This window comes from Lissotriton helveticus, chromosome 2_1 (genome assembly GCF_964261635.1).
Source record: "Lissotriton helveticus chromosome 2_1, aLisHel1.1, whole genome shotgun sequence".
Taxonomy (NCBI): Eukaryota; Metazoa; Chordata; class Amphibia; order Caudata; family Salamandridae; genus Lissotriton; species Lissotriton helveticus.
Window position 1 is genome coordinate 384,752,042 of NC_136059.1, and position 1,153,433 is coordinate 385,905,474.

At 44.4% G+C, this 1,153,433-nt stretch overlaps 1 protein-coding gene across 2 annotated transcripts; it reads right to left on the bottom strand.

Annotated features, from left to right (window-relative positions):
- Positions 1-64,192: 64,192 nt before the first annotated feature.
- Positions 64,193-973,208, bottom strand: LOC144818001 (complement component C6-like). 2 transcript variants are annotated; one of them, XM_078675006.1, is made up of 18 exons: positions 973,069-973,208; positions 875,941-876,100; positions 853,618-853,774; positions 791,326-791,470; positions 764,174-764,315; positions 712,604-712,742; positions 553,877-554,077; positions 496,966-497,206; positions 417,281-417,403; positions 415,987-416,153; positions 379,444-379,669; positions 341,557-341,728; positions 329,991-330,102; positions 227,990-228,122; positions 185,258-185,449; positions 157,412-157,502; positions 155,279-155,514; positions 64,193-64,759 (listed from the first exon to the last, which is right to left on the bottom strand). In XM_078675006.1, the coding sequence occupies exons 2-18, from the start codon at positions 876,081-876,083 to the stop codon at positions 64,581-64,583; spliced, it is 2,799 nt and encodes a 932-aa protein (XP_078531132.1). In that variant the 5' UTR covers positions 876,084-876,100; positions 973,069-973,208; the 3' UTR covers positions 64,193-64,580. The 2 variants fall into 2 exon arrangements, with proteins under 2 accessions (XP_078531132.1, XP_078531133.1); XM_078675007.1 differs by lacking the exon at positions 185,258-185,449.
- Between the last annotated feature and the right edge of the window lie 180,225 nt (positions 973,209-1,153,433).

Here is a 1,153,433-nt window from a genome sequence, read left to right on the forward strand (position 1 = left end):
TCCGTCCACAAACGCCAAAGTTATTAGACATAGAATTTTCAAAAATCCCATAGAGAAAAAATCCTAACTATATATACCTACTGGCGACCGCCAGTAGGTAACATATATATATATATATATATATATATATATATATATATATATATATAAAATTTCTATGGCAAAATGAAACCCCTCATTTTGTTCCTTTTCAAATTAAATGTTTTAAGTGTTAACACTTTATTCCAATCAAGATGACTTCAGGTGTGCCATACTTTTGTCATAAGTAAGACTGTTAGCGCTCTAGTTGTTCTTTAGGACACTCTGGGACATTCTGTCATTGGGCTATAGTTGGGCTACATCTGGCTGATATTTGGGCTACATTAGTTTTTTTTGTCTCTGGTGGCCATCTTTGGGCTACATTGGGCTACATTGGGCTACATTTGGGCTCTAACATATATATAGCCCAATGTAGCCCAATATATATTTTTTCAAAGTTAATTTTCGTAAAAACCACTGGAGCATATATCTTGAGACATAGCAAAGGCACATCGGGGTACCAGTCCCTACAATTTTGCCAAGTTTGGTGGAAATCCATTCAGCCGTTCGGGCTAAAAGTGAGTCCAACCGCCCTATGGAAATTAACATGGGGAAAACACATTTTGGGACCCCCCTTTTATCTCGGCCCCCGCTTAACGGATCCCCCCGAAACTTCAGGGAAGAAGCAGAGCGCAGCGAGGCAAAGTTAAGGAAAATTACAGGCAGATCCCTTATTCGGCGCCAAAGTTATTCCCAATAGAATGTTGCGGATTTCGTATGGAAAACGATCCTAACTGTAACTACCTACTGGCGACCGCCAGTAGGTAATATATATATGTGTGTGTGTGTGTGTGTATATATATATATTGGAATTGTGGGACATGTAGTTACTTTTAACCATCTCCAAAAAATAATAATAAATTCCAAAGGATAACATTTAAAACAATCTTTTAAATATTCAGTTCCCCTGATTAATTCTAGAGTTGAATGAAATCGTGTGTCATAAATATACCTATATATATATCTGTTGTATATGGTTAAAAGTAACTACATGTCCCGCAATTCCAATCTGTCTCACATTGTGAAATCTATCATGACTCCTTTTGAACACACCCACTAAGGGGCGTGACCCAGGTTTCAGGAAATGTTTGAACACTTGAAATATGTGAGCATACTCACACAAACTGACCGTGATCAAACAGCGGACGCTGTCGAAACGCGTTGGTTCATTTGTTTTTGACCCCATGGATGAATAAACCACTTAAAGAAACGTATTTGTAGTGGAATTTTGGACTCTGTTTGAATCGCGACTCCACTGTTCCCTCGAGCGGGGAATTCTTGTTGAAATATATAGCAGTTGGGCTCAACTGCAGGAGTGACGCGGCCACCAGCAGCAGCGCCCACACGGGAAAGGAGGGAGCCATATGGTAGAGGATAGCATTTCCCCGAGGTGCTCACCGGTGATTAACCAGACGTGGATGCAAGCGTCCCTGAGACAAACGGCAGACGGAAGGGAACGGTCGATCGCCTGCCGCGGAGGGTGAACTCCAAGGTAAGAGTGAAAGACCGGGAAGTACGTCTATAAAATGCTTTCGGGTGAAACTGTTGAAATTACAAACAGATTTAGCGCATTTTTGTGAAAGCCGGTTAAGGTGGTACAAACAATCTTCTAAAATGCCGATATACAGACAATTGAACTTGCAATAATAATCCGAGTGAGGATTTGGCAAACGGTTTTTCGGCAATATTGGCACAAGGAGAGATTGTGTAACAGAGTCCTAGTAAAAACATCAATACAAACAAAGCAAAATCCAAAAGAAGGGGAGCAATCCAAAGAGAGATAAACATAGATAAGCGAGATGCAAAAAGAAAAGAACACATTGTCACAATGTTTGAAAAAAGAGATACAAACAAGCCTATGGAAAGTAATAAAGAACAAGGAAAAAATGGCACGAAGGAGAAACTCAGACTATGGGAAAAATTAAATAAAAAAGAAATAAATAAATCATGGGAGCTAATTTCGTTACAAAAATACCTGGAAGTGGAAAGGGTCCCGCGAGGCCTATGTATACTTCTTATGCCCAGCCAATTTGATGCTACAAATGATTTACTCCAAGAATGGGGTGAATATACTTTGAACTCCTCCCTAGGGCTGATAAAAATATTGGTAAAACATATAGAAATTGCTCTTAAAAAAATAAAAGACCAACTACGCACATTGGAAAAAGAATTGGAAACTTTAAAACTCAACCCGGAAATGACGAAATTCAAGGATGACTTAAACAAACAAATTGAAAAACATGAGGAAGAAGTGAGGGTCAGAAAACAAACCAAATTTGAAAGAGATGCTAATGACTATGCACAAGGACGCATTTTTACCTTTGCCCGAAAATATGACCCTTTCAAACCGTCAAAAACAAACACAGCCAGTTCCTCGTCGAGTATGACGTCCCTGACATCACTGGAATATAGTGAGGATGATTCAACCTTAGACCCACGACAGAAGGCTTTTTTAGGGGACATGCGCCTAGTTCTAACACAAAGGCAGTGGGAACAAAACCATGGGGCGCAAAGAAATACACGTGGCAGAGCGAGAGGAAGGGGGAGAGCATGGCAACCCAGACCCAGACCCACAAACCCACAACAAGAAGAAGCCGAAGGCGGAAGCGCCTCAAACGAAAAAATGGGCACGGAGACAAGACTAATGAAACAAAAGAAGGGGAAATAAATGAGGATTTACAAATAATCAACCTCTCAGGAAGACAAATTTCAGCTGCAGAGACCTCACTCCTAAAGAAAGGAATAAACTACTGCCCGACTCAGCGAATGGATATGGCACAAACACGAATTGATTTGTACTTATACATCCGAAAAATTAAATTAGCCAAATTTTTCGAGGACCGAAAAAACAAACCCAAAATACCAAAGATACAACCCAAACCAACATCCACGTTACAGGTGAAGGAGTCGGAGGCATATATGACCGTTTTCAACCCAAATGCGGAGGAGGGCCAAAAAATTTGTCTCAACACTGCAATACCCCAATTAGGGGCAGGAACAAGCAACCTGAAAGCAAAATCCAAATTTTATCCTCAACTAACACCGGGGAATAAAATAGACATGTTTCAGGAAGCGGTTATCCATGACCTTTATAAAATGACCAAAACAAATGGAAGAGACAACCTGTCAAAACACGAAAGAGAAGCTCTAACCTCCATAAAGAATGATCAAACCTTTGAAATAAAAGCAGCAGACAAAGGGGGAAATATAGTGCTATGGAATAAGAACTTGTATATAGCAGAAGCTATGGAACAACTAAATAATCATTCGTATTATGAGAATCTAAAAGCAAATCCGCAGGACAAAATAAAAAGAGAACTGGATCAAAAATTAGTCCTATGGGAAACTAAAGGATTAATAGATTTTGAGGAAAGGAAATATTTGACAGTTGATTTCCCCAAAATGGCAACATTGTATTTTCTGCCAAAAATACACAAGAACGCCACCAAACCACCAGGGAGACCCATCGTGTCAGCAAATGGATCTTTACTCGAACCCTGGTCAAATTTAATTGATTTCTATCTAAGTCCCCAAGTGAAACGTTTGAAATCATACATAAAAGATACAACCGATTTTCTCAGTACCTTGGAACAACTAACCTGGCAACCCAATTTCATCATGATTACCATGGACGTGATCTCCCTATACACGAACATTGACAATGAAATGGGTCTAAACGCATGTAAATACTTCCTAAAGGAACGGAACATCCATTATCAAAATCACAATGACATGTTAATGGAAATGATAAAAAGCCTACTTACAAACAACATATTCATGTTCGGTGACCTACTATACCGACAAAAAAACGGCGCCGCAATGGGCTTTTCTTTCAGTCCAAACTATGCCTGTACAGCTATGGGATGGTGGGAGGAAACAATAGCGTGGCATGAAAAATATCAAACCTTTACTCAACACATCATCACCTGGAAGAGGTTTATTGACGATCTTTTTATAGTGTGGGATGGTGGAGAGGAAATATTCTCTGAATACTTTGATATACTAAACAACAGCACATCATGTATAAAATTTACCCACACCATAAATCACACTAGAGCTATCTTCTTGGACACAGAGGTATATATGAATAACAACCACATAGAAACTACACTCCACCGCAAATGTACAGCAACCAACGCGACCCTTGAAGCAACCAGCTTCCACCAACGGTCACTGATATCAAACATCCCCTACGGGGAATTCCTTCGCCTAAAGAGAATTTGTAGCGAAGAAAAAGAGTGGCACAATCAGAGCAACAACTCCATCAAACGCTTCCATAGGAGGAAATACAACAAACAGATCATACAAAAGTGTTGGGAGAGGGCCAATCAGGCAACAAGATCAGAATGCTTAAAAAAGAAACAGGATAAAATCACTACAAGGGATGAACCGATCAGATTAATTCTGAACTACAGTCTGGAATCCAAACAGATAAATCAAATACTGAGAAAAAATTGGAAAATCCTACAACTCGATGAAACCATTGGCCAAAAAATGGGCAAACATCCGGTAATCACATACAGAAGGGCTAAAAATCTACAGGATCAACTGGTTCATAGCCACTTCCAAAAGACCTCCAAAAAGAAACAATGGTTACACACTAGGGGTTTCGTCAAATGTTATAACTGCAAGGTATGTAACATTGCAAAACCAACGACGGAAATAACCATGCCCAACAAAAAGACCTGGAAAATCAAGGAATGCATAACTTGCAACAGCAAATACACCATTTACATGATCGAATGCCCATGTAAACTGAGATACATCGGTAGTACTATTTGTGAGTTAAAAAAACGCATCCTGGAACATGTGCGCGCAACCATTCACAAGGACAGGAGCAACGCTGTTGCAAAACACATGGAGGCCAATCATGAGGGAGACTGGAAACAATTACGCTTTTGGGGACTGGAAACCATGGCCTTATCAGACAGGGGTGGCCACAATGAAAAACTCTTACGACGTAAAGAGTCCAGACATATACTGGCTTTCAGAACAATGACCCCATTGGGCTTGAATCAATCGGAAGAACTGTATATACATCTCTAAGAACTTCAAGTATAATTAATGTGTAAATATTGTGTTCTTGCTTATCATCCCGCTTATCATGTTATAAGTAACATCACCCATTTTAACATTGTAAACTCCTGAATTATACACATTTTTTATAATTATTTTTATTATTTTTTCACCTTATATCCCCTCACTTTGGACTTTTCATGCTCACATGGATAACATCTGCCACATGTCTAGATAAATCGGCCCACCGGAGGGCAGTATCTGTTGTATATTTATGACACACGATTTCATTCAACTCTAGAATTAGTCAGGGGAACTGAATATTTAAAAGATTGTTTTAAATGTTATCCTTTGGAATTTATTATTATTTTTTGGAGATGGTTAAAAGTAACTACATGTCCCACAATTCCAATCTGTCTCACATTGTGAAATCTATCATGACTCCTTTTGAACACACCCACTAAGGGGCGTGACCCAGGTTTCAGAAAATGTTTGAACACTTGAAATATGTGAGCACACTCACACAAACTGACCGTGATCAAGACAGCGGACGCTGTCGAAACGCGTTGGTTCATTTGTTTTTGACCCCATGGATGAATAAACCACTTAAAGAAACGTATTTGTAGTGGAATTTTGGACTCTGTTTGAATCGCGACTCCACTGTTCCCTCGAGCGGGGAATTCTTGTTGAAATATATATATATATATATATATATATATATATATATATATATATATATATATATATATATATATATATGTATATAATGTATATATATATATATTTATATATATATATATATCCAAAGTTGCTCCTTCTAACCGCTGGGGACCCGAGAGAGGTGGCGCACACCCCGGCGGAACTCTCCTTATCACACTTGATGTCCAATCACTCTAAACCATCATTGATCATCGCCAAGGTTCGGATGCATGTGTTCACTTTCTCAAAGGCAGGCCATTACGCTTCAGAGAACATAGCAAGATGATACTTGGCATGATTGAATACTGCCTTTCCAACAACATCTTCCTGTTCGATGGTGTCCTGTATAGGCAGGTGGTCAGTAACGCGATAGGTTCGTGTTTCGCTCCCAGCTTTGCCAATCTCTTCATAGGCCGCTGGAAGGAAGAGGTGTTTGCCGGCCCTGCCTATGCAGGACACCTTGAACACGTCACCACATGGATGCGTCACATCGATGACTTGTTCATCGTTTGGAAAGGTAGTGAACAGGAGGCCATCCAGTTTATCCATGATTTCAACATCAATCACAACAACATTGTCTTCACCAGTCATATCAGCAAAACACACGCTGAATACTTGGATGTCAGGCTTGACATCAAGAACAATCAAATATGGGGGCGTGGCCACGGAGGCGACCAAGATGGCCGCCTTTGCTTGAAGCTCCGCCGGCCGGGCCTCATAACTCATCTTTTGTGCGATGTAGAAGCACTTTGAAAGCCGCTGGCACCTTCCAACTATCCCCGGAGATCGGTGGGATCATCATGATGCTGGCTGTGTATGGCGGCGACGACCGGGGCTGACTCTCGGTGGGCCGGCGCAGAGGGCTGTTGCGGCCCTGCGGCCTTCCTCTGCGGTTGCGGTGACATCTGTGGGGGCGGTGTGTTTGGCACTGGCGGGCGCCAGATGCCACATTGAGCTCCCCCCGCGCTCCCTTCTCCGGGCTCTCCCCCCTGCTGCGCCTTCTAACCGGGCCCGCTGTTCCCGCTGCAGGTGCGGGGCTCCTGAGGCCCTGTGGGCGTGGCCAAGCTGGGGCCTGGCATGCTGGGTTTGGCAGGGGGGCGAGGGGGGTTTGTGGGGAGGCCCCAACGATCCGCCTTGGAGCTGCGGTGGTGCTGGGCCTCGCCGGGCGTGCCGACTCCCCCCAGCCCCTCCTTCACATGCCGCGGCTGAAGATGATGGCGGCCTATCCGGGGCGAGATGAGGAGTCCCCTACTGATGTACTGGCACCCACTGACATGGCGCATTGTTATGTTATGTTATGTTATTAAGCTTTTGTATAGCGTACAGCTACTCACAAGGAGTGTCCCGACGCTTTCCACCATCAACTCATAATGAAATAACACAACACAGCTAAAAACAGACAACAGAACAAAGCAAAAACAGTAGGCAGTTAAAACAGACTAGGAGTTAAAAAGCCAGGTCTTCAGGCCCCTCCTAAACTGGAGCAGGTTGGCAGTACTCCGAAGAGAAAATGGAAGCAGATTCCAAAGCTGGGGGGCTCTGCAGCCAAAAGACCGCCCTCCCGCACGGGCCTTCCTCACCCGTGGAACCACCGCTTTACAAAGATCTTCCGAGCGGAGGGAACGAGCTGGACGATAAAAAGTCAGTCTCCGCTGCAGATATCCCGCTCCTGATCCATGCAGAGCTTTATGCATCAGGGTCAAGGATTTAAACTGGATCCGCTTCCTAATGGGGAGCCAGTGAAGCGTCTGGAGCAGCCCGGAAGCTCGAGCTCGTCTCCCTAAGCCAAAGATCGCCCGGGCAGCAGAGTTCTGCACCACCTGAAGGCGCTGGACCAGATAATCGGGAAGGCCGAGAAAAAGAGCATTGGCGTAATCTAGCCTCGAACCGACCAGAGCCTGCACAGTAATCCTCATTGAACATTGAACTGTTGGCCACCCTTGTGCCCCAGCTCTGCCCTGTTGGACAGTGACCATTAGGGGCCTTCACTTCCTGCATGGGGCTGGTTCTACCGGCGCTCTATTGTGTGCTGTCCGCCTGCCTGTGCCCTGTGAGTTTGGCTTCCCGACGCTATCCGCATCACACTACCTGGTGTTGGCCGTTGCGGCTTCGTGGGTGAGGTGGCCCACGGACTCCTCGGGGTGCTACATTGGACGTCCGGCGGATCCTGTTCGGCCTCTCCTCCATCCTTGCTCTGCCACCTAGCTGATTTGTGTTCCCTACCCGGGGTTGCCGCAGATACTACATGGTATTGTTTACCGGGTGATGGTCCTGCTCCTTGGCGAATAGACTAGTTGGCATCCACGTGTTTGGCCCTCTATCCTGGTCTCCCCTCAGTTGTTGATATCACGGGCCGCAGCCCCCTCCTTCCCTTCTAAGTTGGGGAAGAAAGATCTCAAACAGCGAATGCAACAGTTTGATAAAGCTGCTGGCCCTGCTTCAGATGTCCCTCCTGGTTCGGCTGGTGGTGCCACGGGATCTAACGACACTGAAGACCCTGCCTCTCTTGCTACCGCTATGCTAGCTGAGACGAGAGCGGGTTTCAAGGCGCTGGATGGCCGGTGTGAAGACTTGGACAAGAAATTAGCCGACATGGGCACCAAATCCAGGTACATGATTGTCGGCTGGATGTCGTGGAATCCAGGGTCTCGGACATTGAAGATGGTGCGTCAACCTCCCTAAAGCGGCTAGAAAGAGCGTCGAAGATCCTCAAAGACGTAGCTATTAAGAACGAGGATTTAGAAGCTCGTAGGTGCCGCAACAACATCCGCATCATTGGAATTCCGGAGGAGACCGCCACTGGGCATATGGACACCTTTGTGGAACAACTGCTCATGGAGCTGCTCGGCAGGGAAACATTCACGCAGGGCTTTCTTTGTTGAGCGCGCTCACAGGTCGTTGGGCCCTCGTCCTCGTCCGGGCCTTCCCCCGCGGCCCATCATTGCCAGGCTTATGAACTTCAAAGACAGAGATGCCGCCCTCCGCTCGGCCAGCGACAAGGGGGATATCCAGTGGCAAGGTAACAAACTGCCATTTTTTACTGATTTTACCATCATGGTCCAGGAGGCGAGGCGCAAATACCAAGGAGTCAAGGCGGCTTTGAAGAACTTGAGGCTCTGGTACGGGATGTTGTACCTGGCGAGGTTGAGGGTAGATGTGGAGGGCAGAGCTCGTATATTTGACACTCCGATGGAGGCACATGGATGCCAGGAATACAGGAGGAACCGCTCTGGGCCGATTGATGGTCCGCATCCCGCTTCACCGCTACAGGGGGGCTCACAGAACAGCGTGGAACTCTTTTCCCAGCCCGGGAATACAAAATTGTCTACATGACAATATTGTATTTTCTACTGCCCAGTTGGCGTGGCATTGACGCACTCTATGGTGAATGCCATAGCATTTTCGTATATTGCTTTATCTTTATTTGTTCTGGGGGAAAGGTTTTCGCAAAATTATTGCTCAAGTTGCTAGTTTCAGTCGTGAGATAGACATGCATTGCAGTGCGCTTGAAATAACGGTACACCTAAGGTTAAATTAGGACAACAGCCGGTTCTTCCGGGCTTTCCTTGATGTCATGGAACGTCATGTGGTAAATAAATAAATAATACCTCTATTTTTGACTGGATATAACAATAACAGATAGCTCAATAAATAAGAGTCAAGATTCGAGGTAGTAGAAGTTTGCAGGTTTAATACAGCATAAGGACAGGAACAGGACAACCTGCACGGGCAAGATCTGGGATGGCTAGCAACTTTTAATAATAGTGCACAAGCATATATACCAAACAATTGCATTACAGTACATGCAGTAGGTGTAGCAGTGGGTGGGGTTCGTAGCAGTTCGCGAAAGATAAGGGTGAAAGTAGGTGTAACAAGAGGCGTGAACAGGGCGTATACATAGACATGTGATGTAAACGTAACAGAATATGTCATAAATGGGGCGGAAACATGGAGGGGGCTACCTGAGGAGCCGGGACCTCTAACCTAGTGGTGCGCGCAAACTGACAATGACGTGTGACTAGGGAGAAGCTGGGGGCTATGACTTCTGCGCTAGGAGCAGAGACTGAAGTCTGGAGAGTCAGAGCGACATGTACCTAAACACTATCTAGTATCTGATGTTTAGAGAACATGTTGATAGAATCCAAAAGTTATCAGGGTAAAGGCTAACAGACTCTAAGACTGGTGCATGAATTATTCTACATGTAGTGCGTGTTGAGGAATATTAAATGACCATTAATACAGTATTTCTCTTACATGGAGACGTAAAGGCTAGACGATGACTGAAACTATTGATGCGATTCAGTAGCTTAGGAATGCAGAGAAGGAGGGCTGGACTGATAACTAGAATCATAACATACTCTTGGCAGACTGGCAGGCAGAGCCAGGACGAGCCGGGCACTGTGAGGCAGGAAGTAAGTGAAGGGTCAGGGATACAGGTGGGGGCTGTATCGCTCCTCAGCGAGGGTTCAGAAGACAGGAGCTGAATCTGAGTCCGGGCCCTTTTGAGGCCTAGAAACGGGGACTTTACAATGAAATAACGTGCACACTGTGAAACGTGGCAACGTAGCTTTACATAGGCCTGATATTCGTTGTATTCACGAAAACTATGAACTGGCATACTAGAGTTGGACACAACTGTAATTGCGTCTTTAATCGATCATAAGGGAACACATATGCATATTATTCATGCACATATAACATAGGATGGGGAACACGTAGGGACACAGAACATGGCAAAATTTACTTTTCCACATTCCCTCCTTGTCACTACGTTTCCATCAGGAAACATCAATATTCATGATACCATCTATCATTTCATACAGTATCATTTGCTCGTCTCGAATTTTCTTGGAACGGGATTTAGGACGGGACTTGGGACTAGGAATACAAGAGGTAGCACAAATGCTGCAAATCGCCGGGCCACATTGTATACAGAGGCAGCAACTGAATATGATCGCTACTGCAATACCTAGAAATGACAATACTTTCCATCCCCAGGCAGAAATTATACTCCAAAACCAACCGGACCATGTCCAGGTGCCTGGATTCTGGTGTAACTGATGGGCAATTTTATGAAGTCTGGTTATAGCTGAATAAACAGACGGCGCGTTATTAGGAATAAAAATGCAGCAACTAGATCCGATGACTCTACATGCTCCTCCTCTATCGGCCAGTATGACGTCAAGAACGAGACGATTTTGGAGCACGACAAATCTCATAGCAGATTGCTCTTCGGTTAAGTTACCTAGAGCAGAGGCAGTCTCATTAACTACTGCTTCAAGGGTTCTGGTTAATCTACGTATTAACTTACTATTCTGGATAGGGCCTATAAAGAAGAAGAATCCTCTATTGAAGTCTGTATACTGTTCTAGAGCAGTTTCAGTTTGGTCGACAATCGGGGACTCGATCTCCCTTCTATGTCTAATGTGTACTAGATGTGTGTTTCTGTGATAATCAGATGGGGCTAGAAAAACTGGTGGCAGTAGGAAGGCAATGTAACAGGTTCCCTCCCAATCGAGGGGCAGACGAACATATGCGGTCTGACCACAAACAAAATAAGAATGACGTGAAGCTTTGAAAATAGATTTCCCACTGTCACGATACTTGACAATAGTAGTACAATCACTATGTCCTACATGTACGGAACCATTATTTCTAACACATAATTCGCCTTTGACTGGTAGTACTGAAATAGCAGGTAAGTCTGGAGTAGGATCAGACTGAACATTCAGGACCATGAAATTCGAAGAATAATTACCCAAATTATAAACTTCATTTTCTAGATCTACCCTGTTCTGTGGGGAAGACCTTGCTTGTCTGGAAAACATGTATTGTTCAGAAAGGACATATCTGTTGAAGATGGCGTTAACATGGACCAGGCTCCCCATGAGCCATTATGTGAAAATGGATAAGGAAACAGTGGCAGAACTCCCTTCGGTGTCTGGAAAGGGGGGAGTCGACCACACACCCAACAATTAGTGGCATTGCTGGTCTGGTGTGAATAATGTAACATACGGATAAATGAATTGTTGCGCATAGCAAGACGATAAGATAGTTCATGAGGAGGCAGATCACTAAACGTGTGCTCTACTGTAGCATTAGAAGACTTATTTACATGAGAAATTGGAAAACATAAATGAAATGCATAACTCGTGCAGGTAACCATTAAGCTGAAAAATAATATGAAACTTAGAAAAACGATACATCGGATTGAGTTTTGACTAACTCTCTCACTATGGGGGTCTATTTCATACATGTCAGAAACCTGTCTAACCGTTTCACCTAGGGGAGGACTTAGACAATTAAACTGGCTGACTTATTTTACTAGACCGTAGCTTACTTTTATACTCCTGCTGCGGAGTTTCCTCTAACAGGGGAGGATCAATGTCATTTGCGGGACAGTCCTTGAGAATAGTATTTTGGCAGTCTTTAGGTAAAATGCAATCCTTGGCAAAAGTTTTAGGTTTTAGTCCATGAAATTTCTTGACGTGAGACAGATGGACCCACCCCTTACGGCCCTCCAACTTCACGGCCGTACGGGTGGTCAGAAGGACTTGCTTCGGTTCCTTCCAACGAGGCTCCAGCGGACTTGAACGATCAAAATTGCGGACGAGGACCAAGATTCCTGGAACGATTTCATGCGGTTTCACCTCGGTATTGTCTGGAAATGCGGCGGCAACCTGTGAACGACAAGAGTGGAGGGCAGACATCAAGGAAGCTAGGTAATCTGTCAGCATATTACTGGAAACATCTGTAATACTTCGGGGTCTAGGTGTACCCCACATATTTGGGGGGCGGCCGAATACGACCTCATACGGGGACAGACCTGATCTGGAATGTGCGACCATGCGCATATAAAACAATGCAACTGGCAGGGCTACTAGCCAGTCTACACCTTTCTCTTTGCATACTTTGGCAATACGGATTTTCAAGGTTTGATTATGTCTCTCTACGAGACCGGCTGCTTCAGGATGGCGTACACAATGAAACTTTCACTGGTACCCTAACAAAAGGGACACGTGCTTCATTAATTCAGATGAGAATGGCTGGCCGTTATCAGAATACACGACCCTAGGGAGTCCGTAGCGGGGGAAGAATTCACGAACCAACTGCTTGGCAGTGGTCGCGGCTGTATAATCTGGAACTGGATATGCTTCTGTCCATCTGGACAAAGCGCATACAACTACAAGGACATACTTGAAACCTCGACATCGCTCCATCTGAATATAATCCATCTGGAGGACTTCAAAAGGGTGGTCAGGGGGCTGGAATCCACCTTGTTCCACTGGGACACTTTTACCTGGATTGAATTGACAACATATCATACAGGTACGGACTTTCTGCTTGGCTGCAGCTCGTAAATGCTTGTTGAACCAAATGTTCTGGATACTGTCTAACATGGCTTTTTCTCCTAAATGTGCTGGACTATGTGCGGTATTGATAATGACTTGAACCATTGAGTCGGGGAGAAACCATGTGGTTTTTCCCTTCGTCAACCATCCTTGATCTGTCTGGACCCCTCCTTGTTCGGACCATTTCTTGATTTCTTCGGGAGTAGCATGTAACTGGATATCTATGACATCTTGAGTGGGGTCCTTAACTGTCATACATGTAGTCGGATCTGGAGTGGATGTCTGTGTTGTGTTAACTGGTATGTCTGGTGTCTGTGCTGTAAGCTTGGCTGTTCGATCTGCTAGATCATTACCTTGAGAAATAATGTCTGTAACCTTAGTATGTGCTTTGCACTTCATGATAGCGATAGCTGTCGGTAAATGTATTGCATCTAACAGAGCCTGAATAAGGAGACCATGCTGAATCTTGGTTCCATGAGAAGTCATAAAACCTCTCTCCTGCCAGAGCACTCCAAAGTCGTGTACGACTCCGAATGCGTAACGTGAATCTGTGTAAATATTAACTTTCAGGTACTTGGCGTGTATGCAGGCTTGAGTCAGAGCAACTAGCTCTGCGGCTTGAGCAGACAGAGTGTCAATACGGTGTGTCTCAATAACTTTAGTGTCAGTGGTCACTGCATACGCGGCTACTAGTTCTCCTGTACTTGTTCTCATACATGAACCATCCACATAAAGTGTCAGGTCGGGATCTGGTAATGGAATATCTGTCAGGTCTTGTCTTGGCTTGGTCATGGTGTTAACTACTTCCACACAGTCATGTGTGGCAGGACTGGAAGTAACTGACGGTAACAGTGTAGCAGGATTTAGAACGTTGCAGCGTCTGATTTCTATGTGTGGCTGGAACAGTGTCAATTCATAACCTGTTAAACGTGCAATTGTCAAGTGCTGAGTCTGTGTTCGATTTAAAAGAACTTCCACGGAGTGTGGAACTTGTACTGTCAAGGAGTGTCCTAATACTATGGAATCACTTTGTCTGATAGCTAGTGCTGTGGCTGCAACTGACTTGAGGCACGCAGGCAGAGCCTGGGCTACAGGATCTAGTGTGCTTGAAAAATAAGCACAGGGCTTGTATTGTCCTGCTTGATCTTGTGTAAGAACAGATAATGCTGTACCATTACGTTCTGTGACAAAAAGTGTAAAAGACTTACTGTAGTTCGGTGTAGCTAGAACAGGTGCTTGACATAAAGCTTTCTTTAGCTCATTAAAACTAAGTGTATGTTCAGATGTCCAAGGGAGGACAGTCGATACGGCTGCCTCCTGTGTCGTTAACTGTATCAGTGGCTTGGCTAGAAATGCATACTGAGGAATCCATTGTCTGCAATAAGAAGTGAGGCCAATAAAAGCACGTACCTCCTTCTGTGTCTTGGGCTGTGGAAGTCTCGCTATTAACTGGATACGGTCGGGTGTCAACTGCCTACCCCACTTGGACAGTAAGTGGCCTAAGTAGATCACTTGCTGGACACAGAATTGAAGCTTCGAAGGGGACACCTTGTGCCCCATCTCGGCTAGGAAATACAGGACTGTAAGTGACGCTCGCCCGCAAGCACGTTCAGAACGGGCTGTGATCAGTAGATCATCGACATATTGGAGCAGGGCAGTGTCAGTTGGCATGTGAATATTGTCTAGTTGTCTTTTAAGTGCTTGACTGTAAATACTAGGACTTTCTGTGAAACCTTGAGGAGCTCGTGTGAATTTATAGCTCCTTCCATTTAAACAGAAACCGAAAAGGTACTGGCTATCTGGATGAATGGGGACACTGAAAAATGCGTTCTTGAGGTCTATGACTGTGAAAAACGTAGCTTCAGAATCAATGGCTGTCAATAAAGAAGAAATATCTGGGACTACTGGGTACTGGGGAATGATACATTTATTGAGTTCTCGAAGGTCAATTACTAATCGATATACTGGGGGTGCATTTGGATCAGTACGTTTCATGACTGGAATGATCGGAGAATTACATACATTGGAGTTAGTTTCTACAACTACTCCTTGAGCCATGAGCTCGTCAATAATTTTGGATAAGGCTGCTACAGCCTCAGGTGGCAGTCTGTACTGTCTGATTCGTGGTAACACTACACCTTGCTTGAGAGTCACACGATGGGGTGTGATTTGCATAAAACCAACATCAGTTGGACCTTGCGCCCATAGATGCTGGGGGACATTCAATAATCTTGGATCAAAATCTCGTAAAACATAGTGACCCTTGAAGTCACGTAAAAACAAACGTATTCCCTCTGGGGAACAGCAAATAACTGCACCTAATTCTTTCAGTGTCTTAATACCTAACAAATTTTCTGGACATGACTTAGTAAGTAACAGATCAGTAGTTCGGGACAATGGACCTACTTCTAGAGTAACTGGTTTTGATATCTCGTTTACAATAGGCTTTCCTGAAAATCCAAGGGAAACATTTCTTGAGCCTGAGAGCGGAGCCCCTGGAACCTCGTCGTGACTAATAGTCGTCCTACTTGCCCCTGTATCAATCAAAAACTTTCTGTCTTTCCCTAATACTTGACTGTGAACATAGGGACCTTCTTGATCTACAGGAATCTCGATGAGAGGCAAGCCTACCTCCCTCTCTAGGCTGTTTCATGAATACGCTTGATACTCTGGATACTCGGACTGGGCATACTGGTACATCTGCTGTGTAACATGCTGTGTTGCAGCGATAGGCTGCGGTACTGGAACTGTCTGTTGTGCATTCTGTGGCTGAGAAGTCTGTGAAACTTGTTCTTGTCTAGGCGGACGTGGTCTTTCTTTAGTTTTACCATTGGCTATGTTGTGTTTCAGAACTGCACACTCGTTTATAAAATGACCTGGCTGTTTACAATAATTGCATGTCCCTTTAACGGGAGCTGCAGGATGACTGGCTTGATTCGGACCCCTCTTCTGACTGTCTTGAGGAACAGATTGTGCAACTAGTACTTTCATTTTCGTGTCTTTCATACGTCTTCTCTCGTGTTCTTGCTCTTCTCTGATTCTATTCTGGTGATACTGGAGCATCTGTAACATTTGGGACGGAGTATTAGCTTGCCAGGTACTTTCGACTTTCAAAACTCGATTTTTAACTTGTGGACTTGAATTCTCGACTAGTTTAGTAACAAAAAGATGAGGGTATGACTCACTACTTGTCTTGAGACCACTGTTAATGCTAAAGCATTTCTCAAATCTAGAATAAAAATCACTAGTATCTTCGTCTTGTTTCTGTTTACAGGCTGAGATTGCATCCCAGTCTTCCTTTTTCGTGGCTAATAATCTTGGCAAAACTTGTATTAACAGTTCAGGTAATTCTTTACATTTACCTCCTAGACCGGTACCTGGTACACGTGTATTTTCTTCAGCTTCTAGAGCTGTCCAATCTATCTTTTTCTCTCCCACCTCCCAATCTTTTTCCTTGAGTTTTTCGTATATGCCCGCAGGCAACAGGACTTTTAGCATTTTAATTATATCTGGATACGTATATTCTCCCATACGGAGCATGTCCTTTAATTCTCGGTGGAACCCTGCTGGATCTTTGTCGTGACAGGGAATTAATTTCTTCATTTCTAAGAGTTCCATCTTGGTAACTGGGGTGTAAACAAATACTCGTTGCATTTCACCACCTGCTGTCCTAACTGGGTGTACTTCTCGTAACGGATTCTGTCTGTCTATATAAAACGGTTTACTTTCTGGAGGTGAGACATGAACAAAATGTGGGTTCAAAAACGTTCTATATTTATGGCGCTGTTCTAGAATAACACTAATTAAATCGGTACCTAAACCTTTCCATCTATACTGGAGTAACTCGTTCAGGATATCATGTAACGGACCTGGATCAGAATGTTGACCCTCATACAGTGTAATGAGGTGCTGGATCATATACATACCCACCAGTCGCTGCTCGGCTGGGGGCAATTTCAGAAACATTTGTGCCACTATTTCGTCTGGAAAAGTGGTAGAATCAGTAATCCATCGGACTGCTGATCGGGCTAGTTCTTGTTCATGCATAGTACTTAATTCACTATAACCGATTCGTGATTTCAGAATTTGATCGGTAGCTTGAAATACTTGTTCTAGAGAGCCTTGTTCCGGTGCTGGAAGACGGAAGACTTTCTTGTGTTCTAGGCGTGACCGTCGGTCTGGAAATCTAGATTTACCTACATACGCTATTCTGGCGGTATTCTCGTCGTCTACCTCTTCAGTAGAAGAGTCATTTTCTTTCTCGCTTACTTGTGCTTCTCTGCGTTGTTCGTGTAACCTTATTATTTCTTTACGTATTTTCTTGTACATACTCTCTATACTATTGAGGGTCTTGTGCTTACCTGTAAAAACCTGATGCGGGTCGGGGGCAATCGATATTTGCCCGGCGGTATTGCCTCTGTGACCCTCTAGTTATTTAATCAATGAAGAGGCAGGCGCTGGAGACTGGAAAGCAGGAAACAAGGTTTTTATTTTCTCCGGAGGAGAACACAACGAAACGGACAGAAGGTATCGTTCTGAGGTGCTCTAACTGCATCCCTGAGGCCTGGCCTCTTATACACAAGTTTATGACTTTATTGTACATTACACATTCATGTTAAAGCTTTGATGTATGAAAAAGACATTCCCGGAACTCCCTTTGAGCCCGTTCCCACACACATTTACAGTCGAAGTCCCCACCCTAGTCACAACAGGTGATGAGTATCACGCAGCTGGATATTCCGCCGATTCACGGAATGTGGGGGTTTGATCGGATCTCATGGAGTGGGGGCTTTGATCAACCCGGGGATCCTTTGATGGGGGAAGCTTTCTATTGTACGGGGAGGGGCAAGGGATGGTATCGGCAGAGCTGGGTGTCGGCCTGGGAACGGGGAAGACAAAACGGGCACACGGGGAAAAAGGGGGTTTGCATCTAAGGGCCGGAGATCATGAAAGGGAAGCAGGGAGGTGTCGCGCTGGGAACAGGATGAGGGCCTGGGGCAGAGCAGCGCCGAAGAGGGGTTTATGACTCAAGGCAGGTGCAAGCAGGGGGTGGTCAGCGTGCAGGCTTAGTGAAGGCGAAAGGCTATGTCAGGGGCCAGCGGCATGCAAAAGGGTTCGTTCTGATCGGGGCATCTAACAAAATGGCGGGCGCGCACGACAAAAGTGTGGCATCAGGGGAAGAGGCAAGATGGCGCAGATAATGTTCACCAAAACGTACTAATTTTCAACAGTCCTCCCTTTAACATATTCAAGACATCTTGCTGGTTCATTTTCTACTCGGTTCTATTGTGGTGGGCATGAGAAAGAAAACGGTAGGAACCCTAGAGGAAAAGAGTTGTAAACAATGCATTTTAACATTTCTAGTTTTTAGGAGGTGGGCCTATTTGATAAACTTTGATCAATTTGTCTAGCAGGAAAGTCATAGAAATGCAATACAAAAACGATTCTGTAGCGTGAGCAGCAAGTACCTTTCATACTGGCAGGTGATTACATATATATCAGGTTCGGATTGGAGCATGATCAATACAAGGGCGGCTGGGAGAGAAATGAGGTCTAGCAGAAACGGCGATTGGGGATGTCAAAAGTTCTTTGCTGCCTTTCGTTGGCGCTGTTGAGCACCGGCGGTGGAGCTACGAGTCCAGCTCGGTTCTAAGTTCTGCGTTGCAGGGCACGACCCTTTCCTCGCGTTCCTGGTCGGAAAGGTCCCTTTCGCCCTGTGTCCTTTGAGGTGATTGTCAGAAAGTTCAGATGGAAGAAGAGCGTTCAAAACAGTCCATAGGGTAGGTCAGAGGAAAAGGGGGATGGAGCAAGGCCAAATTAGGAACAAACTAGGGGAACGAGAGACTTCAAATAGGCGGGCGTGTGACTGAATTCAGAGAGCGGGGACTTGTCGACAGACACTGGACATCGAGCAGGGGCATCAGGTCGACCCTTTCTTCTCATGTTGTCGAAAACAGTGCCTCGTCCTGCAGCTCTTTTCTGTCGTGGTCTCGCCTTGGCTAATGTCGCAGGTGTTCCCTAGTCTGCAGTCAGGCCTCGTGCTCCCACATCCGGTCCTTCTCTCCTCCAACAGCAGTACCCTTAAACAAGTTTGAAAAGGCAGTCTTTAGAGAATTTGCAGATGAAGATAATCAAAAAGTCTATTTCTCTCCCAGCTCCAGGCAAAGAATGAAAAATGCCCGTCATATTAGTGTTCACAACTGGCATATGAATGACCGGTGACGGGCCTGTTGGATTTACTATGACTTTCCTTTACAATTATTTATTACAGTCACGACAGTTCATCTGATAGTGACCCACCTTCGTGAGACGAACCTGGCAAAGATATGCCGTTCTCTAGAGTTTTACATTTACAAAGGGTACTGTGAGTCGTCAAAATAGTACTACACAGGTATTTTGCTGAGAGACGAACATGGCTAAACATTTCCTTTCTATCGATGCATCCTGCCTTTCAACTACTACGGGGTTCATTTCGATGATTTCTTTACCTTGGACTAGTCTGTTAACCTTGTAAAACATCACTCTGGATCCTACGTAACCTTTTACAGCCCGATTACTTAATTAGGAGGGACAGGGGTTTTATGGGGAACAACCAGGGACATAGGAAACTTGTGGTAAGGGCATAAATTGACCCATCTCTTACAACCGGAAATGAGGGGTAGTTTCATAATTCCAGTTTTTGGGCGGCTGATACAGGGGGGGTAACAGGGGTGATCATTTTTCTGGTTTGGGTATTGCGACAATTCGGGGAGGGGAGGGTCGCGTATTCTGAGGTCCTTGTTTTATACCATAGGAGCCGTCGACATGTAGTCCCCTTATTTCGGGCCAGATTAGGGAACCTCTGTCGTCTTACCTGTCCTTTCCCTTACGGCCCAACCTCGGTTCATTGACTTCTAGCGGAAAAGGAGAGGTAATGACGCGGTCTCAGGGTGATTGTATTAAAGACAAGTTTTTGTGCAAATACTGACGGTATTTGAAGCCAATTAGGTGGTGTGCTAGGGGTGGCAATCTGCCAACTTCGGGGCTAATCACTCGGAAGAGTGGGAGTGCAAAAATAGAGGGAGAGAGGGAGAGAGAGAGAGAGAGAGAGAGAGAGAGAGAGAGAGAGAGAGAGAGAGAGAGAGAGAGAGAGAGAGAGAGAGAGAGAGAGAGAGTGGGAGTGCAAAAATAGAGGGAGAGAGGGAGAGAGAGAGAGAGAGAGAGAGAGAGAGAGAGAGAGAGAGAGAGAGAGAGAGAGAGAGAGAGAGAGAGAGAGAGAGAGAGAGAGTGCAACGGCAGGTTAAATAGTATACGTGCGACAGAGAGGGTGGCGGTGTATTCAAGAAAGGCTATTTAGTGCATTACACAGTAAAGGGCATTCACGGGTCTGCGTTAGAATCTTGTAATCATGCAGTTTGAGCATTAGACAGGGTAGAGGGGACGTGCCTTGAGAAAAAGGAAAGAAGAAAGGAGGTACCATTTTGTCGCACTTCTCGCATTCTCGGTCCTTCGACCAGTTGGGTCGACGCCTCAGTCACGCACACACATTCCCTCATAGTTTCGCATCATACGTGACATGGGTTCATTCGTCCAGTCTGGTTTAAGGGTGATCACTTTTTATCAGGTTGTGCTAATTTTTCGGGTTTGTTCGATACGTGAGTAGTTTGCAGGCGCGCTTAGACACCACCTTGCGGTGCTAGTCCGCTTCGTGTATTAGACATGGCAAGGCTTCAGATCTTCGCCACACCTTGGCTGTAATCTCTGATGTAACCTGCAGAGGGAGGAAAAAGGGGGTGGGGGAGACAGCATTCGCGCATATTCAAACACATGGGTTCATAATTCTTTACTTACCTCTTACTCGTCTTTCCTCCTCGGGGCAGGGTCCCCGGGGATATGGTTTCTGGAGTCGAGGGGGGTAGTGTGTCCATATAGGTCGTGTGCGGGGAAACGTAAAAAGGTAACCGGAGGTGCTTAGTGCGAGGTATCTAGTCAAAGGATGTATCTCACTATCGGGATCCTTAAACCTCTTTCAACGCTGTGGCGTTTCTAAGGTTCTTCGGTTCTTGGGTCAGCTCCGTTCCCTGATACTTTGGAACGTTGTACTTTATCACATTTACATTATTTTATTTCACCCTCCTTTTACATTCCCTCATTTACACCGTTCGTTTTACCCATCCTTGGAAGTCAAGGTCTTCCTCTACGCGAGAGTTCATGAGTCAGTCGCGTACTTTGAAGGCGGAGTGTCGTGTTGTCAATCCGATCCGTCCTCCAGGGCTGGGCAACCATCTTCTTTTAACCTTAAAGAGAGAGCAGAGTAGGGTGCACAGAAAAGAACTTTCCCACCGATCCCACATTTTTTTAAAATAAAGCATGCAATACCCGTCCATAGCTTCAAAAACTTTATTTTGCAAAATCATTTCAGCATGAGGATTATGAGGGTGCGGTCGTATTTGGCCGGTCGTGGCAATGGCTAAAGTGCGTACAGTGGGGGGTGTCGTTTGCAGCAATAAAAACATCGGAAAGTTTTACTAACATTTGTAAGAGACTAAAACGTCTATTAATTGGCTGGGGGTTCGGGGGCATTTATTTTCATAATTTAGAAGCATAATCATAATAGTGGTAATCAGATTTCCTATATGCATACCGTACGTGAGTGTCGTAAATGAGGTTTACATCAGTTATAAAAATATAATACATTGTACATTTGTAATCAACATTTGTAACGGGGATCCTTTCATACTGTTCGTCGAGTGAGTTCTCCTTGTCTTTTCTAGCCAAGTGTACAAAGGATCATATAAAATCTCGGAACATCAAGTTTATATTAGTGCGAAGGAACACCACGAGGTGTTCGTAAGTTCCGATTGATACCAGCGCCATTTTGGGCGGGGCCGGCTCAGCCCGGAAGCAGCATCAGGGGGAAATGTTTCCCATTAATGGCAGTTTGGACCAGAGTCCTTTTCGGCAGTTCTAGAATTCATGCTAACAGAAGGAGTGGTAATGTCATGTTTGTTTCGTTGGCGACCAAGGCAGCCGTCCCTTACCGGAAGCCTGCAGAGGCCGAAGGTTCCGCCGGGGACCTTTGTAGGATCTTCAAGGCTGCGGAGATGCTGTCGGAGATGGGGGCTCGTGCTCCAGGGGGCAAATGTTCGAGTTATATTGCTGGTCAAAGTTACTCTAGTGGCCGGGGCCCGCCTTCCAGCGGACCCAGACGCCATTTTGAGGCCCTACAGGGGCCACTCTCGTCGAGTTTGCAAGAGTGGGAGAGATCCTTCGGAGTGAAAGGAAGAGGTCCCTGTTGTGTGAAAGCGGGACGTTCAGCTGGGGTGCAGCTGTGATGCCCCCACCTGGGGGGCGAGGGAGACTGGTTCGCATCGTCTCCTTCTCCCGGTGCACTCCAGGCCGCTCCTTTTCATCGCCCCGCATGAAGGTTTCTCCACATCCGGTGTTCCCCAAGACCTGTGCTCGGTGCTGTGGGAGTATGGCCACCATTGCACGTTCGGTGCTGCGCAAGTACTGGGGTGCCACCATGGTGTGTTCGGTGCTGTGGAAGTATTGGCACCATCGCCTGACTGGGGGTGTTCGGCGTCGGGCCGGGGGCTGGGAAACCTCCTATCGGTGGAGGTGGGAGAGGCTCGTCCGCGTCGCCTCTCCCTCCCAGCCCAACTTGGACAAATTGTTGTGGAGGTACGTGCAGGACATCCCGCCGTCCAGGGCTGCTGCGGCTGTGACGGAAGAGAAAAGGAAGAGGTGCCTCGTTCTTCTCTGGACATGTGGCGGGACTGCTTAAGTCTATCCAGGCCCGTTGCGGCTGGCCGAGGAGACATGTGGCGGAACTACCTACAACTGCCCAGGCTGCTGGCTCCTGCCTCTCCTCCGGCTCCCCCATACGTTAAGATTTCCTGACCAAGAGTTGGCGGCCGGGCCCGCCTTATATGGGTTGCCGTTGGTTGGGCGTAGCCGTAACCCTGCCCTACTTTGGAAGGTTCCAGAATGAGGGGGGGGGGGGCGAATGTTCTGTTTGACTTTCATTTTCTACAGTTTACCGTTATTATTCCTTGTTTGTTGTGTTAAATTAAAAGTTCAAGTTCATTAATGGTCTACGGATTTTGTTTTACCATTTCTTTCTTTTCAGGTTGTTTTTATGCTAAGTTTCTGCTAACAGAGGTTGAGTAACACGGAAACACGTGTAGAGGGATGACGCAGATTTGTACATTACATACACACAAACTCAGACGGGGGGACAGTACAAGTACGACATACAAAGACCCAAGACGAATATAAAACAGTTATTGGTCATAATTATCTCTTTCCGTCTGTGAATTTGAAACGAGGCTGGGTTCCCGTCTCGACGTTGCCCGACCTAGGAAAACTTGAGCATGCCGCTGAAATTGTCCTGGCGAAATCTGTGCCATCGGGCATAATCAAACGTGGTGGTTCTGTCTGGTCTGTCTATGTAAGTCGGGTTCTTCTTTGTCTCGCGCTTCTTCTTGTACTGCCGGTCTGTCGTTCCTGTCGGCCCTTTGCCTTTACTCACGCTCAGTAGAGTCGGGCATTGGGCTTTCCAGTGTCCGACATACCTACAAAAAGCGCATTGGGCTGGCCCTAAGTCTGGTCGTCTTTTGCATAGTGTCGGGGGATAAGTTGTGGGTAGCGATGTCCTGGGGTTGTCCTGTCGGTATATTTCTCTATTTGGTTTGTCCTCGTCTTTTCTCTGTCGTTGCATAGCCTCTCTGCGCCACATACCGAGACTGTCGAGCATAATTGGCGTTGTCTTATTATTTCGAAGGGCTATTTCTAACGTTTCTATTTTATCAAGGTCAAAGGATCCTGCCAGTGGCCACTGTTTGTCTTGACTATCTTCGGTATACCTGTGCCACAATTTATTATAGGCTATGGTGACTAATCCATAGTTTATGAACATGTCCTTATTAGGGGTGCCTTCTAGTGGAGCTATATGGTCCACCTCTAATACTCGGTCCGGGCTAAACAGGCTATTAATCAGTGGGGAGAAGACAGACATGACGGCTCGTAACGAGGGACTAAAAAGTCAGCACTGCCTATCTTATCACTAGGTGCAAAGACCGGACAGAATATTTCTATTCAACGTTGTTTGCAGGCAGTGAATACCTCATGGATCAAAAATAATAAAAAAGACCAATAAATAACAATGGGGAGAATGAGTAGGTCCGCAAAGATCTGCGTTACCTACCCTTTTCACTATCTGCAAAAAGGGTGGTCTCTTCCCTGTTTGCAGACAGGGAATCTCCAGGAAACAATAGTTTGCGAACAACAGTTCAGTTTCAAGTAATTATTGAGTGGGGGAGAAAAAATAAGCACGGCTGCTGCCCTACCTATCCTCCACTGCTTGCAAAGAGAGAGCCCGTTGTTTCTCCGTTTGTAGACAGTGAATCTCCAAATAAAATAAAAAGAGCAATACTAGTATTTCTAAACAATCAAGCAAACAAGCAATTATTTCGCAACTTGTCGTGATTACACGACCTTACCCGGACCATGTGGACAGTTTCTTGTCTTCCGAATCCAGCGCCCGATCGTCCTCTTTTTCTCGTATTTCTCACGGCACTCCTGATGGTCCCCAGTCAGGACCGTAGATCACTCGAGAGAGGTCTGTTCGGAACTAGTGAAGTTCGGATGATCGGCTGCCAGACGAGGGTCTATTGGGCAAGAGCTCTCCCGATCGTTGCAGTCGTTCACTCTGTCGTCGGGACCTCTCCCACTGGATCCACGAGTCGCTGATGGGCCCCACGCTTGGGACGCCAATTGTAAAAACCTGATGCGGGTCGGGGGCAATCGATATTTGCCCGGCGGTATTGCCTCTGTGACCCTCTAGTTATTTAATCAATGAAGAGGCAGGCGCTGGAGACTGGAAAGCAGGAAACAAGGTTTTTATTTTCTCCGGAGGAGAACACAACGAAACGGACAGAAGGTATCGTTCTGAGGTGCTCTAACTGCATCCCTGAGGCCTGGCCTCTTATACACAAGTTTATGACTTTATTGTACATTACACATTCATGTTAAAGCTTTGATGTATGAAAAAGACATTCCCGGAACTCCCTTTGAGCCCGTTCCCACACACATTTACAGTCGAAGTCCCCACCCTAGTCACAACAGGTGATGAGTATCACGCAGCTGGATATTCCGCCGATTCACGGAATGTGGGGGTTTGATCGGATCTCATGGAGTGGGGGCTTTGATCAACCCGGGGATCCTTTGATGGGGGAAGCTTTCTATTGTACGGGGAGGGGCAAGGGATGGTATCGGCAGAGCTGGGTGTCGGCCTGGGAACGGGGAAGACAAAACGGGCACACGGGGAAAAAGGGGGTTTGCATCTAAGGGCCGGAGATCATGAAAGGGAAGCAGGGAGGTGTCGCGCTGGGAACAGGATGAGGGCCTGGGGCAGAGCAGCGCCGAAGAGGGGTTTATGACTCAAGGCAGGTGCAAGCAGGGGGTGGTCAGCGTGCAGGCTTAGTGAAGGCGAAAGGCTATGTCAGGGGCCAGCGGCATGCAAAAGGGTTCGTTCTGATCGGGGCATCTAACAAAATGGCGGGCGCGCACGACAAAAGTGTGGCATCAGGGGAAGAGGCAAGATGGCGCAGATAATGTTCACCAAAACGTACTAATTTTCAACATACCCTCGGCTATGTTATCACTCCACCTTGTCAGAACTTTCATTTCGACCGGATCTTTAGTCGGGGAATCTTGTTCCTGTATTAGACAATTGATCAGAAACTTTAATAACATCAACTGGATCTCAGCTTTTCTGAGAGACATGACTTCACCAATACTTTCTGGATCTTGTCCTGTACGAATGAAACTATACATTCTGTCTAAATCTTCTTCATATTCGGTAGGGTGACCAAATACTCGGACACCTGTCTTATACGCACGGAGTATAGAACCATACTATCCTCGCCTGGGACTGGATCATAACAGCATTCAGTAAGAACTCGCCTGATTTCTGCAATGGACTTATATTTGGGCGTACGCTGTAACGCACGTTCATGTAACTCGACTGCTCCTAAACGTCTACTTGGCGGCGGGGTACCAGGAGGACCTCCTCCCGCGGCCCCTATACTGGAATCATCGACTGATACTCTTCGTGCTGGCAGAGTGACTGATGTGGCGGGGATTTGTACTACGGGCTGGACCGGGGTTACCGTAACAGGTACTGCAACAGGTGCCCCGGTGACTGGAGGAGCAGGAATTACATTATTCACGGGAGCTGGCTGAGCAGGATTTGCATATTCTGGGACTGTGTCGTCCAAATAGGACGAGAGAAAAATATCAGCTGCGGTCGGTTTGTGACGTAGCTTGGTCGGAACTAACGGTGGCGGAAAATTACTGGATGCTTCCGGGGTTGCTTTTGGCAAGCCCTCGGCAAGAAGAGGGTACATACCCTTAATAAGGGCATTCCTCTGTCTGTCTGACTGTTCGGTTTTAACTCGTTCACCTATCTCGATTAGTTCCCTTTCCTGGGCTCTTTCTGTGGATTCTCTACTTAATTCTGACTTTCTGATTTCTTTTTCTGTTCTTTTATGAGATTCTTTGCGCCATAACTCGATGGCATCTTTCTGTGACTGTCTGGCTTTCTTTTTCCATAATACTTCTTCTACTCGCATGATGCACTCGGCATCCCACGTACCTGATACGGGCCATCTATACTTCTCCTCTAATTCCTTGGTGTACTCTACCCATAAATCTAGATATAATATGGCGCTTATGCCATGCTTTTGATACATAAAATGACCTGGACTGTCCCTAGGCGGGACAGGAACTGCTTCTTCTAACAGACGTTTTCTAGTTTTTAACTGACGTAATTTGGAAAACAAAGGCATGACTAGGCTGGAGTCTAGACACAATACAATACACCACTTTCATACCACGACATTGAAATACATGAATGACATTAAAAATAACAGTTCGGACAGAATACTACCTGGAATACTGAAAACAGAATACATGAATTTCTCGAGAACAGAACGGACTAGAACAGAAACTAGATGCACTGCTAAAACAGTACGAAACTTACCGGTCTCATGAAGAGACACGTCAGGACCCGCATCCACCTAAGTGGACACTTCGTGTTGGATCTGTGTACCCCAAACCCACGGACCAGAGACAATGCAATTGACCCTGTCTAGATACTACCTCAGCAACGGTACTCACCGGGCAGCAAGAACGGAAGGCCTCGGACTGGACTGGACTGCTACGACGCCGGACGGACGAACTTCGGACTTCTGTTACGGGTGGGCCTCCGGATACCTCGGACCTTGGACTCTCGGTTTGGGCTCTGGTCGGGACTCGCCGCGTTCCTCCACCGCCTCGTCTGGACGCTGGACCGCAACCTCCGTTTCCTCCGTGGGCCTGAGGGATACTTGAAGCAGAAATATCTGCCACTGCGCAGGATGGTTCCGTCACGACTGCAGAGGATCAGGGGGCTTGCGTGGCTTCTCCGGCGCGTGGGGAAAGGGCAAGTCCCTATTCGGGCGCCATTATGTGGTAAATAAATAAATAATACCTCTATTTTTGACTGGATATAACAATAACAGATAGCTCAATAAATAAGAGTCAAGATTCGAGGTAGTAGGAGTTTGCAGGTTTAATACAGCATAAGGAAAGGAACAGGACAACCTGCACGGGCAAGATCTGGGATGGCTAGCAACTTTTAATAATAGTGCACAAGCATATATACCAAACAATTGCATTACAGTACATGCAGTAGGTGTAGCAGTGGGTGGGGTTCGTAGCAGTTCGCGAAAGATAAGGGTGAAAGTAGGTGTAACAAGAGGCGTGAACAGGGCGTATACATAGACATGTGATGTAAACGTAACAGAATATGTCATAAATGGGGCGGAAACATGGAGGGGGCTACCTGAGGAGCCGGGACCTCTAACCTAGTGGTGCGCGCAAACTGACAATGACGTGTGACTAGGGAGAAGCTGGGGGATATGACTTCTGCGCTAGGAGCAGAGACTGAAGTCTGGAGAGTCAGAGCGACATGTACCTAAACACTATCTAGTATCTGATGTTTAGAGAACATGTTGATAGACTCCAAAAGTTATCAGGGTAAAGGCTAACAGACTCTAAGACTGGTGCATGAATTATTCTACATGTAGTGCGTGTTGAGGAATATTAAATGACCATTAATACAGTATTTCTCTTACATGGAGACGTAAAGGCTAGACGATGACTGAAACTATTGATGCGATTCAGTAGCTTAGGAATGCAGAGAAGGAGGGCTGGACTGATAACTAGAATCATAACATACTCTTGGCAGACTGGCAGGCAGAGCCAGGACGAGCCGGGCACTGTGAGGCAGGAAGTAAGTGAAGGGTCAGGGATACAGGTGGGGGCTGTATCGCTCCTCAGCGAGGGTTCAGAAGACAGGAGCTGAATCTGAGTCCGGGCCCTTTTGAGGCCTAGAAACGGGGACTTTACAATGAAATAACGTGCACACTGTGAAACGTGGCAACGTAGCTTTACATAGGCCTGATATTCGTTGTATTCACGAAAACTATGAACTGGCATACTAGAGTTGGACACAACTGTAATTGCGTCTTTAATCGATCATAAGGGAACACATATGCATATTATTCATGCACATATAACATAGGATGGGGAACACGTAGGGACACAGAACATGGCAAAATTTACTTTTCCACAGTCAGAGGGTTGAATAATACCAGAAAACATATGCAGGTCCTCAACTATATTGCCAGGCACCCCACTGACATTGTATTCATGCAGGAGAACCATCTATCTAGCTCTGATCACACTGCTGTTGCCTCAAGTTAGGGTCCCCACAGATTTTTTTCGAATTACAGTCGGTATGCTAGGGTTGATGCTATTATTATACACAAACGTGTCCCTTTTTCACTACACAAAATCTTGACTGATGCGGAGGGTCGCACCCTGATCGTCACTGGCTCGCTGATGGGACATAGGGTTTCCTTGGTCGGTATTTATGGTCCTAATGTAGACTCCCCAGCCTTTTTCCATGAGCTACAGGCTCGTTTCCTGTCACTTGACCCCAGGCTTTTGATACTTGGGGGTGATTTCAACCTGTTATTGGAACCCTCCAGGGACAGCATCTCCACCTCCACAGACAAGAAGCCTCGTGCCCGACAAGCTCTTAAGGACATATGCACCCACTTTTCTTTGATAGACGTTGAACATACATTGCACCCACACCTTCCGGAATTCACTCACTATTCGGGGTTTCATAATACATGGACCAAATTGGATTACTGGCTGATCTCCCCGGGGGTTGCTGGTTGGCTGGGGGGCTTACTTACTCTCCCTCGTGCACTACCACTCTCCGGTTGTGCTTCATTTGAATATCCCCAGACTGGGTGGCTATGACCGTCAATGGCCCTTTCCCGGAAGCGCTCTGCAGGATCAGGTTTTCAACGAGAAAGTAAGGCAGGCGATTGAAAACTATTTTGCAATCAATACCGGGTCGGTTGACACCTGGGCCGTACTATGGGAGGGTTTCAAGGCATATATAAGAGTTGTCTGTTTTGCCAAGCATGCTGATGTCCTCCGGGATCTCCGTTCTGACTTAAACCGCATTGAAACCAGCATAGCGGCCTTAGGCCGTGAATTGCTTGTCTCAGTCACCGGCACGGCAAAGGCACAACGTTTGGCCTTGTTGCTTGAATTCAGGGAGGCGGCGAAGCGAGAGTTATTGTTCCTTAATAAACAACACGTTGCGCGACGGTATGGCGAGGGCGAGAGACCTGGCAGATTACTGGCGCACACCCTGCGCCCTCCGCGAGACTGTGCTTACAGCACGGAGCTCACTGGCCCGAATGACACCCTGTTGCGCTCTACTCATGACATATGCAACCATTTCCTTTCGCTGTATACTTCCAGGCTTACTGCGGATCTGCGAGATAAGGGGAACTATTTGGGGGAAATGACTCTGGTTTATTTAGAGCGTTATATGCAAGATTTTTTGTCCGTTCCCATTCCCAAGATAGCATAATAGTGGCTATTGATGCATTACGGGGTTCCTCTGCACTGGGCCTTGACGGCTTTTCCGCCAATTTTTATAAAGCTTAAAAAGACATCTTAGTCCCGCGGTTGGTCGAGGTCTATGCAGAGGCACTGGAGGTGGGTATTCTCCCTCCAACATTCAGAGAGGCGGTCATTATTCTTCTTCCCAAGCCAGGCAGAGACCCTAAATTGTGTAGCTCATATAGGCCATTTTTTTATTGAATCTTGACTATAAAATATTGGCTAAGGTTATCGCTATACGTCTGTCCCTGTTAATGGAATCCATTATTTCTCCGACAAAGTCTGGCTTTGTGCCACATTGATACACCTCATTGAATCTGAGAACCCTCTTCACTGTATTGCACAGGATAGATCCTGCCACCCCGGCTGCCGCCATCCTTCTTGATGCCGAAAAGGCATTCGACTCACTCGAATGGCCTTTTTTCCTGTCGGTCATGCGACGCATGGGTATGCCGGAATGCATTGTTTCCACGGTGGCGCTTCTGTACACTAATCCTACCGCTAGACTGCACCTGAAGGGAACTCTATCTGACCCCTTTGCGCTGTCCCTGGGTACGAGACAGGGATGTCTCTTGTCCCCACTGCTTTTTATTCTGGCCATGGACCCATTGGTGCACCATTTTCAGGAAAAACATTTGCACTGTGGCCTCCAATTCCGCACTGGTCCCCTTCTAGTTTCGCTTTACGTGGACGACATAATTCTATATGTTAGGTTGCCCCAGCTCAATCTGGAACCCTTAATCCTTGAGATTGTCAGATTTGGTAAGTTTTTGGGGCTCAGCCTCAACTGGCACAAGTCAGTAATTTTTCCACTGACGGCTGGCACGGCTGCCTGGCCCTGTGAGTTCCCTCTTGAGTGATGCAGTGATGCGGTTTAATATCTTGGCGTATATGTACACTTGGATACTGCCACTATGATCAGGCTGAATTATGGCAGAACGATTAGCTCCATTGAATTGCAGATCGAGTAATGGCTACGTTTGCCGTTGTCGATGGCTGGGAGAGTCGCCATAATTAAGATGGTGGGCCTTCCTCGATTTTTATATCTTTTTAATAACATTCCCATCCCTCTTACGAAAACCTTTTTTTCACAAGTTCAAACATTGTTGTTGCGCCTTATTTGGGGAAGACACCTCGGGTTCGCTTCCAGACCTTGACCCTTCCGTATGAAAGGGGGGGCTTTGGGGTCCCAGACTTTTATTTGTATTATTTAATTGCTCAATGTTGCTACGCGCATGTCTGGTTTCACGCTTATGCACGTGTCCCATACTTAAAACCGGAGGCCGATCTTGTGCTTCCACGCAGTCTCTCCACTATCCTACCTACGGGATTCCCTCGGGACCCCCAAGACATTCAAACCGTGTCCACTACGTGTTGGGCATGGGACAGGTTGCGTAAGTTGCTGGGACTTGAGCTACTCTGCTCTCCGGAATTGCCCTTACCTAATCCTTCATGGTTTCCTATCACGGGTGAGGTCTTGGTCCAGCGCACTCTGGAGAAATTTTACATTCATAAAATAGGGGATTTATTTCCTAAAGGCCATGTCTTCTCAATATCAGAAGAGGCCCGATTCACAGACCGGACCTTTATGGACCTTTATGGACACCTTTATCATTACACGTGTTCACTCCATGCTTCGGGCCGCATTCCCTTCATGCCCTGCGGCTTCCGAACCTACCCACCATTGACACTGTTGATACACAGCCCCACTTGGTCTCGAAACTATATAAACAATGTGGGACGGCCAAACCTGGTCAGATGCCAAGATTCGAGCGGCCTGGGAGGCAGATTTGGGTGGGCCTATTACTGACGATCAGTGGGAGCGGTGCTGTAGGGCTACTAAAGAGGTCTCATTGAACAGTAGACACAAACTTCTACACTTTAAGTTCCTTTGCAGAATGTATCACACTCCCGCACGTGCACATAGAATAGAGCACAGCAGACCCCATCAATGCCGGAAGTGCTTTGCCCCCTTTGCGGACTTTGCCCACCTAGCCTGGACATGTCCCAAGATACACCAGTACTGGTCCCTGGTCCACTCTCCACTTGGAGACATACTGTCCATGCAATTGTCTCCCACCCCTGAGATTGCGCTGCTCGGGTATGTGATCAATTTCCCCCAGAAAGTTAGAAAAGCTCTGGGATTTCTATTAGCTAAGCGAGAGATTGCTTTATTATGGGGCAGTAGCAGAGTTCCCTCCCTTCAGGCATGGCTCCGGAGTTTAGCATTTTGCAATGTCAACGGCGAAGAGTATTCCACTCTAATCCCTAGTCCGTCATGACTAGTAGACATCTGGGGCCCGTACAGGGACTACATTGCTAAACAGCAATCCACTCAAGACTCGCAATTGTCAAATGGTATTGTCCCTGAGGGGATTGGTTGATCACATATGATTGCATTACTGACCCTCCCGCTGCCTTCTGTCCCTATTACTGTGAAGCCATTTGCAATGTTTCACTCATTGAAGATATGTCTATCTCTTTATATGATGTTTTATGTTATTGATGCCATTGGATGCTTATTCCTCTTGTCTGAGTGTGTCATATCAGTTATTTGATTTGCTTTTTTGTGAATTCCTTGCATCATATTTTATCCTATGTATTATTATTATCAATGCTGCATTTTACGTTGTACTGAATGGCCTATCCTTTCTATGCAAAACCTGGAAAATAAAGTAAAAAAAAAAAAAGAACAATCAAATATTCACCACACTTCTCAGAACCCTGTCCCCCCCCCCGCTGGTAACATCATTCTGCATGCCCTCAGCAGTCATCCTGAGATACTGAATTGGAGCATTCCATATGGAGAAACTGTAACACGGAAACTGCTTATCAGCAAGAGTGTGAGGAAATGTTAACACATTTCAGGATCAGAGGATATCCTAATTGGGTACTCCGGAGAGTGAAAGAGAGTGCAGATGGGGTACCCAGGTCTAGCACTATAACTGACAAATCCGTAGACTCTACAGAAGACAGCGATAGTAATACCCGTCTCATCATGACTTTCAATGCTGACTCTAGCAACATTCAAAGGAGCCTTGCCAAGAACTGGGATATCCTTAAATGTGATAATATCATTGGCGAATCCATTTCCTCTAGACCCAGCATCACATATAGGAAAGGCAGAAACATCAGGGATATGTTGGTGCACAGTGATGTTGCCACTTATCCCACTGGACATGCACATGGTCTCAAGGGATTTTTTCCCTTGCGGCCATTGCAAAGCCTGTAAGAACAGTACTTTAATCAGCAAGACGACTTACAATGGGATCAAAAAAGAAATTTGCAAATTCCTGACTTGAAGTTTCACCTTCATAATATATGTGATTGAATGTCCGTGTAAACTCTGGTACATTGGCGGTACCACCTTATCGGCCAAGAAACGTGTACTGATTTGCTAAAATTCTTCATTTTAGAGCAAATCATCAAGAACCCCAGGGGGGGAACAGAGTGCTGAAACTCAGACAGAGGGAATCCAAAAACATAGTGGACTTCCAGACCAAGGACCCAGGGGGCCTTAATCAAGATGAGGAACTGGCAGTACATCTCAGGGATATGTAATGTTTTTAACGTGTTTACACTCTCCTTTCCACAGTAATTTTTGTGATAGATGTACCTATCACTTCTTTACCTTTTACTCAGTAATGTGCATGTGATGAAATTTTGCTACATTAGTTTCAGATTTTTTATGTAATTTTTGATGTATTGTTATGTCTTTTTACAGGAGGAAAGGAAGGGGCCCAGACACTGGCACTCACTCTTCACGGGCAACCTACCCTTATCCCCTCATCATCACTGGTCACTCTCGTTGATGGACACTGAGAGCATGCACTACATGGTAGGATCTGGATACGGAGATTGTTTCCTGCTTGGTAACAGTCAATCTTGTATTTTCCCCTTAGAACGTCATGGGCACTTGCCCGCTATCGCCTTTCATGGAGTACCTGGCTCTTGGCTGCTCAATTTTTAACTTAGTACCTGCCATACCACTTGTCACTTGTTCACCAATTTAACAGTGGCATATATCGTCCTACGTGTTTCCTTCTAATTACATTTTTGCACTATGCATGCACACGCCTGCAAGGTCAACACGGTGTGTCAATTTTTGTGGGTCCATGACTGCACATTCTTTAGAAGAATTGTCCAACAGCGTGCATACTCATTGGTCTTATGCTCACCAGTTGCGCTTATGTATTTATTTGTATATTAGATACATGCTCTGTTTCAAGCTTGGAACACATATAATAAGCAGTGGCTTATGTTGGACTGTGATGGCAGGTCTACCAGTATTTAGAATTATTTTAACACACGGGACTATCACGTGCTCGCGGCCGCAGCACCATTCGAGTTTCCATGATAGAAACACGCGTTGCATTTTCTAGTTTAGCGCGTCAGTTCAGGATCATGTTTTACAGATTTTTCCATTTGGAATATGTTTGCATTTGACTTTCTGTGTACATCAGTGCTATTTAACTGTTACCCAGAGATTAACTTGCATGACCTGTGTGTTTATGTGACAGTAATACACATTACAAAATGTCTGCCACATGCCTGCTTACATTGTATGCATTTGCTGTCCTCTTTCCATGTTGTGCTAATCGATGCTTTATCAATGCTTAGTTTGTGCACAAACATTCACGTGAACAAGGCTTTGCCTGAAAGCTGAAACGCGTAGTGAATAAACACCCTTGAAACCTTTGGATTGTCTTGTGAAGTCCATATCGCTGAGAGCGCACGTTATTGGTGCTGTGATTTGGAGAATATATATATATATATATATATATGCAATAAATCCAAATCGCCGGCTCACGCTGTCTCAAGCGCCACACGCCGCAACACTGGACACAGACCCAGAGTAGGTGCTTAAGCAGTTTTTATTATCCCGATGTCAGAGACGTGTTTCGCAGCCTACAGCCGCTTGCTCACTCGACAACTGAATGTTGCATAGGATAATCCTTTTAAAGTGACAGTGCACATCCGTTTAACACATGATCATTGCAACTATAGACATAGTAGACATATTGAGTATATTTTTGTCATTCTTTGAAGTTGTATAGAATTTCTATGTTACCTATATATCGGTATATTTATAACCTAGTGTTATAGTTAGAACCTAGTTTCCAGGTGATAAAGGGGGCGTGGCCTCAGTTCACCTCTCAGGAGCGCAGCTCTGTGGTGCTAACTGTAGGTACCTGGTGGGCTAGTTGGGTCCCAGGGACCCTCAGGATTCAAGGGGACATAATCCCCCAACTTAAAACTTAGACAGGGGTGCGTTTGCACACTTGTCACATCAGGCCCACCCCCTCCCTTCACAACTGTGCAAACGGGCTCGCTGGTGTGTTGTAAGTTGGGAGATTAAGTCCTCTTGAATCCTGAGGGTACCTTGGGTCCAACTAGCCACCAGGTACCTCCAGTAAGCGCCACAGAGCTGCGTTGTAGAGAGGTGTAAAAAGGGGAGTGGCTTTGGACCACCTCTCTGCAACGCAGCCCTGTGGTGCTTACTGGAAGTACCTGGTGGGCTAGTTGGCCCCCAGGGACCCTTGGGATTCAAGGGGAATTAATCCTCCAACTTAAAGTCTGCCAGTGGGCGCGTTTGCAGAGTGGTGAAGTACTTATCCAACAACTCCGCCAGAACCCAAGCACTTATAAATTCACCATGTACTCGCCTTGCAGTACTCTAATCATCCAGTCAGTACTCATGCACTCATTCAATGACCCATGCACTAACATATGCACTGCTACAATACCCTGAGCACTCCCCATGTAGTCCAGCCATCGTCCTCTCCGTACCCAAGCACTCCTTCAATCACTCAGTCAGCACCATGTACTTATCCAATCACTCCATCAGCCCATCAAAGCCCAAGCACTTATAAATTCTCCATGCACTCTCCTTGCAGTACTCTAATCTTCCAGTCAGTACCCATGTACTCATGGAATAGCCCAGGTACTAACACATGCACTGCTACAATGCCCAAAGCACTTCCCATGCAGACCTCTAACCATCTACACACTACTGATTCACTCCTCCAATTACCCAGGTAGTAACCATGCACTCCAGAAATCCCTCTGTCCCTACCCATGCACTCCTCCAATCACTCAGCCAGCACTATGTACTTATCCAATCACTCTGCTAAAATCCAAGCAGTTATAAAATCACCACTCACTGTCCTTGCAGCACTCTAATCATCCAGTCACTACCCATGTACTCATGCAATGATCCAGTCACTAACACATGCACTGCTGCAATCCATTGAGGACTACCTACCTATGCAGTCCAGTAATCTCCCTGGTACTACCTATGCAGTCCTCCAATCACCCAGCCAGTCCTATGTCCTTATCTAATCACTACACCAAAACCAAAGCAATTATAAATCCACCATGCACTCTCCTAGCAGTGCTCTAATCATCCAGTAACTACCCATGTAGTCATGCGTGATCCAGGCACTAACACATGCACTGCTACAATCCCTGTGTACTACCCATGTTGTCCTCTAACCACCTACACACTTCTCATTCGCTCCTTCAATTCCCCTGGTAGCACCCAGTCCAGCAATCACCCTGTCACTCCCCTTGGGGTCCGGCAGTCACCCAGCCACTACCATGTACTAATCCAAACACTCTGCCAATACCGAAGCACTTATACATTCACTCAAACATTGTCCTTGCAGTATTCTAATCTTTCAGTTAGTTGCTATGTACTCATGCAATGATCCAGGCACTAACTGATCACTGTTACAATCCCATATGCCCTACCGATACAGTCCTGTATCCACTTACACACTACTCATTTGCTCTTTCAATTCCCCAGGTAATACTCATGAGGTCCCGCAATCACACTGTCACTCCCTGTGCACTCTCCTTGCAGTACTCTATCCACTCAGTACCCATGTACTCATGCAATGACCCAGTCACTAAAACATGCACTGCTGCAATACCATGAGGACTACCTATGCAGTCCAGTAATCTCCCTGGTACTATCTATGCAGTCCTCCAATGACCCAGCCAATCCTAGGTGCATATCCAATCAATGCGCCAAAACTCAAGCACTTATAAAATCACCATGCACTCTCCTTGTAGCACTATAATCATCCAGTCACTACTCATGTACTCATGCAATGACCCAGGCATTAAATCATGGCAAATACAGAGGCGGTCATGCTAATCACAAGGGTACCCCAACACACAGTGTTCCCTAGTGTATGTAGGTGTTTTCACTGTATTCTAAGTATCTTTTAGCATAGCATTGGCTCTAGGCCTGGTTAGTCAGAGTCCGTAACCACGAGTACCCAATCTACAAAAGGTTGGGGGCACAGGAGGACTTTCTGCTCCTCATTTGGTTCTTTCTGTACATCTCTTCTTCTTCCTGCACTTTTCTTTGTCTTTCTGGACTTCTATTGCCTCTTTCTGCATTTGTCTTGCTTCTTTCTGCGCTTTTCTTCCTCTTTCTTCACATGTCTTACCTTTGTAGGCATAGTTAGAAATTAGCATTTAAAAAACATTAGAAATTCACTAAAAAAATCATAGGTTTCAGGCACGCTATAGTTAGATATTAGCATTTAAAAAACCATTGAAATTCACTGAAAAAATTATAGGTTTCAGGGACGTCATAGTTAGAAATTTCCATTTAAAAAACCTTAGAAATTCGCTGAAAAAATCATAGGTTTCAGGGACGTTATAGTTAGTTGGAGATTTCACTCGTACAAAAACATAGAAATTCGGCCGTTGTAATTAGTAGACCAACTATAACTTGTGCCCCTGCAATGCACTGTTGATGACATCACATGTTACATCCCTCATGACATGCTCAGTGACATCACTGATGATATCACTGGATGTCGTTCTGGTCATATAGTTCAAAAGTGGACCAATGAGCTTTGTTTTTGGGTATTGGGTCATTGGGTATTGTTAACTTACCTGGTTGTGCGGCCTCAAGTGATGCTGCTACTATCTTAAGCTCGCATTCCAAGGACGTGCCCTTGGATGTAAAGAAATTGGCGAATACCTCATAACTTATTTGAGATTTTGCTGATTCTAGTGCAGACTTGTACGTTTTGTTTGATTGCTGTTTAACCAATTAAAAGAGTTTCCGAAGTCTGTTTTTTGCATTCTCCAATTCTGAAGAATTCTTCTTTCAACTTCAGAATATTTTTATTGTAGGCGCTTCTGGTTTTTCTTAGTTGTTTTAAATGTGGGGATGATGGTAGCTGCCTCCATTTCCGTTCTGCTAGTCTCAGTTTACGTCTTTCTTCATTTAGTGTTCCGCTGAACCAGGGAATTTTAACTTTGTCCGGCGTTCATTTTAGTTTAATCGGTGCAATGGTGTCCATTATCTCTGACATCTTCCCATTGTAGTGCTCCGTGAGTTCACTGAAGTTTTTCATATTTCTGGGAGGGGGAAGATCCCTCCTGCACAATGACACAAGCTTCTCATTGTCCACGTTCTTTGTGGTCCTTACCAATGTTCCCCCTAATTTTTTTCCTCTGTGTGCGGCACTGTAAGGTCTTTGTGCGCGGCAGCCAAGGATATGTGCCCGGAACCAGTCCGCTTGTGTGGGTGCAGCATCTAAAGAAAGGGGTGCGGCCAACCTTAAAGTGAAAATGCCTATGGGGTGCTTTTACACAAAGTGTAATAAAAATAAAGAAAGAAAGAAAGCTTTTGTAGTGCGCCCGCTGAAGTAAAAGTGGTTGTGCTGTGAATTAAATAAATAAATAAATAAGTGCAGCAACTAAAAGTGAAATTGGCCTGCGTTGTAAATTAAATAAATAAATAAGCACAGCTGCTAAAGTGAAAGCGGACCACACCGTAAATTAAATAAATAAGCGCAGCTGCTATAGTTAAAACGGACTGCACTGGAAATTAAAAAATACATGAGTAAATTACATGATATAAAAGGTGGCGGAGTGCTGCGACATCGTGGGTGGAATAGGGAAGCTCATTAAAGAAAACAGTGCTCACCCACTAGATAAAGCAGACTGTGTAACAACACAAGTAAAAAGTCCAGTCATTATGGGAGGAAACAAATGCAGACAAGGCGGTTCCAAGGAGGGACTACTAAGCCTACTCACGAATGAAAAGCGACGATTTGAAATGTAACTTAGAACTTTGGGTACTTCAACTCCTTAACAAACTGTCTGTTACTTACTTATCCTGGCTATTATTTGCTTTCCTCTTCTTGTGTTTGTACCTGTCTTGGTGTATGGCCTCTTTTTCATTATTTTGACTGGATGACTTAGATCCTTCCATTGCTAAAAATAATGGGTCTTCTTTTTCATTAAGCACTCTATGGGGGTGCTTGTATTTTCTTTCTTGCTTTGTCTCATGTGCTGATTCCCCCTTTCATATTCCTACCCTTTTGTTGCTTCCCTTTAGAATGACCCCACCTGTTCCTCAATTGCTCTCCTACCGCTGATGGCGCTTTAAATAAAATTGTTTAACTTTCATTGTTTTTTTTAGAGCTGTGTAGCTAGTCTTTGCTGGGGGGCGACTTTGTGTTCCAAAAAGCGTTTTTACACACCTCTGTTATTTCTCGCCCACACATTGTTGCTTCTTCCCTGAGATCCTGCCCAACAATTTTCTCATTTTTCTTTTGGGTGGGGGAGGTCGGGGGGCAGCAACTGAAATATACTGTTGTGCCACGCTGCATTCCAAAAAAGCACTTTAACTCTAATTAAATGTAATATTTTAGTTACCAGTCCAAGTAGTGTTTACTATTTTAGGTTACTAAATAAAAATGATCAAATGGTGTTTCATTCTGTAGGAACGTCATCAAAAATGTGGGTGGGTATGGAATGATGTCGCTACATTATCTCATCCTCATCATCATCCTCATCATCATTACCACCACCAGCAACAGGTTGCACGCAGAAGCTGGAACAAGATCACAGCCGACCAGCTCGTCGCATCCCTGAGCCAGGACCCCCCCGCCAGCTCAGCGAACCCCAGCCAGGCCGCCAACAACCTCACGAGGTGGATCAGCAACTGCGCAGACGACCTTGCCCCACTGAGGACCCCGCCCAGCAGACCCGGCAGTAAGAAAGCACCGTGGTTCACCGACGAACTCAAGAGCTCCAAGAAGAACTGCCGAGCCCTCGAGAGAGCCTGGCGCAGAGACCCAACATCAGACAACAAGACCACCCTCAAGCTCGCCACCCGAAAACACCACCAACTGATCCACACCACCAAGAAAACCGCATGCAAGGAGCGACTAGACAACAACGCACACAACAGCAAGGAACTCTTCAACATCGTCAAAGAGCTCTCCAACCCCAGCGCCGGAAACAACGACATCACCCCATCGCAAGACCTCTGCAACTCCCTCGCCTCCTACTTCCACAACAAGATCGCAGATATACACAACAGCTTCAGCACACAGCCAACGCTCCCCACGACCGCACCTGCGCCCCTCACCACCACCCTCCGCGCCTGGACCCCGATCAACACCGAAGAAACCCTACGCACGATGAACTCCATCCACTCCGGATCTCCAACCGACCCCTGCCCTCACCACGTCTTCAACAAGGCCGACTCCATCATCGCGCCCCACCTACGGGACATCATCAACACCTCCTTCGCCACCGCAACCTTCCCGGAGAGCTGGAAGCACGCCGAACTCAGCGCTCTACTGAAGAAACCATCAGCGGACCCCACCGAACTCAAAAACTACTGCCCCATCTCGCTCCTCCCGTTTCCGGCCAAAGTCATCGAGAAGACCGTCAACAAGCAGCTGGCCGCCTTCCTCGAGACGAATGGATCCCTTGATCTCTCGCAGTCTGGCTCCCAGGCCAACCACAGCACCGAGACCGCCCTCATTGCCGCCACTGACGACATCCGAGCCCTGCTCGACAACGGGGAAACAGCGGCCCTCATCCTCCTAGACCTCTCCACAGCATTCGACACTGTCTGCCACCGCACCCTAGTACAGCGCCTCAGCAATGTCGGAATCCAAGAGAAGGCACTAGAATGGATCACCTCCTTCCTCGCCGGAAGGACACATAGAGTCCGCCTCCCCCCGTTCAAATCAGAGGCCACCGAAGTCATCTGCGGCGTCCCCCAAGGTTCATCGCTCAGCCCCACCCTCTTCAATGTCTACATGAGCCCCCTTGCGGCCATCGCACGCCAACACAACCTCAACATCATCTCTTACGCCGACGACACCCAGCTGATCCTCTCCCTCACCAACGACCCCGCCACCGCCAGAGCCAACCTACACGAAGGGATGAAAGACGTAGCCGAGTGGATGACGAACAGCCGCCTAAAACTGAACTCAGACAAGACGGAAGTCCTCATCCTGGGATCGTCGCCCTCCGCCTGGGACGACTCCTGGTGGCCCCCTGCCCTGGGCAGCGCACCCAAACCAACGGACCACGCACGAAACCTGGGCTTCATCCTGGACTCCTCCCTCTCCATGACCACACAAGTCAACGCCGTCTCCTCATCATGCTTCAACATCCTGCGCATGCTACGCAAGATCTTCCGGTGGATCCCCACCGAGACTAGGAAGACGGTCACCCAGGCCCTCGTCACCAGCCGACTGGACTACGGCAACTCCCTCTACGCCGGAACCACTGCCAAACTCCAGAAGAGACTCCAGCGGATCCAGAACGCCTCAGCAAGACTCATCCTGGACATCCCCCGACACAGCCACATCTCCGGACACCTGAGAGACCTGCACTGGCTCCCGATCAACAAGAGAATCACGTTCCGACTCCTCACCCACGCACACAAAGCCCTGCACAACCAAGGACCAAAATACCTCAACAACCACCTCAACTTCTACACTCCCACCCGCCAGCTTCGATCGACCAACCACGCCCTCGCCGCCGTCCCCCGCATCCGAAGAGCCACCACAGGAGGAAGGTTCTTCTCCTACCTGGCCACCAAGACGTGGAACTCCCTCCCCACCCACCTCCGCCTCACCCAAGACCACCTCGCCTTCAGGAAGCAGCTCAAGACCTGGCTGTTCGAGCAGTAGCGGACCCCCCCCCAAGCGCCTTGAGACCCTCTGGGTGAGTAGCGCGCTATATAAATGCAGTGATTGATTGATTGATGGATCTTTCTTGTTTCATTTTTTTTTTTTTAAGATGCTCCTCACCTTCGGCAAAAAGCTTTGAAAAAAATCAGTTGACAAACAAGGCAACACCTATTTTCTGTGCCAATGCATGTTTGTTGTGAAAGGTATTTCATTTGCACACAGTCCCAGTGAGTCAGAGGGAGCGCTGGCACAGATTTGCTTATTTACATCCGCTCAAGTCTATTTCTTGTGTCTACTGATGATCGCCTTCTGAGATTAGTGTCAGAAATAACTTTGGCATCCTTTTCTTAACAGTGCAGGCTCATTGTGAACCCTTTGAGGTAGAATCCTTGTTAATTGCAGCGCACAGAGGCACCGCAATTTACATGAATACTAACACAAAGGGTCACAATCGGCCCCGTAGCTGTACAATTAAGAAAAGAAAAGCAGAGTCTACAACACAGCGTGTGCTAAAGTACACGTTGTGTTGGAGACACTGTTTTTCCTTTCTTAACAGTGCAAGCTGCGGGGCTGATTGTGATCCCTTTGAGGTAGTATTCTTGTTAATTACAGCGCAAACGGGCGCCGCACTTAACGTGAATACGGTATTGGAGATGCAGGGGCTAAGAAGGTGTGAAAAAACGACAAACCTCATTAATGTGCAAATGGTCTTTCGAAGACCCGCGAAGTACTTGGGTGCGACTGTTGGGTGCCGGGAAGCTGTCTCAGCCTGGGGGTCCACACATGAGGGGAGGGGAAGGCAGAAGTCTGAAGCACAATGGGCTATTCCTCTGCCTCCCACCTGGATTTCGCGCCGCTCTCGTTTTAAAAGCGGCGGCGCGAACGGTCTGGTAGGGGTGTGCGCGCTAAATCCAGGACACTGCGCGCTCCGGGTGACCATCGTGGGCTCACGCCCAAGCGCGCAGCTTAGAGGGAACAGTGGTTCTTACCCATTGTTTGGGTTTGAATGATTGAGTGGTGTTTTTCTTTAGAACTTTGGGAATTTGGAAGGTTATTATGTGATGGTCTGACCAGTCACAAGGTGTGATTGAGATTAAGATCACAGCTTTCTCTTTGGATATGATCAAGTTCAGCGTGGAGTATTTCACATCCGTTGGAAGCGTGAAAGCTTGCACTAGGTTTTGATCTGCTAGGAAGTCTTTGACGACGTTGACCTGGCTGTCATTAGGATTGCTCCAGTGTAGACTGAAGTCTCCTAGGAATATGTCATTGGAGTGTGGGGAGGCGTTTGCTGTGATCATCTCCAGTAAGTGTTCGATAAAAGGTTCATTCTTACCTGGTGGGTGGTAGAAAGCGTAAACCTTGCATAGCTGTTTCTCAGAGTTAAATATGGACAGTGCGATGTATTCACATGAGTTGAGGGGGTCGGCCAGCAATAGAGTAACCAAGAGCTCCGAGCGATGAATAACTGAGATACGCCCTGCTTTTTTTTTTGGCCTGTCCTGCCTCACAATGAAATAGTTTGGGGAACCAGTAGATCCAAACATGGCGAGGAAGATTCAGTGAGCCATGTTTCTGTTAGGATCGCAACGTCGATCTCCTGACTCAGGATAAGGTCCGCGATGTCTAATGCATGTTTTACTGCTGAGCGGCAGTTGATTAATAGCCCTGTGATCTGTCAATGAGAGTCCCGGATGGGGTCTTGATTCGAGGTGGTTAGTGTTATTTGCTTCAGGTTGTTCTTATTTAATTTCCTGTCACTAGGCCTGACTTCTCTGAAGGAGTTGATTGGAACTGAGCTGATTACATTTACCTTGCTCTTGTTACCAAGGCTACCTGTGGTCAAAGACGGCTCGTAGGATTGCAGTAGTGATTGTGTTTCCTCGTCCGATAGGTAGCTAGGGAGTTTTCAAGGTCAATGACATCTGTTTGATAGAGACATCGGTGTTGTTTTTATGTTGTTAACTAGTGATATTACTGTCTCTTTCATCATTTTGAGTTTGGAGAGAGCATTTTCTGTTACGTCTGCAATATTATTCAGATCCCGTATAGCTTTGTAAATGGTTTGTAGAATGTTGCTGGAGTTTGGCTTCTGTGTATCTAGGATCGTTGTGGGAGCTGGGGGGATGAGGGATGAGCTCAGGAGACTTGACAATTGATTGTTTAGTAATTCATTCTCTAATGACTCAATGACCTTTATTTTAGGTACTGGTTTGCTTATGCTTCTTCTATTTCTCCAACCTCTAGGAGAGATATGCGGGCTTTTAACTAGATTAGGAGGTGGGCTCTTGCTGTCTGGCGAGTTAGATGTACGCAGATTGATGAAAGGTGGTTAGGTGGATGTTGTAGAATAATCCCCTATGTTTGGTGGCCTAGCAGGCTTATTAGACTTTCTTCCCACTATTTCTTGGTGAGTATGGCTCCTGGCATGGACCTTGCCGTGTTTGATCGTGCAGGGCTTTGCCTTTGGTTGAGGGTGATTGTTGAAGGATTCACCTTGAACATCGAGGAATGGGCCATTAATTCCAATGAGCGCCTGTTCTGCTCTGTTGCATTTGTTGGGGAAGGGTTTGATCTCGGTGAAAGAGTTGTCTTTGCATGATCCGTTCTCTGTGTTGTTTTTTTGTGGTGTGTGATTGAACTTGCGCCGTGGCTGTGTTGGTTCCTTATACGAGTGGAATAATAGACTTTTTCTTTAATCGTGGAGTAGTATTCATCAAATTTGTTTAGATCTTTGTCCTTTGCCTGGATGTGTACAGGACTGTTTTTATAGATTGTTATATTCAGAGCAGCACCTAGACTGTGCGAGGGAACGATCAGAAGCTTAACACCGTATGGTATGTTTTCGCATCTTGTGTGTTCAATAGATCAGTTATGGTCAAGCGCCATTTTGCTGGCTTTCTCGTGAAGAATATAAGGTCATTGATCAACATGCCTTTTTTTATGGCAAAGTATGGGTCAGAGATCAGTGTCTCTGTGTTTATTTTCAATATGTTGAGCCAAAAAGCCTTAGCTGCATTCCGATGAGATGGCCCGATTTCAGGGGGGTTAGGGTTTGTCCATTTTCCCTTTCTGACAATCCATAAATCCTTCGTTTCTGGTTGTAAATCCCCACTAGGTTCTACAAACACTTATGCCTTTATATATATATATATATATATATATATATATATATATATATATATATATATATATATATATATATATATATATATATATATATATATATATATATATATCATATATATTTTTCCTTTCCATTATTTCTGTTCGTTATGGGCCCGCCGAGTGCATTGCCTCTTTGTGTCACCGAGTGTTGGGGTGGGTGGGGGCCTGCAATCCTACTATTGCGTTTCCTCTGGATTAATCCCTGCACCTAGGATCGCTGCCTGTTCCATTCTTCCCGCCATGACCTATTCGGCTTCCTCTCCTCCTCCGTTTCATGTCGCTTCATGGAGAGGAGCCTGGCAGCCTCCCGGGAGCAGCTGGGGTCTGTAGAGCCAACTGGAGCCTCTCTCGAAGATCTTGCTTTGCCTCTCAGCTCCTTTCCCACTCCTTGTCTTACCTTGTCATTTGAAGCGGTGCACGGTCGCAGCTGAGAGCCTCAGGGACTGGACCACTGCTACGGAGCCGCTCTCTGCCTTCTTCGACTCTGATGGCCAGTCTCCCACCCTCCGTCGAGCGTCCCGTCAGCTACTGCTCCCCTTCAGTGCTCGCCATGGACTTCAAAACAGTTCTAGCTAGTAAGCTTCGCATACTTGTTTTGTTTTGTTTGAATTTCCTTCTTTTTCCCGGGATAATTAGGTATTAGTGCAAGGATTTGCTATCCCTTTCCCCGGGGCTCATGGATAGAGCTTTTGACCAGTCGGCCATCTTGTTTTGTTCTTGTATTAGCAATGCCCTTTTCATTTTACTGAAATATGTGTAGCTATATTACTCATGTTAATGTTAATGTTAATGTTCTTGGAACTTATAGAGCGCTAACTGTTACCTGAAGGTGTCCTGGCGCTATGTGAAGTCCTAACTGAAAACAGCGTCGGTGCATTTATTAAAGGGATTAATTCAAGAAAAGCCATGTGTTTAATGACTTTCGAAAGGCTAGAGGATGAGTCATGTGTCTTAAATGTAGTGCGAGGGCATTCCATGCTTTGGCCGCATTGGCAACAAAGCTTATGCAACCCCAATTAGCTTTTTTCACCCGGGGTACCATCACAAATTTTGCATCTGATGACCGCAGTGCTCTTTTTGGTGTATACCAGTGAAATCTTTGCTTTAAAAATTCCGGCCCGATCCATGCAGGGCTTTGAAGACTAAATATTAAGCCTTGAACTGAGTGAGCTTCCTGACCGGCAGCCAGTGAAGTTTTTTTTATTTTGTCTGAGATAGATTCAAACTTTGGTGTGCCTGTGAGGAGCCTAGCTGCAGCATTCTGCAGGGTCGGTAATTGTTTCAACGATCCTTTGTGGCTCTTGAGATATATACTAGTGCAATAGTCTAATCTAGACATTATTAACGTGAAAACCACTATTGGTTGCACATCTTTGGATAGAAGTGGCATTATTTTTTTCCAAGATCTGAGAATGTAGGATGTTGATGAAGCCACTGTGTTCACCTGATCCCTGAATCTTAGTCTGTCATCTATCCACACTCCCAAGTTCTTCACCTTTCTAATAGGGGTTTGTAGACCACTTTCTTCATCCATTGGTCGGTTGTGTTATCCACAGTATTCTTCTACCCACTACAGTATTGGGCAATGGGTCAGGCCACTTCATACATTGTCTAACATCCCTGTGAGTCATGGCATTCTGAATTTTAACAAAGAGCACCAGTGAAGAGGATGTGGTGTAACGGCCAGAGCTGACACACTTGAAGCTTGGGAACCAGGTTTGAGTCTCGGCTCAACAAACTGTGATGCTGGGCAAATCAGTTAGGGTCAGATTATGATGTTGGTCGGAGTTACTATCGAGCGACATCTCTGCGGTTCAGAAACCTATTGACCTCGGGTCGGCGGTCGGAAACCCCAATTACAATGTGACTGCACAACGTGCGGTTGCAGACTCCCATTTACCAATGGGAGCTTGGGTGGCAGTCGGAATCTGGACGCAGCAGAAGCTCCCATAGAAAAATGGGAGTTCCTGCAAATTCCTACACCTCATGGTGCCTGCCACACGGTGCAGGAATTAATAGAGGGGCTCCATCCCCAACCGGAGGCCACAGAGGAAAGGGGGCCCTGTTAGGGGCCCCAAAGTCGCTTTCTGACAGGCTTTCCGTGTCAGATAGCCTGAAAGGAAAGGACTGTCGGAAACTGACAGAATACCGACAGCGGAAACACCGTCCGGAGGGAATTATGTGGTGGTTCTGACTGGCCGTGGAAGCCAGTCGGAGACCGGACAGTTTCAAATCTGACCGCCATCATCGGCAGTCAGAGTTGAAACCTTAGATGTTGGTCGGAGGCTTTCTGAGCGGCATACAAATAAGGCCCTTTATCCCTCGGTTCCTACCAAAAATGACTGTGTTCTTGTGTAATGCAACTGGTGCTCATATAAAGCGCTCCAATACCTTTGGGTTGAGTTTGTGCTATATAAAATTGCAAAAAAATGAAATATATAACCTTAAAGTTATAGGTTTGAATCTTTTTAAGTAGGTTTCTTTGAATTTACGGTGCTAAAAGCCTAATGAACATAAATGAAAGGACCAGTGGCGGCTCATCTGCTAAGGTGGAGGAGCTATGCCTCACTGCTTTTTAGCAGTGAAGTTAAGATAAAATAAAATTATATTAACTTGCATTATCATTTTATTTTGTCCTGATGTGCTGAAGCATTGTGGGGTGGGGCTGCTCTCACCACAGGAGCAGTGAAAGTGGTGAGCACACTGTAAGTGGGCATGAGTGTTTGGCCGGCTGTCAGTTTAATCAGTTATTTAGAGCAGGAATCCTTTTCTGCCCTAGGACCTATGTCTATATGCCATGTTTCAACCAACAGGTCCTTTAGAGGACCCATATTCTTGCATATCTGTGCTCCTTTGGATATATTTCTCAGCCTTCTGCCCATTTTACTTTCTCATATCTTAGCCCTGACATTGTTACCTGTACGCCTGTAGCATTCTATTCTCTATTGCGCCTCCAGGTATACCTTGTAGTCATATTTGGGATAGTCTTTAGTGGTTATTATATATTTTTCTTCCTGTAGAGTGCGAAGCCCCCTACCAAGAGAACACCTCTACTCATTTATGGTCTCATGAATTCGAGATTTCTTCGATTGTCAAGTTTTTTCAGTGTTGCATCTATACAGTTGGTCTTATTAAGGACCTTTATATTTTTGTTATCTCTTGTCTGGAATGGCCATCTACTTCATTTTCTACTCTTGAGTCTCTGGTATCCACACTTATCTGCACACTGTATCTCTTTTATCGCTCATTCACTGGGTGGATTGGTTCTATTGATCGGATGTATGTCATTACGACGCGGTGTTTACACCGCGCTACCATTACAACGCAGTTATCACAACGCAAGTCGTTACAACGACTTGCGCTGTAGGCACTGGACTTAGGAGTAGTATGATTTAATATTCCAACTCCCGCCCACGTAACAGTAGGGAAGGTGTTGGAATAGTAAATCATACTATTCCTTAGTATATAGCGCCATCCAGCGCAAGTCGTTGTAACGACTTGCGTTGTGATGACCGCGTCGTAATGGTAGTGTGGTGTAAAGAACGCATTGTAATGGTCGTCTCCCCTATTGATCCTATGTAGACTCTCAATGTGGTTTTACTGGCACTTCTGTATTCCGATCTTTTCCATTCCTTTTTTCCTCCACTGCGCCCTTCTACATTGTTGATAGAATTGTATTATTTATACTTTGTTTCATTATTCCCCACAGATTCTATATACTTGAATGTTATGATACAAAGACCCCATACCACCACCTTATATAAATTGTTCTTGATCCACTGACGGAATTCGTATTGTAAAGCAAAATTGTATCAGCTGTGCCCTGACGAAGGAACTGTTGGAAAAGGTTCCACTCCGAAACGCTCGTCGGCGCTGTTCTTAGTTTTGACATTATTTTTGTATTGTGTACATGGCAATTATTTACGTATAATGTATATGGTAATTGTTTTTCTGATGTTTGCTAGTTAGTGTGTTATGATCAAACTATGTCTTGCTCAGTTGGGATGTGTATGGTATGAATGATGGTTGTGTGATATGTGGTGCTTAATTGTTTTTGTATAGTTTTTGCATTGTTCTTACTTTGGGGTCTTTCTGCTTTTAATCAAGAATCATAAATAAATTGATATATATATCTATATTTTTTACAACAATAATAATACAAATAACTTTATAAATAGCCTTTCTGTGGGACAATGATACTGTTTTTTCATTTAGGATCTATGATCTATGGATTCATTAATGTTTAGGGAGAGGTTTCTATTTTTGTTTCTGGTTATTCCCTGCTTTCCTCTTCCTATACTCAGAACCTCAGGGACCCTCTTTAGTTTTTTGAGCCAGACCAGAATACTAGTGACTGGTTGCGGAACTTCTCTGGCCAGATGGAGATGGAAACTTGAATGGGGAAAAGCTCAGGAAAACCAATGTTAGCGACTAGGCCAGACTGCACCCAAACCCTGGACCACCACTGAGCACATCACGCTGGACTTAGAATAGCACCAAAACCTTTGCTGCCTGCCGCATCAGTGAACAGACCTATCTCTTCATTGGTCCAGGGTGGGCTCGGTCACACTACTGCCCCATTAAAATCTCACAAGAATGTCTCCCAGATCCTCATAATCTGGCAGACCTCCCTTGCTGGAAATGGCCCTTTTTTTCCACGGTTATCCCCAAACTTTTGCTGCTTCCTCCTTTGTTTTTCCTGACCTGTGGTTGTTGGCTATAGGAATCTGGGCACTTTACCACTGCTGATCAGTGAAAAAGTGCATTTGGTCTCTGAATAAATTGTTATTGTGATTGGTTATCTATGATTGGCATATTTGTTTTACCAGTAGGTCCCTAGTAAAGTGCACTGATGTGCCAGGGCTGGTGATTCAAATGCTACTAGTGGGCCTGCAGCACTGATTGTGCCCCCCACATGAGTAGCCCCAAAGAGATGTCTTAGGCCTGCCACCGCATTACCTGTGTGCAGTATGCTATCTGCCATGTTGTCTTGGCCAGTGTACCCACTTGCCAGGCCTGACCCTTCCCTTTTCTTACACATAGAACACCCCTATGGTAGGCCCAAGGTACCCCTCTGGGCAGGGTGCAGTGTATGTTAAAGGTAGGACATGTACTAGTGTGGGCAACATGTCCTGATTGTGAAATTCTGCCAATTTAGTTTTTCACTATTGAAAGGCTATGTTGCCCATAGGCTAGAATGGGGAATGCTATCGAAGATGGTTACCAGCATACCCTCCCATAGAAGTGAGATAGAAAATTGGAGTCTGGTATCCCTGAACTCAGAATCTGATAACACATCTTTTAATAAAGATGGTTTTTAAAGACTGTGTTTGAAAATTAGCACTTTTAGAAAGTGGCTATTTTCTTGTACAACATTTCTGTGTGCCTCTGCCAGTTTGTGGATTGACTGTCTAGCTTGAGAGTAACAGGGGCTGGGGTTGCTCCACGAGTCTGGGTGAGTCTGCACTAGGCTGAATATACCTATGTGTATTTGGAGTGGTGGGAGGAGGAGCACCTGGGCCTGAATAGGGTTGTGCCTGCCTTCCACAATGCTGGCTCAACCTCCTGCGGTGTGTCTGAAGACCCTGGTCCACATTCACAAAGGAAGAAGTTGTGCACTGTCAGAGGTGCACCCACAACTGGGTTGAACTGGGTCCAGTACCCCTAACACATAGAGAACAAAGACTTTTGCGGTATAAAAGTAAGGGCTGAAACCGCTGTAAAATTAGACTACTTTGTGATCAAAAGGAACCTGTTGCCGAAGAGGACAGCTGAAGAGACTGAGGATAAATTCCGCCCTTGATGTGTGTCTGGGGCTGGCCTGCAGTTTGCTCTTCCTACTGAGAAGAGGACAAAGGGACTTCGCTGTGCGCTGTGTCCCCTGCTTGAAGAAGGACTTTGCTGTGTGCTGTGTCCATCTAAAGAAAAGTCTCCAAGGACCTGAGAAGAGCTGGACTCCTGTTTTTGAAATCTCAGGAACATAAGGACTATACCCCAGCTTCCCTGAACTTCCTTGCTGGGAGGTCTGACCAGCCAGGAGGTGCCTGTAACTGTGTGTGAGGCCCTTGGCGGCACGTAGCAACGAGGGAGACACGTGTCGCCGCCACAACATCCGCCGTCGCATCGCCGAGGAAGCATGCTGCTACTGCCGCTGTTCGCCGCTGCATCACCGGAGAAGAGTGTCGCAGGGCCGTCGCATAGCTGAGGAAGCGTGTCGCTGCCGCTGATCGCCGTCGCATCACCAGAGAAAAGTGTCACAGGGCCTGTTGTTGCTCAGGAAACCACAGATTTCACCGCACGGCCGTTGAGTGTGCCCACATCGCCTCCACGTTGTCAAAGCGCACCAAAGACGCCACTTTGTCGCATCGCACCGGATTGTAGCAACGCATCGAGGCGCCATCTTGTCGCATCATGACCTGAGCGCAGGAAGAATCGACGCATCACCTACTCTGCGACTCTTTTGTTTGTTCTGCGTTACGCATGCAAGGTACTTTGAGAGTAAAGTGTTGCATTTACAATCAACAAGCTTATTTATGCAACTACCCTTTCTAAAGACATTCTACTGAGTGTATGTTGGATTGTTGTCATTTTGGTCTTGTTTAGTTTTGATAAAGATATTTTATTTTTCTAAACTGGTGTGGTGTCCATTTGTGGTGTTTTCACTGTGTTACTGTGAGTGTTGGTACAAATACCTTACACATTGCCTTTGGGATAAGCCTGTTGTCTCGTGCCAAGCTACCAAGAGGGTGAGCAGGGGTTATCTAAAGTGTGTCTCCCCCTTGCCCTGACTAGAAGCAAAGGTCCCTATTTGGCCAAAGGTACCTACCTCTGCCAACTAGAGACCCCCATTTCTAACATCCATTGACAACCTGGTATGGTGGTGTTTCTCCATCAAACGAGAAATGGCCTGCTCAATGGATCGTGGAAAAATGCGACCCATGTAATCGATGCGCAGGGCAAAATTCAGCTGCCCAACCTCCACTTGTAATTGGTGCAAGGTAACATTCCTCGCCTCCAGACATGCTTTCAAGGCGTTGTAAAAAGCATGAACCTTTTCCAAGGGGAGACTCAGGGCCTTGGCGACAGAGTCCTACTGAATCCCGAGGAATTTAAAAGTAGTCACAGGCTCAAAAGTCTTACCCTTACCCAGGGGTTCCCGGAAACACTGCAAGGCCTCAGCACACTCCTCTTTCCCAGGGGGACTCAGAAACAAGAAATCTTCCAAGTAGTGCAATACCCACTGATGGCCTGCCGTCTGCCTAAAGACCCACTCAAGAAAAGTGCTGAATTTCTTAAAACAGGAGCATGTGACCTAGCAGCCCATAGGCTTGCCCAAAATAGAATGAGTCCTCAAATTGAAAACCCAGACGATGGAAGTCCTTCAGATGCAAAGGGAGAAAGCGAAAAGCAGACTCTCTGTCTTACTTCGCTAAAAGAGTTCCTGGCCCCAGCTCCTGCAGTATCTGAATCACCTGGTCCCAAGAAGCATATTTGACTGATAGGTTGTGCATCAATCTGTATTCCCCAGGCTCTTCTTTTTTGTGAACTGCCCCCAGGGAAGAGCAGACAAAGTTATAGAGTAGGACTGAGCTAAAGGGACCTTCCACCATCCCCAGACTTGTCTCCTTGAGGATATTAGCCCTAGCCCCTCCATGATTGGAACTGAATGAATGCTGATCTCTGCAGTAGGATACACCAACACACCCCTATGCTGGGATTTCAAAGCCGTCTTTGAAACCATCATCCAATGGCTGAGCTGCAGTGGGATTATTGTACACATTGAGCCAATTGACTGGGGAGGGAGTGACCAGTCCTGTTTCTTGGCACTTCTGACCTTGGACTTTCTGAAGCACTTGGACTCAGAGTGCGACGAAAGGCCATAGAATGAGCAACAATGCTTGAATTTGCAAGTCCCAAGGGCCGGGTACAGAATCATTGGTTAAAGTCCCAACATGAACCTTGCTCCCTGTCGAACGCAAGCCCACCCGAAAGGGCTGGTTGGGAGTAGTATCAAGTCTTTGAGGCTTCATGAGACACAACACAGTGTCTATATCAATCTGACTCCAAGCTAGCATGGGCCTAGTGGCCTTAAATCTCCTGAACTCATCATAATCCTCCCAAGTCATGCCACCAAACTCATCACACACGTACACTAATCTATTCTAATAGCATGAGAGTTGGGAAGCTAATTTAGGAAAGTGTTCTACAGTATTAGCCTGGAAAATCGAAAAGCCTTTTACCCAACTTACCAATGTTTTTTCCACCCTCTTTTTCTAAGGCTAATGGCCACAGTCCCTAGAGTGAGAATTCTCTCTGCACCGCTTGGCCTCTTCTCTTTCATGCCTATCCACAATCAACTCAAACATGTCCATGTAACTCCCCTTCCCATTTTTTTCATTTACTTCCATTGTGACATGTCTTCCCAACTGGTCATGCTTAGAACACACATCTCCCAAACCAATAGCTGTCAATGGTGTCATACCTGTTACAGCGGATTCCTTCCAGTGCTGGGCCAGCAGGAGGCATGCTGCTAGTCAGCAGAGTGACCAGAGCTCAAGTTCTCTTTACCACTGGGTTAAATTGTGGGGCACCACTGACCCCTGCCACAGGTGCAACACTCACCTGCACTCCTTGACATCCCGATGGAGCTTTAGACCCTTGCACTCCAGAGTTAAGTTGAGGCACAGCACTGTCTCCTGTTACAGGTGCGCCACCTACTTGCATTCCATGACAAACCGGGCCACCAACCTCCAGGCCCTCTCCACATTATCACTGTCTGCCACACCGGCCAGTGCAACCCCTAAAAGAGGAGTGGAAAAAATTCCAATGTTGGAAAGTCAATGCAACACACTGGCTTCATTAACTACCAAATCTGACTGTCCAGGGCCTACCGCTGGAGTCTACAACTGTTACCGTTCTTAACAATACTACCACTTACAGGTGGCACCACAACATCGGAGACACTACCCAGGGATACTACCTCACCAGAGTTATCTGCCAACAGGGTCTGTGGGCTGCCCACAGCAACCACTGCCAACCCCTTCCAGGTTCCCTGACCACCGCTCCTCTTCTGAACAGGTGGAAATGGCACCCTACGTGCAGCCCTTGATTTCCTAGGCTTATCTGCTGGTGCAACGGTTTGCTAGGCTGCCTTCCATTTACCTGCGGCTGCAACAGGGCCAAGGTCTCAGCCACTGTGTCCATTACACACAATAAAGCCTCAATAGCCACCTCAGTCAGTGGGTCCTTTGACCCCCTCTGTGTACTACTAGGCATCCTCAGTCAAAGATTTACCACCAAACACAAAACTCTTCCTAACACCCAAAGAAGGACAGTCAGACAACCTTAGGCCTTGAGGTAGCACTACCCAAATGCGAAAATCAGGAGTTCCTCAAAAACTGGGCAAGCCTGGGTAGTAAATGAAAGGTATGCAAGTAAAAAAAACAGTGCCTTGAGGTCTATACTAATGTCTGTTGGATACATCCCACGGGCAAGTACCAACAGAAACCACCACAAGCCTCTTGAACACTTTGGCACTGATAGGGGTATTAGCACATTTGTTATTATTGATACCACACCCAAAAATACAATCCAAATCTTTGCCCCTAAAAACAGGATCAAATGTCCACAAAACAAAGATTACACCAAATACAACTGCCCCCACTGAGGTCCTTTCAACCACAGAAAGGAGACAAAGATGAGAAAACAATCTGGTGGTACTGTGCGGATCCCTGGAGGAGCGAGTGGCGTCCGACCTGGTGGGGCTTGCCTCTCCCCAGGAGGGAACTGGGAATCACTGCAAGTGCTTCCAGTGCGGCCCCCTCCCCTCCTCAGCCTGGCCATTTGCGGTCCGGCCTCTGTGAAAGGGTGCAACTCACCACGGTGCAACCCTGAGTTCTGGCCCAGGCCTACAGCCCTATGGATTCCCCCCCCCCCAGAACTGTGGGAGCCTTTGTTATTTTTTTCTTCTATCAGAGTTCAAGATAGGGGTAAACATGCAGATCCAAAAGATTGCAACACTTAATATCACCTGCCCATGTCTTCTGAGCGGAGATTTGGGCACCAACACTCTTTCTTTCACATATTAGGCACTGGTGTATGGCCCATTATGTTCCCTGATGATTACCTGGTTAGAGAGTAAAAGGTCGAGCTGCTAAGCAGTACTTTAAAATGTTTGGAATGAAGAGTGTTAATGCGCATAGGAAAATAAAGAACCCTTTGTGAATTCCTAGGAATAGAAAATGTTTTTGTCAATGTCAAAACAATGTTTCCTCCATTGTCCCATTGTGTAAACATGCACATATTTGGGAAAGCGTTTTCCTTAAGTTTCCTTTTGTGCTGTTCCTTTAATCAGCCACACTCTACTAGTGCTAAAAGTGAAAAATAAAACAGTTGCAAATGTTTCAAAAGATACATGAGGATATTCTCAAGAACGTGTGATAATTATCGCAAAATTAGCTTAACGCAACTCTTCACATCGCAGTCCATTGCAGGAAAATAACGCTGTTTTAACGTTGTATTCTCAACACGGCGGTACCATGCGATAGTCTCATGATAAAGTGTCAAATGACAGCGTTAAAATTAACGCGACGCCGCAAAAATGCGAAACATGAATGCAAAAAAGTTGTGATGAGGCCAATCGCAATACAAAAATCAGTGATAACCGGCGACAGGCCTGCAATTCCCACGCGTCATGCGGGAGAGTGTACCATAAAAGCAGAACAAAAAAAAGAGAAAAACGGAAATAAAAATAAACTGTGTAGCACCATGGATGCACCCGAACCGAGTGCAAAGGTCAACGCGAACCCCACAAGCCCTATAGACCACCAACAAGGAACCTCGGGGTTGGGGAAGGCCAAGGAGAAGAGGAAGACGGGGTTCAGTTCGCAGGAAAACCGGATATTCGTCACGGAGGTGACAGAACACTACCAACAACTGTTTGTCCACTGTGCCATTGGCAACACAAACGGAAATATGGCATTCCATCGTGAACAAGGTGAATGCAGTCGGAGTGTCATGGAGGTCAATGGAGGAGGTCAAGAGGCCCTGGCATGATATGAAAAGCCAAACAAGCAGAAACCCGCTGCCAACAGGAAGGCAGCAATGGAGCCTGGAGGTGGGAGTCCTGCGCTACAGGAGGAGCTGGAGGAAATGTTAGCCACAATCATCAGTCTGGAGACGGTGCAAGGAGTTGGGAGTCCGGACACAGCTAGATATGACCTGACACACCTTCAACAGGGTGAATAATGACCAGGGACTGGAGGGACAGGGGGAGATGGACACAATGGCACACATGCACAATGATGTGCAGCACACTGCACACCCACAATGACCATGGATCATGTCCCTGAACCCCGTGGCACACTGCAGCACACACACAAACACCAAGTAGGTGCCCGTCCACCATTTTCCCAAAGGCGTCCCACCTCACACGTCACCAATCTCACAACCAACACATGCACACATGCGAAACCCGGCAAAGATGCGTATTTGTGAGCCACACTGACAATGCAAGTGACACTACATGACGATCAGCATGGCTGTAGTACAATCATCATGAAATTGTGCATGACACGACACTGAGGTGGCTGAGCGTGGACCACATTCAGAAAGGAGCAGGTCACACTCTGACACATCCACGTGCACAAACAACCCCTGACGTCAACAATACATCTGAAGACAAACAATACACAAGAGTATAATAACCGTCCAAGAGTACAAATGACCCAAGTCGCCAACATCTCAGCACCGTAAAAGCACAACTGTCAATGGCACACCGCCTCAAAGGGATAATGGGCAGCAAAATCACAGCTGCAGGGGCGACTCTCCAACAATGCAGCACACACACATTGCAATAACAGCACATCCACATTAACGACAATGTGGTACAAATGCAACACTTACACAGCACAACAGAGGATACAACTGGGTCCGCTTGTGCGTAGGAACTGGCCAATCACATCTGACATAGCAGGAAATTGTGAGATGAAAATGTACGTGTACAACCTCACATCGGTCATGTAGTCCAAATGTCCACTGTCCCATTTCAAATAGTCAGCTCCTCCCAAACAGTCACAATGTACATTGTCATGCCGTCTGTATGTAAACTTGAACAATGCGCCAACATACATGTCAACACAATGTCAAAATGCATCTCTCCTTCACATTGCAGAGGGACAAACAACACCTCCAGCAGAGCAGACAAGACAGCTCATCGGTGATGCTGAAGAGGACCTTAAGGTCTTACCCGCTGCCGGCGGTGACATGGTTGCATCCGCTGTACACAGCACAATGTAATGTAGTAGGACCCGGGGCCCTCATGCATACATTATGACCACACGTACACACACAGATAGTTTGTGGAACAGACTATGAGCACGTGCGCCCGGCACCTTTATTGCCAGGTTCACATGTACAGTGACACCTGTGCTGGATGTGTGTGGGGTGAGTAAAAGCCAGCCCTCATCGAGTGGTTGGTGCTGGCAACAACTTGAACAGTGATCACTATTAAAGCGGAAAAAGAAAACACCAGCATTACAGACACAACTGCGAAACATCATGGTGGTAGCCGGAGCAAGTACAAGGTCACCCAATATGCAATCAGAAGGGTCCGTGAGTTGCAGTGCACTGAGTTTGGGGCACCACAGCTGAGCGTGCTTATGTGAATAAATTGTCTAGGATTGTGTCCCTTCGGGATATTCCTGCTGCAGCTGGAGTGGGTAATGTTACACCTGCATCATCTTCCTCATCATCGACCCAGGTCTTCCACATCGCCTGAGGTAACATTGCTGCATGAGCTGTCCACCACACAAAACTCAATCAGAAATGGTCCATGAGTTGTGGTGCACTGAGTTAGTGGCTCCTGAAGAGCTGAGCAGGGTATCAAGCAGAAGATGGCATCCACGACAGGTGTGAGCAACTCTGATAGTCTGGCATTAAGACTCTTTTGAATCTGGCAGTTGTTCATTGGAGGTGGTCCTGGTGGGGGTGGTGTGTGCATCCTGAGGTGATGCCACATCCGGGCAGGACAGGACTCGATTTGCTGTGTGAGCCCTGGTGGACCGCAGTTGAGGCCGGAAGTAGCGGACAGTGCTGGGCCATAGACAAAAGGCGTTGATGACACCAAGGCTATCGACCCAGAGGCCATCCAATATTCTATCAGACTGGGTCCATGACTTGATCTGCACAGAGTTAGTGGCCCCGGATGCACTGCGGCCGGCACAGGCACACTGCTACGGGGCGGTGACTTGCAGTGCACTGAGGTAGGGCCACGTGACCTGAGCGGATCCTCGTTGATGTCCAAGGAGAATGTCTCAGAGTGTTTTGGGGGACAGTGGAAGGTGTTCCTCCAGGGCATGATGCAGAGGGCAGAAGCAAGCAGAAACGGGCAAATGGAGGAGTGGAATGCTACAGACTCATTTTTACCACCAAGTCAGTATCAGCTACATGATGATGAAGACAACCCCAGGCCATAGATTCAGACGCCATCAAAGTTCAACCAGAGAGTGTTCATGAATTTCGGGGCACAGAGTCAGTGGCACCAGGGCTGAAAGGGGTTGCAGTCTGGGATGAGGCTTGTACAATGATATCAACTCTGCCATAAATACATCAAGACTCAATTCCAAACGTGTGTCCTACTTGGCCGCAGTGTAGGTAGGAGGCAGCGCTCAGCAGGGGCCCACAGCCACGTGTCGTTGGCTTGCGAAACACAGAGTTCGTGGCACCAGAGCAGTTGTTGGTAGTGTTCGATCACCTCCATAACGGTTATCCTTTTCTCCTCCGGACTGTACGGCATCTTCCTCTTACTCCTCTCCTTGCGTACGATGATATGTACGCTGCCATTGAGAAATCAAGACTCAGTTCCAAATGTGTAACTTACTTGACCGCAGTGTAGGCCGAAGGCAGTAATGAGCAAGGGACCACAGACACGTGTTGTTGGAATGCTAAACACAGAGTTGGTGGCACCACATCCAAGGGAGTACAGTGATATCAAAAGTTCCATTAACATATGAACTCTGCCATGGAGAAATCAAGTTCCAAATATGTGACCTACTAGACTGCAGTGTAGTCCGGAGGCCGCGGTGGAGTACGTTAACGAGAAAGGAATACTGCGGGCCTGTTTCGCGGAGGCAGTAATGGTCGGAGGAGGCTGGCAAGGTCCCGGGCCTCGGGCTTGGAGCTTGCACCGGCATGTGGTGGGCCCTCTTTGACACACACAAGTGTTGGCAGGTGAGCAGTGATGCCTGGGTGCGCAGGGGTGGGCAAGACGGGTCTGGGGACCAGCGGCCTGGGGTGCAGCAGGTGCACAGCATCGCAGGTAACACTGCTCATGGCGTCGGCCTCGTGGCAGGGTGAGAGGCGCCACCCTGGCAGACACATTGGCCATTCCGGAAGAGAACCACGCCCAGAGCTACATGCTTTTTATTCACATCCTATGCTAGCCTGGTGTACGCTGGGCCAGCCCACTCCGCTCACACTTACATGGGGGGACGTAACAAGCTACATTTCTGTGATTTTCCCCACTGGCTGAGGTAACATGGTTGTGTCCACTGTCCACTACACTCCAAACACCAGCAGTATATGTCGGCTTGGACATGTCTGTGGTCTGTATACTGCAGTCTGTCCAGCACATCACCGCCACACTTGGCATTGTGTACATTCTCATTCATGAGTCACTTGCCTCCTTCGCACATGCCTGGTTCCCACCTCTCCCCACATTCAGCAATTGTGTGGCACAGGTGCCATGACGTGGATGGTTTGTCTACATGGCTGGCCATGCTTAACACAGTTACTTATGTTGTTGTGTCTGGTAGGTGGGCATGTTGTTTGGCATGTTGTATGTGAGTTTGTAACGTGTGCATTCCCAGAGTTGTGAGTTGCATGATTGTGGAGTTGAGGTGTGTGGTGTGTTCATTTGGTACTTACCAACAAGCAGTGCATTTCCATAGATGCCATCCTGGAAGCGCTGATTGATGATGGACTGTCGGAAGATGTAGGAATCATGCACACTCCCTGGGTAGTTGGCGACGACGTTGGTGAAGAGTCCCCGGTGGTCCACTATTGCTTGCACATTGATGGAATGCTTGTGCTTTCTGTTGCGGTAATTGTGTGCTGTGTCGGCAGAACATGTGTGCAGTCAATTATTCCTAACACGTGCGGGAAGCCAGCTATGGCATGAAAGCCTTGCTTGGTCTCCAGCTGTTCCTGGGCAGTGTGGGGGTAGTGAAGGTGCTGGGATACCAGGCTGATGATGGCATACAAGACAGTTGTGAAACTTTGAGACTCCTCTGACTTTGGCAGTTGTGGTTTGAAAGGTACAAGAGGCCAACAAGTGCAGCACGGCCAGCAGCTTTGTCTGAGGTGGGATGTTGGTTGTCCACTGTGTTGGTACCATCAGCCTGTGGGCAATGATGTTCAGGATGCAAGTCTGTGAGGCTGGTGCATTTTCTGAAGGTCCGCATTTCTTGGTCTATGCTGCCTGTGTGATAGTCCGGTGGGGAGGGTCCGGGTGGTGGGGGCAGGCCTGGGGGTGGTGGTGGTGGGTGTTGTAGCCCTCCTGGGGCTCCGAGCTGCATTTTCAGTAGCTCCATGGAATCTGTTGTTCTTCAGGTGTGTCTCTGGGCTGTGCTCCCTTTTATGGTGCAGGTTGTCGTCCGACTTTACACCAAGTAAGAGCAGGTGTTAAATCCATGCTGCTAACGTGCCTTATAACCTGTTTTGGGATGTTATTGCTGAGCTGGCTGGTCATTGAGAATGTTGCAGAGTGTTGTTTTCGCTGCTTTTTGCACGGGAATGCCTACTCTGCATCTCATTAGCGTTAGTTGCCGGGGTCATCTGTGGCGATATTTTTTGCGGCTGCTATCACAGGTAAACTGGTGATATTGGCTGTTAGTACCTGCTTGTGAATGGGGCGATAAATTTATCGCCACATTGGCTGTGATAAAGTTCTGAAAACTCGGCGATAAGTCCTTGAGAATATGCCCCATAGTGTTATAGTGTTTTTATGAGTGTTCTTGTTCTAGAGTTATGAAACCGACACCTTCACTTGACGCTCTGCTAGCTTGGGGCCACAGAAATTATACAGTTTCTAAGCTTGTTCCTGATACCATTGAATTCTTACTACAATTTTCAAGGGGGAAGTGAAAATAACATACCTTTGAATGCGTCTGCTGTGAGGATATGTTGTTGGCTGAAAGTAAATATTTTAATTGGCCTTTATCAGAAAGATATTTTGTGAGTAAATCAGGGTTATTCCTGAATTTCGGAGCATAAGTCAGAAGCATGGGAATTAGAAAACAGGGCGAAGCCAAGGAGCACATAGAGAAAGGCAGGGTACACAAAGGCATAGCACATGTTATCTGTTTGTCTTTATGCATGCCTGTGTTTTCCTTGCGTTAGCACATTCAAGCCCTTGGCTTGGACTCCACCCCCCACCCCAAAATAATACAAAAAATACATACATGTGAAAAAATACAGGTGCTTTTAACCAGCCTTCTTCATCCATTTGTCTTTTGTAGAGTATACTTTACTAAATGCCATTCAAAGGAAACAAGCACTGGCACAGCCGACAACTAGAAAGCCAAAGCCATACCTATTGGCTTTACCAGTGCTTATCAGGAATATTTCCATGTTGTTTTCCTGATGCACTGAAGTTTACAGTGGCTGAAACACATTAAATATGCTTTGAACTTTGGGATAGAAGCGTTGGTCGTCACTTATTAGCAGACCCCGTTTAGACAGCAGGGGCTCCTCCGCAATGGCACAGGAGTGTCGCCCACTGGCTCAGAGTCAGCAGCTAAAAGAATAAAACAATAGTTTATCATTGTTTTATTTTTCAGCTGCTGGCTGAGCCAGAGTGAGCAGGGAGGGGTGGGGCCGAAGCCAGGGATTAGGGAGGAGGAGTGGTAAGTGCACTTTTAAGTGCACATATCAGTTAGGCTGCTCATCTCAGGCTGGCATAACTGACATGTGCACTTAGGTTTCTCCAACCCAGCTGTATTGGTATACAACCTTTACAACGCAACTTTTACCATGACCTACCATTACCACGCATTTTTTACAACGCAGGATCCATTACAACGCATACCATTACCACGCATGTATTTACAACGCAGGTACTTTTACAACGCATACCATTACAACCTAAGTATTGGTAAGTATATTATTTTATTAAAAATATTATTTGGGTTTTTTGGTAAAGGGGTATTTTTAGGGTTCAGGGTCAGTTTTGGGTTTTTGGGTAAAGGGGTATTTTTAGGGTTCAGGGTCAGTTTTCAGTTTTTGGGTAAAGGGGTATTTTTAGGGTTCAGGGTCAGTTTTCAGTTTTTGGGTAAAGGGGTATTTTTAGGGTTTAGGGTCAGTTTTCAGTTTTTGGGTAAAGGGGTATTTTTAGGGTTCAGGGTCAGTTTTCAGTTTTTGGTTAAAGGGGTATTTTTAGGGTTCAGGGTCAGTTTTCAGTTTTTGGGTAAAGGGGTATTTTTAGGGTTTAGGGTCAGTTTTCAGTTTTTGGGTAAAGGGGTATTTTTAGGGTTCAGGGTCAGTTTTCAGTTTTTGGGTAAAGGGGTATTTTTAGGGTTCAGGGTCAGTTTTTAGTTTTTGGGTAAAGGGGTATTTTTAGGGTTTAGGGTCAGTTTTCAGTTTTTGGGTAAAGGGGTATTTTTAGGGTTCAGGGTCAGTTTTCAGTTTTTGGTTAAAGGGGTATTTTTAGGGTTCAGGGTCAGTTTTCAGTTTTTGGGTAAAGGGGTATTTTTAGGGTTTAGGGTCAGTTTTCAGTTTTTGGGTAAAGGGGTATTTTTAGGGTTCAGGGTCAGTTTTCAGTTTTTGGGTAAAGGGGTATTTTTAGGGTTCAGGGTCAGTTTTTAGTTTTTGGGTAAAGGGGTATTTTTAGGGTTCAGGGTCAGTTTTGGGTTTTTGGGTAAAGGGGTATTTTTAGGGTTCAGGGTCAGTTTTGGGTTTTTGGGTAAAGGGGTATTTTTAGGGTTCAGGGTCAGTTTTGGGTTTTTGGGTTAAGGGGTATTTTTAGGGTTCAGGGTCAGTTTTGGGTTTTTGGGTAAAAGGGGTATTTTTTGGGTTCAGGGTCAGTTTTGGGTTTTTGGGTAAAATGGTACAGTGTAAAAATTAAATATAATTAAATTTAAATTACATTAAATTAAATTGATTAAATTAAATTAAATTAATTAAATTAAATTAAATTAAATTAAATTAAATTAAATTAAATTAATTAAATTAAATTACATTATATTAATTTTAATTAAATTAAATATTAAAAAATATTATATACTTACCAATACTTACGTTATAATTGTATGCGTTGTAAAGGTATATGCGTTGTAAATACATGCGTGGTAATGGTATGCGTTGTAATGGATCCTGCGTTGTAAAAAATGCGTGGTAATGGTAGGCGTGGTAAAAGTATGCGTTGTCATGTCATACATCCGCTGTATTCCACAGCCGGATTGTAGAAACAGCACAGACTCCCTGTGCCTGAGGGATCCAGCCCACTCAGACAAATCCTCATGCTTGAGAGCAATGTAGGGCTTGGATGTTGGAGGGGTGGGGGAGTGGATTCCGTGATGCTGTCCCAGGGACTGCTGGGACCAGGAAGAGAGAAGCCTAAGGTGGCTGGCAGCACCAGGTAATTATTTTAGTTGTATTATCTATTTTTGGCCTCTCACCACCACGGTGCGCTCCCCCTATCCTCTGCACGCACCCCCTGGCCAACCTCCATCCACCTCACCACTCTTTATCTGTGTCGGCTGCCACTGCATTTAGACACAGAAAGGAGTCCAAATAAGTACACAATATATCTAGAAAGAACATTATTTTCCTAATTTGACTAAAAGTCAATATTTTGTACATTTGAGGAAACATTATCGTTATTTAAAAATAAAATTCACGAGGGCACAGAGTTTATTATGGAATAGGATGAAAACCGAGTAATGTTAATAGACTTTAATAGACACGTTTTAGAATGGAAAGAGGCGACATGCGTTTCTAACTTCAAGGACTGCATCTTGAATGAGCTTAGTTGTAAGAGAACAATACTGATAATTAATTCATGAGTTGAATAAAACATTTAAATAACAATACCAAATGATGCGAGACATTCGATCCTGGTTAGTTGGAGTTCGCGTTATATGTTTAGGGAATAAAGATGCATAAGATATGAAGGATAGCCTTCCTAAGGAAACACGTCCCATGTACATGTGACTACAAACACGCACTACTTACAACAGACTATTTGTATGTGCGCACTGCAAGATGTCTCTTCTCCAAAACATTAATCTACACACTGTCCACCGTGCAGTATTTCTGCCTTTATTTTCGAACACTTCATTGCTCCTAACGTGCAGAAATTGACTGTCATTTTCCGGCCACTTGATCCCACTTTCATACAGGAAAGTTGGTCCTGATCCTTAGGACACTGATATGGAAGCAGGCAGAAACATTCTGACATCCCTGTAAATATAAAGGCATTACGATTATTTTCAATGTACACGCTTTAATACTACACACACGTTTCTTAAAAGCCATTCAAGAAGAACTTGCATTCAATAATCTGCGGGTGCCATAACATGCACCAGTAAATTGATGTTTTTTTATTTGGATATCAAATTAAGATAAACGACTCGAATACATAGGGAGATTAACCCCGGCAGATAATACTGGAATAAGTACATATCACTGATGACAATAACATTGCAAATATAAATACTTGGAATTCAAACTTTTACAAATTATTAAAAAAAATGTAAAGAGAGTGGGCACTGGACTTCTGCAAAAAAAAGGAGGATGCCACATTAACCCTCTTTTCTGTATCATAGACCTTGAATAAAGAGAAATGGTAGGTGGTGTTCCCAATGGCAGAGACCGATTTTGAAAAAGGGGGGTGGTGATGGACAGAGTTTCTGAATGATGCAGAATACTCTTACCAAGTCAAGAGATCATGGTTTTAATCCATCACCGTTTTTTAGCTCACTGCACCATCCCAGCTCAGAACCTGGCTATATGCAAATTAGTCTGTTCCTGTCCCAGTGCATGATGGGAACAGGGCAAACCAAACTACCAAGCCAATTCTTATACTGGGAAGGAAACAAGCTCCCGGGGACCGGTTTCTGGCATCACAGCCTTCTTCGGCCCGGTTTGCTTGAATCCTGATGGTGCAATGAGCAAGGGACTCACGTCTGAGTATACCCTCCCACACATAGTGTGGATAAAACCGATTTTGAAAAAGGGGGGTGGTGATGGACAGAGTTTCTGAATGATGCAGAATACTCTTACCAAGTCAAGAGATCATGGTTTTAATCCATCACCGTTTTTTAGCTCACTGCACCATCCCAGCTCAGAACCTGGCTATATGCAAATTAGTCTGTTCCTGTCCCAGTGCATGATGGGAACAGGGCAAACCAAATTACCAAGCCAATTCTTATACTGGGAAGGAAACAAGCTCCCGGGGACCGGTTTCTGGCATCACAGCCGTCTTCGGCCCGGTTTGCTTGAATCCTGATGGTGCAATGAGCAAGGGACTCACGTCTGAGTATACCCTCCCACACATAGTGTGGATAAAACCGATTTTGAAAAAGGGGGGTGGTGATGGACAGAGTTTCTGAATGATGCAGAATACTCTTACCAAGTCAAGAGATCATGGTTTTAATCCATCACCGTTTTTTAGCTCACTGCACCATCCCAGCTCAGAACCTGGCTATATGCAAATTAGTCTGTTCCTGTCCCAGTGCATGATGGGAACAGGGCAAACCAAACTACCAAGCCAATTCTTATACTGGGAAGGAAACAAGCTCCCGGGGACCGGTTTCTGGCATCACAGCCTTCTTCGGCCCGGTTTGCTTGAATCCTGATGGTGCAATGAGCAAGGGACTCACGTCTGAGTATACCCTCCCACACATAGTGTGGATAAAACCGATTTTGAAAAAGGGGGGTGGTGATGGACAGAGTTTCTGAATGATGAAGAATACTCTTACCAAGTCAAGAGATCATGGTTTTAATCCATCACCGGTGTTTTTGAGCTCACTGCACCATCCCAGCTCAGAACCTGGCTATATGCAAATTAGTCTGTTCCTGTCCCAGTGCATGATGGGAACAGGGCAAACCAAACTACCAAGCCAATTCTTATACTGGGAAGGAAACAAGCTCCCGGGGACCGGTTTCTGGCATCACAGCCTTCTTCGGCCCGGTTTGCTTGAATCCTGATGGTGCAATGAGCAAGGGACTCACGTCTGAGTATACCCTCCCACACATAGTGTGGATAAAACCGATTTTGAAAAAGGGGGGTGGTGATGGACAGAGTTTCTGAATGATGCAGAATACTCTTACCAAGTCAAGAGATCATGGTTTTAATCCATCACCGTTTTTTAGCTCACTGCACCATCCCAGCTCAGAACCTGGCTATATGCAAATTAGTCTGTTCCTGTCCCAGTGCATGATGGGAACAGGGCAAACCAAACTACCAAGCCAATTCTTATACTGGGAAGGAAACAAGCTCCCGGGGACCGGTTTCTGGCATCACAGCCTTCTTCGGCCCGGTTTGCTTGAATCCTGATGGTGCAATGAGCAAGGGACTCACGTCTGAGTATACCCTCCCACACATAGTGTGGATAAAACCGATTTTGAAAAAGGGGGGTGGTGATGGACAGAGTTTCTGAATGATGAAGAATACTCTTACCAAGTCAAGAGATCATGGTTTTAATCCATCACAGGTGTTTTTGAGCTCACTGCACCATCCCAGCTCAGAACCTGGCTATATGCAAATTAGTCTGTTCCTGTCCCAGTGCATGATGGGAACAGGGCAAACCAAACTACCAAGCCAATTCTTATACTGGGAAGGAAACAAGCTCCCGGGGACCGGTTTCTGGCATCACAGCCTTCTTCGGCCCGGTTTGCTTGAATCCTGATGGTGCAATGAGCAAGGGACTCACGTCTGAGTATACCCTCCCACACATAGTGTGGATAAAACCGATTTTGAAAAAGGGGGGTGGTGATGGACAGAGTTTCTGAATGATGCAGAATACTCTTACCAAGTCAAGAGATCATGGTTTTAATCCATCACCGTTTTTTAGCTCACTGCACCATCCCAGCTCAGAACCTGGCTATATGCAAATTAGTCTGTTCCTGTCCCAGTGCATGATGGGAACAGGGCAAACCAAACTACCAAGCCAATTCTTATACTGGGAAGGAAACAAGCGCCCGGGGACCGGTTTCTGGCATCACAGCCTTCTTCGGCCCGGTTTGCTTGAATCCTGATGGTGCAATGAGCAAGGGACTCACGTCTGAGTATACCCTCCCACACATAGTGTGGATAAAACTGATTTTGAAAAAGGGGGGTGGTGATGGACAGAGTTTCTGAATGATGCAGAATACTCTTACCAAGTCAAGAGATCACGGTTTTAATCCATCACCGTTTTTTAGCTCACTGCACCATCCCAGCTCAGAACCTGGCTATATGCAAATTAGTCTGTTCCTGTCACAGTGCATGATGGGAACAGGGCAAACCAAACTACCAAGCCAATTCTTATACTGGGAAGGAAACAAGCTCCCGGGGACCGGTTTCTGGCATCACAGCCTTCTTCGGCCCGGTTTGCTTGAATCCTGATGGTGCAATGAGCAAGGGACTCATGTCTGAGTATACCCTCCCACACATAGTGTGGATAAAACCGATTTTGAAAAAGGGGGGTGGTGATGGACAGAGTTTCTGAATGATGCAGAATACTCTTACCAAGTCAAGAGATCATGGTTTTAATCCATCACCGTTTTTTAGCTCACTGCACCATCCCAGCTCAGAACCTGGCTATATGCAAATTAGTCTGTTCCTGTCCCAGTGCATGATGGGAACAGGGCAAACCAAACTACCAAGCCAATTCTTATACTGGGAAGGAAACAAGCTCCCGGGGACCGCTTTCTGGCATCACAGCCTTCTTCGGCCCGGTTTGCTTGAATCCTGATGGTGCAATGAGCAAGGGACTCACGTCTGAGTATACCCTCCCACACATAGTGTGGATAAAACCGATTTTGAAAAAGGGGGGTGGTGATGGACAGAGTTTCTGAATGATGCAGAATACTCTTACCAAGTCAAGAGATCATGGTTTTAATCCATCACCGTTTTTTAGCTCACTGCACCATCCCAGCTCAGAACCTGGCTATATGCAAATTAGTCTGTTCCTGTCCCAGTGCATGATGGGAACAGGGCAAACCAAACTACCAATGGCAGAGACATCATGGGCGGCAAAATCAGAAATACACATTAGCGGCACAAAACAGAACGGTACATGGCATCGCAGGATCTGTTAAATTTAGGGCAGCCTGTTGCACTTCCTTTCTGCCAGCATCTCTTTTGTCTGGACCCGCCCTTTAAACCATAGTAGACACACACAGAAAATGTAGGAAAAATCCAAACTTGTACAGGGAGAAACGGCAAGTGCATCACAGGCATTTATTATGTGGGTCTTAAAGATGGTCAGACACTATTAACTCTTGCAGTTGTTAAAGGATGAATTTGAATTTTCTTGCCATTCCATGGTGTTTTTTTTAAAGGAATCAACTAAAATCAGAAAAGGGATAGAGCAGAAATAATATGTAACCGTCTTTGGTAGCCAGTTGGTTATGTGCTGTCTTCTTGTGTAGTATGTTTTGTGTTTCGGGTAGTTTGTATGTTGATCTAAACTACCCTATGTACATTGGATACAGATTTATTTTATGTTATACTGGAAGTATTATGGATGGGGCCTTTTTAGTATTGTGTTTGACGTTAGCTGATTTTAACATCTGTATAGACTTATGGTGGAGCCTTGTTTTAATTGCCATTTTTTCAGAAAATGAATACAGTTGGTCTTAAGTCTTTATCTGTATTCTGTTTTATGTTTTTATCTTTATACTGCATTCTTTTATGGATCCTTTGGGGTCCACAATAAAGAATTATGATGATGATGACGATGGTCTGACACTAGTACCACAGGGACTCACATATATGACGCAGTTCTGAGTGCAGTCGTAGCATGGCAGCCCTGCTGTCATGTTCTTCCTTCCAAAATGGCTCACACCAGAGACACAATCACTCTTTCAGGGGAATAATGACCGTAATGACCGTCACAATGGCCAACAACTTAATAATGCTTGGCAGCTCGGCTACACCACTGTGGTGGTGGTCACCCAATTCAAAATCTTTCTTTGAAAAGAATGAAGACTTTATTTTATCATATTTAGAGTTCAGAAAACATGACCTAAAGACAAATGGAGAATTAATTATATTAGTGTTAAGCAATTAATTACAGTAAATAAATGCAGAAGGAACTATTGATATACTTGTTGCAATACATTGGAGAACATATAACCGAAAATAATATTTCTATAAGACACATTTACCTGTATTTATGATCCTTGAATACCCACAGAATGTGCGCTTGGAGGCCAATATTTAAAAATGACACCCTCTGCGCCAGATTCTGAACATCTTAGCGGTTCCTTGTTGAAACTGGCCTTTCAGTATATGGTATGTGAAGGCAAACAATTCAAGAACTTTGTTGCCAAAGATGGAATATGGGAGCGACTGCTGCATTTTTCACCCAGTGTATTCTGCCAGCAATGAGGCCAACATTACCCACAAAGAGCTAATGTGTATAGTTTAAGTGTGAAATCTAAATTGTCGCTATAGTGCTCAACGGGTGCATGATTATAGTGTGATCTGCAAAAATTACAATTGAAACATTGAGGTTAAGCATCTGTTAATCAGTGTCAAGGTGTCTCAACGAGTGATCATGTGCTTTACAATTACACGTTCTGTTATGTTATGTTAAAGAACCCACATGTAGAAGTATAGAAATGGTAATGTCTAAGATGAATTCTATAACGACAGGGAAAACATGTCACTAATTAATGGGATTCAATACATTTTCAGGATATCTGAGGTCAACGGTATATTTACCCATTACCTATAGTTGATCATATGCATTGATGCCTGTATTATATAGAGGACTGAGAAGAACAATCAATAATTCGCCACAATGCACAATGTGGCTACTTCGATATAATCAGGCATTTCCAATGGAAATTATAATTTCCAGATGCTTTGAAGAAAGAAGTGAAGTTAATACAACTATTAATTGATTAAGGGACAGCCTACCCACATGCTTGCAGACGGAGAGAAACCAGGCTACGGACAGGATGCCACGGAAACAGAAGAGAGCTGCCAGGTTTCAGTATTTACCTGCTGGGCCTTCGCATAAATAAATAAGTTAGTAAAATATTAAGTAAAGTAAGGATCGTGCGTCCGACGGGAGATGCTAGTGCAGAGGTAGGAAGGAGAAAGAAAGAGCTGAGATAGGGAGACAGAGAGGAGATTAGACAGAGAAGAAAGCAATGCATTCTGATGGAGTGCTAAAAGAGAAGTAAAACAGTAGTCTCATAGTAACAGTGAAAGGAGACATCTCATCTAATCAAATACAATGTGAAGAACACATTCTCCGTCAAGTAGCAGGGAGCTGAGATACAGATGATGTCATCTAATAATGAACAACAGGCACGCACAAAGGCATCTCTGTGCTGTCCGCAGGTGAATCAAGGAGGCACACATACAAGGGCCATTTGGGGTCAAAATGATGAAGGAAAACAACTTTTCTCATGTGATGATAACAAGCTGCTAATGCTGGAAAGCTTCACCAATAAAGAAGTATTTTTTGAAACATCAGGTGATAAGTTCTCATACACCCTAGAGAAAAAAAGTTCTGGCAAAATAATGAATGAATGGTTGAATGAATGAATAAATGAAAATGGACTTAGGGAGAGCTTGGCTACTCCGAGCATTGGGACTTATAGAGAGCTTGGCTACTCCAAGCATTGTCCCAGCGCTAAGTACAGTATTGATGATGGTACATTTCTACGTTTAATTCTGAGAAAAACCCAGGGGCCTCATTTATGAGGCTATGCGTCACTTTTACGCCGCCGGTGCGTCACTTTTTGTGACGCACCAGTGGCATAAAAATTGCACCTTGTTGCGCCATATTTACAAAGTGACGCATCTAGGTAGATGTGTCACTTTGTAAACCCCTGCACCACATTATACCTGCGCCAGGTATAATGTATGCAAGGGGGGGGGGTGTATTGACGCAAGAAAGGGTCGTAGAAGTGACACAGTGAAATCTATGTGATTTCACTGCGCCACTTCTAGGACACAAATGCGTCAATTTTTTACGCCTGCCTCACAGCAGGCGTAAGACTGACGCAGGCCCTTTCACATGGGGCTTGCCCCATGTGAAAGGATACATTGCTGGAGTTGCGTCACTTTTGTGACACACTCCAGCAATGCGTCACTTTTGCGCCATACAGATACGTCAGAAATACTGACGTATCTGTAACTCCTTGCGCAATGATGCGTCATATTGTAAATATGACGCATCATTGGTGTTGCAAGGAAGGCGCAGTGAAAAGTGACGCATCGCTGTTTTCATGCAGCGATGCGTCACTTTTCATAAATGAGGCCCCAAGTTTTTAGCTTCTTTTTGAACTGTTGTTCAGAGTCATTTTCAGAGTATATTCAAAGGGAATGTATTCCATGCCAATGGGCCAAGATAGGAGAAAGAGCGACTACCTATTTTTGAGTGGCAGATCCTAAGCACTTGAGGCAATACTCTGTCGGAAGATAGCAATTTTCTTTTAGGCAATAAGGCTGTATCTTAGCTAACTTATATCTAGGGCCAGTCAGATGCAGTGCTTTATAAGTCAAAACAAGAGTTTTGAACACAATTCGTTTGCTCACTGGGAGCCAGTGCAAAACACGAAGGAGTGAGGAAATGTGGGCCTTCAATGGAAGCTTGAGCGTTAGGCGTACGGCAGCATTTTGTATTACCTGTAGCATTTTATATTACCTGTGTTTACTAGGTACTGTGGAAGCACCAAATAAAGTGCATTTGCATAATCCAGCCTATCTATATTAAGGGCTAAAAGCACTATTTTCCTGACTGGAAGAGTGGGAAAATACAAAAACGTTTTTGCAGTATGTTGAAGATCAATTCATGTTCCTACCACAGTGACGGCTGAGTGTCAAACGGAACTTCCAGATTTCTGACCGCCTCAAATTGTGGGCGTGGTGGTGTTGTGAATCTATCTAGGACCCTAATCAAGATATCCCCGATTCATGCCCTTATATGGTTATAACAAAACATATCCTTATAAAGGCATAGGAATCATGTCCATATCTAGTCATAGCCCATGCAGTCCAAATACGGAAAGGCTACTCCCATAGACTCCTAGAAAGTACAACGCGTTCTTTAAACAAACCAAGCCTCCAGCAGCCCGGGAAATCCCCCTGCTTTTGTTTTGATTTGCACAAGAACTCCTGGAGTCCAGAAAGAACTATTAGTTCTTAGTGACGTCTTATGTCCAACCTTACGTCAAACTCGGCACCTTTCAGGTATAAATATACCAACAGTTTCCTTAAGCAAACACACGGTGGTTTGGAGTAGAGCGGCTATCTACTTGCCCGACGCCCAGCTGATGCGAGTGCCGAAGGAAGCCGACCCTCCCATTTGACGCACTGAGAGAGACGCTGTCTTTTCTCCTGCCGAGAAATCCAGCTCCGGTGTTTCCAGTCACCCTTGCGGGTTGCTGGGAGATAGAGTCCTGAGAGAGAGATACAAGACCTCCTACATTCTATTACCAAGGTACGGAGCTGACTAAATCCTTAAGAGAATTCTTGATTCAGATTCTTGGCAAAAACCAACTTAACTTAAACTGCAACTTACTTACTCCTTCCCACGTATTAGGCTTAGGTCAGGTACACCGGGGTAGCCGTATCTTAGAAGCACCAGTTGAGTACATTAGTCAATGTTTTTATGTATGTATATATTTTATCCGTTTTAAAGTATCATATGGCTAAGAAACCATATCAATGCTTTTACAGTATTATTTCATAATACTCCATTTACTGTATGCACTTTACTTCATGATAAGTATTGCAATTGTGGCAACTCATTTCTCTTGCATGAGAAAGAAGACTGCTCAATAAATGACACCTTTTATTGAAAACGCCCGTCTCTCTATTTCTCTGCACTCTGGTGAAACTAAGTATGCACGACTGACTGAGTGAAATAACTGTCTATTGTTTTCACACGACTCTAGAGATATACTCTTTATTCTGAGGGAGCAAAGCTGTCATGTTTATGCTGTTGTCAGAAACTAATCCTTTCTTGTCTATTCAGGAAAGTTAACCCCTTCCTGTTCACTCGAGAAAGTTTCTAGTGACCTCTGAGCTAGCTGGCAAACCTAATTAAGTCTAACATAGTCAGTAGAGACCTAGATGACCTCAGTCCTACGTCTAAACTGCTGTTTATGTTATTCCAATGTGCAGAGCCTATTGGGAACATAGGGCCCGATTCACAGAACTAACTTAAGACAAAATCCTAAACTTACTACTTTTGGCATTCACAGAAATTAGGATTTTGTCTTAAGACAGACTTAAGACAAGCCAGCATGGGCATTGCATTGCGGTACTCTTCTCCCTTCCATCCTGAGGGAAATGCGGTAGTGGAAAGAAAAAAACGTGACATAAAGCAATCTAAAACGGCGAGGGTATTAGGTTCGGGTGATGGGTGGGTCAAACATTTAACAAGTGTCCAACGTAGTCTTAACAATCTGCCAAGAAATTCTCTAAAAGGTATCACTCTATACGAACTATTGTTCGGTACTAGAATGCACATCCAGGACTTAGATAGTCAGACTTCAGTGGTGAAAGAAAAAGCCTTTGATATCAAAGATCGTTTGGCTGTTTCACAGGACTTAAATGAAACAAGAAGAAGTCTAAGTAACACAAAGTTAAAGCCAACAGCCACTGAAGAAAAACCACCTGTCCCAGCAAGACCTGTCTGGATTCCAAAGATTGGGGATCTGGTCAGAGAAAAGATTGCGGTGAAGAAGGAATTTGGGCCTTCTTACAGAAAAGCAGTACCTGTCTTAGCTGTCAGCGGAACAAGATCAGTAGTACTACCGCCCCTTGCTGGTAAAAAGGAGAACCGAGTTGTATCAATCGACCTGGTAAAACCACAATCATGTGGCCAATAATAAGTAGTAGGCCCAGTGGACTCCCAAGAAATAGCAGAAGACCAAATCTTGCTACAATCCAAGAGGTTCAAACTGAAAGACTAATCACTTTTGATAAACCTGCAGTAAATAAAAAAGGACTATGCAACAAAGCCATGGAACTTGTGCCTCTTGAAACCCAAATTGCAACAGTTCATCAAGAAACACCTGTCTACAACGATGTAGCCTCAAACTATGCTAATGAAACAAAGACAAATGCAAAGACAAATGAGAATCCGGAAGCAATTCCAACAATTGACAGAACTGCATCTGGCTACTTCATCAATTTCGATGAATTTTCTGATGATCTAAGTGAGCATGAAGAAACGCCAGCAACAAAAACTTTCAAAGAAAAAATGACTGAACTTTTTCATCAACTAAAAGAAACATATCTGATTTCACCATGGATTGAATTTTGGATTGTGTTAGGTGTACTTTTCCTCCTACTTTGGCTCATCATGGTTCTATGTTTGGGAAAATTCATTGAAGGAAAATATAGTACAATGGACACAGCAAGTCAGAACATCAACTTGGTCCTAAAGCCTCACAGATCCTCTCACATCGAGAAAAGAGAACTGTCCTCAGTGAACATCACAGCCAATCCAATACCCGGTGGGGTAGCATGGGACAAAACTGATTATGAAATCTATGGCCCGATTGAGCTCTTGAAATATCCACATCAGTTCAAGGTTTCATTAAGTGACTTTGTGACACCAAGTACTTTCTCTGATGATTGGGACTTTGAAAATATTAATAATATGATGTCAGATTTAATAATGTCAGCTAAATTCACAGAACATGATTATTTACAGGGTTCATCAAATTATGAAGAATTGTATTGCTATAACCCTTTTGGTCATCACTATTTGCATAAATCTGCTCAACCAAGAAATGTTTTTAATTATAATCAATGGGAACATTGTCCAACTTCGCCAAAAGGCAGCTCGAAAACATTTTATGAGAAATTCCAATACTTCTCAGGGTTTAACAACAGTGATCCAGAAACGTTTTATTTCAAAATGTTAAATAAGACAGGAATGAAAACAATGTTGACAAATACTAAATTGATTTATTCTGAAACTTTTTATGACAAAATGTCTACATTTGGTTTTGAATTTTGGAAAAACAACATTGAAACAAAAACCATCTGGGGTTCAAAAGACTGGCAGGTTCATGGTCTAGAAGCATTATTTAGAGCCTGCATGATCCCAGAACAAATAATATTCCTGAATGACACCATTCAGCAAACAACCTGTCTTGGTTTAGCCAAGATAAAAGATTTAAATAAACTGTCTATTCCGAAGCCCATACCTGATAGTAATAGCACTACAGCTGTGGAGATAGACATATCCCATATTTTACACCAAAACAGAACAAATCCTGATTGGAAAAAATGGTTGACCTGGCCCACAGACACAAATAACTGTCAAGATAGATTCCTGAACAAATTAAAGGGGTTAAAACAGAACAGGCCAGACCCAAGATACTCCCAGAGACAACATCCAGGGATAGTTACAACATACAGTGTAGGGAAACTATGCCTCGAATGGCTACAAAAATCCACACTGGCTGTAATTAAGCAACACTTATCTTTACTTAAAGACGGTGCTGACTTGCGTGATTTCAAACTGGGACCACACAAACAGCGTCAAAAACGTTTCATATACGCTGGTATATACGCTGCTTACAACGAAGCTTGGAAAGTAACACAAATTGAAACTGCAGAAAAAATACGAGAAATTGATAGTATCAATTTGGAAAAATCACTTTCTGTAGTGGACAATGGGTTAACGACTCTGTCCTCCAGAATATATTCACTGGACACCATTGTATCATCTGCTATTGATATAATAGAGCAGGACTTGCTAATGTTACACCATGGTCAGTCCCAATTGCGTTCTATTGTACAACTTGGCTGGACGTTGCAAAACCTGCTTTCAGGCTACGTGCCATGGCGTCTAATCAACATAACGTCATTATTTTCTATCTTTAACCTTACTGATAAACAAATCAGTTTGGCACAAAAAGGAGCAGACTATACGATTCTGAGCATTGAAAACCTTGAGAGATTACCATTGACAATGTCAGCGAGACCTGTCATTGAATGGATAATACACGGAACAATTACAATTCCGATAACAACTTTCCAGTTTAAGTATTGCCAAAAATATATACCAGCAGGCCTGTATGAAAGGTTGGGTAAAGGATACATCAAGTCAACATGGAAATTACCTTATACACACAAATGTTATAGTGAAGGAAAAAAGGAGGTATTTCTTAGTGGTAACAATTGTGAAAAATCACTAAGCGGTACACTTCTGTGTCAAGGTATTAACTTACATGGAGCCTGCGAAGGTTCATCAAATAACCTTTCATGTCACCTGCATTGCACTCCTGCGACACAGATAGAGCCATTTTTCAGACAACTTTCCAACGGCAGCTACGTTCTAATAAGTGACCACAGCTGTTGAGGCATGGTGCCAGGAAAAGCCTATCTCGTGAGTGTTACTTCCATGGTCACTTGCTGTATGCAAGTATTGTATCCAAACAGCAATCCAGACATGGAGGCGGCAATATGGCCTTCTTTGAATATCTCTTCTATTAGAATTGATACTTTAAGCAGAATGAAGTCTATTCTTTTACAGACAACTGTGCCTTTAACCTCGTCCAAAGAGACGTATGATCTGCAAGTTGCAAGGACAGCGGCAGAGATACATTCCCTATTATCGACAAATTGCCCCGTGCATTTTGTAGAAATGTTAGGTCAAATCCTAAACATGTCTGATACCAGTGGCATCGCACATGTATTTAAGACAATTTTTTCGGGACTGTTAGCACCCTTTGAAACAGTTCTGGGCATTTTTCCGAATTTTGTCCATTCATTTTTCGGCAGCCTGCCTCTTCTTTTGGGACTCGTAGCAGGAATTTTATTTTTGAACCTTCTGCTCCGATATGGCGAGCCAAGCCACAGACAAAGCTCCAGCTACAATGGAAGAGACGATCCTAGCAATACGCTACCGAGACCGAATCACTAAAGTCCTCGGATTAGCGCGGCTAAGAGTTCTGAATACAACATGGTTTCTTTCATTCAGACCAATCTGGCAAGATTGCATCTTACCTGTGCTTTGATGTCTGCTATGCAGAGAAGAATGCGTGTTGGACATCTGTCTTACACTACCATCAGCAGTACCAATGGATATCGATACTTTGCTAGGTCCGGTAACGACTCATGCAAGGTGTTGTCCCCAGCGGCTACCTATTCTGATGACGGCATTCGTTGAGACTTCACCATTATGAGTAGGTGGCGGTGAAGTACGAGAGGAAAGCAGCACCAAACAGGTACAACCTTCTGTGAGCATTGTTGATCCAAACATCGATGATAGCAACCATTCTCACATATGGACAATTTCAACTTTTTCGAACTTGGTCGATCTTTCACCTGATGTTGTAGACCAATTTTTCGCAAGTCTGTCTGATATGATGTTCTCCCCTGAACAACGAGAATAACTTTTAAAAAAAAACAACGAGCACACAGCTGAACTCTGAATTCGTCCGTCAGTTTTTGATAAACAAAACTACTGAAAACATTTGGAACTATTTTTTTCCCCTGAAAGCGAAATTATTTTTCACTTCCAAAATATTTACCTTTTTTTCTGGCACATGGTACTCTGCTTAAAGTAGAACTATTCTTAGAGAACAGAGCTTCTATTTTTAGAGATACTAGGGACAATATTTTACCTAAACCTCAAGCACATGTACAGTATTGTATAAATATGTGATGGAATGGTCTCGACCTTCTTTTCTGTATTCAGAGCCATTTCATAAATGTAATTTTCGCAATTCATTCAGCCAATATTTATATATGCATTTCCTGAATGATAACACTGCTTGAAAAACGTACAGTATAAATACTAATTTTCGTGTATATACCATACACCATTTCAAATGCAACTTATGTATTTTGGGGTGGGTTGGAAAACACATGCATCGTTATATGTTTAGTATTGCTTAGTATTTAGTAATGATGGACATTAAACTTGGAGTGGGTGTTGTGAATCTATCTAGGACCCTAATCAAGATATCACCGATTCATGCCCTTATATGGTTATAACAAAACATATCCTTATAAAGGCATAGGAATCATGTCCATATCTAGTCATAGCCCATGCAGTCCAAATACGGCAAGGCTACTCCCATAGACTCCTAGAAAGTACAACACGTTCTTTAAACAAACCAAGCCTCCAGCAGCCCGGGAAATCCACCTGCTTTTGTTTTGATTTGCACAAGAACTCCTGCAGTCCAGAAAGAACTGTTAGTTCTTAGTGACGTCTTATGTCCAACCTTACGTCAAACTCGGCACCTTTCAGGTATAAATATACCAACAGTTGCCTTAAGCAAACACACAGTGGTTTGGAGCAGAGCAGCTATCTACTTGCCTGATGCCCAGCTAATGCGAGTGCCGAAGGAAGCCGACCCTCCCATTTGACGCACTGAGAGAGACGCTGTCTTTTCTCCTGCCGAGAAATCCAGCTCCGGTGTTTCCAGTCACCCTTGCGGGTTGCTGGGAGATCGAGTCCTGAGAGAGAGATACAAGACCTCCTACATTCTATTACCAAGGTACGGAGCTGACTAAATCCTTAAGATAATTCTTGATTCAGATTCTTGCCAAAAACCAACTTAACTTAAACTGCAACTTACTTACTCCTTCCCACGTATTATGCTTAGGTCAGGTACACCGGGGTAGGCGTATCTTAGAAGCACCAGTTGAGTACGTTAGTCAATGTTTTTATGTATGTATATATTTTATCCGTTCTAAAGTATCATATGGCTAAGAAACCATATCAATGCTTTTACAGTATTATTTCATAATACTCCTTTTACTGTACGCACTTTACTTCATGATAAGTATTGCAATTGTGGCAACTCTTTTCTCTTGCATGAGAAAGAAGACTGCTCAATAAATAACACCTTTTATTGAAAACGCCCGTCTCTCTATTTCTCTGCACTCTGGTGAAACTAAGTATGCACGACTGACTGAGTGAAATAACTGTCTATTGTTTTCACACGACTCTAGAGATATACTCTTTATTCTGAGGGAGCAAAGTTGTCATGTTTATGCGGTTGTCAGAAACTAATCCTTTGAAAGTATCAAATTCCTGTGAGCTGACGAGCTCGGGAGCCTGCGCCTTCATGCTTTGAGTGGAACTGGTCCTGAGAGATAAGGCAGCATGCCCTGCAACCTATGAACTTTGCTTTTTTTCCCTACTGACGATTGAGGAATCATGAAACACGTGTCTAGGGATACGAATTGAAACTATTAATACAGCACTGGCTATGAACACTTTGAATTGAATTGAGCGAGAAATAATGAACTACATGAACCATCATGCAAGAGGTAATTACATTGGGGCGTGTCTGGTGCACTCCCACCCCCCTGAAAGTATCAAATTCCTGTGAGCTGACGAGCTCGGGAGCCTGCGCCTTCATGCTTTGAGTGGAACTGGTCCTGAGAGATAAGGCAGCATACCCTGCAACCTATGAACTTTGCTTTTTTTCCCTACTGACGATTGAGGAATCATGAAACACGTGTCTAGGGATACGAATTGAAACTAATAATACAGCACTGGCTATGAACACTTTGAATTGAATTGAGCGAGAAATAATGAACTACATGAACCATCATGCAAAAGGTAATTACGTTGGGGCGTGTCTGGTGCACTCCCACCCCCCTGAAAGTATCAAATCATGTGAGCTGACGAGCTCGGGAGCCTGCGCCTTCATGCTTTGCGTGGAACTGGTCCTGAGAGATAAGGCAGCATGCCCTGCAACCTATGAACTTTGCTTTTTTTCCCTACTGACGATTGAGGAATCATGAAACATGTGTCTAGGGATACGAATTGAAACTAATAATACAGCACTGGCTATGAACACTTTGAATTGAATTGAGCGAGAAATAATGAACTACATGAACCATCATGCAAGAGGTAATTACGTTGGGGCGTGTCTGGTGCACTCCCACCCCCCTGAAAGTATCAAATTCCTGTGAGCTGACGAGCTCGGGAGCCTGCGCCTTTATGCTTTGAGTGGAACTGGTCCTGAGAGATAAGGCAGCATGCCCTGCAACCTATGAACTTTGCTTTTTTTCCCTACTGACGATTGAGGAATCATGAAACATGTGTCTAGGGATACGAATTGAAACTAATAATACAGCACTGGCTATGAACACTTTGAATTGAATTGAGCGAGAAATAATGAACTACATGAACCATCATGCAAGAGGTAATTACGTTGGGGCGTGTCTGGTGCACTCCCACCCCCCTGAAAGTATCAAATTCCTGTGAGCTGACGAGCTCGGGAGCCTGCGCCTTCATGCTTTGAGTGGAACTGGTCCTGAGAGATAAGGCAGCATGCCCTGCAACCTATGAACTTTGCTTTTTTTCCCTACTGACGATTGAGGAATCATGAAACACGTGTCTAGGGATACGAATTGAAACTAATAATACAGCACTGGCTATGAACACTTTGAATTGAATTGAGCGAGAAATAATGAACTACATGAACCATCATGCAAGAGGTAATTACGTTGGGGCGTGTCTGGTGCACTCCCACCCCCCTGAAAGTATCAAATTCCTGTGAGCTGACGAGCTCTGGAGCCTGCGCCTTCATGCTTTGAGTGGAACTGGTCCTGAGAGATAAGGCAGCATGCCCTGCAACCTATGAACTTTGCTTTTTTTCCCTACTGACGATTGAGGAATCATGAAACACGTGTCTAGGGATACGAATTGAAACTAATAATACAGCACTGGCTATGAACACTTTGAATTGAATTGAGCGACAAATAATGAACTACATGAACCATCATGCAAGAGGTAATTACGTTGGGGCGTGTCTGGTGCACTCCCACCCCCCTGAAAGTATCAAATTCCTGTGAGCTGACGAGCTCGGGAGCCTGCGCCTTCATGCTTTGAGTGGAACTGGTCCTGAGAGATAAGGCAGCATGCCCTACAACCTATGAACTTTGCTTTTTTTCCCTACTGACGATTGAGGAATCATGAAACACGTGTCTAGGGATACGAATTGAAACTAATAATACAGCACTGGCTATGAACACTTTGAATTGAATTGAGCAAGAAATAATGAACTACATGAACCATCATGCAAGAGGTAATTACGTTGGGGCGTGTCTGGTGCACTCCCACCCCCCTGAAAGTATCAAATTCCTGTGAGCTGACGAGCTCGGGAGCCTGCGCCTTCATGCTTTGAGTGGAACTGGTCCTGAGAGATAAGGCAGCATGCCCTGCAACCTATGAACTTTGCTTTTTTTCCCTACTGACGATTGAGGAATCATGAAACACGTGTCTAGGGATACGAATTGAAACTAATAATACAGCACTGGCTATGAACACTTTAAATTGAATTGAGCGAGAAATAATGAACTACATGAACCATCATGCAAGAGGTAATTACGTTGGGGCGTGTCTGGTGCACTCCCACCCCCCTGAAAGTATCAAATTCCTGTGAGCTGACGAGCTCGGGAGCCTGCGCCTTCATGCTTTGAGTGGAACTGGTCCTGAGAGATAAGGCAGCATGCCCTGCAACCTATGAACTTTGCTTTTTTTCCCTACTGACGATTGAGGAATCATGAAACACGTGTCTAGGGATACGAATTGAAACTAATAATACAGCACTGGCTATGAACACTTTGAATTGAATTGAGCGAGAAATAATGAACTACATGAACCATCATGCAAGAGGTAATTACATTGGGGCGTGTCTGGTGCACTCCCACCCCCCTGAAAGTATCAAATTCCTTTCTTGTCTATTCAGGAAATCTAACCCCTTTCTGTTCACTCAAGAAAGTTTCTAGTGACCTCTGAGCTAGCTGGCAAACCTAATTAAGTCTAACATAGTCAGTAGAGACCTAGATGACCTCAGTCCTACGTCTAAACTGCTGTTTATGTTATTCCAATGCGCAGAGCCTATTGGGAATATAGGAACTACACTTCAGTGGGGGAGCTCCATCTGGCCAGATAATTTGCCAGTCTAAAGAAAAGTTTGGGCTGAAGCCGAGAACCATGGTTTTATATATCATACACTTTAGTTGGTTCAAGCGCATCCATTGGATGACTGCAGCAAGACATGTTTTAATTAAATCTGGCGTAATAACTTCACCTTTACTAAAGGAGAAGAATCCTCATAGGAAATTATTTTGGCACCAAAGGACTCTACCAGGGAAGCCAACAGGGTCATATAGATATTAAACAGCGTGGGGCTAAGGGCAGAGCCACAAAGGACCCCAACTGTACGTTTTTCAATGCTTAAGGAGGATGTAGGTGTCCACACTTCCTGACCTTGTCTTCCAAGAAATACTTCAGCCACTTCAGTGTCCCACCATCAATTCCTATCTCCTGGAGGCAAGAGAGGAGCATGAGATGAGGCACTGTATCAAAGGCTGCTGATAGGTCTAGTCAAATTAAAACAGCCTTACCCCTTGCAATCAGAGTATTCCTTTTTTTTTTTTAAAACCTTTATTTTTATTGTAGGGGAGTACACGGATGTCGTCTGCCCTAAAAAGGAAACAGTATTATCATGCAATCTTCAAAGCTATCAACAGGGTAAACCTTGTCACACAGCCCTTCAGCCCACATCCCAGAGGCCGGGCGGCATAGCTTCAATCTATCTCAGTTGCAGTTTGCTTAGCCATCCATACGGGCATTTCACATCTCGGTGGATCCCTACATTTTACGATTTAATCCCCTCCCTCCCCCCTCCCAACTATGTTCCGTAAAACCAAAAAAACAGACCCCCAACTAGGAGCTTGCCACATTGTGTCTTTCCCAGCACTTTAATGTGTAGTCGTCTATCAACATGCCCAGAATCTCGCCCTTCAACCCTCCCACCTTCAACAAAATTCACCATCACAATTCATTGCATATCTCTCCTGCAACCCCTAAGTAACCGCTGAAACTCCCCGAGCTATGCCTGCACATGGTCATGTTTAGTCGTTAGCTCGCCCCCCATCCTCGCTATCCCGCCCGTTCGACTCTCCCTGTCTCGCCTCAAGCCCTCGATGTTGTCTCCACTTGGCCCACACCCTCCCAAACTTCTTGGGGCAACCTCTCGCCTTGTATGTCACCCTCTCCGCTGCCAAGTACAGATCTAAACCCCTTCCCCATTCCTCTATCTCTGGTGATTCCATGGCTCCCCAGTATTTCGCTATGTCCCGTTTAGCCACTACTAGTGCTAGTACTAGGAATGTGAGTTGCGGGCGCGGCAGGTCCACCTCGTTTGTCATGCCCAGCAATGCTAGTTTCGGGTCCTGCACCAGTTCGAGGCCCAATACCTCTCCCAATTCTGTGAAGACATGTGTCCAGTATAGTTGTATTTTTTCGCAAGACCATATGGTGTGGTAGAAATCTCCCCTGTGTTGCCGACACCTGAGACATGTGGGGTCAAGTATGTTCCCTGTCTTAAGGAGGCGTACCCTATCGAAGTAGGTCCTATGGAGTACGTTCAGTTGGATGAGCCGTAGCCGCGACTTGATCGCCACCTCCCGGGGGTGCATCAGGACCATCTCCCAATCTATATCTTCCATCTCACCCACCTCCGCCTCCCATGTCCCTCTTAGTTTCTACAAGTCACCCAGCGTGTGGTTTGTGAGTGTCTTATAGGTGAGGGAGACCGCCTGGTGGGCCACCTGTTCCTGTAGAAGCCTACCTTCCAGTGGAGCGTATTCCGGTATGTCTTCTAATGTGATATTTTGTGCCTTCCACGCATGTGCCAACTGAGTGTGTTTAAACCTTTGTGAACTATGCAATCCAAATTCCCTCTGTAGCATGGGAAATGATTTCAAGGCACCCCTGCTTATCACATCTCCAATTTGTGAAATGCCTATGTCGTCCCACCTTCGGAACCCTTTCAGTTTCTTTATTTCTGTTAACCATTGTCAGTGCCAAAGCGGCGTCTGCCGCGTCAGTCGTCTCTCCCAGCCCATGCGTTTCGTGGCTCGCGTCCATGCCCTCAGGGTGATCATTGTAGCTGGTAAGAGCGACCTCCGCCTCTGTCCCCCATATAGGTAGAAGAGTATGTTATGGGGAGACAGTTTATGTCTCTCCAGCGCATAGGTCGGTGGTCTGCTGGGGTATGCATCCAGTCATTGATAGGTGTCAAGTGTTCCGCCCAGTAATACGCCTCTAGGTTGGGTAGCGAGATCCCCCCACTATATTGGTGTCGTTGGAGTGTTTGAAGTGCGATCCGCGGTTGCTTTCCTAGCCACAGGAAGGAACGGAGGTCGGCATGTATGCTGGACAATGTGGTAGCCGGGAGTGGGTAGTACTCATTCTGGAGTGCATACAGAAACTTGGGGAGAGTAATCATCTTGTACATGGCCGCCCTGCCTAGTAGGGTGAGTGGCAGTAGTCTCCATCTGGCCATGTCCTCACGAGCGTCAGTCATTACCCGGTCTACGTTCTTGCGAAAGGAAAGTGCTCTGTCGAGGGTAACATATATGCCCAGGTACTGAAAGCCGTCTATGGCGGTGAGCAGCTGCTCGGGTATGGCCCCCCAGTTGTGAGCCCCCCTTGGGTCGTAGAGGACTGACTTATTCCAATTGATGGTGTGGCCCGCCCTCGCTCCAAAGTCCTCCAGCTCCCTGAACAGCTCTGGGATCGAGTTCTCGGGTTTGGTAATGTACAGTAGCACATCGTCAGCGTATAAAGAAATTTTTTCTTGTACTCCTCCCGAGTCACCCCACGAGAAGCCGCTTATGTCAGCGTTTTGCCTGACCTTGGCTGCCAAGACCTCGATCGTCAGCGTGAAGAGGAGCGGGGACAGCGGGCATCCCTGTCTCGTTCCCCTGCAGATCTGAAACTCTCGGGATAGTCGGCCATTCACTCTGACTCGTGCCTGCAGAGCCGTGTATAGCAACCGTATCCACCCCAGGAATTTCGGGCCCACTCCGAACCGCTGTAACGTTGCCATGAGAAAGGGCCAATGTACTGCGTCGAACGCTTTTTCAGCGTCCAAGGCTAAGAACCAGTGGGGTTCCTCTCTGTCCCTAACTTCTTGGAGCCAGTTATGGGTGCGTCTAAGGTTCAGCTTAGTCGCTCTGTCAGGTAGGAACCCGGATTGATCCGCATGTATGAGATCCGGGATCACCGATCTCATACGAGTCGCCAGGACCGTGGCCAGTATTTTCACCTCCATGTTTAAGAGGGAGATGGGGCGGTAGGAGGTGCAATCGTCCTTGGGCTTTCCTTGTTTGTGGATCGGGACTATAGTGGCCATTGTGAGGTCCGGTGGTAAGCGGCCTTCACGGTAGGAAGCCGCGTACAGGGCTTTGAGATGTCGCGCCAACAGATCCGACGTGCGCTTAAAAAATTCCGCTGGGAATCCGTTCGGACCCGGCGTTTTCCCTGTTTTAAGTTTATTTATGGCGTCCGATATCTCGTCTAGTGCGATTTCCGCCTCCAGCGTTAGGCTGGTGTCGGCAGTCAGCACGGGTAGTTCCACCCCTCCCATGTATTGGAGTGCCTCACTCTCCGTCCCTAGTTCCCGCGCGGTATAGAAGCATTCGTAATGGGACGCAAAGGTGTCCGCTATCCCCTCATCCGTATGGACCAGTCCTCCGTCTGACTTTCGAATCTGTTCCACCCATCTGGCTGCCCTCTCCTTTCTGCTTAACCAGGCTAGAAGCTTGCCCGACTTGTCCCCTACGTCGTACAGCCGATGGAGAGTTGCTAGGGATTGTGTCCGTGCCTCATTGGAAACTATCTCCTTGTATTCCCGCTGTTTGTCTGTCAGTCTCCTCAGGGTGGCCTCCTCCTTACTATTCTGGTATTCCCCTTCTAAGTGCAGTATCGTGGTTTCTAATTCCGTAGTCTCCACAAGTTGCCTCCTCCGATCCGCCCTCAGCCTACTCTGTACCCTGTCTCTAATAACCGTTTTCAGTGCTTCCCAGAAGGTTGAGCCGGAGTCAACTGAGCCTTCGTTTTCTGCCACGTACACTTTGATGTCAGCTCTAAGTCCTTGTGCTATTTCCCGCTTTTGTAGGTCCCAGGCCGCCAGACGCCATTCTGAGCTCCTCGTACCCCTATCGGACCCCACCTTCGCGTATAATGGCGAGTGGTCCGAGATTCCCCTCGCCTTATATGAGATCTCGTCACCCACAGTGAGGTGGTGCCTAGCCATAAAGATATAGTCTAGTCTGGAGAATACCCTATGTGCCCCAGAATAGAAGGAGTATGCCTCTTGCTCAGGGTGACGCCACCGCCAGATATCCGTGAAGCCCAGACCGGTCATGTGTTGCGATAGTGTTGTCGGTGCCCCCCCTCTGCGAGTTGGCCCCGTGCCGTCCAGCTCTTCTGACATCACGTTGTTAAAGTCTCCACCTACTATTTGGATCGTGTCTGCCATTTCCAGGAGAATGGAAGCAATCGCTGTGAGTGTCCGTGTCTGTAGTTTCGGTGGGGCGTACACTGAGAGCACTGTGTATGTTTGCCTCCTCCACAATCCCTGGACCCCAACATAGGTACCCTGCGGGTCTATCCATATGCGTGTCGTGGTGAACGGTAGTGATTTATTGACCAGCACAGCTACCCCCCTCGAATCGGTCGTGTAGCCTGCGTGTGCCAGAACCGTGTATCTCCCTCTCGCTATAAACGCACACTTTTCCCCTCTGAGGTGGGTTTCTTGCAGTAGGACAAAGTCCGGGGCCACCCTCTTGATATATGCATTTACCAGCTCCCTCTTTATTCTTGAACCCAGGCCATTGACATTCCAAGTGAGGAGTGACACCCCCCTGCCATCCCGTGGTGTGTCCGTTAGTGTACCTGCCATGATGTGGGATGGTTCTCATGTTCCGTGGGTATCCAGGACTTACAGCAAAGGTAGTGCTTCAATCCGTACGATCGTGGCCGCCCCCACCCATCTCCCCCCCGTGCCCCAACTTGATGAACTCTTCCCCCCCCGCAGCCCCCTCCCCCCTCCCCACCTCCCTCCCCATCCAGACTCATCCCCCTGAGGGCCGAGCTTTCAGTAGGAGTCGGTCTGTCGCCCACCCTCACCCTCCCACTACTCAACTATATCCTATTGTGCCCGCCCCAGCAGGATGTAGTATCGTACTTTTCCACCGAGCTTCTCGCCCAGGCGCAACAGTGAGTAAAAGGTAAAACCTTAAAGAGAACGTCTCAATAACTGTCAACAAAACCCCAATAAAGAATATGAAAGTAAGAAACAAAAGGGGGTAGTGACCACTTGCGTGTCGTCGTCCTCCCGGCCGACGTTGCTTTAGTCCACATCCGCTACATTTCAAGAGTGTGAGTCTTGTGTCGAGGCTTCCGTCCCACTCATCTTGTCGGAGTTCTCCTGCTCCATGTTGCGAATCTCAGCCACCAGGGGATGAACAGAGTCCTGTGGGCTAGTCGGGTCGTCCGCCTCCGTTGCTGAATCTCTGAGTTCAATATCGTATTCATGATCTCCTTCCGAGCAAGTCTGTTAGCCGTCTCCCCGCAATCGCCCGTCCGCTTTGTTGGATGTCCCGGGGGATTCTGATCTCCCCCTTCTCCCTCCCGCCTTCGGGTGGGCACGGTATGGGGTTCCCGCGGTGCGAGTGAATGTCCTTTTGGATTTCCTTCTCTGCTGTGGAGGCATGTTCCATTGTGCCTTTTCTCTCACGACCTTGTCCAATTCCTCGCGGCCAGCCGTCTCTCTCCCAGTGAAGATTGGCCTCTCCTCGAGCCACTGCCATGCGTCATCCGGATGGGTGAAGAAGATCGCCTTTTCTTTATAGATGACTTTGAGCTTTGCCGGGAAGAGCAGCATGTAAGTAATGTTCATGGATCTGAGTTTAGCCTTTACCGAATCAAAGGAGTGCCTCTGCTTCTGCACTTCCTGGCAGTAGTCCGGGAAGATCATGATGTTGGTGTTTTCCCACTTGATTTCTCCTAGTTTCCTCGCTTCCCTCAAGATCAAGTCTCTATCTGCAAAGTTGAGGAAGCGTGCGATCACCGGTCTAGGGCGCGCACCCTCCGGAGGTTTCGCCAGTAGTGCCCTGTGGGCTCTTTCAATCACGAAGCACGTCGAGAAGGGCGCTCTTGGGAAGGTGTCTTTAAGCCAGGTGTGCAGGAAGGTCGACATGTCGGTCCCTTCAAGTCCTTCTCGAAAACCTACGAAGCGTAGGTTGTTGCGGCGTGCCCGGTTTTCCGCATCGTCCACCTTCCACAGTAGTTGTCGGTGCGATGCTTGGAGTTCCGCCATTTCCCTCCGGACTGTGGTAATTGCGTCTTCCGCTTCTCCGATGCGCGATTCCGTGTCTGTCACCCTGGCCGAGAGGTTCCTAAAGTCCTGGCGCAGGAGAGTGACCTCTGATCCCACCTCGCCAATCTTGACTTCCAACGCCGCTCGTGATTCTTGAATATCCGTTCTTGATGCCTGTATCGCTGCCAGCAGAGTTCCAGTATCGACGAGTGCCTCAGATGATGCGTCCGGGTTCCCTCTTGCCTGTCGCGGTGCCGCGAAATTATCCATAGGGCCCTGTTTCGGTGGCTTGGGCGGTGGGTTGTTCTTTTCCATGATTGCCGGGGGGGTCTGAATTGCGGGGACAATAGGGGTGTGTCCCGCCGGTGCAGTGGTCCGGTGGCGGCCTTTCACCTCTCCCCACCAATGTCGGTGATGCGCCCGGCGTGCCTGTCTCTCACCACCCTCCGAGTGTCGCTGCTTTTTTCAGCCGGTTGTCGCTATCCCCCAGGAGTGTCAGGTTAGAATCGTCGCCGGCGGTAGTCGTTCCCGCTTCTGCCTGACACTGTGCCGAGCTGTCGGTCCCCCGGAGTCGGAGGTTTGGTGTGCCGCCGTGTAGTGGCGATGTCCGCTGCTTCCACCGTCCCCTGTTTGTGGAGCTCTGGTACGGGGGTGATCGGTCTCCAGCCCCCGTCACTGAACTACGTGCTTAGGGCGGGTGCCGCGATGGTTGGCCTCTCCCATGCAGTGTGGCCCCAGAGAAGTCCTGTCCTACGAGCGAGCTGTGCCCCAAACCTCTGGTAAGTCGCGGTTATCACTTGTCTTGCGGTGCAGAGCTGGAGTCCACCACCGCGGTTGTCCACCCCAGCGTTGTCCCGGGCCCAGGGGTCGTGTGTATGCCGGGGGTGGGGGGGGCGGGGTAGGAGGCGTGAGTCCCAGTGCCACCACAGCCGTCCCTTCGAGGACCCCCACCTCCTCGCACACCTCCACCGGAGTTAGCTAGTCCCTGTCTGGCTTCAGTGCCCTTGTTGTGGGAGTCCGGTCTAGCAGAATGGCCGCCACCTTAGTAGGTATACCGCCGGATTGCTGAAGGGGGCTCCACACCTCCAGCCACCACTCTCCCTGCGACCGCGCCGAGTGTCCCGATCACTGTGGGGAGGGGGGGGGCGCAAAGTCTCGCCTGGTGACACCCCCGTAGTCCGCCTGCCGCCTCCTCTCAATCGCCCCAGGAATGGCGGATGAGCAAGCCTGTGCCCCCGCTTACCGCTGAGGTTCCCGGCAGGCTGTGGACGTCGGTCCGCTGAGTCAGGGTCCCGCACCAGTTACCGCTGCTGGGCCGCTCTGTGGTTCAGAGAGTGAAGCCCCCGGGCGGCGCCTCCTGATCACTCACAGCTTCCCGCCTCGATGTCCCGGGCATTCCGCCATGTTGGAATGGGAAGTCCGGCTCCAGTATCACAGTCAGCCCAGGGCGGTCAACACGGACCGCGCAGCACCCCGTCGTCTGCTCCCAGCCGGACAGAGCCGCCACCGGGTCAATGGCACCGGATCCGCGGGTCCCCCCTCCGCCTATCGGACTCTGAGCTCACCGGGAGTCCGCCATGTTGGCTCGCTGGATCTTCTGCCGGCCGCTGCTGCAATTTTCGAATTGGGGAGCTCCGGAGCTGTCAAAGCCTCCCGTTTTCTGGTGGCCTCGCTTCTGAGGTGTCCGCCACCGTTTACAATGCAGAGTATCGATTTGTGGTCGAATTAAATGTCGGATTTCGTTGTCGTCGGCCGGGAGCTCCCGGACCACACGTCTAGCCTGGCATGCCGCTAGCCACGCCCCCGCAATCAGAGTATTCCTGACAAACTCAGTGACTTCCAACAAAACAGTTTCTGTGCTAAAGTTAGACCTAAAGACTGACTGGCTCTGTTGTAACAGCTCATTGGATTCTAGGTAGCAAGAGAGTTGTCGATTGAAAAATCTTTCCATCACTTTAGACAATGCTGACAGCAAAGGGATAGGCCTATAATTCCCTGGCACATTAGGGTCTGCAGTCGATTTTTGCCTTTTTCCAGACTGAGGGAACCAGAACTGTGGACAAGGAATCATTTGGAAGTAAATTAACCATTGAGTTAGTAGCTTCCGCCTCTATAACTAAAAAAGAAGGGGACACGGATCAGAAGGCAATCCCGATTCAAGAGTAAGAATGGCTGACATGGTATCTTCCGATGAAATGGGATCAAAGGAAAGTAATGAGCAAGACACTTTTTAGATGTTGTAGTAACAATGCCTCATCTAAAATCCGGTAGACCTGTCATATTCAGACTGGTCTGAATTTTCTGCATTTTAATGTGGAAAAAAACAGTCAGTTGCTCACACCATTGAAGGTTCCTTGCTTCTTACACAGGTTATTGGCTCTGTGAAATCATTCACAATTTTAAACATTTCTCTTGATTATTTGCAGGCTTCAACAAGTCTACCTTCATAATATTCTCTTTTGACTATTTTGACCAAAGCCTGATATTTCTTGAGAGCCACCTTGTATACTTTTTCCTCTATAACTTATGTCCTTTGCGCTATTTCCTTTCTGCTTTTTTTGCACAGTTTTTTGCCAACTTTAAACTTTCAGTAAGCCAATGCCCAGAGGATGTGGTTTTGCACTGACGCCAGTTTTTCCAGAGTGTTGTGGATCCAATTGCCTACCACAATGGAATCTGTTTAAACCGATCCCAAAAGAGAGTTTGTAACCTTAGTGTTCCGTCTAACTGGGTGAAAAGCTTGACAGTTTTTGCACTGACCTACGAAGTAATGGGCCAAGTAAATAGAATTGAATAGTAATCTGACCATAATAATGGAAAAGAGGGTATGACATAGATAACTTTTTATCATAAAATTCTTGATGAGTAGACATTGCAATGTATTGAGGGGGATACAGTGTCAGCAGGATATCTCTCAGGCTGCCCACCTCTTTATCTGAGGATCAGCCCCAGCGAATGTTAAAACCACCTGAAATGAGAGAAACACAGCACTAGGTGGCATGGTACCTCACTCAAAGGATTCAAAAGAGGACCAGCCGGTCCTGACTGTCTATATATCAATGCTCCACCTACTGACTGTTGAGAACTTAGTGAGAGGCAAAAACAAACAAATGCTTCTGCCTCTACTAACGCATTAATTGGGAAAGTAGTGCATGTGTAGTCGTGTTTACACATGATGGTGATGCCACTACCCCTCCCATTAGTGTGATCCAAATTAAATAATTTATAACCCGAAGGAATAGCTATTTCAATCACTGGGTTAGAAGTGGCGGAAAGTTTTGGTTCAAACAGAACGAATGGTGATTCATCACAGAGGAGATTGTATATAGAGCCGGTGTGTTTCTGTATGGAAGCCATGCATTTAGTGGAATGCGGAGAAAGAAGAAGGTAATTTGTTAATGACTTGTTTTAGGTACTTTGGTATCACTGTAGCTGCCCGATATCATGGGTTTCTGATTTGTTTCTAGATAGATGAAAATGGGCAGCTTTCAACTGCAGTTTCTGGACCCATGAACAGCAGCAGAGTCCAGGGAGGGCAGAGTTCAAAGGTGCTGCAGGGGCTGGAGGGGCGATCCAGTTTCAATATCCAAGATCAGGAGGGAGCTAATGACCCGCTGCCATTCCCAGACAGTTCATGCTCCAGGTTGAAACGTTGTCAGCCACACGGGAAGGTACTTTTCTCAAAATGCATTACACTACTCACTGCCAACTTGCTCTAAATAGGTTCTCCTTGCAGGAGGCTGCTCAGGGGGAAATTTGTGTATTCATTCCAAGAAAGTGAAGCAGGAAATAAATAACAATGGGTAACCCTAATGACAGATACATCTGTAGTATTCATAGAACATTTACCATGCACATGAGGTGCAATTAGTGTTGCAAATAAGTATGCAGCAAACCGTTCAGCAGTATATCAAACATAAAAAAAGAATAAACACACATGGAAGACTATCCACCTTTAGACTCTGAACTTGATTTTGAATAAACAGACTGCGGGTATCTACTGCACGTCAAAACCTATAACCATTCTGCCACCAGCCACGTCTTTTGCAGGGTGTCTAAGTAGCTACCCCTTTGAGAGTTCAGGTTGCTACCCTCCCTCCCCCGAAAATAGAGAATGGGGAGACCAGTTGAAGTGTCCCCATTCAGCATTGACTGCAATGGTGTCCAGAACAGGATCACATTCTGAGTCTAAAGGGTCGCTGCATATCAGGGGCCCTACCTACCATTCCCAAGAAATCAAAAAGATACAAGAGCTTCCAAGGGAAAATGAAAATGGTAGGAATGGCCTGGCTGCCTAGGTTGTTGTGGAATGTTGACCTTAAAATAGCAAAATGATTGGTTTAAATTTTCTATCCTAACAAAAGAGCCATGACAGAATCATGTTTCTGGGATTAATTTTATCAGTCTCTCCTGGGTGTTAATGAACACCTTGGTTCTTGTTAAAATTATTATGCATTTTCAGAGTAAATATTACAACATAGCAACAAAAACCACTACAACAAAATAAACACAACATAATAGAGAGGGTGTGGGGAGAGAGGGAGTGGCTTAACGGCTAGGGTGGCCGACCTCAAAGCTGGGGAGCCAGGTCTGAGTCTGGCAAAGGGAGACTCAAACATCCTGTGATTCTGGGCAGATCACTTAGGGGACAGATGTACGACCCTTTTTTGTGGCCGCAAACAGGAGATCCTCCTGTTTGCAGCCGCAAAAAAGGGTAATAGCATGTACAAATGCTATTTTGCGAGTCACTGCCTCGCAAAATAGCATTTGTGACTCTCGTTATTAGGAAGGGGCGTCCCTTCCTAATAGCGAGTCAACATGATATGTACTAATGTTTTGCAGCTGCATTTGCGGCTGCAAAACACTCACAGTTTACCACCTACTCCAAGTAGGTGGTAAACCACTCGAAAAAGGGAAGGGGTCCCAGAGACCACTGCCTGCCCTTAAAAAAATGAAACTGAAAAGTTTCATTTTTCTTTTCTAAATGCATTCCGTTCAGGCTGCATATCAAACAAAAAGCAGCTTTATTAAAAAAGCAGTCCCAGACATGGTGGCCTGCTGAGCCCAGCAGGCCACCATCCCTAGGAGGGCTGGCATTCACAGGGGGCCGGCAAACTGCGAGAGGCTCATTAATATTAATGAGCCTCGCAATTCGTGACCCTATTGGAAATCACAAAACAGTGTAAACTCACTGTTGTACACTCGCAATGTGTCGCAATGTGTCGTAAATTGACTCGCAATGTGTCGTAAATTGCGAGGACCTGAAATAAAGGGTCGTACATTCGGCCCTTGATGTCAGAGTGCCTAAAAAAAAATCACGTGTCCATCTGTAATGCAACAGGTGCTCATGTAAAGCGCTCTGATACCTTCGGGCCAAGTTCGAGCTATATAAAACTGCAACAAAAAAAAATAGAATACTGGAGTGCAACATAATCAGACTAATAGCAATGAAACACAACACAACACACAGTAGAACAATAATTACAGAAAACACACAGCAGCATAGCAATGTAACAAATCCATACAACAAGCCTCAATGCACATCAAAAGACACAAAACAGCATTGCACTTAAGTACCACAATAGCACACCACAAGAAAACATTAAACATGCAATAACAACATGAAACAACAGCCCCTCCAATTCCAAATCAGCAACACAACACAAAACAACAATACGGGTGCATTCTAATATTTCTCACTTAGGGCCTCATCATGATAGTAGGCTGTCCAACCGTCGCATTAGGATGCGACCCTTGGGCTAGCAGTGCTCCTTTACACAGCAACTTGTGCTGCAGCCCAGGAAAAGGCCCACAGCACATGCCGCCGTGCAAAGGAGCACTTTCTGCACATTCATGCACCGTGTACCATGCACCACATAGTACATGGTACACAATGGATTGATGTAAGTGGGGGCACTACATTTGCCCTTAGGGCCACTATGCAGTGGCCCACGAGGGACAGGGACACTATTTGGGGCCCGTAAAGTCCCTTTCTGACAGCCTTTATATGGTGGTCGGACCAACACCCAACAGGATCACTGATCCTGGTTGTGGCGGCAGTCCGTCATCCGACAGACAAGGGTTCGACCGCCAGCATTGTAATGCCGTAGTCGATCGAAGGGGTGTTGGCGGTGGGACCGCCTCTGAGGTCCTGTTGGTGCCGTAATGAGACCCTTAGTGTATTCATTGTTGTGTTGTGTTCCTGTATTGTGATTGTTGGAAGGTCAGCTTTTATAAGATGTGCATTTATGGTGGTGTTTTGTGTTAGTGAATTATGTTGTATTGTGTTGTTATATTGTCATTGTACTGTTCTCTTGTATATTCTGTCTTGTATTATGTTGTTTTGTTGCGTTTTTAGTGCAATTTTGTTGTTGCATTGCTGTGTTCTATTACAGGGATGTGTGCTTAGTTTATTGTAATGTGGTGTTGTGTTGTGTAGTTGAGTCATATCTCAGCTGCAGTCTGTCAGCTCGTCACATATTAACATCTCCTGAAAGCTCATTTCATGATGCACTGTAACAGGCGTTTGCACAAAGGGCTGTGCTATTTAATAATAACACGCAAATTTTTTTTTATCCTACAGCGGTTTTTGCTCATTAAATTATTAGCATTACTCTCTTTCCGGCATACATTTGCTCGGGGTTATTTTATTTGAGTTAATATCTAAATTATTAATTCTATCACAATTTAATGTCTGATCGTAATGTTGTTTTTTCTCTTTTAAATGAAGAATAGCTTTGTGCCAAATGTTTAGTGTTTAGTTGAGTGACAGATATTTTTGTAATTCCCTTTTTGAGTTGCAGGGCGGGAAGGAGCTTTAAACATAGCATCAATGTATTCCCTAGCTGCAAGTGGAACAGGTAAATGATTAAGTATAATAAAGTGATTTAGACTTTTTTCTAATAGAATAAATTAACCTTAATAGTAAATTATTCTCCTTATACATTTAGGAGAGAAGGAATCTCTTAATTTCTCAGATGAAGAAAAATTGTATTTTCAATAAATCCTTTTATTTCACCAACTAGACTCTAGACAGCACTCCTCCCTTTTTGCACAAACTTTTTTTTCTTACTGGTAAGGGTCTTATCTCAAAGTCATTTATTTAGGTCTGGCTTGACAGCACAACTGTCAGCAGATCGTATGTGTTCAACAGAAAATGAGCATTCAGCAGTGCTACTGAGAGAGGGGCCTTAGCTGCACACAATGCTAAGTACAGCATTTGATTGCCAGTAGTCGTGTGCTTCCACTGTAAAGAGTGCTTGTATTGCACTTTTTGCTGTGTCGGAAAGCTGATGTTCAATACAGCAGGACTCAGTTGGTTACGGTGCCAATTCAATGAACGAGGCTAAACGCCTGATCGATTTAATATTTAAACGTGCAAAAAAGGCAGATAGTGATTGCAAAAAGCATGTGCAATGCCAAAATGTATTTAAGACTGAATTATTAGTGTGTGCTAAAACCTATAGATTTCCTCAGCAAGGCAAGGGTTTTTGCTCCCCCACTTCACACAAACCATGCGGTAGAAGATTTGCAATTTGATAATCTTTATAAGGGCCTCTAGGGAGCACTCTATGTTTTGCTGACTGCAATTTTGTATATATTTATATTTCAGCACTTTGTGCTGAATTTTGACTTGAGGGAAAATATATGTTCAATACAGTAGGTCTGAAATGGTTACAAGTGACCAACCAATGGTAAAGGTTATAGGCCAATTCCATAGGAAAAGCTATGTCTAGTGCCATGGTCTGGTCTGTTTATTTATGAAAAGTTGTAACAAAGAGGAAGTACCCTTACAGCTAGAGCGGTTGACCTAGAAGCTGAGGAACTGGGTTCATGTCTCGGCAGGTGTAGCATCGTGCTACCAATGATGACGCTGCACAAAGGTATATAATTAGGAGCTCTTTATTATGCTTCCTCTAGGTTCCCCGTCCCTACTCTAACTGCCCCTTTCCTGTCTCCGCTCCTCCTCTTCCTCTGGCCCCCTAGCTCCGCCTACTCCCAACTACTAGAATGCATCACAATATTACATCTCCCCCTTGTTAACGAAATGAACTTAGCGTCCAACATATTTATAGTTCCTCGATCAGCCACACGGGTCCGCGGGCCGTTTGTTTGAGCTATGGAGACGCATCTCAGCTTCCGTTTTGTGGCTTTCTGTCGCCTTGACGAGAGCATCCTTTACTACAAGAGTGCATCTTTGCAATTGCACGACGTCTCGTGTGGTCTGCGTATGCTCAGATTCGTGGTGGTTTTCAATCAGCTTCTGGGTGATCCACTCCCCTTCAATGTCTGAGGTGACTGTGAAGGGCTCAACATGATATCGGCAGTCTGTCTTCCTTGGTGACTCTTGTTCGATTGACGTTCGAACTCCTTTCTGGTTCTCTTCCGAGCACTCGCATGTACTTTTACTTCTTTTTGTCTTGTCCGGTTGAGAGCAACGCTGCCCTCCTGTTCAGAGTCATGTATGCCAGACGGTAAGGTACTATCTGAAAAGATCGTCTTGGTTTGGGGACTCCTTTGCTGCCTCTGGTTGTCTCATGCAGTCCCGCTCGCGTTTGGGACTGGTGAACCCTTGAACCATCTGGGCATATGTATGTTTCTCTCTCATCCGATGATGATCAGTCTCTATTGACACGTCTGGCTTTTCTTGCGGATTGACTGGCTTGTCCTTTTCCATCCGGTGAGTAATGTCCACTATATCTGTTTTCCTTTTGTAGGCCCTTTGAGTCAGCCTCGCTGACCCCATCAGGGGTGACGGTGTATTATTTATGTCTTGATACACCTGTGACTGACATGACAGGTTGTCTTGTGGAGTGACTGAGTGTTCAGAGACATTGGTGTGAGACATGTTGCTCTTGACGGGAAGAATGTCCCTTGGTTCTCATGTGTGTTCGTGTGATTGACGCCATGGCCGTTGTCGGGACCATGACTCGGTCGACTCGAGGGATCGAGCAGATGTGCTTTCTGAATCGGAAGAGTCTTTTGTTGTTTTCCTTTGAGACCGTTCCTTTGAGTGTGTCCTGAATGGTAAATTTCTGAAATAGGTCGGCCGTGACAGGCTGCTCCTAGAGTCGGAGATTTCTTTGGGATATTTCTCCGGGTACCTTTCTCGAAATGGCTTCGGTGTCATTTCACTGGAGAGGTTGTTTGATAACCACATGTTTATGTCTTGTGTTTGATCCCAGGGTGCTTCATATTTGCCTCTCTCACATGATGGTAATGACCTCCTCTCAGTTTTCTCGTTATCTCGGATGTCATGGATGCGTTTGTCTTCCCCTTTCCGGTGTCTGAGTGAATCAGTTCATCTTATGCGGTTGGCTTCTTCTTAACGCTTGCTTTGTGCACTGACATCTGTGCTATGGGTGTGATCTGTTCTACTGCTTGATGCTTCCTCGGACGCATCTACAGAATTTGGCGAATGGTGGGATGCTCGGGGGTGCTTGTGTGCCGATTTCCAGTGTGGACATGATTGTTCCCGTCTTCTGTAGTTTGTTTTTCTTGCCCGCTTGTTGGGCAGACTGCCATCTTGTCCATGGGTGCGATCTGTCCTACTTGACGCTTCATCCTCTTCAGAATAGTTAACGCCATGCTTTGAATGACTCCTTGAGGTTGTGTCAGTGAGACTGTCACAATCCTGGATTGTCCCGGTCTTTTGTATTGTTGACTCGGAGTATTCCATGTCCCTTTGTCTCTCCTGCTGTCTTATCTCTGGTCTGCCTTCACCCTCCCTCTTTCTGGTTTTGTTTGTTTCTTGGGTTTTGTTCCCAGACAAGAGGGATGTCTCTTTCCTGGTATCTTTGTGTCTTGCATTCGAGTGCAATTCTTTTGATATGTCTCTTGCTTTGACCCGCACTCCAACTTCGGCCTTTCTGATGATTTCCTTTAGCGACCACTGCCCTCGAAGGATCTTGTGCTTCGTGTTAGAATTTGAACAGCCTTCGATTATCCGGAGCCGAACTGCTTCCTCATTCGTAAATGTATTGAAATGGCAGCATGGTACCAAACTTTGCAACCGGGTGATGAATTTTGGCAATGGTTCTCCTGGTTCCTGCCATGCTGTGTTAAAGGCGATGCGATCATGATCCACGACTGCCTGTGCGTGGAAATGGGCACGTAGCTTCTCTTGGAGTCTTTCGTATGTCTCTGTGTCCTTTTCAGGAACTGTTCTGAACAAGCGTCGGCCCTCATGACCTACCAGTTGGAGGAGTAGTATCAGACATTTTCTATCTCTTCGCTCACCAATTGCCTCAAGAAAATCGTCCAGTGATCCCAGCCACCGGTTCCACTCGAGACCCAAACTCCGAGTGTCAGTCTGTGTCACTGGGGGCGGCACTTCAATGAAGGGATTGGACCCTTGTGTTGCTTTTCCCACCGCCATGAGGGAGGAAGATTCTGATCTGCTACGGTCATAGGACTGTTCACTTTGCTCCCGTCTTCTTCGCTGACTCTGTTCAGCCGAGATCCTTGGTCTGGTTGTTTCCTTTGAGGTTGGTAAGCTGCGCAACTGTCTCGATAGGCGCCAGTGACTGAAACTTGGATTTCTTGAGTTCAGAATGTCCACCACTCAGCTACACTATGCGTGACTCGTGGCTCGCTTTCTTTGGAGTCGCATGTTAGCTGCAGGTGGTTGGTGGCTCTTCCGCGATGGTGCCTGGCAAATTTGACATCTTGCTCGCTCATGTGTCTCTTTCTGGACTAGTGCAGGTTATCCAATCACTTCGTTGATGAGAGAAGGCTTCCTTGACATTCATCTACTCATGCTTCTGAATCATTTACTTTCTTAGCTCCCGTTACTTTTAATTGTTTGTCTTCACGTGGTGCTGAACGTTTACTTTGGCACTTGTCTTTGCCCGTGCTCGTTACATTCGGGATCTGCATTTGCTTGTGCTCGCTGACTTCGGAACTTGTGTTCATCCGTGCTTGTTTATATTCAGTGCAATCTTCGCTTGTTTCTAGCACTGGCTTGTGCTTGGCGCGCTGTGAATCTTGCATGTGCCAGTGCTCATTGCTAACAGTTACTTTTGTTCATTCCCCTTCTTGTCACTTGTATTAATGCTTCTTTGTGTTCACCGTTGTCTTTACTTGTCACTGGCATTTGCTTGTGCTTGTTCTATTGTGCTGTTGTCTTCGATTGGTCCTTGTATATGCTTGTGCTTATTTCATTTGGCTGATGCGTATTCTTTTATTACGTATGCCACGTCTTGTTCGCTTGCGTTTATCAATGTTCGCTCCTTCACGTTTGCTATCATTTGTTCACTTGCATTTGCCAATGCTTGTTCCGCTAAACTTGCCAAGGTTGGTTCCTTATTGTTCACTTGCAGTTATCAATGCTTGTTTTATTTCAGGTATCAATGCTTGTTTGGTTTCAGGTACCAATGTTTGTCGTATTTCCGTTACCAATGCTTGTTTTATTTCCCTTACTAATGCTTGTTTTACTTCCTTTACCAAGGCTTATTTTATTTCCCTTACCAATGCTTGTTTTATTTCCTTTGCCCCTGCTTGCTTGGTTGATACTTATTTTGTCTTTGCTAATGCTTGTTTGCTTGATTCTCGCTTTTTGCCAATGCTTTTTTGCTTGCTTCTTGCTTTTGCCAATGCTTGTTTTGTATTTGCCAAGGCTTGTTTGCTTGCCTCTTGTCTTTGCCAATGCTTGTTTGGTCTTTGCCAATGCTTGTTTGCTTCATTCTCGCTTGTGCCAATGCTTGTTTGCTTGCTTCTTGCTTGTGCCAATGCTTGTTTTGTATTTGCCAATGCTTGTTTGCTTGCCTCTTGTCTTTGCCAATGCTTGTTTGGTCTCTTGCATTTGTCAATGCTTGTTTTGTATGTGCCAATGCTTGTCTCCAAACGCTGCTTTGCCTGACTTAAAGATGGCTGCCGAGGGTCTTTTACAAGGGATTGGGCAAATCTCGCGCCTGACCTCAAAATGGCCACCGCGAGAATCTCGTGTGCAACGAGATTTTCCCTTTTCCTTCACCGGGACACCGCGTTCATTAGCGCTGGATGTCACTCACCGGTCTCCGCTTTCAGGCACAGCTACCGCTCCAGGTGAGGCTGTTTTATTCTTTATGGTTGCCTTTTCGCCATTGCCGCCGGGGTGAGCTCCCGATAGGCGCTTCAGTCTCCCCGCTCCAGCCCCCACACGCTGGCGAGCAGCTTCGGGCCAGTCGCCGCCGGGGTGTGCTCCCGGTGGGCGATTTCAACTTCACGCTCCAGCCCCACACGCGGGGCGAGCTTCAGATTAATCGCCGCCGGGGTGGGCTCCCGGTGGGCACTTCTGTCGTTACGCTCCAGCGCCCACACGCGGGCGAGCGCCGGTCCTCTTGTGCGCGATCTCGCTCAAATGCTCATTCACGGCATTTACCGCTCCATGCAGCCACGGAGCTTCAGGACCAGTATGTCTGGCGGCTTGCTCTTCGCCGCAATGCTCTTCTTGATCGCGACAGTCGCGAAGGCGGGCTTTTCACTCACGCCGCCAGGGAACAGGGTCATGCAGCGTCGCAGGATCAGCACAGGTTACACAGTGCGCCCGATCCCATCCTCGTCGCCAGCTGTAGCATCGTGCTACCAATGATGACGCTGCACAAAGGTATATAATTAGGAGCTCTTTATTATGCTTCCTCTAGGTTCCCCGTCCCTACTCTAACTGCCCCTTTCCTGTCTCCGCTCCTCCTCTTCCTCTGGCCCCCTAGCTCCGCCCACTCCCAACTACTAGAATGCATCACAATATTACATCAGGGACGCTCAACATCCTGTGTTTCTGGGCAAATCACTTAATCTCCCTGTGCCTAAGAAGGAATGTGTCCTTGTGTAACGAAACTGGTGCTCATGTAAAGCGCTCTGATACATGATATCTTCGGGTCTAGTTCGAGCTACCTCAAACTCTACAAAACAAAAGTAGGAAAGCTGACTTATTTCTTGTGAAAAACATACGTTAAAGCCAATAGGCTTTTAAGGGTGGATAACGCCTGTAAGAGGAGTTATTTTCATGGAATTCCACAGATTACTTTAATAGGCAAGTGTTTTGATGTTGGTTATACACTCTGCCCAACCCTTAGGGTAGGAGATTTGTACTGTGATAATATTTATTACGCCACATATGGAGGTTTGTATTTTGTGTTGCTGTCTCTAATTTTGTATATATTTGTAATTTTATGACTAAGCTATAAATGCTCAATATAGTGGACAAGAGTTACTTATGGTGACAAGCCAATAATAAAGCTCATTCACTCATTGATTCATTGACCAAAGTTAAGTCTCATGCCCTAGATCTAATCTGCTTATTATGAAAAGTTACGACAAAGGCAGTGGGCCTGGCTAATTTTGTGTGAGATGTATTTGTTAACACCAATAGGCCTTTAAGGGTGGATAGAGATCAAACTGTGTTCATGGGCTGTAGACAGGTATATTCTCATACATTAAACCTTTCAAACTACTGTACATAGTATGCAAGTGTTTTGGTGTTAGTAACCCCACATGATGGACACAGCGGTAGACAATGTTCACTTTGATAATCCTTTTTCACCCTTTTAGAAGGGATTCTTTTTTGTTTTGCCAATTTTAATCGTGCATATATTGTTAATTGTATGACTAAAGCTCTGCTGATTTCCGTGTAGGAAAGCTTTTGCCAAATACAGTGGCCTGAGTTGTTTTTGGTGACAAGCCAATCAGAACAGCTATAGTCTTGACTCTGTTTATTGGGAGAAGTTATGTTTGGGGGTCATAGGTTTGATCTGTTTATTATGAAAAGTTACGAGAATGGCAGTAAACCTGAGCTATGTTTAATGAAAAGCATAGGTTTAGGCAATATGCTTTTATGGGAGTATTGTTCATCATGTGTATTAAAGGCTGTAGACCTGTGGTTTCCAAACATTTTAGAAACATGACCCAATTTATAAAACAACAAATGTTTGTGACATACCTAACTCCATGGAACATGAGGTGGGTGATTTCTTTATGTAACTCAAGCATTGTGTGGTAGTGCACTGTCATTTACGGACAGTACATTTTTCTTAGAAATAGCCATTACATATGTGCAGGCATACAGTTTTACTGATAAAACTATATTACAAACAAAAGATAATGTGTGGAAATCAGGTTTCAGTCAATATTTATCATTTGTACATCACCCTGTAAAGTGTCTTGATTTGTTTTGATCCTATTAAAATCTTTGTTCCCATCACACTTCAGAATTACAAAAAAGTGCTTAGTTTTTCTTTCCTGACTTTTGCATGTGCACAGCTCATTTACAGGTATCTACATTTTGTTGTGTCTAACAAAAAATGACATTCTGCAGCCTTTCCTTTCACCCTCCCTATACCCCAGCAAGATTGTCTTACTTCACTTTACTATCTGTTTTCTGACTGCAATGTGTGAGGATTTTGTAAACACCAATCTCCATGTCAAAAAATATGAGCAGCAATTTGTCATAAGACATTTCCTGACATTTGACCTCTGTTTTTGAAGCGCAGAAAATGTGACAGGATAAATACAGGATTTTAAGGCACCTTTATTAATTGCTTGGACTTTCATTACCAAACACAACTTAGCTGATCGTCCACAAGTGCGTTGTGGCACAAAGTTTAGGAAACACTGCTATAGTCAGATATTTTGGCAATTGGCATCTCACATATTACCGTACTAAGCAAGGGTTTTGGTGTCAATTATCCAGTTTGATAAAGCCTGGGGGTATTTGATAAGCACTGTGATAACAATTGTTATATCCTCTTAGGAGGCTGTAAAATATTAAGGGCCAGATGTAGGAGACAAAATACCGGTCGGTAACGGCCGATTTCGGCCGTTACCGACCGGTATTTAGGAATTGGCATGTAGGGGCCTTGATTTTACAGAATCGGTAAATTTACCGATTCGGTAAATTTACCGATTCGGTAAAATACCGAATCGGTAATTTTACCGATTCGGTAACTTCCAGATGTAGGTGGGACTCTTCTGAGTCCCAAAGGCCTTTCAGATTCGGTATTTTACCACCCAATCCAATTGGGTGGTAAAATACCGAATCCAGGTGTGCATGCACATGTGTGCATGCACACCTATGCCATGTGACAGACAGACATGCCCTTAGGGCATGTCTGTGTGCCACATGGCACACATGCCTGTATTTGGGGTGCTAGAGGGTGTCAAAGTGACACCCCCTGCACCCTTGCTGGAATCGGTATTTACCGAATCGGTAAATACTGATTCGGTAATGCCCATTGATTCCTATGGGCTTCAATGCCCATAAGAATCAATGGGCATTACCGATTTTTACAGATTCGGTAAATCAAATTAAGATTTTACCTACATCTCCCTCCTTCTATTTTACCGATTCATAAATACCGAATCGGTAAAATTCGGTATTTATGAGTCGGTAAAATAGATTTACCTACATCTGGCCATTAGTTGTCGGCCATGCAATTTTAATAAAAGCAATTCAATAAAATATCTGCAGACATTTAAATACATACGCATCTATAGATAGAGAGGATTCATCCCTCTTCTTCCAGTGGTCCGATTGAGTGTGCTTCTCACTCTGATTTCGTCATGATTGCAATTGCATTATATAGCTCTTATTATGGACGATGAGGCATTGACACACTCTACACCAGGCAGAACACTGCTCAGGAGCCCAAGGTTAGTGATTAATTCAGGGTTTTTTATTGGTTATTGTTATTATTACACACATCAGTATCAAGAGGATTTTAAAGGAACAGTCAGTGCAACCTCCTAATATGACAAATAAACAGACTAGAACAGACTGCCTATTGTTGGACTTGGCCCTTTCTGCAGGGTCATCCCTGAACTTTTTGCCTTCCTCCAATATTCTCTCTGACCTGTTTTTGTTGGTTTAATGACTCTGGGCACTTTACCACTGCTGACCAGTGCTAAAGTGCATATGCTCTCCCTACTGTAAATTGCTATATGTGATTGGTTTCCATGTTTGGCTTATTTGGTTTACTGTCAGTCCCCAGTAAAGTGCACCAGGAGTGCCAAGGGCTTGTAAATACAAATGCTACTGGTGGGCCTGCAGCGCTGGTTGTGCCACCCACAGAAGCGGCCTAGTAAAAGGTGTCTAAGGTCTGCCATTGCAGAGCCTGCGTGCAGTCTGGTACTGTCATTATAGCTGTGCAAGTGCACCCACTTGCCAGCCCCTAAACCTTCCCTTTACTTCATGTGAGTCACCCCTAAGGTAGGCCCAAGGGCATGGTGCATTGTAAGCATAAGGTAGGACAAGCCCTGATGTGCGTGGCTTGTCCTAATAGTGAATTACAGTCATTTTCGTTTTTCACTATTTTAAGTCTACCTGTTCTCATAGGCCAGAATGGGCTACTGGAATTATTACACTCTATAATCCCAGTAGGCTCAGGGAACATGGTAGAAAGCCAAGTTTAGTATGCCTGAACTCAGAATAATAAAATACATCTTTTAGTAAAGTTTATTTTAATAGCCTGTGTTTGCAAATACTACTTTTAGAAAGTTAATATTTGCTTGCCTAACCATTTCAGCCCGCCTCTGCTAGGATGTGTATCTGCTGTCTGGTTTCTGTGAGTGAAAGGGCTAGGGCTGACAGGTGGTGAATAGAGGGATTACACCAGGATGGGTGGGGGAGTGCCCCTTGACTCTGAATAGGGCTGTGCTCTGCCACCTCAATGCTGGCTCCACCCAATTGGGAGCAACTGATGACTCTGCCCTGCACTTTGTGAAGAGGGAGGGGAAGACTGTCAACAGAGTGCTCCTGGACTGTACTTGTCACGACAATACTGGCTCCACCTCCTGCGGAGCGTCTGAGGTCCCTGCCCTGCTTACTGCAAGGAGAAACCAGAGTCTGCAAAACAAAGTGCTCCAGAGCTGAATTGGACTATGCAAAGGCCCCCCTGGCCTGAATGAACAAAATAAACTGTGTATAAAATGAGGAGCTCTGCTCCTAACAAATCAGATCCTGTTTTGACCATGAAGAACCTCTGCCCGACTAGAAGGACCAAGAAGAAACTGAAGGAGGAAAGACTGCCCTGACCTGGAGGACTGGCCTGCAGTTGGTGCCTTGCTGAAAAAGGAGAGGAAAAGACCAGAAAGACTTTTGTGCCTGAAACAATCTCCAAGAGCTTGATCTTGAGCTAGCCCCCTGACCTGAGCCCCGGGACCATTGGGCTCATCCTACCTTCGCCTGTCTGCTGCTGAGCTGTGTGCTTCCCTCCCACCGTAGCTGTGCCCTCTGGTGCCCTCGGCCCCTCCTAGGGCCGTGACACCCAGGAGTCTGGCCGCCCTTGCCCGCTGAGAGCCCCTCTCGAGTTCGAGCTGCTCTCTCCACGCCGTGCCGGGCCGCCTGCTCCCCTGTCATTTTGCCTGCAACTGGAGCGCATTGTGTGCCCCCTCACACCTCCCGCCGGAATTGGATCGGAGCGCGATTCCTAGCCCCGGACGGCCCGTACGCTTGAAACGTACCCAACTGGCCCGCTTTTGCCCTCCCGCATCTAACAGGCCGCGCCGCATCCTGAAGAGCCCCCAGTACGGTCCGTTCTGGAGGCCCAGTGCCATGCCCGCCTACTTGGAAGCATCAAGCCGCAAAGGACCCGAAGGTACGCTTCACCTGCCGGTGCGTATTAGAGGAATACGACTCGTCCATCACGAAGTACGCCGTGTGGGTCTGAAACGCAGCGATTAGAGCATCAAAGTCAAGGTACTGTGCCATTCGAACTCCAGCAGGAGTTCGCATAGGACTCGGGGTCTGCAACGTTTGTTTTCCCCGCATTGCTTTTAAACACGAATGAGTCGCACGGCCGCCCTGCGACTCGTACCCCTCAGTAAAACCTGCCGCGCCGTACGCCCCGTACCGCGAGGCGTGTGAGCATCGGTAGGGCCTCCCTGTTCTCCCCGCAGAGTACGCCAGCGCGCTACGTAGCGCACCCTCTTCAACGAACTGTGCCAAGAGATCAGGATCCCATTTGAGTGGCGTGGGACAGTGTTTTAAATCAGTGGACCTTGTGAAATAAGCAGTAATTAAGAACTTAAAGAACTCTTTTCCAAACGAAAGTACTGTGGCCTCATTTCCTAATAGTTATATATCGGTCCTGTGATAAAACTGCATAGTAACATATTATTTACATAAAGTCTACGTATTTTTGATACAAAACTTACGCCTGGTGTCCATTTGTGGTGGGTCTGTGATTTTACTGTATGTGGTCATAAATGCTTAACTGACTTAGCGCCCTGAGGATTAGCCTTGTCTGCTCGTGCCACGCAACCTAAAGGGTGAGCAGGGGTTATTCTTAAGGAGTAGTTCCCTTGCCCTGACTAGGGGAGAGGGTCCCTGTTTGTCACAAGTGCATACCTGTGCCAACCAGAGACCCCAATTCTAACACCTATTGTAAGGGGAGGAGAAAGACACAGTGAGTCCAAGTGTCTCGCTGTTTCAGAAAGAATGTCCACACCCACCTAACAGCTGGCATGCTTCATCCCTGGACCCTTCCCGACACAGATCAAAAAGATCTAAGTGCCAGTTTCTACCCTTTTTGTTATTGGCGAGCATTTAAGGGGGTGTTTGTGAGTAGAGAGGTATGAACTACTGCCATTCGCTACCTGGTTGGGTGTGAGGGTGTAGTGCAGAGGGGAAAAGAATGGTATAGGTTAAACTATCTCATGGGTAAGCTCCTTGAATTTAATTCTGTCCCCCTAATGATAGAGTTGAAAGGAGAGAGGGGGATGATTGAACCCAATGAAAGAGATCAACATATTGCTGTCAAAAATAAATCCTACTATGAGGTGTTAGTGGCATTCGTCAGCATGCAGTCACCCTCTCTGCTTTGAATAAAAGTGACAAGGATAAAAAATTAGTTAAAGCCTGCAAATTGAGTAAAAGTAGATGTTGGTGCAGTCTTCACTGGGTGTCTAGGCTTCTTCTAGAAAAAAGAAAGTGATACTGACCACCATTACTTGTTTATAAGATAATATAAGGTCATCTGTTTGTTTTATGCTGTGAAGGAAAACTATGAAAACATGCACAAAACATCAGTGAAGTGCTAAAACATGAACACTTCAATCCAAGCTGTGTGCAATATATTTGATGCAGTCATTACAGGGAATAGAGTAAAGTTTGGCTATAATCTCGAGGCTGGAGAAATGGATCAGGGCTCTGATTAAATATGAATAAACAAGTATTAGACAATGTATATGGTATCATTTGTCGCCTTATGTAATTTTTGGTCATACTTAATGTTTCTTGAAAGTTACTGGTGTACAGTCTTTCCATATCATGCAATTATTACACTTTTACATGGGGGAGAGAAGTCTAATTTGTTCCGACAACATATCCTTATCAGTATAGTCCCTAACAAGGGGGTAAAGTGTGTGTTCACTTGAAGAAGTAACTTTTGAGTACCCCATTGTGGTAATGCCCATACATGTTCTTTGAAACATTGTAATAGTTATTACAGGTTAGTGGTGTAATATTCCTTAACAATCTTGATTACGAGTTATTATTTCCATAGTCACAGTCCTTTACTGTGCCATAGAGTCACATGGGTGGATCGATCAACTCCATTAAAATCAACCTCTTGTGCTCACACAAAAAAAATGGTGTTGAAACACTCTACACCAGGTAACACGCTGCCCATGAGCCCAAGATTAGTGATTAACCCAGTGGTCTTTATTGGTTATTGAGATTAGTAATGTTCTCTGGAGTAGACCATTTACTCCAGTGTCTTTGTGATGGATTAAATTAGTAGGACTCAACTGTGATCATTAGTGGGTAGGTATATGAGTTCATGAAGATGGTTAGTGGGATTAGCAGATGAGCTAGAGGAGCTTCGGTATTGCTAGGGTACAGGGTTTGACTTTCATAAGAGGACAGGTTATGATCTTTAAGATGAGGTCTGAGCAATTTACAGAAATACAATAGAAATGCATGCAAACATGCAAATGACTTAGAGCGAGTAGGAATGCAGAGGGTGGAAAGTAAGAAGAGTGCCGTTCAAAGAGAAAAGAGAAGGGACGATCTGACGTTTTAAGTCAAGTTCAAGATCTTTGTGTGAGATTTTAGGAACATAGTGTAGCTTTCTGATATTGAATGCACTCTGAAGAATGCAAAACTGTAGAAAGGAGCACAATTTTGTGCATGTGAGATAATACTAAATTATTTACTTTTTAATAGGCCCTAAGATAAGGCAGTCTGTACAGTGTCACATGATGGGCATGACAATAGCTTTCCAGACAGTGGAAGTGTATTGCCTGCATCCTTGAGCTGGAGGGAAGGGGTGAAGAGGGATAAACCAGGCTACCTTCAAAAATTCCAAGAGACCTTCTGAATAACAGGAGGTACAGAATAGTGCTCCTGAGCACTGCTATTTGGTGGATTGCTGGGGTGAAGCATGAGATTACAGACAGTATACAGTATGAGGAAATGGGTCAGCCAGTTCAGCCATTGGCGCCATTGCCCTATGAGGGATGCCATTTGCCTTTTAACATGTGCACCTCTGCTTAAACATGGGTGTGTGTCCGTGTCACAGCTTATGGACCAGTTTTATCTAGTTTTCCATGTTCTCCTTTTATAGGTAATCCATGGGTCTAACAAGCTTACAGAAGCTCTAAGAACATATAGCACAAGCAAAAGCAAGGACTCTCAGTTATACATGTGGGAAATCCTTTTCTAAGGACAGAATCCCATCACCCACCGAAGTGGAATGCTTAATCATCTGGGATCTCCTCTTGGTTGCACCACCTAGTGCAGCCAAGGGCTACAACCCCCTCACTGTGAGGGTGGAGCTCAGGGATGTTTTTTAGATACTATTCAGTTGTAGGATCTACTAAAATCCTTCAGATGTAAAGCAGTATTTATTAGTTGATCTTGGTGTCAAAATTAAAAACAGTGCATATGCAGTTTGGAAATATTAACTGCATTTGTCCAAAAAACAGGTCTACATGTTTTGGCCATAATGATCTCAGTGGGATCGTGGCCTTCCTCAGGACCTAGATGTTCAATGCTACTGCACAATAGTGAAAAAGTGAGAAAAAAAAAGTCATATGAACACTAAGTATGGGCGCAAAATCCGCTCCGCTCGTGAAATTTGCGAATTTTTGGCAATTTCACAATCCGCGAATCTCGTGAAATTGCCGAAAAATTTGCGAATTCGCGAGCGGGCGGATTTTTTCTTTTTTGGCCCACAGGAAGCACAGTTAAGGCAGGTGCTCGAGTTGAAGCTAACTTTGTAACCATTTTAGAATGGCGCCGGCAAGCTGCCAGAGTGCTTGCTGGTGCCATTCTAAAATGGTTACAAAGTTAGCTTCAACTCGGGCACCTGCCTTAACTCTGTAAGTGCTTCCTGTGGGCCAAAAATTAAACCTCAACAGGAAGCACTTACAGATATAAATAAAGCAGGTGCCCGAGTTGAAGCTCAAATTCTGTAACATTTTAATCAGCCCAAAACATTATTGAGCACAGTCGAGGCTGGGCAAGTGAGCTTTAACCCCATATCTGCTGTCGAAAATTAGCTGTAATACTCGAGGGAGGTCTTTGAATCCATGAGTTTCTCGAGCGCAACCCCGTGTAGTTCCTGTGACCAGGAGGCTGCTTTCTCCTCACGTGCTGCCCTGCTCGCTCTCTGACCCTTTATACACAAGAGGCATGTTGACACGCTTAGAAGCCCCGCACCACACACTAGCGGTATCAAACGTCTTCCCGCCCTTTCCCAATTATGATGGACAGCTCACTCAAGGGACCTCGGGGCCTTTTGGCGCAGTGGCAAAGTTACAGGCACACATTTACCCAACGAGGTAGCACTTACTGATTAGCCAGTAGAAAGTACTCCAATTGAGTAGATGGAAATTGCAAAAAAATGTGCGATTTTGCGGGAAAATTCGCGAATACGCTGACTTTTTTGTGATTTCGCGCGGATTCGCGGACCGCAGATCCGCAAAATTCACCCATACTGAATGAACATTTAGTAGTGTGATGGAACATATACCACCTACAACTACCAGTAGTCTCAGTATCGGTTGGTTGCAATATGTTGATAACACCTGTAAGAAACAGAGAGTTTGACATAAAAATAATGAGAAGAACAGTGAGAACAAATGCTAGTGCTGAATGGACTTACAATCATGTGGGTCACATACACCCATCATTTCTTGTACCTCACAGTGTACATTACAAATTGAATTATGAAGTTTAGCTTACCCGTTGGTTACGAGTAAAATGCTGCACCTCACCTGCCCAGGAAGGGAGGCAACGCTCTAGAGAAAAAAAGGAAGGAATGTAGGCAAAGATCATACTAAAGAAGCAGTCTTGTGTATTTCCCAAAAGTGAAAGACACAAATGGAAGCACATAGGTACAGGCTAACTATTAGGATATATATATATATATATGAATCATTTAGAATGAGCTTTCAAGATGTTAGGATACTGCTCGTAGTGCTACATGGTAATGGATACAGGTAAGCATATCTCTTAGTGCCTCTACTGCACTCTGTCTTTGGTCATCAGTCTGGGCCTCTATTCTAAAGAATTTGATCTTTATTAATGAATTAGTATGGGCAAGTACAGCTGCAACTCAACTGTTTAAAAGATAATGGGCCAGATGTAGGAGACAAAATACCGGTCGGTAACACCCCCTGCACCCTTGCTGGAATCGATATTTACCGAATCGGTAAATACCGATTCGGTAATGCCCATTGATTCCTATGGGCTTCAATGCCCATAGGAATCAATGGGCATTACCGATTTTTACAGATTCGGTAAATCAAATTAAGATTTTACCTACATCTCCCTCCTTCTATTTTACCGATTTAAAAATACCGAATCGGTAAAATTCCGTATTTATGAGTCGGTAAAATAGATTTACCTACATCTGGCCCTTAGTTGTCTGCCATGCAATTTTAATAAAAGCAATTCAATAAAATATCTGCAGACATTTAAATACATGTATGGTGGCAATAAATTTCCCGAGTGAAGCTCATGCATGTGTCAGACCCGTTTTTTACTAAGACGGGAGTGGTGGCAATTTGTAAAAGCGGAGGTCGGCTCTGCTTAACTGACACGCCTCTTGTTCAGGAGCTCCGCATATGGCCGACAAAGGAAGAGTGGTTTGTGTGCACGGACTGCACAAGTGCGGCGCCCCCCCAGCCTGGATGGAAGTGTAGGCACTGGGGAAAGAGCAACAGTTTCCTGTTGGTGAGCTAAACTCGGGTGAGATATTCCGCCATAAATTGTGCTTCACGTAAAGGAAACAGGACGCTTGGATGGCTGACGATGTCGGGGCATAACTGTATGTTTGAGGAGATCACTGCATCTACACTCACGAGTCCTAAGCGAACATTTTCCTTTTAAGCACGATGTATGCACTGGAGAAACCTCGGCACCAGAGAGGGAAAAAGTACTTGTGCTGTGTGGAACTTTCCCTGTCCTCTCTCTGTGAGAATACCTGCTGTCCAATGGGGTCACTCACCTGGCTATTTGAACTGCCTGCGAAAGTCTTTGCAGATTTTCTCCTTTCAACTTGCAACCGGCACTGAGGAAAGCACAATGCTGAAACGCGTCTGCCAGAAGTTTGCCACGAGATGGGGGAAAGGACTTCGTTAATGTTTACAGTGCTTGTATGGTGGCAATAAATTTCCCGAGTGAAGCTCATGCATGTGTCAGACCCGTTTTTTACTAAGACGGGAGTGGTGGCAATTTGTAAAAGCGGAGGTCGGCTCTGCTTAACTGACACGCCTCTTGTTCAGGAGCTCCGCATATGGCCGACAAAGGAAGAGTGGTTTGTGTGCACGGACTGCACAAATGCGGCGCCCCCCCAGCCTGGATGGAAGTATAGGCACTGGGGAAAGAGCAACAGTTTCCTGTTGGTGAGCTAAACTCGGGTGAGATATTCCGCCATAAATTGTGCTTCACGTAAAGGAAACAGGACGCTTGGATGGCTGACGATGTCGGGCATAACTGTATGTTTGAGGAGATCACTGCATCTAAACTCACGAGTCCTAAGCGAACATTTTCCTTTTAAGCACGATGTATGCACTGGAGAAACCTCGGCACCAGAGAGGGAAAAAGTATTTGTGCTGTGTGGAACTTTCCCTGTCCTCTCTCTGTGAGAATACCTGCTGTCCAATGGGGTCACTCACCTGGCTATTTGAACTGCCTGCGAAAGTCTTTGCAGATTTTCTCCTTTCAACTTGCAACCGGCACTGAGGAAAGCACACAGCTGAAACGCGTCTGCCAGAAGTTTGCCACAAGAGGGGGGAAAGGACTTTGTTAATGTTTACAGTGCTTGTATGGTGGCAATAAATTTCCCGAGTGAAGCTCATGCATGTGTCAGACCCGTTTTTTACTAAGACGGGAGTGGTGGCAATTTGTAAAAGCGGAGGTCGGCTCTGCTTAACTGACACGCCTCTTGTTCAGGAGCTCCGCATATGACCGACAAAGGAAGAGTGGTTTGTGTGCACGGACTGCACAAATGCGGCGCCCCCCCAGCCTGGATGGAAGTGTAGGCACTGGGGAAAGAGCAACAGTTTCCGGTTGGTGAGCTAAACTCGGGTGAGATATTCCGCCATAAATTGTGCTTCACGTAAAGGAAACAGAACGCTTGGATGGCTGACGATGTCGGGGCATAACTGTATGTTTGAGGAGATCACTGCATCTAAACTCACGAGTCCTAAGCGAACCTTTTCCTTTTAAGCACGATGTATGCACTGGAGAAACCTCGGCACCAGAGAGGGAAAAAGTACTTGTGCTGTGTGGAACTTTCCCTGTCCTCTCTCTGTGAAAATACCTGCTGTCCAATGGGGTCACTCACCTGGCTATTTGAACTGCCTGCGAAAGTCTTTGCAGATTTTCTCCTTTCAACTTGCAACCGGCACTGAGGAAAGCACAATGCTGAAACGCGTCTGCCAGAAGTTTGCCACGAGATGGGGGAAAGGACTTCGTTAATGTTTACAGTGCTTGTATGGTGGCAATAAATTTCCCGAGTGAAGCTCATGCATGTGTCAGACCCGTTTTTTACTAAGACGGGAGTGGTGGCAACATTTAAATACATACGCATCTATAGATAGAGAGGATTCATCCCTCTTCTTCCAGTGGTCCGATTGAGTATGCTTCTCACTCTGATTTCGTCATGATTGCAATTGCATTATATAGCTCTTATTATGGACGATGAGGCATTGACACACTCTACACCAGGCAGAACACTGCTCAGGAGCCCAAGGTTAGTGATTAATTCAGGGTTTTTTATTGGTTATTGTTATTATTACACACATCAGTATCAAGAGGGTTTTAAAGGAACAGTCAGTGCAACCTCCTAATATGACAAATAAACAGACTAGAACAGACTGCCTATTGTTGGACTTGGCCCTTTCTGCAGGGTCATCCCTGAACTTTTTGCCTTCCTCCAATATTCTCTCTGACCTGTTTTTGTTGGTTTAATGACTCTGGGCACTTTACCACTGCTGACCAGTGCTAAAGTCCATATGCTCTCCCTACTGTAAATTGCTATATGTGATTGGTTTCCATGTTTGGCTTATTTGGTTTACTGTCAGTCCCCAATAAAGTGCACCAGGAGTGCCAAGGGCTTGTAAATACAAATGCTACTGGTGGGCCTGCAGCACTGGTTGTGCCAGCCACAGAAGCGGCCTAGTAAAAGGTGTCTAAGGTCTGCCATTGCAGAGCCTGCGTGCAGTCTGGTACTGTCATTATAGCTGGGCAAGTGCACCCACTTGCCAGCCCCTAAACCTTCCCTTTACTTCATGTGAGTCACCCCTAAGGTAGGCCCAAGGGCATGGTGCATTGTAAGCATAAGGTAGGACAAGCCCTGATGTGTGTGGCTTGTCCTACTAGTGAATTACAGCCATTTTCGTTTTTCTCTATTGTAAGGCTACCTGTTCTCATAGGCCAGAATCGGCTACTGGAATTATTACACTCTATAATCCCAGTAGGCTCAGGGAACATGGTAGAAAGTCAAGTTTAGTATGCCTGAACTCAGAATAATAAAATACATCTTTTAGTAAAGTTTATTTTAATATCCTGTGTTTGCAAATACTACTTTTAGAAAGTTAATATTTGCTTGCCTAACCATTTCAGCCCGCCTCTGCTAGGATGTGTATCTGCTGTCTGGTTTCTGTGAGTGACAGGGCTAGGGCTGACAGGTGGTGAATAGAGGGATTACACCAGGATGGGTGAGGGGAGTGCCCCTTGACTCTGAATAGGGCTGTGCTCTGCCACCTCAATGCTGGCGCCGCCCAATGGGGAGCAACTGATGACTCTGCCCTGCACTTTGTGAAGAGGGAGGGAAAGACTGTCAACAGAGTGCTCCTGGACTGTACTTGTCACCACAATACTGGCTCCACCTCCTGCGGAGCGTCTGAGGTCCCTGCCCTGCTTACTGCAAGGAATCAATGGGCATTACCGAATCGGTATTTACCGATTCGGTAAATACAGATTTTTACAGATTCGGTAAATCAAATTAAGATTTTACCTACATCTCCCTCCTTCTATTTTACCGATTCATAAATACCGAATCGGTAAAATTCGGTATTTATGAGTCGGTAAAATAGATTTACCTACATCTGGCCCAATGTCTTCCTCTCTCTTTTTGAAGTTTTATTGGGAATTTAAATTTAAAAGTATTTGTTAAGCGCACGTATACCAGGCGGGAGTACTCTACGAGACGCATATGTATTTAATAGAATGAGTAGACTCAGAGCATTTAATAGACTGGCTCCCATTTATTTATGTATGTTGCTGGTAATGCGGTGGTACTAATTTTAATTTTACTGCTTAACTCGATATTGACAAAGAGAGTGTTTGTTCAACGGCAGTCTGCCTACGACTCTAAACTTGGCGGCGGTATTCATTTTAACTTTACTGCATATTTCGATATTGCAAAAGTGGGCGTCTGTTTAACGGTAGTCTGCCCACGACTCACAACTTGATCAGAGGAACTACGATCTGTACCTCTAGACACTGATTGGTGTTGACCTTCAGGTATTGCAACAAATGCGAGTTCCTCGTTGAATTTATTTCTATTTTTATTTTGTACTATTCTTGTTCATAACCTGTTATGTAATGCAACCTTAGCAGACTATATGGTACTGTGTCCTGAGAGACACAGTCTGTATTATACTGAAAGTGAGTCCTTGTAGAGACATTGTCTAATAGATATGCTTACCTGTACCCTTTAACAAGTAACACTACCAGCAGTATCCTTTCATCTTGAAAGCTCATTCTAAATGGTTCTCATATATGTAGATATATATATATATATATATATATCCTAATAGTTAGCCTGTACTTATGTGTTTCCATTTGTGTCTTTCACTTTTGGGACTACAAAGTGATTGAATTTTACTCAAAACATTTAAGCTGTAGGTAAAACAGAATCTAGACTGCTTCTTTAGTCTGATCTTCGCCTACATTCCTTCCTTTTTTTTTCAGAGCGTGCCTGGAGTCCTGAGCAGTTGCCAGGTGATGTGAGGTGTTTTACTAATAACCAACAGGTAAGCTGAATTTCATAATTTAATTTGTAATGTACACTGTGAGGTACAAGGAATGATGGGTATATGTGACCCACATGATTGTAAGTCCATTAAGCACAAGCATTTGTTCTCTCTGTTCTTTTCATTATTTTTATGTCAAACTCTCTGTTTCTTACAGGTGTTACCAACATATCGCAACCAACCAAAACTTAGACTACTGGTTGTTGTAGGTTGTAAATGTTCCATCACATCACAGGGGTCGATTACGATTCAGGAAAAAATGCATTTTTAATGCTATTCGGAGGTTTACCAGACGACCGAATCGTATCGGAGCTTTTTTCTCCTAACGGGCAAGTGCGATGCGAATTCCAGTCAAATTCCAACCAAATCGTCGGGTCCGGTTCGTGCTCTATGTCAGTACCTAACAGGCTCAGGAAACACAGAGTACGCGTGTCCAACCAACACATTTCCGGATACGCAAGTACGATGCGTACTAAAAATGCGTCGTACAGGGCTCTGCTTCCAACAAGTCTCTGCATTCGGATGAGGCGTATTCATGCTCCGAATCACACCAGAACACAAAAAACAGGCACAAGACGGTGCAGCGTACGTGTATAATGTGCTGTTTTAATACTGGACTAAGCGGCATCGTTCGCGGACGAGTCTGTTGTGTCTGTTGCTTCGAGTTGTTACTTGGCTAACTCGATGTTTCCACGTACGAGTCTGACACCACAGGCTCCTTTCCTACCAAATCGTACATAGAGTTTAATACCCGACCGAATTGTTAGGAACTTTTACACTTTGCATCGTACTTGCACCTTCTGAAGGAGTGTGTATGATTAGGTCGGAAAAAATAACGGGTCTGTGTCGGGTAAAACGATTTCCTTCCTGAATCGGAATCGACCGTCAAGTGTTCATATGACAATTTTTTTCCACTTTTTCACTGCTGCGCAGTAGCATTGAACATCCAGGTCCTGAGGAAGCCACGATCCCACTGAGCTCATAATGGCCGAAATATGTAGACCTGTTTTTTGGATAAATGCAGTTAATATTTCCAAACTGCAAATGCACTGTTTTTAATTGTGACACCAAGCGTCAATTAATAAAGGTCTTTTCACTCTTGGTAGCCAATTTTATATCACATATCACTTCTCCTTTGCACTGCGTCCATCACTACAATACGATACTGCTTTACATCTCAAGGATTTCAGTAGATCCTACAATTGAATAGTATCCAAAAAACATCCCTGAGCTCCTCCCTCACAGTGTGGGGGTTTGTAGCCATTGGCTGCACCAGGTGTTGCAACAAAGAGGAGATCCCAGATGATGAAGCATGCCACTTTGGTGGGTGACGGGATTCCGTCTTTAGGAAAGTATTTCTCATATGTATGACTGATAGTCCTTGCTTTTGATTGTGCTGCATGTTCTTAGAGCTTCTATTAGCTTGTTAGACCCATGGATATCTTGTTGTTATGTAATAGCTGTGTTGGAGAATTTATCTGTGCTGGTCTTAAAACGTTTCCCTTAGACCACCCACTCCTGGTTTTGTATATTTTTTTCTCCTTTTATAGGTCCCTGTTATTTTTTTTTCCTTTTCATTTCAGTTATATTACTTCAGTTGTACTTTTTTTTTAAAACATATTGCAGCCAGACAGTGTTAATGAGTGCCTCGCTTGCTATTCATTTCTTCGGCAATGTGCAGCTTTCATCATGGTCACTTCTTCTAAACCTGGCAATCAACTTGAAATATTATTGACCATAGTTTATCATTGTTTAACATTCTAAGATCACAAACGCATTGCTTCTAAACATATGAACATTGTGGAAGTTTTAAAACAACAATGCACTATGTAAGTTCATTGCAAGACAGCTACCTGCAGGTATGTTTCATTTTATTTTTTATTGCAAACATACCTTTTAGACATTAGCATGTTTTCTTTTTCTTACTCCTAATTTAAAATGTATATGCTTGTTGAGCTTTTGCTTGTATTTTATTGTAGCTGGGCATGTGGACAAATACACTGATGAGTCTGTGTGCACAAGTTATAGCATACAAAGAACAAGTCTCAGTACCCATAGCGATAGTGGCACTAGACACTACTAAGCTAATAAAGCCCTTAATTCAATTGAATGGCCATATGTGTTCCTGGTTTGCGAAAGTGGGACTGGGTCTATAGGTAATATCTTGGATTAAATTATTATATATTTTCCCACTAGCTAAAGTGAATGGTAGCCAGTCTAGAAACATCCCAATTGCACAGCACAACCAAATGAGGATGCCTCCTGTCACCAATATTTTTGTGAATCACAGCAGAACCATGAATGGATTTGCAAAGATTCTCCACTATTAAATGGGAAGCACAATGGTACATGGGATGAACAAATATTTCCCTATGAAAGATGATATCTTAGTATACATTGCAGACCTGCAAGAGTCAATGCTGAAACCTAAAACGAGAAGCTCAGACAAAGGGATTGTTGTGCTCCTTAACATAGAAATACCCCAAATCCCCACTGCTGTTGTAGAAGAATGGGCCTTCACCCTACAATAAGAAGCGGTCACAAATAAAAGACATGTAATGGGGGAGAAAGGCTATCTACATATACTACACTGTGGCAGGATAAAGAACAACACCCCACCTGCAACAGAAGTAGTTATAAAAATGTTGCACTAGTCTACCTTACACATGGAATTGAAAGGAAGAATGATCGCAAGAACGCCATTGTAAGTGGGAACAGCGTTACTTGGAGTGAATAAAGTGAAAGGATTTAAACATTGGATGATATTGGTATTGTGGAAGAATTATAGAGAAAAACAGAAATAAAACTTCATAGACAGTTACAGGCCGATTAGACATTGATAGACCACAGAAATACAAATACGTACAAGTTAAACACACATTAAATGCATACTTGAAAATGACAGTTGTCTCTGGCAACTTCCCACTTGAATATAGGCTAATGGAGACCAGACTGCGCAAGAAAGAGATTTCCCAATGTATCACACAATGATTAACAACACGCAAAATGAACTAACCAAACCTAAATACTGTAGGGGGAAAGACCTCAGGAAAATAGAGGAGGAACATTGGGAAGAGGCACCGATGTACCCAAAAGAGATGTCAAAACAGCCTGCTTTAGATTGGTTCAACTAAGTTTTTTAGATTGTAGTGTATTATATGGCACGGTTGTGTGATCTTTCCGTGTAATACACTTGCAAAACTGTCTTCGGACTAGTCAGGCTCATTTGCAAAACCATTAGCTCAACCCCTGGTAGCTGTGGCTTTGAGAAGCAAGGCTTAAACAAATGAACTATTGTAAAACATTCAGAAGCACCAAACAACAGAATCAGAAAGTCACGCAACCTGAAAGAAATCATACACCAACTTATAAGAATAGATATATTTTTATGAATTTGTAGACACCAAGATGAGCAAAATACGCTGGAGGGTTCGAACACCCGCTCAGAGCTACTTACCCATCCACAATCGGTTTAGTAGCCTGGATATGGTAGACTGACTAAAGCATAGTAATCTGTACACCGTCTCCTTTTCCCAACATATGGGTTCCATAAAGTTGGATGGAGTCTCAGAGTTCCCTAGCAGTGGTTCGCCTACCATGTTAATAGATCCCCTTACTTACATCCAGGTGCCTGATGGGTTGATGGGCCTTGAGGAACTGGGGAGCCCAGTGTTGCCTCTTATAGCGCAGTCCCCCGCTCGGGATCCCTGCAGAGGAGTAGCTATGGATAGTGCTGTAGTCGTCAGCAATGTTATTCCATTGAGGTCGATGACAGTACTATCGTGGAATGTGGCGGGCCTGACGCATAAATTAAATTGTACAGAGTGGGGGTCCCTGGTGGACCATTATGATATTTGTCTCTTTCAAGAGACTTGGGCCAGGGATGAACACTATAGAGTAGGATTTGCCACATTCCATGTTCCTGCCAGCTGGGGGGGGAGAAGGACGACCTTCAGGTGGCCTCACCATCTGGGTCGCTCTCCATCTCGGTTGTATGGCGGAGAATTTGGTCCCTTACTCGTACGATATACAGTGTATAGTCATTAAATGGTCAAATTCCTTTAAACTAGCCATTATGAATGTATATTCACGCCCCGTTAGTCTGGCATCTGAGTCCTCAACCATTGATGCTTTATCCCATTTCCTGAGTACACTGCCTAGTGATTGCCACCTTTTGGTGGCTGGTGATGTGAACTGTCACTATGAGCCACTTTTGGGAATGAGTGAGGTGGCCCTTATGGGCGAGGATGATTTTTGGGCTATTCCACCTTGCCAATCTCCACGCCCAAAATCTTGGTCCCCCTTGGCGGTCCAGATCACGGCCCTTACCTTAAACAACTCCTTAAGGGCCTGCAACGGGTGTACATCGTCCGACACTCCATCGACCTGTACTTTCAATAAGAGGGGCCAAGAATCTCGTTTGGACTACATCATGTTTGAAACAAGGATGTGGTCCAAAATTATTGATTTTAGGGTAATTCCCAGGGCAGACAGTGATCACAACGCTCTATCCTTGGAAATGGTTTTTCCGGGCTCGATGGAAACTCCAATTCCTGATTCGAATGAAACGGGTGAACGGTTGCTTTTATTAAATAATAGTCGCAGGGTAAAATGGGGTAAATTGTTGGGGTCCCCAGATGACTTAGCTAAACTATATAGTTGAGGGAGAACTCGACTATATAGTTTAGCTAAGTCATCTGAGGACCCCAACAGGAGGTTGAGGCCTTAATCACTCAAACCTCAAATGTAGAGTTCAACGGAACATTACGGACTATCCATTCGGACTTGGTTTTAAGTCTGGCAGAGGTTCTTACAGCCTGATTCATGAAACGAAAATCGGCTCGCAAAGGGCCAGGTTCTGAGAATCTGGCCCTTTGCGAGCGCAATTATTGCATTTGGGATTCATCATCCCAAATGCAATAATCGCTATTACAGAATTCGCTATTGTGCGAGGAATTGCATTTAAGGAATCTCTATTAGAGATTCCTTAAATGCAATTCATCAACCAATTTTAAATTGCTAATTCCCAATTTCGGGCCGCTATTTACCGAGAGGTCAGACCTCTCGGTAAATAGCAAAAACTTAGAAAAATGCTTTTAAAAGCATTTTTCTAAGTTGCATGTTGCACACACACATGTCCTTTGGACATGTGTGTGCGCAACACCTTTTTCCAATTTGCATTTAAGGGGTGCTACAGGGTGTCCTTTGGACACCCCTGGCACCCTTTAAATCGCTATCTTATTTGCGAGTAGCAAATTGCTACTCGCAAATAAGGAATACTCCCCATTCTTTCCTATGGGCCTTTTGGCCCATGGGAATGAATGGGGAGTTATTCCTTATTTGCGAGTAGCAATTTGCTACTCGCAAATAAGGAATGTGTAGGAATCGCTATTTATTTAGCAATTCCTACATGAATACCGTTTTGCGAGTCTCTAATAGCGATTCCTTATGAATCTCTATTAGAGACTCGCAAAACGGTACCTTGATGAATCAGGCTGTATATTTCCAGGTCCCGGTGAGGAGGAAAAGAACACCAGCTTCGTCCTGGTACAACTCAGCCTGTAGAAGGCTAAGGCGGAGCTCATTCTGGCAGTAAAGTCTGCTAGTAATACTTCTAAAATCCGTGCTCTGAGAATGCGCTACAAGGAGACAATGGGTAATGCAAAAAAAAAAATGGGATATGGATAGGTGGACTAATTTGACCACTGCTCTGGAATCAAGGGATGTCCGCAGATTCTGGACATTAGTCAGCACAGGCTCAGGGGAACCAAAACCAGCAGTAGAACCCAATATTGAACCATAGGTCTGGGAAGCACATTTTAAAGCTCTATACTTAGATGACCATGTAACAGATGGTCTCAGGGCACCCGCAGTTTTAAATAACCAACACGATACATTAGAGTTTACCTTTGGGGAGGTATTTCATGTGATAGGCAAACTTGCAGTGGGCAAGGCTCCGGGACTTGATAAATTCCTGGGGGACCTTTTCAGACATAAACCAGAGATTTGGGGCCCATATCTGCTTATTATTTTTAATGCTGTCTTGAGAGGCATGGAGTTACCGTGTACTTGGCTGGGAGCAGAAATAGTCCCGATCTATAAGAAGGGTTCTCCTCTGCTCCCAGCCAATTACAGGCCCATCAGCCTCATAGATGTTCCGCAAAAAAATCTTTGCGCTGCTCATTCTGGATCGCTTGCTAGAATGGATGGAGGAACATGACGTTCTAAGTCCTCTTCAGGCGGGGTTCAGGAGGAACACGTCCACCATGGACCAGATCTTTCGCCTGATACTATTGTATTGGAAAACGGCAAAGATCGAGGGTGGCACCCTCTACATGGTGTTCGTGGAGCTCCGGTCCGCGTTTGATCTAGTCCCACGGGGCAAACTTTGGGGAATTCTTAATGAACTTGGGGTTCCGCCACAAATCTTGCATGTGCTGATGAGGTTACATGAGGGGAACTTCGCACAGGTTAGATGTGGTAGGAATGGTGCGCTGTCACCAAGGTTCCCTGTTGGTAGAGGTGTGAGACAGGGCTGTGTCCTGGCACCAACCCTATTCTGCCTCTACGTTAACGGTGTTATTTCGCACCTGGACAACATCCCCAATAATGACGCCCCAAGGTTGGCACGAAGGAGGGTCCCGGTGATCATGTTCGCTGATGACACGCTCCTCCTTTCCAAGTCCCCCATGGGAATTCAACGCGTACTGAATGGCTTTGTGGACTTTTGTCATAGTTGCGGCCTTGAGATACATGCCAATAAAACAAAATTTATGATATTTAACCCCCCCGGCATCCACCCGTCCGAGTCCGACCCTGGGTAGTGTGAAGTTGGAAAGGGTTGAGACCTTTCAATATCTTTGGGTCACTGTACATGAAAAACTTTCTTGGGGACCCCAACAGGTCAAATCCGAATTGAAATTGTCACAGCCGGCGGGCGGTATTCTCAAGGTCTCAAACACATCCACATACAAGCCAGTGTGCCCAGCCTTGGAGATTTACAAGACACAAGCAAGGTCTGCTGCTCTCTATGGTGGGGAGTTGTGGGGGCATTTATGTGGGTCTGCAATTGCCAAAACAGAAACTAAATTTTTAAGGCAGTTGCTGACACTCCCACTGAGTACCCCGCTCCTCCCACTAAGGTTAGATTTAGGACTTGGCCCAATAGAAGATGAACTAGCACTTAAGCCCCTTAGGTTCTGGTGCAGGCTATGGACAACGACAGATTTGTTACACTACAGGCAAGAGCTTAAGCAGATATTAAGTTATAATAGCTCTGCAAAAATTCCTTGGTTGGCATTTATAAAACATGAATTTTCAAGACTAGACCTACTCGCCCTGTGGGATAATCCGGAAAGTGGCTGTCGTGAAGTTTCGCGTAAGTCACTAACTCGGATTTTTATGGAAAAAAACTCAATTCTGTTATCTGGTACTCTGACTAAATCTTTTTTAGCTCTCAAAAATTCTTACTCATTCGAGAATTTTATGTATGTTGTTTTTCCGATTTTAGCAAGGAAACTTTTTTTACAATGAAGATATGGCACCTTAACTCTAAAAGCATTTACTAGTAAATGGACAGCCTCTACCGATAAATCATGCCCAGGATGCTGCTGTGACACAGAGGATGAACTTCATGTTCTCTTCTTCTGCCCAGCTTACATCAAATCTAGGAAGTTTTGGCTGGTTCCACTCTGCAGAAATTTAGGTTTTAAACATTGTTTACCTGCTTTTAGAATTCTTAAGACTGACACATCCAGTTGCATTGTATTTGCACTTTCTAAGTATTTGTTAGCCATGTGGTCCAAGCATCGCCAATTAATTGAAATCAAACTCTAATGATCATTTACTTTGAATCAAATTTCACATGCAAAGATGTAAATATGTTTCCATGGATTTTATCATGTTAATGTGAATGGATTTTATATATAATGCTCTTATCATGTTTTTCTCTGCACTCTCCAGAATGGCCGAAATAAAGAATTTTTGAAGATTTGAAGATTTGATTTTAAATTAAAAGTAAATCTCAGCTTTTTCAGTCCAAATCACAAACACGCATTGGTAACTATAACATTTAGATATTTTGCAAAGTTTGAAAGAGTTGTTTTCAGCTACTCAGTCCCGGTGGGACAGCCAATTCTGACAGGGAGATGGTCAGAGGGGCCAATAAGGAGTATCTGGACAATTACCTGGTCACTAAAACAGTTTCAAGGCAAGTTCCACAATTTATATCAAGACAGCCATAGCCATCAATTGAGTGGTCCTGATGCTGGGGATGTAGTACGCAGAAAAAAGCTCTGGGTGCTGTGCAGTCGACGAGAGTGTCCTTGTGGGTATTCCTCGGTCCACTGGTAAGGTGGGGCAACTTTGGCCACATGGGTCTGTGTCCCTCGAAGTCGTCTTTGAGCCAGTAGAAGGCCAGCTACTGGTCTCGGCACACAGAAGGTCCAGTGGTATTGTTTGTGGAAGGCTGGACTCAGATAACACTACCGGATCAAGCAGACTCAAGTGCAATTTTTGGTGATTGAAGATTGGTCTCTTGAAGTGGTCAGCGTTTTGAAGAATGTGCTACTTACTTGCCAGCGTGGACTTCTTCTGGTTTGATGGCCTTGATGCAGGTTCCAGGGGGCCAGCTGAGTCCCTTGGAGTCACTTGTTTGGTCTGAGGTTGTGGAGGTACTTTTCAATGAGCCAAGAGCCACAGTCACAGTCTTCTCTATGCTAGTCAAAGGTGTGGCCTGTGCAGTCCAGCAGTCATTACAGACTCTCTTGCCAGATCCAAGGTACAGCAGGACAGTACTTCTATGGTCCTTTCTCCAGTTCCATCTGGTGCCAGTGGTGCCATATTTATGCCCATAATGTGCCCTGGAGGAATGATGCCAATGGGCCACCAGGATCCAGAGTGCACTATTCTGCCCACTTTAAAGATCTCTGAGAGGTCATCTGGTAACTGTGCTAGCCAATGGGGCTTCTAACTTCGCCACAGCAAAAACCACAATCTGGACGTTTTTCTCTTAGGCCATATTAAATGCATATGTCGGACTTAATAATGTACAACTTCCTGCTCTAGGGCTCCATTTGCCTTCCTTAGGGGAGACTTATACATATTGATGAGGGAAGTGGAGACTCTGCCATTGGTTTCAATTGCAAAAAGAACAATTGATGGACAGAATGTTGAACAATGTCAAAAATTCACCCCAGTACAGAGATCTGGGCCTAAATCCATAGTGTTTTTGCTCCCCATGCCATTCCAGTTTAAGCCCAGCCATATGCAAATCAGTCTTGACCCTGCTACCCATGGAACGGTCTAGCCCAAACTGGTAGGCCAGGTCCTCCCTAGAACGGGAACATGCATCCTAGACCCAGTGTTGGGGTTTCACCCCTCATCAACCAAGCCTTAAACCCCCCTTTTGTTACACATATGTCAACCCTAAGCTAGGTCATAGGTAGGGTGCTACATAACCTAAAGGTGTCCTGGTAGTGGGAAACAGCTACATTCATTTTCCACAACTGTGAGGCTTTCTCCTCCCATAGGCAAGCCTTGGGAATTCCTTAAAACACTTTTAAGCTGCAATTCCTGATTAGAAAACAGTAGATAACTCATGTTTCATGTTTTTGTAAGGGTAATGATAAATCATCTTTACGGGTAAAGCTGGATTTTACTTTACTGTTTTAGAAATGGTACTTTTAGAAAGTGGATAGTTCTCTGCTCTTATTGCACTGTTTGCCTTGCAGCCTGTCTCCAATACACATCTGTGATGGCTGAAAGCTACACTTTGTGCATTTTCTCTAGGCAGGCGCAAACACAAGATGGGTGGGTGTGACAGATAACTCATCTGCATTCATCAACATTATGATTGCTCTTCCTGGGCAGGGAGAGGGTGGGGGAGCTGCCACTTACACATGAATAGGCAGTATCCTGTGTCCCACACAAAGTACTGATTATCCCCTAAAGATATCCTGACAGAGAGGACTGGGATGGATGGGGACATGTGCACTTCAAGGGTCTGCTTTGAAGTCACCCCCACTTCAAGGCACATTTGGATATGAGTACTGGTACACTTACCCTACCAAGACACTACTGGACCTGTGAAGAATTCTTCCTGGAGTAAGGACTGCTGTGCCACAAGGGTTGCCACGTTTCCTAACTGTTGCTCTTATGGAACTGCTCTCTAGTTTGCTGAGCTATCCTGCTGCCTGCTGATCTGTCCCGGTTGAGGACAAGGACTGGACCCAACTGACATGAACCCAGAGTCACTCCAAGGGCTTGCTGGCTTGGCTCCTGTTCTGAAGGATCAGGGCCAACAACGACTTCCTTCAACTCTGCAACCCCACTGGACTCTGCCATCTGTGAGTTCTGCCCTGCCAAGGGGTGCCAATCCAGGCCTGTGCCCTTGGAAGGTGATTTATGCTGTCCGGAACAATCAAAATCAACACTGTGATGACTTTTTGCCAATCAGAACCAACTCATTGCCCTTTGACACGGACACAGGAGCCGGTTGACGACATCGTTTTGACGATCTGTGCAGCTCGATAATGACGGAAAGTATGGTTCAATGATGACACAGTGCCTGCAATGTAAAGGGGCTAGACGGCGTAGTCTTCACTTACTGCCCAGATTGGCGATGATGTTTCGCCTCGAACCATGGGATCAACGATGACGCAGTGCCTCCTTGCATCGAGTCTTTGATGTCGATGCTTGCTCCATCCAAAGTACTTTCTGAGGGGGACCTACATGAGTCCTATAGCCAGCATGCCCTCCAACGTGGTCAGCCTGAACTCTGGATTTGCCCCGGTCCAGCGAGCCCAAAAGTAACTCCTTAGCACTATTGCCTTCTAAGCACTACTTTTCGATGTAATCTTAAAAAAATCCAGTTCTACTCATTGGAGTTTTGTTGTTTTGGTCTTATTTTATTCATACAACTATTCTCTATTTTTGCAAACATGTGTGGAGTATTTTTGTGGTGCTTTCATTGTGATACTGTGTGTGTGAGTTGCTCAACTACTTATACATTGCCTTGTTAGAAAAGCCTGACAAGCTACCAGAGGGTGAGCAAAGGCTATCTTTTAGGGTGTAGCTTGCTTACCCTGTCTAAGATTGTGGTCCCTACTGGGCAGGATGCATACCTCTGCTACCTATAGACCCAAATTTTAACTCTAATGACTTTGCCTATTGTTGTAGTAGTGACTCCATCAAAAACTGTCCTAAAAGTGACCACTACTTGCAGGATTACTGTAAGAAAGTGGTTTATTATTAGGTGGATGTGAGTCCACCGAAAGGAATAAAACCAAATCTCGTCCGGGTGAAACACAGCTTAAAAAATGTAAACCTGGGCTAAAGCTGCTGGTAGATATGGTACACAGCAGACTGAGTAAACAAATTACCAATAACTAAGAAGTTAAAAAAATCCGAACCAATTTCTATAACAGTAGAGAACTTTTTAATGAGTAAAATGACAAAATCCATTAGGGGATCCTGAGGTATGAATTTAGATAGAAGTCAAAAATAGCCTAAACAACAGAAAAATACCAATCAGTAGTCACTGTTCACAGTTGACCAGGACCTAAGCATGATTTCAGGCCAACCTCAACACGTTTCGGTTACACCAAGAGGGTCATCCCAGTCAAAGATTTTACTTTCTGACTTTGGGATTGATTTAGAGTTTGGTGGATAGGAAACTCTGTCAAAAACGGTGGACGGCATATCTATCATGTTTGTAATGGAGTATCCCATCTGTCAAACTGTAAATCAGGCTCTTAGTCTCTAAAATGGAGAAGGTGAAATCCTGCTGTGGGGCAAGGTTGGAGGCTGTATCTGATGAGGTGCTCTCAAAGTCAGAGAGCTGTCCCACTAAAGCCATTTGGGATTGGTGGAAAAAGCTTTGATCAGCAGAAATTCAAATTTTCCAAGGAAATGTAGCAGGACAGTAAATTACAAAGGAGTAAGTTTCAATCATGAGGCCGGGCACACCTTATCTACTAGTCAAGGTCACTCTGCCTGTGTCCACCACTAGACAAGTGGGAGAAGGCTGATGTCTAAAGGGAAGGTATGCGCTAATAAGAACAGTGCATTCATTAGTGTAACAGAATTCAGCCCCGAAGAAACATAACCTAGGGAAGGCTGTTTCTCTAGATTGGCAAAGAATTAGTTTTGATCATGATACAAAATGGCGCCTCAAATTTTCCTTATTCTTAATAAATGGCAGTGCATCCTGATTGCGTTCCAAAACCCAGGACACCCCACCCAGAATCAATAGCGGCAAAATCACAAAAATAGCACATAATATCTTTTTCTTTGTGGACCAAAACATAGGTGTGCAAACAGGGGGAATCACTGGCTGCTTTTCGTCAGCAACCATTCTGCCAAAGGGATGCATAGCAAATGATGAAACAAGGGGGGGAAATGCCAGCAAGAAGAGTACACAAGTTCCCAGTGTCCGTCAGAGCCTCACTGGTATAGGCTCCTATTGTCCATCAAAAACGTTGGCACTCTTGAGCACCGGCGGTGGAACTTGCTCTGTCCTAAGCTTGTATTCCCACGTCCACAAGGATAATATACCCCCCAAGGGTACACTATTGATCAATCCTGTCCAATGTTCAAACAGTGCACAAGTCTCACATCACCCTAAACTAACTCCGTTGATGCTCTGACAAAGTACACCCTGACTTACACAGTCCATCCCTTACTATTCTTTCTTCTCTTTGAGTGCACCATCCCTCAGCCGAGGGCGCAGATTGTACCTAGTGACTCCAGGCACAGAAGTATCTACAAAAAGGGGTTCTTGGATAGCTCGTTTTTCCGGAGGAACTGCTGCACTTCATCATTTTCCTAATCCGTTTTAGTCCAGGTCAGCCTGGCATTGCTGAAGGGGACAAACCGAGGCACCATCTCACACTCTGAGTCTCCCACTCCATCTTTTGCCCATTGATCATAGGGCAAAGGTAGAGGTATCCTGCGACAGGGAGTCATGTGCACCCAGTTTTTACGGCCGGCCACCTTGACTGCTATGCATGTTGTTAGGAGGACCTGCTCCGGTCCCTTCCACCGCGGCTCCAAACTCTTCTTCCGCTGAAAATTTTGTATCAGGATGTAATCCCTAGGCTGAATGTCGTGTCCGGGCCCCTCTGGTGTGGTTGGCAGGGCTTCCTGGACCTGCTGGTGAATAGAACGCAAACTTTCAGTGAACCGGCAAAAAAGGTCAACCAACAATGGGTACTCAATATCAGAAAACCGTTGAAGGCATGGAATGCCCCAGACATTTAACGGGCATCCAAACACAACCTCGTATGGTGCCAATCCTGTCCTAGAATGTGCTGTTCTTGTCGACAAAAGAGCTAATGGTAAGCATCTGGCCACTGTAATCCTGTTGTCTCCTGAATTTTTGCCAATTTAAGTTTGAGAGTACCATTGTACTTCTCAACCAAACCTGCTGGCTGTGGATGATTGGCTGCATGGAACTTTTGCTTTATACTCAAACCATCACAAATCAATCGAATCACTTTGGCATTGAAATTACTTCTATTATCACTCCAAATCAAATGGGGCAAGCCAAAACGAGGAAAGAACTCCTTCAAACTTCGAATTATTGCACTGTCTAATTCTATAAATAAGACTGGGAGCTGAAGAAAAGGCTGGATCGGTGAGGGGGGTGAAGAGAAAGCTGGATCAGCGCAGGATGCCCACAGAAGGAAATCAGGTAAGTGGGGATTTCAATAACGAGCGTAAGCTTTTCTTGTTCGGCTTCCAAGCCTTTTATAGGCTTCAGATGGGTGGGGTGACTCAACGGTAAACGAAGCCCAACACATGCTGTCCATGTAAATCAACACCTGAAGACAAGCGGCTGGCACATATCAACTGCCACTTGTTTCTGCCGATTCATACTTTTCCTAACTAAACTGGCTCAGTTAACAATGTAGAATAACTTGGTGATTTTGACATAGTTGCAGTTCTCAATAAAAGTTTATACACAACACCATAACTTAATGCAAGGTTATAGTGCATAACTTTATCAAGTCAATCAGATACCGAATTTCAAAACAGATTCCAAGTGAGGGACACAAGGATTTATATATGGTAGTCAAGTTTAATGTACAGCATGAGGATTAGCCATATTAATAGCACAGATCCTAACAGCATCATGCACACCATGCAGTACTTCACTAAATGTGCAGCTGTCTTTGAAATGTTGTAATTCTGCCATACAGGGTCTAACAACTTGCAAATACCCTTAGCACTAATATGGGCTGGGCCATGGGTCATCGTGACTACAGGAACAACGCATGCACCTGACAACATCCATCTCTGCTTGCCTGACTTATCGATCCAACATCCCTCATTGTTTATCGGTACTATCGCTACAACCTTGTTCAGTATCCAAAGCAATGAGGAAGTTGTCTACAAACTGCACTAATATATTACCTGTGGGAAGCAAAAGGGAATCCAATTGAGGCTTAAAAGCCTGACTATAAATACTTGGACTCTCAGTATGGCCCGGAGGAGCTCAACAGAACCTAAGGCTTCTGCCAGCTAGCATAAATCCAAACACGTCCCTGCTATCTGGATAAATATGAATACTAAAGAATGCATTTTTCAAATCAATGATGGAGAAGAATTGAGCAGTGGAAGGAATCATTGTCAAAAGAGTAGTAATGTCAGGGACCATTGGAAACTGGGGAACCACTATTTTATTAACATCTTCATGATCATCAGAGGAACCTGAGGGTGTCCGTTTCAGAATGGGAAGAATAGTGCCATTACAAATATCGGCAGTCATCTCCTCAACCACTCCCTTCTTGATTGAATCCTGAATAATTAGAAATAAGGTTCGCTCTCCTGCCTGTTGTATTTTGTAGGGAATACGAGGCAAAATAGCACCATCCTTAACATTTATCGAAACTGGTGGTATCTGCAGCAGTCCCTCATCTGTATCACCTGTCACCCACAAAGGGTGGCACATCAGAAAATTCAACAGGAAGAGGCGCATCTTTGGACGAACACTGTTTAGTGCGTACTATATCTGGACCCATTGTCAAATAGACACCTGCCGGTGAACAATAAATGGTTGCATGCAAATCCAAACACATCTAATTTTCACCACAATTAGATGTCATCATAAATGGCGAATCCACAGTAAAAGGACCAATAGTCAATGCAAGTGGTCTTGAAATGGGGCTTACAACCGGTACACCAGACAAATCTACCGCAACATTATTATGGCCAGACAGAGCCGCCCCAGGGACCATGTTTCAGGAAACACAAGTTTTTGTCGCACCTGTGTCCACCAAAAATTCCTTCGTCGAACCTTGCAGTTCTGCTGTTATATAAGGACCACGCTGGTCTACAGGTATCAGAACTAGTTCCCCACTCTGTCCCTGGCTGTCCTAGCTGTAAGACATTTTTGTCACTTCCTCCATATCATAATCACCATGGTAGTACTGTCCATGCCGAGGGTCATCAAAGTCATTATTATCAGAACGACCCTTTGAGGCTGCAGCATTCTGAGCCCTGTCTGCCCCACCAGCTCAACAACCCTGTCCACAAGGACCTTATCCTCTAGGGACCGTTACCTTCTGCAAAAGCACAGGACACTCTCTACGCCAATGTCCCACCTCTTTAAAGTACGCACACCGATTCGGACCCAAAGGCGTAGTGTTTGGCTGCCTACTAGTGTTTGGAAGCTGTCGGGCAGGATCACCACGTCCTTTACCATTCCCTCTAAAAGCTTGGTGTAACAACACCTTCATCTTTAAATCCTTATGCCTTTTCTCTGTCCTTTCTTTTTCCTTGTTATCCCTATGCTCATAATACTGTGCCATATTCAAAATAACAGAAGGGGAAGAGGTGGGCCAAGTACTTTCAGAAGCCTGCAGTCGAGTCACAATTTCAGGAAGTAAATTGGAAACAAATCTATTAACAAACAACCGAACACCTCCCTCAGTAGACAAATCCTGCCCACTGTAATCCAAAAACGTGTCTTCAAACAGGCTGAATCTCATCTTTCTTTTGTCGACAGGCCGACAATTTATCCCAATCTACTTTTCTCAGTGAAATAAGAGAATGCATATATGTAATAAGGCGACTAGGCAAAGCAAGTATACCACCTGGCTTCCTTTCCTGATCCCATCATTTCCCATGTACCTCCCAATTCCACAGCATGATCTTGTGTGTGTATCTGCCTCCAAATATCAACCGGAACCAGCAGACCAAAAAACATGTCAATATCAGCAAGAGTCATTACAGTGGAAGACGCAGCTTCAGTCCATTCTTTATAATATACAGAAGGATTTTTCCTAGGGTCAGGCAAATTAGTCTTAAGAGATAAAACTTCACTTCTTTTCCACAGAGTATAAACCCATTGTTCCTGAAAACGGGCTGCCTGCCTCGGGTTAGTAGTATTACCATGGCCATCCGTTAATTCCGGCAACTCTGAATGATATATAGGATGAATGTCCTGCATCGGAAATTGAGACACTGACATGGGACTTTTCTAATGTAGTCTTTCCCTGTAAGCTATTATTGTCGTGACATTAGCAAAAACTTGTTCTGGCCCTAATTCACTAATATACAACCGATCTCTAAAATCATATAAAAGGTGAGGCGCTTCCGCTTCAAAATATTGTTGCCAAAGACCAATAGAAGTAGCGGACATGTGTTTAAGGGGATGCTGCTGTATAAAGGGCTCAAAATCTCTCATAGTTGCCCAGACATCCTCTACACTATAAATAGTGTTACAAACCCACTGTGCAGCCTGTAGCTATTACCTGTTTCTCATCATCTCCCAAATCAGAACGCACCAACAGTCCCATGCACTCTTTAAATTTCATCCAATCCCTGTCCTCAAATCCACGTACCGTGTCCCACTACTTACTAATGTCGGAGGATGAAAAACCACAGTGGGAGAAGCAACAGAAGTTACAGGCACTATCGGTGCTGATGGTTGTATCACAGGAGAAAGAGTTGGCGAGAGGGACGCTAAGACCATAGGTGTAGTAGGGGTACTAACAATCACGGTTGCCACTGACGGCAAAAGCACAGAAGGAGAAGGAGGAGCCCTAGCCACAGCCGTTGCGATGACAGCGGTAGATACAGGTACAGAGACAGTGGAAGCAACGGTAACGGGCAGCTGCAAGGACACTGGGACAGTAGGATATATCCTTTGCAGAGCATATGGAGGCGGGGGTCGAGCATCTAACAATTCTTCCACAAAAGTGTCATCTTCTTCCTGAACCACATATGATTTATCAACATTCAATTGAAACCTCCTATCTTCACATTCAACTCCCTTCTCCGGTTTTTTCCGGTCATATGCTACAGCTTTCTGAGTCAATGTCTGCATTTTCCCTTTCCGGGCCTCTTTTTCTGCCATGTTATAAGGCAAACAAACATAGACTGCCAACTTCATCTCTTAAATAACTGTTCTTGTAAATACTCAATCTTCCTTTCATTAAAAGTGCCTGTCAAAGGCCACTGCAACTTGGCATTGCCTCTCATATATTTGTGCCATAATGTACTAAACATAATAGAGCCAAGACCATACATATCAAAATTCGGAGTGCCTTCTGGAGGCGCCGGCTGAGCTTTTTCCAATCGAGCATCAGCAGAACAACAGCGACAGCATAAAGAAAACAGTTTATTGACACCAGCCATTCTCAAAAGAAAACAAATTCACTGTGTTATGCCTGGCAAAGCAATTGCAAATGCTTTTATCCAAAAGACAGTCTTTAGACCATACCAAATACAAACGAAAATGGTACCATATCCACAAAGAACCAAACCAAACTCAAAATGAATTGATTCTCCACTACTCACTCTTCTGATCAAATGGTCAGATCCAAGGGTTTCTCTGTTCAGGACTCCATTCAGGATGACCACTGGACGAGACACCATAAGGCGGGACAGACGGGGCAGCTGTGAATACCAGGAACTCTTCGTGCAGGGATCCCTGATCCGTCCATCCGACCTGACATAGCCTCGACCCCCCCCCCCCGTCCGCGGAAGGGGATGGGTCACTCACCCAAAGAAGTCCCTGTTCGGGCGCAAACTGAAGGAAATGCTCCAAATAGGGTCACTCGAGTCACTAATGACCACCACTCAGCTTTCCATACAAAATGAAGAGTCGGTCAGACAGTAAAGAATACAAACCAATAACAGTTTATTCAAAGTACACTCAGAGCGGAGCCCTGTCTGCCCAGTCGCTAGGATTGCTGCAGAGGGACTGACATCAACAAGCATAACGATGCATTATGTACACTTTGAAACCAAAAAGAACACGCCAACACATGGGCCTCCTCTTTCCCTGAGCTCATTGCCCCTCTTATTTTACAATCCACTAATTTTCTAATAGTGGGTGATTTAAACATTCATTTTAATCTCACATCTTGTCCCATTGGCATGCGCTTACTTCAGGATCTAGCTGCCCTAGACCTCCACCTACATAATTCCGGCCCTACCCACAAAGCCGGCAATTTATTAGATCCCATTATTTCGAACCTCAATTTTATTACTTATCACTCTTCCTCTCCTGTTATCTGGTCTGATCATTTTATCATTAACTTTTCAATCAAGATATCGGCTCACAACCCCTCCACTAGTTCTCACCCACATAAAGCTAGTAGGAACTGGAAACGACTAGATAAAGATAAACTGAATCTCTGTCTTGAAAACTCCAAACCAACGTTCCCTACTATTTCTACCAAGGAGGTGTCTGTTATCAACTCTTGGCTGACAACATCCCTTGATTCTTGTCTGCCAACCCAGAGGAATAAGTCACTGATCCATCATCCTCCGGCTCCCTGGTTTAATGACTCACTCCGCCAGGAAAAATCCCATTGCAAGGAACTGGAGCGCATATGGCGTTCCGACTACTGTACAGTTAAGAAATTAAATTATAAGGCTGCCCTCCAGGCGTACCATTCTGCCTGCGATACCACCAGAGCTAATCATGCAAACAGTACAATACTCAATGCCCAAAATAGACCAAAGGCCCTGTTTAAAGTAGTAAAAGATCTTTCTGGCATGTCCTCTGCCCCTAAAGACCCTTCTTTGGATACTTTACAATGTAACACTCTGGCAAAATTCTTTCTGGATAAAATAGACAAGATTTATGCTATTTTTAGCGCCACTCCTACCGTATCTACTATTCCTGAGCCCGTACTTCCTACTCCCTGTTCCGCTGGTGCCGTTGGTGGTTTTCCTACTGTCTCCCAACTCCACTCTTGGGAGCAGATATCTCCCTTGCTATTTCAAAAATATGTACATGAAATAAAATCGGGCTCTCCCCTTGATCCTATGCCCCCTCAAATACTGTGCACCCTGGATCCAGCCATACTTCAGATCATTTTAGATATGTTGAATGCTTCATTGAGCGAGGCTACGGTCCCTAATGAATGGAAACATGCGATGGTGGTTCCACTGCTAAAAAAAGGCCAATGCGGACCCAAACAACCCCTCTAACTTTCGTCCCATTTCTCTTCTCTCCTGCTACTCTAAGATTCTTGAAAAACATGTTAATTCTCTTCTTAGCTCCTATGTTGAATCTTCTAATCTTCTTCACTATTCACAGTCTGGGTTCAGGGCTGGCTTCTCTACCGAGACCACGCTTCTTGGTGTGTCTTAGACCATCAGAAGACAGGTGGACAACGGGGAGACAGTGGCACTCATCATGCTTGATTTGAGTGCCGCATTTGACACAGTCTCCCATTCCATCCTGTTGTCCACCCTGAAATCCATGGGGATCGATGGTACAGCCCTGGCCTGGATTGCTAGTTTTCTCTCTAATCGCACCTTTCAAGTCTTTTCCTCCACTTCTGCTTCTTCTATCTTTTCCTCTCCTCACGGTGTTCCCCAGGGGTCTATTCTCAGTCCCCTCTTTTTCAACCTTTATGTGAGACCTCTTGCTTTCTTGGCAGAGCAAGCAGGCCTTACAATCTATTCTTACGCAGACGATACGCAAATCGTCTATTCACTTTCCACTAATAAACATTCTCCCACGTCTTCCTTGCAGTCTGGTCTGGAACATATCTCCAACTGGATGCACAGACATAAACTAAAACTAAATGGGGACAAAACAGAGCTGCTCCTATTCGGCCCAAATACATCCCTCTGTGGCCCGCAACATTGGCCTCCTCAGATGGGCCCTTTCCCTACCCCCTCAGCTACAGCCCGTAACCTCGGGGTTCTTCTTGACAACCAGCTGTCACTGAAGCAACATGTTGTAAAGGTCTCTGCCACCTGTACTACCATCATCAGGTGGCTTAGAAAAATCACATGGATGCTTCCAGCTGACACCCTGAGGACCGTGGTCCAGGCCCTTGTCATCTCACGGATGGACTACGGGAACATTCTACTTCTGGGCGCCTGTAAGGAGGTAATAAAGAAACTTCAGGTGGTTCAGAACATGGCAGTTCGCCTGATCTGTAACTTACCTGTCAGGTCTTCGGCTACCATCCATCTGCGCAAGCTGCACTGGCTGCGAATTGAGAGCCGAATCAAATTTAAAGCCCTCTGTATAATGCACCACATTAAAATGGATAAAGCTCCGAAAAACTTGTCCTCTTTGGTTCAGCAATATGTCCCCTCCCGCACATTAAGATCTTCCACACAAAACAAGTTTCAGATCCCGCGTGTCAACAGAGCCAAAATGGGTGGTCGCTCATTCGCCTTATTGGCACCCTCCCTATGGAACTCCATGTCTCAATTCTTGCGCTCTGAAGTCTGTTATCCGACATTCCGTAAAGGAATCAAGACCTGGCTTTCCAACACTTAACATGCATGCTCATAGTCTTCTCAACTTGTTCATCTTCTGTATGCTTTAGCGCCGGGAAACCTCCGGGTAGCTGTGCGCTCAACAAATGCAATTATAATAATAACACACCCACTATGGAATTTTCCAAGAAGATGCAGCTGAAGAGTAAATTAAAAAGGAGTACGTTTTGATTCTGAAGCTGGGCACACATCATCTACTATTCAAGGTCACTCTGCCTTTGCCCAATGCTAGACTAGTTGGAGAAGGCCTATATCTAATAAGAACAGTGCATTCATTAGTGTAGCAGAACTCAATGAGAAGAAACAGAACTTATAAGAAGCCATTTCTCGGAAATAGCTAAGGACTAGTTTCAATCATGATTTAAAATGGCTCCCATACACAAAATGGTGCCGCAAATACTAACTTACATAAAGCAATGCAAAAGCATAATTTTTTATTCCAACAACAGCCGAAGTCCTCTTGTTGGGTGGGTACTTTTTTTTAACTTCTCGTCAAGATTGCTACCCCTGGACTCAGTCATTTTGTCTGGAGGTCAAAATCCTCCAAGGGGCAAGCCTGCCGTTATATCAGATGAAGACCTTTCTAAATTGGCCACTGTTGGTATAGGCTCACTCTTAAGGTCTGGAGGTCTTGTACATTCCAACATTTCAGAATTTCTGGAGCAGCTCTTCTTTGTCACTTCTAAGGCTCCCAGGATAACTGGGAGAGCACTAAGGGTCCAGTATTCACACCAGTAAAGGTCACCATCAGGGTCCAGTCGAGTTACTTCCAGTCAGCTGAGCACTTGAGGAAAATGGCATCTTGTTTGCATTGTGTTGTCTCCGTTTAGCCAAAAAAGGGGTCAGCCGACTGACCCTTGGAGTTCCCTTCTTAGTCGTGGGTACAAGTGAGAGCAGGTCCAACCCTTTAGGCTTCCAGACAGGTCTCATATAGCAAGTTCAGTCTTCTTCTATTCTTCCAGAGGTCCAGGGAGAATTCTGATAAGCTGTGGGTGAGGTGTCACTTTTGTATGTTTTACTAGCCAGTAGGTCACTAACTGTCCACTCCTTCAGTCACTCACCAGCGTTCCATGACATCATACACTGGTTGAGCAGAGCAGGGAAACAGGGAAGTTGTGCAGAGAATGCGTTACAACCAACAGCAGATTATAATACATCTCCTTCTCTTAGAAAATAATAAATAGCATATTAATACAGATCTAAAACAAGTATAGCAGGACTAATAAAATAGCAAAAAAAACTGTAGGAGAGTCTAGCTTTGATGATAAAAATACAAGCTCTATAAATTATTCACACCGTGGTCACATACAACCCCCTCAGTGCAGCCTAGTGGAGGACACAACGTGCTCCAGTCAACAAATGACATTTAACTTTTCGATGTAATTTGTGTATTTTCTGGCACCACATTATATTGCCTTACTGGAAACTTGAATATGCCAATTGGGGATTAGCCAATTTTACCATGTTTCAACACATACAGTGGGGACTGGACAGCAGTGCATCAGTGGGCAGAGTTTCAAAAAGCTAACAACATTAGTACACATAAAATGGAGGTAATTGAACAAAACAAGGCACTTTCTCACATTTAAACTTATTGATCACCCAGGTGCAGGCAATAATATTGAGTGATGACAAAATGTAATTTCAAGAATATAGACTATCAATCATTTAATCAGAGTGCGGCTTGTCACCTGGGAGGGTATCCAGGTGCTTGCTGCAGATCGCAGTTGAAAAGCGAGGTCTTGAGCCCCTTCCTGAAGTGGGTTATCAAGGATGCGGTGAGGAGGTGGAGGGGGAGGGAGTTCCAGGTTTTGTTGTAGAGATGGGAGAAGGACCGTCATCCGGAGTGGCAGCGGCATACATGAGGTATTTGTGTGATGGCGAGGTGTGGGGAGCGGAGGTTCTTGGGAGGTCTGTAGAAGTGCAGGTGATGGTTCATGTAGATGGGTCATTGGTCTTGGAGGGATTTGCATGTGTGGGTCAGGAGCTTTGAAAGGCATTGTTTCTGGAACAGAAGAAGGTGGAGGTCCTTGAGGTGCTGGGTGATGTGGGTTCTCTTGGGCAGGTTGAGGATCATTCTGGGGGCTGCATTCTGGATCGTCTGTAGTCTTTTCATGAGTTTGGTGGTGGCAACATGATGACAGGGCATATGTATAGGTAAGTACAGCTTGACTATTCCACACTACACACTCTATGTACCTCCGAATTATGTTCTGTGCTAGGCTGCACCACAGACAGCTACTTCCAGAAAAGTGGTGACCTACTAGTAGCTCTTGAGCCCCTGTTGGAGTGTTGTCTCCTCTAAGCATGTTAAAATTAGCCTACACCTGATTGACATATATTTACTTTACTTATAAGTCCTTGTAGACGGCAAGATGGCCACTGATAGACCATAGGAGAGCAGTCGCACTATCCCATTCTCCCGCCGCGGTATAATGGAGGTGGTATACTGAGCACTCTGCACTCTGTGGACTATGCTGTTTACCCCGGCGTAGCTTATACATCAACTGCACAATCCCCGAAAGCCGAAGCATCGACTTAAACACCTTGAGGACCTCGAGACAGCCTTGTTGAGAGTAACGGCAGTAAGGATCCTGAAGGCTTTCCTGAAGGCTTACCTCTCTCAGGGAAGGACACAGCGGATCCCCGCAATGGTGCCGAGAGGAGCGAAAACCAAGGAATAGAAGGAGACGAAGGATTCTGCCCCTGCAACACCCGGACCAGTGGCAGCTTCATCCCTGCGCGGGGGAGCCTTCGTGAAGAAACCGGCGACAGCCAAAAACACGGTGATGGTGACGGAAGAGCAGCCTGGGCGTAGCATAGGAGGAAAAGAGGCATCCTCCAATTTATCCAAGAAATATACTAGAGGTCGCCTAGCCGCCGTTGTGAAAAGCAAGGATGCTGCAGGCAAAGATGCCGCGCTGCGGCAACCTACCTTGTTCGAGGCTTTTCCCACGGCGGCAGCCTTGACAGCCCTAACAGCGAGAAAGGAGACAAGCATGGACAAAACAGAAATATCCCCGGCACAGACTCCTCGTGGCATCGAGCAAGCGGCAAGACAGAGCAAGCAGAGCCAGGAGAGAGCGGATGAGGATGCGCTCGTTGATGCAGATGCGGAGGTTGTGACAAAGGCTGTAACAGAGGCTGGGAGGAAGGACGTGCTGAGAGGTGCCCTTGCACCGGCATCGGCTTCAGAGGAAGGGCCGCTGCAACTTGATGGACATGACCAGGAGATGGCAGGAAACACAGAGGGGTTCGTGGAGCCCGCTCCAGAATCAGACGCCGAGGCCGAGGCAAAAGCTGACATTGGACTTCAGGCCCTGGCCCTTTCGGCTCCTTTGGCGGCCCTTCAGGTACACTCACAGTTGGCAGAATGTCTGGGGGTTGAAACGATGGCCCAAACCATGGGGCATAACACTTTAAGTAATGGCACCTTACACCTGAGGCAGAAGGCTGAGGATGGGAAAGGGCAGGGGTCGGGGGGATCCACCTCTGCGCTAGTCTTGGCAGCGGAAATAAGTGAACCAAGCGATTCGAGTGATCCAGCTACCCGCTCAAAACAAGCAGGCCGAAACAAAAGCCCTAATAAAAGAAAGGAACATTTGGAGAGCATGACAGCATCGTCCCCGGTAGCAGCAGGGGGGGCGTTTATATCCAGAAAACAGAAGGAAGCTGTCCCGGTTGTTATGCCAGGTTCTCCTAGTGATGATTGTTTCTTCTCCCTTAACAATAATACTGGTTCCTCTCAATCAAATGGGGAAAGTGGGACTGGGGATTCTGACTCTGACTCTAACGCCGGCTCCAGTTCCAAATCTGATCCATCTACTGAGAGGAGTACCTCAGTCCAGAGGGCACCTGTAGAGACAAGGCTACACAGGGTGAACTCCCAGGCCAAGCAAAGGGCAAGACGGAGTGCAACACAGGGCGAGGGGGCCAAGAAGCTGGATTGGGACTACACCACAACATCCCAACTGTATCAAGGGAACGGAGGTTTAGACTAACAGCATCATACTGATACTCAGGCTACACTACAACCCCCTACTATAGAATAACTCTTTGACACTCTTAAGCCCCGATGGTGGCCAGAGGAAATGGGGGCTCCCCCCTCCCCGGTTGCGAAGGTAAAAAAACCTGGGTGTACTGATGGATGATTCACTGTCCTTCAGGCCACAAATCAACGCATTGTCTTCAGCTACCCACTATGTGCTCAAAACTATTCGGAAAGTCCTGCTGTTTCTTCAGGATGAACACAGGAACACAGTAGTAACAGGACTGGTGATGTCCCGACTAGATTACTGCAACAGCTTGCTGCTGAACGCCCAACAGGGGCTGTTAAACAAACTTCAAATCCTGCAAAATGCTGCAGCTCGTCTGATTACGGGTACACCTAAGTTTGCCTCGGTAGCACAGGATATTGTGAATTTACAGTGGCTACCAGTACGTAAAAGAATAGTTTTTAAGACGCCCTGCGTGATATTTAAGGCTCTACATGGCCTAGGCCCCCAATGCATGACTCTTCTCTTCCAGTGGTATAAGCCGGTGAGAACTCTAAGGTCAGCTGAGCAGGGGCTGGTGGTAGTCCCAAGAGTGAGGAAAGCCCGCTGGGGAGGTAGAAGCTTCTACCTGGGAGCTGCGAAGGCATGGAATGTGCTGCCTTCGAGCCTCAGACAGATTCATGATCTGCTGTTATTCAGGAGAGCCCTTAAGACATGGCTCTTTACACACTAACTCCCCTGCTCATGCATACTAGTGATTGTTCAGCGCCAGGACACCTTCGGGTAACAGTGCGCTTTAAAAATGTTAAAAATAAATAAATAAATTAAGCAAATGCAGGGGGAGGCCAGGGCAGAAACCAGAAGGGCTAGACAAGCATCTAAAAAAATACTAGGGTCACTAAGGAAAATGAAGAGAATGTATGCAAATATGGCAGGCAGAGTCACCCAGGTGGAGGAGCAGACTGGGATACTTGAGGACGTGGTGTCCAAGTGGCAGGAGTTTAAGGAGTCACAGGAAAAGCTGGCAGAAGACCTGAAATGGAAGCTCGAAGACTTTGAGAATCGTCGAAGACGCAACAATGTTAGGTTCTTGGGGGTTGCCGAGGGTAGAGAGGGGCAAGATACCCGCTCCTTCGTAGTTTCGTTATTGAAGGGAGCATTTCCAGAGCTATCAATCTGGAATTGGGAGAGTGAGGTCCAACAGGCGCATAGATTCCCCTTGACTCAGAGGAAGGGATTTGCAGTCACAGCAGACTCTAAACCAAGAGCGATTTTGGTCTTCCTTGGGAACTATATCCTCAGGCAGGAGGTTATGGATAGGGCGAGGCCAGAGGCAAAGAGAACATTTGAGGGTATTACGTTTTTTGCCCGCCCAGACTTCTGTCATGCAACAGTAGAGAGGAGGTGGAGATTAAGGCAAATGATTCCGGCTTTTCAGTCTCTGTGACACAAGGTTTTTCTGCTGTTCCCGTCATGCCTGAAGGTGTTGGTAATTGGACAAGTTAGAATATTCTTCTCAGAGGTTAGGGCCCAGGGGTACTAGATATAGTTAAAAGAAAAGAAGGCTTATGAGGGGGGTAGTGGAGGGAAGGGGTAAAAGGCTTTAAAGGAATACAAGGGGGAAAAAAGCATTTGTATAAGTCAAAGGCACTCTCTATTTCTGTTTGGTAGAATAGTCATGGAGGTGGGGTGGCGGGTGGCCAGTACAATGGAAACAGTAACATATAGCCGGTATGGCGGGGGGGACACGACTACCTGCCGGTACATAGCAGCTACACATAGGTCATGTCTGACCTATTTGCCTGTAGGGGGGGCAGGATTCTGTGGGAGGGGGGAAGCGGAGGGGAGGGTTGCAGGGCACACCTTAGAAGGATACTCGTTGGTATACAGACATGACACACTAAGGAACATATTAATCAAAGAGATAGCACGGGACACTGCAGGTTTGAAAATCCATAATGAAATTCAGAGAAATTCTGGTCGGGAGGAATGGCTAGGTCAACTTACTATGGCAGAGGGATGAGCACTTGAATAATCACTATCAATGTGTGTGGGTTGAACGATCATATTAAAAGGCAGCGAGTGGCAGCAATCCTGAGAGCTTCAAGGACTGATCTCATTTGCCTACAAGAGACCCATATCGAAGGCAACAAGGGGTTCCTGTTGGATCAATTAGGCTTCCATGTGCTGGCATATTCAAAGCAAGGTTCCAAAACTAGGGGAGTGGCAATACTCGCTAAAGATAAACAGACACTAGTCAGGAAGAAACTAGAGGACTCATGGGGGAGGTGGGTTTTAGTAGAAGGCCTGGTTAATGGTGATTGGGTTACGCTAGGCTCTATCTACGGCTCGACAGAGGATGATCCCGAGATCTTCTCCTTTCTAGACCTTGAGCTGCCGGCGTGGGCCCCCTTAGTGATCCTTGGGGGAGATTTTAATATTAATGGCATAGGCGGGCTTGGGCTGCAGCCGACAGATAAATACCAAGGGCGTAAAAAAAGGGTATGTAGGGCAATTGTTAGCCTGGCAAGAAATAACGCACTAGTCGACACATGGTCTATACTCAAGCCACAAGACGATGGGGCAACTTACTTTTCAGCCCCTCACAGGGTCTGCGTAAGGCTTAATTACTTTTTGATTTCGAATAGGCTGGTAGCAAAATCCCAGATAGAAATATTACCCTGCATCATATCAGACCACAATCACTTAGTGCTCTGTTTAGATGCCGCAATGAAAACAAGATCTATGCGCAAGTGGACTTTTGAGCGCGGACTATTAAAGGATAATAGTTACGTCCTTCACATGAAAAAATGGATCAAGAACTACTGGGATAATAACTGGGGTAGCACAGCCACAGGTTTTACTTGGGACGCCTTTAAGGCAGGTGTCCGCGGAGAAACCCTGAGTTTTAGCCTGTTTAGACAAAGACAGGAGCAGACAAGGGATGCCGAGCTGACCCAAACTGTAGCAGATCTGGAGACGGACCTAGCATCGCTGACTCAAGCAAGCACATCTGTAGACCAACCCGTATCAAACTAGCGAGGGCAAGGGCGGCGGCAGGGGAAAATATCGCCTCGAAGGCCGCAGCTGCATACTCAGCAAGGAAGGAGCACTGCCATGAATATAGCGAACGGGCGGGTCACACCCTAGCAGTTCGAACAAGGCAAAAGGCTGCGCTGGGGGAGATAAAGGGAATTGTAGATAGCATGGGGCGCTTGGTAACGGACTCAGTTGGGATCTGCGAGGTGTTCAGACAATTCTACACCAAACTCCACAGTGAAGACCATTCACCTGACCAATCGCAAATACAAAAGTATCTCGCAGACATATCACTCCCAACTCTTACGCAGGAGAGCAGAGACAAGCTAGAGGCACCTATGGAGGAGGAAGAAATCAGATCCGCCCTGGCGAGCTTGCCTGCAGGAAAAGCTGCTGGACCGGACAAGCTCCCTATTGAGTTTTACAGAACTTTTCAGACAGAGATCTCCAAATATTTGATTGAGACATTGCAACAGGCACAAGGGGGCTACTCTATACCAAAGTCGTGGGTGGGGGCTCAAATTGGTATTATTGTTAAAAAAGGGAAACCAACGACAGATGCAGGGTCCTACACGCCAATAACATTACTGAACGCGGACACAAAAATGTATTCTAAAGTTCTGGCCTCCAGCCTATCCAAAGTGATAGGCACACTAGTTAGTCAAACGCAGCACGGATTTATTCCAGGGAGAGGGACAACACAACACATCCAGAGGGTCATCACCTTATTCGACGTCGCAGAGGCCTTAGGAGACCCAATGTCTGTCATGCTTTTAGACGCAGAGAAAGCGTTCGACCGGGTCTCCTGGGACTATCTCTGGTCGTCATTAAGCTGGGCAGGTATAGGTAATAACTATATACAGGCCATACAGGCGCTGTATTCTGCACCCACAGCGCAAGTCGGGGTTAATTGGGAATATGCGAAGACATTAGAAATTAGACGAGGCACGAGGCAGGGCTGCCCGTGTTCCCCACTACTATTTGCGTAATATCTGGACCCACTGCTGCGTAGACTGGAAGCTAATAGGGATATTCCACCAATAAAAACTCTAGGCGGAGAATGTAAGATACTTGCGTACGCTGATGACGTAGCAGTCATCTCGCCGGCCCCTACAGAGGCCATCAGGGAAATAGAGGAAGCTGTTGTGTTTGGCAGAATTTCTGGTTATGCCCTTAATGGTCCTAAAACACAAATCATTAAAAATAATAAGGTGTTCTGCTCCGATAGTCGCGTTACAGATTCAGGAGTATACCTGGGGATCGATATATCTGCAGACCTGGATAAAATCGTGGCCAAGAACATTGAGCCAATAATTAATAAGGAAAAAAAAGTTCTTGATAGGCTGCACAATCTCCACCTCTTGATAGTGGGATGGGTTAATGTCATTAAAATGATATTATTTCCAAAGCTGTTATACATATTCAGGGCAATTCCATTAACATTCGAGGCAAAATGGTACACTGCATTGGAACAGATGGCAAACAGATTCCTATGGGCACACGGGAAGACGAGGCGGGCACTGAGTTATATGGCACTTCCTAGAGATAGAGGGGGCTGGGCTGTTCCCGATTTTAGAATGTATCAATGAGTGGCAGCCCTCCAGTATATGTCTAGGCTTATGGTTGGAGCCTCAATGGAGGAAGAACAAACATCTGACTCTTCATCTATATACTCAGTATTGCTAGGAGGAGAGGCACTTAATGTTTTTTTAAAGTACACAGATCCGAGTTATTACAAGAGAACTAAATTCAAGACCCTGATCGCAGCATATAATGGGCATCATTTAGGAAGAAAAGTGGGCTTGGGAGATACAATGCGTATACACGACTGTATGGGAACAACTCATTTCCTACAGAAATTTTCGCAGACTTGGTCTTTTCAGACAGGGGACGGCGCGGAATTGTGAAAAATAGAGATCTTATGAGGGTTCAGGGTTTTTATCAGTTCTCCGAGGTTCAGGAGATATATGGTGTAGACACGAAACGTTTTTATAAATACTCGCAGGTGAGGAGCTTTCTGGGGTCAAAAAAGGGGGGCCCGGCTGGATTTGGGGAAAACCCAGTTATGGAATGTATTGCAAAAAAAGGGAGCTGCACGATCAAACAAATTTATTTTGAACTCATAGCAAGCAGAGAGGACGATCTAGGGAAACATCAAGACAAGTGGTCTGAGAGACTGGGGGTCGGGCAGGAATGTTTCCACCACTCATTGGAACTAGGTAGGAATACTCTCTGTTGTGCTGCATTACATGCACAACATTACAAAACTATCTTCTCATTGTACTATACGCCAACCAAGATCGCACAATGGGGAGGTACAGCTGGTACTACATGTCCCCACTGTAATAGTCAGAAGCTGGGATAGTTCACATTTTTGCTATCTGTCCAGCCTTGCAGCCTCTACACAAAACAATTGAAACTTTTCTGGACAAATCCCTGGGGATTAACACAGTGATCACACCAGCAAGGATTGTTCTGGGAGTAGATGGGGAAGGCACTGCTAATTATTTTATATTTGTTGCAATGGCAGTGCTACGACTATGTGTGGCAACAGCATGGTTAGACCCAATGCCCCCTACATTTCACCAATGTCTGTCCAGGCTTCTCTCCACTTATAATCTTGAATGGGAGATATATGCAAGGAAGGGTAGAAGGGGGAGAAGACTAGGTATACAAATATGGGAACCCATGAAAAACTGGAAAGATAGTTAAGAGCCCAGCTGTCACACTTGGCGTTATCTGATTTACTGTGATCACATCTATCCCAGGTAATGTGGTGTCGCAAAAAGCTATCCTGTGTATACGTCATTATGTATTGAACAATGTAATTTTTCTTTTCTTTTTACTACTTTTTCTCCTGTATGTTTGTCATTATCTGATCTTGTTTGTATTGTGCCCTGCAAGGGGAAAAAAGAGGGAAAAAACTTTAATGAAAATATTTTTTTTAAAAGAAGTCCCTTGTAGAGTGGTATACCATATGCCCAAAACCTGTAAATGAAATGCTACTAGTGAGCCTGCAGCACTTATTTTCACTACTGCGCGGCTTACCTTTCCCATATGATAACATTAGGTTTCCTTATTAAACTTAATAAGTGCTAACTTTCAATTGGGAGCAGGTACACAGTTCGAGTTTGGTATCTGAAGAGTTGTAATTAAAGCTCTCTTTAATGGTAAAAATGAATTTTAAGTTACAGTTCTGAAAATGCTACTTTTAGAAAGTTGCAATTTTTTTGTCCTAACCATTCAGTGCCTGCCGGCCAGTGCTTAATAATTGAGCCGGTAGTTTCCGGTGTCCGCCACTTAATTGTCAACACCGGCACTTATGACAGCTGCCACATGGTGGCGCTGTTTGTGTAATTTGAAGATGAGCAGAACAACAGTTGTTTACTAATTCAATTGTAAACACCTAATACCTCCCACCCAAGCCATTCTTATAGCTTTGAGGGTCTCGAACAGTCTGAATTGAAAAACGTGTAGTAGTTTGATGGTTAGGAGTTGTGAAGATACTGTCATTTGCAGAACTGACAGCGATAATGTGTGGTGTAGGCTGCCATGGCCTGCCATGGCCTCCTGGCCCTGGAACCTGTTTTTTTTTTTTAACAAATTAAGCACTGCTGCAGCCTATTCCTGGGTCACATAAGTGGGAGTAGCTGGCAGTTGGTCCTTGTGCATTGCTCCAAGAGAGCAAGACAAAGGGAGGATACGTGTTGGCAGGTGGGCCACTCGGACTTAATTAGGGGGGAGGAACTGTCACCTACCACGCTTGCACATCACAAAGGCCCCACCTGAACACCCTCACAAAGAGAACATTGCAGCCAAGCTTGGGGCCAGGGCAAGGAGGCTGGGGATGTCTGACACCTCAGAACCTTCTCCTACTTCAAAGATGTCACTGTTATAATTAATGGACCCTCAGCCCCAACTCTTCAATACACACTTGGACCTGTGGAAGACTCAGAAGAACGGCTTCTGTGCTGCTTTGCTGTAAGAGGGACTGCCACTCTGCTGCCCTGCTCCTGCCCTGAGTAAGAAAGACCTGATCTTCATCTTGAACTCAGGGCTACCCGAGGGACTCCAAGGGCTAATTGACTGTCTTCCTGATCAGAGCCTCAGAAACAGAACAGGCTCCAAAAACCTGCCTGGATGTGGTCCCAACAGAACCAACAACTTGAAAAACTCGGCATCCCCGAAGCCGGACTTCGCATCTCAGTCCTGCAACTCATTGCAGCTGCCGCTGCACGATCCATCCTTGAAGCATGCCCTTGTATTGCAAGCACCTCATCGACGCCATCATCATCAAGGATATTCACGATGAGGGGCATCGCAAGCCCCACAACTTCTTCAGAACCAGCCTGTGCGTGACACATCTTTGACACAGAATTTCACACCGCAAGACCCTCGTCGTTAACACCCTCGATGAGGACACAGGACCTTGAATCGCAGTGTCGCAGCTCCCTGGAACCACTACTGCACGATGCATCGCCACTCCAGGACCTCACATTACCTCTGCTTGGTGATGCATCTTCAATGCGGGATTATGCATCCCTCCACAACTAGGACTTTTGGCACTTTGTTCAGCAGGTGTAACTGGTGGTAACTGCAGCCATGCAATGCTCCATCATTGTCGACCTAAATGTGAGAATGTCCTGGTCTAGCGTGGCCAGATAACCACAGTTACCATCAAAAACCACAAAGTGTCCTTTTGCATATCTCCAGTTCCACAGATTGGATTTTTTTGTTTTGTTCTTAAAATATTTATTAAAAATTACTCTATTTTTCTAAAGTGTTGTGTTTCACTTTATTACTCTTTGAATTGCTGCACAGATACTTCTCAATTTGCCTCTAAGTTAAGCCTGGATGCTTTGTCCAAACTACCAGAGGTTTGAGCAGACATTAATTTAGGGTTTGCTTTTGACTTCACGCTCCAAAGGATTGTGCTTGCTGCTTTAGTAGGGTTTTAACCCCACTCCCTAACCAATGACCCATTTTCTTACACCTTGCTAACAGGAATTTTAAGTTGCACAATAATTATCACACAATTAACACACTCTTGATGTTCTGCCCTGATAAATTCCTACAAGGCAAACCTGCTGAAATGTACCAGGGAGAAATGGCGCCCCTAAATAGTTTGGCCCCCTAAATAGTTTGGCGCCCCTACATTTTTTTTAAAAGTCCGCCTCAAGGTTCTACATGCTGCTGCCAAATTGTGATTCGACTGACATTGTACTTTAGGTATTCCCTATTATAGTGAGTGGACAACAGTGTGGGATTGCCTGAATGACGTTTTATCTCAACCTTTGAAAGAGGCAGGGGTGAAGAAAAGGGGTGACATAGTTGTAGGAAACAGCTTCGACTGACATTGTACTTTAGGTATTCCCTATTATAGTGAGTGGACAACAGTGTGGGATTGCCTGAATGACGTTTTATCTCAACCTTTGAAAGAGGCAGGGGTGAAGAAAAGGGGTGACATAGTTGTAGGAAACAGCTGTCTTTCTTGAGACACATGGAGGAATTTAACAAAGAACAGACTCTCCAGATTTAACCCCTCCCGTGCTCCCGTCGGCCGTTGGCCGTCGCAAGCACTACCTGGCTGGTGCTGCGAACCACCAACGGCCGACGTGGCCCCACCCACTCCTTAGAATGCCCGCACTGCGCTGAAATAACAGCCGCGGTAAATGGGTTACATATTATCAAATTTCGACCTGGTGTGAAAATCAACACTGGCAATTTCCAGGAGGCTGTGCAATGGAGGATGATCGCCAAGATCCAATTCCAAGAAAGAAGGAGATTGCTTTCTGGTACATTTATCTACTTGAGGTAGCGGACAGGATACTGGATCCCTCCCATATGGTCTGGGAGAAGTGCTTGCCAGGCGAAGAGCTGCAAACCTTATGGCAAGTATATTTAGATAAATTATATCCTTTGATCAAATCCGCTGCCTTAAGAAAGAACCGCCTTTTTACGCTTCATAGGATATATTGGTCTCTGCTCAAGATATCCAAAATGAGGGGAGGAGGAGATGCCAGTTGTACAAGATGCCGCACACAAGAGGCAGATAATATCCACAAGTTTGCCACCTGCCTAGTGTTGAAGGACTACTGGGATAATGTGGGTAAGACTCTGGCAGAAATACTGGGTAAAGATATAGAGATAAGCCTCGTCTTAATTTTTTTTGGTTTAGTACCGCCTTCAGAGGGGGAGGTGGGCATTACTGCCGAACAGGGTAAACTGGTGTTTTATTTGATTCTCTTAGCAAGAAGAGAAATTTGCAAAAGATGGCATCAGGTGGACCCTCCATCTTGGAGGGAATGGTGGAATTCAGTTAGGTATTTTAAAGATCTAGATCAAAATGTTAACTGCAAATGTAATAGCAGTGAGCGTGGCCATTTTGGAGATTACTAGAGTAGGAGTAATTGGTATGGCTGGTAAGAACTGTCCAATGATTACACCTCTCGGTCAGTCTATGATGTGCCATGTGGGCCTGGTCCCATAGAACATCAGCTGAGATCAGACCCCCCAAGATAGAAGCATTTGGGCTGCTACCATTGAGAGGATGCTTATACAAAAGTATGGAGGTTATATGAAGACACAAAAAAAAAGGAGAAATGCGAAGTAAAAAAGCAAAACTAGGAATTTGGGGTGTTTAAAACAGGTTTATGCATGTTATGCCCTATTTCAATGTTGAAAACTCGGAAAAGGATGTATGTACCACATGTGGTAAATACCTCATCTTGTAGGAATCGTATTCAACACATTTGGTAAATGCTCACTCTACTCTCACCAGTTTGTCATAAGGGTCTATGTTACTGTTCTACTTTTAACTAAAAACTATCCAAAAGTCAATATAACGCATTACAAAGTATTCAGTCTATTTTTGGTGTCATGATCCGGAATGTTTGAAAGAACAATTCAAATATTACCATTCTTACAGTAAACACCTATATAGATTGAGTTGAAAAGAGGAAAGCTGCAGAACGGGTAAGGATTGAAGTGCAGAACAACTACCTGACTTTATGGTAAATTGCTTAGTGTGTGTAGCCTGCAATGCTACCACACAACTGTCTTTGCTATTCCAACCATTACTGGGCCAATCAGTTATGAATGAGTACAAAAATGGTAAATCAACTCTCCACCTTGTCCCTAGGGATCTCTACATCCTGCAAGTAAAGGGAAGCAGACATAGGGCTTAACAGCAGCCGTAACGCTGTTGGAAGTAGATCCTTCTCAATTTCCTCTTAAAATTCTGAAATGGAATTTTCTTCCAAGAGACAACTCTCAGGTCCACCTGATTTCTATATCTATGGCAAGAAAAAGGATATAAAGGCCCTTAATATTCCCACTTGTGCAGGAAAGTCACTAGCACAGTAAGTATATGAAATAGAGGAAAGGAAAGGAAAGGCTCACTGTGCTGTTCCCATATATTAATAGACAGAATGTCCCACCATTTTCAAATAGTACTCTTGGTTCACTATTCGAGAGCGTCTGCAAGCTCAGCGTTGAAATTCTGAAGAACATAATGGTGATGCACAAAAATAATGTAAACAATTTAAAGATAAACACATTACAAACCCATTTTAGGAATGAAGAACACTTCAGACAGGAAAAACAGTAATAATTAATAACATTTTCGAAACCACATAGGCTCAAACATTTTTCATAATACCTTAGCTGTAATAGGGTCTCTATGAAGTCAGGATTAGAGTTTAGCTCATTAGTCAAGAAGTACATTTAAATTTATTGCAGTAGGAATTTGTTCACTGATGGAATTGTTAGTGTAATGAGGTTTAGTAATTGTGATAAGCTTGATGGGGTAGGAGTGATACCAATGCGTTGGACTGGTTGTGCCTTCCATGAAAAGTCACTTCACTTCGTTTTTTATGGGAAAAGCTCTCCAGGGCATATGTTTGCAGATGGAATCTCACCTAAGCGTTATGCTTGCGAACACTGAAAATTTGTGGGGGCACTGACAATCTGGGGGAGAATACGGTCTCTGCATAGGGACTCAGTCAGCTCGTTCAAAAGTGCTAAAAATCATCTAGGTAATAACTAATGCAGAAGGTGTCAGAAATGGATATGTCATTCCCCTCATGACTTCATCATATGACCTTGTTCATCTCTGAGGCCCACGCGGAGATGAATGTAGTTCACCAAAGGACACTGGAAGAAGTGAAGCAACATAGTTGACAAGGCTGCTTATTGTCAGGGATCTTCAGGAAGGTTAAGCATTAGATTCATAAAATCCATAACTTACTAAAAGTCTAGGGTTTAGCAGAAGTGACATCAGGCATCATTTGACACCATTGATGCCACAGGTTTGACCCCATGTCCCATCCCAAGCAGCTCCACAGCCTCATCATTGCTTTGGAGGGGTTGTGAAAATCAGGGACTCAGTGAGCCCTTTTTAGGTCGAGCCTAGCACAGCATGCATGCGCTGCCCTTTGGGAGGCTTCTTGTGAGCACTTCAAACTTCCCTGAGACTTCTCCGTGTGGGTTTGGCAACTCCCACACATTCCATTGGCCTTTGCGTGTGGCTTTCAATAATGAAAGCACGCAAATGGCAAAAGACGGGTGCATGTCCCGCCTTTTCTCTAAACGTTCACTCCCATGGTGTTTGGGTCTTGGGAGCGAGCAGCGCGCGCACGGTGGCAGCTGCATTCCTGACATTTCTGACAGTGCGTGCACACTACTCGCGGTCTTGTTTCTATTTTCTTGTAAAAACAGTAAACTTCTCCCCCACCGCTCAGGCCTCCCTGCCTCTGTGTTATCGGTCGCGTGCCCCTGAGCAAGCTCACCCAGAACAGCTGATCTTGTAAAAACATAGTTGCCTCCTCCCCCACAGCTCAGGTCTCCCTGCCTCCGTGTTATCGGTCCCGTGCCCCAGAGCAGGCTCGCCCAGAACTGCCTGAGCCCTTTCCACCAGCAGCTTCGCCCAGACCTCCGAGAGTGACGAACCATGAAGCTGCAGTGGCCCTTGCTAATGACCTGCACCTTCCTCTTCCTCCTCGGTAAGGACTGACCTTCTGTCTTCTTCTCACACAGCCACTGTGTTAACTTCTTACGCCTTATCGTGTTCAGTCCATACCCTTGCTATTTAGCGATCACATTTTATGTGTAACACATACAGTCATTGCTGACATTTTAACAGCTCTTTGTAGTCTTAAGCTTACAGGACGATACCTTCCACGTTAAATCCAAAACTACAAGTCCCAGAATACAGAGTTATTTGCTTTAAAGCCTGCTGAAGATGTTTCGTATGAGATTTGGTTGTCGGACATGTGTTCCTTTCTCCATACCACATACTCCAGGCGGGGTATGAAAATTGTGTTACGCAGGCATAACTGTGTGTAATTTTGCTTTATGTTTTTTGCAATCGCGTAAGGGAACATCACGAACAAGCAGAACACGTTCAGCTGCTTGAGGTGCTTGTGTTTTTTGCGATATCATTTTTACCGCCAAATGTGTCCCCACATCCATTTAATTTCACGTTAAAATGTAGAGCAAAATGCGAGATTAATGAAATTGATATTCCCTAACCCAGTCCGCTTGCCTTGTGTTCTAAATTTACAAACTCTGTCTACCTTTCACCCTGCATTGTAGCATACCACCTTGCTTCGCTCATACAATGATATTTTCCTGCCCAATACCCTCGTAGCCTTCGCCTACCCCTGCCCACTGGTCTCAATTCAGGACCCCCATCCCTCACTAGTCGCACAACCAGCTGCAGCCGGTAGTGGGAGAACCTGCCGGGTGGTGACGTGGGGAGGGGGACGGGCAGGGTGGGGGGTAGTAATGTATGGATTACGGACCTTAACAGGTAAGTAAACATATAAATAAATACAACGAATTTCCACGCCCGGCAAGTACTCCCCCACTACCGGCCGCAGCTGCGCACAACCCCTAATAAAGGCCCCTTCCATTCCTTTGTAACTCAATTTGTCCTCGTTTGGCAGAGTTGGCACATTCCTGGTCTGTGGCAGTAAAGATTTGTTCAAACCCGAGCTCGGATAACAACGAAGGCTGTTATGTTATTCAGAGTTCATGAACTGTTAGAAGTAAACTGTTAATTTCTTGCAGTTTAGTAGGTTGTTCTAAAGAGGATCAATGGGTTTGGCATGTTTAAAGTTTCAACTTTTTTTTAAATGAAATTACAAAATGAGTTTGCATTTTTATGCATCGTGGCCCACGTTGGAGATCTAGTTACTTTAACTTTGTATTGCAATTTATCTTGTATACTGCACAACATTGTTCCAGTGGCTTTCTTGGCGCTCCAGTCGCACACACTGATACCAGCACCTCTTTTAAAATGTTCCCTCCCCCAGGGCTCTTTGCCTTGGGAACGAGCAGCGGAACGCAGGGCGGCAGCTGCAGTGCCTCCTTGTTTGTTTCCTGCTTTGCATTAGGAGTACTCCCCCACCCTCTGAGCACAAATGCAGCGTTTTCCTCCCTGCAACCGTTCCGTGTGCATCAAGTGAGGCAGCGCTTACTTTTTAGCCCGTGTTTGATCTCTGCTACATGTTTGGCTTTCTCTCTGCCTGCTGTCAGTTTTCTAGAGGTCCTTAATTTATATGTATATATGCGTGCAGCATAGCAAAATACTTATTAAGTCTCAAAGGCGAGACCTATTGGCTATACCAATGCTTGTTACTTTATCTTACTGCCACCGCTCTTTTTATTACCCTCTGTCACCAGTAGTAGCAGCGGTAGTGCTGCGGGTAGCAAAGGATAGGAAAGTGGTAACACCGCCTGCTCCCTCTGGTTTACCCTAATTGAGGCCTGCAGATTAGATACTTTTGGGAGGGCAGGAAACCCACACCCATGAGGCTGACGGACAAGTATCCATTGATGAAAAATATGAGTAACCGCAATACTTCAGCAAAGCTGCTGTGAAACGTAGGCTCAACAACTCATAAGCTACAAAGATTTCTTTACATTTATCTGTGGATGTGGTTGAATGTTTTAGTTATTTTTTTATGTTTATGTTTGTATATTTTAATAATTGATGTTAATATAGTTGTACTTTTATTACTGGTTTTTAAATTTCTGAATAAAGCTATTACTCGTATCGAATCGAGCGGTTCGGTTAGTGAATGAGTGCTTCTCTGTGAAAGACATAAGACAGCGAAATATGAAAATTAGATCAGGCATGAAGCATGCTGTTTTTAATTGTGATGATTAGATAATTGTTATAATTCAACCTAATTGTTATAATTAATATATCAAGTAAGAATTACATTAAAATATGAACATGTAAATAACAACTTAGATGGATATTCTCTTTAGGATCCTGGACATTATCTTTAAGATGTTGTGCCTTCGGACAGGCATCCTTCCCGAGGCTGTGTACTAAATGCTTAATGTGAGTTGTCAAGTTTATTTGAAGACATACCTGAGCATTTTTCCCAGTCATGGCACTCGTCATAACCACAAGGTTCTTTCTTTATGCTTCGAGCAGACAGGGCGGCTCTGTCAATGGCCCAAGCCAAGTTAATGTCTTGGCAGGGGCCGGATTTCAGGAAGTGAATTTTCTTCTCCAAACATTTATCAGCTAAGAATGCACAGCTTGATGTAGTAAAGTAATTTTCCGAGCCGGCATCAAAAACACACACTTCTTCGGAGTATGACCTGCAAAGAACAAAACAAACAAAAACAGATTTGTTTCCACTACAATGGTTATCACTGCCACAAGACCCTGCTAAAAGCATTCCAGAGCCACAAAGGCTCAAGGTAAAACTGATGCTTTTCAATGGCTGCTATCAATTAATTTTGTGATCTTAGACACAGTGGGGCAGATTTATGTTAACTGGCGCATCCCCAGGGATGCGCCAGTTAATGTGCGCCACAGTGCGCCACAGCTCCGCCACCCATGGTGCGCCGCATTTACAATGCGGCGCACCATGGTGCAAGGCAGGGAAGATGCGTGACGCATCTTCCGGCGTACGGGCGGTGCATTGCTGGAGTCATGTCGCAAGTGCGACATGACTCCTGCAATGCACAGGGGCCACCCCTACAATGCATGGTGCGTCACCCTTACGCCTGCTTCAAGCAGGCGTAAGGAATTGACGTAGAAAGTGACTGAGTGAAATCTCATAGATTTCACTCAGCCACTTTTAGGAGGTGTTCCTGTGCAGGAGCGCCCCCCCTGCGCAGGACCGCCTCCTTATGGCGCAGGGCTTTCCAACGTGACGCATCTCCTAGATGCGTCACGTTGTAAATAGGGCGTATTGTTTGCGCTGCCGTTGCGTCACATTAAGTGACGCAATTGCGGCGCAAAGAGGCGCAAGGGCCTCATAAATCTGCCCCAGTGTACTCTCCACGTATTTCAACTGCTAAAAGTTGTCCATTTCATTATATAGATAAATATTTCGAAAGAGGACACGTTCAGACTAAAAGCTTTGTCACGCGCTGAAACGATCTGCATTTTTGATAGTTTCAGAACAATTATTTAAATGCAAAGGCAATTCAAGACAATAATAGCCTGAGATATCATTAAGCTGCAATAGTTCTTATTTTATATGTGAAATAACCTTTTCCCATTCCTATGTAGATGAAAACTCCATTGCTTGTCCTTATAGAAATCCCAAACACATAGACATACAGCTTTACACACACACACTTTGCATATCATGTGGGCGAGTGTGTGATTGTGTGAGATTTATAAGTGAATAAGTGAGTGCAATATCTATGAAGCACGCTCATTCTATATCTTTATGTTGGTATATCACATTTCAAGGCAGGACCATGTATCAGAGCACTCTAAAGAAATGAACAACCTCAGAGGCGAAGTGCTATTAGGTGGAGTGTTCAACATTCGTGCTCAGTCAGTGATGTAATAGCAAGAGCTGCCGACAGGGGAACTGAAGAATTAGGTTGGAGTCTCGGCGTCGGTTCAACAACCTGTGATTCTGGCCAAATCACTTAGGGGCAGATTTACAAGCCCACTGCGACACTTTTATACCGCCGTTGCGTCACTTTTGTGACGCAGCGGCGACGTAAACAATGCACCACGTTGCAACACATTTATAACATAATGCATCTAGGGAGATGTGTCACGTAGTAAAGCCCTGCACCACATTATACCTGCGTCATGTATAATGTATGCAGGCTTGGCGTTCCGATGCAAGAAAGCCTTGTAAAAGTGACGCAGTGAAATCTACAAGATTCACTGTGTCACTTCTACGACGCCACTGCGTCAAAATCTTACACCTGCTTGAAGCAGGAGTAAGGAGTGACGCAGCACAATAGGTATAGGCCCTCCTGAGCAATACTGGAGTTGCGTCGTGCTTGCGACATGACTCCAGAAATGCGTGGCCTTTGCTCCAACAGATGCCTGACGCATCTGTCAATCCTTGTGCCATGGTGCGCCGCATTGTAAATGCGATGCATCCAAGGTGGCGCAAGGCTTTTTTTGCGTGACACAAGTAAATTGACGCATCTCTGTTATAATGCAGAGATGCGTCATTTTCTTGCAAATCTGCCCCTTGCCTAAAAACAAAAATGAAAAAACAGGGGACTACATTACCCGCAATCCTTTTCAGGAGACATACAAACACACTGAGAGCCGTCTTTCTTCTGCCCTGGGCTGCAGGTGTCCCCAGTTCCTTTTGGAAAGTCTGTAAAGGAAATAGATACATTCAAGTACACTCTTCAAAGGGAGAAAAACACTCATTTAGGCGACACAAAATGAAGACGGGTTTCAGCCACATAATGGTCAGATATCACTTATCGCCGAGGACATCAAAACATTGTTTAATAACATGTAACAAATGCAAAGATAACAAAAAAACATGTATAGGCGTCTTCAGATCTACCCTAAACATATTACAGGCACGTGCATCAAAGGAAAAATAACGGTCGCAAACGGGCAGATTCTCAGAATCTGCCCTTTTGCGACCTGTATTTTTGCATTTGGGATGCACCATCCCAAATGCAAAACTCGCAATTTAAGGAATCTCTAAATTGCGATTTCTTAAATTGCGATTGCATTTAAGGAATCCCAAATTGAGATCCCTTAAATGCAATGCATTAAAGTTAAAAAAATTGTGATTTCGCTAATAGGAGTAGCAAATTACCATGAAGTTGAACGTCATGGTAATTTGCAAAAACTTTGAAAAATGCACTTTTGTGCATTTTTCAAAGTTTCATGTTGCACAGATCAATTTCAGGGGTGCAACAGGGTGTCATTTTGACAACCTTGTACCCTTCAAGTTGCATGAGCAATTTGCTCATGCAGTCGCCAATTCATTCCTATGGCCTGGAGGCCCATGGAATGAATGGGACAGCATTCCTTAATTGCGACTAGCAAATAGCGAGTAGCAATTAAGGAATGTGTAGGAATCGCTATCTTTATAGCGATTCCTACATGCATATGCTTTTGCGATTCCTAAATAGCGATTCCTCAAAAATCGCTATTTAGGAATCGCAATTAATTCTGTTGATGCATGTGGCAGTTAGTGATTTGCTGCGAGGCAAGCACAGCATCATGAACTGTAGCAGCATGTGCGTGTTCTCGGTGGGAATAAAAACTGCCAGTTCATGATTTGCAATTCAAACATTAAACGATCTTGTCTCTTCTAATAGATATACTTACGCATCAAAGTATCTAAGAATCTAATTTAGTGAGAGCCTTTGTAAAGGTCAATAAGTGCCTCCAGTTAACAAAGTCTTAGTTAAATTGAAGGAGAAAATAAGGTTCCTTTATTAGCTTTATGCATATTTTATACTTATAAAACGAAGATTTTGAATATTCAATGGAGTGAAAAACTCACAAAAAAAGGAGAAATGCATTACAAGAAAGACGCTAGTCTATTAACACATGGATGTACGTCAGGGATAGTAAGAAGAAAATGGCACAACGTACATATCAGCCGAATATCATTGGTCAAAGAGAGGGGTGCTTCGTCAATGTCAAACTCAGTTTCTAATCATTAATAACAAACATTTTCTGCTATTGCCACTTTTACTTGGTATATACAGAGTTTAATAAAAAAAAAATGCAGATAAGTTCTCAATAACCTCCTGAAGATTCCTAAATAACCATCGATTTATGGAGTTCTCCCAGTAGTCTGTGCACATCCCCGAATCCCCTTCAGTTTCCACCAATGACCTTCTACCCCACTTAAAAAAAGATAACTACAGTCCTGGATACACTTGTTCATTTTCATCACAAGAGATCAACCCGTGAAACACAAACCAATGGAGTTCACCAATGGACTGCGCTTCCTAATATGCCCAGTCAGATCACTTGAAAGATGTTGACCAAAATCACCAATAACTACTGCTCTGACTGCCTGTAGAACGCTTTCAAGATGTTATAAATCAGCTTTCACAAGGGCTAAGAAGAAGTACTTCCAAAGCTGCATCTCAGAGGCAGACAAATCAACAAAATAGATTTTCATTCTCTGTAGGAAAATGGTGTCACCAACCAACAGTCAAGCCCTCTTGAACCTCTGAAGGATCTTTATGATAATCTGCAACCTTCATTAACCAAATCGTTATGCTTTGAGGGCAGTCCCATCTTAAGGACTTTCTGGGCCCCAGGCAAGTACTAATGTTGGGGACCCCTGAAGAAAACAACTATGAATTGTATTATCCATTTTCTGCTAATTCATGCCTGCATGATGCCAAACAATACTAAATTATATATTGCATTTTAACAGAATCACAAAAAACGGTTATAGTTATTGTCTAGAACATAAAAAATATTTGGAAGACACTGGGTGGAGAGACAACAGGCAAATATGAGAAAGCTTACTCTCTCTAGAGGCCCCTTGGAAGGTTGGGACCAAGGGCAATTGGCCAGTTTGATACAACAACAAAAGAGTACCTACTATTAAAGACTATAAATATACAAGTGACATAGTCCCTACTTACTAGAAACCAAACTTTGGAAAATTATGTGTTAAGAAATTAGGTCAACAGACTGAAAATGAAAAGAAAAAGTCATTTCTTAAAAGAACTCTCACTCACCCTAGTGGTGACATGCTTCATCATGGGGTTCCCACAGGAGGGACCGAATGCCTCCCCTGTGTGCTACGACGCCTGCAATTGCAGCAGAGCAGGTTGTCTTGAAAGAAGTGTCTCAATGAAAAGTGAATAGTGATGTGAGTGAATGTTAAAAGATCACAACTGGACCCAGACCAACTTTATTAGTGGACCAATTGCTCACATTAAAAACAGTGAGGACACATGATGGTTTACGATTAGAACCATAGTGTCCTAAAGTGGGTGGTCAACATGTTTCTGCTGTTCGATGCTTATTAAGCTCAGCTTTCTTCAGGACCAGTGAAAAAAATATATATAAAGGCCCCCGGGGGTCCACGCATGCTAAGGCGTGTCCACTCCGTGAGGACAAATGTGAAAAAACCAAGGAAAAAATTATTATTACTTTCCTTATGTGACTCACGTTTTTACCCGCAACATGTACTCCTGGAATTTGCCTGGAGACTATCTCAAAATTAACAAAAACCACAAATCAACATTATTTGTTTAACAAGCAATCTTATTGACCCAAAGGGTTTGAACCTTCTGAATCTAAGGGAGTAACCATCAATGCTGTTTCCCTTTATTCACATGTGCCCAATGAAACAGACTATTTTGTTGTCGATTTCTCTAGCTCGCCTTTAAAGTTAAAGGTCTTATAACTTAACAACATAACTCCTGAATAATGGTAGTAAATCACTCCTATGGCTCACAAGGAGTCATGTTAGTAACTTAAAATTTAATGTAAAACCCCGTTAAAAACGGAACCAAAGCCCTAATCAAAGAGACTAAAGAACCAGAGTCATAGAAAAAATTAAGGGCTTAAAATCAACATACACTTACATTGCTCGTGGTTTGAGCAAGCCACGTCGACTTACAGAGCGGCAGTGTCTTCACGTTGTGCTCCGTCTAAAGAAAAGAGCAAAGATAGAGGCTGGTTACGGTATCCCTATTCCCACATGCTCTATCACAATATCTTGCCATGTCATTGTGAAAAAAGTACTTACTGCAGGCACTACGACTCGCCGCCGACAACCTAGACGTTAGGCTCCTGCAGTCCGGATCTTGCCCGTAAGGAAACACCATTGCGTCTTATCGGCGTAATCCAAATCACGTGTCCCAGCCGGGTATCACGTGGTTGGGGGCACAACAGGCCACCGGGAATCCGTATGGAAAACCTACATTTATCGCTCACTTTGTTGATAAATTTTCAAATAAGTCGGTTATGTATATCATACAAATACATCGTATCCCGCTTGAAACAAACCCTCGGTTAAGCGCTGGTGTCTAGGTAAACATACACACTTCCGGTTAATGGAAGGGCAAAGCTAGACCGCTAACCTTGCAGAACTCGGAGCTCAAAACTTTATTAATCCAAAATCACAGAGGACACACTCAGCTAACAAACTTTTGTTAAAGGAGAATGGCAAACGCATTTCTTTAAAATTTAGTAGTCCAATAACTCGTAGTGAATTAATATAAAACTATGGAGACAGTACTGTCCGTAGTGGTAATTCGTAAATTGTCACGATTTGACCCCGATTAAACCAGGCATCAACAGCTATTCGGATGTAACTGCTGTATAAAACAAGAAAAAAACCTGGTAAAGAGAGGCCAAATACCGTGATTGGGCACGGCGTGGAGTAACCCAGCCCAAGTACATAAAGGTTTGTACTTGTTGCATTCTAACAACTTAAAAGGGTACGGAGTGGTACTCTTAAGACCTTATTTTAGGTTGCTACTACGGGTTAGAAAGATACCGAATTAAAAGATCTTTATTGACAGAGGAATACCACTATCGTAGGACACTCCCCCATGGAATGTCATCGTTGAGACCCAAAAGATGGGTCGATAAGCGGTGCACCCACCTCTGCTCTTTTTCAAAGAGTCTGTTGTCAGTCGCCTGCTGTAAGTGCTCGATCACTGTCCAGTGGATCTGATCTGGGGAGTGTTTGTGTTCCAGAAAGTGTGTGGTCATTTTCGTGTTATTCTTGCCACATCTTATACTGCTCCTGTGTTCACCAATGCGGAGTTTGACCATCCTCTTGGTCATCCCCACATATCTTAACCCGCAAAGGCAGGTTATCAAATACACCACATTATGTGTGTTGCAATTTGTGTGGTTTCTTTGTTCCCAGACTTTCCCGGGTTCGAAATCCAATGTTTTTGAGCTTGAGGTGTACGGACATACACTACAATTACCACACGGATAGTGGCCCACCACAGGTGGTAAACCCCAGGCATTCAAGACACTTCTGGGGGTTTCTTGTGCTTTCTGTGGGCGTGTGTGGACCAACGAGTCTTTAAGACTCCAAGCTCTTTTATAAGAGAACATTGGTTTCTCCCAATTGCAATTATTTGATGTCAAAATCCTCCAATGTTTCTTAACACTCCGGCTCACTAAGTTGGATGCCAAGTTAAAAGTAGTGACACAAGTCAATGATACCTCATCTGTATTGCTCATAGGAAGCTCTTCTAAAAGAGAGTCGCGATTTTGGTTGCGGGCCCTTTTATAACTCCTATTCAAAAGGTGTCCAGGATAGCCCCTATTATGCAATTTGTTTCTCAGATTACTAGATTGTTCCTTGTAATCTTTGACATCACTGCAGTTTCTCCTGATACGGAGGTACTGCCCAAACGGCAAGTTTTCCCTAAGTGATTGGGGGTGAAAACTTGTGTAGTGTAAAAGATTATTTTTCGTAGTTGGTTTTGAGTAGGTTTTAGTTTTCAACTGGTTGCCTACACGTGTAATAATCACATCCAGAAACACTACTTCCAGACGGTTGAATGTAGAGGTAAAATTGAGATGTAGATCCCGTTCGTTCAACCAAACGAAGAAGGAACAAAGTGACTCCTCATCTCCTTTCCAAATGAGTAGCACGTCATCTATGTATCTTTGCCACAAGATGATGTTGGCAAAGTACGGGTTAGTAGATGGTAAAATGTGAGTAGATTCAAAATTAAACACATATAACCCTGCCACACTGGGGGCAAATGTACTGCCCATAGAAGTGCCAGTTGCCTGCAGAAAAAGTTGGTTCTTGTACTGAAAAAAGTTTAGTTTCAACGCTAAGGTGGCACAATCCACAACAAAGGATTTAGATGTATTGTAAACCCAAGGATATGCCTCCAAAGTTTGAGAGATCACATCAATTGTTGCATCTTGCGGTATGCAAGTATAGAGACTCTCAATGTCCAACGTTGCTAATAGACATGGTTCCTCCGGTAACTCAATGGTTTGTAACATAGCAAGCAAGCTCTTGGTGTCTTTTATATAGGTGCTTGGCCACTTTGCCCATGCCTTTAAAACATCTCTCTTCAAGGGCACATCACCAATGGCCTGCAACCTGATGAACCCCTGCTCTCAGCACCTTCCTCCACTACTCTAATGGATCTAATCACTACCACAAAGGATGCTAAAAAGATCCCCACAGTGGGAGGTCTATAGTGCCTTGGACATGACGATTGGCCTTCCAATACTGCTCTCACTTTTCACCAAACTAATCAATACCTTTCTTTCCGGCAGTCTCATCCCTTAACTGCTAAAGAATGTTATAATTACACCCTTCACCAAGAAACCTTCCTTACACCCTGGCAATCTCTCCAACCTAACCTACTCTGCATTCCAATGCACTCAAATCTGTGGTCGCACACCAACTCTTAGCTCATCTGGAAGCTCATAATCTCCTCAGTGACTTTCAATCAGGGTTTAGACGCACACACAAGGGCAAAGAATCTATGCTTCTAAATATCAGGGAAGAACTTCTCACGGACTTGTCCATGTCATACACCTTGTGTAGGAAGCTGGCTTTTTATAGGATATACCACTAAGGGGCCGATTCCGATCCGGGTCGGAAGGGCACCGAACGCAATCCGGCCAGAAAAATTACGAGCCGTACGTGTGTTTTCCGCCCGACTCGTACAGCTGTATGAGCGAGCAAGTACGATGCGAGCTACATGGGATTCACCGACCGAGTCGTCTTTGGGTCCGAACCGCTCCATATGTCTCGGCCGTAAGCTAACTGTGTCATACAATGGATGCGATTTACGACCAAACCAGTACGATGCACGCGTCAGACAGCCAGTTGGAGCCAAATATTCCGGCGCACAAAACGTCTGGGACGTTGCCTTTGGGTTTCAGCCTTAAGACTCGGACTCAGGGGAAGACCCACCTAACACAGTCGTGTAGGGTGCGGATAGCATCGACGTGTAACCACTGTAGGGGGCGCCTTTGTGCGAGCCGTACTCATTCAGTCAATGGGAGCCCATGTACGCGCCGTACGACCAGATCCCATTGACTTCTATGGGAGTCCGACCGAACCGAGTCCGGCAACATGCTGCCGCATCGTACTCGCGCGGTCTGACTGCAGGAGTTCGGCTCGGTTGGAAAACACACCGGATCTGGCTCGGTCGGAGAGCTTTCCGACCTAGATCGGAATCGGGCCCTAAGTGATTATGTCATGCAAAGAATACAAAGATTTTCCCAGAAGTGTACAAAGCTCAATGTAAACCAAAAGTGCTCTGTTAGTGGTAGTGTGATTGACCAGCCTTAGGCCTAACACAGAGACATTTGTTATGCGCACAGTAATTAATAAATGACACTCAACTCAAAAAGGAGATGGGCACCAATTTATAAAAAATAAGCTTCTCTCAAATAATGTCTTAAGACCAATATTTGCCCCAAAAAGTCAATTTTTCAGGAAAAATACTTTACACTTTAAAAAGTGGACACTGCAATTTTCAGGCTCTGCAATATTAACCTATGGTAAGAAAACAAAGCAGTTTTGCAGGTAAGTACTCGATTTGCAAATTCAGTCTCTGGGTTCTGGGGTCAACACCAGGTAAGGTTCAAATCAGCACCAAGACTGCACCACCAGCGGCACAGGGGCAGCCGAGTGCAGAGGCCAAATTTGGGGTCAAGCTCCCAATGTTAATCATTCAAAACGGGGGTTAATCAAATTTGGGCTTTTCACTGGTGAGTAAAGCGGCGTTAGGTGTGGATCTCCTGGAGTTAAGGTAAGTACAGTGGGACCATACGGCAGCACCAAACTTACAACCTCAGCGCCACAGGGGCAGCTGGGTGCAAAGTGCCAACACAGCGTTGGGCACCCAATGTGGGAGATTGGTCTAGAAGAAAGGCTGCAGGCTCAGGCCAGTAGGCCGGCCGACAAAAACCCACAGCAGCCCAGGTAAGTAGAGATGCTGGGGGACGTAGGAACTCCATTGGTCAATATCCCCAAAGCCCAGGGGCTTCCATGCAGAGGTATCCTTAGGTGTCAGAAAAGTCTTACAGGGCAGGTTGCGGTCAGGAGAAGTCTTCTAGTCGAGGCTGCAGGTGCTGAGGTGGTGTCTGGCAGGGGTCAGCCATGGTGGGCTCTTGCTCAGAATCGCTGGGGAACCTTCACTGAACTGTGGGTCACTTGGACTCGGGCCGTGGGTGTCGGGTGCTAAGGTGGGTTAGACTGTGGTTTCACTGTACCTTAGGGAAGAGTCTTTGTTCTTTAAAGTTGTTTTTTTCTTGACAGGCCTGCTGTCCATGGGAGATCTTGAACTTTGTTGAAGACAGGCAGTCCTCCCAAGGCTTTGGAGGTCAGAGGGCTGCAGGACGAGTCATCTTTTGATGCAGGTTCAACGAGGGCTGCAGACAGACTGATAGGGCTATGGCCAAGTCAGTTGGTGTTTGTAGTCTTCTATGCTGGTGCAATACTGTGGTGTATGGCTGTTCTTGGGTCAGGAATATGATTTCAGGGTCTGGGGGTGCCTCCTAAATAATAGATCTAGGGGTGTTGCAGCAGAGTAATAGGTAGGAACCAATGGCTCTATAACCTGCAGTGACTACACTCACTATTATGCCAACCTCCCCTTGGAAGGGAGCATAGCCCTAGCCCTGATTGGATAAGTTCCAACAGTTGGCGAAGTGGGCACACCTCCTTTCCTCACTGAGTTTTCCTGCTGGTTCTCCTGGGAAACATCCTTTACAACGCAGGCATTACAATGCAATGCCTTTACAACGCAGGAACAGTTACATCGCAGGAATTTACAACGCATACTATAACTACGCATATCTAGGTACAACACATGCTTTTACAACGCATTGGTAAGCATAGTATAGCTAGTTTTTGTTATAACTTTTATATGATTGATATTGAAAAATGTAAGTTATGAGTGAATTAATGCTCATGTATTAATATTAATGCAACAGTAGAAATTAATATGGATTATTTGTTAGAAATATTTTTATTGGTATAGTAAAAAATAAATCCAGATATCAATTTAGTTGGTAAATATATTATTTTTAGAGGAATATTTTAACATTTATTTTTAAGGTGTAGGCTAAATATTTTAGTTAATTCATACTCAGGTATTAATAATAATGCTACTATTATAATTAATATGGATGTATTTATAGAAATATTTAATATCAATTATGATATAAAAAGTACTCAGGTATTAATTATGTAGGTAAATATTAGGGGGACATTAGGATGACGGGCGGACTTTGTCCGCCTGCCATCCTATCAGACAACGGAACCGCCCGCCATAAGGGCGGGGGTCCCGTGGGGGGAATTAGGATGCGCCCGCCACAGTGGCGGGCGCATCCCGCATTTTTAACATTGTCGTGGGCGCCGCCCGCCGCAATACTAAAAATGCACGTTGTGCTTTTCAATGCACAACATGACAGGCACCGCGCAGTGCCTGTTGTGTTGTGTTGTGCATTGAAAAGCAGGGGAGTACCATAGGTACCCCCATGTGCACCCCCCCACCCCCTGGAGTCCATGGGGACCCGCAACGGGCCCCAGCATGTGGACTCCGCATGCCTTTCCGTGGTGGCATTGCCGCCACGGAAAGGCATAGACATTTTAAATAACACTAAAAAAAATTCAATTTTAATTTACAATAAACATTAATAAACATTTATATAGAAATAGAAAACTGTTAACTTGTTTTTAATTTTTTTATTGATTATTACACATTTTTAGCATATTTTTAATACATTCAGAAAAAATATAAACAAATCAGTTATATTTAATAACATTTAACAAAATAATTTTTTTACATTGTATTCAGTATTGTAACATTTTAAAATACATTTTTCAATAAGTTTCACACACTTTTCCATTGGTTTCAATGGAGAAATTGTCCTTTTTTCAGTTTTCACAGAAATATGTGACATCGGCACATAGACTTGACTTTCATCATTACGGAGAGCATCGCTGGAGAGAACAGAAGCAAGTGAGAGCTGCGTTAAGGTAAGATACATTTACATTATTCAAATACATAGGGGTCCATTAGGATGGCGGGCGGACTTTGTCCGCCCGCCACCCTAACGGAGATCGGGACCGCCCGCCTAAAGGGCGGGGGTCCCGACATTGGCATTAGGATTCGCCCGCCACAGTGGCGGGCGCATTCCTCAAGTTAACATTGTTGCGGGCGGTGCTCACTGCACCGCCCGCCGCAATGTTAAAAACAAATGCACGCATTTGCACAATCGAAGCGGCAGGAACCGCACGGTGCCTGCCGCTGCGATTATGCAAATGCAGGGGGGTACCACTGGTACCCCCCGTGTGCCACCCCCCTTTGGCCGTCACTCTGGGGGCCCACAGGGGGCCCCCGCAGCTATCACTGCCTGCCTTTCCGTGGCGGCATTGCCTCCGTGGAAAGGCCCCTAATTTAAGCCATCGTAATATGGCTGGCGGTGTCTATTGGACACCGCCACCATATTATTCCATCACCGCCGCGGTCACAAGGCGACCGCGGCGGTAAAGCGGCGGACGGTCTTTCCGTCCGCCGCTGTCCCCCCGCCATCCTAATATGGCGGGGGGGGATCCAGGCATTGGTGTCCGGCGGATTGCCTCCGCCAGGCCAGCGGTGGCCACCGCCAGCCTGGCGGAGGCAATCCGCCCGACATCACAATGGGCCCCATAGTGTAGTGGTATTGTTTATTGTAAGGAGAGAGGAGGGAGGTATATTTAGTTAGTAAAGGGTTTTTACGTAGGTTTGTTGTGTTTTCACCAATTGATTCCCGCTATTACAGGTTGCAGTAGTAGGCCCACGTCGGGTCTTGTTTTTTTAAAATAGTTTTTGTTAGTTAAGTACTTGATGTTATATATATGAAGTACTTATTTTAACAAAAGTGTTTGAAAATGTGCACTTTATTGGTTTAGAGGTACGTAAGTAACACTTTTTTATTATATTTGGGGTTTTGATGGATTGGTTTTTGGAAAATGTTGGCGTTTTTTATATTTACAAAAAAACGTACTGTTCTGGATTTTTTTCTTGAGTTTTCTCATTTGGGATTTTAAAGGATTTCTAAAAGTATTTGGATTTGCCTTATGATTGGATTGCATCGTTTGATTTTGTTGCGTTTTTTCTACACAAAAAATTATTTTCGGGATTTTTTTATTGGGTGCATTTTTTGATGTATGCACTTATTCTACTGTGCATATTAACATCTTTTTCATCGGGTAATGGATTGTTTACATAGATTGTTTTTTATTTTTTATGGATTAAAGAATAAAAGGACTCTTGGTGAAGTCTTAGATGGTATATATGTCCAAGAGTTGAAGATAGAAGAATTCTGAAGTTAAGAAGACCCAACTTTCATTTTTAATATTTGTTTATTATGGCCAATTTAATTAGTAAGAGTTGTTTTAGGTTAAAACAGACAAGTAAACATAATGTGTTTTAAAAGTGTAGGATGTGTGCAAGATTATCCAGGTAGTCTGAAGCCATTTGCAACGAAAATTGTTGCAATACACCCAATAGTATTTCTGACATTTCTTTAGTTCTTAAACAATATTTTTGGAGCACACGTGCACTTTTAAAGTTCAGTTATCAATATATGAAAAAATCAGCAAAAAGTTGTTTGGGCTCTTGTTGTTTTCTTCTTTAATTCCACCACATTCCAATCCCTTTGAGCCAACACATTTTGCCGTGGTAGGGTTAACCTATGGCTCATCAGGGCTGGACACAATACAGATTGCACATATATAATTACATACTGCAGCACTTACATCAGTGCCAAACAACAAGAGCCCAACTGACTTTTTGCTGATTTTTTCATATATTGATAACTGAACTTTAAAAGTGTACGTGTGCTCCAAAAATATTGTTTAAGTTCTGTTCAATCTTTGATTGAGTTTAGGGAAGTAGGGTGTTCTCTTCCCATCTTTTGGGTGCACCAAACTGATTATGTGTGTGGATAAATTGAGTGTCAATAACTATATGAGCGCCTGTTCATCCCATACACCCAAAAGCTTTTATTTCTTTAGTTCTGTTAGAAATACGTGGGTTTAGACTATCTGTTAATGATTGCACCATTCTCATTTCCTGGAAACTTTGCTCTTTCTTTAAAATTTCTAAAAAATTATAGAAAGTAGGATGAGGTTTTCCAATTGCTTTATTGAAGGAGTTGTGCCATCCCTCTATGGCATTGTTTGTCTTTGCTCCTCTCTCTAAGCAGGTTGAGTAAAAGTTCCACCAGTCCACATGGAAACGTGGTCTTCTTCTGTGACCCGACCTGCTTAGATGGCCAATCCATGTGTCTTCAAAATTATTTAGTTCAGGTGCCAATTTTTCTTCATTTGCTGTCAAATACTCTGATTCAGTAATTGAGGTGTAGTACTCGACTACACTATCAGGAGGAACAAAGCAAAGCAAAGCAAAGGGCAGTTAGTTTTTTAAGTTCAAACTGTAGTTTACTGTCTGATATATAATCCTCAATTAAGGATGTTTTTTGAAGTTTGCGCTAATATGCCTGAGAAAAGTGAAAATAAAATCCTTTAATTTGGGTTTCTGGATATGTTTTTGTAATTGTATTAATCATAGAAAATTGAAAAAGTCAATTATTACTTTTCTAGGGCTTTTGTTAGATGTTTTTGATTTTATCACTGATAAAAATTCAGTGTATGTTGAGGATTGTTTATCAGGTAGTAAACTGTTTATTAAGGGAATTACTATATTGTTAATGTATGCGTTGACAGTGTATATTTGGTTGAATGGATGGGGCGTGCTTTTAAACGTTCCATCCATCATCCACATATATCACTGTTTTCTAACTGTACAAACTTTTGTGCTGTGCTGAATATTAATATTCTTTTTTGAGGGTTTTCGTTAGCATGCAGCAGGAAAGGTTCATTTGAAGAAGTAATCGAGAGTTCAGGTGAAATTATAATGTCAGAGTATGTTTGGGGTGTGACTCTTTGTGGGTTACTTGTCTGTTTTTGACGTTAGATAATTCTTCTCAAATTAGGTATTGTGGGCATACTATCTGCAACATATTTAGGTATTTGTTGTAATACCTTCCTGAAAAATGAACCACAGGGTTCATTGGACGTGGATGCAATATCAATAATTTCATTTGTTCTTTCGCAAACTTCAATCTCCATTGCAGAGGCAGTTTGGTTATGGCCTCTGCAATGGGTTGAGTAATATTGCACACACCTCCAATGAATTCTGGGCTCAGATAGTCTCTCCTTACAATAAACATACCCACTACAGTTCAGTAGTCTGTTCCCTCTTTTGCTTTGTAGGTATTTAGCTTCTTTGGATGGTGTTGCCATTTTTTTCCTGTAAAGAGAAGAAAAAAACACACTAATGTTATTTATTTTAAAATTAGTGATGGACCTGTTTAGCGGGAAAATGACAGTATGTTTATATAATTTTCACAGTTGACAATGTATGCATTTGCTATATTCTGTTATTGTTTTTCATTTGATTCATCTCTAATTTGTGTTGTATTTGGATATAAACAATCCTGCTTTATTGTGAGGAAGAAACATTAGTTAGTTATATAGGGAAGTAAATTAATTTTTCTTACCTTTCAATTAGATTTTGTAATGTTCTTTACTTTTGCAAAATTATCTGTTGTCTGTGTTTCTGAAAAAAATATTTTTTATAGAGTTATATTAGGTATTTGTATTTAATTAGTAAAGTTTACTAGTGCGATTAACATAGTTGTCTAGATTAGTTGGTTTGTGTTTTTGTTATCCTACCTTTAGAAAATAGTTTTGGTTGTTTATTCCTTTATTTAGTTTTTTGTAGTTTTTTTGTGGTCTGTAAAAGATGAAAGAAAAATAATGTTAGTGTTTGAATTGTTGTTTACATTAGATCTCTGAAATATAATAGCATTTCTTTGGTAAGGAGCAGTACTATTCTGTTTTAATATTATATAAAAACAACATTTTTCATGGTTATTCTTACATTTGTGCTTTTCTGTGAATATTTCATAATCAAGGATAATCAATGTATTTATCAGTTATATATTTTTTTGCAGAAGAGAACATATTATTTTCTGGAATATAATTTATGTACAGTTTCTAAATGATAATAATTTGTGATGTGTTAATTACCTTGCTTTTGTTTTGTTTTTTCGTATTTGAAAGTTTGAAAGCTTAAAGAGATAAATTCACAATGTTAACATTTTATTTTGATAATGTGTTTTGTGTTTTTTTTATATAGTTTGTTATATTTGAAAGAATTACCTTGGTATATGGTTTTGCTGCTGTACAGTGTATTTTGTTATTTCTTTGTTGTGATCTTTTTGACTTCTGTTGCTATAAAAAGAAAATTAGAGTAAGATTATTAGTTGTAACTTTTTTTTAATTTTGCATGTTTTCTGTAAAAAGCAGTTCTTGGAGTAAGAATATTTGTTTTAATCTAATCACTATCCAGTATTTATTTTTCTTACTTAGTTGTATTTGAGAGCATTACCTTGTAATATGAATTTTCTGTTGTGCAGTGTATTTTGCGATTTCTTTGTTGAGATGTTGTTTTCCATTGAGGATGTATTGTAGTAATCTGTTGATATAAAAAGAAAATTAGAGTGTGAAGAGGAGATTAAACATTTTAACATTATGCATTTTTTTTAATAGAAGCAGCTTTTGAAGTAAGATTATTTCTTTTAATCTCATCCCTATCCACCTTTTTTTTAGTTAAGCATATTTTAGTAGGTTTGGGAATGTAAATATAGTAGTATTATGTACAGTCTGGGATTCTAACATCTTTTGGAGTTGGAATATTTATTTTAACCTAAGCTCTATCCAGCACTTTCTATTAGGCAAGCATCTTTTGGAGTTGGAATAGTTACTTTAACCTACACACTATCCAACACTTTCTCTTAGGCAAGCATCTTTTGGAGTTGGAATAGTTATTTTAACCTAAACACTATTCAGCATTTTTTCTAAGATAAACACTTTTTTGAATAGGAATGGTAATTTTAACATACTACTATCCTGCATATTTTTACAAATAAGCACCTTTTGGAGCTGGAATAGTCATTTTAATCTAAGCACTATCCAGCACTTTCTATTAGGCAAGCATCTTTTGGAGTTGGAATAGTTATTTTAACCTACACACTGTCCAGCACTTTCTCTTAGGCATGTGTGTTTTGGAGTAGGAATAGTTGTTTTAACCTAAACACTATCCAGCATTTTCTCTGAGGCAAACACCCTTTGGAGTAAGAATAGCAATTTTAACATACTACTATCCTGCATAATTTTACAATCAAGCACCTCTTGAAGTTGGAATAGTAATTGTAATCTAAGCACTATCCAGCACTTTCTATTAGGCAAGCATTTTTTGGAGTTGGAATAGTGTTTTAAGATACACACTATCCAGCACTTTCTCTTAGGCAAGTGTGTTTTGGAGTTGGAATAGTTATTTTAACTTAAAGACTATCCAGCATTTTTTCTGAGGCAAACACCATTTTGAGTAGGAATAGTAATTTTAAGATACTACTATCCTGCATATTTTTACAATGGAGCACCTTTTGAAATTGTAATAGTCATTTTAACTTAAACACTATCTAGCATTTCGTTTTAGGCAAGCAAATTTTGGAGTAGAATTATTTATTTTAAATTAAATATTATACAGTATTTTCTGTGAGGCAAAACACTTTGGAGTAAGACTAGTAATTTTAATATATTATTCCCTGCAGTTTTTTTAAATCAAGTGTAAAAATTATTTAAACCGCAATATTAGTTTAACTTAGAATATTTTTTTTTAAAGTGAAGTATTATTATGTTTTTTGTTTGTAGTGTAGTTATTTTTGCATTATTTACTATAAAGCACATATTTTACATCTTGTTTTAAATGGAAGAAAAAAAAGATGTGGTGACTTACTTTTGTTATATATTTTAAAAAAAGTCTATTCAGTAAAGATGTTTGGAAGTTGTGAAGTTTTGAAACAAGCTGAAAAATGAATAACATGTTTGACTTTAGATTATTTGCGTTTAGAAAAATTGTTAAGTAGCTATATATTTATATAGTTTGGACTTACTTCGAGTTTTAGTTGGCTTTTTTTGACGAGTATCTTCTGGCAAGTGTAATCCCACGTGCAGTCTCTGGTAATCAGGCAACTACAATTTAAAAATGGTGGATGGCCCCTTTCATACGTTTAGTGGTCTGGAACACTTTTTGAAAGTAAAATATGTTTTGAGTTTAATATTTGTTTGTGTTTTTAGTGGTGAGTGACAATATTAAAAAATATATTGTTTTGTTAGTTTTCGTAACTTTTTATTTTACTTTGTTTTAACATCCGTTTTGGCTATTTCCGGGTCAAAGTAACTTGATTGAAAGAGTTGTAGGACTTGTTTTTCCCTATTTTTGAAACAGCACTTTTTTCGTTGTTGTTGGTATGAGTTGTTTATTAAACTGCATTTGTTATGTGTAAAATTACAATTTATTTTTACTGGTTTTATTTATATTATTAAATATATTTTTCATGTTTGTGCTTTTTTTTGTTAAAATATTAATTTTATTTAATTGTTAGTTAAATGCATGTTATGTTAAAAAGTCATTAAAAAAATTGTTTACATTAATTTTAGTTTTATGTTTCATTTATATGTGTATTATGCATTTTTGAAATGTTTTTTTTTAATTATGAAAAAGAAATACATGGAAAAGTACCCGAGTATTAATTTTGTTGTCCTGGTATTTTTGGGGGGATTTAGTGTAATTTTTTGTATCTTGTATTATAAATTTTTATGTGTTCAATTATTTATTTCAATAAATAGAAAAAAGTTTATTTAATGAAATAAGTAATATTTGTGCGAGTAATACTTTAAATATTTGAGTATTCATTTTTAATACTTGAGTATTAATTTAATATAATGGGTATGAACCCCTGTTCTTCCGGCATCCCGCTGCAGGAGTTTATTATATAAACAAAGAATATATATTGCCTTGTAAAAGTGTGCGTTATTTGCAGTATGCGTTGTTATGGATCTTTCAATTAAGTATACTAATTTTGCGTTGTAATGGCATTGTTGTAAAAACTTGCGATGTACTGGTACTTGCGTTGCAAAAGTTGCATTGTAAAAGCATGCGTTGTATTTGTTTGCTTTGTAACGTCATATATTCAAGAATGGGTAGTATTGTTTCCGATGGGTCAGTAGGTTCTAACCAACAGTTAAACTCACTTCTAATGGTTTCCCAAAAGGTTAGGCAAGTCGTATTGCTCGAATCACACATGTTGCAAAAGGAAACAATACTGCAATGCGTAATGATATTCTCTTATACTGTTCTCCATAAATTGCAAATGGTCCAACATGCAGCCGCTCGGCTTGTGTTGCGTTGGCCTCGCAGATCCTCAGCCTCAGCAGCACTTAAGCTGCTTCATTGGCTGCCCATAGGGAAAAGAATTCTGTTTAAAATCTTGATTATTACGTTCAGAGCCTTTTATCAACAGGGCCCAAAATATCTATGTAATGGCTTTAAGAGGTACCACCCCACCCGTTGCTTAAGATCTGCCAGCCAAAATCTGCTCACAATCCCTCGATTTAGGCTGGCTACAAAAGGTGGTAAATCACTCTTTGTTTTGGGCTCCAAGGCCTGGAATAAACTTCCATCCTATCTACGTTCACTCTCTCAAGAGTCACACTTTAGGAAAGCCCTGAAGACGTGGATTTTCACCCTGTCTGATGCAACGTGTTGGGAACTAGTGTAGTGTAGTGTGTGGTATAGTACTTAGGTCATTTCTTTCCCTCCAGCCCCTTCATCTAGGCTGGATAGAGCGCCAAGATACTCCTTGGAGTGAAAGCAGCGCTATAGAAGTGTCCTTTACATTACATTACATTACAACAGGGAAACAATGCCATACGTAGTGTCACAGTCATGTACTTGCAATTTAAGGAATAATGCAATGCGAATCACCATCAGCATGTCCTATAACAGGAAGAAACAAAGCAATGCGTCATGCTACAAGCCTGTATGGTGCAATAAAGAAATAATACACTGTGTCACGTTATACTCAGATACTGTGCACTAAAGAAATAATGCAATGCGCCACATTACAATCAGGTAATATGCAAGTGAAATAACGTAGTGCGTAGCGCAACCCGCATACAGTTTGTCAGGCACAAATGAGGTCAGGCATCACATGACAGTTCGATAGTTCGTTAGCAGCAAATAATGCAAAGTGTAATACGACAGTTATACGTGCTCCGTTAACAGTGCCCCCATTATGGATCAAATGATGACTCAAAAAGTACTGCTTCCCACTCCGGCCCCAGTACCACCCAGTCTTGGGTCAGCAAGGGCCGAGATCCGGGCTGAAGCAACGGCTCGTGCAGCTGACTGAAGTGGGAGGCCGGGAGAGTGTCCCTTCGGGCCCGCACACCACCCCAGGTGTTGATCCATGTTGCCTGGGGGGGCGCAATCCCACTCTCCTCCACGACGTCAACGACTTGGGCCTTGATCCAGAACTCCGTCACGGGTTGCAGCGGACTCGGGCCGGCAGCTAAGTTCTTCTGTGACTGCCAGTCCGGGCCGCTGCTGATCGACTTCGAGGGCCCCAATGACTTGGCCCTCACTCCGGCAGTCCGCACCAAGACCCGCCCTCAACACTGTGGAGACTTTACTTCAATTCGGGGCACACCTGAACCCGGCACTCCTCACCAGCACCTTCAGGTTGCACTTCGACAAGCACTATGGGCCTGATTCACAGAACTAACTTAAGACAAAATCCTAAACTTACCACCATTTTGGTATTCACAGATGGCATTTACTCATTTTGGTATTCACAGAAGGCACTTACACATTTTGGTATTCACAGAAGGCACTCACTCATCAATGAGTAAGCGCCTTCTGTGAATACCAAAATGAGTAAATGACTTCTGTGAATACCAAAATCAGTAAGTGCCTTCGGTAAATACCAAAATGGTAGTACATTTTGGATTTTGTCTTAAATTAGTTCTGTGAATTGGGCCCACCATGCGTTCGAGACTCCCTTCTTCTTTGGTGATCCGGCACTCTCACCAACGCTCCGTTTGCAACTCAACACGCACCCTGCATTTTTGAGCCTCTCCTCTTCTCCGTTGGTGCACATGATGTCCAGGCGCTCTTCACCAACGACCTGGCTGCACCACGACAGGCACCTCTTTCTCCCGGTGCATACGATGTCCAGGCGCTCTTCCCTAATGCCCTGGTTGCACAACGACATACACTCTTGCACGTCAGAGACTCACTTTTTCTTTTGGTGCTTAGGAGGCCCCGGCGCTCTTCAGCAACACACGGGCTGCACCACGGCACGCACCCAGGGATGTCCAAGACTCACTTCCTCCGTTGGTGCACACGATGTCCAGGCGCTCTTCACCAACATCCAGGCTGCATCAAGACAAGCATCCAGCGCTTCCGAGACTCACTTCCTCTGTTGGTGCACACGATGGCCAGGCGCTCCTTACCAATGCCCTGTCCTGGCTGCACCACGACATGCCCTCTTGCACGTTGGAGACTCACTTCTTCTTCTGGTACCTACGAGGCCCGGCGCTCTTCACCAACACCTGGGCTGCACCACGACACGCACCCAGCGCGTCAGAGACTCAAGTCCTCTGTTGGTGCACACGATGTCCAGGCGCTCCTCACCAATGCCCTGGCTGCACCACAACATGTACACTGTGCATCCTAGTTTTGCTCCTTCTTTTGGGGGCACACGAGGCCCAGGCGCTCTTCACCAACCCCCATGCTACACCACGACAAGCACCCAGCATGTCCTACACGCATTTCCTCTGTTGGTGCACATGATGTCCAGGCACTCCTCACCAATGCCCTGGCTACACCACGACACGCACACTGCGTGTCAAAATCTTGCTCCTTCATTTGGTGCACACAAGGCCCAGACGCTCTTCACTAACACCCAGGTTGCACCACGACATGCACCCAGCACGTCCGAGACTCACTACCTCCCTTGGTGCACACGATATCCAGGCGCTCCTCACCAACGCCCTGGCTGCACCATGACAAGCACACTGCGTGTCCAAGTCTTGCTTCTTCCATTGGTGCACACGAGGCCCAGGCACTCTTCACCTACACCCGGGCTGCACCATGACACGCACCCACCGTGTCCGAGTTTCCCTTGAATCTCCAGGTGCCCAAGATCACAGGGCATGACTTGCGAAGTTCTCAGGCTAGACAGAGCACACGCACCCACGGCGTATCTGAGAGTCTTCTCTGGAAACTTTTATATTTCTTTGTTTCCAAAACAGGGAGCCAGCTCACCTCGGGTCCTTGGGGTTTCAAGACACAGCACAAAGCACAGTCTTCTTCAAGCAGGGGGACCAAGCACAGTCCCAACAGCCTCTTCCTTAGCTAGAACAGCAAAGTGTAGGCCAGCCCCAGATCACGAAGCAAGGATTGGTCAATCCACAGCAGTCTCTTCAGTTGCTTCTTCTTTAGTAGAGGTTCCTCTTGACCACAGAATGGGTCCAAGACTTTTTAGTCTCAATCCATATCCGTTTCATTCCAACATTCAGGGGCTTCAGCTCTCATAGTTATACCCCTTAATGACTTCGAAGTTTGTATGTGCTCAGGGTTCCTTGACCCCTCCCTAAATCAGTTCTGGGTATCTCCCTCCCAGTGTCATGTCTCTCCCTTTGATACTGGGGGTCTGGATCCTTAATCACTCAGCAGGAGATGGGTCAATTGGTTTATAGCACCAGCCCAGGCCTTTTCATCTCCAGGGCTTCTCCTCCCCCTACTCTCCAGATGCAAGGCAGCCTGGTGCCATCTCAGCCCCTTCCTGGGTCAATACCTCTCCCAGTTCATCTCACCTTTCAGTTCCAGACAGACAATCCACATTTCAGAGACACACAGAAATGCTCAGAGCACACAACTCAGCCACTTTCTAAAAGAGTGGTTTATAAACACACAGTGACAAAACCACCTTCACAGAAAGATGCATTATGACACTGTGAGTCCGCACATACCAACCTTCACCTTTCCATTATGAACTGACGGGAAACTAGGCTAACAAACACAACACCCAGCCTCCCCATTCTGTCCTATGGGCGGAATGGCGTTTCAGCATTGAAAAACGAAATGGAGAGTTCTTCACTGTCAATACATAACACAGTTTATGTTATGCATTTTACCTGCACTGCACCCTGCCCAGGGGTTATCTGGTACCTACCACAGGGGTGCCCCATGTGTTTGTATGTATGTGTATGTAAAGGGGAAAGTCAGGCCTGGCAAGTGGTTGCACTTGTCAGGACTACATGCTAACTTAGCATTCTGTGTGCAGGCCCTACACTGAAGGCCGGAGTTCCCTTCCCTGCACGCCCTTGCACACACAGTACACATCAGTAGGGACTTTTACTAGTAAGGCAACATATCAATCATGGCCAACCAAACACCATTACATTTTACATAGGGAACTCCTGTACTTTGACACTGATCAGCAGTGGCAAAGTACCCAAATCATCTAAATTGGCATCTCTAGGTCAGGAAAACAGTCTAGGGCAGTGGTTCCCAAACTTTTTCGACCTGCGGCTCCCTTGACCTGTTGGCCACGGCTCCCTAATATTTCACTTTTGTTTGGCGGGTAGTAGGGATGTAAGCCCGGCCTCTGCAGTACTTCCATTTTTCTTCCTGAAAATAATTGGTATGAAGCCAATGAAGGTATTATAATCATAGGTGAAATCCTATCCTATCAACTGCAGAGCCCCATGCAGTGTCAACGACTGATTGGAGGGATACGGAGATCTCAAAGAAGTAAATTGTTACATCATTGCCGTGTAGAGCTCTTTAAAGAGGTGTATCTTTAGCTCATTCGTGAGCAGGGTTTGTGAGGCCCGATAGAAAGAGGAATGTTGTTACAGAATGGTGTCCAATCTGTGTGCCGCAGCACCCAGGTGGGCCATCAAAACTAGCAACGGCTCGTGCAGCTGACTGAAGTGGGAGGCCGGGAGAGTGTCCCTTCGGGCCCGCACACCACCCCAGGTGTTGATCCATGTTGCCTGGGGGGGCGCAATCCCACTCTCCTCCACGACGTCAACGACTTGGGCCTTGATCCACAGATTCACAGAACTAACTTAAGACAAAATCCTAAACTTACCACCATTTTGGTATTCACAGATGGCATTTACTCATTTTGGTATTCACAGAAGGCACTTACACATTTTGGTATTCACAGAAGGCACTCACTCATCAATGAGTAAGCGCCTTCTGTGAATACCAAAATGAGTAAATGACTTCTGTGAATACCAAAATCAGTAAGTGCCTTCGGTAAATACCAAAATGGTAGTACATTTTGGATTTTGTCTTAAATTAGTTCTGTGAATTGGGCCCACCATGCGTTCGAGACTCCCTTCTTCTTTGGTGATCCGGCACTCTCACCAACGCTCCGTTTGCAACTCAACACGCACCCTGCATTTTTGAGCCTCTCCTCTTCTCCGTTGGTGCACATGATGTCCAGGCGCTCTTCACCAACGACCTGGCTGCACCACGACAGGCACCTCGTTCTCCCGGTGCATACGATGTCCAGGCGCTCTTCCCTAATGCCCTGGTTGCACAACGACATACACTCTTGCACGTCAGAGACTCACTTTTTCTTTTGGTGCTTAGGAGGCCCCGGCGCTCTTCAGCAACACACGGGCTGCACCACGGCACGCACCCAGGGATGTCCAAGACTCACTTCCTCCGTTGGTGCACACGATGTCCAGGCGCTCTTCACCAACATCCAGGCTGCATCAAGACAAGCCTCCAGCGCTTCCGAGACTCACTTCCTCTGTTGGTGCACACGATGGCCAGGCGCTCCTTACCAATGCCCTGTCCTGGCTGCACCACGACATGCCCTCTTGCACGTTGGAGACTCACTTCTTCTTCTGGTACCTACGAGGCCCGGCGCTCTTCACCAACACCTGGGCTGCACCACGACACGCACCCAGCGCGTCAGAGACTCAAGTCCTCTGTTGGTGCACACGATGTCCAGGCGCTCCTCACCAATGCCCTGGCTGCACCACAACACGTACACTGTGCATCCTAGTTTTGCTCCTTCTTTTGGGGGCACACGAGGCCCAGGCGCTCTTCACCAACCCCCATGCTACACCACGACAAGCACCCAGCATGTCCTACACGCATTTCCTCTGTTGGTGCACATGATGTCCAGGCACTCCTCACCAATGCCCTGGCTACACCACGACACGCACACTGCGTGTCAAAATCTTGCTCCTTCATTTGGTGCACACAAGGCCCAGGCGCTCTTCACTAACACCCAGGTTGCACCACGACATGCACCCAGCACGTCCGAGACTCACTACCTCCCTTGGTGCACACGATATCCAGGCGCTCCTCACCAACGCCCTGGCTGCACCATGACAAGCACACTGCGTGTCCAAGTCTTGCTTCTTCCATTGGTGCACACGAGGCCCAGGCACTCTTCACCTACACCCGGGCTGCACCATGACACGCACCCACCGTGTCCGAGTTTCCCTTGAATCTCCAGGTGCCCAAGATCACAGGGCATGACTTGCGAAGTTCTCAGGCTAGACAGAGCACACGCACCCACGGCGTATCTGAGAGTCTTCTCTGGAAACTTTTATATTCCTTTGTTTCCAAAACAGGGAGCCAGCTCACCTCGGGTCCTTGGGGTTTCAAGACACAGCACAAAGCACAGTCTTCTTCAAGCAGGGGGACCAAGCACAGTCCCAACAGCCTCTTCCTTAGCTAGAACAGCAAAGTGTAGGCCAGCCCCAGATCACGAAGCAAGGATTGGTCAATCCACAGCAGTCTCTTCAGTTGCTTCTTCTTTAGTAGAGGTTCCTCTTGACCACAGAATGGGTCCAAGACTTTTTAGTCTCAATCCATATCCGTTTCATTCCAACATTCAGGGGCTTCAGCTCTCATAGTTATACCCCTTAATGACTTCGAAGTTTGTATGTGCTCAGGGTTCCTTGACCCCTCCCTAAATCAGTTCTGGGTATCTCCCTCCCAGTGTCACGTCTCTCCCTTTGATACTGGGGGTCTGGATCCTTAATCACTCAGCAGGAGATGGGTCAATTGGTTTATAGCACCAGCCCAGGCCTTTTCATCTCCAGGGCTTCTCCTCCCCCTACTCTCCGGATGCAAGGCAGCCTGGTGCCATCTCAGCCCCTTCCTGGGTCAATACCTCTCCCAGTTCCTCTCACCTTTCAGTTCCAGACAGACAATCCACATTTCAGAGACACACAGAAATGCTCAGAGCACAAAACTCAGCCACTTTCTAAAAGAGTGGTTTATAAACACACAGTGACAAAACCACCTTCACAGAAAGATGCATTATGACACTGTGAGTCCGCACATACCAACCTTCACCTTTCCATTATAACTGACGGGACACTAGGCTAACAAACACAACACCCAGCCTCCCCATTCTGTCCTATGGGCAGAATGGCGTTTCAGCATTGAAAAACGAAATGGAGAGTTCTTCACTGTCAATACATAACACAGTTTATGTTATGCATTTTACCTGCACTGCACCCTGCCCAGGGGTTATCTGGTACCTACCACAGGGGTGCCCCATGTGTATGTTAATGGGAAAGTCAGGCCTGACAAGTGGTTGCACTTGTCAGGACTACATGCTAACTTAGCATTCTGTGTGCAGGCCCTACACTGAAGGCCGGAGTTCCCTTCCCTGCACGCCCTTGCACACACAGTACACATCAGTAGGGACTTTTACTAGTAAGGCAACATACCAATCATGGCCAACCAAACACCATTACATTTTACATAGGGAACTCCTGTACTTTGACACTGATCAGCAGTGGCAAAGTACCCAAATCATCTAAATTGGCATCTCTAGGTCAGGAAAACAGTCTAGGGCAGTGGTTCCCAAACTTTTTCGACCTGCGGCTCCCTTGACCTGTTGGCCACGGCTCCCTAATATTTCACTTTTGTTTGGCGGGTAGTAGGGATGTAAGCCCGGCCTCTGCAGTACTTCCATTTTTCTTCCTGAAAATAATTGGTATGAAGCCAATGAAGGTATTATAATCATAGGTGAAATCCTATCCTATCAACTGCAGAGCCCCATGCAGTGTCAACGACTGATTGGAGGGATATGGAGATCTCAAAGAAGTAAATTGTTACATCATTGCCGTGTAGAGCTCTTTAAAGAGGTGTATCTTTAGCTCATTCGTGAGCAGGGTTTGTGAGGCCCGATAGAAAGAGGAATGTTGTTACAGAATGGTGTCCAATCTGTGTGCCGCAGCACCCAGGTGGGCCATCAAAACTAGCCAGGGGCGACACGCACGAAGGGTATCAGTAGAGGACATGAAGCGTGCAAATAAGTATCACTCTGTGTTTGCCTCCTACTCTTGTGTGATGCTTCTGGCTTTCTGTAGCTCATGTGCATGTCTCCTTCCATGAGAACTATGTATATTATCACAGTATGCACCTGCCAATGCCCTCAGCTGCATGACAAATCTGTGTGCCTTTAGTTTCTTTCAAAGAAAGATTTGTAGCTGATAACTATCTCTAAAACTGACCAACTAATAAAGAAGCAGAAAAGCATCTCAAGCAAACAAGAAACAGGGTCTAATCCACTCTAGGCATTTCGTTTCTCTGAAGGACTTGTCTGTTCCTGGTTCTGTGTCTTCTTGTGTGAGGACTAAAGAGATTGGTACATGACTTGTGGCATATCTCTGTGCTTGTTACATGACTGCTGTGGCATCTTTCTCTTCTTGTTGCATGATTGCTGTAGCAACTCTCAGTTCTTGTCCCAAGATTGTATTGGCATGTGCATCACCTCTGTGGTTGCAACGTCTGCTGTGGCATATTGTTGGCCTCATGTACAGTGGGTTCCTGGATCACCTTGTTTTGTTCTTGAAGTATAAACACATTTGTAGTCGTTCTTCTCAATGTCATGTTGCTCTTTTGCCCACATGGATCACAGTTTGTGTGTGATTGGGGGAATTACATATATTATGGATTTATTTGTGTCCCTTATGGGCTGAGCCGCAGGGTGCCAGCGACCTTCTCCACAGTCCATCCTCTCAACAGCAGCGATAGTGCGCTCCATGGGGTCTGGTCTGCTGCCCACAATGCAAAGCTAATTGAGCACTGAGCAGTAATTGTGAAAAACTCTGTTGTTGAATCTAATTCTGTGGTAGGAGCAGTGTAACCCCTCACATCCCAGTCTTTGCCTGCACAATACTCAATAATACTTTTTATCCTGATGATGAAAGTCTGAGCGCACACTCTCGGCTCTGACTTTATGTCCATACAGGAGCGTGTCAAAGAGTGATCCCTCTATTAAATGTTTTCAATGAACACAGCCGCAGCTCACATCTTTTCTGCAGATTGACATCCTTCAAAAAATGCACCAGTCACAAATTGTAATGGTATTTGGATTGCTGCAGCCCCTGAATAAATGGCATCATTTTACAGGTCTTTTCCACTGGCTATACCAGAGAGCATATTTACCCTTGCTGGAGATGAAAGCAAGAAGGCATTATTTATTGAAGTGTCACAAGTTCATGCCAGAGCCCATCTGCACTCCCGTTTCCCTCGGAGGTCAAAGTGCAGCTGGGCAGGTATTTTCATAGTGTTTTCTTTATATTACTCTTCCCTTTGCAAGGCAATGTTGCCTGTGCCTGTTCGGTCCCTCATAGTTTAACGTGATTTGAAAAATAATTGAGCAGTCTCAGAACTTCCCTAAAGAAATGCCTAAACAAGTTCGGGCAGTGTCTTTCTCTTAATACACTACTACACATTCGGTTTAAAAATACAGATAGTGATGGGTAATGTTACACCCTGCTGGGGTTCCCAAGTTGTGTGTTTGGTGCGCGGCGCCCCAGGCAAGTTTTGATGGCGCACTTGGGTGCCAAGGCGCACAGATTGGGAAACACTGGTCTAGGGGGAAATCAAAAAGTTTAGGGAACTTTAACGAAAAAGGCCAAGTCCTACAGTGGCACAACCAGTAATGTAGGCCCACTAGTAGCATTTGATTTACATCCCTGGCAACTTCAATGCACTTTGCTAGGGATTTACAAGTAATTCAAATATGCCAATCAGGCAGAATCAATTGTAACAACAATTTACACAGGGAGCACTTGTACTTTGACCCTGATTGATCAGCTGTGGCCAAGTGACAAAAGAATCTAAGCTAGCAAAAACTGAATCCATTACAGCATCAAAAATACAGGAGGTAGAGGCAAAAAGTCAGGGGAAAATACGCCAAGGATGCCAAGTCTAACAAGGATACGCATTCTTGGAAATGAATCTTCCAATTTCAGTGGTACGCCTATCAAAAGGATTTCTGCTAAGGGAAGGTGTGAGGACTGTGATCCCTGAATATGCAACTTTTAAAGAGGGGCACGATATCCCTCTTAAATGGCGTCCTGTTTTGGGATTGAAAGACTCCTGGCCAGCTATTTTAGCTTTCACTCTCTTTGTTGTGTACAAGGTCAGTGGTATGACGAACTAAAAACAGGCAGATGCTCAGTATACGCTGCATTTCAATTTTGGAAATGAACGCTAAACCCAAAATGCGCAACTCAGCTCAGTAAAAGTTTGCTACCATCAAAGTACAACATAATACATGGGGAGAGGTGAAGGTGCGCTATCGCACACCCACTGCAAAAATGAAGGAAAACACATTGAAGTACAATGGCCAACAGTATGAGCAGGCCAATTGTGGTCCATACAAGACAATTAAGAAATAAGTCCTGAACAAAACTGCTTGGCATCACAGGGGGATCTATCTTGATTCTACAGTGCCAATCAGATTGGATGAGGATTTATGTGGGAAGAAACATATTACCTTAAGATATGTTTCATTTGTCTGGATCTGTCTTGTCCAGTTAGTTATTTTTTATACAACAACTCCCTCTGAATGAGGTTGAGCCTGCCCTCATAGCACCAACTTACCAGGGCGGGATGAGGTCATCAGTGATGAAGCATGCCACAACCTTCTCATCCAATCTGACTGGCAGTCTAACAACAAGATAAATCCCCTTGTGATCCAAAGTGGGTTTTTTTCAGGACTTATTTCTTAATTGTCTTGGTAGGGACCGAAATTGGCCTACTGTTGGCTATCAACCTTCGATGTGTTTACCATCAAGGTACTCACATCACCAACCACATTTAATTAGCAGAATGTATGCTGTCATTTGAACATGAGCAATTAAAGTTTCACCTTTCTGACAGGTAATCTCTCTGATGATTGGAGGCCACCATGATAGGTCACTCCCGCAACTGTGTGTTCTTTGACCAGTTAGAATAAAACCAGATGGACATGTCAACTGGATGCTTTCACCAATCTTGTAATTTGTCTTATAAGGTGAGATTGACACAGCTTCTGATACTGATGGTTTACTGCATACGGTTACTAAAAGAAAACAAATCCACACACATCAGTCTGAAGTTATCCAATCCTTAATTTATGCATAGTTTTAATGAGTTATGGCTTTATGCTAGTTCACAAGCATTTTAGTTGTCACCTAAATTAAGCAAGTGTAGCTCATGCATCAGTAAATCATAAACATTTCTGTATTCAAACATAAACAGCAGATTTACTCCCACTCAGGATTAACTTCTCTATTGTGCTACTCATATAGGAAAAGGGCTAGGAAAAAAACACACATTAACATTAAGTATGTATCCTCTAGTCCTATCCTACACGTGGCTTCTGAAGTATTAATTTCTTTGTGCACTTCACTTTACAATGTGAACTGCAAATTAGCTGTTACTAACACTGGAGCAAGGGCATTTGACATTTTCTGAAGAACATGAAGTCTACTACTTGGTGAGTGTTTTCATAACTTGCATTGCATTTCATTGACGACTCCTGTGACACTCCTTTTTTTGTTTACATGCCCTGTATTCCTACCTCCTCTCACCTTCTCACATCCATGAGTAAGTTAACTAAGATTTGAATAAATCAGGCTTAAACAACTTAGAGCTTTTTCTTTACATATGCATAACATAAGTAAAAGCTCTGGAATTGGAAGAACTTAAATATTTTTGAGTGAATGGTGACGCGTGTTGCTGGTACACCACTAATGATTCTTTACTGAGTAGTCTGTGGATTTTCCTGGATTGATCCTTCACTACTTCCGGGTTGACCCTGTAGAACTGTTATAGAGATGTTTATGGACTTCCTTGGGCTGCACCTTCAGCACTTTTGGATGAACCTTGGTCAGGGACTCTTAGGTAATAATCTTACTCTCTCCACACCAGTCACATTATACCACACCACTCTCCTTTCAAACATACGCAGCCACAAATAAGTGCTTCAGACGGAGCATCATAATGCCACAATTGTCGCAGCTAACATGCTATAGAAAAGGGACATAGCATAAATTCATGTTTTGTTAGTGTGAATATTACTTTTGCTAGCTGGTTAAGTCCTCTTAGTGACATGACGAACACAACAGTTAAGGAACTTTTGAAGAAGTTCACAAATATGCTATACTCACACCTGTGCTTAATTTTCAGGTTTTGATAATAATATAAACTTTAATTACTTGCATGTTTATGATACATTTGCATAAATTGCTCACTCAAGTGCTGATGAGGGATTTTCAGACATTTTGTCTAGCGCATCCCACATTGCTTATAATGCACCAAAATACCCAACCACCAGTCAAGTGCTTCAAATAGAGTGCCATTTATGCCCTATAACAAAGGGAAAACAACTTAAAGCATGACAGACATTTTTCATGCATGATTGACCTTTCTGCTTTAGGTACCTAGTTAATGGATCATTGAGACATGACAGACTCAACGGTTAAGAAAAATCTGAGTAACTTACTTCACACATAGGTTATTCCCACATCTGTGCCTATATGTTTTCATAACTATTTACATTCTGATTTGCTCATGTTTAAGATACACAGAATATGATTTGCTCACTCAAATGTCTATGAAATCAAAAATACTTTAGCAATCAACCCTTCTGCAAACCTTGACAATGAAACCAGTTCACGTCGAAGTACAAATGTAAAAATGTTTTACTTTCTCCTCTAATTATACAGCTGTAGAAAAAGAATCCTATTAAGAAATTCTAATAAACATGACCTGGCGGACAATACCCGCAAATCACGGTCCTTGACTATCCAGCTCCCGTCCTGTCTTCTCCTTCCCCACCTTCTGTAAGCAGGGCCGAGAATAAGACTGATTCCGGAGCAGCAACAAGCAATTTTAAAAGTGGTGCTAGCCCCAGAGCAATATCACCGCTTCACTAGGCCGGAAGGGAGATTCTCAAGGGAGGGAAATCCCTTGAAGTTCTCCAAGCGAGTGATGCGACCCAGGCATAAGCAGGGGTCTGAGGGATTGTACTGGATAAGTTGTGGGAGCCCCATTGTGGCTGGATGGACTCTAACTGGTCTCCGTTCATCCACTTATTTTTAATGCTCCTCAATGCATGCTTCATGGAGTGGATGCCTTTTTAGGTCGAGCCTAGCGCAGCGCACATGCGCTGCCCTGGTGAGACTTATAGTAAGGGGGCTTCAATAAGCTCACCACACGCTCGTGCATGTGCCCTATTGCTTGCGGTTACCCGCACAGACACCATCTATTTTGAATTATTGTGCCCAGACGTGTGCGTGATAATGCAAAACAGATGGTCCCTGCAGAGAAGAGAGTGATGAGGAAATTAGTTTGAGCAATAATGCTCCCTGCCTCTCCCCTGTACACCGAGCCATTCACCCCTTCACTCCCCCAGCAGTGCCCTCTTCCTCCCTCCTACCGGCTCTACCCCAAAGACGTGTCCATGCAAGGAGTGGTGTAGTGCAAAAAGCAGACTGAACGTTCTAGCTCCCTCTTCACCAGGGCCTTCTGTTCTCCTACCCCCAGGTCTTCCCTCCCTTCATTGGGGCTGTACCTTCATGACTTTTCCGTCAGGGGAGGAGAGGAGTGTATGTAGTTCTGCTCCATGCCCCCGTCGGTGCCCCTCCTCCCTCAGTTCTGCACTGCCTTCCTTCCCATGAGCTCCACCGCCGAGCCGCGTCCCTGCAAGGAAGGATTTAGTGCAGGAGCAAACCGAGCATTACAGATTCCCGCCCTCCCCCATCCTTTCAATGGCCCGCTCCGGGATACAGCGGCAGCTATATTTCAATCTGCCCATCAATTAAGGATGGTAACAAATAAGAGGCAATACAGTGTGCTCTGGTTGCAGCAGCACCAATAGCCCACTCCGTCCAGGCTGTGCCTGGCCAGGAGAGCTGTGCTTTGTTGGAGTGTAATGCGGCTAAACATTTTTTGTCTCACCACTGGAGAAACTGAAACTGGAGCTGTGTTCGCATTGATTGGAACGGGTTGGCAGGCGCTTCATTATTAATACATGCTGACTGCAAGCGAAAGGTCACCCAGGTGTTCCTCGGAGGGGATTACTGCATCCTGAAAGGGCGCGTCAGGCTCGGTGAAGTAGCGGCTTGTATTGTCTTGTTACCATGATAAGCTGGATACTAGCTGGGTATATTTCTGGGATCATTAGTGTAGAGTTGCCGCTCTAGTGGTTCACGCTACGTAACGACGTAGCGTGAGCAGCGGCCATTTTAGATTTGCGCGGCCCGGAGCGCGAATCAGTTGAGCGCCGGAGCTGTGCACAGGCAGCACGCTCGGCGCTCTGTGTGCCTTGTTGAATTAATCAATAAATAAGATTTCACCCCAACTAAGGCATCTGTCTTTATTAGAAAAGGCATCTTTACAATGGCGACGAGGATGGGATGGAGATGAAAATGGAGGCCCACAGGAAATAAAGGAAACTAAAGAAGAAACACGAACCCTGGCCATCTCTCCACAATGATACCATAGGACAGAGGGCCTACTCGTCGGGCAGCACTGCCGGCGAAGAGGGGAGACACACAGAGCGTGGCAGAAGCGGCTGAACCCTGTTCCAACAAGCATTGGTCGACGTAGAGAGGTACGAGGGGCACCAATGAGGCTCGCCACGTGCTAGAAGGGCAGCAGGGTGGCACAGGGAACAGTCCTGCAAGAGAACCAGGCCGGATAGTAGCTCTGGCGGATCCAGGGGCCGCAGGGAGTGGTGAAGAGGGAGACACCCAGCCCAGACCAGGCAAAGGAGAGGAGAACAGCGCGCCAGGCAGCCCCAAAACCTAGAGTGTTGCGCCACAATGGCAGGAAGCCATGTGCACTCAATCATCCTCGGCGGCGGCGCCGGTTCCCTTCCTGCCAAAGCCGGGGGGAGCCCCTAATGAAGTGGAAGGACTGGAAGGATTACATCACAAATTACATTGAAGTCCTGGAGGATGAGAACGAAGAAGCCTTCACAAGTGTCAGAAAAAGAAGAATCTTACTACACAACTTGGGCCCGGAGGGAATCAGAGTGTTCAAGAACCTGGTACCCAAGCAGAGACAAACAAGTGACGACGATGTGTATGCGCATGCCCTAGAAGAGCTCGATGAACATTACCGACCGGCGGTTTGCGTGTCGATAGACCGATTCAATTTCCAACAGCGGAAGCAAGAGCAGGGCGAATCTATCGATGAATATGTAGCGGCATTAAAAAAGTTGGCGTCCACGTGTCAGTTCGGCGGACTCCATGATGATTTCATCAAAGACCAAATAGTGATGCATACCACAATTAAATCAGTACAGGACAAGCTATGGTCATGCAGGGACACCACGTTGAAAGAGGCAATCGCTATGGTGAAGAAGGTGGAATTAGCACGGAGATGTGCGGACGCGGCCAAAAGAGAAATGGCGGCAAAGCCCATGGTCAACAGAATAGAGGACGAGCAAAAAGGCGGGAGCAGGAACACGGGCTCGACCTACAAAGGACCCAACAAATGGCAAGGAAGGCCAGGACCGCCGGGGAGTCAAACGAAAGGAAGTAAGACCTCATGCTACCGGTGCGGCAGTTGGGCCCATGAGGCAAATGACAAAAGGTGCCCGGCCTTCCGGGCTAAGTGCATATTCTGCGGAGTGATGGGACATGTCGGAGAAAAATGGCCCCAACACGGTGAAATTCGTCAATGGAGACCAGGAAGAGGGGGAAGGAAGAAGCCAAGTGGAAGAGGACGAAGTACTATGCATTGAGGAACAAGTCCTCAGTGTAGGTGCCAGGAGATCGAACAAACCCGTGCTGGACATGTTGATAGGTGGCGTGATGATAAGCATCGTGGCGGACTCAGGTTCACCGTACACTTTAGTACAAAGAGCAGTATGGACAGAGAAATTCATACCCCACTTAGGCCCACATCTGGAACCACCGGACATCAGACTAGTCACATACCTGGGAAACCACATGCCCATTGCAGGCTAGCGACCTCTGACATTCGAATTTAGAGGACGCAGTGCAGATTGCAAACTATATGTGACGGAGAAAGGCCCATCGGTGTTGGGCTGGATGGACCAAGGAGACCTGGGTATCAAGCTGGACCCAGGCGGAGCAGTACAGGTACTATTGACGGAACCTGAAACATGCCCAGACATGGAGAAATGGAAAAGAGACTTCCCCAAAGTATTCGGTGGAAGAGTCGGGAAATTGGAGAAGTTTTCGCACAAGATCATCCTCAAGATGGATGCCACACCAGTGTCATATAAAGTGAGGAATGTACCGATAGCTGTGAGGGAGGTGGTACAGCAAGAGCTGTGCAACTTGGAAACAAACGGCATTATTGAACCCATCACATGTGCGGAGTGGCTTGCCCCCTTGGTGGTAGTGATGAAACCAAACGGCAAGGTCCGGCTGTGCGTGGACCTGCGCAAACTTAACAAAAACATTGTTGTGGATAAGTTCCCGCTGCCCCGCATCGAGGAGATGCTGGCGAAGACCAAAGGAAAGAAATGGTACTCCACCATCGACTTGACATTTTGGTCATGGGAGGTGATCAATGGGACCATGATGCCAAGTTGACCAAGGTACTGAGGCTGCTGGAAGACAAGGGGCTGACTGCTGAGTGGGAGAAATGCCACTTAGGCATGGCATCTGTCACCTACCTGGGGCACGAAATTGGTGAATGAGGGATCACGCCGAAGAGGGAGAACGTAAGAGCAATATGTGATGCTCCGCCGCCTGCTAGCAAAGAGGAAGTCAGGTCATTCCTAGGCATGGCCGAGTATTATATCAAATTCATACAGCATTTCGCTTCCAAAACCCATCACATGCGGATGTTGACAAGAGAGAAAACGGCGTTTGCATTGACTGTAGAAATTCAGAGGGAGTTTGAGGGCATCAAGAAGGATGTGACCCATGCCATACCCCTCCGAGGGTACGATCCACAGGGGCGGACAGTGGTAACAACAGACGCCAGCGACAAAGGACTCGGCGCGGTCCTTATGCAAGACAGAGGTGGAGGAGTGATGGAGACCCTCAGTTTTGCATCCAGGGCCCTGACAGACACTGAGAAGAAGTTCAGTGTTATTGAAAAAGAGATGCTGGCAGTGGTTTGGGCTTTGGGAAGATTTCGCCAGTTCCTATGGGGCACAAGATTCCAGTTAAGAACAGACCACAAGCCATTGGTGCGGGTCCTCACGTCAAGTGGGCATGCGAGTGCCACCCCGAGAATAGCGAAAATGACTCTAAAACTGCTGGAGTATCGCTATGATGTAGAGTACATCCCGGGCAGCAGAAACAAAGTCGCTGACTATTTAAGCAGGGCAGCAGCTATGGAGTTGGCGGAAGAAGAGAAGGAAGAAGGGGATGAAATGGTGGCATTGATGGAGGATCCGGAGAAGGAAATAAGCAACCAAGAATGGAAGGAGGCATATCAGGCAGACAAGAGCCTCCAAGAGGTGAAAGGGTACATCACCGGAGGATGGCCGGAAAAGAGACATCTGAGCGGAGACATGAGGAAGTACTTTGAAGTGAAAGAGGAGCTCTCACTTGGCGACAAGGGAGTCTTTATGTACTGAGGGGACAAAGTGGTACCCCCAGGAGGACTCGTCTCCAGACTATTAACAATTCTACATGAAGGCCATTTAGGAATCGGGAAGACCAAACTGAGAGCCAAACAGGGTTACTGGTGGCCAGGCATGGACACGCAAACAGAACGACACGTAAGAGAGTGTAACCAATGCCAACAAGCTGATAAGTATATATAATATATATAATAGAAAAACAGAGGTTCAGGGTTGGCCTGAGAAGGTCCAGTCGCATAAAGCTTAATTTGTTAATTGAGCAAATCAATTCATGGAGCACGTTTTTCAGGGCAACAGGTGGATATTTAATAGAAGACAATAAAATGTTAGTTACTGGCGCTCACATAAATGACAGGTGTGCGTAATGTGACTGAGTGAGGGTGACATTACAAAACATATCACACATAACAAAACATCGAAATCCTAGACAATATGTACAAGGGGACGATTTTCAACAGGGGGTCGATGACGTTTCGTTCTTTTTAAATTTTAGATCATCATCAGGACTGTGTGAGCATTTCTGAAATAAATTAGGAAATATCCTGCTTCGGTATAAGGACCTTTCTGCGAGGGAAGGCATCTACATCTGAGATAATTTGGTCTTTCTTGCTTCGTATTTGTAACCTCTTAGTGATGTAGGCTTGTAGTTTGAGCGGGTAATGAGAACATTTTTATTGAGCTCGGTTCTTGCTTCAAATGATATAATTTTGGTAAAGTACGAGACAGGGAAGGCGTGCTTGGTTTATACCAGCGTATCTTGTGGCAATCTGTTCAACTGGAGCTAGTAGATGAACAATATTGGTATGATTCGGGGTGCGGAGATGTTTGAGCAATCGTCAGACTATCCGGAGACTTCCGGGTGCGGATAGTGGAGTCCGGGTTGATTCAAAACTAGCCAGAGACTTTGACATTCCGCGGGGTGGCTATAATTTGCAGCTTATTCGGTAGGCAGCCTGTATTTAGGGGAAGTTCAATCGTACCATCATCGAACTTGAACAAGAGTGATGCCAGAAAGGTCCTTACACCGAAGCAGGATATTTCCTAATTTATTTCAGAAATGCTCACACAGTCCTGATGATGATCTAAAATTTAAAAAGAACGAAACGTCATCGACCCCCTGTTGAAAATCCTCCCCTTGTACATATTGTCTAAGATTTCGATGTTTTGTTATGTGTGATATGTTTTGTAATGTCACCCTCACTCAGTCACATTACGCACACCTGTCACTTATGTGAGCGCCAGTAACTATCATTTTATTGTCGTCTATTAAATATCCACCTGTTGCCCTGAAAAACGTGCTCCATGAATTGATTTGCTCATTTAACAAATTAAGCTTTATGCGACTGGACCTTCTCAGGCCAACCCTGAACCTCTGTTTTTCTACTATAAGTTTTGACCCCTGGTTCATTTTGAGGGGTACCCTTGTCTTCCCAAGATTAACAAGCTGATAAGACCATGACACCATTGAGACCATCCATAGGAAAATTCGATACACCGAGGAATCCATGGAAAGAACTCTCCATTGTTATTTTGGGACCCATCCTGGACGATCAAGGGACCCCGAAATACCTATGTGTCCTGGTGGACAAATACTCGAAGTGGCCAGAGGTACATGTCAACGAAGAGATGGACACGGACACCATACTAACATTCCTCACTACCATCTTCCTCCGAGAAGGCATCCCCAAAATTATATTAAGTGACAATGGCCCGCAATTCACGTCAGACAAGTGGCTAAAATACATGGAAAGGAATGGAGTCTGCTCCAAACACACGTCCATATATCATCCTGCAGGGAATGGACAAGTAGAACGGTTCAACAGAGTCCTAAAGGGCTCCATCCAAGCAGCCATCATGATGGGAAAGGACTGGGAAAAGGAAGTGTTACATATGATATGGGCGTATCGCATCACCCCCACAGGTACGGGGTACAGTCCTTTCCTGGACAATTTGGCGTGGAAAGACAAGACGGTGACCAGTAAGTGGTCTCCGGCTGTTGTGCAAGCAAATCTAGAAAGGGCTCAGAGGATATATTCGGAGCACTATAATAAAAGAAGGAATGTAAAGGACACGCTGTTGGAAGAAGGAGAATGGGTGAAAGTCAAACTGGCTACACTCCAACGCAAGGGGGACAGTAACTACAGCAGACCTCTCCAAGTCAAAGAGGTATTTGGCAGAGCAGCAAGGTTGAGTGACGGAAACGTGTGGTGTCAGGATCGCATGGCTCGATGCAATAAGATAGTGCAATGGGCCCCGGAGAGGCGAGAACCTGAAGAGACGGATCAGAGCACATCAGAGAATGAAACAGGTAATCAAGAAGGAGAGTTGGAAAGCACGGAACCAGGGTTGGAACAAGAAGGTGGAGAAACCCCAAGTGCAAGGATGACAAGGCGAGAAGGGAGAGAACCAGTGGACAGTGAGAGATCGTATGTCCTCAAAAGTAAAGAGGCGGAGTCCCCGACCAAGGAGGAGAAGGTAGCAACATCCACTCCGGTAAGGTGCACCAGAGGTGGGCGATTGGTGGTAAGACCCTCCAGGTTTCGGGACTATGATATGAGTGATGGACGCTGAAACCACCACAGACTCAGTTACTTGGTTGGACAAAAAGGGGGAGATATGTAGAGTTGCCGCTCTAGTGGTTCACGCTACGTAACGACGTAGCGTGAGCAGCGGCTATTTTAGATTCGCGCGGCCCGGAGCGCGAATCAGTTGAGCGCCGGAGCTGTGCCCAGGCAGCACGCTCGGCGCTCTGTTTGCCCTATTGAATTAATCAATAAATAAGATTTCACCCCAACTAAGGCATCTGTCTTTATTAGAAAAGGCATCTTTACAATTAGTGGCGCAAGCAGCCTCACCCTCCCAAGATGTGCCCTTCAGGTGAGCTTTCTCCGGTTAAAACGAACTAGTTTGTGGTTTAGAAAAACATTGCACCTCCCGAAAAACGCACGAACATTCACACACTGAGTGAGGGAGGGATGTCTATGCCAAATTGTTGAGAGTAATAATGACTATATCATTAAGTACAGTTTTGTGTTATTGTCTTAAACTCGGGCATGGAACTGCCCTGCTGGTACTTACAATACAGGAACTTCGTAAAATAAGATGTACATCCGAGGACAGAGAAGAGAGTCAAGGTAACTCAGGGTGGTTCTTCTGTTTTCCTGTTCGATACATCCTGGCAGAGCACGCTTTTTTGATACTCAATTACAGATCTTAATGTGAGGGCAAGACAGATCCTGCCGGTTAGGTACAGGCTGCTAAAATCCAGTTTGATTTGTAGGTAGGTCTCCTTTCGAGCATACCGAGGACTTTCGAGGCCGACAAAATAATGAGCATGAAACCAGCTCAGATATTCATCTTTGCGAGGTCGATGCATCAATATCCGTAAAATTGGGTTACAATATCAGTTGTCTTCTACAGCTCTTTGAAATGGCCTAGACTGAAGCTTTAAGCGATATACTGAAACCACTACCTATCATCGCGTTCATTTTCTTCAATTGGACTGGTGCAAAGGACTAAGGGGCAGATTTATGACGGCCTTGCGCCGCCGGTGCGTCACTTTATTTGACGCAATGGCGGCGCAAACAATGCGCCCTATTTACAACGTGACGCATCTAGGAGATGCGTCACGTTGTAAAGCCCTGCGCCATCAGGAGGCGTTCCGGCGCAGGGTGGGCGTTCCGGGGCAGGTGCGCCTCGCAAAAGTGGCTGAGTGAAATCTATAAGATTTCACTCAGTCACTTTCAGGACAATGCTGCGTCAAAAGCCTGCGCCTGCTTGAAGCAGGCGTAGGTCTTGACGCAGCATTGTGGAGATGGGGCACCCCCGAGCCTTGCTGGAGCTGCGTCGCGCTTGCGACACAGCTCCAGCACTGCGACACCTTTTCGGCACAGATGCGTCACGCATCTGTGCCGTTTTTGCCCCATGGTGCGCCGCATTGTAAATGCGGCGCACCATGGGTGGCGGAGCAGCGGCGCAGGATGACTGGCGCATCCCTGGGGATGCGCCAGTCATCATAAATCTGCCCCTGTGTAATTACGCGGTGGTTGAGCATGGTTTCTGAAAGGTGATTTGTTGGCATTCTTTCTCGTGCAGCTCACAGGGCTCTCAGTCTGATGCCTTTCTGTCCCCCTTGTGCTGGGAGAGAACAGGTGCTCTAAACACGGCCTTCTTGGTGGTTTGCCTTTAATTCTGAACATGTCGCTTGCGTGCGAGTGGAGCTGGGTTTAATTGCCATGGGTGTTAAGTTTGCTCCAATTTATCACATAAACATTTGCTCCAGTTTTCCGAAAAGGAACCACAGCCCAGCCTGGCTGCTCGAGTAGCAGAACACGAAACTTCCCGAGCCCCGTACAGCTGCAGGCTGCATCCGAGCCCCTGCATAGGCTTTGTAAGCGGGATAGATGAAACCTGGCAGAAAACTACAGCCACGGGCTTCAGAACCTGTTATGTGTCAGGAAGGGCAACCTTTGTATGTTTGGCTGCGTGCCTCGGCCCTCCCCTTTTTGCACCCCCAGCTGCCCGCTAGCGATGACAGTGCTGTCTTTTCTAAGGGCCTGCTTGTGTAGCAGTGTGTGTCAGCCACCGAGGCCCAACCCACTGAGATAGTTGTGTGAGCCAGCAGCCGCCTAGTCCTGCCTATCTCTGGTGTACAGACCACTCCAGCCTTTTGAGTAAGGACGACTTCCGTCTACTGATTGCAAATTCACTGTGACAAAATAGAAAAGCAGACTAGGGTTTTATGTTTGTTATAGTTGTCATGGAAACCGTGTTTTTAATACGTATGCTTTTTTGCCTGCTGTTTGCCGTTTCCTTTGGCGCTGGACATTTTTGAAATAAATTTCCTGCAATGTGTTTCTACTGTTAAAACTCGATGACTATACTAATTTAGTCAGTAACTGATGGCTGTTTTAAAATCTTCCTTTTGCTTCAATGTACTTTTTGTTCTTTTTCTTAGAGTGAATTTTATCAATGCTTATTCTTGTCTGGTTTATTTTAAACAGACGAAACAGTATTATATAAAATGTGGGAGCCTGATTTTTCAAGTTTTTGTTACTCATTTGCCAGAGTATGCGAATAGAGCTTGGAGACACGCATGCTGATGTGGGTTTAAGGTTAATTTTATGAAAATGTTTATTTGTAAGGAGCTGTTATAACTGATGCATAGACTTGACGTTTCGCGTTTCTTTTGATATTGTAGCGCAGATTTACAAACCCTTTTTAGTTATAAATTGCTATTTGATGATGTAAACTGCTTGCAATTGTGTTTCAGTTTATTTTAAACGAAGGGGCGTTTCAGTCAATACGCCCAGGAAAGGCAACACATAAATGAAATAAACACATTTTCATGTGTTACAAATAATGATGTTACTGTAGGGCTCTGGTACACAGGTCACGTTGGTCTTCATATAAACAAAAATACCTTAAAACTGCACAAACTCCTGCACGATGCTTGGCCATTATACCACTCAATATTTAGCATTGATATTGTTTGGGTGTCTGACTTTAAAGCATCACCGGTGTCATATTTCAGTCCCTTGATTTTTTAAATTAATGGTGGAAAGGGAGGCAGGCAGTGGGAGTCGGAGATTTACCTCTTCCCCAGTAGCTCGGGGGAAAACCAAAAGCGAGCTGAATTCAGGTCTCCACTCACTGAACACACCTTTTACCTGTTCCTATAAGAGAGTAAACAAGCCCCTCCCTCGCCCAGATTAATGGTGTGCTCCCGGAGTGTTTAACAATGGCGCAGAAAGTGCAATAATTGCCACATAAGTGCAAAAAATGCCACATAATTACATGCCACATAATTATACTATACTCAATACAACATAAATACAAAACACATATCACTCAGTGCCACGTAATAACACGCCACATAATTACACTATACTCAATGCAATATAAATACACTCCATATAACAACACTCAGTACCACATAATTACACATCACTTAATTACACTATACTCAATGTACCATAAATACACTCCACATAATCCCACTAAGTACCATATAATCACACCTCACAATTACACTCTATTAAATGCAACATAAATACACTCCATATGCCACTCAGTGCCCCATATTTGCACGCCACATAATTATACTCTACTCAATGCAACATAAATACACTCCACAAAATACCACTAAGTAACACATAATTACACGTCACATAATTACACTCTATTCAATAAAACATAAATACACCCCACATAATACCACTCACTGACACATAATTACACCATACTCAATGCAACATAAATACAATCCACAAAATATCACTCAATACCACACAATTACACGTCACATAATTACACTCTTTTTAATGCAACATAAATACACTACACATAACACTCAATACCACATAATTAGACAGAACATATGTACACTAATCTCAATGCAAAATAAATACACTCCACATACCACTCAGAGCCACATAATTACACGCCACATAATTACACTCTACTCAATGCAACATAAATACACTCAATATAATAACACTTAGTGCCACATAAGTACACGTCACATAATTACATTCTATTCAATGCAACAAATACACTCCACATAATACCACTTTACCACATAAGTACAAAAAAAAGAAAACATTTTTTTATATTAAAATCTGTTTTTAATCAGGTTGTTCAGTTGTATATAATGTCGTCTTGGTTTTTATAAAAGTAACATAAATGCTTAACACTTTTCATTATAACTTTTCAATGTAATCAGCCAAAATCTTCTACCACATAGCCAAAACTTCAGGATACACACATAAGGTCCCAAAAGCTAGACCTATTGGCTATGCCAATGCTTGTTAGGTTTTGCCTGCACAGCGCTTGCGCTGTGCTTGTGAAATCTATTGTATTATATATATCTTAAAAGGGACTGACATCCCGGCTTCCGGCTTCTCTTCTTATTGGTCCTCGTGCTTGTCACTGTACTGTTCCTCATTTCTATTGGTTGTAAGCATTCTATTTCCGGCTCTTCCTGTGCTTCTCTTATCGGTTTCCCATCTGCAAAGTACTGTGTTCATTCACTTTAGTGGAATATTAAAGTTACAGTGCTGCCTGAGTGCCGTCGGCTCAGCACGCTATGCTGGTATCATTGGAGACCAGGGCCGGACTGGGAACCAAAAGTGGCCTTGGCAAACTTGCTTCGGCCGGCCCCCCTGAAGGGGAGGAGGGGAGTGCAGCGGAGCTGTTTGTTAGGGCCAGTGTCAGCCGATTTTGTTACAGGGGGCTGAAATTGCCTGCCCCCGGTAACAAAAACGGCCCCCAGGGGGCCCGAAACAGGCCCCCACCATGGCGGCCCACCGGGGAAATGCCTGGTGTCCACAATGGCCAGTCCAGCCCTGGTGGAAGCCTTTTGAAATCAGTACTGGCACAGCACTTACCAGTCCCGCAGGGGTAACGTGCACTCGTCAGTCTCCCCCAGGGCCAAAGCAGGCACCCACTCTAGTGCTCCCTTTTGTTGCGGAGGCTGGCGCTTGTTTCATTTCTTATTAGCAGCACTCAGATCCCACTATGCTGCGAGAATTGTGAAGTTTTCGTCCGCCCTCCAAATTGACTTTAGCGCAATGCTTAGCATAGGGAGTTGTTCAGATTTTGCCCTCTTCTCCATTTGCCTGACAGTGGTGTGCATGACCCGCAAGGCCTTTCTTGTCCTCTCCTGCTTGTTTTAAATTACCTCTAATCATGCAAAACATGCATTGACTTGTTCAGCTTTGTGGCACTGTACATCTGTAGCTACTTTAACAAACATTTTATAAATTGGAATGAGAAACTTTTTTTATAATGTTTTCTGAACCAGATGTTATTAATTTAGCTGTTCAGTTTATTTAAATATATGAATCAGAAGTATAGCAGCAGCCCACGAAGAATTGATCTACAAGTTCCCGCATGATAAGCAGTGCTGTTTTATACGTGATCTGATGCCTTGTAGGTCTCAAAATACATTGAATTTTTAACGTGTTTTAGTTGAATAAAAGAAAAGTAGACAGAATTGGTACTGCTTGTGCACGTGACTATTGATGATCCACTTCTGACACCAAGCTATGATTTTTTAACCATTCTTCAACCTCCCTCTCCATGTGGCTTCTTCTCCTCCTTCATCCCTCCTTGTGGCTTATTCTCCTTCCACCTGCCCGTCCGTTTTGCGTATTCCTCTTCACCCCGTTTTCTTCTGCTTTTCACCCTCCTTGTTGTTTCTATACTGATTTTTATTTCAGGTTCCAGGATTTACTTAACACTTTGTTCACAGCATATGTTTCTGGATGGGATTGAGAAAGTCTATAAAACCTATGCTTTTCAGGTTTCATTTGAAAAAGGACTTTATGGATCGGTGGTACGTAGTACTTAAAAAATGTTCACTGGATCTCATCCTATTATTAATTGAAGAAGTGGCAGTTGTTATTAAGGAAATCACTGAAGAAATTTCAATCATACAAACAGACTTAGAAACGCAAATGGATTCAGAGGAATGGAATAAAGTACTGGAAGACATGAACACCAAACTAGAGGTATACTCAAAAGAACTGCAAGAAGGAAAACTAAGGAAATATAAAAGAGATACCTTGGATTACAAATTAAATGAAGTTTATACGTGGGCTCAGGTATACGTCCAAAGAAGAACCTATTTCAAAAAAACTACTACCACCTCTTCAGAAGAAAGTGTAGCCACAGAAGGCGACACAACCCTCAATAGAGCTCCACCAAGGGTAGACAAAGTAAGCAATAAACCACTGGAAACCACAGGGGAAACAAGAATAGATCATGCAAAAATAGCTAAATCTTTTTCAGCCCAGGACTCGAACACCAGTCAACCACCAAACAAAAGTTCAGGAAAACCAGGAGAAGTCAAAGAAAAACCAAGGCGAAACTTAAGGAGCCAGAAACAAACGCAGTAGTGAATATTTCATCCATCGAACTGACTTCCCACCAAATGCATATATTAAACAAGGGACTAGGATTTGTTCCTACTTATCACACCAATTCCCTGGAAAATGAGAAAGCTCTGTTCAAATTCATGAGAGTGTTACGGTTATGTCACTTTTTTTCCAACACACTCACAGACAATATAGAACGTCCTGAACTAGAATTTATAGAATTCAAACAAAAATCTACATTTCAAGGTCCCACATCACATAAAATAATGTACGCCTTTGAAAATTTGGTGAAGAACGATCTAAGTAACATCAATACCAACAAATCAAAAATGTCGAACTTAACTAAGCAAGAAATGCAAATTTTGAAATCATTAGCAGCAGACTCTCGTATCATCATTCAAAGAGCAGACCAGGGAGGAGCTATAGTTATCATGGATAAGGAATGCTATATGTCTAAAGTAAAGCAACACATTTCTGACACTAGTACGTATTTGAAACTAGATCAAGATCCCACAAAAGAATTGACATCCACCTTGAACACAATCTTGGAAAAAGCCATCGGAATGGAATGGATTACATCCAACACCAAATTGTATCTCACAGTCACTAATCCGAGAAGACCTGGATTGTACATGCTACCAAATATCCATAAGGATGTACATGACCCCCCTTTTCGACCTATAGTCACAGGATGCAGTACCATCTTTGAACCTGTAGGTCAATACATAGATTATTTTTTACAGCCTTTTGTCCAGACCTGGACATCTTACATCAAGGACACCACTCATTTTTTACAGAAATTGTATTCAGTACAACTAAACATAGATATCATCTTGTGTACCTTGGATGTCACAGCATTATATTCCTCCATTCCCCATCAAGGCGGCATGGAAGCCGTAGAATGGGCTTTAATAAAACAAAATGCCATCGCAGCGGACAAAGTGTTTATTTTAGAGATCTTACACTTCTGCCTTCACCACAGCTATTTTGAGTGGGAGGACAAATTTTATTTGCAACTGAAAGGTACATCAATGGGCTTCGCCGGGGCTCCAGCGTACGCAATTTGAGGATTTATTTTTGTTGAATGATAAAGAGTGGTCCGAGAATTTATGCTTTATTGCAGATACATAGACAACATCTTTCTGATGTGGAACAACAACATTGAAAAACTGGACACCAAAATTAATCAGTTGAATTAGTTTGATGAAAACATTAAATTCACAAAGACAACAGACAAAAAATCAATACCTTTTCTAGACGTACTAATCAGCGTAGAGAATAGGCAGATTCACACAGAAGTGTATCATAAACCCACAGACAAGAACACTACTCTTCTAAACACTAGCTTTCATTCACAAAGCTTGATCAACAATCTCCCTTACTCCCAAATGCTCAGAGCAAAAAGGATATGTTCAGATGACATCTCTCTACAAAAAAAAATTCAGATTATCAAAGAACGATATTCATCTAAAGGTTACTCGGAGAAGCTTCTGTATCAAGCAGTTGCAAAGGCTAACAACAGAACAAGAAGTAGTCTACTAGAGACAGGAATTAAATCTGAAGCAAACCGAATATTCCACCAGCTCCAGGCAAATTAAGAGGATCATAAATAATCGTTGGGAGATTTTAGCCAATGAAAGTGATTTTCAGGATCTCTTTAAAGACAAACCAATGTTCGCTTATAGAAGGTCAAGGAATCTTAAAGAAATCCTAAAACCAAAATTAGTCGAGACAATGGGTCATTACAGAGGCACACGTAGATGCCATAATTGCATCCACTGTAATAATGCCATTTGCAGCGACAGTATATATATTCCCCAAACAGGGGAGACAATTAAGACAAAACATAATGCTGACTGTAATTCATCAAACTTGATTTATGCACAGCAGTTTAGCAGTCCATTGGACTAAAAATCGCCACACAGTAGCTCAGCTAAAATTCCAGGTGCTAGAGATAGTGCATCCCGCTTCTGGGAGAGATCTAACCAAAACCCTTCTTCAGAGAGAGATATATTGGAATAAAAGGTGAAACATTCAAGATCCCAAAGGGATCAATGACAACATAGATTAAGGCTGTTTTTTATAAACCACTGCCTTGTAGGTTGGCTGGTCAGGTTAAGGTTTAAATAAACATTGAGCCATCTACAGCATGCTCATCATATCTTGACTATTTTTCAGCGCTTCTTATAAAAGCTCAGTTTTGTATTAAAGACAATTGTATTATGTGATTAGCGCACACTGTTTTTATGAATTTTTCATCACTAACACCACTGTGAATGCGAGGTGAATTGGAAACATGGTCTTGTTAATTTTTCTCGGTCTTTGCAATTATAGTTGATACCAGAAAGCTGGCTTCAGTACCAATAGTAGACACATTTTCCTGTATACTTAACTATTGGTAAGACATTTATCACAATTGGAACGGCGATATTTTAGTTTTTGTTTGAAGTTTTTGTGCATTTTAGGCATAGGACTGAATTCCAATATGGCGCTCTGCTAATAGGCATCTTGATAGTCGGTTATTTATGTTCATAGATTCTAGAGCCGAGCAGAGCTGCGTTGCAGCCCGTCGGCGGTTTTCACAGTTACCTTTGATTTCAAGGTTTAGAGCCATAGTGTATCACGCATGCATCGCTTTTCACCGCGTATGCACTACAACACCGTTGTGAAGGAGAGTAAAATATTACGTCGGATTCCGCAGTCGAATAAGGTTAGTAATATTTGTGCATTGTTATTTGGTCATTACGTGCAGTTTTTTCTAGAGGTAGTAGAATCCTTTTTTATTTATATTTTACAGAAGTGTACTCGACGAAGAAAATACTTTTTGGATTATCGATATAAAAGCAACAGCTTGAGTTTTGTGATAGAACACCCAGGTTAGTAGCTAGCTGGGTTTTGTTGATATACGGCGTTTGCGCAATGGCCAATTCGAAACTTGTTTAGTAATCGTGAAATCATGTTTTTTGTGGATTATTTCAGTGACTAGAGTTCACAATGCCGGAACAATTTTCAAGTTAGCTTGTATCTATCTTTAGGGGTTCACTTCAACACCTGATAATAGGCCGTTGGTTGGTGTTATGGAGACACTTGGTGTATTGAAGCTTGGAATTTTTTGGGGAAGCGTGCATTTCACACAGAGTGTTCTTTTTGTGTTTTCCTGTTCTCACCATTTTTCTAACACAATATTGATCCCTTCTGGAATCACATCTCATCACTTTGGGCATTACTGGCGCTTTGCATTTAAAATCACTACAATGTTGTCAAAGCATATAATGTATATAAATATATTGACTGCTTTACTAAGACATGAGTTCATTGAAAATGAGAGAATGTTTTATTATTTTTGTTTACAGATTAAGCCCCCAAAGAAGGGCCGATGGGGCCTGAAATGCATTGGGCAGTTCTACAAAATATTTTTTTATTGTGAAGTATATGTAATTTATGCATTACAAAAAGAGAGGCTTTGTGACGCAAACAGAATAAAAAGGAAAAAGATTGTTTTGTTGAAAAGAAAATCACATCTTGGAAATTATATTTTATTTGAATGTTGATAAAGTATATTATTAGTATACATGTTTAAACTGTGATTCCAACAAAGATAAGGTTAGGCAACAGTGCGCAGTAGCCAAGTGGAAACACTTGAAGTCAAATTAGTCTAGTCTGCTCCATACCTTAGAATGAGTGAGGTGGGAATCTCTTTCTGGATCTCAATCCCTAAACATCCCACGAAGGGAGTCAGGATACTGGAAGCTGGATTCTCTGCAAGCAGGATGACAGCATCTGGTCAGTGCATCAGGCGGGGACTTAAATTTCTTCCAAACTTGCTGTGGCGAGCCGTATCGAGCTGTGTAGCCGAGCCGTGGTTTGCCATGGTAGGTGACGGTATATTTATACCTGGAAGGTATCTAGGAATGCTAGCATTGACCTAAAGTCGGGCAGAGGAAGACGTCATGAATGAACCCCTAAGGAATAGTTGTTCATGCATAATAAATGAGTTCTTGGAGAAATCAATAATCCAAGCCGGGAAAGTCCCAATGGCTTAAGGGTCTGGTTTCTAAGAACTGGTTGTGACGTGGGATGGACGGATATAAGGGACCATGCCTGTATTTGGATAGCATGGCTGATGCCTAAATAAGGACTGGGATATTATGCCTAAATAAGGACAATGTGAGTTGTGCCTATATAAGGGCATGTTTCGGGAAACCTATGTATGGGTATCTAAATCGAAACACAACAGAAGGATGAATGCATGAGCCACAGTGATGGTAGGAGAGGTCTGGGAAGCCACCTGAAGCTACAATCCTGCATCACCAATGTGTTAGGTGATATCTGGTAAGTAACACACTTCTCATTGTTTTGGCTAATCCCGCAGAGAATTCCTCCTCTGTCTGGAAAGAACAGACTTTGGAGGAGGATGGCTTCTTGGTGACACAGAACTTAAGTGCTTCCTTTAGAAAAAAGCAGAGATTGGTCAAATTAGCTCTTGAGGAAGATAACGATCTAATTATTATAACGGTGCTCTTTACAGCTACCTTCCATCACTTCCCCAGGCAGAAACAGCGGGGTCAAGATTATAAAATGGAAGGACAATACAAAAAAACTTGTTCTTCAAAACACACATCTGAAATCGCCTATAAGCAATACTTGCTGACAAGGTATAGTGTCAGCCGTTTTTAGGTCTAGTCTGGGCAACGCATGTATTGCTCTGCGAGGCATGCTGTATTTGAGTATGGCCTTGAAGCTCCGCCCACTCTCCGCCTATATTTTTCATTGGCTTGTGTCATTGCCTTTTGCAAATGCTGACTTCTGATTCGTTAATAGGCTTGTTGGTCCCTCCTTAATATTGCCTAGTCTTCATTTTTAACCTCCCATGAGGCCTGGCCCTATTACTTCTGTTGTTACATGGTATGTCTTATTTAGTCTGTAAGAACTATTTTCTTTGATGAGTTTCTCCTACTGCAGACACGACATACCTTCCTGCAACATTCAGTGCACCATGCGTGCTTTCATTTTCCAAGCAGCCCAGGAAAATGGCAGCTGCATCTTCGAAGTGAAATAGGACTCACATTTACAAAGTGTTTGAGCTATTGGCATTGTAAATGACAATGCCTTCTATTTATTTGTAAATTATCAAAACAGCTAAATAAAAGGCATTGTCATTTGCAATGCAATAGCTTAAACTCTCGCAAATGTTAGACCTATTACAATGCAAATGCTTGTTCAATCAAGTTGCAACGTTTACATTGTAGCATGACATTTACTCTTTTTGCACTGTGTGTGTTCATGTGCCAGAACTGACATGTTTCATTATGCAGTCAACAACCTAGTTCATCATGCCATCTTCTTATACAAATTAACATGCCATCTTCTTATACAAATATGTGTGGCCCCCACATTTGACTCAAGGATGCGGGTGCCTTTCCGCACACCCAATACATTTGAGTTGGTGTATAATGTCTTAGTTTTAGCTGGGCTAACACTCTAGAGAAAGTCTTTCTTAGCCTTCATATGGCCTACCCTGGGCCGTCATGTTGTCCAATGGCAGAGTTGCAAGAAAATCTGGATTTTATTCCAGGCCTCCTCACTTAACCAAACATTGGGAAACCCTGGGCAACACGTTTATTTTTTGTTTTTAGTGGTAGATCATCGGTAACCATGATCACATTTCCCAATACACATTAAATTCTTATTTTGTTTTCTATGTTGTGTGAATATGTGCATCGTAAAAGCTTTGAAATATTAATGTTATGTACTGCTTGATAGAAGTAGCTGTTGAGCGGGCAGGCCCTTTTTGGAAAGTACTCGAGCTGTGACTGGCATTTTTTCTGATGCTCGAGCAGTGACCTCGCTGTGCGTGCCCTCGCAACTGGATTTAGTGCTGCTTTTAACGAACAGGCTGGCATATTCAAAGAACAAGCTTGAGGGTCCCCAGCTCCAAACCAATTTCACTTATATTTAAAGCTCACTCCTGCTGGTATTACAAAGTTAAGACATGTCATTGTGACTAGCTAAAGCAGCTGCATCAAACTTTCTGCACTCTACTAACTCGCTTCAATTGATAGTTCTCATCACACTAGACATGAGTTCGTGTTCCTCTCTCCTTTTTCTATCCCTTCTGTCCTTCACTGGATCCAAGGAGAATGTAGGCTTTTACTTTGATTCTTCTTCTGTAAACAGAGGTTAGCCCATGCAACCCAGTTTTGGTATTATTTTACAGGGACCAATCAGCACCCAGAAGCACCAGGCATTGTCTACCATATTTTTGACTGTTTATTGCGATAGACTTGTTAGTAGAGTGAAAGCTGTGCATTTGTAATGGGCCCATAGTGAGGTATTCCTCTGATTGATACGATCATCTGGTGATGTCTATTGGTCCTCATGTATTGGTGTCGCTCAGGTCTGTGAATGTGGATTGTACAATACTAGGTACCCATCAGATAGACACAAGTAACACATTTTTTGTTTACAGACGCTCTCACCTTTCCCTCAGACTCCCTGTCTCTCCCTCCCCACATCCTCACTCCCATAGCAGCTTATTTTGATCTCTACAGCCGTACCTGGTGTGTGGGAATACTAAAAGCCTCTGGTGTCCCCATGACAGATTTGTTGCCATTCATGGGATAATGGTGGACCAGTGGTATAATGGTAGGTAGGTAAGGTAGGTAAGTATACTTGTAAAGCGCACTGTTACTCCATTTCGGAATGTCCTGGCGCTGTATACCGCTGGGTAACCCGTCCTGGCTTTCCCTGTGAGATGGTCCCTCCTGGGTACCTCCAAGGTGAAGCCAGGCATCCCCGGCGCTGCTGGGGCCGTTGTGGAGATTAAGCAGGCTATTGCCCAGAGTTGCAGAGTGGGACCCATGGTTAGCGTAGGCACCTCAGCGAGAATTATCGAGTCCGCGGACATTGACCCAAGACCCTGCCGCTTCGGGAATTGAACCCTGGTCCCGGGCCTATTTCTGCTTCAGGATCTGCCGCTCTAACCAGTGAGCCACACTTCTCCACAAATGTGGCTCTGGCATAATCGTGGTCATTCCTGGCATTGTTTAGGCATTCTTTATCCAACCCCGGAATGCTTGCTGCCATCCTTGGCATGCTGAGAGCATTTGTGCCCAATTGTAATCCTGCCTGGCATAAGCTGTGCTTGCCATTTTATTGTGCATTCTTGGTATTAAGAGATCCATCCCTGGCATGAAAATGCAAATTTGCAACTTACTGTGGACATCATTGGCCCATTTCTGGATGTAATTGTGGTGTACACCTCTCGGATAATGATAGCATAAATGTGCCTACAAAGGGCATAATGGTAGTGTCCCAGCCAAAGTGTTGACCATTCCAAACATATTGCGTCCAGCACAATGTATTGCCTCTTGCAATAAACAAGTCATAACATTTTAACTGAGTTTCAGTAACTTATATTGCACAAGTGCTCACAAACCTACAAACAGCTTATTATTAATCACATATGCAAAACCTAATGCATTTACCAATGCTTGTTGGAAATGGCCCTTTTTGCAGGGTCATTCCAGAACTTTTTGCCTTCCTCCTTTATTGTTTCGCACCTGTTTTCGTTGGTTTTATGACTCTAGGCACTTTACCACTGCTGATCAGTGCTGAAGTGCATATGCTCTATGTGTAAATTGTTGTTATGGATTAGTGATTCCATGATTGGCATATTTGATTTACTAGTCAGACCCTAGTACCTTGCACAGTGTGTGCCCAGGGCTTGTAAATTAAATGCTACTAGTGGGCTGCAACACTGATTGGGCTACCCACAGAAGCAGCCTGTAAAAAGTAACTCTGACCTGCCATTGCAGAGCCTGTGTGCAGTCTGGTGCTGTAATGTCGACTTGGCAAGTGCACACACTTGTCAGTCCCTAACCTTCCCTTTTCTTACATTTTAGTCACCCCTAAGGTAGGCCCAAGGTACCCCTGTGGGCAGGGTGCATTGTATGTGAACGACAGGACATGCTCTAATGTGTGTGGCATGTCCTGATAGTGAAATACTGCCAATTTAGTTGTTCACTACTGCAAAGCTACCTGCTCCCACAGGATAGAATGGGAAGTTTGTTTAAAACATCTTATAAACATATCTGCCCCCGGGAACAAAGTAGAAAAATAAAATTTGATATGCTTGAACTCAGAATGTTAAAGTGTATCTTTTAGCGAGGGTGATTTTTACATTCTGTGTTTGAAAATACCACTTTTAGAAAGTAGGTATTTTCTTGCTTAGGCATCCAGTGTGCCTCTGCTAGGATGTGTATTGACTGTCTGGCTTTGGAGTGACAGGGGCTGGGGATGTGCTGTGGCTCTAGGGAGTCTGGATGAGTCAGCGCTAGGCCGAATAGGCCTGATCTGCATTTGGAGGGGTGGGAGGTGTAGCACCTGCACCTGAATAGGGCTGTGCCTGCCTTCCACAATGATTGCTCCGCCCCCCTGTGGTGCATCTGGAGCCAGGGCTCACACTGACAATGGAGGCTGTTGTGCACTTGCACAGTGCCCCCAAGAACTGGTTTGGACTGGGCTCAGCACCCTGGGTCAGGAGAGAACAAAGAGATATACTGTTGAAAAAGAGCGGCCCAGACCCCAGACCTTTAGATTACTGCTGAACTAAGGAACCTGCCAGGAAGAAGGTTTGGGAAAGCTGGAGGAGGAGTAATGCCCCTGTGCTGTGTGCTATTGGGTTTGGCCTGCAGTTGTTATTTCTGTCTTGGGTAGGGAAAGGACTGGACTGTGCTTTCATCATTCTGCTGTTAGAGTTTTCTCCAAGGACTTGAAGTTGAGCTTGTCTCCTGTTGGAAGTCTCAGGGATAGAAAAGACTCTGGGAATTCAAGAGGAACCTTTGTCAAAGAGAAGAGCCAGATAAGCTGAGGAGGAATACTGCCCCTGTGCAGTTTGCTGTCTGGGGTGGGCCTGCAGTGGCTTCTTGCTGCCAAGGAAAGGAGTAAAGAATTTGCTGTTTGCTGTGTCCCCTGCTTGAGGAAGATCTCCAAGGGCTTGAAACTGAGCTTGCCTCCTGTTCAGAAGTCTCAGGGACACAAAGACTTGACCACCAGCTTCCCTGAACTTCCTTGCTGGGAGTTCTGACCGGCAAAGAGGTACCTGCTGTTGTTTTGGACCTCTAGAGACTGTTTTACCCTGGGAGCTAGAAGAGTCCACGCATTGTCCTGGATCGTAGCATTGATGTGCCAAGTTTGTCGCATCGTTGGGGGACGCGGTAAGAAACTGACGCATCACCTCCCCTCACAGTATGAAACCGATACATCACCTCCTCTCCGGTAAGGAACCAACGCATCACCTCCCCTGTGCAGCAGTAAGGAACCGATACATTACCTCCTTCGGAGCAAGGAACTAAAGCATCACCTTCCCTGAGTGTAAGGAACCGACACATCACCTTCCCTGTGGCCCGTTTTGTTTGTTTGCGTGACACATTCCAGGTACTTTGTGTGAAAGGTTTTGCATTTGCAATTTGCTTTGAACTGAACTATTTCTATCATCTGAAAGTCATATTTTTATTACTGTATTGTGAATTTTTGTTGTTTGGTCTTGTTTTGGTTTAGATAATGATTACTTATTTTTCTAAACTGGTGTGGTGCCCATTTGTAGTGTTTTCACTGTATTACGTAAAGTGATCACTTATGCTTTACACACTGCCTCTGATATAAGCTTGTCTGCTCGTGCCAAGTTGCCAAGTTGCCATGGGGGTGAGCAGGGGTTATTTTAGAAGGGTATCCCCCTTACCCTGACTAGAAGCAAGGGTCCCTATTTGGACAAAGGTACCTACCTCTGTCAACTAGAGACCCCATTTCTAACACTTGTTAGCTATGATGCTGAAATTACATGGGGTGGCAACGTTTATGATAAATATAGATTGATGCATTAAAAGGTTTAAAGACTGACACTGTTTCCAACATTTGCACTAACAAGAGATAAATGAGCTGCTTCCAGCATCATTATAACTGTCATTATCAAGGCAGTTTATATGCTCTGGGGTTTCCAAGGGTTGAAAGCAATTGGCATTCATGCTAACAAGTGAGCAAAACAGACATGATCTATGCCTTCTAAGCTGCTGAGAGGAGTAACTCAAATTAGCAAAGCTGTCTAGGTGGGGGAAAAAATGAATTTCTGGTAGATATTCAGGCGAGAGCAGTATCAGGTGTGAAGTTTATTTGACTGAGAAAACTTTGGAGAGTATAAAAGAGGCAATACTACGCTCAAGAGCTGGCACAGTTCCATATCTAGAAAAACAATACAATAAATGCTTGCAATACAGAGAGAAATTGGAAATAGTGTGGCAACTGAGTTAATTCCTTCACACAAGTTTGAAAAGCCTGCGGAAGAGATGATAAAGGAACCCGGGGGAATTCTGAAAAACACAGCTCTGGATATGCACCATGCCACTTCTTGTCTCTCAAGTGCTAATATTATTGCAAATTCTCCGTTAGCTGTATCATAGGACACTGCTCAAAGGCCCCACTTTTTAACTGAAAGCACTAAGACTACAGAATTGTTCACCCTCCTTCTAAACAATAAACTAAATATAATGAGTACGGCGGAGGATATCAGACTGGAAATAGCTCCTGCAGGAAGAAAGCGGCAAGATATCGTACAATAACATCAAGATTTGATAAACATGGTTTCATAGGTAGGAAAATTGTTCGTAAGCCGTAAAGGAGCTCTCTGTTTCACAGAGTGGGCAAAGGGAGATCACAGTGAATACTAAAGTGAGAAGTGAAATCCCTATTGCGCTATAAGAGATACTGATATTAGGGGAAATGAAGCAGTTAAAATTGGCACAACAAAATATAGCAAAACAGATGGCAGACCGCCTAATCAAAGTAGATGAGAAAATCACCCAACTGTTTGGCAAAGTAGAGGAAATGGAGCAACAAATCTCAAATTGTAAAGATAAACTTTCTGAGACTTCTTGGGTGGTTGCAAAATGTGAAAAACAGATAAGAGTTCTGAGAAACAAACAGGAAGATTTAGATAATCACTCAAGAGGGTCGAATTTAAGGATCACAGGAATCCCGGAACATAAAAAAATATATATTGGGTGCCATTGTTTATGTGAATGATTTAATAAAAAAAGAGAGAATTCTCTCACAGCATACGCAGGATTTGACCATAGTCTGGGCACATCGATTTCCTTCTAATGCCTCCACAAATGCTCATTTTCCTCATAAATTCTTGGTAAACTTTGCAGATTTTAGGGTCAGAGAAAAGATACTACGTAAAGTAAATCAGGACAAACCTTTTGATATACACAAGGAATTTTCAATCAGGACTTTCAATTAACTCAGACCACCTTTGTGTGGGAATTTAAACATTGATTGTCTCCTTTTCTTTTACTCAGAGCCCAGGCAACTATTGTTCAGCCACCAAAGCTTAGAGTATTATACATAGGTCGGTTTAATGTGTTTAGGACAATGGAGTAGGCTCAAAGCATTTTGAAGGAAATATTGCTAGGCCCAGAATGGGCTAAGAAATAAACTCCCTTAGAGGTGAGGGGAAGGAGATGTGGGAGGTGAAGTAGCCAGAAAAGTGTGGCACAAAAGCATGGTAACGGTTGACCAGTTTAGAGTGGGGATTCTGCTGAGACAGCAGATTGGGCCCTTGAGGGTTGGGCTAAGGGGGTGAAAGGGGGCTCCGGTGGGAGAGTGCAATTGTAAAAATGTTAGATGTTAAATTGTTAATAGAATGTGGCCAGGAAATGTAATTCAAAGGTAATTCTGCCCATCATGCCATTAAAACAAATGTACACCAGATGCCATACAAGGACATCCACCACATGGGGTATCTCAAGAATCATTATACATTCAGGTTGCAGATGTGAAAGGGACCCTTCTGAAAGGATTTTGCTGCTTGAATCTGGTCGCTAGAGGAGTACGGAGGACTGACCTTTGCCATCGCCTTCACCTTTTCCACGACTCGCCGGACCCGCTTCGCGGGTCCCGCAGCGCGTCGTTTGCCTTAGGAGGCTGCAGTGAGGTTTCCAGGAGGAGCGCGAGGACAGGCGAGTGAACCAGCGGGGCTGCGAGCACAGGCAGGGACTCCAGTGTCCAGGAGCCCCTGCGCGCCCAACCAGCAACACCTGGGCTGCTCTCCCCGCTGGCCACGCCCCCCGCCGACGGAGTCAAAAGCGGGCTTTAGCATTGAGCCTGTGGGACCCTTCTGAAAGGATTTTGCTGCCTGAATCTGGTCGCTAGAGGAGTACGGAGGACTGACCTTTGCCATCGCCTTCACCTTTTCCATGACTCGCCGGACCCGCTTCGCGGGTCCCGCAGCGCGTCGTTTGCCTTAGGAGGCTGCAGTGAGGTTTCCAGGAGGAGCGCGAGGACAGGCGAGTGAACCAGCGGGGCTGCGAGCACAGGCAGGGACTCCAGTGTCCAGGAGCCCCTGCGCGCCCAACCAGCAACACCTGGGCTGCTCTCCCCGCTGGCCACGCCCCCCGCCTATCAGCCAATGAACACACAGCTGTAGAGCCATAAGGAGTGCAGTATCCCCGCTCCGCGGGAGCGAGCGGGAGCGACCGGGAGAAGCCCGGGACAAGGGCGGGACCGTCTGTGGCCGTCCGTGGTCGGACAAGGTTGGGTTGGGCCCAGAACCCTGGTTAAAACCACTTTTAGTATTATACCATTTTTGTCTGTGTGGTATTTAGCCCTATTGTATTTAATAGAGAGGGGCTGTATTGGTATTCTTAGGTGGCATAGTGGATGTATTAATATTTATATTATATTGTATTTTATATATTATCTCACGCAGCAAGCACACATGGCGTTAAGATCTGGGAAACAACGTCTAGTACACATTCAAACCTCTAAGGGTGTTGTTTCCGGTCCCCTTGATGCTTTTATCTCTAGAGCGACAGGAATCCTAGAAAAGGAAATAGAAATGGTAGAGCATAGACTGTCCCTGGATTTAGTTACTGGGAAGCGTTCTTCAATTGGCGCCCTAGCCCATGTTAAAAGCCCCGTAATAAACGCAGCTTTTAATTGTATTTCTACTACAGAGACAGAGGCGATAGTCCATATAGATGGCAATGGAGCTATCTCTTCCCCACCCCATGATAACAGAGAACTGAACACTCATACCAATCAGTCAAGCTATGAGGACGATAGTCAGTATATTGAGGATGATGAGTGTAGCCCGTCTGATGCATCACAGTCTTTTGTTCCCACTCCCCCCACTCCCCCCAGTGTGCCCAACTTGCCACAAGATAACATAAACCCAACATCCCGGAAAAGAAAATACGTTTCTAGCCCACAGGGCGAAAAGGTCCAAAAACAACCCAAAATTGATCCTACCCATAGGGTGAGTTTATCTCCCTCCCAGTCCCACTTTAGTCCCCCAACGGTGTACTGTCCATCGTTGGCCCACTCTGGTTCATCAAATCCGTGCCCAACCTGTCTTAGCAGTGACGATATTCTGTTGGCTAAGATGGAAGCTATGTTAAAAACTATACTGCTCCCGGTCTTAGAGAGAACAAGGTTGATGACTGCTAAAATAGACGTTTTGGAATCAGCTGTCAATACCAACATGGGTCTTTTACAAAAATTATCTAAACCCGCTACTGGGATGGGGGATCGTAATTCAACTTGGGGCACAAATCAACAAGCGGGGAAATCTACAGCGATCCCCGCGGGGACTTCAGCTGTTAACAATAAAAATTCCCTATTAGGGGCTAAACCCGCTGCCACTCTGACCACTGCCAGTAGAGCGCCCACAAAGGATAATCAGAGGGATAAACGCCCATTAACTGGTAATAATGCCGCAGCGAAACATCCCGTGTCAAACGGCCCTCTAAACCATACAAATATTACTTCTGTGCAATTACCAATAATGGGTAAAGACCAAAATAACTCACATCCGTCTAGGTTTCAGAGGTCGGATAATCGAAAAACACGACCAACACCTAGAGTTAACTTACCACCAGAAGCGTCCCAATACACCATTGTTTTAACTGGGGTGGCCCCCTTAAAAGATGGTACCAAGGAGTCACAAAGAGACTTGCGGAACAAGGTCATATTTTGGTTAAATAAACACCGTCCCCTCCCCCCCTCATCACCAACCGAAATCCTGTATGTAAGGAGAGTTGATTGGGTGGGTAAAGGCTTAAAAGATCTAGAAGGGGATTGTATTTTGATTTCTTTTAAAGACCCTTGGGTGGTGGACAGAATTCAAAGGAAAGCTAGACTTGCCCGCCTGGGTGATGTTCAGACCCTGTCCCTCGGCTACTTTTATCCCCACACCCATATTAACTACCAAATGGGCTCCAATCAGTGGAAAACGAGGGGGGGGAGGTTTCGAGAGCCAATAACACCCTATCCCCAACAGTACCCCCCGCTCTTTAACCACTTTGAGGCATTGTCTGATTTAGAGTGGATTGATTGACTGTTTGCATCCAGCTTGTCACCTAACCTGTCTATAGAGAATGGGGAAGCAGTGCAATACCCACCTAACCCTGTTTTGGAACCAAATATGGATCACCAGCCTATGTCTAATAAGAAAGTTAGAATACCGGCCACGTCAGCTGGGGCAAAGACGCAGACTGCTAAGATAGTAGAAAAGAGAGTCAGTATTGGGCCAACAAGTGTTAGTTCACCTAATACCTATTCCCCTGCCAATGTCAGCAACAACCCTGTAGAAACTGATTCCCTGATATCTAACTTTGTGTCCTGGAATGTAGCCGGAGTAAAGTCCCGCTTGGACTCCGAAGATTGGTTAGAGTTCATTGACAAACACGAGGTTGTGCTACTCCAAGAAACTTGGGCTACAGTTCCCACACACAGAGTCGGGTTTATAAATTTTTTTAAGCCCGCAATAAAGAGCAATAAAGGGCGTGCTTCAGGGGGACTGACAACGTGGGTAAAACAGGCCTGGGGTTATTCAGTTTCTGAATTGTATGTGGATAATCCTGACATCTTGGCAATTAGGTTGCGCAAGGCAGGGGGCCAGGATATGTTTATTATTAATATCTATTCTCGTGGCCTTCCTGGTGGGCGATGTCCCCAGTTGATAGGTGTCCTAGACCACCTTCTAACTGGTTGGAATAAAGGTACTTTTATTATGATAGCTGGTGATATAAATTGCACTATCGAGCCACTCTATCTGCCTGAGGACAATTGGGGATTTGCAGAGGACGCAACATGGAAAATCCCGGAGCTAACGAATGGAACTCTTGTTAAAGCAACGGAGGCCGCCCTGAGTTGGACTGCCTTTTGTCTTACTTGGGGGTTAAGGGCCGTAAATGGCCGTACTAAATCAGACATTGGTGCTAACTTCACATTTGACAATGGTGTGAGAAAAAGCCGCATTGACTATATTTTTTTAAAAATTGAATTTTGGAGCCTAATTGTTGATATGAAAATTGTTACGCGCCCGGAAAGCGATCACAATCCCTTGTCCATGAAACTTAAAATATATGATCTAATAAGGTTGGCGGAACCAGATCCGAAGGGGCAAGGGGTTCTGACTCTATCAAATGACCGGAGGAGACTTAAATGGTCCACCATATCAAATGATGCAACTATACAGGCTAATATAGAAAATGTGGTGAAGCTTGCACTAAATAATATGAGGTCTGATGTTGTTGAGAGGGACCAGATTGATTTAGATAAGATTATGGGTATTCATGATAAATGTTTCATCGAGCTTAAACAACTTCTCTCGAAACCCTGTAAGAAAAATACTGTGCTTTTGCAAGTCCCTAGAGCAAAATGGTATAACAGAGAGTGTAGGGAGGCCCATAGTTCCTTGATTGAGAAAGTGAAATCCAGAAACATGAGCGAAGTAAAGGTGGCCAGGCAAAGGTACAAAAGAGTACAATGGGAAGCTAAGAGGGCATGGGAAGATGACTATTGGACGGACCTTTTGGATGCCAGTAAGTCTAATAATCAGACTAAATTCTGGGACATTGTCAAATGCGGTAAGGATGGTAACTTTCGTACCCCATCCAATAACGTATCCCCTGAAGCTTGGATAAATTATTATTCATCCCAATTCTGCGCAGAGGTTGCCGATCCTCCAATCACACTGAACCTGTTATACGCAATGCCCCCCTGTGATGTGACGATGACCTTCACCGAAACTGAAACGGAGATAGCACTAGGCTTGACAAAGCGGGGGAAAGCCCCTGGGTTGGATCAAATCCCAGCCGATTTGTTTAAGGCTAATACTGCCCTTTGGGTACCTTACTTAACAAATATAGCCAACACTATAGCGAGAGGAGCTTGTATCCCCAAAACATGGAAGGGGGCCGAGATTCTGCCTATATACAAAAAGGGAGATAGAGCAAACCCTGGTAACTATCGCCCGATCAGTTTAATTGATTGTTTTCAAAAAGTTTTCGCCCGTATGATCCTGGCGAGAGTACAGGGGTGGATGGATCTTGAAAATATACTGTCCCCAATGCAGGCGGGGTTTAGATCCGGTACAAGTACCATCGATCAGGTGCTACGCTTCTGTATGATCTTTTGGAAGGTTGTTACGCTAGGCGGTGGCACCATTTTTGCTGCCTTCATAGAGTTGAAGTCAGCATTCGATCTAGTACCGAGGGGAAAGTTATGGCAGGTTCTGAGGGATCTGGGTATGCCGGGGGAACTAGTTGAGTTGATTATCAGACTACATGATGAGAACTACGCCAGGGTAAGGTGGGGAGCTCAAGGTCAATTCACGGACTCGTTCCCAGTAACTCGAGGAGTCCGCCAGGGGTGCGTCCTCGCTCCCACCCTCTTCTTACTCTTTATTGACCAAATAGTTAAATTCTTTATGTCCATAAATACCGATGCTCCATCCTTAGCGGGGACTAAATTTCCTATGTTGATCTTTGCTGACGACACCCTACTCCTATCTAAAACCCGGGGAGGCCTACAGCGGGCCTTAAACCATTTTGAGGAGTTTTGTAAAAAAAATGACCTCCAGATAAACGTGGGTAAAACCAAGTTTATGGTTTTATCCAGGAAAAATCTAATACGCAGTAGCGTACAATTAAATGGGGTCAACTTGGAACAAGTTGAAACCATGACGTACTTGGGGGTCACCCTGGACCGTCGTCTGTCTTGGAAAGATCAAATAGCGACACAGCAATTGAAATTCGCCCAACTGACTGGATGCCTTCTGCGTGAGCAGAAGAAATCCATCACAAAACGGGTTATCCCCGCCTTGAGAATATATGATACCAAAATTAATGCAGCCATACTTTATGGGGCAGAGCTATGGGGGTTTATGGATCTTTCGAGTCTATACAGAACCCAGTGTAGATTTCTTCGTAACCTAGTAGGGTTACCACAATCAACTCCATCGATCCCTCTCTGTCATGATATGGGTTGTCCCCCAATCATGGATATGGCAAGATATAGAGTAGTGTCTACTTGGAGGCGCTTATGGAGCACTGAGGATCTTGTACTGTTTGCAAAAGAGTTAGCAGAAGTAAAGGCTATGTGTGGCTCTGAGCGGATCCCATGGCTCCGCTCGGTGAAAAAGAGCCTGTGTGACATGGGCTTAAACCATCTGTGGGTGTCCCCAGATATTAATAATTTTCCCTCGAAAAAGGAATTCAAGGATTTATTTTGGGCCTCAACCCGCCTCTCCCTGGTACAGGCCTCTAGTTCTGAGGGTCTAACAGGGCGTTTCCTAAGCTTTAAGCTGGATCCGGCCCGTGAGACCTATTGGGATTCCATCACCAGGCCATTGGATAAAAAGCTTTATCATCAATTTCGGGTGGGCTCATTACCCCTGAATTCCTTTACTTCATCCTGGGGTAAAACTCCCTCAAGCTTCTGTAGTTGTTGCCCTAACCATAAAGAAACCGAGGGCCATTTTTTGTTTGCTTGTCCTCAATACACAGAACCGCGCTCCAAGTGGCTAAAACCCCTCTTCAAACGATTACCCTGTAGAAAATCTTCGGATGCAATATGGGCCCTAAAAACAAACACCTCTGAATTCATCGTGATATGTTTGGCCAAATTTTTAGGCTGGGCCTGGGCAATTAGATTCAGAAAGAACCCAACTTCTTCGTAATTACATTCTGTAATAATTTTTGTGTGTCACTATATTTTTGGTATCAGGTTCATTTAATGTCTTGTGGAATCCACTAATGTTTAATAACCTTTTTATTGTGGTTTTAGCCTTAGTATAAATTTGCTAAAATTTTTAAAATTTGGTTTTTCATAATTGTTTGCATGTTGTGGTGGTTTTTTGATTTTCATAAAAATGTTTTTATTCTGTCTTTTATGATTTTATTATCGAAATAAAGACATTAAAACCTGAAACCTGAAAGGCACGTTGCACTTTAGCTTTTAGCACTGTAAAAATATTACATACTAATATATTATTTGATGTACCCTATCACTTCAGTATTTGTTCACTAGCAGTTCTTTATGGAATGCTATGCACTTAAGTCGCTTACTTGCTATTTGCGTTTTGTATTCTAGACTGCTAGATATTTAAGGATTTAATATTACATTCGAGCAGATAGGTCATGGTGGTCTGGTGTTGAAAGCCGCAAATGACCAAGGGAGATGGTGATGGAAACTGAAACATTTAAAGTTATAACTTTCAAGGTTAATGCCCTGAACAATAAACGGAAGGCCAAGGCTATCGAAGATTGGATAAAGGGTCACTACCCAGCTATAATGTTGATGTTGATTTAAGAAACTCCTATTAAAAAGGATGAAAAACAACATTTTGAAATATTCAAAAGCTTGGCAGGATTTTAATGTCCTTAATACGCAAAGGCGTCACATGGGAGCGTGGCAATTTATATTAATAATAATCTTAACTACAACATTGGCCCTCATCAGATTCATAAAGAGGGCAGATGGGAATGGGACATATAGAGGGCGACAAAAATCACACTAGCAACACTATATGCCATCCCATTATAAATGATCCAGTACCCTCGATAGAATTATTTCTATCACTGATGGATGTTTCTGGTAAATTGATTTTAGAAGGGGATTTTAACTTTCTCCACAACCCTGGTTTAGATTCCTTAATATCTACTCGAAGGCAGAATATGCCCAGAATATCTAAGATATTAGCAGTGTATTCAAAGGTTTTGAATTTAATTGAAACTATGAAGAAATAATCCTCCAACCCAGTGAAAATATACTTGCGTATCGGAGAGACATAAATCTGCTGCATGGCTGGTCTAATAGTTGGCATCTTGAAACCTTAGCCTCCATAAGAATAGTCACATAGTAAATGGCTTTTCAGAACATTTGTTATTTGAGATGCAAGTGGATGTAGATTGGTATTTAATAAAGTCAAATTAGAAGTTGAGCTTTAGGTATCGGAAATTGAAAATTAAATAACTTGCTATTGAATGAGTCTAATCAAGGTACTGCCAGCCCGGAAGTGGTATGGGATGCCTTTAAATTCTTTTGAGCGGCCATACGAACTTACATACCTTTGAGAGGTATAGCAGAGAAAAGGCTACAGACAGAAAAGACAGGATCTAGAACATCAGTTTGAAACAGACCAATGAAAGATTTCTGAATAGTTAAATGCCCATCAATAAACAGGCACATAAACATGAAAACAACATATGCAAAAATATGTTTATGAGCCCATCTACCTCTCCAATAATGCTTATCTGCAAAACTTTTATGAGACAGACTTTTAGCCTTGCAGGTTCACAAAAGAAGAGCGCAGATTATAACATGGAGATGAATATGTGGATTTTTTATCCTAAAATGGTACAGTCCCTGTTCAAGTGACACTATGAGAATATATATAGTCCTAAAAACAAGATAGACATTGATCAGTTACGAGAGTTTATAGGTAATATTCCCATGCCCAAAAATAGACCAGCGATATGTTCAAGCGCCAACAACATTGTTTACTTTATAAAAAGTAGAAGAAGTGGTAAGGGTTTTATAAAGTGGGACAGAGGGTGGTGAAGAAGGTATCCCAGTTGCAGCTTTTAAAAAGTTTTCACATATTTTAAACCATCACATTTTTAAACTTGCCAATTATATATTGAAAGGAGGAAATATCCCACCTTCGTTTAACTCTGCTGTGGTGGTAAGTTTTCTTAAAATAGACAAAATCCTGAAAATATAATTTCAAATAGATCAACCAGTATCTAAACACCGATTTTACAATAATAATGACATTGTTTGCCAATAGAATGAGCAAACTGATGGAAAGATTTATCAAAAAATATCAGTACGGTTTTATAGCAGGCAGACAATTGTCTTCCAATACAAATCATTTAATATATGCCTTGTATGTTTTTAGAGAAAACAAGTCCCTTCCAATCTTGTTTTATTAGAATACAGAGAAGGCTTTTGAACTTATCAATTGGGAAATTATTTTTTGCATCTTAGATGAATTTGGTTTCTCCACAAAATTCACAAAAAGCTATTCAAGATATATGAAGGAGAATGAGTTCGGTTAATTGTGAATTCAATTGATATTGGTGTATGCTAATTTAATCGGGGGACAAGACAGGACTGCCCACTTTCCCCTATCCTATTTACCATTTTCATTTAACCACTTGCAATTGCCATAAGGGAAGGTAGTATATCAGTATATCAAACCATTTAGTTCACCTCAAGTGAACCAATTGGTTTGATATACTGTTAGTACCCTGTTTGTTCAGGTTATTGGGTGAAATTTGTTTATTGGTACACTAAGAGAAGATATGAGTAGTGAGTGGGATGACCAAAATTAAGCTGTGTGCAGTTGGAATGGCACTTTTCTTTAAGCCCCCCCCTGGAAATTCAACAAAGGATGTTCAGTTTTTTCCATCTATTTCAGTTAGTGGGGAGGGAATAAGTTCAACAGGCTGAAAACAGAAATTTTACTATGTAATTGCACTACAGACATTTTACTTTTAGAACGTTCGCCTCTTGTAAACCAGAGACTTAAGAGATACCGTTGATATTCACGATGATAGATGTACATAACCTGTTTGATTAAATCATTTACTATTAATCAGTAAAATTAAATCTCTGTTTATGAAGTGGAATTATCCGCCGTTATCTACAATGGGAAAAATAGCATTGGTTCATATGTCAATTTTACTGCTATTTAATTTTTTATATGCTACACTGCCCTGCGCATTACAGATGAAATTATTTAAAGAAATTGAAGGTCTTCTTTAAGCTTTTATTGGGCAAATAAAGTCCCTAGATAAGCACCAAAAATATTATATGAATCAGTTAAGGATGGGTGCCTTGCTTTGCCTAATGTGAAATAATATTATTTTGAAAGTTTTGCACACTCATTCTATTGGTTTTTCAATATACTTGAGGTTGAGAAGATAACGATTAATGTTTTTTAGAGCTAATACTAAAAAAGCATAAAACCTATGACTTGGTACACCTGGCCAAGTCACCCAAAAAAGTTCGATATAAGCTATTGCAGTTGATGTTAAAGATGAAAGAGCAGATTTTTAGATATCATGCTATCCCAGTTTTTAAAGGGTCCACTATATTATAAGATATTTCAATAGGGCATCCACCACTTTTGGATAGAAAGACTGTGCATAGATAGGAATTAAGCAAGGCCATATGCCGCCCGTGGTAGCCCCTGCATTTGATGCCTGCAGTGGGTGAATTTAAGAGTGGTGGGTGCTGACAACTCTCCCGCGACGGCTGCAAATAAGTGCGGGGGAGCGGCTGCTGCCCCCAAAACTTGTGTTGCCAGGGACTAGACCACTGGGAATTAACAGATAGAAATATAATAGAGATTTGTTAAACTATGGAACATGTAAACAGTGGGCTGATGTTCATCCAGGAATTAGGTTTTCAAAACTATCTATCCAATAGTCATTTATTCAAATTACATATTTTCTAAAAGGCTTAGAGCCACATGTATCATTATTACAAGTAGCAATTACCTAATTGCGATGTTCTCCAAATTGCAATTAGGTAGTCACTAATCCTAATGTATGAAACTAATTTCAGTTTCATTTGCGATTCTTAATGGGTCGCAAATAGACCTATCTCATGCATAATAATGAGGTAGGGCGCAATTTGCAAGCCATTAGAAATCTACGTCATCACAGGGATGAAGGCCTGCTGAGGTCAGCATACCGCCATGTCTGTGATTGCTTTTAAATAAAGCAGTCTTTTTTGTTTCTAAATGCATCCCGTTTTCCTTAAAGGAAAACAGAATGTATTTAAAAAGAAAAATGAAACTTTGCAGTTTCATTTTTTATGAGTAAGCAGTGGTCTGTGGTACCACTGCCTGCTCTTAACAATGCTTTTACAATCATTCACAAAGTGGAAGGGGTCCCTTAGGGACCCCATCCCTTTTGCGAATGGGTTACCACCTGCTTGAAGTGGGTGGTAAAATGCAAATGTTTTGCATTGGTAAGGATTCAGTATTTAGAAGGGACACCCTAAACACACCACTTCCAAATACTGAATCGCAAACCCATTTTGTGATTCGGTAACAGGTTACCGAATTGCAAATTAGGGTTTGCTGCATCTAAAAAGCATTCGTTGTGTTTGCAAATGGGCGTATTCTGCGAATCGGCCCGTTTGCGAAGGCAATAATGGTTGATGTATTTGCCCCTTAGATCCCAAAGCTGTAAGAGCTAGATCAGATCAAGTTGAGGATCTGCTAGAGACAAGTACACGCAGATTGGAAAAATACTGGAAAATTAGACTTCCAGAATGTAAAGAGATAGATGTTATTACCAAATTCAATCAGAAATGGAAATCCTGAGAGAAATTACTTTTTACGGAGGATTCCTGGAGGAAGAGGAATCAATATAATTTCCCCATTTTGAAAGGAGCGAATCTCTGCAATATGCAATTTTAAACCAAATTGTTGCTGTATAGGATGCCCACATCCTTCAATAAAATTGAGCTCTAAATACCTGCGAAATGTTTCAGATGCTCAATGGAAGTAGAGGTAATTGGAAACACATGATTTGGAAATGCACAATGTTGATGTAATATTTCATTCTCCAGGACCTGATTGGGGGCACAGGACGAACGCCGGTCTTTGAAGAAAGTTTGACAACAAGACAGCATTCCCCCGGTGGACCCGGGTTTAGAGAAATTCTGGTAAACTCGGAAATTTTTTCCCTACATACACAGTAGAAGGATCATTGGAAAATATGCAATTTTAGACCAGAGTGCAGCAGAACCCACAACACGGGTTGCGACCTTAAATACCAAGGGATCCACACCCTGAAGAAGGCCTCATTGACCCAAGGGGGCTAACTGAAGAGGCCAAAACATGTTGGTACTTGCTGTAAGGATTTAGGGGCAGTCAACCCTCCTGTATATCCCTAATTCACCCCTAAAAAAACAGTGCTCCGTCCAGTGTGTTGGTCTGCACCTGGACGTCTGCAGCGGCCCTATGATGAACCATGCAACTACATTGTGGGTAATGGCAGTATTAAGAAATTCTTTAATTTCCCTTCTTTTATGATATTTTTTCTTGTCTCAGATATACCTTATAGATATAATAGGGGACGGGAACCTCTTATCACAATTTAGGTTAGTATCCCTGACCCTGTTTTTATAGTCATTCTCTCTTTTGTGAGTCTTAATGATTTGAAAGGGGAGTCAGAGAAAGAAGGCTCAGTCCCTGGTCTCTCTTCTTTGGTTGCAGCTGTTAACTGCCATGTCGACTTGGCAAGTGCACCCTCTTGCCAGGTCCTAACCTTCCCTTTTCTTACATGTAAGGCACCCCTATAGTAGGCCCAAGTTACACCCTGGGCAGGGTGCAGTCTATGTGAAAGGTAGGACATATACTGATGTGTGTCACATGTCCTGAGAGTGAAAAATTAAATTGGAATTTTTCACTCCCAGGACATGCAAAGGCTTTCTGTCCCATACAATAGAATGTGAGTTTATTTATACAATCTTATAAATATAACTTCCCATTGGGACCAGATAAGAAAATAGAGTTTAGTATGACTGGACTAAGAATATGAATTTCATCTTTTAGTAAAAATGATTTTTATATTGTGTGTTTGAAAAAAACACTTTTATAAAGTGGTTATTTTCTTTCTTTGCCATCCTGTGTGCTTCTGCTGGTTTGTGGATTGACTGTCTGTCTTTGGAGTGACACGGGCTGGGGATGTGCATTCTCTCAGACAGCCACTGGGGTGTTGATGTTGTCCTGCCTTTCCTGAATGAGTCATAGATGGGCTGAATAGACCTGGTCTGCTTTCAGAGTAGTGGGAGGAGATTTTCCTTGCACCTGCATAGGGCCTGCCTACCTTGCACAATGCTGTCTCCACCTCCTGCGGTCATACTACACCAGTGAGGACAGAACTGGTTTGGGCTGGACTCAGAGACCCTTACGCAAAGAGTACAAAGACCTTTTGGGGTATACGTATTAGACCTAAAACCCCAGAACTTTAGACTACCTCTGGAATCAAGAGGAACCTTTGCCAAGGAGAAGAGCTGGAGAAACTGAGAGGTACTGCCACGGAAAGGCCAAGGACTTTGCTCTGTGCTGTGTCCCCCTGCTTGAGGAAGATCTCCAAGGGCTTGAGTAGAGCTTGCCTCCTGTTCTCAAGTCTCAGGGACACAAAGACTTCACCCCAGCTCCCCTGAACATCCTTGCCTGGAGTTCAGATCTGCCAAGAGGTGCCTGTGACTGTGTTGGGCCTATGGAGGTGTTCCTGCAGTTGGGAGCTGGAAAAGCAACGCAACTACTAGAAAATTGATGCATCGTCCTTCTTGCAGCTGTTTTTCTGACGCAGCACCGATGTGCGAGAAGAATATCCACGCATCACCGCGCTGCTGCCGAAACCAAAGCAGCACCTATCGCCGATGCAAGAACTGACAAATCGATCGCTGAAGCATCTCGGATTTCCACACATCGTACCTGTGTGGCAAGTTTTCCCAATGCATCACCCACGGACCAGAACCGTCTCGGAATTGACGCATCACTTCCCCCTACAGAGCAGATTTGACGCATCACTTCTCCTGTGTGCAGCAGAACTGTTGCATCGCCTCCCTAGGGTCGCAGAAACTGATGCATCGCTTTGTTTTTCGACGCTTCCCATCTCTGCGGCTCTTTGGACTTGTGAATTTTATCCCAACTACAGGCACTTTGAGAGAAATCATGCATCCATAGTTTTCTATGGGCCAAGTTGTTTGAAACTTTTTAAAATTCATATTCTTATTAGCTGTATGTTGGAATTTTTGTTGTTTTGGTCTTGTTGAGTTTTGATAAAGATACTTTCTTGTTCTAAACTGGTGTGGTTTCATTTGTGGTGTTATTACTGCATTACTGTGTGTTTTGTGTACAAATACTTTACACATTGCCTTTTGGGATAGGCTTGTCTGCTCGTGCCAAGCTACCCAGTGAGTGAGCAGGGGTTATATAAAGTGCGCATCCCCCTTACCCTGACTAGAAGCAAGGGTCCCTACTTGGACAAAGGTACGTACCTCTGCCAACCAGAGCCCCCCATTTCTAACAATGCTCATGTGATAATTCCACAGCTCAGAGCACTTTGCCCTTTATTCTCTTTTGTTCTTTGTACAAGTCAATAAGAGCTAATCATCTACTCCCAATATTAAACACCTTCAAAACCCTGCTCTTATATGGAAAGTTATTGGTTTCTATTCTCCTTGGACTCAATGGCCACCTGCTGTGCAGTTTTAAGCTTTATAAGAGGAGCAATTGTAAAAAGAAAGAAATATGGTTAAGAAAGGGAGGGTGTATTCTCTATAGGTTGATCTGAAGTGCACTTAGCATGTCAGGGTGCAGCTATTTTAATATTTATTGTGGAGATTTCTATTGCTTTTTAAATGTCTTTTATGATTACTTTTTGTATTGTGTGCCCTTATGATTTATTTAAATCGAATAAAGTCTGTTTGACTGACTGACTACGTTTCCGGATAGTTTGCAATTAATATTACTAGGCTATTCATTAACCGCTATATGTATCAACAAACCATTTTGCATTTCCTAAATAGCGAATTTTAAGGAATCGCTATTTAGGAAATGCAAAATGGTATGTATGTACAAAATCGCTTTCCAATAGCGATTCCTTAGCATTCCTAATTTGAGATTAGCAAATTGTCATTCGCAAATTACCCCTTAATTTCCATGGGCCAGGAGGCCCATAGGAATGAAAGTGCAATTTGCAATTAGCAATTTGCTGATCGCAAATTAGGGATTTTTCCAAGGGTGCAGGGGTGTCTCAAGAACACCCTGCTGCACCCCTGAAAAAGACTTTTGGGGGCATATGGCGCACATACATGCCCTAAGGGCATGTATGGGCGTCATATGGCACCTTTGGTTTTTTTCAAAGAAGCTTTTTGATAAGAATTCGCAAATTACCACCAACTAGAAGTTGGTGGTAATTTGCTAATCCTTAATGGCATTTTTTCCATAATATTTGTTTGATACATTGCATTTAAGGAATCGCAAATTTTGCAATTCCTTAAGTGCAATCGCAAAATAAGGATTAGCAAATTTTGCTAATCCTTATTTTGCATCAAACTTGTTTGATACATTCCATTTGTCTATTTAGCATTCGCAAAGGCCGAAATTCGCAGAATTTCTGCCTTTGCGAATGCTAAATAGCTTGATACATATAGCGGTAAGTGCTGTATTTAGCACTTGTCATACGAAAGAAATATTTTAGCTACATTGATAACTAAGTCTATTATTCTGAAGAGCTAGAAAACAAAATTAATATCCACAGTTGACCAGTGGAGATTAAAATGGTTAGAATAAAGAGATTGGAGCAATGTTATGCATTAAGAATGGGCTAAAACAGAAAGGGTCAGATGTACAAATGTTTTTGTGTGTGCAAATGGGTTTTAGACCCGTTTGCGCCCACAAAAAACCTGTGGCCCATGTACTAATCCTATTTTGAGAGTCACAAATCAATTTGCAACTTGCAAAACGGGTTTAGCGACTCACTATTAGGAACGGGCGTTCCAAGGGCGTCCCTTTCCAATAGCCACCCTTCTCAGAAGTGTGGTAATGCACTCACAAATGGGAAGGGGTCCTAATGGGACCCCTTCCCTTTGTGAATGCATGCACAAATATTTTTAGGGCAGGCAGTGGTCCTTGGGACCACTGCCTGCAGTTAAAAAATGTAACGTGTAATTCTTATTTTTTAAATGCATCCCGTTTTCCTATAAAGAAAACACTGGTCCCTATTTTAGCTGACATCACCCATTTGGGAATATTTTCTTAATGCAAAAACACAGATTCTTTCACCTTTGCACTCAACATTTTGCTGATACCAACTTCCATCTGGTAGACATCTGAAAAACTGATAGCCCAGCAGCTCATATCCAGCATGACAGACAACTTCAACTTCTTCCCCAGTTGAATAAACCTTTTTCTCCACCTGAAAATAACAAATGTGCATTTACGAATGATTCATAAATAGGGTGTTATACATAGGCAGATGCTCCAATACAAACATATTTCATATATATGTAAAAGCAGCTAAAGGCATTAGTAATTGAAAGACACATTGTGCTGACAAAATAGCAGCTTTGGAGGAGAGTTTTCAAAAATAATTAATGTACATTTATGCTAAGGGGTTAAAATTGTTGTGATCAGAATTTAGGTTGATTGCGACATTCTAGAATTCATATTTCAAGGCATTCGACAATCTAGTGCCCTACATCTGCTCCTAGTCTATCTTCCTGTTTCCATTTGTGTGTGGATAATTTCAATTTTACAATTTTCTTTCTGAAACCAATGTTTAAATTCTCCCCATGTAGTACATTTGTCTGTGCTTTGATTGGCTGCTATACGGTTTCTATCCCACTTTGCATATTAAAAGGAATACTTAAACGAGCAGAAAGCCTAAAAAACTGCATAGAAATTAATATATATCTAAGTTGTTAATAGGCGCAGACACCGTATGTTGATCAAGGGAATGTGTGGATGTTTATGCAAACATGCTGATATTAGATACTGTGCCTTAAATGCATCATCTGACCAAACAAAAGCAACCAACACACGAGAAGAATATGAGACCGTTGTGCCCCTTCCTTGAGAGGTTGCAGGATGAATGACTGGTAGATTCTAGAGGGAACATGCTCAAAGTGTTATTTTGGACTAAGCCCAGAGTTTAGCTCACACTGTTCAACGACCGTCTCAGTAATTGCAAAAAGTGAGAAATTAGAATTTTGCTTTTTTGCAGGCTCTTGTCTCCGGAACTATGGGCATTCCTGTACAAAACGCAGATGCACCACACTTCTGGTGATCCTAAAAAACTTAAGGATTCGATGACTGCTCATTTTGATTTTTGACGTGCCAGTTGAAAGTAGGTTATTTTATGAACCCTCTACATTACACAGCATCAGCCTAAGCTTCAGAACTTCTAACATCCTCAGTTTTCCGACAACTTTTAAAACAATGTTTCAATGATCTATAATTTTGCATTGTTGGATAAAGAGCTACTATGTGATATTCAGCAAGGTAATTCGGGGTGGAGACAACATGGGTAACAAGAACTAAGATGAAATTATTTCACAGAGGCTTTAAGAGAGAAATTAATGAGAAATTAGTTCACATGCATTGCCCTAAAACGTTTGCTGGACGACTTGCCATGTTTCTACTGGTAGAAACTCATATTTTGGTATATAGGGCTGAAAAGAGGATGACTCAGGCATCTGTTTTAGGTGATATACTTACATTATATGCATCTTCAACAGAATTGGAAATGGAGTGGCATTATAAGTCCCTGCCGTATTGGTTTGTGGAAAGAGAACAGATGATGGACAGAAGGCTGAACAAATCAAAGCCGTATTGGTTTGTGGAAAGAGAACAGATGATGGACAGAAGGCTGAACAAATCAAACATTCACCCCAGTCACACCTCTGGGTTAATCCATCAATTTGTGTGCTCGCCACACCATTCTAGTTTGGATCCAGCCGTATACAAATTAGTTTGATACTGCTCTCCATGGAAATAGTCCAGCCCAAGCTGCCAGACCAAGTCTTCCCTGGACCATAAAAAAGCATCCTGGGACTGATTTGAGGGTATCACCCCTTATCAGCCAGGCTAACTTGAATCCGGTGGCATAGCGAGCATGGAACCCACGTCTGAACATACTCTTCCCACTTAGGACGAAAAATGTAAAAAGAACAGATGATGAACAGAATGCTGAACAAATCATTCAACCCCAGTCACAGATCTGGTTTAAATCCATTGTCTTTTTGCTTACCACAACTTTCCAGTTTGGACCCAGCCCGAGCCCGAACTCCCATGTCAGGTCCTCATTGGACCAGAAACAAGCATCCTGGGACGGTTTCGGGGTATCACCCTTCATCAGCCAGGCTAGCTTGAATCCAGTGGCATAGATAGCATAGGATCCACATCTGCCCATATCCTTCCTACTTAGGGCAACAAATGTTAAAAGAACAGGTGATGGACAGAATTCTGAACAAACCAAACATTCACTCTCAGTCACAGATATGGGTTAAATCTATTGTATTTTGCTTGCCACTCCATTCCAGTTTGGACTCAGCCATATGCAAATCAGTCTTGACCCTGCTCCCAGTTGGAACTGCCAGGCCAGATCCTCCTTGGACCAGAAATAAGCATTCTGGGAGCAGGGGGGTTCAGCACTAGCCGCCTGTACTAACGATACGCAGGCAGGCATAAGTAATTTTGGTACAAATCCCAATCCAGACGTCTTACATCTCCCACCAGCCTCTGTGCCTTATGTGCTTGTCTTAACTGGTGTTCCCACTCTTGGAGTAGGCCAGAGAGAGACATGGTCCGATCTCCGAAATAAATCTGTAGATTGGCTCCATAAACATAAGAATTTTGATCCGCGCATGACGGAGGGAATAATCATTGTCAGTAGAGTGGGGTGGGTTGGCCCATCAAATAAGTGTATAGATGGAGATTGTATTGTCTTAAACTTTAGCAGACCCCAATTGGTTCGACGTCTACTATCTATTAGAGAACAATCATTTGCCCCTTCAACTAACATCAGTGCACTCCCTTTGGGCTATTTTTATAAACCACCCACAATCCCAAAAAGAAGCATTGAAACAGTTGTGCCTCAATCATATAGATTGTCAAAAAAGGAGGGGTTTGGCCCAAAGGATTAGAGGGTAGGTAGGGCCAGTTATACTACATAAGAAAAAAATTACCTAAGCCTCTAGTGACTTCACAACACTTATTCATATGAAGTAAGATGAACGCAAACTAATACGTTTTCCTTAGCAGTAATTTCTGCCTTTTATTTCATAAAGTACATTATAAATGATTTAGCTCATGGGGCGTAATTCTTTTGTCTGATAGCTATGTGTAGGGGGAAGGAGGGAAAAGGGTTACATGGTTTTCAATATTGTGTGGCCAAGACGATTTGTAAGCAATAGACAGCAATTGCAGGTCTTTACTTCTGCAACAGAAATAATACATGCGATTTCGCGGTGTCTGTTTATATAGATTTGAAACGTGACAACTGAGCGCAAGTTATTTACTTACTCGAGGAGAGGGGCCCAAAGGCGTGGCCCCGCAGAGGAAGTGTTGTGACAATTGACAGTCCTTCACTCTCTTTAAATATAGTTCGTGGCTGCAGGGGCAAAAATGTGAAGGATTTGTGAAAATCGTTTTTGGCTGGGAGCACTTAGATGCAAGTGCACAATGTGTGTTGCTCACCTAATAAAGCTTCAGGCTCAAGGTTTCAAGTGGGGATCTGCCTTCATTGTTGCTAGCAACTCGCCGAGCAGATTCACACGTCATGTAATGGTTCATCAGTGTCACGTGATGCGTTTCTGACCAATCACAGGAGGGGATGATTAAATTGCATTCACAATGACTTCTGGGAGATGTAGTTCATTCAACTCATGTATTTCAAAATACATAAAGGGTAACATTTTCTGGGCAGCAGTAAGGGACCGTCGATCTATGGGCCAGACATCCACCCCGATTAGCTGTAACTTTTCTAGTGATGCATGGGTTGAACATTTTTCAGAAATGTATGCCACACCGTTAACAAGTGAGGCAAACTATGCTCCAGGTAGCCCTGTACTTATAGAAATAAGTATTTTAGAAGTTGTAGAAGCCATTAATCAGAGCTTAGGCAATAAAGCGCCGGAGCCAGACGGGCTCCCTATTGATTTAATCAAGTGGAATCCGGATTTCTGGGACCCTTTGCTTTTGAACGTTTTTAATAGTCTAACTGTGGCAAAATTACCTGGCACTTGGGCCAGGAGTATAATAGTCCAGATTTTTAAGAAAGGAGATAGATCCCTTCCATGTAATTATAGACTTATTTCCCTAACAGATAATACCCTCAAAATATTAGGACGAGTCCTGTATAATAAAATGTTGGCATGGACAGAAGCAAATGCTATTTTAGATCCATGTCAGTTGGGCTTCAGGGGTAAGGTTGGCACAATTGAACAATGTCTCAACCTAAATCTAATTGTTGGGAAATATACTATTGCACGGAGGTCCCCTATTTATATGGCTTTTATGGATTTGTCCACAGCTTTTGACTTAGTGACCAGGGCAAAGCTGTGGACAATCCTTCTGGCAGGAGGGTTGGATGAGCCACTAGTAAACTTTTTAGCGTACCTACATAAAGACCTCCAGGCACAAGTACGGCTTGGCATGGGAGGTGAGGTTTCGGGGACTACTGATGTAGGCAGGGGGGTCAGACAAGGTTGTGTCTTGGCCCCCTACTTTTTATTATATATATCAACGGGCTGAATAGTTCCTTGAAAACGGCCACTCAAGATGTCCCCTATATAAATGGGAAGCCCATCCCTGTGCTCCTCTACGCAGATGATGCAGTACTTATAGGCCGCACCCTAAACTCCTTGCGTCTGTTGGTCCAAAGTTTTAATAATTACATGAAAGAGTTGGATTTGCGGGTACATTTTACAAAATCTTTTTTAATGTGTAGTGGGCCAGGGAAGCGTGAGATAGGCACTATCACAATAGATAGCTAAAAATTAACTTGTGTTAGATCATTTGTCTATTTGGGGTTGGCCTTTGCTGCGAGCGGCTCCTGGAGTGAGCATTTAGCTCACTCCAGGAGCAAGTTCTCAAAGGCCACCAATTACATTTTGAGCCTGCCCCGTCCTAATACTACTGGGACCCTTCTAGCAGTTCAGAAAATCTATAAACTTCAGTGTACTCCAGTAGCTACATATGGTGTCGAGATTTGGGGAACAGTTAAACCTGTAGGTATTCAACAGGAAGAAAACAGGTTTTGTAGGAAACTGCTGAATACCCCAATCTCAACCCCTCAATATATATGTCGTAAGGAGCTCAATATCAATTTTATAACTGATTTTATTCGTGCCCGACCTGTACTCTTTTGGATATCAGTGTGGAAAAACGAAGCGGCATCCGTGACACGGCAGATTATTACTGACTGTTTAAAATGTGATTAAAGGACTGGAAATTCTATGGCTAAGAGGCGTGCTTCAAAGTCTGCGTAGTGTTGACAGAGAGAATCTCTTCCTAGATCCCACCTCAGCAGAAGCAGCCCCAAAAAAGGAACTGCGAGATGCTTTATATTCCCTTTATAACAGAGAACGGGATGTGGTGGAGCAACTATATGGTTATCGAACAGCATTGCCACTCATATGTATTGACTTTAGCCATGAGCCGTTGGGAGAGGAGCCTACTGTGCAGATTAAGGGGCCAATTAGGATGGCGGACGGATGCCACCCCCGAGGTGGAGGGACCGTCCGTAGGGGCTGCGGCGTTCCCTCCCTCGGAATTAGGATGTGACCGCCACCCTGGCGGTCACATCCCGTATACTTAACATTGCGGCGGGTGCTGCTTAAAGCAGCACCCGCAGCAAGGTTAAATATGCAAGTATTCCCTGTGCATGCACAAATCGGCAGGCACCGCGCAGCAAGGTTAAATATGCAAGTATTCCCTGTGCATGCACAAATCGGCAGGCACCGCGCGGTGCCTGCCGCTTTGTGCATGCAAAGGCAGGGGGGTACCATAGGTACCCCCCATGTGCACCCCTCACCCCCCCCTTCACCCTGGGGGCCTGCAATGGGCCCCCAAAGAAAAGACCGTATGCCTTTTCGTGGCGGCATTGCCGCCGCGGAAAGGCATGTCCCAAGGCTAATCCTAATATGGCTGGCGGTGTCTGATAGACAGCGCCACCATATTAGAGCTTTTCCACCGTGGTCTGAAGGCGACCGCGGCGGAAAAGCGGCAGATATTGTTCCCGTCCGCCGATGACCCCCCAGCCATCCTAATCTGGCAGGGGGTCTTTACAAACACCGTAGCGGTGAATCCGCATTCTCCGGGCCGGCGGTGGCTTCCGCCGGCCCAGAGGATGCGGATTCACTGCAATCATAATCGGCCCCTAAGAGCGGGCACAATTAGATTTGCACTTTGTTTTCCATTGGGCTACAGCCCAAATTTTAATCAAAACCGGTGCCCTTGTGACGAGAGGAGTGAGCGATCTATTATACATTTTTTATTCTTTTGTAGATAGAATTGATTTAACAAAAAAATATTTACTTTAAGCAACAAGCCTTTTATATTCTGAACAAAGACATCTAATTAGTAGTATTGTGATTGTGGCATGATGCAGCCACTGCTGGAAATAGGGGAATTAAGACTACATTCATTTTGGTTCTTTATTTTATTTTGGTGGCCCTTGATGTGAAAAAACGTTAAACAATATGTAATTAAATCTCCTAGCTGTACTTAAGGAAAATCCTTAGGTTCAATGCTCTTTGGATTTTTTATCCTTTCACTTACACTTCTCAAACCTTGGCATGCCATAGCCACAAACATTTTTACAGGACTGCCCACTTTGGAAGAGCATCAAGTGCCAATCACTGTGGATACTTTCTCTAAGATTACACATTTTTCACAGATAAGATCTCTGCAATCTGCCACAACCATGGCTAATCATTTATTGACTGGAATTTTCTGACTCTATAGTAAACCTTAAGGCATCATCATCGACAGGCGCAACATAAATCAGGCCTTGACCTCCAGTTGCAACCCACAATCTAATGGACAGAAAGAATTTTAGTAGTGTAATTATTCTGTGTTTGTGTTAAAATTGTTTTAATAAATATATGTTAAATTATTGTATTTTAATAGAATATATGTTTTGATATGTTATATTTTGGGCGTTGGGTGTTGACTTTATTGGGGCATTAGTGGGTAATGCTTTATTTTAAATATATTTGAATTAGTTAAAATAATTATTTGCTTATTAACAATAACAATTTTAAATTACTATGGTATTCAGTGATTAAAATATTGTTTAAATATTGAATAAATTATAGTGTGTTTGTAATATAAATACAGGATTTTCTCTTTTTGGTGATTGAGTAGGTAGTTTGTTATTGTTTGAGTGATTATTTCATATGAAGATTTAGCGATCATATAGAAAAATAATTTTAAACAAAATATGTTTGTAAACATTTATTTGAACTAGTATTTAAAAATAATTCATTTGTGAGTGTTGTATTTGTTCTCAAATCTGTATATGCATGTATGTACATGTTAGTATTTGTAGCACAGGAACCTACCTTGGGAGCAACAGAGCACTAAACAGGAGGCATGGACTCACGAAGATGCAAGTATTGGAGGAAGTAATTCTATTTTACATTTAATTAAAAATAGGTTTTTGGCAAATAAATTCGTTTTTTTAGTTTATAAATATTTGTAATTGTTTTTATTTTTTAGCACATTTGTTTATTGCCTGCAAAGTATTTGTACAATTTGTATTTTTTTTATTATGTTCCATTTCTATTTAAATAATAACTGTCTTGGAAAGTCTTTTCCATTTCTTATTGCTTATTGCAACAAACATTAAGGGCAATGGCAAAAGTATCCAAAATGGTCGATTGCATCTCAAAACACTCTGCCTCATATGTATGTGACTAGAGGAAGCACACCACTTTGCCTTTGTAGGCTCAAACAGATACCTTTGATCAGCCAACCCTACTAGCCATTTCTTCAGCAAAAATCGCATTGAAGGGGAGACAAAAATGTTGCCAAATCAAACTCGAGAAAACACCTGTACCTGTAGATCAAAAACTTTGCCAACACGATTTAATTTAGAAATTGCTTAGTAACCATAAGCTTTTTGCTGTAAGGTCATACTTACCAACAAGAAGCCTAAATAAAATAAATAATAAAAAATCTTCCAATAACATGTGTGATTTGCATTGAAGTGCGTTTAGATTAGATTAGATTAATAATTTAGAGAGCACCTGGTTACTCCAAAGGAGAGTCCCCGCACTAAGAATTCTTCCTCCTAGTCAGATCCCCCCATCCGATAGCCTCAGCACCAATCTGTTTGAGATGACCTGAAAAAACATGTTTTTAATTTCCTACGGCACATCACTTCTGATGGCTGCATCCTAATATCCAGTTGTAATTGGTTCCAAATTTTTGCTGCCAGAAAGTCAAAAGGTCTACCTCCCTGCCATGCTCTGTGCACAGTAGGAACAGTCAGCCTAGCAGTGATGGTATATCTAAGATTCCTGTAAGGGGTAGGTAGAGAGGAAAGATAGCTAGGGCCTTTCTCGTTTAGAATTCTATGACAAAAGCATGAAGCTTTAAAGGTCACTCTGTCCTGCACCTGCAGCTAATGTAGTTACACGAGAGCCGTTCCCACCGGGGCTCGCCTTGAGATATTCAGAAGTACCCGGGCTGCGGCAATCTGTACTCTCTACAGCATTCTCATTCTGCCTTTGGTGACCCCTAAATAGAGAACATTACAGTAGTCCAAGCGGGAGATAATCACCGCCTAGATAATGATTCTTTTTGCTGTCAGAGGTAATAGATCTAATATTTTAAATAGCATCCAGAGTAGGCCAAAATAAATTCCAGCCAAACCTGATATCTGCAAACTCACTAAGCTTAAGAGGTCCTCCAAGCAAGCCAGTTGGTACACTACTGAATTAAGATCCATGAAATGCACCTGTAAATGACTCAAAAGGAGATGGCGTACCAGCATGTAGTGAGTTCAATAAGGATGAGATGCACACCTTTGTTTCGCGATCCATTTTAGAACAATGTTAAACCAAATTATTCTGTTTAAACATTTACTGCGTGCAAGACTTGCTCCGCGCTTCGTCCCATTGCGCTGCAACATTACTAAACCACGAAGGAGCCAACATTGGCTCCACCAAGCTGCACAGCCACATCATAGCCTGAATCCAATGAATTAAATGTGTGTAATTTTTTCAAAATTTTTCCTTTTTTCAACATTATTTTAATCCTTCTCTTTTGCGTTCAATTCATTTTATTCAATCCATGTTTTGCGTCATTGTTCAAAAACGCTCGGGAGCATAAGGTGGATTTCATACCATGATTTATTTTCACAATCCCAATGCATTTCGGGAATTAACTTCCCTTCGTCAGGGGAATCTATAAGGGCAAACAAATACTTTCTTTATGCCATATTATGTCAAGTAAGCATTTCATCCACATTTTAAAAAACGATACACAACAATAACATGAACAATAAACCTGTAGATAAGACGAGATATATGCACTAACAAATTACACTTATTAGCTACATGCAATCTTTTATACACCCACAGTGTTCATATATTTGGTATCCCAAAATAACTCCATTGTTGAGAAATAAATACACCCTTTTTTTTAAATGTAGAAAATAGTAGCACTAGTTTAAAGAAACAGAAACATGTATAAAATTGCCTGCGCTTACCATGACATGCTGTTACATCTTAAAATGTGAGAAACCATTCCAAAATGAACAAATCCAATTTTAAAGACCATGACTTCATCTCTCTATTTTATTAACGTGCCGAAGCATGCGTTTCTCTTTTCAATGCAAACTGTGTATTTTGTAACAGAAACCATTTATATTAGTTTCCACCCTATATAATGCCACACAGGTGATTAATTGCGTCTGTATGTCACGAGACGCTAAACAGCAAACCAAGTGAGCTGCACGTTTAAACCCGTACTCCTCCAAGTCCCCAAGTTCAATATCCCACGTTCTTTTCTCCCTGGAGTCTCTCTCGTACCCAAATAGCTCTTCAATAAAGTAGGCCAAAATACATTCCAGCCAAACCTGATATCTGCAAACTCACTAAGCTCAAGAGGTCCTCCAAGCAAGCCAGTTGGTACACTACCGAATTAAGATCCATGAAATGCACCTGTAAATGACTCAAAAGGAGCATGTAGCCCACTGACCGAACAACATTCAAAACAACCCTCAACCAATACCACCAACTCCTGAAAGCAAGCTCCAACCACAGCAAGGAACTATCCATCATTGTCAGAGAGTTCTACAGCCTCTCAGCCACCAAACAACGTCTTCACCCCTTCCCAGGAACTCAGCGATACCCTGGCATACTTCTTCCATGACAAGATCTCCACCACCTACAGAAAATTTGAATCCCAACCCATCGACATTCTCAGCCATCTCGCCCCCATGAATGAGAAACATGGTCACCTGCTCACCACCTGGGACCAGCTCACCATGCAAGACAGCACAGCCATCATGAACTCTGTCCACTTATGAGCACCCATGGACCCCTGCCCCCACCACATGGTCAACCTCCGGAATAAGATTATCAGCCACCATCTTCAACACAGTTATCACCTCCCCAAAAAATGGAAAGACACAGAATTCAAACCCTTACTCAAGAAACCATCTGCTGACTCTGATGAACTCAAGAACTAGTGCCCCGTCTCTTTGCTGCCCTTTTCCGTAAAAATACTCGAGAAGGCCATCAACCACCAACTCACAGAACAACTGGTGAATAACATTGTTCATAGCTCTTCTCAATCCAGATTCCGCACCAACCTCAGTTCTGCAACCACCCGGATTGCTGCCACAGACATCAGATCCCTCCTGGACCAAGGAAAAGTGCCAGCCTGATCTTCCTTGACCTCTCAGCAGCGTTCAATAAAGTATCACACCACACCCTGATCAAAAGAATTCACAACATTGGAATCCATGGAGATGGACTCCAGTGGATTGCCTCATCCCTCACTTGAAGAACTCAGATAACCTGCCTACCTCCCTTCACCTTGGAATCCAAGAACAACGTCTGCGGCATCCATCAAGGTTCGTCCCTCAGCCCTACCCTGTTCAATACATACATGACTCCCTTGGCCAACGTCGTTTGATATCATGGACTGATTATCAAATCCTACGCTGAGGATACACAAGTCATCCTCTCACTGTCAGAAGACCCCACCACCATGCTGACCAACTTCTGCATATGCATGACGAGCATTATCAACTGGATGAGAGGCAACTGATTGAAAATGAACACAGACAAGACAGAAGTGCTGATCTTCTGGAACAACACCTTACCTTGGAACAACGCCCAGTGGCCTCCCGAGCTAAGACCTTCACATACTCTGACTGACCACTTCCGCAACCCTGGCATCATCCTGGATAGTAAGCTGCCAAGGAAAAGACAGATCAATGCAGGTTCATCTGTCTGCTTCCACTCCCTCTTCATGCTCTTCATGATCTTTAGGTGGCTCCCCAACGACCCCAGATGGACCATTACACAAGCCCTGGTCACAAGTCGACTGGGCTACAGTAACGCACTCTATGTAGGAATCACCTTAAATGTCCTCAAGAGACTGCAACCTACACAGAACGTAGCAGCCAAACTCATTCTAGAACTCCCTAAACTGACCCACATCACCCCCCCCCCCACCTCAAGAACGGAACCCTGGCAATATCCTGGATAGTAAGCTGCCAATGAAATGATAGATCAATGCAGATTCATCTGTCTGCTTCCGCTCCCTCTTCATGCTCTGCACGATCTTCAGGTGGCTCCCCAACGACACTAGGTGGACCATTACACAAGCCCTGGTCACCAGCCGACTGGGCTACAGTAATGCACTCTATGTAGGAATCACCTTAAAGGTCCTAAAGAGACTGCAACCTATACAGAACGTAGCAGCCAGACTCATTCTAGAACTCCCTAAACTGACCCACATCACCCCCCACCTCAAGAACACCACTGGCTCCCATTCAGAAGAGATGCTAGTTAAAGATTTTAATCCACACTTTCAAGGCCCTCTACAACCAGGGACCAGCTTACATCAACCACCAACTGAATTTTTACCTTCCCTCCAGACACCTCAGCTCTGCAGCCCTCAGCCTCGCCTGCACACCCATGTATCCACTGCAAAAGTGGAGGACGCCCCTTCTCCTACCTCACTGTGAAGTCCTGGACCGATCTCCCACTTCACCTCCGGACCTCGTCCTCCCTTATAAAATTCAGAAAAGGACTCAAGACCTGCCTGTTCAACTGACCCCACTACAGCAGCACTCCCAGCACCTTGATATCCTCACGGGTGATTTGCCGTGCTTTACAAATCTAGCTTCGGGATTGATTGACCTTCGCATTCTAGATAATAAATTGTTGTGGGATTTGGGCAGTAAGAAGCAGGTAACCTGGCAAACAAACCATGATCAAGAAACACTGACACGTTTTGCACAAATGTTTAAAATAGTAAAGTGTAGTTTGGGTGCCCATTTTGATGATTTTTAACCAAGGAAGTTTTCTATGTGCTTCAATGAGGACAATGAGATAGTTTATCATGTAAAGTATTAGACTGCCTATGGACTTATGTTGCAATGTACTGATTTCTGACTCATGCCATGCCTGACTAATTGTGCTAAGGGAGGGTGCTGTAAGACTGATCTTCACTGGTGAGTCTTGGTGCTCGAATTGATACTCAGCTTAGTGGGAGATCTAATTCAATTAGAAACTATTATTATTTGGGCATTGCTGGCACTTCCAAAGTGGTACTTAAGTCTTTGATTAAGGACACAGCCCTACAATTTCATATTTTTAAAAGGGATTGATGTAAAAATTCACATTTTAAAGCAGGCTACTTAGGTAAAGAGCAGTCTGATATTCCTTTAGAAGTGCCATTTTTTTCACATGCGCTTGTCCATGGATGCTTGAGCTGGTTAACACTTTAATGTAATAGTTCTAATGCGAAGAGGTATAGCTTGGGATCAATTTGCAAAAGTAATTATATGCATGCATATTTATTTACCTGTAGATCTATGCATACACTTAAGTGCAAGTCTTCACTTTTTTACTATTCACTATTGCCAAGTGAATATTTGCATCTAAGTGTAGACTTACAGTGATTTACACCGAAGTGGAAACTTACATGTCAATACCTCTCCAAAGGAGGGCTTTGAGCACCTAAAATTGAATTTTCGAATCTAAAGTACCCATTACTAAATTTTAACATGTTGGTGATGATCACCACACTTGATGGTGAGCTCCCCATGGGAAAGCATAAGGACATTTAATAAAGATTATTATTAAAAAATATTTGAATGTATGATATAAAGGTAAATAATTTGAAACAGTTATTAACCTAAACTAATAAAATAAAATGTTACAGCACACTAACTCACTTAAGTGTAGACGTAAAAGTTTCCACCCACTGAAATGAGGGGTTTGGCCTTTCCAGAATAGAATTTATGAGTGCAAAGTAATTATTAGTAATTTTTCACCTGTTGGTGAAGATTTCCACACCAGGGTGGTAATTATGGGGACATTTAATAAAAGTGTTTATTAAAAAAATTGCAATATATGATATAGATTTACACAATGTAAGACCGTTAATATTAACATGGACTCATAAAATAAAATGTTACAGCACATTCATTCACCTAAGTGTAGATTTACATATTTCCATCCCATCAAATGAAGGGTTTAGCCTCGTACAGTAGAATTTATGAGTGCTAGTAAATTTTCACCTCTTGGTGAAGACCTCCACACGGGAGTGGTAATCTTCCAACCAGAAAGTGTAGGGAAATTTAATAAAGATTTTTATTAAAAAATTATATTAATATAGTAGATACATGAAACTAATTTAATACAGTTAATATTAGCCTGATAGATTAAAATGAAAATGCTGCAGTAACTCATCAAATTAAATAAATTATATAATAAAAATTCATAATAATAAAGACATAACACTAATTAAAAAAAGTATTCACTCTGGCTAGCGTTTTTAGTTGTATTTATTTCTATACATCTGGTTAAAAACTACGTATCTGATTGGTACTAACGCGCGGGTACACGCACCAAGATAGGGAGGTAACGAGCAGTAAATTACCAAAGAAACAGTATGCAAAATCTATGTAGGGAATTGGGAGGGGTACTACTGGCTGGGCTAATGTTTCAAAGGACTGATCGGACACTCGCACTAACCTATACCTTCCTTTTTTGGTATTTAATCAAATCCAACAGTCTGCAGTACATAGGGGGTCATTAGGATGGCGGGCGGACTTTGTCCACCCGCCATCCTGACGGGGATTGGGACCGCCTGCCATAAAGGCGGGGTCCCGTGGGGGGCATTAGGATGTGCCCGCCACAGTGGCAGGCACATCCTGCATTTCTAGCATTGTGGCGGGCGGTGCTCTCCGCACCGCCCACCACAATGCTAGAAATGCATTTCAGCATTTGCATAAACAAAGCGGCAGGCACCACGCGGTGCCTGCCACTTTGTTTATGCAAATGTGGGGGGGGGGCTACCGCCAGCCTGGCGGGGGCAATCCGCCCAACATCCTAATGGGCCCCATAGTATGCAATGAGAAATACTAACGAAATGATGGTAATGCTACTAAGTTCACAGCCACCATTAGGATATGCCAGGAATATGTAAAATGGTCCAGGATCAGATTACCGACTATATTGTAACCGATAATGTATATGTGATTCGTTAATGTACGTGTACTGTATCACATATGTTTGTACAAGAAAAAAGTAACGCATGTATCTGCAAATTCTGAAAAAACACAAAATTCAATAAAATAGAGTTAAAAAAACTACATATCTGGCTTATTTAAATACTTTTAAAAAAGGTTAATGCATTTAAAAAAATAGATTATCAACTTTCTGAAAAAAATTAAAAAAAACAATTACATTTTTCTTATGTGTATATATATATATGTACACACTCATACACATATATATACTTTTTTATTTAAATTGATGTCTGACTACTTTGATTAGTTCTTGATGAGTGCATTTCGACTCCCTGCATCCATCCTTCTATGGGAGTGTGTCGCAGTATCAGTGGATGGCCATGTCTAGTGCGTAATATAATCCTTGGTAGGACAGGACTACATTTTAGCCTGTTTTAACACTTTTAGGGTGGTACTAACTTTAGAAGTGTATGTTGTGAATTACAATGGTCTTAGGGGCACATACATGAAGGTAGGCAATTGCGATTCCTTAATTGCGATTTTTAAGGAATCGCAAATATGGAATCACAATTGCCTATGCATGTGGGTTTCACTAAAATATTAGCGATTCCTACATATTCCTTAATTGTGAATCGTAACTTGCGATTCACAATTAAGGAACAGCTTCCCATTCATTCCTATGGGCCTAGAGGCCCATAGTGAAAGGGAATTGCATGCGCAATTTGGGGGTACCAAATAGGTACTCGCAAATTGCACATGCAATTTCAAGGGTGCAAGTGGACCATAAGGCCTCCGTGATGCACCCCCGAAATTGGCATGTGTGAATATGTGGCGCGCACACATGCCCCAAGGGCATGTGAGTGCGCCGCATGGTACTTTGAAAAATGCACAAAAGTGTATTTTTCAAAGTTTTTGCAAATTACCATCAACTTGCACTTGATGGTAATTAGCTTTTCCTAAATGCAAAGTCACATTTAGGAAAGGTTTGTTGAATCCCAAATAGGGGATCGCAATTTGCGATTCCCTAAATGCATTTGCAATTTGGGTAATCGCAAAATTTGTGAATTTGCATTTGGGTTGATGCATCCCAAATGCCAAAATACCAGTCGCAAAGGGCCCAAGTCTGCAAATCGGCCCGTTTGCGACCGGTATTTTGGTTTATGCATGTGACCCTTAGTCTTTTGAGGGTGGGTGTTTTGCATTGGTATTTTACTACCTCCCAAACATCTCCTTAAATATCCATAAACCCAACTCACTTTTGAGTCATTACTCTCCATCTTCCCACCACTTGACCTGGCCTCTCTCACATTTACTACAAAGTAATGTGCAGTGATCTTAATTAATATGAAAGAGATCTCCTTCAGCGAGGCAGAGATCTCCACACTTAAAAGATAGGAGAGGTGGAGGTATCAGGCCATAGGTTTGGGAATTTCATTTTATAGTTCAGGAGCATTACTACTTTAGTACTACTTTAATTAATACAAAATGCAGTTTGTGAACTGGGCCCTGAGTTTCTATAGACCATGGTAGACTCATTAACACTATGTTTGGAATCTTTAATGATATTTACTACACTCGCAGATTAAATTATATCACTTGTGCGGTGTGTTTTTTACAGGCAATTATAAATGTTTGCTTTTTCATTGCTGCATGCATTTTTAAGTGATCAGGTGGTTCAACAATTGGCGAGTAAGACAGATGGTTTATTTTTCCATGTGCAGGTGGACTTGGGAGATGCACCTGTGCAGGCATGCTGCCGGTGGACTGGGGAGAAGCAGCTTTGCATGCATGCTGCTGGGGGACTGGGGAGAAGCAGATGTGCGTGCATACTGCTGGTGGACTGGGGAGAAGCAGCTGTGCATGCAGGCTGCTGGGGGACTAAGGAGAAGCAGCGGTGCAAGCACACTGCTGGTGGATTGATGAGAAGCAGCTGTGCATGTAAGCTGCTGGTGCACAGAAGAAAGGTTGCTGAACATGCACACTGCTGGTAGACAGGGGAGAAGCAGCTGTGAATGTATGCTGCTGGTAGTCTGAAGAGAAGCTCATGTGCATGCACACTGCTTGTGGACTGGGGAGAAGCAGTTGTGTATGCATGCTGCAGGTGGACTGAGGAGTCAGTTGTGCATGCAAACTGCAGGTGGGGTGAGGAGAAGCAGCTCTGCATGCACGCTGTAGGTGGACTGAGGAGAAGCAGCTATGCATGCATGCTGGAGGTGGAATGAAGAGAACCAGCTGTGCATGCATGCTGCAGGTAGACTGAGGAGAAGCAGCTGTGCATGCATGCTGCTGGGAGGCTGGGAAGAAGCAGCTGCGCATGCATGTTGAAGGTGGAATGAGGAGAAGCAGTCATGCATGCATGCTGCAGGGGGACAGGGGAGAAGCAGCTGTTCATGCATGTTGCTGGTGAACTAAGGAGAAGCAGCTGTGCATGAATGTTGCTGCTGGACTGCGGAGTCAGTTGTGCATGCAATCTGCAGGTGGATTGAGGAGAAGCAGCTCTGCATGCATGCTGTAGGTGGACTGAGGACAAGCAGCTATGCATGCATGCTGGAGGTGGAATGAAGAGACCCAGCTGTGCATGCATGGGGACAGGGGAGAAGCAGCTGTTCATGCATGTTGCTGGTGGACTAAGGAGAGGCAGCTGTGCATGAATGCTGCAGGTGAACTGAGGAGAAGCAGCTGTGCATGCATGCTGCAGGGAGACTGAGGAGAAGCAGCTATGCATGCATGCTGCTGGTGGACTGAGGAGAAGCAGCTGTGGATGCATGCTGCTGGGAGACTGGGGAGAAACAGCTGTGCATGCATGATGCAGGCAGACTGGGGAGAAGAAGCTGTGCATGCATGCTTGAAGTGGAATGAGGACAAGCAGCTGTGCATGCATGGTGCTTGCATACTGAGGAGAAGCTGCGGTGCATGCACGCTGCAGGTGGACTGGGGAGAAACAGCTGTGCATGTATGCTGCTGGTGGACTGAAGAGAAGCGGCTGTGCTTGTATGCTGCTGCTGGACTGTGGAGAAGCAGCTGTGCAAGCATGCTGCAGGTGGACTGGGGAGAAGCAGCTGTGCATGCATGCTGCTTGAAGTGGAATGAGGAGAAGCAGATGTGCATGCATGCTGCTGGCAGACTGAGGAGAAGCTGTGGTGCATGCACGCTGCAGGTGGACTGGGGAGAAACAGCTGTGCATGTATGCTGCTGGTGGACTGAAGAGAAGCTGCTGTGCTTGTATGCTGCTGCTGGACTGTGGATAAGCAGCTGTGCATGCATGCTGCAGGTGGACTGGGGAGAAGCAACTGTGCATGCATGCTTGAAGTGGAATGAGGAGAAGCAGCTGTGCATGCATGCTGCTTGCATACTGAGGAGAAGCTGCGGTGCATGCACGCTGCAGGTGGACTGGGGAGAAACAGCTGTGCATGTATGCTGCTGGTGAACTGAAGAGAAACTGCTGTGCATGCAGGCTGCTGCTGGACTGGGGAGAAGCAGCTGTGCGTGCATGCTGCAGGCAGACCGGGGAGAAGCAGCTGTGCATGTATGCTGCTGGTGGATTGGGGAGAAACAGCTGTGCAAGCATGCTGCTGGTAGAATGAGAAGCAGATGCACATGCACGCTGCAGGTAGTTTGGGAAGAAACAGCTGTGCATATATGCTGCTGATGGACTTAGGAGAAGCAGCTATGCATGCACGCTGCTGGGGGACTGGGGGAAACTTCTGTGCATGCATGCTTCAGGAGGACTGGGGAGAAGCAGCTTATCATGAACGCTGCAGGTGAACTGAGGAGTTGCAGATGCGCATGCATGCTGTAGGTGGACTGAGGAGAAGCAGCTGTGCATGCATGCTGCTGGGGGACTGGGGAGAAACAGTTGTGCATGCATGTTGGAGGTGTAATGAGGAGAAGCAGCCGTGCATGCACGCTGCTGGGGGACTGGGGAGAAGCAGCTGCTCATGCATGCTGCTGGTGGACTAAGGAGAAGCAGCTGTGCATGCATGCTACAGCTGGACGGAGGAGAAGCAGCTGTGCATGCATGCTGCAGGGAGACTGGGGAGAAGGAGATGTGCATGCGTGCTGCTGGGGGACTGGGGAGAAGCAGTTGCGCATGCATGCTGGAGGTGGAATGAGGAGAAGCAGCTCTGCATGCATGCTACAGCTGGACTGAGGAGAAGCAGCTGTGCATGCATGCTGCAGGGAGACTGGGGAGAAAGAGATGTGCATGCATGCTGCTGGGGGACTGGGGAGAAGCCATTGCGCATGCATGCTGGAGGTGGAATGAGGAGAAGCAGCTGTGCATGCACGCTGCTGGGGGACTGGGGAGAAGCAGCTGTTCATGCATGCTGCTGGTGGACTAAGGAGAAGCAGCTGTGCATGCATGCTACACCTAGACTGAGGAGAAGCAGCTGTGCATGCACGCTGCAGGGAGACTGGGGAGAAGCAGCTGTGCATGCATGCTGTTGGGGGCTGTGGAGAAGCAGCTGTGCATTCATGCTGCTGGTGGACTGAGGAGAAGCAGCTGTGCATGAATGCTATAGATTTCTCAGGAGAAGCAGCTGTGCATGCATGCTGCAGGTGGACTGAGGAGAAGCAGCTGTGCATGTGTGTATGCTGATATTGCTGCTAACAGTTCCTCACACTTCCTTATGTGAGTGTATTCAGCACGAGAGTCGTAGGTCATATATATGGGGTAATACTCGTTTGCACTAGTCTGCTGGCTGTCGGGTTCTATACACTTCATGCTAAACCTTTGATATATGGGACACACAACTCTCAAGGTAAAGGTGACTTCGAATTGCTATGTGCCGAAGAGAGCAGTAAAGCAAATCAAATTAAATCTCAATGCCACTATTTTCTCCATATTAAGATGCTCAAGATAAGAACAACCCAACTCACCAGGCAACCTTAACATACTTCTTTTGGATGACACTGTCACCTCGGGCGGAGAAGGAACAGTGTGTAAAGTACCACAACCTATACGAGAACCAATCTAATAATGCACCTCTACCACAGGACTTCCATGTAGGAAAGGTGCACTGAAATCAATGCATATTTTAAGCCCTTAAAGACACTTCAGTACAGTTTTCCCTATAGTTGATACATGTATGAATTACTAACATTAACAAGAATCATTATGAGTGGCTGGTTAGAGAAGCAACACTTATCGCAAAACACCAAGCTAGGTAATGAAAATTTAAAAGGTGAAATAATCATCACCTAGTTACACGTTGTGCCCTTTAAAATGTGACATTTTATGCAAATTTTGGTGCTTTGAGCACCATAGTCCTTATTTACTGATGATATCTATAAAGCATCTTCCCAAGGAGAAATACAGCAGATTTCACCCGCAGAAATGTATATTTCTTTCCTGCAAAATCGTCAAGTCTAAATTAGCTGCAGGAAGTTGGGCTATACTGGAGCAGACACGGTTGAAGACTGATCGCAGCCCATGCATTTATGTTAGATTTCAAACAATAGAGAACGGCATTTGTGGTGGAAAATGCATAAATCAATAGGTTTTGTGTCTGTACATTGTGAAAGGGAGAGAATGAGAGAGGGCAGGAGCCGGTATGTCTAGGTTATAGGACAGACTGAATCAGCGCTGCAAAGAAGGGGATCCCAGATCCGCAAGCCATTATAAGCAAGATCGAGGATCCAGCTGACCCTAGTGAAATGTGCAGAATTTGTCATGGTGTTATTTGCCCAGTGGCAGCCACAACAAACAAAGGGTGGTGAGGCGGGTGGAGGGGATGCGGGAGGGGGAGCGCATGGGGGGGGTTGTGCGGGGGGAGAATATATTTAAATAAAAAGAACTCACCTGAAGCCGCCGGCTGTCTCCCATGTTTGGTCGTGCTTCATGTCCTCTTCCTGCTCCCAGTAGAACCTGGGATAGACTCTCATCCAATCCCCATGCTGCAGAGAAGCACAGTTGTAGGCTTGAGCGAGATGGAAAGACGCTCCGCTCAGACCAGAGATTTTGTGGGGTTTCTCCAGACCGGCTGTTTAATGCAGCTGGGCTGGAGAAACATTAGTGCACATGTGTGTTTGGCCAGCCTGAGACAAGCAGCCAACACACATTCCCGTTCTTAGGTAGTGCACATAGCACTCCTCCTCCCCCTCCCATGCCTCGCCCCCATCCCTCCCTACAGCTCTGGCACTGAGCCGGCAAATGACAAATAAAACAATGCTAGAACATTGTTTTATTTTTCATTTACTGGCTCTAAGGCAGTCAGTGGGGCACCGCTCTCCACAATTGCGCTGCTGAATGTGCAAACACCAGGATACAATCCAGCAGCACCCAGATGCTGTCTGTTTTCTGTTCACCGCAGTAGTATGCAGGCTGCAAGGGAGCTTTCTTATTTTACATTCTAACTGGTCTCAAAACAGAAGCTGAATTTAGAGGGCCATCAGCCCTTCTTTTGTTTCAGTATACTCCTCACTGGGAGCTATCTGGAGCTTCGCACATAGACACCAGTTCAATGAAGGGGAAACATAGGCCACACTGTAGTTAGTTATAACTTGCCTAGTACGTAAAAGAAACTAAATAAGGAGGCAAGCTTGTTGTGTATCGATTTAGATTCTGTATGAATTACCCGATTCATGGCCTTATATAGGTATAATTCATATTGCCCTTATATAGGCATAGAAACACAGTCCTTATTTAGGCATAGTCCATGCTAACCAAATAATGGCATGGCTACTTACAACCGTTCTACGTCACAACGAATTCTTGGAAACCCAGACTCTTAAGCTTTAGGGACTTCCCCTTGCCTAGATATTGATTTCTCCAAGAACTCATTTATTATGCATGAACATCTATTCCTTAGGGGCTCATATGCCCGACTTTTACGTCAATACTGGTATTCCTAAACATCTTCAAGGTATAAATATACCTTCACTTGCTATGGCAAAGCATGGTGCGGTTCAACTACCTACTTGCACGTGGCTTGCCACAGCAAGTCCCGAAGGAAGCCAAGTCCCCAATTGACGCACTGAACAGACGCCGTCATCCTCCTCGCCGAGAATCCAGCTCCAGTGTTAATGATTCCCCTTGCGGGTTGTTAGAGAATCGAATCCTGGGAAAGAGATACCAACCTCTCTTATTCTAAGGTATGGAGCTGATTAGAACCTAGAGAAACTTTTGGCAACTCTTGGCATAACTAAACCAGACTAAGATAGCACCTACTTCTTCCCTCGTACTAGACTTAGGTTAGGTACACTGGCGGTAAAGTACATCAGATAAGTATTTTACCCTGTGGTATTTATGTATGTATTTAAGCGAATATATGTCATAGCTACAAGACTTACTCTTAAAGTATTATTTTATTTTACTGCTAATGCTGTACGTATTATACTTTGTATTCTGTCTTACGATTGTAGCAGTTCATATCTCATACTTGAGAAAAAAGTCTGCTCAATAAACCCTTTTTATTGAAACGCCTGTCTCTCTATTTCTACTCTGTAGAAACGAAGCATGCACGATTGACTGAGTGAAACGGTTATCTATTGTTTCCACGAGTCTGAAGATATTGTTCCAACTCTAAGGGAAACAAAGTTGTCATGTTTATGCGGTTCTCAGAGACTAATCCCTTCTTGTTCATTCGAGAAAGTTTCTAGTGACCTCTAAGTTAGCTGGCACACACAAGTAATTAAGTTTAATGTACTCTATAGAGACATACTGACCTCAGTCCTATGTCAAATCTATAGTGTATATTAATCCAATGCCCAGAGCCTATTAGGGATATAGGAACTACACTACAAGCTTTTGTCTTTGTTCAATCCCTGTATATAAGAGATATGCATGCACTTTACAAATGTCAGATGTATCGGTCTCTGAGTATTTACACAAATAACAATGTAATGGCACTTACTTTAATGTAATTCTTTTATATCACTACCCATGCCAATGAAGGGTATCAGACGCACACATTACACATTGACAATAAGTCAAACAAGTGTGTAAATCAATGTACAGGGTGGTACATAGGACAATGAGGGTTTCATGGTGTAGGAGTTATTTATACATCGTCTTTACTAGTAGGGAAGTTAAGAGTGCATGGATGGAGGGTGTGATGCTTGACCCCTGAGGAAGATGGCGGCTTTCCGGTAACTCTCGCCGAAGAGACCCGGATATGCTGGTACTGTTGCGGTCCCCCGGTCTCAACGACGAGCAGGCACGCCTGTTTGGGGACATGAAGGTTGGTGTGAAATTAACCTTTCCCTTCTGTCCGTCTCTCACCACAGAAGCGGGCGCCATTTTGCATTGTGGCCGATTTTGCTTGCATCCTTGAGACTACGCATTTAGGAGAAGCCCCCTCCATAGATGACTGCGGATGTTTTTTTTCTTCATTCTTCTTTAAAGGAATGTAATGTAATGTGAGAAGTTTTCCTGCTACTCTAGCGTATTTTTTTCCTTCCAAACCTCTAATAGCTTCATCACTTACAAATAAATGTTGCCAGTCTTACTTGCCTTATTTTTAAAACAAACTTTCACCTCAAGTCCTTACTCTATGTTAAATACTCATAAGCCATATTGGCTGTGGTCTAACTCCTTCAACCTGCTTGAATTTGCTTATGGTAAGGGCGAGGGGGTCCAACTATTCTGTCCTACCCCTAAGGCAAAAACTCATTAAAAACTCTATGGTTTTCTCTAAATTTGCTGCAATCGAGGCTGCTCTAATTACTACATCAAAGTATGGTGTGCCTGGAACTGTGGTTTCTGCGCCGCTAACGAATTCTGGGAAGGCTTCCACAAAAAGTCCAAAAACTGACCCACCTTCTCCTGCAAAATTGCCTCCTCCAGGCTCTATGGACTAAATACAGGAAGAAATATACACTCTGCATCCTTTTGTAGACGAATACCAAACTACAATTTCTCACTGAGAAATGGTCTCAAATGGATGAATGTCTACTTGCAGTGGAACAGACCTTCTCTTCCCATGCCATAACTGACGGTAAAGTAAGCCTCCTTCAATCTCAAGTTTCTTCTGTACAAAAGCAGGTTGAGGATTTGGAAAACAGGAGCAGAGGAAACAATTGTATAAATGGCTTACCGGAAAATGTGGAGTGATCGGACTCTCTCTCCTTCTTCAAGTATTTTCTTCCTGAGTTGATGAATTTACCTGAAGACACTTCTCTAAACATTCAGCATGCACACAGTTTGGGTCATCTATCAGTTAATTCCTCCTCTTATAAGCATCTGAAAGGTATAATCATATATTTCTTGGAGTACACTGACCTCCTAAAAGTTCTTTTAGCATCAAACTCTATAAAACATATCTCGTGGTCAGGCCATACCCTGTTTTTCTCCCAGGGTTATGCGACAAGTACAGCTGACAGACGCAGAGAATTTCTAATTATGAGACCTGAACTTTGCTCCCTTGGTGCCCGCTACTTCCTCTTCCATCCTTGTCTTTTCAAAGTCACTCACAGGAACAAAAAAACCACCTATGAAGATCCAGTTAAACTGCAGGAATTCATAAACTCCAGCAGGATGGAAAATATGGACATTTCTGGTCCTTCAACTTCTCATTGTGGTTAAACTTAGCTTCTCACTGCCGTTTAGAGCCGCCTATTTAAGTCTCAAATATCAGCTTGTTACTGTTCTTTCATGTAAGGTATTGTTGTCTTGGCTTTTTATTATTGATTTTAAATGTATCTTCCAGAACGGCCTTGGCCCGCTGCTACATCAGCTCCACTGGTTGCCGGTGCGCAGACGTATCAAATTCAAAATTTGCTGCACCGTCCTTAAAGCTGTATGTGACAAGAGCCATGTCTACCTTGCTGAGAAGTTCAATCATTATACTCCTGCCAGGGATCTGCGCTCAGGAACTAAATCCCTTCTTGTAGTACTCCAGGTCAAGAAGGCTAGGATGGGGGGAAAGCATTTCCGCATCTTGCACCGTGGCATTGGAATGAGCCCCCGATCATCTACAATTTAGGAAACTTCTTAAAACAGTCCTGTTCTAATTGATTGCCCTCAGCTTTCTTTTGTAGGCTCCGCAGCACAGAGATAACCTTTCGGGGGTCATTCAGGCGCTATATAAGTCTATAATAATAATAATAACAATTGTTGACTCTTGATAATTGTTTATTTTGTTCTCCCTTTTCTTAGGTATCCTGTTATGTGTGCTTGTTGCTGTTTCATTTCTTGTAAACTGCAGCCATTCGTGTGCTCCCCTCACAGAGTCTGGATGTGCCATCTATCCATGTGGTTTCATCCATCTCATCTTTTCTTGGAGTTTTTTAGGTATGCGTCATTCCCTTTATGTTACTACCTTCATGTTTTTCCTTCTCTTTATTTTTACTTCTACTTCCTTTCCTTTTGTTCCTGTAATTGTTTCCTCTGTCTGAATTCTCTTCCATTTTCTTACCTTTTCTCATCACTTACATTCTTATTGTCATACACTATGCTCATATTCATATTAGTGGTTATAATGTTGGCATTATGCTATTCTTACAAAAAGTTTGGCTTAGTTAACTTTCTTTCCTAAATAATACTAGATGTCATTGAAAATTATTTCCTGGATTGTAAAGGGCTTGAACTCTCCTATTAAAAGACAACACGTTTTATCACATTTGTCTAAGTTAGGAGCTGACATAGCCCTAATTCAGGAGTCGCATCTTATGGAAAGTGAATATTAAAAATTAAAAAGAGATTGGGTGGGTACAGTTTTTTATTCTCCAGGAGATGGTTAAAAGAAATGGTGTTGCCGCCCTATGTCATAAATCACTCCGTATTAAGCTGATTTCTCAAAATTCGGATGCTGAAGGTCACTGGTTGTTTACTGAGATGTTGATTGGGAAGATTCTACTCTCTATAGGTAATATCTACGCTCCTACATTGGGTGATTCTTTTTTTTGGCCCAACATTAGCAAAAGACTTCTACAATGTCATCATTATAATCTCATTTTTGCAGGTGATTGCACTCAGTTGGTTGATCCAATTATTGAGCGCAATTCCTTGAATCCTTTCATATCAAACAAAGCACACAAGCTTTTAACCACCAAACAGCAACAACTAATAGATGCTTGGAGACTGTGCAGTATCACCCTGAGAGAGTATTCCTATTTTTCATCATTCCCAATCACGAATTGACTATTTGTTTGTCTTCCATAATGTTTCCCAGTCCCTGCAATCTGCTGATATTGGTTCCATACTAATATCTGATAATGCCCCCATTTCCATTTAATTGGATATACTTCATAAACCGAACACATCTAAACTTTGGAGCTTTAATAATTCCCCACTCCTGGACCCCATATTTACCTTTTCCTTTACCTCTTTTTTAAAGAATACTTCTTTTTTAATAAATCTGAAAACTTTTCACATTATTTGTGATGCTTTTAAAGCGACTGCCCGAGATTTTATTATTAACTATGTGTCTAAAAAGTGTCACGCTGCACGTAAATGCACCACTGAACTTTTTGCTGAAATAAAGAGATTGGACCATTCCTATTATTCCTCAAAATTGAAAGAATGTTTGTCTGAGCTTATAACAAAAAAATGTAAGTTTAGATAGGAATCCACTGGAAACGCGTCATTGTACTTACTAAAATCTAATGCAAAATGTTATGGGGGTCAGTACAAATCAGGAAAACTGCTAGCCAGTTATCTTATAGCTAAACACAACAAGCTTAATATTGAATCGATTATAGATGTCCAAGTATAAAGATACAGACATCATAGAGCAATTTTACACAACTCTATCTACTCTTGAAATCACACCTAATGACACCGAGATTATGGAATACCTTTCCACTATCCAGAGATCCTCTGATACACAGTCTGATACCATTAGAATCTAACATTACTTGCGATGAATTACATGTGGCACTACACCCTTAGAAAAGACAAGGCTCCAGGCCCAGATGGGTTCACTGTGGAATTTTTCATACAGTTTTCTCAGTTGCTTATCCCAACGTTGTCTGCTCTCATAACCTCTTTTTCACACGTTGGTGGATCTCGTGGCTCCTTTTTTAGATGCCTTCATTTTCCTCCTCCCCAAAGAATGTAGAGATCTAGATTACTGCAAGAAATATATACCCATATCTTTGGTGAATATTTTCTATCAAATTTTCTCCAAATCGTTGCCACTAAGACTGGAACCTCTCCTTCCCACGTTACTGGGCAACAAACAATCTGGCTTCGCGAAGGGACGTTTGATTACTGATAACACCCGACTATTTTTTTACATATTATCCAAATCCTCCCATTACTCTGACTCTCTTGCCGCAATTGCACTTGACACAGAAAAAGCTTTTGACAAGTTTACTGGCCTTTTATTTTTTTTAAACTCTCAAGTGATAGCAGGAGTAATGGTCAGGGGAATGTAAATAACCAAGGACAAAAACTTTTCTATAGCTGCAATAAAACTATGCAATGTATTACATCTAAAAAAAATATGGACACTATCCGCATTATCTTCACCACATCGAAAACATTTCCCGTCATACCCAAATTCTCAAGTGATTTGGATTCGGTCCAAAAATTACTGCCTTAATCTCGCTTCTTTATTCAAATGCTAAAGTAACAATTTCTGCTAATGACTTGACCTCCTCATATTACACTTTAGGTAGATGGGTTCGGCAAGGTTGCCTCGGATACCTTTTCTTTTTAAATTGACATTGGAAACTTTTCTTACCAAATTGCGCCAGAACCCGGGAATTCATGGTTATAATTCCAATAATATACAAATTAAACTAGCAGCGTACGGGGTCTTCACACTGGTCCTGATGAATGCCTAGCTACTTGCATTTAGATAGGCAGAAACATGTTGACTGCACATAGCGAGGCATAGCTGAACTATCTATCCAGCTTTCCTACTGTCCGCTCCACTTTTTAACCGTGTTGGGTTGGCCAAAGAATAAATATTTTTTGGGACACAACCTGGTCACTTTTAACTCACTTCACATTTCATTCACACAAATAGCAACCAGCTCTGCTGTAACTCTGGTGTTGAAACACACCGGGGGGGTTCTAGACCTTCCTGGTGGGGCCCGATGAAGCATGTCACCAACTAGGTTGGTGAGTGAGGGCTTTCTAAAAGAATCTACTGAGATTCTTCCCACTTACTCCTCTCACAAGAAAAAGTGCACTGTTTCGTTGTTTTGATTGACTCAATTAATAGACAACAGTGATGTTATGACATTTACCCATGCCTGTCTTTTATTTGGCTTCCCCGCCTCCTTTCAGAATAAATACCAATTATTGCAAGACGCCTTACATCTTGCCCTTACTAAATTCAAGTTTTCTCCTCTCCCAGTCTGTTCAACTATCAATCAATTCCGAATCCTCCGTACCACACGATCCCAGACCTCCACTATTTACTCTTACTTGCGAAGACCCAATATCACTAGAGTCAGAACTAAGGTAGAGTTGGCCTGGGAACAAGATTTGGAAATGGAATGGCCGATCCAAAAATGGAATAAAAATTGGTCCAAAACTAGGAAGACCACTAGAGCAGCAAACACAATGCAAACATTCTTTTTGATATACAAGAGACTTCTCCTACCCCCCACAACTTTACATAAAATAAATGTGGATATTTCTGATGCATGCTGGTCTTGTTCCTTAATACACGTTGATTTGAAACATTTGCTTTTTACTTGTCCCTTCGTTCATGACATTTGGTTATGTGTTTGGAATCAGATCAACTTAATATTTGATTATGCAGTTCCTTTTTCCTTTGACAATATTTTTTTAGGTACTATATCAAATGTTTGAGATAATTGTTCTTCAACTAAGTAGATTCTGGACTAACTCATAGCTGTGGCATTCCAACAAATTACTAAAACTTTGAAAGACTTATCCAAATTATCCTTACACGCTTGGTGGTATGCAGTCTGCTATAATAATTGACTAGATTCAGCCTATGTACATCCTATTTCTCCTATTTCTCTTGCTACGAAACGTTCGCTGCTCTGGGCTCCTGTTACAAAGTTTATCAATGACAATGTGAAATGTTCCCCTACCTGTACTCCTGAGGAGCAAGAAGTTATGAAACCCTCTTGACATTCCATACTTTCTATTTACGAATACTTAAGTTTATTTAATTATTACATAATATTATTCATGTGTATAAGCTACCAGTTTCATGTATTTCTATATCCTTTTCCCTCTTTCTAGGTAGTATAACCACAGACCTTTGTATTTATGTGATTATGCTATATTGTTAATTTTGAATGTTCTTTCAATAAATTTATTTTCTGGAACTTAAAAAAAAGATGCATGGCTGGGAGAAAAACAAAGTCGGGAATTTAACACGTAACATGTTTTTGCACTAGGTTTTATTGGATGCAATTTACATTCTGAATGTAAACATTGTGAACGTCTTTCAAGATTTGCAGAGTATACAGCAGCCTGCTTCACTTAATAGCCGATATGGCAGCCCGGGAGAGTAGTGTTCTATGTATTTGACCTTTATTACAATGAAGTTTAATTACTGATGTTTAGCAAAATCACTCTCATGGTAGAAAGCGCCCAAAGGCATTGATTTGAGTTGCTTGACAATAAAAAAGGCGGTTAGTAAATCTAGGCCCTTACGCACTTTTCTTCATGCTTTAAACATGTGCCTGTGCTTCAGAAAACCTCTGCGTCAAAGGTAGAAACATGCACTTCAATTTGCAGGAGTGCAGTGACGTTTCGGGATTTACATGCCAAATGATCAGTGTGTGCACATGCACTCTGTGAAAGCATTATTGCTTATTACAATATTCAGAACATTTGTAAAGTAAGGTAGCTTCCCTGATATGCAGATTGCATATCAAAAATTCTCAAGAATGGACAGTCATACTTTTACCTGGTTAAAAAGCACTGCTTCAAATTAGCAAAAAATACATTTCGTCCTATTTTCAGTAACAACTTTATAAAATGTGCACTAACTGATGCAAAATGTTAAATGCAGACCTACACTAATACAACATGATCTCAAACTGATGATTTTGGGGCGATTCACAAAAGCATATTTCTAAACATTTTTTTTTTTGTAAAATATATTTTTATTGAAGTTATACAGAGGAAAAAGGGGAAGGGAGGAGGGGGAGAGGGAAAGGGAACAGGCGACAAATCTGCCATAAATCCCACTCAGGGGAGTATAATAAGTTGCAACGAAAATTTTGTAGGCAGTCCACGAAAGTTCACTCCATCGCAGGTATCAGGGACTGACAGACACAATGCTCGTGCCGTTCCCGTGAATCACGGAATCTCAGTCCAGAGGCAAACAAGGGAAGGTGCTTGAAGTTCTAAGGCACCAAGTGCAGCAATGTCGCAACAATAAACAGTAACTAAGAATAAAAAAAAAAATTAAAAAAAAACCCAACTGGATCCCCCCCCCACCCCCCGCCCCTCCCCGGTGGTGACGACACAGTCATGCTCACACATATCCTGGCGGCAGGACACACAGACATCATTCAGACTTGGAACAGGTGCAAAGCCCGTATCGTGGGCGGGCAAACCGCAGACGGGAGGCCAGATGACAAAAAGCGGACTAGTGGACCCCAGCGAAAGTGGAAATTCTTAAAGTCCCCCAGGAAGATGTCCGACATTCTCTCCATGCTCAGAAGGCCCCACAACCTCGAGTGCCACAATGATATAGCCGGTGCACGCGGCTTCTTCCACGCCGCCGCCAGGGTGAGTTTGGCCGCTCCCAGACAAAGCCATTGAATACGTTTATCAGCCTTAGTCTGGTGTTCCAACAACGGATCCCGAAGCCCCAGTAGCACATGTGCCACCGAGTCTGAGATCGGGTACCCCAAGATCTCTTTGATGTGGGAGAGAATTTCCGACCAAAAGGGGCGGATGACCGGGCAATCCCACCAGATATGGCGGAAGTCACCCAGCAGACCACACCCTCTCCAGCAACGGTCCGATGTTGTAGGAAAAATGCGGTGAAGCCTGGAAGGGTACAGGTACCAATCATACATCGTTTTCAGATGGGCTTCCCGAAGGCTCACAGAGTGGTTGTGTGCTGCCACGTCTCTCCAGAGGTGTTTCCATTCCGTGTCAGAAATGTCCCGTTCTAAAATGCCCTCCCAGCGTTCCATAAACCGAGGCCGCGGGGCAACCGCCGTACGCAGGAGGAGGCAGTATAGGAAAGAAATCGCTCCCCGCATCGTTGAAGTGCGAAGTAGGAAGGATTCGAAGGGAGAGAGTGGACGAGTAGCCGCCTCTCGCACCCCTTCCGAGGTCGCCCAGTGAAGCAGCTGGGCATGACGATAGCTCTCCGTGGGTAATACACCATAATCACGCACACAATTAGGAAAGGTGAGGGGTACGTTTCCATGAAACAGGTGCGTAAGCGCCCGACACCCACCCTCTCGCCACTGGCGATAGGGTCCCTCCTGAGCGGCCGGCGGAAAGGCCGGATTAAAATGGATAGGGGTAAAGGGCGACGGGAAAGTGGTCCACCTATCGTCACCAGTGACCGTATCCCACACCTTTAAAACCGTGCTAGTGGGCGTGCTAATATAAGCATTCTTTGGGCGGTCTCTCTTAGGTTTCCACGCCAGGTCCCAAATAGACCTGCCCGCCACCGCTCGGTCCATATGTAGCCAATGCTTCTCGGAAAGCTGCTGGGTCCACTCCACTATCACTCGCAGCTGTGCGGCCTTGTAGTACAACTGCATATCTGGGAGTCCAACTCCCCCCTCCACCCTAGGCCGACGGAGCGTCGTAAAGGGTATCCGAGCCCGGCCTCCCTGCCAAATGAACTTCAGCATCATCGTCTTCAGGCGGCGGAAGAAATCCGCGTCTAAAGGTATAGGTAGGGCCTGGAAGAGGTAAAGAAATTTAGGGAGGAGGACCATTTTAATGGCATGTATCCGACCGAGCCACGACAGGAACTTTGGCTTCCATCTATCGAGGTCAGTGCGCACTGAGGCTAACAGGGGGGGGAAATTCGCCGCAAAGAGGGAGCCCACAGATGACGTGAGGCGCACTCCCAGGTATGATGAGGACGAGGGGGTCCACGACAAAGGCGTCATCCCGCGCAGGCGGTCCACCTCCGCCGAGGGAAGAGTCAAATTCAGGACATGCGATTTGTCGAAGTTGACCCGGAATCCCGCCACCGCTTCGAACCTGGAAAGTTCCTCATGCACAGGCGGCAGAGACTGAGCGGGGTCACCCAAAGACAGCAGGACATCGTCCGCAAATAGAGAGATTTTGTGTTGCTCCCCTGTGAAGGGTATGCCTATGATGCGGTCATTCTCCCGAATCGCCAATGCGAGAGGCTCAATACTCAAGGCAAAGAGGAGAGGGGAAAGAGGGCACCCCTGCCTCGTACCTCTAGAGTGGGGAAAGGCAACCGAACGGTGCCCGTTAATCAACACCCTCGAGGTAGGACGATGGAAATTAGCCCGCAGCATCGTCAGGAATTGATGGGAGAACCCGAAAGCGGTCAGAGTGCGGAACAAAAAGCCCCAATCGACCCGATCAAAGGCCTTCTCAGCATCCAGACCTACCAATACAGCAGGGATCCGGAACCTAGTTGCCTTCTCAATCAGGTGAATCACTCTCCGTAGGTTGTCGTGAGTCTGCCGTCCCGTGATGAAACCAGATTGGTCTGGATGTATAAGGGCCGGCATCAGATCCTGCAGTCGGCGGGCGAGGAGAGAAGAATACAGCTTGGCATCGACATTCAATAAGGCTATTGGGCGGTACGAAGCACAGCTGGAGGGATCCTTCCCCGATTTGGGAATCACAGATATCAGGGCTTCAGCCATAGTGCCCGTGGTCTCCCCAGCTGTCGCCATGCTATTGAAAAGGGTGACCAGGCAGTCCACAAGTTCCGAGGCAAAATACGCCGTGTACCCGTCAGGCCCCGGCGCTTTATTGGGTTTAAGGGCCTTAATCGCCTCAAGGACTTCTTCCCTAGTAAAGGGGGCAGCCAAATGTTCATTGCTAACGGCAGAGACCTGCGGGAGGGGGAGGGCGGACAAAAAGGCGTCCTGCGCTACCGCATCCAGAGGATCGCCAGTATAAAGCGTCTCATAGAAACGCCCAAAAACGTCCGCCTTATCCCCGTCCCGATGACGAAGTACGCCCCCCGTGTCCCGGATTCCGCCTATATAGTCCTTCTCCCTTTTTTCCCGAAGCTGTCGAGCCAGATGGCGACCCACCTTGTTCCCCTGAGCGTACGAGCCCCTGCGCAGCCGCAAAAGGGTCAATTCAGTACGGTTGGCATAATGCGCCTTCAGCTTCCCTCTAATAGCTGTAAGAGGACGGAGTGTTATGCGAGACGGTGCCAGTTTGTGGGCCCTCTCAAGTTTTTCAAGCTCAGCCTCCAAGGCTTCTCTCTCCTCCCTACGCAGACGATTAAGAGCTGCATTAAGCCCTATGCAGGTACCCCTCAGCGAGGCCTTACATGCATCCCATGTATTAAACACGGAGGTGTCCGAGCTCGGATTAAGCGCCAAGAATTCCCTAATGGCTTTCCTGAGTTCCCTACAGGACGCCTCATCGCGCACTAAGGCCGCCGGAAAGTACCATTTTCGATACCCATCCCCCCTCACCGACCACTGAAGCTGAAGTGTCAAGAGGCCATGATCTGAGACAGAGAGAGGAAAGATCGCAGAAGCTCGGACATCTCCCCGAAGCGCCTGATTCACAAAAATATGGTCAATGCGAGAGTAGGTGTGGTGTACATGAGAAAAAAAAGTATAGTCCCTGGACTGCAAATTCACTGCCCGCCACCCATCCAGAAGACCCAACTCCTCCATTTTCTGCTTGGTCACATCAGAGAATATTCCAGAGTCCGATCTCTGGGCACGTGAACTATCCACAGCCTGATCCCACACCATGTTAAAGTCCCCCATAATCACCAGATGACCCTCGACGAAGGCCCCCACTGCCTCCAACAGCCCCTGTAGAAATTGATTTTGCTGGGCATTCGGCACATATACCACCACAAACGTACATATACGCCCATGAAGCACCCCTTTAACCATCAGCCACCTGCCATCCTTATCGCTACTCACTCCCAGAGGCTGAAACTGTATAGAAGACCTAAACAGAAGGGCCACCCCTCTATGCTTAGAAGGCGCGGAAGACCTGTATATGAGGGGGAACTGCTTATGACGGAGCCGAAGCTCATCCCTACGGGCTAGGTGGGTCTCCTGGAGTCCCACCACATCTAAGTGGTGATCCAAGAGATATTTCCACAATTTCAGGCGCTTCTGTGGCGAGTTAAGGCCTTTTACGTTCCAGGTACCCAAACTAATAGGCATGCGGGCAGATCAAACCTCCCAGCTCGCCAGCAGCGGATTCCAGCATGCCCCCTTCCTCACGGCCATCTCCCTCCCCAGACCCCCCCAGGTTAAGGACAACACCATTCATACCAGTCCGAACACACACAGCAACCCACCCGTCGTCACCACCCCTCCCCCTTCCCCCCCCCAGACCCCATCCACCCAACAGCACCCCAACATACCCCAATCAGCCCCCCTCTCAACCCACCAACCCCCAACCACCCAAAACAGTAACAAATCGAGTCCCAAGGTGGACGGTCCCAGTTGGAAGTCTCCCAAGGGGCGTAGTTGAAGACCCAAGGATGAGTCTCTCAGGGCCAAAGACCGGGGTGTCTTCTCCGAAAGTACATTCATCGCCCCGTTACCTGTAAGTGCGCGCCCCTCCGGCACCAAGGCTAGCAAGACGAAGATCAGGCCGCCCCAGAGCTCTGCTGTGACGGCGGGAGCGTGGCAGAGGCCACAGAGGCCACAGCATTCCCTCGTTCCTGAAGGCTAGTCGCGCGGTCAGGCCTCCGACGATTCTCCGGGCCCACCCTGTGCCAGGACGATGAGCGTCGTCTTCTCCGCGGTGAGGAGTTCCGGCGGTCGGGCGTCGGGGTCTCATCCTCAAGGCCCAGCAAGTCTTTCGCTTCCTTGAGAGAGCGAATCTGAACCAACCTGTTCTGCCATCGAAAAATGATCCGGAAAGGATGCCCCCAGGAATAGGAGACATTGTGCTCCCGAAGGTAGGCAGTGACAGGACGGAACTCACGTCTCTTCTGGAGCGTCGTCGCGGCCAAGTCCTGATAGAGCTGAGGGCGATGATCCCTAAACTGCAGGGAAGGTATGTCTCGAGCTTTCCTCAGTATCCTTTCCTTGACCTGAAAGTCGTGGACACACACCAGGATATCCGGAGGGGGACCACCGTTCCGCCGGGGCAGGCCCACTCTATGAACCCGATCCATCCTGATCTCCTGCACGTCCTCCTCATCCAGAATCTGAAGAAAGAGTGCCTGCACATATTCCCGAAGGTCCCCCGCCTCACCGTCCCAGGGAACCGCTCTAATGCGGATGTTGTTCCGGCGGGAACGGTTCTCCAGGTCCTCCGCATGAGCCTGCAGATCTATATTCTGTTCCATCAGGCGGAGCACATCCTGCTGCAGCAAGTGCACATCATTGGCCATGGTAAGATCATGATCTTCCAGGGTCGCCACTCTCTCCCCAATGTCGTCGACATCCCGCCTTACCTCGCGGAGATCAGAGGTCAGCTGGCTGCGGAGTTCGGAGATATCATCCTTGATGGAGGCAAAAAGTTCTTTCATGAAAGCCTTAGTCGCGGGGGCCTCATCGTCAGACATCCCCGACGATGAACTCTGACCAGGGGAGGCCGGCGCCTGAGAGTTCTTGGCAGACACAACCTTCCCTTTGCGGGAATTATTGGCCATCGCTACCCCAGTGACTTGTTCCCTAGGATCGGAGAAGCGATCAGCAGAAGGATGGCGGTCAGGCAGGACGAACACAGGCGCACCAGTCGTCTCACACCGCTCCAAGAACCCAAGGCAGACTCTAGGCGGCCACTACGGGGCTGCTGCGGACATCCGGCGCCACCACCACCACCATTTTACAGCAAGCGCTCCTTTCCCACCAGCAGGTCCACAGCAGTAAGGGGGGTCCCCACAACTCCAATTCCCGCCGCTACGTCCAGAGCTATCCACAACTCCGCCGCTGGACCTCCACCAGTGGTCCTCCGCCTCCACACCGGTAGGTCTCACTCCTCGAGGTCCCCCAGGTATGACGTCCCAAACTGCTGCTGCAGGGCTCAGACTGGCCACCCGACGCAGCCCACCATCATGGGGGGGACCCACCTCCATCTCCACAGGCCGCCGCCACCGCTCTCCACCAGGCGGGGATCCGGACGAGGCTCCCAGCAGTAGGCCCACAGCCCGGCAGCAAGGCCCCAGTCCCCAGCCTCGAGTGCGCCGTCAGCCGCAGCGCGATGGTTGATGCCGGCCAGAAGGTTCCGCCCCCTCACCGGTCCCGCGCTGCCGTGCCGGCCACCTCCCCTCTCCACCAGCTCACCTCCACCTCCGCGGGACTCGCGCAGAGAGCTGGGTCCCGGATCAGTGTCCACCGCCTCCCGGCCAGGCCTCAGACCCGGACCTCAAGTAGGCTGCCGGCCGTGCCGGAGATCCGCCGCTCGCGGGCAATAAGCCCCGCCTCCTCTCGGGCTCCGGACCAAAGCCTCGGCCGTGGCCGAACTCGCCACCGTCCAGCTCCCGCAACGCCGTGTACCAGGCAGGCACCTCCGACCCCCAGCCGCTGTCCGCTAGTGACCGCTGGGCCTCCCGGGCCCCTCAGGCTCCTCCCGACGCCGTAGCACACAGCGCCACAGGCCCGCCGACTCCGCGGTCAGCCACGCTCCCCTTTCTCAGCACCAGGAGCGGCCAGGTTCGCACCACCGCCGGTCACCGCTCTTAGGAGGCTCCGGAGCGACCCACTGCCCAGAGGAGCCCCTGGGGTCAATGCTGGTCAAGGCTATGTTGGGCCCGGCGCCGGAGGGGACAAGAAGCACGTCCTACTCCGCCGCCATCTTGGCCACGCCCCTCTAAACATTTTTTACAGGAACTCTCTTTTATTGTACATGTACTTTTACATGCCTTTCTGAATCAGCTCTAAAATGCCCAACTCTTTGTTAGTAAAGGTGTAAAGCAGGCAGTCTTTTCTATTTGTAATAAGTGTTTATGAATATTTCCTGAATACACCCATTGTATAATCGTAGATGTTTTGAGGCCAACTCACAAAGATATAGGAGAATGTAAAAGACTTCTACACTTTAAGTACTTCAAAATGCCTTTGTGGATGGACCCCTAAATTATACAGCACAGAAGCGTGTCTGCGCATGTGCACACCGAAGTGCAAGTATTTTTTAAAAAGATTGTTCCTACCGGGTACATTGTTCATTGGGTGTCGCCACAAGAAAAGGTGTAACGTTGCAACATTATTTTTTTCTTTATTTCTATGTGTACCTCTCTTTTGAGTTCTCATTCCACTAAAACTGCTATTTAACTCATAATATCGAGATTGACCTTTCAACATTGTAGAGTTGGCTTTTAGAACACAGGTAGCCAAGGAGGCCTGAAAACGTATTGAGGGTTAAAAACATGTTTTTGTATGAATTTAAGGTTGATGTGAACTGATTGCGCACACCTAATGTCCACAAACCTTTAGAAAGTGTTGGCACATCACAGCATTCTTCTAAAGGTCATAAAGCATTTCCTAGCCCACCTTGATTCTTGCAATTCACTGTTTCTTGTTAAATTGCTATAATTTCGCCACTCTAAAACAGGAAGCCATACACTTATGGAAGAAAATGTTACAAGCCTTCATTTCAAAAACACTATGTGGCTCATTTACAAGCCTGCGCGCAGCCAGGATGTCACTTTTGGTGATGCTCCGGTGGCGCCCAGAGCTTAGTCATATCTACGATGCCACGTAATGTCACCCTGCGTGGCTTTTCATGGCTTTGTAGATATGGAGTGAGGCAACGCAGCACAAGTTGCTGTGTTGCCACAAACTACATTGGGGAGGTGTGCCATGGGCGTTATGGTGAATTTTTTGTGGATTATGTTTTATATATATATATTTATATATATATATTACCATAGGAAATCCGCAACATTCTATTTGGAATAACTTTGGCGCCGGTTGACGAATCTTCCTGAAATTTTCAAAACTAATGGCCCGGTCCGCTCCTATCCTGAAAGTCTCAGGTGATTTGTGAAGCGGGGGCCGAAAAAAAGGGATTCCCAAAACGTGTTTTCCCCATGCAATTTTCCATAGGGACCTTTAGCCGCCACTACAGCCCGAACTGCTGAACGGAATTACACCAAATTTGGCAAAGAGGTAGTCCTTAGTTCAGACTCGTGTCTTTTGCTTAAATCGTGTTAATCTGTTCAGTAGTTTTTTAGATATTAAAGGAAAAATGTACATATATATCGGGGCGGAGCCTAACGACACATCTCATTGTGAGATCTGATTGGCTGGGATGGAGCAAGGTTCTGCATGTAAAGCAACTTGCTTGGACTCAGCCCTCTCAAAATAAACTGTAATACACTAATAAACATGTTTCGTGTTGCTAACAATGCACCACACGACATTCTAGTATCAGGGGAAGCTTTTCAATGTGCTTTTACTAACCGTAACTCGAATGCATTAAAATGGCCGCCGCAATGCGGGAATTTTTCTGCGCATGCGTCTGTCACACTCACGTGACATGACGTACTTACTGCTTGGAGGGAAAACTTTGCTTCTGTGCACTAGCACTAAATATGGCTGCTCTATGTTCTCATGCGCTAATGCTTGCATTGCTGCTTTTATTAAGTTTTCGTTCTGCATAATCCCTAATGCTGTAGTTAAAATAAAGTAATGGGGATAGAGTAGAGATAAGTGGTATACAGAGCATTCATTTATTCTTTGTTATAAAACTGTTTCTCTTTGACTTTACTATTAGCTCATGTTCTGACAAATCGAGTGTAATGATGTTCCATCTTGGGTCCTGAAACTGGGCATGCGCCAAATTCACCCGTCATGGCATTGAACACCTACCAGCTCCAGACTTGCTAGAAGATGTTCATGAGAACTCGACCTCCTTAACCTCCAAGAGGATGTCAATTAATACATTGTATTTACTACTGGAACATTCATTGCCGGGTGGAATAAAAGTGCATGGGAAAATAAAATATTGGGCGGGAACATCGATCTGAATATTGAAGAGCATGACCTCTGAAACTGGTATGGTGTGATGACCTCTCCTCGTCTTTTGACCAATCAAATTGAGGGAATACACACATTTGCAACATTGGGGGATGGTACTCTACCCTGGAAAATGGTATATCTAAGGTAGGCTTTGCTAGTTAGTTTGTCCGACTTGTCCGAATAGCTGACCTGTCACTGACCCAACGCACTCAATAGGCGATCAAGAACAGGGGTGCTGGTGGAGCACTCTGTCAGAAGATTTGAGAGCAGAGGTGATGCGGAGCACTCTGTCAGAAGATTCGATAACCTAATCGGGGTTCTGGGAAGGAGTTTCGATAACCTAATCGGAGTTTCTAAGAAAGAAGATTCGCTAACCCAATCGGGGTCCGACTGTTAGCTGCAGAGAGGGGTGTGACGCAGGCGTTGCCCTTTAGCTGTGGGTGCCGGTCTTGACCTGCGGTGGTCCTGTCCTGATCCAATTTGGTCCATACCTATCCTGATTCTGGTCTGCACCTGTTCTATCCTCCTGGCACCTGCATTATCGGGGGTCCTATCGATTATCCCAGACCATGGCCAGGGTTGGTCTTCACACCATTTTACGTAAATATAAATAGTGGTAAGGGTATGTCATTGTGCTATTTCCCTTTCTTACCCTTCCTAATGTTTCAATGCTTAAAGAAGGTTTCATGATACTCTCACATCATCTTGCTTTGATATTATTCTTAATTGACCAAGCTCTGATTAATCTAGTATGGACATTGACATTTAAAGAATTTTTTTAGATAAAGCATTTAAATCTTTCCCGAGTCTGTGGTTATTTTATAAGTGCAAATGTTTAATGTTACCTATTTTCTTGCTAACTCCCTTGATCTCTTAGGACTCTAGGTACCGGTGACTAGGATTGGTAAGTCAAAGTATAGGTCCTAACAGTAAATATTACTGGTTTAGAGCGTAGGTTTACCTGTTCAAAGTGTGTATGTGTGTAATGGGCCCAGGTGAGTATGGTAAAATCCTGAGCAGGTGAACTCGCGCTCTATCAGCTGTCAGCACTTCATCCAAGAAATGTTGGCAGCCATCTTGGGACCAATATACATGTTATCACCTCATTAAAAAGCATTGCAGTTAATAGAAGGTTTTAAGACTTTAGTTAAATTATAAATCATTTGTTGATGGTACCATACTCATTTTAGGAATTGTGGTATGTTCTAAGGTGATTTTACCATGTGAAAAAGCCTTCTGCTGGGATATCAAGAATCATGTTTGAGAGAAAACTATTTTCTCATGCTTGTCCCATGGAGGTTTGAAAGGTGCTCCAGAAGCTAAAATGAGAGCATATTTTCTGTAAATTCACATTATCTGTCTCAGACATGTGATATTGAAGTATGACATTCTCAGTAAAACATGTACATCCACCAAGGGCAGAGACTGTCAGTTGATTGCTTTGTGTTCTACTGCAGCTTCCCAGAGTGTTCTAAAGAACAACTAGAACGCTAACAGCCTTACTAATGACAAACGTATGGCACACCTGAAGCCATCTTGATTGGAATAAACTGGTAACACTTAAAACATTTAATTTAAAAAGGAATAAAATGAGGGGGTTAATTTTGTCCTAGAAAGTATGGTTAGTGCTGTGGGAATAACAATTAGGACATGTTTTAAGTGAGATCTCAAATATCTTCCTGTTATATTTCAACAGAAGCAGCCTGGCAGTTGATTCCTTTGTGTTCTACTGCAGCTACCCAGAGTGTTCTAAAGAACAACTAGAGCGCTAACAGTCTTAATTATGACAAAATTATGGCGCACCTGAAGCCATCTTGACAGGAATAAACTGGTAACACTTAAAACATTTCATTTAAAGAGGAACAACATCCTGGGGGTTTATTTTGTCATGGAAATCATGGTTAGTGCTGTAGAAAGTAAAATTAGGACATGTTTTAAGTGAGATCTCAAATATCTTTGTGTTATATTTCAACAGAAGCAGCCTGTCAGTTGATTGCTTTGTGTACTACTTCTGCTTCCCAGAGTGTTCTAAAGAACAACTAGAGCGCTAACAGCCTTACTAATGACAATAGCACACCTGAAGCCGTCTTGATTGGAAAAAACTGATAACACTTAAAACATTTAATTTAAAAAGGAATAAAATGAGGGGGTTCATTTGGTCCTAGAAATTATGGTTAGTGCTGTAGAAAGAAAAATTAGGACATGTTTTAAGTGAGATCTCAAATATCTTCCCTGTTATATTTCAACAGGAGCAGCCTGGCAGTTGATTCATTTGTGTACTACTGCAGCTACCCAGAGTGTTCTAAAGAACAACTAGAGCGCTAACTGTCTGTCTTATGACACAATTATGGCACACCTAAAGCCATCTTGATTGGATTAAACTGGAAACACTTAAAACATTTAATTTAAAAAGAAACAAAATGAGGGGGTTCATTTTGTCATAGAAAATATGGTTAGTGTGGTAGAAAGAAAAATTAGGGCATGTTTTAAGAGAGTTCTCAAATCCACTTCTATTTAATTTGACAATTCTGACATGCAGACTCAACAATCACTTTCAATACCAGCAGTACACTTTCAGTTAACCACCTGGTGAGCACTACGCCCTAGAGTACTCAAACACCACTGCACTACCCTAAACACTAAAACACTACCCCTAGTAAGAGCCCCTAAAGCACTACCCCCAGTACAAACCCGCAAACACTACCCAAACACCACTGCGCTACCCTAAACCCTAAAACACTACCCCCGGCATGACCCCCTACACTACCCAAACACTATTGCGCTACCTTAAACCTTAAAACACTACCCCCGGCACGACCCCCTACACGACCCAAACATCACTGCACTAACTTGAACCCTAAAACACTACCCCCGGCAGGACCCCCTACACTAACCAAACACCACTGCCCTGTGGTGCGTTTTAAGTTGAGGAATTAATTCCTCTTCAATCTTGTGGGTCCCTGGGGGCCACCTAGCCCACCAGGTACCTCCAGTATTTGATATTTGATATTTATGGTTTTTTTGTTAAGCGCTACTATCGCTCCGGGAGGAGCATCTTGGCGCTGCGCCCACAGCAGATCAACTTGGCTAGCATGGATCAGATGGCTGCGAGAACTGAGGAGTCAGATTGAGAGTAGATCCACGTCTTCAGGGCTTTCCTGAAAAGGCTTTCTGAGGGGGCATGCCTAAGATGAGGGGGAAGGCGATTCCATGCCCTAACAGCAAGGAATGAAAAGGTCTTTCCACCTTTTGTTTTTAATTTGATACGAGGTTCAGAGATGAAATTAGCGCCTGATGACCTCAAGCAGCGCGTTGGAGTATAATGCTGAAAGCGCTCAGTCAGGTAAGCTGGGCCCATGCACTTGTTAGCTTTAAAAACAGTAGTTAAAAGCTTAAACAAGATTCTCTTATGGAGGGGCAGCCAATGGAGTGCGTTGAGGGCTGCAGTGGCCGAGGACCTACGAGGGAGTTTCAGGACGAGTCTGGCGGCTGCATGTTGAACGGTCTGTAATTTTTTTAGTGAGGACTTCTTAATGCCTGCGAGGAGACCGTTACAATAATCCAGCCGGGAAAGGATAAGTGCAACCGCGACTGATTTCCTGGCTGAGATAGGCAAGAAATTAAAGAATTTCTTTAGTTGCCTGATTAAACTGAAACAGCGTCCTGCGGTGATGCGCACATGTTCGTCGAAGCTGAGGGAAGCATCGAATTGAACTCCCAGGTTGCGGGCTGACACAACCGCACTTGGTGGTGCTTCAGAATTTTGGGGCCACCACTCTTTAGGGGAAAAGAGTGTGCCTTTACCGAGAGGTATTATTTCGGTTTTGGCGCTGTTACATTTCAGGTGATTCAGATTGAGCCAGGAAAAAACTTCTGAGAGGCAATTTTGGAGTCTGATGGTAGCGTCAGGGATTCTTTTGTCAATAGTGACGACGAGTTGATTGTCGTCAGCATAGGACGTCACTAGAATCCCATGTGACTCAATCAACGTAAGGAGAGGGGCCATGTATACATTAAAAAAGAAAGGGCTCAAAATGGAGCCCTGGGGGACACCTGAGATGATGGGGCGTTCACCAGAGAAGTAAGGGCCTAAGGAAACCGTTTGAGAGCGATTGGACAGAAATGAAATTATCCAAGCAAGCGCGGAACCCGAGACACCAATCCCACGCATCCTGCTGATAAGGATCGCATGAGAGATGGTGTCGAAGGCCGCGGTGAGGTCGAGCAAGATGAGGACAGCCTGCCTGCCCTCATCTTGCAAGAACTTGATGGTGTCAGATAACTCAATCAGAGCGGTTTCTGTGGAGTGGCCGGGGCGGAAGCCAGATTGCTGAGGGTGCAAAATGGGTCGATTTTCCACAAAGTGTTTTAGTTCCTCATGGACTAATTGCTCGGTGATTTTGCCTAGTACTGGAAGAAGGGAAATTGGGCGCATATTAGTCAAGTCGATGGGGGATTTATTTTGCTTTTTCATAAGGGGCTTGACTATGGCCTTCTTCCAGTCAGAGGGTACAGTACCGGAGTGGAGAGATTGATTCACTATAGCATTAATTAGAGGATTGACAACTTCGACGAGATGATGGAGGATGACTGGAGGGCAAGAATCCGTGGGGGCGCCTGATTTACACGCCAAGATGGCTTTATGCGTTTGCTGTAGGGAGACTGGTGTGAATTGGTTAAATAGGGACATGGATGAATCGAGTTCTAAGGTTGGAGTGGGTGGGGGGGGGAAGTCCTTATGGATATTCTGAATTTTCTCCTCGAAGAAATCTGCGATTTGATCGCAGAGAATTTGTGAGGGGGGAATTTCACGTGCCAAAGCCTTAGGATGAGTGAAGGATTTTACGATGTTGAAGATCGTTTGCTGTTTCTGGTTGGCTGAATCTATTTCATGAGTAAAAAAGGCAGTTTTTGCCCTTTTTATATCGGTAAGGTATTGTTTTCTCTGCAGAATGTATAGGGTTCTGGCAGTAGGGTCATAGGTCTTTCTCCAATTTCTCTCCATACGCCTACATTTAAGATGGCAATCAGTGAGGGCTGGAGTATACCAGGGGGCACTAGGCTTCTTCTTACCACGAGCTAGTTTGTGAGTGGAAGGTGCAGAATTGGCAGAGACCATTCTGTCAATCCACTGATGAAAATTTGTGGAGTCTACTGCTACATCACCCGTTATGGGAGGGGGAGGGACAGTCGGTAGGGGGTTAAGTTTGATGCACTCAGCTACCTTTTTCCAGTTAACTGAGAAGGAGGTATGGGAATGTTTAGTGGGGGGAGGAGGCAGAGTTTTGAATTGGACAGAGAAAGGGATAAGACAGTGATCTGACCATATTTGTGGTAGAGGGGGAAAGACTTCTAAAGAGGCCAAGTTTGTACAAATGCCGTCCAAGGTGTGCCCGGCACGATGAGTAGGAAGGGAGACTAATTGGGAGAGACCAAAAATCTCAAGGGAGTGGTGGAAATTGAGGGAGTGTGACTCGGTACAGGATTCCAGATGAAGATTGAAATCCCCTAGGAGGGTGAAGGAGGGGTAGTGAGTCAGGAGGGCTGCCAGGGTTTCATCCAGGGAATCCAAGACTGGAGTAGCGTTTCCGGGGGGGCGGTAAACAAGTCCTCCGGAGAAAGCAGAGGAAGAACTAATTTGAATAACAAATCCGAGGGACTCGCAGTCCTTAAGGGCGGCCAGGTCGAAAGTGTGGCACTTGAAAGTATTCTTTATTATAATGGCCAGCCCGCCTCCCCGACCAATAGATCTGTCCTGTCTGATGATGGTGAAATCAGGAGGAAGGGCAGTTGCAAGATCAGGGTTAGAGGCGTCATGCAGCCATGATTCAGTAATGAATAGGGCATCAAGATCAGCTGATACGATAAGGTCGTGAATGTCTTGTGCGTGACAAGCTAGGGATCTAGCGTTAACAAGGCCACTATTGAAAAAGGTAGTATTATGACAGGTTTGAGAAGGAAGGGTAACATTAGGGCTGACGGAACACGAGGATGACCAACCACATGATTGACAGGAAAAGGGGCCCCTGAGGTCGTCTGAGAGAGCAAAAACATGACAGGAAGGACGTAATGAGGTAGAACGCAAGGAAAGCAAAGCAGGAGAGTCGTACCTGAGGGAAGGGAATGCGGGAACAGCATGGTCCGCGCTCGGCGCGGTCTTGGCGCGGACGGGCGCAGACGGGCTTGGCTTAGGCGCGGCTTCGGCGCGCGACCGGCGCGCCCGCTGCGCCAGCCCGCTGCGCCGTCTGGCTGGTCTACACATAATGTAGGGAGAAAAGGGGGTGGGAGTATGGCGCGACTAGAGCGCTCTCCCTGCCTCCCTCAAGATGGCGCCCGTCGTCGTCTAGAATCGGCGAGGCAGCAGTGCCGAAAGAAGGCTTGTGGAATGTGTGAGCGGTGTTAGAGTGCCTATAAAAGTTTTTCCCCTTAACTCTAATGAGCCCCCAAGTAAAACGGAGTCAATAAAATCAATTCAGAATTAAAAGCGATCAGGTGCAATTTTAAAAGGTAAATTCACTTTCCCAGTTACACAAGTTGCTGCTAGTCACCACGCAGCTCGCAGCCCCAGTTGCCTCGCTGGGGAGAGCTACTGTAGGGCACCGAGCGCGAGGAAGAAGCGGAATAAATATTCCAAGGGGGCGGGAGTATGGCGCGACTAGAGCGCTCTCCCTGCCTCCCTCAAGATGGCGCCCGTCGTCGTCTAAAATCGGCGAGGCAGCAGTGCCGAAAGAAGGCTTGTGGAATGTGTGAGCGGTGTTAGAGTGCCTATAAAAGTTTTTCCCCTTCACTCTAATGAGCCCCCAAGTAAAACGGAGTCAATAAAATCAATTCAGAATTAAAAGCGATCAGGTGCAATTTTAAAAGGTAAATTCACTTTCCCAGTTACACAAGTTGCTGCTAGTCACCACGCAGCTCGCAGCCCCAGTTGCCTCGCTGGGGAGAGCTACTGTAGGGCACCGAGCGCGAGGAAGAAGCGGAATAAATATTCCAAGGGGGCGGGAGTATGGCGCGACTAGAGCGCTCTCCCTGCCTCCCTCAAGATGGCGCCCGTCGTCGTCTAGAATCGGCGAGGCAGCAGTGCCGAAAGAAGGCTTGTGGAATGTGTGAGCGGTGTTAGAGTGCCTATAAAAGTTTTTCCCCTTAACTCTAATGAGCCCCCAAGTAAAACGGAGTCAATAAAATCAATTCAGAATTAAAAGCGATCAGGTGCAATTTTAAAAGGTAAATTCACTTTCCCAGTTACACAAGTTGCTGCTAGTCACCACGCAGCTCGCAGCCCCAGTTGCCTCGCTGGGGAGAGCTACTGTAGGGCACCGAGCGCGAGGAAGAAGCGGAATAAATATTCCAAGGGGGCGGGAGTATGGCGCGACTAGAGCGCTCTCCCTGCCTCCCTCAAGATGGCGCCCGTCGTCGTCTAGAATCGGCGAGGCAGCAGTGCCGAAAGAAGGCTTGTGGAATGTGTGAGCGGTGTTAGAGTGCCTATAAAAGTTTTTCCCCTTAACTCTAATGAGCCCCCAAGTAAAACGGAGTCAATAAAATCAATTCAGAATTAAAAGCGATCAGGTGCAATTTTAAAAGGTAAATTCACTTTCCCAGTTACACAAGTTGCTGCTAGTCACCACGCAGCTCGCAGCCCCAGTTGCCTCGCTGGGGAGAGCTACTGTAGGGCCAGGGAGCTGCGTTGCAGAGAGGTGTTCTGAGGCCACACATCTCTGCAACACAGGTCGGTTGTGCTTACTGGAGGTAGCTGGTGGGCTAGTTGAAAGATCAATAGAACACTATAAAATATATTTATACACCTACATCGACATTACATACCAGCACACATCATATTGACTTACGCAGTCATCCTACTCACTTATGCAAATATTTACATTTACTTACATTTACTCAGCTACACTCTTATACAAACACCACTTTAATTATTCATATAGTAACTCAGAAAGTAACTCATACTTAGTGTGTTATAAAATCACTATTGCATGTATAAGGTTTTTGAAACAGTCACTCATACAATTACTGAGTCTTATGTATACTTATTTATATATAACAACTGTCACATACACTGCCTTTTATATTTCTAGTTTGTTGGACATGTATCATTGAGAAATATATTTACTCATCACCACACCCATGAAGACATTCACTCACCCAAACAAATGTTTCCACATACAGTCTCATTTACCTACTAAATCAATTATTTACACATCTTTGGACAGTCACACACCTCCCACCCAACTACACACACATTCACTATCCCATACAAATACTCACTTAACTAATTAATAAGTAATATAGACTTTCAAGTAGCTGGTAACCAACTTATGTAGTAGTTTACGCAAAAAGATAGAGTGATATAGATATTCACACTGTTTAATCACTATTGCATATATTTAGAGAAACGAAACACTTTAAATTAGTCACTTAGACAGTCAATCACAGTGCTACTAAATCCTCCATCCAGACACTTATACATCCACTCAGTCTTCAATGCACATTGCTATATATATAATACTTATTTAAAAATCAAACCAAACCACATTCACTGGATGATGTCATCAGTGATGTCATTTGAGATGTCATCAGTGATGTCACTCACCATGTCACGAATGATGTAATATGTGACATCATCAGCAGTGGATTGCGGGCGCGCGAGTTATATTTAGTACAACTAACTATATCGAAGGAATGTCAATGGTTTTGTACGAGTGAAATGTCCAGCTAACTATAACACCCCAGTGAATTTCAAAGGTTTTTTAAATGCTAATTCCTAACTATAACACCTCTAAAACCTATGTTTTTTTCACTGCATTTCAAGGGTTTTTTAAATGCTAATTCCTAACTATGTCAGGCCTCAAACCTATGGTTTTTTCAGTGAATATATATATATATATATATATATACATATATATATTTAAAAATTTAATTTAAAATATTTATAAAGCGCAACTGTCACCTGGCAGGTATCCTGGCGCTGGTAGCTACTCCTGTGGTTTATTGACGAGGGTGGACTAAGGCTGGCCGATTCTCTTATAGGGGTAAAGGGAAGAGCCAAGTTTTAATACGTTTCCTGAAAGAGAGGAGAGTAGGGATATGGCGAATGTCGGCAGGTAGGCTGTTCCATAGCTTGGCTGCAGCTACTCTAAACGATCTACCTCCCATCCTGGCCTTCTTGTATCTGGGCACTCGCACAAGGCAGGCAGTTGTGGACCTGGTGGGGGTATACCAGGTAAACAGACGTTGAAGAGGTCTGGGTCCTATTCCATGTAATGCCTTGAAGACCAAGCAGAGGGCCTTGAAGGCAATGCGTTGCCTCAGGGGCAACCAATGCAACTCGGCCAATGCGGCCGTGGCCGAGGATCTCCTAGTCCATCCGAGAGCCAGTTTGGCTGCTGCCGACTGGACTCGTTGGAGTCTGTCCAGTAGTGTCACAGGAGATTCGAGCAGCAGGGCATTGCAGTAGTCAAGGCGACTAAGAATAGTACACCTGACTACTAGTGCTCTAGCGGAGGATGGAAGTAAAGGCAAAACTTTGCGCAGTGAGCGCATAAGGCCAGAGCAAGTAGCGACTGTTCTTGAAACCTGTGTTTCCATGCTCAATTGATGGTTTAGCATGACGCCCAGGTTACGAACTGTGGTGACTGGTGGAGGGTTGTTGGAGTTCTCCGGGGGCCAAAACTCAACGGGCAGAGGGCGGGGTATGCGACTCGCAGGGCAGTACATCACCTCGGTTTTCGTGGAGTTGAACTGAAGTGAGTTCCGGTGCAACCAGCTTGCCGTGTCTCGTAAACAGTCATGGAAGGCTAGCAAGGAGATGGAATCTTCGCCTTCCCACGAGAGAAGGAGCTGGGTGCCGTCCGCGTAGTTTACTGAGGTCATGTTATGTGACTTAATTAACGTGACCAAAGGTTTTAAGTAAACATTAAAAAGAATCGGACTGATAGAAGAGCCCTGGGGGACACCATGGGGGACCGGGGAGAAGACCGATTGGAAGGGGGGGAGGGAAACAGCCTGTTTTCTGTCACTGAGGTAGGAGTGGAACCAGATCAGGGCCGTGCCGTCGATCCCTGCCTCTCTCAACCGCTCGAGCAGGATCCTGTGATTGACAGTATCGAATGCGGCAGATAAGTCAAGTAGAATCAGGGCCACAGCTTGGCCCCTATCTGCACGCATTCGAAGCTCCTCCATGGCCATGAGCACCGCGGTTTCAGTGCCATGGGCTGGGCGAAACCCGAATTGGAATTCGTCCAGAAAATGGTGCTGCTCGAGATGGTTTGAGAGGCATTTACTGACCCAGCGTTCGAGCACCTTCACCGGAAAAGGCAGGAGTGATATGGGGCGAAAATTAGACAGACAATCTGGGTTTGACGTGGGTTTCTTTAGCAGCGGGGTTATAAGCGCTTGTTTCCAGGAGCGGGGAACAACGCCACAGCTCAGGGATTGGTTACAGATCATCTGGAGAGTGTGAAACAATTCGCACCCACAAGATTTCCATATTTTCGGCGGCAGAGGGTCAAGAGGGGAACCAGAAGTGATACCTTGTGCAATTGTTTCAAATTCTGTTAGAGAGATGCACGGGAAAACCAGTAGTTTATTCGTGGGGGGACAGACCTCCCTCAGAGATTCGGGAATTGTGGGGTAGATTTCGGGGAGGGTGGGGAGAATGGATGACGGGGATGAAGTCAGATTATTAATGATAGTCTCAATTTTGTCAGTAAAAAACTGAGCGAGACTATCACACAGAGACTGAGAAGGAGGGATAGGGTTTTTGACACAGTCAGGGTGTAAGATATTGTCCAGAATCTGAAATATGCTTTTTGGACTGTTGGCCGCATTGGTAATGGTGGAGCAGTAGTAGTTCGCTTTACCCTCTGTAATAGCGGACTTGTAATCACGGAGTGCCTTCTTCCAGAGGATTTTGTTATTGTTGCAGTATCCGTGTCTCCACTTTCTTTCAGCTTGTTTGCAGGCTGACTTGAGGGTTTTCAAGGAGTCGTTATACCAGGGAGCCGAAGCTCTACCTTTTGGTTTACAGAGTTTGAGAGGGGCAGCAGAATCCGCAAGGGAGGTGATTCTCGAGCTGAGAGATCTGTAGTTATCTTCCACCGAATTGGTACTGACGAAACTGTCCTCCACCTCGAAAATTCTGGAGGAGGTGCTGAGTTTTTCTAACGCTTTCCAGTTTCGGTACAAAAATTGCGGGGACGGGAGGGCTTTGGCTTTACTTATTGTGGCATTATTGATGTAAAGTTTAATGAGCGAGTGGTCAGTCCAACTCATAGGCAGGATATCACCTACTTGGGTGAGACCAGGGCTCGAGAAGATAAGGTCGAGTCGGTTGCCTGCAGAGTGAGTGGGGTCCTTTATCATATATATACATATGACTGCCAAATTGTCCTGTGCTTGAAAGCGCAAAACCACAGAGGAATGTTTCTTCAGAAACTTTATTGCGGAACCGGCAAGGCTGTCCCAAACTTACATCCCAACGCGTTTCGGAGCTACCTGCTCCTTCTTCATGGGGTAATGTTCTGTCAGTCCACGGCAGGCACTGCGATATGTTTATATAAGGCACACTAATTTATCTCCTTCAACTCGCCCCAGTGGGCGTGGCGACCACTCACGCGGCCTCCTTAATTTCCCTTTCTCTCCAACCACAGGAATAACTTGAAAGTCCATTTTGTCTGCTGTGGCTGAGAGCACGTCATGCCCCCTCCGTTTACTGAAACAAAGATTCCTCCACTTTACCGGGGGCCTCCAAATCTGCACGGTGGGCTCTCACACAGGAATGGAGATTCTCTTTGTTAAGACCACGAAAAAAGGAAGAGCCACAGCTTCGATATCCTTTCAAGCGGACATCTTTATTGTGTCTGAAATACATGGCAGCGTGAACAACTCATTAAGACCTTACGCGTTTCGGCGCCAAGCACCTTGTTCACAGGTGGGTTGAATTAATGTCCCAGTGGCCATGTGGCCTTTACTTCAGACCACAATTCCCAGAAGGCATTAATATGCAAATTTACAGCATGGCTCGACAGCGTATTAAAATTGTAAAAAGCACAGTGCACTTTTTACCAATTTTACCCTAAATGCATTAGGAACGACAAGCTAAATAACGCTGCAACGTATTTCAGACACAATAAAGTTGTCAGCTTGACAGGATATCAAAGATGTGGGCTCTTCCTTTTTTCGTGGTCTTTATTAACAGGATCTCCATTCCTGTCTGAGAGCTCGCCCTTCAAATATATATATATATAACCTACTAGTGGTAAAGTTTGACCAATCTTCACAAACGTTTCCCAAAAAAGTGTGCTGGTGATTCTTGTTGTGCATGGAATGTTTTTGGGGTGATCCGTCAACCGGGGGCTGAGAAAAAGGCAGGGTAAAAAAAGTGCAATTTCTATGTTAATTAATATTAACTCTTAGACATACTTGAAGCCCAAACAGCTGGATGGAATTACACCAAAACTGGCAGAAAGCTACTCTTTGGTCCGCAGATTGTGTGTGGTGGAAATCCGTTCAGTAGTTGTTGAGAAATGTAGTTAAATACAGTTAGTGATATCTGTGGACTTTGCCGACTTCGCAAATTATAATGAGCTCATCCAGGGAAATGCAGAGCACTGATTGGCTGCCAACACATCAACCAGAAAGCCAAGTCCCACACACAAAAATGTAAAAAAAAGAAACTGGGGTGGGGTAGGAATACCCTGACCCCCAACAAACAAGTTGCTGCAAAATCGTGATATTCATGAATCTGCAGGGAAAATAAAAACAAGCGCAGCCCCGGGGGTCACCATCTCCTCAGGTTATTTACAGTGTCCCAGGGACTAAACATATAAAGTTATTTTGGGGAGGCCCATCTCCCCCCACAGCTCCTGGGGACCACCACCTCCGGTGGCTGAACATAACATGTATGTGGGGGGCTTGCATGGCCACCCCACATCCCCATGGACTTCTACCTCCACGGTGCAATTTATTGAAAGTAGGGGGGCCACATGGCCCCTCAGAAGCCCCAGGGATCACCACCTCCCTGGGGCTGAAATAAATTCATGTAGTGTGTCTGTTATGGATCACTTACCCCGGGGACCACCACTTCCCCCGGGGCTATCATCTTCATGGAGTCATGGATAGCCCTGGGGACTGCCACCCCCAGGGCTGGCTCTGGCTGCCTCCTGAGGTACCCACAACAAACAAAGATTGTGTTCTAAATGTTTACAAACTAGAAGTTTGGAAACTTGCCTAGATGTCCAGCCCCATATACATTAGGGTATGCAGAAGACTTTTGTTGGTCACAAAAAGTGCTTCAATCTGTCATTTGTCATCTTGAACTGGGTTTGGAGCTAGTGGATGGCCAAGCATGCCTTGCCCCTTATTCTTATGGGCCAATATCTCTAACACACCTGAAATGGATTTTACAACATTCATTATATTGGATTGCACCTCACATGCAAATATTCAAAGTATTACATGGTTTAACTATCTCACGGGTAGGTATCTGAAGCTGGGTTTGAGTGAATTATTTAATAACCACACAAACATGCCTCATCAAGCCAAAGCTATTATAAAAAAAATGCCTTTGTAACTTGGACAAATTCATTTATTTTGCAGGCATAGAATCAGTGGAAAGCAGTGAGCCATTTAGAATGAACTACCAGGTCTCATCATCATCATTTTTATCTTATTTATTTGATGACTTGTCAACATAGATTTTATTTGACTCAAGTTTGTCTTTCCCTGGTACACTTCTTTGTGGCTTTTCCACAGCAATGTACTTGGTCTAATAATCTGTGTCCCTGTCCATGTGACAATTTTACATTACAGAGCACCTTGCACTTTACTCTTTTTTTTCTGAGTTAAATATTCATTTCCAACGTTAAAGCACTTGTGACTCTGTTCTTCTACTGAAGGTTAAAGGTTTCTACTTTCTTTGGATTCAATGGCCATTTGTTATGTGGTTTTGAATTTTTAAAAAGGGCCAATTGCCATAACTAAGGGGCACTATGTACGGCTTGACCTAAAATATTACTTAATTAAAGTGGGGTTTGTCAATCTAATATTTCTTATGAAGACTCTTTGTTTTAAATTTTTTTTTGATGACATGTAGTATTTTGTGCTTTTATGATTTATTTAAATTGAATAAAGCTTAATTGACTGACTGACATTAGGGAATCCACGTTCTTCCCGCCCGTTTCCCAGGATGATGGACAGCTTACTAAAGGAACCCCTCATATCTAGAAATACGTTTGAATCTCCAACAAACAAACAAACAAACAAAGAAGCACTTACATCTGTAAAGTACAAATCATCCAAGTGTGTTTTCTCTACAGTTCCACCATAAGCTATCTGTTGAAGACGCTCGAGGAGCAATCACATTGGCAAAGTTATAGACACACAAAGTCACTGGAGACATTTTCTCTGTGTCCTTTGTGCAGTTGCAGAGTAGGAGATGTATATACATTTAGCCAACGAAGTAGCACTTATTAAACAGCCAGTAGAAAGTACTCCATTTGGGTAGTGGTGTTGCACAAAATGCTGGCCTCTTCTTGGATAAATACGCATGGCAAAATTCATTCTGGCATGATGCTCATTTAGCAATAATTAAACCTCAACAGATATAAACAAAGCAGGTGTCCAAGTTGTAGTCCTAATTCTGTAAAGTACTAATCATCATAACTTCATGGGCATGCCCAAGGCAAATCAAATGTGGTTTATCTGCATTTACACTGTGAAAAGTTATCTGTATTCCTTGATGGAGGTGTTTGCATCCTTGCTTTTCTTCAGTGTAAACTCTCATATAGTGTCTGTGACGAGGGAGTTCTTTCTTGCCATCTGCTGCTTAGACCAGAGATTGTGTTCTAAACTCTTACAAACTAGAAGCATGTAAACTTTCCTCCAAACCCTGCCCCATTTACGTTAGCGGTTTGGAACGTCTTCCCACTCTTTTCTCAGGATGATTGACAGCTTACTAAAAAAAACTGTGCTTTTCATGCCCATTTTGGAGACGTGTTCCTCATGGTTAGGAATACAAGTGCATCTCCACCAACCAGAGAAATACTTACTTCTACAAAGTACAAATCATCCAAGCGTATTTTCTCTGCAGTTCCACAGTTGCAAAGATATCTGGTGAAGAAACCCAAGGAGCAATCACATTAAAAAAGTTACAGACACACAAGGTTACTGGAGACATTTTCTTGTCGTCTTTTACACAGTTATAGTGTAGGAGATGCACTATACATTTACCCAACGAGGTAGCACTTACTAAATTGCCAGTAGAAAGTACACCAGTTGGGTAGAGGTGTTGCACAAAATGGTGGCCGCATTCTTGGGTGAACACGAAGGGCAGGATTAATTCTGGAAAGATGCTTATTTCACAGAAATTAAACCTCAACAGGTTACAGTTAGGCAATAAAACATTTTAAAATGTTGAAATTCACTGACAAACCAAAGGTTAAAGGGACGTTCCAGTTAGGAAACAGAATTTAAAATTCCTTCAAAGTTCACTGAAAAAAAGCAAAGGTTACGGGGACATAATAGTAGGGCTCACATTTCACTCGTACATTAACAGATAAATTCAGCAGTTATAGTTAGCTGAGCTAATTATACCTGACGCTCCTGCAATGCTCTGCTTATGACCTTACAAATTACATCACTCATGACATGGTCAGTGACACCACTGATGGCATCACAGATGACACATCAAATGCCATCACTGATGACATCTCAAATGCATCACTGATGACATCATCCACAGAACCACTCACAGACATGTATGTAGCTGCTCAGTCACTGATTCAGCCACTCATGCACACTCTCATTCACCATTTAGAGCCACTGACACACCCACACACTCATCCATACAGCCACTCATTCACCATCTCATTCACCATTACAGCCACTTACACACCCACTCACTCACACATACAGATACTCACACAGCCACTCACTTTCTCATACACTTGACTGACACACCCAATTTCTCACCCATACAAAAACTCACACACCCATTCACTCATGTATATAGTCTCTCACAGACCCACTCACTATTTTATATTCCATTTACATACCCACTCACTCACCCACACACCTGTACAGGCACTTCTACAGCTACTTACCTTAGTATATATGTTTAACACTCAGTAACTTTTAGAAAACACTTACAATAACTGGATGATGTTATCAGTGATGTCATCATTGATGTTATTTAAGATGTCATCAGTAATGTCATTTGAGAAGCGTTAGAAATGGGGTTTCTGGTTGGCTAGGGTATGCCAGGCAGAACCCACCACTCTAGTCAGGGCAAGGGAGTTACATGCCTAAGATAACCCCTGCTCACTCACTTGGTAGCTTGGCAGAGCCGTCAGGCTTATCTCAGAGGCAATGTGTAAAGCGTTTGGCAAAACACTCACACAGCAGCAACACACTAGGCACACAACAACAAAAAATCCCTACAATGTTATATAAAAAGAGCCTTTGTATTATCCATAAAAACAAATTAGAACATAAACACATATATTACACTGTGCCACTGGCACTCTTCATGACTTCACAGGGATTACATAAATCAGTAGGCCAATCAGGCCATTGTCATAAACATTACAGTTGTCCCCACCCAGTAACTACTGGTAGAAACAGGACTTAGTATGCCTAAATATATTCATCAGTGCCCCTTAGTACACACTTGAAACAGGGCATACATCACAAATACCTCATACCCATATTAGACATACATCTAGTCAGCAGTGCTCCTTAATACACACACCTTAGTGCATAAGCTGCACCCAAATGCCTTCCTTTGGATCAGATTGGCCCCAAATGTGAGAGGCAGCTGCCCACAGCCCATCTTTGGTTCACCCCGAGATGGCTACTGGAGCAAGCAAAAGCCCCCAACAGTGTACACAATCGGCAGCTGCTGCGATTTGCGCGGTGCAGCTGCTGGCCAGCCAAATACGTCACAGACCTCTCCTGGTCTCGGGCACCCAATGTCAGGGGTAATCCCCTTATGAGAGACCTTCCCTGGGTGCTCACCTCTTTTCTGCGAGGGTTGAATCCTTGTCAGGCCACGGGAAGATTTAGGTTGGGCCTCACCAGGCCAAGGAGCACAAAGTGACGACTCTCCTCACCGCTTACTTACTGGTACGTGTCTCTGCTTGGCCCCGCCCACAACCAGGCTCGGCCACATGGTCCTTCACTCCCGCCTAGCTTTCAATTTTGGCCAGGTTGCTAAGCAACACCCGAGGCTCCTGCGGCACGGCCGCACTTTCAGAATACACAGGGACCTCGGGTCAGACCTCGGGTCAGAACCCATAGCGCTCCACACATGCCTCAGGTCACATGGGGCTACCAGGCACAGTGCTGCCCACATGCTTATTGGGGAGTAGAGCCATACAAACGCTCCTCCTGTCAGGGAAGTGAAAGTGCCCAAGGTTGTTGGGAGGAGACATCAGTCTCCCGACCCTGTCTAGCGCTACACACACACTCCGGAACAACAGGGTGGCAAAACCCAACGCTCACCACATGCTGAGTCGAAAAATCACACAGGACAGAGATGGGCGCAGGCAGGCCAGCACACAGGGACAGTCAGCAGAGTGAAATTCCTTTCAGCCAGCCAGCAGGCAGCAGGTCAGTCCCAAATTGCGGTTCCTCATGGCGCACAGCAGTCCACACAGTGTCTTCTTCAGTTCTTGTTCAAGAGACATGGGGTCACAGCCCCAGTACTTACAGTGAACATGTCTTTGTTCTCCCCTGGCCTTGGGCTCTGAGACCGATCCAAACCAGTACTGGGGGCACTTTAAAATATCTTTACAAGTGCACAACAACCTCCATTGTTAATGTAAGCCTTGGCCCTAGACACACAACAGGGGGGTGGAGCCATCATTGTGGAAGGCAGGCACAGCATTATTCAGTTGCAGGTTCTACTTCTGCCACCACTCCAAATGCAGACCAGGCCTATTCAGCCTACCGCTGAGTCACCCAGGTATGGCAGGACACACTTCAACCCCCCAGGAACTGGCTGGAGTGAATGCACATCCCCTCTCCCCTGTCAGTCAGAACCAGATGGCCAATACACATCAGGTGGGCACAGAGACACATAGCACACAGAAATGCCCACTTCTAAAAGTGGCATTTATAAAATAGTAATAATAAATACGCTTTCACCAATAAGCAAAATGTATCCCTACTATTCCAAACATACCAAACTTGGTCACGCTACTCCTCTCTTGTGAGGAATTACCACTGAAGCACAAATCAGGGAATTCCCAATGCATCCCTATGAGAGCGCAGCCTCACAGCAGTGAGAAACCAAATAGGCTGTCATTGCCAGGACATGCCACACAGTTAAGGCACATGTCCTACCTTTTACATATACAGCATGCTGCTCATGGGGCTAGCTAGGGCCTACCTTAGTGGTGGCTGATATGTAATAAAAGGGGAGTTGCAGATGTGGAAACAACTTAATGTGCCACATAACAGAAGCAGTAAACTGTGCGCTCAACCCCTGCAGAGGCCTGAGACAGGTTTGAAAGGCAACTTTGGTGGGTAGCGCAAGCAGCGCTGTAAGTCTACCAATAGCATTTACTGGCCCTGGGTATTTAGGATACCACTGTACAAGGGACTGATAGGTAAATTAAATATTCCAAACAGGTGTAGACCAAACTTACCAAGTTTACAATAGAGAGCACATGCACTTTAGCACTGATCAGCAGGGATAGTGCCCAGAGTCAAAAAACCACCAACAACACGTCACAAAAAATACAGGAGGAAGGCAAAAAGTTCCGAAATCACCCTGCAAAAAGGAACAAGTGCAACAAGATGTTGTCAGTGATTTCACAGACCATGTCAATTGTGGTATAATATGTGAGGTCATAAGCAGTACATTGCTGAGTTAGCTCAGCAAAGTGTAACTGCTGAATTTCTCTGGTTTTGCAAGAGTGAAATGTGAGCCTAACTATAACCTATATATATATATATATATATATATTCACGCTCCAAGGTTGTCCACCATGTGAGTAGCACGCGAGCAGCAGCTTTATTTATGTGTAGGTGAGGACGGGGATCCGCTTGTAGACGCCGCTCCGTAATGGATCTGCCCGACGCGTTTCGAAGCTCCATCTGCTTCTCTTCAGGGGCTTTAACGGAAGCGGTGTGCGCACCCGCTACACTTCTCCAATTATATAACTCGCCCGTCGATGGGAGGCTCCAGTGAGACTTCTGGGAAGTGTAGTACGGAAAGCACACAATCAAGTCCTGTATGGACTCCACAAGTGGGCCCGTCCTCGATTCCATGTACGGCTGCTACTTCACTGCCGTGACCCCCACGTTAACGGGGTGGTGCATACTCTGCGGCTGGACTGCCGCATATAGATTCACGCTCCAAGGTTGTCCACCATGTGAGTAGCACGCGAGCAGCAGCTTTATTTATGTGTAGGTGAGGACGGGGATCCGCTTGTAGACGCCGCTCCGTAATGGATCTGCCCGACGCGTTTCGAAGCTCCATCTGCTTCTCTTCAGGGGCTTTAACGGAAGCGGTGTGCGCACCCGCTACACTTCTCCAATTATATAACTCGCCCGTCGATGGGAGGCTCCAGTGAGACTTCTGGGAAGTGTAGTACGGAAAGCACACAATCAAGTCCTGTATGGACTCCACAAGTGGGCCCGTCCTCGATTCCATGTACGGCTGCTACTTCACTGCCGTGACCCCCACGTTAACGGGGTGGTGCATACTCTGCGGCTGGACTGCCGCATATAGATTCACGCTCCAAGGTTGTCCACCATGTGAGTAGCACGCGAGCAGCAGCATTATTTATGTGTAGGTGAGGACGGGGATCCGCTTGTAGACGCCGCTCCGTAATGGATCTGCCCGACGCGTTTCGAAGCTCCATCTGCTTCTCTTCAGGGGCTTTAACGGAAGCGGTGTGCGCACCCGCTACACTTCTCCAATTATATAACTTGCCCGTCGATGGGAGGCTCCAGTGAGACTTCTGGGAAGTGTAGTACGGAAAGCACACAATCAAGTCCTGTATGGACTCCACAAGTGGGCCCGTCCTCGATTCCATGTACGGCTGCTACTTCACTGCCGTGACCCCCACGTTAACGGGGTGGTGCATACTCTGCGGCTGGACTGCCGCATATAGATTCACGCTCCAAGGTTGTCCACCATGTGAGTAGCACGCGAGCAGCAGCTTTATTTATGTGTAGGTGAGGACGGGGATCCGCTTGTAGACGCCGCTCCGTAATGGATCTGCCCGACGCGTTTCGAAGCTCCATCTGCTTCTCTTCAGGGGCTTTAACGGAAGCGGTGTGCGCACCCGCTACACTTCTCCAATTATATAACTCGCCCGTCGATGGGAGGCTCCAGTGAGACTTCTGGGAAGTGTAGTACGGAAAGCACGCAATCAAGTCCTGTATGGACTCCACAAGTGGGCCCGTCCTCGATTCCATGTACGGCTGCTACTTCACTGCCGTGACCCCCACGTTAACGGGGTGGTGCATACTCTGCGGCTGGACTGCCGCATATAGATTCACGCTCCAAGGTTGTCCACCATGTGAGTAGCACGCGAGCAGCAGCTTTATTTATGTGTAGGTGAGGACGGGGATCCGCTTGTAGACGCCGCTCCGTAATGGATCTGCCCGACGCGTTTCGAAGCTCCATCTGCTTCTCTTCAGGGGCTTTAACGGAAGCGGTGTGCGCACCCGCTACACTTCTCCAATTATATAACTCGCCCGTCGATGGGAGGCTCCAGTGAGACTTCTGGGAAGTGTAGTACGGAAAGCACACAATCAAGTCCTGTATGGACTCCACAAGTGGGCCCGTCCTCGATTCCATGTACGGCTGCTACTTCACTGCCGTGACCCCCACGTTAACGGGGTGGTGCATACTCTGCGGCTGGACTGCCGCATATAGATTCACGCTCCAAGGTTGTCCACCATGTGAGTAGCACGCGAGCAGCAGCTTTATTTATGTGTAGGTGAGGACGGGGATCCGCTTGTAGACGCCGCTCCGTAATGGATCTGCCCGACGCGTTTCGAAGCTCCATCTGCTTCTCTTCAGGGGCTTTAACGGAAGCGGTGTGCGCACCCGCTACACTTCTCCAATTATATAACTCGCCCGTCGATGGGAGGCTCCAGTGAGACTTCTGGGAAGTGTAGTACGGAAAGCACACAGTCAAGTCCTGTATGGACTCCACAAGTGGGCCCGTCCTCGATTCCATGTACGGCTGCTACTTCACTGCCGTGACCCCCACGTTAACGGGGTGGTGCATACTCTGCGGCTGGACTGCCGCATATAGATTCACGCTCCAAGGTTGTCCACCATGTGAGTAGCACGTGAGCAGCAGCTTTATTTATGTGTAGGTGAGGACGGGGATCCGCTTGTAGACGCCGCTCCGTAATGGATCTGCCCGATGCGTTTCGAAGCTCCATCTGCTTCTCTTCAGGGGCTTTAACGGAAGTGGTGTGCGCACCCGCTACACTTCTCCAATTATATAACTCGCCCGTCGATGGGAGGCTCCAGTGAGACTTCTGGGAAGTGTAGTACGGAAAGCACACAATCAAGTCCTGTATGGACTCCACAAGTGGGCCCGTCCTCGATTCCATGTACGGCTGCTACTTCACTGCCGTGACCCCCACGTTAACGGGGTGGTGCATACTCTGCGGCTGGACTGCCGCATATAGATTCACGCTCCAAGGTTGTCCACCATGTGAGTAGCACGCGAGCAGCAGCTTTATTTATGTGTAGGTGAGGACGGGGATCCGCTTGTAGACGCCGCTCCGTAATGGATCTGCCCGACGCGTTTCGAAGCTCCATCTGCTTCTCTTCAGGGGCTTTAACGGAAGCGGTGTGCGCACCCGCTACACTTCTCCAATTATATAACTCGCCCGTCGATGGGAGGCTCCAGTGAGACTTCTGGGAAGTGTAGTACGGAAAGCACACAATCAAGTCCTGTATGGACTCCACAAGTGGGCCCGTCCTCGATTCCATATACTTCCGTTAAAGCCCCTGAAGAGAAGCAGATGGAGCTTCCAAACGCGTCGGGCAGATCCATTACGGAGCGGCATCTACGAGCGGATCCCCGTCCTCACCTACACATAAATAAAGCTGCTGCTCGCGTGCTACTCATAAGGTGGACAACCTTGGAGCGTGAATCTATATGCGGCAGTCCAGCCGCAGAGTATGCACCACCCCGTTAACGTGGGGGTCACGGCAGTGAAGTAGCAGCCGTACATGGGATCGAGGACGGGCCCACTCGTGGAGTCCATACAGGACTTGATTGTGTGCTTTCCGCACTACACTTCCCAGAAGTCTCATTGGAGCCTCCCATTGGCGGGTGAGTTATATGAAATTGGAGAAGTGTAACGGGTGCGCACACCGCTTCCGTTAAAGCCCCTGAAGAGAAGCAGATGGAGCTTCGAAACGCGTCGGGCAGATCCATTACGGAGCGGCGTCTACGAGCGGATCCCCGTCCTCACCTACACATAAATAAAGCTGCTGCTCGCGTGCTACTCATAAGGTGGACAACCTTGGAGCGTGAATCTATATGCGGCAGTCCAGCCGCAGAGTATGCACCACCCCGTTAACGTGGGGGTCACGGCAGTGAAGTAGCAGCCGTACATGGGATCGAGGACGGGCCCACTCGTGGAGTCCATACAGGACTTGATTGTGTGCTTTCCGCACTACACTTCCCAGAAGTCTCATTGGAGCCTCCCATTGGCGGGTGAGTTATATGAAATTGGAGAAGTGTAACGGGTGCGCACACCGCTTCCGTTAAAGCCCCTGAAGAGAAGCAGATGGAGCTTCGAAACGCGTCGGGCAGATCCATTACGGAGCGGCGTCTACGAGCGGATCCCCGTCCTCACCTACACATAAATAAAGCTGCTGCTCGCGTGCTACTCATAAGGTGGACAACCTTGGAGCGTGAATCTATATGCGGCAGTCCAGCCGCAGAGTATGCACCACCCCGTTAACGTGGGGGTCACGGCAGTGAAGTAGCAGCCGTACATGGGATCGAGGACGGGCCCACTCGTGGAGTCCATACAGGACTTGATTGTGTGCTTTCCGCACTACACTTCCCAGAAGTCTCATTGGAGCCTCCCATTGGCGGGTGAGTTATATGAAATTGGAGAAGTGTAACGGGTGCGCACACCGCTTCCGTTAAAGCCCCTGAAGAGAAGCAGATGGAGCTTCGAAACGCGTCGGGCAGATCCATTACGGAGCGGCGTCTACGAGCGGATCCCCGTCCTCACCTACACATAAATAAAGCTGCTGCTCGCGTGCTACTCATAAGGTGGACAACCTTGGAGCGTGAATCTATATGCGGCAGTCCAGCCGCAGAGTATGCACCACCCCGTTAACGTGGGGGTCACGGCAGTGAAGTAGCAGCCGTACATGGGATCGAGGACGGGCCCACTCGTGGAGTCCATACAGGACTTGATTGTGTGCTTTCCGCACTACACTTCCCAGAAGTCTCATTGGAGCCTCCCATTGGCGGGTGAGTTATATGAAATTGGAGAAGTGTAACGGGTGCGCACACCGCTTCCGTTAAAGCCCCTGAAGAGAAGCAGATGGAGCTTCGAAACGCGTCGGGCAGATCCATTACGGAGCGGCGTCTACGAGCGGATCCCCGTCCTCACCTACACATAAATAAAGCTGCTGCTCGCGTGCTACTCATAAGGTGGACAACCTTGGAGCGTGAATCTATATGCGGCAGTCCAGCCGCAGAGTATGCACCACCCCGTTAACGTGGGGGTCACGGCAGTGAAGTAGCAGCCGTACATGGGATCGAGGACGGGCCCACTCGTGGAGTCCATACAGGACTTGATTGTGTGCTTTCCGCACTACACTTCCCAGAAGTCTCATTGGAGCCTCCCATTGGCGGGTGAGTTATATGAAATTGGAGAAGTGTAACGGGTGCGCACACCGCTTCCGTTAAAGCCCCTGAAGAGAAGCAGATGGAGCTTCGAAACGCGTCGGGCAGATCCATTACGGAGCGGCGTCTACGAGCGGATCCCCGTCCTCACCTACACATAAATAAAGCTGCTGCTCGCGTGCTACTCATAAGGTGGACAACCTTGGAGCGTGAATCTATATGCGGCAGTCCAGCCGCAGAGTATGCACCACCCCGTTAACGTGGGGGTCACGGCAGTGAAGTAGCAGCCGTACATGGGATCGAGGACGGGCCCACTCGTGGAGTCCATACAGGACTTGATTGTGTGCTTTCCGCACTACACTTCCCAGAAGTCTCATTGAAGCCTCCCATTGGCGGGTGAGTTATATGAAATTGGAGAAGTGTAACGGGTGCGCACACCGCTTCCGTTAAAGCCCCTGAAGAGAAGCAGATGGAGCTTCGAAACGCGTCGGGCAGATCCATTACGGAGCGGCGTCTACGAGCGGATCCCCGTCCTCACCTACACATAAATAAAGCTGCTGCTCGCGTGCTACTCATAAGGTGGACAACCTTGGAGCGTGAATCTATATGCGGCAGTCCAGCCGCAGAGTATGCACCACCCCGTTAACGTGGGGGTCACGGCAGTGAAGTAGCAGCCGTACATGGGATCGAGGACGGGCCCACTCGTGGAGTCCATACAGGACTTGATTGTGTGCTTTCCGCACTACACTTCCCAGAAGTCTCATTGGAGCCTCCCATTGGCGGGTGAGTTATATGAAATTGGAGAAGTGTAACGGGTGCGCACACCGCTTCCGTTAAAGCCCCTGAAGAGAAGCAGATGGAGCTTCGAAACGCGTCGGGCAGATCCATTACGGAGCGGCGTCAACGAGCGTATCCCCGTCCTCACCTACACATAAATAAAGCTGCTGCTCGCGTGCTACTCATAAGGTGGACAACCTTGGAGCGTGAATCTATATGCGGCAGTCCAGCCGCAGAGTATGCACCACCCCGTTAACGTGGGGGTCACGGCAGTGAAGTAGCAGCCGTACATGGGATCGAGGACGGGCCCACTCGTGGAGTCCATACAGGACTTGATTGTGTGCTTTCCGCACTACACTTCCCAGAAGTCTCATTGGAGCCTCCCATTGGCGGGTGAGTTATATGAAATTGGAGAAGTGTAACGGGTGCGCACACCGCTTCCGTTAAAGCCCCTGAAGAGAAGCAGATGGAGCTTCGAAACGCGTCAGGCAGATCCATTACGGAGTGGCGTCTACGAGCGGATCCCCGTCCTCACCTACACATAAATAAAGCTGCTGCTCGCGTGCTACTCATAAGGTGGACAACCTTGGAGCGTGAATCTATATGCGGCAGTCCAGCCGCAGAGTATGCACCACCCCGTTAACGTGGGGGTCACGGCAGTGAAGTAGCAGCCGTACATGGGATCGAGGACGGGCCCACTCGTGGAGTCCATACAGGACTTGATTGTGTGCTTTCCGCACTACACTTCCCAGAAGTCTCATTGGAGCCTCCCATTGGCGGGTGAGTTATATGAAATTGGAGAAGTGTAACGGGTGCGCACACCGCTTCCGTTAAAGCCCCTGAAGAGAAGCAGATGGAGCTTCGAAACGCGTCGGGCAGATCCATTACGGAGCGGCGTCTACGAGCGGATCCCCGTCCTCACCTACACATAAATAAAGCTGCTGCTCGCGTGCTACTCATAAGGTGGACAACCTTGGAGCGTGAATCTATATGCGGCAGTCCAGCCGCAGAGTATGCACCACCCCGTTAACGTGGGGGTCACGGCAGTGAAGTAGCAGCCGTACATGGGATCGAGGACGGGCCCACTCGTGGAGTCCATACAGGACTTGATTGTGTGCTTTCCGCACTACACTTCCCAGAAGTCTCATTGGAGCCTCCCATTGGCGGGTGAGTTATATGAAATTGGAGAAGTGTAACGGGTGCGCACACCGCTTCCGTTAAAGCCCCTGAAGAGAAGCAGATGGAGCTTCGAAACGCGTCGGGCAGATCCATTACGGAGCGGCGTCTACGAGCGGATCCCCGTCCTCACCTACACATAAATAAAGCTGCTGCTCGCGTGCTACTCATAAGGTGGACAACCTTGGAGCGTGAATCTATATGCGGCAGTCCAGCCGCAGAGTATGCACCACCCCGTTAACGTGGGGGTCACGGCAGTGAAGTAGCAGCCGTACATGGGATCGAGGACGGGCCCACTCGTGGAGTCCATACAGGACTTGATTGTGTGCTTTCCGCACTACACTTCCCAGAAGTCTCATTGGAGCCTCCCATTGGCGGGTGAGTTATATGAAATTGGAGAAGTGTAACGGGTGCGCACACCGCTTCCGTTAAAGCCCCTGAAGAGAAGCAGATGGAGCTTCGAAACGCGTCGGGCAGATCCATTACGGAGCGGCGTCTACGAGCGGATCCCCGTCCTCACCTACACATAAATAAAGCTGCTGCTCGCGTGCTACTCATAAGGTGGACAACCTTGGAGCGTGAATCTATATGCGGCAGTCCAGCCGCAGAGTATGCACCACCCCGTTAACGTGGGGGTCACGGCAGTGAAGTAGCAGCCGTACATGGGATCGAGGACGGGCCCACTCGTGGAGTCCATACAGGACTTGATTGTGTGCTTTCCGCACTACACTTCCCAGAAGTCTCATTGAAGCCTCCCATTGGCGGGTGAGTTATATGAAATTGGAGAAGTGTAACGGGTGCGCACACCGCTTCCGTTAAAGCCCCTGAAGAGAAGCAGATGGAGCTTCGAAACGCGTCGGGCAGATCCATTACGGAGCGGCGTCTACGAGCGGATCCCCGTCCTCACCTACACATAAATAAAGCTGCTGCTCGCGTGCTACTCATAAGGTGGACAACCTTGGAGCGTGAATCTATATGCGGCAGTCCAGCCGCAGAGTATGCACCACCCCGTTAACGTGGGGGTCACGGCAGTGAAGTAGCAGCCGTACATGGGATCGAGGACGGGCCCACTCGTGGAGTCCATACAGGACTTGATTGTGTGCTTTCCGCACTACACTTCCCAGAAGTCTCATTGGAGCCTCCCATTGGCGGGTGAGTTATATGAAATTGGAGAAGTGTAACGGGTGCGCACACCGCTTCCGTTAAAGCCCCTGAAGAGAAGCAGATGGAGCTTCGAAACGCGTCGGGCAGATCCATTACGGAGCGGCGTCTACGAGCGTATCCCCGTCCTCACCTACACATAAATAAAGCTGCTGCTCGCGTGCTACTCATAAGGTGGACAACCTTGGAGCGTGAATCTATATGCGGCAGTCCAGCCGCAGAGTTTGCACCACCCCGTTAACGTGGGGGTCACGGCAGTGAAGTAGCAGCCGTACATGGGATCGAGGACGGGCCCACTCGTGGAGTCCATACAGGACTTGATTGTGTGCTTTCCGCACTACACTTCCCAGAAGTCTCATTGGAGCCTCCCATTGGCGGGTGAGTTATATGAAATTGGAGAAGTGTAACGGGTGCGCACAACGCTTCCGTTAAAGCCCCTGAAGAGAAGCAGATGGAGCTTCGAAACGCGTCGGGCAGATCCATTACGGAGCGGCGTCTACGAGCGGATCCCCGTCCTCACCTACACATAAATAAAGCTGCTGCTCGCGTGCTACTCATAAGGTGGACAACCTTGGAGCGTGAATCTATATGCGGCAGTCCAGCCGCAGAGTATGCACCACCCCGTTAACGTGGGGGTCACGGCAGTGAAGTAGCAGCCGTACATGGGATCGAGGACGGGCCCACTCGTGGAGTCCATACAGGACTTGATTGTGTGCTTTCCGCACTACACTTCCCAGAAGTCTCATTGGAGCCTCCCATTGGCGGGTGAGTTATATGAAATTGGAGAAGTGTAACGGGTGCGCACACCGCTTCCGTTAAAGCCCCTGAAGAGAAGCAGATGGAGCTTCGAAACGCGTCGGGCAGATCCATTACGGAGCGGCGTCTACGAGCGGATCCCCGTCCTCACCTACACATAAATAAAGCTGCTGCTCGCGTGCTACTCATAAGGTGGACAACCTTGGAGCGTGAATATATATATATATATATATATATGCAAAAAAGAAGGAGAGAACCCTGGGTAGTTCTCGAGTTTAGGTGGAAAGCAGCTCCTGTTAGAGCACTCTCAACACAAGTGACACTCTAGATCTGCTCACCTCAAATGTCTGTTTTTCTATCAAAGTCTTTAAGCATAGGATTAGCACAGTGCCATCCACGCCAATATATATATATATACTATATATACTATATATATATATATTGGCGTGGATGACACTCGCTCACCAAGCGCAAACATGCGCGAGTGCACTCTTTCCAAATGAATAACGCCAGTCCCAGGTCCAGTTGAAGACAGATTTATTTAATCAGCATAAGAGCCAAGAAAAATACCCTACGCATTTCAGCAGAAAAACCGCCTTGCTCATGGCTTTTCCACTGAAACGCATAGGGTAATTTTTCTTGGCTCTTATGCTGATTAAATAAATCTGTCTTCAACTGGATCTGGGACTGGCGTTATTCATTTGTAAGGAGTGCACTCATGCATGTTTGCGCTTGGTGAGCGAGTGTTTGGAGTACAGGGTAACTGCTGACCCTGAAGTGCACCACTGTAGAAGTGTCCCGACATCTTTGGAGGATGTGAAAAGTTATATATATGTATATATATATATACAGGACTACCAGTCCCAGCAGGCACTGGGACATTTGGACTGCCCATCAGGGGCGTGCCATGATCAGTATCAGGGCTGGTACCTGCATTCCCATCATCAGTTCGCCAAATCCTCTGAAGAGAAGGCGGGTGCCTTCGAAACGCGTCAGGAATTCCACGGCGAAATGGGATTGAATCACTTTCTCTTGAGCTCCTCAGCTATTCAAGCACGCGGTGGCAAGAAAGGCGAGTTCAAGTTTCTCCCCGCGAGTGTGACCGTGTCCTTACACGTGAGCGCACATATGTGGATGGAACCATCACCATCCTTTTACCGCACCCGCCAGAAGAGTGCAGCAGCGCCATGATGGTAACGAGCGAGCAGAGCCCCTGCATACACGCTGAGCACCGCCAAGCAGCCTCAAGGTAGGAGCCGACTAGGGCAAGCATCCAGCTTGCTAGTTTGACGGGCATACATCCGTCTGCTACTCCGATATCGTGAGGTCGCTTGGTTGGCGAGGGGAGACCACTCGTCCGCCTTGATCCACACATGGGGCGCCAAGACCTAACAGGACTACCAGTCCCAGCAGGCACTGGGACATTTGGACTGCCCATCAGGGGCGTGCCATGATCAGTATCAGGGCTGGTACCTGCATTCCCATCATCAGTTCGTCAAATCCTCTGAAGAGAAGGCGGGAGCCTTCGAAACGCGTCAGGAATTCCACGGCGAAATGGGATTGAATCACTTTCTCTTGAGCTCCTCAGCTATTCAAGCACGCTGTGGCAAGAAAGGCGAGTTCAAGTTTCTCCCCGCGAGTGTGACCGTGTCCTTACACGTGAGCGCACATATGTGGATGGAACCATCACTATCCTTTTACCGCACCCGCCAGAAGAGTGCAGCAGCGCCATGATGGTAACGAGCGAGCAGAGCCCCTGCATACACGCTGAGCACCGCCAAGCAGCCTCAAGGTAGGAGCCGACTAGGGCAAGCATCCAGCTTGCTAGTTTGACGGGCATACATCCGTCTGCTACTCCGATATCGTGAGGTTGCTTGGTTGGCGAGGGGAGACCACTCGTCCGCCTTGATCCACACATGGGGCGCCAAGACCTAACAGGACTACCAGTCCCAGCAGGCACTGGGACATTTGGACTGCCCATCAGGGGCGTGCCATGATCAGTATCAGGGCTGGTACCTGCATTCCCATCATCAGTTCGCCAAATCCTCTGAAGAGAAGGCGGGAGCCTTCGAAACGCGTCAGGAATTCCACGGCGAAATGGGATTGAATCACTTTCTCTTGAGCTCCTCAGCTATTCAAGCACGCTGTGGCAAGAAAGGCGAGTTCAAGTTTCTCCCCGCGAGTGTGACCGTGTCCTTACACGTGAGCGCACATATGTGGATGGAACCATCACCATCCTTTTACCGCACCCGCCAGAAGAGTGCAGCAGCGCCATGATGGTAACGAGCGAGCAGAGCCCCTGCATACACGCTGAGCACCGCCAAGCAGCCTCAAGGTAGGAGCCGACTAGGGAAGCATCCAGCTTGCTAGTTTGACGGGCATACATCCGTCTGCTACTCCGATATCGTGAGGTCGCTTGGTTGGCGAGGGGAGACCACTCGTCCGCCTTGATCCACACATGGGGCGCCAAGACCTAACAGGACTACCAGTCCCAGCAGGCACTGGGACATTTGGACTGCCCATCAGGGGCGTGCCATGATCAGTATCAGGGCTGGTACCTGCATTCCCATCATCAGTTCGCCAAATCCTCTGAAGAGAAGGCGGGAGCCTTCGAAACGCGTCAGGAATTCCACGGCGAAATGGGATTGAATCACTTTCTCTTGAGCTCCTCAGCTATTCAAGCACGCTGTGGCAAGAAAGGCGAGTTCAAGTTTCTCCCCGCGAGTGTGACCGTGTCCTTACACGTGAGCGCACATATGTGGATGGAACCATCACCATCCTTTTACCGCACCCGCCAGAAGAGTGCAGCAGCGCCATGATGGTAACGAGCAAGCAGAGCCCCTGCATACACGCTGAGCACCGCCAAGCAGCCTCAAGGTAGGAGCCGACTAGGGCAAGCATCCAGCTTGCTAGTTTGACGGGCATACATCCGTCTGCTACTCCGATATCGTGAGGTCGCTTGGTTGGCGAGGGGAGACCACTCGTCCGCCTTGATCCACACATGGGGCGCCAAGACCTAACAGGACTACCAGTCCCAGCAGGCACTGGGACATTTGGACTGCCCATCAGGGGCGTGCCATGATCAGTATCAGGGCTGGTACCTGCATTCCCATCATCAGTTCGCCAAATCCTCTGAAGAGAAGGCGGGAGCCTTCGAAACGCGTCAGGAATTCCACGGCGAAATGGGATTGAATCACTTTCTCTTGAGCTCCTCAGCTATTCAAGCACGCTGTGGCAAGAAAGGCGAGTTCAAGTTTCTCCCCGCGAGTGTGACCGTGTCCTTACACGTGAGCGCACATATATATACATATATATAACTTTTCACATCCTCCATATATATATATATATATATATATATATAAATATTGGAACACAATCTGACTTTATGTCGTCAGAAAAACGGCAAGCACTCAGGAATTCCGATATTAAGAATGTTTTATTGCAAACCCCCTCACCCCAGACAGACACGTTTCGCTGTAAAAAGCTTCCTCAGTGTACAGGGTAACTTCTGACCCTGAAGTGCACCACTGTAGAAGTGTCCCGACATCTTTGGAGGATGTGAAAAGTTATATATGCACACTTCATTCCAAAGTTAATCAGCGTTTTATGAAGTGTGCATATGAGTACTGGTTTACGTTTGAATCAAACAAGATTATTCACTAAGAATGATGGATCATGAGGAAAAATTCCTTAATTTTGCAGTGCGACGGATGGGTGCGCAGTGTTACGTACCTTTTTTCACGTACTTTTTGTATACTACTGTGATTGGGGAAAATTCACGGAATCTGTTTGCATGCATTAGGATGTTTGCTCGACTATACACTGATGAATATACTTAAGGGAAGGAGTGCATTCTTAAACCTCTTGACTTTTAGAAAGTGGGCATTTTCTTGCCTTAGCCATTTGGTGCCTGTTTCTGATCATATGACTCAGTGTATTCCATCTAGACAGCCACACACAATGGGAGGTTAGGTATGACTTAATGGGCCATTGTGGCAGGATGGGAAGGAGGAGCTGGGCACAGCCTCACTTACACCTGAGTAGGCTGTGTCCTGTTCCCACACAACAGGCTGCATAACCCCTTGTAGTGAGTCTGGAGCCAGAGGAGGAAGAGAGTATATCTATGCTCTTCAATTCCATCTCGTTATAGCATCCCCCACTTCAATGCTTGCATATAGCCAGGTTCTGAGCTGGGATGGGGCAGTGAGATAAATAACGGTGATGGATCAAGCCCTGATCTTTGGACTGGGTAAGAGTGGTCTGCTTAATTCAGACACTCTGTTCATCACCACCCCCTTTTCTGAATCGTTTTTGGCCACTATAGGTGTGGCAGGGTATACTCAGACATGAGTCCCTTTCTCACTGCTCCATCAGGATTCAAGCAAGCCGGGCCGAAGAGGCTGAAATGCCAGAAACCGGTCCCCGGTAGCTTGTCTCCTTTCTGGTGAAGAATTGGCTTGGTAGTTTGGTCTGCCCTGTTCCCATGATGCACTGGGCCAGGGACAGACTAATTTGCATATAGCCAGGTTCTGAGCTGGGATGGGGCAGTGAGATAAATAACGGTGATGGATCAAGCCCTGATCTTTGGACTGGGTAAGAGTGGTCTGCTTAATTCAGACACTCTGTTCATCACCACCCCCTTTTCTGAATCGTTTTTGGCCACTATAGGTGTGGCAGGGTATACTCAGACATGAGTCCCTTTCTCACTGCTCCATCAGGATTCAAGCAAGCCGGGCCGAAGAGGCTGAAATGCCAGAAACCGGTCCCCGGTAGCTTGTCTCCTTTCTGGTGAAGAATTGGCTTGGTAGTTTGGTCTGCCCTGTTCCCATGATGCACTGGGCCAGGGACAGACTAATTTGCATATAGCCAGGTTCTGAGCTGGGATGGGGCAGTGAGATAAATAACGGTGATGGATCAAGCCCTGATCTTTGGACTGGGTAAGAGGGGTCTGCTTAATTCAGACACTCTGTTCATCACCACCCCCTTTTCTGAATCGTTTTTGGCCACTATAGGTGTGGCAGGGTATACTCAGACATGAGTCCCATTCTCACTGCTCCATCAGGATTCAAGCAAGCCGGGCCGAAGAGGCTGAAATGCCAGAAACCGGTCCCCGGTAGCTTGTCTCCTTTCTGGTGAAGAATTGGCTTGGTAGTTTGGTCTGCCCTGTTCCCATGATGCACTGGGCCAGGGACAGACTAATTTGCATATAGCCAGGTTCTGAGCTGGGATGGGGCAGTGAGATAAATAACGGTGATGGATCAAGCCCTGATCTTTGGACTGGGTAAGAGTGGTCTGCTTAATTCAGACACTCTGTTCATCACCACCCCCTTTTCTGAATCGTTTTTGGCCACTATAGGTGTGGCAGGGTATACTCAGACATGAGTCCCTTTCTCACTGCTCCATCAGGATTCAAGCAAGCCGGGCCGAAGAGGCTGAAATGCCAGAAACCGGTCCCCGGTAGCTTGTCTCCTTTCTGGTGAAGAATTGGCTTGGTAGTTTGGTCTGCCCTGTTCCCATGATGCACTGGGCCAGGGACAGACTAATTTGCATATAGCCAGGTTCTGAGCTGGGATGGGGCAGTGAGATAAATAACGGTGATGGATCAAGCCCTGATCTTTGGACTGGGTAAGAGTGGTCTGCTTAATTCAGACACTCTGTTCATCACCACCCCCTTTTCTGAATCATGATCAGTATCAGGGCTGGTACCTGCATTCCCATCATCAGTTCGCCAAATCCTCTGAAGAGAAGGCGGGAGCCTTCGAAACGCGTCAGGAATTCCACGGCGAAATGGGATTGAATCACTTTCTCTTGAGCTCCTCAGCTATTCAAGCACGCTGTGGCAAGAAAGGCGAGTTCAAGTTTCTCCCCGCGAGTGTGACCGTGTCCTTACACGTGAGCGCACATATATATACATATATATAACTTTTCACATCCTCCATATATATATATATATATATATATATATATATATATTGGAACACAATCTGACTTTATGTCGTCAGAAAAACGGCAAGCACTCAGGAATTCCGATATTAAGAATGTTTTATTGCAAACCCCCTCACCCCAGACAGACACGTTTCGCTGTAAAAAGCTTCCTCAGTGTACAGGGTAACTTCTGACCCTGAAGTGCACCACTGTAGAAGTGTCCCAACATCTTTGGAGGATGTGAAAAGTTATATATGCACACTTCATTCCAAAGTTAATCAGCGTTTTATGAAGTGTGCATATGAGTACTGGTTTACGTTTGAATCAAACAAGATTATTCACTAAGAATGATGGATCATGAGGAAAAATTCCTTAATTTTGCAGTGCGACGGATGGGTGCGCAGTGTTACGTACCTTTTTTCACGTACTTTTTGTATACTACTGTGATTGGGGAAAATTCACGGAATCTGTTTGCATGCATTAGGATGTTTGCTCGACTATACACTGATGAATATACTTAAGGGAAGGAGTGCATTCTTAAACCTCTTGACTTTTAGAAAGTGGGCATTTTCTTGCCTTAGCCATTTGGTGCCTGTTTCTGATCATATGACTCAGTGTATTCCATCTAGACAGCCACACACAATGGGAGGTTAGGTATGACTTAATGGGCCATTGTGGCAGGATGGGAAGGAGGAGCTGGGCACAGCCTCACTTACACCTGAGTAGGCTGTGTCCTGTTCCCACACAACAGGCTGCATAACCCCTTGTAGTGAGTCTGGAGCCAGAGGAGGAAGAGAGTATATCTATGCTCTTCAATTCCATCTCGTTATAGCATCCCCCACTTCAAAGGCACCACCGAGTATAAGTACTGGACCTCAGACACCACCAATTCAGTACAACTCTAGACCTGTGGAAGGACTGCTGTGCTGTTGAAAGGACTGCCACTCTGCTGGTTTGCTACCCATCTGGACTCCTTCTTGACTGGACCTGCATCTCTTGAACCCAGAGTGACTCCAAGGACTAGCTGGCTGGCCTCCTGATCTGAAGCATCAGGCTTCCAACAACTCTGAAGCTGCACTTTGACTCTCCATCTGTGAGTCTACTCTGCCAAGTGGTGCCACCCCAGTAGTGGACCCCTAAAAATGGGCTTAAGGTGCTACCAGCAGAACAGAGGAATCTTCTCTGCTGAATGGTGCATCCTCGAGCTGAGCTGACGTATCTCCTTAGCTGAACAGCGCATCCTCAAGCAGAACCAACGCATCATCGCTGCTGAGTAAATTGGACCCAGCACAGCAGGTCTGAATTGCCCTCGCATTCTTTGGAACCGACGAATCGTCGAAAGCGCTGCTCATCTCCAACCCAGGTCATTGCATCTCTTGCCAACGGCAGCTTGATGACGGCATCGGCCTCTACATCGCAGCTTTACAGCTCTTCGGAACTGGCGCATTGTCAATTAAGTGCCGCATCCTTAATGCCCAGACTTCGCATCAGAAGGCCCATTGATGAGATCCTCGACACCAATGCAACAGAACCTCACACCTCAGCCTTGCCACATCTTGCTTTGACTGTGCATTTCTTCTTTACCTCAGTTCCATGCAACGCTTTGCAACTAGGATTTAAGGTACATTGCTCAGAAAGCCTAACTTGGTCCCTGTAGCTGGTCTGCGCTCGATCGCGATCAGCCTGAACTTGTGACTTTGCCCAGGTCTGGTGCGACTAGATATCCATTGTTGGCAGTTTGTGCTTTTTGGTGCTACTTTACCTTAAAACCTTGAAATGCAATAATTATAGATTCCCTGATTGGATTTTGGTTGTTTTCATCTTGTTGTATTTGTTAAAATATACTCTACCTTTCTATACCTGTTGTGGGACCTTTTGTGTGATGTTTTCCCTGTTTGAAGTATTGTACAAAATACTTTACACATTGCCTTCAAGTTGACCCTGACTGCTCTGTGCCAAGGTACCAGAGGGTGAGGACTAGTAATTTGGGGGTTTGCTGGTGCGTTATCCTGACTAGGATGGTGGTTACTGCTTGACCAGGGCTCACACCCCAGTCAACCAGAAACAGAATTTGGCATATCTGGTGTCAATCTGTTCAGTAGTTTCTTTGAAAATTACGTTTAAAGTCATTTATATCTATGGGGTTGGAGGATCCGCAGATTGTGCGAAGATTGGCCCCGTAGGATAAGCGCACCGTCCCAATTACGCGCTCAATTCAAATTGGCTGTGAAGCGGTTGTAAACATTCGAAATCAGGAACTGTTGGCATCCATTTTGTGCCTCGGTAGAAGCGAGGCTGAGGAAGTCAGTGAAACATGTGTGCAAAATGTGAAAAGGGGGTAGGGTAGACACACCCTGACCCCTAGGCCTGCTCAGGGGGTCAGATAAGGACCGGTAGGGCCAAAAAAGTAAGATAGTATTTTTCTTTTTTTTTTTTAAAGTCGTGGGATGCGCATAGGATCCGCGCATTTCGCCGCCGAAAAAAAAGAAGCATGTATTTTTGAGATATACATCAAGATTATGTGTTTAGATCTTGGGTGGCTGTAAAAAGAGCTCTTCTGTTTATTGAGAGATTTTAGTGCCTACAAGTAAGTACCAATGCAGAGTCTAAAGTTCAAGAGGAAGTCTCTGTTTCCCTCATCTGTAAAATGTACACCATTTGTCCTATAGATACCATGCATATTGAAACGCAGATTGTTGTGGTATATGGACCCCATTCTATAGTCTCAGAGAAAAACAGAAACAGATTTATTTACATGTTTTCTAGCTTTCTCAATCAGTGGACAAAATTGATTGGACCAGTTCCATTTTTGCCTTTGGCATATGCTAGAATAGACAAAGGCAGTTTGGGGGAAAGGTTACATCAATTCTCCAAAGGTGTCCTTCATAAGCATTTCCAGACCCACTCCAGTCAAAATGCCTAGGTCATTGCCACCACAGTGCACAATTATGAGGTCAGGGTGTTGGAGATGCAAAAAGGATTAAAGGAATTACTTTACATTGTTTACTAATGCTACCAGTAGAGCATGAAAACAAATTGGAATACCACAAGCTATCTGGAGAAGCTTGCTGTGAAGTTTCAAGAGTCTTGAAGAAAATGAAACTTCTCATTATTGATGAGGTAAGCATGGTCTCAAACTTAATGCTTTCCTTTGTGCATGTAAGAATGCAACAAATTGTTAAAACAGAGTATGACATATTTGGAGGACAACACGTCATAGTTTTTGGAGATCTACTGCAGCTGACTCCTGTAAAAGGACAACCAGTTTTTAAAACACTTGCGCATGAAGACACCAGAAAGTCTGGTAGTGTTGGAAATGTGAACATTTGGGTATATTTTGAATACAAAGAACTCATTACAAATATGCGACAGGTAAATTATGTTAATTATGGAACTATTCTCCAAGATATAAGAATTGGGCTACTGACTGAACATGGCAATCAAGCTTTGCAGACTTGATTACTTTCAACTTGTTTCCGAATGAAAACGTGGTTCCTGAGAAAATATACATGAAAATTGCAGATAAGAAATCTGTAATCTGCTTAATGCCAACACTGCGTGGGTGTTCTATATTTAATTAACAACTTTTGAAACTGGAAAATGAAGAAATAATAAAAATGGAAGCCACCGATAAAAGAGAACATGAAAGAATCAGTATTATTTTGACCGAAAAATTGAAGACAAAATTGGATTCTTTAGAAAAATCAATATCTAAAACTGCTGGTTTAGAAAAGAATCTATATGCATGTAGGAACTGTTGGATAATTTTAAGGCGTAATTTGGATGCAGAAAAGGGTTTAGTTAATGGAGCAATAGGCAAAGTTGTGGATTTTGTTAATTATAAAAATTAAGATGGTATTAAATTCTTACTGATTAAATTTGATCAGATTGAAGAAGTGAAACAATTTGGTTGTTGTTCTGTTAATTGTTTGCTTTTTTAAGATTTATATGTCCGTAGAAAACAGTTTCCATTTTCTCTGGCATATGCAGTGACTATTCATAAATCTCAAGGTTTAAGTGTTGACAGTGCTTTGGTGAGCATTGGAAATTATGTGTTTAAAGAAGGTATGCCATATGTTGCTTTGTCCAGAGTCAGAACATTATCTGGTTGGTCTTTGATCGATTTTGATGATACCAAGATTACTGCAGATGCCAACTGTGTCAAAGAATACAATAGGTTAAGAAGAACATATGCTCCTAATTTAGGTCAATATCCTGTTTTTGAAAAGCGTGTGGTTGCTCGAAAAAGAAGGTATGAGAATATCTGTATTCAAGGTGTAGAGAAGGGAAAAAAACAAGAAAATGTGATTGCAAGTAAAAAGAAAAAGGACACTGTTGAAGAGATTGTTGGTATTAAGTTTGAAAACAGTTCTGGTGTCAACTGCTATGCTAATGTAGTGGTCAATGTTGTTTTTTTTCTTGAAGTTTTACAACAGCAAATTATGAAGAATCGGGAAAAAAGATTTTGTTCCTTGTTCCATTCTCTTTATGAAAAATTGAGAACAGATAAAAGTAAAATGCAAAGCGTTTCTGATGTTCGTAATCTTTTGGATGTATGTTCTGCTTCTACACAATTTACACAAAATATCCAAAAAGTTGCTCAGGAGTTTCTAATGTATATGCTTACAGAATTGGAAAATGAAGGTGTAGACAGAGAGAATATTTTTGGCCTTTGTTATAAATGGGAACATCAATGTGAAAATTGTACGTTTACATGTAGCACTAATGTAGACACAAAAAGATTTTTATATTTGACATTACCGGACTGTAAATCAGTGTCTTCAGTATATTAGTTAAAGCTGCAAACCAAACAATGTAGGCAATGCAAATCAGAAATGTTATCAACATTATTTATCAAAAGATATGGAAAATATATAATTTAATGATGCAACGTTGTACAGCTGATGGAAGAAAATTGGACACTTTAATAAAACTTTTTGTTGCTACACAACTATCAATAACTGGAAGGGCTTTTGTAGCAGTAGCAATAGTTTTCCACAATGGTCCTTCAATAACATCAGGATATTACACTGCATATCTCAAAAGTGAGAAAGGCTGTAGTCTTTGTAATGATGCTGAGTTGATTTTCAAACAACGTTTGTCTTTCGAATTGCCAAATTCCTATCTAATATTTTTAACGCCAACATTTTGAGAAGATAATTCAGCCTCAGAGGAATTTATTGTTATCATTTTGTAGGATTATTATTGGACAATGTACATAAAAATTACTGCAAAAATACAATTTGGCCTCAAGGAAATGTATTTCTTTGAATTATGGACTTTTTGTTGCACACTGTCTCGGTGTATAATTCTAAGTGGCATTATTTATAGTGTTTATAAATTTAAGTTACAACATTTTCTTAGCGGTAATCATTGTATATATGTGTGATTTGTATTATCTAGCATTTTACTATAAATGTATTATTGTTTTTTTAAACAATCTAATATTTTTTTTTGTGATGAGTAAAATTGAAATCACTGTTTCTAGTGAAATTCAATATATTCTGAGAACAGCAAAAAAGGCAAAGAAATTATTTTGTAAAATGTTAAAATTATGCTGTGCTGTTAAAAATGTATTATTATATGTTATAGCTATTTTTTACAGATCTTATTTTTAAAATATCAAATTTACCACCATTTAGATTATAAAAAACAAGTGAATAAAATGTGTACTGTTTTTATGCGTATTACTGTTAAGGTAAGTTTTAGTAAGTCTTAAAATGGAGAATGAACTGTGTTTCCTTCCACACAGTGGAAGAAAAGGAACATGGATGGACTAGATTTCTGTCAGAAAATTGCAATGCAAAAAGGTATAAAATAGGGGACAGCTTCAGAACACCTGTCTGCAAGATATATGGTATACTACAGAATAGACTAATATGGTTCTTTTGCAGGTCTTGATAATTTCAGAATTAAAAGATAAAACTGTTTAATTTAAACCACATCAGTCAGTGAATTTGCAAATGTCATATTAGGTCGCATCTCTTCCCTTCAGTATTATATTAACATGTCCTATTAGTTCCCTCAAATGTAAGTAGTTGTAAATGTATCTTGTTCTCTGTCATCAGTACCGAAATTTACTCCTATGATAACAATTGGCCTAGCCATTAACTCTCTTTCTTATTTATAAGGTGAGGAAAAGGCATTCTGTATACCTTTTCTTTTCCATGTAAATATAATCTCATTATACACAGTACTTTGCGTTGAAAAGGTGTTCTATAGGTTTTGTTGTGCGTGTTTGCACAGAACACTCATAAAACAAGACACATTTCGAGATTTATCAGAATCATAAATCTGGACATGTTTGTGAATGCTACACCATCCTTCTATTGGTATAGCAAAGCACAACGAGGAAAATTGTTTTCACTCTTCTTATTTTTTCACTTGAAATATATGCTGGAATGCACAGCATATATTGAAGGAGAAAAATGCCTTTACTGATTGTTTTTGTGCAGGAAGGTGTCCCTTCTTGCACAAAAACAATCTCCACATGACACGGACATTGTTGCACCATGGTGCAAGGGTGCCTGTGTCACCACATGCCTGCAGTTTCTGCAGCTGTGCAGAGAGAAGCACAGAGTTGCAACATATTTATGTACATATGTTACACCCTTGTGCTTCGGAAGTACCACAGCACGCTGTAGTTAAACAGTTCACAGTATCATGCTGCAGCACTTCCTTATAATTCTGCACTTATGCATTCACCACACATCAGAAATGTATTTTTACAGTCAATTATGCATTACACATACATTCATCTCAACTTTCACACACTAGCATACTAGTTTAGATCTTTCTTTAACCAGAATAGTTAGTTCCGAAAAAAACTTTTTTTTTTCTCTTCGTTGTTTTTTTTGGGGGGGGATTTTTTGAACGATTTTGTATTTTTTGTTATTTTTTTAAAACAGGGGAAAACATGAGAATTGGGACAAGAGAACTAAAAAATGGGAGGAGAGGAGAAAAGAAATCTAACAATGGTGGTGGTCAACAGCTCGACACACCAGATCCACCGACTGCTCTCCGTATGCTATCAGCCGTCCACATTTTACACAGCTCATTCTAAGTTTCCCAAATTGAGGACGAATATCAGGGTGTGCGGTAGAGGTTGATGGTGTTGGTCCACTTGTACTCGGGCCTTCTGATGAAGCAGGAAGAGCCTTTCTCAATCTCCTTAACTCCTCCTTTCCAAAGTTGGCTGGATGCTTAGATTGCAAGTGCTTCCGCATACTTGCAGTTCCGCATGAGTACTTTTTGTTGGGGCTTCCCCTTGAAAGCACTTCATTGCATATTCAGCAAGTAACTTTTGTTGCAGTCCTCTTTTTTAAGCCTGGTGGAAAGATGAACAATTTCCAGACAATGCTGGTATATTTTTGCTTTAGTGGAGGTTCAGAGCAAATTCTTGCTGTGATGAGTTCTCTGAATCAAAGGATGATGGTGGATTAGCAGCCATCATATCTTTAAATGAATCTCTTCTCCAAAAAAGAAAGAGCAGCATATCTTCTCAGGAGGTCTTTCCCTCAGAAAGGTTTTAATAAGAGTGATTGAAATGGGTGGGGTCCTATAATAGTTTCAATGGGAAGTGTAATGAACCAATCAAATCTCTGTTTTTAAAGTCACATGGGGTGCGCGTAGGATGCAAGTAGGATGTGGACACTCAATACGAACCCTGCTTGCATCGTGCTCGCGTCCAGCGCGAGTTCGCGAAATTGCATTAAAAAGTTACTTTTTAAGAAAGTTAAAGAATATTATTTTTAGAATAACTTCAGAAAATCTCCTCTTAATATTTATATTAAATATATAGAAATAAGTTTTCCAACATTAAAAAAATCGCAGAAGCAGCACACCCACGGCGTCTGATATGCATATGATGTCACGTGCTACCACGCGTCCGTCACATCACGTTATACCTACATGTTGCGTATGCGCCAGGTGTCGCGCACAGGACACATAGCAACTGCGTTGGAGAAGTCGTACCCGTTGCGCACCCTACTCAGATCCTATACAACGACCGTAAAATGGCGGACACGTTTTGCGCAGTAAACGAGCACGGTGTTCGTACGGTGCGCTACTCCAAAAAAAAGAAAAAAGAAATAAAAATTATTTTAAGTGTATTATGAACGAACAATATTTAATAATGAAAAAATATATTTTATGTAAAAAAAATGTGTAATGCAATTTAAACAATAACATCTGAAAATAAAATGATTAAAAAAATATTTTAAAAAACCAATAAATATATTTTAAAATATGATTTAAAAAATCTTTGAAATTCACTAAAAAAAAAAAACATAGGTTTTTACATATCTTATAGTTACGGATTAGCATTTACAAAACCTTTGAAATTCACTGAAAAAACATAGGTTTCAGACATGTTATAGTTAGGAATTAGCATTTAAAAAACCTTTGAAATTCACTGAAAAAACCATAGGTTTCAGACAAGTTATAGTTAGGAATTAGCATTTGAAAAACCTTAGAAATTCACTGAAAAAACCATAGGTTTCAGGGGTGGTATAGTTAGCCGACATTTAACTCGTATAAAACCATTGAAATTACCCCGTTATAGTTAGTTGTACTAACTATATCTCGCGCGCCTGCAATCCACTGCTGATGATGTCAGATATTATGATCAGTGACATCACTGATGACATCACTGATGACATCTCAAATGACATCACTGATGATATCACTGATGACATCATCCAGTGAAAGTGGTTTGTTCGTTATTTAAATATGTAATATATATATATATATATAGCAATCTGCCTTGAAGACTGAGTGGATGTATAAGTGTGTGAATGGAGGATTTAGTAGCAATGTGATTGACTGTCTAAGTGAGGAATTTAAAGTGTCTCACGAAATATATGGGATAGTGATTAAACTGTATGAATACCTGTATCACTCTATCTCTTGTTGTGTAAACTACTACATAAGTTGGTTACTAGCTATGTGAAAGTCTACATTAGTTATTAATTAGTTAAGTGAGTATTTGTATGGGATAGTGAATGAATGTGTGTGTGGTTGGGTGGGATGTGTGTGACTGTCGAAAGATGTATAAATAGTTGATTTAATAGGTAGAAGAGGTGAAGACTGTATGTGGAAACAGTTGTTTGGGTGAGTGAATCTCTTTATGGGTGTGGTGATGAGTAAATATATTTGTCAATGATATATGTCCAACAAACTAAAAATATAAAAGGCAGTGTATGTGACAGTTATTGTAAATAAATAAGTATGCATAAGACTCAGTAATTGTGTGATTGATGTATGGATAACTGTATACTTGTAATACTGATTTTATAACACATGTAGTATGAGTTACTATCTATATGAATAAATAAAGTAGTGTTTGTGTAAGTGTGTAGCTTTGTAAATATAAGTATGATCAATTGTTTGCATAAGTGAGTAGGATATCTGCATAAGTGAATAGGATATGTGCTGGTGTGTAATGTTGATGTAGGTATATAAGTATATTTAATAGTGTTCTATTGATCTTTGTTAGCATGTATGAGTGAATCTATAGGTAAGTGTTTAGATGTGTGTAGATGTAGGAATCACTGAGTGGGTTTTTAGAAACTTGTACTGGTGTGTCAATGGTTTCAAATATGGTACTTCATATTTTATAATGAGTGTTGAAAGGTTATGCTACAGTATGATGAGGTGTATCAGTTTGTCACATGGATGATGTCATCAGTGATGTCATTTGAGATGTCATCAGTGATGTCATCAGTGATGTCACTGACCATGTCATGAATGATGTAATATGTGACATCATCAGCATTTTAAAATTAGAGAGCTTTTTGGCGACTGAGAAGATGAGTAATTAGATGTGGAATGGGATGTTGTACTTATGCTGACGTCTCATTCTTTACCTATTTTTAGCACCTTTAAAAGCACATTATGCATAACATTACTGACCTTCTCCCATTTTAACCTCACTGGACTCATGCCTGCATTAACATCTCAGTGTTCATTTACTTCAGCCTGCTCCTCAGGAAAGGCTTTAAATTCAATATCTCCTATTCCAACAAAAGGGCATTTAAGAGTGCCTCACTTTTGTTTTTAGCACAAAATGTTTGTTTTTTTGCCATCATGTAGCGCAAACTCAACTTGAAAGTATTGGAGTGCTTTTCCTTCAGCACCAGTTACATTATGCAAAGTTACATTCAATTTTTCTTTTAGGGACAAGGAGATTAAATGATTTGCCCAGAATCACAGAATTCGGAGCCAATGTTGAGGGTCAAATCTGGGTCCCAAGTTGCAAAGTGGGCAACTCTGCCCATAACATCATATCCTCTCCTCTAGTTGTTAATTAGAACTCTGTGGTGACCCTACAATTGATTACTGGGGAGTTAACTGGCAGACTCCTTCTTGTGTTTGAAGTAGGTTTCACTCTGCATGTCAGAATGTTTTACTGAAATGGATGAGGGAGATATTTGAGAACTCAAACAAAGTGTGTCCTCAATTTAGCTTTCTGGAGCACTAACCATAATTTATATTACAAAAAAGAAACCTCTCAGTTTGTTCATTTACTGCAGAATGCTCTGTAGGAAATTACTTTCAAAATTGCTGTTTTGATTCCATCAAGCTGGTGTTTAAGTGTACCACACGTTTGTCATAAATTCAGAATGTGAGCACTCTACTTGTTCATTCTGTGGTGAAACTGCAGTTTACTAATAGGGAATTAACTAACAGGCTGCTGCTGGTACTGGCAGTACATGTTTATTTCTGCACTTCAGAATGTTTTTCTGACATGGATGAGAAAGACATCTGAGAAGTCATAGAAAATATGTCCTCATGTTATCTTTATAGATCACAAACCAAAAGTTCTATTACAAAAAGAAACCTCTTATTTTGCAAGGAATTCTTTAGGTTTTACAGCATTTATTCCATTAAGATAGAGTGCAGGTATAACACGCTTTTATCATCAAGACATACAGCGATGACGCCGAGAATAAGGCCCAATATATTTATCTGCATACTCCATATCAGAGAAAGATAACAAAATGATCAATATTAATACCTGCGGACCTGAGATGTATGCATTGATGATGGATCAAATTAACATATACTGATTATTAAGTCCTGACGAAGTTAAAAAACAACAACACACTTCGGCTACAGCAAATGAAATGTTTGTTCAATCTACAATTAATTTGGTTTGAAGATGAACTGTGATTAAAGAATTGATTTTATTTCTGTATTGGATGTTGAACTTGGAGAGACTGATGTCCATGCATATGTTACATACATTTTCTGACTGGGAGTTTGGAGAGATGGGTCACATTTTGAATCCTGAGCTTCTCTTCAAATTCAGTTATGGGACATCTTTAGTTGTCTCTATGTAGCCGATAGTGGTGACAGATCCCTGTTTAACTCATGCACCATTGATAGAATTGTGAATTGATGTTTACTGTTGATAAAAAAAAAGTGAGAAGTGCAGTATGCTCTAGTATCTCAGCCACCATCTTGTAAAATTACTTGTTGATTTCAAAAGGAGGAGAAGCAATTCAAGGTAGTGTCTGAAACACCACTGCTTGCCAGGTGATGGAGTAGGATGTTAAGGGAAAACATGTCAAAGGCAGCCAAGAGGTCTTAGAAAACAAGTGCTGCTTGTCAACTGGCATCCACTTTCAGGTGAACATCATTCGGCACTGATGTCAAACAGTTTCAGTACCAAACCCGGGCATGAGTGCAGATAAACCAGCAGCTAGATCTGTCAGACTAATGCAAATTAAGAAAATCTCAATAGTCTGGTTGTTACAATATGTGAGTAATATGAAGTAGCAGAAAGCCTTTTTAAGGAGCTTCTTATATTTATAATAACGTTTTTCTTTATAGGTTTATCGGGTAGGAGAAGTATAATGGAGCCTCAAGATTCTCTCAAGGTTCATGCAACTTCTCTTAGTTGCAGCTAAATTCAGTAAGTCTCTTGCCAACTTGTGAGGCAGAAGGAGTTTGGCAATAGAAGTCAATGCCTTCAAATGGATAGAGGCATCCACTGCGTATATGATCCAACAGCTGTCATATTGAACATTAATATCAGCACTCAAATTAGGTGATGACTAATTCAGATTGGTAGGAAGATGCTGGGCATTGAGTTTAGCCCAGGGTCTCCTATACCTGGTGGTGCTGATTGCTCTGCAGCCATCCCAAGGGTGAGCCGAGGCTTAATCCTTTCTCCTTCTTACTCAATGCCTAGTACAGTTATGCCCACAGGTCAAATTGATCTTTCATCAATTTAGGAATTTGGGGGAAATGGTATTGCCCCAAACCTATGTCTCTGTTCCTTTAGCTGTTGCCATCTATACCGCACAGTATCATAAAACGTTCTGCTAATTCCATGTATGGGTCCACTCTATCTTGCACTCTTAAAATGCTAGCTTGATGACAAAAAATGTAATTGAAGTCCACAATGTCATCCTTGAGCATGATTTAAAAGTATTGGTCATCACAGAAACTTGCTTAAACGAGCACTCATGCCCTGAAATGACCATGGTGATAGAGGTGGATAATCATATCAGACTTCTGGATTTTCTTTCTTGCCCTAGAGGAGGACTGGCTGTGATTAGCAAACATTTTCTTACTACTGCAACCTCTTTGGGGTACATTGAGGAAGCTGAAGCCCTTCCCATAAGCATTAAAATCCGCCACAAGAAAAATGTAAACATTCCTTTAATTTACAATCAGGCTGTTTTTGCTCCTTTATTAAGTCAATCTCAATTATCTGTTTAGAAACAGATAAACTAATCCTCCTTGGAAACGTTCATCATATGGACGTCTCCTCTGCCCATGACACACTTTCCCAACCTGCTCAGGTCTTGCACTGCCCTCAAATACTGCATAATGTACAAGGGCCTATGCACTGTGCTGGCCATACCATAGATTTGATTTTCACTAATCACAAGTTAGTTCAAGTTCAAGCGCTTGTTTGAAGAAACCGAAAAGCATTTGAGGAGAAGGCTATACATGTTTCCATCCCAGCTTGATAAGGAAGAGCATACGTAAAAATACATTCATCATAATGCACAATGGGTACTCATGAAATTCTAAAAGAGAGGTAATTTCAATTTAAGGGTCACTGGTGCAACACGGCAGGGCCCTGACACCCCCGGCAAGAGGTCTAATTTCAAGAGTTTCTGTTACCTATGCTTAGAGACATCTCGGAACTAAAGAAGTTTCAATAGAAAGAATTTCTTACTGCAGCAATGGACGATTATAACAAATTAAATTCGTAGTACTAAAGTATCAATATTATGTGCGATAATCTTATTTTAGAACATTTCCTCTTGCCAATTTACAACGCTGTTCAGGGCCCACAGCTACCGCTGGGTGAATTTCAGCCAAGAAATTGGGAATATTAAAAACTATGAATTTGTGATAGCACCGTAAGTCTTATTTGAGATATAACGTAATGCTTTTCGTTCAGTTGTGGGTAGATCCATGAAGTGTTGCAGCCAATTTCTGCAATCAATCAGAATTGAGGATTTAAAACAAAATAAGAAGACAAATTTCCATTTATGCATTTATTTATTTTTTTACTGTGAAGTGCCTTTTTCAAAGCTTCCCTGCGTTCAGTGCTGCTTCAGAACGGGCGTTTGACATCTCATTCCGAAGCAGCCCTGCCTCCCGCTGTCGGCCTCACTTAGAATGCATGCATGCTAACTAGCAAGGCACGGCGACACCTCTGGGAGGCAGGGCTATTTCCATATATGGCATTTCTAATTACCCGCAGCAGGACATTAATCTGCGCTACTCTCCCGTCTCACCGCGAGACATATTTCCAAAGCATCTCATGCCGCGCGACATATTACAAAACACCCGTCAGAAAGACGTTTAATGAAGGGCAAAACATCGCTAATGCGAGGGAACACTGGGAGAGATTTAATGCAGGGTTTTCCCACCGACAGATAAGCACTGAACAAGCGAGTCCGAGGAAAGACGACTTCATAATTCTACAGGCATGCGCTAAGAAAAGAAAACATCTTTTTAACGCACAGGTATAATTCTGCAGGCATGCTCCATGCAAAAAAAAAAAAACATACTTTTCACGCACAGGTATAATTTAAGGAGCAGAAAAATCTATCAATTCCAATAACGTTGATTCCAGTCCTCAATTGATAGAGGTGAATATGTATTTTAAATTGATTAGTACGCAATATATGAATACTTTTCTTTAGCAAGGTCGGTAAATGGAAGAACAGTTTTAAAAAGGTAACAAAATATCTCCGCACTATTCTACTAGTGTTTTACTTTGCCCTATTTAATTTGATTCAATGTATACAGGTGGCGAGAACCCAGAGAATTGTCACACAGAGGTTATCACAAACTGACACGTTTTAGTTAATGTTGCCTGAGTAATTACGTTTCTGGATATAGAAGGAAGTTCATTTGTATACTTCCTACTTGTAATTCTAAAAAAAAGGTGTTGGATCCCCTACGACAGAACATACACTGGTAATTGTTTAGTCTGTGAAGTACCTATTTATCATAACTTTGACATACAAGTGAAAACTGAAGGTTGATTGTATGGTCAGTACCGGCTTCTACTGGGCAGCAATGGTGGGGTTGGAGGGGGGTTAAGAAAAAAAGGGTGAAAAAAACAATTACATTTATCTTACCGGCGGCCGCCTCTCCTCTGTCTTTCTTGCCATGATACAGGAAACAGAAAATACTCAGGCTCCTAGACTCCCCAAGCCAATTACAACGCTGCTGACAACAGAGCCGTGATTGGTCTGAGCACTGTGGTTCTGCGTTCAGATGGAGACTGAGGGCATGTGCATGTTCTCCAACCAGGCTGTGCTTAACAGCCCGTTGGAGTACATGCTAAGTGCGCATGACTGTTTGGCCGGCCTACGACGGCTGCCCAAACAGTCATGCGCACTTAGAGAGTGCCCACCACGCCTCCCCCTGCTCTGTGGGCAGCCAAGCCCCGCCCGCACCTACAGAGCCGCTAGGGAAAAATAAAATGATAATACATTTTATTGTGTGGGGACGCTCTGCCGCTTTAGCGGAGTAGATACCACTTTGTATGATGCCTGTGGGAAACGACCATCTGTATGTGTGGGATTCCCCCAGATTTTTTGCTTAACATGTTTTTATTGGCTTTAGGACTCTCCAAACTTTACGTCTGGTAACTAGTGATAAAGTATTTGTGCTCGCCCTACCAAAAATAGTAAAATCAGGATACACTGAATTTATTTATAAGCCCTTAGTATACGGTTCTACATTTTTCCAGTTCACTCTTGGACTGAACCACCCCTTGTGCCACCCTCTAAAGTAGCACTGAAAAACAACTCAGACATGCCACTGCAGCCCCTACTGCGTTTTAAAACGATTTCAACCTGCCAAAATAAACCTATTGCTAGACTAAAACCTTCCCTTTTAATATTCATACGTCACCCCTAAGATAAGTCTAAAAATCTCATAGGGCAGGATTGATGGTATTTAAAATGAAGGACATATTTACTTATCTTTTATATGTCCTAGCAGTGATAGTCGTTTTTAATTTTGTCTAGACTAGCCTCCCATAGATAAACAGTGGTTCAGATTATCACATTTAATAACGGATACCTTCAGTTTAGGAGCAGTTAGGGAAATACACCCTCAACTCATTTTAATTGTAATTTGAAATCATCTTTAATGCTAAGGTTGGATTTAAAATGTTAATAATTAAAAAATTTAAAGATTTGAATATGTCTTTTTTATAAAGTTTAGTAACTAAGGAGTTGGGCCTTATTTGTCAGCAAGGGGGACATCTAAAAATGCTAAAATCACGACAGATGCCAGTACTGACATATGATGGGTGTATTTTGGAGCCTGAGGACATGGCACGGCCCGACTCCTCTTTATCGGTGGGATTCGATCCCACAAAAAGACCCACTGGTCCATTTGAAATTTCTTGATGGTCGGTTTACATTGAGGTTAGCGGAGGTGTTCCGAGGAATCTGTGCATAAGAAGGAAAGCTGGCTCTGGATTCTGTGCTCTGCTATTCATTGTCCCCAAATGATATGCTGAGTCTTGAAGAGAACCCACAAAGAGACCTACAGGTTTGAAACAGGTTTGAAACATGCCAACATTAGTGCAACTAACAAGCATAATTGGACTGCACTGCAACCAGGGTCAAATAGGCAAAGTTTTGATGGACTCTCCTGATGGCACTAGTAGAGCATTGTTAGTTTGCAGTGCCCATTGGTTACAGGATCGAAGGAATCTAGATTGAATTGCTGCAAAATATTGTTAATCCTCAGCTGTGCATTGGTTAATTCAGAACTGTTTAATATTTATATTGATTGTTGGTTTATGTGTATGTGAATTGTACAAATGTCTTATGTGATTAGACTAATTTGAATGTATGTATATGTTTTGTATATACGGTGGGTGGTTCAATGTGTATTATTGAATGTTCAGTTTTTATTGTCCCTTCTGTGTGTGTCGATTAAAAAAAATAAAGTTAGGTAAATTTCATTAGAAAGAAACAAATAGTGATCACTATTATTGAATAGAGTGGTCTTGTGAATATTTGACTGGCTTGTGATCATATGTCACTAGATGGCCATCTGTTGTGATTTTAGTATTTTTAGAAAGTTTCCATTGTTCTGTCTAAACCAAATGTGCCTATCTGCCAATGTCATATGGCTGTTAATTACTCTCCTGAGGTGTGATGTGTACTCCTTCCAGGCATTGGATAAAATGGCCTTGGGTGTGGGGAAGGGTGTTCTCCCCTGGGCAGGATGGCCTGGGGTGTTCCACCCAGTCCCTACGTGAGCTTCAAAGGGTAGCCTGGGGCCTGTACCCAAACCTTCTTGACTTCAAAAGATGCCTACCATGTCACTGGAAAATGCAGCTCACGCCTATCCTTTGTTTTACTAGACCGACTGGAGGCTAACCCTGGGGAAATGGAAGAACTGACTAGAACCAGTTTTAGGGTTACACAGAGGGGTGTCCCCCACCTACAGGCCGGCATGAATGAAGATTCAGAAGTAGGATTGCCTTGCTGTCTGAAGAAGGATTACAGGATCTGCTCAGTAGCAGCTGCTACAGGGCAACAGTGGTTAAGCAGGGAGAGGCTGATTTTTAAAAAAAAGAAGAAAAAAGGGGAAAAGAAAAGAAAATTAAACTTACCTTACTGGTGGCTGCCTCTCCTCCGTCCTTCTTGCCACGATGTAGGAAACAGGAAGCACACAGGCTCCTAGACTCCTATAGCCAATCAGGATGCTGCTGACAGCAGTGCCGTGATTGGTCAGGGCACCTGGGTTTGGCGCTCAGATAAGGATTTGGGGCCTGTGCATGTTATCCACCCAGGCTGTGCATTCCAGCCCAGTGGAGAACATGTTAAGTGCGTGTGACTGTTTGGTCCGTCCAAGACGGCTGGCCAAACCGTCATGTGCAATTGGAGAGTGTCCACCATTCTTCCCCTGTTCTGTGGGCAGCCTTTTTGGTCGATCCCAGATAGCAAGTAGCTACCATCACTGAAAAATTGAAGCGACACAGTGAAACTCCAGTGGGTTGTAAGTACAATCCAAATAATAGCTGTATGCCTTAGCGTGCATATCAACTCCTATTTGGTCCTGACGAAAGCCATATGACCCTGTTGGGCACATGAGAATAAAGCTGAAACATGTAGATCTTTCACTGGATAAGAAGGATCAAATTTATATCCTTCACATATCCACCACTTTTTAAACATTGACCAATACTCTCACCAATAAAACTGAAATCAAAAAGACTGAGAGTATTTGAGCCAGTTTTAAATAGCACCACACTTGAGCACTATTCACTCACAATCACCACTTCACCCTAAAAAATAACCAGCTCTGCTGTATTCAGGCATCGCAGCAAACCCTGGAAACATTCGGTGACCAGGGTGGGAATCCTATGATGAAGCATGTCACCTACTAGGTAGGTGAGTGAGGGTTCTTTTACAAAACCTTAGGGTTTCTTAGGCAGTACAAACACATCCACCCTAAATTAGGAGAATGAGGTTTGTATAATAACTGAAAAATAACCTGTTCTTTTTGTTTTTCATAACTTTATTTGGGAAGAGGAACATGCCCGTCTCCTGACTTCCCACTCTCATATTGTTATTGAGGGATTCAATCTAAACCAGTGTATGTGTATACATATTTAGTTCAAGGGAACGTTTTTATGTCCTGAAGAATGTGGTCTTTAACCCATATATCCACTGAAACGAGTCAATGCATTTAGTGGTCCAGATTTGTGAAACCAAGGCACACAATGGAAAACTATTTGATAGTGATCATGTGGCCTCATTGATTCTGTCAAGTTGGCTTAAATCAATGACATACCTGAAAGTCTTGTTTGTACCTTTCTCTATTTGATAATTGTGATATATTTTTAAGATGTTTTTAATGATGGGATGTTGGTTTTAATAAGTCTATATAGGTTATGTATAATGAGATCTTTTGGTTAAATTTATAATACGATCCCTTGCATGAAGTTGTTTTACGTCTTACTTAAATAAGTATATGGGGTGGGCATGAGAATTGTGTGAGTGTATATACATGTACTAGGTCAATAAATAAGTGATCCCAAAGGGAATTAATGTTTGACTTGATGGACAGGACTAAATCATGGTAAACCATCTTCTACAATCTACTCCAAGGTTGCATGGACTTCTTTTACCGTTACAACAGAGGGCAGCACAGAAGAGCAGCAGAGTGGCAGACCTCCTTACAACAAAGCAGCACAGCAGGACTCATAGTCTTCCACAGGTCCAGATGTGTACTGAAGAGTTCAGCCTGAGAGTCCAATATTTATAACTGGTACTCACTTTGAAGTAGGAAAAGATTCTGAAGGTCTCTCCCGCCCCTTCCTTCACCCCCAGGTGTCAGGTATTGTCTTCCTTTCTGGCCTGAAACTAGCGTTTCTGGGGACACAAAAGACTGGTTACAAACCCTTTGTGAGTGTGTCCAGGCAGAGTCTTTCTGATGTGCAATTGTACCATGTGACAGCTCCTCCCCCTCACTAAGTCAGAGTCACCCATCCTGACAAAACATAGCCTCTCTTTCACTGTCTTGGATTAATGCACAAAGACCAACTGCCTACATATAGTCATGTGAACCAGGAACAGGCAACTGGCACTTAATGTTTAAGACAAGAAAATGCCAACTCTCTATTTTCAGACTTGTGACTTAAAATCTGACTTTACCATTAAAGATGACTTTCAATTCTAATTCTTTAGACACCAAACTTGATCTGTCGACCTGCTCCCAATTGAAAGTTGCCACTTATTAGATGTAATAAGGGGGCCCAATGTTTGTCTAAGGGAGCTTGAGGCCTTGCAGTAGTGAAAAACAAATGTAAGAGTTTTTCAATACCAGGACATGTAAAACTTAAAACTATATGCCCAACTTTTCAAGTACACTGCACCCTGCCCTATTGGCTATTTAGGGCCTACCCTAAGGCTGGCATATGTATTAAAAACTTTCTTTTGCCAGGTTGAAATGACAGTTTAACCCTGCACAAAAAGGCTACACTGGCAGGTCCCGGACATGTTTTGCAGGAACATGTACGTACGTGGCACCATCATTGTTGCAGGTCCACCTGTGGCATTTAATTTACAGGCCCTGGGTACATGGGGTACTACTTTATTAGGGACTTATAAGTAAATTGATTGTGCTAATTGGGTACAAGCCAATTTTATAAGGTTTAGGGGAGAGAGCACAAACAATTAACATTGGTTAGCAAGGATAAAGTGCACAGAGTCCTAAAGCCAACAAAAACGAGATCAGCAAAAAAAACAGGGTGAAGTCAAAAGGTTAGTGGTAAGACCACCCTAATACTGACAGGTCTACCAATGCCCGTGCACTTAGTTGGTCAGCAGAAACGAAAGAAGATCTGTTTTAGGGACTCAAATAAAAATACGTTTGTAAAGGTCCCCTATAGTTTTTTTTTTTTAAATGTGGCCCATGCTTGGGTGAACTTTAACTGCAAAACTGACACCTTTAACATATGTACTTTTTAAATGAAATGCTTATGACTGCAGTGCCACTGAATGATTGTAAAGTGCTTTTATAAGTGGGAAGGACAATGTTCATTTCAAACATACAGCACATGACTGTGGAGTGGTGCCTGCACCAAATATTCTTTATTCATAAGATGAATGTCGGAAAATGCATGCTGCTGCACTGTCACCACATGATGCAGAAAAATGTTATACAAGTTGTAGTTATTAGCATTGCCACAAAGGCTGTATATGACCTGTGAGAATACCAATTACAGTGTTCTTCCTTTATTATAATGCATTTTAGATATAATCTTTTTTATTGCACAAACAATATCTGCCAAGCAACATTAGCCTTTGAACCAATTGGCCTCTCTCTATACTATTTTAGTATATGGTATTTTGACTGTGACATAGAAGCCCTTGACACAGAAAAAAGATGTTCTCATGCACAGAAGTTCAAAGATAGTACTATGCCATCAAAAAATCTTGTTTGCATATATTGATTGTGATTATGTGTATTTTATACAAACTTGTAATGTTGTCTAAAGTCCAGTTATTGGACTATGCACATTGGGCTATAATGATCAAATATATATATTTTTCCAGACCCTGATCCTCTAGTTTTTGCTCACTTGAGACCTGGATGAAAAGAAATGTATTGCAGGAACGTTGTAATTAGAGATGTTCACCACATATATTTAGAAAATGTGTGAACAACACATTGAGCTCCTGTCTTGCATGCACAATGTAAGCAAGGGCATATTTTACATACAATGTTCAGCCAGATGACCTCCAGCATTTAGTTTATGTAAAAATATTAACTCCATGTGAAAATAATGTCATTTGTACAAAAGTACTGAGTCTGTTCACGGTTCAGGTAGATTCTAGATTGGAAGAAGTGGAGAGATTGAAACCAGCAGCAGAGATGCCTGTAACAAATAGGTCAATATTATAAAGCACACAATAAAACATTTGGAAAAAACGGTTGCCAAACATTTAAGAATTACAGCCCACTACTGAGAGCTAAAGTGTTTTTTAAATCCCCCCAAATAAAGTTCTAGTTTTGAGATGCAGGTGAAGGCCTGCAACGAAGGTGAAAAAATGGTGGAAAGGCAATAAAGCTATTAAATATTTCACCCACTGAGAGTAGAATGCTCTTAATGAAAACACAGAGAAACAGAAAGACAAGAGTTGGAATATTGGAGCACAAGGTGCGTTACTGACTGAGTTGCTTCAGTCGGGCCCCCCAAATTCCAATATTCGAATATAGCATTATAGCCCTATTCCTATGCCAATAACTTGTTACATGCCCTCTTACTTAGTTATAGGCACACGCTTCAAGCAAGGGCATGTAACCAGGAGAAGTGCCTTTAAAAACTGTTAGATCCTGAGACGGAAGGGCTACAATGGTATGAGAACATTGCACCCCCTTAGGATAAAATAATCTGCATTAAAAAGGGACAAACAGAAAGATAAGAGTTCAAAGGATGGAGCTGAAGGCCTGTATTAGTTAATATTGACCCTGAGCAACTGCATTGTTTTCACTGGAGCTCCCAACGTCCTAAAGTTCTAATTAAAATCATGACATCCTTGAGGGTGAGGAAGTGATAGAGTGCAAGTGATGTATGGATACATTCTTGGAAGATATAATGGTAATGAAGATGCAAATGTATGCTGTAGGCATCCCTGGTTTTTTAGAAGGACTGAGTAAAATATAATATTGTTCAGCAAACTACATTTTGGACATCACTAGGAAAGACAGAGGGCCCTATTCACAAACTGCATCTTGTAGTACTTTAATAGTATTACAATAGTGCCACTAAAGTCCTACAAAAATAGTCAGAACTTAGGGAGGAGGACTTAAGAGATGGATAAGGTGAGGTTTAGGGAGGGTCCGGCACCCACCCAGGAAAGGACTGAGCACATTGCTCTTCAAAAACTGCACTTCTAAATCTACCACAGATAAAAAGTTCCTAAAACAGTATTAAGTGTACTCCAGCTCAAAGCTGGAGTACGTCCAACACTACACAAGGCCGCATGCAAAAACAATATGTTAAAGGAGGTTGCAAAGAATGTCAACATGTCCTCAACTTTCTTACATTGGCCTCTCTATCATAAAATGTATTTTGGCATGTTTTTCATAGCAGTAAGGTTTCATATACCAATTTCTTCAAGTTGGCTGAATATGCACATTGGGACTGAATGCTGAGGTAACAAAGTCATATGACTTACCATACCCTTTCCACTCTTCCTTTGCGTAGTTCAAAGAGTCTTTGAGTTGTCACCAAGATATAATTATGAAGGGAGTGGAATAGGATTGGGGAGTCTGCTGAATAGCCAACATGACCCACAAATAATACATGCTTCCAAAGATTTCCTTCTTGGGTCTCCATTTTTATAGCACCGATTTCACAGCTAATTTAAGGGGCCATTAAACCTGGTATGAATAGCTTTCATGCTGAGGAGCAACTTGACTTTTTTCATAACTTGGGAAATGAACAGTGTTCCTTGGTTTGCTATGATTTTATTTTTAGGAATCTGAGGCAGAGAAAAAATACTGGAATTAAGGATGACTGCAGTCTTCCCTAATCAGTTTCATAGTTCAAATTAATAGGTGATATTATTTATTAATACTTGGGTTTTAAGGGTCTCACCAGACTATTGCTAGTTTTTGGCTTGTTCCTTCAGAGAAGGAAACATTTGTAGGGCTATATGTAGTACATTAGTTTGTGGACAAATGACTTGTTGTATGTAGGTGTAAATTGTGGATCAAACCCCATTTCAGTATTCAATCTTTTTCTAAGATCTAGAGAGGCCCTCAAAAGGGTGTCATGGCCCATATTAAGACACATTTATCAACATTGGTGTACCCAGATCTCCTACTATTCCTGCCCTGTTCTGTTGATGTTTTGGTTTTTTCCTTCTCATGGTTGTGGATCAGGTGAAAAGCTCTTAACTGTTTTTTTGGGTCATTGTTTAGTCATTGTCATCTTCTGTTACAAAATCTTCGAGTTTCTTCTTATCAAACTGTGCCTTAGCCTCCATAGTTCTTCTTTGTATGAGCTGGGTTGAGAAGCCAAGCACAGTTGCTTGCGCCAAAGCCAGGCAGAAACCACCACTCTAGTCAGGGCAAGGGAGTTACACACCAAAGATAACCCCTGCTCACCCCCTTGGTAGCTTGGCACGAGTAGTCAGGCTTATCCCGGAGGAAATATGTAAAGCATTTGGGCAGGCAATCAGCAACAACATCCCAGGCACACCACAAAAGGAACTCCACACAAGGTTATATAAAAAAATAGCCTTTGCATTCTCATAACACATTAGAATAGTAAACACATAACATACACTGTGCCAAATGGCACGGGCAATATTCACAAGGGATTATATACACCTGACAGGGCCACATGGACCACTGTCAGGACCATCACAAAGCGAACTTGGTAAAAGTAAAACAGATCATAAACGTACAACCAGTAAATACTGGTAATCACTGTACTTAGCATCAGCCTGTCATATAAACTACATTATGCACAGTCACCTCAGGCACAAATTACATTCTGCACCAACCTCACCCGCATAAACACATTATGCAATTCTCTCACAAGTCTAAACACATTAGACCCTAACCTCCTAAGCATAAATCACATTAGGGGCGTACATCATACAGTGAAACATAATCTCAGTAGCATATACCGTGATAGGCAAAACAACCTCATAATCATAAACCATATTTTAGAGGTATCACACAGGGTGCGTAAAACATACTATTCACCATACATTTCCTAGCACCAAAATCACATTAGCACATAAATCACAATGGGACCTGACGCCCTATAAATCTACCAGTCCCCCTGGCCAACTGGCCATCCAAGAAGGGGCTCAAATGCCCTGTGTCCAGAATGTCAGGGCGCGCTGCCAATGCAGCAAAATCCAATTGCGCCACTGTGCAAATCTAAACGGTGCAGCTGGAACTAAGTGCTGAGCAGCTGTGTCAGGGGCAAAGGAGTGCAACTCACTCCTAGCTCAGGCATGGCCCCCAAAGAATTGCACCTAAACGGTGCAGCTGCCCACTACTTGCTGGGCAGCTGTAAACATTCCACTGAGGCCTGGCACCACTCTGCCCTTTGATTTTGATGTGCCTACGTTGGAGCCACACGGGCTCTCAGAGGATCAGGTCAGACGTTGGAGCCACCTGAGCTCTAAGGATAAACATGCCACAACTTTGGAGTCATCTAGGCTCCCAAAATAAACATACTCCAGGCGCTGCAGCGGCCCGCAACTGCGGGGCCGCTGTGAAGGTCAGCCTCACCCTGGGGGCACTTGCAAAATGCTCATGGGCCCCTCTGGCCCTTTAAATGACCATATCCTAATGTTGGAGTGGCTCGTAAACAAGGCACCATGAAAGGGGAAGCCCTTACTCACCGGGCTACTCTCTTTGCAGGTGAAGTCTCCTCGCTGTGGGCTGCGGGCAGGACTCTGTCTCCGGGGGCTCTGGAGCAGCCCCTTCCACGCAGGGTTCTCTCTCCTCATGAGTTCTCCGCCTCGAGTCGCGCCAGCCTTCTTGTACACACGGGGCTTCCCTCACTTTATGGGAGCCCAGTACTTGCATCGGCAGCCTCCGCCGCCAATCCTCACTTCACCCGGGCCCCCTCCTGGAACCCGGGGCTCAGTCTCCTCAGCAGTGCGGGTGGGGCTCTCTCTCCACTCACGGGAACCCCGCTTGTCTGACCATCATGGCTTTCCTCGGGACTTCCTTCAGACCTCACGAGGCCATGCCCATGTCCCAACGAGGTTACCTGACTTACGGGTCGCATTTGCAGCGGCCCGGCAACGTTGTGCAAAGCAGCTCGGGATGCGACAGTGATTCTTCTGCAGCATAAGCAGGGTGGGCACCCGTATTTTAAATATCAAAATAAGCTGGGTAGGCTCCCGCTAGGCCGCATAAGAATAACAAATAAAGCAGGGTAGGCTCCCGCCAGTGGAGGCACCACAATGTGGGGTGAGCACCCGCTCCCAGCAGCATCACGGGGGAATCCCTCGCCGGGGATTCCCTCTCCTCGTCAGGCAGCGCCGTGCTGTCAAATCCATGCATTCCTCCTTCCTTGGGGAATTTTAAAATACAGCGGTCACCAGGCACTAAGAGGCATCCACAGTCCTGGGACAAGGGGGAATGAAGCACATAGTCCCCAAAGTCTTTAAATCAGGGAAATAAAGCCACAAAGGTTTCGGGCATAGCTGGGCCCAGGGAGGCAGCCCTCCTGGCAAGTCCTCCTGGGCCCCAGCAGCAAGCCCTGCAGAAATCAGGATCCAAGCAGAGAACAGAAACATGGGGTCACAGCCCCTATATTTATATGACATATTCCTTTGTTAACAAGGTGCAGGCAATTGGAGAACTAGCTACAACCGGTTCAGGGGAGCTCCTGAGTACTTTGTTTTGCTCAGCTCCTCTCTCCCATTCACAGGACAGGCCACGGACTACAGACGCACCACAGGCGGTGGAGCCAGCATTGTGGAGGGAAGGCGCAGCCCTATTCAGTTCCCAAGTGCAACTCCTCCCTCCTATCTACATGCAGATCTCCCTATTCACCACCGGGCAGACCCATCCTGGCAACTGGAGCCAAGCACACCAGCCAGCCCCTGTCAATCACATACAATTCACATCAGGCAGACACTGCACACAGAAATGACATCTTCTAAAAGTGGCACTTCTACACTGGTCACAATCAATCTGCACACACCATTGCACCACATTTATTCTCACGAGTTCGCACATACTAAACTCGCCCCTGCACTCCTCTGAGACCAGGAACTACCAGGGACACACATATTCCCCATGCATTCCTATGGGAGGGCAGGCCCATCTCACCATACATACACATACACTGTGACTCAGCCCCATTATAGCTTTTACATGTACCTGTTGTGAGCGTTTAAAATCTTTCCATCCTCCTCATCGTTCCATTATTCAATAATGTGGCCTCACGAAACAGGTAGCTGTTTCGTGAGGCCACATTATTGAATAATTATAGAAAAGGATCAAGCACTTGTTAGTAATTGCATGGCTCCGGTATGCAGCATTATGGGAAATAGAGTCCACTTAAACTAATATAAGGATGGCTTGGCGGGAAATGCTGCGTTTCAGGCCAATGGGGGGAAAGCAAGGAGTGGGGTATGTTGATAAAGGGGAGGGAAAACAAGGTTATGGTTATGGTTTGGAACGCTGAGGAGGATGGAAAGATTTTAAACTCTCATGACAGGTACCGGTAAAAGCTATAAATGGGACTGAGTCACAGTGTATTGATGATAATGAAGGGCAAGGGAAGAAGGTTATGAATAAAGTAATGTGATTGTTTTTCAGAAGAAATTCGCTAAAATAGAAAAGTGACTCAGACTGTATAGAAGGAGCATTGAGAGGAGTGGGGAGTATGTTGAATGTTTATGTGGGTATGTAGGGGACAAACCAATGGTAATAGAGGAAGGGAGGGTGTTAAGCAGTGAGGTTGTGATATTTGCGAGTGGGATGGGGGCGCATTTTGAAAAGAGTTGAAGATGAACAGACCATGATTGCTAGTTTACATTGTATTACTCGACATAACTAAGCATCTAATACCATGTTTAATTTAAAATGAGATTATGTTGTTAAATCAAACAAATTGATGATGTTTGAATGACTAATAGGTATTTGTTTTTATTGTCGTTTGTAGTGACCCCTGACGAAGGGCACTTCTAAGCCCGAAATGCATTGGGATTTTATCAAATAAACATTGCTTATGATGAATTTTGCCTTTGTCGTATTTGCACGAAGAGGCCCGGATGGGCACAGTGTCAATATGAGAAACATGGGAAAAAAGCAAAACATCCCGCGTGTGGATTCGTTTATAAAGGAAAGAAACAAGAAGTTTTGAGCAAAACTTATGGTTTGAAAGTGAGTATGCGGACAAAATCGTGAATACATATGATTGCCTAAAGATGGCACTCAGCAGTGCGTTTGGTGGGGACAAAATGATGCCCCCAAAATGTGCATTATTCAACTTTCGAGCGGCAATTGGGCTGGCCGCTATACCATTCGGCACGTATTTGTGGAGAACTTGGAGAACTTGCGAAAACGGAAAACAGGTGTGCATCCTACTCACCCCTATGTTGATGAAGCTACAGAATGAGCCATAATATAGAGTGAGCTTTGACCAAAGGCTTGGCTTCATATTATTCAATGGCCTTCCATAGTTCTATTGCCATGTATACACTGTATGGTAACCTGTGAGAGACAGTACTCAATAAAATTGATCATAACACTGGAATATGCAGCTGATTTCATAAGACTTTTGAAGACCTAATTTGTGCTCACTGGCAGAGGAAATTAAGTAGCTGGTTGTACCGAACATCTTCATCAGTGACCTGATGGGCTTTTACTAGCCACTGTGGACTGTTTTGATCAAGGTGGACCATTCCAAATAGGGTGGGGTGTAGGTAACAATTCTCTGTGGGCAAGTAGATGTTTAAGAATCTTACACACTATTAAATGGTGGGGGAAGGGAGTGAGTCGGTGAGCAGTTGGGAGTGTTTCTTACTGGCCATTGAAGCAAAATCAAATAATCTCCCACGATAAAGGGAAAAGATAAAAATACAACAGTCTGTAATTGGAATTATTGCTCGACAGCTGTGACGGAGGTGGTAGAAAATATTGAAGGTGTGCTCAATGGCCTGATGTATGGAATATTCACACCCCCTTGAGTAAAACAGTTACACAACTAAAGTGGGTACCGCTCTATATTTTGAGCATGAAAATGTTTTTCATCAATGGTATTAAATAGATGTTTTAACATTAGGATATTGAGACTCTTGGTGGGAGTAGAGGAGTTGCTTCGGTTAATGTTGAATTTACTGTTTGATATACTCATTGGGTCCAATGGCCTTGGGCTTAAGCTACTATGTTAGGTGCTTGCAATATGATCTGCTAAGTGAAATTTAAATCAATAAAGAGCAATTTAAAAATCTAAATGAATTCATGGTAGGAAACCCTTCGTAAGTATTTAATTACAGCCCATTCATAAGTCTTATCGACCGCTTTCAATTTTGTTTGCCTATAGATCTGTAGACAGATTTGATATAACAATTTCAGAAATGGTTGCAGATAGCTAGATTCCAGGATGCCATTGTTTGGGTTTATAGTTGCACCCATCAATGACACACACTTGTAATGTGAAAGAATAATAGATGTTCTCCAAACTCAGCTTCTCTTATAAACAAGATCTTCTTATTTCCCGAGTATGAGTATGTGCTGGGTACAACAAAATTGATGGTTTGGTAGACATTTGGTAGCTTGATGGAAAACAACAGTTAATAGGTAATGATCCCATTGTTATTTAAGTTATTTTGGCTAGGTAATTCCTCTTTTAAAGGTAGTAAAGAGTAGTGCACTATTTATGACATTCTGGATTTTAGGTTGGTAATCTGGGTTGGTTTCATGCTTCAGGAATTGCCTCTCAATATTAACGAGTGTCGTTCAATGCACAGCTTGGCTGTATTAACAGTTCTTGTGTACAAGTTTCATTTATGACATCAGTTGTGGTTGTAATTATACTCTTGTTGACCATCGCCAACAGTAATTAGGAGAGCGAATGGTGTTCAATATAAGATAGCACAAGAAAAGGATCCCACTCAGTAGTGCCCAGGAAGACTAAAGATAGGACTTCAGCCCTCAGGAGGGGTGATATGTGTACAGCTTTCATAGGGAAAAATAGTGAATGTTCTACTTTTTTCTTAGTCAACCCCTCATCTCTTGTTGAAGAATTCCTTACCTCTCTTGCTAGCTTGACAGTCCTTTCACAGGAGCATTTGAATAATTTCATAAAGGAGAACAAAACTGTTGGGCGTAGGATCTTGGAGTTATCCCTCAAGGACAGTGACGAGCAAAAGTGTCTTTTGTGGAAATCGGTCTATACTTCTTGGACCTGAGTGAAAATAAATCAGAATCAATTGGCCTAGGAAATTGTGCATGGTAGAAGATGCTGATGGCCATTTTAGAAACATCCACATGTTTGCGCTCCAAGCTCTGCCATCAGGAGAGGACGTTTATCATTTAATATCCACAATAAGGTGGGATTGCTTGGGTTCTCACAAATTTAATGTAGTCAGCTTCTGATGTTTGGCAGAACATGTCTCTAAGCGTTTATTGCTTAGGATGAGTTCTGAATGGATCACTACAAACCCAAAGAAGATTGATGGCATTTTAATAGATTACATTGAAAGATCCATATCTAGAAGCATATTCGACACAAATATGGGAACAATGTTATCAAAGCATTCATCTCAAAAGAGCGTTCTTGCAAGCTCGCTGCAAACTGCACAGGTGGGTGGTCATCATCTGTGTACTTAGTGTAGGAAGATGATAGCATTAGATGATATTTAACTTACTGTCTGAGTGTATACTACCAAAAAGATCAAAAGAGCTTTGAAGATTACTCCTTAACCTCTTCAGCGCGACCGCGATTCCCCCTCCGGTGCTGGGCCCTAATAAAAACGGGCGTGGTCATGACGGAACGGTTCCGTCATGAGCACAGCTCAACCGTAGCTCATGACGGAACCGTTCCGTCATGAGCATCGAAGGGGTTAAAGAGGATAGGACAGAGTCTGCTCTAATGTGTACAGAAGGTAGCAATATCAATTTAAGAGGCCCCACACAATGAAGAAAATATACTAGCAAAATTATTGAACAATTCTAAGCTACTGTAGCACAACAGTTATTCTTAAGTAATATATTTTTAGAGCAACATATATTAGAGCTTGAAGCAAACAAACATAACTAAAACAAAATTAATTTAATGTTCATGCCTGGACACATCCTACTAACATTTTAGAATATTTAGGGGCTTTTGGTGAAATATTCAACACATTTTGAGTCAAGTGAGCTTGGATATGGCTATATGTTAAAAGTTAAGAATGGTTAATGTTATATTGGTTTGTTTGCAAGAACTCACTCTAAAGAATGCATTTTCAGGTAATACTGGTTTGGCACATCCATTGGTAGGCTCACGATCTAGTTCATCAGTCTCTTTTCTTTCTTCGTCATCATTAATACACAAGGCTCCCCTGTAACACACAAGTCAATTGAAAAAGCATAAGTAAGTAAATATATTTAGTTCTCAATATGATATACTTAGTATTCCATGGTCCCTGGCTAATTATTGACTCTAGAATGTACACACCTAAATACAACATGCCCTAGATAAGACACAAAGCTATCTGAAATACACAAATCTCACATCAAACATTGTGTACTGCGGTACTGAGAATGTACTGCTCTATTCAGCTGGCTGCAGAGATTCCCTTTTGAGTCCTGTTTGATTTGAAATAAACCATGTGTTCATGCATTATTGACACAGAGCCATAAAAAAGACTGTAACTGAATTATTTTTTTCAAATAAGCTGCCACCAACTGCCAGCCACCTGATGGTGTTGATGAGGAGGGGGTACTCTTGTTACTACTACACAGGCAGATGATTTGAACATCCTTCAAACCCATCAGTGTGTATCGCTCTGCTAGAGTGCAAAGTAAAAATTACCTCACATATAATAGTACCAGCATTCGTCCATGGGTGCTCCATGCCAAGAATATATTCAAGTATGCCAATGTCAATATTGTTCACAGCTGCCCGCATGCAAAGAATTACCTTGAGTGTTCCAGTACCAGTAGTTTACCACTGGTGCCCATTATACCAGAATTTACCACCCGTATGTAGGAGCTAGCATATTTAAAAGAGTGCCTCTATGCCAAGAAATACCTAAAAAATGCCAGTTTTGTCATGGATGTCCCCTTTGCCAAGTTTTACCTCCAGAATGTCAGTGGCAGTTGTTTGTACAAGGTGACTGTGATTCATTCTTATTCAGTTACTCCTGTTCAGTCATTTTCGCTCATGTATACTCATTCTTTCTTACTCATGCTCCTGCACTCACTTTTACTCTCGCTCAATTGTTCTCACTCATTCTTTCTCTGAGTCACTCATAGTTCATCTCTCAACTCTCTTGCATTCATTCTGATTCTCACTTCCTCATTCTCACTCCCTTTCACTCACTCTGAGTCACTCTGACTCACTAATTCTCACTGAGTTACACTGACTTACTGTCATTCACTAATGGCCCTTCTCTCTCAAATGATCCGATGCTCCCGCATACTAATTCTTATGCATTCAGACTCACCCACTCTCATTCACTAGGACTCACTTGTACTCTCACTGTAACGTACTCATACTAATTGGCTGACATTCACTCACTACCTGTCACTAATTGCTAATCACTTATTTTAACTCACATGCATATGCCCACACAAAGACATGCTCTTACATATACGCACACTCTCTCACACAAAAGCACTTTCACCCACAAGCACATACACAATATACAATTAAAAACCTTTTTTTACTGACCTCAGCTGCCAGTGAAGGTCCTGTTCAAGCTCCTGGTGCTCTGTTTTTTAATATACTAACAGTGAATAATATAGTATTATTCAATTTTAGGATAAAAAAATAGGTACAAACCAAAGAGGGCAAAGTACCCGATGCAGACCCATAAGGGCAAGCAGTCCCAGGGTTTTGACACTGATTCTGCCACCTTTGAGGCCAGAAGTCCTTAAGGCTGTGCACGTGTTTGCAAGAGGTGATCCAGGGTCACAACTGCAACTCCTGGTGACACCTGAATGACATCCATAGGCATATTGTGTTCAATCTAGCAATTATGGTGTGGTGAATAGAGTTGTTCTCATTGCCTATTGTATGAACCACCCATACAGCCACTCGCACACCTTTGCAGCCATTAACACAGCCACTAACTCACCCATACAGTCACTCAGACACCCACTCATTCTCTGAATGGAGGCACTTCCACAGCCACTCAAACACCTTTACAGCTACTCACATCCCCACCAACACATCCATACAGCCACTCACACACCCATAGAGCCACTCAGACATTCATTCACACGCTGATACAGACAGTCACACAGCTACTCAGAGGATATATCTTAAGAAATAGTATGACTAATTACTAGTTCAGAACGAATAGTAATTTTACTTATACTGTAGCTTAGTATATATATCTTTAAGTCTCAGATTTGTTTACAAACCACGCTCACTGGTGGATGTCATTTGAGATGTTATCAGTGATGTCATCAGTGATGTCACTGACCATATCATAAGTGGTGGCCGCTCCTGCTATGTTCAGGGTGGAGGAGGCGCTGTGCGACAAGGAGAAGACGGCAGTCACAGGAGCAGCGACAACTGCTCCTGCTACGTCCTTAGAGGAGAGCCTGAGCTCTGCGAGGCTTCCGTTCAAAACGGGGGCGAGACAATTGAGTGAGAGGAGCTGAAGTTGAGTGCCTCTCCCTCGCGTATGGAGGAGTGTCCAGCTAGGGGGCGACTTCAGGATATTAAGAGCGAGCAGGAGTCACTGTAAAAGGGCCAATCCTGCTCTCACATTGCTGAATAGGAGTTGGTAGAAGAGGCAAGTTTGGGAGACATTTGGACGTCTGAGACGGCCCGGGGTTGTTAAGGGCAACCATGCAATCAGTGGGGATTGGGGCATTAAAACAATATGGGCTGCCCTAGGTTAGTCCTGACCACTATATCCTGGCATTTTGTTACTGTTTGTTCATCTCTCTCTCTCTACACTTGGAAGCAGCAAAATGGCCGAGTCCTGAGCTAACCCCTCCCACAACAGTCACGGAAAGGGATATAACCTATCTAGAAACTAAAATAGGACTTGCACCACCTTGGAAAAACTGACACTCATCAACTGAGGTCAGAGTAAGCTCCCCCCCACAACAGTTGCAGAAAGAGGACCTGTACCAGCGAAAGTAAAGAAGGAAAATCATCAAGTGAACCAGGAATTCAAGAGGAGTGTTTTTATGTCCTCTATGTTATAAAGATTGCTAAGTGAACCAGGGTAAATAATTATATTATTAATTAATTAATTAGATAAATCTGATAGATCAGCATTCCTAGAATACATGCATGAGTTTCTTAGTGAGTTTGTGATAGGGTGATTGAGTCTGGGAGTGGGTCTCTGAGTGAGTGCATTAGTATTGGTATGGGTCTGTGAGTGAGTGCAAGAGAATATGAGTTTGTCTGCGAGTGAGTGTTGGAGTATCTGAGTGTATCTGTAAGGGCATGCATCACTCTCTGAGAGGGTCTGTGAGTGGGTGTGTGAGTGTCTCAGTGGCTGTGTGAATGGGCGCATGAATTTCTCAGTGGTGTGTGAGTGGCTATGTGATTATCTGAGTGGATGTGTGAGTGGGTACGTGAGTCTTTCAATGAATACATGAGACTCTCAGTGGGTATGTGAGTGGGTGCACGAGTATCTGAATGTATTTACGAGTGCATTAGTGTCTGAATGAGTCTGTGAATGTATCTTTGAAATATTTTTCCCCATATTCATGAATTCATCGCGATGTTACTTGGGCGGCCAGGCTGATGGTCGCAGCAACTTCACGAATTACGTGTGTCGAAAACAAAATCTATGTTCAACACATAGCTTGTCACATTAACACCCCTATATGTCGAACAGGGGGTCAGGGTGCCTGTAACCTGACCCCTTTTGTGGTAAATTTCCAGCACTGGGACGGGCCCCGTTTCCTAGAATGGCAGCCACAACTTTCTGCTCGGGCTGCGGCGAGCCAATCATGGCACTCCTGTTGGCGCACGGATTCGTGATTAATCGCTAAATCTGCGCAAAATAGTTGCGGCCTCAGATATCATTATCTTGATTCTCTTAAATTTCTCAACAACTACTGAATGGATTTACACCAAATACCTGTCAGCATGATCTATGTAACCAAATGTACCTTTGGGTCCGACTAAAGGTCCTATGGGAATTACCATGGTAATACAGACTATTTTGAGCCCCCTTTTTTCTCAGCCCCCGCTTGACAGACCACCCAGTAACTGTGCATGCACAACAAGACTCACCAGAGCACCTTTTTTGGAAAGGTTTGTGAAGATTCATCAAATGGCGCCAAAGATATAGGCAAGTCAAAAAACACTGTTCTGTGGAAACGTGGTTCTAACTATAACTACTGGGGACCGTCAGTAGCTAATATATATGTGTATGTGCGTGTGTGTATATGTATGTAATATATATTCAATCTACGATCGCATGGGGATGAGTGCTTTGATAACACATTTGATATAACTGTTGCCATTCAGCTCTACAGGGAATTTATCCACATGAGACACTAAAAGGGCACTGTTTTTTTGAGTTTATTAACAAAGCATACATTAGGATATACTATACATAAGGACGACTCACTGATACCTATTCGAGGACGTAAGGCATTGGGGACACTGTAGTCCTGTGAATTTGGGGATAACAAAATCATTGACTTGCCATCTCTTAAATCAGAGACAATAATGCATTAGCAGGATACTGACAGAGTATGGACAGTCAAGAATGTCATATGATCCCGCAACAATTTAACAATAGTAATTTTACCATCAGTGTACTTCTTTATTGTGAACAAGCATTTATAAAATCAATAGCAGTAATTGTTAAGTAATAGTTTATTTGGGAGTGAACTTACATACAAAATGTTAGTGTTATTTTGAAAGAACAAGGCTAATGAAGTAATTCTGTAAAGCAATTTTCTCAGAAAATGTTCTTGGATTGATGTAGTTCATATAAACCCTCAGTTATTTGCATCTGTACCCTGAGGTGACAACACCCCCATTTAAATAGAATGTGCTGTTATAGAAATGCTAAAAGCATGCTGTGATCTAAGAATGTGGCAGCACTTACTACTGTGAAGGTTGGAACATAAGGAGTTCTTAACAGTTAATGCATTTCTAAGGTTTCTTTGTAGAAAGGGAAAGAGAAAAGGAACTCTGCAGAATCGCTGAAGTAGACAGAGTCTGAGACTGATGAACGTTGTTACATAATGAGAATACAGAGTCAGCTGAAGAAATGTGTGCCAATGAATATCGGTGTGATATGAAAAGTGCTTAGTTTATTTGCGTGGCTCAAATTAATATATTTAATTTATTATGTGCAGTGTGTCAGGGGTGTCTAGACCTGTACACAATGCTGGTAAAAGGCCACCTGTAAAGAAAAGTGACCTATTACTATGCACTGATCTGTACATATATGTTACACAACTAGGCTTATATAGAACAACAAAGTCCCAGTGAGAATTATATACTCTATGACTGCTCCCCATTTTCCACAGGTGCAGGTGCTTCTGAACCCTCTAGCTGCCCTTTCATTGTCCACCCTCAAGGGCGACTCGGCCGTATTAATATAATACGAAATGGGCAACCCAAACTACCATTGAGGGCTCGGGCAAAGTAAATGATAGGGTAAAAGTACATTCAAGGGATTTATTCAAGTATTCTCATTTGAATTATTGATATCATTAAATTACAAGTTGAGATGGATGGTTTCCTTGAATGGTGGTTAATTCTAACTATTTGATACCTCAGTATAAAAGTGTACACAGATTACAAATAGAGACATTTATCATGCATGATCCAAATCATAAATGCAAGTGTATACAGAAAAAATGAAGAACAAAGACGGATCTGTCCAACGCCTTTTCTTCTGAAATTTGTTTTTATTCTTATTAAGAGGAAAGGTGTTTACATTTGTCACAGTAAAGGCTTCAAATTTACACCGCCTCCTTCCTGTAGCATTGTTTTTGTATATTTTTTATAAAAAGTACCCTAATTTGACTAAGATAAAAGTTAATATATTTCCATATACACCCTTCTTTGTTCTTTATTGCGCAGTTTCCCAGAAGAAGACGCGATGGAGATAGAGGGAAGCCCGGGGACACCGACGATAAGGTAAGGTGATTTAAATTGTTATTATAATTTTTTGTAAAGTTTTAATACTGCGGGCGGCGCATAATGGAGCTACGCGGAGAGTGCGGAGATTGGTTCCATCTCCTTACCTCTCCGAGTAGACCCCTTACGCGACTTACTCCCACCCTTAGTTTTGTACTCGAGTGATCGATGGAAATTTATTTTTTGATATTTCATTCACGTTTTTGCCATTCCACGCAAGCCTTTTTAGATTGTAAAGGCTCGAAAGTTCAGATAGATCATTGCTTTCAACAGCTCTTCATGTGTGAATTTGAATGTCAAATGACTGAGGGCTATGATCGCTCTCTAGTCTGTGTATTATTTGATAGCTTGAGATCTTATGTAATAGCTCAATGTCCACTATTGTATAGTCTAGGACAGAGTGTGTCTGTTTGGATATTCTGGTTGGTTTTGCTGGTTGATCTTGTGGGAAGCGACCGTTTAGGGTAATCATTTCTGTCTCAGCTAATATTGAAGCACAGAATTGGCCGTAGAGATCTTTTTTATGATAATTTGTAATTACTGGGGGAATCTTTTGCCGATTTAATTTGGTTTGGTGTTTCAATTGCACCTGGTCCTCTTGAAGAACATATTAAAGTCGCCTGACAGCAGGATCCCTGCTTGCAGGAAGGTTGATTGTAACACTTTGAGAGTCATGATTTTCTCGTGTTTTTCTTTTGAAGCTGGATGAATGTAAATGTTACAAATTAATAAGAGTCTTTCCTTTTTGTTATGCTGCAGGAGATTAAGGCAATTAAGTGGATCTTGCGAAAGTCCGATCTCGATCTGTTCATAGGACCATAGTATGTTTGTACTGAGGTAGATTGATAGACCGCCAGATGGTCTGCCTGATGTTTTATTTTTTGTGGCGGTTTGCTGGAGTTCTTTAAAACCGCTGATCTAAATTGGTGCTGTGGTCCAGGTTTCCTGTAGCAGTAGCATATCAAATTTTTTAAGAAAAGTTTGTAAATCTACCTCATCTGCTTTTCTGCCTAAGCCGTAACTGTTCCAGGAGCACAGTAATTTGTTTTTTCACGCTTTGTTTACCTTAATCTCCATGCCCCCAGTAGTTAAAAAAATGACTTTTTGCGCTTGACTAGTTACTTCTGATGTATCTTGATTGACAATACGTAGGTTTGACCAGCTCTCCTGGGCATTTACTGTGGGTACTACTGCCCCCCGGAGTAATCCACTCTGCCTTACAGATCTTAATTTGGCTCTTTGATTTAGAGTGTCTGGGTATCGTTCTGTTTCCATTGTTCTTATTTCTATTCCCCATTTAGCAAAGGAATCTCTGTGACTCCAAACTTCCATTGTAGTTTTTGTATCCTTCCAAGTTACCACCGTCATTTCCCTCCCATTTGCATTTGGGAGTGATTCGAATTGAATGCTTACTATATGGTTTGTGTTTAGATGTTTTAGTGTTTCAATCGAGTTTGCAAGCTTAAGTATTGCGCTGCGGTTAAGAATGTCGTTGGTTCCTCTTGAGATGTACTGTGAAATAAATTCCAAAGTTACTAGACCTTCTGGACAAATGTGTCCTTCATTGTTTTTCCAGTGATCACATTTATGGCAGTGTAAACTTAAAGAAATTCCACTGAGTATGGCCTCTTCTGCCCATAAAATTCCCCTCAGTTGAAATTTGGGGACAAGTTTTATTTATAACAACAGGATTGGTTCTATCAGCTTTCGTTTTTTGCAAATTGGCTTGTTCTCCTGATAATCAGGAGTGATCGGTCTGAATTTCCGAGCTATGCTTGGGTTACGGTGGGTCCTGCTGTTCTGCCTAAATTTTGCTGGTTTGGGCTTTTGCTTGTTTGGGAAAGTATTGGGATATACTTTGTTGTTCTACCCATGGGGTTTGCTGTAATTTGCCATTTTTATTTTGGTCGGAAGGGACCGGTTGCCAGGGGTCTTTTTGATTGACTGTTTGCATTGTTGTCAGGTCTAATGGTCAAGTAATTATTCCATGATTACTGGGTTGATATTTAGATTCAGACAACTTTTCAATGTTGTGCTTGTTTGCCATCTCTTCCTCTAACGCGTTTCCTGGAGTTGTTTCCTGCGGATTCATCTCGTAGTCACTTATAGAGGATTGTTCTTGAGCCTGTTTTTGAGAACTCTTAGTTATTGCTTGACATCTTTTTTCCTTTTAATGCCTTGACTTTCTCAGTCTTTTGCGTTCCCGTTTTGTTAGTTGGTTACTGGGGTTTTGTTGCTGCAATTTTAAAACTGCTGCCTCGGGCCATGAGTCGTCATAGTATTGTTCGTTTTGGAGATTGCTTTGGGTCAATGAGTTATTTGACGTGTCTGTCTTGAGTTGCCAACCATTCCCTCAGTGCTTTCCAAAGGGCCAGGAGGAAATGTGGGATTCTGCTGAGTCACTGTTGTTTTTGTGAAAATGCTATCCGCCGGTGTAACCATGTCGTTTTTTTTTTACTTCTGACAGTATGTCTGTGAGAATCTCCGGGATGGACTTTAGTTGACACATGGTGCTTGTACATTGGCGCTCATGATATGTGGTGTGTGGGTCTTTTTGCACCCGCTCAATGATGGAGTTTAATACTTGAATTTTTCTTTCTATACCGGAGACGTGTAGGGCAAGGGCTTGCAGGAGATCTACTTGCAACTCTAGTTTTTCTGAATGTTTGAATAAAGCTGACGAAATTGTTTCCAGTATTTTAATGAATAGGGGCCATAACGGAGTGAAATGTGGTCTGAAAGATGGTCTGTCTGATTAGCGTCCAGTTGCTGGCTAGGGTGAATGTCGTCTCTTGGTCTGATCATGGTGCTGTCATTAGGGTCTCCTAGCAGGCTTGTACTTGAACAATGGGGCCTACCCCGTTTGAGACTTTGTTGATTTTTCTGTACTTAGGTTAACTACGGGTCTAATCCCTGATCGTGTCTTTATTGGGGACAGTGGTATGTTGTACTTGTGATTGTAATCATAGAGGAGCCCTTTTAATGGTAGGTCTTTTTGTAGGTCTTTGGTGTAAAGAGAGGAATTTCTTCCATTGGGGTTTCATGTTTTAGCCTAAATGGGCTTATTATGCACTCTTGAGTTCCTGATGCTAGTCTGGGCGGGGTTGCCAATGGTCCCCCCAAGATGTTTTCATCTCTCTTACTCATGCGGTCCACACTGGCTTTGGAAGGAATGCATGCTTGGCCTTCACTGGATTTGGTCACACGGGTACTTGAGAGTGCCCCAAGACTTGCAGACTGCCTCTTCGTGGTAGCTTCTGGCATAACTTTTGTTGGACTTGTTAGTGATTTTTGTAATGCTTCACTTGCATTTATCTGAGCTGCCACGATTACTTGCTTGCAGGTTGTTTTTAAAGTCTTTGGGGTGCTGCAACTGTCTTCCAATGGGATATTGATTTGCGCTCTTTTCATGTCGAATGGTGTTTTGGATCCAGCTAAAAACGACATATTTGTGGTTTTATCTTGAAGTCTCAATGTTCTTTTCTTTTCTGAGCTCTGAAACTTGGGGAAATAAGGAAATCCGTAATTTTCGAATTCCTTCCTACTAGCTTTTTATTTGACATTGGTAACACTGTTAGCAATGCTGTGGGTGAGGGACCCGAATTTTCTTTTAATTGTGTCGCTTCTGTGAGTGAGACAGAGTCTCTTCTAGTGTTTCTGCTACTGTTTTGTCCGGCTTTTTTCTTTGTCTTGACCTCAGTTCTAACGTTTCCAGATCGCATATCACGAGGTTCCTGGTTCCTTCACTTTTTACGCATTCTTTTGCACTTCCTTAGCTCTTATTGCTTTACTTTTTGCTTTGCTCTTTTTACTTTACTTCCCTTGTTTTACTTGTTTCTTTCTGATTTGTTTGTTGTTTTTGATTTGTAGTTGTTTTAATTAATAGTAGGTCCTTGTGGCACTTATGGTATTTGTGGCTGATATTGTTTAGTTGCAGGGTCCTTGGAGTTTTCCTTTGAGAGGTTCTGTGCGGGGGGTGGATAGGAGAGTTAGTTTGGTGAGTTTGATGAGTTTGGAGTGAGACTAGGGGGAGAAAATGCTGGTATTGTGCACCAAACACACTCCAAGGGCAAGCAGAAGCAGGAGTAGGGCACTCAAGATTGACCACAAGTCGCACCCAACCTAGTTGGGCCACTTCCATGGTCAACTGAGCTCAACACTCAGTGGACGTCACTAGAAGCGCTCTCTGCGCTCTGCACTTCGCTTCTCTTCTCCAAACTCCTCCACTCACTCATTGATGATGACTGGCGAGCTCGCAAACCTCGCCTGCCAGCTGCCAGCCATGAGTCAGCAAAAGATTGGTTCCGTCTGCTGAGACCTCACGCTTTTTTTTTGCCGGGGGCAGTGGCCTCGTGAGTCAAATGGGTCAGGAATGGCTCCGGAAAGTCAGGGGTCTGGGTGTCTGGAGCTCCCCGCTCCTCGCCGACCACCTTTGCATCAACCGCCGGGAGCCGAGAGCCTTAGGCCGGGGGCAGGGAAAGCTCCTCACCTCTCCTCTGCTCTGCTCCGATCCACCTGCCGCTATTTTTCCTCTGTCCACCGCTCGCTTGTGCACAATCGCAGTCTGTGTGTGCCCCGCAACCAAAATCAAATTTCCTACAGCCACCATTATGGGGTTACGTTCATAAAAATAGATAGTCCTAAGCAGACTGAACCTGGACGAACTTCAGTCCATTTTTGAGCAGATTTGTGATTTATTGGGTTGTCAAACTATTTTTTGGTAGTTTTACCTCCAAAACTGTTTTCCTAAATTTGAAAAAATTAGATATTTTTAAATGCACCGCTGCGAAGGCATGATTAGAGACTGGACAATTGGAAAGGCAAATTAGACATTTAGGGGCAAATTTACAAATATTTGGCACTACGAAATGCAGCAAGAAAACTTGCTATGCTGCGTTAAATGGAGAAGGCAGGAATGTGTCATAACTATTAGGATATTGCATATTCCTACTCTACCTCTGCACTGGTGCACTTGTGGTGGCCAGGCACCAAAGCAGTCACCCATGCACCAGGTTGCCAGGGTGCCTGCATTACAGTCAGGATTGATTTTGTGTAGGATAGAACATCAAACTGCACACAAAAAAAGAGGAAAACCTTTGGAGAAATAAACGTATCTCCCATGCTCCACCCATGGAACACCTTGCCTGGGCAGAATATTGCAAGGCAGCAACTTGCACTGCCTTGCGTTGCTCCAGATTTACAGAGCCACGCAAGGCATTGTAAACCTCACTTAAGGGCTTTTGTTGCTCTTGATTTACCATGTGTGATGCAAGGGCAGCATAAGCACTTGATAAATATGGCCCTTTAGTCATGGGACTTATTGAATCTCTTTATTACCAAGTCATAGCAAAAGTGCTGTGAATTGGGCTATTTGCCATTCCAATAGAATGTGTGCTGAGACACGCGCTATGGAAAAGAGCATTCTACATTACATGTATCAAGCACTGTTTGCTTAGAAAAACATCACCATCTTTGGTCATATAAAAAATAAGTACATAAGTGTCCTCACTTACCATGGTCAGCTAGAAGCCCTAGAGAAAATGGTTGTACATTCATGGTTTCTTCTTCAGGATGTAACTTCCGACAGTTTGCTCCCAACAAGCATGCTTAAAATAAATCCGAATGAAAAGTAACTCTACCATTCATCATAATACGATGTAACCTTCGACCTTCATTGATATACCATATTTACTTGCATGTTCGGGATCTTTCTTACCCATCTAAGAATATTGAAAAGTGACAGTCTTCTTCTTGTTCACTCTCCCCTTTGCAGGGCTTGCCTCCATTCAGAGGTGAGGGATTATTGCACTGTCTTGTCCTCTTTCTCTTAAAAGAAGCATTGCATGAGCCCCACGCAGACCAACAATTCCAGTAACCGTCAACGGCAACTTTAAAATGTAAACAAATACAGAAGTAATTATTTCAACTCACCCATTGGTGACGATATTTAACTTTAACATTTACATTCATAAAACATTATAAGCGTAATAATAGACGTGATCCAGAACGCAAGCTAACTTTTCAGACAAAATGTGCACATAATGTAATGGTTTTTGAAATACCTGGCGAAAATATGTAAATTAAACCAGTGGTTGTAAATGCCATGGTGTGCTGTGCTGTGGTGTAGGTGCATATTAGATCTGTACTATGTATTTATGCATTACATTTTTTTAAAAACAAACTTTATTGATTTTGTGACGCATACATTGCATATATATGCGTCATATATACCACCATAGACATCCTTATGCGGTTACGGTTACAACAGTTATATAATGCCAGGGTGGGATCTCTGGGTATACATAAAAGCAAATGAAAGCATGTGTGGCGCATCATGCAGTATTCGTGGATATTAGATAGTACATCAAACAACACCCCTCCACCCCCCGCCCCTCCCCGCCTGGCTCACCACATTACTTGTAATGAGACTGTAATTAATTCGATATCCATCGGGAATCGGTACCTGGTCCACTAGCTCCGAGCCTATTGTGGTGTTTACCACATGAAGAAAAGAAGATAAGTCTAGATATAATTCAGGTAGGATTTATTTGCCTCATCCACAAACAGCTCCAGCTCCAACTGCCTAGAATTCCCTCTCAACATTCTTGATGCAGAGAATCCTAGACACCCAGAAATCCATATTCTAAATGGAAGCATAGGCACAGGAAACATATAAAGCAAGTCATTACACATCTCCCTTCCTTACAACAACAGTAAACAAAATAAGAAACAAGAAAAGAAATAAGAGAACAACATATTATTGCTAAAAGTAGAAACATAGGGAGATTACACATAATCCTTAGGAAGATTACACATAATCTTTCATCTAAAAAGGAGCGCTGCGCAATCTTTGACTCTTCACTCTACCAGAGGATGGATAGCTAGAACGAGATAAAGAGATATTAATAGGGTCACTGATGTCTCCGTCAGTGTCTAAGTCATTTTGAACATCATTCTTTGATCTAACCACAACCACCCGACTTTTGTTCCAAATCCTGCCATCTTGTGTTTTTATAGCATTATCAAAAACTTTGATGACAGGTCTAATATTGGTGTACTTAGACCAAGATTTCCTTCCAACAGGTGCTTTTATTTTGACAAGATCACCTATCCTAACCTCCTGAAACTGAACACATTTCTTGTCATCAAAATACATCTTCCTGCATGTCTGTTTTTCTATCTCCCTCTCTCTCCAAGCACCAATGTGATTATCTACCAACCCCTTATTCAGATCCATCCAACCAGGACACCACATAGTGTTAGGAATTCTACCCTTAAATAATTCAAAGGGAGATCTACCAGTGGTAGAGTGAGGGGAACAACGATAAGCATCAATCCTTTCCTTGAGAGCCTCTTTCCAATTTAAACCATTGGCTCTTGCAAGTTGAATGCATTCTTTCAATGTCCTATTGACCCTTTCAACAGCACCATTGGTTTCAGGATGATATAACGACGAACGCTTGTGAGCAATCCCACATTTATTAAGAAAGGAGTCAAATACACTAGAACAAAATTGAGGACCATTGTCAGATAAAATACTATTGGGAAAACTTTCCCTCTTAAAAATTTCAGACAAAAACTTTATGATAGAATCAGACGTTATGTCACTAACAGCACTCACTTCAATCCAGCGCAAATATAAATCAATTAACACAATCAAATAAGGAGTGTCGGAGACACCAGTAAGAGGACCCAAAATATCAATGGCTAACTCATCCCAGGGATGATTAGGTAATCTTCTACAAACCATGGGCATTTGCTTGGTTTTAAGAATCTTGTCACTGGCACATCACTCAGGACACTCTCTAACCATACGTTCAATCTCCAAGTCCATACCAGGCCACCAAAATTGGGTGCGTAACATCTCCTTAGTTTTTACAATACCTAAATGACCAGTGTGTGCATGTACCAATAATTTTTTTCTCAAAGTAGAGGGTGGTATAAGTCTCAAACCTCGTGTCAACATGTCATCAGTTATAGACAATTCCTCAGAGACAAGAGACCAAGGTTTATCTAAACTCTTGTTTTCCCTCAGCATGGACAACACTTTGACTAATTCAGCATCCTTTAATAGTTCATTCTTCCACTCATCTTTTCCCACAACACCCTCTGTAACTTCACAAACGTTGAGAAGATCATCCTCCTCTACCAACATTTCCTCAGAACTTAGATCATCACCTTTCACTAGTCTTGAAAAACAGTCTGCTGCCTTATTAGAAACACCTGGTAAGTACTGTACCTCAAAATCAAATTCCTGCAAAGAGATAATCCATCTCCTAATCCTAGAAGAGATAGAATCTAAACCCTTCTTGCAAAAAACTTCTTTCAATGGTTTATGATCCGACTTAACAACAAATTTGGTACCCCAAATCAGATTTTTAAATTTTTTAAGAGACCAGAAAATAGCTAAAGACTCTTTCTCAATAACTGAGTAATTAAGTTCTGGTCCCCGAAGACATCTTGAGGCACACGCAATAAGAGAATCATTTCCATTTTTACTTTGTACTAATACTGCCCCAAGACCTTTATCACTGGCATCCGTAAATACATAAGTCGGTAACCCTGGAACAAATGCCTGAAGACATGGAGCTTTTTTTAACTCCTCTTTAATCTCATCAAATTCTTTCCTGCATACTTTTGACCACTCAAAAATAACACTCCTCGCAATAAGCCTTCTCATATTTTTAGTTTTATCTGCAAAATGTACAATAAATTTTCCGTAAAACTCCACCATTCCAAGAAATGAGAGCAACTCCTCTTTGTTAATTGGCTCTGCCATATTATCAATAGATGTAACTAAATCTAATTTCGGGAAAACACCTTCACTCCTTATACAGTGTCCAAGGTAATTCACTTCTTCTAAACCAAATTTACACTTTTCTTTCTTAAGTGACAGACCAGCTTTACTTAACCTTTTCAATACATCACACACACGTTCATTATGCTGTACCATGTTAGCTCCATAAATCAATAAATCATCTTGGTAACATTTCACACCTTGAAGACCTTTAAGAACAGATGCCATTATGCGTTGGAAAACAGAAGCAGCTGATATTAATCCAAAAGGCATCCTTTTAAATTTGAATGTGCCCATGGGGGTTATAAAATCTGTCAAATCTTGGCAAGAAGTATCTAGTTCCACCTGGTGGTAGGCAGACGCTAAGTCTAAGGTGGTGAAGTATCTAGCGCCTTCTAATGTTCCTACTATTTCATCTATATTGGGCAAAGGAAATCTGTCCACCACCACCACCTCCTTATTCAAAGCTCGTAAATCAATGCATAAGCGAATTTCGCCAGTTGGCTTCTTAGCTATAACTATGGGAGCCAACCATTCTGTGGCTTCTACAGGTTCTATAATTTTGTTATCTATCAGTTTGTCAATCTCTCTCTGCACTTTTCCTTGTTCCGCTAAAGGAATTCTTCTTACTTTAGCTACTATGGGAACAGCATTTTTCTTCAATCTTATACAATGTTTGTACCCTTTTAAACAACCCAACTTTTCATTAAATACGCTCGGAATTTTTTTTGCAAACATTTCTGACAAATCACCCACCTCTTGTATTTGCACTTGAGGAGACGCATTGGGATTGAGTTTGACTCCTAAATCCTGTTGATCTCTCCAACTAAGTAAGGAATCGCCTTGTTTGGCTACATATATTTTACCAGGAATGATGCGACTTCCCAACTCAATAGTAGCCAAAAAATAACCTAATATTTTTATGGGTTTCTTTCCATATCCTAAGGGTAAAATATCACTTTTAAAAAGTTTAACATTTTTTCCAAAATTCTTATATAACAATGCCTCATCAATCATGGTAATCTGGGAGCATGAATCAAATTTGAATTCAATCATAGTATTATCAACTTTTACTAAGTGTGAGGGATGCTCCAATGGGCCTCCATTGATTTGGAAAGTCACAGTCTTCACCTGGGGTTGGGACCATTTCCTATTCATATTCTCCCTCTTATTAACTTTAGTTCTACAGCATTTAGAAAAATGTCCCCTCCTACCACAATTATTACATATGGATTTCAGAGCAGGACAATTAGGAGAGTTAGCCAAATGACCAGTATTCCCACATCTAAAACAAGAAAACGTATTAGTATTGTTGAGATTTGCATTAAAACTATTCATTCCAGTATCATTTTTCTCCATAGTTGCTATTTCTTCTTTTTTTACTTGACACACAATTTCTTCAACTTTAGGTTCATTCTTCTTTTCTGTTTCCGTCATTTTTTCTTTTTCTCCTTTTAATTCATCCACACATTTAGTCATATGTTCAACCTGTTTCGCTATTACTAGTACTTCTTCCAATGGTGGTTCATCCTTTAGCCATAGTTCTTTCCGAATGCTGTCATGTGCACATTTTAAAACGAACTGATCCCTTATCCTTTCTTCCAAGGTCTGACCAAATTTACAAGATGAGGCTAATTTCCTTAACGCAGAAACATAGTCTTCAACTGACTCATCCTTTTTTTGCCCTCTTAAACCAAAATAGTATCTTTCCATTATGGTGCTTAACCTGGGAAGATAATGTCGATCTAACTGCTCAATAGCTATTTCATACTCGTTTAAGTTTCTTTGTTCAGATGCAGTGAGTTCTGGTAAATGTTCCAAAACGTCTTGCCCTTCTCCTCCTAAACAATGTAATAATAATGAATGTTTTCTTTCCGCACTCAAGTTTGTGCCACATACCCTTGCATAGTTTGCAAATATTTTTTTTCACTTTTGCCACTTTACATTCGGTTCTCCAGGACTTGTTAAAAAAAAAGCTGGCTGTGTTACATTCTGCATCTTGCCTTTATCTTTTTATTTTTTTTTAATTTTTATTTTTTTATGTCTTCTTGTATCGCCTTCTTATATTTTCTTTATTGTTTAAACCATATATTTATTCCTTAAATAGCCTCCTCTCTATCTTGCCTTTGTTGTTATTGTGACTTGAACAGCTGATTAGAATGTTTCTTAAGTTACTAAAACAAAGAGAAAGAATCTTCCTTTAAAAATGAATTGACAAAAGGAATCCTTTCTTTCTTAATAAAAACATTTGTCAAAAAGAATCTATCCTCAGAAACTAACAATTGTCCATTGAGGTAGATAGAACGTAGGAAAGTGGTGTCTTCTTTTCCTTCTGCCTATTTTTTTTTTTTTGCGTCATAAAACTTAATTAAGAACAGAAGGCAAACATTCCTTTCTTTGTAAGCTGTTTAAGTTGGAACGCCGAGAGGAAGGACGTCAAATCCAAAGCCACGTAATGCGTCACTGAAACGCATGCAATGAGTCATTGACACGCATACGTTCTTGTAGATGGCATTTTCATTAGCATTCTATGAAAACTTGCGCGAGCGCTCTCAAAGCGTTATGAGCGCGCGCAGCGGCCAACTTGATTTGTATTTCTTAAACTTTAAACACAACCCTTATTTCTTTGACCTCCCGTAATACTCCTCACCGTATTGTCTCTTTGAAGATCGGATAATGAAGCACTTCTGCCGCAGGGAAGACAACGCTTCCTTTAACGATTTATCTGCCGCTGGAGGAGTGACAGGTCAGGCGAGCAGGCTTTGTGTTGAGGCGGAAGAGGTTTCTTGATCGTCGCCAATATAAATGTGGTGTTTACCACATGAAGAAAAGAAGATAAGTCTAGATATAATTCAGGTAGGATTTATTTGCCTCATCCACAAACAGCTCCAGCTCCAACTGCCTAGAATTCCCTCTCAACATTTTTGATGCAGAGAATCCTAGACACCCAGAAATCCATATTCTAAATGGAAGCATAGGCACAGGAAACATACAAAGCAAGTCATTACACCTATGTGTCTATAATCATGGGCAGAGTCGGATTTGTATTGTATTATCTGGTTCCTAGAATAGCCCGGGGATACAGATGGTCTATATACTGTTAATGTGTCGGAAGGTCAGTAGCCATGAAGGCTTCCAACATCATGTCCCACTCCACTGAGATTGGTGTTTTTCTCAGACCTCTATATTCTTCCCTCCGTATTGCTGCACTCTCCGCCTTCCCCCACTGGAACACCTCCTCGTGCCAGTGTAATATGATAGGTGGCAAGTGTAATTTCCATCTCATAGTTATGGATCGTTTTGCAATAAGTAAGGCCAAGTCTGCAAATCTCGCCTGTACTTTATGATTCTTGGAACGGTGGTATAAGCCCACTATACAGCTTTCTGCTGTGTTCCAGTGTGTGCTAACAAGTCACTGCTCCGATTGTGTCTGCAACCTGTGCCCAAAAGATGGAAAGGAGTGCATATGCATCAGGCCGGCGTCTGGGGATTTTCATCCCGGTCAATTTTTCTATGTGTAGGGGTACATTTTGTTTAGTCGATGGGTGACCCAGGTAGGCCCTATGCACTATCATGTACTGTATAAATTTACATTTAGCGTTTCGTGATACTTTTTGGGAGTATTCCAATATAGAGTCCCAGTCCATGTTTGGAAGTTCCCTTCCTAAATCTCTGTCCCACTTCACCTTCAATCGTGCAAGTGCCGTTGCGGCATGAGTGAGGATACTGTAATAGAGCCACTGGGTCAGATGACGACCATTAGATATAGGGAGTGAACACATTTGTGTGCAGGGGGTTCAGTGTTAGTTGGGGACCAGCATTTTCTGATGAATCTACCAATAAATGCATGCAGAAGATATAGGGACCCTGGTGCTCCCTGTTCATGAGTAAAGTTCTCGTGGTTTTGTAGTATTCAATCAGCAATCAGTGCCCCCACTGTTGTTCCCCCACCCCTTCCCATTTGTGTATGCAGCGTTTTGTTACTAACCCTAGGGGAGTGGGGAGATCCAACAGTGGAATATTTGGGGCGTATGGGACCAGTCCCTTTGTGTATTACAAGCTCTCCTTCAGTAACCAAGGGGTACTTTTAGTGGTAGTGGGGCTGTTGGTGGGGTCTTGCTCTGGGGTAGAAGTAATGTGTGTGAAGTTCCTTGGGACAAGGCATCTGGTGTGTATCCAAGTTTGTGTAGATTACGTCCAGCAAGCCAGTATGCAAGCCATTGCAACTGACCTGCAAAACAATATGCTTGAATGTCAGGAGCTCCTATGCCTCCTTTGTGCAGCCCTAACTGCAGCTTGGGAAGACCTACCCTTCTGTGGCCTTTTCCCCATATGAACTCAGACAGCAGTGTGTTTAGGGCTGTAAAATACATAGCTGGAATCACTATTGGGAGGTTGGTAAAATAATTAAGTAGTCGTGGAGTTTTGGAGATTGCTTTACGGCCTGCTACCGATAGGGGAAGGGATATCAAGAAGATCACTTGGGTACAGAGAGAGGAGCCTGCTTTTTGGAGATTGCCTTCCAATAGGTCTTGTGTGGCCTATATATTTGGATGCCTAAATATTTGAAGGCGGTAGGAGCGACCTGGAAAGCATAGGGTCCAAATGGTATTGTTGTTGTCTGTAGATTGTTTTAAACAAAATGAGGTGTAAGATTTAGCCTCATTTATAGAAAGTCCTGAAATTGGATATTGCAGGAGCTGTAGTATTCCTAAGCAAAATGCGTAAATATATTTGCTATGAGGTATAGGTCTTCTTGTAGGTTCTTGAAATAAAGGATTATATCATGTGCATCAAGAGACAGTGTGTGTATTGTGTGACCGATATTGATGCCCTTTTCCGCTGCCCCTTGTCGAAACTTTATTGCTAGTGGCTTGAGTGCTAACACAAAAAGCAGTGGAGATAATGGGCAACCCTGTCTTGTGCCTCTGCATACTGGGTAGGACTGTGAGATATGTGCTCCTGTGAGGGTTCTTGCAGTTGGCAACATGTATAATAGTTTATCCCAATGCAGGTAGTCAGGGGGAATGTCAAACCTGCCGAGTACTGCTAGCATATGTTCTCAGTAGAGAGTATTTAAGGCTTGGCGCAGTGAACAACTTTCACCACGAAACTGTCACCCCGCATCTTGATACAGCGCGGGCATTACCACAACCGCGTTGTAACAATGTGTACCATTAAATCGCAAGTCGTAACAGCGACTTGCGGAGAGGGGAGAAGGTGTTGGATTTAAAATCCATCACCTTCCCTACTGTGTGTACAGACTGGAGTTGGAACAGTAAATTATACTATTCCAACATCCAGCGCCCCCCTACGAAAGCCGTTGTTACGACTTGCGGAGTAATGGTATGCATTGTTACAATGCGGTCGTGGTAGCGACTGTGTTGTAACAACATGCGGGGTCAAAGGCTGTGGGAAAAACAGGCATATTCGCTTGGCACAGATCTAGGGAGATGCACCCAGCTCCCGTTTGCTCAGTAGGGGTTGCGTCCATTACATGGTAGAAACGTGTTATATTTAGAGAGATGCTACGACCAGCCACAAAACCTCATTGGTTCGTATGTATAAGTTGGGACAGAAAGGGAGGTAGTCGACGTGCTAGGATCTTGCTTAGGATCTTATATTTGGTGTTTAAAAGTGATAACGGGCGGTATTCTGCTAGGTTTGGGGAGGGAGGTAAATAGCGCTTGCATTGTAGTAGGAGGGTGACCACCCATTTCTAATGCTGATTGGTAGAGGTGTTCCAACGGGGGGACTAATTGGGCTGAGAAGGTGTTATAAAATTCTTCTGGGAGGCCGTCTAGGCCTGGTGTTTTGTTACACGGGAGCTCTCTAATAGCGTCTTTTATCTCAGTGTTGGTGATGGTGCCTGTCAACTCTTTTTGATCCGTCAGGGATAATTGTGGGCAGTTGAGGTCCCTCAGGAATACTTCTGTTGTATCCGCATCTACTGCTATGGGAGCCTCCTAAAGCACATTCTAATAGTCCCTAAAGGCGGAGTTTATTTCGTTCTGCGTTGTAACTGTTGCACCATCTATTGTGGTAACTTCATGTATTGGGTGGAGTGTGGGGTATCACAAAATATTTGTGTTAGGAGAGGGCCAGTCTTGTCTGCTTCAGCATGCAGTTGTTGTGTATAGGATTGGTAATCTCTTATGCAGCGGCATTCAAGCAGTTCAGCATATGTGATGCGTGCTTTTTGGAGTTTTGCTGCACTATTAGGATATTTTGCTGCCCACTGTTCTAGTTTTCCGAGTTTGTTTTCCACTTCTTTTAAGTCCTTGTGTATGACTAGTCATGTTCCTACAGTGGCATTAATGGTTGTTCCTCGAACTTCTGTTTTGAATCCTTCCCATTCTGTTAGACGTGAGGTGGTAGTGTTGGCATTTTTAATGAAGTAGGTATTAATGGTGTCTGTCATAGTGCTTCGGAACACTGCATCATCCAATAGTTGGGGATGCAGTCTCCAGGTAGGGATTGGTGTAGGGATCTTCCCCCAGAGCAGGGCAAGTTCTAAAGGGTTGTGATCGGATAGTGTCTTCCCCAGGTAAGTAGTATGCCTGACTTGGTTGATGAGGCTAGTGGAGAAAAACACCCGATCAAGTCTTGTGTGTAACATGTGTGGTGGGGAGTAGAATAAGTATTCATGGAGGTCTGTGTTTGGAATGCGCCAAGCGTCCGAAAGGGACCAATTTGGAACGGCTTTGGCCTGTCTGATGGGTGCCACTCCTTGCAGTGGGGTATGTGAGGGGTCTAGGTTATTGTTTAGTACTGCATTGTAGTCCCCAACCAGGTATCCAAGGGTATCCTCCCCATTCCACTTGTGTTGTATTTAGGCTTTCTAGAAATGTGTCCTGATCAACATTTGGGGCATATATGCTAACTAGAACCACATGTATCCCATCTAATGTGCCATGTATAATGACTTATCTGCCATTAGTATCTATACGCTGTTCAAAAATTATAAAGGGTGTACCATTTTTAATCCATATAACTGCTCCACGTGCAACTGCTGAGTATGATGTGTTAAAGAACTGGCCACTCCATTTCCTCTGCAGTTTGCCGCTTCAGAGTTCGTGAGGTGTGTCTCTGGGAGAAAGACTATCTGTGCTTTTCTCCTATTTAGTTGAGCACACACCCTATGCCGCTTGTGGACTGTGCCCAGTCATCGGATATTCCAAGTAATTATATGATATTTCTTTAGAACAGCCCTATGTTCATAGGTGTTGTTAGGTTACCTACTACGTCTTGTGGATGTACAATCAGAGGAGGGGAAGTGAGTGGTGAGCCAAGCCTACAAATTATCCCCTTTTAATCCAATACTGGGTCCAACAAGGTAACTATGGTGGACCAATCAAAAATAAACAACAGAGGGTCCCTGAAATCTCAATGAGGGAGAAGAGAGCAGGGAAAATACCGCAAGGAAAATACCAAATCCTCTCCCAAGGCTACAAAATATTGGTAATTCATCCAAAAGAAAATGTGGTTGTCCCACAGACTTATAATTTATTACTTTTATTATCGAAAAATATATAAATATTCATAAATACAATACATTTTTGAGTTATTTGCTTCAAAGGTACATATAAACAATTACATTCAGTACAGAAAAGAGCCCACTAAACATACTAATCGAATGCATGACATAATTAAACAAAAATAAATACAAACCAGACGACCAAACACAACAAATTAAGACACTGGACAAAAGAAGAAACAACATGTTGACAAATAACTGTACAGTAATACAATGATTATGTTATGAGTTGGAGGCAAGCCATAAGTCAGTAGGACAAAACGCTGACGCGCATTTCGGAACACTGAAGCACATAAATAGTTCCTTCTTTAGGGCATAGAACTTGTGATACATTCAGAAATATGAAGCCATCTGTATGTCATGTAGAGACCACCGGATATGTGGTACAAGGGGCCAATAATAAAAAGACATACTACGTCTGCTGGGACAACAAAAGCATATATTAAACATTAGGCTTTTCTACTAACTATCAAAGCTTGACATAAACCTTAAAATCTCCCAAGAAATAAGTGCCAGTGTGGCACAGAATAATATCTACACGTGTGAAGTGAAGTGAAAAATGACTTAAAAAACCAAGTGCTCAAGATACACCACCATGTGTAATGCACATCTAAAAGTGAGAAGTGCAGAGGAAAAATAGAACTAAATAGACAAAGAGAATACACAATATAGAAAAAATGGGAAAAAAAGAAAAGATTAGGTAGATAAAAAACAAACATGTATTTGCCAATGAACCAGAGCCTGGACCTAATGTGCAACTGTGTAGTTTAAGTAGGATGTGGATCAAACCAAGAACCATAAAAAGAACCATTCTAACTTTGGCCATCTTGCATTCACAATGTGGGTCATGGTTGCTGCGCCTTACAGGTCATGTGTGACCTTGGGTACTAGCATTCTGGTAGTACCAAGCGGGACCTAGGCCATTCCATTAGTGAAGCATGGTTTTTAGTGTGAGTTGGGGACAACGCTAATACACTTTTACTGTATCGGTGAGACCTGGGTCTTCTCATGTGGGATGACACTTTTGTCGTTTTATCACAAGTAATTATTCACCAGTTGTGGGGTAATTGAGGGAAATAGAGTTAAACTATTCTCAGAGTCCAAGTGCATGGTATTGTCCTCTGAAGACTCAGCTGACGAGGGGGGTCCGTGTCTATGAGTGCCGCTGCTGTAATTAAAGCTGAATTTCAACTTTCTAGTACTTGTTCAGGTGATGGGCATTTAACAGTTTTTTTTCTGGGATGGTTTGTGAGTCCTGGAAGGTACCTTGTATTGATCTCTCAGAGTTACAAGATGAAAATGTCTCTTCTACCATGGTATACACTGCTTTCAGGCCATCAAAAGTATGACTGTTGCTCGTGCATGACTTTGAGGCAGGCTGGGAACAATAAGGCATATTTAAGATTCAAGGTTCTGAGTTTTATTGTTACTGTTTGGTAGGAAGTTCTTTGGAGCTGGACCAATATTGCTGGATACAGTGAGATGTGCTGGTTTTCATATAATAGAGGGGCTTTTTCTTTAGCATTATGGAGTAGTGTATCACAGTCTGTGAAGAGGAGCATCCTAGCAATCACCGCTCTCTGCGGTGCACTCCGAATTGGTTTCCTCGTAGGCACTCTGTGTGCTCATTCTACACAGAAAAGGTCCGTCAGTCCTTTTGGGGCCATTACCTCTTGTAGCCTTTTTTCCACAAATTGTGTTGCATTGAGTCCTTCACATCGTTCCAGTAAGCCTACAATATGGACATTGTTTCTTCTTGAGGGTCCTTCTGCATCATCCACTCTGTCCTGCAGAATGGAACTTTGATGTTGCAGTTGAGCTAGTTGGTCCATGTGTTCTTTGTGCCGAGGGGCAATTTCTGTAATTAAGAGCTTGTTATTTTTTACAGTGTCTGTTAGCTCATTATGGTCGGCTTTTAGTAGTGTAAAGTCAGTAGTTAATAACCCTATTTGTTGTTCAATTGCCTGCCTGAATTCCCAGATTTCCGGTAGTATGTGGTCTAGCTTGTTCGGCTCTGTGACCATATTGGTAGATGGTATGTATTCTGCTGTAGGTGTTGAAGTTGAGTTTTCTGGTTCACCCTGTTGTGCTTTGCCGGTCGCTGTTGGTGCCGTTGTTTTCCCCCTTGTACGGCCAATTTCATCCAAACAAACTAAACCAGAATACGGCCCATTTCGTGGTATGTGGTGCCATGAACTTCACCCCTGATCTTCGATTTAGTTCTAGGACATCAGGGAGGGATTTAGCATTGTGGTGGTAATTTACATAGCAGGTGTCAGGGCAACCACCCCATAAGAGTGGGGGTGAAGCCAACTTTGCGTGTTTCTTTCAGCACAGGGTCAGATGTGCTATTGTGCTAGTTCACTTCGTACTTTGCAGTGGCAGAGGGGTATTGCTGCATGTTTTTCCATGGGGCTGTTTTGTGGCCTTCGTTTCCTATGACTGCCTGAAGTGTGTTACGGATGGGCCTGAGCCCACCATTGTCCCAGGCTTTTTTGGATGTGGGGGACAAGTAGGCATGCTGTCAGTGTGGGCCTTAATTGGAGCTGTGCCACTGAAGATATTGCGGTTACAGTGATACCGGGTACTCAGAAAGCCATATACATTTGGTGTGCCCATGAGGTCGTTGTCTGAGGCCTGGATCCATTGCAGCCAATAAAGACTGAACGGGGGGGGGGAGTTCTCTCCTTCAGGAAGCAGCTCTGTGGTGTGGGGGAGTCTGCAGAAGGGAGGCTGCCCCACTTTGTGCATCTGTGCCACAACTCTCCTCTCCCAGGATGGCCCCAGCCTAGACCCCTTATCTCTTGTATCCACGTAGGCCAGTGCAGTTCCCCCGTGTGGCGTTTAACCGCCGATCCTCCAGCAATTCCCAAGCCACTTAGTAGTTTGCCAGCTCCGGCCTGCCTCTGTTGCCACCTGGGCCCCCAGTCAGTCGCGGAGGCGCCCGCAGTGCACCCGCAATGTCCTCAGGCTGCTGTCTACTCCTGGTAGGCTCAGAAATCATCTGCCAGGGGTGAAGGTCCCGGGGACCACCAACGGGGATCGCTGCCATTGCTTGGGTCCCACACGGTCTAGGTGCGGTAGGAGACTTTTTCAGCAGGTTGACCCTCGCTTTCTTCCCTGCACAGGCATTTGGTTCACATGCCCGGGATAAGCCCTGGCCTCAGTCTTCGCCTGCGCAGCTCCACCAAGGTCAAAGAATCAGTGCAGCTTGCTGTTTGGTGTGGCGTGAGCAGGTTGTTCCCCTTTTATTGCAGTAGTTTACTTGGGCTCTCTATGATCACCACTCCAGGCCTCGATCTAGGTCAAATCCCCTCTTTGGTTCGCGGTAGGATTGTGGCAATGTTCTTACCACAGGGAGAAGTTATTGTTTACCAGCTCTGCAGTCTTCATTCTCAGCCATTCAGTCACCTCCTTCCTCCAGTCGTGGTTGTATTATGGCAGGTGCATTACTCAGGGGTTCTCGGAGCTCCAAAGGCAGGTCTCAGTCAGTCAGCCATGCCAGTTCTCACAGCTATGTACCGCTCATCCGTACCACCGGCTCACGTCCACTCAGAAACTCAGCTCAGGACAGGGCAGATCGGCAATGCCGGCACTCGCTCCCCTTCTCACTTGCTCCAGGGCGAGTTAGAGCCACGGATGTCCCCACCACACAGCAGATAATTTCAGGATTCAGCTGCCTGGTCCCGGAGCTCTGCTACGGCGGGTCCTCCATGATCGGCAGTTAGCCATGCCCCACCATACTTTCCATTTTATGTTGAAAATGTCTAATATTTTTACTAAGGTATGATGTTTAAAGAAAGTGGTTTATTAGTTGTGAAGTATGTGAGTATAAAACTTTTCCTTTACTGGGAACTAACTACCCTTTTGTAGCACCTGACTCTAATAGGGTATAAATGCAGAGAAATCCAAGGCCTATTCAGGGAAGGTGGTGTGGCTAGTACTCCAGCTCTCTGGTAAGAAACAAATAACACTCAATAAATTATTGTTCAATCAGTGATTTTTCTTATAAAAACTAAAATTACATTCTTAGGCACACACTGCAAACTGCTACAAATTAAGTATACATATATAGAGTCAGGTAGATTGAAATATCTTTGGTGACACCATATGTGCAGTGCACAACCCCTGCAAACCCTGAAACCATCATCACAATCTCCACCTCTCTTGTACTCGATGCAATATAATGGGTGTCATTATCAATAAGGCGGGCCTACCAGCTTTGTCAGAGTATCTCCACATTAGTAGAACCAGAAAAGATTACATAAATCACTGTTAAAATCCATCACTACACTAACAACATTCAGCACTGTTCACTATAATATCAAACCTTGCGTTGTTGGTGATCATCACTGTCATTAAAACTAAGGGCGGGCCTCATTGATGTGGCACCTTGTCCGCCGGAACGTCACTTTTTGTGATGCTCCGGTGGCGCAGAAGCGTGCTCCATAATTACGAGGCAGCAAAAAGGCACTTTTTTTTTGCTTAATACTGCCCCGTAAATATGGTTCCCTTTAACACAGCTTTCCGAGTTAAAGGGACATGCAATGGGGGCGTTTCCAGCAACATCCATGGCTTTTTGAAATTGCCCCACATTTACGAGAATTCGTAAATCTGAAGCAGTACAAAAACCATATGCCTCCCCAAGGAAGGCATAAGGGAGGCACAACGAGGAGAAATATCTGTATTTCTCCTCATTTTCCTTTTGCTGTGAGTGTTTCATTCTGTGGCACACATAGAAAGAGAAAAAGCCTCTTGCCATTGTTTTTGTGCAGGAAGAGTTTCCTTCCTGCATAAAAATAATCATTCCCGCAATGCAGGTACAGTTGCACCATGGGCGCAGGATCAAGACTGATTTGCATATGGCTGGGTCCAAACTGGAATGGCATGTTGGTCAAAAAAACTATGGATTTAGGCCCAGATCTCTGTACTGGGGTGAATGAATGACATTGGTCTGCATTCTGTCCATCTATTGTTCTTTTTGCATTTGTTACCCCGAGTGGGACGCGTATGCCCAGACATGGGTCCCGTGCTCTCCATGCCACTGGAGTCAAGCTATCCTGGCTGATGAGGGCTGAAAGCCCGAAAACGGTCGTAGGATGCTTGTTTCCAGTCCAGGAAGGACCTGGCCTGGCAGTTCGGGCTGTACTGTTCCCATTGGGCGCAAGGTTAAGACTGATTTGCATGTGTCTGGGTCCAAACTGGAAGGGTATGGTGAACAAAAAACAATTGATTTAGGCCCAGATCTCAGTACTGGGGTGAATGTATGACATTGTTCTGCATTCTGACCATCTATTTTTCTTTTTGCATTGGCGCACGGCAGCCCATTGTGCGCTGGCGCAGGGGAAAAGGACAGGAATGCACCATATCTTATCGATACGGTGCATTCCTGCCCTTTTCTTTTGCCGTAGGCCAGTGTGGCAGTAAGGCCTGCCACGCTGCCCTATGGAAAAACCTCATACATTAGGTCCAAAGTGTGGAATAACATATGTCTCAGAGTCTTACTTCTACCTTTACTATGCTTTTACTGAAGCTTTTGGATCAAACAACTGGGGTCCTGATACTCCAGAGCCCATGTACCAAAGTACAGACTACAGGAGTGTTTGAAATCATGAAACGCCTCTTTTAGGTTTATGGAATCATGGATTCTAGCTTTTGGGGGAATTAGAGAAAACTTTTAGGAAACTAAAACTTGGACCCTCCTGAGGCTCAGCCGGGAGTAGGAAAATTGTTATTTTGCACTTATTTTAACCTGTCTGCATTACTTTTTAAAGTCACTTACCCTGCCCTCTGACGCTGATCACCACGTGCAGGCATCCCCTCTCAGCGGAGTTTAGCGCTGGAGAGGGTGAACACTTGGAGCCTCGTCGGCCGCCATTCCCCGCGCCGAGCAGAGGGACACGCCCCCTTTTAGGCCACGCCCCCGGCCACTCGTACAAAGCGCGCTGATTCGACAAGCGCCCCAGTTAAACTTGGACCCTCCTGAGGCTCAGCCGGGAGTAGGAAAATTGTTATTTTGCACTTATTTTAACCTGTCTGCATTACTTTTTAAAGTCACTTACCCTGCCCTCTGACGCTGATCACCACGTGCAGGCATCCCCTCTCAGCGGAGTTTAGCGCTGGAGAGGGTGAACACTTGGAGCCTCGTCGGCCGCCATTCCCCGCGCCGAGCAGAGGGACACGCCCCCTTTTAGGCCACACACCCTTTTAGGCCACGCCCCCGGCCACTCGTACAAAGCACGCTGATCTGACAAGCGCCCCAGTTAAACTTGGACCCTCCTGAGGCTCAGCCGGGAGTAGGAAAATTGTTATTTTGCACTTATTTTAACCTGTCTGCATTACTTTTTAAAGTCACTTACCCTGCCCTCTGACGCTGATCACCGCGTGCAGGCATCCCCTCTCAGAGGAGTTTAGCGCTGGAGAGGGTGAACACTTGGAGCCTCGTCGGCCGCCATTCCCCGCGCCGAGCAGAGGGACACGCCCCCTTTTAGACCACGCCCCTTTTAGGCCACGCCCCCGGCCACTCGTACAAAGCGCGCTGATCTGACAAGCGCCCCAGTTAAACTTGGACCCTCCTGAGGCTCAGCCGGGAGTAGGAAAATTGTTATTTTGCACTTATTTTAACCTGTCTGCATTACTTTTTAAAGTCACTTACCCTGCCCTCTGACGCTGATCACTGCGTGCAGGCATCCCCTCTCAGCGGAGTTTAGCGCTGGAGTGGGTGAACACTTGGAGCCTCGTCGGCCGCAATTCCCCGCGCCGAGCAGAGGGACACGCCCCATTTTAGGCCACGCCCCCTTTTAGGCCACGCCCCCGGCCACTCGTACAAAGCGCGCTGATCTGACAAGCGCCCCAGTTAAACTTGGACCCTCCTGAGGCTCAGCTGGGAGTAGGAAAATTGTTATTTTGCACTTATTTTAACCTGTCTGCATTACTTTTTAAAGTCACTTACCCTGCCCTCTGACGCTGATCACCGCGTGCAGGCATCCCCTCTCAGCGGAGTTTAGCGCTGGAGAGGGTGAACACTTGGAGCCTCGTCGGCCTCCATTCCCCACGCCGAGCAGAGGGACACGCCCCCTTTTAGGCCACGCCCCCTGCCACCATCTCAGCCCTATTAACATGTGTTTGTGCCGGAAGCGCAGCGGACGAGCGCAGCGGGCGCGCCGATTGCGCGTCGGACGAGCGCTTAAGGCAAGCTCGTCTGCGCTCGTCCGCGATCATGACGCGGCCGGGGTCGGTCCCCCTGCCCGTTTCACCGGTGATATTACCGCAACATACACTCGGACTGAGTTGATGTCCCTGAGACCTTCCTCATGTCTGATCTGCCCCTGGCCTACCCCTGACGCTCGGAGCCTTGCCTATGTATGTAAAGTCTGCCATTTTTCCCTTCCGCCCCTCGATCATACATACAGTCCGGCTCGCCCTTTGAACTCCACCCCCACTCGTGGAGCCTGCCCTTCTTTCACCCTCAGAGCTGCGTTGATTAACTGCAGATCATTGAGTAAACATGCCATCGACATCTGGCAGTCCCTTCGGGACAACAATTGGGATCTGCTTTTCTTAACTGAAACATGGCTGAATGATTCCACGAACCCCATCATCACCCTCGCCCTTCCGGAGGGTTATAGCATCGTCTGTGCCAATAGACCCAATGGTAAACAGGGAGGTGGCGTTGCATTAATCCATAAATCCAAATGGACGGCTACCTTCCCTCTATATGACCCACTTGATTGTATAGAAGGTCTACCCTTCAGTGTTCAAATCTCCCCGTCTACCTCCTGCTCGGGAATACTTGTCTACCGCCCGCCCCATTCCAACACCTCCCACCTGCCGGCCTTGGCAGACTATATCATCCAGCTTAGCACACGCTACGCCAATTTCACTGCTCTAGGGGACTTCAATCTCCACGCAAATGAGGAATCCTGCGCGCACAGCCAAAATTTTATCTCCACACTGGCGGCCTGCAATCTAGTGCAAAAAATAGCCTTACCCACGCACAAAGCGGGACATACACTAGATTTGATCTGTTCCAACCTACCAAGTATTCGGGCAGCCTCCCCCATCCCGGTCATTTGGTCGGATCATTTCCTCATCCCTTTCGAGATAGGTATTTTCTGCTCCACTAGACCCATTATCCCTCCTAAAGCATCAGGCAGAAACTGCAGCTGTATCACTCCTGAAACGCTCCAGGAATACTTAAAAAATTCCCAACCCATCCCGTCGTCTGACCCAGACACTGGTATTGACCATTTGGATGCCTGGATCAGTCAAGCCCTAGAGGCTCTGGCTCCACTTAAACCTATTAAAACCTACAGGGCCACACCATCTGCACCTTGGTATTCCAACGAACTTCGTCAGAAAAAGGCCGCGTGCAAATCTCTCGAACGCCTCTGGAGGCAGAACTATTCCCTGGATAGTAAATCCATCTATAAGACAGCCCTCAAAGAATACCGCAGAATGATCGAGAAGCACAAATGGGACTTTCTGGCCTCTAGAATTAAACAAGCTAGCAACAACGCCAGGGAGATTTTCAGCATAGTCAGATCCTTCACGGACCCCAACGCGCTGACTCGGACCCAGCCTGCCTCCCAGTCTCTGTGCGATAAACTTTCGCAATTCTTTGAGGAAAAAATAGAGACCATCTACTCCTCCTTCCCCATCCCCATCAGAGAAGGTCCGAATGAGGAATCCACCTCTCACTTGCCTCAGTCCCCCACTCTGACAGAATTTGCAGTCATTTCCGAAGCCGATTCCATGGCAGAATTACTCAAATGTAAGTCTGGTTCGCCTAATGATCCTTGGCCAGCCAAACAATACAAGAAACTGGCTCCCCTTCTCAATCCCTACTTGAACCACATCTGGAACGAATCTCTGAGAATGGGTTGCTTTCCCGCCAAATGGAAAAACACGCTTCTCTGATCCCCATTCTGAAAAAACCCAATTTGGACCCTGACAACCCCAGTAACTACAGGCCTATTTCTCTTCTGCCTGCCCCAGCTAAGATCCTTGAAAAACTGGTCCACTCCCAGTTGGCGAACTACATCGAATCCAATGGGCTCCTTCATGACTACCAGCATGGCTTTCGGTCGGGCCACAGCACGGAGTCAGCCCTGGTTGAAATGGCTGACTCGGTGAGATGGTCGCTGGACCGGGGGTCGAGGGCGGTGTTTGTGCTGCTGGATCTTTCAGCGGCATTTGACACCGTCTCTCATAAGATCTTGCTGAGGAGGCTGGGGGACTTAGGCATTGGCGGAACGGTTCTGAAGTGGCTCGCACACAGCAGGTATCTACCCCTCCATATACCTCCTCCGCTAGACCACTCAAATGGGGAGTCCCTCAGGGCTCTTCCCTGAGCCCGCTTTTGTTCAATGTTTATTTCACCCCCCTGGCTAAACTGATTGCGCGAACTGGGATTAAATCCACCTCCAACGCTGACGACATTCAGCTACTTTTTACCTTTGAGACTCCCTCCGCTTCTGCCTTCGATCCGCTGAAATCCTGTCTAAGAGACATCTCCAGTTGGATGGACTCCAATTCCCTCCGACTCAATGCAGGAAAGACGGAGATCCTGTTTTTTAACTCACCATCCCCTTTGGATCCCAATCTGTGGTGGCCAGATGACCTGAGCCAAGCTCCCACGCCCAAAGACTTGGTGAGAAACTTGGGAGTGCGCTGGGACAATCAGCTTAGTTTTAATGCCCAGGTCCAAACAGTAGCAGCATCTTGCTTTGCAAAGATCAAGACAATTAACCGGCTTATCAACTGTCTGCCGGCAGACTGCCATAAGACTGCCATAAGACTGTGGTACAGGCATTGATAACATCTCACCTTGACTATGCCAACGCACTATATCTTGGTATCACAGCAGGCCTCTGTCATAAACTTCAGACCGTCCAAAATGCTGCCGCTCGGCTGGTGGAGAGAATCCCAGCCAGACATCACATCTCTCCTCTCCTCCGAAAACTGCATTGGCTACCGATTGCCAAGAGATGTGTTTTTAAGGCCATGACTCTGGCTTTTCGCGCTTCTAAGGGCAATGGCTCGGCCCACCTGAAAAGCACTCTCAGGCCGTATGTCAAGGCCAGGACACTACGTTCTAACTCCCTACTTCTCCTCAAAACGCCAAGATTCAAACGCACTTGTACCGGAGGGAAAACATTCGAGGTCTGCGCCACTCAGTGTTGGAACAAGCTTCCGGCTACTCTATGCGCATGCCAAACTGAAGCGGCATTCCGAAAGTCTCTAAAGACCCATCTTTTTTCCACTTAACGTTCTCCTCTTTTCCTACCCTCACTGTTTCCCAGTTTTACCAGCGCCGGGACGCCCCGTTGGGGCAGCTGTGCGCTTTATAAAACACACAAATAATAATAATAATAATACCCTTGGAGGCTGCTCCAGTTCCTGTAGCCCCCCCCCCCCCCTCCACAACTGGCCCCAAACCACTTGTGGAGCCTGCCCACTCCTGGGCAGCACAAGGAAAATTAGGTACATTTTTCAAGTGCTCAGAGGATTCTGGGGTGCTCTTTTGGCTGAAATTGTGCATAGCAAATTAGCAGCATTTCTTTCAGATAGCGGCCTCACACCAAAATATTTTTAAAAGACAGTGTGCCAGTGCCAATTGGACCCTGTGGTATTACAGTTGTAGGTGATTGCAGTGGGAACCCCCACTGCTCCATTATCCCTGCTAACTTCCTGAACATGAAACACCTCTCCTGGATTCTGTGCAGGATCCAGCTCCCTCACCTGCTCCCCCCCTGCCAGAATCCAGCACAGGCACAAATAGACAATGCTGTAATTCCTGCAGTAGTGGCAACTTGGATTGTGGGCCCACACGCTAACCCCCTCCCACAAGCACAGGCACAAGCACAGGGACAGAAGGAGTGACTGTCCTCACAACCAGGTTGCGCTAGGCACATCCGAACTCCATACCTTTGATATTTTGTCTTTGTTTATTCAGTACAAGCACAAGAGATGTATATCTGTTTGTGAGAAAAGTCTCATTTAGTACATGGGGAGTACAAAACTTAAGTCAGTTTTACCATGCGTGATCCTGGCTTGATTGGTAAATCTGGAGAAATGCAAGGCAGCGCATTTCACTGTTTTGCCTCACTGTACTCCGTAATACTGCTAAATTTCACATACAGCTGTATAACGTGCCACTGTACTCCACTCCTTTCTATGCTAATCTACGTTATGCCACTCCAATCTACGCATCTCAACTGTACAATATTCCACTCTAGGCCACTCCATTCTACGCTATTACACTGTATGCAACTCCACTGTACACCACTACACTATACGCTCTTACACTTTATGCACCTCCACTCTATGCCACTACAGTCTACCTCACTCCACTGGATGCTACTCGACTTTAACGTAACATTGTATTTGCAAAGCGCACGTTCAACCAAGGGTATCTTGGCGCTGAATATCAGATGTTGATTGTTCCCAAATCTCAATGGTACTCATTTTATCACCCTCAGAAGGATGAAAGGCAGAGTAGACCTGCCGAGATTTGAACCTGTGGCCAAGAGGTCAAGCACAGGCCCCTATAGTGGATGCAATATTCCACTAAACCACCAGACCTGGCTGTACACTAATTTGTTCTCCATCACTCCACTGTATGACGCTCCACTCTGCAACATTTCATTGCACGATATTCAACTGTATGCCACTCCACTGTATGCTACTCCATTCTACACCATTCCAGTGTATAGCCCTTCATTCTAGGCTATTCCATTGAACGACACTCCAATCTACGCCACTCCACTGTATGCTATTACACTCTACCCAATTCCACTGTATGCCACTCCAGTCTACCCCACTCCACTGATTGCTACTTCACTTTACACTGTAACTCTCTACGCTACTCCTCTGTACAACACTCCACTCTACTTTACTACACTGTACACCATTCCACTCTACACCCGTCCACTCTATACTATTACACTGCTATTACACAGTACGCAACTCTACTCTCCGCCTCTTCAACGTATGCCACTCCACTGTATGCAGCTCGCTACACACTACTCCAGAATATGCTTTTCGACTCTAAGCCATTAAACTGTACGCCACTCCACTCTATGATATGCCATTGTATGCTAATGCACTGTATGCCACTACACTGTATGCCATTATACTGTATGCTTCTCCACTCTATGCCACTCCAGTGTAAGCCACTCCACTCTATGCCACTCTATTCTGCACTAATCCATTCAACGCCACTCCACTATGTGCCACTCCACAGTATACTATTGCACTCTACCCTACTTCAGTCTACACCACTTCACTGTACGTCACTGCACTATATGCTGCTTCACTATACGCTATTTCACTTTGTGCCACTCTACTGTACACCACTCCACTCTACGCTAGTCCACTGGATGCCACTTCACACTGTACCTAACTCCACTGTACGCCACTATAGTGTACACCACTCCAATGTACACCACTCCTCACTAGACTATTCCACTCTATGCTATTCTAATGCACACCACTCCACTGTACTCCATTCTATGCTATTCCACTGCAACCACTTCACTCTATGCTATTACACTGTACGCAACTTCAATCTTTGCCACTCTACTCTATGGTATTTCACTCTACCCCACTCTACTGTATGTCACACCGCTGTATGCTATTACAATCTACACCACTTCACTGTATGCCACTCTTCTGTACACAACTACACTATACGATATTACCCTCCACACCACACTACTGTATGCCACTCCACTGTACACTACTCTACTATATGCTATTCCACTCTACACAACTTCACTTTACGCTATTCCATTTTAAGCCACTTCAGTGTATGCTACTCCACTCTACTCACTAACCACTATAGACTATGAGAATAGAATGATGAAACTTCTAAACAATGAGTTACACTATAGACCTAGCAGCGTGAGAGAATGGGACGATTTAAAGAAAAAGGTCCTTGATGTTGTAAACTTTGCTAAAGAGGACAACCTCATATGCGATGAGGAGTATAGGTTTTTAATAAATGAGAACCCTAAGGTCCCAGCACTATATGGGCTGCCTAAGGTGCACAAAAGCTTGGAGGATCCTCCCATGCGCCCTATAGTGTCTGGGATCGACTCTTTAACTGAGCCCCTCAGTAAATACGTTGATCACTTTATTCAGCCCCTGGTCACGAAATTGCCCTCATATATCAAGGACACCACCCATATGATCTCAAAAATTGAAGGGAGAGAATTCAATAAGGATACTCAATGGTTGGTGTGTCTTGATATTGAAGCGCTATATACAAATATCCCGCAAGAAGATACTGTAAAAATGATGAGGGATATTTTAGGTAATGAGAATGGCGATTTAACTACGCATGACACTTTCATTATAGAATGCATAGAGATAATCCTAAAAAATAATATCTTTTTATTCAAACAGGATTACCATTGTCAGATCAAGGGCACCAGTATGGGAGCCACATGTGCTCCCAGCCTGGCATGCTTGTATGTCGGTAATTTCGAGACAAAGCACATTTACAATGAAATGTGTCCTTTTTTTGAGAACGTGAAGTGCTGGTCACGTTTTATAGATGACATTTTTTTCATTTGGGAGGGTGAGGAAAACGATTTAGACACCTTCCTAGAATGGATAAACTGTGGGGATCCTAACCTGAAGTTTACCTCCAACAAAAGTCAAGTGTCAGTAGACTTCTTGGATATTCAGATCCACGAAAAAGAAGGGGTCCTTAATGTGGACTTATTTGTTAAGCCAACAGACCGAAACACGCTCCTTCACCACAAAAGCTATCACCCAAGGTGCCAAAAAGATGGGATACCTTTTAGTCAATTCCTAAGAATAAGGCGGAATTGCAGTGATAGAGCGAGCTATGAAAAACATGCAGCCTTTTTAAAAACAAAGCTCGCCCAGAGAGGATACCCAAATCGCTTAATAAAACAAGCTTACAAGCGTGCAAAGTATTACAATCGTGACAGTTTATTTGAGGCTTCATCCAAACCGAACAACTGTAATGATCAGATTGTTATGGTAAATGACTATAATGGTTTCAGTAATAAGGTGAAGAATCTGATAAACAAAAATTGGACCATACTAAATAAAGCAGGAATAACACCCATGACCAAACCTATATATGCATACAGAAGAAACAAGACCATAAGAAATCACTTAGTACACACCTTTAAAGAACCAAAAAGAGGAGGGCAAAGAGATGTTGTAAGTAACAACCCCATCAGGGGCAATTTACCGTGTGGTTCTTGCTCGCACTGCAAAAACATTATCAAGACTGACAAATTAGAGGTGCAGGGCATTACTCATTGGATGAACGAACACGTGAATTGTCGCACTGCCAATGTAGTGTACCTGTTGGTGTGCCCTTGTGACAAATGTTATATTGGTGAGACGGGGCGCGAAATGCGTCTACGACTCACGGAACATTGTTCCGCAATTAGAAATCACAAAAAGAATGCCCCCCTAGTTGAGCATTGGATAGCTCAAAATCACAGTATAGATGACATCAAGTGGTTTATTCTGGAAAAGATCAAGATATCAGTAAGAGGGGGAGATTTAAATAAAAAACGTAAACAGAGGGAACAATTCTATATGTCCAAATTCAAGTCATATTATCATGGATTAAATGGGCGTGAGGAGTGGGATAGAATGATTCGGTAATCACCCCACAGGGTAGCATATCCTTCCCTCTGGCACACTTTTCCTGAAGTCTGTACTAAATGAAACATATACTATAATATGACTAGGAACCAACCTTAATTTGACCAAAAATGACTTATGTACTTGAGTTCCTGATCAGGGAATTTGTGAAACATCACTCTGAGGTTCGAGAGTAGAAAGTAAAATGGTATTAATCTGGATCATATTAATTTAAGGTTGTGATAAAAAGTATAGAATTAATACTTGTTAAAGTCGTTCACGTCTGTCTCTTGCCCTTTTTGTGACATTGCAAAATAAGTGTATTGCTGAGTGAATATGGAATATGCATTGTTTAAACTCCACCAGTGGTATTCGTTAAATTACACAAAATGTAATAATCAGTATCCAATTGAGAAACGGGGCAAGCGCTGGCTTCCAACGTGTAGCTTGAACGCATGGACATAAACATGTAATTTCGTTTTAAAAATAAAGGGAAAAACATACCCGCGTAAGGGCTAGGTTAATAAAACTATACTTGAGAAGAGGCCCCTGATAATATAATATAATATATAATATATAGCATGAGATACAGGGAGTAATTTTGCGTGTCAATAGCGGGCCCGAACTTGAGACCCCGTAGTCCATAACGACCACCATAAACTACCAAAATGGCGCTAACAGACGGGCGCCGAGTGCAATACACGCTAAATAACCAGTAAACTAATACTGTAGCGAGAATGTGGTACAGACAAATATCTGCATACAAAAAAATAAATAAAGTAAATGCAAGGACAGGATGTTCTTGAAAAATTAAAACAACTAAATGGTATGGGGCAGATCTGGGAACCCGGAGGCCTTGAACTCGTGGCCCGGTAGTTGAACAGGGAGAATAAACTACAAAAATGGCGCTAATACACGAGCCGTGTAGTTTAAGGGGGATAACTAACTACAAAGATGGCGCTTAGACACGGGCGCCCTCAAACTAAACAATGACACCACAAATGTGCATAAATTAAATACTGACATTTGTGACATAATCAACAAAAGAAATAAAGCAGGGTACTCTCATGCGTGGAGAAGTGACATAGCGAACCCAAACTCAGGGATCCTTGTAGTTCAATTAAACTTCTGCTTCAAAAAACTACCGATATGGCGCTCATTTGTGCTGCGAAATTAAGCAATCTATTTTAATTAATGAGACAATTGCTAACCAATTTAGGATGCGCATGGGTATTTAAGGCGCACGCAATTTGACTAGCTCGATCAGAAGCAGTCAAAGCAGGAAGCGGTCGCAAGCACTTTACTCCGTGCCGGCAATGAGAAGGTAAGCGCTCTGTAGACGCACAAGCTAACGGGGGCTGTGTCACTTGGGGTGGGGCACTGTAATAGTACATGCCTCGCCTAAAGTACTAAAGAGTAGGCGAACGGTGGGGAATTTTGCCGTCAGTGATAACAATGAACGAGTATGTGGCTTCATGTTATAAAAGAGTAGGCGAACGGTGAGGGACCTGGCCGCCAGTAACAATAACGAATCAGCATGGGGCTTTATGTTAAAAGAGCGGGATACTGGGCAACAACTAAACATTAGATGCCCATGTCCAAGCGGTAGAAATCAGTAATAAACGGAATGCGTAGACATAATGTCAACTCGTCTTGGTCCATGTTTACATCCTAAGATGACCCATTGACCTTTCAGGTAGAGAGCAGATCAAAGTAAAATCACCGCTCCAACCTAAAAGTCAAGGCGTTGCTGGTACAAGAAAAACAAGGGCTGCACTCCGGGCTAATGCCAAATACTTCATCTCAATAAGGTATGTATGACATACCAACCGCCCTAGAAGCAAAGATGATAGGGCTATTAGAGAACGGTGATAACAATGAAGATTAAGACACTTAAACACACCACTATGTCACCCCAAATACAGGTTGGCAGACACCACTTGAGAGGGTGTAAGAAAGAAATAGCCTGAGTGTCAGCATTGAGCAATAAATTGATAGGTGGGTATCAACAAAATCACTCCTATAGGCTCAACTAACTTAAAAGTAAGGTCCATAATTCTTAAGCAATTATTGTGTTGTCCACAGGCGCAGTAACATTATCAAATGCATATGGCAAAGTAATACTACCAAATGCTTGTGGGCCAGACTGGAAAACAGTACCAGCTTTGACAGACACCCATATTTTAAAGGGACAAACAAAATCCCCATAAGTAAGTAAATCATGAGATATGGACGTACCAGCCAATATTATCTCTAGCATTGTGTATAATCCCTTGTTTTTCCCTTGTAGAAAGTCAATGACTGAATAAGGTTTTGGTGTGAACGACGAGAAGCGCAACGCCAAATAGAAATAAAGAAGTCCTGGAAAATTAATACAAGGACTGAAATCCCTATATTTCAAGTAAGGGGACTCAGTATACTAAATAGTAACCACTAATAAATTAGTCCACAACTAGAATAAAAAACTCTCCTTAGGAAAATGTACTGATTGTATTCATTTTTTCCTTTTTTAGAAAGAAGCAATAACTTTGGTTTTAAATATTTCGTCTGTCCTGAGGAAGGTGCCACAAATGTAATCTACGCACCGAAACGCGTCGACAAATAGGACTTATTAATTGTACATGAATTGTTTTGCATTGATGTGAATATACAAAATCTTTTGAACCAGGTGTGACTCTGAATTAGAAACCGTAATTCGGAATTGTTAGATAGCAGTTACAAGTGTAACAGAGCACCCTTTTTAATGATTTAAAGTGTGTAAAATTCAATATAAAGTTTGTGAATATATATGTCTTTCTTTTTAAAAAAAAGTTTTTATATAAAAAAAATTTAAATAATAAAACTTTGAGAGTAACTAAAAATGACATTCTAGTGTGGCGTACTAATGTTGAAAAACTGTTTAAACACAAAATAATATTAAATGAGTCATACGTGTAGGCCTGTTGGTCACTTATCGAAAGACTAATACACAGAAAGGATTTCTCTTTTGTTAAAACTTTTGTTAAAACTACTCCACTCTACGTCACTCCACTGTACTCTCCTTCACTCAATATAACTCCACTCTACAAACTCTACTACACTCTATGCCACTCTATTAGACGCTACTCCGCTCTATCCCATACACTCCACTATCCACATTTGTACTCAACTCTATGCCTGCATACTCTATTGAACATCATTCTACTCCCCTCTACAACAGTTTCCAACAATGCATAACACAGCACTCCACTCTGCTGTATGAGACGCCACTCCAATTTGTAACAGTTTCCTTGAATCTACACCACTTCAATGTGTGCCACCCCACTCTACTCTAATCCACTGTACCCTAGTCCACTCTACACCACTCCACTGTACATCCCTCCATTCTGCTGTGTCATGTCCCGAAAACATCATCCATCTCAGGCACTCTTCTGGACCTTCATTGGCTGAGAATTGAAAACCGAACCAAATTTAAAGCCATGTGCTTTATGCATAAAATTAAACTCGGTACAGCTCCTCACTATTTAGGCTCCCTGGTCCAGCCATATCTCCCTGCACGCCCGCTTAGATCATCTTCCCAGGCCAAATACTCAGTCCCTAGATTTAAATATGTCCGCATTGGGGGCCGCTCTTTCTCTTATCTGGCACCCGTACTGTGGAACACCCTTCCTATTTCTCGTTGCCATGAAACTAATCATGTTAGCTTCCGTAAAAGCCTTAAGACCTGGCTATTTAACCAGTAATTCTGCCTGTTGACGCATCTGTCCTTGGCGCCGGGAAACCACCGGGTAGCTATGCGCCTTACAAATCTAATTTAATAATATTAATGATAATAATAATTCTACAATATTCCACTCTTTCCCACTCCATTCTCCTACAGTCCACTGCACAGTATTCCACTTTACACTATTCCACTGTATGCTACTCCACTTTACAGGTATCCACTCTACACCACTACAGTGTATGCCACTCCACTGTACGCTCTTCACTTTGTGGCGCTCTCTTCCACTCTATATAACTCCACACCCAAGGTTCTTTTGTCCCTAAGTCTAGAAGATTTACAGATCACACCACAGGAGAGCCCTTCAGAGTCCTGTGACCCTAAACACTGACAGAAAGTCACATTTTGTATAAGCAGAAAAATGCCAACTTCACAAAAGTGTCATTTTCAGAATCGTAAATTAAAATCCGACTTCATCACTAAAGAGGATTTTTAATTACAATTCAAATGAGTGGAAGAAGTAACTCTATCTGCTCTCAAACTTAAGTTATCACTTATTAAAGGATAAATAGCCTTGCTACAGTGAAAAACAACCAGTTGTTCTCTATCAGTGTATTAAAAATATACACATGCACTACTTTTTAAGTACCTGCACCCTGCTTTGTGAGCTGATATGGCCTACTTTGTGTGTGACTTAGAAGTATTAAAGAGGACGGTTTGACCCTGTCAAAAAGTTAATTTTGCCAGTCCAGGCCAAAAATCAGTTTAACACTGCACTACAAGCTCCAGTGGCAGACCTGAGACATGTATTACAGTGCTACTTTATTAGGTGTGACAATCTGTGCTGCAGTCCACTGTAGTATTTAATTTGTCAGGCCTGGATCCACGTGGTACTACATACTAGGGACTTATATGTAAATTAAATGTGGCAATTTAGTGAACAACAATTTTAACATGCTTACAAGGGAGAGCACCAGCACATTACAACCTTGATTATACCATCTATAGTACTGAAATGTGTTCTTCTGTAGAAAGATATTGCATTGCTCCACATACAGAAAGCGATCATTATCCCCAGATCATCACCATCAATTCCAACCTATCCTATCACGCCTCGGCCAGTGTTATGTGTGAAGGAATACACACTGAGAATCTTAAGCGCTTCTTAAATGAATTCCACTGTCAGCGATACCATTATGGTAGAAGGTACAAAGTTCCTAGCTGGAGGAGGAGCAGGTAATGATTCTCCGATTACAGAATGGATGAGCCTCATCCTCTGACTGCTCATTAAATTTCCTCAACTAGCTTGAAGGCACAGTTCCTTCAAGCCAATCGTCATTACACCAATGATTCAGGTTATAAAGCAAGGCTGTAACAGGACCTTGAGGGGTGTTCAGAAGTATACTGGAGCAAAGGAGTTAACTGATGAATTTAAGTTGGCGCAGAAAACCTACAGGTAGTCAATTTCTGCAGAGAAGCAAACACGTCTACAACACTTCTGGGTAACTGTCTTATGTGCAAGTAAGAACTCTAACTCCAGGAATTTTTGTGCCCTGGTGAAAAAGCAAAAGAATGGAACTAACAGGCTGGATTGTGCAAATATCACTGAATCGGAGTGGGCATCCTTCCTCACCAGGCATTTTTGACAAGAGAGAAAGAAGACTGGTTGTGGCCAGGGGGCATTCAAAGTCCAAATGTAACTTCCACTCAAAACCTGCCCCAAAATCAAAATTGCTTGCTCTCTCCAGCCACGGACACGTTCCCCTTGATAAGTCGGCTTGACTGCATATTATAGAATGGCTAGAATGGTCACCCTCGAAGTTGGGGAAACGGTTCGAGTATCGGCAAGGGACGCTCAACATCCTGTAATTCTGGGCAAATCATTTACTCGCCCCAAGCCTAACAAAATGAATGTGTCCGTCTGTAATGCAACAGGTGCTCATGTAAAGCGTTCTGATACCTTCAGGTCAAGTTTGCACTATATAAAACTCCCCTGAAAATAGGCAAGGACGGTTGGGTCCCAGAGGCTTGCTTCGGGTCATTTTTAAACAGAATATCCCATTTTGGGCATGATAGCACTCCACACTTTTTGACTACTCCCTGAGGAGTTCAACAATACCCGAAACGTGGCGTGGGGCTATAATCCACCCCATTTATAACCCTAGTACAGAACCGAATAACTACAGTTGAATTGTGCTCTTTGATAACGAGGCTAAATATTACGCCAAACTGCTCCTGGTGGATCTACATCTGTGGGTAAAATTGAAGGAGCTCATCCCATGGAATCAAACAGGTTTTACAGTAAATCTGGCACGCTAACAAACCTGTTAGCAATTACAATCTTGCCGGATCAGACAACCTCTCCAAACTCCTTTCCAAACTCCTTATTCAATTCCTGTTTTGTTGACTTCAAAGCGCGGTTGACCAAGTACCAAGGGGGGCTCTCTGTTCCAAATTAAAGAAGTCGAGAATCCCTTCAAAACTCCTGGAGTCCATAGTCCAGTTACATTCCAACACCTTTATTTGCCATAAACTAGGGGATTGTGCCCATCGAGCCAGGAAAACCTCCACCTTACGGGGTGTAAAGCAGGGGTGCGTGTTAGCCCCTCCTACTTTTTAACCTGCTTATTGCTGATTTGCCACAAGCTCTAGATTCTATCAACAGACACCTTCCAAAGATTGGTGGCATATGGATCAGTAACCTGCTGTACACTGATGACCTGGCTCTAGTTAGTTCCACAAGAGTAGGGTTAGAACGCCTGCTAAACCAACTACACACTTACACAATTATTAATAACCTGGAGGTGGATCTGGAAAAAACAAGCTAGTTACGTGTGGTATAAAAAAGTTCCAGAGAGGTGGCAGGCTCTATAAGAGCAATAAGATTGTGGTGGAGCAATCATATGCGTACTTGGGGGTACATGTTGATGCTACGGGCTCCTTTTTGAGGCAACATAAGGAAGTGGTAGCAAAGGCCCTGTTTCTTCAGGTGCATCTTTCGAAATTATCAAAATCAGTACAGGGGCAAGCTTTTCCACTGGGGAACGGCAGACAACGGGCCCCCCGCCTGTGGCCTACCTTGTCTTCTGGCGCCCGTGGGCACCCAATGCCTGCCTCCTGCTCCGGCATTTGCCGCAATGTGCTGAGCGAGCACGCACCTCCTGCGGTGGCCCCTGCTGTCTCCTGGCCCGACGGCATCGACGCGCAGACAGGTGAGCGCGTACCCGCCCCAGCAACTGGCCTGCCCCGTCCCCAGCGTCGTGTTCAGAGCCACCCTACCTCCTCTGCGGACCCCCCCACCTGGCACCTGGCTCGCCCTGGCGTCATCGCCCGCAAGAGAAGACTGCCGGCAACGCCGCAAACCTCCGAGCCCCACCTCCTACTTTCCTCACGCATTTCGCGTGATACGGACCTCCGGCCCCCTCCCATTCCTCACGCTTTTTGCGTGGCATTGGCGGGCCCGTTTCTGCCTTATTGGGGACTCTTCCAGCGCGCCTCCTACAGCCCCCTGGTGCCAAAAATTTGCGTCACGCCTACCAGCCAGTCACCCCAAGCCAGGGGTTTGCCTTCTGCAGACTAGCCTTCCGGCTGTCGTCGCCCAGGCCCGTCCGCAACTGCCATGACCACCGAACCTCCCCTGGAACGTTCACGATCACAGGCCCACCGCCATCGCAGGCTGCGAGGTGGAAGAAGTGGGTGGAACGTCTGGAGAACTTCTTTGAGGCAGCAGAGATCGCGGCCCCGCGGCGACGCGCCATGCTTTTACACCTGGGAGGAGAAGCCATCCACAACATCGCAAAGAAAGTCAGAGAGGGCGGCCCATCCAAAAACTACACCACGATGCGCGACGCAATTACCGCGTACTTCGAGCCCTTCGCCAGCGCTGACTATGAGAGGTTCTTACTCCGCCAAGCCCGCCAGCTCCCAGAAGAATCCGTTGACATCTTTTATGCGAGGCTGAAGAAACTAGCAAGCACGTGCACCCTCCCTGATGGTGTTGGAAGAAGACAATATGGCCATGAGGGACATCCTCACGCTCGGACGGTCCAAGGAGCTGTCCAAGGCCAGAGCCGCGCATATGGAGGCCAAGCCTACCGTCGTAGTCAAGACAGAGCTGGTGTGTGCCCTCCAGACCGACACCCCAGATGCCCGTCCGAAGCAGCCCCGGCGAGGAACTCCTAAACCAGCCCAGTCATCGCGCAGCCGCGCCTGTTCGTGGTGCCGAGGTCCGACGCCTCACAATGGAGCCTGCCCAGTGCAGGGCAAAGTTTGCAGCGCCTGCGGGAAAGTCAATCACTTTGCGAGTGTGTGCCGGTCAACACCGAAGACGAAACAGAATGACCCGCCCAGAAGAGTAAGGACAGTGGAACCGCTCCCGAACAGCCCCATTAGCAGCGACATGGACGATGACGAACCCGACACTGCTTCCAAACATGTCGTCCGGATGCTCAACACCCTCGCAGCCACGCCGTCTGCAGCACCCATGTGCACCATCAACATACAGGACCAGGTGGTACCAGCTTCAATCGACACAGGCCCGACAATCAATCTAATGGCTGCCAGCGCATTTCGGACACTGACGAACGCCCCGGCACTACACCCCACTAGAGTGCAAGTGTACGCCTACGGCACCACACGTCCACTCCGCCTGTGTGGAATGTTCCGAACAGACCTATCCCATGATTCCACCCGCCTGCAGACCAAAGTCTATGTATCTCAGGAAGGTTCAGGATTCCTACTGGGATGCCGGACGGCGGAAGACCTAGGACTGGTCCATTTTGCCCTCACGGTCCAAGCCCACAGTCTCGACCACCTGGTGCAAGAATTCACGACCCTGTTCGACGGAATCAGGTGTTTGAAGGGACCGGCCATTCACCTTCACATAGACAAATCAGTCGCCCCAGTGGCCCTCCGGCACCGACGCATCGCATTCCACCTGCGGCCCAAGGTAGAAGCGGAACTACGAGTACTTGAACGAGCAGGGATCATCGAAAGAGTAAGCGGCCCCACCCCGTGGGTGTCGCCCATCGTGGTGGCACAGAAACCAAAACAGCCAGACGCCGTGAGAATCTGCGTGGACATGCGCATTCCCAATCTCGCTATCAAGCGTGAACGCCACCTAACGCCCACGATAGACGACATCATTGGGGAGCTATCTGGTTCGAAATGGTTCTCAAAGGTGGATCTGCGGTCAGGATACCACCAAATCCCCCTACACCTGGGTTCATGCCCGATTACCACCTTCTCTACTCACGCCGGACTCTGGCGTTACACCCGGCTCAATTTCGGAATATCAAGTGTCGCGGAAGTCTTTCAAAACATCATCCAGAATGTCTTGCAAGGGCTAGAAGGCGTTCTAAATGTCAGTGACGATATCTTAGTCCACGCACCAACCTTCGATGAACACATGCGGCTCTAAGCGGTGTTCACCCGACTGCAAGAGCGAGGCCTGACCCTCCACCGGGAAAAGTGCGACTTCCTGCGAAAGGACATTCGTTTTTTTGGATACCGCTTCTCTGACCAAGGGATAGGCCCGGATCCAGACAAAGTAAAGGACATTCACGAAGCTCCCGCCCCAACATCGGTGACAGCCGTCCGCAGTTTCCTCGGAATGGTCACCTACTGCGGGCGGTTCATCAAGGACCTGGCAGATCTTACCGGCCCCCTTCGCAACCTCACCAAGTCAACCACCACCTGGGAGTGGGGCCCGTAACAACAGGAGTCGTTCCGCAAGGCCAAAGCTGCCCTGTCAGCAGACACAACAATGGCCTACTTTGACCCCCGGAACGAGTCGCAACTGGTAGCGGATGCCAGCCCAACAGGTCTAGGAGCCGTTCTAGCCCAGCAGCAAGCCTGCGGAGAGTGGGCCCCCGTTGCCTACGCAAGCAGGACCCTTACACCAACAGAACAGTGCTACTCGCTAATTGAGAGAGAGGCCATCGCAATCCTGTGGGGGTGTCGGCATTTTCACATCTATTTGTATGGACACCCGTTCGTGGTAATCACGGACCACAAGCCTCTCATCCCACTGTTTCAGGGATCCTCCACTCGCCCTCCTCCCCGAATCGAGAAATGGGTGCTCCAACTCCAGGAATTCCAATTCACTGTGGAATATCGACCCGGAACCCGGAAACCCGTCGACTTCCTGTCACGACATGCCCGTCCAGTCACCGCAGCGGAAGCCACTGCTACGGAGAAGTACGTACGAATGATTGTGAAAGGTCCAGGCCGCTGCCTGTCTCTCTGAACGAAGTAGCGCGAGCCACCAAAGATGATGACTGCTTACAAATCACCATTCAGGCCATCGCCTCTGGAAACTGGAAACCTCTCCAAAGCACTGCTTCTTTCGTACGCCTGGAGCCCAAGCAACATTGAAAGCATTACACCAAGCCTGCAACGAAATGTCAGTCTCTCCGGAAGGGTGCCTCCTGAGGGACCCTGGCCTGTTGCTACCACACTGCCTCACCCAACAAGCAGCCCTCCTAGCTCACGGTGCGCATCAGGGCATAGTGAAGTCGAAGAACCGCCTTCGGAGCAAACTCTGGTTCCCTGGTCTGGATCGGATCGTGGAAGCCATCGTCCAAAGGTGCCCTGTGTGTCTGGCAACCAGTCTGTTTGACCACCCAGCTCCAGTAATCAACGAAGAGGGGCCGACGTCCCCGTGGGAACGAGCCAGCGTGGATTTTGGTAGCCTCCCAGGTGGAAAATACATGTTCGTCGTGGTGGACGACTTCTCTCGGTATCCAGAGGTGGAGATCCTGTCCTCCACCACCGCCTCGGAAGTCATACCGAAATTGGAAAAGATCATCGCCACCCATGGCCTCATCGGTGAGCTACGCACGGAAAATGGGCCACCTTTCAATGGCACTGAGCTAGGCGAGTACCTGCTGTCTCACGGTATCAAACATCGACGCATAACCCCAAGGTGGCCCCAAGCGAATGGAGAAGTCGAGCGGCTAATGAGTACACTAAACAAGACTATCCAGATATCTCTACCAGACGGTCAAAGTCTGGAGCTAGCCCTCTATCAATTCCTCCGTGAATATAGACTGACGCCTCATTGCACGACGGGAATCCCGCCAAGCCGCCTCTGTTTTGGCAGGGTAGTCACAGATACCATCCCACACCACCCAACGTGGGCAGCATCTCCAGCCCCACCGAACCGATCCATGGAACGAAGAACAAAGACAAATGCAGAAGCATCCTGTCGGAGAAGAGCCACCGACAGTCCGATTGAGGTTGGCGATCGAGTGCTGGTAAAGCATCGTCACCCAAGGGGAAAATTCCGACTGCCTTTCGAACTGGACCCGTGGACCACATCAATAGTACCATGGTCACCGCATCCCGGTGGGGAGAAAGAGTCACGAGAAATGTGTCATTCTTCAAAAGAGTCCCAACGGATGAAGACGGAAAATTCCCGGAAGCGAGAGAGAACCACCAGGACACTTCACAGAGCCCAAGGGAAGCGTCTAGAGATGATCCGCCGCCCAGAGCCTCCAGCCCAAAGAGCGCCCCCGCCACGCAAGATCAGGAAGACGCCCCGTTGCAAGGAGCACAGAGCAGCCAAGACACAGCAGAGAGAGACTGTTCGGAGGACATGTTCCAAACCCCGCCGAGCAGGGGCAGTCAGGGCAGGTATCACCTGTGGCCCTGCCCACAGCCATCTCAGAAGTACCGAGACTTTGTTGCCCGCTGCCGGCCAAAGAAGTAGGACCATCCTGTATACCAGTCAAGACCAAGTAAGACTGTTCCATTTTGTTTTTGTAACTTACAGAGACTGAAACGTTTTGACAGGCGATTTAATGCCTCTTGTTGTTTATGTAATGGTTTTTACATTTCTAGGTAAAGGAGGAATGTAGTGTTTAGTCCAGCATCGGGCCAACCCAAGTGAGTGCTGTTTGTGGGGGCTTCTAGCCACACCCCCCCTCATGCGTGTAAGCAGTGGGCCGACCCTACGTCCGCGCGGGCGGCACGCTGCTGTGCTAATAAAAGCCCAGGGCTCTGGGCGTGGTGTCAGAGCAATAGCCGGCCACTACAACAACTTACACACATGTGCTGTGCCATTATTTATAGGGCCTAACAAAACACCACAATTAGTATGCCTGGGAATCTGTGCCCAGCACAATTTCCGAGTTCCCTAGTGGTCATGTTTACGAATTAAAAAAGTGTGTAAAATTATGTTCAGGGGACGTCGCAAAACTCCATCTCTGCTATTACATTTTTGTCATTAATTGGACGCACAATGTTTCAATTCAGGTTTTAAACATAGAAAGATCACATTTCAATATTTAACTATAGTTTATTCAAATATGAATTGTTTCTTAGTACTAAATATGTGTTGTGACATATTAAATATAAACCATTGTGCACATTACAGTAGCATTGTTTTTTTGGATTCTAAGAGCGAGTAAAGCAATACGGGTGCTTGGAATCTGTCAGCATCATGCAACAAAGGCAATAGTAAGTAGAGAAAGAGTGCGCAGCTAATCAGACACTTTCTTGTTGTGACAGAAGTATTGACTGGCCTTCTAGATACACAACATGGCATCTATCTTGGGGAGAGGTTGTGGCGTTACGGCCAGACCTGCCGACATGGAGCTGGGGAACCAGGATCGACCCTCGACGTCGGCTAAGCTTCCTGTGATTCTGGGAAACTCAATCTCCCCGTGCCTACCAAAAAATGAATGTGTCCTTGTGTAACGTAACTGGTGCTCATGTATCGGGTCGAATTTGCGCTATATAAAATCTGCAAAAAAAAAAATCTATCTCCTCTTAGGCTTTTAATGTGCCTTCATCTTGGAATCAGGCAATGCCCTGTGTTATTAATTGGCTTGGTGGTCAATATCGCTGTCGTAAACAATTGTGTTCTATTTAAAAGCATTATTTTTCCTATTCATATGTACTTCTAGAAGAAAAAATAAAAAGGACAAACCTGATTTGTAATCTGGAGCTTTTCTTTCGCAGTTTTCACCATATGTTCCAGACTGGCACACACACACACAATCTGTGCCTGACAACACAGGTCTACCATTGTTAGGACAAGGGGCACATCGGCATGGATCAAATACCTCAGAATATTCAATAATAGCCCTCATGAGATTCCTTCGCTTTGTCACTGCACATGGAAATCCTTTCACAAGATCCAGTATGGGGGCAAGCTGTAAGAGGAAGGAGATTAAACAAAACACTTTAGATGCCCACCTGTATCATTTGGCTGATCTATTTCTCACATACAAAATGAAGCATATGAGGCTCCATAAACAATTCTGCAGCTCAGGGTATTACTGCAAAGATCTGATTTCAGTTTTTTTCTCTGGGCCCCAGCATGCTGGGTGCGTTGGGAATTTACTCTCAAGGGGTAGATGTGAGTGAGCAGTCAGCTTTACTCATGGAGGGAGTTGTACCTTTAGGCATCAGAATTGGATAGCAAATAAATGTCACTGTCAGAGCTCCATCTTGTAAAATGATTAGGCCTTTATTTAAAACAGGGATGAAAAGATCAGTAAAATGTGTAACAATGCAAAAGAAAATTCAGAACTACCTAGCACTTTTTGGGACTGAGATTTGAAAAAAAAGTTCATAAAAGACAACAAGACACTGCACACAGGCTCTACAATGGCAGGCCTTAGACACACTTTTACAGGCTGCGTCTGTGGGTGGCACAACCAGTGCTGCAAACCCACCAGCAGCATTTGGCTTACACGCCCTGAGCACACTCAGTGCACTGTACTAGTGTCTGACAAGTAAACCAAACCAGCCAATCATGGAGTCACTAATCGATACATCAATATATACTAGGGAGAGCACTGATCAGCAGTGGTAAAGTGCCCAGAGTCATAAAATAGCCAACAACAGGTCAGAAAAAATATACGAGAAAGGCAATAAGTTCAGAGATGACCCTGCAAAAAGGGACAAAGTCCAACAGTAATGTTAGTTCATGATCTGGCATTGTATATTCATCTACAATGAACATACCGTCTTTGTGTAGTACAAGAACATTTTACTACTATAGTCAATAAGATTGTGCTTGTACTATACCTTTTCTTTTTGCAGCCATTGAGGCAAGGGCAATATTTCCATATTGGACAGTGAGATAAATCATTGTTTCAGCCTGTATGCAAGACAGCTCAATGAGGTAGGAGCTCACTGCCCCAATCTAGCGCGATACCAGGGCAGAAGATTGAATCACAACAAAATAGAAACTAAACAATACACACAAAACAATTGCCAACACTGTTTATGTTGATATTAAGCATATATCTCTAGGTAAGGACTCCAAATCTTCTCAAATGTTGTTAAATATTTAATAATCTCGAGATCAGTCTGCTCTGCCAGCTTCTCAAAGCAGTTATCAATTGATAGTCTCCAGTTTCTTAGGATTATTCCTTTAGTAATTGTTATACAATGCATCACAAGTGCAAATCTCCCTGGACTGTGTTCATAGGCATCCAATAGGTTTCCTGCAATTAATGTGCAATACCAGATTACAGTATAACATTGGAGCAACAGATCTAATCTTTGAATAACCTTTTCCAAAAACGTTCTAAAATAATCGAAACCCTATAACGAATGTCTCCAACTGCTGATGCTACGTTTAATTACTCTTATGTACATTTTCTCTAGACTGAAGTTGACACTTATTATGATCTTATGTTTTGATGATGATGTACCAATGCTAGAATAAGATGCCAGAAAAAATCAGTGTTCAATTATTCTTTGGCAAATTTTTCTTAATTTCCAATATTTATTTTCTTCACTCAAATATCTTTTCAACTGAAGCATAGACTATCCATATTTTCTTTGAAAATGTATAGTGTCCACTAATTTATATACAGCTGGGTAAACTTCATGTACCATACCTTGAGAGATATCAACCTCTTGAGAATCATTGCAATCCTAGGTGAAGAAACTACTCCTTCTCCTTTGATAATTTGAAAAAAACGTTTTATTTCCAGAAGTAGAACTAAACTTTCAGGTCATATTTATTTAATTTTCACAATTATCATATGTATCCAGCTTTCCCAGAAAATGCACCTCTGTTTAACTTTCAGCAAGAGGTTTAGTTTAGTTTGCACTTAGTAGCTTCAATAACTTGGAATCATTTAATGTCGATAAATAACTTGTTATGAAGACACATACAAATTATTCCTCAAAATTACTTTTTTAATTCAGTATTTGTTGGTTCTCTTGTAATGTGTAATATAAATGTCATCCCCAATATTTGTGACTTCTTCAAGGCATTTTCGAAAAATGAGTGATGATATATGGCAGATATGACTTCACAGGCACTTTTTTATGATTCCTAATAGGTGTGAATACATCTGCAATGTATTTAAACTTCTTGCTTGTGTCTTATACTAGTAACTGAACTCACCGTGTCTCATCTTTATAATATGTGTCTGAAAGCTTCAGCTGTGGTAAACATTCACGTTTCCTTATTACGCGTTTCCAGCTTTTTTTTCATTTACAATGTTCACCATAATCACTAACACCAAAATTTAGAATGCATGGAGGCCCACAACATAGAGACATACATACATAGAAACATTACTGCATACATGCAACAAACACAAAAACATTCAAAGACCAACGCTCACAGTGACAGTCATTCCTACAGCAACACCCAAAAGGACAGCCATTCCAGTCATTCACATAGCACTAGCAAGATCAGTACATACACCCTGGCACACTGAGAATACCTGTATACACTAAGTAACATAGATGTAAGTAGTCAGTCAGACTGTCCATAAGCTTGCTCACGTACTGAAAAGAAAACACATACAGACACAAACCACATGGATGGATGGATGACAAACAACATATATTTGGTCTTTATGATGTTGAAATTTTGACCAATTTGTATTGCTGATTTTAATTTACTGAGTATTGCAAGAGTGTAATGAAAGACTGTTAAATTATTCTCTGATAGATCAATGCCCTACATTCCCGAACAGAATATGTCTTTAAGGTTTATCTTAAGAGCTTCCAGCATAAAGTTTTATGACAATGAACTTGAAGGTAAAAGTGACCCAGTTAAAGTGAATGTCAAGATTCTGCAAAAAAAAACATTGTCTGATAAGGAAATATTCGGTCCATTATGGAAACTAAAAACATCAGTCCACATATTTCACTCAGTAATTTGGGCACAGTTAACCAATTAGATTGGGACATGGCTTTGGTCAATGCGTGCACTATTTTAGCCAATTAAAAGAGAGCATACCATATTAAAAAGGTGCAACAATAAAACTCCAGACAATGCATGGTAGTTACATTTCTTAAAGACATCCATTGAACATTTTCTGCATGGAATGCAACAGATTGCTATGAGAGGCAAAGAAATCCTAAAACTTGCAGCAAAATGTATGAAATGGATTATTCATTTGGAAAGGGTCACCACACTACTTCAATTGGACACAATCTTGTTAAATTACAACATCATTCACTGGTAAACCTCTATTTAGACCTTGGTAGCTAAGGTATAAGCAGCAGGCTATGCAACACACTAACCTTGGGAAGTCCCAGGGAGGGAACTAGAGGCACGGGATATTCAGGGTGAGCTGGCCTGCAACCGTAACATGTATACACAAAAGAAGCTACACTGAATGAAAAATGACCGGGGGATTAAAAGGGTACTCTGTAGAGTACTGGGCAGCTCACAAAAGTGAAGGACTGTCCTCACACACTGTCATGCTTCATCATTGGCAGTCTTTGCTCTCTAGAAACTGCGTTTTGACAGGGAGGCGTTCCTAATTCTAAGTGGGGACCCGTGAAAGTGAGTGATTATTTAAAAACCTATGTAAATGCCAAAATTAATTTATTTCAACAGATAACTAATTGGTATTAAAATAAAAAATGGGGTATGTGGGAATTTTTTACCCCTTCGCCATAGTGATTAAAGTCGTCGGCATGTTTCTGGCCAAATGCCCCACGGGGTCCACGGCATTCATCAGGATGGGAAAAAGAATGGGGGCTCCTATCTTACTAAAGTTGGCTCGAAATTACCACTGGGTTGGGTGACCTGTGTCAGACTCTACCTGAAAGAGTTTCCTTAAACCTGTAATGTAAAAAGTGGGAGTGCCATCAGAAATGTATCAGAGTTTATCTGAGAGACATCAGGTCAGAGTACAATGAACATTGCCCCAGATGCATCAAAATACATATGGTGGCTATTTCATGTGAGACCCGTGTCACGGCAAACGTGAGAAACACTGTTTGTTTAAGAACAAAAGAACCAGCTACTAAGATATTACAAAACATGTGGGGACTAATGCCTATTGTTGGTCACTGCCCTTGCGGACTATGTATAGCTTGCCAAACAACATAAATTGTTGTCATGTGTTATTAATGGAAAAAACGGGATAATGCGAGACCACTCTAATTGTTTGACAAAAAATGTCATTTACTGCATACAGTGTCCTTGTTCCCTATATTATATAGGGAAGACCACACAGGAAGTTAAAAAAAGAATCCCCCAACACCAGTCACGCATCCGCTGTAAAGTTGAAACTCCGAGTGATATGAAATGGTTTGTTTTGGAAATTGTAAGGAATTTACAAAGAAGACACAATGTGAATAGTCTGCTCACGCTAAAATAAAATAGGTGGATTTGGACAGCCAAAACGGTGGAAAAGGGACTGAATTAATTTGTAGAATGGCAAACGTTGGCCACCTTGTAGAAACTGGATAGTGACTACTGAGGTCGATTTGTATTACAATCTATATTGCAGTATCTGTTCATGGTCAAAATAAAGGTTAGGGCTCTAACCAGGCAATATAGGTTTGAGTGCCTTCTAACATATTCTAACATATGATATGGTACAGTAGGGAGAGCTATTGCCATTAATGAATTCCGACATCCCTCGAGGTAGACAATTGGTTGTTATAATTGTACATATGTTTGTAGGCTTTGTTTACGGCCAATAGAAAAGTATTTTCAATGACTGGTCATTAAAATCTGATACATACCTAGGCGATTATGATTGCCTGGCCCAATGTTGTTTTTCAATGGGAGGTCAAGCATAACTCTCACTACCAAGATGGCCGCTGTCGTGTGCGTCTCGATCGCGTGATGTGCAATGGATCATAGAGTAGATGGGAATTAGCGTCTGCACTCGACTGTTACGAGCAGAGAGTGGATTAACTCAGCGCTGTTATGTTATGTTATGTTAAAAAAAACTTAATACCGCGCACATACACCAATTGGTTTCTTGGCGCTCAATGACCAGTGGAAGAAGGCAGGGAAGTGGGAACAGCTAACCGTGGGCAAGACAAAACAGATGAGTTTTCAAGACTTTACGGAAAGTAGAGTAGTCAGATGAAAGACGGATAGGGAGAGGAAAAGAGTTCCAGGTGAATGGGGCAAGAAAAGAAAAACAGGCGCCACCGTGCTTCTTACGATTAAACCTAGGAGTGATCAGGAGATTGTGAGCAGAGGATCTGAGATGTCGGGAAGGAACATAGGAGTGCAAGCAGAGAGAAATGAAGACAGGAGCGGAGGCAAAAAGAGATTTGAAGATGGTGCAACCCATTTTGAAGATGCAACGTTGCGCAACCGGGAGCCAGTGTAAAGCTTTCAGCATCGGGGTGACATGTTGGTGTTTGGGTTGCTGAAAAATTAATCTGGCCGCCTGGTTTTGTACCAGTTGGAGTCGGGAAAGGTGGCAAGCAGGGATCCCCACGTATAGGCAGTTGGCGTAGACTAGGCGTGAGGTAACCAAGGCCAGGGTAACAAGAATAAGGGCCTCTTGTGATAGGAACCTTCGGATCTTCCCAATTCTGCGGAGATGATAAAAGCAGGCCGAGGTTACAGCATTAATGTGCGGCCGCATCGAAAGGTCACTGGAGATGGTAACGCCTAGACTCTTTACAGTGTCAACTGGACAGGGGGGGGAGCCGAGGGCAGGTGGCCAAAAATTGAGAGACCAAGGATGTTGGGGCCCACCAAACAAAACCAGCTCTGTTTTGCTAGGATTGAGCTTCAGCTGGCTGAAGTTCATCCACTCGTAGATGGTAAGCATAGTCTTTTGAAAATTAGAACAGGAAAGAGGGGAAGGGTCGATGGGAAAAATGAGCTGCAGATCGTCTGCGTAATTAAAGGTGGTGACAGAGTAGTGACGAAGAGAGACAAGGAGAGGCTGCAAATAGAGATTAAACAAGAGAGGGGACAAAGCAGAACCCTGCGGAACACCACACGATAGAGAAATTAGAGGAGCAGAAAAAGAAGACAAATGAACCGATTGGGAACGAGATTGAAGAAAGGATACCACCCATGACAGGGCCGGGCCAGAAATGCCAGCATTTCTGACACGGTCGACAAAAATGTCATGGTCGACCGTGTCAAATGCGGCCGATAGGTCTAATAGTACCAGGGCCTGGGCCAGGTTCTTATCAGCCCCCCGTCTCAGAGTATCCATAACCGCCACCAACACTGCCTCTGTGGAATGAGCCGGTCTAAAACCTGCCTGTCGATCATCGAGGAAATGGGTTTCCTCGATAAAAGTACTAAGGCAGCGGGTGACGTAAGTCTCCAACACCTTCCCCAGCTCTTCAAGTAAGCGCTCTTCAAGTAAGTGTAATGGCGGTTCTGGTTTAAGTATAACTTAGGTTATTGGTGTTTTTGAAGCGAGAAAAGAGCAGCGCCTTATGTTTTGTTTTCTCTACAGATTACATACTGATAAAGCACAGTGAAAACTCTGTGTGTGAGTACCTCCAAATTTGTTTGAGACATACTAGAGAGGACACACAATGTTATCTGTGTTATTAGATATGGTTGGGACACTTGTGGTTAGTAACAAATGGTGAATAGATATATTTCTATACTTTATTTCCAGACCTATCTCGAAAACAAAAGCGGAAGGTAAGAGATAAGGACATCAGTGTTTGTCATGCGTATTGTAAATATGGAAAGCAAGGTGCCTATGCCAGCTGTTTGATTATTTTGTAGGACAAGAAATGTATCAATCATTGATGTGAGTAGTCAGGTTCTAACAATATTTAGTTTTTGTGCATGTCACATATAGCTTTGAATACAATGCTGCACGAACAGTTTAATAGGTTGGTGAACAACAAGGGTGCTACACATGTGTCACTCAGTTTGGTGGTGTATTTCAAAGGTGTAGGGGTAGAATGTTGTTTGGTACACTTGGAACCACCTTGTTTGGTGAGGGCAGACGATACACATTGTTATACTCAAGGAATATTGTAAATAAATATATTTATGATTGTGTATATGTTTTTATATTAGATTCATGGTGCAACACATGTCCTGATGATGGTCTCAAAGAATAAGAGTGTGTGAGACCAAAACGTCGACGTATTGACACTGTTTTACTGTATACAATTACTAATCAATTTATTGAAATTTTATGTATACTATTAAATAATAGATATATGGCTAAAGTGTTAACTGTGTCCATATTGCTGTAAAAAGTGTCAAGAAACTACTGCATATGCTGGAAGAATAGAGGCAGTAGATAATGAGTTGCCATACATGATATGTCGGATGGATTTTTGCCTATGCTATGCTAAAATGATATATTTGTATGTGTTCTGATTAATTCTTTGATAAAAAAGATATCTGTTTTGACTAATTTCTTGAGTTGTACTAAATTACGTTCACAGATGTGACGAATTTTAAGAATCTCTATATCTTACTGTACATTTGGGCCCACAATAAAATGGCTGCATAGGAATCCAGCATGGCTAAGAATTGTCAACAGTGTGCTGAATGGGAGACGCATGCGCAGAACCAGCTACATGAACTGCCAAGTACCTCACGTGAAGGCACATAGGTCAAAGCCACAGTGGTCTGCACACTCCTGTCACTGTGCCAGTGTACCAGTGTTTGTGGGAGAGTGTCATCCCTGTGTGCGATATGAAAGTGAGACGGAAATTGATTGATACATTTGTTGCTTAAGATGTTGCAAGAGATGATCTTATTGATATATGTTATGTATATTGTTCTTAGCATTAAGCCCCTATTGTCAGAACCGGTATGGGTTGGACTTGCGATGAGAACAGGATGCTAAGATTTCCTAGGTCACCTGTGCCAACCAATCACAGTGCAAGTTTCTAATAAAACTGCAATATTGTTAGTATAGTCATCCAAGAATTAGGGTATAAATAATGACACTTGGTGTTTGTCTTCTTGCCTAGTTGTGTTCGCTCCTCTTCCCTGATGTGGAAAGAAGGTGTGCAGGATCGTAGCCTTAAGTAGGTCCCTTGATTGTTTAATTGGTAGCACGATGGGTCCACATGCTTGTTAAGTGGGTATCCGGAAAATAGCCTGCATGTTTACAATCAGGGGCATGGTCCTCGCATCATGAGTGTCTTGGAATTGATTGCCATAAGTGCAGCTGGTATTTTGACACGTGTGCGAGCCCTGGTGTCCCAGCTGAGACTGCCTGGGCCTTGCGTCAGCTGTGTGGTCTCACCAGCGCTTACCCGCTGCACGTGTGCAAGCCCTGGTGTCCCTGCAGGGTCTGCCAGGTCTTTGCATCTGGGCACAGCGGCTCGAGGGCGCGGCCCATGATGCTAAGTGCAGGGTATCAAAAGATATGTGGAGCAGGAGATGACAAGCGTAAAAAAGCTGGAATGAGAGCCAGATTTTAGAACTAAAGCGATGTTGCTCGCATTGGAAAAACCAAGTTTAGATATAAATAAAAAATACATATACTGATGTGATTTACTGTTAAATGTTTCTGAAAGTACATTTCTATTTGCAAGCGTTAAAAAAAAAATACCCTCTTTGGGTGTGACTATGGTTACAGAGGGCCCCACCTAATTTCAGGGTATGCCCCTCCCGGTAACAATGTGGTAGGAGGATTTTTGGCATTGGCTAGAAAATCCAATCAAATACGTAGGATACAGGGAGTTTATCTGTTCCTTTCATATGAAATATTCCCATTGGCTCCTGCGCTGAATTTACAGGGGCCATGTTTCCCAAGCAGTCACATCCCTCCTTGTGAAGTAAAATAGTGATATGTGGGATGGAGGGAGGCAGTTTGTCCACTTATATATTCCCCTAGACTCAGATAATAAGTCATTAAGGGCAATGTTTCTTGAGTAGGCACTTTCTTCCTAGCAGATTGTGTGTTTCAGAGAGCCCATGTTCATAATTGCTCTATTTCCCAATGCATAGCCATGGGATGTCATCATTCAATCTGGTTTCCTATGTTCGGAGGTGATACACCCATCGTTGTTCCAGGGTGTGTAGTTTTCTCTGGATGTCCGGACTTGTCCTTTTGATTACCTCAAGCACTACCCATTTTCAGATCCACATGCCTATGGTTTTTCTCCAGGTATTGTTGTGTCAACTTGGTGTTTGTCTTCTTGCACCTGATGGTACTCCTGTGTTCGTTAATACATATCTTAATCTTTCAGGTAGTCATTCCCACATACATCAGGTTGCATGGGCACGAAATTAGGAAAATTACATTTTCGCTGTTACAATTGCTATAATTCTTTAGCACCCATAGTCGGTCTGTCTTGATGTCCACCTCCTTCGTTATACTAGTGTAGTTGCATGCCACACAGTTGCCACATGGGAAATGACCAACTGGTCTTTGGTTACCCCATAGTGTTGTCCGGGTCTGGGTCTGTGGGGACAGTGTCTTAGCATGGACTAGTTCATCCCCCAAGCTCGTGTTTCACTTAAAAGCGAACAGTGGTTGGGGCCAGTGTTTCATTGTTCCATTGAGGATATGCCAGTGCTTACGTACGATGTGCTGGACTTTGTTTGATAATGGGGTGTACGTAGTGACGCACACTAGTCTGTCATTGTCCTTCTTTTCCTGATTCTCAAGCAGTGCCTGTCGGTTGTTATTTCTCGCTCTTTTCCATGCCTTTTTTTTTTTTTCACAACCAATCTTTTCCATGCCTTTTTGATTAATTTTTCATTGGGTAGTGGCATGTTACCAGTTTGTTTTCCAGTGTCTCAGCATGTTCGTCAAATGTTTTAATGGAAGAGCAGTTTCTACGAATTCTAAGAAACTGACCCACCGAAATGTTTTGCCGGAGAGACTTCGGATGGAAGCTTTCAAAAAGGAGGAGGATGTTCCTTTCCATTATTTTATTGTGGACCTAAGTTGTGAAGCCTTCCTGGTTCAATGTTATTACCAAATCCAGGAAGACTGAGTACGTGAACTTCAGGTGTTCATCTCTGGTACTAACCCATTCAACAAAACCCTCAGCTTGTTCTCTGTATCACACTATGATGACGTAGTCAATCTACCGTCGCTAAAGCTTCGGTTGTGTTCTGTGAGGTTATCCTGGTGGAAGATGTGGACTGCTTCAAATTGGTGTACGTACAGGCACGCCATACTAGGAGCAAATGTGCTCCCTATCGAAGTACCTCTAATTTGATGGCATATCGTGTCCCCTTATTCAAAAAAGTTCTACGTCAGGGCTAGTTCCGCACACTCTAGGCTGAAATGTCTTGGAGTCATGTAATCCCACTCCTTCTCAATTAGGATATGTTTGACCAGACCCAAGGTACGTCTCTGGGTTATACTAGTATACAAAGCCTCGATATCCTTTGTTATGATCCAGCCTTCTATGGGGTCAATCTCCATATCTCTCAGTAGGCAAAGGACGTATTTTGTGTCTCTCAGGCAGGAGGTAGATGCTTGTACAATTGGTCTCAGGAACCAGTCACAAAACTGTGACAGGTGCTCAAGTACTGAGCCAATACCCGATACTATGGGTCGCCCCGGTGGCAGCAATTTGTTTTTGTGAATTTTGGGGAGAGTATAGAACCTAAGGTGTGAGGGGTTTCACACACCAGATACTCTGCTTTTTGCTTTGTAATTCAATAATTCATAGGGCCCTCATCAGCCATGTTTTTGATTCTGTCGATAAGTCTGGGTGTGGGGTCGGTCTGGTACACTTCATAGCTGTTTTTATCAGACAACAGTCAAATGCATTCCGTATGGTATATCCCTTTGTCCATAATGTTGACTGCTCCTCCCTTGTCTGCTGGTTTTATAATAAGTTTGGTATTCTCCTTGCGTTCCATAAGTGCTTTTCTTTCTCCCTTCCTTAGATTCTGGAAGCCCTAGTTGTTTTGACAGTCAATTATGTCTATCTCCTTTAAGGCTGCCTGTTCGATGGCCATCACATGACAGGGGATAGATTGTGTAAATGGTAAGAATGTGGATTTTTCCTTAGCCATGTGTTGGCTGTCTCCTACGGGCCGCATCCTGAGTCCTCAAAGAAGCTTTTTAGTTTGATCCTTCTAAAGAACTGGGCTAGTTCAATGCATAGGGCGAAGAGGTCATTTCTCGGTGTGAGAACGAACCTTAGTCCTTTGGAAGGGACAGAGTCTTCGTCTAGTGATAATGTGTGGCTGTTCAGGTTTACTATGTTGGTACGTCCCTGCTTGTGGTCGATCCCTGGTCTTTCCCTTTGCTTCTTGTCACCACTATGTTGGGTGATGGTCTTTAAAATTTCATCAAAGCATACAGGAGACAAGGCCTTTTTATACAAGTCTCTTACTGCGTTATTCTGGTCTCACTCATCTACCTCAGCTAATACTCTACATGTGGTTTCTAAAGGAAACACCCATTGATAAATTAATAGATAAGGATTTGTATGATGTATGCATGGAGGCCCACATCATAGAGACATACATACTTAGAAATACAACTGCCTAAATGCAACAAACACAAAAACATGCATAGACCAACACTCACAAGGACAGACATTCATACAGCAACACCCATAAGGACAGCCATTATAGTCATTCACATAGCACTAGCAAGATCAGTACATACACCCTGGCACGCTGAGAATTCCTGTATACACTCAGTAACATAAAAGTAAGTAGTCAGTCAGACTGTCCATAACCTCGCTCACGTACTGAAAAGACAAACATATACAGACACAAACTACATGGATGGATGAATGGATGACAAACAACATATATTTGGTCTTTATGATGATAACATTTTGACCGATTTGTTTTGCTGATTTCAACTAACTGAGTAATGCAAGAGTATAATGAAAGACAGTTGAATTCTTCTCTGATAGATCTATGCCCTACATTCCGAACAGAATATGTCTTTAAGGTTTATTTTAAGAGCTTCCAGCATAACGGTCTATGACAATGAACTAAAAGGTAACAGTGACCCAGTTTAAAGTGAATTTCATGATGCTGAGAAAAAAACCATTGTCTGATAAGGAATTATTCGATCTACTTTGGGAAACTAAAAATGTCAGTCCACATATTTCACTCAGTTATTTGGCCACAGTTAACTAATTAGATTGGGGCATGGCTTTGGCCGGTGCATGCATTATTTTAGCCAATTAAAAGAGAGCACACTATATTAAAAAGGTGCAAAAATAAAACTCCAGACAATGCATGGTACTTACATTTCTTAAAGACCTCAAGTGTACATTTTCTTCATGGAATGCAACAGATTGCAATGAGAGGCAAAGAAATCCTAAAACTTGCAGCAATAGGTATGAAATAGATTATTAATTTGGAAGGGGTCACCATACTACTTCAATAGGACACAATCTTGTTAAATTACAACTCACTGGTAAACCTCTATGGAACCCTTGGTAGCTAAGGTATAAGCAGCAGGCTACCATAATTACCATGAGCTCAAGCAGACTCAAACAATATTAAAGTAAAGAAAACAACACATTACAATTCCCAAACTAAATTAGAATAGTGAAGAAAACATTGATATGTAAAAGACATGAAAAAGGTGATGGAATTGGAGATATGGATTTTCCAATTTTGAGACAAAAGTTGCCATGAAAACACATCTTGGAGGGACTCCCGTCGTCTCTCCATGGCAGGGTTTACAAGTACTCCTTCGAGCTCATGGATTTCCACCCACCGTATTTAGATGTGGGCCGGCTGATCGACCGTCTGCATTGACACACTGTTTTCTATCGCGTAAAAACAGTTTACGCTGTATACATGGCAGACTCCCTTGCTGGCTAACAGTATTCCGTTGCTGTGATGGTAGTGGAATTGCACTGAACATATTTAGATTTCACAGTTCTGCTGGAATTGTTCTAATGGCAGATTGCAGACAGAGTGATTTCATCGTGGGACACATTCAACTCTGTACTTTTCTTATAAATCAATCAATTGTTTGTTAAGCGCGACTACTCAACCGTAACTGTCTCAAGGCGCTGGGGAGGAGGGGAGGTGCACGTTCCAGTCCATCAAGGAGGGGGTCTGTCGAAGAGCCAAGTTTGAGGTTTCTCGTGAAGATGGGGAGTGATGTTGTCTGTCTGAGGTGGAGCGGTAGGGCGTTCCAGGCTCTGGCCAAAAGAAAGGAGAAGGGCGGCCTCCTGATCTGGTGTTTCTGGTGCGGGGGACCATGGCATAGGAGAGCTGGGCTGATCGTAGGGTTCATTGGGGTGCGTGGACTTTGAGTCAGCTGTTCAGGTATGCTGGTCCGGTGTTGTGAAGGGCTTTGTGTGCGTAGGTGAGGATCTTGAAGGTGATTCCAGTCTTGATGGGGAGCCAGTGGAGTGTGCACAGGTGCTGGGAGATATGGCAGTGTCTTGGCAAGTTGAGGACCAGTCTTGCCGCTGTGTTCTGGATGTTTTGTAGCTTGCGGGTGAGGTTTTTGTTTATTCCGGCGTAGAGCCTATGGCTTTTAGATGGATACTAGCATCACACACCTGATGTGTTTTGGCTAATTGTTTCCACACTACAAAACACACTCCATTTCAGACCATGATTGTTTGCCATTCCACTGCATCAGAACTTTGTTCCTGAGCACTTTTTCAGTGGCGTCACATGTATTTTTTGGCTTTCTCTGTTGTTCAGTTTCTCTTTTTTTGTATTATCTTGTGGGTTATTACATTCATTTAAGTTGATTATCTCATTATAGCAGGGATGAGAAATCCCCATTTTACTGAGGGAGAATCGTCAGTCATGGTGGACAAAATAATTAGACCAGAGCCACAATTGTTTAGCGCCCAAGTACAAAATACAACTATCACTCAGAAAATGGCAAATGTGGGCCAGAATAGTTGACAGAGTGAATGCTATAGCGAACAACCTGCACACACAGAAAGAAATAAGGAAGCAGTAGAATGACCTGCTGGGGAGAGTGTGTTCCCTGGCCTTCAAGCTGGAGGCTGTGAAGACTGGTGGTGGTTCTCCCAGTGCTCCCTTACAACTTTTTCCCTGGGATGAAAAAGTCTGGCAGATCCTACATCGTGAAGGCTTTACAGGAATCCCTGGTGGAGTGGAGACTGCACCTAAATTTCGTTTTTGCCTTTAATATAGCTGTTGCTAAAATGTTTAATACCTTCTTTAGTAATATAAATCCATATACCCATAAACATTTTTTCTCAACTTTTGTTGGAAATTTGTTGCATTATTTTTGTTTCTCTCGTCTTACTAATTGTTAATATGTGTTGCCAGTGTGGGTGTGTGTTTTTCTTCATGTTTTGTGGCCTTGTTTCATTGTTTGACTGAATCCATTTGTTGTACTTAAGATTATAGGTTTCAATCTCTATTTAAATTCACATGATGCTAAGGTGCCTGTAGGTGTTTTTTCACTTAATAACATATTTCATGTATGTGTTTTATATTGTAAATGCCTGTTCATTTCAATGCATATATTTTACTAGGTTCAACTTACAAGTGTTTTTAATATTCAATTATAGCTACCCAAAAAGATGTTAGTTGGAATGCTGAACATTGTCAAACATTCACCCCATCACGGATCTGGGTTAAATCCATTTTTTTTTGCTCACAAGGCCAACCCACTTAGGACCCAGCCATATGCAAATCAGTCTTGACCCTGCTCACCATGGGAACAGTTCAGCCCGCATTGCTAGGCTAGTCCTTCCTGGACCAATTCACAAAGTATAACTTTATGACTTTTCGTATTTATAGAGGTCATTTCCGAGTCATATCTTTACGTCCGCAGTCAGGTCGGAATCTCCTGCTTGGGCCGCACTCTCCAGCTTGGGCCGTACTCTCCGGCTTGGGCCGTACTCTCCGGCTTGACCCGGCTGAAGTATAATCAATGGGCCAGAATGCAATTTTAACAAAAAGGATCATTAGGAGTGTGTGATAAATGGTAGAGGAGGTCATGAAAATCAGTTTGGGCAGGGAAAAGGGTGTGGCTGGACACTACATCATACCCCAGAAATGTTTGCTCATGTGCATCTTGGTACATGCAGTCCACAATTTGTGCTCCCCTCAGTGTTGAATCCGTCGTCAAGAAGCAGCAGCAAAAGATGACTTCGACGATCGGGGATGCTTCTATCTTATATACCGTCAACACCCCGAACTCAGGTGTGAAGTTTTACCAGCCACTGTTGCAACAGCTGGAATGCACATGATTGGCCCAGCGAAAATCTTGGCTGTACTCCCTCTTACATCCACTTTTGGCTATGGTGTCGTCAGCACCGACCGGCAGAAACTTCAGATAGAGATGTGGAACTCGGATGGACTATCGCCAAAGCACCCGCTAACATCTAAGGAAAATTCAGGATAATGAAGGTAGTGAGGGTCCCATGAAATCAGATACAAAGCTCTTGAGCTCCCAATGAACGTTGGTGGCAACAGATCCAAACTAGACAAAGGTGATTTGTATAACTGCTACAGTTGTTTTGTGCTAGAATATCTTTACCAGCTCATCTTAGTATCCAGCCATTTGTTTGGGTTTGTTCTGTGTTGGTTGGGTCATCAGAACTCTCCACTGAGGCAAGGCATGAGGCAAAAGTCAACAAGGGCTCCATGGAGAGGGAGAGAGAGAGAGATACCTCCTTTCAGCAAAAGCTTTGAACGTCTACGGAAAACACTGCAAAGGCAAACCAGCAATTCCTAGCTGTCAAGGATTAAAAAAATGTCAACAGCTCTGGTGCCTCTTGCTAATTCTCCGGAGTCCACAAATGGTACAATTCCACTTTTTGACAATGCTGGACTCTCCTACAAACCCCAGGCTTTCAGGGAAGGTTCCTAAAAAACAGCTCTCTCACCAGACAGGTTGCCCACATGATCCAGTGACATCCACTGCAAACTGAGCACTGGTACTCCCACTTGCAGAATGGAGCCATGTGCAGCCTTTTATGTCCTTCAGGCAGTCCAGGAGGAATGCCAACTGGCATTAAAAGAGCAATTGTCCTACCTGGTTCATGTGGAGGCCAGAGGGCTCCGCAGCCTTTTTCACATGCAAGTAAGGTATCATTCTTCCTTCTGATATTTTTGTTTAATAGCCAGGACTGCACTGATTGGCTGGTGGTGATCAAATGAATCTAGTGCCTTAGCAGATGACTGGTGACTTTAATGTAAACAGGCAATATAGCTAGATGACACCTCATCAACTTTCTTTTAATCACTAGCAACCTAAAGCAGTAAGTAATTGAAGATTCACAATATTGTACAATCTGACTGCTTAGCTTTATTAGAAGTGTGGAAAGATGGTGTAGCCGTCTGTTTGTTTGTCACCAGTGGCAACAATGACGGCCTAAGGAGTCCAAACTAAAGGTGGTGGAAGGTCTCCTTGCTCCCTTGTATTTCAATGCCATCAGGGGCAGTGCTGACTGAGAACCAGAGGAGACACTCGCCACAGGTCTGGTATGCCACTAGGAAGGGAGCGTGGACATAAACAGATTTTTATTTTATTCAACAGGTAAATCATCAGTGGGAGTACAGGGCAGACAGGTATAAAATAGCATTTTTCATCTATCACACTTTAGCAACATATGAATGTTTAGAGTTCAGTATACATAGTGTTAATGCTACATTACAAACAAATAATTTGCAAGCAAACCTGCAGTTCTGATAACAAGCCATCACCCAACTGCCCCCCTCTCCTTCAACCCACTTTTCATTCAACCCACACTTCCTCCTGGTAAATTTACCAAGATTGCTACATGAACCCCAACCTGCAGGAACAGCTACGGCCATCTACCACCTCACACTTAATGATCTAAAAAGTCAGACTTTCTTCAACCTCAGAGTCATGAAGTGATATGAGGGAACTGTCAGGGAGGTCTCCAGCAGGCTCTTTTGGACAATCTACCTATCTAGTGTGCCTAGTCCCAAGCCTCTCGATAGATCTCTGCCCTCTCTCAGCCTCCTGTAAAGGTACCGCACTCTTGAGACCAAACAAAGGACCAAAATCTCCCTCCATTTGTCCATGCGGGGGCGCCTGCATGCCTTCCAATAGGATGTCATTTCGCACTTCACCAACGTCAACAAATCTAGTGGTTATTTTATACTTGCTAGGGTGTGGAAATCCCCCCTAGCAGACATGCCAGGGGGGTGCATGGACTATTCCTGTTGGTAACCATGTTTATACAGTCAATTACTCCCTCATAGAACTCCAACAGGGAAGGACAGGACCACATCATAAGGAGCAGTTCTGCCCCACATTCTCAGCAAGAAGGACAATAGGCTTCAGTTGTCCAAAAGTTCTTGCCCAGGTGAGGTATGCTCTATGCAGGATGTAAACATTTATCAATTTAAATCTAGAATTTCTCAAGACAGCATTAACATTGGAAAGAATAAAGGCCCACTCTTCCTCCAGGACAGGGAGGCCAATGCCTTCTTTCCATCTGAGGAGAAAGTCTTTAGTAGGGGTTAGTATGTCCGGGCACAGGACCTGGTACAATAATATAACAGCTTTGAATCTGCTGTTAGTATTGCATAGCATTGGTAAGTAATGGGTTCTGCTGTGTTCCATCCCAGTTGTTGTAGGGGAAACTGTCCCTGTCACAGCCTGAACATCTCAGTGATATCCTCAAACATCATCAATTCACCATCCCTATACAGATCTCCCACTTGGTTAATGCTATGCGCCGACTATCCAGTCAGTCTACACAGGGTGTTCCCCATTGCACTTATAATAAACTAATAATAAACTCTTCATTGGAAGATCATGGGATTAAGGTGATTTGGTCTGTGTGCCCTGAAGGCTGTGCTGCCTGCAGCATTGTATGACCTGCAGGTCCATGGGCCCATCTGGAAGGGGTTCCCTGGGAACGGGAAGGATCTGAAACAGGCTTTCAAATGTCGGGGTTCCCTTAGGAAGCCCCCCACAGGAAGGACGCACAGGTTGATCAACTGGTTAAACCACAGATGTTGAGCGGCCAAGTAGTAGGCCTCTAAATGAGGTGCAGTGAGACCCATATTTAGGGTTGGGTGCCGTAGTTTGGGCATCGCTGCCCGATGTCTGCCAGAACCCCAAGTATGTTAAAATAATAAGTAGTCCATTCCCCAGAACATGATGCAGGCGATCTAGACTGGCATGGTAGAGAAGAAATACAACAAGCAGGGTAGCACCACCATTTTCGCAACTGCGATTCGGCCAGCTAGTGGGAGGGACTTCTAGAAATTTATATTAGTCAATAGTGCTCTAATTGCTGCTTCAACATTGCCCTACAGTAGATCGTGGGGGTCGTGATACATTTTGACCCCTAAATATTTCAATCAAGTGACCTCCCAGATGAGACCCCATAGGTCTTGTGGTGGTGGCACACCTTGGCACACCGTGGCATGTGGGGAAAAAATGGGATTTCTGCCAGTTGACATAGAGGCCCTATGTGACTCCAAAACACTCCAGATGTGATATGGTCCCCTGTAGGTCATTTTCACGTCACAGAGGAACAGGATCATATCATTCGCATAGAGGGCTTTTCTGTGGGGGACAGCCCAAAACTCTAGCTGATGATAGTATGTGCTCTGCTGGCCAGGTGTTCGACTGCTACAATAAACTGTAATGGACGGAGAGGTCAATCTTGTTTGGTCTCCCGCCCCACCACAAAGGAGTTTGAGATTACCCAACCTTTCTTGAATCACACTGTAGGTGCTGCGTAAAGGAGCTTAGTCCTTGGGATGAAACCAGGACCAAGTCCCAGTTTAGCCATGAATTGCTAAGATTATCCCATTGCAGGATATTGAATGTCTTTTCAATGTCAATTCCTACTATGACTGCACCATCTCTGTTTGGCAGGGGGTGGTGCTAAGAGGGAAAGAAGCACTTCTTGTGGAGTATTGGGGCCCCCCAGTTTGGCTACTTCTTCCTCTCCTGAATGTGATAAATCCATTGTCTCAATGAACTCAGTTGCAATTAGGGGGGGGGCACTTCAGAGGGGTGCACACAGGGAGATATGATATTCCAAAACATGCCATTAATAAAATGTTGTGCATAGAGGTGCTCCCCAGTTCCAGGTTCCACTTCTAGAATTACTGAACTATGGGACACAGGGTTCACCAGCCATGCCAGTAGCGTTCATGCCTTATCTTGTTCTGCGTGTGCTCGTATCATATATTCACATTAATCAAAACATCTAAGCTTCTCTGTGCAGACCGCCATCTGTTTCTTGGCTTCTAGGTGTTATTCTTTCAGCCCTGGATTGCTTGGTCTAGCAAGCTCTAGTGCTCTCAGTGCACTTTCCTGTGGCTCTACATCAGTGTATGTCTGACCCCTACTGTCTTGGCTATGCAACTTAAATGCATCCATTCTATCAAGGAGGAGGGAGTGGAAGCAGCATTATCTAAAATGTAATCCCGGATGGCCTCTCCGATGGTCTGTTGAAAGAAATCTAAAGAGTCAACACATAGTCACCAGATCAGGATACAGGGGCCTCCCTATGCCAGTTTAGTGAAATTAATAGAGGGTTATGGTACAAGACTATGCGACAAAGATATTCTGCAGTGTGGATGGTTCCATGTACTCACGGCGATGCAAGGAACGCATTCAGGTGGCCACGTAATTTGTGCATCCCAGAGTAAAAACAGTAGCACCTGTCAGCTGAGTGTAGCCGCTGCCAGGAGTCAATAAGGCCCCAATTATGCTTCCAATCCCTGTAGGTTCCCGCAGTGCACACTACCGGTGAGTCCCCTAGTGGAGGGTGCAATTGGTTGAGAAGTGGTTCTGACACACAGTAATAGTCTCTGCCTAGCAATATATTCTGTGTCATGTAAGGGGTCAGTACTTGGGACAACTCAGTGAGGAACATAGGCTGGTCAATGTTAGGGGCATAAATCCCAATAATAGTCAGATCTCTGCCTGCAAGGTGGCCAGATACGAGAACATGATGGTTATTCGGGTTTATTAATTGCCTCATAATTTGAAAGGGAAATCCGGGGTGGATCCACACAAGGACCACTCTGGCAAAGGCCAAGTGTGTCCTTTGGTAGATCTGGCCTGCCACCTCTTCTGTATGTCATCCCTTTCAGTGGCAGTAAGGTGAGTCTCCTGCAACAGGGCCACATGGGTTTCCCTCCTCTTCAATTAGGAATAGATTTTATATTGTATGGTCATGTTGTTAAGCCTCTGACATTCCAGCTGATAAAATTGTAAGTCAAGGGGGATGTTATGCCAAGGTGTCTAAGGAGTGGTGCAGGGTGCTGGGCCTGTGAATCCAGTGCCCGGTGAGGGCCAAAGAGATGGGCCACGCATATGGGGCGGCACTAAGCTAGTGGAAGTGTGCTCATAAAGATTCTCCTGAACAACAATAGCAACCTAACACCACAACCTCTGGACAAGAACAGAGAAACTCCCCATTCAAACTATCAAACCTGCCTTCAATATGCGCACACACATACTATCCTCAGCTACAAAGTGGGAGGTGCTGCGCTGAACCAAGCACATCCCAGCTTCACATCACGCCATCCGGAGTTCTAGTAGAGTAATCCAATCCCATTCCTTCCCATGCAAGCATGAATTACGTAGTAGGGTGGGCACCCAGTCATTCCAATCATACAAAACCAACCACCCCACGGAGGCAGTTAAGTTATTACTTTCAGGGTAACAAAGTCCAAGCACTGCCTATTAGCACCTCATGTAAACCTAAAAGACATGTAATTTGATTCTCAGGCCATATCAAATTTACATTACCAAATACCTCATGAATCGAATGCAAAAAGGCTATATGATTTCATTGGCTGTGCCAGGTGTCACTAATGGAAGAGAGTCTTCAGAGTTACGTGAAGAGACCGAGGCATGATCAGAACCTGGGTCTCTCATTCCCTCTTCCTCTGGAGCCAATGATAGACCAGAACCTTCTCCACTAAGAGCTGCAGGTATTTCTATGGCCTTTTGGCGCCCCTCTAATACTTGGAAACGGAGGGGGGCAATGTCAGCTTCCCGCCACGTAGTCTTCCTTGGATGTTTCATTGATTTCTTCATCAACAGTGTCTGAGTCAGATTGTGAAGGTAAGAGCTCCATCCGAACCCATAGTTGAGGGGGAGAGGTGAAGAAGTGCACATTTTCATTATGCGTGACTGAGATTCTGGCCGGAAAAAGCATGCCATATGTTATCCCAAGGGTACTGAGTCACTTCTAGGCATCAGTAAACAAAGCCCGTTGTTGTTTAACTTCCCAATTGAAGTCAAGAAACATCGTCACTCTGTAATTTTCCACCATGATATCCATCCTTAAGGCATGCACAGGGCAAGGAAGTGGTCCTGTATTTAAAATGTAGCAGTTTTGCAACAACAGGTCGGAGGCTCATTCCAGGCATAGGAGGTATTGCTGGCACTCGATGAGCATGTTCAAGCATGTAGAATGGGGAGAGTCCTTCCGGGGGGCCACGATATCTTGGAGCCAATGCTCCTGGAAGCAGATCATGTTAGTATCTGGATTCTCAATGCTCTCTGGTAGCCCAATGATCCAAATATTGCTTCCCCTGGCTCTATTTTCAGTATCCTCCGCTCAGGCATCCAGTGTATGCATTTTAACTTCCATGTTTGACACATGTTCACGCATGGTTGACAGCTTAGGGAAGACATCATCCAGGATGTTCCATGGTGGTAACCTTCTCCACTAGTCTTCGATGGCTATCCCTCAATAGACCTAGATCAGTCACCATGCTATCAATTGTCAGTTCTGATCCCTCCCGGGAGGCCGCAATTGTTTGTACTGTGGTGGTCAACAGAGTCCCATGATGGCTGCTGGGAAAAGGATCCATCTCTGAGGCCCCATCGGCCAAGCCAACCGGATGAGGGTCCTGCATGGCAACATTGTCAGTGACTTGTTTCTTTTTAGAGTACTTGCCCATGGTGGTGAAAGGGGATGGGACAGAGCAAGTAGTCAGGGTTTAAAGCATCAGACAGTGGCGATATCTCAGTGCACTGTATCCCATGATAGTAGTCACCCTACCACTCCAGCTCCACTGTGTCAGATGTTCCAGGAATGCTGCAGGAGGGGTGAGAAAGATAATGGCTTCTGCTGCACTATATGCAAAGCGGGGGGTGGAGGTTTAAGGCTGCCAAGGCAGTGCACCAGCGAGAGAGGTAAGGGGTCCTGGTATTGTGGACCCCACAGTCAATGTGTGAAAGGCAGGGCCCCCACCTTAGAAGGTGAAATGCAAAGTTACAAAAGATTTGTAGACTTCAATCACGCCTCTCCATGCGCCCCGAAAAGCCATCACTCTCACAAATCCAGGGCTCGTGTCCTCCCAGCTGTCATGCTTTCCAGCTTCTTAGTTAGCCAGGACCCAGCGGGGGCTGATGATGGTGCTGTGTGTGCTTCAAGTGTCCCCCCAGGGAGTGGTCCCAACAATCTTGCTGCAGAGGGTCATGTTGTGCCTGCACTGGCACCCTTCCTCGCATGTTCAGCTGTGATGATGCCCTTCCGGGGGATTGGCAGTGCACAGGCCACTTCAGCAGACCCTATGCTCACACCCTCCAGGACCCCGATCTCCTGGGACCCAGCGGGGGTTTTTCTGGCTGCTTTGCACTCACTATTTTGCAAATGACACCAGGTAATCGTAGTGTAGGTGGCCGTGCAACTCTGGAGCCCACTCACCAATCTGCTTCCCTAGTATGGGTCCTCGAGGCCTCTGGATTGTCGTGTTGCTGCTTCCCCGCGACTCATTGAGGACTGATGCTGTGCCCTGCAGGTAATTAACGGGGCCGGCCGGTATGTAAACAATGCCATGCTGGGCGTCACCTCACCATTTTGGGGATGCAGCCTTGTGGTGCTCTGCGGCCACTTCTTGTGTGCTCTAGTGGGCTATTGTTATGCCCAAATCTCCAGCCCAGCGTTCAGTGGGCTCCGCAGGGTTCACTGTCCGGTAATACTGCAACTCATGTCTTACCGCACTGACACCAGGCCACACCCTCTGTGGACATCTCATACATTACCAATGATGTCATTCATTTCCCGAAGCATAGGGGGACTGGTGGTATATATAGTCCCATTGTGTGATTGGGTGAGAGTGCACTTTTTAACCATAGTCTTTAGGCTCTGCTATATTTCTAAGTACAAAGAAGTAAGTTGGCCTGTTGCAGCATGTATTGTGAAGGAGTAGATGTGATCAAATGACCTTACAGAATTTGACATATCCAGAAGCATGTCAACATTAGTTACTGAAATGGATGAGAAAAAGCTCCCTCAGCCAGAGTGCCATATTCTTTCAAATGTTTGGTGCTGCAGGATGCCCAATAGCCTGCCACGGGCCCAACTTCCCTCATATGCAATTATTTGTAACCCTTTCAGGCCCCAGCTGAACATCTATTTTTTTAACACTTTATTGGTGACCACTGCACATTATATAGCATACATAGCATACAGCAGAGACAATCTTTTCTCTTTTCTTTCCATACATTACTATATAGTTGTCACATACAATGTTTCACATTGAATTCTGTATGATAAATTAGTCCTGGGACCTGTACTTCATTAGTATTTGTGACAACAAAGCAGCGTTTTATCAACGTGAGTCACATCAAAATTAAAGCAGTGTGTAAATACAGGTAACAGAACAGAACCTAACCCTTCCCATTCCCTCCCTCCACCCATCCCTCCCCCCTTGACTCTCGTTCGGGGGTTCCCTAGTAGTTTGTAACAATCTAAGTGATTCAATACAGACATATTGTTCCAAGGACGGATATGGTCTAGGGTCAAAGAGTGTCAGTCCTGGTCTCAGAACCCTGGGGGGTCTACAGCTATCTGACATCCTAGAATACTATGGGTGCAATGTGGTTTATGGGTACGACAAATCAAGTGTTTCAAGTTCAAGCAGCATAGTCTCCCACTCTAGTGAAATAGGTTGTTTCCTCAATCCTCTCTCTTCTTCCCTGTGTAGGGCGTTCCTTTATGCTCTTGCTCAATGAAGCATGTCCGCCTGCCCGATGGACACAGCGGGCATCTTGGGGACTTCTATCTCATAGTGAGGGCCCTCACCGCTAGGATAAATGCCAGATCCAAGAACTTCAATCGTACCTTTTGTATTTTTGAATGTCTCTGGTGCCCTATGAGAAATCAGAGCTTCAGCCGGTACTGGGAGCTGTGTGATTGTCTTCAGTGAGGTGCAGATTCGTCCCCAATAATCTCTGAGGCAAGGGCAGGACCATAGCATGTGGAGGAAACCCGCCTCGACCTCTCGACAGTGGGGGCAGAAGTGGGGAAAATTCGGAAACATGCGATGGATCCGTTTGGGCATGAGGTACGATCTATGCAGGATCATGGATTGGATACATTTTAGTTTTGCGTTGCGCGATACCTTTTTGGGGTGTTATAATATATGCGCCCATGCCTTGTCAGCGATTTCTAGCGGAGATTCTTCGGACCATTGTGCTCTGAGAGAGGTGAGTGTAATAGCAGCATGTGCTCTAATCCCCGTATCTAACCATCGCACCAGGTGACCCTCAGTTCCCATACAATACAGAAGATGTAACAGATTGTGTTGTGGGGGCTCCTCCCTCTGTGGGGCCCAGGTAGACCATATGTAATGTGTCACGGTGGCATGTAAGATGAATAAGCATGTCGGTGCTCCCGTGGCCTGCAAAAAGGTGTCACGATCTAGCATGGTGCCATGGCCAAAGAATGCGCCTATGTCCTCCACCCCAGCATCTGTGCAATCCCGTATCTTTGCCTTCGACAGTCTACCTTGTGGTGTAGGAATTCCAATGAGGGGGATGTTTGTGGCGTAAGGAATCGCTGCGGTGGTGTACAATAGGGCTCCCTTCCAGCATTGTAGGGCAGTTCTCAATAGGGATGGGCAGTCTGGAGGAATCCTGGCTCTTGGCAATAGTAGGGAGTGTAATTCTCCTTGGTCTACTCTCTGTGGTGTGTACCCAATCTCTTGTAGGTTTCTCCCTGCCATCCACTGGAGCTGGCTGGCATAGAAGTAGCTTCGGAAGTCAGGGACTCCCAAGCCGACACTGCGCGTCTCCAGTTGGAGATTGCGAAAACTTATCCATCAATGAGTGTAGTCAACATAGCATTCAGCGTCTTAAAAATGGATTGGGGAAGAACCCAAGTAAAAGCCAAAGTCAAAGTCAAAGTAAAAAAATCTTGTATAGCGCACATATCACCGCTAGGTCTCAAGGAGCTTGCAGATCCTTAGACTGGCTGGGTCATAGCTCATTTCACTTAGAGAACAGCCATGTTTTTAGTTCACTACAAAAACCGTCAATTATCTGGGATGGACACAAGATGGAGCAGAAGCTGATTCCAAAAATACGGGGCGTGATGGGAAAAAGATCGACCACCGTTGCGTACAGAGCGAACACGCGGGGAAAGTAAAAGGAGCTTAGAGCTGGACTTAAGAGTTCTCACTGGTTGATGTTTTTTACATTTTTTCTCAAGATACCCAGGACCGGTGCCATACAAGTTTCTATGTGTGAGGCTTAGAATTTTATACTGCCCTCTATTCCTAATTGGAAGCCAATGGAGAGTCTTCAAATTGGGGGCTGATGGCGACCTGAGAGGCAGATCCAGAATCAATCGGGCTGCCGTATTCTACAGAATCTGTAATTTGGAAAAGAGATCTTCGTTTATAGAGGCCAATAAGGCGTTTCCATAATCCATGCGGCTGACTATAAGGCCCTGCACCAGTGGCTTCCGGGTTTCTACAGGTAGCCATTTAAAGATTTTTCATAATTTCCTTAAAATAGCATAACAGGTACCCAGTACGCGATTCACATGTGCTTTCATGGAAAGTTTGTGATCGATGGTAATTCTCAAGTTGCAGACGGTTTGTTTTGGGGATGGACAGGAACGGAGTGTCTGGTGCCACCAGCTGCTTGACCAATAATCTTCGGCCTTGCCAAACAGAATGATCTCGGTTTTGCTGTTATTTAATTGCAATTTATTTTGGCCCATCCAGGTGTCAATGTGGGTCATACAGTTTTTAAACCGGATCATGGTATCAGTTGGGTCTGAGCCAAAGGTGATCAGCAGGTGAGTATCGTCAGCATAAGAGACGGCCTCAAACCCATTGGATCTAATAATCTTCGACAGCGGTGTAACATACATATTGAAGAGCACAGGGCTCATGATAGATCCCTGGGGAACTGGCGTGAGGACTTTGCTTTCTTGAGGGAAGGATCTATAGATGGCTTTAACTTTGTCATCAAAGAAGAAAGATATTTTGTCAACCCAATCCTGTGTAGGAACAACAGAGGGTTGAATGGCTTCTGGGGAGGTAAACTCTTTTAAAATTTTATATAGTTCCTTACTGGAACTGGCGGCATGCTCAATCCTCTCTGTTAAGTACAGCTTTTTTGCTTGTTTAATATTATATAGATATAAGCGAGGAGTTTCTTTATATTTGGCTTGGTCACTGACAGATTGTGTTTTCCTCCAGAGGCGTTCTGCGGCCCTGGTGGAATATTTCTCAATTTTTAATGCTGCGGTAAACCAAGGAGAAGGTTTACTCCTAGATTTAACTTTTAACATAGGGGCAACGATGTCCAGAGTAGATGTTATGTTGCGTGTTACGTAAAAGGATTTTTGTGAACCACAGGTTTTCAGTAAGGGTGTTAGAAGACGAGGTTAGCAATAAGGTCGATTTATTAGCCTGCAAAGAAAGTTGCACAGCATGATGGGGGTTGTAATACTTGAATTGGGAATTAATATTTATTGAATACAGTTGGTTGTTTGTGAGCATAAATGTATTAATACAACATGAATAATGGATTCATTGTACACAGTATTCGATTAAATGTTATATCTTATTTAATGAGAACGAAAATAATGTTCAGTCACGTAATACTTCCATATTTTTATTGTTACTTTATAGTGTCCCCTGACGAAGGGCGTATCCCGCCCGAAATGCATTGGGATATAAATAAACACTGCTTGGAACGAACCTTGGCATCTGTCGTGTATTAACAAGAGGCTTGGATGGGCACAGTTTCTACATGAGAAACATGGGAAATACGTCAAACGAAACCCGTGTGTGGAACATTGTTTAAAGCAAATCAATAGACACGAGTAAAAATTGAGCAACTTGGAAAAATGGACTAAAATGATGGATGATCTATTGAATCTAATAGCCATGTTGGCGCTATACGGCTGTGCAATGGTTTGGGGCTAACCTGATGCCTCATCTCTGTATAAAATAGAGTAGATGTTATGGCATCTTCAAATGCCATACCATCTGCCCGGCCTGATGGGTTGGGCCATCTACCAATTGTTCCAGCCCTAATGTCTGTAGTGATGTTATTAATTGTTCAGTATCCAGGTCTGACAGTAGGTCGACATGATAGTTAAAATCTCCAATAAGGATAACATTATTTGATCCTAGAACAAAGGGTGCAATGAGGTCTAATAACTCATCTACAAAATTGGCTCTAGGCCCCGGAGGTCTATATACTAGGGCTCCTGTCATGTTTTTGATGACTGTGTTGTGAATTTAAAAATTAAGATTTCTGCCTTACCCAGATATAGGGAGTCTATAATGGTAGCTTCTAATTTATCTGTTGTGGCAATTGCTATCCCTCTTCCTCTCTTAGCTGCTCTATCAAGTCTAATTAGCTTATATGGTGAGGGAAAAGCGATGGCTATATCTAGAAGGGCCTGGTCATTAAGCCATGTTTCAGTTATGAAACAGATATCTGGCTTCTCCTGATCTAAAAGAGTCCACAGCTCTAGTGTGTGATTAGGAATAGACCGAGCATTCAAATATATGGCCTTCAATTGTTTAGGAACAGTGGCTGCAGTCCCTTCCCTTTTTAGACTCGTGAAGGGTGCTCCCGGTAAGGCCTGCACGGGGGGTTGGGGGGGGGGAATAGGCACCGTTTTACCTATTGATGTAGAGGATGCTCCAGCAAAGGGGAACTTATTTAGGGCTCTAAGTTCTGCACTAGAGTACCTGATTATTGGCATAGTGATAGAAGAGGTGTCCATATTCCTTAACTACAGGATAAAACGGCCAGTGGGTCTGGCGGCTGGTGGCGGTCAGGCGCGGACGGGCGCAGCCGGGCTTGCGTGTCCGCGCCCCAAGCTGGATTTAAATAGCTATGGGGAGGGCATCACAGCTACACCGCCAACAGTCCTGCTCACACCAGCCGGAAGTGAGGGGCATGTAATGCCTCAGAGGTCCCTCCGCAACAAACGGCACAAGCCGCGGAGGAACGGGGACCAGGGGCACCAAATGGAGGTAAGTATGACCAAAAAGATTAAAGCCCACTACAGAATGATGTCCGTAAAAAATGACGAGAGGCCAATGTTAAAAATAGATCAGACGCGATTCCGCTAAACAAATACACATAAAAAATACATTGCTGGCAATAAATAACGATGCCGGTGTTTAAAATATTAAGGCTCTGTTACCACAGGAAATAGTGACCGGGGCGGAGACTGCAGGAAATGATGACAAGAAGTCGGGGGATCCACTGCGTGTCCGCTCCCCAGGCTGGATTTAAATAGCTATGGGGAGGGATTCACAGCTAGACCGCCAACCGTCCTGCTGACACCAGGCCGGAGATGAGGAGCATGGAATGCCTCAGAGGTCCCTCGGCAACAAACGGCACAAGCCGCGGCGGAATGGGGACCAGGGGCACCAAATGCAGGTAAGTATGACCAAAAAGATTAAAGCCCACTACAGAATGATGGCAGTAAAAAATGGCGAGAGGCCAATGTTAAAAAATAGATCAAGCGCGATTGCGCTAAACAAATACACATACAAAATACATTGCTGGCAATAAATACCGATGCCGGTGTTTAAAATATTAAGGCTCTGTTACCACAGGAAATAGTGACCGGTGCGGAGATTGCAGGAAATGATGGCAAGAAGTCGGGGGATCCGCTGGTATATTTACAAAATAATATAAGAGGCGGGGCAGCATCACCATTTTGGAAACGGCAATTCTGCCCATCACCGAGAGTGGCAGTGTGGACCAAAAGGTCACACTAGAGCGGAGGGCCGTTATGGCTCGGACAATATTACCCTCAATCTGGTCTGTCTGTGACCTAAACACTTGATGCACAGGTTTTTGAAGGTGGTGGGGTTTACTGGAATTGTATAAGTACCAAACTGTATGTGAGGTGGATGGTGTGAATCCCTGAAAAAATAAGTAAGCGATTTCTCCGGGTTTATAGTCAGTCCTGATAGCTGCTCGAAAGTGGCAAATATGTCAGGAAGATGGGCATTGTCCGCTGTCAGTTCTCATAAATATAACAGTATGTCGTCTGCGTAGATTGACATTAGGTGATGAGTCCCAGTAATAGGAATACTGAGTTGATCCGCTGATCTCCTGAGGGCTAGAGCTAGTGGCTCCAGACACGAGACACGAGTATAAATTGAGCAACTTGGAAAAATGAACTAAAATGATGGATGATCTATTGAATCTAATAGCCATGTTGGCGCTCTACGGCTGTGCACTGGTTTGGGGCTAACCTGACGCCTCATCTCTGTGTAAATAGAGCAGATGTTATGGCATCTTCAAATGCCTTAGTGGCCTCTTCTATGTTATCTGTATCGGGTCGATCTGCAGTAATAAAGTGAGTAGAAAAAGAAGCAGGAGTGACCTTGCGCCAAGATCTAATGGCAGTACGGTCCTTGTTGCAATTCACTATATGGTAATCCATTAAAAGACTGAACTCAATTAAATAATGATCAGTCCAAAAAGCGACAGAAGCTGACCAACTACAAGCTTATTCGAGTTTGTAAATAGAAGGTCTAATGTATGCCCGGCCTGATGGGTTGGGCCATCTACCAATTGTTCCAGCCCTAATGTCTGTAGTGATGTTATTAATTGTTCAGTATCCGGGTCTGACAGTAGGTCGACATGATAGTTAAAATCTCCAATAAGGATAACATTATTTGATCCTAGAACAAAGGGCGCAATGAGGTCTAATAACCCATCTACAAAATTGGCTCTAAGCCCCGAAGGTCTATATACTAGGGCTCCTGTCATGTTTTTGATGACTGTGTTGTGAATTTAAAAATTAAGATTTCTGCCTTACCCAGATATAGGGAGTCTATAATGGTAGCTTCTAATTTATCTATCATGGCAATTGCTATCCCCCCTCCTCTCTTAGCTGCTCTATCAAGTCTAATTAGCTTATATGGTGAGGGAAAAGCGATGGCTATATCTAGAAGGGCCTGGTCATTAAGCCATGTTTCAGTTATGGAACAGATATCTGGCTTCTCCTGATCTAAAAGAGTCCACTGCTCTAGTGTGTGCTTAGGAATAGACCGAGCATTCAAATATATGGCCTTCAATTGTTTAGGAACAGTGGCTGCAGTCCCTTCCCTCTTTAGACTCGTGAAGGGTGCTCCCGGTAAGGCCTGCACTGGGGGAGGGGGGGGAATAGGCACCGTTTTACCTATTGATGTAGAGGATGCTCCAGCAAAGGGAACTTATTTAGGGCTCTAAGTTCTGCACTAGAGTACCTGATTATTGGCATAGTGATAGAAGAGGTGTCCATATTCCTTAACTACAGGATAAAACAGCCAGTGGGTCTGGCGGCTGGTGGCGGTCAGGCGCGGACGGGCGCAGACGGGCTTGCCGTCGGCTGCGTGTCTGCGCCCCAAGCTGGATTTAAATAGCTATGGGGAGGGCGTCACAGCTACACCGCCAACAGTCCTGCTCACACCAGGCCGGAAGTGAGGGACATGGAATGCCTCAGAGGTCCCTCCGAAACAAACGGCACAAGCCGCGGACCAGGGGCACCAAATGGAGGTAAGTATGACCAAAAAGATTAAAGCCCACTACAGAATGATGTCCGTAAAAAATGACGAGAGGCCAATGTTAAAAATAGATCAGGCGCGATTCCGCTAAACGAATACACATAAAAAATACATTGCTGGCAATAAATGCCGATGCCGGTGTTTAAAATATTAAGGCTCTGTTACCACAGGAAATAGTGACCGGTGCGGAGACTGTCGGAAATGATGACAAGAAGTCGGGGGATCCACTGAGCGTCCGTGCCCCAGGCTGGATTTAAATAGCTATGGGGAGGGATTCACAGCTAGACCGCCAACCGTCCTGCTCACACCAGGCCGGAGGTGAGGAGCATGGAATGCCTCAGAGGTCCCTCCGCAACAAACGGCACAAGCCGCGGCGGAACGGGGACCAGGGGCACCAAATGCAGGTAAGTATGACCAAAAAGATTAAAGCCCGCTACAGAATGATGGCAGTAAAAAATGGCAAGAGGCCAATGTTAAAAAATAGGTCAAGCGCGATTGCGCTAAACAAATACACATAAAAAATACATTGCTGGCAATAAATACCGATGCCGGTGTATAAAATATTAAGGCTCTGTTACCACAGGAAATAGTGACTGGTGCGGAGATTGCAGGAAATGATGACAAGAAGTCGGGGATCCGCTGGTATATTTACAAAATAATATAAGAGGCGGGGCAGCATCACCATTTTGGAAACGGCAATTCTGCCCATCACCGAGAGTGGCAGTGTGGACCAAAAGGTCACACTAGAGCGGAGGGCCGTTATGGCTCGGACAATATTACCCTCAATCTGATCTGTCTGTGACCCATACACTTGGATGCACAGGTTTTTGAAGGTGGTGGGGTTTACTGGAATTGTATAAGTACCAAACTGTATGTGAGGTGGATGGTGTGAATCCCTGAAAAAATAAGTAAGCGATTTCTCCGGGTTTATAGTCAGTCCCGATAGCTGCTCGAAAGTGGCAAATATGTCAGGAAGATGGGCATTGTCCGCTGTCAGTTCTCATAAATATAACAGTATGTCGTCTGCGTAGATTGACATTAGGTGATGAGTCCCAGTAATAGGAATACTGAGTTGATCCGCTGATCTCCTGAGGGCTAGAGCTAGTGGCTCCAGTGCGAGCACAAACAGGGGGGATTGCGGGCATCCCTGCCTAGTGCCCCTATGGATATTGTACGGGTCCGAGATGTAGCGGCCAGCGCGCGCTCTAGCCATAGGGGATGTAAACAATAAACGGACCCATTTAAGGAATACATCCGGGAATCCAGATCCTTGCAGTGTCATAAACATAAAATCCCAAGAAAGGGAATCAAAGGTCTGCTTAAGGTCCAGTGCTATGCATCCTGCTTCTTGGTATTCTCTAGGGTTGCCTGCATTACAGAGTGTAATCGTCTAGTATTTAGTGAAGTACTGCGGGCCAGCAAAAACCCACATTGATCCCTATGTATCAGCATATTAAGGTGAGGTTGTATAAGGTTAGCGAGGGCCTTACTTAAAATTTTGTATTCAGTAGACAGTAAGGAGAGGGGCCTGTAATTAGAAAGCTCTAAGGTGTCTCGGCCTGGCTTGGGTATCGATGTGACCAAGGCTTGCATGGTGGATTCTGGCAGATGACCGGTCTCAAAGGCTACCTTATAGACAGACTCCAGGGTGGGTACCAAGGCCTCTGAGTAAGTATGATAAAACTCCACAGGGAGTCCATCAATCCCAGGGGTCTTGTTGCGATTCAGCCCTTTAATAGCAGCACGTATTTCATTTTGAGGAATAGGGCCATCAATGTCCTTTTTCACTGCATCTGGCACCACTGGAAAAGGGAGATCCTGTAAAAAGGTAGTTATGGAGCTATCATCCACCGGAGCGGGGGCTCATATAGCATTGTCAGATGTTCATAAAAGGCAGCGTTGATCTCATTTTGTGTGTGGACTATTTGACCTGTACGTGTGCGGATTCTGGTTATGACTAACAGATCTGGCCTGTCCCTAACTATATGGGCCAGCAATACACCGATCTATCTGCGTCAGTATGTTTTAGTTGGAGGAAGGCACTATGGTCTATGATCCGTAATGTTTCCAATGTTTCTGCATGTTCTAAGTGGGCATCCTGTAATACTCCCCGTTTGTCTGCGTCGGTTATGGCTTCCCGTTCCAGTGTGTTTAAGCGCTGTTCTATACTTTTCAATCGTTGGTGCGTCTCCTGTCTGGCCCCAACTACTTGACCAATCGATGTCCCCCTTACTACCACTTTCAGGGCATCCTAGTCAATCAGATTGGAGGAGGCTGTGTTCCAATTCTCGGCCAAGTAATGAGTGATACTGTTAGAAAGGGTCAAGCGGAACGGGCCATCCTCTAGTAGCTGTGGGTTCAATTTCCAGGTAGGTACAGGGGTGGGTACAGGACCCCAGTTAATCATGAGCTCTAGGGGGTTGTGGTCAGAGAATGTTTTTGCTAAATAGGTGGATTGGTGAATCCTATCGATGATGGATCAGGAGCAAAGGAACCTGTCAATCTAGTGTGCAAACTGTGTGGCTACTCTGGCTAGAGCCAATACCTATCACCTCCATCCATTCCTCAGCATCCGCTGGGCTTTCAAAAAAGTGGGGGTTTTGGTTTGGATAATTTTCAGCCTGGCAGGGTATAAAAGCGCATATTTGAGTTGTGTTTTCTGAAGCTTTTTCCTTATGGCCTAATTGGATGATCTTTGTCTTTGCACCATGATAGTGTAGCCTGGATATAGGGAGATACATTTATTTTCAAACTGGATTAGCGCCTTTTCTCTCGCTTTTTGTAGGAGGGTATCACGGTCTCTGTAGTTGAGAATCTTCACTATCGAAGGGCGAGGTGGTGCACCAGGTTTAGGTGGTCCGGTCGGGATCCTGTGTGCGCGTTCCATGCAAAAGTATGGAGATAACCCTTCAGGAGCCACTTGGTCCTTAAACCACTTCTCCATAAAGTCGGCTGCCTTTTTCCCTTCGCTACGTTCTGGCAGACCAATAACACGTATATTATTGCGTCTATTTCTGCCCTTCCCGTCTTCCACCCGGTCCATAAGTGTTGTCACCTGTTGTTGCAGTTCCTGTAGTGTGAATGAGTGGTCTGTAACCCCTGGTGTAAGATCCGCGATGGATTGGTCGTGGGACTTGACCCGTGTCCGCCAGCTTGCTGTGGTCTGCCTTAAGCAGCGTAAGGCTTGTGGTGAGGGTGTCTATTTGCAGTCCAAGCGCCATTCTAGATTCACGGATCTCCCTGAGGATAAGGTCTAATTTATCCGGTGCACCGTCAGCGTGAACAGAAGAAACCACACCCAGTGAGGGGGGATGGTTACTGCGTCCCGACACAGCGGAGGGCAGGTCTGCTCCTTGTTGACCTTCCAGCGTTTTTGCTTTGACTCTTCCCATGGCGTGGCTGTCTCACGTGTCCCGGTGCTAGACCCTTCCTGCAGGAGTCCTTAGGTGAGGGACGCTGCACTGTCTGCGACTTCTCGTGGGCACCTCACCGACTGCGCCTCAGGGAGTAAGAGAGCCCCTGCCGCGTTTCAAGATCGGCACCGGTCCAGGTGGGTCCGTGTGTGCAGGGGAGCCAAACAATACTACCAGCTGGTATCTGTCAGCCACTCACCCTCTACCCAGCATGTACCGCATGTATGTCCTCTGCAGCAATCCTCATATGTAGAGCGTGGGCCCAGTACCAGGGGGGGGGGGTGTCCGTTGTCGCAGTAAGCGTCTGGATCTGGTGGCAGGAGCCTGGTACCGTAGCAGAAAGTGGGGGAAGGGGTCCCAAGTTTATTTTATGCCAGCTTGTGGGCACTGCGGGCAGCACTGCGAGGCCCTAAAAGCGGCTAAGTCCCTCAATCCCGGAACACCAGTCCGTCGTGGAAGAGAGTCTCCAGGTGTTCTCTTGGCTCATAGGCCCCGGGGCAAAGTGTGGGGGCCAGGGCAGAGATTACAGGGTCATGCCACTCACCGCCATTTTCAGCCACAGGGATCTTCCTATATTTCATCTCTCATGGTCTCACCATGTTCCAGCCCCCAATCTACACAGGCACTCTCGTCCAGCCTACCTGGAAATCCAATACAGCAGTTTTCCTCGAGGTAGCACGGGGCACAGGTGGGGGGTCGGTCAGTCATTCGCAGTGTGTTCAGCCGCAGGCAGGCCCGACATCGGGCCCTCAGTATTCCGAGGCCAATCCGCTTTCACCCGGTCCCGTACTCAGCCGGGCCCGGGGCTCTGCATGCAGTCCAACTCCGGCCAGAGATATGAAGGGCAATGGATGGTATTGCGGGACTATGCTCCCTCCGCATACATCGCGTCAGTCCCCTATGTAGCTTCTCAGTGGACCGCCGCCATCTTTCCAGCGCGCACCCGCAGAAGGCCGCGCCGCAGATCAGCGGGGCCCCGGCATGTCAGAAGTCACCCGCTGAGTGTCCGCTCCACCTTCACTCCAGGTCCCGGCCTCCAGCGACGGCTAGCGGCTTGCAGGCCTCAGAGCTCATCAGCGCAGGCAGGCAGTCTCTACCACCGCACCAGGTATGTCTCTCTACAGCCGGGGTTCCGACACCCTATTACTTATGCCCCCAGATTGGCAGCCGTCGAGAACACGGCATAAAAGGGAACTATTCCCCCGGGAGGGTCCGCAACACAATCAAGCTGCGACCGCCATCGTAGGAGGCTCGCCACGCCTCCACCTGAGCAGCTTTTTAAATGAAAATTGCTCCAAAACGACTGAACAGATTTACACCCAATCACACAATGCACACTTTCTCTGTAAAGGTATAACTTTTTGGAAAGTTTTGTGCACAGTATTTTTTTCTGAATCGAAGAGCAAAGTTTCTTATAGTAATTAGCATAGAAGATCAATGTTTAAGACTCCCTTTCTTCTTGCCCTCTCCCCCCGCAACCGCAGATGAATGTAAAGCTTTCCAAGAAGGAGCTGAGTGGGATGCACTCTTTGTTTGAATGGTTTCGAAATGACTCTTATTCCTTCAAAGATGCATATTTCCAAGTTGACGCTGACTAGTGTGAGAAAATAGAATTTAGTAGAACAGTAGTGAGGAAATGGCATCATGTGTGCACCAATGTGTTGCATTCTGTCCTTTGTAATTTGTCCAAGTCAAGTTGTGCCCAAATATCAGTACATGATGTGATGGGGATGGGCATGCTGTTTGGTAATATCTTTTGAGGGGTGTGTTTTTTTGAGGTGGCTCGTGAATCTAAACTGTCTGTACTATGTTATGAGTTTCGGATTTTCTGGTGTACTTGTATCAGTCATAGAAGTTGGGAAAAATAAAACTCCTTGTGAAAAACTTTAAAGGTGAGCATTGATTCCACTGGGCCAAGACAGCAAACCACATCACACATTACTGTCTGTAGCAACATTGGGATCCTGCTGTATTACAAAATTTGGATTATTATCTATCTCATACTGTAAGATGGGAGGGTAAGAAAATTGTGCTTATAAGCAGTCATTAGAATGAATTGGCAAACCATTCAGCAATGGAAGAGATGTGCCATCCAGGTTTCTCTCCATTACACCAAAAATTCCCAAAATTGGCGTCATCCTTTGAAATAGAGCTTACTGTTAATCAACTAGTAATGTATTATATTTTGGCAATCTTTTACCTCAAAATCAACAATAACAGGATTGTCCTTGGTAGATTCCAACCATTCATTGAATATATTGTGTTCTGGGAAAGCGCCTTGTCTCTTCCAGGCCAAAGCTGCAGCATATTCTGCTCGTCCACCTTTTACCAATGAAATGGACTTTTCAGAAGACTGCAAAAATGAACCTGCAGAGGACGGAAAGTGATGACATGAGAATGGAAATCGGATAGAATCTGGAAGCATTTATGCCTTATATTATATTCAAAAATTCTTAAGGTGTTATGAATGGTGTGACTCTGGATTCCCAATTCTGCAGCAGCCAACCCCAAAGACTGCATGATTGGTTGGGTGCTGACCTCAATAGCAGTAAGCCCATGCCTTGGTCCATTGTGTTGAGAACTGGCACAGAAAAAAAAACATTCTTAGACATCATCAGATAAAAACGATGGGGTCTATTCACAAAGACATTTTTAGAAAACATGACGTTCCTTTAGTACCATTTTACATAATCATAACTGCCTTTGTGAATTGGTCCCAAAATATCTAAAATTATAAGAAAATGGAAATATTCCAGGAACATGTATTTAGTACAACTAGAAGGGCTGTTGTTTTACTAATGAGTTGGATGTTTCATGGCAGATTGACAAGGGCACGCAAAAGCATTTCTAATACTAATTCCCATTCTTATAAATGCACCCTCAATACCAGGCAAACCCTTTTTACCTCTTATCTTCCTGAAAATAAAGACCAGATCATTGAACCCAGGATGTGTAGTCTGAGTACTGGTGTACAGTGTACAGATGTTGGGTCACTTGGCCCACATAACCAGGTGGAGGCACAGGCAATGGTATGCTGGGAAATTTGAGTATTGCAGTAATATATACTCAAGAGGGGGACCTTGAAATACATACTTCCATGTACAATCAAATGTACATGTCTTTATGTAGTGCTTCAATGTTTCTAAAAGCTGTAAACAACGATATTACTATTACCCAATGTATGGTACCCAATGTGCACATGTTGAAAAGATGTAAGACTAAGCGTGTTTTGGGGGCATTCAAACTCATGACTTCCAGAACACAACATCCATCAGAAGCGAGCGTTCAACTCAATGTGTGTGTGACCCTGCAAGTAACTGCACCGCACCCTGTCAAGCTGCTGGAGGGCTGCATTTCCAAAACTGAGAAACCAGAGCTACAGCTGTAAAAGAAAGCTCAAACTTTTCGTTTCGCAAATACGTTTCTAGATATAAAAATATAGTGAACATTTATTTATCTATTTAAAATCCAGTTCCCAGCTGGACTCGTCTTACCGTCAGAGCGTTCAGACATTTTGTTTCTGACGCACTTCTCTCGCACAGTTTTTTTCTTCCTGAAAAATACGCGCCTGGTTGTCTCAGTCCTGACGCACTCATTTGACTCCTGTTCTGTTAAACCTATCAAACACGAGGAAATAAAAGCAAGAATAACCGAATCACAGAAAAGTAAAGATAAGCCTGGTTGTAGGTCCGCATTCACTACCAAAACGCCAATTACCCACATCCCATCCCTGACAATTGCAGTCAGCCATGCTCTCTAGGGATGCCTGTCCACTGACACAGAAGAAAACTGTTTTCCTATATGTGCATATTTATGCATTCGTCGCATTTCCTATCAATTTGCAATAAATTAAACTCAGATACTATGCAAAAGCCCAAATTTGTTCTGCCTGTTGGTCAAGATTATGCATGGGCGCCCTTGAAGGCTTCTGAGCCTTGCCCTGCACAGACACAAAGAGGCAGGAAGATGAGCCATGATTAGATTAAATTAATACAATACAATTACTTTTTTATTTGGGTACAAGAGATATCCGTAAAAACACTGTCGCGCGCAATAAAAAGATACAAATAAATACTTAGTAAAAACAATTATTAAAAACATAAAAACAAATAGTTAAAATGCAATATCGAAGCAGCAATGAGCAATGCAGTGCAACACAATCATTTGTTCGAGCTTATTCAGTATTCATAGTGCTACAAGCTCGCACAGATGTTTTCAGACAAGCACCTACATGGGTAATTACCTCTCCACCTACCGGTTAATGGAGAATACTAAATGCTATCCTAAAATCATTAATATTGCGCCTATTTATAGGAGGAAGCAAAACGTGCCTCATGTACATAGACTGTAATGTTTGACATGGATTGGCCTGCTCTGCCATCACACGGACAAGGAAACGAGTCAAGGTTTACTTAGAAGCCCAGTGGAAAGCACAGCAGGTATTTAATGGTGTCGGCCCTATAACGAAACAGTAAGCTGCGCTCCCGATGACCCATTGATCTAGCGGGGTACCCTGCGGCTGGGCTGTCTATTGTGATGGTCAAACACGCTGCCACACTCGTCTCCTCCCTCTATGGTCATTCTTTCCCTCTGAGTGAGTGTAAACAGGGCTTGCTGTAATTGTTTTTTGCTTATCCTAATATTACCCACGGGGTCCGTAAAAGCATGCCGAAAACCAATCTTTTTGAAGCAGGAGTCTACTCCGGCTAACCAAGGAATCTCAAGACCCTTGTCACAACCAAGACAGTCCGTGATTTTGTCTCTAGTAAGGCTCACCTCCTTATGTTTGCCATACTGCTAACTATAATAAGGGTGGTTGGACTCTGATATAATCTATATATAAATTCACTGTGGCAGATTAAATGGGAAGATGAAATTGGAGCTGCCAGAACCTTTCAGCAGAACCTATTTTCTTCAGTCTGAATAATATCACATTTGGAGGTACCCCATACCTCTGCCCCATATGTTACTGTCAGGGTACACTGGATTTTATAAATTTTGAGGAGGGTCATAAGTGTCCCCCACCCCTAGGTTGAGCTAGGCTGAATAATGTACCAATGTGAGAAGTTGGCCTTGCATATGCTGTCCACTATTCTAGTGGGCACCTTGCAACCGTCCAAACGACCCTTATTGATGGTAGGTTAAAGACAACCTTTATAGAAAGCTATCCTAGTGGTGGTTGTGGAGAGCAGCCTTCAGGCTAAGTCTTGGAGGAATGTAAAGCAGCTTAATTTACTAGTCTATAATCTCGTGAATGACCCAATGAAAGGAGAACCACACCAGGTATGTATATAAAATATATGTATTTATTCTAAACACATCCCACTAGTCTCTTTATTCAGTAAACTTAATAACACACAGTAAATTAGCACAATAAACATTGATCCCTAGGGGCGTACAAAACCATATATTAAGAAAGTGGCATAAGAACCATGACTTGCATAGCTACAAGGCCTAGCGCCCGTAGAACCGCTGGGGCCACCAGGAACCACCCAAGGTAGTGACACAGGGGACCCACGGGGGACGCATGCAGTGTCTAAACACAGCCGCGAATCACCATTAACTTCTATGGGAAAAGTCGTATTTGGAAATTTAAAGATAAAGGACACTTAGAGGAGGACTTTCAGCAAACCACTTTAGACTTAAGGGGTTCTAGAGCCAACACCCACAGTAGCATCAGAGTACTAAAGTTACCTCACCCGGGGAAGCCAGGTGCATAGGTGTCTTTGGGTGTTGGGTTTCGTCGTCGTTTTCAATGGCGATCTGCTGCAAAGTGCTGCTGCTGAAGAAGTGGAAAGTGTACGGTGTGATCCAAGCCTGGATCGAAGATCAGAGGAACCTGAAAGCACAGGGGCCATAGTCTGGATCACTAGCCAGTGACCAGGGGCACAATAGTCGAATGCCCACTGATGTCGGGTGATTTCAGTTGAAGAAGGTGAAGCATGTCTCTTCAGCCACGAGGACCAGGAGGCGTCGACAATGACCAAGATCTGGAATTGAGTTGTCCCACAAGGGATGTCGAGTGCTGCGGTGTCGGTGTCCGGATTGGACCCAACAAGCCTTGGCAACAGCAACCCACACAGGAATCAAAGAAATGCTTCGGTGTAGACCAGCAAGGTCCGAGGGACTCACCACTTGGTAGGGAGTCAGGGCACATCTGGAGCAATCAGTCAAGCCCAAGGAACATCAGAATGGCCTTCGTGGGGCCCCACCAGTTGAGGACCTAGGGATCACAAAGGAACCTTGAGCGGAAATGCAAGAAGTGGGCTCACGGAACACTCGTGGAATGTAGGCCCACAATCTTCAACGCCGATGGTGTGCCAGGTGAGGGCTACAAGTAAACTAAAGCACAACTTCAAGAAATCTTGGGAAGTTAATGCACTTAGCAAATATGCACTCTGTCCAGTGGTTCTGGTTCCACGTCACTCGTGAGAGATGCGGGTCTCAACTATGCTGGGGACTCAGGTCGGCCTTTGAGAAGTCTGGAAATCTTCTTACTAGGCTGCAATTGCTTCGGAGTCCGGCGGGAGCTTCGGAGATGAAGACAAGCAAATGCTTAATTGGTGCCTGCTTGAGCAGGGGAGTCACTCCTTGACCCCAAGGGAGATTCTTCCATCCTCTAGTCTTTAGTAGAGCGTCGAAGTTCCAGGATTCAGTTTCAGAGTTTCATCCCAGTGTAATCTAAAGTCCTTTTGCCAGGGGTCACTTATACTTATAGAAAGAAAAGGGGTTGGACATACTCTGGGGACCCACCTATGGGAGGGTCTGGAAAGAGGGGTGGCTACATCCATTTCCTTTGTCCAGTTTCGTGCCAGAGCAGGGGCTGGTAGCCCCTGCAACCTTTTTGAACTGGGCTATGCACAGGGACACCAAATGTGCCCCCAGTGCTGACTTCAAAGCACTCTCAGAGTGCACCCACCCAGTCCCAATACACTAAAGCCTGTCTGGGAGGTGGTTATACCTCCCTGTGACAGAAAACGTATTGTCCAGGTCTCCCCTGCCGGAATTTCGGTCAGCAGCAGGAGGCCAGACTTGTGTCTGTGGCTGCAGCATCCATTTTGTGATGCCAGGGTTCTTTTAAACTATTACTGGTTAGACCAGTTTGTACATGTCTCACCCTCTAGAAGGGTGGAATTCTACCCTTACCTCCAGGACTGGCAGTGGGGTAGGATTCCAAAGTGTTTGACTCCAAACACAACATGTTTCCATGCAGCCATTCCAAAGTTAGCATTTACTGCAAGGTTGTAATGCACTTAAGAGTATATGGTCTGGCTGCATCACAGAACAGCCTCAGAGAATAGGCTCTGAAAGCTGCAGAGGGGCCCAGCTCATACATGGGCACCCTCTCACACAAAACCAAGCACTCTGCCTTCAGGATTGATAAGGCCTGCCATAGGATTGACTGATAGGTTTATATGAGTCAGAGATTAAAGGTAGATATCGGTAACCTATACCTTAGTAAGGGGTGCATGCAGCACCTTACCCAAGCTGCAATAACAGTAGTGTGGTGTCATTTTGGAAGGCTTCCCAGGGGTGGCATAATACATGCCTCAGCCCCTGGTAGGCCTCTGGGGTACCTATGCCCTTAGTACCTAGTGTACCAGATACTAGGGACTCACAAGGGTACCCCAGTACCCAAACTGGAGTGTACCTAAAGTACTTGGAATCAATTTAGAGAGGAAAGAAGATAGGCTGCGGCCCTGAATAGCAGGATCCCAGCCAAACTAAGTAAAAAACCATCAAAACACCAGGAAAAAAGTGGGGGCAACCATACAGTCAGATTCTACCTTCCTACATAACCCCCCAAACAAAAGGACATGAGACTAACCTTGACCAGGTGAGCCTTTATAGACTAAGTAGCCATATAAGGAAGTACCTGCACTAGCATGGTTATCCCCTGTCGTAAGGTCCACTTATCAATCCTTCACCCTAAGGGTATGAGAGGGTCTCCACCATGGGGACTCACTACCTGTGGTGTGTTTTTGGTAAAGTAAAAGGCTGGTGAGGTGTCTGACTAGGTAAGTGAGGTCCTAATAAAGTTGGTCTCAGCTTCCTCAGATCACTGGTCACAATGGAGCCCCTACTTTCCATGACTGCGTTGCATCTTGCTCTAAGGATCATCCTTCCTTAATAACAGAACTTTTCAGGTCTCGGAAGGCAACATTCGCTCTAAATCTATCCCTCTCCAGTGTGGTGTGCCACAGGGCTCATCCCTGAGCCCGACACTTTTTAATGTTTATATGTCCCCACTGGAAGATGTGGTTTCCCCTTTTGGGATTAAATTAGTCACCTATGCAGACGACACACAATTGGTCGTCTCACTTAAACAATCTGAACATTGCTCCGAAAACCTTAGATCCTGCCTATCAGAGATCTTTGGCTGGATGAATGATTTCCTGCTCAAGCTAAATGGGGATAAAACGGAGCTTATGATCCTGGGACATAAGTCAGCCACCATCTCCAGTCTTATGTGGCCCACGTGCATGGGACCAATTCCCACCCCTAAAAGTGAAATCAAAAGCCTTGGGCTGTGGCTGGACCAAGATCTCTCGCTCAAAACCCAGGCAAAGAAAACTGCCGGTGTGTGCTTTGTGTTACTCCGTACAGCGCGGAAAATTCTTCCCCTATTACCTCCCCATTCCAGGACGCTCCTTATACAGGGCCTAGGCCTGTCCAGGCTGGACTATAGTAACGCCTTATATTTGGGGGCCCCCGAAGCCACTATAAAAAGATTACAACTGGTCCAGAATGAAGCAGCTAGACTGTTAACCAGATCATCATCCAAGCTCTCAGCCAAACCCGCCCTTAGCTCGCTACATTGGTTGCCAATAAGGGAGAGAGTTCAGTTCAAATCCCTGTGCATTATGCACAAATGCCTACAGGGCAAGGGCCCTCCCATCATGAGAAGTTTGGTAGGCCCCTACAAAGCAAACAGGGCTCTTAGGTCGGGTCATCTGTATCTGGCCTGTGTTCCCAGAATAAAAAGACTTGTACAGGAGGACGGCGTTTTGCCGTCAACGCCATGACACTCTGGAATTCCCTCCCCCTCAAGATTCGCACTGAACCCAGCCTTCAGACGTTTCGTGGGGCTCTAAAAACCTTGCTTTTTCTGAGGGCTTCTTGATTTTCCACTTTCTCTTGGTAATCCTGACTCACAGCGCTGGAACGCCTATGGGTAGCCATGCGCTCTATACATCCGTTTTCATTTCATTTGGCTGTCTACAGCTTTGGGTTGGATCCCTTTGATTGGAACACTGGAGGGGCATGATAGGTTTGGAACCACTGCGTCCCAGGTTTGCCTTTGCCCAACAGAGTCTATCTGGGGCTATTCAATGTCAAAAGGGATCCCTCAGGGGGTTGAGGAATTTTCACCAGGCTAGGGCAACTAGACTGGGTGCCCCATATATGCTGATGGGGGGGTTCCTCTGGACAGGGATCCCTATTGGGTCCACTGACCACCCTGACCTCTGCAGCCCTGGGCTGACTGAAGCAGGGTAGAGAGGGGCAGGTTATCTGCTCCAGACTGAGTACCACCTTGAAAGGGTCCCCTGCCATCAGAGGTGTTGCCAGGAGAGGCCTGACTACCTCTGGGGCTGTTCCTTCACTAGGGGTATGATCAGTTCCCTGAGGAGGCTGACCCTTACTTATAGTCTAGAGGGAAGAAGACTGTTCTTCATCCCTTGTGCACTCTTGTGGAGGAGAGAGGGCCATTCTTTCAGGCTCCATCTCTCCAAAATTTCCCTGGGGTTGGGCTGTGGCCCTCAGAGTCCCACTAACCTTCTCAGCGATGCCCAGCATTCCCAGATGGCTTGGTGTTCAACTTCAGCCCAGGCTGAAATCTCCACATCATTGAGCAGTAGGCAATTTACAGGCAAGTTTGGGGACACTGCCATTCTTTTTGGGCCTGTGACCCCTCCCCAGCTGAGATTGACTATGGCCATGGGGTGATCTGTTCTGAAACCATCAATGTTGGTCACCTGGTATTTAAACTCAGGTAAAAAAAGCGGTTGAGGGGGGGACTAGTTTCCCGGTCACCATGGTGACACTAGCCCCCGTGTCTCTGAATGCCACAGCTTTCTGACCATTGATTATGGGCTCCTGTCTGTACCTGCCCAAAGCATTGGGACCCACTGTAAAAGTGGCAAATCACATGCCACCATCACAGACTAAGGAGGCTTGTGAGGGGGACCTGTGTAAACTAGGACCCACCTCTGTTCCCCATGAGAATGCACCTAACTTTTTGCGTGCAACACTACCGCCTGGGGGATTACTACTAGTAGTACCAGGAGGAGACATTTTCTTTATTGGCAATCCTGGGGCAACTGGGAGCAGTTCTCCAGTGGCCAGGCTTTTTACAAACATGGCAATATGGTTTCTTTTCAGGAGAGGAAGGGGTTTTGGACCCACCCCCAGAATTAGGTTTTTGGGGCCCTGTAGGGGATTTGTCTTTTGATTTATCCCTACCTTTCTCTTGGGACTTGGTAGAATCTTTCTTCTGGTCACCACCTTGATTCTTAGGCCTTACCCTGGTTCTGACCCATTTGTCTGCATTCTTTCCCAATTCCTGGGGAGAGGTCAGATCAGAGTCCACCAGGTACTGGTGTAAAAGCTGTTTTTGACAATTATTAAGGATCTGCTCGCCTCATAATTAAGTTGTACAATCCTCTGAAATCACACACCTTACTGACATGTATCCAACCTTGGGACTCATAAGGGTACCCCAGTAACCAAACTGGAGTATACCTAAAGTACTTGGAATCAATCTAAAGAGGAAAGCAGATAGGCTGGGGCAATGAATAGCTGGACCGCAGCCAAACTAAGTCAAAAACCATCAAAACACCAGGAAAAAAGTGGGGGCAACCATGCAGTTAGATTCCACCTTCCTACAACCAATAGCTTTTGTTAACTTAGTCCTGCAATAATTAAATTATTAGCTGGCCTATGTTGTGGCTTGTTGGACTTGACCCTTTTTGCAGGGTTATCTCCAAACCTTTTGCTTCTTCCTCCTATTTTTCCCCATACTGTTGTTGTTGGTTTTAGGACTCTGGGCACTTTACTACTGCTAATCAGTGCTAAAGTGCATATGCTCTCTGTGTAAATTGTGAATATGATTTTTTATCCATGATTGGCATTTCTGATTTACTGGTAAGCCCCTACTAAAGTTTACCTGGGCCTGTAAATCAAATGCTACTAGTGGGCCTGCAGCACAGATTGTGCCACCCACATGAGTAGCTCTGAAAAGGTAACTCAGGCCTGCCACTGCAGTGTCTGTGTGCAGTTGTTAACTGTCATGTCAACTTGGCAAGTGCATCCAATTGCCAGGCCCAAACCTTCTCTTTTCTTACATGTAAGGAACCCCTAATGTAGGCCTGAGGTACCCCCCTGGGCAGGGTGCAGTGGTTGTGAAAGGTGGGACATGTACTGGTGTGTGTGACATGTCCTGATAGTAAAATACTGCCAATTTTGTTTTTCATTATTGAAAGGCTACCTTTCCCCATAGGACAGGATGGGAGTTTATTGATAACATCTTATAAATATAACTTCCCATTGGAACAAGATAGAGGAATAAAGTTTAGGCTCTCTGAAGTCAGAATTCAATAGCACATCTTTTAGTAAAGAAGGTGTTTAAATTGTGTGTTTGAAAATGCCACTTTTAGAAAGTAGGATGCTTCGAAAAGGGGCAACATTGGTGCCCCTGCTGTTGCACTGCAACAATGGGGAGACTTTCCTCCAAAGTAAACCATATTTCTTCCAGTGATCAATATTAATCCATTGAAAACCAAGTAATCCCAGTTTATTCATTCACTCCGGAGACAGCCTGATGGTACTAGAATGTTTATTACGCATTTTCAAATATCATATGTCGCCAAACATTGATACGTGCTTTTAACATTCCTTCGAGCCAGCACAGTAAAAGCCCAATGCATTTCGAACTCTTATAAGTTCTTCCTCAGGTGCACTGTAATAAATCAAAAAAGCTGTATGAACAATGAGACTGAAGCGCAAAATGTATACTGACGATACATGTAATGATATAAACAAAAACCTTGCCTGAAAAATTACCATGACATACCCTCTGCTGCACTCCCCTAATCAACTCCCATATATAATTAATCAAAATTATGTAAAGTCCTCTCCCCAACCCTTGTGCTATGCAGGCATAAAATCAAAAATATTTCCACTAATTCATCCTATTTACTTGCCCAGTGCTTCTTACAAAAAAACAAAGACACAATATTGTCCAAATACTCTCCCCTTTCCCCATGCTGTTCTAACATTCTTCAGAATACAATGATGTTCCCTTTACCTCGCTACTGAACCCGGTGGCTTCAAATATGCGTGTCTTCTTGTGTGTATAACAAAAGTGAATCAACCAACCTCCCACCACAATCTTCTTTAAATCCCACACGCACATGTGTGCAAAATAAAACCCTTTTTTGGCTCCAAACCCTGTGACCTCTTCCGTTCATAATGTTCGCTCAAGCAAAAAGTAAAAAAACTAAAAGCAAAAAACTAACACTCCCATAACCCACTTCTGCAGTGATTGAAACCTATAAACTGGACTAAAAATAACTACATCCCTGAATTCGCAACATGACCAATAACTGAATAAACGTTAGGCACAAAATATTTCAAATACTTGCAGCATAGACACATGAAGTGTTAGAAATTAGGCATTTGCTTGTTTGTAGGCATTTTCTTGTTTAACCATTCTTTGTGCCTGTGACTGTGTGTGTATTGACTATGTGGTTTAGAAGTGACATGATTTGGGAATGTGCATTCACTCTAGACAGCCACTGGGGGGTTTGAGGTGTGCTTGGCCCTTCCTGGATGACTAAGAGCTGGGCTGAATAGACTCTGGCTGAATTTAGAGTAGTGGGAAGAGATTTCCTTGCACCTGAATAGGGCCTGTCTCCCTTGCACAATGCTGCCTCCACCCCCTGTGGTCATACTGCACCAGTGAGGACAGAACTGGTTTGGACTGGGCTCAGAGACCATTGCACAAAGAGAACAAGTACATTTTGGAGTATAAGTGTTAGACCTAAAACCCCAGAGATTTAGATTACTACTGGAATCAAGAGGAACCTTTGCCAAGGAGCAGAACTGAAGAGCTGTGAGGAGGAGTATTGCCCCTTTGCTGTATGCTGTGTGTGGATGGCCTGCAGTTTCTGCTTCTGCCAAGGAAAGGACATAGGACTGGACTTTGCTGTGTATCCTGCTTGTGAAATGTCCCCAAGGACTTGGGAGTGCTTGCCTCCTGTTGAGAGGTCTCAGGGACGGATCACTGAAATAATATCGAGGGACAGAATATCGACCAACAAAAATATCGTTGAGAAAATATCGAGAGACAAAATATCGAGTTTCTATCTACAAACAGGTAAGTACAAAAATATCGAGTTAAAAATATCGTTTACAAAAATATAGTTGTAAAAAATATCGACTTTAATAAAAACAATGTTTAATTACATTAATATAAAAAATGAATTACTAAAATATACTTAACAATACTTGAAATAACTTTTAATAATTAAATAATTAATGAAAGTAAAAAAAGAATTTTTTTTAATCATATTTCTTAAAACATATATATATATATATAGTAACAAAATTTAATTAAATAATAGCCAATATTATTAACGTACAAATACAAAAGAGTAAAAATTACTATTCCCACTCCAGTGGGTGCAACAGTAGGGAAAGCGTTGGATAGCGTAGGGGTTAAAATTACTATTCCCACTCCAAGGAGTGCAACAGTGGATATATGACGTTACAACGCAACTTTGACAACGCACTACCATTACAACGTAAGTATTGGTAAGTATATAATAATTTTTATAATTTAAATTATTTAAAATTAATTTAATATAATTTAATTTAATTTCATTTCATTAAATTAAATTAATGTAAATTTAATTTTACTTTATTTTTACACTGTACCCCTGTACCCCAAAAACCCAAAACTGACCCTGAACCCTAAAAAAACCCTTTACCCAAAACCCCAAAACTGACCCTGAACCCTAAAAATACCCCTTTACCCAAAAACTAAAAACTGACCCTGAACCCTAAAAATACCCCTTTACCCAAAAACCCAAAACTGACCCTGAACCCTAAAAATACCCCTTTACCCAAAAACTAAAAACTGACCCTGAACCCTAAAAATACCCCTTTACCCAAAAACTAAAAACTGACCCTGAACCCTAAAAATACCCCTTTACCCAAAAACTAAAAACTGACCCTGAACCCTAAAAATACCTCTTTACCCAAAAACTAAAAACTGACCCTGAACCCAAAAAATACCCCTTTACCCAAAAACTAAAAACTGACCCTGAACCCTAAAAATACCCCTTTACCCAAAAACTAAAAACTGACCCTGAACCCTAAAAATACCCCTTTAATTTAACATAATTAGCAATTAATCAATTACATTAAATTAATTACCAATTACATTTTAATTAATTAACAAATATTTTTTAATTAACAACTAATTAAATATTACTACCAATTATTACATTTACATATTTAATTAATTATAATTAAATTACGTCCCACGCTATTCCCCTATAAACCCACAACCCGCTACAGGAAATGAATTATTTAAATTTACACAATTAGCAATTGATCAATTAAATTAAATTAATTACCAACTAAATTTTAAATAATTAACAAATATTATTTAATTACCAATTAATTAATTATTACTACCAATTAATAAATTTACATATTTAATTAATTATAATTAAATTACTTCCCACCCTATTCCCCTATAAACCCACAACCCGCTACAAAATAAAATTACACAATAATTTTAAAAAAATCATTAATTAAAAATAATTATAACATAAAATGACACTTTTCACACATATTATAACATAAAAACACTATAAATAATTAAATAATATTTAAAAAACGATATTTTTTACTACCTAGATTATATACTTGGATATTTTCACTTTCTATATTATTTACAGTCGATATTACTATTACACTTACCTTAAAAACGATATTTTGACTGTCGATATTCTGTCCTGTCGATATTTTGTCCAAACGATATTTAAAACTCGATATTCTGTCCAAACGATATTTTGGAGTCGATATTATGTCTGTGCACCCTCAGGGACACACAAGATTTCCTGCAAATCTGATGGTGCTGCTGGACTCTGCCAACTGTGAGTCCTACCTGTGCCTGAGGTGCCTCCTTCCAGTTACAGGGCCTCAGAGGTGGGTTTTGCAGTTAATTTCTGCAAGAAGTGGAGCGAAGCATCGCAAAGCCCTGCAAAGTCTTTCAGATCCGACGCCGGAGGATGCAAAGCCTCACGGAGGCCCGACGAGCAATGCAAAGCCACGTAGCACCCAGCACAGACGCCGGACAGCGCGAATCCTCGCAAAGCGACGCATCACCTCCGGTGTGTCATGCATCGTACCTAGGCACCAAGTTTTTCCACGCATGACCCGCAGACCATAATCGTCTTTGATTTCATCGCCTCACTTCCCCCTACAGTCCGGATTCAAAGCATCACTTCTCCTATGTGCAGCAGAACTCTCGCCTCGCCTCCCCAAGGATCCAGGAACTGATGCATTGCTGTGTTTTCCAACGCTTCCTTTCTTTGCGGCTGTTTGGCCTTGTGAATCTTGATGCATCTTCAGGTAATTTGTGAGAAATCACGCATCCATAGGTTTCTATGGACCACATTGCTTGAAAACTTTTTAAAGTCATATTCTTATTACATGTATGTTAGAGTTTTGTCATTTTTGGTCATGTGAAGTTTAGATAAAGATACTTTATTTTTCCTAAACTGGTGTGGTGTCCAGTTGTGGTGTTATCATTATATTACTGTGTGTTTTGAGTAAAAATACTTTACTCATTGCCTTTGGGATAAATCTGTCTGCTCATGCCAAGCTACCCAGGGGGTGAGCAGGGCTTAAAGTGCGTATCCCCCTTACCCTCACTAGAAGCAAAGGTCCCTATTTGGACAAATGTATCTACCTCTGCCAACTAGAAACCCCCATTTCTAACATGGCTCATGTAACATTGTAATTCTGTAGCCAAAAATAGACCAATGTCCATGGTTTCCCACTTTCATTTTCTAAATGGTGAACTATAAAAAAAACCTCCAAATGCCATCATTTCAAGACACATTTTGGGAAGAAAGGAATTCCTCTGGTCTTGATAGATAACAACCAAAATATGAGGCAGCTATAATCGTTAAAACATTCCATGTGGTGTTATTTTTTTTTTTTACAGACTACAAACCGCCCCTCCAAAGACAAGATATGAAGGAAGAGAAAACTTGCATTGTTTTGACACCTAATTTCTGCTTCGCAGTCATTAATATAAGTACAGGCTTTTTGTGTGTCTCAGGTGACTGTTTTGCTCGCCTTAAAAGCAATTTGTAACGCTCAGAATTAAAAGGCCAATATTGTTGGATCAAAAATATCGCTCTTTGTGGAGGAATTATGCCATCTCCCTTAGTGCAACAAAGATGATGTCGCTGGCCTGTGCAATCACTCACAGGGTTGGAATGCTGTAGTGATTTGAACAGCAGTATAATTAACTATTATTAATAACACTGTGCCAGGACATTATAAAAAGGACTCAAACGAACTGAACTCACTTTCGTAAAACCTTTTACAAGCTATGTTATTGTGAACGAGTTTGAGCCTGGTTTCCACCTACTCCCTCCTACACTGGAATGGGAGCATGGAATATTATCCTAGTCAGGCCATACTGTGCTGCGCTCTTCTACACCTTCTCAACTCCTGCCAATTTCCCCAAGACCCACTGTGGTTCACGGGCTGACATTTACCATCTGCTACCAGCAACTGGTAAATGTCAGTGCATTTGTCCCCGGAATCACTTCTGAACTCGTAATAAGGCCCAATTGCCCACATGTATCAAGGGTTTTTGCATTCGCAAACGGTGCGAATCGCAAAATTCGGCCGTTTGCGAATGCAAATCCCTTTTTGGGATGCATTAACCTTTTTTCTTTTTTCGCAATTTAAGAAATCGCAATTTATTTGTGATTTCTTAAATTGCGATTGCATTTAAGGAATCGCAATTTTGCGATTTCTTAAATGCAATGCATGTTTTTTTTTAAATTGCAAAATCGCAAATAGGAAGTGGTAAATTACCATGAAGTTGAACTTCATGGTAATTTACGAAAACTTTCAAAAATGCACAAAAGTGTATTTTTGAAAGTTTCATTTTACACACACACATGCCCTTGGGGCATGTGTGTGTGAAAAAAGTACTTAAAGGTATATTTCAGGGGTGCAGGGCGGGGTCCTTTGGACCCCCCTGCACCCTTGAAATTGCATTCTCATTTTGCAACTCCTTAATTGCGAATCGCAAAATGAGAATGCCTTCACATTCATTCCTATGGGCCTCTAGGCCCATAAGAATCAATGGAAAGGGATTCCTTAATTGCGATTCGCAAAATGTGAATCGCAATTAAGGAAAATTAAGAAATCGCAATTGCGATTCCTTAATTTTCGCAATTAAGAATTCGCAAACGGGAACATTGATGCATGTGGCCGAATGTCTTTTGATCTGGCGTGAACCATAAGCTTTTGCGTTTACAAACAATATGTATAATATACTTACTTAAAGAGCTTTCAAGCAACCTGCTTCATCAATTAGTCTGTTATTATGTCATTCACATTTTTATTCCACACACTACAGCAAACAGCATGGGGGCAGGGGCCGGACTACTTCAGCAACTGGCTATCTTCACTTTGGGTGAAGGCATTCTACAGAGTCACAAAGTGCCAGGACTACGTCAATGTTTGTTGTTTGAGACAAAAAAAGATATGTTTTTGTTTTTAGGCAATTTTTTTTAAGATTGGCCAGGGTCTGGCAACTTTCCTAGCAATAAAGTTTGGCAAATCCATGATACATAAATGAAGCCGTCACAAAGCCCAAAGGTTGGCGGCATGTCTGACCCATTGGGGTTGTCATTGCTTGTTTTGCACTTATGGTTTTAGAATACTTGGTTTTGCATGATTGGCAGATCTTCAAGCCATCGACCAAGAATCATTGTGGTAGCTAAACATCCTAAAGCCACAATAGGAGCCCTTTTAGCAAAAGAGGTAAATAATTTAATGAAGTTGAATGCAAACACCTAGGACCATTCAGAAGAAATGCTCAATCCCAAGCTCAAAATGCCAACCTACTAACTACTGCATGGTGCAGTAATTAACCAATGTGCAATTATCACACTGTTCCAAGTAGCAGACTTTGGAATGATGGATAGCAAATACATTTTCTTCTCTGCTTCCGAGTACATAACATGGGTTTCCCTGTAAATTTAAAGCAGGAGGAACCCACAGCAAATCAGGATGGTAAACTCCGAAGTCTGATGCAATTTGCCCCCAATTTATTATACAGTTTCAGGCACAAATACATGTTTACACCCAAAAAGCCCATTTGTAATCAGGGCCCAATTGTTTCATCACAATACTGTTCAAGGGCGCATCACTACAAAGACACAACATTCATCAATGTAATAATGTCTTATGCTGAAAGGAATATCCCCATTTAAATAATTGATCGTGTTAGTTTCACATTCTTCATCTCACCTAGCTCCTTTGGAAATCGATTCAGTACAACATGATATTTAAAAAAGTATTTACTGTCATCAGAATGGGTTAACATGGCTGATGATTTAGGCAGCCCTTCTAACCGTGTGTGTATCTGGAACAATTAACTGACGTGTGACTTTCATTCTAATCATTTTATACATGACTAGCAGCCCGTCCCGACGTTGTCCGGGTATCAAATAGAATGTGAGTAATGTGTGTATTTGGCAAGGGCAATTTATTTAAAAATCTCGCGGTAGACAATATTTTTTGTTTCATTAGAATAGGGACGGAGAAGGCCCAGCTGCAGCCCTGGTTGATGTTAGCAGGCGCGTGTAATTGGTGTAGTGATCCGCCGCCTGAGCCCGGTTACAGCCCTGGTTGATGTTAGCAGGCGCGTGTAATGTCGATGAATGAGAGAGTTATCAGCCGCGGGTAAATCCGTTTAATGAGAGAGTTGAGTGACAGCGACTAGGGAGGCTGCAGTAATTTTCCCCGCAGACACGCTCATTTGCTTGTTCCCCCGCTTGAGGCCCAGATGCAGGCCTGTTTGATGTTAGCAGGCGCGTGTTCCCCCGCTTGAGGCCCAGCTGCAGCCCTGGTTGATGTTATCAGGCGCGTGTAATTAGTGTACTGATCTGCCGCCTGAGCCTGGCTAGAGCCCTGGTTGATGGTAGCAGGCGCGTGTAATTTAGTTGAATGAGAGAGTTCAGTAACAGCGCGCAGGAGAGGCTGCAGTAACGTTACTTACCAGGCCTCCAGATGAACGCGTTTGTCACGCCCCCAGCACACGGCCACAGCAGACGATCTTCTGATTAATGTACGACCCACATGGCATGAAGGGTGGAACGTAGATCACGCCCCCAGCGTTTCTCACACCCCCAGCGTACCCCTTGATTCAGCGCAATTGCGTTCACATGGCACGAAGGCCGAACGCACGCCCCCAGCGTGCCCCTTGAAGCTGCGCAGCAACGTAATTGGCGCTTGTATGTACGACTCACATGGCATGAAGGGCGGACACACGCCCCCAGCATTTGTCACGCCCCCAGTGTTTGTCACGCCCCCAGCACACGCCCACAGCCCACGATGTGATGGCCGTACCACACGCCCCCAGCATTAGTCACGCCCCCAGCCCACGCCCACAGCACAACGCAGACACGCCCACAAGGGACTACTTTGCTGGCACGGTTCTTTTACCTTTTAAATGTATAGAGGAGTTGGCCTAACGGCTAAGGCGCTCGACCTCGGACCTGGGGATCTGGGTTCAAGTCTTGGTAATGACACCAAACATCCTGTGCTTCTGGGCAAATCACTTAGGGGCAGATTTACAATAACTGGCGCATCCCCAGGGATGCGCCAGTGATTGTGCTCCGCAGCTACGTCACCCATGGTGCGCTGCATTTACAATGCGGCGCACCGTGGGGCAAAAACGGGACAGATGCGTGACGCATCTGTGCCGTGAAGGCGGCGCATTGCTGGAGTTGCGTCGCAAGCGCGACGCAGCTCCAGCAATGCTCTGGGGGGCCCTATCTGTCCAATGCTGCGTCAAGCCTTACGCCTGCTTCAAGCAGGCGCAGGGTTTTGACGCAGCATTGGCCTAAAATGGCCTGCATGAAATCTTGTAGATTTCACGCAGGCACTTTTGCGAGGCGCACCTGCCCCGGAACGCCCACCCTGCGCCGGAAAGCCCACAGGTGGCGCAGGGCTTTACAACGTGACGCATCTGCCTACATGCGTCATGTTGTAAATGGGTGGCAGGGATGCACCACGTTTACGCCGCTGTTGCGTGACGCAACAACGGCGTAAACGTGGCGCAAGTCCGACATAAATCTGCCCCTTAATCTCCCCGTGCCTAACAAAAATGAATGTGTGTCCTCATGTAACGTAACTGGTGCTATGTAAAGCGCTATGATACCTGATTCAGTTCGGGTCAAGTTTGCACTATATAAAACTCTTGCATAGCCTATGTCCTTCTGCTGCAACTGCCCTTTCCAACGTTGTATTGGGTGTTGTGATTGGTGCTGTGGTTACTGAGATTACCCGCCTCAAAGGTTTGGGCTCTCTCTTTATAATATTAGAGTGGATTGAGGCATCCAGTGGTGCTGGAACTTTTTTCAAACTGGGCGTGCTGCAATCAATGTTACATCACTTAGGCCATAGCGACCGTGTATCACAAGTATCACACAAAGAATAAGAATACCAAATGAGCCACGCCAATTCTGAAGAAGAATTGTAAAGGTGTAGCAAGTAGCCGGTGAAGTAATTTGGCGAGCACACTGTCTCAAACATATTACTAAAGCATTTACAGACAGCACATTTTCCACTGAATTGGTAACAAAATTTGCACTGACATGCAACTTTACTGATAAAACTATATAGGGCACAAATGAGGATGTATGTAAATTGGCTTTTGGCAAATGTTTATCATTTATACATCACCAAGCGTCTTGCGTTGTTTTGATTCTATTAAAATCATTCTTTCTATCAATCTTCAGAATGACAAATAAATGCTTTATTTTTGTCTTCCTAATTGGTATAATTTAGACTATTTTAAGTTTATTTACAGGTATTTCAATGTAGTTGTGTGCTACAAAAAAACCTCTAACTTTGCAGTCAGAGTGTTGGTAATGGCCCTTTCTGCAGGTTCATCCCAATCCTTCCTTTTTCCTTCCTCCTCCCATTTTTCCTGAATTTGTTTTTGCAGGCTTTAGTAGTGCTAATAAGTGCTAAAGTGGTTGTGCGCTCTCCTTAAACATGGTAGAGTTTGCTTAAACCCATTTGGCATATTTATTTACTTATGAATCCCCACTAAAGTGCACTGCATGTCCCCAGGGCATGTGAATCAAATGCTGCTAGAGGGCCTGCAGCACTGATTGTGCCATCCATGTCGCAGGCCTGCCACTGCAGAGTCTGTGTGTGAAGTTTGAACTGCCATGTCTACCTGCCAAGTTAAATCTCATGCCAGGCCCAAACCGTTCCTTTTAGTAATAATAAGTCCCTCCTAGGGTAGGCCCTGGACAGCCCAGCGGGCAGGGTGCAATGCATTTAAAAAGTAGAACATGTACTTTGGAGTTTGCATGTCCTGGTAGTGAAAAACTCTTAAATTCACGTTTCACTACTGCAAGGCCTATCTCTCTGTTGGGACCTAGCTGGGTGTTCTGTTGTTGTCATGTGGTGGGAATCTAGTTTGGAATGGGACCTCTGGTTCGGCATTTGCTGCATGGAACTGGAGGACGTCGGATGTAATAAACTCACCTCCTGCTTCCAGCGTTGTGTCTTCATTTCACTGGCGACAAGTTGGTCCGACGCTTCCAGCTCCTCTTTCCGGTGCCTATATGCCCCGAACCTCGAACAAGACAAATTCTTCTCAAGCCTAAACGCAATATTAGTAGAATGGGATGAATACCTATGGATACTGGGAGGGGTTGCATTGCAGTTATGGACACCCAAATGGACCGCAGTCCCCCCCAATCCAAGGTGCGGGGTCTATTAAACAAGCTAAGACATTGTGCGGATGGATAGATGGGTGGGCACTAGGGGATGTGTGGAGAGTGAAGAATCTGACTAGCAGAGAATATTCATTCTTTTCCCCAACTCACCAACTCCACACACAAATTGATAGAATACTATGCTCCCTCCTCATCATTACACACGTGACTCACACCACTTACTAGGGGAAGACCTTTTCTGATCACAACCCATTAGAGAACACCATTACTTGGGGCAGAATCCCCACTCCGGTCCCTACCTGGAAACTGTGGACCCAAATGCTGAAGGTAGCTGTCTTCTGAAGTAGCCTATCCCCCGCCATTAACAATTATTTTACAGAGAACACGCATACCACCTCCTCGAACCTCATGGAATGGGATGCATTTTAAACTGTTATAGGGGCACAGCAATTAGCACTACAGCAGTGGCAAGACAGGAAATAAATAATAGTCTTAAAAAAGTAACATAAATGCATTAGAGCAAGAAGCAGCAAGTGACTGTGCAAAAGCAACACCACTATAGGAGGCACGCATACAGCACGCTGGACTGCTAGAAAGTCTCAGAGTTATAAACTATAGATCATACACCCAGATGAAACATTCAGAGGCTGACAAGTTGGGCGCACTCCTTGTCAAGATACTGCAGGATGCACTTCCATCCACCACTGTACATTAAATACCTACACCGGAAGGGGAGATTGTATATACCCAACAAGTAATTAAGAGGCATTCTGCACATACTAAAAAACCTTGTACAACTCCCCCTCACAGATGACGAGCAGACTCATAGACGCCTTTTTGGACGAACTGACCTACCCCCAACTTAGCGAGATGGCTCAAGACGATCTATCAGGCCAAATTACAAGAGCAGAAATCAAAGAGGCTATCAGAGAGCTACCACATAACAAGGGACCAAGCCTAGATGATCTACCTATACAATTTTTTGACACATTCTTCGATGCCGTGGTCCCCCAATTCGAGCAGTTATACAAAATAGCGCTGGAAGTAGGAAACCTACCCCCAACTACCATGCAGGTCCTAGTGGTTTCACTCCCTAAACTGCACAAGGTGCCCCGGATATCTCAGGTTATCGCCCACTATCACTCCTTGCCACAGAATACAAAATACTGAGCAAGATACTGGCACACAGACTACTCCCATACCTGCCTAAATTAATCCACACGGACCAAAGTGGCTTTGTTCCAGCACGTCACTGAATGTTAGGAGATTGTACCATGTTATGGAGACCACTCCTGTAGAACATACAAATTCAGGATGCATTACACTAGACCTGAGACAAGCTTTGATACACTCAAATTGGAATATATGGTCAAGGGCCTTGACAAGTTTGGTATACCACATGCATATGGACAGTGGATACAGCTTCTATACACGGTCCCCACAGCTGGAGTCCGTACTGGAAGTCATATATCACGGGCATACCCAGTAGGCAAGGCTACCCCCTGCCACCACTATTATTTGTGCTTGCATTGGAGCCTTTACCAATTAAATTAAGAAAAGAGGCAGGAAGAATGGGAATTAAATTAGCAAATACCTCACATGTGCTCTCAGCATACACGGATGTCCTAATAATATACGCCCGCGACCTGATGGGCACCCTGGAGCCGACGGCAAGTATTTTCTCACAGTTTGAACGCATCTCAGGACTTGCCATAATCAAGACGAAGTCGCACCCATGCCTTCTTCTTTCGTGGTGCGGACTGCCCAGATGCAATTCGATTTGGACAATATACCCTATCCTTAGCGCAGCACACGTTCAAATATTTAGTTATCCAAATTTATCGAACTCAACAAGACTTAATTAACACCTTCGGTGCTCATGACGGCTCCCGGCCATCATGAATCACAGTAGGCGTGTGCTCATGACAGCCGGGAGCCGTCAGAACGTTGCCGCTCCGCCCACGTGCCATTAATTCCCCGCCTGTGCGGGTGAATTAATCAGTGGGCGAAGTTCTGACGGCTCCCGGCAGTCATGAGCACATGCCCACCGTGATTTATGATGGCCGGGAGCCATCATGAGCACCTCAACACCATGCTCACCCCTAGCCCCGCCCGCACCGCAGCAAAATTAACACCACAGCGAAGGGGTTAAAGGTAACCTGACCAGAGCGATCAGGATGATCCATTCCCAGATGATCTTCTGGATTTCACTGCCGCTCTCTGCAATGGGTCGTATAGCCATATCTAAGATGGTGGCTCTCCCACGCCTCTGATACTTCGTCACCAATCTACCGGTACTGGTCCCTACCGCCCTCTTTAAAGCACTCAACACACTATTACCGGATTTTATTTCCGCGCATCCTGCTATGCAAGCCAACTACAGTGGCTTTTCTACTCGGTCGCTGGCCGCAACCTACAGGATTGTTTATATACTAAACAAGAAATTAACCGGGGAAGCCTACACACCCTACTTTTACCTCGAAGCAAGATCCCTCAAGGTGACTCTATGCTATTACGCACAGCACTTGAATATTGGAAAACAGCACTACAATACACGCACCAACACCTCCCATATGCAACTAATATCCCTCTGCTAGGTCTCCCCATGCCCAATGGACTTATCATCAAACGGAACACACTCAGCTGGTCTGAGGAAGGGTTCAACACCGTAGGGGCGCTCTTCAACAACGGGATCCTTATAGATCACAAGAACTACACTCGGTAGAACAGGGTCTCGAGCAATTTATATATGACACATGCTGCCACACTTTGTTATGTAAAGAGACACTAGGCCTCTGCCAGGGAAGAACCTCCAACACATGAATTAGTACAGGCAGTGTATCTAATGGGATAAGGGCGCCACCTCATAAAATGGCTATAAAAAGGAACCTGGGCACACGTTGAGACCTCCTTTACTGAGCTGCGTAACAAATGGTCCAGGGATCTAGAAAAGGAACTTTTGGATAAGGAGAGGGCTGCCATCTTAGAATACCCCAAAAAAGTGTCACAAAATGCCAAATATAAGTTTATACAATACAGGACCTTACATAGGGCTTATCTTACACTGCACCACCTACAACATATGTTCCTGACTACACAACACCTGTTGTATCTGTATCTGTAACGGACAAGCGCTGCCACTGACCTGACACAGACCTGCTGAGTCCTGCATTCGCTGCTGCCCGCCCTCCCGCCTCCCGCCTTGCGTTGCCCGACTCCATTGCCAGCTGGGAGTTCGAGGTAGACGCCTGGAGCGCGGTAGAGGGAACTTCAATCCCCAGAAGGCAAAGCGGCGCACGCCGCTGCAACAGCGCGACAGCGCGCCAGGAGGCGCTGAAATAGCGGACCACCCCGGTCGAGGGGGTGTATCTGTAACGGACAAGCGCTGCCACTGACCTGACACAGACCTGCTGAGTCCTGCATTCGCTGCTGCCTGCCCTCCCGCCTCCCGCCTTGCGTTGCCCGACTCCATTGCCAGCTGGGAGTTCGAGGTAGACGCCTGGAGCGCGGTAGAGGGAACTTCAATCCCCAGAAGGCAAAGCGGCGCACGCCGCTGCAACAGCGCGACAGCGCGCCAGGAGGCGCTGAAATAGCGGACCACCCCGGTCGAGGGGGTGTATCTGTAACGGACAAGCGCTGCCACTGACCTGACACAGACCTGCTGAGTCCTGCATTCGCTGCTGCCTGCCCTCCCGCCTCCCGCCTTGCGTTGCCCGACTCCATTGCCAGCTGGGAGTTCGAGGTAGACGCCTGGAGCGCGGTAGAGGGAACTTCAATCCCCAGAAGGCAAAGCGGCGCACGCCGCTGCAACAGCGCGACAGCGCGCCAGGAGGCGCTGAAATAGCGGACCACCCCGGTCGAGGGGGTGTATCTGTAACGGACAAGCGCTGCCACTGACCTGACACAGACCTGCTGAGTCCTGCATTCGCTGCTGCCTGCCCTCCCGCCTCCCGCCTTGCGTTGCCCGACTCCATTGCCAGCTGGGAGTTCGAGGTAGACGCCTGGAGCGCGGTAGAGGGAACTTCAATCCCCAGAAGGCAAAGCGGCGCACGCCGCTGCAACAGCGCGACAGCGCGCCAGGAGGCGCTGAAATAGCGGACCACCCCGGTCGAGGGGGTGTATCTGTAACGGACAAGCGCTGCCACTGACCTGACACAGACCTGCTGAGTCCTGCATTCGCTGCTGCCTGCCCTCCCGCCTCCCGCCTTGCGTTGCCCGACTCCATTGCCAGCTGGGAGTTCGAGGTAGACGCCTGGAGCGCGGTAGAGGGAACTTCAATCCCCAGAAGGCAAAGCGGCGCACGCCGCTGCAACAGCGCGACAGCGCGCCAGGAGGCGCTGAAATAGCGGACCACCCCGGTCGAGGGGGTGTATCTGTAACGGACAAGCGCTGCCACTGACCTGACACAGACCTGCTGAGTCCTGCATTCGCTGCTGCCTGCCCTCCCGCCTCCCGCCTTGCGTTGCCCGACTCCATTGCCAGCTGGGAGTTCGAGGTAGACGCCTGGAGCGCGGTAGAGGGAACTTCAATCCCCAGAAGGCAAAGCGGCGCACGCCGCTGCAACAGCGCGACAGCGCGCCAGGAGGCGCTGAAATAGCGGACCACCCCGGTCGAGGGGGTGTATCTGTAACGGACAAGCGCTGCCACTGACCTGACACAGACCTGCTGAGTCCTGCATTCGCTGCTGCCTGCCCTCCCGCCTCCCGCCTTGCGTTGCCCGACTCCATTGCCAGCTGGGAGTTCGAGGTAGACGCCTGGAGCGCGGTAGAGGGAACTTCAATCCCCAGAAGGCAAAGCGGCGCACGCCGCTGCAACAGCGCGACAGCGCGCCAGGAGGCACTGAAATAGCGGACCACCCCGGTCGAGGGGGTGTATCTGTAACGGACAAGCGCTGCCACTGACCTGACACAGACCTGCTGAGTCCTGCATTCGCTGCTGCCTGCCCTCCCGCCTCCCGCCTTGCGTTGCCCGACTCCATTGCCAGCTGGGAGTTCGAGGTAGACGCCTGGAGCGCGGTAGAGGGAACTTCAATCCCCAGAAGGCAAAGCGGCGCACGCCGCTGCAACAGCGCGACAGCGCGCCAGGAGGCGCTGAAATAGCGGACCACCCCGGTCGAGGGGGTGTATCTGTAACGGACAAGCGCTGCCACTGACCTGACACAGACCTGCTGAGTCCTGCATTCGCTGCTGCCTGCCCTCCCGCCTCCCGCCTTGCGTTGCCCGACTCCATTGCCAGCTGGGAGTTCGAGGTAGACGCCTGGAGCGCGGTAGAGGGAACTTCAATCCCCAGAAGGCAAAGCGGCGCACGCCGCTGCAACAGCGCGACAGCGCGCCAGGAGGCGCTGAAATAGCGGACCACCCCGGTCGAGGGGGTGTATCTGTAACGGACAAGCGCTGCCACTGACCTGACACAGACCTGCTGAGTCCTGCATTCGCTGCTGCCTGCCCTCCCGCCTCCCGCCTTGCGTTGCCCGACTCCATTGCCAGCTGGGAGTTCGAGGTAGACGCCTGGAGCGCGGTAGAGGGAACTTCAATCCCCAGAAGGCAAAGCGGCGCACGCCGCTGCAACAGCGCGACAGCGCGCCAGGAGGCGCTGAAATAGCGGACAACCCCCGTCTCGCGGGACGCGAGCGGGACGCCGGGCTAAGCCCGGGCAAAGGGCGGGCCCTCTGTGGCCCTCAGTGGCCGAGGTAGGCCGGGCTGGGCCCCGTTATTTACCTTTTGTTGTTCTATTCATATGTTTGGTCCGGATGATGTAAGGTCTCGAGTTGAGAGGGACTGTACTATTCCATTATCCAGAGTACCTGAACGCTGACCGCATTGACTTAATTTATTATTTCAAATTGTGATTACTCACTTTTACGTATTATTTTTTAATACCACCATCTCGCAAAGCCGGAGTGTGCGAAGTTTATAGTAAAAGATGACAAAAAAACTTCGCTCGGGGAGAATGGTAGGTGGAAGAACCTGTGCCAAAACAAAATCAAATCCCTTGAGAAATAAGGTCGTGAATCAACAGCTGTTAAAAGGCCAGTGTCAGCTCTTTGAACTGTGGGAAAAACCGGTGGAAAACTCCCCAATGGTCGCTCTAAAAGGTAACACTGTTTCAGACATCCAAGCGAATGATATCCACATTGCAGATACTAATGCCTCTTCTGTGCCTCTTGAGACACCAAAGGTGTCATGTATGGACACCTCCTGCATTGTGCATTCGGAGGAGGGCAAGGTTAATACTCTTGCTGCCCTCTCACTGAATGATTCGCTAGTGAATAATTCCATGCCACCTCTGGAGTCTTCCTTGAACAGCTTGGAGGCTCAAGCCTCACCACCTCTCTCTATTGATCTGGAACTTTGTGGCCGGTATGTGAAGCCGATCAGTCCGGCTGCTCCAGAAACTGACAATCTTTTAGGAGGGGCGACTCCGTCCGGGCTGCTACTCTATAGTAGTACCCCGTCTGTGAATAGTCAATGTTTGTCTGATGCATTAAATGATTCTAGGAATCCATTTTTCAATCTATCCGGCAATTGTCCTACAGTCGGGACTGGAGATAAGCCTTTATCAGAATCCTTGATTGCACTGGAACATCTGTTAGCCTCTATTCTGTTCCTACTGGGAAAATTTGTAGGCAGCTCGGACTGTATTTTGGACTCGGTTACTCAAATCTTGGAAAATTTACTGCAAAAAGCACCGGCAATGAGGACTACCCCCCTTTTTTCACAGGGTACGAAATTAAATAAGGGGGAAGCTGAGCAGCATATAGAAAATTCCAAGATAAAGGTTCCCGAACCAGTGCTAGCAGAACCTTACTGCAGCATTGTTAAAGGTTCATCTGTATCTGCTGTACCGAACTGTATCATGAAGGCGGATTTGGGGATAACGGAAGAAATCATGCCTAGCCCTGACTGTCAAGTACCACAAGAACTTTTTCCGATCTTCTGTTCGGAAAATAAAAAAGTTATTTCCGAGGTTAATCTAGAAGGAGGGGGAAAAAATGGAAAATGTATAAAACATAAAGGCAACAAAAGGAAACTGGTGCGTAAACATAAGAAGAAAAGACAGAGGCGGATAAGGTTTCTTGACTCTATAATTTTAACTGATCAGGAAGATAAAGCCACTGAAGTTATTCGATCCACCGTTACGGTGACTCCGGAAGCCAATCCTTCCTATTGTGTTCCAGAGATCTTTGGAAATTCCCCACTTATGATCAGGGAGGTCTTAATACAAAAGGATGGCTTGGGCTCAAACTCTTCCTTTGAATCAAACTTAAAGAGTCCCAATCCAGCTATTTCTGAGCTACTTAATCCTTTGGCTGCTCCTTTCCCTTTCACATGTGGGACAGGGGAACCGCTTCGTCCCACTTTGGAACAAAAAGAGGTTATACCCTATGTGGACACTCATGTGTTGGACTTTCTTCCACTATTTGAGGTTGACTTACTATTAAATAGATCATGGCTACTCAAACGCTTTAGTGAAATGGATAAGCTACATCGTATTCAAACAAGCGATATTGAGTTCGTTTCTTTGCTAGGGGGAAATAATGTTACTAGTATAAGGGTCAAATTCTACTCTAAAATAATTGTAAATTTGGTTTTGCAACAAGCAGAGAGTTTCCAACGTACAGGCATTGATGTTTTACCTATTGTGAATTTTGATTTTAAAGACGTTTCCCATGGGTTGTCCCAAAAGGATGATAGACAAAGTGGGGCTACCTTATCACTTAAAGATATAAAGATCTGGGTTGCAAAAGGAAAACGTGTGGTTTCCCAGGTGAAACCTCCACCACTGATTCAAAAGCCCTCGCAATTAGAGGACTCTAATCAGTGGAATTGGTTGCATAACGCTTTATCTTCTAAATCCACAGACAACCCTAAATTGTTTCAGCACCTTTAACAATCAATTGAAAATTATTTCATGGAACGCTGCCGGGATACACAGTAGTCCAGAGAAATTTGAGTTTCTATTCTCTTTGGGTGCAAATGTGATCTGCATTCAAGAAACATGGTGTATTAATAGAATGGATGACATAAAGGATTATTTTGTGTTGGAGGTCCCGGCGGTTGCTTCTAGGAAAGGGCATGCTAAGGGGGGTATCGCGTGCTTGCTATCAAATGAATGGAATTGGAAATTCTCTCAGTATATTGACCCAAGTAACCTCTTCCAAGCCATAACTTTAGCCAATCTCCCCACTCCCTCTAAGATGGCGTCTTTTATAATTATTAACGCTTATATCCCTCCGGAAGAGGGTTTTAACGCTGTGTTGAAGCAGATCTTTCAATATATCGACCAGGTTAAAAAAATATCACCCCTTTCAGAAGTGGTCCTGGTGGGTGATTTAAATTGTAAAATATCTAACTCCAGTATGAACCTCTTTAGAAATAAAGCCAAAGAAGAGGCGCATTTTATTCCCCAATCCCTTTTTCCCGATAAAATAACTACCAATAAAAGAGGGAAGATACTGTTGGAGGAACTTTCGGCAGTCGATGGTCTTATCCTAAATGGAAGATTCCCCTCGGATGTACCTGCAAAATTTACGCATAAATCGCACAGTAAATCTTCTATAATTGATTATGCGATCTCGGACTTCAATATATTTCCTTGTATCTTGGATCTGATGATAGTCCCCACGATATTGAGTGACCATAATGTAATACTCTTGACTATCTCCTTAAAACTTCCTAGTACGGCTTCATGGGCGATTAATAGCAAAGACACAGCCTTTCATGCATCTTCCGGTAGATGTTTTTGGAATCCATCTTTAATTTCCGGGGTGCATGTTATTTTATGTAAAACCATAGCAGATCTGAATGCTTGGTATGGCTTGGAAATTGCTAGTTTTGAGAACCTTATGTTGAACATCACTTCTGACGTGAAAAAGGCTAGACGGCCCTCGAAGCGGGCATATGTGCCCAATGCCCTGTACATACTGAATAAAGAAATAAATAAATTAGTCCGTGCCCAATTTGTAAGTAGATCTGGGGAACGGGGAAAAGAACTTGCGAGGTTAAAAAGAAAGAGAGTTAGACTAAAAGTGAAATTACAAAAGGAAAAGGAAGATCTGGTTTGGATAAATCTAAGGGAAGCAGTAGCGCATGGTAAGATCCGCAAATTTTGGTCCATAATCGGGATGGGATGCGGCAATAGATTAGCCCCCTGCCCAATCCCTATTACCGAAGAGGTTTGGTCTGCCTATATCAGGGAGCTTTACGGGGGGTATGGTACCTTAGCGGATACTAGCCCCCCCGATGTACTTACTGATGGAGAAATCATGTATCCATCAGAGGAAATAATAGCTGCGGCCATAAAGAACATGCGCTCGTCCGGTGCAATGGGGCCGGACGAACTCCCTATGACGGTCCTGAAGCAGGAACCCTCCCTCTGGAGTAAAATACTCTATCCCTTATTCAAATCCTGTTTTGATTCAAAGAAGGTTCCAGCATCTTGGAGGGGTAGTATCCTGGTACCCATCTTTAAGAAGGGTTCGAGGGATACGCCCAGCAATTATCGCTTAATTGCTCTCCTTGACGCAGTCGGTAAGATCTTTGCAAAGTGTCTTTTAAATTTACTTTCGGACTGGGTCGATGCGAACAATATTTTACCACGCGAACAAACAGGATTTCGTAGGGAGCACGGCACTCTAGACAATCTGACCGCCCTTCATGTGATATCGGACAAGTATACGCAGGTGAGAGGGGGAGTTGTGTACGCAGCTTTCATCGATTTCTCCACGGCGTTCGATAGAGTGGATCGTAGAACGCTGTGGAGAAAATTAGCAACTATTGGAGTACCCCCATACTTGCTGGAACTTGTTCGTGCATTACATACGGAAACTTGGTGTAGGGTGTTGCAGGGGGGTGAAAGGGGTCTCTCTGATCGTATACCCTCTCTAAACGGCCTGAAACAGGGATGCCTTTTGGCGCCTCTGTTATTTTCTCTATATACCCAGGATTTACCTGCAGCCGTATCTGTTTGTGAGGGCATTGCTCCAGTGTTAGGGGGGGCCCCCATCTCCTGCTTGATGTATGCTGACGATATTCTCGTTTTGGATCTAACACCCAAAGGTTTAGCAAATAGGTTGCAAGCACTTCACGCCTTTGCAGTTGTCCACTTTATGAGGATTAATATATCTAAAAGCAAAATCATGTGCATAAGGGGGAAAAAATTGTGCCGCTCCGAAAACTTTGGGTGGTCGATTGGTGGTCAGAAGTTGGAGGTAGTTAAAACTTATACCTTTTTGGGAAAGATTATTGCTGCCAACCTGAGCGAGAGGCCTCATATTGATCACTGTTCTCGAAAAGCCCTTGCGCATGGTAAAGGCATAAAATCATTATACGTAGCGACTGGGAAAAGACATTTCTCTTGTATGCTTGAGGTTTACAGAGCTAAAATCCCCGCTACCCTTATTTATGGTATTGAACTCGTTGAGTTAAAACTCTGGGATTTCTGCCATAAAACTGAAGGGAAACTACTAAGATCCTTGACTTCACTAAATACCAACTGCTCTTTGGCAGCGTGCAGACTTGAGTTCGGCCTAAGGAGCAGTTGGGTACAGGGAGTATGTGCACTGGTACGTTGGGTGGCCTCGCTTGCCAGAGCAGAACCGGGGACGATGAGAGCTCTACTTAAAAGCGAATTATTAGGCAACTTTAAAGAGTTTTCACAACTTATAAAGAACTTCAGAAAAGCGGTGACGCTCTTGAAACTAGATGAAAGTACTCTGTTCCTCCACTCTCGAGCACAACTAAAAATGTTGCTAAAACATGCTTCCTGGGAACTAGGCTTTCAACTAGACAAGAACGAGATACAAAGAAAAGGTGGTTGTGATCTCCTTATTAACTCATATGTTGCCAAGAAAGCCCAAGCCTACGTATTATGGAATATACCTCATGGCATTAGAAGGTTGTGGTTCCTTATTCGTCATGACCTATTGCCTTTGAATATCCTCTTAGCCAAATGGTATGGAACATCGAAAATGTGTAATCTTTGTAACCTAAGTGTACAGGATCGTATGCATGTTCTATTAATTTGCCCGGCACTTCGTACTTTGCGCCTTAAATGGCTAAAACCAATTTGCATTCGCTTGGGTATTTCCAATGTAAATATTTTCCTACAATTTTTGTACTCACCTATAAATGAAATGTTCTGCTTCTACATTTTTAAATTTTTTAAAGGATTTTTAGATATTTATTAATATGCTATAAAAATCTTGTCGGCCTTTTGATGGTACTCTTGCTAATGGATGAATCATGGACTTCTATAACATATGTTTGTGGAATATTTTGTTTGAATTTGTAGTTACTCTTGAACATGTTGCATGTGTTTTCTTTTATCTTTTATGTGGCCCTCTATGAGAGCCAAAACATAAATAAATAAACTTTGAAACTTTTGACTACACAACACCACTGCCCCCAATGTAAAATAGAAGGAGCCGGCATTGTCCATATGTTGTGGTCCTGCCCAATCCTTAGTGAGTTCTGGGCGGAAGTCCGGCACAATATAGAAACAGTGGCAGGTCTAGGTACAGGAAAAACTGCTGAAAGCTACATACTAGGACCGCATCGGCGCCCCAAATCACAAAAAGTACAGCTCCGCTTTCTAGGCCTAGCTTTACTCATAGCTAAACGTTCCATAACAATAAAAATGGAAATTGATCAGGCCTCCAGCAGTTCACAATTGGCACAGTGAGGTTGTGTGCTGGGGTGGGACAGAGAGCGCAGCTATCAGACGGGAGGAGGCCCGGGGACTGTGAAAGAACTAGATCTCTATGGAATGGGATCTCATGTTAGAGTCATTCAAAGCCCTAGAACCTGAACCCTTTTAAACAGCTCCCGAAACATAGACGGCGTCTATAGACTTGACACTGTATAGTTGGACCCAACTCAAGCACAGGTCGGATATGCAACTACACGGCGAACACAAATTAGGCCATACATGTATTACCAAGGTGATAGTATAACAGTAAATAACCAGAGAAGAGCCAGAATAGATGGGTGGAGGGTGGAAAGGGGGTTATTAAGGTAATAAACATGCAATAAATCCAATTACTCAAAGCCTGTTTCAAATAAATATCTCTGAAGTGTGAATACATGGCTAAAACTATGCAAACCTAGTTTGTAAAGTATTGAAGCCTTTAAATGTATGACAATTTGTTTTCCAATACAATGATGTATAACATGTATTCATGAATATAATGGTTTAAAATCAAAATCCATTAAGTATGTTTAAGAAAAAATAGTTAAAATAATTTAGAACTGATAAAGCTTTCCACTAAGCCTTTCCATATTTTAGCATTATCAATAAAAGAGTAAGATAGCAATTTAAATGGTATTTAAAAGAGAAATTCGTCTTTACCCATGGCTAGCACTATGGAGGAAACAGCATTTGGTTTTAAAGAGTATGGAGACAAGGATGGATAGGATCATGGAAAAACACATTGTGCGCAAGATCTGCACTTGTCTTCGACTGTATATGTATAAATAATGAAGGTTTGCCTAGGTCTGCCTCCTCCAGAGGTAAATACAAAAGTAGCAGTGACAAAGAGGTTTTATTATCTGAATCAGGCTACAGCTATTCAAAATTTTTAGGAGAGTAAATTGAAACATAAACATAAATAGTGAAACTTTGCATTACCTGGACCCAAATATACTGGTCAGGTCAGGTCAGGTCAAGAGATTTATATAGCGCGCTACATACCCAGAGGGTTTCAAGGCGCTTGAGGAAGGGTGGGGAATTAATTGTCGAATATCCAGGTTTTAAGTTGTTTTCTGAATGTAAGGTGGTTCTGGGTGAGGCGAAGGTGAGTGGGAAGTGAGTTCCAGGTTTTAGCTGCCAGGTAGGAGAAGGATCTGCCTCCCATGGTGGTTTTGTTGATGCGGGGTACAGTTGCGAGGGCTTGGTTGGAGGATCGTAGGTGACGGGAGGGGGTGTAGAAGGAAAGTCGTGAGTTGAGGCATTCGGGTCCAAGTTCGTAGAGTGATTTGTGTGCGTGGGTTTTTCAGGTGTCCAGAGATGTGGTCTTTGTGCGGGATGTCTAGTATGAGTCTGGCTGATGCGTTCTGGATGCGTTGGAGTTTTTTCTGGAGTTTTGCGGTGGTACCGGCGTATAGGGTGTTGCCGTAGTCCAGGCGGCTCGTGACCAGTGCGTGGGTGACCGTTTTTCTAGTTTCGGTGGGGATCCAGCGAAATGTTTTTTTGAGCATGCGAAGAATATTGAAGCAAGAAGATGAGACGGCGTTGACTTGTCTGTTCATAGAGAGTGAGGAGTCCAGGATGACCCCTAAGTTCCGTGCGTGGTCCGTCGGGATGGGTGCTTTTCCAAGGGACTCTGGCCACCACGAGTCATCCCAGGCGGGGGGGGAGGTGCCTAGGATAAGGACTTCAGTTTTGTCTGAGTTCAGTTTCAGACGGCTGTGCTTCATCCACTCGGCTACTTCTTTCATTCCTTCATGTAGGTTGGTTTTGGCGGTGTTAGGGTCTCTGGTGAGTGATAGGATCAGTTGAGTGTCATCAGCGTAGGAGATGATGTTGAGGTTGTGTTGGCGAGCTATGGCTGCAAGAGGGCTCATGTATACGTTGAAGAGGGTGGGGCTGAGTGAAGAACCCTGTGGCACGCCGCATATGACTTCGGTGGCTTCTGATTTGAATGGGGGAAGGCGAACTCTCTGAGTTCTTCCGGCAAGGAACGAGGTGATCCATTCCAGTGCTTTTCCTTGGATTCCGATGTTACTGAGGCGTTGTATTAAGGTGCTATGACAAACTGTGTCAAAGGCTGCGGAGAGGTCGAGGAGGATGAGGGCGACTGTGTCTCCGTTGTCTAGCAGATTACGGATGTCGTCTGTTGCTGCGATGAGTGCGGTCACAGTGCTGTGTTTGGCTCGGAAGCCGGACTGAGAGGAGTCGAGGGATTTGTTGGTCTCGAGGAAGGCGGCAAGTTGGTTGTTGACAGCTTTCTCAATGACTTTGGCCGGGAATGGGAGGAGCGAGATGGGGCGGTAGTTTTTGAGTTCGGTGGGGTCAGCTGTGGGTTTCTTCAGAAGGGCGCTGAGTTCGGCATGTTTCCAACTTTCCGGAAAGATGGCGGAGTTGAGGGAGCAGTTGATGACGTCTCGGAGATGTGGTGCTATGATGGAATCTGCTTTGTTGAAGATGTGGTGAGGCCAAGGGTCTGTGGGGGATCCAGAGTGGATGGAGTTCATCAGGCGGATGGTGTCCTCAGTGGAGATTGGGTTCCAGTAATTGAGGATGTTCAAGGGGGGTGGGGGTACTGCAGAGGGTAGGGTGGGTTGGAGTTCGGGTCGGTTGTCGAAGCTGTTGTGGATGTCTGTAATCTTGTTGTGGAAGAATGAGGCTAAGGAGTCGCAGAGGGCTTGAGAGGGGCTGATGTCGTTGGAGTTGGCTGAGGAGTTGGTAAATTCCTTGACGATGTTGAATAGTTCCTTGCTGTTGTGGGCGTTGCTATCTAGTCGGTCCTTGAAAGCGGCTATCTTGGCAGACCGGATTAGTTGGTGGTGTATACGGGTGGCATTTTTGAAGGCGTCCTTGGTGCTGGTGTTTGGGTCTTTTTTCCAGGCCTTCTCAAGGGAGCGGCAGAGTTTCTTGGATTTCTTAAGATCATCGTTGAACCAGGAGGTCTTCTTGCTGCCTAGTTTGATTTGATGTTTTTTCAATGGTGCTAGGGTGTCGGCGCTGTTGGAGAGCCATTGGGTGAGGTTAATGGCTGCTTGGTCAGGGTTTGAGGAGTGGGCGGGGGGATTTTGAAGAAGTGATGAGGAGATCTGGTCGATGGCGATTTTGTTCCAGTTTCTTCGCAGAGTGGGTTGAGGATGGTTGTTGGAAGTGGTCTTGTTGTAGGTAAAGTGAACGCAGCTGTGATCCGTCCAGAGGAGAGCTGTGGTGTGGCTGAAGGAGATATGTTTGCTGGAAGTGAAGATAGGGTCAAGTGTGTGACCTGCGATATGGGTGGGGGTAGTGACAAGTTGTTTGAGTCCGAGGTTGGCGAGGTTGTCCAGAAGGGTGGTGGTGTTGCGGTCATTATTTTTTTCAAGGTGAAAGTTGAGGTCTCCCAGAAGAATGTAATCCTCGGAGGGGAGGGCGTGTGGGGTGATGAAGTCCGTGATCTCCTCACTGAATTGTGCCCGGGGACCTGGTGGCCTGTAGAGGAGGGTGCCTCTGAGTGTGGTCTTGGGGTCGATGTGGATCAGGAAATGAAGGTGCTCAGAGTTGGCGAGATTGACGTCAGAGCTGGTTGAGATGCGGATGGAATTCTTATGGACGATAGCGATGCCTCCTCCTGTTTGGTCGGTACGGTCTTTACGGATGATCTTATAGCCTTCCGGGATGGCAGTGGTGATATCTGGGGCTGATGTGGCGTTCATCCATGTTTCAGTTAGGAAGGCGACGTCTGTAGAGATGGTGTCAAGCAGATTCCAGAGGTCGATGGCGTGTCTGTGGATTGAGCGGGTGTTGAGCAGGATGCATTGTAGGTGTTTGGTGTCAGACAACTGTTTTGTGTTCGTGGGTGAGGGGTTGTTCTTTGTGCCGTCGAACTTGCAGGAGAGGCAAGAGAAGGGTCCATGAATACTAATTAAAGGGCTACTGAATGTACTGGAAAACAAGACTTTATTTCAAACCGATGCAAATGTTTTCATGGTAATTTCCGTAGAATGAAAATAGTCAGATGCTGGATATAATTGTCAATAAGAGGGAAAACAATACTAAGATTTGGTATGGCAGGCAATTACGAAAAATCAGGAAAACATTGAAAAACATGCTACGAACCTAAGGCAGCCTAAAGGCTAAATACAGTGTCCAATTAAAATGGATTTTAAGAAGCTGCTAAGCACAAAACTAATTTAGTATACTGAAAAACTATCAATGGACATACGCATAAGACTAAAAATCTTTAATCAAAAGAAGTTACGGCAAGTATCGGATACAATCTTTGGTGGTGGGGTTGTACTAGTAGAGATACAAGTAACAAATGAAAACTAGGGAGTACTTTTAAACTCACTTATGCTACCAATGAGTCCGGAATAACTCATATATCAAATACGACAAACCTTAAAAGAAGATGGTCATTTGTGAGTTATCCCCTAGACACATTTAAAGTTAATAGAGTCGGCAGTGGAAACCATAATAAATAAATTAAAATGATCAAGAACCCTGGGCCTGGATGGAGTACTTGTGTATGTCTGCTACAAGAACCAGCATTATGGCCAAAATTCAATACACCAATATGTCACTGCTGCATTATGATAGAGGGTATGAAGATGCTACTAGCTGTTACTAAAGGCTGCCCTATTAGAGCACCCCTCTCCCTATTTGTGACAGACAAGTTACTCTACCTGGACAAAAATCAATAAAAATTCACTTAGGAGTTTAAGAATGTTGGCTCTGAATTAGCCTTAATATGCAGTGGCACAATGCCTTAGGTTTTAATGAAGAGAGCGACAGGTTCAACTCAGATAGATGGAGGTTACCAAAACTGGGAGATTCCTAGACACTGAGATATATAAGGTATGACAAGATATACACCGTGGGGTGCAGGTAAGGTTAAGTATTTTGGAAACGGTGCAAATAATTAAATGCCAACCACTTGGAAATCAGAACATGTTTGACTGGTATGAGAGGTGGGGGGAGCTCTGTCTTTTTATCAGGTTAGAGGTCAGACCAGTTATATGTGAGACAATATCCAAATTGTATGAATTGAGGTAATTCCTTTAGCTTAATTAAAATCTGTATCTGTTTTATATTCAATGTATATGAAGTAGGATTAAACTTAATGCATAACTATAGGCAACTGATAAGCCACTAATATTGTTAATGCTCACTCTCTTCACATTGGTGTGCAGAAGACGCCCACTGTTTAGCAAGGACATTACTTGATGCATTCGCTGTAGTCCTAAAACATCCACCCGATAGTCCCAAAGTTCTCAGTGCTGCAAAGGGGCACGTGACCGCATGACTTGAATATAGTTATCCATGAACAAGTGAGTCTTACATTGATATTTATTTATTAAAGTGGGCACTGGGGATGGGACCATCCTTGCATAATCAAGAAATGTATTTACTTGTTGAATATTGGCGAAACCGCGTAAGAAATGGAAAACCATGAAGACTTGATTGGTATCTATAAAACGATGTATACGTCTTATTTTGGACAAAACAGCATCACAGTCAGTTTTTTGCATGGTGGGGTGCACCAGTCATGCTGCGAACAATATAACCATGCATGAAAGACCGAAAAGCAGAGATGGGCTTTTTTACAAGCCCCTTGTGCTGCTGGTACGTTACTTTTTATGATGCTCTGGTGGCGCAGTGTGCAGACCCATATCTACAAGGCCATGTGTGGGTTTTCATGGCCTCGTAGATATGGTGTAAAGTAATGCAGTGCGTCACGCCGTTGCCTTGCACTGCTTCAGGGAGGCGTTCCATAGGCGTTGCAGTGGGTGTTCCCAAGCATCACCCATGGATTTTGACGCATTCTGTGATGTACAAGGATCTGTAATCATGGGAATGCGTCAAAACTGTACGCCTCCCCAGGGCAGGTGTAACAATGAGAAATATGAGTCCACATCCACATATGTGTGAAAAAGGAAATTGCCTCCATGGATTTTTTTTTGTACAGGAAGGTATTCGTCCATGCAATTTCGCCAACAATGCAGACAGCCTTGCACCACAGTGCAAGTGTGCGTGCGTTGTCGCTAGGCGCCATATTGTGCACCAGCGCTGGTTGAAAGGACAGTAATGCACGGTATCTCGTAAATACGGTGCATCCCTTCCCTTTCAATTTGATTAAGGACAGTTCAGCAAAAACATTTGTGGCGCTGCCCTACATAAAATCATTGCAAATGAGGCCCAGAGTGTTTAGGGATTGCAGTATAATGGCTGTGTCATTTCTATTCTCTTGTTTTGTTGTTGTGGAAGCAGTTGCTGTTGTTCTTTTTAACTCTGTGTTGGAAGTTGATTAGCCATTATCTGTACAAGGAGTTTTCACAGGTATACACCCGTTACGACGCAACTTTTACTCCGCACTACCATTACAACGCGGGCATTACAACGCATGGCATTACAACGCATTGCGCTGGGGGGCGCTCTAGGATAAGAGGTAAGTTTAATTTACTATCCAACACCTTCCCTAGGGTCCACGGGGACTGGAGTTAGAATAGTAAATTATACTTACCACTATCCAGCACCCCAAAGCGCTATGCGTTGTAACGGTATTCGTTGTAAATACCGCGTTGTAATGGTACGCGGAGTAAAAGTATGCGTTGTAACGTCATACATCCGTTTTCACATGTTAGGTCTTTTATTTATTATTCATTCATTTTAAGGCTGTGTTGCAGCTGAGATAAACCCGGCAAGTTCAGCCTGCTTGATGACTTCCATTGCTATTAACTTTTCTAAACATGTGGAAATAAATGAAGTCTTCATTTTTTATTGGAATTCCTCCCTTCTTGGAAAAATTTTGGATCTAAGTGCCTGATTACGAGTTTGTAGGTCCCACCAACGCTGTAGCATTGAATTCACTGCCGTCAACTAGGCGGTTCTCCTGCCATATTACAATCTAGTCAGATCGCTGTTCTAAAGACCGCCGGAGCACCGCTGACACTGACAGCCATTCGCCAACCACTGCGGTGTCGGTTGGGGGAAAGCAGCTGTCATAGGGCAGTACAGAGAAGTTTCACTGACATTCGAATTTACGAGTTTGTTTTCTGATGAGCAAATCGTGGCGCTGAGACAGCCAGCTACGAGACGTCAGAATCGATGAATTTGGGGTGCATGCTCACCCATTTCCTTTTCTTCTTTTCAGTTTCTGATGTGGATCCTTTTCTCCAGGTCCCCCTTTCACAGCAGCATCTTGACCCTGAAGAAAACAACCTTTTTGGCACAGAAATCCAGTTAAGTCCGGTTTGTTTTATTTACCCATTGACGACACTTGTCACATATGGGCCAGACTCCAGCAATGGGTGGTAGGTATTTGTTCATGTGTCATGCATCTGTGTACATTAGACATTTGTGCAGTCAAAATATACACACAGGCATTGACAAATATGAAAAGCATCCACTGCCGTCAGAAAGATTGCTATCGGGGTCAATGGAAACATTGCAATACGGCGAGCGGCAGACTGCCGCTGCAGCGGTTTTCTTCAGATCGCCGCAACAGAGGTACCGCAGTTGGACTGCAGAACTTGTAATCAGGTCCTACATAACCAAATTAGTTTCTTTGTGACATGGTTCGAATAAATTAACCCCTGCGTGAACTGAACAACATTTTTGTTAAACAAGATCTGAATCTAATAAGTGTCCCTATCGTAGTGCATTAACATATCCAAAATACATACAAATCAATGTTGCTGGTTCACTTTTGCTCTGACATTTGTCCAGACCTAACAGAGCAAAATTGGATTTTTGCACTAGTAAGTCAATGGAAAATAAAATTTGGCACAGTCAATATAATGTGACCGGTCTTCTGGAGTGAACTACAGAGCAAAACTCATACTATTTGTAGGTCTGACCGAAAAGTTAAACTGTTGGCCAGTGCTACAGTATGTCTGTCATAGCCTGGGCCCTGCAGGAAAATACAAAGCGGTATAAACCCCACTATCCACCATACATGAGGGAACAGATGTTTTGTAAAAAAGTGATTAAGTGTAATGTCAAAATCGTCTGCAATTGTGGCCTTAGTGCTTCTGCAGATTGTAAGAAATAAAGGTAAGAAAAGGTTTCCGGCAGAATCAGGAAAAAAATCTTTGTAGACATGCCTCATGATGATAGATCCTTTTTAGGTCTAGCCTAGAGGCAGCCATAGTTGTGTGTCGCTGACCTCATGTGACCAATAAAAATACAGGCAAATCTAAATAATCACATACATACCACAGCACCGAAACCGCCCTCATTGCCGCCACCGACGACATCAGGACCCTAATGGACAAAGGAGAAATGGCCGCCCTCATCCTCCTGGACCTCTCAACCGCCTTCGACATGGTCTGCCACCGCACCCTAACAGCGCGCCTCCAAAATGCCAGAATCCAAGAGGAGGCCCTGGACTGGATCACATCCTTCCTCTCCAGCAGAATACAGAGCGTCCGCCTCCCACCCTTCCGCTCCAAGACCACCGAGATCATCTGCGGTGTACCGCAAGGATCCTCCCTCAGCCCAACGCTGTTCATTATCTACATGGCTCCACTCGCCCACGTTCCCCGCCAGCACAGCCTCAACATCATCTACTATGCCAAAGACACCCAACTGATCATCTCCCTCACCGAAGACCTTCTCACTGCCAATGCCAACCTCCTCAGGGGAATGAAGGCTGTCGCCAAATGGATGAAGGACAGCAGGCTGAAGCTGAATTCTGACAAGACGGAGGTCCTCATCCTCGGATCCACACCCTCAGCCTGGGACGACTCCTGGTGGCCCACCTCGCTGGGAACAGCCCAGCACCCACCAATCATGCACGCAACCTGGGGGTCATCCTTGACTCCACCCTCTCCATGACCAAGCAGGTCAACGGAGTTTCCGCATCCTGCTTCAACACCCTCCGAATGCTCCGCAGGATCTTCAAGTGGATCCCCTCCGAAACTAGAAAAACCGTCACCCAGGCCCTCGTCACCAGCAGGATGGACTGCGGAAACGCTCTCTACGCAGGAACAACAACCAAGCTCCTGAGACGGCTGCAACGCATCCAGAATGCCTCGGCACGACTGGTCCTCGACATCCCCAGCCACAGCCACATCACCCCCCACCTGAGAGACCTACACTGGCTCCCCATCAACAAGAGGATAACCTTCAAGATCCTCATTCACGCACACAAAGCCCTACATAATGCCTGAGCAGCGTACATCAACGAACGACTCAGCTTCTACACCCCCACCCGCAGCCTCCGCTCAGCCAGCCATGCCCTCGCCACGGTCCCACGCATCCGGAAAACGACCGCCGGTGTCAGATACTTCTCCCACCTCGCCACCAAGACCTGGAACACCCTCCCCACCAACCTTTGACAAACCCAAGACCTGCTGACCTTCAGAAGACTTTTCAAGACCTGGCTCTTCGATCAGCAGCGACGTCCCCCTTTCCCCAGCGCCTTGAGACCCTCACGGGTATGTTGTGCGCTTTACAAATTCCTTGATTGATTGATATATCTATGCATAAAGTAGACATGTGTACTTTGGGTCTTCCCTCTTCAGCCACAGGCTGGTAGCATTTTAAAGAAGTTATGTTATCAAAAATTGATACTGCTCACTCTACTCTTTGCAATGTGCAGGGTCTCTCTTTTGGCCCTCCCAGGGAAGATAAATTAGGCAAAACAGAACAGGATATGCAGAAAGAATTTTTAAAAAGACAATAAACACTCGCCCACTTGTTGGTGGCATGATTCACCATCAGGGTAGCAGGGTAGGGCTTCGAATCAACTGCCCACACATCTGAGATTTATTGACTCAGAATTACTTTTTAAGAAACATTTGAAAACTTTGATCTTAACAGCCTCTTATTCATTATGCCATTTTCTGATGTAGGGAACCTCACTTACATGCATGTTTACTCAGTCCACTGTGAACTTTATGCTTCTCCACTCAGCGCCAGGATGCTCAAATTGGAGTGAGAGTCACACTTTACAAATGCAATATTTATTAATTCATTCAAATTGCTTGGCTGAGGTGTGTTTGAGAAAGACAAGGAAGTGTGATTTTAAAAGGGCAAAGTAAGATCCTAAGGTTTGAATTTTCCAGCCGTACACTGGATACATAAAAGCAACATGATATTGTTGTCCGGTGCTTGCTGTTGGGGCTCATGGCACTCATTTTCAGGGACTGGCACTTATTTGAACTCAACATACTTTGACCCAGAACAAGAGAGAGAGAGAAAACCACAAAGAGGGGAAAGATGGAGGAAGAGAAATTCAGAAAAACCATGACAAAAAAAAGAAATCAAGCAGAAGAACCTGAAAAAAGTAAGATAAAGGAGCAGGGAGAGTTTGGTGGTGGAGGAAAGAGATTTGAAGTGGAATCGAGATTCCGTGTCTGTGGCAGCCCTGAAATTCAATTTCACTGGTCGTGGGCTTCTGAGCAAAATGTTGGGCATTTGCCCATATTCTTTTACAAATTAAGCAACAAATTATGTGATCCTAAATGAAAAGGAGTAGCCCAATAATTCAGTAGCTAGGCATGCAGATGGTGGTGTGACCCAAGATTTAGAAAAAAATATTTGCTATTATATAGGTGCTTGGGATTTGAATTTGTTTTACTGCCCCGACATCCAGCCAGTAGATGGTCAGATGTACATAAATTAGGAATATTGATTTACTAATTGTGATTCTCTCTGAATAGCAATTAGGAAATCAATATAATGTATAATGTCTGAAACTCATTAAGTTTCATTTAGGGATTCTTCGTAGGTCGCAAATTAACCTACTTCATGAATATTAATGAGGCAGGTCGCAGTTTGTGACCCATTAGAAATCACAGCCATCCAAGGGATGGTGGCCTACTGAGGTCAGGAGACCACCATGTCTGTGATTGCATTTTAATAAAGAAATCTTTTTTTTACATGCAGCCCGTTTTGCCTAAAGGATAATAGGATGCGTTTAAGGGAAAAAAAAAGGAATACTTGAAGTTTAAGTTTTTTAAGAGCAGACAGTGGTCCGTGGGACCACTACCTGCCCTTAAAAAATATTATTATTTACATTCTAAAAGGGGAAGGGGACACCCTTCCATTTTGCAAATGGGTTACCACCAGCATTAAACTGGTGGCAAAGTATTGCTGTTTTTGCGACAGTAATTCAGTTACAAAAGGGTTATACATACTATACTGATTCCATACTTGGAGGGGACATCCTAAACATACCCCTTCCAAACACCGAATCACAAATGCAAAATGAGATTCAGTACCACGTTACCAAATCACATTTTGTACATTTTTAAAAGCATTTTTCCAGTCACAAATGGGCCGTGTCTGTTAAACGGGCCACTGGCGCCTGGAAAAATGCTTTGTACTTCTAGATAACAGTAAGGTTGGTAAATCAGATAGAAAGAGTAAAAAGCACATACACAGATTAGGCTTGAAGTAGCACTTAGGACTAGTGATAAGGAAGTGATGAATGGCCAGAAAGACGAGTGAACAGTAATAGAATTGGCTCCAAGGACAATGTCCGACCTCTTCTTACTAAGAGACTGCAAGGCAATTCGACTAATGAGAAATACAATAAAATAGTCTTTCCGGTAAGGCAGGTTCATACACATTATTGGTGTTGTGTTATTTTCCAAACCTAGAGTGGGCTGTCTGACTACTTTATAGCATTTTCTCACCTTTGGCAGTAATACACATTACTAGCAAAATTAACCATGCACTATTTAGGATGGGTAGTATCAGATGTTATTTGGCTAGTGACTAAGGGCCCGATTTAGAACTTGGTGGGTCTACCGTCATCTCTCCACGGCAGCATTTACAAGTACAAAAACAGTAACAAGCTCCATTTTCACTTGAAAATAAGCTTAACTGGTTAGAGTGATAAATACTATCTTGGAGACCAATGGTAGACCTAGTGTATAATGTACCACCTCAGAACAAATTCACGTAGACCCAAACTATCTACATGATACTCAAAACTTAAAAAAGCTCAAAATAGATGCTTAAACAAGTGAACATAATACTATATCAATTATAATTCATTAAAAAAAAATGTTTTTGTCCAAAAATCTTTGGGTAGAAGTATATCTAAATATATTCTATTGTTTATCAGACCAGAATATTGGATTAATAAATTGCATATCAAAGATAAAAACTAAAATCACAATACCAATCTATAAATATAAAATATAAATCAATTTTTACAAACACCCGTATTTAAAATCTTGGACAAAAAGGAAAAGAGAAAACAAACTCTTGCACAATAAAGATGGTAGAAATCATTCCATCTACTGTGTCATAACAATCATAAATACACATCATTCGTCACATTACACATAAAAACATTGATAAAAATATTTAGAACATTTTTTATTGTACCACCAAAGATAGCTCCTGTGGAACAGGCGGAATCAAAAGTGTCGATGCAGCTATTTGATCAAACAGACAATATTCATCACCTTCTTTAGGACAATCTAAAAACGTTTGCTAAGATACTGCGTCAGTTTATATTAAAGGAATCCAGAGTATGCCCAAATGATATTCCAGTTAATGAAGCTTGGGAAGGAATATTGAATTTTCAAGGTGCATAGGAAACCTATTTTGTAAAGACAGGATTCTACAACTTTTTTGAGGTCGTCTGTGGTATGTATAAATCATCTGTTGGATTAATGAAAAACCCGTTACCAGGTTACAATAAGACCAAGGTGAGGCTGACGATTGCCTATCAGTAAAATATGTTCGGAACATCCATATCGCTTTCCATAAACTTGATAAACTTGAAATCTAGGGTTTTAAATATCGCTGGATGATGGAAGGCTCAATAATGAGCTCGATGATCCGTGTCGTCTCTGCATAGAGTGAAGCCTAATTTCCTGCAGCATGAGACTATCATTCCCTCTATGGACTAATTTCTGGACACATTTACCCTTTTCATGCCAGTTGTATTTTGTATTCCAAGCAATTTTGTCATTCACCAATATTGACTTATTATTACCTACTGGCGGTCGCCAGTAGGTATATATAGTTAGGATTTTTTCCCTATGGGATTTTTGAAAATTCTATGTCTAATAACTTTGGCGTTTGTGGACGGAATTGGCTGAAATTTTCAGCAAAATGGAACATTTTGTTTCTGAGCAGCCACTGGAAATTTGGGGGGAGTTGGTCCAGGGGGGGCCGAGAAAAAAGGGGGGTCCCAAAACGTGTTTTTAACATTGAGTTTTCCATAGGGCGGTTAGCCTCATTTTTAGCCCGAACGGCTGAATGGATTTGCACGAAACTTGGCAAATTTGTAGGGACTGGTAGCCCGATGTGCCTTTTGTAGGTCTCAATATATGTGCTCCAGTGGATTTTGAGAAATTAACGTTCAAAAAAAGATATATATCCAGAGCCGCGCCTGGAGCGCTCCCACGTACGCGTACAGGGGAGCGCTCCAGGCGCGCCACGCGATCTGCGCACGGCAAGCTGATTGGTTCTCGGGTGTCTATAAACATTCGAAACAGTCCGCAGCGGCCGCCATCTTGTGTCTCGGTAGGATTGAGACACAAGAGGTGGCAAAAATCAAAGGGGGAAATGAGCAAGAGGGGGCAGGGTACACACCCCCTGACCCCCTAGGTTACATGTGGGGGCCATAAAAGGCTCCCGCGGGTGAAAAAAAAAATAAAAAAAAATTCGATTTTCGCGGGGGTGAGCGCCCGGTACGCGCACCGGGGAGCGTACGGGGGAGCGTACCATGGAGATTAAAAATGACAGACTTTAAAAAAAATAAAGCTTCTTTTTAAAAATTGGAGGTAGTTCTGAAAAGAACTTTTTTTTTCATTTTGTTGTTTTATATATATTTTTTTTTTGTTTTTTTTGTTTTATATTTTTTTAGACTTTTTAAAACAATTTTATATTTTTTTTGTATTTTTTTCAAGGGAAAAACAAAAACAAGGATTCCAAAACTGCTCAACAGGAGCAAAAAAAATTGAAAATTTAGGGACTGGAAGAGCAGCGGTGTTGCTGTTTCTTTAGGGCAATCAGTTCAACACTCTGCTCCCCATAGCAGAGCAGTTCGTCACACTCTGCGCACAAAAATTTGATGCCCGCAAACACCGGCTGAATGTTAGGGATCATTCTTCCACGGGGTGGTCCCGAAGGTGTTGCTCCACCAGTGGAGGTGCTGCCGCCATCTGTTGGTACATTCCGTGCCAGCTCTCTGACACTCTCCCTGGCAAAGTTGTTAGGGTGTCTTCTTTTGACATGCCGGATCAAATTGGCATTGCCAAAACTATATTTTTTCAGAGGATTGCCTCTGGATAAACTACTCCCACATATTTTGCATGTTACTTTGGGAGCGTTCACTTTTTTCTGTCCTTCTGGGATGTCGTAAAATTTCCAAATGAAATGGGTTTTTTTCTTTTGCTGAGGAGGGTCCTCATCCAAAAATCCCTCTGAATCACTGCTGGATGACTCTCTTGCAGCCATTGCTGGAGATCAGAAAAGTAGGAGATAGAGTAGACACAACAGCTCTTGCTCTCTCCAAGTACAAAGCAATAGTGAGAGAAATGGGTGGGTTTCACACAATTTGGAAAAAAAAAAGTTCTGAACCAATGAAAAGTGTTATTTTAAAGTCACATGGTTTGACGCGCTTACGCTACGCGCCCGGGGCGCGTCCCGGGCGTGTATCGTAAGCGCATCGGGGCGCTTACGTTGCGCGATCGTATGCGCTTCCGGGTGCGCTTACGCGGTGCGTCATAAGACGCATCTCGCGGCTACGCGATACGTGTCTTATGACGCAAGGCGTGGCGGCTACGCGATACGTCACGATGTTGTTTTCGTTCTCGACAATAGCGCTTCCGGGACGCGCATTAGTACGCGCCTCGGGGCGCGCCGCCAGATTGCGCTTACCCGTGCGTTCACCTGTCCGCGCCCCGGGAGCGCACTAAAAATAATATTAAAAAAAAATAAAAAAATTATAAAATATAAAATTAGATTTAAAATGTATTATTTTTATAAAGATTTGCTATTAAAAAACCTATGAAATTCACTGAAAAAACCATAGGTTATAGACCATATATAGTTAGGAATTAGCATTTACAAAACCTTGAAAATTCACTGAAAAAACCATAGGTTATAGACCATATATAGTTAGGAATTAGCATTTAAAAAACCTTATTTTACTCACACAAAACCATTGAAATTCCATATATAGTTAGTTGCAGTAACTATATATCGCGCACCCGCAATCCACTGCTGATCATGTCACATATTACATCATTCATGACATGGTCAGTGACATCACTGATGACATCACTGATGACATCTCAAATGACATCACTGATGACATCACTGATGACATCTCAAATGACATCAGTGATGACATCATGACACACCAATACCAGTTACTACATACGCACTCACTGATTCCTACGTCTACACACACATTCACTCATTCACCCATACAATCACTCATACATACAGTCACTCATTATTACAACACTATCATATGCACTCATACACCTAGTCAGTCCTGTGAAGAATCAATCACACTTCGATTTCCTCATCTATACAGTTAAACACAGAACACCATACTTTTCACACATAAACTAACACATACTTACTCTCTTATACAATCACTGATACAAGTACACATTGATATGCACAGTCACACACCTCCCAGCCAGCCACACACACACTCAGTCTTCCATACATCCACTCATTCTTCAATATGTAAAACATATTTAAACTTTACAAAAACACACAGACACTAGATGATGTCATCAGTGATGTCATTTGAGATGTCATCAGTGATGTCATCAGTGATGTCACTGACCATGTCATGAATGATGTAATATGTGACATGATCAGCAGTGGATTGCGGGTGCGCGATATATAGTTACTGCAACTAACTATATATGGAATTTCAATGGTTTTGTGTGAGTAAAATAAGGTTTTTTAAATGCTAATTCCTAACTATATATGGTCTATAACCTATGGTTTTTTCAGTGAATTTTCAAGGTTTTGTAAATGCTAATTCCTAACTATATATGGTCTATAACCTATGGTTTTTTCAGTGAATATATATATATATATATACATATATATATATATATATATATATATATATATATATATATATATATATATATATATATATATATATATATATATATATATATTTTTTTTTTTTTTTTGTTAACATCCTGTTTTAGTACATTTGGTTTTATTGAATAAAAAAAAAAGACTGGTGTTGTATTTGTTTCAAAATGTTCTAAATTTGTTCACTTTTTGTAGTCCCATCCTTCATTTTAAAAAGTTATATTAAAATAGGTTGTTTCATCAAAACCAAAATAAATTCTGTATAGGTAATGTGGTTCACATAATTGAAAATATGACAAAAATGAACAAAAACCACAAAACACAAACAAGGATATGTTTCATTACAATAAAGAAATGTTATATTCTCCTAATACATTATATCCCATGCATACTCCAAATATTTTCATCGACTGTTCCAGACCTTGCCACCATGGAAGAACATGAGATAATCCGAAAAATCTGACTAAATAGCCAAACTCTTATTGATGGATGTCATCAGCTGGAGCCTGATATTCTGCCACAGAATAGGAAACACACATTAATAACATAACGACACTCAGCTGGCGGTTACTCTCAGCGGGGATGCGGAAATTGAGGCCCCCAGGTTTCAGTCCGGACTGAAGGCGGTGGCTAGTTGGCTGACAGGCAATTGCCTTCAGCTAAACGCCACTAAAACAGAGGTGATGGTCGTCGGGAAGGGAGTGGAGTTGTGGGGTGACCACTGGTGGCCCTCAGAGTTGGGACCTACTCCGATCCCGGTATCGGAAGTGAAAAATCTGGGGGTATGGCTGGACGCGGGCCTCTCCTTTATAGGCCATACTAAAAGAACCGCGGCCTGCTGTTTTGGTCTCCTGAGGGGCTTGAGACCTGTTCTCAAGTTCTTTGATGCCCCGACCAGGCAGCTGGTGATCCAGGCTACTATCATCTCTCGCCTGGACTACGCCAGCTCTCTCCTGGCCGGGGCTAACCAGGCTGAACTAACCCGTTTACAACGGGTTCAGAATGCTGCGGCGAGGGCGATTGTTGGCCTGCCCAGATTCTGTTCAGTGACAGGTGTCATTCGCTCCCTACACTGGCTTCCGGTTAGGAAGCGCATCCTCTTCAAGGTCTTGTGCCTTGCTTTTAAAATCTTGAGAGGCCCAGGCCCGGAAATTCTGTCGAGTTGCCTGTCTTTTTATGTCCCCGCCCGTAACCTCCGCTCTCAAGGTCTGACCCTTGCGGTGGTTCCCAGATTCAGGCTCAGCCGTATGGGAGGCCGATCGTTTAGGGTAATGGCTGCGTCAGCATGGAACTCCCTGCCTGTTGAAATCCGCTTGCTGGAGGACCTTCTGACCTTTCGGAGGGCTATAAAAACTTTCTTGTTTTAGCTGTTTCTTAGTTTTTGTTCTTAGTCTCTTGTTGTGTTACGGGCTACCTTGTCTCTGCGCCAGGACGCTCCTTGGCTGGAGTATCTGTGCGCACAATAAATAGACGTAACATAACATAACATAACATAACATAACATAAATAGTGAAAATAATGGCAGTACCTCCTTTGGTGGCCTCAAGATCATTCCAATACACTGTTGCTGTGCTGGGTGGAATGTCACAACCAACTTTAAGTGGTGTTCTACAAGAAGTTCATCCTTCAATGATGAGACATATCAATAGCTAAATAAAGTTAACACAGATTGTGGATTTTCCCTTTGTGAAGGGAGATTTGTAAGCTTTGGGTGGGCTACCACAAGTGGTTAGATCAATTTAAGCAGTACATATTGCTTTGGTTGCACCAATCAACAGAAAACAAGCCTGATGCAATCTCAATAACTGTGTAAGTTGTCTTTGTACAAGATCAGTATACCCAAAGTGTCTGTCTTTCACAGGACCAACCCATGTTCTCTTCGTAGTATACAAAAGCAGCATATAACTGCAAATGTCACAACATTCAAATGGCAAAATGAAGATGACATGGTGAATGAACCTAACACAGATTAAAAGAAATATTAAATATTTTGTAAGGCATTACAAAGTAGACACATTACAACTGACACATTTTGAGAACATATTTTCCAAAAACAATCAAAGATGAACAATGTAAACAAACACAGTAGTCAATGTCTCAAAATGTAAACTTCTTTGCACAGGATTTACCTTAACTTGCCTTTTCTAAAACAATTTCTAGCACAGACTTTAATTCTCATTAGATTAAAAGTTGGGTTCAAATGTTAATGTAATAATATGTGAATATACACTAACACTTACGTGAAGAAGTTGTGAATAGCATCTTGACGTAAGTCAATTCCTTCCTCTTCACCACTATCATCTTCATTTGGTATTTCAACAACCTCACTCGATGGCTCATTATGGTCTTCTTTCACTGCAATGCACAATGTGTTCCATCGCAAGGCTATGTTATGCAACATGCTGTATGCCATGGTGATTGTGCACAGCTTATCGGGTGAGTAGAGGAGGCCTTATCCAGACATTGAAATCTGGCTTTCGGGAGCCGAAAAGCCTGCCCCCTTAGCCTCCATGTTCTTCCATGGGCCTCATTGAAGCAGACTTCCCCTGGTGTTGTTGCATTCCTCAGCATTGCTAACAACCATGCCAAAATATGTAACATAATTTAACATTAAATTAACCAAACAATATAATGACAGATTGTAATTGCTAACATGCCAGCCCCTCTCAGGTACTAGTTGTGACATTTGCTGGCATATGGTGCTGTTGCGCTGTACAAATGAATCATGGGTTGATCCTGGGAAACGCTAACACATGCTTGTGATGTACAAATCTGAAAAGCAGACAATTTGCACATTGATTGAATGGAAGTTCTTTCTATGGCAGTAGACTTGTTCTGCGCCATACTATGGCACTTAAGCAATATGTGTGCTGTCAATTGCTCCTACCACAAGTGCAAGGAGACCCAAAGCATAAAAAAGCTCCCTTCAAACTCGCAAAATACAAATTTTGTGGAAACTGGATGAAGCTGTTCATGTGTCTCATTACTGAAGAAAGAACTTCTTGGAGCACACCACTGGTTGTGACATTCCACAAGCTACTGCCACAGTGCATTGGAATAATCCAGTGGCCACAAAGTGAAATACTGCCATGATTGTGACTATTGGTGTTATGTATGTGGGATCTAGATTGTAGGTTAGAAGATTTGACTCTAGCTGATGAAAGAAATCAATGATGGTTTGCCTATTCTATCTGAATTTCTTGATGATATCCCGTTCTTCCATTATGGTAAGGTCTGGAAATGGTCAAACAACTTGAGGCTGCCATCTCCTCACTCTCCCTGGGTTCATGTGTCTGCATTAAGAATTTAAAAAAGATTTTTTATCATTTGCACACATTTTTATGGTATATAACACAAATGTCATTTAGTGGTAAAAATATATTATATTTCTTAACATTTATTGCTGCTAATATTTATTTACAAATAATACATTTTAAATGTATTATTTGCACATTTTTTAAATATATTTTTTTATCAAAGCTTCCATCAACAGAAGTATAAACAAAACGGGCAACTATCGCATTTAAATACAGTAACACACAACATGATACAGTAACATTAGCATTTCGGATATATAAACAAACCAGCTACCATTTTGAGTGGTGGCAACGCTATTAAAATTCGCTAACAGACAATTTAACCTCTAAAATGGCGACCCCCTGACCTTGCTGTCAGGACATTTCAAATCAGACAGCTGTCGGCAGATGTTAACCGGGTAGGGGGTGTCAATCTCCACCACAGACACAGCCATAGGCCAACATATGTGAAAGCAACAGATGATAGCAAATGGATGTGTCCATCTCCATTGATGATCACGTACGTCATGTACATGTATGTGCCATCTCAAAAAAGCTCACTTGCGTCCAAACACTTCAGGCAACAACATCACTTCAAATTTGCTGCCTTTTCCGACCTCTGGGAGCCATTATGCCCAGAAAAGCAGGGGACCAGGCCCCAGCTTTCTTGCAGAGGAACTGGAGTTGCTGGCTATGGACATCTTGTTCCTGTACAGCGAGCTGTATGACTCACCAGAAGAACAGGAACAAGTTAAAAAAAAAAATTTATTCTGACTAACTTGTTTATATTTTTAAACACAGGCCCTTTTTAGTTCCTGAGTGAAATGTAGTGATTGAAGGGAAGTTTAGTTTTTTAAAAATTAAATAGAACAATTGTGGTGTGTATTTTTAAAAACATTATAATTAGGCAACACCACAACATTAGCATATATTGTGTGTTTTATACCCTATATATTATATTTGGTGTGCATTTATATATATATTTTTCAATAATTTCATGTGAAATCTACAAAAAAGTAACATTATGTAGCCGCAGAAAATATATTGGGGCCAATCCGATGTTGGGTGGACCCGACACTGTCTCCGAAACGGGACCAGCCGACCTCCGATCGGCGGTCCTGGCCACCTGAAGTGAACACTGTTTGTTCGCATTCCGACATTTCCCTATGGGAGCATGTGTTACAGCGGCAAACTGGCCACAGTACATGCTCCCATAGGCGAAATGGGAGGTGAAGGTGCCTGTCACAGGTTGCAGGGATCAACAGGGGGCACCATAGGTTCCCTATCAGCCCCCAACCGGAGGGCGCAAAGGAAAGGGGGCCCTGCAGTGTGTCAGCATGGAAGTCTTTTTCTCCACGCTCTTGCCCAGTGAAGATGTAGTTCTTATATACCCAAAATGTACCCTCAGGGGTTCTACCTAGAAGTGGACTACGGGCAGGTCGGGCAAGGATGACGATAGAGGTGACTCTTATACAGAGTTATTATGCAGAGGATGGTTATCCTGCTGTGATACTGAGAATTCTCATGCATAATACATAAGGCTAGTTTTCGGAGAAAGTCACACAAAAGTCATGTCGCACTTTGCTAGGTAAAAGGTCAGACCCGTTATGTAGAACAATGGTAGGACAGATGTAGGTGAACGGTTGGGTAACTACCTAGGCCTATATTGGGGTACATTGGGTTTCATAACAATATATTTTCAATACAAATGTACATATATATATATATATTTTTTTTTTTTACATACCAAATAAAATGATTTTTCTTACTTGTATAATCCCACAAATTACTCAGCCTAGATCAGCTGTCTACAACCACTTGATCAACTGCCAGTAGCTCACAGACACCTTCAGAGCCTTGACTTCCTTTTGAAATAAGCACAAGGTCAAATTTTTTATTTCAAATTTAAGGGAAGGCTGTGCTGATTTTACCTTATTATCACCAGGCTACAGATAGAAGGGCTTAATAATGAGCAGTGCCCAGTCAGATTTACTCCCCAGGCTGGGGTTGGGTCACAGAGGTGAACAAATGAAGCACTGAGGTATTTAATCTTAAACAAGTATACTTGTCAACTCAATATTGGAGCTGTGAACAAAATTAGTCTCTGAATGCTTTTAAATTGAATAAAATTGAAAAGGATGTTACCTTAATGATTAAGTGCACTTTTCATTTCAATTTTCTCCCATTTTAAAGTGTTGCATTTACAAACAGCAATCCCTTTTACTCACAGTGCCCAGTAGACACTGTGCTATAATTATAATGGAAAAATACAGCCATTTGTTTTAAATGAGAGAAATTTAAAGTGTAGACAAATGCTCCATATAATGAGCTTGTTTGCATATTATTTTTATGCACTTCAAATTTCTTCCATTTGTTTTATACATGTAAGGGTTCCACATATGGCAAAAGGAATGTCCTGTGCAGCAAGTGCGTTCAACACAGGCTCTCAGTCACCCGTGCAAACCATAGTATCTGGCTCTTTGGGCATTAGGATTAACATCAATAAAGCTGGGCGTCGGGGTGTCTGGTAACAATGTGGAAGTTGTTTAGCCTTCAGGAGCGCACAATTATTTTCACTGATCAGAAGTAGCTCTCACTACAGAAAACGTTGGAGACCCCTGGCCTAGATGATGTCACTGTCCTGACTTAGTAAAATGAGGACATGAAAAGGGATACAGGTACTCAACAGGTTACTACACAATTGTTTTTAATTTTATGAAAATAGAAAAATTAAAAAAAGCTGTTTTTAACTGCTTGTGATTGATTTCTCAAAATTGTGTTACATCAATACAATCTTCAATAAGGAGCTATAGGGGTGCTATAGCAGTCAGGTCAAACCCCCACTAAATGATTCAACACAACTATATGACCTGACGCTTTTTCTTGAACAGATCTATTTGGATTTCGATGTTACTTGTAGCTCCCACAGTTTTATGTGCTAACTGGGCAGTTAATACATATACTGTCCCCTAACATGAATGCCTGTTCACTTTAATATTCTGTTCCCTCCTTGTGCAACATATAAAAGAAAACACCAGAAAAATGTCTGGAAAGATATGGAGTGCCTCACGGAAGTAACACCATGGGAGTCCGCTGGTAGGTTCTCACCAGTGGGCTCTGGTTCTCATCATTAGCACTACCATATCAAAAACAAGAAAAGGAAGATAATGTACAGTTATAGCTAAAGAAAAAGTGCACCAGTGGTAAAGATGCTGGTGCTGCAATTACTAAGAGGTATCTCCCTAGTGCATATAAGAACTGACCCAAAATAAGGTGGACCTTGTGACTTTAGACCACGTTATTTGGAATTAAAAACGAGCTATACCTCCACTGGCTTTGCCTCTTTATTTCATGCCGTGAGGTTTCTCACTTTAAAAGACACTCTGTTGCCTTCTAACTCCTTAGATGGCCAACATGTTTCATTGCCTTAAAAGATTTGGGCAATTTCGTCAGGGCGAGGGCACCGACATTTCATAGCGGTGCCCTGCATCGCATTTTCCGATGAAGGGTACGGAACGAAATTCGTTTTATTAATTTAATTGTTTACTTACCTGCAATCATCCATATTCCGGTGTTTATCACCCTCCACCTCCCCCGCCCGGCCTGCCTGCCTGCCCCACCGCAACTCCCTCCACGGGCCGCGGCTGCATACAATTACAACAATTTCTAATTTATGAAGTTCATACACTAGAAAAGAAGTATGTGATGGACATTTAAATTTTGGTACAAGCATTCATCATGATGATGGACACTGACACCCACAAATGGATTTTTTTTTCAAAGTGTTAATACAGATTTGCTTATTTGTACTTGATAAGGGATGACAATAAACACATATGTCTTGCTTCCTAAAATAATAATGGCACAAATAACATTTATTAAAATACAGGAAATGCATTAGACAAGGGGAAATGTTACAGTGAAAATATATTATTTGATTTAAGTTTGGAACTAACATGAACTGTACAGTTATTTTAAAACAAACGTTTCACCTTGTCAAGTGCAATTTCTTTTTTTTCTGAGCAATGACAAGGTACAGCAATTAGAAAAGATTTATCATAAACATAAATATATTACAGGTAGTGGAAATTTAGCCAAATTGATCATAAAAATACAGTCATAGCAATTCATATACCTATAAAAAGCTGCTTCTAAGGGAGGATCTCAAGATCCTAGATACCATATATAGGAGTAAGCTGTTTCATTTAATAAAATCAGTCACAGACACCAAAATCTTAATACATAGCTGATTCAGTTCTGCTGGGAGATCCAAGCTAAAAGTCGCCCCCAAATCCTATTCCCCTTGATATTTCCCTTCTTGCCTCTTCCATCATACAACGCTGTCTTGAGGTTATAAACATGCAGGAAACGTCCTTTCCATTGCTGGAAGCTCAGTGGAAGCGGATCCAGCCAGGCAGAAGCAACACACAGCCTATAGACTGACATAGCAATAAATATTAGCTTCTTCCCATTTCCCAGAGCTTGTTCATCTGATCCTAGTAACATAATCCGGGGAGAAAGTGGAATAGCCATCTTTAATATGTCTCGTAAAGAGTCAGTTATTTCCCCAACAGTTGATTCGAGGCGAGGGCATGTGGAAAATATGTGGACCAATTCCGCTCCTTCCGCCCTGCTCCTGAAACACTGTGTCCCCTCCACTCCCCCTATTTGGCAATTTTGAAGGTGTTATGTACAGATCAAACAAGGTTTTATAATGCTGTGACTGTAAGCTAGCAGAACATAATATTGAGCCCCCATTGCTAATGATTCGAGAAAAAATTAATCAGGACGCCATAGCCTGACCTGCCACTTCAAGCTTTGCTTATCGACATCGTCCGGGGACTCCTCCAGTAGACAGATATATATCTGTGATATTGACGGGCTCTCATCCTTTGTAAATAGTTCCATTAAAGGAACCCATGTAAAGTCTACAATTCCTCCAGCTTTCTTATATAAAAGTCCCTTAAATGCAAAAAAATGGGGGCCAATGTTGATTCTTTTCTTGACTTTCTCGAAAGACACAATAGGATCTCTAGCCAACAGATCACCTACCCTGCCAAAGCCAGCCGTCTACCACCTTACCAAACAGTCATCTTGCAGGACCCTAGGTACCTGATCATTCCTAAAGAAGGGGGTATATCTGCTGAATCTGCCTATCCCAAGTCGATTCTGGATCCCTGCCCAGTTCCGGAAAGCTGTAATTAAGATCTTGAATTTTGTTTGTTTTTTAAATAACTAGCTTCGTAGAATTTCACAAGGCAACCTTCCACACTACCACCTATCAGGATCTCAAATATTGATGGAACTTAGCTAGGATCGGACCCTCTCCTTACCTTATTCCTGAATAGGGGGCTATAGAACTGCAGGACTGATGCCAGACAGTATATCTTGAAATTAGGAAGCCCCCACCCCCTCTATCCCTAGGTAGGCTTAAGAACATGTTGGCCCTCCTTGTTTTCCCATAGGACCAGATAAACTTGGAATCTCCCTCTCTATTAGCCTAAACCAATTGTTATGTATTGCGAGGGGTATAGTTAATAAAATATAAAGGAACTTTGGTAAAAACATAATTTTTACTAAATTACACCTCCCCACAATCGAGAGACTCCGATTGTCCCAGCTGCGAAAGTCCTTCCTAATTTTCCCCCTTACAGGGGAAAGATTTAGATCCACTATTGCCTCAACCTTTGCCATGATGGTTATTCCGAGATAGATTGCTTTATTTACAATCCTGCTATCGAAGGCTGGGGTGAGCCTATTTTTCAGGATCTTGGTCTTAGTCCTATTCAGTAAGAAGCCAGATTGAATCCCCAAATTATCGGCTACGTTTTTGACCACCTGTATTGCTCTATCAGCGTCGGTAGTGATTACGGCCACATCGTCGGCAAATACCAATATCTTAGTGTCCCACCCCTGCACAATTACAGGGATAATATCCTTAGATTCTTCCAGTCATCTAAGGAGCGGGTCTAGGTATAAAGCAAACAACAAGAGGGCGGAAGAACACCCCTGCCTTATTCCTCCTTCAATTATAAATGGTTTAGACTCTTCTCCCATTACTCACACTCAGGCAGTAGGTTTAATATACATAGCCTGTATTGCCATGATAAAAGGCGTGCCAATGCCGTTAGCGTCCATGATCTTCCGGAGATACTACCATGACACCCTATCAAAGGCCTTCTCCGCGTCTAAAAACGCAACCCCAATGGTTTGGTAAGAACCTCTGTGGCATCCAGTAATGTAATTACTCGCCTGATGTGATCCGGCATACCCCTCCCCTGAATGAAGCCATGAGGCCAGGCTGAGACAAGGAGTGGCATTATTTTATTCAAGCAGGTGGCAAAGATTTTGGAGTACAACTTAGTATCACTATTAGGCAGAGGTCTATAAGATCCCAATAAAATAGGGTCCTTCCCTTTTTTCAAAAAGATAACAATATTAGCTGTGCCCCAAGAGCCTGGTGGAGCTGCCCCTCCCCTAACCCCCTTAATTCCCTCTAGCATATCCTTATCGACCTCCTCTCTAAAGATTTTGGAAAACTCAAGAGGTATGCCATCTGTTCTTGCCGCTTTACCTGAGGAAGGACCAGGAGAGCTACCTGGAATTCCTCCAAAGATACATTCGCAGCTAGGGGAAGACTCTCGTCCTGGGGGAGCCTCACCGATGGTGTGAATGCCAGCTGTTCCCCTGTTCTACAATAATCCCCTACCTGAGGGGCCTTGTAGAGTTCTTCCTAGAATTCCCTAAAAGCTTTACTTATCTTGACTTGTTCCGAGACCGTTTCCCCCTGCATATTCTTTACCTGCCTTATGTGCCCCTTAGCTAACTGTTGTCTAGCCCCAACAGCTAAGTGTCGGCCCACACTCTCACTATACTTGTAGCACTCCTGTCTTTTTGCCAGATACTTCCCCACAGTTTTCTCTGTGTTGTAGTCATCAAGAGATGATTGTGTAATGGCAATTGCATTCAGTGTTGGAGAGATATCACCTCCCGAGGCCATGCTACAGATTTACTCAGTCTCTAGACCCCCAAGTCTCTGATAAAGTGCTTTTAATCTTCCTGCCTCACTTTTTTGTTTACCCACACTGTACCGCAGGGTCTCCCCTCTTGCTGATGCCTTGAATGCGTCCTACATCATCCCTAGGGGAGCACTACCTCTGTTAATATTTAAAAATTCCATGATCCAACCCTTCATGTGCTTGACATATTCCTGATCAGATAAGAGTGTCCTTTTCAATGCCCAGCTCCTGAATTGCCCTGTTAACCCTACGATTGGAACATCAAGTACAACAGGGTTATGATCTGACATAACTTTGGAGATTATCTCTACCCAAGCCTCCTTAAGTATAACTGGTGACACAAAGAAATAGTCCAAACTTGCAAACGTTTTATGTGTAGTCGAATAATAAGTATATTATTGGGGTTTCAAACTTGTCCAACCATCCACCAAGCCTATATCTTTTAATAAATTATTTAGGGAATGCATAGTTTGCGGTATGTGGCTCGTACTGGCAGCACTGGTCCCCTTAGAGTCTATTCTAGCACCTTTATGTTTGAAGCTCCACATACTACATAGGGTGCTGGCAAAGAAGGTAGTTCGGTAGCTAAAAAATCAAATCCCCCGGGTCATCTAAAACTGGAGCATACACTGAGTAGGTGCGTGAGAGCAACATCCCCGATTCTACATTCCAGTATCGCCCATCTGCCATTTTTATCCACAAGTGCCATTTCTACATTATATTACATTTCAATTAGCCCAATAATGTGTAATTCATATGTTTATGATTTTATAGTTTACAAAAATTAAGTAAACACACCTGTATGGTCAGTTTTAGATTTTTGTTTGATGTCCATTTTTGTGTGTCAATTATCATGAAGGCAGCTTGCACCAAATTAAAAAATACAGTAAAATATTACAGGTGTGTTTCTTTAAATTTCTTAAATGACAACATTACACACATATGCATTACACATTGGTATGTTATTGCTTGTAAGTGGGATTTCAACTTGCACAAGTCCAGATCAAATGTAAAGTCAAAATCTAACAAGTAAAAATAGAAGCTTACCTTTGATTCTGGTGGGAAGGGTCATGGTGATTTACCCGGTGGACAAACTGGCTGTACTCCCTCTGACAGCTGATCTAATTGAAGCCCTAAGTGTCTGACAGCAGCATCAAAGGTGCATTGGTTCCAGTCCATACAACCCCCCCTCTTGACTAGATTCATCATGATTATAAGTCAGTCGGAATGAGATTGCATTAATTTCGCTTCCACAAGAAATAGTTGGACAATTGGCATTAGACTTTGGCTTCAGCAGCATCCCAGTTGCATGCCACATCTTTTTCTAAAAGGGGGGATGCACACATTTCCCCTGCTAAGAAAAGCTTTACCTTCTGACCTTACTCATCCCACCCCACGATATCTGCATGGAATAGGGGATCCGTGGGTTTTCATGGCCAGAAAAATTGGCCCCACATGATAAATCTCTATTCCACTGCGTTTTACTTGTAATTGCACAGTACTGGGTGAATTTACTGCACAGAAACTGAAAATTTGCGTTACATTTTACTGTACTGTGAAATTGTCCCAGTACTGTGCAACTCATAATAAAGGACACTGTATGACCCTGGCAAATTTCTTAATCTCCTTGTTACATAGTTCTCACATCTAACGACCATTGAGAGAGCTTCGAAATAATACAATTGCATGTTTAAAGTGTAAATATAAATAATTAATATTAAGACAAATATATTTTCAAATGCAAGATCACATAGCTCCCGAAAACGGAGAAATTTAGCACTGTATTGCAATGTTTCCATATTGTAAATCAATCTCAGCTTGATGGATGTGTATTGGTATCATTCAAGTACAGAGCAAAATTGTTCCTTACTAAGTGTCCTGAAATCGAAATATCACTACTGGTCATCAGTGAGAGAGCTTTCTCATCTCTAAAGAAACTGTGTCTTAAAGTTTTTATTCTAATGATGGTGAGAAATACATTATTGCTCGCTATTAGTATAATAAAAAAACAAGCACTGGTAAGGTCAATAGACCTGACTTGGAAATGGAAGTGCCAATTTTGTGATTGATGGGTCTAGACACTCAATAGGTCATCTGGTTGAGTCCGAGGGTGAAGGCAAGAATGAGGTAGTGGATTGATATATGGATGCATGAGTGCAAAGAGGGGTAACAGAATGCATGTATGACTGCCATAAACACATCCACTCTCAATTGAATCGGTTCCTTCCTCATATGAAGAACCCAAAGGGTCAGGCTGCCACCCTTCACATCAGAGACCTAGAAACAGATGTGCAGTGTCCCACATGGATCATCCTTAGCCCCACCATTTTCATCATATGCATGACACCACTCACCAACATCATCCGATCACAAGACATTCAATTCATCTCCTACACTGATGACACCCAACTCATCCTTTCCCTGACAGACAAAACAAACACCACCAGAACAAACTTAACCAACTGCATGACAATGGTAGCACATTGGATGAGAAACAACTGCCTGAAGTTCAACTCTGACAAGACGGAAGTGTTGGTCTTTGGCAACAAGACCTTCCCATGGGACTCCATATGGTGGCTGTTGGAGCTAGACCAACAACCACATGCACGGAGCACAGAAGACATTTGGGGATCATCCTAGATGACATTCTTAACATGACGGCTCAAGTCCACGCAGTGTGCACCTCATGCTTCTACATCCTAGGCATGCTGCAAAAGATCTTCAAATGGTTGCCTAGGAAAACTAGACAGACCATCAGACAACCACTCATCACCAGCAGGCTGGACTACGGCAACACTCAGTAAGCCAGAATCTTCACACATCTCCTACACACAATATAGCCCACTCATAACCCCTCCGAAAGACTCATACTTGACCTCTCTTACCACACCCACATCACACCGCTCCTCAGGAAGCTTTACTGGCTCCCCATTCATAAGTGCAGCCAATTCAAACTTCTCATGCACACATATTAAACCCTACACAGCACAAGACCAAAATACATGAATAGCTGCATGCTTTTTCACCAACCTAACAGACACCTACACTCTGCCACACTCTCACTCACACACACTTCCTGCATCCACAGAAGCAAAACTGGATGTCGCTCATTCTCATACATCACACCCAAAACATGGAACTAGCTCCCTCAACACATCAGAGCCTCCTTCTCACTTCTAGAGTTGCACAAGAAACTGAAGATTTACCTCTTCATATAAGCACCTGGGGACCACACACCTACACAACTGTCCAAGCACCTGGATACCTGCTCGGATGATTAGTGCACTATACAAATCAACATAACAGAAGATAACACTTGTTTTCAAAATAAGTAACATTGCCCAACGATAGTTCAAATAGGTATCACATATGAAAGAATGCTGGTAATCAAATGAACAAGAAAGTCTTATAAATATCAACACAACCTAAGAAAACCAAATGGTTCGGACACATTAAAGTAAAACAAAAACACTGCAAACCCCACTTATGTGAAGGTTTTTTTTAAATCTATATCAGTGCAAATGTATAAAACCAGTCACGTGGACCAGCAGAGAAACAAAAACACAATCACAATCATTTGAAAAGTGGAATGTGTCCACAGTGTCAAAGCCGCAACATTAATGGTTCTTTGATAAGTTTCATGGAGAAGTGAAAACAAACAACTATCTGTTTGTCTGTTACAATAAGCTGTCAAAAATAAGTAAGGCCTACCTGATTTTTCATAATTTTTCATTACAAACAGATCACACCTAAATAGTCTGACATAACTTTTCCCAGTGAACCAATAAGGCCTCTAGCCTTTACTAATGGCTTGATGCTATCCACAACCCAGGCCTACTGGAGTGCACATAAACTGGCAAACATCAGGAATGTATTTATTAACTTACAAATATCAGCACAATTATACTGTCCAAAAATATACTACCCCTCTCAATAGAGCTTAAAAAGAATCATCACAGTGAAATTCTACTCCCAGGGTTTGTCGGAGGAAGAGAGCAACACCAAAACCATTGCCTTCTATGGTTTATCTGTGACATTTCATATACCTTTCTAAGACCTGTAACACAGCGTGATAACAATACACTGTTAGAGGCCATATAGGATTTACCACATTTGTTTCACAATAAATAAACCAGGCGTGCTGCTTTTGTAGTAAACTTTTCATAGCAAGCAAACATTTCCCTGTGTGCCAATTAAGCTTACAGCTCTTTTCATTGGCACAATAAACAATTCAGGATTACTCTATTGAGCGTAAACCTACCCACAAGGCAACCCTCAGGCATAAAGTCATAAAATTGCAAATGTATTACCAATTACAGTTGACAAAGCAAATTACTATCTCTCCTAACATAGCTTAACAAGTATTCTCACAAGGCAAATATTGTATACTCATGGTTTGTGAAAGCGGGTAACCAACACCAAAACCCTAGCTCTCTAAGGTAATCTATGAGATTCTTTGTAACAAAAATCAGGAGGCTTTAATTCGGAGTAATGAGTCCACCCTTAAATGCCTACTGGCATTCAATATATCAGGCCAACTGCCTTTATTGTAATCTTTCATAATAAACAATCAAGTATATACGCTTTAACAGTGGCTTGTCACCATAACCAACTCAAACATATTGTACTGAGTGCAAGCTTTCCACAAGGCAACCATCTGGCATACAGTCATAAGTGTACAAATGTATACAAAATTACAGGTGGCAAAAGAAAAATACCATCGCTCCTAAGAGTGCCTAAATGGAGACTATTGTACGTGCCAGGACACTCCAGAGTATTAGTGTGCGCTATAAATCATTTATAACATAACATAACATATTTCTATCCCCACAGTTTGTTCGGGTGTATCACCAACATCAAAATCCTTGCCGACTATGGTAATCTGTGAAATTTCATGCAACAAAATATCTGCCTATAGGCTTTAGCACGAAGTAATTAGAAGCCAGGCTTGAAAGCCTATTGTGTTTAGCACTTGAATTTTGCAATAAGTAGGCCAGACCTACTGGCTTTTGCGTAATGTTTCATGATAAACAGATCAAACCTATGAATTCTAGCATGACTTTTCCCATTAAACCAATGAAGCCTATCACCTTTACCATAGGCTTTACCAACAGCACACTATTTAAGTGCATATAAGCTGACAACAATCATGCATACAGTTATAAGATTTTGGGCCATATGTATCATCATCACCATTTGCGATTTCTAAATAGCGATTTTTAAGGAATCGCTATTTAGAAATCGTGAAATGGTATGTATGTAGAAAATTGCTATTTTTTTAGCGATTTCCAATTATTCCTTATTTGCCAGGAGGCCCATAGGAATGAATGTGAAATGCATTTCATTTTGCGAATCGCAATTTGTGAATTCGCAGAATGAGATTGATTTCAAGGGTGCAGGGGTGTCTCAAGGACACCCTGCTGCACCCCTGAAATCAGCATGTGTGTGCATGTGATGCACATACATGCCCATAGGGCATGTATGTGCGTCACATGCCACATTTAAAAATGCCAATTTGTGCATTTTTATGAGAAATCGCAATTTACCACCAATTGAAAGTTGGTGGCATTTAAGGATTCGAAAAATTGCGATTCCCTAAATACTATGGCAAAATAAGGAATCGCACATTTTTGCGATTCCTTATGATGCGATTTTTACATACTCAGCAAAAAATGCTAAACAGCCTCAAGGCCGGCTCTAGGCTCACGGAGGCCCTGAGCAGGGAGTGTAGGTAGGGGGCCCGAGGCCGCCAAATCCCTGCCAGGGGCCGCCACGCAAATATGTATCTAAGGATATATATTGGCGTGGCGGCCCCTGGGGTTTGGCGGCCCTGTGCAGGTGCACAGCTTGCACATGCCTTAGGCCGGCCCTGACAGCCTTTTGCGATTCGCAAAGGCCGGAATTCGCCGAATTCCGACCTTTGCGAATCCAAAAAGGCTTGATACATATGGCCCTATATATATGAAGCAAAGCACAGCTTGCAAAACAATATACCACCCCTCTCAATAGGGCCTAACAAGAATCACAATGAAAACTACCAGGGTTTGTCAGAGTTAATGGGCAACGATAAAACCCTTGCCTACTACAGTAAAGTGTGAGCTTTTATGTAACAAAATACCTGTGAAAACAACTAACTGTTTAAGGCCTACTGACATATGCTTTTTCTCCATTAATAAGCTAGACCAACTGTTTTTCTCTCATACCTTTCATAATAAGAAGAGCCAGGGCCAGTGCAATTATGTGGCAGTGGAACAGCAAACTATGCGGCTAGGTTTCCTAAATTTGTGGCAAGGAAAGGAAAATTATACAGCATAAAGAGGCAAATGTTTTGAAAATAATACTTCACTATTTTATCATTTTTACACATAGTAATACTGTCTGGGGAAACGTTCCACCTAAGTAGTATCAGTTTAACGACCAAATTCAGAAATAAGGAACTGAGAGACAACCAGTTAACCTTTGAGAAGGGCCTTCCACTACGCAGGACACATTGCCACATTTTAGCAACTTTTGATCCGTTTGAGTTAGAAGCACTTCTTTTTAGTTAAATTCTGCAGATTATGCAGCACACAATGGATTATGTGGCAACTCCATATGTATGCGAAAAAGCAGCGGTTTCAGAATTGGGTAAATCAAGAGGCTTTAGCAGAACCGACCTATGGCACAGGACATAACATTTCTAGAGCCCCAATCCGGCTTATAGCTTGTCATGATAACAAATTCGGGACTACAAGGCAACCATCAGACACATAGCCATGAAGTTAGAAAGATATACAAAATTACAGTTGGATAAACAAAATGCTCTCTCTCCTAGGATGGGTCAAGAAAGATTCTCACAGAGTAAACCTTCTATATCCACAGTTTGTCACATTATGTAACTGAGACCAAAACCCTTGTCTACTTCAGTAATCTTTTAGATTCCGTGTAACAGAATACATATCTAAAGACTTAAACGCCCGTCAACTTTAACATATACTTTTCACAAAAAGTATATCGAGCTTGGTGCCCTAATCATAACTCTTTATAACAAGCACTTTGTTGTGGAACCATACAACTTCTGCCCAAATAAAGCATCTACTCCTGGCTACCAACAAGAAGGTAGAGCCAACGCCCCTCTACTGGTAGTACGTCTTAAAGCTCTTTTTTTGATCAAATAATGACCGTTGATACCTGGACTGTCAAGCCTGATCTAAAAATGGGCAGGAAGCAAGAAAAGGCAGCCCTTCAAGGCCCATTAGAGTGTACTGTCCATGTGTTCGGGGCAATGATTTTGCCCGCTGTAAAGCCAAATAGTTGCAAAGGCATTGTCAGAGGTGCAAGGGGGCAGGATAGGGCTCACACCTGTGACCCTTGCTGTCCCTTAAATGATGTCTATGTTGCCATGCCTAATCTATTCCCCTTCAAGGACTTACTATTATTTTGTGTTGGCCTTCACATTTACACTAATATTTGTAGCATCATATGGTGGTTTTTTGGCTCATAAACAAATAGGACACTAACGTGCACTCTGCATCTAAATTATCAACTGCATCATGGTGGTCTTTCTTCTAATACAAGACTGTTGAGCCATTCCTTATCAATTTTTGATTTTCTGAATTTGCTTTCTATGTGGCTTATGCATAATTATTGGTTTAATTCCCCTTATTTTTTCCCTTTATACCTAATAGATTTTTTCTATCTTCACCGTTTTTTTGGCACCACACTTGCGCACACAGTAATTGTGTTTTTTAAACGTTCACCTTATTTCCTGGCACTTCTTCTCGGATCAATTCCATGAATGGCATACTGAGTCTGGCAGTGGCGTTCTGCTCCTTGACCATAATTTCGGCACTAAATACTTAGCACAAGCATTTGTGAAGCAATAGGTCTTGCTTTTGTGAGAGTTTGAGCTATTGGCATTGTAAATTATAATCCCCTTTGTTTATGTGTTGGTTTTTAAAACAGATAAGTAAAAGGCATTGTCATTTCCAATGCCAATAGCTCAGACTCCCAGAACTAGATAAACCAATGATTTACAGCACCATAAAGCAGGAAGGTTGTAGTAGCAAGTACTGTATGAAAAAGATGATTTGTCAGAGCCCTTCTCGCTCATCAGTAGATGCCATTGAGCTGGAAAGGTTCAGCAGGCAGATCACCCCCAGCACATACCCCCAGATCCAATTTTGTAGTCCAGCAATTTTTTCAGCGTATTCCTCCTCTGATCGGTTTCCGTAAGAACCGATCCGCGGTCATTAAGACACTAATTGGCCACCATGAAAGCTACTATCACCCATTGTTTACCCCGCAAGTGCTGGCTGCTGGGAAAATGAAAGCACGTGTGGTGCGCTTAACATAATAAAGCAAAAAGCATCCACCATTGCCTTGAGCTTATTTAGTATGTCCAATTCCAATTTCAATCTTTATTTCGATCGATTGATCATAAAAGACGTACAAATCATGTCAAAACATTAAAACCCTTTAGTAAACATTTCATTATTCTAAAATACAGTATAAATTAAAATTCTACATTAAGAACAGTTGGGGTTATTCAATCGAGAAAGATTGTTATGGGTCTCCTCCCCCCTTTATCAGTCTAGCACGGACACGCCACATTGCTGTTAGAAATTTGGCCATGGCAAAGACAATCAATGGGGACAGGTCAGTTTTTAAGACTCTGTAAGCAGGTAACAATGTTGTAAATCCCATATTTTTAAGGACCGGTACCAGCCAACGCTATCCGCTTTTCCAGTATACGCCACAGATGAAGACCACCTGGACCTCATTCTCCTCAGATTGGGCACAAATGGGACATGTCCCTGATCCAGCATTCCCCGACCATGTTTTTGTAAAAGATCTTAGGGGGAGAGTCCCATACCTCCACTGTAATAATAACTTCCTAGTCTGAGGCGGAGTTATATCATTCAGTACAACTTCTAAACTATAGGAGACTTTTATTCTGGTGAACTGTGATTATAAGGTTCCCTCTCATATGCCCTCCAGAGCCAGCACGAGCATATGATCATGGTATGCTCTGGTCAGCGTTTCCCTTGAAATTCTTGCACAGGCATTTTCCGGGTCTGACCACAATTCTGGCATGTTTAAAATTCCACAGGTCCTCTTGATGCACATTAACCAAGGTATTTTTGGGGCACAGGGCAGCATTAGGAATTCCTGGAGCTCAGTTCTATAGCTGACAAGATCTTGGCTACTCCAGAGGCGGCGCCAAAAGGTTAGCGGTTTAAGGCCGAGGTCCTCGGTGATGGGTCTCACGCCCAGGTCCAGTCTAAGTGGTAGTAGTGGCGTACTTTGGGGGAGGTTTGTCAACTGCCTAAGAAATTTGTTTTCAGTAATTATAAGACATTGTGGTTGGGAGTGGCCCCAAAGCTCACCCCCATAGGTGACAGCCCCCCTTGCCTGGGCTTTGTAAATCTGCAATGCTGGGCCTAGTGAGCGGAATAATGGCTTACTAGCTATTCTCAGGATAACCCCCGCCTTCTGGGATAATTTCATGTCAGCTTTTATCTGGTGTGCCCCCCATGTTAGATGTTGATTCAATGTAATCCCCAAATACTCAAATGTATACACCCTTTCAAGGTTTGTCATACGTAGCGTGGGATTAGGGCGATTAGAGGGCAAGGGGTTCAGGATCATAAACTTAGTTTTTTGGGGGTTTACTTCGAGTCCCCTGACAACACAGAAATCCAGGAAGCCATCCAACACTCGCTGGATGCCCATTGGCGATCTTGAGAGCAGCAGGGTGTAACCTGCAAACATTATTGCGGGCACCCTGCTGCCGCACAACTTCGGGGCATCAATGTTAGGAACCCTACGCAGGTGCTCGATCACCCCGTTCACAAAGAGGCAGAACAGGGTTGGTGCGAGCACACATCCCTGTCTCACCCCTCTGCGAACGGGGAATCGTTCGGTTAATTTACCGCTTCTCCCACACCTGACTCGTGCGAAGTTGTTGTGATGTAGTTTTGTCAAGATCGCCAATATATCTTCCGGGACACCCATCTCTGCCATAACCTTCCACAGTTTGGATCTGGGGACCAGGTCGAACGCTGCGCGCAAATCCACGAAACCGTGTATAACGCGCAGCCCTCGACCAATGCTGTCCTCCAGTACATCAGATTCAATCTGAATATTTGATCCACTGTGGATACCCCCCTCCTAAATCCCGCCTGATACGGGCTCAGTATCTCTTTTTCCTCTAACCAATTCTGTAGTCTGTCCAACATCAGCCTACCGAAAAGCTTCTGCGATACGTCGATAAGGCTGATGGGACGATAGTTGGCGGGAAGCAGTGGCAAACCCTTTTTAAATATTGGGACCACCTCAGCTCCCCGCCAAGTATCTGGGACCTCCATCCCACCCAAGATCGCATTGAATATCACCATAAGATAGGGGGCCCAGATCCCTGGCTCCTGCTTATAAAGATCCCCTGGTACCCCTTCTAGACCTGGTGCTTTGCCTTGTGCCAAACCTGCAATGGCCACCCTCTCTTCTTTTTCCGTGAAGGGTTCACCTCCTATGGTGCTCAGTGGAGTATAGGGACCATCTCTCATAGCCTCTTCCTCTAGTCCATATAGGGATTGAAAATGGTTTTGCCACACACTTGGTGCGATATTTGGCTCAATTGCCGAGGGAAGATCTTCAGAGCCATGGGTAACTATACGCCAAAATGGTAGCTAATGTGCCAGAGAGTTCCTCCCAATAATCTTGATCCCATTCGGCCTTGGCATTTGCCAGAAGTTTCTTATATGCCCGTCTCCTAGTGTGGATTTCCTCCCTGCTTTGGCCCGTATTAACAGCAAGGAGAAGGTCTCGCTTAGAATTCCTGCATGTGACATTGTACCAACTCTTTTTGTATGTACCTAAAGTTCTACCTGCTCCCTTTTGGAATAAAAATGATTCCAGTGTGTTTATTAAATTTTCATGTATTTGGCCCAAATAATTTTGGTTTTCCCCATTGCTATTTTCTTCCCCATATGCGAAAGCCATTCCCAACAGGGGTATTATTTTGTTATAAAGCCTGGGCAACTTATCGCTACCTGAGAGTAGATTTTCCCACCTCACTCTCCTTCGGTTATTCTCAAGGAGCAGCCCAGACTTTACTCTTTCTTCGTCTTGTCCCATGTCCTCATTGCCCGGCAGTGCATATTCAAGCTCCAGGGCATTATGGTCGCTGTCGATTCTATCTATTATCTTAAAATCGGCGACTCGTGCCCAAGATGACAGTTGGACTAGGACAGAGTCCAATCGGGACTCACTTCCTACCTTATTGAAGGTACATTTACTAGGGGTGTCCGATTTAGTATGCCCATTACATGCCCTAAGGCCATAGTTAAGTGTAAGGGCGGTTATCTGTAGGGCGAGCGGAGTCCATGCCCTCGGTGATGGTGACTCCGGAGCCGGTACCAACCATCTTATGTCCTCCTCTAGGGTGGGGCCATCAAGTAAGCCAGGGAGCGGCTCGTAATGGGAGTTCAAGTCACCTCCAACCAGATAGTGGGACTCCCTCGGCAATTGGCTCAGAAAGGTGGAGAGTTCCTCGATCATGGACGATACCCTTGTTAATGGTACTGGTCTTGAATAGATATTTATTAATACCAATTTGTCCGAATTTGGCCATTCCAGCAAAACCGCCAATATATCGTCAGAGTCTACAATCAAGGAGTTAGCCTTGCAGCTCAAATGGGTGGCTACCCAGATAGCCAACCCTCCTGATGGTCGGCCACGGCCACCCCATTTTGCAGGTTTCGAAAATACTGCAAACCCCTGACAGGGATATTCTTCTCTAGCCCAGGTTTCCTGGAACAAGCAGATACTTTTTGATTTAATAAAGGCAACCCATTCATCACAATCCACTTTGTTACCCAACCCAGCAACATTCCATGAAATCAGGGTCAGTGAGGGTGGGATTTTTTGTTGTTGGAGGCTATGGTTCGTCACATTTACAGGTGAATTTGCCATTTGTTGGTCTAGCCCTCCCCCTTCGCCTATCTGTCCAGTCGTGCTACTACCAGGGTGAACTGCTGCATGATCTATGAATACTTGCCGATGTGCAAGGTCATCTATTGGGGGTTGGTTCCCTCTCACGATGTGTCCCATGATGTCATTTCCCACCTCATTCGCCTCTGTGAGTTCTGGTTGTGGCTCCCCATTAATTTCCCTTATGAATTGTCAATCGACTGCCTCAAGACTACTAAACCTATTATAGGTAGGGAGGTAGAATGGCTGGTAATTTGGATGTGGCCTCGAGACTCCTCTCACTGCTCCCCCCTATCCACCCCCTCTCCTGTTAGGGGCCTCCCAGCCCTCTTCCTCATCATATGCACTTGGATAATCGGGCACCCATCTGCTATTGTAGTGAGCATCCCTTCTTCTGCCATTATTGGTCTCCCATTCCCCCCTCAATTCTTGGTGATGCCCCCACCTTTGATTATGTACTAAATGTACAGCCAAGGGGTAAAAGAATGAGAGGGGTAGGGGCTAAATGGGATTCTCTTGATCCTGGTAGGGCCAGTTGCAGATATACGTAACTGTCCTGGCATCGCGAAAACTAACCAGGACACAGTCCCCGCCAATTGTTTTCCTCGTATTACCTACCCACATGGTCCTTCTCACCATAACAATATCACTCATTCCACCTGGGGGCAAAGGTCTGTTTTTAGATAGCCAATCAATGGCTTTATTTTTGAGGGATAGCACCGTCTCTACTGCATTAGATTTTAATTCGGGTACCCCCACCAGAATAACTGTGTAAGGAGACGCCTCCGGTGGTAGATTTACAGTTCTGGTGGAGTAGTTTTGCCTATATCCTCCAGGTTGTTGATCCCTAGGTAGATTTTTAGAAGAATTATCATTAACTATAGGAAGATTGGTTGTGTTTGAATCAAGTGATGAAAGTAATTGGGAATGTGCTGGCTGGCTAATTGGAATTCCTGTGGGAGTGGAAACCCAGGATAAGGGTACTGGGGTGTGTGTTGACTGGCTAATTGGGTTGCCATTGTCCACAGGCTGGGTGGTCTTGTTTCCACTTTGTTTTTGTTTTGGGTTGTGAGTGATGGGTACAGCTTTTTTTTAATTTAAAGTTGTATTTATTATCTCCGGGAGTTTTTTTGGCATCAGGTCTAGCCCCCCTTTAGCTCTTAGTGTGTCTGATTTTAAACTATCTGCCAATTGGACTGTCGACTTTTCAATATTTACAAGTCTGGCTTCTATTTTTATCAATCGAGCTTCTAAGGGGCCTAGGAGAGACCTCATAAGTGCACCTATGTCTGCTAGTGTAATGTCCTCGCTAGAGGATGTCAATGAGGTATTATTAAAATTAGATATTTGGTGTAGGTGTGCTATATCAGTAAGTGGAGCCTCTCCTCTATCCTCAGATATTCGGGCCCTACTACTACTACTACTATCCCCCATCCTAGAACTATTCTTAACAGGATTTGATTTAGATGTTTTTGCTTTCCTCCCTCCCTTAGATGGGCCGCCCCTCTTCCTTTTTTGAATGGCTCCTTCCTGCGCCCCCTTGTTAAATCTGTGACATTCTCGGTGACACTAATGGAAGCCAAATAAGTGCAGGGGGTTGTCGCTGTGGGATGTGATAATCGGCCACTCGGAAGAAGGAGCAGGCTCATATCATTTAGTTCGGAGTTTGCAAATGAGTGGTTGGCTCCAGAAGCCCCGGTAGTAGAATCATTAATCTCGGGTCCTCCCTCTGGTGTTTTAGCCAATGCTAAGGGGCCTATCGACGATCTCCGCACCCAATCGATTTCCTGAGAGATTCGCCGTTCGAGCCCTTCAATGTCCTCAATCAGCAATGATCCCGCCTTCACAAAATAATTATCAAGTGTACCTTTAGCAGCACCTGCTGCAGCCAGTGACGATTTGCTCCTTGTTTCCCTGGTGGACATTTTAAGAGCGTTGAAATCCCTCGTACTAAAATCGGCACAGTTTGAGATCCAAACGGGGTGGCCCAGTCCCGGTCTCTGTCGTCCTCGAACGGCCTCAAACGGCCCGCCCTTTGCCCGGGCTTCGCTCCGTGCTTCGTACCGCGCGCATCCCGCGTGCGCGGGTATTACTATAGTTATATACGTGTGTCCTGTGGGCATGCCTTGCAGGGAGAGCGGGCCAGGTGGTGGTAATCAGCCTCGCAGGGACTCCTGGTTGCTGGAGTCCCCAGCGTCACGCTCGCAGCCCTGCACGCCTAGCACACAGCGCGATTGGAGCACAGGTGGAGCCCAGGTGAAGCGGGACCCGCGGAGCGGGTCCAGCGAACAGTTTTCCTTTGGCAGATGCAAAGCAAGTTTGGCAAACTAATCAGGAACACACCCTCCATTATTTGGCGCAGTGGCAAGAATCACACCCGATCCAAAGAGAAAGGCAGGTTTTCAAAGATCCGGTGTGCTGTGGGCGTGCCTTGCAGGGAGAGCGGGCCAGGTGGTGGTAATCGGCCTCGCAGGGACTCCTGATTGCTGGAGTCCCCAGTGTCACGCTCGCAGCCCTGCACGCTTAGCACACAGCGCGATTGGAGCACAGGTGGAGCCCAGGTGAAGCGGGACCCGCTGAGCGGGTCCGGCTAACAGTTTTCCTTTGACAGATGCAAAGCAGGTTTGGCAAACTAATCAGGAACACACCCTCCGTTATTTGGTGCAGTGGCAAGAATCACACCCGATCCAAAGAGAAAGGCAGGTTTTCAAAGATCCGGTGTGCTGTGGGCGTGCCTTTCAGGGAGAGCGGGCCAGGTGGTGGTAATCGGCCTCGCAGGGACTCCTGATTGCTGGAGTCCCCAGTGTCACGCTCGCAGCCCTGCACGCTTAGCACACAGCGCGATTGGAGCACAGGTGGAGCCCAGGTGAAGCGGGACCCGTGGAGCAGGTCCGGCGAACAGTTTTCCTTTGGCAGATGCAAAGCAGGTTTGGCAAACTAATCAGGAACACACCCTCCGTTATTTGGCGCAGTGGCAAGAATCACACCCGATCCAAAGAGAAAGGCAGGTTTTCAAAGATCCGGTGTGCTGTGGGCGTGCCTTGCAGGGAGGGCGGGCCAGGTGGTGGTAATCGGCCTCGCAGGGACTCCTGGTTGCTGGAGTCCCCAGCGTCACGCTCGCAGCCCTGCACGCTTAGCACACAGCGCGATTGGAGCACAGGTGGAGCCCAGGTGAAGCGGGACCCACGGAGCGGGTCCGGCGAACAGTTTTCCTTTGGCAGATGCAAAGCAGGTTTGGCAAACTAATCAGGAACACACCCTGCGTTATTTGGCGCAGTGGCAAGAATCACACCCGATCAAAAGAGAAAGGCAGGTTTTCAAAGATCCGGTGTGCTGTGGGTGTGCCTTGCAGGGAGAGCGGACCAGGTGGTGGTAATCGGCCTCGCAGGGACTCCTGGTTGCTGGAGTCCCCAGCGTCATGCTCGCAGCCCTGCACGCTTAGCACACAGCGCGATTGGAGCACAGGTGGAGCCCAGGTGAAGCGGGACCCGCGGAGCGGGTCCGGCGAACAGTTTTCCTTTGGCAGATGCAAAGCAGGTTTTGCAAACTAATCAGGAACACACCCTCCGTTATTTGGCGCAGTGGCAAGAATACCAATTTAGTATGTAAATGAGATCAGATTTCTTTAATTAAGACAGTGCCCGGCTAGCGGGCATTGGTGCAGCAGGGACAAAGGTGGGGAAAGGAGTGTATTTGCAAAGTTATAGTGCGACACTCCGGCAAATAAAATAGCACCACACGAAGCATAAAGATGGGGGAGGGATGGGGAACAAAGGAGGAAGCATCCAAGCAGATTTCTGTAATTAACACAGCACCCACTTTGCGGGCATCCATGCAATGAGGAACGGAGCATATTTAAAAGTTTAAAAGAAATGCAAAGTCTGTTAGTAAGTGGCCGCCATTACTGAAGCGTACAGTGTCTGTTAATTAAAGAAATAGATCTCTGAACTGCTAATGAAAGCTCCCGAGTTAGGACATATGTAAAATGGTCAGTCCTCATGGGAGGTAACAACAGAAAATAGAGAGGTACTAAGTAAGGCCAAATACGCCTATTAACAAATCAGAAGCCAACATTTACTAAGGACAATGATGCAAGCCAATGAAAAATATGGGCAGAGAGTGGGCGGAGCTTCAAGTCCATACCTGAATACAGCATGCCGCTATTAGACAGCGAAAGCGCTGCCTAGGCAAGATCTCAATAGAACCACACAGTGGATTTTCTTCTCCCTAATACTTAACCTCAAAATAATATTTCAGATTTTCCCCTTTTTTTTGGTGATCTTCTGACATCTGTAAAGACGCTTCCATTACCTTCAACTGTCATCTCGACCCGGCAGTGGTGAACCATCTTTTTTTTAAATACCAACATCCCATTTATGGTATTTTATCACCTTTTTTCCTTGTTTTGCCCTATTTTAATACTCACAGTTATTATCTTGTAGGCATTCTCCTGACGCTGTTACCATACTCTAGCCTTGAGATGAGCTCTATCCCTTGTAATTAACACCCACCTTTTCTTTCAAAGTGAAGCCTTTTAAGATGCAAAAATGAATTGCCTTTTCACATCCATTTGCAGACCGTTTGATTTCTGTGGCAATTGGCTTCAGTAAGTAACTTTTTGAGACATGGTTTGATAATTGTTTTAATACATTTGCATTTGTTCTCTTAACAAATCCTCTGTCTTATGATGAATGGATTTCAGAACTATTTATTTGGATAGCAATAATGTACCCTGTACAGACAATATCGACAAATTGTATTGTCCATTGCCTGTCTTTTGTATTATACATACTCTTAAGTTATCTTAAATTCTTCTCCACTGTGTGATCACTTGAAAACTGAACACGGTCATGATGAATCTAAATGTTATATCCTTTAGTTTGCTCTCTGTCAATTATTCCTTTGCTTGAATTAAGGCAGACAATTCTTATTATTGACTAACAAGTTACATTCATTGACATTAATCATTTGAGAGTTTTTGATTGTGTAACTTGATGATTCCACTAGGAATCATTGTTCTCTCTTCCCTTGAGTGCCTCTGATTCCACGTGGCTAAATGGGTATCCTCTGTTTCTTATTTATTGGAAAGCTTTACAGACAAACTCTGAAAACGTTGTCAAATTATTTGACATCTCCACCACGATCATTGCACAGGGAGGGGAAACATCCTTTACAACGAAACTTTTACAACGCAGTGCTATTACAACGCAGGTTTTACAACGAAAACCATTACAACGCATTGCACTGGGGGGGCGCTCTAGGATAGGGAATAGATTCAATTTACTATCCAACACGTTCCCTAGTATCCACGGGGACTGGAGTTGGAATAGTAAATTAAACTATTCACTATCCAGCACCCCAAAGCGCTATGCGTTGTAACAGCATGCGTTGTAAAAACTGTGTTGTAACAGCATGCATGGTAAAAGCATGCGTTGTAATGTCATACATCCCACAGGGAGCAATTATGCTTGCTAAAATGTCACCATTTTTGTTTAATCACAAATTTGTTTTTTTCCACAGAAAAAACGTTTCAGCTCAAGAGCAAAATCCCTTTCTTCTATTCCTCTCCCCCAACTTTGGAGAATTTTAGTCCCCAGTCTATTTCAGAAAGGGATTTACTGGGTCACCTTGAACAATTTTCAGGGTGAGAAAATCTAAGGATGTTTCAAAAACATTCCAGGAAACCCTGCCCTGGATAGCCCCCCTCTCCAACCATTTTGTAGGATTTACTCATACACATTATACAATGTGAGGAAATATTATGCATGGTAAGAGGATTTCTTAGTGGAAAGGATCCTTTCGGAACACACTTTGGGCCCCATTAGGATGGCGGACGGACTACTGTCCGCCCGCCACCCGAACGGTGCCGGCAAAGGCTGCCAGTGGTGCGGCAGTCCCGTACTGTCAATTAGGATGCCACTGCCACCGAGGCAACCCGCATTCACAACTTGTGGTGGGCGGGCGATGCTTACAGCACCGCCTGACACAATGTTGTGAATGGCCTTTGTGCATTGGCATGCACAATGCCTGCCACCTAGTCCCTGCCAATGTTGGGGGGTACCATAGGCACCCCCCAAGTGCAGGCCCCTCACCCATCACCCCCCTGGGGGCCCTCAACAGGCCCCTGTAGCAAATACTGCTTGCCTTTCCATGGCGGAGTCTCCGCCATGGAAAGGCATGAAATATGCCACATCATAATATGGATGGCGGTCTCTTGCAGACGCCGCCACCATATTGTGTTCCTTTTCCGCCCGGTCGAGATTTCGACCGGCGGAAAAGCGGCAGACGGTCTTTCCGTCCGCCGCAGTGCCCCCGCCATACTAATATGGTGGGGGGATAACCATTGACTTATTGCGGGCTGATCACCACCGTCACCCGGCGGTGGCGATCCCCCCGTCATCATAATGGGGCCCTTTGTATTCAGCCATTCCTGCTTGTTAATCAGATTGCATGCCTAAATGGCTTTGTGAATCGGGTCCATTAATTCTCACTTTCTAAAAGGATAAGCCCTTCATAATATTATTTGAAGCACCAGTGAGCACAGTTTGGCTAAGGTCATTGACATGTGCACCTAAGTCGTCAGCAGAAGATGGGTAGATACATTAGAAATCGTGCTTCCCTGTCCTCCTGGGGGCCCAAAGTACTCCAACTTGCATAATGAGCAGATTTCAAAACACATTTGTAATTTAAACATTGCGGCTGTACTGTGTTTTGGAGTAATAGATAACTTCAAGTTAGAGCCAGTTTCAAAGTGCATGACTATCCTATTTATTTGATATTGCGCTTTTGGGGTATAGGCTAATAACTCACTTTGCATTGCGCTATTGCAGTACAGGGTTGTTAGAAATGGGGTTACCAATTCTACAGGGGGTAGCATGGAGCAGAGCGGGCAGGCCAAACTGTGCGCATAAACATGGCATCAACAATCTTAGCAACAGGAGGTACACCTAAAACATGTCAGGCATAAATCACATTTACCATGGGGGCATAAGCATTAGCCCCGGACACCAGCCTGTGGGCATCAATCGCCTTAGTTTAGGCATAACCTGAGCATCATCACCTTAGCAGGGGGCATCCGACACATAGTGCAGGGCATCAGGCATTACCTTAGGGGAAACATCCACACATTTATGTAACTCCAGCGGGTCCTCTCTAGGCATCACACAACCAGCTATAAGCAGCTCTTCAGCCCAGTTCAGGAGGCCTATACTACCCTTTCCTTCCCCCTCTAGGCCTCTCACGTCCCAACACTATGTGGCCCAATCGTTGCCACTGCCCTCTGTCCAGCGGGGCAGTGGTGTCCAGCTAGAGTAGTTCTGGGTATCGCTGGAGCCCCTCCACAACAAAATCACTGGGCCCGGGGGCGGGCACCGACCCTGTGCCCCGACCCCCCCAACACAGTCTAATGAAGCCCCCACTCACCAGGCTCCTCCTCATGCTGCAGGCGTCTTCAGGGCTGCTCTCTTCCGTGGCAGGCGCGGGCCTTCCATTTCCAACCAAGAGCCCCGTGGGTCAAATGCAGCACCTTCTCACAGCTTCAGGCTACTTGGCTCCCCACCCGGGTCCCTCCTCTTGGGGGCCCGGGACTTCAGCAGGCAGCAGGGATCTTCGCCGCGGAGGGGGCAGGCACCAATATAGTGACTCGAGGCCCCCCTCCTCCCTCACCAGATGATCGCGGCACTGTGGGCCCTCCTCCACCCCTCTGGCTTCTCCCTGTTGCGGGGCGGGACTTCCAGCTTCTCCTCAGGCCCCTCCAATCAGGGTGCAGCTCTCGTGGGGCGCGGCAGCCTCTACCAATGGCTGCGCAGCGGACCGGGGGGGCGCGGCACCCAGTCCGGTGCCGGCCCTCCCTGCCTCTAGGGCTCAATGCGGCCTTCTCACTTCTGTGGCGGCTCCCCCTTCACTCTGGGGGCTGCGGCGACGCTGGCGGCCACGGCGCTTCGCGGGCACTTAACCGGCAGGGTGGGATCTCGCTCTGATTATAATTCTGCAGCGGCGCGGGCCCCCACCACTCTCGGGGGCCTTACCTGTCTCTGGGGCAGCCGCTCCTTCTTCCGGGTCGCGGCGGTGATTGCTGACTAACGCACGCTTTTTCAGGCGGCCCTGGGGGCCGCGGCGGTGAGTACCTCAGTAGCGCCTATAAGGCAGGCTAACGCGGGGTGGGCACTCGCTGTGAGAACCCCGAACCAAGGCGGCAAAAACACGGAACATGTGAAACACATTACAGATATTGAGTTAAAAAAACTAATTAACAATGACAAAACCAGCAAGTAACAAAATATAATAAATACATCAATTATATCGCTATATCCCAATAGTTACAATTGTATTCCTACCCATGTAAACAGTTAGCCTTTCACTCTCATAATAATTAAAATATCTTGCACGGAAATGAAGCGGATGTAATATTGGACCCCAACCTCAGGAGTAGTGAGATTTCAGCTGCAATGCAATAAAAAGCGCACTCAAGGCTTCTGAAAAAAGTTCACTGCACTCAAATAATTCAAAGCAAAGAAAGAGTAGTAGGGCAGGTCGAGTACCAGTTTTGAAGACTTTTTCGGAACAGACTGGTCATATTACATGAACATAAAATTCCAGGTTTGTGTAGGTATGTTTGTGTTAGTTTACTGCATGTGTGAGTGACTAATATTTATAAAAGTGACATATATCATTGGGCATGAGCATACCATGTATTATGTTTTGAGGGCTTTGTGTCACGACTTTCAGTTTCAATTTGTACTGTTGTAAACACAAATACTACAAAACCAGCAAATATACATAAACAAAAAATACAGATAACACCAACCTAATGAAAGGCTCTTGGGTTCAACCTACATTAACTAGTGATATTTTTCACTTTGGTAACTTGTGTCAAGTTGTCCATTTTGTTTACTGTACGCAAAATATGAACATTAATGTTTGCTGTCACAAATTAAATGAAGCAAAATAGTTATCGACTTATAAATATGAAATCCCATGGTAAACAGCCATCTATGAGACAAATAATTACAGATCGAAATATATTGGATCATATTCACAAAAGTAAATATGGCCAAAATGCAAGTTTACACTTGCTTTATGACTGCCAGGAATTCACAGAGGGACTTCTGACAGGCGAATCCTATTTATTTGCGCAGAGATTGCTACCAATAGTGTGGCGGTCTCTGCACCCGTGAATCCCAATAAGGTATTGGAAAATGGGCCTTCCAAATAGAGCTTAGCCTTGAATGTTTTAGAGCAGTCACAAACAAGTATCAATCCATCAATCACGGTACTTTTAGAGCAGGGCTATTCACCCATTCGGGTCTGAAGTGGCCGAGTAAGAGGGGTTTCTGCAGTTCATTCGAAGAGCCAGATCTTGAGGGCCTTTCTGAATTGAAGCCGTGAAGGTGATTACCTGAGATGTAGCAGAAAAGAGTTTTAGGTCTTCGCAGCGAGATAGAAGTACCTTCCTCCGGCCGAGGTCTTATGGATGTGTGGGATAGTGATAGGGCCAGTGGAGTGGATGGGAGATGTCTGGTGGGTGTGTAGAAGGAGAGGCAGTGGTTGAGGTGTGCAGGTCCTGTTTTGTGGAGGGCTTTGTAGACAAGCATGAGGAGCTTGAAGGTGATTATTTTGTTGATCAGGAGCTAGAGAAGGTCTTTCAGTATGGTTGTGGGCATTCACAAACTGACATTTTCCAGTCTAGAAACAGTAGAATGTTTAATCCAGCCACGGTCTGGTGTAAATCACTTTCTAGGGCGAGAAAGGAAATTAATTTCCCCAGATTTTCTGGGGGTCTAGGGAATGATTTTCTACACAGGGAAAATTCCCTGTGAAAAATAAAAATGACAGTCAAATGCATTTGCACAGGAGATCCTATTTCCAGTGTACCGAGTTCTCCGCTATGTAGAGTTCTGCAAATTGGGAACAGGACCCTACAGGGATTGTCACCTGTCCTTGCCAGAAATACTCCTGGAAAACTGCACCGGGCGGGGCTTTCCAGGCATACTCCTGAGAATGTTTGTGAATTCTAGAAAGTCAAACATTTACATCCAGGCAAAGGAGGAGCTCTCTGCACACCATTCTTCGACTTCCTTTGTAAATTAGGTGTCCTACATTTTCAAGTACTATATGTATTCTGATCCATGTTGGTCAATTTCAACAACAGTGTAAAATCTACCTACTCCTCACCGTCCAGTCCCATGCATTATAAAGAATAACATACTACAAATGTGGGTAAAAAACGGATATTGAAGTCCATTGCCCTTAAATAGACACATAGCTTAGGTCTCGTTCCTTTATACCAGCATGGACTACCACTTTATCTTGCAATATCATTACAACAAAATAGCTGGAGGTTCTTTATCTCACACAGAATCTGTTCATTTAAAGAAAATTAATCTTACATATCAACTATAAACATTTGTTTCTGGTATTTTACTTAGTGAATGTATGCTTTGATTCTATTGTCATACAAGCAATTATATATATTTTCGGAAAAGTTCTGAACTTAGCATATATCAAAGCATTTGCCATATGAATACACATGTTTTCAAATTTCTTTTATAAATCACTTATTATTAGATACTACAACCCTCATCTTAGAAAACAAAGAAATCTAAGGGCCTGATTTAGAGTTTGGTGGGCAAATCTTTGGTCAACCTGCCTCATTTAGAGAGGGACAGAATGTGAATATTTTGTTGGCAGAGTACCCCAGAGTATGTAATGTCAGAAGAAGAATATTACAACATCCGCCCTAGTTAGGGTGGATGGTGTAATGCCTTTTTCCCATGTCCATCACCACTAGGAAAAGCCTGGCGGTGAAAGACAGGAAATAACCAAGACCCCCAACAGCCTGGGAGAAAACTACCAGAGTTTGGTGGGCCAAAACAAACTGCAACTATGGGAGTTAGGTTTTGAAAAACAAAAAGTGTGGCGAACGGTTGTCATGGCGGTTATTACTGTCCACAAAAGTTTCCTACATTCGCAGGAACTGCCATGACTCTAAATTTTGGTGGTAGAGTACCCTCAGGATGATGAAGGTATTGTCCTCCAACCCAGTCCACCAAACTCTAAATCAGGCCCTAAATTGCTCATATGCATTGCCAACTCAAGTATTTTTAGAAGACATATAGAAGACAAAAATGTACTTCATTTCCAATGCAGTATGCTAAAAGTGGAGTACCTGAGCTTTTCAGTTCTTCAGCGCTGTACTGATACAGAAGATCATAGGTTCCGCCCATTGACCCAGAAGTAAAATAGTGAGTCCCAAAGTCTTCAAATATTCTGCTGTACAAAGCATAATTGTACTCCAAAGGCAAATGTTGTAGAGATTTTAAAAAGACGTCAGAAATCCAAAGTTCATTTTGTTTCAAAGTAAAATTTGAAACTGAGATCACTTTGTGGACCCTGATGAAGTTGGAATCCTAGATAAAAGAACAAGAAGAAAAACATCTGGCATTAAATTACATACATATAACATATCCTGAAATGGTCATATCAGGCCACTTACAATTGTGTGCTCATAGATCCTCTCCACAGATATGGACATATTTTGATTCAGTTGGATATGATGTTTTCCCCCGGGTCAGGAATAAGAGACTTGCACCGCCACTTATACAGAACACATTTCTACAGTTAAAATCTATTGGGTAAAATCCCACGGAAATCAATATACAAACACTGATTTCTTTGGTTATCCCTCAAGGCAAATCTTGAAACAATGGACATTTTGTCATGGGACATACCACGTGTCTCCTACCAGTTGATTGAGAGCCACCAGTAGCTCCCAGACACCTTCAGAGTAGCTCACAGCCTTGAGTTCCTTTTTAAATATGCACAATGTAATAGTTAAAGGAAGGCTGTGTTTATTTTACATTATTATGATTCGTCTGCAGATAGCAGGGCCTGATAATGAGCAGTGCATGGTCAAATATAATTCCCAGGCTGTGGCTAGGTCACAGGGGTGAACAACTGAAACACAGAGGTATTTAACTCTTAAATCAAAGTCCCTGTCAACTCAAAGTTACCTTAACAATTAAGTTAACTCTTCATTTCAATTTTCACACATTTCAAAGTGAGGCATTTACAAACAGCAGACCACTTACTCACAGTGGCCAGTAGACACCGTGCCATAAGCATAACGGAACAATATAGGCATTTGTTTTAAATGAGAGAAATGTAAAGGGCAGACAAATGTTCCATATGATGAACTTATTTGCAGATTATTTATCTACACTTTAAAGTTCTCCCATTAAAAAAATAAAATATTGTATTTTGTGGTATACATGTAAGGTTCCCACGTGTGGTGAAAGTTATGTCCTGTGCAGCAAGTACATACAACACAGGCTCTCAGGCACCCATACAAATATACCCCATTCATTAGCACACATGTTCATACATCCCAATAGACCGCACTGTCACTGACATACATGACATCCCATAGTGGCCTTAGTCATAGTATTATGTTCAAACCATAGTATCTGGCTCTATGGACATTAGGCTTAAAACCAATTAGGCTGAACGTGGGGGTGTCTTGTAACAGTGCACACATTGTTTAGCCTTCGGTAACTCTCAATGATTTTCCCTGATCAGAAGTAGCTCTCACTACAGACAATGTTGGAGACCCCTGGGATAAATTGGATCCTGTAGAATCAGTATTTCATACAGGACAAATTCCAAGGTAGGTTAGTAAGAAACATTGCAGTAGGTTCTGCATTGTAAAAATGTAGCAGATGAGTCCAGCAATGCTATGGATTGACTGAGGAGGGCAGAGAATGCCAGGGCCATGACTGACCTAACAATTAAAGAGTTCTTCCTGCTCTGTCACTGATTATGGGTATTGTAAGCAATTGTAATATATGTGACTTAAACATCTCTACTTATCAGAATGAGCACTGCATAAACCACACAATCACATTATAAATAACTTTTATAATGGTGCGTTGCAGATATGAAGATATTTCCTCTTTTTACATTTTTACCAATCCAACCAGAGAATTCCATTAGCTAACACATAAATATGTATCTCTTAAACTCAAAATAGTCAAAGGGCAATATAGAAATTTCTTTTAGGAAAAATCGTCATTCTTCTGTTGGTCTCGGAAATAATTTTTTTAATTTTTACTAAAAGGAGAATTTGACAGCAACAGTAAATATGCGTAGGTTGAACAAGAGACTGAGCTATACAAACTTGGTCTGATGGCTCAGTGGTCTAATGCATCTATCGTGGGGTTCTTTGTTGGGCCCCACAAATATGTTATGTTACAAAGGCACACTACCAGGAATGCCACAACTAGCAAAATGCAAGTTTTCTGATTTCTCAGATGCTAATATAATTTGTTAATGGGTACAGATTAGGTTGACCAAGAGGCCTCAAAAGAACTTAACACCTGAATGTTTCCATTATATGTTTTGTTAGCTAATATCTCTGTTCTGTCTTCTTCACACAGAGAAGTGACTGGGCTGCTTGGCTTAGATATGTTTACCCATGTGATATAGTAGTAGCAAACACAATTATTTTTAACTTGAACTAAAACAAGCATTCTCAATTCCAATAGGCTTGGCTTTAAAGTGCCTCATTCAGCACTTACAAGGGCACACAGCTCAGCTCAACATACACTTACACAGGCTCACCACTCACCTGGTACTCATACAGGCACACAGTTTACGCTGCACTCACCCAGACACATACTACCCCATCTCTCATATAGACACATCTTTCACCATTTTCTCACATGGGCATGAAGTCTGTGGACAGAGACATGAATGTTTATATTGGCCAGACCTGATAACATGAAAAGGGAAGAAGGGTTACATGAGACCTCTCACTAGAGAGCCATCCTAACATTAAGTGAAGCCAGAATTGGTTGCAGTATCTTGAGTTAAGCCCTTGGTTGCAGTCGGTAGTTATACTTAGGACCTAGTTTCCATAGGAAAAGCGATTTTTTTTCCCAATAATTTTTACGCCGGTTGACGAATCTTCGCAAATTTTTCAAAACTAGTAGCCCGTTCCCGTCAGCTCCTGTCTTGAAAGTTTCAGGGTGATTTGACAAGCGGGGGCTGAGAAAAGTGGGTGGCCCAAAAAAATGTGTTCCCCAAGTAATTTTCAATAGGAAACTTTAGACACGGCTGCAACGTGAACTGCTAGACGGAAATACACAAAATTTGGCAAAAAGGTATTCCTTGGTTCAGAAAGAATCCTTATTTTAAATGGTGCAAATCAGTTCAGTAGTTCCTGAGAAATTTTTAAAAGAAAAAGTTTCGATATATAAGGATGCAGTGGAGTCACGACCCCTCCCGAGCACTAGCTTCACTGTGATTTGCTGGCAACACTCCAAACCAGGAAGTGTTGGCAGCCATCTTGTCACTCAGTAGAACTGAGTCACAAGAAAACAGTGAAACAAAGTTGAAAAACAAGAAAGGGGGGCAGGGTAGAAACACCCTGACCCCTAGGCCTGCTCAGGGTGTCCCACAAGCACCCCCAGGTCCAAAAATATATTTTTTTTAAATGATGCGCGGGCTCCCGAGCTTCATTTAATTGAGGGTGAAGAGAGATGGGGGGTTGTGCCCTCTCAATTAGTCAACGTCGGTATGGAATAAATGTCATACGTTTCACTGATGTTTATCACGTGCTTGGTCTTTATTTATATTTCCATAAATAAAGTGCAGACAGAAATGGTGAAGAGAAAGAAAAGCCGACACGTGTTTCGCCCTAGTGGCCCAATGGCCGTGGGCTTTTTCAAGGCAGAGCTTCGTTGTAACAATTAATCTTCCTATTCCTCTGAAAGTAAAGATTTTTTCTTCACCATTTCTGTCTGCACTTCATGTATGGAAATATAAATAAAAAACAAGCACGTGATAAACATCAGTGAAACGTATGACATTTATTCCATACCGACGTTGACTAATTGAGAGGGCACAACCCTCCATCTCTCTTCACACTCAACTCTACAATGGCTCTTGGGTGTAGCCATTCATGAGGAGTGTGCCACAACTAAATTGGGCCCTGACAATTGTAGCGCTAAAGTACAGAACTTTCTACCCAATCAGCAATCTATATTGATTTAATCGAGGCCCGGGGTGGGTCAGGTCCCGGGGGCATTGCCAAAAATTATTAGCGGGGGCCCAACAGCCCCGGGGACTGCCACCTCCCAAGGGCTATGTACATAATATACGGGAGGGCACTCGGCCCTCCTGCAGCCCTGGGGACCAACACCCACATGCCCCAGGGACCACCACCTCCCCGGGGCACTAATCATGGAAATGTGGAGGTCTGTTATGGACCCTCAAGCCCCACCACCTCCCCGGGGATTTGCACTCATGGGGAGGGGGGTCGCTTGGCCCCCCTCTTGGAGCCCTTAATGGCCCTGGGGACCGCCACCCCCCAGGGTCGGCTCTTGCAGTGACCCAGGGTGCCCACCCCCGGGACACTGCTGTTTGCTATTGCAGGGCGGGAGCCGTGCGGCTCCTGCCCTGTCATAGCAAACTTGCTTTGGATTATGGAAGCGAGAGCAGGGGCACCTGCTCTCCCTTCCAAAATCCACAGCCGATTGCTTTTCCACACGGGGAGCCGCATATCAACAGCTCCCCGTGTGGAAAAGCAATGCCGGCTCCTGCAGGAGGTGGGAACTGGCGGAACCATGAGGGCATTGGGGCTCCCCACTCGGTCCCCAACGGATATGCCAGGCCCCGGGGGATGCGGTCCATGGGGCAAATGTAAATTATTGAAAGCGGATAGTTTTAAAGAAAAAATAATTGGAGTTGAGACCCTAGTGTTGCGCTCAGTGCAGCCCCCTGGTGTGAATGCCAAGGGGTGCCCGGCTCCCATCGCGGCACCCTGGTCTGAACGCCTGGGATGCGTGGCTCCCAGCATGGCTCCCTGGTGTGAACCCGAAGGGGTACGTGGCACTCAGTGCAGCCCCCTGATGTGAACACGATGGGTACGCAGCTCTAAGTCCCGCTGGCTGCGCAACTCCTACCAAAAATAATTCAGATTTTTTTATATATACCCTGTTATATATTGGGTTATTGAGTGGCTCTAAAAAGAGCCCTTGTGTTAATTATGAGTCTCTTGCAGATACATGTAAGTGCATATGCAGAGCTTTAGGTTGTTGAGAAACGCTCTTTTCCCTTCATTAGTGAAGTGTGAGCCATCACTCCTGTAGATGCCCTCCATATGGAAATGTATATTGTTGTTCTATATGAAGGCCATTCTATGGTCTCTGATATAAGCAGAAACAGCTTTATTGACATTTTTTCTAGCTTTCTCAATCTCTGGACAAAATTGATTGGACCACTTCCATTTCTGTCTTTAGCATATGTCAGAGTATACAAAAGCAGTTTGGGGGAAAAGCAACATCAATTCTGCAAAGGTGTCCTTCATTAGCATTTCCAGACCTACCCCATTCAATGTGCCTAGGTCATTGCCACCACAGTGCACAATCATGAGGTCAGGTGGTTGAAGATGCAAAAAGGTTTTAACCAAAAGCATCAATTGGTGCCACTTTAATCCTCTCCGCCCAATCCATTTAATATCTACATTTTGCAAAGCTAGGTCTTTGTCAATATCTCTGTGTTCAGCATACCTTTTGCACCAGAATACATAGTTGTGCCCAATAATCCACACTGAAAGCATCTTGAAGGGATCTTTGTAGCTAATGAAAAGATCTCTGAAGCTGAGGTAGTCAGTTGGTAGAATAAGAGCTATCTAAAATGATGGACAAGATTCTGTTTTTAAGAAAGTAGACATTTGATTGGCTGTTTAAGAATTTACTTTGTTTATAAAGCATGTTTCTTATTGATTAGTAAACAATGTTTGAAAGGTACAGCAGAAAGGATAAGGGCATGTTTTGCAAAATCAACCACACTTGCTGTTCTTATTGGCAACATTTTGTGATGAACTTGTGACTTGTCAGTTAAGTTGAATGTTGCATGAGCTGTTGCTATGGAAACTGGCATTAAGCAGAGGGGGTGAAGAACTACGTTGAAAAGTGTTATTATCTATGACCAATGGAAATGTAAATTTCAATTTGAAAATCTCTGGGAAGCAATCCCATTTGTTTATGTGTAATTGTATGGAAAGATAGAGGGAAAGCTTGCCATTACTGGTTTTACCTTGGAGAGTCTGGTGATCTATATTGACTGTGTGTAAAAGAAAACCCTGTCTGAATGTGTGAGATTTTTCATTCAACAGATTTATTTGAAAGGTAAGTTATATATTTTTGAGATTTATTTAAAATACATTTGACATTATTATAAAACTGTGTTGTTTTAAATGTAATAATAAATGTAGACATGTATATCGGATTATTTTTTATTGTACTTGAAGTTTGTTTAAAAACAGTCTGTACAGTAATATACATATTTTAAGTCTGTTGAAAAGTGTAGCTGAATGATGCCTCTTATTTTTAGATAGTTGGTTGAACATGCACTACAATTGTGTATTTTCAAAGATGTTCATAGAAGGTGTAGTTTATTAGGCATGATTTATTCTTCTCTCTACAAAGGTATATTTTAATGATACTGCATAATTATAGATAGCTTGGTAAAATGTAGCACAATTGCGCTGTTTGAAAGATGATCACATAAGGTGTTAATAATTACGTTTCTGTTATTAGTTTGTACAGAAGGTAAAGTTAAATGATGTCATATGTTGTAAGATAGAATGGAGAAATAAGGTGTTGTTAATTATGCTTCTTTTTGTAGTTTGAGCTAAGGTATAAATGAATGATGCCACATAATTTTATACATATAACGATGAAGATGTATAATAAAAGTGTGGTTTTAGAAATGCTCATGAAAGGTGTTGTTTATTAGGCTTCTTCCTTAAGTCTGTTGAGAGGTATAGTTTGATGATGTCGCATATTTCTGGATTTAATGGTCAAGATTTGGCTCAAAAGTAAAACAACACATTTTACTCTTTGTGGTATGTTGTAGTTATGTACTTAACTACATAGTATGTAATGGTACATGTATTTCTTCAGATTGTATTTATATAGCTGTATGCATATTTACTGAATTATTGAGATGTGCCTGACTGATTACAGGAGTGCAAAGGTAGTGAATATGTGATTTTATAAGTACATGAGAAATGATTTTCTGATTCTATGTTCTGCAATCACCCAGTTAGTATTCAAGCACTACCCATGCATTCATGCAATGACTCATGCAGTAACTCATGTAGTGGTAAAATCTGCCAAGCACTATATATGCAGTCCAGCAATCCTCCAATCACTTCCTGAGGACTCTTTTAATCACTCAGCCATGTCCTTATTTAATCACTGCACCAAAACCCAAGCAATTATAAATTCATCATGCTGTCAACTTTCAGCACTCTAATGGGCAGATTTATGAAGGCCTTGCGCCGCTGGTGAGTCATTTTTAACATGGGAAAAAGTGATGCACCGGCGTCGCAAGGCCTTCATAAATTTGCCCCTAAGTATCCAGTCACTATCCATGTACTTGTACAATGACTCAGGCATTAACACATACAGTGCTACAAACAAATGTGCACTATCCATGGAGTCCCCTGCCCACCTACACAGTGCTGATTCACTCCTCCAATTACCCAGGTAGTACCCATGCAGTCCAGCAATCACACTGTCACTCACCGTTCACTACTCCAATTATCCATCCAGTAGCATGTCTTTATCTAATCACTGTGCCAAAAACCCAAGCACTTATAAATTCACCATACTGTCAACTTGCAGCACTCTACATATCCAGTCACTATCCATGTACTTGTACAATGACTCAGGCATTAAAACATACAGTGCTACAAACAAATGTGCACTATCCATGGAGTCCCCTGACCACCTACACAGTGCTGATTCACTCCTCCAATTACCCAGGTAGTACCCATGCAGTCCAGCAATCACACTGTCACTCACCGTTCACTACTCCAATTATCCATCCAGTAGCATGTCTTTATCTAATCACTGTGCCAAAAACCCAAGCACTTATAAATTCACCATACTGTCAACTTGCAGCACTCTACGTATCCAGTCACTATCCATGCACTTGTACAATGACTCAGGCATTAACACATGCAGTGCTTAAATCAAATGTGCAATATCCATGCCGTCCCCTAACCACATACACATCATTGATTCACTCCTCCAATTACCCAGGTCGTACCCATGCAGTCCAGGAATCACACTGTCACTCTTCGTCCACTCCTCCAATCATCCAGCCAGTACCATGCCCTTATATAATCAATCAATCAATCAATCATGTCATTTGTATAGCGCACTACTCACCCGGGAGGGTCTCAAGGCGCTTGGGGGGAGGGGTATGCTACTGCTCGAACAGCCAGGTCCTGAGTTGTTTCCTGAAGGCGAGATGGTCCTGGGTCAGCCGAAGGTGGATGGGGAGGGAGTTCCAAGTCTTGGCAGCCAGGTAAGAGAAGGATCTTCCTCCGGCGGTGGCTCTTCGGATGCGTGGTACGGCTGCGAGGGCGAGGCTGGTGGACCGTAGCTGGCGGGTGGGCGTGTAGAAGGTCAGGCGGTCGTTGAGGTACTTGGGGCCCAGGTCGTGGAAAGACTTGTGTGCGTGTGTGAGGAGCCGGAACGTGATCCTCTTGTCGACGGAGAGCCAGTGCAGGTTCCTCAGGTGGCTGGAGATGTGGCTGCGTCGGGGGACATCCAGGATGAGTCGGGCGGAGGCGTTCTGGATGCACTGGAGTCTTTTCTGTAGCTTGGCTGTGGTTCCGGCGTAGAGGGCGTTTTCGTAGACCAGTCGGCTGGTGACGAGTGCCTGGGTGACAGTCTTCCTGGTCTCGGTCGGGATCCATCGGAAGATCTTGCAAAGCATACGCAGGGTGTTGAAGCACGATGAGAAGACGGCGTTGACTTGTCTGGTCATCGAGAGGGAGGGGTCCAGGATGAAGCCCAGGTTGCGTGCGTGGTCGGTTGGCTTGGGTGCGGTGCCCAGGGCTGGGGGCCAACAGGAGTCGTCCCAGGCGGAGGGCGAAGATCCCAGGATGAGGACTTCCGTCTTGTCCGAGTTCAGTTTCAGGTGGCTGTCCTTCATCCACTCGGCGACGTCTTTCATCCCTTCGTCTAGGCAGGTTCTGGCGGTGTCGGGGTCTCTGGTGAGGGAGAGGATCAGCTGGGTGTCGTCGGCGTAAGAGATGATGTTGAGGTTTTGCTGGCGTGCGATGACTGCGAGAGGTTTCATGTAGATGTTGAAGAGGGTGGGGCTGAGTGAAGATCCTTGCGGGACGCCGCAGATGACTTCGGTGGCCTTGGAGCGAAACGGGGGGAGGCGGACTCTTTGTGTTCTTCCGGCGAGGAACGAGATGATCCACTCCAGTGCCTTCTCTTGGATACCGATGTTGCTGAGGCGCTGGACTAGGGTGCGGTGGCAGACCGTGTCGAACGCAGCGGAGAGGTCCAGGAGGATGAGGGCCACTGTTTCCCCCTTGTCGAGCAGGGTCCGGATGTCGTCGGTGGCTGCGATGAGGGCGGTCTCGGTGCTGTGGTTGGCTCTGAAGCTGGACTGCGAGGGGTCGTGGGATCCGTTTGTCTCGAGGAAGGCGGTCAGCTGTCTGTTGACGATCTTCTCGATGACTTTAGCAGGAAAAGGGAGGAGCAAGATGGGGCGGAAGTTTTTGAGATCGGTGGGGTCCGCTGTAGGTTTCTTCAGGAGGGCGCTGATCTCGGCGTGCTTCCAGCTCTCCGGGAAGGTGGCGGTGTTGAAGGAGACATTGATGATGTTCCGGAGTTGGGGTGCGATGGTGGAGTCGGCCTTGTTGAAGACGTGGTGTGGGCAGGGGTCGGTCGGTGATCCGGAGTGGATGGTGTTCATCGTGCGGGCTGTGTCTTCGGTGGTCACCGTGGTCCAGGTGCGAAGGGTGGCGGTGGGGGGCGTTGGTTCGACGGTTGGGTGCGTGGGTGGGGCGCCGAAGCTGTTGTGGATGTCGGCGATCTTGCGGTGGAAGAACGAGGCGAGGGAGTCGCAGAGGTCTTGTGACGGAGTGATGTCGTTGGTGCCGGTGCTGGGGTTGGAGAACTCCTTGACGATAGTGAAGAGCTCTTTGCTGTCGTGGGCGTTGTTGTCCAGTCGTTCCTTCAGGGATTTCTTCTTGGTGGTGAGGATGAGCTGGTGGTGCTTGCGGGTAGCGTGTTTGAGGGCGGTCATGTTGTCGATGGTCCGGTCGAGGAGCCAGGCTTTCTCGAGGGTGTGGCAGGTCTTCTTGGAGTCCTTGAGGTCGTCGGTGAACCAGGATGCCTTCTTGCTTCTGGGTCTGCTGGGAGGGTTCTTTAGTGGTGCGAGGTCATCGGCGCAGGTGGTCAGCCACTGTGTGAAGTTGCGGGCTGCTTCTATCAGGCTCGGCTCTCTTCTTCCTCGGGGCTGTGATGAGAGTCCTAATCCCGGCCCCACTGAACAACCCCAGTGCTCCGAGATAAAACACGAACGACTAAGGTGATACAGCGGGGCGCGGGAAAGGAAGGGAACAGCAGGGAGGGAGATCTGTAACGACAAAGAACACGCTATTAGAACACCCTACCTCCCTGACCTACACCAGTGTTCTACTTTTCTCCACCCACAACCCTTCCACTGCCCCTACTCATTACCTGTAAAGGAAAATACACAATGCCTTAGTCCAATGGAGACAGGGGTAGGGTATGGATTGCAGAACTGTGCCTGACTGTGAAAACAAACATACACAAGATTCAATCTCACTGGTTCAGTGTACAGATTCGTGATTAGTGCGCTATAGAGATTACACACCTACCCAGAACAATGCTTGAAAGTCTTTACATAGGATACCACAGTTCCCTTTATTTGCGTCCACTACCCCTCCTGTCTCCTGTTATTTCGGGAATAAAGAAACAAGTATGAACTCTGCACACCGGCAGCACAATCTTCGCAACTGGGTCACAGTGTTAACTCACTCTGTGACTCTCTCTTCCTTGGTATACACTCTCCACATATATATAGGAAGTACAGTTTATGTGAGGGATACCAGTAACGAGGCTCAATAGGGTTCACGTGAGTCCTATCGTTACTGTGCCTGAAGGCGCTTATATACAATATGTACAAGAGGTGACTAGGGGTTTCCGTGGGGCTACACAAGTCACAGGACTTGTTTCCGGATCGACCACACCAAAATCCCCCTAGTTCAAACTCTCTCTTTGAAGTTCGTGAACTTCCTAGCAACACTCTCCGAGTGATGCTCCTAGGAACCAGGCAAACTGTGGGTGTGTTGTTGGGATCGACACTACCAACGCCCCACACCACACAGCTCTTGATTACTCACAGTTCTGGCGCTTCAGTGAACGACCGCCACCCTTACCGCTACCAGCCTTGTAATCCAGGAACACGCCAACACGTAAACGGAATTATCGGCGTCTAACCGCCGTCCGACTCAGCCCTTTATTTCCTGGTATGCGCGCGCCACTCACGTTCGTGCGTGGCGTACGCACAGCATGCCGGGAAATGTAGTTCGAGGCGGCCGTAATCTTCCGGCGCCTCGGGAAGTGTAGTTCGAGGTGGCCGTAATCTTTCGGCGCCTCGAAACATGACAGTACACCCCCCCTCACAAAGGGGCCTTCACCCCCCCCCCCCGGCTTGGCAGGAAATAAACGATGAAAACGGGCCACCAACCGGGGGGCACGAACAGCCGACGCCGGTTCCCAAGAATCCTCCTCCGGACCAAACCCCTTCCAGGAGAGAAGGTATTGCAAACGACCCCTCACCCTCCTAGCGTCCCGAATGCACCTCACCTCATACTCCCGATCCTGTTGCACCCAGAGAGGCAAAGGGGACCTACGAACCGGACTTCTGGAGGGTTTTAGGAGGGAGACGTGGAACACAGGATGGATGCGCATGTGTGCAGGCAAGCGCAGGCGCACCGCCACCGGATTCACATGCTCAACCACCCGATAGGGTCCAATGAACCGCGGGTTAAACACACTATGCTTCTTAAACCTAATGTGTTTTGTGGATAACCATACCAGATCACCCTTCTGATACACCGGATTTGGTCGACGGTGCATATCGGCATGGCGTTTGTAACCAGCTTTGGCCTTCACAAGGTTCTTGCGTGCATTCAGAAGGATTCTGCGCACCCGCAACATCCGTTCCCTCACCTCCGGCAGCTTCACGTTATCAGAAGGCAACAACATAGGGGTAAACCTGGGATGGTGTCCATATGAACAAAAGAAAGGGGTGTGTTGAGTGGATGCATGCTGAGTGTTGTTATAGGCTATTTCTGCCACCCACAACCAATCAACCCAGGAGTCGCTGCTTTCTTGCACATAACATCTGAGGTACTGTTTTAAAGATTGGTTTAGTCTCTCCGTCTGTCCGTCCGTTTGTGGATGGAAACTGGTGGACACAGACGAGGTTATGTGTAAAGCTGTACACCAAGTTTTCCAAAATCTCGCAGTGAACTGTGCCCCGCGATCGGACACGATGTCCCGAGGAAGACCATGTATTCGTACTATGTTCACCAGAAGTAGATGTGCCAATTGTCCTGCTGTGGGTACCTGGGCACAGGCTATGAAATGGCCCATTTTTGTTAAAAAATCCACAACCACTATAATGGCCGTCTTGCCCTGGTCTTTCGGAAGCCCCACAATGAAGTCAACAGAGAACCTCTCCCACGGATTCTCTGGAGTGGGCAGAGGTTGCAACAATCCTTGCGGTTTCTGTCTGTCTGATTTCATTTGACTACAAGTGGCACACTCCGTTACCCATCTGCGCAAATCCAATCTTATGGAAGGCCACCAGAATTGCCTCTGGGTTTTTTCTAACGTTTTGACGAACCCCATGTGACCAGCACACGGCACCTCATGACACCAAGAGAACACTGTCTTTCGTAGAACGATCGTGGGTACCAGTACCTGTGTTCCTCTCATCGGCACGCCGTGTCTTGGTTTCCACTCTGGGTGATGCCTGAGCCAAGTGCGCCACACACATGTCTGCACTCCCCTCCTCACACGAAACAAAAAGTCATCAGTCTGGGTGACTCCTATGACTTTTGCAGGTTCAATGATGGACCGCACGGGTTTCTCCGATGGTATCAAGAGATTCTCTCTCCGTGTTAGAGCATCCGCCTTCCTGTTGTTGGTACCAGGCCGGAACGTAACCACAAAACGAAACTCCTCAAAAAACATCATCCATCTTAGTTGTCTGGGAGACAAATGTCTCGCGGCTCGTAGAAACTGAAGGTTTCGATGGTCTGTATAAACCGCGATCTGGTGTCGAGCCCCCATCAACCAGTGTCGCCATTCCATGAAAGCATCACGAATGGCAAGTAGCTCCTTCTCCGCGATGGTGTAATTGATTTCCGCAGGGCTGAGTTTCCGAGACATGTATGCAATCGGATGTAGGATGCCGGTTGCTTCGTCTTTTTGAGATAACACAGCCCCCAGGGCTATTTCAGAGGCATCTGCCTCTACTACGAACGGGATGTCCGGATCGGCATGCGTCAGTACAGGAGCGGAGGAGAAAGCAGTTTTGAGGGCGTCCAAGGCTTGTTGGGCTTTTTCGTCCCACACGAACGGGGTGTTCTTTCTTGTAAGCTTCGTGAGTGGTGACACCATTCCAGAGAAGCCCGATATAAATCTTCTGTAGAAATTGGCGAACCCCAACAGGCTCTGGATGTCTTTGACGTTAGAGGGGCGGGGCCACTCTACAATTGCTTGGACCTTCCTTTCCGCCATCACTTGACCTGAAGGAGTAAGCATAACTCCAAGGAACTCCACTGTTGTGACGTGAAATTCACATTTGGTGATTTTGCAAAAGAGGTGATGGTCTTGTAGTGCCCTTAACACCTTTTTTACGTGCGTGATGTGTTCTTCCGTTGAATTTGAATAAATGAGGATGTCGTCTATATACACGACCACATGTCGATCCAGGTATTCCCGAAGGACTTCATTCAAAAAAAACTGAAAAGCTGCAGGGGCATTGCAGAGCCCAAAGGGCATCACCAAGTACTCATAGAGCCCGTACCGTGTTTTAAAAGCGGTTTTCCACTCATCACCTCGTCTGATGCGGACGAGGTGATAGGCTCCGCGTAAATCCAGCTTTGTGTAGATGCGTGCTGCCCGGACCTGTTCCAGCAACACCGGGATCAGAGGCAAAGGATACTGGTTTTTCACGGTGATGGCGTTTAACGCCCTGTAGTCTATGCAACACCTTTTTTCCCCGTTTGCCTTGGGAATAAAGAATAGAGGAGATGCTGCAGGAGATCTGGATGGGCGAATATAACCTAAGGCCAGGTATTTGTCCAAATATTCGCGTAACGTGGCTGTTTCAGGGAGTGTTAGAGCATAAATTCTCCCGTTGGGAATCTCAGAACCAGGGATGAGGTCAATGCGGCAATCGTATGTTCGGTGTGGTGGAAGTACCTCTGCCTCTTTATCACTGAACACAGCCCTATACTCATCATAACAGGAAGGCAGCGTGACTTCTTTCTCTGCTGCCGTAGCTATAGCGTAATTAGTCTTTGCTGTTGGAGTCGGATTGCTTATCCTTGGAAAACAGTGGTCGTGACAATAACTCGAAAGGAACTGGATCGTTTTTGTTTTCCACCGTATGTCAGGGTCATGTTTTTGCAACCATGGGAGACCCAGGATGATTCCATATTGTGGGGCTTCTATGATGTTGAATGCCAGACGTTCATGATGGGACGGAGCACAAACGGCTTCATACTCTCTCGTGTGGTAGATAATCGGGCCTGCTTGCAATACGTTGCCATCCACGGCGTAGACTGTTTCAGGTCTGTCTTTAGCGACCAGTTTCACTCCCAACCGACGAGCCATAGCACAGTCCATAAAGCAGCCTGTAGCCCCAGAATCAACCATTACTTGCACTTCTTGAGGTATGTTGTTTATGTGCAAAAACATGTTCAAAAAAAGGTGGTTCCGCTCGTCCATCGTACTCGGAGTAAGGGAAGGGATGATGTGGACGCTTGAGGGTTTCCCTTCCTTCACCTTCAAGCCTTGTAGTTTTCCGACTCTTTTGCGGCCACTCCAGCAAGACTCTGTCCTCCCCGAGTCCGGTTGAGTTTTGGCTTCACCGGGCACTCGCGTAAAAAATGGCCTTTTTTCCCACAATAAAGACACAGTCCTTGTTTGCGTCTGTGTTCTCTTTCGCTGTTGGTTAGTGAGGCTCTCACTGCCCCTATTTCCATTGCTTCGGAAGCAGGAGCCGGTTTGTCACTGCTACCGGCTTGCTCATACGGCATCACTGCTTTATCTTTTTTCTTAGACTCTCCTTTTCTTTCCTTCATGCGATGGTCTAAGCGTAAGGTAAGATCAATTAAAGCAGAACATGTGCGAGGCTGGGGATCTATTTGGGCCAAAACGTCCTTCATGTCTTCGTTCAGTCCTTGATAGAACAAGGCTGTTCTTTTTACTTCTGGCCAATCAGTTTCGGCCACGAGTCTCCGGAAGTTGTTGAGATATGTGACCAGATCTGCATCTCCCTGTCTTAGCTTCAACAACTCTCTGTCTGCTGTGAGGGTTTCTGCCCTCCTGTCGAAGGTTTTTTCGAACTCCTCTTTAAAATTATCCCATTGGTACAGAAGAGGGTCATCCCTTTTTACTATGGGCACCGCCCACTGAGCGGCTTCCCCCCCTAGATACGAGATAAGGAAAGCTACTCTCGCTTGGTGTGTAGCAAACATCTTGGGTTTGCACATAAAGTGCATCTGTACTTGTGTCATAAACACTTGAATCTTTTTTATGTCCCCGTAATATCGTTCTGGTGGTGCCAGAGGGATCTGTGCGGGCATCTCAACCACCACAGACGTGGTAGGGGAAGTGCTACTAGAAGCCCCTGTTGAGGTGGTAGTAGAAGGCAATCTATCAAACCGGGCTCGCATCTGGGCGTTTTCAGCCCTTGCAGCTGCCACCTCTCTATTGGAAGCTGCCAGCTCTACCTGTACTAAGGCCAAAGCAGCCATGACGTCCTCTAAGGTGGTCATGGTTGATTCCCAACACAGCCAAGAGGAGGTAAAATCCTTAGGCCGATAATTCTATCAGGCTCGGCTCTCTTCTTCCTCGGGGCTGTGATGAGAGTCCTAATCCCGGCCCCACTGAACAACCCCAGTGCTCCGAGATAAAACACGAACGACTAAGGTGATACAGCGGGGCGCGGGAAAGGAAGGGAACAGCAGGGAGGGAGATCTGTAACGACAAAGAACACGCTATTAGAACACCCTACCTCCCTGACCTACACCAGTGTTCTACTTTTCTCCACCCACAACCCTTCCACTGCCCCTACTCATTACCTGTAAAGGAAAATACACAATGCCTTAGTCCAATGGAGACAGGGGTAGGGTATGGATTGCAGAACTGTGCCTGACTGTGAAAACAAACATACACAAGATTCAATCTCACTGGTTCAGTGTACAGATTCGTGATTAGTGCGCTATAGAGATTACACACCTACCCAGAACAATGCTTGAAAGTCTTTACATAGGATACCACAGTTCCCTTTATTTGCGTCCACTACCCCTCCTGTCTCCTGTTATTTCGGGAATAAAGAAACAAGTATGAACTCTGCACACCGGCAGCACAATCTTCGCAACTGGGTCACAGTGTTAACTCACTCTGTGACTCTCTCTTCCTTGGTATACACTCTCCACATATATATAGGAAGTACAGTTTATGTGAGGGATACCAGTAACGAGGCTCAATAGGGTTCACGTGAGTCCTATCGTTACTGTGCCTGAAGGCGCTTATATACAATATGTACAAGAGGTGACTAGGGGTTTCCGTGGGGCTACACAAGTCACAGGACTTGTTTCCGGATCGACCACACCAAAATCCCCCTAGTTCAAACTCTCTCTTTGAAGTTCGTGAACTTCCTAGCAACACTCTCCGAGTGATGCTCCTAGGAACCAGGCAAACTGTGGGTGTGTTGTTGGGATCGACACTACCAACGCCCCACACCACACAGCTCTTGATTACTCACAGTTCTGGCGCTTCAGTGAACGACCGCCACCCTTACCGCTACCAGCCTTGTAATCCAGGAACACGCCAACACGTAAACGGAATTATCGGCGTCTAACCGCCGTCCGACTCAGCCCTTTATTTCCTGGTATGCGCGCGCCACTCACGTTCGTGCGTGGCGTACGCACAGCATGCCGGGAAATGTAGTTCGAGGCGGCCGTAATCTTCCGGCGCCTCGGGAAGTGTAGTTCGAGGTGGCCGTAATCTTTCGGCGCCTCGAAACATGACAGCTTCGTTGGGGTCCGTTGTGTTGGCGGGTGGGCTCTGGCTGAGGGAGGTGGTGAGCTGGTCTGCGGTGATCTTGCTCCAATTCCTGTGAGGTACCTGTTGCGGGTGGTGGGTCGTGGATCTTTTGAAGCTGAAGTGGGCGCAGCTGTGGTCGGTCCAGTGGAGTCCGGTGGCGTGGCTGAAGGTGATGTACTTGCTGGAAGAGAAGACGGGATCAAGCGTGTGGCCGGCGTAGTGGGTGGGGGTGTTGACCAGTTGCTTGAGTCCGAGGTTGGCGAGGTTTTCCAGCAGGGCGTTGGTGTTGCAGTCCTTGTTGTTCTCCAGGTGGAAGTTGAGGTCCCCGAGGAGGATGTAGTCGGTGGAGGGGAGGGCGTGCGGGCTGATGAAGTCTGTGATGTCTTCGCTGAATTGTGTGCGTGGTCCCGGGGGTCTGTAGACGAGGGTGCCTCTGAGGGTCGTCTTAGGGTCGGTGTGAATCTGGAAGTGGAGATGTTCGGCTGCGGCAAAGGAGTCATTGGCGTCGGTCGTGATGCGGATGGTGTTCCTGTAGACGATGGCGATGCCACCTCCGGTCTGGTTGATGCGGTCCCTCCTGATGATCTTGTACCCGTCCGGGATGGCGATGGCGATGTCGGGTGCAGAGGAGGCGTTCATCCAGGTTTACGTGAGGAAGGCGACGTCCGGTGATGTAGCGTCGAGGAGGTTCCAGAGTTCCACGGCGTGTCTGTGGACGGAGCGGGTGTTGATCAGGATGCACTTGAGGTGGTTGCTGCTGGTGTTTGTCTTGGCGGGTGCGGGGCAGGTTCGGAGGCAGGTGAACTTGCTGGTGCAGCAGGTGAAGGGTCCGTGTGCGTCTCGGGGTGGCTCGGCAGCAGGCGTGGGTCCGGCCGGCATTGAGTGCGTTGAGAGTGGTGGCGGCGTAGGTCAGTCGGGTCGTCTTGCCTCGGCGGGGAGGGCCAGGGGTCCTGGTGCTGGGCGCGGGCCAGGCGCGGACGGGCGCAGACGGGCTTACCTTTGGCGCACCTTCGGCGCTCAATCGGCGCTCCCGCTGCGCGCGTCCACTGCGCGGTCGCTCTGGGGGCGTCATAAGTAAGGAGCTGGGAGGGAGGAGCAGCTGGGTGGCGGGAGCGGGGCGGCGAATGGAATCACAGGGGGGCGGGGCCGCAGGGAGGCAGCGGCGGGAAATTCCAAGAAGCAGCGGGCAGTGGGAAATTCCCAGGAGCAGCGGGAAATTCCCAGGAGCAGCGGGAAATTCCCAGGAGCAGCGGGCAGCGAGCGAAGGAATCTGCAGGCAGGAGGCGGCAAAGGCAGGCAGGAGCGGCAGCAGTGAGTGGGGCGACCAAGCCCTGTGGAGGGCTGAGCGGTCACACTCTGTGGTCCCCTACGGTCCCCTTAAGTAAGGAGCCGGGAGGGAGGAGCAGCTGGGTGGCGGGAGCGGGGCGGCGAATGGAATCACAGGGGGACGGGGCCGCAGGGAGGCAGCGGCGGGAAATTCCAAGAAGCAGCGGGCAGCAGGAAATTCCCAGGAGCAGCGGGAAATTCCCAGGAGCAGCGGGAAATTCCCAGGAGCAGCGGGCAGCGAGCGAAGGAATCTGCAGGCAGGAGGCGGCAAAGGTAGGCAGGAGCGGCAGCAGTGAGGGGGGCGACCAAGCCCTGTGGAGGGCTGAGCGGTCACACTCTGTGGTCCCCTACGGTCCCCTTAAGTAAGGAGCCGGGAGGGAGGAGCAGCTGGGTGGCAGGAGTGGGGCGGCAAATGGAATCACAGGGGGGCGGGGCCGCAGGGAGGCAGCGGCGGGAAATTCCAAGAAGCAGCGGGCAGCGGGAAATTCCCAGGAGCAGCGGGAAATTCCCAGGAGCAGCGGGAAATTCCTAGGAGCAGCGGGCAGCGAGCGAAGGAATCTGCAGGCAGGAGGCGGCAAAGGCAGGCAGGAGCGGCAGCAGTGAGTGGGGCGACCAAGCCCTGTGGTGGGCTGAGCGGTCACACTCTGTGGTCCCCTACGGTCCCCTTAAGTAAGGAGCCGGGAGGGAGGAGCAGCTGGGTGGCGGGAGCGGGGCGGCGAATGGAATCACAGGGGGGCGGGGCCGCAGGGAGGCAGCGGCGGGAAATTCCAAGAAGCAGCGGGCAGTGGGAAATTCCCAGGAGCAGCGGGAAATTCCCAGGAGCAGCGGCAAATTCCCAGGAGCAGCGGGCAGCGAGCGAAGGAATCTGCAGGCAGGAGGCGGCAAAGGCAGGCAGGAGCGGCAGCAGTGAGTGGGGCGACCAAGCCCTGTGGAGGGCTGAGCGGTCACACTCTGTGGTCACTATGCCAAAACCCAAGCACTTATAAATTCACCATGCTGTCAACTTGCCGCACTCTAAGTATCCAGTCACTATCCATGTACTTGTACAAAGACTCATGCATTAACACATACAGTGCTACAATCAATTGTGCACTATCTATGTATTCCCCATTCCACCTACACAGTACTGATTCACTCCTCCAATTATCCAGGAAGTACACATGCAGTCCAACATTCACACTGTCACTCACCGTCCACTCCTCCAATTATCCAGCCTGTAGCATGTCTTTATCTAATCACTGTGCCAAAACCCAAGCACTTATAATTCACCATACTGTCAACTTGCAGCACGTTACATATCCAGTCACTATCCATGTACTTGTACAATGACTCAGGCATTAACACATGCAGTGCTACAATCAAATGTGCACTATCTATGCAGTCCCCTAACCAACTACACATTACTGATTCACTCCTCCAATTATCCAGGTAGTACCCATGCAGTCCAGCAATCACACTGTCACTCTTCGTCCATTCCTTCAATAATCCAGCCGGTACCATGTCCTTATATAATCACTATGCCAATACCCGAACACTTTTAAATTCACCATGCTGTCAACTTGCAGCACTCTAAGTATCCAGTCACTATCCATGTCCTTGTAGAATGACTCAGGCATTATCACATGCAGTGCAACAATCAAATGTGCACTATCTATGCAGTCATCTAACCACCTCCACTCTTTTGATTTACTCCTCCAATTTCCCAGGTAGTACCCATGCAGTCCAGCAATCACACTGTCACTCTCTGTCCACTCCTCCAATCATCCAGCCTAGTACCATGTCCTTATCTAATCACTGCGTCAAACCCCAAGCACTTATACATTCTCCAAGCTGTCAACTTGCAGCACTCTAAGTATCCAGTCACTATCCATGTACTTGTACAATTACTCAGGCATTAACACATGCAGTGCTACAATCAAATGTGCACTATCCATGCAGTCCCCTAACCACCTACACAGTACTGATTCACTCCTCCAATTACCCAGGTAGTACCTATGCAGTCCAGCAATCAGACGGTCAGTCTCCGTCCACTCCTCCAATCATCCAGCCAGTAGCATGTCCTTATGTAATCACTGCACCAAAAACCAAAAACGTATAAATTCACCATGCTGTCAACTTGCAGTATCCAGTCACTATCCATGTACTCATGCAATGACCCAGGTACTAATACATACACTATTACAATCCTCTATCCACTGCTGATGCAGTCCTCTAAACACGTAAACACTACTCATTCACTCCTACAGTTATCCAGTTAGTACCTGTGTACTGCAGTAAATGGATTGTGATTTCAAAACAAAGCGGTCAAATGGATAAACTACAACATGTGGGAAAAAAGAAAAAGTCTGTGGTAAGAGAACCAAAGAATTTATTACAAGACTTTCAAAGACTAGAAACAATTTGCACAAAGTAGAAAGTAGAAGAAAAAAGGAGAAATTAATGGGAAATCAAGTTTTCAAAAACAATGTATGGTAAAAGGAGAAATAATCAATTTGATGAATAAGGAAAAGGATGTTTTACAATAGAGTTGTTTTTAATTTTTTAAAAGATGTGAAGGAATATAAAAAAAGATCTGCATTTTATAGAAAGAAGAAACAGATTGAAACTATTGTTGAGAAGGCTTCTGAATTAAAAATTAAATTATCCATTATAGGTTTCAACAGAATTCGATCATTCTATAAGCCAATACATTTTACAAAGAACAAAAGTGAAAAGAAGAGACTAATTAACAGAAGTAAGTTTTGTGTGTATATTTTTGGGTGAATGGAAGCACAGTTCAAGTTCAGAGCCTTTTTTTAATGAAGAGAGTTATTTTCAAACCCATACATTATTGCATGCAGTTGATACCAGTGGTCGTGCTTATGAAGTAAAAAACGGTTGTCCAATTGAAAAAGAAAAGATGGTTCCTAGAAATGTAGAAGACGTGATAGCTGATGAAGTTCTAGGGAGCCGTACTAAAGCCCCAGTGTATACTTGGGATTGTAGTAGTATTTGCAGCATACGACAGGAGTCTATAGATGTTTTTTCGCAATTTTTTACGAGCGTATAGTAAAAAAAGTGTTAAACAAAAGATTAAGATGCTGCAAGAACTAGATTCTTGCAAAGGGAGATAAAATACCGGTTTGCAAGGTCATTCTCTGGCTTCTCTTTCTAGAAAAGTGTGTCAAAGTGTTTTTCATCATTTCAGAATGTTAGTACTACCTCACTCACAAATGCGGAAGTTAGTCAGAAGATTGTATTACGCAAAAAGTCCAGCAATAATTTTAAGTGACTTAAACAGTGCTCTTTTGCATGGGTCAGCATCAGATGTAAAAAAAGTTTGTGATGAAATAGAGTTTCACTACTTGAACAAGAGTGTAGTCAAAGTGAGACATTAATAGAAGTAGGTGTTGAAGAAGATGTGGAACATACTAGTACTAAGAAGTTAGAAAAGAAATTACGAATTTTAAGGTAAGGTAAGGTACATTTTTATTATGTATAGTTAATTAAAACCAATACAATCGTTACATTTAAAACAATTTCTTAAAATGTGATAAAAGAATGTAGTTTGTTTAATCATCCTTATCGCAGACCATACGGTAAGAGACCGAGAGTAGTTGTCTAGCAGTGTTCCCTGAGCCGAGGCAGGCTAGGCATTTGTAAACCAAAGTTCATCCGTTAGGTGCCAGAGCCAATGGTTACCGCCAGTTGTAAATTTTGCAGTCTTTGCTCTCTCGTAGTCAGAAACTTGACGTATCTACAGTTCAGTTTTGTGTTCGCAGGGTTCAAGCATGCAAGCACAGCCTGCCTTCGCGTGCTGGTCCCTATCTGCTTGAACTGGTCCCTTAGTAGATGTCGCCGGACTTGTCGGAGGTCTTCACAGAGACAGGTCATGCGGAGTATGTCTCCCGTTGCTAGATTGCAGAGCGGACAGACTTCATGGCCATTGCTTCTGAGCCATGGTGGTTGGTGCTCTCTGCAGGGCAGGATCCCTAATCTATATTTCAAAAACTTCAATTTTGTGATTTTTGGGTAGCCCTGGCTGAAGTAAAGTTGTGGTGTTAGGGATTTGTACGTGTTTAATGTCATCCACGCGTGGTTACTTGTTGCAAAAGCGGCCTTGTCCTCTATTAGGGAAAGGGTTTTTACGTTTTAAGGTAATTTGTTGTGAAAGACCAAATTATGGGGCCTATTAGGGTGCCGGACGGACGCAGGGACAGCGGTGGAGGGACCGTCCGCAGGGACAGCGGCGGTCCCTCCGTGCGAATTAGGATGTGACCGCCACCCTGGCAGTCACATCCTGTATTTTTAACATTGCGGCGGGTGCTTCTTGAAGCAGCACCCGCCGCAATGTTAAAACTGCAAGCAGTGCATTTGCATGCGTGCATTGCATGCACAAAGCGCAGGCACCGCGCGGTGCCTGCCGCTTCGTGCATGCAAATGCAGGGGGGTACCATAGGTACCCCCCATGTGCACCCCCCTTCACCCTGGGGGCCCGCAACGGGCCCCCAAAGAAAAGACTGTATGCCTTTTCGTGGTGGCATTGCCGCCGCGGAAAGGCATGTCCCTGGGCAAATCCTAATATGGCTGGCGGTGTCTGATAGACACCGCCACCATATTCGAGCTTTTCCGCCGCGGTCTCCCCGTCCGCCGATGACCCCCCAGCCATCCTAATGTGGCGGAGGGTCTTTTAACACACCGCAGCGGTGAATCCGGGCCGGCGGTGGCTTCCGCCGGCCCAGAGGATGGGGATTCACCGCAATCATAATCGGCCCCTAAGTTTGTATTTGTTGTCAACAAACTCACTATAAACATCAGACTAGGAATGTTGATTTGTATTTAAAAAGTGAAAAAGAAAACAATGATAAGTGGAAGGAATTTGCAACTTATTTGTTGGTAGCAGATAGCTTTGATTTGGGTAGTGATCAGCCTATTTGTAAGGATTAGTTACTTACCTGTAATCCTAGTTCTCTTCCAGGGGTATACTCATTAAAGTCATAAGCACTGAATTATCTCCGCCTATGAGCGGGAACCCGGAACACATAAACAATATACATATATATGTGTAAATATATCAAAAAGTACATAGTACTAAACTAATTATACACATATAAATGTATAATAACCATAATATGCAGCCTAACATATATATATATAGGCTAATAAAGCCAAACTTTACACACGTTCTGAAGCATGAAAATATGCTGTATATAAATGCAATAAACAGGCATGAGCCTAAAATGCATTTCATAACCATGAAAACCTTTTATTTTCATCAAAGAACCTGTTGTAAACAGTTATTAGCCTAAAAGGCTGCATATGAAAAAATGTCTGTGTACAGAAAATCAGACTGGCACCCTTCCTTTAAGGCCCCAGAAAATCTGCACACTTTGCCTTTAAGGCCTCCAGGAGAACTCTGTTCCCATCATGCACCACAGGTGACAGTTAGGTCAGTTCTTTTGTACGGTACAGTAAAACTTTTAGCAGGAATCTGCACTTAATAACTTCATATATTGAAAACCTCAATGCTACTGCTCGCCCGGGGAGGCGGGAGGGTGCTTATGACTTTAATGAGTATACCCCTGGAAGAGAACTAGGATTACAGGTAAGTAACTAATCCTTCTCTTCCAGGGGATACTCATTAATAGTCATAAGCACTGAATAGAGTAGCAAGCTCATACCCACTGGAAGCGGGCGAACAGATAAATGCATAGCCACACTTTAAAACCATAGTGTTTAACTAGAATTATCAAACAAATATCTGAGGGATGCTTGTCCCACTTGTGCATCAACCTGCGCATCAGAATCTATACAGTAATGGCGTGTAAACGTATGCACTGAACGCCAAGTAGCTGCTTTACATATCTCTGACATAGCCACATTCCTAAGGAGAGCTGTGGTAGAAGCTTTACCCCTCGTAGAATGCGCCCTAGGTCTACCTGACAAAGACTTGTGGGCTAGCTGATAAGACAGTAGGATACATGACACTATCTATCTAGAAATGGATCTCTTGGACGCTGCCAAACCAGTATTTGTAGGACCATAGTTCACAAAAAGACGGTCCGTGTGCCTCAAAGACTTTGTTTTATCTAAGTAAAATTTCAAAACCCTTTTCAGATCTAACGAATGTAGAGCCCGTTCAGCCGGACTCGAAGGGTTTGGGAAGAAAGTAGGCAATGTTATGGTTTGATTAATATGAAAATCCGACACCACCTTGGGTAGGAAAGCAGGATGAGTTCTGAGCACCACTCTGTTTCCATGAAAAATAGTGTACGGTTCATTGCAACACAGAGCCTGGATTTCGCTCACCCTACGAGCAGAAGTGATGGCCACCAGGAACGCTACTTTCCAAGATAAGTGTTGTAAAGACGCTTTATGTATGGGTTCAAAGGGGGGACCCATCAACTTGGTCAACACCACATTAAGCTCCCAAGGTGGAGAAGGAGACCTGACTGGAGGATACACCTTCCTTAAACCTTCTAGAAAATCCTTCACCACAGGCATCCGAAAGAAAGATATCTGTCGTGGCGAATTTCTATAAGCAGTAATTGCAGCAAGATGGACTTTGATGGAATTAAACTGCAAACCAGATTCAGCAAGGTAAAGTAGATAAGGTAAGATCACCTGTTCTTGACCATGAATAATGAAATGAAATGAAAAGAAATATTTGGTAAAGCGCACTGCGGCCAAGCGGCTTCCTGGCGCTGGGGACCTGATCAGAGCTCGCAGAGGGAACCCAGGGAGACTAGGAGGGGAATGCCTGAGAAAAAAGGAAGGTTTTGAGGGCTTTGCGGAAGTGAGTGTAGATGGGGATGGAACGAATGGAGAGTGAAAGACTGTTCCAGAACTGGGGGGCCAGGACTGAAAACCGGGTGCCCCCATTCTGGATTTACGGAAGCGGGGGATGTGCAGAAGAGAGAGGGAAGAGGAACGAAGAGTGCGGCTGGGGACATGAGAGGAGATGAGAGAAGTGATGAACAGGGGAGCAGAGCAGGAGTGAGCCCGAAAGGCTAGACAGGCCAGTTTAAAGAAAGATCTGAAACGGACAGGAAGCCAATGAAGGGACTTGAGAACCGGGGTGATGTGAGAGGATTTAGGGAGGGAGAGGATGAGGCGGGCAGCTTGGTTTTGAATGGCCTGGAGTCGGCGGGTTTCGTAGGCGGGTATGCCCACGTACAGGCCATTCCCATAGTCGAGGCGGGAGGTGACAAGGGCCATGACTATGGTTTTAAGTGCGTCGGTGGAAAAAAAACGCGAAATTTTCCGGATAAGACGGAGGGACAAAAAACAAGAAGACACGACGGAACTGATCTGGCTGTGCATGGATAAGTCATGACTGACTTTGATACCAAGGGTACGAACGGAGGAAGCGGGCAAGGGAGGGGGACCAAAAGAAAGGGGCCAATGTGCAGGAGACCAAGGGTTGGAGGGACCACCAGTGAGGACAAGTTCCGTCTTGTCTGGATTGAGCTTCAAATGGTTAGCGCTCATCCACTCAGAAATAAAAACTAAGGTGGAACAAAACTTAGGGAGAGAATCAGGGGTAGGAGAAAGGTCAATAACGAGCTGGAGGTCATCTGCGTAATTGTACACAGAGACCCCCAGCTCAAGAAGGGAGGTTATGAGGGGATAGATGTAAAGATTGAAAAGAAGGGGGGAAAGAGAGGAACCTTGGGGAACGCCACAAGTGACCGGGCGGGGGGGAGGGGCAGAGAAGCCGGAGAGGTGAACCGCCTGGGACCTCTCCCGAAGGAAGGACGCGAGCCAAGAAAAGGCCGCGCCCCGAATGCCCGCTGCGCTGACACGGTTGAGAAGGATGGAGTGGTCAACCGTGTCAAACGCAGCGGACAAATCGAGAAGGACCAGGGCTTGGGGGAGGTTAGAGTCGGCCTTCCCCTTGAGTTCGTCCAAGACTGCCAGGACCACCGCCTCCGTGGAATGGCCCGGGCGGAAGCCCGCCTGATGGGATGCCAAGAGGCCATTCTCCTCGATGTAAGTGGAGAGGCAGGAGGTAACATGGGCTTCAAGGATCTTGCCAAGATAGGGAAGAAGGGAAATGGGTCGAAAATTAGAGGGGAGAAAGGGATCCAAACCGGGTTTTTTTAGGATAGGGAGGACTATAGCGGATTTAAAAGAAGAGGGGACAGAACCGAGAGCCAGAGAGGAATTAAGAAGAGCAAGGGGGGGGCGGGGCAGTTAGTGAAGAGAGTTTTAAGAATGCATGCCGGCGCACAGTCCGCGGGAGAGCCAGACTTGACTTTGACCAGGGTCAAGACCCTTACTCTGACACCAAAGGTAAAAGCGTTTCCACTTAAATCCATAGGATTGTCTTGTAGAGGGTCGCTTTGCCTCCTTAAGGATGTTCATACACTCCGGATTCAGCTGCAAATGCCCGTACTGGATGACTTCAGGAGCCATGCTGCCAAGTGCAGGGAGGGCAGATTGGGATGAAACACTCGCCCCTCCTGTTTGGACAGAAGATCCGGGCGACAAGGCAATCTCCTGTGTGGCACTTCTGACAACTGGAGGAGATCTGGGAACCACCACTGGCGTGGCCACTCTGGACAAATCAGTATCATTCTGGAGTCGGTCTTGTACATCCGGTTGATCACTGCTGGTATCAACGGTGTCGGTGGAAAGGCGTACAGCAAGTTTTGCCACCAGTCTATCAAAAGGGCATTCCCTTGAGACCCTCTCTGGGAGAACCTGGACGCGAAGAAGGGGCATTTTGTGTTTGCCGCGTCTGCGAACAGATCGATGTCTGGTGTTCCCCAAGCCTGGAAAATGCTGTGCGCGACCTCCTCGTTGAGAACCCAGTCGTGCGCTTCGACTAAGTCTCTGCTGAGGTCGTCCGCCTGCGAGTTGAGGCTCCCTGGCAGGTGAACCGCTGCTATTGACAGGTCTCGTGCTAGCAACCAATGCCAGATGGTCCGGGCTTCTATGGACAGAGTCCTGGACCTGGTACCCCCCTGCTTGTTTAAGTAATACATTGTAGTTGTATTGTCTGTTTGCGCCAGGAGGGACCGAGTTTGTAGAGATGGAGCCAGGGACCTGAGAGCAAGATGGACCGCTCTGAGTTCGAGTGGATGGATGTGATATCCTTTCTCGAAGTCTGACCATAGCCCTTGTACCTGAAGAGGCCCATATGCGCCCCCCAACCTTGGAGAGAGGCGTCTGTGATTAGAGTCTGCGTTGGTGGGTCCTGATGAAAAGGAAATCCCTTCATCAAGTGTGTCTTCTTCATCCACCACCGGATGGAATCTCTTGCCGACTGTTGGAGATGGATTCGATCCTCCCAGCATCCCGTCCTCTGCTTCCACTGATCTTCCAGACACTGTTGTAGAGGACGCATATGCAAACATGCGTTTGGAACGATGAAGATGCACGATGCCATGGACCCCAGAAGAGAGGACACTTGCCGAACTGTCGGACGTGCAAACTGAAGGAGAAGAATACACTTCGCCTTGATGGATAACCACCTCTCCTCCGAAGGACACACGTTTTCGTTTTCCGTTTCCAGTTGAGCACCCAAGTAGTGGATCTTCTGGGTGGGGTTCATTATGGACTTCTTGTAATTGACTTGAAGACCCAACTTGTAAATGAGTTGGAGGCATATCAATAGATGTTCTTCCAGTAGAGATGGGGATGAACTCTTCAGAAGCCAGTCGTCTAAGTACGGATATATGAAAATCCGTCTCTTTTGAAGACAAGCCGCCACTACCGCCATACATTTGGAAAATGATCTGGGAGCTGATCTCAGGCCGAACGGGAGTACTGCGTACTGATAGTGATGAGCAGCTACTTGAAACCTGAGAAACTTGCGATGTTTTCTGGATATCGGAATATGAAAGTAAGCATCCTTCAGATCGATGGAGCACATCCAATCCCCCTGATGTAACTGGGGGAAGACCTGATGAAGCGCCCGCATTCGAAATCTCTCCTTTCGAATGAATTTGTTCAACCGTCTCAAATCCAGAATAGGCCTGAACTCCGTAGCTGGACCTTTTTTATTTACGAGAAAAAATCGAGAGTACAGGCCTTGACCTCTCTGCTGAGAAGGTACTAGTTCTATGGCCTTCTTCTTCAGAAGAATGTTCGCTTCCTGTTGTAAACGTTTCACATTCCACTGTAACATTTTTAGAGGACGCATGACAGGAGGGGCCTTCTTGAATCTCAAAAGGTATCCGTTCTGAATGATACTCATCACCCATCTGTCCTTTGTGATCTGTTTCCACTCCTCCAGAAACCACACAATACTTCTTCCAACCGGAGTGGCACACGGTTGTGGAGGAAGCCTCCGTTCATTGTTTCTGAGGCTGTTTGGCAGCGGATGACTGCTGCCTATTACCATTGCCTCTGCCTCGCCTAGGTCGCCGCTGTTGGAATTGCGACCTCTGTTGATTCTGGCCTTGGTTTTGCGAGGACCAATTCGTCTGTTGGTCCTCTGCTGGAAAGATCTCTTGTCATAGGGACGAAAATTACCCCGACGTTTAAATTCTTTCTTCTTCTCTAGACCTACGGCCTTCAGGGTGTCCAACTCCACTTTCATCTTGGACATCTCATCGTCAGCATGAGATCCAAACAGAGTCGAACCATTGAAAGGTAAATTCACTATTTTCCTCTGGGCCTCAGGCTTTAGCCCAGTAAGGCGCAGCCAAGCCGTACGCCTAGCACAAATACCGCGAGCATAGCCATGCGCTGCCAGATCCGCTGAATCAGCAGCCGCGCTAATGCTCTGGTTAGCCACCAGTCCGCCTTCTTCCACAATCTCCAGGAAATCCTTTTGATCTTCCTTAGGGAGTTTATCCGCAAAACGAGCCACCGAGTCCCATAGATGACGATCATAGCGGCCCAGTAAGGCTGAAGCACTGGCCACTCTCAGGACCGAACCAGAGGTGTTAGCCATTCTACGCCCCAAGGAATCCATGCTCTTGCTATCCTTTTCAGGTGGAGCAGAAGAGGTAGATGCTGCAGAATGCGCTTTCTGACTGCCGCCACAATAAGAGAGTCTGGAGGTGGGTCAGAGCGCAAAAATATCAGATCCTTTTCTGGAGCCTTGTACTTTTTCGCAATCCTAGAAGGACCTGAACCAACAGTAGCCGGCGTCAAGAATGTTCTCATTGCTGGTTCTATCAAACATGGCACTAGCGGCAGAAGAGGTCTCCCAGACGTTTTGTGATGTAGGGTTTCAAAGATGACTGACGATGTTACTTGGGGAACTGCCATCTTGATGTTAAACTTATTTGCCTCACGACACAGTACATCATTAAATGTGCTCAAATCATCTACGGGAGGCACTCTGGAAGGTGGAGTAGATGATATAGTGGAAGAATAGTCTCTATATGAAGACCTTGAAGAGGACGCAGAAGACGTAGAAGATGATGAAGGGGTTCTACGTCGTCTCTGAGGAGTTGCCGATCGCTGCCTCCTACGCTCCCTCGAACGCTCTCTCACTCGGGATCTAGAGCGTGATCTTCTATGCAGCTCTGACTGAGGGACCGGAGCCCTCATCCCCATCGGTCCTGCATCTGGACGCATCTTCCAATGTCTCAGGCTTTCCAGCCACCTCGGGGACATGTTAAGAGGACGCTCTACACGCTCAGGTGAAGCCTCAGGTGAAACCTGCACAATATGCAGTCCTGCTGAAGACTTGGAGGCTCTGGAGACTACACTGTGCTCATAGTTCGATGAGCCAGATGGGGTCTGTTGTCTGGGCACCACTTGCCTGTCATCAGACACCTGCCCTGAAGTTGAACCAGAATGCGCCACCACAGAAGAGTCCTGGTGCACTGTCTCATGACCCACCGCAGACCTGTCATCTTGCTGACCCTGCGGTGAAGACGCCACTAAATGTTGTGGACTTATTTCTGACCTCGACAAAGACCTAAGTGAGGTCCGAGAGGCTGGTCTTGATAGTCTCAAAACCGACCTTTCATCAGGTGGGGGAGACCTAGACTCTGCTCCATGCTTCGAGCCCGAAGCAAGCTTCGACGTCGACTTACGTCGTGACGGAGACCTTGACATTCTCTTTTTTGGTCTCGACGTCAAATTCTTCAATGCCGATCTTCCTCTCGACGTCGACCTTTTCCTCGACGCCGACGTACATCTCTCCTTCGACGTCGATCGATGACTCCCTCTCGACGTCGACAATGGATCCTTCGACGTCGACACTGGATCCTTCACCGTCGACACTGGATCCTTCGACGTCGACACATCCTTCGACGCCGGACGCCTCTCCTTCAACGTCGATCTCTTACGATCCTTCGACGTCGAACCTTTTGCCCCCGACGTCGTCCTTACTGCAATCGACACCAGATGTCTCGACGTCGAGAAAGATTTCGACGGCGAGTGTCGAGACGCTGAACCTTGCCTCACCGGCGAAGTCCTCGACGTCGATGGAGCCCTCTTCGACGCCGACAATGCTGACGGCGATCTGGATCTCGACGTCGAGCGCCCCTGTTTTTACGGCGACGCGCTCCCTGGAGTCGATTTTTCTTAGTTCTACCTTCAGGAGAAGCTGATCTTCGACGTTTGTGTTGAGAAGATGGCTTGGCAGATGATAACAAGCTCTTGGAGACCTTCTCACCACGACTTTCTCTCTCCAGAAGGCCCAGCAACCTCATTTTCTCCCTTTCTCGCAAAGTCCTACTAGAAAGGTTGAGGCAGTGATAACAATCTTCCACCTTATGAGAAGCTGGAAGACAAACCACACAAACAGAGTGTGAGTCAGTTTTTGACATCTTCTTCCCACAGGAAGGACATTTGTAAAATAAAGGTGGCATGCTGACTAAAAAAATCACCAACAGTTTAGTCAGAAAAAGGTATTAAACCACCACCAAAGTAGTAATTTGTCAAAAAAGAGAAGAAAAAACCCAATTTTGACAGAAAAACTGCTAAACTAGCAGAGCTCAAGTTCCAGGTTCCTCACAGAACAAGCCGGAAAAAAGAACTAGCCTAACTGTCACCTGTGGTGCATGATGGGAACAGAGTTCTCCTGGAGGCCTTAAAGGCAAAGTGTGCAGATTCTCTGGGGCCTTAAAGGCAGGGTGCCAGTCTGATTTTCTGTACACAGACATTCTTTCATATGCAGCCTTTTAGGCTAATAACTGTTTACAACAGGTTCTTTGATGAAAATAAAAGGTTTTCATGGTTAAGAAATGCATTTTAGGCTCATGCCTGTTTATTGAATTTATATACAGTATATTTTCATGCTTCAGAACGTGTGTAAAGTTTGGCTTTATTAGCCTATATATATATATGTTAGGCTGCATATTATGGTTATTATACATTTATATGTGTATAATTAGTTTAGTACTATGTACTTTTTGATATATTTACACATATATATGTATATTGTTTATGTGTTCCGGGTTCCCGCTCATAGGCGGAGATAATTCAGTGCTTATGACTATTAATGAGTATCCCCTGGAAGAGAAATATTGTTACAACAAATTAGGGACAACAAAATGCCAGCTGGAGCTGTACATAATAACCTAGAGTTGGTAGCTATTCCTCCAGAACTGGTAGATTTAAACACGTATGAGTCTATTCTGATTCAATCTGTGCACCCATTTCAGGCTATTGTTCGTATGGAGCCTAAAACAGGTAAGTTGCCTCCCAACGATTTAATGAGACGATTAAAAGGAAGAGTTGTACATTTACCTTTAGATTTAAAAAAATATATTGAAACTATTGGTGTAGAGAAAGTGGAAACTGAACCGGTGGTAATTCTAGTAATTGGTGATCCTATGAAGAGTCGAAAAATATGGCAAGAATTAGTAGATGTCAGCAAAGTGCAAAAGGCAATGTTATATCTCATAAAAAAACAATGATTCCTACAAAATGTGCATGTGGAAGAAGAAGAAATAGTTTTAGAAGATGATAGCGAATTGTCAAGTGGCGAAATTGAAAAAGCAGACATGTCCAAAAGTGAAGAAATTTATGAACATTATAGTGTATATCCTTTACATTCCCAAGAAGTGATAGGAAATACTATTGAATTATTCCAAATGAAGAAAGCGAAGGGGAATACCATGAGTGTTTGGGATGAACAAACAGGACAGATTCCCGCATCAGAATATCGGACAACCAGATTGTACTCAAAAGATCCAACAATTCGACAATATATCCCATATATACTTCATCTTTTGTTTGAAAGTGACTTGTCTGGACTTTCATATGCAGTCAACCACATATTAGAAGCAGGAGTTCGTCTTCAAAATGTTACTGCAAAGGAACTCATGGACAAAGTACATGAGAGAGATGATCATTTAGAATCTCAATTGATTAATTTGATGGCTTGTCAGCGTGGTACTAATCAGTATTGGAGGTCAGCAGTGAGCCACGAGCAGCTGAGAGCAACCTGCACAACCTACGAGGTAAAGAGGGAATCTCCTGTGGTCCCGTCGTTTGCCGGAGCCGCCGGAGCCGTTTTTTGAGCCGCTTGGAGCCGGGGGCAAGAGGGGGCACTTGCGAACTCTCTGCTCTCTGCCCCGCTCGGTGCTTGCTGCTCCGAGCCGCTCCCGCTCCTCAGTGTGGTCTCTTGCACGGCCACGGCCAAACGCGGAAACAACAGGAAAACGACCCGGTGGAGGCGGGACCCGCAGAGAGGCTCTCGGCAGAGCGGGGGCCGCGGGAGCTTTTGGCACTTGGCAGCGGCAGCGGGAGTACTTGGACAGCGAGCTTACCAGTAACATCCCGGTAAGGGCTGTAAGGCTGGTACTGCTGTGAGGAGCATTTTGGCATTTTTGCGGGTGGCCTAGGACAGAAAGACCCCAGGCACCAGGCACCAGGCACTGGGCAAAGATAACAGCAGCACCAGGGTCACCCCAGAGGCGGCAGGAGCCGCGGGAGCCGCTGGGGCCATCTAGGAGCCCAGAGCCTGGAGATCACTGGAGATCACTGTTTGCCAGAGGAACTTCAGAGGGACCATCCGGAAAGACAGCAGACAGTAAGCCCCTCCCCCGGCCGGCCGTGCTGTCCGCACATCCACGCTTGTCCACATCCTCATCGACCCTGACAAGTTCCTGCACTAGCTCACGCCCGTCCCCGCCGAAGAAAGCAACCAACTAACACGACTAGACCCTCAGATAGGATCAAAAGGATCCTGCGGAAAGTAAAAAATCCCCCCAAAAATCGAGAAAGACAACCTTGGAAGCAAAAACGCTATCGGAAACAGGGCCCCAATGAAATCTCAGGGAGAGGCTGGTATTGGCACCAACCCCCGACTCAACATCGGATCCCATATGGAAATCCGGACTCCTAAAATTCTTTTACCTCAATTTATTTATTTATTTTAAGCATTTATTAAGCGCACTGTCACCATAGCAGGCATCCTGGCGCTGACTGAATCCGATGGGGCAGGAAAGTGAGAAACATCAGGGACGAGAGCTTATCAGACAGTTGTCTTGGGAAAGAGCCAGGTTTTAATCCTTTTCCTAAAAGGCAGACATTCAGAAATGTGCCTAATTTCAGCTGGAAGCGTGTTCCAAAGCTTGGCAGCTGCAACGTCGAAGGATCTGCCTCCGGATCTGATCTTTTTGAATCTGGGAACCACTGCCAGCTTGGCTTCAGAAGAGCGAAGCTGCCTAGCTCGGGTGTACCAGGCAAATTTAGATTGGAGGGAGGCAGGGCCAATTGCATGAAGCGCCCTGAATGCTATACATAGGGCTTTGAATTGTACTCTCTGCCTCACCGGTAGCCAGTGGAGTTTGCTCAGTGAGGACGCTCCATTTGCTCTTCTAGGGAGCCCCAAAGCCAGTTTAGCAGCTGCTGATTGGACTCTTTGAAGTCTGTCTAGCAAGAACCCAGGGGATTCCAGCAAAAGGGCATTGCAATAGTCTAGTCGACTAAGGATGGTACATCTTACCACTTGGGCACGTGCATGGATGGGGAGGAGAGGCAGTACCTTCCTAAGGGAACGGAGGATGGCAAAGCAACAAGCAGTAGTCTTTTGAATGTGCGTCTCCATACTAAGTCTCTGATTCAGCATAACCCCAAGGTTATGCTGCCAAGGACCCAATGGCAGCGATTTACGCACCAACTGCGGAGGCTTGCAAGTTACCAAGCCCCATCGCGCCACTGAATGTTTCCACCTCAAGGGCCAATAGCCTGCAGAATACGTCAAGCACCAAACCAGAGTGTTTATCCCCTCCATTGTGTTCGGGTCCCTCTCTCCAAGGTAAACTGGTGTTAGTAACCACCCAGGTGCACCGTCCCAACACCCCCTCAGCCATAAACAAAATCAAGAGAGGTAGAGCCGTAAAGGACACTTCCGACAACTGCCTCGCAAAGGATATCAGGTTGAGCCAGAGTAAAAGCGTGACAATGGCGGAGATTGTCGAAGCCAGTGACCATGTAATGGTAAGCGAGGACGCTCAGGAAGGAAACACAGGACACAAAAACCCATTTTCCTCATTCGGGCAAGTAGGGGACTCATGGTTAAAGCCCCTCTTTCCTCCAAACTACTCCCAACTCGAGGAATTAACCGAGAGAATTACAAAGTATATTGACTCACAAGGGAGAGCACCACGAGCTGAATACGGTTTTGATGATCGACTTCGGAGTCCGGGTATGCTGGTCTCAACCCCTTGCGGCCCGAGCTAAAAAGAGACCAACACAAAGCATGCATTAATGACAGCATCATCATGCAGGCAAACCAATTACACTCCATCCATCCAGTGCCAATCACAATTTCCTCGGGGAGCACGTCGGACTTAGAGCCCAAGGACCTAAGTAAAACCCCAAAAGACGAGCCCTCCACGTCATGGACCCAGTCCCTGTTAAGCACTCTAGAGCAAGCAATAAGGGTGTTGAACTAGCAATCCAACAAAATGGAAGTCCAAATTGACCTCATCACATTAGTGGCTGGGCATATCTCGGATATAAACGCAAAACTGGACTCCCTATCATCGCTCTTAACAACTCAGGGGAAATTAGATCCCAATACCAGCCGGAGCAATCAACAACGAAACTGTGGTTGTGGAAGTATAATAGAAAAGCTAGCAAGCCTCCCGGTCATTTTGATGGACATTTTAGGGGAGGTAAAACAATCACGCGGTCATAGTCAGGCGTTTGAAACTAAGCCTACCCTGGAGAAATCACTAACACTTAAGAGAAAGCCTATTCACGGCCCTACAAGAAGCAAACAGATAATGGAGCAAGAACAATTATCAAAGGAATGCGGTCTGGGAAAAACAGTCTCAGACACAGAAGAAATACAACTTACCCAACAATCCATTATTGAGGACAAACAAACAAAGAGACAAAGGAAAAGGGCAAGGAAGGCCAGGCTCAAGTATAAGAAACAACCAAACGCAGATCCTGGCAAAATCTTCCCCATATTCAAATCCAACATCCATCAAGAAAACAAACCCAATCTTCTGAATGAGTCGCTAGCGGGCGAGGTTACTCTTGTAGACCCAGTGGTCAAATTAAATCCTTCTAACACATCAAGGGGCGAAGGCCCCAGGGCAGGAGCCAACTTGAGCCCATTCCCATCCATAGGCGACAACAATGAAATGGACATAAGATCAAACCAGCAATTACTAGCGCAAGAGCTGGGAAGAGACAAAACGAAGCCAACACAAGTGGTCTAACATGGAGGCTGTGAGCAACTTGAGCCAACACCAGCCCTGGTAAAAATTAGTTTGGGCACAAAAAGCATCCCAAAAGAGGGCCCTAACCCTGGTACAAAAATTATCATTGATCAACAATCACCTACAATACTTGAAAGGAATGCACACGAACCTCACAGACAAGCAGCAGCACTTTCAATAAAACCGGTGTCAACCCCTATGCGAATTACTGTCCTGGAAAAGGAACGAAAATGTTCGCTACTGCGAAAGGAGGAAAGTACGGCCCAAACGAAGTTAACGAAGACAGCCCCAACTCAGAAAAAAGTAACCACAACTGAGGCAGTGCAGAAAGAGCAAGAACAACAATCGACCCACCGTGTTTGCAACAGTATTCAATCTCACAACTCGTCAGCCTGCAAAGCAGGCTGAACACAAAAGGAGCCAAGTAAACATCAAGAGTCGTTTGACTTAAAACTAACTTTTATCCCCGAATATCCAACAAGAGGGACGCAGGACATTCTGAACCGAGGCAATTTGTTAAAATTGTTTAAAGAAACATCGGCCCTAAAAGAAATCATTTCCCAAGATCTTCACTCCGTTGAATTCCAACAAAACAAAAATAACGCGGCCATTGAAGAAACAGTCACAACTTGGGCCTCAAAGGACCTGGTAGATAGGATATACCTTGCAAGACCTCAGTTTGAATCATGGGGAATATCCATAATGCGACACAAACGTCCGAAGTACCCCTATCCCTTACAACTTAACACAGGTGATCAAGATAAGGGGCAAGCGAGCAGAGGCCAACATACCTTCTGCCTATGCGGCGCCCGGGCCACCACGCCAGAGCCATTAAGCACAAGTCACAAACTACAAACATCTGGTCCCCACTACACAGACAGAACGGACTGGTCTTGGATACCCATCGTCCTGAGCAACAAAGCTACCTAACCCAGACCCAAACGCCCACGTAACATTGCAGAAGGAGAGGCTCCCCCAGAATCTAATAAAGAATTCAACAGTTTCAATCTGCTCGTGGAACGTGCACGTCTTTCGAGAAATGGCCCACGATAATGAAACCCAAGCCTTCTTTCTACGACAAGATATTATTCTCATCCAGGAGTCTTGAAAATTACACTCCACTTCAATCCAAGGTTTCAAAGAACACCAAATATATGCAGAAAGCCTTTCCATGCACGGCCATCCCCGTGGCGGATTATCAACATATGTAACCCATAAATATAACTGGGCATCTGAGGAGATAGATGTCGGCCTGAAGTGGGCACAAGTAATCAGAATCACCGAAGCCCCGTCACAGGGGATTGAACCGTGGAAAATGTTAATATTTAATGTTTATATTCCTCCTGACAGAAAGTCGCAAAAAGAAAAATACGAGACTTTGCTGTCACTCATTAAGGTCATGCAAAGGACCTATTCACAATACCCACTTGTTATCTCCGGTGACTTTAACAACACACTTATTGACCAAAATAAGGCAAAGGTGAAGATGAATGCAAACAGCGGCGGAAAAAAGTTAGCATCTAGCCTAAATGATTATGGACTGTCAATCTTGAATGGCAACACAAAAGGGGATAGGCCGGCAGCCGTCACATACCTGAGCGGCAGGGCCCATTCAATAATTGACTACACTATAGTAAGTGATTAGTTAATTCCCAGTATCGAATCATTTGGCATAGAACATCGAGTAGAAAGTGACCACTTCCCCCAAATAATAAGTCTGAATATTGCACCAAGCATGGCGCCGACAACCACCTCCCTTCTGCACCACGCATCAAAGTTCAATCTGAGAAAATTAAAATGCGTGGAGAGTGGTTGGGCAAAATTACGGGCTCAGTTAAAGCCCATATGGCCAACCTTGGAACCCAAAAAGAGGAAGACCGAGTACCCATCTGGGAACAAATGATTCAGGTTCTGCAGCAAAAGTTCCCAGCAAGGACAGGGCACCACAGAATCTCTAACAATAAGAAAGAGCCTTGGTTCAATATGGACCTAAGTGCTAAAAAAAGAAAGGTCGCCAAGGAGGTCCGAGCCCTCGCAATTCAAAAAACATCGGGGTCAGCGGTAAACAAATCCAACCTGAGGGAAGCGAGGAGCATTTACAGGAAGGCTTTGAGGGCAGCAAAGCACGATTATAAAGAAAACATCTGGAACAAATTTCTAATTGCGAGTAAACATCCTAACAGCCGGGACTTTTGGGGCATCATAAATGAGCTAAATCAAGGGGTAAAACTGCAACAAGAAGCCGGGGTGGGCGCTGAAACCTGGATCAGACACGTGCAAACTCTATACAGTAATACAGACTCAGGTCACGTTAACGGCTTAGGGACAGCCAATGATAACACAGAGGAACCAAAAGGAGTGAACAACAAGGAAGATTGGGAATCCGAGCGGGAAAAACTCCAGAAGAGGCCAACAGAGCTAGATGACCTAATCACCAAAAATGAACTGAGGACTATAATTTTAAAATTAAAGTCAGAGGGTGCAGCAGGACCAAATGGGCTGCAAAACGCGATCTTTAAGCACGACCCGGTCCGATGGTCAGAGACCCTAACGCCTCTGTTCAATCAATTATACAAACAAGCCGAGTTACCTGCCTCCTGGAAAGGCAGTATCATCCATCCCATCTTCAAGCATGGCGACCACCGCAATCCCACAAATTTTAGACTGATATCCTTAATAGACGTAGAGGCCAAACTCTACGCCTCTTGCATTTTACTCGAACTACAAGCCTGGATATCAGAAACAAAGATTATGCCAACATTTCAAACAGGATTCAGGCAAGGAATGAGAACAATTACTAATCTAACTTGCCTGTCCATCCTAATGGACCTACCAGTAGCAAAGGGCACCCGCTTGTATGCCTGCTTCTTAGACATCAAGTCTGCCTTCGATCGGGTGAATAGAGAGCGCTTGTGGAGAAAATTAGAGAGCTGGGGGTTGCCACATCAAATCTTAATAGCCATCAAAGCCCTACATCACCACACTTGGGCAAGAGTCAAACTGGGAAATGGAGGCAGTACAACCAGGAGCATCCAAACGCACCAAGGCCTAAAACAAGGCTGCGTATTAGCCCCCACCCTCTTCAATCTGTTTCTCTTCGACATCACACGCGCGATCGAATCAGCACAGATAGTCACCCTCCATCTTTGGCAAATAACCCAATACACTACTTGCAATACGCAGATGACATTGTTCTGTTGAGTAAAACACCAATCGGCCTACAAAGAGCCATCAATAAATTAACATCGTACTTAGAACAGGAAAGCCTGGAACTAAATAAAGAAAAAACCAAAGTGGTCCGGCTAGTGGACCCGCAAAAGTTAAAGTTCAAATGGATGGCCCAAGGGACAACAGTGAAAGAACAAGAGTATTACAAGTACTTAGGAATAATAATAACAAAAGGAGCAAACTACAAGGATCACAAAACAGCATTAAAAGCAAAAACTCAATCCTTAATTTTTGCGTATCGTTCTCCTAAAGATAAAATGGATTGCCCCAACTATAACCATCTATTAAAAGTAATGGCAGCGCAGATTATGCCCACCCTATCCTATGGTCTAGTTACGTGGTGTGGCAAAGAGGCCGATCTACTAAACAATCTACAGATAAACATTTACAAAGCAGTCTTCAATCTGCCAAAATCCGCCTCAGCCTCACAAGTCAGGCTTGAATTTGGACTGCAAAATCAGAAGTTCCGGAGCATGAGTGGCTTCGCGAAACTCTGTTACAAACTTCGATCTGCAGACCCAGACACATTGGACTGGCTAAGCTGGGAGGAAATTAAAAAACGGGGGGAAACTGAAACCCCGAACACCTGGGGAAAGTACTTGAAATTCTGTGTGGAAAAGTTGGAGCTGGAACCAGTCTGGAAATCTGGGTCAGAGAAAGCAAGCCTAAGCAAATTAGCCAACGCTGCAGCAAAAAGGAAATCCATCTTGGAGGACAAAGAGTCATTGGCACAACGTCGGCACGGCTGGACCATTATGAACTCCTTTACAACCCCAAAAGCAATGCAATATCTCGTATCCAACTTTAGTGGCTATCTTAAAAAGGCTTTTATAGCCTGTCGTATGGGGATGCATGTCTCAAAGGACCTACTACCATGCTGGAAGCCGTCCCACCAGACAAAACAATGTCGCCTCTGCGGGTACAAAACTGAAACCCTCGTCCATCTTTTCTGTATATGTCCTGCCCCGATAAGTCAGAGACGACTCTTATTGAAACCCATCTTCAACGCGCTACACATCCGTTCTTGCAGACATGCAGTCACAAGCTGGCTCGGAGGCTCCTCCATAATTCTGGCATTTCGTGGAGTGAAATTCCTGGCAGAAGCAAGAAAATGCTTAGAACTAACTGAACAGGAGGTCGACCCAGTTGGTAGGCTATCAGGGACATCCTAACCCATGGACCTTACACGTATTATCTCCAACAAAATTAGAGGCTGAGAGTCAATAACTTCAGTATTTTAATACATTTTGCACTGTTATTTTATCATGCGAATTTTGTAACAATTTTAACTAATTATGCAAATAAAACTTTATGAATTAGTATTGGTATCATCATCAGGTGAACTTAAATATATGTTAAGGAACTTAGGAACTCCTACGTGGTTTGTTTCGATAAGCTGCTCTGAATATGCATGGGACGATTTACTTGAATTTCTTCGAGAAGCAAATAAAAATATTAAAAACATTGAATTCAAGACACCTGGAGAACTGTGTTCCTTGAATCGTGTAAATGTGTGCAGATATTTTACTCATGGGTTTCAAGCTATGATGTCTTTTATCTGCAATAAAAACAATCCTCCCCTTGGGGAAGTTATTGATTTCTTTTGGTAAAAGGAGTATCAAGCTAGAAGCGCTCCTCATATACATATGCTTTTATGGATCAAGGATGCACCCAAATTTGGAACTGATTCAGATGAGACTGTTTTATCTTTCATTGAAAACTATGTTACATGTGCTGTACCAAAACCAAGAGAAGAAAACACCTTAAGGCAACAAGTGTTACGGTTTCAAACGCATCGATATGGCAAATACTGTAGACGGAAATACAAGTCAAAGGAAAAGTTTTATACCAAAAGTCGTTTTGGTTTTCCATGTCCAGTAATATCCAAAGGAAGAGTAAACAGTTTCATGTCAGCAGTGAGACATACCTTCACTGGAAAATCTCTCAAAAATACTTATAATTTAAAAAGAAGTGAACAATCAAAGTATGTTAATGATTATAATCCAGTTATTTTGTCGATGTGGAATGATCATATGGATATCCAGTATGTTGTGGATAATTCCATTGCTGTTGCTCGGTATGTAACGTCATACATTACAGAATCAGAAAAGACGGAGTTGAAAGAAATATGAGAAAAAATTTCCCACGAGAAAAGTCTTAGTAAGAAATTGTACAGCTTTAGTTTCAAGATGCAGTTCCATCGAGAGATGTTCGGATCGGTTGTCCTCTGCAAGTTTATATTCAAAGTCAAGAGGAATAATTTGGGTTAGTCTAGGTCTTGCTGCAACACGAAATCGAGTACTCAAATCTATACAAGAAATGAAATATTTAGCATTAAATGAACCGGAAGGACAGATATTTTTAAAACAAAAATATTGGATACGTATTTTCCAAATAGAAGTCCTCATCTTGAAAACATGTCTGTATGAAGTGCTGAAATATTACAGTTTTAAGAGAAATATTACAGAGAACATAAATGAAGAAAAATATGCAGTGATTGGTTCAGAAGGTTGTTTGGTGAAACATACTAAAGGAAATCTGATTAATCATAGAAAACTGAGTTTTGATACTCCTGATAAAAGATCATTTTACTATTTAGCACTTCTGCAACTCTTCAAGCCTTGTTGTACGGAACTGGAATTACTTGGAGGTTTTCAGTGCTATGAAGATTCTTTCAATGCATGTAAAGATAGCTTTGAATGCACAGATTTTACAAATTATCTCAGAATGTTGAATGAAGAAACTGATCAAGAAGCTACTATTGCAGCTGAGATTGCTAGAGCCAGTTCTCAAGACAGTCAAAGTTCTGCTCCACTGAGTCAAGATCCACTAGGACAACCAATTCTTGAAAATGAAACAGCAATCACAATGAGTGAAGTGGAAACAGCAATGCATCAAGCTCAACATGATATTATGGACTTAGGAAACATGGAAGAACATCTAAATATTGAACAGAAAGAAATATATCAGCAAGTGAGACAACAGATCGACCATGGTTTTCTTCATGAAAAAAAAGAAGGCACATCATTTCAACCTATCCGAATGTATGTCAGTGGTCAAGCTGGTACAGGAAAAAGTTTTTTAATTAAAGTTTTGACCGGTTATCTATAGAAAACCACTGAATCCCATTTATCTTGTGTTGTAACTGCTCCAACTGGGTTAGCAGCACACAACAATAAATGAATTACATTACATCGCTTACTAATGATAGAACATGAAAATGAATTGGAATATGACAAGCTATCTGGAGAAGCTTGTTATGAAGTTTCAAGAGTGCTAAAGAAAATGAAACTTCTGAGTATTGATGAGGTGAGCATAGTCTAAAACTTAATGCTTTCCTTTGTGCATTTTAGAATGCAGCAAATTTAAAAAAAATGAAAAGATGAAATCGAGAATTTCGGGTACTTTGTGACCATGAACAGGTCCCTTTTTGAGAAGATTCTTCCGACTGTGATGACCATCAATACAAAGCTCCGGGGAGATCTGCTCTTCGGGCTATAGAGACTGCCAGTGATGACAGATAAAGCAAGATCTGCACTAAGTGATACAGCAATAACTCCCTGCGGTGAAGCTCTAGCACAGGCGGTTTTCAACGCCCAACTGGCTCTTCGTGCTACAGCAATGCCAGCCCATAACTCCTGGTCTGCTGCAGCAATGACCATTCATTACCCTCTCCCTGTTCCTCGCGGCTTCCTCCACTGTGAACTTAATCTTTGCGCTAGACCCTGGGGGCTACCCCTTAAGAACGAGCAACTTGTATCCTGTATCCAACATGCACTCCATCGTGGTCAACCTGAACTTGTGACTTTCCCCAGACTAGCATGAACAGCAAGTGGTGCTTTGCGCTTTTAGTCACTGTTTTGACCTAAAACTATCAATATGAATATCTCTGGGTTCTACTGATTGTTTATTTAACTCAGTTTATTTATTAAAATGTACTCTATTTTTCTAGATTGGTTTGGGATTTGTTGTCATGTTTTCACGCTGTTACTGTTTGAAGTGCTGCATAAATTCATAACACATTGCCTCAAAACTAAGCCTGACTGCTTTTGTGCCAGGCTACCACAGGTTAATTTGCTGACTAATTTGCTGACTTTTCTGGTTCACTCTGACAAGGAGTTTGGTTTTTGCTTGTGTGGGGCTTCCAGACCCCTCAACAAGTACCCCCGTTTCTTAGATTGGAGTACTAGGATCCAATACTTTTATTTGTGCAGTGCCATTCAGTAATTTGTGTAAAATCTAAAATCCCAAAAACAATCTGACTTCAAATTTGCCTTTTTTTAAATTCTCCTTAGTTTGTAATTTGGCTATGTTTCCTTTGTTAATCTGTAAGTCTTTCCTCACTTCTTCCTTGGAACAGTAGAGTTCTGGCTGAGCAACAATGACAACCTCAAAAAGACAGAGCTGCAGAGGCTCTGTAAGTAGCGAGGACCAAATCTGGGAAAGAAGGCCACCAAAGTGGATTTCAAAATAGCCCTCAGAGTTTTTGAGGAGGTCAGGTGGATGCAGGCTACAACAGAGGAGGCGGGGATGGATGCCCCTGAGGATGAGGAGGCGAACTTGGAGGAGAAGGAGGAAAATGGTCTGGCCACAGGGCCTGAGCTACAACACCCTGAAGAGGAGGAGAACATCTTGCCCACAGAAGTACGTTCCTCTTCCAAGGCAGGGAGCGGTTGTCCTCCCACAACATGTCCCCTGAGGACAGAAAGACTCCAGCTGGCCAAACTCAAAATGGAGGAGGGAGCTGTCCGGAGGGCCTTGGAGGAGAAAAAATTCCTTTTGGCATATGAAATGAGGCTCAAGGAGCTCTCCCCAAAAGCCTTGCAACACAAAGGGTTCAACAACAATGGTGGCAACAACAACACAGTGTCCAGTGGAGAAAAGAGGGTCCAAATTCCCAGATCCGGTGGCAAGCTATCTGGTGGGAGGTGACATTGGTAAGTATTTTTCAGCCTATGAGGTAGCCCTAATGATGCCTCTGTATGGTGGGGCGAGATATCCTGTTGACAATAGATGTAGAGTACAAGATGAAGTATGCCCTTATGAAAGTCAAAGTTATTCTTGTCACCAAATTTTGGCTCTAACCAGGGAAATACCACATGATTTTAAGAGACAGCAAGCGATGCCAAACCAGTCTTAGGTGGATCTCCAAGATTACTCCAATAAGGCACTGAGTGGTTAGGTGAAGGAGCAATAAAGTGAGTGATTTTGATGGGATTTATATGACCTGATCCGGGGAGCGCACATGATCTGTACTTGTATACAGAGCTGTGGCAACACCTGATTGATAGCAAGCTAACTTTACCTAGAGAGCTTACCAAGAAGGCAGACCTCTGTGTCAGCACCTTAGTGTCCAGGAAGGTATATTGGGGGAATGAGCAAAAGAGGGGACAGGGTCACCACTAGGAGAAAGAGGGGAGACAAAAATAAAACAAGCATTTGCAATGCAATGGGTCTCGCATTTACGAGAGTTTGAGCTATTGGCAATGCCATAGCTTAAACTCCCACAAATGCGAGACCCATTGAATTGGAAATATTTTTTTCTTTACTAGCACCCATGCAGCACTTTCACATTTACTTTAGACAAGCAGCTTCTAAAGAAAGGGCCATGGCTGACATTAGAATGAAACCGCGGCATATGGCGCTTTGACGAAAAAAAGCATATGTTTGTCAAGTTGACAAATAGATTTCTTTTTTAAAAAGCATCCATGCCGTGCTTTCACTTTTATAGCAGCCACACACCCTTCTTTAGACATGGCTTGTCTAAAGAAAGAGGCATGGCCTTCAAGGATGTGATAGCGCTGCACGGGCACTAGTAAACAAAAAAAATAAAAATAAAATTAGTGCAGCCACTATACTTAAAGCGGACCATGCTGCTAAAATAAATAAAGAAACAGCCGCTATAGTAAAGCGGACTGCCATTAGTAAGTAAAATAAATAAGGGCGGCGTGCTGCAACCTAGTGGCTGAAATAGGGGCGAATCATTAAACTAAATAGTGCTCACAGCCAAGGTAAAGCAGACTGCGTAACAAGATAAGTAAAATGTCCAGTTGTTATGGGAGGTAACACATGCAGACAAGGCGGTACCAAGGAGGGACTAAAAAGCCTAATAACAGCTCGGAAGCCAGTGTTTATGAAGGACAATGACACAAGCCAATTCAAAATATGGGTGGAGAGTAGGTGGGGTTTCAAAGTCATACTTCAATACTGCTAGCCTCGCAGCAGCTCATGCGCTGCCTAGGCTCGACCTAAAAAGGACCAATCCCACCCAGTCCCGTTCATTAAGTGGTGGAGGGACACAGTGCCTCCAACTGCTACTGAAGGAACTCTGTGTTCCTCCCCAGAGATTTGTGGGCAGATTACTGGAGGAAAGAAGATATGGCCCAGTACTGGTGTGGGTACCTGCCTCACGCCATCACCCAGCCAGACTCTGGCCAAGTGTTATTTTAAAGGAGAGATGAAAAACTTCTGTCTGACTGAAGTGTTCTCCTGGCTACAGGCTAATCAGCTTAAATGTAATCCCAAATAGTCAGAGATCATTTTCTTCAGCCACCTCCCCAGCAGTGTATGGCGTAATTGGTGGCCAGCAGTAATGTCTCCCCCATCCACTTCCGTCAGAACAGTGAAAAATCTATGGGTGAACCTCTCTATGCAGGCCCAGATTCAGGCAGTGGTTGGCTCTTGCTTTGGCATGTTGAAGATACTAAAGAAGTTCCTTCCTCTCCTGCCTGTCAATCATAGAAAAACAGTAGTCCAAGCTATGATAGTCTCTAGGCTGGACTACGTGAACATACTGTGCCGGAGTATCTATTGTCAAGGCTGCAAGTGGCCCAGAAGGCGGTAACCACAGCAATACATATGCTGGGCCCAAGAGCACAGACGTCCACATGTTTGCAATCCCTGCATTGGCTCCCAATCCGCAAGAGGATACATTTTAAGTCCATGGTCCTGGCTTTTAAGGCTCTCCACGGCATAGGTGCTGGGTACATCATGAAGAGAGTCCAGTTCTACTGTGCCCACTTTCGGAATAGCCTTCGTTCTACATTTGGTCCTTTTTTCATCTGCTGACCTTATTTCAGTTTGCTGTACACACTGGCACATACATGCAGGTGCATGCAGACATTCAGACCAAACACACATGCAAACGCACACATGGCTGTACAGACACACATGCAGACAAGCGAATTCACCAGGTGGTGGTTGTACCCAGCAGTAGAACGCTCTTTCAAACAGACAGGTCGAGTAATGCTGTGGTGGCACCAGTGCAAACTTTACTTTCAGAGAGCAGGTGCAGCACATGATGAATCAGTACAGACACCACTTAAACACAGAGAATTATGGCAACACTGTCACTGATAATTATTATTATTATTATTAGCATTTATAGAGTGCACTGTAACCCTACGGGCATCCTGGCGCTAAGAGACCAGTCAGCACAAGATCTGTCAGCTGCACAAGAAAAAAGGGACCTACCATCCGGTGAGAACAACTGCGCCCTTGATTCCACACATTATACCCTAGGGAAGAGCCAAGTCTTCATTTTTTTGTGGCACAGCAGCAAACTTTGTGTCCTCCTAATTTCTAAAGGGAGGGAGTTCCAAAGGTGAGCTGCTGCCACGCTAAAGGTGGTACGCTGGTACCACTAAAACTTGCCCTGTAGTAGCTTAGGGCCTTGTCCATGGAGTGCTCTAAATACAATGCACAATGACTTAAACCGGATCCTATGGTCTACTAGGAGCCAATGCAGGTCCACCAGTGTTTGTGTAGTTGACGACCAGCGTGGCCGAGAGAGTGCTAACTTAGCTGCTTCAGCCTGGACATTCTGCAGTCTGGTAATCAGATATCCCGGGGATTCCAACAGCAGAGCATTGCAATAGTCCAGGTGGCTGAGGATAATACTCCTAACTACTGTTGTTCTTGCCTGAACAGGTAGCAGTGGCAGCATCTTCAGCAAGACATGCCTCACTCACACAGTGAAAGAGAAGGCCCAGATTGGGCAGCTGATGTGCAAATGTCACTCAAACACAAAACCTGAGTGGAAGTAGGGCAAGTTTCACTGCACACAAATCAAATGCAAAAGGCAATCCTTGCACACGCGAAACAGCAAAGGCACAGCCCATGCAGCTTTCTTTCACACAGGACAGCTAAAATGAGGGGGCAACACAGTGTATCCTCCTGTCTCACACATAAAGTGATAATAATGGGAGTCAAGCCTTAGCCTCGTCCTAATTGCTTCATCTTGGCTTTACTCGTCCCCCATTTTCCCCTAATAATGAGTCTTTCCTCTTTCTAGCTCTAAAGCACAGTTGACAGATCCTAGTAATTGACTGTTTACTTTCAACACATAGGGGCATATTCACAAGGACTTACCTCCGATTTATCTCCACCTTAACGCATCAAGGGCTAGATGTAGGTAATAGCAAATTACCGAATGGTAAATACCGAATTTTATTTACTAATCGGTAATTGCTATGTAGGAAAAACAAAATCGCAAAAAATTCAGTAATTACCGATTCGGTAATTACCGAATCAGTATTTGCCATTGATTCCTATGGGCCTTGAAGCCCATACCAATCAATAGCAAATACAGATTTGGTAATTACCGAATCGGTAAAAATACCGAATTTCCAAGGGGGACAGGGTGTCACTTTGATACCCTGTTGCACCCCTGTTTCTCGCTTGTGTGCCCTTAGGGCATGTATGTGTGCCACATGGCACAGGTGTACATGCACAGATGTGCATGTACACAGAAATTCGTAATTTACCACCCAATAGTTTTGGGTGGTAAATAACAAATTTCTAAGGGCCTGTGGCACTGAAAACTGTGCCACCTACATATTGAATTACAGAATCAGTAAATTTACTGATTCGGTATTTTACCGAATCCGTAAATTTACCGATTCGGTAAATATACCGATTCTGTAATTTTCTAGCCCCCTACATTACAAAACCCAAATACCGGTCGGTAACGGCCAAAATCGGCCGTTACCGACCGGTATTTGGGCTCCTACATCTGGCCCCAAAAGTGGAGATAGAACTAACACCCCATTCACAAGCTGGTGCAAACAGCAGACATTGTCAATATTCCCGCGATAATTGTCCCAAAACCTAACAACACAGCGGACACCACCAACTAACCCTAATAAGATGCAGAGTAGGCGTTTCCATGCAGAAACACATGAAAAAACAACAACACCACTTTCACAACGAATTGACAGACCCACATAGTAAACCAAAAACAGGCGATAAGCCACGGTAGCTGCAGGTATTTAACACCTGCCTCAAACAGGTGTAAAGACGGACAACTATCTGCAGTAGGCAATGGAGTCCCGCACACAGCCATACCTGAAGAACAAACAACGCCATAGACCTACCCATCATGCAGCTCAGAGCCCCAACAGGGCCACAACACCCACCGCCACCACCCCCAGGACTGCCACTACCTCCACAACCCAGACCCGCCCCGCCCCCCCAGGACCACCACAGAGGCAGAGCAGAGTAAGACAGCAGACCTACCGAAAACAGACCACTCTCACAGACCTGATGTCCGAGGAAGTCATTGCCCACTACAGGCTCAAAAGGACAACCATTCTCCGCTTCATGACCCACATCGCCCACAGGCTGATGGTCCCAACACAGCAAGATCTAACATCCCTCCGCAGACAAAGCTGCTGGCTGTGATGCACCTGTTGGCCTCTGGTACCTTCCAACCAACAACTGCCAGAGTCAGAGGGGTCTCACATCCAGCCCTATCAAAGTTCATCACACCTGTCCTGGATGCCATCCTCAGCTTTATACCCCAGTACCTTCACTTCCCAAACACTGCGCAGGAACAGCTGGAGACAAAGCAAGGCTTCTACGCCATAGCTGGATTTCCAGCCGTGTTGGGGGCAATCAACTGCACACATGTCCCACTTGTGCCCCCTGTCGATACTGCACACCACTACTGCAACAGAAAGCACACACATTCCATCAATGTGCAGGCAATAGTGGACCACCGGGGACTCTTCAACAATGTCGTCGCCAACTACCCAGGCAGTGTGCATGATTCCTTTATCTTCCGACAGTCCATCATCAATCAGCGCTTCCAGGATGGCACAGATGGAATGGGACTGCTTGTCGGTAAGTACCAAATCAACACACCACACATCCCAAAGCCTCCAACACACAAAGCACAACTGTGGGGATGCACAAGTGCCCAAACCAAATTTAACATGTCAAACTACATGACCACCTACCAGAGACAACCACACCACTCCATGGTCATCCTGGGCTACCCTTGCACCAAATACAGATATTTCATGGCACCACAGCCACACACCCACTGAACGTGTGGAGATGCGAAATGCAGCCATGACATATTTGAGGCACTGCTCTGCCCACATGACCCTACCCCAGTCTCCCTCAGGTCAGCGTCCCGTGGCAGTGTGCCCATGTCGGCCGCTGTGCATCCGCGGCCACTAGCCCTGTTCGACTCGAGTCATCCCCCTTACAATTCTGAATTTGCATTTCTGAGTGCCTGATGACTGTTGGTGTAGTTGTCAGCATCAGCTACTCCCTGAGGGCTGGCTTACACTCACCCCAAACACAGCCAGATCAGGCATCATTGGATTGGTGGACCTGCCATCACATCCTGCCAAACCAAGTATTGACTCTTTTCTCCCTGCACTATCACAGGTGATCAAGGATATGACCTCTGCCCTTGGATGATGACACCCCTCCGAGACGCGGCCACATCCGCCCAGAGGCAGTACAATGTGGCCCACATATGCACCAGGGGCATCATTGAACGCACATTTGGCGTGTTGAAGTCACGTTTTAGGTGCCTGAACAGCACAGGTTGGAAGCTCCTGTACAGCCCGGACATTGTGTGCAAGATGATCGTTGCATGTTGTGTGTTGCACAATATCTGTGTTCGCACCAGGGCCCCATGGATCCTAGTTCTGTGATGTTGAAAGTTGTGTTACGCTACTCTTGCGGTAGTTATCACACGTTCTTGTGAGTATACCCCATAATAGTTTAAAATCATTGTATTCTCTGGTGAGTGTGAGGCAAATGTTTCTGTAATAAGGTTGTTCAAAGACAGTAATGTCATTTTGAGCCCACTACTAAAGTTTCTCTGGGATCATATATATTCTGTGTTTGCTAATATATGTTTCCTGTCTACATTGTAAGTTTCACTATGAATCCAAGAAACCTTTATTTTGATATTTCGTAGATGCCTACAACACAAGATGTTATAGTTCAGCGTGCAGATCAAAGAGCTAGACTTTGACCAGGTAAGGTAAATCATGTCTCCCTGAGGGTTACAGTCATGCGAACACATCTCTGGAACTAATTTATGTGCTTGTAATGATTTAGGATTTAGACGAGTGTCTCAAAGGTCGCGGGCTAAAGGTATATTAGGAGCAGATAGGGACGTGCTATACAGGCTTCCTTAGATGAAACTTGAGGCGCTTTTGTTTAAACCATACACTATAGCAAAAGAAGCAAAACAAAAACGTGTAACAGTTTACAAATGTAGAGGTCGCCCTTCCGATCCAATCTCAGAACTTGTTTCACAATGACTGCCTCGCAGTAAAGTGTTTCCCAGGGCACATGCTCCAAGCACCATGTGACACTGATTAGCAGATAAGCTCAAGCTAAAACCCCTTGCCATAAACATGAATTTTCCGATCCATTATTTAACTGCTGTGAATTCTGCCACTCTTTCACCAGAAGACCTCAATTTATTTCCTATAATTAGTGATTTATTTTCAAAACAGAAAAAACAAAGATTTGTTGCTGAGTCTGTATGCATTCTGGTAAAGTGGCATCTGTGATTTGGTTGTCTTGCCACAACAAATGTTTACTTTGCTGGTATATTTAATCAAGTGTCTCCTTGCATACCATCTGGGATTTCGTTTTCTTTGAGGCGGGCAAGTAGGAAATAAAAAAAAAAAGTCAGCCCAACACAAACAAATGTTAGAAGCACTTATGAAGAAGACCGCTGCAGCTGGGAGCAGCGAGAGGGGAGGAAACCAAGTTGTGTTAGGCTGCAATGCCCTTACAGGAGGAGGGAGTAGGGGCCATCACACTAGTCTCTAGTGTGGTGGTCAACCAGAATGCTCTCTGAGTAAAATTGCCAGAGAAAGAGCTAAGCAGACTTGGGAAGTACATTACCACAAATGCACCAATAACAATCCAGCATTTCTGAATGCCACAGATGACAAACAATGGCAACTGGTGGGTTTGCCAAAACCAACAGAAGAGATACAACAGGTTGAAGCGCGACCTAAACAAGGAGTTATCCAAAGGCCCCAAAGCAGATTTGGGCACATCATGGGGGACTGCAAATGCCTTAAGAGGCCACAGCTTCTACTGGTGGACAGACACCGGAGATGGCCAGTGTAGCACTTGGGGAGGAGATTGTCCCTGCTAGGATGGGGTAAGTGCAGAAGTTATCCTAATGTCCCTGAGTGACAGCAAGATGGCACCTAAGACTCACATGCCTAGTAACACTAAGAAGTATAGGCAGTGGGTCATCCATCAATAGAAACGTGCCTTCAGGCTCTGAGAGACACAGGAGCCAGTATGACTACTGTTAGGTGTCATCTAGTGTCCTCATAGCTGGTAATCCCTAATGTATTCCACCAGGTTGTAATAGCTGACAACTGCAAGAGTCACTATCCCATGGCTCTGGTTCACATTCGATGTGGGGGGTCTCAGGTTCCTAGAGGGCAGCGTTCGGTCCAGTCATGCCTGTGGATTGTCTGCTTGATAACAACATTGAGCACACCATCTGGAAAGAGGTGGCGCTCCAGTCCTACTTAGAGATTAGAGGGTTGACCTAGTGGGTGTGCCTGTCCACACGGTTTTTGGCGGCCCAAAAGGGTAGTCAGGAGGTCTGAAGCCTAAGAAAACGGCCTAGGTACCTGCCAAACAGAGGAAAGGTGTGAGAAAACTACTCCTAAGATGCCCACGGTCCTGCAGGGAAGGACATTACTGCACTGGGAGACCCACCAAAGCTGGCCACTGGCAAGCTGAAAGAAGGACATCCAGGGAGCAGTTTTGCAAAGTCCCTAAAGAGTGCCCTACTCTTGACGTCTCATGGCAGCAGGCCAAGGCCCAGACACCTGGCACCATCTCAGATGAGCACTTGATTTAATGTTAGAATGATCTCCTCTATAATGAGACAAAGGTTCCGGAGCCTGATGCAACCCATGAGTTGGTGGTCCCCCAGTGCTACAGTGCCTTCATACTGGTTTTGGCTCATGATGCTCATTTGGCAGGACATTTCAGGCAAGACAAGACCTTCACAAGGCTTGTCTCCCATTTCTACTGGCCCTGGAGGAGAGTGATCTCATATGCATTCTGCAGGTCTTGTACTACCTGCCAAACCAGTGGGATGCCATGGGGAAGCAGAAGGCTCCTGTCATAGGCAGTCCCTTTGTCGTAGGTAGTGGGTGGACATTGTCATTACTGTTCCCAATGACCCCAGGACTGCACTGGCAACATGTTCAACCTGGTCTTGGTGGAACATACTAGCCCCTACCCAGAGGCTCTACTTTGAGGACAGTGACTGCACCAACAGTGGCCGGGGGACAGATGGGGATATTTAACCAAGTGGATTTCGCCAAAAAGGTAGTGTCTGAATAGGGCACCAACTTCATCTCAATATACATGAAGTTCATGTGGGACGAGTGTAGAGTAACCTCCAAGTTCTCCATACCCTTTCATCCCCAGACCAATGGACTTGTTAAAATATTCAAAAAGATTCCCCAAAGGCATGATTATGGGACTGTCAGAGTCCTTGAGGCAGAAGTGGGGACATCCTCTTACCATGCCTGTTGTTTGCTTACAGGGAGTTTCCACAGAAGGGATTAGTGTTCCTTTCTTTTGAGCTTTTGTTTAGTCACTTTGTCAAAGGGCCTTGTGAAGAAGGGTGAGAGCAAGATCCCATAAAACCCCCACAGGATGCAGTCACCTACATGTTGGCTCTCCAGACTCAGACAAAGCACTTTTGGAAAAAGGCCACTTAGAGACTGGAATCTGGTTAGGGAGTTTTGAAACTCTTTTATGTCCAGAAGGTCACTCTGGTTGAGTTTCAGCCTGGTCAGAAAGTGAAGTGTGGGTGATGGATGGAGATGGAGCCCAAGGCAATTCAAGGAAAGCCTGCCTGAGGGATGATATATAAGCATTACAAATCTGGCAAAAGTTGTATTTTACCAGGTCAAAATAACAGTTAAAACTACACCACAGGCTGCAATGGCAAGCCTGGGGCATATTTAAAAGTGGTACTTGAAGGGGTGGCACAATCGGTGCTGCAGGCCCACTACTGGCATTTCTTTACATGCCCTGCATAAATGTAGTACCATATACTATGAACATACCAGTAAATTCCATGTTTTACATTTGGTGTAGGCTAATTTTACCATGTTTTAGACAGAGAGCACAAGCACTTTGCACTGGTTGGTAGTGGTAAAGTGCACAGAGTCCTTATGCCAACAAACATGAATTCGGGAATCCAGGAGGAGTAAAGGCAAAAAGTTTGGGAGAATACCACAGCAGGGATGTCACATCTAACATGCTTCCCCCCCCCCAGCTCAAAGCAGGGTGAACTATCTACCCTCATGAGAGTTCTAATTGCTAAGGTGGACGGAACTAGAAAGACCATCAGAATTGGTGTGGTCAGTTCCATGGTGATGTTCCACCGTAGACAGATGGATCACCTCAACAGTTTTGGATTCTCACTCCTAATCTGTTTAAGCCATCCAAGGGGGTCAGTGGGTTGTCTGAATCTGGAACTTAGTCCCAAACACATATGTTCTCAAACTCATCAGTACCTAGTCCACTGCAAAGGTGTTCCTTTCAATTACACTCCTCCTCTGTTCCCTGGGAAGTAACCTCTGACTAATGAAGGCTACAGGTTTGTCTAAGCCCTCTTCATTCAGGTGTGAGAGCACAGCCCCTATGCCATGCCTGGAGGTGTCCATTTGAACAATAAATTCCTTGGAGAAGTCAGGAGCTTTGAGCATGGGTACTATGCAAATAACCTCCTTCAATGTGTAAAAAGCATTCTGACATGCCTCTGTCCAGATCACCTTTCTGGGCTGCTTCTTAAAAGTCAACTTTGTCAAGGAAGCAACAATTGTGGATGGGGTGAGCATTGTGTTGGTGACTGTGCTGAGACTGTAGTCTACATAAAACCTGTGTTCTGGTGTGGCTTGCAGTGAGTAGCTCAATCACCCCAAGCTCCAGCATCTTGGACACCTCCTCCTTGATGCTGGTCCTCACCTGGTCAGACAGCCTGTAGATTTTTTCCATAATACAAATGCTGTCCCTAGTGTCAATATCATTGGTATATCAAGTGGTGAGAACAGGAGTTAGTGAAAACAAAGAGGGAGAAACTGTCCCAGCAAGTGGTGACAGTCCCCCTGTTTCTCTGGGGCCAGGGTAGGGGAGAAAACAACACATTCCACTGACCAACCCAGCTCCTTGGACAATAGGAGGTTGGGGAGGGATTCATTCTCTTCCTCCACCCCTTTATCCATCACCAGAAGCATGGTTACTTCGTACCTCTCAAATTGAGGATTCAGGTAAATGACATACATGTCCTTAAATGTGTTTCGGGGGGTTTGAGGTCTCTATGGAGGGTGACTGTTCCATTACGCTCCTTCACCTCATGGGCCACTCCTATGTCACCCATAAGATAGGTGCTAAAATCCCATAGAGCCCAGGGTGCATTGTATTTAAAAAGTAGAACTTATGGGTTTGCATTTCACATGTCCTGGCATTGAAAAACCTATAACGCTGTTTGTCACTACTATAAGGCCTAGCTCTCCCATTGGCTAACAGAAGGTTAGAATGTTATATTTCATTTGTTTTACCTTTGGATTGGAGGAAGGTAGACATATGCTGTTTAGACTCAAATAATTTAGACGGTTCCCATTCATGTGTAAGTCTCAGCTTCTCCTTCCCATCCTGCCCAGGATGACCTGTCATATGTGGATGTCCACTCAGTCACACCTAAGCTTCCTTTGTGTGTGGCTGACTAGAGGGAATGCACAAAGTCTAGCTGTCAGCAACCCCAAACATGTATTGGAGACAGGTTGCAGGAGCACAGAGCTAAGAGCAGAGAATCGCAATCTTTCTAAAGAAGGCATTTCTAAAATAGTAAAGATAAATTCAACTTTGCCAGCAAAGATGATTTATCATTTTTTATGATTCCAATGATATTAAACATGAGAGAACTACTACATCACTGTCAGGGATTACAGTTTAGAAGTGTAATAAGGATTTCCCCAATGTTAACCTATGAGAGGGGTAGGCCTAATAGTAGTGACAAATTAATTTGGATGTTTTTCACTACCAGGATAAGCAAAGCATAAATGGACATGTCCTTTCTTTTGGCTACACAGCACCCTGCCCTATTGGCTACCTAGGGCCCAACTTAGGTGTGATGTATATCTAATAAAAAGGGAATTTAAGGCGTGGCAAGGGGCCAATCCAACATGGCAGTGTAAGCGTATAAAGCTTACACTGCCATGTTGGATTGGCCCCTTGCCACGCCTTAAATTCCCATTCAATGCAGTGGCAGAACTAAGACATGTTTAAAGTGCTACTTATGTTGGTGGCACAATCAGTGCTGCAGGCACATTGGGAGCATTTTAATTTACAGCCCCTGGGCACATGTAGTGTACTCTACTAGGGATTATAGATCAATTAAATATACCAGTTGTGGATAAGTCAATCAAACCATGTTAAGGCGAGAAGCACAGGCACTTTAGCACTCGGTGGCAGTGGTAAAGTTCACAGTGTCCCACGGCCAACATGAAGAATACAGGAAAAATTGAAGGTAAGCAGGTGAAAATCTTGGGGAAGACCCAAAGCTGTCAGGTCTAACACCACCTCTAACTTTTTAGGTTCCTTAAACCTACCTCTAATGGTGGGTATTAACAGGATATACTTCATAAAACTGTTGATGTCACAACTGCTGAGCTCTGCCATAGCCACTTCATTTAGAATACAGGGGAAGCAGGTATATCAGATTACTACTGGATCCACCATTAGAGAAGATCACGGCAACAGATCGGCAATGAAGAAAATTACATTGGATGGACTTCCCAATTAAGGGCTGCTCGTATGGTGCAATCTTCACAACTGTCCTATCTGACTGGAACTGACATTAAACCAACACAAAGACTTGAAATGCACCCCACATGCTGGGAGAAAACTACCAGTATGTGGGGTACATTTAGTTATGTTATTCTTGGATATGGACCCCCACTTTCTTAGTCTATCTCTCGGAATAACTTAAGTGGATAACAGACTGCGATGCTGCACCTGCCATCACTCAATAGTTTTCCACCTGAGTTTTTCTTTGGAAGCAAAATATCTGCATCAAATGTAGAAATCTTTACATGAGTAGAGCTGGATTTGGTGGGTATTTTGTTGCTTAGCTAAGTTGTTGGGCGCCCATATCAAAACCTTATTTATTTGTAGATGAGGCTCATTATCTAGCTTTCCAATGAACAAAGTAAAATGAAACATTATTCATTCTAACAAAAATAATGAAAGAGGAGGAGGGAAATTCTGAGTAGGATAGTAGGCTACAATTTTCTTATTTCTGGAATGTAATTTCCTCACATAATGAATCTCATATTTAACAGAGTGAGTTAAATCATGATTACACTTTATTGAAGCTGTCTACTTTCTGCATGGCACACATTTCTGAACACAGATAGAGGAATGATATCCTTCTTTCATGTACCTTTTTGTAAGATGCTTGAACAGCTTCCTTGAATGATGAGGATGACGTGATTTTTGTCTTACTCTTTCTTGAAAACAGTAATGGGATTCCACCAGAACTCCTTGAAGACCCGCTGTGTGAACCTTGGTAAGAAGATGCATCATTCATATTAACTAGATTGGAATAGAAATCCGTCTCCACCTCATCTTCATCATTTTCCACCTGGAAAAAAGGAGTATCAGAATTAGGCAAGTATATAGTTTGAAAAAAACAGTTTCAGTTCTTTAGAGTATAAACAGACCATCATTTTATCTTCAGAAGTACAATGGGCTTGCTTTATTGGTTGGTAGGTGCTCACTCAGCCCGCTACGTCATCGGAAGACAAGGCCTCTGTTTCCGTTGTGAAGGACTGCATGCCTATTTATATTGTCCACAATGCCTGACTGGGTTTCTTTGCCTTCAGTTCATCCGTTAGTGCACATGTACTGAGTTCAAAGACAAAGGCCCAGCAGTTATCTTATTTTGCCACACTCAGCATTCATTTTTTGTTTTACTGAAACAAACTCCAAAAGATGGATTTGTTTCAGCAGAACAACAGCTGGCACTGATTCCCAGGGAGTTTTCTTCATTGTTTGTTTCCTTTGTCCGAGTCTGAGGAAGGGAAGATCAGTGTTGGCAACTCCACCTTAAATAGGATGGCAATACTATTCTAGCCTAGTACCCTATGGCGGACAGGCTACCAATTTATGGTTGAGCTCCCAGTCTACCAATCTCTAAATGAAACCCATAGCGTCTATTACATAAATGTTCTTTCCCTTGATAAATTGCAGCTTTGACAGGAATAATAATATGCCACAAAACCCAACTGGAAAAATTGCAATTGATGCATTACTGCTGGTGCTGTGGAATTACCTCCATAGGTATATCTACTTGTAGGCATCTAGGGCCAGATGTAGGTAAATCTCATTTACCGATTCATAAATACCGAATTTTACCGATTCGGTATTTATGAATCTGTAAATGAGATGTAGGTAAAAATTCGGTATTTTTTACCGAATCGGTAAATTCGGTATTTACCGATTCGGTAAATACCGAATCGGTATTTGCTATTGAATCCTATGGGCCTTGAAGCCCATAGGATTGATACCGCATTGCTAAGGGGGACAGGGTGTCACTTTGACACCCTGTTGCACCCCTGTAACTAGTTTTTGCGGCATGTGGCACACAGACATGCCCTTAGTGCATGTCTGTGTGCCACATGGCACAGGTGTACATGCACAGATGTGCATGTACACAAAAATTCGTAATTTACCATGCAATTGTATTGCATGGTAAATACTGAATTCTTAAGGCCCTGTAGCACTGTTAGAAGTGCTACCTACATCTCGAAATACATATTCGGTAAAATTACCGAATATGTCCGTTTTTTGTGCCCCTACATCTCCATAGCCCTTTACCGGTCGGAAACGGCCGATTCCGACTAGTTAAGGGCTACCTACATCTGGCCCCTAGTGCCAGATCCTCAAACATATTCAGGTGGATTGAGAAGCTGAGGGATACAATATATCCTCTTGGATGTATCCAGTTACCAAAAGCAAAAATTCATTACTATTTTAGTGGCAGGAATGGCACCCCCTACTGGGCACAATATTTCTGCATTACCTCTGCAAGGTTAGGGTCTATAACCAGTTAAATTCTTCTGTTTCAGAAGCTAGTTTCTTGGGCTTTGTAATTTTTGAAAAACCCTCACAACTGATCTTATTTTGGGTGGTAAATTACATAGTTTTGAAGCATTGTGGTACATTAGGGACTTCTGTCTATAAGGCATAAACCGAATGGCAATTTTTTCCCGTGGTTTCTCAGTAGAGTGGATTTTACCAGTTGGTGGTATTTCCTTCTTTAATAAGTGGTGTCTGTAATGTCATGAGACCATGTGTTCGAGGACTCTTGCGGTTCTCGGCTGACTTAGTAAAGAAAGTACGTAACTGGTTGGCAGGTGTTATGTTGTGGTTATAAACTGTTATGACGCAATTGGAGAGTAGGGTAAGGTTGCAAGTTGAGGAATAAAATCATACAACCCAGAGCTCTGTGTGTGGGTTATTGATTTGCATGCCCTGGGGCTGGGAAGGACACTACAACTGGGAATGAGTGCAGGATCTGTGCCCCAAAGAAAAGAGATTTCTTTCCCGGAAAGTTTGCAACCCTACAATAAACTCCTCAGCTGTACCAAGTGTGCCTATTGTGATGAGAAGCATATGGCTCTCGAAGAAGTTGTAGGCTCTGCAGAGCACACCCAAAAGGTCACCATAAACCCACTGGTAAGGCCAAACGAAGAGATACTGAGCCGCAGCCTAACACAAAGCTATCACAGGTACAAAGTAGATGCTAGAAGCAGTGATAATCAGGTAGAAGCAACAAAACATTTCTCACCAGCAATAGCTGATAAAATGCCTTACAACCTCAGAATAGGGCAAGAGAACTTGAGTGCAAACACAGGGTTTGTGCGCGCAAGACTGCAGGTTCCTATGGATATTGCCACAGGCTTTCGGAATTGCTAAATTTTTCAGTAACCTCAAAGGAGGACATGGAGTATGATGCAGCCACATTTCTACACTACCACCACCCTTCACCACCACCAAAGAGCAGAATATTGGCACCTGATGTACTGCATGGGTCGAAAATTAGATGATTTCATAGATGCCATAGAAGAGGTGGATGATAAGAAAATCACTAAGAACTTAAAGAACCTGGTTGGTGTTGGGGTAAAAGAAGTGCTGAAGAAAATATCAAAAGATGAGGCAATATCATGCCGTCAAGTCAAGAAAGCATTAGAAGTCAAGCTCAATCCGATGCCGAGTGTTAACTATGAAAGGTAAATTTCAATCAAGCGTGAAAGCAAGCTGGTGAAATGATGGATTTGTTTGTTGAAAGACTTGGTGTGCTTATTAAGCATGTAAATTTAGTAAATTTAATGATGAAGAAACCATACGTCTTCGAGTTATCGATAGGTGTATTTCAGACTCCTTCAGAAGACATTTGTTGAGAGAGAAAGTGCTAATGTCCGCCAGGGCTGCAGAATGCTGGATCAGAGAAAAATGAATCAGCATTGGCAGAGTAAGGACAGACATCAGGTAGACACACGCAAGTCACATTCTACAAAGAGAAAGAAGCATTTGCAATGCAATAGGTCTCAATAGGTCTCTCATTTTCAAGATTTACATCTATTGGCATTGTCCAGTGACAACGTGTTTTACCTATGTGTTTTGGTTTGGAGTGTAGTGGACGCATGTGGTGTGGAGTGGAATTATATGGGTTGTATTGTAATAGTTGTGGTATGATATAATGTAAATATGTGTGTGTTGGAAGTATCTGGTGTGTTATGGAATTGTGTTGTGTATTTGAAATATGTGGTTTGGTGTGGATTATGTGGTGTGTATTGGAAATGTGTGGAGTTGAATTGTATGGTGACATGAAAGGGAGGAAGTTATGCATGTGTTTATGAGTATATTTTAAAATTAAGAGCATGCACTGCATTTCCCAGAAGACACAAGCCCAGGAGGCACATTTCTGATAAAACCTTATTTTTAACCTAATATTAAAAGGGTGTGAGGGTGTGGTTTAACGGCTAGGGCAGCCGACTTTGAAGCAGAGGAACCAGGTTCAAGTCTGGCACTGGCTAAAACATCCTGTGATTCTGGGCAAATCACTTTATCTCCCTGGGCCTAAAAATGAAAATGAAAATGAATGTGCCCAACATTGTCAAAGATGGACGGTGGCGCTTGAAAGGTGTTCCCTCAACATAGCAACGCGTAAGTGAAGTCTACTGCGTGCAGAACAAACAGCAAATTTATAGGTCTGAAACTGTGAAGGGGGGCAGTCTCACCTCAACCACTCAGTTCACATACAGGTTTGCAAGAAAGCACAGGGGTAGAGATTATCCTAAAATATTGATGTAGACAGTTACTATTCGCCAGCTCATCGCGTATGTGTTGGACACACAGAGCGAAGAACTATTTATCGATAAGTATTGTTATGTGCTCAAAATATTTTTTGAGGTTGGACATGGACAACTGGGGATTAGGGGCGCTCACGGCATGCAAACCACATCCGACTTCCGTACACGGTAAGACAGCATAAGAGGGCAATGGGCAAAGTATACTTGCCACCCTCTGTTGAATCCACGTCCCTTGTCTCTTGTACAGAGTGTTCCGCTTGATAAATAACCATACATTTAGACAGTCACATAATGCATAAATGCATCAATGCCAATATTACAGGTGAGTGGACTGCGTTAGTCGCCGACACTGATGAACACCTTTTAATAGATCTGTATGAGTGTATTCATAGCCACCTCATATCTTACAACAGGAACGTGTGGTCCGACAGCAATACGAATAGAAATCGAACGTCTGTTAAATGAGAGAGATGTGAAAGTGCTGATACTGATCATTAGTAAGCACTGGGCATTAATAGACTTGCCCACCCCCATTGCTTTTTTAAAAGAACGGGTGGATTTTGTTATTGGTGGGTACTTGATTATTACCAAATGCTAGATGTTTACATACCGCCCCACTGCCGATTGAGCAGGAAATGAGAGTATGGTTATAAATGTAGTAAAGCTTGTGCTCGGTATTATAAATACGTGGGTACCTACATAGCATCTGATGTAGTTGAAGCTGGCTGGCTAAGAAAGCGGCGAGGTTCCTGCCTTGGGCAGTAAAGTGACTGCTACTGATCAGTATATGTGTTGCACAGCTAACAACTAATTTTAGCGCCCACGGATGTTGAAAGGGCAAGATTTAATGGCAAATTATTAATAATTCGATCTGTACTGATAAGCAATTGTTATCTATACCATCTCACCTGTTCCATTGCTGTTGGTACCCGACAGGCCAGGTGAGTTGAGCTCGGGCCTCTTGGCGAACGGTGGGCCCTGCTGCACAGCATTCTCTGCCATCCTTGGTCAAAAGGTGCAGTTTTCTTCTAGCGAACGAATGGGCGTAACCCCTGTTGAAGTCCTCTTTGTGGAGAGGGAAGGGGCCTTTGCTAAAGCTTTACTTCATGTGAAACAGTGGTTTTATTACCGCCATTGTAAATTGTTTATGGTGCGACACCATCCCAGTGGCGTCACGGCCAGAGCTGCTGACTCTGGAGCTGGGCAATCCGGTTCGAGTCTTGGAGCAGCTTAACATCCTGTGAATCACACTATTGTTTTAAAAAAACAATTACTGAAGGCCATCATCCACTCCCACACTTAAAAAGTCTATATCTGCTAAAAGCAGCATTACAGAGAACGGACCACAATATAGCGTAATAGTTAGAGCTGTTGGCTTTGGACCTGAGGAGCAGGGTTTGAGTCTCCACGTCGACTCAACATCTGATTCTGGGCTAATCACTTGATTAAACAAATAATTTAAGCAGCCTCTGCCAAAGGTAAACCAATAGTTTAAGTGGCCTCATGTAAAGTGCTCCAATACGTTATAAGCCACTGTAAACACGCATTGGCCAATGTTAGAAAACATGCTACAGCTAATAGCAGCCAATAGAACTGGAGGAAAAGTAGGTGGCCTGCACAGGTACCAATGAAAAGCCAGGAAAAGAGGAGGTGGGATGCCATACCTAAAAAAACAAGCCCAATCCCCCTTAAAAAAAAGGGCCCAAACAAAGCAAATATGCTACTAGAAAAAGCCAGAATGATGGTGGAGATAGAAAAGTGCAAAAAGCCTAATTATAAAAATACAAGCAAGAATAAAGGAGCCACAGTGGGGGAGGCAGCAGTAAAAAGTTGTAGCAGTAATACAACTGTGGCATTAAGAGGAGGTGGGAGGAAAAACGCTATATTTGAATGAAAGCAGCTAGGGTGCTGAAGTTAAACACAGACAAACAAACAGTACCAGAGCAGGAAACCCAAAAAATAGTCCCCAGAAAACATATAAAGAGCCATAGCGGAATGAGACAGTACGAAGTCCCTGCTCAAAGGAGGGACAAAGAGGCAGGACTGACCACTAGTAAACAAGGATTTTTAAAGGACACTGACATAGACATATTAAAAGCACTGTCAAAAAAAGGGATGGACTTGAAGCACACAGACTGATCACAGCAGGTCTCTAAGAGACAGTGCATGCATTGTCTAGCTTAACCTAAAAAGTTTGTGTTTCCGGTGTGGGTTTTCATATCCACATAAAGGCAAATAACCCTCCTGAGGCCAGATGTGCATAGGCTGTGGTAAGGAGAACCACTTCATATTGATTTGCTGAGTGAAAGAGTAACTAACTGCATCACAACAAGAAGAGAAAATGGATGCCAGAAAGTTCCAGAAGCCGTTTCGCCATGACCCCAAAACACAAAGCTGATCATCGTCAAGTTCATCCTACAGAGTTTCATCAATGTCATTGTTAGATTTGGGGGTCTCTAGTTGGCACAGGTAGGCACTTGTGACAAAGAGGGACCCTTGCCTCTAGTCAGGGTAAGGGGGTACACTCCTAAAATAACCTCTACTCACCTCCTTGGTAGCTTGGCATGAGCAGACAGGCTGATCTTAGAGGCAGTGTGTAAAGCATTTGTGACCACATACAGTAATCATGTGACAACACTACAGATGGACACCACACAGGTTTTATATAAAAAATAAATGTTCTTTATATAGACTTAACACAAGACCACAAACGACAAAAATCCACAATACTGTACTTAAAATGGTAGTTTTAGCTTAGTTCTGTTCTGTTCTTAAAATGCGACACTTTAAGTCAATGTACCTTACGATGCGTTACGCTTCCACAACAAAAGTGTTGCAGCGATGGAAATGCAGCAAAGTTCCGATGCAAAGAAATAAAGACGTGAAGATCTTCCAGATGCGACATGCTTCACCGATGATGCTAGAAGTCTCGATTCTATGCGTCAGCTGCAGCGGCGACACCCTTGTTCTGCGATGCGACTAGAACAGCTTCGACTGCGACAATCTTCTCCGATGTTGCGAGACACTTCCGCACAATCGGACAAGTACAGCGGCGACATCCAAGATGCGACGACAGCAGCTCCGACGGCGTCACACTTCTCCGTGGATGCGAGGCGCTTTTCTTGCTGCGCTGCAATACGACAGCTACAGCGCCGACATCCAAGATGCGGCGGTAGCAGCAGCGATGGCGACACACTTCTCCTTCATTCCCTCCTCTCGATGCAGTGCAATACGACAGCTACAGCGGTGACATTCAAAATGCGACGGCAGCAGCAGCAACGGCGACACGCTTCCTCTTCGTTGCGAGCCGCTTCTCTCAATGCGGTGCAATACAACAGCTACAGCGGCAACATCCAAGATGCGACGGCAGCAGCAGTGACGGCGACGAGCTTCTTCCTCTTGAGTCGCGCTTCCAGCTCCTTGCAACATGCAGTCCCTCAGAAAACCCAAAACAGCAGCAGGACCTTCCCAAGGAACTCTGGGGAGCCGGGGGTTGAAGTCTGTTGTCCCTGAGACTCTCCGTCCATCACCACCCTGTTTTGTACCACTTTGTTCGCCATAAGTTGGCAGGGTATGCTCAGACGTGAGTCCCTTGCTCACTTTGCCACTGGATTCAAGCAAGCCGGGCTGAAGGCGGCTGAAATGCCAGAAACTGGTCCTCGGAAGCTTGTTTCCAGTCCAGGGAAGGCATGGCTTGGCAGTTCGGGCTGGACTGTTCCCATGAGGCACAGGGTCAGACTGATTTGCATATGGCCATGTCTGAACTGGGGTGGCAGAGTGGGCTAAAGAATGGTGATGGATTAAACCCAGATCTGTTGACTGGGTGTGAGTGTTTGATTGGTTCAGATTCTCCGTCCATCACCACCCCCTTTTGTACCACTTTGTTCGCCATAAGTTGGCAGGGTATGCTCAGACGTGAGTCCCTTGCTCACTTTGCCACTGGATTCAAGCAAGCGGGCTGAAGACGGCTGAAATGCCAGAAACCGGTCCTCGAAAGCTTGTTTCCGGTCCAGGGAAGGCATGGCTTGGCAGTTTGGGCTGGACTGTTCCCATGAGGCACAGGGTCAGACTGATTTGCATATGGCCATGTCTGAACTGGGGTGGCAGAGTGGGCTAAAGAACGGTGATGGATTAAACCCAGATCTGTTGACTGGGTGTGAGTGTTTGATTGGTTCAGATGCTCCGTCCATCAAGACCCCCTTTTGTACCACTTTGTTCGCCATAAGTTGGCAGGGTATGCTCAGACGTGAGTCCCTTGCTCACTTGGCCACTGGATTCAAGCAAGCCGGGCTGAAGATGGCTGAAATGCCAGAAACCGGTCCTCGGAAGCTTGTTTCCGGTCCAGGGAAGGCATGGCTTAGCAGTTCGGGCTGGACTGTTCCCATGAGGCACAGGGTCAGACTGATTTGCATATGGCCATGTCTGAACTGGGGTGGCAGAGTGGGCTAAAGAACGGTGATGGATTAAACCCAGATCTGTTGACTGGGTGTGAGTGTTTGATTGGTTCAGATGCTCCATCCATCACCACCACCCCCTTTTGTCCCTGAGACTTCAGCAGGAGGCAAGCTCTGTTCCAAAGCCCTTGGAGATCCTTACAAGTTGATGAAAATACCCAAAGTCCCTTTCTCATCTCTTTGGCAGTCAGGCAACCACTGCAGGCCAATCCCCAAGCAGCACTCAGCTTAGGGATAGACTCTCCTCAGTTTCTTCAGGTTCCTCTCCTCAGCAGAGGTTTCTTCTTGTTTGTCCAAAAGTGATCTTATTTCTTGAGATCAGGGTCCCAATATTTATACCCCAAAATCCTTTCTCCTCTGAGGGCGGAGGGGCCTTCGCCTAGTCCAAACCAGTTCCGGAGCACTCTGTTTACATGACTTCGTCTTTCCTTTCACAGTGCAGGGCAGAAACATCAGACGCACCGCAGGGGGTGGAGCCAGCATTGTGGAAGACAGGCACAGCCCTATTCAGGTCCCAGGTGCAACTGTTCCCACCCATCTACCTGCAGATCTCTCTATTCACCACTGGGCTGATTCACCCTGTCTCCTGGAATCCCCCAGCCCTGTCACTCAAACTCCAAGCAAGGAATACACAACCTAGCAGAGGCAGGCTTGGATACTTAGACAAGAAAATACCTAATTTCTAAAAGTGGCATTTTCAAACACAGAATGTTAAAACCAACTTCACTAAAAGATCCATTCTGAGTTCAGGCACACTAAACTCGAATTTCTACCTAGTTCCCTGAGTCAGTTAGAATTATAAAATGTAATAATCTAACTGCCCATTCTGGCCTTTGGAGAACAGGTAGCCTTGCAATAGTGAAAAAAGAAAATGGCTGTCATTAACTATTAGGACATGCCATACACACCAGGGCATGTCCTATCTTCTACTTACAATGCACCCTGCCCTTGGGACTACAATAGGGGTGTCTGATATGAAGAAAAGGGAAGGTTTAGGGACTGGCAAGTGGGTGCACGTGCTCAGTCAACATGGCAGTACCAGACTGTACACAGGCTCTCAAATGGCAGGCCTTAGACACACTTTTACAGGCTGCTTCTGTGGGTGACACAACCAGTGCTGCAAGCCCACTAGCAGCATTTGGTTTACAAGCCCTGGGCACACTCAGTGCACTGCACTAGGGTCTGACCAGTAAACCAAATCAGCCAATCATGGAATCACTAAGTCATACATCAATTTACAATAGGGAGAGCATATGCACTTTGGCACTGATCAGCAGTGGTAAAGTGCCCAGAGTCATAAACCAACAAAAACAGGTCAGAGAAAGTACAGGAGGAAGGCAAAAAGTTCAAGGATGACCCTGCAAAAAGGGCCAAGTCCAACAGTCATCATGTGAGCTTAGAGGAAAATGGATGTGTGCTGATGGCTATGACCGACAAACAATGGCCACATGTGGGCCTGGCTGCTTGCAAGGAAGTTCCAATGGCAAAATCATAACTACCAAATGAAACAAAACTAATTTGGTCATTGCCGCAAGATTACAATAAAGGTCAATGGTTCCCCACAACATTTGTTACAGACATTGGTGCATTGTTTAACATCATTCCAGTTGAGACATTCAACAGCTTATCTCATGTGCCATGTCTCCATCTGTCAAACAGAAAAGTATACTTATGGGCAGCTTCTAAACCATTGCAGAGGTAAGGGTCATTCACAGCGGCTTTAAAACATACAACTGTATCCATGCATGCACCAATTCATGTTCTTCAAGAAGCTACGTCCAGTGCTTGCCTACTCAGCTTTGCAACTGCTGCTGACATGGGCCTGATATCTATCAATTACCACCTCCACACTCTATATGAATTTCTGAGTCAGTTCCACTTAGTACTATTGGGCAGGCTCAAGACAATGAAAGTGCAACTTCACATCAATGAGGACGTTCGTCCTGTTTCCCAGCAGCACCACAGAGTCACTTTCCACTCGTAAGAAGCTGTTGAGAAAGAACTAGAAGCTTGGTTGAAGCATGACATCATTGAACGCTCCACTGGTCCTACACATGGGCGTTGCCAATAGTGGTGGTGCCAAAAAAGGACAGTGAGTGTGCAGTGCACATCTGTGCTGATATGCGCCAGGCAAACAAAGCAATTGAGAGAAAAGACTTGCTGGTTCACACATAGAGGACATGGTCATGAAACTGAAATGTGCCAAACTTGTCTCCTGTCTTGACCTGAAAAATAAGCATTATCAACTTGAGCTGGAAGAGAATTTCCGTTACATCACTACTTTTCGACTCATGTTGGTTTGTTCAGATGCATTTTTGAGTGTCAGCAGCTGCAGAACTATATCAGGATGTTATACGGCAAATAATTCAACTTCTCATAAATGCTTTTAATTACAGTGATGACACATTGGTATTTGGAGTGACACGAAAGGAACACGACAAGGCTCTTACACAAATTTGCCAATCATTTGCTGATGCAGATCTTTCTATGGATGCAGGAAAGTGTGAGTTTCACAAGACCAAATTCTTTTAATGCATATTTGGTGATGGAAGATTGACTCCTGACTCTGATAAAGCAAAAGCAATGTCAACGCTTGTCCCCCGCAAGAAGTCACCATGCTGCAATCCTTTCTAGGTATTGCTCAAGGTACATTTGTGATTTTGCTACTGTAAGTGCTCCATTAAGAGAGTTGACAAAATGAAATGTCCCGTTCCAAATGGTCAGTTGAAAGTGATCAAAGTTTCAAAGGAATAAAACATGCATTTAAGAATGCAACAGAGATGGCCTACTTTGACCCCAAACTACACACATATAATCACAGTGAATGTAAACCCGGTAGGGCTGGGGGCAATCATTTCTCATCTTAATGGTCATCTGAATGCTCAGAGACCCATTGTGGCCTATGCCAGTTGGAGCCTGTCTGACACCGAACTTGCCTATTCTCAGCCAGAAAAAGAGAGCCTGGCTGTAATGTGAGGCTGCAAACAAATAATGTATTTCTGTATGGTAAACTTTTCACTGTCAGCACAGACTACCAAGTGCTATTAACCATCTGTGGAAATCTGAAAGCCAAGATTCCCCTTTGCATTGAAAGATGGGGCCTGAGACTGCAAGAGTACGATTATGCAATTGTACACAACCTGGGTAAAGACCAGAAGCCTGCTGATTATTTTTCACGAGTACAGTTCGCCATCCAAGACAACTGAGGAGTACATCAACTTAATTGTGCAGTCTAGTACGCCAGAGACCATATAAATTGAACAGATTATTGAGGCTACGAATGCTGACAAGAACGAGCATATTCTCGAAGACATTATTCTGGCTCAATCCTGGAAAAGAACTATTCAATCTCTTGTTGATGATGTTGACTTTCCCCAAAATACTAAAATTTACAGGATGAACTGTCTGTGACCAAAAAAGTAGTTGTATTGAGAGGCCCAAGCATTGTCATACCCAAGAACCTGAGAAAACAGATTACTGAACTAGCCCATGAAGGACATCATGGTATTGTGCAGAAAGAGCCCTGAGATACTGATTGTGGTTCTCGCAATTAGACAAGGGGGATGAGAGGGAACTTGAAGAGTGCCATCTGTGCAACTGGCTTTCCCCCAAAATGACACAACATCCACTGACCATTTCTAACATTCCCGCAAAGGCTTAGGAAAGGATTGCAGTTGTTTTATTTGGACCATTAGGGAATGGACTTCATCTCCTAGTAAGCACTGATAAATATTCACGCTACCCTTTGGTAGAGCATTTGTTATCAATCTGATATCCCTGCCATTCTCAAATCTGACAACCGCCTTCCGTTCAACAGCAAAGAGTTCACAGTTCTTAGAATGAATGTCAAGCATCAGAAGAGTACACCTCTGTGGCCCCAAGCAAGTGGTTTCCTGGAATGTTTTACAGGTACCCTCAAAAGGATTATTCAGTGAGCATCCCTTGCGGGGGTTGAATTGAAGCACTCCCTTTACTAAGCCCTGTGTGTTTATCATTCAACTCCTCACTGCAAACAGGGTGAAAGCCCCACTACCTTGCTGTTTGAGAGAACCATCAGAACCAAACTGCCAAAATGTAAAGCAGAGTGATCCTTGAGTACTGACGAGGTTCGTGTCATCAACACTTTCTGAAAGAGCAAGATGAAGACATATGCCGATCAGTGGCAGGGAGCCCAAGAGACAGTCTTCATTGACGGTGACTTGGTTGGGCAGAAACGAAAGCAGAAAACATTCACTCCATTTACTGTTGATCCTCTGAGGGTTGTGATGTGCAAAGGGCACATGGTGACTGCACATCGTCCTGCACAGTCCATCACACAGGACTTGTCACATTTCAAACACCTGCCCAGGTGATCATCAGCTCCTACACCTACTGATTAGGTCATCCCACTTGACAGTTCAGATCAAGCATCAGAATCTGAACCATCAATGCCTGAACAGAGTGATTCTCAACCTCCCCCCTCACCCCCTGTAACTCGATCTGGTCAATTTGTTAGTGCCAGCGCCTCAACTTATCAAAGAAAAATAATACAGCTGTTTGTATGATTATTTAACAAAGGGGGAGATGCTGTGTCATGAGACTATGTGTGCTAGGACCCGTGTGGTTCTGAGTGGCTGAGTAGAGGAAGTACGTAACTGGTTAGAAGGTAATAAGATGTGGTTATTAAAGGTTATGACGTGATCAGAGAGCAGAGTGAGATTGTATGCTGAGGAATAAAGACGCACAATCCAGAGCTCCGTGTGTGACACATTTATTTGCATGCTCATGGGCTGGGGAGGATGCTACAGTATCTTCCAACATCAGAAATACCTAGTAATCTCCAGCACCAACATGTTTTGCCTTACCCTCCTCAACCTTGAACATACTGAAATCTTAATTGTGCCTAAGTACATTCTCTTTATCAACATTCGTCTGCAACAAATAGAAAACATGTTGGTAAGAACCACAAATATGACAAATATTGACTGTGTTTAAGGACTGCATACATGAAAAATACTGAATATGAATAAGGACTACAAGCATGTTAAATACTGAATGCCATGTATGTCTCAAGCGATTCAGCTTGCCTGTTTTGACAATAAAGCTGTAAACAAACAGTGAAAGACAGCCTCCAATTGAATATTATTAAACCCAGGTAGAAATAATCAGATGTAAAAAAATTACATGCTACAAGGTATGCAAATTCAATGTTATTAATTGACGGGGTTGAGCATCTACACACACGCTGGAGGTATGCAATCATCATCAATCATTATTAGCATATTTACGCCATAAGATACTATAAATACCATTTAAATAGCAGTAAACTTTCCAGTTACACAAGTTATATTGATGAAAACCCAATATAAACAGTCCCATTTGAATGAGACTATAATTGACCAGTAGCCGCAGTAAGGGCTCTCTGTGCTCTTCCTGTGATAGACCAAGCTACAATAATATAACAGGACTCCGGCTTGTAGATGGTTTGTAATTCTGATCTTGCACAAAGGGCTAGTAATTCTTTGTAAGAAGAGATCAAAAACAGTGGGATAAAACATTTATTATGTAAATGCTTAGTCTTGGTATAAAATAACATAAAGCGCATTAGACTCCTAGCCTCCATCTTTGAAATCACAAAGTTCAGAGTTGATGCAGCTGTTAGAGAATTTGGCAGTATATGTAATGGGTAAGGTGCATTGGCGGAATTTTAGGTATAATGTGCAACATGCATTGGAGTTAATGGCATTCAAATATTGTTCCATGTCCAGGGTTGGCTTAGTGTGCAGACAGTTGCAAGTTAAGGTGGACGAGCACGCTATGCTAAAATGAGCCTTGGGTTTAGTATGCAGGCATGCTTCTTTGACCATGGCAGCAGTGTTTATGGTAATGTATACTGGCTCTAGCCAAAGATGCTTAAGTCCAAGGTTTTGGAGGCAGTGTCTCATATAGCTTGCTCAGGTTTATGGCAGATTTTCCCTTCATGGGACACGTCAAGTATTGCTCCCAGAAAGGACTCTCCTTGGCGATTGTGGTTAAAGCGTAACCACTACAGTACTGGGACTTGAGCTATGACCTCAGAAATGGGAACCAAGCACATTTCCAGATACAGAGGAAGATGGGTGTGCCAGGGTTCAGATGTAACAGCGATCTCAAGAAAGCTTTTAGTGTCTTTTGAAGCTATTTGCTGTAGCTATACCCCCTTAAGTTGTTGTTGCCATTGCTTTTTGCTTGTGTACTTGGAGAACTACGCTAAATGAGTAGTAGTCGATCTTGTTCTTGAGTCTTAGGGTTGTGTTGGCAGATCTCTGTAAGGTAGTGGCTGCCTTGTCAACTTTGGCACACATGGACAAATTGTTATAAGAGATCCCCAGATAGTCATAGACCGTAGCAATTTCACATACCTTACCAGAAAGTGCTGGTTTCATCAGCGGTGGTGATAATCCCAGTGGCATTACTTTTTCCTTTTGTATGTTAATAAGGAGGTCTTTTGGCTACAGTAGCTTTCAAAGCTGGTCAACATCATGTGCAGTTGTTTTGTGTGCAGGATAGTATTACTGCATTATCTGCAAACAAGAGGTTGATGGTACCAATGCCTTTGCGCAACCCCGCCTGAGCATGTATGAAGACTGTATTCTTGTCCACCCAGGACTGCAGTCTGTTCAGAAGGACATGTCCAAAGATTTACCTAATACTGTCCAAAAGCGATATTTGCCTGGGTGATGCGGGTGGTGAAGTATTTAACCTTTTTCCACTCAGTCAAGAATGTACACTTAAACCATAGAGGATCATGGTTGCTCTCAGGTCTTTGAATTACTTGCATGTCCAACACCAAAAATCTTTGCATTCATTTGGAAAGAGAATGCAATCAACCCAGCAAGATCTTCCACTATTCAAAAATGTTGTCACTGCAGAGCTGTTTGGAATCATTCAACCATTTAGCAAGGTTAGCTGTGATTTGGTAAGAAAATCACTGAATAATGCCCCTTTCTTGTTCTTGCAGAGGGGAAGAAAACTACCTAGTTCTGGTCAGGAATACCCCAACGGTTCTTGTCCCCGATTTTCATGGTCTCCCATAGATATTCCAGTGGATAGAAGTTGAAGTTGACGCAGACTAGAATGCAATGCTTTCTGTTGCTGGGGGCCTTATTCTTTATGCCGCAAACAATTGTTTATAAGGCTCCAAGTTGATCCTCAAACTTATTGGATTTACTTGGATTTCAGTACACAAGAGCAGCTGAGGAAATGTTAGTTGCTGTGTAGTCTGGTTGGATTGATATCCAGGTGGTTAGGCCCTCTATTGCTCTTCCTCTGCTTAATTTCCTGTCCTCGATGGATGTAAAATCCCATAAAGTCCTGGGGTGTTTGTAAGAATATTTGCTGCCATGCCTCCTGGAAGAAACATATTTTGTTTGTGCTCACAAATTCTATCCAATCGATGTCCACAAGTTTTGATTTTAATCCAGCTACATTCTGTGACATGACAGTAATCCCATTTGCCCCACCTTGGGCATTAGCATGGCCCATGGATTACAGATGTAACCAGGAGACAGGGCTTTCTTTTTGTTAAAGGCATGTAGGCAAAATTGTGCCAGCTCTCACCCAGGTTTTCTCTGAGCTGTTAAGAGCTGTTGGCAACCACTGCCGGGTGACCTCATCTATTCGAAGAGCTACCTTTTATTGTGCCTGATGGTGACTGCCCTAACATCAGTAGATCTCCACTCGTTCACTGTTAATGTTCTTTCATTACTTAACGTGCCTGGCGGGAGTCTATATTTGCCTTCATGCCTCTTTGGAGGACCCTGTGGCTCTTGTTGCTCATGCACACCACATACCATGCACAATTTCTTTTGATGATCATATACCATGCTACTTAGTTTTGCTTTCCTTCTTTGCAGGAGAATGCACTGGCCCATCAACACCTCCAGCAGATGCGCTGGTTTAATGGGGCTGGACACTCAGGGTCTGGAAGGAGGTCAATAAAGATAAATTGCGTTGATACATGGGAGGTGTCTCTAAAAATGGAAGCAAAGGGTTCCTGAGGTGTTAGTTAGGGACTCCTTGTGGTTGCATGCAAGACGAGAGGAATGCCCTAGCATTAGGATTTATGGAGGTATGGAAATATTTTACACCAAATCCAGACACAAAGTCAGCAGAGGCGCCCAAGGAAAATACTGTACAGATAACAAGACAATCACTACCCCACCAATGCAGAAGGTAGTAGAAGAACCTCTAAACCAGCTGATACAGGATGTTCGAAATTGGGTTACTGAAAGACTGGATTGTGAGCCCTGGTCAAGCAGCAACCACAACTGTAGTCAGGGTAAGGCACAATCAAACCCTAAATGAATCTGTGTTCACCATCTGGTAGCTTGGCACGGAGCAGTCAGGCTAAACTTAGAGTTGATGTGTAAAATATTTGTGCAACACTTCAAACAGTAAAACAGTGAAAACAAAACACACAAAAAGATCCCATACCAGGTAAGAACAATAGAGCTTAATGTAATAATTAAAACAAGATCAAAACAAAAAGAAATCCAATCAGCAATTTTAAAGATTTTAGGGCAAATAGCGCATAAAAGCACACAGCACCACCTTAGTTATATGGCAGCTTGGGACTGGGATAAAGTCACAAGTTCTGTCCATTGCTGCAGGGAATCACCTAGGTCCGCTGAACAAAGTACCTCAAATCCTGGTGCGCGGTTTGCCCAGCACTGCTTTGCAAGACCTCGCTTTGTCTGGTGTTGGTTCTGAAGAAGTGGTGTGGCAAGGCTTTATGGGTATTGCCAATGCTTTGCACTGGTTGAGAGAAGCTGAGCAACTAAGCTTGTCGGGTCTTTACTTGCCTTGTGTCAGTTCTGATGAGCTGGCAGCTGTGCAATGAGGCTTTACAGGGCTTCGTGTCATTTCGCATAGGTTCCGATGAGGACTACAGCTGGGCTTGGCAGAAGCACCTTCAGAACCACTTCCATGTGTCTAGATGGCGCCACTTGGGAGGGTAGGGCTCACAGATGACAGAGTCCAGGTACTGGGTTCAAGGTTGTTGGAAGCCTGTTATGTCCCTGAGTTTTCTGATCAGGAGGTCCGCCACCTAGCCCTTGCAGTGACTCTGGGTTCTGGGTTAAAGAGACACAGGTCCAGTCCTTCTCACCCAAGCAAGGGAGCAGTAGGCAGCAGATCAGCACAGCAGGGCAGCAGTCCTTCAGAGAAGAAGTCCAGTAGAATAGCAGTCATTTTAGAAGCATAACAGTCCTTTTTCCTGGCAGAGTATCCACAGGTCCAGCAGTGCATTGAAGTGGTGGTGTCTGAGGTCTAGTATTTATACACAGTTGTGCTTTTGAAGGGGGAGAAGGTTCTAGAGACATGTCTTTAAAGTACACAGTCCATGGTTCCAGACTCACTACGGGTGGGCATATGCAATCATAGATCATGGAAGTACCATAATCCACATGACAGGCATCTGTCTTGTACAAGCAAGATGCTTGTCTGCTCTTTACGCCAACATGAGATTTTTTGTATACCTAGCATTATGTCTGACCAGTAGGAGTACCAACATTTATTATTGCCATTATTTGCATATGATGGAAGGGGTTACAATTTCTATAAGTAGTGAGAGAGGACTATAAGAGTGGAATTCAACAGTTCATATAGAGAAATGTAATGTAATGAAAGGTGGATTTGTAGAGTGCTACGTGTCACCTGTGAGGGTATCCAGGCGCTGGGTTGCGGAATCTAGAAAACAATAGATGAGATTCCCAACATCTGACCACACTTTATGAATAGCTACAGTGTCAACACTTTTACTGTGTTCAAAAACTCTGTCTCATTATATTTCAGAACAAAAAAACCTAGCCATTATTTCAAACTCTACACACATGGATTTAATAACATATGTATGCACCTAGAGCATGTCAAAATATGATCTTTAATAAAGTGGAGCACAGCCTCAGATTTGGGGAAGTTTCAAAATGCTCAACATCCTGTATAACAAATTTGCCAATAGTGAACTATAAATACAAGATTCATGCCTTTAACCCGTTCAGCGCGGCGTGAATTTTCACGCTGTGCTGAACGTTCTTAAAAACGGGTGTGGTCATGATGGAACGGTTCCGTCATGAGCACAGCCCAACCGGCGCTCATGACGGAACAGCTCCGTCATGAGCACCGAAGGGGTTAAACAAAATCTCATAGATATATAAGGAAACTGACCCAAACATTACTAAACCTTTTTGAACAAGGCCATGGTAACAGTGCTGCATTGCATTATAAGGGAGTTACAGGTACATGCATCAATGTAGGCTTCTAGGATTCCTTAATTGCAATTATTAGGAATCTCAAATAAGGAATTGCAAAAGCCTATGCATGTAGAAATCACTATAAAATGAGCGATTCCCAAACATTCCTTAATTGCGAGTCTCAATTAAGGAATGCCTTCCCTTTCATTCCTATGGTCCTATAGGAATGAATGGGAGATTGCATGCGCAATTAGCGAGTACCAATAGGTACTCGCAAATTGTGCATGCAATTTCAAGGGTGCATGGGTGTCAAAAGGACATCCTGTTGCACCCCTGAAAGTGCTGTGTGCACACATGTTGTGCACCCACATGCCCCAAGGGTAAGTGTGTGTGTGTGTGTAACCGTTTGGGTTTTACCATTGACAATGCTTTGACTATGCATCATCCGGTAAACAAGGTTTCGGTCATCTGCTTTACTATCCTGCGATGGCTAAAGAAAATCATCTGGATGTTGCCTTGCTACACCCAAACATCTGTGGTCCATGCCCTTATAACTTCTCGGCTGGACTACGGAAATGTCCTTTACCTTGGGGCTAACAAGGCTGTGACAAGACGTCTACAGCTAGTTCAAAACGCCGCCGCAAGACTGCTGTGCAAAATTCCCAGAACAAGCCACATTTCCGGACACCTCCGTGATTTACATTGGCTCAGGGTACAGAATCGTATCAAATTCAAAACCCTGAGCTACATGTTTAAGATCAAATTGGGCACAGCTCCCCAGTACTTGCAATCCCTTGTCCATACCTATACTCCCTCACGCCACCTCCGATCCTCATCCCAAGGTTACTTCAATGTGCCCAGAATCAGACTCGCTAGAATGGGAGGCAGGTCTATTGCATACCTAGGCCTCACACTCAGGAACTCTCTCCCCTTGAGTATCCGTATGGAAACCAGCTATGTCCGTTTTCGCAGAGCCATCAAGACCTAGCTTTTCAATCAATAATCCCGAGTAACTGTCGAATTGTTGGCTTCCTAGCACATTGCCTGTCCAGCGCCGGGAAACCCTTTTTGGGTAGGTGTCGCGCTCAATAAGCTTAATAAATAAATATAAAATAAATAACCCACAACTTTGAAAAATGCACTTTAGTGCATTTTTCAAAGTTTTTGCAAATTACCATCAAGTACAACTTGATGGTAATTTGCACCACCTAGTAGCGAAATCGCTATTTTAAAGTGGTTCTTGCACTGCATTTAAGGAATCACAAATTGCGATTCCTTAAATGCAATCGCAATTTGAGAAATCACAATTAATTGCAAATTCTCAAATAGCGAGTGCCTTGAACCTTGATGCATCGCAAATGCCCTTTTTGCAGGCGCAAATGGACGAATTTTGCAAATCGCACCATTTGCGCTCGCAAAAATGGTTGATGCATACACCTGTTAGTCGATTAACTTCCCTCTTCCAAGACTACTTTCGCTAGTAATTTATAGTTACATCTGTTCAATACTGCATTTTTTAGAAGAAAATACTGACTTCCTTAAAGAGGTGAGTTACAATAGTAATGTTGAGAATGCATTATGTCAGTTGAAGAAGAGTTTTAAGTTTTATAAGCATTTTAGTGGAAAGCTGTGGGAGGAGATGGTTGTTTCCAGTGAAACTCCATGGGTTTTAGCTTTCGTTGCAATGAAGACAATTCTACCTGTATTGGAAGTGCCCCCCACCCGATTGCCACCATAGACATGGATATGGATATAGATTCTATCTATATCCAGGTTAGAAATGGTCATTGTAAAGCTTTCAAATAACTTTGAAGTCCTACCAGAGTTCGGTTTGATTTTAGTGTTGCGAAGGACACTAGTGATTACCATAGTGCACTTCCCTTCATACCCATAGCCCTCAGAGCCCATGTTAACTGTTGACAAAGTCTTTCTCCATCTTGAAAATATTTTGGCAAATGCCATTTTGGCCTGTTTGCAGTACGCTAAACAGGAGCTACTGAGAAAGTGGCTGAAGTTGCCCCAGGAATCTTTACCCCATTGGTTATGGAGTGCCCAGTAGCCATCCCCACACACTAGCTATGTTAAGCCATAAATGTGGCACTTAAAAGTACCACATCAGAACACTTTCAGGACCAGCAGAAGAATGGAAGAGGGCTGTTGCCAGTGACCTAATGGAACTCTAAAAAAAGGACTGGACATGATCTCTCTTGTACCCAGTGAAAAGTGGTGGACTCCAACAATCAGTTTGCTGACCCCCTGGGTGGCTCCAGGACACAACACGTTTCAGGAGTCCTTGTTCCTAAAGTGTCCAGCTGACCAGTGACAACTGGACTTGGACTGATCTTTGCTGTTGACCTCTGCCTAATACCGCTGAGAGCCTCTAAGGGTCCTCCCCGGAGATTCTGGGGCCTTAGACATGTACTCCTGTGGATAATTGTGACTTAGAAAAGATTTCAACATTTTTCTTTAGAAAATTGACAAAGTCCCTTTGTGTTTTGGGACATACAAACGTTTTCAAACTTTTTGACTTCCAGACTTTTTCCGGAACCAATCTGCTTGTTGTATTTGACCGGGGCTCCAAAACAATCAGGCTCAAATTGCACATAGGTCCTAGTCTGCATCTCCCATCAACTGTCCTTGGTGCTTTGAAGTTTATGGTACTATTGCTATCTACTTAAAATTTAAAAAATGCATATGTCAAGTTCTCCTTATTGGATTTTTTTGGGTGACTGTAATTGAGGACATTAGCCATCAGAGTAGCTACTGAACCATCAGAGACTAAGGAGATATCATAGGGAAACCAAGATACCTTATTTTCTCCCCAGAGTCAATAATCAGAGGGATGTCAGGATTCACAGTAAAGGGCGCCACACAAGGTGCTCTGGTAGAATACACATATAAGTGAAGCAAATAAGTTGACTGTCCGTCACTTAATTCTACAGTAAAGCCTATAAGAACTGCCATGACACCTTATGTAATGCCTTTTGGGCTGTAGACAGGCTGTCACCGGAGCTATATTTATTACTGGGCTGCGGCTTACTATGTTCTGTGTTGCCCCTTTATTGGAATAAACATGTGGATAAGTAAAACGAAAGGTGTTGAAACTATTAGATACTAATTTAGTACATGACATATAATCAATGTTAAACAGTGAAAGTGGAAGAAAAAAAACCTCAAGGACTAAGGTTTTTTTAACCAAAAAAACACTGAAAAAGTTCCCTTGCTCCTAAAGTCTGGAATTTTTTTCACAAACCATGTTTGCATTTGGTTTCAGTTGCTAAAAGGGAAGCCAACATCATTCAGACAGCCCCTTTCAAAACCTCTATAAATAATTGTATTCATTTAAAATATTTTATTTATGAATTGACTTATTTAGTGGCGTCACTCCAAGTTTTGTTACAGAGAGGTGTTAAGTGCATCTAAAGCAGGATGTAATTCACATTCTGACTGTAGTAAACTGAGAAATCATGCATATGCAAAGGTTCTAGACATCCCCTTGCAGGCGGATGCAGTCACTCATTGCACCTGCCTGCAAGGGGATCGCTCACCCATCTTAAAAGTGCAGGCCGGTTGCAGCCTGCACAGTGAAACACAGAGCGGCTGCTTCAAAGTCGCTCCATATTTCACTTGAATGCACTGTTGCAAGGACAGCACAAGTTTGTGGCTGTCCTAGGGACAACGCATGGAATCTAATATAGCACACTCCCTTAGTTAGTGCCAGGCACACCTTTTAAAAGGTATGCCCAGGGCCAGACTGGCTGTAGCGGGCACTGGGTGTTTATCTGGTGGGCCGCCAGGGTGGGGGCGGGTTTTGGACCCTTGGGAGGCCATTTTTGTTCACGGGAGCCAGTTTTGCAGCTTAACTGTAATATCAGTCCACTGTAACGAAAGCTGCAGCAGTGAAACAAGAGTGGTGCTTCCACTTAGCATACACCCCTACCCGGGGCCAGCCGAGCTGTTTACCAGGGCTGGTTTTGGTTCCCAGTCCCGCCGTGAGTACGCCTGACCCTAACATGGAAAATGCACATCATTGTATGAAACGACCCCAGGACTCTTTATTCAAGCTGGTGATAATTTTGCCAGCTAAAGTAATCAATCTTCACAGAATGACTCTTTCAACACTTATTGAAGCCCTGTGCATAACCATTGAAGGCTTCAACGAGGGAAAAGTGAGATACCAGTTGTTGTTTGAGCTATACTTGACTAAATGTGACAACAGGATCACATATCTGAGATTTGACACCATAGAGAGTCTTGAAGCTAAATCTTGATAAAATCATCTCCACTACACTTTATAAGTTACTGTGTATGGGGTGGCTTTGATCCAAATAAACCATTACACATTACACATCATTTTTAGTATGAGCCTATAGAGGCTGTGCGCAAGAGCTGCTCGCTTTGCGAGGCATGCAATATTCAATATGGAGTGGAAGCACCGCCCATCTTTTTCATTGGCTTAGTTCCTAAATGCTGCCTTCCGAGTGATTTTAGGCTTGCTAGTCTCTCCTTGTGACAACCATGTCGTCATTTGTGTCCTTCAATGGCTACTGGCCCCTTTACTTTGAGTGTCGCACAGTATGTTTTATTTATATTGTGAGCACTATTTTCTTCCCGTGCCTCCCGCAGTCCGTGCCTTCTCGGGTCCCCTACCACCTCCTGTTAATCGTGCCTTCTCACCCGCCCGCACTCCAGTTTGCAATGCAATAGGTCTCACTTAAATGCAAGTCCTATTTTATTGCAAATGCTTGTTGGCTGTTGAACCCAAGATACTACACTGCAACCTTTATTTGGCTTGGGTAACGGTTGTCATTTATTCATTGGCTATCAGGTTCAGAGACTACACGTGCCCTCGGAACAGCAGTCAGCTGCTGCACTTCCCCACATTTCGTCAGTGGGCTGGCCCCAGCGAAAGGGGTGCAGAGAGACTGACTCTTTACTAGTGGTTGACTGTGCTTTGGGGGAGACCTGCGTGAACACTGCCAAGTGATCTTGTATGTCCATGTAAGCCATGGCCCATGCTTGAGGGCATCCAGAAGACCGGAGTGGCTGGTGTGGAAGAGATTATCGCTAGTAAGTAGGTTCGTCACTAAGGCAGACTCATGTGGACGGGACTATCAGCCACACACTTGGTTCTTTGGTGTGATCCGCTGCAGAGAGCCACCTGCACTTCACCTTTGTCATGAGTTGTTGCCGCCTCTGTGAGCATAGGGAATAGGCCGACCTCCCTGTCTGTAAGGTGCTGTTTCTGTCCCACTTTCCCCAAGCACCCGCTTCATGGCCTGCACCACTTATTCAAGAACTATGCGTTTCTGTGCAAGTGCTGCAATTGTATAATCCTTTTAAAAAAATAGAATTTCTCTCGATAGTATAACATGGTACCCTATTTGTTGTAATATTTTTGTATCCTGCAGACTTTGGATCTAGTATTCTGTGTGTATCATTTGGAACTTCAATGCACGTGACATAATCTTCTAGCTTTATCGGAATTAGGTCCCTAAGGTGAAACGTGCATTTTGGGTAGTCCTTGCAATTGACTACTAGCCTGGTTCTACTCCAAGGCAATGTGTTACGAGTTTGAACGCGTTTCTGTATTTTGCTAGCCCTGCCCAAAATTACCATCTCAATGATTTCTTGATTTCACAATATTGTCTGTAATACTGAGCATGGTATACACTAATTTGAGTGGTTGTTTGGGACACTGTTATCGTGCTTTGAAAGGGATGGACTACCGGGGCTTTTTTCTCCAATGTTCACGAGGAGCAGGAATACTGAGCAGTGGCAGGTATTTCCCAATAAATTCCCCTACGCACCTGGGACTGTAAAAGCTGGTTTGCATAAGTTATACCGCTGTAGTGTCCTGCGGCGCCGGGTAGCGTTCCAGCCTACCCGCACCTTCGAGGACACGCCAGCGTGTGCGCGTGTCGTCACGCGCTGAATATAAAATAAAGGGGCGTGGCCGACGAGTCAGTCGGGAGCCACGAGTGAACGCTAAATACGGCTCCGAGTCTCTTTAATTAATAGCGCCGCTATTAATAGCGCTAGCGCTCTCTTAAAAAAGTTGTTAATAAAGTAAGTTGGTCTGCACTTCCTAATGTTTAAAAACCTGAGTAATAGAATTAAAAACGGTTTCCTTGGCACGGCTAACAATTTACATAAAAAGGAAAAATGTAACATGGATTGGTCTGACCAGGAATCACAAGGACATAGTTCAAAGCCTGATTCACTGAGGGTGTCTATTGAATAGGAGACAAGAAGATGAGCTATATTAAATTCTAAACCAAAAAAGTTAGAACCTCTGGTGGTGATGAGATAAAGAATAAAGGTTGGGCTCCACACGGTGTGTGGTTACTAACTTGTGAGAGGCAGCCACTCTCTTCTTATTGAGCTCCTGAGATACTCTTCTCTTTCTCACATAGTGAGAAATTCTGGGTCTTATTTATGAGGCCTTGCAACACTTTTACGCGGCCGTTGTGTCACTTTTTGTGATGCACCGGCAGCGTAAAAAATGTGCCATGTTGTGCCGTATTTACCAAGTGACGTTTCTAAGCAGATGTGTCACTTTGTAAAGCTCTGTGCTACATTATACCTGCGTCAGGTATAATGTATGCAGGGTTAGAATTCCCCCACAAAAAGCCTCGTAGAAGTGGCGCAGTGAAATCTATCAGATTTCACTGCGCCACTTTTTGGACGCCACTGCGTCAAAACCTTACACCTGCCTCACAGCAGGCATAAGACAGAAGCAGGCCCTTTCACATGGGGCTTGCTCAATGTGAAAGGACACATTGCTGGAGTTGCTTCTGTTTTCAGAAAGACTGCAGAAATGCAACACTTTTTCACCTACATCTGTAACTACTTATGATATGGAACATTGTACATTAAATACGGTGCATCTGTCATGTCTCAAGAAGGGTGCAATGAAAACTGTTGCATCGCTGTTTTCAAGCAGTGGTGCAACGGTTTTCTGAAATGAGGCCCTCTATTTTTAAATGCTCTTTTGCTACAGCAGCAATGTCCCGTAGGTTGTGAAGACATTCAGGCCTCCCTAGCATAATGAATTGTCCTTTAACATACCTCAGCCATGATATTCTATAAACATAATCGAGCCATAGGCAGTCAGAGATTATGTCCTGATTTAGAAGGGTTTTCATGCGTGCACCAAATAGAATGCCAGAGAATACGTGGGGCTATCTTAATGAGGTCCTCTAAATATATAGACCCAGCTTCCTATGACAGGCATTAGTGGGAATGCTGTAATGTACAGATAGAAGTCTTCTCAAAAACATATTCTTGCTAGCCTGCAAATGCACAGAATTGCAGTACCCCGCCTTTCTGAAGGGCTTGGGGGAGGACAACAAGTAACAGCACTCTCTCTCTTCCTGGTGGTGGGGCCAACAGGATTCGCGCAGAGTGGGCACTTATTACCAGTAGGGCTTACTTATCTGAGAATTTGCACATTGCAACTTTCAGAGAGATCTTCCGCCTTGCCTGAATGACTTATGTTTATATACGTCAGTATCTTTTAAAATAACTTTATATCAATCATTCGTTTCAATTGTTGGCGTTTCATCGTTCTGGAGAATATTTGCATCATCTTCTCCACTGTCATGATTGGCAAGTTGTTCTACTACAACTCAAGTGGGATTCAACAATTGTGTGAGCAATGTCTAGCAGCTTAAAGTGTATTCAGTACGGTTATATTATATTTTGACTTGTGAACAATCTTATTGTATATTCCAGGAGTCAAATCCCTCATATCTCAATTATTAGCAGACAACTGGCTCTGTCATTTATATACATCATTAGGGTGGACAATTTGTCTATCAAAATTGTCTACCCTAATAATGTATGTAAATTGTCTATCAAAATTGTGAAATGCTTTCCATCTAAGAACCTCAGTCTGTGCCTGTAAGCTCACTTCCCTTCAAGACTACTTTCCTATTTATGAGTATTCTTGCTCAATGCAAGAGAGCTCTCAGCCAGCATTTAAGATTAATTTCCTTGCATAATATATTCCAGGTTTTCATTGTGCAAATATGCTGCGAAGCCATATTCGGATTGTCATCACCTAATGCAATGCAAATCTTGCAGCGAAATAATGTCATGTAATCAGCAGAGGCAGAGTCATCCTTTATCTTTTGCTATGCATCTTGGTATGGACATAAACAGATGTATATTTTCCCTGTTTTGGGATCTCCCTAAGTAAAGTACTTCAATGATATGATTGCAAATGTGTCATAAGGACAGTAAATACTCTACAACAGTGAGCATCAATAGACTTAGTTGATCAATATTAGGGTGCATATTTTTTGGACAAACTTAATGGCCAAAATATTTGAAGATTTTGGATTCTGATCATGATCATGTTCCTGGACTAACACCTCACCTCATAGGAATAGAAGCAATCCTGAATGGGGTGAATTAGCTTTGTTATGATCACCTGAAAGATTTCAGTACCAAATTATATTTTACACCTCCATCATCGTTAGTGGTACAAACCCATGAGCCTAGACAGGTACTTTAATTGAAGATAAACTTCAAACGTGTACTACATTGTATTAAATCTAGTTTTGAAACGTTCTAGCTTAATTGCATTACTAATCATCTTAGTAATGTGGGATGCTGGATGCCTTTGCCTTAAAATTCCAACTTCAGTAGACTCATGTCTATAAATATTTGTAAATATTGCCCAGTTCATTCGTTAATAATGTGAGAATGTAGGACAGTCGATGGGTTGAACCTTAAGCTAGTTCAATGATATTGTGATCCAATAAAGTGTGTATCTTCTCTTCATCTGTCAGATATAGATGAATGGATCCCTCCTCAATGATTCTGATCCACTGGGCAAACCCTTTATCAATAGGGAGTTAGGGTATGCTATTTTCAGGATCTCCAAACCATGTAATAACATCTAGAAGATCTGCATCCTTACATTAGTACCCTCTAGTTCAAATGACCATCGTGAATCCAGGTCAGAGGGTGTCATGGCAGAGTGGTGATCCTGGGCCCCATTGTAAAACTTAGGTACTCCACCAGTGGTGTCTTGATGCCCCCACACTGAAGTACCCTTTACTTGGAATTTAGTACACCTTTTTAGCACTTGACTCTTCAGCTAGAGACTCCGCACTCAGAAATGCAACTAACAACACTAAACGAATCGCAGTTCAGTCAGTGATATTTCTTAAGAAAAGGAAAAGTACTTTAATGCACACACTACTAAATACTGCACAAAAAATACTATTAAATACTACACATAAATCGACATACATATAAAGAATGGCAGATGGAAATGCCTAATGTACTATCCTCTTAAGGACCTTACACCTAACAGGGGCAAACACTGAAGACTGGTCTCACATATCAGGTAAAATCCTAAATGTGCCCTGTACATTCTACGCTGGAGGTACCTCTAAATATTTGCACACCGTCAAGCCCTGAACTTTAAATTCACAAAATGCGCTTTAGACTATATAGGGGGTTAGGACAGTAAAAGTCAGGTCTAATGGCTTTGTCATGGTGTCTCCACAATAATAAAAAGCAGAATATAAAGTTAAAGCACAGTGCAATCAATATTACAAAATTCTTGTGTCCTTCCATTGCTCATTTTTCAGGTTCTAGGTACTAGTGTGTTAGACCTGTCAGCCTTAGGGTGGTCTCCCCTACATTTTTGCCCTTTTTGCCTCCCATTTTTATCCTATATTTTGTTGGACTTAGGACTCTGGGCGCCTCACCACTGCTAAACAGTGCTGAGGTGCAGGTGCTCTTCCCTAAAACCTTGAGAGGCTGGCATATCTGCCACAAGTCACTGCTACTGCAGTAAGGCTAATCCTCCATAGGCTAATATTGGGAACCTCTCCTTATGGAACTTCTGACAGGGACCTAATAAGTCTATCATGTTTGATCTTGTTGGACTCGGGGCGGGGAACCCTTTCCAATGATATATAGGGTTTGGGCATTACTACGCTAGGGATCCCACTTTTATAAAGGGGACCTTTTCCTGCCTACACTTAGATTAGGCTGCAGACTCCCCCCTCCCCTCTGCATACTGATAGCCTGCCTGGGTTGGGAGGTGGGAGTGGTGATTCACACCTTCTTCCCAGGGATGAGCTGTGATGGGCTGCCCACTGTAGCCTTAACGGCCTGTCTCTCGTCACTGTGACAGCTAGGTCAGGGAAGGCAGGGAACATACCAGAACTCCCTGGACTCTTCCAGAAGCCCCTGCCCCCAGACCCTTCCAGAGACTTCCACCACTTTCTAGCCCTTAGACTGAAAGATATATAAGGGAGGGTCCTGGCCTCACTTGTTTGTTACACTGCTGGACCTGGAAGAATCCCTGCTGGAGTGAGGACTGCTGCGCAAGAGGATTGCCACTAGGAAGGAGGCTGACTGCTCCAAGGAACTGCTGCCCCACAACCTGCTGAGCTGCCCTACTGTCTGCTGATCCTGCCCTGCATGGGAGACTGCAACATCACCACCAGAGTGTCTCCACAACATCCCAAAGGAACTACTTTTCTTTGAACAGCATTTTAAAGAGTCTTCAACCATTTAAAGATTGTCTTTTTGGGACTGCACCCTTTTTAAGCTAAAGGAAACTACCTGTCCTTGGACCACAGCGTTTTAAAGACTGCCCTTTGGAACAGCAACAACACTCTCAAGATTTGCCCTGCAACGCTGTGTCTGCCCTCAGCACTGCTTGCCCCGTGATCCTCCCAGGGCTCTGTGATTGCCTCTGCTTCTGGCGCAAGCCCACTGAAATTGGCCCTGAGGTCACCGCCACTGGGACCGGAGCGCGCTGTGTAGCGCTGAGAAGCGAAGCGCTGTGTGGCAGGAGGCTCCGTCGTTGCCCAGGACTTGGAGGCACTGTTAAGCGCTGTGCTAAAGGAGCGCTGTGTGGCTGTGACCCCCACCCGGGCAGCGCCTGCTGAGCCCAAGGCCCCAGGGGGAGAGGAGCCTCGCACCTGCGTCCGCAACCACCACCCCAGGTAACGCCTCAGTGCGACCAGGCTGCTGCGAAGGGGCGGAGTGCGGGTTGGCTGGGTACCTGGAGTGTGAGCTTTGTGCTTGGCTGGGAACCGTCCTTCACTGACTGGCCTACGGGGGCATAATTACTTGGTAATTGACACTGGGGCATTATTTAGCATTACCAGCAGCGCCTGGGCAGCCACACTTCCTACGCTGGGAGCATCATTTCTATGAGAGGCACACTTATTACGCTACAAGGGAACTTTGGCCTAAGAACCTTCCCCCAGTGAATTTTGACCATAAGAACCTACCTCAAGTGTACTTTTACCATCCAAGGACACTGTGAGAAAGACATTACCAGCAAGAGCCCTTGGCACACATGAGCTTTTGGTGATTTGATCAGGCCTGGGAACTGGATTCATTCTTATTGATTATTGATCTTGCTTGGAAACTGGAATCCTTTTTTGTTATTGATCAAGCCTGGGAACTGGATTCATTCTTATTGATTATTGATCTTGCTTGGAAACTGGAATCCTTTTTATTATTGATCTTGCCTGGAGCTGGATTTACCTGCTTTTGGTTCTCGCATAATTTTTAGATAAAGAAATTCTTATTCTTATACAAAACTGGTGTGGTGTTGCTTTTGTGAGTGTTTTTACTGTGTCATCGTCGTTGTGTGTTGCACAAATAATTTACACATTGCCTCTGAAGTTACGCCTTTGCTGCTCTGCGCCAAGCTACTAGGTCGGAAGCGGTGGTCCCTACTTGGACTAGGGTGCATACCCCTGCCAACTAGAGACCCCGGTTCTAACATAGTGTACTTCTCTTCTGCCTTCCATCCCTGGTTTGCACTCTCTCTTTTGCCTATGTGCTTCTCCCTTGCCTGCTCCGATTCCTCTACGCCAGGCTACCTTTCCTCCCTCCATGTCTCTCTCTTCCTGTTAGTTTGCTTCCCTCCCTGCATCCTCAATATTGCTCCCCACCCACACACTGAGCTGCTTCCGTCCGCCCTCTGTGTTGCTTCCCCGACCCCATTCTACCATGATTCGTCACCTGCCTTCAGGTTTGCCCCCCACGCTCTCTCTAACCTGTTTTATTGCTTGTGCACTCAAGTCTCAGAGAAACTGGAGATATTTGGATCTGCTTTACCAGGGACTTTTGGATCAACTTTGCTGGGGAACAATTACTGCAGGCCCACTTCTAAAGGGGAATGGTGGCACCAAGTTACCCAGGACTTTTAATCACAGTCTGGGGTGTCACAGTGGAGGAGGTTCAGACCCTTGACTATCTTTCACTGAAGTGCATGACCCCCTCTCTGTGATGCGTAAAAATATCTGTACTCCTTTAAGCATATAGATGCTGTAGAGTGGGTACCACATTGGTCACTCTTTTTCCTGCTCCACCATGTTTTTGAGTTTGACTCCATAGCTTTACATTATAACTTTTTGGTCTTGCATATGAGACAGCTTTAAACTGTCTGTAAGAAAAAGCCTGTTGTGGATCATAGTGCGTTAAGTGAGATGAAAATATGGGAGGCTTTGAAAAGAGTGTGGCCACTTTAATTAAGGGTGTGGCTTAAAGACATGTGAATTACAATCCAGTGTTCTACACAGCATACTCCCTGACCAGCATTTACTTGCTTTCTCAAGAGTTTTGTAATTGCATCCGCACATATCCCTCAACAACATACTTATGTCTAAAAGAAGCCATACCTATTGGCTTTGTGAGTGCTTGTAAGCTTTTTGATATTGAGGACCTAATTACATAGAATTCAGACCGCAACAGACGGCTCGTCAGTTGCAGTCTGACTGCCATCTCCTGCTGCGGTTCAACTGAAGCATTATGATGCGAGTGGTCAGAGACAGCAGTTGGAGGGACTGACCAACACTTTCCGACAGGCTCAATTGCTAGTTAGGTTCAAAACTGTCTCTACTTCTGTTTTTTATAGGTATTACATTTCTCAGTGGGGTGTCAGCTGCCTTTTCCCCACAGTTACGATCTAGTTATGTAAACAAGGCTCAGAACTCAGTAACCTAAGCAGGTGAATACACGCCCCAAGCTAAAATCTAGTAAACAGCTGTTTAATGGAACCTTCATAGATCAGGCAATTGATAGAAGCAAAAAGTCTCTCCTTAAAGAATGTAAGTATAGCTTACATTCCTGGTCTTAGTACCGAGAGGGATGGCCCAGATGAGCTTCTTCTGGCCAATGACAGGCAAAGACTGGCTTATTCTTGGCCCAGGCGCCTTCCACACTATGGAAGATTGTTGCACCATATGTACTTGTAGGGTCCCACCACCACCAGGCTCCCCTCCTCACTTGAAATGACTTCTGGGCTTTTGAGTCCTGCCAGAAACCCACTACAAGCCTCTCATCATCCCCTGAATGTTTATCATTTGCACAGCGGCGTAGCTAGACCTTCGGCCCCACATTGCGTTCCCTGCTTTTGCCATCCGCGGTGGCCGCATTAAGAGCGAGGGTGGGGTGCTGGTGATTTTTGTGTTTGCTGCCCTGCGACAGCTGCAGGTAAGAGCAGGACGGGGGGGTGCGCCCCGGGTGGACTGCCCCTCTGCCCCCCCTGCTATGCCACTGTAATTGCACATGACAGAGTAATAGTGTCTTGATTTGTTTTGATCCTAATAAAATCTTTGTTTTCAACACACTTCTAAATTACAAAACAGTTTGCTTACTTAACTGCTGATATACTCTGAAATATCTGTACAGTTCATTTACAGGTATTTACTTTTTTTGTGTTACAAACAATGCCATCCTACAGCCTTTTCTTTCACACTCCCTGAACCCCAGCAAATGTGACAGGATAAGTATAAAATATGAAGGCATCTTTATTGCTATTTCATGACCCACCAGATATTGGCTGATGACCCACCAGTGGGTAGTGAACCACAGTGTCGGAAATGCTATCCTGCAGTGTAAATTCAACAAATCAATACAGACTTTAAGTGAAGCAATTCAGACATATACTATAGTAAAAAAAAAAGGAAACATATATTAGTCAATATCCAATCAAATTATAAGGCCTGCACAAGCCATAATAAAGTCTTTGCCTGTGACAGTCTACCTGTTTACAGACAGATGGGTGAGGGTTGAGCGAGTAGGACAACTCGCTCAATCTCACCCGTATGCATTAGTATATGCATATCATAACATGCAACCAGCTCAGAGGCTCTCTACCCAGCTACTCAGCAGCAGACTTTATTTAAATGCAGGCACTAACAGTTAGTACCTAAATCCACTTTATCATAACTTACAGTGAGTAAATCTTACTCACAGCAGAGCCCCAAAAATCAAGTGGTCCAACAAATCTAATCAGGGGAGGGTTTTGAGGACTAAATGGATCAGAATCCATGCCTTACAATCTCATTGTCATCAGTTCCATTGTGTGAACCATGGTATTGCTGAGGAAGAATGTTTCAAGAGCCATGGACTCCCAAGTGGGTTTGATCATTGATGGTGTCAATCATGTTCCATTAATGCTACAATTCACAAGGAGGTTTATCCCCCTTGAAGCTGGTGTACGCTAGGCCTCTCTAATATCTTGTCAGGTATGTCCTTAGATTGCCCTATTGATCTATTCCCATAAACATTTCTATTCGTAGTGGTCTGAGCTGGTAATGGAAATGTGTGATGATACTTAATAGTGCCAACAAGAGGCTGATGAAAGCTAGTAAGAGGAGCTATTACATGCATCATTACAATTGTTTCCTCCATAATATCTTGGAATGCTTGAAAAGATACTGCCAGAGTGGAGTGATTCTTCATTTCTTGGAAATAAGGCCAGAAAAAACGAAATCATTTTTTTTTTCATGGGTTAAGCCGAGAATACACCTGGTAAATTCCACTACTGCTTTGGCCACATAGGACCTCACTTAGAGTGAGGCGGTTATGGGAAATCTTCCAAAAAGTTGCATATTGTCTATTTGCTCCAAACTTTGTTTCACTGTGGTGGGAATAACTGAGGGGCCTTTTCACAAAGGTACATTTAAAAATGACAAAATCTACAATTTTAAAATTTACTCTTACACTTCATAGTAAATGTACTACGATCAGCAATTTAACATTTCCTTTACTACAAAATGTAGAGTTACATATCCCCACCCTTGACACCAGGGGTTAGACCAAAATGTACTAGTGTAAAGTTACAATTAGTAACTTTTCACACGGAGGAGGAAGTTTCTGTCAATAGGGCGGAGGTCTTCTTATGCTATAGAATAGACACATTTTAAAAAGTTGTTTAAACTTAAAAAATTTGAAAAAATATTTTTATGAAGAATATTAATGTGAATTAATTGTAAATGCTTATTATAAATGTAGAACAAATGCTACAGCATTATCAAATTCATTTTCATTAAAATATTACCTAATCTATATATTTGGAATTAAATAAAACATATTTTTCTCAAGAGTAGTTAAACATATTTTAACCTATAGTAAACTGATAATATTATTTTAGTAAGAATTATTTACAGTTATTTCATAGAGCCAATTTAAATGATTGTCTTAATTGTTACATTTCTTTTTCAATTAAAAAATGGTATTACAATATTTAAAAATAAAATAATCAAATTTGTATCTATCTATCTATCTATCTATCTATCTATCTATCTATCTATCTATCTATCTATCTATCTATCTATCTATCTATCTATCTATCTATCTATCTATCTATCTATCTATCTATCTATCTATCTATCTATCTATCTTTCTATCTAGCTATGACTTTAAATCTGCACAAAGTTTGCACAAGCACTAGTTTGTAAAGATAGATGGGGGAATTAGGGAAATCAAGAAAAACAATGGGAGGGTAGCTGATACCTAAAATGTATTAAATAAAATGGCATTGCAATGTTATTAAACTAAGGGAGGCTGCTATTTGAAATTAGGTATAAAGCAAAATGAATAGAATACGAGTATAGCCACGCCAAGCCCACTGGAAAGCATAAATGTGAAGAAAAACCAAAAGTAGAAATGGTAAGAATCCCCAATGTGAAAACAAATTAATAGCTGTGGTAAACTCGTTGAATTTTAGATAATATGATCTAAGGAAATTTAAAAAGTTGACAAAGAGAAGATTGTAAAATTCAACTACCAATCCCAACATGCAAGGTGCAGAATATAAATTATAATGAAAGAGATGTGAATGGATTAGTTTTAGAAGGAGTTGGAATAAAAAACTGACAATTGATTGAAAAAGCATTAATAGGAACAGTAAAGCTTTGTGAACTGGATATATAACCACCATTTAGTAGTAAATAATATTTATCACTGTTTTATCATGTTTGGTTTTACACTAATGTAATCGAAAACTACACTTCCCAGGACCACTGTGTCTGGTCAGACGGAAATAGCCAAAAAGATTTAAACATAGTGAAAGGACAACATATTTTTAATGTAATCCCATGATAAAGGTGCCTATGGGGCCAAAAAGAGTTGGGCGTTGTCTGTGCGGTATCCAAAGGCAAGCCCGTGTGTGCCCGGCTGCTCCTGGACTGCACTCAGTGCCAGGGAATCTGGTTATCAGAACTTCCGTCACTACAACACCAGCACCCTCCTTGCACTCAACTCTGGATGCCACGTAGCATGCCACCTAGCGTCACTGAAGGAGACCCATGGACCTTTCGCCTGCCGGAACTGCAATTGCGCCTTCACCCACGCCAAAACCCCTGCTCCCTCTTGCCGCCCAGCCGACCAACAGCACACCCGACCGGCTCGACTGCATCCTCTTCAACGTGCGATCCCTCCACAAACACGCCACAGAAATCTGGGACCTCCTAGACACCTCCTCTCTAGACAATGCCTTCTTCTTAGAAACCTGGACCAACTCCAACTCTGGACCATGCATCACAATCACCATCCTCGATGTTTACAAAATTACCCACAAGGACCGCACTGACCGAACAGGAGGAGGCATCGCCATCGTCCACAAGAAAACCTTCCGACTGACCATGCACTCAAATGACAACCATGGAACATTTACACTGCCAGATCCAGACCAACCCCAAGACCTCTCTCCACGGCAGACTCGTCTACATGTTCCACAGCCCCTGCCTGCTGTTCACCGACACCATTGCAGGCCTCATGTCACCCCAGGCTTTTGCATCCACCGAGTACAACCTACTCAGGGACCTCAACTTCCACCTAAACAGTCCCAGTGACCAGAAAGCTGCCTCCCTACTGGAGAACCTCACCAACATTGGACTCAAGCAGCTAATGACTGCACCGACTCACACAGCCGGACACATGCTCGACACCGTTTTCTCCACCAGCGGGAACATCACCTACAACCAACCACCGACCACCTCTGGACTGATCACCACTGTGTGCATCTCGCCTTCATCACTTCCACTGTACACCATCGCCCTCATCGCCCCCCTGTCGCAGCTGGAACAAGGTCACAGAAGAACATCTTGTCGACCTCCTAGGCCCAACCACACCACCGACACCAACAGACGACATCATCACAGCTTGCAACCTTCACCAATGGATCTCCAACTGCGCCAACACTCTAGTATCCCTCAAGAAGACATCAGGCAAGCAACACTCCAAGAAAGCCAGCTGGTTCACTCCTGCCCTTCACAAGTCCAGGTGCAGCTGCCTACAACTTAAGGAGGGATGGAAGAAAAACAAACTCCTGAAAACCCATGCAACTTTCAAATCCGTCGTCAACGCATACCACCTTCTCCTCAAAACCACAAAGAAAAAAGCGTTGCAAGAGAGAATAAATGCCAACGAACAAAGCAGCAAAGAACTCTTCACCATCATCAAGACGTTTGCCAGGCCCAACAGCAAGACCAAAGACCTCCCACCTTCAAAAGGCCTCTGCAACAGACTTGGCTCCCTTTTCCCACCAGAAGATAAGGCAGATCTTCAATGGCTTCGACACCCAAGACCACACCACCACACCCACCACCAAGGCACGAAACCACGCTGCACCCCAACAGATTGTGTTCAACTGAACACCGCTCACCACAGACGACACAAACAAGACCATGAAGAGCATCCACTCAAGAGCCTCAACGATCCCTGCCCATACTACATCTTCTACAGAGCAGCCACATCCATCACATCCCAGCTTCGCTGCACCATCAACTGCTCCATCAAAACCGCCACCTACTGGAAACACACCGAGATCAACCCCCTGCTGAAGAAACCGTCCGCTGACCAGACAGACCCCAAGAAGTTCAGACCCATCTCCCTCCTCCCCTTCCTAGCCAAGGTCATCGAGAAAGCCATCAATGCCCTACTCTCTAAGTTTATCGAAATAAAACACACCCTGGACACCTCCCAATCAGGCTAACGAAGCACCGAGACCTCACTCCTAGCAGCCACCGATGAAATCTGCTCCCTCCTTGACCGGGGAGAAACCGCAGCCCTCATCCAACTGGACCTCTCGGCCTCTTTCGAAGCAGTCTCCCACCGCACCCTAATCACGAGACTCTTCGACGCCAGCATCCATGACAAGGCACTGGATTGCATCTACACCTTCCTGACCAGCCAAACACAGTGAGTCAGACTACCCACGTTTCATTTCAGAACTTACAGAATCAGCTGCAAAGTGCCCCAGGGCTCATCCCTGAGCCCCAACCTCTTCAACATCTACATGGCCCCCCTCAGTCGCAGACTCAACATCATCTCCTATGCCGACAGCACCCATCTGATCATCTCCCTCACCAACGAACCCACAACCATCAAAACCAACTTTCACAATGGAATGAAAGCAGTCGACACCTGGATGAAAGACAGCTGCTTCAAGCTCAACTCAAACAAAAATGAAGTACTCATCCTGGGACCCATCCCATCAGCCTGGGTTGACTCCTGGTGGCCCGCTGCACCCATACAGACCACACACAGAACCTTGGCATCATACTGGACTTCTCATTCTCAATGAGCTGCGAAATGGACGCAGTATCCTAATCCTGTTTCCACACGCTCCGCCTACTTCGAAATACCTTCAGATGGCTCTCCACAGAATCCAGAAAGACAGTCACCCACACACTCATCACCAGTAGAGTGAACTATGGGAACACACTCTGTGCCAGCGTCACCTAGAAACAGCTCAGGAAACTACAGAATGTACAAAACACCGCAGCCAGACTGGTCCTCGACATCCCCTGCTGCAACCACATTACACAACACTTCTGACAACTCCACTGGCTCCCTATCAACAGAGAATCACATTTATGCTCCTCACACATGCCTACAAAGCTCTCCACATTGCAGGAACAGAATATCTGAACCTCAGCCTCACCTTCCACACACCTGCTAGACATCTCCGCTCCACCAAACTCACCCTGGCCTCCATCCCACAGATTGTCAAGACCAGAACCGGAGGAAGAAAGAGATCATCTTCCTACCTCATCACCAAGACATGGAACACCCTGCCCCTCCACCTCAGGCAATCTGTGTTGTGGGCACAGTTGAAAAAGGACCTCAAGACCTGGCTCTTCATCTGTACCTCCACACACAGAAGGATTAGCAGCCCTCCCCCCTGAGCTCCTCGAGACCCTCAGAGTTGAGTCGGAGCGCTATACAAACCCCTGATTGATTGATATTAATAAATAGGATATTGCAGAACATGCACCCATTAGTGCGACTCATCTATACTGGAAATGGTATTTTGTGGAACTATATATATGTCTATATACATATGTATTAGGTCAATGAGATGTTATTTTAAGCCCCTGGGAGGATGTTGTAGTATCAGTGGATGTTGTATTATCAGTGGTTGGCATTAATTCTGTAGTGCTGTATATATTCCATATCTGAGGTGGATTGTTTTTACTACTGATTTGGTAGATTCTGGATGTGATAGTTTTAGGAGTACAAAGAGAATGTGCTTACTCTTTTGCGAGTGGGTGCATCTATATGTAGCGGTAATGAGATCGAGACAGTTGAGGAGAAGATATCTGCATGTAAAAGATAGGCAATGCAGAGATTTCCACTGTAAGAAATTGGGTCATTATTTGAGCGGGATGAAAGTCCTACTCAAATAATAAACACAATCCTTGTCACAGTGAACTACAAAAGTCACTACATAAACCTGCGCTCAACCCTCTGGTATCTTGTCTTAAAAAAAATCAGGCTTAACTTAGAGGCGATATGTAAAGTATTTATGCAGCAATCAAACAGTAATAAAGTGAAACACCCCAAAAATGTCAAAATATATAGTTATTGCTAATAAATGCAATGACACCAAAACAACAAAAGCCAAACAGTTATGAATTTTTAGTTTCTATTGAAATAGCTGAAAAATGCATAAAGCGTCATTTGTGATTATCTGGTTGCGGTGGACTGGGTTAAAGTCACAAGTTCAGGCCGAACCTGATGGAGTGTAGGTCAGATACATAGACTAGGTTAGTCCAGCCATAGATTTTATGTTATTTGAGTCTAAGTCCATGATGATATTTGCAGTGGAGCTTCGCGTAGCCAGTCAAGTGAGGAGACCCGTGTTGGTGCAAGGAGCAGGTCTCGCATTGTGGGCAGTTGCTGTTTGTTACGATGAGTAAATCATCACTGGAGCTTCACCTTTGACGGTCATTGTAGACTCGTGCTGGACCTCGCAGAAGACGAGAGGAGCTGGAATTTGTGTCATGTGGGCTGTTGATGTTCATCGGGCAATGCAAGGAGTTGTTCCGCCGTCATGAAAAGAACACAACTTCTAGAGCTTCATTTGGGGCTCAGGACCAGTGGTTTTGAGGCAAGGGGAGTACACCTTAATGGTAGCCAAAGGTCCAAGGTCTAGGGGACAGCTCTTGGGGGAGGGGACAGCAGAGGCTAGCAGCAGGTACCAGCCAGGTACAGTTGGTGCTGGTCCAATGGGCAGTTGTGGGGAGACCTCTGTAAACTTGTTGTGTCCCTGTAGCTCAAAGAGGTGGTCAGCCATCTGACCAGTGGAGTCACTTCTCGGGAGCAGGTCCAATCTTCCTTCTTCAGAGAGCAGGGCAGTCCTTCTGAATCTTCCACAGGTCCACTATTGTTCTGATGAAAGTGTCTAAAGGGGCCACGTTTATCCTCAGGATCAGCCTCTGTGGGTAGGGGATGCACCCTTTGTCTAACCTTCCCTCTTTCTTTCTTGAGTTTGGCTTCAAACTGTCTAGGGTAACAAAGGGAGGCAGGTCTAAGTGAGCACTACATTTGTCAGTGGCAAGGCAGGCAGCCATTAGAACTCAGGAAGGGAATAGGCAAGCCCTGAAGCTACTTTGTGAAGATCAGAAAGGGCTAAAAAAAAAAAACAGGACATCCTGTGCAGGAGAGCAAAACCTGCCCCAGCCCCACACCCAAGGCCCTTCTGCTCCTGTTCTGGAATGGAAAAACAAAAATAACACACAAGAGCCATTCACATTTATGTGATCCTGGACACAGAAAGGCACATTTGGTTTAGGCAGAAAAATGCCAACTTTCTAAAAGGCAAAAAGAACAATTGATGGACAGAATGCAGAACTGGGGTGGTGGGGTGAGCTAAAGAATGATGATGGATTAAACCCGGATCAGGTGACTGGGGTTGAGTGTTTGATTTACTCAAACGCTCCATCCATCATCCCCTTTGGTATCGCTTTGTTCGCCCTAAGTTGTCAGGGTATGCTCAGACATGGGTCCCTTGCTCACTCTGCTACTGAATTCAAGATAGCCTGGCTGATGAGGGTTATGAACCCAAAACCTGTCCCAGGATGCTTGTTTCCGGTCCAGAGAAGACATGATGTCTGAACTGGGGTGGTGGAGTGAGCTAAAGAATGATGATGGATTAAACCCAGATCAGTTGACTGGGGTGTGTGTGTTTTATTTGTTCAAACGCTCCGTCCATCATCCCCTTTGGTATAACTTTCCAAAAAGGGGCATTTTCAAATTAGTAACTTAAAACCTGACTACACAATTAAAGGAAATTCTAAATTACAAATATTTTGAGCTTAAGAAGCATTTCCTTATCTGTTTCCAAACTTACCTTATCACTTATTGAGCGTTTAAGGTAACCTAGTGGTTACCTTACATCTCTGCGGGAGAGATAGATTTACAAGAGTGAAAAATGACTTTAGGATTTTTTTACCATGAACCCTGCCCAATGAGTGGTCAGGGCCGACATTTGGGGTGACTTATAAGGAAGGTTTAGGTCTGGCAAAGGTTTATTTTGCGAGGTTGAAATGGCAGTTTAAAACTGCAGCACAGGCTGCAGTGGCAGACCTTAGACATTTTTTACAAGGCTACTTTAGTCAGGGGCACAAAAAATCCATTAAAATATATACAATAAATATTAAAAAGATATTAAACTACAATAGACTAATGCCGAATATCATTTTACATTAATTCATGAGTCCTAAAAACAATCTAATAAAGTACATTTGGGCCCAGAGGAGTATTAAACAAAAATTTCATATCAATCAATCAATAGCCCCCAATATTTATGGATATAGACAGCTTAGAAGTCACATGCCTACGCCATATGTTTTCTTCGGATTACCCAAGCCCATTTCAAAAATTTGGCCACAGCCAGAGCAATTAGGGGTATCGGATCTGTACATAAAATTCTTAAAACCTCCCTGTGTCTTTGTATACCTAATAGTTTGCATACAGGCTTGATCCACAGCGATCTAGGGGCAGTATACAAAGGGCAGAAGAATAGGAAATGGCTTACTGACTCTTGCTCCTCCCCACACTTAGGGCATCTGTCATTACCGTTTTCCCCAGCCCATTTAGCTGTAAAAGACTTTACTGGGAGGGAACCTACTCTAAGTTGAAAATAGAGCTTACGGTCCAACTGTTTCCCAATAATGTCCCAGTATAGTTCCAGCTTTGGTCGATCCTTAATTTCCAAGAACCGTTCTGTCAATTGAGAGGAGAATCCCTTTACCCTCATGTCTGTAATCACCATCTCCCAATACTTTTCTTTTAAATTTTTTTTTAGAGGGAAATAAGGCATTTTCCGGGTCATCCCATAGCTCCCTCATACCCAATTTAAGGAGTAGAGACCGGATGGTCCTCAGCCAATGAATTTTATGGCAAGAGTCCTTAATCATTATCTCCCTCAGACCCAAAGCGTAATGCTGTAGTTCTTCCGTAGTCCACAGGCGGCGCCAATACAATAATGGCCTTAAGAATGCTTGATCTTGCACCGCCTTTTTTCCAAGATCCCACATTAGTGGAATTAGCGGGGTACTTATGGGAATACTGGTCGCTTTGCGCAAAAATTCATTTTCTGCAAGCGTCAACTTTCTTAAATCCTCAAATCCCCAAAGTTCGGCTCCATAAAGGGCCGAACTTAGCACCTTCAGCCATTAAACTTCCATTAAGGGACTAATGGGCTTTGTTAGAGAAGAGGAACATTTTTTCAAAAGGATGCCTGCCTGCTGACGATGTTTAAGCACTGCAATATCCAATTGACTTGACCATCCCAGATTACTCTGGAGGGTAACCCCCAGGTAGGTGAATGCATCCACCCGCTCCAACGGGGACCCATTCATATAAATCTCCCCTCTGAATGGTCTGGCAGACCCCTGCGTCTTGCGGTCAGCAAGAACCATACATTTTGTTTTTTCAGTATTTATTTCTAAGCCCCTATCGAGGCAGAAATCTTCAAAATGCTTTAGCGCATTCTGTAGCCCACTAGGTGGTTTGGAAATGATGAGGGTGTCGTCCGCAAACATGAGTATCGGGACCCGCTCACCAGACATTGCAGGGGCATCGGTCGGGACCAGGGAGAGGTAATCCGCCACCCCGTTCACAAAGAGCGAGAACAAGGTTGGCGCCATAACGCAGCCTTGCCTCACTCCCGGCTCCACCGGGAATGGCTCTGTAACCTCTCCCCGGCAACCCCACCGGACCCTAGCAAACGTACCCTCATGCAGACAGACGACCAAACTCAGCAATTCTGGGGCCATCCCCTGCTCCGCTAGGACTTCCCACAATGTGTGGCGTGGGACCAGGTCAAAAGCCGCCCTTAAATCTACAAAGACTGCGTACAGGGAGCCATTTCCCAAGATCACGGTGCTCCAATATAAAATAATGAAGCGTAAAACCTGGTCTATGGTACTTGTTTTTGGGCGAAAACCAGCCTGGAGGTGACTTAATATATTATCATTATCCATCCAGTTCTGGATTCGGCCCAAAACCAACCGCCCCATGATTTTTTGCATAAAGTCAATCAGACTAATTGGCATGTAGTTACTTGCAAGTGACTTATCCCCTTTTTTGTAGACCGGCACTATTTCAGCTCCTTTCCATGATTTAGGGACTTCCATCCCTTGGGCTATGGCATTCGCCACATGTAAAATATAGGTCCGCCATCGTCCTCTATTACTTAAAAATAAATCTGCGGGGACACAATCCATGCCGGTAGCCCGTCCCTCTGTGACAAGGTCGAATGCCCTTTCCACATCACCCACAGTGAAGACAGCCTCCTTATAGAATGTATGATCAGATGCTCCCACATTGTTCCCCGTCGCCCGACTAGCGTATTGGGGCTTAAAAAAAGCAATCCAGGCATTTTGGTCAACATTGTTTTGGGGGCTCTCACGATTCCCTCCTCTGTCCCATTTAAAAATTTCCCAAAAAAGTTTGGGGTTCTTCGCACTACATGCCACCTTGAGATCCTGCCACTTGGCCTCTTCCCAGTCCCTTTTGGCTCTGTATTGTTTGAGCCTATAATTCGCACGGGCCAACCTTATTGTGCCCATGTCTTTAGTTTTTAGGGCTTGTCCCAACTCTCCCCTAGCTTGGCAGCACGAACCATCGTACCAGCTCTCCACTTCCTTTGTCAAGCTTCTTCTTTTACCTGATCTCGGTTTACAGAAACAGGTTTTAAGTTTGGTAAAAAACCCATTATGAGCTTCTAAGAGTAGATTGAAGGGGAACCCCATCCGGCTTCCTCCAGAGCCCGTAGTGCTCCTTCCAAATCTCCCTCAATTTTGCAGATAATTTCCTGATGATCAACAACTTGACACCACTTAAGGTGGCGCTCGTCATTTGCCAAAACCAGAGCTCGAGGAGAGAAACCCCTATGCACATCAACCCCTTCCTGCAAACCTAGGTTAAACAATGCAGTCAAGGGATTGTGGTCACTTTCAATACGGGTCACCACCTCCATATCCATAAACCACAAGCCAAGGGGGACCAATAAATAGTCAAGCCCTAACACCGTTGTCAAATGTTACCTTTCCCATTTTGTCTGACAATGTGCACCCATTGGCCGCCCTCAGCTGGTTTCCCAAACAGAGGCATTTTAACTGAATTGCGGCCTCGGTCCACTTCCTTATGGGTTTAGTACCAAGCTGAGGAACTCCCCACCTAGCGTCCTCATCCTCTGTTAAATGCGCATCATCCAACCCAAAGGGTTCGAAAGTAGTATTAAAATCCCCACCAATCATTGCCAAGGTGTTAGGAGGGGTAGTCTGAACTAATATATCCAGCTCAGATACTACATCAGATTTCCTGCCACCTTGAAGGCCCCTAGCATAAACATTATAGATATCAATTTCTAAGTTAGCATGGAATCTAAACCTAACTCCGAGAATATCATTATTTACAACTGGGAGCAACTGTGTATTACATTTCATGGATTGCCTTACCCATATCACTAGTCCCCCCATAGGTCGCCCCGGACCTTTTTTAACAGCTGGAACAAAGTAATTCAAATAACCCACTCTAAACATTGGTTCCACCGCCCAAACCTCTTGGAACAAACAAATGTCAAAGCGGTCAATGAATTCTACCCATGGCTGCGATTTTAGTCTTGACCCCAAGCCCGCCACATTCCATGAGACCATGAAAGTCCGTCAGAAGGTACAGGCAGTTCGCTCTTTTGAGGGAGACCCCCTAAACCTTGATATACGTGATTCTGTCTTTTCAATAACCCATCTACCATGGGCACCTCGATGTTACCATCACACGTGTTACATTGACCCACCTCCTCCTTCCCTACTTTCCCTCTACTCTGGGTGATATCTTGCCCAATCCGAATCACTGCCTCCACCATTGAGCCTCTCTCTCTACTACATGGAGTTTTACATTGGGGTTCGCAATGTCATTCGCAGTCCCCCAGCCCCGATAGGGCCTGGAATCTGTTGAATAACCTTATGTTCCCCAATGGGCAGTAGTTTGGTACCATCCCCTGTGAAAACATGTCCCTCTCAAAAGGAAACCGAAATTGGGGGGTCATAAAAGTAGGCTAAAGGTAACACTTGTATCCCATCTGGCTGATCGTTGTGAGGCCAGTTGCAAATGAAACTAACGCATCTCTGGTCTCTAAAATTAATGATGATACAGTCTCCTGACACCGTCTTACATCCCCTGCCTATCCAATTTACTCTCCTAACCCCCATAATTTCAGCTCACATATATATTGGTAATGGGCGATACTTGTTGAGCCAGAAAATACACTTATGCTTGAGATCTGATGATGATTCTCTTTTCCCCTGGACAAGTGATGGGACCCCTACCAAAACTACCACAAATGGGGCTGATTGGGGAGGAAGATCATTGTAAGGCAAGGGAGCCTCGCTACGAGCACTGGGTAAAGCAGTTACATTTTGCTGCTTGGCATCCCTCTTAGTGCCACCTCCTTGGTTTCTCCCTTTGCTCAAAGATGTCCATCCAGCACCTGATTGATTGTGAACCAAGGGTACAGTTACCGGGGCCAGAGTAGATTGGGGAACCCCATAAGCCTGTGCTAAATTTCCCACCCCTATCGAAACAGAAGCTTGTAAGTTAGCAGTAGGCACCTTATTAGTTGTCAAAATAGGCCTACTGCCCTGCACTGTCCCGGCACCACTACTGGGACCAATTGGACCTAGGGCTACTGGTGATTTTGCCCTGTTCGCACTGTGCCTTGCTGCTGCCTGCTTCTGTGCTGCAGCCAATGAAAGTTCAAGACATACCAATCTATTTTCAATTGATTCCAAACGCTCATGTATTGGGTGACATATCCTCTTGATAGTGCCCTCCAATTTTTTCCAAAAAGAAGGGCCCAAGTCCCGATGCAGTTCCTCCCCTATAATGTCCTGATGGTTTCCATGTATGATTTTATCCACCAATCGGGGTTGCATTGGGCTAGTTGGTGGCCTTACTACTAGGTCATTGGTGGGAACAGAGTTAACGTCCGATTTAGCTTTCTTGCCCCCTACAGAAGTTTGGGGCCCAGGGCGCTTCCTTTTTGCTTGTTCCCTTCCTTTCTGCTGGGCCAGTCCTGCTTTTACTTGGCCAGCTGATCGAGTTTTAATATTAGGTGAAGGGGCTCTACCCGTTTCAATTGCAGGAGCCACCTCTCTTGAAGAAGAATTATCACTTATATTCAAGATGGTTACAGCCAGAGGCTACAGGGTAAGAGCCTCTACTCCAGACGGATGAAGCGTGCCCTGTGAATCAATTTGTAAATGTGCCGGTGATTTGGCTCCTGCCAAAAGTCCCAGGGAAGATCTTTTATTAAAATCTATGTCCAAGGATAATCTTTTCTTGGTAAGTTCTATATCCTTAGCAAGGGCAGATGAAACCCTAATGAGGAAATTGTCTAGGGTACCCATTAATGACCCTCCCGTTGGTTTATTGGTACTATGGCCAGAATCCGGGGAGGTAGGCATCCTTAATGTGGACAAAAATATATATAGGATCACAGATAAATTTTCCGGTGACGCTAACCTTCCTGTCCTGGAGCAGGCGTTGGAGGGGAGGCCCGTCCCGTCCTATTCCGTTCTTTAACGGGCTTAAACGGGCCCACCATTGGCCCAGGCTTCGCCCAGCGTCCCGCTCGCGTACCGCGGAGCGGACCTCAGCGCCGATTTAAAGCGCCTCCGGGCGCTGGCGCGAGGTCACAGGTGCGCGCCGCCACTGAGGCTTCCGGGAGTTGTGGTCCCGGGGCGGCGGCACGATGCAATGCAGGAATTGACTCTCGGGCGGTGGCGGCGTTCGTGGCCCCTCGTATGGCATTTTGCAGGTAATGCTTCAGTCTCCCCCAGGCTCCGCCGACCTCAGCGCCGATTTAAAGCGCCTCCGGGCGCTGGCGCGAGGTCAGAGGTGCACGCCGCCGCTGAGGCTTCCGGGAGTTGTGGTCCCGGGGCGGCGGCGCGATGCAATACAGGAATTGACTCTCGGGCGGTGGCGGCGTTCGTGGCCCCGCGTATGGCGTTTTGCAGGTAATGCTTCAGTGTCCCCCAGGCTCCGCCGACCTCAGCGCCGATTTAAAGCGCCTCCGGGCGCTGGCGCGAGGTCAGAGGTGCGCGCTGCCGCTGAGGCTTCCGGGAGTTGTGGTCCCGGGGCGACGGCGCGATGCAATGCAGGAATTGACTCTCGGGCGGTGGCGACGTTCGTGGCCCCTCGTCTGGAGTTTTGCAGGTAATGCTTCAGTCTCCCCCAGGCTCCGCCGACCTCAGCGCCGATTTAAAGCACCTCCGGGCGCTGGCGCGAGGTCAGAGGTGCGCGCCGCCGCTGAGGCTTCCGGGAGTTGTGGTCCCCGGGCGGCGGCGCGATGCAATGCAAGAATTGACTCTCGGGCGCTGGCGACGTTCGTGGCCCCTCGTATGGCGTTTTGCAGGTAATGCTCCGTCCATCATCCCCTTTGGTATAACTTTCCATAAATAAATTCCATAAAAAAATTCCATAATAAAATAAAATTCAAATTAGTAACTTTAGGATATTTATCTGAACGGGAAGCTGACTGTGCCCTTTTTCTTCCCATTGAGCCTGCCTTTGCTGCCTGGGACGCCACGCCGGACCCGCTTCGCGGGTCCCGCAGCGCAGTTTAACCGCGCCACCACCATTGTGAAGGGGGTAGTTTACCTCGACCGGCAGGGCTGCGAGCACCGGCAGGGACTCCGAGGACCAGGAGTCCCTGCGCGCTATAATTTGACCAGCTGGGCTGCTCTCCCTGCCGGCCCCGCCCGCCCGCCCGCCTGCAGTGTAAAAGGGCTGCCTTACAAGAAGCGAGTGGGATATTTATCTGAACGGGAAGCTGACTGTGCCCTTTTTCTTCCCATTGAGCCTGCCTTTGCTGCCTGGGACGCCTCACCGGAACCCGCTTCGCGGGTCCCGCAGCGCAGTTCAACCGTGCCACCACCATTGTGAAGGGGGTAGTTTACCTCGACCGGCAGGGCTGCGAGCACCGGCAGGGACTCCGAGGACCAGGAGTCCCTGCGCGCCCTAATTTGACCAGCTGGGCTGCTCTCCCTGCCGGCCCCGCCCGCCCGCCTGCAGTGTAAAAGGGCTGCCTTCCAAGAAGCGAGTGGCATATTTATCTGAACGGGAAGCTGACTGTGCCCTTTTTCTTCCCATTGAGCCTGCCTTTGCTGCCTGGGACGCCTCGCCGGACCCGCTTCGCGGATCCCGCAGCGCAGCTCAACCGCGCCACCACCATTGTGAAGGGGGTAGTTTACCTCGACCGGCAGGGCTGCGAGCACCGGCAGGGACTCCGAGGACCAAGAGTCCCTGCGCGCCCTAATTTGACCAGCTGGGCTGCTCTCCCTGCCGGCCCCGCCCGCCCACCTGCAGTGTAAAAGGGCTGCCTTCCAAGAAGCGAGTGGGATATTTATCTGAACGGGAAGCTGACTGTGCCCTTTTTCTTCCCATTGAGCCTGCCTTTGCTGCCTGGGACGCCTCGCCGGACCCGCAGCGCAGTTCAACCGCGCCACCACCATTGTGAAGGGGGTAGTTTACCTCGACCGGCAGGGCTGCGAGCACCGGCAGGGACTCCGAGGACCAGGAGTCCCTGCGCGCCCTAATTTGACCAGCTGGGCTGCTCTCCCTGCCGGCCCCGCCCGCCCGCCTGCAGTGTAAAAGGGCTGCCTTCCAAGAAGCGAGTGGGATATTTATCTGAACGGGAAGCTGACTGTGCCCTTTTTCTTCCCATTGAGCCTGCCTTTGCTGCCTGGGACGCCTCGCCGGACCCGCTTCGCGGGTCCCGCAGCGCAGTTCAACCGCGCCACCACCATTGTGAAGGGGGTAGTTTACCTCGACCGGCAGGGCTGCGAGCACCGGCAGGGACTCCGAGGACCAGGAGTCCCTGCGCGCCCTAATTTGACCAGCTGGGCTGCTCTCCCTGCCGGCCCCGCCCACCCGCCTATCACAACCCTTGTTATTTAAAGGAAGCCAAGATCCTGCTGCGCGGGAGCGCGCGGGAGCGCCCGGGGCTAAGCCCGGGCAAAGGGCGGGCCCTCTGAGGCCAGAGTAGGCCAGAGTAGGCTGGGCTGGGCCTATCCTCTAACGTCTGCAGATCGGAGCCCCTTGTTACAGGTTAGTCCAATGGCTATGCCATCCGAAGAGGGGTCACCTGGGAAGAAGGGAAGACTTCGTAATGGGTCACTGGACAAATATTTCCCCAAGGTCTTGACTGAGGGAGATAAGGAATTGACCATGGCTGAGCGAAGGGCTGAGCGGCGACGCTCAGTTGAAAGCCTGAAAAACAGATCCCTTACTGACATTGTTCCTTTTTCTATGCCCCAGGAGGGGGATAAAACTGACATTGGGAGGGAAACCGTTAGCCAAGAAGGTTTCCCCCTTCTGCTGCGTGATTGTACTCCCACCCCTTGTATGATCCCAGATCCTATTGTAATTGATTCTCCCACTCATAGTCTTTGTGGCAATACTATTCCTTCGAAGACTAGGAAAACGAAACCTAAACAACTAGTGGTAGCCCAGATACACGGCCCACCACCGAGTAAAAAAAGGAGGAAATTAAGGGTGGGGTTAGGCAAAGCAAAAACTCCCCACTCTGATTTTGGCAAAGGGCCTAAACTACCCACTACACATGTAAGGGCAACGGGGGAGGTGCCAGCATCATTAACACCTGACGCACCACCACCAGAGGTTACTCCGCCCGTTATGGTCCCAAACATAGTGGGTTCTGATATTAACCTGGGGCCCATAACACCAAATAGACTACCCCCCCATCACTAATGGGGAATTTGGAATTTCTATTGAGGTCTCTGCTCTTACCCATTAATGAGAGCATTAAGAAAGTTGAAATTAGACTGACACTAATAGAGTCTGCTATAAATAGTATGGTTACGTTATCCAAGGCCCAGGGGAGCGGGGGGGCTCATACCATACCTGTCGTTAGGCTTCCGACTAATCAGACTGTTAAAACCCCAGTCAAAACTCCAACTGCCCCACTCCAGATGCCTAAACAGATGTCACAGCCTCATGTTAGGGATGTGACTGGTATTCAAAAACTAAACCCCCTAAAACACACAATTATTCCAGCAGTAGGGACAGAGGGTGACTCTCAAAGGGTAGCGTCAAAGGCACCTGTAGCAAATAAACGAGAGGGTCAAGGGGAAGGGAGATACACTAGATGTCCAGTAACTAAGGTCCCACAAGTGGAGATTCCCCCACAAGCTGTGCCCTATGTAGTAGTTTTGACGGGGGTTCCGCCATTAGCAGAGAATAAGAAGGAGGGTTATGCCCAATTGAAAAATAAAATAATTCATTGGTTGAGGACTTACAGGCCCATAGCCCAAAATTTGGATGGAGATATAGTACATGTTAGGCGGATCACTTGGTTGGGCAGTAGACGTAAAGATATTGAAGGGGATCTAGTGGTGGTCAATTTTAGAGATCCTCGGGCAGTGTATTATATTCTTAACTGGCCCACTGGAGGTGGGGGAAATTGTATCTCACCTAGGGCTTTAACCTATTTCTACCCGAGGTCGGTTTTGCACCCCCCTAACCACCGGAAAGAGTCCTATCCTCCGAGGCCTATCCCACAATTAGTATATAGTAACATCTATCCTCTATATGGCCAGTATCCCTCTCAGGCAAATGATCAGTTTGGCTGGACTACGATACCACAGAGACATAACCCAAATCACAACAGCGGGATGGAGCATTTAAGACCCTTCACCCCTCTGGACACTTGTAATAGGTTCTCGCAGCTCTCCGGTATGGAGGACTGCGATTGATGTTCACAGTCTAAGGAGGAGGGTTGTGGACAACAAGGTGTGGAACCCCCGCAAGCAGGGGGAACTGACGACAAGTGCCAGGAGGGTACCCCAGTAGATCTTAATAAGATTAGCATCTGTTCGAACATGACTCCCCTTGAAGCTTTGGGTGTGTATAATATTGCTGGTTGTATAGCATCCCCCAAGCAATCTAGTTGTGTGGGTGATACTTGTATGAACAAGGTGGGAACTGGGGGGGGGGGAAGAGGGTGTGCCTCTATTAGCTCCTAAGGGCCGCCGAGTAATACACCTGTTATCTTGGAAGGTAGCAGGGCTAAAAAGGAAGATGGATATTCCGGAATGGCATGCATTCATCGAGAAGTTCGATGTCTGTCTGTTTCAGGAAACCTGGTCTCTGCTACCAATAGATAAATCGGGTTATACTACCTTTTTTTCCCCAGCGGCAAGTAGAGGGAAGGGCAGACCAGCAGGAGGTCTTATTGTCTGGATAAGAATTGATCTGGACTGGGACATGGCTATTCACGGCCCTGAGTGTAGTGATATACTGCACCTTTCATCTAGGGGCTATATTGAGGGGAACAGGCTTGATCTATTTAATGTGTATGCTAGAGGTGCTCCGGGGGATAACACCTCTGCAACCATAATGAGCTTAGATTCTGCTTTAGCTAACTGCCCTCCTGCAGCTAAAATTATTGTGGGTGGGGATTTCAATTGTACGTTTGAACCCCTCCTTGGAGATGATCCCCTAGGCACTGAGGAAGAAGACTGCAAATGGTCTATCCCACTTTTGTTAGTACCACCCATTCGAAAATGGTCCGCAAGGGCAATCCAAATGAATGCCCTCACCAGGGATCACAAACTAAGAGCTCTTAATGGCAGGACCTTGTCTGACAAGACAGGTGCAATGACTTTTAATAGGCTTATGGGCCCGTCCAGAATAGATTACATCCTAATGGACGTTAGTATGTGGTCTGACCGTATCGATATGGAGGTGGTACCTACTCTGGATAGTGACCATAATCCTCTATGCAGTAAGTTTAAATGGGGGAAATGTAAAGAGAGGGGGGCGAGTGCACTAATGAAAATAACTAAGGAGATTATCCCTTATAATAATAATCGAAGATTGAAATGGGATAAGGCTCATTTAAATGTAGACCAATTAGGGATCATTAAATCCTCCGTTGAAGATCTGTATCGAGACTTGGAGGTAAGGGAACGGGAGGATGGTAGTGTCCCGAACCCTACCTTCAGCCTTGATTCTGTTTATAAAGCCACGATAGACCAAGTGAGTCATTATTTTATTTCCAAAGGGAAAAGTTGTAGATCGAACAACACACCGCCCATCTCTAGCAACCCGTGGTATTCGGCCCAATGTAAGGGGAAAAGGAAAAATTTGACAGCTGACCTACTCTAAAAAAAGAATCCAGTACTAGTTAGAGCGGCTAGGAAGGATTATTTGAGAGTAATAGCACTGGCCAAACGTGATTGGGAGGAAGAGCACTGGAAGGATATAACAGATGCTGTGAGCAAGAGGGATACGATGGTTTTTTGGGACCTAATTAACAGAGCTAGACAGGGGAAATCCCAGCCTCTAGCAGCCCATATAACTAGCCAACAATGGTTTAATCACTTCTCAGCTCTATATGGTGGCAGTGAAGATACAACCTGTCCCATGGTAGTTAGCGGTGGGGGAGGGGAACCCCTCGGGGAGATTGAGTGTCCATTTACGGCCTCTGAAGTAGCAGTGGCTATTAGACACTTGACCCCAAAGAATGCGGCCGGCCCGGATGGGATCCCAGGGGACCTCTTGATTGCAGAACCCTTGGCCTGGGCCAATCTTATTGCCACTATAATGAATTTGATAGTAAGGGGCCACCCCGTGCCAGACTCTTGGAAGGGCGCTGAGGTGGTCACTGTGTATAAGAAGGGGGCAAGAGACGACCCTGCCAACTACAGACCCATCAGTCTGATAGACATAATCCAGAAAGTGGTTGGCAGGGTCATCATCTCAAGGGTGGGCGATTGGATGGAGGAGGAAAGTATTCTCTCTCATCTCCAGGCCGGATTTCGCCGGAAGGTGGGCACGATGGACCAGGTCTTTCGCTTTTTTGGCATCTATTGGAAGACAGTTACCATCAAAAAGGGCAGCCTTTATATGGCCTTCATAGATCTTAAGACGGCTTTTGACCTGGTCCCTCGTGCTAAACTGTGGGAGATCCTGGAAAGTATGGGCTTCCCCGGTACACTCTTGAGTCTAATTGTAAGGCTCCATGAGGGGACTTATGCGAGGATCAGATGGGGTGCCCAGGGTCAGCTGACAGATAGGGTACCCGTGAGGAGTGGAGTCCGCCAGGGATGTGTCATGGCTCCGACCCTCTTCTCCTTGTTTGTGAATGGAGTGGTGGACCACCTAAGAGGAGAAGAGACGGATGCTCCATCCCTGGCGGGGGAAAAGATCCAGACCCTACTCTTCGCCAATGACACCTTACTGATAGCCAAATCCCCGATAGGCCTGCAAAAACTCTTGCACCGATTTAGTTCATTTTGTATAGATAGAGGCCTAACCATCAATACCATGAAAACCAAATTGATGACCTTTTCGCCCTCCCAAAAATGTAAAAACCACTTTCTGCTTAATGGGGCCCCCTTGGAGTTGGTTGACGCATTTGACTATTTAGGGGTCCGGATAAATAGCCGAATGAATTGGAAGGATCACCTGGCTAAAATGTTACTGGGCCACAAAAGAGTATCTGGGGTGACCCTGCGGGAGTATCGGGAATCAATTAGCAAACCAGTGACACCGGTTATGGCCATTTATGAGGGTCAGATACTCCCGGCTGCATTATACGGCTCCGAATTATGGGGGTTCGAAAATGTTACTGAGTTAACCTTAGCAGAAAATAAGTTTCTGAGAGATGCGGTGGCCCTCCCCGTTTCCACCCCGCTGATCCCCCTGCGGCTAGATCTTGGTAGACGAGCCCTAAAGGACCTAGTGAGGTTGCGCCCACTGCTCTTCTGGGTTCGTTTAAGAAGGACTAAGGAGCTGGCCAAATATGCTGAAGTGTTGGATGACCTAATCTCGCTTGATATCGGCAACAAAATTGGATGGCTGAATAACGTGAGGCACTTAGTCTTACAATTGGGTCTGAGAGATGTATGGGAGACTCAAACTCCCCGTCCAAATTAGTGATCAAGAAGCTATATTGGGATTGGGTGCAGGCTGAGGCAACACGCAGCATGGCTGGGGGTTCACTCACGGAGCGTTTTCTTGAGTTCAAGTGGGCTAGGAAACTGGAACCCTTTTTTGACCTTATAACCAAGCCGCTAGATAGAGCCCTATATTTAAAACTAAGGTACGGGACCCTCACGGTGCATGAATTCACCACAAGGTGGTCTAACTATGGTGGCCCATCGCGAGCATGCCCGGGTTGTGCGGCTCCTAAGGAGTCTGTGGCCCACTTATTTTTTGCCTGCCCCGCTTATAAAGTGGCACGGAACATCTGGCTGAAACCAGTTTGCAGGGGCTTGAGGCTGAGGTGCCACAGATCGGCATTACGAGTACTTTCTTCGGACTCATCATATACCACCCTGATCTGCGGGGTGGCAACATTTCTGAGCAGTGCCTGGCTTATACGTTCAAGAATTCTGAAAATGAACTCTAGGCTACCAATTGATCAGATTGGAGATAACTGATGGCCATCTATCTAAAGGAATTGCTGAGAATCCTTGCTCGTGGCCTATATCAATTGTATTGTCTTGTGCTGTGTTTATAGTTTAACCATGGTTTTTCTCTTGATGATAGTTATTATTCCTTTAACTTGATGAAATGTATCTTTTAAAAGTGTATAATGTAATCTTTTATGGTGAGCAAATTTTTACCGAATAAAGATATTCAACCAGCAATTAGTAACTTCAAACCTGACTTCACAATTAAAGGAAATTCTAAATTACAAATAATTTGAGCCTAAGAAGCATTTCCTTATCTGTTTCCAAACTTACATTATCACTTATTGAGCGTTTAAGGTAGGTTACCTTACATCTCTGCGGGAGAGATAGCTTTACAAGAGTGAAAAATGACTTTAGGATTTTTTTACCATGAACCCTGCCCAATGAGTGGTCAGGGCCAACATTTGGGGTGACTTATAAGGAAGGTTTTGTGGTTCTGAAAAATATGGATCCGTAATAGTACCGGACTCGAGAATAGAAACTTCGTCGAAATAGGACGAATTTGGCATCAAAAGACCGAGAATGACGAGTACATCAAGTACATGTATTTTCGGCATATTCGAGTGACGATTTCACCTCGAAATCGCCATTTGCCTTCTAAACCCTTAGCTGCATGTTGCCCTCTACATAGGCCTTAATCCAGTCGAATTTGATTCCACAAGGACACATACTCCTTAATCGACTTCTTCCTGACCCCAGTACAAGTTAGAACCATTGCCCCAGGCCGAGCTCGTTAGGTCAGTTCCCTCCCAGTGGCCGAGCAAGATAGTATCTAGGCCCAACCGGCCATAAAGCCATTTCAGCACACACACCTGCCATATCTCGCTCACATCTTTCTCCACTCCTTTTCCTCACTTATTTTATGGTGGGGAGGTGACCATTTTTATTAGGGGTCCATCGATATCTGATGAAATGTTGGGCCTTGCCGGATGATTTGTTATGGGCAGCACGACGTGAAGTATGTACATGTCATCATGACTCTGCTTTCTTTGGTAATCAGTAACCATAAATGAAATACCACGCACCCAAGGAATGTTTTGCCCAAGGGTGAATATTGTGTATAAGAAGAGAAGCCTAACTTTGTGAAGGTGTGCAGTCTCCTGAATATACTGGTATTGTACTTCTAGGACCCTGTCACCTTGGTTGCAGCCAATAAACGAATCTTTGACTTCACCTGGAAGACTCTGAAGTTTCTGTAGGTCTGACTCAGGAGAACCCGAGGTCTCTGGTGTGTTGATCCCCTGGCACCGCTGGGTTACCGGTTCTGTACCGGTTCTTAAAAACCCAGTACCTCATTTGGCGCCCAGCGTTGGAGCGATTCCAGTGGTACCAATCAGCCTTAAGATCGTGAGGAGCTTCGTGTGAAAATTCCGGAGGAGGGCCCACCACCTCATCGACCCCTGCATGTCGACGTGGTCCGAAGGTCTTTACTACGAGGTTCCCCGCTTCTCGACGGCTACAAGGACTGCTGCCCTGGCTATCGCCCTGATGTTGGACCCTTGAAATTTTCGGGAGAGCGAAACGCTGAGACGAGTCTTCTGGTGAAGCCATCGATATTTTTCAGTTAAGTACAAGTGGAGCGTCTCCTAGTCCTTAGTTGGACTTACTTTGTGGTATCTTAGAGATACATAAAGGTTTTTATTGGTTCTTGCAAGCACCATAACCGAAGGACTCGTGTATTCACGAGCAATATCGTAAATCGATAACTCCTTTGAAGTTTTGGAACTAGACTAGAGAGAAAGGATGCCTAGTCTTAGACTCGGGAATCTGTTTTGTCTTGGTAGTAATAATAAGGACTCCCGATTGGAGGACTCATGTCCGGTTCCTCCAGTTGGAACTCCGACTTACGAGCTGTACGTTAAACATGGGGTAGGCCCCATCGTTTACAACGAGGTATGGATTAAATACACTAGGAAAGATGGTGTTTTAAAATGGCCCCAATATGGTAGCTTTGATTCTGAAATTTTAGACAACCTTGAAGTTAAGCTCTTCAAAAAGAAAGCCCGGCCGGCGATGTTTGACTCTTTCCGCATATGGCGCAAAGAAGCCAAACAAAAAGAAATTAAATTAGCTAAGAAAAATAAGAGAGAAGGGGGACTTTCAGTAATGCAAGCTGCCGTGCAGTTTAAAGATAATGAGGAAGAGCAGATAAATGAACAATTGCACAGGCAACGTAAAATGGCAATAGATAAGTGCTATCCAGTTTTGCCGTCTCTTCAGCAAGGGACAGCAAAAGAGCGTGAAAAAGACCAATTAATGTCGCAATTGTTAACTTCGCCACCGCCCTATGCGCAGAATGCTACAGCACCCCCGCAACCTTTAGTTGCACAAGCTGCGCCTCTGGCTCTTCCACAGCACCCACCAGCTGTTCTTCAGCTGGCTCCTACTTCTTCGGTGCAGCCTCCTCCAGGCCCATCGACCACTTCTGCTTCATCTATGTCTTCTACGATTTTGCCTACTGTACTTTCTACAACTCCTAATGCCCCTTCTATGATTTTGCCTAGTACCACATCTATTATTCCTCATACCTCTTCTGCCATCTCTGCACCCGCCTCATCTCACCCCGTTCTTTCATCTGTTTGTTCTTCCGTTTCACCTTCCCTTCGGCAGAAAATGGCCAGTACTGTTACTAATCTTCTTTTACCGCTTTTCGGGTCGCCTGCTACGACCCCTAACATAGGAAGAAGACAGTTGCGAAGTCAACTGCCCGATTATCAAGAGAGAGATTCCCTGAATAGTTTAGCTCGGAAATGGGTCATGGACACTGCAAAATATGATTTACAGTCTGTCATGGAAGTTTTTCCTCAATGGGAAACAGCGACACAGAGATATGTGTTCGAACAGATGTGTGTTTTTCTTTGCGAGGATTTAGAAGACCATGATCAGGATTGCCTCCCACAAGAGATGTGTCGTATAAGGTTTAAGTTTAGTCTGGGTATGATTGTAGGTCCCGATGTGGAAGACGCAGTTGAAATGCTATTATCATATCGAAGTAAGGGAAGTAGTTCTGGGTCACCATCGGAATCCAGTGCATCTAGTAGGAAAAAGGCACGACAATACCCTATGAGAGAAGTTCCCCCACAATGGAGAGAGGGTGACGCGACAGCTGTCCCACCTGTCCTGCCCCACTTTCACCGCGTATGGGTACATGTTCCATGGAAGCGAGCTGAAGTTTTAGCACTCAAACAAACACTACCAGATCCGCGTAAAAATCCTGCAGGGTACTATAAAGAATTGTCGCAAACTGCTGGATCATGTATAATGAATTTGGCCGATATCGATATGTTATTCGGGAACGTTGTTCCACAGCCTTTATGGGGAAAAATTCGTCATGTAGATCATGACCAGGAGTTAGGTGACACGTGGGCTAATATTACTGCTGCAGATGCACGACAAGTTGGTGGTGCCAAGCCTGAGCCTCTGATAGCGGAACTACCTGGTAGAATAGTAGATTACATGAAAACGATAATGCCTGCAATACGCGTAAATTGGGATAAGTTATCTGCATGCAAGCAAAAGAAAGAAGAAACTGTTTCAGATTTCTTCACCAGATTTGAAGAAACATTCATTGACCACAGCGGTCAAGATATGACCACAGAAGGTGGCCAGAGATTGTTTGTCGATAAATTTGTGCACAATCTACTTCCAGACTTGTGTAGGAAATTAAAAGATTCAGAAAGTTCTTGGGCAGTCTCATCTTCAGCCCAGATATTAGCTACCGCACAGTACTATGAGAATAGAGACAAGGATGAGAAAGATAAAGTAGAGAAGAAAACTAGAGAACTGAAAACGAAGGTTTTGCTACAGCAAGCCTATCCTCCACGTGGTGGTGGTAATAGAAATAATAATGGTCAGAATCACTACCGGAACACTTTTCAGCAGCCTCAGAGAAACTTGCAGAGATTCGATTACAATCAAAACCGCGTAGGTCCCAACCAGTGTTTATACTGCAAACAAGAGGTTCATTACAAATATGACTGTCCTGCTCTGCCGCAACGTACAAATGAATTTTCTGGCGTAAGAGGTCGTGGTAGTCAGCAAGCGCCTAGAGGTAGAGGGCGTGGAAACACCCCTCAGGACGCACGTCCCCTTCCACCACAAAACTCTATGAACAGGTTTGACCAGCAAAATAACGTATCTGACAGGACAGCTCAATACTACGTCGATGAGTATTACACAGAAAATGAGCAGTGGGAGAATAATGATTGCTAGGACAGCCTTAGACAAGGAGAGGGAGTCGTTTCAGTTCCAGTAGATCAGAGTGGACCTTACGTTGAGGTGATTACATCGGGTGTGTCAGAGCCTTTTCTGTTGGATACTGGTGCTACAAAGAGTTCTATTATGCACTCCAAACTCCCTGGCGCACCTTTGTCTGGCGAAATGAACGTTTCCGTAGGTTTTTCTGGCGCCCCGGTTAGAAATCCGATTTCTGACCCTTTATCTCTTTCTGTTGGTCCTTGTGAATTCGAAGCACCCCTTATTTTGACAACAGGTTGTGGTGAAAATTTGCTAGGATTAGATTTGCTAAAAAGATTGTATGCGACTTTGTACTGTTCTCCCTCAGGAGTACAACTGACTTTAGGCAAGAAAGTGGTTTCTCCCATGTATTTGTCGAGAAATACGCTTCCAGCAGAATTGGCACTCCTTCCGGATATTCTTTGGGCAACTGGTCCGAATGATGTAGGTCTTTTAGAAATTCCACCATATGTTGTAACATTGAAGTTGAATGTCAAAATGCCACGAGTTCCCCAATACAGAATATCCAATGAGGGCGAAAAAGCTTTGCTAGCGATTGTTTACGAGTTAATTGAGAAAGACGTAATTGAAGAAACACGAGGCAATGTTTGCAATAGTCCTGTCCTGCCTGTTTTAAAACGAACTGACCCTTCCCAGCCACCTGTGTATAGATTCGTGATTGATCTTAGGGAAGTAAATAAGATAGTGGTGCCACAATTCCCAGTTGTCCCCGACATTACGACATTATTGACTATGATTCCAGCCTCTGCATCCTGGTTTTCGGTGATTGACCTGAAGAATGCTTTCTTCAGTATCCCGATTGCTGAGGAAAGCAGGGATATTTTTTCCTTTAGCTTAGGTGGTCGCAGTTTCCGCTTTAAATGCGCTCCTCAAGGCTACTGTGAAAGCCCCTCAATATACAGTCAAGCTCTGAAAAGTCAGCTCGACGCAATGGTTTTGCCCAAAGGTTCCACTCTCGTACAGTACGTGGACGATTTGCTCATAGCCGCGGATACTGAGAAAATATGTAAAATGGCCACGTTGACATTACTGCGTCATCTATGTGATCTGCATCACAAGGTGTCACTTTCCAAGCTCCAATATTGCCGACAAGAAGTGACCTACTTAGGTCATCTCTTATCGAAGGAGGGAAGGAAACTGACCCCAGAAAGAATTCAGGCAATAGCGAAATTGAATGTGCCAAGGACGCAGAGAGAAGTACGCGCTTTCTTGGGCATTACATCGTACTGTAGACAGTGGATTCCAAATTTTTCGTTATTAGCCAAACCCATATTGGCACTAACGTGTACAAATACACCCAATCCCATTCCTTGGTCTGATGAGTGTCAGAAAAGTTTTCTCGAATTACGCACAGCATTATGTTCGGCCCCTGTGTTAGGTAACCCCAACTACAGTAAACCTTTCACATTATACGTCCACGAGAAGGAGGGCTGTGCATTGTCTGTGCTGACTCAGTTATACGGAGATAGACAACGGCCATGCGCCTATTTTTCGTCAACTTTGGATCCGGTAGCACGAGCATTGCCAAGTTGTCTAAGGGCCACAGCAGCAGCAGCTGTTTCTATTCGACAGTCTGCAGGTCTAGTAATGAATAATACACTAATCGTGATGGTCCCGCATGCAGTAGACACATTGTTAAATAGGACCAAGACACAGCACTTAACTAGCGCTCGACTGTCCAGTTATGAATTGACGCTACTAGCAAGCCATGTGCACATCAAAAGGTGCAGTACCCTGAACATAGCCACCTTGTTACCAATTGCTGAGGAATCGGATGCTTCAGAACAGCACGATTGTTTCCTCAGAACGGAGGAAGAGATGAAAGGGAGAGTTGACCTATTCGATACTCCTCTCGCCGAATGTGATGGTACATTATGGGTGGATGGTTCATGCTTTAAGCTCCCAAATGGTAACGTGACTACAGCATATGCTGTCACAACTTTGCACACAATCGTTGAAACTGCGCGAATACCACACGGTTCAGCTCAAGCCGCTGAACTCGTGGCGTTAACGAGAGCATGTGTGTTATCGAAAAGAATGAAAGTCACTGTCTATACCGACAGTCAGTATGCTTTTGGAGTGGCTCACAGTTTTGGACGATTGTGGAGAGAACGTGGGTTCCTGACTTCGCATGGAGCTAAGATTCAGCATGGTCAGTTGGTGAATGAGCTTCTTGAATCACTGACGTTGCCCCTGAAAGTAGCGATCGTAAAATGTAGTGCACACAAGAAAGTGATTGATGATGTTGGTCGTGGAAATGCATTTGCTGATGAAACTGCTAAGGATACGGCGAAGAATATGATGAGCCGAATGTATGTTGCGAGCCCAGAAAGATGGACTGGTGATGTTGGAATATGTGAAGACACGATAGAAAGTGTGAAGTCCATCCAAGCTGAGGCCACGGAGAAAGAGTTAAGCATGTGGAGAGAAAGTACCGGGAGAATGGATGCAAATGGTTGTTGGATTGAATCGACAGAGCAACAGAGATGGTTGTTACCCGATGCATATGTGCCTGCAGTGGTTACAATGGCTCATGGGATGGCCCATATCAGCGCGAAAGGGATTTGCGACTTGTTGGCCCCAGTGTGGAAGAATTCAGGGATTCCCAAGTGTGCAGAGAACGTGGTCAAGAATTGCATGGTATGTCTGAAGCACAATCCTGGTAGGGGAACCCCAACTCCAGCTGGTCATTTTGCACCTCCTACGTATCCGTTCGAGGTTTTGCAGCTAGATTTCATACACATGGAGAGGTGCAACAACTTAAAATATGTGCTCGTGGTTGTTTGCGCCTTCTCAAGGTGGGTAGAAGCCTATCCCCTAAGGGACAATACTGCCTTGTCCACAGCGAAAGCCCTTGTGAAAGAGTTCTTCCCCAGATTCGGAATGCCTAGAATGGTCTGGTCGGACAACGGAAGTGAATTTGTGGGTTGTGTGATGAAACGAGTGTGTGAAGGGCTAGGCATTAGTCAGAAGTTCCACGCTGCAAATCACCCCCAATCAGCTGGATTAGTGGAATGTTACAATGGCACGCTTAAACTTAAATTGGCCAAAATCCAAGCAAGCACAGGTCTTAAATGGCCTGACGCTCTACCCTTAGCACTCCTATCCACCAGAATGACTGTGCATTCGCGAATGAAACTCAGCCCCTATGAAATAATCTTTGGTCGGCCAGCCAACATATGGGGAGTGCCTAGGCCCACGAAGTTTAGCGAGCTGCAACACCCCATTTTGCTCGACTATCTGTATGAATTGACGGCTAAATTGCGTGTTTTATATCAACAGGTCCACAACACCTTGCCTCCGATCTCTGAGACACCAGGTCACTCCATTGACCCTGGCTCCTGGGTGTTGGTCAAGAATTTCCAGAGGACAAGAAACGACCAGCCCAGATGGACCGGACCTCACCTCGTCCTCCTGTCTACAAGGTCGACCGTTAAAGTGGAGGGGAAGGCCAATTGGGTCCACGGGATCCATTGTAAGAAGATACCCTTCCCTCTGCCACATGACCAATGGGTCCGGACAGGAGGCACTGACTCAGAGCGCACAACTAATGAACGTGTAAAGGAAGCTAAACGTGATTGTGACAGTGAGAACATTTCTCAAGAAACTACGCCGCCATCAGAACAATTGAACTCTGTGGAACCTGAGCTACTATTTCCGGACCAGACAATAACCGGGAAAAGACGCTATAATTTGCGACCAAGAAAAACAGACTAAAAGTAAAAGTGATTTATTTTATGATCCGAGAGAAAAACCTGTGGACTAATAAAAAATAAGTTTTTTTCCCAAAATGCTATTTTTGAAAGTACAGATTCTCCCATCTAGGTAACTTGCTTATTTTTGTTTTTTCGAACCGCCATCCGGGTTCCGCTGCTAGGGTCGCGGTTGATTAAAGACTTTTGGGTGCAGCTGACAACAATAGGTTGCTGGTTCCAGTTGGTCAAAGGGAGCCACCCTAGACTGACGGAAGCATCCTTTAGCAGAAACAACCTACCGCCGCGGGCAGCACCTTAGAGAGGATGGAGTTTCCTGATGTGGAGAGAACTGCCAAACAAATGAACTTTAAGCAGAGACTTTTGAAAGCAATGAGAAAGAAATTTTTTATAATAATGTGTATTTTTATGCTATTTAGCGTAATGGTGTTTTTAATAAGCTATGTTCTATTCTCTTTTCATGTGACATTCACGCCTACTACATCACCCATACCTCCCCCTACTGTTTCCTCTCATTCTTTCCACCCTTTGCCTAACCACAAATCTAATAGGAGATTAGAGTTCATTAATAACTCCTTCGTTCAGCTATTACACCAACACCAACTTGTAATGAACACAACCAACTGTTGGGTGTGTGGTCTCATGCCCCACACCACGGATAGAGGTATCCCCTATTTGGTCCTGCCATTTAGTCGCAATGGGTCAGTATGGGCATATAGGACAATGTTCATATATGCACGAGAAATCCAACCCCTACGTTCTGTAAAAGACAACCTCAAAACTAGCGCCCTAGTCAAGGGTATAGTTGACATGATCAAGGTAGTAACTTCTTACGAAGATACCCCGGATGATGAGATACTTGCATATGTAGGCTGGAATGTGACCGGATATGGCACTACATTAAGTGAGAAACAGCAAGCCAAGAGATCGTCCCCTATCTGGATCGTACCCCATCAAGGTCACCTGTGTCTGCAAGGTATTGGTAGGAATCCCAGAGCTCAGCTAGGGAAGAGTGTCTGTACAGAAACGTACGTTTTTGGATCCCAGACTTCCCCTGCCTTTTTAGCCGCAAAGGGTACTTATTTCATCTGCCACGATAGAGCCTATACATGGTTGCCCCCTGACTTCTCGGGCTCATGTTTTGTTTCATTCCTGTTACCTCCCACCTACACAGCAGCGGCGGATTACCATCGGACAAGGGTAGTTAGAGGTGTTTTGAGTAAAGAAGACACTGCGGGTCAAGAATTTGGTGACTTTGCAATGGGTGTTCTGCCGTTCTGGGGAGCCATGGTTAACAGCAGAAACATAAGGCAATTGACAAGGGTAGTTGAATCCACCGTGATTGAAACTGCTGGTGCCCTTAGTAACCTGACTGCTGAGCTCCAGTCGGATCGACTGATGACCCTTCAGAACCGGGTCGCTTTGGATGTAATACTTGCGGACCGGGGTGGGGTATGCAAATTGATCCAGTCCAGTTGTTGCATTTTCATTCCAGATAATGCTCCAACAGTGTACGGGGCCATCTCCAGACTACATAAGATTTCCGAATCTATTCATGTGGATAAAGGAGATTGGTCATTAATGGGATGGTTCTGGGGACTGATATCTGCCTGGGGATGGAAGATTCTGATGGTCATTGGGATGGTCTTAGCCATTCTTTTCCTGTTTTGTCTATGTATACAGTGTGCTCCTGCAATATGTGGCCTCTGTGCTACATCATGTGTAAGGAAGCCTGTGTCAAGACATGAACTCAGCACTAGAATGATGTTGCAGCAACATTTCAATGACTTTAGGAATATAGATCTGGACTCAGATTAACATGAGGATAGATTAATTGCCTATGTAAGGGCAAAAGGAGGGTCTGTGGTTCTGAAAAATATGGATCCGTAATAGTACCGGACTCGAGAATAGAAACTTCGTCGAAATAGGACGAATTTGGTATCAAAAGACCGAGAATGACGAGTACATCAAGTACATGTATTTTCGGCATATTCGAGTGACGATTTCACCTCGAAATCGCCATTTGCCTTCTAAACCCTTAGCTGCATGTTGCCCTCTACATAGGCCTTAATCCAGTCGAATTTGATTCCACAAGGACACATACTCCTTAATCGACTTCTTCCTGACCCCAGTACAAGTTAGAACCATTGCCCCAGGCCGAGCTCGTTAGGTCAGTTCCCTCCCAGTGGCCGAGCAAGATAGTATCTAGGCCCAACCGGCCATAAAGCCATTTCAGCACACACACCTGCCATATCTCGCTCACATCTTTCTCCACTCCTTTTCCTCACTTATTTTATGGTGGGGAGGTGACCATTTTTATTAGGGGTCCATCGATATCTGATGAAATGTTGGGCCTTGCCGGATGATTTGTTATGGGCAGCACGACGTGAAGTATGTACATGTCATCATGACTCTGCTTTCTTTGGTAATCAGTAACCATAAATGAAATACCACGCACCCAAGGAATGTTTTGCCCAAGGGTGAATATTGTGTATAAGAAGAGAAGCCTAACTTTGTGAAGGTGTGCAGTCTCCTGAATATACTGGTATTGTACTTCTAGGACCCTGTCACCTTGGTTGCAGCCAATAAACGAATCTTTGACTTCACCTGGAAGACTCTGAAGTTTCTGTAGGTCTGACTCAGGAGAACCCGAGGTCTCTGGTGTGTTGATCCCCTGGCACCGCTGGGTTACCGGTTCTGTACGGTTCTTAAAAACCCAGTACCTCATTTTAGGTCTGGCAAAGGTTTATTTCGCGAGGTTGAAATGGCAGTTTAAAACTGCAGCACAGGCTGCAGTGGCAGACCTTAGACATTTTTTACAAGGCTACTTTAGTCAGAGGCACAATGAGTGCTGCAGGCTCCTAGTACTATTTACTTTTCAGGCCCTCGGTACATGTAGTACCACTTCCTAGGGACATATAAGTAATTTGCATCTACCAATTATGTGTAGGCCAATATTACCATGTTTAAGGGAGTCAGCACAATCACTTTACCACTGATCAGCAAGAGTACAGTGCACAGAGTCCTAAAAGCCAACAATAACGGGTTCAGTAAAGGAAGGCAGAAATCTGGGGTTACCCTGCAGAGAGCCCAGCCCAACATCCGCATGTACATTCATGAATACCATTTTATAGTACATGAGTAGTGCTATTCTAGTACTAAACGAACTACAAAATGCAGTTTGTAAATAGCCCACTGAGTTTCCAGGGCATATGCTGTATCTACAGTCAGAAACCGCTAGCTAGTGGTTCATAGCATGAAAGCTGGAAGGTGTCTTAAAAGGCCCACTAGTTTAAGGGCGTATCTCCACAAGGAGAGGACGTGGCGCAGTGGGCAGAGCTGCTGACTAGGGAGCTGGGTATCTGGGTTCGAGTTTCTGTGTTTCTGTGTTTCTGAGCAAATCACTTGATCTCCCAGTGCCCATGGACAGCGCCTGGATGCCCACACGGGTGATAAGCTGGGCTAAATAAATCTAACTTTTTTACTGCTGATTTTCTTTGCCTTCAACTGTCAGACAAGCCATGGCACGCCACAGCAGAGAAGGAACTCGGCACGCCACAGCAGAGAAGGAACTCAGCACACCACTGAACAGTGATCTCCATGTGTCAGTGGAAGCACTTTTAGTAGAGGAGGCTAGGCCTTTGTCATCCTAAAGGTTTTGCGATCTTATCCATTAAAGTCTAAATTAGGTCCACAATCTGTGAAATTGAGGAAGAAACGTGAATAGAATGCACACCATATTGAATATTTGGCCTGTAGCAGCATAATGGTGGCGCTTATAAGCAGCAGCTTGCCAGCAAGGTCAGCCCTATAAAGCCACCAGCAATAAATATGTAGGGCAATACAAAAATGCGTATAAATAGCTACAAGTGAATCAATGTGTTCTAAAAATGAACTCTCCCGTACCAAGTAATAGTTAACTGTATTTGAGGATGTCAGTAACAATCTTCTCTTCAATGTCACATTGACTCTCCCAGCAGCCTCAGCGCAAACATCAATAATGGCTGCACCGAAGTCGCCTGGATCAATCAACTCTTTCCACTGAAATACGATAAAAGTTCTTGCGCCTGGGAGTTCAAGACTGCAGATTCAAAGATGTCACACATATCCCACCATCGCCTGGCTTAAAAGGCCCACATTTCTCAAGTATCTGATGAGCAGTTTCAAATTAACATTTAAGCATCGCTGCAATTGTTTTTGCGTAGGGTGTTGTATACCTTAGGAGCTTCTTTTCAAACCCCTTTCTCCGCCGGTGCGTCACTTTTTCCCATAAAAAAGTGACTCAAGGAGTTCGTAAATAACCCCCCCTTGTTTGCTGACCTGCGGTAGATATCATATGAGCCCATCTTGAAGGTCGGACAGACTGGTCTTAAGGAAAGCTTGTAAGCCAATGAGGAAGGTGTCACACGAGTTCAAAGAGCAAATGATGGTATTGCACAAAATGTAACACTACTTGACTGTCTTTTATTTTCACTCGAAAAGGTTTGAATCCCAATGAACAAGGCATAGCTACTGTTGATACGATAACGCACTTGTATGTAGAGTCTCTCGCACTAAAGGCTGCTTCAGTGCACTCACTGAACCTGTGCTTCACAATACTTGAATAGTGGGAGGAAGAATAAGGTATTGTTTATGAGAAACCAGCAGTTGTCAATGCTTGTTTTGGTAGCCATATTTCCATATTTCACCTTTGTAAAGCATAGAGGGTATCTGCGGACATTAAAGACCTCCCAGGGCAATGCTGTTCAAGGTTCCAACATGTGCATTTGCTGCAGAGTCAGTGCAGCGGTATTAAGGCTTGTCTGTGTTCCCAAAGCTTCAATCATTGATATCCTGGTGTGACTTATTTTTTCAGCACCTCCAATCGTTTCAAGTCTGTATAGGGGAGTGCCCATCGTGTTGCTATAGCAGTCTGTGTGAGGCAGTATGAAAGACAGGGGCAAGGCTTAGTGACCCGTGAACGTGTAATATTAGTGAAGACACTGTGATGATTTGTGGCTTATTAGGATACAAGTGTAATCTGCTGACTCTAATATAGTTCACCAGCAGTTGTAAGGTCAACTACGGTTAGATAGGAAGACAACTTGTAAAGCATATAATAGCAAGATTCAAGATTTCAGTCCCAATGTCATTATAAATAATTCTGTTGAGTCCAAAATAAGAATCTTCTGACATTTTATGGATGGCAATTGTGGTCCTGGAGGTTGTGTGACCATGCCCCACCCTGTCTAAAGGTGGACCACGCTGGTGACCTACTTGCAGGCAGATGATGCAGTTTTTAGGTTTAAATCTGTTTTATTGATTTTTAGTAGATGCACAATACAACAATCATCCCACCTACATCCAGTGGCTGGTAGGGCAAAACAGGGAAAAACGTCAAGAACAAGGAAAGAGGACCGTTGGGAAAGGCAGAAGGGAAATCAGAGGGTAAGGAGAGGGGAAGCATGAGGATGAGCTGGTAGGGTTACTCGACATCCCACAGCAGTGAAAGATGCAAAGCGTTCGCTACATGGGGCGCAAAATGTATGTTAGATTTTCTCCACAGCACGTCAATATGTGTCATGCTCAAGTCACATGAGGCCAGGGCCAGCTTTAACACTGGTGAGGCCCTCTGCAACAATGTTTGTTGGCGACCCCCAATGACCACCTCTGCCACGGATTCTCCCACCACCGCTCTTTAACAGTGCCCCTCAAGTCTCCAGAACCACTGTCTCTAGGATTCATTTAGTTTTATTGCACCACTCACACCAGTGTAAGGTGTCAGAGCATTTCACATCACACAAACATTGCACAGAGACAGTCATAGGTCTGTGTAAATAGTGTATAGGAATTGTTACATCAGATAGTATTACAAGGTGTAGTGTAGGGGTAACATATCATCGATACTGGTAGGCAGTATAGTTTAAGAGTCCTTATTCCGGTAAAGAACAAATTCAGAATTTAAAATGTAAGACCATTTTTAGGGGTTCTCTTTAATAACAAGAATCGTTTTCTACCCAAATGAACCCTTTTGGCAAGATTAGGTTGATGAAAGACTGGGCAAAAAAAATATAGCGCTAACATATACCTTGCAGTTTGCATGCATCTCTTTGATGACAGCTAATAGCTCAATGTTCTATTTTAGGATTTTGACTTACAAACGACAAGTAACAAAAGGAGCTCTCATACAGAAGCAGTAACCCACTGACCTTTTTACATTACATGCACATAGTTATCTGCATGGTACACGTTCATAGCAGCAAGCATTTAAACCCACTGCACTACCTTAGGATGAGTGGAAACTTCCACTAGACAAACCTCCGTCTCTTTCCAGGAAACGATTAATCACCAGAGTTATCTTGACATTTTAATTGATGCCTGAAAATTGCTGGAGGCCAGGAAAGCAGCAGGTGCTTTTAAATTGTTAACACCTTGCCTGTGGCAGGAATTCCAGCCCGGTGCTGGACATTCCAATCGCGGGCGGGGTCGTGACGGAAGCATGCCATCATGAGCACAGCCCAACCGTCACTCATGACGGCATTGTTCAGTCACGAGCATCGTAGGGGTTAATATACTTTCAAAAATTACGCCCCCTCACCCCAAGTCAGTGCCCGGTGCGGTGGCACTGATCGCACCACCCTAGAGCCCGCCCTGCATGAGGCGAAGGATGCTCAGATAAGCTGGGCAAGTCAGTTCCCTAAATTCTTTAGAAAGGAACTGTATGCATGGCCCCCAGGTTTTGTCAAATAGCGGCAGCATGTTTGTCACAACTACTGCTAGTTATTGCATTCCCAATAAGCATGGGCTGAAAATTCGTTCCACTTGCGGAATTTGCGGATTTTTGGCAATTTCACAGTCCGCGAATTGCGCGAAATTGGCCAAAAATCCGCAATTCGCTAGTTGGCGAATTTTTTTTGCCTGGTCGCGCTTCAAAAATACAATCTCGCGCGTGTGGCGTTGACTTACCATGATTCTGAGTTCGCCCAAATTGTTTGCATGCGCTGCGCCATTTTGGATCTGGCTGCGTGATCGTGCGAGACTTTTTGACCGCGAGTACGTCATGGAGTCCCGCCATCTTGCAATGCAAGACTTTTTTGAATGCGAATACGTCATAAGGGCCCGCGATCACGCATCGCGAGAGGAAACAATTGCGAACACTTAGATGCGATGCGCAGCTGACAACCGGCGGGAGATTTGAACAGCTCGCTTTCCCGAAGTCGCAAAAATTGCAATTCTGCACAAGAAATCTATCGCTGGCAGCATAAACCTTCTAAAAATGATGATTGACATTTGGCTGCAATAGTTTGTGCAAGGAGTCTATTTTTTGGGGGGTGGGAGAAAGGAAGTGCCCCCAGAGTCTCCAACTTCCTGTTCCTGTCCAGCAGGCTCCTCCCAGTGCTTTGTCCATGTCCTGGTCACGTTTCATTTGGATCTGGAGCTGGAAGGATTATTACTCTTTGTGACTGCTGCTGGATATTTGTATGTGAGGACTTTTAGTTTGGATCACTTCACTTTTGGATTTGAGATTTTACAATTAAGTTGGTGTTCTTTGTTTGGGGCATTCCAGTTGTTGCAACTACAATTTATAAACTTTTTCACAACTTAAAAAAATATATATTGTGGGTAGCCACAGTATCCAGTAGGCCCAGGGTTAGTCATGGGTGCATGATACAACTGTTTCTGTGAGTTTTGTTGAACTTAAATATCATTTATGGCATGGATGGCATGGAATTGAATAGCTCAATTTTATATGTGGAAGATTTTTTTAATTTTGGGGTGCGTGTTAAAGCCACACTAGCCAGTAGGCCCAGGGGTAGTCAGTGGTGCATGGACCAAGTCTTTCTGTGGGGTCTCTTGAATTTAACCACTTGGCTGCTAAGGCATGTTCCATGATTTACACTAAATTTCCATTGAAATCAATGGGAACTCCATGACGAGTTACCCTTGTCATTAGCAGTCAAGTGGTTAAACATCATTTAGGGCATGGATGGCATTGGATTGAGGTGATGTTTGTGTGTATTTTGATTTTTTGGGTGTTGTTGGGGCCTGGTCCAGGGCCCGGCCATGTGAGTGGGGGGCATTTTGATGCCTGGTCCAGGGCCTGGCCATGTGGGTGGGGATCTAGGGGCCATAGTATGCTTTGTGTCATAGGCTTGCACCCATTCTGCCTTGCTTTCATGCATTATGCCCAGGGGTACTCAGTGGTGCATGGACCAATTCTTTCTGTGTGGTCTCTTGAATTTAAACATCATTTATTGCATGGATGGCATTGGATTGGGGTGATGTTCGTGTGTATTTTGACTTTTTTTGGGTGTTGTTGGGGCCTGGTCCAGGGCCTGGCCATGTGGGTGGGGGTCTAGTGGCCATATTGAAGCCAGGCAGTGTGCTTTGTGCCATTGGCCTGTACCCAGTCTGCCTTGCTTTCATCCATTATGCCCAGGGGTACTCAGTGGTGCATGGACAAAGTCTTTCTGTGTGGTCTCTTGAATTTAAACATCATTTATTGCATGGATGGCATTGGATTGGGGTGATTTCTGTGTGTATTTTGATTTTATTTTGGTGTTGTTGGGGTCTGGTCCAGGGCCTGGCTATGTGGGTGGGGCCCATTTTGAGGCCTGGTCCAGGGCCTGGCCATGGGGGTGGGGATCTAGGGGGCATTTTTAAGCCAGGAAGTGTGCTTTGTGCCATAGGCCTGCACCCTGTCTGCCTTGCTTTCATCCATTATGCCCAGGGGTACTCAGTGGTGCATGGACAAAGTCTTTCTGTGTGGTCTTTTGAATTTAAACATAATTTATTGCATGGATGGCATTGGATTGGGGTAATTTTTGTGTGTATTTAGATTTTTTGGGGTGTTGTTGGGGCCTGGTCCAGAACCTGGCCATGTGGGTGGGGGCCATTTTGATGGCTGGTCCAGGGCCTGGCCATGTGGGTGGGGATCTAGGGGCCATTTTGAAGCCAGGCAGTGTGCTTTGTGACATAGGCCTGCACACAGTTTGCCTTGCTTTCATCCATTATGCCCAGGAGTACTCAGTGGTGCATGGACCAAGTCTTTCTGTGGAGTCTCTTGAATTTAAACATCATTTAGGGCATGGATGGCATTGGATTGGGGTGATTTTTGTGTGTATTTCTATTTTTTGGGTGTTTTTGGGGCCTGGTCCAGGGCCTGGCTATGTGACCTCCATTACCTCAAGTAGTGGTGCTGTAAGTGCACAACAGAGTCAAATTCCGCTACGCCCATCCTCCACTTCATCTGGCATTGAAAGTAGCACCTCCACCACCACCAGAAATCTCAACTCCCCAGTTTGGGACTTCTTTAGTATTATCAAAAAGGCAAAAAACCTAGTCATTTGTTCGATTTGTAAACAAGTAGTTAGTCGGGGTAAGCTTGGTACCAACTATGGTACCGGAGGCCAGAGAGGTCATCTCCAAAAACACCACATTATCCAGTGGGAGGCACACCTAAGTAACATCTGGAAAGCCAAAAGTACAAATCCAAATGTATCCATTGATATTGTATCTGATGCCAAGGAGCTGATCGTGCAGGGGGGAGGTGAAGAACCGAGAGACATTTTTTCTGGTACACTCAGTACCCCTGGCAGCAGCACTGCAGTGGTAGCACCCACACCCTCTACCGCAGCAACATCTAGGTGGCACAGTAAGAGTCTGGTAGAGACACCAATGCGAAAAAGTACATCAATGAGCCTAACTGGCATGAAGAAGTCTGGATCATCATCACATATGTAAACGGTCCAGACCACCATTAAAAGCATGTTTTGGTCGAAGGCGCCATTCGAAGGCAACCACCCAACGGCACGTCTTTATAATGCAATGCTGGCTAAAATGTTAGCAATGGACCTTCTCCCTTTTTCTTTCGTGGAAGGAGTGGGTTTTCTAGAATTTGTGGCAACAGTCTGCCCTAAATGGAAGGTTCCTAGCCGGTCCTATTTTGCCAGAGTTGCGGTTCCAGTACTATATCAAGATGTGCTGGACGTGATTGGGGCAGCTTTGCAGAAGAGTGCTGTTCACACTATCCACCTGACAACAGACATGTGGACCAGTTGCCGAGCCGTTGATTACATGTGCATCACTGCACACTGAATCTCTTTTGCGGGGGTTAGAGAGAAGATAGCTGCAGGTGTTGACAGTGTCACAATTTTTCAAGCTACTCGGAAACATGAAACAGTAGCCATGTTTGCCATGGAGAAATCTCATACTGCAGTAAACATTTTGGAGGAGTTTAACAGTATGGTCTTTGAATGGCTACATCCGAGGAAGCGCATGATTGGTTATGTTTCCACGGATAATGGCAGTAATATAGTTAAGGCCATGTCTGATGGTGGCTATTTCAGAGTGCCGTGTTTGGTGCACAGTATTAACATTGTTGTTCAAGATTTCTTGAAAAAAGAAAACACAGTCAGCAAGTTACTGACCACCTGCCGAAGAATCTGCACACATTTCAGCCATTCTTTTAAGGCCCGGAAGCAGCTGAGGATCTTTCAACGTGACCGTAGAGAGCCAGTCAAAGGACTCATCAAGGAGGTTGCAACACGTTAGAACTCAACCTTCTACATGCTTGAGCGTCTGTTTGAGCAGTACTTGGTAATCAATGAGTATGTCTTTAACACACGGGGTGCTTCTATGAAAGACATGAGGCTAGAGGTGGATGAATGGAAGTTAAAAGCCTGACAGACATGCTTCGTCCTTTTGAGGTGTTCACGCATGAAGTCAGCAGGGAGGACTGTACTTTGGGCAAAGCTATCCCATTGTTGCACATGCTAGAGCACCAACTGAAGGCGGTGTCTTCAACGTTCCGAGTTGATGCTGACAAACAAGACGCATATCAGTTGGCGGAGAGCTTATTAAGCGGCCTAGTTGACAATGAAAGGATTAAAGCAATACATTCAGAACAACATTACATTTGTTCCACTATTCTGGATCCACAGTACAAAAAGGCACTGGCCAGCAATACATTCATTCCTTTTTATGAAGCAGATGTTTCCCAGTACAAACATTGGCTAGCTCTGTCAGCCACTCGGTCGAAAAAAGAGCAGCAGGAAATTGAAGGACCCACCACAAGTACTACTGAAGAAGCAGGCCATCCGGCGTCAAGGTCCACTTCTGTGGCTGAAGGCAGTCACTTTCCCTCACAGCCGTTATCGACAGCAGCGAGCGTATCATCATCATCACCTGCACCAGGCCCAGCCATAATATTGTCGGAAGCGGATTGGATAACTCATCATGGGTTTGCTTGTTCCAGTGTTGGTGCAAAGGCAACAGATGGTATGCAAAGTGGAGCACCCATGGAGGACCTTGAGTGAATGGTGCAGGCCTATCTGGATGACCCAACAGAGGTCTTCTTTGATCAGAACCCATTGGTGTATTGGTATGGGAAAAGGCCTCAATGGCCACTGATCACCAAGCTGGCTATATATTATTTGGCTTGCCCACTCGCAAGCGTGTCTTCTGAACGTGTTTTCTGTGCTGCTGGTGACATTTTAACTTCAAAAAGGACCCGCCTCTCGCCCACAAATGTGGAGAGGTTAACACTGATCAAGATGAATCAGCACTTCATACCATAAGATTACAAAATACGTAAATCCATGCAGGAAGAAGAGGACACCGACTTAGGACGGAAGTTCTTCTCTGTTAGATGACCTACTCCAGGTTCAATTCACAGAGTTTGAGGACGAGCTCTACTTCCCTGACACCTAAGCTTGAAATACTTACTTTTTTTTCATCCTTATTCACTTTTATTTCTGTGAGTCTTTCTTTGTTTTGCAACTTTTAGCACAACAAAACTCTAATCACAACAAATCCATCAGCAGCACTGTCTTTGTCTTATTTCCATATTGAAGGTGACGCTCTCTGCATTCCTGAAGTTCACAAGTTCACAACTCAGTCATGCTCCTCTATCCTCCTGCTCCAGACTCCCCCTATCCATTTGTTTCCCTCACGGCAGATGGCCGGAATACCCAGAATCAAGAAACTGTCGCTATGCTGACTGTTACTTCTGAAATTAACACAAGAGGCTGCCCCGTGGCCCTTCACTTAAGAATAAGATGCTGACAAAAAGTGGAACAGGTAATGAATGATGAGATGGCATGCAGTGGACAACACTGGCTGTCTGGCTGTGATGAAAGCAATTGCTGTTTGTTTGTTGTGCATGAAATGAATCCTATGTGTTCTGTTATTATTTAATCTTTTACACACTAAATTGTTTAATGCAAATTGTATTTCTACTGCAGGGGCCACTACGTTGCATTTTTTAAAATGGAAAATGTCCTTGGACTCACTGTGTGTAGACTGTGACTGCATGAACAACATTGAGTTTGCCAATACCATGATGATGATGATGAGTCTTGAAAGTTACATAATATCTTTACAGTCACTCACTGGGATGGATGGATCATCATCGTCGGTTTACGGAAGAACTATTGCCATTTCATGAGTGGCAAACAGGTAAACAAGTCAACAACAACCACAGCACAACTACATGTCTGTCCAATCGTGGTATGGAGTGGTCGAGCCAGTGTAGTGTGGTACTGCCAGAGTCCAGACAGCAGTTCATGTAAAATTGCGGCTATGTGGCTTGCTGTATAAAATTAGATCTGCTTTGTCTGTCTGTGTCAAAGAGGTATGCTACATGGAGGTTGGTTCACTCAGTGGTGCCTGCCTTGAGCGTCTGCATGGCCCTGGCCTGCTGTGTGCTAATTATTATACTTGAAAAGGAGACTAAGAGTACGCACTTTAGAAATTATGCTTGTTTGTAATACTGTCGCCTCTGAAAAGTGAAAGTGTTATTTTTGCACTACACACCGTACCTTATATTTTTTCTCTGGGGTGTATTAATATCCCTTCCTTTTTTTTCATCGACAATTACAGGACGGCTTTTACCCTGTGCGATGGAAAAAACATTAACTCAGGCTTACCATAGCAATCCGCAACTCCGCATCTGCCAGGCAGGCAGTGGACAGTGTGGACACCAAGATTGATCTACGGGGCGTCAGATGGAATGGAGGAGTACCGCGAATAAGAGGAATGGCTGGATGCATGCAACATCTCAAATTGAACAGGACAACTACAACATACAGTTACAGTATCCTCTTTACTTCACCTTATCTTTTAAATAATGTTATTGTTGTGAACTTCTATGAGTGCGACACTGTGCGTTTGCTCTCTGCTTCAAATTCATCCCTACAGCTATTTGATACGTTTCTTTGCTATTTTTAAAACTAATTTAATGTACTAATAAGTGTTTATTCTCTCTGAGGGCAGATAGGCAAGTGAAATTGCATAATTACTGCAGCCCTGTACTGTCAAATTGTTTATTCATAGTTAGTGAGTTGTAGTAAGTACTACTTTTCAGTAACCTAACCATTCATTTATCAAACAACTTCATGCATGCACGTCCTTTATGTCCCTTAAAAGATTTATGGATATCTTCGTATCCAAAGATTTGTTTTTCTTCATTTATTGTTTGTCCATGCTGTGTTTTTTTTTCTCTCTCCACAAAGCTTTCCCCAAAAACCCCATTCCCATCCAATTTTCAAACCCTAACCCTCTTCCCCCGGGCTGTGTGGTTTTCATTGAGGTGTGACTAAATGACAACAATAATTCCACACACTTTCTGGGGAGGATAAGGTCAAAAGCAACAGAAAATATATTTCAAGGCAGATCAAGAAATACGAGGATATATTCTTATTCTGCTTGACACACACCCATGAGTATTTGCAAATCAAATCAGAATTTCATGTGCGCCATCAAGTGGATTCATCATCAACAACATCCTCCTCCTATACGTGACGAATGCTTACGCTGCTGTGTCCTTCAGTACTATTTCTTGTAGTAGCCATACTCCACGCAAGTAGTAGTTAACTTTTTATGGAATACTGTAACATTGCTTAGGCTACAATTTATGGCACTGTTCTTGTGTACTGTACTATTGTACTGTTCTATTGCTCCTCTCAGGCCAAACAATGTTTCATTTCCTTTTTTTCATATGCTGCTACTGCCAGTGTGTACCACTACTAATACCACCACAACGATGACATTTCATCCGTCCAGGATTCCATAGTCAAGCTTAATCGCCATTTGCCATGGAGCCAGCCCTGTGCCTAGCCCTATTCTCAAACACGAATCACAGGTAAGATAAGCATTTTGGGGGAGGCAGAATCATTGAGTAGGAGGAGAGGAGAGACTCACGGTAGTACTAGTAAAGTAGTAGGGCAATTGAATTCACTAACTCTGTCAGTGGCACTTTTGTACAAATTTGGGCGATTACTTGGACAATTTGAATCAACCAGCCAGTAAAGTTTCAGGAAAACAAATGTACAGTTAACCCCCCTGCCTCCCTCACAAAACATGAATGCAATGTTTAAGTTGAAAATAAATAATTATTTTGACCCTAACAAAAATAAACTATCCCGCAAGACCCGACTCTCCCCCTCCCTAACCCCAAACAATGTCCATGAAAAGTCCAAAAACCCCAACACCCAATTCCCACCCCCCCCAAAAGTCTTTAAAAAAGGGGCAAGGGACAGTCTCTCTCTCTCTACTTTCACTGGCGGTGTCCTGTGACAGGTGGTCACACAGCTCTCTCCGGAGGTCCTTGAACAGGGCTTTCTACCTCGCCACCTCCTGCTCAAGGTAGGCCACTTGCAGGGTCAATCGGTGCATACGAGCCTTGCAGGTGCTGTGGGGGGCAGCTGTTGTTTGCTGCTCGGCGGCAGAGGGGGGCTGCCGGACCACGGCGCCGTACCGCTGGTGTATTGCGCTGGCTGAATGACCCAGGGGCAGCAGAGGAGGATGCAGCTGTTGTGGATGTTGACTGCGAGTCCTCCTCCTCCTCCTGAGCCACCAGCCGCCAATATTCAGGATACAATTGCCTCCAGCTTCCGTTGCCGGGCCCGGATAGCCAACTCCTTCCTTGTTAGTTTAGAAGGAGTATCTATATGAAGAAGGAAAAACATACTGTAACCAATACTCTTTAAGATTAACACAAAATAATTCAACAGAAAGTTGTATCGCAGTAGCACTAGCACCTTTCAAGCACAGTACATAACATTTGTGGCATGTATCTATCTAACCTCCCACTTCTTCGGCCTCTGCTCTAACATTAGTGGGAGTTTCAGGAATTCTACTAGCACTATATGGACTCACTACATTAGACTCAGTACACCAGTCTTCTTCTTCTCTCTTGTTTAGCGAAATTAGTACGCAAACTTGTGGAAGCCGGCATTATGCCAGCGCAGTCAGCTTGCACCCAAGAAAAACAGACACATGCCATGATGACGCAGACTTGCGTTACTGTTACCAGTCCAGTGCATGCAGGTGGTGAAGCACTTACTTTTCTATTACGGGTGGCACTGGCCATACTCTGTTACAAGGGCTACTGCTCAATTAATTTAACTTTCACCCTGCCCTGCCCCTGACTTACTACAAAAGGAAAATGAAGAAGATAAATGATATATTCATCAATCCCTTCACAGGATATTTGCTTATATAAGGGATGACTTTAGATGCTTTATTTTTATTGATTGAGTGAACACCGATAGGCCACACATGAATGACAGAGTTGTAAAAGAATTATTAACAGAGGTAGTGAGTGGTCCCCGTAATAGCCAGAGGAAGGCACTTGTGAGTTGTGACTTGACTTGATAATGTGAACAATTCAATATAGATACACAATATATGCTGTGCTTGCAAACTACTGTTAGTCAAGAGAGTCTTCTGAAAAATTACAACTTCTACTTTCCTTGGCTATGCTACTCTGGCACGGACGTGCGGTGTTTCATGCTCTTCAAAGTAACACTCTTCATCCAGTGACCGTCTACTCTGTCTACATACACCTATGCTATCTATGTGGCAGATACCATCCAAACATCCATCCATTCAAAGTAAATGTCAATCATTCTTCTTAATGTCTCAACTGGACAAACCTTACATTTTCTCACCCAATAACACCCTTTTTATTTTATTTTGTAAACCGCCAGCCATGCATCCGTGCTTGACTTGCATTTGAATATGAACCAAAGAATATATTGCGCACACACACAGTTTCTGTTTCACCCACCCAGGCAGTCCTCTTTTCTTTCTCCTTCCACCCATCCTTGCTTCAGCCTTCAACCGGCCATGCATTAGATTCCCAGCCACCTGTGCCTGCATTCAAAAACACGTATCATTCTTTGCCAGTCATTAATTTAACTCGCTCGTCCTTCCTTACACCCTTCTTTCCCTTTTCGTTCATCCCATCTATCAAGTTCATCTCTGATCTGACTTGGCTTCTCGATAAAACTTTCACAGCCGAGTTGAAGTCAAATTTAGAGGAGGCCATTGGTTACTCGTCAACTCCCGCCGCTAATGCTATTGCTAATGCGAAGTCAACGGCGACTGTCTTCTACCTGGTTGACAAAAACTTAGTTCTAAATTTGTAAGTCTTCTTAACAGTAAAGTGTACTTGTACTGTGCAACATATACAACCCTGCAGTGAGCCTACTCTGCAATCTCAATAAGTAAGGAATATAATAGCTTAACACTGCCCACCACTACCATGGCATGCCCCACAGCAGTTCCTGCTGGCACCGCATCCGCCCCTGGAGGGACCACCTCCGCGCTGGTCCTGGCACTGGTGGTGGGCTTTGCCGATGGTGTTACGCCTAGAAAATACATTTAATATTTTTAGATGCTATATACACAACTCCCTATTTTGTCTAGGAATAAAAAAATATGTTACTACATAAACACATTTAATTATTTGTGACTCTCTAGTCTAAACTAAAAATTCCCCTTTCATAAGGGGAGGGTGTTTTTTATTTATGCTTAGCCATAACATGCTACACTTTTTGGCACAACTGATGAATGCTTGCTTTTTGACACGCACCATTTTCCTCATAACAGACAGAAACTTCCCTTCCACGAACAAGAGCAAGATGTTAGTCGGAGTCATCATCATCACCACCAAGACTTTAAGTTCCAACCAGGTGAGTGCTCTCCCACAATTAATGTGTAAAATCAGCCAATGTTCAGTTTTCGAGAGTTCACAGTTTATCTAATATGAAGTTGATTTTAATAAATGTTTTTAAACAATGCACAATTGAAATTTAATATACAGAGTACACACAGAGCTAGTTTTACTTTTAATAAAGCTTTCAAACTTACATAGACTCTGTGGTTTTTGGTAATGAGTGAGTGAGCAAAAGGGTTTGCAATTTGCAAGCATGAGTCCGTGACACTGAGAGGTCGGGACTCTGACTTCGTAGTCTTATGTTCTGGGTTGTATAATCAATGGGGATCATCGCTGCATTCGGGAGCTAAATAATGACTCTGACACACTAGCTAGTCAGTAAGGAGATTGGGGGTTCAACTTCTGTTATGACTGAGGTATGTGGAAAGTCTAACTGCGCCTATTATCACCAATGCCCTATTTCTTGTCCATAGTTCTGTATGTGCAGAATAGTGCCTGCAACAGTAGTAGTATGTCCTCCTATTCAATCAAAAAGTAAATTAGTATCTTATTCTTGGTGGCCATTGACATTTTATTGTTGGGTATTGTCAAAGCATAAACATTAAGAAGACTTCAATAGGCATTATGGACAACCCAGAGGACTGCACTCAGTGCCTAGAGCTATTGCTGAATAGGAAGGAGTATTGTGTAACACCTTTTGCCACCTGTGCAAGCTTAGCTAACTGCACAGGCAGACTAATAAAATAGTAGTAGAACAGAGAGTCATAGTAGAGGCAGGATAAGAATTTAGAAACAGTCTACAAGAAGATCAAAGACGATTTAGGAAAAAATAGAATTATGATGAACGTTTGGATTTAATAGGTGCTGTAAAAGTTAGGGAAGTATAATTATTAATATTAACAGGAAAACTTACTGGGGCCAGCAGAAGAGCCCTCGGTGGACCGATCATGGCCTTCCTGCTCCACCGGTGCCGCCACTGCCACCTCTGTCCTCTTGCCCTTGGGAGGACCTGATTTACATGAAAGAAAGACACAAATATGGATGATTGTTGTCAACAAAATCAAACATTTCAAAAAAACAATAACAAATTATTTTGGGGAAACAAACAACAATTGCACTAAATTTATTGACCTGTCTGATGTGGTCTACTAGGATATTAGTATTGCTGGATTCGTGGACCGTCTACTTGGAAAGTTATGTAACTCACTAAACCAACTACAAAAAGGTTCTACTAGGACTGGCAGCACTCAGCAGCACGCGAAGTGACAGACACAGTCGGTCATGATTGCAGACCACTAAAAAGTTTCCTACTAAATAACAAGTCATAATATACTCAACCTATCAATCTACCACCACTATCTCTTTTTAGTGGTAGGAGTACAAAGGAAGGACTGGACGTGAGTCTCTAGTCTCTCTAACATTACACAGTTCTGTAAAGTACACTCATACATAATCACTCAAGCCAAATGAGCACAAAATTGAAAACAAGTAAGCATAGTAGCACCGCCACTGACTGAGCAGGCGAGCACCTGCAATCACAGAAGCTTTTGAAACATAATTTACCTGCAATGTAATCGGCAGCTTTCTTGCTCTTCGGAAAAACCTTATATTTGCAATATAACACAGAGCAGAAGAAAATAAAGTAGTTATTTAGCTACTAGTACTCACCAAGCCCAGGGATCTCAACGCCAAGCAGGTTGAGCAGGTCTTGTTCCCGGTCCAGGATGTCCGACCACCGGTGCATCACCTGGTTGTAGGTGTGCCGGACCCCAGACTCCCGATACATGGCCCGGCACACCTTACCCCATAGCTGGCGATGCTCCCGGAGGCCATACCCGGTACCGGGCCTGCCGCCTGCCGCGACTGTCTTGGGGAGGTGGCGCTGTACAAAGAAGACAAGTGCGGCCACCTCCACCGTGCTAAAGATCTCCCTAGGAATTACTGAGTCCCCCTTAAGCGCCCGCAAGGGAGCCGGCTACGGGGTGCGGGACCCTTCCCCTTCAGGTTTTTGCCGGCTCCCTTTGCCATGGTCCTGGACAGTTAAAGGAAAATAAAATAGGAAAGAATAGGGAAAAAGTAAATAAAAGAAAAGAGAGTTAAAAAAGTAGTTTTAAAGTAACGAAAAGTAGAAAAAAACACAAAATATAGATGTAGAAAAATAGAGAGATAGATAATGAGTAAAAAAGATTAAAAAAAAGTTCAAACAAATAAAGGATTACAAAGGTTAAGGCTGGATAGAAAAAGCATTCCCAGAACCATAGCAATAAATGAAAAACAAGATGGCCGCGCCCATTGCAACCACGTGGGTAAGTTTGCGCGATATTTTCCGCGGGGGCACGCAAAAACAGATGCGTACGCGCAATCGCGCCCCACAAGTAGGAAATGCACGACTCGAGAATGCAACTAGCGCCTGGAAACGGAAATACGCAACGCAAACACTGAAAACAAGATGGCCGCGCCCATGTACGACCGCATGGGTAACTTCGCCGTAGCCACGCTGAAAAAAATCTCGCGAACATGCAAAAATAAAAAAATCCGCAATTTCGGAAAAGTTTGCGGATTTTGCGGACTGCCAGTACACTTTCGCATTAATTCGCAAACCGCGAATTCGCAAAATTCGCCCATACTTAATTCCCAAAAGGTTCAACAAGGTATGAAGCCAGTCCAGTCGTGTCAGTGCCATGAAGAAAGATTTCCTCGTGGAGCCCTGCCTGAGCCCAAAATGGCGCCGGTGCTGTGAGCTGTCTTCTTCTTGATCCTAGCGGTACAAAAGGGGATGGTGATGGACGGAACATCTGAACCAATCAAACACTCACACCCAGTCAACAGATCTGGGTTTAATCCATCACCGTTCTTTAGCCCACTCTGCCACCCCAGTTCAGACATGGCCATATGCAAATCATTCTGACCCTCTGCCTCATGGGAACAGTCCAGCCCCAACTGCCAAGCCATGCCTTCCCTGGACCGGAAACAAGCTTCCTAGGACCGGTTTCTGGCATTACAGCCGTCTTCAGCCAGGCTTGCTTGAATCCAGTGGCAAAGTGATCAAGGGACTCACGTCTGAGCATACCTTGCCGACTTATGGTGAACAAAGCGGTACAAAAGGGGGTGGTGATAGACTGAGCATCTGAACCAATCAAACACTCACACCCAGTCAACAGATCTGGTTTTAATACATCACCGTTCTTTAGCCCACTCTGCCACCCCAGTTCAGACATGGCCATCTGCAAATCAGTCTGACACTGGGCCTCATGGGAACAGTCCAGCCCTTACTGCTAAGCCATGCCTTCCCTGGACCGGAAACAAGCTTTCCAGGACCGTTTCTGGCATTACAGCCGTCTTCAGCCAGGCTTGCTTGAATCCAGTGGCAAAGTGAGCAAGGGACTCACGTCTTAGCATACCATGCGAACTTATGGCGAACGAAGCGGTACAAAAGGGGGTGGTGATGGACGGAGCATCTGAACCAATAAAACACTCACACCCAGTCAACAGATCTGGGTTTAATCCATCACCGTTCTTTAGCCCACTCTGCCACCCCAGTTCAGACATGGCCATCTGCAAATCAGTCTGACCCTGTGCCTCATAGGAACAGTCCAGCCCGAATTGCCAAGCCCTGCCTTCCCTGGACCGGAAACAAGCTTCCTAGGACCGGTTTCTGGATTACAGCCGTCTTCAGCCAGGCTTGCTTGAATCCAATGGCAAAGTGAGCAAGGGTCTCACGTCTGAGCATAGGCTGCCAACGTATGGCGAACAAAGCGGTACAAAAAGGGGTGATGATGAACTCAGCATCTGAACCAATCAAACACTCACACCCAGTCAACAGATCTGGGTTTAATCCATCTCCGTTCTTTAGCCCACTCTGCCACCCCAGTTCAGATATGACCATATGCAAATCAGTCTGACCCAGTGCCTCATGGGAACATTCCAGCCCGAACTGCCAAGCCACGCCTTCCCTGGACCGGAAACAAGCTTCTTAGGACCGGTTTCTGGTATTACAGCCGTCTTCAGCCAGGCTTGCTTGAATCCAGTGGCAAAGTGAGCAAGGGACTCACGTCTGAGCAGACCCTGCAACTTATGGCGAACAGACATGACCATATGCAAATCATTCTGACCCTGTGCCTCATGGGAACAGTCCAGCCCGAACTGCCAAGCCATTGCTTCCCTGGACCGGAAACAAGACCGGTTTCTGGCATTACAGCCGTCTTCAGCCAGGCTTGCTTGAATCCAGTGGCAAAGTGAGCAAGGGACTCACGTCTGAGCATATCCTGCCAACTTATGGCAAACAAAGCGGTACAAAAGGGGGTGGTGATGGACGGAGCATCTGAACCAATCAAACACTCACCCCCAGTCAACTGATCTTGTGATGTATTCCTATAGGTTCTGAATCGATCCCCCTATTCCTGACCCTATTCTGGTTAGCAAACTAACAAGTTAACTAAGTAATCAGCCCATGAGGCAGAAAAACCCCATGATGCAGATACCGTTATCTGACGCAGTCACACTACGGCACAGGAACGTGTTATCTGATTAGGTCATAACGCTTGCGATCTAATTAGACAAGCGATATTCCTCCAGCCCCTGATAAGGCATACGGAGTTCTCATAACAAATCAAACCTATGACAACCTGGGCAAAACCCTGCGGCCATTGTTTTGATTTCACCGAGAACTTCAGCAAAAGAATGTGCTAACGAGCAAGTCGTATGACATCCTTATTGACGTATCTATGTCCATCCTTACATCAATCTCGGCACCTTAAAGGTATAAATATTACCGATCTTGCCCTATGCAAACACACGCGTGGTGACGAGACGGAGCAGCCATACTTGCCGAAGCCCAAAAGCAGAGCAGACCCCGCTGGCAGCAGCCCCGCCTTTCTGACGCGCTGAGAACGAGAAGCTGCTTTCTCCTGCCGAGAAACCAAGCACCGGCGCTTCCGGGTAGCCCTCGCAGGCAGCCTGGAATATCGAGACCAGAGAAAGAGATACCATTCCTCATTCATCCTAACTTCCAGGTACAGAACTGAATAACCCCTCACAGAGAATTCTTAAGTTATTTCACTTGGCAAAAACAAACTTAACTTAAACTGTAACTTTCTATTCCCGCCCTCGTATTAGACTTAGGTCAGGTACACGGGGTAGGCGTATCTAGAAACACCAGTTGAGTACGTTTAGTCAAATGTATATGTGTATGTAATATATTTTATTCATTTTAAACATCTTATGGCTTAGAAATCATATCAATGTTTTTACAGTATTATTTTATACTGCTGCTTTTAATGTATGCACTTTACTTAACTATAAGTATTGCAATAATATCGATCCATTTCTCTTGTATGAGAAAAGAGACTGATCAATAAATAACACCTTTTTATTGAACACGCCCGTCTCTTCCTTTTCTCTACAATCTGATGAGACTAAGAATGCACGTACTGACTGAGTAAAATAAATTGCCTTTTGTTCACACGACTCTCAAGATTTACTCTTGATTAGGGGAGAGCAAAGTTGTCATGTTCTATGGTTGTCAGAAACTAAATCCCTTCTTGTCTAATCAGGGAAGTTTATTCTTTCCTGAACATTCGAGAAAGTTTCTAGTGAACTCTGAGCTAAGCTGGCAAACCCAAAACTTTAAGTCTAATATCGACAGTAGTAGACCTAGTTAACGTCTGGTCTAGGCCTTTACTATTGTAGGTATTATTCCAATGCGCAGAGCCTATTGGGATGATAGGAGCTACACTACATGGCGCCCAACGCGTTTGGAAAGGGCGATAAAACTAACGTAAGACATTTAGAGTAACTCAGTCGTGCTTTCTCACTCAGACCCCTTTTCCCACAATACTCCAAAGACGTCTGGAGTGGGTGAAAGGTAATATCCGCCAAACCTCGCAGGAGGAAACTCCTATGTATGGTACTTGGTTTAGTCAACGTTGAAGGATAAAAACAGTTCCAAAATATTGTGCATCTAATCTTTGTTTCCATAAGAAACCTGATCTGCAAACAAACAAAATAACCTTTTGGACAGTAAAATGTCAGACAATGAGGATGAAAGAGAGGCAGTTAGATTAGCAACTGAACTTGCAGCAGCTGATGCTACCATGCAGGCAGCGGACGAGGATATAATACTCATCCCGGTCATCAAAAGGAGATCTATAACTCTAAAACTTATAGAAAGTGGACTGACACCTAGAGGTGGCACAGTCATATTCGTAATTGAGGCACACGAATATCGGCAGACAGAGGTATACTATTCATGGATACATTTTCCAGCAGCAAATGCTGTAACAAAGTACTTCCACTATTACAAAGTAGAGGAACCTCCTGAAACATACACTCCTTTCGAGGAGGTGGAAGTACCACTCAAATTTCAAGAGCATTTGCTCTTATTTGATGGCGCCCTAAAACATAACAATCACATCACCAGGCTCGGTCCTTTAGGAAGACCAGGAGCAACGTGGCCGGTCCTAGCCGGATACACACCACATCCAGACATCAATGGGATGTCTGCAGCAGAGCTGTTAACACAGCTAAAACAATTAATAAAGATACATAGACAATTAGTCCAGTATGTGATGCGGACTTCAACAATTCAGCCAGCGATTAAACTTCCACAGCTGACCCCTCACCAGGGGAACACAAATCAAATTACACCACAGAACATCCAATCCTGCCTAGGTAAAGTACAGACTAAACGGGAACAAATACCATTCTGGTTGGCGCAGAAAATCACCCAAATAGAGGCGGTGTTTCCAGACACCACCCCGCTAGAAAAGCACAGGATTCTGACTATCTGTCTCCCAATGGGAATCGCACCACACATAGAGGACTGTGACACTTGGGGTACAGTCTTTGCTTCCATCTACACAAAAACGCACGGTGTTCCATCCATTTCGGTAATACCAGATGTGCTAAAACAAATTCAAGACGAATACGGTCTAGAACCCGCTTTAACTCTTGGTATGAAATTACTAAAAGACTTCAAGCAGGTCTCGGCTATATTATTAGCCAACATAAAGGGAGAAGCAGCAAACGTGGCGATCCGCCAGAGGTTAAAAGAGACAGATATAGCAGACCAACCAGCTGAAATTGCCAGAATCATAGAAAAATCCTATGAGGAACTAGGTAGAGATAGTTTAGGTGGAATACCAGTAAAACCACAACTGATTGAAAGTCCTGAAAAAATATTTTTTACTAATAATTCAACATTACCAAAAAAGAACTGGGATGGAAACAAACAATCCAATCCTAAAGAAAAGAAATTCCAGTCCAGAGGAAGGTCTCCTAGGCGAAGAGAAAAATCTCCAAACCAAAGACACAGGTCACCCCAGAGTGACCCCTCTGGGAAAAGATATAACCTTAGAAATAGGGATAATATAAAAAAGCCTGATAGATATCAAGACATTGATACACGTCCCTCTCAATCTTTTCAGACTTCCTCGCAGAAATCGGAAAGAAGAGGACGATCAGAACAAAGAGAAGAGCACGCCAAGTCCAAAGACAAGGAACCTGCTCAGCTAAAAAAGAAATTACAATTTCCAAAAAAGAAGGTAGCCAGTATCAAGGTAGTTAACAATGCCGAGAATACTGAGGACACAACTGAAAAACGGGGAATGGGCTCAGACAATGCTAGACAGCGCAGCAGAAGTGAGCATAGCTCGCAAAGTCCTTATGAATCATCTGGAGACAGTGGACACGAATGAAGATCTTCAAGTGGAAACTGCGGACACCAGAGTTAGCAAACCTCACAAAATATACGAAATAACATTGCGTATAGAGGGGGATAAGACTAGAAAAATAAGGGGACTATTTTGGGATAATCTCTCCAAGGGCTATGATATCCTTCTAGCTGAAAAAGACTGGCCACTAGAGTTTGTCAGGGAGTGCCCTCATGGCGAAGAAGTAATTATGCCTGCCTTCTCAAATCATATCCCAATTCATAAAAAATACACACTTGCCAGAAAGTGGGCAGTAGCTCTAGCTCCTGCTTTATATAAAAATCACGTGGGATGGGATGAGGACTCTCCTCCTCACAAAATCCAGTTAAAATCACAACCAACTGCACAAAGGCAGTACCCAATTAAGCAAGAAGCTAAAAAACAGGTAAATAAAATACTAGATCAGCTAGAATACCAGGGGGTGATTGAAACTTGCACCTCACAAATGAACAACCCTTTGTTTCCGGTCTCCAAACCAGACAATTCATATCGTCTAGTTTTGGATTACCGACACCTTAACACATGTTGCAAAACTTTTGCAGTGCAAAATTCACACAGTGCTGCACTAATGAATAACATAGTGCGCAAAAAATACAAAACAACCTTAGACATCTCCAATGGATTCTTTTGTCAAAACATAGCACCAGAGAGCAGATATTTAACTGCGTTCTCAATAAATGTCACTCAAAAACAATTCTGTCGGTTAGCCCAGGGGTACAAGAACAGCCCGGGGGTATTCTCAGCGAGAGTAACAGAATTACTACAACTATATGATGATGAAGCATTATCTTATGTCGATGACATTTACTTAACAGATGATGACTTGGAGACTCACTTGAAGAGAGTGAACACCATAATACTTGGGTTCGCAGCAGAGGGTTACAAATTCAACTTTAAAAAATCCAGAATTGCCCATCTGACAGTCCTATTCTTAGGATATGAGTTATCAAGTGAAGGCAAAAGCCTGGCTGACAATTTCCTAGAGAAATGCGCCGTAATCCAAGCACCTAGAACACTAAAAAACCTACAGTCGATTCTAGGCTTCCTAAATTTCGGAAGAACATACATTGCAAATTACGCAGAAAGGGTCAAACCCCTTTATGATCTGATAAAACCAGATTTTAAAAGATCCAATTGGACTCAAATACACACAGAAATTTTGAGATCCCTACAAACAGACATGCTAATTAAAACAAAATTAGAAACACGTGATAACACACGCAATCTTGTGATTCGAGTCATCCCAGGAAGATGCGGATTCACATACCTGACCTCTAATGAGGGAGAAAAGGTACCAATTGCATTCAAATCACACTTGTACACTAAGGCTGAAATGAAATTTAGCCCTACGGAAAAAATTCTAACTGCAACACAAACAGCTATAGCAAAAGAACGAGCCCTGGCACAAGGTAAACGAATAATAATCGTGACACCGATACCAGCATTAGAGGCTGTAACAAAAGCAAGCATTCCGAATGCTAAAGCGCTCCATCCAAGATGGATACAATGGGCTAACTCTCTTGCTGCAACAGACGTAGCATACGAATTTGATCCCAACTTAAAAACACAAGAATTTCTCCAATATGAATTTGAATGTCCTCTGCCGACCGAAATTCTGCCTCTAGAACACTACGGCTGTATAATATATACAGACGGATCAGCACAACCCGCAGTAGGGGGTAAACAAGCTTACAGTGCTGCGTGCGCGATTGTCAAAGGTCGCTGGCACGAAGGAAAATTTAAACTAACCCTCACTAAAACACAATCTCTAGGAGATTGTACAGCTCAGCGAGCTGAACTACTGGCATTCAAGATGGCGCTTGAAAATACCGATCGAGAATTCCCCACACTTATAGTGTGCGATTCGTATTATTGCGTTCAGTCTTATAATGAATACTTGCAGATCTGGCTTCAAAATGGTTTTAAGGATGCAAAAGGAGGCACAATCAAGCATAAAATGCTCTGGGAACAAGTAGTTCTTTTACAAAAAGAACTACCAAAGACTCACGTGATACACACACTGAGTCATCAACGTGATGGCGTTCACGTTGCAGGGAATTCATTGGCTGATGAGGCCGCGAAGGCAGCTGTACAAACGGCTTCCGTAGCTGCCATCACCCGGTCAAAAACAAAAATAGACAGCGAAATATTACAAGCTGTCAACGCTTCAGAAAAGGATTCGATAGAACCACTCCCGAAAGGCTTTCCAGTAAAATACTCATACATAACTGATGCAAACAATGTTCCTTTTGCTCGAATCCCTGGAGTGGGGGATAGGGCAATTCCAAACATGGAACATAGGTTAGGACTAATAATAGCGGCACATGAAGGGCTTGCTTCTATACATGCTGGCGTCTCAGCCACAGTATCATTATTAAAACAGAGATACTGGTGGCCACAAATGAGAAGACAAACTAGGAACTATGTTTTAGAATGTGAAATATGTCAAAGAATGAAAGTATCAACGGTGAGACGTCCAGCTCAGACGCCCCTTCTAATCTCGGATAAACCATTAGCCTGTGTTTATTTAGACCACTGCGTTTCCTTACAAAGGGATGGTAACTATAAATATATCTTGGTCGCAGTGGATTCATGCACGAGATTCATATGGATGTGGCCCCAGCGAACGGCTGACGCCAGAACTGTTATAAAAGATTTGCGAGTCTTTATCGGCACATACGCAATTGGCATGCTGCATTCGGACAATGGTCCTGCTTTTAGCTCTAGAGCTTATAAGGAGGCCATGGTCGGCATGGGCGTGAATTTGCGGTACTCTTGTCCATTTCACCCTGAGGGGAACGGAATTGTTGAAAGAAAAAAACGTGACATAAAGCAATCTATAACGGCAAAGGTATTAGGTTCGGGAGCTGGGTGGGTCAAACATCTAATAAGTGTCCAACGTAGTCTAAATAACTTGCCAAGAAATTCTCTGAAGGGATTCAGTCCGTACGAATTATTATTCGGAACTAGGATGTTGATCTCTGACCTTGACAGTCAGACTTCAGTGGTGAAAGAAAAAAGCTTTGATATCAAAGACCGTTTGGCTATTTTGCAGGACTTAAACAAAACAAGAAAAGACCTGAGCAACATAAAGTTGAAACAACAGCCAACAACCACTGAAGAACCACCACCTGTCCCAGCAAGACCTGTCTGGATTCCAAAAGTCGGGGATCTAGTCAGGGAGAAGATCGCGGTAAAGAAGGAATTTGGGCCTTCTTACAGAAAAGCAGTTCCTGTCTTGTCTGTCAACGGGACAAGATCAGTTGTACTACCGCCACTTGCTGGAAAAAAGGAGAACCGAGTTGTATCCATCGACCTGGTAAAACCACAATCATGTGGCCAATAACAAACAGTAGGCCAAGTGGACTCCCAATAAGTAGCAGAACACCAAGGTTTGCTACCAGTACAGAGGTCCTAACGAAGAGGCTCATCACATTTGAAACGCCTACAGAAGAACAACAAGGACTATGCAACAATGCAATAGAACTCAGACCTCTGAAAACCCAAATAAAAACATTTAGCAGAGACACACCAATTTATAGTGAAGTACCAAGTGAACATGCAAGAAACATAAATCCTGAAGCAATTGGAACAATTGACAGAACTGCATCCGGCTACTTCATAAACTTCGATGATTCCTCTGAAGGCTTCAGTGAATCAAAGACACAGCCATCATCAAAAACCTTTAAAGATAAAGCTAAAGAACTTTTGAAACAACTGAAAGAAACATATCTGATTTCCCCATGGATTGAATTTTGGGTGGGTTTTGGTGCATTTATCCTCATACTTTGGCTCATCATGGTACTAACTTTGGGACGCTTCATTGAGGGAAAATATGCTAAAATGGACACAGCAAGTCAGAAAATCAACTTGATCCTCAAACCACACACATCTTCACACGTCGAGAAAAGAGAACTTTCTTCAGCCAACTTCACAGCCAATCCTATACCGGGTGGGGTAGCATGGGACAACACTGACTATGAAATTTATGGTCCGGTCGAAATCCTGAAATATCCACACCAAATTAAGATCTCCTTGAGTGACTTTGTAAAACCAAACTCATTTGCCGATGATTGGGACTTTGAAAGCATTAATAATATGATGTCTGACTTAGTAATGTCTGCTAAATTTACCAAACATGATTATTTGCAGGGTTCTACCAATTATGATAGTATGTACTGTTATAACCACTATGGTAACCATTTTCTACATAAATCTGCACAACCTAGAAATGTTTTAAATTATAATCAATGGGAACATTGTGCAACACCTCCAAAAGGAAGCTCAAGAACCGTTTACGACAAATACTCATATTTTTCAGGGTTTAACACAAGTAATGCTGAAACATTTTATTTTAAATTATCAAACAAGACAGGGACAAAAACGATGATAACCAACACAAAATTGATATATTCAGACTCATTTTTTGAAAAAATGAATACTTTTGGTTTTGATTATTGGGACAAAAATGTTGAATTGAAAAGTGTTTGGGGTACAAAAGATTGGCAAGTACAGGGTATAGAAGCTTTGTTTAGAGCCTGCATGATCCCAGAACAAATGATATTTTTAAATGACACTGTTCAACAAACCACCTGTCTTGGCCTAGCCAAAATCAAAGATTTAAATAAACCGTCTATTCCAAAGCCAACAATGTTTAGCAACACTTCTACAGATGAAGAGATAGACGTAAACAATATATTAAACCAAAACAGAACACATCCTGATTGGAAACAATGGTTGATCTGGCCCACAGATACTAATAACTGTCAAGACAGATTCCTGAACAAAACACAGGGGTTCAAAATGACCAGGCCAGACCCTAGATATCCCCAAAGACATCACCCAGGGATAATAACAACCTACAGTGTGGGCAAATTATGCCTTCAATGGCTACAAACTTCCACACTGGCAGAAATTAAGCAACACCTAACTTTACTTACTGATGGTGCTGACTTGCGTGATTTCATAATGGGACCACGCAAACAGCGTCAAAAACGTTTCATAGCAGCCTCTGTATATGCAGCATACAATGAGGCCTGGAAGGTTACTCAAATTGAGACAGCAGAGAGAATACGGGAAATTGACCGTATTAATTTGGAAAAATCACTTTCTGTAGTGGACAATGGGTTAATGACTCTGTCCTCCAGAATTTTTTCTTTGGACAGCATTGTGTCTTCAGCAATCGACATATTATCGCAGGACTTACTGTTGCTACAACACGGTCAGTCCCAATTGCGTTCTATTGTACAGCTTGGCTGGACGTTACAAAACCTGCGTTCAGGCTATGTGCCTTGGCGTTTAATCAACACAACGTCACTATTCCAAATCTTTAACCTTACTGATAGACAAATCAGTATGGCGCAAAGGGGTGCTGATTATACAATCTTGAGCATTGAAAAACTAGAAAGATTACCAGTGACAATGTCAGAACGACCTGTCAGTGAATGGATAATACATGGGATAATTAATATTCCAATCTCAACCTTCAGGTTTCAATACTGCCAAAAATATATACAGGCTGGCATGTACGAGAAATTGGGAAAGGGGTACATTAAAACAACATGGAAGCTGCCCTATTCACATGCATGTGGTGTCAGTAATAAAGGACAGAAAGTGTTTCTTAGTGGCAACAATTGTGCGATGTCACTAAGTGGCACACTTCTGTGTAACGGAATTAGTTTGCATGGAGCCTGTGAAGGGAATTCATACAACCTTTCATGTCACCAGCAAGGCGCACCTGCAACAGAAATAGAACCATTCTTTCAAAGACTCTATAATGGGAGTTACATTCTAATTGTAGATCGCAGATGTTGTAGTCTTACGCCCGGGACTCCTTATCTCGTAACTACGACTGCGAAGGTCAAGTGCTGTGGACGCTCATTGTTCCCCAGCTCCTTTCCAGACAGGGAGGCAAGGGCATGGCCCAATTTGAAAATTACTTCTATTCGAATAGATACTTTAAGCAGAATGAAAACAGTGCTTCTTCAGACGCCTACCAGGCTCTCGTCATCAAAAGAAACATATGATCTACAAGTCGCAAGGACGACTGCAGAGATACATTCGTTGTTATCAACTAATTCCCCCATACATTTCGCAGAAATACTAAACGAAATCTTAAATATTTCTGATACCAATGGGGTCTCAAAGGTATTTAAGACAGTATTTTCGATGGCATTAACACCATTCAAAGCCATACTGGGTATTTTTCCAGATTTCGTCCATTCGATTTTTGGCGGACTTCCCCTGATCTTGGGACTAATTGCAGGAATACTATTCTTGGTCCTTATTTTTCGTTATGGCAACCCATGTCACAGACAAAACTCTTGCGACAAGGGAAGAAACAATCCTAGCCATTGGATACCGGGACCGGATATCAAAAATCCTGGGACTCTCCCGGCTTAGAGACCTGAACATGACTTGGTTTCTATCATTTCGACCAATGTGGCAAAGATGTGTTTTACCTGTATTAAGGTGTCTGCTATGCGGAGAAGAATGCGTGTTAGACACCTGTCTGACGCCACAATCGGATGCGCCAATGGATGCAGAAACATTGTTGAGCCCGATCAAGGTTCATGCTTTGTGCTGCCCTCAAAGGCTACCAATCCTGATGACGGCATTCGTGGAAGCTTCACCACTACGATTGATGGGTAGTGAAGTTCAAGATGAAAGCAGCATCGATCAGGTACGACCTTCTGTCAGCAATGCGAATCAGAATGTCAATGGAGACAATCATGCGCACGAATGCATGATTACACCTATTTCCGAGTTAGTGGAACTTTCCCAGGAAGCTGTTGACAGCTTTTTCGAAAGCCTGAATGATATGATGTTCTCTCCAGAGCAGAAATAGAGACTTTTGAGCAAGCTCGCACACGGCGTTCCCTGAATTCGGCCTTCAACTTTAAAAATAAAGTCACATGAACAATTTTCCCTCCAGTTCACGGACAGCAAGTTTTTCAGCAGCCCCAAAATATTTTTGCATATTTTTCGGGACACTATCTTCTGCTTAAAGTAAGAAACTATTCTTAAAGAACTAAGAATTCTAAATTTTAGATAGCATATAGACATTAGCTGCCCGCTGGTATGTTCATAAATATTTTATTCTGTGATGGAATGGTCTCGAACTTTTTTTCTGTATTAAGAGCCATTTCATGTGTAATTTCTCATATACCAAATAAGCAATAATGTATACAAATGCGTGATTACTTTAGCATTATTCCATAGCTTGAGTGCATGCAATACATATGACTGCAATTTTTCTGTATATTTGAAAATTTCAAAATGCATTTATGTATTTTGGGGTGGTAAGGTATACACTATACTCTATAGTATGTTGTACTATGTTATACTATGCATAGATTAGTAAATATGACCATAGTTAGCGTGGAGTGGGTGTGATGTATTCCTATAGGTTCTGAATCGATCCCCCTATTCCTGACCCTATTCTGGTTAGCAAACTAACAAGTTAACTAAGTAATCAGCCCATGAGGCAGAAAAACCCCATGATGCAGATACCGTTATCTGACGCAGTCACACTACGGCACAGGAACGTGTTATCTGATTAGGTCATAACGCTTGCGATCTAATTAGACAAGCGATATTCCTCCAGCCCCTGATAAGGCATACGGAGTTCTCATAACAAATCAAACCTATGACAACCTGGGCAAAACCCTGCGGCCATTGTTTTGATTTCACCGAGAACTTCAGCAAAAGAATGCGCTAACGAGCAAGTCGTATGACATCCTTATTGACGTATCTATGTCCATCCTTACGTCAATCTCGGCACCTTAAAGGTATAAATATTACCGATCTTGCCCTATGCAAACACACGCGTGGTGACGAGACGGAGCATCCATACTTGCCGAAGCCCAAAAGCAGAGCAGACCCCGCTGGCAGCAGCCCCGCCTTTCTGACGAGCTGAGAACGAGAAGCTGCTTTCTCCTGCCGAGAAACCAAGCACCGGCGCTTCCGGGTAGCCCTCGCAGGCAGCCTGGAATATCGAGACCAGAGAAAGAGATACCATTCCTCATTCATCCTAACTTCCAGGTACAGAACTGAATAACCCCTCACAGAGAATTCTTAAGTTATTTCACTTGGCAAAAACAAACTTAACTTAAACTGTAACTTTCTATTCCCGCCCTCGTATTAGACTTAGGTCAGGTACACGGGGTAGGCGTATCTAGAAACACCAGTTGAGTACGTTTAGTCAAATGTATATGTGTATGTAATATATTTTATTCATTTTAAACATCTTATGGCTTAGAAACCATATCAATGTTTTTACAGTATTATTTTATACTGCTGCTTTTAATGTATGCACTTTACTTAACTATAAGTATTGCAATAATATCGATCCATTTCTCTTGTATGAGAAAAGAGACTGATCAATAAATAACACCTTTTTATTGAACACGCCTGTCTCTTCCTTTTCTCTACAATCTGATGAGACTAAGAATGCACGTACTGACTGAGTAAAATAAATTGCCTTTTGTTCACACGACTCTCGAGATTTACTCTTGATTAGGGGAGAGCAAAGTTGTCATGTTCTATGGTTGTCAGAAACTAAATCCCTTCTTGTCTAATCAGGGAAGTTTATTCTTTCCTGAACATTCGAGAAAGTTTCTAGTGAACTCTGAGCTAAGCTGGTAAACCCAAAACTTTAAGTCTAATATCGACAGTAGTAGACCTAGTTAACGTCTGGTCTAGGCCTTTACTATTGTAGGTATTATTCCAATGCGCAGAGCCTATTGGGATGATAGGAGCTACACTACAATCTGGGTTTAATCAATCACCGTTCTTTAGCTCACTCCGTCACCCCAGTTCAGACATGGCCATATGCAAATCAGTCTGACCCTGTGCCTCATGGGAACAGTCCAGCCTGAACTGCCAAGTTAAATGTTCTCCTAAATAAAGTCAATATGACTAACTATGAATTGGAAACAATGTGGTACCTGTGTTGCTCTCTATCCACCTGGGTGGCGAGAAAAAGAAAGCAATTCACAACAGGTTCCATAAACAATCAAACAATGGTGACCTTGTACACTCAAAGTGACATGCTAGTGGAAGTACAACTAGCAAGTGAGTTAAAAACATGGAGGAGTAAAATCCTCAGTGAGCACGGTGGTGAACATGCCCCTGTGGAGAAATACAGTTTAAATTACATATACAGCAGCGTTCTCATACAAAGTTGTAGGGAGCACCTCACTCACCTAAATGGTCAGGAAAAAAATACAACAACAGTGCCCGGCGGGTGGTACATCGGGTCACGACCTTTGTAGTATAAGGCTGAAGATAACAAGAGAGTGACAAAAGACACGTTGAACTGTGGGTCTCAAGTCCCTCCTCCTGGTCAAGCATTGACTGCTAGGGATTATGGGATGGGCATAGGTTAATAGGTGTCTTGAACCAGCGTCCAGGCGCAGGCCTGGAGCAACCAGGAGAGCCCAAGAAAAGCAGTGTTGACCCTCAAGAGGCTCTAGAACAACAAAAGGAGTGACTAAAAGGTGTAAAGAAAACCAAACCACGGGATCTACCTTGGATCTCTGGTTTCCAAATACCAAAGGAAAAGACAACGAAAGATGAAAAAGTACAGAGTCACAGGGTGTCTGACTAGATGGAAAAGCAACTTTTATTAAAAAGTAGAACCCTCACTCATCAATATAGTTGATGACATGCTTCATCATGGGGTTCCACCAAGGTCTCCTTGGTGTGCTGCCACGCCTGAATTACAGCAGAGCTGGTATATGAAGGATGTGTAAGGAGGTGGTCAAAGAAGTAAGTGAATTAATAGATGACTGGACTCCGAAATAACTTTAATAAGGAGCCAGGCCATGATTGTTAAAAACAAGTGATTCGCACACTATTGGCCATGAATTCGAGCCAAATGTATCCTGTGAAAAGTATAGGTTGACATGTTTCTGCTTTCAAACGCTAGCTTAGCAAAGCTTTCATCAGGACCAGAATGGAAAATAAAAAATTCCCCAGGCGGTATACGCACCCGAAGGCGTACCCTGACCTTTGGGATGTCTATGCATGTAGTGGTAAACTCACGGTTTTAACCGATGTAGGCAGTCTCAGAATATCCAAGGCCTATAATTCTGAAAGAAAAAAACTTATATTCAGACAGACATCAAAAGAACAACATCTGTGACATTGTCATGAGCACATGCAGACTGTCAAGTGTATAACGTCCCACAGACCAAACACACCTGTGTACTTCCTTTTACAAAAGTAACCTGAAAGATGGTTATTGTAATAGTTTCAGCAAGAAGATGAATTTCTTTTTTTTTCCTCCTGTCCGGGAGGTGGTTATAACTCCCTGTGAAGGATGCCTATTATTTCACCTTCCTCTGCTCAAGCTTGGCTCAGAAGCAGGAGGGCTTAAATATGTCTCTGGTTGGCAGCAACCATTTTGTACTGCCTGAAACTAGAAGGCTAGTACCCACCGAAGCTCGCTTTTGAGGACACCAAACACAATAAGGTTACTTTCAGCCGTTTTAGAGTTGGTCATCACGCGGTCGCATAATGCCACTCTATATGTCGTAAATGGCTGATACACTGACAACCCGGGAGAATGGACTATGTAGTCTGCAGGGATGTCCTGCTCATGCAGTGGCAACCTCTCACTTAGAACCAAGTACCATGCCTTCAGGATTGTTAAGGCCTACTATAGGGGTGACTTATAGGTTTTGAGTGCAGTGACCCTTAGATATAGGAAACCTATATCTAAAGTAAGAGGTGCATGTATCATCTTACACAGGATGCAATGGCAGGCCTGTATTTCCATTTTGCATGACCTCTCATGGGTGGCATAATACATGCTTCAGTCCATGGGAGGCCCCTGGGGTACATATGCCCTGGGTACATGGATACCATATACTAGGTAGGGACTGACAAGGGCACCCCAGTAGCCAATCCGGAGTGTACCTAAGTACATGATAACAGTTTAGGGAGAAAGCAGATAGACTGGGGTCCTGATTAGCAAGATCCCAGTCAGACTAGTCAAAAATATTATCACATGAAGCAAAAGGTGGGGTTAACCATAAGAAGCAGCTCCGACTTACCTACACGTACCCTTCCAGCAAAGGGCTCCATATGGAGTGCAAAAAGTAATGGAGACAGAGGACAACTCTGGCTGGTACTCCTGGCGATGTCAAAAATTTGAGAAATCAACCCATTGACTTTGAGTGTTGCTCTAGGCCGTGTATAACAATGCCATATCCAATTGCAAAACTGTGCGCCAGGACCCATTTTAAAAAGGACTAGTTGAAGATGCGGCTAATGGTAAGAGGAATGGTATACAAGACTGCTGCGTTTTATCAAGAAGATGGCAAATGTGTTTGATGTTGTTGCTGCAGCCTCTCTCGGGTACAAAGCCAGCTTGGTCAGGGTCTGCAAGACACATGGAGTGAGTTGGGCTGCCAAAATACTAGCAAAATCTTAGCATCCATGATATGCAATGAAATATGGAAGTACGAGGAGCGGTGTATGAGATCTTTGCCCGGTTTAGTGATGATCGTGATGCTCACCAGTTGCATTGTGACTGTGAGAGGACATGTGGCGCTAAAGTAATTATATAAGAGGGAAGGGATGGGCACCAAAATGGGTGCCAACATTTTGTAGAAGTCTGAAGTCTGAAGATAGGGAAATTAATTCTTCCACTCTTGTTCCCCAAGGGAGTACTCAATAAACAACAGAAGAGTGAAGCCAGAGGGAGAAGGGGTATCAAAAGGAGTCACTCATGTTTTTTATGAAGGGCCCTCACTCACCAACCTAGTTGGTGACATGCTTCATTATTGGGCCCCCACCAGAGAGGCCGAGTGCCTCTCCGGTGTGCTACAACGCCTGATTACAGCGGAGTGGGATTTTTTGTTTTGTGATATGTGCAAGTGATGGTCCCTCTGGCTTCACTCTTCTGTTGTTTATTGTGTATCTGTCCTGTCCAGACGTTTTCCCTGGCTTTAAACATTCAATATTCATAAGTACTTCATTGGGATCAATGTCGTTGTCCAATTTTGAGGAGTTGTTTGGGGGGGATCTGGTCCGAGGGAACTTGCGTCAGATAGGAATCAGCGTCCTCCAGGTCCAGGGCTTCTGCTGTGTACAGGTTGCAATAGGAGTTCTCAAACTCTTGGGCAATTTGCTCGCCTTGATGGACCCTATTACCCTGTGGACTCTCGATCTCCACTTTTCTTTCTTGATATGCCTAGGTGCAGAGCCTGTGGGCCACTATGTGGCCCACCTTATTGCACCCTGCATAGTATTTCTGCTTTGTACGCAGGAGAGCGTAGTCAGCTTTATCAATATCAAGTGCCTTTAGTTTTTTACGGGCAGCTGTAAATTAGCACTGCATTTTAAGGGAGCCAGTTTCCTTATGTACCTATTTCAATTACCATATCCCATCCATAAAGTGGCCTGAATCACCGCCTTTAATGTGTTCCACAGTAGGGCAATGGTGGTGTCTGGGGTGTTATTGATGTCCAAGAAGGCACGATTGGTATCAGTTAATTCAGTGACATTAGCCCAGTACATAAGAGGCTTGTGGTTGAGGCGCCAGGTGCGACATTGAGGTGTGTGACTGGGCAGATAGCAGGAGATATAGTAATGGGCAAGTGGTTTGAGAGGGTGGCTACACCAAAATCCACTGCCATAGGCTCAGGGAGCTAAGGGAAAAGCAAATTCTGGCATATATCTGATGTGCTGCTGAGAAATATGTGTAGCTTTTTGTGGTTGGGTTGCGCTGCCGCCACACATCCACTAACCCCCCCCCCCTATCTGACAGCCACTTTCGGTTCACCTGTACAAGAGCGCGTGCCTTCCCTGTCCTTTGAGCCAACCTGCCTAAAGATACATCAAGGACAAGACTGAAGTTACCCCGGAAAAGGACATCTGTGTCTGGAGTGTATAGCACTTGCCACCCCGCGTCCCTAAAAACGATTCCCGGTGGTCATTTGGAGCCCAAATGGTTGCAAGTATGATTGTGTGATCCCTCGTATCAATGCACGGAGATAGGAGCCTGCCTAGTATCTCCACTTGCATCTGGGTGATCCTCCCAGGAAATAATTGGCCAGCAACACAGCTACTCCCGCCTTCTCGCCCACCCCAGAGGAGAAGTACTGGTGGTCAAACCAGTGGGAATGCACACGCTTCCAATCATCTTAAAGGAGATGTGTTTCTTGGATAAGGCAAAAATCATAGTCAGAGTTTCTAAGTAGGGAGAGGAGCACCAAGCGCTTCACTGGGGCATTAAGGCCATGAAAGTTGAAGCTTAGAATTTTAACTGTGGTGTTGAAAGTTGTGTGTAGCTAAGGATGTGGAGATGAACTTGGACCTATAGTGGTATCCTCCATGGATCTGACTAGGTTGTGGTGCTTGAGGGACCCATGAACAGGGGTTACATTAAACAATACAACTGAAGAGTTCGCCACCTGGGAACAGAGATGACTTAAGAACAGGGGTCTGTGTCGTCGGCGAGAGTTCACATCCGTTCTCAGCCTTGGTATAGGAGAGGAGCTCCGCCACTAAAAGCAGAGGCGATATCAAGAGGGAGTAGAGCCTCCATGAAGGGTGATCAATGCTGCATTGTAAATGGCTGTTGGCAGGGGGCAACGCCAGGCCAATTGTCCCCCCTCCTTTTCATTATCTGGGTCTGGGGCGATGTCCTGTCGCTGAAGTTGGCTCAACAAAGCAGCTCGTTCTTTATGACTTTCACGGCAGAAGGTTTGCTGAACTGTGTTTTTGCCAAGCATGAAGGGCTGCGTGCCCCACTGTTTGATGATGTTGGCCACTTTGGTTAGAAGCCAGTGGGACCCCTGCCTGCAACTTATTGTTATCCAGGAATGAGCAGGCTTCCTCTGGTGTGTGGATACTTCAGGTCTCATTGTTCCACAAGTGGTTGAGTCAAAATGGGTGCTCACACTTAGATCTGATCCCCTTTATCCCGCAGGAGATTTGTGAGGGTCCGGAGATTTCTGCAGCGCTGCAAGGTGATAGGAGAGAAATCCTGGTACAGCCGCATCTTTGCACCCTCAAACTCAATAGAATTTATGTCTCGCACTGATGATAAGATTACCTCTTTCTGCCGGTAGTAGTGGAGACAGGTAAGTATGGACTGAGGTTCTTCAGGAGATCTAGCCGGATGGCCCGCTCTGTTAGGTCTAGGACAATGTCTTGGTCAGCAAGATCTGGCACCATCTGGCAAAACAGGCGAGCGGCTTGCAGTGGGGCCGATTTGATGCACATATTGGACTATCCGGACCTATTTGCAAAGTCTTTCAATTGGTAGTTAAGGAATGCTGTTTTTTTCCGCAACTCTAAAACTTCACAATGATGTTCTTCGAGTTCCCCTTCACGGGTGTCCTTGTTCTGCTCCAAGGAGTTAACCCTCTGATCTAATTCACCGATACTCCTTCTGATGTCCTTGACATCTGCTGCTATGCCCAATTTAAGGGCAGTAAAATCATGTCTTAGAATCTCAAAAAGGCTCTCCAGAAATGTATGCATGGATGGAGCATCATCATCGTGGGGGCCCTCTGGGTCGGGTGCGGCCGAGGAGGATGCTGACGAAGAAGCATTCACCTTTTGGTCTGACTTTTTTGTGGGCAGATTAGTGAGCATGTCTTTGAGGGTATTGTACTTCCTGCTCATGCAACCTGAAGTCATGATGGCCCTGACAACCACAGTTGGACCAGTCTAGGACGGATCTAGGTTTCCCGCTACCCGTACACCTTGCAGCGGGTGAGCCCCTCCTCCTCCAACCCACTGCAGCAGATTACGCACTAGGTGTGGTGGGTATGAGCCAGAGCTGGTGCGCCTGTACAGATGTAGTCTGTCAGGCATGCAAATGTCTACTGCAGGTCAACTGCTGTAGCTGTCAGTTGAGAGGTAAGGGAAGCGTTGGGACCCGTGGGTGGTTCTCTGAACAAAGTCGCTGCTCCAGGCCCGTCAGTGGCCCCCAACCGGGGGACCCAGCAGCAATCGGCCAGTAGACAGAAGCGGGCGTAGGGTGTAAGTTCCATTGCAGTTCTGAATGTAACGGTAGTGTCAGCTTTTGTGGAATGCCGTCGGCGTCACTTCAGGCCTCCACGCCAGCAGGCATCGCCCCCCGGGTGCCATAAGTGGTGAGCCCCGCAAGAGGCCAAACCATTCAGTTAATCTCCCAAGGCCTTTCCAGTCAGGGGGCAATCCTCACACCGGCAGGTCAGGTGCAACCAGATCTTCGGCAGCCTCCCGCACCATATCTGATCAAGTCTCCACATTGTTCAACAATGTCCTCAGTTTCTCGGCTGCAATATGATCAGGCCATGTGTAAGCCAGCAAGGGGAATGGCGGGCACACACACCTTTCATCTAAATGTTCCCTCAGTTGAGTGGGCCAAGTGTCTCATGGTGATGGCAAGCTGACTGCTATGGTCAAGTCCCACAGTGGAGCGGGCCCATCCCTGCACCAATTATTGTGGTCTGGTCGCTCTGCGGCCCCCACTCCCCACAGAGGCCATCAGTCATGCTCCCTCTGCCAGTGGATGATGGGGTTGGTCCCTGTTCACCCCGGGCAATGTGGAGGCCTGACAGTGGTCAGAAAGGGAGCCAATCAGCTTAGGGCAGTGCCATGGCTGCCATTTTGTCTGCCACAGCACTGTCTCCCCTTGCTCCAAGGGGTATGCCAAATAAGTGCCACTGCCACTCCAAACTTGCATTACTGCCACCAGGAAGTATGCGGGAGCCTTCCCATCTGAGTCAAAGCTTCAATAAGCCCTGAAGGGTGCTGGTGCCGCCACCTCTGCTACCATCAGTTGCAGAGCTCCGTGAAAGCACTGTTACAGAGGCGTCACCTTGAACATGCCCCTAGTTGATGCAGTTTTAAAAGGACAAGATATGAGGAGATGCACATAAGAATGAAATAATCAGGGTAAATAGAAAGACTCCGTGAGACCAAGTGTGAATTTCTTGAAGATGCGTTTTACTTGCTACAATTACCGTAAGGAAGAACATCCCGCAGCACTGCTACATTCTGACTCAGATTCCAAAATACATGCAGGGGTGCATCATTATAGAGTCTAGGATTAGCATCAGCATAGTAAACTTTGCATCTTCTACTTGTTAAGGAGGGCTGCAGTCATTTTTGCAAAATGGAGAGACACTGAGCTCTGTGTGGCATTCAGTGACATAGGAACTATATCCCTCAAAGAACTACCCTGTTCATGATTTTTTACATTTATCCTAGAGGGGACATGCTCCATCCTTTGAGGGTTGGATGGGCTGAGAGAATCTCAGTTCAGCCAGCCTAAATATAGGGCTGGCAGAGGAGCACACACTTTCCATATGGTCACACATGATTTGTTGCTTCAGAACCAGGATTATTTTAATATACCGTGAGATGATACACATAAAAAAAAATTTTTTTACAATGTGCTTGAAAAAATTGGTATACACAATTGTTTGAATCCCTTTAAAAAATATATTGGGTGAAGCTGCTAATTATCCCTATGCAGGATTCAATTTTCTGATTTCCTACTCTGAAATATGGGTCTAGTTTTAAAACATTGTAAGGAATGAATTCTGCTTCCAGTCCATCCACCTAAATATTTTGGTTCTGCTTATTCTTTAAGCGGAATGCTTTAAAAGAAAGTTTCATAAATTGGTGCCCTTTCAGATACAATCATTTCACAGTTATTACATATCAAATACAATTTAGTAACATAGTTGTTTTAAGTAAGCCGCTGAGAAGACAGCTTGAAAGACAAGCATTGGCATAGCCAATAGGTCTCGCCTTTGAGACCTTATAAGTGTTTAGCCATACAACACTTGATGTTGTTGCACCAAGGATATTGTGCTGGATAACTATACACTTATAAGGTCCCAAAGGAGAGACCTATTGTATATGACAAAGCTTGTTTACATTACTGCTGGGGACCCATGCCTGGGGCACTAACATTGCTAGTAATCTTGCACATGGTTGCCACTAATGTATACTTGTCTGAAGTGGTCAGGATGAAAGCCCAAATAATATTAGTAGCTTGGGATGATTTTCATTGAACTTAAGTAGCTCATACTTCAGAAAAGGTTGCAGACCCCTGTTTTAAATAAACTCTATTTTCATTTGTAAGGGTTGTCATGTCGTTTATAATGGTGAGTGCAGAATGTACACACAAACCCCTATTCATATGGGCATGTCTAATAAATGTGGTTATTCCACGCGGACCACAAGTATGTTAAATCCACAAACATCAGCAATGCTTACCATCTGGATTACCCATGTAGGTGAGAAGGACATCTATGCCTAACCTATTCCTTACTGGGTCTGATACCCTGTTGAACGCCTCCTGTCTAACATAGCAGCACAGACAGAGGTGCTTTAAAAAAAACTGAGGAGGTTATTAAGATCATTGAATGTGGAGCTTCTGTTCTTATAGATGTCTCAAAATAATGGTGGGTCTCATTTAAGTGATCTAGTTTTGTTGGCGCTCACAATAGTCAGAAACTTGGATCCCAGAGTACTGTCCAAGCAAACATACTCCACTAGATTAAAAGTAATCTTCCAGAAAGCCTGGACCGCACCTGCTTTTTAGATGTGGTGGAACAAGACCATCACATCAACGTGATTGCTTTTGCAAGATTTGTTAGAATGATTTCTCCAGCATAGACCTTCATTCTATAAAATATTAAAGTTGCTATATTATTATGTTTAGGATTTTAGCTTGTAGATCTCCCTCTCTCTTGCCAATTACCCTCAAGCCCTTTCTCTGGCCTTGCTCTTTTGAGTCTCTAGTTTTCCAGAAACTTGTTTCCAGTAAGGGTAGACTGTGCTCATGAAATCAAGCCATGTAAGAATTCTGTAAAACACAAATGTAATTAATCTGCCCATTAATTCTAATGGTAAAAGGTCAGTCTCCCACCAGAAGTGACTTCTTCAATTCACTAGCCTCTAGGGCAGAGGTCTTCAAACTTTTTTCGGTCCAGGCCCCCCTACCAATATTTTTTAGGAGCTGCCCCCCCCTCACTAAAATTTCTGGAAGTTGGGATTTAGCATCTTTGATAAACTGTTTATCCCTGAGGTGTCAGCTGACAACTATTTTTCACAACAGCCAAACAACGTTAGCAGGGTTTTGTAAGATTTGTGACTTGAAAATCTGGCCCACAACCACTGAAGTCATTCAACGCCCTTTGATGCATGCGCCCCCACCTTTCAGGACCACATATGATACCATGCAGCCTGGTCTAGCGAACAAGCAGAATGATGGCAGACCCGGCAACCACATCATTCTCGGGGCAAGGTCTTTGCTCAGAAAATACATCTCAATCAATTGAAATTCCCACTGCCATATATGTTTATTTTGTATTATCATGTGAAAGCACTGGTGCCAGCAACGAACATTGCCTCCTTGACCAGAGCTGGGATAGGAATACACATCAAGTATCAGGGTTTAAACCGTTCGGCTGACGCAAGCACTACCCCCCTGGTGCTGCGCACGTCCATTGCCTGTCGCAGCCCCACCCACTCGTTAATCCTCCTGCACTGCGTGAGAATTTGCGCCGTGGTTAAGGGATTAATGGGCTGAAACTACATTAAGGCTGTTCTTGACAGCACTATCACAAAGGAACAGGAATGGGTGCAAAACTGCAACAAATGGCCTGAAAATACCGTATAATGGAAAATACTATGGCAAATGGTCAAATGTAATTTTGCCTCAAGCTCTGAAAATGCCTGGATCACAGCAGATTTGCAGAGGCCAAACTGCTGTTTGCTAAAATGCCAGGACTCACAGAGATAACTCAACTGAGACCACTGGACAACAAAGTGCAAGGCTGCTAGGTAATCAGCATTTGCATGGCCCAGTTATGCCCTGTGTAAGACCTCAAAGCACTCTATTTTTTTCAGTTTATTTTTATTAAATGGTTCCTTTTTGTCTGGCTATCAGGGTGTTCCTCTGCCACTTAGAAAGATTCTTAGCAAAGAAAGCATTACCCAGACGTTGAAGGTCGACAGAAGTGACTACAAAATTGTACATTTTGGTGTGACCCCTAACTAGTAGAATTTGAGTGACTTGGTGGCTTCAATCTGAAAGGCAGCGCGTGGTAAAGTTTCTGGATATTACATTTCGAGTGACTAATATTCCTTTCCCTTTTGGTAGTGTTTAAACCCACCCAATTTCGTGAACCTTTCCCTGTTTCAAGTATGTGTACAGTCCAAGTATGTGTGCATGCCCTACGTGTGCGTGTATTTATGAGTGAGAGAATATCAGCTCGACTGATAGTGTGAACACCTGTTGAGTGATAATGTTTGTACAAGTGCTGTGCCGGGAGTCAAAGTTCAATTTATGTTTGGCAGTGGCAAAAACAAACGAAGATGGGGGAATAAGGAAATGATACTGCAGGAAAGTGTTTAAACTTGACTTACAAGTAGCTTCAAATGTCTAGACAGGTGTGCAATGAACCGATGTAAAAGGAAGCAGCTAGAACCCCAAAAGGTACCTGCAAGTAAGGCTAAGGCCAGGAAAGAAGCACCGCTCTCCTTGCAAAGCAGCATATGGTATGTTTCATTTTGTATGAAAGTGAAATACGTTGCCATTTCCTGCCTTTATGCTGCTGTGTCTCGGATTAAAGGAATGTCAAAATTGACGCCTCCGCATCAGGCCCGGCTCCAGGAACTTTTAATTGGGTGGGCCAAGGACGCATTTGGGTGGGCCACTGCGGGCTCGATTTGTCGCATATATGTCTAGGCAGGCCTGCTTCAGGGCCTTCCTTTATCTCTTCTTAGTCTTACAAGGCCCAGTAAAACGCACTCTTTTCAAAATCTCTTTCTAAATTTGATCACTCTCAAAAAGTGTTTTTTCTATGTAATGTCCCTTTGATGGGAAGAGGAGGTGTCTGAGGTGGGAGTATCAGGCAAGTGACACTTCTCGGGCTCCCTCTGTGCGAGCCTTCAGTGAGAATCCCTCTTCATTACTACCTCCACCTGACCACGGACTCTTCAACGCACTCCCTTACAAGCTTGATTAGCCACTATTCCTCTCCAGTGCACCTTATCTCACAGATGACCTTGGGCCCCGCCCCATGTCAGGCACCATCTCCCGGTAAAAACTTTAGTAAAATCCCCTTCATACTTAAAACATTGAATAGAGCAATAAATATAATTAGCACGCACTTTAAAGTATGTTCCACAGTGGCCCTTATGGCCCAACTGCCAATTAAATAAACAAAAACAGAAAGGCCATGACAGGGCCGGCTTCAGCGCTGATGCAAAAGTCTTTTTTGGCGCTGCACCAAAAACCTCTTTCTCCATAAACACCTTTACTACCACCTTCCAACAGTGTACCTCATCCATCCATGCCCCCCCTATTGACCTCTTCCTTGGATTCCCTAACTGCCACACGCCACAAGTGCCCCTCATCTCCCCATAGCCCCTCCCCTTTATGAGCTCCTCCCCGGATTCCCTCACTGCCACCCTCCCCCAGTGCCCCTCGTCTCTCTGTAGCCCCTCCCCCTTATGACCTCCTCCTCAGACTCCCTCACTACCACCCTACATCAGTGCCCCTCATCTCTCCCTAGCTCCCCCCTCCACCCCATGACCTCTTCCTCGGATTCCCTCACTGGCACCCTCCACCAGTGCCTCTCATCTCTCTGTAGCCCCTCCCCCTCATGACCTCCTCCTCAGACTCCCTTACTACCACCCTCCACCAGTGCCCCTCATGTTTACGTATCCTCTCTCTCATATGCATTTAATTTGTTGTATAGTGCTGCTCATATCAATGTAGTGTGTGTCAGTACTTTACACAACGCACACACTTACAGAGACAATGAATCATACAAGTATGTAGATCAGTCTACAGGGAATGTCATTGTCTCTGTAAGTGTGTGAGGATTACAAGGTGTAGGAATCACGTGTCATCCATTCTGGTGGGCAGTATATTTTAAGGGGGTTTGGTCTGGGGAAACACAACCGTAGGATTTAAAGAGTATTCCATGGGGGTCAGCTTTACTGATAAAAATGTAGATCTGCCCAAACATACTCATTTTAGCAACATTAGAATAATGAAAGACTGGGGAAGTTCTAACTATATCACAAAACCAAAAAAGCGAAGTTCTAATTATACCATTCATGTTTGTTTGCAGCTCTTTGGTGGCAGTTCATTGTTCACTGCCTTTTGTTAGGATTTTAACTTCTGAAGTAACACAAGGATCTCTGTGACAGAGGCAGTAACCCACTGAGCTATCCACATAAAAATACGGGGGCATATTATCAAGGGGGTTTATCTCCGCTTTTTTGGCTTTAAAAGCCAAGAAAGCGGAGATAAAATTATCTCCCTATTACCAAGCTGTCGCTAACACCAGTTAGTGACAGCTAATAGGAGATAGCGACCATCTTGGGCCCCGCTTTGCATGTCAGTGATATTTATCACTAATGACATGCAAAGTGGGCGTGCCAAGATGTTAGCGACTGGAAACAGTCGCTAACATCGCTATCTCCTATTACCAACTTTTGGAGATATTCCCGCTAAGCGCGAATATCTCCAAAAGCTAACACCTGCCCTGAGCAGTTCTTCACCATGTTATCCAATGGGAGGTGGATAACATGGCTAAGAGCATTTGCTCGATAATGCATGAATATCGCTGACTTTTCAGCGATATTCATGCATTGCGGCCGTTTTTTATCGCATTTGCGATAAACCTTGCTAATAGCAAGGTTTATCTGCGATAAAAATCGCCGATGTGCGGCGATAATTTTTGTCTCTAAACAAGTTAGAGACAAAAATTATCGCTAGTTGTTGGTAATATGCCCCTTAGTGCGTCTGCATTTAAAAAATACTAACAGACAAGTGATTGCGCTAAAGCAGGATCATTAATCACCAACTTTATCTGGGCATTTTGTATTGTTTTATTGTTGACCAGCATCGGCTACGATGAAATTATAAAAACTGTTTAAATGAAGCACATACGAAGTATGTGTCCTGCTGGGCCTGTGCAGATTTTAAAAATAATTTGTTTTGTAACACATTCTCTTACCTACTCCATTAGTCATACTTTGTGTCACAGCCTGATGTGATAAGCAGCTGCAGGGGTCAGGGGGTGACTAGGAATAAACAGACCACTTTTCCCCTGCACTGCATAGAAAAAGAAATATCAACGCAGCAGGACGTAGGCAAAGGTTATCAAAGGTTACCGGTGTCCAAGAAAGGATTTGTTCCCTTTCAACATGCAGAGATGAAGGGGTGAAAAAAGTAAACAAAGCCTCGTTAACATGTTAATGGTCTTTAAAGACCTGTTAAGTACTTTGGTGCGGCTGCGATAATCTTAAACTGTCTGTCTGTGTGTGCGCCCGGGAAGCTGTCTCCCCGGGCTGACACACACAACCTATGCGTTGCACGCCTGCCTTCAAGCCCTCACTGCGAGGGCCAAGGCTCCTGTTTGGGTGGGCCAAGCTCATCTTTGGGTGGGCCGGGCCCACCCGGCCCACCCTCTAGAACCGGGCCTGCTCCGCATAGTTATTATTTGCTCTGACTGCTGCCTCCAATCAGAGAGTCCTGTTTGCGATGGCCATGATTCACGAGAATAAACGGCAGTAAACATGCTTCACATGTCGGAATGAATGTTGTAAAGGGGAAATCTTTCTGAGAAGCTCGCGCCCCTCATGAAATGTCTCCACGCGCCCGAGGGCGCACCCCACAGTTTGAAGACCTCTGCTCTAGGGCATACCCTAGAGCAGAGGGTATGCCCTAGAGCAGACATCTAAGATGTGTGTGCCAAAAACACTTTCTCTTCTTCAAATCACTTTATTATTTACTAAAGTTTCCACCAGGTAGGCCCTATAGTAAAGTGTCTAGTCAGCTTAAGGCAAACTGGGGCATTGCCCAGACTTGCTGACTTGCGCGACCGCGCTGTTTTATTCTTTTATTATTGACTGTATCTGTATGTTTTTTTAAATAATCTCACCTTAGTGTAACTCTGCTGGATACTTCGCCCTACTGCGCTGCGCTGCGTGTACTTTGAATGCACACGCTTGTAGTTATACCACCTGATTAGAAATACTGGGCTTCCTTGATAGGCTTACCCGCATTATAATTGTTATTTCACCCGCATTTGCGGGACAGAGGGACTTTGTGGGTGGGCTGGGGCTGTTCAACGCCATATTTTCGCCACCATATTGGGTGGGGGCTTCAGGAGGCGACACACTTTAGCCGCCATCTTGGTGGAGGGGCCAGTGGCTTGCCCTCACGGGACTTCCGCGATCGTAGGTGGAGGTTACTTAAGGTTGGATCGGCCGCGTGAAAGGTTAGACTTGCTGACTTGCGCGACCGCGCTGTTTTATTCTTTTATTATTGACTGTATCTGTATGTTTTTTAAAATAATCTCACCTTAGCGTAACTCTGCTGGATACTTCGCCCTACTGCGCTGCGCTGCGTGTACTTTGAATGCAGACGCTTGCCATGGGCTCCTATAAATAGCCATGATTGATGCCACTGCTTCCCATCATGAAACACGATGGACAGAACTCATTCTCATACCTGATAGAAACTGGAACAAATCACCCAATAATGGAAGGCTTACCCTCAAGTGTAGCTGTCAGTCATTCGCTCAACTCCAAGCATAAATGAAGTTACATGTTCGTGGCAACACAATATGAGCCAATAGAATAAGTGGTGGTAGTTTTTCAGTGCGCTCAGCCACACTATTGAACACGATCCCTGATGAACTTCACCACATAGCCACCCTTAACTACTGCAGAGAAATAGAAATGCCCAGTTCAGTGAAAGCCAATCAACAGCAGACTCATGACAGCAGGTTAAAAGGCAGGCACGTTGACACAACTATTATCTGTGTCTTTGCTTCAAAAAATGATGCAGAGGAAACCGACAAGGACATTTACTTCAGAGGAGTCCTATCTAAACTCCTCTCTGCGCTCATGAGGGGCTTGAGCCAAAAACCTGTGGTGCTTGCATGGTCTACAAGTTGCTTTAACATAACACTTACCACATATGCCTCAATGGCTTCACACATCTTCCTCCAACCCTACACCTTTTTAAGCCTCAGCAGCCTCTTAGCAGTCAGCCCTTTTGCTGCAATACCCACTTAGGAGTCGTGAAAACCCATGATAAGAGCACAACAGTGGTCTTCATCAACGAAATTGAAGGACTATCCTTCACAGACCACACCACAGACCCTCACTCTCTTCCATCCATGCAGATGTACAGGGAGGCCTGTTAACCATTCTCAAATGTGCCTCATATGGGAGAATGGAGAGCTGAATAAATGCACTACAGTATGATTTAATGGCGTTCCTGTGTTTCTCTTCTCATGCCAGGTCTATCTTGAGGGCTGAGGAAACGCGCCGCGCATAGGTCTCGTTAGCGTTGAGAGCCATTTCTGACTGGATTATTTCCCTTTCCTGCACAAGACAATGCGGCCAGTCCCTCTTCTAATCAGTGATGTGTTGGGAGAAAAGATGGGTTAGTTTAATGGTGCGGGGTGGGGGTGGGTAGAGGCATTTGTTCACACTTGGGGATACATTGATCACTGCTTCCTTGCATGTCACTGGCATGCAACAATGAATGCCAAGAACGCACATGCGCCTAGCAAGCAGGCCAATGACTGGGCGCTGGTGCTCACAGAGTGAACAATTGAAGCAAATTCTGACATTTAGGATTCCATGTATATTAAAGTTTATATGATGGTGCATTTTCTGTGTATGCGCTTGTGCAAGCCTGCCATTTCATTGTCGTGATCAAGCTTTTTTTTGTCATCACATCATCAGCAACTAGACCTTCAGAAGTATCAATTTGGATTAATGAAGTTTAAAAAAAAATAAAAAATAAAGAAATTACATATTAGACACAAGGCTGAATGAATGGTGACTTTCAGAATTTAAGTACTCACTGTACCAACAATCAATGCTGGTGCATGTCTTTAGGGTAATTTCTAAATAAAATAAGGACAATTAAAAAAAAGTGTTGAATCGACCTCAGGGTTCAGCAGCTAGTGGCTATACAAGTATACATCTGCAAACATATCAGAGTCTGAATTCTGCAGGATACCGCCTCGGTTTTTATTTCTGATTGCTTGCTTGGGAAACAGCATGAATTTCACGCGCACATACAACACAAACTCGAGACCATCAAAAACGAATTCACCACAGGCCGGGTGAAATGTAAACAGTAAGGTCACACGAGCTGTACGACAAAATACTGACTAAGAAAACAAGGAAGAGCTAATTAGTTTATGCTATACAAGTATACATCTGGGAACATATCAGAGTTTGAATTCTGTAGGATACTGCCTCTGTTTTTATTTCTGATTGCTTGCTTCGGGATCAGCATGAATTTTACGCGCACATACAACACAAACCCAAGACCATCCAAAACGAATTCACCACAGGCCGTGTGAAATGTAAACAGTAAGGGCACACAAGCTGTCCGCCAAAATATTGATTAAGAAAACAAGGAAGAGCTAATTAGTTAATTCAGGCTGGTTATCAGACACTTGGAGTTTTGGCATGTTGCTGTTAATTACCACAAGGTGGCAGCATATCCCTAGTTCTGGAATGGGTAAAGCCACACACAACATTTCCCTTGCGGCAGAGAGCAGGAGCACCATCTGTTTGCAGGTTAATTACAAACAGATAGTTTCAAAGCTCGCTCCCACAAGGGAATCGCCAAACGTGCACGTGTTGCCATTGAAAGCAATGCAATGCGTGCACGTTTTTGGCCTAAAAACCGAATCGATTACAAGAGGTCTCCTCCTAATCAGCGCATGCACGCTGCTTAGGCGAGACCTAAAAAACACATATATTATACGCCTCCTTGTCTTTAAGAAATGTAAAATGTTGTCCATGTTGCCTAGAGAAATCCCCATTTACTGCAATTACCATTGAAATGCATGCATTCTCGAGACAAACGATTTGGAGATGCATTCTAGTTGTTAAAGTAATTCAAAATACGTTTTGGTGATAATAACCTAGGGCCCGATTCACAGAATGAACTTAAGACTAAATCCTAAACGTACTACTATTTGGTATTCACAGAATGCACTTACTACTTTCGGGATTCACAGAGTGAACTTACTACTTTCGGTATTCACAGAATAGATTTAAGACTACTAACTTTACGTCTGCACTCGGGCCGGAAATTCCGGCCCGGAGGCGGAGCTTCCGGCTTGTGTGCGCAGCTTCTGGCCCGGAGGCGGAGCTTGCGGCTTGGAGGTGGCGCTTCCGGCTCGGAGGTGGGGATTTAGCCATGGCTGAAATCTCTGCCTCTGGGCCGCAAGCCCCGCCTCTAGGAAGGAAGCTCCGCCTCCGGGCCGCAAGCTCCGCCCCCCATGCCAGACTAGGACATAAGTATGATTTCATGTCCACTTTGTCTGAGAGGACGGGCGGATACAGAGAGCGGGTAACTCCTGTCAAAGTTTTTACCTTTTGAGATAGTCTGTTTCTTAGAATTAAAAACCCCAAAGCCTGGCAAGCACTGAGGCAGAAGCAAGCAGGGGCCCCTTCCAGTCAGATGTAATGTTATCTATCTCCAGCTGAAACCATTGGTTTTGGAGACAAAAGCTCAGAGCAGAACAAAGATGGATTTCTCAATCACCAAGGGACTTCAATGCTGTAATAGATTTGTCACCTGTATCAGGGCAAACTTTCATGAAGCTGGATGCCTTTACTGTGAGGTCCTGTAAAGCTAGTTGTAAGTGTGACAAAACACGAAGCAACACAAATCCAGTAGTTTTGCCTACTTGGGATGCAGTCTCCCTGCCAAGCTTCAGCTCCTTGGGCTTGTCCTCTAGAGATGGAAAAAATGTCTAAGTCACACTTTTCTCCAGCTACTGGAAACATTCTTTCTGGTAACATCTCAATTCCTTTATCAACCTAAAGGGGACTGGCTCCCCCTTAACAACTCCCCTACTAAGAGGAGGTCTCCTACTTTATGTCAGGGCTAAGAACTGGTTCACCCTGCTAGGACTGGAACCGAATAGCCTAGTAGGGCTGCGAGAATGAATGAGAGTAGATCCGGTTGGCCCTATTTACTACCTGCAAGTCAAGAACCTTAGTGTCCAAGGCTCTTTAACTGGTCCTACTTCTCTCCTGGATGGCTATTCCATGTTACTTGGCCAGTTGTTCATAACACCCATGCCTTCCTGGGCGTAGAGGCCAACCCTTTGTCCTCTGGGCAGCAAGGTCATTAATTCTAGCCAGGTATATGTGCTTAGCCTCTGGAGGTAAGTTAAGTAGCAAAACAGATTCTAGGTTACTTTTGAATTTAGTAACATAAAATAAATTTTATAAAGTTACTTTTCCACTTAAGGTAAAAATAATCTACTTTCACTGTGATATATTGATTTGGAAACTGAGCAGAAAATAACTTTGAATATTTTCCAAAGTGGAGATATACATTACGGGTTTTAATTATAGCGTCAGGAAGAATCTAGCTTAGTTTACACAGTAGAACAGCTTTGGGGCATTCAGTCAATGTGTGGAGACACTATACCCCAGATTCATCAATCTCAAATTCTGCGATTCCTAAATTGCGAGAAATAGCGAATCGCAATTTAGAAATCGCAGAATGGGATTCAAGAAAAATTGCGATAAAAAAAGCGATTAGCAATCGGCCGCAATCGCTGATTGTGAGTTTCCGAAAATCGCATAAAATTTGCAGAATCGGCCGATACCCTTGTAGAAATTGCGATCTCGCAATTACCGAAATCGCAAATTGCGATCTCGCTAATTGCGAGATTGCAAAAACGGGAAGTCACATTTTGAGCACAGTGATGACATCACAACCAGGAAATAGGCAGGTTCCACCCTCATTCTGCATTGTGAGCCTGAAGTGGAAGCAGCATTGCTGAGAGCTCCACTCCAGAGTACCTCCAGATGAAAACCAGGAGAAACCCCACTGCAGAACATGTCACAGGAAGCTAAAGGGAAACTTCCTCAGGAAGGAAAAGGAAAATAAAATTTTCGGAACAAGAACTTGAATATCTCATAGAGGGAGTGTGCAAGGACCACGACCGCCTCTTTGGGAAGGACTCAAGAAGGGTGCCTGAGGCCGACAAAAGGAGGATTTGGTAGCGCATCCACGCAAAAGTAAATTCTGTTGGAGTGACCCAGCGCTCTGTGGATGAGTTGAAAAAACGGTGGTACGACCTCAGAGGGCGGGCCAAGGAGAGGATCGCAGAGAGGCTGGGGGAGCGTGTCGCTACAGGAGGAGGAGAGCCCACTGTCCCACCCAACACCCCACTTGAGGACCGAGTAGAGGACACCCTGAATCCCCAGGCATGCGTGGGGGTAACCCAGCTGGACTCCTCTCGACTCACCCAAGATTCACAAGGTAAGTGCCATGCGACTGCGACCCTGTCCCCTAACAATGGCCATGACCCCAGATCATGCCATTAGAAACCCCAGTCATGCAGCCAAAGCACACCACAAAAGCCCTATTGCATTGTGGGACATGTAGTCTGACCACATTTACCAACTAGCCCCATACAGCCAGACCTGTTCAGTGAGAGTCAATCGTGCAGCGAGTCAGGGAATGGTAGCCTGCATGCATGTAGCAACCTTCAATGTGTAAGATACACGTCCACTTTATATCACAGGTGGCGCTGAAGTACCCAGTACGGATAGCGATGCCCTACAAATTGAAGACATTACTGAGGACACCGAGGGAGACGTCCATCCATCCCCACAACCAGGACCATCAGGGCAAGCTGCCGCACCAGCGGGAGTACCACCACCTGCCCCTGTGGACAGTACCACCTCAGTGCCAACAGGCACACCACAACCACAGCGTGTGACTCACACGCCAGTGGGGCTGACAACAACAGCTGCAGCACGAAAACAAACCCGCCGCACTGCCGCTGTGAGGAGCCAGTCCAGTGGACTGGTGAGGGAGCCGCGCAATACCACACCACGCACTGGCAGGGGGGTGAATGTGCGGGCACCTGGGCTCTCAATTGAGCGCCGTATGCTCCACATCCACCAGACACAAGCCCGTCATCTCGCAGCAATACATCTACAGCTCAACAAGACTGCTAGGAATGTTGGACAGCTGTCAGACAGGATGGAGAGGATGAGCGCTGCAGTGGAGGCCAACACCCAGGCCATGTATAGCCAGCGGGACGGCAACCGGCGCAGACACCGGCAGCTGCTGACCCGCCTGTCTGCGTACACGCGGTCAAATTATATCATAGGGAATGCCACCTCCCAGCTCTCACGACGCTCCTTGGCCATGCAAGTGCAAATGGTCCAGTGCTGCCAGGATGTCGCAAGAGCACTGGAGCAAGTGACCACTGAAGTGCAGGGTATGCAGGCAACTGGCCATGGCCAGGCGGGTGGGGGGATGACACTAGTGAGGCTAATTCAAGCCACAGCAGCCAATCCGTGCCACTGGTGATAGCACCCTGCCACAGCACCAGGCCCTCTGCTGCCTCACGGGCAAATCCGGAGGGAGAGCTGGAAAGAAGATTGGGAGCGTCCGCCCGGAGGCACCATTGAACATTAGTAAAGTACCATGAAGGGCCATGCTGCTGAGACAAGCATTCCCTCCTCAAATACATGGGACATATGACTCAATATGGCTCTCATGTTACTGTGTGAGAAATTCCCACTTTATTGTGCAAAAAACAATAACAAATATTCTGTTCAAGTTAATCTGACTCATGTCATTTTTTCTATTGTCATGCATGAGTGAAGTGTTGGGTGAGGGGAGTGGGTGCACTAGAAACAGTTAATGGTGATTTGGTTGCGGCGCCTGTGTCCTTCTGCAGGATTCTACCCGCGTGCATGACGCACATGTGCAGGTGGTCGGTTGTCCCCTTCCGACTCACTGCCAGAGATCTCTACAGGTATCCTGTGCTTGGTAGCAATGTTGTGGAGGATTGCACACACGGCCACGATGCGGCAGCAGACCTCAGGCTCGTATTTGATGGTCCCACCAGTCTTGTGAAGTATGCGGAATCTGCTCTTCAAAAGGCCAAATGTCCTCTCAATGCAATTTCTTGTGCGTATGTGTGCAGCATTGTAACGCCGTTGCTGTGGTGTTGCAGGGTTGAGGTATGGGGTGAGGAGGTACTCACGAAGACCGTAGGCGCTGTCACCTAAATGAAAGGAGCAGAGGGTGAGTGCCTGTTCTGCGCAGCTACATGTTCACAGTGTACAATTTGGGGGCATGTGTACTTACCTAGTAGATGTCCTTCGCCAAAGTCTCCCCTGGCCAGTCGTGTGTGAATGCCGCTGTGCCGGAATATGAAGGAGTCATGTGTGCTCCCCGGGTATTGTGCCACTATGTCCGTGATGAAAGTCTTAGCGTTGCACACCATCTGGATATTGAGGGAGTGGTAGGACTTGCGGTTGCGGTACATGTATTCAGTTTGTGCTGGTGGGCAGATGTGGATGTGGGTACAGTCAATGCATCCTATTACATGTGGGAATTGCGCAACGTTGTAGAAATTAAGCTTGGTCTCATTCAAGTCCTGTTGGCTGGTCGGGAATGAGATGTAGTGGTGTAGCCAGGTCAGCATAGCCTCCAGGAAACTCCTTAGGCAGCGGGACATGGTGCTCTGGGATCTCCCCCCTGCAACAGCGACTATCCCCTGGAAGCTTCCGGAGGCCAGTAGGTGCAGGCTGCACAAGACCTGGACATGTGTGGGCACGGCATTGGTCCTCCTTGTTGGGTGCTGCATCAGGGGGTCTAGGTCCCGGATCAGCTTGATAATCATTGCCCCATTCAGGCGGTACTTAGAGTAAATTTGCTCTGCAGTTTGGCCCAGAAGGGTGACCCACTGGCGGAATATTCGCGCCTGGATCCTGCGTCTGTTCCGTGCTGCAGTCTGGAGCCTTCGCCGCCTGACCACCATGTAGAGTCCTGGCATTGTGAGAGTCCTCATGCTCCTACTGTGATTCCTTAAGTGTGATTGTTCAGGACATCACCTGTGGCTCGTTAGTTTATTTAATTTTTTTATTTTCCTTCATGGTTACCACCTGCTTTTGGTTCTCCTTAAATTGCGCGTCGCAAATAGCGATTTTCCGCTTTTTCGGTAATTGCGAGTTTTCATGAATTGCGTTTGCGATTATTTAGAGAAATCGCAAAACAAATCGCAGAATCCATGGATTCTCGCCATTTTCGATTCGCAATAGGGGTTCCTCCTAGATTCTGCAATTTATTTTGCGATTTCACTATTTTAATTTTGCGACTTCGCAATTTCTGTGTTTTTCACATCATGAATTGCTTTTCTGTAAATTGCGATCGCAATAGCTAATTCGCAGCTATTGCGATCGCAATTTTGCTTGATGGATCTGGCTCTATTCCCCATATGTAGTGTGCACTTTCTTTTATGTATTAGCCCCCTAGCCCTATTGGTTTATAAGGCACACTTTATGGGTGACTTAATATTGTATACAAGTAGAATTTCATACATGGCAAAGGCACTTTTCCTTTCCATGTGTCACTGCAGTGCCTGTAAACTGCAGCCCAGCCAGGGCACAGTAAAGATCCTGACACCCATATATTTGTGTAATATATGAGAATGGCATACTTACACACCACAGCACAAATAAGACATTTAATTTCCAAGCTAATAGTACATTTTCATCACTACCTACCAGTGTCTTATAGAAAAGTTACACCAATTGGTTCAAACCAGTTGTGAGGAGTTTCTCATTACTTGTACTCGCATGCAGGCTATGCTGCGGCGGGCAATCAGTGTGGTTCCACACCACAGGACTCCTGCTTGCTTGGCAAGGACGCAACAGCACCTTCACCCAGTGCAATCTTTGATTTCCCTGCGACTGTCTGTGCAGAGGATTGTGGAGCAACTTCCTGCATGGCAGCTCCTGGCATATCCTGATGCAGAAAATGTCTTATATTTTGAACTATGGCCATTATTTACTCATTTTCTTTAGAACAACAGACATATATTTGTAATAATAATGTCTTACTAGTCATTTTTTTACCTCCATTCTTCCCAATCCAAGATGGCTAAAACCATTATTTCGAAATGGGTCACTTCCTGGTTTGTTTCCTATATAAGGAGCTCCTTTGTGTAGTCCAATTGCATCACAGTTGTTCCTATATCATAGCTCACTCACTGGACCCTTTGCAATCTGTGTCTTTCCTGTTCCTGCTTCTATTCTCTGCTCACCTCTCTGTTGCTTGGACTCGTAAGCAGGAAGGTTTTTCTGATCTCCAGTTTTTTCCCTTCCTGCTGGGTTATTTTCTGGAGCAGGTTTGGACCTCTTGTTCCAATCTGGCATCCGCTTCTGACTCTGGAAGTAAGCAGACTCATCTTCGCATGAAGAAAGCTCTGCAAGTGTCGCCCTGAAGAGCAGCTCTTGACATCAGTCTTACCAGTTCCAATTTAGGGACAGACCCCATGCACTGTGGCACTGGTGACCTTAGGACTCTGTATACTCTACCGCTGCTAACCAGTTCTAACATGCTTGTGCTCTTTCCTTTAAACATGGTAAAATTAGCTTACCCAAATGGCGCATTTAATTTACTTGTAAAACTCTAAAACTATTTGTACTTAGGGCCTGTAAATGAAATGCTACTAGTGGGTCTGCAACACTTACTGAGCCACCTACGTAAGTAACCTTTTAAAACATGTCTCAGGTCTGACATTGCAGCCTGTGTGCAGTTCGAAAGTCCCAATTCAACATGGCAAAATAAACATTTTACCAGGCCACAATTTCCCTTTTTATTACATTTAACTCACCCCTGTGGTAGAACCTAAACAGCCCATAGAGCAGGATGCATTGAATTTCAAAGGTAGGACATGTGTTTTTAAGTTTTACATGACCTGGTAGTGAAAAACTCCAAAATTAAATTTTTACTGCTGTGAGGCCTACCTCTCCCATCGGATAACATTCAGTTAGCATAGAACACTTGATAAGTGGAACAGGTAAAAATTTCATGTTTGGTCTCAAATGAATTGTAATTCAAATTCCTCCTTAATGGTAAGCTGAATTTTAAGTCACAATTCTAAAAATGGCACTTTTAGAAAGTTATCATTTTGTTGTCCAAAACATTTGGGGGTCCATTATGATGTTGGGCGGATTGCCTCCGCCAGGCTGGCGGTAGCCACCGCCGGCCTGGCGGAGGCAATCCGCCCGACATCCATTGCCAAATCCCCCCCCGCCATATTAGGATGGCGGGGGGGACCGCAGCGGTGAAAATCACCGCCCGCCTGTGTTCCACCCCGGTGGCCTTGCGGCCGGGGCGGAATATGTTTAATATGGTGGCGGTGTCTGTTAGACACCGCCAGCCATATTACAATGCGCATTCTGGCACGCCTTTCCATGGCGGCAATGCCGCCACGGAAAGGCAGGCGGAGTCCCCCTGCAGGGGCCCGTTGCGGGCCCCCAGGGACTCCGAGGGGGTGGGGGGTGCACATGGGGGGTACCTATGGTACCCCCTGCATTTCAATGCACAACATAACAGGCACCTCGCGGTGCCTGTCATGTTGTGCATTGAAATGCACAACGTGCACTTTACACATGGCAGCGGGCGGAGATTTCTGCTCCGCCCGCCGCAATAGCACCCATACAGGATGCGCCCGCCTGTGTGGCGGGCGCATCCTAATGCCCTGGTCGGGACCCCCGCCCTTAAGGCGGGCGGTCCCGAGTCCCGATGTGATGGCGGGCGGACTAAGTCCGCCCGTCATCATAATGGACCCCTTGGTGTCTAGAGTCTGTGTCCTGGGTCACATGACTGTGAATAGTTGGAAGTTAGTTGGCCTTTGTGTATTCCTCCCAGACAGTGAGTAAAAGGGGGACTATGTGTTGGCAGGACAGGCCCTCATGCCAGCATGGGTGGGGGGGGGTTGTTTCCTGCCCCACTTCCATTTCAAAGGGCTCCTCCAGCACACTCACAAATCAACTTGACACAAGTTTTTTGTCACCTTTAGGCTGCTTGGAGCCAGGGAAGGAAAAGGAAGGAATTTCCCAGAACCAGATGAGGGGTAGCTTAGAAGTTTTAGCCACTTCAAATAATGACACCAGGTATACATATAGGACTTTCAGACCATCTCTTCAGTACACTCCTGCACCTGCGGACCTTACAGAAGGACTGCCTTCTTCCCCAGGAGGCTGCTCTGCTGCTTGAGGCCTGCCTTGTTCCTCAGAAGACTGCACTGCTGCCTGAGGCTTGCAATGTTTCCCATAAGACTGTGCTGTTGCTTGAGGCCTTCATTGTTCCACATAGTATTGCCTTGCTGCTTGAAGACTGCCCAGCTCTATGTGAAGGAAGACTGGACCTGCTCCTTTAATTTCAGGCTACCCGAGTGACTCCAAGGGTGAGTTGGCTGATATCCTATTCTGAGCTACAGGGACACAACATTCTCCAGAGGCCTTCCTGCAACTGCCTAGCTGACCTGCTGAAACTAGACCTGCCGGGACCAGTACAGGGCCTGCCAGGGCCATGGTGTTCTCTGCTAGAGTAAGTCCCTGTTAGACCTGACAGCACTTATGGTGGTTCTCCCCCAAATCATTATCCTACTCATCTCCTGTTGCTGAATTTAGTTTTTGTTGGCTTGAAGACTCTTTGCACTGCTGGCCATTGCTAAAGCGATTGTGCTCACTCTGTAAGGCATGGTAAAATTAGCCTAAATCTGTTTGCCACATTTAATTTACTTATAAGTCCCTAGTAACATGGTACAACATGCACCCATGAACTGAAAATTAAATGCTACTAGTGGGCCTTCAGCACAAATTGTATCACCCACTTAAGTGGCCCTTTACAACTTGGCTCAGGCCTGCCATTTCAGCACATGTGCAGTTTTAAACTGCTAATTCAACTTGGCAAAATAAACCGTTTGCCAGACCTCAACCTCCCTATTTAATAAAAATCAGTTACCCCGAAGGTAGGCCCTGAACAGCCCATTGGGCAAAATGCAGTTTATATCAAAAGTTGGAGATGTACTTTCAGATTTTACATGTCTTAGTAGTGACAAACTCCCACATTCGTTTTTCACTATCGTGAGGCCAACCTCACACGTAGGATAACAATGGAATACCTCATTACATTTAATAAGTGCTAATCTTTGAGGAAATCTCTAGATTCCATTGAATGGAACTATCAGACACCAAAAACCTTCATCATTGAATGTGCCACCATAGCCCTCAAAGAGAATTTTTTCTCTTTCAAAGACAGGCTGTACCTCCAATGCTCAGGGACCTCGATGGGTAGTGTTTTTGCTCCCAGCGTGGCAGGATTATACGTTGCGGATTTTGAGGCCAAATTCATATTACCCCCCACTGCAACGTTTTCAACTCACATGCTTCTTTGGAAGCGTTATATTGATGACATTCTGCTTCTCTGGACAGGTAGTGATGGTGAACTGGACACATTCCTGATCTGGATCAACACGCTAGATCATAACCTGAGATTCACACACAACACTAGCAAAACAGACATTGTCTTCCTTGATGTGGTCATCTCTGCTGTTGGTACTGGGCTTACGACCAAGACCCACCATAAGCCCACAGCTAAAAACAATCTTCTTGACTTCAGAAGTTTTCACCCTCGCCCTCTTAAAGAGAATCTCCCCTATGGGCAATATTTGAGACTCAGAAGAAACTGTAGTGCCCTCTCTGATTTCAAGGAACAGTCAACCATTCTTACGGAGAAGTTGAAAGACAGGGGTTACCCAGCTCCAATTTTGAATAAGGGCCTAAAAAGAGCCAGAAACCAGCCTAGAGAGGTACTCCTGGCTGAAAAAGATAAGAACCCGGATTCAATCCCACTGACGTGTGTAACAACTTACAATAGTCTGTCTAATGTGATGAAAAAGACAATTAACAAACACTGGAACATCATCACATCCTGCAAAGAAAACTGGGAGAAACCGCTTTTTTCTTTCAAAAAAGGTCGAAGCTTAAAAGATGCACTAGTCCACACCAGGCCGAAAGAGAAACTTATTAGTAATGCGCCATCTATAACCGCAGCGTGGGGCCTACCTAAAATTATAGGTCACTACCCATGTTCGGATTGCGCGGTTTGCCACCTGACAGAAGCAACTAAAACCTTAGCATTGGAACCAGGGAAGGTCTGGGTACAGAGAGAACACACTAACTGCAACACTACCAATGTCGTGTATATGATCACCTGCACTTGCCAGCTTCGCTACATTGGCATGACTACCCGCAGGGTGAAACAACGTATATGCGAACACCGAAGCAACATAAGGTGTAAAAAACTAACCACCAAGCTGAGCCGCCATTTCCTAGACAGCAATCACACACCCAATGATATGAGGTGGACTGTAATTGAAGCACTCCAAGGGACCACCAATATCACAAGCAGACTCTTTGAAAAAGAACAACGCTGGGTGTATCGCTTGGGGACCCATACCACCGGCCTTAACGATGATATCCCATGGAACACTGTATTATCCTGAGTATCAATATGACTATCTGACCTATCACCCTGTATTTTCCGCATTTTGTCTTGAAAAGGACAATTCTAAGCTAATTGCCTGTTCTGTGCTATGTGTTGCTTTTTTGCAGTATGTCTCTCTCCTTTTCCTCCTCCCCACACTATGTACAGTATCTCATCACATTAATTCTATGGGTACTGAAGTGCACAACTAGGGCGCTATCTATTGACCTCACTAGTCGCCCTCTCTTAAAACATTGGCTATATACAGCATTGCTAATTGTGTGTTGGTATTTGATCACCTAGCGCCGGTATTCCAACTGAGTACTGCCCATGAAATACGGTGTAATCATTCTTTCACACCGACCCGGGCCGGTGCGTTCCAAGCCTCCTAAGCAGATGGGGGGCGGGCGCGTTCCTGGCCTCTCTTTCGTGTGACACGCCCACCAGGAAGGACGCGACGCCTTTCCCTGTCCGGTGCGTGTCATGCCTCCTTACGACGGGGGGTGGGCGCGCTCCTGGCCTCTCCCTGGCCGGGCACGCCCACCAGGAAGAACGCAACGCCCTGCGCCCTCGCTCTTATACTCACTCACCGGCCCCGCTCTCCATCGACGGGGTCCGGTCGCGAGGGAGTCCCTAGGTGTCTAAACGGGCTGCGAGCAACGAGGGCGTGAGTGCTGCTGAACGCAGATCGGCCTGGATACAGAGCTAAGTACTTCCCGTTTTTCGGGACCGAATGGCTAATACCTCTTCTTTCATTTATAGGATGTGCCAATTTCGCTCCAACCCCCCTCCCGAGACCCATGGTGCAAGTAGCGCCATATTTTGAAGTGAGAATTATGTATGTTATTACCAAACTAGGGGGTCACCGACCTTTTGGTCAATTGATCCCTTCAGAAGGAGTACATAGAGTGTGCTTTTAACTTGTTTTCTTTCCAATTAAGTGTATTTTAAAACACCTTATCACCCCACGTCCCAGAGTTACCGATATCATCCCTTCAGGGTTATGCGGATGGTGTTAAACCTACTTGCTACTTTGGGCACGTGAATTTTGCCACACTTTAAGGAGCACGACAACCAAATGCAATGGCATTTATTAATTATTGTATGTTTGTGTTTGTGTTTGTATGTGTACTTTTACTTTACAGGTGCAGAAATACTCCCGAATTTGGAGTTTTTTTGGGATTGAGCATTTGCTCTCCCCTTTTTATGCACTTTTTTCACCTTTCCTTTTCACTTTCACGTCCCTTGGTTAGGGTGGACGATTAGAGAGTCCATACCGCCGGGGTTTAGTCCTGAAGAATGCCTTGGCAAATTTAAGCCTGCAAAATGGCAGAAACATGTTGACTGACGAATTTATCCACTGTATTTATCTGAATTTTACCATTCCTAATCCTTGGCAACTAAATTCAGACACATAATACCTGTTAAATCGTGTCTTAGGGATCATTTAATAAAAAAATTTTTTTTGATACTCATTTAGACACTTTTAATTTAACTCACCCTCACAGCACGTCCTCCTTCACACAACCAGCTCCGCAGTCTTTCTGGCGTTGTAGCACACCAAAGAGGCACTCGGCCTCTTTGGTGGGGCCCGATGATGAAGCATGACACTGACTAGGTCGGTGTGTGAGGGCTTTCCTTTTCACCCTAAGTGAGTGTGTGATCCTCAGTTATCTCGCTCCAATCTTGTGGCATCATTTGAGATTGATCTGGCCTCTCTCTTTTTGTTTATCTACATTGAACCGGGGATTGAGAGAAGCCTTCTTGACTCTCCCTACCTCTCCCATTGTTGTTTTTTGAATCTTTGATTGTGAACAGGTTGAAATGTCATGTTTGGTCTCAAAGGAAAGTTTTTTTTAAATTCTCTTTAATGGAGAAGTCGGATTTTAAGTCACAATTCTGAAAATTACACTTTTAGAAAGTAGGCATTTTCTCATCTTAACCATTTTGTGCCTCCAGCCTGTATTCTAACTGTGCATCGAGTGGCAATTGGTCTTTGTGTGTTTCTCCTAAATATTAAGACAGAGGGGGACTAGCTGTTGGCAGGATGGGCCATACTGCCAGGATTGGAGGGGCAGAGCTGTTCCCTGCCCAGCTTAAATTTCAATGGAACTGCCTCAGCACACTCACAAAGAACTTGACACCAGTACTTTGTCACCCTAGATGCCTTGGAGCCTGGGCAGGGGAGGAAGGGAATTCCAGAACCATATGGAGATATGTTAAGAGGTTTATCCCACTTCAACGGCTGATACCATGTATCAATACTCGACCCCAGACCAATTCTTCAGTACATTTCTGGACACATGTCATTACAGAAAAAGTACTCCCTTGTTCCCAAGAGAACTGTCTTGCTGCTTGAGGCCTGTCACGTTTCCCAGAGAACTGCGCTGCTGCTTGAGGCCTGCCTTCTTCAGCGTACTTCCCTGCTGCTTGAGGTCCGCCCTGCTCTCTGAGAAGGAAGATTGGACCCGCTCCATTCATCCCTGGCTAATTCAAGTGACTCCAAGGGCCAGCTGGCTGACCTATTGTTCTGGACTACAGGGACACAACAAGATCCAGGGACCTCCCTCCAACTGCCCAGCTGACCTGCTCCAACTGGCTGAACCTGCAACTGGACCTGCCTGAGCCCTTCTGGCTTCTGCATGAGTGAGTTCATGATCATCAAGAGGTGCCTCTTCAGGTCCTGGACCCTTGGCTGTCATCAGTTGAGGTCCTCATGTGAAATCTTTAAATCTTGTACTCTGCGCACCGATTTTGAGAAGGTCACTTTTTCAGCGGGACTAACCTGGTCCCTGTATCCAAGCCACAATCCATCAAGGTCAGCCCTGTGACTTTGTACTGGTCTAGCCCAACCAGATACCCACAGTCAGCACATTTTTCTTCTTGAAACTATTTTTATTTAAACCTTTAAAATATATATATAATATAGCAAAGAAATGGGGAAAACGGACAGAACTCAATCAAAGCTCCAATTCGAGCAACCACAAAAGGAAACTAAGAACAGCCAGGATAACCACCAAACTGTGCATAGTGCTGCGTTGAATGTGGGCGCTGCAGCAGTTGGAGACGTGCACTCTATGTTTTCCACGATAGGGTATCCAATGTAGACGGGAAGCTAGACACTCTCACCTACAGATACGGATAGGATGTCTGAACGGCTGGACAGACATACGGATCGTAGAATTTCCAAAGCTGAAGACGCACGACAACAAATGGACACGAAGCAGGGGAAGATGGACAAAACTCTGGCAGTCCTAATGGCGAGGGCCGAAGACTCCGAACCACGCTCAGGGAGGAATAATCTGCAATTTATGGGCATTGCGGAGACAACGAACACCGGGCCAATGGAAAATATATTGAAAATCTGCTAACAACACTGCTGGGCAGGGTAATCTTTTCAGACGTATTCATCATTGAAAGAGTAAACAGGTCTCTGGCCCGCCACCTCCGCCGGGTGCCAGACCCTGGCTGATCATAGCCAAACCTTTAAACTATTGAGACCACAATGCGGCGCTCCGCAAGGCCAGAGAATTGGGTAGATTGAAAACATGAAGGAATGGACATCTCCATCTACCCCGACTTTACTCAGCAATTCCACAAAGCACAGAAAAGGTTCTTGCAAGTTAAAAAGAAGCTTCATGACCAAAATATCCTGTATGCAATGATCTACCCGGCTCTACTGCAAGTAACAGACAGAGGCAAGACAACTGTGTACAATGCGCCTAAGGATGTGCTTAAGTTTTTACAACAGAAAGGATCCCAGAGTACCCGCAGGAAATCACCGAGGGGAGGCCCGGAGGAGCAGGCAGGCACCTCAGATATTGACAAACAAATTTGCCCTCTCTGAAGTGATTGGGAGACTATGTGAGATGTAGACTGTAAGAACAAGACTATGCAACCTACAAGTCACAGATAAGTGTAAAATATATCGCTGGGGTTAACCTAGTTAGTTATGGAGATACTTGTGTACAATGCTGAGACCGGGCAGGCCCACTGCAGGTTTGAAATGTGCATTAGATGTTATGCTTAACAAAGCGATCTCCTGTGTGATATTTTTCTCACTGGGCTACCCAGCTGGCAGATCCCGCAACCGGTGTGCACCACATCAAGTTAAAGTTCCTTTACGGGGATGGGGGAGAGGGAAGCAGGACTGTTACCGTTTTTTGGGGTTGTCTTCGCTGGAATTGGGGCGGCGAAGTGGGAGGGTGGAGGGAGGGGTGAACATTCAAGAAAAATGCTTAGCAACAGTATAGCAGATACCGCAAGCAAAAGATGGGACATACTCACAAGATATCAACAAGGCCAATACAGCTACGCTATAAAGTATGGCTAACAGACTGCCTAGCACAAGACCACTGACACTTATGACATGGAATGTCCGAGGCCTACAAAACCCGCAGAAAATCCGCAGGGTTCTTGCATATTTAGACTGCTACAAGGTAGATATCACCTGTATTCAGGAATCACATCTTACCAATCACACAGAAGGTAGAATAGGCATGAGATGGGCATCCTATTGTATGGCATCTTCATATTCTAATTATGCTAGAGGCGTATTACTCCTACTTCGGCGAAGCACTCCCTTCAAATTACTCGGCTCAATTAAAGATGATTAAGGCCGGTATTGTAGAGTCCAGGGGAACTTCGGAGGCATAGCTGTGACTATCGTCACAACATATGGTCCAAACACAGATGACCTAGCTTTCTTTACACAAATATGGGCTAAACTGCGTACCCTAGCACCCACAGCAGTCTTATGGGGTGGGGACTTCAATACATATCTAGACCCGTCCCTGGACAGGTCCACAGGAAAAGAAAGGTATGGGAGACAGGCAGCAAAGGTGCTTAGAGAAGGCATGGATGAATATGCAATGTTATATATCTGGTGCTTGCGACACCCAAGCCATAAAGAGGGCAGTGGCACATCTACGACCCATGGTACATGGTCAAGAATTGATTTATGGATAGCCACGCAGGAGGCCTGCACGTGGACCACGTCTATAGAACACATGCCTAAGACAGTGTCGGACCATGCACCAGTTCGGCTTGAGCTTGCTATCCCCACACATACTCCGCGACAGTTCACATGGCGATTACAACAAAGTGCGCTGCTGGACCAAGTATTTCGTTCCGAATTACAACAGGTCATAGTGAACTACTTTGAACACAATGTGGGATCTGTGAGTAGTGCAAGGATGTTATAGGAAGCCTTTAAAGTAATGGTTTGCGGTCCCTGTCTCAGCAAACATGCAAGTATTTTAAAAGACATTCAAAAGCAGTTTACCAGGGTTGAACGAGACATTAACCAGTTAGAAATGGAATTCACAACCACACAGGACCTCAAGATACTGGCAGAAATTAGGTTGTAACTAGATACCTATCACAAATTTGATGAGATAAAGTATGTCTCGCGCAGATATAGAGCGCACAATTACGGGGAGGGTGGAGGCGACCAGAACGAGCACTTTCAAACAGATTATGCCCTGCGCACACGATGTCCTACATAACGGACATGCAGGGTCATCCTACATAAGACACCACATTGATTCTGGACTGCTTTTCATAATACTACACTAGTCTCTATTTAACACGGTCTAACATGTCCCCACCTGAGATACACCAATATTTAGATGACATTGCCCTGGCATGGTTTTCGAATGAACACCAAGAATATTTTTGTCACCATATTACCAAGGACAAGGCGATTATCTCTATCACAAGTAATAGGGCCGCTGATTTGGATGGACTCCCTGGGGAGCTCTATAAAGAGTACAGGGACTTATTAATCCCACATGTGGCTGAGATGTGTGAGGAGGCCTGTAAAGAAGGCTTATTACCAGGGTCTCTACTTGAAGCGCTGTTGATTACTCTACCCAAGCCAGGAAAAAGACCCAGTAAAATGTGAATTATATCGTCCCCTGTCCTTAATGAACATAGACGCTAACAATTTAGGTCAAATTATTGCAACACGGATACAACCTCTGCTGCCCTATTTCGTCTTGCCTGATCAGGCTGGCTTTATACCAACAAGATCCACTACGCAAAATTTGAGGACAATCTCTGCAATGTTTCACCAATTGAAGCCAGACATGCCAGCTGCTGCGGCCCTACTAGACGCAGCTGATGGAGCGAGATTTAGAAATATATTTTATTTCGACTCGCAAAGTTAAACTTCCATAATTAAATAATCGTACTAATAAAGAATGGAGTGAATTTTATTAATCAACCTAGATTAAAATGCATTCATTACATAAGGGACTAATACATGTGCTCTTATATGTGCTTTATGTTGCATTTGCATATATGTGAGAAATAATGAATTAATTTTGTTTATTGTCTTTGTCAGTATTAAATGCGGCTGATTTATTAATGGCATGTGTTTATTTTTGTGTGCTCATGTTATGTCTTTTTGTCTTTATGTTGCACAATTCTGTTTGTTGCTTTATTTGCTTCACCTAGGTAACATAGATTAATGGGTTAATAATTAGAAAAGGTGGGTGGGTAACAGAATGAATTCTAATTCTTGCATTAATTATTCTTTTGTGTTTGTTTGAATACTAGTTCTCCATGAGAGAGGCCTAAGGCCTGAGGCCTAACGATGTTTTAATGGTATTGTCAAGTCCTGCCCAGAAAGAGCAAGAGGCCTGCATGGAAAGTTTTATCACGTTGGCATTCTTTTACAAGTTCAATTGAAAAATGTAAGCTCATGGAAGGACAAAGCTGAGTCAAGGTCGGAAACCGGCAGAGATTGCCAAGCTAAGGAAGTCACTGACTGTCATTTACAAAAAATGTTTCTCTTTGAGGAAGATGCGTGACTTGTGAATAAGAGACAATGGACTCTTAGAAAGGTCGGAACTAGGCTTCAAAAAGATGATGACACTATGGGGCTCATTAGGATGGCGGACGGAAGTGCCTCCGCAGCACCGGAGTATGCGGAACATGCCTATTCTCCGTCCGCCCGTCGCGGACACTCCGTCCGCCAGATCAGGATAGCAAATAGAGGTCAAAATCCGTCTGCTGCGGTAGATGAGGGTTCGCCGCACAACCTCACCCAACCACGCAGCGGACGTAACCAATCCAGATACGCCGCTGTACGGACTGACGTCTACGTCCGTCCACCAAATCAAGATAGCGGAAAATACACATAAAAGCGCCGCGGAAAAACAACCTGCCTGAACACAGCGGATTCACCACAGCGACCATACCCACCACGAGCCGCTCACCGACATGGACCCTGCACTACACGCATACCCGATACTCTACGCGATCCACCACGTCCTAGTCTTGGCCCACCATCGAGGACGACGCAGGTAGGCTACAAACATTTCGCTGCCTGGTGAGGAGTACCTGCAAGGGACGTGACGTAGAGAGGGGGGAGTGACATGTAGCGGAAACGACTGATACGTGTGGAGGGCACCACCTGCAAGGGTCGTCACCCAGGTAGGGGGGAGTGGCATGTAGCGGAAACGACTGATTCTTGTGGAGGGCACCACCTGCAAGGGTCGTCACCCAGGTAGGGGGGAGTCACGTGTACCGGAAACCACTGAGTCGTGTGGACGGCAGCACCTGCAAGAGTCGTGACCTAGGTAGGGGGGAGAGACATTTATCCGAACACACTGCCTTGAAGGAAAAACAAATACACACCAGCATCACACACGCAAGAATGACTCCGACAACCCACGACACATGAATGACAACTTTATTTACACATAATCGGGGTAACATCACAGTGTAGGCTCGAGCATGGGCAGTGTGGACACCAGAGCAGGTACATCAGAGGCAGTACATCACAGGGCATACAGCAGCATGAGAAAAGCAACAGGGCAGTGTGGACACCAGAGCAGGTCCATCAGGGGCAGCACATGAGAGGGGCTAAGTGCACCAACAGTCCTTGGCAAGGCACAGGTCCATCAGAGGCAGCACATGAGAGGGGCTAAGTGCACCAACAGTCCTTGGCAAGGCACAGGTCCATCAGAGGCAGCACATGAGAGGGGCTAAGTGCACCAACAGTCCTTGGCAAGGCACAGGTCCATCAGAGGCAGCACATGAGAGGGGCTAAGTGCACCAACAGTCCTTGGCAAGACACAGGTCCATCAGAGGCAGCACATGAGAGGGGCTAAGTGCACCAACAGTCCTTGGCAAGGCACAGGTCCATCAGAGGCAGCACATGAGAGGGGCTAAGTGCACCAACAGTCCTTGGCAAGGCACAGGTCCATCAGAGGCAGCACATGAGAGGGGCTAAGTGCACCAACAGTCCTTGGCAAGGCACAGGTCCCTCAGAGGCAGCACATGAGAGGGCATACAGCAGTATGAGAACAGCAACAGGGCAGTGTGGACACCAGAGCAGGTACATCAGAGGCAGTACATCACAGGGCATACAGCAGTATGAGAACAGCAACAGGGCAGTGTGGACACCAGAGCAGGTACATCAGAAGCAGTACATCACAGGGCATACAGCAGTATGAGAACAGCAACAGGGCAGTGTGGACACCAGAGCAGGTACATCAGAGGCAGTACATCACAGGGCATAGAGCAGTATGAGAACAGCAACAGGGCAGTGTGGACACCAGAGCAGGTACATCAGAGGCAGTACATCACAGGGCATAGAGCAGTATGAGAACAGCAACAGGGCAGTGTGGACACCAGAGCAGGTACATCAGAGGCAGTACATCACAGGGCATAGAGCAGTATGAGAACAGCAACAGGGCAGTGTGGACACCAGAGCAGGTACATCAGAGGCAGTACATCACAGGGCATACAGCAGTATGAGAACAGCAACAGGGCAGTGTGGACACCAGAGCAGGTACATCAGAAGCAGTACATCACAGGGCATAGAGCAGTATGAGAACAGCAACAGGGCAGTGTGGACACCAGAGCAGGTACATCAGAGGCAGTACATCACAGGGCATAGAGCAGTATGAGAACAGCAACAGGGCAGTGTGGACACCAGAGCAAGTACATCAGAGGCAGTACATCACAGGGCATACAGCAGTATGAGAACAGCAACAGGGCAGTGTGGACACCAGAGCAGGTACATCAGAGGCAGTACATCACAGGGCATACAGCAGTATCTGAGGCACCACAAGTACGAATCACCAACAACCCGTAACAAGGTCCACAGCAGTGGAAGACTGTGTACAATGGACAAATCACACACCATGTCCAATTACATGTGAGTGAAGACAACAGCACCTTACATCACACTATCAGGTGGATTGCGTGAAGTTCCCGCATCGGACAGACTGGCAGCACCAGAAACCGTAGTGTCACACACAGCCACAGCCCGAGTGACCGACACATGGGCCACAGACCCAGACAGACTGCCAGCACCTGAAACAGGAGTGTGAGACACAGCCACAGCCCGAGTGACCGACACATGGGCCACAGACCCAGACAGACTGCCAGCACCTGAAACAGGAGTGTGTGACACAGCCACAGCCCGAGTGACCGACACATGGGCCACAGACCCAGACAGACTGCCAGCACCTGAAACAGGAGTGTGAGACACAGCCACAGCCCGAGTGACCGACACATGGGCCACAGACCCAGACAGACTGCCAGCACCTGAAACAGGAGTGTGAGACACAGCCACAGCCCGAGTGACCGACACATGGGCCACAGACCCAGACAGACTGCCAGCACCTGAAACAGGAGTGTGAGACACAGCCACAGCCCGAGTGACCGACACATGGGCCACAGACCCAGACACACTGCCAGCACCTGATACAGGATGAGGCACAACTGATACAGTGCCACTACATGATGCATGACAGCAAACAACAGACACAGTGCCACTACCTGACACATGCGAGTCAACTGCAGCGGCGCCACTGGGACCACTGAAATGATGAGCCACAGGGCTGTATGGGCCAGGAGGCAGGGTGGCTCTGGGAGCGGGGGATAGTTGCAATTGGCCGACATCGGGTTGGGCATGTGTCAATGGTGTGTGTTTCCGTTTCTTGGTGACATGTGACTGCACCCTGGACAGGACAGGACTGGCAAGTGGGCCTGACTGGGTAGAAATATCACTCACCATGGGAGGTGCATCTGCTGGCGGGGGAATGCTCTCTGGGGACGTGCTTGAGCCAGCTTGTCGTTTGCTGTGTGGCTGCCTTCTGGCCTCTGCAACATGTGGCATGGGGGATGCTACTACAGGGTCAACCTCCATCCGCTCCTGACGGGCCCTGATGGGAGTGGAGGTAAGGGGTGACTCCACTGCGGAGACATCTGTATTCCGTTTCCCAGAAAACAGCAACCGCAGTGCATCAAGGGGTGATCTATGCCTGTCCTTGACAGCACCACTGTCCATGGGAGATGCCTTTGCCCTTGGATGTCCGATTTCCGTAGGAGGAATGATGTCTGTGGATCTTCCCTGTTCCCTGGATGGTGCCCTGTCCCAGGCAGCAGACTTGTCTTTGGTGTACACATCCCCAGGACACACCTTCTCCCTGTGTGTGTCCCTGCCCCTGGGAGTGTCCGTGCTCTTCTTAGGTGCGTATGTCTTGTGACTGTCCTTGTCTCTGCCCTTGGGAGTGTCTCCTTCCTTCCTAGTCTCCCTGCCCTTGGGAGTGTCTCCTTCCTTCCTAGTCTCCCTGCCCTTGGGAGTGTCTCCTTCCTTCCTAGTCTCCCTGCCCTTGGGAGTGGCTCCTTCCTTCCTAGTCTCCCTGCCCTTGGGAGTGTCTCCTTCCTTCCCAGTCTCCCTGCCCTTGGGAGTGGCTCCTTCCTTCCTAGTCTCCCTGCCCTTGGGAGTGGCTACTTCCTTCCTAGTCTCCCTGCCCTTGGGAGTGGCTCCTTCCTTCCTAGTCTCCCTGCCCTTGGGAGTGGCTCCTTCCTTCCCAGTCTACCTGCCCTTGGGAGTGGCTCCTTCCTTCCTAGTCTCCCTGCCCTTGGGAGTGGCTCCTTCCTTCCTAGTCTCCCTGCCCTTGGGAGTGGCTCCTTCCTTCCTAGTCTCCCTGCCCCTGGGAGTGTCCCTGCTCTCATGAGGTGCCTTCCTCTTCTCACTGTCCATGTCCAAGGTAGTGTCAATGGAACTGGGAGTAAGGTTTGCCTTGGGAGTACCTTGTGTGTGGGATGCCTGTGCAGCATGTGTAGCCATTGAACCCAAACCCTCTATTGGATCACGTGTCTGTACTCCACTGTCTCTGACGGTGTCTCTGTGAACAGATTTAGCTAACCTAGGGGATGGTGTCTGAGCCCTCCGAGACTTGACGTGCTGGCTGACGCTGCTTCTAGTGCAATGACCTGTGTTCGAGTCCTGGTCAGACAATTGACTTCCCCCTGAGACATCCAGTGTTGTAGATGGTGGAACAGAAGTTGCACCCAGTCCCTGCGACTGTACAATGGCAGACGACACACTGTTCCCCAATGACTGCACTGTCCTGTGTAGAGCAGCCAGATCGCCATGCATACCTTCCATGAAAGCTACCACCTGCCCCAACTTCCTATCGTGGTCTTGGAAAGCATTAATCATATTGGTCTGCCCCACACACAGCTGTCGCAGCAGATCAACAGCCTCAGCACAAAGAGCATTTTGGCTCACGGAGGCCGGGGCAGCGGTTCCGGCACCGAACGCTACTCTGCTCCCCCTACTCCTGCGTGCACGAACAGTACATGGTGCAGTTGGTGGCAGGGTGGGCCCTGTGTGCTGTGTCCCGACCAAAGGTGTTGATTGCCCACTCCCAGTCTGTGACAACAGTGCTGACTCACCAACACTGTCGGAAGATGTTGACGATGTTGTCTCCACATGCGAGTCCTCCGGGACGGTCCTGTCCCCCTCTCCGGCGCTGCCCCCTTCTGTGTCAGTCTGCGTGTGCCCGATGTCTGATCCGGATGCATTGGCTTCAAACATCTCCTCGGTCTGTGGCTGAGTGTCCTCTGCCAAAGCTGAAATTCACAGAAAAGAGGTGTAAGTCACGGCCACACTCACGTACAGTACTGGTACGGAATCCCTATTGCCATTGCTGACGATGTACTTCGATCCCCCAACCTGCACACGGGTCACCCCTACCAGTCATCCTCACACGAAATAAGTGGCGTTGTCCGTGCGACATGTACAGCATGCGGACAGGGCAGAGCAACTACATCTGCACACCAGTCTTGCCATGGGGTGACGGAGCACTACAGCATGTGCATCAACACTCAACTGCTTAGCGAGTGCCGTCTCAACATGCCGCACCGGAAAGTGACTTTTAACTGCGCCAATGTCACCAACATGGCATTGCAACGAGACGCACGATTCACGGAAGTCACTAATGTGTCTGGCCAACATAACATGCATTGCACTCACAAGCAACATTCACTGACAGTATGCTTACCGCCACGTTGCTGGTCATCCACACGCAACCGCTCGGACAGGGCAGGATGCGTCACAGCTATGATACGGTGCATGAGAGGGGTCATTGAGCGTCGGGCCAGTCGTGCCGTTCTTGGAATCATCCCTAGTGTCACTTCCGCTACCTTCCTGCTCAGCCTGGAAATGTCGTCCCAGCGTTTGTGGCAGTGTGTATGTCGTCTGTTGCACACCCCCAATGCCCGTACATCTCGTGCAATGCTCCTCCACACGTCCTTGCGAAGGTGCAGCTTGACCTACCATGATGGGAGACAAAAGGGTGCAAGTTAGTGTACAGTTGGCCAGTCACACAGATTGGAGCAACACGTTACTCTCAGCAGCCATGCACATTGCGAATCATGTGTTGGTCCCACATCACACCGCCAAGATCCCAGAGCCCAGGTGTCATGGTACACCTCATGCACACCAACTTGTCCCCCACTGCACTTACCACCTGTCCGGGTGCGCCGTACAGGCGTCCGTAGTTGCGGAGCACACCGTCCACGAGGACATCCAGCTACGCGGCGGTGAAGGGACGAGACCGGATCTCTTTTACTCTCGACATGGCAAGGTCACGGAGTAGGGCACTAGAGCGGCAGTCGGTGGTCAGCTCCGCAGCAGCAGTTGGAGGTGATGGTCACAGGCAGCAGTCGGTGGTCATCGTGGAATGTGTGGTATTGCACATGACACATTTATAGGGCCCTGTGGCCATGTCAGTGGCATACGGCGACAGCCATTGGTCAGCCCTAGAAGCGTGTTTGGAAATGGGCCAATGACTGGCCCTGGTGTTGCGCTGCACAGCATACGGTACATTCTATTGGGCACACGCCGCCTTTGTTCGCACCTCCCATTTCTGCACGTGCACAGACCGTCACGCTCACACACCGGCAAGTGCATGTGCAAGGTTCCGGGACGGATGGTCGATTTGCAACAATGTTGTATCACTGGCGACAACATGGCGGGGCACGTGCTCGGCGGGGGACGTGCAGGCCAACACATCCATTAGCTGATGTCAATGCACATGGCAGGTCATGCCCTCCCTTACAGTGACATTGCATCATTAAGCCTTCACCGGCCGGCCGGCCGGCCCTGCCCTGCCCAGGACCGCCGTGCCGGCCATGCCAACCACCGCCGTTGCACGGCCCTTCCACTACCGCTGTTCCAGGCCCTGCCCAGGACCGCTGTGCCGGCCATGCCAACCACCGCCGTTGCACGGCCCTTCCACTACCGCCGTTCCAGGCCCTGCCCAGGACCGCCGTGCCGGCCATGCCAACCACCGCCGTTGCACGGCCCTTCCACTACCGCCGTTCCAGGCCCTGCCCAAGACCGCCGTGCCGGCCATGCCAACCACCGCCGTTGCACGGCCCTTCCACTACCGCCGTTCCCTGGCGGGCCGTGCAACGGCGGTGGTTGGCATGGCCGGCACGGCGGTCCTGGGCAGGGCCTGGAACGGCGGTAGTGGAAGGGCCGTGCAACGGCGGTGGTTGGCATGTTCGGCACGGCGGTCCTGGGCAGGGCCTGGAACGGCGGTAGTGGAAGGGCCGTGCAGCGGCGGTGGTTGGCATGGCCGGCACGGCGGTCCTGGGCAGGGCCTGGAACGGCGGTAGTGGAAGGGCCGTGCCACGCCGGTGGTTGGCATGGCCGGCACGGCGGTCTTGGGCAGGGCCTGGAACGGCGGTAGTGGAAGGGCCGTGCAACGGCGGCGGTTGGCATGGCCGGCACGGAAGTCCTGGGCAGGGCCTGGAACGGCGGTCGTGGAAGGGCCGTGCAACGGCGGTGGTTGGCATGGCCGGCACGGCGGTCCTTGGCAGGGCCTGGAACGGCGGTAGTGGAAGGGCCGTGCAACGGCGGTGGTTGGCATGGCCGGCACGGCGGTCCTGGGCAGTGCAGGGCCGGCCGGCCGGCCGGTGAAGGCTGGATGATGCAATGTCACTGTAAGGGGGGGCATGACCTGCCATGTGCATTGACATCAGCTAATGGATGTGTTGGCCTGCACGCCCCCCGCCGAGCACGTGCCCCGCCATGTTGGCGCCAGTGATACATCATTGTTGCAAATCGACCATCCGTCCCGGAACCTTGCACATGCACTTGCCGGTGTGTGAGCGTTACGGTCTGTGCACGTGCAGACAATGTGAATGTCGCAGGCGGGCCGCGTATGCCCAGACGTAAACAGCGGAAGCAGTGCACCGCCATGGCGGGGTCAATGTTTGAATCTTCGCTGATGATGCACCTTGTACCATTGTCTGCAGCTGCCTGCTGACGGTTGTGTGCGTGATTGCGTGGCTACACATGTCATGCTCTATCCCATGTGTGTCCATACCATGGCCATCGGTGAGCCACAAGTGTCCATCACGTCTGCATGTCCACATCGGGTAGTACCCTACACAAGTTTGTCGTACCTCACATCTACACAGTAGATCCCGTATGTATGGGCACCTGTGAATCAGTTGTCAGTGAGTGGTATGTGTCAGATGATGACTATGGTGGGGGTTCTGTTGTGTACTGTACATGTGTGTTGCCTATTGTCCCCATGCATGTGATGTCCGTATGGCCACCATTATTGGTGTTGCCATTGGTGCATCATGAAATGGGGGGGGGTGTTTATTTTAGTATGTGTGCATGTACTTGCATGTGTGCATGTGATGTTGGGCCTACACATGTGGGTCATGTCACATGTCTGGTTGGCAGTAATGTTGAGGTGAGACACTGTGCATTGCACATGTTGCTAAACATCATGTTGCTAGTGGATGCACATTGTTGCTACGTCAATCCATGTTGTCCTGACAATCAGAGAAGTCACACATATGACAATCATACACTGGATACTACATGTTGGTAGAGGGCGTTGACATGTGAGTGAGTTGCACACACATGCGTTGTATGTGAATTGACTTCCATTCCATCTACTCCCACACAGGAGGGCTCCAAATGTCCATCGCCCATACACTGTGCTGGAGGATATGGTGGACGAGGAGGTGATCCGGAAATTCAGGCTGGATCGCCGTCGATTGTTGGACCTTGTGACCCTATTGTCTCCTCACCTGCTGCCGCGAAGAACCTATCCAGGTTCCATGCCACCCACGCAAAAGGTGATGTCGGCACCCCATTTCTTTGCAACAGGCACATTCCAGTACACAGTTGGACATGCCGGGGGAATGTCACAGGCCATGTTCAGCACGGTACTCCGGGATGTACTGACAGCCATGATGCTGTACAAGCATGACTATATACATTTCCCTCAGGCGGCGGAGTTGGCAGCGGTCAAAGCTGACTTCTATGCCCTGGGTCGTATATCATTGATGGCACGCATATCGCTATCATTGCACCACGGGCACGTGAGCAGGTGTATAGGAATCGGAAACACTTCCATTCCCTCAACGTGTAGGTGGTGTGCCAGGCCGACAACATCATCTCACATGTGTGTGCAAGATTCCCTGGCTCTGCACATGACGCCCACATCATGCGGAGCAGCATTGTCCCCCAACTGATGGCTAATCTGCGTCCGGCACAAGCGTGGCTTGTTGGTGAGTATGCTGTGGTGACAGGAGTGATATCTGTGTGGCATGGTGTGCCCCACAATGCAGGTTGTGATGTTTCTCTCCCTCTCTCTTCCACCAACACAGGCGACTCGGCTTACCTAAACAGGCCTTGGCTGCTCAGTCCCATACGCAATCCCACTACAGCTGGAGAAATGAGATACAATGATGCCCATGGTAGGACACGTCGAGTGGTAGAACGAACATTTGGCCTGCTCAAGTCTAGGTTTCGGTGCCAGGATAAGACTGGAGGGGCCCTGCCTTACTCACCAGGCAAAGTATGCAAGATCTTGATAGCGTGCTGCATGCTCCACAACCTGGCTGTGCGCAATAACATTGAACTGCTCTTGGACCCTGATGAACTGGAAGTTCCTCGCCCTCCCGACCCACCCATGTCAACTGATGAGGATAGTGGTGAGGAGGAAGGTGTGGACCAGAGGCGCCAGATCATTGATCGCTACTTCCTTGATTGTGAGTGTGCTCCTCTTGTGCTGCTTGGGTATGCCCTGTGAATGTGTGCTGGTGTTGTGGCATTGTGGTGTGCTTCATCTCTGTGTTCTGCAATGTGATGCATGCATGTGTGTGTGTGTTAATTTTTGGTCGATACACGTCTCCATGATGTGTGTCGTCTCATCCATTACTGTTGTGATGCGTGTGGGTTGTTCAATGTTGCACTGCAGTGTGTTCTGATGAGTGTGATCATGTTTCCTGACGTGTCTTTGCGGTTTCTATTTTCCCTAGGTCACTCCCGCAGCGCCATGATTCTGTACCAGTTGGATACCTGTACCTAGTAACATCTGTTTCTGATGCATTCATGTGAATAAACATGGAGGCAACACATGATTGAGTGAGTAAGTGGCATTTATTTACAAATTGTGCATGGGTGTAGGTGCATATTTAAAAATGAGTGAAGGGGTGGGGGAGTGAGAGTAGAAGGTTATGGCAGATGAAATGTCCGTGCTGACACCACATAGGGTGGTGTCTGCCTAGTGCAGCAGGCCTGTGGCAGGTGGGACCGGATAGTTGGCAGGGTGAATGGCATGCTCAGGTACTGTTATAGTCATTTTCGGTTCCTCTTGGAGCGTGTGCCAGCTGCTTCCACACTGCTCTCGCCCACTTCCAGCCTCGGACGGCCCCTCCGTCTTTGTGACGTTACGGAGTCAGCTGGGTGCGCTGGCGCATCAGGTACCACATCCGCCGCAGGTGGCGGTGGCGGTGGCGTTGTTTGTGGGGTTGTGGGGAGGGTGGTGTTGGCGGATGTACATGGCATCCGCATGTTGGTTGTCATGGTAAAAATGTCCACTAGTTGGCCAAGCCGCCTCTCAATGGCCCCCAACATAGCAGTGTTGTCAACAAAGTCCTGGTGGGCCCGGTCTGCCTGTGCCTGACCACGTTGATTGCTTACCTCCTCCCTGCCCAGTGCTTCCAATGACTGTTGCACAGCATTGTGTGTGTTGGTATCCTCATGTCGTCTTTGGCCTATGCTCCTGCCTGCCGGATCTGGCCTTGCATCTCTGCCTTGCCTCACACTCTCCCTGCGTGGCTGGGATGGCGCTGGCACGGCGTTGGCCGGTGGGTTGGGCAGGGTGGCAGGGGCAGAAGTGGTGGTAGTAGTGGTGGTGGTGGAGGTGGTGCTGGTGGTGGCTGTGCAGGTCACAGTGGCCGGTGTTGTGACAATGGCAGAGGCCGTAGTCGTTGGTGCAGGTGTGACCTGGGAGCCAGATGGCCCTGGCTGTCTGCTTGTGCCGGGATCATCCTCTGCCCCGGAGGCTGCCCAATCGTCCCCTGAGACTTCTGTGTGTGGCGAGTCTGGAGGGCGGGTGTTGGTTCCAGCTGTCAGATTAGGATGACCTGCAAAACGATAATGTGAGGATGAGTAATGTGGACTTGACAGGTTGTTTTCATTTTGTTGCCGATTCTGTCTGCACTGGTACTCACCCCACCCACCACCACCACCGCCATCCCTATGGACATGGGGGCCTGTTGGGAGTTGTAGTTCCGTCCCCTCACACCCACCACCCACCACCACCACCGCCGTCCCTATGGACATGGGGGCCTGTTGGGAGTTGTAGTTCCGTCCCCTCACACCCACCACCCACCACCACCACCGCCATCCCTATGGACATGGGGGCCTGTTGGGAGTTGTAGTTCCGTCCCCTCACACCCACCATCCACCACCACCACCGCCATCCCTATGGACATGGGGGCCTGTTGGGAGTTGTAGTTCCGTCCCCTCACACCCACCACCCACCACCACCACCGCCATCCCTATGGACATGGGGGCCTGTTGGAGTGATTTCGACGTTGGTGAGTATGTGGACTGCATGCATGGGTTGGGGTCTGGGAGATGTGTCTTCACAGTTGTGTGAGGCACACCATGTAGTTGTGCTCGTGGTGCTTGGTTTGTACTTACCAGCCTCTTCTCCCTCAGCAAGTCCATCAAGGGTCTCAGGGTGGATGATGGTCATCACCTTGTCCTCCCACTCGGTGTAGGGTAAGGGCTCCGGGGGGGTTCCACCGCCTGTGTGATTTGCCCGGAGATAGTTCTTGGCTCGAATGGATTTCACTCGGGTCTTGAGATCATGCCACCGCCTCTGTATATCCTGCTTCGTCCTCGGGACGCTCCCGGAGGCATTCACCCTGGTGACTATCCGGTCCCACATGCTGTTTTTCCTGGCTATGCTGGTCTGCTGCACTAGGGCCCCGAATAGGTGGGGTTCGACACGGATTATCTCATCTACCATAACCTTTAACTCGGTGTCAGTGAATTTTGGTTTTTTTTTGGTGCCATGGTGTGTGGTGCTCGGGGTGTGGGTTTGCGTGAATGGGGAGGTGCAGGTGTGTGGTGTGTAGGAATGGTGTGGTGGGTCTTTGTGTGGTGGGTGTGTTTGGGTGTGGGTTATGTGAATGATATATGTCTTTGCTGTCAGTTGAGTCGTGTATCCTGCTAGCAGCTATGCAGTGATGCAGAGGATTTGTGGAGTGGGTGGGAGTTATTTTTTATGGTGTGTGTCTTGGCCGTGTCTGAATGGTTATTGGCAGTCAGGTGCTTGGTGGGTGTGTTGCCAGGTGTGCATTGTGTGGTGCTTGGCGGTGGATCATTGTGTGTTGTGATTGGTTTGGATGTTTTCGGTGGGTGGTCGTTCATTTTCGTGTGTTTGGTGATAACTTCCGTCGCAATGTATGGCATTGGTTTGACAGTAGGGATGTTGTTTGTGTTGGCGTTCCGCTGTGGAGGACGGATTCTCGGTGCATTGGTACCGCTGCGGACGTGGATGGCGGTGACTACCGGGGTACTTGCGGAGTTATCCTAATTGCGGACACGGACACTGCGCAGGTATCGCGGGGGAAGTGGATGTATTCGCGGTCATGTGCGTACGCGGAGGTCGGTGTTCTTTCTGTTCCGTCCGCCTGCCGCGGACTCAGGTGTACTCCGACCGCCACGGACGGGGATTGGTGTGCTCCGTACGCCGCGATCGGCGTTTTTAGCATATTTTATCCTAATTGCTGTTGCGGATTTTCCGCGGACAGGTCCGGAGTATCTTGCCACCTTCCGCGGCGGACGGTACACGTTTCCGTCCGCGATCCTAATCGAACCCTATGTGTGGAACGATGTCTGTCACCCAATCAGAACTCTGTATGGCTGGGAAAAAGTATTCTTTTTAGTTAGATTAGTTAGGGAAAAAGGTATAAAAATTGCCCCCTTGGGCAGGTGGGCGCTTCTTGCTTTTCGAATCTTGTATGGCGTGCTATGCTGAAGGACTTTTTGGAGCACGTAAGGATCAATAGGGTTATTGACCTTTTTCTTTAGGATAAGTGAGTTTTAGACAGGGAAATAGAACTAAGGTGATGAAAACTGTTTGTTGTAAATATCGATTTTGTATAATGAAAAAAATATCGTCAAAATAAAATATCGTTGTATTGAATATCGTTTAGAGAAATATCGTTGAATATAATATCGACAAAATAATTGAATGTGTTATATAAGTGTAGAAAAATTTGTTTTATGTTTAAATATTATTAATTAAATGTCTATTTTTATTATTATAGGGATCAAAATGTAAAAAAAAATTAAATGTTTGTAAATATTTTAGGAGCGGGTTATTGGTATTATAGGGGATAAGGGTGGGTAGTAATTTAAAAAAGTAGTGTAAATAATATGTATAGAATGGTAAAAAATTAGAAAATTTTAATTTATTTTTTATTTTGAATGGCGAAATTTGAAATTTAATTTAAATAACAGAATTATTTATTTAATGGGTTTTTAAAAAGATTTAGTAGCGGGTTGTTGGTGATATAGGGGATAAGGGTGGGTAGTATATTAAAATATGTTTCATAACATTTAAATTTAATTAAAAAAAATTATAAATTGAAATACGAAAAAATATTATATTTAATTGAAATTGAATGTATTATATAATAATTTTGTAATTAAGAGTGGGTTTTACTTATATAGTGTTTAATAAAAAATTAAATTGCTATAAAAATACGAAATTTCAATTTTAAATTTTAAATTTTAAATTTGAAATTAGAAAATTGATTTTTAAATTATATTAAAATAAGTCAAGTGTGTAATATTTTATGTTTGTGTATTTGTTATAATATATGCTAAGAATGATTCGAAAAACACAAAAACAAAGTTTGGGTTAAAAATTATAAAATTGTGAAAATTATGTAAAAATTTATAAAAAATTTGAAATTTGAAAATTCAATATTTAAATTTGAAATTTGAAATTAGAAAATTAATTTTTAAATTATATTAAAATAAGTCAAGTGTGTAATATTTTATGTTTGTGTATTTCTTATAATATATGCTAAGAATGATTCGAAAAACAAAAAAACAAAGTTTGGGTTAAAAATTATAAAATTGTGAAAATTATGTAAAAATTTATAAAAAATTTGAAATGTAAATTTTGGTTAAAAAATGTGTTATTGTTATGTTCAAAAAAACATATTTTGTGATTGTAATTTAATAGTCTATTTTGTAGTATAATAGATAAGAGTTGTTATTAATATATATAAAGTGATGTTTATGTGTTATAATATCACAAATATTATGGTTTACTGTCCAGCAGTTTCCCTGACTTATGTAGGATTGGAGTTAGAATAGTTATTTATTATGGTTTCCTGTCCAGCACTTTATCTGACTTATGTATGATTGGAGTTAAAATAGTTATTTATTTTTGCTTACTGTTAAGTATTTTCTATGAGTTATGTTTTATATTTTTTTATTTATAAAAATTGTTTTTAAATATTATTATTTTTTTTTAATTTTAGAATTATTATTATATATAATGTTGTAATATTATTTTTATAAATAAACAAATATGAATATTTTCAACATTTTTACATACATATCACAAGTGTCAACATTTATTAGGTACAATAGTAATATAGTTTTGTACACATTTTTTTATTCATACTTTCATTTGTTGATGCAAACATTTACATAATTTTATTACACCTTTTTCAATTATTTGTTTACATTTTACATTGCAATTTTAGTCATATATACATTGTTATATTACATTAATTAGTATATTAAATTTTAAATTTTCTTTTTTAAAATTTAATATGTTAATTAATTTACATGTAATTGTATTTTTCTAAAGTATGTACATAAAATAGTGCTCAGTTTTATACATATAAAAATATTTTTTAACAATCAAAAACATATTTTTAATATACAATAATTAATTAATATATAAATATATTAAATATATTATTGTATATTTTACATTAATCATATGTTTATTTACAAACAATAAGTAAATTATTACAAAACATGGAAAATAAATTCCTATTCATCTCTATTGTTTATTTTTAATAATGGGGATTTAGTCCTATTTTTATTTTTATTGTGCTGCCATTTTGTTTTTGAACTTCACTTTTTAGTCTATCTACATCGTTGTTTGGGTTGGGAGCTGCTTCGTGTTGGTGAATGTAAGTTTATTTTACATTAATTTTAACTACATTTTAAGACATTATAGAGCTAGTTGTAGTGTGTACGTGTTGCTATGTGTTGTACTTTACAGTTTATGTGAAAAATACGTGTTATTTAAGGTCGTTATTGATAACGTACTTTCTTAGATATTTCTTATGAAATTAAGGTTTATGTATTGTGTAAATGAATTAGTTCAGGTGTTTTCCTATGTTTTATATGTTATGTTTAGGCTTCCTGGCTTTCGTATTTATTGTGGGTGGGTTTTGTTTGTATTTATTTACAGGTGTTCGTTTTGGTGAGCAGATGGATTTTATCTCGTATTTTTGTAAAATACAGGTAAATGTTTCACTACATTTCTTGATTTTTCGGGATTTTCGAGCGTTTTTATCGTGATTATTTTTCGGGTTTTTTATGGTTCCGTTCTCCAGAGTATTGCTAAGTGGGACCCTTACAAAACAGTTGTATTTTTTGCATTTTGTGGGGATTTTTTTAAAGCATGTGGATTGATTTTGGTTCTATTCTTCTTGAAACCATGTTCTTGGAACACATTCTACAGCTGTAGAACAGTTAAGGTATTATTATATTTTTGTTTGGGGTGGATTGTGCTATATTGTGCAATTTTTTTAAATGTTGTTTTATTATGTTTTGTAATAATAGATTACATTTATTTTTACATGACATAATTTAACTACATTTATTTATTGTTTGAAATGTTTTTATGTGTTGCTTGTTAAAGGATAGATTTGGCTATTAGTTCTAAGTATTCAAGACCTTCGATACTTGGGTACATTCTTATTTTTTGCTGTAGGTATTCGTACATATTTAATGTTTGTTTACTTAGTTTAGGGACGATTTTAGATAGAGATTGCTCTATTCTTAGTTCTTGGTAGCTTTGCTCTTTTTTGATGCTTTGGATTAGTTTATGAAGTGTGGGTTGTGTTCTTCCTATTGTGGCTTGGAAGGCATTATGCCATCCTTCGACTGCGTTGTTAGTTTTGGCTTTCTGTGCCATAGTACTAGCATACACATTCCACCATGGAATTTGGAATTTAGGTTGTCTGCGGTGGCCAGAACGATGTAATCTTCCCACCCAGGTATTTTCAAAATAGTCTAAGAAGGGAGTTAATTTTTTCTCATTGGTGCGGTAGAAAGGGCTGTCAAGTAGTAAATTGTAATAGTTAGCAACTTCTGTTGTTGGTACAAATGCCAATGCAATTAACTTTTTAATCTGATAAGCAAAGTTACTGTTTGTTGAATATTCAATGCTTAAAGTGGATTTTTGTAAGTGCCTCCATATACTTTGGTTGTAGTGATAATAACACCCTTGTATAGATGTGTGAGGATATATTTTAAGTATAGCTTGAATCATGGGTATTTCAAATTCTATTATTATTCTTTGTGGATAGTAATTATCAGTAAATCTTTGATAGTTGTTAAAATTTCTACGTAGGTAGCATTTGTTTTATTTGGCAGCAGTGTATAAATTAAAGGGATATTTGTTTCTTGGTATTCACCATGGATGGTGTAAAGTTGATAGAAAGGTTTGGGACATACTTTAAAAGTTCCGTCCATCATCCAGGTTTCACACGATTTTAGTTTTTGCAAATTGCTATTTGTTGCAAAAAGTAAAATTCTTTTATCATGACTGTGGTTATCATACATTAAGAATGTATCTTCATTGTGTTTAATAGTATATTCAGGATATATTGTAATGTCTTGAAAAGTTTCAGGTGCTGTTGGAGTTGGATCAGAATCTCGTTTTGTTTTAGCAATTAATCTTTTCAAGTTGGGTATTGAAGGTAACTGTCCTGTGACATGTTCTGGCACCTTGCTTAAAACATTTTTCAAAATAGTGGTGCTTGTTTCTTGTGAGCCTGTACTAGCTTCTCTCAATGTCTCTAGTGCATCTCTTACTTCGACTTCTGTTACATTGGGTGGGTGGTTATGCTCATGTACATTTACAACATTGTTATCAACAGTCTTTGCTCTACCATAGCATGCAGTTGAGTAATATTTACTACATTTCCAGTAAGTTTTATTCCCTTTTATTCTTTCTTGGGTGTAGGTGTAACCCATGTAGCTCAGCATTATTTTCCCTTTTTGAGAAGTAATAAAAGTAGCTCCTGTTGCCATGTCTAAGGTAGATCTGTGAAGACATATATATGTTTTTTTAGTAAAAGTGAAAAACATTTCTTGAGATGTGTACGTTAAAAGGAAAAAGTGCAAAAACTTACTTACAATGTTGTTTTCCTGCTAATTTTATGTTTTCTGTTCTTATATGTAGATTTTCACTCTTTAATGTTCTGTAGTTGTGGTAAAGAATAATACAAAAAAAGATTTAGTTTTATAGTTGTTTATTTTTTCTTTCTGATTATTAATAGACACAGTGGGTATACTTACTTAATGTAGTAGAAGATGTTGTTAGTTTAGTTGTAGATTGGTAGATGAAGTTTGTATATTCTGTAAAAGAAAGTTAATTTGTGTTATTTATTGTATTAGGATATATTAGTAGGTAATAACATATCAAGTCTTTTGCAACTTTACTTTGTAACTTTTTAAAATTATTTAAAAGCTTTCTAAGTAGACATGGATAAGGCAGTTCATATTTTCATTTAATTATTATCTTGTGGTGGTTGTTGATAGGATGTTGTAGTTATATTTAAACAAATATAAAGACCATGTTTTTAGTTTAGGGAGTTTAGCTACTTTTCGACAGGTTTGTATGATAAATGAAATGGGACTTGACTTACTTGAGTTGTAGTATGCTGTGTTGTAGTCGTTGTAGTAGGTGTGTATTCTCTTCTTTTCAGCAAGGTAACCGTTTTCCTCCAAGTTTGGCCAAAAAATGGTAATTTAAGTTAAGTTTGTAATTGTATTTATAGTAGTGAGTTAATTAATGGTTATATTTGATTGGTTCAATTAAATATAATTTAAATTCATTGGCTGACAACATTAGTTTGAATTTGAAAGCCGTTATTTTGTAAAGAGTTAGTAGCATCAATAATTGTTTTCGATTTTTATTACCAAATGTATTATATGTGTTTTATTTTAATGGTAAATATTTATTACAATGTTAAAATTAGTGAAATGTGATTTAAAGTAATCCGATAAGAGTGTATGATAGTGTTTGGTAATGTTTATATTGGTATACAACCTTTACAACGCAACTTTTACAACGCACTACCATTACAACCAAACTTTTACAATGCAAAAACCATTACAATGCATGTATTTACAAGGCATGTTTTTACAACGTAGGTACCTTTACAACGCATATCATTACAACGTAAGTATTGGTAAGTATATAATAATTTTTTTAATATAAATTAATTAAAATGAATAGATTTTAATTAAATTTAATTAAATTAAATTTAATTTCATTTAATTTATTTAATTAATATATTAATTATTTTTTTTACCCTGTACCCCTGTACCCCAAAAACACAAAGCAGAGCTATCTATAAAATTAGAGGACCAGATAGAGGGATAGATTAAATTGCCACTTTCATTAGCTGACAGAATAGCCATACAAAAGATGGTTGTACTACCAAGGTTCCTCTACTTCTTTGTGAACATACTGATATTGCTTACACAGTCAATATTCACCAAACTGCGCACTTACGTGGGCAGGGAAGCAGGCAAGAGAGGAATGAAACGACCTGACGAAACCATATATTCAAGGGGGTTTAGGAGCACCAGATTTGCAAATATATTTTTACTGTGCGCAGGCATAACATGCTCATTACTGGTTACACCCGCATGGCCATATATCGCATATAGCAGTGGAACAGGAAAGTGTAAAGCCTACTCTATTGATTACCTTTATATCAAACCCGAAACAGACCATCCAGAGAGCTGTGATCCATCCTGTGTAATGTACATCGCAGGCATGGTATATGCTAGCCAAACGTGAACAGAAACTTCCATTATACGCATCAGCGTTGCCCATGTCCCACCACCCGTAATTAACGGTAATGCAAAAAAAGAACATGCTGTCCTTACTGGGAGAAATGGGTCTAAGCACTATGAGTAATATATTCCCTCATGGCCAATTCATATTACAGTCTGATGTCCCACTTAGCGTACACTGCACACTTTTAAAGATATTTGCATACTTGCGCCTACTTACGGCAGTGAGGGAACTATACCCTTCATTTCCAGGTGAACCGCAGACACTTAATACACTGCAGATCCTGTTGACGTCACCTACACGCCAACGCTTAGTAACACGCCTGTATAATGCAGCCCAGAGTGAACAGGTCCGTGCACAAAATAAAATGCTAAAAAGATGGGGGGAGGCAATTGGCAATTCTATCACTAAAGATGATGGGACTATGGTTGTGTGCAGATGCAGATGCTTACACCAAACTGCAACTTGTGCATCATACACTACAAATGTATACATCAAATATATTACACACCGGTGAAACTGCACAAATATGGGTTACGAATAGACGACAAATGCAAAAGATGTGGCGCCACTGGGGATTATTTCTTGCACATGGCGTGGGCATGCCCCTGGCTTCAATCATACTGGAAAGAGGTGACTGAAGCACTAGCTCTAATGCTGTCAGAACAGATACCCAATGAGCCGTTAGTCTGCCTGTTGGGGATGCACAAGATCCAGCTGGTCCGGAGGTGTAAGTTTCTGGCTGTGGCATTACTGCTAGCCAAGAGACGCATAGCCCTATGTTGGGGGAGCAGGCGCCTGCCAAGATAGCAGGACTGAGTAGCTGACATGACGTATTGCAAAGAGACACAAGAGACATATGCAGAAGAATTGCTGCAGGCCTCTAGACCTATGGATTTTTGGGAACCACTTGTGCAATACCTCCGACCCACACAAACTGACGAATCATTGTATAATACAGCACATTAGTAACATTTAAATGTATGGGGTTCTATGGAACAACAGAGGAGAAGGGAGCTGTAGAATACGGGTGTGGTGGAGCATAAAACATGTAGGCTGAGGACACTTGGGACAGGTCGTGATTAGTTACAAGGATGTAGCTGGGTAATACACTTTAAAAAGACAACTAAGTAGGATGTACATGTCAATACGTGAAATGTCACTGTAATATGAAAATTGTGTAGTATTGGTATCTATGCTGTGTAATTTTGTTTGTTTTTTGCTGACCTGTATAAATAAACAAATAAAAAATAAAAAGTTATGTCTGTCATCAGAGACATTCCAGTGTGCAGTAAAAATTAAGGGTGGGTGGAGTTTGCGGAGTACAAAGGCGTGGAATTCCGCGGAGTTAACTAAAAAGTCAGTGAAATTCCACATAGCTCCGTGAGCAGCAGAATGCGGGCCATCCCATACATTTCGAATCTGTATTCCTATCCTGACTGTGTTGTTGCAATTTAATTACAACAACTCAGTTAGGATACAAATTCAAATTAAAAAAAGCATTGTATTCAAAATTATAACCCAGCCCTGCACCCCATCTTTGCCCGCCCACTGAAATTCACTCACAGAGCCTCCCCCACAGCAACACAGACATCAGCAAAGGACTTTTGTGATACTACGTGCTGTCCCTCCATTGTCCCCAGCGCTTTCTTACCTCTTACAGGGCTATGCTACACACATAGGCCTGAGAGCAGCCCTCTCCCTCACAGTCCATGACCAGGGCACCCTTGCTCTTCCTATGGGGCAGCTGCCATATACCTCCCCTGTCCACTCCACATGACAAGATCAGCGATGCCTCCGGAGTCCAGACTGGAGTTGGCGGTGGCACTTCACAGGCAGCGGGTCCTCCTCAGTCCTCAGCCCGCCCTCGGGTGCCAGGCTCAGACTCCATTGGCAATGGCAAAATAAAATTGTGGCCGCGCCGGAGCTGTGTTAGACTAGCGTCTGATCAGGCAGCCATCCGTGGGGGGACAGGCGAACAAAATGGTGGATGAGTATGCTCTTTACTGGCAGTGAGATTGACCTGAAGGGCTCAGGTTGGACTAGCGGGATTATGATGCATGTCGTAATGGCTGGTGAGTGCGAGCGCGGCAGTAAATTTAAAAAACTCTGCTCCGCTGAAGCGTAGACAGAGTTTTGTGGCAAACGCCACGCTGGAAGCAGAGAGCGGAGTAGGGAAAACTCTAAGAACTCTGCTGGCAGAGCGGAGTTTGCCACCCACGTTTAGTAAAAACGATGTGAGTGAACCTGTGACTGGTGAGCCCTCTGAGTGTGTCGAACCCATAGCTGTAGTCAATGTTGGGGGTAAGGTTCTCAAACTTTTAGTGGATTCTGGAGCTAGGATCACCATGATTACCCAACAACTATTTGAAGAGACATGGGGCAACAGGATATTGGCACCGCCAGACCGGTCTCCTATTTCCTAAGAGGGGCAGCAGATTGAGTTACATGGTTTCACTGAGAACGAAATGGAGTTCAAAGATACAAAAATTAAGTGGAAAGTTTATATTGCAGTTAATGGTCATAACATACTTAGTTGATTTCACCAGGGTTTATTTGGAATGATTTTAAGTGTTGGTAGTAGGGTGTCATGACGAGGAACAGAGGTGGAGGGAAGAGTTTCCTTCTGTTTTTGGTAACAAGTTGGGCAAGGTTCATGGCTTCAAGCACAAAAGTATTTCAAAAGAAAGTGTAATTCCTGTAAAACATTGAGCCCAATGAATCCTCGTTGTGGTTGTCTCCTTTTGTTGTGGCTCGCAAGAGGTGTGGGCAACTTCGCGTTTGTGTAGATTTGATGTCCCTTAACAAATAAATTTGGGTTGATTCTCAATCTTTGCCTAAGATCAACAATCTGTTTGATTGTGTCAAGGGAGCCAAGTATTTTTCTAAATTGGACCTAGCCAGTGCTTACCACCAGATAAAGCCCTATCCAGAGTCACGTCACTTGACTGCATTCATTTCTTCCCTTGGCACATTCAAGTACCAAGGCATGCCTTTTGGGTTGGCATCTGCCGCTTCACTTATTTAGAGGGCGATGCAAAATGTATTTAAAAATGTGGATGGTGTTTTGTTTTTCCAAGACGACGTATAGATTTTTGCCAAAGATACTCATTCTCATAAAGTCACTTTACCCAGAGTGCTAAAAAAATTCAAGAACAAGGTAGAAGAAAAAATACTTTTATTTCATTTGTTAAAATCATAAAAGGGTGGAACATACCACCATGTGATAAACAGCAACATAGAGAGTAAAACATATCTCTGTGTGCTGGGCAGCATTGCACAAATGTACATAATGAATAAAAACAGGGAGAACACTTTTTAAATGTGCAAGATGAGTAAAACAGAACTAGAATTTTATAAGATGGCCCTCACATCAGAAGATTGGGGCCAGCAAACAACTGTTATAACAAGGATGCAGCACGAGTTAGGACTTGTGCTTGATTAAATGTGTCTGTCCCCGTCTCAAATAAAGTGCTTGCAGAGACTTGGAATAAAAGGGAAGAGGGAGGAGAGAAGGCTGTAAAGAGCATCAAGGAAGATCTGGATCCGGCTGCAAAGTGTCCATATGTCCCAGTTTCTGTATTGCTGCTGCCTTTTCTTGAGCTGCAAATGTCAGGAATGTAATCGTTTTGCTGGAAAGTTGGATCGAAGACCCACTGAGGCAATTTCTCACGGCCGCCCTACAGGTCCTGACTTGCATTTCTCTTAGGATTGGCATCAGGAGGATCTTCCTGAAATTGTCCAAGGCCGGGCACATACATATTAGGTGTAATAGCGACTCTTCTCCCTTCTCACAGAGGTGACAATCCAATTCCGTAACCATTTTGGGGTGAAGTCTTTGATCGGAAACCACATCAATCTCAGTAAGCTTAGTTTCCTCTTATAGTGTTCCCTGAAGCATTCTTGTAAATAGGATTGTTGTTTCAGTTGTTTGTACGTTGGCATCACAATCCAGGCATGACTTTTGCCAGCCACTAATGCCTTGTCTATTTGCAACAATGTTTGTTTAATGGCTGTGTTAGTAATTTGTTTAAAAGCGAGGTATGACATTGGTGAATACCAAGCTTCTGCCAGGTTTAGCGATAGAAGCGCTTGCCTAAGAGTCTTACATGTGAAATTGGTCTGCCTAGCCTGTTTTTTGACCTCCTCCCAACAGTGATGGGCTAGCGTGTTGTCATCAGCGGTCCTCATTCGCAAGTAATATTTGGCCAGGACACCTTGTCTGGCTTGTATATGGTTTGTTAATCAGTATTCCAATCGTATTTGCGCTTGGGAAATATGGTGTGGAATTAAGAACAGTTTTTTTTAACAATCTTGAATGGGTGAGATTTAGCATTTTAGAGTTTTTGGTGTCCATCATTTCCGAGTCATATGTGATAGAGGGCTGACATTTTGCTGCCTTAACCTTTAGTAAGTGACTGGTTGAGCTTCCACTTTTTGTATAGTTTTAAAAGCGAATTGTAGTTGTTTTGATTTAGTTTTACCGAGGTCTAAATGATGTTTATAGTTTAATTGGCGATCTAGTAGGACACCCAAGTATTTATATTCATCCACCTGTTTTAGAGTGCAAGAATTTATCCTCCAAACAAATTTTGATCGTTTTTTACGAGTGCTGGAGAAGGTATGGTACTTAACTGAGAAATGTAAATTTCTTTGCAATGAGGTAGAGTACCTGGGGCATTTTTTGTCTCATAAAGGTATTAGACCTAGGGAAGATCTGGTGGAGGCTATAACTAATGCTGCGACAAGTGTGGTGTTAAGGCACTACTAGGGCTACATGTGAATTACTCGTGTTTTATTCCTGACTTTGCCACCATTGTGCATCCCATCAGCAGCTTGTTTTGAGAGATGCCTAGGTCCAGTACTCTGTCATAGAGAAAGAATTGCTAACATGTTTGTTGGCCATAGAGACATTTCATTCATACAACTGGGGCAGGTGATTCAGATTACAAACTGATCACAAGCCTTTGGTAGGTATTTTGAGTAAATGTTGTACCCCTAGGATCTTGAGAATGGTCTCCAGATTGTTGCAGTACCAATTTGATGTGTCCCACATTGCTGGTAGGAGGAATGGGAGAGCTGATTGTTTTATCCCACTTTCATTAAAAAAAAGGATGAGAGTCAGGACGTGAATTTCAGTGAACTTTGTGTTGAGAATTGTGATGATTGCTTTGTAGCTGCTCTGGGCATACCTAAGTCCGAGATAGGTTCTGAAGATGACTGGAAAAATGTGTTGAGTGCTGATGCTTTATTACAGCAAGTATGTGAATTTGTGGCCTAGGTAAAAAGGTCTAGTCTCCCCTTCTACAACCTTACTGTAAGGTTGAGGATGAAATCTCTATTGAGGATTGAATGTTGTTATGCTGCGATAAACTTGTTCCTCCTCAGGTGGTCAGGCAAGCCATTATTAAAAATGCTCATGAGGGGCATTTGGGTGCAACACTTACTAAGCGCCGTATTCGAGAACGTTTCTGGTGGCCAAGGATGGATGGGGTGATTGTTGAGGCTGTGGCTAATTTTTGTGTGTGTGATGCTGCTGACAGGAGTTTCAAAGTTGTGTCACCTCCCTTATTACCTATTGAATGTCCTTCTGGCCCATGGAACATATTGGGCCTTGGTGTTTTGGGACTGTTTCATTGTTTGCCTGGCGGCTGCAGGTATATATTAGCACTTATAGATTATGCATCCAAATGGCCTGTAGTTAAGGTTGTATGAGAAGCTAATGCTTCAAGTGTTGTGACATTTGTACGCAATGTCTTGGGAGAAGGGTTTCCTGAAACTCTAGTCTCTAACAATAGAACTCAATTTGTGAGTGGTGAGGGTGATGCATGTCTTGCTTCATGCAGAATAAAGCATTCCAAGAGTTCCTTATACCACCCACAGACAAATGGTCTTGTTGAGAGGATGAATTGTGAGGTAGGGAGTGCATTAAGTGGGCAAAATCAGGCAGCTATGATATAGGTAGATCGTTGAATAGCATGTTGTGGCTCTATAGAACTACACCCATTCTTTCACCAAGTCTCACCGTTTGAGCTGCTTAGGGGATCCTATTTTCAGGCCTGAGTGGATGAGTAAATGGCTTATATCAGAGTCTGATTTAAAGTCGCTCATGGAGATGTTGAGATGAAATGTGTCCTAGACTCAGGTTAAACAGAAAGCCTGGTATGATCACAAGAAAGGTGTAAAAAAAAGTGCCCCTAGTGGTGGGTGATTTGGTCAGGATTAAGTCTCACAAAGGGGAAAACAAATTTGGTGAACCAACCGGAGTTGTGAGAATTGGCAATATTGCGGTCAAATGCATGGGTGGACAATGGTGGAACATTTCCAAAATTATTAAAATGAAAATCAGTGGCAAGAGTGGTGCTCACAAGGTTGCCTTGAACAATAACACTGGCTCCAAGGAGGATTGTTGTGAACTCAGGAGAAGTTCTAGATTTTCAGTTACTCCTAAGAGGTTGTGGGAGTAGGTTTGTATTTATTTTTTGTTTGTTTTGTTCCAAGGGAAGGTGTGTAGTATTGTGCAATGCTGTTTGAGAATAATGCTTCTTTCTGCCTTGTCTCTGGTTGCTGGAAGAAGCATTCTCTGTCAGTGTTCCAAGGTTGCTGGAATGCTGGGACTGACTAAGGATGGATTCTGAGAATCTTGGGTTCAACTGGACTGTCAGTTGAAGCTGTGGTAATGGCTGGTGGAGTCCTGGTTCCTTGACTCCACAACCATGTTGCCTGTAATAAAACACCTCGACCTACCTTGGCTCCAGCTTCTTCTCTACATTAACCTTTTCAGTAGGACTAACATGTTCCCTGTATCTGGCTTACGCTCTATCACAGTTAGCCTGAACTTGTGATTTTTCCGTGGTTTAGCACAACTGCAAGTGGTGCTTTATGCTTTTAAGTTCTCTATCATCCTAAAATTTAAAACTGCATATCTCCTGGTCTACATATTGGATCTTTGTCATTTTGTCTCATTTCATTTATTAAAATATACTATATGTTTCTAACTTTCAGGGGGATTTTTCTTGTGTTCTGTTTTCACTTTATTACTGTTTGTATGCTGCAAAAATATTTTGCCTTCAAGTTAAGCCTGACTGCTTCATACCAGCTTTATACCAAATCCCAGAAGTTTAAGTACAGGTTAATTTAGAGACTTTTATTGGTCACCCTGACAAACATTGTGGTCTTGCAAACAGTGTAGAGAGTCTCAATACATGCAAAAATAATCTTCAAAAAGAGAGTAGGAAAAATCAAGTGTGGTCATGTCGAAAAGTCAACTTTGCTACAAAAACTGAAGTACCTCAAAGTGTCTTTTAACCATCAAAACATTTAAAAGTCTTAAACGGGCCTCATAATGCAATACAATGCTATGCTCATAACATGTCTAAGACTTAAAATGTATTTATAACTAATTGGCTCATTGGCATTGATAGGCTATTATTTTGAAAATCTCAATCAGGGTCCATGAACGATAATTCACTGACGGACTCTCAATCTGATGACAGCTGGCAGGGAGGTGCCTATTCTACAAATTATGAGTACTGCCGTGGATTTTGCCATCATAAAATGAAATGAGCCTTCTCCGTTCTGCACCATGGCCTCCACACTTCAAGCTGATGTTTTTCAAATTTCACAAGTGCATGTCATCTTGGTTGGTTATTTAGGCAATTGAAACGTTTTTGGATATTTCTAAATTACTATGCAAACATTTGGAATGGGCCTGCCAGGGTTGACCATATAGCGCTTGTAAGTAATAATTTCACAGGATGTACAAAATAATGTATGCACATGTTGGGAGTTCAAAGATGAAACCAGGTTAAAGTTCAGAAATGAATATAGTGTTGCAGGACTTAACACTTAACTTGTTGAAAGGAAAAGAGTAGCTAGTATTTCTCTCAAAATCACAAATGTATCGGCATTGTGCTATAGGGACATTGGTATTATTACACAGAATGTCATCGATTTAACTACCTAACTATGGGTGACTGGGTGCCCATGTTGCTGCTTGCATTAGCACCCTTGCTAAACCAGGAGGCTCTCCATAAGAGTGTCATGCAAAAATCCCTGAAACTTCCACATTCCCGGATTTACCATTTCCAGAGGTCCTGGTTATTTTGGAGCGTGCAATAAAGAACATGATGTGGTTTTACGAAATTACATGCATTCATTGGGCTTACCAAGCTAATTTCTGCATGTGTTCTGTAGTATTGCACACAGATGCTTTTCCCGCTGGAACAAGGTGAAATGTAATACAATAACTGGAATGGCGATCACCAAGTGAACGCACTTCCTAACCCCCTTGATTATCATGTTTCTGCTTGGCCTATCAGTCAGCATTAGTGGATGTAGGGAACGGGTTAAAGGTGCAGTAGCATAGTATGGCGAGTAACACGACTCTTCAAGTACTCAGCATGCAGCTGAAAAGAGACGCTTCCCATTACAGTACCACACCCAGGAGCACCTCCCACCACCATATTAAACCACAGCATCAACGCACAGTGTGGCACTGACGTGTATGGAGATACCTACTCGAGGTACCACACTCATTTGCATCAATTGCTGCTGCAGAACCTAAGAGCAGCGTTCTGTTCTAGGGAGGAACGCCATTAAATTTACAATTTTCGGTGAAAGAAAAAAGGCAGCTCAGAAAAAGAAAGGTACATATAAATGGTAGGACTGGAAGATATGTATTTTAAGTATTTTAGGGGGAAGAAGGTTAGGCATCTTTAAGTCGTTAAATCGTTCAAGTTGTAAAAAGGTACCATCACTTTACATTTATGCTGATTGTAATATTTGTTGACAGCCATATTCAGCACAATGGAAATGTGTAGTTTCCTATGATTATTCACATAATAAATCCGAATTTGTAAAGCACGATTTATCACCCCTAAGAGTATGCAGGCACAAGGGGCTGTTGGGAGGATTGGGAGGCATATTTACAATAAAGTCGCAAAGGGTGTCGTTAAGCCTAGAAGAAACCCCCTGCGCTGGCGCTAACTTTAGCTGCCTAACGCCAACGCAGGCAGCCTTGCACCATAGTGCAAGGTTGCTGTGATTTGAGCGGAACATTGTTTATGTGTAGGAAGGCGGACCTTCCTGCATGTAAACAATCATAGGTAATTTTCTCTTTCTATGTGTGCTGCACAAGGGAGCACACATGGAAACAGCAAACGAGGAAAAATAAAGCATTTCTCCTCGTTTCGCCTGTTTAATACCAGGCTTTCTCTGGTCTTAATTTTGCCGCTGCCTATTATTTATGCTGTTGTAAACAGGAGGCAACATCAAAATCAATGCATGATTGACCCTGGGCAATAGCTCACTTAGGGGCACATTTACAAGCCCCTATCGCCATCACAACGTCACTTTCAGTGACGTTGTGATGGCGATCGGGGCCTTGCCTTATTTACAAGGCATCATTAAGCCACTTAACGTGGCTTAAACATTGCCTTGTAAATAGGGCACCCTTTCATGCTGTATTTAGTGTGAAAGGGTAGAGCAATGGGTGTTGCGTTGTGGTGGCGATAGGGGCTTGTAAATATGCTCCTAAGTGAGCTATTGCCCAGAGTCAAATGATGCTGTGCTGAGCTGTCGCTGTTGACGGGGATCAAATTACGAGCCCCATGCTGAGGTGTCAGCCGCTCTGCCCACTGTGCCACAACTCTCCCATATTTTTCAGTGAATTTCTAATGCTACGCTTTGCATTTTCTTAACACTTTTTTTTACCACGTCTGCACCCATTTAGGTTAGCATTTACCTTCTTTACACTGTAATCGTTTGTTGATCTTTTTGCACATATTCTGCATCTCTGTCTACGGTACATGTAGTCCCACTTTACTTTAGAGGTACAGCTCTCACGCACAGCTCTAATCCTACCTGAAAGTTGATATTCTCAATGTTTCCAGGAACACGAAAAGTTTTTCTGGTATCATTACTTTTCACGGTTCTGCACTTTCCACCGGTGAAAGTGTTATCTAGGACTTCACCTCGACTTTCTCCTGCTAGGAGATTGAACCTGGGAAGAAATTTCAATCAGGCTGTTAGAAACGTGTTTTGGAGACAGGATTTAGTTTCATACAAACTTTAAAGTAGATGCAACTTTTTATAAAGGTGAGAAAACCACATCACAGCTAAAGCTCAAATGTGTTGTACGCCACGAGTGGTTGGACATTTAGTGACAGATTAATTATTTAATGGTGAAGCCTTGCGTCACGTTTGTGCTTTATAAAACACTCAAAAAATAAATAAATAAAATTAAAATTGTCTCCAAACTCCTCTCTCCTGCCTCTGAGCTGTCTATTATAGTAGAGCAGGTCCTCCTATATTTGGGATGAATTTACGCCAAGATGCAGAAGTGTTGAAAACTTGGCCATGGCAACAACCAAGTCAGAGTTGACAGTAGCCGCCCCGGTCCTCCTTAGAAATTTACAAGGTGTCCGATATGGCAGGCCTGTGAGAACACTGCCCATTAATTGCTAATGGCCAATAAAGCAGATAAAAGAGCCATCACCTGATCTCAGCCTAATCCAGTGTTACTCTGGCTCTTTGGCATCAAACAGCCATGGGCAAACATTATAAGTCCTGAGTATATGGGTCTACTTGTACCCAGGCTCTGTAAATTAAATTCATTGCACCACCCATTAAAGTAGCACTATAAAAACATGTCTCCTGGCTTACTATTGCAGACTGGCTGTGCAGTTTTAAAACTGACATTTCTACCTGGCAAAACAAACATTTTGCCAGGCCTAAACCTTGCTTTTTGTGTGTATACTTCTCCCCTCTGTCATTCCCTGAATGCCCATAGGGCAGAGTGCAAGGTATTTAAAGAGTAGGACATGTTAAAATTATGTTTTACGTGTCCTTGCAGGTAAAAACCTACAAGTCTTTTTACAAGGTTGGGTCTCCTATAGATTAACATTGGTTTACACTAGTATCTTCAATAAGTTCTTTAATTCAGTTTGGGAGGAGCTAGAAAAATGTTTCAAGGACTCATTTTAATAGTAACTTAAAAAGCAACCTAATGGTCAAGTTGGATTTTATTTTAATATTTTAGAAATTACACATTTAATACGTTTTCATTTCCCTGCCTAAAACCAAAAGGCTCCCCAGCCAATATCCAGAGGTCATCTGACCCCTGATGGCTCCCCTGTATTGTCATGTGTATTACTCCCAGACAATGTACAAGGAGGACTGGGAATGGGGAGGGGGCCTCCTCCCATGATAGGATAGCCTGGGGAATGTGCCCAGCCCCTTCTTGAGCTTCAAAGGATGCCTTGTTACTGGCAAAGAAAGTTCACATCTTGGCATGCCTCCCATTGTCTCTCTATTCAGGGCTGGCACCAAACCATGTGGACATGGAGGAGCTGACCAGAGCTGGGTTAAGGGGTGGACAAAGGCTTGTCCTCCAACCACAGCTGGCATTGGTCTCAAAAGTGGACCCCACAGACCTCTCTTCTGAACACTCCTGGACTTGTGAAGATCATAAGAAAGACTGAAACCAGAAGGAAGACTGTACCTGCTTGCCTTGAATGCAGGACCCCAGAAGAGACTCTAAGTGTTAGTTGGCTACATGGGCACTGTTAGATCTGTGGGTCTCTAGTTGGCAAAGGTAGCTACCAATGTCCAAATAGGGACCCTTGCTTCTAGTCAGAGTAAGGGGGATACACTCTTTGGAAAACCCCTGCTCACCCCCTTGGTAGCTTGGCACGAGCAGACAGGCTTGTCAAAGGCAATGTTTAAAGTATTTGTACCAACACTCACAGTAACACAGTGAAAATATCACTAATGGACTCCACACCAGTTTAGAAAAAAAAAGTATTTTTATCTAGACTACACAAGACCAAAATGACAAAATTCCAACATACACTGTTCCAAAATAAGTCTTTAAAAAGAGTTCAAGGGTTTCATCCAAAATAATCCACAGTTGCATCACTTTTAGCCCAAAGTACCTGTAGATGCGACAAAAGTTCCAAGCAGCAGGTGCAGCATCAGAAAACAAGCGATGCGTCTCTCCTGAGACCCTGGGGAGGCGATGCGATAACCCCGCTGCACGCAGCGGGCGGGTTGTGTTGAATCCGGTCTGTATGGCGAGCAATGCGATACCTTTTATGGATTCCAGTTTGCAGGTTCTCTGGTAGGAAGCGTCTCGCACAGGCACGATGTGATGATCTTCGGAATGGTGCCGATCTTCGGTACAGCAGCAATACGCAGCGCATCGTTGATCCTCTTCTGTCTCTGCTCCACGATGAGTTGGCGCTGGACTCAGTGGCGATGTTTGCAGCGACGGGATGAGTTCCGCAGGCCAGCGGTGCAACGAATCTCAGAGCAACGACAGGCTCTGCAACAATATTCCCAGAAACAGGAATCTTCCCGCACCGGGGCGATGCGCTCCGCAAGTGAGAGACGCATCAGGTTTTGCAGCGGCAACAGGCGCTGCAGCAATCTTCGCAGTGATGGGAATTCTCTTGCACTGTCGACGATGCACTTGCAAGCGAGTGATGCATGCACAATTGTAGATCTTCTTCTTTTCTTCTTTTCCAGCTCCCCAAACAGCAAGAAACAACCTCCAAAGGCTGACACATGTATCAAGTACTCTAGGCATGTCAGAACTCGCACAGCACAGTTTAGGGGGGGAAGCTGAGGGTGAAGTCCTTTTGTTCCTGGGACTTCTTAACAGGAGGCCAGCTCTTCTCAGGCCCTTGGAGATTTCTTCAAGCTGGGGACACAGCAACAGCAAAGTCATTCCCCGCTCCTTGGCAGAATAGCAAATGCAGGTCAGCCTACAAACACACAGCAGGGCAGTCCTTTCTCTTCAGTCTTCCAGCTTTTCTCTTTGGCAAAGGTTCCCTATTGATTCCAGGATGATCTAAAGTTCAGGGTTTTGGGGTCCTGTGGTTATACCCCAAAACGTATTTGATTCCTTTGTGCAGGAGGGCTCTGAGCCCGGTCCAAACCAGTTCTGGGTGCTTCCTGCCAGTGGACACATTCTTCCTTTGAGAGAGAGGGGCAGGGTCATCAGCGGATCAGCAGGAGGTGGAGCCAGCATTGTGGAAGGCAGGTACAGCCCTATTCAGGCCCAAGTGCTATCCCCTCCCACCACTAAAGATCCAAATGGAGCTTTTCAGCCTAGTGCTGACTCACCCAGCCTCCTGGAGCCACCCCAGCCCCTGTCACTCACAAACTAGGCAGTCAATTCACAAACAGGCAGAGACACACAGAAAGGTCAGACAAGAAAACAGCCACTTTCTAAAAGTGCTGTTTTCAAACACAGGATTTAAAAAACATCCTTCCTAAAAGATGGGTTATTAAATTCTGAGTTCAGGGATACCAGACTTCACTTTTTTCTATCTTGCTCCTATGGGAATATATGCAGGTAAACATTATACACAGCATTCCCCATTATAGCCTATGGGCAAGATAGCCTTTCAATTCTGAAAAACTAATTTGGCAGTATTTCACTATCAGAGCATGCCACCCACACTAGTACATGCTCTACCTTCCACATACACTGCACCCTGCCCAGGGTGGTACCGTGGGCCTTCCAAAGGGGTGTCCAATGTGCACAGAAAGGGAAGGGTTAGGCCAGGCCAGTGAGGACACAAGCCAGGTCAGTATGGCAGTTAGCAACTGCACGCAGGCACCGCATTGGCAAGCCTGACACATCATTTTAGGGCTACTCATGTGGTTGGCACAATCAGGCCCACTAGTAGCATTTGAATCACCAGCCCTGGCACACTCAGTGCACTTTACTAGGGACCTACTGATGAAACAAATCTGCCAATCAAGGATAACCAATCATAATAGCAATTTTACCCAGAGAGCACTTGCACTTTGACACAAAGTGCCCAAAGCATCTAAACCAGCAAAAACAAAATCCAGCACAGCATAAAAAATAAAGGAGGCAGAGGCAAAAAAGTCAGGGGAAACCACGTCAAAGTTGCCAGGTCTAACAGGCACAAGAATCCTTTCCTTGATACTGCACAGCTGACCAGAACGACCTAGATCTGCCCTTGACCCTGCTGATGGCCTCTGTTGTAGTCCTGACATCCAAGTGGCAACCCCAGGTCCTGGACTGTTGGCTGGTGTTAGAATGTACGACTCCTGTCCCCAAACTGCAAGAAGTGGGACTTAAAACCTTTGTGTCAACTTTATGCCTGAAGAACTGATCGAGACAGGGATCGCTGTTGAAGCTGCAGTTGGCCTCAGCTTGCTTTTTTGCCCCGCTGAAGGGTGTCTAACTTCTACAAACTTTTCTGAATCCGGATGTAGAGGGCTTTAACTGGACCAATGCACCGATTTTGCTTGCTCAAAGCTTTATAAATGAAATGGAGTAATTCTCGAAACTGCCGAAGTAAATCTAGGCGTGGAAGCGGAGGGGGCGGTGAGTCAATCTTCCGCTGTGAATCAAAGTAGGCGAATGAAGCGCGCGTCCCAGCGTTGCTATGCCGGGACAGCGCTTCATTCGCCTACTTTGACATCGAGGGAATCCAGGATGTTACTTGGTAATTCACTACCTACCAGCACCTGATTGCCCCTTACATACCCCACTGATCCTTGCAACGTGGGTGCAATCCAGCTGCCAGACGCACTGCGTCCAGCCCCACAGTCCTGATGATGACCCAATTACTAGGGATTGAAACGCCGTCGACTTCCCAGCGATAATTTAGGCGCCCTTTATCCAATGGCTGTCAGAAAACAGAAAATGTGGAATTTGAACAGTTTGAATTTTATGCTGTTTTCATGCACTGTATATAATTCTTCACATTTCACCTTGCGCCGTCCACGCTGTTTGTTCACTGTCACTTGCGTCGCCGTAGTGCCACCCACCTCTGCACTCGTGCACCTAGTACAACTTTGGGCTGTTATCTGTTATTGAATAATTGCAGTGCTGTTATTAACTGTAATTGCGTTTGTTTTCCATTCAAATCCTTTTTGATAAACTGATATAAATGATGTTTTGAATACATATGATAACTCAATCGAGTCTCCTTGTTTCCTTTGGATAATACTGTATAGTTATCCTAACTAATCGTCTATGAATAATACCAGTTGAGATATTTTTTGCATATATTTTTTGCATATAAATATTAATTGAGCATAATACTCAGCATCTTTTATGTTCGACCCTTTATGAGCTCTTATCTTAATCCACACATCCACAACCCCATTACTTGTTTCTCCTGAACCTCAAATCTCCAGGGTGAGGAGACCCTTGGATGTCCATTCCATTTTTCCATGTTACCCCCTCTGTGAAGGTTTATTCAAACCTCCCTCTATCATTTGCTTCTGAATGCTAATTATTTACTGCTATTTATTCCTTCTCTAGCCTAAGGCACGCTGAAGTGGAACATAAGTGGAATAGATGATGCCAGGCCAAAAATTCTTGCTTTTTATTTGGGTAAGTCCTTGGTAATTGCTGTGGACATTTTTATGTCTGTTTGCCTGGGGGTGTAGTAATGGGTGCATTACTGAAGGTGGGATTGTGGCTTTTTTATAATGTGTGCACAAACAACACAAACGTCAGTTGTTAGATCTGGGGGTCTCTAGTTGGCAGAGGTAGGTACCACTGTCCAAATAGGGACCCTTGCTTCTAGTCAGGGCAAGGAGATAACCCTCTGAGATAACCCCTGCTCACCCTCTAGGTAGCTTGGCACGAGCAGTCTAGGCTAACCAGAGGCAATGCGTAAAGTATTTGTACCAACACTCACAGTAACACAGTGAAAACACCACAAACTGACTCCACAACAGTTTAGAAAAATAAAGGTATTTTTAATCTAAACTACACAAGACCAAAACGACAAAAATCCAACATACACAGTTCAAGAATATGGTTTCAAAAAGAGTTCTTAAGGTTGCGTTAGAATTCTCTACATTGCGATAGAATTCTCTACTGATGCGTGAAAAGTTCACAGTTGCGTCACGTTTACTCACAGTACCTTTTAGTTGCAACAAAGTTCCAAAAGCAGAAGCTGGTGCGGTGGAAAACAAGCGATGCGTTGCTCCTGAGACCCTGGGGAGGCGATGCGACAGCCCCGCTGCAGCAGCGGGCGTGTTGCGACGAATCCGGTCTGTATGGGGAGGAAGGCCACTTGTATGGATTCCGGTGTGTAGGTTCCGTAGGAAGTCTGTTCTCTCAAAGGCACGATGCGGCGATCTCGTAGGGGCTGCGACGATCTCCGGGGCGACGATGCGCGGTCCAGCGGGGATCCTCTCTCTCACAGCTCCTCGATGCGTTGATTCTGCGACGATGCTCGCAGCGACGTGATGCGGTCCACAAGCAAGCGGTCCGGCGTTCTCACCCAGCGACGACAGGCTCTGCGACGATACTCGCAGCGATGATCGATTCTCCCGCACCGGTCTGGTGCGTCCCGCAAACGAAGGATGCGACGGCTCTGGCAGCGGCGTCAGGCGCTGCGACGATCTCGACCTTCGTAGCGGCGGGAAACTTCTCGCACTGTCGGGGATGCGCTCCGCAAGCGAGTGATGCGACACTTTTCAGATTCAAGAGTCACTCAAAACTTCCCAGCACAGGTACAACCTCCAGAGGCCCCACAACTGGATCAAGCACTCTAGGAGGGACAGAACTCTCTCAGCAGAGTTCAGGGAAGCTGGGGGTGAAGTCCTTTTGTTCCTGGGACTTCAAAACAGGGAGCCAGCTCTTCTCAGGCCCTTGGAGATTCCTTCAAGACAGGGGACACAGCTCAGCAGCAAAGTCCTTCCCCTCTCCTTGGCAGCAAAGCAACAGGTCAGTCCAGCAGAGCAACAGCAGGACAATCTTCCTTCTTCAGTTTCATCTTTCTCCTTGGCAGAGGTTCCTTCTTGATTTCCAGGATGATCTAATTTTCTGTTGTCAGGGGTCCTGTACTTATACCCCTAAAGTCTTTGTTCTCTTGGTGCATGTGGGCCCTGAGCCCGGTCTGAACCAGTTCTGGGTGGATCCTGAGCACTTTGTGTGGCTGGCTGCATCTTTCCTTTCAGAGTGAGGGGCAGGGTCCTCAGCCACCCAGTAGGGGGGTGGAGCCAGCATTGTGGAAGGCAGGCACAGCCCTATTCAGCCCAGGTGCTAACTCCTCCCACCACTCCAGTTGCAACTGCAGTCATTCAGCCTAGTGCTGACTCATCCATCCTGCTGGGGAATTCCCCAGCCCCTGTCACTCACAAACCAGACAGTCAATACACAAACAGGGCCAGGCACACAGAAGGGTTAGACAAGAGAACAGCAACTTTCTAAAAGTGCTGTTCTCAAACCCAGGATTTAAAAACAACCTTTCCTAAAAGATGTGTTATTAAATTCTGAGTTCAGGGATACTAGATACTTATGTCCTATCTTGTTCCTATGGGAAGAAATGCTGTTAACCACTGTAGCCAGCATCCCCCATGTTAATCTATGGAGCAGGATAGCCTTACAATAGTGAAAAACGAAAATGGCTGTAATTCACTACCAGAACATGTTCCCTGCACCAGTACATGCTCTACCTTTCACATACACTGCACCCTGCCCAGGGGGGTACCTTGGGTCTTCCATAGGGGTGGCTGATGTGCACAAAAAGGGAAGGGTTAGCCCTGGTCAGTGGGGACACTGGACAGGAGGACATGGCAGTTCTAAACTGCCCATAGGCACTGCAGTGGCAGGCCTGAGACACCATTTTAGAGCTACTCCTGTGGGTGGCACAATCAGTGCTGCAGGCCCACTAGTAGCATTTGTCATCACCAGCCCTGGCACACCCAGTGCACTTTACTAGGGACTTCATGGTGATACAAACATGCCAAACATGTATATCCAATCAGAATAACAATTTACACAGGGAGCACTTACACTCTGGCACTGATCAGCAGTGGCAGAGTGTCCAAAGCAGCTAAACCAGCAAAAACGAAATCCAGCACAGCATCAAAAATACAGGAGGTAGAGGCAAAAAGATAGGGGGAAACCACGCCAAAGATGCCAGGTCTAACATCAGTTATTAGTGCAGAGAGAAGATTGAGTAGGTTGGATGTACGGTCCCAATGCACACACATAACTACCTGCCACACAGACCAACAACGCAGTGCAGGCAGATGCCTATGCACACACAAGCAAGCATATAAATGCTTGCTTGCATATGTACCTGTGCATTGTATGTGTGCATTCTGGTTATGGGTCAGTTCATGCAGTGTGAGCATATGAATGTGCATGGTGCCTCTGTGTATGTTCTCTGCGCACACATACCGGTAGTGTTATCATTCTATGTGTGAATTGCAGAAAAGCCAAACCTATTGACTTTACAATGCTTGTTCCTGAAGTCAGCATTAATCAATTGAGCAACACCACATTTCCAGCTTTTTGCATCACAGAGGAACACAGTTGCATCACAGCACAAGAAAACACCCCATTATGTTTATTCATTTGTGTCAATTAGGATTTTCAAGCCAAGAAACAAAGGGGCATATTAACAAGGAACAGGGAAAATTAAGGCTAAGGGCGCTTAGCATTACTTTTTTTAACGTCCGCTATTGCCTGGTTATCGTGTTATTAACAACGCTAATCACCTAAGCGATAAAAAATCCAGCGATAGCGGCATTTTGGAGGTTATCGCTGGTAATGCAGCGATAAAACTACAAGGATAGAGATTTCCTTGTTGATAGCCCATGGTGGATTTAGCCATGTAATCCACCTCCCATTGGATTACATGGCTAACTCTGAAAATTAGCAGACAAAAAAAAGCAGCGTTAACCGTGGTTAGCGCTGCTTTTTTTGTCTCTAACAGGGTTAGCGTGAAGCTTGATAATAGGAGACCTTTCTCTTATTATTTTGCTCTGGAACGTCCACTTTGCATCTCATTAGAGATGCAAAGGGAAGCGTAGTGAAAAAGGGTGCTAACATGTGATTTTGCATGTTAGCACCCTCTTGTTGATGGGGAGATATTTTTTATCTCCGCTTCTTTGGCTTTTACAGCCACAAAAGCGGAGATAAAGCCCTTGTTAATATGCCCCATAATTTTTACAAATTGTACAAGGAGAAGTAAATGTATTTCCCATAATGGAAACATAGTAACGTTATTATCAATGTATAAGTTGGGTAAATTGACTCACCTAAGAGATGGAAATCATCATGAAGACGCTTGATTTGTCTAACACTTTCTCATGCAATATTAGAACGAAGCATGCTTCTAAATTGCTAAAATATGTTAATGACTATTTTCAGTTCCGAATGCAATCTAAACAGTTTGCTTGCTAAGGCAATTGCCCATTGATTGCCTTATCTCTGATGTGAATCAATGTTGAGCACACTTTGCATTCCAGGCATGTGTGTTACCTAACTATGCCTGTATTCTGCAGCTTGTGTGAGGTGTCAGTGAACACTGCTGGGACAAAATTACTTAAAACCATGTAACCTGATCTAAAAACAGGTTCAGAATAAGAGTTCATTCAAGGCACCAATTCCCTTGTTTGAGGTTTTTGAAACATCTTATTTAAGCATTATTATTGAGAACACAGTCTATGTTCATCTCCAAGCTATCAACACAGTCAACCATCTCACCACCATACACCATGGAATCTTGAATGGTGATTCACCAGCAGTGTCCTTTTACATTCTCCTCCAATCTTTCCAACCAACTCCAGTTTGGTTACATGTGTACCTCCAGGTCCCAAAAGATTCATGTCACCTCTGGAGTTCCCAGGGTTTCATACTGTTCCATGTTGTCTTCAACAGCAACACGGAGATTAGGGGTATTCTACTCATAGATACTGCTGACTGCTCCACTTGAAAGTCCCCTCTTCATCAGAAATCCAATGCCTCAAGCACTGCCTGCACATCATCCAGACCTGGATGTCCAGCACCTAACTGAAGCTCAACCTACTCATGACAAAATTACTGTCATTTGCTAAAACAACAAACAAGAAACAGTGCAAACATATCTCAATCAGAAGAAATTGGACAGCTTTGAACGCCAACTTTTAATTAATTATATGGCACTTGGATTCACCCTGGACACCAACCACGCCCTCAAACCATCCCCAAAAAACACCAAGAATGTCTGGTACCAGCTCCCTCTTCAAAGAAAGTGAAATTGTTTCTCCCAAAAAGAGACTTCGGAACTGCTGTCCAAGACTATGCTCTCACATCAGGCTACCCTTCTCTAAGGCCCCACAGACTCCACATTGGCGCCCTTCGGGTCATTCTAATGCTGAACCATGTCTCATCTAGGGTTTAAAGAAATATGATCACATCACCACCATCAGAATGGAATTACATTGGGTCCCCTTGCCGGCCCGAATAATCTTCGTGACCAGCTGCATCATTTACAAACCAATCATGTTCAGCAACCCTGCTTATCTTGCAGACAAGCTCGCCATTTCTGGTGGTTCATAGTACACTGGCAGTCGGGATACTATTAAACTGCAGAGTAAGAAGTGTAAAAAGAAAAAACAAAACAGGCCTTTTCCATCTATGCACCCATGATTTGGAACAATATTCCCATGAAAGAACTCCTCAACACTGCTCCAATTCATGAACTAGTTGAAGATGCACCTCTTTAGAGAACCCTAAATTACAATGCATTAACAGTCAACAAAACAGCTACCTCTCCAATGACTCTGTGAGTCTAAGTTTGTCTTTGACCCTCTAAGGGCTCCCCTGCTTTTTGGCTAGATTTGTGCTACAAAAATCTATACATGCATACATATATTCTCTTAGTCCTGAAAGGGGGGCCCTTCTCTTTGTTCTGGAGCTTTTCTAGAGACACTCTCCGATTAAACTTTTTAGCAACATGAAAGTGTACAGGGAAGAAAACATTAAGGAAAATCACATTGGCACCAATTTATTTGTGATACTTAATCACCAAAGGACAGTTATTGAAGGTTAGTTAAGGTTTAATACAAAGCGAATAACATTTTAACATAAACTCATCTCAATACGGGAGTGCACAAATACAAAGGGATTAGCATGAAGCCAAATCAGTGCATCCAAATCAAACAATGCAGCATGAGTAAAACCATTAATTTGAGAGGGAAACAACCTTTACAACGCAACTTTTACAACGCACTACCATTACAACGAAACTTTTACAACGCAACATCCATTACATAGCATGCCATTACAACGCATGACACTACAACGCATACCGTTACAACGCATGTCATTACAACGCAGTCATTACAAAGCATACCATTACAACGCATACCATTACCATCCAACACTTACCCTACTGTTGCACCCCCTGGAGTTAGAATAGTAATTTTTACCCCTACACTATCCAACACTAACTCTACTGTTGCACCCCCTGGAGTTAGAATAGTAATTTTTACCCCTACACTATCCAATACTTACCATACATGCAATGTAATGTTATGCGTTGTAATGGTATGCGTTGTAAAGGTAGTATGCATTGTAATGGAATGCATTGTAAAGGTAGTTTTTAAAAATTCGTTGTAATGGCATGCGTTGTAATGGATGTTGCGTTGTAAAAAATGCGTTGTAAAGGTGTATTTGTATTGTGTATTTCTAAAGCGCAACTATCGCTCCGAAAGGAGCATCCTGGCGCTATATAGACAGTGTGCAGAAGTAAGATTAGAGGACTAGATGAGTCATTACATGATCGTCTGGGAGGGAATAGATCCATGTTTTAAGCTGCTTTCTGAAATGATTTTCCTGAGTTAAGGATCTGAGATTATTGGGAATTGAATTCCAAGCTTTGGAAGATAAGAAGTTTAAAGACTTGCCTCCTTTAGTTTTGTAGTTAAATTTCGGTAACTTGATCAGGTTTTGACCTGAGGATCTTAAAGTCCTTGAAGGATTATAATGGGGAAATAGTCTAATAAGGTAGGTTGGGCCAGTGCGGTTGAATGCGCGGAAGTCTATGATTAGAATTTTGAACAATATTCTTTTGGGTAGTGGCAGCCAGTGGAGGGTTTTCAGAGCGGTAGAAGCAGACAACCTCCCAGATAACTTGAGAACGAGTCTGGCCGCTGCGTGCTGTACGCCTTGAAGCTTTTTAAGGGTGGCTTTTTTTTTAACACCTGCCATCAAGCCATTGCAGTAATCAAGACGTGCAAGGATTAAGGCCACTGCCACCGCCTTTCTTGAGTCTATTGGTAGAAAGTCAAAAACTTTTTCAGTGATTTGATAATATTGAAACAGATTCCTGCAACATTCCTAACGTGCTGGTCAAAGGATAATTCGGCGTCAAATAGGACGCCCAGATTCCTGGCTGATACCACAGCTTGAGGGGGTGCAGGGGAGTCCTCAGGCCACCATTTGCTGGGACAGAATTGTTTTTTTTTCCCCATAGGGAGAATTTCTGTCTTATTGGTGTTACATTTAAGATGGTTCCGATCCATCCAGCAAAAGACATCCCTCAAACACTTTTTTAAATTCAGCTCAGCATCTGTGGAATTGTTCTCCAAGGGAACAATGAGCTGAGTGTCATCGGCATATGATGTCACTAATATGCCGTATGACTCAATTAAAGAGATGAGGGGGATCATATAGATTTTGAACAATAACGGGCTCAATATTGAGCCCTGAGGGACTCCAGAATGTACCTTTTTCGCCTTAGAAAGAAAAGGACCCAGGGAGACAGTTTGGGATCTGTCTGCTAGGAAGGAGATTATCCAATCAAGTGCTACATCTGTGATTCCAATGTCCCTAAGTCTGTCTATTAATATGGGGTGGGAAATGGTATTGAACGCCGCCGTGAGGTCTAGTAGGATCAGGACGGCGTTCTTCCCTTCATCCTGTAATAGTTTTATTGAATCAGTGAGTTCGATCAGGGCGGTTTCCGTAGAATGGTGTGAACGGAAACCCGATTGCTGAGGATGGAGGATATGGTGTGATTCTACATAATTTTTTAGTTCTTTGTGGACCATTTGTTCAGTAATCTTACCCAGGACGGGGAGAAGTGAGATCGGACGTAAATTTGCAAGATCTGTGGGAGGTTTGTTAGATTTTCTCATGAGAGGTTTCACGATTGCTTCTTTCCATTCGTTAGGCACAACGCCTGAACTCAAGGAGGCATGAACAATCTTATTTATGATGGGATTGATAACCTCAATTAATTGGTGAAGGATTCGAGGGGGACATGAATCCGAAGGGGTACCTGATTTGCATGTCAGGATTGCTCCCCGGGTCTGGGAAAGCGTAGCCGGGGCAAAGGCTCTAAAACAACACGTCGGGTTCTCTCCGCAATCCAGAGGAATGGGGAGCGGGGAGAGCGGGGATCGACGAGGTGGTTGGAAGTCCTTTTGGATTAGTAAGATTTTTTCCTCGAAGAAGTCCGCAATCCGGTTGCAGAGCTCTAAAGATGGTGGGATTTCCGGCTGTAAAACTCTTGGATGGGTGAATGACTTGACGATGGAGAACAACGTTTTTTGTTTTTGCTTGGCTGTATTGATGGCATTAATGTAAAAGTTCTTCTTAGCTATTTTAATGGCATTGTGGTAGCTTTTCCTCTGCTGAATGTACAGGCTTCTATCTGTGGGATCGTAAGTTTTATGCCAGTTACGCTCACTTTTTTTACATTGCAGATGGACTTTTGCTAGCTCAGGTGTGAACCAAGGGGCGTTTGTCTTCAGGTTTTTTCCCTTTCCTGGGGGCGTTTCGGTGGTAACCGATCCTTAATCTTCTGTCGCATCCAAGTGTGAAAACATTTGGAGCCCTGGACAGCATCTCCAGGCATATTAGGTATGAGTGCATCAACGATAGGGTTGAGCTTAAAATTAGCCTCTACTCGTGTCCAGTTGACCTGGTTCGCTAAATTATGGCTAAGTTTTACTGGTGGTTGGGGCTGTGAAAAGTTAATATGAAAGGGAATCAGGCAATGGTCTGACCAAATTTGTGGGACGGGAGTCTGCATCTCCAGAAGGGGCAAGTTAGTGCAAATTCCGTCAAGGGTATGACCGGCTTGATGGGTGGGCTGTGTAACTATTTGTTGGAGAGTAAAAATTTCTAAAGTTTGAAGAAAATTAAGTGCGTGTGTATCGGAAATAGATTCTAGTTGTAAATTAAAATCACCCAGAAGTGTAAAATGTGGGTAACGAAGCAGGAGTTGTCCGAAGGAGTCACTAAGGGAATCTAGAAACACCGTAGCACTGCCTGGGGGGGCGGTAAATCAAGGCTCCTGAAAAAGAGGAGGATTCATTTAACTTAATGGAAAACCCCAGTCCCTCTACCCCTTTTTAGGGGAGCTAAATTGAAGGTGTGGCAGTTTATGTGCTTTTTGAGCACCACCGCTACTCCTCCTCCTTTCCCTTTCAGTCTATCTTGTCGAAAGATAGTATAACCAGGAGGAAGAGCGACTGTTAGGTCGGGGTTACTGTTCTGTCAGCCATGTCTCAGTTATGAAGAGACAGTCTAACTTTAAATGTACAATAAGGTCATTTATATCTTGACTATGACAGCCCATAGAACGAGCGTTTATTAATCCCCCTTTAAAATGCGAGAAAGTGGCAGTAGATTTATTGGGAGGAGTTTGAGTCTTAACTGGAGCCCAGGGCGAGTACCAGTGGCAAGACCTGCATGAGAATGGCCCCCTTATTTTATTCATATCGATCTTGCATGGGCAGCCAGTAAGCGTGTTAAGACTCTTAAGCTCTTTTACCTGGTATGGTCGGGGAGGATTGAAGTGACCAGCCCTTCCTGCGCCTGGCGCGCACTTGGCACGAACGGGCACAGACGGGCTTTCCTTTGGTGCGCCTTTGGCGTGCCTCCGTCGTGCCCGCTGCGCCCGCCCGCTGCATGGACGGGAACTGTTGATCTTCATATACAGGCGGAGGAGGGCGGGAGGCGTCACAAGACTGGAACGCTACCCTTCTTCCACCCCAAGATGGCGGCCGTCCCTGAGTAGTCTCAAAGCTGCTTTCAATGATTCTTGCCTGGGTATACCACTGAGTATCCTGGCAGCTGCGTTTTGAACCACCTGTAGTCTGTTCACCACATATTTGGGTGATCCCAGATAAAGGAAGTTCCCGTAATCCAGTCTGGAGACAACCAAGGACTATAAAACTGTTCTCCGGGTCTGTACAGGGATAAGAACTAGAATTTTGCAAAGCATACGTAATATTCCAAAAAAGGTGGCAGCCAGTTTCCTTGCTTGTGTTTCCAGGGAGAGATTGTGGTCCAGCCACATTCCCAGGTTCTACTATTCAGTTTTTATGGGTGGGAGGGCATCCAAGTTCTTTTGTCCAGCTAATAGTGACTCGTGGCACAGAGTTATTTCCCAGGAACATCAGTTCCGTTTTGTCGCCATTTAGTTTTAACCTACAGCTAGTCATCCATTTGACTACTTTTTCCATACAAGGAACCACTTGGCTTTAGTTTGATTTAGGATCCTCGGTCACTGAGACTACCAATTGTATATCATCTGCGTAGGATACGATTAATAGACTAAGTTCATGGACAATCCCAGCCAGAGTTTGCATGTAAAGATTGAATAGTGTTTAACTAAGGACAGAGCCCGCTGGTACTCCACATGCGATCTCTAGAGCATCTGAGAGATGTTCGCATTCTGTTATCTGGAAGGATCTGTTTTTTAGGAATGAATCTATCCATAAGGGCAATGTCCCGGAAACCTTCCTTCTCCAGCCTGTGAATCAGAGTGTTATGATCCACCGTATCAGGTCAAGCAGCAGGATTGTAGCAATGCCCCCCTGATTGAGAATTCCCTTCAGTTCCTCTGTGACCATCGGTAAAGCTGACTCTGTGCTGTACAGTGGTCTGAACCCCATTTGGGTCTGATGTAGCACCTCATTCTCTTCCAGGAACTGGGACAACTAGTGGTTGACGTGTTTTTCTGAAATTTCTCCTAAAATGGGTATGAGTGATATGGGGCGGTAGTTCCCTGGGTCTGTTGTGTCTAAGTAGGGTTTCTTTATTAAGGGTAGGACTATGGCATGCTTCCATTGTTTTGGTACTCTCACTTGAGTAAGAGATAGTGCTAACAGCTCTGTGGAGATGGTCAGAGTGGAGTCCCTGCCCTGTAATAAAATATGTGGGGGTACTGGGTCTTCAGGGAGCCTGATTTAATGTTCTGCAGAATCATGCTTGTAGTTTCTTTGCTTAGTGCCAGAAATGCGGAAATACTGGTCCTGCAACCTGTGCTGAGGGGTCCTTGGTTCCTCTAGGGAAGTCTGGGCTATTCCCTTGCATAGAGTTGTAGATGGTTTCTATTTTGTTTTTGAAGAAGACTGCAAGTTCATTTTATCTCTCCTTTGATGAAGATTGTTGGGAGCGTTCTTGCTGTATGGACATGAGAGATCTGACCACCTAAAAAAGTACTCTAGAGGAGTGGAGAGCAGAATTATTTTTTCCTCGAAGACCTGACTTCGGCTTGTTTAATTTCATTTTTTTTTTTTTTTTTTTTAAAAAGATTTTTTTAACCCATTTTTACAATGTACACCAAAATAGCACATAGACAATCAATATACGGAGAGAAAAGAAGAGTAAACAAACCCATAAAAAAAGAGAAGAGCAAATCATGCAAATCAATCTCATAAAATAAAGTATTCAGTGACAAAAGGATCCAAAACAATACAAATACTCATATTCTAATGTGTTTTGATATTATCTGCATACAATAGTACAAACTAGTGCAAACCTATCCTGAGCGTTATTTTCTGACTTTTAATCCATTTCTACTCGCTCCCACCTTGAGCCTTGCTCTGCTTCCAGCGAGTTAGTGGTTGCCAAATTCTTTCCCCCAGCACTCTCGCCCTCCTACCCTTTCTTTCGTAAATAGCTTTTTCCAGATTGTAAGTGGAAATCAATCTTGCTATCCAGAGTTCAAAAGTGGGGGGGACCTTGTCAAGCCATGCTCTCGCGATTCCAATTCGATAAACTGCTGTTGCCATAAACATAAATTCTATATGATGCTCCTCTATTTCGCCCGCGGTACCTAAGATTATAATACCATCTGTCAGCTTTTGTGTGATTCCCAACGAGTTTTCCAAGAAGTTCTCAATTGCCCCTTTTACTGTATGAAGTTGTGGGCATTGAGCGAACATGTGGACAATATCCGCCTCTGATGAGTTGCAGCGTGGGCATGTGATTCCATTGACCCCCCCCCATTGTGCAATTCTTGCTGGCGTGTGGTATAAAGAGTATATAGTTTTAAAATGCTGCGATTGTAATGTTGCAGAAGCTAAAACTGTATGGCCTAACTTCAAAGATGTCTGTAAGTCCTCCATGGAGGCACCCACCTTTTCCGCCCATTTAGTGGCAAATTTAACTATATCGTCGGTTTTTAATATATACAATTCTGCATAGAGCTGTCTGATTGTGCATCTATCCGCCTTCTCTATGTACTCCATGATTCTATTAGATTCGAACCCTATTGGTCCACCTCTTTTGTCTGCTAGATAACTTCTTAGCTGTAAATATTTAAAGAAATTGTTCCCACTTATGTCATATTTCCCCCTTAAGTCCTGAAATTGTCTAATTGTCCCCTCAATATCCATAAGATCTCCTATCTTTCTAATCCCTTTGTTATCCCATTCCTTCATAATTGAATCGCTGAATATTTCCCCTGGTAATGAATGATTATTATATAGTCGTGTGTAATGGTTATATCTGCCGAGCCCCAGCTTCTTTGCCACCCCTCGCCAGATTTTATAAACCGCTTGTAAAGTCTTGAACTTAGTATGTTTAAAATAATTATAATCCACTGTTTTCAGCAGGCCATTCTTGGCTTCATCCCCAATCAGTGCTCTATATACATTTGTGTCCTGCTCCACAGTACTCCCACCGCCTAACATCCCTTGTGCGTATTGCAGTGATGCTGCCCAATAGTAAAGTCTAAAGTCCGGAGCACCCCACCCTCCCTTCTCCCTTGGGAGAACCATGTACCGATACGCTCTTCTCGTCTTCCCTTGGGCCCAGATTAGCCTATTAAGTATTGCTTCCAGTTTCCGAAACCATGATTGTTCAAAAAATAATGGGATCGCTCTAAAAAAGTATAAAAATTTTGGGAAGGTGATCATCTTAATAACATTTATTCTCCCCATGAGCGTCAGGTGTAGGTTGTGAATCCTTTCGGTGTTCCTTTTAACTTTATCTAATAATGGGGTCATATTGATTTCTACTAATTTATCTAGGTCCGTGGTCACCTTTATCCCTAAATATGTAGCTACGGGGACAATTCTATTGTCTTGATGAATTGTATATTTATTTTGAACGATCTGGGTTTTGCCTTTATTAATTGAATATCCTGCAATCATGCCAAATTTCAAAGCCTCCTGCTCTATTTCAACTAGCGCCCTCCCTGGTTTTGGTGTTATAATGGCCACATCGTCTGCATAGGCGAATAGTTTGTACTCCCTCCCGTGCAATATCACTGGGTGGATACTCCTATTAGCCTCAAATTTTCTAAGCAGGGGATCTAAATATAAAGCAAACAGCAGTGGCGACGCTGGGCAGCCCTGCCTAGTCCCTCGTTTGATCTGAACTTCCTTCGTATAGTTTCTATTTATTCTTATCCTGGCTATTGGGTTTTCATAAAGAGCCTGAATTGCCTTAATGAATCCCTCTCCTATCCCGAACCATTTCATAACCCTCCATAAATAGTCCCACGAGACCCTGTCAAAAGCCTTCTCGGCGTCGAGAAATATGGCTGCGACAGGATCTCGCAGTACCTCAGCTGCATCCAGAATGGTTATCATCTGCCTAGTGTGATGTGTCGTGCCTTTTCCAGGAATGAATCCATGCTGTGCAATACTAACTAACCCTTCTATGATTTTACTAAGTCTTTGAGCTAATGATTTTGAGAAGATTTTTGTGTCTGCATTTAGGAGTGTGATTGGTCTGTAAGACCCTGGCTCCATTGGAGGCTTGTCTTTTTTGAGAATCACTATTATGTCTGCGCCTGCCCATGACCGTGGTATCGAGCACCCGTTTTGTGCCTGTCTAAAGGTTTCTAGCATATCCCCTCCCAGTTGCTCCCAAAAGATTTTATAAAATTCTGCCGGGATCTGATCTGGTCCTGTGGCTTTCCCCCCCGGTAGATGACTTACGGCCTCCCTGATCTCCTGTAGTGTTAGTGGTAGATCTAATTCTTCCTTGGCTGCAGTGTCTAATATATCATGATGTATTCCCGCCAGATAGTCTGTGATTTCTCCATCCACATTTCCTATACCTGAATCGTATAGGTTACCGTAGTAGCTTCTAAAAACCTCCTGTATCTCCTCTGGAGTGTCAACCACGTTGCCTAGCCTATCTTTAATTTCTTTTATATCCCCTGCTGACAAGTTTTGTCGAGTGCGTATTGCTAATAAGTGTCCCACCCTTTCATTAAACTCATAGCATTTTTCCCTCTTTGCTAAATAGTTCCCTGCCGCCTTCTGAGCCAGATTTATCCCTGCCTCTGCTTTATTTATTTCTATTTCTAGAAGTATTTCCTCCAGTGGGTCTCGCTTGTGGATTGCTGTGATTAATCTTTCTTCTAGAGCCTCCAGTTCTCTCATCCTTTCCTCTGTCTTGATCCTCTCTTTCTTAGTTCTTTGCAATGTATAGCTTAATGTTTCTCCCCTGATCCCAGCTTTGAATGCGTCCGAAATCATATTAGTAGTGGCTGTGTACCTATTCTCCGCCCAATATTGTGGTATCCATTCCTGCATATGTCTTATATAGCCTGGATCGCTTAATAAACCTCTCTCAAATGTCCAAGTGCTATTTTTACCCACGCTCCTAATGGACATTGGAATACTCAGCACTAGTGGATTGTGATCCGAGACCACTCTCGGTAGTTTTATTAATTTAGCATCTTTTATGATTGATCTAGAAATGAAAAAGAAATCTAGTCTGGCCACCATCTTATGCGGGGCTGAGTAAAATGTGCTCCCCGACCCAATTGGGTTGTTTTCCGCCCAGACGTCAACTAATGCATTATGCCGCGCCATATAATGTATGGCCTTACACGTTTTTTTCTTTCTACCATTATACCCTCCCCTGTTCGACAGACTCATCCCATTTAGTCCATCAATGTTAAAATCCCCACAACAAATTATTGGTTCCACCCACAAGGCCAATTCTCCATCCAGCATTTCAAAAATATCTGGTTCATCCTCATTTGAGGCATAAACTGACACTATTGTGTAACAGCTCCCCTGTACATCCACCTCCACAATTACCCATCTTCCCTCCTGATCTTCTTTTTTCTTTTTAAGTTTTGCGACCCCTTTTTTAGCTAATATTGCCACTCCTCTTGTCTTTGTCTCTTGCTTTGAATGGGCAAGAATGTCAAACCCCATTTGTCCCAACAAGAAAATTTCTTTACCTGCAATATGTGTTTCCTGCAAGCATATTATCTCTGATCTAAGTGATCTCAGCAAAGCAGCGACTTTTTGTCTTTTATCCGCATTGTTCAACCCGCATACGTTCATGGAAATCACCCTTAACGCCATTTATGAATCACAACAATGTCCCTACTAAAATCACAAACTCTTCTACAATGACATACTCTTTTAATATTTGCCAACCAAATATTTACTGATGTTCTTTCCTCTCCAGTATATTCTTTCCTCCCTTTTCTCGCTATTTGTGCTCTTATCCTACACCTTACAACCTTCCTTTTGCCCGCCCATCCTCCCAGCGCCCCACCCTCAAGACTCCCACCCTCAGGACTCCCACCCTCCCCCCCATCACCCCTTCCACAGGCAAATAGGTCACACATGACCTATATGTGGCTGCTATGTCCTGTAGAGTCGCTCCCCTCTCCCTCCCCGATTACATATCCTGTCTTCCTTGCCCCACACCCTGTGTTGCCAACCTGTCTTACCGCTACCATTTAGGCCTTTATCTGTTTCCCCCTCTTCCCTTATTTTTCTCAGTAAGCTCTGTTAAGTATTCCCCGGCCTTTACCTCTGAAAAAAACATTCTCACATACCCCCCCACGATGGTCTTCAATTTTGCAGGAAACATTAAATAAGCCTCCGCTCCTTGCTGTTGGAAAGGTGTTATCATCTGCCTAAGTCGCCACCGTCTCTCTACCGTTACGTGGCAGAAATCGGGGCGAGCAAAGAAAGTTACTCCCTGGGCTGTTTTCTTGGCATCTGGTCTAGCTTTTTCTATTATCTCTTGCCTTGCCAGGTAATTGCCGCAGAAGACCAACATGGCCCTAGGCTTATTATCCTGTCTCTCATCTTTCCTCTTTTTGTTAACCAGTGGGAACCTGTGCGCACGTTGTACTTCTAGTTCCCATTGCCAAGGTACTTCAGGGAAGACCTCTTTCAACAATTTAATGACGAATCCCCTGGGATCCTGTCCTTCCACCCCTTCCTCCAGTCCAAGAAGTCTCACATTACTCCGTCTTTGCCGATTCTCGAAATCTTCGATTTTCCATTGCAGGTCCTCCGCCCTTTTAGTCTGTTCCATTTTAAATGCTTGCCAGTCAGTAATCTCGTCCTCGACTCTGCTAGTCCGTTCCTCAACAAGCCCCACTCTTTCTTCCACTTCCTGGTATTTTTTGTTCATTTTCCTTATTGAGGTTTGAATTTTCTTAGTGTCATGCCTGGCTCTTCTGCTCTCTGCCCTTGCCTCGGCCTGCATCTGTTTAAGAGTGTCAAACAGCGTGTCCATCGTGACCTTTTGTGAGAATTCCGGGACCCCTCCTCCGTCCGCCCCGCTTCCCCCTGTTGGGGTTTCTTGGAAGGCGCTTGCAGTACCTGGTGCTGCAGCTGCATCTTGGGAGATGTTTATAGAGTGATTATCGAGGGTGTCGCCTAGCTCTTGGCCCTGATACTTTTTAGCGGCACTGCCATAGTCCCATAGCAATTTCCTGTTTGTACTAGATGCGGCTCTATCAATGCCTCTTTCTCTTCTTATCATAGTGCGCCTTTTTTTCCGCTGTGTATCTTTATTTATCTGACCGCTTGTCTTGGACCCTTCAGAATCAGACTCAGAACTTATTGAGAAGTCAGTAATGCTATCCTCCTCCTCATCTGTGCGCCGCGAGGAATCTGAGCCTTCAGTCCCAGTATAGAATTTTTCTGCCTCTGGGGTATGTATTCTCCTTCCTTTCCCACCTTTACCTCCTTTACCACCTTTAACAGCCCGACTTTCCACACTTCTCATACTTCCCCAGGTGGATTGCACTAGGGTATTGCTGTCCCCAGGCGTAGGCGCAATATCGATTTCTAGCAGCGCTTCCAGCATTTGCTCATTATTGTTAATGATATTTGACAGATCTCCTACCTCCTCCGGCTCTGGTATATCGGCGTCTGCAGCAGCGTCTGTCACAGTGTCTGTTACCGTGTCTGCTACTGCGTCTGAATCCTCTGGCGCTGACACGGAAAGCTTCCCGCTGAATGCGGCCCCTTCCTGCGCGCACGCCTGAGACGCCTGAGACTCCGGTTGCTCGGCAACCACCGTGCTTGCGTCCTCGCGGTTACAGCGTTCAGCTTCCGCGCTCAGCTCTCCGCCCGGGGCCGATGTGACTTCCGTGATGAGAATCGACGGCTGCATCCTGGCTGCAAAAGCCTCCGTGACTGTAGGCTGCCGACGATCTTTGCCAGGTACACTGTTTACTTGCTTCGTGACCCCGCTGTCCGATTGACGGCGCTTCTGCTGCTGTTGTTCCTTTGATACTGCGGCTCCCGCCTGGAGCGCACTCTTAGGTTCAGACTTTTCTTTTTCCTTGGCATGTCTTTCCGTCTTTTCTCCTTTCTTGGGCTGTGTTCTCTGGGTGGCACCAGTTGCTGCAGCGGTCCTTCTGCTTGGCGCTGTTGATTTAGGGATCGCCCCTGTGCGCTGTGCCATCCCTTTCAGTATAGCAAAACCTTGGCGAATCGATCTCGTCAGTTTCACTTCAAGAAACCCCCGTAGGATTATCAGTACTTTCCTTAGTACTTCGGGTCTTTCCTTGCTTCTCTTACTGCTGCTAGTTATCAGGGAGAACAGCATATCTCTTCATCTCCTCATCTCAGCAAGTCTTTCCGTACACGATGCAGGAGAGGGAGAGGGGGTAGGTGCGACTACCTCCTACAGCAGCCTAGCGGCCATCTTGCCCCCTGGCCTTTCTCGGCTTGTTTAATTTCATTATGGTAAAGTCTGATGGCTTTCTTGTATTGGCCCTTGATTGTCGCGTCATATGATTTCCACCTGTTTCAATTTTTTTGCATGCTTTTTTCAAGGAGGTACAATGGTTGTTAAACCATGGTGCTTTACTCTGGGTGCGATTGGGACACTGTCCTATGTTTCTGGCTACAATTTTGTGTAGCTTGGTTGAGCCATTCAGACCATAACATGCATCCTCTAAATGCCCTGTCAAGAACAGGATTTGTGCTTCTAGAGAATTGATCATGTTGTCTGGTATGAGCCTAGGCCACATCCTACCTGCCTTCGTGATGCTGCCCCCTATAGTTTGTGTATGTGTTTTGGCCAGCGTGAAAGGGATATAGAAGTGGTCTGACCAGGGAAACGGTATAGGTGTTTCTGCCTCTAATTTGGAACTGTTGGAAAAGATTGCATCTAGTGTGTGCCATTTTTCATGTGGCAGATTGAGCGTGCTGTCTGAGTTGCATAGCTGCCATATCTTGAGTGCATCTGTTGGTGGATGTATTATTGTGTTCGTCTAGGTAAATATTAAAGTCACCCAGTAGAGTCACTGATCCTTTACTAGCGGTGATTCTTGCTATGAGATCAAGGAAGGTCTCTAGGAAAGCGTTACAGGGTCCTAGTGGCCTATAAATAAGCATTCCTGAGAATGTCTGGGTCGGAGATAGTCCAATACTGAATTGTGTTGTATCACAGTCGATTATGGACTTTGGTGAGACATTGCATCTGTATATTTCTTTATAAATGTGTTTGTGTGAGTGCAGATAGAGTACAATCTTCCCTCTCATGACAAAACAGCGAAAACACTTTGTTGTAATGAGGCATTCCTAAAGACGGAGCATGACACTGGCATTCTCTCAGCTCCCGGAAAGCAAGTAAGCAGTCATCATCCCAAGGTACTGGATCATACACATCTTTGTGAGCCAGCATCTGCAAAGGCTTCGCCATCAGGGAAACATTGGGAATGCACTGTTGACAATAGCCAATCATTCCCAAAAATGTTCTGACCTCCTTTTGGCTACTAGATAGATTTATTTTCATGATAACCTCTATACTCTCTTGTGGCACGTTCCTCTTGCCCTTTTCAATCTGATGGCCCAAGTACTGTACTTCATTAAAACAGTACTGAAGCTTACAAGGGGACACCTTATGCCTATTATCAGCTAGGTGATTCAGTAAAGCAATGGTATCATCCCTGCAAGCGTCACGCATTTCAGACGGAATGAGAAGGTCATCGATGTATTGGACCAGTCGTGAGTTTTGAAGGCAACATCAGACTTTCAAGCTTCTTTTTCAAGACCAGGTTAAAAATGGATGGACCTTTAGCATATAGAAAGCAAGCAAAAATTGGCTCTCCGCGTGCAATGCAATAGAGAAAAGTTCTTGGCAGAGATGAATTACCATGAACCACTCAGCTTCAAAATGAATTTGGCATAGGGTCACAGAAGGATTCAGTACCACGGGAAAACATGGAATCACTATACTATTGATCTTCCTAAGGTCTTGGACAATGCAATATTTTACGCTGGGTTTCTGCAATCTCATGATAGGAGAGTTGCATAAACTTCACAAGATCACCTTTAAGATGCCCTGTGCGATCATAGTCTCAACTACGGGTGTAATTCCTGCCACTGTCTCTGGGGTCAAATTGTACTGAAACGTTCTCGGAATTCTGCATTTGGATTCACCTGTATACAAATTGGCTCAACTCCTCAAATCAATCTAATCACTTCTCCTGTAAATTCCCACACCACTGTTGAAACAGGGTCTCTGAGATATAGGGGCATGTCTTCCACTGTCAGCAAAGGAAACATGGCAGTGCAATGGTTCAGATTTACCAATTGGAAAGCAATGTCCTCGTCATTGGTTTGTAATTCGATTCCCTTTGGGGTGCAATAGATGGTACTATTTAATTTTCACAATTGGTCATGCCCTAACAAACGCATTGGACTGAAATCACACACTAAGAACTGATGGTGATCCTGGAAGGTTACAATTTTCATGGCACATCTTCCGTCAAAGGGTTTGTCATTCTGTTGTTAGCACATCTACAACTTGGATTGATATTCCTGAGAGGGGCAGGTTTGGGGCTACTGCAGATCTCATAGTAGAAGGGGTCTTCAGACCCAACAGACCTCAGGAACTACACCCATCTCCCTCTTCCTCTTCACTGCCAAAGTCACCAAGAAGATCATCAACAACCAGCTCAAAAACTTCATAGAACCCAACTCGATCCTCCACACCTCTAAATCTGGATTCTGCAGCAACCACAGCACCGAGACCGCCCTCTTACCCTCCACGGATGACATCCGCACTCTCCTCGACAAAGGACACACGGCAGCACTCATCCTACTAGACCTCTTAGCAGCCTTCAACACCGTATCCCACCCCACACTAGCCATTAGACTCCATGACTCCAGAATACAAGAAACAGCATTAGATTGGATCCGCTCCTTCCTCGCCGACAGAACTCAAAGAATATGACACCTGCCCTTCCTCTCCGAACCCACAGACATCAGATGCGGAGTACCCCAAGGTTCCTCCCTCAGCCCTACGCTCTTTAACATCTAGATGAACCATTGCAAAACCATCATCAGGAAATACAGACTCAGCATAGTATCCTACGCCAATGACACCCTGCTCATCCTCTTCCCCACCAAGGAACCCAACATCACCTGACACAGCTTCCAGGAAGGAATGAAGGACGCTGCATCCTGGATGAGCAGCAGCTGCCTGAAGCTCAAGTCAGAGAAGACAGAAGTCCTCATCCTCAGAACCACCTCCTCCACATGGAATAACCCCTGGTGGCCACGTGCCATCGCCAACCCTCCCACACACATAGACCATGCCCACAACCTCGACATCATACTTGACTCCTTCCTCACCATGAACTGACAGATCAACGCCCTATCTGCTACATACTTCAACACCCTCCACATACTCCTCAAGACCTTCAAGTGGATCCCTGGAAGCCTGGAAGACTGTCACTCAGACACTCATAACAAGCAGACTGGACTACGGGAACTCCCTCTATGCAGGAATTAACAAATCTCTACTCCACAAACTCCAGGCCATCCACAACACCGCAGCCGGACTCATCCTCAGCATCCCAGGACAAGTAACATCACCCAGCACCTATGAGATCTCGACTAGCTAACAGTCAAAAAGAGAGTGACCTTCAAGCTGCTGACTCATGCATACAAATCCCTCTACAACACCTGACCCCAATACCTCAATGAAAGAATCTCCTTCCATGCCCCAAAAAGAATCCTTTGCTCTGCCAACTTTGCCCTGGCTGAAATCCCTCACATCTGGAGAGCCAGAACTGGAGGGAGAGCCTTCTCCTACATCGTGGCCATGACCTGGAACAAACTACCCCTTAGCATCAGACGAACCCCCACACTGCAAGCATTCAGGAAGAGCTTCAAGACCTGGCTCTTCGGATGACTCGGAGCTGCCCAATGTCCTCCCCCAGTGCCTTTAGACCCTCACGGGTGAGTAGTGCGCTTCACAAATCCTTGGTTGATTGATTGATTGAAAGGGTAGCACCAGTATCAATCAATAATGTAATGGGATGATCATTCACACCTGCTTCTACCTATGGTCCATTCTAGTCTACCTCTAAGATTGCTCCAAGTGTACAGTCTTCCTTCTCTCTCAGGCACCATTATAAGGACGGATCAAATCCGTCCATAGCTTCCATCAAGGCCTTCTGGTGATCTGTACGATTGCCTTGTGTAATTCTTGGAGGCTGAGGCACTTGCACTAATGGATTCTGATTCCCCACTGAATTAAATATCCATGGCCTGGTCACTGCCTGTAACTGATTCATCTCATCTGCCATCTGCATGAGTTCTCCTCCCTGCTCTTAGTTCACAGAATTGACATGACACTCCCAGATTTTGTGACAAATATGGCATGGAGTAGATTTTTTCAGGGTGAAGACATCTATCCCTGTCTTTGGATCTATGGGGGCACCTCTCCCTCTTTCTTGACCCACTGGTCCTACAACTGGTTGTACTTCTACACCTCCCGGGGCATTCCCTGTACCTGCTCGTCCTTCTGAGCATTAAGCATTTGGACCAGCACCAATTTCACCTTTCTTCTCCTGTGAGGAACGCAGATGATGTTGGATCATGAGGCAGATCTCTGGCCTCAGTCCAGTCACAAATTTGGATGCCAATTGTTCCATGTCCTTGGAGTCCAATGTGTCCAACCCACTGTACTGCTTGAAAGCAAGTAACAGCCCTTCGGAATAACTCTTTAGGCTTCTGTGTTGTTCGATCTATCTTGACCCAATTGATGTCTTGTGGGGCTATTTTGGACTGCAAGCATGTGATCACCTGATCGTACTTCTTCATAACCATCCGCAAACGACCATGAATAGTTGAATCCCTCACAGGCTCAGCATTAGGCCACTCAATCGCTAGCTTACACGCAGACCACAGATCACTAGGAACCACAATTTCAAAGAAGGTGTTTAAGTCAATCCACAACACTTTCGAGATCTTAATGAAGTGATCGACTGACTTGTACCATTCAGCAGATTTCTCTCCCAACCTTGAAAAATAATTTGCGAACACAGAGAAATCACCCCAACTCCTGGGAACATGCATGTATCCTCCGCTAGGCACCTCCCGCAATGGGTATGCCTCCTGAACGAGGCATCTCTCTGGTCACCTTTCTTGTGCTCTTCTTCCTCGAACACCTTTCTTCCCACTTATCTTGCATACTCTAAACCTTTATTGCTCTCATTAGTTCCCATATTTGAGTCCTCAACCAAGTCACACTTTTCCTCTATCTCCTGGTCGCTGTAGGCAAGCCTGTGATTCCCCTGTAATGGCTTAATTCAAGACAATTCTACTGCATTCCTCTGAGCCAAATCTGTCAGTTTCTATTGGGTCTGTCTTGCCCGTGGGGTGACATCCTTCGCCATGAACAACAATTCATCTGCTTCATATGTCTCTATTCTGTCTAAAGGTAGATTCCCACTGATGAGCTCCTCCAGTTCTGCCTTCATTCTTACCACATCCGCTAGCTTCACCTTTATTGCAGCCTTGATGGTCTCCTGACTCAACTTACTATGCTGGCTGTCCTTGCTGTTATTATGGTCCCTCAACCATGACTCTAAATCTGCAATGTCTAAAACATGTTGGTTCTCAGTTGCTCTCTGACTTGTGCTTGCTTCTTGAGGCATACCACTCAGACCTCTCAAAGGAGTTTCCCACATCCACAGATCTGAACTGGTGCTTATAGGTATGGACCTTATGTGCTGGAACTAATCCGTACTCCAGATGGGTCGGCAGTAGCTGCCAAAGTGGTACTGGATTCCATTGGTACTATAGGGCGGAAAAACCATCCACATTCCCTGTCCTTCCCATGGGAGTTCCTTCTATAGGAATGGAATTTTCCTAGCTAAGGCTTCCTGAAGAGCCTGAGTCATAAACAGGGATGACAGCTCCAAGGTAACTCGTACTGTAAGAGTTTCCAGCAACTGTGAAGTAACAGTGACCCTATTCCATACTTCCCACAACAGCCACTACTGTTCCTGCCATTCCTGTGGATATCATTCCGATGACCCCCGAATCAGCACCCACTTGGGCTGATGCATTTCCCACATCATAGGTGCCTTCAAGACTTTGTCCCGCTTCCCCCGGTTGTGAACTATAAGGTGGCGGATGCTCAGCTAGCAACCCATCCAAGAAGCTATCTTTATTATCACTGTGGTCACTTTCATTTGCCCTTCTCCCAGCGCCGCTATTTTGTGACCCTCCATCAACCAAAACTAGATATAATCTTTCTCCCTCAATGGTATCCACTCTCCGGGAAACATCACTTACAACGCAACTTTTACCACGCAATGCTTTTACATCGCAACTTTTACAACGCAAACCATTACAACGCATTGCGCTGGGGGGCGCTCTAGGATAGGGAATATATTTAATTTACTATTCAACACCTTCCCTACTATCCACGGGGACTGGAGTTGGAATAGTGAATTAAATAATTCACTATCCAGCGCCCCAAAGCACTATGCGTTGTAATGGTATGCGTTGTAAAACTCGCGTTGTAAAAGCATGCGATGTAAAAGCATGCGTTGTAATGTCGTACATCCCCCACTCTCCACCTCTTGAGCATCGCATCCCACTGTGCATCCTGATACCCCCCTCAAAGTTTACTTGATCCTCCCTTGGTAAATCACTCTGTTTTGCATGAGCTGCATGCAACAATGCCTCTAGAAATTTAAACAGTGTTGGTCTTGGCAAGGGTCGCATGCAAACTTTGTCCCTCTGAGTTGGCTCAATAAATTTTGCCTGAATGAGCTAAAGCGTGGAAATTACAATTCCCCCTGTTTTTCAGCGATCGTATGCCAAAAAGGGAGCCACATTATGGTATGGAGTCCAACATTTGGCGTCATATAGTGAGCTGTCGTATCCTCGGTGGTACCTCTTCACCCACTCGAGTAACAACCCCTTCATGACCTCTGAACAAATCCTGCAATACCCTAAAGCATCACAAGGTTTCCACTACTTTTGGAACTTCGCCCAACAAAATTAAAATATTTGTTTAATCACTCAAGAGCATTCAAAAACTATAACCCTCACCCGAATCAATCTAGTTAACCCCTGTACACAAAGTCCACTAAATGGTTCCCTGTCTTTGGTGGAACTGCAGATGACGTCTCATGACAACTCACAAATGTTAACGTTTTCTGCTAGTTACATCTATTTTCTATGTTCATTTCACCACGGCCCTTGTCAATAGCCTAAAATATGTCACGTAGTTATGATAACACATTTCACAATTCTAACACTTCACGCTTACATAAACAGGAGTATATACGGGTGTGCTCTACATGAAATTATGATGCATACCTACAAATAAAAGTATATAAATATATAAACGGAATTACCGGTCCATCAGTCTGAAGTCCCAACTTTCATTACCGATATCTAAACTAATGAAAGGGGCTCAGTTCACAAACCACTGTTTGTGACTTGTGTCTTACTTGGGGTTCCAACGTGATTTATTTGTGCATTTCCAGTACTAAAACATGTACATTGTTTGAAATGATTTCGTGCACCTTAATGAGCCCCAAGGAAATCTACATGAACCTTTTAGTTCTGGGTCGTAGTCGTTGGGCTTTTTGTTTGGTTTGTACTTTGAATGGGGCATGTCTGAAACACTGTGGCAGCTACTTTGCTATCTCTGCTGCCTCTGGATTGAAGTGCTAGAAAAAGCATTTTACTAACAACATTAACGGAGTCGGATCCCTTATCATCTTATGATATTCATTTCTAAGTTCTTTTTAATATCATTATATTTAACTGTCCCTTTCCTGATTTTTCACACTTGTGAGGATTGAGCAGCATTACACATCAGACACGAATAGCAACTAGGCTGTCTTAAGAATACCATACTACAGAACTATAGTCCATTGCTGAGGCTGCAACGCTCTTTAAATGCCCTCTTGATGAATCAGAGGTTCGGACCGCAGTCGGGTGCCAATAATGGAGAGGACCTCAGCGACTGCTATATTACAAGGCAGAGAGGCTATAATTATTTTTGAACGTTTCAACAAATGAGTATAGGATGATCCAATTTAAAGGGGGGGAACAGAATGAAAAGCATTGGAAGTTCCATACAGGACAATGCCAGTCTTCTGCCAATTCTAATGTCATCAGTGCAACTCCAAACAACCCATTGTTCCTATTATATTTTTATAAATATTTATTGATATTGATATTGATATTGAAATGTATTTGTAGAGCGCTTCATGGCGCTATAGACAGGGACACAACGCATCAGTCAGAGGAAGCATAGAGGAACTCATCAAAATGCTTGGGAAAAGAGCCATGTTTTGAGGGAGTGTCTGAAACTGAGAATGTTTCCACACGTTTTAAGGTGAAGAGGAAGGGAGTTCCAGAAGGCAGCCGCAAGGTGGTCAAAGCAGCAACCTCCAAGACGCTTCCTTTTGTAAGTAGGGACAGTCAGAAGATGTTTATACATGGAGCGAAGATTCCTAGGGGGGTCATATCTTTTGAACAGATCTCTGATGAATAGGGGGCCAGATTGGTGTAAGGACTTAAATAGAATACAGCCAGTCTTAAAAGCCACTCAACAGGCAGCCAGTGTAGTTGTTTGAGGCCCAGTCTGACAGACTGCCTCTTAGGTAGGTTCAGAATGAGTCTGGCTGCCTGATTCTGAATCAACTGGAGGCGTTTTAACTCGCCGGCCTGGAGCCCAAGGTAAAGACTATTGGAGAAGTCCAGTCTGGACAGAACCAAGGAGATGACAATCTGTGTGAGCGCCTCCAGAGAGAAGAAACGAGCGATTTTCTTAATTTTCTTCAGCTGAAATAGACTGGAGGACACCACTGCGCTGACCTGCCTTTTCAGAGAAAGATCTTCGCTGAGGAAGATTCCTAGGCTCTTAACTGAGGGCGATTTAGATGGTGGGACTCCCATGCTGGCTGGCCAGAAGCCAGGGTTCCAGCTGAGTACACTCTGCCCAGGCAAGACCAGCTCAGTCTTGCCTGGGTTGAGCTTCAGGTGATTGCAGCTCATCCAACTCAGGATGTGAGACATGGTGTTTTGAAACACTACCACTGAGTCCTCGGTGTTTAAAGGAAAGATGAGCTGCAAATCATCTGCGTAGTTGAAGATGGTGACTCTGGTGTCCCTGAGGGAGTACAGCAGGGGGCGTAGATATAAATTAAAAAGTAGCGATTTAGAATCTATAGCCTCACAAAACTCAAACTAGGGTGCTTGACCTACAATTCACTATGCTTGCCTATTACAGTCTCTGTATACGATCAGGAAAAACTAACATCTAAGCTCTTTTGATAAAGCTCTGATTCCTGACTAGCCTGCATTCAGCTTCTTCTTTCAGATATTGGATTGTAAAGTGTTACATACAAAGGTCACCTGACCTGTGATTTCATGTGTATCTACACAGAATAAGCTACTTGTGAAAGGCACCAAGGTACTGTGTCGGGTGCAGTAGATACAGTGTCTATGGAGTGGGGGGGAGGGGGGAAGGCTGCTTCTTTCCTGTAGTAAATCAAGACAGACAGCCATACCTACACAATAGGAATGAAAATGATCAGTGACTTTTGTGGCCCTCTGTTAGATTGTCCATCCCTTCCTCATATGCAAGATTATTCTTTTCGTAAAGAATCTGTTATTAAAAAGCTAGACTATGGTATCACAATCCCACATTTCTGAAAACAATGGGCATGTCTTTAAACTGTCTTCTTTGAGTAGCTGTATTTTACCCTTAGTGAATTATTGACGAATCCCACAAAGCTTTACAAAGCTTTTTCTGTGAGTAACTAGGTCTTTCTCTTGACTTAGGTGACACGTTTCACGAGTAAGATATATTTACTCATGGCAAAAGCTTTACGAATGAGACCATGGGTACGTGTACCTTAATCATGAAAAATCATGAGTATGTCGCAAAAAAGTCTTAATTAAGATACAGCTACTTCTAGGAAGGGCTCTGCGAATAAGGTCTGAAAATTCAGAAGTAATTCACACTTGATTCAGAGGTAAGGCACAGCTACTCACAGAAAATAAACACTGTGATTTGGGGCAATGAGCGTGATTCTGGTTTTCACACTGCCATTTCTAATAAAGTCTATTATCCTTACTCCTGCTCTTCACTGAAAGTGTCTGCTGTCAAATATTGTAGTATTTGACATTTTGTGTTTGTTGCAGGTCCATATTTCCAGCACTTCGCGTACAATGTTAGTAATAGCTAGGCTGTGCATTATAGTGGAGACAGATTATAGGTTATTCCGGCAGTGGTCAGATGAAATAAACCAGAAGCACTACGTCATGCTTCAATGTTTTTGAAGCACACCTTGCAGCTTGATATTGTAGAAGTGGAATATTGATTTAGAAAATAGTGCCTTACAGGTTTAGTTTAGTTAGCATGACTAGGCCTCATTAACAAGAGTGCTTGTCACAATAAAGAAAAGTTAATACTTTTTGTGGTGAATGGGTTACACTGGTTCATCTGTTTATGTTCCTTTCATAAAAAGATTGAAATTCAGTTGCGAGCTATGGCCTCTGTCCTTGTGTGAAGTTGTAACTTATCTCTGGGTTCCCTGGAAAGGATGTAAGTTGCAAAATTTCAAGGCTGTCGGCTAAACCTCTGAATGTGCAGAAGCATCTCTTTGGTTCTCTTGTGTTCGTGCATTAATAGAACTTATGATTTCTTCTGAGTAACATTTTGTGTATCTAACTGCCAATGAGAATAATGTGCAAGTGCATGTTATAAATCAATAAAGTGTTGGTGCGGTGCATGTACTATTTTCATTGCTGTCCATTTCATGCTTTTTATGAAAGAGATAGTCTATTTAAGATTCTATTTTGAATGTTATTCTGTTTGTTGCCTAGAGAGGGTTTCGTGTTAGTGGTTCTTTCTGTATTTCAGCCTATTTAATGTTTTAATAGGATGGTTTGCCAGAGAACATCCCTGTCTGTCCTTGTTTAATTTCTGAAAGACACACCGCATTACATCATTTATTGAGATTTTGTTTTATGCTAATTCTCTTAACTCTAATAAAATGTGCTTTCTGCAATGAGACTATTATTTGAATACATTTACAAATACTGAGAACTGGAAAACCTTGATTTGCAGGTTTTCTTAATGATCTTAAATGAGTTTTAAAATTCATGGTTCTCCCTTTTATGCCTATCTATCCTCCTTAAATAATTAGGGGTGGAGCATTGACACCATTTCAGAAACTCTTTATAAACAATCCGCTACCCTGATCTATCGCAAGCCGCGGCCCGTGCATGTAAGAGCGGTGGGACGGTCGGGCTGGGTCGGGGGGGATTCCGAAGGACGATGATGAAGGAAAATGAAAAAAATAATTAATTTTCCCTCTTCATCCTCCGTCGAACCCCCCCTCCCCCTCACCGCCCCACTGCTCTTACCTGCACGGGCCGTGGCTGCTATCTGGGTAATATGAATCAGAGGTTCTGACCTTCCTGTATCACTGCACCTGCATCTATGGAATTTATAATCCTCCCATTGTTATTAGGGAAATGCAGAGGTAAACTTATGAAAGCATTTGATAACCCATCAGAGTGAAATAATTAAGCATGCATGTAGAAAGCTTGCTTTTCAATTTCTAAATACTGTAACACATGTAATGAGCTTGAATACAGCAAATTTAAAATAAGCAAAACTGACAATATTACACTGATTATGTTCCCACGCCCACTAGTTTCATCATTAACCGTTCTCAATCTACCTTGTATGGAAGATTGATTATCAAATCTTGGAATGTGGTGGGGATAAGAAATACATTAAATAATAGAGAATGGCTAATAGAGTTAAAAAACAACTCATGATCCTCATACAAGAAACCTGGCATACTGAGCCATTGTATATTGATGGTTTTAAAACAATTTCAACTGAGACTATCTCCTCAAGGGCAGGGAGAGCCAAAGGAGGCTTGGTAGCTTTGGTTTCGGTAATGTCTCAGCTAATTCTAACAAATACTTATACTAACTCAAATTTTTTCCAGCTTCTTTGTTTCATACAAAAGGGAAACAATGCATTACAGTAATTAATTTCTATAATAATATCTTTGATAGCACCAATTACAAGGTACTTACGATGTTGGAGGAGGTACTAGACACATTCTTAAAAGGTACCAGGGGAGATTATATATTAATTTGGGAGGACGACTTCAATTGCGAAAGATGTAAAACCTTAAACGGGCAATACTGTGGTTATGGGGACAATCAGGGTGCCCCCTGCGCCCTTTTCCCTCATAACATCTATGCTGACTCAATTAATAGCCTAATGCATAAACACAATTTAGAACTCCAGGAGCCGCTTGGGGAAAAGGGTGAAATCGCGGTTCAAACGTTTGTAGGAGGTCGCTCCTCATCTAATATTGATCATATCCTGACCTCAAGAAATGACAAGCGTATAGCTGAGAATACAAGGATACATTTAAGTACGCTCAGGGATCACCACCAGCTAGTTCTGGTGTTGAAGTTAATCCCGACACACCTCGAAGAACTGTGCATGGTGCCCGATATTAGATCTCATGGAGAAAATGGCACTACCATAAAATGGTCAGGTGTAAATCCCCTAGTATTTATGGAAAAAGTCAAGGTGATATTGTTGGCTGGCTGATGGAATCTTATACTGATTTACAGGCAATCACAGCTTTTTGTAACATAGCGGGGAAAGACAAAAAACTAAAAAACAAGAAACAATCTTATTGCTAGCCAAGATGGTTTGATAAAAAATGTGCTAAACGGAACCAAGAACTGAAAAAAGCTTTAAAAACTACTCCTAGGGGCAAGGGAACCGGTAAGCACCCTGAGAAAGGCATATAAACAGAGCCGAAATACTTGAAAAAGCAGAAATCAGGGAATCAACATGGCATAAGCTAGTACAGGTGGCAGAAACACATTATTCTGGAAGACTTTAGATCATCCTTTCTTTAATGACGAGCTAGCCACTAAGATTGAGACTATCATCCCACCTGAAGATTGGCTATACCATTTTGAATTATAATTTAATCCAAATAAAGAAGTTTTGATCATTCCTGATAATAGTTATACTATAATCTTGGCTCCCTAAAATTTGATACCTATAAAAACAAATGGAATTAAAGCTGCCTTAGATAAAAGTGCTAATGGTAAGGCACCTGGCAGGGATGGGGTTCCTTTAGATATTTTTATATCTGATATAGATTTTTGGTTACCAATATTACTTAGTTTCTGTAATGCAATGGCGGGGGGCATTTACCCACCAGGTGGACGGAAAGTGTGATAGTCTCGATTTTTAAGAAGGGCAATAGAGGGGACGCAAAATGCTACCGCCCTATATCCCTACTGGATTCAACATCTAAACTCATGGGAAGAATCTTTTTAGAAAGGCTAAAAAGTTAGGTAAGTGGAAATAACATCCTTACCGAGTCCCAATATGGCTTTAGAAGGGGTATAGGGACCATCAAGCAGTGCGTTAGCCTTGAACTCTTGATAGGAAAATACACTGTTGAAAAGGAGGGCAAACTACATCATTGTTTTGTAGACTAGACAAGTGCTTTCAATCGTGTTAATCACGAAAATCTATGGTTGTCTTTAAGGGAAATGGGTGCCCCAGAGGATATTGTAGTATATCTCACAAATTTACGCCTTATTATTATTATTATATTATTATTTTGTCAATTTATAGGGCGCAACAGCTACCAAAAAAGGGTTTCCCGGCGCCTAGGCACAGCTAGTTTAGAGGGCAGAAAAAAAGGGGGTGGCTGTTTAGTGTTTTATTGTTCAAACAGCCAGGTCTTAACAAGCTTTCTGAACCTAAAATAATGTTCCTCCTTTCGGATACAGGGGGGGAGTGTGTTCCAAAGGGAGGGTCCCAGATAAGCAAAGGATCTGCCACCTGTTCTTGCTCGTTTGAACCTTGGTATGCAGAAACAGGCTGCCGTCTGCGACCGGAGGTTTCTCTTGGGGGTATAGAGGTAGGCAAGAGTTTGGAGGTATTTAGGTGCTGTTCCTGCTTTTATTCTGAACATATAATTCAGGGCTTTAAAGCGGATTCTGCTTTCGATCCTGAGCCAGTGAAGATTCCGACGATGGATCGAAACTCCGGAGTTCTTCGGAATATTGCAGAGAAGCCTGACCGCTGCATTTTGCGCTACCTGTAGTCGTCCGATCACAGATTTGTTTGCGCCCAAGTACAGAATGTTGCCGTAGTCAAGCCTTGATGTAATAAGGGCATTGACTACGGTCTTTTGCGTTGATACAGGCAGCATCCAGAGGATCTTCCTCAGCCATTTAACTATGGTGAGACATAGGCTGGTTACTTTACTGACCTGTTTGTTCATGGATAAGGAGCTGTCCAGTATAAATCCCAGATTTCGGGCGTGAATCACCGGGGCAGGGAAAACGCCCATCTGATCAGGCCAATGTACGGGATTCCAGAGATCTTGATCTTTTCCCAAAATCAGTATTTCCGTCTTGTCGCCGTTTAGTTTTAACTGGTTTGTTGTCATCCAGTTCAATATTTTTGATAGTCCTTTCTTTAGTAACGAGGGGGAGTGAGGACAAGATTCAGATAGGGAGAAGATGATTTGGGAGTCGTCAGCGTAATTCATAAGCGTTAGACCTGATTGTTCAACAAGGTCAGCCAGGGGTTTGAGATACATATTAAAGAATAAAGGACTAAGGATGGACCCCTGGGGCACTCCATGCGATGCAGGCAAGGTGTCTGAGACGGCTCGTGAAGATGTGATCTGGAAAGTTCGGTTAGCCAGGAAAGATCTGATCCAATCCAAAGCCTTTCCTCGTACACCATTTGTATACAGCTCTTTAATAAGAGTTTCATGGGAGATGGTGTCGAACGCCGCACTTAGGTCCAATAACACGAGTGCGACCGTCTGACCTTGGTCGAGAAGCTTTCTGATGTGTTCAGTGACACCAAGCAGGGCGGTTTCTGTGGAGAAACCGGCCCTGAAGCCAGATTGCGAAGGATGGAGTAGAGAATTTTCTTCTGCAAAGGTGGCTAAAGCAGAGTGTACGTGTCTCTCTAGACATTTAGAAAAAGCTGGGAGCAGAGATATGGGTCTATAATTAGCCAGTATTTCTGGGTTTGCAGTTGGCTTTTTCAGAAGGGGTGTCACCATGGCATGCTTCCATAAGGCTGGGACAGTAGCGCGGTTTAGGGATGAGTTTAGGAGATTAGCAATGATCTCCAATGAGTGGTCATCCAATTTTTTAATAATTTTGATAGGGATAGGGTCCCTGGGGGAGCCGGATTTAACAGTTTTAAGGATTTCTTTCAGTTTATCTATTGAAAGATCAGGCCAGGATTCCAATAGATTTCCCTCCAGAGAGGTGGATATTGAGTCAGAAAGAATGGAAGGTTCTGAAACAGAAATTCTTGCCTTAATGTCTGAGATGATTTTATCAATTTTCTCAGTAAAAAAGCATGCTAATGCCTGGCATTGTTGTGTGTTTAATGGGGGTGCAGCAGCTGTGGTGTGTGCGCCAGCCAGTTCCTTGACTTTAGAAAAGAGAGTTTTAGGCATGTTGGTTGCTTCAACAATAGGTTTTGAGACAAAAGCAGCTCTTGCCTTTGTACAGGCCGTGTGATAAAGATTTCTGGCTTTTTGGTAGCTTCTTTTAGCATTGGGGTCGTAATTTTTACGCCATTTGCGTTCTAATGCTTTGCATTTGGATTATTAACCTCAAGAGTTTGTTATGGGCCCAATGGCGAATGTACCCCCCCACCGTTTTAGAGTTACTCGAGGCATATGCCAAGGGTGGGTTCTTGCACCTCTTTTACTTTCCCTTTATATAAATTATGTTGATATTACTTTTCAAAAACTGCAAGCTGATGCTCCAAAAATTGGTAATCATTTTACACCAGTCCTCTTCTATGCGGACGATGCTGTCCTGTTATCAAGGACAGCAAATGGGCTGCAGTGTCTAATTGAGAACTTTGCACTTATGAATGGGAAAAATTTTATACTTTGGGGTCGATTCCGATTCGGGAAAAAAAAACGTCCGTACGATTTGTATCCGGAACCCTCTCCTTACGAATCATACCCGTCCGTCCGAGTCGCGAAGTACGATCCGTATTCTGTGAATCCGTCCGAATCGTCGCGATCCGTACGTATTGCAAGGCTGAAACCGTACCGTAAACCGTATGACTCGTACACATACCGTACGACTCGTACACATGCCATACGACCCGACGAGTACGATCCGGACCGGGGTATGAGGACGCGATTCGTACGGTCCACGTCAGGTAAGGGCGAGTCGTACGGAAAAGCACACAAACACATACACACCGTACGGTCTGTACACCCCATGATCGCAGGGGTACGCACCGTAACCCTGCGATCATGGGGTGTACGAGCCGTACCCTCATTGTACGATGGGTGTACGAGCCGTACTCCCATTGTACGATGGGTGTACGAGCCGTACCCCCATTGTACGATGGGTGTACGAGCCGTACCCCCATTGTACGATGGGTGTACAAGCCGTAACCCATGTACGATGGGGGTACGGCTCTACATCCATCGTACAATGGGGGTGCGGCTCGTACACCCATCGTACAATGGGGGTACGGCTCATACACCCATGGTACAATGAGGGTACGGCTCGTACACCCATCGTACATGGGGTACGGCTCGTACACCCATCGTACAATGGGGGTACGGCTCGTACACCCATCGTACATGGGCTACGGCTTGTACACCCATCGTACAATGGGGGTACGGCTCGTACACCCATTGTACAATGGGGGTACGGCTCGTACACCCATCGTACAATGGGGATACGGCTCATACACCCATCGTAGGGTACGGTGCATACCCCTGCGATCATGGGGGGGACGCAATGTCCCCGGGGGGGGCGTTCCGTACCTGTTTAGGCGCGAACTCTGCTTTTACGGCTGTTTTCAGCTCCCGTAGAAAAAGGGTCGTCCGGTGCGTACCCGACACGTATCGTACTTGCTGGGTCGTAAAAACCAGCCGCGAACCGTACAGATGTCGCGTACAGCGGGTTCCGAGGGAGAATCGTACAGAGATTAGAGTTGTACGGTCTCTGTACGACTCGTACGGAGTACCGCTCCTGGTATGAATCGTACTTTGTCGTACGTACGGGGGACGTTGCAGTGTACGATTCGTACGGGAAAAACGCTCCGAACGGCTATTCGGAGCGTTTTTTCCCAAATCGGAATCGACCCCTAAATCTCAGTAAAACATTTGAAATCACCTGCGGTAGGGGGAAAACTTAAAAACCATTACATGGAAGGAGTTCCTATAGAATGAACAACCTCATTCTCATATTAAGGTCTCCTATTCACTAACTTCGGTAGCTGGGATACCCACATAGACTGTTGCAAATTGAAATTCTGAAGAATAGTTGAAGCTATTTTTAGATTTTCGCAGGAAATCGGGAATAAACCAGTTAGATAAATTTTAACCTTATACAGGAGTAAATGCCTTACTGGTACCTGTTTTGGGGCTTGTTGGAACTGGCCCTTTTTGCAGGGTTATCCCCAAACTTTTTTCTTCTTCCTCCCTTATTTTTCCTGACCTGTGGCTGTTGGCAATAGGACTCTGCACGCTTTACCACTGCCGATCAGTGCTAAAGTGCATATGCTCTCTGTGTAAATTGTTATTGTGATTGGTTGTCCATGATTGGCATATTTGTTTTACCAAGAAGTCCCTAGTAAGTGCACTGAGTGTGCCAGGGCTGGTGATGACAAATGCTACTAGTGGGCCTCCACCACTGATTCTGCCACCCACAGGAGTAGCCCTAAAATGGAGTCTCAGGCCTGCCACCGCAGTGCCTGTGTGCAGTCTGTGAACTGCCATGTCCTCCTGATCAGCGTCCCCACTGACCAGGCCTAACCCTTCCCTTTCTGTGAACATTGGTCACCACAATGGAAAGCCCAAGGTACCCCCCTGGGCAGGGTGCAGTGTATGTGAAAGGTAGTGAATTACAGCCATTTTCATTTTTCACTGCTGCAAGGCTATCTTGCTCCATAGGCTATTATGGGGGATGCAGGCTACAGTGGCTACCAGCATATCTTCCCATAAGAACAAGATAGGACATAACATTTTGGTATCCCTGAACTCAGAACTTAATAGCACATCTTTTAGGAAACGTGTTTTTTAACTCCTGTGTTTGAGAATAGCACTTTTAGAAAGTTGCTGTTCTCTTGTCTGACCTTTCTGTGTGCCTTGGTCTGTTTGTGAATTTACTGTCTGGTTTGAAAGTGACAGGGGCTGGGGATTCCCCAGGAGACTGGCTGAGTCAGCCCTAGCCTGAATGACTGCATTTGCAACTTGAGTGGTGGGAGAAGATAGCACCTGGGCCTGAATAGGCCTGTGCCTGCCTTCCACAATGCTGGCTCCACCTCCTGCTGGGCGGCTGACGACCCTGCCCCTCACTCTGAAAGGAAAGGAGAAGCCAGGAAAACAAAGTGCTCAAGGAACACCCAGAACTAGTTCAGACCGGGTTCAGAGCCCTCCTGCACAAAGGGAACAAAGACCTTTAGGGGTATAAGTACAGGACCCCTGACTACACAAAATTAGATCATCCTGGAATCAAGAAGGAACCTCTGCCAAGGAGAAAGCTGAAACTGAAGAAGGAAGACTATCCTGCTGCTGCTCTGCTGGACTGACCTGCTGTTGCTTTGCTGCCAAGGAGAGGGGAAGGACTTTGCTTTGTGCTGTGTCCCTTTGCTTGAAGGAATCTCCAAGGGCCTGAGAAGAGCTGGCTCCCTGTTATGAAGTCCCAGGAATAAAAAGACTTCACCCCCAGCTTCCCTGAACTCTACTGAGAGAGTTCTGTCCTTCCTGGAGTGCGTGGCCCATGTGTTGTACCTGTGTTGGGAAGCTGGAAACCAAGCTTTTAAAGACTTTCTGCAAGTTTTGTCACATCGCTCGCTTGCGGAGCGCATCCCCGACAGTGCGAGGAAATTCCCACCGCTACTAAGGTTGAGATCTCCGCAGTGCCTGTTGCTGCTGCGAGAGTCGTCGCAGAGCCTGTCGTCGCTGGGTGACATCGCCGCACCGCTTGCTTGCGGACCGCATCACGTCGCTGCGAGTGTCGTTGCAGAAGCCATCGCATCGAGGAGCTGCGAGAGAGAGATTACCGCTGGTCCACGCATCGTCACCCCGGAGATCGTCGCAACTCCAAAGATCATCGATCGTGCCTTTGCAAGAGAAAACTTCCTAAGGAACCTACGCACCGGAATCCATACAAGTCCTCCTTCCTCCCAATACAGACCGGATTCGTCGCAACACGCCCACTGCTGCAGCAGGGTTGTCGCCTCGCCTCCTCAGGGTCTCAGGAGCAACACATTGCTTGTTTTCCACCGCACCAGCTTCTGCTTTGGAACTTTGTCGCTTTTAAAAGGTACTGTTGGCAAAACGTGACGCAACTGTGAACTTTTTACGCAACTGTGGATTATTTTATCGCAATTTTAAGAACTCTTTCACAACCATATTCTTGAACTGAGTATGTTGGATTTTTGTCGTTTTGGTCTTGTGTACTTTAGATTAAATACCTTTATTTTTCTAAACTGTTGTGGAGTCAGTTTGTGGTGTTTTCACTGTGTTACTGTGCGTGTTGGTACAAATACTTTACTCATTGCTTTTGGATCAGCCTGACTGCTCGTGCCAAGCTACCAAGGGGGTGAGCAGAGGTTATCTAAAGAGTGTTTCCTCCTTACCCTGACTGGAAGCAAGGGTCCCTATTGGGACAATGGTACCTACCTCTGCCAACTAGAGACCCCCAGTTCTAACAGGGCTGCATTGTGGGGGAGAGTAAATCATATCCTTTTGAAAACTGGAGAAAAAAGTTTTTAAGGAGGCTTTTAGCAGTCATTGATTCCACCCCTGCGTATATAGACCACAAGGAACTGTCGGTCCCTTACATTAGTGATTATAGTGATTATATTAGTATGGTTCCCCTCATGCTTTGGCACGGGATGTGGACCAAACTAAACGAAATTCACTAAGATGATAATAATTGATTGTTTATTATTATAAAAAATTCCATGGCTCCAATACATTTAGAATCTTTTAGTAGAGTGTAAAGTGGCAGTTGATTTTGAAGACCCCACGAATATTTGGTATAATAATAGAAGGGACATAAATTCTTAAAATTCTCTAGATGTTTCTAGGCATTTCAGAGCACAATATGCCTCCTGCCCTGACTTGTACACGACTAAGCACACTACTACGCCGGTACATTTTGAGGACTTTCTTGAGTCCATCGCACTGGTTTGGTTTGGGGATATGCACCGTAAATACATGGACCTCCCAGTGACAGTTGAAGACATAGCAAAAGTGATTGAGGGCTTACCGTTAAATAAGGCACCGGGCTCAGATGGGCTCACCACAGCGTTTTATAAAACATATGTGGAGGAATTGGCACCTAGGTTACACAAGGTTTTTGCGGAATCATTAGAATTAGAGATCCTCCCTGCATCGATGAGAGAAGCCCTGATTATTACAAGCCAGACAAAGATAGCCAATCCCTAGACTCTTACAGGCCCCTTTCCCTCATTAATGTTGATGTAAAAATATTCGTGAAAATCATAGCTGACCGTCTGCAACCTCTCCTTCCAATGGTGGCCCTGCCAGACCAATCGGGATTTATACCTGGTCGCTCCACATCCCATAACCTAAGGACCATTTTTTCAGTATTGCATTATCTCCACCCCATGGTCCATGCTGATGCGGTGTTTTTGGATGCCACAAAAGCATTTGACTCACTTGAGTGGCCTTATTTATTTCGCATATGACAACGTATGGGCTTCAGCACGTTATTTCTTAATCAAATACGCCTTCTTTACACCAAGCCAATAGCACGAGTGAGAGTTAACGGTATGATATCGGAACCATTCGAGATCTCCCGAGGTACAAGACAGGGGTGTCCCTTATCTCCTTTGTTGTTCGTGATAGCTATGGAACCACTCGCATCCCGTATACGGCAGCACCACACTAGCAGGGGGATAGGCTTTAGTTCACGCAATTTATTAATTTCCCTATACGCGGATGATGTCACCCTCTACGTCCTGAACCCAGCTGAAAACTTGAACCCTCTGCTACGGGAGTTTGTAAAATTTGGTGGCCTGTCCGGAGTGCCCATTAACTGGACCAAATCGGTGCTGTTCCCTCTAACAGACAATACACCGGAGGTGAAATCGGAGTTCCCACTGCGCTGGGAGGCAGACAAAGTAAAATATTTGGGGGTATGGATAAGCCGAAACCTCCAGAACATTTGGTCCTTGAATTTTTGGACGGGCTGTAAATTGGCTCGAAGGTAAGGTGGCAATCTGGTCAAAATTACCACTCTCTATCGCTGGCAGGGTGGCAAATGATAATCCTGCCCAAGTTCCTATATTTATTCACCAACATACCGATCTCGCTTACGAAACACTTCTTTGCTTGCCTGCGTTCTCATCTTTTATCCTTGGTGTGGGCCGGCACTCAGGCCAGAGTCTCCTGGGCCTTGTTGACCCTGCTGCTGAGGCAGGGAGGGTTGGGTGCTCCGGACATGCATCTATATGCATTAAGCGCACAGGCCCAATTCTTGCATTTCTGGGCATACCCGACACCCTATCAGCCACATGTGGCTGTTGAGCTAGACTCGGTGGCCCCATTGCCCTTGAGTGTGGCGCTTTACCACAAGACTCCGGGACCCACTACAGACATTGATTCAGCTGACACACTGCGATGGGTATGGCGGGAATTGCAGCGGCGAGCTCGTCTCCTATTACTCTATGCACTGGCCATTCCACTGAAACAGAACCCAATGGTGCCCTGTTTGGCGAAGAGTGGGGGTGAGCTGTCCCTGGCTAGCACACCATTGCGTACATTTGCTGACGTGTACCCCGATGGGAGATTCAGGGATCCACAGCCCAGAGACGAAGACTCGCCCATAACATTCGGAGACATGTTTACCTATCACAATTTGAAGTCCTCCTGTCGTGCACTTTGGGAGGGGTTTCCGGATGAGCCCCCCACATTGCTGGCAATCCAGGATGTACTGACTCGGGCCTCACCCCAAAAATTAATGACTCGCATATACGCAATCATGCAGGACCAAGCTCCAATCACACTGCCCGCATCTATGCAACTTTGGAATAGAGAACTAGACCCGCCATTGAATGAGATACAGTGGTCCTTCTGCTGTAAACAATTATTAGAACTCTCACCAAATTACAAACTACGCCTCATACATTTTAAGTTCCTACATAGATATTATCGTACCCCTGTCAGCCTACAGCAATTGGGTTTGAGGTACGATACTAACTGCTGGAGATGTGGCAAGGAAGATGCAACGTTCATACATGTGGCTTGGGATTGCCCTCTATTAACTAATTACTGGACTGCAAAATTTGATGCTATCAATCAGATAGTCGACAGATCGGATGTCCCAACACCACATATTGGTCTTCTAGGCTTGATCACCAACACGGAACCCACAAGGCGCAAACTACATGCATTACTCCTAGTGTATGCCAGGCCACAAGTGGCTCTTAGATGGGGTCGCAGGATCCTACCAACATTTGCAGCCTGGCTATCTTATGTCACATACGGGCACACACAGCTCGGCACGTACTGGGAATTGATGCCTACTGCATCTAGGCCCTGCAATATATGGGAACCATTCCTAAGCTGGGCACTGGCCAGAGCGACTTCCCCACCTTCTACACAACGGATACCTGAGATAGTAGATCCAGTTAGTCAGATTACTGTGCATGATTCAGAATCGGAAAGAATAGAGAGACTGCCTCAACTGCATGCAAATGAAAATGAACTATAGATTGAACACATGTTATAGATTTGTACCCTAGCAAATTGACCTGCCATGTAATGCTACTTTCCATGTAATATCTATCCGTATAAGTGCTTACTATGATGTGCTAACCCGTTCCTCCCTTGTGTTCTCATAGCTTATTCGACATTAGATGTGTTACAGCGTGACTGATGCATTCCTTTCATTGGGATACTGATTAGTAGTGCGGACATTTACCTGTTTTTGTTAATCTAATCCTGATAAGTGCTTCATGTCTTATGTACACCCAAGTATTATACAGATTGCATATATCCTATTTGTACTGTTTAAAACGAGATGCATGTACTGTGTTTCTCTGCAAAAGTCTATAAATAAAGTTTAAGAAAAAATGATGTTTCAAATTACCCCATTGAACATGCATTTTAAAGGATTCTTTCAGAAGTGAAACCTTTAAAAATATCCCAGGAAGCTACAGCATCGTCTCTTCATACGCAGATATTAGAAATGGATAAAAACGTGATTGTTTTTCTATTCAAAATCAATTAACATTATTAGCCAAACAAGTCTCCACTTTGAAAACGCAAACAATGGATGAATAAAATAAAATAAGGGAACAAATCTGAGGTTTGCATGAATGCCAGAGAAGAAAAAGCAGAATTCCTCAGTCTTAGAACTGGTTGACAATTTGATTCAAACCTATGTTATGCCAGATTTTAAAGACGGTTTGACCATCATAAGAGCGTACTGTGCTCCTTTTTTAGCTCACACAAATAATCTTCATACAAGAACTGTTCAAGTTAATTTTAGAGACTTTCTAATTAAGGAACAAATACTAACTGAGTTCATCAAACAAAATGATTTCAAAATTGGCAGTGAATGTGGTTTCCAAATGTATTCAGATATGTCTTTTGAAACCTCAAGACTGTGAAGTGAAATTAGACAATTGGTCTCACTTTTTTTAAAACCAGGGCATTCAGGCAATGTGTATCCAACCAGATAGGTTTAAGGTTTTAATAGATGGCTCATTTGTAATTTTTTCTGACGTGGCCACAGCACAGAAAAGCTTCGGTGTCATGCAAAAGGAAAAAGGGGAATAATATGAGTTTAATAATTAAGAAACATAAATAATTGAGGAACAACATAATTTAAGCAATCATTTTGTTATTTTGTGTACCCATATTTAAAATTATTCTCCCAAGGTGTTTTATTGGTACAACGTATTAACTTAAAAATATGTAACAATGAAATTTGAGAATGTTGTAGCTGGTTCATGGTGTTATTGGCAAGGGAGTGAATCAAGGTGTCTGACACCCAGGCATCCTTAAAACAAGTGCTTTTGATCGCACCGTGTGTAAAAAGGAAGGTCCAGCTAAACAAAGCGGATCTTACTGGTAGGTGTGGTGGGAGCTGGGTTTTGGGGTATGAAAGAAGCAGCTGAAAATATTTTTAAAAATTAGGTCCTGAACAAGAGTTAGAATTAGAGTAGGTCTTAGCTTAAGACAGTCTTCTTTTTTATAGTAGTCTAAAATATCATCAATATATGTAAATGGTATGAATAGTTTACAGAAAAAGAAAGCTGTATTAAATTGGGACAATGATCAGAATGTATGTTGCTACAGGAAACACATGCTCCCCTAAGTAAAAAACAATCATGGTCTCCCTTCAAAAGTTTAGCTACCTCATCAGCTTCTGCCCACATAGAGGGGTGACAATTTCAGCTTCAAATAAGTCTTCATGGGTTAATTTTTAAAACCACACAGACTAAAGCTGGTAGATGGGCAGCGGTAGCAATTGAAATTAAAATGCTAAATGTGACATTTGTTTATTATTCTGGCCCCGGAAGAAAATCCAGAATTTCCGTATGAATTCAGGGCAGGTTTATTAGATTTTCTGAATAAATCATTATCATTTTTTGCAGTCTGTCACACTTGACATTTAAAACGTGGAATAACACAAAGAAAAACCTGCATTGTGCAAGCTCTCCAAATGTTTTAATTTAAGCAAGGGCTAATTGATCTGTAGAGTTCTGTTAACAATACAATACAGAAATTCGCATTGTTTAGGAAGAGATTTGAAATAGCTAGACAGACAGATTTTGTTTATTTAAAAAAATTGACAAATCTTCCATTTAATTTTCCCAAACTATTTTTCAGGTCGCACAGCCCTCACTCTAAATTTACATTTACTGTCTCTGGAAATAAATGTTCCTAGAAGACAGCTCGATCAAACACTTTAGCTCAATTACCAGCTTATAGATCAAAATAAATAGTATTAATAGCCTTTGAGCAAAACAATGGGACAGTTTCAGTGGAAGCCATTTGGGAAGCATATAAAGCAACCTTGAGAGGCTTTCATTCGCAATTGAATAAAAAGTGCAATTTAAATTTGCACGCTTAACAAGAAGATCTCAAACATGCAGAAAACCCTCTGATCATAATACCCAAGAAAATTATCATGGGTGGGTATCAGCAAAAGATCCTAAGACTCTTACTGTTACTGCAGATTATAAATATGGGATAAGTACTGGAAAAATGTTCAAAACATTTACAAAGAGCAGGACGAAATTTCAGAAGGGACTTTTCTAGAGGAAACGTAATTTGTTTTTTTTTCTAAAAAGGGAATGACACTTTATTTAAATGTATTTAGTCTAATACCATTGTTAAATTCATATTATAAAGTGATCATTAAAATAACTGCAACAGGTATGGCAGCATTCATACACCAAATAATTCATAAAGACCAAATTGGGGTTATACCAGGTTGTCAATATGCAGACACCCATTTTTTGATTGAGGTCCTGGATTATGTGACCGCCACTAACACTTATGCATTATTTTTTTTCTTAGACACAGAAAAAGCTTTTGATAAATTATGAAGGAAATTTCACTTTCATTTGCTTAATAGCAAGGCATAATTAAGACAGTACCTGTATTACTTGAAGGAGCAACTACGTTGTTAATATTGAATAGGACAATTGCTAAAAATATTTATCTTTGTGTGCACCAGACAGAGTTGCCTCTCTCACCAGTTCAATTTGCTCTATATATCGAATCATTAGCAATAGCAATAAAAGCAATCTCAGAGATTACAACCATTGCTTATGGCTCCCCCAAACTTAAACAATATGCAGCTGACTTAGTGGTAAGTACAGTTCCAGATAAACACTCTATAGAAGTTATTTTTCACTTTAGCTCTAATTTTTCAAACTTTGTGGGCTGCAGGTTTAATAAGAGCAAAACAGAGGTTCTTCTATTTAACCCCTCTGCTTACATGCTTCCAGACTCTTTATCATCTTATTATAACTAGTCTCCAATGAACAATGAAGTCCTTAGGGATCAGAATTTGAGGAGTTTCAAAACCAGTATAAATTAAACTTGAACCTCTAATAAATAATCACTATTTGAAATAATGGGGAAAATCCTAGCTCTATAATTAGCAGAGTTTCTATTGTTAAAATGAATATCCTACCTTTATTAACCTTTTAATTGACACCCAGGTGCATTACTTAAAAACATTGTCAATAAAATTGAAGGCAGCTTACTTGGTAGCTTTCTATAAAATTTAAATTCACAGTGAATCAACCTGAAAATACTTCGGCTTCAAGAGGAGTTCGGGGGCCTTGCCCTTCCTGATTTTTCGAAATTATTACTTTTGCCTCATTTATATAACTTGGTATAAAAAACCGTTTTTTAAACTTTTCCATTTACTGATCAATTTAGCTACCCACTGATCAAGAACGATCCAATACGCAATCCCAAAATGATTCGCTGCCGCATCCTGAATATATATAATGTCAGGCACCAACAGCACTTTTGATATAAGGCTTTTCCCAATTTACATGCACACTTTTCCTTAACCACAATGCTCCTGGAGTTTTCCAAAAGCTGAAATAAAACTGTGGGAAACACTAGGGCTAGGCAAAATATGGGATTGGCTTTGCAACTGCAATATTATTTCAAGGAATACATTCAGAAGAAAACTATCTCTAATAAAGGCTGGTATTAATTTGCGTTTCATCAAGCAACCAGCGCTTTAAGCAGATTATCAAAATTTGAGAAAGAACCAGATAGATAGTGGACAATCTTTGAAAAAATGCACAATTACCCTCAAGAGTCAAAATTGGATTTCTGATCTTCAAGCACAGAGGGTTACATCATTTCTCCAAAATCAATGAAAAAGGAAATCCTCATGGAGATTTATCCCCAGTGGCATAGGAAGGGGAGTGAGGTGGGTGCGGGTCACCCTGGGTGTCATCACTGAGGGGGTTGACAAAATGGCAAAAATATCTGTTTTAAACACATATATTTGCCATTTTGTCAAGCCGGGGGTGACAAAAAAAAATCTGCACCAGGTATTACCTGATCTTGCTATGCCACTGTCTGTCTCACTATTTGGGAGGAAGAATGTGAATATGATTTAACTGCATTACAGGAGCTACTCATGATGGAATGCAATTGTATGCCCAAGGGCTTGTGTATGATACTTAGGGCCACTGGAATTATGTGGCAGGGAGGACCAAATTACACATCAGGTTGAAGAAATAATGCGACAAGAAAAGGCAAATCATGCTGCATAATGTGGCACATTTTGTGTTAGAATTACCTCATTATTTTGGCATCTTTTACACATCTTAATTTAACACTCTATGGCAATGGTTTCACCACTGCGACATCTAATTCAGCCGAAAAAAAGCAATGGGCAGACATGTTGTCACATTTTAGTAACTTTTGACATGTTTGAGCTAGAAACAAATTTAGTTTTTTTGCTGAAATCTGCAATTTATGCAGCAGATGATGGATTGTGTGGCAAAGGCGCCAAATCGACGATTAGAAACATTGGGGCCACAAAATCAGATAACTCCAGTGGCCCGATTATACTTTGACTTACTTGCACAACCAAACCCTAGACATTTCGCTAAAACTGCCAAGGTGTAAAAAAAAAGGAACCTGAATTCATATAATATGGAATTGTAACTATATACGTGTGTTTTGGGATATCAGTCTGGAAGCCATCTGTAATTCTTTAGCCATTCAAATAACTCCAGATGCAGATGACATTGAATTGGGTGACTCTAGGTATCTGAGGATAGCAGTAAAAGCATCAAGGCAATGGTGGTTTTATTGATTTTCAGATTCACATTTACATTGTACAGGCAATTGAAAGATCCCCCCTATAAGAGAGTTGATGACAAGGAGAAATCAGTCGAAAGGAATACTTTGGGGATTACACCTTTTCCCCCTTTGATGAGAAGCACTTTATTTTATGGCTGCACTACAATGTCCGAAACTTACATCAATCTGTTCCTAGTCCTTGAAATTGTCATGATGCCCCTGCTGGCAGCCCATCGTCTATGCTTTTACTATTTGCCATCAAAATGTGTCCATGCTCTGAAATGTGCTATGGTACGCTGTGGTGTCTACGCTATTTAATGTCTCTGTTTTCGATGAACTATTTGGGTAAACACTGGTGAGATGTATAACTTGCTGTAATACCTGGACTACCTACCTAGCCCCCCTGAGACTGCGGTGGCCTAAGGCTGGATATTAAGGTTAAATCTTTAATTTCCATTAATCCAAATGATCAAATATGATATGAAAGTTAGTAATTCTTATATGAGCAACTCCAGTATAAAAAAGGCTTTACTCAACTGCATGATTTCTAATCGATTTAAATCCTTTACATTATAAATAATGTCCAAATAAATACATGGAATTGGGACTGGGCAGCGTTTTACTATCTTTTGGACATATGTTCCTAAAAAATGATTTGCACAAAACAATTAAATAGCATCTAATTTCATTACATGTCAATTTCAAATAGATCAAATCAACACAATTTTATAAAATGAATGTGATAGATATATTTTCCTAATTAATTCAAGAGGATTTGCACATTGCTGTCAGTGAGCATCCAGCCGGCATACAAGGCATATATATATATATGAATACGTTGATAATCCCTTCGTAGAAACGCACCTTTGTGCCTTGGGATTGCCTGCTCCTTAACGAAAGAGCAGACCAAAAAATGTTGTCTCCGGATAATAGCAAGCTCATTATTAGCAGACATAACTAGGCAATAGCAGCATATCCAAGAGAGAGGCAGATAATAGTTGCATACCCATTGCCCAGTAATTGCACGCTGGGGATGCTCTCGTATCTCCTGGTGCACAGTGCCTTCTTCCGCCTGCAGTCTCTTTCGTCAGAATTGTCTCCACAGTCATTCTCTCCATTGCATTCCAGGCCACTGGCAATGCAGCGACCTGTTTCAATGAAATTGAATGGAAAATCGCTTTATTGTAGTAGTTAAATACTGGGATTTATGTTCGAAAAGTTTATGAACAGTCAAAAACATAACCCTGGCTGAGCTCCAGCAAGTGACTGAAAGGCTCACCATCACACATTTGGACAACGGGGGACATATTTGCTAGAAACCGGCGAGCTCGGTCTTACAACAAAATTGGTAACGCCGCGCTCCTGCAGTTTCAAAACGCAGGTATGCACCGCATTTACAAGAATGCGGCGGCGCACCACTGCATTTCAACTAGCACTGGCGCTAAAGAAGCTGCCTGCGCTGCAGGAGTGATTGTTAATATGCAGGAATGGACATCTTCCTGCACATGAACAATCTTAACAGGCGATTGGCTGTTTCTATGTGTGCTGCAGAATGCAGCAAACTTGGAAAGAGCAACATATGAGGAGAAATATAAAATTTCTCCTTATATTGCCTGCTTATAACAAGGTAATCCCAGGCAATATTTTTGTCGCTGCCCCATACGGTGTAAATATGAGACAGCGTCAAAAATCAATGGGTGTAGCGGCGGAACACCCATTGCAACACCCATTGCAGGCCCCTTTCACGCTAAGTGCTGCATGAATAGGGGCAATATTTACATGCTGGCGTTAAGCCCCGTTAAGTGGCTTAATGCTGCCTTTAACTAAGGCGAAGGATTTAATGCCACAAGAACGTCGGAAATAGTGATGTTCCGATGGCGTTATCTCCTTGTACATATGCCCTCGGATCTCCTTTGCCTGAAGGTATGGTGATCCATCTTTGCCATTGACATAAATATAACAACATTGAATGACCTTGTTTTGTTTTGTTTTGTTTTACTGTCCGAGGACCACAATTTGGGTTCATACTCTGCTCTGTGGTCAGAAAAAAACTACAACAAAAAGTTCCTTTTCGAAGCACTGTTAGGGGTTGGCAATGTATTCAACTTAATGCTAACAGATTGCCTGTACCTCTTGCAGTGTACGTTAAAGCCTGTGTGCCATGATGCCTGCGTTCAGGATCCTCCTGGCGCTACAGCAGACAGGCGCACAAGATCTCCTGCTGGGAAATGAGCATTAAGACGCTCCAGCCAGTGTAATAAACTAGCGGGCACATGCATCAACGATAATTGCATTCGCAAAAGGTGTGAATCGCAATTTTGGGCCGTTTGCGAATGCAATTATCAAAATTGCAATGCATCATGTATTTCGCAATTTTAGGAATCGCAATCATGTTGCTATTTCTAAAATTGCGATTGCATTTCAGAAATCGCAATTTCAGATTTCTGAAATGCAATGCATGATCATTTTTAAATTGCTAATTTTCAATTTGGAAGGGGTAAATTAGCATGAGGTTGAACCTCGTGCTAATTTACCGGAAACCTTCAAACATGCACAAAAAAGCATTTTTGAAAGTTGCATTTTACACACACACATGTCCTTGGGACATGTGTGTTGGTAAATTGCAGTTAAGTTTAATTTCAGGGGTGCAGGGAGGGGTTCTTTGGACCCCCCTGCACCCTTGAAATTGCATTTTCAATTTGCGATTCGCAAATTGCAAATCGCAAATTGTAAATGCCTTCCCATTGATTCCTATGGGCCTCTAGGCCTCTAGGCCCATAGGAATCAATGGGAAGGGTTTTCCTTAATTGCGATTCGCAAATTGTGAATCGCAATTAAGGAAAAATACCGAATCGCTAAAAAAATGCAAATTAATCATGCATTGCCGTTTGCGAATCCTTAATTGCGATTCCCTAATTTTCGCAATTAAGGATTGGCAAACGGCAACATTGATGCATGTGGCCGTTAATGTGAATACCATTCAGGTAATTACATTGCCGAGCCCTGATAGTGCTGGACAGGACAACACTTTCTTATTTTGTGCTTTTTTTTTAATGCGCAGAGCAAGAATTCTTGTTCAGCAGGGTATGCTAGGTTTTGCATCTATTGCTCCTTCATCCCAGTCAATCACAGGTGGTTGCAAAAACCGCAGAAACAGCGGGTCTGCTTCCAGTTTCACATCTGCATACCGCAGATTGTAAAAATCGATTTTGCACACCCTTAGTTAGCAACAATGTGTATCATGGAAAAAGGAGCAGTGATCCAGTTTTTGGATATTTTCTGCCGTCTACGGTATATACACTAACCCAGTAACATCATAAATTAGTACAATAAACTGCAGACAGCAAAGCTTAGAAACTCACAAACCTGGTTTCTGGTTCTGTGATTCAAACATTTGATATCCAGAGTGTGTGTGATAACTCAGTTAGTACATTCGATCCAGTTCGTGTGTTTTTTGCTAAATTAGGTGTCTGTATCAATTCTTAGACTGTATTAAAGTGGTGAATGAGATCATGACAGACCCAGGTTTGGTCATCCAATGAGAGGTTGTGCAGTTCTGGTCTCCCCATGTAGTAAGGCTCAGGGTTACAACATGCAAATGCCCCTCTAGTACCTTATTCCTCCCTATGGCAATATACATGTTACGGGTGTCTTGTGCTCTGGCTATTATTTTGAGTGAGAATATATTCAACATATACACAAACTAAATATGCATTTAGAAGTTTGAGGGATGGCCTTCTTAGATGCTTACAAGACACATTTCTACTTTTCTTAAAATCTCACATAGAGAAAGAAACAGGAGGGCAGCCAAACCTCAAATGAGATTGAGCCACACCTTAAGCTACAATACACAAAATCTTTAAAAGTATAATAAACAAAATCTTATATACTGTAACTTGTGATATCAGATAATATCAAATCTGAAACCGCAGGTTTCCCCTGGTCCTAATTTTGGCGCTGCCTCCTATGTACACTGTCCTTGTACATAGAGGGTTTTGTCAGAATCAATGGCCCACCGCAACACCCACTGCCCTCCCCTTTCACACTAACCATAGCCTGAAAGGGGGTCTTATTTACAAGGCAGAGTTAAGCACTGCCTTGTAAATAAGGCTAAGCCCCTACAGCCAAAGGAACGTCGGAAAAAGTGACGTGGTGGTTGCGATAGGGGCTTGTACATATGCTCCCATATGTCCAAGTATGCTTCCTTACTTAGCCACGTCATGCTCACTGAAAGCACTGCCTGCTGGTGAAATTGTTTCATCGGTTCCTAGGCGGCTGATTTTGAGTCTCAACAAAAAGTCATGGTACCTCAAATGCTGAGTCAGCAGCTGCCACCAGCAGCCCCGGACTGGTGATTACATTGTCTGCCTAGATTTTGCGTCACAGTCTGTTGTGCTAGGCGTATATAAAGCCTCAATGGGAAGGTGTCACCTCTGGACTACGATCTTGTCACCATTATTGACACCATGCCAAAGTCACAGTAAGCAGGAGTAATTGTGTACATGAGAACTGAATACTGCTGAAGGTCTAAATATGTTCAATTCTGCAAAGAAGGCAATTACATTGTGAAGAACCACATCCTGTTAACAAAAGTGTCCCTGCACAGCAACACAAGTTTCTGTCCTCTATGGGTTAGCGCTCACCGTCAGTTTGTGAAGACACATTGACACAGACGTGATGACGCTAGTGCCTTTATTGTGACAGCAGCATTCCAAAACTCATCTGACTCAGGGCGATGTCATGAGACACTATTGAGAGAAGAGACTGGGGCCTAACATACTAACGAGAGGCAAGTGCCCTCCTAAGAGAGAAAGTTAACTAGCACATTCAAAATCTATATGACATGTTTGTTTTGCTAGCTTTAGGCCTTTAAATAGAGTGAACGGCAAAATATCTGCACGAGTTTCTCTCTCTGTTAACCAGAAAAACAATGTGAATTCATCTTCAAATGATGGGGTTGATCGTCTATGCAACTTTTTTTTAGCGAACAAAATGTAACTTTTCGAGACAAAAAACATAGGCCTGTTGGCAGAAGCGAATGTTTACAATGTGCATTCTAAAGTTTCCTTTACCTTGATATGTGCAGGAGGAATGATATTATAATGTGCAGGGGAACGTATTTGGGCAAAGTATTTGTTATTTTGTTTTTGAGGGAAAATATTATATGAATAATGAATGCTGCACCTGTATTCATAATGTGAATGTAATTAAACAAATGCGCCTGGACGTGAACATGTCCGAAATCCGTTGCGAACACTATGTTATCTATTTTTAAAAGTCACAATATTTGTTGGTTTGACTTGTATTACTTAGAGCATTATATAAGGGCCTACGTTTTTAGGTCTCGCCTAGCGTTGCAACGCATGCGCTGCTCGCTGGCGAAAGATATTGTGGATGAGGGGTTTTCCAGAAGGGGACTTGAAGCTCCGACCCTCATTTTCATTGGCTTTCATTGGTCTGCCATTGGAAATGGGGTATTTTTGTTGCCATTGGAAATGGGGTATTTTCGTCCGGCCCATCTAGACTGGCTGGTCTGCTTTGCGGCTGTTGCAAAGCAATTTCTTATCTTTATTAGGGGGCCATCTGTTTTCACTCAGTTGCGTGTTTATTTTTGCATCGCGCTTTCAGTTAAAGTGAAAGTGAAAGCGGGATGCAATATAAACAAGCGGTTGAGTGAAAACAGATGGCAACCGCTTGTTCTTTGTTTGTGCGCTTGCAATGGGTGAAGTTTCAAAGTGTGTAATGTGTGACTTTTCAGTTTTTCGCTCTTCCCACTGCACTGTTTTGGCCGCTTCTCTAATGTATTGAGGGTGCTCGGCCCATCCCAACCCGAGTCATACTCGGCCGTCCAGCCTTCTACTGATCTACCACAGATGGGATAGCCCCTTCAGGTATTGGTGCATGCACAATTTTAACTTTCCCATGCTCAAGAACTAGCCATGTGTAGACAGAAACACACTTAAACACATTCAGGGCACCAAGCGCATGCAGCACAGCGTGCTCTGTGCTGAAAGTTTTTTTTTTTTTTCAGAACAAGCTGTGCTGAAAGTTTTAATTAACGTTAAGGCTCAGCTGAGGTATGCTGCGGGGGGGACCTGGGTTGAATAATGCCGCAATGACCTTAAGCGCTTTACGTGAGCACCAGTTACGTATGCCACAGGATGGTGGACCCTACGCCGCGCCCGCTTCTTCGAGCTCCAAAGGTGGCAGCTCTAGGCGCTACGCGACAACCTCTACCACGTTAACCAGCTGTGTATATTCTATTGGACACACTCTCTTCTCAAAATGTAACAAATACCCTATTAAATACGTTTAGTGCTGACCAGTAATACCCTCTAGATACCATGCTGCCCGCTAACCGATTCGTATTACAAGAGCCTGCATTCACACTTTCGGCCCACACTCACCTTAACAGGCCGAAGCCTCCCTGTGACCTCCTCACGGCCTCTCAGTGCTGCAAAGACCCAGACCTCAATGGTGATTTCCATGTCCCTTACACTGCGACTCAGGCATCAACCCCAAAACCTGGATGCCACTGGATATCGCGCCGACACCGGGGCCCGAACCCGGTTCCTCAGTTGCCAGGTCAATATCTCCAGCTGTAAGTCAACATCCTCGCTTACTTCCAGTTCTCTGGTGCAGTGCCTCGAGTCGTGCCGTAGGGTAAGCTGCTTCAGTTAACCGCCCAACAACCGGGTAAGGGGCAGAGCGGCACTAGATTGCTACATCACGGGGTTGTCACTAGAAATTCTCGGTGCGCTCCCCCAGCTCCATGATGTAGAGTGAGCTTCCCCAGGAGGAGTGTTGCCCTATATCCCCCCTTGTGTCTTCTCATCCTTGGCCTGGAAAGGGGGAGGGGGTGCCACCCTATTGGGTGATTCGAACCCTTGCTGTGCCCCCCTTTTGAGCGGCGCTTCCTGGCAGCGCAAACCACTTCTTTTCGTTTACGGGCTCTGACGGCCATTATGGCGCCAACCCTCAAGGCCCCCTTCAGGGTCGGCCTTTGCTATTTTCAGTTGCATCCCTTTGCTCGTCCTTGTGTATGAAGGAAGTGCCTGAGATGGGGTTGTGGCCTCACCTGCCTATTGTTTGCAACTGATGAGACGGGCCTCCTTCTCACAGGATGAAAGGCACGTGAAGACGCCATTAGTGGCTACTAAGTGCTATGTAAATGTGACCTTAATGTCCATACACACCTGACCTCTTGCCCCCTAGTATGTGCATGAAATGGTGCATGGCGAGGATGTGTGTCAGTCATTGTCGCAGAACTATTCGTCCTCCCTGGTAAACAGATTGGCTAGTGGCTTATCATGATTTTTACAGCACTGTTACTTTTCTTGGCATTGCAAGTATGTAAACTGCACATTTTTTCTCTTGAGCTGCAACCAGAAACTGTGCAGCAGCCTGGAGCATACCCATGCAGCTTCTGTGTACCTGGCGACGCAGCTTCTCCGAGGACTGTTTTTTGTCCAAGTAGTGTCCGAAACCAATAAATAACGTTGTATTGTTGGTCCTGGCAGTGCCCACGCGGCACTAGTCAAAGCCCTGCTCACCTAAGCCTCCCACTACAGAATAGGTGTTCTTCCATTTGATGCTGCTACCTGCAGCCAGGCTAGGTGGGGCCTGGGATTTAGGAAGAACCCAATTAGTTCGATCCTTTTGGGCTCCAGTCTCTGCTGCACATTTATGCACCGTGTGCTCTTGGAAGAATCACTTACAAAGAGTCCATATCAGTCTCATCTGCTAGAACATGCTGACAGTTCGGCAGGTTAGTGCCAGTACTTTTCACATCTCTTAAGTAATAGAGAGTTGGGGGTGAGATGCATTGTTTTGAAACATGAGTACAACCATAGGCACTTCCTTCCGCATTCCTTGGCCGTTTGGGTCGTTGCCTTACTTCGGGCCCTAGGTACGTTTTCTAATAAGCATTTGCAATGAAATAGGTCTTGCATTGCCATTCTAATTGACAAAATGCTTTTTTTATTTCTGTGTTTCGCAAATCTGCAAGTGGTGTATAAACACTTGCCCCCACATGCATCAATGTGTCTTTTTGCATTTCTTAAATTGCGAAAAATAAGGAATCGCAAATTAAGAAATGCAAAAAGATATGCATCAATATTTTCGGTATTCTGTTGGGATTCGGTAAAAATCGCAATTTTTACCGAATCCCAAAGAAATACCGATTTCTTAACTTACTTTTCGCAATTCCCATTGATTCCTATGGGCCAAAAGGCCCATAGGAGTCAATGGAAATTGCGAGTGGCACTTAGAAAATTTCATGGGTGCAGGGGGGGGTCCAAAGGACCCCCCCATGCACCCCATAAATGTATTTTTCGCATCATGTTGCACACACACATGTCCTAAGGACATGTGTGTCCGTAACATGAATGTTGAAAAAAAAACATTTTACACATGTAACACACTTTTTCCAAATTTACCGAGTGGTTCAACTACTCGGTAAATTTGGCACCCTATTAGCGAATTTACAATTTTTAAAAAAATGATGCATTGCTTTTAAGAAATCGCACATATGCGACTTCTTAAAAGCACCCGCAATTTTAGAATTCGCACACATGTTACGAATTCTAAAATTGCTTCATGCATCCCAAAAAGCACTTTTGCATTCGCAAACGGCCGATTTTAAGGAATCGCACCGTTTGCGAATACAAAAATGCTTGATGCATGTGGGGGATTTTGTATTATAGTCCTTGCTTATGCGAAGCAAGGTTGGCAGTAAAACTGGTACAGTTACTGCCAGCCTTGCTTCTCGTAAGCAACAGCTATAAGTACAAAGTGCGTATTTATGCACCACTTGAAGGTTTTCTAAACACATTAAATAAAGGCATTACCATTTACAATGCCAATAGCTCAAACTCTCGCAAATGCGAGACTTTATTGTATTGCAAATGCAAATGCTTATTTGTGAAGTGCTCTCTTATTTTTGCTCAGAGCTGTTCTTTTGCTTATTTGGAGATATGTTTGGTAGAAGTACTTCATTTTTGTGCATTCACTTATGTATTTTCACATCTTATTTATTTTTGCCTAGACCTCTTTTTACGGAGAGTTCACTCTAACATGGCCTAAATTGATTTTGTGTTCTGTTGTTTTTTTTCCGACTATGTTGCTGATGTAACTTTAAAAAATATCTGTTTGAATCTAATGATTAAAGAGCGTTTTGCTAAATTATTTTTGGCTCAGTTTTTAGTTCACTTTGCGATTTACTGGTCCTGGAGATGGGCGTAGGTTTTCCCTGTTCTTCGGTTGGTTCAGTGTAAAATATTATATTTGATGCAAAACTGGGCTACTTCAGCAGATTCCTTCTTATTTTCCAATTATTCATATTTTAGCTGCGCCAGCAGGAACACTTTTGGCTTTTTTCTCTTTCTAAAAAAAAATACAGCTGGCAGCTCAATAGGAAGGGCGAAATTAGATACACAAATGGCACTCCTGCATCCTGTTTCTGTCTCAGCGTTCACTTATTTCTGTCTAGGATATTGTCCACGTTTATCTTTTTAATAGATACATGTTCCACACAGTCATTTTTCTATATGTATTAAAGATAAAGCTATTCCCATCCCAAAGTAGGGTACCAAACAGGTGTGCTGGCATGACTGGGAAAGAGTTCAAATTATAGAAATATCTCTGCCTAGGAACATCTTTAAGCTCTCTTGCCACGGTTTAACGTTCTTAGCAGAAATGTTCCATACTGAAATGAGAGATTCTACAGTAATGTGCTAATGGGTTGTACTATAAAAAATCCAAGCAAATACATGAGTTTAACAAACATTTTCGGAAATATTTTGAATAGGCCTTGACTTTTGATAACTAAAGAGCATTGGCAGGAGATGCTACTTACCTGCGGGAACATGGCCCATGGTCCATATCACTCTCAACAGCAAGTCTGATGAGTTCAGTTTTCAGGAGTTTCTTGAACTTCATGCAGTTGTATTTCCCTCGTAGGTTTGGGTTCACAACATTCTAGAGTCTCAGCCCATACACCTTCATAGCTCTGCTTCCATGTTAAATTCTCCTGGAGTATCATTTTATTTTCATCCTGTAGTCCAATATTGAACACAACTTTCCAATGGGGAAATAGAGGGGTGTTAGATTCTGTAAGTGTTAGGCTTGGCCCTTTTTGCAGGGTCATCCCAGAACTTTTTGCCTTCCTCCTGTATTGTTTCTGACCTGTTTTTGTTGGTTTTAGGACTCTGGGCGCTTTATCATTGCTGATCAGTTCTAAAGTGCATATGCTCTCTGTGTAAATTGTGGCTATGGATTAGGGATTCCATGATTGGCATATTTGATTTACTAGTCAGACCCTAGTACCATACACAGTGTGTGCCCAGGGCCTGTATATCAAATGTTGCTAGTGGGCTGCAGCACTTATTGAGCCACCCACAGAAGCAGCCTGTGAAATGTAACTTTGGCCTGCCACTGCAGAGCCTGTGTGTAGTCTGGTACTGCCATGTTGACATGGCAAGTGCACACACTTGCCAGGCCCTAAACCTTCCCTTTTCTACATATTAGTCACCCCTAAGGGAGGCTCAAGAAGACCCTGTGGGAGGGTGCATTGTATGTGAAAGGTGGGACACGCCCTGATGTGTGCGGCATGTCCTGATAGTGAAATGCTGCCAATTCCGTATTTTACTATTGCAAGGTTATCTGTTCTCATAGGATAGAATAGGGAGTTTATTTATAACATCTTACAAAGATATCTGACCCTAGGAACACAATAGAAGAGTAAAGTTTAGTATGCCTGAACTCATATTGTTAAAGTGCATCTTTTATTGAGGATGATTTTTACATTCTGGGTTTGAAAATACCACTTTCAGAAAGTAGGTATTTACTTGCCTAACCATCCAGTGTGCCTCTGCTAGGTTTGTATATAGCATGTCTGGCTTTTGGATGACATGGGCTGGGGAGGGACAGCAGCTCCAGAAGTCTGATGAGTCAGGGCTGGGCTGAATAGGCCTGGTCTGCATTTGGAGTAGTGGGAGGAGTAGCACCTTCACCTGAATAGGGCTGCACCTGCCTTCCACAATGATGGCTCCGCCCCCTGGGGTGTGACTGGAGCCAGGGCTCACACTGACAATGGAGATTGTTGTGCACTTGCAAAGTGCCCCACTGATCTGGTTTTGGCTGGGTACTCACACTCTCTGCCTTCATGGAACAAAGGATTTTTGGGTATAAAAAGAGGGGCCCAGACTCGAGACTTTTAGATCACTTCTAGTAAACCAAGAGGAACCTTTCCCAAAGAGAAGAGCTGGATAAGCTGTGGAGGAATACTGCCCCAGTGCTGTTTGCTGTATGGAGTTGGCCTGCAGTGGCTGCTTGCTGCCAAGGAAAGGAGAAAAGGACTTTGCAGTTTGCTTTGTCATCTTGAGGAAGATCTCCAAGGGCTTTAAACTGATCTTGCCTCCTGTTCTGAAGTCTCAGGGACACAAAGTCTTCACCACCAGCTCCCCTGAATTTCCTTGCTGGGAACTCCAACCTGCAAAGCGGTGCCTGCTGTTATTTAGGACCTCTGGAGACTGTTTGTCGCTGGGAGCTGGAAAATCGACGCAACATCAAAGAAGCATGACGCATCCGTACTTGTTTCCGCCGCATTGCCGAAGAAACCATCGCAGCCCCTGCCGTGGCTCGAGAAATTGCTGCACACGGCATCATGTGCAACTATCTCTGAAGTCCAAGATCATCGCACTGATCCCGAGGCAAGCCTGCTGTGCAGCTGCATGAAACCACACATCGTACCGGATCAACGTAACGCATCGAGGCGCCAAGACTGTTGCATCATTGGGGGCCGAAGTAAGAAACGCATCAACTCCCCACGCAGTAAGGAATCAACGCATCTCCTCCCCTGTGCTGCAGTAAGGAACCAACGGATCAGCTCCCCTAAGTGTAAAGAACCAACGCCTCACCTTCCCTGCAGCCATTTTGTTTGGTTTGTGTGACGCATCCAAAGTAGTTTGTGAGAAAAGTGTTGCATCCACAACTTACTTTGAACTGAACTATTTCTACCATTTGAAAGCCTTAGTTTTTAATACTGTATTTTGGATTTTTGTTGTTTGGTCATGTTTTGGTTTAGATAAAGATTACTTATTTTTCTAAACTGGTGTGGTGTCCATTTGTAGTGTTTCAACTGTATTACTGTATGTGTTCACAAATGCTTTACACACTGCCTCTGATAAGCCTATCTGCTCGTGCGAAGCTGCCAAGGGGATGAGCAGGGGTTATTTAAGGTGTGTATCCCTCTTACCCAGACTAGAAGCAAGGTCCCTATTTGGGCAAAGGTACCTACCTCTGCCAACTAGAGACCTCCATTTCTAACAATAGATATGTCACACCCATGACCCAGTAAACTCTCCATATGGTGAACAAGACCTTAACTTTAATCTCAGCATCCATTAGGGCCATTGGAGGGTTTTATTATTAGGTTAAAAGCAGTCCCACTGTCTGCGGCTGAGGAACATCCGAACTGCTTTATTATGAAGTCTATGTAATCTGCTCAATACGTTTCTTGATGAACCCAAAGTAGATGATCAATCAATCAATCAACAGAATTTGTATAGCGCGCTACTCACCCGTTAGGGTCTCAAGGCGCTGGGGGGGGGGTCCCTACTGCGCGAACAGCCAGGTCTTGAGTTGTTTCCTGAAGGAGAGATGGTCCGGGGTCTACCGTAGGTGGGTGGGGAGGGAGTTCCATGTCTTGGCTGCCAGGTAGGAGAAGGATCTTCCTCCGATGGTGGATTTGCGGATTCATGGGACGGAGGCGAGGGCGAGGCTGGCGGAACGGAGCTGGCGGGTGGGTGTGTAGAATGTGAGTCGGCTGTTGAGGTACTTTGGGCCCGTGTCGTAGAGAGCCTTGTGTGCGTGGGTGAGGAGTCTGAACGTGATCCTCTTGTTGACGGGGAGCCAGTGCAGGTCTTTCAGGTGGTCAGAGATGTGGCTGTGGCGAGGGATGTCCAGGATGAGTCGTGCTGAGGCGTTCTGAATGCGCTGGAGTCTTTTCTGGAGTTTGGCTGTGGTTCCAGCGTAGAGGGTGTTCCCGTAGTCCAGACGGCTGGTGACGAAGGCCTGGGTGACCATCTTCCTGGTTTCGGTGGGGATCCATCGGAAGATCTTTCGGGGGAAATGCGTAGGGTGTTGAAGCAGGATGACGAGACGGCGTTGACTTGCTTGGTCATCGTGAGGGAGGAGTCCAGGATGCGTGCGTGGTCCATTGGCCTGGGTGCGGTGCCCAGGGCAGGGGGCCACCAGGAGTCATCCCAAGCGGAGGGAAATGGTCCGAGGATGAGGACTTCCGTCTTGTCCGAGTTCAGCTTCAGACGGCTGATCTTCATGCATTCCGTGACGTCTTTCATTCCTTCCTGGAGGTTGGCTTTGGCGGAGGCGGGGTCGTTGGTGAGGGAGAGGATCAGCTGGGTGTCGTCGGCGTAGGAGATGATGTTGAGGTTGTTTTGGCGTGCGATGGCTGCGAGAGGGCTCATGTAGATGTTGAAAAGGGTGGGGCTGAGGGAAGATCCTTGCGGAACGCCGCAGATGACTTCGGTGGCCGAGGAACGGAACGGGGGAGGCGGACTCTCTGGGTTCTTCCGTCGAGGAACGAGATGATCCACTCCAGGGCCGCTCCTTGGATTCCGGTGTTGCTGAGGCGCTGTATCAGGGTTCGGTGGCATACGGTGTCGAAGGCTGCTGAGAGGTCCAGGAGGATGAGGGCAGCAGTTTCTCCGTTGTCGAGCAGGGACCTGATGTCGTCGGTGGCTGCGATGAGGGCGGTCTCGGTGCTGTGGTTTGCTCGGAACCTGGACTGTGAGGGGTCGAGGGATCCGTTGGTCTCGAGGAAGGCGGAGAGTTGTCTGTTGAAGGTCTTCTCGATGACTTTAGCTGGAAAGGGGAGGAGCGAGATGGTGCGAAAGTTCTTGAGGTCCGTGGGGTCCGCTGTAGGTTTCTTCAGGAGGGGGCTCAGCTCGGCATGTTTCCAACTCCCCGGGAAGGTGGCGGATGCGAAGGAGCTGTTGATGATGTTCCGGAGTTGGGGCGCGATGATGGAATCGGCTTTGTTGAAGATGTGGTGTGGGCAAGGGTCGGTAGGCGAGCCGGAGTGGATGGTGTTCATCAGGCGGGTGGTGTCTTCAGTGCTGACCGGGGTCCAGGTGCAGAGGGTGGTGGTGGGGGGCGATGGTTCGGTGGTTGGGTCCATGGTCTGCGCGCCGAAGCTATTATGTATGTTGGCAATCTTGCAGTGGAAGAACGAGGCGAGTGAGTTGCAGAGGTCTTGCGAGGGTGTGATGTCGTTGTTGCAGGCGCTGGGGTGTTACAGTAACATGGCTAGCCAGAGTGTCACCTCTTCTTAGCTTTTTTCTCTGGTCAGTATGGAGGATTGAGAGAATTTTTTTTGTCCCAGTATTAAGCTGGTTATCAATGCTGATGACAGTACTGAAGGGAATCCCTGAACTTCCACTTTTATTCATTTGTTGGAGATGTTCCATGGATTGTTGGACAGGGAGGCAGTAGACCATTGGGCTTAGCTTGCTTGACCAAAATAACTTCTACGCCACTCAACCCTTACGATACTCCACTTTATGCAACTCCACTATACGACACTGTACTCCATTCTAGTCTATGACACTCTACTTCACTCAACTCTAAACCGCTTCACTTTATGACACTCTGTTACACTCTACGACTCTCAGCTCTTTGCCATTTTAGGCCTCTCCATTGCACGACACTCCTCTCTACGACACGCCACTCTACAAACTCTACTCCATTATACTCTACTCAACTATACTCTAATCCACAACACTCTACTCCATGACACGACACTCCGCGACAAAACACGACACTCCGGTACACAACACTCTATACTACATCACTAACCTTTAGCCATACTGAACAGCATCCATGCTGGTGTACAACATGGCTAAACACTTTGGCAAGCAGGTAGCTCTCACACAGGCGAGAGCTATTGATTTTGGCAATGTTGGTTACTTTTTCTTGTTCTTAAAGCCTCTTTACAGGCTAGCAGGTTATTGTTGTTTGCTAGGATCATAACTGTGCTGTCGAAGTAAATGTTTAGGTAATTATTCAGCAGCATCCAGAGAAGATTGTGGAGTCCTGTTTGTGACTAGTTCGTTTTCTCACTGGAGTAGATGTGTGGTGTCTGTTTCTAGTTCTTGCATATTTGAATACTAAAGTTTGTGTGTTTATATAATTGCTCATTTCATGCTCATTTCAAGCTGTTTGATGATTGCAAGGTAAGGGTGTGAAAGGTTCTGGCACTAGGAGATGCGTAGGGGTCCATGATGTTAAAGTGATGGTAGTCAGGGTTGGACTTGGAACCGAGGGCAACCTGTGCAATTTTCCAGGACCAGTCCTGGGGGGGGAGAGGGGGCAATATCGGGGATGGCTGCCTGGCCTCTGGAGAAGCACTAACTGCCCTGAGAGGCTGGAAAGGGTTGTTTGCTGCTTTTGTTACTGGGGGACGATATTGCAGCACTGCTACAAACCCAGGGCCCACAGCTTCAACACCGGCCCTCATCCTTCCAGCCTCCCAGGAAAATGCCCGATGCCCACTACAGCCTGTCCGGCAATGATGGTAGTAGGCATGAACGCTCACCTTTTGCTAGAATGAGAGATTGAGGATGAGGCTGTTGTAATGTCCATGAGTACTAATAGCGTGCCAGCATTGACAGATCAAAGCAGCGTGGAAAGCTCTTTTGTCTCCCTTTGAAGGGGCAGCAAGTCCTTTGAAAAAACTCAGATTGGACATTGGTAGGCTTTTTAGAACTACCTTGAGGCACAAGCAAGATGACCACACAACAAAGTGGTGGTGCACGAAGTATGTAGGAATGATTAGCACAAAGGTGTTACTTGATATTCTAGTGGAAAAGTTTTATAGGAAAAAGATTCCAGGGAAAATAATTACAGATAAAAGTGTGCAGTGTGTTGTAGTTGAAATGTGCAATTTCAAGAAGGATATGTGCGTGACACACCTGTGAACTTCACTGTAACTATTTCAAACAGTTTAGTTGAAAGCATGCTTCGAGTATCGAAGATGTGCTTCCAGGTGGCTATGATAAGTTATTTGCTTGTCAAGAGGGCAGTACAGGAGATGCAATGAGTGCATAGAACGTCCCCTGAATGCAGTGTCACCGTTTGAGTCTTTAAAAGGAAAGCTTGCTGATTCAAAGCTGTTCCCTATTTAGTTGAATGAACCTAAGATTGTTGAGATAAAAATAGGAACAAGGTTTCCAAGAAGATTGAATAGTTGACTATATATATATATATATATATATATGTATATATACACACACACACATACACACAGTTCCGCAGAGGAGGAGATAGACAAAGTAAAAGATGGAGACATTCACAAACATTGAGTTCAGCTACAGGGTGAAAGGTTTCCAAAGACATTATTGAAAGTTTCCCGCACATTGAGGTTTCGGGTGTGACAGGACCTAAGTCATTTTTTTTCCCTTGTACAACATACATGCACCCCACTCTTGTGTTTTCCTATATCTGGTGTGTCTAACCACAGTATATATCCCCATATATTTCTGTGCTGCTTTTATGTTGTATTAATTCTATTATTTTATTATGGGAAACAGGGTGGGCGGATGAGCTGTCGAGATCACTGGATATAGTCATTTTCCTATGGAGTAGAACATTAAAGCAGGTTATATTTCCCCTTATGTCAATTAAAATCTTTCTCCGGGACAGTTCTCACCAGAGCCAGGATGAGTTGGTGGTGTTTCCATTATCTGGTATAAGCCATTTTGTGAGCCAGTCTTATGTGTGGAATTGAACCTTTAGAGAAAGATTACAACAGGGGTGTTTTTCATGGTGATAAAGAATAAGAACTCGAAGAGAACTTTAAGGAATGGGCTCCTATTTATGAGGATGTGGACATGTGGCAATGTTTTTGGGGGTGAGTAGTTAGGCCATAGAGTTAAGAAAATTATTTTCTCAGGGGTGGCTGTAGTGAATTTCAACCCATGCTAGCATTCCTAGATTTGTATGTTAAAAGGCTTAGTTATGATGATTTCCCTCAAACTTTTTTCTTCATTTTACTTAATGGTAATTTTTTGAATTTACTTTGCATCAGGTTTCCTTCACTCTGTACATTATGGAGGGAGATTGCTGTGGCCGTACCTCATGATTAGCAATATAAGGAGTTACGATTGTCCAACTTAACGGTACTCCTTTTATCAGCCAAGGGAAGATGATAAGAGAATCCTGTCAGCTTTTTAAATTGTGGCTTGAAGATTAGCTGGTATATTACCTCGATCACCTGAGTGGGATTGGAATTCTCCAATTTCCTTGACTAAATGAACGAATGAATGATTGAATGAAAAAAACTTGTAGAAAGCAGGACTCAGCCCCAAAAGGGTATCTCCGCGCTGTGACTGGAGATATGACAGCTAGGAAAAGGGATCAGTTGTTGTAGAGTTCTGTTTTCAAGAGTTTTCTGAACTTTAGGAAATTAGAACACTTATGTGAGTGGATAGAGAGTGAGTTCCAATATGGTGGAGCAAGGTAGGAGAAAGTTCTGCCACCAGAGCGGAGTTTGTTAACCCGAGGGACCATAAGAAGAGCCTTCTCCCCAGAGCGCAAGGATCTGCTCGGTAGGTAGAAAGTGAGTTATTCCGCCAAATAAGTAGGGCCTCTGTCATTAAGTGTTTTATGGACCAATCAGCAGATTTTAAATGTAATACTTTTACGAATGGGAAGCCATTGGAGACGTCTTAATAACAGGAGAGAAGCTGTTCTAAGGGGCATATTAAGGGCCAGCTGTGCTGCCGTGTTCTGAACCACTTGTAACCTGTTCAGCACAGCTTCATTTTCCGCTGCTAGAAGGGCATTACAACAGTCAAGATTACTAATTATTAAGGCTTGAATCAGGGTCTTACGTACTGATAAAGGGAGTAGATGTAACACACTCCTTAGAAGCGTCGGTGTCTAGAAACAGGTGCCTGAAGTAGATGCTGCTTGATTTCTCATAGATTAAAAGTGGTCTAGATGGACTCCCAAGTTCTTTGCAGATGTTGTAGGGATGGGGGCAGGGCCTAACTCTGATGGCCACCAGTCAGGCGACCACAGTATTCGTGAGTCACCGAACATTTACATTTCGGTTTTATCAACATTAAGCTGGAGACAGTTTTTCATCAGCCAGCCAGAAATTGCTCTTATGCCTTCAGCAAAAAGATGTTTGGTTTCAGACGATGTGTTATCCAAAGTAAAGACAAGCTGGGTGTCGTCAACATATGAGAAAGGAGTAAACCCATGCTCACAAATCATTTCAGCAAGAGTGGCCACGTACACATTGAATAGTGTGGGGCTGAGGCACGAGCCCTATGGCACCACCTTCGTGAGAGGTCTGACACAAGAGCGGAAGGGACCCAAATTTGGTCTAAAACCACACTGTGAGGAGTCAAGACACCCTTGGGATTCATGAGCTTGCCATTAATATGTCCTTCAAGTAGTTTGCTCATGAGCGGAAGAAGTGAAATGGGATGATAGTTTGATAATTCTGTTGGGGGTACATTGGCCTTTTTACAAATCAGAAGCACTTGAGCTGCTTTCCATACCTGGGGTAGTTTCCCTTCACTCAAGGATAAGCTGAATAAAGTTCAGATGGAAGGAGCGAGAAGCTTAGCCAATAAGGCAAACATGCTAGTTGGCATTAAATCATTAGGAGAACCCGATTTAGCTGTTCTTAGCATCTCTTCTACTTTAGAAACCTGCAGAAACGGAAAGCTCGCTAGGGCGGCATCAGTTCCTCTAGGAACTAGAGGGAGTGGGGTAGAAATATCTAGTGTATCGGAATCACTTGGAAATTTATCATTTATTTTATTGACTTTTACTACATAAAAGTTGGAGGGGTCGTTAACGATTTAAGAATTTTGTAGAGTTCCTTTGAAGAGTTAGCAGCTTGACTTAATTGAGAGGAGATATAGGCATTCCGAGCAGTCATGATGTTTTTATGGTAAAGAGGTGCAGCGTTGTTATACGTTTCTTTCTCTGCCCAAATTTGAGTTTTTCACCACGTCTTCTCCAGTTTTTTGCAATTAGATTTCTCGCGACGAAGTTCAGGAGTGAACCAAGCTGCATTCTTTCTTTGGGGGTTAAAATGCTGTTTCTTAGGTGGAGCCAGCATATCAGTAACTGATTTTATGGCTGAATGCAGTTCGTTCTGCCAAGTATTCATATCACCAGGTTTATCAAAAGTGGGTTGTAGAAACTCCTTAGCAAAAACCTCCTCTGTAATCTTATGCCATTGTCTCTTCATATTGCAGATGGGAGGGATAGGCATGCCCATCAATTGGGTACCATTTAACTAAAAATGAATCAGGGAGTGGTCCAACAAAACCACAGGGCAATTGGGATCAGAATGTATACAGGGTGAATTAGTGAGAATAAGATCTAAAGCACAATCTGCGAAGTGTGGAGGTCCAGCATTAATCTTTCCAAACCGAGAGAAGCCATATCTTCAAGGAAATGGGCAGCGTCGATCTTCACACTACGTTCGGTGTGGATGTTGAAGTCCCCTAATAAAAGAAATTGTTTGGAAGAGATGACATCTGGAACAATCTTTTCCATCAATTTTGAAAGAGAAATCTTTAACCGGTCCCAGGGGGGCGGTATACCGAGGCACCTTCCCAGCAGTCCTGGGGTGAGAGTTCCATCTTAAAAATACAGATCTCTATAGAATCATCCAAGACTGTCTCTGTAATTACTATTTTCAAAGATGCTTTATAAACAATCTCAATGCCTCCTCCCACTTTGCTATCCCTATTTAGATTCAGTATTCCTTTTCCGGTAGAGGTAGAGTGATAGCCAGTGTGGAGAAGGGTTTAAGCTATGTTTCTGTTAGGTAACCTAAGTCAGAGGAGTCTGAATTCATTAAATCCCATATTTCAGTAGCATGTTTAGGCAGAGATCTTACATTTATTAGAAAGGCTCTCCAACTATAAGTGGAGCTATGAGAGGTCTGGATACCTGGAGTCAGTGGAGAGATTGCTTTGGGCTTAGAGTCGTGTGGGGGGTGTTGAACAGAGTGTTGAACTCCCCCATTAGTCTTTCTTTGAGACTTTGAAAGTGGCAATACTTACATGAAAATTAACATGCAAGATTGAGAGGAATTGTATGACATCAATTTGAGCCGTCCATAGTCTTAGCCAGCTGGTTGATGTGTTTAAGTTCGTAGGTAAAGTATTATATCTAGGTAAAGGGTCCATTATATAAGGAACAAGGGTCTTGGCTCCTGGCAACGACTGGGCAAGGACAGGTGCAGACGGGCTTGCCCTTGGCGTGCCAGCGGCGCGCCCGCTGCCAGCATCTGTGTGGTCATATTCCTTAAATAGTTAATGCTGAGAAAAACTAGCCCGTCAATCCAGAAGTTGGAAAAACTGAAGTTGAAGAAGGGGAACAATTGGCTTGTTCGCTCTCTCCACTCAATTGGGAGGGAGCACTCGGTGGACCGCAGAGCAAGCAAGGAAACAGCAAAGGTAAAACTGGGCAGACTAAAATGAGATATTAAATTGTTACAACGACAGGAGCTGAGCACTCAGGCTACAGCTTAACATCCACACAAAGTATACCACAAAAAAGCACTCAAGCTAAAACTTTGCAAAACTAGAATTAGAATAAAATAGAACTGAAATAAAATAAAGGCAGGTACACACCATTAGCCTTAATATCCACTGAATGTCCGCCGGGTCAAAATCCCTAAATAGTTCATGGATGAGAACAACTAGCCCGTCAATCCAGAAGTTGGAAAAACGGAATTTGAAGGATGGGAAAAGTTGGCTTGCTTGCTCTCTCCACTCAATCGGGAGGGAGCCCGTGGTGGACCGCAGAGCAAGCAAGGAAACAGCAAAGGTAAAACTGGGCAGACTAAAATGAGATATTAAATTGTTACAACGACAGGAGCTGAGCGCTCAGGCTACAGCTTAACATCCACATGAATTATACCACACAAAAGCACTCACGCTAAAACTTTGCAAAACCAGAATTAGAATAAAATAGAATTGAAATAAAATAAAGGCAGGTACAACACCACTAGCCTTAATATCCACAGTTTTCTTCAGCACATTTCTTTACCCACAGAGCTAAGATTTTAACCTGTGTTCCATGGTTTACACACAACTGTGCACAGCAGATGCAAGTATCTAACACAACATTTTACTAACACAGGGTTAGGTTATTCTGGTTTGGGATCCATTACAGAGTGTGACTTTGAGTGTGAATTCAACTGTATTTTTTAGTCTGTACAGCAGTACTACAGTAGTGGTCAACATTCCCTCTTTATTGAGGTAAGAGTTGTGAGAAATCCAAATGCTACCAAATTGTACTACAGTGTACCAAATGGGGCAAACTTATATAGCAGTAAAGTGTGAGGGGAAATGTCATGTTGTGCATCGAAATGCCATTTTCCAACTACATAGCTAAATATGGTGTAGTAGGGTAGAGTATCAGTCAGAGAGAGCTCGTGCTCCTTAAAATGACTTCATCATGCAACAACGGAAAAATCACGGGACTGCCAATTTCTGAGTAAGCCGGGGCCTTAATTACTGGCAATACTTACAGCTCTAATCTATTTCATTGACAAACCTAGAGAGCCACAGGGGGTTCATTTTTCCACACTCCCTGAGACAATAGCAAGTGACGCTCCTCCCTTCATTTTGTTGACAAATCTTCTAGGATTTGAACACAAGGAACTGGAAGGAGCTGAGAGGGGGTTCATAATTTGTATGCAATGTGCTATAATCCTTCCATCTGCAGGTGAATAGTTTTTCTAATCCAACCTGCACGTGATTAGTCCAGATAAACAGGTGGAATGAATCCGATGATCTCATTTTGATTGCTAGGTTAGTATGCGTTGACGATTTGGAGCATTCAGAAAATAATTGATAGTTCCATCAAAGGAAAGTGTAGGGAATGATTAAACTAGCAGGATATTAATTTCTTTATCGCTCTCAATCTCTAACTCTCTATATCGCGCTTTTGCTTTCTATTTTGCCATCTCTCTCTGAGTCTATTTCTTTCTCTCTCAGAACGATAAATGTCATCTCCATGCTTGCTTGCTTCCATGGCCATTGTATCCTGCAGCACAACAAATGAGTATGGAAGCGAAGTTCGGAAGACAAGTCACAATAAATGATGGGGCCTGGATATAAACACATAAGACATAGGTGCCAACAAAAGAAATGTTGGAAGTTATTACTCATGCTACTGACCAGCTTCTCCACCATCGCTCTGGATAATTACATCAGTTACAATCAAAAACAAATGTCAAATGCCACCAAATAAATTAAAGCTGAAAAGACTGCATGCAGCAGGGAAGAGACTAGCCAACAAGACAAGGTAAGAACACTTCTATCTACATATCAAATCTAATTAGGCACTGGCATGTGAGACTCTAGTAAAAAGAAACCCAATATCTTGTCTGATGCCTCAGGTCGGATACCAACAAGAAGAATCAATTCAACAGTCTCAAAAGCGTTTCTAAGTCTTCACTTGGAATCCAAGCATAGAGCGTCAGAGAACTTTCATCAACTCTTTCTAAATCATTACCTGGAATGCAAGCTTTCAGCTTTGATAACTATTATTGAGCCGATCAATCCATAATTTTGATGAATCATAGACTGCTTAACGCCCGTTGACAATTTTGCAACCACAAGGGCCAAGAAATTGTTTCCAATGGCATGAAGTGGTGCACACCCAATGAGACCCCTGCTTTAGAAAGTACATATAGTAGCCTCAGGAGTTTGCACCTGTGATGTATCCACGCTACAAAATGAACAGCTGTATCCGTCTGAAAGAACAGCTAAAGACTAATGATAAGATCTAATTCTACCTACTCAGCGACATCACTGAAGCCACACAATACTTTGTTGGCCAATATGTAGTCAAAAGTTGATATTTTAACCAGCAACAGTTAACCCTAGAGGAAAGCGATCCAGCATGATCGTTCTTGGTGTTGTTTCTCTTTAAAACATGATATCTTTATATAAAATTTTAGATAGTCTTGTGTGAATGCCACTTCTGCTAAACACGCTGGTCAATAAATGTTAAATCTCTCAGCTCCTTCCAGTTCCTTGTTCAAATCATAGAAGATTTGTCAACAAAATGAAGAGAGGAGCGTCACTTGCTATTGTCTCAGTGAGTGTGGAAAAATAATTGCTTAATTATATTGATAGAGATGTAGTAGTTTTCAGTTCTCACTCTCCAGGTTTGTCCAAATTCCAGGCTCCCAAAAAGATGGAAAAATTAGAACTAGCGGTAACTTCATGGACTCATAAAATATGTCACATTTTCAACAAAGTCCCATTTCCATTACTTTTCTGAGGCTACAAACACTTTTATATTTCCATTAGAAACATACAAGGCATGAATCGAAAAGATTGCTATATGAGTAGGTGCGACTTACTCTTGCAGTACCCGATAACTCATTAATTTTCTAGAGTAAGCCAGGATTATTAGACTGCTTAATAAAAATGGACATTACTCTGCTCTGCCAATGGACAGGACACCTCAACACAATGCCATTGATGTATTTTTCTCTTGAAGATAAGGCCGAAGCTAAGGCAAACAGACACTCTGTCAGAGGCAGGTTCCAAATAGGGTTTGGCGGAACTCGCAGACTTTCACTCCCCAGAATTCCGTCGAGTTACATGAAAACAATGTGAGATTCCGCCGAGTTCCACGAATGGGCGGTAATCGGCATTTCGCGGTACTCGTGCTGATTTTTAGTGCTGGTAGGTAGTTAAGCGCTGCAAAATCTGCACGAATGGTACGACACAGTGCAGCAGAGTTTGTTTTCTACTTGAATGGCAGCTTTCTAATTGCAAGTTGTCGCAACCGCCTGCATTGAGAAAGTCTCACCGAGTGCCCTCCGAGTGCCTGAAAATCGTGCTAAGGGATGCCAGTTCTCACTGAGGCTCGCCAACTTACCATTGGTGAACCACGCATGAAAAAAAATCTGCCATGCCACAGTTGGCAAAGTTTGTTCGGAACTGCAACTTACAAACCTAAACTGGAGTGGCCAAAACTCCCAAAACTATGCTGGAGGACCGTAATTTATCGCCTACCTCTAGTTCCAACCAAGTAGATTTTGTTGGTCCATGTCATCTGGAGGTCACTACATAGGATTGCCATATCGCTCCATGTCAGCATGGTACCATGTTTCCAGTTCTTTCCTTTTACTAATCATTCTTGTTGCATGTTTTAGCCCTGCTGGTTACATTTGTGTATTTCCTCACAGAGTGCACAATTTAGTAAGATGAGGGTATAGAACTATAAAAATGCCATCTTGTTGGCATGAACTGATTTTACAACCCTACTGCTAAAGCTGCCAAACATAGGAAAAGCTACTGCAGGGCAGAATACTACCAGTGTAACGGCAAGGCAACATTGATCAGCACAATCATTGCATTGTCTCCATTGCACACTAATGAGACATGGCACCTGCCAATGTCAGTGTGTGTGTACAGGACGGTGCAGACTCCTGTGCCACTAAAGTGAGCTGAACCCCGCCTGTCACTTACCAACTTACTGAGCTGTTTTATCTGTCATGGGATTTGTGATAAAAGTATATCTAGCAGTTGATGTAATTCTGGGTGTAGTAGTATACGTACTAGCGGTTGTGCTCTGTATTATGCTTTTGTTCATCATACAAAAAGAAACTTGTAGTCATCTATTCTTTGTACTGCTGTGCCAAGTATGATAGGGTATGAATGACTTATAGAAGTATTTCTTTACATTACCAGCATCAAGCATTCAAATAGGGATTACAATTTCATTAAAACTGTGGATAGAGTTTTGTAAGTACTACATTCATGACACCCTACTTACAACAAAGAATTAAGGAAAACTAAACATAGGACTGAAAGACTAGGAGCAGACTCTCTGCAACTGAGGGCAGTAGTGCGGGCGGGCAGTAAGGCACCTTCTGCACAGAATGCACAGTTCCTCACTATAGGTGCCAGAACATGTGATACACCAAGATAATATGTAGCAAAAAAATAAAAAACACGTAATAGTACTGAGGGGGCAAAGTGCTGAACCAGGTGATAAAACCTGATAGTGGTAGTAACATTTCATATGTGCTTTGATTTTCAATTTACAATTTTAGGTTGTAAAAATGAGGCATGACAACACCATTATAAAAAACCTATTACACATTTACACCTTCACATTTACAATGCATATTTGCAGGTGGTAACGGTTGGTTTTCTCTTGTCACTGACATAATAAAATTACATCACATCATGGGGCAGATTTATGTTGGGAATGCGCCACGTTTGCGTCACGCAACTGCGGCGTAAATGTGGCGCATCCCTATGACCCGTTTATAACGTGACGCATCTAGGCAGATGCGTCACGTTGTAAAGCCCTGCGCCACTTGTGGGCGTTCCGGCGCAGGGTGGGCGTTCCGGGGCAGGTGCGCCTCGCAAAAGTGGCTGAGTGAAATCTATAAGATTTCACTCAGTCACTTTCAGGCCAATGCTGCGTCAAAACCCTGCGCCTGCTTGAAGCAGGCGTAGGTCTTGATGCAGCATTGTAAAGATGGGGCACCCCGGAGCCTTGCTGGAGCTGCATCGCGCTTGCGACGCAACTCCAGCAATGCGCCACCTTTACGGCACAGATGCGTCACGCATCTGTGCCGTTTTTGCCCCATGGTGCGCTGCATTGTAAATGCGGCGCACCATGGGTGGCGGAGCAGCGGCGCACAATAACTGGCGCATCCCTGGGGATGCGCCAGTCATCATAAATCTGCCCCATTGTTTTTACCAATAGGCATATACTGGGTGCAAATAGTAATGTTTGCGGATATCTGCCTCTGCAATATTGTGTGGCAGTGAGAACCACTATATTTGCTGGGAGGTGAACGGAAATGCCAGAAATATACTGCAGATGCCTGCCACAGCAGAAATAAAATACATTTTGTATTTGCGGTAGATTTAAAACTTAAATATGGCATACATAACATGGAACGTCAATAAATTAGATGACGTACGTCTTGGTTGGGTTTCACCCTACTAAAATGTTTGTTTCCATAAAACATCATGCTTATGAATCTATGTTTAGCAGACTTCTTGAATGTTTGGAAATACTTGTAAAGGTTAGTTTGTAAATTAACAAATGTTTATTTTAATGTGGGAAAAGATATTTGTTGTTCTAGACCCTTTTGATTTCACAATAGTGGTAGCGTCACTGGGCTCGAAGTACAAAATGTCCTGGCTTTGAGATCTCCCTGTTCAGCTAATTGCCAGCAGGGTTTCAAAAACGATTGCCTGATAGTTGACAGTATACCGCTAGCACAACCAGAAGAAAAGCACGTTTTGGAGGCCGCGACAGAGAGGCACTATCAGCCTGATTCATCATTCTCCCGTTTTGCGAGCCCCTAATAGCGATTCATAAGGAATCGCTATTAAGGACTTGCAAAACGGGATTCATGTAGAAATTGCATAAAGAAATGCGATTCCTACACATTCCTTATTTGCGATTAGCAAATTGCTAATCGCAAATAAGGAATAACTCCCCATTCATTCCTATGGGCCTAAAGGCTCATAGGAATGAATGGGGAGTTATTCCTTATTTGCGAATAGCAATTTGCTAATCGCAAATAAGATAGCGATTTCAAGGGTGCCAGGGGTGTCCAAAGGACACCCTGTAGCACCCCTGAAATGTAATCTACATTGGTGTTGCTCACACACATGTCCAAAGAACATGTGTGTGTGTAACATGCAACTTAGAAAAATGCATTTAAATGCATTTTTCTAAGTTTTCGCTATTTACCACGAGGTTTGACCTCACGGTAAATAGCGGCCCAAAATAGCGATTTCGGTATTTTAAAATGGTTCATGAATTGCATTTAAGGAATCTCAAATAGAGATTCCTTAAATGCAATTCCTCGCAAATATGCAAATTCTTTAATAGCGAATTTTGCATTTGGGATGATGAATCCCAAATGCAAAAATTGCACTCGCAAAGGGCCAGATTCTCAGAATCTGGCCCTTTGCGAGCGCAATTAAGCTTGATGAATCAGGCTGTATCAGCCTTATTCATCAACGGCCCGTTTTGCGAGCCCCTAATAGCGATTCATAGCGAATCGCTATTAAGGACTTGCAAAACGGGATTCATGTAGGAATTGCTAAATAAATAGCGATTCCTACACATTCCTTATTTGCGAGTAGCAAATTGCTAATCGCAAATAAGGAATAACTCCCCATTCATTCCTATGGGCCAAAAGGCCCATAGGAATGAATGGGGGGTATTCCTTATTTGCGATTAGCAATTAGCTACTCGCAAATAAGATAGCGATTTAAAGGGTGCCAGGGGTGTCCAAAGGACACCCTGTAGCACCCCTTTAATGCAAATTGAAACAGGTGTTGCGCACACACATGTCCAAAGGACATGTGTGTGTGCAACATGCAACTTAGAAAAATGCATTTAAATGCATTTTTCTAAGTTTTTGCTATTTACCGAGAGGTCTGACCTCTCGGTAAATAGCGGCCCAAAATTGCATTTTCGCAATTTTAAAATGATTCATGAATTGCATTTAAGGAATCTCAAATAGAGATTCCTTAAATGCAATTATTCGCAAATATGCGAATTCTTTAAAAGCGAATTTTGCATTTGGGATGATGAATCCCAAATGCAAAAATTGCACTCGCAAAAGGCAAGATTCTGAGAATCTTGCCCTTTGCGAGTGCAATTTAGCTTCATGAATCAGGCGGTATGTGGCTAATTCTGCCTCATAAAGTATTGAGGGATTTCTGCGGGTGCTGCAGCAGGCCATGCATACTACTTCCAGCACCAAGAGGCCCCGTGGCCTTTGAAAACCAGGGAACTCCTTCTCTCTGATTTGTTAGGCCTTGGTGTGCACTGGCATATTCAGATGGGTATCTGCAGCACTTCCGGAAGGGCACCAGCACGAGAACCCATAAGAAAAAAAAACTATGCACACGATGGATGCTTTGTGTTAATCCCTGTCCTTAGAGTGTGTTGTACAAACCAGACATTTATTCGCGCCAGTTTCCTTAGTACGGAAATGTTGCATTATGAGGACAACACATTCAATACATGTGGCTGTGAACATGCAATGTATGAAGCATGTGTCATGCCTCAGAAAGTAAAAGGTATACTCACCAGTGTCGCACTGAAATTTATTCTTACAGTCCACCTCCTCTATTTTACAAAGTTTGGATGGGAAGCAAGGCCGAGAATTCACAAGAGATTCAGTACAGCTCCGACCTCCAAACTGAGAGGGAATCAGGAGTGAACGCGTTCTGAACTGAAGAGGAATCAAGGAAACATTTCAGTGAGTCGGTGACAGAATGACGCTGCTACAGTAAATAGTACTCAAATTAGTTGGTCTTGTGAAAAGTCTACACTCATTGAGTTCGCCAAATTTTGTACTTAGACCTTTAGCTATTTTATTTTTTACTAAAGTGCTCACTCTGTTTGATGCCTTCCTCTTTAGGAGTACTAGGAAGGTGTTTGCTTAGTTTTTGGTTAGAAATGCAAACACAAGCAAAGTAATTTTGGGGCTGATTACGATGTCCGCCCGCCATCGCAGATGCAAATGGGACTCCCACCATAGGTGCGGCGGTCCCGCTATACGAATTGGGATGCGCCCGCCACACTGGCGGGCGCATCCTGTATTTTTACATTGCGGCGGGCGGCAGCACCCGCCACAATGTTAAAATACATGTTGTGCATATGTATGTACAACGTGACAGACACTGTGCTGTGCCTGTCACCATGTACATTCATATGTAGGGAGGTACCATAGGTGCCCCCCACGTGCAGTACCCCACCCCACCCACCCCCCCAGAGGAATCTCCACCCAATAAGACAGGCATACAAATGCACACGGCGGTGCCTGCACGGCACCGCCGCCATTGCCCCATAGTACCTTATCCCGCAAGGCGGGCAGAAAAGGACCGCCTTCCGGGACCACGGCGCACGGCCTTTCCGTCTGCCACGGTACCTTTCCCATTCTCACCGCCATCCTAATTTGGCGGTGGGAATATTCAGGGTGATGGCGCACTTCCCGCCATTGTAATCGGCCCCTATGTTTTAGGTTAACGGACGCCATGACACTGGTGATAGTACATAAAACATAAGGGTTCTCGTCAGAAGAAGGAGAAGTAAACTTACTAAAAGGTCGCAATCAAGAGATTAGAAAATTAAAATACGCAAAGAAGGACAGTACATATTGCAAAATAACAAAGACAAAGGACGATTAGAATAAACTTAGGTGAACATGTTTAAAAGAAATATACGTTGAGAAGCCCCATTTTGTAAGGATATCAAATGTTGAATAGTACACTGGGATATGTGCACCCATATAGTACCTTCATCAGGTATGCATTTCACTTGCACTTGCATTGTTCTGGACAATGTGGATGATGAATAAAGCTGTCTACCCTCTTTATAGAACCAGCCCCTAAAGCCCCAGGCCAGACAAAAAGATTCCTTCTTCACCTGGGCTATATTTGGGATTAGTCTAACAAGTCTAATCATTGAAGAATTAAGTCATCTGCATGAGTACAGATTCTCACCCATTATCCACTGAAATCAGTCATCTGGAAGTACTTTTGCATACTGAATAAACTCTACTGTAGACTCAGCTAAATAAATACTTGGATTTGTAGAACGCGACTAACCACCCGTGAGGGTATCTAGGCGCTGTTCATAGGCACAGGAAGATTTAGTCGTTTACCCAGAATTAATGGATGATGAGCCAACGCCAAAACTCGAACCTGGATCCCCAGTTCCAAAGTCAGAAGCTCTGGCCATTACACCACAGCTCTCTGGTTGTTATGTCACATCCTCTCGGTCACAGTGGGGCAGCTCTGTTGACATTATTTGGAAGAAGGCCACTATTCTAAGCATCCTCTGTTACTTTGGGACCACAGATAACTATCAGATATGAACTGTACTCAATGCTCCTGCTGCTTGATAATCGTGGAGCGGTGCACCACCAGGCTGCCTTTCCTGATAACAAAAGATTGACCAATTCCTTTATGTGAAGAACGTAGACGCAGTTAGGTCAAGATGGCTGCCGTTTTCATGCATTTTACCAAAGATCCCCTCCTTCCATCCTTTATGTTGCTGGCTCTCCCGGCTACCGGGTCATGTGACCTAACATGGGGAGAATGGAGACGCACATAAAAACGGAGTATGGACGCCTTGTTTACTTCCTTGATAGTAAGGGAACACCTGGTTTTTCTGCCGCCTATGGAACTGGTTAGGTGAGTTATTACGATCACGAGGAAAGGAGGGGGCGGTGGTGATCGTGAGGGGTTGCTTTTATTATTGCATTTCCCTGAACCATTGCTTGCCATTCTTAGGTCTCAACGTACTATGGTTGGACCACTTCGGGCATGAACGGTTGCTGGATACAGAGTAACTGAGTAAGCTATTTAGCAATACGAGGTGGGCACATATTGTTAAGGAAGGATGATGTGTTACACTGTGAGGTGAGTGTGTGGCACGTGGTAATCGTTGGAATTCGACATGAGGAGGTCAAGGGGGTGTTTTCTTATATTTTCATGGTCTGTTGTTTTAGATCTCAACTCGTATAGGAGCGGGGACAAACATTTTGAGCAAGTATAGGGACTGCTAAGGATCGATAAGGACGCTGTAACGGTGCTGATACAGGGACCTGCCTACACTCTGCAGGAGTTTAAAGAATTATAGTGGTGAGTGTACTAGGGTAGATTAATTAAGTATATATTGCTAATGAACCTAGACACCCTTTAGTAGTATGCATCACTTATTTATTATGACATTTCTGGCCAATTGATGGACGATGTTCAGCTTTGAAACACGCTGAAATACTGATACTCCCTATACGGATACCAGGATCCTTCCGGGAATTCCACTTGTTTTATTGGGGTGAGTATATTGTCTGTACAATCCCCCCTCATCAGCTATCTACATATGTGCGATTCTCCGCATCAGGGGTTGTAGACATTTGGCTGTAGTTAGCTAGAAAGCCCTTGGGTCTTGATAAGAAATGGCTTAACCATATCAGTGGAGGGTTCAGTGGATGCAGAAATGGGATATCTTTAGCAACCACTGCATTTACGGTTGCACGTTAGATCGGGCTACTCCGCTATGATTACTGCTATTCCAATGCACTACTTAACTTTGTGTTTCCTGGGCCATGAGGATGCAGTCATGGCCGTCGGATGTTCATTCCGTATGTCGTGCAGTACAGTCAACATTTTAATAATATACCATCTATTTCTGTATTCCCTAGAACTGGTTTGGGAACACAAAGCAGCACACTGGCGATTCCAGCTTAATACATTAGCTCGTTTGATGATCTTGTAGGTACACTCTACGTGTGCATGTCTAATGATCTACTATTAAACTCTGGTTCCTGGTGATTTGGGTCTGTTGCTCTTTTCTGTAACGGCATAGGAGGTATATGTTTAATGTTTATACCGCATGTACTTCAGTGATTCGGACTAATTTATAATAGCAATACGTGTACTGTGGTTATATAATTTTTTCCTGTGGTTTATTCTTGTGTTTAATATAGATGCATAGATATTTTAACTACATATTATGTTTGTGAATGTAAAAAAAATAGTTTTTACATGTTAGTGAATTGTATAATGTGTACATGTTGTCTAATGGTAATGTATGTATTGTGCATGTTATATTTATTGTATTATTGTTTGACATTCCAGCCTTCAAAAAGTCTTCAAAAAAGACGAAACACGTGTTGACAAACGATGTGCTGGTAGTTTTTTACATTTTCTATATACAAATAAAGGACTGCATAACAGCAAGAAGATTGACCTATCTGCATTTTTATTCTCTGATAAGTGTCATTGAGTTGTTTCAATTATCCATTAGACGGTTACCTATACCCTGAGAAGTGATGATTATAATGAAGACTGAATAGGGACTAATGGTGTGCTGTAAAACGCCCTAATGTTTTGTATTTAGATTGAACTTTATCAAGGCAGATTCTCAAATAAGGGGCGCAATGCCGGATGCAGGCGTATTTTGTGGAATCGTGGGTAAGCGTAGATATTAGATAGGTCGTGGCAATGCGTCCTGTCTCGGCCTCCCTGATAAGGGCCTGGTATATGAACCGTAAGCAAAGGTCGTCAGCGTCTAGGACCTGGATCCAGTTCTGACCTTGGAATATCGACTTAAAGGTAAGAAGGTAAGAAATATTGTTTTTAAACATATAGAAGTCAATAATATTGTTTGCAAAAACATAGTTGTTTAAAATATCGTTTTTTTAATTAGTGATATGTATTTTAGTATATATTTTAAATGTGTGTGATGTATTTTTTGTATACGTATGATTACGTTTTTTAATATATGCATTACATTTTTAGTACCTATCAATTTTTATTTAATAGAATTTTGCGTTTTTTAGTTCTGTATTGCATTTTGGGTTCATAGGGGATTAGGGTGAGAAGTAATTTAAATATAATACATTAATGATATTTTTTTATTTAATAATATTAATTTAATTGAGATTTAATAGTGTTAACCGTGGGAAGTAATTTATTTTTAGTTAATAATTTGTGGTTAATTAATGTTAATTAATTAATTGAATATTGAATATGGAAATTGTGTAATTAATTTTAGGTGTGAATTGTGGAGTTTATTAGGGTAAAGGGTGGGGAGTTATTTATTTTCAATTAATTAATAATTAGTAGTTCATTATTAGTAATTAATTAATTATAAATTAAACATTAAAATTGATTAATTAATTTTAGGGGTGGGTTGACTGTTTTTTCAGGGTAAAGGGTGGGAAGTATTTTATGTTTAATTAATTAAAAATGTGTTGTTAATTATTATTAATTGGAAATTAAATATGGAAATTGGTTATTTAATTTTAGGTGTGGGTTGTGGGGTTTATAGGGGTAAAGTGTGGGAAGTAATTTATTTTTACATAATTAGTTGTTGATTAATTTTATTTCAATAATTAAAAATTAAATATGGGAATTATGTAATTAATTTAGGTGTGGGTTTTGGGATTTATGGGGGTAAAGGGTGGGAAATTATTTCATTTTCATGTGTTTTCATTTGTTTTTTAATTAATAATATTTATTTAATTGATAATTAATGATGTTAATAATGAAAGTACATTCTATTTTTAATTTAGATGTGGGTTGTGAATTGTGTGGTGTTAAAGGGTAGGATGCAAATAAAAGTAATGTATGTAATAATGTTTTTGTTTATAAATGATTTCTAACTAAAAATATGTGTTTGTTTGAAACATATTTGTATATTTGATTTAACATAATATTTGTAAGTATTTGTGATATGTACTTACCATTATCATATGTTATTTTAATTTATAATATTAAATATATTTATAGTTACATTTTTACCATATTTATATATATTTTTTAATTTATTTTGTTTTTCAAATATTTGTTGTTGATATTTTGTTTGTTTTTACTTTTGAATCGACTGTAGTGGGAATAGTAATTTCTATCCCTCCGCAATCCAACACTTTCCCTACTGCTACACTCAATGGAGTGGGAATAGTAATTTTTACCCCTCAACTAACCAACATGTTCCCTACTGTTGCACTCATTGGAGTGGCAAAATAGACATTTTTACCCCTCCACTATCCAACACTTTCTCTACTGTTACACTAACTGGAGCGGGAACAGTCATTTTTACCTCTCTGCTAAATGTGAATGTACAGGAATTTATATAGCGCAAATCACCGAGCGGTTTCTAAGCGCTTGCTTAGGGAACCCGTCCTGGTATTCCCCTGTGAGATAACCCCGGCAGGGTATCCGCAAGGTGAAAGCCAGGCATCCCACCACGAGGGGCCGTTGTGGAGATTAAGCAAGCTACTGCCCAGAGTCGCAGAGTGTGAACCCGTGAATCGAGTAGGCACCGGAGCGAGAATTGTCATGTCCATGGACATTTTAGGACTCAAGACCCCGCCGAGCCGGGAATTGAACCCTGGTCCCGGGCTGACCTCTGCTTCCAGGTCTGCCTCCTCTAACCAGTGAGCCACACTTCTCCAGCATCCAACACTTTCCCTACTGTTGCACTTACTGGAGTGGGAATAGTATTTTTTACCTCTCCAATATCTAACATTTTCCCTACTGTTGCAATCACTGGAGTGGGAATACTAATGTTTACCACTCTGCTATCCAACACTTTTCCTACTGTTGCACTGACTGGAGTGGTATTTTTAGGTTTAAATATTTGTAAATAGTTTAATATTTTAATTAATAATGGATTTTCTCAACATAAATGGAATGTTATTGGTATATGCATATATATATATTTATATATATATATATATATTGAACAATGTTCCTGTTCGCCAGTACATGGCGAGGGAAAACCAGGTGAAGACCTCAGAACCGCCTCCAACACTCGCAGCAATCAGGACACGATAAGCAATTTTCAAGTGAAGAGCGGAGTGAAAATGTATTCACAAAGAATATAGGGACTTAATGTCAATCCATGACGCATTTCGCTCCACAAAGGTATTTATTTGTTATATTTTTATATATTTTTTTAATTCTAAATAAAATTTAAATTAGTAGTTTATTCATTGTTTTACAGTAAAGATATAGAACTATTATATATGTGTGTTTAACATTTTTAAAGCTGTTTATTTGTTATTTTTGTTAAAATGTATATTAAATCTATGTATTTATTTTAATTATGTTTATTACTTAATATATTTAATATTGATTATTTTGTTTTATATATAGAAAAACAATATTATTTACATCTATATTGATGTCTTTTATATTTTTTTTCAGATATTTTTGTACTTACCTTTATAAATATAGGATGATATTTATAACTCTATATTGGTGTATGGGGATGTTTTGGGTATTGATGCTTTCTCAGTGAACCCTTTGGAGGCCTAGACCACAAAAGTGGGGGGTTCCTGCTAATCAATCACAGAACACACTGGGAGGGCTATCACAACAAGAGACATCCTTGACACCAACCCTTCCACCTAAAGCAAAATGCAAAAGAAAGTTCCGGAATATTATAATCAGAAATGAGACCCTCCCGGGCCTGTTGATCACTACAATGACATGGATAACCCCTTCTGGAAACCGTTTTGGGACGCACTAAGTTAGTGTAAATAAGTTACTATTGACACTTAAACGGAAATTGGCCAAATTGGAGGGGGAATGGAAACCATTACCACATGTTGTAATAAATTACCTACAATACAGTCTTCAGGGAAAAAGAAGGTACGACCCAAAAATGTGAAGATGTTCAATGATAATACATCTGTACTTATTGGCGACCAACCTGGCACGAGTTCAGCTCCCTGTCAGATTCGGCTGAATTTTAAGGCCAACCAAGCATTAGGGTGCTACCGCCAGCCTGGCGGGGGCAATCCGTCCGCCATCCTAATCAGCCCCTTAGTGTAGATGATACTGTGATGTACTTTAGAGAGGATGTATCTGAGGTACAGGAGTGTAATTTTTCCTTAAATGGAACTAATTGTGGCCCTGGTCTAGCTATTGAGCATAGAGGGGAGACATGCAAGCAAGATAACATCAATTGCGATAATCGTTTCATTCCCAGTACAGCATCATTTGTGGCCACAACCAAGAACCGAATTGATGGACAATTGGGAGGAAATTTTAGGTTTGCAACATGGAATGTGAACGGGCTCACGAATAAAAAAGGGAACACTGACTGGATTACTACCATATCTGAATTCGATATAATATGCATGCAAAAACGTGGTGTACGAAACCTGTATATGTCAAAGGGTTCTCCTCACACTTTCTAAAAGCAATAGCATCATACGCTGGGTGGGCAAAAGGGGAGCTTTTGACCCTTATTTCAAACTAAATCTAATTAATGTTAAAAAGATTTTAAACCAGGATCCACACTTCCAATTACTGTGGCTGAAGAAAAAGGGGGAGAAAGATTTGGTTATAATAAATTACTATAATAACGTTTTCGATCTAAAAAGTAGTAGGGTGGCAAAGGCATTTGTTGATTGTTTGGAATCCTTTTTAAGCCCTATATATACAAATGTTATATTATTATGGGCTGGAGATTTTAATATATAGGCCTGTGCATTATCTCATACACGAGCATGTGGCCGTATTGATCAGGATGGGAGGGGAAATGACTATTTCTGCCACAATGATATGTTGAAGCCTTGAGCTTCATTATTGCCAAATACGATCTACAGCTTTTGAGTTGTGAATGTGATACTAATGGAGTGTTAGTTCCAACATTTATTGGTAGGAATTCGGCTTCTATTATTGACCATGTACTGATTTCTGCGTCAGCAAATGCTATGTGTGCCACACCCCTCACAATAAGAGCGGCCCTAAGTGATCATAATCTGATTTTATCGTCATTCTATTTTTGGGGTAAGAGGTACGATCCATTCTCTTTAGTAAACAATATCACCGCAAGTAGGCCAAATGGTGTAAATGAGAAGACATTGATCCCAATATTATGCTACAAAAAATAGTAGAGAAAATTGATTTACTGTCTATAGGAGGCTATTGTACCCAATCTGTTAGTAAAAAACTTTACTTATATTGCTAGCTTTATACAATCACTCCTGACTTGACACCCTACTAGAGAAGGGAAGAATAAAAGGTGATGGTTCAATACCGCCTGCACCAAAGCACTTTGGTCTCTCAAACATGGCCTTGAGTAGCTCTCCAAGTGATATTTTGGTCATTAAGACCCTGCGCAACCAATATAAACAGGCCAGAGACACAAGGATAAAAATACTCCAGAATAAAGCATAGGCTATCCTCGCCCTTGTGGCATAAAAGTAAGAACATCAAGTTATTCTGGGATACTTTCAATGCGCCATTTCTAGAAAATAATTATATCCCTGAGTTTAGCTACTTTGTCCCCTGTGATAGTTGGGTGGCACACTTTTCTGATTTTTTTGACAGAATACCAGGGATGAAACAAGGCATAAATGGAGGTCGGAAGTTGACTGGGAACCTGCAAAGCTAGAAATTCCTCTCAAGGAAGTCATGCTGGCCAAACAAATTAGCGCAGGGCGATGGGCTCCTGGACCAGATGCGGTGCCAGTTGTCGCATTTAAATCAGCTCCGACCTCTGGGGGCCTATCTTGACCAGGGTTTTTAATGTAGCGGCGATGGGTAGTATTCCACCTTCCTGGGAGACATCCATTTTTTACCGACATGGAAAATGGGGGATAAAGCAGACACTAAAAACAATCGCTCTATCTCACTTTTAGACTCCTCAGTGAAGTTAATGAGCAGAGTATTACTGCTAAGGCTGGAAGAATGGGCATACGGGCAATTGATTCTGACCCCGGTACAGTATGGTTTCAGGAAGCAGTTGTGGACCATAGAACAATGTATTAATCTTGAGCTCCTAATTGGAAAATATGCGAGAGCCATGTTGGGCACTTTATATCTACACTTTGCAGTTTTGAACAGCGCATTTGATTCAGTTGACCATAATTTACTATGGGCATCGCTGATCTCTCTAGGTGCACCAAGACCAATTGTGAGGTTTCTTTCATGCCTTTATGATAAGCTATCTAGCCTAGTTTGTTTTGGCCCTCAAGGGGCATGCATGCCAAACATTAAAGTAGGGCGTGGTATTCCCCAAGGCTGTGTATTGGCACCACTACTATTTTTGATTTTCATTAACGAGGTGGAAAGTCATTTACACTCTGTGCGGACCGATGTCCCTAAGGCAGCAGGACACCCAATAGGAGTGCTGCTTTATGCAGATAATGCAGTACTCATAGCTAGAACACCAGTGGGTCTGCAGAGACTGATGAATGCATTCGGTGAATATATGGCTTCCAAGAAAATAGTCATCAACAAAACCAAAACATTCACCATGGTCTGTGGCCAAATGCGGAAACAAAGCAGAAACCTTTTTTATTCATAGTACCCCTATAGTTTCACTAAATACTTTTTGCTACTAGAGTATTCTATTTGCGGGTAATGGCTCATGAACACAGCATGTATTGAATGCTAGAGCCAAAATGAGCAGAGTCTCCCAGGGTATTTTTAAGTTTGCCTTTAAACTGGGTAGCCGCCCCATCAAGACAATAGTAGCTATGTGTAAAGCCAAGGGTGTGACTACTGCTATGTATGGGGCTGGTCTTTGGGGCAATGCTAATGGCCATGTCCAGTAAATACAGGGAAATACATTTTGTAAATGTCTTTCATGTTTGCCACCTTGTGCATCAAATACCATAGTTCATAACAAGGTTGGCTTGCAGTTTTTAGAAGACCACATTTGGTGATACCCTTGTTAGTATGGATATTGCTATAGGCCTGGGCATAAACTACCTTCACTAGAACTATTGTCCTTGATTGTTTAGCCTTGGATAGGCCTTAAGTATGAATCTATGACATAATATCGACAGACAGAATATCTACATACAAAAATATCGACACAAAAATATCGAAATCAAAAATATCGGAGTCCTATCTTCCTAAAGGTAAGTACAAAAATATCGAAAAATTAATATCGTAGTACAAAAATATCGAAAATAAAAATATCGTTTTTTAAATATATTAATAATAATGTCAAAATAATTTTCAAATACATATAAATTTACAAATATTAAATAAAAACATTAAAACATAATTAAAAAATTAAAACTAATACATATACATTTAAAATAAAATAAAAACGTAATAATTTAATGTAATTTTATTGTTTTTAATTTCATTTAATTGATTTAATTTAAATATAAATTTATTTTATTTTTACCCTGCACGCCTGTACCTCAAAAACCCAAAACTGACCCTGAACCCTAAAAATACCCCTTTACCCAAAAACCCAAAACTGGCCCTGAACCCTAAAAATACCCTTTTACCCAAAAACCCAAAACTGACCCTGAACCCTAAAAATACCCCTTTACCCAAAAACCCAAAACTGACCCTGAACCCAAAAAATACCCCTTTACCCAAAAACCCAAAACTGACCCTGAACCCTAAAAATACCCTTTTACCCAAAAACCCAAAACTGACCCTGAACCCTAAAAATACCCCTTTACCCAAAAACCCAATACTGACCCTGAACCCTAAAAATACCCCTTTACCCAAGAACTAAAAACTGACCCTGAACCCTAAAAATACCCCTTTACCCAAAAACTGAAAACTGACCCTGAACCCTAAAAATACCCCTTTACCCAAAAACTGAAAACTGACCCTGAACCCAAAAAATACCCCTTTATCCAAAAACTGAAAACTGACCCTGAACCCTAAAAATACCCCTTTACCCAAAAACTGAAAACTGACCCTGAACCCTAAAAATACCCCTCTACCCAAAAACTGAAAACTGACCCTGAACCCAAAAAATACCCCTTTACCCAAAAACTGAAAACTGACCCTGAACACTAAAAATACCCCTTTACCCAAAAACTGAAAACTGACCCTGAACCCAAAAAATACCCCTTTACCCAAGAACTGAAAACTGACCCTGAACCCTAAAAATACTCCTTTACCCAAAAACTGAAAACTGACCCTGAACCCTAAAAATACCCCTTTATCCAAAAACTGAAAACTGACCCTGAACACTAAAAATACCCCTTTACCCAAACACTGAAAACTGACCCTGAACCCAAAAAATACCCCTTTACCCAAGAACTGAAAACTGACCCTGAACCCTAAAAATACTCCTTTACCCAAAAACTGAAAACTGACCCTGAACCCTAAAAATACCCCTTTACCCAAAAACTGAAAACTGACCCTGAACCCTAAAAATACTCCTTTACCCAAAAACTGAAAACTGACCCTGAACCCTAAAAATACCCCTTTACCCAAAAACTGAAAACTGACCCTGAACACTAAAAATACCCTTTTACCCAAAAACTGAAAACTGACCCTGAACCCTAAAAATACCCATTAAAAAAACTAAAACATATAAAATTTAAAATATTATTATATACTTACTTATACTTACGTTATAATGGTATGCGTTGTAAAGGTACCTGCGTTGTAAAAACATGCGTTGTAAACACATGCGTTGTAATGTTTTTTGCGTAGTAAAAATTTCGTTGTAATGGTAGTGCGTTGTAAAAGTTGTGTTGTAAAGGTTGTTTGCCCGGTGGATAGCGTAGGGGTAAAAATTACTATTCACACTCCAGAGGGTGCAACAGTAGGGAAAGCGTTGGATAGCATGGGGGTAAAAATTTATTCCCACACTACTCCCACTTTAACACACAACACACTACACATATAAAAAAGACAATTAATATAAATTTCAATGAATCAATTAATAATAATTAATATTACTAAATTGATGTAATTATAAATGAACTAATTAACACATATTAATTACTAATTAATTAACAATAAATACCAACAAATAAATACAATCGCTTTAATTTATTAAATTTAATTATATCACACCCTATCCACCTATAAACACACAACCCACTACACATAAATAAATCACATCATTTAATCACTTAATAATTATTAATTACCAATTAATTATTAATTAACAATAACAAAAACAATAAATATATTAGCACATTAACTCTAATTAATTTAATTAAATAATTAATAATATTTAATTACCAATTAATTATTAATTAATATATTAGCACATTAACTCTAATTAATTTATTGTACTAATTAATATTATTTAATTACCAATTAATTAATTAACAATAACAAAAATGTATATATATTAAAACATTAACTCTAATTAATGTAATTAACTAATTAATATAAATTAATTACCAATTAATTATTAATTATTAATATTTACAAAAATATATTAATTAATTAATTATTATTAAATTACTTCCCACCCTATTCCCCTATAAACCCACAACCCGCTCTGATACTAAAACGCAAAATGTAAACAAATTTACTAATTTTCAAACATACATTACAAAACATATTTAACAAACATATAAACAAAATAATAAAATACATAAGGCGCTTCTGCTTAAAGAGCACACCACGCAAGTAGCAGGTGCTTGCCTCCATGTGGTGGGGCTCCTGAGACGAGCCTTCCCGTTTCTACCCCCAAACCATAGGAAGACTCTCGTCCAGACCCTTATCATAAGCAGAATGGATTACTGCAATGGTCTATACATCTCAGCAAATGAAGCACAGCTAGACAAACTTCAGGTTGTCCAGAATACGGCGGCTAGACTGGCCCTCAATGCTCCTCCCAGAACGCCGTCCGGCCCCCTACTTCGCCAACTTCATTGGCTACCCGTAAAGCAGCGCATCAAATTTAAAATCTGTAACGTTATATACAGATGCCTGTTTAGCACCAGCCCCAGCTATCTAAAAGAAAAATTCCTGCCCTACATCCCTGGCCGCACACTTCGATCCAGCAACCATCTCCTGCTTCAGGTCCCAAAGATTAGAAGGGCCAGACAAGGAGGCCGAGCACTGTCCTACAAAGGACCTATTCTCTGGAATTCCCTGCCCACTGAACTAAAACAGACTAGGAGCCAAGAACTATTTAGGAAGAAACTGAAAACTTACCTTTTCACCATGCCTTAGATTTATCAGGTCTTCCTCTTCAGCCTTATTCTTTGCAGTAACCCTCTAAATGCTAGCACCAGCGCAGAGATATCCCTTCGGGAATTGATTCATGCGCTTAACAAGCAAATAAATAAATAAATAAATAAATAACACTAAACAAATTTTAGATATTACTAAATTTCGATATTTTCGATATTATTAACATACATACCTTAAAAAAACGATATTCTGTCTGTCGATATTTTGGACATCGATATTCTATACCATCGAAATTAAAACATCGATATTATTGTATATCGATATTTTAATTTCGATATTTTGTCTCACTACCCTTAAGTATACCCTGGCTATCCTACATTAACTCTCTTCTTGGTAAACTGTCAGTTTGTCAATCTCGTCTGACCCTTCCCAGTTCACACTACTAACCAAGAATAGGATTAAAAATATATTTTTGCAAACTTGAATGGATAATCGCAAGCTGGATCATGGGAAAGAATCATCAGTAATATTCTACAAGTCGTTGGATAAGGAGGAGGGAGGCAAAAACTACCTGTTATATGTAACTATTATGAAGCACCACTTTGTGCAGTAAGGCTGAGCTGTGGTATTGTGCATCACTTAGTTGCCTTCCCTCACATGAGGTCCTGCCCCTCCGATACAACTCCCTGCCTCTGTGATGGACAAAGCAACTAAAGTGCCCTGAACTTTTTATTCTTCTGCAAACTGTACCATAATTTGAGGTCCTGCTATTTAAAACCCATGTTTGTTGGCCAGAAGATTAGATCTCATAAAGCAGCAATGAAATACTTGGTGACGTTAGGTGACTCCATTTTGTGTTACAATGTTGCACTTTTTATATTGAATGCTATTAAAATAAGGACAACAGATCGCAACAGCTAAGGAATTGGGTACTATATATTTTTATAGTTCTTTGATCTACCTGACTTTTAAGATTTTCCTAAATTACTGATTGTTGCATAGAATATTATAGTTTAATTGTACATATAATTTTAGGAGTCTTTTGATTGTACATTTTTATACAATGCCTATGCAATAGAAGAGGGCCTATATACCCTACTGTGTTTTATGTGCTAAATAATCTGGAGACTTGGATGATGTGGTTGGGGATTTATAGTGCTTGTATATATATCTTTGTATGTGTTTTTCTATGCACTTTTATGGTTGTATCTTTTTTCAGCTGAATAAAGTTTATGAACTGAGCTGAACTGAACTGAGTTATGTAGGTTGTTATGAGAATAGCTCTTGCCTCGATTGGAAGTCGGTTGAGCTGCTTGAGACTGGGAGTGATGTGATCAAAGTGCTTTTCCCCCGATAGAAGTCTAGCCACTGCATGGAGTGTTGCTTTTAGAGGGACTAGGAGTGTTTTCATAGCACCCATAGTCTTTGTGTTACTGTAGTCCAGCTTAGGGAGGACTAAAGCATGCATTACACTCTTCAAGTATTCAATGGAGGTGAAGGGATTGATGTTATAAGGTGTTTCAGCATATAGAACGTGCTTTTTGCAGAGGCATTAATATGCTCTTTCATGCTCAATTGGCAGTCAAGTACAATTCCCAGGGATTTAACAGAGTTGGAGATGGATAGTTTGCAATTTAATGCAGTGGGGTTGTTGAGCTAGATATCTGCAGGTTGGGATTTGCCTTTAGGTTGGATGAAAAGGAGTTTGGTTTTGTTGGGGTTGGGTTTAAGATGGTTGCTGGTCAGCCAGGATTGAACTATGTAGAGTGTGCTTTTTAGGTGTTGGATTCTATGATTGCCAAGATTTTCATGTAGAGTTGGTTGTCATCTGCATAGGGATTATAGGCAATTCTAACTTGCTCCATGATCATTGCAAGGGGTTCTTTATAGAGGTTGAATAAGGCAGGAGACAGAATTGACTCTTGAGGGACTCCTTGTGTGACTGGCGTTGCTTTTGAGGTTGAGTTGTTAAGTTTGATAGCTCTGTGTGCAAGTGGGTGTTTAGCAGGATGTCATGGTCAACAGTATCAAAGGCAGCCGGGAGGCAGGCCTGAAAATCCTCCAGATAACTGTGCAGATCGTCTAAGATGTTCAGTTTAGGAGTCTCTGTATTTCAGCCTTTCCTGAACCCAGATTAGAATGTTTTGCGCAAGTTGCAATTTTTTATGTGTGCGTTGAGTTGTGCAAGCACATATTGTTCGATGGTTTTGGCAAGTAGAGGGGGGTTAGTTATAGGTCTTTAGTTACTAAGATCATTCTGATCTGTATCCAAGAGGGAGACTTGGCTGGTTTGAGGGGGGCCAGCATGGTCCCACGATAGGGAGGAGATGATTTTGGTCAATATAGGAGAGATGATGTGACTGAGATTTTTAACAAGTGCAGCAGGGATGGGGTCAGAGATGTGTGATGTTGGCCTCATGGTAGCGAGCCGTTTAAAGACTACAACTTCCGGGATATGGTTAAAGTCTGGCCAGGTTATATTGTTTTTCAGTTGGAGTGAGTTTTGGTTGGTGGACTGTGTTGTAGTGAGGGAGAGACCGCCATCATTTGGAGGTAGCGCTTTGGGTTGATCCTTTTTTTAGGGGGAATCCTTAGTGCAGGGTGGGAGGGTGGGTGGTTCAAGAGAGAGTTTGATGTTAGAAATATTGTTTTAGAGAAAAATGGAGTGAATTCTTCACAGCGCTTGGTTGAATTGTTAATTGGGTGTTGGGGAAAGAAGAGGTTTGATGATGTTGAATAGTTCGCTTGGTCTATTCCTAGACTGGTCAGGTTGTTCTTGGAAAAAGGAGGATTTTTCTATGAAGATGTGTTTTTTGTATTACAGGTATTCAGCCTGGGGGATTAAGAGATTGGTTCCTGAGTGTTTCTGTCTTCAGTTTTTTTCAGCTAAACAGAGTTGCCTCCTTTTATTGTTAAGGTCTTTATTGGACCAGGATCTGGAGGGCATACTTCTTGATTTCTTGAGGTTCAGAGGGGTGACTGCTTCAACAAGTTCTGTCATTTTTGTGTTGTTGTGGACGGTAAGGTCCTCGGTGGAGGAGATGTTGGGCGGAGGTAGGATTTGGGAACTTACTAATGCTTCTAACTCTGCTTGAGGGAGTTGATGGATGTTCCTCATGCAGTGCTTGGGACAGCTAGATTGAGGATGGGAATTTGGTTGGATGGTATTGAGATCAAAGAGAATTAGATGGTGGTTGGTTCAGTCTGATGGTAGGATAGAGTACGGGGAGAGGGCGTTATGTTTAGAGATGATTGGGTCAAGGGTAGAGCCTTTATTGTGTGCTTGTTTATTTCAAGGTTGGGTAAGGTAGTTCGCTTCCAGGAGGTTAGAAAGGGCATGTTCTGCAGGATCATTAACATTACTCAGGTGCGAGGGCTTCAGACAGGGGAGGAGCAAGGGAACAGGGCGGCCGGCTGAAGGGCTGGTCAGGAGCTATCCCCAAGGGAGAACTTGCCTGGCATAATGAAGGTCTGCTCACAGTGTAGAGTTGAATGGCATTCGATGAGTTCCTCTTGCATCATGTCCTGGTCCTAGATTTCAGCAGAGATGCCCGCAGAATATCCAGCCTACGTGCAGGCAGATGGTTACTTGGGAGAATCCACGCTGCTCCAGAGGATCCATACTACTTGGAGCGCGTTCCCATGGGAGTGTTGTGACAAAGGGGTTACCATAGGTAGAGTCAGCACCAGTCGCGGAGGTGGCCAGTACAGATTAGATGCCGGCAGGAGGAAAGGCGTGGAAGACGAAGGAGGCTGTCTGTGTAGATATGTCCTATTGGATGTTGAGTTTAGGACAGAAGGTAAGCCCTCCCTAGCGACTTGCCCCCAGCTGGACACGGTAGCAAAGGAAGCCGACAAACCCTAGAAGGAGGCTGTAAGCTGGTACACACTGAGGTCATATAACCCTGAGTGGGTGGAAAGTAGTGAGAGAGTCGGTCTGGGGAAAAAAGCTCCCAAGCAACCGCGAAGGTGGCTACCAGGCATATAAAGCCCAGGGTCAACAAACACTTAATAATAAAATCTGCCAGAGCTGAGTTAGCCCTGAAATATTTGGAAAAACAGGACCAGATAGTATCCAAACCGTCAAAAATTACTCCCTCACTGCAATCGTACTGTAAAGCCAGGGCAGATTTTTGTACAGAGAAGGGGGGACAAGCAACAAGGCCTCCAGGAGCTCACACGGGAAGGCACAAGAGACTTAAGAGTCATTGAAGCAGGAATGGAAGTAGAAGTCAAGAACCAAGATGCCATACTAGTGCACCCGGAAAATCCCACAAAAAATGCATATGCATGTTTAGATGCAGATGAGCCAAATTTGGTAAGGGAGGGTGACACAGTGCGGCAGAAAGTACCTCCACCATCTCAAGTACACCCACAGCGAATGCAGAGCTAGGAAGAGATCAGCCAAGGCATGTGGACTCAGTTCAAGGGATGTTAGGTCAAATTGTCCAAGAGATTAAAGATAGTTTTTCAATATCTGAGGCTAATCAAAAAGAGATTCAGGCCAAGTCTGGAAGTAAAACTAGAAAATCTAGCGCACCGTACACAAGTTCTAGAATTCGTATTTAAAGAACTACAGCCAGTCGTCCAAGAAAATAGCCAAGAAGTAGTACCCCTGAACAAATAGAGAAAATATTGTCAGATACGCTTGAAAGATTGGAGAATAATGCCAGGTGAAACAATGTTAAAATCTTGGGGGTTGAGGAAGGGGCGGAGGGAACAGATATCAAATCTTTTGTGATTCAACTTTTGAAAAGTGCATTCCCTCTGGAAGAGAGTTTTACTAATCTTGAAGGGGAAATGCAGCAACTGCATAGGGATCCTGGTAATTTTTTTATGTTATTCTATAAAAGAGAGGCTTTTAAGTTTGGCCCTGAAAGAGAAATCACTCTAAGCGCTAGGAGTTACCTTCAAGATTAGATCTGATATCTCTATAGAAACTGCAGGTAGACAGTGGGAGTTGGGAATGGGAGGTCTGAAATGTCTTGTGCAACAGTACAGCTCAGATTTCTGGCCCCCTTGAAGGTGATTTGGCAGAATAAAATGTACAATTTTCAAGACCCAGAAGTAGTAGATAATTTCATAGGACAAATGAAGGGGGCTCAGGAAACACGAAATAGAGCAAGGAAGTAAAACACTGATACTCCCTTAAGGGGATAGCTCAAATAGGCTTTGGTATGGCCTAGCAGTAGGGAAGAGACGGTTCCCGGGTGGCGGTGGGGGGGAAGAGGGGCACTAGAGGTGGGGAGCAGTGGGGGAAAAAACTGAAAACATTGAGTCCTTTATTCAGTACAGAAGGAGCATCATTTAGGAATAGTTCTTTTAGCAAGAAGGAAGGAAAGGGGGAGGAAAACGTAAAGAGAAGAAATGAGCACAGGGGTGAGGGGTCACTGCCTTTAGAGCTATTATGTTGGAACTTGAATGGGTCGAGGGTTAAAAAAAGAAGGCACTCTTGCAATATCTAAACAACACAGATCGCATATATTCATGTTGCAGGAAACCCATTTGAGAAAACAGGAATGTAAAGATTTGTTTCTAAAACAAAAATGGGTGGAAGGTATAATAGTCACAGATCAATCATACTGAACTAAACGTGTAGCTTTGATATTTAAAGCAAAGTCAGGAAAAGAGTTAGTCCGGTATAAAGCTGATGAAGGGGGCGTTGAATTATAGCCGAAATAAATGTGCATCAGAATGCATATACATTAGTGAGCTACTACGGCCCAAATATTAGTGACATCTCGCACTTGGCTAATATGTTTTCCACCTTAGTAGATTTTAAGAAGCCTGTTATTTTAGGAGGGGGTTTCAATGTTCTTTTAGATAGCAATTTAGATGCAAAAGATGAACTCCCCTAGAATGAGGACATACTTGCTTGATATGTTGGAAAACTACAATATGTGTGACATTTTCCTTAAAATAAAGGGGGACTGCAGGGACTATACATTTCACAGCAAGAAAAACAGCTTTTTTTCCAGATTGGATTACTTCTTTATGGACAGGAAGGAGGTGGAGAGAGTGATAGGAATGGAACACCTCCCTAGTCACCTCTCAGATCATGCAGCCCTGTCTTTAAAAATCGAATTAAGGGTCTCATGGGGACCTGGGTGACAGACAGTGAATAGGATTTTACTCTCAGAGGCGATAGTTACAAAACTGGCACATGATTCAGATGAGTTTTTCTCCTGGAACTTGACAACAATGCCCTTGCAAGTGGTGTGGAATACATACAAAGCCTGGTTAAGGGGGACACTAGAGGGTATAATGACATGGAGAGAAAACAATTTAATTAGAATGTTCTAGATTAGAGGAAGGGATAGGGAGAATTGATATGAGGTTGAAAAGTACATCTCTGGGTACAGAACAGAGGCAAAAGATAACTGCAACACTTCATAATTTACAGACAGAATTTAAAGCAAAGATAGAAGAGAAACTCTGGCAATCGTGGGAAGCCAGTAAATCCAGAGATATAGTGCAGGGAGAGTGCTGTGGAAAACTGCTAGCATGGAAAGCAAGGTTAGAGAGGAACAAAATGTATATTAGGAAGATTGAAGTGGACAATGAGTAGAGAGTAGTAAAATATGACAGGTTTACAAAGAATTTTTTTTCAAGATTTATACATGGCAGAAAGTGTAACAAATAGAGCTGGTATTGGTGCTTGTCTTAAAGATAATCATCTCCCTAAATTGTCCCAGGAGTAACAGAGGTATCTTGGTGAGTAAATAACAGGGGGGAAATATAGGCTGCAGTAAAGAAAATAAAAAAAGCAAGGCAGCTGGCCCTGATATCATTCCTAGTGAGTTCTATTCTACTATTGCAGAGGAGATTATTCCAATTTGGATTAAACTTTTGTATTCAATTTTGATAGAGGGTAGGCCGACACCGGAGTCATGGAATGAGGCAGTGATAACATTAATTCCGAAACCTGGTAAGAATCTTCTTCAATGCCAATCTTTCAGTCCTATTTCCCAACTTAATAGTGATTATAAAATCTTCACTAGTATTTTGGCTGCACGTATTAATAGGGTAGCGGGAACCTAATACACAAAGATCAAAAAGGGTTTATCCACGGAAGGAAGCTTAGAGAGTTGATCCATGCCCTGATTGGCTCCATAGACTTAGCAACATGGAAGGTGGATCCCCTTGCGTTAATAACCGAAGATGCTGCCAAGGCCTTCGATCGGGTCAATTGGAGTTACCTTGTGGCAGCCCTAGAGAATTTCGGTATGGCTAAGCCTCTGATAGACACACTAGAGAAGATCTATAGAAAGCCAACAGCGCGTATTTTAGTGAATGAGATCCTATTAACACTGGTTAGGATCAGCAGGGGGACGAGGCAAGGTTGCCCTCTTTCACATATTCTCTTCGAATTGTATATCAAGCCTTTCGCCCAGAGTGTCAGACTGAAAGACAGAATGAAGAATTTCAAGGTAGAGACTTTTACCAGAATAAATGCGCTGTATGCGGATGTTTTAATGCTTTTCACCTCTGTTGTCTATTCTGCCCAATTTGTAGCCGAGGCGAGAGCATTTGATGCTATATCTGGATATAAAATGAATGAGGAAAAAAATAAAATAATTAGTTGCTGTAAATTTTGAGAAAACTAGCATAGAAGTGGGGAAATTGTTTAAAAGATGACAGAATCTTCCATTGACCATTTTTGGGTGGGTAAACCTGGTGAGAATGTTTATTTTACCTAAGGTTACCTTTCTGTTTGTATTTTAACATTACAGGGGAAAATCACAACTTTTATTTTGGCTAATAGGGGTGTGTGTCTCTCTTGGAAGAAACTGAGGAGAAAGGTGGTACTTTCAAATATATTGCTGGACCTTTCTGCTTAAAAATGGTAGAATGTTATTATTAAACACAGATGAATCTATAGTGGGTGATATGTACAGAGTCATGCTGGAAGGAACTTCAAAAGAAGGCTTTCTCTATAAATTTGTGGTCCCCAAATATTTTAAGAAGGTTAGATTAAAATGCCTTTAAGCAACGGCTAGAATATGGTTGAGGTTAGATACCTTCTAGGTATTGCATATTATAACATGATGTCTCCCATATGGGATTCTCCGGGTACGCCAGAGTGCTTACTTGATACTCTCATAGCCCACTAAAACAGTGTGGAATAAGTAGATGGGGACAGATGCTAGATGATGGACAGAACTTGACATGGTAGCACTGCAACCGGGAGACAGGAGGGAAAATTTCCAGATTAAAAATAATTAGAGTAAACTTGTAGCTAAGGACCCAGGACTGGACAAAAGTTCAATCTAATCAATTGGAGATATACCTCCAAGACCCACAACCAATGAAAAAGGTACCAATATCTACTGACAGCGGCTGATTCAAAGTTGAAAGCATCTTCCTCCGCCCAGGATGGATTCTTGCCGGACGTCGAAATGGAAGAGTTGTGGCAAGTGTCTCTATCTTCTACATTATGCACTGTAGATAAATGTGCTGCATTAAAGAGTAACCCGAAAAGATTGTCGAAAATAAAGGGAATGGACAATCTAAATGCAAGCGGTGTGGAAGCAACGAGGCGGATGACGTACACATGTTTGCTACTTGCCCAACGCTGGAGGGATTAGGACAGCTGTGGGTAAGACCATTTCTGACATGATGGCTTCTGAGATGGAGGTAAATACTGTCCTAATTATGTTTGGAATCAGGCAGCAAGACATGAGGGTCTCGACTCTGAATACAAAACAAAAAAGAAATTGATGTTCTACCTAGTGCTGATTGCAAGGAGGGAGATATGTAAGTTATGGACCCAAAATTCACCCTCCTCATGGCTTACTTGGAAGAATTCTGTGGCCTTTGTTGAAATGATGGACAGGTGTGATAAGAAACGCGAGAGAAATGGTCAATAGGATTTATTGTATATACATATAATATAACATTTATTGATATTTGAACCAATCTGTCCAATGATTACATCTTCTCATAGCAGCGGGCAAGAGATGCGATGAAACCCGTAATATCCCATTGTGAATGTCCAATCTAACAGACATATGGTAGTCACAATACCTAAGGTGCCTGTTACTACAGATTGGGGATTGTATGAGGGCCTAATAAATAAAAAATAAAAAACATTATTCAGGTGCAGGTTTGGGCCTTCTAATATAATGTCAGCACTGCCTTCTAGGGAGTATTGAGGTATTAGGTTCATTATGTCTTCGAGCAATTGAGGGTTTTCACCTGGCAGGTGATAGATATGATGACATTTGATAGGGTTGGGGCCTTTTAAGACAAGCTGAACACCTAGATAGTCAAAGGTAGGGTATTTGGTAGTGCTGTGAAAAGTTAGACAAAGATAATTTTTGTGTATGAAGGCTAATCCACCACCTCTGCGATCCTTGCAGTTTTTGCAAATGATTGAGAAGCCTGGTAGGGTGGGGAGGTCAATTTAAAGGGATGAGTGGTCATTTAGCCAGGTTTCAGTTAGAAAGAATATGTCAGTATTCTGTTGTAAGATGGTTACACCTATATCAGTGGGATGCTTGACTGCTGATCGACAGTGTAGTAGCATGCATGCATTGAGGGGTAGGTGCTAATTTTGGACCGGGCTGATTGGTTCGGATGATAGTTAATTGGTCAGGCGACCTGGGAGGGCGAGTGGTGTACAGGGTCCTATTGGTACTAAGAATGACCGGGATCTTCCTGTGGCAGAGTTGGCTGGGTGCATTGTCATAGGTGTTGTGCAGTAATTCGGCTTAATTAAGAGATTTGTAATTAGTATTTGCACAGCTCAATAGTATTTTCATAAAGTATTTAAGGATAAAAAAATACATTTCTATATATATGAAAACTGCTAATCTGGTACAATATTCTTTCCTTAGACTCTGAAATACATTTTTCTACTGGAGTCAACAGAACAAGCTGGGAATCTTTTACATTATCCAAGTGTGGGGCAATGGCAAGATGCTACCCTTCACTGGATTCCAAAAGAACAACAACCTTGCTATAGGTGAAGTATGGAATTACTTGTATCTAAAATGTGCCCTCATGGAGGCTAAGACTCAACTACATACACTTATCGTAAGTCACCCCAATTTGTTTATTTCATGTTTAATAGCTCCTGGGAACAGAAAGCGGCCTCCAGCATATACCACTGCTTACTTCAGAAAGGCACTACATGCCTTTCACAAATCACTCTGTCTGACTTTCAAAGCTATCCATAACCAAGGGCCGAAGTTTCTCCAAGAACAGCTTGCTACTTATCGTCCGTCAAGACAACTCAGATCAATGTCACTGCATCAACATGCAGTACCTCGCACCAGGACGGTCACCTGGGGAGACAGACGTTTCACGGTGACTGCAGCCAGACTCTGGAACTTGCTCCCGTTAACAATTAGATCGAGTGAATCCCTTCTCCAGTTCAGGAAACTGCTGAAGATGTGGTTGTTTAACCAGTAATGAGTCCATTTAGCAATATGCTGCCACCCTCAGAGACCCTAAGTGAAATCTTAGCGCCAAGACGCCCACGGGCATACGTATGCGCTTTACAAATTGTAATAATAAATAAATAATAAATAAATAAATGCCTTGAAAAAAAACTTTGAAGAATGGGAAAAAGACTTACCTATGGCAATATATATTTGCCCCAGATGAAACATACTAGACTGATTTTAAAAATTAAGCCCGGTTGTGCTGCTTCAGATAATACAGCGAAAATTCATCTTGAAAGTGTTTTGAGGTCCTTTGAAACTTTAAAAAATATCCTAAAGAAGTGGAGTATTGGTGATGCAAGGAACATAATACAGACTACTTGCATATCTTCATGAACTACAATTGAATTATTTAAAGGTCGAAGGAGTTGATAACCAACATAAAGTTGATGATAAATGTAGAGCTCTAGCTATTACCGTTTGTGCTATTACTGACCTTTTTTTCTGCTGACATACCTTGTACGTTTTGCGCTCTCTGGATTGCTAAAGTTTAGTGATTGCTACAAGAATCATCCTAGGTTACTGGAAAAGCTCAAAGAAATTTATATAAATGATTGGGTTGCTGCGAAATAAAGTACTAACCTACATTTCAATTCGATGTCTAAGAGTAATGTTTGGATACTCCTTAGTTGCACTTTTGGTGGGATTTTCTCTTTTATAAGTTATAACTGCTAAATATTTTGTTAATTCAAACTTTGTGTATAACACAGTAGTCAGGGTTTTGAAAGTATTTATTATTAGTTTCTTGAAACTACTCTACATTTCCCCACGTTGTTTGAACATTCTGGTATATTTGTCCTATACTACATTGTGTGCAATGGGTATCTTAATATGTGAAACAACAAAAGGGTTAAAGCAGTGAAATAAATAGGAAGGCAAAATGATCCTATCAACAACGTTATTCTGGGAATAATTTGGGACATGGACATTTCGAGCGGAACTCAATTAGTGGGGCATTCAACCTATACCAGGTCCCCACATCCTCAGTCAGATTTTCACTACAATCCCCTTCCCTCATATTTCAGACTATTAACCCCTTTCTCTGTGTGGCTGCAAATCATGCAGTGCTATCTACTTAGGCTGCATGCAAGTCCTTTCATCATTATTTATCTTTCTCTGACCATCACATTGAGGGCCTCTTTTATGAGGTTTTGGGACAAGACAGTGCTGCAAGGAACCTTGCAGCGCTGCCCTGCGTCAAAACAAAAGGGCAGGAATGTGCTGTATCTATGTGACACAGCACATTCCTGTCCTTTTTCCCTGCACTGGCGCACAATGGACTGCCATGCGCAAATGCACCATGGTCACCAGGGTGCAAGGGTGCCTGCTTTGCCGGGCCGATTGATTTTGTGCAGGAAGGGACATTTCTCTTGCAGCACACATAGAAATAGGAAAAAACGGGAAGAAATTAAAACATTTTTCTTCGTTGCACCTCCCTAATGCTACCTCTGGAGTGGCGTTAGATTCTGACACATTCCCAGGTTTAATCAGGAAATGCTTCAGATTCCATGGGTGTTGCGTGGGAACACCCACAGCAGCACCCATGGAACACACCTTTCAGGCAGTGTTCTGCATGAAAGGGGAAGGTAAAACAATGAACAAAATCCCAACAGGTAATACTTGGTAGACAATTACATATGTATGTGTGCAATTACATATGAAAGCATTACAAGAACAGAAATAAAGGAGACTGTTACTCAATTGGTCTTGTGTAGTTATTCATATTAAGTTTTTAAGAAGAATTGTTATGCAGGGTCATATTTATACAGTTAAGGCAGCACTGTATTAGACAAATCATATGACAACCAGATATGCACTAGGTGCTCAAAGGTGTACAAGTGAACAGTGGCGACGCAAGTGGTAGGGTGGACAGCGTGAATGGCGCAATGTGAACATAGGTGAAAGTATCATACAGTGGGTGGCTTGGTGAAGGGAACAAATCAAGTGACTTATAAGTTCAATTCACGATTAAGCAACAGCCACAGTAGAGAGTGCGCCTATTATTGCGCTGTAGAGTCGACGGCGTTTTGATCCTCAATTGTTTGGGATCGTCATCAGGACATGGTTGTCTTTAGTTGTAGTGCTGCGGGGCGAAAAGGACAGTTCAGGGAAGTAGAAGGAAGGAGAAGCGCGTCTAGGTGGGGCGAAGGCATGGTGCGATGACAATTGGGCACGGTGAGAGGCATGTTATAAGACTGTGTGGTGGCGGAGGACCGAGGTGACTGGGAGTACAGAGGTTTGGGAAGGTTGAGTGCCCTAAGGACCAAGTGTTGCTCACGGCGGGTTGGCGAAGAACAAGAGAACTGTATTGGGCAAGGGTGGACAGGAGGAGATGGGTGGGTGGTGGTGTGAAGGGAGGAGATGGAGAGAGCATGTGTGCGAGGGTCATAGGTGAATGGAAGGGCTCGGTGGCTAAGATACCGCAGGTGGAGGGAGTCGCATTTGTTTAAGCCACAGAAGCGGGAGCGAGGACTAAGTCGCATCTATTATGGCCAAGTAAACGGGAGCAAGGACTGTCAGGTGGGCTGGAAGGTCGGCGGGCAGTGAGGAGGACGTGAATGAAGGTGCGGGAAGCGAGATGGTGGTGGAGGAGGTCAGGGGGTGTGTGAAGTGAAAGACTAGTCGGGTGGAAGGGACGGCAGGGAAAGAATGGGAAGCGGAAAACCAGGTACCTGTTAATGGAGCGAGACAGAGGATCAACGGAGAGGATCCTAGAGGAGGGGAAGCGAGCAGGCGTCTTCCTCGGTCAATCTGGAAAGTAAATAGTGTTTGTCTCAGAATGGAACTTCAGTATGGTGAGTCGGGGGGTGGTAAGAGTGGATCGAAGGAGGGTTACTAACTTATATAGAGCAGATCGGAGCGCCGGAGTCGGACGTCTCTGAAAGCCTCGGTGGTCTAGTAGTTAGTTTCAGAAACAGGACCTATGGGAAAAGACGGTGGAGGTGGGGTTCCAGAGGGGAACAGAGGCAGGGTGGGTATGGACCATTGGGAGAGGGGATATAGAAAGTTTACCTGGATGAATCGCGGTCACTGGGGGACTGAATCTGGTAAGCGATTTCCGCAGCGAGTGGAGCTGGAAAAGACTTCCGCGTTTGTCACGGTGATGGGAGTGGTAGACGTCTCAGCCGAATGAACGATGCTCAGAGATGGTGTGAGCAAAGGTTGGAACGCAGGGGAAGGCAAAACTTTATTGAACAATGAGTCGAACAAACGAGCTCCTGAATTTAAGGCACCTGTCAGCCGAAAGGAAGGGCTGCAGGAACAAGAGTTCAAACATTTGTAAAATGCAGTTCATTCCAGGCAAGAAAAGATACTTGATCTGACAGATAAAAAACAACAATGAGAACCACTGAAATAAGGTTAACGGCGGTCTGTCAACCAAAGAATTGGCTGCAGGAACAACAGTGTAAGCATTTACAGTTAGCTTCGGGCAAGATATAGAACACGGTTAGACAGATAGAGGTTCCTGTCAAAGAACAGAATAGTGATATAATGTGCTGGCAGTGTAAGTAAAAATAAATAAAAATGACGAATGTTACACTAGGCCCCAAGTGGTGGTAAGAGGGTTCAGCAGGGGGCTATTCGTAGAGTGTGGTTGAAGCACTAGATAGGATGTACAGGGAATAGATGTAGATTAATGACTGAGAAATGTCAGGATTGGGACAGGTGGATTATGTGGTGACTGTACTGTTCCACTCATCGATAGTGTTCAAACCTTGATGAACGGAGTTGCAAAGAGTCATCCATTTGCACTCCGCTCTGTTCAGGAGTGCTTTGATATTGCCCCCGCGGGTGGGGAGTGTTGGTTTCTCAATTACTTGCCACCTGATATCTGAGTCGAGGTGTTTCATTTCGAGGAAATGGGTGACCAATGGTGCGGTCAACACTTTGCAGTTGATTCTGCTCTTGTGTTGTATGATACGTTGCTTGCTCATTTGTGTTGTTTGTCCAATGTATGTGAGGTCACATGGGCATTTGATTGCATAGATTACATTCTGTGATCTACATTTGGTATGGTTTTTCAATTTGTGAGTACGGGCATTGTTGGTGAACTCTTTGGTGATATATGTAAGATCGCAGACAATACAATTTTGGCATCTGTAATGTCCAATGACAGGATCGAGTCCCCAGGCTTCAGTTATAGTGTGTCTATCAGCGGGCGGTTGGGGCCAGGTGATGGCATGCACGAGGTGGCTGGCGATATTTCTGCCACGCTGATAGGAGAAGAGAGAATCATTTTGGAATTGTTCGTGTGGGCGAATTATGGACCAGTTTTTCTTAATGATTTTGTTGATTTGGTTGCTGTCAGGACTGAATTTGGAAACAAACAGAATCCTTGCCATCGGTTTCTTTGGTTGGGGTGTGAGGAGGTGGTCATGATGGCAGTACCACGCTCTTTTTCTTGCTCTTGTGACAAGTCGGCGGGGGTATTCTTTGTGAACCAGTTTATTGGTCAGGATTTCAGCTTCATGGAAATAGTCTTTACACCATTTACAATTGCGTCGAATGCGTAAGAATTGACCATACGGAAGTCCGTCTGAGGGTATGAGGGCGGTGTCACATTGGATGGTGACGAACTGCCTCCAATGCAATGTCACAAAAACTGAGGTCATGCTTTTTGGCAAAGCAAGTATTCTTTGGTCCCCTGACTGGTGGCCAATAGATCTTGGCCCAGTACCTACATCTAAACATCATGTGAAGAATCTTGGGGTGAAACTGGACCAAAAGCTGACCCTGAAGGAGCACACAAACCACATTGCAGGATTGTGCTTTCATACTATTGGCCTACTTAGACGTGTCTTTCCGTATCTCCCTGCCTCCTACAGAAAGACACTTGTGCAGGCATTAGTGACCAGTCGTCTGGACTACTGCAACGGCCTGCTGACATTAGCAAACGCTGACGCAGTAGGTCGTTTGCAGGTGGTCCAGAACATGGCAGCAAGACTGGTTATGGGTGCACCAGCTAGGACCCCCTCTAAACCCTTGCTGAGGGAACTGCACTGGCTCCCAATAAGACAGCGCATCGATTTTAAGATCTGCTGCACGGTCCATAGATGCATCTATGGTATAGGTCCTAAATACTTGTCTCAATCCCTGGTGCCATATCAGCCCAGTAGGTCCCTTCGTTCAAGTAGTCAAGCCTTGCTAAAACCCCCGGCCACAAAGAAGTCCAGACAAGGAGACCGGGCCTTCTCCTCAGTCGGACCTGCCCTATGGAACAGACTGCCCCTTGATGCCAGAACAACTACTAACTACCTATCCTTTAGGAAAATACTAAAAACCATCCTTTATCAAGAAGCATTTTTGCCCACTTAACTTCCCCTGACTCACTGACTGAGCTTCCTACTGCTGGCAAAGCGCGGAGATACCCTTACGGGATTGATTCCTGCGCTATAGAAGAATTTAAAATAAATAAATAAATAAATGATAGCTTGAGTAATACAGAAGAGTGTTTTTCTCTGTAGGTTTTCGATAGAGCATGGTACCCAATTTTCCATCTTCTGCATGGATGGGGACATCCAGAAAGGGGAGGTCGTTGGTTGTGCTGTTGCTTGTAAATTTCAGATATTCTTGTGCCTGGTTGAGCCAATTGATGAAGGGTTCCAGTGTTGCTGATGTGCCATTCCAGATGAGCAGGATATCGTTGATGTATCGGCGCCAGAGGTTTATTTGAGAGAAGTGTGGATTAGTGGGAGTGAGAATCAGTGTATTTTCCAGATTGTGCGCGAACAGTATGGCAAAGTTAGGGGCGAAACAAGCGCCCATTGAGACTCCCTTTATCTGGAGGTAGTAAGTGTCGCGGTAGAGGAAGTAGTTGTTTTGTAAGGCGATGCGTAACAGGTCCATGATGAAATCTGTGGGGATCTGTGCGGGTTGTGGTCTTGCTAGAAGAAGTGTCTTGATGACTTGTAGTCCTTCATCATGGGGAATGTTGGTGCAGAGGGATTCGATATCCATACTGACCAATAATTGTGAGGTAATATAAAATGGTTTGTCCTCTATTGTGTTTATCAGATCCATTGTATCCCGGATATAGGTATCTGTGATTGGGACAAATTCCTTGATGATGGCGTAAATATATTTTCCCAAGGGTTCTAAGATGGATCCACAACCGGAGACAATGGGACGTCCGGGGGGATTAAATCTGTCCTTGTGGACTTTTGGCAAGACATATATGACTGGAGTCCATGGGCTAAGGTTGTTCAAAAATCCACACTCTTTTTTGGTGATGATGTTTAAGTCTCTGGCATTCATGGTGACGCTTAGTATTTTAGATCTTATGTCATCCAGTGGATCCTTGGAGAGAGAGCGGTAGTGGTGAAAGGGGCACATACTTACAAGGCCATGAAAGCCACATAAAGTGGCTTTACTTGGCCTTGTAAATATGCCTCAGCACATTGCGCCACCGGAACGTCGGAAAAGTGACATCTGGCGGTGCAAATGTACCACAATGTGCCTCATATATGAGGCCCTGAATATCTTTGGGGGGCTGGACAAGAAGGAAATGTTAGACTTTCATCAATGAGCTCCCTCGAAACCACACAAAATGTCATGTGAATGTGCAACTAAACTATCACCAGAGCAAAGAAGGAACACTTTTTGACCTGGGTAGGAAACTCTGAGCACACCTAAAAATAGGCCACATCGAATCTGTAATGAGTGCTGGTCTCAAGCACACAGCACACACCTGTACCTCAAATGACCTAAGTAATACAATTAAGATAAACAACATCAGAGCAAACACTGCTCCCCCTCCCAGAGCTGACTTCTTTACTCAGAGAACGGCAGAAATGGCAGGTGTTCATGAATTTTCTATGACCGTGAAGAAGACTTTAAAAAACAACTATGCCTCTTTAACAAATCTTTGATGCTGACATCTGCAATGCCAAGGACATTACAATGCTATTACCGTGATACAGCCTCCTTTGAAGGTGTTATGCCTATACCTTGGGCAGATCATTAATTGGCACACTTTGACCATTCCTTTCCTTATGTAATATTGAAGGGGGCAAAAGCATTGCCAGTCTTGTTAAACTATGGGACAAATTACATTTTGACACAGTCTGACAGAAGCTATCATCTGTCTTACAAGGGGCCAAACTGGCAGGTAAGTTTAGCTCCCTAGTGAAGACACTGAACTGCTGCATAATAGAGGTGCTGGAAGTGAATGCTCCATGTAAGCCAGCTCAACTATGACCAATTTGTCCATGGAAGGCTTGGTTCTCAGAAGATCTAAAAACGGAGATGCTGCATATTCATCTTTCTGCTCATACCAATCAAGTAATTAGTCTCACTTTATCCACTTTGTCAGAGGTTGCTGAGTGGTATAATCTAACCAAAACAGCAACATAATCCATATCAGTAACCATCGGAAGGTGATACATCACTGTCACCAGCACAGAAACTGTTCCCCTAATTTACCTGAAATTCACTTTAACAGCTAGCTAGTTTACTGCTTAGGGAGGAACCTATAGTTATTGTTTAGTAGTGTTATCGCGATGGCTTTTTTCATAGCCACAAGTACTTAACTTACTTGAAAAGAAGCATTCCAAACTGTAGCTTAAGTAGATGTGCTGAATAGGCCTATTTTGCCCATGATGGCAATATCAATGGATGGGGTGATTGTTTTCACTCATACAAGTCTCTTGAATGCTTGCAATGTAAAGAAACCAAGGAGGCTTTCCAATAGTTTTTATCACAGTACAACCATTTATTAGCGGAAATGTGATTTCAGTCTGAAAAATATTGTTCCTAATGTTGGAATTTTATTGGTCTAAAATTCTGAAAGAAGTAACACATATTTCCAGTATTGCTTGAATATTTAAGGAAGGGACATTTTGCCTCTCTGACTTAATCTATAATAGACGAAGGGGCATGAGGAGTTTTAAGGACTACAGCATGCACGACCCAAAGAAAACATTTATAATAGTTTCTCATACTGTGTGCCATATCTGGTTGAGTAAGACCACCAACAAATTTTTTGCATTGCATCATTTAACGTTATCTCTGTTAAGATAGGGATAGAGTAGCCACATCTTTTGTGTTCCATTCAGATGAGATTAGACCAACTTGAGATAGACCAGGCTGTTATGTATTGTAACGATATCTCCCTTTAAGAGGTTATATGTTAAGACAGAGTTTAAAGTAACTCTGTTTTATGACCCAAATCAATATCGAATCACTATCTAAAATCCTATTTAGAATAATAATATATTACATTACCTAGAATTCATGAATGGGGTACCATAAGTATTCAATAATATTAATAGTGATTATGTTAAACACATAAACAACTCTAAGTTTAACCCAAATCTTTAGCCTAAAATTGTTTCTGAAAGCAAATTATTGCAATTGATTACTTGCGATTTAATTATTTTAAGTGGTCACCTAACCAAAACTCTGGCAAGTGATATGAATTGAATTAAAGTGATTACATTGCTCTGTTTTTAATTACATATTTAATATAATTTATTTTGTATCTTTAACTTGTTTTGTTAACCATGAAACTACTTTTTTGCTTCCATTTAAAGTGAAAGTGAACATGACATGGTTGAAATAATGGCATAACTAAGTGATAGAACTCTGAAGGAGACAAAACGGGAACACTCTTGGCCTGGCTAGCGAACCCCAATAGGAATAGCCAACCGATCTTAGCCTTACGGGGAAGTGAGGGCCACACCCATACTGCACAATCTGCAATACTAGACTGTTTCAGATCGTACTACGAGAGACTGTATAGTGCGGAGCTGAATGACCACACTGAGGCGCTGGATGCCTTTCTGAGTGACCTGCAGCTACCGCACCTAGAGCAAGAACAAGCAGACGCTCTAGGAAGCCCAATCGCCTTGGCTGAAATAAGGGGAGCAGTGAAGCGAATGGCGCGTAATAAAACACCGGGGATTGATGGGTTGCCCAATGAGTTCAACGGGAGATACTTAGACCAACTAGCCCCGAGACTTCAAACGATATATATTGAGGCCAAGAAAGTAGGCAGACTCCCCCGATCGATGAGCGAGGCCATCATGATCCCATTATTAAAGCCACGTAGAGAGAGTACAGACCCTGCATCCTACAGACCACTATCTATGCTAACAACCGACTACAAAATACTGAGTACGGTGCTGGCCACTAGGCTGCTAACCCATATGCAAGATTTGGTCCATAAAGACCAATCAGGTTTTATTCCCACGAGAAACACTACACACAACATTCGTAGGTTGCTTAGGTTGGTGGACACTCCACCCTCCGAGGCGCGATCCTCCCTGGTGTTGGCGGTCGACATTGAGAAGGCCTTTGACAGCCTTGAATGGAACTATCTATATAAGGTGATGCACAACTTCGGCCTAGGAGAGGGATACATACAGTGGACAAAGGTGCTCTACTCCTCAGCGAGAGCGAGGGTAAGGGTCGGATCGTTAGTGTCGGACCAATACGAAGTAACTCGGGGTACCAGACAGGGATGTGCACTGTCCCCCCTGCTATTTGCGCTTGCGGTAGAACCGCTTGCGGCTCAGGCTAGAAAGGGGGAATATTACACCGGGCTGATCCACGGGGGAGAACTCCATTATATCTCCTTATACGCGGACGACCTCCTCCTCTTTTTAGACAATGCTGAAGAGGCTGTGGAGGGTGCCGAGAGCCTACTGGAGCACTTCGGCAATATGTCGGGACTGCGGGTGAATTGGTCAAAAACCTGTCTTTTCCCACTACGGAGGGGGGAGGAGAGCCCTTCGCTCCGCCAGAACCTACACTGGGATCCCCATTGCCTGAGCTACCTCGGGGTGCACGTCTACCATGACCCGACGGACCTCCTCAGTGGTAACATAGGCCGCTGCATCCGCTCCCTGAAGGGTTGTATGTCCTTCTGGGCCACTCTGCCGCTCTCGACGGCGGGCCGAGTTGCACTTTTGAAAATGGTGGCTCGGCCGCGACTACTATATTTCTTCCGAACTCTCCCCGTGTGGATACCCGGAGCAGTCTTCAAACAGTTGAAATCAATGTTGGTGTCCTTTTTGTGGGGAACGGGCAGACGCAGGGTGGCACTAACAAAGCTGACCCGTCCTAAGGACGAGGGGGGCCTCGCTGTCCCGGACTTTGAGCTCTACTACTTAGCAGCTCAGTTGCAATTTTTCACGCAGGAAGTAGCGAGGGTGTACCGCGGCCCAGAGCAGGGGAGGGAGTTCGGCACGCCCCACCATGTCCTAGCATATATTACTCTACAACAGAAACTGCTTCTGCGGGATCTCTCCCAGGAGGAGCGGACCGTTCGCCTGTGCTGGAACCGCTTGCAGAGGCGAACCGGACCTGGTCACCCGTATGCTCCTGAAATCCCGCTGGATATGGTGACGGCGCTCCCGCATGGCGGCGACTGGTCGGGACTGCATCTTTGGGAAGAGGCGGGGCTGCAGATGATAGGTGACCTCTATGAGGATGGGGTCCCCGTACCCGACCTTGCAAGAGCGGTACGATCTCCCGAGGGGGGACTACCTACTGCATGCGGTGGTGGTGAGAGCCATACAAGTGCACTGGGGGGGGGGGCTGATAGAGCCTGTAACGTCGCTAGCGTGCCAGTATACCATGATGGAGGCGGGAACATTTAAAGCCGTTACATGCCTCTATCGCAGAATGCACACGGAAACCCTACTACCACTCACGTCACTTAAGAATAAATGGGAAGCGGACCTGCACTTAGACATCCCAGACACTATATGGTCACAGTTAGTGCGGAGAGCCAGTAAGGGCACTAGGAACGCGCGCTTCCAATTGATACACCTTTATATCCTCCACCGACCTTACCTCACTCCGAGCAAAATCGCAGCGTACTTTCACGTAGCAGACGCAGCATGCCCTAGATGTAATCAAGTGGGAGCTGACCTGGTCCATATGTTAAGGGGCTGCCCAGGACGACAAGAATACTGGACGGAAATCGAAGAGACCCTGAACGCAGTCACTGACAGGAACTTACACTATGATAGTGCAGTATCCATTTTACACTGGTTCCCTCACACGAAGAAAAACAAGCTGTCGAGTAAATTTATAGACATGGGCTTACTCATAGCAAAGAGAGAGTTGACTAAGGGGTGGAAGTCAAAGGTGGCACCGACACATAGAAGATGGTTGAATGAATTCCTGAAGTGGGCGACTGCGGAGAGCACGATACGCTACCAGATGGCTCGCCGTAGATCAGATGGCAAGGCGCAAGATGCAGCAATGATGTGGGAAATACTTGTGCAGCATTAAGGGATAGCATGATAGAGGAGGATGAAGAGGAGGAGACACAAGTCACGACAACTCGAACAGGGACAATTACGCCCGCGGCACTTCCGCTGGTAGCACACATGCAGTAAAACACATTAACTCTGTGTTCCCACGATTTAAGCACATATGATTGCACTGAGCACTGACGCTGACACAGGGAGGGGAGGGAAGGAGGAGGGGTTCACTGTTAAGGGTTCCCACAGTAGACTACGCACATCATTATCAGTTCAACAGTGCGATGCACCACATTACACGGATAAAAGCAGAGTGCGGTGATCCTGTAGCACTGACGGTGCTGTCGGGCTTGGCCCGAAGAGTGTACAATATAGCGAACTGACGCCGCCCTGCCTCCGGGATGTGGGCTAAATGGCTGTGTCTAACGTAACTAGGAAACATTCGATATACTGTAACTCTGGACTATATGATGCTCACTATGTCACTGTGTGTTCTACATAACCCTGCAATAAAAATTGTTTTTAAAAAAAAAAACTAAGTGATAGAACTCAATGGTGTAGTTTGAAGTGCTGGTGGTAAAGGAAAGGTCGACAGAAGAAGAGGATTCAAAATCCAGGAGATGCACTTACCCAATTCACTGCATTGTCTTTCAAATACCTAGACATTAAAACAAATGAACACTCATACCAGAAGTATATGCCCACAAGCAATGTATTTGCACTAGACAGTAGCCCATCTGTAAAGGCCCTACACTGAAATTCTGAATCTCCCTTGACTAAGTTAAAAAAAAAACCTCAGTATACTACTGAAACCAAATAGCATTGGAATGTTCTTTAACTATTACTGCCATGCATATCTGTGGTCTCCTCATAAGAGGACCGAATAATATTTTATTTCCATAGGAGCAGTAGAAATGGGCTAGGAGTAGCTGGTTCAGTTGCTTACAGGAGAATCCCACATGGCCTAAAATAGAAGCATAGGAAAATATTGAGTGCCAATCGCCACCATCAGATTGTGACTTGAAGAATGATGACAACTGAGATGCCCATAGGGCATGTATGTGCGCCACATGTGCACCCATGCAGATTTCAGGGGTGCAACAGTGTGTCCTTTGGACACCCCTGCACCCTTGAAAATATTCTCAATTTGCGATTAGCAAATTGCAAATCGCACATTTCCCCTTCATTCCTGTGGGCCTCCTGGCCCATAGAAATGAATGGGAAATTATTCCTTAATTGCGATTAGCAATTTGCTAATCGCAAATAAGGAATGTTAAGAAATCGCTAAAAAGAAGCGATTTTCTACATACATATCATTTTGCGATTTCTAAATAGCGATTCCTTAAAAATCGCTATTTAGGAATCGCAAAACGGAATGTTGATACATATGGCTCTTAATCATGTAAATCAGTAAAACTTGGTTAAATGACAATGAATGACAAGAAACTCTTAGGGGTATATTCACAAGAACTTGTGCTAAACATCACCAAAAAATGCTAACAATACTTTCCACAACGCAGCCTATCGCGTGAAAATAACCCAGTGTCAACATGGAATTCACAACAAGGTGGTACCATGCAATAGTCTGCCAAACCCGCGACCAATGTTTGCGACACAACCACCTCAACGGAGATAAAAGCACAAACCGCAACGCAAAAAAAAATGCGATGGGCCAAAGCGCGATGAGGAAATCAGCAATAAGCAGCGAGAGGCCAGCAATACCCACGCGTAATGCGGAATAAAGCACAAGAACAGCATACAGTAAATGCCACTAAAAACGACATCAACTGTGGAGTACCATGGATGCCCCCTGACCAACTGCAGAGGACAACATGAACCCCACAATCCCCACAGAGGAGCACCCAGGAATACAGGGTCCTTGGAAGGCAAATGAGAAGGGGAAGAGGAAGACAGGGTAGAGTCGCCAGGAAAACCAGATTACCACCACAGATAAGCTAGAACACCACCACCAACTGTACGTCACTTCCAACGTGTCATTGGCAACAAAGAGGCAAATATGGCACACCACCTCTGACCATGTGAATGCTGTCGCATGGCAGAGAAGACAACGGAAGAGCACAAGAGGCCCTGGACTGATGTGAATGGCAAAACCAAGCAGAAACTCGCTGCCAACACGAAAACAGCAACGCACCCCGGAGGAGGTGGGGTCAGCAGACACCAGGAGCTGAATGAAAACGGAGAAGATCGTGGTCACAGTCACCAATTGGGAGAAGGTGACAGGAGTCGGGGATCCGGACACCCTCCAACATGACCCAACACCACATCAACAGGGTGCACACCGACCAGGGAGTGGGTGGACGGGGGGAGATGGGCACAATGGCACACATGTACAACTATGCAGAGCACACTGCACACCCACAATGACTCAGGGTCAGGTTCCTGATCGCATGGGAACACCTCAGCACACACACAAGCACCAATTAGTCCCACTTACACCATGTGCTCAAAGGGGCACCCACACAACACATCAACAAGCACAACCGGAAAGGAGCAGGCCACACTCGGACACAGCCACCTGCACAAACAGCCACTGATGTCAACGACACATCTGTGGACTAACCATGCCCAAGAGTCACAACTCGACAAAGAGCAAAAGTAACCCAAGTCTGCAACATCTCAGCACCATGAAAGCACAGAACTGACAGGCACACCGAATGAAAGGGACCAGTGGAAGACAAATCAGACCTGCAGGAGCGAATCACCCACCGTGCAGAATACACACATATGTATAGGTGCACCTCAATATTGACAACATCCTGATACAAACAGCAGTACCTACACAACTGAACACAGGACACAACTGGTGCCGCAAATGTGCACCACATGGCAGATCACATCTGACACAGCAGGAATCTGTGACATGACATTGTACAAGTACAACCTGTGACCTGCAAATATGTTTAATTCACACATGCTGTGCTTTTGGACATTTTGTACTGGCCCATGATTGCCAGGGATGGCCACAATGTCACGTGCTCATGAGAAGTAATTGTCAATGATGGTGCTCCTACGGGCCATTCCTGCCGCAGCTGCCGTGGGATGTGGGCCACCGGCCATTCGTTCCCATCATCGTCTGGTACTTCTGGAACTGGGATTTATGGGGCATTGGCGCGTACACAGATGTTGTGCAACACACAACATGCAACAATCATTTTACACACGGTGTCCGGACTGTACAGGAGCTTTCCACCTGTGCCCTCAAAGCACGTAAACATGACTACAACACACCAAATGTGCGTTCAACGATGCCCCTGGGGTGTATGTGGGCCGCATTGCACTGCCTCTGGATAGGTGTGTTCGGGTCTCGGAGGGGTGTCATCATCCAAGGGCAGAGTGCATATCCTTGATCACCTGTGACAGTGCAGGAAGAAAAGAGTTAATACTTGGTTAGGCAGGAAGTGATGGCAGGTCCACTAATCCAGTGACGCCCGTGCTGGCTCTGTGTGGGGTGAGTGTAAGCCAGCCCTCATAGAGTAGATGGTGCAGGCAACAACTACAACAGTCATCAGGCACTCAGAAAAGCAATGTCAAAACAACAAGAGGGGATGACTAGAGTCGCACAGGGTTAGTGGCCCCGGATGCACAGCGGCTGACACAGGCCCACCGCCACAGGATGCTGACCTGCGGGAGACTGGGGTAGGGCCATGAGGGCAGAGCAGGGTCTCGTATGAGTCATAGGTGCCTTCCATTGAGTGTCTCGGGGGAGAATGGGAGGTCTACCCCAGGGCATGATGCAGAGGGCACATGCCAGCTGTGTCGGCAACATGGCTGATATGAATGCCACAGACCCATGCCAGACACCAAGTCTGTACCTTCCCGTTGCTGATGACAACCCCCAGGCCAGAGGCTCAGACACCAACGATGTTCTGTCACAGGCTGACGGTCACTCACGGAGCACAGGGTTAGTGTCACCACGTGTCGCCGCTTGCGTTGAACAGGGTTAGTGGCACCACACATCACAGGCTTGCGTTGAACAGGGTTAGTGGCACCACGTTTCACAGGCTTGCGTTGAACAGGGTCAGTGGCACCACATGTCGCAGGCTACCATTGAACAGGGTTAGTGGCACCATGTGCCGCAGGCCTGCCGCATGGAATTATGCCCCACTGATCAAAGGGATTCTGGTGCTGTGGCCGCTGCCACAGACTTGGGGTCAGCGCCATTCAGGACTCAGGACACAGTTCCACATGTGGGACCTACTGGGATGAAGAGTACGCCGGTGGAGTATGTCAATGAGAAAGGAGTAATGTGGGCCAGTGTCGTAGGGGCCAGCGATGGTCTGCGGAGGCCGCAGAGGTCATGGGACTGGGGCTTGGAGCTTGCACCGGCACTTGGTGAGCCCTCTTTGACACACAACGGTGTCGGCAGGTGAGCAGTGTGACCTTGGGGCGCTGAGACAGGCAGGCCTGGTCTGGGTATCAGTGTCCTGGGGTGCAGCAGGCGCACAGGGTCGCAGGCCCCGCTGCTCGCGGCATCGGCCTTGTGGCAGACGACTGCGAGGTGCCGCCCTGTCAGTGGCGTTGGCTTTTCCGGGAGTGAACCACGCTCTACGCCTCAGGGTTTTTGTCCACACCCCATCGACCGGGTCATGGATGCAGGAATCCAAGGACCAGCCCTTAAATGGATAAGCTCCTTCCTAAATAACCATTACCAAGCGGTCCGCCTGGGAAACTTCCCAACCTCCAGGATTAAAAACACATGTGGTGTCCCCCAGGGCTCCTCTCTATCCCCCTACTTATTCAGTCTATACCTTCTCCCACTTATCCATGCACTAAAAGAAAGAAAAATCCAAACCTTTAACTACGCAGATGACTTTCAACTAATTTTCCCGATCAATAACTCTCCCACCACTCTTCACGAATTCCAGACAACAATGCTGTTCATCCGTGACTGGATGAACAACAATCACCTCAAATTAAATCCGGACAAAACGGAAGTCATCCTCACAGGTGGCCCTTCGAACCCCTGGAGCCCCCTCTTCTGGTCTAAAGAATTGGGACAATCCCCCATTCCCTCTTCATCTGCTAAAACCTTGGGGGTTATAATCAACAACGATCTCACCAATCAAATTGGAGCTGTGGTCTCTACTTGTTGTTTCCAGTTAAGAAAAAAAAGGAAAATCAGCAGATTCCTTAGTCGGGAAGCAAAATAACAGGCAGTCCTCACTACGGTATTATCTCACATCGACTATGCCAACTCCCTCTATTTCGGCATCCCGACCTACCTCACCAACTGCCTTCAAATGGTTCAAAACCAAGCGGCCAGGCTGGTCCTTCAAGCAAATAGGCGCCAACATATTACCCCTCTTCTGAAGAATCTACACTGGATCCAAATAACCCAGAGATGTGCCTTCAAGGTGGGATGTATCATATTCAAATCCCTGAATAATAAAAACCCTAAATTCATTGACAGCTTGATCAATAGGTACACCCCCACCCGCAACCTGAGATCTGCCCACTTGCACCTCCTGGTCACACCTCCCTTCAGGCTAAAACGCGCTGGAGGGACAAGATTGCCACCGTAGGCCCCAAATATTGGAACTCCTTACCTTTGGAGATCAGAGCCTGCACAGACCTCATGAGATTCCATAAACTCCTGAAAACATGGCTATTCAAGCAGGCATACTAATAACACCTTAGTCTAACACCTTTAGAACAGCGCCAAGAAACCAACCTGGTGTACGTGCGCTCTACAAATAAAGCTTAACATAACATAACATAACACACCCATGCGCAGCCCTGGCATACTCAGGGCCAACCCACTGCGCTCAAGCACACGAGGGGAATGCAGCAGCGACATTTCTGCTATCCGAGCCACGGTCTGGAGTGACATGGTTGCATCCACTGTTCAGTACTCTCCAGTCAAGAGCAGTTGTTGTCTGCATGGACATATCTGTGGTTTGCATACCCATGTCTGTCCTGCACATCCACACCTCACTTGTCTTTGTGTACATTCCCATTCACGGGTCACTTGCATCCTACGCACATGGCTGCATTCGGCATCTACCCACGTTCAGCTGTTGTGTGGCTGTGGTGCCATGATATAGCTGTATTGTGTGCGACGACATTGGTGAACATTTCCCGGTGGTCCACTATTGCCTGCACATTGATGGAATGTGTGTGCTTTCTGTTGCGGTAGTGGTGTGCAGTATCTACAGGGGCCACAAGTGGGACATGTGTGCAGTCTATTGCCCCCAACACGCCTAGTAATCAGGCTATGATGTAGATGCCTTGCTTGGTCTCCTGCTGTTCCTGCACAGTGTGGGGAAAGTGAAGGTACTGGGGTATGAAGCTGAGGATGGCATCCAGGACAGGTGTGAGGAACTTTGATAGGGCTGGCTGTGAGACTCTGGCAGTTGTTGGTTGAAAGGTACCGTAGGCCAACAGGCGCAGCACAGCCAGCAGCTCTGTCTGCGGAGGGATGTTGATTCTCCACTGTGTTGGGACCTTCAACCTGTGGGCGATGGGAGTCATGATGTGGATGATGGTTGTCCTTTTGAGCCTGTGGTGGGCAATGACTTCCTCAGACGTTAGGTCTGTGAGACTGGTGCATTTTTGGTAAGTCCACTGTCTTACTCTGCGCTGCCTCTGGGGGGGGTGCGTCCGGGTCCTGGGTGTGATGGCGGTGGGTGTTGTGGCCCTGTTGGGGCTCTGACCTGCATGATGAGTAGCTCCATGGCGTTGTTTGTTCTTCGGGTGTGGCTGTGTGTGGGCCTCTATTACCTACTGAATGTAGTTGTCCGGCTTTACACCTGCAGGAGACAGGTGTTAAATACCTGCTGCTACCACAGCTTATCGGGTGGTTTTAACTTGCATCGCAGATCTGGCAGTTCGTTGTGAAAGTGGTGTTGTCGTTTTTTCATGTGTTTTTGCAATGGAAGGCCTACTCTGCATCTCATTAGGGTTGGATGGTGGTGTCCACCGTAGAGATGAATTTTGGGGCAGTCATTGCAGGAATACTGGTGATGTCTGCAGTTTGCACCAGCTTGTGAATTTGGTGTTAAATCTATCTCCACTTTTAATGCGTTAAGGTGGAGATAAATCAGAGATAAGTCCTTGTGAATTTCCCCCTGAGTGGGGCAACCTAAATGATGAGTACATGGGCCGATTCTTTGCCTCGTTCTCTCAGAGTAGTTTTCCAGCACAGGAGACTCCTTTCGGAAGATACACTATCTCTTCTGGCAGCAACAAGGATTCTACAAGAAAATCCTCAGAAAATTAGCATACTACAGAGCTGATGGCAAAATTTCCAAAGGCATGACCCTTTTAAGATATCAGATATAAAGTTGAAGAAGTAGAAGAAGAATTCTTAGACTACAGGAAAAACATGACCAGGTGATGCAGGCCTAGCAGCAGCTATGTCGGTTTGATCAGCATTCAATCTAGAATAAGCACTACTTGGAATTAATCACCTCTCTGTGCTGTTTTTGTGGAGGTGATTTTAAAAGCAATTAAAGCACTTTCACCTGTAGGCTTGATATACTGAAATCTGGGTAAGGATGTGTTATTATTTCATTTGAAAAGTTTGTGAAGTTTGGAAACGGAATGTCTTGAGTTGATAAAGGGCTGCAAAATCAACTTTTTTTGATGATACAATTCGGCTCCAAATTCTATTACAAAAATTATTTTGCAGGAAATGTTGTCAGTAAGTTAATTTTGTGAAGGAGGCCACCTTCACAATTTTCAGAATTTGTTAGGTTTTGAAATCTTATTTACCACACGTATAGTTCTGTGGCGATGAAAGGGGACTGAATTTGGGGGTTTAAAGTACATCTTTTCTATTTAGAGCTAAACAATATGTCAGGAAACATCTGTTTTCTTTAGTTATGAAGAGGATAGCATGTATGTTTACTCAAGATCAGTTTGGAATGTGAAACCTCACAATATTTGCAGGACTTTGGTACTATATTTTGAAAACAGCTGCATAAGTGACAATAGGTTCATGCAATGCAAGTCTGACCAGTACTCTTGTCATGTCCCCCTATCGTAGAAGGCTCCATTGCCTTCTCTCAAGAAGACAGTTTTGAGGTGCACAATTATTACTAAGAAGCCATCCTGTCTACTTTCCACTTCTAAGTAATACATTGTGTTAATATAGTCCTAGCCACACAGTAAATTCTCCAGGAACATCATTTTTCTCAGTTACAAGCTTTACTCCCCAATGCTATACTTTCTCAGTGCTGGGCCCCAGGGTCAGGATTTAGGCTCAACACAGATGACGGACTTGCATATACCTTTTCAGGGCTTGGGATTGTGGAGACTGGACAGTAGAAAATAAAGAGACCTGAACACTAGAATGCTGAATAGACTCAAACATTTGCACACCCACTCCCATTTATTTAGTTTGCTTCCAGGGTATAATTGGTAGAGTCAGTATTTGATGCTTCTCTAATATGGCATCTGGATCCATGTTGTTAGTTGTGGCTTTCAGTTATGTATTGTTTTGCACCCATTTACGCACCCCTCATGTTTGTTGCTTTGTTTCTTCTTGGTTCCCTGTGCATAAAGGAGTCCCTCTATGTCCCTCCATTATTGTGCTTGTTGTGTGCGAAAAATAATCTCATGATTACCTCCTCAACTCTCTTCTGATCTGGTTTCCATGTTGCCCTGGGGTCTACATGTGGTATTCTTGCCTCCTGGGGTCTAAACAGAGCAACCTGATACTGCTAAGCCTCAGCTTAACTTCCTACACGATGTCACAAACCAGCCTCCACTGGTGTATCTAACTGTGGTCTCCTAATTACCTGACAGCCAGTGCAATGACTTACCATGCCTTCTATATCAAGGCTACCAAGTACCATTCCCTGCTGTTGATGACTCTCTTGTGAACGTGAGATTCAATCCACTGTTTTTCTCTCATGCTCTTTGTCCGTGGAGGGTGTTCAGGGGCTTTCTTTGGACCACCCACTTGGAGCGTGACATTAATATATAAAAGCCATTGCCACTGCACATATGAAAGGAACAAATTATTTAAATGCCCATAAGGATTTATATCCTTCATTAAATTTAGAATTATTGCAGCTAGTGCAACTAATGCTGGAACACCAGGAACATCTTAGTGTTACTGCACTCTTAATAAAGGTCTGTATGCAATCACATGAATGAGTCTATCTCACAGGCATAGCTGACTCTTGTGTACACTTCTTCAGAAAGAAATCATTCTAAATCTTGAGCATTCACTAAGCTAGCAGAGCTGACTTTGAACATTTTAAGATCCAATTCACAAAGAAAAAGTGTGTTCTGATTCATAGTTAGCATCATGAATTGCAATGATACATTTCAAAGCCTTGCCAGTTACAAGATAAGGAGACAACAAAAGGGAATTCCTCTCTTTTGCCACTTGCAAGGACATGCACAAATCGTTTGCTACTACAGTTGAATACACAAATATTTTGTGGATGCTTAAGTGGTTGTAAAGCATGGAATGGTTATCAATTGCCAATGGTAGGTGGTAACCATTTGCAATATGTAAACTTTCACTGACAGCTTACACTGTGGAGGCTGCAGCTACACTGTTTGTTGCATGCTCTCACCTGAGTTCAATTTACTTGTCACTTTTTATGGCATTGTGATAGAATTGTAGTGCTGGCAAGATACAAATATGACTACTAGGATGGAAGTCGGACCTCCCATCCTAGCATTTACTGCTACTCACTAGGCTATGAATGCCTCAATGTAAACCATCTCTTTGTGCTGGGAGGGATTTGTTAATCCTTTGCAGTACGGAGAGACCAAATACATTACAATAATAGTAAAATTGATATTGAGTTTCGAACAGACAATTATATTGTGGAGATAATAGATGCAACTCCTGCAATGAGAGTCCAAATGTGAGGACAATTGAAAGAGGCCAAGTATTAACTAGCAAACAAATGCTAAGTGAATAAGAGACTGATTGAAAGATTCATGGGACAAAAGAGTCTGATAAACATCTAGCACTTAATCAGAAGGAGGAAAATGACATCGTAGATAAGCAACAGAATTGCACATACAACTCAGAAATGTAAATTGGAAGCTGCATCGATGGATGAAGAGGAAAGAGTATACCAAAAGTAATCATAAGAAGAAAAAAGAGGAAGATAATTAAAGAAAGTTTTGGCCAGAATAACTTAAAGAAAAAGGTAAAAACAAATCAGGCAAAGATGGCGGATGCGCGCGCATCTGAGTGAGCAGTACGCGGTGTGCCTTACCTCTGGTCGGGTCCTCTCCACCTGACAGCGAACTGTACTTTTTCGGATTGTGATCTTTCTCCAGGAAAAAATGAGGCTGTGGAAATGATTGGCGACTGGATTCGGCTTTGCTACCTGCTTTCCCCGCGGCTCTCCTGTCGGCTTCATCACGGCGTGCGATATCGCTACAACCTCACTGCCTGGAGCCCCACAGGTGCACTCGCTGAAACAGCGCGGAGGGCGGTGCTGAGTTCTGCCGATTTGCTGGGGGCAGAGGTGGAGATCGAGACGGTGCTGTGCCTGAGCACCGAGAACGCCGAGAACGCCAGGAGCACTTTTGACAAAGACGGGGGCTCAGACGTGACTACTGGGAACGTTGTGAAAGAGTCTAGGGGCTTAAAACACAGTGGGCGGGGCAAACAAGGCACCGTCCTTGCAACACGGAATTTAAAAATGCCACCAAAACTCGAGCAGTGGTTGCCATAAGTGTGAATTCAACTGGTACGGGGAGCCCGGCGGTAAACACTGCTGCACAGGAGACCGCTATATCCCCTAAGAACACTGGACCTGCAATGGAGCCTTGCGTCGTTAAAGACACATCTGAGGCAAATCTCACGAAAAGCGGGGCAGCAGAGGGGGCTATTCCGAAAATCCCGGGCATGTTTAAGAAGAAGAACTTATCTAAAGGTAAACAGCAACCACCTGCTACACCCAATATATGTTTAAATGCAGCTGCAAATATTAATGGTATAAGCCCATTGGTAGAGACCCCGCTCAGTGTTACAGACTCTGTATTAGATTTATGCGGGAGCAACCCATACAATAGTTCGGGACCCAAGGTTGGAACTCTATATAATGAAACGGAGGAGCAGTTAGCCCTTGTAGGGAGCGCAGGGACTGCAGGAACCGTATTGGAAGGTTCCTTAGATACAGAGTCTGTTGAGTCCGCAGGCAAATTCTACTCAATGTCAGACCTCTCTAACGCTCTAGAAACAGAGAGTATGGAGGGTGAAGACGATTGGAGAGATGACAGGAGTTTGGCGAGCACTACTGGTACTACCGGCTCTCTACCTGAGGAGGGTGACAAGGATGGGGATGAGACACCTGCAAGGAGGGAGGAATGGACACCGGAGGATGGTACAGTTCATAAGGCTGCAATCTCCCGATCTCATACAGTAGCACCTGACACTTCAGGAACTGGGTGCCCATCAATTTTGAATCAGTCTTTGGGAATCCCTGAGAATATAATTGAGGTACATGTAGGAGGTGGTATTACGCTTGAAGCCATATACCAATTGATGGTGCAGCACCGTGAGGACACGAACGCTGAGAACTTGAGAACTCAAGGAGCTGTTCGGAGGCTCCAAAACACGGTGTGAAGAGTTGCTAAAACTTGCAATGAGCTTGCATCCAGAGTGGTGGAGACAGAAGAAAGGATCTCTGCGGTGGAAGATGAAATGCATAAAACGCAGATCAGTACTCTACAATCTTTGCGTGATGATATTGATTGGAAACTTGTTGACCTAGAGAATAGGTCAAGAAGAAACAATCTATGAATTCTAGGTATCCCGGAGGGAAGCGAGGGAAAAAATACTCGTCAGTACATTGTAGATCTTTTTACAGAAGCCTTCATGGAGCTAACCAAGTGGAGATGGGGTATAGAAATCCAGAGGGCACATAGATTCCCGTTTCATATTAAAGATTCTAGAGGGATTGTGAATACCAAACCAAGAGCAGTCCTGATATGCTTGAACAATTTCCTTGCAAGAGAAGCACTCTACGACCTAGCTAGACCTGACCGCAAACGGAAGGGTAAAGGTATAGAATTCTTTGTAAGACCTCACTATTGCCAAGTGACAGTACAGCAGAGATGGCATCTCCGGCAGTTGATACCTCTATTTCAGGCAAAAGGGGCACAGGCGTTTTTACTGAACCCTGCCAAACATAAGATTATATATAAGGAGAAGACTCAATTTTTTACATCGGAGAACACCGCTAAGGAATATTTGACCTCTCTGCAGTAAAGATACAGATTTTGAATTGAACCAAATGAACTAAAAAAGATTTTTTTGCGCTGAAAAGATATGTACTTTCGCCCCTTTTTTTTTTTCTTCTTCTTACTCTGTGCTAACCTATAATCACAATCTTTAATTACGTAGACAACTCCTTGTCTCCTTTTAAAGAATGTTTTTTTGTGATGTGATATGGGGTGGGCTGTTTAGGGTAGAATAATAGGAAGGAGGGGCATCTTGTCTCTATATGCACCAGAAAGAATGTCTTTCTATAAGCATTGTTCTCTACTTTGTTATTGCGTTTACATATATTTTTCTTACAGATGGGGGGCTGGATGCGACCGGAGGGATGTACACCATACTTCTCTATCCATCACTTATGTGGACCCAGTGGTCCTTTAGCCTTTTTTGGGTGGGGGGGAGTGGGGGGCTCTGGGGTTGGCGGTGGGGTGTGGACAGGCAAGTATAAGCACAGAGTAGAATTTTTGTTAATAATAAGATGTATTAATCTAATGCTCTCTAAAGCTCGAGGCTTGGGAGATATATACAGCAGGACAGCTAACAGATATTCAGCATTCCTAGAAGATATGATAACAATTTTGGTCTTTGACAATGGCTAAGTTCAGGATTTGTACATGGAACATCTGCGGGCTTAACGATAAAAAAAAGAGGGGAATTGTGGCACAAATTATACAGACCTTGGGATGCGACTTACTTTGTTTACAAGAAACCCATTTGGCATGGGGTAGTAGACATTTGCTTTTGGATCTGGGGATGGAGATTGTAGGTGCCTCTAGACAAGGATCAACAACTAGAGGTGTTGCGATTTTGAAAAAAAGGGGAAGTGGTATTTGTAAGCGGGTTAAAACTGATCCATGCGGGCGGTGGGTGATCACAGATCTCTGGGTAGGTGCTAAATCTTGGACTATCTGTGCCTTATATGGTTCAAATTTGGACGACCCAGAACTCTTAAATTTTCTGAGCCTAGAACTTGCAGCATGGCCCGCTCCGCTTATCGTATGCAGGGATTTTAATATTCATATGGAGGCACAATTTGACATTATTAATGATGAAGGATACCCTGGCAGGAAAGTTAAAGTCTATAAGGCTCTAAGGGGGCCACTAAATGAATTCGGCCTGAGTGATGTTGGGCATGAAAGAAATATAGGCACTTCAGGATATACTTTCTTTTCATCCCCACACCAGAAATTTGTGCGCTTAGATTATTTTTTTATAACTAGCAGAGTAATTACAAATCTTGATTATATTATCTTTCCGAAAATAATATCGGATCATAATCCTATTTTGATAGAATTGCCTGCAGGTGGGACACTCAGTTCTCCACGTAATCAGTGGACATTTGAACGGAAACTATTAGCAGACACTGATTATATAGAACATATGGGGAAGTGGATAAATGACTTTCTGCATTTTAATCATGGCTCAGCCTCTCCGCAAATGGTGTGGGATGCATTGAAATCAGGGATACGCGTCGAGACACTTTCTTATTCTATAAATAAACAAAAACAATCTCGTGAGTATATGTCATTGCAAATAAAAAAGCTGCAGGAGTGCGAGTTTAAGCTTATGACAACTATAAGGCTATCTTTAGACACCGAAGATATAAAATCAGCATTAGCTATTTAAAAATCAAGAGTATATGAGAAGCTCTGTCAAAAAGAGGTTAGCAATACAATAAAATGTATTCACTCTCAGACAGGGCAAACTGTAGAAAAATTAGAAGATATCCTTGAAATTTTTAGGAAATATTATTGTAATTTATATACTGAGGAGAATCTTAATTATACACTAGAAAGCTTTCTAAACTACAATAGAGAGGGTCCCATGACTAAATTAACATCTGAACAGACCTTACGTTTAGAGAGAGATATTACCTGGGAGGAAACAGAAGCGGCTATACTTTCCTTAGCCTTGGGTAAGGCCTTAGGGCGTGACGGAATTCCTTTGGAATTTTACAGGATGTTTCGAAATATACTAAGGAAAGATATACTCTTGACACTGACTGAAGCACAGAAAGGTAGTCCTCCAGTGTAATGGAGACGTTCTATTATTATGGCTTTTTTGAAAAAAGAGAAACAACCTACTTCACCGTCCTCCTATCGGCCAATATCGTTAATAAATGCAGATAGCAAGATCTATTCGAAGATCCTGGCCACCAAAATCTCGGATGTAATTTCATCTATAGTCTCGAATTTCCAACATGGCTTCATTCCTTATAGGGAACCCACAGACCATGTTTGCCGTCTCATTGCAATTATGGATTGGGCTCAGGCGATGAGATCGCCCCTGGGAATTACCCTGTTGGATGCCGAAAAGGCATTCGACAGGGTGACATGATCGTACTTATGGGACGTGGTGTGCTAGAAGGGCTTTGGTCCGAAGATGTTGCAGGCTTTGCAAGCTTTATATATCTTGCCGACGGCATCAATTAAAATGACAGGACATGAATCAGATTCCTTTCCGATATCCAGGGGCACTCGCCAAGGGTGCCCATGTTCCCCCCTTTTATTTGCCTTCTATATTGATGTTTTTATAAATAGATTGAACTCTGCAGAAGCTATAGAACCTGTTAAGATATCAAGGATGAATTATAGAGCAATGGCATATGCCGATGACATTGTAATAGTAACAACTAATATCCAGAAAACAACCCCAGTTATAGAAAATTTAGCAACTCAATTTGGCTCCTTTTCTGGATATAAATTGAATACTTTAAAAACTCAAATATTAAACTTAGTAGGAGAACTACTGCCTCCTACACACTTCAAAACAGTGACAGAGGCTACATATTTAGGTATCAAAATTGGTACATCATTATCTGATATGCCGTGCACTAACTTTAATTTAGTCCTCAAAAAAACTAACTCAATACTGGAAAGGATAGACCACCTTCATTTTTCACTAACTGGTCGGGCCAACATTTTAAAAATGCTGGTCCTTCCTAAGTTTCTATATATGTTTCGTGCTATCAAATTCAAATTCAAATTTCTTTATTTCGGCAGAAAATGCCATAAAAGAGTCAAGCACAAAAACATTACAATTATAAAACATTTTTAAACAGTTATGCATATACATGTTATCTAAAAAAAAATTTTAAGCACATCCATTAAAATATACCAAATAACCCACATTTTGAGGTAGTCATCTGCTGGTTCAATTGTGGGAATATACATCAATCATTTATAACTGTTGTCCCTTTTTTTTCCTTAAGAAGAATATTGAATGTAAAAATCGGCTAACACTAAATATTATTACTTGGTTAGAATTCGTTTTAATTATTCTTAGTGCCTGGTTACATGTGTTTAGACCTATCAGTAAGCATAGTGGTTTAATCCATCTTTTTCCTGGGTATTGAATAAGCAGGACAGATAAAAAACATGTGAGCCTCGGTTTCACGATATTTACATTCACACATGGTACATAAATCATCAGCTTCCAAGGAAGGATCTGTTGTCCTCCTAGACCATGTTGCTAATGTGCTTTTAATAAGCAAATTGCCATACCTGAATTTTAGGAAAGGGTCTTGGCTAGGGGTGGTTCAATCTCATCGAGAAAGGTCTCGAAAAGGGGCCCATCCTTAAAGCTCAAAAATTTTGTTACCAGAGTTCCAGCAACCGCAGCATTTGTTGCCCTGCTCACCATGCAACTCCAGAATGCCCTTTTTAGAATTAGTTTTGCATTGGGCGGTAGAAATTCCGGATTTTCCCAGAAATGGATTAGACCTATTTCAGTGAGCCAAATCTTGACATGCTTTATCCATGGGATAGTTAAAGAGTTACCATATTCCATAATTTCTTTTAACCCATCCCTGTAGTCCTGTAGTTCGGGCACTCTCCATAATCTAACCCATAACATCAACGGGCGGATTATGGTATAGTGGTCGGTTCTTTTGATGTTCAAGTCCAATTCAAGAGGTACTAGAGGAGTACCTCTCGGACTCTTACCAAACTCCTCATAAAATTATTGTCCAGAAGACGAAAGGAGTCTCTCGACCCTGGCCCCCAGATTTCTGCGCCATAAAGCGCTGACGGTTGAACCTTGAATTTAAATAATTCAACTACTGGGGACACCGCTTTGCTAGTGCTCAAACTCTGTTTTTTAAGGATTGGCTTAACATTCTGAATAAATGCTAGCTTACTTTTTTCCCTTTGGGCTTTCCAGGTGAACTTTGAATCTAGAGTAACACCCAAGTACGTAAAGTGCGAGACCGATTCTAGTTTAATTCCGTCCAGAATTAAACATCCTTTAGCTGTTTTTTGTGGATTAAGGGACATACATTTGGTCTTGTTCCCATTTATCTCCAAGCCTTTCTTCCTACAATAACTGCTAAAAGAATTAAGTAAAGCTTGGAGACCTCTTTTTGTTTGGGAAATCAAAATAGTGTCGTCGGCAAACAACAATGATGTCACACTTTCGCCATTCAATTTAGGTGAGTCATTTGGACATCCTTCTAAAAATGTTGGAATGTCGTTCACAAAGAGTGAAAAGAGTGTGGGGGCCAAAACACAGCCTTAGCGGACTCCGCACTCTATAGGGATTTTTTGGGTTAATTCCCCATTTGGGCCCCATCGAATTTTCGCAAAGTTCCTTTCGTGTAGTTCTTTTATCTGAACCAAGAGGCTATTTGGCAATCCTACATCATACAATGTTTTCCATAGGAGATTGCGAGGCACTAGATCAAACGCTGCTCTCAAATCAACGAAAGCAACGTATAAATGACCCTTTTTGATGTGAACATATTTCCAGTAGAGACAGCAGAATCTAAATATCTGGTCGATTGTGCTTACTTTACTACGGAACCCAGCTTGAAATTTCGTTAAGATTGTATTCACGTCCATCCAGTCACTGACACGGGTTAATATGTGTCGTGAATACATTTTCTGGAGGATGTCCAGCAAGCTGATTGGCCGGTAGTTAGAGGGGTGCATCCGGTCCCCTTTCTTATAAATTAAAACAATTTCTGCCCCGCGCCAACTTTCCGGGAAATTTAAGCAAAGGGATAATATATTACACAAGTAATTTATATACGGTGCCCAGGTTGTTGTGTCGTGTTTATAAAGATTACCAGGGATCTTGTCCAAACCTGGTGCTTTACCTGACTTTACTAATTTAATTGCCGACTCTGTTTTGGCTATTGTAAAACCCATACACTCTGTGGGGTATTCAAGACATGGAACATCCACATCTGTTCCGATGCCCTCATATTTTTTGCATAGGTTGGTAAAGTGGTTAACCCAAGTTAATTCGTCCAAGTGGACGTCTTTAACCACTCTCCCTACGTGATTCCTATTGGCAACCAACCTCCAGAAACCAACATTGTCATTGTTTTTAACAGCCAACAGCATATCGGCCCATAATTCTTCTTCCCAGGCTTTTTTAGAGGCCTTTTGCACTTGCTTATAATTATTCCTAGCAATTTTTATCTCAGGTAAAATATTTGATTTTATAGCTAAGATGAGAGATTTTTTGGATTCCCTGCAGATTCCGTCATACCATGGTTTACTATGGGACAGATTCTGTATTTTTTGTTGGTTTTTTTGGGGCATTTTAGTTACGAGCATTTTGAGTTCGTTAAAAAAAAATTTGTGCAAGGACATAAAATGAGTGGGATTACCTTCTATATCATTGGAGCCTGCAAATGAGTCGAAAGACCCTGCAAGGAGTATATATATCTGTGCCAGAATCTCACCATGGTCCAATATGAATGGCCATTTGAGGACTCGTCTATTGTTACTAACATGTATCTCTGTGTTAGCGACATTATCTGCTAGCAAAGTACCCACATCACCCTATGCTATCCCCTTAGAATTCCCTCTTAGTTGTTTTAAAGAGTTGGAGAGAATGTCGGCTCGGTTCTTATGGAGCTACAAACGACATAGACGCGCATATTAAAAAATTATTTTAGTTAAGGAAAGAGGAGGCTGGGGCATTCCCCACTTTTTGTATTATTATTTGGCTGCTGCCTTACAGTATATGGGTCCATTAGTGATCGGGGATAAGGCAAGATTAGCTCCGTATCATTCCCCTTCTATTTATGAATTTGCGTTGGGAAAGGAGTGCAGAGCTGCCCTGACAAAAATAATCGAGCCTAGTTATTTAAAAAAAAACGCGATTTAAGATTTTAAAATAAGCATATATGGTGTGGAGACTAATCAAACGGCAGATTGGAATGCCGAATGTAACATTATATACACCTTTTGATGCCTCGCATTTGTTACTACCAATATGGAGAGATGATGTGATGTCCAGATGGCGCCAGAAGGGCATTTGCTGGCTTGGTGACTTGATTTCTAATGGATCTCTTCTGTCCTTTAAGGCTCTACAGGAGAAATATAATCTTCTTGGTCCTGATTATTTTAAATATCTGCAAATTCATAGTTATATTAATAAATTTAAATCTCCCTTAGATAGAATCCCTATTATGGATAACCTATATAAGAAAACCTCAATAGGCCAGTATTACAAACTGCTCTTGGAAACCTGCCCTGGTGATTTGGAGATAGTTCAAAGAAAGTGGGCTGCAAAATTGGAACTGGAATCGGTTAATTTACTAGAATCAATCAAACTGGCCAATGAAATCTTAATTACAGGGCGTTCTAGAGCACAACATTATATGGTAATCTTCGATCTCTACTATACCCCTATTCAAATCATGAAATGGCAGACATCGGTGGGTCCCTCTTGTAGTAGATGTGGAGAGATCGCTGCAGATGCAAAACATATGTTTTTCTTCTGCCAAAACTAAAAGAATTGTTTTCTTCTATAGAAATTTTTTTGGCTATCATTTTACAGTCGGCAGTTTCCATCTCGGGGGAGCTAGTTCTAATAGGGGTAAAATCCGATGTAATGCCTATAGAAAGGAAGCAATTCTTATTTATATGTATGGCAGTAATTCGTTCGTGCATTACTCGGGAATGGATCAGCACCTCTCCTCCCTCCTTTGAGGCCTGGCGGGCAGGATTACTCGCTAAATATAACTTTGAGTTGGCTATATATAAGACTAAGGGGAGGAAGAAAAGGAGTATGGGGTTGAAAATATGGACATCATTGATGAACTGGTCTAAAGGTTAAGAAGAAAGGGAAAGATAATATATGATTTTTTGATTAAGTTAAATTATACGTTCACCTATATGCGCTGTCCTACATGACACTCTGTGAATAATCTAACCTTGTTTTTTTTGGTTTGTTTTTTGTATAATGTATTGCTCTGTTTCTTCTACTTGCCTGTATAAAATATATAAAAGTGCTATTTGAAGATAAAATAGTGATTGAGACTGACCAAGAAATACAAGATATTATGGGAAGGAGAACTTAACTCTGGTTGCCAACATATTCTCTATGAGGAGAAATAAAAAGGATGACAACAGGTTTAGCAGAAATCTCAATTTGTGTATGCCAACGAAACAGGAGATGGATGAACGACAATCTCCAGATCTACGCTACAAATGAATCAAACTATGCAGATGAAGCGTAATGGAATATTACCCAATAACTCAATAACTCAAAAATGTAATCAAATCAACCAAAAGAGAGGATTCAACTAAATCAAACAACACATGCCGAAGTATGACATCAATAGGATTTGGAATTAGTTGATTATGAAACTATTTGGTGAATTAAAGAAACATAAAATCCAAGCTTACATAAGAAAATCAGAACCAGTTAGTTTGTGAGAATAATATTAGAAGAAATCCGGTGCTTGAATTCTATTTATGCACAGTTTAAAAATATATTTTCTAGGAAAGATGAAACCAATTATATGAACTGATCAAGGATTCTAAAGGTGTTGCATTCAGTCTATAAATTGTGAAATGTATCCACCTATTACATTAGTGAGCTTCCCAAGAGACGTGGAAGAAATAAAAGGTGGAGTAGAGCTACTGCAATTTGCACTTCTAAAAATAAAGTACAAGAAATTCTAAGCTCGATATGTGAAATCTGAAGGTTCAGTCTGATGTCACACAGATGGATGTTGCTATGGTTAAAGCCAAGTAGTTTAGAAACTGGTGATATTAGCTTAATAGCTGTTCCATATGGAAGTTAAGAATAATACAGGTTTTTTAAGTTAGGCAGGGCCTTAATAAATCAACCTCATAAAATCAATGTGACAACATCAAGCAATGGAAGATGTATTCCAAAAAACGATTAGTGCACAAAAGACTAAAATAAAATTGATTTGGATTTGACATGGATAGCAGCAGCAATAACTCCAGAGTTGTCAGTATGGAAGAAATATGAGCCCTGGCAAAAGACTACTGAACTTAATGTTGCTGAACATTGATGGACTCAATAGGCAATTAAAAAAACGTGAAGAGAAATGGATTGACAGTAGAAGCCCTGCAGGAAACTTGGCAAACTAAAATTTAGGTTTTTAACAGCCATATATGTTATGGGATTGCTTCTGTAAAAGAAACATTTGTCCTTGCTTCAGGGAACTTGTGACCTTAATCTCTGCAGCTAGTGTTGTTGAATCCAAAAGGATAGGTATGATATATAACAGATTTCTCACAGCAGTGACATATGCCCTGTGCCTAGGGAGCCACCACGAATGGGAAAGAAAGTCAATGGTATAGTATGGGGAATGTTTATATTCCTCCAAGGGCACAATTTGTTGATTACCTTACATCGAAAGAAATCTGAATAAAGGGTACTAAAGCTAGTCACCCTTCTTTGCCAATTGTGTTGCTACGAATCATGAGTACAAAGAGACTCATGTTCAATGATCAATTCTATAGTGCTTATGAGGAAATAAAGGGAATACCAGAACAGATAATGATGAAGGTCACTCCAAATAAAAACTGGAAAGAACTTGATGCCATCTAGTTTACTTGTAATTAAAGGAAGAATCCCAAGTTATCAACCAGTTAGAAGTAGCAATTCAGATTGTCTGATTGATTATGCTGTGATTTTGTGTTCCTACTTACCTTATGATAGATTTAATAGTAAAAGACTTTGGAGGAAGTGATCATAGACCTTGAAAAATCATAGTGAAGTCACAATATAATTTTCACAATAGAACTCAAAGAGGAACTGAGATCAGAATAAAGATGACCAGGGTAACATGGAAGGTTTATAACCTCTATAGGAAGGATCTGAGAGGATTTATAGAATAAATAAAAAGGGTGACTTTTGACAAAATGTTGTTACTTCATAATTTTTCATTAAAAGCAAAAAGTATTTCCTGAGGAAAAGCAAACATAATGGAACAAATACATTATAAAGGTTGCAAACTCTATAATAGTCTTATGCCCAGATTCATCAAACAAAAATCCGCTCGCAAAGGGGCAGATTCTCAGAATCTGCCCCTTTGCGAGCGGTATTTTTGCATTTGGGATGCATCATCCCAAATGCAAAAATCACAATTTTTGAAATCGCTAAATTGCGATTATTTGCATTTAAGGAATCTCAAATTGAGATTCCTTAAATGCAATGCATGAAAGTTTTTAAAATAGCGAATTCGCTATAGGGCACGCAAATTACCATGAAGTACAACTTCATGGTAATTTGCAAAAACTTCATGTTGCGCACACACATGCCCTAAGGGCATGTGTGTGCCAACATATGTGCACATATCAATTTCAGGGGTGCAACAGGGTGTCCTTTGGACACCCCTGCACCCTTGAAATCGCAATCTCAATTTGCGAATCGCTATTTGCGATTCGCAAATTGAGATTGTCTTCCCATTCATTCCTATGGGCCTCTAGGCCTCTATGCCCATAGGAATGAATGGGGAGTTATTCCTTAATTGCGACTCGCAATTTGCGAGTCGCAATTAAAGAATTTTAAGGAATCAATTTTTTTTTAGCAATTTCTTGATGCATTGCATTTTGCGATTCCTTATTTGCGATTCCTTATTTTTCGCAAATAAGGAATTGCAAAATGTATGCTTGATGCATCTGGGGGCAAGTCATTGACTATGACAAGCACAATTCTTGCAATTCCATAATACCTAACTCCTGTTCAACCCCAGTACCTCATGGATTTAAAGCAAATGAAATGAAGCTCCAATCTAATCTCTGGGTTGCTTTACTACAGCCACTGATTAGAGAGGTAATAATATAGAATGCCATCTCGGAGTCTTAGAGAGGAAGTATTTGAATTCCAATTTTACGTCCAGAAAAATATAGGATGGCTGCACTGCTAGATATTTATGGTAATATTTTCACATGATGGCGTTTAAAGAGCCTTGAAGGGCGAATGGATATTGTACAAATACTCCCTAGACTCCAACTAGGCTTCACTAGGAATCACTCTATGATAAATGGATGCCTACTTTTTTTAATTGCTTGCTGGATTATAGTCTAGACTGTGCTTTGTTATGTTACCTTTATTGAGTTACTAACAGCTTTTGAATCTATACATAGGAAAAAATAAGGAACAATACAACATGCCTCAGATGCATTTTCTCAATACTGTAACAACAACTGTATAAAAACCAGCACTGGGAAAATAAATGTTATGGGATTGGTAAATAGAAGCAGAAAGCACATTTTATTTGGAGGATCCGCAGCTGCCCGCTGGCTCCTTTATCAACCATGTTGAAAATATTATTGGGCGGACATGAATGTATGCTGGTGCATTAGTAAAAATTGCTGCAAATCTGGCACATAAATTGACAAAAGTAGAGACAAACCAACAAAATACAGTTAGTCATCTAGTAATTGTATGGGTGTGAAGTACTGAATCAAAAAGATTTATCTAAAATTAAAATAACTGGGATATGACAGAAAGGTTAAATGAAACTGGTGATTGCACTTCCAGGTTTGCCCTAAGATTAGAACTAGGGATACCAATATACAGTTCAAAAGCATTTTGCCATGGAAAGGTGCCCTTTTCTCAGTACAAAAAAGACACCTTTTGCTACTTTGTCTCACTATGAATGGTCTTTCATTTGCATGTTAATATAAACTGCATTCCTGGAATGTTGTGCTATAATTTCTATCCTTTTTGCTGACACACAAAAAACAAAAAGAGTACCTTGCGCCATGCCACTGCCAGGAGAATGGCGAAAATGATTTTGAAAAAAAACGGCTATAGTATGAGGAGAGATTAGGAGCAGGCAAACAGGAACAGAAAGCGATGGAAAAAGATGTTGGACGGTTGCCTTCTCCAGAGAAAACACTCTAAACGTATTCGTGTGAGGCATATAATGTTTAATGATGGTACACGGTGGTTATATTAAGTGAGGTCAAGATCGTAGATAAAGATTGAGCACACATCAGTAGATGGCATTAGAGTGGTTACATTTTACTTGCCACCCAGGCAATATATAAGTTTCAATCACTCAATTATTCTGCAGCTCTGCAGGAAATAAAAATTGAATGGCTTAATAAATCAACTGTAGCTAGTAGGTGAGGAAATGCAATATATTTCAGATTAGGTAGCTGTACGTTTGCCAAGATTTAAAATATTTTCTGTAATAGTAGCATCCAATGAGAAACTGTAAATTGACTCCAAATGTTTGAGGGTTTGAAAACCGAAAGGATTTGTAAGTTATGAATTTTGTTGCACCCATCTCTATTCTTAAATTATATCTGTGTGTATTTCCGAAAGCCTTATTTGCCAATATTTCTACTTTACTACTGCAAATAAAGTGTAAGGAATTTAAGAACACGCACACCTGTTTTTGTAGCCCATGTTTTGCGAGTTTCATGCCCTACGCAAAACATGACATTTGGGCCTGATTCGCAAAGATACGTTTACTACCTTTTGGTATTCACAAACTACACTTTTGTAGTAATTTACACTTTTGTAGTAAGTCCAGCATTACACGTGGTCAACTGAAGGTCCTGCAGCACCCTCCCACAGAGAACAATGGAGGTAGGGATTTAAAATTCATCTCAAATGGATTTAAATTAGCTAAAATAAATATATATATAAATCAGTGCTAAAAATAGGGCATGTCTATTATTTAATTTAAAAATATAGGTTATTAAATAATTTATACTCAAATAATACATATTCATTTTTATATGTATTTTAAAAGTATAAACTTACTTAAAAGTGCTGTTTGTGAATTAGCCACTACATGGTTAGAACTTGCAATAAAAAATAAATTAACTCCATAACTCCTTTCTTCTCAACGTTACAATTATGTCCTTTGTGCCTAACCTTTCCACCCTGTTACTATTCTGGGTCTCCTTAATGCACTTTCCACTGCAGGCTCATTTAGACCATTCAGTTGTAACTTAAGTATGAAGATAAATATGGAAAATGTATGTTCAAATACTTATTAGCACCTACCATTTTACACATAAATAGGTGTTCAGTGATATATTTATTGGATCTCCTCAACACTGTTTAGAAATGCCTGCATTAGAAACTGAAATAATACCTTACTAGTAGTAGGTTGCACATTTTTATTTTATGTCACTGATTTACTCCATTTCTTGAACTTTCCCAACTATAGAGTGCCTTATGTCACCAAGAGTTACAAACATTTGCTGAGCAGAGTTCTAGAAAACTGGACTTTTCTTTATTAAAGCAGAGGCTTTGCTGGTGCAGGGCAGAGCTGGCTGGCTATTTCATGCTGTAGGAAGGTGGTTTATAGGGTGTGGTAGGTAGGCACCTAACTCCTGCAACAAGGCCACCAACACGTTACTGGTTCCTAAATAGGGTCTCTATAAATGAGCCCCGTGCTCTACCCTTGGTAGCTGACACCAAACAATAAGGATTAACATAGGAGACAGACATGTAAAGCATTTAAAAACACTAATATAGTGAATTAGTAAAACACAACACACGATAAAAGTATCTCACCAATTTATAAAAATAGGATATATTATCTTTGAAATGACACCAAAACCATGAAAATCCAATGTAGGGAACTGTAGATATGGAATTTTAAAGACTAAACACTCTCTAGTGCTTAGAAACTAACATCGTCACTTCTGGACATCTAGTCATGCTTCTCAGGGACAAAGTCAAAGTTCGAAGCTGACTACGATGGAGCCTTGCTTGGATACCCCACCTGGTAGGCCTCTGTCAAAATTTTACCTTTGGACTTAGAAGCTCTTCTGGAGCTTTTTCCATCGAGGGCCCTTGCTGCTCACCACCAGTCCGGATTCAGTGAGTGTACACCGGCTTGACTTGCAGAGGGCTCCCGGTCAAACTCTAGAAGTTGGACCTCCAGAGCTCTTCAGTGGGACATCCCTGCAATCCAGGCCTGGTCGCAGATGAACGTGGCCTGCTTTCTTTCTCACAGTCAAGGAGGTCACCTTCTGGATCTTTTTCCCAAAAGTTTTCCAAACCTCTGGAGATCCTATCAGAAGGTCTCCTGGTGGGTTTTAAGTGTCCAAAACATAAATCCAAGGTTATGGAATCTTCTAGATGGCCCTTGGCAGGCTAGAAAGGTACTTCCCACAATGCACTTGGTCCCCTTAAAACTCCACTGGACACACTCCAGGAGGGGACCTCTGTCTGGAAAAGGGTAAGTTAAGCACTGTTAACCTGTAGCTGCAGTGAGTCCACTCCTTACTCCTTCTTGAAACAAGGCAAAGACCTTAGCACTGTAGTCCCAGAAATGGCAACAGGTGCAGGCTTCACCAGGCAGGTCCTTGGGTGCAGATCAGGATTCCAGCAGGACAATTCTCTTTCTGAGAGGCTCTGCCCCTCTCACATGTTTTTCGAGTGTTCTCTGGCGACAACCAGGTGAGTACCCCTATCCAATGAAGTGCAGGTCAACATCCCAAAGCATGACAATTTCATCCAAAGTGAGGCATAGTCTTATCCCAGAAAACTCTAATCTCTCATAATCCATGATGGCTGAAACTTCAGCAGAGCAGCACACGCTAACTAAACCAACTCCCAGGAGCCCTGGGCGGGTGCCTAATAAATGATGCAGATTAATACTTCAAAGTGCTCATGCCACCATAGTCGCGTTTTCAGGGCATTTACTTTTAAAAACGGTGCTGCCATATAGGGATGTTTTTATAATGGCCTCAGGCTCTCAGCAGTGCACACATGCATGTGCAACAAAGTCTGCTGGCCGCTAAACTGCCATGTCCTAATATACACTAGGGACTTATTGGTGGTTTTCATCCCCATATCCAATTATCTACTAGGGACTGATAGGGTAGGTCAGGCCACTTGTCAGTGTACTTTAATACATAGTGTACCCTATACATGTGGGCATTTAAACATAACAATGGTCCTCGTCCTTCCCAGCAGAGCCCAGAGCACTCTCAGGGTCAGACAAGTGGGGGGGGGCACTGCAAACAGGTCCTGATTCCTCACACATGTGCCTAAGGCCTTAGTTTCAGACAGTGCATCTCTGAAATAGTGAACTAGGTTTGTCTCTTTCTGTTTCTGAGTTGTGCTGTCTGGAAAGAAAGCACTAAGTGAGAGAAATATGTGTTTAAATGAATTCACTTAATGTACTGCAGGTGCATAAAGCAGGTGTTCGGCTCTGCGCTGCACCAAATAAATCCCAGCCTGAAATGGCCCCAATCCTTAGTTCTAAACCCATTACTAAGAATCCCATTATAGGTGGCCTGGTTTGGAATGAAATTATTATTGCACCCTTTTCAATTCAATGCCACAGGGATCAGAATCCAAAAGGCATGATAAAATTACCTATTACAAGTCGTGCCCTTTAAAATGGTACATATTATGCTTATTTGTGTGGTTTTTGTCCCAAATTTAACATGCACCAGTATTTGCTGGGCATTTTCCCTAGGTAAATGTTGACCTGCCAAAATTCACTTGGAGAAAATCGAGACGGTCCCTGTAGAAACAGTGGCGTAACAATAACCCCCAAGGGGTCCCCTCCGGCACTGTGTATGGGCAGCAGGCCTCTGGCCGGGGAGCTCCTGAGTTTGTCCAAAGAGTGGGCAGCCCTCTCCAGGTAGTTTGCAGGGGTCCCCCTCAAATTTCGTTATGCCACTGTGTAGAAACAATTATTTGTGCAGGGACCGGGAAAAAAACAGCCACTCCTAATGAAGCCTAAAAAGATAATACGCAAAATGAATTTGCAAATTCAAGAACACTGCAGTATCTTTACATGAGGAAATAACGAATTGATTTCCATTTAAGATACAATTTTCTTGCAACTAGGTAATAATATTGCTCATAAACCTCTTACAATCACGGATTCCTAAAAACCTTACTTGTTTTTTAACGCAGGGGTCGCACTCGGACCACGCCCCAAAGTCTCCTAGCAGACAGTTGATGGGGCAGGCTTGCTCGCTGCACGCCCGCCACTCTTGCTTGACACATAATTGATCACAGAAGTTCTTCCGGTAATAATCGTCCAATCGGATTTGCCTATAAACGAAAAATATCAATGATGAGCAATAAGAGAAATGTTCGCAATTTAAGATGGACAAAATAAATGGAAAATACTCATTTGGTAAAATGGATCTGATATCTTGAACAGCAAACTATTAAAATAACTTTCAGATAAGGAAAACACACTACTGGATTAGATTTATTATAACTTCTTCTTGACATATAAGTAAAGATTTGGTTTAATAATTCTTCTTTTTGTTGCTTATAGTACCCACACGTTATAGTACACCTGCACGAGAAGGCTTTGGGTTACAAAGTGCATGGCAATCTTGCCTCCTTTCAGAAGAACTGTTCAAAAGGATGTCAGAAAATGTGCAGCTTAAATCTAAATGTGATTATGTGTGTGTAATTATCGGAACTAAATGTACTTGGAGCGTAGGCAACAGAGAGTTTATATATTTCCAAGAAACTTCTACTCGACGGATTCTCAGTTTATAATGAATATGTATTAAAGAGGAGTCTATTCAATGCTGGCACTCGATGGAAGGTAGGAAGTGGATCTGCATGTTTTCCTGCCTCTCATCTCTTCAATTTCCCTCCACTGCACACTGCTGCCTTTATGTTAAGTGGTCCTTTCAAATGCAGACGCTTCTTTCTGATAGGATAACAGTAAGCATAGGCAATTATCATAAAACGAGTATGACATATGGAACTGAAAAGCCATAAGGTCAAACCTCCCCCCACTGAGTGGAGGGAGACACACGTGGTTTCAGTTGCAATGAAATGGGCAGTATTTAAGGCACTGACGGCCATATGTAGGAAGCCTAGTTGCGATCGCAAATGCTGAAATTCACAGAATTTCAGTATTTGCGATCGCAATTAGGGCAGTGTGCTATGTAGCACACAAAAAACCACATGCAAAATAAGGAATCGCAAAATTTGCGATTCCTTATTTTGCTATTGCATTTAAGGAATCGCAAATTGTGATTCCTTAAATGCAATGTAGGAAGCACCCAAGTTGTGCGAATTTTGGCTTAAGGAATCGCAAAATACCACTAACTTTAGGTTGGTGGCATTTTGTGATTTCTTTGAAAAATGCACTTTTTGGCATTTTTCAAAGTGCCATGTGGGTCAATATGTGGGCCACATGTGCACACATGTTAATTTCAGGGGTGCAAAAGGGTGTCCTATTGACACCCTTACAACCCTGAAATTGCATTCTCAATTTGCGATTCTCTAATTGAGAATCGCAACTTGAGAATGTCTTCCCATTCATTCCTATGGACCTTCTAGCCCATAGGAATGAATGACAAGGTATTCCTTATTTGAGAATCTCAATTTGCGATTGGCAAATAAGGAATAAGTGGGATTCGCAAAAAAATTTGCTAATCCAACCTACATTTCATTTTGCCATTCCCTAAAAATCGCAATTTGAGAATCGCAAAACGAAAATTACCTACATATGTCCCTGAGTTCAATAAATAAGGGGTACTGCTGCACATAATAAAGATATTGCAAGTTACAGAGGAGTTGCATAACAATATAGAGGAACAAGGCCGAAGGTGGAGTTCATTTATAAGGTTATCTAACTCCGAGGTGACTTGCAACATCCTTATCATGCACTCCACGTGGTACTTTAGCCCATATAACTCATGGTCACACCATCACCTTTCCACTAAAAAAACACTTAGAACCTAGGTGTGTAGTTCTTTCATATGAAAATGTTCAGCTTTTGCAAACATGAAGGATAAAAATCAAAACTCTAGTGCCAAATTGAACACATCAAAAACCTGTCCGTTTTGTCTTCAAACAGATGTAAGAAAAAGCTCAACAAAAGTCTGATAAAGAAAAAACAAGCTACACTAGCTCAGAATGTGTAGAAACAGGCAGAAAGAGTCTACCTATTCTCTAACTAAGGAGTGCAAAACATAAACATGTTCTCTCTGCTTGTCATTGTAAGCTAAAAAATAGAGCAAAAGAAAGAAAAGCAATGTTCAGCTCTCATTGCTAAATAGCTGCTTCAAATATGCTCCATGACCTGACCTGTCTTTCACCTGGCTGCTGGCTCTGGCAGCAGAATTTGTAATATCAGAACTCGTTTGTAATAATTTATAATAGTTGAGTTCTGATGTCTTCGGCGACTGGGTGCGTCACAAGTTACTGATATAAAGAAATTAGAGACTGGCGTCCAGGCTGATGATGAACTAATCTGAACTCTAACTGATCTGCGGTATTTCAGTGTTTTTTGTCACAGTTTTACTAAGCTGTTTGAAGGTTAAGAGAAGGTCATCCCATTGGAGGGCATTTGGGTATTTATACAGGCCCCTTCACTCTTCCCCATGTGCCCCAGTAAATTACATGTTCTCCTTATTTTGGCAGATGGGAGTCCTGGGGATTTCCAAATACATGTTATTTCATTTCCGGCTATTAAATGTGCATGGTGTATAAATATGAGTGAAGCAATGTCTTTCTTAATCCTTTTTAACTGTCCAAACTCGCAGCAGTCGAAATGTGCTAATTCTACCACACCAGAAGTCAATGTTAAGATATTTGTGATTTCAACCCAACAGGAGGTTAAGTTGTGCCAGGCCCATGAAGTGTTTAAAAGGAGGCTTCATCAGTGTTGCATCTGGGACAACACTAGAGGGGGGGTGGGATGGATCACGGTGATTTGTCTTGGAGTTAGGTATGCACCATGTAGAATAAAGTACCTTATGACTTTGAAGCAGGCATTCCTGGATACTTTCTAGTGGTACCTCAGTACCTGTCCCCACTCCTTGTTACTTAATACTCTACTAATATCAGACTCACATTTATTCCTCAGTGACTGTGGGACTATCATAACATTTTCTAGAAAGACTTTATAAAGCCAGCTAATTAATATTCAAGGAATGTATTACAACATGTGTGGATGGTTATTCTTGTTTAACCCCATGGCTGCTCAGCATATTCCCCTGCTGTGCTGAGAAATCGGAAGTCCCACACAAGATGACGAGCTGGGCTCGTCATGAGCGTGCGAGGAGGCTACTTCATGACGAGCCCAGCTCGTCATGAGTGTGGAAGGGGTTAATTCTCCAATGGGACTGTAGGGCCTTTACAAGTCTAAGTGGAGTAAGTATTAACTTGCTGGCATACCTGTGTTCTCAGCAAGCAGAGAACAACTAGCCAACCTCCCCTCTCGGAAAAGATCCTCTAATTGGGATATTCCCGCTTCCTCTCATTGAGTAAGGTTGTGTGTAGACACTATTTCTGTTAGTGTTGGGAGTCCTTCAGTGCAATTCTTGGAGCACATGGTACAGTTGTTTGGGAAAAAACATGGGACTCTGTAAGTAGAGCCATGCAGTCCAGACCAGTCTAGGGGAGTCAAAGGGTGGGATCTGCCCTGGGCTAGAAGCAGCATACAGAAGCTTTTACTGCCACTGGGAGATGGAGGGATAAGTCCTAAATGGGGTTCTTCCTGCCAGTCTTCTGGGTAGCCCCTGCAGTTGAGATGAATGGTAGTAGCCCTCAAAATCTGGGGCTTTTAGGCCTCTTATATCTCCTGAAGGGGCATTGCCTGTTGTTGCAAAACTCCTGTATCGTAACCACAATACGATCCTTGAGGTGGCCAGAACAAAGGGGTCCTTCCCATTTGAAGTCACTAATTTAATGATCTTCCCACTTTCAGTGCAACAACAATGAGCAACTTTCATATCAGGTAAAAAGAAGCCATGAGAGTTAGGGGTTTTATACCTTTATTTTCCCTGTAAAGCTTAAGATCATTGCTAATCAGGATGCTCCTTTTTTCACAGACCCTCAAGATGCCTTGATTCGGGTGAGACATTGATCCAATGTTAATGTGAAATGACTTAACCAGTGACCCCTTGACTCAGCACCCATCGTCACCGGTTAGACCAGCAGCGGTTCACAAAATCAGACAACATGCCCTCACCATCGCAAGCGTAGGAAGAAAGGCACACCATTCTGGAGTTAGCTACCATGTTAAAAACTGTTGCAGAGAAGAGATCAGTCAAGGAATCCAGAATGCCCAGAGGCCTCCAATTCAGGAAGATCAATCCCCTTTCCAAAGATAACCCTTTAAACTGCTGATGATGTATTGTAACAGTGATTATTGTTGTTGCTGTCCCATGGCCCTGGGTGGTACCAGGGTTAGGTGGAATAAGAGGTGATAACTTTTGGACATGAACATGAAATTACTTTGGGCCTGATTTAGAGTTTGGTGCAGATGGTACTCCATCACAACTGCAATAGAGCATCCTCCCTGCCAAACCTTCAGTCATCCGCGTCATTTATGGAGCTAAAGCCATTGGAGATTTTCATTTAACACTGTTCTCCCTATTTTAGATGTGATTCGTTTTTTTTGCTGGCACTGAGAGACAGAAAAAATTGGATCCACACCTCCTCCACACCATAGGAGATGTCTTTTATGGTGTGGGGCTCATAACTTCTTGCTTTTTTTTTGTTGCTTTTTTTTAAACAAAATACTGCTTTGAGATTTTGTTTATAAAAAGGCAAACATTTGTAAAAAAAATGAGGCTGTCATGTTTAGGTGGTACATCAAATTTTTAACACATTGACAGGAACCACCATGATTAAAGTACCTGCCAATGACTAGAGATGTCCGCAGACCAGAAAGACATCTCTAAATGCCAAGCACAGGTACTCCATCAAGCGGACAGAGTAATTTACTCCATTGCCTGGACTGAGTAAGCACCGTACTCTGCACACTAGAACAGGCCCTGTGTGTCGACGAGCTGCCTAAGCTTTGACTGTCTCGCAATTCACCTTGGGCCTAGGAATCGTGATAGTACTGATTCAGTATAATGCTCAACCTTGCTTACATAAACTGAATTCACTTGTCCTAATTCTGGCGGCACGACAGTGTTCACTGCTCTATGCAGTAGCTCCCCCTGGATGTTCCCTGATATATCACGCCATGACAATCATTTCTTTCCAATATATTTCAATCTGATTTGTTAACTTTACTTACAATGTTTGGACAGTTGTTTGTCTCTGAGCTCTCCAGGTTTTGGGAGTTTGGGCTCTGTTCTTTAAGGAAGCCGTTAAGCACCTCACTTAAGGTGCATTCATCAACAATTGAGTGCACACTCACACATGGGTATTTTAGCTGGATGGCAGGCTTGACACAATTCATATTTTTTTATGCCTGAACCCCAGTGGCTGCCTCTAACACATGGACGATCCTGACCAGGAACAACTGTGGAATGTGCATCCTTAGGAGGGAAAGAGGGGCTTCGCTGGTCACTTATTACCTCCTAAGGCACTGCAATAGTAGCCAATTGAAGAGCCTGCCACAAAAAAGGGGGGGCACACCTCTTATTTTTGTTGTTGCAAAGGGTACTGTATGAGCGTGCTGGTAATTAAAGCCCTCTGCCACATCTAGTGTTGTTATACCTAGCCCTTTGCTGAGCTGTGCCTTAGAGCAGCCTTGGTCCTGGCCTCGGATATCAAATAAAAGTGAGCCGCAGCGAGGCTTCACCAGCATCCTGCTTCAGTTTCCAGAACTTACCCAGACTCTCAAGGGGCCACTCAAGCGGCCCGGAGCCTCTTGAGTCTATGGTTGCGCTGCCCCCTTATACTCCTTGCAGCACCACCCTATTCACGCCATGCCACTCAGGGTCAGGTTTGCCCTATGCAGCACATACCTCCTGAGAACGAAGCAGTGCCAACAGAGATCCTTGTAGCTACCATGTAGAGGGAACTATCATATGTTAATTGGGGCATATCAGAATCACCAGCAATGTAATAAGAGAGATGCCCACTATTTTAAAAATGCACAGTGAGCTTCATATCGCCCATAGTTTATACTAAATACAACTAAACCTCCCAAAAGTATTATTGTATGTTTTGCTTCCCTATGAAGGTGAAATTGAATTTTAAATAGTTCACTCTTACCAACACTTGAATCCAGTGGTCTCCAAAGCTTTTAGTGCAAGTATCCTAAATAAACATAATTGTGGGTAAGATCCCAATGCAACGCAAATCATTAGAATGTTGAGGACGGTGTGAAGACAATCAACAAGTAGTAGATATAAATAATTTAAAAAGTGAGAAATGGCGTTTCCTAAACTCCTACTTTATCAGGGTGGAACGCACAGGACTTCTCCTACAGCCTACTTCTCCTACTGTCCACAGTGTTGGGGGTGTGGTTCTACTCAGTGTTGCTCTTCTTTATGTGAAGGAATCATGCACTGATGTTGTAAGTAATTTTCATCTTCTACTTCCAAAATTCCATTGAATGCACCCCAATATTGAAATTTTTTGGACCGCACTTTCAGCCTCCATTGTTTCCTGAGTACCACTTTGTTTCCTTTGTCCTTCATTTACATGTCATAAATGGACTGTAAGGGACCAGCTGTCTGCTGTAAATCCCTGAACATTTTGGCTTTTCTGCATGTTTATTTTTAACTCTGCCACGGCCTGGGGCATTACACCTGCTTCTTTTGATGCTTTTTCATTATGTAGAAACCACCTTGGTCGCAAAAGTGAAAGCTAAACAATTGAAAACCAAACGCACTGTACATAAGGACTTTTTTTTTTAGGTGTGGTCCAGAGACGGCTTCTTCTTGTGATAAAATCAAGTAAAATGCATACATGATTATACAAATCCATAGAGGGGGTCTGTATCCGCACCACCCAGCCATTGCTCAGCTTATGTGCTATTTACATGCTAGATCAGCATGATCAGCAAACATAGAATGTGGCAATGGGTCAGCCCCTTTTAGTCCTTAGCTAGGTTGCCAGCGTTATTCACATTTGGTTAAACACTGAACTGAACAGCCTTTGGGTGTTTGGTGTGAAAGAGGTCATCTTCCATCACTACAAGTGCATTCACACTGGTATGCCATGAGCATAGAGATGCAAAGGAGACAGTCTTCAGCCCATCTTCACACTGGAGCAGTGTTTTCCTGGGAGCTGTGGTGCCTGTAGAACCGGTAGTATGTACTCCAGTTGTGAGACTTAGAACAAAGGAGCCGCTGCACCCTGAGAGTCGCTGTGATATGGATTCCTTAGCATGACTCAATTTTTAATACACTTAGCATTACCCCGACTGAGTTATTTTCGATTATCAGCAACAAACAAGTCAAGTCAAATATTCTTTATTCAGCATATTTAAATAACACTATAAAAGCACAATATAAAATGCAAATATCGACAAATACCAATAAAAAACACCTCAGAAGGGATACAGTACTATTAGTTACATAAATTATACATGAGACAAACTTACTCCCCTCCAAGTTCTTATGTAAATTTTGATAATATTTACTCAGCAGATACCTCTGGTGTCTCTTAATTTGATTGCTGCTCTTAAAAAATGTATCACACAAAAGAGAGTCAGGGGATCTCGGGCCATTTGTAAAAATTCAAGAGCTTCCTTCACATGTCTAAGATTGGCCTTTTTGAACAGACGTATTAAAAAGCGACGTCTGGGCATAAGATAAAATGGGCATATTAATACAAAAGGAAGGGTGTCCTGCGGAGATCAATGATCACAGCCACAGGGCCCCTTTGGCTCAACTATGTTGGTAAAACCCACCGGCTCGGCTAAAAGGTGGTGTAAAAAGTTGAGTCTAAAACATGTAAATAAAAACTGGTCCTGGGCATTATGTATGAGGGTGAGATACGACTCCAAACCTCTGCAGGACCTTACTGTAGCGTGTACCTGGACTGAGTGTTTGTTTCTGTCTTTTAATTCTCGAGCTCTGGCTTTATGTTTTAGAAGCAGCTCTTTTACTCTGACCTGATCCGGTTTTGTTATACAGGATGGTGTCAGGAAAAAATCCTCACACCCGATGCTTTCCAAACCACCCTTCACATATTTGAGCCAGGGGATAGAAAGTCCCTTTTCCCTTCCCAGGCAGTCAGTTATTATCTGTTTTGTCAGAATGGCTTCTGGGTTGACCCAAATCTTTAGCCAAGCAACGAGAGGCCTGCATCCCACCCTGTCCTGTAGGTACTCACATCCTAATTCTTCATGTACGATCTGAGAGGCGACACACTGGGGTACTTTGAGGAGCCTTCTCAAGTGTTTGTTTTCCTCCACTTGCAGTTTAGATACCTCCGCCATCCCCCATAATTCTGCCCCATATGCCACTTTGGCATAGCAAATGTAGTTGTATAGAGTCAGCATCTGCTCAGGAGAATATCGCCCCAATCTTCGGCCAAAATTCATTATTGCTCCTGTGCTTGATACTAGCTTATTACAATGTTCCTCGATCAGTGGTTTAAAATTTAAGCCCCTATCAAATACAATTCCCAGGTAAGAAAAGGTTTGTACCTTCGCTATACTCGCTGTAACTATTTTATAATTAAAAAATTTTAAATGTTTCCCCAGGTTTTTTGGCCCCACCTCCATGACATATGATTTAGACAGGTTGGCCGATAAGTCTAAGCTACTCATAAAATCTACAAACCCGTCTATCAGTCGTTGTAGTCCAATTGGTGTGCGAGCCAGCAAGACAGCGTCGTCTGCGTCGAGCAAGACGGCAATTGGCCTGCTTCCTATTCTGGGTGAGTCCACTTTTAATCTCAATAGAAACTGTTCAAGGCCATTAATGTATAGGGAGGACAGAAAGGGGGCCAAGATACACCCCTGCCTGACCCCACTGGTACACCTGAAGGGCTCGGTGTTCTCTCCTTATTTATTTATTTATTTTTAGATTTCTAAAGCGCGTAGCTACCCTGGGGCGTCCCAGCGCTGACATACAACCTATTATTCCAGAGGGGGAGGGGGAGAGCTAGATTTATGGAAAGAGCCAAGTTTTAGTTGCCTGCGGAAAGTGAGTAAGTTGTGTTCTCTTCGAATGGACAGCGGAAGAGAGTTCCACAGTTTAGGGGCATTGTAGGAAAACAATCTTCCCCCTGATCGTGCTCTGTTTATTCTTGGAATGCAGGCAAGGGAGAGAGAGTCAGACCTGAGTTGTCTGTTAGGGTGGTAGGGTTTGATGAGGGATTTCAGGATTGGCAGGCCTTTGCCTTGCATTATCTTATGTGTAATGCATAAGGCTTTGAAAGTGACCCTTTCTTTGATCGGGAGCCAGTGGAGACTTCTGAGAGCCGGTTTGGCCGAGCATCTGGACTTGGTACCTGTAAGGATTATGGCGGCTGCATTTTGGGCATATTGCAGTTTTTTTAAGGTTGTGGCCGGAGCTCCTAGGTACAGGAGCTCACTTTGGCAGATGCATTTTAATGGAGGTCTCTCAAAATCCTAATAAGGCCAATACCTACCCCTAAATTGGCCATTATAGTCCACAACTTCTCCCTATTTACACAATCGAAGGCTGCAGCTAGATCCATAAATGCTAATTAGACCTTTTCCTTATTGACTTCTGTATATTTAGTCACCAATAGGTATAAGTTTAAACATTGGTCAGTTGTGGATCTGCTTGCCCGAATGCCACACTGGACATCAGTGAGAATGTGGTGTTCCTCTTCTCAACTCATCAGGTGGTTCAAAATGGCCCTACCCAATACTTTAGCTGTTACATCTATCAATGATATCGGGCGATAACACTGGGGGGAATCCCTACTCCCCTTTTTAAAAATAGGCACTATTGTGGCCGTTGACCATGAGCGGGGTAGCCCTGAGACTATGGCAGCATTTATCACTCTTGTTAGGACTGGGCCCCACAGTTCCACATTACTCAGAAAGAGGTCCGGCGGGATCTCATCCGGGCCTGGTGCCTTGTTTCTAGTCAGGCCCTTGATACCCCCTGCAATTTCCTCTAAAATGAATTCGGGCACCTCTGACCCCCGCCCCAGTTCTCCTCGTGCTCCTTAGTCTCTGTGGTCCTCCTGTTGTATAGTCCTCTGTAGTGTTCCACCCACTGTTCAGGAAGCACGTTAGATGCTATTTGTGAGCTATTATCATCTTAAAAACAGTGCCTATTGACTATCGTCCAAAAGGTGGAAAGATCTCTACTTTCAGCCGCTTCTCTGAGGTCTTCCCACATTTGTGTTTGGAGTACGATTCCCAAGCTGAGGGGGTGGAGCCAAGGATGCGAATTCTGTTTTCTCAGAGTGAGTTTCAGGCAGTTGTCCTTCATCCAGGTGGCGCAGGCTTTCATCCCTTCTTGGAAGTTGTGCCTGGTAATGTTGGGCTTCTTGGTGAGGGAGAGGATGAGCCGGGTGTCATCAGTGTAGGAGACAATGTTAAGCCCATGGTTTCTGACATTGTTTGCAAGAAGATGTTGAAGAGGGTGGTGCTGAGGGAGGATTCCTGGGGTACTCCGCATCTGGTCTCTGTCGGTTCTGAGAGGTAGGCCTGGAGTCTGACTCTCTGTGTTCCGCCGGTGAGGAATGAGCGTATCCAGTCTAGGGCCTTTCCACAGATGCCGGTTTCGTGGAGTCTGGTGGCTAGTGTGTGGTGGGAGATATTGTGGAAGGCTGCCGATAGGTCCAGGAGGATGAGGGCTGCCATTTGGCCCTAGTCAAGGAGGGCATGGATGTTGTCAGTGGCGGCAAGAAGGGTGGTCTCGCTGCTGTGGTTGCCTTGAAATTTAAATTGGGAAATGTCTACGCCACTGTAGGCATCGATGAAGTTTACTAGTTGGGTGTTGACAGCCTTTTTGATGACCTTGGCTGTGAATCTAAGCAGCGAGATGGGCATGAAGTTCTTGAGGTCCATGGTGGTCTTGAGGGAGCAGTTGATTGTTCGACGTAGCTCGGTGCGATGGCTGTGGCGGCTTTGCGGAAGATGTGGGGGGACATGGGTCTGAGGGTGCTCCGGAATAGATGCTCTTCATGGTCATTAAGGTGTCTTCAGTCATGAGCAGGGCACACGTGAGTAGGGCCTGTTGGGTGGCATTGCTGGGGGTGGGAGTTGAGGCATTGCAGAGGTCTTGGTCATCGGAGTTGTCGTAAAGAGTCTTGATCTTGAGGTGAAAGAAGGAGCTGAGTCTGTTGCAGAGGTCTTAGGAGGGTGGGGCGTCTGTCGTTTCGCTGTTGGGTTTGGCAGATTCCAGTATGATGGAGAAGAGTTCCTTGGAGTTATGGTCATCGAAGAGGATTCTGTCTTGGAGGAAGTTCTTTTTTGTGGATTTGTTGAGTTAGTGGTGTGCTGTGGTGGCTGTTTTGTAGGCGGTGTGTGCTTCAGGGGTTTTGCTGTTTCTTCATGTCTTTTCAAGTCATCGGCAGGAGCGCTTGGATTCATGGAGTGCCGTGGTGAACCAGCTTGCTTTCTTGTTGTGTTGTCTTGCTGCCTTCTCGAGGGTGGTGAGTGTGTTGGCTCAGTTGGTGAGCCATCGGTAGAGGTTGCTTTCAGTGGTGTTGGTGTCTGGCATCATTGGGCGTAAAGTGCTGGTGAGGTCGGAGCTGAGGTGTTCTTTGGTGAGTTTGTTTCAGCTTCTGCGTGGGAGGCGGCACATGTGCTTGAGTGCGGTGGGTTTCCTAACAGAGAAATGGATGCAGTGTGTCTATCCGTCCAGAGCAGTTCTGTGGTATGGCTGAAGAAAGCGCTGTGGGCGGTGACAAGTTGTTTCAGTCCTAGGTTGGCGATGGGGTAATTGTGGTTGTTCAGGTGGAAAGTTAGGTCTACAAGTAGTATGTAGTCTGTGGAGGCGAGGGCATGGGGTGCGATGAGGTCGGCAATTATGTTGGTGAAAGGGGCAAGAGGGCTAGGCGGTCTGTATTCAAGGGTCCTGCACAGCATAATTTTGCGGTTGGTCTGAATCTAGAAGTGGAGATTTTCCATGGGGGGGAGAGGCTTCATCCGGGTCAGTGGTTGTCAAGCGGAGGGAGCTTTTGTGGATGATGGTGATGCCTCCTCGTGGGCGGGTGGGGCAGTCTTTTCTCAGGATCTTGTATCCGTCTGGAAAGGTGGTTGCAATGTTGGGTGCAGAGTTGGTGTTGGTCTGGGTCTCTGTGAGGAAGGCGTCATAGGGTGTGTGAATGTTGAGGCGGTCCCAAATTTCTATGGTATGTCTGTTCAGTGCGCGCACCTTGAGGAAGATGCAGGACAGTGGCTTGTATGCGCAGGAGTCTGATGGGCTTGAGGCTCCTGCCGGGGTCTGGAGGTGGGTAAAGGTGAGGCAGCAGTGTCGGCAGGAGATCGGGCCTTGGGTGTTGCTTGGCATCGAGAGCTGGCAGTTGGGAGTCGGGGGACCAGGCTCTCTGGCGCTGGTCACGGTCAGGTCGCGGACGGGCACAGACAGGCACAGATGGTCTTTCCTTTGGCACGCCAGTGGCACGGCTGCACAGTGGCCACCATTAATTAGGGGTCGGGGGAGATCGGTCAGCTGGGAGGCAGGAGTGACATGCTGGGGGGAGAGGCCACAGGAGCAGCAGTGGTGGGTAGCGCGGGAAGAAGGATCAAAAAAGAGGGGGCAAAAGAGAAAGTGGGAGAGCAGAAAGGTAAAAAGCAAAGACAGAAAGAGTAAAACAGATCAAAACAGAAGCAGCAAAAAACAGAAAGAACAAAAAAGAAGCAGCAAAACAGATGGAGCAAAAAACAGAAACAGCAAGACAGACAGAGCAAAACAGAAGGAGCAAAAAACAGAGAGAGCAAAATAGAAAGAGCAAAAAGAGAGAAAAAACGGACACAGGGGACACAGAACAGAATGGGCCAGCAGAAAAGCAGAATATTCGTTTTTGGAACAAAACACAGAGGCACGCTGTATGCAGGCATGCAGGTGACAATCCAAAAAAGCTCCTTTGGATAGTTAGTTTACTTCATGCTCTCAGAGCACTTATAAGAGTAGGGTGTAAGATTTAGTAAACATATTCCTGGGAAACATGGTAGAAATGTTTGCCGCTTACACATTTTTAGTAACCCTGATAAAACAATATGTCTTATTTTTCTTGCGGTCAACAATGCATCAATGAAGGTACTAAGTAGAGGGTTACGGCAATAAATGGCTTTTAACATAAATTGGGTCAATATTAGTACAGATGTTCGAGAGTGACATTTGACATACAAAAGGTGTCTTTCCTAATAAGCACAGTGTTCTTGAATTCAAAGGGACAGTTTGTTTACCAGAAAACAACTCTCCCCCGAGACAGGGCAGAGTGTGGGTCTTCAGTTCACCAAATCCGCCTTCCTCAAACATAGCACATTGCACTAGGTCCTTGTGTTATAGGGTTATGTGATAGAAATCTGTAGACTTAGGGCTTACCCCTAAGATACATAACAGCTAAAACTGCTGAAATTATGATAGGTGCTGCAGTGTCAAGCGAGGAGCACTCCAGTGCTGTATACACTCCCTGCATGTATTTACATCACTGAATGTAATTTAGAAATTAACTTCTTTTTATTGAGTCTGCCCGCTTTTGGAGATGGAGAGTGTCTGTAACCAAGGATCGGCACAGCATTTGCAAGAAGATGGCTACTTATTGCCCATGGAGTACGGCACACACACTCAGCAGAGACACAAGTGATGTAGCCAACGTGTCTTCAACTGTTGTAGTTTAACCCCTTCCCTGCGGCACAAATTCTGCTGCGGTGCGGGGATTTAATTAGGGGGCTTAAAAGATGTAAGTTCTCCATTATATACATCCACTCTTACACTCATTAGCAGTGCACAAAGATTAAAGGAGATTAAGCCTTACTGGTCCATTTTTGGAACCTATGTAGGCCCTGCATTCCCTGTTTTGTTAGGGGGTGCATACCTTTATCAGTTGTTAAGCACATTTAGAAGTACATCTTTCAAAGTTAGAAATTGTAGGTGGGTGGTAAAGCAGTATGCCCCCATCCCCCTTCTGTTTAAAAAGGCTCCCTTGAGCCACTGTACTGAAATATGTTACATTGACATAGGGAAGAAAACTTAAAACAAAACAATTTTTATAAAATATCAAAGAAGCGAAAGAGCAATTGATTTGCCGCTAATGTTATTTAATCACATTGGTGGTGGTAATTGTTTACATATATGGCTTTTCATGAAAAAAATCTCATAATTACTTTGTATAGGCGGTGCCCAGGAGGGAAGGGAAGTGCGAGGTAGTTAGTGATGGGTAGGGTGGTTGTGAAGTAGTGACAGTGAATCACAAACAATTCTGGTATAGTAATGCCTATATCCCAAATAGGCAACATCTAAACATTAAAGACTATCAGCCTGATTCATGAAAAACGGGATTTGCAAGTCTCCAATAGCGATAAAATGCGAACCGCTATTGAGAACTCGCAAATCTGAATTCATGAAGATTACCGGTAAAAAATAGCGATTCGCACGCGGGCGCTAATTCCGTTAGCGATTAACTATAATCGCAGAATAATCGCTATTTCCGGCTACCTGCGTCGGGATTGCGAATCGCAATCTCGCGAGATCGGGAAAACAGGAAGTCGCATTTCGAGCACAGTGATGACATCACAACCAGGAAGCAGGCAGTTCCCACCCCCATTCACCACAGTGAGGCAGACCTGGAGGGAGCAAGTGTGAAAGCTGCTGCTATTCTGGTGATTTGTAGACTGCAACTACTCTGATGCCATGTCAGAGGAACCTGTTCCTGGCCCCAGCAACAACACAGGGCAGAAGAGGAAGCTCAAATTTTCTGAGCAGGAGCTCGAAAACTTGATTGAAGGGGTGGTGGCCAACCACGAAAAACTCTTTGGCAAAGACTCCAGGAAGGTCCCGGAGCAAGAAAAAAGGAGGATCTGGCTGGGAATAGCCTCCACTGTCAACTCCGTGGGTGTGGCCGATAGGTCACTTGAGGAGCTGAAGAAAAGATGGTATGACCTCCGAGGTCGTGCCAAGGAGAGGGTGGCGGAGCGCCTTGGAGAGTCATCGGGCACTGGAGGTGGCGGACCTACAGTCCCTCCTAACACACCCTTGGAGGACCAGGTGGAGAACACACTTGAGAGGGAGGCGTGCGTTGGCGTCACACGTCTGGACTCCTCCCGCCCCACCCAAGACACCCAAGGTAAGTGGCATGCGACTGCGACCCTGTCCCCTATGACCGTCCCTGACCAAATAGGCTCACATAATGTCCCTTAGTCATGCCATTGTTGCACATCAGGAAATGCCCTGAAGCATTGTGGGAGATGTAGTGTGGCCACAATGTAGTAGTACCACAATGCAGCCAGACATGTTCCAAAGTACGCAAATTCACAGCCATTCAGGGAATGTCACCCAGCATGCATGTAACAACTGCACGTCTGACAGTCACATGCAACTAATGAGTGTCCACTTACCCTCACAGGTGGCGCAGAAAGCAGCGACAGTGAAAGGCTGCAAATAGATGAGGAGGCCCAGGAGGAGGATTTTCCACCACAAACCCAGGCACCAGCCCCTGCCGCTGCTACAACACCAGCAGCCAGGCCCCCCACCATTGTGCCCCCTGCATCAGGCGGACCACCGACAGTCACAGCCAGGCCCGCCAAAATTGTGCCCCCTGCATCAGGCGGACCACCGACAGTCACAGCCAGGCCCGCCACTATTGTGCCTCCAGTCCCTGCCGCACCAGCAACGCCTGCTGTGACACCACCAGCAGCTGGTGCTACAACATCTGGGCCTGCGACAGCGCCAACACAGCGGCCAGCCACAGTGACAGGCCAGCAGAGCAGGCGTGGGAGGTCTCGCCATCACACCACTGCTGCAATCAGCAGGAGGGGCAATGGACAGAGTCATGCTCGTATGAGCATCGAAAGACACATGTTGAGAATACATCAGCGCCAGGCACGGCAGCAAGGTGCCATTCAGCTCCAGCTCCACAAGATTGGGCGCAATGTGGCCGGAGTGGGAGACCGCATGGACCGCATGACGGCGGCCATGGCAGGTATGGGGGACCGCATGGACAACATGACTGCAGCCATGGCAGGTGTGGGGGAGGGAATGGCCCGCATGACTGCAGCCATGGAGGCCAACACCGCTGCGATGACTAAGCAGCGCAGTGCAGCACGCCGGCGCCACCACCAGCTCATGAGCCGGCTGGCCTCCTACAGCAGGTCCAATTATGTGGCAGCAAATGCCACTTCACAGTTGTCGCGGCGGTCACTAGTACAGCAGCACCAACTCGTACAGTGCTGTGAGGACATGACCAGGGTCCTGGAACACCTCACCACGGCGGTTACGGCACTACACCCTCCTGCTCTACCTGCCACTGTTGGGGGTGATGATGGCAGTGAGGGGGCATCCAGCATCAGCAGCCACTCTGCCACACTAGTCCCGCCACTCAGGCGCAGCACCAGGGCAACGCCAGGTACAGGTGCCCCGGAAGAGGAAGAGCCTCAGAGGCGCTTGGGCGTAACGCGCGGGAGGCGCAATTGACTCATTCAGACAATTACAGGCACAGGCTGACTATAAGCCTGCCCTGTCCTTTGACACTGCAGTATGAAGTAATACTGTTAGTAGAAAATAGTTGTACTGGTGACATTTTTTGTGAATGAAACAAATATATTTATTTTGCAGCACACATTAGCGTTGTGTCATCATTATATTTTGCATGCAATTGTGATTTGTGGGGTGAGGGAAGAGGGTGGCCTAGAAATTGTTCTCTGTGATGTGGTTGCGACGTCTGTGGCCTTCAGCTGGGTTCTCCCCGCGTGCATGGTGCGCATGTGCAGGTGGCCGGTCGTCCCCTTCTGATTCACTGCCAGAGATGTCAACAGGTATCCGGCGCTTGGTTGCAATGTTATGAAGTATAGCACAGACAGCCACAATGCGGCAGCACACTGCAGGACTGTAATACATGGCCCCACCTGTCTTGTGCAGTATGCGGAACCTGCTCTTGAGCAGGCCAAATGTCCTTTCTATACAGTTCCTTGTCCGAATGTGCGCAACATTGTAGCACCGTTGCTGAGGTGTGGCAGGGTTGAGGTAAGGGGTCAGGAGGTATTCCCGTAGGGCGTAGCCACTGTCACCTGAATGAGAGGAGCAGATGTTGATTGCCTGTGCTGCGCAGTTACTTCATAGCAATGTGACATTGTCGACAAAGTGTACTTACCAAGTAGGTGTCCTTCCCCAAACTCTCCCCTGAGCAGTCGTGTGTGGAGTCCGCTGTGCCGGAAGATAAAGGAGTCATGGGTACTCCCTGGGTATTGGGCGACAATGTCAGTGATGCAGGTCTTAGCATTGCAGACCATCTGTATGTTGAGGGAGTGGTAGGACTTTCTATTGCGGAACATATACTCCGTGGCAGCTGGTGGGCAGATGGCGACGTGGGTACAGTCTATGCATCCGAGTACATGGGGAAAATGGGCTACATTGTAAAATTGTAGCTTTGTCAAGTCCAATTCCTGTTGGCTCGTGGGAAATGTGATGTGACGGTGTAGCTGGGTGAGCATGGCGTCAACGAAAGTGTGGAGGCAGCGTGACATGGTGGGCTGGGATATCTCCCCAGCAGCCGCTACTATGCCCTGGAAACTCCCGGAGGCCAGGAGGTGCAGGCTACACAATACCTGCACATGTGTAGGCACCGCATTGGTTCGCCTTGTTGGGTGCTGCATGAGGGGGTCAAGGTCATGTATCAGCTGGATTATCATTTCCTCATTCAGCCTGTATTTAGCAAATATCTGCTCTCTGGTTTGGCCCAGCAAGGTGACCCGCTGGCGGAAAATCCTTTCCTGCATCATGCGTCTCCTCCGTGCTGCTCGCTGTAGCCTTCGCCGCCTCACCACCATGTACATTCCTGGCATTGTGGAACGCCTAATGCTGCTGCTGAATGTCCTTATGTGTGATTGGTCAGGCCTGAACCTGTTGGTGATTGGCCAACGGTTTTTCAAATGTAATTAATTCATGGCTTTTATGGTTACCACCTGCTTTGAGTTGTCCTTAATTTGCGCTGCGCAAATAGCGATTTTGGGGTTTTTCGCTAATAGAGATTTTTCATGAATGCCGATTGAGAATATATTGCGATTTCGCTATTTATTTCGCAGATTCCGTGGTTGGTCGCTTTTTCCGAATCGCTAATGCTCGACTACCGGGAATCTGCGATTTTTATAGCGAAATCGCTATTATGTGTTAGCGAATTCGCTATTATGTGTTAGCGAATTCGCTATTTTGTTGTTAAATGCCAATTACGTAAATTGCGCCCGCAATTGCATTTTCGCAGCGATTGCGGGCGCAATTTTGCTTGATGAATCAGGCTGATAATGCCATACAACACACATCGAGTCACAGTTAGTAAATCACTGTTGAACGGTTGTTGGCAGGTTTCCTAAAGTCGAACCAGTGTTCTTATTCTTGCACACATTGGACTGACTGGGCACTTCCACAAAGGCAAGATCACCACCAGCAGCTGTACCAATCCAGCAGGAGATGACCTTAGCAAGCTTCATATTCTGGAAGCACCAACAACTGCAAGGTCTGTGCAGGTCTGTGTCTAAAGGGTGTTCACTAAGCTGGATGGAAGCTGCTGTTTATAGGGCCAAACCGATGCAAAAGGGGATGATGGACGGAGCGTTTGAGCAAATCAAACACTCATCCCCAGTCAACTGATCTGGGTTTAATCCATCACCATTCTTTAGCCCACTCAGCCACCCAATTTCAGACATGGCTATATGCAAATCAGTCTGACCCTGTGCCTCATGGGAACAGTCCAGCCCGAACTGCCAAGCCATGTCTTCCATGGACCGGAAACAAGCATCCTGGGACCGTTTTCGGATTCATAATCCTCATCAGCCAGGCTATCAGTGGCCAAGTGAGCAAGGGACTCACATCACCACCCCCTTTTGTACCGCTTTTGGCCGCCATAAGTGTGGCAGGGTATGCTCAGACGTGAGTCCCTTGCTCACTTTGCCACTGGATTCAAGCAAGCCGGGCTGAAGACGGCTGGAATGCCAGAAACCGGTCCTCGGAAGCTTGTTTCCCGTCCAGGGAAGGCATGGCTTGGCAGTTCGGGCTGGACTGTTCCCATGAGGCACAGGGTCAGACTGATTTGCATATAGCCATGTCTGAACTGGGGTGGCAGAGTGGGCTAAAGAACGGTGATGGATTAAACCCAGATCTTTTGACTGGGTGTGAGTGTTTGATTGATTCAGATGCTCCGTCCATCACCACCCCCTTTTGTACCGCTTTTGGCCGCCATAAGTGTGGCAGGGTATGCTCAGACGTGAGCCCTTGCTCACTTTGCCACTAGATTCAAGCAAACCGGGCTGAAGACGGCTGGAATGCCAGAAACCGGTCCTCGGAAGCTTGTTTCCGGTCCAGGAAAGGCATGGCTTGGCAGTTCGGGCTGGACTGTTCCCATGAGGCACAGGGTCAGACTGATTTGCATATAGCCATGTCTGAACTGGAGTGGCAGAGTGGGCTAAAGAACGGTGATGGATCAAACCCAGATCTTTTGACTGGGTGTGAGTTTTTGATTGATTCAGATGCTCCGTCCATCACCACCCCCTTTTGTACCGCTTTTGGCCGCCATAAGTGTGGCAGGGTATGCTCAGACGTGAGTCCCTTGCTCACTTTGCCACTGGATTCAAGCAAGCTGGGCTGAAGACGGCTGGAATGCCAGAAACCGGTCCTCGGAAGCTTGTTTCCGGTCCAGGGAAGGCATGTCTTGGCAGTTCGGGCTGGACTGTTCCCATGAGGCACAGGGTCAGACTGATTTGCATATAGCCATGTCTGAACTGGGGTGGCAGAGTGGGCTAAAGAACGGTGATGGATTAAACCCAGATCTTTTGACTGGGTGTGAGTGTTTGATTGATTCAGATGCTCCGTCCATCACCACCCCCTTTTGTACCGCTTTTGGCCGCCATAAGTGTGGCAGGGTATGCTCAGACGTGAGCCCCTTGCTCACTTTGCCACTAGATTCAAGCAAACCGGGCTGAAGACGGCTGGAATGCCAGAAACCGGTCCTCGGAAGCTTGTTTCCGGTCCAGGAAAGGCATGGCTTGGCAGTTCGGGCTGGACTGTTCCCATGAGGCACAGGGTCAGACTGATTTGCATATAGCCATGTCTGAACTGGAGTGGCAGAGTGGGCTAAAGAACGGTGATGGATCAAACCCAGATCTTTTGACTGGGTGTGAGTGTTTGATTGATTCAGATGCTCCGTCCATCACCACCCCTTTTGTACCGTTTATAGGGCCAAGCACGAGCAGTTGTGTCATGGTTACTGACACTCGAATTCAGTGCATTCTATAAGTTCAAAGGCTCCAGCCTGTCTGAGTAGGCCAGAGTTTCAATTCTCATTGACATCTCTATAAAGGTGATTTTCCCAGAGCACATTGCACCAGCTGCAGATGTCCAGATGCACTTTCCAAAGGGTTGCTCTGACAGGAATCTTGGTATGATTCTTCATAGCATCCCAAATTCAACGAACCAGGAAAGGAAAAATTGGGAGATAGAGTTGTTCTTTGTGGTCTACAATCCTATATCTTGCAACTGGCATTCTCTTGAAACTAAATGTCTGTGAATTGCTAGGATTAAATCTAGGAACAGGTGAGATAGTCAAGGACAGCTCCTCCGTTTGAGCAGAGGAGAGTCGCCCCACGGAAATGCCCCAGAGAGAAAAATAAAATGGTAATGAAGTTAATTAGTTCCCATTTAATTTTTCTTCACCCGGTCCCGAGTGGAGCGTCAGGATGGAGTCAAGGCTGCTGCTGAATGACATCAGAAAAGAGAGCAAGGCATTTTCAGTTTAAACTGCGCATCGCTCTTTTTGTCCGTTCTTGTGTCGGCCAGCCACACATGCATATTTTACACCTCTCTAACCCAGCTGTCTTAAGACATCTTGGTTACAGAAAGCCAAAACCTCCAAAGCGGTGGGGAGCGCAGAGTAAGGATGCTCCCAGCAATCCTAGCACTGCTCACATGCTGGTGAGAGCAGCGCTAGTATTGGTGAAGGAAATTTGGGGGCATATTAACAACTGACATATTGCTGCTTTTACAGCGCGTAGCGCTGGAAAGGCGGCGATCAAAATGTCGTAATATTTACAATGCGCCGCTAACATGCATTAGCACAGGTTAGCAGAAGTTTTCCTAATGCCTCACCTTGCATCGCTAATTAGATGCAAAATAGGCGTACCTGAGGAAAACAGCATTGCAATACACACTGACACAGCTTCGCCAAATTAACAAGCCGGCAGCGAACCCGCGAAGTGATGCCTGAACTCGCGCTAAGCCCCCATTATCGCCTGATTTTAACATCTGCAAAAAAGCAGACCTAGCATTATGTCCTAAGGGAGGTGGATTGTGAAGTTAAATCCACACTTCAGTATCAGCGAGCTCTGCCATTATCGCTGATTATTTATCTCCGGATTTCTCACGTTGAAGGGGTTTTTGGCCGCTATCGCTGGATTTTAATTGCCAATGCGCAAAGCGTTGTTAACCCCTTCCACGCGGGGCTAATTCCCTCGGGGTGCGGAGGGGAGGGTGGGCTGCGCGTGGCGCCGTGGTGCTCGTGACGAGCCCAGCTTGTTATGCTGCACAGGGCAGCTGTGCTTATGACGAGCTGAGCTTGTCACGACTCTGCCCACTCCCTTGGAATTCTCGCACAGGAGGGGAATTAGCCCCGCGTGGGCGTTCCGCGGCAGTTAGGATGTGCTCAGCTCGTCATGAGCACAGCTCCACTATGCCTCATGACGAGCTGAGCTTGTCATAAGCATTGAAGGGGTTAATACAGCGCTATCATGGCGATAATATCCAGCAATAGCCAGCGATAGAAAAAAACGCGCTAAGCGCATTTAGCGATAATATGCCCCCTCGAGTCTGCCTTGAGGAAAGAAGACCATTGAGGAGGAAAAGGACGTTGCGTCATGTTGTTTTAATTATTTATTTGTTAATGTCCCACCTGCCCTATTACCACCCTCAGGACATGCCAGCCGCCATTGAGCTGGTAGTACACAGTTACGATGATCGAGATCAATATCGTAAAACGTTGTGCTCATAAAATCGACAAACATCCTGAACCCATAAACATCCCAGTGAAGAAGGCAGCTCCCCTAGCGACAGCTGCTGCACCCTTTAAACAATAATGCATAACCACAAGCCAGGACTTGAACAGAGACAACGGTGCTACCTTTCTGAGACTACTTTCTGGGGATACCAATGGAGGTTCTCCTCTCTCAGGGTGAAACAAAGCAGCATCCAGAGGCGCTTCATTCCTAGGGTTTGGGGATTCTCTTAATATCAGGAGTCAAATAAACTGTTGTCAAAAATTAAAAAGATAAGAGTATGTTAAAGGACAACTGATAAGGTCTGGGTCGCACAGCTGCACAGGTTTCAGGGCTTCTCTGGGACTGCTCAAAGTAGTTTCTTTTGAACGTATCAGTAACAATGATCTAATGATAAGAATATGAAGAATAGACATACCTTTGTCTTGTCTGTGTCCCATAATTGCAGGTTTTAGAGCAACTTGACCAGGAAGCCCATGGATAATGTTCACAGAAGCAGGAAAGTGATTTTCCAATCAGGGCACAGAGCAGAAGAAACCATGTAAAGGTGAACCGATCCATGGGTGAAAGGTTGTGCACTAAATAAAAAGATTTGAGTTAATGCTGAATACATTATGGAAAATACTACCTAAGTTAGCAACACAAATTGTGAAAATATTTTTTTTCACTTTGGTAGAACGGATAGACCTTATGGGATGATTTAGGGGATAACCAAATACTGGATTCTCTTCTGTGGGGTTTAAGTTTGGGAGCAGCACCCATTACAGCTGGTGAAATCAAAAAGCGGTTCTACCCTTTGCACCTTTATAATATTCATGTGTTGGGATTACAACCACATCTGATGGGGTCTAAACAGTTTGTTGTGCTTTGGCCCGGAGAACTATGATTCCACTGCACTTGTCCTGGTTCTACCTGTGGATCCACAAGAAGTCACCTCCTACAGGATAAGCCCGAGGCTGGACAGCTAATGACTGAAGAATTACAAAATAAAGAGGCTAAAAAAGAACTTTGTGTAGAGATTTAGGCTGAACCTCTGAGAACTAGCACAGCTCTACCAATATCAAGTTAAGGGCGTGCATGAAACTATTACTGCTGCCACTAAGACTTATTGGGCAAAGACCTCTTGGACTTAAAATACGGAAACTAATATTTGTGGCATGGATAGAGTGAACTATGTTCTTTCCCGGGTCTCATTACATGTAATCACATTGCTGTACTGCAAGTCATTGCTAACATTGGCTAGAACAAGGCCAGTTCTCTTGGGTGTGTCTTTGCAAGGTGAGCTGCATGGGATGTGGACACAGGTATCAGTTTGCCATCCACCACTTACTGGATCAGTAGGCTAGAGTCCCCAAGCGTAGAGCCTGTAGAGCACTCTTCAGTTCTTCCAATCCCTCTGCCACCCCAACTTCTCTCAAAATCCCTCGTGCAGAATTAAACCAGATAAAAGGTGTATTCCAGGTAAGAACCTAGAAGCAGTGGAAAATACCAATTTTATGTACTTGTCTCTCACAAGTTGGGCTTCCCAAATTATTAATTCCAGCGGAGGTAATACAGGGAATGTAGCCACTAAGAACTGTTTATCACGGTTTCCATGAAATTGTATTCCAGCAGGTAAGAAAATGAGGCAGAGTGGTATCACCTTTTCTGTGAAATGATCAATCAGTGGACAGATCTATCCTGGAAGCATCTATTTGCTCTTAAATTGAACAGATCTGTCCTGGAAGCACATCACCGTAAATAGAACCATATCCCGGCACTCCCTCTTTGCGATTACTTTTGCCTGGACATCATCAGTAATGGCAAACCTGTCTGTACATTACACACCATCTATCACCCACCTGGCGACAACCTCATATTCACAGAACACCTCATGGACATGGTCACCACATACACTGGAAGACAAAACACCCATATTTTCCTGGGTGACTTCAACCTCCATTGGAACGACCTCAACGATACTGTTGTCAACAGTCTCAAAAACTTCCTCCATGCCCTAGACCTTAACCAAATTTGCAACAGCCCTACACACAACAAAGGCGCACCTCTGGACCTAATAATCTCCAAGTGCAATTCCATGCACCTTGAGTCGATCCTCCCCTGTGATGGGTCAGACCATCACATCATCACCTTCTTTATCAATGAAACAGTTAAACTCAATGCGGCTCAGCCCACAAAAACCAAAGTTTGGAAAAGAGACTGGAAAAAACTCCACCCAAACTCGTTACCCATTTCCAGCCACAATCTACTCTTGCCACCTGTTGGTGCTTCCAACGTACATGATCTCACCAATCATTATCTTAACTCTATGACGTTGATAATTAATTAATTTGCTCCCCTTCAACTAAAGAGAGCTCTCACGAAAGATTCTAAACCTTGGTTCAATGGTTCACTTAATGAGGATAGACACTCGCTCAGAACTGCTGAACGTAACTGGAGATCGGTCCCATCCGCCAAGCTCCTCTTGACTGTAAAAAGAAAGAGAAATACCTACTACCGAAAGATAAGGCGCGCTAAAACAGACTTCTTCAGTCAACAACTGAACCAAGCAAGAAATCGACCTAAAAAACTCTTGGAACTAATCAAAACCCAATCTAAGGATGGACCTCAACGTCCACAAGTCCTTACTCATCCTCAACCCACATGCGAAGAATTCTCTACCTTTTTCAATCTTAAGACTGTGAACATCAAGAAAGATCTCCTCAATGATTTAATCTCTCACTCCTGTCCTCACTCCAAAACTTCCCCTCTACCCTCCAATGCGGTACTACACACACCCTCAAAGTATGTTTTAAAAAACGATGCAGATTGGTCGTCCTTTAACACCTACTCTGAAGATGCCATAGGCAAGTTACTCAATACCTTGAAGCCTGCCAATCACCTGACTGACCCTCTACCAGCAAATGCGGTGAAAGATCTCTCTCCATTGCTGCTCCCCATCTGGACCAAAATCATCAACAGCTCTCTCTTACAAGGTTGCATCCCTGATTCCCTTAAGGTGGGGCAGGTCTCCCCCATACTTAAGAAACCCACAGTGGACCCTATGGACCTAAACAACTACCGTCCTATCTCCAACATTCCCACGCTGACCAAACTCCTTGAAAAATGTGTCCAACACCTACTAACAAAACATATCGCTCGCTTCAACCTTCTCAACATAAACCAATCCGGCTTCCGAGCAGACCACAGCACGGATTCTGCCATGACACACATCATTGATGATGCCCTTCAAATTCTGGATCAAAACGGCTCATGCCTTCTTATCCTTCTAGACCTCTCTTCAGCCTTCGATACAGTTAAACACAAGAACCTGATAGATTTGTTGAACCTATCTGGATCGTGCTTAACTGGTTAACCTCCTTTCTGCAAAACCGGACCCAAAAATTCAAGATCAATAACACCTTCTCTAAACCCGTTCCAGTCACGCAAGGAGTCCCACAAGGTTCCTCGCTATCACCAACACTTTTTAACTTATTCATGGTACCACTCACCGATCTGCTGCAAGCGTCCAACATTCAATTCCACATGTACGCTGATGATACCCAACTCTACCTTAAGACCAACACTCTGGAAGACATCAACATGCTTAATACTACCCTTAAGTCCACCCAAAAGTGGCTGGCTGAGAATCACCTAAATTGAATGCCTCAAAAACAGAATTCCTCTTTATAGCCCCACCTGCCAAAGTCCCCATAATGCAGGATTGGATCAAACACCTTACCGCATTTAACGTCCAACCAACTATTGTAGACTCGGCGAAATCATTGGGTATAACACTTGACTGCAACCTCAATATGCAGAAGCACATTAGTAACGCAATGAAGGGAGCACATTTTCTGATCAACACACTGAGGAAATTGAAACCTTTCTTACCGGCAAATTACCTCAAGATGGTGGTTCAAGCCCTAGTTCTATCTCGGCTGGACTACGGAAGTGTCTCGCTATGTGGTCTCCCCACAGCTACTACAGCTCCACAAAGAGCATCTACTAATGCGGCAGCGAGACTCATCACTGGTTCAAAAAGAAGGGCCGACATCTCCCCTGACCTTAAATCTCTAAACTGGCTACCATTTGAAGCCAGAATTCACCTGAAAATAGCATGCATGACTCACAAAGCCATACACTACAAGGCACCCAGCTATCTCACACAGAAACCTACAATATCCGGCGGGATAAGATCCACAAAAAGTGAGGAAAACCTCTTGGAATGGCGCCCAGGATTTGGAATGCCCTTCCCCCGGAAAAAAGGCTGAACCCCTCCACTGCAGCTTTCAAACGGGAAGTGAAAGGCATTCTTATGGCAAAACTCTCTTAAACACAGACCTTTGATTCTGCATGAACACTTTTACTTGGTATCATACTAGTCTATCTAATCAACCTAGTTTCGTTACCTTGTCGTTATGTGCGCTCCTAACGGGTACCTTATTTCTCTGATTTTATCATTTTCAATGATGTTATTTTTATTTGACCTACTTACCAGTCACTGTAGTAGTAGTAAAAAGCTTTATTCGATTTTAGAACTGGATAAAATCATAAAAGCAATCAACATATTATACAGTTTCATCATACCTAACATGAAAACAAGCTAAAATTAATATTAAACAGTTAAGTTATGATTGCCGAATAGAGTCTATTATAACTACAGATAAAGAAATAAAAAGTTTGGGTACCGCCGGTTAGTGGTATATTTTCAACACCAGAAGCAATTACACAGTTCAAGACTCCAGGGAAAAATATTATAATACAACATTGAGACTATGGTTGGTCATAAGTACATCGTATTTTAAAACAATTTTTAAGAAACATAGCAATACTTTTAGCATTTGATGCAGTTTCTAGATGTTGTAAAACCAGAAACGCGGGTCGGCATCTCCTTAGACCTTGAGTCTGCAGTATGGGAGTAACCAGCGTTTGCGTGGTATATCATAGAACTTACAGAACAGCACTACATGGATGTTAGATTGTTCCGAGGTACCATCGCATGGACACCTAGTAATTGGGGAAGACCAATCTTGTCTCCTCGGAAATGTAAGCAGGCGGCCTGTCACTGTTTTACCTTCACACATCAGGTCCTCTCCTGTTGTCTTGTTCTATGTTTTCGCTATGCTCTTATGTACACCTCTCTGACCTTTCCTTGAGTTATATTACTTTTTATCACCATGAACTGTAAAGCGCTCTGATACCTGTAAGGGTCTTGTCCGCGCTCTATAAAACTCTAAATAAATAAATCTCTATGTGCTAATTTTCACACAGTTATTTATTTTTCATCATTTAACTTTATAGTGACAAGCATTGTTGTTAGTGGCTATTAACACAACAGTGAATAAAGTGCTTCTGGAAAACATCATTTTGGCACTCAAAATAATATCTCATCAGTGATATACATGCATTTGATGGTCCTGGTATGTCTGTGATTGAGGTTTGTAATCAATAGAGGTTATCATTTGTAGAAAAAACATCAGGCTTTGGTAAAAAAAGAAAACAGGCTAGAAAACCTCCTTTGTCAAAAAGGGCACTGAAGAAAACAATATTGATGGATGGCTTCCTTGAATTAATTAATCTCAGCCACATGTAATTGCTCTGGCCTACCATCCAAGCCCATTGTTTTTAGCCCATTATCCGACCTCCAAAATAAACCGGCCATACACAAGTGTTGGTCCTGCTCCAATAGGAACACTCCAGCCTTATTTGCCAAGTCCATTGTGAACGAGTACACAAGCAGTCTCAGACTGGCTTCAACCAATCTGGGACTAAGCATTGGGGTGCAGCTTTAGTCCGATGCCACAGTGAGCAAGTGACCTGTGTGTGAGCATAACCATCACACTTATTACATCGCCATCATGAAATAAAAATGTTAGGGGTGGTTTGCTTGAATGAAGCCAGCGCTGGGCTGCAATCCAATATGTAACTTTCTCCCACCAAGCAGCTTTAGAAACGAACCAGTCAAGCACAAATTAGGCTTGGTCCTCTCCAACATGAACAGTCTGGGCTGGTCTTATCTGGACAGAAAAATAAGCAATCCCAGTCCAGTTTTGGTCTATTTGGGCCATGTCAGTTGGGTGCAGGTTAAATCTTGTGGCACAGTAAGTACAGGGCTAGGCCTGGGGAAAATATTAATTATGCCAGTATAATTTGTGTAATTTCAGGAATATAACTTTATGCTTTGTAAATGTAAATGAAATTACCAAAATAAAGCAATTATGCAGCATCACACAATTATATGCTGTTTGTTGCATTTTACCACTGCGAAAATAACATAATAGACCCATACGTGAGCGGTTGTTGTTTGCACAATTTGCTTTTTTCACGTTCTTTTTTTTTTTTACAGCAAAATGTGGCCTTGAATTAAAAATTGACACTCTTAAATATGGCACTAAATGGTGGATTAGCATTTTGTGTAATTACGCATGATTTTGATTTTTCCAAAATTTTGATTAATTATGCAAAAGTAAATTCTGTGAATGCCACCCACCCCCGTACGGAACCCACATCTGGGCATACCGGTCAAACATGAGGTGTCACACTGAAAACAACAACAAAAAATGATGGTATTGCTTGAGTTAATCTCAGCCACTGGTAATTACTCTGGGCCACAAAGCAGTCTATCATCTTTTTCCAATCATGCCACCACAGACAGGAACTAGCCATATGCAGTTCAATGTTGGTTCTGCTCCAGTAAGAGCAGTCCAGCCCAAACTGCCAGGTAGGCCCCCACTGATTGGGAAACCAATCTGTTTCAGAAAAACATTGGCTTCTTTGGGCCTTGTCAAACAAGCCAATATATTTCTGGACGTCCTTGGGTTCCCTTTGAGTCCGATGGCACAGTGAATACAAGATGTACTTCTGGGCATACCTCTTGCTTTTAGGGAAGTGTACAAAGGACTGCAAAAAAAAAATAGGTGGAGTGTTTGACTTAATATCAGCCACTGGTAATTACTCTGGACATCATTTTGCTGCCTACCATGCCACCTCAGACATATACAAATATGTCTTGGTCCTGCTACAAGAGACACAGGCCTAAGTAAGCCGAAATTGGTCCGAGGTTGCTTGTGTTTCTGTCTGTTGGGTGACCTGGCCTGATAGTTTTTGCTGGACTGGTCTAAATCGAGCAGGACCTCGACTGATTTGCATATGGATAGTCTCTGTGTAGTATGGAAGAGTGGGTGAAAATCGATGCGCTAGAATGCAGCCCAAGCAACTGCTAATGGCAAAGATCAATTCAAGCACTCCTTCCATCAGCATGTTGTTTGCTGCAGTTGATGTCAAAGGTGTGCCTGATATGAACAGATGAGTCCTGTGCTCACTGTGCGATAATACGTTTCTGGTTGGCACAGGTGGACATCCTGTCCAAGCAGGAGCCACAAACCTAGTTGGGGTAAGCCAGAAACACACCTTAAATTAATTTGTGCTCACCCTCTGGTAGCTTGGCACAGAACAGTCAGGTTTAACTTAAGAGGCAATGTGTAAAGTATTTGTGCAACACTTCAAACAGCAAAACAGTTAACACACCACAAAAAACACTTCACACTGGTTTAGAAAAATAGATTATGATTTTATGAATAAAACAAAACCAAAATGACAAAAATCCAATAATTAGAAGTCGACATATGAATTTTGAAAGAATAAATATAAAAATAGCGCTTAGTAGCAATAGACGCCCACGGTGGGTATCTTGTCACGCTGAACTGCGGTAAAGTCGAGGGTCCAGGCTGACCACGATGGAGCGTGGGCTGGATACAGGCGCCACGCAAGACCCGCTGAACAAAGTACCTTGATCCTGGTTGCAACAGCGGGGTGCAGTCGAGCAATGCATCAGTGTTGATCCTCTCTGCGCTTCTGATCCACTGCATCTCAACTTCGGCGCTTCATCTTTGGAGACGGTGCATCACCATTGTTGCATGGAGAAAATCAATGCATCACCTCGACTAAGTGATGCTTCAATTTTCTCCATGCAATGATGGCGAGGCACCGTTTCCAAAGACGAAGCACTGAAGCTGAGATACATTGATTCTGAAGCACAAGATTTCACCATGCAGTCCAGGGGATGCATTGATCATCTCTCACTGCAGCGACGGCGATGCAGCAGTTCTGATGGGTCAGTTCTGGAGGTGATGCGCTTGTTCCCAGTGCAATGTACATGTTCTGTTTCCACAACAGTGGTGATGCATTGATTCTGCTTAATGCAGCTGAGGATGTGTCAGTTCCACTGGAGTAAGCACCTGGATTGACTTCAAATGGACCAGGTGCAGGAGGTGAGACTTTGAATATCCCCGAGTCTCAAAACAGGAGGCAAGCGAGCATGCCCTTGGAGATCTCCCTGGGTTTAACCAAGAGCTCAGTTCTTCCTAAGCAGGGGCAGAGGGCTGCAGACAGAAGGACCGTGCACCAGACACACAGTTCTTCCAGAGCAGCAGTCCAGAAGAGTGGCAGTCCTTGTAGCAGAACAGCAGTCCTTCTTCCTGGCAGAGTTACTGTACAGGTCCAGAAGTATCTGATTTGGCCAGGTCACATACCCAGTACTTATACCTAGTTGTCCCTTTGAAGTGGAGGTGACTTCAAAGAGAGGCTTTGAAGTAGTCAGAGGTCCTCCCTTCCCTGGCACCAGAGTCACTACAAAGGGGTATTCAACCCTTAATGCCCATTCAGGTGCGTAAGCTCCTCCCTCCCACCCTGCCAAGGATGAGTCATCAGGTTGCAGATGGGCACTCAGTTACACCTACCCTTCCTTTGTGTGTGGCTATCTAGAGGGAAAGTCCAGCTGTCACCCACCCTAGAAGTGTATTGTAGACAGGCTGCAGGCACACAGAGATTTAAGAACAGAAAAATGCCATATTTCTAAAATGGTCTAGGATGGTCTGAGAAGAACACTTTCAAACACATTTTCCAAAAGAACTGTAGGCCTTCCAATCTTGCTTAGATATAGTCTGGTTTTAAGGTGGGGATAAAGGACATCCCTTTACTCAGTATCTTTGTATCAGCACAGTCAAACTCTTTACTAGAGAGGCTGTAGATTGGAATCAATCCTGGAATCCCCATCTGTATGTCTGACAGCTAGTCATAATCTTGCCCTGGTATTGGCTCTGATTAAACCATCTCTTCCCTCGGTTACTCCCTCGGCCTCTTCCATGGCCTCTGGCTGAAAAAGAAGGGAATACTGCTTTATTGGGGGATGTGCTTGTCGAGGGTTCAGACCCACTTGAACTATCTGAGTATGACTAGGTGCCAGTCTAGGCAAGGGTACACCTTTACACCAGTGAAATGTTAGCAATGTCCCTCTGTAACTTTGATTTTTTTAAACCTTCGGTTTCTTTTTGAAGACAGCTGTTTCCTTCTTAATCTTATTCAGTAATGCACGTACATCTTCTATCGCTGCGTTGCTCATTAATGCTTCTGCAAGTTCCTTTATGAATTCCAGTTCTTTTTTGCTGTGTCTCTCGCCGTTTTTATGGATCAGAACATCCAATCTCTTGAGCACTTAGTGCCTGTATGACTGAAGTCTCCGGTATATTCCAGATCCTCAACAAAGATAACAGGTATGTTCTTTACTTGTAGTCCTAAAGGTATTATTCCTGCTCTCAGGTGTTAATTAAAATCTCGCCATGCAGTGCTTTTCTTATCTGTTTTTTCTTAAATCTGGTTATCTTTTCAACATCAGATTGTTGTGCAATGCTCTGTGTGCTGGTGTTTATGTTTAAAGTAGATGACCTTTTCAGTAATTCCTCTATATCTCCTGCCCTGAAGCTTAGGGTTTTGGTCTCAGACAAACTAATATGTGAATTACGCAGTGCAGAGCATGTGTCCTTTCCTCTGTGTGTGTGTGTGTGAATATAAGTCAGAGGATTAAAAGGTCAAGAACAGAAAAACTTTCTCCTTATTTTGTTGAATAACTTAAAAACAAGTATTATTGTATGAACAGACACGGTATGTCATTTAAGTGATATTCTAATTGTGTGGTCTTAATTTACCATTTATCTTGTTTTTGAAATTATTATAATTTTGGGGACGGGAGAGTCCACAGGAAAAAGCTTTTCTGTGTTCCAGAGTGTACTGTTTTCTTGACTCCTTTTCCTTTTCCTTTCCAATTTGCACATTCAATGCTATTTGGAATCTTGATATTTAAATGTCAGTAAGTGTGATACACTAGTGAGAGGATATCTATATAAAAAATAAGAAGCAGAGTAAAATCTCCAACAAGCACTGGGATTGAGAGGTACAGAACAATTACGAAGCCTTCTGAAAGTAGATGATGCGTCTAAGGTGTGAATGGTCTCCTTTGCATTTCTTACATTTAATTATCCCGCCCATCATTACCTCAACAGGATCTCTCCCCTTTTTGATATATCTTGCTAAATTGGCATTTCGAAAATAGTAATGTTAATCCAACTTTGCCAGCAAAGCGGATTTATCATTATCATTCCAATGATATTAAACATGACAGAGCTACTCCTTCTCAATTAAGAATTACAGCTTGAAAATGTAATAAGGAATTCTCAATGTTAAATTATGAGAGGGGTAGACCTCACAGGAGTGAGACACATAATTAAGTGTTTTTCACTACAAGGACATGTAAAACTTAAAAGTACATTTCCTATCTTTTAGTTATACAGCACCCTGCCCTATATGCTACCTAGGGCCTACCTCAGGGGTGAGGTATGTAATAAAAGGGCAGTTTAAGGCTTGGCAAGGGGATTTAAATTACAAGTCAACATGGCAGTAAAACTGCCCACACAGGCTCTGCAGTTGCAAGCCAGAGACAAGTTTAAAGTGCTACTTATATGTGTGGCACAATCAGTTCTGCAGGCCCACTAGTAGCAGTTAATTTGCATGTCCTGGGCACATGTGGTGCACTCTACTAGGGCTTTACAGATAAATTAAATATTCCAGTTGTGGATAGTAAAGCAAGCCATGTTTTAGGGAAAAAGGACATACACTTTAGCACTGATTGGCAGTGGTAAAGTGCTCAGAGTCCTAAGGCCAACTAAAAGAAATCTGCAAAAAGTTGAGTTACACAGGCAAAACAGTCTGGGGTAGATAACCCTAACGCTGTCATGTCCAACAGTTTGCTTAGCTTTGTAAATGTATTTACCTTTTTATTTAACATCCACCCATAGCTTAATGTCATTACTTACCCTTTCATGATATTGCGTAAAGTATTCCATGTTATAGAGGCTTCCACATAGTACTGGTGGCCTGAAGTGCCCGATGATATAGTGGACTCAGTGTAATTGGGGTTTACTGCATGCATGAAGGACAATGCAGCAAATAAGTCATCTGAGCAGTCTTAAATGGCGGTAATGGCGATGTTACATGCAAGCAGTGCATTACCACATACTTTCACTGATAAAAGGCTCTCCTGACCCGCCCCTAAGCTGACGAGCTTTGGAACACCTGCACGCGATGAGTGGGGTTATACCAGAGAATATTGACAGCATGTTTAGCAACCTGTAAATATTCTCTACTGATGAGGGAGGAATCCCGAAACACTGGTGTCTAGAGCTATGATTTTGAAAGACAGCATTTGCTGTAGACCAATATGAACTTCGTGTGAAAAACCTAATTACAACTACCAAGACGCTATGGGGTAATGGCGCTGTCACATGCAAGCAGTGCGTACCAACCCACTTTCACAGTCTTAAATGGAAGATTGTGATCGTAAAGCTCTTACCTAGGCTACTGTCAATATATGACTCAACTGTAGGTTTTTTGGACACTTTGGAATAATTTAGATGGTAGCAGATACGTCTGTATGAGTGAAAAATGTAGTGGTAGGCTGAGCTGGGGATGTACCAGAGACAAAGAAATAGGGCATTGGTTTTGCATGTGTTGATCTTGAGACAGCTTTTTCAGCAATTCTTGGATCTGATGTACATTTGTGCCTGTATATCAGTGGAAGGCTTAATTAAAACTTGTGTATATCCAAGAGGCGAGACTCCTTACCTACCTGGGATTGTGTGAGATATATTCTGGTTTTGCATTTTCATCTACACAGCTCCACACCTAAACCTTACCAACTGAAAATAGACCTGTTAGTGTACACATCTGTTGTGATGCCTTTCAATTATTTTATTTTCATTTAGCGGTTTTGAAAATTGCCGTATTCCTTCTTGTAGCAAGAATAAAGGAATGGCAAACTCATACCTTCTTGAAACAGAAGTAAGGTTGTTAAAGTTTTGGAAGAGCCCAAAAAAGTAAAGCCTGGTAGGGAAGGCAAAGCAAATCTTAGGCGTCTGACTAACCAGAGAGCAGGAATTAACTGTAATCATAAGTCTGCTTGAAGAAGCGTTTTTCAATGAACTACCTTTTGGAAAAACAGATTCTTGTAGAACTGTAATGATTCTGAGTTTGAAAGAGATGAACCTGTGTATGAAGGCATATTTTGCTCTTTTGTTAATGTTCCTGTATCTTATCGGCCATAAGGATAGGAGATGTTAGCAGGCAGACGCTAGGGCACAGATTTGGCTGTTCGAGCAGTAGCGGCACCCCCCCCCCTCCCAGCGCCTTGAGACCCTACGGGTGAGTAGTGCGCTCTACAAATGACCTGATTGATTGATTGATTTTCAAAAAGGGCACGGAACGCAGTGCTGCAGTCAAAAATGCTGTTCTGCATGACAGGGATGAAGCCGGATTGTGCCATATCCACAGAGATGTGGCTCTCCCCTCCTCTCTCCCTAGTGCTGGTTCTGATTTCAGCTGCTGTTCACCAGACACACACCTTAGCACCGTAGAACTGAATCTACCATTGGTTTGGTACAGGAAGGGCACCCTTCCTGTACATAATACTATAGATAGATGCACTTTAAAATGCTTCCTATTGTCTATGTGTGCTGCACAGTGCAGCACGCCCTGCATAAACTCCAAATGGAACAAAATGCAGCAGCCAGACTGCTTCTAGGGTTACCAAAACATCAGTTTCTCTCCCAATCTCTTCCACTACTCCACTGGCTTCCATTGAGAAATCGGGTAGTGTTTAAGTCTCTGTGCATAGTATTTAAGGCCTTTCATCATTTTGGCCCAGAATCGACCAGAAAGCTCTTTCAATGGTACACACCTCCCAGGACTTTAAGATCTTCCTCTCAGTCCAATTTGGTTGTACCCAAAGTTAATAAGGCCACTTGGGGAGCCAAGAGTTTTTCTGTGGCCACTGCCAAACTTTGGAACGTGATGCCTCTTAACTGAAAAACTACAAAAAAACTTTTCACCTTTCCTAAGGCTCTTAAAACATGGTTGTTTAACAACTAGGACAGACCTCAACTTGTTTTTCGGTAGGGTCTACACGTACGCTTTGTTTTTTCTTTAGCTCTTTTTGACTGACTCAGAGTCAGCGCCTATGCACCTACGGATAGTAGTGTTCTTTAAAAATTAAATTTTCACTTCACACATGTAAAGTCGGGAAAGAAATGAGAAATAAAATAATTTCTCCTCTTAACGTCTGCTTTGAAATGGAATAAACTTTTGGCATGACACCCTGTCTACTAATGTTTGTAGATTGGGTTTTGCATCAAAAAGCATAGGAAGGCCCATGTACCACCCATGTAAGACCCCCCTTGTGCTTTGCACTGCCATGCGTTTCTTTCAGAGTTCTTTACAGCGCAGAAAAAGTTTTGCACTGGAAAATAAGGTACATATTTACCAGATAATGCTGCAGTACGGCGCTGCAAGCCATCTTGTTGCGCCGAGCTGAGACATTAGGAAAGTGAAGGGATGCATTGTATTTACAATACGATGCATCCCTGTGCTTTCCTCTGAGCTGGTGCACAATAGGCTGTCAATGCAGGCACCCTTGCACCATTGTGCAAGGGTGCCTACGTTGCAGGGATGATTGTTTTTGTGCAGGAAGGAAAACCTTCCTGTCCAAAAACAATAATTGATGGCGTTTTCCACCTTCTATGTGTGCCATAGTGTGCCCCACCAGTGCATCAACAAAAGTGACACTCCGGTGGGGCAAGGGACTTGTAAATATATCCCTAATTCGGACAAAAACATTTGTGCTGCGTTCGATTCTCTTTTTGGAAGTCTGGGCCTGGACTTCTGGTTTGAATATATGAGACAGATTGGTAAGGTAGACTCCCAAGCAGCTGTGTAACATGTATGTAGACCAAACAATGTGTTTTAAATGTGCATTTTTCATGTACCAATCGAGGGGGTTCAGTGTAGGCGATATCTTGTCATATTGATTCTAACTAAAAAGGTGGTGTGCTACTTGGTTCTGGATTCTTTGTAACTTTTAGAGTGATTCTTTTGCGAGAAAAAGAGAATTGCAGTATGGAGACTAGGGTTATTTTTGTGGGAGGAATAGCAGTGGCAGAACCCCTCTTTTGGGACAGTGTTTCTTTGATGATTGACAGCTCGCTAGCTACCGAACAATATGCCCAAATTGCTTATGAACTGGTAGCAGGGTTGGTGGGGTCATTAAAGAGCTTTAGAACATCAGAATTCAACCAGACGTAGATGCCAGAAGATCTGCAGGCAATAAGAACACACCTCTCCCAGGATATTTGTGAGCAGGCTCATGCAGTATTGTTTCAAGAATCTACAAAAATCTTTTCAGCAGTGCAAAAAAGGAAAAATAAAATGATAACAACACAATGATATTATCATTTTATTTTCCTGTGCTGAAGCCAGTTTTGGAGCAAGGCAGGCTTGGCTGTCATCACAGCCAGCAGGGGTAGGAGTGGTTGGTGCACTTAAGTGCGCATGACGGTTTGGCTGGCCAGTCCAGTGCACATAGCATGTTCTCCACCCGGCTGTATTGCACAGCCTGGGTGGAGAACATGCACAGGTTCCCACTCCCTGTTTGAGCGCTGAACCAGGCCGCTCAGACCAATCATAATGCTGCTTTCATGATGGTGACTGCAGCTTTGCGATTGGCTTAGGGGAGTCTGTGTGCTTCCTGCGTCCGGGAAGAGAATGGAGAAGAGTGAAACGGAGGAGAGATGGCGGCCATGCAGAGGTAAGTGAAAAGTTCTTTTGTTTTCTCCCTCCCTGCCCGCCACCCCCGTTTCATACCAGCTGCCACTGATCTACAAGAAGCATCCAGGCAAGACAAGTTCGGGAATTATGAGAAAATCTTGTTTAGATTCCTCATATGAGATGTATGCAAATGAAAACATGCAATATCCTGGTATGTTAATGTCTGAGCTTGTGCTGGTCATAGCCACCTAGATGCTCTGGACAAAAAATGTGAACAGCATATCAAGAGCCGCTGAATGAGATCTGGGGGCAGTATTAGGAAAAGCACTGGAAATTGTTCTATGAACATCACCCCGCAGATGAATGCTCTATTGGCAAAATAAACATGCTTTCTATCATTCTTAGCATCTGTTTTGCTGTACATTATGAGAGGAATACGTTATGAGATAACGGATCCAAAATGAACACTGCAGGCAGCATGGAAACAGCCACCAGGATGCATAAAAAGGACCTTTAGCATGAACAAAGCTGAATCATGTAGCAGCTTATTTAAATTGAAAAAATGGCTCTTTTGCAGTACGCCTACCATCCAATATCTATTGATTAACACTTATTGTATATTTACGAAATGTTAATGAAAATCTATTATAGTTATAACAGCAACCAGTGTTAATATTAACAGTTCTTCACAGAGCAATAATCAAATTTGACTAGGGTATTATTATCGAATCCCAAGTCATTTCAGTGCCTTAAAATAGGTTAAAAATGGCAACATAAATAGCACAATTTTAAATGGATTAATTTCAGGAAGAGCAAAAATTGGACTCTGGCAGTAAGAAAAATCAAACGTATGCATCAAGAGAACCGAGGAATTGCATGTAGAAGTTCTCATCTTTCCTACTATTAATCAACCTCCTATTTGTAAGACACAGAAATGTTCTTTGTTGAAGTTCTTTTTATCATAAGCACACATAGTAAAATCACATAAATCTCTGTCCATTGCACAAAGGAGACAGCACAATATACAGCAATGTTACACAGTTTCAACATAAATTGCACTCCAGGGCGTGTTGTGGGTGTTCGTTGGTGCATAGAGGGGATTTACTTGATAGGTTGTGTGCAAGCACCCCCTACCGCCGGTTGGGGGTAGGTGCGCAGCAAGGGCCTTATTTATGAAGGCCTTGCGCCGCCTTCATAAATAAGGCCCTAGGAACGTCCAGGAGCACAGGGTTAATGAAAAAATCGGGGCCGTGCACTGCACCACTGACGTGTGGAGCAGCCCATTTCCCAAGCTCAGATTTCCTATTTATCAAGGGTTGGGGAAGCTAAAATGCCTGTTCATTGTGACTGGACGTTTTGAGAGTAGAAAGTCAAGATCAATAAACTAATTGCTTGCTTTGTCCATTATTAGGTTGAGCCTCAAAGACCTGTTGTATCCTCTTCTATGGGCTCTGGCAAACCCACCGATTGCCATTGACTGCTATCTGTGGCATTCTGAAAAGCTGGTTTGTTATTGTTGCATTTCAGTTACTGTCCAAGTCCCTCCTTTGTGTGCTTAGCTCTGTTTCTGTCGATTTCACTCAGAGAACATTTTGTTTGGTCATCACACTGTACAGCGTGTCATTGCCCCTCCTCCCTCTTCACTTTTCTTGTACAGGCATTGCATTATGCATTAAAAAGCATGTGGAACTGGAACAACTTCTGTTTGGCTGCCCAGTCCTCTGTTTCATAAGTCACAGCATTTGCAGCACTAGTGATAGATACGTTTGTGAAATGCTACACCCGTTGATCACTTGTAAACTGTTTTATTTACCCTTCACATTGCTAACCTACTTTTGTAGCACAAATATGCAATGTTATCGCCCTGTGATTATCAGTTGGCCTTTCCTTTAATTGCACACATGCCCACTGGATGTCTAGTAAGTGAGGCAGAATGTTAATTAAGCAATAACTGAACTGTTATTTTTAACCCCTTCGACGCTGATGACGAGCTGGGCTCGTCATGAGGTAGCCTCCTCGCACGCTCATGACGAGCCCAGCTCGTCACGTAACATGCGCTTTTGAAAAAGTCAGCGTACGAGCGGAATTCCGCCCGCACGCATGCGGTTAAATGTCACAACATAAATTTCGCAAAGTGACAACAGCCCTTACCTGAACTGTGTATCCCCACAGGTGCCACATTGTGCCCTCACAGGGACTCATTTTGAGACATTTTTACTTAACCATGCTACCACTGTGCAACAAACATGGTGTGTAATTTAAAGAACTTGCATACTATTCTGTTGCGTGGCGTTTTACTGAACCAGAAATATTAATGGTTTTTCTTGCAGGGCATTCCTTTAACAATCCGACCCACATCCAGACCTCCACAATTTAGCGCTGCACGTTGGTGTTACCATTCGAAGGAATCTCTTTTCAACAAGTGTTCTTGTTGGACAGCGCTGCGCTGCATTTTTCTTTTGGAAAGCCTGTTTGTCTCTTTTAAAATACCGCAGTAGTAAGGCTCTTCACTAAATAGTTACGTAACATCAGCAGCAGGGCCGGTCCTAGGACTTGTGGGGCCCTGGGTGAAAGGGAAGATGTGAGGCCCCTCTAATTTGCTTGTGACGTCACAAGAAGTGACATCATAGAAAACTGACATCACAAGACTATTGATCTTTGTCATTGCTGAAGAGACATACTGTTGATATCAGTAACATGAACTAAAAGATAAATATCCAAATGGAACAAAGATGGCTATTCTAACTCCCAGTTAAATATGCAACAGGGTATAGCGAGATGAAGTTGAATTCAGATACAAATAACTTTTTTATTCTTTTTGAGTGCAGCGTCATAGAGTGGAGTGCCGTAGATTGGAGTAGGGTGGAATCGGGTTGAGTGAGTTGGCTGGACTGAGGTAGTAAGTGGATTGGAGTAGATTGGGGTGGATTGGGAAAGAGCGAGTTGGAGTGAGTGGAGTGAGTTGGACTGGGTAGGTGGGGTGGATTGGAGTGGTATGAATTGAAATGGAGTAGGGTGTGTTATATTGGTTTGTGGTGGGGTGGATTAGAGTGTGGTGGGCTGGAGGGTTTGGTCTGAGTGGGGTGTTCTGAACTGAGGCGGGTGGATTGGATTGGGGTAGAGTTGGGTGGATTGGAGTAAAGTGGGGTGGATTGAACTGCAGTGGAGTGGGGTGGAATGAATGTGGTAGTTTAGACTGGAGTGGGGTGGATTAAAATGGGGAGGTAGGACTGGATTGGGGTGGGGTGGATTGGAGTGAAGAAGAGTGAACAGGAGTGGGGTGGACTGGAGGGGTGTGGGTGGACTAGAGTGGGGTAGAATGTAGTGAGGTGGGGTGGAATGGGTTGTTGTGAATTGGGGTGGGGTGGGTGGAATTGAGTGGAGTAGATTGAATTGCAGTGGGGTGGATTGATTGAGTGGGGTGGCTTGGATTGAGGTGAAATGGATTGGGGTAGGGTTAACTGGATTGGGGTGAGGTGGATTGGATTGAATTGGTGTGGGTTGGGTTAGAGTGTGGTGGGTCAGATTGGAGTGGGGTACATTGGATTTGGGTGGATTGGATTGGATTTGGGTGGATTGGATTGAAGTTGGGTGGATTGGATTGGAGTGGGTTGGATTGGATAAGGGTATGGTGGATTGGATTGGAGTGGGACGCAACTGAGTGGGGTGGATTGTTTTGGATTGGAGTGGCGCTGATTGGATTGGAGCACATGGTTTTGGATTGGAGTGGGGCAGATTGTTTTGGGTTGGAGTGGGGCAGATTGTTTCGGGTTGGAGTGTGCCAGATTGTTTTGGATTGGAGTGGGGCAGATTGTTTTGGATTGGAGTTGGGCAGATTGGCGTGCGGAGATTGGAGTGGGGCAGATTGGAGTGCGGAGATTGGAGTGGGGCAGATTGTTTTGGGTTGTAGTGGGCCAGATTGTTCTGGATTGGAGTGTGGCAGATTGTTTTGGATTGGAGTGGGCCAGATTTTTGTGCGGAGATTGGAATGGGGCAGATTGGAGTGCGGAGATTGGAGGGGGCCAGATTGATTTGGATTGGAGTGGGGCAGATTGTTTTGGATTGAAGTGGGGCAGATTGTTTTGGATTGAAGTGGGGCAGAATGTTTTGGATTGAAGTGGGGCAGATTGTTTTGGACTGAAGTGGGGCAGATTGTTTTGGACTGAAGTGGGGCACATTGTTTTGGACTGAACTAGGGCAGATTGTTTTGGATTGAAGTGGGGCAGATTGGTGTGGGGTGGGAGGATTGGAGTGTGGTGGAGTGGGGTGGTTTGGATTGGTCTAGGGTGGATTGGATTAAGTGGGGTGGATTGGTGTGGGGTGATGTGGGGTGGATTGGCGTGCATTAGAGTGCGCCCAATTGGAGGTGTACTGAACTATTATGTGTTAAAACGTTTTTCAGAAAAAACACATAAGAAAGAAACATTGTCAATTTGCAATAATATTTGAGAACAGCGTACACAGGCAAAACCAAAAAAAAACATTAGTGAAAAGTAAGAAAAGAAGACTTGGCAAAATGAAAGAAACTTAACTATAGAAAATAAATCTTTGCAACTTTTTTTGTCCTGCTAGGCTCGTTTTTACCAGTCTCACGTCTTCGGTTTGCAGGACACTAAAAGTTGAACAGAATAAAATAGTACCTCAATCACATCGGGCGTAGCGAACGTGCACTGATTAAGTTGAATCAATCAGTGCCTGGTCCCTGCTCGACAGAGAGGAACGGAAGTGATGATAGATCTGCCTTGACCAATTATGAGGCTGTAAACAAGAGTACCACGCAAAGCAACTGTGGTAAGCAACGGGCTGGTTCCAAGCCCTTTTATGCATACAACAGTGTCTCGCAAGCAAGACGCATGCAGTAGCGCATGCTCTTGCAGGCACGACCCTAAAAAGGGTCAGAGTAGCACTAAAAGATTTTCAACTATCACGTGCGCAGCCGCATTTTGCTATCTTCAGAGATCAAAAGGAAGAGCTAAAAAAGAGGGATGTTTAAGGACCCTTGCGGCTTTTCTGAGGAACTGATTGGGGACAAGGGCCTACGGATAAACGGTGGCTCTGCCGGGAGTAGTTCATCGGAAGGCATTTATTCCTTTGCACATTAGACTGATTAGGTTTTTCAATGTCTTTCAACTCATAATATCAATGAAGTTGTCATGTACATTTCAGTTTCTTACACTCCGAAATTCGTAGCACTTTACTTTTGTTTTTGTTCAACTCCAGGTTTTCCTCTGTTAAATTCGAAACCAGCGAATTTACTGAGCATTGCAGTCCGACTGGTGTTTTACTTAGTAAAACTCTATCGTCGGCGTACTGCATTATGGGTACGGGAACGTTGCCTAGTTTCGGTGCGTGACTTTCTGTTGGATCTATTTTTCTTCCGATGTCAGCAAGATATAAGTTGAAGAGACTGGGGGCAAGGACGCAGCCTTGTTTTAGTCCATCCTGTGTTTCGATTTTATTAGTAAGGCTGCTGCCGTTCCCTTGTTTGACCTTGGCCCGTGTCTCACTGCATAGTCTTGAAATTGCATTTATTAGATATTCCGGCATCCCCCACTCTCTTAACTTGCTCCACAACCGTGGCCTGCTTACGTGGTCGAAAGCTGATTTTATATCGACGAAACAAGCATATAGTTGGTGTTTTCTTTTTTTTGCGTTGTCGGTTAGCAAGCACAGGGTGGCCAAGTTGGTAGTGGTCCCCATCCCCAGTCTGAATCCAATTTGAAACCTGGGGATTATTTTTGTTGATATTTCCCAATCCTGCAGCTCTTTCAACAGGCATGAGGCATACAGCTTAGCTTCAACGTCTATTAAGGAAATTAAACGATAATTTCCTGGCTCTTTCCGATCCCCTTTCTTGTAAATTGGGTGGATGATGTTTCCTCTCCATGTTTCCGGAAGAGTTCCTTTTTTTAAGATGTGATTGAAGAGTGTAGATAAAGGATCAGCCCAAAAGTCCATGTCTGTTTTGTAGACTGCAGTTGGAATGCCGTTTGGCCCCGGGGCCCCTTCTGATTTTAATTTCTGTATTAGCCTTTTTATTTGGGCATGTGTGATCATTGGTTCTTCGTGAATAAGGTTTCGTTCTGCAGTGACACTATCTCGTGGTTTTGAAATGTGGTCCTGGCTCTCCCTTGGTCTCCCTTGTTCTTTTTTTTCGATTCTTAGGGGATCCTTTGTTAGGTAAAGATTCTTCACATATGTCTCCCATTCCGTGTTGCTGATCCCGGGATCCTGTTGTAGTACATGACCCAGATTTAATTTGTTAATAATTACCCAGAACTCTCTCGAGGATGCTTTTTTGCTTTAAATAAGTAGCTTTGTCCATACCCGTTCTTTATATTGACCTTTTGCCTCCCATAGTTTTTTTCGGTATGCCTTTCTCATGTTTCTGAGTTCTACGATATTTGTGTGTTGGCCCTTTGCGGTCATTCGTTGTGCCCTGGCTAATTTCCTTTTTTCTTGTTTTAGATCCGCGTTGAACCAGGACGCTGGTTTTCTTATTTGGTCTCTATTTCCTCTCGGGTGAGCTGAGTGGTTTTCCTCTATTACCTCCAACACATTTTCCCAGTTATTTATTGGATCTCCGTGGTCGAGGCTCCCATGTTGCAACATAAAATTGGTGGCCGTGGTCATTATTTTTTGTGTATCCCCGCCCCTCCATTTTATTTTCCGTAGGTTGAATTTTTCCGTTTCTTGATTTAGTGAGCTCGTTTTCTCTGCTCTTGGTGCAATAATGTCTAACCAGAGGATTTATGGATAATGATCACTTTCCAGGCGCTAGACTATTGAGTATTCCATGATTGAGTTTATCAGGTTTGTTGATACAAGTGTGAAATCCAGAGTTGATTTAACATTGCCACTCACATAGGTGGGGCACAGTTGAGTCAGGCCTTCCTTTTTTTTGCATTTTAATATTGTTAGGCGCATTGTTGCTATCTTCCGCCGATTAATTTGAATGGACGCAACTGCTACCCCTTTTTACTTTGTTCGTTCTGCTCCTGTTATTGATGAATAAATTGTGATTAAAGTCTCCTGAAATTATCATGGAGCTTTGTTTATTAGTTTTTTGTAAGGTTTTGATAAAAATTAACAGTGTTTCCAAATTTTCCTTTTTTGTTTTATGATCTGGGTGTATATAAATGTTTAGAATTAGCAATTGGTGCAAGGGCGGTATTGTGATTTGTATTGCTTGAACCCAGTTTAGTCCAACGTCCAATGTTTCCTGGATCCAGTTATATTTCTGAGAGACAAGAATTGTTAAACCACCCCGGGGATGACCGTATTTTGCATGTTTTTCTGCCAGTATGTGATAGTCCGTGAAGCCTGGAATTCCTAGTTGTGACAGATTCCAGGTTTCTTGTAAGAGTATTATGTCCGAGTTGTCCAAAAAAAAATTGAGTTTCATGATCCTGCTCCATGGAGTTGAGACCGTGCACATTCCAAGAGCATAGGTTAATTTGGTCTGCTGTTGTTTTTTTCTTCTGCCTGCCCATTAGTCCTTTTCTGGTTGTGGTTGTTTTGTCAGTTCTAGGAGCCCTTTTTGCTAAGTACGATTGGGATCCATGACCAGTCTTGGTTACTACCATGGAGTCGGTAAGTATTTGTCTGATTTTTTAGTATGGTTTTTGTTTCTATTCCTTTCTCTGGGGAGGTTGCTCGGGCTGTGTGTAAACATGAGTTCGTTTGGGGCCTTTGGGGCTCCTTGTCCTTATGGTAATCCAGACTGTTGTGGAGGGGATAAGGGTATTTCGGTTGCTTATGTTGTAGTATTCTGATTCCCCAGTTCTTGAATATTTCTTTTTGTGCATAGATTTGTGCTGCAAACTCTTTTGATTTCCAAGTAGTAACTGAATTTTCCGTTCCTGGCCTTGCTCTGTTTTGCTGGAACTCTACTACTTCCATGTCTTGGGAAACCATTCCTTTAAGGGCCAGAATTTCCTTAAACAGTTTTAAGATGTTACCTCGATTGAGGATATCGTGCTTTCCCTTTGTTTCAAATTCTGGAATAAATGTTACTACTGGTTCAATTTCGTCTGGTGTTAGTGTTAAATTGTCCAGTTGCGGTTTTGTATTGTTTTTTGTTCTTAAAGGCCCTAATGTAGAATCGTTTTCTTTTTCGTGGGCAGATAGTGTCTCCCTACTGAATTCTGTTTGCTTCATAAATCTAATTCCTGTACATTGAGCTGGTTGCACTTGTTCGCGGAGGTCTCGTTTTGATGTGACACTCCTGCCTGTTGCACTTGTCGTAATCTTTAAAGCTCTCAGGTCATGTTCGCGTTGGCGGGTTTTTTGTTCTCTTACAGCCGTGCTTACGTTTTTGGTCTGGTGCTTTTTATCCAGTTTACGTATTTCCTCTTCTTCTTTTATTTGCGATGTGGACTGATTGGGCTGTATGTTGCAAGTGACAATGTAGGTGTCCATGTCTTTATCCCGGTCATTTGGGCCGTTGTCTGCGTAAGTTATTATTCGAGGAGTATCCTTTATGTTACGTCTGGGTTTGACTATATCTTCGGTTGGTTGTTTGAATCCCGTTGGCCCATTAAGGGTTTTTGGTTCTAGTTGTTGTGTTGCGTCCGCCATTGTGGAGTTCTCAAAAGAAAAGCTTACCCTTTCCGGATTATGTTGGTCCTGAATACTGTCTGGAGTTTTAAGCCTGTTCTTTTGTTCGTCGGGATCTTGGCTTAGTTTCTTTCTGAACATTGGAAAAATGTGATCTGGGACGCCAATGAGTTTTTTATTTTGTTTGGGCCGAGCCTTCCTTGCTCTTTTTCGTTGATGTTTTGTTAATTTGTCCTGGTGCTCAGTCAGAAGGGTTGGCGAGCCTTCGTGGATTTGCTCTTCCTGGCTTTCCACCCACTTTTGTCTAGACCTTTAGATGTTTTCTTCTCAGCCCTATTAGGGGGAGGGTCCTGGAGTTGGTTTCCGGATTGACCCTTTGGAATTCCTTCCTTGTGGATGGCGTCCATGTGTTCCCGGTTTCCGTTTTGTTCACCGGTGGATTTGACTACACCCAGAATATCAGTCAGAATCTCTGGAAGGGTTTACAGTTTTTCAATTATACTGCCACAGTTGCAGCGACTGCATTTTGCATAATTTTTTGTTTGGTGGATATTTCCTGAATTTGTGCGGTTTCTACTTTTATTTGCGGTATTAACCTCGTTTTCCTTCTTGGGTAGTGAGGTTAATATTGTATCGACTTTAGAGCTTATTTTGGAAATATGCTCGGCGATGATGTTTATTAAATCTATTTGTACTTCCATTTTATCCGATTGGAAGTTTAATGCTTTTATTGCTTGGTCCAATGTACTAATTAGAGATTTCCCCCAATATGGATTGTGTTGATGACCGGCTCCTTTTCCTAAAATTGCGCTGGGCTGTTCGATCCTGCTGGTCGATGCAATTAGGATGGGTTCCGCCTGGACTTGGTTTATTGCCTCGTTGCTTGCACTACTGGTGTCGTCAATCAAAATTATTTGGCTAATGTCGTATTCCTTTGTATTTCGCGGTGTTGAGGCCTTCTGCTCGTGTGTGCGCCTCTTTGTGGAGGGGGATACGGTTGTCGATTGCTCAAAATCTAGTGCTCTTTTTGTTTTTTTCTTGGTTGTATTAATCTGCATTGGTGTGTTTATGATTGAAACGGGCTTTTCAGACTCTATCTCTCCGTCAAATTTCTGGTTAGTGAACCTCCTGAGTCCACTCCTTCTGCTGGTTTCTTGTTGTTGGTGTATTCTTTGTGACTTGTGTTTTGTAAACTTGATTTGGCGAAGAGCTTTTCAAGCGAGTCTTGGCCTTGTGTTGATGACAGATAAGTTTTTGAGTTATTCCGGACCTTTGTCTCTTGAGCACGTGAGCAAGTTGCGAGTTTGTTGTCACCTTCTTGGTTGCTGTCCATTTTCTCAGAGGGACTAAATGCATTATGTACTTGGGCCTGGACTGTTTCAGTCTGTTTGTTCATGATGTTGATTTTCCCTGTGTTACCGGAGTGGCCTTGTAAGTTAACCAGTGTACTTTGATTTGTTTGCATTATTTCCTTGTTTAAGACCCTTAGTGCTGGGAATGATTTAGATGTCTCTGGGAGTATTGGGCTCGGGAGATTTTGCGACTCTGCTATTGCCGAGAAAATCGCTGAAACCAGATCTTTCAAAAAGAAAAATGTGTTAATTTTTTGTTGCCCGTGTTTCCGTGTCACTGAACCAGAATTCTCTGGTATTGCCACCAACTTTCCCGTGTCTTGCCTCTCCATTATTCTCTCATTCTCTTCATCTAACGGCGAAGTTAAGGGCTCTTTAGGGATCGATTTCAGGTTAGTTTTTTTTTGCTGAGAATAGTTTGCCTTTTGGTACCGGATCTCATTCTGGGTTTTGGTTGTGATTTTTTTTTTTTGTCAAAAAATCAGGAGAATCTTGCTATGTGTTTGCCTCCGGCTGGCCTAGTGACGACCTTATTGGCTTGGGCGCTGTTTAAGAAGAGTTTTGGTTGTGCCTTCAGAAGAAAAAAGTTTTGTGTGTAGAGATGTTGCTCACAGCTCGTGGGCTCAGGGGGCTGCCCACTGGCTTCTAACCATGTCTTCGGGTATTGTGTGTGGGGCGCGGCTGTCGCAGTCCTAACTGTCGCGGTCTGGCCTGACCGGACCGACTGTTGCAGAGCTTGGATGCCTGATGCCTGATGCTGGGGGCCCTCACCCTCCTTGTCGGCTGTGTTGTTGATGACGACTAGTGCAGCGGCGGTGTTGTTTTCACAGCGCTCGCACAGCGCTCACACCTGCCCATACAGCCGCTTGACCGTTCGTGGCTAGTTACTGGTCTCGGTCTCGGTTCCTTATATAAAACCCGTGGCGTACTCCCACCGCAGACTCTAGTGCTTAGAGGGAGTCTTCTCCTCCTCCTCTGTGTTAATTTTGGCGGTGTCAGCTTATGAGCGCTTGGGTAAGCTCTTAAAAACTTAAAACTGCTACTTCTGAGCTGTAGCGTCGGTGCGTCTTTGCTGTATCGAGGATTGTCGCTATCCAATGCTACCCTAACGTTAGGGCTGTCCAGTCCTTACACGACCCCTCGGTGCTTGGGGAGCTCTCCCACCTCCTTGATGGGAGGTTGTGTCGGTGGTGGGAGCGGTGGGAGCGGTGTTGTTACAGTCGCACAGGGCTCCGCGCTTACTCCCCCCTTCCACCCCTCGCCTATTCGCCAGCCCACACGGGCCCCTCTGTGAGCGGCTTTCTCTCTGTTGCCGTTAGGGACGTAGAGCTGACAAGTTTGAGGGTAGTTTGCTGGTTAACTCAGCCCACGCGGGCTCCTCTACGAGCTGCTCTCCCTCTGGTGCTGTTAAGGAGACAGAGTTGGCAGTGTTCGCAGCGGCAGGGGCGGCGGTGTTGTTTTCGCAGCACTGACACAGCGCTCACAACGCCCGCCCGCCCGCTCGCCTTTCTCGCCTTTCCGCCTTTTCCGCCTTTTCCGCCCTGCCCTGTGACTCCTTACCGCTGAATACTCCTGGTCCGAGCTCAAACTCAGGGCTTGTGGGCTCACAGCGGGGCTCGCGGCTGGATCCGAGGCTCGTGGACGCACACGGAGCGGCTCCTTGTAACAGCGGTCCACGGACGAAAATGACTAGAACGGCTGAAACCAGCCGCGCCTCGCCTCGCCCGACCGCAACAGCAACAGGAACAGGCACAGTAACGGCAGGTCAGCTCTCTTGCGCCCTCTCTCTGCACTGCATTACAAAAGGAGTTTTAGATACGTTTCAGTGGTGCTACAATACTTCCCTTCTGCCTTCCACCACACCCCACCATCCCTGCCCTGTTAAACAAGAGCCAGGTGCAGCACAAACATGGGCTGTCAAAACAGTATCTATGAAATTCCCTACAAGTAATTAAATGGACAAGAAATTCACAGCCCCTCAGACATAAGTAGGGGCTCAAAGTGTGTCACAAAGTAAATCTGCTTCATTCGCGATAAGAGGGGCCACAGAGTTTCCTGCTGGGGAAATTGGTGCTGCATTTACCAGACAACCCTCTAAGTTTATCACAGGTGGCCTAGACTGGGAAGCAAAGATGCTAGTCTCTCTGGGAAGTAGAAATTAATGATATAACAGTAGCGCTGTGAGGCCAAGGACAGGGCCCCCTTTCCTGGGCTTCCCAGCGCAAAATAATGGGTACAAATCCATGCAAAGGGGGTGCCACATCTGGACCTTGCAGCCTGGTCGAGAGCAGTGAGGCCCCCCTATCCTGGACTTCGAAGCACAAGATAATGGCCAAGTCCCAGTGAAAGGGGCCCCATGCCTAACCTTGCTGCCTGATTCAGTGCTTCGAGGCCCAGGGGATAAGGACCACCTCTCCTGTGCCTCAAAGCAGTAGTGAGACACTTTGCTGAACACTGTGGCAGTCTGAGCTAGATGCTCCCCCCTCCCCTCATCGACCTCTCCTCATCTGCTGATGTCCGGCTCATTGTGGAAAAAAAAGAGCCATCTATCACCTGGAGAGGAAATACAAGTTCTTCACCACAGGATTTTAACAGAGGTGCTGCCCGCTCTTGTTCTGGAGAGCTGACGTAATTATTGGCTTTGTTGCTGTCACATCCTGTACCCCTTGTTTCCCCTCCCCCACCTTTCACAACCAAGAATGCCACCCTGACCAGCAAGGTGAAGAACACCTCGCTCACAAATACATTAGCAATATGATCTGATTGGGGAGGGGGGCCTCGGGGAGTAGGTGAGCTGCATGTGAAAGTGTGAAACGGGGCCCTCTGTTATTGTGCTGAGCGCGAGGCCCTGGGCAGCTGCCCACACTGCCCATGCCTAGCGCCGGCCCTGATCAGTGCTTCGTAGTCAGGTTCCTTGTTTATACTGTTATCCTGATCCAAACCTCAGTTTTAGAATTGCCTCGGTTTATCATACTTAAAAAGCATTTCCTAACTGCCATTACCTTTATAGTATGCTTTCTTTCTAATGAGGTGTGGACTCCTGTTTTGAGGTTTATGTGTTTAAAATAAAGCATGCTTTCCTGTTTCAAGTGGCAAAAACAACAAATGTGCTTTACTAGCTAGAACAAACAGCTTATTAACTTTAGAAACAAGTTTGATCCTCTGTGTGAAACTTCCCGTCTTCTTGTTAAAAGGACCTCACTTCATGTTTACGAATAAAAAAAAACACCGGTAGCTGGTAACAATGATACCAATCTCTATCTTAACTACAGTGCCACGTTTCACTTTTTTTATATGAGCGCACACTTCTTTCTAAATAGGTGGAGAAACAATTCAACCCGTTCACAATACCACTCTTGGCTCATCAATAATGTATCATTCTAAGTCCTCTAGATAGTGCTGCAGGTGCTTCTTTGGTCCCATTGGTAATTTCCACATTCTACATCCTCTAGACAGTGCTTCAGCTGTGTCTCTGGTCCCAGTGGTAATTCCGCAATCTTAGTCCTTTAGACAGTGCTGTAGCTGCTTCAGTGGTCCCAGTGATAATTCCTCATTGTAAGTCCTCTAGACTGTGCTGCTAGCATCTTCTCTCGTCCCAGTGGTAATTTCTCCTTCTTAGTCCTCTAGGCAGTGTTGCAGCTGCTTCTCTGGCCCCGTCGGTAATCCCTCATTCTAGGTCCTCTAGTCAGTGCTACAGATGATTCTCTGTCCCAGTGCTAAATCCTCATTCTTAGTCCTCCAGCAGTGCTGCTAGTTGCTTCTCTGGGCCTGTCGGTAAATCCTCATTCTAAGTCCTCTCGACAGTGCTGCAGCTGAGTCTTTGTTCCTAGTGGTGATTCCTCATTCTTAGTCCTCTAGATAGTGCTGTAGCTGCTTCTCTGGTACCAGTTGTAATTCCTCATTCATAGTTTTCTTGACAGTGCTGCTAGCTAGTTTTCTGATCCAATTTTAATTCCTCATTCTTAGTCCTCTAAACGGTGCTGCAACTGCTTCTCTTGCACCAGTGGTAATTCCTCATTCTAAGTCCTCTATACAGTGCTACAGCTGTTTCTCTGGGCTCAGCAATAACTCATAATTCTAAGTACTCTAGACAGTGCTGAGACTGCTACTCGGGTCACGTCGGTAATTCCTACATTCTACGTTCTATAGACAGTGCTTCAGGTGTTTCTCAGGTCCCAGTGGTAATTCCTCATTCTTAGTACTCTAGACAATACTGTAGCTGCTTCTCTGACCCTGTTGGTAAATCCTCATTCTAAGTCCTCTAGACAGTGCTGCAGCTCGGTCTCTGTTCCCAGTCATAATTACTTAATCTTACTCCTCTAGCCACTGCTGTAGCTGCTTCTCTGGTCCCAGTGGCAGTTCCTCGTTCTAAGTCCTCTAGGCTGTGCTACTAGTGGCTTCTCTGGTCTTGGGAGTAGTTCCTCATTCTTAATCCTCTGGGCTGTGCTGCAGCTTTTCTCTGTCCCAGTCGGTAATTCCTCATTCTAATTCTTCTAGACAGTGCTGCAACTGTGTATAGGGTCACAGTGGTAATTCCTAATTCTTAATACACTAGGCAGTGCTGCTAGCTGCCTCTCTGGTTCCAGTTTGAATTCCTCATTCATAGTTCTCTAGACAGTGCTGCTAGCTGGTTTTCTGATCCCATTTTTAATTCCTCATTCTTAGTTCTCTAGTCGGTGCTGCAACTGCTTCTCTTGTACTAATGGTAATTCCTCATTATAAGTCCTCTACGCAGTGCTACAGCTGTTTCTCTGGGTCTCTCAATAACTCAACTTTCTAAGTCCTATACACATTGCTGCAGCTGCTTCTCAGGGCTTATCAATAATTCATCTTTCTAAGTCCTCTAGACAGTGCAGCAGCTTCTTCTCTGGGCCCATTGGTAAATCCTCATTCTAAGTCCTCTCGACAGTGCTGCAGCTCAGTCTCCTTAGTCTTAGTCCTCTAGCCACTGATGTAGCTGCTTCTCTGGTCCCAGTGGCAATTCCTCATTCTAAGTCATTTAGGATGTGCTGCTAGTGGCTTCTCTGATCTCGGTTGTAATTCCTCCTTCTTAGTCCTCTGGGCAGTGCTGCATCTGTGTATCTGTCCCCAGCTGTAATTCCCCATTATAAGTCTTTTAGACAGTGCTACAGCTCCTTCTCTGGTCCCAGTGGTAATTCCTCATTCTAAGTCCTCTAGGCTGTGCTGCTAGCTGCTACTCTCATCCATCAGTAAAGACTCATTCTAAATCCTCTAGGCAGTGCTGCAGCTGGGTCTCTGTTCCCAGTCTTAATTCCTCATTCTAAGTCCTCTAGACAGTGTTGTAGCTGCTTCTCTGACCCAGTGGTAATTCCTCATTCTAAGTCCTGTGGGCTGTGCTGCTAGAGGCTACTCTGGTCCTGGTGGTAATTTCTCATTCTTAGTCCTCTAGGCAGTGCTGCAGCTGCTTCTCTGGCCTCGTCAGTAATTCATCATTCTAAGTTCTCTAGACAGTGCTGCAGTTGCTTTTCTTGTCCCGTCGGTAATTCCCACATTCTACGTCTTCTAGACAGTTCTGCAGCTGGATCTTTGTTCCCAGTGGTAATTCCTCATTCTTAGTTCTCTAGACAGTGCTGTAGCTGCTTCTCAGATCCCACTGGTAATTCCTTTCTCTAAGTCCTCTCTGCTGTGATGCTAGCGGCTTCTCTGGCCCTGGTGGTAATTCCTCTTTCTCAGTCCTCTAGGCAGTGCAGCAGCTTCTTCTCTGGCCCTGTCGGTAATCCTCAATCTAAGTCCTCTAGGTAATGCTGCCAGCTGCTACTCTTGTCCTGTTGATAAATCCTCATTCTAAACCCTCTACACAGTGCTCCAGCTGGGGCTCTGTTCCCAGTGGTAATTCCTCATTCTTAGTCCTCAAGGCAGTGCTGCAATTGCTTCTCTGGTCCTGTAAGTTATTCCTCATTCTAAGTCTTTCAGACAGTTCTGCTAGCTTCTACTCTGGTCCCAATTGTAATTACTTATTACAAGTGCTCTAGGCAGTCCTGCAGCTTTGTCTCTCTTCCCAGTGGTAATTCCTCATTCTTAGTCCTATAGACTCCTCTAGTAAAATACAATGGGCCCAATTCAGAAAAGTAATCTGAGAAAAAATCCTAACTTTTCGACTTTCGGTATCCACAGAAGTAGTAAAGTTAGGAATCCCAAATGCCTTTTGGGAATACCGAAAATCGTAGAGTTAGGATTTTTCTCAGTTTAGGAGTAGTAACGTTAAGAATCCTAACTTTACTACTTCTAAATGCCTGCTGTGAATACCAAAAGTGGTAAAGTTAGGATTTTGTCTCAGATTACATTTGTGAATCGGGCCCTATATTATTTGCAATGCCAATAGCTTTAGCTTTAAAAAATGAGAGATCAATTGCATTGCAAATGTTTTTGGACGTGGTATCAGTCCCAGTATGTTTTCGTAGTATGAATGACGCCCATATGACCGATTTGCACATCTCGCAGCAGGGTCGGAGAGCGACGCACTGCCACATCATATGGAAGAAGTCTTCGAAATCTTCACTGCATCTAGGGCATCTTTGGGAAGCAGTATCAAACTATTGATGCAATGTGGTAGGAGCAGGTACCTGTGGTGCAAATAGTTAAACTGTATTAACTTAAGGCTCCCATTTCTTGAGACTTTAGGGATGTGGTGAAGACTTATAGACACATTTTAGTTTTGAACCCTAAGTCCCAGCCCAGAATAAAGCAAGTCAGAGGCCATGCTTGACCCTGCAGAAGGGCGTGTTACATATTTGTAACCCTGTGATGTTTAGGGCTCCATGTCGCCAGTGTGCAATGTTGTGTCCGTCTCCGGCTCGGTGTCAGGATCTTCCCAAGTTTTGCCCAGAGTTCGGTGGAGTGCCACGCACACCAAAAACTGCCCCACTGGGAGTGTCATAGAAGTCACACAATTCTGCAAATGTAAGAGATCTCGATCTGGATATATGTCCTATTGTTGTGATGGAGGCGTTCATCCAATGCAACCATTTAGCTGTCAGCCCTGTCTTCACAAACCCGGGCAGAATAGAAGATATGGTTACTATGCAGTCCTGTCTCATGCCCAGCGGTGGTGCTGATGTCAGCAATGGCAGGTAACCCCAGCAAGGAGATGTGCGTGTGCTGTTCAGGAACTGCTATCTAGGATGTGGTAAAATATAGATGACAGTCGTGAATCTCCAAAGGCATTGTACCTTTGGAGATGCAGTAGGTGTAATCCAGGTCATGATCCATGGGAGCTGCACTGCTCAGTACTATGACTCTAATTCAGCATGCCCAGGCCACCAGCATTAAGGAACAATGTGTCTAGAGCCACTGCACATCTCCCAAAAACCCATATGAAGTCAGTGAGTCAGATGTTAAGTTCACAAAACACCGAATAACACAATATGAAGGATATATTGGCAAATATGTACAATAGGGGGGTAAAGCCACCCTTTTGAGCAACGCCACTTGTCCCAGAGGGGACAGCAGAAGCCTCTTTCAGAAGTTAGAAAGGCCCAGAGAGATGCGGTAATCTTGTCTAGGCTCCCCTCCTTGACGTCCTCTGAGCTCCTGTAGATGTGCACATCCAAGTACTTGAATGTCAGTAATGTGACTGGGAATGTGAGGAAACCCATCTCTATGAGGTTATTTGTGTAGACTACTGTCAGTGGAAATGTGCAGGATTTTGTGCGATTCACATTATGTCCATTAGTTTCCATAATGCCTCTAGAGTGCTCAAGATCGGTTCCAGGGCCAATGTGATATTGTTCAAATAATTGACTATATCATCGGTACATAATGAGATTGAATGATTGTAGCCCACAATGACTAACCTGTGTTGAATGTCCAGTTGATGAATTCAATTTGGCAGTGGCTCGGCGATAAGTGTAAATAGAAGGGTCAACGAGGGGCAGCTATGAATGTCGCACTCATCAGAGAACTCTAGATCTGTCCTAACCCGAATTATGGAGTCCATACATAGGACTTTAATCCAAGACAGCAGGTTCATCCTGAAGCCCAGATTGCCATAATACCGAAGACAAATAGGCCCAGGAAAGACCATTGAATGCCTTCTTCATGTCAATGGTGAGCACCACTCTGTGCGTCAATGTTGCCGGTACCCTCATCTATGATGTGAAAAAGTTGCCTGGTGTTTGAAGAGGTAGTCCTCCCTGGACTGGTTGGGATGCACCATGAGGGGCAACTGATGTTGCATGCAGTTTGCGATAATCTTACACAAGATCTTGCAGTCCAGATCAACAATGGACAGTAGGCAATAGGAGCCTCTGGCCCATGGGTCTCCACTAATTTTAGAAAGCATGACAATAAGGATTTCACAGGAGGACAGGTGCAGCTTACTCACCTCCAATGCCAGATGTCTGTTGAGCTTAGCCTGGTAGCATTTGAAGAATTCCAGTGGAAGGCCACCACAGCTGAAGTTAAGCCTGATGTGAGCTACTTGATCACCTGGTTTGAGGCTTTCTATATCAAGAGCACAATGTTGGGAGAGCCATGGCAACTGGATCTTGTCCAAGAATTTTAATATAATTGTGGCCTCAACTTTGCGTGGAGGGCTAACAAGCCTTATTACCCTCGCATTGTCGGTGTGCGATAGATTCCTTGTAATTGTGTTTGGCCAGGTGAAGCTTTGTGCCTCTGGCTGAAAAGGAAATGCTAGACCAACCTATATCAGGACTTCACTAGAATAAGCAGAGAATGTGGTATAAAAGAGTTGCCTACTCTAGCGCTCCGCTGGAGTAGGCAACTGTAATCTTTTGCCCCTTTGGATTCGTAAAGTGTAGTTCCTGGAATATCATGATGTGCACACTACGTCTCTTCAAGTAGGTATGGATGTGGTGGCATTGCACTGCCATTCCCAATCCCTTAATATTCCATGTGAGAAAGCTATAGGTGTTAATGAGGGAAAGGTAATCCTGGGTGCTCTCTTATTGGTCTTCCATGATCTGCCCCCTGTTTCTTGGTTAATGGGTGTGCATGCAGTGTGCGGGAGCTTGAGTTGCCCATTTGAGAGAGGCAGTGCAGTGTCCCCCTCTGCCAGGATGTGTGCATGATATCTCAAAAGCATGAATTGCAACAACATCCCCAAAAATCTATAACTCCCCACCCGGTTGGAGTTAAGAATAAGGCAGCCCTTAGAAGACAGGCTGGGTGAGAGGAAAGAACAGGACCAACCCGTCAATAGACTATAAAGACTCCAGAGAGGGACAACGGGAAAATGGAAAATAAGTGGAAAGAGGAAGGAAACTATTGACTGATACTGGGAATAGGGGGTGGAGGAGAGAGCGTGCCAGTCGCTGTCAACATATGGACCGCGGGTTCCCTTATTTAGGAATGTCATGATGATTGACATATGAAAGGTAGGGTCACTTGTCCCTCACCAGGGGAGACAACAGCCTGCATCACAGCTGAGTCCTTCCGCAAGGAAAGTCACAGTGTTCCTTCTCTTCTCTTCTTGCGAAGCATCTCCTGGCACGAGAGGCATGACATGGGGCGCTTCACACGGTGTTACGGCCTTGTTAGTTAGATCAGCTCATCGGCAGTCTGCAGTGTGACCTTAGAGTGTGCTAATTTGTCATCCCAGGCTCATTGTCGTTGGATAAATCTGACACAAAGTGCTCATCCCTTTCCTTGTACCTCTATTATAAGTGAGGAGTGCTGAATGGAAAGAGAACAATTCACCTGCCATCAGTGCTAGAGGAGTAGTCACTCAGGTTTAGTACTTACAATCCTGAACAAAGATCTGAACCAGCTCAGAATCCCCTGGAGTGGCATCCCCTTAGAATACTGCTCCAAACGACTTATAATAAGGGCTCTAGAAAATGGAGGACTGTAAGTGTATGTGTATGACTGGTTGTTTAAAAGATTTATGGCAGTGCCTAATTGTGCGAAAAGAGAAGTGAGTAGCCTGAAAATGCAAAGCAGTCGCACATTAAATTATAGCTTTAATTGTACTAATTATTCAAGCCTTCCTCTCCCTTTAAGGGCTTGGGAGAGGAGGGCCCTTTCTCTCATCCTGAGTACTATGACTCACAATCTACTTAAAGGTCACAGGGCCCAAAACTAAAAGGTTATACAAATTTCATATTCTCACATGACACTTTGTAGGATCAGACACTACAGCTGCCGCTCAGGTTCCAGAGACTTTGCAGATTCAGGCAGCAGATTTAATAATAAAGTAGCACCAATCACTTTGTCTTCAGGCACCGGATAATGTTTTAAAGTGGTTTACCAATCTGGATGACGAAATGCACCCACATGGATCACAAAATAATAGCCATGGTAGCAAGTGTCACCTGCCTCCAAGTCACTGGCATTAGTAATGGGTGTCCCGATTTTAGTACAATCATTCAAATAACAACTTGTAATGGATGTACGACATTACAACGCATGCTTTTACATCGCATGCTTTTACAACGCGAGTTTTACAACGCATACCATTACAACGCATAGTGCTTTGGGGCGCTGGATAGTGATTTATTTAATTTACTATTCCAACTCCAGTCCCCGTGGATAGTAGGGAAGGTGTTGGATAGTAAATGAAATATATTCCCTATCCTAGAGCGCCCCCCAGCGCAATGCGTTGTAATGGTTTGCGTAGTAAAATCTGCGATGTAAAAGCACTGCGTGGTAAAAGTTGCATTGTAAGTGATGTTCCCCACTTGTAATATATCGTGCAAGTACAAATATTTGCCCAAATATCAGTCTAACGTTTCCTGACAAAATGTCTCCAAATGCCAGCTATTCGTTTTGGTTGAATAAACTGAATTCACACATGAGATAGCAATTTAAAAAAACAATAACATGTGTCACCCAAATACCAACGTTTTGTTTGTACTAACCCCACAGTATTGGTTCCTGAATACCAGCGTGTCATTCATCACAGATAACAACAAAGAAGGGTGCGCAGTTCCCAAGGGAAGGGTTACTCTGAGTTACTGAACTGAAGGGAGGGGGAAGGAGACATGAACCCAGATGACAAAATAAGAAGGAACAAAGGAAAGGGGGATGGGGATCCTCCCTTTCAGGACTTAAAACCCTCACACAACCAGCAAGCTAGGTGTCATGCTTCATCATATGGGTTTTTGCTCCTCGTCAAGCTGGCGGTGCAATGCCTGACGGGCACCCAGATGGGGCTCTTTATCGGAGATCTTCTGTCCCTGCCAATCGGTGCGTGGGGGCTGAGGGCCTAGTGTGAGAGGGTGTAGATGTGTGTGAGTGATAGTGATAAAGATTAAAAAAGGTTAGGCAATCCACTAAGTAGTTTATTAGTGTGGCAGTCTACCTTATTAAAAGAAATATGGTGAGGTATACTTCCTGGTTCAAGGATCCAGGGGAGTATACTCTACCAAGTGGTCAGTTAGTGGTTGGTCGACATGTTTCATGCAGTGGTTCTTAGGGATACGGTGCAATTCATCAGGACCTATAATGTATTCGAAATACTATCTACACAGGGTGGACGGCAATACAATTACCTACTCCACAGTAGTTTGGTAGGCTGTGGTTCCTACCGCTTCTTAGTGAAACCCTAATGTCGGTAATATGAAGTTTCAACAGTCTCCTCCAATCATGACTTGCTAGTACAGCAGTGGTAGCCTCGTCTCGTCGTGCGTCGCAAATGTCAATCTACCCGGACGAGCGGCGGACGGGAGGAGCTGGATGATATTAAAGATGTCCACAATATGGCAGTAAGGGACACCGTGCTCAAAAAATATTTTCAATATGTCAAGTAGAATCTCCTAATTGTAAGAGCCCCTTAAAGCCCTGAACGCCCACTAGAAATGTTCAGGACCTATATAGTGACTATCCAGAGAGCATGCCAAAGAGGAACACTTTATGTCATGGCCACTACAGTGCCTTGAATGTCCGAAGTTTGTTAAGAAGGCCACTGTAATGACTAAAATGTCGAGGCTACATCCAAAATGGCTGCTGTATGGCAAAGCTAACAGAATTTCTAGAATACCAATGAAAATCTCTCCCGATGCCACTGTCTTTTCAATCTCCCAGACACCCTCACCTCTTTGCCTCTCTATAACCAGATCACATACATTTTCTTGGTTTCTTTCGATTTCATATTCCCATCTTCTTCCATAGATTTTCAGCTTCCTCTTTTACCTCTTTCTCTTTCCCTCTTTTCACCTCATTTATTTATTTACGATTCATATCACTCCATTTATTTTTTCACACTTTCTTTCTATTTTTCATTCCCTCTCACCTTCTCATTAGTTTTTTCCTCTGGTCTCACCTCCTCACTCACTGTATCCCATCTCATTTCAACATTTTCATATCCTTGTCTATCATCGCCCCGCTCTGATAAATTTTTTCGGTTCACCACAATTTTATCATTTCCCTTACTCTTTCACTCTTATCTTTGCTATTGCTCTTTCTTTTTTCTCATTTCTTTCTTATCCTTTGTTTTGTTTTTACTGTCTTACTTTAGTTTCATTCTTAACCTCTAAGCTTTCTCAGTCTATCTATTTCACCTTTAATTTTTCTACTGACATATTCTTTCCATATCCACCCCTTTGCATCCTCCTCTTTTTGTTTTGTATCTTTCTTACAATCTTTTTTCCTTTCAAGCTTGTTTTACTGTCTTTCACTCCTAATTCATTTCATGTATTTTTCCTGATTGATTACTCCTTTTTTCATGTTTCTTTTTTTATTTCATTTGATACGTCTTTCTTTCCCAATAATTTTCTTGTTTTTCGGTCTAGTCTAGAGCAGCGCATGAGCTGTCTCAGGTGAGACATTTAGTAAATGGCTTTTCAAAGTGCTGCCAAAGGCTTTTCCCGGCCACCAGCTAGTGGTTAAGCACGTCGTGAACATGCACAGGAGCCATCTGGCTTTTGTAATGGCTCATTAAGCCTTACAGCGCCTGAACCATGCTCCTCCCGCCTCTCTTGGAGTTCCCTCTACCATTCTCTGCGAACAACAGAAACAAATTCAGGAAGGACGCAGTAGCTCCACACGCTGAAAACCACTTAACATTCCCTTTTTGGGAAATGAGTTAACAAGAAAACTGCACAGAGGCATCTCCGCAATGAAAAACGTGATCCTTTCTGCGCAACTGAGCGGCACTTTAGTAGGTTAAAAAAATAGTCATATGCATTGACAAATGGTTGATCGTTCATCTCAGAATCAGGACTTGTGGCCATATATAAGATCCCGAATGGCACTTGCAACCAGCGGAAACTCTGCTAAAGGGGCGGAATGTCCCCAGGCACAAGTGTGGGCTATGAAAAAGAATTGTCCACACTGAAATGCCATTTAATTTGTGCCGAATGCCCACAGGGTGTCAGCTTTGTTATGGGTGTCTACTACATTGCATTTACCCGCCTAGCTGCACACATATGAGGACATATAAAACCCCATGCGTAGGTGGTACCGTTAGAATGAGGAAGGGCCTGACCCCCCTCCACCCCCCCTATTTTGTGTGATAGAGGCAATTCAATACATGGATGAATGTACCATGTGCATAAAAGGTGGGGGTGTATTAAATTACCCTCCCCTTCTCCAATGCCTGTAGGTTATCTGCGGTACAAAAGGGGGTGGTGATGGATGGAGCATCTGAATCAATGAAACACTCACACCCAGTCAAATAATCTTGGCTTAATCCATCACCGTTCTTTAGCCCACTCTGCCACCCCATTTCAGACATGGCTATATGCAAATCAGTCTGACCCTGTGCCTCATGGGAACAGTCCAGCCCGAACTGCCAAGCCATGTCTTCCCTGGACCGGAAACAAGCTTCTGAGGACCGGTTTCTGGCATTCCAGCCGTCTTCAGCCCGGCTTGCTTGAATCCAGTGGCAAAGTGAGCAAGGGACTCTGCACACTGTATTGTCCTGAAGAAGGTCTAATGGATTAACACAATCGAAGACCAAAACGTCGACTACATAGTCCATTTCTTTGTTCATGAATATTTGTAAAGGTGACTGTTTTGTTTAAGAAAGATAGATGTCACTTGCTGTTTTATCCAGGATTGGACTTTAGGAAATATAGGAAGAATTGAAGCATTGCAATCAACGTGAATTGTGAAATGTACCCTATGAATCAAATAACGATATAAATAGAAATATCTTTTAAAAAAAAGATTATTCCGTGTTGTTTTCATCTCTATTTTGACTATATCATTCGAATAGTCTGTTTGTTGTATTGATTGTCAGAAAATTAAAATTTGACTTAAACTGCAGCAGTGATCAATTTAATTGATTCGATTTTTTAAGTATCAACAACACATATCCTAATCTGAAAATCATTTTGATAAATTAATCCCCTTGCTGGCCTCACAAACCATATATTGTCTTTGTTATGCGGCGCACCCCGGTGGCTCCTCGCCTTCATTGGTCAGCGATGAAAGACTGCTCCAGGCCTGGCGGGGCTCCCGACACAACAGCAGCTGATGATCAGAGCACGGAATAATATTATCGTTGGACACAGAGCTGGCAGCGGCCAGGGGAGCGGGCGACACTGACAAATGGCACCAGTGACCAGCCCCCGTCTACCGGTACATTACCGCCACTCTCAATGCTCTCTGCTGGGGTGTCCAGTGTAGGTCCAGGAGCGGCCAATCCATGGCAGACACTCAGGCTAACCAGTAACTCGGAAAATCCATTGCATTTGGTTACATTGTATTTAAATCTATCTCATTTGGTTATTCTGAAGCAAGATCGCAGATGAAAAAACTAAAAAACCCTCACTTTGAGTCCTATCCCAGATTGCACTGAATGAGTGAGGCGAGCAAGCCTATCACTCTTTTGGTCACTTGCTCGAGGAAATCCTGAAAACAATACGCCCAAATTGTGCCTTTGTACCTGCATTCTTAATGAATTTGCCCATCCATCCATCCATCCGTCCGTCTGTCGATCCATCCATCCAAACACCTGTCCACCCTTCCATCCATCCATCCTTCATCCATCTATCCATCCTTCATCCATCCATCCGTCCATGCTTCCTTCCTTACAACCATACATCCATCCGTCCATCCTTCCTTCCTTTCATTCATCCATCCTCCATCCATCCATGAAATCTATCTATCTATCTATCTATCTATCTATCTATCTATCCATCTATCTATCTATCTATCTAAATTCTATCTATCTATCTATCTATCTATCTATCTATCTATCTATCTATCTATCTATCCATCCATCCTATCTCCATCTTTCTTTCTCTCAGTCACCCTTCTTTATCTTTGTCCACACATCATTCACTTCAATGCGTCCATCCATCTCTGCATTCACCCCTCTATCCGCCCTTACTTCTATCCATCTATCTTTCTCTCCATCATCCTTATTCCTCTAATCTGTCCATCATCCTTACCTCTCTCATCCATCCATCACCCATACTTCTATCACCCTTACTTCTATCTATCCACCATCCTTCCGTCTCTCCATCCATCCACCATCCTCACTTCATTCCATCATTCTTTCATCATTCTTACTGTTTCTGCATCGCTTCACCCATCCAGCCACCTCTTATCCACCCATCTATACCTTCATCGCTCCACCCAACGCTCTATCCATCAACTCGCCATCTACCTCTTTCCACTCATCCATTCATCTATCACTCCACCCATCCCTATCTTCTTTCTTTCACATCACGCTCTGGGGTTGCATTTTTTCTCTCTCCCCACGGATCCATTATGCTTTTCCCACCAGTGTCTCCAAATCGAAGAAAAGTAAACATCAACTACATGTTAAAGGTTTAATGTCATACAGACTTCTCAGTGGGAATCCCCAAACCCCACTCCCACCCCAACAGAAGCCGCTAACGCGTAGGGTTCATGGGACCCCTGTGCTGAATCTCTTACATGCATGCAGCCCTCTTGGACCAGCATTGGACACCCTTCAATGAATTATCACAGGATTGAGGGACATCTTTCCTTTTAATAAGAACTTGTAAAGCGACTGCCTGCTTTTTATTACCAGTAGGACAAGAACCCAGCCCTCTTGGTCCGGCGTTGAACACCCTTGAATGAATAAATAGTCACATGATTGAGGAGCATATTTCCTCCTGTAGGCGCATGTAAAGCGACTGACTGCTCATATTACTAATTGCCTGTTAGAAATGGGGGTCTCTAGTTGGCAGGGGTAGGTACCACTGTCCAAATAGGGACCCTTGCTTCTAGTCAGGGTAAGGAGGAAACCCTCTGAGATAACCCCTGCTCACCCTCTAGGTAGCTTGGGACGAGCAGTCTAGGCTAATCAGAGGCAATGGGTAAAGTATTGGTACCAACACTCACAGTAACACAGTGAAAACACCACAAACTGACTCCACAACAGTTTAGAAAAATAAAGGTATTTAATCTAAACTACACAAGACCAAAACAACAAAAATCCAACATACACAGTTCAAGTATATGGTTTCAAAAGAGTTCTTAAGGTTGCGATCAAATTCTTTAGGTTGCGATAAAATAATCCACAGTTACGTGAAAAGTTCACAGTTGCGTCACGTTTAGCTCACAGTACCTTTAGTTGCGACAAAGTTCCAAAAGCAGAAGCTGGTGCGGTGGAAAACAAGCGATGCGTTGCTACTGAGACCCTGGGGAGGCGTTGGCGACAGCCCCGCTGCAGCAGCGGGCGTGTTGTGACGAATCCAGTCTGTATGGGGAGGAAGGCCACTTGTATGGATTCCGGTGCGTAGGTTCCGTAGGAAGTTTGCTCTCGCAAAGGCACGATGTGACGATCTTTGGAGTTGTGACGATCTCCGGGGCGACGATGCGCGGACCAGCGGTGATCTTCTCTCTTGCAGCTCCTCGATGCGATGGCTTCGGCGATGACTCTCACAACGACGTGATGCGGTCCGCAAGCAGGCAGTGCGGCGATCCCACCCAGCGACGACAGGCTCTGCGACGACACTCGCAGCGATGTTAGGCTTCCGGCACCGATCGGGTGTGTCCCGCAAGCGAAGGATGCGACAGCTCTGACAGCGGCAACAGGCGCTGCGATGATCTCGACCTTCGTAGCGGCGGGAATTTCCTCGCACTGTCGGGGATGCGCTCCGCAGCGAGCGATGTGATAACTTTTCTGTAGCAAAGTCTCTCAAGCTTAGTTTTCAGCTTCCCAACACAAGTACAACTTCCAGAGGCACCACACAGGGGCCGACCACTCCACGAAGGACATAACTCTCTCAGTAGAGCTCAGGGGAAGCTTGGGGTGACATCCTTTTGTTCCTGGGACTTCAGAACAGGGAGCCAGCTCTTCTCAGGCCCTTGGAGATTCCTTCAAGCAAGGGGACACAGCACAAAGCAAAGTCCTTCCCCTCTCCTTGGCAGCAAAGCAGCAGCAGGGCGATCCAGCATAGCACCAGCTGGACAATCTTCCTTCTTCAGTTTCAGCTTTCTCCTTGGCAGAGGTTCCTTCTTGATTCCAGGATGATCTAATTTTCTGTTGTCAGGGGTCCTGTACTTATACCCATTAAAGTCTTTGTTCTCTTTGTGCAAGTGGGCCCTGACCCCGGTCTGAACCAGTTCTGTGTGTTTCCTGAGCACTTTGTTTTCCTGGCTTCTCCTTTCCTTTCAGAGTGAGGGGCAGGGTCGTCAGCCGTCCAGCAGGAGGTGGAGCCAGCTTTGTGGAAGGCAGGCACAGCCCTATTCAGGCCCAGGTGCTATCTCCTCCCACCACTCAAGTTGCAAAGGCAGTCATTCATCCTAGGGCTGACTCAGCCAGCCTCCTGGGGAATCCCCAGCCCCTGTCACTCTCACACCAGACAGTCAATACACAAACAGGCCAAGGCACACAGAAAGGGCAGAGAAGAGAACAGCAACTTTCTAAAAGTGATGTTCTCAAACACAGGATTCAAAAACAACCTTTCCTAAAAGATGTGTTATTAAATTCTGAGTTCAGGGATACTAGACTCTTACGTCTTATATTGTTCTTATGGAAAGAAATGCTGGTAGCCACTGTAGCCAGCTTCCCCCATGATAGCCTATGGAGCAAGATAGCCTTGCAGCAGTGAAAAACGAGAATGGCTGTAATTCACTACCAGAGCATGTCACCTGTACAAGTACATGCTCTACCTTTCACATACACTGCACCCTGCCCAGGGGGGTAACTTGGGCCTTCCACAGGGGTGACCAATGTGCACAAAAAGGGAAGGGTTATGCCCGGTCAGTGGGGACACTGACCAGGAGGACATGGCAGTTCACAGACTGCACACAGGCACAGCGGTGGCAGGCCTGAGACACCATTTTAGGGCTACTCATGTGGGTGGCACAATTAGTGCAGCAGGCCCACTAGTAGCATTTGTCATCAACAGCCCTGGCACACCCAGTGCACTTTACTAGGGACTTCTTGGTGATACAAATGTGCCAATCATGTATATCCAATCACAATAACAATTTATACACAGAGCATATGCACTTTAGCACTGATCAACAGTGGTAAAGTGTGCAGAGTCCTACTGCCAACAGCTACGGGTCAGGAAAAATAAGGGAGGAAGAAGCAAAAAGTTTGGGGATAACCCTGAAAAAAGGGCCAGTTCCAACATTGCCCATGAAGCCAGCCCTCTTGGACCTGCGTTGGACACCCTTAATTAAATTCTCACAATATTTGGGGATATCATCCCTTTTAGTAAGCAGATGTAAAGTGTCTGACTACTTTTTTTTCCATTTTGGTCGCATGCTTTTGTATACAGGATCAAAACATCTTAGCATAATTAAAAGGGGTGTTCCAAGAAGAGGCTGTGAAACACATCCAACCCAGCACTGAACAGCTCACATGTGCTATTACAATGAAAGGGTTCATGATTGCTGAAATTGGAGCTCACTTAGAAGGGGGATTGAATGTCCTACTTCTATTCAGACAAGAGACACCGTAATGACACTAGGGCAGTTAGACATTTTATATCTAGATGAATTGAAAGATGCATTATTTTATTATTATTTGTAAAACAGTCTCTTGGCGCTGTAGGAACAGGTGCATGCTTATTCTAGGAAGGGCTGGTGTATCAGCGTAGATAATGTTGAATTGAAAAGCACCATTTTGAGGGGGTTTTCTCCCCAAAACTCAGCAGAGGTCAGACCCGGGACCAGGGTTCAATTGAAGCAGAGGTCCGACCCGGGACCAGGGTTCAATTCCCGACGCGGCAGGGTCTTGAGCCCAAATATCCACGGACTCGATAATTCTCGTTTCAGTGCCTACTCGAATCACGGGTTCACACTCTGCAGCTCTGGGCATTAGCCTGCTTAATCTCCACTACGGCCCCCCCCGCGGCGGGATGCCTGGCTTTCACCTTGGGGAAGCCAGGACGGGTTCCCAAGGCAAGCGCCGAGATGCCTACGGGTAATCGAGCGCTATATAAGAACGCATAATAATAATAATAATAATAATAAAGTGGGCCTTAGCTGAATTTCAATAGGGCTACTGTTCCAAAGTTTAGTGGCTGCCACTTTGCAAGCTTTTCCTCCCCCTTTTTTTACGTTTATATCTTGGAGTGGGTTTTAAATGCAGATGTGGAAAACATTTGAGAAAATCGCGGGAAATAATTCCTATGGTGCTTGAAAAGGTTGATTTAAAGAGACAGCTGTCCTTGTACAAGCGCGGCTGTTGTACATGTTGAAAATGGCAATGTATATGTACATAAGCGGCGTTCATTTGTGTTCACTGTACCCCTTGTAGTAAGCAGAATGGATATCACTAAACACTGACTGTGTTATCCCGCCAGCATAGACCCATGTACACACGTACACGACAGCCATTTTAGATACCATGGCCTCTCTGCCCATCTGTTCCCGGCACCCCTCCCCGCGCGCACTGCTCATGCATCGGCCACAAGACCCTCTCCCTCTGCGTGACCCTACTCTAGAAGTAGCACTCCTGCTTGACTCACCCCCCCATTTCCTCCCAAGAACACCCTTCCCCTCAGCTGACGAGCCCCCTCCAGCTGCACTTGGCCTTTTTGACCTGGTCCCAAGTCCTACGACCAAGCCTCGTGAATGTACACCCCCCCCTTTTTTCCTGCCCAGCATAACAAAACCGTGATACACCAGCCGAAGTGTCCGATCCTATCGCCTGCCCAACCTTTGATTTGATCATCCCCTCCTGCCCTCGTGTCCTGTAGGAATGTCCGGCTGAGAGATCACAATCTCTTGTTACATTCAGGAGGGGAGGATGACATCTGATCGACTGGTATGGGAATAGGCCTGAAGCTGGGATTCCAAGCATGTTTTTTTTCCTACTTCATAGTGTCTTTATTGTAATAAGGAATGTTTGTGCATCATAAACATGTGTATAAAAGACGAAGCCTCAGAGAAACTTGTTAGAGCACCTCCTGAAGACACTATGCGAGTGTCCAAAATGACAGGCTCTCCTCATGAGAAATAAAACTCTATTCTTGTTTCCCTGATCCCAGCGCCCGTCTCTTTATTTGGTAATTGTTCAAGATGGGAACTAAGAGGCGTCCTGCGCCAGCAGCCTGGGCATCAGGTGTGTTATGGGCTGACTTTTCCACATACATGGGCATTGCAGATGTCCACAATGATTCTATTGTCCCAGAAGTAAACAGACATCTATTGCCATCCTCATCTTTGCTGCTTGTACAAGGATTATGAGGGATTTGGAAAAGGTGTTTAAAGGATTAGGTACATTTAAGGAGCACATTGTTTAAATATTTTGTGAGATTCTCTAATGTATATGTGTGCTGCAGATGGAAAAGAAATGCCATGTTTTCACCTGACTAATACCTCAAGGTCTGTAAAACACCTGGAAAGGTTGGATATAAAATCACTAGTTACTAAAAAGGGGTTTTAGATTACTTGGAATTAGCCTTAGCTGTTAAAGATTCCAAAAATTCCTAAAAACCTACCTTTTCAATCTATTAAGTCTTGTTCCCAGTCAGGTCTTTGCCCAAGCACCAGGATACCCACTGAGTAGCTGTGCACTATACAAAACCAGTCATTCATTCATTCAAAGATTGCCTAAGCTGTCACATCCTTCAGAAAAAAATCAATTATGAGTGGAAAACCGAAAACCTATCAGACTTTCATCGAGAGCCACCAATGAATCTGCATTATTGACCTTAACCACAACCCCTTCTTATAGAAGTTGTAGGTTTTATAGGTAGAATTTTTAATAACAAGCCAAGCAGGCGAAATCCGAAGAATCTTACGGCCTTATTTAGAGTGGACAAACATGGAGGGGCACACCCTCAGCAAAACTGTTGTTTCACCCACTCTAGTTACAGCCGGGCACACCATCTTGCTTCGGCTAGCTCAATCCGCAAGAAGCTCATACCAGCGGTACAGAAAGGCTCTGGGATCGTCAGACCTTGGGACCTCAGATGATCCATTCTATTTAGGGTGGATGATTTGAAATACTTTTTTCCTGTTCGGGACAGTCAGGGCAAGCCTGGCAGTCCCAAAATAAATAAGCATTGGCATAGCCAATAGGTCTCGCCTTTGGGACCTTATAAGTGTTTAGTTATCCTTGGTGCAACAACATCAAGTGTTGCATGGGTAAACACTTATAAGAACCCAAAGGCGAGACCTATTGGATATGCCAAGGCTTGTTCATCTGGCCTCTTATACCTCTCTCTTGACATTTTCTCTCACTCATCTCTCTCTCAATTTGTCTCTCTCTTTTTTCCCTCATTTTCAACATTCTTTGTTTCAGTTATGATGATAGTTTCCGTTTGTAACCCTCGGCTCTAATATAGTCCTGGTATTATTCTGTATGACCTTCTGTGCTTAGACCTATGTCTTTATAAGTAAGGACAAAACATTAGAATCTGGTATGAAAGGCTAACAGGTACACAACGACGGAAACCGACAAAAAATAACAACTGGAAATAGAACTTGGAAGGGAGAGGGCATGGGGCACGAGAGCAGTGCATAAGAGCTGCAAACATATTACAAAAGACGTGGAGGCATGTCACAAACAGAAAAGAGAAAAAGGGCAGCAAAAGAGGATGCGGGTGAAAGGTGCTCAGTTAAGAACCTTTTAGAAAAAAATCTAAATAAAACAAGAGGAAAGAAGAATCAGTGGTTAGGATATAAACAAACACGATTTGCAGAAATCACAGAAAAAGAAACCTTCAGCAATTATTTTTCACCAAATAACGTTTTCATCAGGCTGGGTTCATGAGTTTACTGAATGTAAGACAATTCATGGTGAAAACTTTGAGGAAACCAATTCAATGCAAAAGGGTCATTAGAAGCACATGTACGGGTTTGTTTTTCTCGGATGTTACAGACTACTGCAAACAGGCACTATATCGAATTGGGTATCTGCATACAGTACAGGGATTTTGCTCAAGTTCACTTCTACTGTTGAGACTAGACTTGTAAAAACGCCCTAGGGCCAGATTTACTATCACTCGTGGCGCCCCTTTTCCTTCCTCAAACGGGTTGGCCGGAGATGACCTGGGGCCCTAGGGGCTACTGACTTAAGGCCGGGGGCGGGACATTGGTAGAGAAAGTGAGAGAGTCCCTGTCCCATCACTTGATGCAGCCCTCATCGCCTCCCCCATCTGAAATTAATTCCACACTATTAGATGCACCGGGAACGATAGAGATACCTGGAAAAATTGGAATCCCGATGGATCTCCAAGAGGTTGCCCCAAGACATGACCCGACATCCGGGGGCGTCCCAGCTGTGACGGACCTGCCCCTTAAGGTTCTCAGCTGGAACGTCGCCGGAATTTCAGGGAAATTGACACTTCCTGACTGGAATGCTTTTGTGGACAAGCACTCCATATGCATTTTTCAGGAGACATGGAGCATGGATCCTATTCATAAAGCGGGATAATCCACCTTTTTTATTCCAGCAGTTCGCTCAGAATCAGGGAGGGGACGCCCATCTGGTGGCCTCCTTATCTGGGTGGCTGCCGCATTGAATTGTAGGACGAGGGAGCATCAGATTGGTAGCCCGGACATCCTAAATATTACCTTGAAGGACTCTAGGGGTCATGCCATTTTGAACATCTTTAACATCTATGCACGTGGCACTAAGGGAGGAAGGCAGTCTCCAATAATTGCCCTATTGGATGATCTCTTGAGATCAACTCCATACAAGGCTTGTACCTTGGTTGCCGGAGATATTAACTGCACATTCGAGCCTCTAGGCTCGGATGTTTCCCTGGACCAGGCTGAGGAGGATGCTAGGAGGGGAATCCCTGCCCTTGAAATAGCCCCCATTAAGAGGTGGACCGAGGTGGCCCTGCAGGTGTATACCCTCAGCTTGGAGTTTAACTTAAGGGCTCTTAATGGGAGGACAGAGTCGGACAAGGGGGGGGTACACACATACAACAGGCCCAACCACACATCAAGAATTGACTACATCTTGCTTGATGTGTGTTTGTGGAATTCGGTGAAGGATATGTCTGTGGTCCCCTCAATTGAGAGCGATCACAACTCACTTTCCCTCACCTTAGATCATTGGTGGCTAGTTGATGGGGGAAGCCTGCCCCCCCCTGTAGTGGAACTGGGCGAGTCACAAGTAGCTTTGTGCGGGAGGAAAATAAAGTGGTCAAAATTGATTCTCTCAGAGGAAAAGGTTGCAGCCATTACGCACCGGTTAGCCCAAGCACAACTTAGCTTGGGGAACTCTGAGGGAGGATTGGGAATGGCGTGTGGAGTCTTTAATGAGCTCACTGAGGTCCTAATCAAAATGTTTACTGTTCCCCCAAATAGCCGAGCGACAAAAGGAAGACAGGGAGTTTCCAAGCGATGGTACACCCACACATGTAGAGAAACCAAGACCAGACTGGTAGCAGCAGTTAAATCTAAATCTCAAATTAAGATCAGAGAGGCTAGGAAGGCTTACTCCAGGTCCCGCCATATCGCGAAGAAGGACTGGGAGGAAAAATTCTGGGCTGACATACTAGCTGCCAGCAAAGGCAAGGATGCTAGAGGGTTTTGGAAATTGGTGGGAGCCCGCAACAGACCCGTCGATACTTTGAGGACTTGTAACATCCCTCCTCAGAGTTGGTCGAAACACTTTGGATCCCTATATGCTCCTGCAGACGGCCCCCTAAATGAGCCTGCCCCTGCCCCAGCCTTGCCAGGAGACGTCACCTTAGATCTGTTTACAGGCAGGGAGGTCGAGGATGTCATCAAATGGGTGGCACCACGGAAAGCTCCAGGACCGGATGGTCTCCCGGGCGACCTCCTACGTGCTTATCCATCTGACGGGGCATTGTAATCGCGGCCCTTTTAAATGACATCTTAAAGGGTGGCCCTGTACCAGATTCATGGAAAGGGGCGGTGGACGTCCCCATCTACAAAAAGGGCTGTAGGAACAGCCCAGGGAATTATAGGCCAATAAGCCTGATCGATTCTACCCAAAAAGTGGCAGGAAAGGTAATTCTGGGCAGGATTCTCAACTGGGTGGAAGAAAATAGAGTGCTATCTGACTTTCAGGCTGGGTTCCGCTCAGGAACGGGGACCATCGAGCAGGTTTTCAGATTAGCACTCTTAAATTGGAAAATTGTGGAACTAGGCAAGGGCAGTCTTTATTTAGCCTTCATTGACGTGAAGACTGCTTTTGACCTGGTTCCCAGGGAGGTACTCTGGAGGGTGCTTCAGGGACTGGGACTGCCCCCCTACATCCTATCCCTACTCATCAAACTCCACACCAGTAACTATGCCCAGGTCCGATGGGGGCAAAATGGGGAAACAACGGACAGGATACCGGTCTGTCGGGGAGTCAGACAGGGTTGCGTGTTAGCTCCCACACTCTTTTCGTTATATGTAAACTGTGTGGTTGAGCATCTCCAGCAAGAACCAGCCGACGCACCCTGTCTTGGAGGAGTAAGGATCCCCACTCTGCTCTTCGCAGATGACACTCTGCTTATTTCAAAAACTCCCCAGGGCCTACAGAAGCTATTGACCCGCTTCCAGGACTTCTGTGTATCCAGGGGTTTGGTTATAAATGTGGCAAAAACCAAATATTTGATTTTGCACCCCCCAAGGAAATTAGGAAAGCCGCCTGTCTTGAACTCTGCCCCCTTGGAGAAAGTCTCAGAATTCGACTACCTAGGGCTACATATTACTGACAATATGAACTGGTCCGCCCATATTGATAAGATGGTCCTCAACCATAAAAAGGTAGGAGGTGCCTTGCTCAGAGAATTCCGAGCATCTCCGAGACAAGTGGTGAGCCCTGCAATCGAGATCTACAAGGCAAGAGGCGTAACATCAGCATTGTATGGGGCAGAGATATGGGGTCATTGCAATACGGACGCTCTCACTAAGGCCGAGAATAAACTCTTGAAGGATCTCCTAGTCCTCCCTTTAAGCACCCCGACAGTCCCGGTGCTCCTGGACGTTGGCTGCAAGAGTATTAAAGATCAGGCTCGCCTTCGTCCACTGCTTCTTTGGTCCCGCATTTGGAGCGTCCCGGAGCTGAAGTCTTATGCTGACGGCCTGGCAGAGATAATGGACATGGGAGGTTGGGCCAAGATCAAGTGGCTGAGGGACATAAAAAGTCTTTTGGGGGAGTTGGGCTTGGGGGACTGTTGGATCTCAAAATCTGCTCCACCAAAGGCTGACCTCAAAAAGATATATTGGGAGTGGGTTTCTGGCAATCTTGTCAGGAACCATCACCATTGCAATCTGACCACATCTTTTCTGGAATTAAAGGATGTGGCTGTTTTTGAACCCTTTTTGGACCTAATCTCCCTTCCAGCTGACAGGTCCCTGTACTATAAATTTAGGGTTGGTACCCTTCCGATTGGGACCTTTGTAGCAAAATGGTAGGGAGCACACCAAACATCTTTTTGTGCTCTCTGCCCATCTAGGCCAGAATCTGTAGCACATATACTCTTTGAGTGCCCAGATTATATTAAACCCAGGAGATATTGGCTCAAACCCCTTTTTAAACGCCTGGGAACACGTAGGCATCTGGTCGCACTACGGATCTTAATGACCGATTCTACCTCTCTAATAGTTTGTGGTGTCTCCAAGTTATTAAAACATGCATGGCTGATTCGTTGCAAGAGACTTTCAGTTTCAATTTAATTCACTTTTTAGCTAATTTACTATGGAATATTTCTATTTTTATCTGTTTTAACATTTAAATGTCTGACGTACATTGCATTGTTTTATAAATATGTTTCTTGTGTATGTATGCTTTCAAGATATCTTGCATATCGAATAAAAGCTTTCAACAACACTATCACTTTGCGCCAGGTTTGCATCACAAAGTGACACAAACTCTGCAATAAGTGGCCTTGAAATTCCCAATCCAAAAATATGATTACCCTATCATGGGCATCTCTTCACTGCAAGTTGGCCCCAGCAGGATGACTCTTCCCCTCTTATGGACATCTCCTTACTACAAGTCCGACTCAGTTAGAAGAGTTTTTCCCCTATCTCAAGGACAAGAACGACAGGCTGATAACTCGATCCTGTATAAGTTTTCACTAGAAGTCTGCACCACGTGATCTTTACTTCCCTACATCTATGCGGTCCAGCACATCAGATTGTTTTATGCCCTTGCCTATGCCAGCATTGGCCGTCCAGTGGAGAATTGATCAAAATAGACTTCTGCTCCAAGCACCAATCCCCAGGTCTATTTCTATCCTGATGAGACCTTGATATCAGAAAAAGGGTTGAAATGTCATCGACAAATATAAAAAAAATCTTATTCCTGTGTGAAATTAACACTATGAATTTAGCCGCTGTGTTAGCTACATATGTATTGCATTTTGTCTGTCCTAGAAAGTTAAAAAAATATATATCATGTATGTTTTATTCACATCATCACTTTTTTCTCTTTGATGGTTTTGGTTTTTAACACTTGGGGTCCTTACTCAATATCTTTCCACCACTCACTTTACTATTTATTCTATGACTCAGCATCTGTTTTTATAGAATAATAATCTTTGATTCTGCTTAATCAAATTTACTCTGAAATATTGGTTAGGATTGACCCGTAACAGAATTTATTCTCTATAAAAGCGCTATTTGTCTCAGTACGATTAAGTCTATCATATTTTTTGGTTTAGAAAATGAGTTCCATGTGGACGCTTGTCCCAAGTTATACACTTGATACCCACATTTGGGTTGTGCTCTTGTTAACAGCAATATATATATATACACGAAAGAGGTGCCCCTACCTTTCACAGATAGGAAGTGGAGGATAATGAAACAACTAAACTGCAGTAGCCAATATGTTGTGTATGCCCTTAGATGTACCTGCCATCAATTGTATATAGGTAGCACTACTTTACCAGTTCACCAACGCATTTTACAGCACATCCAAGCCATCAACAACAGGGATCAATCATATCCAGTGGCTCGGCATTTTGAGAAATGCCATAACAACAAGGTAGAAGATCTAGTGTATTTTGTACTGGATCAGGTACCACAAAGATTAAGAGGGGGTAACAGAGAAAGGTGCCTGCGGCAGTTGGAGTCAAGGTACTTTCTCCGCCTCAATAGTAAGATTCCAAATGGCCACAATACAGAAGAAGACCTATATGTACGTCTATGAATAGGATAGAAGAAGTCAATTGCTGCTGGACACAGATGTTGAATTGATTTGAAGTATTTGTTCATGGTGAACTGTATAGGGAATTGCTACACAGAAAAGGAAAGTGAATTGAGTATAATGTTTTAACCACTCCATTGAATATTTATGAATTACCATTTACACGGTTTAAAATTTCACAGCGCATTATTCTAATTTGGATTTTAATTTTTCATTTTAAGTGACTAACTTTGTTAAAACAGAGAGCGGGCTAATGGACACTGGTCCAACATAGAGAGCCCATCAAAGTGGGAGACGATTATAAAGGCATTAACCTGGGCTATTATGGTGTACAGTTTGGCACGTGAGCAAGGGAAACCATGTGATTATGGAAGATTGCGCTCTTTCCACATTGCAAAAGTCACTTGATACTGTCACTTGATCCTCGATCCGCGGCCACCGAAGTCATCTGCGGCATTCCGCAAGGATCATCACTCAGCCCCACCCTCTTCCACGTCTACATGAGCCCTCTCGCAGCCATCGCACGCCAACACAACCTCAACATCATCTCCTACGCCGACGTGACCCAGCTGATCCTCGCCCTCACCAACGACCCCTCCACCGCCAAAGCCAACCTTCATAAAGGAATGAAAGACGTCGCGGAATGGATGAAGATCAGCCGTCTGAAACTGAACTCAGACAAGACGGAAGTCCTCATCCTCGGACCATCTCCCTCTACCTGGGACGACTCCTGGTGGCCCCCTGCCCTGGGCACCACACCCAAGCCAACGGACCACGCACGCAACCTGGGCTTCATCCCGGACTCCTCCCTCACGATGACCAAGCAAGTCAACGCCGTCTCGTCATCCTGCTTCAACACCCTGCACATGCTCCGAAAGATCTTCCGATGGATCCCCACCGAAACCAGAAAGACGGTCACCGAGGCCCTCGTCACCAGCCGTCTGGACTATGGGAACACCCTCTACGCTGAAACCACAGCCAAACTCCAGAAAAGACTCCAGCGCATTCAGAACGCCTCAGCACGACTCATCCTGGACATCCCTCGCCACAGCCAAATCTCAGCCCACATTAAAGACCTGCATTGGCTCCCCGTCAACAAGGGGATCACGTTCAGACTCCTCACCCACGCACACAAGGCTCTCCACGACACAGGCCCGAAGTACCTCAACAGCCGCCTCACATTCTACACACCCACCCGCCAGCTCCGATCCGCCAGCCCCGCCCTCACCTCCATCCCAAGTATCCGCAAATCCACCATCGGAGGAAGATCCTTCTCCTACCTGGCTGCCAAGACATGGAACTCCCTCCCCACTCACCTACGGCTAACCCTTGACCATCTCTCCTTCAGGAAACAACTCAAGACCTGGCTGTTCGAGCAGTAGCGACCCCCCACCCCCTCAGCGCCTTGAGACCCTTGCAGGTGTGTAGCGCGCTATACAAATTCTATTGATTGATTGATTGATTGAAGGGTGAATGCACAAGTCATTTTAATGTAGAGTACCTGACCCGGGATGTGGTTTTTGGAGTACTAAGTGGTGATGGGCACTGGCCCTTGATTGACAATACCAATGCAATTGAGATGCTGTTATATTAGGTATTAGTGTATGAATATATCAGCTATATTGTATGTGCACAGAATGCAGTTATGCACTTTATAACAATGCTGCTTTTGCACACGGCGCAAGTCATTTTACCCCTTCAATGCAATATAGAAGGTGAACAAAATCAGAAGGATTTAAACATGGTGGATAATATACACTAATGTTATCATGCATTAAATTGTGACAAGTAATGCTTAGCAGTCTGCAGTAGTGTGTTAGTTTTTTTTCTTGAGTGCTTACATGGGGGACCGTGCTAGTATTTATTTTTAGTATTTTGTTCACATTATCTATTTAGACAGAAAATAAACACATTTTAAAAAGCCTCTAAGCATCTGCTTCCTGCTGAGTCATACTGGAATGTTATTTCGAAATTACAGTAGAAATTGTTTTAAAATGCTGTTATGTCCATTAAACGTACAACCTACTGATCAGCGTTATTGCCTTCACAAAAGTGTCAGCACTCTTACATAACACGCCTCACCGGCTCACCAAGAACTGCCCATGGGTACCAGCCCTACCGAGATTCTCCTTCTAAAATATAATATTTCAATTCGGTAACAATAATTATAAAGCAGGTCTTCAGAAAAGTGCTGGAATTACCACAATAAAAGGTGGTGCAAAATAGCCGAGAGTTATTAGTACTAATTGAGTACTAATATATTGATAAAACCTTTGTGACGTGATTGGTTTACTGTAAGAACCTCCAAAAGGTGAGCACTTTTCATGTCCAGTACGAAACATAAATGTGACCTCATTCCAACACTAATGTTTGTTCCCATTCCTCCAATACGGGTTCTAGACTTTCCATGTACTGTGTAGAGATTGCGAATAAAGCACAGAGAATTTTCCGTGGTCTAGGGAACGCATTCTTGAACTAGATACACCAACAGGGCATTCACATTTGCACTCATTCCGGTCATCTGACCAGACATAGGATAATGCAATATCTGAAAATCAACAAAGCACCACACACGTACCCACTCATAGTGGACTACGGTCACCGAGTTCAAGACTCACCTTGTAATTCATATACAGAACTGGGCATAGTAAGTTTCCCATATGGCAGATACATAGGAAGAATTTAATATAAATTGTCACCACAACGTAGCTATGCAAAGGGATATGCAAGGGCCAATGATCAGTCAAGAAACGTATTGAGGTTTCTGTGACAGGTGTAGCCATATTTACAATGACATCAATGGCAAAATCATGTAAAATAGAGCTATGATGACAGCATGTCAATGTGCAGCCAATATCAAATGTCATTTTATAAGGATAACACAACCACTAGCACAGAGAGACTTCCAAACTGATTAGAGCACGGGTCTTTATTCTTTCACAGAGTTATTATGTGAAGACATAGACCCAGTACAGTGGCCTGAGATCATAGCTTAGTTAGGAGCATTTAGTGGGAAAAAGAGAGTGTCACTCAGCAATGTGGGACAGTTGCATATTGTTAAGGGTCATATTGGGGTCCCTGGGGTCTACATTGGGTACACTACGAAGGATATTGACAATATTGGCATTTCATTCTGAAACAGGTTAATCATAGGTGGGTATCAGAGACAGGAAGTTGGCCAGACAGTGCTTATTTGCAAGGAATTCATTAAAGAGTAGAGCTTTTTATTCTTTTCGAAACAATGTATCAATTGTGCATTGACAGTGCAGGGCATTCCATATTTTATAGACTGGAGGCTAGCATTATGCATTACTCTCCTTTAATGATATTCCTGTAGTCCTTAAGGAACTTTACAACCTTAGCAATAACAAAATACCAGAACTAGTATGTACATCACAGGCCATACAAGCCCAACTCTCCAACGTCTCTGCTGTTTCTCAAGTAATATATATTATCTTGTAATGTTCTCAGTATTGCTTTGTATACAGTGATTTTTGTAAATGTGTGAAATAGGAATGTAAGGTTTGGGTATATTGGGGCATATTATCAAGTACAGGCGATACATTATCGCCGCTTTATCGGCAGGAAACTTCCGATAAAGCGGCGATAATGTATCGCCTGTCCTTGATAATATGCCCCATTGTTTTTAAATTTATGGATAATTGGACAGGTTATGAGCGATTTTTGAGTTGCTGTTGGTTTAGGGATGAGTAAATAATTATAGTATGATATGTTTATAAGTTTGGTAAGTAAGCGTTAGATTGCCTGCTTCGGGTGTTGCAGAGCATGGGCATTTTAAATACAGATTATCAAGCTGTTGTTAGCACTGTTGCCAGTTCCTCCTCAGACTGTTCTATTTCTATCATTTTGTCCATTCAGACTCTATAATTTTCATGCTCTGCCTTGTTCCGTTTTTTTTCTATTTCTTTCATCGAAAGTGTAAAGTTATAAACATGAGTAGAAATGTTGGAAATGGCTGCCTCCTTGGTGCTTGCTTTATCATTATGATAGCCGAGTAGACGTTTTTGTCACCATGATTGGTTTTGCCTTTTTGCCATTTCTAGAGTCTGCTAGCATGTTTTATTGTTTTTAAAATATAAGATAAGATCGATAATCAGATTCTATAAAAACCAGGGATCGAGACATATTTTTAGAGAGGAACTTTATTCCAGGGCTGCCGAGGCAGAAGTCACGCTGGTTTGCAGCACCAGCCTCAGTCGGTGGCAAAGGCTTGGAGAACTGGCATACAGCCGGGAGCTGCTTATGTTCCAGCCTCGAACAAGCTGCAGTAGGAAATAGCTAGCTTAATATTAACACAGGCATAGTGTGCAAACCATCTCTGAAACTTGAGAACAGGTTGAACATTTATTGTTTTAGCTAAAACCTAGCAGAGTGCTTAGAAATTGCTTTTGGGTGCTAGAACGATATTAACTTATCAACAATGACAGAGTTTTTTATGCTGTCTTAAGTTCTCATGACCTGCTTCACAGCCTCACTTATATTCCGTTTGTTTGAAATTCATATTTTATGCTCCAGGGTAGGATTTTAAAATAAATATTCTAAAGTACATATCCTGGTTACAGTTGGGTGGTGTACACCACGCTGCGCGGCGGAGACTTGCCTTGCTTCTCGCAGGCCGCGGGTGGGCTCCGCTGGCTTTGCAGTGACTGTCCTTCTCTGGGCGCTACCGGCGGGCCGCGGGTGGGCTCCGCTGGCGCTGCTTAGTCTCTTCTTCGCTGGGGGTGCCGCCAGCAGGTCGCGGGTGGGCTCCGCTGGCGCTGCTGAGTCTTCCTTCGGTGGAGGCGCCGCCAAACGGTCGCGGGTGGGCTCCGCTGGGCCCGGACCACGTCGCGAGGGGGGTCGGGAGGCGGTTAGCTACTCCGCTCCCTCCCCCTCGTTGGTATTGTTAAACTTCGGGTCCGGCCGCCTTCCCCTTCACGCCGTGGCTTGCTCTGGGCCCCGCCGCTTCCGTTACACGCGCGGCGGGGGCAAGGGATGACTCGGGCAGGCCGCGGGTAGGCTCCGCTGGCACTGCTTATGTACTGGCACAGTTTATTTATTAGCGCTTCGCCCCTGGGGCTCACCTTCGGCCGGCGGGTCAGATGCTGCGTCGCTGTCGCGGCGGGTGGACTCCGCTCGGCCCGTGCTCCTCTCTGGTGGGGTTTTTGCTTCGCGGCCGTCTCCAGTGGCTCTGGGCGGTCCGCTCATTCCCGGTGGCACATGTTGGTGGCGGCTGACGTGGGAGGCTACCATCGGCTTGCTGTAGGCCTTCTAGTGGCTGCTGGCTCCGACGACGCTCACCGGCTTCTTGGCTCGCTGTGCCTTGCTGCAGGGGGTGCTCTTCAAGCGGGCACTCTCTCCCCTTTTTCCTCAGTGTAGGGTAGTGGCACGCATGGGTTGCACTACCTACCTCGTCGCCATTGTAATGTTGATGGTAATGGGCCCTGGGCCCTCATGATGGGCGCAGCAAGGATGGGACACGGACACCAGGAATGAGTGGTAGGAAAGGGTCCTGAGCACGTGCGCTCAGCCTCTTTTATTGGCAGCGTCATGTGACACCATGACGTCTGTGGTGGGTGGGTGTATAGTGTGTTACATTACACAGGAACACTAGAACGTGTACACACCAAGACACTACAGGTGGGCCATTGCAGACTTGAGTCAGATGCCTGGCTCCGGCTCAGCTCGGGGTCCTCATGGACCCTCGAGCCCAACACGATGCAAACTCAACCCCTCTCCCTCTTAATAATGAACTGTGGCTGTGAAAACCATCATTGTAAAACACAAACACGGAGCATTGTCTATTGGCATCTCTGGCCAACAGACAATGCACCCATTTTGGTGTTTTTGAGAGTTTTAAAACAGGGCTGGTTTTTACAGACTGTAAAAAACAACATTGAGTTAAAACTCTAAAAAACACCATCACAAACGCATTGCCTTTCGGCACCTCTGACCAATAAATCATGCATCTGTTCTGGTGTTTCTTAAGAGTTTTAACACAATGTTGCTATTCATAGTCTGTGAAAACCCTTATTGTGTTAAAACTCTAACACCACCAACATGGATGCAGATGACGTTTTATGAAGTTCTCTTTAAGTATAACACCCAGGCCTTTGCAGATTCTGAAACACATGCAAATGGGCAGTAATTTTCTTTTGGAAAGGTGGCATCCCGTGGAAGCCTATGTCAATGCAGGGACCCATTGAATTTTAAATTACCCCCTCTACCCATATCCTCACAGACGTGGACTGTGTGACAATTGTTAGTGATGGGCCTCCAAAAAACAATTTGATTCACCTTAAAGGATCTCACAGACAAGAGAAATACTGGCTCTTTCAAATCATTTGGCTCAGCAGGAAATTTAAAGAGGGTGTCACATGCTAGCAACTCCCTTGGGTCCTCCACCATCACCAGCACATTCACAGCTGCTAGAATTAGGTATTTGACAGTCCTCCAAATGGTACACCTGAAAAGGGAGGGAGGAGATATTGAGGCGGAGGTATTGGGGTGTCAGAAGTTCTGGGAGAAAGGTGCACTGAACTCTGCAGCACTGTCTATCCTGATCCAGAGGTAGGAGAGCACTGCAGCATCACACACCAGCAAAGTAAGGGGACTCTGCCCTCCTCCACTTTTCTCCTATTTGCTTTCCACTTTATGTCATGTTAAGGCTGATTCTGCTGCTTTTTATTTTTTGTGGGTTCTGCTTGTACTTGGGCTTATAGAGCCAAGCCATACTCCTGCCACAACTCTGGCTCACCTCTTCTCATGAATTGTCTGGCTGCTTGCCCACCACTGATCCTGGGTCTTAGTGCCATTCATTAGTGTGTTATTCATTAAGGAAAGAATCTTTGGAACTCCACTGTCTCTTCTTGGTCATCTTTGTAGGAGTAATCATTACCAGGAAACACTTACTCTAGAGTTTTGCTCAGTGGGTTGTGTATGGGTTGCAATCCAATTGGATTTCTAATTTGTATAGTCACACTAAGTCCTTGTGCAATTCTGGGAGAAGAGGTGGTACCCCTAGAGAACATATCAAAGTGAAAAAGAAAAGAAAAAACTTCCATGTGCGGAGACAGGGCCATTTGCCTATCTCCTTCTCCTGTACATGTTCCCCCTCAGAAACATCATGCCTATATTTAGCTATGCCATCGTCCAATCTTGGCATGAGGATGTGAAGGACGCAAGGCAGGGCAGAATCTTTTCCTTGATATCTGAGGCAGGATGAGTGTATGAAGTCACACAAGCACGGAACATCATCACATTAAGGTCTTGCAATGTTTGGCTGACGTTTTAGGATGGGCAGATTAGAATGCAAGTCAATAGGTGTGAGGCACTAAATATTTTCTAAAGAGGCAATTGATGCTTCAGTTATCTGGGCATCTGTAGTTTCTGTTATGATCAGTTTACAGTGCAGTCATTGAGGTTCAGGCAGTATGCTTAGCAGAAGATAATCAGGAAATGGATGGAAGTGAAGCGATGATACAGGAGATATTTGGAAATATGTATGCAGACAGAGATGAGGAACTCAGGAAAAGAGGCAGTGCTGGCTGCTCTGTGTAGCAGAAAGAGAAAGATAGAAGAAATTCTGATTCCGAATTGTGGACGTTTTCTGAAGATAAGTAGGTAGGAAAGACATCTGACAAAAAATGGTGTGGGAAGAAAAGGCATGTGAGCAAGTGTTTTCAGGGGAGGTGATTTTTGGAACGGCCAAATGAAGATAACTATCTTTCATTCATAGACTTCAGATGTCCCAATATCAAAGTCAGGGAAGAGGCTCTTTTAGAGGATTTAAAGCTGCAATGGGCTTCTTGAGTCAGTGGGAAAGAAGCAGCAGGTTCAGAGGCAAAGTGGAAGAGAGTAGATGCTAGGTGGATCTCAAGGTGAGCACGGAGACAAATTCTGGCTCATCCCAAGCAAGGGTTGGTGGGAGGTTAAATCGGTTTTACAATTAGGTAAAAGTAACAAAGAACCTAATGGTTTTAGAGATAGTAAGACTATTCAAGGTGTAATTTGTAGTGATACCAGGGCAAGAAAAGGAACCAAGAAAGTTTTGTTTAAAGAGACACAAACGAGGTTAGTAGATGTAAGACCTGGCATCCATGACTTTTTTTGCCATCACCCCTCCTGTTGTTCCGACATCAATGTTGCTGGCTTTACAACTGCTAAATCGTACTAAAGTGCTTGTGCTCTCTCCTTAAAGCATAGGAGGAATGGCTTACACACAATTAGTGCATGTAATGTTCTTGTAAGTCCCTAGTAAAGTGGCACTACATGTAGCCAGGGCCTGTAAATTAGATGTTACTAATGGGCCTGCAGCACTGATTGTGCCACCCATTTAAGTAGCCCTTCAAACATGTCTCAGGCCAGCCATTGCAGCCTGTATATGCAGTCATTACGCTGCCATTTTGACCTGGCAAAATACATCTATTGCCAGGACTAAACCTTCCTTTTAATACATATAAGTAACCCCTTGGGTAGGCTCTGATCAGCCCAGACGGAAGGGTGCAGTGAATTTAAAAATTAGGCCATGTTCTTTTAAGTATTAGATGACCCGGTAGTGATAAACCCCTAAAGTCATTTTTCACTGCTGCAAGGCCTACCGTTCCCATTGGATAACATTGAACTAACCTTATTACATTTATTTAGCTTTAACTGCCAGCTGGGAACAGGCAGACAAGTCGAGTTTGGTGTCTACAGAATTGTAATTAAAATCCCTCCGAAGTTAGATTTGTAATCACAATTCTGAAATTGCCACTATTGAAAGTTGGCATTTTCTTATCCTAACCATTTGGTGCATGCAGCCTGTTCCTGGGTCACATGACTAGGTAGGTGTAGCTAGCGGTTTTTCTTTGTATATTGCTCCCAGAGAGTGAGACAAAGGGATGATAGGTGTTTTCAGAATGGGCCACTCTGAGTAAATGAGGAGAGGCACTGTCACCTACCACACTTGCACATCACAAAGGCACTGTATGAGTACTTTCACAATAGGAATGCCACTAGTCTATTGTGACACCAGGCAAGCTGGGGCCAAGTTAGGGAGGATGGGGATGCCAGACACCTCAGGGGGTGAAAACCATTAGAAGCTTCTTCAATTTCATAGTGGGCACGAGGTATAAACGCTGGGGCTCAGACCCAACCCTTCAGTACACTTTTAGACCTGTGGCCAGCAAGAGAGACTGCTCTGCTGTGCTGACTTGTTGTCTGCTGCCCTTTTTCCTGGGTAAGAAGGACTAGCCATGCATCTGTTGAACCCAGGACCCCAAAGTGACTCTAAGGGCTAGTTGGCTTGCCTTCTAATTAGGCCTCAAGGACACAAGACTCCAACGGCCTTGAACTCAGCATCTGCACTCTGCCATCTATGAGTCCTACCCTGCCAAGTCACCCCCCACCCCACATCAAAGGCACATTTGGGTATCAGTACAGGGCTCTGACCCTATCAAGTTAATACACTACTGAACCTGTGAAGAACTCTGCCCAGAGTAAGGACTGCTGTGCTACATGGATTTCCACTCTGCTTGAATGACTGTTATAATGTACAGCTTCACTGCTCTTCTGGGCTGCCCTTGCTGCCTACTCTCAGGGTCATCAAAGACTTCCTACAATTCTGCTGGTGCTGCTGGACTCTGCCGTCTGTGAGTCCTATCCATGCCTGATGTACCCCTCCAGTCCTGGACCTCAGAAGTGGGTTCTTGCAGCTTTTCTTACATCAACATCAATGCAGCAGTAACTGTACGCTAATCAGAACCTATGCATCGCTTTCAACGCCAAAGCATCAGCCGCTCAACGACATCAGTTCTACAACTTGCGCAGCTGAACTCTGACGGACAGCACGGCTTGACATCGATGCAGTGCCTGCATTGCAAAGGGGTTCGACACCGAAGCTTCCATCAATAGCGCCGATCAGCACTGACGCTTGCCTCCATCCACGATTTGATGATGATGCAGAGTCTCCTCGACTCCTCGACTCCTCGACTCCAGTCTTCGATGTCAATGCTTTGCTCCATCCGAAGTACTTTGTAAGCGTGACCTATCGGAGTTCTGTAGCCAACCTGACTTCCATCATGGTCGGCCAGAACTATAGATTTACCCCGGTATATTGCAACCACGTGTAACCTTTTAGCACTATTGACTTCTAAGCACTATTTTTCTCTTTTTCTTTAAAAATACATATCTCTGGTTCTACGTATTGAATTTCTGTTTTCTTGGTCTTGTTTTACTCAGATAAATATCCTCTAAACCTGTGTGGAGTCTTTTTGTTTTGTTTTTATTGTGTTATTGTGTGTGTTCTGCACAAACACGTTACACATTGCCTCTGTAGATAAGCATGACTGCTCTGTGTCAAGCTACCAGAGGGTGATCACAGGCTTTCTTTTAGTGTGTATCTAGCTTACCCTGACTAGATTGGTGGTTCTTGCTTGGACAGGTTGCATACATCTGCCAGCCAGAAACCCTATTTCTAACATAGGTGGCAGCATTTGGATAGGACTTGTGTTTGTGCAATACCATAGTAATTCATAGATTCACTACACCTCTATAGGAAGATCAGTACAGTTTTTCTTTTCATTTTGTTTTCCTTTTATCTCACTTTCATCAATTTGGGACTCTTTTTGTTGTTGCACCTGTGATACCTTGCCAGGATGTCCATAGATCTCAACTGCCTAGCATACTACACTGGTAGTGACTACGTCGGATCTGCAAGGATTGGGGGCTGAGTGTGGGAAGGAAAGCTTCCACAGCAGACCTACAGATAACCCTCAGAGCCAATGAGGACGTCAGGAGGATGCAAGCAACAACAGAGAATGAGAACCCTGAGTTGAAGGGAGGGTGCGGCGTAGCTACCAGGGACCTCATACATATGTGTTGGACATCAACAACATTGAGAGCTACAGCATGGCTAAGCTGAGGAGGTTGTGCAGGGAGAGAGAATTGAGAATTCAAAAGGGTGAACCAAAGTTGGAGTACCTGATTGCCCTTAGAGCCTGGGCGGACATCTACAGGATGCAATTTGCACCACTGAAGAGTCTGAAGAGGACTAATACAGCACCCTTGAATCAGGACCCAAATATTGTTGCAAAGTTAATTACAATTATGTAGATTCATGAGGATTGTATATCAGTGTTAGCTGATATGGAGCCTGCTATGTAACTAACTTGTGAATAGATGATTAGAGGCAGACCAGTAATCACGAAGAAAGATCTCCAGAGAAAAGAATTAACAATTCCTATGGTACACCAGGAAATTGTTTGTTTCTCTAATAGTCAACTCCCGTCAATGTCACTTTTATTACTAATTCATATGAGCTATGGAAGTTGAACTACTTAAAGATGCTGGAAATAGTTATATATGGATGACTGCAGCCAATTTACTAGCTTCAAAATTGTGATTTTAAACTTGAAGGACCTCATGTTTCTCAGCTTGTTGCAGACACTACCAATAAAGCCGGACAGACATGGTTTTACTTTCCACAAAGAGAGACAACGTTTACTCTTGAATCTACCAAGCATGTCTAACAAGCATGACAAAACCATTTGTTACATGAATCATCCAGAAACATCTGCTTGGCCATTACATCAGGCTAATCTGCTGCCTATTATGATGGATTCTAAACTCCAGAACATCAAATTCCGTAGACAACACTCAGGAGGTAGAGTCTCAGTTATGTTATGTTATGTTACTGCTATATGCATAACATATTAGTCAAGAGTAACAAAGTGGCTTCCAGTTGCACACTGAAAACACCATTTGACTACAGAACGAATTTTGACAGATCATTAACAAGTTGGTTATATTTCTCAACTTCTAAATCAAGTTTTTTTTAAATAGAAGTTTACAAATCTCTGAAATGTGAATGTTTTTTTAATAGCTGAATTTCTTAAATGATTTTATTTGCCTAGAATAGCTATCTTGCTGCTTTGCCAGACTAGTTCGTGTATGGCCCTCTATCTCAGGCACCTGCACTTTCTTCAGCAATTGCACCCAGCCATAGGAAGGGCATGGTTCTTCCTTCTCTTAGAAAATGCATACCTCTACATGTTACTATGTATCTGACTAATTTTGGCCCTTATTAGTTTAGTCACATTGCTGGAATGGGATATTTATCAACATTTGCCAACTTTCATTGTGTCCAATATTCATCTTCTTGCCATTCAGATAGGATTTCAAATGGAACATATCTCTGAAGGTATTAAAATGGCTTTCCTCAGATGTCTATGGTTTATGGTGGACAACAGCAGTGTAGGGAGTCTGTTTTAATTGGACACTCAACACATTTAGCACTGTCTCCTTTTCTGCTGGACATAATCCAGCTCACCCTTGGCACTGACAGGGTATTATTCTTCCTGAAGAACTTCAGTAATTATCCACCTATTTCTCAGCTCTCAAATACAACTGATGTTGTTTGTTGTTCACACAGTCTAAGCACTGCCATTGCTATTGTTCTTGTCTCGCTCTAATCATTAGATTATCTTATCCATCTCTCTGAATTTCTGTTCAAAGAAGAACCTGAATATACTCAGCTTTCATTTCAAATCTTGCTGGCTAGTCTGGAAGACAAATTGTGTTATGCCAGATTACCCATTGATTGATGTTTACTCCAGAGCAGTCGTGAACTGCAACACACTAATAGAGTTAATGGTAATGGATAGCACTGCATCAAGATAGCCAAAGCGAATTTAGATTACAGATAGAGGTATTTTCTCACGCTGAATAATGACATTTAAGAATCTAAGGATCATTCTTGATGACCAACAAATATACTGTCACCTAGATTTCTGAGACTGTAAAAGTACTGTACTTTCACTTTCTAATATAATAAAGCTATTTAAATTTCTGACGCTATGTACAAGTAACAGGGTTAACTATGACAACATTGTTTACCTAACATTGTTATTCCTTCCTAACCTGAAACATCACCAAAATACAGCAGTCAAGATATTCTAAAGATAGAAGCTGCATGATCCTGGGACCCTGCAGTGGTTCTCCACTGGAAATGCCTCCAAGTTTAAGACAATGGTTAAAGTAGATAGTGTTGTCCATGATAATGTTCCACCATGCAGTGACTCTCCACTGCAAATGCCTTCAAGTTTAAGACAATGTTTAAAGTAGATAGTGTTGTCCATGATAATGTTCCACCTTTATCTCTATTAAAACTGTATAACTGTGCAAGAATAATAAGTCGACCTTCTGCGAGCTCTTGGTTATCCTACTAATTAGAACAAACATACTGGGGGGATTAGACAAATTAATGATAACAGCAGATCTTTGGAATTCCCCTTCATGAATTTGACATCCCAAAATGAACATTTCACTTTAAAACAATGTCTCTAAGTGTTATTACTTATTATGAGATGATCAAGAGTATGCACATTTTAGCAGCAATAGTGCATGATCAATGTTGAGAGGTGTGTTTTAGAAACAGCTCATAACATAACAACAAGTACTGAGCAAGAATCAAAAAGACTACCTTAACAAGGATGTCTGGGCAAATTAATGCATGAATTATGGAGCAGAGTAATTTAGGCCCCATAGTGTATTTGTCGCAATTATAAACTAATTTACGGCAATATACTCACTCTGTGTTTTGCTTTCCTTAACGTGTGTGAAGAATTTAAATGTACAAATTAAATGTAATCATTGTAGGGACTAGAGATTTACATATGAGTGCACTAATGTACAGTAAAACATGTAATCATGTCTTCTTTTATTCACGTTTTGCATCTATTTTCAAAGTTACACGTGCATATGTATAATCATGTATTCGTAGTTTATGCTGATTGGTAAATTAACTTAGCCTGATTATAGGCCTCGATGGAAATGTGCTTAGCTTTGCCAGTGTGTTCTTTCTTACTTTGCAGATGTGAAATCATATTTCTCGTTATCTAGAGAAAGACTTATTGTTTGAATTAGTCTGCTGATAGTGAGGCCTGAAGGGAAGAAATCAGCAGTGAATGTGAAAACCTAATCGTCGGAAGAGGCCTTCTATTCATCGTGTACCAGGAGGGCGAGATGTTCAAAGTTACTGTTTACAGTCACTGATTCAATGTGATGGGAAACGTAAGGAAAGGTGCTGATGATCCTCTCTCCAAACGATTTGACTGGTTCCTCGTGGTGTGAGAAAAGATGAGGAAGTTTCTGAATATCCTGTTATTGTAATTGGTTTTCCCACAGATAGTAGAGTCAGATTCTTGCTTGACGTGCAACGGAACAGTGCTTTCTGCTTTCCTGCGAGTGTGAACTGTATGCTAAACATCTATATATCTCTTTTTCCTAGAATTCTACCGAAGTCTATATCATACTGACACCTTCTACACTCCCTAAATAGAAACCCTGTTTAGATAATTCTGTAGCCAATCTATGTTTTGAAGAGAGAAGGGAAGTTTCTTTATGGAACACTTAATTACTATACTTTGTTTCTGTATTGTTGTGACTGTAACTATTCTTTATCTCACCTATTATGACTTAATCTACTGAGATATTTCAGCTTACCAGCAGGTTTATTGTATATGTTGAACATATTTTTTTCTGCTTATATACTGGATTGATTAGTGTCCTAAAGTAAATCCATTTAACCATAATTTTGTAATTCATGGTCCTTATAAAGGAGTCACATTGGCTGCACAAGTTACAAATGTATTACTGATGTCTTCTCCCTTAAAGCGCTTAAAGTCAGCCAACAAAGGTCCATATGACCAATGAGGAAAAATCTTTGTTGCCTTTACTAAACGACTGAGGTGTAAGTAACAGCATGCTGTCAATTACAATACACATTATAATCCTGAATCTTCCACTGCTTACAGGTGGATGCTTGCACCTCTTGCTGTTTTTCCTTCAAACATCACTCTGAAGCTAAAATCTAGAAGCACATTCTGCTCCAGATATAACCTGTCCCCTATAAAACTAGGTAGTTACATTGAAAGTGTGTCAAATTCTGATTGGTGCTGTGTAAGTGGTGGCTCATTTTATTGAGCTTTTATTAGTATATCGTAGATGGCAGAGAAACCACAATGAGCAGAATACATTTAGGCATCACATGGGGCTGTTGAATAGTTTAGATTCCTAGTGTCTTAACAATTTGACAAATGGCCAGTCACACTGTCCATGTAAAACATAGATAGAGTGGTTTGAGGGTTCCTACTCACTGACAGTGGGCAGCAATCACTCACCCTATTATTTCATGAGCCACTGCTCAGAGAGGCAACCAATATAGTCGGGGGCAAGCAAATAGAAAAGCAAGAATGTTGAGGGGACTGCGGTGCTGTGAGATGAGGTAAAGCCTTAGATAACAGTGATATATTTTTGCAGTCTCACTATAGCACACAATACAAACTAATGGCATATACTTCAGAATGAGCTTTGGTTATGCCTCAAGCTATTGATTGTATGTCATTTGTGTCTTTCAGTTATGTGGTCCTGATTCAATGACTTTCATCCCTAATCTTGGGTTTTTCCTGCGCTTGGATCATTTTGGTTTCACCCTGTTTATTAATTTGTTAAGTATGTCGTTTTAGACTTCATGTACCTATTGTTTTTTTTTGCATGTGTGTTAGACCTGGTATCCTTGGCGTGTTATTTCCCTATATTTTTGCCTCTGCCTCCTGTGTTTTTTATGTGTACTGGACTTTGTTTTTGCTGGACTAGATGCATTGGGCACTTTGCCACTGCCGATCAGTACCAAAGTGAAAATGCTCCCTCTATAAATTGTCAATATGGATTGGTGTTTCCATCATTGGCTGGTTTGACTTACTACTAAGTCCCTTGTACAGTGCACTGTGTGTGCCCAGGCCCTGCTCTGGGGATGGGATGTGCATCAGTCCTCATGACTGAATTGAACCCTCGGTTGTCCACACAGAACTGGAGTTCTGGTGTGACACCAGTTGTGGCAACCTTTGGGACTAAGATCACTGAGCTGGCCCAAGGACTGTTTGAGGGCCCAATCACCCCTAGAGCTAACATATTTTAGACTACCTCCTTGATACTAGCTGTGACCCTGTCAGTCAACCTGAAAATGTTGTGTTTTACAAGATGACTGCCCCTAGTGTCCACATCATGGACACACTACTGAGTGACACCAGGGGTCAGGGAGAACAAAGCAGCAAACTGCCCCAACAGCTGTTGGCAGTCCCTCTGCTGTTCAGGGCTCAGGGCAGGGGAGACGTTTACTCCATCCACTGACCCATAATGTTCCTTAGCAGACAGGAGGTCAGGGAGAGTATCAATCTCCTCCTGCATTCCATCATCTGTCGCCAGGAGCATACCCACTTTGTAACTCTCCAAGTGGGGCTTAAGGCGGTTCAAGTGTAGTACCCAGTGCATGTCCACCAGATAGGTGACTTTACTCTTGCACTACACCACCAGTCCTCTTATCCTGGAGCGCACAAGGCTCCACTGGGGTCATGACCCACACTTTTTGACCAGGCTGAAACTCAATCAGAGTGGCAACCTGATCGTACCACCGCTTCATTTCTTCCTGACTGTCTTCCAGATTTGCCTGGGCGAGTTGTCTGAAGGGCTTAGTCTGGTTCCTGAAGGCAAGCATGTAGCAATATACATCTAGGGGAGGTTTACTGGGAGCTTTCTCCCAGCCTTCTTTGACCAGATTCAGAGGTCCTCTCACAGGATGCCCATAGAGGAGTTCAAAGTGACTGAACCCTAAGGACTTCTGCGGTTCTTCGCTGTAAGCAAAAATCAGGCAGGGTAAGAGGATATCCCAATTACGCCTCATGGGTTCTCCGAGACCCATAATCTTGCCTTTGAGAGTCCGGTTGAATCTCTCAACCAACCCATTACCTTGTGGGTGGTAAGGTGTAGGGAATTTATAAGTAACGCCACACTCCTACAAGGACTTCATATACTTGGATATGAATTTGTTACCCCGGTCTGACACCCCCTCTCTGGGGAACCCACACGGGAAAAGATCCCCATCAATGCCTGGTCCACCACGGGGGTGTCGTGATCCTGAGAGGGATAGTAATGGGGTAGCAAGTGGCATGGTCCACCAAGATCAGGATGTACCTGTTGCCCATGGCTGTCTTTGGGTCCAGTGGCCCCACAATGTCAATACCTACCCCCTCAAAGTAGGTGCTGACTATAGGAAATGTTTGGAGAGGAGCCTTGCACTTCCTACCACACTTACCACTTGCCTGGTAAGTCTGGCAAGACCTACAATGTGTGTCAGAGTTCTTGCGCATTTGGGGCCAGTAAGAGTGGCCCCAAATGCCCTGCCAAAGGTACATCATGTTTAGTAACAATGGGGTAACCCAGTATCCCTCACAACCTGGGCAGTTATACAAAAATACACAATTGGTTCTGTCTGGTGATTATTATTTCTTCAAACAATTGACTTGATCAAGAGTCTATTCATAAAAGAGACCAATTAATCATAACAACCCCAACTAAGACCATTGATGGTATTACATGAGCTTTTGTAAATTGCATCATTCATAAATACCCAAAATAAATTTTCGTAAGGCTGTCAAAACAACATATGTAAGAAATATAGTCTGCAACAAGGTGACATTTTGTGCTCAGTGATTCGGTGGTGGTGTCAAATATATACAAAGTGATTGGGGGAAGAAGGGAAGGTAATGGCCAGAAAAGCAAGTTTTAAATAGAGCTGCGGACTGGATAAGTGAGTTTCATCGCAGAGACTTTAGACTGGTCAATGGGATACTTGTTGACGTTTCAACCCTAGTTCTGCACATCTGTAAGGTCAGTGCGGATCTTCATCAGGACTGGGGCAATGAGTAGACAGCCTAGAGAAGCCCAGATTGGCTCACAGGTTGTAACACCATAGAGAAATCTTCATAATGGTGAGGCTTGTGTCCAAAATTAGAATGAAGGTCTCCTTGCTTAAGATCAACCTTCCATGTGGAACTAAGTTCAGGGAGATTACAATTTAGTTCAGTTAGGTCCTGAATTGCATTTCAATCACTGGTGATTAATCCAACAAGCCAGTTCTTGTTCTATGATTGCCAGCTCGTGATCTGAAAAACTGCTCCGTTTTACTCTTGCCACTGTTGAGAGTCAGCATGAAAGTTTGATCTTAAACAAGGAGACCTTCATCCTAATTTTGCAGTACTTGTTTTGCAAATATTTGTAGAACTATAAAACAAGCATGGGACTAGCCACTAGCAGCCATTGTTGGCTCAGATTATGAATCAGTCAGGGTATCCCGACCACATGTGTAAACCCCTCCTTATGAAAGGGTTGGAATTACGAGCTGAATGGTATTTATCGTAGCCCATAATTCTCAGAGGCATTAAATACCTCAACCTTCATTAAATTTTAGCGGGTCAAATGTATCTTGGAGATTTTGGTGTATTAAACACCAAAATCTGCAAGTTATTCCCCACAAACTTTAGGCATATTGATCGCACCAGATAAATAACCTATCCCGTGGTATTGTTAGTTATAAGGTGAGATAAACAGCACCTACATGTGTAATAAGGACCTTTGAATGGTATTTTGTATACTTTGTATACTTCCAAGATGGTCATCGTGACCCATTAGCATTGTCAGTCCCGTAGTTTTGATTTTATAATAGGACTAACAGTACTATAAAACCAAGTAGTAAAGAAAATGAGTATTGGCAAAGTAAATAGGTCTGGCTTTAAAGAGTGAACACATACAAATGAATGCATCAGTAAATGCCGTCTGCATGCATTAGCTCGTTAAACCCAGACCTATTGTATTTGTCAATGCTGGCTATTATTATGGATATGTTATTTAATATTTTATCAATTTTCACGAACCTTTCCAAAAGGTGCTTAATTACCCTAGATTGATAAAGACCTTTTTTGGGGGGTTTATTGTATCCCTTGCACTAATTTCCAAGAAATCTAAAATGAAAACTTGGATAAAACAGATTGCAAAGTGTGATCTTATTGCCATCTGTACTATGAAGTTAATAAACTAGGGTATCCATCACATTTTGCAAATAAAAATGTAAATCTGATGGGCTAAAATTTTCCCTGTAAAGGTATGTGATGTGGTTCCCCTCACTATTGCCATGCTCTGAAGTCACTGGGCACTTTGCCAGTGCCCTCTTCTCAGTTGCTGCTGCACACAACCTTCACTGTACACTGTGGGAACTGGCTGCAAGGGGAAATCTTTGGACATATCTTCTGCCCTTTCCTCTTCTACCCCCTGCATGCTGCTCATTGTCATCAGCCACCCACAGTGGGCACTGAATACGACTGGGTCCGGTGTCAATCTTCTCAGTGCCAGCTGCTTATGTCCTCGTGGTGTGTGCAGCAAGCAGATAAAATAGGTGGCCAGTCTCCCTTCCCAACTTGGTTTTATGGATGTACATTATTATGCTCCATTCAACTGACCCCATACAACGAGTTAGGATGGGAAGCGATCAGATGGTTTAAAGGCCCCCTCACCAAACATCCCTTCCAGCACCCTAAGGGTAGGGTCAATAAATGCCAAGGGAGACACTGCTAATTGCTAAACTTTCCAGTGTAGTCTGTGACACCATTACCAACATTGACACTAACACCCCTGGCACCGTGGACACTCGCCTTATCAGCCCCTATAGCAAGGAAGAACGCGCAATCAGGTCCATTGTGAATAGACAATGGCGCATTGTCCCGACTGATCCTATCTTGGTTCCTCTGGTTGCCAACAAACCCACCATTCCCTACTGTCTCGCATTCTTGATGAGGGATGCGCTACTCAAGAGCAGCCCAGAAGTCATCATTAAGACCAATTGGCTCGCTGACATTAAGGGGTTCCATAGGTGCAACACATGTAGAGCGTGTAGTTTCAGCATTAGCACTTCCCAGGTCACTGCCAAGTTTTGCAATGAACCTGTAATGTTACAGCAGAAGTACACTTGCAGAACTGAGTACGCTGTCTATATTCCTTTCAATGTAGCTGTGGCCTCAAATACGTGGGTAGCACCAAACTCCAGGTGCATATGAGGATACTCCAGCACCTGAGGGCAATAGTCACCAACAATCCCACATACCCCTTAGCAAGGCACTTTAAAGAGGTACACAACAACAACCTAGACCACCTCAAATACTTTGTCATAGACAGTGTGCCTACATTGAGACGAGGGGACAACCTCGAAAAAAAGCTCAGACAGTTAGAAACACGATACATCCTACAGCTCGATACCAAGACACCATAAGGTCTCAATATGAGTGAGGATTTATATAACTATCTCTGACTCCGGTACTTGGCTCCCATGTGTCCTATGTGTCCTCTGTATTTAATCTGCTTCTGTTGTGTTCAGTATGCCTCTGTATTTCCATGGTGTCTGATTCTTCCGCTCGATCTGATTCTGATATCTTGTCAAATACTTTCTCATCTTACCAGTCCTTCAGACTTCCTTCCCTATGTCCAAATTTTTGGGTTTCATCTATGCATTATGCAATACGATTTACCTATGCCCCGGCTGGGACAATAGTATAGTTTACTTTGAACCCTTCTTACCTATTTTGTAAACATATATTTCACATTACTGTATTCGTACAATAATTATTTGTTTCTAACAACAATGATTTTTTTATTTTCACATGCCTTATCTTATGGTTTCTCTTTGCACTTTCAATCACTATGAGCACTATCTGTATATATAACGTGCACGCTTTGTCGTTTGCCTTTCACTCATGTGGATGGATTCACCCATCTTCTTTTATTTTTCCACGTACTTCTCGCTGTAAATGTATAGCATGCCCACCTTGACTTGAGTCTCACATGTCTCCCGACCATTCCCTGGTCAACTGTCTGGCTTTTAAATTTGGTGACACTGCGTCATCATCTATCTTTGCTTTGGGCTCCCTCCATCTTAGGGTTTATCTGCATTGTCACTCCTGTGCACATACAGCCCAATAGCCGGTCCCTGCCTTTTTTCAGTTTTTTCTCAGTTTTTCTCAGCTTTTGAGACACCTCTTACATTTTGGCCATTTGTGTTGTTCGCAACTACTCTCCATTTTTTTTCTACCACGGTTTACATGGGCTCTATGATTCCCTTTTTCCACTTTCTTAGGCGCATTGCACCTTCACTCAGCATTATGCAATAATTTGTGGCTTAAACCTACTATAGATTAGTATTTTACCTTTGCTTCAATCATTTTGGGTTAGTAAGATCAATAGAGAACCTTCTACTTCCATACCGGAGCTGTCCGTTCATACTGGCCGTTGTATAGTCTTTTCTCTATCTCCATGTCTGTTGGCTTACCTTCCTGTCATTTTCCTTCATGATGACTTGGGGCACTATCGTAAGTCATACTATGAGGCAACATGAATGTAATTATTGTAAAGCATTTGCAAGTCATACCTGTGAAATAACTGTAAAGCATTACAATGTGTGAATCTAACGTAAAGCAACTTACCTGCCTGCTTATGCTGCTACTTGCACGTAGCACGCCATGTGATCAAAGTCACAGGTCGGCGGCCGAAACACGTTTTGTGGACCATGTAACTACAGATTAAAAACATCTGCAACTGTGATCTATGCCCATCTGTTCTTCTTGGCTGACAGATACCACAGGATTTCTTGGCTATATGCCAAGGCTACTCGCCGAAACATGTTGGAGTAATGGAAGCCTTTCTGTGCAGCATATCTCTGAATAAAGCTGCTGTCCCTAGAAACGGGCCTCTGTGTTGTTTTCATTGGTGTGATGAAGTGACAGGCTGCTCCGTGCCTGCTTGAAGAGGCCACCCTGAAGGGTTGGAGGCTCCTTACTCGGAGGTTTGTTTGTTTGGATATATAATATAATTATTTCCAGACACAATCCCAACTAGCATGTAATGTTTACATGATATAATGTCAAAATGGTTTTTAATTGCTATTTTAGCGGCAACTGTGATGACCTTTTATCTTTCTGGTTTTACTAATTATTTGTATTTATCATTTAGATCAGTATTTATTGTGTTTTTTGTATAATAGACGAGCTGCTAAATTTGTATTTCGTTTATGTCTATGATGAGGATTTCCATAGCAACGTGCACTGTCACTTTAAATTGTTGAGAACCACTCCATAGCGTGTCATGTGATAAAGGGCCAAGGGGGCCCGAAACGCGTCATGGCTGAGGTGCGGGGTACTTGCACAAATAAATAATTGCACCTTAAAGATTTGGGCCCGCTGACGTCCTTTCTACAGCACAAGGCTTCGACTTTCCTTTTCATATATATATATATATATTCACTGAAAAAACCATAGGTTATAGACCATATATAGTTAGGGATTAGCATTTAAAAAACCTTATTTTACTCACACAAAACCATTGAAATTCCATATATAGTTAGTTGCACTAACTATATATCGCGCACCCGCAATCCACTGCTGATGATGTCACATATTACATCATTCATGACATGGTCAGTGACATCACTGATGACATCACTGATGACATCTCAGCTTCGCTTCGCAAAGCTCCGTAACGCGAAAAGTACGCGAAACGGAGCGCTACCCGGGACGCTGTCACAGATATATATCTTTTTTTGAACGTTAATTTCTCAAAATCCACTGCAGCACATATATTGAGACCCAGCAAAGGCACATCGGGCTACCGGTCCCTACAATTTTGCCAAGTTTCATGCAAATCCATTCACCCGTTCGATTTTTTTTTTTGCCCCGCGTTGTGCTGCCTTGGGACTATTCGCACAACCGACCGCTACTGACCATTGTTCCTTCTTTTTTCCTAAAAATGTTTAAATGTTTTTACTGTTTTTGTTGCGTTGTTTATATTTATAAGTTATTAAAGTTTTATAATCCTACTACTTTGTTGGAGTGCTATATATTTTTAATGTGACACATAATTGTAAAAACTTTGATGTACAAAGAGGCATCCCTGGAATCTTCCGCTTCAGGCTCGGTCCCCTCCCCAATCACAATACAGGATGGTTTTCAGATAGTAGGAACGCGTGTGGTGTGACGGATCTCATCGGGTGGGTGCCTTGATCTACTGTAACTCCTTTGAAGAGGGGTGATTCTTTACAGCTGGGGCCATAAAGTACATCTGCAGGGCTACCTGATAGCCTGGGACCGGCCTGGACAATCAGACACAGAGGAAGAGGAGTGTCAGAGGGTGCGGTAGTGAATAGGGCGAAAGGGAGGTGTCGGGCGGGCACAGAGTGTGATTCTCAGGGAAGAGCAGCGCAGATGGGGGGAGGTTTATTGCCCATGCATAAGACAGAGAGCGGGGTGACCAGTGCCTGGGGGAGATGCTTGCGAGGGTGGGGAGCCATGCTAAGGATCGACAGCGTGCAGAGAGTGGGTCTGGTCAAGGCATCTAAAATGGCTGCCGTGCGCGACAAAAGTGTGGCATTTGAAAAAAGGCAAGATGGCGAAGACAATGTTTTTCAACACTTCCTGATTTCCTTCGAATCGAACGTTAACAGACGTTATCTCTCCCACACTACCGGTCCCCCTGGGCTTAAACGCCGAGATGGTAGGGACTGCATCCCGTGGAGATAGGCCGAGACGTCACTCAGCAGAAAAAAAAGTAAAAAAAAGTCTATAAACATACAATAAGTTAAAAGTCAATCATTCTTGTTTCCTTGTAGTACGCTCCCCAGTCCGCTTCCCGTTACGCTAACCGGGCGCACCCCACCAAAAAAAACGATTATTTTTTTTTTTTGCCCCGCGGAGCCCTTTTCAAGCCTCCACATCAAACCTACGGGGTCAGGGAGGATCTACTATGCCCCCTTATGGTCATTTGCCCCTTCGCTTTGGCCTCCTCTTGTCTCTCGATCCTACCGAGAGACAAGATGGCGGCCGCTCCGTACTGTTTGGAATGTTTACAGACACCGGAGAGCCAATCAGCTTCGCTTCGCAAAGCTCCGTAACGCGAAAAGTACGCGAAACGGAGCGCTACCCGGGACGCTGTCACAGATATATATCTTTTTTTGAACGTTAATTTCTCAAAATCCACTGCAGCACATATATTGAGACCCAGCAAAGGCACATCGGGCTACCGGTCCCTACAATTTTGCCAAGTTTCATGCAAATCCATTCACCCGTTCGATTTTTTTTTTATTTTTTTTTGCCCCCCGTTGTGCTGCCTTGGGACTATTCGCACAACCGACCGCTACTGACCATTGTTCCTTCTTTTTTCCTAAAAATGTTTAAATGTTTTTACTGTTTTTGTTGCGTTGTTTATATTTATAAGTTATTAAAGTTTTATAATCCTACTACTTTGTTGGAGTGCTATATATTTTTAATGTGACACATAATTGTAAAAACTTTGATGTACAAAGAGGCATCCCTGGAATCTTCCGCTTCAGGCTCGGTCCCCTCCCCAATCACAATACAGGATGGTTTTCAGATAGTAGGAACGCGTGTGGTGTGACGGATCTCATCGGGTGGGTGCCTTGATCTACTGTAACTCCTTTGAAGAGGGGTGATTCTTTACAGCTGGGGCCATAAAGTACATCTGCAGGGCTACCTGATAGCCTGGGACCGGCCTGGACAATCGGACACAGAGGAAGAGGAGTGTCAGAGGGTGCGGTAGTGAATAGGGTGAAAGGGAGGTGTCGGGCGGGCACAGAGTGTGATTCTCAGGGAAGAGCAGCGCAGATGGGGGGAGGTTTATTGCCCATGCATAAGACAGAGAGCGGGGTGACCAGTGCCTGGGGGAGATGCTTGCGAGGGTGGGGAGCCATGCTAAGGATCGACAGCGTGCAGAGAGTGGGTCTGGTCAAGGCATCTAAAATGGCTGCCGTGCGCGACAAAAGTGTGGCATTTGAAAAAAGGCAAGATGGCGCAGACAATGTTTTTCAACACTTCCTGATTTCCTTCGAATCGAACGTTAACAGACGTTATCTCTCCCACACTACCGGTCCCCCTGGGCTTAAACGCCGAGATGGTAGGGACTGCATCCCGTGGAGATAGGCCGAGACGTCACTCAGCAGAAAAAAAAGTAAAAAAAAGTCTATAAACATACAATAAGTTAAAAGTCAATCATTCTTGTTTCCTTGTAGTACGCTCCCCAGTCCACTTCCCGTTACGCTAACCAGGCGCACCCCACCCAAAAAAACGTGTTTTTTTTTTTTTTTGCCCCGCGGGGCCCTTTTAAAACCTCCACATCAAACCTAGGGGGTCAGGGAGGATCTACTATGCCCCCTTATGGTCATTTGCCCCTTCGCTTTGGCCTCCTCTTGTCTCTCGATCCTACCGAGAGACAAGATGGCGGCCGCTACGGACTGTTTGGAATGTTTACAGACGCTGGAGAACCAATCAGCTTCGCTTCGCAAAGCTCCGTAACGCGAAAAATACGCGAAGCGGAGCGCTGCCCGGAGCGCTGTCACAGATATATATCTTTTTTTTGAACGTTAATTTCTCAAAATCCACTGGAGCACATATATTGAGACCTAGCAAAGGCACATCGGGCTACCAGTCCCTACAATTTTGCCAAGTTTCGTGCAAATCCATTCAGCCGTTCGAGCTAAAAGTGAGTCCAACCGCCCTATGGAAATTAACATGGGAAAAACGCGTTTTGGGACCCCCCTTTTTTCTCGGCCCCCCCTTGACGAACCCCCCCAAATTTTCAGGGGCTGCTCAGAAACAAAATGTTCCATTTTCCTGAAAATTTCAGCCAATTCCGTCCACAAACGCCAAAGTTATTAGACATAGAATTTTAAAAAATCCCATAGAGAAAAAATCCTAACTATATATACCTACTGGCGACCGCCAGTAGGTAATATATATATATATATATATACAGTTGAGTTGAAGCATAGAGTATGTTCTTTCAAAAAAACTGAGTTACTGAAACACTGAGGGAGATATTCTTAAGAACGTAAGAACGTGTGATGACCATCGCAAAATTAACTTAACGCAACTTTGTATATTACAGTCTACCGCGAAAAAATAACACCGTCTTAACGTCCAATTCCCAACCCGGCGGCACGATGCGATAGTAACAGGATAACTTGCCAAATGACCACATAAAAATCAACGCGATGTACAGAAAATGCGAAACATGAGCGCCTAAAAACTTGCGATGCCCAAAAACGCGATACAAAAATCAGCGACAACCAGCAACAGGCCTGCAATTCCCACGCGACATGCGGAAAAATGCACTATAAAAAAACAATAAAACCAAATCGAACTGCGTAGCACCATAGATGCACCCAGACCGAGTGCAGAGGACAACCCGAACCCCACAAGCCCCATGGAGGACCCCCCTGTTCGGGGAAGGGCAAGGAGAAGAGGAAGAGGAAGATGGGGTTCAGCCGCAGGAAGACCGGATCATCATCACAGAGGTGACAGAACACTACCAACAGCTGTTCGTCACGTCCACTGAGGCACTGGATACCCAAACAGAAATAAGGCAGATCATCATCAACAATGTCAATGCAGTCGGAGTGTCGAGGAGGGCAATGGAGGAGGTCAAGAGGTGCTGGCATGATGTGCAAAGCCAGACCAAACAGAAACTCACCACCAACAGGAAGGCAGCAACGGCGAATGGAGGTGGGAGTCCTGCGCCACAGGAGGAGCTGGACGAGCTGGAGGAAACGATGGCCACAGTGACCAGTGTGGAGACGGTGGCAGGAGTTAGGGGTCTGGACACAGCACAATATGAACTGACCCAACAGCAACAGGGTGAGTAACGACCAGGGACTGGGGGTGCGGGGGGAGATGGGCACAATGGCACATATGCACAAACATGTGTAGCACACTGCACATGCACAATGAGAGTGGATTATGTCCCTGATACCCTTGACATACTGCAGCACACATAGAAACACCAAGTAGGACCCTGTCCAGTATGTGCACATATGGGCCCCCTCCATATCACCAATGACACAACCTACGCATGCACATGTGAAGAATCAAAAAGGCAGTTGCTGTGTGAGCCACCCTGACTATGCAAGTGAAACTGCATGACCGATAGCATGGCTGCAGTCAAAATACATTACACTGTGCACGATTAGACATTGAGGTGGCCCAGTGTGGATCACATCCATAAAGGAGCATGTCACACTCAACAACATCTATGTGCTCCTACAACCCATGACGTCCATTACACATCAGCAGACAAACAATGCTCAAGACCACAAAATCTGTCCAAGAGCACAAATGACCCAAGTCACAATCATTTCAGCCCCCGAAAATCACACAATTCAAAGGTACACCGCCTCAAAGGGATAAGGGGCCGCAAAATCTGAGCTGCAGGGGCACTCACACATAGCAATCACAACACATCAACATGGCAATGTGGTACAAAGTGCAACACCTACACCACAGGACAGAGGATACAAAAGGTTCAGCTTGTACGTAGAAACCTGCCACTCACATCTGGCATTGCCTGACACTGTGTGGTGATAATGTACGAGTACAACCACACATCCATCGTGTAGTCAAAATTCCCACTGTCTGCCATCAAATAGCCAGTTCCACCAAAACTGTCACAATGTACATTGTCATGCAGTCTGAATGTAAAACATCCACAAAGCGTCAACATACATGGGACACTCTGTTAACCTGCATCTCCCCTTTACATTGCAGAGGGACACTCAACACCTACTGCAGGGCAGACCACAAATCTCATCAGCGATGATGAAGAGGACAACCTGCACATATGCTCAGACACCCTCCAACGGCTAATGAACAGCCTCACCACCCCACCCCTAGAAGCAGTGCAACCCAGCTGCCTCGAGGTGACCCCACCCCTGGCACAGACCACACAGCAGGACACACACACCACCACAGCTGACTCCCAGGACCCCCCCCGAACATAACATGGAATTCCAGCGCCATGTGTTGGGTTGCCAGGTGGAGATGTCTGATCAGCTGCCGGTGGGTTTTGAGCTTGTGGCAGCCAAACTTGATGCCATTCGTGGGTGTTTGAGTCCAATCAGGGACCACTTACAGTCCCTAACGGACATCCACTGTGCGCACTATGCTTCCCGAATCCCGACAATCCTTGGCTGACATCGCTGGGGCCATTACTCAGATACAAGAACTGTCTAGTCATACAGGCGCAAGCGAGGACAGGACAGAGTTGGCACAGATGCGCAGGACAATGGAGACCATGGAGCAGATGCAGGCTGGAAGTATGGCTGCCACAGCTGAACACCAGCGAGATGTACCTGGGATCTTCCATGCCTTGCAGTTCCTCATCTTGCTATTGCTGCCACTGAGTCTGTCCCAGATAACTGCAGCGGAAACTTCGACACGCACACCTCCAACCCCTGATGTGTCAGTAGCATACAGTGATGCAGCACTATCACCTTCAAACCAGGATGTGTCAGTAGCACACAGTGATGCAGCCCTATCACCTTTGCACCCTGATGTGTAAGTGGCACACAGTGATGCAGCCCTATCACCTTCACACCCTGATGTGTCAGTGGCACACAGTGATGCACCCCTATCACCTTCAAACCCTGATGTGTCAGTGGCACACAGTGATGCAGCCATTACAGCACCACACACACCGGACACAGAAGAAGAATCAGAGGAGTAAGATGTGGATGGCAATTACTGTGTGAGTAAGGAGGTAGTAGCATCCATCCCCGCCATACGACCTGTCCCTGCCTGGTTCTGGCGTATTCATCATCCTTTGGGACAACACCTCCCACTGACCCCCGGAACACTCAGCGACATTCACCTGGACCCCGACATGGACTTCCATGTCTTCACTGGTTGCCAATTACACAGCATTCCTGCTGTGGACTGCACTCTTCCTCTTCCAATTCACTTTTCAATCCCCAAAGGACTCTGGTTATCCCACCACTAGGCTACCGTGTAATGTGAGCTTGGCAAGGCCATGCACAGCTCCAGCTCCGGCATTCACCAGAATGTGAATAAAACATTTGAAATCACACAGATGTGTAATGTCTATGTTCACTCAAGTATGAAAGTATGGATGTATGCAGGGACATTGATTGCACAAGAAGGTACACCCTGGTAAATTATATCAATGCACATGTTTCACCCTGAGCCACATGGCCAGGGCCGGACTGGAAACCACAACCATCCCTGGTAAAGTGCTCGGCCGGCCCCCCCATCCCACTCGGGGGACCAAAACCAGCCCCCACCCTTGCGGCGCACCGGGGGATTGCCCGGTGCCCGCTATGGCCAGTCCAGCCCTGCACACGGCCAATTAGATGACTGTGAAGGTGTGAACTAGCTGTGGCCTCATTGCACATGAACAACAATCTTGCAACCCCCCAACTTAGGCATATGTCCATGTATTAAATAGGGCTGTGTGCAGAAATAAAAAAATTGGTAGCTGTTCGGAAGTGGTGTCCTCCATCACATGTGAGAACATAACGTCACTTCGCATACCTACTCACACACATCTGTGTGGACACATTCAGTTTTGATGTCTAACATTGCTCCACATGGCCAGAGTTTGGACACCATACTCACATTGCTGAAGGCACATAAGTGCACAGGTCTGCTAGCAACTATCCCACCACAATGTCTGGCTCACAAAGGTGGAGGTGTCAAAAGGTACCCACCCTCATTGTACAGGTGTCAGCCAGTCCCTCCCTGTGTAGGGACGATGCTCAATATGGCACACGATTTGTCAATCTAATCAACACTCATCACAGTTAGACACCTGTTAAGTTGCGTAGACTTTATTGGCATGTACGTGTCAGTACGGGCAAGGCAAGGGCCACAGTATGCAGGGAAATGCTTAAGACACTTACATGCAGCATTGGAACATGTCCAGGTGCAAGAAATGGGGAGGCAAAAACTGTACACAAAATCATTACGGATGGCAACGGTTTCAGCCCACCTTGCCTTGCTGGATGAGTCATGTGATGTTTGCAGTCTGCTCATTGCCCCATGTGAGGGGAAAGGACTCACAGCACATGGGATCTGCTTAGTGCTGTACCAACAGACAGCGTTGACTGACTGCTCTGCTGACCGTGAGAAGGTGAAAGGGTCAGACAAGGTCACATGCTGTGCTACATAGCCATGTGTGTACTCTCCCCCCAGCAGTATGTCTGAATTGGGAACTTGCCAAATGATGCTGTGCTGCTCCGACCATGGAACTGCATCACCTTGCAAAGGTGTGTGTGCACACGTGTAGTTCCACCAACATGCATTCTGATTTCAGACGAAGAAAGACATGTCAACTGTTGTGGTGGCATAAGTAAGCATTCCTCACGATGCCACAAGGTGTTGGTACCTGTGCTGTGGCTGACATTCCGATGTAGCTGCAGGAAAATAGTTACTCGTCCATGAATGCGGGCGCATCTTCATGGGCAATCTGTTCCAATAGTACGTCGTTGTCGGGTTCAAAGAACACCGGGGTGAGCCAATCCATTAACTGATCCAGGCAGATGTGCTCAGTCCACGCCGTTTCACCAATCCGCACCACAGCCCAATAGGGAAACGCCCCGATGTGGTCACTGCACACGAGGATTGTGTAATCTCCAATGCACAACTGCCAGCATATACGCCAAAGAACAGTGCATCCCATGCACGGGTATCCCGGTGACACTCATGTTTGTGAGCCAACAGGGGGCGCACTGTTAGGTCATAATCCAATTCAGCAACCGTTGCATTGGATAGGCAGACCTCCATGGGTCACTTGAATGTGCATGATCGACAGTGGAAGCAGGGCTGGATGCAGGTGATGTAGGCAAATTGGAAACTCAGATGGAAACTGATTTGCAACACTGCCGTTGGCAGTGAGCCCAACAGGAGCAGCATTTGTGCACGGTACAGTTCCACGTGACTGGGGTTGTGTATGTGCCAGGGATTGCCTGCCATTGCGTTTGTTGGTCTCGTAGCACCGGCAATCCTCAGACCGGTGGCAGTTCTGTGGATGATATGCCACAGCTCTGGGCAATGAGTCGTATGTGTGTGCAGTGTTTGGATGGATCACTGAAAGAATATTGACTGAAAGAATATCGACCATCAAAAATATCGTTGAGAAAATATCGACAGTCAAAATATCGAGTTTCTATCTACAAACAGGTAAGTACAAAAATATCGAGTTAAAAATATCGTTTACAAAAATATAGTTGTAAAAAATATCGTATTTACTAAAAACAGTGTTAAATTAAATTAATATTAATAATTAATTACTAAAATATACTTAAAATTACTTAAATTAACTTATAATAATTAAATAATTAATGAAAGTTAAATAAATATTTTTTTATTTCATATTTATTAAACATATATATATAGTAATAAAATATAATAAAATAATACCCAAAAACTGAAAACTGACCCTGAACCCTAAAAATACCCCTTTACCCAAAAACTGAAAACTGACCCTGAACCCTAAAAATACCCCTTTACCCAAAAACTGAAAACTGACCCTGAACCCTAAAAATACCCCTTTACCCAAAAACTGAAAACTGACCCTGAACCCTAAAAATACCCCTTTACCCAAAAACTGAAAACTGACCCTGAACCCTAAAAATACCCCTTTGCCCAAAAACTGAAAACTGACCCTGAACCCTAAAAATAAAAACGATATTACTTCACTTACCTTAAAAACGATATTACTTCACTTACCTTAAAAACGATATTTTGGCTGTCGATATTCTGTCCTGTCGATATTTTCTCCAAACAATATTTTGGAGTCAATATTATGTCCAAACGATATTTTGGAGTCGATATTATGTCTGTGTACCGTTTGGATGTATGGGTTGTTTTTAACCAATCTGTCAAGGGCATCCCTTGCAGCTGTAGCTCGTGCAGGGACAGGTGTGTGAAGGTCTTTCATTAGCGCAGTTCGTGGCGTGGGAGTCGTCGGACGCTGGTATGGTATCTCATGCAGGGTGTGCCAGGCGCATTCAAGGTCGGGGGTTTGGTTGTCCTTTCGCCTTGTGTGTTGAGACAAAGGAGCTTTCATTCCTAATTTTAGTCTGACTACTGCTTGCATTTCTTAAATGTGCTGTGGTCTTCATGCAGATTTTGATGCCTGGCCTGTGATTTGGGGTGCAACAATTACGAAACACATGCAGCAGTTAGCATGTTTGAATGAGCCAAGGGCCCGACTGGCCTTGTGCTCCTTGTTCAGTCTCTCTCTTTCTTTCTCTCTCTCTCTCGCTGTCCTTTGATGAGTGCCTGACACACCTTCTTATCTTGGATATTGTCTCACAGATAGTCCAAGGATGCCCCACCATGACTCTTCAAAATAGTTGTTTGGGGACAAATCAGGATGTGATATTTTGTTTGGACTTTCAATGGTGAATGTATGAATCAGGTTTTCTGTACTCACATGTATGTTGATTGTTGATTGTTGTAATTGTGCAACATCAGGCGGGTGCTTTTGTTCTTGGTTTCGTGCCATTGATATGCAGTATCTTGGTCTGGGGGAAGTGGGGGGAGCCGGGGGTTAGTGCCCGGGGGATGGATCCTGGGTGTGGAGGCGGTGGGTGTTGTGGCCCTCTTGGGTGTCCGGTCCACATGATCAGTGGCTCCATGGCATCTGTGGCCCTTCAGGTGTGGCTGTGGGCTGGGCTCCCTTTTGTGGTGCAGGTTGTCGTCTGACTTTGCACCAAGTCTGAGCAGGTGTTACTTTCCTGTAGCAAATGCGTCTTATCGCATGTTTTGGGCTCTTATCTGGCTGGTTGTTGAGAATGCTGAGGTGTGGTGTTGTCTCTGCGTTAGGAACGTCTACTCTGCATCTCATAAGCGATAGTTGCCGGGGTCATCTGTGGCAATGTTTTTTGTGGCTGCTAACGCTGGTAAACTTGTGATATGGGCTGTTATCACCAGCTTGTGAATGGGGCGTTCGTTTTATCCCAACTTAGGCTGCGATAAAGTGCTGATAACGCGGCGACAGATCCTTGAGAATGTGCCCCTGAGGGTCCGATTCACCAAAATAAGTCATAGATCAGAGCTGAAAGTTGCTCATGAGTTTGGATTCAGATTTAGTGCTTGTTCACAGTCCACATAACTTTCCCAAAGGATGCTTGGAAAGTTGCATCAGATTTGCAAGTTTTCATTCATTCCGGGAAATTCTTGTGCAAGACCATTTTTTGTGGTTTTGCAAAGTGTACAATTGATCTGCAAGGCCTTGTGCATAGGGTAAAATGACACTTGTTGAAAGGTCAGTGACATCATGCAGTGGCAAGCTTTATTTTTCTTTTTTATTCTCCTGAGGGGGAATATTTTCCACACAGAGACCCACTTCCCCTACACCACAGAGGATTTGGGAATGTTTGACTCTGCTTTCCATCCTAGTGACTTACTCCAGCTCTTGCCAGGGATAAATACATCTCTGACCATTTCCAGGGTGGGAAAGGGTCAGGGAGAAGCTAGTAGATGCCGAAAAATGTACCATTTTTAAGGCTGAACACGCTTTGAAAGTCCCGCCTCTGCAGTCGTATATAATCCTTCATAACATTGTTCTGTCATGGGGTAATATTACATGGGTGTACATTGTTTTGCAGCTGCTAGACCATCTTCAACGAAATTATATCAGTTGTAAACCTTACCGTTTGTTCTTGTACAGCTACCTTACGAGCTTGAATCACTTTGTGAATCAGTCAACACAGCACAAACCCTAAAAATAGTTGAAATTTACGTTATGGAAGATGAGGATCTTTAACCCACCAGTTCCCACTGCTACCCAAAAGTTGTAAGAAATTGCCACAACTGTTGACATCACAAATTGTGTAATTAATGACATCACTGATGACATCTCACAATTAGATCATCAGTGATATTACCTGTGTTTTTTTTAACAAATGTATAATAATTACTAGAGAACGACAAAAAAATGTGATAGTTGTTTCCGGTGTATTTGATAGGTTTTGTAATGGTATGTTGCCTACATTACCTGCAAGTCTGGCCTGCAGTAACTGCCCTAACACTTAGTGCTCGTGGCCTCTAGGCGCTTGGCATGGGTTGGTCTTCAGACATGAGCTGTCCCCAGTTTCCATGAACCCATGGGCCTTTGGCCAAGGCGCTCCCAGTAACAACGCCCTTATACATGGCAGGGCACGGCCTGCACTTGTTATGGGGTAGCAAGCGCTGACCCGCCCTGTTGGTGCGTGAGTTAATCTGAGGCTACAGGGGAGCAGCAGCGACGGAGATCTGCGGGGGACAGGGGCTTGTGGCGCCAAGGGCCTGCGGATACGGGTAGCAGGCACGATACAAGGAACCGAACACGGCAGAGCTGCAAGTACTTACTGCTGGGATTCGTTTCTGCGCAGGACGTGCGGGTGCAGAGGTTTCAGACCCCTGTGAACAAAAACCTTACGAGTGAGAAGGCCCCTGTATACAGGGGGGACAAGATAAAGGAGCCCGTGGACACCCGGAATCCAGCGACACTGGATGCAGGGGGGACCTGTTGGTACAGTTGGCGTCCCAGTCGGATAACTGGGATCCGCGGATACAGGAGACTGCTGGTGATGGGAGCCTGTTAATGAAGGGTACCTGTGGATACAGGAACAGCAGATACAGGGCTCGCGCGGATACAGGACACTGCTGGTGAGCAGCAGCTGAGCTGTCAGGGAGGCGCTATATTTAAGAACAGGAGCGGAGCAGGGTAGCAGGAGCCACGGATTCAGTGCACCAGGAGCGTTTTTTTGATCTGGGTCATGAGTCTGGACAAGAACGAGCTTTGTGGGTACCTGCTGACCTGGGTGAGTGCTGGGAGGTACTTGTAGAGACACCTGTGCAACTGGGAGGTGCACTGGGGCACCTGTATGTTTACGTAGTAAAGTATAACTACCCCCTCTGACCCGAGAGTTGAAAGAGCAGTTGTAATGTAGTCATTTAATTGGGCATTCCTTCTTAAAACACCGATTTCTGGCACATTGTTTCGTTTAAAGTGAGCCAAGACCAAAACTCGTAGGATGCAGTGAGCATTGAGTGAAATCTTCCCCCATGCTGTCATCTCTGTCACAACAAGCGCTGCTGTAGGCGCTTTATAGACGGCACTGTGCACCACTTGCGGGGACTAATCGAAACTGAATGCGCTACATGGGGGCCGCCACCTCGATTGCCAGCCGCGCCCGAAATCGCCGTCTTTCTTCCCCTGAAGGCGACATCAATTAAATTGATTTGCTCTGCATATGGGGAGAGTAACATACACGAAAAAACCATGTTAGTAGCAGCCTTGGGGATGTGCACCGCTCCCAACCCTCCCCCACCCCAGTGATAAGAGGGAGAAGAATGAGAAATGAAACTTGGCCACGTGAGGAAGAAAACGAAACTCGGGAAAACGATACTGGACGAAAGCTCAAGAGAAGGGATCACCAAAAGGGGAAGGACCCCACCACTGCCCCAGGCCCCCCCCTTTCAGTGGGTTTTTCCATCCCTCTCGGTTTCCTTTCAGATTGTTGTTCAAGGTCACCTCAAACTCTGTTTTTTGTCTCCCAAATGTCACTCCCTCCAGCCCAGCCTCCTGCTTCAAAAGCAAATTGTCGAAAGTGGTAAAATGCAAATGTATTCACCCCTCAAATGCACCGAGCCGGCAAGCAAAGTAACACACCTGACTTTCTACAGCGTTTTGGCGTCTTTCTCTGCAACACCTGTGGAATTTGGTTAAATGGTACAACTTACAGTGCGATTTTAATTTCATTTCCTAATAAACCATTGGAAGAGGCGCTCATGAAATACTTAAGCTACAGCTGTGCAGCAAGTAGTGCCAGCTGCACCGTTTAGGCCTTTTACAGCTGCGCAGAAAGTAGTGCCAGCTGCACCGTTTAGGCCTTTTACAGCTGCGCAGCAAGTAGTGCCAGCTTCACCGTTTAGGCCTTTTTACAGCTGCGCAGCAAGCAGTGCGAGCTGCACCGTTTAGACCTTTTTACAGCTGCGCAGCAAGTAGTTGCAGCTGCACCGTTTAGGCTTTTTACAGCTGCGCAGCTGGAGACCGACAGTCCAGCTGCCATGTTTGTCACCGAAACCTGGTTAACGGATACCTCTGGCCCGGACATCGCCATGGCTCTTCCCGCTGGTTACACCTATGTCGGGCGTAACCGTGTTCTTAAAGATGGTGGGGGGATTGCTATCATTTTCAGGAGAGAATTCTCCTGTAAATGGGATGATCTCGACCTCCCAAATTGTGAGGCGGGTTTGTTCAAGCTCTTACTCTCCCCTCAATTTACCCTAACGGGGACGCTGATCTATCGTCCACCAGGTTCCGCCAGTAACTGGGCTTCCTCTTTCCCAGAATTCATCTCCCCATTTCTGGCGCAATCAACCAACTTTATTATTATTGGCGATTTAAATATTCATTTCAATTCTGAATCGTGTGCCATCGCTGCACGCCTCTTACAGGACCTGGCAGCTTTAGACCTCCATTTGCACAACTTTGATTCTACTCACATAGCGGGCAATCTTTTAGATCCCATTATTTCGAATCTTGATGGCATCGCCTATCAATCCTCGACACCAGTCACTTGGTCAGATCACTTCGTTGTAGATTTCTCAATTACAATTGAGATGGTAAAACCCTCGATTCATGCTCTCCCTCATAAAGCTAGTAGGAACTGGAAGCATTTAGATATTGACAATCTTAACCTCACTCTTATTAAGGATAAACCTGCGCTTTCCAGTATAGCAACTAAGGACTTACCCATTATCAGACGATGGTTGACAACGGCCTTAGACACCTGTCTTCCAGCGCAAAAAAATAAACCTCAAATTCTTCATCCGCCAGCACCTTGGTTTACGGACGCGCTTCGTCAAGAAAAATCATATTGTAAAAAACTGGAACGCATTTGGCGTTCCAAGTACAACGCTGACCATAAAATAAAATACAAGGCAGCCCTTAAAGCCTATCATTTGTCTTGTGACGCCGCCAGAGCCAATTTTGCCAGTACTTCTATTCTAACGGCACAAAACAGACCTAAGGCGCTCTTTAAAATTGTTAAAGAGCTCTCTGGTGCGTCCACGGCACCTAAAGACCCTTGTCTAGATACTGATCAATGTGAGGTTTTGGCCAATTTTTTCGTTGAAAAAATTGATAAAATCTATGCTACTTTTAATTCTAATTCTGCGGTGTCTACTCACTCCGCTCCTACTGCATGCATCCCCACCCTTGATACTAATCTTGGTTCGTCTTCCGCTTGTCCTCCTCTGCTCGTCTGGGACCCCATTTCTCCTACACTCTTAAAAAAATATCTTCAAGATATTAAATCTGGCTCCCCTCTCGATCCAATGCCCCCACAAGTCTTGAGATCCTTAGATCCAGCTTTGCTTCAAATGATTTCAAAAATTCTGAATGCGTCGTTATCTGAAGCTATTGTCCCCAATGAATGGAAGCATGCTATGGTGGTTCCACTATTAAAAAAGGCCAATGCTGATCCTAATATCCCATCGAACTTCCGCCCCATCTCTTTGCTTTCATGCTTTTCCAAAATTTTGGAGAAACACGTTAATTCATTACTTTCTTCTTATGTTGAAACTTCTAATTTTCTTCACGACTCTCAATCCGGGTTTAGGGCTGGTTTTTCAACTGAAACCACGCTCCTTGGAGTATCAGAATCCATTAGACAAAAGGTGGACAATGGGGAGTCAGTGGCACTCATATTACTTGATTTGAGTGCCGCATTTGACACCGTCTCCCACTCCATCTTGTTGTCCACCTTGAAATCTATGGGTGTCGGTGGCTCGGCCCTGGCCTGGATTGCTAATTTTCTCCTTGATCGCACTTTTCAAGTGTTCTCTCCCACTTCTGCTTCATCCATCCTTCCTTCTAAACACGGTGTTCCACAAGGGTCCATTCTCAGTCCCCTTTTTTTTAATTTATACGTGAGACCCCTGGCCTTTTTGGCAGAGCAGGTAGGTCTCACGATTTACTCCTACGCTGATGACACGCAAGTCATCTATTCACTCTCCGCCAACAAAAATTCTTCTTCCTCGTCTCTTCAAAATGGACTCCGACAAATATCTGCATGGATGCATGATCATAAATTAAAATTAAACGGGGACAAGACGGAATTGCTTCTGTTTGGTCAAGATATTTCGTTATGGGGCCCACAGCACTGGCCTCCGGAGATGGGTCCTCTTCCTACTCCAACTACGAATGCTCGTAATCTTGGAGTCCTCCTCGACAACCAACTGTCCTTTAAGCAGCATGTAGTGAAAGTATCCGCCACCTGTACCAACATCATTAGGTGGCTGAGGAAAATTAGGTGGATGCTGCCTGCTGACACCCTGAGGACGGTAGTCCAGGCGCTTGTCATCTCACGCCTGGACTACGGGAACATCTTACTCTTGGGTGCCAGTAAGGAGGTAACTAGGAAATACCAGGTGGTACAAAATATGGCGGTTCGCCTTATTTGTAACCTTCCTGTTAGAACTTCGACCTCGTCTCACATGCGCAACCTGCATTGGCTGCGTATTGAGAACAGGACTAAATTTAAGGCGTTGTGTCTCATGCACAAAATCTTGACTGGAACAGCCCCCAACTATCTATCTGTTTTAGTGCAGCGTTATGTTCCATCTCGCGCACTCAGGTCCTCTACCCAAAATAAAGTGAAAGTACCGCGAATCAGGAGAGCCAAAATGGGTGGTCGGTCTTTTTCTTTGCTAGCCCCCTCTCTTTGGAACTCCTTACCTTTATTTCTTCGATCGGAAAGGTGTTTTCTGACCTTCCGTAAGGGTATCAAGACCTGGCTATTTGATATGTAAGCTTCTGCCTTTCTGTCTCCTTACCTTGTGTCTACTTTAGCGCCGGGAAACCTCCGGGTAGCTGCGCGCTTAATCAAGTGTAATTATAAATAAATAAATAAATAGTGCCAGCTGCACCGTTTAGGGCTTTTTACAGATGCACGGCTAGTAGTGCCATTTAGGCAACTTTATCTGTGGGGACAGTTCTGATTGAGTTAGGACTCCCGCTGCATTGGCAGCAACATTGACACTATGGATTCAGGGCCAGTTGGCCAGGGAGACTGCGAGGTTTGTAGGGCACCAGGCCCTTGTACGTATATGTGGTACTAGGAATTGTTTTTCATGTAATATGATTTCCGCACACTGTTCTGAATACCTCTACAGGTGGTCTTAAGATGACGAGGTTGTTGTGCATATTTAGATTTTGCTAGTCAGATTTTGCTCCACCCTAACGTTAGTGATTCTCAGGAGCTTAGGGTCCAATAGTAGTCTGTTGAGATCATGGGCGTACAATGCGGTTGGTGCCGAATGTGGTTCTGTTAACCGGCTGGAATAAGTACAGTGTTCACCAATGGTTACTGGGTGCTCATTTATATTCTGTTCTACTTCAACTATATTTGCTTTCTGAAGGTTCTGAAAGTGGTCAAGTTGGTCCTATCATATGTAACCAATTCCCTCGTAAATATTATCTAGTGCCAGGTGGCATCATGAACCCCTAGATGAAGGGCCCAACAAATACCCACCTCACTTCCCGGACGGCACATTAGTTCTGATATCTTCACCCAACATCTGGAATATGTGCCCCCTTTTTGCCCCCTTACTTCTCCTCACCACCGCTTTCCCAGTAACACCCTTCTCATATCCCCCTACCCTCCTCCGCCTCACTTTTCCAACATGACCACCATTCGAGTTAAGGATGGAAGTAATTGATACAAATTCAATTATCCTCCCAACCAAACGAAAGCTGCAATAAAACGTTTGAAGCATAACACTATTGAACGTTTCCCGGATTGCCTCTTTGTTGATCAATTTTACAATGGTCGCTTTGGGGGGCTCAAAAACGATTTCATCTTCCCTCACGACACCCCCTCTTGGTCCACCAGCTTATACAATTCCCTCATGGGAAACAACTAAAAATGTCCCCCTCTGCGTGTTTCAAGGGCTACCTCACTATCTCACTCTATAACAATGGTACTGTCATGATCCAAGGCAAAGACACCTGTCTCTCGCTCTTTGACCACCTCTTCCCCTCCCTACTCCCCTCCTCTGCGACCGGGTTTTCCCCTGACTCTCCTTCTAGCTCCACCCATTACTCCCTCTCTCCTCCCCTGACCCCCTTCACTCTCATTGGCTGCACTCTCGAGAAGCACAGGTCGGCCCTCCTCCTTCCCCCTCCCACATGTCCTCCTCTCCTATTCCTCCCCCCTAACAAGATGCCCCCCGCATCACTTCAGCCTTACGTCTAGCTAATACATTTCTCGTCCATTCTGCACCATCCCGGTACTCCAATCTCTTCTCCTCCCCCATATTCCTTCCTGTCACTCCCCTTTTCAGGCAACCTCTCCTCCAACCTTCTCCCCCAGTTAACTTTCCCTACGCTCCCCTTATTCCTCCCTCCCCCCTCTTTTCTACCCCCTCCTCCCCTCGTTATTTACCCTGATTTCTCCACAAACCCACTGCATCTCTCTCCTCCAGCAATGCTGTACCACTCCCTTTCCCCACTTGGTAAACCTTTCCATTTCCCTCCCTCGGGCCCAGCAGAACCACTTCCTTTCCTCAACTTCCCTTTCTCTCAACCCCCCTCACTCTACCAGATGCCTGTTCCCTCACCACCACCTCTCCTAGCTGACAGGACCTCTACAACCACTTCACCTCTTTTCCTCCCAAACCTCCTACTTTCCCATGACTCCACACAGTCCTCCTCTCTCCTTCCACCTTACCGCCTTGTTCTGCACCCATCTCCTCCTAAATATATCCTGAATTCCTCTCCCTATTGCAACACCAACAAAGACAACTCTCCCTTCACCTCCGATTCACCAACTCCCGCTCTCACCTCTCCCCACTCTTGAACCCCATACCCCAACTCACCTCCTGTCCCCCCACCTCTCCCTTTTCACCACCAATTCCACCCCCTCCTGTTTCCATCGAGCCACCCAACCTTCCGTGCTCTGCGTTACTCTCTCTGGAAAATAAGCTAGGCTCTCTTATTACCTCCATCTCCCAGCTTGTAGCTGCCATTTAACTTTTAAGCTCCAAGATTTCCACCTTTCCATGCAGCTCTACTCCTTCCTAACTTTCCATGAGATGCACCCCACCCACTCACCCCAATACAGCCAAGCTCAACCTGTCGTCCGCAAACTTCGTTAACTTACACAAGCCCTTGAACGCCATCCTTCTTCAACCTGCATCCCCTAGTAACCCTACTATATACCCTATTCCAACAATCTCTTCTGTCAGAACCAGGCAGCCACCTAAACACTCCCAAGCACCCCCGCATAAGTACAATATCCCGATCACTCTTCAGAGCCCAAGTGCCCCGTCACCAAAACAGTCTTGACAGAGCTGCGTTGTCTGCTCCACAACTGCAGATCTGCAGTAAAACACAAACTTGAAATCTCCGATACCATCACCTTTTACAATATTGCCATGTTCTTCCTCACAGAGACCTGGTTCAAAGATCCCTCTCACTCTATGTTTGAGCTCCTATTACCCACAGACTATTCTATATTTAGGAATGACAGAACTGTCAACATTGGGGGAGGTGTTGTAGTCATCTTTAGAAACTCCCTTCAACTTAAGGCTTCTCCTATCAGCTCCTTCCACACCTTTGAATGCCTTTCTCTTGAGCTTCAATTGCACCACCGCTAACCCCTCAGATTCCATGTCATTTACCGCCCGCCTGGTAGTGGCTCTTCATTTATGGAGGAACTCACTGACTTAATCAGCGACCAATATTCGCGAAGTGACAATCAGACCTTCGTGGGTGACTTCAATCTCCACTGGGGCGTACCGCATGACTCTTTGGCGAACTCGCTGGCCACCTTCCTCTTTGCAAACGATCTTATCCAACACTGCACAGAATCAACACACTCTAAGGGCTCAATCCTGGACCTTGTTATTTCTAAAGCAGGCATGCTGTCTATCACTACCCCCATTCATGTAGACTGGTCCGACCACCTCCTCATCCCATTCTCTCTTCACCTATCACACTCTATAACCCTTGGTCAACCTAAGAGGGCTACCTCCTGGTTCCGTGATGCAAAAAATATTGATGTCGGACCCCTCTGTGAATCAGCTTTGTTATCACTTCCAAGGCTAGACCCGAACCTAGATGTTGACGAACTCACCTCCCAATGCCTCACAGTCCTTGCAGCCGAAATCAATAACGTCGCTCCACTCAAAAGCAAAAAGATTAGGCCCACTCCCTCAGCTCCTTGGTTCAACAAATCCCTCCATGAAGAAAGGAAGCAGCTAAGACTCCTGAAGAAACAATGGAGGCAAGTGCCCTCCACAGATAATTTGGCCATGCTTTGCTAAGCAAGATCCAAGTACCACAAGCACATCTTCCTTGGGAAAGCATCGCACTTCAAAACCCTTCTTGACTCAGCCAAAAATAGAGCCAAAAAACTATTCAATCTCATCAAGATTCCTAACAGCTCCCCCCAACCTCCAAGTTGGAGGATTCTACAAAGCAAGCAGTGGATTTCGCTATATTCTTTGATGAAAAAGTGAAATCACTTGTGGATCAGGTCGCTCATCCTACCCCTCCAGAGGAGCGCAAATCCTCAGCCATTTGGCAGAACTTTGACCCCATCTCTTAAGATGACCTCCTCAAGTGCATCCGCGAAACAAAGCCCTCCAACCATTCTCTGGACCCCATCCCCAGTGCCATTGCCATTGACTTCTACAACACCCATTCCCTTTCCTATTGGACCACTCTGGTCAACCTCTCCCTTTGTCAAGGCTCCCTTCCTGTCTCCTTCAAAACTGGGCAGGTCACCCCTCTGCTTAAAAAACCCACAGCTGATGCGAAAGACCTCAACAACTTCCGCCCCATCACTAATCTACCCTTTCTTGTGAAGATCACAGAAAGATGTGTAGCGAAACAACTCTCTCGTCATATCAAGGACAATGATCTTCTTGACAATTGTCAGTCCAGCTTCATCCAAAACTGCAGCACTGAAACAGCCCTACTGCAAGTGGTTCATTACGCGCTGAGGATACCCGATTCGGGGGGTCCTGTCTTCTAATTCTCCTTGACCTTTCTGCAGCCTTTGACACTGTCAATCACAACACCCTCCTCAACACTCTTCAACAGAGAATGGGCTTGGAGGGCACAGTGCTTAAATGGTTTGCCTCCTTCCTCTCAGATAGATCCCAAATGATCAAAATAGAGAACAGTCTTTAATCTCCTGTGGCGGTAGGTCAAGGTGTTCCTCAAAGCTCTACACTTGCACCCACGTTGTTCAATCTCTATTTAAAACCACTGGGAAATCTCCTAAGTAAATCCGGGATCCACTATCATCTCTATGCAGATGACACTCAAATCTACCTCAAGGTCGCCTCCACTCACGATCTCTCCATCCTAAGCTCCACTCTCGACTCCATTCCAAACTGGATGTCAACTCATCAACTAATTCTGATTCCAAAACTGAATTCCTCCTCCTCTCCTCCTCACTCTCTCCTCCCCGGTTCAATCATGGATGGATCAGATGAATCTACTTAACAATAAACCCATCATTGTCGACAGCGCAAAATCCCCTGGTGTCATACTCGACAAAAAACTCAATCTAATCTCCCACATCAATTCCATTGCAAAGTCTGCTCGATACCAATTGCCCTTCTTTGGGGAATTCGTCACTTTTTCCCGGAGCAGGACCTTAAAACCCTGGTGCAATCGCTGGTCCTCTCCAGACTGGACTACTGCAATTCTCTTCTTACTGGCCTTCCCAAATCCCACTTGTCCCCCCTTAGATCTGTTCTCCATTCAGCAGCTCGTTTAATTTATGGGGCCAAAAGAAGCGACCACATCACACCGATGTTATCCACCCTCCGCTGGCTTCCCATCGAGGCTAGAGCTATCTACAAGACTGCCTGTATCACCCACAAAGCCTTGCACTCCTCCTCCCCTCGCTACCTGGCGAACAAGCTGAAACTCTCTGGAGGCTCTAGACCTTCACGTAATGCAGAGAATCTACTGCTTGAACCTTCCACTTGCAAGAAGGAAAGATCGATGGCCCAATCCTTTTGAGGCAATGCGGTGAGAATATGGAACTCACTTCCGCCTCAGCTCTGGACCACCACCTCCTCCCAGGTCTTCAAAACGGACCTCAAAGTTCTCCTTCTCCAAAGACACCTCCTAAAGTAATTCACGCCCTCTCTATTATCTGAAGGAAGACCTCCCATCACTGAAAACTCTATTCTCCATGACTATGGAAGTGCCTTCCCAGTGCGTTTGTGTGGTTGGAGTGTATGCCATTTATTGCAGTATTATCCTTGTATCTGTGTTTGGTTCTCTTTTATAACATGCACACGCCACTTTTCTCTTGTAACACACTGTTTGCTACCTCTCACATTTTGTTTGCTTTTGATACTTGCACAAGTGCCACCATTGCCTACGTAACGTTTGTTCTTGTGCCTCTGTGTCTAGCATATATTGCAGTATATTACCTCTAAATGTACTTTGTTTTCTCTTGTAACCTGCACACTTGTCACTCTCTCCTCCTGTTTTGCACTGTTTGCTACCTCATGTATTTTGTTTGCTCACAATTGTCACTTTTACCTCATGTAACTTATCGTCTGCTTTTGTAATTTGTTCATTTATAATTTTCTGTTCCTTTTGTGAAGCGCTCTGACGCCTTCGGGTAAAGTCTGCGCTATATAAAAACGCATAAAGAAATAAAGAAATAAAAAACTAGCGAGCACTGAATATCGAACAGAGTTACCAAGCCTCCTTCTCCACATTACCCGCTGGGCACTATAACATAACTGACTATGCCTGGTGCCCAGGGACGCATTGCCTGGGCTATTGTCAATGCCCTGTGTTCAATACTTCTGCTCAATGGCTTTTCTAACCCTTCTTTTGCCATGCTCTCTTTTAAATCCCTTTTACCACATCTAAATACACCCACATTGTAATGCAGAATGCTATTTTTCCGCTACAAAATGAGGGGGCTGCAGATGTTCAAACCTAGGCGCTTATGACAAATGACAGAGATACATTCGTCGAAAGTAAATGTCGACTGCCACTCTCAGCTGGGAAAGTAATGCATCTACTGACGTCATTCAAGCTCATGTACTTAGCATTAAACGTTACACATTGCAGGTAGCTTCAGTGGATACATACATTACTCATAATCTGCGAATGTTCAAAAACAATTCTTCCATAGCTTCTATTCTTGCCAGCCATTGAACCAGATCCACGCGATCTACTCTGCTGCGAGGACCTCGGAACCTGAAGGGTTTTGCGTTTTCAGACTAACGTTACCTCTATCTTGATTTCGAGCCATGAACAGAAGTTATAATGTGCTTTCAAATGCTTTGTACACCTCCAGCGCATTCCTTTGCACATATCTTGTTCATGATAATAAGAACAACAATATACAAATCTTCCAAAATAATTGACCGAAATTCTATGACACAGTGCACATTCCCAAATTGTCTTTAAGTCGGGTTATCGTTATACACCAGTCCCTAGTAACATGACTGATGAATTGCCTCGCTTCATTACACAGGGTTATTTATTCGAAAGATGTTTGCAGCAAGAGATGTTAAGATCAGAAGAAACTTACGTCCTTGTTTCACGCACAAATGGCAGCTGCAGAATGGCTCTCCGACCTCTTGTTAACTCTGTACCCCGTAAACGAGCGCTCTGCGAGTTTGTCTGTTGTATTTGCAGGACCCGACCCATGCAGGAAGGTCTACAGACTGACCTCTCTTTTGGACCTCTGCGCAACGGTGACATTTCAACACGGTCAGTAAACATCTTACACAACGTCCACAGTTTGTTCTGGCTAAAGATTTGCATAGACTGATCCTCATTCAAAACGCAAACAAACCCGATTGGCCGTTCACCAATTTTCTCCTCCTAATCTTTTTCCTGCCAGTCACTGGCGTGTTGAGAGGGGGATTGGGAAGTGGGGGGGAGGGGGGGGTCAGATGGGGCCCGTGCCCAATTCTTATTTGTCCTGGCCCCACCTTGTACCCCACACATACTACGTGCTAACTTAAATACACACATAAAGGTATATTCTTTGCACTAGGATGAAAGTTGGAATTCTTAAGAATTGGATGTGATCCAATATGTACATTATTTATGTAACTTTTAGAAAATATTAAGAACTTGTGAGAAATGCATTATATTTATAAATTCAATACTAAGGTATTTATATTTTTGCAAACTGCTGGCCAGTGGACAATGCACCTTTTTGGTCCGTTTTTTGGTCGGTTATTCTCAAAGCTGTATGCATATGTTGCATGCAAGGCTGCTTTTTTTCCATATTAAGGCCAGATTATTTGGCTTTGATATTAGTGGAAAAAAATTGCCAAAAAGTTTGCTTTCTGTATATAATTAACGTGACAGATAGAGTCTTAAATGTGGCAAACAGCAGTCGAATGATTAGTGGTAGTTTTCAGATATAAAATAGTCCCACATGCATCCCAGCAGAAGACCTTCCTTGAAAGTGTAATGATACAGCAAACATCCAATACCATGAACTGACAGAAAAACACTCTTTTGGGTAAGGTACTACCCACTCTGTATTGATAACAATCAGTCAAGCCACACCTAAAAAGTACAGAAAAAAAGGGACCTTAGAATAACAAAAAAAAAGAAGTGTTCAAATTCTCCAATTATGCTTTGATCTTTAGGTATTTATTTACAAAAAACAGTGGTCCCTACATGTGGACAAGATAACATACAAAAATCATTAATCATACACCTGATAAGTAGTATGTCTTTTGTCCAGCCGGACAAGAACATTTATTTTAAATGTTCTGGTTGATAAAGTGAATTTTAAGAACCAAAAAAGATAACAAGTGGGCACAGCCGTGACCCACAACAATCAAGACAAAACAACAAAGAAATGGCCAAAAAGGGCAAAGCGAAAATCTGTCTGTATGCTTGTGGTCAGTGCTACAGACTCAATCTCTTAAACATAACCATACCATTGCATCAAATAATATAGCATTATCATATTGCATATGGGTTTTTTTTTGTCGACGACGTTTCGATGCCTTTTTACATTTGTGACATCATCATCAGGACAAGAATTATCAACATTATTGTTTTGTACAACAGTTATTAACACAGTGCCTATTATCGCATTACTTTACATGAAGGAAATGGGAGGCAAGGGGGAAGGAAAAACAGGAAATATATATCAGTTTAGGCATGTTGGAGACAGTTTTTTTTTTAAAAACGAGGGACTTGAGAATTGCGGCGAGTGAAGAGGTGAAGATTGTGACCTAGGAGGTGTTCAGGCATGCGTGTGGTTGGACGGAGCGGGTAATCAGCGAGTGAAGGGGATAGTGATATAAACACGAGTTCAAGGTCTCTATTGAGATCAATGGGATGTGAGGTAGAAATAATTTAATCAATATTGGCTTGCTGGCTAAGCGGTCGTTCTGGTGATCGAATGGAAATAAGTCTAAGGCAATTGCATGGCTGGGTCGTGAATGACGTGAAGAAATAATGTGACTAGGTCTCTGGATGTGACAATAATCGCGGGCGGTGGCAGGAGAAAGAACCGAGTAACCTACATGTTGGTTTCCTCGTAGGTTCAGGAATACTGATGAGTAAATGCTGATAGATGTGCTTTCTGAGGAAAAAAAGGTGTGGGGTTAGTGAATCCGATCGTATGTCTTAGGCGGAGTACCGGAGTAAGGGGGTAGGACATATTTACCTTTCACATCAAGTCCAGGGCTTCCATCAGGTTTTTATGGATTTGCCAGGAAAAGAGCGTGATGGCTCAATGTAAACAAACGGAGCGGGGTAGGAGAGTTAGATACCTGCAATGCAGTGTATCAGATTGCTCCTTGCTTAATTACCAAAGGGCGAGAGTCACTTACTTGTGATGGCCGGAGCGCTATGGCGAATACGGCAGTCCGATGGGATCGATCTTCCGGTCAGCCAGAGGAACAGGCTTTTCAAGCCACATGGTCCATGGAAACCGATGAGGGACTTACTGTGACTTGGTATCTGGTGGAGAATGTGCAGCAGTGAGGCGGCCATTTTGGAGTGGTGAAAAGATCATTGTGATTGTGTGAGACTAATAGTGCAGCATGCACTAAGGGCAACAGGTGACTTTCTAAAAACGGTTTTCATTAACATAATACATATAACAAAGATTACAATAAGGAGGTCCAGTCTTCAAGGCGGTTGAGGCCTTTTCTGATACTGTCAGTTTTTAAAATCCAATGCAGTTCCTCTTTATTGAGCAATTGGGAAAGGTCCGCTCCTCTGGGAGGTGGTTTGATGATAGAAACAACTGTCCAAAGTAATTCTTCCTCGCTGTGGCCTTTTTCATAGAAATGTTCCACAAGTGGTGCATTGGCTGTGTTACACCGGATCCTGCTTCGATGTTGGCCGATTCTTAGTTTTACTTTTTGACTCGTCTGCCCTATATAGATAAGCATGCAGGGACAGAGAATTGCATATACCAAATTCGCAGAGTTACAGTTGGAAAAGTATCTGCGGTCAAATTTAATAGTGCCATATTCAAAAGACTTTCCTTCAATGGTAGAGTCACAATAAATGCAATTCCCACATTTTGAATGGCCTGTTAATGGTGGGAGACCCCATGCATCATTTATAGTAGTTTTTAGGGGTTGTATAGGCAGAGATGCTCTTACTAAGTGGTCTTTAATGTTCTTGGCCCGTTTAAAAGCAAACATTGGACGTTCTATTGTCAATTGCCCTGCGTTAAGAACTGGCCAATGTTTGAGCACGCTCTTTCTGATTGCATTGGAAGCTGAGGAAAATGTGGTGACACATATGAGTTTATTTTGATCTTTTTTCTCCTTTGGTTCCAAAAGGGTTTCCCTTGGGCAATACCAGGCCCTTTTCAGAGAGCGGCGCACTAACTTGCGAGGGTAGCCTCTATTTCTGAGTTTGCGGCTGAGGGTTTTTGCTTCAGTGAAATAAACCTCTTTGAAATAGCAGTTGCGACTAATGCGTAGAAACTGGGAGAAAGGCAGGGAATCACGCAAGGCTTTCGGGTGATGGCTAGTGTACTCTAAGAGAGTGTTGCGTTCAGTGGGTTTTCGGTGTAGGGTGCTGGTGAGCCGACCTTCAGTGTGTCTTATTTCTAGGTCTAAGAATGGGATAGAATCCTTACTAGTCGATAAGGTATATTTGAGGCCTCCACTATTGTTGTTAAGCCAGTGTTGGAAAGATGTGAGGTTATCAAGTGATTCAGTCCATAGTAAAAAAATGTCGTCAATGTAGCGTTTCCACATTGTGATGCCATTGTGGAAAGGATTAGACGCATTCAGAATGTTGTTGGTCTCCAAGTAGTCCATGTACAGAATAGCCAGGTTAGGGGCAAAAATTGCTTCCATGGAGGTACCCCTAACCTGGCCATAAAACTGTCCATCGAAAAGGAAAAAGTTCTTTCATCAGGCAAATTTCCAGTAACTGGAGGATAAAGTTAGATGGGACATTATGTGGGCGTGTCCGTGTCTCTAACACCCCTTCAATCACATGAAGGGATTCATATTGGGGGATGTTAGTATATAGTGATTCCACATCCAGCGTGCACATGGTGCTGGATGTGGGATCAAATGGATAGTCTTCGATCATGTTAATCATAGCCATACTGTCTTTGATATAGCATGTGGTATCCGGTACAAATGGCATGATAAAGAAATCTATATAGTGGCCCAATGGTTCAAGAATTGAGCCGCACCCAGATACTATGGGGCGGCCTGGTGGAGATTGTGGGTTCTTGTGGACTTTCGGGAGGCAGTAGATCACAGGGATGCGGGGAGATTTAATATTAAGGAAATCAAATTCCTTTTTAGACAGGAAGCCTAGGTCAAGTGCCTCTGAAGTAACTTTAGTAATCATGTCCTGAATCTCAGCAGTGGGATTACGAGGGAGTCTACAATAATGCTCATGGTTGCACAACTGACGCATTATCTCCTCTTTATACAGATTGACATCTTGGATCACAATGCCCCCGCCTTTGTCAGCAGGTTTTATTATCAATGACTGGTTGTTTTTCAAGGAGGCAATGGCATTTTTTTCATCTAACGTGATGTTATAAGGTATAAAAGAACTCTTGTTTTCTAGGTCAGTAAGGTCCTTAAGAACTAGTTTTTCAAAAGTGGGAATCTCTGGCGGGATCATGCCAGTGGTGGGGAAGAATTTGGACGGTGGTTTGAAGGGAGTGTTGCCAGGTTTGGAAGGGGAGGGATTCAGAAGGAAAAAACTGTGAAGGCGAATTTTCCTAAAGAACCGCAACAGTTCCACCTGTACATCTTGAGAATTAGGGCGTACTGTGGGAACAAATGACAGGCCTCTGCTCAATAGTGAGACTTCATTACTGGACAGAATGTGTTCAGTGAGGTTGAAAATGGGTAAGAGACCGGTCTCTAAGTCAGTGATGTTGTCATTGGCAGTATGATCTGACGTGGTTACCAGCGGTAATGCTGTCTGCGTGTGAAACGTTTGCCTGGAGGGTTCGCTGGTTTTTGCCATGTCGGGGGCTGCTTTCCTCTGCCCCTTGGTTGACCTCGACCACCCTCTAACAAAAGTACGGTTAGAGGGGCCTGGGCTATCGCTTTGGTCTGACTGTCCTGAAGAATCAGCTGAGCTGTCAGTGAAGCCAACAAACTGTTGCCTCCTGTTGAATCTTCCCCAGGGTCTTTGATTTTGTGGGCCGTTGTAAGGGCGAGTGGTATAGTAATCTTTGGCAAGATAGGGGTACGTTCTCTCTTGGTTAAAGATTTTGATATCTTTGCGTACTTTTTTTTTTTTTTTTCAATTTTATGAAAATCTTCGATAGTTTTATAGATTTTTTCAAGAAGTTTACTGGTTTCTGAGCTGGTATTATTGTCCTTAATCTGTTTCTCGAGTTCTGTTATTTCTGTATTTAGTTTTTGGAGCTCTTCAGTAGCAATGTCAATCCCGAGCACCATCCAGTGCCGGGAGCATGTGGTGCTTATGTAGCTGAAACCATTCAGGTATTTTGGATTATTGGTAAAAACCCGTGGTACATTGCGTACTTGTAGCCCTAATGGTATTGTGTTGGATTTGAGGTAGTCAGTTAGGAGTCTGATCATTAAAAGTAGCCGTACCTCCTTTTTCTTCAGTTTCTCTAGGTCATCTGCTAGGGAAGTGCTGGCCCCAGATGGTGTTTCTGCTGTGTCAGAGAGGAGAGAGGGGCCTCCTAAAATTTTGTTGATGTATTCTAAGTTATATAATGGAGGGTGAGGATCAGACATGCCCATTAAAGAAGATCCAGGGGGTGGGGGAAGATATGGGGAGGAGAAACTTTACAATAACGAGTGAACAGTACAGGGGTGGACAAGGTGGACCCACTTGCGAGGAAGGGGCTAGGAATTACCTGAATCCCTTGCAATCCGGCGATTGCGCTAACTATGTTTTCACAAAGACAAGGGAACCCGAAAGGTATGCCATAGGGACCTTGGGCAGTATCAATTTACAAAAAACAGTGGTCCCTACATGTGGACAAGATAACATACAAAAATCATTAATCATACACCTGATAAGTAGTATGTCTTTTGTCCAGCCGGTTGAAGGTGAGGTTGAAAATGGGTAAGAGACCGGTTTCTAAGTCAGTGATGTTGTCATTGGCAGTATGATCTGACGTGGTTACCAGCGGTAATGCTGTCTGCGTGTGAAACGTTCGCCTGGAGGGTTCGCTGATTTTTGCCATGTTTGGGGCTGCTTTCCTCTGCCCCTTGGTTGACCTCGACCACCCTCTAAAAAAGTATGGTTAGAGGGGCCTGGGCTATCGCTTTGGTCTGACTGTCCTGAAGAATCAGCTGAGCTGTCAGTGAAGCCAACAAACTGTTGCCTCCTGTTGAATCTTCCCCAGGGTCTTTGATTTTGTGGGCCGTTGTAAGGGCGAGTGGTGTAGTAATCTTTGGCAAGATAGGGGTACGTTCTAGCAAGATAGGGGTAATGTTGATAATTGTTGTCCTGATGATGATGTCACAAATGTAAAAAGGCATCGAAACGTCGTCGACTAAAAAACCCCATATGCAATATGATAATGCTATATTATTTGATGCAATGGTATGGTTATGTTTAAGAGATCGAGTCTGTAGCACTGACCACAAGTGTACAGACAGATTTTCGCTTTGCCCTTTTGGCCATTTCTTTGTTGTTTTGTCTTGATTGTTGTGGGTCACTGCTGTGCCCACTTGTTATCTTTTTTGGTTCTTAAAATTCACTTTATCAACCAGAACATTTAAAATAAATTTTCTTGTCCGGCTGGACAAAAGACATACTACTTATCAGGTGTATGATTAATGATTTTTGTATGTTATCTTGTCCACATGTAGGGACCACTGTTTTTTGTAAATTGATACTGCCCAAGGTCCCTATGGCATACCTTTCGGGTTCCCTTGTCTTTGTGACAACATTGATCTTTAGGTAGGCAAACACAATACCCCCAGTGAACCGCACATGTACTTTACACATGACATAATGACTTATTTCGCAAATAATGGATCATGATGAAATTTACCAATATCTTCATTGACATTTAAAGTGGTTTTAGGACTTTAGTACCCCTGTCAAAGGATGATTTTACTGTCACCAATATGGGCATGTAGAAATGTATAAAAACAATGTATTTAATTATATACATTAAAAGTAGTTGCATGGCTAGAGCATTGGTGTCAATTGCAATAAAATGGCATGAGTTAATAAGTATGTGACGTATATCTTCATACAACATAGAGAACAATTGGCGCACCAACACATTAATATATTAACAACTAGCATCCCGTCCCGACGTTGTCCGGGTATGAAATAGAACGTGTGTAATGTGTGTATTTGGCAAGGGCAATTTATTTTAAAATCTCGTGGTAGACAACATATTTTGTTTCATTAGAATAGGGACGGAGAAGGCCCAGCTGCAGCCCTGGTTGATGTTAGCAGGCGCGTGTAATTGGTGTAGTGATCCGCCGCCTGAGCCGGGCTACAGCCCTGGTTGATGTTAGGAGGCACGTGTAATGTCGTTAAATGAGAGAGTTATCAGCCGCGGGTAAATCCGTTTAATGAGAGAGTTGAGTGACAGCGAGTAGGAGAGGCTGCAGTAATTGTCCCCGCAGACATGCTCATTTGAGTGTTCCCCCACTTGAGGCCCAGATGCAGGCCTGTTTGATGTTAGCAGGCGCGTGTTCCCCCGCTTGAGGCCCAGCTGCAGCCCTGGTTGATGTTATCAGGCGCTTGTAATTAGTGTACTGATCTGCCGCCTGAGCCCGGCTAGAGCCCTGGTTGATGGTAGCAGGCGCGTGTAATTTCGTTGAATGAGAGAGTTCAGTAACAGCGTGCAGGAGAGGCTGCAGTAACGTTACTTACCAGGCCTTCAGGTGAACGCGTTTGTCACACCCCCAGCACACGGCCACAGCAGACGATCTTCTGATTAACAAACGACCCACATGGCATAAAGGGCAGAACGTAGCACACGCCCCCAGCGTTTCTCACGCCCCCAGCGTGCACCTTGATGCGGCGCAATTGCGTTCACATGGCATGAAGGCCGGACCCCCCCGAGTGTTTCTCACCCCCCCAGCGTGTCACGCCCCCAGCGTGCCCCTTGATGCTGCGCAGCAACGTAATTGGCGCTTGTATGTATGACTCACATGGCATGAAGGGCGGACACACGCCCCCAGCGTTTGTCACGCCCCCAGCATTTGTCACGCCCCTAGCACGCGCCCACAGCCCACGATGTGATGGCCGTACCACACGCCCCCAGCATTAGTCACGCCCCCAGCCCACGCCCACGCCCACAGCACAACGCAGACACGCCCACAAGGGACTACTTTGCTGGCACGGTTCTTTTACCTTTTACATGTATAGAGGAGTTGGCCTAACGGCTAAGGCGCTCGACCACGGACCTGGGGATCTGGGTTTGAGTCTTGGTAACGACGCCAAACATCCTGTGATTCTGGGCAAATCACTTTATCTCCCTGTGCCTAAACAAAATCAATGTGTGTCCTCATGTAACGTAACTGGTGCTATGTAAAGCGCTGTGATACCTGATTCAGTTCGGGTCAAGTTTGCGCTATATAAAACCCTGCACAAAAAAAAAATAATAATAATATGGTGGCCGTCTGCATAGCCTATGTCCTTCTGCTGCAACTGCCCTTTCCAATGCTGTATTGGGTGTTGTGATTGGTGCTGTGGTTACTGAGATTACCCGCCTCAAAGGTTTGGGCTCTCTCTTTATAACTCCGTTCCGCCAGCCTCGCCCTCGCCTCCGTCCCACGTATTCGGAAATCCACCGTCGGAGGAAGATCCTTCTCCTACCTGGCAGCCAATACATGAAACTCCTTCCCCACTCACCTACGGCTGACCCTGGACCACCTCTCATTCAGAAAACAACTCAAGACATGGCTGTTCGAGCAGTAAGCGATCCCCCCCCTCAGCGCCTTGAGACCCTTACGGGTGAGTAGCGCACTATACAAATTTTGCTGATTGATTGATTGATTGATTATACAATCTGTATTCTGAATTTGTTCTTCAAGTCGTCTTTTATTGATCAGGAGTATCCAAAAACATATAAGGTAGACCAGCCAATGCGTTTCGTCCAAAGAGATGGACTTCTTCAGGGCAAAAGCAATAATGTACAAAGAGATGGGCCAATATATCTGTGGCCTGAATGGATGTCTGGAGCCCAGACAACTTAATCACTTTGATGATAATTTAAATGGTTTTAACGGCTATATCCAAAAACCAGTTGCTGGGTGGATATAATTCATCCTAAGGAGATACTACATCTTTAATCCAGGTGTTGATAACACAATTCCAAAAGTTCAGTCAGAGCCCATGATAAACACTGCTCAGCGCCATGTGAGACGCCAATGCTGAGTTTTGGGTATGGTCTATAGCCTTCTGGAATATAAAAGCCCAAAGTTGTGGGTAGACTAGCAACCACATGGGAAATCAGCTAGAAGTATTCATATCAATCATCATATCATCATATCAATATGTCAAAAAGTTCAGCACCATATTAAGCGCCGACGTCCAAAGTGGTCGATCCCCGTTTGATTGTGTATCTTCATACCACATTGCTATGTGCTGCATTTAGACGTAATAAGATGGCTCCCATGTCTTTGAGAGTCATGAACTCTGCTGGCCTGGCCATGCTTTTAAGCCTTCTCAGCACATTCTTCGGCAGCTTTATGCAGGGGAGTGTATGCCATAGACATTTGAAACGTACCATCACAGCTTGTCGTACAAAAATGATGAATAAATCTCTGGATGTATAAACAAACAATAATTGATAAAGCAGTCTGTCTTACTTTGCCAATACTATTTAGCTGTCGTTATTTGCTTTACCAGTTCCAGTTGGTTTTAAAATGTGCTGGAACTGGCAAAACCAATAGGCATGACCGGACATCCTGAAAGCGTGTTTGTTCTACTTTGAAGATATCTGTGCCATTATGTTATTCAATGTAGCGTGACGCAACATAGCGGCCAAGTATGGACAATAAAGTTTTCATACTTTCAAGATGGCGTGGCAGCCATTATAAAGTAAAAAAATGAATTATTTAATGCTATGTCTGCGGAATTAATAATGGTTAGTTATCAACATGACATTGTCCTTCACGTGCACAGTCCACACGGGGGTGCAAAATCTTGGTAAGTAACCACCTAAGCTTTCTAAATGCATCCTCATTTGATATTTAAAAAAAAAGCTTGGTTAAAAAGCACTAAAAACGCTTATTGTTCAGCAAGTTTAATTTAAAACATAATTAGGAGATTTTCTCTACACCCCCTTTCAGTGCTGAGGATGACACTTTCAGTACTTGCTCATGAATACGGTCCATCATGTTTCTTTTCCTAATTATTATGACTTTGGCTCACAAAAAGTAATCGAATGTGATCTGCATTTCAAAGCTCGAGCCACACCTCGGTAACTAAACTAAGCCTCATCTCTTTTGATATAACGTTGAGAGTGCCTTGAAGCACTGTTAACACCATAGAGCTACTGACAGGCCACTGGTCCTCTATGCAGTGATTAAATGCAGATTTATTTTTATTACAAAGCTACGAGACCCAAACTGCAGCTCTACACCTTGGGCTAAAATAAATTAGCATAATTAATAAGGCGTCAGCCTATTTTTATAAAACCATTGACACATCTGATATGATTATTCTCAGTCCTTGGACAAAACAAAAGAGAGGGCTTGAACGTCCGGAGTCTTTCATCTTTTTAAACAGCTTGTGAAATAATTAACGCTCGCGTGTGGAGTCAAATGCTGTTATTACTGTGAAATTATGAAAAATTGCACGTAACCGTTACACAGAGACTTCTGACATTTGCACAGCAAGATAAACGCGCTGCTCCAAAGCTTAATATAATTTTTTTTTATAGCATTTTCATCCAGTTGTGGTTCCTGATTTTATTTACTAATACTAGGGAATATGGATTGTACACCTTGAATTTTAATTTCACCTCTCCAGAATGTCTCTGGACGTGGTATTTGAAGGAAAAAATACCTAGCAGTTAAATTAAAAGGTGTGATTGAACAGTTAAGATAAAACAAATCTTCTTTACCTTTTCCTTCAAGAATGCCTTCTCGTCCCACCTTACTTGTCCTTTGGGTCTGGAGGTCTGCCTCGTCGATGGTACAGCTTTCGGGGCAGATTTATGATGACTGGCGCATCCCCAGGGATGCGCCAGTCATCCTGCGCCGCTGCTCCGCCACCCATGGTGCGCCGCATTTACAATGCGGCGCACCATGGGGCAAAAACGGCACAGATGCGTGACGCATCTGTGCCGAAAAGGTGGCGCAGTGCTGGAGCTGTGTCGCAAGCGCGACGCAGCTCCAGCAAGGCTCGGGGGTGCCCCATCTCCACAATGCTGCCTCAAGACCTACGCCTGCTTCAAGCAGGCGCAGGCTTTTGACGCAGCATTGTCCTGAAAGTGACTGAGTGAAATTTTATAGATTTCACTCAGCCACTTTTGCGAGGCGCACCTGCCCCGGAACGCCCACCCTGCGCCGGAACGCCTCCTGATGGCGCAGGGCTTTACAAAGTGACGCATCTCCTAGATGCGTCACGTTGTAAATAGGGCGCATTGTTTGCGCCGCCGTTGCGTCAAATAAAGTGACGCACCGGCGGCGCAAGGCCTTCATAAATCTGCCCCTTCATCTATACGACTAAAAACAAACAAAACAAGTAATGACCAAGACAATGGGTCAAGTGCTGTTCGCCAGCTTTTTGGCAATTTCTGTTTTGTTCTGTCATGGTTTTTGGGGAAGCTTACGGAGTGTCATTAAATCTGAAAATCGTGTTTTTCTGGTTTCAAGAAAGGCCACATTACTATGGTGTAAGGATATGCTCCTCGTGAAGGGGCAGCATGCCATAACTCATAGTGAGGTCAGTCAATGGCTGAAGTGGGCTAACATTGCCCCTTGATGCATGCTGGAGTGGGTGGAAGAAAAATGTGAATGAAACAATCATAGACTAATGGATGAAGTCTGTCTGAAAACCCCTATAAGTAACTATGCTATACATACTTTCAGTGAAATCAAAACGTCCTGGCTACCACAGACCTCAAAAGCCATTGGTATGGCATTAGCTGCTAGCCTTACCTTTGAGAAAAAGGGCAAGGAAGTAAGGTAGAAAGTCAAGAAGGAAGGCAGACAAAAAAAAAGAAGGAAGGCAGACAAAAAAGAAGGAAGAAGGGCAAAAAAGAAGGAATTGAGGGAGGCAAAAAGTGAAGGAAGGAAGGAAAAGGTAGGAAGAAAGAAAGAAGGCAAAAGAAGGTACAACAAAAGAACAAAGTGAATAACGAAATAAAGAAAGATACAAAGGAGGCAATAAATAAAAGAGGATAGAGTGCAAAAAAGAAAGGAGAAAAGAAGACAACATAGAAAGACAAAAAGAATGAAGGTAAAAAGGAGAAATAAGACATAAATGAAAGAAAAGAAAAAAGAAAAAGCAAAAAGACAGAAAGAATGCAAAGACGAAAGAAATAAGGAAAAAATAAAGAAGGTAACAATGAAAGAAAAAGGCAAAACGGAAGAAAAGGAAGAAAGAAAAAAGAAAGAATAACATACAAAGGCAAAAAAGAAAGAAGAAAAGAGAAAACTATATAGAAAGACGGAAAGAAAGAATGACAATAGAAAGTAAGAAGGAGTAAAAGAAAGAAAGAAGAAAGAAAAGAAAAAGGAAAAAAGTAACCAAGGCATGAAATAAAGTTGTAAAAAAGTAAGGAGAGTAGGCAAAAAAAAGCAAGAAAGAAGGAAAGAACAATGAAAGTAGGCAAAAATGAAAGAAGGAAAGAAAAAGAAAAGTCAGTAAAATGGAAGGAAGGAAAAAATTAATGAAGGCAAACGAGAAAGAAAGAAAAAAGAAGGAAAGAAAGATGAAACAGAAAAAGAAAAAGGATGTAAAGAAAAAAGGAATGAGTAAAAGAAAAGGAAAGAAAGAAGGAAAGAAAGCATCAAAGAAAGAAATAGAAAGAAAAGAAGAATGAAAGAAAGAAAGAAAAAAGAAGGTAAAAAAGAAAAGAGAAGAAAGGAAAGAAAAGAAGGAAAGAAAGAAAAAAATTAAAAAAGAAAAAGGGATGAAAGAAGGAAATAAGGAAAGGCAAAACAGAAAGAAAGAAGGAAAGAAGGCAAAAATGGTAAGGAAAGCAGGAAAAAGGGAAGAAGGCAAAAAAGAAAAATGCGCTTACCTCCAATCTTGATGGAGGCTACTCTCTGGGACACCACGGGCTCAGTGGGCACGAGGAACACGAATGCCGTGACGGGAACGGCCGCCGACTCTCTGAAGCAACCGGGGACGCACTACAACTCCCAGCAGCCCCAGTCACAGCTCAGGTGCCTGCCATTGGCATCATTAGGCAGCGCCAGGGCTCTACATACACTGCAGCGGTGCCCCCCAGTGAGGGACGCGCGCGGGCGTGCGCTGGGCGAAGCCCGGGCAAAGAGTGGGCCGACTGTGGCCGTCAGGGGCCAGAAGAGGCCGAGCCGGGCCACCCCTCTGAGCACCTACACAGAGGGTCGCTGGATACCAAGGTACTGGTTTTCATCCTATGGTCTTGGTAGATTGAAAGCCCCTTGTGTGGATAATAACTACCTTTATCCTCAATATGGACTTATAATAGACGCTAAAATTTACCTGTGCATACTATTGGCCCTTCTAGCTACCTCTCCAAAACGTCTTTATTACCCTTTATTTGGAATCCTACTAAGATGGGTAAAAGGGCTTGTCCTACAAAGAAATTATCATCACCTCTGCTCAAATCTGCTGCTAAACCAACATCAATAGATAGGATGTTGGAGAAAGCCCTTGGAGTTGTGGCCTCTGAAATAGAAAGGACAGAAAGGCGTCTATCTATTACACCAAATTTAGTCTCTGATTCACTGATTTCCAACTCCCCCTGCGAAATAGAAGTAACCTCCCTCGAGTTGTTAAATGATCTACCGCTAAATTTAGATATGACTAGTAGGGAGTCTCCGAACTGTAGTGCCTGCCAACGGCTAGATAGAAATACCAAAGCAAAAGCAAGACCGAAAGTAAAGCCGCAAGCTAAAAGGAAAAAAACGCAGGGCTGTGCTGTAGATATAGAACATTCCCTGGTGGCTAGTCCAGCAGCAGACCCCACTTTACAAGTCATTGATCAGCCTGGGTGGGTGACTACTTCGGTAACAAATCTGCAGATTCAGAGGAGAGCCATTATCAAAGAGGAATTTAGTCCTGTAATAGAAAGGTTAATAGAAAGGTTGGAGGGACTGAAAGTAATTATGAATGATGGGCCACAAACAAAAGCTAAACCTAGCCTTGAGAATAAGACAAGTAAACAGGCTGCCAACAGTCCCATAAGAGATAAACCCAACCCTGCTGCAAATGTAAGAGTCCTTTCACCCACAATAAATGTAATTTCAGATGCCCCACATCAGGCGAGGACTGCTAAGGAGAAAGGAGTAGCAAAGCCTACTATGAACCAAACAAACTTAATAATTCCCCAACCATTAGTAATAACAAGTGCAGGGGAAACTACAAAGAATTTTGGGCAGGGATTGATAGCAAAGAATCCATCATCCGAGCATAATGACCAAACTTATTGCCCACCCATTATAAATCTTCCCCCGGAGTCAACCCCTTATGTTTTAATACTGGCAGGGGTACCCGAACTAAGAAAGGGTCAGACAGAGTCCCACCAAGAATTAAAAAACAAAAGCATTCATTGGCTAATTAGTCATAGTGATTTTGGATACGAAAATACTCAAGAGATTTTATCCACTAGAAGGGTAGGTTGGATTGGTACACGACATAAGGATATTCATGGGAACTGCATAGTTATCAATTTTAGAAATCCAATAACTACAAACAGAATTTTAGCATCGGTGTTTGGGTGGAATATGGGTAACATTTACTTACTCCCTCTGGGTTTTTTTCTATCCCCCAAAAGTTCCCCAGCAGTATGACCATTGCCAGCAATTGGGATGGAGATCCCTTCACAACAATCACACCTTTCGCAATATAGGTCAAAACTGGAGTAACCAACCCACTTTTAATATCCCCACTGGAAATAGGTTCAGCCCCCTTGAAGGGGTGGATTGACTAGTGGAAACCCCAGAAATGGTACAGGAAGAAAATCCTGAGATCTTTTGCAACTATGATGATGGGGTTTGTCTCCCTGGACTACTCCCCCTTAGAAAGGAAGGTCTGGTCGGAGAGTACTTGAGCGGTTCCTGAACCAGCATGAATGATGGGGGTGGGTTAGCACTGTTGGAAGAATCTCACTGCCCTATAGTCGAGGGAAGTGATGAGCAGGTAGCCACACAAATTGGAAATAAGAATAGCCACCCCCAGAAAACGATAACAAGATAACCCCTATCCACCAGACCATAAGAACCATATCCTGAAACGTAGCGGGCATCAACAGCAAAATAGATGACCCCGAGTGGAGATCATTTATTGGTGCATAAGTTATATGTATGTTTCAGGAAACGTGGGCAAGAGGAGAGGTCACAATGCTGGGCTTAGCCTCATTTTGCAATCCCAGCAATTTCTGTTGGCGTGGGGTGACCATTAGGGGGATTAATCACATGGGTAGGTGTCCATTTAGGTTGCACAAGCGTGCAACTTGACACAGGCTCCAGTGATATTTTATGTGTACAACTGCATTTTCCCCTTAAAACTCCTATTGTTTTAATTAATGTATATTCAAGGCCCACCTCCAGGGGAATGGAGTCCACCACTCTGGAGGAGTTAGACATATTTCCATCTATCATCACTCTAAAACATATGGTCATAGTAGGAGGGGACCTCAACTGCAAGTTCGAGCCCCTTGAGGGCTTGTATCTTGACAGTATTTCTGAGGAGGATCACCTTTTCGAAATACCGGAATCCAGATGTCCAACTGTGAACAAATGGTAACCCCTGGTAGTTCAGATTAATTGCCTTGTCCATAAACACTCATTAAGAGCGTGTAACGGAAGATCATTTTCTGAAACATCATGTGGTTACACGTTCCATAGTAAGGATCGAGGGTTCCTACTAGATTACATTCTTATAAACACTAATTCTTGGGACAGGATGTCCGATTTCAGAATTCTCCCCCGTGCTGACAGTGATCACGATGCGTTAGTAGTGGACCTTCAAATATTAAACCCCGGACGAGCGTATCATGATGATATCCCTGATGATTCTAGGTTAATTGTCTCAAATTGTAGGAGGCGAGTACGATGGATTAACTTTAGTCAATCACAGGAAAATTTGAGTAGTCTTTATGATGCTTTACTACCGGTTTTCTTAGAAGCCTCTACCCTATATAACTATAACACGAATCTTATGGATAAAGAGGTTAAACCTTGATAAATTAAAAGAAATTTTACTAGACTATTTTTTCCCTAGTAAACCTAATAGATCTAGTAGGCCTGTCCCCCACCCGTGGTACAATGCATTTTGTCGCAAAGCTAAAAGCGCACTGGTGGCATATATTAAAGCAAAAGACCGCCCCCAAATTAGAACTTTGAGAAGGACTTATAAAGTAGCTGGCCAGGAAGCAAAACACAGGCAGGAAATGGATAATTGAGACCTACTAAAAACATCTCTAGGGGATAGAGACATGCAAACATTTTGGGGAGTTGTAAACTCTGGCTCAACTATTCCTAAAAGAGAGCTAGAACCTAATCTGGAAGAAGAGGTCCGGAGGGAGTATTTTGAATCCCTCTATAAGGAGGAGGAGAGTCATGTAGATTATCTACCAATACTAAATGATATTAACTATCATACTGACAGTAACCCAGGACCGAACATAACCCTACAGGAAATAAAGGGAGCAGTAGACAAATTAGCCCCAGGCAAAGCCCCTGGCTTGGATAAGATTCCCGGGGATCTTTTTAGGAGCAAACCATCTATTTGGGCCTCCTACCTTTGGGTCCTTTTTAACACAATATTGAGGGGTATGAACATCCCTGGTAGTTGGGCAGGTGCCGAGATAATCCCAATTTTTAAAAAGGGCTCCCCATTATTACCAAGTAATTATAGACCAATCAGTCTAATCGATATCCCCCCAAAACATTTTGAACGAGTCCTGTTCCTCAGGCTCCAATCCTGGATGGATGACGAGCATGTACTTTCACACCTCCAGGCAGGGTTCAGGGAAAAATTGTCGACCCTGGACCAAGTATTAAGATTACAACTGTTACACTTGAAGACGGTCTGCTTGGAGGGGGGTAGTCTTTACTTAATATTTGTAGACCTGAGGTCAGCTTTTGACCTAGTGCCAAGAGAAAAACTGTGGTCTGTCTTACTTGAGTTGGGGGCCCCCGTATATTTAATACAACTTATTAGGCGCTTGCATAAAAACAATTTCGCGCAAATAAGATATGGTAGGGATGGAAAACTGACAGCACCCATACCTATTAAACGTGGCGTACGCCAGGGCTGCGTGCTTGCCCCAACTTTGTATAGCCTTTACATTAACCGCCTGATAGACGCTCTGTCACAAGAAAGAGATCTAGATGCCCCAAAATTAGCTTCACGCAGGATCTTGGCTATGATGTTTGCTGATGAAACCCTTTTGGTGTCTAAATCCCCTATTGGGATTCAAAGGGTTTTGGACAGGTTTCAGTTGTTCTGTGAGGAAAGAGGACTTGAGATCAACCTACAGAAAACGAAATTTATGGTATTTAACAAACCAAAGAGCACCCGTCCCAACCCTTCACTCAATGGTAAACCCATGGAAAGAGTGACATTTTTATGTATTAAGGCATCATCATCACTGAGTCCATGGACTGGGGGCGCATATAGTGAAGACAACATTAAAATTAGCCCATTCAACAGGGGGCATCATGAAGGTTTTTAATAAATCAGACAAGAGAGCTGTCAGTCCGGCGCTAGAAATCTATGGGGTCCAGGCACGTGGGCGTGCATTTTATGGATCAGAGCTCTGGGGCCATTGCAATTCTAAGTCTTTATTACAGGTTGAGAATCAATAATTAGGAAACTATTTAGATTGCCGCGTAGTACTCCTTTAATTCCACTTCGTCTAGATGTGGGATTAATGGCATTAGGAGAAGTGTTGTGTCTTAGACCCCTTCTGTACTGTGTGGTCGATACCTGAACTTCTCCCATATGGAGAAGAATTGTCCGATGTTCTAAAGATTAGGGGTGCTGCTAGACTGCCCTGGTTTTCCCACATCAAACATCTGTTGATAGATAAGGGTCTAGGGGAATGTTGGTCTGATCCAGAGCTAGCATGTCCACTAATCCCTAGGAAACAAATGAAGGCTCATTATGAGAGCTATAGAATGGCCTTACTGCATTCCCGCTCCAAATTAGGTAGACTAACTAAAGCCTTTTTGGAAATAAAGGATATTCCTTTCTATGAGAAGGTTCTCGACCTCATTAAACCTGTGATAGCCAGGAAACTCTATTTACAATTTAGATTTGGGGTATTGCCTCTCCGCTGTTTTACATTTAAGTGGAGAGCACAGAATGAGGTTAGATGTCCCGCCTGTGATTATTCTGAGGAATCAGAGCTGCATGTCTTTTTTGGTTATCCGGGCTATAATAAAGTGAGAAAAAGATGGCTGGTGCAGATCTGCAGAAACCTGGGTAGTAGGCATTGTGCTGAAGCATTCAGGATATTGAAGTATGAACTCAATATCCCAGTTGTTTACTCAGTTGCAGGATTTCTGTTTTCTATGTGGTGTGCAAGAAGGGTATTTCTGAAAGCATTAAATGAGCCACTGGATAAGAATTAGCAGCTGTCTAGCACAGCACTATTAACTGGCAATATCTACTTTTATTTAATGTTACACATTTTTAAACTGAAAGGTTGTTTCTGTTTTTTTTAAAGTTTTTAGCTCTAGTTATTTATTTATTAAGCACTATGCCCTTTCAACAAAATTATTATGTATATGTGACGTGTTTCCATTGTACATCCGCCACCCTCCTTTTTAAAATTGATCCTATGTATTTATACAATGATACCTCTAGTGTTTTTTAAATTCCTTGATATGTCAAGACTTAAAGATTCTTCTGACGTATTTTCATAAATGAATGTTTTTTAAATCATGTACTTTTTCGGTCATGTTGACCGAAATAAAGTTATTTTTGACTTGACTTGAAAAAAGAAAAACAAGGAAAGATAAAAGGAAAGGGAAAAAGAAAGAAAGACAGAAAGAAGAAGCAAAAGAAGCAAATAAGGCAAACAAGAAAAAAGAAGGAAAAAAGAAAAAGAAGATAAAAATAAAGAGAGAATGAAAGAAGTAAAGAAAGACTGAAAGAAAATGGAAATAAAGGAGGACTGAAATAAAGATGATGTAAAGAAAGAAGGAAATATGGTTCACAGTACAAAATATTGGATTTAAATACCCAAATTACACCCCACCTATGTTTAAATGAAACTGTTACAAGTGTACTGCAAATTAAACACGATTAAGTTTGTTTTCTACCTGGGCAAAATTTATCATTAATGAAACCGAGTCCAGGAACACAATATGGTTTGCTGTGAAATAGCAGCAGTCACTTCAAAAGTAATATACAACAGCATTGGAAGAAGACAAGAACTGATAAAGCTGGGATGCACCTGATCCGTCCCACTACCAGATCAGGCAACAGTGGCACTCAAGAGAACTCCATGTGTGAAGATGTGTACCTTGTGAAAGAGCAACATGCAGTCACTCAAAGTGATGGCAACCAGAGGCTAAAGTAGTCTGAATGATTGCCCCTTGCTGTATGCTGTAGTGGATGGAAGCAAAATGTGAATGACACAGAAACAGACCTATGGGTAGGGGGCTTACCCCTGTGCCCCCTACTGCTGAGACCTTTTTTGGCTAATTAGGGTAGTTCATGATTAGAACTCCATAACATTTTTCCACATAAGATATCCACTCCAACTGTCCACCTTTTTTTGAGTTTTTGGGGCAAAATAGGAAAAAGGTGCTCTGCCAAAAAGCGTCATTTTGTTTCTCCAAATAATGGAAAAAAATGGCGTCAATGAAAGGTTTGCTGTGCTAAAGTCACCATGTTTCCAGCTTTCAGGAACATGCAGAACCATCACTGAGATGCCATCAGTGATGTCACTGACCATGTCATGAGTGATGTAATATGTGAAGTCATGAGTAGTGCATTGTGGGTGCGTGAGTTAGTTAGCTCAGCTAACTATATCTGGTGAATTTCCCTAGTTTTGTATGAGTGAAAAATCATTCTTACTATAGTGTCCCTGAACTTTTGGTTTTCCCACTGAATTTCTAAGATTTTTTTAGTTCTATTTCTTAACTATAACACCGCTGTAATTTTTGGTTTCTTCAAGGAATTTCAAAGGTTTTTTAAATGCTAAATTCTCACTATAACATCCCTGTAACCTTTGTTTTTTTTTAGTACATTTCTAAGGTTTTTCAAATTCTATTTTAAAACTATGACGTCCATGTAACCCATGCTTTTTTTAATTGAACTTTTAAGGTTTTTTGAATTATATTTTCGATCTAAAATGGCTCTATAAAGGGTATTTTTATAAGCTTGTATTTTCTTCAGGGGATTAATAAGCATTGGTTTTTCTTCTTTACATTTTCTATATTCGCGACAACACCGTGATCTCTGCGGTCACGTCGCTAAAATGGAATATAAAAGCACACATTCAATGACCATCAACACATCCAAAAATAATATGTAAAAAAGTCAACTTTGAACATTGCCCTACACATATTTCTATATACATACTTCTTTCAAAGCATGTTTAAACTCATAGTTTGTACTAAGTTTCTTTAAAAACCATCTTTAAGACCTATTTTCTGTTTTGGAGGTTATTCTGGATGTCGCGATGATATCATTAACTGTGATAATCGCGCCATTTCCATAAAGTGTAAAACACATATATCCATACGTATTCCAGTACTACACACTAGGGGTTTCTTACTGAATTCTCCAAAGTCATGTTTGTCTAGAGAGTTTCTATAAAAACGATCTCTAAAACCTATTTTCTGGTTTTGCGGTGATGCTAGAGATTGCAAAGTCATCAGTAATCGCAAACCCCGTGGACACGTGGTGAAAACAGAAAATAAAGCAGACTTGCAATGGCCACCAACACATCCAAAAATAATATGTAAAAAAATCCATTGTGAACATTGCCCTATACATATTACTATATACCTACTCCTTTTAAAGCATGCTTAAACTCATATTTTTGTACTAAGTTTCTTTAAAAACCCTTTTTCAGAACTATTTTCTGTTATCGCAGTTATTTGGCCCGTCGTGATGACGTTGTTAACCGCGAGGATCATGCCTTTTCCACAAAGTGAAAACATATATGCACACATATTACAGTATTTTATACACTGGGAGTTTATTGCTGTACAGTTAAAACTCAACCATCTCTTAAACCTTTGTTCCATTTTCGCGGTGATGCTGGATATCACGATGACTTTGAAAATCGTGGTTACATCGTGAAAGCAGAAAGCAAAATCAGTATTCAATAGCCACCACCACCTTAAAAAAAAGTATAACTATATAATTAATTCTAACCATCTGTGGATAACTCAAGATATAAATAACTCTATAAATACATCAAAATCTCAATATCTCTATAATAATGCATATTAATGATTCACTGATATATTTTTTTATATTTCCACCAATATGCGCAATGACATTAATAGTCGTGATGTCCCTGCAATGATACATGGAGGAGCCGCGCTGGCGGTCACGTCCTCATCGCGAATATCGCCCATGATTAAAAACATTCATTTTGAACACAACTTGTGTCGCTAACACCCCCACTTCTCAACCATGGGGTCAGAGTATTTCTACCCTGACCCCTTATGAGGCCTTTCACACAAATTGTCATATATAATCTCAACCATTATTTCTGGAGCTCTCAATCTTTTAAAAGAAAATTTGAATCTCTTGCAACAAGGACAGGCTCCAACGTGAGCAATAATACAATTGAACTTGGCAGTACAAACTCTGAAAATGAATTAAGTGCTGTGACCATAAACACACCAGCCATGTTTTAATCTGTAATATGCCTTCATCGCAGCAACCACCAACAACAAGATGATCCTAGACCATGAAGAAAATACATCCCTCATAACACTCAACCTCGCTACTGCCTTCAGCACAGTCTCCCACCCCATCCTAATCAGAAGACTACATGAGACAGGCCCACAAAGACCCACTTCCAAATGGATCTGTTCCTTTCTCATGGAAATGATACAGAGAATCAACCTACTACCCTGCACATCAAAGGCCGAGAAACTCACCTGTGGAGTACACCAAGGATCATCCCCCAGACCAACGCAATTCCACAACTAAATGACCCCACTGGCAGAGCTCATCCGATCTTACAGCGTCAACATACTCTCCTATAGAGGTGATACCCAGCTGATACTCTCCCTGCCAGACAAGACCCCCAATACGAAAGCAACTTTACTACATGCATGACCGCTGTAGCCTTGTGGATGAAAAGAAAATGCCTCAAACTCAACAAGGACAGAACTGAAGTAGTGATATTTGGAAAGAAAACACCCCCCTGGGACTCTACCCGGTGGCCTACTTACCTTTGACCCTCACCCACCCCCACCACCCAACCAAGAAATCTGGGAATCATTCCAGAGATCAAGCTCAACATGACACCTGCCTTCACATCCTCAAGACGTTTAGAAGGAAAACACCTGGAAAACAGTCACTAAGGCTTTTATCACCTGCAAACTCAACTATGGCAACATACTTTGTAGGAATCACTAGGAAGCTTCTGAACTGGCTCCAGACCATTCTAAACACTGTAGCAAGACTCATGCATGCTCAACCTCACACACTGTACACACAGCATCCCAATCCTTAGGGAACTAAACTGGTTCCCAATCCACAAACACACCCAATTCAAATTGCTCAAACACACACACATGCAAAGCACTACACAAAACTGGCCCTGCAAACATGAACTGCTACACACATTCCCACTAGTAAGCATACCCCACAAAGCCGGATGTCATGCCTTCTCTTATCTCTCACCCAAAGCATGGAGCAACTTCCCTCACCACATCAGAGCCTCCTCTTAGCTTGTCAAGTTTCGCAGGAAGCTGAAAACCTGGCTCTTCGACTAACCTCTCAAGGTTCCTCTACAGGTGTTTAGTGCGCTGTACAAATAACTATAACATAACATCTTGTGGTCTCATTTATTGAATTGTAAGAAGATCCAATAAAAACTGTTGAACTTCCCTGTAGCTAAACAGTTTTCCATGATCACATCCTATTAGCTGCCAAGAGTAACTTGGGAGAAGACTTTCAACATAGCCACATTCTAATCTGACATTCCTTCATCCCCCCTGCCGGTTAAGGGGATGAGAAATCAAAGACTGGTGTTACTCATGCCACAAGGACAGCTTTCCTTTAAAAAAAAATAACCTATCTAATTCCGAGTTGTGGGGATATTTCGCCACACTGACCTTTTAGAAATCAACTGGTCCTTCCCTCAGGGATTTTCCATTTCTCTACATCAGGAGATATGCCTGTGCAAACCTTGGTTATTTTCCGCCTTTAGATGGCCTCTTAGCAAGGTGTTATTATGAGGTGTTCATTTGGATGTATGGCAGATTATCGTGGACATAAATATTGTACTACTAATGGCAGGAGGAAATGTTTATGAGTCAGATGGTCTCCCTATAGAATGTAATTGGAATTATATGAAGGTGTTGGGTCTGAAGCCTTTATTTGGGAGCCCGGGAGGCGGGGCATTTGCCCTACACCACTACCAAAGCTATAGTGTTCCTGTTGTAAAAACTGGGAAGAGCCCCATAGGATGTACGGGCTTATCGTCTTGTTTCTATGCTAAATTTGGATTCAAAAGTACTGAGTAGAGTCTTGGCAATGCGCTTCTCACCATTAATGCCAAAGCTAATACATATAGACCGATATGGGTTAAATCCTGGACGGAATACAGTGCATAATATTAGGAGGGTACTGGGGGGGCATAGCCAGTAACATGGCCGACTAGCAGTGTCTGCTGGAGCTCCGGCAGCCTGAATAAAATCCTGACAGAGATCCTGCTCTTCAAATCGCCATCCACGACCCAAAATCGTTACCATCAATCCCTCATACTAAGCGGGCAACTGATGAACCATTTAAAAATGCCCTGTAAGAGAAGCGGCAGAGAAAACGGGACAGAACAGTTATGACACGGAACCACCCAAGATGGCGAATTGGGAAGCCTAGCCCATAGCAAGCAACCCGGGCCGAAGAAAAAAGCCACGGAGCATAGGGGGAGAGAAGCCCACCGAGTGGCAAAAGTAGCCCCAAAAAGAGAAGCCAGGTTGCATCCAGAGGAACGCACAACTTCAGGCTCAAGTCTGCGTGTAGGTGAGAGGGGCTGCACATGGATGAGAGCGGGCAGATCGGGTTGCACCCCTAGGCAGAAGCAGCAACTCAGAGTGGGAGGCCATCTGGAGATGAGCCGGAGATGCAGAGAGGGTCCGAAGCCGCACTGGTAAAAGAAAAGAAAGGGCGGCCTCGTTTTCTACCTGGCTGGCTCAGCTCAGAGGGAGAGAGGAAAATTGCAGGCCAAATAGGAGCCAGGAGCCCCCCACTCGAAGGTGACAGGGCGGTAGTAGCATGGCAGCACAGTGGTTGCTGGACAGAACCCTGAGACAAGAAGAAGGTGCTGCCCTGTCCCCCCCTCGACAAACTGGCCAAGGCGTGGATTGGAAGAGGCCTAAAGACTGAGGGGCAGATTTATGTTAACTGGCGCATCCCCAGGGATGCGCCAGTTAATGTGCGCCACAGTGCGCCACAGCTCCGCCACCCATGGTGCGCCGCATTTATAATGCGGCGCACCATGGGGAAAAAACGGCACAGATGCGTGACGCATCTGTGCCGTAAAGGTGACGCATTGCTGGAGTTGCGTCGCAAGCGCGACGCAGCTCCAGCAAGGCTCGGGGGTGCCCCATCTTAACAATGCTGCGTCAAGACCTACGCCTGCTTCAAGCAGGCGCAGGCTTTTGACGCAGCATTGGCCAGAAAGTGACTGAGTGAAATCTTATAGATTTCACTCAGCCACTTTTACGAGGCGCACCGGCCCCGGAACGCCCACCCTGCGCCGGAACGCCCACAAGCGGCGCAGGGCTTTACAACGTGACGCATCTGCCTAGATGCGTCACGTTGTAAATCGTTCGTAGGGATGCGCCACGTTTACGCCGCCTTGCGTGACGCAACAGCGGCGTAAACGTGGCGCAAGTGCCTCATAAATCTGCCCCTGAGTGCCCTGGAGTACCGCCTAGCGCCAGACCTTGCCAGATACTCAGCATCAGGCCCGATTTCGCATGCAGGTGAGAGGGGTTGCGCGTGAATCAACACCGGCGATTTGGGCGGCCTCCCGGGACCCCCTTCCCTCTGAAAAAATTACGGTGCTCTGAAGAAGCGATCAGCGAGAGAAAAGTGCAACCACGAAAGGGGGAGGAAAACAAGGCCGAAGGCGGGATCCCGGAGCAATCCTCAGGAGGAGTCAGACACTAGAGTTCCTCGGGGATCCTTCCACCAGAGCTGCAAAAAGGGGTTGGTGAGATAGACTCGGCCGTGGGGAGCCACGTTCAGGGGTCTGCCCTGTGAAATCACGGTGGCGGTCACGAAGTGAGTGCAAGCCTGGAACGTAGCTGTCGGGGGAGGCTCAGGACGAGACTGATGAGGGAGGTGAGCCCCACACACACCGGGAGAGTGAGACAGCCATCAGGAATGTACAGAGCCCCAGCTGAGGCTAATATTGGCTACTAGCACCAGGGGCAGATCACTAAATCCACAAGACAACTCACCAAGCTGTGGGAGTGGACTCTCTTGACCACACCTGAATCAAGAAAGAGGCCTACATTTCGAGAGGCCATCAAAGGGAACAGCAGCATGACTGGTCCTTAATAAACCATGGTGAATCCCCTCTCGTCCTCTTCTGCAACAGTTGCATTGTTCAAGTTACTTGTAATGGTATTCAGAAGGCGGCAGGGGATTGGCCCCCTCTACTTAAGGAGAAAGATAACAGCCTACACCCCCGTGCGTGCACTAAGATCTAGTAACCGAAATCTGCTCTGCCCATGTAAAATCAAGAAAACAAAAACAGGAGGACGCGCTTTATCGCATCTTGCTCCTCTCCATTGGAATCGGCTGCTGGATGAGCTGCACGCATGCCCTAGCCTTGAACAATTTAAGAAGCTATTAAAAACTTGGGGGCATATTATCAAGAAACTGCGTTAAAATTATCGCCGCTTTAGCGGCAGGAAACTGCCACTAAAGCGGCGATAATGGCCTAGATAACATGCCCTAGAGAATTCCAATAGAAGGCCATGTTAACACCAGAACATGGGCTTCTATTGGAATTCTCAAGGGCATATTATCAAGCCAATTGTTGCCGCTTTAGCGTTAGTTTCCTGCCACTAAAGGGGCCATAATTTTAACACAGTTCCTTGATAATATGCCCCTCAGTTGTTTTAAAGTTGTAACTCTTGTCCTAGCCGCCAGCACTGTGCCGCCAAAAGCTCAGAGAGATCCATTCTGGGATGATTTGTTTGCGCGATATAAGTCTTAAAAATAAAATAAATGGTGAAGGAGTGAGTGGTCCGGACAGGCAGAAAAGCACAAATTGGTGGGTGCAAAAAGCATAATAGAGGTTGGGCTTGGGGCAGGGGTCACTCACCATCTGCAAGGTACACGACCCACCTCGGACAGCAGGGATTGACCGCCTGACCTCTCCCTGCGCAGCCGCAAAACCTCCTCCTGAGACCACTGAAGCAGAGGAAAGATAGATCCAAACCCTCCTGGGTATCTTCCACCATAAACCCAGATAAGTGCCCTAACCGTCCAGGCACCATCCGACAGTTAGCTGTGATCCAGTACCAAACTGGGGTGACAGTGAGAAGGGGGAGTCTGAGATTGCTGCGGGGTCCCACCTCAACGGATAGATGATGGCAAGAGACAAAGACACCAAAACCCAAAAGCAGGGAATGATGGACAAATACACAAAAGTGCTCCTCCCACTACCAGAGACAGAAGGAGAACCCCAAGGGCCGCCGGACAACGCAACCCACCTCCAGGCGATTCATGCCTCCAGAGAGGTCATTGAGGGGAAAATGGCAGAAATAAGGTCAGAGGAGATCGTCCTATGCCAATATATGCGTAACATCTCCGAAAGGGTAACCCAAGCTGAAAATTGTATCTCAGAGGTGGAAGACATGTCGTAAAACTTAAAAATGGTTGTCTCCGACCTGAAGGCGGCCATGAGAGAGGTGGCATGGAAAGTGGACGATGCAGAAAATAGGGCACGTAGATACACCCTACGTTTCATCGGATTTCCGGAGGGGACAGAGGGCTCAGACCCAGGAGCCTTCCTGATGACATGGCTTTGAGACTCTCTCCCAGCTGCAAGGTTCTCAACCGTCTTCATAATTGAGCAAGCTCACAGGATGCCCAATATGAGGCCACCACCTGGCACCCCTTCGCGGCCGCTGATAGCTCCATTCATAAACTTTCAGGACCAAGATTTAGGGCCAGATGTAGGTGGCCAATTACCGGTCAGTAACGGCCGAATTCGGCCGTTAAGGACCGGTAATTGGATTTTGAGATGTAGGGCATGCATTTACAGAATCGGTATTTTACAGATTCTGTATTTACCGATATGGTAAAATTACCGAATTGGTAAATACAGACTCGGTAAAATACCGATTCTGTAAATGCAGATGTAGCTGGCACATGTCAGAGTGCCACAGGGCTTTAAGAATCGGTATTTTACCACCCAATCCAATTGGGTGGTAAAATACCGAATCCAGGTGTGCATGCACATGTGTGCATGCACACCTGTGCCATGTGACACACAGACATGCCCTTAGGGCATGTCTGTGTGCCACATGGCGCACATGCCTATTTTTGGGGTGCCAGAGGGTGTCAAAGTGACACCCTCTACACCCTTGCTAAAATCGGTATTTACCGATTCTGTAATTACAGAATCGCTATTGCCCATTGATTCCTATGGGCCTTGCAGCCCATAGGAATCAATGGGCAATACCGAATCGGTATTTACAGAATCGGTAAATACCGAATCTTAACGATTCGGTATTTACCAAACCTGAAATGCCTACATCTCCCCCCCTCTATTTTACCACCTCTTAAATACCGATTCGGTATGAATCGGTATTTAAGAGGTGGTAAATTAAAATTACCTACATCTGGCCCCAAATCCTTAGAGAGTCATGGTGAGTTGGTGAAATCAAGCACACCAATGTGAAAATAATGATCTTCTCCGACTACTCACAAGAGCTACAGAAGATGAGACACACATTTGACTCTCTGAAAGTGAATCTGAGAGCCCTACAAATCAAATACATGTTACTTTTCCCAGCCAAATTAAAAGTCGTTTTTCAGGGCAACTCTCACTTCTTCCAGACACCAGAAGGAACATGGGCCTGGATCGAGGAGCAACCTCCCTAAGGCAGGAGACAAGGACCGTAGGGTCACCATACAGAGACACTCTAAGAAGGCTAGACCCCAAGACACAGAGAGAAAAAAAGAGACCCCTACCCACAGAAGTGCACAGAACTCATACAGGGACACCCTGAAGGGTCCCCCACACACACTGGAGAAAACGCTACGTTCGGACTCTGAGGAGGATTCAATACAAGCCAAATCTAGTAAAAGACACTCCAGCCAATGGGACAGTACCCACACCAAACGTTCGGATAAGGAGTCCCTTGCCGATACAGACAGCGATCACCCACTCCTCAAAAATATAACCCACTAGGAAAAGTTAGGCACCGAGACAGGCGATCCAGAGACTACACACCAGCGGCTGGGCAAGAGCATTGATGAAGGCTGAGATCCGGGCCATGCTGACGGCAGATTAACAGTAAAATGGTTAAGAAGCCCCCCAGACATTACCATGCTCAGTTCATCAGGGCGAAAAGACTTGTTTGAAGTTTATGTCCTTTTGCTTGTTTGCTCATTATATTAGAGTACTAGGGGAAGGGTGGGAATACAGACCTCTGAGGCTTTACCTACGCCAGGTTGTCATGTTGATAGTTCAGGGGATAGGCATGGGAAGTGGGAGAGTGTGAGGAGGGGGAGACAGGTTGAGGGATAAGAGATTCATCGACATCCCAGAGGGTAAGTTCTTTCTTAATCAGCCAGCCGTAGGGGCAAGGAGGATATACAAGTAAGGAAGCTTTCCCAAACACCTGGGGAGGAAGAAGGGCTACACATGCAATGGGTGAGGAATGGGATGTATGACGTTTCAACGCATGCTTTCACAACGCATGCCTTTACGATGCAAGTTTTACAACGCAAGTTGTTACAATGACTTGCGTTGGGGGGCGCTGGATAGTGAATAGTTTAATTTACTATTCCAACTCCAGTCCCCCTGGATAGTAGGGAAGGTGTTGGATAGTAAATTAAAACTATTCCCTATCCTAGAGCGCCCCCCCAGCGCAAGTCGTTGTAAAAGTTGCGTTGTAATGGTTGCGTCGTAAAGGTACTTCTTTGTAAAAGTTGCGTTGTAAACGCTGTTCCCCGAGGAATGCCACACAGCATTGACATGGAATGTTAACGGGCTAGGAAACAAGGTCAAGAGAGGACTAGTAGCTAGATATTTTAAGAGGCTCAAGCCCCACATTGTATTTCTGCAGGAAACCCACTGGATGTGTACACATTGCGCTTTCTTGGGAAGGGGGACATGTTATGTTATGTTATGTTATGTTATTTTTATTTGTACCGCGCACAGCTGCCCCAGCAAAGGGGCGTCCTGGCGCTTTGCAAAGGTAGACATAACACAGCATTAAGAGCAGATAAAAGGAAAAAAAAAGGCACCGCAAGGGACTAGATAAATAGAAAGGTCTTAATGGCCCGTCTGAACTGAAGGAGCTCATCAATGGCCCGAATTTGCGGCGGCAGCGAATTCCACCAGCTCGCCGCCAGAACTCGGAAGGAGCGTCCACCCACTCTGCTGAGCTTAAAACGCGGGACCACAGCTAAATTCTGGCCGAGTGATCTGAGAGTACGGGAGGGGACGTAAGGGATCAACAGATTTTCCAAAATTTGTGGGGATATGCCCTTGAGGATCTTAAATGCCAGGCAAAGAACCTTGAATCTAATCCTCTGCTGCACAGGGAGCCAGTGAAGAGAGCGCAGGGTGTTGGACACCGGGCACCGCCTAGGCAAACCTGTCACCAGTCGGGCCGCAGCGTTTTGAACTCGCTGCAATCGGGAGAGTTCTAACTGATTAACTCCCGCCAGTAATGAGCTGGCATAGTCCAACCTGGACAGCACAGATGCTTGGACCACCAGTTGTCTTGTGGGTGCGTCGAAGAATTTGAGGATGGGTCGAAGTCCTCTAATGATGCCATAGCAAGAAGCTGCCACCTTCTTGGTATGGCAGATGAAATTCAGAGAGGGGTCAAGCCACACCCCCAGATTTTTTAACTCTGACGCTGGAAGGGGGGTCACACCCAAGTCCGAAGGCCACCACTTGTCACCCCACAAAGCCACCTGTTTACCAACCACCATAATCTCCGTCTTCTTGGAGTTTAACTGGAGACAGTTGGAATTCATCTAGTTAGCCACTTCCCGCAGACCATCACAGAACCTGGGAGCCTCCAGACCTGAGTCCCCACTCAGTGTGACCGCCAGCTGCGTGTCATCAGCGTAAGAGACCATGGTCAGGCCCCACCGCTTGACGACCGCAGCCAGCGGTCTCACGTAAAGATTGAAAAGGGTGGGACTCAGAGATGACCCCTGAGGGACCCCCTGGTCTAACGGGTAAGATGACGACTTGCCGGGCGGGATCGCCACCTGGAATGACCTATCCATAAGGATCGAAACCAGCGCAAGGCGAGGCCAGAGACACCCACCTCCTCCAATCGCCGAAGCAGAATCCCGTGCTAGACCGTGTCGAAGGCGGCACTGAGATCTAATAACAGTAGTGCCGCCGTTCGACCCGAATCCAGCACGGAACGCAAGTGCTCGACCATAGAGAGAAGGGCTGTCTCTGTGCTGTGACCCGCACGGAACCCATTCTGAGTAGGGTCAAGAATGTTAAACCTACCAAGATGGTCTGAAAGAGTGGCATTCACATGGGCCTCCGCTACTTTTGTGGCCCAAGGAAGAAGGGAGATAGGGCGGTAGTTTTCAGGTTTGAGGGGGTCAACGGTCGCCTTCTTCAAGATTGGCGTGACTACCGCCTGCTTCCATCTGACGGGAACCACTCCAGAAGAAAGAGACAGGTTGATCAGAGACAGCACCGGGGTGCGACGGACTGGCGCCAGGGTCTTAAGTTGTGGTAGGTAATAACGGGGTAAACCCTTATCCTCACCGACCTGGGTTAGCATATAGTTACAAAAAAATGGTCGGTTACTTCACATATTTTGACGGACTTTTCATCATTCAATTATAAAGGTACACACAAGAATCAGGTATCTTTGAGACTGAATTTAATTCAGCTGTACGCATAAGTATCCAAAACTTTCACAAGTATTATATTTCATTTCATACAATACAGTTTCTGAAATTTTCACTCAAAATGGTGCTCGGTAAGTGCCAAAGAAAAAGGGGGGGATTGTAGTAGGATAGGGTGTGGTTGGAATAGATTAAGGGACAAAGAAAAGGAATTGTGTCCTGTAAACAATTCTATCTCATTCCGAGAACATTTCTAGTCAATGTAAGATCAAACAGGGTTCCCTATATACACTATACACGGGAGCCATATATGGCCAACTTTGCTGCGGCGTGTATGTATAAAGGTGGTGTTGTCGACGTTTCGACCCCTAAGGTAAGGGTGGGTGGTTCCTCAGTCTAGGGTCTTCATCAGGACAATAAAATCAATGACAGTGAGCACATATATTTACATAGGCGGTTGGATCAGGTCCCACTTCAGTTGAGACTTGCGCCTTTGGTGTATTTATGTTCTTCGATCAACAGGAATCCTAAGTTAATTAGTCCCAGATCGCGGGGTGAGAAGAATTTGAAAGCCTCCTGGTTATTTCCATAAGTGGGTGTGGCAAACGTCCTACATCCACTGGAGGAATTAATCAAATGTGGAAATTCCTTACACCAACTGTGGTACTGCCAGCATGCGTCTCCACAGTGACCCTTAAGTTGGGCCGGTTTCAGCGGGTCTGCCGGAGAGCCAGACTTGATTTTAACGCTGAGGGAGTCAAACACCTCCATAGATAAGGGGGACACTACACTTGCACATGCGGTATTTTCCTCTGGTGCTAGGGTAGTCGCAATACTGATTATGAAAACTCCCCCTTCCACATTACTAAGACCTGGACCGACACCAGCGAGACTTTTGTTGCTGTCCAGGGAACCGGGAGCTTACATTGATCAGTATCTATGCTCAACCATGACTGCAAACTCAAATGTTAGACCCAGTAGCTAAGGTACCATTGGAATCTGACCCCTCCACTCACATTATCGGTGGCAATTTTAATGATGTAATCAACCCAAGCCTCGATCACACACACACTAGCACGGGAACTCGTATTCCCACCCCATTGGCCAAATTTGAGAACTCCTTGGGGCTGACCAACTTCTGGCGGTGACACCACCCATTAGACAGCACCTACTCATACCTCTCTGGGGCCCACAGAGTCTTCTCCAGACTTGATTATCTCTTCGCCCCGGCTGGAGAGTTATGGGCGGTGGAGAAGGTGGAATTCCTCGCAAGACGAATCTCTGACCACTCACCACTTTGGCTAACGGTGGGAGGAAGGGGGAGTAGATCACGTTCGGAATGGAGACTGAATGCTTGGGAGCCCCAGGATAAAAGCAGTAACTGGAGTGATTAGGACGAAGACTGAGCTATATTTCCAAGAAAATTAGGGATCAGTGTCCTCAGCCACTATCTTATGGGAGGCCTATAAGACAGTGATATGAGTTAGGGTGCAGGATATAATAGCGCAGAAACAAAGGGAAGAGACCGGTCAAGTCGAGGAGCTGGAACGAAAACTCCTGGTACTCGAGAAAGACATAAGCCCAGGTGTAGATTTTACTCTGCTTTGCCAGATTTCAGTTACATGCAGGGAACTCAGAGCCCTGACAGAACGGGAGGTACAGACCCAAATCCAGGCCGTGCATCACCGACTCTATGAGTCTGGAGACCGAGCCGGCAGGCTACTGGCCTGGCTGGGCAGGAAGGAGAGAGAAGCGAGATGGGTGGCCAAGATACACGAGAATGAGGAAATACATGTAGCTGCACACACCATAGTGGGGGCATTTGCCCGCTTCGACACAGAGATGTGAAGGACATCTAACATGAGCTTCGATTGGAATTTCATAGAGCATATTATCAAACCCATTATCGCCACTTTAGCGACACTTTCCTGCCGATAAAGTGGCGATAATGTTGTCGCCCAGGCTTGATATTATAGCCCAGAGTGCATAGAGTACAGCAACTTCTCTGTAAAATCTATAATTACCTCGGAGCAGTGACAACAGATACGTTACAACAGTCTGACAAACAGATCCACAACCTTATTACGCCACTTTTGAGTCACTTTTAACATGGGTAAAGTGATGCAAGGAGCTAGCAAATCTACATCTCACTTTTCAACAAAAAATCTCAACTCCAGACTCTGCGACACAGATTTTAAATGTTGTTTTCTCTCTCTCTCACTCTCGGTGACATCATTTCTCTTTCTCTCTCTTAAACTTAGACACTGCTGTCTTCGACGGGTAGACATGTAGAAGAATTGTTCAGAATAAGTTTTGACACCAACTGCCTGAAATGTTTACTCGCAAGGTTTATACAACGGTAAGCACAGAGGCCTAGATCTACAAAGCCTTCATAGGAATGCATTACAAATAATTTGCCATAACGGGCGTCAGTAACGCAGTAGGCACTTCCATATAGACACCACTTGAACGCGGCACTATAACAGAACTGGAATGTACGAGTCACACTGCACAAGCAAAACTGTAGAGTTACCAAAACTTGTAGGGAGATAGTATCAGGAACGGCGATAAAATTATCGCCGTTTCAGCAGCAGGAAACTGCCGCTTAAGCGGCGATAATGGGCTTGATAATATGTCCTTGTGAATTCCCATAGTAGCCATGGTTAACACCAGAACCTGGAATGCTATGGGAATTCACAACACCATATTATCAAGCCCATTATCGCCGGTTTAGCTGCAGTTTCCTGACGCTGAAACGGCGATAATTTTATCGCCGTTCTTGATAATATGCCCTGTAATGCTTCAGCTCATTTACTCACATCTACATAATTCTAAACTCTAATTTTCTTTTTTCTTTTGCAGATTACCAATCGGACACCTTTTGGAATCCATTTCACAATTTGTTTATAACATTGTTTAAGTTATTTTTCCAGTTCTAATATAGTTATAATTGAGTTTTGTTTATATTTATTGTTTAATAAAAGTTCATTAAAAAAAACTACATACTTCTTTTATTTTGTGTGGGAGGGGTATGATGGCCCACAATCAAAAATAATGTTGATATACTATAGTAAGATATTCAAGACTAGGATTGAAAACTACTGAGTTCTAACTAACAGATATAATAAAAACAACGGTGAGAAACTACTAAAATGGAAGTGGATGGAGTACTTAATCAACGTTTGGCGCCTCGGCACTACCTTTCAAATAAATATATAAAAAATATGACTATAAATACTGTACCAAAGTACAGCAGCGGATGACACACACGAACCAGAAAAAGAAAGCGACAGATTTACTAACTAGCGTGGGCTTCGAAACGACGCTGAGCATGCAAAGAGAGTACAACTGCTACACCAAAAAAAAGGAAAGCTTTACATACTATCATAGAAATGAAGGAGCATATTATCAACAACAGGCGATACATTATCGCCGCTTTTATCGACAGGAAACTGCGATACAGCGGCGATAATGTGCTTGATAATAGGCCCTTGTAACTTCCTATAGCAGCCCAGGTTCTGGTGTTAACCTGGGCTCCTATGGTTATTCACAAGGGCATATTATCAAGCCCATTATCGCCGCTTTATCGGCAGTTTCCTGCCGATAAAAGCGACGATAATGTATCGCCTTTTGTTGATAATATGGCTCATTGATCTTTTTTTGACCAGTAAACTTACGTGCATATTATCAAGGACCGGTGTTAAAAGTATCGCTATTTTATTGGCAGGAAACTGCCGATAAAACGGCGATAATGAGCTTCATAATACGGCCTTGTTATTTCCCATAGAAGCTCATGTTAACACCAGAACATAGGCTTCTATGGGAATTTACAAGGACGTATTATCAAGCCCACCCTCCCAACATTAAAAGAAAAACATAGGCCCTTGTAAATTCCCATAGCAGCCCAAGTTCTGATGTTAACCTGGGCTGCTATGGTTATTCACAAGTGCAAAAACAACAAGTGATGGACTGAATGTGGATCAATGTCACACACTCCCCCAGTCAAAAGATCTGGGCCCAAATCCATCGTTTTTTTGCACTCCACACCACCCTGGGTTAGACAATGGCGATATGCAAATCAGCTCTGACCCTGTTGCCCCATGGGAACAGTCCAGTCCGAACTACAAAAGCCATGTCCTTCCCAGAACGGAATCAAGCATCCGAGGACCGGACCGGTTTCGAGGTAACACCTCTCTTCAGCCCGGCTAGCTTGACTCCAAGTGGTGTGGAGTGCCTGGGACCCATGTCTGGGCATCCCCAGCGCACTTAGGGCGGCAATTGCAAAAACAACAAGTGATGGACTGAATGTGGATCAATGTCACACACTCCCCCAGTCAAAAGATCTGGGCCCAAATCCATTGTTTTTTTGCACTCCACACCACCCTGGGTTAGACAATGGCGATATGCAAATCAGCTCTGACCCTGTTGCCCCATGGGAACAGTCCAGTCCGAACTACAAAAGCCATGTCCTTCCCAGAACGGAATCAAGCATCCGAGGACCGGACCGGTTTCGAGGTAACACCTCTCTTCAGCCCGGCTAGCTTGACTCCAAGTGGTGTGGAGTGCCTGGGACCCACGTCTGGGCATCCCCAGCGCACTTAGGGCGGCAATTGCAAAAACAACAAGTGATGGACTGAATGTGGATCAATGTCACACACTCCCACAGTCAAAAGATCTGGGCCCAAATCCATCGTTTTTTTGCACTCCACACCACCCTGGGTTAGACAATGGCGATATGCAAATCAGCTCTGACCCTGTTGCCCCATGGGAACAGTCCAGTCCGAACTACAAAAGCCATGTCCTTCCCAGAACGGAATCAAGCATCCGAGGACCGGACCGGTTTCGAGGTAACACCTCTCTTCAGCCCGGCTAGCTTGACTCCAAGTGGTGTGGAGTGCCTGGGACCCAGGTCTGGGCATCCCCAGCGCACTTAGGGCGGCAATTGCAAAAACAACAAGTGATGGACTGAATGTGGATCAATGTCACACACTCCCCCAGTCAAAAGATCTGGGCCCAAATCCATCGTTTTTTTGCACTCCACACCACCCTGGGTTAGACAATGGCGATATGCAAATCAGCTCTGACCCTGTTGCCCCATGGGAACAGTCCAGTCCAAACTACAAAAGCCATGTCCTTCCCAGAACGGAATCAAGCATCCGAGGACCGGACCGGTTTCGAGGTAACACCTCTCTTCAGCCCGGCTAGCTTGACTCCAAGTGGTGTGGAGTGCCTGGGACCCACGTCTGGGCATCCCCAGCGCACTTAGGGCGGCAATTGCAAAAACAACAAGTGATGGACTGAATGTGGATCAATGTCACACACTCCCCCAGTCAAAAGATCTGGGCCCAAATCCATCGTTTTTTTGCACTCCACACCACCCTGGGTTAGACAATGGCGATATGCAAATCAGCTCTGACCCTGTTGCCCCATGGGAACAGTCCAGTCCGAACTACAAAAGCCATGTCCTTCCCAGAACGGAATCAAGCATCCGAGGACCCTGTTGCCCCATGGGAACAGTCCAGTCCGAACTACAAAAGCCATGTCCTTCCCAGAACGGAATCAAGCATCCGAGGACCGGACCGGTTTCGAGGTAACACCTCTCTTCAGCCCGGCTAGCTTGACTCCAAGTGGTGTGGAGTGCCTGGGACCCACGTCTGGGCATCCCCAGCGCACTTAGGGCGGCAATTGCAAAAACAACAAGTGATGGACTGAATGTGGATCAATGTCACACACTCCCCCAGTCAAAAGATCTGGGCCCAAATCCACTGGAATCAAGCTAGCCGGGCTGATGAGAGGTGTTACCTCGAAACCGGGCCGGTCCTCGGATGCTTGTTTCCGTTCTGGGAAGGACATGGCTTTTGTAGTTCGGACTGGACTGTTCCCATGGGGCACAGGGTCAGCGCTGATTTGCATATCGCCATTGTCTAACCCAGGGTGGTGTGGAGTGGAAAAACGATGGATTTGGGCCCAGATCTTTGGACTGGGGTGAATGTGTGACATTGATCCACATTCTGTCCATCATTGTTGTATTTGCAGGTACCGCTCTAAGTGTACTGGGGATGCTCAGACGTGAGTCCCAGGCACTCCACACCACTGGAATCAAGCTAGCCGGGCTGATGAGAGGTGTTACCTCGAAACCGGGCCGGTCCTCGGATGCTTGTTTCCGTTCTGGGAAGGATATGGCTTTTGTAGTTCGGACTGGACTGTTCCCATGGGGCAACAGGGTCAGAGCTGATTTGCATATCGCCATTGTCTAACCCATGGTGGTGTGGAGTGGAAAAACGATGGATTTGGGCCCAGATCTTTGGAATGGGGTGAATGTGTGACATTGATCCACATTCTGTCCATCATTGTTGTATTTGCATGGTTATTCACAAGGGCATATTATCAAGCCCATTGTCGCCGCTTTATCTGCAGTTTTCTGCCAATAAAAGCGACGATAATGTATCGCCTTTTGTTGATAATATGGCCCATTGCTCTTTTTTTTACCAGTAAACTCAGGTGCATATTATCAAGGACTGGTGTTACAATTATCGCCGTTTTATTGGCAGGAAACTGCCGATAAAACGGCGATAATGAGCTTCATTATACAACCTTGTTATTTCCCATAGAAGTCCATGTTAACACCAGAACATAGGCTTCTATGGGAATTTACAAGGACGTATTATCAAGCCCACCCTCCGAACATTAATAAAAAACTCCAGACAATGCAGGTACCCAGAGCTGAAAGGTCATTTTACATATCACTGCCCCAGAAATGTGGCGTTCCCCGCAACGTGTAAGGGGAGAGAGAGAGAGAGAGCTCAAAACATATTTTTTTTTAACCCCTTCGATGCTTGTGATGGAACGGTTCCGTCATGAGCGACGGTTGGGCTGTGCTTATGATGGAACCGTTCCGCCACGGCCCGCCCGTTTTTTTAGAACTTTCAGCACAGCGCGAAAATTCGCGCCGCGCTGAAGGTGTTAAAAAGACCCGAGGGGTGCCGCTCACCGAGACTGCGGGGAGTAGGGCCGTAACCCCCCCTCCGCATACTTCAAAATTAAAACCAGAGGAGTGCCGTTCCCCAGTGCTCGGGGCACCTTACAAGCCCCCATTATGCCGAGAAATTGCCCCTGTAATTTGTCCCCCTGGGACCTAATGAATAAAACAGACTTGTTTTTCACCTTTTCCACCGCGTACAAGTACTGCAAGAGTACCCCGCCATTTTATATTTTAAAAAAAAATTGAGCCTAAAGATCCATATACCACCCCCTGACCAAGACTATAGGCTCAGAGTGCTTCTACCCTGCCCCGTTTCCTTATTTCTCAACTTTGTTTTACTGTTTTCTTCTGACTCTGCTCTCCCGACAAACAGCATGGCTGCCAACACTTCCTGGTTTGGAGTATTGACAACCAATCAGCATGCAGCTCCTGCTCGTAATTGTACGTATTTCCATACGCGTACACCACGATTTTTCTTTAAAAAGAATAAAATAAAAAATAGAGCCTATATATGGTATATAAATAAATAATACCGGATCTAGGTTTTACTGGATATAGCAATAACAGATAGCTCAATAAATAAGAGTCAAGATTCGAGGTAGTAGGAGTTTGCAGGTTTAATACAGCATAAAGGACAGGAACAGGACAACCTGCATAGGAATAGGATGGCAGGGCCCGGCAGCTGCCGGGGCTGGATCTGGGATGAGCGCGCTAACTTTAATAACAGTACACAAGCATATATACTAAAACAGTTGCATTACAGTGAATACAGTAGGCGGAGCAGTGGGTGTGGTCAATAGCAGTCGCGAAAGATAAGGGTGAAAGTGGGTGTAACAGGAGGCGTATACATAGACATGTGATGTAAACGTAACAGAATATGTCATAAATGGGGCGGAAACATGGAGGGGGCTACCTAAGGAGCCGGGACCTCTAACCTAATGGTGCGCGCAAACTGACAATGACGTGTTACTAGGAGAAGCTGGGGGCTATGACTTCTGCGCTAGGAGCAGAGACTGAAGTCTGGAGAGTCAGGGCGACATGTACCTAAACCCTATCTAGTATCTAATGTTTAGAGAACATGTTGATAGAATCCAAAAGTTACCGGGGTAAAGGCTAACAGACTCTAAGACTGGAGCATGCATTATTCTACATGTAGTGCGTGATGAAGAATATTAAATGACCATTAATACAGTATTTCTCCTACATGGAGACGTAAAGGCTAGACAATGACGGAAACTATTGACGCGATTCAGTAGCTTAGGAATGCAGAGAAGGAGGGCTGGACTGATAACTAGAATCATAACATACTCTTGGCAGACTCGTAGGCAGAGCCAGGCCGAGCCGGGCACTGTGAGGCAGGAAGTAAGTGAAGGGTCGAGGATACAGGTGGGGGCTGTATCGCTCCTCAGCGAGGGTTCAGGAGACAGGAGCTGAATCTGGTGTCCGGGCCCTTTTGAGGCCTAGAAACGGGGACTTTACAATGAAATAACGTGCACACTGAGAAACATGGCAACGTAGCTTTACATAGGCCTAATATTCGTAGTATTCACGAGAACTGGAAACTGGCATACTAGGGATGGACACAACTGTAATTGCGTCTTTAATCGATCATGGGGAATACATATGCATATTAATCATGCACATATAACATAAGATGGGGGACACGTAGGGACACAGAACATGGCAAAATTTACTTTTCCACATTCCCTCCTTGTCACTACGTTTCCATCAGGAAACATCAATATTCATGATACCATCTATCATTTCATACAGTATCATTTGCTCGTCTCGAATTTTCTTGGAACTGGATTTAGGACGGGACTTGGGACTAGGAATACAAGAGGTAGCACAAATGCCACAAATCGCAGGGCCACATTGTATACATAGGCAGCAACTGAATATGATCGCTACTGCAATACCTAGAAAAGACAATACTTTCCATCCCCAGGCGGAAATTATATTCCAGAACCAACCGGACCATGTCCAGGTGCCTGGATCTTGGTGTAACATATGGGCAATTTTATGGAGTCTGGTTATAGCTGAATAAACAGACGGCGCGTTATTTGGAATGAAAATGCAGCAACTAGATCCGATGACTCTACATGCCCCGCCCCTATCGGCCAGTATGACGTCAAGGACGAGACGATTCTGGAGCACGACAATTCTCATAAAGGATTGCTCTTCGGTCAAGTTACCTAGAGCAGAAGTAGTCTCAATCACTACTGCTTCAAGGGTTCTGGTTAATCTACGTATCAGTTTACTATTCACGACAGTACCTAAATAAGGGAAGACACCTTTATTGATATCTATGTATTGTTCTAGGGCAGTTTCAGTATAATCGACAATCGGGAGGTCTCTCTTGTGTCTAGTATGTACTAGGTGGGAATTCCTATGATAGTCAGGTGGGGCTAGGAAAACTGGTGGCAGTAGGAAGGCAATGTAACAGGTTCCCTCCCAATCGAGGGGCAGACGAACATATGCGGTCTGACCACAAACAAAATAAGAATGACGTGAAGCTTTGAAAATAGATTTCCTACTGTCACTATACTTGACAATAGTAGTACAATCACTATGTCCTACAGGTACGGAACCATTCTTTCGGACACATAATTCACCTTTGACTGGTAATACTGACATAGCAGGTAAGTCTGGAGTAGTATCAGACTGAACATTCAGGACCATGAAATTCGAAGAATAATTACCTAAATTATAAACTTCATTTTCTAGATCTAACCCTGTTCTGTGGGGAAGACCTTGCTTGTCTGGAAAACATGTACTGTTAAGAAAAGACATATCTGTTGAGGATGACGTTAACGTGGACCATGCTCCACACGAACCATTATGTGAAAATGGATAAGGAAAGAGTGGCAGAACTCCCTTCGGTGTCTGGAATGGGGGGAGTCGACCACACACCCAACAATTAGTGGCATTGCTGGTCTGGTGTGAGTAATGTAACATGTGGATAAAGGAATTATTACGCATAGCAAGACGATAAGATAGTTCATGAGGAGGTAGATCACTAAACGTGTGCTCTACTGTAACAATAGAAGACTTATTTACATGAGAAACTGGAAAACACAAATAAAAAGCATAACTTATGCAGGTAATCATAAGGCTGAAAAACAATATGAAACTTAGAAAAACGATACATCGGATTGAGTTTTGACTAACTCTCTCACTATGGGGGTCTATTTTATACATGTCAGAAACCGGTCTAACCGTTTCACCTAGGGGAGGACTTAGACAATCAAACTGGCTGACTTATTTTACTAGACCTTAATTTCTTCTTATACTCCTGTTGCGGAGTTTTCTCTAACAGGGAGGGTTCAGTATCATTGTCTTTTGCGGGACAGTCCTTAAGAATAGTACTTTGGCAGTCTTTTAAATTCTCGGAAATGTTCTTAGAAACAGGCTTTAGTCCGTAAAATTTCTTCACATGAGACAAATGGACCCAGCCCTTCCTGCCTTTCAGCTTGACGGCAGTACGGGTGGCCAGGAGGACCTGTTTGGGCTCCTTCCAGCGGGGCTCCAGCGGACTTGAACGATCAAAATTCCGGACAAGAACCAAACATCCAGGAACGATGTCATGCGGTGCCACCTCGGTATTGTCTGGAAATGCGGCGGCAACCTGTGAACGACAAGAGTGTAGGGCAGACATCAAGGAAGCTAGGTAATCTGTCAGCATATTACTTGAAACATCGGTAATACTTCGGGGTCTAGGTGTACCCCACATATTAGGGGGGCGGCCGAATACGACCTCATACGGGGACAGACCTGATCTGGAATGTGCGACCATGCGCATATAAAACAAAGCGACTGGCAGAGCTACTAGCCAGTCCACACCTTTCTCTTTACATATTTTAGCAATGCGGATTTTCAGGGTCTGGTTATGTCTCTCTACGAGACCAGCTGCTTCTGGATGGCGTACACAATGGAACTTCCACTGGTACCCTAACAACAGGGAAATGTGTTTCATGAGCTCAGATGAGAATGGCTGGCCGTTATCAGAATATACGACTCTAGGGAGTCCATAACGGGGGAAGAATTCACGAACCAACTGCTTGGCAGTGGTCGCGGCTGTGTAATCGGGAACTGGGTATGCTTCTGTCCATCTGGACAAAGCGCATACAACTACAAGGACATACTTGAAACCTCGACATCGCTCCATTTGAATATAATCCATCTGGAGGACCTCAAAAGGGTGGTCAGGGGGCTGGAATCCACCTTGTTCCACCGGGACACTTTTACCTGGATTGAACTGGCAACATATCATACAAGTACGGACTTTCTGCTTGGCTGCAGCTCGTAAGTGCTTGTTGAACCAGAGGTTCTGTATACTGTCTAACATAGCTTTCTCTCCTAGATGTGCTGGACTATGTGCGGTATTGATAATGGCTTGAACCATAGAGTCGGGGAGAAACCATGTGGCTCTACCCTTCGTTACCCATCCCTGATCTGTCTGGACCCCTCCTTGTTCGGACCATTTCTTGATTTCATCGGGAGTAGCATGTAACTGGATATCTATGACATCTTGAGTAGGGTCCTTAACTGTCATACAGGTAGTCGGATCTGGAGTATGTGTCTGTGTCGGATTAACTGGAATGTCTGGAGTCTGTGCTGTAAGCTTGGCTGTGCGATCTGCTAGATCATTACCTTGAGAAATAGTGTCAGTAACTTACGTATGTGCTTTGCATTTCATGATAGCAATAGATGTCGGTAAGTGTATGGCATCTAACAGAGCTTGAATAAGGAGACCATGCTGAATCTTGGTTCCATGAGAAGTCATGAAACCTCTCTCCTGCCAGAGCACTCCGAAGTCGTGTACAACTCCAAATGCGTAGCGTGAATCTGTGTAAACATTAACTTTCAGGTTCTTAGCGTGTATGCAGGCTTGTGTCAGAGCAACTAGCTCTGCTGCTTGAGCAGACAGGGTGTCAATACGGTGTGTTTCAATAACTTCAGTGTCAGTAGTCACTGCATACGCGGCTACTAGTTCTCCTTTACTCGTTCTCATACATGAACCATCCACATAAAGTGTCAGGTCGGGATCTGGTAATGGAATATCTGTCAGATCTTGTCTTGGCTTAGTCATAATGTTAACTACTTCCACACAGTCGTGTGTGGCAGGATTTGAATTAACTGATGGTAACAGGGTAGCAGGATTTAGAACGTTGCAGCGTCTGATTTCTATGTGTGGCTGGAACAGTGTCAATTCATAACCTGTTAAACGTGCAATTGTCAAGTGCTGAGTTTGTGTTCGGTTTAAAAGAACTTCCACGGAGTGTGGGACTTGTGCTGTCAAGGAATGTCCTAATACTATGGAATCACTTTGTCTGATAGCTAGTGCTGTGGCTGCAACTGACTTGAGGCACGCAGGCAGAGCCTGGGCTACAGGATCTAATGTGCTCGAAAAATAAGCACAGGGCTTGTATTGTCCTGCTTGATCTTGTGTGAGAACAGATAATGCTGTACCTTCGCGTTCTGTGACGAAAAGTGTAAAAGGCTTACTGTAGTTCGGTGTAGCTAGAACAGGAGCTTGGCATAAGGCTTTCTTCAACTCATTGAAACTAAGTGTATGTTCAGATGTCCAAGGGAGGACAGTCGATAGGGCTGCCTCCTGTGTCGTTAACTGTATCAGTGGTTTGGCTAGAAATGCATACTGAGGAATCCATTGTCTGCAATAAGAAGTAAGGCCGATAAAAGCACGTACCTCCTTCTGTGTCTTGGGCTGAGGAAGACTCGCTATTAACTGGATACGGTCTGGTGTCAACTGCCTACCCCACTTGGACAGTAAGTGGCCTAAGTAGATCACTTGCTGTACACAGAATTGAAGCTTCGAAGGGGACACCTTGTGCCCCATCTCGGCTAGAAAATACAAGACTGTGAGTGATGCTCGCTCGCAAGCACGTTCAGAACGGGCTGTGATCAGTAGATCATCGACATACTGGAGCAGGGCAGTGTCAGTTGGCATGTGAATGTTGTCTAGTTGTCTCTTAAGTGCTTGACTGTAAATACTAGGACTTTCTGTGAAACCTTGAGGAGCTCGTGTGAACATATAGCTCCTTCCATTTAAACAAAATCCGAAAAGAAACTGGCTGTCTGGATGAATGGGTACACTGAAAAATGCGTTCTTGAGGTCTATGACTGTAAAAAATGAGGCTTCGGAATCAATGGCTGTCAATAGGGAAGAGATATCTGGGACAACTGGGTACTGGGGAATAATACATTTATTAAGTTCTCGTAGGTCAATCACTAATCGATATACTGGGGGTGCATTTGGATCAGTACGTTTCATGACTGGAATGATCGGAGAATTACATACATTGGAGTTAGTTTCTACAACTACTCCTTGAGCCATGAGCTCGTCAATAATTTTGGATAAGGCTGTTACAGCCTCAGGTGGCAATCTGTACTGTCTGATTCGTGGTAACACTACACCTGGTTTGAGAGTCACACGATGGGGTGTGATTTGCATGAAACCCACATCAGTTGGACCTTGTGCCCATAGATGCTGCGGGACATTAGACAATCTCGGATCAAAATCTCGTAATACATAGTGACCCTTGAAGTCACGTAAAAACAATCGTATTCCCTCTGGGGAGCAGCAAATAACTGCACCTAATTCTTTCAGTGTTTTAATGCCTAACAGATTTTCTGGACATGACTTCGTAAGTAACAGATCAGTAGTGCGGGACAATGGACCTACTTCTAGAGTAACTGGCTTAGATATCTCGTTTACAATAGGCTTTCCTGAAAATCCAAGGGAAACATTTCTAGAGCCTGAGAGCGGAGCCCCTGGAACTTCGGCGTGACTGATAGTCGTCCTACTTGCCCCTGTATCAATCAAAAACTTTCTGTCTTTCCCTAGTACTTGACTATGAACATAGGGACCTTCTTGATCTACAGGAATCTCGATGAGAGGCAAGCCTACCTCCCTCTCTAGGCTGTTTCATGAATATGGCTGATACTCTGGATACTCAGACTGTGCATACTGGTACATCTGCTGTGTAACATGCTGTGTTGCAGCAATAGGCTGCGGTACTGGAACTGTCTGTCGTGCATTCTGTGGCTGAGAAGTCTGTGAAACTTGTTCTTGTCTAGGCGGACGTGGTCTTTCTTTAGTTTTACCAGTAGCTATATTGTGTTTCAGAACTGCACACTCGTTTATGAAATGACCTGGCTGTTTACAATAATTGCATGTCCCTCTAACGGGAGCTGCAGGATGACTGGCTTGATTCGGACCCCTCTTCTGACTGTCTTGAGGAACAGATTGTGCAACTAGTACTTTCATTTTCGTGTCCTTCATACGTTTTCTTTCATGATCTTGCTCTTCTCTGATTCTATTCTGGTGATACTGAAGCATCTGTAACATCTGGGACGGGGTACTAGCTTGCCATGTACTTTCGACTTTCAAAACTCGATTCTTAACTTGTGGACTTGAATTCTCGACTAATTTAGTAACAAAGAGATGAGGGTATGACTCACTACTTGTCTTGAGGCCACTGTTTATGATAAAACATTTCTCAAATCTAGAATAAAAATCACTAGTGTCTTCGTCTTGTTTCTGTTTACAGGCTGAGATTGCATCCCAGTCTTCCTTTTTAGTGGCTAATAATCTTGGCAAAACTTGAATTAACAGCTCTGGTAATTCTTTACATTTCTCTCCAAGACCGGTACCTGGTACTCGTATCTTATCTTCAGCTTCTAGAACTGCCCAATCGATCTTTTTCTCTCCCACCTCCCATTCTTTTTCCTTGAGTTTTTCATATATGCCTGCGGGCAACAGGACCTTTAGCATTTTAATAATATCTGGATACGTGTATTCTCCCATACGGAGCATGTCTTTTAATTCTCGGTGGAACCCTGCTGGATCTTTGTCGTGACAGGGAATTAATTTCTTCATCTCTAAGAGTTCCATCTTTGTAATCGGGGTGTAAACAAACACTCGTTGCATTTCACCATCTGTTGTCCTGACTGGGTGTACTTCTCGTAACGGGTTCTGTCTATCTATGTAAAACGGTTTACTTTCTGGAGGTGAGACATGAACAAAATGCGGGTTCAGGAACGTTCTATATTTGTGACGCTGTTCTAGAATGACACTAATTAAATCGGTACCTAGACCTTTCCATCTATACTGGAGTAACTCGTTCAGGACATCGTGTAACGGACCTGGATCAGAATGTTGACCCTCATACAATGTGATGAAGTGCTGGATCATATACATACCCACCAGTCGTTGCTCGGCTGGGGGCAGTTTCAGAAACATTTGTGCCACTATTTCATCTGGAAAAGTGGTAGAATCAGTAATCCATCGGACTGCTGATCGGGCTAGTTCTTGTTCATGCATAGTACTCAACTTACTATAACCGATTCGTGATTTCAGAATTTGATCGGTAGCTTGAAATACTTGTTCTAGAGAACCTTGTTCTGGTGCTGGGTGATGAAAAACTGACTTGTGTTCTAGGCGTAAATGGCGGTCTGGAAATCTAGATTTTCCTACATACGCTATTCTGGCGGGATTCTCGTCCTCTACCTCTTCAGTAGAAGAGTCATTCTCTTTCTCGCTTACTTGTGCTGCTTTACGTTGTTCGTGTAACTTTATTATTTCCTTACGAATTCTCTTGTACATACTCTCTATACTACTGATGGTTCTGTGCTTACCCTCGGCTATATTATCACTCCACCTTGTTAGGATTCTCATTTCGGCCGGATCTTTGGTCGGATAATCTTGTTCCCTTATTAAACAATTAATCAGAAACTTTAATATCATGAGCTGGATCTCAGCTTTCCTTTGAGACATGGCTTCGCCAATACTTTCTGGATCATCCCCTGTACGGATGAAACGATATATTCTGTCTAGATCTTCTTTCATATTCGGTAGGGTGTCCAAATACCCGGTCACCCGTCTTACACGGATGGAATATATAACTGTACTATCATCACCTGCAACTGGATCATAGCGGCATTCAGTAAGAGCTTGTCGGATATCTGCAACGGACTTATATTTGGGCGTACGCTGTAACGCACATTCATGTAACTCGACTAACGTTAAACGTTGGTGTGGTGGCGGGGTACCAGGAGGACCTCCTCCTGCGGCCCCTAAACCGGTATCATCGACTGATACTCTTCGTGCTGGCAGAGTGGGAAATTGTAGTGTAGGCTGGACCGGGGGTACCGTGGCAGGTACTCCGGTGTCTGGAGGAGCAGGAATGGCATTATTTACAGGAGCTGGCGGAACAGGATTTGCATATTCTGGAACCGTGTCGTCCAAGTAGGACGAGATGAAAATATCAGCTGCGGTCGGTTTGTGACGTAGCTTGGTCAGAACTAATGGTGGCGGAAAATTACTGGATGCCTCCGGGGTTGCTTTTGGCAAGCCCTCGGCAAGAAGAGGGTACATACCCTTAATAAGGGCATTCCTCTGTCTGTCGGACTGTTCGGCTTTGACTCGTTCACCTATCTCGATTAATTCCCTTTCGTGGGCTCGTTCTAAGGATTCTCTACTTAATTCTGACTTTCTGATTTCTTTTTCGGTTCTTTTATGAGATTCTTTGCGCCATAACTCGATGGCATCTTTCTGTGACTGTCTGGCTTTCTTTTTCCATAATGCTTCTTCTACTCGCATGATGCACTCGGCATCCCATGTACCCGATACGGGCCATCTATACTTTTCTTCTAACTGTTTGGTATACTCTACCCATAAATCTAGATACAATATGGCACTTATGCCATGCTTCTGATACATAAAATGACCTGGACTGTCCCTAGGCGGGACAGGAACTGCTTCTTCTAACAGACCTTTTCTAGTTCTTAACTGACGTAGTTTGGAGAACCACGGCATGACTGGACTGTAATCTAGACACAATACAATACACAATGAACACGATAATTACACCACTCTCATACCACGACATTAAAATACATGAAGAACATTTAAAATAACAGTTCGGACAGAATTCTACCTGGAATACTGAAAACAGAATACATGAATTTCTCGAGAACAGAACTGACTAGAACAGAAACTAGATGCACTGCTGAAACAGTACGAAACTTACCGGTCTCATAAAGAGACACGTCAGGACCCGCATCCACCGGAGTGGACACTTCGTTTCGGGATCTGTGTACCACCAAACCCCACGGACCAGAGACAATTAGATTGACCCTGTCTAGATACTACCCCAGCAACAGTACTCACCGGGCAGCAAGAACGGAAGGCCTCGGACTGGACTGGACTGCTTCGACGCCGGACGGACGAACTTCGGACTTCAGTTACGGGTGGGCCTCCGGATACCTCGGACCTTGGACTCTCGGCTTGGGCTCTGGTCGGGACTCGCCGCGTTCCTCCACCGCCTCGTCTGGATGCTGGACCGCCACCTCCGTCTCCTCCGTGGGCCTGAGGGATACTTGAAGCAGAAATATCTGCACGTGCACGGTATGGTTCCGTCACGGCTGCAGAGGGTCAGGGGGCCGGCGTGGCTTCACCGGCGCGTGGGGAAAGGGCAAGTCCCTGTTCGGGCGCCATTATGTGGTATATAAATAAATAATACCGGATCTAGGTTTTACTGGACATAGCAATAACAGATAGCTCAATAAATAAGAGTCAAGATTCGAGGTAGTAGGAGTTTGCAGGTTTAATACAGCATAAAGGACAGGAACAGGACAACCTGCATAGGAATAGGATGGCAGGGCCCGGCAGCTGCCGGGGCTGGATCTGGGATGAGCGCGCTAACTTTAATAACAGTACACAAGCATATATACTAAAACAGTTGCATTACAGTGAATACAGTAGGCGGAGCAGTGGGTGTGGTCAATAGCAGTCGCGAAAGATAAGGGTGAAAGTGGGTGTAACAGGAGGCGTATACATAGACATGTGATGTAAACGTAACAGAATATGTCATAAATGGGGCGGAAACATGGAGGGGGCTACCTAAGGAGCCGGGACCTCTAACCTAATGGTGCGCGCAAACTGACAATGACGTGTTACTAGGAGAAGCTGGGGGCTATGACTTCTGCGCTAGGAGCAGAGACTGAAGTCTGGAGAGTCAGGGCGACATGTACCTAAACCCTATCTAGTATCTAATGTTTAGAGAACATGTTGATAGAATCCAAAAGTTATCGGGGTAAAGGCTAACAGACTCTAAGACTGGAGCATGCATTATTCTACATGTAGTGCGTGATGAAGAATATTAAATGACCATTAATACAGTATTTCTCCTACATGGAGACGTAAAGGCTAGACAATGACGGAAACTATTGACGCGATTCAGTAGCTTAGGAATGCAGAGAAGGAGGGCTGGACTGATAACTAGAATCATAACATACTCTTGGCAGACTCGTAGGCAGAGCCAGGCCGAGCCGGGCACTGTGAGGCAGGAAGTAAGTGAAGGGTCGAGGATACAGGTGGGGGCTGTATCGCTCCTCAGCGAGGGTTCAGGAGACAGGAGCTGAATCTGGTGTCCGGGCCCTTTTGAGGCCTAGAAACGGGGACTTTACAATGAAATAACGTGCACACTGAGAAACATGGCAACGTAGCTTTACATAGGCCTAATATTCGTAGTATTCACGAGAACTGGAAACTGGCATACTAGGGATAGACACAACTGTAATTGCGTCTTTAATCGATCATGGGGAATACATATGCATATTAATCATGCACATATAACATAAGATGGGGGACACGTAGGGACACAGAACATGGCAAAATTTACTTTTCCACAATCCATGTACGACCCCCTGAGCAAGCCTAGAGGGTCAGAATGTCTCTACCCTACCCCCTTCCCTTATTCCCAGTGATGTCATTTGAGATGTCATCAGTGATGTCATGAGTGATGTCACTGATCATGTCATGAGCGATGTAATATGTGACGTCATCAGCAGTGCATTGCGGGCGCGCGAGTAATAGTTAGCTGAACTAACTATAACGGGGGAATTTCAAAGGTTTTGTATGAGTGAAATGCCCGGCTAACTATAACATGTTTGAAACCTATGGTTTTTTCAGTGAATTTCTAAGGTTTTATTAATGCTAATTCCTAACTATAACGTGCCTGAAACCTATGGTTTTTTTCAGTGAATTTCCAAGGTTTTTTAAATGTTAATTCCTAACAATAACGTGGCTGAAACCTATGGTTTTTTCTGTGAATTTCAAAGGTTTTGTAAATGATATTTTTTAAATGTATTAATTGTTATATTTGTTATACTGATTTACTACGTTGTTTTAAACTATTTATTTTTAGAAATTTTATTTTTTAAATTACATTACATATTTTTTATATACATTTTTTTTACAAATATTAAAATTGTAATATTTGTTTTTTTCATTTTATATATTTTTTAATTTATATATATTTGATATAGCAGGCAATGATATCCTATGGAAGGAAATTCAAGTTACTGGTAAGTACGGTTAAAATTACTTTTCAGGATCAGTACTGGGCTGAAAGATGCAGCACTGAGGTCTCTCCTGATAACAGGTGAGTAAATCGGAATTCGTAGTTCGGCTGATTTTAGAGGAATATTTTAAAGTTCCAAAACTCCACACTTAGAAGAATTTCCAAGTGAAACCAGTCAATGTTGGGCTATGAAAGGAAATTAAAGTTACGGTTAAGTATGGTTAGAATTACTTTTCAGGATCAGTAGTGGGCTGAAAGATGCAGCACTGAAGTCTCTTCTGATAAAAGATGTATAAATCGGAATTCGTAGTTCGGCTGATTTTATAGGAATATTTTAAAGTTCCAAAACCCCACACTTAGAAGAATTTCCAAGTGAAACCAGTCAATGTTAGCCTACGGAAGAAAATCCAAGTTACTGTAAGTACAGATAGAATTACTTTTCAGGATCAGTAGTGGGCTGAAAAATGCAGCACTGAGGTCTCTCCTGATAAAAGGTGAGTAAATCGGAATTCGTAGTTCGGCTGATTTTAGAGGATTTTTTTAAAGTTCCAAAACTCCACACTTAAAAGAATTTCCAAGTGAAACCAGTCAATGTTAGCCTATGGAAGAAATGTATGTTACTGTAAGTACGGTTAGAATTACTTTTCAGGATCAGTAGTGGGCTGAAAGATGCAGCACATAGGTCTCTCATGATAACAGGTGAGTAAATTGAAATTCGTAATTCAGCTGATTTTGGAGGAATTTTTTAAAGTTCCAAAACTCCACACTTAGAAAAATTTCCAAGTGAAACCAGTCATTGTTAGCCTACGGACGAAATTCAAGTTACTTTAAGTACGGTTAAAATTACTTTTCAGGATCAGTAATGGGCTGAAAGATGCAGCACTAAGGTCTCTCCTGATAACAGCTGAGTAAATCGTAATCGTAAATCGTAAAACCATCCTTCTGGCCAAGATCTCCTGAACATGATTGGTGCTGGATCAGAGACTCTGCATTGCTTTGTATCACTGTTCACCTTGTCCTCTGGCACTATACCTCTAACTTGATGTTGTCACTACCAATATATGATACACGTTGATTCACTCTCCAGATGCCCCCACTCAGTGTTCTCGCTACACTAAGACTTTGGTATAAACCATCCACACACCCAAGGAACACCTGAACACCCCTGTAGTGGGATCAATGACTTGTGCCGTCTTATTTTACTTGTTTACCTGACTGTATTTTGATATGTTTTATGTATGTTACTATTACCCCACCATGTTAGCGACTACTATACTGAAGCGCTCTGATATCTGTAAGGATCTTGTTCGCGCTATATAAAACTTTGAATAAATAAATAAATAAAATAAATAAGTAAGTTGTTTTTCGGCTGACTTTAAGTGAATATTTTAAAGTTCCAAAACTCCACACTTAGAAGAATTTCCAAGTGAAACCAGTCAATGTTACCCCGTGGTAGGAAATTTACTTAGCAGGTAAGTAGTGTTATCGTTACTTTTTCTTACTCAGTGGTGGATCCTGGATCCAGCACTGGTGCATCTCCTGTAAACAGTTGAAAGAATGCATTTAAGTCACACAGGCGATTTTTTGGGAATATTTGTAGTTTGTGAAAATAGACACTCTTCTGGTGAAAACCAGACAATGGCTTTCTATAGAAGGAATTACAAGTTACTGGTAAGTATGGTTAGAATTACTTTTCAGGGTCAGTACTGGGCTAAAAGATGCAGCATTGGGTTATCTCCTGATAACAGGTGAGTAAATTGGAATTCGTTGTTCGGATGATTTTACGTGAATATTTTAAATTTGCAAAACTCCACACTTTTCCATGTGAAACCAGTCAATGTTAGCCTATGGAAGGAAATTCTAGTTAATGGTAAGTATGGTTAGAATTACTTTTCAGGAATAGTGCTGGGCTCAAAGATGCTGCACTGAGGTCTCTCCTGATAACAGGTGAGTAAATCGGAATTCGTAGTACATCCAGTAAGCGCCACAGAGCTGCGTAGCAGAAATATGTAAAAAGGGGCACGGCCTGCACCACTTCTCTGCAACGCAGCGTAGTGGCACTTCCTGGAGGCACCTGGTGGGCTACTTGGCCCCCACTGTCCCTCAGGTTTGAAGTGGAATTTTTTCCCCAACTTAAAGCGTGGCACAGGGCGTTTTTGCACACATTACGTCAGGCCCCTCCCCTCCCATCCCTACAGTGAAACGCGCCCTGTCACCGCTCTAAGTTTAGAGATTAAGTCCCCATCAATCCTAAGGGTCACTAGGGTCAAACTAGCCCACTAGGTAACTCCGGTAAGCACCACAGGGCTGCGTTGCAGCAAGGTGTAAAAAGGGGAGTGGCCTCTGAACACCTGTCGGCAAAGCAGCTCCCTGACACATACTGGAGATACCTGTTGGCCTCTTTGGCCCTCAGGGACCCTCAGTATTGAAAGAAAATTAATTACCCAACTTAAAACGCGCCACAGGGCACGTTTGTACAGTGGTGAAGGAAGGAGGCGTGGCCTACGGTGATATGTCTGCAAGCACACCCTGTGGCACGTTTTCTGTTAGAGAATTAATTCCTCCTCAATTCACAAACACAGCTCCGTGGCGCTTACTAGAGGTACCTGGTGGACTAGTTGGCCCCCAGGGACCCTCAGTTTTGACAAGGAATTAATTCCCCAACTTAAACCGCACCACAGGGCGTGTTTGCACAAATGTGAACTCAGGCCCGCCCCCTCCCTTCACCACTGTGCAAACGCACCCAGTGGCACGTTTTAAGTTGGGGAATTAAGTCCCTTTGAATCCTGGGGGTCCCTGGGGTCCAACTAGCCCACCAGGTACCTTCAGTAAGTGCCACAAGGTTGCGTTGCAGAGAGGTGTATAAAGGGGCGCGGCCTCTGAACACCTCTCTGTAACACAGCCTCCTGGCGCATACTGGAGGGACCTGGTGGGCTAGTTGGGCCCCAGGGACCCACAGGATTGAGGAGGAATTAATTCTCTAACAGAAAACGTGCCACAGGGTGTGCTTGCAGACATACCACCATAGACCCCCAGAATTCAAGGGGAATTCTTCCCCTCTCTGCAAACGTGCCAGGGGGCGCGTTTGCAGAGTGGTGCAATGAGGGGGCGTGGCCTCCAGCGTGATGCCAGTCTTTTTTTTTTTTTTTTTTTTAAGAAGGGGTGTTGTGTAGCTGCCCTACTTTTTCAATTTTTTGGGCCCTGGGGACCCCATCCCCCAGGTCCTGCCCCCCAATTCATTTCTGTATAATAAAAAATTAAAGAAGGGGAAGCGTGGCCCCCTCCAGAGGCCATTATCGGCCCCGGGGACCCCATCTCCCAGGGCATGGCTTTAAAAAAAAAAAAAAATGTATAGGGGGGGGGGCTGCCTTGCCTCAATTTAAAAATGTAGTGCCCCAGGGAGGTGGCGTTCCCCGGGGCATGGTGGGGGGGATTTAAAAAGAAAGAAAAGATCAAGTGTGCCCCCCGCAATTTAAATTTAGTAGAGCCCCAGGGGGTGGCGGTCCTCGGGGCTCAGGGAGCCTTAGAGGCCCTCCATCATTATACTTTTAAGCCCCAGGGGGTGGTGGTCCCTAGGGCTATGGGTAGGCCGTGTGCCCCCGCTATTATACATACTTTGCCCCGGGGGTTGGCGGTCCCCAGGGCAGTGTGGGGGCGATTGGGCCCCCCACACTTTATTTTTACAAAGCCCCCGGAATTTGGCCACCCAGGGGCTAATAAGCATGAAAGAATGGGAGCCCGCGCTTCGTTTCTTTTTTTTGGATCAGCAGGATCCGCGCACCCTGTGGGACCCCTGAGCAGGCCTAGGGGGTCAGGGTGTTTCTACCCTGCCCCCTTTGAGTCTTTTGCGCACTTGTTTTTCAGTTTTCTTGTGCCTCGGTTCTACTGAGACACAAGATGGCGGCCAACACTTCCTGGTTTGGAGTGTTGACAGACAGTTGACAGCCAATTAGCATGCAGCTCGTGTTCGTACGGGTACGCGCATGGTCCTCGGATGATACGCGTACCCTACTCGTCCATAGATATATCTATGATTTTACTTTTGATTTTGTCGGGAACTACTGCACGGATTTACACCATTTAACAAAAAGCTCTACCTTTTTGCCAAATTTGGTGTAATTCCGTTCAGCAGTTCGGGCTGTAGCCGTGTCTAAAGATCCCTATGGAAAATTGCAGGGGGGAAACACGTTTTGGGACCCCCCTTTTTTCTCGGCCTCCGCTTGACGAATCACCCCGAAACTCTCAGGATAGGAGTGGAGTGGAGCACCTCATCTTCTTCGAGAATTTCGGGAAGATTCGTCAACCGGCGCCAAAGTTATTCCAAATAGAATGTTGCAAATTTCCTATGGAAACTAGGTCCTAACTATAACTACCTTCTGCCCACCGCCAGTAGGTAATATATATATATATATATATATATATATATATATATATATATATATATATATTCCAACACGTGCCTCTTTCCAACTCAGGACAGAGAAACGGACACCTTGGTTGAGTGCAAAAAAGTTTTTTTAGTTTAATGCTGCCACAAAACAACGCGTTTCAGCTTTTTGCCTTGGTCACGCTATATATATATATATATCCGATTCAGACGGCAGCTCCCAGTTGCGAGCAACCAAAGGACACAATTGGGATGATGTGAAAGATCGATTTAATTCATTCAAATCAAACAGGCAAATGCATTTCGACATACAGTCTTCGTCAGTGCCATGCAAACGGAAATGGGTTTCTCTGGCTCCTCCTTGACTAGAGTACAGCTGGCCCCACTTACGAACACAATTTAATTTGTAGTCCACTATTTAATGTTTTTGACTACAATTCCCAGAAGTCTCTGGCAGGGTACTCACTGTCGCTGGGGCTCTTTTTTGAACAGCTGCTTGCGTGCCTTGTAGAGGTGGTTACTGTATTCCCAATACTCCGATACTGTGCTTTTTAAAATTTCTCACATCACCCCAAAAACGTTTCACCTCATCCAAAACTTCTTCCAAGTCTGGTCACGGAAGACAAAAACCAGGGCCTGTCTTCCTCCGTTCGTTCCGGGTTGCAGTTCGTACAAATGACCTTTTTGCTGGGTAGGTTTTTTGAGATGGTCCGAGGTACCTCCAATACCTTGGGTAACTTCGCATTCACCAGAACTCCCTCGAACACTTCGAAACGGGTCCTTTCACACGCTCCTGGTATGCGTGCTGAAACATCCAATTCAAACGGCAGCTCCCAGTTCGGAGCAACCAAAGGACACAATTGGGATGATGTGAAAGATCGATTTAATTCATTCAAATCAAACAGGCAAATGCATTTCGACATACAGTCTTCGTCAGTGCCATGCAAACGGAAATGGGTTTCTCTCCTTATTTTTAAAACTCTCTGGCTCCTCCTTGACTAGAGTACATATATATATATTGGACATTAGATTCTCCAAAAAAACACAGTCAAGGAAATCATCCGGCACTCCAAGATAGAGAAAAGTCTTTATTTTATTTTAGACGAGTTAAAAAACATTAACGCGTTTTGGGAGTAAAGCTCCCTTGATCACGATGTTGAAACGCCATTCTGGCAAGGTTAAAATACACATTACAGTGGTAATTAACAGTGAAGTAGGACACTAGAATACAAATATTCAGGTTCTATTATGTCTAACGCAGGGGCCATTTTAAAACATGTTATTTCTACCAATAGGCATGCGTTTGGTAATTCTTATCTTTTTTTCTGCACATCAAATTTAATTGCATATTTGAAAAGAAAAATATTTTTCAGGCAATTACTCAGTTTTCCTGGAGAATAAATATTGTTCGGCATGTGCCCATGTTAATTCGTGGTCCCACAACTTTTCTAAAGTGCCAGTGCAGATATTCAGAAGTTTCAGCTCTTTTACATGGAATTATCATTTGTTTCAAAATCATATAGGAGAAGAATACATATATATAATCAATTACTCTCAATGGCAAAAGGTACCTTAATTCATCAAGTACCTTTCTTTCCTGTCTTTTCCTCACCATATTGCATTTTTCTCGAAATAAAGTGCCAGTGCTTTTGTAAACAATAATTTTTCTTATGTAAACAATTCACTCAATTTTAATTTCAAAAAGCTTTATTCGAATTGCAGAGACAAATTCATAAAAGCGTACAGATAAAATCACATTTAAGAACAGCAAATATAATCAATGTAAAGTCTCTTCATGTTACATACTCAATTAAAAAAAAGTAAAAAAGACTATTTTAAAAAGCATTTAAAAAAATAAGAATAGTGATAAAATGCCAGTAGGTAATATAAAAATTCATTTTGAGTTGCAGACATTCTAATAATAATAATAATAATAAAGACATTTATAGAGCGCATGGAAAATACGCCATCTCGGCGTGTCCCCGCGCTAAAAAGAGAAGAAAAGCTCGCCAGAGGAAAGAAGAGTACAAGGCAGAGGGCATAAGTAGAGTTATAGGGAGAACAAGTGAGTTTTCAGTTGACGTCGGAAGGTGGTTTCCGAAGGCTCAAGGCGGAGACTCATGGGAAGTTTGTTCCATCCTATGGCAGCCGCCACTCTAAAGGACCGACCTCCCATTTTTTCTCTCCTGTAGCGGTGGGTTACAAGCTTGCCCATATCGCCCGATCTAAGCGATCTGCGTGGTTCATACCAGGTAACCAGACCTGTCAGATAGCTAGGAGCTTTGTTCCAAAGGATCCGATGACATATTAGGAGGGCTTTACACAGTATTCTTTTATTCACTGGGAGCCAGTGGAGGGCCTTCAGGGCGGTTCTAGAGTTGGCTCTTTTTGGGAGTCTAAGCACTAGGCGGGCTGCGGCATTTTGCAGTATCTGGAGTCGTCCTATGCTTTTACTCGAAGCTCCCAAGAAGAGGACGTTCCCGTAGTCGAGGCGTGACGTAATCAATGCCTGGGTCATAGTACGCCGAGCCTCCAAAGGAAGGAGGTCCAGGGTTTTATTGAGAGTCCTTAAGACTCCAAAACACTTGCCTACTAAGCGGTTGGTGTGAGTTTCATAAGAGAGTTTGGGGTCCATCCATATCCCTAGATTCTTCGCTTCAGGGCAAGGTGTTGGCATGGCGCCTAAACAGCTTGGCCACCAGTCACATGTCCAGAGCCGTTGATCACCTCCAACCACCAGGACTTCAGTCTTGGAGCCGTTTAATTTTAAGCAATGATTATCCATCCAAGTGGCCAATGCTTGCATACAGGCTCGGAAATTATTGACTCCAGCGGCAGGAGTTTGGGAGAGGGTGAGTAAGAGCTGTGTATCGTCGGCGTATGAAACAATCTCTACGCCGAACGATTGGACTAGCTCTGCCAGGGGGGCCATGTATAGGTTAAAAAGGGTCGGACTTAGGGCAGAGCCCTGAGGTACCCCCTGCTCCAATGCCCTCTCTTCCGACTGAAACGAACCCCGTTGAACCTGAAAGCTTCTGCCCGTCAGAAACGATTTCAGCCAACCGAGTGCTCTATCAGTTACACCTCCTCTGTTCAGACACTGTAGCAAGGTGATATGTGCTACAGTGTCGAACGCAGCACTGAGGTCTAGCATGACCAGTGCCATGGTTAGTCCTGCATCTGCTCCTAGACGTTGAGTTTCGGTGGCTCGTAGTAAGGCCGTCTCAGTAGAGAAACCTCCTCGGAAACCCGATTGGGATGGGTGTAGGAGAGCATTCTTCTCTGCAAATTCCATCAATTGCACATTTGCAATTTTCTCTGCAATTTTTGCGGTGTAGGGCAGTAGAGAAATCGGTCGTAGGTTCTCGAGGACATCATGGCTTACATTAGGTTTTTTCCTGATAGGTAGTACAATTGCCTTTTTCCAATTTTTAGGAAGGGTTTGGGAGTCAAAGGATGTCCTGAGGACATGGCGGATGTAAGGTTCTAAGACCGTTATGCTGGCGCCCAGGACCCGTGGAGGGGCGGGATCCCGCGGTGAACCCGATTTTATACTAGTACAGATGATTTCAAGTTCTTTACTGGGTGGTACGGTGAAACACTGTAACCTCGGTTTTAAATTTAACAGCGCCCCTTCCTTCAGTTCTATAAAGGTTTCTCCATTCATAGGACATTTGGAGAAAGAGCTGTATATTTTATTGACCTTATTGGCAAAATATTCTGCCACCTTGTTACATTCCATAACGGAATCAGTTTCCGGAACATTGGAGAGTGCGACGACCGAAATTTCTTTATACATTTTAAAGAGCTCTCTGGATGAGCAGTCCGGCTCCCTAATTCTGTTTCCATAAAAGATGGCTTTTGCAGCTCTGACCTGTTTTTGGTACCTTCTCTGGGCTGTTCTATATTGGAGTTTAGTGAATTAATTCTTGTCCTTGCGCCAACGTCTTTCTAGCTTTTTACAATCTGATCTAATCGACTGCAGATCTATATTATACCATGGGGCCGATTTCCTAACTCTATTCCCCTGTTTGGCCATGGCAAGAGGGGCTACCTTGTTCAAGGCATCAAGGATCCGGGTTTCTAGGTTTTGATTTGCACTTTCGCTATCCGTGGCTCCCGGCATCCCACCTAAACATAGCATCTCGCTAAAGATGGATTGAGAACATTTTTTCCATTTGCGGTAAGGGTAGCTATTTTTGCCATTCAATGGGGGGGTAGGCTTACTTAAAGTGCAAATTTCAAAAGGGACTAGGAAATGGTCTGTCCAGGGAAGAGGCTTGGGAGTACTCGTGGTTAAACCCTCCCAGTTGGCAAACACCGGGTCCAGTAAATGACCATGGGTATGTGTGGGTGTTTGATTTATTAGTACCAGATTAGCATTTTGTAATTCCTGCCTCATCTCCGTGGCTTCCTTTAGCTGGATATCCTTTAGCTGGATTCCTCATCTCCGTGGCTTCCTTTAGCTGGATATCATCAAAGTGAATATTAAGATCACCCAAGAGGAGAACCTTTCTATGTCTAAGTGCTAGGTGATCAAGGTGTTCTTGCAAACTCGGCCTAAACTTTCCCAGGGTCCCAGGAGGTCTGTAAAGGAGGACACCCGAGATGTGATCCTGAGGTCCCAGCTTCAGTGCGAATTTGCCAGCTTCACAGTTCTCTATTCCAAAAGGTTCTAGGGAGCATATCAGGGGGGCCTTGCTAATCATTGCAATCCCACCTCCGCGGCCAGACGGTCGGTCCACCCTGGCTATACTATAGCCTGGTGGAAGGGATTCGATGATCTCGGGGTCGGAGTCTACCCCCAGCCATGTCTCCGTCAGAAAAAGTATATCCAGGTCCTACTCTAAGAGCAGGTCCCAAATTTGTAAGGCGTGTCTCGGGAGGGATCGACAGTTTGAGGCTCATAGTCCGTACTCCGTTACCTAACTGTTTACAGGTTTTAAATGTGCAATGTCGGCATTTGACAGAGGATAGAACCTCCATTTTGTGCTTGCAACACTCGTTTGTCGGCGGGCATAAATTCCATAGGGCCTGTCTGTTATAGGTTAGCGGATCTGTAGATGGAAGGGCAGGGGTTTTGGCCCTGGACCGCGCCCGACCGCGGACGGGCGCAGACGGGCTTGCCTTAGGCGCGCCCGCTGCGCTCGCCCGCTGCGCGACCGAAAGATGCACATAATTTATGGTGTTCGGGCTGAGGATAGAAGGGGCGTGGCCTAAAAGGGGGCGTGGCCTCCGCTCGTGGCGTGAGGGCGCGAGGGGGAGTATCTGCCCAGCGTGCAGCGTCAGCGCTGGCTCCGCTGCGTGCACCAACTGGGTCTCGGAGGTCTAAGAAGGTGAGTTTTCTTAAAAAACAAGCAGTCTGTCTTTCTTAAAACAATACACAAGCAATTAGTGACACCACACAGTTTAAAAATCACAAGCAATCTGTGACCGTAAATATTTTCAAAAATAGCGCCTCGCTCCCGGCTTCCGCCTCAGGAGCTTACCTCTCAGTTTTGCTAAGTAGTTTGGCTGTGTCAGCTATATGCGGTGGAGAAGGGGGCGTGGCCTAAAAGGGGGCATGGCCTCCACTCGTGGCGTGAGGGCGCGAGGGGGAGTATCTGCCCAGCGTGCAGCGTCAGCGCTGGCTCCGCTGCGTGCACCAACTGGGTCTCGGAGGTCTAAGAAGGTGAGTTTTCTTAAAAAACAAGCAGTCTGTCTTTCTTAAAACAATACACAAGCAATTAGTGACACCACACAGTTTAAAAATCACAAGCAATCTGTGACCGTAAATATTTTCAAAAATAGCGCCTCGCTCCCGGCTTCCGCCTCAGGAGCTTACCTCTCAGTTTTGCTAAGTAGTTTGGCTGTGTCAGCTATATGCGGTGGAGAAGGGGGCGTGGCCTAAAAGGGGGCGTGGCCTCCGCTCGTGGCGTGAGGGCACGAGGGGGAGTATCTGCCCAGCGTGCAGCGTCAGCGCTGGCTCCGCTGCGTGCACCAACTGGGTCTCAGAGGTCTAAGAAGGTGAGTTTTCTTAAAAAACAAGCAGTCTGTCTTTCTTAAAACAATACACAAGCAATTAGTGACACCACACAGTTTAAAAATCACAAGCAATCTGTGACCGTAAATATTTTCAAAAATAGCGCCTCGCTCCCGGCTTCCGCCTCAGGAGCTTACCTCTCAGTTTTGCTAAGTAGTTTGGCTGTGTCAGCTATATGCGGTGGAGAAGGGGGCGTGGCCTAAAAGGGGGCGTGGCCTCCGCTCGTGGCGTGAGGGCACGAGGGGGAGTATCTGCCCAGCGTGCAGCGTCAGCGCTGGCTCCGCTGCGTGCACCAACTGGGTCTCAGAGGTCTAAGAAGGTGAGTTTTCTTAAAAAACAAGCAGTCTGTCTTTCTTAAAACAATACACAAGCAATTAGTGACACCACACAGTTTAAAAATCACAAGCAATCTGTGACCGTAAATATTTTCAAAAATAGCGCCTCGCTCCCGGCTTCCGCCTCAGGAGCTTACCTCTCAGTTTTGCTAAGTAGTTTGGCTGTGTCAGCTATATGCGGCGGAGAAGGGGGCGTGGCCTAAAAGGGGGCGTGGCCTCCGCTCGTGGCGTGAGGGCGCGAGGGGGAGTATCTGCCCAGCATGCAGCGTCAGCGCTGGCTCCGCTGCGTGCACCAACTGGGTCTCGGAGGTCTAAGAAGGTGAGTTTTCTTAAAAAAACAAGCAGTCTGTCTTTCTTAAAACAATACACAAGCAATTAGTGACACCACACAGTTTAAAAATCACAAGCAATCTGTGACCGTAAATATTTTCAAAAATAGCGCCTCGCTCCCGGCTTCCGCCTCAGGAGCTTACCCCTCACATTCTAGCTGATAGGGGCGAGAAATGGGACAAGCAGAATTCAATTTACATTGTATTTCTATATCTCACAATTGCTCTCAAGAAAGAGGATACAGTACTAATGGTGCGCTCATCCTCTAAAATTCTTAATTTGTCGTATGCCCCTCTACATGACCCCAGACCCCATAAAACAAGCAGAGGTTTGAGCAATTTCCTCCTTGGATAACTGTAAAAAGAGCAAAAAAGAATACAATGTATGTTTGACTGGACAGACACATCATCGTAGGAACAAATTCTTTTTTCTCTTGACCAGTCATTGCACTGTGGAAAGGTAACAAGTCTATAAAAAGTTTCCAGGTGAAAATGGGTCAAGAGCATACGATGATATAGAGGTTGTTCAGCCAAAAGATACAACTGAATGCCCTTATGAACTGTAATCAAGTCATGGTCCATGACGGTTTTCTTAGATCTTTCTTCCCGCCATCTTTTACTCCCAAAATGCTGTTGTAGGGACGTTTTTAAAACAGTTCTGGGCACACTCTCCATGCTAACTGGGTTGGAGAAATATTCAGGATGGTCAATTTCATGCAACAAATTTTTGACATAGCTGAACCATTTGATATTAGAAGCTCCATCGCATGCCAGGCAGTCTTCTATTATTTCTCTATTCAAAGTGGTACATGAATTAGTCCAGACATTGTGCCATAGTAGGACAGGGGCAGATTTAATAATGTCCGAAATGTAGCAAAGGGCCACTTCCGAGTGTATTACATAGGTTGACGTGCTCTTTGGGGCGGCCAGTAGGTACCATAAGAACCGGTTCTCTATGCGTTGTATGACTTCCACTGGCTCGATCCCCCAGAGACCCACCCCATACGTTCCAGTAGAGACACATTTGGCCTTAAAAATCTGCAGCAACTCCCGTACTGGCCTGCCCCCTAACTTTTTGGCAAAATTACCAGAGCACCAGAGGCTCTGAACCCATATTGAAGGTTGGAAAGTATCTCTTGCTCATCCAACCAGTCCTGCATTCGGGCAAGAATGATCCTGCCTGCGATCTTCATAAGGCCATCAAGCAAAGAGATTGGCCGGTAGCAGGCAGGATCATTCCTGTCCCCCTGTTTGTAAATCGGGACAACTACTGCCTCTGACCAGGTGGCAATAAAGCCAATTTTATTTGAGGAGTTCAAAACTCCAGTAAGAAAGGGTGCCCAGAGGTCAGGTACATTTTTAAAGATGTCAATTGGGACGCAATCCGGCCCTGGAGCCTTGCCCACAGGGCTTTCTGCAAGAGCCTTGATCACTTCAATCAATCAATCAGGAGTTTGTTAAAGCGCGACTACTCACCCGTAAGGGTCTCAAGGCGCTAGGGGTGGGGGGGGGAGTTGGGGGGGTGCAGGTTCCATTCCATCAAGGAGGGGGTCTGTCGAAGAGCCAGGTTTTGAGGTTTCTTGCGAAGATGGGGAGCGATGTTGTCTGTCTGAGGTGGAGCGGAAGGGCGTTCCATGCCTTGGGCGCGAGGAAGGAGAAGGAGCGGCCTCCCGATCTGGTCTTTCTGGTGCGGGGGACCACAGCGTAGGATCACTTCTTCCAGTTGGAATTGGATACCCAATGGGAAAGAAGAACATTTTTCCTCAGTCATCAATGGGGCGGGCTCAGTTAGAAATCTTCCTAAAGGGACTATTTCAGTATAAAGACTCTGGAAATGATTAACACAGTCCTGTGCAGTAATGGCGTTATCTATCTGGGGGCCCCGGTGTGCTTGCAGAAATGGGGCATTGACGGCCTTTCAGAAGGCCGTATTGTCTTTTAACTCAGAGGCTGCATGCAGGGCTGACCATGCTTGTGCTTTAAGCTCTTTCTTCCTATTTAATAAAGCGATACGATAGGTACGCCTTGCTAACTGGACGTTTGGTCTTGATTGTGGGGTGGAATGCAAAACTTTTTTCAGGGCAGCAAGTGCCTTGGTACAGTTACCATCAAACCAACCCTGGGACCCCTTAGGAACATTTCGTGATGTTCTAGTCAGCATTTCTTTTATCGACGAGCAGATTTTAATGAATGCTCCAAGAATGGTATGGGAGTCCTCTTCAGGTGAAAGGCAAATTTTAATTTCCCCATACACATTAGAGACCAGTTTTTTAAAGAAATTCATGGATGTCACCTTTTCCCAATTAATGCGAAAATCATTTTTTGCAGAAAGAATAGGATTTAACTCATATTTAACGTTATTTTTGGAACTTAGATCGCCCTGCTTAAGGTTGAGTATTACAGAAATAGGAAAATGATCACTCAGACCAGTAGCAATAGTCTCCCATTTAGCCACCATAGCAGCATAGCGTGTCGGGAAGAGAACAAAATCAATAATTGAGTTTGACCCCCTCCCATTGAAGGTAGGTCTAAATACTTTTGGAGGGTTACAAAGTTCATTTATAAAGGAGAGAGAACACTGGGCCAATATGATGTTAAGCAAATCCCCTAACTTGGTATGAATAAAGTGGGTCATGTGCCCCTGACTTTCTTCCTGCAAACCACACATACCCTCTGTGGCCCGGGGGCACAAGGAACAGTTGAAATCCCCTGCCCCCAACAAGACCATATCTCCTGACATACGTTCTTCAATTTTGATCAGGGTTTTTAGGAGATTATTAATGACCTTCTCTCTTTGAACGGGGGGGATGTTGTTGTAAAAATTCCTAACAACACATTTTGTAAATGACCCCAAGAAGTAGTTAAAATTTGATAATAGTTGTTATCAGTAAAACATTTAACATTAGAGGGTCCAATGGTAATTGATATATAAGTACATAGACCGCCCTTATGTCTTCCTCTCATGCTAGGTAATGCCGGAGTGAAAAAAGTTTTGTATCCCAAGAGATGTAATTCTTTGGTAGCCCATGTTTCTTGCAGGCATATAATGCCGTGGGTCAAGGTCAATGTTTGCCAATTTGCATTGTTGATTTTAGAGGACAGGCCTGCCACATTCCAGGTTATAACACTTCCTGGTATTACAGGTTGCAGGGAGGTGGTAGGTTCACTAATTGCCAAGGAAAATGGTTCCACACTGCCTGTTAGTGGGGCAAGGGAGGTAGACTCTGTAGAGTCCATTTCAATTGGGCAGTTGAACAATAAATGAGCATATGACCCATCCCTATGATCTTGTAAGGGTGGCTCCAGACAATTGTCAGAATTAAGTCAGTCTACTCCATCTAATCCTGTAAGGGCATCAAATCTATTATTAACCGGGATTTGAAAGATAGAGACCCCTTGAGTTCTCAGGTAGAGAAAATTCAAAGCAGGTTGACGGAGTAGTAAGGATCTAGGATAAAAGTAGTTTAAGTTGCGAATCTGAATCCCAGGCCCTCCACTCTCGTGATACCAATCGTTTAAATACGAAATGACCCTGTGATCTCTAAAATTGATTATTACGACATCGCCTTTTGTATCCTTAGGCCTCTGTCCGACCCAATCCAACCTTCTAGCGAAAAGGATTTCTCCATTAATATTAGCGGGTAACGGTCTGTTGTTTTTAAGCCAATAGATGACCTTATTTTTGAGTTCCCTATACCCTTCCGTCTTCCCTATTGGTAATTCAGGGACCCCAGTCAAAACAGCAGCATAAGGAGCTGATTCTGGGGGAAGGTCAATTTGGACGATTGGGCAGGTACTTTTGGCACTCTCGGGAAGCGGTCTTATGTTTTGAGATTGTGTTGTTAATACGCCAGTTTCACACCCCACTGAGCCCACTATTCTTCGTGGATCCGTTATATTTACATCGCCCTTTGTTACTGCGAGCCTGGTCTCCTTATCCTTGGCGCCCTCTACTCTTATCGTTGTTTTAGTAGGAGTTGAAGTCTGAGTGCTCTCTACCAATGTCTGTGTGTGTTCTGTATTGTTAGTCCTCTTAGTGGGGTTGATATTAGATCTCCCAACTTCAGTAATAATGGATTTAGTAGCGGCATTGTTTGGTGCATCCCTTAATAGGCCTGTGTTTAATTTAACGGCTGCCTCGATAGAATCGAGTTGCAAAGCCATCCTCCTTGTTCTTTCAGCAATCGGGAGGATTAAAGATTTTACCAGGACTTCCATGTTTCCTATCAGTTGAAGTATTAAGGAAGAGGACATATTCGCCTCACCTGAATTTAAGTCTGTTGTGGTTAACTTAAGTCCTGCAGTCTGCTGTTGGGGAGTATGCACATTAGGCTTGGTTATTTTCGCCTGTCTTCCCCCCTGTCTTCTATCCCCCCTTTTTCTCTTTAATGTGGGTCCTTTTGATAGTATTTGGGCATGTGGTTTCTTAGATGCTATAAGGTTTTGGAGTCCTTGTTTAGGGGGTTCGTCAGATATTATTACTAAGGGGTCCTCCAAACTGGTATTTTTACTACTTATTGAGGTGTTAGGTTCAGTTACATTCGTGAGATCTTTAGCTGGGGGGGAGTGCTAATATTACTATACAAGGAGCTATTCTTATCCTTATCTGAGTTCTGTACGGGGGTAGTGGCTAGCTTCAGGGGACCTAAAGATGAGCGTTTGTTTTGAAGCTCGGTTGAGATACGGCGTTCGGTGATAATTATCTCATGCTCAAGCATGGTAGCCGCCCTAGTGATGTATGCATCCAATGTCCCCCTCACAGATCCCCCTACTAATGATTTCCTTCCCCTTGATGGCATGATCAGCTTTGTGTTAAGGTGATGTGTGTACTAAAAAAGATGTTAATAAGGTATGAGCACAACGTACCAATAAAACACAATATAGCAAGCAAATATATGCATAGGGTCCAGGGTCAGATATCCACAATACCTTTAACCTACAATGTCAGTTGAACGGAAGGTGAGAGATGTCAATATTATGGCCCAGCCCAGCCTCCTCTTGCCTCCGAGGGCCACAGAGGGCCCGCCCTTTGCCCGGGCTCAGCGACGCGGAGGCAGGACAGGATTCTTAAGCGCCTCCGGGCGTGAAAATGCGTCGGGTGGGCGTGTCCGTCCCGCTGGGTATTCTGGGGAGCATAGTCCCCCCGCACTGCGGCCGCAGAGCTGGTGGTTTGCGGCGGCGGACAGCGCACACGTAGCGCAAGAGAAGTTCAGCAGGGCAGGGGTCCTCACGGGCAACCAAGAACGAAGCAGGTAGGAGTCCCTCTGTTTGCAAATCGCCCGCTCCCCCGAGGCAGGACAGGATTCTTAAGCGCCTCCGGGCGCGGAAATGCGTCGGGTGGGCGTGTCCATCCCGCTGGGTATTCTGGGGATTGTAGTCCCCCCGCACTGCGGCCGCTGAGCTGGTGGTTTGCGGCGGCGGGGGGACAAAGAGAAGTTCAGCAGGGCAGGGGTCCTCTCGGGCAACCAAGAACGAAGCAGGTAGGAGTCCCTCTGTTTGCAAATCACCACAATTCACTCATATAAAATCAAATCAAGATAAGAAAAGGGATTATTTTTCCCTAAAAAAACTAAATCAATAAATGTAAACAATAATCCTTCTTAGTGTCAACATTCCACTCATCTTATTAGTTACCTAAATTCGATACAGTACTAATTAAGAATGATATACACACCAAACATTGGTTAAAAAATGTGTATAGTTAAAAAAAGGGGGAAACTTCAATGTAAACATTTCACTCTTTTAAGAACCTAACTAAATACAGTACTGCGATATCAGAAAAAGTGCAAATGCAAATATATGTTTTTATATATCTTTCCTAAAAAACATTCCATTTAGAGTCTTTTAACTTCAATGAATAAAGTGCAAGTGCAGATTCATAAACATCAATACCACTGTAAAATATAACAACAGGTTAAAAACACAATCAATTCATCATTATTGATGCAGTTATTTTTGAAGCTCACAATCTTTTATATAATTATTTATTTAATCAGGATAGGCATGTATAGAGATCTTCATCCACATTCAACCCATGCGGCTCTTTACAATTAAATTCTAGGATGAAATACGTCTCTAACTTGCAAAGTTCTCTCTCCCGGTCTCCCCCTCTCTTCTTTTTAGGGACCTCTGCTATGCAGGTATATTTTAAGCCTTCGGGGTTTCTTTGATAGAAAGATTCAAAATGCCTCGCAATGGGATATGTCCTATCCTGATTAATGATTGCACGTCTGTGCTGGAGGATTCGCTGATGGACAGGTACGGTTGTGCTGTCAATATATATCTTTAGACACGGACAATGCAGAAGATATACAACAAAGCTACTTTTACATGTAATAAAACTCCTGATATTGATAGTTTTATTAAAAAAAAATCTAAAATCAGTGCGATTCATGCCTTGTTGGCATGCCTTGCATTTTGAACACTTTTTGAAGCAAGGTTTCTGTGCGAGCCAGTTGGAAATGCCCTTCTTTTTATTTTTACTTTTATCACTGAACTCACTCCTTACAATCAGGTCTTTAAAAGATTTTCTAAAAGTGATCTCAGGATTTCTTTTTACTCTAGAACCCAACACTGGGTCATTTTTTATCAGATACCAGTGTTTCCGTAGGATAGATCCAATCTCCTTATGCTTAATGTAAAAAGTAGTTATAAATCTAGAGTTGTCCTGATCCTTTGTCTGATTTTTCTGATCCTGTTGCTTTTTAGTTCTGGAGGGTTCAAATAATATTTTTTGTCTCACCAAGTTCTTAGCTTTTTTTGATGCCCCCTTCAAGATATCCAACTTGTAACCTCTTTGGGTGAATCTATCAGTCATTTCATGTTCAATTCGATCATATTCTCCCTCACTAATATATGTTCTCCTTGCCCTATAGTACTCTCCAAAGGGAATACTCCTTATCAAGGCTACTTGATGAGCACTCCCCGCATGTAGGATGGAATTACAGTGGTGGCTTTACGAAAAACAGTAGTTTCCAATTTTCCCGCAGTGGGGGTGATTCGAATATCAAGAAAATCAATAGTTTCCCTGCTGTGATGCCCCACAAACTCTAAATTTAAGGAGTTTTGGTTGAGGTCATTGATGAACAGTTTAATATCTGCCTCCGTGCCCTGCCACAGCACAAAGACATCATCAATAAACCGGACACACAGCAGGACATGATCAATCCTCTGGTCCAGGGGACCGCCCCTGAGCACCCATTCCTCCCACCAGCCTAGATGTAAATTAGCATAACTGGGGGCAAAACAGGTGCCCATCGCGGTCCCCCTTTCCTGTAGATAAAGATCATCACCAAACAAGAAGATATTCTTGGTGAGGCACCATTCCATGAGTTCTAAAATCATGGAGTTTTGTGAGGCAAATCGTACTGGTCTTCTATTCAGATGGTGATGAGTAAATATATTTCTCAATGATACATGTCTAACAAACTAGAAATATAAAAGGCAGTGTATGTGACAGTTGTATATAAATAAGTATACATAAGACTATTGTATGAGTGACTATCGAAAACTGTATACTTGTAATAGTAATTTTATAACACACTAAGTATGAGTTACTATCTATACGAATAAATAAAGTGGTGTTTGTATAAGTGTGTAGATTAGTAAATGTAAGTTTGATCAATTGTTTGCATAAGTGAGTAGAATGACTGCATACATGAATAGGATGTATGCTGGTGTGTAATGTCGATGTAGGTGTATAAGTATATTTAATAGAGTTCTATTGATCATTGACAGCATGTATGAGTGAATCTATAGGTAAGTGCTTAGATGTGTGTGTAGATGTAGGAATCACTTAGTGGGTTTTTAGAAACTGGTATTGGTGTGTCAATGGTTTCAAATATTGTACTCTGTATTTTACAGTGAGTGATGAAAGGTTATACTTATGTATGATGAGGTGTATCAGATTGTCACATGGATGATGTCATCAGTGATGTCATTTGAGATGTCATCAGTGATGTCACTGACCATGTCATGAATGATGCAATATGTGACATCATCAGCAGTGCATTGCGGGCGCACAAGTTATAGTTAGCAGAACTAACTATAACCGAGGAATTTCTATGGTTTTGTGCGAGTAAAATGGCCAACTAACTATAACACCCGTAAAACCTATGTTTTTTTCGGTGACTTTCTAAGGTTTTTTAAATGCTAATTTCTAACTATAACGTCTCTGAAACCTATGGTTTTTTTCAGTGAATTTCAGAGGTTTTTTAAATGCTGATTTTTAAGTGTGATATTAGTTATACCTATTTTCTTGTACTGATTTTCTACAGTTGTTTAGCTGTTTATTTATAAATATTTTATTCATTAAATAACATTATATATTTTTCTGAGAATTGCAAAAAAATATTTAAAAAAAATTCAAACTGAAATATTGATAACTTTTTTTGTTTTCATTTTTTATTTTAATATATTTATATTATTTTCTTTTTTTTAAAAAAAGGTCCCAATTTTTTTTCAGAGTCGCGCACTCAAAGCGTACACATCACGGTGGGTGCGTGGATTCTAGACGCCATTTTAGAAAAGTTGCGAAGGATCCGCGTACAGTGTGCGAAGGCTGCGTGTTTTTCAGTTACATCATATACATTTAATATTACGTGATGTGTGCGATTGGTATGCGACCCTCTGAGCACCGGAGAGACAGAGCCAGATCGCCATTGCAAAAGCACGTCAAAGCAGCAGCAGCAGTAAGCTGTGCTCCTGCTGTGCCCCCTGTTGTGCCCCCACAGGGTGACCGCGGACTGGGGGCCGGGGAGCGGGCGGAATCTGTACACAACCACTACCCCCGTCCGGCTCCGGCAGTAACTTTGCTTTTGCTTTGCTCGTACCGTACCGTCTACTGACTACTCTCTACTACTCTACTACTCACTCTCTACTACTCTCTACTACTCTCTCTCTACTACTCACTCTCTACTACTGTACTAATCTCTAATACTCACTCTCTACTACTCACTCTTTACTACTTTCTACTACTCACTCTACTACTCACTCTCTACTACTCACTCTCTACTACTCTCTCTCTATTACTCTCTACTATTCACTCTCTACTACTCACTCTCTACTACTCTCTAGTACTCCGTCTCTACTACTCACTCTCTACTACTATACTACTCACTCTCTACTACTCTACTACTCTCTACTACTCTCTACTACTCTCTCACTAGTACTCACTCTCTACTATTCACTCTTTACTACTCACTCTTTACTACTCTCTACTACTCACTCGCTACTACTCTCTACTACTCACTCTCTACTACTCTCTACTACTACTCTCTACTACTCACTCTCTACTTCTCTCTACTACTCACTACTACTCTATACTACTCTCTACCAAACCCCCTCTAGTACTCTACTACTCACTCTCTACTACTCTCTACTACTCTCTCTCTACTACTCACTCTCTACTACTCTCTTTACCACTCAATACTACTCATTCTCTACTACTTGCTCTCTACTACTCACTCTCTAGTACTCTACTGCACTCTACTACTCTCTCTACTACTCGCTCTCTACTACTAGCTCTCTACTACTCACTCTCTAGTACTCTCTACTACTCACTTTCTACTACTCTCTACTACTCACTCTCTACTACTCTCTCTCTCTCTACTACTCTCTACCTCTTACTCTCTACTACTCACTCTACTACTCATTCTACTACTCACTCTCTACTACTGACTACTACTCTCTTCTACTACTCTCTACTACTCACTCTAATACTCACTCTCTACTACTCACTCTACTACTCTCTACTACTCACTCTCTGCTACTCTCTCTACTACCCTCTACCACTCACTCTCTACTCTCTAATACTCACTCTCTACTCTCTACCTCTCTCTCTACTACTCTCTACCTCTACCTCTCTACCTCTCTCTACACGCACACATATGCACATATATATATATATGCATATGCATTTATATATATGAATGTGTGTAAATATATATATATACATACATATATAAACATATATATAAAATGCATATCTATATAAATACAAATATAAATGTATGCATACATATACATATACGCATCCAAATGCATGTTATATACATGAAAGTTTGAAAAACACTAATACAAGCAAAGCTAAAAAGCCACTTAATTACAAACAGAATTGCTTTAACTTAAACGAGGGCGAAACCTATTGCATTTTCAATGCTTGCTTACTTTGGTACCAACAAGAAGGCATTCAGATGTGTCACACATTTGCCATAAATTCGGAATGTTAGCACTCTAGTTGCTCATTAGATCACTGTAGTAAAGATACTGCTCACCAGGGAAGTCAGCTGCTGGTATTCAAAGTGCATGTTTCAGTCGGCATGTCAGAATTTTTTAATGAAATAGAAGAGGATTGAGAAGTCAAAATGTGCCCTCATTTTTCTTTCTGCAGCACTAATCATAATTTCTGTGGCAAAATGAACCCCCTCATTTTGTTCCTTTGCAAATTAAATGTTTTAAGAGTTACCACTTTATTCCAATCAAGATGGCTTCAGGTGTGCCATACGTTTGTCATAAGTAGGACTCTTAGCGTTCTAGTTGTTCTTTAGAACACTCTGGGAAGCTGCAGTAGAACACAAAGGAATCAACTGACAGTCGCTACTCTTGTTATATGTACATGTTTTACTGAGAATGTCAGACTTCATTCTCACATGACTGAGAAAGATAATGTGAATTTACAAAAAATATGCTCTCAGTTTAGCTTATAGATCACCTTCCAAACCTCCGTGGGAAAAGCATGAGAAAACATGATTCATGATATCCCAGCAGAAGGCTTTTTCACATGGTAAGATCACCTTAGAACACACCACAATTCCTAAAATTAGTATGGTACTATCAACAAATGATTTATAATGTAACTAAAATCTTAAAACCTTCTATTAACTGCAATTCTTTTTAATGAGGTGCTATCATGTATATTGGTCCACTGATGGCTGCCAACAATTTCTGGTTTGGAGTGTTGACAGACAGACAGTTGACAGTCAATCAGCATGCAGCTCGTGCTCGGAATGCTAGATATATATATATATATTTTTTATTTTTATTTTCTCAGGAACAACTGGAGGGATTTACACCATTTAAGCAAAAGCGTAATCTGCCAAATTTCTTGTAATTCCGTTCAGCAGTTGGGGCTGTAGCCGTGTCTAATCGTCCTATGGAAAATAACATGGGGAAAACACGTTTTGGGACCCCCCTTTTTTCTCAGCCCCCACTAGACAAAAACTGTCAGGGAAGGAGCGGAGCGGGCCATCTTTATTTGAGAAATTCGCGAAGATTCGTCCACTGGCGCCAAAGTTATTCCAAATAGATTGTTGTGGATTTCCTATGGAAACTAGGTCCTAACTATAACTATAACTACCTACTGGCGATATATATATGTATATATATATATATACATAACATTGAAAACAGTTAACCAATCAAATTGTTGTTTTTAGAATGCATGTGCACTTTAAATTTCACGCAACTCTGTCAGTGCGCCATGTGACCAAGGCCTCTGTGTAGGCTGAAACGTTATACTGCCGTGGCGTGCTAAGAAATAAAGTAACTCACTGCATCTGGGTCTTCCGTTTTTCCTTTGGTGTGATGGCTCTGGACTACGGGCGTCGTCTGGAGGATAACGAATATGCAATATATATATACATATATACATATATATATATATATACATATATATACATATATATATTCACTGAAAAAACCATAGGTTATAGACCATATATAGTTAGGAATTAGCATTTACAAAACCTTGAAAATTCACTGAAAAAACCATAGGTTATAGACCATATATAGTTAGGAATTAGCATTTAAAAAACCTTATTTTACTCACACAAAACCATTGAAATTCCATATATAGTTAGTTGCACTAACTATATATCGCGCACCCGCAATCCACTGCTGATCATGTCACATATTACATCATTCATGACATGGTCAGTGACATCACTGATGACATCACTGATGACATCTCAAATGACATCACTGATGACATCACTGATGACAACATCCAGTGACTGTATGTTTCTGTAAAGTTAAAATATGTCTTACATATTGAAGAATGAGTGGATGTATAAGTGTCTGGATGAAGGATTTAGTAGGTGCGTGACTGACTGTATGAGTGAGTGATTAAATGTGTCTCACTGAATGCATGGGTTAGTGACTAAACTGTCTTAATTTGTGCATCATTATGTCTGTTGTTCTGTAAACTGCTGCATGTGTTGATCATTAGCTATACGAGAGGCTATATGTGTTATTAATTGGTTGCCCAAGTATTTCTATGGGAGATTGAGTTTGTGTGGGGGTGGCTGGAAGGTGTGTGACTCTATGCATAGATGTGTGAGCAGTTTATTCACTAGGTGTATGAGTTCAAGAGTGCATGTGGAAACAGCTACATGGGCAGTTGACTGTGTGCATGAGTGTATTGATGAGTGAATGGATATCTCAATGCTACATGTCATAGTAAGTACATATGTAAAACACAGTACATGTGAGAGTTGGCATATATAAATAACTGTGCATGAGAGCCACTGAATGAGTGAGTGGTTGTATCGATCATTGTGAACTTGTATCAGGGATTGTATAAGAGAGTAAATATGTGTTAGTATATGTTTCAATAAGTAAGGTGTGTTTAACTGTATAGTTGAAGAAATGGAGGTGAGATTGTTTCTTTGCATGACTGACTGGGTGTGTGAGTAACTCCATGGATGAGTGGCAGTGTGTGAGTGTCTGTATACACTGAGTGTATCTAAGGTTATATTAGAGTCTGAAGAGGTTTATCGTATTAGCACAAGAATGATGTCAAATGAGATGTCATCAGTGATGTCATCAGTGATGTCATTTGAGATGTCATCAGTGATGTCATCAGTGATGTCACTGACCATGTCATGAATGATGTAATATGTGACATGATCAGCAGTGGATTGCGGGTGCGCGATATATAGTTAGTGCAACTAACTATATATGGAATTTCAATGGTTTTGTGTGAGTAAAATAAGGTTTTTTAAATGCTAATTCCTAACTATATATGGTCTATAACCTATGGTTTTTTCAGTGAATTTTCAAGGTTTTGTAAATGCTAATTCCTAACTATATATGGTCTATAACCTATGGTTTTTTCAGTGAATTTCAATGGTTTTTTAATAGCAAATATCATAAGCTGTCGAATGTCAAGTACGTGGTAAGTGAAAACATTTTCGTGTTTATGCACACTGATCTGCTTTGAATGGTGCCCCCCCCCTCATTTCTATTAGGAGTACTCTCTCTTTGCAGATAGTGAAAGGTAGTTAACGCAGGCGTTTGCCCCCATTGTAATCCGTCGTGCCTGCTTCTCTCTCCATTTGATTGATTGTTATCCAAGTATTTACTGTTTTAGAATTAGTTCTCTTTGGTTCATTCTCTATTTACAAACAAACACAGAGTCGCAATACTCTGTTTAGTCTTTGTAGATAACGAAAAATCGTGTAAAAAAAAAAGAAAAGGAATCGAGCAAAATCAGTAGGCCACTAATGGGATCTCTTTTTGACCTCGCTAAAATAGAAACATTAGGAACAACCCCTCATGACAAATACAAAACTAGTGAGATGAACTGAACTCCACACAATGATGGCTGCAAAACAGCTCGGCTCCGCCACCCACCCCGCCCAAAATAACGATAAAGAACGGCTGCCATGATTGGTTGCGGAATGACCACGACGGAGCTACGAAATGGTGCTGCTCTCATGCTAACCCCAGCTTCAGTCTGAAACATCCAGAAACACTGTAGACTACCAATTCGATCAGTTCCGGTAGCGCCCCAATGTAACCCGGTAGAGAAGAACTAGCCCTCCCCTCTTTGACTGATGGTTCTTGTTGCCTGTCCCTTCTGTTGCCATTTAACAGAACTATTTAGCCTGCTGAAAGGGGTTGTGTTCCGACCGCTGGTTGGTGGAGACATTTTGACTATATTCTGTACCTGCGTTGTCGCGTAATGCGTCATATGACGCGCCGCGTTAGCGCATCCGGAAGTCATCCGGGGCGCGCAGCGCGTAACGTAAGCATAACAAGTCATGTGACTTGTTAATAAAACTTTTCATTGGTTCATTTTACTTTTCCTATTGTAATGATGAAAGGCTTGGTCATATGACCTAAAAATTACGCTTTTCATTACTTCCGAACATTATTTTTTCTTAAATATATGTTATAATGTTCCAGGCTAATGTACTTTCCCGGAAATTTTACAACTGTCCTGCAAGTAAAATATATTCTTTTTTCGAGAAAAAGAGCGTTTCTTCGTCCCATGACGGAGCCGTTGAGCAAAAGAGGGTCGACCTGCTGTCTTAGTCGCCGATACGCCTGAATATGAGATTCTTATCGATCACTTTATGTTGCAGGAATAGAAAACACAACAGCCCTTGACCATTTATCTTTACTGCGTTCCTTCGTATTATACCTTTTACCCTTCATGTAATTGGTCTGCTTTATTTCACTTGCCTTTTAATGATTCTAAAACAGTCACTATCATTAAAAACTTTACCAATGTATATACTACTACCATGTTTTCTTTTAAAAACCTTTATTGTGAAAATGTCATTATACAAATACGAGCCTATAACCATGTGGGCCTGCCACAGAGCAAACTGTAACCGTATATGATGAATAGACATTTACACTGTAGAGGAACGTAACGGGCGGGCCATTAGGTTGCAAGAACTAAGGTGTCTAACAGTTACGGAATCGGTGGACGTACATTTTATAATTAAAATACGACAGGGCCAGTTACAATAAAATTATTTAGATATACATTTGCGGGCAAGTACCATGGGTGACGTTAATTCGAACTTTCAACAGTACAGTAATCAATAACACATCAGAACTTAATATCAATAGGGATGTCGAAATAGTCAATCAATTCTCGTCCCCGCCCGCCATGTGCTTCAAAACTGCATACGTATCTCGTGATTTCAAGGTTCTGCAACCAGTACACAACAAGGAGTTACGAGTCCCATTTATTCCGGCGCCATTTTGGGCGAGGACGGGCAGGTCCAGGATATAGTCAAAATGTCTCTACCAACCATCGACTATGATGATGTTCATATGCTGTATTTATTAGAGTAACACTCATCTGTCCACATGAAATTAATTTGCCACAATCTAAACATGCCATTTTAATCTTTCCAAAGTTCTTCTAAATATTTGGGACCGTTTCCCTTGCCTCTGAAGCTCTCAGTGCCACTTCTTTGATGAATGTACTAGCAGGTCAGGGGTTCTCCTCCAAATCTCTCTTTTATGCAGCACTATAATTAATTGGTGCCACCTCTCCATATGACGATGCATGGTATAGTTACCACAACTATATTTTTTTTCGCTTCCTCTGGAGAGTTCATCGTGGCAGATGAAGCGTGTAACGTACCGGGCATTTACCTTTTTTTGCATGTACAGGAAAGGAAAAAAAAATCGAGCGTCCGAGTTCTAAGGTGTCCCAGGGCCATTTTAGTGGACCAGGCCCAAATCCAAAGAACAGGCCGCCATTTTGAGAGTCCTCTTGCAGCCGCCTGTCGCTGTAGCATCAAGAGCAGCCGAAACTCAGCTGAATGGCAACTGAAACGGTAAAGGGGCGCCCCACTACAGCAGACGAGCCTCCACCTAGGAAGGCCCATTCACGCCGGCTCCCCCCCCCTTCGGGCACCCCACGCCGTTATTCGGAGCAGTATTGTAGGATGGCCACACCAGTGCGGCAACTTGCTAGACATCACCTCGGTGGTAACCGAATCTCAACGCCTTGTGGTGTCTTCTATTCAAAAAACATTGTTATGCTGCCTTCGACCTATTCGCCGCAAGTGCGCACACAACTCAACTGCATAGCTTGCTAGACACCACCTCGGTGCCATCCGGATCTTGGAATGTCAGCACCTTTTGGTGTCTTCTCTTCAGAAAATATTGTTGCGCTGCCTTTGGCCCCATTCGCACATCAGTCCGCTACTGACGCCATCTCACAGGCTAATGGGGCGCCCCACGCCGACTTTCAGCATTGTAGAATGACCACACCAGTACAGCAACTTGCTAGACATCACCTCGGTGCCATCCGGATCTCGGCGCCCCACTGCAGATGAAGTGCCTCTCAACTATGAAACCACCACGGTGACATCCGGATCTTGGCGCGTTGTGCTGCCTTCGGCCTATTCGCACATCGGTCCGCTACTGACGCCATCTCACAGGCTAATGGGGCGACCCACGCCGAGTTTCAGCATTGTAGGATGACCACACCAGTACAGCAACTTGCTAGACATCACCTCGGTGCCATCCGAATCTTGGCATCTCAACGCCTAGTGGTATCTTCCATACAAAAAATATTGTTACGCTGCCTTTGGCCCCATTCGCACATCAGTCCGCAACTTAGACATCACCTCGGTGCCATCCGGATCTTGGCATCTCAGCGCCTTGTGGTGTCAGTCAGAAAATATTGTTGCGCTGCCTTTGGCCCCATTCGCACATCGGTCCGCTACTGACGCCATCTCACAGGCCAACGGGGCGCCCCACGCCGACTTTCAACATTGTAGGATGGCCACAGAAATGCGACAACTTACTAGACACCACCTCGGTGCCATCCGGATCTTGGCGCGTTGTGCTGCCTTCGGCCTATTCGCACATCGGTCCGCTACTGACGCCATCTCACAGGCCAACGGGGCGCCCCACGCCGACTTTCAGCATTGTTGGATGGCCACACCAGTGCGGCAACTTACTAGACACCACCTCGGTGCCATCCGGATCTTGGCGCGTTGTGCTGCCTTCGGCCTATTCGCACATCGGTCCGCTACTGACGCAAACTCACAGGCCAACGGGGCGCCCCACGCCGACTTTCAGCATTGTAGGATGGCCACACCAGTGCTGCAACTTGCTGGACACCACCTCGGTGCCATCCGGATCTTGGCGCGTTGTATTGCCTGCGGCCTATTCGCACATCGGTCCGCTACTGACGCCGCCTCACGTGCCAACGTATTTTCTACGCATTTTATACCCTATGCCGCATAACAGGTCATGTGACTTGTTTATAAAACTTTTCATTGGTTCATTTTACTTTTGGTTTCCTAATGATGGAAGGCTTGATCATATGACCTAAAAACAACACTTTTCATTGGATGAAAACTTTTTTTTTTTTCCCAAACGATGAAAGCCCCACCTTGTTTCTGGATGTTTCAGACTAAACTGGCGTCAGCATGAGAGCACCACCATCTCGTAGCTCCGTCGTGGTCATTCCGCGAGCAATCATGGCAGCCGCTCCCCACCAGAAGCCTGCAGGAGTCGGGGCCCCCAAAACTTTTGATGAATTCTCAAGGCGGAGGGGACGCTTTCGAGAATGGGGTCCAAGACCTAGCAGACAAGCATCCGATTTTCAAGGTGTCCCAGGGCCATTTCAGTGGACCAGGCCCAAAAAGGAAAGAGCCTGCCGCCATTTTGAGAGTCCTGTGACAGCCGCCTATCGCTGCACCGCAAGAGTGGGCGCAACTCAGCTGAATTGCGGCTTTTGACACAGTGGACCAAAAACGGACGGAATGGCAACTGAAACGGTAAAGGGGCGCCCCACTACAACAGATGACACTCCACCTGGAGAGGCCCGTTCACGCCGCCTCCCCCGGGGCGCCCCACGCCGTTATTCGGAGCAGCATTGTAGGATACCAAAACCAGTGCGGCAACTTACTGGACATCACCTTGGTGCCATCGTTCTGCTGCCTTGGAACTATTCGCACAACAGTTTGCTACTGATGACCCACCCCCCGCGACGCCCCACGCCGTTATTTGCTGGGTGGCAACTTACTAGACATCACTTTCGTGTCATCTAGATTTCGGCGCGTTCTGCTGCCTTGGAACTATTCGCACAACAGTTTGCTACTGATGACCCACCCCCCCGCGACGCCCCACGCCGGAAATCTGGACGTTGTGCTGCGTTGGGACTATTCGCACAGCCGACCGCTACTTCGTTGTTTTTCCCTAAAAATGTTTATATGTTATTACTATTTTTGTTTTCTTGTATATATTTATAAATTATTAAAGTTTTATAATCTTACTACTTTGTCGGAGTGCTATATATTTTTAATGTGACACATAATTGTAAAAACTTTCATGTACAAAGAGTCATCCCTGGAATCTTCCGCTTCATGCTCGGTCCCCTCCCCAATCACAATACAGGATGGTTTTCAGATAATAGCAACGCTTCTGCTGTGACGGATCTCATCGAGTGTGGGCCTTGATCTACTATAACTCCTTTGAAGAGGGGTGATTCTTTACAGCTGTGGCCATAAACTACATCTGCAGGGCTAGCTGATAGCCTAGGACCGGCCTGGACAATCGGACACAGAGGAAAAGAAGTGTCAGAGGGTGCGGTAGTGAATAGGGCGAAAGGGAGGTGTCGGGCAGGCACAGGGTGTGATTCTCAGGGAAGAGCAGCGCAGATGGGGGGAGGTTTATTACCCATGCATAAGACAGAGAGCGGGGGTGACCACTGCCTGGGTGAGATGCTTGCGAGGGTGGGGAGCCATGCTAAGGATCGACAGCGTGCACAGAGTGGGTCTGGTCAAGGCATCTAAAATGGCTGCCGTGCACGACAAAAGTGTGGCATTTGAAAAAAGACAAGATGGCCCAGACAATGTTTTTCAACACTTCCTGATTTCCTTCGAATCGAACGTTAACAGACGTTGGGGCATATTACCAAAGTTAAGCGATATTTATCCCTAACGATGCATTGCAAAGATTTTTTTACCGTCAGAAATTATCGCAGATAAACCTTGCTATTATCAAGGTTTATCGCAAATACGATAAAAAACGACCGCAATGCATTAATATCGCTGAAAACTCAGCGATATTCATGCATTACCGAGCTAATGCTCTTAGCCATGTTATCCACCTCCCATTGGATAACATGGCTAAGAACTGCTCAGGGCAGCTGTTACTTTTTGGAGATATTCGCGCTTATCTCGAATATTTCCAAAAGTTGATAATAGGAGATAGCGATGTTAGCGACTGTTTCCAGTCGCTAACATCTTGGCATGCCCACTTTGCATGTCATTAGTGATAAATATCACTCACATGCAAAGTGGGGCCCAAGATGGTCGCTATCTCCTACTAGCCGTCGCTAACTGGTGTTAGCAACAGCTAGGTAATACAGATATAATTTTATCTCCGCGAAGCGGAGCGCTGTTACAGATATATATCTTGTTTTTGAACGTTAATTTCTCAAAATGCACTGAAGCACATATATTGAGACCTAGCAAAGGCACATCGGGCTACCAGTCCCTAATATTTTACCAAGTTTCGTGCAAATCCATTCAGCCGTTCGATTATTATTATTATTTATTTTTTTTGCCCCGCGGGGCCCTTTTAAAACCTCCACATCAAACCTAGGGGGTCAGCGAGGATCTACTATGCCCCCTTATGGTCATTTGCCCCTTCGCTTTGGCCTCCTCTTGTCTCTCGATCCTACCGAGAGACAAGATGGCGGCCGCTACGTACTGTTTGGAATGTTTACAGACACCGGAGAGCCAATCAGCTTCGCTTCGCAAAGCTCCGTAACGCGAAAAGTACGCGAAGCGGTGCGCTGTTACAGATATATATCTTTTTTTGAACGTTAATTTCTCAAAATCCACTGAAGCACATATATTGAGACCTAGCAAAGGCACATCGGGCTACCAGTCCCTACAATTTTGCCAAGTTTCGTGCAAATCCATTCAGCCGTTCGATTATTATTATTATTTTTTTTTTTTGCCCCGCGGGGCCCTTTTAAAACCTCCACATCAAACCTAGGGGGTCAGCGAGGATCTACTATTCCCCCTTATGGTCATTTGCCCCTTCGCTTTGGCCTCCTCTTGTCTCTCGATCCTACCGAGAGACAAGATGGCGGCCGCTACGGACTGTTTGGAATGTTGACAGACGCCGGAGAACCAATCAGCTTCGCTTCACAAAGCTCCGTTGCGCGAAAAGTACGCGTCCTGGAGCGCTGCCCGGTCCGCTGTTACAGATATATATCTTTTTTTAAACGTTAATTTCTCAAAATCCACTGTAGCACATATATTGAGACCTACAAAAGGCACATCGGGCTACCAGTCCCTACAATTTTGCCAAGTTTCGTGCAAATCCATTCAGCCGTTCGGGCTAAAAGTGAGGCCAACCGCCCTATGGAAAACTCAATGTTAAAAACACGTTTTGGGACCCCCCTTTTTTCTCGACCCCCCCTGGACGAACCCCCCCCAATTTTCAGGGGCTGCTCAGAAACAAAATGTGCCATTTTCCTGAAAATTTCAGCCAATTCCGTCCACAAACGCCAAAGTTATTAGACATAGAATTTTCAAAAAACCCATAGAGAAAAAATCCTAACTATATATACCTACTGGCGACCGCCAGTAGGTAATATACATATATACATATATATATATATTTATATATTACCTACTTTCCATAGGAAATCCGCAACATTCTATTGGGAATAACTTTGGCGTTGATTGACGGAATTGGCTGAATTTCTCCAAGAAAATGGCCAGCTCAGCTCCGCTCCTTCCCTGAAAGTTTGGGGGGATTCGTCAAGCGGGGGCCGAGATAAAAGGGGGGTCCCACAACGTGTTTTCCCCATGTTAATTTCCATAGGGCGGTTGGACTCACTTTTAGCCCGAACGGCTGAATGGATTTCCACCAAACTTGGCAAAATTGTAGGGACTGGTAGCCCGATGTGCCTTTGCTATGTCTCAAGATATGTGCTCCAGTGGATTTTGAGTAATTTAGGTTCAAAAAAATATATATATCTATAAGCGCGCCCCGGTACGCGCACCGGGGCGCGTACCAGCGCGCTACGCGAGTACACGAGCGGAAAGCTGATTGGCTCTCGGGTGTCTGTCAACATTCCAAACAGTCCGGAGCGGCCGCCATCTTGTGTCTCGGTAGGATCGAGACACAAGAGGTGGCAAAAACAAAGGGGGAAATGACCAAAAGGGGGCAGGGTAGACCCCCCCTGACCCCCTAGGTTTGATGTGGGGGCCATAAAAGAGCCGCGGGGGTTGCACCCGGTACGCGCACCGGGGAGCGTACCGGGGAGCGTACCATGGGGAAAACCCAGTGAAACAGTAAAATAATAATTTAAAGTGCTTAGAGGTAGGGTAGCTCTGAATAGAGTTGTTGTGTTGTATGGGTGATTTAAGTACCAACATGTAGGTACCAATGCAGAGTCTTAAATTCAATGTACACAGTCTCCTCTGTAGATATCTTGCATGTTGTTACAGAAGTTATTGTGGTATATGGAATCCATACCATAGTCTGTCAGGAAAGCAGAAACAGATCCTTTAAGCACTCCCTGAGAAGGCCTAGGGTAGTCTACCCTGCTCCCTTATGATGTTTTCAAGTATTACATTTTACTCTCTTCTGAATCTACACAAAATTGACGGTGATATGGTGCATTAGAGACAGACAGTGAGAGAAAGGAGGCAGGAGATGAAAAAGAGATGTCAAATACACATTGGAGATAATATAGTGGGAGAAAGGAAGTAACTATGAGTAAACTTACTATGTAACACAAAAAAGTTGCACAGTATACTGTAAGTCTCACTTTATATTATAATCATTTTGGTAACACTTCATGAATTACATATAAAAATGAATAATGTCTCAAACAATTTTTAATTATTAAATACAAATTTATTGTTTAGAATTTTCATAATTTAATAAAACTTCCAGCATCAGATGATCTGGAATTTCCTCAAAATTTGGATTGCATGATTCAATATTTTCTAAACAGTCAATTAATTCTTGGTCCAGAGACTCATCCATAAAATCCACGTCAAGAAAATCTTCTTGAAGAATCTCCTCATCCGTAATTTCAAAAGAAAATTGATGGTCTCTTGTTTACCTTCCATCTTCTTGCTGTAAATTGCATAAAAAATAACTATATCAGTAGAGTTAGGGCACTGTTGGGTTTAAGTTCAGAGAGGTACTTCTGAGTTTTTAACAGTGAAGTTATCTTTGGGCAGTGTATGGTATCAGGCAGGAAGTAGAAATATAAAAAAGTGCATGTGATGAAGCCTAAGTAAATTCATTATTATACCTGAGAAGCCTAACTCAATTCATAACTATAACAGAGAAGCCTATCTCAATTAATAACTATAACAGAGGGACTGTAAATAACTAACAGAAAACGTGTTTCTAAATTAACTTAAAGTGCACAACATAGTTCCCCTTACAAATTAACAACTTACCTTTCAGAAAGCAGTTGAAGTTTTGAGAGAAAATCCTTTATAAATGTACCTCAGGTAGTAGTAGTCAAAATGGCTGTGTTTCCCTCTCATTTTCATATATATTCATGTACATAACCAATCAAATGTCAGCACATAAAAATACAAAACGAAAGTAACATTTGTGTTTTTGTCATGTAATTTACCTCAGGATATTTAGACAGGGCTACAGCCCAAATGGCTCAATGGAATTCCACCAAATTTGGGAAAATGGTAGGGACTGGTATGTAGTAGGGCCTATTTTATATTTCGTGAAAGTCTCTCCAGTAGTTTTTATGTAAATTAACTTCCAAATTTTTTGGGGAGCGCTTACCGGTGCGCGCCCCAGTACGCGCACCGGCAGCGCAACAGGAGTCCTCAATCTTGTGTTTCGGTACAATTGAGACACAAGATGGAGGACAAACAATGTTGGGAATGGGTAAAAGGGGGCACGGTAGAGACCCCTTGACCCCCTAGGTTTTCTGAGGGGGCTTAGGAGGCCCATATAGGCCTTTTAAATGTTCGCGGGGGGAGCACCTGGTACGCGCACCGGGGAGCGTACCGGGGAGCGTACTTTGGTGAAAATTAGTGAAAAAAGTTAGAGTAAAATAATCATTTTGAGTGATCAGAGGTAGGGTAGCCCTGAAAAGAGCTTTTGGGTTCTGTGGCTGATTTAGGTACCTACAAGTAGGTTCCAATGCACAGTCTTAAATTCAGGAGGAATATTCTATTCCCCTCATCTGAGAAGTGCACACCATCTCCTCTGTAGATATCTTGCATGTAAGTAATTTGAATGGTTAAGAAAAAGTCATTTAAAGAAACATTGCACTGGATAAGCTGGTGTATTGAGAGGTCAAACATCCGTGCTGAGTTCATTTGCAACATTGTAGAATAAACTTTTAAACCTGAGAGCTCAGTGAGGAGGGAGTTGCTATGGTAACAGGCAGAAAGGGCTGAGGGGGGAAGGGTGTTGGTTTTGAAATAGTGAGGGAAGAGTTTTAATTTGTTAACATGAGGAATATGTGTGTAGAATTAGAGGTTTTCTGTGCCATTCATGGTTGCAGTGTCTGGAGTGCATACCTTTTGCTCTGCTAAAGAAATATTGGTGTGTGTGTCTGACACTGTTCTCAATCTCCCAAAGCATTTGTAAAGGTGAGTAATGATTCATTTAATATAGATAGAGACTTGTATGCTCTATGGAGAAGATTTGGAAACACATTGTGATTTTTTAATGTTGCTTTGTGTCATGTTTTTTGATAATGCTTGGTAAAAAGATTTTGCTGCATAGAGAAATTGTATTTTGTAAAATTGTGAAGTTTCAGTAGTGACATGGAATGCTTGTACATAGGACCTGTGCTGTTTTTCTTAAATGTGATGAGAAAAAAGATTTTGGGGAAAATGAATGGCTTCTACATTTTTGAGAAGGAATAAATAGTGTCTGCATGATTAAAGAAATAAATTTGAACTTTTCACAATGATGTCACCTGTGTTAACTCAGATTAGGAAGCAGATTGAGCTTCTTTCTTATTGGTTTGTGTCATGTTTTTTGATAATGCTTGGTATTAACATTTACAAGATAGAGGAATAGTATTTTGTAAAATAGTGAGGTTTCAGTAGTGAAATTGAATGCCTGTACATTGGACCTGCGCTCTGTTTCTAAAATGTTATTTAAAAAACGATTTTGAGACAAATGAATGAATTTTACATTTTTGAGAAGGAATAAATAGTGTCTGCATGATTAAATAAATATATTTGAACTTTCCACAATGATGTCACCTGTGTTACCTCAGATTAGGAAGCAGATTTTGATAATGCTTGGTATCAACATTTGCAAGATAGAGGAATTGTATTTTGTAAAATAGTGATGTTTCAGTAGTGAAATTGAATGCTTGTACATAGGACCTGCGCACTGTTTCTTAAATGATATTTAAAAAACGATTTTGGGGCAAATGAATGGCTTTTACATTTTTGAGAAGGAATAAATAGTGTCTGCATGATTAAATAAATATATTTGAACCTTTCACAATCATGTCACCTGTTTTACCTCAGATTAGGAAGCAGATGGTGCTTTTTTATTGTTGGTTTGTGTCATGGTTTTTGATAATGTTTGGTATCAATGTTTGCAAGAGAGAGGAATTGTATTTTGTAAAATAGTGAGGTTTCAGTAGTGAAATGGAATGCTTGTACATAGGACCTGCGCTCTGTTTCTTAAATCTAATTTAAAAAACGATTTTGGGGCAAATGAATGGCTTTTACCTTTTTGAGAAGGAATAAATAGTGTCTGCATGATTAAATAAATATATTTGAACTATTCACAATGATGTCACCTGTGTTACCTCAGATTAGGAAGCAGATTGAGATTCTTTCTTGTTGGTTTGTGTCATGTTTTTTATAATGCTTGGTATCAACATTTGTAAGATAGAGGAATTGTATTTTGTAAAATAGTGATGTTTCAGTAGTGAAATTGAATGCTTGTACATAGGACGAGCGCTCTGTTTCTTAAATGTTATTGGAAAAACGATTTTGGGGCAAATGAATAGCTTTTACATTTTTGAGAAGGAATAAATAGTGTCTGCAAGATTAAATAGATATATTTGAACCTTTCACAATCATGTCACCTGTGTTTCCTCAGATTAGGAAGTAGATTGAGCAGATGAGGTGAGGCATGTCGAGGGGTGCAGAGGAGGTGAGGCCTGTGTCCAAGAGTGCAGTAGAGAGGACTCACCTCCTCTGACCCTTGCACAAGCCTCACCTCCTCTGTGCCCCCTGGACAGGCCTCAATGTATTGGGTATATTTGATGGTAACAGGGTGCAGATGAGGTGAGGCCTGTCCAGGGTTGTAGATGAGGTGAGGCCTGTACAGGGGTGCAGATGAGGTGAGGCCTTTTCAGGGTTGCAGATGAGGTGAGGCTTGTCCACGGGTGCAGAGGAGATGAGGCCTGTGTTCAAGAGTGTAGTAGGAGAGAGGCCTGTCCAGGGGTGCAAAGGAGGTGAGGCCTGTGTCTAAGAGTGCAGTGGGGGAGAGGCTTCATGAAGTCCAGTCCACTGCCCTCTTAGAGACAGGCCTCAACACCTCTGCTCCCCAGGACAGGCCTGACCTCATCTGCACTCCTGGTCAGGTCTCACCTCATCTGCATCCTGTTACTATCAATTATACCCAATAGATTGAGGCCTGTCCAGGGGGCATGGAGGAGGTGAGGCTTGTCTAGGGGTCAGAGGAGGTGAGTCCTGTCCACAGCACTCTTGGACACAGGACTTACCTCCTCTGCACCCCTGGACAGGCCTCACCTCATCTGCATAATCTGCTTACTAACCGAATGCTTGTACATAGGACGAGCGCTCTGTTTCTTAAATGTTATTGGAAAAACGATTTTGGGGCAAATGAATAGCTTTTACATTTTTGAGAAGGAATAAATAGTGTCTGCAAGATTAAATAGATATATTTTAACCTTTCACAATCATGTCACCTGTGTTTCCTCAGATTAGGAAGTAGATTGTGCAGATGAGGTGAGGCATGTCCAGGGGTGCAGAGGGGGTGAGGCCTGTATCCAAGAGTGCAGTGGAGAGGACTCACCTCCTCTGACCCTTGGACAAGCCTCACCTCCTCCGTGCCCCCTGGACAGGCCTCAATGTATTGGGAATAATTGATGGTAACAGGGTGCAGATGAAGTGAGGCCTGTCCAGGGGTGTAGATGAGGTGAGGCCTGTCCAGGGGTGCAGATGAGGTGAGGCTTGTCCACGGGTGCAGAGGAGATGAGGCCTGTGTTCAAGAGTGTAGTGGGAGAGAGGCCTGTCCAGGGGTGCAAAGGAGGTGAGGCCTGTGTCTAAGAGTGCAGTGGGGGAGAGGCTTCATGAAGTCCAGTCCACTGCCCTCTTAGACACAGGCCTCAACACCGCTGCTCCCCAGGACAGGCCTGACCTCATCTGCACTCCTGGTCAGGTCTCACCTCATCTGCATCCTGTTACCATCTATTATACCCAATAGATTGAGGCCTGTCCAGGGGTCACGGTGGAGGTGAGGCTTGTCTAGGGGTCAGAGGAGGTGAGTCCTGGCCACAGCACTCTTGGACACAGGACTTACCTCCTCTGCACCCCTGGACAGGTCTCACCTCATCTGCACAATCTGCTTACTAATCTGAGGAAACACAGGTGACATGATTGTGAAATGTGCTAATATATTTTTTTAATCATGCAGATACTATCTAATCCTTGTCAATAATGTAAAACCAATTCATGTGCCCGAAATCTTTTTTTTAAATAACATTTACAAAACAGAGCACAGGTCATATGTATAAGCATTTCATTACACTACTGAAACCTCACTCATTTACAAAATACAATTGCTTTATGCACCAACATTTCTTTACCAAGCATTATCAAGAATGTATTAGTCTCTATTATATTCTCTTCCTGACTTACTCTATTTTTCCACCTGTCCCCTTCTAACACCGTCTCTCTGACTTCTTTTTATATCCTGACTCTGTGTTACACTCTCTTACACTCTGTCTTTGACCTACTTTGTCTTACACCCTGTCTCTAATTTATTCCCTCTCTCTCTTTTTTACAGCAATTTGTAAGTCATACTCTCTCTTACATCCTCTTCCTGATTTACTCCGTCTTACAACCTTTCTCTTTGTAACATTCTCTCCCTGACTTACTCCCTATTACACCTTTTGTCTGTTTTACACCCTCTCTCCCTCTTTCTGAATTTTTTATTCTCTTCCTCTCTTCCTGTTACACCCTCTGTCTGACTTACTCCTTGTTACATCCTCTCTCTGATTTACTTCCTCTTATACCCTCTCTCAAACTTACTCTCTCTCTTTCCCTTTTACAGCCTCTGTCTGTTTTAGTCTCTTTTACATCCTTTCCCCTTCTAACACCCTCTCTCTGTCTTACATCCTCTTACACCCTCTCTCTGTCTTCCACCCTGTTACACCCTTTTTCTGACTTACTCCCTTTCTCCCTTTCTTTGACTTACTCCCTCTCCCTATTACATCCTTTCTCTGTCTTACAACATATTATACACTCTCTCTGTCTTACTCCTTCTCTATGTTTTACTACCTCTACCTGTTTCTTTGTCTGACTCTCTCTGTCTCTTTGTGTTACTCCCTCTCGCTCTTTTTCTCTGTCTTACTCATAGTTACATAGTTGATGTGGTATAAACTTAGATATGTTGTAAACTAGTATGTCCGAATGAGGTCGCACACCGCTCGTCCCATCAGCGTGTGACCCCGGAGCATGATGGTCGATGTAGTCGGTATCAGCGGGTGCGCTTCTACCCGGGTCTTGAGTCTTCAAGGTATTCACTTGGTTTGCTTGCCATCCCTGGACACGTGTTTAGCGTTCATTAACGCTCATCAGCAGGGATTAGGCGTGTGCACGGGGTTGCTGCGTGGGCTGCCGAAAATATTCGTAGGTCCAGATACCTCTTAAGGCGCGCGGATGCGTTATCTCGAGGTCCTCACCTCCACCGGCTCAAGGGAGCCTGTATAAATAGTATGTCCGAATGAGGTCGCACACTGCTCGTCCCATCAGCGTGTGACCCCAGAGCATGATGGTCGATGTAGTCGGTATCAGCGGGTGTGCTTCTGCCCGGGTCTTGAGTCTTCAAGGTATTCACTTGGTGTGCTTGCCATCCCTGGACATGTGTTTCGCGTTCATTAACGCTCATCAGCAGGGATTAGGCGTGTGCACGGGGTTGCTGCGTGGGCTGCCGAAAATATTCGTAGGTCCAGATACCTCTTAAGGCGTGCGGATGCGTTATCTCGAGGTCGTCACCTCCACCGGCTCAAGGGAGCCTGTATAAATAGTATGTCCGAATGAGGTCGCACACTGCTCGTCCCATCAGTGTGTGACCCCGGAGCATGATGGTCGATGTAGTCGGTATCAGCGGGTGCGCTTCTACCCGGGTCTTGAGTCTTCAAGGTATTCACTTGGTGTGCTTGCCATCCCTGGACACCTGTTTCGCGTTCATTAACGCTCATCAGCAGGGATTAGGCGTGTGCACGGGGTTGCTGCGTGGGCTGCCAAAAATATTCGTAGGTCCAGATACCTCTTAAGGCACGCGGATGCGTTATCTCGAGGTTGTCACCTCCACCGGCTCAAGGGAGCCTGTATAAATAGTATGTCCGAATGAGGTCGCACACCGCTCGTCCCATCAGCGTGTGACCCCGGAGCATGATGGTCGATGTAGTCGGTATCAGCGGGTGCGCTTCCACCCGGGTCTTGAGTCTTCAAGGTATTCACTTGGTGTGCTTGCCATCCCTGGACACGTGTTTCGCGTTCATTAACGCTCATCAGCAGGGATTAGGCGTGTGCACGGGGTTGCTGCGTGGGCTGCCGAAAATATTCGTAGGTCCAGATACCTCTTAAGGCGCGCGGATGCGTTATCTCGAGGTTGTCACCTCCACCGGCTCAAGGGAGCGTGTATAAATAGTATGTCCGAATGAGGTCGCACACCGCTCTTCCCATCAGCGTGTGACCCCGGAGCATGATGGTCGATGTAGTCGGTATCAGCGGGTGCACTTCTACCCGGGTCTTGAGTCTTCAAGGTATTCACTTGGTGTGCTTGCCATCCCTGGACACGTGTTTCGCGTTCATTAACGCTCATCAGCAGGGATTAGGCGTGTGCACGGGGTTGCTGCGTGGGCTTCCGAAAATATTCGTAGGTCCAGATACCTCTTAAGGCGCGCGGATGCGTTATCTCGAGGTCGTCACCTCCACCGGCTCAAGGGAGCCTGTATAAATAGTATGTCCGAATGAGGTCGCACACCGCTCGTCCCATCAGCGTGTGACCCCGGAGCATGATGGTCGATGTAGTCGGTATCAGCGGGTGCGCTTCTACCCGGGTCTTGAGTCTTTAAGGTATTCACTTCATGGACCACAATGCTTTGGGGCAACACGCTGATAGGACAAGCAGTGTGCGACCAATTGGACTTTCTTTTATATTCAAGCTCCCTTGAGCTGGTGGGGCTGACGAGCCCGGGTTACGCACCTGCGTGCCACGAGTGGTACCGGACCTGAGGATATTTTTTGGCAGCCTACGCAGCACCCCTACATTTATGCCTATTCCCTGCTGACGAGAGGTAACAACCTCGAAACACGTGTCCAGGGATGGCCAGCGCAACAGTGATTTTTTGCTCAAGACCCTGGCAGAGGCGCACCCGCTGATGCTTACTTCATGGACCACAATGCTTTGGGGCAACACGCTGATAGGACAAGCAGTGTGCGGCCAATTGGACTTTCTTTTATATTCAAGCTCCCTTGAGCTGGTGGGGCTGACGAGCCCGGGTTACGCACCTGCGTGCCACGAGTGGTACCGGACCTGAGGATATTTTTTGGCAGCCTACGCAGCACCCCTACATTTATGCCTATTCCCTGCTGACGAGAGGTAACAACCTCGAAACACGTGTCCAGGGATGGCCAACGCAACAGTGATTTTTTGCTCAAGACCCTGGCAGAGGCGCACCCGCTGATGCTTACTTCATGGACCACAATGCTTTGGGGCAACACGCTGATAGGACAAGCAGTGTGCGGCCAATTGGACTTTCTTTTATGTTGTAAACTAGTGTTTATATTGTTTGCTTATTGTCATTGCTTTGTTGTTTGGTAATAGTGGTCTATAATGTGTTATTTTTTTCTTTACCACAGATTGAAATCAAGATTTCAATAGTAGGGAAATATGCCCTCAAGGCAGAGGAGAAGGAAAGATGCCAAGCGGAAAAAATCAAAAACAGCAACGGAATTAATGCACTCCCCTACAACAAATACTTCAAAAAACACAAAAAAAGCTCCTGGTAAGACAACTAAGTCTTTTTTTCGGAACATATCTAGATAAAAAAAAAATGTTAATGGAAATGTGAATATACAGAAGGAGAGAGCAAATTTGAAAAGGAAGGAGACACCCCCCAAAAATGTTAATACTGGAGCAGGAGAGAACAGTATGTATAGGAATAGAAGGCAAAACCAATTTAGGGACATTCGTAGACGAATGTTTCGCAATAGGGTAGTTTTAAATTTGTTAAAACATGTTAAGAAAGGTAAACAGAGAGCTGCTTTTTACAAGAAAAAGAAAAGTGTAGAGAAGATTGTTGATCAGGCTTTTGAAGTTAAGAAAAAATTATTTATCTTAGTAATCAATAGAATTAGGATACTTAACAAGGCAATTGATGTTTTCAAATCAAACAGTAGATGCAAAAGAATAATTAATCGGACTAATTTTTGTGAAGTTTTTTCTGGAGAATGGATGCATAGTTCAAGTTGTGAGCCATTTTTTAATGAGGAGAGTTACTTCCAGGAGAATGTTTTGGTGCATGCAGTTGACACCAGTGGTCGATCATATGAGGTGAAAGACGGTTGTCCGATTGAAAAAGAGAAACTTGTGTCTAGAGATGCAGAAGAGGTGTTAGCTGAAGAAGTTTTAGGGAGACGTACTAAGGGTCCTGTGTACACTTGGAAGGGTAGTAGTATTTGTAGTGTGCGACAGGATTCAATCGATTTGCTTCGTAATTTCTTACGGACATATAGTAAGAAAAGTCTAAAACAGAAAATGAAGATGTTGCAAGACTTAGATCCTTGCAGAGTGAGATAAAACACAGGTTTGCATGGGCATTCACTGGCTTGTCTTTCTAGAAAAGTATGTCAGAGTGTTTTTCATCATTTTAGGATGTTAGCAGTACATCATACTAAAGTGAGGAAATTAGTGAGAAGGTTGTATTATGCAAAAAGTCCAGCACTTAAGCTAAAACAGTTAAACAGTGCTCTTTTGCATGGAACTGAATTAGATGTGATGAAAATTTGTGAAGAAATTGAGTTAAGTTACTTTGGTGAAAAAGAGGACAGTGTAGAAATTGACACAGTAATTCAAGGTAATGTGGAAGACAATGTACAGATTTCAAGTACAGAAAAGTTTGACTAGGAAATTTCCAAGTTTAAGGTGAAATCAAGTGAAAGGCCAAATTTTAGTTGTGTGTGTTGTCGACGAACTCATTATAAGCACCAGACTACATTAGTTGATTTATATGTAAAAAGCGAAAAGGTAAATAATAATGAGTGGAAGGATTTTGCAACTTATTTGTTGGTAGAAAATTGTTTTGATTTGGGTTCCGATCAACGTATTTGTAAATATTGTTATAATAAATTAAATGAAAACAGAATGCCTGCTAGAGCTGTTCATAATAATCTGGAGTTGGAAGACATTCCTTCTGAATTGATGGATTTAAATACCTATGAGTCTATTCTGATTCAATGTGTGCATCCTTTTCAGGCTATTGTTCGCATGGAGCCTAAGATAGGGAAATTGCCTCCTTCAGATTTACAGAGAGGATTAACGGGAAGAGTTGTTTATTTGCCTCTAGATTTCAAGAAAAATATTGATACAATTGGTGTAGAAAAAGTGGAAGAGGAACCTCTGGTTATTCTAGTTAATGGGGTTCCGACAAAGAGTAAGAAAATCTGGCTAGATTTAGTGGATGTTAGGAAAGTCAAAAAGGCAACGTTGTATTTGGTCAAAAACAATGAGTACTACAAACATGTATGTGTTGGAGCAGAGGAAACAGTTGCAGAAGAAGACAGTGATTCTTCAGCCGGCCAAATTGAAAAAGTTGATGTGTCTAGAAGTGAAGAAATATATGAACATTATACTGTTCGTCCTTTGCATTCCAAAGAAGTAATGGGGAATGCAATTGACTTGTTTCAAATGAAAGCAGCAAAAGGAAGTCCCATTAGTGTATGGGAAGAAAGTTTGGAAGCTCGTTGTTTTCCACAGTTATTTCCAACAGGTCAAGGTGGACGATATGACGATCGACCAGCTCAAATTCCTGCATCTGAATACCGGACTTTAAGATTATATGCTGAAGATCCAAGGTTTCGTCAATGCATTCCGTATTTGTTTCATCTACTGTATGAAAGTGACTTGTCTGGGCTTTCTTATGCAGTGAACCATATACTGAAAAGTGGACCACATCTGCAAAATGTTTCAGCAAAGGACTTTATGGAGAAAGTCAATCTGCAAGACAGTATTTTGGAATCTCAGCTAATCAATCTCATGGCATGTCAGCGTGGTACAACCGAGTATTGGTTCCGTCGTCATGGGGAATTAAAATGTATGCTAAGAAACTTAGGAACTCCTACATGGTTCCTCACTCAAAGCTGTGCTGGGTATGCATGGGACGACTTACTTCAATTTCTACAAGAGGCAAATGCAAACATACAAAATATAGAATTCAAAACACCTGGAGAACTGTGTTCTTTGGATCCAGTGAATGTATGCAGATATTTCAATCATAGATTTGAAGCTATGATGTCTTTCATTACCAACAAAAAAAATCCTCCCCTTGGAGAGATTTTGGATTTCTTTTGGAGAAAGGAGTATCAAGCGAGAGGTGCTCCTCACATACATATGTTGTTATGGATTAAAGATGCACCCAAATTTGGAACAGATTCGGATGACACAGTGATGAGTTTCATTGAAGAGTATTCAACATGTGCTGTTCCGAAAACTACCGAAGAAAACAGTTTAAGGCAACAAGTTTTACGCTTTCAATCCCATCGTTGTGGAAAGTACTGTCGTCGAAAATTCAGAAACAAGGACAAGTTCTACACAAAATGTCGTTTCGGGTTTCCACGACCAGTGATTTCTAAAGGAAGAGTAAATAATTTGATGTCTTCTCTGCGACATACTGTGACGAGGAAATCACCAAAAAATACATACAATTTAATAAGAAACGAAGAGTCCAAGTACATCAATGACTACAACCCAGTGATTTTGTCCATGTGGAATGCTAACATGGATATTCAGTTTGTTGCTGACAACTCTATTGCTGTGGCTCGATATGTGACATCTTACATCACAAAAAAAGAAAAGACAGAACTGAAGGAAATGTGGGAGGACATTTCACATGAAAAGAGTATAAGTAAAAAATTATACAGTTTCAGTCTGAAGATGTTGTCGCATCGAGAAATTGGAGCATATGAATGTTCTGATTGGTTATCATCAGCAAGCCTCTATGCCAAATCTAGAACAATCATTTGGGCGAGTCTAGGTCTTGCTGCAACACGAAACCGAGTTTTGAAATCTGTACAAGAAATTGAGTATTTGGCAGAGAAAGAACCAAACAGTACAGATATTTTGAAGACAAACATGTTGGATACATACTATTCAAATAGAAGTAGTCATCTTGAGAACAGTTGTTTGTATGAAGTTCTGCAAAACTATAGTTATAAGAGGAACATCACAGAAGATATCAATAATGGAATATATGCTGTCATTGGGTGTGAAGGATGTCTAGTGAAGCAGAGAAAAGGCTATTTGATTAATCATCGAAAATTGCTGTACAGATTGCTAGAGACAGTTCTCAAGACAGTCAGAGTTCTACTTCATTGAGTCAGGATCCACTAGGAGTACCAATTATCCAAAATGAAGCTGCCACTGCCATGGATAAGGTGGAAAGAGCTATGGAACAAGCTCAAGAGGATGTAGTTAACTTAGAAGATTTGGTGAAACAACTAAATCTTGAGCAGAAACAGATATATGACGAAGTCACAGAACAGATTGAACATGGATTCAGTCATGAGAAAAAAGAGTGCTCATGTACATCATTTAAGCCTGTCCGACTGTACGTGAGTGGAGAAGCGAGAACTGGAAAACATTTTCTGATTAAAGCAATTGCATATTATCTGCAGAAAAGGACTGAATCACCGCTGTCTTGTGTTGTTACCGCTCCAACTGGGCTGGCAGCACATAACATTAAAGGGATTACGTTACATCGTTTACTGATGCTACCAGTTGAGCATGACAATAAATTGCAATACCACAAGCTATCTGGAGATGCGTGTTCTGAAGTTTCCAGAGTCCTGAAGAAAATGAAACTTCTTATCATTGATGAAGTAAGCATGGTCTCAAATCTAATGCTTGCTTTTATGCATTTGAGAATGCAAGACATTCTTAGAACAGAGTATGATGTGTATTTTGGAGGGAAACACATTATTGTTTTTGGAGATCTACAGCAGTTGACTCCAGTGAAAGGACAACCAGTGTTTAAAATGCTCACGCATGAAGATACCAGGAAGTGCCTAGGAAGCATTGGAAACGTTAATATATGGTTAAATTTCAAATATGCAGAACTACTTCAAAATATGCGACAGGCAAAGGATGAAGATTATAAAAATATTCTACAAGATGTAAGAATCGGAAAAGTAAGTGAGCATGGGAAAGAAGCTTTACATGCACGATTAATTTCAAATTTGTATCCAAATGAAAACATTCTTCCAGAGAATATTTTTAAGAAAATTACTGAGAACAAATCTGGGATATGTTTGATGCCAACTCTGCAAGAATGTTCCATCTTCAACAACAAAATGTTAAAGTTAGAAAATGAAGAGATTGTGAAACTGGAAGTTATAGATAAAATAGAGCATATGGGAGCAACAATTATTTTGTCAGAAAATTTGAAATCAAAATTGGATTCATTAGAGAAGAGTATATCTAAAACTGCTGGTTTTGAAAAGACTCTGAATTTGTGTTTAAATTGTCGTATCATTTTGAGAAGGAATTTAAATGTTGACAGAGGTCTGGTAAATGGAGCAATGGGTCATGTTGTTGAATTTCTGAATTACAGAAATAGAGATGGAATTGAATTTTTAAAAATTTAATTTTATGGCATTGAGGAAGTACAACAAATCAGTCGTTGTTCTACTAGATTTTTGCTTGTAAAAGACTTATATGTTCACCGAAAACAGTTTCCTGTTTGTTTGGCATATGCGGTGACAATTCATAAATCTCAAGGTTTAAGTGTAGATAGTGCTTTGGTGAACATTGGAAGTTCTGTGTTTAAAGAGGGTATGGCATATGTGGCATTATCACGAGTCAGAACTTTATCAGGATTGTACTTGATTGAGTGTGATGAAACAAAGATTTGTGCAGATCTAGATTGTGTTAAAGAATACAATAGGTTAAGAAGAGAGTATGCTCCACATTTGCCTCAATATCCTCTGTTTGAAAAACGTGTGGTAGGCCGAAAAAGAAGAAATGAGAATAATTGCAGCGAGGTAGTAGCAAAAAGACAAAAAGTAGATGAAACTGTAATTGTAAGCAAAAAGAAAAAGGATTCTGTTGAAGATGTTGTTGGATTTCAGTTTGAAAACAGTTCTGGTGTTAACTGCTATTCTAATGTAGTGGTTAATGTTGGTTTTTTTCTTCAAACTTTACAAGAACAGATTGTTGAAAATCGGGATCAAAGATTCTGCTGTTTATTGAATTCTGTGTTTGAGAAATGTAGCAGTGATAGAGCAAAAATAGAAAGTGTTTCAGAAATTCGAAATCTTTTAGAAATATGTTCTTGTCAAAATCAATTTTCACAGAATATTCAGCAGGATTGTCAGGAATTTTTAATGTATATGTTTGGTGTATTGGAAGATGAAGGTGTAGATGTAGAAAATCTTTTTGGCCTTTCTTATCAATGGCAGCATGACTGCGACAATTGTAGTTTATCAAGTAGTACTAGAATAGACACTGAAAGATTTATATATTTGACTTTACCAGACTGCAAATCAGTGTCTTTTAATAATTTAGTTAAAGCAGCTGATCACAATATGGTGTGTACCCAATGTAAGTGTGCAATGCTGTCCACATTATTTATACAAACTTATGGTCAGTATGTCATTTTAATGTTCCAACGATGTAGACCTGATGGAACTAAATTGACAACTTCTATTAAAAATTTCGTGGCTTCTCAGTTATCAATTTCAGGAAGAACCTTTGCAACTGTAGCTATTATTTCTCATGACGGTCCTTCGACAACTTCAGGGCATTACACATGTTATTTAAAATGTCAAAAAGGGTGGAAGCTCTGTAATGATACTCATTTGATTTTCAAACAACGTTTGCCTTTTGACTTAAAAAATTCATACCTAGTGTTTTTAGAACCAAAATGTAAGTAAAGGTAATTGGCCTATGAAGACGGGAGCAGTTAATAAAAGTTAGTTTGCTGTTTAAAATTATATTGTGAGTAAAAGTGATCAAGATAATATAAAAATTCTAGAAATCATATAGGTACTGTAAGTGGATCTCATAGTAAGTGATATCAGTATTATAGGAAATGTTGAATATGAGTGAGCCAGAGATGGAAATATGAATATTTAAACATTGTGAAAATGTTGTATGAGATTTTCTTTCAGAACGTCGGGAAAACAGTAATTTCAGAGTTTGATTTGAGTAATTTGAAAACATACTGATACATCTGACACTATTTGGCCTTAAGGAAAAGTGAAGGAATGAGCAAAGAGTCATGACTGAACACAAGGAGGAAATGAAAACATTGAAAAATATTTCAGATGTTCTTGGAGCTTTTCTTATAGAAAGTCGATGAAATGGAACTTTTAGAGAACAGCAGATTATTTTCCAATGAAAAAGACCTTCATGATGTACTATTTGGCTTAAAGGAAAAGTAAGTGAATCAAAGATTAGTGTACATATGTGATTTTTAAGTTTATATGTTTTTTTTTAAACACAATCTTTTAGATTGTGTTTTTTTTCCCGCTGTCATATGATGAGTAGTTTGAACTCACTGTTTTTAGTGAGATTCAATATATTCTGAGAACAGCAAAAATAAACTATCTAACATGTTGTACAAGTTATTCTATAGTTTGTATTGTGTAATTTAAATTGTATTCACATTGTCTCACACTCACTTTCCTTTTTCCATCCTCTTTCAGCTCTCTTTACTCACTCACACTGTCTTTCTCTCACTCTGTTTCACCCCCGTTCCTTTACTCCACTTCTTTCACAACCCCTCATTCCCATTTCAACTGTCTGCATCCCCTCTCTCCCTTGCACCACTTTTCAGCTTTCAGTCTCTCTGCTTTACTTCCCTTTTCCGTCTTTTCCTCCTTTGCTCTTTTAGTAATTCCTCTTCACTCACTCACCTCTTTTGTCGCACTCTGTCACTATAACTCACCCACTCTCACTCACTTATCTTTCTTTGCTCCTTTCTTTTGTCCTCGTCTCTCTGTTTTTCGTTGACTATCTCTATGTCCTCAGTCCCTCACTCTCCTTGTGTTATGCTCACTTGTGTTTATCTACCTTCTATCATTTCTCTTACAACAACTTCAGTGCTCCTCTCTCATCGTTCTTCATCCCATTTATTTTACTCCGGTTCCATTACTACCCCTCATTTCCTATTTTTCAGTGTCCTTCTCTTTACTTTCATCACCGAATCACATTCTCTCTGTTCCACTGCTTTAGTCCTCTTCCCCTCTCTTTCCTTCTTTTGCTCCCTTATTTATTTTCCTTTCCTCACTCATTGTACTCCACTTCACTCAGTCCTTCCCTTAGTCCCTCTGTCTACTAACTTCCTCACTCCTTTTCCCTCAATCCTTCTATATTATCCTTACTTCCTTCATCCCTTCACTCTGTGACTCCCCTTCACTCACTCTCAGTCATCTTCCATTCCTCATTCTTGTAAATGCATCCTCAATCAGACTCCTTTCCCTCTCAGTCATTCCCTTTTTACTTACTCCTCTTTCCTGATTTAGTTCTGCTAACTCACATTATTTTAGTATCTTTCTTACCTTCAGTTCATTTCTCTCTTCTTCTCTTCCTCTCTGTCACTGAATGTATCTGCCTCACTCTTAGTAATTTTCTCTCCTTCTTTTTCTTTTTCCCTCTTTTTGTCCTTCTACATTACTTTATTTCCCTTTCTGTGTCCTTCACTCTTACTTTATTTCTTAGTACACTTTTAAGATTTATAACCTCTTGACCTGTCTCTTCTATTTTAAAATATATATTTTACTAATTATAACTTATTTTTTCTTCTCTCTTTCACAGATACAAAGTGTAGTAAAAACATGTAATTAAGTTTACATTAATTATATGGTAAGTGTGACTAAAAAAATGTAGTTTGTCCTCACCCTTTGCTTTAACCTCACTACTATTCTCTCACCCTACCTCACTCCTGTTTCCTTACTCTGCTTCCCTCACTTATTCTTATCCTCCATGTTTACTCCTCTTTCCCTTACTCTCCTACCACATTCAACTTCTTTCAGTCCCCCTGCTTTACTTCCCTTACCCTTTGTTCCCTTCCTTCGCTCCCTTCCTAAACAGTCAATTACATTGCTACTAAATCCTCCATCCAAATATTTATTTTTATATATCCACTCATTCTTCAATGCAAATTGCTATATATAATGCATATTTAAATAACGAAGCAAACCACATTCACTGGATGATGTCATCAGTGATGTCATTTGAGATGTCATCAGTGATGTCACTGACCATGTCATGAATGATGTAATATGTGACATCATCAGCAGTGGATTGCGGGTGCGCGAAATATAGTTAGTCCAACTAACTATATAGGAGCAATTTCAATGGTTTTGTATGAGTGAAATGTCCAGCTGACTATAACTCCCCTAAAACTTATAGTTTATTGAGTGAATTTCAAAGGTTTTTTAAATGCTAATTCCTAACTATATAAGGCCTGAAACCTATGGTTTTTTCATTGAATTTCAAAGGTTTTTTATATGCTAATTCCTAATTATATAAGGCCTGAAACCTATGTTTTTTTCAGTGAATATATATATATATATATATATATATATATATATATATATATATATATATATAAGTATATATATATTACCTACTGGCGGTCGCCAGTAGGTATATATAGTTAGGATTTTTTCTCTATGGGTTTTTGGAAAATTCGATGTCTAATAACTTTGGCGTTTGTGGACGGAATTGGCTGAAATTTTCAGGAAAATGGCACATTTTGTTTCTGAGCAGCCCCTGAAAATTGGGGGGGGTTCGTCCAGGGGGGGTCGAGAAAAAAGGGGGGTCCCAAAACGTGTTTTTAACATTGAGTTTTCCATAGGGCGGTTGGCCTCACTTTTAGCCCGAACGGCTGAATGGATTTGCACGAAACTTGGCAAAATTGTAGGGACTGGTAGCCCGATGTGCCTTTTGTAGGTCTCAATATATGTGCTACAGTGGATTTTGAGAAATTAACGTTTAAAAAAAGATATATATCTGTAACAGCGGACCGGGCAGCGCTCCAGGACGCGTACTTTTCGCGCAACGGAGCTTTGTGAAGCGAAGCTGATTGGTTCTCCGGCGTCTGTCAACATTCCAAACAGTCCGTAGCGGCCGCCATCTTGTCTCTCGGTAGGATCGAGAGACAAGAGGAGGCCAAAGCGAAGGGGCAAATGACCATAAGGGGGAATAGTGGATCCTCGCTGACCCCCTAGGTTTGATGTGGAGGTTTTAAAAGGGCCCCGCGGGGCAAAAAAAAAAATAATAATAATAATCGAACGGCTGAATGGATTTGCACGAAACTTGGCAAAATTGTAGGGACTGGTAGCCCGATGTGCCTTTGCTAGGTCTCAATATATGTGCTTCAGTGGATTTTGAGAAATTAACGTTCCAAAAAAGATATATATCTGTAACAGCGCACCGCTTCGCGTACTTTTCGCGTTACGGAGCTTTGCGAAGCGAAGCTGATTGGCTCTCCGGTGTCTGTAAACATTCCAAACAGTACGTAGCGGCCGCCATCTTGTCTCTCGGTAGGATCGAGAGACAAGAGGAGGTCAAAGCGAAGGGGCAAATGACCATAAGGGGGCATAGTAGATCCTCGCTGACCCCCTAGGTTTGATGTGGAGGTTTTAAAAGGGCCCCGCGGGGCAAAAAAAAAAAATAATAATAATAATCGAACGGCTGAATGGATTTGCACGAAACTTGGTAAAATATTAGGGACTGGTAGCCCGATGTGCCTTTGCTAGGTCTCAATATATGTGCTTCAGTGCATTTTGAGAAATTAACGTTCAAAAACAAGATATATATCTGTAACAGCGCTCCGCTTCGCGGAGATAAAATTATATCTGTATTACCTAGCTGTTGCTAACACCAGTTAGCGACGGCTAGTAGGAGATAGCGACCATCTTGGGCCCCACTTTGCATGTGAGTGATATTTATCACTAATGACATGCAAAGTGGGCATGCCAAGATGTTAGCGACTGGAAACAGTCGCTAACATCGCTATCTCCTATTATCAACTTTTGGAAATATTCGAGATAAGCGCGAATATCTCCAAAAAGTAACAGCTGCCCTGAGCAGTTCTTAGCCATGTTATCCAATGGGAGGTGGATAACATGGCTAAGAGCATTAGCTCGGTAATGCATGAATATCGCTGAGTTTTCAGCGATATTAATGCATTGCGGTCGTTTTTTATCGTATTTGCGATAAACCTTGATAATAGCAAGGTTTATCTGCGATAATTTCTGACGGTAAAAAAATCTTTGCAATGCATCGTTAGGGATAAATATCGCTTAACTTTGGTAATATGACCCAACGTCTGTTAACGTTCGATTCGAAGGAAATCAGGAAGTGTTGAAAAACATTGTCTGCGCCATCTTGTCTTTTTTCAAATGCCACACTTTTGTCGTGCACGGCAGCCATTTTAGATGCCTTGACCAGACCCACTCTGTGCACGCTGTCGATCCTTAGCATGGCTCCCCACCCTCGCAAGCATCTCACCCAGGCAGTGGTCACCCCCGCTCTCTGTCTTATGCATGGGTAATAAACCGCCCCCCATCTGCGCTGCTCTTCCCTGAGAATCACACCCTGTGCCCGCCCGACACCTCCCTTTCGCCCTATTCACTACCGCACCCTCTGACACTCCTTTTCCTCTGTGTCCGATTGTCCAGGCCGGTCCTAGGCTATCAGCTAGCCCTGCAGATGTAGTTTATGGCCACAGCTGTAAAGAATCACCCCTCTTCAAAGGAGTTATAGTAGATCAAGGCCCACACTCGATGAGATCCGTCACAGCAGAAGCGTTGCTATTATCTGAAAACCATCCTGTATTGTGATTGGGGAGGGGACCGAGCGTGAAGCGGAAGATTCCAGGGATGACTCTTTGTACATCAAAGTTTTTACAATTATGTGTCACATTAAAAATATATAGCACTCCGACAAAGTAGTAAGATTATAAAACTTTAATAATTTATAAATATATACAAGAAAACAAAAATAGTAATAACATATAAACATTTTTAGGGAAAAACAACGAAGTAGCGGTCGGCTGTGCGAATAGTCCCAACGCAGCACAACGTCCAGATTTCCGGCGTGGGGCGTCGCGGGGGGTGGGTCATCAGTAGCAAACTGTTGTGCGAATAGTTCCAAGGCAGCAGAACGCGCCGAAATCTAGATGACACGAAAGTGATGTCTAGTAAGTTGCCACCCAGCAAATAACGGCGTGGGGCGTCGCGGGGGGTGGGTCATCAGTAGCAAACTGTTGTGCGAATAGTTCCAAGGCAGCAGAACGATGGCACCAAGGTGATGTCCAGTAAGTTGCCGCACTGGTTTTGGTATCCTACAATGCTGCTCCGAATAACGGCGTGGGGCGCCCCGGGGGAGGCGGCGTGAACGGGCCTCTCCAGGTGGAGTGTCATCTGTTGTAGTGGGGCGCCCCTTTACCGTTTCAGTTGCCATTCCGTCCGTTTTTGGTCCACTGTGTCAAAAGCCGCAATTCAGCTGGGTTGCGCCCACTCTTGCGGTGCAGCGATAGGCGGCTGTCACAGGACTCTCAAAATGGCGGCAGGCTCTTTCCTTTTTGGGCCTGGTCCACTGAAATGGCCCTGGGACACCTTGGAAATCGGACGCTTGTCTGCTAGGTCTTGGACCCCATTCTCGAAAGCGTCCCCTCCGCCTTGAGAATTCATCAAAAGTTTTGGGGGCCCCGACTCCTGCAGGCTTCTGGTGGGGAGCGGCTGCCATGATTGCTCGCGGAATGACCACGACGGAGCTACGAGATGGTGGTGCTCTCATGCTGACGCCAGTTTAGTCTGAAACATCCAGAAACAAGGTGGGGCTTTCATCGTTTGTGAAAAAAAAAAAGTTTTCATCCAATGAAAAGTGTTGTTTTTAGGTCATATGATCAAGCCTTCCATCATTAGGAAACCAAAAGTAAAATGAACCAATGAAAAGTTTTATAAACAAGTCACATGACCTGTTATGCGGCATAGGGTATAAAATGCGGAGAAAATACGTTGGTACGTGAGGCGGCGTCAGTAGCGGACCGATGTGCGAATAGGCCGAAGGCAATACAACGCGCCAAGATCCGGATGGCACCGAGGTGGTGTCCAGCAAGTTGCAGCACTGGTGTGGCCATCCTACAATGCTGAAAGTCGGCGTGGGGCGCCCCGTTGGCCTGTGAGTTTGTGTCAGTAGCAGACCGATGTGCGAATAGGCCGAAGGCAGCACAACGCGCCAAGATCCGGATGGCACCGAGGTGGTGTCTAGTAAGTTGCCGCACTGGTGTGGCCATCCAACAATGCTGAAAGTCGGCGTGGGGCGCCCCGTTGGCCTGTGAGATGGCGTCAGTAGCGGACCGATGTGCGAATAGGCCGAAGGTAGCACAACGCGCCAAGATCCGGATGGCACCGAGGTGGTGTCTAGTAAGTTGTCGCACTTCTGTGGCCATCCTACAATGTTGAAAGTCGGCGTGGGGCGCCCCGTTGGCCTGTGAGATGGCGTCAGTAGCGGACCGATGTGCGAATGGGGCCAAAGGCAGCGCAACAATATTTTCTGACTGACACCACAAGGCGCTGAGATGCCAAGATCCGGATGGCACCGAGGTGATGTCTAAGTTGCGGACTGATGTGCGAATGGGGCCAAAGGCAGCGTAACAATATTTTTTGTATGGAAGATACCACTAGGCGTTGAGATGCCAAGATTCGGATGGCACCGAGGTGATGTCTAGCAAGTTGCTGTACTGGTGTGGTCATCCTACAATGCTGAAACTCGGCGTGGGTCGCCCCATTAGCCTGTGAGATGGCGTCAGTAGCGGACCGATGTGCGAATAGGCCGAAGGCAGCACAACGCGCCAAGATCCGGATGTCACCGTGGTGGTTTCATAGTTGAGAGGCACTTCATCTGCAGTGGGGCGCCGAGATCCGGATGGCACCGAGGTGATGTCTAGCAAGTTGCTGTACTGGTGTGGTCATTCTACAATGCTGAAAGTCGGCGTGGGGCGCCCCATTAGCCTGTGAGATGGCGTCAGTAGCGGACTGATGTGCGAATGGGGCCAAAGGCAGCGCAACAATATTTTCTGAAGAGAAGACACCAAAAGGTGCTGACATTCCAGGATCCGGATGGCACCGAGGTGGTGTCTAGCAAGCTATGCAGTTGAGTTGTGTGCGCACTTGCGGCGAATAGGTCGAAGGCAGCATAACAATGTTTTTTGAATAGAAGACACCACAAGGCGTTGAGATTCGGTTACCACCGAGGTGATGTCTAGCAAGTTGCCGCACTGGTGTGGCCATCCTACAATACTGCTCCGAATAACGGCGTGGGGTGCCCGAAGGGGGGGGGAGCCGGCGTGAATGGGCCTTCCTAGGTGGAGGCTCGTCTGCTGTAGTGGGGCGCCCCTTTACCGTTTCAGTTGCCATTCAGCTGAGTTTCGGCTGCTATTGATGCTACAGCGACAGGCGGCTGCAAGAGGACTCTCAAAATGGCGGCCTGTTCTTTGGATTTGGGCCTGGTCCACTAAAATGGCCCTGGGACACCTTAGAACTCGGACGCTCGATTTTTTTTTCCTTTCCTGTACATGCAAAAAAAGGTAAATGCCCGGTACGTTACACGCTTCATCTGCCACGATGAACTCTCCAGAGGAACCGAAAAAAAATATAGTTGTGGTAACTATACCATGCATCGTCATATGGAGAGGTGGCACCAATTAATTATAGTGCTGCATAAAAGAGAGATTTGGAGGAGAACCCCTGACCTGCTAGTACATTCATCAAAGAAGTGGCACTGAGAGCTTCAGAGGCAAGGGAAACGGTCCCAAATATTTAGAAGAACTTTGGAAAGATTAAAATGACATGTTTAGATTGTGGCAAATTAATTTCATGTGGACAGATGAGTGTTACTCTAATAAATACAGCATATGAACATCATCATAGTCGATGGTTGGTAGAGACATTTTGACTATATCCTGGACCTGCCCGTCCTCGCCCAAAATGGCGCCGGAATAAATGGGACTCGTAACTCCTTGTTGTGTACTGGTTGCAGAACCTTGAAATCACGAGATACGTATGCAGTTTTGAAGCACATGGCGGGCGGGGACGAGAATTGATTGACAATTTCGACATCCCTATTGATATTAAGTTCTGATGTGTTATTGATTACTGTACTGTTGAAAGTTCGAATTAACGTTACCCATGGTACTTGCCCGCAAATGTATATCTAGATAATTTTATTGTAACTGGCCCTGTCGTATTTTAATTATAAAATGTACGTCCACCGATTCCGTAACTGTTAGACACCTTAGTTCTTGCAACCTAATGGCCCGCCCGTTACGTTCCTCTACAGTGTAAATGTCTATTCATCATATACGATTACAGTTTGCTCTGTGGCAGGCCCACGTGGTTATAGGCTCGTATTTGTATAATGAAATTTTCACAATAAAGGTTTTTAAAAGAAAACATGGTAGTAGTATATACATTGGTAAAGTTTTTAATAATAGTGACTGTTTTAGAATCATTAAAAGGCAAGTGAAATAAAGCAGACCAATTACATGAAGGGTAAAAGGTATAATACGAAGGAACGCAGTAAAGATAAATGGTCAAGGGCTGTTGTGTTTTCTATTCCTGCAACATAAAGTGATCGATAAGAATCTCATATTCAGGCGTATCGGCGACTAAGACAGCAGGTCGACCCTCTTTTGCTCAACGGCTCCGTCATGGGACGAAGAAACGCTCTTTTTCTCGAAAAAAGAATATATTTTACTTGCAGGACAGTTGTAAAATTTCCGGGAAAGTACATTAGCCTGGAACATTATAACATATATTTAAGAAAAAATAATGTTCGGAAGTAATGAAAAGCGTAATTTTTAGGTCATATGACCAAGCCTTTCATCATTACAATAAGAAAAGTAAAATGAACCAATGAAAAGTTTTATTAACAAGTCACATGACTTGTTATGCTTACGTTACGCGCTGCGCGCCCCGGATGACTTCCGGATGCGCTAACGCGGCGCGTCATATGACGCATTACGCGACAACGCAGGTACAGAATATAGTCAAAATGTCTCCACCAACCAGCGGTCGGAACACAACCCCTTTCAGCAGGCTAAATAGTTCTGTTAAATGACAACAGAAGGGACAGGCAACAAGAACCATCAGTCAAAGAGGGGAGGGCTAGTTCTTCTCTATCGGGTTACATTGGGGCGCTACCGGAACTGATCGAATTGGTAGTCTACAGTGTTTCTGGATGTTTCAGACTGAAGCTGGGGTTAGCATGAGAGCAGCACCATTTCGTAGCTCCGTCGTGGTCATTCCGCAACCAATCATGGCAGCCGTTCTTTATCGTTATTTTGGGCGGGGTGGGTGGAGGAGCCGAGCTGTTTTGCAGCCATCATTGTGTGGAGTTCAGTTCATCTCACTAGTTTTGTATTTGTCATGAGGGGTTGTTCCTAATGTTTCTATTTTAGCGAGGTCAAAAAGAGATCCCATTAGTGGCCTACTGATTTTGCTCGATTCCTTTTCTTTTTTTTGACACGATTTTTCGTTATCTGCAAAGACTAAACAGAGTATTGCGACTCTGTGTTTGTTTGTAAATAGAGAATGAACCAAAGAGAACTAATTCTAAAACAGTAAATACTTGGATAACAATCAATCAAATGGAGAGAGAAGCAGGCACGACGGATTACAACGGGGGCAAAGGCCTGCGTTAACTACCTTTCACTATCTGCAAAGAGAGAGTACTCCTAATAGAAATGAGGGTGGGGGCACCATTCAAAGCAGATCAGTGTGCATAAACACGAAAATGTTTTCACTTACCACGTACTTGACATTCGACAGCTTATGATATTTGCTATTAAAAAACCATTGAAATTCACTGAAAAAACCATAGGTTATAGACCATATATAGTTAGGAATTAGCATTTACAAAACCTTGAAAATTCACTGAAAAAACCATAGGTTATAGACCATATATAGTTAGGAATTAGCATTTAAAAAACCTTATTTTACTCACACAAAACCATTGAAATTCCATATATAGTTAGTTGCACTAACTATATATCGCGCACCCGCAATCCACTGCTGATCATGTCACATATTACATCATTCATGACATGGTCAGTGACATCACTGATGACATCACTGATGACATCTCAAATGACATCACTGATGACATCACTGATGACATCTCATTTGACATCATTCTTGTGCTAATACGATAAACCTCTTCAGACTCTAATATAACCTTAGATACACTCAGTGTATACAGACACTCACACACTGCCACTCATCCATGGAGTTACTCACACACCCAGTCAGTCATGCAAAGAAACAATCTCACCTCCATTTCTTCAACTATACAGTTAAACACACCTTACTTATTGAAACATATACTAACACATATTTACTCTCTTATACAATCCCTGATACAAGTTCACAATGATCGATACAACCACTCACTCATTCAGTGGCTCTCATGCACAGTTATTTATATATGCCAACTCTGACATGTACTGTGTTTTACATATGTACTTACTATGACATGTAGCATTGAGATATCCATTCACTCATCAATACACTCATGCACACAGTCAACTGCCCATGTAGCTGTTTCCACATGCACTCTTGAACTCATACACCTAGTGAATAAACTGCTCACACATCTATGCATAGAGTCACACACCTTCCAGCCACCCCCACACAAACTCAATCTCCCATAGAAATACTTGGGCAACCAATTAATAACACATATAGCCTCTCGTATAGCTAATGATCAACACATGCAGCAGTTTACAGAACAACAGACATAATGATGCACAAATTAAGACAGTTTAGTCACTAACCCATGCATTCAGTGAGACACATTTAATCACTCACTCATACAGTCAGTCACGCACCTACTAAATCCTTCATCCAGACACTTATACATCCACTCATTCTTCAATATGTAAGACATATTTTAACTTTACAGAAACATACAGTCACTGGATGTTGTCATCAGTGATGTCATCAGTGATGTCATTTGAGATGTCATCAGTGATGTCATCAGTGATGTCACTGACCATGTCATGAATGATGTAATATGTGACATGATCAGCAGTGGATTGCGGGTGCGCGATATATAGTTAGTGCAACTAACTTTATATGGAATTTCAATGGTTTTGTGTGAGTAAAATAAGGTTTTTTAAATGCTAATTCCTAACTATATATGGTCTATAACCTATGGTTTTTTCAGTGAATTTTCAAGGTTTTGTAAATGCTAATTCCTAACTATATATGGTCTATAACCTATGTTTTTTTCAGTGAATATATATATATCTATATATATATATATATATATATAGATATATATATATATGGTCGCCGGTGCGCTGTTTGATGAATCTTCATGAAATTCTCAAAACTAATTATTTGTTGATATCAGCTCCTATGTTGAAAATTTGGAGTGATTCGTCAAGGGGGAGCCGAGAAAAAAGGGGGGTCCTAAAACGTGTTTTCTCCATGTTAATTTCCATAGGAAATTTTAGACAAGGCTACAGGTCGAACAGGTGAGCGGAATTACCCCAAATTTGTCAGGGAGAATGGTCTTGGTCTAGAAAGTACGCTTTTGTTTATTTGGTGTAAATCCATTCAGTAGTTTTTGTGAAATATCAAAATTTACAGATATCGATATTTGGGAATTCCGCCATCTGAATGGCTGAGGTGTTACGAGCACGAGCTTGCTGCTTATTGGTTGCGAGCGCTGCGAGCGGTAGCAACTAGTAAGTGTTGGCCACCATTTTGTGATTCCGTTGAAGTGAATAAGGGGAAAAAGGGGCAAAAAAAGTATGAAGTATGTAGCGAAGTAGTCACTCCTACCGGTCTGAAAGTGCGGTGTTGCTCAGAGTGACATGGTGCTGAGATGATATGCTGCTACACTCGGGTATGAAAACGAGAGCCTAAACCATGAGCTCCTTGTTGTAAAGTGATGTGCTCTGGTCTTTGTTGCATAGGTGTGCAAGTAGTGTCAGTACGCGTTTATACTATACAGGGAGTGGGAAGAGAACTACTGACCGCTATTGTGGATTTATACTATACCGGAAGCGCGGAGTGAAGTACTCACGCCTATCGGTGTGAAGACTTGGGGATCAAACCGAGCTGATTGCTGTAAAGAGATGGCCTCTGGATGTTGTAGGATACTAGCCGCTGTAGTATAGGTGTGTAAGTAGTGTTAGTATGCATTTATATTATACAGGGAGGGGAAGCGAACTACTGACCCCTACTGTGCGTTTATACTGTACCAGAAGCGAAGTATTCCCACCTACCGGTGTGAAGACTTGGAGATCAAACTGAGCTGATTGCTGTAAAGTGATGGGCTCTGGGTGCTTTAGGATATTGGCCGCTGTAGTATAACTGTGTAAGTAGTGTTAGTATGCATTTATAGTGTATAGAGAGTGGGTAGCGAACTACTTTCTCCTACTGGTCTGAAGACACGGGGATTAAAGTGTGAGCCTCAATCGGGAGCTCATTGCTGTAAAGTAATATGCTATGGGCTCTGTAGTATACCTGTTGAAGTAGTTTTAGTTTGCATTTATATAATATAGGGAGTGGGAAGCAAACTACTCACCCCTACAGGTCTGAAGACTCCTGGATGAAACCATGAGGTCATTGCTGTAAAGTCACGTGCTCTGTGTAGTATTACAATGTAAGACATAGTAGAATGTTAGTATGTAATTCTACTAGAATGTAAGTATGTATTGTTAGAATGTAGGGCTGTCATGAGGGGAACCTTGGGGAGTTTGTACACGTTGCTGGAGAAGACGGTTGCCTTGCTGTCTGCTCCTGTTGGTGGCTGTTTAAGGTGTCTTGTTTTCCTGCAATAAGTCTACTTATCGGATCCACTGCTGTCTGCCTCTTCACTACATAAATTTGGTGACGCGCGGGAGAGGGTAAAAAGAAGCCAGCACTCACCAATACTACAAAGTTGCTTGCGTTGTGCTGAAGACCCGTTTTCTTCGTGTAGCTGTTTCTACTCATCCCAGGGTCATCGGCTCATTGAACTATGTCATCCGACCTCTGGTAGAATTTATATTTTAGATTTTGCGCTTCCTATGCCTCTTCACTACATTCTGGTCCCTGTACTACACCTGTGTAAGTAGTGTCAGTATGCGTTTATACTAACCAATGTATCATGGTCCTTGGGAGCGCGACCTCCCAGGCGCAGCTCATACAATGTCCTGGGGTGTGCATCCGCGGGACATTTATGTTTGTTATTAGAGGATGGGTGCATGGCTTCCACTGTGGGATACCAAATCCTAGAGCAGATCCGGATGGTAAAAATGGAAAGAAAAAAAAAACGGGGTCTCACTCGTTGATTTACATTAGGCTCATGGTGGGTAATATTCCGTGGCTAATCCTAATATTATATGGCGGGGTGTCTGTAGGACTTGGGATCTTAATGTCACATGTAAATTAGGTGCAGAAGGGCACAGACAAGTTTCGTAGTATAGGGGATCGCCACCTTCTTGGGTATTCTTCACTAATTGTTCGAGGGGCTTTGAGGCCAACTGAAGTCTGGGGATCACCACCCTCTGGGGCTTTTTACTTAAATATGCAGGGTGGGCCTTGGCAGTCCCTGAAGTCGTGGTGGTGCTAGGCAGTGCCTTATTGGTTCTGTAATCACACGGGCAGTACCCATGGTGCTATAAATTGATACACGCATAGAAACCTTGCAGTTGTAGAATTAGCAGGCTTTATTTATGTAATAATCTTTTGGTTTATATTTGGTAGGTGCACCGCAAATTTAAAAATGTTTTCTCTGTAAACCTCCTATAAACAGACGATTTTCACCATAAAGTACAGATAAGTGTTTTCAGAAAAAGACCTCTACACTCACTTATTTATTGGAAAAAAAAATAATCTTTAATAAAACAACACAAATAAATGGAAACGCAAGTTTATTAGAACAAACAGCAGTATAACATGAAATACGTGGGAGGGACTCCTCCGGAAGCAGTGTACAAAACCTGAAAGACAAAAATGAAACATAAGTATGTGTGCCATGTGGAAGATGAAAAGAGAGGTAGTCTGAATGAAAGGAAGATAGTGAGAATGAGAGGGAGAGGGTGTGGGTGGAAGGGAAAAGGGGAGGGAGAGTCAAAAGAACAGAGGGAAGAGGAGACAGAGGGTCGGCGTATTGGACCCAGCCCTCAATGTTTACGTCCCGTCACCTATTTGTCTAGGATGCTGGGGTCCGCAAGAAAGAGTGTGGTCGAGCATTTTGATGTAACGTTTGAGATGCATGGCCATCACACGTGGAAGGCTTAGTGTACAGACCATGAATATTGATCAAGATGATGGTTGCATGCTGTGTGTAGTATAAGATATGTGTAAACAGAAAAAAAACTATTAAAAAAGCTGTTTAAGGTGAAGTGGTGTCTCTCATCAAACTCTGTAGAGAGAATGACTAAAATGGGCGGGGTCGTCCAACTGTTACAATGGGAAATTTTATGAAGCAATAAAATGCTTTTCCCATACATACATGACGTGGCTTGGTACTGCGTACCCGTCTAATACCAAAGTAGGAGCTGGTGCGACCTCATACGTATATGATGTTACGTGGGACGCGGTGCCACGAACTTGTCCGATACATATTTTTTGGGAAAGATATAAAACATTACATAATTTTTAAAAGTTAAAAAAAGAAGTATAATAGAGTTCCAAAATATTTTAAAATAAAATAGAAAAAATATATGTTTTATAAACATTAAAATTAAGCATGGGCGGATTTTGCGGATTCGCAATCCGCGAATTTGCGGATTTGCGTATTCGCGGATTGCGAATATACGCAAAATCCGCGAATTCTCGCGGATTAGCGGATTTTTTGGGGGTGTGTGTGTTCGCACGGGTTTCTGCAAGTTCGCGAGGGTTTTGTACTATTTCGCAAATTGCGAACTTACTTGTCGGGTCGCCAGTTTAGCGAACTTGTTGTTTCTACGTGCCCAGCCTGTTTGCTAAGCTTTCTTCATCACTGCCACCCTCTGTCACCACTGGCACTCTCTTTGGTCACCCATGCCACCCTCTGGCTCACCCATGTCACCCTCTGTGTCATCACATCACCCTCTAGTTCACCAGTGTACATTATTGGGGCAAAGCAAAGCACTGCCATCCTCTGTCAACACTGGCACTCTGGTTCACCCATGCCACCCTCTGGCTGGCACACCCATGCCACCCTCAGTGTCATCACAACACCCTCTGATTGACCACTGAGTGAACAAACACCTGCTAAGTGCTTTAAGTTTTGCAAACAACAACACCTGCCCTGCCCCAACTGACATTAATGAAGGCTGGCACCTGCTTGTCTGCTCCCTTTCCTTTTTGTTGCAAATGCAATGTAAATAATTTTTTTTAACAGGATGCAATGGCATACTTGTAACTATTCTGTGACTGTCAGAGCAGGGTCACACAATAGTTGCAAGTAGGCAACCGGATTCTGGAGGGCCCCTTCAGGAAGCACTACAGGTAAATGGTTACAAATGATGAGCTCGAACTTTTGCACCTGCTCGTTCGTTTTGCTTTTGCAAAACTCGTTTTTCGGTAATTTCGCCCTATTCGCGGGGCGCGTCGTAGTGCGAACTGGCCCGTGGAGGCCGCGAACTCGTGCGAGTTACCTCAAGGTTGAGTATGGGCGCCGCCATTTTGTTTGCGTGACGTATTTCCGTTTCCGCCCGCTAAGTGTAATCTCGCGCGACTCGCGCCGTGCGAATACAAGTTCGCACGAGTTTGCGAGAGAAATCGCGTGCGAACTTACTTACGCGCACGTGATCGGGCCGCCATCTTGTTTTTCATTCATTCCTATGTGTCTGGGTATGGTGTTTCTATCCTCTCTATATCTCTGCCATCCTTTGCTTGTTTTAATATTTTTTTGATCTATTTAACTTATTTTCTATCCCTGTATTTTTCTAGATCTATATTTTTGTGTTTTAGGCTACTTTTGTTTACTTTTGAACTACTTTTTTAAACTTTTACTTTCCTTCTTCCCTACTCTTATTCTTTTTCATTTTGTCTCTTCTTTACTGCTCACACCTGCCCAGAACATGGTGAAGACAGCTGTGAAGCTGCCCAAGACGGGCACCGCAGCCCGTGCCCGGCTCCCGTGTGGTCGATTGAGGGCGGAAATGGTGGTGCCCCGGGAGATTTTCAGCCCTGAGGAGGTGGGCGCACTTGTTTTTTACGTGCAGCGCCGTCTCCCCAGGACCATCGCGGCAGGCGGCAGGATTGCTGCTGGTTACACCAACAGCCAGGAGCGACGGAAGCGGTGGGGGCAGGTGTGCCGGGCCCTTTTTAAGATCACGGGGGTCCAGCGCACCTACAATCAGGTCACCCACCGCTGGACCGACATCCTTGACCGAGAGCGTGACCTGCTAGACGTGCTGGGAGTGGAGGTCCCCGGTCTTGGTGAGTAAAAGTAGCAATTTTTTCATTAATATTTCAAAATCTTCTGTGCATTTCAGGTGCACTGTTCTCCTTCTCTGTGCCGGTGCCACTGCTTATTTGTTATCTATTTTGTGTTCATTTAATTGGGCTGAGTATGAGTGTATTTTACAGAACTGCGTAATGCTAGACACAAAGGGGCAGATTTACAAGCCCCTTGTTCCACGTTTACACTGCCTTACCTGACGCACAGCGACGTAAACGTGGCGCATCCCTGCGAGTCATGTACAACGTGATGCATCTAAGGAGATGCGCCACGTGAATGCCTGGGCCTGCGCCTCAATGGGTGCGTTCCCACGCAGGGGGGGAGTGGGGGGTGGGGGGTGCCGGTCAGGCAGATGTGTGCCTCGCAAAAGTGCCTGCGTGAAATCTACAAGATTTAACGCAGGCACTTACGCGACGCTGCTATGTCAATTCTTTATGCCTGCTTGCTTGAAGCAGGCGTAAGGACTGATGCGGTATGTAGAGTATTGGGCAGCCCTGAGCACTGCTATAGTTGCATTGCGCCCGCGACGCGACTCTAGAGATGCGCCCCTATTTCGTCACGAGATGCGTCACGCATCTGCCTACCCTTGCGCCAGGGTTTGCCGCATTGTAATAGCGGCGCATCTACCGTGACGCAAGGTTAGTTTTGCGTTACGTATTTGTTCTGCTGCACATCTGGAGGTGTCCAGCTCAGAACTCGTAAGTATGCCCGTAAGTGTCAGATTAGCAATTACCTGCGCATCCCTGCAAAGTGTGTGGCACGGCAGCACCACCCATGGTGCGCCGTATTTACAATGCGGCACACCATGGTCCCAAAACGTCACCGAAGCGTTACGCATCGGTGCCGTAAAGGCGGCTCTTTGATGGAGTTGCGTTGCAACGATGGCGCAGCTCCAGCAATGCTGCGTCAAGCCGTAAGTCTGCTTCATGCAGGCGCAGGGTTTCAGTGACGCATCATTGTCCTAAATGACTGATTGAAATTTTATATATTCCCCATAGCCACTTTTAGCATGCGTTCCTGCGCAGGAACGCCCTCCCTTGCGATGGAATGCTCCCTAATGGCGCAGGGTTTTAGAATGGGATGCATCTCCCATATGCGTCACGTTGTTAATATACGCCACACCATGGCGCCTCTCTTGTGGCGCTGCGTCACAAAATTGACGCAAGAATGGAGCAAAAGAGCTGCAAGGGGCTTGCAAATCTGCCCCTAGAGTAGAGGCTCAGGTGCAGTCCTTCCTTTGTAGCCCTCTTTTTGGATGAAATAGTAGGTTCTTGTTCTTTCTAAATGTTTGATTTGGTTGACAAGGACATCGGCAAGCAGCAATCATCAATGTTTTCTGTTATTTCTTTCATGTTGTACGTCAGGTCCGCCCAGGGGCAAGCGGACCGAAAAATCTGATGCAGCAGTGGCTCCAAAGGAGGAGGATGCAGGCCAGGGCGGCGAGTGCTCCTTTGCTGGCCCCAGTAAGTTTTCATTTAAATATAGAGGACCTATTGTTGTCCAAGCATTCCTAATTTAATTGTTTCGAAATAGGGTTTAGATAGGAGCAAAATCAATAATCCAACTGTTGCAGGGACAATTCTCCACAAACCGAACTATGGACAGCAAAGATCAGAGTAATAATATTTCAGAGTGGCGTGTTTGGCACACTGTATAAATAAACCTGGTAGTGTCAGCAGCACAGACTCCTCCTTGCAAAAATTGCAAAACTTTTCGCTCAGTCACTCTAGTCTGGACTCTCTGGAGGACTAAAAACCACAGAGACAATTCAAGTTTAAAAGCTTTATTAAAAGTTTAAGTAAACACATATATGAAAATAAAGTTACTTGGAAATGGAAAAGTGCTTGGTGCTGAGTTGATGAGTACTGGATTGGTACACATTTCTTGTGGTCGAGCCGAGCTTTCACCTGGTTTGAAGTTGATGTTCCTCTTGTCCTTAGAAGTCCAGTTTCTGTCTGTTCAGAGAAAAATAGTGTGTGTTAAAATGAAGCAAGCATTCAACAATTGTGACAAAAAAAATGAAGCAAGACAACAGCTTTCCCTGGAAGGAGGGACATTTTTACTTTAGACTAGAGTAGACAGTCAATTAATTTTTCTGTTGTTTTCACATTTTTTCATTCATAGACCAAATACTATTGGAGTGGTGTAATCTAACATTCTTAAATCTACTTTGTAGGTGGAACATCTGGTGGCGGGGCCAGCTCAGATGTGGTGGTCATCAGTGACTCGGAGTCCGAGGGTCAATCTGGGGAGGAGGCGGCGCTAGAGGAGTCGGACCAAGAGCAAGAAGTACACACTGTGAGGAAGGAGACGGTGGCGGTGGCGAGTACAGGTAAGCTGGATCATGGAGGTACTATCTGACTCTTAGATAGGATATGATGTGTATTCAGTGGTGGCCCAGTGACAAATTACAATATGGTAATTACAGCAGGCTGGGACCGACAGACAGATGGAGGCAGAGACAGAGAGAGAGGAAGACAGAAGGAGAGAGAGAGAGAGGGAGGGAGCCAGAGGGAGGGTGAGGGAGGGAGACAGAGAGAGAGAGACAGCGAGGTAGAGGGAGACAAAGGGAGACAGAAAGAGTGAGACAGAGAGAGAGAGAGAGAGAGAGAGAGAGAGAGAGAGGGAGGGAAACAGACATATCGCCTGGGCCTGGTGCAGATGATACGGTTGCTGGTGTGGTTAACGGCTCAGAGGAAAAATCACTCACTTCTGCCAGATCTCTTTCATATGAAAGAGCACCAAACCAAGGATACAAGTGAGTTGTGGGAAGGGAAATGGTGATTCAAGCGCCCCTCCCTGCGGACGCCCATGATACTGGCCTGAATAGTTTTGTACTGCCCTGGCTAGTTGCTAGTTGTACTGTGACACAACTTCCTGCTGAATCATTTTGTGTTAATCATATTCTTAAAGAGCATTGGTTACAGATTATGTCTTTCTTTCTTCATGTAGTTGGCAATACTAAAACCTCCAAACCAACGAGGAGTATGCTGGCTGTACTGGCCCGGCAACGGAGGCTGGAAGCAACTGTTGCTGAATATCGGCGACTGGTGGAACTAGAGGGGGACGACACGCACTCCAGTGCATCAAACCTAACAACATCTACATCCTCCTCTGTTACCCCACGTTCTACCGGTAAGCACAGTGCTCCAGCAAACCGGAGCCGTGCCGGAAGACGCCACCGCCGAGCAGCAAAAGCTGCACCTCGCAGCACTGTTAAAGGTCGCTTGCGCCGTGCACTCCGCAGAGTGTCCGACCTAGAGGCGGAGGTCCAGAAATGGACCAAATATCAGAATGTGGTGGAGGGCCTCCGCCTAGATCAAGCCATCCTCCAAGAAAAGTATGATGCCCTGGCCCTAAAGCATGATGCCCTGGAGGCCAAACTTAACAGCTTGCATCCATAGAGTGTCCCTTGCCCCTGTTTTTGAGACTTTTGGGGGGTGGGAATTGGGAGTTGGGTTTTTTGGGGACTTTTGAGGACTATTTATTTGTTGGGGTTAGGGAGGGTCTTGCGGGAGATTATTTTGTTAGGGATATAAATATACTTTTTCAAACTTTATCTGAGCATACCTGTTTTTTTACTACTTTTGAGCTGGGTGGGTGGTGGTTTTGCAGTAATTTAATTTAACTGAACACTGTCATCGTGTTGGTTCACGTGCAATAGGCCAAATGTTTTCCAAAGTAAATGCCTGTCACAGAGTTTGTTAATTCAAGAGCCCTAGGACTTTGCTGCTAGTACCACTGTCACTCTCTCGCCTCTCCAAATACTCCATTATACTACCTCCCATCCAAACGCTTATCTTACCTGTAATTTGTGTTTGAGGGCTGGCTCCACCTGGAATTCACAGAGTCCTAACGCGTTCTGCAGCAGGGCCACAACTGGAGTTTCCCGGCGTGGATTTTCTGCAAATCAAAAGCAATCAACATTAGAAATGTGGTAGCGGTGCTGACACAACCCTAAAACCTAGAAGCCCCAGAGACAGCACCCCTGAGACAGGCAAGCGAGCAATATAACGCCTACACGTTCACGTGCAATAGGCCAAATGTTTTCCTAAGTAAATGCCTGTCACAGAGTTTGTTAATTCAAGAGCCCTAGGACTTTGCTGCTAGTACCACTGTCACTCTCTCGCCTCTCCAAATACTCCATTATACTACCTCCCATCCAAACGCTTATCTTACCTGTAATTTGTGTTTGAGGGCTGGCTCCACCTGGAATTCACAGTGGGGGACTCGTCAACGTTAAGTAAGTTTCTTCATTGTGCAGAATCCAGGCATCAGCATTATGGGTAATGGATAGGGTGAGGCTGGAGGAGGAGGACTCAGGATAGACGACCAGGACTGAGTTCGTGTCAACTAACTGTTGTGAACCTGAGGAATGCTGCGGCATCAAAATCAAGACAGTTCTGTTGATGGGCTTGTTTTATTGGTTGATTTGATTACAGTTTTGTTGGGAATGTGATGAAGCACTTGCTAAAGAAAGACAGACACACAGGAATAAAAGTGAATAAGGAGGACTATTTACAATTAATGAATGAATGATTGAGTCATTTTCAGAACTCGCTGTCAGGGAAGCAGAACTCGTCCTCATACTCTGCTAAATCATCAGTCGGGGTTACTTCTGGTAACTGAGGAGAACTTTCCTCGGGTAGGGCGGTGTCCTCTTCTTCCTGCGTGCATTCTCGTACTCTGTAATCTGGTGGTATGAAGTGCTGGTTCATCTTTATCAAGGTGAGCCGCTCCACATTTGCGGGCAAGAGGCGGGACCTTTTGGAAGTCACAATGCCACCAGCAGAACTAAAAACACGTTCTGAAGACACGCTTGCGAGTGGGCAAGACAAGTAATTGATAGCCAGGTTGGTGAGCTCTCGCCATATTTTTCTTTTCCCATGCCAATACGCCAATGGGTCCTCTGTAATATTGACCTCTGTTGAGTCATCCAGATAGGCCTGCACCATTGAAAGAATGTCCTCCCGGATTCCTGTACTTTGCACTTCTGTGTCCTTTCTAGGACCAGGAAACCCTAGCTGAGTTAGCCAACTCGCTTCAGACATATCGCATGCGCCTGGTGCAGATGATACGGTTGCTGGTGTGGTTAATGGCTCAGAGGGAAAGTCACTCACTTCTGCCACAGGCACAGATGGTGAAGTGCTTTTTTGGGACGCCTGATCGCCTGCTGATTCACTAGTAGTACTGTCTTCTCCTACAGTTTCCTTCCGCTCTATTTCAAAACGAATGGCTGACTGAGCTAGCCAACCTTTGTACTCTGTAACATCCGATGTTTCAAAAGGAATTATTACTTTGCCAAACAATGGCTTTTTGTAACGTGGATCCAGAATAGTAGCACAAATGTAGTGCTGTTGTTTCTTGATATTTACAAGCCGTTCATTGCTAACTAGGCGTTGTAATAATCTCTGCGCCAACTCATGTGCTTCGTTCTTTCCAACGTCCTTTAATTGTGAAGACACCACCTTGACTTGGTGCTCGAGCTTCAGCAACAGTGGGATAGCTTTGCTCAAAGAACAGTCCTCCCTGCTCACGTCACGCGTGAAGACCTCAAAAGGCCGAAGCATGTCTGTCAGGCTTTTAACTAGCTGCCATTGCTCCACCGCTAGCATCATTCCTGTCGTATCACCACCCAGGTTGTAGAAATACTCATTGACTACTGGAAACAGCTGATGCAGACGCTCAAGCATGTAGAAGGTTGAGTTCCAACGTGTTGCCACCTCCTGGATAAGTGCTTTCACTGGCATTCTACGTTCATTTTGCTTGCGCCTCAGCTCCTTCCGGGCCTTAAAAGAATGGTTGAAATGTGTGCATATTCTTCTGCAGATGGTCAGTGTTTTGTCGACTGCAAGTTCTTTTTTCAAAAAATTTTGCACAACAAGGTTGATACAGTGCGCCAAACACGGCACTCTGAAATAGAAACCGTCCTCCATGGCCTTAACTACATTCCTGCCATTATCTGTAGAAACATAACCAACCTTGCAATGTCTTGGGCGCAGCCATTTCAAGACCTTTTTGTTAAAGTCAGCCAAAATGTTGACTGCAGTATGACTTTTCTCCATGCCAAACATGGCTAATGTTGCATGTTTACGAGCACCCTTAAAAATCTCGACCAAGTCACCACCTGCATTTATCCGTTTAATAACCCCTGAAAAAGAGACCCAGTGTGCAGTGATGCACATGTAATCAAGGGCTTGGCAACTGGTCCACATGTCTGTTGTCAGGTGTATAGTGTGAACAGCACTCTTCTGCAAAGCTGCCCCCACCAACTCAAGCACCTCTTTGTGTAGTGCTGGAACAGCAACCCTGGCAAAATAGTACCGGCTAGGAACCTTCCATTTAGGGGCCAATGTTGCCACGAGTTCAAGGAAACCCACACCTTCGACAAACGAAAAAGGGAGAAGGTCCACCGCTAGCATTTTTGCCAGCTTAGTGTTATAGAGGCGTACAGTTGGGTGGTTGCGTTGAAATTGCGCATCTGAGGAGAACATGGCTGAAATGGTGCGCTGGACAAATTTACGGGATGATGCTGATGCCTTCTTCGACCCACTTCTGATCAGTGTTGACATTTTCCGCATTGGTGTGTCTCCCAGACTCTCAGTGTGCCTGCTATGTGTTACGGAGGGTGTGGTGCTGCAAGGGGTACTGGGTGCAACCGGACACATGTCTGACGCTTCTTCTACCTCCCCATCATCTTCAGATGAAACACCTACTATGGGTATATTTTGGCAACTTGCCCTTTGGGATCGCTTTCCCTTGACGTTTGCTAGGTGCGGAAACCATTCGACAGCGTGCTTTCTTTCAAGATGACCTATCTGGCCTCCGGTTCCATAGTTGGTACCAGTCTTACCACGGCTAACGCTAGTCTTACAAATGCAACAAACGGCTATGTTATCATATTTTTCATGGACACTAAAAAAGTTCCAAACTGGGGACTGGAAACTTCTGGTTTTGCCGCACGAGGTGATACTGCTGCCAATGCCAGATGAAGCAGTGGTGGATGAGCCTTGCAGACATCTACTGGGTTGTGCAATTATTGCAGCAACCTTACTTGAGGGAGTCGAGCTGGATGGAGTCCCCCTCTGGGGAGAAAATATGGGAGCTGTAGGTTTTGTTGAACTTGTGGTACTACTTGACTGCGTTGGTGGTGCTACCAGTGGCACGTCGCCAGGGTCACGCTCAGCATGACGTCGGGATAGGGTGTAAATGTCTGTCTGCTGCATGGCCGGTGTGGCTGGACTGACATGTGTGATGACTAGGTCATTGCTGTCATCCTCTTCAACAACATCAGAATGCACCACTTCATCAAGTCCGACGTTCGGATCCATAAGTATGAGCTTTCCGGGGCCCTTCCTTTTACCATGTGATACCTTTCGCAGCTCATGGTGTGCCTCCCTCTCAGACGTCAGAGATGGTTGCCAATCTAGATCCACATCATCATCTGATGGAGCGGGGCTTGAAGAGGAACTTCTACACACCCTCCTTGATCTTTTCCTTGCTGGGGAGCTGGGAGAAAATGAATCATCAGGAGGAGTGGCTTCGTCTTCCTGACATGATACCCCGGCTCCAAAGTCAATTTCCTCCTGTGCCCCTACTTCTGGAAGAACAACCATTGTGGGCACTTGCACCGCTCCATGGCCATCTTCACTGACCTCTACTTGCAAGTCTCCATGGACCTCTCCTTCTCGGCCTTCTCCTTCTCGGCCTTCTACTTCTCGGCCTTCTCCTTCTCGGCCTTCTCCTTCTCGGCCTTCTCCTTCTCGGACAGCTCCTTCTCGGACAGCTCCTTCTCGGACAGCTCCTTCTCGGACAGCTCCTTCTCGGACAGCTCCTTCTTGGACAGCTCCTTGCGCATGTACTTCTGCTTGTACTAGTAGCCCATGCAGTTGTTGTTGCGGCTTTGGTTGTTGAATAGTACTTGTGAGATGAGTTAAAACCTGTGTTGATGGCGTGCTGCTACTTTCTTGCGATGATCCAACATCACTGGTCGTTGGTGATTCAACAACTAAACAGGCTACCTGTGCAGCACTCATGGTGGGCCTTTGTTTTTTTTGTTGTTGTTGCCCAAAAAATGTCTTGGTTGAGCAACCAGTCGCCTTGGTAAGTGGTGCCACTTGCTTCTTCTTCTCCTTAGTAGAGACATCTTTCTTGGAAGAGGGCCTACGGGCACCTCTTTTTGGAGCCATCTTCTTCAGATGTCGGAACAACAGGCCGCAGCAGCACTTCTTCCTGGCACTGATGCTCAACGATGATGCGTAGTTTTGTGCACCTAAACGCAAACGAAGACAGAGGAACATCAGTAAATATAAATGTTGCATATGTAGCGCTTGAATAAACAGTTAGCAAGTAGGCATTTATGAATACACACGTGCACACCACACAATATGGAATTTTCAAAATTAGGATTTGCTAAATTTTTGGGAAACAGGAATTTAACATTGATCCAAGAGAGCACACACACAGAGGGTTGTGCTTTCATGTACCCCTGACTCCGCCTGGGCACAATGGGTGAAAGCAAGGCACAATGGGTGCAGGCCTATGTCTCAAAGCTCACTGCCTGCCTTCAAAATGGCCGCTTGACCCCCCCATCCACATGGCCAGGACCATGCATCAAAATGGCCACCACCAACATAGCCAGCACCCAACCCCTACTCCAAAAAGTGAAAACACACAACACAAATCAAATCACAACAATCCAATGCCATCCATCCATTTTCAGAAGGCTTATGCTGCCTGCTGGTGGTTTTCCGGTGCAAAATTGCAGTTTTTACAATTTCGCGAGTGCGAGATTGTTGCTTCACGGCGCGAACGTGGCAAAAACCCGCAAAATCCGCGAACAGACCGATTCTGGGCCCCCCTGGGCATAATGGATGACATCAGAGCACAGTGGGTGCAGGCCTATGGCACAAAGCACACAACTTACAAATGGCCCCTAGACCCCCACCCACACGGGACCAGACCATAAAATGGCCCCCACCCCCATAGCAAGCCCCCAACACCACCCCAAAAAGTCCTAAAACACACAAAAATCAGCACAATCCAATGTCATCCATGCCCTGGCCAGAATCATGTTAACAAAAATAATTTCAACAAAACAGTTGTATCATCCATGCACCCATAAATAAGCCTGGTGGTTTTCAATTCATGTGCAGCAGAATTGTAATTTTTACAATTTCGCGAGTGCGAGATTGTTGCTGCGCGGGACACGAGCAGTGCGAACACAAGCAAAAACATCCTCAGCTCGCGAACTTGCAGATTTTCCCCCCAAAAAAGTCGAAAAAAAAACAACACACACAAAAATCACCACAAACAAACAACATCAACTTACTTCTTTGTGAAATCAAAATTCGAATCCAAAAGTAATCCAAAAGGCCTCAAATCCAAATATCCAGCAGCAACCACAAAAAGTAATCCTTCCCAGTCAAGAATGATCGAAAAGTGGCCAGGAAATGGAGGACCTTGCTGGACAGGAACAGGAAGTTGGAGACTGGGGCACTTCCTTCACCCCACCCCTATGGGAGGAGCTTGCTGGACAGGAACAGGAAGTTGGAGACTGGGCCACTTCCTTTACTAAGTAATTTTTGTACTTTCGCTAGTGCGAGATTGTTCCTGCCCGCGCCGCGGACCGCGAGCAGCGCGAGCAGTGCGAACACAAACAAAAAATCCGCTTCGCGCGGATTTGCGTATTCTCGCCGCATCCGCGAGAGTTCGCGGATTGCGGATTCCCCGAAAATACGAAAAATCCGCGAGCGTAACGGATTTTACGCCCATGCTTAATTAAAATATTAAATTAACATTTTAAAAACCTTAGAAATTCACTGAAAAAACCATAGGTTTCAGGGACGTTATAGTTAGTTGAACATTTGACTCATATAAAACCAGAGAAATTCGCCTGTTATAGTTAGTTGAGCAAACTATAACTCGCTTGCCCGCAATGCACTGGTGATGACGTCACATATTACATCACTCATGACATGGTCAGTGACAACACTGATAACATCACTGATGACATCTCAAATGACATCACTGATGACATGAATCTACGTGGAAATCTGATGCATATACCTATGCCCTAATATAAAGTTTGATACACACACTCTAAATTACAGACTACTATTTTTAAAACTATACATACAACAATGCCAGATACTACATACCACCCACTATTTGCTGGGTCTGTACACACATCCAGTCACTTATACATGCAGTTACTCATCAATACAGTACTATAATATCCAATTATACACCTATACATACAGTAACATTCCGCTACTCATCCATAGAGTATGCACACACCTAGTCAGTCATGCAAAGAATGAGTCACATACCAATTTACTCATGTATACAGTTATACACACCAACTCCGTTATTTATACACACACCACATCACTTATTTATGCAGATACTAATACATACTTACTGTCTTATACAATCACTGATACAAGCAGACACTCATTTATTCACACAGCCTTGAAATAACTCACTCTCACCTATAGTCATTTATATATTCCAACACTCATATATACTGCCTTAAAACATATGTAGTTACTCACACATATACCACTGAGACATTCATTCACTCACCAACATACCCATAAAACACACTAACTCACCCATACAGCCCTTCCTAGATGGAGTTTTGAATCCATACAATCAGTGAATCACCCACTGAGACATCTATGCACAGTCACACACCCTGCGACCCAGACACACAAAAACTCAGGCACCCATACAGATACTCAGACAACAAATCAATAACCCATATAAACACTCATGTAGCTACTCACCAACCCATACAGCCGCTTACAAACCAACTGAGACACTAATACAGACTTTTACACAGTTTAGTCACTAATGCATGCATTCAGTAAGACACCTTCAATCACTCACTTATACAGTCAGTCACGCACCTACTAAATAATCCAATCAGGCACTTGTAAATCCACTCATTCTTCAATACGCCTTGGCATAGATATATATGAAAAATATATAAACTTTCCAGAAACACACATTCACTGAATGATGTCTTCAGTAATGTCATTTGAGAAGTCATCAGTGATGTCACTGACCAAGTCATGAGTGATGTAACATGTGACGTCATCACCAGTGCATTGCCGGCGCGCGATTTACAGTTAGCTCAACTAACTATAACTGGCGAATTTCTCTGGTTTTATATGAGTCAAATGTTCAACTAACTATAACCTCCCTGAAACCTATGTTTTTTCAGTGAATATATATATATATGAGACTGAAGAAGGCTGCTGCGTCAGCTGAAACGCGTATCTATGCTGGGTTGGAGGAGGCTCATTTAATAAAAAGGCCTTAACCCAAATGGTCTTCGTGTGCGTGCTCTTTTTCTGATGGGGAGTAGAGGTTTTCCTGTTTATATATATATATATATATATATATATATATATATATATATATATATATATATATATAGCAATGCTACCGTGAGCAGGAACAGTAAAGTTTGAAACGCGTAGGAGTGCTAGGAGAAAATGGGTCAATAAACCTCCTTTTTGAAATCGTCAGGAAGAGTGCGGTGTAATTCCTTGGTTTTGCTCGAACAGAATTATTGTGGGGTTGTCCTTACCCCGCCGCCAGCACCAGCTTGTTGTTGCTCCCCCCGCAGAGGACATTTGCGTAATTATTTATATATATAGATATATATACATTTTTCACACCATCCCAGAGAAAGTTTACTGTCTGAGAAATTGTGAAGTAAGCACAGATTTACCTGGGTGCATTACACTCACTTGCCTCGGATACAGGCAAGACAGCCACAGTCACAAATAACTTGGTTTCCCCTCTCCTTCTGTTAATGCTTTGTTACACCAGCATGTCTATAGCTAATCTTTTAGGAAAATGTATTCTCTCCTCCCTTGCTTATACCTCTTGGAGGTTCACAAAGACTAGACATTGGAAGTCTCAGGGAATGTGCAGTTTCTAATGTCTGTTGTTGGAATCCCACAAACAATTGCAAATCATGCCTTTGCAGGAAATATGTATCCCCTACGTTAAACACACAGAGCCTGAGCTCCAGGGGCTTTGAAGAGAAAAGTGTCTAGACTCCTCATGCTTTCTGTGTGCTATGATTAAACAACCCAGGAGATTGTGGTTATGTTTGAAAATTGTTGACCACAGATGCATCCACTTCACCTTTAGGAAACCCACCACACACCACCGCACCCAACAGATGCCACGCCACTGCTGGGGCAAGGCCACAGAGGACCAACTGACCACCACCCTCGCCTTGGGACCCCCCGCCAACCCCACTGACGGCAACACCGCCGCCATCAACCTCAAGCAGCGGATCAACAACTGCGCCGACACCCTCGCCCCACTCAGTTCACCCACCGCCAACCACACCAACCAGAAAGCCACATGGTTCACCGAAGACCTCCGGACCTCCAAGCGCGCCTGCCGGAAGCTGGAGAAGAGCTGGCTCCGCGACTGAACACCAGACAGCTACACAGCCCACAAGAGCGCCACCCGCAGACACCACCAACTCATCAGGACCGCCAAGAGGACTGCCTTCAAGGACCGCCTAGACAGCAATGCACACAACAGCAAAGAGCTCTTCAGCATCGTGAAAGAACTCTCCAACCCCAGCTCCAACACCAACGACATTCCCCCATCAGAAGATCTGTGCGACTCACTGGCCACCTTCTTTCACCGCAAAATCACCGACATCCACAACAGCTTCAACACTGCCACCCCAGCCTCTGCTGCCGAGACCAACACCTCTGCAAGCACCACCCGCACCAGCCGCCTGACCGCCTGGTCCAACGTCAGCGACGAAGACACCATCAAGACCATGAACTCCATCCACTCCGGATCCCCATCTGACCCATGCCCACACTATATTTTTAACAAAGCCAGCACAGCCATCTCACCCCACTTCCGGAAAGCAATCAACACCTCCTTGGAGACAGCAACCTTCCCGGAGAGCTGGAAGCACGCAGAGGTCAAAGCCCTACTGAAGAAACCCAAGTCGGACCCCAAGGACCTCAAGAACTTCCGCCCCATATCCCTGCTCCCTTTCCCGGCAAAAGTCACGGAGAAGATAGTCAACAGCCAGCTGACCCGCTACCTCGAAGACAACAACATCCTGGACCCTTCCCAATACGGATTCCGTAGCAACCACTGCACCGAGACCGCCCTCATCGCCGCCACCGACGACAACAGGATCATCATGGACAAAGGAGAAACAGCCGCCCTCATCCTCCTGGACCTATCAGCCGCCTTCGACACAGTCTGCCACCGCACCCTAACAGCAAGCCTCCACAACGCCGGAATCCAAGAGAAGGCCCTGGCTTGGACCACATCCTTCCTCTCCGGCAGATCCCAGAGCGTCAGCCTCCTCCCCTTCTGCCCCAACACCACCAAGATCATCTGCGGCGTTCCCTCAGCCCAACACTGTTTAACATCTACATGTCACCACTCGCCCACATCGCCCGACAGCACAGCCTCAACATCATCTCCTATGCCGACGACACACAGCTGATCATCTCCCTCACTGAAGACCCCCGCACCGCCAAAACCAACCTCCACAGAGGAATGAAGGCTGTCGCCGAATGGATGAAGGAGAGCAGACAAGCTGAATTCAGACAAGACGTAGGTCCTCATCCTCGGCTCCACCCCCTCAGCCTGGGACGCCTCCTGGTGGCCAACATCGCTAGGAACACCCCCAGAACCCACCAACCACGCACGCAATCTGGGGGTCATCCTCGACTCTGCCCTCTCCATGACCAAGCATGTCAACGCTGTCTCCGCTTCCTGCTTCAACACCCTCCGAATGCTCCGCAGGATCTTCAAGTGGATCCCCTCCAACACGAGAAAAACCGTCACGCAGGACCTCGTCACCAGCAGATAGGACTACAGGAACGCACTCTACGCAGGAACAACAACCAAGCTCCTGAGACGGCTCCAACGCATACAGAACGCCTCAGCACGACTGGTCCTCGACGTCCCCTGACGCAACCACATCACACCCCACCTGAGAGACCTGCATTGGCTCCCTGTCAACAAGGGATCACCTTCAAACTCCTCAACCACGCACACAAAGCCCTACACAACGCCGGACCAGCATACCTTAACAGTCGACTCAGCTTCTACACCCCCACCCGCAGCCTCCGCTCAGTCAACTTCGCCCTCGCCACAGTTCCACGCATCAGGAAATCCACCGCCGGCGGCAGATCCTTCTGCTACCTCGCCGCCAAGACCTGGAACACTCTCCCTACGGCCTACGTCAGACCCAGGACCTGCTGGCCTTCAGACGACTTCTCAAGACCTGGCTCTTCGAATAGCAGCAGTCCCCCGCCCCCAGCACCTTGAGACCCTCACGGGTATGTAGCGCGCCCTACAAATGATTGATTGATTGATTGATTTATGGAACTCTTCACTAATTGCAACTTTTGTTCTACTTGAATTTAAGCATCAACCCTTAAATGAAAAAGGTGGGGTACAGGCAAACAATAAACATACTAAGTTTTCAATCATTATCAGAATTGGTGATAACACGGGTGACCATGGAGAGAGTCAGTTGTGTGGTAACACTTAAAGAAGTGGAACATTGTGAGTCTTCATCAGTGATGGCTGGTGAGCTTTGAAATTGTTGAGGCACAATGCCTAACTGAAATAGAATTAATCAAGCAAATGAAGCAGAATTCCTTCTAAAGAGATTTGATGTGTCAGGGATTACATTTTTATAAGAAACATAGTAATATCAATCGCAGATTAAACAATATTATTCAGAGAATAAATGAATGTGGACAATGTAGTCATCCCATTATTGATAACTGCCTATGCCTTTTCAAGATTTTCCTTATCAATTTGTCTCAACCTTTCAGCAGCTACTTGTTGAGAAATTTACCATGTGGCATAAATAAATGTTTAGAACGTCTTGTAAATCAATGTTATCGAAAAGTTGAGATAAATTACCTTTAGCTGCAGACAAGGTGGAAGGTTCTAGCCATTGCTGGCATACGTTTCCTATGCTATAGGTAGTAATTACTCCCAAGTTTAAAAAAGTAATTGCCGCCATTTGTGTAAACAGGCCATAATAACTACCCTCCTGTATCTGATATGGATAAATTGTTTGTACCAAATATCAAAAAATATATAGGTAGTAGTGGCCCTTAAAGGGAAGCATCCGCACATTCGCTGAGCAACCAGTAATAACAACATATAAGCGTGAAAAGTACAAATATCTTGCTGTATGTTCGCATGTGGGTGCTAAGTTAGCCCCAAACACCTACTTCCAAACGGTGTTATCGGCACACCTAGATGTGCAACCAATTTTAACACTTCACCTGTTATAGTTAGTTGAGCTAACTATAACTTGTGCGCCTGCAATGCACTGGTGATGATGTCACATATTACATCACTCTTGACATGGTCAGTGACATCACTGATGACATCACTGATGACATCTCAAATGTCTGGAACGTATACAGTTTACTTTTAGAGGAGGCGGATGAGTAAATCAATCAATCAGGACATTTGTTAAGCGTGCTACATACCCGTGAGGGTCTCAAGGAGCTGGGGGGGGGGGGCGTGGGGGTTGCTGCTACTGATCGAAGATCCAGGTCTTGAGGAGTCTTCTGAAAGCCAGTAGGTCTTGGGTCTGCCGTATGTTGTTGGGGAGGGTGTTCCAGTTCTTGGCGGCGAAGTGGGAGAAGGATCTGCCACCGGCGGTCGTTTCATAGATGCAGGGGACTGTGGCGAGGATGAGGCTGGAAGAGCGGAGCTTGTGGGTAGGGGCGTAGAAGCTCAGTCGTCTGTTGAGGTACGCTGGGCTAGCATTGTGGATGGCCTTGTGTGCGTGGATGAGGAGCTTGAAGGTTATCCTCTTGTTGACGGCGAGCCAGTGTAAGTCTCTCAGGTGGGGTGTGATGTGGCTGCGGCGGGGGATGTCGAGGATCAGTCATGCCGAGGCATTCTGGATGCGTCTCAGGAGCTTGGTTGATGTTCCTGTGTAGATGGTGTTTCCGTAGTCCAGCCTGCTGGAGACGAGGGCCTGGGTGACTGTTCTTCTCGTTTCTGTGGGGATCCACTTGAAGATCCTGCGGAGCATTCGTAGGGTGTTGAAGCAGGATGAGGAGACAGCGTTGACCTATTTAGTTATGGAGAGGGTGGGGTTGAGGATGACCCCAGGTGGCGTGCGTGGTCAGTGGGTGTCAGGGCTGTTCCCAATGAGGTCGGCCACCAGGAGTCATCCCAGGCTGAAGGAGTGGAGCCGAGGATGTGGACCTCCGTCTTGTCCGAGTTCAGCTTCAGTCGGCTTTTCCTCATCCATTCGGCAACAGCCTTCAGTCCTTCGTGGAGGTTGGTTTTGGTGGTGTGAGGGGCTTTGATGAGAGAGATGATCAGCTGAGCGGCGTAGGAGATGATGTTGAGGTCGTGCTGTCGGGCAACGTGGGCGAGGGGTGCCTTGTAGCAGTTATATGATTGCCCGCACCTAGCATTGGAATTACTCTAATTATCTGGACTGAACTGACGGCTATTAAGACTGTGTTCATCCCTCTTAGGATAATCGGAAATGACTCGGGAGCGCATCGTGGCAGATTGGCGATTCAGAAACTAACACTATCACGCAGGACCGAGCTTCGTTCAGTTACAGTCCTGGTTCTTTATTTCAACATCCATGCCTTTTTAATATTATTCAAACCAAGACATGCAGTCTGTTGTACTGTTTGGTTTAATAATTTGGCAAGAGATCTGACAAGCCCAAAATTAAGCATTGGGGACCTGAACCTGCCTGCTCAACATTGTCCTTCCCATATTCATAACCATGTATGGTTAGTTGTCAGATGAGTGAATTGGAATAAAGTAATTTTGTCTGTGTGAGAATATTTTTTGTTCACAGGTGAAGGTATAAGTATACAATAATGAGAAACAGGATCTGTAGGGGCATGACCAGAAAAAAAAGAGAACTTTTTCAAACATGTTTTTGGACCACCCACAGCTGGTGTCAGTCAATGTTCCCACTGTGTATAGTGAAACACAGTACATAGAGTACTAGCTTTTTGTAAATAGTGATGTGCATAATGGTTGTAACAAAACATTCCACAATAATTTGCAGAACTGAATGAATGAATGAACAATTTATATAGCGCGAACAAATACCCTAACTCGTCTAGGCGCGGAAGCAATTACAGCTATCTGGTGGGAGCAGGTTATGTAAAATCAAATTTCCAAGGCAAAAAGCTAGGTCTTCAAGGCCTTGTGAAAGGGAAGATGTCATTATCAGCCGGATATGGATAAAGGAAGAGTGTTTCAAAGCTTGGCTGCTGCGACCGAGAAAGCGCGTCCTCTCCATCATGGCCTTCTGTATCTTGGAACAACCAGCGGATTTTTATTGGCTGATTGCAATTGTCTGATAGGGACATACTGGTGGAAAATTTGTTTAAATTTGTTTATTGGGTTTTGGTTGACATTTTACAGGTAGTATGTCAGCGATAATGCAGTACAGTGGTACATATTCGTAAGTACACAGTATCAATACACGTCAATAGCCTTCCCCATGCAGTGTACATGTGTTAATCAGCCCATCCAGGTTGTACGGACCAATAATATTCACCACATAGTTCCCCTTAGCGTCAGTGGCGTACTCCCCAGGCAAGCAGAGGTTGTCCGTGGTGATCGACCTACTAAGCGTAGTGTAGTAATGACTCTGTGACTCATTGATCTGGAAGATGTTCATGATTCCCTCTGGTCCTGAATTGTGTAGTCCCTTATGCACAATACACAAGGCTTTGAATACAATTATTTTTCTTGCTGAAAATCCCTGAAGGCAGCTGAGATTGAATGGTATTGAGGAATGTCTCGTACCAGTCTTGCTGTCGCATTTTGTACCAGCTGGAGTTTATTGATGGAAGCCCTGTTAGATTCTAAAAGAAGGGCATTACAATAATCGAACGTTGATATAGTTAGTGATACAGCAGCTCGCTTCCGTGCGCCAAGGGAAAGAAATGGGAATATCTTTCTGAGGGTCCTTATGATCCAAAAACAAGAGGATACTGTCCTATTAACTAGGCCTGGAAGGTAAATTCTGTTCCGCTCGCGGAATTTGGGTAATTGCGCGTTCCGCGGAGAATGTGGAATTGCCAAAAATTCCGTGATCCGCTGCTTCGTGGAATTTATTGCTTGTTTGCATTTCAAAATGTGTGTTCGAGAGATATATCTCCCCGAGCACGCAAACAGCATTCGCAAACAGGAAAAAGCATCGCGAATGGGCGGAACAAGCAATTCAGCACGTTCGGGGAACTTTTGCTTGCTCGCAGACATTTTTTACCATTTCACAGAGTTTTGTGTAGCGCGTCTACGCAAATTCCGCCCACCCCTACTACTAGCCTGGAGGTTGAAAGATAGACTTGTGTCAACTATGATACCAAGGTTTATTGCAGATTCAACCGAAGTGGGACATGACGACAATGTTTCTGGCCACCATAACTGGGTCCATTTAGGGTGATGATTACCAATCATCAAAACCTCAGTTTTGTCACCGTTTAGCTGAAGGTAGTTGTCTCTCATCCAGAGAGCCACCGACTTCATACAGGTATTGAAATTGGTGGCTGAGGATATAACCTCCAGCCCAAAGGATCTAACCAATTTTGCCAGTGGGGAAACGTATATATTAAACAGTGTGGGGCTCAAGGAGGACCCCTGAGGGACAACACCAGTTTATAATTGGGTCTAAATTAAATTGATCCATCTTAACCTTTTGTGATCTGTCAGTCAAGAAGGAGGCCTGTAGCTTCAAAGGAGATCCAACTTGTTGATGGAAATGGTATCAAATGCTGAGGATAAATCCAATAAGATCAACAAATCTATGTTCCCAGCATCAACCTGAATGCATATCTTATTAACTGGAGTAATTAAAGCTGTATCCCCTCTATTGCAAGCTTTGCATCCATACTGGGAAGGATCCAGTAGATGATGTTGCTCCAAATATGCTCTCAGTTGTGAGTTAAGATGTTTCTCCATCATCTTAGCTGGTACCAGGAGTAAGGAAACTGGTCAATAATTTTTAAAGTCTGTGGTATCAAGATTGTCCTTTTTTAATCAAGGCTTAATGACCACTGTTTTCTAGACAAGTGGATAGCATCCCGCATTAATTGCTAGTTTCAGAGTCTCTGTTAGATGGGGAACCACAATCTTCCTGCCTAGCCTCATCAACTTTGGGGAACACGCCTCTAGAGGGGAGCCAGATTTAATCCCTTCCAGAAGATGGTCAGTCTGTTCATTCAAAAGGGGAAGAAAGGCCGTAAGGTGGTTGCGTTCCAAAAGCTGGGGGAGGCCAATAGCTGAGGGGTTAAAATTCTGGTCATCGTTGGGGGCCATGGCATTACTCTTCTCCAAAGAGGAGTAACATTTAGCAATTTTAGAGAGAAAATAATCAGCCACACCATCACAGAAAGCCTGTATACTCTCATGATGGCCCGAGGAGGAGGGGAATAATAAATTATAAATCAGTCTAAAGAGATCTCTAGAGGACTTAAGAGATTATGTCATTTGAGGATAAAAGCCTGTTTTTTTCTGCTCTAACGGCTAATTTATATTCTGCCAGCTTAACTTTATACTTTCTTTCTTCCTGTTTACGTCAGATGCGTTCTTGGCGATGACAGGATTGCTTAAGTAGCTTGAGTTTTTCTGAGAACGAGAGGACAGTGTTTTTTTAACCACATACATTTCTTTAAGAGGGGCCAGAGAGTCAACTGCTGCACCTATCCAGTTGGAGTATTCTATAGCTACCTGATTGGGGTCACTACATTCTGTCCACTGTTTTTGTTTTAAGGCCTGAGAGACGGTTTTCTTATTGATGTTTTTAAAACTTCATTTGAGCATTTTATTATTTTCATTTATGTCAACTTTTTTAGTTATCGGAAGCATCAGAGAAAATGGTATAGCATGATGATCTGACCACGACAGAGGAAGGGATTTACCTACCTAAATATGCTGATCGTTGGTGAAAATGCAAACCAAGGTATTTCCAGCACAATGGGTGGCAGTGTTTACTAAATGCAAACAACCACAACTCAACATAGCCTCTTTGAATGTTTGTGAAACCTTGCAGGAGGCATTATCAATATGATATTTAAAATCTCCCAATAGGTAGAATTATTTTTACAGAGATATGGCTCTATGAGGTCAGTGAACTCTGTGATAAAAGCGGATATGGGTCCCGGTGGTCGATACGTTGAAATTCCTAAATAAGACTCTGTCGAGAATTCAAATACAAATCCTTGCTCTCAAATACAGTGTATGATTTCAATTCAGATGTTATATTAGAAACAGTTGCAACATCCCATTCATTCAAACGAAACATGGAGAAAAAAGTTGTGCATAGAAATTTGAAAAACATATGGAATTTGCAATATTTCAGTTGGACCAAAAATGTAATTGGGAACTTTATCCCATACAATAGTATCATGTACAGGAATTACAGTAATGTTCACCAGGGACAAGTATCTTCGGAGAAGAATGGGGAGTAAGCAGATCAGCTACAAGTTGTGGTGAAATCCAATTCAGAGGAGAAGAAAACATATTAAAAGAAAAATCCAACAGTAGAACCATGGGGGAATCAGATAGGTCTGTTTCAGTCAAAATAAAAAAAAAGGCACATATACTGAATATAGAGGTATGTGAAGAATCAGAAGAAAAATCGCCAGGGTTGATAAATTAACCAGAGCGAGTCTGAATAAAAACAGGATCTTCAGTGGGCAAAGAATAAAAGGCAGATACCTCCAAAGACGGTTGCTAGTAAATAACTATTGCAAGAAGAATCAGTAGAAACGTCAAACTTGCATTAGTAATACATCCTATGTTATCATCATTAACTGGTATGATGGAAAGTTCAGCATCTGTAGACACCAGTCGGGGTGTAGAAAGAGTTGTATTGCTTATAGTATGTTGAGGGATTTTGTGCAGGGAAGGGAGAGGTGTGAAGGAACTACCCTGAAATCACTGTGGCCTGCAGTGAAGGACTGTCCACATGGTGTAGCTTGATCAAATTGATTGAAACAAGTATGTTGTATCTACATCCAGCAAGCTGTGGCAAAATAACAGCTCGGGTACCGTTTTTTAACTGCAATCTTCTCTTGAACTACATCCTTGACTTCAGGAATCAAGCCAGAAACTGCTGGTTGCTCCTTCACTTTGTCAGTGGCAAGTTGTTTAGAATTCAAATCGGAGTGCTCATGTCAAAATACTTGTAATTCCTGTAAGACAGGAAAATGTTCATTGAGGTCAACGGGTGAATCTCCAGCCACCGTGCCAGAGTTATCAAGATCTGAAACATACATTTGGACCTTGAAGAGAATCTCGTATGGGTCCGGTCACCCAAAGACCTTCTAAGCAGATTATTTAATGCTTGCTGGACTCCATATAGGTAATGAACCTAAGCCACAGAAATCTAGAAGGAGAATCAACAGCCACTACAATAAATGTAAAAGCACCATCTAAATGGAGTGGTCTGAAATGATCTAAATAGACACATTGTCAGGGCTTGTTGGAAACTAAAAGAGTGTCTGTGGTGAGCATGCTGCAGTGGACATTTTAATTTGCTAACAAATGTCACAATTAAGGACATTATTTTTAGTCTGTTTGTATAGACACTGCCAACTGTAGCTGCCAAACCAGCATAGGCAGACACCAACCCTGTGAGCTGCTATTATTAACTATGACCTGTGGTCCCTGTTGGGTATCACTCGTTCACCCACCCCGGGAATGTGGGCTAAAGGGATATTTTTAGGACTTAATAGAGAGGAATAGCTTTCTGAATAGCCTTTAGGCAAGGGCTCACCAAAAGTCGAAGCAGTGACCGCAGCCATGACATTAACATTAATGCGTGTTCATGATCGAGTAATCACAGCTACTAAAACTGTATGAACAGCCACCTTGGCTGCTTCATCAGCCAATGAATTCCCTGCAACATGTATCAAAACATGTTGATGACTTAATGTATGACTATTATGAGCCTGTGGCAAAGCATCCTTAAGTACTGCCACCTTGCTTCAAAGCTATTTATGCTTGACATCCTTTCCTTTAGTATCAGAGCCAGCAAAGTAAATTATCATTAAAGGCCTGGCCACAGTAAAAGGAATCAGTGTGGGGGACTCAGGAACTGTATTCTGTATGGCCAGAACCAAAGCTTTCAAATCAGCCAGCTGAGCAGTACAGCCACCTAAAGGTTCCGTATGCATTCTTTGTGCCTGAAATATACCATCTAGCATGACACCCTTCACCACAGCATATGATGCTATAAATGTATACTTAGTTCCAACTGTGGGATTAGCTGAACCATCAGTATAGATTATAATATCATATTGATCCTGAGGCAAAATGTCACTAGACACAGGGTATTGTTGTTTATACTTGAAGTATTTCTGAGTGTATCAAAAACGTAATCTACATCAGTAGCAGTCAATGATGTAGCCCACTGGATTCATCTTGGATGTAAGGCTTTCACATTAGGAACACTGGCCATGGTGACAAGCTCTAAGGCTGGAACAGGGGATACCACACTTATAAGTTTGCCCTAATCCAATGGACATTTCGTTTAGGGTAACTGCAGTCAAACTTTTTTCTGTCATTGCAAAATGCATTTTGACATTGGAATATGAATGCAATTTATCAACATTCGGCACTGTTTAACCTTCATTAAATAAAACATATGTGTATCCAGTGGAACCAGCAATTATGTGGATTACCAAGTTGGTAGTGTTAAGACTAAGGGTGGGCATAGTTGGCGGAGTAGCACTGCATTGAATTCTGCGGAAGTGATCAAAAACTCAGTGAATTCCGCTCCGCAACTCCATTCCGTCTCACCACAATTAATAAAACTGAAATCTCACATACCCTTGGTAAAACAACAAGTAACTCTATTATTACGTGCTAAAATGCATATAATCAGTACACAAAAATGAAAATACAGCAAGCAGTGAGAGAGGTGATGATTTTGATGTCCTCATTAACCTATTAGGAGAACCAAGCAGATGCCTTAAACACAAAGAGTACATAATGCTGAAAGATTGGTGGTGGTCCCATCCTCCTAGGACCACCCCAAGCACAGTTATGGGCAAAAAATACAATCCCAAACAAAGGCCCTGCAGAGCATTATGGGACAATATTCTACGGTGCAGTGAATATTATAGTATCCAATATCAAAACATTCCTCAAGGGGCAGGCTCTCGGGCTCAGCTGAGAGCTAATACTATAATATTCACTAAACTCTAGAATCTTGCACCATAATGCTTTGCTGGGCCTTTGGTTGGCATTGTATTTTCCGCCCATAACTTTGCTTCGGGCAGTCCTAGGAGGATAGGACCACCACAAGCATTGCGCATGATATGCTCGTTGTGTTCAAGGCACCTGCTTGGTTTTACCCCTAGGTTAGGGGGGACCCCAAAATCATCACCTCTCTCATTGACTGATATTTTCAAAGCTCACTTTTGTGAATTGGTTACATGCTTTGAAGCATGTAAAGGTAAACCTTTTTTATCAATGGAATGTGGATGCAGTAGCATATTCAAGAGTTTTTGTATGAACTCTGTTGTCATGTATTGATAAAAAAATTAAACCGAAATCCACATACCTTTAGCAAAAAATAAAAATAGTTATCTTTGCATGGTAAAATACATATAGCCATCTCCCAAAAATGAAAACATAGCAAGCAGTGCCTTTAGTTAAACAATAAAAATTCTATCTTTACATGCTAAAATGCATATGGTCATCTCTCAAAAGTGAAAATGAAAAATAGCAAGCAGTGAGAGACATGATGATTTTGGGGTCCTTCCTAACCTAGGGAGAGGACCAAGCAGATGCCTTGAACACAAGAGGCACATCCTGCTGAAATGATTCAGTGGTGGTCCCATCCTCCTAGGACCACCCCAAGCAAAGGTATGGGCAAAAATACGATACCAACCAAAGGCCCTGCAAAGCGCTATGGGACGATATTCTAGAGTGCACTGAATATTATAGTATCCAATATCAAAAGTCTCCTTAAGGGGCAGGCTCTAGGCTCAGCTAAGAGCTAATACTATAATATTCACTAAACTCTACAATCTCGCCCCATAATGCTTTACTGGGCCTTTGGTTGGCATTGTATTTTGCCCATAAGTTTGCTTTGGGTGGTCCTGGGAGGATGGGACCACCAGTGAATTGTTCAACATGATATGCTCTTTGTGTTCAAGACATCTGCTTGCCCTCCCCCTAGGTAAGTGGTGACCCCAAAATCATCACCTCTCTCATTGCCTGACATTTTTCAAAGTTCACTTTTGTGAATTGGTTATATGCTTTTTAGCATGTAAAGGTAAAGTTGATTTACCAAACGGGTGTGAGTACAGTAAGTAACTCCATTGTGTAATAAAGTGGCAATTTGTTAATGAATTCTGTGTTTTTAATGAAATGCGCAGTTACCAAATCTCTGCAACTTCTGCTAGTAGAGCGAAGTTCATTGCCCAGGATTAGTTAACATGAGTGTGTAAATGTTTAGAATCAAGCATGTCAGTCTGTAACTTTCTGAGAATATCTGTGTGTTCAGTAGGCCAAAGTTTATTATAAAAATATGGATGAATTAAATTGTAGAACAGTTGAACCTGCTGTGCATAGTTTGGTATATATGTCCTACCAAAGTTTAGAAAGCCCAAAAGACTTTGAAGGTTTTTCAATGCATATGGGGGGATATTCACAAGGACTCAACTTCGATTTAGCCCTACCTTAACGCATCAAAAGTGGAGATAGATGTAACACCCCATTCACAAGCTGCAGACATCGCCTATATTCCCGCGAAAACTACCCCAAAATGTATCTCCACGGTGGACACCACCAACTAGCCCAAATGAGATGCAGTCTAGGCGTTCCTGTGCAAAAGACAGGAAAAAAGCACAACACGACTTTCAAAACAAACTGACAGATCTGCGATTTGAAACAAAAACAGGCGATAAGCTGCTGTAGCAGCAGGGAATTAACACCTGCCTTTTGTTTGTGTTAAGCAGGACGACTACCTGCAGCATAAAAGGTAGCCCAGCCAAGAGCCCCACCTGAAGACCCACAGATGCCATGGAGACAATGACCATGCACCGTGAATACCCACCCCCTGGCCCGCCACCAACCCCAGGACCCATCTCCTCCCACCCCGGAACACCACAGAGGCAGAGTACATAAAGACAGTGGACCCACCTGGAACGCACCTGCCGCCCACAGTCATGCAACTCACGACACTGCCAATGGGCACGCAGCACAACTACATCCAACATGACACACAACATGCCAACCCACCAGACACAACAACATGACTCCATTGGGAATCTGGCCTTGCCATGCTCACAACCCAGCCATGGCATGACACCACAGACACACAATAGCAGGATGTGAGGCGAGGCATGAAGCAGGCATGTGCGAGAGCGGCAAGTGACTAAGGAATGTGAACCTACCCAATGCCAGGTGCGGTGTGGAGGTACTGGACAGACCACAGGGTGTAAACCATGGAAATGGCCATGTGGAGAGCAACTGCTGGTGCATGGAGTGTAGTCGCCAGTGGACGCTACGATATCCCCACAGGCTGTGGGGTAGAATGCAGAAGTGTCACACGTTACGTCCTTCCCTGCATGCACTTGCGTAGTGGGTTGGACCTGCATACGCCAGGCCTCCGCAGGGGTGTGTACAAAAAGCCCGTTGCACTGGTATTGGTACTCATTTGAAATGTACCACACGTCAGCCAGGGTGGTGCATCTCAGCCCGCCACGAGTCCTGCGCCGAGCGCGACAGGGCCTGCGTCCCTTAGCGTCTGCTGCACCCCAGGCCGCTTGCCCCCAGACCTGCCATACTTGCCCCAGCGCACCAACGAGGCTCCGCTCACCTGCCTACACTGGTGTCTGTCAAAGAGGGCCCATCACGGGCCGGTGCAAGCGGCACAGCCACGTGCGTGAAGTGAAGAACACTGATCAAGTGATAAAAATAAAGAGAGTGCTCACACTGGACCCAGTCGGTTGCTCAGTGTGAGTGAAGGGGGAGAGGCTGGCGGTACGTGATGAGGCAAGGTGGATGCCAATGCCTATGTGCCAGATCTTCGGAGTGTTATCCGTGTTGATTCTCCAGTAGGTCAGGGGTGGGAACAAGATGTCTCCCTTCAATGAATTTCTGCTGAATTAATCAGAAATAGATGCCTGCAGCCGCTACACGTGTCTCCTCGTCAGCGTCTGTCTGGTGCAATGATTGGCTGGGTCCAGTGTGAGTACTCTCTTTATTTTTCTCACTTGACCGGTGTTCTTCACTTCACGCACGTGGCTGCGCATATTAATTGACATTCTTTCAGATGTCACTATACTATTAGGTCCTGAAGAGACCCTGTACCCCAAAATGGGTCGAAACGCCGTCGACATAAAAGAGAAACGAATCATTGCATCAGCACTGTCCACTGCATACAGTGTCTGAAAAAATTGTTATATAAGAAATGGTCATTTTTCGTATAATGGAAACCAAGTTGTAAATGTCACAAATGTCACTAGTCTGTTTTTCCTTTGGTTCCAATGCACACTGGGGACACTAAGCACTCACTGTTGTATATACATGCAAATTTGTCGGAATAATTGATATTAACTGTAAATACTTAATCACACAGTATTCGGGCTCCTCTTCGTCTGATATCCATATGAGCCAATATTTTTGCTATTGCGCATTATAATTGCCATTAAAGTCCATTATTTTTCCCAAAAGAACCGTTGTTTCTTGACATACAGTACTTACCCTGGTTCTCTGTGAGTAGGGTTCCCCTTGTTGTTTTTCTGTGAAGGCTGTTAAGTCACAGCTTTCAGGTGCTATATTTTGACAGAAAAAAAACTTTGGGAATGCCCAATGTAGTTTTGTATTTTTTATGAATAATGTTTCTCAATCCTCTGCTATGTGCATTTTGAAGCGCACAAGTGCATGTGTGACTATTTAATTGTCTGTAGTCTAAGACTATAAGATAGGAATGATCTGGTTTAAGCACAGGAAACAGTGGATTATTCATGGTGGAGGCACAAGGCTGATTCACACCTCGATATTCTAACTGTGATGGAATCTCCCTAAAAGGGCGTATAGCCTGATGTTTAATAGAGTGTTGTGCTTGTGGCTGGATTATACAGGTACAACATGATAAGGGGACTCCTTGTTCCAGCCTACCTGACTGAGATATAATGCTGGGGCTTGAGCAACAGCCCATTCTGTAGCATATGCTGTTTTTACATCTCCAGGAACTATAACAGAAAAGTAAGGCATGATTGCATGGTGTCCTTGTGGGACTTTTATAACAAACTAAGGTGGCCAATCAATCTCAGGCAGGAGAATGTCATAGACATTAGTTAAATTCTGCCAGAATAATACTTTAATAGTACACAGTATATCACCCTCAATGTGCAACTCTATTTCATAGAGCCTATCAGGAGGGATGAGCCACTTATCTGGGGTTTCTACTTGAACATAGTTGAGAGCCAGTCACCACCAGAAACTCTTGAAGAGTCTGGTGAACTTTGGTGACTTCTACTCCACTGTCGAGCAGGGTCCTCACTCACGTCTTGATCAGAAGACGATTTCTCAGCATTTGTGGCATATTTAGTGGTTGTGCTTTTTATTTTAGAAGTTTCTATTCCTTTTTTATAATGACATCAGAAAAGCAGTGTGTGTCCATTTTCGGTTTCACATACTTCTGTCTGCAGTCGCCTCGACCCCCTCTCTCGGACCATCTGTCTGCAGAGACCTGAAAAGAACATGAAAAATGTGTATCAGAACACTGATACCTATCAGGCTGTTTAATTCTATTTCTATTACATTAATTGTAACCAGTGGCAGCTGGTGACATTGGAAAGTATTGAGGTGTAAAAGTTCAGAGTGTCCTGTGGGGAGCAAGCGTAGCGAACAAACTTGACCATCATAAGGGGAATTTCGGAGGCGTCCTCCCTCAGAATATTTTTTTTTTAAAACGTGGGCAAATGGAGTATTTTCTTTTTTTTATATTAAAATGTTGTCCTCATTTGCCACCTTGGTTTTGCTTTTATGATGAAGTCCAATGGTATACAAGAGGAGTGCTGTCTCAGATTGAAATATCTGGCAGGGCTTAGCTTGTCCAACTGTACTCTACCCTCAGCTCATCCAACTTCAACCATTTATAGGCATCAAACAAAAACCAGTGAAAGGTGGAGAATCTTGCCACAATCGTGTCAGGCCCCGGATTTAGTTCTAGTGGCGTAATCATAGGACACGGGGGGAAAAAAATAGGGGGAAAAAAAACCCGGATGCTCAATGTGCCCAGACCAATAAGTGCCAAAACGCTCTTTTATTCGAATTGCCGGCCCTTCCCAGATCTAGCTTGGAGACAGCCAATATGGAAGTGAACCAATCTTCTATTGTAGGGGGTAGAGAGTCCTTCCATGTCTTACATATCTCCCTTTTGGCCAGCAAAATTAAATAGAAAACCAGCTTCTTCTCCAGACTCTGAACACCATCCAGGATACCAAAGATGACAAATGGGAGATCAATAACAATGTTCAAGTTCAAGGACGATGACAGAGTTTTGCTTATTGCTTCCCAGAATGCGGTCAGGGTGGAACACTCAAAAAACATATGGCAGTCCGAAGCGGCCGCTAAACCACACTTAGGGCATGCCACCACGCTACCCGAAGAGAACTTTGAAAGCCTTAGGGGGGAATAGTAGGCTCTATGCATGGAAAAGATGTGATTTCTTCGAAGCCAAGATGGTTTCACAACCTCCCACAACATTTCACAAGATGAGGTCCAGAGTTCTTGCAAGTTGCTGTCTCCCATAGAGGAAGACCAAAGCTCATCAGGAAGTGAAAAGACCCCCTCTCTTTCTTCTATGATCAGTTTGTACCATGTTGAGATTTCTTTTGTACCGCTTTTGGCTGCCATAAGTGTGGCAGGGTATGCTCAGACGTGAGTCCATTGCTCACTTTGCCACTGGATTCAAGCAATCCGGGCTGAAGACGGCTGCAATGCCAGAAACCGGTCCTCGGAAGCTTGTTTCCGGTCCAGGGAAGGCATGGCTTGGCAGTTCGGGCTGGACTGTTCCCATGAGGCACAGGGTCAGACTGATTTGCATATAGCCATGTTTGAACTGGGGTGGCAGAGTGGGCTAAAGAACGGTGATGGATTAAACCCAGATCTTTTGACTGGGTGTGAGTGTTTGATTGATTCAAATGCTCCGTCCATTACCACCCCCTTTTGTACCGCTTTTGGCCGCCATAAGTGTGGCAGGGTATGCTCAGACGTGAGTCCCTTGCTCACTTTGCCACTGGATTCAAGCTAGCCGGGCTGAAGACGGCTGCAATGCCAGAAACCGGTCCTCGGAAGCTTGTTTCCGGTCCAGGGAAGGCTTGGCTTCGCAGTTCGGGCTGGACTGTTCCCATGAGGCACAGGGTCAGACTGATTTGCATATAGTCATGTCTGAACTGGGGTGGCAGAGTGGGCTAAAGAACGGTGATGGATTAAACCCAGATCTTTTGTCTGGGTGTGAGTGTTTGATTGATTCAGATGCTCCATCCATTACCACCCCCTTTTGTACCGCTTTTGGACGCCATAAGTGTGGCAGGGTATGCTCAGAGGTGAGTCCCTTGCTCACTTTGCCACTGGATTCAAGCAAGCCGGGCTGAAGACGACTGCAATGCCAGAAACCGGTCCTCGGAAGCTTGTTTCCGGTCCAGGGAAGGCATGGCTTGGCAGTTCGGGCTGGACTGTTCCCATGAGGCACAGGGTCAGACTGATTTGCATATAGCCATGTCTGAACTGGGGTGGCAGAGTGGGCTAAAGAACGGTGATGGATTAAACCCAGATCTTTTGACTGGGTGTGAGTGTTTGATTGATTCAGATGCTCCGTCCATTACCACCCCCTTTTGTACCGAGATTTCTTTTTTGGCAGGAGATTTATCAACCAAAAGGGATAATAACTGGCTATGCCCACCGAGGGGAAGTTTGTTTCCACGGGTTGGCCTGGAGCTATGTGCATGGGACCAGCTAGATATTTGTATGTAGTTAAACCTAGCAAAGTTAGGGCCTATAATGTTTCTCAGGTATTCCCATGAAAATAATTCACCCTCCAAAAATAAATCGCCCCATACAGCCAACCCAGCTTCCTTAATCGGGGCCACCAGACAATGATTCAACCAATCTGGGCTTTCTGGGAGATCCCAAAGCGGGGTCCGACTGCCGTAATACCCTATTTTAATGGCCTTGGTTAGCTGGGCCCACATTTTAGCCATTCCCTGTAGGATCTTCAGCTTAATTTTTTTTAAATATAGCGGGTCTCCGAATTTAAACAAGAACCCCGATTGGCTGACACCTTCTCCTGTAAGGAGGGTGGAATACAATGGCCCCACCCCATGCTCAGAGCATTCTGGCATGAGACAGTTGGAATGCCCAGGCATAGGTCTGAAAATCTGGGGCTGCGACTCCCCCTTATCTCTGCGTCTCCTAAGCTTCTTCCAAGATATCCTTGCAAGACGCTTATTCCAAATAAAAGAATTAATGTCAGACTGCAATTTGTTAATTAATACAGGATCAAAGTATAACGGATAGTGTTAAAAAGAAAAGAAACCTTAGGTAAAACGGACATCTTAATTAAATTGGACCTACCTAAAAATGATAAAGGAAGATGTGCCCATGACTGCAACAATTTACGGCACTCCTTAGCCACAGCATCAAAGTTTATCTTGGCGATCTGATTAATATCCTTGACGATGTTAACCCCCAGATAACTCATCTTATTACCGGGGGATATTAAGATATTGGTTGGAATCTGATCTACATTCCACATCATCATCTCTGTCTTTAACGCATTCATTTCATACCCGGAGATTTCGCCAAACTCCGAGGCTGCTTTAAGGACAGCTGGGAGTGCATTTTGTACCTCTGATGTATATACCAAGATGTCTTCGGCGTACAAGGCCACCTTCCTCTCCCACCCCTTATACTCGAATGGTAAGATGTTCTTATTATCTCTTAAACTCTGGGCAAATGGTTCGATCTAAAGATCGAACAAAAGCGGGTAGAGAGGGCAGCCCTGCCTTGTACCCCTCGAGATGTTCAATGGTTCAGTCAAGGCACCGTTTACCAGGACACGTGCTCTAGGATTCTGATAGATAAGATCAATTGCCTGCCTCATTCCCCTCCCACATTGAACTTGGCCAAGGCCTCCGACAGGTAGACACAGTTCACCCTGTCAAAGGCCTTGGTCGCGTCCAACGTGAGGATCGCCAGAAGAATGGATCCCAGCCCAGCCATATCAATCGCCCCCACTAAATCATAAGTTAGTTCATAAAGGTGACGCCCCTTCACAAAACCCTTCTGGTCGGAATGAAGGATTTCAGGGGCCACCAATGCTAATCTTTTAGCTAGTATTGTGGTAAAGATTTTATAATCCACATTCAAGATCGATATGGGTCTATATGAACCGCATGCCGTAGGGGGTTTTCCGGGTTTTAGTATCAATGTTATAGACGCACTGTCCCAGGATGCCGGCGGGCTAATACCATCCAATAAGATTTGATTAAATAAGACGGTCAAAAAAGAAATCAATTCTTGCTCTAGTGCTCTATAGATCTCGGCTGGTAGACCATCGGGCCCAGCCGCCTTTCCCTTTTTAGCAGTTTGGATGGCCATGCTGACTTCCCCCTCTGAGATCTTACTATCCAGGGTTTCACTCTGTTCTCTTGATAGAGTTGGAAGGGTGATTTGATTCAGCCACTCCCTGATGAGACCAGGTTCTACCGTTTTATCCTCCTGATATATATCCTGGAAGAAATCTCTGAAAGCCTGTCTTATGTCCAAGTCCGAAGATATTGGAACATCATTGATCTTAATCAAGTCTATGTTGTTACGTGCTTGGTCCGATTTGGCTTTCCATGCCAATAACTTCCCTGCGCCTTCACCATATTCAAAATGAGCAATCTTGCTAGCATCCCATCTTTCTTGTACCCGCTGATTTAAAACTGAGCTTAATTTAGCCTTTAAAGATAGTAACTCATTGTTGAGGCATGTCAAAAGGTCTGCCTGGGACATCAGGGAAGCCAAGTTGGTATCGATTTCGCTCTGAGTTCTAACTATATCAGCCTCTATAGAAGCCACGGCTTCTCTGTACTCCTTCCGTCTGTAAGATACCTTTGATGTAATAAGGCCTCGTAAAAATGCTTTTAGGGAATACCAGACCATACCATTATTGGCTGACCCAACATTCTCTCTAAGGAAGTGCTGAACTTCAGTTTTGAGAGCCTGAACATCATCTGTATGGCAGAGCAAGGTACGATCGAAAGTCCAGGTCCTAGGTGAAATTTTAAGAGCCCCAGTATTACAGCCGCATGGTCAGACAAGTGTATAGGAAGATATTGAATATCCCTTACTCCTTCCACCAGAGTGTGACTAATCAAAACAAAATCTATCTGAGATTTGTGATGGCACTTGTAATTCCTAAATGAAACTCCCTGCTGCGTTCCTGACCTATGTCTCCAGATGTCGACGTACCCGAATTGATTCATGGCATTAAGTAAAAAGGACCTAGATTTTGAAGGGACACGGGAACGATTATTATGTGACTTGTCTAAGGCTGGGTCTAGAACTATATTAAAGTCTCCCGCAAATATAACGGCATCGGGAAAGGACAAAAGGTGATAGAAAATCGTTTCCAATACCGAGGGGTCATCTTGGTTCGGGCCGTAGTAACCTACAAATGTGAATTGGACCCCTGATATATTTACTAAGGCTATAACCCATCTGCCACCTTGGTCTACCATAGCAGTGATCAATCTTGCTTTTAATTGTTTTTAACAATCAAAGAGACACCCCTAGTATTAGTAAGTTGGGAGGAGGAGACTGCAAAGTCAATCCACCTATTCTTCTTCACCATTGCCTCTATTCCAGACTGAGGTAGATGAGTTTCCTGAATCAAAATAATCTGCGCATCTACATCCCGAAGATACTGGAAGAATATTCTAGCCCTGGGTTTAGTACGCAGGCCATTAATGTTCCATGAAAATATTTTTAAGTTAGCCATCGTCATATTCTAAACCACTGAGAAAGAAGTAGACCTGCCATAGAATAAAACAGAAACGCTCATAACAAGGAATACCGTCACACTGTTCTACCAAAGGTGAACTCAACTGCCCGTCATAGAATACTAAGTAAACATTATAATAATAAAAAAACCTGCTAAGGTGACTCGTGAGGAAATTTTTTGTTTTTAGTCCCACCCCACCCCACCCACTCCCTGCTCGCCCTCCCCCCCACCCATGGAGAACCCTTGGTGTGTCTAACCGGATGGAATCCAGTTAATGGCGCCCCACTACGGACTCCCATCAGCCCACCCGGACCCGACCCATAACAGAGACCTATTGTGACCTAAGAAATGCCCCCCTATGATTGTAAGATGTGCAACTTAAAATACAGCTAAATGCTAAAAGCTAAGTGCTGAAAGCTAATTTTTATGATACATTTTTAGTGATTAGTTTTTATTTTTATATATATTTTTTTATATATTATTATATTTTTTTTTTTTTGCGTGTATTTAATTTGATTCGGTGTATTTTTTGTTTTGTTCTCTTATCAAGTCTCTATTTCAGATCCTAATATCTAATTTCAGAGAAAAAGAGCTCATAGCTCTACGTGATTATAGGCATCAAAAGCACTAGTTTCTCCTATTCCGAAGAAGTCTTATTTCCCAGCTCCAACAAAAGCTCGTCCGCTGCTTGTACTGTTCTTATATTGAACATTTTATTGTTGTACATCACTTTTAGTGCAGCGGGGAATGTCAGTTGGGCCGTTGCCCCTACATTCCTAAAAGCATCTAAACGCCTCCCAAGCTCCCACTGCCTTTCAAGTGTGACCCTGGCCAAATCAGATCTTATAGAAAAGGAAAATCCTTTCCCTGAGAGGGATTTCTGTTTCAGTGCTGAGTTAAGAATTTGCTCCTTAAGAGCGTATATATGGAAGTTGACCAAAATTTTACGGGGTTTGGTTCTTTGTGGATTGCGTCTGAAGGGGTCTCTATGTACCCTTTGAATGTCTGTGGCCAACTCCTCCAGTGTGCAATCGAGATTTAATGAATCTTTCAAAAGTTGACTAATAAACGGTTTGATCACTGTGCCTTCTGACCCTTCAGGCACATTAAGGATGCGGATATTACCGCGCCTAGCGTTGTTCTCTAATATCTCCATCCTATCCAACATGGTCTGGTCCTCTTGCTTCAACTTAACAATGTCATCTTTCACCTTATCTACGTGAAGTGACAGCGCTGCCATATTTTCCTCCAGTACCCCAGTTATTGATGTTAGGTTGTCGAATTTAGTGTTTAAGGATTCATTGTAGCTCCTTATCTCGGCCTGATTTGCTGACGATTCCTCAAACCCCTTCTTTATATCTTGGGAAAGAGTGGAAAACATGGTCATTAATGCTGCAGCGGAGATATTAGCGGAGGAGTCCTCCAGCCTTGAACTATCCGAGACAGGTGGATCATCGTGTGATTCTACTGCATATAGGGACAGATGCTCCTCTCCTTCAGCTTCCTGCGCCGCCCTGTGGTATAGGGTTCAAATCAGGCCTACATGCTCTGCTAAACTCTCGAACACCTTAGTATAGAAGTTGGCACGGACACTGGAAAAGGTAAAAGACAAGTTTATTAAGACCCCATGGGGTGGTGATACATTCCCACAGCACCCTTCGGCAATGTAAGAAGTAGCACACCGAACATCGATGCGCGACCTCTTTTATACAGTTTAATAGCAATAAAAAGATAGGCGGGTACAAGTTACACATTTTAGGTACATATAAGGTCATTTTTGGAACACAGCCAACATGTGGGAGGAGTTTCAACAGCACTGGTCAGTTAGTGTGAACATTCCTAAAGAGTGACCAATTGGTGCGTAGTGCGCATGTGCGCTTGACCAGTACTAAAAATAGCCTGTTGCCGAGCAGACTAGTGACCATGGGTATCGAGAAAGGACGAAAGGGCACACTGACCACGAGGCAGCGTTCATAGGAAACGGAAGTCAGAGGGATTCAAAATGGCCCCCGTTCGTTTTGGTCAAGTTAACAGAAAAGACCGTGTAGCTGTGCTAAACGCTAACTCAGGAGCTGCCAAAACACGACAGACGGCCCTTTTAGCGTTTAGCAAAAGCTACCTCATAGTGAACGTAGTCGGAATGTTCATCCTCAATGTCAATAGCCATTATTTTCAATACTTCATCATTGATCATTTTCTCTTGCTTGACAATAGCTCGTTTGGACGGAATACAGGCTGTGATACATACAGAACATAATGTAGGGCCACATTGAATACATAAACAAAGGAAAAATAGTACTCCAATAAAAACACAGAGAATCGTTAATAATTTCCAACCCCAAGTACTAAGCAGGGTCCAGAACCAACCAGAAAAGGTCCATGTTCCATTTTCTGGGTGGATCTCAGCAGCTATCTTATGTAATTTTGTAATCGAATCATATACAGAAGGTGAGTTATCTGGTACGTAAACGCAACAACTACTTCCGATGACGCGGCATGCTCCACCCCTATCAGCTAGTATCACATCTAGAACCATTCGATTCTGGAGCGCCACAATTCTGGTAATTTGTAATTCCTCAGTAATATTCCCTAAAGCAGAGGCAGTTTCATTAGCGACGGCTTCCACCACACGTGTAAGCCGCCTTATCTTCCTACTATTCAGTGCAGCTCCTACGAATGAAAATAACCCCAAATTGAAATCTACATATTGTTGTAATGTGGTATCAGTCTGGTCTATTTCATCAAGATCTATTGTTCGTTTTACTCTGTTCAGTATGAAATCATGGTACAGAACATAATCATTGTGGTACATGGGAGGAGCAATAAATACAGGTGGTAATACAAAAGCTATATAACATGTTCCTAACCATCCCAACGGTAAACGATGGTATCCCTTATTTCCACAAATGAAATATGTGTTACGTGAAGCTACAAATGCAATTCCAGTTGGTGTATCAAAGGTAAGTGTAATATTACATTCACTGCGGCCCACAGGGATTGTACCTTTATTTCTAATGCACAAATCTGCTTTTGTATCGATAACGGTTATTATATGCATGCTCGTCACATTTATAAGTCTTTGATTCGTATATACACGAGGTGTAGAAACATTGTCCGGACGATATTCTTCCCATTCGAATTTAGTTCCTTCAGCGTGTGGATAGCCATCTTTATCGTTATAGCATATTTTATTCAACCGAAAAAGTAATCCACCTTTCGTTGGCCATCGCAGAGTAAAAAGAAGAGTGTACCAAGCATGACAAGAACCATTATGAGAAAACGGGAGAGGAATGAGTGGTGTTCCGCCCTTCTTCTGGTGTCCGGGCAACATTCCACATACCCAACAATTGGACGTGTTGGTCATATTATGAGTATGATGCAAAATCTTAATAAAGCTGTTGTTCAAATAAGTCTGCCTATGTCTTTCTTCGTGAAAAGGCAGAGTGAAATGAAAATGTTCAGATGGACTTGGAGTGGTGGGCAGCAAATGTTCTCGTACAGGAAACAATAGTTCTATAGTCCAGGCTAATACTGCGATCACCACTACGGTCAAGACAAACAAAACAGCACCAAGAATTCTTCCTTTTTGTGTCGAAGGAGATGCCATAGTTCACAAAACAATACTCTTCACAAGCAACACTAAGCGAGAAAAAATAAAACGATGGTTCTGAACCGAGGCTGCCGTTGATTTGTTCTCCGGGATTCAAGACGGGTGTCGCTACACTGGGCAGAACTGATCCCCCCCCTTGATATTCCCGGCTTCCGTTTCACAAACCTCAGAGCGGTTACCAACCAGTTTCAAAAACACAAAAGGAATCTTATTTCCTGGGGCGTAGATTGTACTTCACTTTATCTGAAACAACGTGGTCCGGGAAGGCTCCCTCCAATTCATCAGGCGTGACAGCTGGGCTCTTTTCTGTATCCAAAATCTTTCTGTAGTCGGATAGCACCACAGGGCTCACCAGATCCGGAGAGACACGTCGGCAATGCGTTGAATGTATCCACCGCTTCTTGTTGGTGACTCTCACAGCAGTTCGCGTAGCCAGCAGCACTTGCTCAGGGCCATGCCATCTCGGTTCCAAACTGCTGGATCGCTCAAATACTTTGACCATCACGTGGTCTCCAGGGCGGAGATCGTGAGCCTCACCAGTGGAGTTATCAGGGAGCGCCTCTCGAACCTGTTGATGAATAGAAAGCAAATCATTTGTTAATCGTGCCAGATAATCGTTCATCATTATACAAGGCATATCATGTATCAAACGAGGCTTTGGAACCCCCCAAATATTCATAGGCCTTCCAAACACCACTTCGTAGGGTGTGAGGCCAGATCGAGAATGTGGCACTGACCGAATGGACAGCAATGCCAGAGGCAAAGCGTCCGGCCATTTCAGAGATCTCGATGCCACTATCTTTGCTAACTTCAGCTTCAGAGTTGCATTGTATCGTTCTACTAAACCTGCTGATTGCGGATGAAAGACAGCATGGAATCGTTGCTTGATTCCCAATCCCTTCAGGACATATTCCACTACTTTTCCAATGAAATGAGGGCCATTATCACTCCACATAAGTTTACAAACTCCGTAGCGCGGGAAGTATTCCTTGAGTAACACCTTAGCTGTTGTCAATGCTGTATTGTCTTTCGTAGGGTAAGCCTCAATCCATTTGCTGAAGGCACACACCACTACTAGGACATACTTGAGATTATTACAGCGCTCCAGCTGGATGTAATCCATTTGTAGTACTTCGAATGGTGCAGTAGGTGGAACAAACCCACCTTTAGGAGTATGAGTCCCTTGTCCAGGATTGTGCTGCAAACATATCAGACAGGTCTGCACTACTCTCTTAGCCGTGCTAGCAATGTCAGCATTTTCCCAAACTCGTGTAAGCAATTTAGTAATTGCGAGAGCTCCAATGTGTGCCAGCCCGTGTGTCATTTGCACCATTGTTTGTAAATAGGCCATTGGTAGTTTCCATCTCTCCATATCTTTACTACGCCAGCAACCCTCATCATCCAATACTCCTTCAGTGGCCCATTTCACAAGTTCTGCCTCTGATGCTGACTTCTGTATATCTAATATTTCTTCTCTAGCATCATGCCACCGTTCAGCTTGTGACTTCACCACATACATGGGGAAATTGTTTTGCAGCATAGCGGTCTCTCTTGCAATACGGTCTGCAAAAGCATTGCCTTGTCCTATTTTGTCCGTCACCTTTTTGTGGGCACTGCACTTGACTATTGCAACTTTCTCTGGGCATAACAGTGCATTAAGGAGATCGCGTACCAATTCTCCATGCATGATGTGTACTCCGTGTGAAGTCAGGAATCCTCGTTCCTTCCAAAGTAGGCCAAAATCATGCACTACTCCAAAAGCGTAACGACTATCCGTGTAAATGTTCACACATAGTCCAGCACTTAACTCACATGCCTTCGTTAAGGCTATCAACTCAGCTGCTTGAGCCGATTTTTGGGGTATCCGTGCTGCTTCTACCACAGTCTTAAGTGTCGTGATCGCATAAGCTGCGGAAGTCGTACCATCTGGTAACCTCACGCACGATCCATCAACCCACAGTTCCCCATCTACATCTGGAAATGGCGTATCCTGTAAGTCGATACGACCCTTTGTCTGTTCCTCAGTCAGAAAAACACAATCATGTTGTTCTTCCTTCTGGGTCTCAGCAACAGGGTCCGGCAATAAAGTAGCAGGATTTAGTGTTGCACATCGTTTTAGTGTGATGTGAGGCGCCAACAACGTTAGCTCATATCCTGTGAGACGGGCACTGGTTAGATGCTGCGTTTTCGTTTGATTCAGTAACGCATCTACCGCATGGGGAACTAGCACCAACAATTTGTGCGACAAAACTATTCCCTCACTTTGTCGTATCGCAACTGCTGTTGCTGCAAATGCTCGAAAACATCCAGGCAATCCTCGAGCCACAGGGTCGAGTACCGCCGAGAAGTATGCACAAGGCCTCTGTTTGTCTCCGTGTGTCTGCACTAAGAATGACAATGCGCACCCATCCTTCTCATGTACATATAATGTGAAAACCTTCGTGTAATCAGGTGTACCTAACACTGGTGCAGAACAAAGAGCTTGTCTCAATTGTCCAAAAGCATTCTGACATTCATCCGTCCATTCAATGGGAATCGGTGTATCTTTAGACAACAATGCTAACAATGGTTTAACAATATGTGAAAAACCCAATATCCATTGCCTACAAAAAGACGTCAAACCTATAAAGGCGCGAACATCCTTCTGAGTGCGAGGGACTGGAGTATCTAGAATTGCTTGAATTCGATCTGGTGTCAATGCACGGCCCTCCTTAGACAAAAGATGACCGAGGTAGGTCACCTTTGGTCTACAATATTGCAGCTTTTTCTTCGAAACTTTATGATTATGTTTGGCCAGGAAGGAAAGCAAGGAAAAGGTACTCTTCTCACATTGTTCTGGCGTGTCTGCAGCAAGTAAGATATCATCTACATATTGAATGAGAACCACTCCCTCCTGTAAGTCAAAGGAATCAAGCTGTCTTTTTAATGCCTGACTATAAATGCTAGGACTTTCAGTATAGCCTTGAGGAACTCGACAGAATCTGTATGATTTATTATTTAATGTAAAGCCGAATAAATATCGACTGTCAGGATGTACAGGGATCGAAAAGAAGGCATTCTTCAAATCGATGACTGTAAAAGTAGTTGCCGTCGGTGGAACCAACGTAAGCAATGTGGTGATGTCAGACACCACCGGATACTGAGGCACTACTATCTTGTTTATTTCCCTCAAATCAATAATGAAACGGTAAACCTTAGCATCTGTATCTCTTTTAAGGATTGGTAAAATTGGGCTATTACAAACATTGTAGGGGACTTCCTCAACTACTCCTGCCGAAATTAAATCATCTACAATGTGTATCAAAGCAAGTTCACCTTCTCTAGACATCTTATATTGTGGGATACGTGGTAGAGATACTCCCTCCCTTACCGTAATACGCACTGGAGGAATTATCATCTGCCCTACATCCGTATCGGAAGTGGCCCACAACGTTTTCGGTAAGGAGGCCAGAACTTCAGATTCATGGAGAAAACACACTCGCTCTAATTCCGGGTAATTCTCATTCAACACAACTCGCACTCCTTCTGGGGCACAGCGAATAGTAGCTCGAAAGTGTTTTAACATATCGAGTCCAATAATATTATCTGGTGTATTTGGAGACAACAAAAAGGGACAAGGGGCAGCAAATTTATCAACATGAAATGTAACTGGTTGAGACAGTGGGCTAGAAGTAGGTGTTCCATCGAACCCTATTGCTGTAATTACCTCGCCAGACAGGGGAGCCAAGTATTTGGACAAAGCGCTACGAGTAGCTCCTGTATCGACCAGAAATTGATCAGTGGAACCCAGAACATGTGCTTCTATGTATGGACCCCTTTGATCAACTGGTACCTCAACCGATTCCACACCCCATCCTACGCAATCCTATGCGTAATGCTCATCCCGTAGTTCAGCAGGACCACCCTCATTTATCTGATATTGATTGCGATTATCAAACGTATTATAATCTGACTGACCACGACCCCTTGCTCCATATCCCCCACGATCATTCGTGCCATAACCTCCTCTTGACCCTCCATAATAACTTCTAGACCTTCCACTTCCTCGTCCCCTCAAATTACGCTGCTCTCGAAACACCGGACAGTCTGCAATCCAATGCCCAAACTGTTTGCAGTATGCACATTGATTCACAGAAATGTCAGAACGAGGGGGAGGAGCATTACTGTACGATCCTCGCCCCCCTCTATTGTTCCCTCTCGTAACCTGAACCTGAGCTAACATTACCTTCGTTTTCAATTCCTTCGCCTTCTTTTCACTACTTTCTTTCGCCTCCAATTCCTGTCTTTCATAATATTGAGCCATAGTCAATAAAGAAGCAGGGGTTACTGTGGTCCATGAACTTTCACTCGCTTTTAATCGTTTCGCAATCTCCGGTAGGAGATTAGCTACATACTTATCAACGAATAGATGCCTGCCAGTATCTTCTGTCAATAATTGACCACTGTAATCATGGAACGCTTCCTCGAAGCGAGAGAAAAAATCGGAAACTGATTCATCCGCTTTCTGCTTACAAGAGGCTAATATAGTCCAATCAATCTTTTTAGCGGGGGCAAGAGTTTTTAGTTTTGTCAGTATGGCCCCTGGAAGGTCTAATATTAATTGACACGGCTTACATGCTGGTTCTCTATCTAAATCAGCCTGACCAAGATCTTTCCAAGTGGCCCCGAGAGTCGTGAGGTCATCAAACCTACGAATCGCTCTCCACATATCAGGGGGCAATATCAACCCGAAAAATAGATCAATATCAACTAACGTCATGATACACGAAGAAATTGCACTTTCAACATTTTCATAAAAAGCCGCAGGGTTTTTACGGGGATCAGGTAAAGCATTCTTAAGCGCCATGACATCTGCTCTATTCCAAGGCGTATAAACCCAATTATATACAAAATACCCTTTCGCGTCTTTAGATCTTTTATCATCATCTGTGCCATCCCCTTTATGAGGGACATATAAAGGCGCAGCTTCTCGCATAGGTCTAACATTAATCGCAGCGATCTTATCTGTTTCAAAGATAGGGCATTCTTTGGATATCCCCGTCGCTCCGGACGCAGACGAATTCTTCGACTTTGCCACCTCCCGTAGTCGTGTCGCCTGATTACGTAGTTCAATCAAACGCTTGAAGAAGTCGTCCGTATCTGAAAGAACAAAAAGACCTTTACGAAAATTCTCACGACTCTTGGATATCTCCTTTGGTTCTAACTCGAGAGAATATTTTCTATACCGCTCAACAACTTCATCTCCAAAATGATCTAAAAAATACAGTCGTTCCTTATCAGGCCACTGTTCCATTTGTTTAGTAACATCAGAAACAGTAACAGTATTAATATTTAGCTTTCGTGCAACTGAGCGTAATTCCGCAGCTCGTTCCGCGTGTAACCTGGTACGCTGTGTTCGATCACTATCCTCGTCCGAGTCCTCGTTCGGAGCCGTAGGTACGACGTACGGAGGCGGACAACGATCTAGTAAGGAAAAATCATCTATTTCATTAGTAAGGACCGGATAAAGAGGACGCCTGATAGGGAATTGACCATTAACCTGTAAATTTCGTTCTCGTCTCTCCCTCTCTTTCTTTTCCTGTAATTCCTTCTCCTGCAGCTGTAAAGCTTTGTCATGTGCAGCCTTCTGCTGCACTTTCTCCGCCAAGGCTACCTCACGCTTCGCTCGTTCACGCACCTCTTTCTCCCACATACGCACACAATCAAACATATCTTGCCTAGACCTTAGCTGAAACAAACACTGTTCTACATACTGTACCTTTCGAAGGTCAAACGACCCATATAGTGGCCACTGTAATTCACGATCAGTTTTAGTATACTTATGCCATAATGTACTATACATTATTGGTGGAATACCGAATTTGACATACATTTCACGATTTGGAGTCCCCTCTGGGGGAGCCGGCTGTTTTGCACTTAATCGATAATTGGTACCATTTTCAGAACAGCACATCCTACGGAGTGTGCTAAAAACAGGCATGTTTCAAAAAGTACCACGAAAACGCGATACTACAAAAATGCCACCTAACACGGTGCACTGTTCAAATCAAATAAATCAGAGAAATATCCCTACATGCCTGCCTATGTGAGGTGCACTTCACATATTCAAATTCAAAATCAAAGATTCAAAACGTTAGCTAACAAATTCAAATTCAAATTCAAAGTTTCAAAAAGCCACAGTAAGCGTCAGTAGACTACCTCACCAATCAAAAGCTTACCAATTTTCTTTTCAAACGTCCAAAGTCCAACTGCCAAGTTCTGTGGTCAAATCAGCCAAAACGGCACATCACGACAATCCAAGAGCAGAATCTCAGTCGAAGACCGGCGCCACCTGGAAGGTCAGATCGGAAGGACGGGAAAACACACCGTGGGTGCCGAGACTCGGGTCACTCAGTGGCAGCGTACGCGTCCATGGCGAGTTTTCCTGACCTTCGTCACGACCTCTCCTTCGGGCATCCGAGTCGCCGATGAGTCCCTTCGTGGTCACCAATTGTGGTATAGGGTTCAAATCAGGCCTACATGCTCTGCTAAACTCTCGAACACCTTAGTATAGAAGTTGGCACGGACACTGGAAAAGGTAAAAGACAAGTTTATTAAGACCCCATGGGGTGGTGATACATTCCCACAGCACCCTTCGGCAATGTAAGAAGTAGCACACCGAACATCAAACACGACAGCCCCACTCATTGAATGCTCCAACTCCAACTCCACCTCCACCTGTGTACCTTCACCCAGGCATAAACCCCCCCTATCTTGTCCCAATAGAGGGTTATATGTGATTTAGGGGATCGCTTCCGCCCCAGGCGGAACTATAGTGTCCACCGGAATAGCCTCAGTACCCACTGTAGATGCTACCTTTTCGCCATTAAGGGGTAAGGGATTACCCAGGGCCAACACTGGGGTTGGGGCCAGACTGAGAGCGGGTTTAGTAGCCATGTCTGGAGTAATGTTCGGAGCCGGCTCGTGTGTGTTCTCTACACATATCCCCTTCTTTAAGTGCCGCCATCTGATATTTAGGGAGGTGAAGCACTTGCGGTAGGGCTTTAAAATAAGAGCGCGAGGATGGCGTTTTTTTAGAGCCTCCTTCAGCTACGACTTTGCTACTGTTAGCTTTTGCCCTTGCTTTAACACTGGATTAGCGGGTGTTCTTTGAATTAACCTCCGCTGATAGGAAGGAAGAGGGGCCCTTTCCCTTTCCTGCTGGGGGAATCGCCTGAACCTTAGCTACTGCTTTAGCCACAGATTTCCCTTTCTTTCGTGACCTATGCGTGCTTTGCACTTCTGGACTGTATTTGGCCTGGCGGAGAGATGATTTTGACTCTAAACTACCCCCTGCAGAACTGCTCCCCTTACCGTTTTCGGGGGCCCGCTCCACTTCCCCATCCACCACCGCTGTCTCGAAGGGGGCTGACCCCCCACTGTCCCCCGTTGATACTCTGCCTGACACACGCGCCAGATTCCTTGCTCGTCTGCCCCTCCTCAGCTCCAGCGCTGCTAAGGTCCACTGCCACGGAACCAGCGGGAGAACCTTGCACTTCAGCCGCTCAACTCCTACACCCCTCTGATTTTGTCGGCCGCTGCTGCACTCCGCTTCTGACCTGCTTAGAGGATCCGCCGCCGAGCTGACAGAAACCCCCGCAAACGCTGCCGCCGCTGAGATACGGCTGCAGCTCCCCGGCATAGGCATAGATAGAAATGGTGAAAAGACTCTCCGCCTACGGGGAAAATAATAACTCCGTAAAACTGCTTCAAAAAAGGGAAATCTCAATTATTAAGTGCTGCTCAGAGTTCTAAAACGCTCTGCTGCTCATTATTCCCGTTTTCCGTCAGGTCGGGTCCGTAGGTGGAGCACTAACAGGAGTCCGTTTCAAGAGCCCCGCGGCAGCTCAGCCGTCTGCCGCCATGTTCTCCCTCGCAAATGGCGTATTTTTGAAGAAAATGTATTTGAGAAAGCAAGAAGGTTATTAAAGTAATTGTGAACATGTAGATATGACATCAATAAAGAGATTCCATAAGATAATTATGTAGGTAGCTCTAGTTACATCATCTCTAGAGGGCAGTGTGCAGTTAAAGCTGTCAAGAGTTGCAATGGGATCTGGTTTACATCAACACCTAAACATATAAAAATGACATAGAACTTCCCACATAAACTGCCTTTACTCTCAAAATATTCCCCATAATGAGCTCTTTTAATGTCACACAATTTAGTCAACCATGCCACAGATTTCCTCCCCTAAAGCAACTTATAGCCAGTACCTTAGTTACAAAGATGGCGAGTAGTTCATGGGTCACAGAAAGTTGACTTTGACATAACTTTCTACAGATGTATGAAATACAAGATGGGTATACGTAAGTGGGAGATCCTCTAAGAAAAACGTGGAGGATGGGCAGTGAGTGAGTTAGTGTCTTTTTTTTATCCCGTTTGCATGCAGCTCTTTGATTACAATTCATAGCTCACTATGCTAGATTGTGATTGGAACTTATGAACTGCACAGTAACAAAAGGATCTCTGTGACAAAATCAGTACCCACTGAGCATTGCAAATAAAATACTGCTCTGTGATCTGCCTAGTACATAGTCTTTGCAGCAGGCATAGTAACCCTCTGTGCTACCTTAGATGACTCCACACTGCCACCAAACAAAACTCCAATCTCTCTCCAGCAAGTATGTTAATTGCCAGAGTTATCTTGGCACTTTTGTTGTTGCCTGCAAACTGTTGGATACAAGGAACTCTGCAGTGCTTTTAGAACAGCTGCACTGCTTCCGAACAAGCCCCCCAACACTTCTAGCCCACCTGGAAACGTCTGATGCACAGTACAGTCAGGAAATCGGCCCCCAACCCTTCTAGCCCCCCTGGAAACTCCTGATGCACAGTACAGCCAATCCGCCCTTGATGCAGGGGCTAATGCAGCGAGCATTATGATTCAAGTATAATTTAAAAAATATGCTCAATTTCTTATGCTGGCCTGGCTCAATTTGTGCAAAACGGAATGACCAGTAACTGACAATGACAGATTTATTGATGATTTTAAACAAAAGTGCCCTGTGTCAGTGCGCACCTCCATTCTGCGCTGTACTGTCTCATTACTTTCAATTATTGGCCTGACTCGGCACACACTCGTCTTGGGTTACAAATAACACTATTTTTTAATCATATTTATTTCAAGTTGAAGCAGCTATAATCAAAAAATAATGTTGCATTTGAATCGGTTTTTGGTAACCAATGCCAGAGAGGAAACGTGGAGAGGAAATACACAAGAACATGAGTGAGTGACATCGACATTATCTGTCGAAACATTGTCATAATACCGAGGGGAGGGAGTCACTGTTACTTGGCCTCTTTAATGTGGGCTTTATTTCCAGATGTCAGGAGCCCTTTGGTGCCTGGGGGGGTGTGAGCCACAGGGGTCATCAGTGAGATTACCCTCCTCAAGTGCCTGACAACACTCAACGGTGGACCCTCATGAAGAGGGCCTGCTGCCGCCCTGCACGTGGGAGAGCCTCTCCATATTAGTCAGCAAAGCCTGCCATGTCAAAGGTGGGATTGGCACTTTCACAGGCTGTGGGAATGGCCCTGGGGCGGTGTGAGAGCGGGTACAAAGGGAGCCGAGCTGGAGCAGAGGATCTGGCCTCTCTCTTTTTACAGCTACACACACACACGCATGCAGAGGAAATACGCACAAACTTCACCAATAATACTACATATGGGTGCACCATCATTGGCATAAGGAACCTGGCTCATACACAAAACATGTATATATCTAAAACAATTCGAGAGAAGAACGTCATTACTTCACGGGGTTTCCGGAGTTAACCCCACTTACCTGAACATGACGATCGAACCGTTGAAGCAGCTCTTCTGTTCTTCTTCCGTTTGTGCCGCAGGAAGGAAAGACAGCCTGCTCCCACCCCCTACACGATGCCGCCGGCCACGTCTTAAAATGGGAGCCAATCACAACGCTGCAATAGCAGCATTGTGATTGGTAAGGCGCTGGGGAGAGCGCCCCAGCTGCGCCAATTTCTCCAACATAGAGAAAAATGGAGAGTGGGCGGTCCTGGTTGTGGGTAGGGGAGAGTGGCTTACCCACTGTTGTGGGTACTGACTGTTTGGTCGGCTCCAGGGGCCGAACAAACAGTCAGTACTAACAACAGTGGGCAAGCCACTCCCCCCTGCCCTCGAGCAGGACCGCCCACACTCCCGCCTCCAACCAGGCACTTCTGCTTTCTCGCACTGAGAGAAGCAGAAATGTAAAATGGCAGTTTTTACCATTTTTATGTTTCTGCTTCCCGCAGTGTGATAAAGCAGTGGGGCAATGCTCAAACGCCCCTATAGAGGAGCTGCCACTGATTGTAACATTTGTAGGAAGACTCTAGCTTTGGAGATCCACTCCTGACTTTTGCTTTAGCTTTATTTTTCTCCCAGTACTTTTTAGAAGACTCTGTTGTCTGCTTAACCTCAGCATCAAATTTGCCTTTAAGTTGTGGTTTATTTGGCCTGATTCCCAGACTATCATGACCTATAGAGGTATAGATTTCAGAAATAATTTCAGCAAGCTCGAGTTCCTAGATTGAGGACACTGTGGCAAAGATGCCAATGAGTTTCATCCCCAAGTTGAGGGCAGGGGCAGCTCCATGTACATCCTGAATCTGTTTAAGGACTTGAGATAAAACCACAATGGACTAAATAAAGTGCGGTATATACAGCTGCAAAAACAGTACCTCATGTATTACACTCCTCCACTGAGAAAACCATACCAAGTAGAAGATACATAGTGAGAATTCTGAATTTATCATGAGGTCCCATATGGGAAAACACTGCCTCAAGCTGATTTGTTTTTGTGCAATCCAAAACTGAATTTCCTCCTGTTTTTCTTCCCAGCGTTTTATATAGTGCGAACTAGACCCGAGGGAATCAGGTATCAGATTGCTTTACGTGGGCACCAGTTTCGTTACAGAAGGACACATTCATTTTTTTGTTAGGCACGGGGAAATTAAGTGATGTGCCCAGAATCACAGGACGTTGAGCGTTGTTGCTAAGACTTGAAACTGGTTCCCTAGCTTCAAGGTGGACTGCTCTAGCTGTAATGCTACATCCTCTGTTTGGTAGCGATTTTACCCACAATGACATTAATAGTAATAAGACTAATTACATACATAGCCAGTAGTGATGATACAAAGAACATAGTGCATTAGACGTTGATATAGTCTAACTCAATGGTTTAAAAGATCAGGGGGTCGACTCCAATCCGTTAAAAATCACCGTCCATACGACTCGCATCCGGAGCCATTTCCGTACGACTCGTACGGACGCCGTACGACCGGACGATTCCGATCCCGATCGGGCGACCCGGACGCGATTCGTACGGTCCATGTCGATTCGTACGGAAAAGCACACGATCACCTACACACCGTACGGCGCGTACCCCCATGATCGCAGGGGTACGTGCCATACCCCTGCGCTCATGGGGGTACGTGTCGTACACCCAGCGTACATGGGGGTACGTGCCGTACACCCAGCGTACATGGGGTACGGCATGTACCCCATGTACGCTGGGTGTACGACACGTACCCCCATGATCGCAGGGGTATGGCGCGTACCCCTGCGTTCATAGGGGGCACGCGCTGTACCCGGGGGGGCCATTCCGTACCTGTTTCGGGGCGAACTCTGACTGTACGACAGTTTTCAGCTCCCGTAGAGAAAGGGTCGTATGGCGCATACACAACACGGATCGTACTTGCCGGGTCGTAAAAAGCAGCCGCGAAACGTATGAACGTCGTGTACAGCGGCTTCCAAGGGCGATTCATATGGGAATTTCATTCGTACGGTCCCTGGTACGATTCGGACGGATAGCTGCATCGGGTGTGGATCGTACTACGTCGTTCGTACGGGGACGGTTACGGGTACGATTTGTATGGAAAAAAATGCTCCGTACGACGATTCGGAGCGCTTTTTTCGGGATCGGAATCGACCCCCAAGTGTGTGACGCTGTTGTAATTGTTGTGCATTAAGATAAGGTGTATAGGCTGCTAAAGCTTGCCAGGTCACTCCATCATTACTGAGAGGACTCAGTCTGACATTATGTACTGTGTGTGGGAGGGTACCTGGGGCCAATTATGATGTTCCTGGTATGTTCAAGGAATTGATAAATATTCAAAAGATCTATATGCAGCTGGAACTGTAGCCTCATCATATGTGTGAAATGTTTGTGTATTGGCATCAACTGCAGAAAAATCAACTGAGGAATAAAAAAAACTCATATCTGTATGCTTCGGGTGCCTCAACCAAGAAGGTAACTTCTCTATCAGTATTGGGGAGCCCATGTGTAGTTATGGGTGCAATTACTGCTTGCTTGCAATGTACAGGAATAACTACTGGTTCGCAATATTTAATGAATGGAATTCAAAGAAAGGAAAACACTATAGCGGGCAATCTTTTTAAATAATCAAGCTTGAATAACCTAGAGACATAGATAGGTGCTTCCTTTTAAGCTGAAGGAGGATAAAACTCTTAGAAACCACTGACGTCTCCATATAGAGGTAATAAAGGAGCTTTGGGCACACATAAGTGAACTACTCAGGAGACCCATTAAATAGATGCCATACCAAGACTGTTGGTGGCACTATGTTATACGGTTCTTACTAATCTAGTAGATCTCTGTATTTAGAACAATAAAACTACATAATACAGACACTGTGTAATCAGTAAATGTTGGTCTGATTAGCTAGCTCACAGTACTGCATCTAAAGTCATAAACCTCCAGAGTTATAGATGTTGTCAGTAACCTAGAACATGACTCTTAGAGTCACAAGGAAATCATGGAAACAGATCTGACCCTTTTGTTTGTCACCCTTGCATGTTCAATGCGTCAGAAAGAAAATAAACAATATTGCATTTTTAAACATTTATTGAAAAGCTTTAATCTTTGCAAATAAAACATGAACTGTGATTGTAAGAAATATGATACATAATTATAATAAGCATTATTAGAATAGTAGAAAATGCAAAGAATTTAATCATGGTAGTTGTTCATATCGTTGCTAATGTTATTCCTATCTATTGATAGCCTCTATGCTAGAGAGAGCATATTGAGAGTACCCATCTGCTCGGTCTGTTGAAATGAAATAACCGCATACATTGATAGTATGACAGGAAGCCAGGCTCAGTGTATCCAGCTATCTTCTTTCTCAGGATGAAGATCAGGGACAGCAGGACTGCATCACAGAGCAGCGTTCCATGATGACTCAGGCAGGAGGTGTGCCTCTCATCGACTTCAGCATGGATGTGTTTCAATTAATAAAATGGCAAATCTAATCAAACTGTGTCAAAGGTGCAGGAGAGTGTTTTAATTAGATTGAAGCAGAGAATTTGTCTCCTTGAGAGCCCAGAAAATAAGTACTTTAACAAACCCAGCTCACACATACATTCCTGGAAACGAGCTAAAGCCTTACTACTATCGCCCATAACCCCAATAGTGTGTTACTGATACAAACTCTGTGACAAAAGAAAGCTGTCACTGCAAGAACAATTGAGTTTCTCAACCCAAGAATAAGAAGTTAACATAACAGTCTACAAAAATCTGCTCCTTAAACTACATCCCAAAATCCTGAAAATCATTTGGGTGAACTGTCAGTAAACAAAAATCCGACTTTGTGTCACCCTTTATCCTCTTTGCTAATTCCCTTTTTTCCTGATGAACCGTACCGCCTCATCCTCTCTTGCACATTTAATGAGCTCAGCTTCTGAGGTACAAAGACATTCACCAAAGTATGTTCTGGATAAGGTAAATGGAGTATTAGCCCGAATTTGTCTTCAGCCTTTTTAGTAGGTATGTGCAAAACCATTTACATTTTTCATTACATTTTATGTAATTTTATCCACATTTGGTGAAGTTAAGTGAAATGTAGTTTAAAGGAATTGTACATACCCTTTTTCACCTGGGCAGGCACTTCACATTAGAAATTCTGCCAGTAGGAGACTGGAACAGTATCTCCATTTTTGTTATCTCTTCTAGCACCCCCCCCCTACCTTAAGCTATTTCATGCTTCCACATCTCCATTCCATTCTGTGATCTAACTTTTTTCACTCAGTGCTGCAATCCTCCTTCTTAGACACCATCTGCTTATTCATCATAAACAATTCATCCATCCCGGATTCATCAATCCCTTCACCAACCACTTTTGCCATCCTCCAAATTCCATTGGTACATGATATTTCATGATCAGCCACCATGCTACACAGTAATGCAGTTGAAGTTGAACATTCAGCTGCACGCTTCTCCGAAGCGGCACTACACTGGCATCAGCATAACTTTGTCCTTCCAGGGCCATACCTGCACTGCTAGCTGTGTCTGACGATGCTCTTTCTTCAGGCTGTGGCCACTCAGCTGGATCCAGAACGCTTTGACCAAACTGATATTGAGCACTTCATCCCCCAATCCATTAGAAGCTTGCAAGACAGCAATCATGGACTCCCAAAAGATGCGCAAAACTTGCTAACAAAAAGTACATCAACCCACCTACTTCCCTATCTTGCCTCACACCTGTCTTTACCTCTTAAATACTCCAGACAAACCAGCCCACTGTTGCCACCATCCTCCTCCAGGATCCTGACACTTTTGTAGGGTTGACTCCTGGACAATCCCTCACCAATGAGAAAAACGGTTCCATAGACAACCCTTCCAACTTTTGCAGCACATCCATCCTGCTTTTGTCACTGCAATCAATCCTACAGTGCCCCTTTTTGTATAAAATACAGCATAGCAGCACCCTTCTGTCCTCTGAGGCTTCTAGTGTCCCAGCAAGGTGTGTGTTTAGAGAAATGAACAGTTCCTTCCTCCTCAACCCTACCAAATTAATTATTTGACCAGCTTCCCCTTTCCACTGGGCTGGTGCCAAGGTGGTTAAAGCTGGCCCAGGAAACAAAGGCTTCTCTTCCCCAGGTCTTCCATTCCATATAACTACGAATGGGTAAGCATCACCCAGTTCCCTTTCAGATTAATGAATTTCCTGAACCCTCCCCAGATTCCCTTCCTGAACTGAGCAGAGTAACATACCAGGTCTTCCTACCTAAAGGCAATAGCCATTGGTTTTGCTCTGGGTACGGTTTTCGAATCCCATTACAGTTAAGCACAGACAGGGCCCAATTGCTGGTAGGCTAAAGCTAATTAGCCAACTGGAGTTTCAGGTAAACAAAGTCTAATACTTTGATAGTTACTTTTCCTAAATATCTAGAAAAAACTCGGCTTTACCATGAATTGGATTTTGAATGAATATTGGAAATAGTGATTTAGTCAATCCTGTAGCTTATCCTAAATTCAAGTTAGCAAAAGTAGTATTATATTCTGAACTTCAGTTTCTCACTTGGGAACTACAACCCTTTAAAGTGAAAACAGCTTTTAGGGTCTAGTCACTGTACATTACATTTTTTCATTTTCCAATTTTAAATATTAGGCACTATACTTTGTAGGCTAAAGGCTTATTTACTTTTCTCACACATAAACATACACTGAAATGATATGTCAAGAAAATGTTAAGTATTTCTCTTTTTACTATATGAAAAAAGATACTCATTCGAGGTGGGGGATTGAGTGCCTCATAACACTGAACAACACTAGGAACCAAATTATTTATACCACAAACTGCAATTATTTAATACTTCCTCTGGTGTATACCAAAATGGAAATTTGATGATCACAGGAGGTAATCTCAAAGAAATGTTTTAAAACGGTGGTTAAAAACAATGGTTCTTATGTCTACATGTATTAGTTCATGTGAACACTATATTGAATAGGAATTGTTATTAGCTAAAATCAGGGCATTCCATTGTTAAAACAATTTGATTTATGATCACTTGTAAGATGCTTGATACGAATGTCTGACATAATATCGACAGACAGAATATCGACATACAAAAATATCGACACAAAAATATCGAAATCAAAAATATCGGAGTCATATCTTCATAAAGGTAAGTACAAAAATATCGAAAAATTAATATCGTAGTACAAAAATATCGAAATTAAAAATATCGTTTTTTAAATGTATAAATAATAATGTAAAAATAATTTTAAAATACATATAATTTTACAAATATTAAATAAAAACATTAAAACATAATTAAAAAATTAAAACTAATACATATACATTTAAAATAAATTAAAAACGTAATAATTTAATATATTTTTATTTTTTTTTATTTCATTTAATTGATTTAATTTAAATATAAATTTATTTTATTTTTACCCTGTACGCCTGTACCCCAAAAACCCAAAACTGACCCTGAACCCTAAAAATACCCCTTTACCCAAAAACCCAAAACTGACCCTGAACCCTAAAAATACCCCTTTACCCAAAAACCCAAAACTGACCCTAAACCCTAAAAATACCCTTTTACCCAAAAACCCAAAACTGACCCTGAACCCTAAAAATACCCCTTTTCCCAAAAACTGAAAACTGACCCTGAACCCAAAAAATACCCCTTTACCCAAAAACTGAAAACTGACCCTGAACCCTAAAAATACCCCTTTACCCAAAAACTGAAAACTGACCCTGAACCCAAAAAATACCCCTTTACCCAAGAATTGAAAACTGACCCTGAACCCTAAAAATACTCCTTTACCCAAAAACTGAAAACTGACCCTGAACCCTAAAAATACCCCTTTACCCAAAAACTGAAAACTGACCCTGAACACTAAAAATACCCTTTTACCCAAGAACTGAAAACTGACCCTGAACCCAAAAAATACTCCTTTACCCAAAAACTGAAAACTGACCCTGAACCCTAAAAATACCCCTTTACCCAAAAACTGAAAACTGACCCTGAACACTAAAAATACACTTTTACCCAAAAACTGAAAACTGACCCTGAACCCTAAAAATACCCCTTAAAAAAACTAAAACATATAAAATTTAAAATATTATTATATACTTACCTATACTTACGTTGTAATGGTATGCGTTGTAAAGGTACCTGCGTTGTAAAAACATGCGTTGTAAACACATGCGTTGTAATGGTTTTTGCATTGTAAAAATTTCATTGTAAAAGTTGCGTTGTAAAGGTTGTTTCCCCGGTGGATAGCGTAGGGGTAAAAATTACTATTCACACTCCAGAGGGTGCAACAGTAGGGAAAGCGTTGGATAGCATGGGGGTAAAAATTAATTCCCACACTACTCCCACTTTAACACACAACACACTACACATATAAAAAAGACAATTAATATAAATTTCAATTAATCAATTAATAACAATTAATATTACTAAATTGATGTAATTATAAATGAACTAAATAACACATATTAATTACTAATTAATTAACAATAAATACCAAAGAAAATTACAATATCTTTAATTAATTACATTTAATTATATCACACCCTATCCCCCTATAAACACACAACCCACTACAAAGAAATAAATCATATCATTTATTCACTTAATAATTGTTAATTACCAATTAATTATTATTTAACAATAACAAAAAATTAAATATATTAGCACATTAACTCTAAATAATTTAATTACATAATTAATATTATTTAATTACCAATTAATTATTAATTAACAATAACAACACATTAAATATATTAGCACATTAACTCTAAATAATTTAATTACATAATTAATATTATTTAATTATCAATTAATTATTAATTAACAATAACAATAAAGTAAATATATTAGCACATTAGCTGTAAATAATTTAATTTACTAATTAATATTATTGTTTCCCAATTAATTAATTAACAATAACAAAAAATTATATATATAAAAAAATTACTCTAATTAACTAATTAATATTAATTAATTACCAATTAATTATTAATTAAAAATATGTACAAAATTATATTAATTAATTAACTAATTAATATTAATTAATTACCAATTAAGTATTAATAAAAAATATTTACACACATATATTAATTAATTAATTATTATTAAATTACTTCCCACCCTATTCCCCTATAAACCCACAACCCGCTCTGATACTAAAACGCAAAATGTAAACAAATTTACAAATTTTCAAACATACATTACAAAACATGTTTAACAAACATATAAACAACACATTAAAATACATAACACTAAACAAAATTTCGATATTAGTAAAATTCGATATTAGTAACATACATACCTTAAAAAAACGATATTCTGTCTGTCGATATTTTGGACATCGATATTCTATACTATCGAAATTAAAACATCGATATTATTGTATATCGATATTTTAATTTCGATATTTTGTCTCACTACCGCTTGATACACACAAAATGTGATGGAGGAATGTTTCAATTTGTCTCACAACTGGCAATCGCTCGGGGTAGCATCCCAACCCATTGTTTTTTTACTCATCATAGCACCCCTGTTTGGATCCAGCCATATGCGAATCAGTCTTGACCATGCTCCTCACGGGAAAAATCCAGCCCAAACTGCTAAGCCCTGTCCTCCATGAACCAGAACACAAGCTACCCTGGACCAGATTCTCTCTAGTTATGGGCTCATCAGACGATATAGATTGATTTCAATGGACAGTGATCACGTGACCCACATCTAGGCATACCCGTGCCACTTAAGCCGGTACATGAAACACACAAAAGGTGATGGGAGGAATGCTTGCCATTTGTCTGACCACTGGCAATCCCTTGAGTAGCATCCCAACTCATTGTTCTCGATTAGATTGCTGGCTTGGCATTTCAGTCTGGACTGTTCCTATGAGGAGCAGGGTCAAGGTGGATTTGCGTATGAACCGACGTACCTGAGCAATTATCAGTGGTTAGACAAAATGTAAGTATTCCTCCCTTCACCTTTTCTGTAATTCACTTCTAAGGTGCTATCACTCTTGCTAAGCACAGAGTTGAAGGTTTTGTTTAAATAGATTGTTTTTATGCGTTCACTGTAATGAAACATGACAAGTTGGTAAATAATGTGTATTTTTTTGTTTAACAGACAAATCGATTTCGGGATATCTAGACAGACAAGTAGACATTGAGATGCATAAATTGATACGCACGCAGCCAGACCAAGCCACAGAGTAATTTGATTAAATTATTGCCGCATTTATTGGTAATTATAGTTTATGCTGAAAACAGAAATCTACCAATAAAATGTATTACAACAGGTTTTTCTAATTACAGGAACATTATACTTGAACTTGTAGTAAAGCCCTGTTTTCTCATAGAAATTATAGCTATAAAATGCTATTCTTGTTGCCTTCATACATTTCTCACATTATTTAGAAAATGCCAATATCTCTCATGTGAAGTCGAGCATCATACAGACCCTCAGGATTTCACGACTTCGCGATTTCGCGGTTTACCGCAAAATCAGCACTTTTGTAAAAATGCCGTGATTTTTACAAAAGTGCCCGCGAAATCGGCACTTTTGTAAAAATCGCAGCATTTTTACAAAAGTATTTACCACGTATTTACACTTCCTTTAATACACTGGCGAGACCTAAAAATCAAGGAAAGTGTGGGATCTACAATACTGATGTTGTGCACAGTGCAAGCACTTGTATGTTAGTCAGGAAATTCAATATTCGAATTACATTTGCAAGGGATTATATATTTATATATCCCCACTTAATATTAATGTGCCATTGCGAGGCAAAGTTTCTAAATGCTCTGAATCTTTGCATGTGGGTTTTTGTAAAATATGAGACTACCGTGGCTGCAGTGATTTTTGTTTGTTTACAAGTTTTGTTTGTGCCCTGCTGCATTTGTTACTTACAAAAATTAGCAGTGGAACAATATTAAAAGTATGCCCCTCCACGGGTATCCCTTCACTTATACATACACATTCTTTTTAGGCCTTCTCAATAAAATATTACTTGTGCAAATAAATGTTTTGTGCTGCCACCCAAAGCAGGGTTTGTCTACCTTATATTGTCATCAAAAAAGGGAGGGGGATTGGCTGTCTTGTCTGTGAAAGCAACAAGAAATGAGAAATGGCTGTAAAATAAGGCAAGCCACAAGGTTTACTTCTCCTGACGTTTTTAGCAGTATAACGTGCAGTGACGCTGTCTTAAGTTTTGCTAAACCTACTTGGAGTGCAGTCTCTCCATGCTTCTTGCAGTCCCTCCCATCCTGAATATTATCTGGTAGGACCACCGGAGCTGCTTTTAAGTTGCTCTGTCGGCTCCATAGGACAGGTGTGTCCTGATTGGCGTATAAGTCATTCAGTAAAGGGCGCTGTAGACATCCCGAGACTGAGACCATGGTTGCCTACTAAATCTATAGAAAGAAGCCAAAAACGGTATCCTAAATTAAGTCTATTGTGTTGTGCGAATAGAATTCCTGATTAAATTTATATTTTCAGGCAGCAGTTCCATCCATGTAAAATGGCCTTTATAATAGTGGGATCGCAATTGGATTACGGTGGAAAAAATATTTTTTCATCACTTTCGGGAAAACAAATGCACTCACTCAGGCTTTCATTTAGTAGTGGAAAAGCTCATATGGTTGTAACGATGGTTAATATCCATATGGATGTGTTGGGGTAGTCTTTTGATGAACCTGGGAGACTCTCTTTGGGTCTCTGTGCTCCACTGGTTTTTAACCAAAATGATAGCGAAGAGGACTTTTAAGATGTTTCCCTTCATGACTATGGGGCATATTTACGTCTTCTGGCGCATCTCTGCAGATCAGCGGGGATGCGCCAGAACAGATGCGTGACGTAATGCCCCCCCCCCTTGCGCCACCACAGATGCGTTGCATTTATAATGCGGCGCACCATGGTGCAAGGAGGGGCAGATGCGTGCACTGCGTCAGTTTTACGAGGCTTTCCTGCGAGGGAACGCCCACCCTGCGACAGAACGCCCACATGAAACCTGACGCAGGTTTCATGTGGCGCAGGGCTTTACAACTTGACGCATCTGCCTAGATGCGTCATGTTAAAAATAGGTCGCAAAGTGGCGCATGGTTTACGCCGCCGCTGCGTCACAAAAGTGACGCAACGGCGGTGTAAAAGTGTCGCAAGGGGCTTGTAAATCTGCCCCTATGTATGTAGACCGTTGTCCCTTCTGAATAATATGTCTACAGCTTGGATAAGGCAACTTTTGTGTTCATGACTGGGTTGTGAATGGGTCGAAGGTGGTCATATTTACATTCTTGCCATATGGGCTAGCTCCATGAGAGAGGCCACTGTACTCATGTTTTATGTGGACTCGTATTGCTAAGCAGCATAGTGTTCACAGTAATGGTCGACTGCTGAGATAATTATGTTGTACAAACCTAGAAATGACTTAGAAAGGTTGTGGATAATGTTTTGGTTTAGCGTCTTATGGAAACTTTTGGGAGCGTTGTCATGTGGCACTCCAAATAGCAGAGCTGCCTTTAGAACTGATTTGTTATTATCCCTCCTAGTTCCAAAGTGAAGGTCCCATAACTAATTGTAGCAAAGATTCTTCCATTGCAAAAATGCCGCTAAATTTCCATATTTGTGCCGCTAAATTTCCATATTTGTGCCGCTAAATTTCCATATTTGTGCTGCTAAATTTCCATATTTGTGCCGGGGGGTCTGATCATGGTCAGAGATTCGTTATTTTTGTGAATAAACATACAGTTCTCAAGCTCTCTTAGGAGACGAAGGAACAAAAATAATTACTATTATTATGCATTTCAATGGCACTGCACCAGCCTACATCACTTGTATCTTTGGCGGGGAACAGGACAATGTCATTAAGAGTCTTCGCATGCATTTGTCCTAGCAACCAGACACTGCTGGCTAGACTGCCTGGGCTGACCCTAGCAACACATGGGTGGCGATGCTCAGCTAATGCACAACCAGCTCTAGAGTCAAGTCAAAAGAAGATGCCCTTTCTGTAGGGTTTTTAAAGATGCAATCCTAAATCTATGGGCGAAAATCAGGTTATAGCACAGGCACACTTCTTGTATGAAATGCGTGTATCTAGGCATCGCCAAACCACTGTTTATAATCTTATCTAATTTGAGATTTAATTTTCCTATCATGCAGATTTTGCTGTCCCCTACACAGCTCTGCGTAGCATTCTGTTTACAGCATATCATTAAATTGTCTGTGACGTCAAGGCAGCAGCTGCAAACCGCCTGAGCTGCAGATGCGACACTTTCCACTTCAAACGAAGGTGACATCGCCAAGGATAGCGGATTTGATACATGAAGTACGGGAAGCAGTCTAGGCCGTAAAACAGCTGTGCCGCAGCCTGGCCACGCCCACAGCAGAAGGTAAGCAAATAGACAGTGACTTGTTCAATTTATCTTCTGCAACACCTCCCATAAAGCTCTCGTTATAATGCTTTGAATTGTTTACTGCTAATCAAAGCGCAGCTATGGAGAAAAGAGAAAGTGACTTGGGTTTGAAAATGCTACATCTGCCCAGTTCGAACAGATATTCTCGTTGGAGCTCGATTTACACAGTATAATGAGAATGCAGCAAAGTCATCTCTTCACAGCACAACCTCCGACCGCATCAAATTCCATAATCACTCTGCTCATCAATATATTACATTTTAGAACTTACAACTTAGAATTTCACCTCTAACAATCCTGTTTTACTGAGACAGAACACAGATCAGAACCCAACACGTGATCCCTTCACAAAACACCCAGAAATGATGATATTATTCCGTGGGTTAGAGGGAATGAGAGCCTGTCCACTTCCTGCAGTACTTTTGGGTGAGTGGTGTGGCTCACGTGACATGGCCAGAGTGGTAGGAGGGTACGACAGGACCTTATGGGAGTTACTGAGGTTCCATGCTGGTAAGATAGCATTGCCACATCGTCACCTGTGCATTAGATGACTGTATGTTATATGTATATCAGGTGGAGGTAGGCCGAGGCATAGCTTCTTCCTGTTGCCAGCTGTTATGGGCCAAGTCATGAAAGTGTTCTGCCGGGTGGGTGGCAAGTATGCCACTGGTGGCAAGAAATGTTGGTTTGTTAACCCCCATGTCATCTATCCAGGTTGGGGAGAGTTATTTCCAGTCAATAGCTAGAAGGCTTGCTTCGTTAGCTGTGGGAGCTAACGTGCCCTTTTGAGCTCTACATGCACACTCGCTGGTGGTATGGTGATTGATGGGGGATAGTGGGGGTGGTGGGATAGACGTCTCTGAAATTGATGCCCAGGCACAATTTTTGTCTTGCAGAGAGCAATAAGGTGGGAGAGACTGAGAAGAGAATTGAGGCTTTAATGTCTGAGGAACTTTGGACTAGGGTGTCAGCAGGGGACATTCTTCGAGGGAAAGTTGAAAGGAAGGCTAATAATCCTCAATTGACATATTTTACTTTGCAGTAACACCATAGTACATGGGCTAGGTAAATATACACATCAGATGTCAAGTTAAATGTCACCTACAAACTACAGCACATAATCTTCCATCCACTAGTGGCAAGTAAAAACACATGACTTTAGGCCTTCCTGTGGATCCCGGCTACTGCAGCTTTGAAACCTGCAGATGAACCTGCCAAGATAACCTTATTTAATAGGAGAAAACCCTACTTTAAAATAATAGATTTGGATGTATGACATTACAACGCATGCTTTTACATCGCATGCTTTTACAACGTGGTTTTTACAACGCATACCATTACAACGCATAGTGCTTTTAGGCGCTGGATAGTGAATTGTTTAATTTACTATTCCAACTCCAGTCCCCGTGGATAGTAGGGAAGGTGTTGGATAGTACATTAAACCCATTCCCTATCCTAGAGCGCCCCCCAGCGCAATGCGTTGTAATGGTTTGCGTTGTAAAAGTTGCGTTGTAAAGGCACTGCGTGGTAAAAGTTGCATTGTAAAGGTTGTTTACCAATAGATAGGCCGCCCCTAAGCCATCTAGCCCACGTGTAGTGCCTAATATTTAAAACTGGTACATGTGTGAATTTAGTGCTGACATCCACCTACAGCAACTAGCCCCTAAAAGCTTTTTTTCATTTTTAAGGGTTTACATTTCCAAGAATAAAACTGAAGTTCAGTATATAATACTGCTTCTGCTGAGTCAGATTTACGATAAGCTACAGAATTAACGAAACCACTATTTTCAATATTCATTAAAAATCCAGTTCACTGGTGAAGCAGTGCTTACTATAATTTGGGCACCCACCATACCCTACTTATGACCTCACATATTACATCACTTATTGCATGTTGCTGTGACATCATTTATAGTATGACTGATGACATCCAAATGAAGCCATTGATTACATCACTGATGCATCACTGATTACATCATCCAGTGAGCGTGCTAGTTTATTTTATAGTTTACATGGTGGCGAGTACCTACCATATTACATTTCTACCTACTTTTGTACAGCCTGCCTCCAACTAATCAGTATTACGTGTTTACAAAAAGTATGTACTGCTAATGCACAATAGGTGTGTAGAGGTATTGAACACATTATATATCTTTGTATTGAAGAGTAACTTTGTGTGCAGATGACAATTGGTAAACAAAAACAGATCTTTTTATCACATCAAACTATAACTTTACTTTCACCTTTAGTTTTTGTCAGTCAATTTCTAGAGGTTTTTTAACGCGAAGACCACGGAAGCACGGAACAACCACAGGAGCACCCTGAAGGAATAACACCAGCGCATAAGAGACACCAAATGGACCATCCTGAAAGACAAAATCCGGACCAACGCGACTAATGCCAAAGAACTGTTCAACGTCATACAGCAGTCTGCAACACCCTCCAGCGAGGCCACGGATGTCACACCTTCCCAGGAACTCTGCGACAAGCTCGGCTCATTCTATGCCCTCTACGACAATTTCAGAAAACAGACGCCGGATACCTCCCCCCCCCCCAACGTTGCCAATAAGCCAACCAACATGACCTGGGATTCCGTCACCGTCAAACACATCACGGCTACCATGAAGAAAACCCACTCAGGAGCCCCAACGGACCCCTGCCAACCGCACTTATTCCACAAGGCCTCTGCCGCCATGGCACTTGAACTAGGAGGGACCATCAATGCCTCCTTCATGTCTGGCATCTTCCCAGATGACTGGAAGTGTCGTAGTTTGACAGCGATTGGGTTAGCATTTGCTTCAGCTACACAAACTTTCCACTATTAGCTTGACTATACTCTGGAGGCCATTTTGTATTCCTGGCTTCCATTTTGAGTGAATGCGCTGCCTCGTGGTCAGCGTGCCCTTTTGTCCTTTCTCTCTCCCGATGACCATTTGATCTGCCCAGCAACAGGTTATTTTTAGTAATGGTGAAGCCCGCACATGCGCATTCAGGCCTTCAAGGTTAATGATCGGTCACTGCTTAGGAATGTTCTCCAAACTGACCAGTGGTACTAAACTCCTCCCACAAGTGGGCAGTGTTCCAAAAATGCCCTTATATGTACCTAAAATTGTGTAAAGTTTATACTGCCTACGTTTCAAATTCCTGTAAACTGTATAAAAGAAGCTACTACTCAGTGTCCATTGTGATACTCCTTACATTACCGAAGGGTGCTGTAGGATTGTGTCACCACCCCATGGGGTCTTAATAAACGTGTCTTTTGCATTTTCAGTTTCCGTGCCAACTTCTATTCTAAGGTATCGAGAGTTTGTGCAGAGTATGTAGGTCTGTTGAAACCCAATACCACAAATTGGCGCCCGAATAGGAACTCATCGGCGACTCGGATGCCCGAAGGATTGGTCGTGACGAAGGATTGGAAACTCGCCCTGGACGCGCGCTGCCACTGAGTGACCCGAGTCTTGGCACCCACGGTGTTTTTCCTTTTCTTCCGATCTGACTTTCCAGGTGGTGCCGGTCCTCAACTGAGATCCTGATCGTTGGGTTGCCGTGCAGTGACCATTTGGCCGATTCGAGAACTTGGCAGTTGGAACCTGGACATTTGGAATATTTTGGTAAGCTTTGGATTGGTAAGGTAGTCTACTGACACTTACTGTGGCTTTTTGGATTTGTTTGAGTTAGCTAACATTTGGATTTATGATTTGTACTATATATGGAGTGCACCTCACATAGGCAGATAATGTGGAGATATTTCTCTGACTTTGTATTTGTTTGAACGGCACACCACGTGTAAAACATTTTAAGTGCCACTTAGTGTAATATTACGTTATCGTGATATTTTTGACATGCCTGTCTTTAGCACGCTCCGAGGGATGTGCTGTCTTGGAAATGGTACCAGTTATCGATTAAATGAATCTCAGCCGGCTCCCCCAGAGGGGACACCTAATCGTGAAATGTACATAAAATTTGGCCTCCCCCCTATTATGTATAGTACGTTATGGAATAAATATACAAAGGCCGATCGGGAATTGCAATGGCCACTGAATGGGTCGTTTGATTTACGAAAGGTTCAGTATGTGGAGCAGTGTTTGTTTCAGCGCAGGTCTAGACAGGATATGTTTGATTGTGTGCGTATGTGGGAGAAAGCGGTGCGTAAGCGAATGAAGCGTGAACAAGCCTGGGTGGACAAGGAACAGCGAAAGGCTGCCCATGTTAAAGCTTTACTGCTACAAGATAAGGAATTGCAGGATCAGAAAGATAGGGAGATACGAGAGCGTAATTTACAAATTAATTGTCAGTTTCCTATTCGACAGCCTCTTTATCCTGTCCTTAATAATGACTTTGATGATTTTTCATTGTGAGATCGTTGCCTGCCTCCATATATTATGCCTACGGCTCCAGATGCGGATCCTGATTCATCTGAGGAGCAAGATAACAGGAGGGATACTCATTCTATGCTTTCTACTGCTCGATCCGCAGAATTATGCGGGTTGGCTTGTAAACTTAATGTTAATGTTATTACTATTTCAGAGATTGATGATCATATGCGTAAGTGGTCTGAAAAAGAGCGATTGTATTTTCTGGAACATTTTGGGGAAGAAGTTGTTGAACGGTTTAGAAAGCATTCACCTGAGTTGGAATCTAAAGATATAGCAGTTGGTTGTGAAAATGTACGTAAAGGTGTTTTTGTTCTCGCAGAAGCAGATGGGTTCTTTCAGCGTTTGGTTCAGCTACGGGACGAGACGTTACGACTACGGGAGTTGAAAAAGGCATCGGATTCGACTACGTCTGATCTGACGGTTGAGGTCAAGGAGTAGCCTATCTTTGGAGCAGATAAGAGTGATACGGTTCACGTTATGCCTATGCGAGAAGCTGCGCCTTTGTATGTCCCTCCCAAAGGTCAAGGTACAGATGATAATAAGTTGTCTCCAGATTCGAAGGGCTATTTCATATATAATTGGGTTTATAATCCTTGGAATAGAGCGGATGTTATGGCGCTTAAAAATGCTTTGCCTGACCCGCGCAAAAATCTGGCAGCTTTCTATGAGGGAGTAGACGGAGCTATTTCTTCATGTGTCATGACATTAGTTGACATTGATCTTTTCTTTGGGTTAATATTGCCCCCCGATATGTGGAGGGCAATTCGTAAGTTTGATGATCCACAGACATTAGGTGCAGGTTGGAGGGATATTGCACAGGCCGATTTGGACAGAGCATCCGCGTGTAAGCCATGTAAATTGATTTTAAATCTCCCGGCGGCTATTTTGAATAAATTAAAAATGCTCATTCCCCCTAAAAAGATTGATTGGACGATGCTGGCCTCTTGTAAACAGAAGCCAGATGAATCAGTCTCTGATTTCTTTACACCCTTTGAGGAAGCGTTTCATGATTACAGTGGTCAATTATTGACAGAGGACACGGGCAGGCATTTGCTCGTTGATAAGTATGTGGCTAATCTCCTACCGGAGATTGCAAAGTGTTTAAAGGCTAGTGAAAGTTCCTGGACCACTGCAACTCCCGCTTCCCTCTTAACTATGGCTCAGTATTATGAACGACAGGAAATGGAGGCTAAGGAAAGTAGAGATAAAAAGGCGAACAAGTTGAAGACGAAGGTGATGTTGGCTCAGGTTTACGCTACGCAGCCGAGGGGAAATGAGAGGGGTAGACGTGGGTCTTATGGCCCGCCTTCTTCCCGCTCTGATCTCTCTGCAGATCAGTGTGCATACTGTAAACAGTTTGGACATTGGCTTGCAGATTGTCCGGTGCCTCGAGAACAGCGTATTCAGCGTGGTTGAGGAAATAATAGGTCTCGGAATAGTTATTCAGGTTTGAGGGGTGGAGCAAATGATCATGGTAGATTTGAAGGTAGGGGTCGTGGTCAGGCTGACCACAATACTTTTGATCGAAGGAATCAGTATCAGATAGCTGAGGGTGAGTCTTCTGAGTTTCAGGATAATACGTATGCATAGGATTGCGTAAGATGGGGTATGGAATCGGTTGAGGTACCAGTAGATCAAAGGGGTCCATATATTTCAGCGCATGTTTTGGGTTCTACTGATCAGTTTCTGGTCGATACAGGAGCTACTCATAGCGCTCTGTCCAAACAATTGTTTCCAAGGGCTCCCCTGTCTGGCGAAACGATTACATCAATAGGGTTCGATGGAACACCTTCCCTTAGCCCATTGTCTCAGCCCCTTCCATTTCACATTGATAGGTTCACTGCCCCATGTCCATTTTTGTTGTCTCCAAATACACCAGATAATATTGTGGGACTTGATATGCTCAAGTATTTTCAAGCAACCATACGCTGTGCCCCCAAAGGGGTGCGAGTTATTTTGAATGAGAATTACCCGGAGGTTGAGAGGTCGTGCCTCCTTCAGGAAGCTGATGCGTTAGCCTCCCTTCCAAGTACTTTATGGGCCACTTCTGATACTGATGTAGGACAGATGAATATCCCTCCCGTACACATCACTGTAAAGGAGGGAGTGCTTTTGCCCCGCGTACCACAGTACAAAATTTCTAGAGAAGGTGAAGCTGCTTTGACCCATATCGTAAATGACTTGATCGTTGCAGGAGTGGTGGAGGAAGTTCCCTATAATATTTGCAACAGCCCTATTCTTCCGATTTTAAAGAAAGATACGGACACCAGGATTTATCGTTTTATTGTTGATTTAAGGGAAGTCAATAAGATAGTAGTGCCCCAATATCCTGTAGTTTACTCACTTTGGTCCCACCCACAGCCACCACCTTTTCTGTAATTGATTTAAAGAATGCTTTCTTTTCGATTCCCATTCATCCTGACAGCCGGTATCTCTTCGGCTTCACTTTAAATAATAGATCAGACAGATTTTGTCGAGTTCCTCAAGGCTACACAGAAAGTCCTAGTATTTACAGTCAGGCTTTGAAAAGACAGCTTGATTCTTTTGAGCTACTGTCTGGAGTGGCTCTTATTCAATATGTTGATGATATTTTGTTAGCAGCAGACACGCCTGAACAATGCGAGGAGTACTCTCTCCTTGCTTTTCTTTCCTTGCCAAGAATAATCATAAGGTTTCCA

Coding starts and splice junctions, on each gene's coding strand:
- LOC144818001 (XM_078675006.1), bottom strand. CDS start 876,083: ATGGATCGGTTCACCTTTACATGGTTTCTTCTGCTCTGTGCCCTGATT. Junction 712,743..764,173: donor GTGCAATTACTGGGCAATGG/GTATGCAACTAT, acceptor ATTTCTTCCCAG/GTTCAATCTCCTAGCAGGAG. Junction 554,078..712,603: donor TTGAGAATATCAACTTTCAG/GTAGGATTAGAG, acceptor CCTTTTTTCCAG/GTGGAAAATGATGAAGATGA.